The sequence below is a fragment of the Stegodyphus dumicola genome, chromosome X1 (genome assembly GCF_044657685.1).
Source record: "Stegodyphus dumicola isolate Sdum_Otavi_A_Nest chromosome X1, ASM4465768v1".
NCBI lineage: Eukaryota > Metazoa > Arthropoda > Arachnida > Araneae > Eresidae > Stegodyphus > Stegodyphus dumicola.
This window is the reverse complement of record NC_140780.1, coordinates 245,339,481-246,424,241: the sequence shown is the minus strand read 5'-3', so window position 1 is coordinate 246,424,241 and position 1,084,761 is coordinate 245,339,481. Positions and strand designations below refer to the sequence as shown.

The window sequence follows — 1,084,761 nt, the reverse complement described above, 5'->3', positions numbered from 1 at the left end:
TTAGTGTTGCCTCAAAACTTTTGATAAAGCAAGGCAAAAATAAATCGCTCACAAATTCTTGAGCGCGGTATTTCATGACTTCCGTTAATAAGTCTTAATCCTATGTTTAGTAAGAAATTAACTTTAACCTAACTCATCTGTCCCATTGATAAAACTGCTATTTTTACACTTGTAAAGCTAACAGTATTGTGTGTGTTATATATTTATTAAGCTAACACTATCGTGTTATAATATTACTACTATATGAAAACATATATATGTGTAATTTCTATAATATATATGTGTGTAATTTCTAAAACTCAGAAATTAAAAAATAAAGTTGCATATAATTTTTATTGACAATGTTTTTAATATAAATATTAATTAAATCTGTATTTTTAATAAACCCCCAGCATACGTATAATGAATTTCATTATATACTAAATTAAATATAAAGTTTCAAATGTATAATATTAATTAATTTATGTAAATGCACATACACAAACACGCATAGGCATTTTAAAAGTTTAAAATGCGTTGCTAGTAGTTCAAATAAGTGGGTAAGAAGCCCAGAAAATTTCAGAAACAGGGAATCAAGAGTTATTAGGAAGTGCAATAATGATCCAAATTGCATTTAAGTTTCCAATTATTAAGTCAAAAACGCGAAGACAGAATTCTTGCAAATAATTATGATCTTCTACACTGAAGTAAAAATGTCTTCTACACTTTAATGTCCATTACCGCTAAGCGTGACGATATCATGAAAAGAGAAATCCTAAATACATTATCATGAAAGTTTTAACTCTTTTGATGCGTGCATTAATCATCTGAGAAACAATTCTTCAAATCGAATATTTAATTTCACATTTTTTTATCAACTGTAATAATTGTAAAGTAATGTTATTTATCCACGTACATATTTTATTCATCGCATTATAATAATTATAAGCAATTAAGTCATCTAAGCTAAGATATCTCCCTAGAAAGCGAAATTTAAACTCTCTACTTGTAGTGCTTTCAGTTACTGATGTGGGCATGGTATGATTTAACTTTCAATAAATACATTAAATCAAATGCTTGTCATGTGGTATAATATATTTTCTGTTATCACCTAAGATTTTTCGCAGCTAATGGTTATCAGTTTTATTCTCGAGTGTGGTAGGAAAAAGATAACAAAACTAACTGAGTGTATAACTTGTACATTAGGATTTTTTCAGGTAGGAAACATGAAAAATGAGCAATGCCCTCGCCGGGACTCGAAACTGGACCTCTCGAATACGTGCCGAGTGTGCTACCGTTACATCACGAAGGCATGCAGAAATAAGGGAGAAAATACCTTATATACTCCTCCTTTTAAAGGGCAGCTGGGGATACAGACACCAAATACTGGTGGGGAAGAATCAGCATCCACCACCTTTTAGTTCAGGCGCCACTGTAGGGTCATCAGGATTTTTGAAGTAGGAAACACGAAAAATGAGCAATGTCCTCGCCGGGACTAGAACGTGGAATTCTCGAATACGTTAAACCATGAAGGCATGCAGAAAGAAGGTAGAAAATACCTTACAGACTATTGATATTTTCCTGAATTTAATATAAGAAAAGATATTGTTTTCCATAGAATGCAACGAAATGGCATGATAAACTGTACAAGTTAATAATCTATTTTTCGAAGTTATAAATAAATATAATTGCTTTTGTTTGTACTGTTTAGGAACGAAATAGTTCTAATGTAATTTTCATAAGTAATAATGACGGCTGATAAAAGCCTTAAGTTTATTATTTGGGATTTCAGGTTTTTAAGTAAAACAAGGATGTTTATTGATAATTCAGGTTACAATTTAGTACAAATGTTTCTAGTATAGGATTTTTATTTAGGAGTCATCAGTGGATAACAGATAATAATCATGATCTCTTTGTTAATTTTCATGACTTCATGATTTAAAATGAAGTGTTCTTAAATGATTTTAACTCCTGAATATCCGTCATTTCCAATGAAACTTTCCTATATCGCTTACATAGCGCACAGAACACACTATGATATATTAAAACACTATTCAAAGCGATTTTATTTTCGCTTCGGCATAACATATTCATTCAAAAAAATTTCCAACTCCTTAAATACAACCACTGAACAATTTTAAAAACTGAATTTATGTCATCAGAATTTATCAATTTTTTGTATTACAAGATACTGATGATTACTTGAAATAAAAGATTCAGAAAATATTACAAATTGCGTGTAAACCGGTTATCATTTATTGTATTCCTAATAATCCAAGACTGTGTTAAGCTATTGCTGTGAAATATAAAATTGTAAAATTGTAAGAAATTAATAATTTACTAACTTTATTACAGCTCACATAGGTATTGTGAAGAAGGCTGTATAAGTATTATAATATTTTAGCTTCAGTAATCTGTTACTAGAGGTTTCAAAAGTTAATTATGAATGCCAGACTTTACCAATATAGTAAAAGAGAAGAATGAAACGCGCAGCAAAGAAATTTCCCAAATGCAAACGAAACAATCCCATACGCTTCCGCCTGCTTCGGGCAAATCAACTCTGAAGGCTCTGAATAGAGGAGCATCATCAACGAACAGAAAACAACGCTCCAAGCCATAGAACTTCCGAACAGATTATCATGTAGTAAGGTAGGAAAACTAGTGAACCTTTGAGATGGGGAATTATTCCCCCCCCCTCACCTTTACGTTGCCAGGTAACATTCTTCTTCAGACCTATATCTGGGGACATTGATGACCGAGTGCCCGTATGAAGAGTTGAATCCACTTCTTGCCTATGGGCTCGGTATAAATGGCATTCCCCAAACTTTGACCGCTGTTATACACTTGACGCGAGCGAGCATCAGTTGTTGAGATTCGATTTTATCTGTTTGTTTTTGTGTTTCCACCTGTTGTTCAAGGATAGTATTGGATTTGGAAATACATTTAATCACAAGTAAGTATTTTCTTTTTCTCAATTAAAAAAACCTATATATATAATTAATTTAGCTCTAAGTGTAATAAAATATTTTCGGAGTTATATTTGTTCTAAACTGAAATAAATTCAAATAAGCTTTTTGAAAACTTTCTTCTTATCGACTGGGACATTTCATAAATATTCTTGATATCTCATGTCTTACGAAGAGGTTAAGCTGAAAATCTTTTCGATGGAGAAAGTAATTTAAAACGGAAATAAACAAAATTTCAGCATGTTTTCGCTTTGTTTTTAAACAGACATGCGTAATTATTGATGCTGATAATAAATCAAACTGTCTGTTTTGAAAGCCGGCTTAAGGTGTTTAAGAAACAAGCTGATTTCCTAATTTTTAAATAGATAAATATTGATATCTGAAAAAAAAATGTAAATGATAAATATCTCTGAAATTATTTTTTCAAGGGAAACAATTAATGTCTAAAGCAAAGATTTTTTAAAAGTAGAGTACGACAAACAGAGCGACCTCATTAGGCTCTAAAAGAGTTATTTTGGAAAATGTTAAACATAGCTGGTAATTAGAAAAAACAGCATTTTTTCCGAGAAAATTCAAGAGGTTTGTTTTACTTTATGATTTTTTGATTTCTTCTTTGTTCAGATTAATAAAGACAAAGCAAACAGAAAAATAATTTTCACCGTTCAGTACAATTTTAAATTATTGCAAGGATTCGGTTTTAAAAACATTTTTAAGTTACTTTCTCGAAGTTATTTTCTCTCTGGATCTGTAGTGTTCATAAGAAGTTTCTCTAGAAAAACCAAATACTCTTTTCGTCTTTATATTTTCTGTAAAGAAATCAGTTTGGTGAGACGAAACCTACAGGATACACCATTCTTTTATCTATACTTTTGCTTAAGTTAATGGAGTCAACGATGCAGAAATTAAAGGATGTAAATTTTTTCAGTGAAGCATTTTGTTGAGAGGAAAAGATGTTTTCAGTGATAAATCAGAAAGAACAGAACTACGTGCTGTCATAACAGCAATGAAAGAAAAAAAATGAAATATTAATATATTATCGTTATCTGTGTCGAAATGCTCTTATAATCTTTAACAAGGCAGTCACCAACTTTTTAAAGAACTGCTTAAGTAAACAATATGACAATATTTTATATAATAAGCTATCAAAAAATACGTAATACAAAAGCATTTAGTCATTTATTGGGAGATCATGACATATATGTGAGTGTTCGCGTTTTAAGCTCATTGGAGATCAGCTATTTCCAGAAAGAAAATCTATCAAACAGCTGAGCTGAATAACTCTTAATAAGGTCGAATTCAATTCGATCACTGCTATTAGTTAAATGGAGAAAAGTATTTGTAGCATTCTGTGCTCTGGAATTTATATAATCTTTTGTTTCCATTGTCTGGAGCACTTTGGTCCTTTTCTGCCTTAATCTCTTCTTAAGGCATAATCATATTAAAGCTTGTTGTTTAAATCGAAATGCGTTTATAAATTGTGCGGCAAAACAATGAAAGTATATGTATTAAGTTTCCATAAGTATTTTTGATAATCCAAGTTGGGAATAGTTCCAGATGAAGGATTAGTCTTAAGACGACTTATCTTTAAATTTTTTATGTACGTTTATATATAAGTAAACATTTTATTTCCGAGCAGAGTTTAATTAATATGAAGAATGTCTAAAATATCGTAAAAATAATGCACTTGCTCAAATTGTTTTATTTTATATACTTGCTGTTTTAATAGAGCTGTATTTGTGTGAATTGTGGCTCATAGCAAAAATTATATTTTAAGAAAAAGAGAAAGAAATAAGCTGATATGGAATTTACTGAGTTCCATACTATGGTTAATTTGATTTCTTTTCACAAAATTAATTAATTGATTTAAAATTTCAAATACTAAAAAAGCTTTTCATCAAAGAACATTATAGAAATCAGAATACTTAAGAGACAAAATTTAATTTTTCTTGAGGACCTATATCAAAATCTGTTGGATAAAATGACATAGATCTAAAGGTACTAATATTACACAAAAGCATAAAGTATGTATTTACGTAATAAAAAGTGGAGCTTCTATCTGTTTTAAAAAGTATACTTTTAAATTATTTATTTTAAAATGTATTGCAAATAAGTGCTAATTTTGAAATATTTAGCCCTGCTTAGTTGAAACCATATTTCCAGTGTTATAAATTATGGTTATCATCATTATTTGCAAGAAAAAGAAAATAGGTACTTAAATAATTCAGCTGCTCAATATACAAAATATATTAACATACGAAAGATAAATTACAGTTTCACTCAAAGAGCTGAATAGGATTATTACTATTATAGGATTATCAAAGCTCGCAAACGCATTCTGTCTAAGATGAGGGATGCCTTCTTAAAGGACTCAGTGAGCCCGTTCAAAGTCAGGGAATAAAACCTGAAACAAACTAATGTTGTTCTGAGGCTCTATTTACATAGTCACCAGCCAGGTGCCGGAAGAACTCTACTACTTTTATCATTTCATGACATAGATGACTGTAAACAGGCATTTTAAATCGACTACCATCAGATATTATTCACCTCTCTGATTATGTGATTGCAATTCCCAATATAATTTATTTAAAATTAAATTTTAAAGCAGTACATATGTTTCGGACAAAGACGGGTAAGAGAAGTTTATTATATTTTTGATACAGAAAACACTAAAATGTTCTTTATATATTTTACTTATGTCTTCCTCACTTTCGAAGACTTGCAGCGATAAGTAATTGTATCAAGAATCTGAGCGGTATTAATCTGAAAGACTTTCCAGTGCTCGAATATTCAGTTATTTTGGCCACTGCCTTAAAGAATTTACCTACTTAAACACTCAGCCTTATTTTAAGTAATTCTATACCAATAGTTACGGAAATTTACTGTATTTTTTCCAGCTTTCATATGTTCTTATTCAGGCAAGTGCTCTTTGCGCATCTAATGAATAAAGATAACTCGAGGATAAAGGTATTTCTATAAAAATATGTAAAAATTGAAACTTTCAGTTAAAGTTTTTACTTGAAATAAACTATCGCAAATGTTAATGATTTTCAGTAGGTGTAAGAGTTCAGACTCCCATTGTTTCATAAGAATTGTCCCATACTTCTTTATTTATTATTCTAATAGCATTTTCATTTGCGAGTTATTTTGAATGTATTGTTAGGTAGGCTATTAAATCTAATATGCTAGTTACCTAATACAGATTTCTCTACCACAACAGGATAAAAATCGAGATGAAACTGGTGCACTGTCACGTTTTACTGTTGCTTGTTTTGGCCATAATATGGTTGAGTCTGCCTCTCACATCAGCAAAATCTGAAACCATATCCAAAAATGATGACAAGAACAGTTTAGAAGGAAGGAGATTTCTGAACTTAGGATCATTTCGACCCTTTATGAGAGTCCTTGGAATGATGGGTATACCTCTACTACCTCTTTTACTTTTGCGACAACTGATTGGTGCAGGAGCTGGAGCTAATCAACAAGGTCTTGGTGGAGGTGCAGGCATGGGAAGTATGGGCGCATTAGGTATACTAGGACCTTTCGGAGCTGGCGCTGGCCTAGGAGGCTTAAGACCCGTCGGTGGAGCTGGAGGAGGACTAAGGCCCTTGGGCTTACGTCCTCTTGGAGGTGGAGGTTTGCGCCCACTTGGAGGACTTATTGGCAATGCTGCTAACGCTGGACAAGGAGGAGCTGCAGCCCTTTTCTTAAAAAAGCGATCTACAGAACAAGAGAAAACAAACCGCTTTTCAACTTTTCTTGGTGCTTTGGCAAAGCTGGAAAAAGTGGTTGACCAATATGACCTAAGTGTTCCCGACTGCCAGCGGCTTATAGTTTGTGAAGTTCATCGCAAGAGTATAAATCCGAGTTTTGGATCTTTCACGGAGAAGATGATACAGGCATTTGGGTAAAGTATGAAATCTAATAATTTCTTTGCTAAAGCATTTAGGAGCAAAAATCAGGAAACCTCAAAAACAGTTCAGCTACAGTTTCGAAATTCCTCCGTAATAAAAAGGAAAATTTTATGCAGGTATTCCATAAAAAATTTAAGACTAAATTTGCAAAAAAACTAAAAGCAAATGTTTTTATGACTAATCGCAGTTAAACTAATCGCATAACCATTTATTTCTCTAGATTTCTATACTATTGCACCAGACTGCAGAAAAGTACGATTTACTCCTATGCGACATTCATATTAATAAATTTTGTAATCAAAAATTGCTTTTAATTAGCTGGTGGTAATTAAAACATTTTATAACAGTGGTTTCAATTATTTTGACCAGATTCTAGTTTTTTTACATTTTTTAAATAAAAAAATATAAAAAAGGATCAAGCAATTGCTTTTACCAATTTATATTAAACCAATTTTAAAGCAGCAATAATAATAGAACGATGAGCCCTTTAAATTTTGTAATTTTTAAATTTCTAATACAAATCCAAACTATGATTATATTCTATGATAAATGTTTCTATTATTATTGGATAAATATTCTATGATTATTAAATTACTAAAATGAAAAGTTGTTTTTTAATATTCTTACTACTAATAACCATGGTATAAATTGCAAGCAAATGTCCTTTAAAGAATAAAATTTTAGCTAGTTATGCTTTTGCTTTTATGTGACCAAGGTTTCCATGATTAAATGTTTTTTTTATATTACTCTATGTTTATGTATTGTATATTATGTTATTACTTCTAACACGTGTTTCATACTTTAATTTTGTTGCTTGGCTTGTTAAAAATATTGAAATCTTTCATTACATTCTCTCCTTAGAAGATAGGTTAAGAATTTATAATAGTATATATCTGTAAATAATTTTATCAATGTTTTAGCTAAATTTAAAAACTAAACGAAATTTCTAGAATTAATAATATTTTATTATCCTTTTCAAAATACCATTGCAGTGTTAATAGAATTATTAAGGAAAATCGTGAAATTTAGCATATATTAAAACACAACAGCAGTCAAGTTTATTTTCTCTTTTACATTTTTATTAATCAGATTATTCATATTTAGTCTTTTAAAGCTTTTGAATAATTAAATGATGCTATGTGCAAATTACATCAGTGTGCATACAGAGTGCTGAAATGATGACTGTAAGCTTTATTTCTTTAAAAATTGACTCTAGGACTGTGTATCGAAACACAAACTATCTCAAAAAAAGGAGCATAGAATCTTAAGAAAAGATTTGCCACAATGGGATTGGAAAGATATGTAAATGTAAAATCTTATTTTTTACATTATCCCCGTATAGCAATAACTGAATTCAGTAAAATATTCAGTATGCTTAAGTAAGTTAAGTGCAAAAATTCCTTATCTTTATACATCTAAAGATGTGAAAAATCTTCATCCGGAAATATCTGAAAATGAATTTACTGGCTTCAATAATTTTCCACTTTCTATAACGATCTGCAGTTTTTCAGTAAGGTTAAGGGTAATTAAAAAAGGAGGTGCTTGATTTGTGCTAGAAAAGGGCATTTAAAAAAACGAAGTTGTTGGTCAGTGTGCCCGTACAAGGTAAATCTGTACTCCTTGTTAGTTTTATAGATGACTTCGTGAAAATAATAATTATGTACAACTATTCTAAACTTACAAGTATAGAACTTATCGTATCGTCGTAAGTAAAACTTAAGCGGAAAACTCTAGGACACTACTCACCATTCAGTTAAGGATTACAGAAAGCTACTTTTCGCCTTCAGCCGAAGACTTTATCTTCATGCAAAAAGGAGGCCATGGTTTTGTGACTTAAACCTGCACAATTGTAGCTGTTATTAGAACATTTATGACTATTTGATTAAATTAAGAATCCGTAGGGGTAATTAGTTGAATATATTTGCTCCTTGAAGAAGGGCAGACTTGTTTTAGTCTTTGTTAAAAGATGTAGAGTTTTTCTGTGAAAACCGTGGTTAAGCTAAGTTCGAAATTTGCTTAAATTACAAAAAGGTTTTTTTATACATTATAAGGTATTTCTCCCATTTCCCTAGCGTGCCTTCGTGATGTAACGGTAGCACGCTGGGCCGGTATTCCAGAGGTCCGTGGTTCGATTCCCGGCGAAGACGGTTGTATATTTTTTATCTTTTCTGCTTCCAATTAACCTAATGACTGTTTTCTTCTATTATGGTACTGCTGTTTTTTATTATGAGCTAGAAATGTATTTTATTAAGTATAATTGAATCTTTTTAATGTTTATTGTACTTAAGCAAGTTACATAATATTAAATAATCAGAACATTGTAACTTGCTTGAGTAAAAAGCAATTAGTTTGTATATCATTATTTTTTTTCATTTCTGCTTTCATTGTCACTTAAATAAACAAAACGTTCTACGGCTCTGCTTTCCTTGAATTATACTTGCACGATGATGGATAGCTAAAATACTCAATTTTTTTAAAGATGCATTACAATAAGTGACATGCATTTTAATGATGGGTAAATTTCGATCGACTTGACAGTTTTCTTTTTACTTCTTAATCTTGTCGACTGCTCTCATTAAAGCAGCTGTGACTTTCAAATTATTAAAGTCCTTCCCTGTTTAGGTGGATAGAAATATAGATTCGCTGAAATCAAAACTATTTTCATCTCTTTCTCATACGATTTTTAAAACTCAAATTGAGATAATGTTTACTGCATTTGAAATCAATTTGATTTAATTTTTATATTGATATTTAATTATTATGCTGATTTCAATGAAATGTTTCAGAGCCACATAGTATAGAACTACAGACATCCGTCTCAAGTATTTCTTCTTGCATAACAGTCAGCATACTAATCCGATAAGTCAAGAGTCCTGAATTCGACCACGAACAAGGACACAACTTTTCAAGGATTCCTAGCTGCCAACTCCTCTTCTCTTACAGCGTTAAATCAAATTTCTTTCAGTTCAGCGAAAACTGCCTAAATTTGGTTCTAAAAAAATCAGTGTAGATGCTGCCATACCTGTCGTTACAAAGTTGTACGAAGTCAATGTTCCTGAATTTGTCACAGTTGCATTCAGTTAAGTTATCAAAGTCGTATCTCTTATAATGTCAACAAGAGTAGGCTCTGAATATCAGAAAAATTTCATAAAATTATTAATTCGAATCACTGTAATAAACATACTTCTGTACTATCTTCTCACCATAGCACGTAAGCAGCTTAAAAACCGTTTAAGTTTTTTATTTTTATAAGGAAACTTTTCTTAGATTTCGGCAAGCTATAATGATACCAAAATAAAATCTAAAGCTCTATCCTTAGTAGAACCTTATTTTCTGTTTTGTTTACATTTATAATTTAGAGGCGTAAAACAGTCTTCGAAAGTTTCGATTTCTTCAAATCAAATGAAAAATTAAATATCGATTCTAATACATTTTTACATATACGTGAATTATTTATTAAGAAACTAGAAAAAATTCAGTAAATATTTCTGAAAAATGCTGAAACATGTATCAACTAATTAAACAACATTATATCAACTAATTATGAAACATATTGTATTAACTAATCGGCAAATTTAGCTATGCCGAAACGTTTTGAGAATTGTATTATACATTATGAGGCAATTTAAGTACATAATACAAGTACACTTCTTTTTTAAAAAATATTGCAAGCTTGACAGGGAGAGTCAAAATTGCTTCTTTTTTTAAAGAATTAAACCTCTCCATTAACATGATCTCTTTTCCATGCAATTTTTTTATTAAAAAAAACTAAACAGCTCATTATGAATTATTTTAGGTGCAACTTTTACTGTAAAATGTTTCAGATGAATGTAGCTGTGATGATAAACGCCCTCATCGAGAGAAGGAAAATTGCAAACTCAAAATATCAAGTGCTGAGGAAAGTAACTTTATTACTGATAGTAAACATAAAAGGCTATACTTACATAAAAGGCTATTTTGTATTATTTTACGTATATTAGCCGTTTACATACGCTATCTCTAGCATTTTATTCCTTGCATATTTTGTGAACATAAACGGCCGAGTGGGTAGAACATTTCGATTCTCACCTTCGCTAACAATTAGTGGGGGACCACACTATAAAGCTTCAGTAAGTAATTAGTAATAAAAATGAATTATCCAAGGAAGGAAACGTTTCGACATAATTTTAAATGATTTCTTTCATAAAATTGTTAAGTGCATAATATTTTTAAATTTTCATTCTTCCTTTTGCTTTGCTCACAGGGTAGAAGCCCGGCTGGAAAGATCAAAGTTTGCATCGAATACTAAATCTGTCCTGAAAGATTTCTTAAAAGCTGCTCGCAATGGTTTGCAACAAAGGGATTGCTCGGCAATATATTACAAGTGTCCTATAGCTGTAAAAGAAATCAAGGAAGAAATAGAAGAAAAAAAAGAAAAAAATGAGAAAAATGAGAAAAAGCAGAATTAAATTAACTGAAAAGAAAGAACTATCGACCGCTTATGCAATCAGCAATGAAATAAGTCCAGCTTTGTATATAAAGTACAAAAACGATATAATTGCACATTTTCTAGATTTAGCACTTTCCTGAACTATGTATTATAAGGCTTTATCTCAAAGGATTCAGCATTCGCCAAAGTATCCACAACAATGCTTTTACGCAGTATTTACTATTCAAACTGCCATAAAAGTATTTATGTAAAGCTTATTTATATTTTATATAAGGTATTATAGGTATAAGGGTTATCATTCACTATCATCGTGAGAACTGTTGAAAGCTATGTATATTCTGTTCATATGTTTGAAAAATCAGTGAAAGCTTATACACTGATTACTAGTGAATTGACGGTTATTTATGACATTTTGTACTATAGTTATTTATTTTTGAATATTTTATATTTTGTTTTGTTGCATTTCCTGCATCGTGAACAGAATTCGTTGCTTTCGCTGGTACGTTAGCTTGGCTGGTATTACATAAAATTTCTATTTTCATTCAAAATACAGATTCAGAGGACATTATCTAAGTTCCAGGCATATGATGAATTTTTCAACAGCTATATTAGAATTAAGTATGTAGCTAGCTGAAAATTATGCTGTAAATATTTCTATTGACTTCTGATTAACTATTTGTTGTGCAATCAAACTCTCGCTATTTTTAACATGTGCTAGTTTTATACAAGCCATTATTCTATATGGGACAGTGCAAATTACTTGTTTGTTCATTTTTTTTATATTTCAAGTGTTATGTACGGTTGTTATTTTTTGCTGCGTTAATTAATTCATGTTTAATTTATTTTTCTTTTTCATTAGGAACACTTTAAAAATATTTTTTTCTGTTTTCTTCTATTATGGTACTGCTGTTTTTTATTATGAGCTAGAAATGTATTTTATTAAGTATAATTGAATCTTTTTAATGTTTATTGTACTTAAGCAAGTTACATAATATTAAATAATCAGAACATTGTAACTTGCTTGAGTAAAAAGCGATTAGTTTGTATATCATTATTTTTTTTCATTTCTGCTTTCATTGTCACTTAAATAAACAAAACGTTCTACGGCTCTGCTTTCCTTGAATTATACTTGCACAATGATGGATAGCTAAAATACTCAATTTTTTTAAAGATGCATTACAATAAGTGACATGCATTTTAATGATGGGTAAATTTCGATCGACTTGACAGTTTTCTTTTTACTTCTTAATCTTGTCGACTGCTCTCATCAAAGCAGCTGTGACTTTCAAATTATTAAAGTCCTTCGCTGTTTAGGTGGATAGAAATATAGATTCGCTGAAATCAAAACTATTTTCATCTCTTTCTCATACAATTTTTAAAACTCAAATTGAGATAATGTTTACTACATTTGAAATCAATTTGATTTTATTTTTATATTGATATTTAATTATTATGCTGATTTCAACGAAATGTTTCAGAGCCACATAGCATAGAACTACAGACATCCGTCTCAAGTATTTCTTCTTGCATAACAGTCAGCATACTAATCCGATAAGTCAAAAGTCCTGAATTCGACCACGAACAAGGACACAGCTTTTCAAGGATTCCTAGCTGCCAACTCCTCTTCTCTTACAGCGTTAAATCAAATTTCTTTCAGTTCAGCGAAAACTGCCTAAATTTGGTTCTAAAAAAATTAGTGTAGATGCTGCCATACCTGTCGTTACAAAGTTGTACGAAGTCAATGTTCCTGAATTTGTCACAGTTGCATTCAGTTAAGTTATCAAAGTCGTATCTCTTATAATGTCAACAAGAGTAGGCTCTGAATATCAGAAAAATTTCATAAAATTATTAATTCGAATCACTGTAATAAACATACTTCTGTACTATCTTCTCACCATAGCACGTAAGCAGCTTAAAAACCGTTTAAGTTTTTATTTTTATAAGGAAACTTTTCTTAGATTTCGGCAAACTATAATGATACCAAAATAAAATCTAAAGCTCTATCCTTAGTAGAACCTTATTTTCTGTTTTGTTTACATTTATAATTTAGATGCGTAAAACAGTCTTCGAAAGTTTCTATTTCTTCAAATTAAATGAAAAATTAAATATCGATTCTAATACATTTTTATATATACGTGAATTATTTATTAAGAAACTAGAAAAAATTCAGTAAATATTTCTGGAAAATGCTGAAACATGTAAATCGGTCATTCAGATGCTCACAAGGTATTTCACATGCGTTGTTTAGCTAAGCAAAAACTAAACTTTTAACGCAAAAGTTGCGTGCTTAAAACTTTCTTTTTTCTTAGCACTATAATTGACATTAAGAAATCAGAAACCTGGAAAAGCTATAAGTACGAGAAGGTAAATGACAATTTTTACACTGATGTTATACTAAAGGCTGCATTCGAATTCACATCATTTCGGGGCAAATACGTATCTATAATATGATTTTTTCCAACCTGAAATATAAGATTTAATTTCTCAAAACTCATTATACTAATATATTCTGCTTGCATCAGTACTTCACCCAAATATGTGTTTATAACATATTCTTCGAAGTAGAATACGAGGTCCCATTACTCATGTTTCCTTCTTGAAAATGTTTTAGATTAAAAAACTACGTAGTGTAAGTTTCAGAAATTTACTTCGTCTAATTAAAAAGCAATACACTCTAAGACAGGTGTACCCAACCCTATGCCCGTGGGCACCATGGCGCCAGCCGCTGTGCGATCCCAATAAAAATGCTTTAGTTTTCAATAAAATTCGTGCGAAAGTTTTCTCATTTTTAATGAAACAGAAATTGCGTCCTGCACCATCTCAAAGATACCATCTCAAAGCGAAATGCGACCGAAGGCTTTTTTTAATGTGCATGTATTATTAACTCTATCCAACTGTAAATTCACCAGCAAAAAGTAAATGGTGCCCGCTGGTCCAACAGATATTCTAGAATGTGCCCGTAGGTACGAAATGTTTGGGAACCCCTGCTCTAAGGTAATAACAAATAAAATATAATTTAATTTTATATTACAGCCCGATATTTCTATTTAGATGTCGGAATACAAGATTAAGTCACTTTAGCACATATAAAAGATTAACGTAAACATAAAGTTTAGGGAATTGCAAAATTCAGTCAGTTCTTGACTTTAATTTCAATTTTCAAGGAAAGGGTTCAACACACCCTAAAATAATGCCCTCATCCTCTCTCTTTCTCTGACACGAAGATTAGTCCTCACATAGTTTCTTTTAGAAATAAGGGTAATTTTTATAAATGTATGGAGCATCCTATTAAAATTTGTTGTCAAAATTGTCTATTCTCTTCTATTTCTTACACTTTAACAAATGCATGGACGTATTTTGAAATAATGTGGATTTCCTTTTTATTACCTATTATGAAGTCTTTGATTACGATTGATAGCCTTTTAGACACAGGAGCAGAATCCCTTTCTTCTCACCAAAATGCATCACTGACTTAACTGCAATTAGGTTAATAAAGTGATCTTTTGTGTATAGTAAAACTCCAACATATCATTCGGCCTTCCATGCATAGCATTACCATACATACAAGCTTTCAAACTGAGTCTGTCATTTAAAAATCTAACTAAAGTAAGTAATAAAGAAAGATTGCAAACTCGTTACGACTTCATCTGAACTTAACATGCTCTATTTCCTGTGTCATTTCAAATATATAGTTCTTTGCAACAGTGCGATGAACCGATTGTGTTTTATATCTCGCGTCCAACCGATAAATCATGTACACTTTATTATTTTTGCAAAGGTCAAGGCAAAAAGAAGTCACTTGTACAGGAAGTGATAATATACGAAATGACAATGACATTTAAATGAAACAAAAACAAATTTATTTTTGAAAGTTCTGAGACATCTCTCAAAGACCTGATATTCAGAAATGTATGCCATTTATTTGAGCAGAAGAATTTATAAAAAAATATGGATGTATATGTTCTTAATGTGTGTTACTGTTACAATTAGTGTTGGTAGTTGGTACAAAATACAGTTACACTATCCCCCCCAAAAAATTAGTTATGTTATAAGCTGACAATTTCGAATGCGGGTGGCTCGAGATTATGAGAAATCTATAAGCACATACAGTTTGCTGATACTGAGACAAATTATATCCCTATGATCATATCTGGCAAGTATAGATGTAAATGAGGTATAATAGATAGAGGTAGATAATAGTTGCGTAACATAAAAAGGCTGTATCTTATAAAGAGGAAAATTTAGAATAATTTCATTCTGCTTGCTATCTACCCCGTGAAACAGCCCAGACGGAAAAGTGGTTAGTGACTTTGACTGCCGTACCGAAGGTCCCGGGTTCGAATCCCGAAGAAGGCGTGGATCTAAATTGTCTGTGTCTCTTCATAGGAGGTAACTGTGACCGTCTGTTAGGTGCCTTCATAATAAAATGATCACCGCTTCTGGCCTTAGTAGTGGCCTAAAAATGGCTAGTGCCAGCCATTAAAGAAAAAAATCTTTCAACCCATAGCCTAAAAGACGTTCGTATACTTTCAGCTTAATTCTATATTTTAAAAAATGTATGATATGCTCACGCAACATTCATTCTTATTCTAAAAAATTCTTTAACCAAACGTATTTTCCTTTTAGAATAAAAAATAATTTTACAATAATTACATTAATTTTATATTGATAAGCATATGTTTTCATGAAGATAACCTCAATGATTATTAAATCATTTAAAATGGAAAAACTTTAAGAAGTAAATTTAAAGAGTTTATATTTGATATATATTTGCATTTTTTGCATTACGTTGTGAGGTTTACCACTGTGTAAATGCAGTCAAAAGTGAGTAACCTTAGAACTAGTTAGAGAATAATCGCTTAAGTTTATGTGACAAGAAACAACAAGGTGGAAGGGTAACTAACCCTTTATTATTCCAATACAATTTAACAAAACTCCGTCTTGGAGTGTACAATAAAAGCCGACACTTGGGCTTTAACTTAAGAGACTAAGAAATAAACTAAAACTAAGATTAACTAAAGAGATATAGCCGAAGCTATCAAGATTCTAATCGAGTTGGCCCCTTAACTCTATTTGACTACGAAGCTTATCAAGGGCCTGAGTACGGCCGAGCGTAATAACAGCTTTGAGAAAGAGTAGCCAAAATGGGCAGACGTGCGCAAATCAAAACTCTAACTCAGCAAGTAGAACCGCTCCTCCTAATTAAGTATTCAGAGTGATTCCAAAACTACGTTCCGGCCGGAAGTAGTAAGTTGAAGTTAAGATTTTGACAGGAAAGGAACTTTAACTTAAAATTTGACTGTTAATAAAATTAACATAATCCTTACAAAGTTAATATAAGAATATTATAAATTATTGTTTTATCTTTTTCATATAATGAAGTATAATTATTGCATTCTGTTGAGCAGAAACATTTTCCTATTTTTCATATTTTATGAGCAACAGGGAAATGAACTAGTTTTAATGAAAGAATGATTATTTAAAATTCCACCAAAGGAAAAATAGTTAAAACGTCCAAATGGCGAAGGACCTTTCCAGGGTCAATAATAAGCATTTACATTACGATTTCATTCCACCATGTTATCACATCTTCACATCAAAGCTTTCAAGTCATTTCAGGAATCTCCTTCTTTTCCATTACACGGTAAGTAATAAACTTAAGCACCTAAATTTTGTAAATTTAGCTCAAAATTATAAACATTTTTATGAGTGATTATGAGTGGAAAAGAAGATGAAATTGGAAGCATATGTTACTCTGAAGTCTTTCATGGAGTCACCCACTAATGATGAAATTGCCTTTGTATCCCCTCGCCCGCAAATCAACGATCTGTGAACAAAACGTTGGCTACTAAAAGATTTAATTGCAATTATATGATGTAAATGAGCATCTTCCTAGAACGTAACCATTATTTAAAACTACAAAACAGCATTCTCTAGCAAAAAGTGTTTCAATCACAAGTAGGCGAAAGTAAGGTAATAAATTAAAATTAAGCAGATATATAAGAAACTATAACTTAAATTATACTCAATAAATATAACTAAAATGGAATACTACAGCTGAAATAAAATGGGAAAAGAAGAATTTTTACAATATTTGTTCATTTCTTTTCATCTAATGTAAAACAGTTTTAAGTAATTCACTCTAAATTCCTTCCCTTTTCACCAAAAATTGAATTGAATAATCTTATTGACATATTGTGACACAGTAATGAGGTCTGTTTGATTAATTGATGCTTCTTCCGAAATGTTGTTAGATTCGCCAAACCGGAACATTGAATAGAAGAGTAAAGATGAAAGTTGATGTCATTGGGTGGCCTAGCTACAAAGTCTATCTATAGAGTGAGGAATGTCAAGCATCAATTCACAGTGAGGACATATTAGCTAAAAAGAGAAAATTTTCATTTTAAAAAGAAATCGAAATAAAAGGCCAAAAGAAAAAATTACTTAGTAGGATAATATTAATGCCCTTGCCATAAACTGTTCTGAAATTTAATCCCGATTCCTGGAGAAATAAAGAAATCATCTTAAAGCCCGTCAAGGAAGATATCGATGTATATGATGAAATAAAAAAATAATATTGATCCAAAAAAAATTGGAATCGGTGTTGTAGGTTCTTTTTGCAGAAAAAATAAAGATATTGTAGTTGGACTGAAGAGCAGAGAAGCGGTTATTGATAACGAAAAACTTAATCAACTTGTCACGCCAAAAAGTAGAAAATTTATACGACCTAAGGTTATTATTTACAAAGTTTCTAATTTTCGTTCAGACGAAGTACTATAGAGGCATTAAAAATGGAATGTTCATGTGGTGCTAACTGTGTTCGCCCATTGTTTAAAATGAAAGGCCTCAGAACAGAAAATATGGCATAGAAATTTTCATGTTTCACGAGAGCGTCAAAATTTCATTTTGGAGGATCAGAGAATAACAATCGGTTGGAAATCTTATTCTGTAAAATTATATATTCGTCCTAAACGATGAACTAACTGCTTGGCCTTCGGGCACACTAGAAGATTTTGTGAAAACACAACCGTTTGTGGAGTGTGTGCGAAGGATCACCTGCGTTCTAAGTGTTCTTCTGATTTCGTTCCTTGTACTAATTTCAAAGAATACAATCGACGTTTCAGTAATAAATATAATGAGGAACATGATGCTCTTTCTAAGGAATGTCCTGTGTATTTGGAAGAAATTAGATTTATTAAGGATCATCTTGATATATAAAGTTTATTTATATTTCATTTACTTTGGTCGGCTGGAACATTTTAAATCATTGTCCTTATTTGTGATTTACATTTCTGCCTTCTGGTGAATTTTTGTAATGAAAAGAATTTTCCCTTACCTTTCATTTTGATCTTTTACGAACAGCGGCTATTCTAGATTTTGTCTATAATTGATCTAGAGACTGTAATTTGATGATTTTAATTATAAAAAGTTTTTAGCAGATTATACCAATTTTAGTATAAAATATTTGCAACAAAGTAGTGAACTCATATTTTATCTTTTTATATATTTATATTCTTTTTACCTCTGAACCCTTTTTTTCTATGAAAATTGTAAACTCTAATTTAAATCATTGTGCTGCCGCTGCTTGTTGGCTTTCTGCAATTGATACCATTATCAAGGAAACACCAGATGTTATTACTTTACAAGAGCCCTATTATATTCAAAATAAAATTGCGCACGCTCTGGGGACTTGGAGAGTTGTGCATGCAGAAATGGGTAGAACCGCTATCATTATTACTAAGAAACAACTTGAATTTGTAGTGGACCGTAGTACAAGATTGTATTGTGGCTGTCTCCACGTCTGATGGTCAAAATAACTTTGGTATTATTTCGGTTTATTTTTCACCGGCGGGGGATTTGAATGCAGATGTATATTCTTTAGAAAACGTTTTAAAATTGTACAATTTTAACTTTATAATATTAGGTAATTTTAATTCTAAAAATTTTAATTGGGGTGCTACGGCACTGGACCTAAGAGGTATTTTAGTATATTATTTTATTACGGTTTATGATTTGAAACTTTTCAACAAAGATGACTCACCTCCGACTTTCTCCTTCCCGGTGGGAATTGGTTGGACCGATTTGGTGTTAGGGTCATCAAGTATAGATTTTTGAATATTTTAGATGAACCTTCCCTGAGTGACCATAGATAAATTTATGTTGATTTAAATGCTATAAAAACTAATGATTTATACGAATTCTCTTATTCTTACGATTCGTTTAGAACGAAACAATTTGTCAACAAACTGAAAATAGATATTAGGAAACTTGAAAATGAACTCGTGATCTTTAGAGATAGAGACAGTTTGAATAATGTGGTCCTCAGGCTAGAACAAAAGATTAAAATAAACATGGATAAAATTTTAAGACGTAAAATAAAGAATGGGTGTCAGAAGACAACTTAGTGGACCCCTGAATTAGATATTTTAAGACGTAAGACAAAAGCTGCAAGAAAATGTTCTCAGATAAAGTGTCTGTACGTGGAGACAAGATTACAAAGGAAAATTAATTACAAAAGAGTTTTAGCGGTATTTAAAAAAGAGACTTTCGAAATTATTTGTTCAATAAAAACAAGATTTATTATGACAAGTTTTATAAATATGCCACAAATGAAGGAAAGGAAAACGTTATTTTATATACTAAGGATAATTGTAGTGTATCAACGTCTGGCATGGACTGTTATGATGAGTTGATTAAAGACATCCTGAGGCTGGATTATTTTTCCAATTATCCTGATTATCGAAATAATTTTATGTAAGACAACGAGGAGGTAGAGCGGGCGTTTACTTATGAAGAGATATTTGAGGTTATTTCTAGAGTCATAGATGGCACTGCCACTGTACTCGATGAAATCGGAACTACTTTAATTAGAATTCTTTCCGGGGACTTCACCTCTTTTTATATATTAATTTACAACAAATGTATGGTTTTAACGACTTTTCCTGATACTTGGAAACTTGGAAAATTGATTCTTGTTCCTAAATCTACAGGTAGACTTAGACCGATCTGCTTATTAAAGACCCGTGCGAAAATCATAGATAAACTCATCACAAAAAGACTTGAGCATTTTTTAACGAAAAATAATATTATCAGTTCAAATCAATATGGCTTTCGAAAAAATATGTCTACTGATCTAGCATTATGCAATGTGATCCAACAAGTCAGAGAAAAGCGACAAAGTAAACATGTGGTCCTGGTTTCCTTCAATGTCCGAGGGGCATTTGACTCTATTGTTTCTATATTAAAAGAAACTGGCATCTGAAGAGACCTATTTTATATAATTAAAAGTTACCTGGAGAATAGAGAATTAATTTTTGGGGGCAACTCTTATACAATTAATCTTCATTATAAAATCGGAAAAGGCTGTCCCAGGGCTCATGTAGTTCTCCCTGTTCTGGAGCCTCATAGCAAATAAATTACTGCACGAAAATGTCCCTGATACGAATATTACCTATTATGCCGATGATTATGGTAATTATTACAGGAGACTCTCTCGGAAAAATAGAGGCTACTTTTAACCTTCTTGAAAATAATTTTAAGAAATGAAGTACTGAGCAAAATATAGAATTTAATATTGAAAAATCAAATGGTATGTTTTCCCTCGGGGAGAGAGAAATGTTAGAACCCCCAGATTGAAACATGATCAAAAAAGAATAAAATTTGTGAATATGTTTAAATTCCTGGGTGTAGTGATCGATGATAAGTTGAATTTTAAATAGAAAGATAGAAAAAATTTTAAATTATTATAAAAATACTTTTACTCCGATCACTCTTTCTGAAAAAAGCTCTACCCTAAGAGATATTTACAAAAATGTTATGCCGAAAATTCTTTATGGTATTGGCGCATGGGGTGATCTAGCAGGATAGCTTGTCAAGACAAGGCAGAAATTAAACTCCTTGCAGAGGGCCTGGACACTTACAGTTACAAGATCATATAGTGTGTGTGTGTGTGTGTGTGTGATTATGGCAAAGTCTCGAGGGCTATCTGCCAAAGAGGAGGGATGCCTTCATGGAGGACTTTCTAAGGGAAACTGGCTCGTATACACGTTACACATGGGGAAAACCACGAAAACGCCCATGCAGCCAGCCCGTTCGCGGGATTCGAACCTCTGACCGAACTACCAGTGTTCAGCGACTTAACCGCTCGGCCGCTGGTGGTCCCCAAGATCATTTAGAACAGTCCCGACAGAAGTTGTGTGCTTACTTTCTGGTGCACCGTCTCTCTCACTACAATTTAAATTTACTTATCACAAATTTTGTCTGAAATATAATATAAAACAGAAAATAGTACATGAAGATAAAGCAATTACCAGCGAGGCTAATTTAGAACATGATCTGAGTTCAAGCCATCCTAGCGAATATTACGGTATATCCTACGATAAAGACTATATTTCAGCTGGAAAAATTGAAATTTTTACAGATGGATCAGGGTTTACGGAGATCGTCGGCTGTGCCTTCGTTGTATTTTTCCACGGTATTGAAATTGATTACAAAACGTTTACTTCAAAACCAAGAAATTCAGCTTATCGAGCAGAATTGTTGGCAGTTAAAATGGCTTTATCCTGGATCAAGAAATTATCCGTGGGTTATTACATCAGTTTATACTCAAATGCCTTATCTGCTCTTATGGCGCTCTCCCGCCCCTTTCAAAAGAATGTTAATAAAATTAAGCATATGTATTTAGAACTACGAAAGAAGCATATTTTGAATTTACATTGGATCAAACCTCACCCTGGTCATTATGGGAATGAGAGAGCGGATGCTCTAGCGAAAGATGCCGTCCTGGGGGGGGGGGTGAGACCGGAAAGGTTTCTATTCAAGATTCGAAAAAGAAGACATGTACTATAATATATGACAAGCTTACTGGAGACTGTAAAAATTTGTGGGATCTCTCTGAAAAAAACGAAAACTATCTAAGGTGTTTAAAAATTAGCAAAAAAAATGTTTTAGGAGATGTAGATGTCAATAAAATTCTCACTACACATGGAAGGTTCCCTGCTTACTTAAAAACGTTCCACCTCCAGGAAAATGATATATGTAAAGTTTGTAATAAATTCGGCGATTCAAAGCACTTTTGTCGAGGACTGTTGCCTGACTGGAAGTGTGAGAGGAAAATATAAATTTGCGAAGTTTGAGGATTTATTTGTAAGGATCTTAAGTTTTACTAACGTTTATTTTATTTTAAATCTTTACTATCACTTATTATTTTCTACTTCCGGCCAGAATTAAAAGATTTAACTTATTTATGCAAAATTTGTCTGGCGAACGCCAAGTACTTAAGTTGTGGCTTTTTGCCAAGCAAGAGAGAGGAAGGAGTGATTAGGAGCGGGCCGCTTGCCATTGCAGTTTTACTCGGTTGCTGGTTGCCTTCAAGGCCAGAGGTTTAATCCTCTTGATAATTTTAAACGTATCGTAGTGTTAACAGTTCTCTGTACTACATACGGCCTTTCTGTTAATATACGGCCAATCTTCAAGTAGACACTTGTTTATTAATCCAAAGTTAGTTTAGTTAGAATTTAGTTAATATTTTTATATTCTTACGTTCAGACCACAAGTGGTTGGTCTCTGTATTCCGAAGTCCGGAAATCATTGTAAAGAGAGAAAAATAAACGGTTTCGTATACCCTTCCTGTGTATCTTGTCTACTTCCCACATTTATTGAACATAGCTTTAGTAAGCTCCCTGTTCCGAGTCAGGTCATTTAATGTTCCCCAAGCAAGTAAGGAGGAACACTGAACCTGATATATTTAGTAACTATAAATTGTTTAGAAAATTTGCAAGAGATATTATGCAAACTGTGAATGAGAATAAGAAGAATATTGGTATCGAGATATAACAAAGCAGAAAATCATATTGAAAACAGAATTAATTGAAGTAACTTATAAATTTAAAATTAATTTTGATAATATAAAGAAGATTTGAGTAATAATAACTAATTGAAAGTAAAACTTATAAAGATCTTAAACTTAGGAAAAAACACAGAACTGGAAGCGACCCTGTTTGTTATTTTGATCCATAAATTGATAATCATTATCCGTTCCATCTTTCACCGACGCCAATATCCTTGCTGCAGCACGATTTTAATTTTCTTTCGAAAATGGATGGCTTTGCATTTGAAACCAACACTGTGTGTGTTTCCTTTCACGGAAGCCATTTTTACTATTAAAAGGAACACTAGATCAATTGTATTTCAACTAAAGCAAATGCGAGTTACTAAAGCCTTTGATTTTCATTTCAGAATTGTGGCTTCAAATGACTACAGAAAGAGAAACCATCTAACACCTGATTCTAAGAATACATTCAAGTTGGAAGTGCATTTTTACTCCAAATTATATCCCCCTTTTCTCGAAATCACGTAATAGCATTCTTTTCTACAAGCTGCATTGAATACAATCCGCCTTCTTTGCAAGAATATTTATTCCCTCAAGCATTTATTCCTCCCATATATTGTTCCCCTTATCGCTTGTCAGTTCGTTATACCATTGTTCGAAAGGCTAGGACAAAAGTTCCAATAAGTGACCTCAAAAGATAACAGCATAGTATATGTATCATTTAGATTTCTTCGTGAAGAACTGAGAGCGCGTTATACGGTGAATATACCTAAATATTTAAAAAAATGTAGCTTGAAATTATAGATGCGTGTTATATGCCGGAAAATACAGTAATTATTATTTATTTAGTCATTATAAAAGATGATAAATATTAATCCCATCAAACACTAAAATTTGCCATGTAAAATAAAAATTCTTCTTCCCTTTCTCTTTAATTTTCTTTCCCCCCCCCCCTTGCATATTTCCTTCTCAGTTTCTGTTACTTTTTATCAGTGCTTGTTTTTGAGAATGATTCTCATTCTTGTTTCGCTACACTGGGGAGAGCCATACACAGAAAAAAATGTTAAATACCTTTTTAATTAATGTTTATTTTTTATATGTAGGCTGGCTGAAATCTTTTAAAACTGATTTTCTTATTCAAGAAATAAGAAATAATTTACTAGACATTTGTTATCTTTCTAACGCTTTAATTTGAATATCTGATTTTAAAAGAATACGGTGTTGTAGTAGCAGTACGACTGATGCCAGGTAAATATGAAAGTGACTATTTGTCTAAAATTGGGGAAAAAGTATTTTTTGTAATCAGAAATGCTGTCACGTTAGGTCCGATCTATAATTTATCAAATTAACCCTTGTTTAGAGAAAAAATAGTGGTTGGGAAAGAAAAGAAATTCTTAATTGTTTCCTATTTAAATAAGAAAAATAATGAATAAGTCTTTTTTGTTTGTTTGTTTCTCTGTTGTAGTTGAGAGCTAGATCGCGAACCGAAAAGAACGTAATTAAAAAATGGTGAGCTGAAAAATGAAAAATGAAACTAATACTAGAGGGAAATTCCCCTCTAGAAAGAAATTTCCCAGTTTCCGGGGGGGGGGGAACGGTCAGTCTTTTATTTATCTCAAGTGTTTAGCTTTATTTTATGAATATAAAAAAAAAAACTAAATTTATTCAAGTTTTGGTTTTTATTAACATTTTCTATACTTTGCATGTTGAATTCATAAAACACATTAAAAAATATATTACTCAAAACAATTAGGGGATATTATGACTTTGGATGTAAACTGCAGGTAAGGAAATGGTATATGATGTATAGATTTTGTAAGATATGCGAAAAGGAAAGGAACCAACGAACAAGGAATAATTAAATTTTATTGGTATGGACAGTACTTTAAATAAAGGAATTATTTTCTATGTATATAAGGACGATTGCGAATATTATATATAAAATAATCCAGAGATCAGTCTTGGATTTGCGTTGGTAGAAAACTCTGTAAAACCACTTCCACAGCAGATGATTTTCTGATGTTTACCATGAATACGAGAAAAATTCTCTTAGAATGTCCTCCATGAAGACCATAGGTATTTTCTCCCTCCTTTCCACACGCCTTCATGGTGTAATTGTAAGCACACTTCCCGCATATTCGGGAGGTATGGAGTTCGAATCACAGCGAGGGCAATGCAGATTTTTCAGGTCTTCAGCATGAAAACCTCATAATGACTCTACAAGTAGCGCCCGAGCTAAACGGTGGTGCACGATAATTCGTAACCACAAGCATTTGGCGATTGGGTCCCCTGATTCCCAGTCGCCCTTTAAAAGGAGGAGTATATAAGGTTTTCCAACTCCCCTCCTTCCAGCATGCTTTCGTGGTTTAACGGTAGCACACTCGGCGCGTATTCAAGAGATCCAGCGTTCGAGTCCCGGAGAAGGCACTGCAGATTTTTCACGTCATTCTGCATAAAAAAAGCCTAATGTCTCTAAAACTGATTGTTGAGTGATTCAAATAATCTAATATCCAGTTCACTACATTAACATCTGTATTATAACAGGAAACAATATTTATTTGTAACTTCATGAGTAAGATGTTAGAGTTTTTTCCTCACAAATGTGCACTGCATATTTAAATAATATACAAAATATTGATAGCAGCCGAAAAACGAACTAAACCATAATATAAACATGAAAACTTGTAATAAAGGAAAATCATAAATAAAAGATGATAACAGAAACAAAATCTGAAAGCTTGCAGATTTTATATTACGCCCAAACGGCTTTTTTTCATTTACATATACATGCACGTTTCGAGAGCAATATGGACTAAAAATATTTAAAAACGGCACATCTTTAGAATTTCCTATAGACAATCTCGCGCGTTGGAGATAAAAATATTTTATTCCGCACAGTGTATTGCCAATGCTACTGCCAATGTTCGCTTTGAAATCGTTTAGTTTCTTAGTCAAAAATTCGTGAAAGTTTAAAAAATATGAAATAGATAATAAAACAAATTCTAAATTCAAGGTTCGGCTTTTAAGTGCCATGTTCGAGTGGAGGACTATGTTATTCAGAATTTGATTGCTCTAGGTATCGCTGTTTTAGCATACATACTTTCATGCAGATTCTTCATTATTTAATTTGTTGAAATATAATACAGGGCGATAATGTTTGGTGGCAACAATCTGAAAAGTGATACAACCGTTTATAGTGATTCGATGCAAAATGCCGTTTCGAGACTAATAGCTCTTCTGGGCTAACAATAGTCGAACTTCATCTTCTAAACGGGAAATACAAATAAACAGGACAGCATTAAAACTGAAGTTTTGTTACGTAAATCGTATCATTATCGCAAAAGTATGGCTATCCCTTATGGCGGATTACCGAGAAATATAAATCAGTATTTCAGTATGCAATATTCTACCGGAAAAGTATCCTTTTCCAGAATACATGAATAGTATAGTTGAGCCTGGAGCTTCTCATTTGTATCTACGCATTGATTGATATCGTCAGATGCTTGATTGCGATACTTGATAGAATTCTCACTATAATTCACTTATAATTCACTTATAATATGCTGTCTGAAATAAAGTTCTTAACTACTAGAACCGAGTAGAACTGAGTAGCAACTATTCGCTAAGTTCTTGATGCGTAATAACAACTCCGAGGAAAGGTTAAAATACCCTTTAATTCTAACTCAATTATATTTACGAATGGCCTCTTTTGGGCTTACAGGAAGCCAACACTTTTGGCTTGAACTTAAAGCAGAAAATGTAAAATTAAACTATAACTTAGTAGATTGAACAGCCTAAGCTGCATAGGGTTGTTACCGCGCAGTTAGCTCTTGTTTTAAAATCACTGGGATAAACTAACAGGCTCGTAAAAAGCACGGCCGTAAATTAGAAAGCTTTAACTCGTAGCAACAACGTGATCGAAAAGCAGAACGCGCTCTTTCTCTAGCTGTCTAGCTCTCTAACTAAAATACCTAGATTCTCAGCTTAAATAGTAGTTTTTCCCCTATTTTGTGTAAAGCGTGAAAACTAAAAACTCATTCTGGTAGGAAAATGAGGAATTAAAGATAAGCTCTTTTAAAAATAAAAATAACTGCTAGAAAAGTAAATTAAAATCCTACACACTTTAATTGCTTTCTAAATAATCTTACTCTTTAGCTGTTGTTTAGTAATCTTAGTATTTGATAAATTAACTATATAAATACTAAATTTACTTTTTTTTGTTGACATTATTAACAAGTTCTTTATACTAAATTTATTTTAAACAGTGGAAACGGGCAAACCGGCTAATTCCACTATTGCATATACGTATATACACACATAAATATAAATTGAATCATCTGCCGGCATGTCGTAAATATTTTTTTTTTTTTTTCTGAGCATGAGGTTAGTGTACGCTTGGATTGATCGTCTTGCTTCATAAAATGTCAAGGTCGCTAGGAGAGGGAGCGGTGCTCCAAACAGGCCAGTATTATGATAAATGTTCCTGATTTTAGAGTTCAGGTTGAAGATACCGTCATTACCATCTTCAGTAAGGAAAAAAAATGAACGATAGTGCCTCTTTCGCTTTTCTTCCCTCATAGTTATTAATATAATAACTTAGTTTATCCAGTTATAAATTTCGAAATTTATATAATATTTATCCTTTGATAAATTCTGAAGAACAATGATATAGAATCTTTTAATAATACTACAAATGATATTACAAATGGCATTTACCTTAATAACATTATATAAATGTTATATAATAGTTAAAAATATTAAATAAATCTGTTTATAATATATAAATAGCTTCAACTGGTTTTTTATACTAAAACATTTTTCTGATCTGTAAATATTATATCTTCTATTTATCCCCCAAAAAATTTTAAAGATTACCAAATTATTATAATTTGAAGCTGATTATTAATGTTACTTATTTAAAATTGATATTAGTTTCAGCGACTTTAAATTTTTCTTAATTAGCACTACGACAGCATGTTTATCAGTGGATTAGTGCATGAAATGAGTGACGCTATTAAGCTAGTCAGAGATTTAAGTAGTAGACAGGTATTAGTAACTATTTTTAAAAATTCGTTCCATGCTTAACACAGCTATTCTTGTTCATCAAATATATTGCTTCTTTAGAAGCAAAAATTACCTTAAATTTCACTCCGCTAAAATAACTGTGTTAGATTTGTGGTAGAAATGTTAAAACAAAGAGAAATCTGTAAGTTAAATAATGAGCCTTTAATTACTGAATTAACTGATATTGTATGAGATGATTTTATGTTTACTCAATTTCTTAGTTTCCGATCTGCATATATAAACAAAATTAATCACTTACTTTTTTAATTGGTTACATTAAAACAATAAAATCAGCATCTAAAATTTGAATAAAAATTCCTATTATAAAAGGAAAATTTTATAGAAAATTTAAAAAGCAACTTGAGAGGCTGACATTTAAGTTTAGGGATAGCTTGCCTAAGCGAAACAAATGAGCAAAACAAAATGAAGGTGAACTAAATTTTCCAAAACTTATAGAGACATTAGGTTTATTGCAAGCAGGCAAGATGAAAAATAAGCAAGCGCCTTCGCCAGGAATCGAACCGCGGACCTCTGAAATACGCCCCCAGTGTGCAGACCACCACACCACGAAGGCATGCCAATAAGACGGGAGAAATACTTTATAATCTCACGACACGAATGACGTAACAAATAAGCGTTAATAGTCAAAATTAACAATGGTAATACTTGATAAACAAAGAAACAAGCTTGCATGAAAGTGAAAAATACTTAATCCCACTTATCAGTCATAATTCCAATTTGAATTGATACTTTAAAGTGCCAAAGCAAAACTGAATCTCCAATCACACCAAATAAATTTATTTTTTAAATAAGGGAAGTAAAAAGGAATAGAAAGTAGAAAACGAAATTCCACATGAATAAGATGTTTGTAAAAACACAGGTTTAAAAAAGGCTTTTATGAATAGGAAGTTGTTACTTGTGCTAAGCTACCGCGACTAATAATACCAACGCTATGGTGATTGCCGAGATTTTGCTTTCGGCAAACAGCTGCATCCTATTTTCAGAACTTTTGTTTTGTTATCAAGATGGTTGCATACCTTTTATTAGTTCATTCACATTATTCTTTTCTTTTATTCGGTATGTTAGAAATATGTTCTTCGTGTGCTGAGTTTTGAAAGCGTTCCTAAATGTTTAGTAAAAATTTAACATGTTTAGTAAAAATTAAACATGTTTAGTAAATTTAACATGTTAGTTAGTTTTCATGTTTAGTAAAAACATGCATTTATCATACAAATGTACAAAACACACATTTAGTAGAAATACTCATTTAAGAAATCTTGAAACGAATGAGATCTGAGACAGAAATTTCTATCCTGGGATTTCAGTAAGAAAAACCATCTAAATACTAAGGCGTGAAAACTTTTAATAAATAACAGGTAAGAAATAAATACATACAAAATGAAACGCCTTAAAGAAGAATAAAATAAATTTGTGAAATATAGAAATGATAAAGATCAGTTAGGAATGAAAAAAGACGTTTTAAAATCTCTAGAAGCATTTCTTTTTCAAAATATTCGTGATAGTTTAAATGGAAAAAAAATGTATCCAAACTAATAATGGCTTTAAATCTCAAACAAGTGGATTAATTTAATAAAAATGAACACATGATGGAACTTTTTATTTGTTTACTTAAGTAAAGAACTGCAACCATAAATCGTTATTCCGAAATTGTACATTTTGATTATCTCTGATCACGTATGATCAGTTCTTTACTTTAGATGCACACCTCCAAATTTCTTAAATTTATGAACAGTACAAATAAACAGGAACATAAATATATATTAATTCGTACACATAACGTAAAATGTGAAATAAATTGATTTTCTGAAGTTCCGTTAAAAGGAAGCAGCAATGTATGCCTTTTTTTAACTGAAAACAAGTAACTCCAGTATAACACAGTTAGTTCCTAAAACCTGTTGTGGTATGCGAATTCATGTTGTACGAACTGTAAAACTAATTAAAAAAAATAACTGAATTCCAAAATTTTATTTATAAAATCATATTTTTCCTTTTGTATTTAAGATAAATGTATTTATAAGAAGCGTTTAGTACTAATACTACAGAAATCAGTGATCTCCAGTTCAAACTGTACGAAGGCAGAATGCACCATCTCAAAGCTGATGATAGGAAGATTTTTTTTAATCAAAATGAAAAGATTATTTTTAAACAAAGCAAATTTTCTTTAATTAAATTTTAAATTCTATTTGCTAAATATTTATCCTAACATATATAAACAATAATCATAATGACACAAAAGGGAAAAAAACTGAAAGTTTTCAGATTTTATATTACGCCCAAAGCAGCTTTTTAACGTTTTGTGTGTTACTGTTAACGTTTTCGCTTATTTATTAAATATCATGTTCTTCGCACTTAAACCATAAAATTCAATTCAACAGCAATATCATAAAATAATTTAAAAAGAGCATGTTAGAATTTTCGATACACTGTCTCACGCGCTGGAGATAAAAAAAAAAATTTTTGTGGGGGGAAGGGGTGGGGTCCGTGCAGTATTGCCATTACTCGCTTTGAAATCCTTGAGTTTTATAATCAAAAATTAGTTTAAAAAAGTTTTACACAATATGAAATAGGTAATAAAACAAATTGCAAATTTCGACTTTTAGATGCCCTTTTTTGACTGGAGAACTACATTATTCACAATTTGATGTACAGTTGTTTTTTCACCGTGCGAGAAATATGCGTTCATGCAGATTCTTCATTATTTAATTTCTTTAAATGTAATATAGAGCTCTAATATTTGGTGGCAACAGTTTCCAAAGCGAAACACCACTTATAGTGAAACGCCGCAAAATGCCAAAACGAAATTGATAGTCCTTCAGGGCTAACTCCTTTTGGGCTAAAAATCTCATTTTATATTTATTTTCTGTCTGAAATATAAAGATTGGTACCTGCAAGAAACTTCTGTTAGTTACACTTTGTAATTTAAACGTATTGATAGCTAAATATTAAAATGTTTAGAAAGATATTTATTTAAAATAATTCTAATATGTTAAATTAACCACTAAAAAAAATTATAAAATTGCGAAATTTTCTGAGTGAGACAAAACTGAAAAATAAATATTGACAAACAATGAATAATTATTAATCGCTCTTTTATTTATCAAATTTTTCTTTGATGCATTGAGTAAAAATGTAGTTAAATAATTATAAATAATTATTAATTATTTTATAAATTGCGTAACATGTAGACAAGCAAGCACATATGAGAAATTCTTAAATTTTGAGTTTTTTTTCAATAATAAGTTTATTTAGAAAGTATAACACAGGTCATTCGTCTAAGTGGTGTGACATTAACTTAAAGGGAGGGATGCCTTCGTGAAGGACTTTCTAAGGGAAACTGGCTCGTATACAAGTTACACATGGGAAACACCACGAAAACGCCCATGCAGCCAGCCCGTTCGCGGGATTCGAACCTCGGAGCGACGGAATTTAGGAGAGGCCAAAGTTTTTCGAGACATTCTTTTTATAGGACCAAAAATTTGAGAGTTACACAGATTGCACGAGGGGGCAAAAACCCTAATGCTGGCCCTGGTCAACTGTCTCTGTTTCTTTTTTTTTTTTTTTTCAATCTAAGTGAACATACATACATTGTGGCATTATATTTTAGTTTCACTAATAAAGTTTAGTCAGTTTACATTTTTCGTATTTCCGCAACTGTGTGCTGCCTGATCTTTTTAATTTGTCACATAATGTTAGTAGTCAGTAGTGAAATTTGTAGCTTTTATTAGAAGAAATTGACGATTATAATAACATTAACGATTATAATAACTGTACGCAAAATCTTTAATAATTCAATTTTAAAATCAATAAAATCAAGGCTACTGGTGCTCCATTTATGACCTCATAACTCTCTCATAACTTTCTCTCAAATGCGCATAACTGAAACATATTCCTCCAGGTGATTTCTTATTATTATTAGTCTGTTCCTCCAGTTAAGAATACTCCATTTTTAAATCTTAATTTCTGTAAATAATTGCTTATTGACATCTGCAAAATATAAGTGCCTATTAAATCTTTTCACCTATGTTTGTCTTAGTAATATTTGCAATAAATATTTAAAAACAAATAACATTTACATGTGCCATGACTGTACCCAATGTTTTTCTCGCACTTCAAGTAAAGCATTTTTACTGCATGAAAGTTGAACTGATGCAATATTTCGTCAGTACAAAATCAAGGAATTCCGAAATCATTACCTATGCATGCATGACACAGTATATGCATGCATGCGTATATATGTATACACATATGTAAGAATGATGATAGGGATGAGAATCAACGTGATTGCGTGTGTAAAATAAAATATGTTCTTTTTACGGAATTAACAACATGTGTTCACAAATTACAAAGTCTGCCAGAGGCTGAGTGGGTAAAATCACTGGAATCCGTAGTTTTCCCCCTGTACGAATCCATGCGAACGGGTTAATAGCTTGGATGTTTTTGGGTTTTTCCTATGTGCAATATGAATACAAGCTAGTCTACCATAGGAAGTGCTCCACAAAGACTTCCTTCTGCTTAGGCAGATAGCTCTGTGCTTTGTCATAATCAAACAATCCAGTCAAAAAAAAAAATTATGTTCAGGAGGAATTAGACTTTGTTTTCCACTTTTGTCTAATCTCAGTTTCGATGCTTCATATAAGAGATTTCATAAAATAGTAGTTGTATTGAATAGCACCAATATATTTCAGCATTTTCTTGTAAAGACTCTTTTTGATTTTACAGCTGCAATGGGAAAAGTAGTTTTTTTTTTTTTTTTTTTTTTTTTTTTTTTTTTTTTTTTTTTTAATAAGAACCTACAGCTTAAAGAAGAAATCCTCTAACATTTCATGTAAAAGTTAATTCTGTGCTTGTGAATCTATTTTAAAAAGTCGTAAGGTAAATTTTAATTTTATAACAGTTATTTTAATTTTAAAGTCACTTTCCTATCAATTCTTGTTTCCACTTACAACTCGCTGTCAGAATGAGTTTTCAGAATCGCGTTGAATGCAAATTAGAGAGAAGCAGTATTTAAGGAAGGTTCAACTTATTTCGTGAGAGAAAGCTAGGAATCCTGAGTAGCGCATGTTTGCTTTCGGGCTAAATCTCTCTTGAAGCTGTTACGCTCGGCCATATATTACATGCATTTTGATATTCACCGGCTCGTTTAAATTAAGGGCAAAATTAACGTTAGATATTTATGTTAGCTTCGACTAGGTCTTTTAGTTAGTTATAGTTTAGTCTTTCTTTCTTATTCTGAGTTTAAGCCCAAGTGGAGACTTTGTTGTAAGCCCGAGAAAGAAGCCAACTGTTTATCTTATTTTGAGTGAAATAAAAGGTAGTTAACCCTTCTTGAGTGCATGACTTTAGTTATTTGAACTCAGCGATAAGTTACTTAACAGTTCACTAGGTCCCTCGACATGTACTTTAGCCAAAAAGAGTGAGGAACTCTACAAAGTATTGCAAATCTAAACGTAATGAAAAACGCGTCATGTAAAGGATAATTTTATTAGAATTTACATGATATTTTACACAGTAATTGTCTTTCTACTTCCATTGTTGCGCCTATTGCATATTAGAGCTACTATATACTCTTAATCGTCGAGTTATGTCCCGAGATATTACGACTCTCTTTTTCGTATTATAGGCCACATATTATGAAACTTACACAGCAAAGTCCTTGCATCATAGCAGACGCTTAACTTCACTCATAACCTGCATTCCTTATACCCAAGAAAACAGGAAATTAAGGAACATTGCAGGGGACTGATATAAAAAACACGTATTACTTGCTGTGAGCCAATTATGTTCTCAACAACAGACATGTTTATTTCAGTTTTTTAGTAATGCTGAAATTTTAAATCTGTGAAATGTTTTGAACTCCTTTCGAAACTGTGTTTAAAATGATATGCCATTTATTATGCTTGGAGTTGGCTTCACCTCTTTTAACGTTTGCATTATGGCGTGTTTCAGGATTTTCGCACCACCATTTATATTGAAATTATGATATTAAAATGCATCTAAAAACAGTTTATTTTACGAATGGACAAAACATAAATATGTTATCTCTATGACTGAACAATTTTTTATTACGAATTCTTTCGTTACCACACGCGTAACAATCATTAACCAACTTTAAAAATTCAAAACAATAGTGTCTATCAAGCCATCCCCCTCGAGCAGTTATTATGTCTGTTGCCTCTTCAGTAAATATTAATGATGAGCCAATCATAAGAAAGTGCATTTTCAGTTAAACGTCTGTTGACACATAAGGTGTTTCCTTAACTCTCAACTGTTTGTTAACTTATAAATTCATGAACACAAGTCTCCAGAATTAGACTCGGTAACTTGCAAAATCGCACGAAATATAAGTGGAAAAAAAAATACGTTAAAAAAATGTATGAAACTTTCCACATTTAAAATTGTAAGTAAAATATGTGCCTTAAGGCAAGTTATAAGGAAACCGCGGTAAAGGTGGCAGGACTTATTTTTCGTCTTTTAACCAGAGATGTATTATCTAGCTGTTAAAAACGTTTCACTTGAAGCATTTATGAGCTTACATGGAAAATAAAAATTTGTATATAAGCATATATGCAGCACCCTATAATTTCTGACAGTTGCTCCTTTCAGTCTGTTTCACGCTTCAGACAACTAGCGAAGTAAACAGCAAGAGTTGATGATTCTGTATTCAAGCGCTTGTATGAAATGAACCATGGACTCAGTCAGTGATTGACCTAACACACTATGCGCATCACTTCTCACGGGCCACTACCACCATCACTTACTTCCTGACCGGAGGAAACGAATTCCACTTTAATTCCCAAGCCCGCACGTACTTCGTTAACGGTTAGGGAACTTGGTGACCTCACTTTATGCCCCCTTTAGAGGTTGACCCCCCTCTCCACCATCTCTGTCACCCGCCTATAAGAAGTAAGGTCAGCTCTGAAAACGTCTTCAGCTCTATCTCTCTTTAGTGCAAGGTTTCCAGATTTTTGTTCCTCTCTCATTGGATGTAATAGAACTCGAGAGGTCTCGTGTAACTCAGGTTAGTTTCATTTTCGTTTTAATCTAATTTCTCTTTTTTACGTCTCTCTGTTCCGATAAAAATTGGAGTAAACGCTCGATTAATTTTCTCTTTCCTTTTTACTCCCATTTTTACCAGTCTCATTAAAAAAAAAATAGTATTCGTCTGATCTTTATTTGGTTATTTTTTTCTCGAAGAGTTAGAAATTTTGAGATATTTGATATTAAGCTTGGAGAATATGTCTCTATAATGCATTTAATAAATCTTTTTTCATACATTCTATAACAGAAAAACTTCTTGAATTATTTCTTTTAAAACATATTACCCGAATAATTATATTCTTTTTTTTTTTTTTTTTTTGATTCACGCAAAATAAATTTCTGTCAATGAGTGTCTATGAGCATTTACCAACCTTCTCACAAAATAAAGGATCGCAAACCGTAAGCAAAAAATATCTAGAGCAGTGTAAATCCTATATTGGAAATGTAAATATATATTATCGCTAAAGCTTCATTTATTCTGTCATAAAAAATGAATTTAAATAGATAGATTATTACATATAAAAATATGCTTAAAAACCTAATTAAAAGCGCAATTATTTAGGCTGAGTTCAACGAGCCTGCTGATAAACTTGGGGTTATATTAAATGTAACTGAAGTTAATAATATCAACAAAGTGAAAACTAAAAAATATGTCGTACTGCCCTTTGCTTAGTCTTTCAACTACAGCAAATCTTTTACGAAATTTTGCTTAGTATCGATAATAATTAATTAGCTGGAGACAAATATGAACTTGGTAAAAGCTAATTTTATAGCAAAAAGCACTGACTAAATTTTTACAACGTAAATGAGCCTGTAAAATGTAAAGGACTTTACACGCTGAAAAGCAAATTCGATGAATACTTGAAGAAATATCCTAAGAACAACAGAACAGACTAAAAAACACAATAATAAAAGACTCAGGCTATTGCTCATCAGAACCGTGAGAAGTTGAAAGATTTATTGTTGTTGACACTTGTGAAAGAACGCATAATTAACTCTGACTTTTTTATGTTACTGGCCGAATTTTCTGTAAATGAAAGTTGATAGTGTTTCAATTCTCAATTCTGAATGTAACTTAAGGTTAGCTAGGGTGAACATGAGCCCAATGAATACGAAACTTTTACAGAGGAATTTTTGAAAGAAACTAACTCGTATTCACATTACACTTGAGCAATACAATGAAAATGCCAATGTAGGGAACTGTAGGATTCAAACCCTGATCGAACTACTAGGATTCAGCGGTTTTATCCGTTCAAGTTACTGCAGGTTCTTTTCTTAAGCAATTCTTAAACATGTTACAATCTATTTAACATAATATGCGTGTATTTAAAATTCCTGTGATTATAATTTATGCGAACGTATATTCGGCAGGCATTTCGATGTTTTAGGTGTCACATTCTGCATGTTTAATAAACCTGATAAAAGAATTACAGATGTTTAAATGTTAAAGCGTAATAGCTTTGTTTACCCAAAATTTGGTAGGCGTTTGTTTAAAGAAAACTATAATGTATAAATTTATAAGAAAAGCTGCGGTTTGAACTTTTGCTGCCTAGTTTATTTTACTGTTAGTAAGAATCTTATCACACACTTTCATCCTCCCTGCAATTAGCGTTCTTGTGCCTTGTGATCTGATAACTAATTCGTAATTGCATGTTTTCGCTAAATGTATATAACACATTAAGCTGTGGGAAGTTTATAAACTGTACAGTAAGGCAACTTGCTTGAATCTTAGATATTGGTTTTTTGTAAATTCTGTCGCTCATTTTTTCAAGCTTTGAAAGTCATTTAAGGGCATTACTAACTTTCAAACTGTGGTAAATTAGAAAATGGGGTAATGTGTAGGTTTAAAGGAAGTACATTGATTTTAAATTTAAAATTAGGTGAAAGCCAAGCTTTGACTGGTATTATTTTTTTTTTAAATGTTATGTGTATTTTGCGAAAATCCAAAATACATCTCACTGCTTTAAACAGCAATTTTTTTCCTTTCCTTTTATTTATTTTCATTGAGCTATATTCATCGGTACTTATCACTGGGTATTTTTTATTATTGAATAGTCAAAAATTTTTATGATGCACTTAGCACTGTTTAAATTCCAGAATACTAGTAAATATAAAATTTCTTCTACACTTCTGTAATTTCTGTAATTAACTATGTAAACATATTTTTGTGTAAAGAATTCTGCCTAACTTAGAACGCTATTAATAACGAAAAGACTTAAAGCGTATTTTTTATTTAACCTAAGTATTAATAGTGACTTAGTATTTTGAATTTGAATTTTATTTTCAATGTAAGGGACAGAAAATATTCAAATAATATTTCGCATAATGAGAAGTAATTCAAATGTTTGAAAAGAAATTTACTTTAATTTACACTTGGAAAATTTTCATATTTCTGATTATGAAATTTCTGTTGATATACATGTATTAAATTTTCATTAAAAAATTATTATATACTTTTTAAGGTTCAAAATCTGTACAAAAGTTCAAACTATTATTAAATTTAGTGAGTAAATACTGATGATATCTTTTAGCGTCATAGAAATAGGAATAAATCTGCATTAATTTAACCAGATTGTTTACCAGTTGCATTAACAAGAAAAAAAAATTATTTTGCAGCTCTTAGTGATTAATTTCTTTTTGATATTATTAGTTTTAAACAAATAACACTAGTTTTATAGGTTCTATTGCAGGATCATTATCAAATGCAATTACCAAATTAAGAATATCTTCCTCTCATTGAACACAAAAGAACCAAGAACTACTTCAGCGGAAATCAAACACTGTCTGCATTTCTTTATTCCGTGTGCAGCATCTGTCTAACTGCGAATTTCCTCTTCAATTAACACCTATTCCGATAATTCCAGTTTCCCGCGCAGTCCATAACGCCTCAGTAGATTACTGCTCGGCGTAATCATTTTAGTTCTAATTGATTAAACAACACCTGAAAGTGTCCACACAGACACGAGATGGTTACTTAATTCCAAATTGGTTCGTTAGATCTGCTCCTTTTGCTGCTCAGGAGCAACAAAAACAGTTAAGAGCCGTTTACTAAGAAATAAACTTTGCAGTGATTAGAATAGATTTACCTAGCTTTACCTATCGCGCTACTTAATTTAATTTAAGGTCTTCATTCTTGTTATTCCAATGCAGTTTCGTTTATTATCCACAACGCAATCTTCCTTTTAGTTTGGAGGGGGCTATGCTGCTGTTTTTTTTTTTTTTTTTTTTTCCTTAGAAAAAAGCAGAGGCAATTAAAAGCAAGAAAAATAGCAAGAACAAAGAAGTATTTCATTTAATCAATACCAAGAGCACAACATTAAAGCTAAAATCAACAATATAGCTATTGTCTGAAAAAAACATTAAAAATGCCTACTGATTCTTCATATAAAAACTAAGAAAATTTATTCTTTATCTTCTTTTTTATGGTTGCATTTATGTAATGAAAGAGTTTACTTTTATGTACTTTATATTCACTTATCTGTATGTGATGAATTAGGTTTTCTTTCAATGTTTGGAATCTGTTCTTAAGGGAACTAGAAATTTTGAAATTTCATTTTAATCTTCAGTGTATAATTTTCGAATAAGAATTTCATCTAGACTCGGAAACAAAGCGACTGTAGTTCATTGAACATTCAGAAGAAACATCATGAGCTTAATACAACTAAATAAGAATGAAACGAAAAAATATAAGGAAAAAAATCGCATTAAATTCTTGCACTAATGCTATGTTCTGTTAAAAAACTGGGAACTCATCATTAACAAGTGCTTATTTAAACGAAACAGAATTAGAACTCAAAATATAAATAAAATATGCATGAAATGTTAAAAAAGCAAACTAGTGAAATAACCTATAGTATAAGAGTTCTAAATAAAGTCTAATGGAAAACTTATGAAAAATATATCTTTTGGCTTATGTGACTACGGTAAAGCTTCAAGGGTTATCTGCCTAAGGGAAGAGATGCCTTCGAGGAGGATTTTTTAAGGAAAACTGGCTAGTATACACGTTACACATGGGGAATACCACGAAAACGCCCATGCAGCCAGCCCGTCCGCGGGATTCGAACCTCAGACCGAACTACCAGTTCTCAGCGACCGCTGGTAGGCTGAAAAATATGTTAACATTGGAGGACGCAGTGATACACATAATTGAAACGACAAGCTTAAAGACATTAAATATTATCAAGACGTGCAACAACCGAAAATAATCTTGAAAGGAAATTACTAGCTCTGGTGGTTTTAGTAAATAATGGTATTACAGAACTCTTATAGACACCCTATTTTTCGGTAAGAACTATTTATTCCATGTGACCCAGAAGTGCTATCTAAATAGATTGTTGTTCATAATTTATTTATGTTTATGAATATATTTTACCCTAAATGTATAAAACAGCTGAATTAATTTTTTTAAGTAAAAAACACAAATCCCTTATATTTCTGGTAATCATTCCTCATAATTTCAAAAATGCTAGAATTGTCTGAAATATTTTCATAAACTATCATTTCTTTTAAAGTGATGCTTCGTAGAAAAATGTTATAATTATTTTCTGATTACATCGTGCATGAAATTTTCTCATATGTGATTAATTACATAAATAGATCTGCATATGCTCAAAGTAAAATATTCATTTGAATTTACTTTAAATTGAATAATTCAGTAGTAATTTCTGCTTTGTTGGTTCATAGGTTCAACTAAATTCTATTCAATATATATCATACATAATTCTATATGTTATTATTAACAGTACCATAGAGCTCCGTATGTTTATTAAAGATAAAATTGAGGTTGTGACAGCTAGCGTTTTCGTATTGCGCATATAGATAGATGCCTGGTGAAATACGAATTTGTAAAACATCACTGGAACTGAAATTGGTTAAATTTTTAAATGATTTAAAATATGCTATGTTATTAATAAATTAAATTTCATATTAGATGCTAAAGTTTTAAAAATTAAAGGTGTATTTTGTATTATTGTTCATCATAGTTACTTAAGAAGAGCAAATTATGTAGCTTAATAAATGTAAAAAAGAGAATATTTAAGACAAAAATACTATACAGTTGATTTATAGTGTAGTTTAGAAAATAAATTTTGAATAAATTAGCAAATTCATAATCTTCGTAAATTGCATCAATACATTTTCTACTTTTATTACATGCTCTATTATTAAACTTTTTGGTTATTTTTTTAATGAACTGTACCCTTTTCCTAAACCTATAAAAGAGGCTCTTAAATTTTCTCAAGACATCATCATCTGTAAGCTGTATTTTTCGTTTCTACAGCTAAGCTATTTTAACTTTTCAACTAAATTTTAAATTTCAGATAGCAATGGAGCCGCTCAAAACGACAGTGGCATTTCTTCTATTCCTAGTGGTATTGCACTCTTCAGCCGCTCAAAGTGTAAAAGATCAGAAAGAAGTTCATCCACAGAACGTAGCTGAGCCTAAACCGGATCATCATGAAGAGCCTAAGGATGACAAAAAGACTGAAAAAATCCCTGTAGAAGCGGCTGAGCAATTACATGAAAATCAGCCTAAAAGCCAGCCAGAGAAGCAGCATGAAAGTCAGCCGGAACATAAACCTGAACCCCAACAAGAAATGCAACCAGAGCACAAACCTGAGTCAGCCCACGTTTCTGAAGAACAGTCGCAAGATCCTCAAGTGCTACAACATGGTTATGTTACTGGCCGGCAATTCCCTCAGATGTATCAGCCAATGTTTCCTCCCCCGTCTGGCTTTAATATGATCCGCCGTCAGCTAGGAGGTGGTATGGAAATACTTGGAGACATTGTCATGATGAGTATGATAGGTTTACCCATCCTCGGACTTCTAACTGTTGGCTCTTCTTCAATCGCCAACTTCTTGGGCTTCGGTTCTTCGAGTTCTTCAAAGTCTTCATCGAAACGAAACAGAAGGAGCTTAAAAGAAAAGGCAGCCGGAGCAGTTGAATATGCCAAAACTTTATGGGATGTTATGGAGCAACTCGAAAGAGCCTTCGAGAAATATGATCTATATCAGGCTGAATGTCGTCTTAGAGCAGTATGTGAAGCTCATCATAAAGTTCCAAGATTGGGCGCTTGGGCTCAGACTATCCTGGATTTAATGAGGTAATTTGTATTTAACTATAAAACTTTTTTTTCCTTTCGGAAATTGTTTTGCTGGCAAAACTATATCCATCTTCATAAATATCACATTTAGAAAACATTCTTTTGATATATAAGTCGTTTATACAAATAATTAATTCTTAATTTTGGATGTAATTACCATAATTAACATCATAAAATCCTTAAACGCCATAAGTTGGAAAGTATCTTTTGTCGACATCAATTCTGAGATGAAATAAAATGTCTAATAAGGTTTTTTTATGTTTTTCCCAAATTAATAAGTATCAGATAAGTTTCTTTAGAGACTATTTTTCGAAAATTACTAATCAGACAGATTTACGTGAATTGCAATTTTAAAAACTTGAACAAATCTGCTTTCATTAAATGACTTAAAATTGTTTCAAAGTGAAAATGAAATGCTTGAGTTAAAATACAAGATTATGAAACAATATATATGAGAATATGAAAACAATATTTAGTACCTTTTTATTCAAAATTTTAGCTATATTTAAGTTAAGGCAATACAATAGAAATCCAGACACTCATCTAAAAATTCCCGTAACTCCCTAGAACTGTGCCAAAATAATTCCTAGATCTATGGTTATAATCATCTCTGGGTCAGCGCCAGAAGAACTATACAAACGACGATCTTGGGCATTAGGCTCAGTCGGGCGCCAGATGTGTCAAAAAGTTAATTTAAGTGACCCGTTTATCTACCGTTAGTCCTGTATGAAATGCTAAGAGATACGCTTTCTGTCCGAAGCTACTTTTGTCCGGCACATCTAATTAATTGTATTGATCTTATAGTAGAATATCCTTAGTGTAAAACCAATGAAAAGTTGATTTTCATTCAATTACATTTAAGAAAATAAGTATGTTGTGGGCTTGATTATTTAATACAAAAATAGAAGTTTAACATAAACGTACAAAATTTAAGGAATTCGTTTGAAAAAAAATCTTTGAATGAACCACTGAACAGAAAACGCTTTTTTTAATAAACAAATCAATTGCTTTTGACGGAAAACTGTTTCACAGAAATTTAAAGAAAGTATGATTGCTAATGATACGTAAGCTAGACAATAAAAGCTGAGTATGAGTTCAAAGTTATGAGATGGGAATCAAAGCAATGTTTTCATACATTCAAAGGACTCAATAACCGTAGTGAGGCTATGATAAGCACATAGCGAGCACATCATGAGTGTAACAGTGTGAGGAAGAGTAACTGTTAGATACTTGCACAAAATGCTGGTATCCAGAAGAGATAGTTTTGTTTTTATTTAAGGATAAAGGCTGCTGTTTTTATTTAAGGATAAAGACCTAATATGAAGATGATTTGCGACAGGCTAAGCCTCTGCAGAGTGCTTAAGCGGGATCGCGACCATGGAGTTAAGAAACTGAGTAAACAAGTTTCTCTCTTACTTCCATGGTCGCGACACAGCAGTGAGTTGTGAAACAGTTTACACTGGGTCGTAAAATCTTTTAAAGTTTTCTGTTGTGACATGTAAATGAACTTACTTATTAAAATGAATAATCAAATTACAATTATTTTTAATTATTATACATGATTATTTATTATTGGTGCATTGTTGTATTATTTTGTTTTGTTTTAGCTTTTTTATTTCTCTTCTCTTCCTGTCTTTCTTTAAAGCATTTATGTGAATTATAGCTGACTTTAAGTCACAACTGTGACTATGCGATGTTAAAAAAAATTGGAATTAGCATTCTTTGGTAATGTAAAACAATCTATTAAAAAAGTTCCATTTTCCAGTACAAATTGCGATAAGCAAGAAGCATTTTCAACTGCTGTTAGAGAAATATTGGTTATACAACTACTGTTAGGGAAATACTGGAAAATAAAATACAACTGCTGTGACTGTTCTATCACCGAATTCTGAATTCTTACTAGTGAATTTTATTGACACTTGACTAATCAATCAAGAGCTTCAAATCAAATCTTCAAATCAATCAAGACTTCAAAATCTGGTTACTGGCATGGTGAAAACAGCCCGTTTTTCAGCTGTGGCAGTGCTCATATTTGAATTGCGCTGTCACAGTTGAACAACGTGTTGTATCACTCACAAGCATCGCAAAATGTCGAAGGTGAATGAGAATGTCGAAAGATGGGTGTTCCTTTAACAACAAAATGCTGAACACGTCTGGTGAGAGAGCACTTTCGCATTCTTCTTTCATTGGGCTTCCTTTATTCAATTGTAGGATTTTAAAAATTTTCTGATAAAAGTCCCTTAGGTGTCTGCTTTGAGGGAAAGTTGGAAATTTCTTGAAAGAATTTACAGCTTTCTTTCCAATAATCCCAACTATCTTATTTCCCAAATATCTGCGATTTCAGAATTCATTATGAATTCATCAGAATATCAGATCATTCGTCAGAATATCAGTCGCACTTATTTTCCAGATATCTGCGACTTCAAAATTACGCTTCATTATGAATTCATTAGAACTTTGCCTACCATAACGATATGGAATTCTATTTCAAGACATTACATTACAAGCGCGTATTCGCCGACTAAATGGCACGAAATTTAGTTCTGCAAAAGGAATTTTTTCCTTCTAAGGTGCTATGCACTCTAAACTTTCCTTGATGTTTTATGCCGTAAATTTTTGTCTTTTTATCTTTTAAGAGAATGGTCTCACAGTTTTCATAATAAATTTGATATTTAACCATTGTTCGTAATACTTAAATACATTTCGCTGTGTTTCAGCTTTCAGTTACTATTTTATTCTGATATATGGCGGATCCGTTTTATAGTTTTGATGGTTTTTTTAATAACATTTTGTTACAGCATATTACTTTGATTGTGTATCGGCATTAACATAAATAATCGGCATAATCATAAATCATAAATATGATATCATAAGTATCGGCATAATAATAAATAGTTAAAATTTTCAACCAAAAATCAGAAATAAGATTAGAACATTTTAAATAGACTCGATTTTTTTTCCAAAACTTTCAACTTTGAACTTTTTCAGGAAACAAAAAGAACTCCAAAGCAGGGAAATTCTTCCTGTTTCAAGATTCCTTTTCTCAAACTACGCAGATGCAGCTCAAGCAGGAACAAGAGGTGATGACTGCGCTCAACTATACACTGGCTGCCCTCATCACTTATCGTATTATTTCAGCGCCAAAGAAAATGAAGTCGAGAACGAAATTGAAGTTGAAATGTAGCACTTACCCACTTCAAACACCTTTAGTTGCATTGTTCCTTAATCATGATATTTATTATTCTCATTTCCCATTTTGTGTTCCTTCAAATGGCATTTTCTGAAACCAACATACTCTTATTTATACAGAAAATTTTTCTCTGTTTGTGATTCTTGTGCAGTTTCAATAAATTAATGTAGGCTGAATTATCGTATTTTTTGTTAAATTATAAACAAAATTTTCTTTTTTAGTCCAGTGTTTATGTTAAGCAATTACTTAAACAAAACATCAACATTTAAGAGACTTGTATCTACATTATCAGCAATCAAAGGTAAATGAAGAAAATGTGTAATTTTTTATAATGATTATTTAAATTCTCCAGAAGCTCGATAAGAATTAAGCTTCAGCTGAACGACTTCTTTAACTAATTATCTCGCCATATCCAATAAATAGGAAAAATGTTTTGAATTAAGTCTTCTTACAAGGAATAACATATTTTGTTGATGAGTTTTAATGCGCCGATAAATGCGATAAACAACACTAAAAGTGATTTTTTTCACTAAAGCTTTATTTCAACTTAAGCAAATAATTCTTATTTTCCCTTAGTTTTTAATTAATTCGATTTCAACTAATTGACTAATTAAAATAATGAATAAACTTTCGTAGCTCGGTGTACAGATTGTTGTAAGCTCGGTGTACAGATTGTTCTCCTGTGTACTTTCGTAGAATTTCTCAGTCTAACATTGTTATGAATTATAATGAATAGATAGCTGATAAAATTTACTATATCAGAGGCTCTTTTAGACAAAAATTAATTCAGAGTACCCTTAAATAAATAAGCACAAATCAGAAATAAAGATGTCGAAATTCCTTGCAACATTTTAATGTCTTAAATTAAAATTTTATTCTTATATTTTTAAGTATACGAATATGTACGGGAATTCAAATTCTGTACAATATATTATAGTCATGCTATCTATTATTAGATGGAAAAACAGCATGATAATTTACATTATATAAATGCTACGAAAAAGCATAGATATTATATTACTGAATTAAATCTAAGTACAACATTAATTATAACGTATTTATTATACCATTTCAGTTACAATTTGATTGAAATTTTAATTGAAATTCCATAGACTAAAGATTCAGATAAAGCTAGCTAATAAAAGAGCTTCAACACAGGGTTATAACTTTAGACCGTAGAATTTGTATTTTAGAAATATAATATGTTTTCTATGCGTTCAACGATTCTTTTTCCAGAAATCGAAATTAATATCATATGAAAATCCAAGTGATTTTATTTTTAAAATGAAATTAAATAGACTTATTAGATGAACACATATTTCTTTGAAGCTGTTACATTTACATGAGTTTTCACTTGATACAAATGGAAGTTCTTCCATGTATTTTTGTACATGTATTTTTTGATCGAGAAGTAAATAACACGATGTATTACACGTTTCTTAGGATTAATTTTAATTTTATTTAACTCATTTTCAATATTATGAGCACTTCAGATTTAGATTAAAATCAATATACTTATGCTTATATTGATAAAAGTATTGACGATTGGGCAAAAAGGAGAGAAGGTTTTATTTTAATGAAGATGGCATGCGTATGCATACTTTCGAGCATTTTCAGATGGCGTACGTTAGAGCAAAGAATTATAAACAACGAGTTAATTCATAATGTTTCCTTTGTGGTTTAATTTGTAGTTGATCTAAGAGGAAAAAAGTCATAATACGGAAAAAATAACTTACATTTATTACTCATGTGGTACATAATTAAAAAGCTTACGTAATTACATATTCTCAGGGGCATTTAAAATGGGAAATCACAGTTGAATTATAGTTATCATTTTGTAAATATCTTCGGCATTCGCGTTTGTTACGGGTTTGCAGGTTTAATTCGATTTATTGTTCTTCGTTCATCATCCTTTTTGGAAAATCTGAAATAAAGAAAGATATGTTAATTTAATTTAAATATTAATAAATTGAGTTGAAAGAAAGTATTTTTTTAATTCTTTAGTTTCAGACAATAGTATTATACAAGTAAATATAATTATGCTACAATTTCCATTTTGTGCCTATTTTTTCACTTTCGAATAAAACAAATATTGAACAATAAATCCAAAAATAACTTCCAGCTTAACATTATTTAATGAGGGAAAATATCAGATATAATGAAAACAATAAGAACATACAGTTATGAAAGCATCTGGATGTTGAAAATGCTTGGTAGCATAAAAAAGATACGAGACAGAGCATAAAAAGGACATCAGACCAGAAGCAGAATAATGAATCTTTCATTTTTTATTGTTAATAGCTCCACAGAAACAAGATAGTATAGGAAACATTCTGTTTTGTAAACTAACAATAATTCATTATGAAAGCAGAAAAATATCGCATGATTTTTAATATTCAATGCAAAAATTACAAAACACTGAAAAAAAACTACTTTCTAAATTTACCGCTGAAGAAAGAAATATGTAGTTAATATTTGGGCTAAAGTACTGCAATATTTTTAAGAAATCATAATTATACATACATATATTTTTTTAAACAGATTACAGAATTAAGCAGGAAAAAAATGTTATACATGTTATTGGATAACAGATGCTACAATAAGAATGAAATAATAGCGATGCTATCAACCATATTTTATAAACAATATTGTTCAACTCATTAATTGGCATCACTGATTTTATTTTTCAAACAAGAGCAGGACGGTCTTGTAACAGTAATGATCCCTACGGCAGAACTAACATAGTAAGATTTTCAGTGTAGCAATTTTGTGTTTATTTCTCCCTTTTAATTCTTTTAATTTATTATTTCTTTTTTCCTTTTAATTTAAAAACCGACAATTTTTATTTAGAATTCATTTATCAAATAAAAGAAATACTATAAAATTTTTTATCATCCAGGATTTTATTAGAGAAGAATTATGCAACTATGTAGTATGGAATTTTTCTTATAAAATTCACATTTCATTTAAAGTATTTTATATGGGCCATTAGAATTTGTTTTAGATATTAATTAAAATAGCATACATTAAATGTTAATTAAAACAACCTGTTTTCATTATGCACAAAGCAAAATTCAAATATCTCGGATTGGAAACATGTTTTTGAAGGAAAAACAAGCTCTTTAAAAGTTTAATTTTTTCTTCACATTTGCTCATAATGTCAAGAAGTATTTTAAAACAATGCTGCAGATTAAGAAATCCTGATTCTTCGAAAATGCTCTATAAATTAAAAATAAGACTATTTTATTGACATCTGATAACCCTTTACTAGCTCAGTAAACTTTCTGATTATGGCAAGAATAATGTGCATTTAAAACATAAAAATAAATAATTTGCATATGCTCCTCTTCCGTCAAAATTTCGAATTTTTTACTTTGCATTTTTAAATATCATATTTTTAAAGTGCAGTAGGTATTTTGAAATGTATCTTAAAAAGTGGCTTACAAAGAAGAAGCTCCTAAAGCAACAAAGGCGTTCTTTGAACTACGTAGTTTTCTAGAAAATGTAATAATTTGGAAAGTTATGATAAAGTTCAGATTCAGTAACTACACTACGTACTACAAAATTATTAATTATAAGCTAAATTATAGTCTTTTTTATTGAAATTGTGAGCTAGGAGGCAAGAAATAAACGTTATGAGCACAATATATTTCGACATATCTTTAGAATGAATGACTATTTCTCTAAAATTTATGTCACTACACACACACACACACATACACATACGCATGTATTATATATGCATATAAATATAGTAAAAATGTGTGTTTACAAATGCATTTTTCGTTACAGTGTTTGCCGTAAAACAAACATTATTGTAAAGCCAGATTCCTAAATGAGATCAGATATCTTAGATAAAATTAGAAAGAAGGACAACTAAAATAATCCTTTGTAATTAAAGATAAGATAAAGTGTCATCAGCCCTATCTATTGTTCATCAGATTATATCATAGATAGAATTTAAACATGAAGAGTAAACACTGTCAATCTTTATTCTATATTGTAATGCAAAACAGGCTAGAAAAATACAATATTTTCTTTCAAGGCGAATTTTTTTTAATTTACTCAGGTTTTCTTAAATTCAGCTCACATATAAATGAGTTAAAACTTTTAGAGACTTTATGTATAATTAAGATATGTATTACTATATTAGAAAATCTTACGTTAGGAATAAACAGCACTAAATATAATCATGAATATGTCAGAACACATATATTTTATAAATTATGTATATTCACCTATTTTTCATCTGATGAATTTAGTTGTGACAAACATAACAAACTTAATAACAAAAGCTAATTAAAATACTGAAGTATGACATTCAAAAAATGCATTGATCCGAACAAACCTCGTTCGTACTAAACACTAAACGAATTATATTATTTATAGTAACATGAAAATAAGTTATAGCAAAAAACAAAATTGAGCAGTCTATAATATGAAAAGAGAAAACTTTTATTAGAAAACTTTAGATTTGGGGTAAGATTAACGTTTCCTTTATGGAATATTTTTTTCAAAGTATTTTGCTTTGTTTAACAAAGCTTCAGCGTATTTTGCATGCAAATAAATGCCATATGATTTTAAGTAAATACAATTTGCAGTTTTAATATTCAGACCAATATTTCGTTTAAACAAATTTTGAAATTTCATCCATCACTTTGTAACTAAAACTATATGAATACTATATACTACATAGCATTCTGGGGTAATGAAAGATTTTCTGTACATTGTCCTTTTCGGCAAATAGTAAAATTTTAAAATACGTTTGTGAGTTTTATCTATTTATTTTTAACTAATAGTTAATTTGAAGTTTTAGTGCTTTTCTGTCACTCTCTTTTCACCCATGCTTTTCATGTCAGAAATATATAAATGAGATAGCGAGTGTTTATTCAGATTCTGGAAGAGAGAAGTGCTATTTAAACGAGGGTTATGCAAGTTATTTTTAGAGCTTGTTCTGCCTATTCCAGGCCACGTTGTACGGTGACTGTTGGTGATTTGATTATGTGGCGTGGAGTGCTTCTATCCATTTTCCTTGTCTCGCCGGTTTTCTACAAGCCAGGGCCTTTCCTGCGAGTTACTTTTATCCTGCGAGCCGTTGGGCTAACCTATTACATTTGATAGTAGTTCAACTTTACGTGCTTAAGTTAAGCCAGAAAAGTTTAGCTTGTGTAAACCCAAGTTGAATCATTATTATTTCCTTGTGTTCAACTAGAAGGGCTATTTACACCCTTCTTCTGACTTTGTCTGTCTACAGTTTAAGACAAGAGGATTATTCCTCTGTAGTCTTGCTAGAGCTCATTAGTTTATGCTACCAAAGAAAGTGAGACTACACGTTATTGTGTTTTAGATAATTTCATTTTTCAGACAGCGCATTTTAATGAAGTTTAATTTTTCCATTATTTCAATACGAAATAATCCTTGAGTCACTTGAACAATAATTTAAACGTTTCGTTATGAAACAGAAACGTAAAAGTTTTTCGAGACTGTAAGGGTTCTGTGATAAATTCAGTTCTCCTCTCCTCTAAGTTTGTTTCTTCTATTAATTTTTATAATTTGTAGATCTTTTTCTTGTAGCTTTGTCTTAAGCAATCACTTACAAAAACTAAAAATGAAGCTGCCACGCTACATAAGTAACTTGTAAGTACGTTGCACTATATCCGTCTCTTAATTATAAAAATATTTCATGCATTAATAATTCTTGTGTTTATCCCGAAAATGCGAATGTAAGTATATTAATTAGCTGTAAAGTATTGTAAAGAAAAATCATTAAAGATATACTAATAATGAAAATGAATGAATGGAAGGTGAGTTTGAAACACTTTCCGTTTTTTCGCTGGCAGAAATTTTCAACCATGAATTAAATGATTATAGCCATGAATTAAATGGGTATGAGTTTGCGTTTTATTGAACTTAGTTAAAAAAATCTGTTGAAAATTTAAAACAGTGAAATTTATTTTCACAGTATCTTAATGTAAGAATGGGAAGAGTAACTTCCAATTAGATTTAAAAGCTAATAAAATATTGGCATACTTGATACCGCTAGGTAAATACCATACAGCATGAGGAAAAGAGCTTCTCACCTTGAAGAATGATCAGCATCATGATTCTCCGATCTGTATAGGTGACGCATATTTCGCCACTTAGTCTGTAACGATTCTAGACTATCATCAGAGCTTCTCTTCTCACTAACAGCGACAGCGGTTACCACAAAAGGAACAAGGAGAGAAATGAAAGCTAAATTTAGTCCAACGAAGGCTAAACTTGCAGCAACTGGCCCACTTACACCAAAATTAGATGCAGTTTGGCGGTTTTGTATCCTTTCTATCGAGTTCTCATGGTTGGAAATCCATGCTTTGTCTGTAAAAGTGACATCAGTGACTACCTTCGTAGGCAAGGCGAAGCAGAGCGGCAGGATTACAGGCATGGATATGATGAGGAGAACTGGACGTGTAAACATATTTCTAGACAACGTTTATTTTTTCCTGTAATCTATATAAAAACAGGAAACAGAATAAAATGTGTAAATAAAAAATGTCTTCAAATATAAAATTTTAAATTACTAGCATAGTATTAATAGTAGTTTAATTAACTATAATATTTAAACTTTCAAGTAATTCGCTATATCACTCATCGATAGAAAAGATAACCAGAAATACTAAATAGAAATAAATGAATTTTTAAATATTTTTACAATGCAGATCATTCATCTCAGAATATTAATAAATGGAAAAACTATTACACTTTCGTTAATATAACAGTTACCCTGAAGTATTTCTTAAAATGATAATTAATAAGATAATTGCATAAGCTGGCAGTACAACATGTGTATTTGTAGCCATGGAAAAAGAGTTATACAGTTACAGTAAAAGTATCAGTAACGGTCCGCTTAAGAAAGTCATTTAATCAATTATTATCAACACTCTAGAGAATTCTAGAATAAATATATTTTTTATCACTTTCTAAGCCTTTCTTCTTCATAATTATCACATCAAATCGCAAAAAAGTATTCAAAATTATCAAAAATAATTTCAGTCATAATATTCTCTGTGGTTCAGTAATGGGTATAAATTTCTGGCGTACTTGCATCACTCTGCCCTCAAGTGATGTATGCAACTAGAATATATTACATTTGGAAAGTTAAAATTTTCATTTTTCCATATATATATGTTGCCAGTAATGTAATTACTAAAATATTTAAAATAGCTAAAAGACCAATTGGCTATATAAAAAAAGTAGTTATGAAAAATTTTCAGAATTGCGTGATTTTCTTATTTTATTGACAGTTCTTCATTTATAGGCAGTAAAAATTGTAAATTAGGCTTCCATCTTCTATATCTAGTGGCGGTTGCAATACAATCATAAAACCTTCTGGAATATTTATATAAAAAGCTTCATTTTTCAGGATAAGTAAAGTCCTTACATTTAGTTCTTTTCAGTCCTTAAACACGTTGTTACATTATCTTCTATTTCTTCCTCTTCTTTCAGTTTCTTCTTCTGACCAGGAAACATGGAAAAGCTCTATTTTATGGTAAGATGATAAATTTTCGAATATTTCAATGTTGACAGAATCTAAGTTCTCTAATATGATAATGCGTAAAAAACAAGTTCATGGGGTTTTGCCCGGTTATTTTTTCTTCTTTTAGCTTCTTTTTCAAAAGTTTTCTGGTAATTTATTACTTCTTTACTAAATGTACACTAATATCTTTCTAAACTTCCATTACTGTAAATTTGTGATTTTTTTTTTTTTTTTGAGTAATTAATTCCTTTCTTTCATCCAGTCTTCTAGAGTAAAATAAAACAAATATGGCAGACAGACTAAAGCTTAGAAGAGAAAATAAGTTAACAGTAGTGGGCAGTGTGGCTTACCTTGGATTTTGGTTGTTGAATCTGAACGAACTGCACAGAAAGATTTATTAGAACATAAATTAAATATTAAATCTTATAACTCAAACTAAGAATGTATTTTAGATTGTTCTATTTATGGGTCAGGTAGCAACACACACTGGAACAGGAACTGCACAGAAAGATTTATTAGAACATAAATTAAATATCAAATCTTATAACTCAAACTAAGAATGTATTTTAGATTGTTCTATTTGTGGGTTTCGAATTACAAGAGCAATTCGAAAATAATGATCTAGAAGTGTGCCTTTCATTAACATTAATGAATTATTCATTTTATGCGTTTTGAACGTAATGTACAAATATTCTGTACACATTTAAATAGAAATATGACATTTTAGTATAAAATTATACATGCGTATAAAGAAAAAATAATATTTATCTAACATTTTCCTCTTAAGAAATGCAGCAAGAATGAAAGACCGTTTGTTTGATCGCTTCTGGAAAACATGCTTCCACCTCGAAAACTCACAAGCTACTGATATTACGTTTCTATGAGACACTAGATAAAGATTTAATTTAATCAACTGTTACTTTATTATCTTCTAAGCATTACTTATTTTTCAAGTCTTAAAACTCGTGGGCCAATATTAGTACTTGTCTCATTTTATATACAATAAACCTTATCTTCTGTTACCTAAGGATTTACTGAACTTCGATAGTCTATCTAAATACGCCAATTATCTATTTCTTAGATTAGTACTTTATGGCGACATAAACTAGAGATATCTATCTGCCTAAGAGGAGAGATGTCTGTATGGGAAACTTTCCAAGAGAATTTGGTTCGAATTTACGCTACACGTGTTGAAAAACACCGTGTGGAAGAAACCAATATTTCTTGAATGGTATTGCTATTTACAGCACATTGTTTCATTTTATAGATTATATATTAACAGGACTTATTAGCTTATGATGTAAGTATTATGAAAGGTCCATTAGATATAATATTTATATCAATTATTATTTAATGTAACTTCGATGAAAGAAATGTAATATACACTCAGAAATATGTAACTTTCATTTATATTTGTTATTCAGCTATACATGTTTCCTAAACTTATGAGAACAGGATTAAATTTATAATTTCAGCTATTAGTAATGTGAATACAGCATACATATTACGGCATCAAACTACCTGAAATTGAAAGTCAGCACAAACTGATGTTTCACATCCTCAATATTTCTGTAAATTAATGAAATAAATTTTCTATTCAAAGATTAGCAATACCCTGTTACGTAACATTATTAATATTAGGTGAAGTGGAGGCGGGAGAAAACCTTATTCAGATATAGAATCTAATGCACTCTAGTTTCCAGCAATTATAAACACACTGCGAATAAATATAGAAAGTATTTCAGTCTTTTTTTTCACATAATTTATTGATGTACGTTGTTCCTTCTGTTAAAAAGTTACTCGTAAACATGGTGTCAGCCGAAAACATTGCGGAGGAAAACGTCGCGGAGAAAACAACGCAAGACGAAAACGTCATAGTATAAAATATCGTGGTCGAAAATAAAACGGTTCAAAAACTTCGCAGTTTAAAAACATCGTCGTCGAAAATATCGCGGTAAAAAATAAAGTAACTACAAATCATCGCATAAGGGTAACATCACACACATGCGTTTTACAGGTTTTGCAGATTGTTTGGTTTTGTAAAAGTTGTAAATTTTCCTTAATGATTTGGGAGCGCAAGAAGGAAAGAAGGATATTTTTACTTCTATATTTCATATTTTTGAATGAACTAATAAATTTTTGCAGAAAAATATAAGAAGGAAATTTAGACATTTAAAAACTGAAAATGAGTAAAAAATTAATGCAACTTATAACAAGTTTATAATTTCAGTTATTAGTAATGTAAATACAGCATACATATTACGCCATCAAACTACCTCAAATGCACTTAACAGAATTTAAAATTTACGTAGTTAATTCATAAAGGTCATTAATAAATTAATCTTTTTTTATAAAATTTTTACTCATAATTTTTTATGAAAAATACAGTCTAAAATTGTTTAGAAAAAGGAAGACAAAAAGAAGCTAAATGCCTCTATAGAAATTGCTTAGTTAATTATCAAGTTATTTTTTTTCACGTTTGTTAATCTGATATTGTTTTAGTGAAAATTATATTTTGTTTTGATTCCATTTATTCTTAAAGTGTCGTTAACATTTTCATATATAGCGTGCAATCAATTATTTGAATGTTCATTTATTAGTTATAACGAAAGTCAGGTACATAATATGTCAGTTTGGGATATGGATTTGTTGGATTATGCCAAAGCACACTAGGGCTATCTGCTTAAGAGGTCATTGATTTATCAAATGAACTTTGTTAATAAACTATGTAAATTTAAAATTCTATTAAGCGCTATATATTGCATTGATTTTCTACTCATTTATTCATTTATTATTTCTACTTCATTCAATTTTTAAATGCTTAAGCTTCCTTCTTACTTTTTCAGCAAAAAATTATTAGTTCATAAAAATATGAAATATCCCTCTTTGCTTATATAGTAAAAATATCCCTCTTTGTTTCTTGCGCTCCCAAATCATTACGCGAATATGCATTTACAGCTTTTAAAACCTGAAAAACGCATGTGTGCAATGTTATCGTCATGCGATTATTTGTAGGTACTTTATTTTTTACCACGATATTTTCAACGACGATGTTTTTAAACTGTGAAGTTTTTGAACCGCTTTATTTTCGACCACGATATTTTGTACCACGATGTTTTAGGAACTGAGATGTTTTCTCTTTGCTTTATTTCTCCCACGATGTTTTGTACCACGTCGTTTTCGCCTTGCGTTGTTTTCTCCATGACGTTTTCGTTTGCGATGTTTTCGGCTGCAACCCGTAAACATACAACCGAGCATTTCTCGAACAGCCAAAGTTCACTCTTACAAAGCGAACATGATTTCATTGAGATATTAAGCGAAAATTATTTTGTCACAGATATAATAAGTACAAAATTTATTGCTATAAATAATTTCGTAAATTTCGGAGCAAAATTCTGTAAATTTAAAAGTATTTGTATCACAGATTAAATATTGAACCAGCATTATAGCTCGAAGTCATAGATCACAGTATTTTTACTCAGTAACAGAATAAATTTGAGTTAATTATAATCTGCTGTCAGAAGAAGAAGAAGTTTTAGGCATTCCCCGTTCCGAGAAATTAATTCCACTGCGGGTCCCCTCCCCCTTAGGGCACCTCGTGGTGGTTCAACCTCCACTATTACCCCTCAGGAGAGCAGCGCACCACCTGGAGCAAGCCCCAGGCAGCACCGGTCGTCTAATGCTCCTACCAGTCGCTTGGGCGAGCCCGTCGCAGCGGGACATTACCCAGCGACCCCGGGGGAGACCCCCGGGTTACTAGTACCACGCCGCGCTAGGACGTGCCAGACTCCGGGACCGGCCAATAAGTGGCCAGAGCCTTCAGAACCACCAAGTTCATAAATTTTATACCCCCGTGGCCGAGACTGCCTAGGTACAGATCATAGCCAGTAGCTTCGCAGAGTTCTCTACGTCGACCCCTGGGGGGAATAATCTGCTGTCACCCTGCCTTTTGATATAATGACATTTCTATGCTTTTTTTTCCCAAAATGTATTTCTGCCTAATATCTCATATTTATGCTAGGTAACGTGAATATTAACCAGTAAAGTCTCTGTCGGAAAGAGAACTCATCTCTTTCTTTGGGCAGTTGGCCTTCTATACGTTACCGTATTCAATAAACCACAAAAATAATTTTCTGCTCTACTTTTTCATCTTTTTCTCCACCGTGTTATTTCCTTAAGCATGTATTCGCTGTAACCTGTAATTGGTTTTTTATAATTAAGCCTCTATTCAGTAGATCCTTAAAATCTATTGCCATTCTTGCAAAGAAATGACTTATACAGCCTATTATTAATCTATTGAACTTAGTAAATATTGTAGAAGAAGAAGTGTAAAGTGCATCCAAATTTTTATAATATATAAACTTACACGTTTGTGGTATACATCGGCAAATTTCATAATCGTAAAACTGTAAATTTATTTTGTATTACCCTCTCTTATTATCGCACTAGTTCGCAAAATCTAATATGCGTTTAGTTGAAGAACTTATTCTCCATTACGTTTCAGTATCCAAAATGTACTATGCCCAGATATTTCAGATATATTCAGATTTAATAATTAGAAATATGGGTACAGTAGAATCAACAATACTGATCTATTGTCATATGAATGATTAATATTTCATTAAGAGAAAATTATCAGTGATATCTATGAATAACTGATTGACGATTAACTGATACATATTTGAGGTGATCTGTGAATAGCTGTTACATATTCGAAAAGTAATCTGTGAGTAATTGATAGCATATTTGAGGTGATCTGTGAATAGCTGTTATATATTCGAAAAGTAATCTGTGAGTAATTGATAGCATATTAAAAAAGTGTTTGTAAATAAAACATTTTGTCTACAAGTCCATAGGCGTCAATGAAAGCTTCTCCAATTCATTTTAATTAAAAGTAAAGAAAATCATAATAAAGTTCATTGACACCTGACGCAGAAAGCCTTTCTGGTGTACATCATAAATTTTCAGCTCTTCCAATAAATTACGCTCACCAAGGAAGGAAATTTTCTTTTATCAACATATGTAAGCAAGTAGTCAGATTTCTAAGAAGCGAAATTCTTATGTGGAAACTGCAATTATTTATGTAATGATCGAACTACGTGAACGTCATGAATAGCATTTTTTCAAACGAAAGAAGAAACGTGATGGAATGTAAAAATGGGCTGCTCTATTGAAACAACTGACAACCATGGCCTTAGAGATTGATATCATCCGGCAGACTTTTCGTGAGGTTTTAAGATTTCGCCATAACGATTGCCTGAGGGATGTGTCAGAGATTTTTTTAATAAGGAACTTCTAAGAAAAGATTCTCTTCTTTCCCCTCCAGCCAACTAAAAGAAAAATACTACAAGATGGACCGGATCAGAAAGCAGGTCATACTGACCTTGACTTATTAGGTCTTCGCACTTACTCTACCTGAAAAGTTCAAGGACGCTCGCGCAACATCCCGTTTTTCGAACTCCTTACGTGAGCTGGCTGTTGTAGGGAATAAACTATGTTTATTACTGTTTTTGTCTCTTCTGAAAAGAGAAGCTGTCTCTGTAAATTTCTAAACATCCGTGTTTAAATTTCATAGCTCAAGGAATACAGTCTCTGTTAGATAACTCTCGAAGCTTGAATATTTTCAATGTGTAGAATTGAAATCCCCGTCATTCTGGCGGCTGAATTTGAGTTTTGAGACTTCTGTTCGGGTGTACATAAGAATATGAAAGAGGAGTAGCAAATATCTTCTTGTTTTTTGTTCAGTAACAGAATGTTGTCCTACGAATTCAATTAAAATCCAAATAAATCTAACAGCTTACTTTAACTTCAAGATGCATATATAGTTCACGTTATTAATTTAGAATACAACTTTATGTTAGGACGCTTAGTATGAAAACCTGTAGGTTGAACTAAAACTACTAAACGACTCCAGGGCATTTCGATCTGTAGACAATCGTACATGTATCGCGTCAATACAGTGAATTTCATTTCCCTTATCTGTACGTAATCAGTGTGAATCAGGTAATCTTAAAGACGTTTTTACTATGAAATACCATACAACCTTATAAAATTTTCCCAAACGAATTATGTGAATTCAGTGTTTGCTTCAGAAACGTTATCAGATTCATTTCACAAATTTAGCTAAAATGCATTATTTTCTCAACTTAAATATAGTGAGTGATATTACAGACTCAAAAGCATTTTTTGCAACTGTAACATTTCCATGACCTTAAATTATGAATCAGCTACACATAAAAATATAAGAGAGTATTGGAGGCTTATATAATTAACGTTTCTAGGCCCAGCATGAAAGTAGCCTGATTCTGACTAATTATAACAGTTGTATACGGTCGTAAGAGATGACAAAAACTTGAACAGAAAATATTTTTAGGTTAAAAATTTAGAGCCTTATAACAGTATTGCTAACAGTGCCATGATATGTTACAAGGTATTTCCTCCATCTTTACTGCGTGCCTTCGTGAGGAAATGGATAACACATCTGGCTATCAAGCGAAAGGTCCGTGTACGAATCCCGATGACAACATTACACGTTTGTTTCGTATTCTGCATCAATACGGGTGACTTTTGACCTTAAAGGTGGTGGACGATAATTCGTCCCTATCAGGATCTGGTGATTGGATCTCCTCCTCCCCAGTCGCCCTTTAAAAGGGGGAGTATAAAAAGAATTTTCTCCATCCTTACCGGGTCCCTTCGTGTTGTAAATGGCTGGTAGTTGGGAGGTTCAGTGCTCGAATTCCGGCCGAGGACACTGCATATTTTTTACGTCTCCTGCATCGATAAACCTAATGACTCTACAACGTTTTTACGTGATAGAAGCCACATACGGTGCGAAAAGGATTGTCACAAGTGAGTCGTATAGCTGAGTAGATGCAAATTTCAATACTCTGGTAACATTTTTGAGTCCCGCATGCTACAAAAATTTATTTCTGAAATTAATTTCAAAACGTTTGAAAGTTGTTGCTATTAAAAGTGATATTGTAGGGCAAAGCATTCAATTTTTGATTTCTTCGATGTCTTCCATATGGCAGAGAGGAGAGATTATTCAACACGAACCCTAATTCCTTGGAACGGGCTAACTGCATGGTGGTTTTCGTGTTTTTCCCTTGTATGATGTGACTACGAACAAGTTTGTCTGAACAGGTTTTCTTCCATGAACGTATCTCATCCCGTCGGCAGATAAACCTCGCTGCCTTTGTCATAATTTAGTGAATAAAACCAATCTTTTTTGTAATTTCCCTAACACTTTTCAAATTAAAAATATGTTTTTTTAATAGTATTTAAAACACGTGGGAGATAGAAACATTACAGAATGCTTCTTTAATCTCTTCTCGGGGCTAGAATAATTCAGTAAAGAAACTGAGATAGTATTTGCATCGTTTGAGTTGATTTCACTGGTAATGACATATGAAGGATATTATTAGGCTTAGAAGCAAATGTTAATCTCTCCCCCCCATTTTATCTTAGAGTGACTATTCAAATATTTTCTTGGCGTACAGACTTTCTCATCATCAGTAGCTTGTTGACTAGGAGTAGCATTCATTTGACTCTCACTCTCTCCACTCTATTTTTCCCCAAATTTCTTATTTCTAGGAATGAGTAGTTTTAAGAAATTTTTGTAGTGGATTTTGTGTCATACTTTCAAGACTTTATACGGTTCAGTCGCTATACAATCAATATTTCCGTAGCAATAGAAAACAAAGCTGCGAATAATTAAAAACTGAGTAATAGGGAGTTCAGAGGGAAAAACCACACTGATTTAGTTAACATTTGTAACAATTTTACTCAAAAAGATAAATTAAATAACTAGTACTGATTCATAATAGCTTTTTTCCCATAATTCGTTATGGTTTCTATTGAACAACAAGGGATGCAGAAGTGTAAATGGATACTGATTTAAACAGCCGTAAGAAGATGGTGTGATAAAAAGCTAATACATTTAACAAATTTCAAAAATTCGTGGAAAGTTTTCTCCAGCGTAAAATAAATATCTATAGTTAATAAGAAATAGAGGTTTAGAACAACCTACTGAATTTTCACCGTTAATAAAGTATATAGTTTTCAACTTAGAAATGTGTGACATATTGAAACAAAAGAAAGTTATTTTGATAAGCCATATGGATTCTGATACTATTGTTCAGTTAAGAAAAAAAACTCAAGAACGTAAATCTCAGAAAAGTGAATTTGTCATCATTTGAGCTGGAATTATTCGTCTTAACAAAATGAAACTGCTATTTAATAACGTCAGAATGAACATTGGTGCACAAAATGAATTTTCCTTTTCCATCATCCTAATTGAAGATAAAAGCAATATCTAGAAGTTAAAGCAAAAATGCACGGAACTACATGTTCAAAGCAATGCTCTCTGACTTCAGTTTGCAAATATTGCAGTGGTCAACGTTAAATCGTTTTGAGACCTTTTGCTGATTTTGCATGTATATAACATGATAATTAACCAGTTTCTTTTACAGTGCTCTCCTGAAGACATCTCTCCAGCAAAGAGCCCTCGTATGCTTTACCGTAATCAAATTCTCCATTCAATCCCTTGAAATCATTTGAAGTATCCTAGCAATGGAAATTAGATCGACAATTTTCGCCGTTTTAAAAAAGAAAGAATATGATTTTCTCGGTCTGAAATTTCATCCGAAAAACCTAATGAAATTTATAGACAGTACCTATCACAGACTATTAGCTATTATTAAAAACAAAGCCCGTAGATAAAATACTAAATAAAATGAAACAAAAATTTAATTTCATTTCATATGTTTTCTCTTTTTTACTGGCATTTACAGATATATTTCATTATAAAATACAACCAATGCAAGCAAAAAATGCGTTTTAACTTTTCTGTATATTTATATTACACAAGTCTGCACTAACTTTACACAAGTCTTATTTAAATGTTGATTTGATTTCTAATACGTTTCAAAATCAAATTGAGTTTGTAAGTTTTCGCAAAACTATATATAATACCCGTGTTAAATTTAAATACATTAGTTATTTTAAATTATTTGTTTCGTATAAACGTGCCGGTTTCTGTGTATACTACAAGCACTTAATTCACTTAAGCAGATGCTGTCGCAGAAATAATTGAATGCCTTTAAGTAGCATTTTGGTAATATTTCGATGGAGTTGCATACTCTGAAGCGTGAATGAATGAATGACAGGAAATGATGCATGTAATGAAGGTTGTTAAAATGTGTAATTGAGAGCTATACGATCACCATTTTATCTCTTTTACTGCAGGGTTAAATTAGAATCTTATAAATGTGCCGGTCTCTGTGTATAGTACAAGCGCTTAATTCACTTAAGCAGATGCTGTCGCAGAAATGATCGAATGCCTTTAAGTAGCATTTTGGTAATACTTCGATGAAGTCTCATACTCTGAAGCGTGAATGAGTGAATGATAGGAAATGATGTATGTAATTAAGGTTGTTAAAATGTGTAATTGAGAGCTATATGATCACCATTTTATATTTTCTATTGCAGGGTTAAGTTAGAATCTTGATTATAAACAGGTATTTTGCTACAGGAAAACCTATGAAGTAAATTTAGTTAATTTCCTTCAGATAAAGAATTTAAAGACATAATTCCCCAACTTGGTACTTCCGGGCAAAAAACATAATTTCATCATATTAAATTTTTATTTGTGTGAATTCCTGTGGAGACTCCAGGATAAAAACAAAACCCCATTTGGACGGTTTTAGTCACCGTTGTTGTCAGTGCTATTAAAATTAATGTAGTCTTATTTCTAAAGTAAATATTACCAATAAAAAAAACTTAAAGTGTCCCATTCTGTTTTAGTTCTTTTTTTATTGAAATAATTAATCTAACAGATATATTTATTATACTTAGAAAATATTTATCGCCTTATCAACCTGTAATGGAAAATGGATCCTTCTTAACAACAATCCTTCTCTGTTTAATACGTCATTATTGGCAGCAGAATACCACAAATTAAATATATTGGCCCGTTTACCATCGATATTTAACAGTGACAAAACAGACAGGAAAAAAAGGGTTTTATATTTCAAGCAGGTTTGTAAGGAGAATAATATTTCATGTTCCTTTTTTAAAATTCATTACTAACTGAAATTTATGGGATATTTTTTTCGTTCTCTTTCACGGTGAGTTTAATTATCGAGCTTTAAGAATACATTCCTAATCAAATAACGTTTCATGCATCTTTCTACAGCTAGGCAGCTCCAGCAGCAAATTAAAAATTACGTGCAGCTGTAAAGGAACCCAAAATGGGGATACCAAAGAATATTCTCAATAAAGATTATAAGCTAAAGTTAAATTAACATAAAATAACTTTTACTCTGATTGATAAGCTCTTTCATGGATTTGAATTAAAAAAGCAACACAGCTTCAGTAATTTCATAGGAAGGATCGAGTAACTGATACAGCCTTGCAAACAGAAAACGGCTTTTCAGACAAAAGACTCGAATTCAGACTCTTGATGATACACACGTGATCAATAGAAACTGCTAATAGTTAAACCTTAAAAATGGCTGGCAGTTTCCTTGACCAAGAAATTACAAGAGGGGTAGAAAATGAGGAGGAATGAGATCACTAAAAACCAGTTTCTTGGGAGCCCATATTATTTTCCACCAAAATATGCGGAAGTATTCCACAGAAGAATGTGTTTTTGATGTAATAAATGGAGGTCAGGCTCGTCTTTTTCATTGACCCCTCAACTAGCCACACCTGACGAAAACAAACTTGGGAGGGGGGAGATTGGTTTGGGGGGAGGGAGTTCAGCGACCTGATGCGACTTTGATTAAATGCGTAGATTCTGTCTTTTGCTTTAGATACCCAACTGTTTGAGTTTAAAAATACCGCAAATGATCATATAAGAACCTCATTTAAAGACCTCATGCGACCGGGTTCTGTCATGTTTCCTTAAACTTAAAAACAAATTTCAGTTTCATAAATTTTTTTTTAATATTTTCCTCCTAAAGTTAAGTATGCGTTAAAAATACATTTAAGTGTGTCTTTGAATATTAAACAAAATGAAAAATATAAATTGAAGAGATTTATTATTCAGTCTAAAGCTAGGCAACTTTAATTTACAATAGTTAGTCGGAATATGGCAATTAAAAAAAAGGGGATAATCGTGAAATCACGAAATCAAATTTACATTTTCATTTCATCTTGTACCCTATTTTTCTTTTTTATTTAATAAGAACATACCACGAGTTATGCTAAAAGGTTATTTCGCCCAGCTGATGAAAATAATATACAAAATTTAAACCTAAGCAACATTTAATTGATCATTGGTATAATATATTACCAATATATGCTTTATTGCTAACATTTTATCATTCTTTCCAATGTCAATAATAAAAATTAAAGCTTATTCTGAATTCATAGTCATGTAAAAATATCACAATAAAAGAAAGAAGCTAGCACTACTTAAATACGTTTAAATTGCATATTGTGGATAATGTTAATAGTAATTATAAAAATATTCCTAAAACGTAAATGATACGCAAATATTGAACAGAGCTTACCCGAAGAATCACATCCAATCGCATCAGGATATAAGAGACAAATGTTTTGATGTTGCTTCCAGAATATATGTCGTAAACCAAACAAAGAACTTCTCAAAACATATGTTATCTTGGATTGGGTTGATTGCATATTTTACGCTTTTTAACTGAGTTGTCACTTGAGTAATTGTTGCAACAACGTTTGATCAGCATTATAGCATGAAGCGGAAACTGGTATTTTTGTAGCCTTTTCAACTAGGTGTGACATAACGTAACAATTCGGGTGAATCTTTTCCTTACATGTGAATTCGACTTCTACTACAGGTGATCGATATGACCTTCTGACTATTAAAAGTCGTTATTTGCCACTGTAGTTAAATGGAGGTGTAACATGAAAAAGCCATATGATTTTTAAAATTCTATTTGATGTTCAAAATGTACCTGTTGAGGAACTGTATTGATGGTTAGTTAAAATGAAGACTACAGTTGGAACTTCGTATGTGATTAAATTTGTTTTCATCAGAAGATACACAATGAGAATTTTTATGCGTTCATGTGTTTTTAGGCCTACACTGTCCGAGCATTATCCATGCTTCCTTTTACTATTTTGTCATAACATCGATAATATGACGCCTCAGTTTTGTCGGCTTAACAGTAGAGAAAGGACAGTCGGAAAAAATTAAAGGATTTTTACCGCTTTCACTTTTTCTAATAAGACATTTGATTTTATGCCCCCCTAATTGTCAAACTATGAATGGGAAATTAGTAGGAATATTTATTGATGCTTCTTTCAGCTTTCATTGCCTACAATTAGTTTGCTGCAAGTCGTACTCTCTGTTCAATATACATACAGACCGTTTCTTCTTCAAGAAAACGCAAATTCCTTATGTAAGGATTAAGTTACTAAGCAAACTTTTCAATAGTTTATCGATAAACTCAGAAGGATAATAGCTCTGAATGACATATAGTATGAGGAATTCCTAACAGCATGATTTCATATTATTTTATAAAATTTTACTCCAATAAAATCAGTGCTCTGTTAATGCAATCAATTTAGCAAATAATGTGACTAGACAAGCAATAGGCTACATTATTTTATTTCAGAAAATTTTAATAATATCAAATATACAACTGACACAAGCAACAATAATTCAATGTTTCATAATGACACTTTTAGTAAGTCAAGACAAATGAGATAAGTCACAACAATATTATTACATTTCTAGTATTTCCTTATTCAGTTACTTTTTCTTGCGTTGACGTTCAGTGCATCTTTGGAAGATTGTTCTAAAAATTATAACATTTGTGTTGCCGATGCATTCCTAAACATTCTACTAATTCAAATCAACAGACTTTCTTGTCCGTTACTATACATTGTTCCGTTAATATACAATGTTTTCATTTTTCAGAAACTTTACATTGTATTTTTAATCTTTACATTTCGCTTTGTGTTTTTGATTATTTTTGTTTCTGAAATCCAGTGAAATGTTTTTGTTCTCAAATGACTACAGGAATCTTCACCATACTTTACTCAGACTCATGGAGCCTCAGCTTTACGAGTAAACTCGTAAAGATTTCAAATCTGGGAATAATGTTAAAAATATTTCTTCATTCTTAACATTTATTTATTATTAACACTCTGGCAACCCCTCAGTATAATACATCAAGTAATCTAAGTAAACAACATTAACTCATCGCAACTTTTGTAAATGATTAAAAGCTGATTTAAGCTTCTGACGTAACTTAAATTCTTTTGACATATAAAAGATACTTACGACTTATATCCGTTTGGCTAAATTTTCTAGTTTATTTTAGATCTAAATCAGTCTATTTGTAAGGATTTTATGTTAACTAACCAATTATTTTATGTTACGAACATTTACTATCAGTTATCCCTTTCCGCTTTCCTGCCAGACAATGCAGATTTTAGCTCGAGTGTATTTAAGCGAGGTTTTGAGGTTGTTTTAGTCAGAGAGTATTCCACCTGCTGAAGACTATGTTGCTAGTTGATATCCTATAATCTAACTGCGGCATTCTTTTATTCTTATAGATTGTGCTGTCCTTCTGTAATTAATTAATAATTAAGCGCCAAATTATGCGCTTAATTACTTCTTTGCAACTTTTGGCTAACGAAGATTTAGTTTAAATTTAAAATTATATTATTTTTATTCCACGCCATAAATACTGGCTGGTTTTGTAAGCACCAGGTATGCCTCCTGTTCAGTTTATTAGAGTTCTTAATAAAAGGTCTTTTACACCCTTAGTACGTTTCTGTTTGCTTACCTAGACATAGAGATAAGTGGCATAGATCTGCACAGAGTCTTGACTTAGTACGTGTTACCAAAACAAGTGATACTACATATTTGCGATGGGATTAAATTTTCGATGGAATATATTCCTACGAGAAATACACTGTTGTATTTGTGTTATCAATTCTTACTTCGAAAATTCAAATTTTAGAGTGTGTGGCTTAATGTTTTTCGGAGCAAAAGTCTTTAATCGTTATCAACTTTAAAGAGGAAAACATAATGGTCTTTCAATGTATCTCTGCATCCTAATGGAAAGGGATAAGATGATAAAGTTAACGGTGATACCTCTTTCATCTTATCCCTTTCAATTAACAGAAAAAAAAAAGTTCCAAACTTTTTACAGACCTTAAAAATCCTGTGTCCGTCCACCATAACGCGGGAAATGTATACCAGAAGAAATGTATACAGCCTTCACTCATAATGTCTTATCCAATGAGTGATAAGCCCTGGTAAGACGCTGTTTCGTTTTCATAAAATCTCGAAGCAGCTACATACATCAAAGAGAGTTTTGCACCACTGATGTTCCTACAAATCAGCGATCCAAAACGTGAAGGCACACATAACTAATGAAAATATAAATAAAACTATATAATTCTACAAAAGATTTATTGAATACTTTTTCAAGCAACTGGGAAAAAACTGAGAAATTAAAAATTAGAATTCATAAATAAGAGCTGCATCTTCGTGACCATGTTCTTTGCGTTCATTACCGTGTAAAATTTCCCCTAGTGAAGAAGTAAGCTTGAACTCTTCTGCGCATCATAAAGATGGGCTTATTTGGTTGGTATTGGTTCAGTAATTCGTATTTTGGGCCGCATTTCTTCGAACATTTTTCCAATGGGCCCGAAAACGTGCAAAGGGTATTAAACAACATTCATAAGCATATCACAGCTGCGTTCTATAGGGTTTATATCCGGAGAGCACGGCAGCCAGTCCACTCAAGCGATGGTCTCCTGCGAGTATTCATAAGGACTCACTCGATGAGCATGGTCATTATTATGCTTCATATCATACCTGTTACCAAAGTAATTTTTAATTGATCTAACAGTGTGTTATGTAATGTGGTTCTGCAACTCACATATTGTTACTAATTGCGGTCACAGGTGTCCTGCGACCGTGCTTGCTGCACACGGATCTGAATGTTCCTTATGTGATATAACGTTGCTAGACAATCTTCACGTTCAATGAAAATGGTTTATAGTTCGTAATTTAACGTATGTGGAACACTGAATATCAGAGTCATCTTAAGAAGAAGAAGGGCAAGACGTGCATCCTAAACAACTGTTTGTCTTGCTTCCGCCACTTTTTACAATCATATATATAATGTGCGCCATTTCAAAATTGATCAACATCACAATATATACATATATAAGATATAAGAAAATACGATAGCTGCTTTAAAAGTAATTGGCGACCTCAAAATTAAAGATTCTAGATTTGGTGCTCTGCCCCTAAATTCATCTGTTCTCCCAAATTCGAGATCCTTCTATGTTATGTAACAATCTAAGATTAACCAATCATGGCCTGTCTCTACAATTACATCAGACATAATATAAATACTCTTGGCACAAAAGACTACGTCATTCTTCTCCTAGCTTCCGCCACGCCAACATTAATGCTGCTTTGCTTCTCCGTTATAAATGCCTATATCATTTCTTTAAAAAAACCAATGTACATAGTAATTTATCTCTTTAATTATGATTGAATAAGTGTCTACCTAACTAGTTAGATATGCGTGAAAATAAAGATTGGTGTATCGAAATCCAATTCGTTACCTTCATCTGTATGACTTAACTATAAGCCATGACTACTACCGAAAGCTGTTAAGAGTTCCAGTGTCTTCTTCTGCACATTAAAAATATGGCATATATATATATATATATATATATATATATTATGATGCTTACCAATTATATATATATATATATATATATATATATATATATATCGTTTCATAAAAAAATAGTACAGTTTAATCAAATTTAAATAATTCTCTTGCGCCAATACTGCAAGGAATTTGCCATTGCTGCAAGCAAGGAATATTCATGGATTTTGATTCTTGCACTTAATTTACATATGCTGTTAGAATTTAAATGATATTGTAGATTAGTTCGCAGCAATAATTAATCATTTATTAGTTTGCAATTAAAATTTTATATTTAAAATTTAAATTTTAATTTACTTTAAATTTGCTTTTTACGAATAGAAAATGTTTGTTAAATTTATACACTGACTACCAATAAGTATTTGGACACCTATGCAACTGACGATATCTGCGGTCCTAAGGTACGTTACGGACTCTGCCGGTATATATCGTGTAGGAAACAGCATTGGCTTTAGTAGCATGCAAGATGCCTCGCAGTTCGGAGCTCTCTGATTTCGAGAAAGGTATAATTATCCGGTATCACAAATGTGGCCGATCCTTAAGGGACATATCTAGCGATGTGAAGTACCCAAAATCGACAGTGGCCTATGTGATTAAGAAGTGGAAGGTGAGCGGTGATTGTCGGAATGTGCCCCGAGTCGGCAGACAACGAAACTGGGAGATAGAGACCGACGAGTGCTGTCCAGAGAAATTCGGAAGAACCGCACCCAACCGATGGCCCTCATCCGCGAGGAGTTTCAACAGGCATCCGGGAGTATTATTTCAATGAATACCATCCGTAAGGAAGCACATCTGCTTGGTTTTCATGGTCGTGCTGCTGTCCATAAGCCTTTGATCACAAAGTCCAACCGCGCTGCTCGGTTAATGTGGGGGCAAAGCACATCGAAATTGGACCGTAGATCAGTGGAAACGGATTCTCTGGAGTGACGAATCAAGGTTCACCCTTTACCGCTCGGATGGCAGGGTCTGGGTCTGGCGTCTACCTGGAGAATGTCTCCTGCCAGAATGCATTGTGCCAACAGTCAAGTTCGGCGGAGGTGAAATTATGGTCTGGGGGTGTTTCTCCTGGTATAGGCTGGGACCCTTGGTCCCCATTCATGGTAAGCTCAACTCCGATGCCTACTGCACTATTTTGGATGACAATGTGCTTCCTACGTTGTGGCAGTATTACGGGTTGGACCCCTGTTACTTTTAAGACGACAATGCCAGTTGTCATGTTTCGACGTTAACCAAGGCTTGGTAAGGTACCAATGGAGTTCATTGAATGGACTGGCCTGCCCAGAGTCCAGACCTGAACCCTATCGAGAACCTCTGGGACGAATTGCATCGCAGAATTCAGGGGTGCACTACCCGTGCAAAATCGGTGAAGGAACTTCTATGTCTTCTCCAAGCCGAGTGGAAGAAAATACCACTAGCTGTCATACAAAGACTTGTGGAAAGTATGACCTGGAGGGTCCACGCTGTAATTACCTCTCGTGGAGGCTCTACCAACTATTGATTTTGAATAAAGTTAGTTTTTCTTTTCTATCACAGGTGTCCAAATACTTATTGGTAGTCAGTGTATATATATATATGTAATATTTTGGCAGTCGGTCACATGAATGAAGCTTGGCATGAAATGGTGACACAGAAGAAGTTATCTATTTTGATTCCACACTTATATTCAATTCAAATGGCAAATCATTATTCTTTTAGATTCTCCAAGATTACATACGCGATAGCAATTTAGACTAAATAGGATTAACTTTAAATTTACAGCTTCATACTATTCAAACTAAGAAAGACGAGAAGCCTGCAGCAAGGGTCTTATAACGGCAGAAGAAGAAAAGCAATCTGATGAAAAATGGCGTAAACTCTACATTTACAGCAGCGATTACATAACATGCCAGAATGTTCTTGAAAGTACTAGTCTAGAGGGAAGATCCTGAAATTGCGTAAAGTTAATTAGAGGTTGCCTGTTCGCGTAGAGCAAAGCCATTGTATTTTTTATATTTTACATATATATAAGATAAAATTAAGTAAAGCAAACTTCTAGGTTTAATAAGCAATAGTGTCTTTTATTCTTCCTTTTAATTTGGGTACTCCCAATTTCTTTCCTAAAAGTAATAATTTTGTATAACATATCAATCTAAACTACGTCATTTCGAAATTAATTCCCGTGTAAGATTAAAAAATATGAAAGCACGCTATTAATTATAATTTTGCCACAGTGCCATTATTCTTCATTTTAATTTGAGTACTTCCCCTTTCTGTCATAAAAATAGAAACTAATCAATCTAAACTGTGCCATTTCAAAATCAGTCAGCATCATAATATCTCACATAACGCAGCAATTCATATACCTTTTACCCAATCCCTAAATAAGATTTCAAATAAAACTTTTTAATCCCTTTCACACAGTTCCTCTGAATGAGTCATACACTTTTCTGCTTCCTTACTTAAAATCAACATGTCGCTGCTTGTTTCTTTGTATCTTTCATTTTCTGATGATGTGCTATTCTCAGAAAATTGTTGGGTGCATATTACGCCTATGATGATGTGTGAATCAGAATATGTATCTTAAGAATTAGTTGCACAATTTGTGTCGGAATTGCTTGAAATCTGAGAATTTTATTCCTGAATTTCTGCTTCTGAGCAAATCTCCAAATTTATTTAAAGCAAACAGTGAGAGGGTTTTATACCTAAAACTTATGATAGCCAATAATCAGAACAAATTTAATGTAGTATCAGTGTAGTCAGTCTAGTAAGCATTCCGCATCTCTTTTAATTGTAATGTGCCTTCTTGAGGCCTTTGTTATAGGGGGCGGGAGTATTAGTTATTTGCTAAAGGAAAAAAACATTTTTCACAGTATAAAAGAAGAGTTGAAATGGCACGATTTTTAATGCTCTCATCACGAACTCTTGTAGAAGGAAAGAAAAGTCCTGAAGTCGCATAACTTTTGATGACATCTCTAGAAAGCCTGAAGTAGGAAAAGCTGAAATGAGACATTACGTTTTCTAGAACACCGCACGGCAGCTGTCTTATTTTAATTATTCCCTGGACAAGTGGTCTCAAATTGGCAGTTCCCGAAGCTATTTAATGCATCATTCAAATGTCTAAAGATATAGATTTTATTAACTTTTAATCATACTCGTGAAAAATTAAATAAGCTCCGTTACGAATTTTTACACTAAAGATAATCGCTTTGTATAGCAATACATTTATATGTTAACAGCCTTCTTTCACAGTTAAAACTTTTCTAACCCAATGAACCGGACTGAGTAATTTATTTTCCACAAAAAATTGCTTCGCATTCTATGCATTTACTTCCTGATATGTATTGAAAATGGGTGATAGTTCGTTAAAAAAATTTCTTCAACGAAGACATGCTTTCTCTTGGGAAAGTAGCTATCCCTTTCTTTGACTGTTAATGAATTTGGTCTGGCGCAGAAAGGAGAATCTATAAGCATGCTGCTGAAATTAATGTGAGTGAAATATCTACGAAGACAAAGTAGGTAATTAGATAATTTATCACGGCAAAGCTTTCAATGCTGTCTACTTCAAGAAAGATGCTTTCATGGACGACTGGAGAAGAATAGGTTTGTATTTACCTTGCGCGCTTGGGATAAAATATAAATCTTTCTTCCAAGCAGTTAGTTCAAGCCTCTAGCATTGTGCTCAGAAGAAGTAATGGGCAGCGTTCGAATCTAATCTATTCATGCATTCATACTGTACACAGTTAAATGCCACCAGCCCAAGCAGGTTAACATATTACTTAAGCAACAGTTTAATGTATTTCCTGTTATAGCCATGAACCGTTGCGTGTATGCAATGTTTAATGGATAATCCAGCCAGCAGTGGAAATGCCCCACCTGCACAAGTCCGAATATAAGACAGAACAACTGATGACACTGCCAGCGGTGGCAGAGCTTGAGATGTCGGTTGCACCTAACAACAGTAGCATCTCGGCACAAGGAAGCCGATGTTAATCTGGATAGCTAATGTAAAAGATTTTTATCTACTTACTCAGGGTAAACTACAGGCCCCTGCACTTATACTTATCCTAACCTAACCTAATATACCCGGTCGCTGATAGACAAAAGTCGAAAGCTAAAAAAAAAAATTGTGAGAACAAAAGCTCATTAGTTTGGTTTCTAATACTTGTTTCTTCACTGTTATGCTTCATAAAATGTAAAATAATTTATCATACAAATACTTCTAATAATTGCTTTCTAGTTAAATTCGTTTTGTAATAGTATGCATTCCAGGTATACGAACATTTTTCTTAATATAGCAATTTTGTATCATCCATTTAATACTATATATTAACATTCTGAATCATTTTCACTATGACAGGTTAGCCGGAAAAAGCTTGCATAATATCCATACCAGCCGGATTCCCTCTTAACTTTCGCAGTTTTAAGTACAAAGTGTTACTCTAAAAGTTGATCATAAGTTCAAGATCTGGAGACCAACGAGCGTATTGCATTTTTAAATACACTGTGAGGTTTATCTATTTATTTTTAACTAATACTCGTAGTTCATTTTAAGTTAGCACTTTCCTATTACTCTCCTTTCAGCCAGGCTCTTCATGCCAGAATGTATATGAAACAGCGAGCGTTTATTCAGATTAAGGTAGAAAGAAGTGCTATTCAAGCAAGAGTTCCGGAAGTTAATTTTAGAGCGTGTCTGCCTATTTCAGGCCACGTTGTGCTGGGATTATTAGCTACCTGATTTAGAGGCGTTGAGTGCTTCTAGCCATTTGGCTTTGTATCGCCGGTTTTCTACAAACTAGAGCCCTTGCCTGCTCATTAAATTACCCCGTTAGCCATTAGGCTAATCTACCAGATTTTGAATTTGTTCATCGTTATGCATTTCTGTTAAGCCAGAAGTGTTTGGCTTGGGTAAACCCAAGTTGGTTAATTTAAGTTTGTGTTCGAATAAAAGGGTCTTATACACCCTTATTCTGACTTTTGTTTCACAAGGCTAGAAGATAACTCTTAAATAGTCTTTAAAGTCTATATTGTATGATCTCTAAAAGAACTAGACTTTATAACACAGAAAGCCTTTTTTGCCTTCGTTATTCACTTTAATATAATTAAAAAAAATTATTATTTTAAAGATAACATAAAATTTTCTGTCGCGTTTATAATGCAGTTTAGCTTCATGTATGGTGTGTACCATTTTACAAAACTTGGAATGAATGACAAATCCATTTCTTAAATAATTGGAAATTTAATGCCCTATCTAAGACAAAAATTTTCACATTAGTGAATAAAGCAAAATAACAATACAAATATGCAAGAGTATTTTAACTGTACAAAATTTTCAAAAGTCGTAATTTAATGACGAGTATTTTTTGATAATGCATTTTCGTGGCAACTACTATCTACTTCACATGCAGGCGCACTTTTAGCAAACCTCCTTCTTGTGTACTTTCTGTTATGAAGCTTAAGGGACCGTTGCAAGTCTTGGGTTATTTCTTCTTTTAATCTTTCTTTGAATTCTGTAGTTAGATCTGGAAGAGCCTGACTTTTGTATTGTAGACTGCTGCAGTGCAAATAACGACGAATTAACTGCACCATTAATTTCTGCAAATAGAATATTAGTCTCATTAATAATCTGTGAACAAAATCTTACTAAAAAATCAGTAAACTGAAATTTGAATGCATATAATATTAAACATATTTCACTTTTACGGTTTTGGTTTTTATCTTCTTTCTTTTCATAATGCTTATACTATAATGCTTTTATCTGTCTGTCTCTTTGTATTTTTACAACAATGAACAGCATTTATTTGCTATATCTTTCCATTTCCATCATGGGCATTTTTAAATTTATTTAGTGCATTGTGAGTAGATATTTAATGAATAGTTCTAACTTTGTCTTTCTTGATAAATATTCTAACTCTCATTACTCATTCTAACAATAAAAAATGTATCATTTTCGGATTTTAGGAGCCTCACTCTATTATTTTTTAAATTTATGAATTGTATAACTCGCTCCTGTAATGATTTTTCTTGAAAGTGTATCGTCCTATTCTAATACATAAACAGCCTTTTTTAATAGCTTTTTTTTTTCCACTGAAAATATTTTACTTTGAAAGTGTTTTCTCCTCTTTTGTAGGTTTTTACTTTATTAAATTTTTTTTGATAATTTATTTTGCTTCCTTTATGAGACTATTAAAGATTAACAGCTTTTAAATTAAAATATTCTACAAGGTACGCATAAATGTAGTACCAAATACCATGCTTTACTCTAGCTATTTATCTTTTCCCGAGTAAAAATTCCAAGAGTGAAAGTTCGTGGAATCTGATGACAAGCAAAGGGTATTGTGAGCATATACTTATTAAACGCCAGAAATAACAGTAGTGTCTCCACAATAGGTAATTTGTAGACATGTGATATCGCTGTAGATTAGGCGCCCAGTATTTCTTCCTTTGCCACTTTGTTAAGGATAACACTGCAAAACAAAAGTTCAATCTCCACCTAAACTCATTATTATAGCTTTCCCTTGTGTTACACCTTTCCTTTTCACCAATAATGGGGAAGACGATATACTGGAGCGTTCGAATATCAGTCGAAAAGCTCCACTGTTATAACTGTCTTTTATGCAATGCTTAAGATATACATGCCTGGAACAGTATCTTTGAGAAAAGTATCTTTGAGAATACATGTTCCAGTATATTTACAGTATCTTTGAGAATACATATTCCAAATATGAAAAGTGAATTAGGCAACTGAACCAAGTTGTGAAAAATTCCTAACAATTAATGGTTGAAATGGGCGGAATGGAATATACAGGACAGAAAAAGGAAAAAAAGCTACATAAAGTTTAGTTAGCGTGCACCTGGTGCAATACAATTAGATAAATACACAGTAGTAGAGTTGTGACACACTTGCACTAATTATAAGCAGAATGGTATATAGAGCGAACTACAGTTATAAAATACAGAGCCTCACTGAATAAGATAACGTACATTATAAGCCTGGCAGATAATACCCAATGAAGACATACACTTATATAAGATACAAAGAGATAAGAATTAAATGGCACCTTGTAGTATTATGATAAACACAAAATTAGTAAATTCAGAAATGTGCATATGTTACGGTGAAACACCGAAATCTGGAGAATGTCGACTTTCACCGTATCAGGTTCAATTGTTCCGTCTTACCTTCTTCGGAAACATGCAAGGACCTGACTCGGAACAGAGAGCTTACTAAAGCTATGTTCAAAACTGTGGGAAGTAGACAGGATACACAAGAAGGGTATACAAAACCCTTTATTTTTCTCTATTTACCATGTACTAATGGTGAATGTTGAACATATAAGAATATTATATTTCCTTCTCCGTAATTCATTCGCGAAAAAACGCACTTGAAACTCAGAATAAGAACTTAAGAATATAAGAACTTAAAACACACAGTACATTCAAAATGAGAAAGGAAAATAATAGAAGTTATAAATTTACCAAATTATGTCATTCAAATCTTATTTATTGCAACAACTTAAACTACTGTGACACTTTAAATTGCACAAGAGGCCCTTGCTTTTACAACTGCATTTATTTATGGAACACTTCCTTTTTCAATGACAGCGTGTACATATACTCCTCTCTTTTCGACCTACACCACAGCATATCTGTGATTGTAGACATACACCGGTGAGGGTCCAAATGTACAAGAATGTAAAGAAATATTCGACCTTTCACCGACGTATTTGGTAAATGTTGACATTCTCCGGTGAAAGTCGACATTCTCCAATTTCGGTGTTTCACGGTAACATATATACAGCATAATTAGAAAACATAGAAGGAAAAGATATCCTAAAAATGACAATGTAAAATTGCAGCCGTAAAAAATCTTACACATGTACAGAAAAGTGAGGATGCAAATGAGAGGGCGAACATATGATATTAAAAAAATTAATGGCAGAAAGAATCACATTAAATTATACAAAACAAAATTACATCAGTAGAACCTAACAGATATTACAATGTAAGTGAGTTAATACTAATTAACTGGCAAAAAAAAACTTTTGCGATAACAGATTTAAGAGAGAGAGAAAAAATATAAGGAGGTTACAGCCAACGATATTGTTTCCAGGAAGTCATTTTATCCAGAATGGTGAAAATAGAATTCCTATGTATATATATCCACACGTGAATTTGGGAACAAGAGCATTTCTAAATGTATTGTCTGCCTATGCTGTTAAATTTGCATTTTGCAGATATCGGTTGGTGGTCTGGGGGCAACTGAACTACAAGCACACTGGTCATTATCACCAAGGCCGAAAATATGAAGGTAGCTCATAAATAGGCCATCACCAATTAAATGCTGACTAAAGTGCGAAGAACCACTGATTAAGCTGTTTTCAAATTTTGAAGACCAATTGATGTACCCATCTTCCTATACTAGTTTCAGTTCTCCAAAGAGCTGCAGTGTTTGATAAGTTCTTCATTCAGCCTTTAGGTCCGAGCCTATAAGTGGCACAAATGGTATGTTTACATGAGGCTCAATGGCTTTTATTTTGGCAATCATATCAGCTTTTTCCTTCCGGGTGATACTATTATGAGCTGGAATTTACCACAATTTCGGATAAGGCTAAGTGGCATGTCAGTGAATTGTTTCTGCATCTTTCTTATGAGAACATTTTTTCTGCGAGAGATGATGGCTAGTAGACTATAAGTAGAAATTGTGTAAATGTTGTTAACAGGTGAAAATTTTAATTTAATTAAATTTAAGAGTTTAGCCTGAAAGATTGAATTGCTGCTGTTGAGTTTCCTTGCCCATGACATTACCACTGTGTCAATATTCATAACACAGTAGTCATTACCCATACCTAGCTCTCCTTTTAAATCAGTCGGTATAGACTGCTGTGGTCTCCAGTGTGGCTCGAGTGCTGTAGATGATTTTTATATCAAATTAGGAAGGATAATACAGAAACCACCCTCATAGTCCATGCAAGCAAATGAGATATTCCATGTTATGGCGTCTTCCATTATTCTTAATGCATGAACTATAGACTGCAGGTGCAGTAGTGGAATTCTCGCAAGTACGTTAACTGCCCTTGTCGGGAATGTTCGATATGCCGTACTAAACAAAGTAGTCAAGTTACAAATGAATAAAACTTTAATTTTTAATTAATGACCAAAGTCAATACTTTTTTAATCAAGTTTTATATTCTGCAAACAATTTTAAGGATAAACGTAATCTTTAACAAAAACAAAATCTATTCTAAAACATTTGTGCAAATATACGTACTGTAGATATGTTAAATACAGGGAAATTATAATATATGCAATCACTCTTTTCTCAGTATCACACGTTTCGTTGTTAATTTTTCTTTTACATATAAATCGAAATTTTATCTTTAACATGTTGCGTTTCTTCGACTGTTATGATGTTTCGTATGAAGTTATTATTTTTACATTCAATTCGTGATTGTTATTCATAAGTCTCAACACTTTTTATTTTAAAAACTAACCCCCTGTAGACACTGTAAGCACAGACTAATATTACGTCTAAAAGAAAATTTTCAAATACTTTATCTAAAACATTCAATTCCTTTTAAGATTTTATAAATTGCTGCACAATCTATACATTGCGCTGAGATACTATAACTGTTTTAACTTACTCAGTGTTTCGATGCAGGTAAGGGTGTTGTGTATCGTCAAAACAGTAAAATTGTGCTCCATTACATGGCGACAAATAAAGAATTAATATGTTAATCATTTTCAGTTACTAACTCTAAAAATCTCAGCAGAGCATCAAGAATCAGGTGAGAGTTCTCTATTGTATGAATTGAGTTGACTGAAATTTAGTTTTATGGTACCCAAATAACTGAGAGTTATTGCAGTTGAAAACGGCAGAACCTAATGAATTAGAGAAGTTAGTAAAAGAAAGTGTATTAGAACTTCTTTAACATTGTGGAAAAAATAACAGTTACATTAAAGTGAGGCAACACTGATGATGACAATTTGTAATAATTAAAAAAATCAGAAGGGAAAACTAATCAGAACTTCCAGCTAGATTCCAAAATAGAAAGAGTTATATATCATTTAGAAATGTTTGAGCTCAGAAATATGATTTAAATGTGAATAAAAATTAAATTTATTATACGCGTCATAAAGCAGTAATTCGTGAAGATAAATTAAACAAACAATCAGAATCGTTTTTGACGCATTCTTTTTCCTTAAATTAGTGTCGGAATACAGGTCCGAAATTAAAGCCAGATTGCATTGCTTTTGCAATTTAGATTGAAGGGAGTCGTCTTGACAACTGATATTGAAGGTAGCTTACTGCAGAGAGTATTATCTCAGTACGCTTTTTGATTTCTCTGGGTTAAAAATGATACGAATGGGGAACCAGAAATTCTACGAATGGAGTGGGTCAGTTATTTACTAAGACCGAGTTAAATCTTACTAAATGCAACAGTGAAACAATACAAAACAAAAAGTACGAAAAGCATAACTCCGCCATGTTCCACTTCATTGAATGATAAATTACACTTCTCTGATTTTATACACAGTTTGCAAGAATAAGAATATACCTTTAAAGCACCTTAGATGAAATTTATCTTAGAAGGAAGATTAAATATGATAAAGTGGTGAACAAACATAAAGCTACTTCAAAATATATTCAGTGAGAAAACTGTTTCTGATACTTCGTTCTGTAAGATCCTTGGACACTGCTGAGATTCTACTTCTAAATATTAGAATATTAATACTTCTAAATATTAGAAGTATTAATACGGAGAAAATAATGAATACGAAGATATGATATGAAGCCTATGAATTTAAATCTTTGAAGAGAGGCGTGATAAAAACTGTTCTGATAAGAAGCTCCTGAACTGAAAGATATTTGATCCAAATGGACTGATTTCGCCATTCAGGGTTAGAGCTAAAATAATATTTCAAGAAATCTGGAAAAGACTGAACAAGGATAATCCCGTATTACCAATTCCGTTTTTGGCGAAAATATATCGCGATTGCTGTGAAAAACTCCAATACCTGAGCGAAGATAAATTTCTGCGGTTTTTATTTGCATTAAAGGAAATAGACAAATTAACTAACTGTCAACTTCATTCTTTTGCAGAAAAGAGCCTACGTTTTTGTGATCTATTATGTTACAGTGATTCACATGTAAAACCCAATTCAATTTTAGTCGCCTCAAGATCAAGGGTTACACCAATGCTTGAGAATACAGTGCAAGATTAGAACTTCTTGCAGCTCTTGTAGCAGCCAGATTATTTCAGTACAATCAAAACAAATTGCAGCTTGCAAAAGAAAATAATTTTATACCTGGTTTGATTCCATAACCATTCTTTACTATTTGAAAAACTAAGAACTCTTTCTAATTCATATTGGTGTGATCACTGTTTTTGAAAATAAAACCCTATATATTTGCTGTCTAGAGCAGACAGCCTGGCTTCTCTGAAGGACAAGGAAATCTGATGGAATGAATCCCCTGGTTGAGGAAAGATTAATACTATTGGCAACAACCTAGTGATGAAATTTCTCATTTGGTTGAATATGAAATGAAGGAATTCTAATTTCTTCGTAGGAACTGAATTAGAAACTGTTTTTGACGTACAAAAATTCAGCAACATTAACAGAGTGCTACGAATGACAGCTTGGATCTAGACATGGTGAAGAATCCGCACAACAGGAAAATGGCTACTTAACTGCAAAGAAACTTCAGTTGGCTGAACCTGAATTAAAAGTACGCTAATGAAGTATGTTCCTCAAGAATATTTGTCTTTAACCAAAGGAAAACCAGTGCCAACAAATTCTGACATTAAATCATTTAATACTATTCCAAATTCAAAAGAACTTTACTTCTAGGATGTCTTCAGTTTGCTATGATTTCCTTTCAAGAAGCACATTCAGTTTTGTTGGCAAGTTGTCGTCATTTTTCTGATCTTATTCAAAATTTCCTTGAAGGATTAAAGCATGGAAGGGTAGCAGAAACACTGGTTAAAGGGAAGGCACAGATTAAAGTGGTTATGCGAAGACATTCCACAAGGCAAATCGACAGCTGAATCTGTTTATGAAAATCAATGAAGACAAAGTGCAAAATTTCTTTCGGAAGTTATTTATCAAACGGAAATTTATTGTCGAAAGGACTGCTTGTTGAGTGGCTATTGGGAACGCTTAGTGAGGTCGATTAAGATGTCTCCGAGAATTCTAGGAAGAACATTAGTTTCATTTCAGAAACTCAAAGCTGTATTAATAAAGACAGAGGCAATCAGTGATGCAAACGAATCCGAACCGATATCACCTGGCCATTTTTTGATCGGACGATGATTACAGACTCTTCATCAAACAAGTAAAGATATTAGTTCTTGTGGCAATGCCAACGTTTGAAAATAAGAAGGTACCAAGAAGATTTACTGAATAGAATATGAAAAAGATGCTGAACTTGCTCATCAATCACGATTAGTCAATCGGGCCATATAACTTGGAGAAAATACCTTTGGTTTTTGATAAATGCATCCTCGACTGATGGCTGTACCCATGCATACACTGTGTGACTCAAGCATGGAGCTATCATTAGGAGACCTCTGCAACTGCTATGAACTCTAGAACTCTCAACGAACTTTTGAGGAATTTTAAGTTTCCTGCTGAACATATTGCCCAGGGATAGATGGCTCAAAAACGCCAGAAGTGTTATTGCTTTTATGTTGCTGTAGCTAACGTGTGTTTTGTATCGTCAAGAGAGGTAAATTGTCCTCCATTATATTGTGATAAATAAAGAATTAATGTAAACCATGGGCACTTACTCTGAGTAGCTCACCAGATCATCATGAGCCAAGTAAAACCTTTCTAATCTATTGAATTAAGTGGTAGATTAATTTTACTTATGAACTTACAAATTATGAGTTTGCATCATGTCACAGCAATCATCTTCATTTGGTGTTTAGAACCAAACTAGTTCATCTTGCAAATGTTGAAAGTAGGACACTACTTCCAGCATTTGCAAGATTTTTTATGCTTTAAACTGCTATTTTGCCAACCGATAAAACTAATATTTCAAACATTTACTATTATTTCGCTGACATAAGGATTATTCAGAGGTTTTTAGAGTACTTTATCATAAAAACATGTTTCTACGTACATATGTTTTAATCCAGTTTTTGAAATGAATGATAGATAATACTTGAAAAATGATTCATTTTCCTTGATCCATTTTTCCTGAGACAAGCCACAAATATAAGACGTAATATACTTTCTAACCGGGTTATGACTGCATTAAAAATAACCAACTCCTAAAATTTCGTGCATTTTGCAAAATTAATGATGAGTTAAAAATGAGCCAAAAAATTATACAAAGGGAACAAGTACATTTTGTTTTGTAAAGATCAAGTCTATCTCTCCAATTAAGATTTTTAATGCAGCTGCAAATGGAAATAATTATTTTTTCAGTGGAAAAAATAAAACACTAAATAAAATAACCTGGAGATGTTTCTAAATGAAGAACAATGTAATTGCTATTCATCTTACCTCATATTTTTCTTCTTGTTCCTTCTGTGAAGGATGACCTGCTTCCGAATCCCAGTAACAGCAACGCTAAAACGATTATTTCAAATTACTAAAAATTTGTAACTAAACAGATCTTTTTACTTACACATAACTTATATTGGAATTTACTTTTTGTGTTACAGTTAGCATTTCTATATTACAGTTTCTCTTTGTATTGGAGTTTTACAAGGTTTCAAGCTTGGTAAAAGTTGTGCAAAAGCCACCCGTTATTTTAATAAAGTAATGATTTTATTATGTATAAAACCACAATATATATAAGCATATTAAATTTATTATGCCAGGGATATTTTTGTCTTAAAATTTAAACACAAAATTTTCAAAGTTGATAATACACTACCGTCTTTTATACGCAAATATTAAAGAATTTACACAGAAAATTATACTTCCGAACTTATTTTTTCCATATATTAATTTTACTACTTCAGGGCAAAAACCCGATTAATGCTAATTAAGCTGCACAGACTTAAAATACTGAACTTGCTCAAAAATAAGACTCTTTTTTTACATTTTAGGAAACATTTTAAGAACTAAGAATGTAGGTGAAAATTTGATGGGAGTATAGTTCTGATTAGAATTACTTGTTTCTCATTAGAATAAAAAGGAAGTTACCTAATTAAATGCAATATTTTACTATGGTATAGAAGAAATATTAGGAAAATTAACGATACATTTTTATTTATTTGTTTTCGGTACTAAAGTGTTATTGCAGCCACCTTAGTAGAAGTCGCCAAATTTTCCAGAATAAGCCAAACTCTAGCAACGATGAGGTAACATTCTTCAGACAACCATGTTGATAACAATCCTTCAAATCAAGCAATGTTGCCATTTCATTATGCGATATTTTTGTTGCATTCTATATTCCAACAGTTTTTAAAAACAGATCATGATATTTTTTGAATTAGATTAATTTTAAAATATTCGCTTGTAGAAATTTCTAACAATGAAAGAAACTACGGTAAAATTTCTGCAGGAAGGAAGATTTTGCCGCAAAATATCAAAAGCGAGAAACGAGAAGATGCGTTTAGTAAATAGCCGGTATTTCCGAGGTTTGCACGATATCCAAGTCTCTACATTTGTCTGTTTCTTAAGCGAAAACAGATCGCTTGTATACTTGTAGAGGACAACAACTTAAAAATGTTACAGGAATATTTGTTAAAGAATGTAAATGTTTTATTTTTCAATATATCACGTAATCCTTATTTAATAATTAAAATTCTTATTTCAAATTTCTATAGTTAGTTTTCTTTTCATATGGTTATAACGTCTGTCGACTTGGGATAAATATCGATAGCTTGGGAATCTTTCTAAAAATATTCGCGAAAAACCACAAACTTGCACCTTATAATTAACTTTTACCTCTTTGAATAGATCACAGTTAACTGTAAAATACTACCAAACTGCTCCAAGGTGGTTGCGTTAACAAGTATCTTATTTTCAGGTATACCAGTGACCGGTGTAACGGAAAATCGCTCAACTAGTCGCGGCTATTATAATAGCTATACTTATGTAGTTTGTGTATATGGTAATTATCTGTGGGGTTTATTCAAGTGTAATTATAGCATACGATACATTTTTGCACATTAAAATATCCATTTATAGATATCCTACAGATCCATCCAATTTTAGAGCAAAAATATAGCAAAAAAGAGGGCTAGGTTTCGAGTAAATATAGTAAATATTCAGAAAACAGTTTCTTCAAATTTGGAAATATGGCTTTTAAGTCCGAAATTTGCGTATTGCTTACTATTATTAATGATAATGAGAACACAAAGCCTAGGCCATAAATATGAAATTTTTTTTAGACTACGACTTCTTTATATATGTTATATAAATCACGCCCATTTTATCAATCACGAAAATAATAAATTAGTGGCAACTTTTTGCATCGAATGTTCATTAGTTGATAATGCATCCATAACAGTAATGGGAACTTGAAGTAGAAATGATATACGTTTGTAAGAGAGGCAAACTAGAAAAGCAATAACTCTTACCTTTGCTGACCATGACAATTTTCCAGGCGTATCATCATATGTTCCTCTCACTGTTGAGATCATCCAACGTAATAATAGAGTTATTCTATGCATAGATGGTATTAAATTGAACGGTGGAGGCACAACACTGTGATTATCAAAAATACTCAACCATAGTGTTGAACACGCAAATTTCCATTCCATATCAGCATTTTTCTACAGAAAATAAAGATATCTTATAAAACGTGCATTTGATAATAAAGAGAGGTCCGTAATTCATTTAGACGTTTATAATAAAATTTTAAAACCGCCACTACTAAACCTAAGTCTACACTGACCAAAACAAAAACTAGACAAGGCTAGCAAAATTCGCCTGAATTAAATCAGGTTTCCATCTCAACTATTTGCTACAGAATCAAACTTAAAAGATGTTTGCAAGCGAATACATTCCTAATATTAAACGTTTTAATTTTCTCAAAGATTCGTTTTACAATTATAAATATTATTCATATAAAAATGTGTCAATTATCTCATGTACATAAGACAGTACAAAACTGCTTTATGTGAAAAAATTAACAAAAATGCTAACAGAACTAGAAAGATTTTAACTAAATTTATCACGAAATTAAAGTTATTTAAAATAAAGGAATTGACGCATTGCTACAAAATACATTTTCTTGAACTATATTCCTTTGAATCAGTAATTTTTATTAAATCTTGCGAATGAATATCTGAGATATTTACTTAAAAAGAATTTTTTAAAAATATAATTCAGCGTAGCTCTGAAGTAAAATATTGTAACTGTGTTTGTAATACAGGATATGATATATCTAAGCAATACACATGTTAAACAAATATTTAAGCAATACACATTGGTCAGTAAATCTACGAAAATATAACTTTTATCCAATTTCAATTGACAGTACCTGTACTCTTTGATAACTCTCCGTCATCATCGCTATAAGCATATTCAGCAGAACCACAACTGTCACCATATGATATAATCCCCACAATGAATAGCCTACTCCTTCAGTGAAGAGATGTTCAGGATTGGACTCATTTTGCTCACTTTCATTGAAACTTACGTTTCGTCCAACAACAATTTGAGCAAAATCTGGTTCTCCCATTCCAAATATTGCCCAGAAAAGATTTTTGAAAGTATTTTTTAACCTAAAAGAAAGGTAAAAAATAAACGCACGGTTGAGAATATATTTTGTTTCGTATTTCTGTATGACTACATACTTAGAACTTTTGATAGCTATTTAACAGACATACAAAGTTCAAAAATCTGAGTAACTAACAACTATTAATAATCTAAAAATATGAAATATATTCAAAGCAGAGATGCATGAGTACAGTTACGATGCAAGACCACAAGATAGAACCTCTTAAAATACGTGATAAATGAGTTAACTGAAAATATTTTAATGCAAACTCTAAAGTGAATAATGGAATTTCGTATATAATTATGTTTTCGTTAAAAAAGCATTTTGTTTCCTCAGTAATAAAAGATAAAGTTAGGTGATGGAAATATGAAAAAAAAGGTTACATTTTTTCAAATAAAGAGTTTTTCTAGCCATATTTATAGAGACTCACAATGCCTCTGATTAACAACAATGCCTCAACACAATGCCTCTGATTACAATTTGTGCTGCATTTGGAATGGACCATTTACAGAATTTTTTGTTCTCAGTAGTGTTTCAGTTAAGGATAGAACTCATATTTCATGAAACGAACTGTATGCCATCAGAAATATGTTGAGGCCTTTAAAATTTTAGTACGGAATATTTTTATCACTAATTCAAAAATGCTTGTTCCTATAATCAGAAATAAACAGCAACAATAAAAAACGGTAAAACCATCGAAACTAGTCCTGTGAAAATTTTGAAAATATAACGCTGGTTTTTGTTGTTTGACTTCTGAATTAGTATTTATTCGGCGTGTTATTGTGTCTTAATTATAGAATACAAACAGGCTTATTTTTTGCTTTCGTTTTTCCACGTGGTTTACGTCGTGTTGCGTTTGTATGTGTTTCGGAGCCGAAAACGGCTTATTTTTTGCTTCCTTTTTTGCACGTGGTGTGGCCGCCATTTTGTGTTTGCATGGGTTTCGGTAAGTACGTTTTTGCAATTTTGAAGTTCTGTTCATGTTTCGTATATTTGGATATTGTGCTTTGCTTGTCTGATTTCATGTATTTTGGTTACAAACGTTTTGTTTTCTATTCGTTTCAATGAGGGATTTTTCTGCTGTTTTGTGTGCGTTTTATTATTGCTTAGTTAATTTAGTTTGATATTCTGCATTGTTTATCATGCCTTCATCCGTTAATCGTTTCACTAAATTACGCCTGAAATGGCAAAAATTCCTGAATAATATTGACTTTTTACTTAAATGTAAATGTAAAAAATTTATCCCCAATTTTATTCAAATCTAATCAAAAACCTTCTTGAAACCAAATCTAACTGCGTGAGAAAGAGCTACAATGCGCGAAATTCATTCTTACCCGGATATTATCATTTCAAAGGCCAACAAAGGTGGCCAGATAGTCGTCATGGATAAGAACACTTACATCGATGGTGTCACTAAACTCTTAAACGAAGAAACATATAGTCCGATCCCTAAAGATCCTTCACCTTCGGACTTGTCAAAAATAAAAACTGCGATCAAATCCTCACAAATCATTTCAAGCAACTTAAAACATTCACTTATCCCATCTGTTGCGAATTATGCCAGATTATATGCTCTTCCCAAAATTTATAAAAGTGGTATTCCTTTCCGCCCTATTGTATCAAATGTAGGTACTGCCTCGTCTCCATTGGCTAAATATTTAGTTTGTAGATTTTACACTCTATTAGACAATAACATTTACACCATAAAAATTCAATAGAGTTTGTAAAAAAGGTTAAAAACATTTCTCCTAGAAATTTACTCATGGTTTATTTTGATGTAAAATCATTATTCACCAATGTTTCAGTGGGGGGTGCATTAAGATGTCTAGAAACCAGACTTCGCGAATTTCATTTCTCTTGCATCGAAATTGATGAGCTAATTTCTCTTACTCAACTCTGTTTGAAACAAACACATTTTGTTTTCCAAAATAAATAATACAAACAAACTGAAGGATTAGCCATGGGAAGCCCCCTCAGTCCCGCCCTGGCTGATATCTACATGCATTATTATGAATCAAAATTGTTTGAAACTTTAAACTTCCCGGCATGGTTCCGCTATGTAGACGATACTTTTACCCTGTTTGAAGGTAATAAAGATGATTTAAATAAAGTTCTTTCAACAATGAATTCTATTGATCCTTCTATTCAGTTCACTTTTGAACTTGAGACTTGCAATTCTCTTCCGTTTCTCGACATTCTGGTCACACGTAACACATCCAACTTCAGTACTACAGTTTACCGTAAACCTTCATCGGTTTGCCTTCCACCACACTTTAAATCATGTCATCCGACTAAACAAAAGTTAGCTTCATTTTATTCCTATGTTTTCCGTGCTCTTCAAGTTTGCTCCTCCAAACTAGCCCTTGATGAAGAACTAAAGTATTTAAAAGCAACAGCTATTGACAGGGGCTTTCCACCCAACATTATTAATCAAGCAGTTAAAAAATTCTCATCTCAACACACTAAAAGGCACAATCTTGTTTTAGGAGATTATAAAAATTCTGTTGTCATTCCCTTCTTTCCATCAATTAGCTATAAAGTTGCACATATTTTGCAGAAATTTAACTTTCGGGTTGTTTACTCTCCCATCAATAAAATTCCGAGTTCCATACTCAAGGACCCCGTTCCGGATAAGAATTCCTGGGGTATTTATAGGATTCCTTGCCAGTGTGGTTTAATTTACATTGGCCAAACTAAGAGAGCCTTAAAATTTCGCGTCAAAGAACATGAGGCATATGTTAGAAAAAAGGAAACACAGAGGTCTTCTGTTGCTCAACATTGTTGGTCCGAAAATCACACTTTCAATTTTTCTGCTGCCAAAATTATTCAAAAAACATCTTCCATTGGAGAAGTGGATTTTCTAGAGGCATTTCACATTAAAAAAAATCTTTCTGTTCTAGTTAACGATTCTAATTCCAATCCATCTTTGCCTTCGGCCTTTAAAAAATTATGTTTTAGTTCTCGTTTCATCAACAGATGGCGCCACTTGCTTATTCTTGTCCAGGCTTTCTTATCTTATCTAATTATTATTTCCTATTTTGTTCATTTGCGGTTTTGCAGCTGAGGATGGTGGTTCGGTAAAACCATCGAAACTAGTCGTGTGAAAATTTTGAAAATATAACGCTGATTTTTGTTGTTTGACTTCTGAACTAGCAACAATAAGCTCAATATTTCAATTCTTTCTTTTCCGTAATGAAATCTCGTGGTCACTCAGTTGTGTACATCGTTTCCAGCTGACAGAAACACATAATTTCGCCGTCATTATCATGTTATCATTTAGTTCATTTTTACTTTAATATTCACATGCCTGCAGAAATCTCATTCAGTGAGATCTCAGAGAAGTTTATTATTTGACTCGTATCCTATTCACTTATACGCTATTAAGTTAAGCGCTTCATGTCTTTTGGACCTTCATATCTAAGTATTATTTACAATTTTGTGTTCCTGCTCTTCCCCTGAAATTATCAACAAATTTGCAGCAAAATTATATTTATCATTATAATATAAAAAAATTGCCTTATAGATCGTTAATTTAAAACATTAGAGCCTTCACGCAGTCAACTACAGCATGAAAAATCGAACAATAAATCAACAGAATAAAAGACTATTATATGCATTAGCCACAATTATATTAAACTGTAAAATAACACAACATAAATATTGCTTCAATAACAATATATAAAAAATCAAATCACAAAGGGTAATAGACAACTGACACAAAACGAGAGGGAAAAAACTGCCAGCTTGCACTAATGATTATGAATATGAAATATTCAAATTTAGCTGTTTTCAAGCTAAAAGAAGCACAGTATATAATATTTGTGAAATAATTGACAGCAGATGCAGCGTTAATTTTGAGTAAAATAATTGAAACCAAGTGTTAATCAGCTTCAACTTACATAATTTGCAAGCACTGAATAATTTTTGCCACGTAAGGGCAGACAAGCAATGATTAACTATTTAGATTTACCAACACCCCAAATTAAAAAAAAATTATAATATTAATTATTAATTTTCAGTTATTAGTTTTGCATTACTCATTGCATAGGTCTTAAACGGGGGTTACTTGTTTTGATTGATTGTGCTTACGTTACTACACAACTAATGAAGATAAATGTCGCTCAGTTTCCATTCTTGCTCTGAATTATTCCAATTTTGAATGAACACCTACATTTAGTTTTTCACAAAATATTAGGTGGCTAGGAGATTACTTCTTTCATCTCCATCAGTGAAATTAGTTTATATTTGATCAAAACTAGCCAACTTTTTTTTAATTTTTTTAGGGTTTTATCCCCCCCCCTTTTTTTTTTTTTTTTTTTTTTTTTTTTTGCTATATCAGCGAAAGTATTTTACTGTTTTTCATTTTGTTCTTGCTCTCCATAAGAGAAAGCAATTACATGATTTTTTTTTCTTTTTATTTTATCTTTATGCGCTGTTGTTACTTGTAGCAGCTATAAGTAGGCATTAAATAGGTACTGGTATTTCATAACTACCTAAATTTTCGGAAAGTTTCACTTACTGTTTATGGTTGTATTTAAGCAGCACTTTTTTGTAAAGTATTATTAAATACATGAATTTCTAATTTAAAATAATTTGCTTTAATTCTATACTTACGTGATAAATGCATCAGGCTGTCTAATGATGTCAGTGTCGTCGTACTGCTCTGAATCCTTGTAGTTCTTGTAAAGTGAATTTATGCCAGTTGCGAATGCCAGCATGATGATGAAAAACAGCATAAAGAATCGAGCAACATCAGCTGTATAAATAAATTAAGTATTAAAAAGGCAAAATGATATTTAACAAATTCTGTTCATGCGTTAAGAAACACAAGATTGCATGCATAATCAATCACTAAACAACACACTATAAGTAGGAAAACGGTAAAAATTACAAAAATATTCTTTGAAGTTTAGTAAACTAAAAAAACTACAGACAAAGTCATAAGTTCTTAAATTGTGTGAATTAAAAGTGTGTTTCTTTCCAACAGTTTTTAAATACCACAAGAGCAGTCTACATGCTATAGGCTATTTAAATGAAAAATGCGTATGGATGTGCGGATCAGAAATGCAACAGCACAAGATGACCGAGAAAGAACGTGAGACAAGAGGATGTTAGGATAGAAGGTGAATATGAGCCTCGATTAAGAAGAAAGATGCCGCCGTAAAAAAACGATGAAGACGCAAAGATGCTCTACCTCCATTGTTACATTTCATCTGTTAAAACTGCATCAATAAATATCATCAAAATACATCAGTATATACCACAAATAGTTTAATTAAATAATTTAGTAAAGTGCATTCGTCTTGTCTCTATTCTAATCCCCTAGAACTCGAGAAAGATAGCTGAATTATGAACGCTCAAGAAAGCGTACTTTAGCAGACCATCGATTGTGAATAAAAAATATCAACATTGCCAATCTATGGACTGATGATGGACTTTTATGTAATTGCCTTTAAAACTCATTTGATCAATCCATGAAGAAGAAAAGATCAGATTTGCTGAAGAAATGGTGATTTTTACTCCACTATGCCTAGCTACAAGTTGCAGCTGCCGCATTGGCTGAAATCAATTACCGCATTGGCTGAAATCAATTACCGCATTAGCTGAAATCAATTACCGCATTAGCTGAAATCAATAAAAAATAGAGTATCTTCTTGCAATACAAGCTTTTGCACCATGCGATTGCTAGGCATTCTTAATAGCAATTTATTTATGGACTTACTCTTTAGATAAGGAAATAAAAATATCACAGTCACAATGTTAACATGAGATGTCACAAAACAGTTTATTTCATGCTACTGGATTCTTCATAAAACTCTGTAAAAAGTAATTTAGTGGGAAGAACTCTACTCTGAAAAAGTAAAAGAGCCGACAAAATAATTTTGGTTCGTAAAAAAATAATCCGCCTCAAAGTTTCAAATCAATGAGTCAAAGGTTTTCAGTCAGTCTGCATATGTACTACTGTATCGTTTAATTCGCAAGTGCTATACACTTGAACCCACTTTACGTAGTACACTGCATTACTCAAATTTTTAAAGCATTTGCCATTACTGAAATGCAGTCTTTTTTTTAATTCTCGATTATGTAATTTTAATTTATTTTATTTAAGATTCAATGCATATTTAGAACTTAAGGGCATAATACTAAAGCTTTTCGTTTAATTTTTCAGAGAATAAGATTTAATAAGAAAATGTTACGCATGGAGAAGAAAGATGAAAATACATGAAATCTGATTTTATTCACTTTCATACAATGTAGTAAATAAAAAAATTTAAAATTTTAATTTTTGCTCAAGATAAATGTTGTGGAAAGTGTAATCCCCTTATATTAATTCTTCCTGAATAGAAAAGCATAAATTTTAAAACAGTTTGAGATACTAGAATAAACATTCAGAGGACAAGGCTTGCAATTTGGTTGTGCAAGATATATGTAAGTACATTTATTTAAACGTATTATTTTCGCCACAAAAATATCAGCATTTTGAACTCCTGGGGATCCTTAGAATTCAGTTCTAATTCAATTCTTCTTAGTCTCCATTTCTTAACTGTTTAAAACTCACAACAATGGTAATTTTTCTGGTGCATTATGTGTCCACAGGCCAAGAGGATGAATTCATGTTGCTTAAAGAATATATCTTTCACAAAATCGAAAGGATTTTCTTTAAAAACCATATCGAGGTTCCTAATCATTTAGCTACATAAAATAGAATGCTTTAGTTTAATTGTTGCTGAATAAATCAAGTGAAACGCATCAAATTAAAATTATTTTCATAAAATGTCCAATAAAAATGTAATGAAAGTAACTTACAAAAACTAAAATAAAAGTAACTTGTAATTTATACTAAAAGCACCTTGTAAATATAATGAAAGTAACTTGTAAATATAATGAAAGTGACGTCTATAATGAAAGTAACGTCTATAATGAAAGTAACTTATAAAAAATAAATAAAATTAAGTAACTTTTATGAAAAATACATAAAATAACTTATTAATATTGCTGAATACAAAGCAGATAAATCAAAAGACAATTTGTCTTGTATAGGTAAATGAAAATACATACCGTATTTACTCGCGTATTTTCCAACTCATTTTAGCATAAGATTTTGAAATTTATTCAATATTCACGTAATTTCCCCCTTAAGCGTTCAGGAAGCTAGCTTCTCTAAATTTTAAAATAGATTCGTGCACTGTATGGATTGTTTTCGTCTTTCTAATTAATTTGCTCGTGGATTTTGGGTGCATGGGGTCTGACTGATGAAGCAACAGTAGTGAAGATCTTCAACAAAAGGAGAGATATCTAATACTCTTTGTGGTTTTGAAGACCACAAAGAGTATTGGCATTAGACCACAAAGAGCATGTGGGAGATAGACTGAACGTTGACGGTTCCAGCAGCACTAAATAATTTTAGGCCTAAGATATAGCAGTGGACAATAATTAGCGGAGCGAGATTCAAAATCCAGAGAAGTAGAAATGATATCTTATTAGATATTGTAATGTTAATATTTCTATGTATTCTGTTTACAGTGTAGGTTTCTTTTAAATAAATATTACTGTGATAGTTACCGGCAGTTTTCAATGAATACTTTCTATTTGTTGTGCCTTACTGTAACCACATCATCCGAAAATTGAATTATTCGTAGAATTTTCCACTCTCAATTTTTATAAGACAGAATTAGCAACAAAACGAGGAATATATGCGAGTAAATACTGTAATTAAAAGAAATAATTTGATTGCAACTTTTTCTTAAATATCTAGATAATTTCAAGTAACAAACACCTTCAAAGTGTTAGCAAAAATAATTACTTAGCATATACTTTATTGATGTTCCCAGCGGTCCTAGTCGAGAGTTGATATGGAACCATAGCAACAGTCGGCTAAATGCCATTACAGATGCAGCTGCATATATACCTTCTCCTAATAAGATGGGATGATACCAGTCCCAACACATACGATTAGAGTTGTGGGTATCATTATCAGAGAACAAATTGTAAATGAAAACGCTGAACCACAAAATTTCAGTCACCAAAAACATTGAAAACATCACAAGATCGAATACGGCCCAATATGATCTGAAGTAATTCGAAAATCCTACAGATATTAAGTTTGTAAGTATGTCCCAAGAATGACCGAGCACAAAGCACCCAACAGCCATTTCCGTCCAAGTTGCAGGTGAATGTACATCATACCTAGGAAAAAAAAGATATTTACATAATTGTTAATTCATTAAAATATCCATACAAGTAAATCTGTAATTTAATTCAAATTCAGCACAATTAATTTCTCTCATATTATGCATACGCTGGTATCCAAAAGTTAAGTTCGGAAAGAAACTGACACATAATAAGCTTATCCGTGAAATTTATTGAGTAAAATCCATTGTCCATGATATAGATATCAAATGATGTGCTCGAAACTATAAGCACTTCATATGTAAATTAGGAGTGGGTGTAAATGCACTTAAAATTTTAGTCCTCAAGAAAGTTCCTGAAGATTTATTAGAGTTCATTTTCGAATGCACTAACTATTTGTATGACACAAAGTATACGTTTTACTAATTCTAAAAGAAATTTTGAGTACAGGACAGTCAATAAAGAAAATCATGAGTTTCTTATCTCTGGATCATTCCGTCACTTCCATGAAAATGGGACAATTATTAACTTTAGTATATCCATCATATTTGATTTAAAGTGTTGGCTTCTGTAAGCACGAGTTCAGACTCCTACCCAGTCTTTAGTACTAACTGCCTTATTCCTGAGTGCCTCGTTGTATGGTACTAGTGCTCTTGCGCGGCATATTGGTGTGCTATTTAGTGTGTGTATGGTGGAGCCACGTACATGAACACTTTAAAGTAACTAACTTATCCAAAGCTACTTCATATGTAAAATGCACCAGGGTAACTTATGTGTGTTTATTTATTTATGTATATATGTATATATCATTATATAATTGGCTTGTAACCAAGAGTAAAATGTTTAATTACTAGTGTGGAATGTTTATGTACGTGCAACAACGTACGCATGTGCAAAACAAACATTATTGTAACATCTTATTCCCAGTGTTTAAACCTAGATGAACATAAAATGCACCACGTTAATGTTTAATTATTAATGTGTAATATTTATGCAACAGCTGCAGTGTGTGCATCAGTATACAATTATTGTATTGTATAATGTTTAAATATCAGTTTAAAATGCCCAAATTTCAATATACATCACCAACAAATGTTTCTATTAACCCTTTGCGACACACCTAAAAATTTCCTTCTGTACGCACAGAAAAATTTAAAAAATGAAGAAGGATTTATAAGTTACTATAGATTACTCTGAACCTTCTTTATTTATAGTACATGGCAGCTCAACACAAAGCAGTCCATATATTTTAGCAAGACATTCAATTTTAGTTTAGTAAGACCCTCCTTTTTCAAAGAAATCTTCCAGATTTTTTAGGGTATAAAAGGAATTTTGAAAGTTGAAAGGAAATTTCTATGTTATTTTTTTTTGGCTGTATGCTAATCTCCTTATTCTATATTAGTTTTAAATTTCATCTAGGACAACTGAGAGTCTGTCTTTGTTTCTCCGCATCTCATAGGTCAGTTCATTGACAACAATGCTCGTTTCAGCACTCTTTTCGAAGCTCTATTCAATCAGTGTGCCACTTTGGGCACGCCCACAAAATTAAAACGATAAGTGCTATCTTCAGAAAATTTTACTTGTGTACTTCTCTAGGCTTAATTAGACTGCCTACCTTTTTTTTTTTTTAATCAAAACCCCGACTTTAAAAGGTAGCGTACCGTGTGTACCACGTTAAACGGTTAAGCTCCTGACGCCGGGTTTCTAGGGGGCCAAAGAATTATCGCGTTGTACAGTTGCGGATTCCGTACGATACCCGAATAGTCCTAGTAACCCGCCCGGGTGTCCGGATCCGCTCTCCCCTGTCACCTGTAAGCACGAGTTGGTGCCATCTGTTAAACTTTATTTGGATTAACACCCTTCTCCTCTGCGGTACTTACAAAACGTAGCAATGATTCGCCACTTGTCTTTCAAAGTTTTGGTTTAGTGTACGCTTCCTAATAAGACCAAATTCTATAAGATAGTTAATTAACCTAATATAAAAAGTACCTCAGGTGCTGTTGCTCTACATCAGGGTTTCTGGATGAAAAAGCCCAATGGGATGCTTTGCATGCTGATATTAGAAAGGTCAACAAATAAGTAAACTTCTAAAGCAAAATATCGTACACTTTTTTGTGTAACTAATCAGAAATGTCAGGTTTTGAACATAGTAAACTACATAAAATAAAAGATATATTCAGAAAAGTCTGTGAAAAAGTATTAGTTGTTTTGCTGAGAGAGTAAATGTGTTTTTTATTTAAAATTTTACATGTCATAACTTATGCAAGAGTAAATATAACAAACTACGTTTCTGTTCTCGTTGTCATGATATAATATCGTAGAAATATGGATCCAAAAGAACTAATACTGTAACCTGCAATATTTTCAACTTAAGAAAGGGCAGGGTTTTTTTTCGCATTTGTTCACATTTATGAATAAATTATATTGTGTCAAACATCTTTTCCAGACAAAATTAAGACTCTATAACTTTACAATACAGCTCTCATTTAAGAGCTATTTATTACCCGTTTAATATTTTCTATAATCTTCATTTTTATTATTTATCGGTCTCGCCTTTTATTTACCGAAGATGTGATAGTTAAAAAATACAAAAATGCAAAATCTGTCACGTTTAACTTAATCACGGCTATTTTTGAGTGAACTAGGCATTACGGAAAGAAACTGAAATTACGTCACATAAATAATTTTGCAATAATCTTAAAACCTCCTTCATTCATTTGCCTTATTTTTAACACAAACTTAACATATTTATATTTTAAAAACTATAGAAGAATTGTGTCAGTAATAATTGCATACAAACCTTCTATCATTAAGCAGCGTAACCATGAGTAAAGATAAGAAAAATATGTAAGATGTAGCGAAGTAGATGAATCTGTTCAAGGGTACTCTTAAAGGCCCAATGATCTCAGCCCTGGGAATAAATATGAAAGCAATGGAAACAACTGGTGTTAAAACAGCATGTTTCATCACATAGAACGCTCTCCACCGGAAAGGCCAACTGTACCAAGAGCCTACCGTTTCTACCCACAATGATCGCAAAACTTGTTGGCAGCTCGGATGTGTTACAAACTGAAAAAAAAACTTAAATAAATAATAAGCCATTAATATTCGAAAATCAGAATTTCTAGAAACTTACTGCATATGAAATAAGGCTTTAGTTTAGAATCAATTTTTAATAAGTAAGTTTATGCATTAAAGAACAAAACGTCAGTCATTTTTTAAAATTATGACAAGGTATTGAATTCAGTTGTTCAAATGATTGGAGATCACACCGAGTTCTAAAATGTGTCAGCAGAAGAGAAAACATCTTTCATTTAAGACGCTTCCACTAATCAACAAAAAATTTCCATTACATCTCATCCCTATTAATAAAAGTTTAAATAAATGCATTCATTGGTTATAAATTTATAATCCAATACAAAAATGACATTTTAAATAAAAATTCTGATTTAATAAAGTGTTATATACAAATCATCAAGTCATATTCATTTCAAAAGCTTTAAAAAGCTTACTCATGTAATGGCAATATGAATTTCAAAGCAAGGTAACAACTACGTCTATTTAAGTTTGTTTTCTTTAGATTTAATACGTTTCATAATGATTTAATTTGCATTGCTAGTCCATTGCAGCAAACAGTTGAAATTCTTTCCAGTGTTTATTTAGATGATGGTAAGAATTCCACCATTCTACCGTAAAATGGCTTCCACAGTATAAGAGAAGTTGGGGGACATAATGCAAAGCGTTTGGTATAGAAAACTGTGGTATGTGTGTATGAGGTGCGCCGGAAAATGAAGTTCTTCATACCAGTGGGCAAGGCAGTGGGGATAAGTCCCAAAATTTTGAGACTGTGGTTCAGTACTTTTACAGAAAGAATCATTATTTATGGAATAGCTATCTAGGGAAGTGATCTCAAAAACTGCATGATACAGCAACTCCTGACAATACAGAGGATGCAATTTCTACTAATCTGTAAGCGTTATAGAACCATTACTACTTCAGCTCTCCAGGTGCTTGCAGGGCTTCCTCCACTAAACCTGGTAGCGAAAAGGGAAGCAAAAATACCTCTGGCTCTCTAGGATGAGATAGATTCAGAGCTATAGGGACTTAGTCTCATTCACTTGGACTATGAATCCAGACACCAACAGTTAATAGGACACCCAGCACAAATAGACTTGACACATTATACCCGCACAACGTATCCATCCCCAATCGAGAACAATAAATCTATATACACAAAACAAGACGGTTCCAAAACCGAAAGAGGTAATGGCAGTGCCTTCCATAATATGGAAGAAGGCATATTACCTATCTCTGGTCGAGATGATTAACCTTCCGGCACGCGCGCTATGCACAAAGTTTACTTTTCGCATATCGCAGATGAGACATCTGAATGTCATTTTTATTCCTCTTTTCAACCCTTCCCCACATCATAAAATGTGCCAACAGGCTATATCATATGACTTTTTTTGTTTTTTTTACTGGGCTTTTGAGCTACGTGGCAGCTTCATCGTAACAGCTACGACACGCGCGTGGTCGCGGGTGAAAATTCGGAATATATTTTTTTGTCAAATATTTTCTAATTTTGTGTTAATAATTGACTGTATTATTTTAAGTTGTATAAATTCGACTCTATAATTTTTATATCGGTTTTTATGGCAAAATAGTATGTGCTACCAGCTGATTTTGCTCGCATTCTTCAAGAACTATCCGATGAAGAAAAAGAAGACAAAAAAAAAAACCCTTTGGATGTGATAATAATCGCAATCTGAGTGAAGAAAATATAGAGATAAATAATATCAGCACTGAATCTAAACAATAAATTTCGAATGATGATAGTAATAATGATACATAAAAAAGGAATAGTGATGATATATTCTATGTTAGTAAGGATAAATCTTCTAAGTGGCAAAAACAGAAGTATGCAAACTGCTCAAAGACGAATAAGATGAATATCGTGAGCGTTACCTGGCCTAAAACACCCTGCCAAGGATATAAAGGATGAAACGAGAACATTTTTGAAAAGAGTTGATATAAATATGCTTGATGAAATTTTGGAATGTACAAATAAATATATATAAGTTCACTAAAAGGCAAAATACTCAAGAGACTCTCTATAGACTCCACTGTTACCTGAGTGGAAATCATGGCCTACTTTGAATTGTTATATATGATAGGAATAAAAAAAGGACACCATGTAAATGCAAAAGACTTTTTCTCAAGTGATGGCATTGAAATTGAAATAACAAGAACTGTGATGAGCTGCAAAAAATTTTTATTTCTGACAAGTTGTCTTTGATTCGATGATAAATCAACAGGACAGAACAGATGAATATTAAAACTAGCTTATATTTTAAAATATAGTTATTAAATAATAAATTTTTAAATTTCTATAATAAAATACATCATTGGTTTTCCACCTGACTAATATAAGCGTTTAAAAATAATTTACTATCATTTGTATTTTGAAATAATAAGGTTAATATTTTATGTTTTAACAAATTTATTATCAACATTCACTCATTTCTGTCATTTTTCGTGCCAAAAACGGTAAAATAACAGATGTCGTATTTGCAACATTCCGTAAACAATAGTTCTCAGTCATATTGTCTGTAATTACCTCCATTCAGGGTTTCTGCAGTTCTGTTTTATACCATTCTAAAATAAACACTCGCTTTTTCCATGCCAAAAGCTATTGACAATCCACTGTTCTGTTAATAATTTTCCAGTATGTTTTTTTTTTCTTTTCGTACAACTATGTGTACGAAACTTAAGTTTTATAAGAACTTTTTTTTTACATTTTTTTGTATAGGATGCGATTCTTTTGAAGTAAATTCGGGTTCTTTGAGTTACTTTGTTTATAATTTTCACTTTTGGTATTTACTTTCGTTGTTTTGCTTCTTGAAGAAAACAAATTATCTAAAGAGTGCGACCAGCATTACCTCTAAGTATCAAAACTTCTTAAAACCCACAAGGGCTGTCCTGTCTAGGGAAGGAGGCCTTTGTGGAGAACTTGCACGAGATGAGATACGCGTTTTAGATATTTTAATGTATATTGGAGAGAAGATAATAGCTTATACTTGCGTGAAAACACTGACAAGAATCTTATCAAACATTATGCTTTGCTGATTTACAAGTTACCATTCAATTCAACGATTTGTTTTAAATGCTTGAAAATAGATCATCCAGCTATAGATTCAGTATGTTCTATGTGTTAAAATAAGGACTCGTGATATGAACAAATTTGGATAAAACATGTAACAGAAATGCTCTAGATCTTTTTTAAAGGATATTTCCGTCTCCTTATTCAACATCTGATAAATGCTTCCGAAGAGAATCAATAAATTCATTCGGATACACTAATCAGTCATCACAAATAACAATTTTGTGCGCATAAAGGAAGTTTACGTATTTTTAAAACGATATCGATAAAGAATTTTAAAAAAGCGAATATTTTGGAATTCAAAACTCTGAGCAATAGCTTATTATTTAAAATGAAATATATCGACTGTTACCTTTAAATTTATTCTTCTTTCAAAATGTCGCATGCAAACAAGCTGTAGCTTGAAGGATATGTTTCTGCACTTTCCAAAGGGAAATATTCCTATTCCATAATTCAAAAACGTTGTAAAATGCATGGTTTTAAAATCTCTAAGGAAAAAATAAGCAACATTATTAACTGGAAAAAACACCCGTCAAGCATTACTTCTACATTGGAATACGACTCAATAAGTACCCGAAAATCCGCCGAAACAGAAATCTTTAAATACATCTGTAGCAACAATAAATAAAATAATAAACCAAGATTCACAATTTAAAAACGCTAGAAAACAAAGTTGGCCAGCTTTGTGGCTCAAGGAAGAAAAATTTGTAGAACACTGTATGAAAACTATTCAGTAGGAGATAAAATACTACATTGTGCCCCTTGATGAAGCATGAATTTGCATAAATGACTGCAATAAATAAAGGTCTATTTACTATCGAAAACGAAGCGAAAAAACATACAAACCTGATTCCGTCAATGCAGAGAAAATTTTAGTAAGGGGTTTATGATTCTCCGAAGGATTCTCTTACAGTGGGAAATTAAAAATATCAAGACTGGAAAAAAATGCGCAAATCAACTAAACAGACTATCAAGAGAAAGTTTTACGTCAGATACTTACAGAAGTTGCATTTCCTTATTTCAATAGCTTTCAAACAGTGAAACTTCCTCAAGACAAAGCAACGAATCATACTTTGAAAAGTATCGCTGCATTCCTTAAAAAAATTAAGACTGATACAGGTGTTGCTTAATCACCTTTTCAGTGTATTCCTGTAATGTCACCTTACATTTCACCTATGGACTGATGTGCCTTTGGTCTCTTGAAAAGAGATCTTTCTAAGCACAAACCCACCACGATTGATGGACTCTGAAAAGTAGTGGAAGAAGAATAGAAATCAGTATCCCTATAAATTTTACGAAAAGCCCTTCTATCATGGAAATCACGATGCAGACTTATAGTCCAGAAAAAAAGACTATCAGATCGAACATTTTAAAATATTCTCTTTATGTTTTAAACATTAATTAAATGTTCTAAAATTTCGTTCGAAATTGTTCTAAAAATCTGTAAACTCGTTCTGTTTACGTGAGTTACGTTACGTGAGTTACTTCTCTCCACCCCTTATTTGAAACTACAATTTATTATTTGTTATGGAATAACAGCTATTTCTAACATTTAAGATATGCCAGATATCGTAATGAGATGTTTTAAATGCAAATAAGCAGCTTCGTATCACATAGTTCAAAGCGAGAAATTAATCAAATGTTTATAAATACTCGCTAGAGTGAAGCATTTAGCAGCAATAATTTATGGGAAAAAATTTTTAATTTTGTTTAATTTTATTTATTTATTTAATATTATAAGCTGCAGTTTTCTCCAAAAGCAGAACAATTTGTTTTAAGTAACTAGCCCGTTATTTTCTTCCTCACAATATTACATATATTTCACGTCATGAAAGAAATTAAACTAAAGTTTTTTGTTGCATTATGAATAGTGCTTAGTTTTAATAATTTTCTACTCGTTTAAGGCGAGAAGCATCCCATTTTCGTACATAATTTTTGTATTCGATAAATGCCTTCTTTTGCCATAAAACACTATACGTTTAATTAATATTGTTTTAAGACTCACTGCTTTGCTATATAAATAACACAATTAATTCTTCCCTTCAGATCCTGTACATGAATAAAGTTAACTTTATGAATGAAGAAAATTAACTATAACTATACATTAACTTTTGAAATAACATACGCGAGCTTAAAGAAATTTATTGTAAAATTTTTCAGTATTTTAGAAAGTAATTTTGTAATACTTTCTGAGCTCTCATTATTTTGCATTTAAAATTTTTATGCAAATCAATATTAATGCTTTATGTTCAGATTTGATCTTTATCAATTTTTATGCAAATCAACATAAATTTGATTTGCATAAAAATTTATCAAGATCAAATCTGAACATCAAGCATCAAACTGAATATAACTATGTGCTTTATGTATTATGATGCTTGTATAATAATATTAGTAAATGCGGATACATAAATCAATCGCAAACATTTATCAGTGTCAAATATTTTTTTCTAATTTAAATTGTGCATTCTGAACGTTTATTTCTGAAACCTGAAATCTGAAATACTTTAAAAACTGTTACTGCATAAAACTTAAATTTGTTATGATTTAAAAAGATTAATGAAGCACTATTATACTTTCCGTAAACAGCAACGTTACGACACTTATAAGATTTTAAACACAAAGACTTAATATTAATTAACTATTAAAATGAAGCCAAAATTAACATTAAAATGAGGCTAGCAGGTAAAATGTTTCATCTTTCACATATTATATATAAATCTCTAGAAGAGCATCGTAATGTAAATTATAAGATACTACCTCCTAAATCAGTTGACTAATTTTAAAATTTTCACTTACTTCTTTCTGTTCCCACTGCACTGCAAGATGAAGCCTGCTAAATCTATGAGGCCTGGGATCTTTAAGTCCTCTCTTCTGAACCAAAACTGTTTGTACCTCTTTGGTGTTTCTGCATTCGTTAAGTATATCTGCAGCGAATTTTGAGCATTGGCTTGAAAGTTCTTGGTATTCTTTCTGTAAACAAAAACGCCATTTCGGTTGGAAATTTTACACAGAAATATAAAAAAGTTAAAGGTTTATTAAAATTATGCAGTGCAGCTTAAAGTTATTTGCATTCCCTTACTGGCTTTCTGTTTACATACACACAGTGTATAACACACTCATTTAGTTTTACATATTTCACATGTTAAGATTTTTTTAATTTTATTTTCTTCTGTCTCAGTTACACAACTGAAAAAAAAAATTGACAATTTATACATTATTCCAGTTCTTATGAAATTTTATCTCATTAGTTTGAGCTGACACTTCCCATCCCTCTTCTTGGCAATACACAATTAAATACGCAACAATACTTAAGGAGCAGTGTGTCCCCGAAGATTTTCAAATGAAATAATAGATAGCAAATCATACCTGGAATAGACTGTACTACTCAAATTATGGTGAAGCACGCGAGAACTATTTGATGATGGGAAATGATGCCTTCATAAAGGATCTTCTACGGGGAATCCGACTCCTATTCACATGAAGAAATCACTAAGCCTCACATACAGCCAGTCCATTCGCCAATATTTTGAACCAAGGCCGAATAACCAGAGTTAGCAGATTTTATCGTCTGACCGCTGACTGGCCCAAATCGAAACCGAAATTTAGCAGTGTTGAGAAATTTGGTTAGGTGAACTTTCAAGTAGCTCTTGGATAGAAAAAGGTAAATAAAATAGAAGCAACTAAAGTTTTAGCAGCATTTCGCAGACTTTTCTTTTTTACTTTCTTAACTAACATCTATGCAAATCAACCATAAACCCTACACGTGTAACTATCATTAACGGGAAAAAATTAGTTGAAGTTTTACAAATATGTACCACTACAGTTTTTATTTTTTACATCTTTTGTTTTCCTTGCAAACACATATTTCTCCGAATTACTTCATTTGGCATTCTTTTTTAACTATTTATTTCGTACAACCTGATTTAAATGATTAATAGCTTATAATTTGTGTAGCGCAGTTTAAGTCTCAAATTTAATTCAATGAATGATTTGTGTCTTTAAATTTATGACTTTTCAATTAAACACAGACTTTCTTCCACAAACGTATGTGTAAACGCATCTTCATAAGTAGCTAATAATAAAAATTAATTAGGTATAATGATAATTTTGTGCTTAACTCGTATTTTCAGTTTTTACATGTCAATAAACATAGCTATATTTTCCATAAATAATCTTTTCCAATATATAATTAGTTATTCTTGTAATTTATTAACAGTTTTAAGATAATACGATGGTAATATCAAAATAAATCATTCAGATAAATCAGAAATGTGTAATATGTATTAGGGCACAAATGTGTAACGTGCAATCTGGGCCTTCGTTAGGGCAGTCAGAGCCACTAACCACTTTTCTGTCTCGGCGGCATTCTTAAATATATAGTATTAATTAATAAACACAAAATTTTTGAAAATGACCTTTTCGAGCATTTTCATAAATTTGGCAATTTACCTTGATTGTCTATTACCTGACAAACCATTGAAAGATATGCAATTCATCTATCAAGTTTATAGAATATCAAGAAAGAAAAATATTGATATAAACATATTTAAACTTTTAAAAGAATCAGATATATAAAATTGTTCAGGAAATCGACACAATACGCAATTAAATCGAAATCCAGTTAACCTTTACAGAATTACTGAATTTGTCTCACCTGGTTTTCCGGTAATTCTTTCGAGAGTTTTATCAGTTCTTGACTTAATTCAAAAGCTGCCAAGATAGGGTCTTCAGACGTCAAAATTAGGTAAGTAGGACTAGCCAGTGCCCTATAAGCATTCATGCGACTTATAGATTCTGTCAGAGTCTCTCCATCGTGGCATCTCTTTGAACAATATTCCCGGCATTGACCTAAAATCAAAACCGACTGAATATTAATAACAGCAGATTATAAGGCTTATGAAAATTGGGAATAATAATTTACACAAATTATTTCGGTCGTCTTGAAGGCAATTTCGTATTGACAAAAATTTTGGGATTTTTAAGCTACTACTCACAAATATCGATGAACACAACATTTTCATATTCCCCAAAGTGAGTTTATTATTTCAAGTTCCGTGGATAAATATTAAGGTCGTAAATAAATACCTCATTACATTAAACTTCATAAAAGGACAAGCCAGTCAAAAACAATTAGCCTTTGCTTATTGGTATTCAGACGAACTTTTGTAAACACATAATAGATACAATTGTTAATCATTTAAAAATATGCATTTAAATTATAGTAAAAAAAATCTGTTTCGTTGATTATAAAAACACCAGTCGTCCGAAGCAAATATGTAATATTCAAGATGTAAGTTTAATAAGTTTTCTTAATGTTTGCTCTTCATCCGATATGATTAATGACTTAAATAGCTGTTTAAATTCTGTACAACATTTCGACCAACAACGGCCAAGCGGTAAAACCGCTCAGCACTGGTAGTTTAACCTTGGTTTGAGTCCCAAGGAATGGACTGGCTCAATGGCAGTTTTCGTAGTTTTTACCCCGTATTTAGCGTTAGTACGAGCCAGTTTCTCTTGTGGCGTCGTCCACAAAGACATCCCTTCCCCATGACAGATAATCTTCATATGTTTGCGATAATAAAAAACAAAACAAACCTATACTAAAATTGTACTTAAGAAGCATTTTTAATAAACTCTTTTAATGCAGAAAGCTATTCTTTCGGAAGTTTTGTCTGGCTATAATAAAGTGACCCTGCTCTATCATGTAATACCGACTAGAGACCCTTAGAGGTAAATTTTAAAGGTTAGAGGACTTATCGCGATAACTAAAAAAGTAGCAAAATAACCTTCTTCGCACATCTGGTAGATCGCTACCAGTTTAGCCTGATATGGTGCTCTACATACTCCAACAGCTTGAACACAGATTCTGAAATGCAGATTCTCTCAGTATCCTATCACAAGTATAAATACATCTCTAATTACCTGTATTACATTATAAAGCGCAAATAATCTTACTAATAAAACTAATCGGTGTCAATATAGCGCAGATCATCATAATAAGCCAAGTATATAGCAGTAACTCATTATAAAGAAGATAAACACAAATTATAATCAGTACCGACAGTTAAGCATGCTTGTTGTGTCCCCCATCGACCGTAATATACATCTATAATCCAGTTATTAACTCCTTGATGGATGTTCCGCTGCGTTTCAGAGTTTCACAAGTTACTGCATGCTTGGATAATACGGATTCGCAGAAAGTTAACATACCGGGATAGCAAGTTGTTTACCTTATCGTACACGTACCTTGCAAAAAGTCGAATTAGGTTAGGCCAGGTGGCCTCGGTGTCCGCTTTACATTATTCCAATTACCGGTGATCGTGCACCCAAAATTATTCGACAAGAAGTTTCGCACTGATACTAGCTAATAATACGAGTATGGTGGAAGTCGTCATGACCACTGAAAACGCTAATAAATTAAAGGGCAATTTATATAAAAATCAGACACTTGGTTTCCAGTAATTTCAAGTACCTTCGTCCATTTAAGGCTCTGTCAAAGAATACGGGGGTAAGTGGTCGAAATCCAGGGACACGTACTGAGGAACCACTGAACCTGATAAACGTCTTCCATGATGGGTTTCCAAATAGGGCGATTTGCGTTGGTTTAAATTCCCACTACGATCAAATTTTGCCTCTTCCATCCATAAAATGTTAGCCTGAAAACCGACTGTATATCCACTATATGCATCACGAACTTGTACCAGCCGTATAATCCCTAGTAATCGTTTAGCGGTAAGCCTCGCGTTAATGCTGCACAGTACAGTGAGCTCGCAATTCGTAAAAATTCGCCGTACATGACAAAATATACAGCCAGATGCAGCACTTAATGTCTCAATTACTGCAGTTTTGGGGGCTAGCGCATAGGCCAGGACGTACACTGTCTATAAGAGCATATGTTAAAGAGTCTGCTTGCCTGAACAGATACAATTTTTAATCCTCTCTTTTCCCTCTAAATGCCATTTCTTTCAATGTGGCTGGTGTTAATAGCACAAAGGGAATGATAACGATTTCGGAAACATAATGCAGGCTTCCTCTCTTGCCCGACAACCGCATTTCCCGTACAAGAATATCTCGCTGTACTCTTTGGAATAAGTACCCATGTTTAGATAAAAAGATCCATTCCACCTTTTTGTCTGACAAAACCTTCCCGGCTTGCCATTTTATACTCCTCGACGTAGCGTTCGATTTGCAGACTATCAACCAGACTATCAACCATCGGTCTGCTTCGGACTGCTTCGGAGACAGATTTCATTTAAAGATTTTACATGCTGCGAAACCATTGATAACATATTTATGCCAGTCATCAGATTCCTAGGATCTGTATTTCAGGACTTCGTTTTTTTCTTTTTCTATTCTTTTATCTATTTTTATTGGTGTATATAAGGTGTCATTACATAGTAAATTTGTAATGCTGTACAAGTTTTCTAGTCACTTTATTCGCTCTCTTGAAAAAGTTTCTCGAAATGACTGGAAAATTACAGATTTAATAATTCATACATTCAGTTTTATCGGAGACTCCTAAGTGCATTATCGAACTTTCTGAAATGTGAAATTTAGATTATGTATTTGGAAAAAAATGTCCATTTATGCATAAACCGGAAGCCACTAATGATGGAAGAAAGGTGGAGAGTACAGCCTTCTAAAAAAATCTTGAGCGTCATGTTCGAATAGGAGGATAAGGACTTCACCATGAGACAACCATCTTATTTTTGCATGAAGGAACTGGGTAGAATGAAATTTCAACGTCTCCTCACGCAGCGCTTGGAAAATATCAGTTTATCGGCTGTGGTAATTTAACAGAATCTTCAGGTATATGAGACTTAATTCACTAGATATCTGCTTAGATGTTAGAATATGCTCGTGAACACAGCAGATTATGAACATTTCAGATTACATTGGAAGTTATATTCATAATCAAAGTAAAACCAAATTCAAAGTAAAACTCTGACACAGATTTCTCTTATTAGTGCATAATCAAAAAACAAGAATTGGAGGGATTATTTTTTTTTTCAAAATAATCAATAGCATTAAATATAACCTTACTTCGTGTACAAAGAACGACAAAGTGAACTATATTCTTCAGTTTTTTATTACCTCCAAAATACCTTGCAGAACCAGCAAAACTGAAAAATAGCTGCATTTGTATTTTAGTCTACATTCAAACAAAGAAATTAACCATTTTTAATCTCACCTGCTACACTCCCTAAAGATCGTCAATCATATCCAGAATTCTTCAAAGATATAGTTCTATTAGAAAGGGATAGTGTTTATTTTCTTCAATTTTCTCGCACACATACATCAGCAACTTTTATTTATAAAATTAAATTCTTAGTTACAGTAGTATTTGGGTGTATCAGTTTATGACAAAGTTCACTAACCTCAGGACCTAAGGTAAGAGACGCGTTTATAAGGAAACCTGTTTCGTTTTCACATTACATATGGGAATAACCACAGAAACATCTATGCAGCCAGCTCGTTCGCTGTAGATTTAAACACAGGTCGAGCTACCAATTTTCAGCGGTCTTATCCACTTAGTCGTTAGTGGACTTTTTAGTTCGGAAGTAGAACTATTTCCAGAACTAATTGGCGAAAATATAATTTTCCGAGGGGAATTTATAAAAACTAAACCATACTTTGAAACTAAAGTCTATACTGTTGCAATCTGGCTTTAAAAAAGTTAATCTAGCAGCACTGCTCAACATACATTTTAAGAGTGACCTGCCACTATTCACTGAAATAAGAAAGCCAGGAAACAGGACTTCTCTCAAAGTTAATACTAGAAATACTTATCACTAATGTAACTTTCTATCAAAGGAAAAAACATTCATTTCGACTAGGAAAGTACTGCTGCTGTTAAATAATAAATAAAAAAAACTCCAACTGGCTACATGGCATTCAAATGGTTTCAAGCTTTTGTCTTATTTGCCTTCTACGAGTTGATAACTTATTAATCTACGAAAACTGATGATCATTCTACAGATTTAATAGTTGATTACATCAAAGTATTTGTTTATATGACTCAATAGAGTTGTTTTCCTAGAGAAGAATCTGAGGAAAACTGTCTCACTTTCATCGGAAAAACAACCGAAGAATGCTATGGAACTGAAAACGTTAATTATCCTTACTCTGCCTTACCTCGATTACGAGATACTAAGATTAAGTAACCCTTCTACACCCGGATGGAGAGCCTTTTTGCCAAAGAAGAATACTTTCTTGAAAGATTAAATAACGTACACCCCGGATGGACAACGCTCGCACTGTCAGAAGAGAAAATGCTTTCGAATGGTTTGTAATATCCCGATTATCTCGGAGCGCAACAATGCAGATGTTGCGCTCCGAGATAATCGGGATATTACAAACCATTCGAAAAGAGGAATACTGCAAAATATATCCATTCTGAGTAGACTCTGTGACCCAATGTGCTACCCTTTGCTTTTTCCAAGTAGGGAATCAAGATGGAACCACAGATCTGAAAAACTCTGTTGGTTAAAAGCGGTTGGTAGCTGCTAATGTTTAAGAGGCATAACTTAAAAACTAAAAAAGTGTAAATTACATTTGTAAGGCATAATTGAAAGAAGTAAATACAAAGGCGCTCAAATGCTTATTATCAATACAAAATGCACAATCTATCTACAGAAAGTGACGCGGTATACTAGCGTTTACCTTCGAGACCCCCTTCAAGTGAGCTCCAAGACATTCTTACTCCCGGATGACGAGCATTCATTGGCTTCTCCATGAGTGCACCCCATCATCACCTCTTTCCTCTCAACCACTCTTCCCCTTCCCCCATCATTGCAACGCCCTGAACCGATAACACACTTCACCTACAGAGCTATATTATAGATTTCTTCAGTAACGATTTTCTACTCGCCCTTTCAAGAGCTTAGTTAAAAATTTAATTTTATTTCCCACACGCCAGAAGAAACAAAGTTCAGCTGTTGGAAGGGATTTCCATCAGCATTCAGGTATTATTTTTCTTAAAACTGCCCAAGGATATGCGCCACTTTTACCCTGAACCTCTCACATTTATGCATGGAAATAATAATTTTATATTTGGAAAGAAAACAAAAATCCACTTACACTTAGGGCTGTGTGGCTTTTGTATGCAATAGCCTTTTTCCAGAAGAATTCTAGTTGTTTCAACGTTTCCCTTTATTGAGGCAGCCATGGTTGGTGTCATATTAGTCGCTACAACTTCAGGAAGGCACTTTGTACATTCTGAACCACCAGTAATAAGCTCTTTCAAGTGGCTATGCAGTCTGTTATCCTCTTCAGCTCTAAATTTTGAAATGAAAAATATTAAATAGCTACAGAAACAAAATTTACAAGAAAGAATGTACTAAACATTGCGAACATAAATTTTAAGCCATCTACATCTGGTTTCCAAAAGTTAAACAACAAACTGAAAAAATGCAATAAATCAGTTAAAAGTAGTTCAAAATTCTTGAAATTTTCATACGTTACAAATAAAAGCAAGCTGCATCGCGCAGCATTATGCTAAAGAGTGGCGTTGCCATCGCCTTATGACATAGCTTGAACGTAATTATGCTTTACGTAAATATGACATAGCTTGAACCCAGCTGGAATCGCTGTTCAACGAAAGACAGCATGTTAAATAATACTGAGATAGCCAAAATGTAAAAATAAGTTCGAAGAATCATTTGACAGCAGAACTGCGTTGTAGAACCATAGGCCGATTAGAAGCAGGTCAACGATAGTTTAGCGTTGCAAGACGACTAAATATCGACCATTCCGTTGTAAACCGGTCATGGAACCAGGTTCTAACTACTGTTACAGCCTCTCGAAGGCCTGCCGAAGAAAGGCCGAAAGCTACCACTTCTGCAAATGACCGCTATTTGCGATTTAATGGACGCCGCAGCAGGCCTGTAACTCCATTATCAGCTTAGATCTTCGCTGATTTCTGCTACAGGTAGGACGGTATCAGCCACAACTGTACCAACACCTTCTTAAACTTAACATTGGGTCCTTTAAGAAGGTGTTGACTGTACGCAGAAGGTTGCATGAACCTGGTCTGTATGCTAGGCGATCGGCATTGTGTGTCTCTCTTACCTCCCGTTATCGGAGGAAGCGTTTAAATTGGGTCTTGTAAACTGTCATGAATTAGTGATATAAACTGGTATGAAAATCTGTAACGTCTGCTCTATTCTCTGGTGAGTCTTGCTTTGCTTTATAGAATGATCCCCGACGTGTTTCAATTTGGAAAAAAGTAAACACTCGATATCGTCCTTCTAAACATACGAGAAAGGGATACTTATGGATGCCTATGCAGGAGGTAGTGTCCTTGTATGGGGAGGATTATCTTTAGGTGACCTCTATGTGATATAAAATAAAGCTCTGAATACTCAGAGGTATATACTGTATTCTATTATTCTTTCATATGCTACCGCAAACGGCGATACTTCATTCTGCAAACGGATAATGTATGTCCTGTTCACACTGCTCAGCTCGAGCACCAATTTCTTTAAGAATCTATGGTCCAGATATAATGGCCAGCACGTTTTCCCGACCCTACATTGAGCATGTATAGAACGCTTTTGAAAGGTGTGTTGCTGGTTACCCATGCAGCTCATTGACATCATATAAACAGCATGAAACATCGCTGTCAGACTTGTATCGCTGTTTGGCTGTTTGCCATACTCGTTACTGAGAAGAATTGTTTTATTATATTTTCTTTAATTTGTTTCCTGAATTTGGGAGATTTTATATTCCTGTTGATATCACAAAATTTAAATAATCAGTATAACGTTTTCTTGTATTTTTGAGTTAGAAGTGGTATCTAATCTAATCTAAGAAAATAAGCCGTACCGCCAAAATTGGCACAACCGGCAATTTAAAAGAAACAAACTGAAAGATAACTGGATAAACACTACAACAGAATAAGGACTACTTATCCAAAAACTCATCCTCCGCTGGAGATGTGTCGGCGCCGCCAATGGGTCATCTCGACCTTCATTCAGAATAGAAACCACCTATTTCTTAACATAAAATGACTAAATTGAACTCAAGACAACTTCTAACCTAAACAACAATTATAAAATACAAATATTGCCTAGCTTAACGAATAATAAGCATTTACATTTTTCAGTAAATTATACATTGTATGTATACAAATTACATTATAATTTATGCAATTCAACTCAAAAATTTAAGCAATTAAACAAAAGGATCGAAATATACATAATTATTCAAATTGGTAATAATTTTTATAAGTCCTAATTTAGCTTTATTATTGCTATATAGATATTTTTCATTATTTATAGATATATTTCGAAAACATTCTCCTCTAATTTCCTTCGTTAAGGCACAGTCCCAAATGTAACGTCCATTAGATGCTCCAGATGCATCCTGACCACATCGGCAATGAATATCTTTCCCATGAAACCTAGAAGTGGTATAATAATATTATCAAAAAGTTCCGTAAACTTGCAGACTTTTTAAGTTATCATCAGTTTTCCGTTTGTTGCTTAATATTTGGAAACCAGTGTATTTCTTCGTACCGGGAACACTTACCTGTCTAAGAGCATTTCAAGAATGATAGCATCGTTTTCGAAAACAGCACGGAGGATGGCACAATAGTAATGTATCGTTGTGACAGCGAGATTATCCAAGAGGAATATCACTAATTCAACATCTCGATTACTCACAGCAATGTCCAACGCACGCTGCCCTCGGTAATCACAACAGTCAGTATTTATGGTATGGGACTGAAATTAAAATGAAACTCAAAGTAATAAAAAGTGCAAATGCAATGAAAATATAATAATAGTGCAAGAAATTCATGCAAAGGCTAAGATATTTGCTTTGATACAGCGAAGTGATCACATCAATTTAGCATTATGATTTTTGTTAATTTACGGAAAGGCAGTTTCATATTTTAATAAAAACAAAATTTAAATAACATTTGGTACCAGTGTCGGGTGCTAAGAATAGCATTAATTCTTGTTTAATCTGAAATTATAAAGGTATTTCAAGCGCATCTTACGAATGCCGAACATTACGTGCCGTCGTGGATTAATAAGAATTTAGCTACGGTTCGACGCCGGAACTTTGGGATTTTTCAAAAAGTTTCCTTCTTTATTCCGAGGGAGCGCAACATGTTCCTCCATGCATGATGTGAAAGTTCCGAGAAAGTGATGTTTCGAAAGGTGAAACGATTTAACCATGACGTGAGATTCAGGACGTCACGCAAGTTGATTGCTTTTTTTGTTGACCAAACTCTTGGCTAAAACTATGCATGCTTAAAGCCATTATTAATTTTTGAGTGCTAAAATGGCTATCTACGTAACAATAAAAGCTGTAACAGAAAATACACTTTTATTTACAAACTGAGTTTTGACTTTGATGACACACGTTTTTAAGTCATCAGGATCAAATTAAACAGTGCACTTTTAGAAAACAGTGGATACTTGCGGTAATGTTATCACCACATTTATTTCTGACAGTTTCAATCATGCTAATATATTATAAGGAATACATTCAATCCCATTTCTCACCTAATATGAAGGCATATGGTAAATAACGATGGTTTAGAGGAAGCTGATTAAGTGTAATGAAAGTAAAGAAAATTTCATTTTCTTTACTTTTCTAAATAAAAGACTACAAATCCTGCTTGTTTTTATTAGTACAGAAGACAGGGAAATTTTATTCGCAGTTACTAAATAATGTCTGAAAACGTCTTCCCAAATTCAGAAATCGAAACCGGCTGAGGTCGGTTGTAATAATTTCAAGTTGTTAAACAAATTTGTCTCCCTTCACGATGCAAACGAACAACGCTGATATGATGCAAGTTTTTCCACAGAAGGTTCCTCCACGAAGGCATCCCTACCTTTACAATCGTATTCTTTGCCATATTCAAACAACATAACTTGCTTTATCATCAACCAATAAGTAAACTTACAATTTAATGAAGGCTTCCCAAATAAATTCTAAACACATTATTTCCAGATTTTATTTCAAATAACCATCAAACCCTTTTCTTAATATTAAAATTTCTCTTCTAGAAAGCGAAAATAAAAAAAACTACTGGAACAGAAGCAACACTGGTCAACATTGGCCTTTCAGAGAAAACAACAGCGATTCTTAAATTTTTGTGCACTGATTTCGAATATGAAGTCACAATTAAACCATCAAAATTCTTATATTTTGTTAGATTCCTTCCGATGCTAATTTTCTACATCAGGATCTGCCCTTTTTATATCCGATATATAATTGTGTCCAGTTATTTAAGCTTGTATGATCAAGTGCGTAACCTCAGTTTGTCAAAATGTTAGTTAGCATAACAAAATTAAAATCGATGGAATCTACTCGAAAAGGAGCTGAAATGTGTAAGTTGCGCCAGAGGCAGCAAGAGCTTTTGCTTTTAATTTGCAAGTATATTATGTCGCATAAGAATCTTCTTCTTCATGACATCTTCTCCGTAGAAAAGTTCTCGGATATGTAAAATAAACAAATTGTAGTTCTGAATTATTTGATAAAATATTCGACATCTCAAAAATCTGCATCTCAATACTGACATGATAAAAGGAATTTAGAAAATTTTCGCTTTTCATTTCACTCTTTAGTTCATAGTTTCTGAGCAAAGCCAACCAAGTTATAAGGCAAATTGTCAGTTCGTATATTCTTTTTTGAAGAGCACTGCAATATCCATAAATCTGGTTAGGTTAGGTTATTTAATTATGGCAAAGCCTCGAGGGCTATCTGCCTAAAGGGAGGGATGCCTTCGTGGAGGAATTTCTAAGGGAAACTGGCTCATATACACGTTACACATGGAAAAAACCACGAAAACACCCATGCAGCCAGCCCGTTCGCGGGATTCGAACTTCGGACCGAACTACCAGTGTTCAGCAACGTTACCGCTCGGCCGCTGGTATGCGCCCATAAATCTGAAATTCATGATTATGTTGGTAATTGGCAGCAATAATAGTAGCTCCCTTTGGGCTCTAAAAATTGAAAAACAAAAGGTCCCCCCCCCGCCGTAAAAATTACAAAGATAAAAATTGAATGACTCATTTGGAAAAAAAATTATAATACTTATTTTAAAAACAAAAGGGCTATTATAAGTGAAATGCATTTAATTAACGGTGGCCAATAGCCAAAGCTAGCAAGCATATCTTTCTGTAAAAATTGTTTGCCGCATGTTGTCCTGTAACGGAAACCTGTAACGGTACTGTAACGGAAAATTATTTCTTTATACACATATCAAATCGGTCTAAAACTAATTTTATTAAAAACAGTTAATTATTAGAAAAGTTAATAATTTATTCAGATTCCTGCGAGATCTCCTTTAAATGACACTGAAAAAGATTACACCCATTTATTTCACAGGTGACTGCTTCCGTTTGAACTAAAATCCGCTGTTCGTACTTCAAGCAGAAAAGGAATTGTAAGATTCTCTGAAACTACGCAATAAGAAACATCGGAATAGTAAAAGCAATCGTAATTCCTATTTTACATAACGTATAGCGCAAGGCTTTCAAGAAATGATAATCTATTCAATGTAATGTTATAAATAATTAAAACACATCCCTCATTTAGTGTTTAAGATTTCAAGATTTTTCCATTTTTCGAGAAAAGAAATTTTATTATGCATTTCTAGTGAAATGTATCATAATACACAATTAAATTTGGTTTATTGTATTGCAAGTAAATATTTAAAGTCAGACATCAGAATGTCACTACTTATTGTCAAACAAAAGGAAAAAAACATAAAAATACCATAACCAATTGCGAAAGTACATTAAAATTCTGTGTTCGTTAAGGTAACCAACCACTCTTCCCATTACTGTATTCGTATTTAAATGTTTTTCGTAAGCTGTTATGGGTAACGTTTGCAGTAAAATAAAATGAATCAGAATTATTCTCTAGAAGTTTTTATTAGATTAAACCATACAATGGGAATTAAAATTCATACAAAAGCAAAGTAATTGATATGATTGGTCTGCTCTATTCGATTATAGCAAAACACTCGAGGTCTATCTGCCTAACAGAGGGGATACTTTCGTGGAGGACTTTCTAAGGGTTTGGTTTAGTAGATTATGGTAAAGCACACTACAGCTATCTGCTTAATGGAAGGGATGCGTTCTTGGAGGACTTTCTAAGAGAAGTTGGTTCGTATACACGTTACACATGCGGAAACTCATGCACCCAGCCCGTTCGCCAGGATTTGAACTCCGCACAGAACTACCAGTGTTCAGCAGCTTTACCACTCGGCCGTTGGTGGGCTCTAATTGATATGAAAATAATGATCATTTAAACACCATTTGTTTGTTTAGTTGAATGAACACCAGATAGCGATCTACAACAGAGAAGGTGTATGGTGTATTTAATTATGGAAAAGTACACTAGGGCTATCTGCCTAAGGGGAGGGATGCCTTTGTGAAGGACTTTCTAAGTGAAACTGGCTCGTATACACGTTACACATGGGGAAAAACTACGAAAACACCCATGCAGCCAGCCCGTTCGCGGGATTCGAACCTCGGACCGAACTAACAGTGTTCAGCGACTTTACAGCTCGGCCGCTGGTGGGCCCAACAGAGAAGGAATGCCTTCCTAGAGCACTTCCTAAAAGAAATCATTTCATATTTAACGTTACACATGTGGAATCACGAAAATACTAGTGCAACCAGAGCTTTCGCTGCGATTCAAGCACGGGTCTAACTGCAAATATACAGCGGTCTTGTCAAAGCGGTCATTGGTAAGCCAACATCTCATTTCAATTGAAGCGAAAACTGTGGAAATTCAGAATTGGATAATTAAATACGATGCGATGGGAAAAAAATTATATTATAGCATTCAAGAAAAATAAGCTTAAAATTTATGTTTTTAATTGAGATTTCGTCTATCTGCTATTAAAAACCAAAACAACAATCACCCCGGATGCCTAGCTAACTCAGAATTGTTTCCACGTGCCACAAGCTAATTTATAATACTTCTCAGAACAACAAATTTAGAGGTTTTAAAACAATATACCTAGTGTTTAATACTTTCACCTTTATTTTAATAACACATCTAATAGCCGATTTTTTTTAAAAAAATATGCTACTAATACAGTTAATAAAAGACATTTGTAATGCCATGCGTTTCATTTGATAGTTCAGCAACAGAATAATCATTTAGGTTGACGTCCAGTAACGAGTTTGCTGCACTTTCGTTTTACTGCTATCATTACATTCAACAGGAAAAAAAAATTAAAAGGAGAGATAATGAATTTTTCAATTTTTTATATGAGAAATAGGGGGGAAATCAGGTTTCTCGATTTTAGATTACTCTAAAAATTTACAAGCAATGAGAACATGAAATATTTGCTTTTTCTTAAGGAATTCTTGAGAAGAAACAATTTGGTTTTAAAATTTAATACGTGACAAATTAAGCGCGATTAAATATTTAACATACTGTACAGGAAAAAACAGCCGACTCCTGTATAACCATATACTATATAATTAGGGTATTATAGACGCATTTAATTGTTTTGGGATACATTGATACGACAGAAGACGTTCTAAAATAACAGTCCAGTTGAAGAAATCAATGCAGTACGTTATTAGAGTTTAAAAATAAATTTGAACCCATAAATCGTTATAACAACCATCATTAATGCTGTAATATATTTTGATAAAAAGTTTTAGGATGCTGAGTTTGAAAACTCATTCCATAATTACTCAGAGCTTTCTTCCTTGAGAAATTTACTATTTTGAAGCTTTTCTTCCTTGAGAATTGTCTATATTATCTGAAGATAATCAGTGTGCATGGTTATCCAAAACATGCACAATTCCTGAATACTTTTAACTTTTAGCAAATACATCTGTCTCTCAAAAGCCAGTATACATAAAGAAATATAAATTCAGTATATGTATTTAGTAATCATGTAATATGAAATCAAATCTTCCATCTTGGTTAAATACATAATCCAAATTTTTCTGCTAATTGATCTTATTGCTTTTCGGAGTAATTTAAATACTAATTTTCGCATAAAAAAAGACAGAGAGAGAGAAGAAAAGGTGTAGACTTCCAAAGCTCTTAACATTGTTACAGATTTTTGGCACGTTAAAGACTTTATTTCCCTATTTCGTCACCAGATGGCGATATACGTACATCTTTGAGCTACGAACCAAAAAGTGCAGTTTAGAACCTATTTAAAAATTTTAATTGATTACGCTATTTTATAAGTTTCCATTCTCTTTTATCTCGTCTACCTCAAACAAATTACATTTTCGTTTAACTTAAACCAGTCTGGATCATCTGATAGCAATATACAAGAAAAATTTCAATAATGAATAAAAATTTAGCAGGAAAAATATTAACATTTCTCTGTTTCAAACAAGGATAAAAGAGTACAGTTCAAACAGATTATAGAATACGTAACATTAAGTGAAATCATTAGGTATAACTTTCCGATACTCCTTAAGCGTCAGTTTTCATTTAAATAATCAATATAAAATAAATAGATATATTCCCAGGCTAAAGCATAAATAAAGATTTGAAGCTGCGTTTCAAATAACCTCAGAGCTTATTCCGGAGTCCGAAGAGTATTTAATATAATAACTCAAGAATCACTTAATCCTTTGCTTTCAGATAATAAATAGGCAAACCGAAAAAAATAAAAAGGCAGATATTAAATTATGCTTTCTAAATAGTCATTTTTTACTTCCTTGTACAAAGTAAAAAGGAACTATTGTAATCGCGAAAAATTTCGGATATCATATTTCAACGAAAATATCCATTTTGACCGCTATAGAATGCAAGTTAACGATGTTTTTGAATGACATCTGTACGTAAGGACAGAATAAAGGACTCTTTTCCCCAAAAAAATAAATGTAAAACTGATTTAAAATGAATTCTGAAGAGATTTTTTCGTAGTGTCTGTACGTACGTACGTATGTATGTATGTTATCTCGCATAACTCAAAAACGAGTAGCCTCAAAACGTTGAAATTTTGTACATAGGACTGCTATAACATGTAGAATGTGCACCTCCTATTTTGGTTACAATCGGTCACACCAAAAGTATATAAATTTGTGTATATATTTACCCTGTTAATCGGCTCGGAGAGCTCAGTTCCTTTATTCTTATATGTTTATATTCTTATATTCTTTATGGACTAAAATAATAGTGCAATGTTCACAAAAAATATTAATGAAGTGTATTATGTATTATAAATCTCCAGAATTAAATATATTACAAGCTGTATAAGTTGCAGATTATTAAGTAACAAAATAAAGGTATAAAATTTTAGGAAATAAAACATCGCTTTTCAAATAATCTCAGTTCAGCAATTGACAGATCACTGAAACAACGAATAAGACGTTGAATCAACAAACGAATATAAAAATCTTTTGCTAATCGTGTAAATGTTATAGACCTTATGAATCGTGAAATAGCAACACCTGGCACAGAGATGATATATGGTGTAAATATGCGACGTGGCGTAACGTTACAATCGTAACATGAAGCAAACAATATCCCACATGACTACGATTTATGTGCTTTGAATTTACACAGGATTCACAGGTAAAACGAGTTGCAATAATCCATAAATAATGTTTCCTGAAATTCGTTTAAGTAACATTAAATTATAATTTTATACAAAAGTTCTGTATGGTTATGAAAATATTTTAGACCAAAGGAATCTCTGTAACCTACGCTGTACGAAAAGCAAGTCAGTATGTAGTTAATAATGTTCCTGCTGATGACTATGTTTTAAGTATCTCATATTATTACAGAGTCATTTTCCTCTGAATGTCTCATTCATGAATCTCCCTCTCCGGACATGCATTGACGTAACCACCTTAGCAGATGTTGCGAAATTTTCAGAATGTGCCAAACTCTGGAAACCATGCGCATAACCATTATTCCGGCAACCATGCTCAAAACAATCCTACTACGTCAAACCAAGTGCGCATAAACAGCAATAACATGTGTATGTGTACACACAAGCATATATATCCATACACACACGGGAATACATACACACATTTCTGAATCCGGTCCCGATAACAGAAGAGTACCTTTAGATATATTAAGGAAACCTTAACCTAACCTTAATCATATCTAAAATCTTCAATCTAACCTTAATCATATCTAAAAATGAAATGTTTTCCAATTTTTAATGCAAAAAAAAAAGACAATAAAGTTCATTAAGTGAAACAAATGAGGTATACAAATTTAAACATTTTTAGTTTAGACTTCATTATGTTTAACATTTCGACTCAGAGACGGGACAAGGGTGAGGCGCTTGCCTCAGGTGAATCACTAGAAGGGGCGCCAAACTGGCTATACGAATTCGAAAATTACTTTAATTATGTTTTTAAATTTTGTCAGTTATTATTAGGGGAAATAAGCTTCGGAAAACTTAAATCAATAAAAAAATAGGCAGAATGGCTTGAAAATTATAAATTATTGGCTATAGTATTTTTCTGAATTTATAAAACTAAGATTAAAAATACTTTATGAATTATGGTATATTTAATACATTTACTTTTGTTTAATACAAGTATAGCTATTTTGTTATATATAGGGGCACGCATGATATCAGATGCAGCATCGGTTTTTATGTTTGAATTTTTTGTAGCGTAATACAGAAAAACTTGCTTTGCACATATCCGCTGTTGCGAAAGGAAGTAAATATTTTGTTTTGTCCGACAAATTTATCCAAAATTCGTTTAAACTCTGCATCCATTTCTTTTAGCAACACAAGCCATCTGGCATCGTGCTACATTACTAAATTTATTAAATTCAGTTAAACCAATTTGCTTTATATTTTTTCTCTAAATTTGTTTTAAGAGTTTGTTTTAAAAATTGAGCTACATACACAAAAATAGACGATGCTTCGCTGTTCTTTAACCTCAGCATCCTAATTATTTGCGGAACACTTAATGACTGTTTACGGAATATCAGTGTTCCGCAAACCACAGTTTGGTTAGAGCTGTACAAGAATATGCAACCAACTCATTACTTTAATGGATGTAATTTATACCGACATTCCTATCGTAAGCAGCAAAATAGTTTTTGTTATGTAAGTTATAGACGACCGTATTTGTGAGCACAGAATATACCATTCCACTATTCTTAAACTGAAATAACTTACAGAGATTGTACGTTCATATTCAAGAAAGGCTCAATAACTCCAAACTGCAAACAAGTAATATGGCGGTTTTCTCCTTGCTCTGAAAGTAATTGACTTAAACGTTATTCATGCTTTGAAATAAGAATCCCTTTGTTTTACTGAAGCTTTGCTGTCTCATTTGTGTGCCCAGAGGACATTGCACTTTATTCTCATCTGTGATTTAGGCATTGTTCTGGTCATGAGTCATAGCTTTATATTTTGATAAAATTGTTTTAAATTGCATTGCCATGCTCAGGATACTTATCCCGTATATTATTTAATGCACATGATAAGTATCTCAAAAGAGCTCCAGTTTCGTTTGTTTGTTTGGTCGATTTAGCAAAGCACAAGCTATCTTCTTGACAGAAGAATGAAATTTCTTCAAAAGATCTTCAAGTGCTATATGTATATTTACATACATTTAAGATGTTGGTTGATTGAATAATTAAAGTAAAGCATACGAGACTTACAGAAAAAAAAAAAAAAAAAAAAAAAGAAAGAAAAAAAAAAAGAAGCCTTCATGAAAGACTTTTGAAGTGAAAGTGGTTCGAATTCACCTTACACGTGAGTAAAATTCCAATGCAACCAGCCCGTCTGCTGGGAAACGCCCCTTCCCCCCCCGTATTTAATACAAAAAAGATTTAAAGGCGAAACCGACTTTTTAAAGATGATTGAAAAAGTCTTAAATACGCAAAAATTATTTCAAATTTAATTTCTTGCCTTAATGAACAGAGACAAATGATAATTAAAAAGTGTTATATAATGTAATAATAAATTCATAAAAAATAATTATTTAATTTATTGTGTCTTATAAATTATTACAGAAGATTGGATTACCCCGATTTAATGAAAAAGTGCACCAGAGCAAATTTCGCCACGATATATACTGCTAGGTTTGGTTACGGCAAAGCAATCGAGGTTTATCTCCGTAAGGGGAAGGGATGTCTCCGTGGTGGACTTTGTAAGGGAACCTGGCTGTTATATATGCTACACATGCGTACCCACGAATACACCCATGCAGTCAGCCCGTTCGCCGAGATTCGAACCCCGAACCGAAATACCAGTTTTCAGCGATTTTATGGCTTGTATGGTATGCCTAGTTGGTAGGACGGAAAAACCTCACAGTATGTATAAGAAAATGGTTTGGTGCATTTGATTAGGGCAAAGCACTCTAGGGCTGCAAGGAATGTAAAAGGCTATTCGTACAGTAATTGTTGTGATCTAAAAATACCTCGTTGCTAAAATTAGAATCTTAAATTCCGCAATAAGTAATTAAATATGTATAATGAAATATACTTTAATATTTATGTGTGAAATTACGTGAAAATAAATGCATGCACAAATAAGATATTTACAAAACAAAAACAATGTTGTGGTGTAAAAGTATTCGCATATTATAAATAATGTAGAAAATTTTTATTAATATATTTAAATTAATACCTTGCAGGATATTCTTTAGTGTAAATAATAAAATCCTCAAGTCCCCTTGGCATTGATTCAATCAAATCTGCTGTTACTGAGCTAGATATGAACTTCTATTCTCGTTAAGAGCAGTTATTAAGACATTTTTATTGAAAATGTGCCTGGATCAACCATTTTTATAAAGAGTCTACCTTATATTCTCAATGGGATGGAGTCGGGTGACTGAGGAGGAAAATTCATAAACTTTAGGGTGTTATATAAGCATCCAGAGCTGTGTATTTAGGGTTGCATACTTAAGATAATTATCATTTATGAAGACATATTCACTATCCTAGACCGTAAATTGTTTTGCAAAGTATCAGCGTATAGCAGATGGTTAACATGTTATTAATGATAACTAAATTACCTGTCCCGGAAGGACTCGTACAGTCCCAAACCAGCACGCTTCTACCTTCATGTTTCACTGTTGGTAGTAAATGCCTAGGATGCATATCTGTATTTCATTTCCTCCCCACCATTCGCTCCCCGTTCGATCCAAAAATATTAAATTTACTTTCATCTGCATAAATAATGTTCTTTCAAAACTCTGGGCTTTCATTCACTTCTTTTGTTTGGCAAAGGCTAATTGTAACTTCCGATTGCTCTCACTCAGAATTTTCTCTCTCGCCTCGCATCACGGATATGGAAACCTTGTTTCTGCATGATTCTAAATTGTGCTTACGGCTATTGCCCTTCCCATGTTTCTCAATTCTGCTGCATTGCTTAGAAGCACTTACTTTCAGATCTTTCTTCAACGAACGGGCCGGAAATCATCTGCCAACGGATGTAAGTAGATACGGTCTTCCTGAACGAGCACTTTTTTGCACTATTCTAGAGGTAATAAACTTTTGAATAATCGATTGCGCAGCTGAAGGTAGTCTACCTTTCATTCAGTTGAACGTAGTCGCCTCTATGAAGCTTTAAGTTTAATTCTGTTTCGAAAACACTCGTTTCTTCACCTTTACGACCCATATTAAAATTTCACTTTTCTTATATCACATTTAAAGTTATACCTGGTCATTTTATATAACCCGCAAGCTAAATGATGTCAGTTGACGAAAAACTGAAAAAACCAATTAGAAAAATGCTATCACAGTTTTGCATTTGTTTGAATGCATGAATACTTTTTACGCGCCAGTAAGTCCCCAATTTTTTACTTTCCCGTATATTTAAAACCTAATTCAATATATTTTCGATATTGGTTTTTGCACTCGCATTTGGTAAACGTTTTTATTAGTTATTGCCTTTTGAAGAAGTTTCGGTAGAATTAGCACGCCAAAACAATAGTTTCTTTTGAGAAACCTCTGTCGTACTAATAATTTTTATATTCACTTGTACCTAAGGGATGCCTAAGCGGAAGACTTTCTAAGCGAAACTGGCTCGTATCTATGTTATTTTTTTTTATTATTTATTTATTTTTTTTATTTATTTATTTTTATTTTATTTTATTTTTACTTATTACGTGCTCCTTCCTTAGGCAATACACGGAGAGGGAGGGATGCCCCGTGGAAGTCTTTTTAAGGGAAACTGGCTCCTATCCACGTTACACATGCGGAAAGCCACGAAAACGCCCATGCAGCCAGCCCGTTCGCCGGGATTCGAACCCCGAACCGAACTACCAGTGTTCAGCGGCTTTTACCTTTCGGCCGCTGGTGGGCCTTCGTATCTATGTTAGACATGGGGAAAAACACGAAAACGCTTATGAAACTTGCCCCTTCACCTAGAATAGAGTCCAGTGGTAGTTCGATCTGAGTTCGGTTGTAGCACAGTTTACTTTATACTGGGGGCCTTATTCAAGACAAATGGCATCTCCGAATAAGCTTGAAATGGACTGTTACATATTGCAGAAATATTTTACTGGACAGAACGCATCGTTTATCCGTAAGTATTTGAACAAATGAACGTAATTTTCTTGCTCTCGTTTCCGCATCTTCGCAATTACAGCTTTTTTAAGAAACTTACAGTATACGAAATTTAAAACGAAATTTGCCGATCGAAGTTTGCGAATCATTGCTTTTAGACATCACTCAAACTAACCGAATGGGAAATAATAATAACAATTATAATAACAGTAAATAAAGAGTAGTAATATTAAAAATAAAGAATAATAAAATGGGTAACGCTTACCTCAAGGAAAGACTTGATTCCTTCTAAATCTCCTATTTGCACTAACCACAAAAATTCTCTTTCTTCATCACTCATGTAATCCTCCACATGACTGGCCCTCTGTTTAACGAGACCAACAGGACAATCACAATTCTGCCGAGAAATGTCGTTAGTTACATGCATGGCAACAGAACATAATAGAACATGCTTACACTCAGTTTGAAACTAACTCTGTCACACAATCATTTGAAGCATAAACAAACAGAAGAAGAAATAGTGATGCATAAGGCAATATACGGGACTACATGGTAACCTGCTGCAAGCATGTCCTTGGTCAGACAATAGACAACCACTCTTGATTACTCATGCGGTTCTCAATGTACATTGCGATGAGAAATATCTACTTACGGGGTCAAAAAGCGCAGGAAAATTACCATGCACGATGTTAGTGAACCGCTTAATACTTTTATCTCCTCCCCCTCTCATGCGATGAATGAAGCTGCGAAGTCATTCACACTTAGGAGTAGAAATCGAATTCTTCTTTTCATGCATTGCTGAAATGCAGTTGCATTGGTAAGCCTTCTAGCAGGATATGATGTTTCACTAGATGAAATATAAAATGTTAAATCGCCAATTCCGTGAAATGTGGCACATGCCACTTAAATGGCTGTTAAGTTCAAAACTGATTGCTTATGAAATCAATGTTAGACTTCTGTTAATGATCTTTATTAAAATAAAGTAGTAAAGTAGAACATGTACAGCAGAATACTTTTTATTCAGGTTAAGGGAGGCGAGAGCTATTTTGGATAACGCATTTTTTGGGTAAGCCAAGGGTACTATTTTCAGCTATTACAGGTAGAAATAAAACGCGCCGCCCAACCGGTGGTTAGCGTCGCTGACTGCCGTGCCGAAGGGCATGGGTTCGGAGAAGACACTGATGTTTGTAAATGTACAGTGTACGTTTAGCATGAGGGCACTAAACATACGGCGAGCCGGAAGGCCTCTCGAGAGGTTAGTGGTAGGGCAGAGGGTGGGAGACCCTCAGACCCGTTCCCCCCCCGGGGTGCTGTCCACCAAAATTGGAGGCGGAATGAGCAAAATCGCACTGTTACCTGTAAGGTGCTCAAGGCTGTTGCCAACGACAGACGTAATCTTGCGCTCCTTGTCACGAGGAATTTCGTGGGCTTATGCTGACTATACGTCAGACAAGTCAGCATCAGTCAACAACAAGAAATAAAAAGTATAGCATTGTTAAGCAAAGGTATGTGTGACAATCCACGTAAATGTCAATGTCATTTAAAACAATATTAGTAGATTATGGCAAAGCACTCGAGGGTTATTGTGTAAGAGAGTGATACCTTCGTGGAGGACTTTTACGCGAAATTGGCTCGCATTGACGTTATACATGGGTGGCATCACAAAAACTCTTTGCAGCCGACCCGTTCGCTGGAATCAGAGCCCCGAAAGACAAGTGTTGTGTGGTTTCGCCATGCGACCGCTGGTGGACAGCATTATTATGAGTGTAATGCTATCATTTCCCTATGACTAATGATCGTTTTCTACAGCACTCGAGTGAACAGTTGGTGAATTTATAAAAAATTGAACATAGGACTTAAGTAAAGTTATATCTTCAATTGATGTGTAAGTAAAAGCTTGCTCCGAAATAGAATATAGTTATGTTCAGATTCTGTGAATACTGAAGAATTTACCGATACTCAATTAGTATTTATTCCTAGGACGATTAACACTTTCCTTTTAAGATACAATTTACAATTTCCTTTTAAGATTAAATATGCTCAGCATTTTCACTGAAAATGATCAAGATACCAAATAAAAGAAAATTCCGGAAATCCCTCAGCAACATACGTTTCAAATTTCCCGTGTGCACTGCGTTGCATTGAATTTTGCTATTTTGTTTCGCACAAAGTTCTTTTCCTCCGCACGCAATCGATTGCAAGACAGCAATATATAAACACTTGTAGGGTTTATATTTATTTTAACTAACATTTATTTTAAGTTTAAGCTATCTTTCCTGTCAAGCCTTTACTTTCCCCTGGAATTGCCAATGCCAGAGTATGTAAATTTCAGTAGAACGCGCAAAGTATTCAAATTTTCAGCGGAAGTAATTTTGAGTTAAATAGAAGGGAAACGAGTTTGTAGGTGTGCTTTCTTGATTCACGAGCGTGAAGGTTGCTAAGTAGAAATTTAAGAACCGCGCGTTTCGGCCTCTGTGCTTGCTTCGGCAGTTAGTTGAATCTTTCAACTTTTTATTCAGAAAGTTTGCTGAAATCTCAGCTGTATCTTAGAACGCGGTTAAGTTAGTTACGTTTAGAGAGCCTCGTAGGTAGTAACTTGTTATTATTCATTTTTAGTTGTACTTTCTTATTTTTATTTAATCGCCGGGTCGGCGTAGTTTGTGAGCGTCAAGTGAACGCATCTGTAACTTCTAAAGTGGAATAAAAAGGGAGTTAAACCCTTCTTAAGAGTTTGTATAATTCCAGTTCATAGCAGTCACTAGTATTGTTGCGGGGCAGGTTGGGGCCCCGCAACACCACACACTTATAAGTTGTTACTTCCTTATAACCCCTATAACACCCCTTATAATGTGCCGAACAGCTATATTTCTGCTTTGCTTACTTGCTTAAGCTACATTTGACGTATCAGTATGTCATGCATTTGTTTGAGCAAAGACGTACATGACGTTCTGATACGTCATTGAAACTGAGACAAGATTTAGCTAGTTCATTCTGGTATATTTCAAAGTAATGTGTATCTGCTGCAACAAAACAAATAATTTCAGTAGTTTGGTGAACCTTGTTGGGGATACACAACACCATAATGACAGAAATAAAGAATATATTTTACCAAAGTGATAACGACAGTTTTAATGAAAGTAGTGATCTTGGAACTGATGAAGAATTTTATAATGATCCTTATTTAAGCGATAAAGGGGAATTTCAAAATGAAAATGATGAAAAATATATCAAACTAGAAAGTAATAATGATAGTGAAATTATTCCAAGACGTTAAGACGCTCATCAAGCAGTGATAGTGAATCTTCTCGTGAAAAATTAGATGAATGTATTTGAAAAAGAAAGCCGCCCAGTCGCGATGCCCGAAGGGTCTGAATTCGAATCCCGGAGAAGGCATGGATGTAACTGTCCGTCCCTTCATAGGAAATGTTATGGGGGCCCACCTATTAGGGGTGCCTCCATAATAAAGAGACCACCACATCCGGCCTTGTATCGATTAATGGACTGGGTTACATATGTAATTGTTCACAATCTGCCATTGGAAAAAAAATGAGAAAGAAAAGAAAATGTACCTGATGTAAAACGGTTTTCTGAAGTATCTTGGAATCAATACTTTCATTAAAACTGTCGTTATCACTTTGATAAAATGTATTCTCTAGTTCTGTCATTATGGGGTTGTGTATCCCAAACAAGTTAGTTGTCACCAAACTACTGAAATTATTTGTTCTGTTGGAATAGATACACATTACTTATAGACCAGAAATATACCAGAATGAACTAGCTAAATCTTGTCTCAGGTTCAATGACGTATCAGAACGTCATGTGCGTCTTTGCCCAAACAAATGCATGACGTACTGATACATCAAACGTAGCCAAAGTGTTAAATATGCTCCAAGTGCAAAAAAAAATTTCACATAAATGTGTACCCAAAGGGTTAATTAAATATCGCAAAACATTTCCTTTCAGGAGGATTTCTAAAGGAGCTCGTTCATATTTATGTTACACGCAGAAAGCGAAGCTGAAACACACAAACACGTAGCCAGAATGTCTCTCGGACGAAGTCGAATCCGGTTCAAGCCACCAGGGTTCACGGATTTTACCCACACAGCCGTTAATGAATCGCTATATTTCTCTAATACGCAGTTCAAGGAAATGTGAAGTAAACAGTATTCTGCAGGTTAACAAAAACAAAAAAAAATCATTCAGTAAGCCAGAAGGCTCGGGTTTATGGGACTTGTATTACGAAGGACAGTATTAGAATTATGGCATTTATCGATTACCAGGTAGTTCATCCTCCAAATTTTATTTAAAATAAACAAAACAACAAAAAAAGGAACCTTTTCTCAGTTACTATTGTCTTAAAAAACCTCACTGAAAGAGATTTTTGTGGAATAAGTCTTAACAAATCTTAAAATTTAGAAAGCAAATACAGCTTTCATTGGGGGGGGGGGGGGCATGAAAATTACCTTTACTCTCACACGATTTTCTTTAATATTCCAAATCTGGTTCGGTTAATTAATTATAGCAAAGCATGGGAGGATTATCTGTCTAAGGAAAGGGATGCCTTCGTGGAGGAATTTAAAGGAAACTGGCTAGTACTCGCGTTACACAAGGGAAAACCCTTGAAAACTAATGCAGCCAGCCTTTCACCGGCATCTGAAAACCAGCTCGAATTCAGTGATCTTAGAGCTGCTGCTGGTGGGCCACACCCAAAACTGACCCATTGGCATTGAAAGTAGGGTAAATTGAAAATCAAGTTTAATAGATTTCCGAACGGAAGGAAAACTGATCCTGCTGAAAGAGGCACAGTTCTTTCGCATTTAAGTATTCTTCCCAACGCCTAAGCGTTATCTGCAATCTAGAATTTCTTTTAGTTTAATCACTCTAGTTTTAATCAAATTTCATACAAACAAATTCAAAAGAAACAAAATTCTTCTACATGTTTAATCCGATAGTTATAATATATCCATAGAGAATCTCCGTTCCCTTTCATCAAATATTATTTAGCGGAAGTTTAAAAACTTATTTTCAAATATGAGACAGTATAACTTGCTTTTGAAAATGTGCAACACAAAATATATCCCGAAGAAGGTCTTTATTTAATTGACTAGAGGAAAAACACAAAGGTATTTGGCTAAGGAAAGGAATGTCTTAGTGGAGGATTAACTAAGAGAATATCGTCCGTATTTACATCACACATCGAAAGCAGGTGCAGGTTGAAGCACTTCTGCATTCATGTAGACATATTAAATATTGAAAGGACTTTGAGTCGCCCCTTGCCGCCCAGACGCTTACAAACATCCATGCTTTCTCCGGGATTCGAACCCAGGCCTTCGGTACGGCAGTGAGCTCACTGATCACTATCCCATATAGTGTCATATGTTGGTTGGTTGGTTTGCTTGGTTTATTTAATTATAGCAAAGCACTCGAGGGCTATCTGCCTACATCGGCGGCATATATGGAGAACACCACGAAAGGTCATATGCAAACAGCCCTTTCAAGAAGTTTCGAAGACGGACCGAGCTGCCAATGTAAAACGTGTATCTATTCGGCCAGTGGTGGGCTCTAGTGGTAAGTGCATAGAATGTAATGATAAATTCATATAATGCAACACGCAGGAAAGCAAAAGAATATACAAAAGGTCTCAATTCTTCAGTTTAAAGAATGTTATGTTAAAAATCTACTGCAGTGTAATCCATAAATATAACCACACTTTTAAAACGCCATAAACCGGTTTTAGATGTAAATTTCTTAACCTTCCTACCAGTATGAGTTCGACAGACTCATGCAACATGTGTTTCCTAAAGATGTCTTTTTGTTCCCATGCCATGTACAGTTCGGTACCTTTATCGTCATCGGAAAACATTACAGAATTTATTTTAAAATAAATACGCTAATGTAACCAATATATTTCTTAGAAAGGTAGTTTGTATTTATACCGCATAAAGCAATAAGCAAGCTATCATAAACTAAATGAACGTGTATATGGTTTGTACTTAAAGCTCATGAAAACTTATCAGTAAAGCAATCGCGTAACCAAACGCTAGAAAACAGCCTCCATTTTCTGCAGCGCCTGTCTCGCGAAGGATTAAAAAAAAAAAAAAAAAAAAAAAAAAAAAAAAAATTACCACTGAAACCGTTAGTTCGAGTTCCGGCGGATTTTTACATGGACATAACTTTTCGCCTTTTTCTGGAGTAAATTGCTTTATGTTACTTTTTATTTATTTTTTTCATGTAATTCTTTTATGTAGTGTTTGTGTTTTAATTAAATTTATTTTCAAATTTAAATTTTATCAGTTATTCATAATTTTCAGCTAGCCGCTAAAAAAAGGCTACACTGATCATTTCTATGAGTAACAGGTATATATGCTGATATATCGTTCGCAGAATGTATAATTGTATTTATGGATCCATAAATTCCAATCATTCTAGTTATATATAAATTTTAACAAATTACGTAGATTTTTTAAGAGTTGAGCGCAAATTTTAAGCAATATATTTAACAGTTAAAATTTCGCCCAAATATTAAGCCAGAAATCAGCAAAAAAATGTATTTTTCCTGCATCTGCATAATACTGATTCCCTAGCGAGTATGGTCGGCTTGTCCCAGTTCTGTGCGTAAAAATATATAACAAGCATATTTTTCTAGAAATTCTCTCTGAAAATATTTGCCTCTTCTTAAGTATATATATGTATGTATTCATAATACACACACACATATATATATATATATATATATTGAGATACTAAATTTGTAATTGTTTTATAGTGTTATAAAAAAGCTAGCCTTTTGTACTGCAGCTTTCAGGAAGACTGTATATTTTAAAGCGATTTTAAAGAAAGTTCATCTTCTGCAAGCATTCATAATGAAATTGCAATTAATTAAACATTAATGAATAATGGAAATGTTTTTGTTTTCTCTTCTTCTACTATATTTTCGAGATTCCTATTAAAGAGCATTTTCAACTTATCTATCGCAATGAATAAATAATTTAGTAATGAAATATTTCATATTGGCAGTTCCACTAAGCGTCCAATTTTTCTAATTCTTGTCAATTTTCGTGTACCTCAGAGTAATAATGTTTTATTTTTTTAACAATTACAGAGACATAATACGTATTACGTAGCAGTTATTTTCCGAAGAATTCATACTGAGGAAGACTTAATTTTAGGTATATAAATAAACTTATATAATCAGAATAAAATGTTTATAAGCAAATATTAGCTAGAAATATATGCTCACAGGCATTTTCTTTCTATATGTTTTCTTAAAAGAGTGGTACAATTCAAGACTTTTGTGCAGAAAATTAGAATGTATTAATACCAGATAGGAACAGGAAATAAAATTTTTCCAATCACAAGTACATTAACTCGTGAAGACCTAAAATTTTACAAAAAGTTTTACAAAAAAAAATGCAATTTTTTTTAATTCTAAAATTTTTGCTAAAAATTTTAATAAAATGTTACTTTCATTTTAATTTACTTTAAAATTAATACTTTAATTTTAATAAAAATTTCACTAAACATTTTTACAAAAAACTGTGAGTACAGGTATAAAGTACGAGATCTGCTATTTATGCATCATGACTATAAATGATTATTTTAAAATACCCCATTACCAAATTACCTTTAATAACTCATACACTTAATTATAATACAACTTGTATAATTATATTAAAGGATATAAAAATTTCCGTATTTTAAAACTAAAGCTTGATTAATTGCAACGATTTACGCAAATATCAATTTTTTTTTTAGATTTCGATAAAAGATATTCTAATCTACCATTCATATCAAAAAGGCACTCAAATAACAGCCTTGCATGTACTTGCGTGGTTATAAATCTATTCCAATGCAAAATTCGTGAACTGTTACCGAAAAACAATTCTACACAACGAGAGTACATAAAAGTAAGTAAATCCATCTCTGTTTGCAAATGAGGCATGAATTCTTCGATTATTAACTAGCTAGCCACAATGTTTCACTTTAAATTACTCAACATAATGAAATGCGAGTTATGACAGCTTATGTTACGCTTCGCAACTTCGTACCTCGTGAGCAAAGCTGCTGAACCTCAATGCTTGGTTCGCATAGCATTTTGTGTTAAATATATATCTTCTACTTATATTAAATACCACTGCAGATAGAATTCTAAAATCACTCAACTAAGAAAAAAAAATATTTTCTTCGAAAAGTTTGTAGTTCCAAATAATCTCTTAATGTATGACGCTCTTTTAATGTCATGTAACTGGATGTCTTAGTACGAAGCAAAAATTATATAATTTTAAAGACAAATTTAGCAAATAATATTCTCGTCTTGAACTATCGTTGTTTCCTTAATTGAATACGGCACCGCTCATGGAGGATGTTTTAGAGAAACTGGTTCGCATTTAACCAAACATTGGTGAAATCACGCAAACACCGAAGCAGCCAATCCGTTCACGGTATTCATTTTGAAAAGTTACCTGAATCTTGAGCAACTGCATTGGATTACTTGTGTTTAGATTATTGACAAAGCACTTGAGGGCTATCTGCCCAAGCGAGTTAAAGGCCTTCGCGAGGACATTTTAAGGGTTTATTTGATTATGGCAAAGCACACAAGGGCTATCTGTCTAGGGTGAGGGTTGCCTTCGTCGAGGACTTTCTAAAGGAACTGGCTCGTATACACATTATACATGGGGAAACCACACAAACGCCCCTCCAGCCAGCCCGTTCGCCCTCCTGAAGCAAGCACATCTCCCACGTCTACAACAAAGTCATGAATATCACCGTCAAGCTTCTTCCTTTGCTAGGATGTAAGTCTGCCCGGGATATCCCAAAGGAAAGATTAAGGTTGCTTGCGGTTTTTCCCGTAATCATGTAAGCTGCCCCGACATGCTGTAGTGTTTTTGTGATGGATATAAAACGCTTCAGATTCTCCAGAGTAAACTCTTGCGTATCATTTATAACGTTCCATTATTTTCCGCAACATTATTATCCACATGAACTTCAGTATTAAAACTGTAAATTGAGCATTTACGCAAAATTGATTCAATAAAAATATCAATTTTTATGGGTGATGTTTATATTTTTCTCCGTGTATGCTCTTCATTTAAGCTATTCAAGACCTCTAAAAAGCAATCTAATTAACTGTGAATGTAAAGAAACTTGATACTCGTATTACTGCTAAGCTACTGAAACAGGACAATAAATTTTCTATGAGAAATAATTCTGTGACTTGCGTTTTCAAAAGATTTTTGAAACTAAAACAGTTGAAGATGAGGCATGAGTTGACCGCATTCGTTAAATGTATAAACACTGAACTTCTTATAAGCTGTCTTATTTACGGACGCTGAAATTTCTATTTATCTGTGATCCATCCATGCGAGGAATTATTGTAATAAATTAAGCATGAATCTTCTTTATCTAATACTGTCAGAAACTTTTCATCAGCTCTAGTTAGATGTATGATAACAGTGGGATGATTTCCTGCCGTCTGCCGTATCTTTTCTCAAAATTCATTCTTAATAAATCCATAAATCATTTTCTACTCTTCTGTGAAACTCTGTTAAAAGCATTCGTATTCTGTATGCCCTACTTGCTGACCAAGAAAAAAGCATCATTTTTTATATACAGACGAGTAAATGATTCGTCGCTGTTCTTGGTATTTCATCCTTTTCGGGACATCAGAGAATTATCGATACTATAACAAACTGGAATGAGCTAAATTTGTTACCATTGTGTAAAATTGTACGTAAAACTCGGTTTGGGTTTCCAACACATACCAGCATCTTATATGGTTATACCGAATTTCCAAAAGTAATAAGACTCGGAAAAACAGGTACCATTCTTGAAATCGATGTCCGATATAATCCAAGTATATGTTTAAAGTGTCACCAAATAGTGTGATTTATCACCAGAAAGGGGCAAGCGTGACGTGACAACTCACTCATACGATTGCTTCGATATCTGTAACTCCGATTAATCCTTGATAAGCCAGTTTAGTTTCTGTAAAAAAAGATATAAGTCAACTAATATCTCTATGTTTTTCTCTTGTTTTTAGAAGAAAGAAGATTGAACTCATATTTATTTAAGATTTTATATGCTATATCAGTAACTTGTACCTTTTGATTATCTAATTAAATAAGAGCGATGTGTTGTTCTTTTGAACTTCTTTCAAATTGTTCTTTTGAATTCTCCGGAATGACTGGTGCAAGTCGAGATCTTCGCCACCTTTCATGGTCAACGGAAAAGGTACAGAGGTACCAAATATTTTTCTCCTTGACTATTAAAGTGAAGGCAAAGATAGTGAAAATTACATTTTATGGTAGATTTGTAAGATCCGGACAATTCGGAATTTAGAGACGAGCTGAGCTCAGTTTTGATATTATCATCATTATTGTTCAAAAATAAAATACTTAGAGATAGCAAAGTTACAAGAGCTTTATTTTAAAGTTAAAAAATGTCTCAATGTGTAATAACTAACCGAAAACTTTCTTACAGATGAAAATTTTAAACTTTAAAGGGAAAAAAAATCATATAATCCTCAAGTAAATTATTTTTATCATATAAAAAAGCAAAGAAATACTATAACGACGTTTTTTATATTTAAAACAGGGAAACAGCTCGATTTATGTACTGTGGGCTTTTTAAATGACAGTTTGATTAGTTAGCATAGCTTCCTTCAAGTAGGAGAGTTTTTAAGAAAGAGAAAATATATCATGTTATTTAACACTGAAAACATGAAAATATCAATGCAGTTTGGTCATTCAACTCTTAGAAACGAACTCTGTATGAAACTATCAACTTGTTTTCTGAAAAGGCAAAGCACGTGATATCTGCTGAAGTTGGTGGCTTTTTAATTGCTCAAGGCAAATAATGCGAGAGCTACCTACCTAAAGAAGTGAGTTATTTGTGGAGGGTTCTTTTCTTTTACTGAATCTGATTCGTATTCACATTTAGCCATGGAAAACCATGAAAGTACCCACGTACTCAGCCACGTTTTTTGGAATCCGAACTTTCAGCGTTCAGTTTTATCTAGTCGTCTACTGATGGGCTACGAAACTATCAGGGGACAGAAATCTTGTATATGTTGTAGCTGCTGGGCTCAGATATTTGATAGAAAACATACTCCATAAGACGCGAGGAAAGACATAGTCAAAGGTGCATTGTCTTTCCTTTCACCAAGAACCAAATTTAGGACATAACTAGTAGGATTCAGTTAAATTAAATCTTCGGTCACGGTTGCAGTTTATTAGTTTCAGGAATGTGAAACTATAAGCACTGTAAAATCTTTTGTGCGTCTGGTCTGTTTATTAAAATATTTGATTTACAGAATTATAGGATTTTTGTTTGAAGCCCAATGTATTTAATTTTTTATTTGTGCTGTTTATTTTTTAAAGATAGGATATTTAATATGATAAGTATGGTTTTTCCTGGCATGTATCATTGTTCATATTCTAATTATAAGTGCCGCCCAGATGGGAAAACGATTAATGACTCTGACTGCAGTAAAGAAAAACCGGGTTAAATTCTCGGAGAAGACATGGATTTAATTTGTCCATCGCTTTATAGGAGCACTGTAAGGTACAGAGGTGACCCACCTATTAAGTTCCCGCTATAATAAAGTGACCACCGCTTCCGACCTTAGTAATGCCAATGTTTATAAAAGGCTGGAGCCTACAATTGGGAAAGAAATCATGTATATATATATAAATAATTTATTTACTAAAGAAATATTGATTATATATATAAATTCAATATAAATTCAAATGTATCAAAAATGAGGAAATGCGTGTGTGTGATTAAGGCAAAGCCTCGAGGGCTATCTGCCTAAGAGGAGGGATGCCTTCGTGGAGGACTTTCTAAGGGAAACTGGCTCGTATACACGTTACACATGGGGAAAACCACCATGCAGCCAGCCCGTTCGCGGGATTCGAACCTCGGACCGAACAACCAGTGTTCAGCGACTTTACCGCTCGGCCGCTGGTGGGCCCATCAAAATGAGGGAACCCATATTTGTTATTCATGATTTAAATTCAAGTCCCCTTGAAAAGTTTTTTTTTTTTTTTTTTTTTTTTTTTTTTTTTTTTTTATGATTTACATTCAAGTTCCTTTAAAAAACAATTTTCGGAATTAAACTTCCTACTTATAAGTTCCCTCATTTTGATACATTCCACTAAATTTATAATAGGAGCTAATATAATCAATATTTAGTAACTAAATTATTATTATCTTACTTTGCAGCTATTGCGCAAGTATTAGAAAAACTTGTTTTCGAATTCAATGAATTTTAGATCATTCAATATTTGTATATATATATATTATAAGGACATTAACTGTAACGTTCCGCACAGGACTCAGATTTGAATTTCAAGTGCTGCATTTACTAATTAGTCATTGACAAATAGTATAATGCTGATTGATGAATTACGGGGAAAAAAACTCCCAAGCAACGCATATTTATTGCCATGGGTAACTTTAAAACGTTCTACAAATGAAAAGCCCTCTCATAATCCTTAATGCTTATCATATTTTTAATTTCATTGGCAAAAGAACCTCAAGTTGGCTGATGCTATTTATTAACTGACTATAATGCTAGTGAATCCTGGCTAGCAAAGTAATAAAATTATAATTTGTAAAATAAAAGTAATAAAACTAAATTACTATTGTTAAGCAAGGATTCGGTTCCAAACAAGATCCTTTCATGAGAAATATGATCCTGATTTCTGAAGCTACATCATTTGCTTTGTCCAGCTATGTTAGTTCTGTGTTTTTTGTCAGTTACTGCTGTCAAGCAATAGTTTCCTTAGATTGCATTGTTCCAATAATTTATTGGGTTTTATAGCAACAAATCGGCCGCTAGAACTCCTCTATTTTCTTTTGTGTAGATACGCTCGCATGGCTCATTTTTGTACTAATAAAACGTTTTGCCATCTTTAAAATTTATTAACCCGAAAGTGGCCAAGTGGGTAAGACCGTTTAACACTGGTAGTTCTCTCCGGATTCGGATTCCACCAAATGGTGTCTTAAGATGAGATTTTCTAGGTTTACCCTATTTGAAAGCGAGGCATTTTCTCTTAAAAAATGCATCTCTGCTCTAAAAGAGATCGTTCTTGCATGCGTTCCAATAATTAGTAAAACAAACAAAAAGGTGCATTCTTGTTTTTAATTTAATTTTGTGTACTGCTTATAGAAACCTTTTTTATATTGAAAAACATACACACAACATGATTCGAATACTTAAATTTCGAGTAATCTTCTGCTATCGGGACCGGATTAAAGTTTGGTTTGGTTGGTTAATTATGGGAAAGCACTCGAAAGCTATTTGCCTAAGAAAATGATGCCTCCGTGGAGAGGCCCACCAGCGGCCGAGCGGTAAAGTCGCTGAACACTGGTAGTTCGGTCCGAGGTTCGAATCCCGCGAACGGGCTGGCTGCATGGGCGTTTTCGTGGTTTTCCCCATGTGTAACGTGTATGCGAGCCAGTTTCCCTTAGAAAGTCCTCCACGAAGGCATCCCTACCCTTAGGCAGATAGCCCTCGAGGCTTTGTCATAATTACACAAACCAAACCAAACCAGCCTCCGTGGAGGGCTTTCTAAGGAATACTGGCTCGTATGCTCATTACACATAAGGAAAACTACGAAAGCGCCCATGTAGCCAGCCCGTTCGCCAGGTTTCGAACCCTGGACCGAACAACTAGTGTTCATCGACTTTACCGCTCGGCCGTTGGTGGGCTCGGACAGGATTAAGAAATGTATGCATGCATGTGCGTATATGTATGTGTGTATGCATACATATACATACGTAAGTAGACATAGTGGCCAAGCCGAAGTCGGCTGAGAGCCCGCCACTGGTTAAAAAAAAAATTGAAACAAATCACAGCAACCTGAAAGGTTTCAGATTTTAAATTACGTCCGAAAGAGATTTTTTAACGTTTTGTGTTTTACCTTTATTTGTTAAAAATCATGTTCTACGTACTCAAACCATAAAATTTAGTTCAACAGCAATATATTGCAAAATAATTTTTAAATGAGCATATCTTTAGAATTTCAAGCGCTGGAGATAAAAATGTTTTTTTCTCCGTATAGTGTTGCCATTGCTCGCTTTGAAATCGTTTAGTTTGTTAATCAAAAATTCGTTGAAGTGTTACAAAATATGAAATCTATAATAAAACCAAATTCAAATTCAAATAAGGGCTTCCACGTGCCCATATTCTATGGAAGATTATGTTATTCAAATCTTGATGGCTCTAGGTACCAAATCTTGATGGCTCTAGGTTTTATTACAATGCGAGAAACATACCTACTTTCATGCACATTCTTAATTATTTAATTTATTTAAATATAATACAGTGCGATATTTGGTTGCAACAATTTGAAAAATGAAACAACGCTTATCGTGAATCGACGCAAAATGCCAAAACGAAATTTATAGTCCTTCAAGGCAAATTGCCCCTTTGGACTAATAGTGCATGCATTCAAACATACAGGCATGCATTTCTGAATCCGGTCCCGATAAGAGTACCAAATTTCGAAAATTTCATGATTTATTTTTTAGATAAAAAATCAACCTCGACAACAAACGTGTTGATCATCTCTGATATAGAACATTCGAATTAAAAATGATGCATATTTTTTCTTAAAGAAAGTCTTATTTTTTCTTGAACTAACACAGAAACGTAGTTGTAACAACATACAAGTTTACAGCAAAAACATATTGGCGTTAATTTTCAAGAGTAGATGCAAAGAAAAGCTTCATTGATTTCAATAACATTATGCCTGATCAGTGTCACTGAAAGCATTTATTCATTATTCTATTCAGTCCTATCGTGCACTTTTTTTCCTTATTCAAGACCAGCATTCAGATATCCACATTCTCTCGTTCAGGAACATTGCATTATTTTTTGATGAATACGAAATACTGTTCATTACTTTTAACTTCGTGTATCGCTAGAAACAGAAAAGGAGACCTGCTACAGTCATCTCGTAGACAGCCGATTGTATTTAACTAACAACATAAAACGTGAATATTTCAGTTTACATGTGTCATATAAGCATAATATATGCATCTCTTAGAGTAAAATAAAGGCATGCAAAAGGTATGCTTGTTTGTTTTTCTAGTAAGACAAAATGCCTAAATAAAAAGAAAAGCCAGATTTGGGTTGGTTGGTTAAATTATTATGGCAAATCAGTAAGGCCATCTGCATCATTAGGAATGTTTTAGGCTGAAACTTTTTTTCAGAAGGCGAGAATTAATTTATAAGTATTTTTGCTTAATATTCAGGTAAAACCAAAAGAAGGTACAGAATTGAGTAGATATGTTAGGCTTTAAATCAATATAAAATTTAACATTCAACTGCTAAATTGGATGCTGTCAAAACCACGAGTACTGTATTTACCTAAAGATGCTTTTGTTTACATGGACAGTATGTCTCATCATTCATTGAAAATACTAACCTTATTTTATCTTACTATGAAATTTTTAGTACTTTATGGGAATAACCAACTACTAATCTGAATAATAACGAAAAAAGTAATTTTATGAGCGCCCATAGATCCGACAGCACAATAACACACCTATATTTTTCTCTTACAGTTTCACATATTTTTCTCTGTACCAGTTAACGATCAGATATGCAAACTCACCTGAGAGTCCACTTTATCACACACCCGTTTTCGAAGAAAAATAGTTTCGCAGGCATCATCCATATTCAAAACATTATTTTCCCTTTCACTCGCCTGTCGATCACATTTCTATCTACACTTGGCACACTTCAGATACAAGACTGGCATCCAGTGAAAGTCTTCCGAACAGTCAACTGTTGTAATGCGATAGCTGAAAAGAATTCTGAGAGACGCTATCAACATAGTCCGAGAACTGCTTACAATAGAAACGCGCAAAAACACTTTTCGACCGTGCCCCTCGAAAGCAGCTGAGTGTCTATTATTCAACCGGAATTTCAGAACAAGTCGATGATCACATCTGTAAGGTGATGTAACTTCCGGCGCGATGCTTCGAAACAGCAATTGAGTATGGGATAAATGTAGAGTGGCTGGTGATTCTGGGAACCACCCGTAAAGCATCGCGAGGCGATTCTAGTTTTGAAGGCCGATAAAATAATGCGTTGGATGAGAAGTATGGAAATAAGATACTGCTTTCGTTTACTGCGTGTGTAACCTCTATTTCCCCTTTCTTTTCTGTTTCCGAATATAATAACATTTTCAGCATTTAAAGAAAAAGGATATCCTGAATGAACTTTTGCTGTGTTTAATCTGTATAGCTGGGTTAACCAACAATTGTGTTGTTTTATAATTAAGATCATTAGCAATGTAGAGCAATAAATTCTCCCACGCCGCCTAATTAACGTTATACACAACGAGAATTCTTTGCTCTATTCGTGAGGAAAAGAAACAGGTTGTAGATTTCAAACAGCTGCAGAATTAAGCGGCCGTGTGTTTAAGACCGCTGTATACTAGGAGTTTGACCTGAACTTACCAGCGAACAGGCTGACTGCGTGGTTGGTTTTCTTGTTTTTTCCATGTGGAACGTAAACACGAACCAATTTTCCTTGATAATTTGGTGAGTATAATGGCATTCAGCGGGGGGGGGGGGGAGGAGATCCTGCTGGCCTGACTCGTGTTGAAATCCGCAAATAGATTTCTCCAGATGAGACAAGTAATGAAGGGAGAAGAATACAAATGCTCTTTGCATCTGGGTTGATACCGTGGGTGTGCACTGAATATGCGCTATGAGCCCTTAAAATGTTCACAAAATTAAGGTCCATGTGTAGTATCTTAAAAGGAGTAACACCGATTGAATAAAACAGTTATGGAAAGTTTCCTCCAAATTGAGCGTTCGTATTTGGTGCAAGGCGCACTGATTGGTTGGCTAGTTAATACCAGTAGAGTAAGGGAAGTGGACAGCAAATGGGCACAAACTCTTGTCTTCTTCAAGTATTTTTCATCTTAGGGTGCTCGCAAAGTTGGCTGGAATGCACTAAAGTGCTCTGTTAAAGAATGTTTTGTTGAGGCGGGTAATAAAGTCTTTAATCGACTCCAGCCTGAAGTCCGCATGGAGGCTTCTGTTACGTATAAACCAAGGTTCTCCCGTTATAATCTGCAAAACTTCGAATTTTTTAGATCTTTATCAATGGCATTAGCCCAGGCAGGTGAGGCGTACGTCACAAACGGTCAGATGACCGATACGTAAAGTCTCCTCTTTAAATTCAAAGCAAGTTATTCACTTTTTAAGAAAGGGAAAAGTCTGATAAGTCCTCCAGAAAGGCCTCCCTATTCCTAGGCAGATAGCCTTTGTGTGCTTTACCATATTTAGATAACCTAACCTAAACAGTACTGAGTAAATTAAATATATACAGGATAATCGAAAACGCTCTGCAAGCAACGATAAAAGTTAAGACGTGCTATCTGCTGCGTTGAACTGCTAGTAATAAAAAAATACGCAGTAAATGGAAGGGTCACTGAATTGATAAATAATCTTTAAATATTGCACGAGATTCATTACTTTTTTATAATCATTTTATAGCCTAATTAAGAACTCTGCAATCAACCTACATGTATGAAAATTGGTTTTCAAATTTAAGATTGGTTCTATAATAATAAAAATAATTCGGTTTATAACGTGCTGTTAAATTATACAGATAATTGTTAACACTGAAACAATTTTAATAATACATTAAGTATTACTGTATGATTCTAAATTAAAATAATTAACAACCCATAATTTGCCCACAATTTAATAAGTTTTATTACAGTTTTGTACTTTAATAACATACTTTTCGAATAAAATATATACATGCAAAAATATATTACTAAGCTTGAAACATCACCAAATCATATAAGGAAGAAACCAAAAATACTTTAAAATGATCTAGGAATTTATGTACACCGGTTTCTTAGCTTAATGTTTGGACCTCGGCAATAACTTGCAAATTTTTATTCTTCATCAAAATAAATTGTTTATTGGAAAGATATAACAAACTTTGATTTTTCTTACTGGACATATAGGGAAACTTAACTTGTTATTTATATTTCTTAAATACATGAGAATAGCTAGGCAAAACTGAACTTATAGCTTTGAATGAAGCATTTTTCGTAACATCTTGAATTAAAATATTCAATGTCATTGTTAAAATAAAAAAGCTATTAGATCAAATTCTGGTATTGTTCTGTTATCAGGACCGGATTTAGAAATGTGTGTGTATATATGCATGTATGAATGGATGCGTTCATGTATGCATGTAGTATATATGTACGTACGTATGTGTGTATATATACACAATATACATACATACATCCATACGTACGTGCATACATACATGCCATTTTGAATCCGATCCCAAGCCAGTTTCCCTTAGAAAGTCCTCCACGAAAGGCATCCCTCCCTTTAGGCAGATAGCCCTCGTGTGCTTTGCCATAATTAAATACACCACCAAATACACCAACACCAATCCGATCCCGATAACAGAAGAGAACCCAAATTTCTTACAAAAATAATAGTAGTAAACGTACGTGGGAGCAAATACTTCACTAAATTTTTACTCAAATTTTGTCAACTAAACAGACGCATAAAGCTACTTACCTTGAAATATACGGTCTTCATTTGAAATGGTTGTATCAAGACAGCTTCAGACGTATACTATTCTGAATCACGATTACCACTAAAATAACATTTATCTCATAGGACTGGAATAGCATCTTTCCAGAAATGATCTACTTCCGGATGAACCAAATATTCATTTTTGAAGCCTAGTATGCAATAAGTGAATAAAATTAATAGCTACGCAGTGATAAGTGAAAATTGATGTTCTAAATATATCATTTTCAAAATGTATTCAATATCTTTCCACAGCAAAATAAAAAATAAAGAATGTGCATTCGCACTTCAAAATGATAACTTTGACAACTAACTTAAATGCCCACATTTCCTGTCACTAATCGGTATACAAGATGTGTTTTTATACAAATCTGCTGTCTATCAAGTCTGTTATGAAGAAAAATCGCAAAATTATTTTAATATAATAATTTCCTTAGTAAAGTTGGTTAGTGGACTTTCTAGGATTCAGAGCATGAAAGATTATGATGAGCCAAAAATGTGAGAACAGGTGAAGTAATCTGCAATATTTTATCAAAGAACGAGAATTATAAAGCATCAATTATTTTTTCAATAAATCTCTTCAACAGTATTCTTGCTCAGTATCTGGTTTTCATTTTAGCTTTTAAGGCCCACCAGCGGCCGAGCGGTAACGTCGCTGAACACTGGTAGTTCGGTCCGAGGTTCGAATCCCGCGAACGGGCTGGCTGCATGGGTGTTTTCGTGGTTTTCCCCATGTGTAACGTGCATACGAGCCAGTTTCCCTTAGAAAGTCCTCCACGAAGGCATCCCTCCTCTTAGGCAGATAGCCCTCGAGGCTTTGCCATAATCACACACACCACACACCACACCATTTTAGCTTTTAAATACTTCCCACTAAAAGGGAAATGAGATGACGCATACAAATAAAGTTTTCTGCAATTTCGAATTTGCAAATAGCTTAAATTTTAAGAACACAATCTGTTGCATTGGACATTTCCCATAGTTACGTCAGCGAAAGTACTTTTCTTGTACACAAAGCGCTAACTCTGCAACAGCCATTTTTCGTAGTTTTCAAAATTTCTGACCGTTTAAACTCGTTTCTTTTCAAAATTTCTGACCTCATTTCATTTAAATTTTAAATTAATAACAGATCCTTTGACGGACTATACTTTGGCTGTCTTAATATAAACTCTGAAAAATCAAGAGTTAACCAAAAGAAGCTGAGTAGGCAGTATATTACTACGGAACACTGAAGAGTTATAACTCTTTGGAAGGACACTTTCAACAAAAATTGACTCGTTAACGTTATCTATAATAAAAAATATGCGCATGCCGCACACAGCCCGTGCAGCTGTTTGGAAACGAGCTGAATGTAAACCTACCATTGTCAGAGATTTTTTTTCTTTTTTTCCGCGTGCACTAACCATTTTAGGCTTTCGCCACTACTAAGGCCGTAAGTGGTGGTCATTTTATTATGGAGTCACCTAAAAGGGTGCCTAATAGGCGGTAAATATTTTAAATACTAAAAATAATATTTAAATTTTATTTTCACTATTTAAAATTTTTACAGTTCAAAATACTATTTCTATTCATAATACTATTTCTTTTGTATTTTTTAAATAATTTTTATTACAACAGAAATCTAAATAACTTAGATTATTGAACAATAAAATTCTAAATACTGATTTAAAATGCTTCTTAAATTACTGACTAAAATTTATTCCAATAATTCATCGTTTTAATTAAATATCTGTTCCTTGGACATGATATACAAAAACCTTTTCTAATAATAAATAATTGACTTTAGCAGTTTTAGCTCGCATTCGGCTTTTTAAATTACTCATATATATATATATATATATATATATATGTGCAGATGAGAAATTGGGATATATATATATATATATGATGTAAGGCAAATAATTCACATTATTCGAATAAATTTTGCAATATAAAAGGTGTCAGTTATCATTATTATAAATCAATCTGAATACCTTTTAAAGTAGCTGTACTAAACGAACGCTTTGCACAGATAATGATTTATCCACGACGAATGAAATAAGAAGTTTTCTTGAAATATGCCGGAGAGTTGCTCTGCGCTTCCTTTATTTTAGCATCCAAAGTTTCTAAAGCAATACAGAAAAACCATGAATTAGGAAATGCTGTAAAAGGTTATTCTTTGGGAAATTATAGATAAGCAAAACAATTGGATCACAGAATGCTTTCATCCGGCCACTTTTATTCTTAATATCAACCGAGTGTTACCGTCGTTATTTTAATCCATGTGTAATGTATTCTTATCTTCCAAGCACTTAGCCCTGTCAATAAAAATCTGATACATTGCATCATTCACAAAACGAAGAAAAAAATCAACAGTCTACGGAAAATCATTCCTTTCCAATAAGTAGTATACATCAGATCTAATGAGCAGGCATAACTCGAGTAGATACCCTAAAATGCATCCCAGAGTGAGTTTCGTCGATGAAATTTTAGGCCATGCAGAAAAGAAATTTCTTAAACTGGTCGAAAATGAGAACGTGGAAGGTTTGAAACTAATACTAAAGGTAAGTCAATCGATAAATAGACTTTAAGGATTGAAATATGAAACCGACATGGGATTAAAAATAATTTCTGAAATTTTTTTCCGAATGCTTATCAATTTCAGCCTAATTAAGGTTAGTTTAGGTTTTCTTGCCGTATTTCTCTTTCCTTGATTTTAAAACTAGAATTATAATATTTCCTATAATTAGAATAAGGATTATTTAAATAAAAACCTACAGATTCCCGCTTAGTTATTTGTTTTGTCAAAAATTAAAGTTTATATTCAATTACCTTTTCTTTCAGAGCAAGAAACAGATCAACTTTGATTGTTGCGATTATAAAGGACAGCGTGCCTTAGATATAGCAATTAAGAAAAGGAATATTGTTCTAATAGAGTTTTTGCTTCAAGAACTTCAAATTAGTGTTCTTCACTACTATTGCGCTTTGCTGAGTGCTGTACTTGAAAATGATATTTATATTTTGGAAATGCTGCTTAACAGGTGATATTGATTTCGCATTGAATAAACTAAACCATATTAAATTCCATTTTTTTTAATTTGAATTTAAGACCTTTTATTTAAAAATCTAAGACTTCCTTCATAATCATTCTCTAATGGATAATTTCTGCAGTATTTTATGTCGTGATATCTTGTTATTTCTATAAGTTTGCTAAATTTAACCGTGAATTGCATGTTTTGCACTTATTTCTTAAAGGATTGCCAAAACGAATCTAGAAAGCAGACTGAAGGGTTTAGTTGGAGGTGGAGCTGAATGCATTCGATGCCTTCCAGAAGTTGCCGCTTCTAATCTAACGCCTCTAATGACAGCAGCTTTAGAAGGGAATATAGAAATTACAAAAATGTTCTTGGAAAGAGGTTATAAAATGAAGAAACCACACTCACCTAAGTGTAATTATTGCCTAAAATAATCTTATAAAAATTATTACAATCTTCTCAATTAACAATTATTATCATAAACTTAACATATTTTTACTCAGAGATTATGATGTTTAAAAACCTTTAAATTTATAAGGGCTTGTAACTTTCAGATATATTTTTATTTGTATATACGAATACTACTTATTTACTACTAGGACTACTCTACCTTCTACTACTTCTAGTACTCTCTTTTTTTATGCTTTTACTGAGCGCCGCCTGAGATAACCACTGACCTGACTTTGTTGTAAAAGTCTTACAGTGTTAATAGTCATCCTGGCAGACGGGAATATTTCCTCCGTGTAAAAATATAAATATAAATATTACATGGGCATACAAGAGCAGTTTATGCTTTTACTTATGCTTTTACTAGGAGTACTTCTTAATTCAGTTACAAAGAACTTAGAAATATAAAAGGAAAGGAAGAGAATGCTTTAATATATGCAAAAATTAGATGCCACGAATAAAATTTCTCCCATCGGTTGTCTTTCCATTTAAAACATTTGCCCATAACACCGCAGTTGCTGTATGTTTCTGGCATAATACTTGTCACTTGGCCTGTAAGCCAGCTCATCACAGATCAAACGAATCATCAGTTGCTAAAGTTTCTTATTCAACGATTCTGGTTATAGACATCTGTTTGTCTTTTTGAAACTTACGATATAAATCACTCACCAAATTATCACATGTATCACATGCATTTCGGTCTTCACCTTAAGGAAACTAAATAATTGAGTGAATCTTTCAGTTGGTGGGAATATCATTTTAGACATTTTTACACATACGCTACAAAAACAAGACTAGGTGAAGTGAAGAACTGCTACGACAAATGTTATGATTTTCGTATATATCAAAATTTTTTCTTCATTCTCATTTTTATTTCCAAGTTCTGTGGAACTTAATTAAAGAAATAGACGTTATGTTTAAATTAAATATAATGTCCTTGGCTCCTCACCTTCCAAAAATTAATTGAATACAACAATATCTATTTATGTGAAATCTTGAAATTTGAACACAATTTCAGTTAAGAAAATGTTTTGAACTTTACGGGAAAGAAATTCTAAACTCCCTTACTAATCTTCTGATTACTTAAAACTGCTAACTAACGTTTTTCTCCGAAAGGCAGGAAATAAAAAGAAATACAGTTAGACATTACAAAAAAAAAAAAAAGAAGGAAGACAGAAACTCCTCAACTGTTATAACTCTATTACTAGCTGTGGCACAAGCCGATAATTCTCTTAGTGATAATTCTATTACAATTGTTTATAGTGCTGACGCTTTTGTTCACAGCGCTATTCCCTTAAGAGTTCTTATTGTGTAACATTCTTAAGAGCAATGATACTTGACCCTCGGGTAGTTGCTCAAGAGGTTGGTTTCTCTATTGGCCGTCACATATATATATATATATATATATATAAAGGGAAAGACTTCCTGGTTTATTTCGCTTGCCCATAAAACTAATCAATAAAATGAAAACGTCTCAACTTCTATCCTGACTCAGCAAACCCCTCAGCGGATTCCTAATTCTAGGATTCCTCATTTTTTATAAGCAAATATTTTATATATGAGACATCTTACACTTTTCCTTTAATTCCTTTTAACGGAAGCTCCTTCAGCTTCTGTAATATATTTTTGGAGTAGCGTACATTACATTTGACCATCATTTCCTAATTTTAACGTCGTATTCTAAATTTTAAACAAAAGAAAAGAAATTATATCTGATTGTTTGAAGAGCAATAAAAAATTTCAAAGTGATAATTCAGTGAGTGAAATTAAGACCTGATACTATATCTCATAACCCAATATTAAATAACATCTAATATTATATCTCATAATCAGTATTTATTCACTTACTATTAAGTATAGGTTAGTCATATGTCTCTCGAAGCAAAATATATAAAACCAGGAATAAAAAAGTTGCAAAGCTTTATAAAACTAATATGCCGTTAAACTGGTTTTCGGTTCAGAGTAAAGAAAATTTTCTGGTAATTATAAAAACTGAATTTAAGTTAGCTAGATGAATAAGTGTATTTATAGTACATAAATAATAAGCGAAAGTTCCAACGGTTTTTATATAAAAGTAGTGATATTTTTTGCCTTAAACTTAATTTTAAAATATGAGATTGTGGAATCTGCAAGGAGTGGAAGAAACTGCGGTAAAGTTTCTGCACGAATACAGTATTTTGCCGCAAAAAGCGCTAAAGGGAATATTGACGAGATGCGCTTTTGTAGATAAGTTGTGCGGAATGCCGAGTCTGTGCAATTGTGTTATGTTTTTTAAGCAAAAATAGATCACTGTGTATATGGGAAGAAGAACAGCCAAAACTAATCATAGAAAAATTTCATAAAATGCCAATATAATCCTTACTTAATAAAATTATGCATTTTAAATTGCTAAATTGCATTTTCTTTTGATATATTGATAATGTTTGCCGACTTTCGGTTAATAGTGATAGTTCATGAAACCTCTTAAAAAAGTTACGAAAATCGCCAACTTGCATCTGATTAAGTAACTTTTACGTATTCTTCTGTAAAAAATCGTCAGATTGCTCCAAGATAATTGCGTTAATACGTACGTACCAAGAATAACTTTGATAAAGCACTTCACGAGCGCTCTGTCTAAAAGCGCATTTCAAATAAGTGTTCATACAGAAATATGTGATTATAGACCGTAGTTTACAATTTTTTAAACTTTTGCATAGGCTCAAAGACCTTCTACAGATATCTTATATTATAAGTTTATAGTGCTTAAAAGATTAATAACATTTAGATCAAAATATTATAAAAATTATAATAAAAAGTTGTCTATTAGAACACATTTCCATTACGAGATGGATATAAAACGTTATCAACAGTTCTGAAAATTTCAGCAAAAATTCGGATCATTTATAGTCACTCAATTTATACTGAAAATACAATTTGTTTTTCCCTTAAAGTAATATAGTATGTGCATGTAATAATTTGGAATGTTGTATGCAAATGTTGATGGCGCAAAGAAGAAATTTGCAGTCATGGCCGATTTAAACATTTTTTATTCCAGTTGACACAGATTTTTGTAAACCAAGGGAAGCAAAAACCACCTGTTCTAAGACGTTTACATTTTTTGAAAACGATGGAAAACTATGACTAACTATCAAGAAAAGCAGAAAGCGAATACAGTTGGTTTACGATGAAACCCCCTTTACAGTGATTTGGTTCCGATTTACTTTTGGCAGGATAATTAATAACCCTCTAAAATTATTATTAACTGAAGGCATTATGTAAGAATCATATAACACATATGAATTTTGAAATTATGCAATTTAGAGCGATTTATCATAAGAAGTTACTATTTTTAGAACAGAAAGAGGAAATATCCAATTAAGGTAGAGGGTTAAAGTAACTATTGCAATTTAAAATTGGTATTTTTATTTACATATTTTTTATCTTACATGTATAGATTGCTAGTCAAAGAGAGGTAATTACAAAACTATGTTATTATAGGCAGCTGCGAAATTTTCCCTTCTACATTGCAGGTTGTTGTGATGTTTGTTGTAAAAATCGAGCAAGCACTGGAGAAACTCTAACTGAATCAATGAGCCGTATGAATGCCTACCGTACGTTAGCAAGCCCTACGTACCTAATATTAACATCCCGAGATCCAGTATTAGCAGCTTTCCAATTAAGTTACGAACTGGAGCATTTATCTTGTGATCTTCCAGAAAACCAGGTACAGAAAATTTAGCAATAATTAAAAAGTCATTGCTTTGTTAAATAAAGCTATAATTTATATTATTTGTATCTCTATTAAAGTAAAAATATCATAGACCGCATTAAGAATTTATAAGACATTTTCTCCCTCCTTTCCGCATGCCTTCGTGGTGTAAGTGCAAGCATGCTGGACGCGTATCCTGGAAGTCTAGCGTTCGAATTCTGGCCAGGACATTATGGATTTCTTCAATTTCCAAAGTTCGAAAATTATAAAAATACTCTACAATTGGCGCCCGAACTGAAAGGTGGTGAACGATTATTTGTCACCACCAGGATTTGGCGACTAGATACCCTAACCCCAGTCGCTTTTTAAAAGGAGAAGTTTATAAGGTATTTTCCCCCTCCTTTCCGCATGCTTTCGTTATGTAACTGAAGCATACTCGACGCATATTCGGGAGGCCCGAAATTCGAATCCAGGTTAGAACATTGCATATTTCCACGCTCCTGCATCGAGATAACCTAATGTGTCTATAAATCCAATGTGTTACTGAATTAAAATATATTTTTCTCAAAGAGTTTTAAAAAAGTATGTTTCATATAAATTATATATGCACTTCACATTTTTTAACTGTAATTTTTTTAAGCATATGCATTTTAAAATTTTAAGTGTATTTTTTTTTTAAGATTCCATTACCGCAGATAAATTTTCAGCTTTTAGAGACTCAGTTATAAGATAGTCTTTGAACCTCTAATCATAAAACTTTAAAAGTAACAAAATATTCACAGGAAGAATATTAAAAAATAAATGTATTGAAACTTGAATTTGGAAATTATTGTTTTTAGTTATATAGAGAAAAATCATCACATAGAAAGAGAAATCTATATCACTCTCTTCCATTCCCAAAAGCAGGATTGAAGATGAATTAAAATAGACAGCTAGATAGATAAAATCTCTATCTAGGGGCAGAAGAAAAAAATAAATATTGCGGAAAAGGGTTACACTTTGTCAATAACTAACTAATTATAAATAATGAGCATTTATTATTTTCAACATGAGTACACTGCATTAAAAAATTCCATATATTTGTTGTGTTTTGCTTCTTGTCTGAATTTGTCTGAAATCAAATGCTACTGTTAACAGACTTAAAATGTTTCCAAAATCCGAAAGTTTCCACTCTTAAAAATACTTTAATTCTCCATATAAAGCTTGGTGATAAAAGTCTTGGTAAAGTCCCAATACCTTTTAAAAAAAGAAAAAATTATTTCTTTTGTAGCGAGTTGACACAAGCAAGGGGATAGCGTATTTAATTTATTTAACATTCTAAATCTAGGCTGTACGCAAATAATTTATAACATTATTAGGACTTCTTTCCTCATCAAAATGAAGAGGGAAGGTGATGCAGAAAGTCTTCTAAAGCTTCTGTTCGTTACTCGGACGTTAAAGTTCTCAAGGAGTTCTTTTCCTTTTGAAGCTGGGCAGTTTCCAGTTTTTCTCGGGAACGAAACAACGTTTCTTCTTCCGACCACCATGAAGGAATCACAGAGTTAAGAATGGTACGTGATTACAGGTCACGTTCAGCTTACGTTACACTTTCATCATTTCTTTGTAGACTGAAACCGAAAACTTAACCTGAACCTCTGAAAAAGTATTAAACGAATACATAAGGAATAAACTATTAAAAAATAACATAAATAAAATTATTATAATCTGCAATGAAATAACATTGGGAAATAACGCTAATAATGCTGATATCAAGCTGGGGCCACATGCAAAACATTATTGCTAGGCTTATATCCCAGAAAGAAGGTAATACAAATAATTCATACATACTTCCATTCAAAATTTTTTATCAAAGTATCCATACATGAAATGTTGCACAGGGAACGCAAATTATAAACGGTTGATCGAAGCTCCAATGGCACACGAACACGACTAACCTTCGGATCAAACTAATTGCGAGAAAAAAAGCATATATTAGTGTCCCATTTCTTTCTCGCTTTCTTCTCAAAGCCCCAACTCGTAAAAGAAATCAAAATAACTGATATTTAAAAGTTTATCAGTGAATGTGACTTCTTTTTTTTTCCAGAAAGAGTACAAGGATCTGAGTCGACAGTGTTCAAATTTTGCTTCAGATCTGCTTGACGAATGCCGAACCACAGATGAGGTCAAAACTTTGCTTAGTCGAAAATTTGGTTGCCTGGATTGCCGACCTCTGAGACTGAATCGGTTGTTAACAGCCGTCGACTTCAGACAAAAAGAAGTAAGATAGTGTTAGATCTTGCAATATGAAACTTCACTTACATAACATATAGAAAGTACTTTTCTCTAAAAAATGCACAAATGGTTCTAGTATCGTTTGTTCGGTTGTTTGACCTGGCTGTGACAAAGTACACGAGAATTACCTGCGTAAAAGAAAGGATGCCTTTGTAAAAGAACTTCCTAGGGAAGCTAGCTCATATTTACGTTAATCGAAGACTCGATTGAGTTTAATATATTACCTTACTGCCAGAGATGAAAGATTACAAGGAAGTTTCTATTCAAGTGTAAGAAAGCCTCCTGTGCATGTAACACTTGCTGTTTATTTGTTTTAAGAAATAATTTGGTGCATAGCAATTAACGTTTTAAATAAAAGACTTATTTCTTTAGTGTTTGACAAACTTGCCTTTTCACTCACCAACAGTCAAGTGGATAAGAACGCTGAACACTGCAAACGGGCTGTCTGCATGCAGTTTCCATGTTTTTCCACTTATATAACTCGAATACAAGCTAGTTTTCATTAGAAATTGCAAGCCCCAGCAGTGGCCAAGTGCTTAAGATCGTTGAATATTTATAGTTCGACCACGTTTGGGTTCGATCCCAGGCGAACGGGATGACTACATATTCGGTGCTCGTGGTTTTTACCATATGTAACATGAAACCACACGTTTCCTATATGTAACATAAGCTAGTTTTCCTCAGAAAGTCCTCCACGAAAGGCATCCCTCATCTGAGACAGATAGCCCTCGTGGTTTTACTAAATTCAAGTAATCTAACCATTAGAAAATTCTTTCTGTGCACTTTTCTTTTCCACCTTGCTTTAACAGGTGGCTCACTCGTGATTTGCCAGTTATTATCCAATTAACTAGTTAGCCGCATGCCTAGGCAAGACGCGACGACCATAACGATTTTTAGTTTTCTAAAACTTAAGTCTTTGTTATTATTTTGTTGTTGAAACGCATTTAAAGCCATTACGACTGTTTCTCAAGTCAGTAGATTTTATTTTGAGACCAGACTTTATATTTGAAACTATCATTAAAATACGTACCTTCTCCAAATTTTCCTTTCTTGCCTTTATCTCCATGTAAAAGTAATGATTGGTTTGTTTCTCTTAATCAGGGATAATAGTATTTATTTTGCCTTGAAAAATATTAATTTCATGAAAGTCTTGGGAATTTTTAATCAAAAAATAAGAATATTTCCCTCTGGTAAGAAAAAAATTATCAGTTTCAGTCCCAAACTTATTTACATGTGTTTTTCTTAAAGCAGGTGATTAACCGGCTTCCCTTAGCAGCTCCTCGTACAAAATTTTAATTACATTGGAGCCGTCTAACTAGTGACACTGACTGCCGTACCAAAGGGCCCGGGTTCGAGTCCCGGAGGAGGCATTGATGTTGGTAAATGTATGGTGCCTGTGCGGCATGTGGGCACTCTAACTATGCAGCGAGCTTAAAATCCTCTCGACAGGCTGATGGTAGGGAGAGTTTCGGGAGGACGGGTGGGGCACCCTCGGACCTCCCCCCCCCCTCGGTGTACTCAAGGCTCTTGCCAATAACAGACGCATTTGATTCCTTGCCACGATGAGTGTCGTGGTTGTATGCTGACCTTTGTCAGACAAGTGAGACTGGTAACAATAACTACATTAAAGGATATTGTACGTTCAAACTGAGTTGTTGCCAATAAATTCTTTTGGATTATTTTATTTTATTTTAAATTCCTCTCCCCCATCAAAATCGTCCTAAAATTGTGTAGAAGGCTGTCCGTTTAGGAATGAATCCTTTGCAGAAGATTTTCTAAGAGAAATTTGCTCCCATTGCTCGCGAACAAAACTATAAAGCTAATCCATTTGCCGGAAACTCAACCCGGAACATCTACCACTGCTCGGTGATCTTCTTTCACTTGACCGGTTTCCTCCACGAAAACATTCACCTCCATACACTCACAGCCCTACCATTCAATAGGAATTAGGCCAAGTTGTTTTCATAAAGCCCTCTATGAAAGCATTCCTCTTAATTTACGCAGCTTTCGCATTCTTTGCCGTAATCAACCAACTAACCGAAATCTGACGCCTTAGTAACTACCATCGCTAATCACCGTACCATGGCCTGCTGCTCACCCTTCTAACCATCAATTTTGAAGTTAAATACAGTTTTTATTAATTAGTTTCGATGAGTGGCAGTTAATGAGAAATATTGGTTTATTATTAGATTATGGCAAAGCATTCGAGGGCTATCTACATAAAGGGAAGGCTGTCTTCCTGGAGGACTTTCTAAGAGAAACTGGCTCGTGCTACATATGCTACATATGGGGGAAACCACGAAAACACCCATGCAGCCAGCCCGCTCGCGGGATTCGAGCCTCGGACCGAACTGTAAGTGCTCAACGACTTTACCGCTCGGCCGCTGATGGGCCCTTAATAAGAAATAGAAGTGAAACGCAAAAGAGGGGCCATTGCAGTGACTGTTACAATTTCTAAGCACCTCACCTTCCAAACCTGGGCCAATTTAAAATATTTAAGGCTTTGTTCCAATGCAACTCTTCCCAGTTTAATAAAACAATCTTCTTTTTTAGTCTCACTGACAGTAATTCCCCTTTTCGCCTTCCCTTACAGCATATGACAGGCTGAAAATTTAAAGAGGAAACACAGTAAAATCTTTGCTGGAACTTCATTTCCTCGGAAAGGTGGAAAAAATAATCCATGCGCATACTCTAGTCTCGATTTCTTAACAGGGAAACATTTTTTCCATGAAAGCCATCTCTTATCTCTACGTACTCCGGCCTTCTTCGCATGCCTTCGTGGTGTAGTGGTCAACACGCTCGACGCGAATTCAAGAGGTCCGTGGTTGGAGTCCCGGTGACGGCATTGCTCATTTTTCATCTCTTGTGCTTCAAAAATACCTAACATCTCTACAAAGCTTTAGCTTTTGCAATGGATAACAGATTAGTCTGTTTAGATGAACGAAATAAAAATACGAGCAAATAATTTTAATTTTGTCTTCAGAGTAATAAGGTATTTTTCCCTCCTTTCCGCATGCTTTCGTGGTGTAACGGTAGCACACTCGGCGCGTATTCGAGAGATCCAGGGTTCGAGTCCTAGCGAGGGCATTGCTTGTTTTTCACGTCTCCTGCATCAATCGTAATGACTCTGCCGATGTACTGCTGTGATTGTGCATAGACGCACTAATGATCCTTTCATCTTTGCCTCCGCTTACAACCCTCCTTTCAAGCAGAGATTTAGATATCCTCAGCAACAGAATCAACTACCACTTGTGGCGATGTAATTAAGTAACACTAGAATTCAAATTTAAAACGTGGACTAGTAGTCAGGGACTACACAAATAATTTTAACTATAAGTTAACTCAGAACTTGTCATTGGCGTAAAAATTTAAAGGAAGGCAGCTATAACCCAAAGCCAAGTAATTATAATCATCTCAGAGCCGGCAAAACTAAGTAACGTGGCCTCGAGAGGCAGTAACGTGCAGTCTTACAATCCAAAAACCTCAGTTTAAATACTCTCTAACCTCTTATCCATTTCTGGTGAGGAAACGGAAAGGAGAAGTTCTAGTAAAGGCTGAAATTATAAATAATTGGTTAATGCCAAATAATAGTAACTACATGGCTTAAAAAAAAATTGAAAACCAGATTTGCAGTAATTTACAATTTTTGCTCAAGTTTTATGTTCTTAATTCCTCTAACTATAAAAGTTTACCTGTCTTTGTAATCCATGAAATACTGTTAGTTTTACCTAGGTTCTATTCATGGAGGGTGAACGGGCTATTGCTTTGGAGATTCCATGATTTTCCTCCTGTGTAATACAAACAGGGGCTAATCCCTCGGAAAACTTTAAGAAAGCGTCCATTCCATATGCAGATAGTCTGCAACAATGTATTTTGACAAAATCTAATAACCCAACTCGATCCTCATCATGAGATGCGTAGGAATTCGTTTTGTATTTTAATCGCACGTTCTGCATCTAAACCTAGACCTACATTTCAGTTCAAGTTAGAGGTTTTTCGTATCCTATCGTAATCACATAAAGTACACAAATATTATCTATTGTTAATAATTTGTACAAAATAACACCTGGTTACAAAAATTGTGCCGTAACAAGAATTATAACTTCAGTAATAGAATGTAAAGCATCTCTTCGATATAACGCGTTTTATTCTTTATCCATTACCTTCTATGCTTATAACCTTTGCTTTTCCTTTAGTTAACTGCTTGTGCATTTTAGCTGACAAATCTTCTATTTTGAACTCGCATGTGTATTATTAGCCTAAAGAGCATTAGCCCAAAAAGGCCGCATTTTACGAATTTGAAAACCGCATTTTGCGTCGATTCGCTCTTCAAACTGTTGCCACCAAATATTATCGCCATGTATTATATTTAAAGAAACTAAATAATGTAGAATTTGAATGAATGTTTCTCGCATTGTGAAGGAACAGCGGTACCTAGAGCCATCAAATTTTGAATAACATAGCCCTCCAACCGAACATGGGAAGAACTTGGAAGCCCGAATTCTGCATTTCGAATATGTTTTATTATCTATTTAAAATTTGGTAAAACTTTAACGAATTTTGTTTAACAAACTCAACGATTTCAAAGCGAGAAATGGCAACATTGTACGGGAAAAAACGCTTATCTCCAGCGCGCGAGACTGTGTATCGGAAATTCGAAAGATATGCTGTTTTTAAATATTTTGTGATATTGCTGTTAAATTGGATTTTATGTGTTTTAAGTGCAAAGAACATGATATTTAATCAATAATGGTAACACACAAAATGTAAAAAAAAAAAAAAAAAAAAAAAAAACTTTTGGTCGTAATGTAAAATCTGAAAGCCTTCAGATTTTGTTTTTCAAGCTTTTACTCGAAACTTTCTAAGCTTTTCAATTAAGTGGGAACATGATCTATAAAATGATTATTTTTGTAATGTAAAATAGCATTTTCTTCCGCGTTTAGGATCTTAAAATGCTTTTAGTCATAATTTTATATCACTTTTCTATAATTTCAGTTTGTAACTCATCCAAATTGCCAGCAAGTGCTGAGATCCATTTGGGTGGAGGGTCTTCCATGGTACTGTTGGACAACTAGAGGTCGAATAGTTCATGTTGTAAAGCAATCACTTCTGATGCCTGTGATCTGTATAGCTTACGTATTTGCTCCAAACGTTAAAACGATCAAAGCACTGGATATTCCAATCAACAGATTTATATACTTCACAGTTTCCTATTGTTTATTTTTATTGTTTCTTTTAATGACCTTATTATGTGATAGGTAAGTTGCAATAATACTTGAAATTATATACATATTTTATATTTTTAACTAATACCCATTAATATTTTCATAGTACCCACAGATTTTTTATATTTTTTGTCTTTAATAGTACATTTACTATGTTTACACTTGACTACTGCGTTTTTAGATTTTAAAATTAATGTCTTTACGTACAACAAATGTCATCCGGATGTTATGCGTTCAAGTGTTTCTTAAATGTTTTGTAAAATAAATATGTAGGTTATATCTGGAAATTTTCAGTTAAATTCTAATCCAGATAATGTAAATTAATTTCACGTTTGAGAAAGTTTAGGATATACACACAGAAAGGATGCTTATGTAAGAATAATTTGTATACAACCTCTGCCATTTAATATAATCTTTTTCATTCTAATCCTGTTGGGGAATATTAACCAGCTGATTACAAAAAGCGGAAATCACATTCAAATTTTAATAGTAATATAAATTAAGTTTCAAATTACATATATTAAAAAATAGATATTTATTTCCTCAAAATTTAATAAACTAAAATAAAAGGCATTCATTCCAGTCAATGAGACTTAATAAACTCTCTCAATACGTAATTAACATTTTAAGAGCAGGAAAAATCATCTCTGCTGAACATCAGTATCCCACTCAAAGTATCAAAGTTAACATATTTTGTTAACAGTATTTCGACGAAATCTCCAATGATTAAAATTCTGAATAACTTTTGGCATTTTATCACTTCAATTCTACACTCTTTCAAAGAATAAGACATGTATTTTGTGATTCGGAGCCTAATGGCATGCCAACATCGTCTTCTTAAAAATCTGTACCATCTTGAACGTTATCAGGCATTCGTCAGGCATTTCTTTTTTCCTTTAATCATATCTATAATCTCTATAACAATTTTGTTCGTACATTTTAATCTATTTTCGTATAAGACCAAACATAAATTAACAACATAAATTTCGAGTGAAAGCCTTCGGAAAAAAATCTAATATAACTTGTGACTTGATCATTACAAACGGCGTTAGTGATTATTATAAAGCGGTACAATCTCAGTAATTTAGCAGTTATCTGATGCGTCTATTCTTGGGAAACTGATTGTAATGAACAGCTGATTATATTAACCAGTGATGTCTTATTAAGCTTTGAACTATCAAGATTAAACAATGATTATATAACAGAATTGAGTATATATATCACGTAAGTTAGAATATTAAAGTTAATCAGTTGTTTAGCTTGGATATTAAAAGTTGTATTTAGATTGTATTATTACTGTATCTGAAAAAACAGAAACGAAATTTTACAAAAGAAAAAATTCTGAATTCAACAGATATTTAACTGACTTTAGCAGCATATTATTTCGCGATTTTAAAAAGTAGAATGACTTTTACCAATGAAAATTAAGACAGTTTTCTTCGCTTTCTGCTCATGATGTTTACTATCAAAATCATGCATAAAAGGTGAGGTATAGGAAACTCAAAAGTTAATTTTTCTAACATTGTTAAAAATTCTAGTCATTTAATTTTGTTTTTGAAGGTATGAATATTTATTATCTTATAAAAGATAATATATACATAAAGTTAAAAATAATTAATATGGAACCTGGAAATACTTCAACTAAGTTATTCTTGTAGTTAGCCTTCACGTGAACTGCTATAACCCAGGGTTTCTTAAACTGTGGGTCGCGACTCCTAAGAGGTTCGCGGGATATGCAGCAGGGGGTCGCCAAAAAGTTTAGCAGTTTTGATATTTCTTTAACTTATTATAATAATTTTACTATTACCAAATATTTTTACACAATGTATCTTAAAATAGATAAAAATAAGACAATACAGACAAAGAAAAAAAAACGAAAAACGTTTAGACACATTCTTTTTATAATATAAACGTTCATTTTCCTAATGAGTTAGTATATTTAGTTTCTTAATGAGTTTTTCCTAATGAGTAATTAGTTTTCCTAATAAGTTAATGACCTAAAACTGTAATAGTATATTACAGTACAAGTAAACAAATTGACAGTTTCACTCACGCGTGTGTCGGATTTGCGCAATACTTAATGGGGTCCCACAAAATTTTTGCAAATATTATGGGATCTTGGGGATCGTGAAAAAATCTCAGTGATAAAAAGAGATCGCGACCGAAAAAATTTAAGAAACCCTGTTCCATAACCTAAATAATTCAGTCCAAGCTAAATTACACATTTAAATCCTAAACTAGTGATGCAAATTTATAGTATTATGACTAAAAGTGAATTAAAACTAAGTGCTTCGACACCACATTCTATTCAAGCGAACAGTTAAACATAATTGTTTTTCCTCCTTTAACCAAATTAATATTTTTTTTTTCTTTTCCAGGTTCAGCGGCTCACCTAGAGCTTTACTCTTAGAGGCTTTAGTCGGACTTTGGATTTGGGGATTTTTTATAGATTTGCTTCTGAAATATTGGCATGGATGGAAAAAAGGCACCGGTTCTTGGTACAAGAGTTACAGCTACGATTTGCTTATGTCTTTACTGTTCGTCATATCCGAAGTGATCTTCGTACTAAAGATAACTGGAATTCTAGGTGGCCCAACAAACCGTCAACAAATGTCGGGTTATGATCCAGTTCTTGTAGGCGATGCTATTTATGCAATCGCGTCAATTATGGCTTTCTGTCGATTGATAATATGGTGCAAATTAAGCTGCCACCTTGGACCATTAACTGTATCATTTAGACATATGCTTGGCGACGTACTTCGCTTCTTTGTACTCTTCAATATAGTCGTGATGGCATTCTCTTTTGGAATAAATTCTATGTATAAGTATTACCAAAATTCGAATCTTTGTTCCAGAGATGAATATGTTGTTCATCATGATAACCAGTTTCAAACGTAAGTAAGTTCTTAAAATAAACCCACTTTAATATACATTTAAGTACATAATTTTAATTTCCATACAAAGTGGAAAACAATAATTCATGCAGGCAATTTCACAATAAATTATAATTCCGACGCCAGTCTATATTTAAGGAAGCATTAATATGCTTTCGTTTCATTAATCGGTTATGGAAAAGCACACAAGTGACTCCACTAGTGGCCAAGTATTTAAGACCTCTGATCATTGATAATCTGCCCTGGGTCCGAGCCCTGGTGAACCCTGTGGCTGCACGGTTGGTATGCCCCATATGTAGCCTGAATAAGATCGAGTTTACTTTAGAAAGTCCTTCACTAAAGCATCCCTTTCCTTAGGTAGGTAGCCCTCATGTGCTTTATTATACTCAAACAATCCCACCGTTAGTTCTACTAAACGTTAAATTAAATGAACAAAATCTGCTAGATTTCAGAGTACTATAAGGCAATTCATTCACTTAAATACTGATGTGCATGTCTATTGTAAGCAATACATGTAGTACACGATTTAAATTCACTTTTAATTATAATTCATTTTTGTGTCTTATCATTTCAAAAATATGTCATTTTTATTTCAAATCTCACTCCTGCAAGCAGGAAACGTTTGTGCTAAGAGTATTCAAGTTTTATGTTTTAAAAATATATTTCCTAAAATTATCTGATATATTTAGAAAATTTTTTAAAAATTTCTTAAAAATGAGCTATATAGAGGCTGAAATTCCTGCAAAAAATATCTACCTTCTTAATGTTTATACCCACCAGCGACAGATCGGTTAAATCTTTGAACATTGGTAGTTCATTGCAAGTTCAAATTCCGGCGAATGAGCTGGTTGCAAGTGAGTATTCATGGATTTTTGCTTGGGTAATTTGGATACGAGGCATTTTCCCGTAGAAAATCCTCCGCAAAAGCATTCATCCCCTTAGCCACATAGGCCTCGTGCGCTTTGTCGTAACACAAAGGATCCGATTTAAATGTAACCTAATAACATGTTAATTAAAATGAACTTTATAAGCTGTGTTCTAAAGATGGATGTTGACTTTAAAAAAAATTTTCAAAGCATACTAAAGTTATTTAGTTTCCACTTGAATTTTACTTGGTTAAATAAAGTCCTTCCAATGAACAAAACATGTATTATCAATTGCAAGCAATTTATTCACTGTTACTAACTAAACAGAACACTAAGTCAGTCATAAGAAGGCATTCGTACAATAATAAGATTACAATCATAATTCCAAGAATCAAACTATTTGCTATTATGACTCTAGACGTACGAGTCCGTATTCAAAAAGTAATCCTAAGTGTTAAAAAATAAAAATATTGTTGTGGCTTTAGCCATATAATAAGTAAACTAATGTAAATTAAAACCTTAAAATAATACATTCCGGGGTAAAACCCATTACAGTTATTTAAATTTTTTAGATTTGAAGATACAACTGAAAGCAAGTTTACGCTTTATATATAACAAAAAAAAAAAAAAAAAAAAAAAAAAAAAACAGAAATTTAAAACAGGTTTAAAATCGCTTGCAGTAGGAAAGCTTCGTAAGTACTAGTACATGCGAGCCTGCTTCCTTTAGAAATGCTCTATGAAGGCAACCCTCTTTTTAAACAGTCCTCGCTTGTTCTGTTATTATATAATAAATACAAATTAAATAAGTTTTAATCAAAAGGAATGCATTAAGCGTTCTCATTTACGCCTGAACCACCATTCAGATTTCCTCTTCGCTCATCCTAACTGAAGACTCCGTTTTAAGATCTAAATTATAATGGGTTTTAACCTTCTAACTTTAGTTCTGTAGCAGGCAGTATCAGTCTTTTGTTCTGTGACCAATCTTACACTGAAAAGCAACTCCTCATTATAAAGCAAGTTAGATTTTATTTATAGAGAATAACATTTGCCGTTAACGAATATTAATCTTGAGTATGCCTAGAATAGGGCCCAGCAAATTCAGGATAAAAACGTTTAGACTACATGATAATAGAGCTAATTAAGTTACACTGCTATATAAATCTTACTCGAAGATTTGAATATAAGGGACTTTTTTATATAAGGGTATACAAACATTTGATTGGCGTGCATTCAATTTGAGTTTGAGACCACTGATTTACTTAGCTTTCGCGCCAACGTTTCTGTTTGGTGATGGGTAATGATGCCCTAACGGAAAAGTACACATTTATGAAATAAAAATGAATAATTTTCTAAACCACTGCTGATTTTGTGATAAAGGAAAAACAAGAAACTAATATTCGCTAATAACAGCTATTGCAAATAATTTTAGTGTAGGAAATCATATTTAAAAGTTCTTTTTTTTATTTTTGTTGCATTACTTTCTGTATTTATATTCTTAATAGTATAAGAAAGTTTTATTATCATCAAAGAGCTTCTAAATCCAGATTGTCAAAATATATTATTCTCAAAAGTTAATTTTATTTTTAATTTCAGTTACTTATTCCTAACTCTCTACAGGCTTTTCAAAACTTCTAACAATTTGTTTTGGGCAATATTTGGGAAAGGTGAACCTCATTTTGCGAGTATACACAACTGTCGTAACATGACTTCCGGTGGCTCTCTAGTTGATGAAGTCATGGTAGATGAGAACAAGCATTACTTCACTGAAGCTATAGGTTACGGAATGTGGGGAATGTACCACTTCATTGCCTGCTTAGTTCTGCTAAATATGCTAATAGGTATGATGGCTGAAAGTTATCAACGAGTACAGGTAAGTGTTAGCATTTCATACTTTACTATTCGGGCTAAAGTGAAAATATTTAAGAAATAGAGTATTTAATATTGTAACATGAAGTAAAAATAGCCTTTAAAATATTTAATGGTACTTATTTGTTAAAGTGGCCACAGCAAGCGTTTTGGCGACATCCAAAATTAATTTAACGTAAAATCGAAAACACTATGGCAACCATAAAAATTTTAAATCCGCATCATATAATGTTATATTATATAATATATATAGATAATGTTTAACATGCGCAATGCCAGAACTACGCGCAATGATGAATTTTTGTAATTCTCCGATTTTTTTCGGGCGAAATCATATCGCTATATACATGGGAAGAATGAAATACCATTTTTTGTCGTTCTACATCTTGCCGCCCCATAAATATTTATCCGCAGAGATTATCGACATATCAAAAGAAAACAGTTTAAAATACAAATCTGAATTGTTAAATAAAGATTATATCATACTGTTGCGTTCTACGGGTTTGTGGATTTGGAGTGGTTGATGGCAACACTTGATGAAGAATCAAATAACAACTTATTCGCCAGTATTATACAGTACAGTTCCAAAGACACGTTTACAGTCGTCGAAAAACAACGACAAACACGCTGAAACAATCAGCAACACAGCCTGTGGCTACAACGGTGAAGACACCTTCACGGCAAAGCACTAAAGTACAGCTCCCGACTCGGCTCGGTCGCTCTCAAGCTAATCTCTGAACTCACTACTGAACTCAACGTACTCTAGATTCTCTTCACGATAAACTGTTACTCCGCGTTTATATAGCTTTTGACTTGTCTTCGAGAACATTCTAGAGAAAACCGGTATGAATTCGTTATGGCATATCGCCAATTTTTTTCGCCAAATGGCGATTCGTGCCAAATCAGGCAACCCTGCCTTTGCCATTTTCTGGTAAACCTAAACCCGGTTTTCGGAGAAGCTATCTTACCGCAGCTGGGTATTTCGCAACAACATATTAAACATCATACATGCTGTATCATATAATACATTACTGTTGTTCTCCTCGTCACATAGCAATTTATTTTCTCTTAAAAAACATTGGAGAATTGCTCAAATTCGGCTTCGCGCAATGCTTCGTCATTGCGTGCGTTAAACATTATATATATTACATCATGTGATGCATTATTATCATTACGAGTTTGCTGTTACTGTTACTTCAAGTTTTCCAATTCTGGCGGCAAATTTTCCTCTTTTGGCGACTAAGCTAGGTGGCTGCTTTAAACAAGGAAGTACCGTTTAATATACAGATTTCTTTGCTTAATGAATTTAATAAAGATTATTTCCAGTTGCTATAAATTTCAAGATTGTGTATAAATGTCCTGTATATTTTCATACATATATTTATATTACTATTATCAAAAGTGTTCGCCATCATAAACTTTTAATGTGCATGGCTGTTTTTTACAACTTAGTATAATTAGTTTGGTCAGTCGGTCAACATATTCTTTGGATGACAATAATAGTATTCCGACGAATACTATCAACCAATTTTTAGTAAATCTTCACAAAAGGTGTTCCCCATTCATCCCGTAGATTTGCCTTATTTTTAACATCACAGCAAATGATTGGCAGAAATTTATTTGGTTTTCATAGCCAGTAGAAACTAATCACCGGTAGTCCTAATTTTAAAATTACGTTCCCAACTCTTAGCGCCTGACCTATGCATTAAAATGCGTCTAAAGCGACAAAATGATAAAAATAAAGCATAACCTTTATTCTTATTAAATATAGTGTCCTGCAGCGAACATACAGAAACTTTTTATATTTAAATAACCAAACGCAAATTAAGCTGATAGAAGTGAAACTAAAAATTCCGTAGCAGTGAAAAAAATGAACGTACAATATAAATTAAACATAATTTTAGTCGGAGAACTAAAGCGGTACTTACGTATTAACGCAACTAGCTATGTGCAGTTTTGCGGTATATATAAAAAAGGAATTATGTCTGATAATTACCAAAAATTATTTATCATATAAATTCATATTTTATGCGTTAATTAGGTATTTTTGTCTCGAAGATCATTCAGTAAACTGAGTAGTAGAAGTGAATTTCTTTTTTTTTTTTTTTCCCCAATGCAAATTTCAATGGATTCAAGAATAGAGAAATTGCTCTTTTAAGTGATTTTTGAGGCAAAATACTATATTCCTGCAGAATATTTCTTGAATTACAAGCTAATCCCTCAAGTGCATATTTTAAAATTGAGTTCAAGGGAAACAAAATGTCAGGATTTTTCTAGAAAGCCATTTCCAATGAAACAAGAAGAATGCATATGAAAATGGAGCGACAAAGTTGCTGATTACAAGTAGTTCGCCATCGGCATAGATTCTCGAAGAGAAAGGGCTGGCTGCATGAGCGTTATCATGGTTTCTCCCAAGTGTAATATGGATACGAAACAATTTCCCTTAGAAAATCCTCCACTAAAGTATCCGTTCCCTAGGCAGATAGCCCTTGCGTGCTTTTCCATAATCAACTAAACCAATTATATGAAAATGTCAGCATTGCTTGCTAAAACTGTAGAATTGTTAAGCGCATGGTTATCAGAATTTGGAACATTTTGACAATGTCGCGACTTCTAAGGTGGTTGCGTTAATACGTTAAGTATCTCAAAGGTTAACTAGATTCTTTCTCAAACTCTAATTAGCTAATGGAATGAAGAGACTGCTTTAAGTACAACTTTACTGGAATAATATATGGGGGGGGGAAGACCAATCTCTCTGTACCCACATAGGAAAGAAAGAAATGTAAAATATATACAGTGAGTCAAAAAAGTGTTGGAACGGAACAAGCTTTCAGACATTTTTTTGAAAGAATAACTAAACATTTAATTCAAACGAAATGCTTTTATTGCATGCCATATCTTACAGCTGAATCGAAAAACAAACCCTCAAAATTAATTAAAAATACCAGTTAAATAAATAGATATTTTATATTTTTGGTGTACAAGCGAGGAAGAAAAGAGTATTGGAGCACACAAAAGCATATTAAAGGAAACATTTACAAAATTTTCTCTAATAATGTATTCTGCCTCTTTTCATTTCTTTCAGAGCAACGTAATTTATTCAAATCTTCGAAGTTCATAGAATTTATTTAAAATTTTGTCTCAGGTTCAGAAATCAAGTATAATCTAAGATGAATCTTCAGCTGCATCAAAGAGATGATTAAATTGTTTTAGGGATTAACAGAAACATCATATTTTTCAAATGGCATAAAACTGAATTTTCCAGTTACTAAAACAAGATTAGTTTTAACCTGTAACTATTGTACTGCAGTCTCAGAGGCCACTGATATAAATTATGCAAAACGAATGAAACAGAATCTATTTCATAAATTTCTGTTACTTGCCCACGTTTCAAATGGCTGAAAAAAATAAAAGTTGGGATTATGTTTTGAAATAGTGTGCAATCAATTTCCTGATTAACTTGAAATTTCTAGCTAATAGGAAAACCCTTTGACCACTACCATGGTCAAAGGGTTAAATAAATATTAGGCTATTACAACCCTTTAATATATTAAGAATTATGAAATTTAGCACATTGTGAAAAATCTGTATTTCCAGGAAAATGCAGATATGGAATGGAAGTTTGCTTGCTCAACGCTTTGGCTGAGTGTTTTCGATGGATATTATTTAGTGCCTCCACCGTTCAACCTCCTACCTTCAATTCAATGGTTTATGACTCAGTACAAAAGACTGAAAGACTCTAAAAGAAACAGGAAACCTTCAGAAAGTTTGACATCTTCCTTTAAGGTAATTACCTAAAAATGAACAAGATACATTTTCGAGCAAATTAGAGTAAATAAAAACTTACAAGCAAACATCGGTACTTACTACGTGTTAGTACAAACACTTTGGCGTAATTTGGCGATTTTTTACAGATGAAAAATAAAGAGCGACTTATAAATGCGAAAAATTATTTATTACACACATACACTCATGTCCATAAATTAAGGATAATTCAGAGTCGCGCGGAAATCGAACTCTAAAATAAATATATCACCTGTAAAATCACCACACTCATCTTCAACAATCATATGCAAATTTCAGGAAGTAAGCAGATGACACCGATGGTACGTCACAATGACGAGAGTGTAAGAGAGTGATATATAAGGAATACAGGCAAAGAAGTAAAATTGTTCGCAGGCGCTTTATAAGCATTTCAGTGCAATAACCGAATAGTTATGACACAAAGGACGCATTTGGATGATTTTTTACGTGGTAGAATTATCGGCCGTCTGGAATGTGGGCGTACCCAACTGGAAGTATCAGACGAACTTGAAATTGCTCAGAGTGTCATCTCCAGGCTTTGGCAACGAATCCAAGATGATGGTAATGTGAGTAGACGTTACAGCACAAGTCGCCCCAGAGTTACAATGCCGAATGAGGACCGGTATTTGGCAGTTACTGCCAAAAGAAACAGGCGGAGCACAACCTCAGACCTGTCGTCAGCTCTTTTCAGCCACTGGTACGACAATTTCAAGGCAGACCATGTACAGACGCTTAGGGCAGATTGGTTTATATGCTCGTAGACCTGTCAGATGCGTTCCACTTACTGCAACTCACTGTCGCCTGCGGTTAGCCTGGAGTAGAGAGCATGCATTGTAGACACCGCAACAATGGGCTTGTGTGATGTTTTCCGACGAGTCCAGATTTAGCTTGCAGTCTGATTCTCGCCGGGCTTTCATATGGGGAGCTCCAGGTACCCGCTACCTCCAAGAAAACATCATTGAACGACACCGTTACGGTGGTGCAAGAGTGCTCGTTTGGGGTGGAATTATTCTGGGTTCCAGAACTGACCTGCATGTTCAAATTGAAATCATGACAAGCCAAATCTATCGGGACATCATTCTGGAACAACATGTACGTTTGTTTCGGGGCGCCATGGGCGCACAATTTGTGTTTATGGATGACAACGCCCGTCCTCACCGTGCAAACATCGTAAGCGAATGCCTTCAATCGGAGGATATCACCCGTATGGACTGGCCAGCATTCTCACCGGACTTGAATCCAGTAGAGCACGTGTGGGACATGCTTGGCCGACGAGTTGCAGCCCGTCATCCTCCTCCTACATGTCTACCGGAACTTCGGAGAGCATTGCTTTTTGAGTGGTGTAATATTCCCCGAGATCAGATCGATAATTTGATACTCAGCATGCCTAGGCGTTGTACGGACTGTATTGCATCGTCTGTGAGACATGCAATGTATTAACAATCATACCAACCATGTAATATTAGTTTTTTTGTAAATAGGGTTTTTTTTTTTTTTAAATTTGATCCAGGGAGAAAAAATCGCTAATTTTTTTAATAATATAAACATATAGCATCTTTTTTTGCTCTATACCTTTTGTTTAATAAATAAGCTTTACAAATAAGTCAAATTTGTTTTGCTTCTAACTCTTCCTTTGCCCGATTTTGCATTATCCTTAATTTATGGACATGAGTGTACTTTACATTTGAATTTATCCGAAAAATAAACCAATAAATTTACTTACATGTTTTTTTTTTTTTTTTTTTTTTTTTTTCCTTTCGGCCCGATGGAAATTAAGCCGCCATCGCTTTAAAAATAGATTCTCTTTAAGGGTTTTGTGGCAAAATATATATTATTGCAGTAATTTCAGCGCAGTTTCTTCTATTGCTGGCAAATCCTACAAGCACGTGTTTTAAAACTGAATTTAAGACATAAAAAATTATCGCGATTTTTCCATATAAAAACCTTTGGACTTGGAATGTAACAAAACGAAAGCATGAGAAAATGGTGATGTTGCTAGTTAAAATTGAACTGCTGTAAGCATGCTGAGTTTGGTGCATTCTGAAAGCTGGCAACTTCTTTTAAAGTGGTTGTGCTAATACGTAAGTACCATTTCTCAGTATCAGTGGACACAAATAATTGGCAGATTTCTTACGATTTCCACACCTATTTTTGGAGCGAAATATAGGTCTTTGAAATATTATTAGTATTATCTTATCATATTCGAATAATAACCTTTTATTTATTAGAAAAGAAGTATAACTTTTCACAGAAATCGTCTAATTTTTCCTAGTGTTTAAAATGCTAAGTAGGATTACCGAGAACTCCCTTTATTATGTTTACAATAATCATTCTACTACTGTATTCTACCATAGTTAGTCACATAATAGTTTAAATGGGTAGTAAAAGAGCCACTTTTAATAAAAAGCTAGGGTGAACGAAATACAAAACTAGTGAAGGTAAAGAAATATGGAGGAAAACGAAAACGAAATTATTAATGCACGTTGGCAAGGGAAAAAAACTACAGAAATTGTACGTAAATTTATTGCTGATCGTGATGTTTTCACTAAGGAAACTTCAAAATACAGGCTGATTGGTTGGTTTGATTTATGGCAAAGATTATTTGATTATGATCTTGGGCTGTATCCCTAAGTGGAGGGATATCTTCGTGGAGAACTTTCTAAGGAAAACTGACTAGTATATATGGAGCTTTCCATATTTGGAAAACTCACGAAAACGCTCATGCAGCCAGCCCATTCGCTCAGGTCAAACTATTAGTGTTCAGCGACTTTACCGCTCGACTGCTGGTGAGTAGGTAGCACAGAGAAAAAATTCTCTTCCTTTTAACCCTAGTATTGTAGAGAATATTGTAACAGATACCCTGGCTAAAAACTGCAAATTCAGTGAAAAGTTTTTTTTTAAGTTTAAAGTATTTCTTGACACGTATTTTTAAGGTATGTTGCATAAATGTTGTTGCCTATGCTCACTTGTCTGACGTATAGTCAGCCCAAGCTCACGAAATTCTTTGTGGCAAGGAGCGCAAGATTACGCCTATCGTTGGCAACAGCCTTGAGCACCTTACAGGTGACAGTGCGATTTACCTCAGTTCTGCCTCCCAATTTTGATGGACAGCACCACCCCGGACGGACGGGTACGAGGGTCTCCCACCCCTCTTTCCCTACAACCAACCTCTCGAGAAGACTTTCGGCTCGCCGTATATTTAGAGTGGCCCCCATGCAACACGAACACTATACAGTTATAAACCATGCCATTACACACCATTTACATCCATGCCGAACCCGGGCCCTTCTGCACGGCAATCAGTGACGTTAACAACTATAGCGGTTGGGTGGCACATGTTGCATAAATGTATACCCTATTGCAGATGTGAACGTAAATTTCTGTTTTAAGAATGGCAACAATTCGTAGTTCTTCATCTGCAGAAGAGTAATAAGACCAAAGACAGAATATAGGTTGAATACTGGATACAGGAATTTTGACTACATATATCATAAATTAGAATTAATTTGGAGAAAAAAAAACAGGCCGAACTGCTAAACAAGATTTATAGGTATTACTGAAATTTAAGGGAAGTTGTAAAAAGTATTAGAATTTTTTTTTTTAATTTTTTCCATAGCACATGACGTCCTACCAGTGATCGAGTAGTTAAGAGCGCTGAATATAGCGACTTCGACACGGGTTTGATCCTAACAAACGGGTTGGCTTCTTGGTTGGTTTTTCGTGTTTTTTCCCTTGTGTAATATGAATACGAGTCAGTTTCTCTTTAGTAAATTCTCCATGAAGGCATCTCTCTCCCTAGGCAGATATCCCTCGTGTGTTTAGCCATATTCAAATAATCTAACCTTAACACGTGACAAAACTTTTCCTTAGAAATATATATGTGCAACGTGATGCTTTTAACAAGAAAATATACGTTTGATTTCAGCTTCTTTCGACAATGGTAAAGTTTCCTAAGTATATAAGAAATACAGCTTTTAGATTATTTCAGTGAGCAAAGAACGAAACAGAATAACATACTTTAAAAACATTTTATTGAATGAAAATATTTCCTGTGAAAATAAAAACAGCGTTATGAGACATAAGAACAGTACATTAAACTTAATGACAGCCAATAGGCAACGTTGAACCATATATCTTTCTACAAAAAACTGTTTGACGCGTTATCCTGTAGCAGGAAAAATCCACTTTTTTGTAAAAATTAAATTTTTCAAAAGTAGTTGAAAGTACAACGTAATTTTGCAAAGACATCAATTTCAGATTTGAAAATCCGCTAAAATATCTTTCGAGAACTTTTTTTCCCCTAGAGTCTAAAAGTCTTTTTAGTGGATATTAAACATTCTTAATCTTTGTCAGAAGGACCCCTTACCCCGAAAAAAGACCTTTAAAATGAATGTTTTCATTCTACTCCCTTTTTAACGATTGAATGTTTCTTTCCGTAACTTTATTTCCTATTACTTAATATCTTTTTATAAAGAAATTAATTTACCTTATTTTTTCACAAAATTAATCACTTCCAAAGCATAATGCAATTTTTTTTATATTCTATGCTTAGTTTTATCGACTAATAAAATACACAAGAGTGGATGTGGATTACTATGTAGAATGCCTTTGTGGAGTATTTTCTAAAGGATATCGGCTCGTATTTGCGGTCGAGAAAAACAAGAGAAAGCTCATAGAAAACTCATGAGAAAAGCCACGAAAACGTTTATGTAGCCAGAGCATTCGCTGGGATTCCAATCGAAATCCAGGGTTTGACCATCATATCCTTTCACTCGATGGTAGGCCACAATGTAACAGACTAAAACTGTGTACTAAATAAATGATTTTTTACTACAATAACAATTGAATTTTATGTATCATTGTTTTAGTTCACCCGACGCAGTTTCCTCAGATATGTTTCATAGATTTTCTTTCCAGTGTTATATCTGCTGTAAGTAAAATTTCTTTGAAAGACATTAATTTACATTTCACCTGCTGCTCTGCAGTTTCTTTTTCGTTGAAAAAATTGTTTGGTGTAACATTAGTATACGCATCGTTTCTGAACGCAGTACTTTTCAAAACCACATTCCAATCAAAGGCATCCGAAAAAATTCAAAAGATGTTATTTCCTTTTAAAGTTTCTGTCATGTAAGTCCAATAAAATAAGTTATCATAGTCCGCTGTCTACTTACTTCAATTTTCCCTTCTGCGAGTAATCATAAGATTATTTTGGCTTACTATTGGCTGAGCGGATAAGACCGCTGAACCCCGATTGTTCAATTCGGATTCAGGTGCCAGGGAAAATAAATGGCTGCATGGAGATTTCGTGATTTTAACCAATTATAAGGTTTCAACCTAGAATTCACAGCTATGTGTGTGGAACCTTGAGAATTGGTAAGCTAATAATCGCTTTAGCTCAGGAAACAGAAACGTAAACTCAAGAAGGGTTAATTACCCTTTATTGCTTAAAATAAATATTATCAGATGGCCCTTTCTCAGGACGTACAGAAAAGCCTCCACTTGGGCTTGAACTCAAGAATACTAAGAAATAAAACTTAACTAATGCTTAGCTGAAAGGATATAGCCGAAACTATCAAAATTCTACAGGAGTTGGCCCTTAAATGTTAACTAAATGGCGAAGCTATCAAGGGCCTGAAATACGGCCGAACGTAGTAATAGTTTAAAGAGTGTGGTAGCCAAATGGCAAACGCGCGTTAGTTAGAATCTCCGACTCTCTAACGAAGTCAGTGAAACTTCGACTTAAGTACTGCTCTGTATTCATTTGCATTTAACCGCGAACACTCTCTGACCGGAAGTTTGTAAGCTGAAAGTAGAAGGGTTAGGAAAGTAACTTTGACTAAAGATGATGACTGTTAAAAACTTAGGATAAACCTTACAATGTAATGTGAATAACAAACCAATTTTCCTTAGAAAGTCTTCCACACAAAAGCATCCTTCGCTTATTCAGATAGCCCTAACGATATTTTACAGTTTTGCCATAATCAGATACTGGAATTCACTCCAGTCCTCAGACTATTTTTTTAATCTACAATAATACAAATCCGATTGCACTTACTTTCTATTGCTTTTATCCTGTATTTATTTAGTTAATTTATATCACTAAGCATAATGATGTTTGCTTTCACTCATGATACCTACAAAATCCCTTTTCAGCACATTTTTTTTTTTTTTTCAAAGCAATGTCAATTTAAGGATACTGTTCCTGAATTTATTTCACCAACTCTTACGCAACAGAAAATACTTAAGAGTGATGAAAGTAGTCGACTGACGCCTGCAAACGAAGAAAATCAAGTTCGGATAATTTTTATGTAGTGAAAGTGAAAATGGTAGTAAAGAGAATCGGATAATTACGAAAAGGTGAAAGTGAAAATGTCAAATCAGCTTTAAATATCGTAATTACAGCTTAATGGGCTAACCGAAAAAATCTATGATAAGTGTAACGATATAAAAGCATAAAATACGTATAAATGAAACTGCATTTTTCTTCTCAGAACATCTGCTTCCATAATTTCCAACAGTCACCTTTTTTTAGATCTTCAGTAAAAAGAAAACATTGTCGTGGAAAACAACCATAAGAAAGATGAAACTCCGCCATACGGCAAATTATTTTTATTAGTCGCTTGATGTTTTTAAAAAAGGAACATTTTGTATAACTGCATACTGCCGTAGCTTTTCTTAAATCTCCGCAGTTCTCGAAAGTTGCCTTCGTTTATATAAAAATTAATTTAATTCAAACTCATATTTGTGACGAAAAGCTCCGGAAATGTTTTAATTCTCGGAAATAAAAAATGAAAATGTACGAGAAAAAGAATCGCACCTTTAAAGCAGGAATCCATGGTGGTTTCCCCGAAAGCATTTTCCACGAAAGCATCCATTCCCTTAGGTGTGTGCGATTACGGCAGAGCCTCGAGGGCTATCTGTCTAAGGGGAGGGATGCCTTCGTGGAGGACGTTCTAAGGGAAACTGGCTCGTATACACGTTACACATGGGGAAAACATGAAAATGCCCATGCAGCCAGCCCGTTCGCGGGATTCGAACCTCGGACCGATCTACCAGTGTTCAGCGACTTTACCGCTCGGTCGCTGGTGGGCCCCATTTCCCTAGGAAAATACCCCTAAGGTGCTTTACTATAATCTAAATACTCTTAATTTCAAGAATATAAGTTTTAATATTTGTATTTGCTGTGAGTGAGTATTATATTCAGATGGTGTAAAACAAAGCAAAAGCCATCCATTAAGGCATACACAGCCCCCGCATGCTTTTAACAGCGCTAAAAGACTGTGTTAAAAAGAAACAAACTTCGAAAATTACTAAACAACACTACTTAGAAAATTCGTACATCAAATCAAATTGAAAGTGGAGCATGCCATAAATGTTAAAAAGAAACAAACTTCGAAAATTACTAAACAACACTACTTAGAAAATTCGTACATCAAATCAAATTGAAAGTGGAGCATGCCATAAAGCTTAACTTACAAAATATTCATATTTAAAAATAATTTCTTACTAGAATTTAAGTTCATGATTTAAATTCTCCTTTGTATTACTCCTATGATAAAATAGTTTGTAGACGAATTTGTTTCTAGGGTAGAAGAGCTATTTAATTTTTTTTCTGGAAGGAATATTAATCCTCAACTTTATATAGCGTAATGTCAGAAGCAGAACAACAAACTAGCATAAAAATAAATTCATATAAAGTACAGATAAATAATCTCGGATTTAATAGAAGGATTCATAATATTTTTATACACAAAAGCCTCGAACAGCCATTCCATTCAATCGTTGGGAATCAAACCCAGTTCAGTAGCCACTGGTCGTTAATCGGGTTTCTTAACTTCAATTATTCAGAGGTAAAATGTTTAAAATTGTCATCAAAATATGTTCAATTTCTTTTAATTCCTAACATTTAACATTCCTTTTAATTTCAAATTCTATTTAATATTCCTTCAATTTCAAATTATCTTCACAAAAGATGTATAAAAATTGGGGGTTTCAAGTTTTTACATTTTATTTTTCAGAAGAGTTCCCGGTTAAAAAGTGAAAGAGAAGCAGCAGAGCAGAAGATGGAAGACGAAAAATATGAGGTTCTTCATTCTTCTTTGATATATTTTTTAAATAGTATTTAGTAAAAAAGAATTAGACATTTAGTAAAACAATTGAGAAAGCAGACATAAATACTTGAAGTTATAAATTGTAAAATTTGCCAAAATATTCTGAGCCAGTTATTCATGAATTATATTCAGTTCAAATTAAGTATCCTCTAGCAAAATTAAAATATTCATTAATTTAAAAAATTTTTAAGTGTTTAAAATATGTATACCTCTTCATTTTCTTCTCATACGAGACTGCAATTCAATAACGCTTCAGTAAATATTGACATCATGATACATATTTAAATATTTTTCAACTTATAAATGTCCTTGCAGAGAAGCATGGAAATTTTTATTTCTATGCTGTCTTGAGGACGTGCGTGTAACATACCATTTGTATTACCTTTAGAACAACACTGTACAATTTTGTTCAGAAGCTTACACAGAAATTAAATTGTCATACAGTATAAGACGATTAGTTCTGAAATAAAAGAACAGAATCAAGAAGTTGCGTTTAAATATACAACAGAAAATGTAATAACTAAAGTAACTTGTAATAACATTCGTTATTTATGTGCGCACATTTACGTCATAATAAACCTTTTTTGCTAATGACTATTATAAAAAGCAGTGGCCGAACTGATAAGACTACTGAACACTTAGTAGTTCAACCAGTCTAGATCCTAGACTGACTATATTGGAGCTTTTGAGGTTTTTACGCGTGTCCCCGATATGATAGGCTTTCCAAGGCATTTGCTGTTACTAATGGCGTCTACGCCAATATGCTTAATTATGTGACAAAGCTGCGATCACTAAAGAAAGAAATTGTTCGGCGAAATATACGTTTCTTTAAACATGCGCTTTAATTCTACATGTAACGAAGGTTAGGCTAACTGATTTAAGTAAAGTATACAGTGGGTACAAAAAGTATTTGCACACATACATTTTTCTTCACAATTCATAAGAAAATGAATTAAGAAATACAAAAATTGGCATTTAAAACATAGAATAAGCTTATTCATTTAAATTAATTACAAAAAATATAATATTATTAATAAAAAAATATTTTTGCAACAATATTAAAATATCTTATGTCAAAAAAGTATTTGCACACTCAACTCAACTTTAGCAAATTTGAGTTTTTATGCTATTATTTGACAGTCATCCCGCAGTAAATAACATACGTAAGGCGACTATAAAAGGAGGTGTTATAGAAACGTTATCAGTTGATTGTCGATTTCAAATTGTAATGGCAACTAAGAAAACTGAATTGCCGATTTCGTTGGGAGAAAAAATTGTTTCTCTACGTGAAAATGGCCTAAGTTATCGAAAAATAGGTAAAAAAAGTACATGTTTGCTTCTCTACTGTTCGGTATGTTATAAAACGTCATAAAGAAAGAGGATCTACATCAAATAATTTGCGTTCTGGATACTCAAAGAAACTTTCACTGCGAATGAAGTGAAAACTCATAAGAGAAGCATCGAAAAATCCATTTATTAGTGCAATTACTTTAGCCAATGATGTCGCTTCAACATCTTGAGTTCAAATCTGTGTCCAAAGTTTTCGAAATGTCCTGCACGATGCACACATTTATGGGAGATCTCCAAGGAAAAAACCTCTCATAACTAAACGAAATAGATTGAAGAGACTTGAATTCTCTAAGGACTATATCAATAAGCCAATTGATTTCTGGAAAAATGTCATATTCACCGACGAGAGTAAGTTCAATATCTTTAAATCAGATGGCAGGAAATTAGTTTGGAGAAAACCTTGTACTGCTTTTCATAAAAAAATATGTTACCTACAGTTAAACATGGAGGAGGTTCTGTTATGATTTGGGAGTGTATGGCTAGCAAAGGAGTTGGTACTTTGTGTTTCATTAATGGGAATATGACAGCTCGAACCTATATTGATGTGTTGCGAGATAACTTGCCACAAAGTGCAATAAAATTGGGTATCAGTAATTCGTAATATTTTCAGCAAGACTATGATCCCAAGCACACTGCCGGTATAACACGTATGTGGTTGCTTTATAATGTACCCAGAAAACATGCCACTCCACCACAATCACCAGACTTAAATCCTTTGAAATATTTATGAAATTCTTTGGATTTAAAAATGAGAAAAAGGAAGATTTCAAGCAAATCTGCCCTTATTGAAGAGTGATAGAATACTGACCCTACTGTTACAGAAAATTTAATTAAATCAATGCCAGCAAGATTACAAGCAGTAATAGATGCTAAAGGAATGCATACTAAATATTATTTATTTGAAATTTGCTTATATATTTTATTTCTTTTGTATTCATGCAGGTGTGCAAATACTTTTTTGATACGAGATATTTTAATTTTTGCTACAAAAAAGCATTGTTATTTATATTATTGTAATATTGTTTTGGATGATTAAACTTATTCTGATTTGGCAATACCAATTTATTTATTTCTTAATGCTTCTTTTTATGAATTGCAAACAAAAATGTAGGTGTGCAAATACTTTTTCTACCCACTGTATGAGGGTTATATCCCTAAAGAGGTGGAACGTTTTCGTGGGAGACTTTTAAAGGAAACTTCCCAGTATTCACGTTATCCCACGCAGCCAGCCTGTTTGCTAGGATTTGGGTCGAATTACTAGTGTTCAGTGCTCTTACCCCTTAGCAAATGGTGAGCCTTGAAAGAAACTAAATGTGCCGTTTCGTAACAAAACATGACAAATCTTGCCAGACAATCGTAAGCAAAATGTTTTGGTTTTCCCACCTAAAACTTATTAATTCAAAGCTTTTTAATTTTCTGTTTACAGCCTAAAACCCACGAAATTATCTTTAAGATTCTCTGAAATCATCTAATTGAGTAAATATTACTCACATTTTTCATAAATGAAAGTGGGGAAAAAATCCCATATTTATCTGGTTTTTTTTTTTTTTTTTTTTTTTTTTTTTTTCCCCTTTCTTTGGCGCTGTTCTTGCATGAACTATAGCAATTGTCATTTCCGTATCCTAAAAGGAAAAAAACAAAAAGTGTATTGCAAAAACGACGATACCAGGTGCTAATTAAGCTTTGCTGAGGTAAAGCACTCAACTAATAGTAACAATTTACATATCAAAATTTCAAACGCGTTCATACTTGCTAAGACTAAAAAATGAGTTTGTATAAACAACTTTAAATAAAAGACAAAAATAAGAGTTAATTAGTCGTTTTATTTCGGCTCACTCGTTTTATTTCGGCTCACTTTTAACAGTTGTGTAACTTTCTCATGTGAGTAATTCTACTAAAACTGAATTTAACAAACTGTGTCTGCACCAAGCACCCCATTCCTAAAAGATAACTAGTGTTCCAGTTCCCCAATATACATATTATACCACGTTTACAATAACTATGTACATAAATTTTAAATAGCGAGTTTCAAATATTTTTTCAGCTAACAAGATTAAAATAATTTTGTTGCGATTAGTGACGTACGTCGCAATAATTTTTTAGCAATTAAAGTTTTTAATCAACAACAAAAGTATTAGACCACTAACTTCATAAAACGCAGGTATCAGGCCACTGCAATTAATATTTCATTGGACCAACTTTACTTTTCAAGACAGCAAGAACTTTTTTTTAAACCCAAGCTTTATTCGTGTGATTGTCACATTATATAAAAGAGCCAAAGCAAGAAAACTACACTAAATAGTTCTTCCGAAATGTTTTTAATCTATGATACGGCTTTTAGAAGTATGAATACAATTTTGGATGTGAGAAAATGACGAATGCTTCAAGACAGTCCTCCCCCACTTTGAATAATATTTAAAGACACTCGTGCTTTGAAGACGATTTAAAACTATTAGACTTTGAAGCTACAGTGGATTAAAAAAAAGTACTGGCAATTGGTCTATAATTGATCATATTAGCTAAAAAAGGAAATGCTTGAAAATTTTTGATGGACATAACGAACACAAAAGGTAATAAACACACAAATCTAATGAAACTTTCGTTTTAATATGTCTTTTACACAAAATATACAACAAAAACGTAAATTTGCATATCAAAATAGTATTGGCAAAATCATTCAGCAAAATATTGGAACAAAATTTAATACTTTGTGTTCATACATTTTGCATGTATAACAGCTTGTAATCTATTTCTCATACAGAAAAACAAATTTTTGGTTGTATTATTGGGAATTTTGCGCTATTATTGCAGGTGTATATGCTTAAGTTCATCTTTACAGGAAATTTTGTTTTTCCTGACTTCCAAGTCCAATTTGTACCATAAATTTTCAATTGGATTTATGTCAGGGGATTGAGGAGGTGCCTTTAACTGGGGAGGAATATTATAAAGTAACCACTCCCAGGTGAGGTTCGCTGTATGCTTAGGGTCATTGTCCTGTTACAACACGAATGATATTCCTAAGCCAAGTTTCTGGGCACTGAAATTCAAGTTATAGCGCAATATGTCAGTGTACTTACGTGCTGTCATAATACATCAATGAAGCGCAGGTTACCAACTCCATTTCTGTGTGTGTGGGGGGGGGGCTGCCAAACAACCACAAACTACGACATTCCCTCCACCATGTTTCACAGTCAGGGGTTAAACTTTTTTTTTTTTTTTTTTTTTTTTTTTTTTTTTTTTTTTTCTAGTTCGGTGTGTGCCTTTTCTCCATATATATTGATATTGTCGTCCATCACTCCCGAAAATGTTAAACTTCGATTCGTCGGAGTAAATAACTGTGCTCTAAAATTCATCTGATAAATTAGCATGAGATTTTGCAAAATCTAATCTCTTTCTCCAGTTTATTTCTGAAATGAAAGGTTTCTTTCTAGCTGCCCTTCCATAACTCCCTTCAGGTATAACATCCCGTAAAGTCTGTACACTGAAAGTTTTATGCGAAGCAATAGCAACACGTTTGGCTAACTGGGGTGCACATATTTTAGGGGTTTTCCTAATCTCTTTGATAATGCCCGTCTTCCCTTGCAGAAAATATTCGAGGCCGTCCACTTCTAATCTTATTTTCCGTCAATCCCGTCTCCTTGAAAATTTTTACAACACTTCCAGCAGTAAATAAACTTACGGTCAGTTGTATTCCTATAGCACGATAAGTTAAACACTCATTTTTGAGCTGAATAATCACGTTTTTTAACATTAACATCCAACTTCAAAGCCATTTTACCACAGTATTAGCAAAATAACGTTATAAAAGTTTTGGAAGTAGCACTGCAGACTTTATAATAGAAGGGTTTCTTATTAGTTCAAATACGTAACTTCAACACACACAAAAAATTTGCATAACAGAACTTTTTCAATACTTTTTGACATGCAAATGTACGTTTTTGTTGAATATTTTGTGTAAAAGGCATATTAAAATGAAAGTTTCATTAGATTTGTGTGTTTATTAACTCCTGTATTCGTTACGTCCACCAAAAATTGTCAAGCATTTCCCCTTTGCTAGCTAATATGATCAAGTATAGGGGCAAGTGCCAATACTTTTTTCATCCACTGTATTTAAAGCCTCCCATGCTTATATTCGACGAAGGATCAGTGTCTGTCAGGAGGCCAAAAGATATCAAAACCTAAGGAACCTTGAGTGAGAACGCTTTATAAAGATGAATATTGATCCGATTTTTTTTAACCGTCACGTCCACATCAAGCAAACTTGGTTGATGAATTTTTTAAAACGGAAAGCAATGTATCCCCTGATCAGGCAAATACCCTAAACTGAAATCCTGCAGAAAAAGTATGAAGCATCCTTGGATGAGCTGTTGCATGCCGAAGTTCACCTCCTAGATTTACAAAACACTGAAAACCATACTGGTGTACAGGAGAAACTTACTGTTCCAGACTCTAATCACCTCATTGAAAAAACGTATTAAAGAGTTAAGAAAGATAATATTCCTTATTAATGTCAAAAATCTGTATTTGTTTCCAGAATATTCACTGTTATATTTCATTTATTTTATAGCACAGTTTTATGTCATATGCATACATAATTGATTTTTTAGTTTGCATTTGTGTCACAAGGTTATATCTCATCGCAGAAAAGTATAAATTAATTCAGTTTTATTCAACAGTTTTTGAGGCATCATTTTTAATGCATAAAGATAATTTTGTGGTATTAGAGGCTTTAAAAATGTATTCCATGTATGCTAATTGTGTAAATACTTTTAAAATTACTTATACTCGCCAGAAACTCTACGCAATTTCTAAAAGTTAAATAAAATTTAGCTTAATTATTACTTACGTAAATGCTTTATTATTTTAGTATTTCATAGCACCCCGACACTCCATAAAATTAAAAATTGTTCGCATCAGAAAAATATGAATTATCTCGCTCTGAAGACCATATGTGTATAGGAAAACCATGTTAATTTTTTGTGTTCATTTATCGGTTAATTATGTCAAAGCACTTAAGATTTGAAGGAAAAGACGCCTTCGTGGATGACTTTCGAAGGGAAACTGGTTTGTATTTTATTTCCTTGCTTTGAAAATTTTGTCTCTTTTTATTTATATACAACATACGATATTGCTTGTATTTAGTAATTCATTCGCATTTAAATTAAATTTTATATTTGAATTAATAAAATGTTTCCAACCATGATCAAATATAATTCTCATTACTTTCAATTACAAATATAATTCTGATTTTTCAACAGAAGCTTATCGTTCAACTGATTAGAAGATATCTACATTCAAATGGTTTGAAGGATTCTGCTGTAGCATCTGCTTCAAGTCATCGCTGTTGCTGGAATAAAATGAGAGAGAAGAGAAATATAAAGCCTACATCAGATAATATTATTACATCTTAACAAGTGATAACTTTTCTATCATCGTATGAACTGAATGAAGTAAAAGTGATAGTTTACGATGCTATGAAATTTTAAAACACTTGGTTACGAATTCAAAGTATGATTTAAAAAGGAAAAACATCCAAAGCATTCTCATGTAATAATACCATACATATATTTTATTTCTTTTTACTGTATGAATGAAGTTTACAAAACAATCTGAATATATAGAACTCAAAACTGTTCGTAAATAGCATCAACAATGTAATATATCATAGCAGCTTTAACACGATTAAACTTTTCAAATAAAATAAAAATATCAAAAATAAATATTTCGCTTTACGTTTCATGTTCTATAAAATATTAAATACATGCTTTAATTATATTCAATCAGCACAAAAGTGTATAAAATCACAGGGTACTTCTTTGTTATATAGGGCTCCGAAACTGAAACAACAATCAACCGAGCTATCTCGCCAAAATCTGGCTGTGTGCTCTTGTATCTCGCCACGTGATCATATATTAGCACCGGCTGCGTGTTCTTATACCTCGACAACGTAATCGTTCTTTTGCACCATGTTGCATTGTTGCTCTTGACGCGTTTCTTACATGTATTAGTCATTTTTGAATCCGCATGGTTTATTAACAAATATACTCGTTGCTTTTTTTTTCGTGTGTGTGAATATGACATTAACAATACAAAGCAGACAGAAGTTGTCTGCTTTGTATTCTTGTTAGGATTTGTAATATGACAACTATTTATTATTGAAAATCCCCTCCTAAATTATTATGCCAAATACACAATAGACAACACTTTTTTAATGCAAGATTACAATGCAGAAGGAAAATTTCTTTAATGAGAGTTGAAGGAGAAAATGGCAGAAATTATCCCAGTTAAGAAATGATAATATCCTAAAACCAAGTACAAATATATATGCTTGTAATTTAAAATTATAATCAATACCTGAGCGAATGTGAACTAGTTTTTTTTCTTCTCAGCTCGTGATTATTTATTTATCTGTGTGCTTATTGCTACAACCGGTTGTGCAAAAGTTTAATAGCAAATATTATCTACTACTTAGTATCCACATCGCAGGCATTTAATAATGAAATGCAATAAATCGATGTGCGTACACTTTTCTGAGTTTGATTTAATAATTATTCAAAAATTTCTTCGAAAATGTTCGTTTGTTTGATTTTTCCATAAAATGCTTATCACCAAAACTCGCCCCCCCCAAAAAAAAAGGAACAATACAACTTCCTCTTTGCTTTTAAACTTCTCATTTCGTTGTTTTCTCCGCGCCTTTTCATTTTGAGGGTAAATCTTATTTGTCGATGGCTTGCTTAATAACACTAGATGTGAGATAAAAGATCTAGATTGAACTTCAGGTAACGTACTGATTATTAAAAAACAGCAAATCTTAGATGACATGCAACACAAATGAAAATTATTTTTACCCAATGTATGGAGAATTTTGCACCAATCTATAAATTTTATTCAGAAAAATCAAAATAAATTTATTAATTCTGTTAACATTAGTCATGAAATAATTTATTTTATGAAACTGTGTTTTCATTTGAGTTAAAACATTTTAAAGGCCATCTAAACAGTTACATTACAGCAGCCTAAAATTATACGATCATAATACAAAGTAACTCCAAGAACAGTTAAATTCTGTCTTATATATTTAACATATTATAAAACTGAATTAACAGATGGAAGCCCATTAAAGTGAAAATACATTCCAAATTTTCTATTTGAAATATAATGAAAAAACTAAGATTTCTTGAATCAAGAAAACAGACTACCATAAACATTAATTTGTAAATTTGTGTGCATCCGACAACTTATTTAAACACTAGTTTATTCAATTAAGCATCATAAAAAGGTTTCCTAAATGCTTCCACCTTTGAAAAGTTCAATATTATTCGTAATTATAGAAGACAGACTTTCAAAACAATGACTGGCCTCCTAAAATCAAGAATACTATTCGGGATACAAGTAAAGCATTGTATAATTTCTTAGTTATGGCACTCTTTATTCTCGATATCTCCGTTCTACAGCAAGGCACATAAAACTGATGATTAGAATGAAACTAAAATTATTTCTATTTGATGTTGCACTGCTGGCGAAAGGAATGCAAACAAATTTCTTAGAAATTTTCAAAAGATAATACGCTATTCAAAAATTTCAGTATCTGTAAAATTAAGCATAAGTCACAGTTAAGTATGTAGATGCTAACACTTCCGTCCTTTTTCGGTAATTTCAATAGGAATTGTCATTTGACTTCTCAGGATATTAATCCAAAGAGCATTCTTACCTAGATCATAAAACGGAACAAAAAAGAACAAAGAACTGAATAAAAAATTAAGAGGAAACCACGAAGGGAATGCGCCACTCGAAAAAGCTCTGACGTGTGCAGTACAGCCAGCAGATTCTTCATTCACAAAATCCAATTTGATAACAAACACGTATCGCATGCGTGAAAATACAAGAATCTCCAATTTACTTCTCTCTGTTTTCTCTTCAACGTAAGCAACGGTGAAAACGTTACCCCTGAGGCTTCTTGTACGAAGTTTGGATATAGCTTGAAGAACATCCTTCGAACAAACTACTGGATTTGCAGACACATTCCATCGCTCTTCGTACATGTGCAGTGATCTTATACAGGGTATCCAAACGCCTGGCCGAATTTTAGCTTGGATACTTCCTTGGCCAGCACATAGGCAAGGAGCTTCTGGAGCTTCAGGTACTTCTGACGTCATTTTTAAGCACAAATGACCTAAAAAAATTAGTGATGCATGAATTAAAATATAAGCAAAGAATTTTGTGAAACTTCAAATTAAACCAAACATTACCAAAAAGTTCAGATGTAATGGTTAAAAGAACACAGTTACGAAAGAGATTAATCAAAAATCTGGTACCTTAAAATACTTCTAAGGTTCTTCCTTAATTTATGAAATAATTGTCAGAAAAAATGCAGCGCAGATAATTAAAAAATTAGCAATTTACTTCTTCCCTTATGTGCTTCTCAAACCACTTCTGATTTTACTACAGTTTTATAACACTGTATTTTATGAAAACAAATGTTATAATATTACGTTACATAAAATGTTTTTAAAAATATAAATCTCGCGCTCCCTCTAAATGTCTATGAAACACATATTATAAAAAATGCATAACATGTTTTAACCAAGTCATTTATTTATAAATATTTTAACAGCATTAATATTTAAAAAACATCCCAGTATTTCAAAGGATTTATTTTTAATACATACTAATTGGTCTTTTATTATATTATTAAGGACCAATTAAATGAAAATTTTATCTAGTAAGTTTAATTATTTAAAAAGATTTAATTTTGGAAATCTAAATTACAAAATTTCCTTTTTTAAAAAATCATCGCATATGGTATTTGTTGATAAATGGCAGTCACGAAAAATGTGGCTAGAGACTTCATTTCTTTATATATTTACACTAGGATAGAGGCTTTACACTTCCAATAACAAATTTTTCAAAATAAAGTTTCATGAAAACAATTTTAACCTTTGTAGATACAGAAGTTCTATTAAAAATGCATTCACTATATGTTACCCATACAACAAATACTTCCAATTCGTAAAATATTCACCCTCATTCAGTAAATTAAAAACTTACAGACTCCTTCAATCTAAAGTGTTGAAACAGTTTTCATAAAATTCTCCACTATATTTTGAGAAATTTATTAATTAGAAGTACCTGTAAAGAATCAATATTTAATAAAAAAGAAGACTGCAGCAATTTCTTTCGAACACGCTCTACAAGCCTCAAAGAATCTGAATCATGCATCAAAAATACGATCATCTTTATTTCAATCTACAGTTAATATTTATACGATTATGCGGTTAATCTTTGGATTATGGTAACTTGGCGATTTTTGGCTACCAACCCTGCTACAGCAACCCGCTAGTTTTTGTTTGGACGCCATTTTGTTTTCACGAACTAAAAGCCTTTCCCCCCCCCCCAACATTTTTTTCCAACAATCTGGCTAGCCGAACTACGCTTATGCTAGAACTTTGTGGAACAAAAGTGCTTAATCATGACGAAGATTAGGTGCGAAATTGGGAGAAAATGCAGAATCGCAAACTGCTTGCCGCGTTTTTAAGAATTGCACATACACGGTATCCATGTACACGTCGACCTATTTTCACTTAAAAAAACATCCCAGAATTGCACAAAAATGGCATTTCGCACACTCTTGACTTTATCTGCTAAAGTTATCTGTACACTGCTAAAGTCCTAGCTAGTAACCTTTATCGCCTTACCAAAATGTCGCCAAACTACCTGTTACCATATTCCAAAGATTAGCCAATTATACATATGAAGCTGTTCTAATTTTGAGAAATTAACTAATCCGCACAGCTTCTTGATTACCAAGTAGTTATAGAAACGTGTATAAATGTATATGCGTGTATATGTAAACGTGTATAAATGTATAAACGTGTATGCTACTAAGACTCGAAATTTTCTAATCAGTTAGCGCAGTGTTTTAAAAGTTCGATTGGAGGAATGGACAAAGCTTGGAACTTTTCCATATAGAAGGGGCAAAATACATTTCTAAAATCGAACAACAACGATATTGCATGAAAGTGTTCAATTATTTTTAAAAAATTATTCTCTCTTCAGATATTTAATCTCTTGATATATTTTTCAAAATTATTCTCTCTTGAGATATTTAAACAACTAGAAGCTAACTAAAATAAATTTAAATAAGTGTGTGTACCAAGATACTATATACATAACAGCTAAAATGAAGGGATTAGATTGGGTTATTTAAATTATGACAAAGCCACAAAGGCTATCTACCTAAAGACAGGGATGCCTTCGAGGAGAACTTTATAAGGGACCTTTGCTTATATTCACTTTAAAAGTGAGAATAACCATGAAAACTTTCATGCGGCTGGTCCGTTCTCCACGATTTGAACCCGGGTCGAACTACCAGTGTTCAGCGGTTTTATCACTCAGCTGCTGCCGGAATCTAAAAAGAACGAAGGTAATGTTTTTTTTTTTTTTTTTCTGTACTTTTCCGCTTTTTGAAGAGAAACTGGAGTGAAAACAGGCGAAGAAAAAAATTACATTTTTCATACATAGGTTATTTAATTACAGTAAGGCATACATGTGCTCTTTAACGTTTGGATGAAATACCTTTTATCAGAATGGTTTCTACGGTAAATATGATCGTACATAGGGTTGGGCGTAGAGGTTTCCATAATATGTTATGAATTATACTGGATTACTTGATTATAAACCAATGTACACAAGGAAGATTAGGCTTTTCCCAATGCTAATGTCACTTACTTACAGAAGTGGAAGAAACGAAGACACAAAGGAAGTAGATGCTTTTGAGCATATTTAGGACAGTGGCATCACACAAGAGCAAACCTCTTAATGCAGAATGTTGGAGAACCTGGTACTATAGTCACCTTATTTATATTTTAGATAGCGACACTAAAATTGATTGTTGTTTTCCTATTTACCTGCCATTTTATCGCCCGTTTGAATTCAAAAATAGCGTTTTAGTGATACCATCTAATAAATAAATAAATAAAAGCAATAGATCGCGTACCACATGATTACCGAAAAATGCTTACTGCAATTTATTAAGATATATTCTCTTTTAAAAAATTATATTAGTAAGATTATATCCATCACAGTTAATGCAACCAACATTACTTGAAAATTTCGTATGATGTCGCAACAAAGCAATATCAATTTAGGAAATCTCAGACCAGAATTTTAAAGACTAACTGATGCCTTTAATTTCAAGAGGACCGCACTACACCATTACGCTATAACGGTCAACAGATTTTTTGTTTAACTGAATGAGCAAAGCAAAAAGCTTTCTACCAAAAGATTGGTGTATTTAATTACGGCAAAGCACACTAGGGCTATCTGCATAAGGGAAGGGATGCCTTCGTGGAGGACTTTCTAAGGGAAACTGGCTCGTATACACGTTACATATGGGGAAAACCACGAAAACACTCATGCAGCCAGCCCGTTCGCGGGATTCGAACCTCGGACCGAACTACCAGTGTTCAGCGACTGTACCGCTCGGCCACTGGTGAGCCCTTTCTACCCAAAAGGAAAGGATGGCTTTGTTGCGGACTTTCTAACTGAAATTAATTTTATATACATTACATCAAGAAAACACTCAAACAGATAAACCATTCGTCGAGATTGAAAACCGGTTCGAAATCAGTGCTCAGTACTCTTAGACACTCGGCAGTTCCGAGCCGAGGATCAGTAGGAATGTTCTCTGACCGTTGGTCGAATTGTTGTAAAACTGCAAGTTCACCTCAGTTTTGAGGGAGAACACGCAGTGGGGGAGGTCCAAGGGTCTCCCACCACTTTTCCCTACAATCAGTCTCTCGAAAGAACTTTCGGCTCGCGATGTTTTTGAGTGTCCCCTTCAGTGCTTACATTTCCCGGGATTCTAAAACGGGCCCACCAATGCGCCAGTTAGCGTCATTAATCACTATATCGGTTGAACGGCTTGAAGTTAGCTGCTGTTGCTGTATATAATTATGGCAAAGCACACGAGGGCTATCTGCCTAAGGGGAGGGATGCCTTCGTGGAGATCTTTCTAACTGAAACTGGCTCGTATGCACGTTACACATGGGGAAAACCACGAAAACGCCCATGCCCGTTCGCGGGATTCGAACCTCAGACCGAACTACCAGTGTTCAGCGACTTTACCGCCCGCCCGCTGGTGGGCCTGGCTTGAGGTTAGAGGCATTCCATCACGTACCCCATCATCGTCAGCATAGGTCCTGTACTCCATCATAAAGGTTTCACATGCCATACGCACACATAATTCCACGGCATGGTAATGGGTTGGGAGAATACAGGACTACGAGAAATCGACGCGTGCACCTTCGAGTAAGTAATGAACGACATTTGTTTCACAATATATTGAACACAATGAATGTTTGCAGTGGAATAGGTGTTTGAGAAGGAAATATTATGCTAGATTTAAAACTGGAACTCTACTTCTTTGACTCACTTCTTAAATATCATCAGTATATTGAGAGTCCTATGTTACGCACCTTCTGGTATTATACGCACGGTTGGAGAATTCATTCCACTTCATGTTCCGTAGTACCACTTGTCTCAAAAGCCGTAATAATTCGCCGCACTTCGTTCGGTGTTGTGTTGTATTTTCCAGCAATTCCTGCTAAGGATTATTCTTGCTCCGACAGACTACTCGCGTAAAAAGTACTTGTTAATGTAAATAGTAACCGTGTCATCTACTGACTACTTCTATGTCATCTCCATCACTAATGTTTGTATATAAGGAACAATATATGTCATTAAAGAATAAAATATGACATTAAAGATTGTTAAAATTAAATCATAGACATTAAAAACTATTTGGCTAAGTGCAGAATATGTTTATTACTCTAGAATGCTACTGTTAGTGGCCGACCGTTTCTGTGCTCTGAACCACATTACCCAAGCAACAGTCATTGCCGCATGAGACGCCTGCTACCTCTCAGGAATTAGTCTTATCTCACAACGACCTTGTAATTCATGATTGCCAGTCGATGGCTGCAAGTATTCAACTTAGTTCTAAGAGGTATATGAAAGTCTGTATTTCCTTTTGCATACATTTCACTTTGCCGCTAAAAAACTCTTATGTAAAACTAAAAGAATTTTCCAGTTATTTCAACTTTTATAAAAAGTATTGAACCGAACGTTCTAATTATGCAAATATTCAGAGTCAAATACACAAATGCTTATCTGCGGAGCTGCGACTGTGGACTGGATATAAGCGGAGGAAGAATTTTTGGGCGATTTCTGTGCTCGTAGTCCTCCACGACATTCGCCGTGTTTCTCGCAAGAGTTGAGTAAATTGCATAAAGTATTAGGTAAAATGAATAGCCACGAACGTATGGATGACGGAATGAGATGCAGAACTGTCGGCAGGTTGGAGGCAGGCCAGTCACAAAACAGGTGTCTGTGATAGAGAAACCATACCCAATATTAACTCATTATCAGTTCGTATCACAACGTGGGTTTTGTACATCCCTGCACAATGAGCTTTACTGACAATCATGATTACAAGAAATGACTTTTGAACGGTACATCTTTTTTTCTTGTTATAAATGTACATTCATACCAGATTTCATTAAAATCTATCCATTAGTTTTCCGGAAATTCGACAAAATGTACAAATCCTCTTTTTTGCACACAAGTGTACTTCTTAAAAAGGGGGCAAAGAAAAATGTCCTTTAAGAGGGGAAAAAGTGCAAGTCGAAACTTCACGTCAGTATGATGTTATATGGTATATTACAGCATCAAACATCTTGCCATTGCCAAAGAATCATTTCTTTCTAAACGTGAGCAGACATTTTCATCGTGTTTTTCTTTTTTAACGCGATGTAAACTCACGAACATTCAGTCTTTCATCAAGAAATTATTTTCACACGTTTTCGCCCTCGACTTCATTTAAAGCCGATTAGACATATTCAACAAAAGACTATCTTTTGGGAGAAGTTTAAAATTTCACCTTCTACAAAAATACTTTATTTTAATGTTGTTATTTTTTTATTTTTTGGAGTTTAGCTTCATGAACAATTCAGTGTATATTCGTCAAAACACTGATTTGGACAGGACTAAGTGTAAATATTTGTGGCAAAAGGACTGCGATGCATTAATATTTACAACAAGACCATGAAATACTAGTTGTCAAAGCTGATATATGCATCAGAGATGAATGATATAAATACTTCTGCACACGAGTGATACTCTGGTATTTTGTCTTTGTATAGCGGCGACACAAGCCAAAATAAAAGTCATGGAATTTCACAAACTCGGTATCCATGTACCGTCAATTTTCGCCAAGGTGCACCCGTAAGTATATTTTTACCGATTTTTCTCAGGTGTAACGGGGATATGAACTAGGTTCCCCACAGAAAATCTCCACGAAGACATCTCTCCTCTCCTCTTAAGCAGCTAGCAATCACGAGTTTAGCCATACTCCAAGAACCTAACCGTTTTGAGTGAAATATACAAAGAAAAAAAAAACAAGAACAAAGAAATAGAAAAAAAAACCTACATATAAACTTTTAATTGATAATACTGACTTCGAAAACAAGAACAATGTTTATTATATGAGATAAGAACAATACATTTAACTTAACGGTGGCCGATAAACAACACTGGCGCATGTATCTTTCTCCTGAAAACTCTTTGGCGCATGGAGTCCTATAAGAAAGATCCAACAAATTCTTACTTTAGTTAAGCAAACTTTGTTTCAAAATTTGTAGGACAGGACTTCTTATACTTATATTGTATTGTATTACTGGTTTTTCTATCTAACATTACAAACTCTCCTTTCAGTTCTTCTACTGTCAATGCGATGAGTACAAAACTTCCAATAAAACTCGTCTGATTCCTCATTAAACTGAATACTTGCATTTGAATTTTGATCAAAACCAAGCTTATAAACTTTGCGAAATCTTTTAATGATTTAAAAATAATTAGTTTCATAAAGTAATAAATAGTTCTGGTACAGGGTTAAATACTTTATTCCCCAGATCCAAAATTACCTTGCTTTGATTTTTAACAAAATATTATCTTATAATATGTTACTGAATTTTCTAATGAATACATACAGTGAGTCCCAAAATTGAGGGTACACTTAATGCTAACTTAATTTGTAGGCTATTAAGAATAGAAATTATTATGCAAGTTTTCCTAGTTTTGTCCCATTAAAAAATATACATTTTTCTTCTTAACTACACAAAAAATAAGTTATAATACTCCGTTAAAAAAATACTATATTACTTAAACGAAAATCTTCAACTTCTGAAAGTCACAAAATTGAGAGTACACTTCTTAAATGACTGTGTAAAACTACCAGTAAAATTTTAAAAATAATTTGTATCTAAGATTTATACAAAAATACAACCTTTTAGTATCCAAATATTTCAAATTTGAGCTTACTACCTTTCTGTGTGACAAATATGGAGAATAGGAAAGAAAAGACGATTGGGGAAAGAAAACTGGCCATTAATCTGTCTAATCAAGGAAAATCTTTCAGAAAAATAGGAGAAATACTTGGAAGAAGTGTAAATTGTATTAGAAAAATCATTCAAAAATTTAGAAAGGATGGTACGCTGGAAAACCAAGCAGGGAGAGGCAGGAAGAAAATTCTCAGTTCAGCAGCAGAGAGGAGAACTGTACACAAGGTAAGGATTGATCAATAAGTGCCCCCAAAATTGCCGCAAGTACTTCGGAAACTGTGGGTAAATCTGTTTCTGCAGAAACAGTGCGCAGAATCCTCAGAAGGGCTGGTTATAATGGCAGAAAAGGTCTCATGTCCCGGCGGCTGGAAGCTGTCATCAAAGCCAGTGGGTATGCTACAAAATATTAATGTGTTGTTTTTTTATAATTTATGTAATAAAATAATTACATGTACCCTCAATTTTGTGAGCTCAGATTTTTGACGATTTCTGTTGTACATTTTGTTTCTGTATTTCATTAGTAAAATAAATAGAGCTAACAGATTAAAATTTGCTAAAGAGCACATTCACAGCCTAAAGATTTCTGGAATGAAGTTATTTTCAGCGATGAGAGTAAATTTAATGTTTTTGGCAGTGACGGTCATCGTATGGTATGGCGCAAGAAAAATTCAGCTTTAGATCCAAGAAGCACAATTCCAACTGTGAAGCATGGAGGTGGGTCAGTAATGGTTTGGGGCAGTATGGCATCATCGGGAGTTGGAAAGCTAGTGTTTATTAATGGAATAATGGATAAAATGGGTTACCTTGATATACTGAAAAATAATTTGAAGGACAGTGCTACTCAATTGGGACTAGGATCAAAATTCACATTTCAACAAGATAATGATCCAAAGCATACAGCAAAATACTGTCAAAGAATGGTTGCTGTATCACTGCCGAAATCAGCTGAACACACCCCCTCAATCGCCTGATTTGAACGTGATCGAAAATTTGTGGTCCCACCTTGAAAAAGAGGTCCGAAAACATCAGATCACAAGTAAAGAACATTTGAAGCATGTACTAAAAGTGGAGTGGGAAACCTTTCACTCGAAATTACGAAAAATCTTGTCGATTCGATGTCCCGGCGGCTGGAAGCTGTCATCAAAGCCAGTGGGTATGCGACAAAATATTAATGTGTTGTTTTTTTATAATTTATGTAATAAAATAATTACATGTACCCTCAATTTTGTGAGCTCAGATTTTTGACGATTTCTGTTGTACATTTTGTTTCTGTATTTCATGCATTTTTTTATGTCTATTCATGAATAAATATTAAGATTAGATATCTTTCTATATCCTCGTCTAAAGGTTTTGGTGACTGTCTTTATCTGACAGTTTTTGTTTTCATTCTAAACATGAATTCTGTCGTAGAATGGAGTGTACCCTCAATTTTGGGACTCACTGTATATTCCGGAGGCAACGGGAAGAATCACTGTTTCATCTCTAATTCAGCCATGAACAGAAATAAAATCCCATTTCTGTCAAACTTTATACGAATAATAAAAGTGTGCAAAGGACATGGGTATGACTCGTTGAGTCTAAATCCAAGTATCGAGTCCGAATAAGTGATAAAATCCTCTCGGAGTTCAAGAGCTCGGTCCCCAAAACTCTAAAATAAATCTGTTCAGTATTCTGATAGACATATTTAAAATTTTCCCATTCGGCTTACTCCAATCGCAAACGTCCTTGCCCTGCACATGATTCGAACCGAGATACAACGGCATGTGTAGTTAGCCATTTCTAACCACCATACTATCCACAACATTTCAGAATTAAATTCATAATTTTTATATTAACTTATTTATTAAAAATGAACGCCTAATAATAATGCAATTTAACCCTAATAATAATGCACAATAAAAAAAACTTTTAGTATTGCTGGAATGTGAGTTCTAACTAAGTGCAGTTTTTTAGAGCGCAGTTCAAATAGGCTGTTCAGCATAAAATTTATGTACCGTCAATTTTCGCCAAGTAAAAAAAAATATTCTATGCACTTTAAAATTCCCAAACTCCAGTACACTTTAATAAATAGTTGAATACAAAATTTGCAAAACTACGAATTTCATTTCTGAGAATTTAATAAAAGTGCACTAATAACCTGTGAAATACTGTTCAAATCAGGTAAATAATATTATCTCTCTTTAAAGTTTAATAGATTTAAGATTATTGTGGCATTTTGAAAAGTATGCCCCCTATTGTTAGTTCGTCGTAGGTCAGATTCCATGCAACAGAATAGGTCAACAGTATGGGAATTTCTTCATGTCTAACATGAGTGAGTACAAGCAAAGAGAAAGTTTTTGCAATAACAGCTTACTGCCCGTCTCGTTAACAGTATCGTCACATAAAACAACCGAGCAAAGGAACAAGGAGGATAAGGCGAGTACGAAAATGCAGTAATGTGACTTCCCAAGTTCAAAAATTAGACAAGAATGTACTCTGCCTCGTCTGCTGGACACAGAAAAAAAGGTAGTGTACGAGAACAATTGTTGTTAAGATAGGGCCAGATCGATTAACGCGGCACAAATTAGTTAACTATTTTTTTTTTTTTTTTTTTTGAATATTCATGCATTCTCATTAACAGACTGAAGTGACATGCCTCGTGTAATCAAAAGCAATGAGGCATTACACGAAAATTTACAGAGAAGCAAAACTATAAACTAAAAAGCATGGATTTTCTAACAGGTTTGAAATTCACTTTAGAATGAAAAACTGAAAATAATAACCAAGGAGAGTAAACAAAACAGGCTTTTAAGCGTGTTCACTAAAATTTTTATTTTAGAAACGTGGAAATGATAGTAATCGTTTGTGAAAGCATTTTACTTTTCAGACATACAAATAATAGCGTCACATCTAACACAGAAAGTGAATACTTTTTATCACTTACCCTATCTTATGGCAAAAAGGAAGTTTTGAATTGAAATAATTCAATCAGGAGGGCGTATACAGACAAAACCATGGAAACGCTTACCTAGCGATAATTTCCAACTCCAGTCAAATACTAGTAACCTGTAATTATTTTACAGAATCTTAAGCATAAAATTACATTTTTAGTACGTTCAGCACAGATTTTTTTCAATTTTTTTCCAAGAAAGGAAACTTTAGTACCATTGAATAGATTTGAACACCTCTTCGTTGCAAAATCAGAGCTAATATAAAGCTCAAAATTCAGTTTCTTTACCAAGGACACTTCTTTATATTTTACAAAATAGAATTTATTGAAAAGGAAAAGTTTAAAAACTAATCTATTATTTACTTGATTTAATTACGATTTTACAGAATTAAATTTATCAAAATATCTTAAAATTAATCTCTTATTCATCTAACATAACTTCTCGTTTTCCTTTTGGTGCAAACAAAAACTTTATATTAAATTCCATACAAACCAATACTCTTTTTTTTTACAAAATATTTTAAATATTTCTTGATATATATATAGCTTATTCCAATACTAATCCTAAGACTAATATATAGCTATTAAGGTTTACATGTACGATAAAAATGTTATATAAATAAATACTTAAGCCAATAATGTAATATTTTACTTTCAACACTTTTCACAAAAACATGTTACGTTAATGCTTCCATCAGATAAATAAAAAAAATCGGCTAATGTGCAGAATAGCCCACTTATTTGTTTGGCGCTTCTTACAAGAGTAAGAAGAATTGGATTTTTGTCAATTTTCTTTGACTTTTTATGTGAAAATAGGTCGATGTGTACATGGATAAAGTCAAGGGAGTGCACAATGCCATTTTTGTGTAATTCTGGGATGTTTTAAGTGAAAATAGGTCGATGTGTACATGGATACCGAGTATGTGCAATTTTTAAAACCGCGTCAAGCAGTAGCCGATTCTGCACTTTCTCCAAAAAATCTACCGAATATTGAATAAATAATTACAAAAACAAATTTTAAAAGAAGTCTGCTAAAAATATGAAAAATTAATTTTTCTCGGAGGAAAACCTATTCCACAATTCATGTCAAATTACAGACATTTCGTCTTTGACACTTTTTGTTTATGTACTTAGTAACTTGACCATTGTTACTACTTCTAAGGTAACGTGATTAATAAAATTGCTCTTACTGATACAGCCTCCTATATCAGCAAGTATCTAATGCAAAACTGCAATATCAGAACTACAAAATACCATACCTAACTTCTTTATTAATCAGAATAAAACTGAAGTTCAAGATAGTGATAGTTGGGTATGACTTTTATTAATTTTATTAAGCAAAGGAGAAAAAAGTAGAGGAAAAAGAAACAGCACATTCGTAATTCTCTGGCGATTTAAAAAAAAAAAAAAATGTGATATTTTAGCAATTTGGTTTCCTTCTCTGAAGAATAACAGTTACACATTATATTTATAAACAACGCAATTACCAGTATAACTGGAAAACTTTGTCCAAATATGTTGTACGCAAATGCTATGTTTTGCATACGAAGTAATGACATACATATAGAAATACAGTTTTCGAATTACATTTGAAGGAATATAAGATGACATAATATATTTCTAGAAAGAGACGTTTCTTTATATCCACAATAATATTTAAACTATGAACATATTAAGATACAATAACACGCCGAACAAATACTAATTCAAAGGTCAAACAACAAAACAAAATTTGAAAATATAACGCTGATTTTTGTTGTTTGACTTCTGAATTAGTATGAACATATATATCGCGTACAAACTTACTTTTAAAGCCAACGCCTACAAGCTCTTTTCCTGGATTCGGACGACGATCAATAAAGTTTCAGTGACAGTAATTTTTTTATGATTTGAGGTGAAAATGTCTCTCTTTTCCATTCTTTACTATACAGCAAAGTGAAAAATTTTCACACAAATTCGCAATATCCTGCAATGATAAGAAATTACGGTACAAAACACATTCCGAACAGCTGTGAACGAACCGTGACATGGCGCCATCTACCGGGTCGAAAGTACAATCCACTCCGAATTAAATAATAGATGGATCAACCGGTTTGGGAATTCACTCGGCCTTTCTCTGAATAAAGTTTATGCGTATGTGTTTCCCTAACTAGCGATTCTCAACCGTTAATACGCAAGAGAAAAAATAGGAAGTACGCAAAGAAAGAAAGTATTTTTAACTATTTAATTCAAATATTAGATACCCCAACATCCTGTTTAAATTTTTTTCACTAACACTCGTAAATTTATGCGATCTGAGCTTTGTTCAAGGTCAATAGCCGCTCATAGACTTTAGCAAAATAATCTGTTTTTATTATCAAAAATATTCTTTTAGCCATAAACATAGCAAAATTTGTCATAAGGGATGTTTTTCAAAGGAGTAATAGAAATTTATGTTGTATTTAATAGGAAACAAAAATGAGTTCCTCTAAAAAGATAGTATCTCATTAGTTCTTTTAGAGTTGATAGAATTATTAGCATGTCTATACTTTATTCGCCACTATTTCCAAGCTCATATTGTTCGATTTTCAATTAGAATAATTTTTTTTACATCGATTTGTTGTCTCTAACAGCAGGTAATTTCTGTTCTTGCTGTTTTGTACTTACTTTTTTATGCGATTTGAGAATATCGTTGTTTGTTTTTGAAGAACTCGTAATATAATGCACATTTAAATATTTGTTAAAAATAATAAAACAAACCTAGATTTTCAAAATGGAAAAATGGCTAGGACTGACTAAGCGAAAAGTGATGATTCACAGGTTGTAGCGTCGCTTCAGTTTCGTCAAGTTTCTAATTAAGTATAGTTAAAGCGGAATGGCAACACTTTTTTCTTGTCTCCATAAAAAACATGCGATTTAATGTGCATGTAAAATGTAAACAAATATTATGAATAAGTATATATAATGTTGTAAGGAATAAAATATTGATTCCATTGGGGTCAGAGAAGTGTTATTTTCCTACATTCGCATACGAGACACTTCACTGGTGTATCCCGGTGTGATCGAATTCTACAATGGCTGACGGCGAGGAAACCGAAATTTGTTGCAACAACAACAAAGCAACAACTGCACCTGTCGCCAAGGTAAGGGTTAAAGTTCATCCTTTTTGGAAGCCAGATCCTAAAATATGGTTTATTCAACTAGAAACACAATTTAGAAATGCAAAAATAAATGCAGATCAAACAAAATGTGATTATGTTAGTTCCTTTGAACCCGATATTTTGTCACAAGTATCTGATATTTTGATAAGTCCGCCACAAGATAATAAATATCAGGCAATTAAAAATAGACTAATTTCATTATATGCAGATTCAGAGACTCAAAAAACCCAAAAATTACTGAGTGAATTAGAACTAGGGTGATAAAAAGCCATCTCAATTGCTGTGTGAGATGCGTAATTTGGCGGGCGATAAAGTAACAGATACTTTCTTAAAAGCATTTTGACTACAACTTTTATCGTTAATATGCATAGCATTACATCTGTTAATGGTGACGATTTGTCAAAAGTGGCTACAGTGGCCGATAAAATTTGGGAATTAAATACCTAGTACTCCCCAAATAGCTACTGCTTCATCCATAACTGTAAAAACGGAAATGATTGAAAGTTTACAAAAACAGGTTAGTGAACTTAGCTTACAAGTCTCTGCTTTATCTAGGCAACGTCACAGTCGTCCCGATAAGATTGGGAATTAAACCCTGTTACTCCACAAATAGCTGCTGCTTCATCCATAACGGTAAAAACGGAAGTGACCTGCTTACAAGTTTCTGCTTTATCCAAGCAACGTCACAGTCGTCCCTATTGTCGTAACCGATCGAAATCAAAAGATAGGATTTACAGTGGTAACAGATCTATTGATATTTGTTACTACCATAAAAAATGCGGTAATGAGTCATTTAAGTGTAAACAACCGTGCAACTTCTCATCAAAATCAGAGACAAAAATAGCCCGGAAAACCAGCTCCCCGTCTCTCATTGACGACGGAGGGACAAGGGGTGCAGCTGAGTCGTCTTTTCATCAGCGACAAAGAATCGGCTACCCAGTTTTTAATAGATACCGAGGCAGAAATTTCCGTCATTCCTCCCTTACCTTCAGAAAGAAAAAAAAAATCTCAAAATTAGAACTCTTTGCTGCAAATGGCACGAAAATCAAAACATATGGCCAAAAATTACTCAAGCTTGATCTTGGACTCAGACGATCGTTCACATGGCCTTTTGTGATTGTGGAAGTAAACAAACAGATAAATAGTCATGAATTTTTTGCAAATTTTAACCTTTTAGTAGATTCCAGAAATCGCAAGTTGATTGATGGTACTACATTGTTAACAATCAATGGAACTCCTTGTTTTCAAAATAATAATAATAATAATATTCCAATTTTAAATGCCGTAAATGATCCATATAAGCGTATCATTAACGATTTTCTGAATTTGTTAAAACTGAATGTAGCTAATAATAATATTAAAAATCATAACATCGAACATTACATTGGAACCAGAGGTCCAGCAATTTTCGCTAAAGCTAGGAGACTATCAGCTGAGAAACAAAGCGGCTAAAAAGGAGTTTGAATTTATGCAGGTGATCCAAAAGTAACTGGTCGAGCCCACTACATTTCGCTATGAAGAAATCAGGTGATTGGAGACCTTGTGGAGACTATCGAGTGTTAAACAACGCCACAATCCCATTTTTAACAGATTGCAGTTCCATTTTAGCTGGAAAAAGAGTTTTCTCATCCATAGACCTCATTAGAGCGTAGCAACAAATTCCGGTTCGCGAACAACAAATTCCGAAAACGGCCAATCTCACTCCCTTTGGCTTATTTAAGTTCCCATTCATGACGTTCGGCCTACGAAATGCGGCCCAGACGTTCCAACGTTTCATGAACAGTGTGTTGAATGGACTAGAATTCGTGTTTTGCTATTTGGATGACATTCTAATAGCCTCTCCTGATGAAGAATCTCATCGACGACATATATGAGCAGTCCTCGAGAGACTAAATCAATATGGCCTGTGTATTAATGCGGCAAAGTGTAAATTCGGTCAAACAAAACTTGCATTCCTGGGATACGAAGTGTCAGCTGAAGAACTTAAACCTCTTTCAACGAAAGTTGAAAATTTCCCAGAACCAAAGTCATTTACTAAAGACCAAAGTCATTTACTAAGACTTTAATTTAAGACGATTTTTAGGTATGGTGAATTTTTATCACAGAGTCATACCAAATTGTTCGAAACTGCAGCAACCTTTAACAACATTGCTCAGTGATATAAAAAAGAACTGCAGAAAAGAAATAACCTGGACGGCAGAAACAAGAAACGCCTTCCAGGTTTTAAAATGTGCACTTATTCATGTCACAAACTTAACTCACCCATCCGAAAAGGCTGAAATATCGCTAACAACTGATGCTTCCGATAATGTCATTGGAGCCGTTTTACATCACATTGTGAACAAAGAAAAATAACCCTTAAGTTACTTTTCCTAAAATTTGACACCAGCACAACAAAAATATAGTTCCTATGCAGAGAACTCTTAGCCATCTATACAGCAGTGAAACGTTTCCAATACATCTTCGAAGGACGACCATTTGCAGTATACACGGATCACAAACCACTAGCATTTGCCTTCCAACAAAATTTGGAAAAAGCTTCGCCACGGCAAGCTAGGCAACTGTCATATGTTGGCCAGTTCTCAACCGATATCCGATTCATACACGGGGATGAAAATACCGTCGCTGACGCTTTCTCTCGCATAGACACCATTTCTATACCATCTGCAATAGACTTACAAACTATAGTAGACTGTCAAGAAGATGAAGATTTGGAGACACTGAAAAGCAACCCAAACTTAAAACTCCTATACATCCCTATGCCAGACAGCGACAAGAAAATTTACTGTGATACTTCTACAAATTATAATCAACCATACACCCCTGCAAAGTTTCGGCAGAAAATATTTTCGTCAATCCATAATTTATCTCATCCTGCAATAAGATCCACGATAAAATTGATAACACAACGTTTCATATGGCCCAATATGAATAAAAACTGCCAACTATGGACTAGAGCATGTTTATCTTGCCAAAGATCTAACGTTCACAGACATACACAGTCACCTTTGGCAGAATTCAAAGTACCTCCACACAGATTCCAGCATTTAAACATACGAGTAGATCTGGTTGGTCCGCTACCTCCTTGTAAAGGATTCAAATATCTTCTAACCATCATCGATTGTTATACATGACAATCGATGATGGTTAGAAGATATGATGGATCGAAGCGGTATCGTTAGAAGATCAATCAGCAGAATCTATTGCTAATGCTTTGATTTATACTTGGTTTTCCCGCTTTGGAATTTCGAATCGCATAACATCCGACCAAGGTCGGCAATTTGATAGCCAACGTTTTCAAGCTTTAGGAAAATATCTTGGTTTTCATACAAACACTACTCGAATCAAAACCATGGCTGGAAGCATTGCCTTTCTTTTTTTTAGGCATACGATCTGCCGTCAAGGAAAACTTAGGTTGCTCATCCCCAGAACTTGTTTACGGAACCACGTTAGCATTACCAGGAGATTTCTTTTCAATATTACCTCATATGAAACAGTCTAAATTTTCTCAAAACCTTCAAAAAATAATAAGAGCTATGAAGCCAAGTCCTACCATAGAAACCCATGGAAATAGAACGGTCTTTGTTTCTAAACGTCTTTCCAACTGTTCCCACGTATTCCTATACAACAACATTAATAATTCTTCATTACAGCCTGTCCATCTTGGACCGTATCTTGTAAGAGCAAGAATGGATAAGTATTTCGATATTGAAATTCACGGAAAAGTTAAAAAGAGATTCAATAGACAGATTAAAGCTATGTTTTTTAGTGAAAGATTCTAATATTCCTTTCCAAGACTCCCTTTTTAAGAAAGCAGAACTTGGGGAAACACCTGCACTCAAGAACACTGGAGAAAATTCAGAAACTCAGCATGAAACCAAGACTACTAGAACCGGCATGTGAAGTTCCCCAGTCACTTTAAAGACTATCTTCCATAATCGCTGTTACTAGGAAGGGGGTGTGTAGCGTCGCTTCAGTCAAGTTTCTAATTAAGTTTAGTTAAAGCGGAATGGCAACACTTTTTCTTGTCTCCACGGAAAAAAAAAGTCGGTATTCTATCATGCGAATTAATGTGCATGCAAAATCTAAACAAATATTATGAATAAGTATATATAACGTTGTAAGGAATAAAATATTGATTCTATTGGGGGTCAGAGGAGTGTTAATTTTCTACATTCGCATACGAGACACTTCACAGGTAATGGATACAGGACAATCTACTAGCATTAAGAATACTGAAATGAAAAGAAGAATTGTTTATAGAAAATATAATGAAAGTTATTTATCATTTTGATTTACCTGGAACGGAGATGAAATGGACCCTCAATCTCAAAGTGTTGTTTGCGGTAAACTATTATCCAATCAAAATATGAAACCATCCTTTCTTAAAAGACATCTTGAATCTAAGCATATCAATTAAAGGGATAAATTTGAAGAACATTTGAGGAGGAAATTGTCGGAGTTCAAAAATAGTAATGAAAAGTTTTGTTACTTCAAATGAAAGAGATTTTGAAGCTAGTTACCTAGTAAGCCAAGACTGAGCAGAAAGAATTGCCAAGACTGAGCAGGCTCATACTATTGAAGAAAACCTTACATTACCAGCAGTTAAAGATATCGTTTTAACATTATTCAAAGAAAAAGCGACTTAATAACATTCCGTTATCAAATTATGCAGTAAGTCGACGAGTTCATGAAATGGCAAATTCAATAAAAGAGCAATTATTAAAAAAAAAGTGAGTATTTCGCATTACAGTTGGATGAAAGAACTGATACAACGAACTTTCGTGAATTATTACTTTACGTACGATTCGAAGAAGGTAAGCGAATTACCGAATGGTATTTATTTTATGAATCTCTTCATAATAGAGCAACTGCAAATGGAATTTTCAAAGGAATTGACAGTTTTATGACTTAGAATGATATTCATAGGAAAAAGTGCAGAGCCGCATGCAGGGAAAGAGCCTGGGCTTTAACAAGAAAACATTCCGGTGCTATTTTCAAATATAGAATGTTGCGTTTGAAACTAAATTTACTCACTGTTCCATTCATCGTGAAGCTTTATTAGCCAAAACAATAACCGAAAACCTGAAAATCGTTTTGAATCAAGCTGTGAAAACTATTAATTTTATTCGAACACGAATCTTATGTCCGAAAAAGGCGAAATTAACAAATCTTCAATAGCTAATCATTGTTGGAAATTTAATCATAATTTTGCAAAAATCATTCAAAAAGGCTTCTTTAATTGGTGAATTGGATTTTCTTGAAACTTTTTACATTCACAAGGATTTATCTTGTTTAATTAATGACTTTACGTCCAATCCAGTCCCCTAGTTCCTTTATTTCTAATTGATGTATGATCAGTTTTTTGTTAATAAATTGTATTTCACTCTGTGGCAGCATTTGTGTCATTCATTTCTGTACGACCTAAATACTTATTTTATGTTACCGACTTTCCAAAAATTGATTATTATAAAAATTCCATGTTGGCATGCTATGCAGACGATACTGCCTTGGTAGTAAAGCCTGTTAACATCAATTGAAACACTCCAGAAACATATTCCCTTCATTGAAGAATGTTGCAAGCGCTGGAAAGTGTGTATAAATGCCCAGAAATCCCAGATCTTATACTTATAAGAAGAAGAAAACGGAATGTATCATTTAAGACGGATTTATTACTCTTGAATGTACCTGTATCGGTTGTTAAGGAGGCCAAATACTTTAGCGTGATACTGAACCATAAACTAAGATAGACTCCTCACATTTTAAATGTCAGAAATAATGCCTTGAAGATTCTTAAATGCCTCTATCCCATCATAGGCAAATATTCAATGTTGGATTTAGCAAAAAAGAGACTGATTTACATAGCTATTATCTGACCTATTTTGACTTGATGTTTCTCTGGCGTGGGCAGCAGCCACTGATTCGGACCTGCATAAACTACAAACTGTATAAAATATATCTTTGCGTAGCCGCCCAGACGGTATAGTAGTTAGGGAAGCCTGACTGCGATGCCGAAGGGCCTGGGTTCGAATTCCGGAGAAGCAGGATTGTAACTGTCCGTTCCTTCATAGAGGGCGATGGTGGCCCACCTATTAGGTGCCTCCATAATAAAGAGACCACCATATCTGGCCTTGTATAGATTAATGAACTGGGTTACACTGTAACTGTCCACTATCTGCCATTACAAAAAAAAAAAAAAAATCCTTGCGTATTATCACCAGCTCTCATTTTTATGTACGGAATTTCTCTGCAAAATTAACAAAAATTCTTCAGTAACGTGTAGGATTGCGAGCACTTAAGTTACTTTAATACATTCAGTGGAGTAGCGAGCATAACTGGCGCTTGGGACAAAATACCTTTTTGGCACCCACCCCCCAAAAAACAGAGTATGTGTAGCATATATTGATAATAATGCAAATAATAATAAAATGATTAATCTGCCATAAAATACTCTAAAATATATTAAGAATAGTCACTACCTAACTACACTAGCATTGAATTTGAAAGTGTATCTGTGTAACACGCGTTTACTGCTTTGTAGCAGGGAATATGCGATGTCTCAGCAAGATGACTTGGTTGAATCGGTAGCCAGGAAGGCCATCAGTCGTTTACGGAAGAGACAAATGCAATCCATCATAGCGGAAGCGTTAGGAGTTTCCCAAAATGCCGATTTCCAGACTATGGAATCGATTTTGGGAAAATGGGTATACATGGATACTTGTGTGTTTTATACAGGCATTCTACTGCATAAGACAGTACTTTCCTGTTCTATCAGTTTTATTCACAGTGGGCCTTGTAATGAAAATTCCTTAGTAAAGCGCTCGAAACGCGAACGTGTATGCGAGAAATTTGAGACACTTTGTCTCAGTAAGAGTTCAATGCTCAAAGAAATCGTGAAATAAACCGCAGGTGGAGAAATTCGGGACAAAGTCGTGTTATCGTTTTAAAATAAAAAGCGGGAGCTATACGTACATGTCGTTTAAAAAAAAAATAAATTTCTATTTTAGAGAAATAAAGTGGTCTGAAAGAACGTTTTGTATGAGAAGATATTTGGTTGATGCACTGCAAACATTTTATTATACATTTATCAGACAAATCAAGAAAATAATTAATTATATTACAATAATTATTAATTTTAAATATATTTTCTAGAAATCGATCAAAATAAAAACTGAAAATTTCCGAAAAATCTTGTTTGGAGACCATTTGGCGCCCCTCTGCGAATGGTGCCCGGGACATCATACACCCATTGTACCCCCCCCCTCGATACGCCACTGAATACATTTCACTACGAAGTTTTAAGTGAAGATAAATAAATATCTCAGGCCGTATGCTACTTTTCTGTTAAGTACGAATCAGAATTTTTCCACTTAAATTTGACTGCATTATGTCAATTTCGCATTCTAAAATTTCTATTTACGACTCAAAATTAAGCAACAATTTGCTGAGCTCCGACCTGGGTGAGTGATCACCCTACGTGACTCTCTCGCCGCGTAAATTGCACCCTGTGGATAACTGCAGAATTGTGTGCGCTGTAAATATATATATATATATCTATTTTTCTACTATCATCAATCTGCTTTATTTCACATGAAAAGTTTTTTATTGTATCTCTGCATAGTTATATTTATGTAGGACTGCCTGAGTTACACTCATTAATAGCAGCATTGCGAGTGGATGAGCATTCACGTGACCCACGTGATCATTAATTTTGTAAATTGCGCAATTGTAGATTACTACTGGACTCTATGCTGTATATACGTATATTTTGAGCTTTTTATTTCATGTTTCCATGTTTTTTACTTCTACGAAATGCTGTGAATTTGTATTAAAACTCATTTAGAACTTTAAGTTCATTCTTACATTTTATTTTGCCTCACTAATGGGCGACCGCCCTCAAGTGTCATATGACTACTTCATCTCAACTACCGTGACTTGTTCTGCTATTTGCAGTGGACTTAGAATATTGAATTTTAATATTAATGCATGATTTATTTATGTACTACGTAAAATTACCATTTATGATATTTTTAATCTCCCAGATGCATAAAAATATTATTTACAGCATCAAAATTTGAAATGCCATCCAGCCAATGCGATGTCATAGCCATGTCCAGTGACAGACTGGTCACGCTCCTTCGCCATCTTCTATCCTGTCCTCCTGGACTAACTATGCTGCACACATTCTACTTGAAGCGCCTTTCTATGGCACACGAAGTTCTGACAGCCAGAACCCAATACGAACTTTTCATGCTAATCTCGGCATGCAGCGGAAGTTGGAGATCTCGTTGGATTGCTTTCCGGTCTTGCAAATTTCTTTGCTCCTGACGAAGAGGGACCTGTATCTGTTTGTCCTCAAAACCGATTGAGATCTGGACATAAATCTACGCCAAACTCAAAGTTGTTGTGTTACTAGTTTTAGCTGAATTAAACTGAAATCAAATGAGAGAATCGCAATGGCCTTTGCCAGTACAATAACATAACAAGCTTTTTATTTGAGTACTAATTTAAAAAATATATCAGTTATTTTTTCTTATTTTTAAAATGTATTCAGTTATTCTCTCCTTTTTTAAAATTCGTACGCAATCCTCTGAAAAGAATAAAATAAGTGAAATGGGACAGAGCGCTGTACGGAGAAATTGCCATTCGAGAAAGCTTTGTCTTAAAATTAAGCGAAACCTCAACCTTATTTTGGCATAATTTTAAATAAAAACTCTATCGATTTCGAAATCGACGACACACACAGGTCCCTCTTCCTCAGGAGAAAAGAAATTCTGGTTTTATCTAATTTTAAGTTTTACATTGGCTTTTAATTAGAGGTTTGTCTATTTTTTTTAATACGTCAGAGTACACGAAGTAATGCCTAAAGAGAGGGATGTCTTCAGAATGGACTTTTTAAAGCAAACTTACTCGTATATACCCTGCTCGAAAAAAAAAATTGTTTTAAAATAAGTTGTCAACTTCCTTAGGATTTTCCAGAAAAAGTAATAATTTAGTTCTTTTGATACACTTGACACGAGGACCAACATACGGAGGTCAAGGTCTAGCCCTTAATAATTGATTGAATTCTTTAGAAGTGAACTGGATTATCAGTAGCATTTTATTTCTTATAAAGATGGGATATCTGAATTCTCAGATTGATCGAATGTTATAAAAAAATTAATTCTCGAAATTCAAATTTTAAGGGATTTTTTTTTCTTATTTTTTAAACTTTCAAATCGTACTTTAAAAATCGCAGAAATTTATGACTAAAAACTCTCAGAAGATTGATGCGTAGTAGAAGTGTATATTTAAAAAAAAAATTAATTAAAAAATTTTTGAAACATTTTAACATACGTCCAAAAGGGCTCTTTTAAAGTTTAATACGATTTATCAGAAGAGATTATCAGTAGATATGATCTAGGTAGAATAGCAAACAATTTATAGGATGCTAGATAAATATACATCCAGAAAACCATGATCTAACGTTATATAACGTCATATAACGTAGTTCTGAAAAAATATAAACAGGAAGCGAACTGAAGCGCTTTCTGAGGAGAAATATGCCTGGCCCATAATTCGGAAACGCTGTTAAATGCATGGTATTAAAATATCTGAATCCAAAATAAGCAACATTATTAACCGGAAAGGTAAAAAGCGTCAGTGATTACTTCTGTATGGAAAGAAGACTTCAAACGAATATCCGTAAAAGGTACGTGCTGTTTCTAAAGTTAATCGTTGGTAACAACAGAAAATCCACCCTGTAGCAATAGCAACTAAAATAATAACGATCGGTGTTCAGCAACTTTACTACTCAGCCGCTGGTGCCCCCCCCCCAGATTTATGTAGTAAGTAGCAGAAGAAGAATGGAAATCAATACCTCTGGAAATGTTAAGAAAAAGCCTTTCTGTCATGGAAATCACGATACAGACTTATAGTCCAGAAAAAAAAGCCATCAGATTGAACGATAATAAAATTACTGTCTACATTTTATACATTAATTAAACGGCCCCAAAACAGTTTAAAAATGTGTAAACACCCTCTGTATATCATGAATTAAATGCATTTTTGTTTAACTGAATGATATTCAAAAGTAAAAAATAGTATTCTTAAGAACTGTATGTATTACTTTTAAATAACTTAGTTTGTTCATCGATAACAGGCGGCAGATTAAATTTGAAAGATATTAAAATTTTTCTGAATGACAAGAGACTTGAATAAAAAGTGGAACAATGCACTAAAGTGAAACAACACAAAATCGCATTTCGACACTAATAGCCTTTTAGGCTAATAAGAGGTTTCTATAAAATAAACCTTCATTTAGAAATCACGAAATAATTAATGTAGTACAAGAAAAAAATAGTTTATGATATAGTTTCATGACTAAGAGATTTAATCACTGTCTTTATAAATTTCATCTACAATTTTATTCTCAAAACCTCACAGGTTTGATAATCTATGGTTGGAAATACCGGGAGCCTGCGCCACTTCACATTTTAAAAGTACTATTCTAAAGGTTTTAGTTGTTTGCTAATGGGGCACTTTGCCTTGTTTTGTTCACATGTTTGATCTCACCCATAAAATTTTTGTGGAGATTATTATTGGCAAGTTCGATAACTTTATCGGCGATTGTTATCAGAAAGTCCGCGAGCAAGAAAGAAAAGGATATTAAAGTGATTGGTACATCCAGGTCCGGATCGAATAGGTGCGGGTCCCGATTGGAATTTTTTTTGGTGCCCTCTCTATATATTAAATATTTAAATAAAATTCAAATTCAGTATATATATATATATATATATATATATCAAATGTCATGGATCATCAGATAGGTAAACTTCTACATAAATTAAAAAATAAAATGTTCAAAATACAAAAACATTTATTGAATATAAATTTACATCACCGAATACCTGAATTTCCATATTTCTAAGTTTTTGTTCTGTAAATTCTTCTAAAATTGCTTGAAAATCTAATTTCCTTGCGTCTTCACTTTCAATCGACATAATTGCTAAACTATTTAATCTATCCTGATTCATTGTCGATCTCAGATAGTTTTTTATTAGTTTTAGCCTGGAAAATGATCTTTCTCCAGAAGCAACGCTTACTGGAATTGTTAAGAATATTCGGAGAGCAATAAACAAGTTTGGAAATGCCGTTGCTCTATCATTATTCGATAAAAATTTGAACATTTTAAACGGATTTTCAAAACATTTTGAAGGAAAAATAGATTTCAAAGCTTCCATTTCTTCAACTAACGTTTTTAATTTCTATATCAGCTTCTTTCACCTTTGGTACATCATTTTCTGTTAACTTAGAATCTGTTAGAGAAATTTCTAATTCAGCTGCATGTTTTTGAAGTACTTCTTTTTTATATTTTGAAATTTTCCCAGAAACCCAAATAATTCATTATGATTTTTTAATTGTTCAAAACGATCTTTTAGTGATTCTGTAGCTTTATCTAAAACAACATTAAAAAAAAAGATATCTTGTATGCATTTATCTGGTCTTTAATAGGTTCATCATCGCCTTCATAATTGAAATGTTTCTTTCTTTTCCGGAGCCTTTTATTTCAAAATTCTGTTGATATCTTTTGCAAGAGTTTCTGCCTGAACTAAAACTTGTTCGAATCCAGTATTTCTGTAGCTGCTTAACCATTTTTAAAGTTTTCCAAATGAAGAAAGTGCAATGGATACGTCTACAGATTCACTTTGAAGTTCCTTGCTAACATAATTGACTTGGAACAGTAAATCGTACCAAAAAACCAGTGATACTAAAAATTTATAGTCTTTCATTGCATTTCCCAGAGATTCTGCTTCGCTTTTAATTTGTGAATCTTCGGAAATTTCTGATATTTCGAAAAGAGCATCATAAAATTCACCTGTTTGGTATCTCACTGCTTTTATGCTTTGAATTCGACATTCCCACCTGGTATCGCAAAGCGGCTTCACAGTAAGTCCTTTTACATATTTGAGAAGTACTAACCATCTTTTTTGAAGATGCCGAAAACAAAACATATAGTCCTTGGAGAATACCAAAGAAGGTTAAAGCTTCTGGGAAAATTTTTGCCACATCTCCCAATACTAGGTTATAATTGTGACAAACGCAATGAGTAAAAAATGCCCATGGGTTTTCTTTTTAAGAGTCTAGCTTGGACCCGGAGACTTTCCCCTTTATGTTCGAACCATTATCATAGCCTTCCCCTCTTATGTTGTTGATGTCAAGTCCTAAACTTTGAATTTCCTTTTTTAACACAAAAAATAGATTTTCTCCTGTGCTGCTCTCTACATGAATAAATTTGATGAATTGTTCATATATAGCAATATTCGAGCCTGGTAATGTTCCATTCGAAACATATCTGATGCTAAGAGACATTTGTTCTTGATGATCGTTTAAACTTTGGGGGGGGGGGTGAGAGAAAGAATTTAAGTGCGGAAATCGAACTCTAAAATAAATATATCACCTGTAAAATAACTACACACATCTTCAAGAATCATATGCAAATTTCAGGAAGTAACCAGATGACACCGATGGTACGTTACAATGACGAGAGTGTAAGAGAGTGATATATAAGGAATACAGGCAAAGAAGTAAAATTGTTCGCAGGCGCTTTATAAGCATTTCAGTGCAATAACCGAACAGTTATGACACAAAGGACACATTTGGATGATTTTTTACGTGGTAGAATTATCGGCCGTCTGGAATGTGGGCTTACCCAACTGGAAGTATAAGACGAACTTGGAATTGCCCAGAGTGTCATCTCCAGGCTTTGGAAACGATTCCAAGATGATGGTAATGTGAATAGACATTACAGCACAGGTCGCCCCAGAGTTACAACGCCGAATGAGGACGGTATTTCGCAGTTACTGCCAAAAGAAGCAGGCGGAGCACAGCCTCAGACCTGTCTCGTCAGCTCTCTTCAGCCACTGGTACGACAATTTCAAGGAAGACCGTGTACAGACGCTTAGGGCAGATTGGTCTATATGCTCGTAGACCTGTCAGATGCGTTCCACTTACTGCAACTCACTGTCGCCTGCGGTTAGCCTGGAGTAGAGAGCATGCATTGTGGGCACAGTAGCAGTAGGCTTGTGTGATGTTTTCCGACGAGTCCAGGTTTAGCTAGTAGTCTGATTCTCGCCGGACTTTCATATGGAGAACTCCAGGTATCCGTTATCACGAAGAAAACATCATTGAACGACACCGTTACGGTGCTGTAGGAGTGCTCGTTTCGGGTGGAATTATTCTGGGTTCCAGAACTGACCTGCATGTTCAAATTGGAACCATGACAGGCCAAATCTGTCGGGACGTCATTCTGGAACAACATGTACGTTAGTTTTGGGGCGCCTTGGGCGCACAATTTGTGTCTATGGATGACAACGCCCGTCCTCACCGTGCAAGCATCGTAAGCGAATGCCTTCAATCGGAGGATATCACCCGTATGGACTGGCCAGCATTCTCACCGGACTTGAATCCAGTAGAGCACGTGTGGGTCATGCTTGGCCGACGAGTTGCAGCACGTCAACCTCCTCCTACATGTCTACCTGAACTTCGGAGAGCATTGCTTTTTGAGTGGTGTAATATCCCCCAAGATCAGATCGATAATTTGATACTCAGCATGCCTAGGTGTTGTACGGACTGTATTGCATCGTCTGGGAGACATACAATGTATTAACAATCATACCAACCATGTAATATTGTTTTTTTTGTAAATAGTTTTATTTTATTTTTTTTTTTTTTTGTAATTTGCTCCAGGGAGAAAAAAATGCTAATTTTTTTAATAATATCAAACATATAGCATCTTTTTTTGCTCTTTACCTTTTGTTTAATAAATAAGCTATACAAATAAGTCAAATTTGTTTTGCTTCTAACTCTTCCTTTGCCTGATTTTGCATTATCCTTAATTTATGGACATGAGTGTATTTCCATGCCCATGTCATGTTGACGTGAATAGTGTTCCTGAAAATCTGCAAATGAAGTTAATTGAGTTACAGCGCAACAATGAAATGAAACAAATTTTTGCGACCATGTCGAAAATTAATTTGTAGAGTACTTAAATTACATCCGAGAGATATTCCAGCTTAAGATTTGGCACATCGCGTTGTAAGTGCCTTTGGATCCACACATGTTTGTGAAGCATTTTTTTTTTTCGAAGATGAAATTTACAAAGAGTTCATCACATGCTTCGTTAACTGATGCCAATTTCGAATTTTTTCGCTTTAAAAAACGACTGAATCCAGCATAGGAAAGTTTGCTAAATTCCATTCGACGTCTCCAAAGTTTTAATTTTTCAATTAATAAAGCTAATTTTTTGCTAGCTGTTATTATGTTCTTACCAAATCCTTGCATTCAAATGTTTACTTCATTCATCTGGTTAAATATATCTGCTAGGTAGGCTAACTGAAGCAATGTATCTCTATTTCCAAAAGCTTCCATTAAATCACTAATAATAAAAAAAAAACTATATAATTTCTTCGTGCAATTCAAAAACCCTGGTCAGCAAATGGCCCTTGGAGGGCCACGGTATTTCTGCATGATAAGGAAGTACGGTATAAACAGCACCGATTTCTTTGCACGAAGCACGAAAAATGAGATGGTTTAAGCTCTCGGATGTACTTAAATACATTCATTGCTGTAAGGTTCTCTGACAATGCTTTCAATCTAAGTGCATGATGATGCAACATGCAGTGCGTTATAGTAACTTGCGGTATGTCTCGCTTCACGCAGTGGCGGAACTACTCTGATATGCGCCCTCAAGTCGCCAAATATTTTTGGCGAGAAACTTCACGCTGCCATATTACTATCTAAATTTTTTGTCTACATTTCGAACTTTAAGCCTAAAATGTCTCCCAAAAACACGATTTTCGCACATGCAAAAACTACGTTTTGAACACACGATTTAAGCTAAAAATCCGAAACAAAAACAAAAAATTTAGATAGCAAAAGCGTAAAGTTTCTAACCAAAAATATTTGACAAGAATCCATGTACACAGCGACATGCTTTAACTTAAAAAACATCTACGAATGACACACTGTAGGCAACGAACGAATCTACGAACTACGCACACCTCGCTTTAATAAATTAACATAACAACAATAAATTTCAAAGAATACCATGTACACAGCGTTCTGTTTCAACTTTAAGAAACATCTGCGAATTGCATAATCTGCACTAAAAATAAATCAAGAAAATAAACTAAAATAAATTTCAGACAATTCAAAAAAACAATAAAAACAGAAATTCATACAAAAAACAATGAATATAACATTCTACAAAATAAAAACAATAAAATAAGATGCACTTACCATAATGAAAGCTTCTTTTAAAAGCAGAAATATCTTTCCCCCCTATCTTCTCAGATACAGAGCATACAAAGTCCAAAATACATTCGTTAATAAAATTTCGCCAGTCACACAACTTCTGTGAAGAAAACTTCCACGATTTTGCTATATCACATGCCTTCCTACGATTCAAAATTTCGAAAGTAACAATAAAAACTTCCTCCAACGTTAACTTGCTACACGAAAACCAAGATCCAAACCTTAAACTCCGCCGACACTCACATACTTTATTAGCGACAATTTTACTGCAAACCCACACAAGTCTATCAGAAACTCTATTTTTCGTCCGAGTTGTCATATCAGCTCCGCATTTCGGACACGTCAAACTCCGTTTTAAAAGTCCCGACTCCCACAGAAATTTCAAAAATACACCACGATCCCCATAAATACATCCGTGAACAAAAGACTCGTTAACAACTCCAAAATCGTACATTTTCATACTAAATGTGGCGACTCTGTAAACATGTGTTGTACTCGCCAACCGCGCGCCGTTATCACTAACTGTAACCGAAGGTGATTTCGGCGACACACAGTCACGTGCGGTTGGTCGCTCGTTTTCCTCCAACGTGATTGTCTATCGACTGTAGTAATTAAGTTTTAATATTGTGATGTGATTAAATGTTTTTGTTATCAAAAATTGGCTCTTATGGCATGTTATGAATTCATCCTTAAAAGCACTGGCAAATTCCAATACGCATAGTTTGTTGTTGCACACAGCCGCAACCACGTGCAACAAATGGTGACTTCAGGAGGGTGAGGGTTAAGCCAAATGAATCGTCGAAATTTATAGTACAGCAGGAATTTTGTGCTTAAACAAGAGCTTGTGATAATGTGCGAAACGCAGCTGAACCAATATTTTTTACTTATGTGTATTGGATTACTTATCGTGTCTATTGGATCGTGCATCACTTTCATCATATTACAGCCACGTGGATTACCTTCATGTTCATATTTGTGATCATCTTTCAGACATGCGGATTATCTTCATCTTCCACTAGTGATAGTGTTCCAACATCAAGCGAGTGGATAATTTCTGTACATCAAGGTGATATTTTCTACCTTTTATTCCGCACATGGATTCGTATGTATTCGTCAAGCGGGTGAGTTTTTTTCCTATATTCATTTGAACCCAGGTCCTAACATTAATTATTTTGTGTTTCTTCACAGTATTCTTGCAACAGTATTCTTGAACTATATCGTTTTTTTTTTTTTTTTTTTTTTTTATCTGTATTTATTCATATTTATTATGGCTACTAGCGATCCTCTAGCCACTGATGACAAACAAATGGCTCGCGTTGCTGTGAAACCTGCCCCGTTTTGCCGTAGTGACCCCAACCTTTGGTTTTTTTCAATTAGATGCACAATTCAAGCTCGGGGGTATAACACGCGACGACGCGAAATTTTATACTGCAATTTCCGCCCTCGACACTGAGGTTCTTCAGTCAGTACGCGAGATTGTTCTGAACCCCCCCCCCCCCACGGATAATAAATACGAGGAATTGAAAAATAAATTAATTTCAGTTTATGAGGAGTCTGAAAACACCAAACTAAAGCAGTTATTACAAGATTTGCAACTTGGTGATATGCGCCCATCCCAGTTATTGTCAAAAATGCAGGAGCTTGCGGGTGACAATTTTAAGTCCAATGTTTTACAATCATTGTGGCTCAATCGTCTCCCGAACAATATCCAAGCTATTCTTGCCTCCAGTAACGAGAACCTACTCCAACTGGCCCAAATGGCAGACAAAATTCATGTTCTCCAACCACAAGCAATCAGTCAAGTTCAACATCCCAGTGTTGATATTTCATCTCTTCAACAACAAATCCAGGAATTATCATTGCAGGTCGCAGCCTTACAGACACAATCTCAGTATCGTCCGCGCGGTAGATCAAAGTCCCGGAACCGAAATAATAGGGAATACCAACGCGCTCATTCTGGTACTCAATCAGACATTTGTTTCTATCACAGCCGATTCGGTGATAAAGCGCGCAAGTGTACACCTCCATGTAAATTTCAGAAGACCTCTTTAAACTGAAGGGGCCGTCACTCGAAGCCATGAGTGACAACGGCCCGTGCATTAGTCAATTGTTCGTAACAGATAAACCATCAGGCAGACGTTTCCTTGTTGATACAGGTGCTGACATTGTACCTCCCTCTTTTGCCGAATCCAAACGGCCGCCTGGAAAATTTAACTTATTTGCAGCTAACGGGTCAAAAATTGCAACATATGGAGAAATATTAATGTCTTTGGATCTAGGATTGCGTCGCAAATTTCAATGGCCATTTGTCATCGCTGCGGTTTCGCACCCAATAATTGGTGCAGATTTTCTGCAAAAATTTTCTCTGTTGGTCGACATTAAAAATCGACGCTTACTCGACTCCATCACACAATTGTCCGCGGTAGGTAGCATTGGAAATGCCACTAATTTTGGAATTAAATTAATTTCCGGTAATTCTCCTTTCCACAAACTACTTGAGCAATCCGCTCAGTAACTGGCAAACCGACTGCTGACCACGGTATTGTACACGTCATAGAGACTACTGGACCACCAAACTTTGCCAAAGCACGGCGGTTGCCTCCAGAGAAATTAAATGCTGCAAAAGAAGAATTTAAATACATGCTTGAGCAAGGAATCTGTCAGCCATCTAAAAGTTCATGGGCCAGTCCACTCCATATGGTCCCTAAGAAAAACGGCGACTTGCGTCCTTGTGGGGATTATCGACGTCTTAATTCAGTTACTTTGCCTGATAGATATCCGGTTCCTCATATTCAGGACTGCATGCAAGTCTTGGAAGGTAAAAATATTTTTTCTACGTTAGATTTGACTCGTGCTTACCATCAGATACCTGTCAATCCACCTGATATACCAAAAACTGCTGTAATCACACCTTTTGGATTATTCGAATTTCCTGTCATGACTTTCGGGTTATGTAACGCTGCGCAAACGTTTCAGCGCTTCATTAATGAAGTCCTTCGAGATTTAGATTTTTGTGTCCCATATTTCGATGACATTCTGGTAGCCTCGACAACTGAAAACCAGCACCTTGAACACCTTTGCATAGTCCTTGGCCGATTTCAGTCTTATGGTGTAGTCATTAATCCATCAAAATGTGTTTTCGGGAAATCTAAAGTGTCATTTCTTGGTCACGAAGTTTCTTCGGAGGGCGTTCGCCCACTTAGTGACAGAGTCACTGCAATTCAAAATTTCCCAGAGCCAAAAACTGTTCAGGAACTGCGTCGTTTTCTGGCCATGTTAAATTTTTATCGTCGCTTTCTTCCTCATGTCGCTGAAAAGCAAGCACCTTTGCACACATATTTGGTTGGGAGTAAAAAGAAAGATACGCGGCCAATTATTTGGTCTGATGATGCCCGTACAGCCTTTGTACAATGTAAGAATGACTTAGCGTCGGCAACAGCTCTTAGCTATCCTTCTAAGCACCCTTTAGCATTAATGGTTGACGCGTCTAATACGGCCATGGGTGCAGTTTTCCAGCAACTGGTAGATGGAGCATGGAAGCCTCTGGCTTTCTTCTCGAAAAAATTTTCTGCAGCGCAATCAAAATACAGCGCGTACGACCGCGAACTTCTTAGTGCGTATGAGGCTGTTAAACATTTTCGTCATATGGTAGAAGGTCGTGTGTTTTCTATCTATACCGACCACAAGCCGCTAATTTTCGCTTTTCGACAAAAGACTGACAAGGCTTCTCCCAGGCAAATGCGTCATCTTGATTACATAGCGCAGTTTACAACCGATTTTAGGCATGTAGAAGGCCCTCAAAATACAGTTGCTGATGCTCTGTCCAGAATTGAAGAGGTTACATTTGCCATCAACAACAGATTTCTCCGCCATTGCTGAATGCCAGAAACAGGACCCAGAATTGCAACATCTTTTGTCTGACAAGTCTTCTCATGGACTTAATTTAGTACCTATGCAGTTAGAACCAGATCTTTCACTGTACTGCGATGTGCAAGGTAATGTGGTGCGGGCATACATTCCACTGAAATTCCGGCATGGTATTTTTAGCGGCCTCCATAATTTATCCCATCCTGGCATCCGTGCTTCTGGCACGTTAATTCAACAGCGTTTTGTATGGCCTGGTATACAGAAGGACATCGCTGCATGGGCGAGGTCATGTACAGACTGTCAAAATCAAAAATTCACAGGCACACTCGAACTCCATGTCAACGCTTTGAGTTACCATCTGCTCGCTTTAGCCACCTACATATCGATTTGGTTGGACCCTTACCCCCATCACTAGGTTATACATATTTTACGTGTGTCGACAGATACACACGTTGGCCAAAGGCTATCCCTATTGCAGATATGTCAGCCGACACTGTGGCAAAACCTTTTTTTCTGTATGGATTTCACGGTTTGGGGTACCCGAGTACGTTACCACGGACCAAGGACGACAGTTCGAATCTCAATTATTTACTGCATTAACAAAATTCTTGGGAACTAAAGAGATCCGTACATCACCGTACCACCCGAATTCCAATGGACTTGTCGAAAGGTTCCATCGCTCTCTTAAACAGGCCATTAGATGCCATACTACTATTCACTGGGTTGATGTCCTTCCTACTGTGTTGTTAGGACTCAAAACGGCTATCAAAGAGGACCTGGGTTCTTCAAGTGCTGAAATGGTTTATGGTACCAATTTACGTTTACCGGGAGATTTTATAAATCCCGCAAAAAACTCACCCAATGTCCAGCCCCATGCATTCCTCAAACAATTGCGTGAAACCATGGCTGCGTTATACCCTAAGTCCACAAGCATACATTCTTCAAGACCTGTCTTTGTGCCTAAAGAACTCGCTACATCCTCACATGTGTTCTTACGGGGTGATGCATCAAAAAAGTCCTTGGAGCCTACCTATACAGGCCCACACCTAGTTTTAAGTTGCACATCCAGAACTATCGGATACTAATCGGCGACAAAGAGACAGTGGTGAGCCTTGATCGTCTCAAACCAGCCTTTATCTTAGCACCACAAACTGTCGAGACTGGTACATCAGTCCCACCTCCTTCGAAGGCACCTTCATCTATTGGGTCTACACCAACATCTGCTACTACGTCAGTTCCTGTGCCTGGATCCCAGAAAACAAGTGCTCCTCAGTATACACGTTCCGGACGTAGAGTCCGATTTAACCCTCGGTACCTTTAATTCGTTGCCACTGGAGGGGGGGTACTGTGGCGACTCTGTAAGGGGGAGTACTGTGGCGACATGTATTGTACTCGCCAACCGCGCGCCGTTATCACTAACTGTAACCGAAGGTGATTTCGGCGACACACAGTCACGTGCGGTTGGTCGCTCGTTTTCCTCCAACGTGATTGTCTCTCGATTGTAGTAATTAAGTTTTAATATTGTGATGTGATTAAATGTTTTTGTTATCAAAAATTGGCTCTTATGGCATGTTATGAATTCATCCTTAAAAGCACTGGCAAATTCCAATACGCATAGTTTGTTGTTGCACACAGCCGCAACCACGTGCAACACTAAATTTACTCTGCACACAATCTAAAATATGCGGCTGAAACCTTCCCACCACGTCTTTCATCGCAACATAGGCCATTTCAAAAACACACGCGACACGAACCAACTAGCAATTAAACTACTCCACCAAAAGATTTTTCAACGTTGACATGGTTGCCATACAACACGCAATCGCGCCAAAAACCAGCGCAAAACACATATCGCCACATTTGGTGAAATTAGGGCGTTTATCAGAGTTGTACCTCAGTGGCTAATCGCACCGAATAGCTAAAAGGCTATTCACACCACCTACGTTCGCGCATGCGCATAATAAGCCCAGGTACCAGCATTTTACGCCGATTTCCGTAAGACAGGCGGTAGCAAGAGCGAAGGTTGTTAACCCTAACTCAGCATAGAAAGGGTTGTTAATAGTTCACCAGCAAGAGAATAATTTGCAAGTAATAATTATCAGTTACAAAGACGAGGTGAATCTATATACATGATAATGTTCAGCAAATTATTAGATAAAATAGAGATTTAATGATGGTTCTAATTGCAAGCGAGGACGTGTAATTAGTTAAAAAATCTTTAATGTATTGACAAAAAGGCTACAGAAATTACGGTACTTACGTATTATCGCAACCAGGTTGGCGCTATTTGTAAGTTTGAGTAAAAAAGTATGAATAGAAAGAAAATGTACATTTATTAATTACAGATAATTTTTAATACAGTTTTTTATATTATTTTGTTTTAAAATATAAAATAGCAATTAAACACTTCCGGTTTCGAATTTGAATAAGTTGCAGAATTATTTTTTCGGTGGAAATCTTTTGGCTATTGCTTTTAGCACTGATTGAAAACCGTATTCGCCATAACCATGTACACGTCGACTTATTTTTACTTAAAAAAAACATCCCAGAATTGCACAAAAATGGCATTGCGCACACTCTTGACTTTATCCATGTACACTGCTATTTTCTCATAAATTACAAAAATTTGCACGAAAATGCAGGAAAATTTTGTGAATCTCCACATGCTCTTTTTACGAAACTACGTATAACACGTAGGGTTGCCGTAAGTAGGGTCACCAAATTTGGCAATTTATGCGAATTTTGGCCTGGTTGCGATAATACGTAAGTACCGAAATTACTTAAATTCTTTTATTTAACAGAGAAATTTTTATGCAAACTTAGACTTTAGTCTCATAGCATAGGACTGTCAGAATTTATTATTCAATAAGAAAACGTACTGAAAATTATAATATTCTTATTATTTATCACTTTTTCAGTATCCGAGTGTCCACACATGTTTATAGGTTCAAATGCCATATTTCAAAATCAAAGTTATTTATGAAATGAAACCTTATAAAATCTGATAAATCATTTGTGTGTGTAAATTTTTAAATCTAAATCTCTTACATTAAATTATTTCTGTCTCTTAAATTACATCCCATTATTTATTTCAATTTAATTTATTAATGTGTTTGTACTAATATTTCAAAGTTCTTTGAAGTACTTTTTGTGTCCTGAAAATGGCAAGTATTTCCATAAAAAAAAAATAAACAGGCGTACAGAATTGTTAATAACCAGCATTATATGATTAATTATTCATTTAATAGTTGATATAATCGCTTTTAACTTATTTCATGTCTAAAGTTTCTACACAGAAATCCTCTGTCTAATTTTTATTAACTTTTCTCGGACGAAAATTTTCAAAGAGGAATGAATTAGTCTTGATTGAGCAAAACACATCTTTGAATTAATACTCATGGGTATTTGAATAATACTCATGGGTATTTGAAATGTATTCTAAGAAGTACAAAAAATAAAGCCATGAAACTTCACGGTATGATGTCAAGACGTATCGTCGCCGCTGCCATAGGTGTATTCTAAGAAGTACAAAAAAATATAAACAAGATTTTGTTCCCTCTCCCAGATGAGTCATTTAAACTATTCCATTCGATAAACATTGCGAACATAAAAATCTGCCCTTTTTTATATATACTTTAATAAAAGGAAATGTGTTCCTTCTTTTTATAAGAAAAGGAAGCCATTTTCCTTTCTAAACTTTTGAAAGTCGCCACCGCTTAAAAAAGGATAAACTAAGCTAAGATAGAAACCCGCCTTTAAAAAAAAAAAAAAAAAGATTCACTACAACACTTAGGCAGTTCGCGTTCGTAGAATCCGTTCTTTCTGATTGGGTTCAAATGACGAATCTGACAACTCAATGCGCATGCGTGATTAATGTTGGTGCGAATAGCTTAAGCGGTAGCATCGGCCCTCTCTTCATGTATGAAATAAATGCAGAATTTTTACTCAACATTGCAGGTGCACCATCTGTGCAAACTAAGCCTATAATACTCATGGGTATTTGTTATTTAAAAAAAAAAATAAAATGTGATTAAAATCATCAGTGCCTTTTCTCATCGAATCGAACGGTTCACTTCTTGTATTTCATTTTCTTTAATGTACCACGAAAATACTAATAACTCACCGCAATTATCAACATCAGTTGACTCACCCAGTTGAATGCTTATTTTTAGAGGGCTGGCTTTGATGTCAACGGCTATCTTGCAGCAAAATATCAGCGCTGAGGTCTTCAATGCCCGACCGAGTCACATCATTCGAAAGCAGAATTTGTAGAATTTTCTTTTGCGCTTCAGAATCGAACAAAATTTTTGCAATTTCAAGTGCGCATGGCTTTACTAGTTCTTCAGTTATTGTATTGCTCTATTTTTTTCCCCTTAGCAGACAGATACGCTACTAAATAAGAAGCTTCTAGCAAAGTCTTTTCAATTACAGCAACGTTAAATTTTGTAATGCTACCCCTGACAACAAATCGTGCTTTCTTAGATTTCAAGATGTTAAAAGTATATCCTGCAGATTCACCACCATGCTGATTATTGAAAACTAATAACTTTTAGAGTTTAAAAATGGAGCTGGCAAATATTCTGCAACATAAAATACATTGTGGTTGCTGCGTACCAACTTTTTCTGCTGTACAAGTAAATCCATAAGCGACATAATCGTCTTTCCATTGACACGTTTTCGACATATTGATGGTTACTATAATTTTAAAAAATAATTAATTGATATAAATTTTTATCCATGGGTAAATTTAATTTCAATATATATACTACACATCATTAATTAATTAAAGTAAATATTGTTACAAACATCGTTTACGTTCTTATTCAAGATATACGAACATGTCTCTAGTTTCTGTACTGCACGTGACAATGAAACTTCACGGTATGATGTCAAGACTTATCGTCGCCGCTGCCATAGGTTGTTTTGGTTTGCATTCTAATTAGTGCTGTTTGTAACATGAACAGTCGCCTCATTCTTTTTTTTTTTTTTTTTTTTTTTTTTTTTTTTTTAATTTCTGAAATGCTCTTTCGCACCCCCAGGTTAAGTCAAACATAATTAAGTTTCTTTGAGTATACGAGTTCGCGGATACATACACAAAATAAATGTCTTTTCACAAACAGATCTTAGTCACGAAATCTTCTCAAGCATAGAGAAAATATCCGGTTCGTTTTGCTAAAAATGATGGCGAACCAGCTAATATGGACTTGTGGTTCCTCTTCTCCTGACCATTTAAGGCCCGACAATTATTATCGTAAGGTATTATAACAGGTAGATGACCTGGAGTCTGCTGAACTGAAGACTTGCTAAGGACCTAATTCTATAGCAAGTTAACATCACTATGAGTAAGATTTGATCATGATTTCCGCCTAGACAGACCCATTGCCATTCAGCTCTGTGCTTGACATCCTATTGAACCACGTAAAATATTGCTTTGAGATATCTAGACAGACACAATGTTTCAATATCTACTATGATTCTTTCGAAATTCAAAGCGTTTACGCACATGGAAAATATCAGAATTTCACTGCTCTCAAATCAAACAAAGTTTAAAGAAATTGGTGATAACCTTCAGTTTTGTAAAGGGGCTTTCTTAATTTGGATTATAATCTTTACTGCGAATCACATTTCATGAGCATATCATTTACATATATAGAGAAAAAGCAGTTTTGCTGTTCAACTTTCGGATGACAGTAACGCTACCGCATTAGTAAGATCATTTTGTATTGTAGGTATACTTCTAAACTCAAAACCCGTTCTTGAATAATTAAATTAAGTAACTAAACCTTAAAACTCCTCTACGTACATGACTCTATTTGTTGAGGTTTTAGAGCCTCTATGATCTTTAATCCATATTTTTACTTTCCAAGAAACGGATTTACATCAATTAATCCCTTTAAAATAACTCTGATGTTTTCTTGAATGACCTATAAAAGCACATTTATGTTCCCCAAGAAATGTATTTACATCAAATTCAAATAATCTCTTGTAATAATCCTATTTTCTTTTATGACTTATAAATGCACATTCTTGTTTCTCAGTACACGAAACTGTATAATTTAATACTTTGAAAATAATCTTCTCCCACTTTTTAACCTTTCCTGAGTGCCGTTCGTCTAATTTCTGTATATTTAAAGAACGATAAATTCTTTCTATGTAAGTTTGAAAAGCAGCGACCACTTTTACGAATCGAAGAAGTTTTAGACGTTTGCCACAAGTAGTCAAATTACTAAATCCAAGATTTATTTTCCAATGTGTCTTTGTCTTTTCCAATGTCTCTTTCTGCAGGAAAATAGGAAACTCAACTCACTCAATCCAGTTATTCAATTTGAAATTCAACATGCTGTTCAATGAAACTGCAGCATTAACGAGGTGTAACAAGACAAATTTTTATGGGAGTAATAATACATGATATAAAGGACAAACAGATTGAAACGAAAAATCTATAGATAAAAAGCAACCTGCTAAATTCAATGCATGGTACGCCCACCTTTAACGATCATAACGGGTTGCACATAGCATGATATCAGAGCTAGATTAACCATGAAGCAAAATAAGCACAGGCTTAGGACATCAAGGAAAGAGGGCACCACAAATTTCTTTATGCCAGTTTTACCGTGGAATATATGGTGCAAGGTAAACCAGGACAAAGAGGGGAAGAATGATCAGAGTTAGGTTAATTGATTAAGCAAAGCAACTTAAAGGCTTTCTACTTATGGAGAGAGATGCCTTCGTGGAGGACCTTTTTAAGAGAAACTGACCCGTATTCATGTGACACATGGAGAAAAACCACGAAAAACAACCATGCATCGAGTCCGTTTGCTAGCATTCAATCTCAGGTCAAACTTTCAGCATTCAGCAACCTTAATGCTCCGCCACTTCTGGACAGGAGAAGGCAAGGGGAAAAAACAGGCACTGTAGTATAAATATATGTGGAGGCACCCTATATCTTTCAAGTACAAAAGGCTTCTGGATGATTTAATCTGGCTTTGCGAGATATCGACCGATAAAAATGGATGGCTGTTTGTGGAATATTCCATGCAAATTCAAAACGCAAACTTAACGAGTTACTGAATATTGACATATGGACTACCCACATTTCAATCTGTTTCATATTCACTATTCGAGCAGTCATATATCCCAAATATTCTAAATGACAACAAATCGAGTGCACAGGCCAACAAGAGTTGGTACGTGCTGGTGAGAGAAGAGACATCAGGCATTACAGGCAATATTTGCGGTAGCATTTGACCCACTAAAATGTATCTTCAGGAAGTTTCGGTAGGAGTTGTAGGATTTTCTAGAACCTTGCTAATTGCCCACTGACTGTTCACAGTGTTGCGACTCGTATACTATGACAGCATAAATGAAATCTCTAGATCCCTTTCACTCATAGGCCGAACTTTCTTTCGTTCCATTTTCTTCACTTAAGCATAATCATATTTCATTTTGCCAAGTATGGGTAGCTATCTTGCAATATGAGAAACCACTTTTTCTTAATCAAATAATTCTTCCTATTTTAATGTTCATCAATTATTCATATTTTGTTCGTTTTGCACTCACACATGTTTTCATATTCTTGCTAAACAAACCAATCGAATGCACTCTTACACTAGTTAGTATTCCCTTTCTATGGATTTCTTTTATACTCGCTGGGTTTTCTTTCATGCCCGCACTTTATTGAAGTGCAAGCTGCATTTTACTCATTTGCATTTCACACCATAAATAACCATCTACCGAGTCCTTGGTGGATCTGATAACTCTTTTATTATGTTGAGCAATTTAATAGACAACTAAATTTAAATACCTGCTATATGACATTTCCTCTCGATTTCAGTTTTAAACTTAAGAAATGATTAAAGCAGTTCTCTGTTATATGAAATTCGTCTTCATATGGGAAACACAAAAATGCGCATTTTTCTATCTGACGTTTTTACTACCACTCATCTTACAAAAATAAAGAAAGAAACAAACAAATAAATATCCAATTAGTGATACATATTCCTTTATACCATATTCATAATACTAAGATTTAATTTTATCCAACTTCAATGAATCCTTCAAGATTTACATTATCAGTTCTTGTGAATCTAGAACTGTGGGTTACAGGAGAAAGACATGTTCTAAGACCAGACTGGAGGCACTGCACTAGAAACTATACATTATAATTTTCTTCAAATTGAGCGGCTTTATGTCCACACAGATGAATCCTTTTTAGATAGGGTTAAGGGAGTGGACAGTGGTATTTCTTGTGAAATCTTTAGCCTTTACACTGCTGTTAGAAATCACACCACTTTTTTCTATGGCAAAATTGATGTAATCCCCAACAGCATTATGCCGTTTTCAAAAATAGCACCTGGAAAGGTGCTGGGAAGACATAGTTTTGGTCCCTCCTTCCCAGACATAGTGCCTGGGAAGGTGAGACCAAAGCTCTGCTCTCCAGGCATTATGTCAAAACACTTTCAGATCTCCACATTAAAAGTTCTCTAGACAAACCGATCTAGATAAATTTTAGGACATTTTTATGCAGAAGAGCTTTTAAGTAGATTTAGTTCCATTGCTGAATCTAAGTTAATGAAAAAGATTTTAGGTTATGTTATTATTGAATATGGCAAAGTAAGCAAGGGTTATATGTCTTAAGAGAGGTATGCTTTTGTGGAGGACATTTTAAGAAAAGCTGGCTCATATTAATCTTACACATGGGAAAATCACATATTTTAACCACATGTTTAGAATTTACTTTTTAGGAGACAAACTACCTCTTCTGAAAATTTTTCTTACAGACTTAGTAAGCCTGAAGACAGCAAAATCTGTAAAAATCAACCAGGCAGCCAACCCATTTGCCTGAGACTAAACTCTCAATATTCAACAATCGTAACCACTTGGCCACTGGTGTAGCCTTACATGTTAAGCAAGATGCAATAAAATTTCAATATTAATTTGATGCAGATATTAAAATTTTAAATTTGTAATGACAAACTTCATGAAATTAAAGAAAAAGAATGAAAAACTCTCACAGTTCTTAAAGAATTCATGAAGCAGTATCATTAATGAGCAGCAGTTTTAGATCAGTAAATAAAATTAATATGCAAATTAGAAGAAAAAACTGAAAGCAATTGTGAATCTCCCATGCTTTCAAAGCTTAATTTATTACATTAACCTGTGTCCTTCCCCTCTTCTGCAGAAAACTTTTAAAAATTTCATATTACAGATCATGCTACAGAGGAGATTCACAGACTCTACCACTAAATCTATACAGATATACTATACAGTTAATATTCCTAGCTGGCAGCTCATAAAACTAACTATTCACTGTTAAATGAAAACAAAATTACAAAGAAATTCAATTTTGAAAATTCTAGCCTTTGTTTCTGCAGGTTTTTTTTATTTAAGAATTCTGCAAATTAGAAAATATGAAATTACTCAAAAGTCTATTATCATTTGAAAATTAAAATCTTATTGAAGATAAGAAATAAGATTGAAAAACAAAGCATACACAAGGAGAAGATAGCAGTCTATGTTATTACAAAACTTCATTAATTATCATTATGCTTTACTTCAGATGCAGATGACAGGCTATACATGATCTACAGTTAAATATTTTGCTGTTCACATACTGTATACTGTTAGAAATATTTTCTTTATTACAGTTATTGTAAAAGATAACACTTGTTGCAAAATGTATTAAGAAATGCAGATAAACTTTTAAACATTCCATTTCATTATGTTGATAAGCAACACACATTTAAAATATGAAAGATTTCCATCCTCGTCAGTTAATAATAACTTTTGATTTTCATTTGTAGTTTAAAAAACCACTAAATGAAAATAATAATATTTCTCATTTTGGAAGGGGGGAAAGTGTAGCAAGGAGCATAAATAAACAAACTACTGTCTTTTGAGCTTTTTAATAATTCACAGTTATGATTATTTGATGTTAATAATGTGCAAAATATTAAAAATATAAGCATCTGGAGAATATAAAAACAACGGAAATAAACCTTAAAAGTTCAAGAAAATCCATTATACTGGTTTCTTAAGGAATAAATGTAGGGTACAGTAAAGCAAATATATGAACTATTTAAATTTCCAATGCTTATGTAACACTTTATGCCATCTACTAATATAAAAGGAAAGAAATTCCTTGAAACTATACAGAAGAGCTTATAGCCCAAAAAGTATCCAAAGACTTGTTACTGGTCCCCAATTCCGAGCTTGTTGTGTAAGTCAAAGAATAAACACAAGTTTTAAATTATAAGTTTTAAAATTATACAATACAACATTTAAAACATTTAAAATATTTATTTCACATATAAAACAAACTATACAAATAACTTAAAAATGAATTCAAACATTTAATACAAAGTAAAAAAGTGTAACCAGAGCTACAATAATATAAGACCAGAGCTACAATAATACTTAGAACTCTACAGAGAGTGACATTTACATTAAAATAAAGGCATGCATCTGAAATCAGTTTGAAATCAGTCCATGCAGAGATACAAGGTAATATAATTTTTAGCCCAAAGGGTATTAGTCCAGAAGGGGTATTAATTTTGTTTTGGTATTTTGCATTGAAAACTTTAAAGGTTGGTTCCCTTTTCAAATTGTTGCCACCAAATATTATCACCCTGTCTTATATTTAAAGAAATTTAATAATGAAGAATCTGCATTAATGAATGTATGTTTCTTGCACTGTGATAAAACAATGGTACCTAGAGCCATCAAATTTTGAATAACGTAATCTTCCTTCGAATATGGGCATCTGGAAGCCCTAATTTCGAATTTGAAATTTGTTTTACTATCGGTTTCATATTTTGTAACACTTCCAACAAATTTTTTATAAATAAATTCAACAATTTCAAAGCGAGCAGTGGCAAAACTTTATGGGGGGAAAAAAAAAAAAAAACATTTTTATCTCCAGCATGTGAGATCGTGTATCGGAAATTCTAAGGATATAGTCATTTTAAAATTATTTTGTGATATTGCTGTTGAATTGAATTCTAGGGTTTTAGTGCAAAGAACATTTAACAAAGGGACTTTTTAACCTTTTGTGTGTTAATAAAAGTAACACACAAAAGGTTAAAAAGTTCCTTTGGGTGTAATGTAAAATCTGAAAGCTTTCAGTTTTTTATTTGTTATTTTTTTTCCTTATTAAATAATTTAAGCATAATTATTTTCCCAAAGAAAACTTTTAATTGCTGGAAGAATTAAGGCTTCAATAATCTGCTAGCATTACCTAAATTATTTTAAGGAGTTATTAAACCCTTGTTATGGTTATGCTAAATTAGCTCAGATTTCAGAAATGAGTGAAAATTATCACACATTGTCATACAAATCTTTTGTATTTACATAGGGCTATAATTCAGCCAGAGGTTACCAAAGCTGGGCACCAGTACTTCTCAATTTCTGAGTGAAACCGTAATTCAGCCGGTGAGTAAATAAGCCTCAAATAAGAGCAGCTCAGGTTTTTATATAACTGAATTGCAGAATTAACAGAACATTCTGTTTATTACTACAACCTTTTATTAAGTCGTTAATAAAACCAGACACTGAATGTATCTCACTTTTCCAGGGAACAGCAAAATATGCGAGAAAAGTTGAATAGCTGAAGAAAGTTTTACAAAACCTGGTATTTAAACATAATTTGAGCCATAGAGCTGAAATAAAAACAATGAAAAAATGAAAAAAAATCAGTGTGTTTTTTCAGAGGTAAAAATATATAGAGTCAAAAGTCTTTAATCCGGACATATATAATCTGGAATGATCTATAATCCGGACCTCAAAGCTACAAACTTTCTGTGCATGCGATGCACATACCTTTACGCATGTATAGTATGTATCTTTATGCATGTATAGTACCTTTACACATGTATAGCATAGTATGTTTATGCATGTGCGTTTAATGTACAATGGACGGTATAAGCTAAATCTATTTCAGTTAATGTTGCAGATTGCCTTGTTCCTTAATCTTCTATTAAATTAGAAAATTAAAAATATGAAACCGTAATTTATGAAATAAAGAGCAACTATGATCTAAAGGCTATCAAAATTTACAAAAAAAAAGGGCTTAATATTTATTTGTTTACTTTATTAAACATTTCTTTCAACACGCGCATGCGTAAAGCATACATTATGCATAGTTGAAATTAGAAAATTGCAACCAGAAAACTATTTGATGTGTATTCGTGATATTTATAATGACGAGGAATTTATCCGGCTTATTATTTTTTGCAGACTGTTAGAGCAATTTTATAAAAGTAAGCTTGAACTTTCAATTATGTCAAAAAGAATTTCCAATTCTGGAGCTGCCAAAGGATTTACAAAGCGAAAGCACGTTTCGATGTCCATCAAACAAAAAGTGGAATTGCTACAAAAAATGGATAAAGGCATATCCTTTGTTTCTCTAACCATTCCAAAATCTGTTTATCAAGCCAATTTCACACTGCTATGTGGTCAGCTTATAATTTCTTACTAAATGTAGTATTTCATCTTGATGTACTCCATCTTTGATATGATTTAAATCAAATTCCTCGTCATTATAAATATCACGAATACACATCAAATAGTTTTCTGGTTGCAATTTTCTAATTTCGACTATGCATAATGTATGCTTTACGCATGCGCGCGTTGAAAGAAATGTTTAATAAAGTAAACAAATAAATATTAAGCCCTTTTTTTTTTGTAAATTTTGATACCCTTTAGATCATAATTGCTCTTTATTTCATAAATTACGGTTTCATATTTTTAATTTTATAATTTCTAAATGCCATCTTACCACATTTAAACTGATGATCTATAATCCGGAATCGCCGAAGTCCCAACGAGTCCAGATTAAAGACTTTTGACTGTATTTAAAAGTAATGTTCAGCATAAATCTAATACATATCGCAAACTGCTTTTTTTGGAACATGAAAGACTCAAGCTGAATTTTGTTAACTGGTCAGGTATAATCACAACTGTCCCTCCCCTTTTCTTTAATCCACTATACCTAAGTGTTTAATATTTTACTTCATTTCATGACTTACAAAATCACAAAAGAAAAAACAGCAAATAGATTTTTATGCTGCAATAAAAATAATGTAAATATATTTCAGATAATAATTACTATAATAAAAAAACATTTTGATTTTGCAAGACTAGGTGCATTCAGTTGCACATTAGCTCTATTAAAAATACTTGAGAAACAGAGCAATTTCAAAAGCTTTGAAAGCCTTTGGATATTATAAAAGCCAACAAAATGCATCATTTTACACCTTATTTGAAATAAAACATAATTCACAAGAAATATGCTAAGCATACTTTTCCTGTCTTTCTCATAGTGGAGAGGGAAAGAATGAATAAACAAAAAATAAAATATGAAACATATTACAGAGCATTAGAAGATTCCCTTCCTGACATTGTTTAATTCCTGAATTTTAGAATACTAGCACACAGTTATTAAGGTATATGCACTGATAAGAGTCACAGGAATTTATAACATCTTACTCGTCAATGTTTTTAACATTTTGCAAATTGTAATTTTGGACACAAAAAATTAACATCACAGCATTTTATACAGCATATATTCGCATTTATACGAGATTCTTCCGATTTTATGGCTTTTTCAATATCAGCAATATATCTAACTTAAAAAATTGTTTTTATATTTTGAACTACACTATGAAGAGCTAAATTTACAAAATCAAACAGAAAATTATATAAACTCAGATTTACAAATCTCAGTTTACAATCATAAGAGATTATAAAAATTCACTTTATGATCCGTTATTCCCGAATAGGTAAAAATACTTAAAATCATTCTCTACACAATAAATTAATGATTAATTTAATAAAAAATATTTTAAAGGCATTTGATTTAATCTTGTACACATTTGAAACATTTTATTTCTAAACATCCTTCATCAAAATCATCATAAATTATGTTACAATAAGCAGACTTTCACGATTAACACAGTGTATTAAATTTAAAGAAATATATTAAAATTTAATCCTCCATCACAGTTCATAAATATTTAATACCTTATGTACACAAACTCTAATTCAGACAAATAACAATTGCAGCTTATATTACCAGAGCAAACAAAAAAACTCAACGTTCAAAGACATGAACATAAATTAACTTTAACAAAGAGCAGTATCACATCTCTATACATCACGACAAGAACTAGTATCTTGCTTTGGAAATCTCTTTAAACAATGATAATATGGCACAATTACTTCTTTGAACAAGCAGCGTTATCATCTTTATCATCTTTCACAGCAGCAATCATTTTTTCCATAACTACAGCTAAAATTTTATCCAGTGGATCCATGCATCCCCTTTGCATCCATTTAGGAATGGTGACTCTAGCATGAGCAAAACCCAACTTTTGCAGAATATAATCTACGCCATAAGGTTCTATTCCTTTACCAGCCCAAGACAATAACCTAATAAAAATATTTTCTTTTAATATCAAAGGGGTACAAGAAAAATATTTAGCCATAATAGCTAGCACCTAGATTTTCAAGAGATTATAAAAAGCCAACTACAGTACAGAAATGTTCCATTACAGAAATGAAGTCAAATAATATGCAATTATGATGAAAGAAACTACCTGACTGTTGGTTCTAAATGCCAAGTATGACACTGATAGTTCCTCCAGTCTTTCTGCAAGGCCTCAGTAGGATCAGCCATTTTAAGTTTGCGGTCACTATCTGGTGAATGTGATTTTCCAAATGTACTTACAGCTGCAAATATTTAAAAGATAAGTGCTTTACAGAAATTAAAATAACAACAATATTACAAAATAACAGAATTAAAAATCAGAGTCTGTTAATAGCTGCCATATCTGACTTAATATGAATAAGACACCCAACCTTTATGGACCTTTCATGGAACTGAAATAACATTAATATTGCTCACTAGCATTAATAAAATAATCTTTTGTACATCAGAATTTTATACCAAACTTCTTCAGCTTAATTAGCCATCCCTCATTAAATGAAAGCAGATAACAATGCTACAGGAAGTTCAACGGTTTTTCACATGTAGCTAATGCATAGATATAAAAAATTTTTGCTTTCATTCAGAATACTTGGGGAACACTGCAGACTGTTTGCTCTTTATGAATTTGTATAGACTATCAACTTGGAAAAGTTTGTTCAGAAGAGCAGAAAATAGAAAACAAACTACATCATTTACAGGAACTAAGCCACAAATTTTCTAATAGCCAGATAATATGCTATGGCCATATATGAGAAGAATATCTTAAAAATGTACTAAAAAGTATGCAGAATGCTCTAAACATGGGTTGTTGAAATTATTTCTACTCCAATGAAGTAATTTTTTATTGTCTGTCGCTGACTAGGTCACGTGACGGGCGGCAGAAAAAGAATGTAATAACTCTTTTAGTTTAGCTTGAGAGTGACGCTTGAAATGAGTTTTTTTGGCTGCATGGTGGTAATCAGCAATTACAATATTGTTCTTGAAGTATTCAATCTTGGCCTTATGATGGGTAATTTTATACTACGTGTAAATTTCGTGTTTGAATAATGTACATATAGTAAATAGTTTCTTCATTAAATCCTACTGTATATCAATTGGAACTTGTCATTCTTGAGTTCTTCACGTGAAAATGGATATGTTGACTCTTGATAGGTGATTAAGTTGATGCTCTCCCAACTTATTATAAAAGTTAATCGTGAAACGTGATCATAATGTATAAGTTTTTACATGGATAACTTCTGAATGCATTTGGTGTAGTTATTTAATTTTCAACTTGATAAAAAATGTGAGCTACTTGTGTGTTAATAATGCATAATAACTTTAGAAACAGAACTTGGCAATATATAAATGCACAATTAAATTAGAAGTAGATATAACTTGTTTCAAATATTAAATTTAAAACTAGAGTTCTTAAAATCAAATATTAAATTTAAAACTATAGATTTCTTCACTTAATGCACATCAGATTCTTCTTCCCAAACCCTCATTTATTCAGAAAGCATGTTTCAGATATAAAAAAAATCACACTTTTTTTTTTTTGTTTAAAAAAAACAGCAATAATGACTATTGGAAACTAATTTAATACTGTAATCCATAAAATGTTAAAACGATTTCCAATTTAATTTGTTAAAAAATAGATATCTGGGGAAAATATCCTCATATTTATTTTTCCAAATATATTTTCAAGTGTTATGCATACCACTTGGGATGCTCAAGACAATTGTAGGATGCCTTCACAGAAGTAAAATTCTGAAACAACCTCTAATTTCTTCATTACATTTTTCTGGGTTTCTGAAATGTTGCCTTTCATAGAGAGATTTGACTTTAGTACAATGGAACAGTCCACAAGAGCCAAATATCACAAATCAGGGAGATAATTAAGAACATTTAATGCTTGCTCTCACAATAACTGATGATAATTACATTATGAGAACATATATTACATAAAAAATTATCTTTTTGATCCCAAATTTTTTGTACAGTTCTTAAATATAATGTAATTGGCATGATTGATTTTGGGATCATATAAGCAATTGTACTCTTTCATCATATTTAAAAATGTGATTTACTGAAAACTATAATTAATTTTTAAAATGCAATTCAAAACATAAAACTCAGCTGTTAAGCATTATTCCCTTTTATTCTTTATTTTAAAACATGAGTATATTTTAAGAAATTAAAAAGATAACATCTTTAAAACATTGTTTTTATAATGCTTGCCACTGAAAGAAAAAGTCATATAATAAAATACAAAGAAAACATTTAATTTTCATTATCACTTTCAAGTGGATACACAGTATCTAACTCTCCACCACAACCATATGATTCTTGTTACTATACACACAATTTTCTACTAAAATTTTACTGCATTAAAATAATTATCACATTATGTACAAAATAATTCCCATCTTCTTAGTTAAATACATCTGCATATATATACATAGAATTCTTAGTAGCACAGTATATCAGAAATTTCACTAATTCAAATTTTAGATTACTAAAAAATGCTTTCTTTTTCAGGTTCAGTTTATTGAAGTTTGATTGCTTGTGTTGCAAAGATACCAATGGCAGCAATGACTGCTACTTACATGGTCTTATGTAGGTATGGTAAATATAGCAGTTGAAATACAACAATACAATATCAAAGACCACCTGCAACATCAAATGATAGTGTCTAGCAAGATAGTTGTTCCATGACCCATGACCTAAATGTTTCAGTTGGTGACAAACTGCATACGTTTGTATACCATGTCTGCAACAGCTCAGATACTGTATCTCACATGTAGTCACATGCCTGAAATACTCTGATATTTAGGTTCCACCACATGCTTCAACTCTTCGCTAATGCATCACAGGCTGTTCAAAGTCCTAGAAGTGTGCATAAGTCACAGTCAGTGGGATTCAATGGATTATATACCACATGATGCATATCAGAATCTACTTTTCAGTGTGGAACTGCAAGACAAAAATTCACCTTAACCCTTTCAGGACGGGTGTCCCATATACGCATTCCCTAAGAACGTCTCTTACAGCCGGGCGTCCCATCCATGCATCGCTAGAGGTTGCATTCAGAGGACGGGTGATGCGTATATGCATTTTAAGCTGGAACGTTTTTCCAAAGGCCACCAGATGGCATCCTATGTCCATTACTTTTGAAATGAACACAGTTTTAAGTTCCTGACCTTGAGTTTGATATATTCTGCTTTGGTATTTTACTCATCAGCTCTTGCGAGGGTGGGGGGGAGGGAAAGTGTAAACGGAGGTGAGCTCTTTAAATTGCTGCGTGCTAACGAAAACATTTGCGTGTCTGATTTATATCCAATTCCTTTTTTATTATATTTTTTCCTTTACTATGTATGGGCTTCTAGGGTTAGTATGTGGAGTATTGTTACGTTTTTGCATTGCCCTTCAGATATATTTCCGGTTCTCTTTTTATTTCGGAAAGCTTCACCTCCAGTTTATTATGGCGAGAAGGCGCTACTTATCAGAGGGAGAATACCCTCGTATGGTCAATGAACCATTTATTAATGCAGATGAGAGTGATGATTCATTTTCTAAAGAGTTAGACAGTGATACTTTTTCTAAGAGTTAGAAAGTGATACTTCTCCGTGCTTCGAGATTTACCACAGTCTTTATTTTACATTTTGTTATTTCTTTCTGTTAATAGTCTTTATTGCGTTGTTTCATTAATTTAAAACTTTATTGATGGATTTTATCAATTAAAACTTTGGAATAATTTGAATAGCGCTTCCAAAAATTATTTTACAGGATAAGCAATTTTTTAAGTATATTTTCATGTAAAATAAAGAAAAAAAATCTTATTAAGTGCTAATTTTAACATATATAAGAGCTCAAGTAATAATCTAAAAAGATACAAAAAATTATGATGCTAGAAGCGAAACTAATTTTTTCTGATTTTTTTTTTTTTTATAAAATTAGGCTTAGCGATGCAAAACTTCCGTCCTGTATGGTGACTGCTTTCGATTCCCTTCCGTCCCGCACGAGCGTCTTAAACAAAGGTGCGCCGTCGCGAAAAGGTTAAAAGGACAATGGACACCAACTTCTTATCCAACAGCATCCAACTTAACATTTTTGATGCCAACAACTCAGTCAATAACATTTTTGGCACAAATATAATCACATGTGCTTGCACATCAGTCAGCCATGATCAAAGAAATGGTTAGCTAGAAATGATGATGCAAGGTTGCACGTAACATCTCACTATAATAGAGATACTAGCTATGTAAGAGACCTCAGCTGTCAAGATAAGGTTTTGATGGAGCTATATTATCACTTATAGACTAAAATAGCAGATATCTTCCTTATTGTTCATTTGCAAGGTAAGCCAATGCAATCCCTCATATTGGTGACCTCACCTTTCCTAAACTCACCAAAACGTTAATCTGTTTAAAGCTCACATAACTATAATAAGATTTCATACCACACAAAGTGTTTGCTAAGGAAGTATAATCACTCACAGCCGTGAGCACCATATATTTTTCTCACTTGTTCATATACTTGATGGGGTCATTGGAATCCCTCATGTTTGTGATCTCATATCATCTCAACTAACCAAAACTTTAAAATATTCTAAGCTCTTATCACTGATTTCATCTACAATAAGTAAAAATAGCTCAACAGAAAATTATAATTTGCCATATGGAAATCATTTTCAATCAAAGGTGAAAAACCTATTCACTGTCCTTTCACTAGGTAAAGCAGGATTCCTTCAGCAAAGTTTATGTGTGAATCCCATAACTATATCTAAATAAATCTTCGGATATCACATCATACATGCTACACTGTTAAATAGTTACTCTAGAACATGAAAACTACTTTAGTACTCTGCTATGGCCAACACATCTCACAAATTCAATAGAAGTGGATGTGTCCTTCTTTGTGTATCTTTTCAAAAGAAGGATAGGTATGCATTAAGAATGAAAATAGAACAACAAATGAATAAGAAATGTAAAAGAGAAACTTGACAGTAGCAAAGAAGTTAAAAATAACAATCCTGAATAAAATATATCAAATGAATGTGATTCTGAATATTATATCAAAATGAAATCAGGAACATAAAATTACATAACTTAAAATGCTCTGCACATTCCCCTTCCCCATGACTTTTTTAAAAGATATTAAACATGGCAAAGAATTTAACAAACTAAAATATGAAATATAAAAAAAATAAATGAAGAAAAATAGTGTAATTATTATCAAAATATACATACTTTCTTTTTCTTTTATGTATGATGTGATAAGATCATGCAAAAAGAAAAATGCTTCAGCATCTACTGCCACGAAAATATGGTCATCAAATTCTGTAACAAAGCTGCAATCAACAGTAGGTTTGGGACCTGAAAGAAATGTTTTAACAAAAGTTTTTAATAATATGAAATACAGCTAAAAATAAATGAGTGGTAATTTTATGCAAAATAAGCTGATTATTCAAAATGATAATTTAGTTTATGAACATGAACACATAATGAGCAGTAACCAAAAAAATGTTAAATTAACTTTCAAAAATTATTTTAACACCTATCTTCATAAAACATTTTATTTGTATTTTTAGCAGATGCATAAAAATTCAAATTTCAAAATTTTCATAAAAAATCAATTAAAAATCAAATTTTTAAAAACCATATTTCAAAAACAAAATTAAGAATTTTTTAAGCATGCACCTACCAATAAACCGATTTTAAAATAAACCTCCTAAATACTTAGCAGCATAATTTAAAGAATTTTTTATAATCTGAATGTTCTGAAAATAAGTGCATATACTTCAGTATCCTCATTTGCCATTAATTTGCAATTACATAATTTTTAAAACCCATTAGAAGTTATTGCAAGTATCTTTCAATATTCCTAATAATTTACTACTTGAAAATTAAATATGTTTACATGAGGAAAATTCAAAATTTAAGTTATATTAGATTATACATACTATGTTAAGAAACTTCACACTATTTTTCAACATAACCACTCAGTCGGTGTAAACACTTGTCTCTCTCTATATACAACTAAACATTTGCTTTCCTGATTACAGAATGATCCTCCTTGGTCATTAAGCCACTGCAGAACCATTTCTTGCGTTTATTCAATTAGAAAATCATTGCCCACGGAGATATTTGGCCAAGTACATGAAATAGCAGGGTGCAACACCTGGATTGTTAATTCCATACTACCAAGGAGATACTACTCTACTACAAAATACCAAATTTTCCTTTCAAAACTCTAAAGGAAAACTTGTGTTCACCTGATGTGAAATAGAACTACAATAAATGAAAATAATACCTCTGATTAGTTTTCTACACTTCTTATTTGTCGTTGGCTCTACACAAAGTCTTCAGTGAGAAACAGCACTATTGTGCGCACTCATTTCTAAAAACATCATGTACACAACTTCTTCGCAGTTGAAAAGTATTAGCCATGATTATTTCAGCTAATCATGCTACGACCTTTGATTTTTCCAAATAAGTGGCTGAAGAGTGCACTTATCCTAAAGACATTTCCTTTGCCTGTTTGTTTGGTGAAATAACACATTTCTGTCTCAGCATGCAATGTAATAAATACACCTTAAGAAATCACTGCTTATATATGCATGTACATGTGTATGTGGGTGTACATATAGTAAAAAGTCTGAAATACAGATGTCCAACAACAGGAATGATCTATTATTCAGATCTTCCAAAAGAATTTTCTCCTCCTATCAATACACAAGAAAAGGAGGTAATGTTTTCAGCCCCCAAATTTGATACCAACTTTTCAGTAAATAATCATGCATTAGGATTCCCATAACACCTTTTTGCTATTTTTACACTTATGTCTGTCTGTAAGGGATAATTTTCATCCCCAATAACTCCTATATCAAATTTACAAAAATTTCTATTTTCTATATTTAAGCTTTCTAAATTCCCATTCAGCTCTTGTTTATAAAGCAGTTAAATGTATCAGCCCTTTCTTTTTCAATTTTTGTGTTGAATCACTTTTCAAATAAAATGATGCTACCATCAATATTATCACTATGTATTATTTTTTAAAGAAATAACATAGGAAATTTAAACAATATAGTGAACATAAAAAATGTATGTCAACTATTAATATTTTATTCGGAATTCTACAGATATGATTATAATGATTTTGTAATTTTGTTGTTAAATTGTATGTGGTATAAGTGCATAGAAAGTGATGTTTAATAAATGAAGTTAAAATGATTGTAGAGATATTATGTACTTTTGGAAACAGGAGATATGAAAAATGAGCAATGCCTTCGCCGGGAATCGAACCACGGACCTCTGAAATACGTGCCCAGCGTGCAGACCACTACACCACGAAGGAATGCTAAGAAGGTGGGAAACACCTTATATACCCTTCTTTTTAAAGGGTGAGTGGGATTTTTAGGGGAACTAATCGACAAAGCCTGGGTGCGGAGAATCCTCATCCAACACCCTTTTAGTTTGGGCGCCACTGTAGAGACATTAGGATTTTTTTGGAGGTCGGAGAGATGAAAAATTAGCAACCGCCTTCGCCGGGAATCGAACCACGGACCTCTGGAATACTGGTCCGAAACACCTTAAATGATAAATAAAAAAAGATGGTCATCTTATTATGAAAACAAAACACTGATATCATAAACTAAGAAAAGACTGAAAAAATGTATGGCAACACCTAGCACTCTAATTGGAATTCTAAAGAAATGCTGGTTTTAAAAATTTTATGATTGATAAGTCATTGCTTTGTGAAACCAAAAGACTACATGAGCAGATGATAAAAGATATTTTCAAATCATATATTGATTATACGATATTTTCAAATCAAAGCATGAGAACAGATTTGTACATGAGCACATATAATTATCATTTTCCATTGAATTGGAGAAAAGAATAATAAAAAATGAATAGAGTTTATAATTAATATTGAGCCAGAAAGTTTACATAAGAATTAGAATTTATTTACAGGCAACCAACAATGAATGAAAGTTTACTTAAAGTCCAATTACATTTACTTGAAATGGAAAGTAATGTACTGATCATGCCAGATTTTCTTTTTTTAATATCTATTTTCTCCTACATTTTTGGAATGAAGAATATGATACTCAGAGATATTTCTTTTGTCTAAAATCATTATCCATGGCAGTAATGAATGATCCTGCATATTATTTTGCCTGCTGGCTAACAAGCCACATTATCATTTTCAGCTCTTAAGTGATTGTGTGTGGAGGAGGGATTCTCCATTTGTCTATCTTATTATTCCTAGATGCAGTAAGTGAAATCAAAAAAAAAAAAAAAAAAAAAAAAAAAAAAAAAAAAAACGATGTTAGGAGTAGTATGTCACATACTTTTTACACATACATTTCATTTGTTGCCACAAAAAAAAGGGAGAAAGAACTAGATCTCGATTAACCTAAGTTCAGCCACAATTCTGCCTTTCTCATTCAGCTATTTATATTGTTCAGTTTATTATTATTACTCTTATCTTATCAAAATTAAAGTTTTACTACAGGATAACATATCTCTTTTACTCTTTCCTCAAAAACTGTAAATCCCTTAGTCAACCAAAGGATATTAGCAAAAAATATAGCCATTTCACATTCCACTCATATTTAAATTTCATTCAGGTCATATTATTTGTGCAGCATAACTCTGGAAGGAATAGAATAGTGGCTTCTTTATATCTTTGCTAATTTCAAATTATGAAAATTTACTTCAGTTTTAAAGAAAAATGTGAAACTGTGCAAACTAATTACAATGAAGAAATGTTTAATGAAACAAACAAATATCAACATTTTATTTATTTATTTATTTATTGCTGTTGTTGTTTTGATGTAAATTTTGATTCCCTTATCGCTTCATTATTTTTTAAACAACATTTCACATTTTTTATTTTCAAATTTCTACACGTAATCTTATTAAATTTAAACTGATGATCTAAAATTCCAGAGTCGCCCAAATACCTATGAGAACGGATCTTGGACTTTGAACTGTATATATAATCATGTGCAAAATTAAGAAAATTTCCATCTTATGTCAAATTTTATGAAAAATTAATAGTAGATTTTAATGAAATATGGTATGAATAAAACATTCATAACAGAAAAAGAGATGCACCATTCAAAGGTCATTTTATGTAATCATGATTATCAGTAAAGCTCATCGTGATTATCAACAAAGCATGGGTGTCTAAAATCTTCATTGTGATATCAAACAGGAAATGAGTCTAATATGGGGTATGGTCCCCTCTCACAGCCATATAGGTCACACAGTGTGACCGCATACTTGACAGAAGGCAGTTGATCCCACTCCTGCAGCAAGAAAGTTTTGAGATGGTTCTCAGAGGGTGATGGCAAAATGAAATTATAATTCTAAAAGCATCCTAGACAAGCTGTGTAGGGTTAAAATCAGGAGATTTGGCTGGCCAATCCATGCAGTGAATATCCTCACTTTTCAGGTAATTGTTGACCACCTGAGCCCATGAGGATGAGCATTATTATCCTTTAACAGGAACCCAGAACCAACTGCGCCTCTGAAGCTTTGTCAAGCACATGCAGGGGGTGTGTGGCCATTTAACTTAATGCTTGCCCAAACCATTATACCTCCACTACCGTAATGACCTTTTCCCTGATGAGGGAGGGATAATGTTAAGATTGTGTTCCAGGCTCTCTCCAGAATAGGTATGCTGAGAATCAAGTATCCAGGTTTAATCTTGACTCATTCATAAAAAGGACGAAGTTTACTGAAGTCTAGTCCATGCTAAACATGCTCTATTGTGTGCTGTAGTGAGCAGGACACAAACAGTGGGTCTTCTTGCATACAATCCTATCTCATGAAGACTTCGAGCAACTGTAGACAATGAAACTCAGGTTCTAGCGGCAGCATACATCTCACATAAGAGCCATAAAGCTATAACAGTTGTGTGTCACCACACTGAAATGTACCAAATAATGATCCTCATTCATCGTTGTGAATCTTGGTTGACCTTACTCACATCGTTTTGATATGAATCCAGTGTCCTGAAACTGTTTCCACAAACTGTAGACAACACTGGGCTCTGCAATCAGTTGCACTTGTCACTGGTCCGCCTCCAATCAACATGCAATATTTCATTTCATTTCATCATCCAATATATTCGTGATTACTCATTTTACCTGATACTTTATCAAATTTACCCAGCTCTCTGAGAAGTGTTGCAAATGTCATCAAGGACTACGAGCACAGATATCACCAAAATCCCCTCCCCAATCACAGCTTCGCAGACATGCACATGTACACTTAAGTAATTGAGTCTGAATATTTGCATAATTCTTCAGCAACATAATTAGTATCTTTGGTTGAATACTTCTTATAATTTTCAAATTCTAATTTTTCCCACATGAGTGTGTGTGTGTATATATATATATGTATTAGGATTTTTAAGTACAAAATAACCAAGACTTTTTAAGTACAAAATTACCAAGTTTCATTATACACATATACATGGAGGGGTCAGTTGGAAATATGGTCAGTTTGAATGCCTAGCAGGCATCAGACCACAATACATGAAGGGTGTAAGATAAAAAAATACACAAATCAAAACAATTTTCAATAGCCCCTTAACTCTCCTTTTAATTTGGTTACTCCCCTTTCCCATCCAAAAAACAGCAACTGCTTAACAATGTATCTCACTCAACTGTGTCATTTCAAAATTAATGCTCCTCACATGATTCTTACAGAACATGTATGATGCAGATACTTGTTCAATGCTTCAGTTAATACTAATTTCAAATTTGTAAATCAAAGCTTAAAAGTAATGAACCAGAATAAAATTGGACTAAAACTGATTTTTTAACACAGCTTTCATCTTGGACATGCCGTATTCTGTCTCTCATGTCTCTGATATAAACATGCTCTTCACCTTCTGCTCTTTCCTCCACTGAAATTGTTATAAAGATCTAAAACAAGTACAAACATGATCAGGAATGGGCACACATATTGTGCACATTACACTCTGTAATTCATATTAAGGCTGTGTTTTTCAAGAATAAAATAATGTTAAATTGTCCGAGACAACTGCTAACCAACATGTTTAATGCTTAAAGTTGTCTCACTCTTTAATTCATATTCTGCACTGCATCACCAATTTCTAACTCACTGTATTATACAGTTTTCAGAGCTATTGTTCAGGAATGTGCATGGAGGTTCGGAATGGGATAACAGGCAATAATCAAATCATACAGGAACATAGGTCGCATGCTCAACCCCGAGATGCAAAAGGGTGTTGAACATCGGGAAGAAGTCTGGCCATGATGAAACAACAGAAAGTGTTATTTGTGTGTATGAGACTGCAACTGACAGCATGCAGAAGTAAGAAACGCTACTCAATGGTGAATGTGTACCTTGTTTACTTGGCAGTTAATTGCAGCAAAGCAGCCGCTTGGGAAATGTATCATTCCCAGTTTCCCAAAAGATGCTTCCCTAGTCAAAACATGATTGGATCAAATACATCATCATTGGAATGAGTGTATTGCATCTGAAGACCACAACTTTGAACACCTGCATAATCAGTTTCATTTCAAACATTACTGTTCTACTCTTCCTTGTCTAGCAGATGACAAGTATTTGTGACATGCCTTGTGTCTTTCTGTCTCTGTTGTTGTGTAGCTCATCAGGGATGTGCATATGACCTTACATTTTTACATGATTATTGCCTTTTATCATGTTCTAGACCTATATGCACAGTTCTGAAAACCTTGTATACACGTAATGTTGTAAAATTAGCTATAATGATGTATGAATGTTGACTGCACAGATACAAGGATGATATTCACAGGCAGATTTGGCCGAATTGAATGTAATATTATTGCTGGATAAAGCACTTCCAGAGGTACAACATTTATTCGTACCTTTTTATCATGTGTGTGATATGCACATAGCAATAGTATATATTTTACATATTTTGAAACTATGAAATAAAGTACAGTGAGAAGCATACATTGTCAGCAGCAAGCAATGTGGAGGAAAAGGGGGTTATGCAACAGCAAAGCCCTAGATTTATTATAAAATATACCTTCAGTATGATCTGTTGAGTACTGTCGCACTACAGCTTGATTACACAAGAGACAAGACACATTAATTTTCAGATGATGCACTTTAGATTCATATATGAGTGATTTTAAAACAGGAAGGGGATACACCCGAATTAAAGTTATAATTTCGAACTTCATATTTTTCTTTTTATCTTACATACATACAGGTTCTTTTCTTTTTAACTTAAAAATTTCCAAACGTTTATTTAAGATACATTCAAATATTTTGCAAAAAAGAAGGCTAAATATTAATATTTTTAAAACAAAGAATTAACATTTAACAAAAAAAAAAAAAAAAAAAATGCATCATAACTAATTCTAACAAAGGAAGAAAAGATGGACAGGGCAGCGCAGAGTCTTGTAGCAGTGATATTAGGAAGCAATCTGACTGAAAAATGGCACGTACACAGTATTTATAGTAGCGGTTACGTAATAGGCTAGTAAATTCTAAAAGGTACTGGACTAGGGGGAAAATCCCGAATTGCAGAAAGTTAATTATAGGTTGCGTGTTTGCATAGAGCAAAGCCATCGTATTTTTTTATATTTTACATCTCCCCCCCCCAAAAAAATAAGAGGCCGTATGAGCAAAGCATATAGAGAGCAACATCCTCTGTGATTCCGGAAGTCCCTGATTGAGGGGCCTCAACTATCGTAGCATCATTTAACTTCAAACTGGATGCAAATCTTAATTTGTTGCAGAAATATAAGTCAATGTTATTCAATTTATCATAAGTAATAGACACAAAAGTACATCTGGAAACTGATTTTCATTACTTCCTAATCTTTCTCTAAGCAGTCTCTTAAATAAAATGCTAAGGCTTCTCCTCTTAAGCATTCGGAAAATATAAGAGGTCTATCTTAATCTAGAATATTTTTAGCATTACACTTTTGTTCAAACAGAATGTATTTGTCAATAGGAAAGTTACTTTTTGATCCGTCAAAAATAGGAAATTGAAATTTTGCAGCATCTATAGTGGTTGTTGATTCTTGCATATTTGTTGCCTTCGTCTTGGATCTAGTATTCATAATTTTTGAAGCCCGAAATGAACAAGTTACACAAAATTTTGAAGCACCAATAATTTTTTCACCAATCACTTGAAAGACACTTCATTTTTGTAGCCAAGGAAAAGCAGCAAAGTACAAGCAGCAGATAATCGATGCACTGTCCTTGACCTAATGATGATGAAAGTTAACAGCGCATTAAATAATCCACAGGAATTTTTTCTCACACAGAATAACATCCTGGTGGCTAAATAAATACTCTTTAAACTACATATCCATAGTGGTTTTAACTACGTATGATTGAATTTAAACTTTATACATATATTACTGCAAACAGAAGCCTGGAGAATGTGGAAAAGAGCATTGCTAAGAATATTTCAAACATTCTAGCAGAAATTGGCCAACAGTGATTCATGAGTTAATTTCTGAAGTGTTTATTAAGACTATGGGTTTTTAGGAGCAAGAAATGCGAGAAAGTCAGTGATGCTCTCATCATGATTCAAAACATGGAATTTTCCATTTGCACATTCTACTAATTGCATGATGATAGTATACTCTGGGAAAGAAAAAAATTCTTTTATATTTTCCTCTATTTAAAAGGCCATTGAGATTAGAAGATGAATGAGATCTGGTCAGCCAAATCCAGATGGTGGCAAATTATTATCAACAAAATTTTATTTGAGAGCCATTGTAGAGACTTATTACATTTTTTCTGGAGCTTGGAAACATGTGATGTAACACATATCTTCTGATTGTTACCCAGTTATGCCACAAAAGTCTGCACAACAGAAAACAATAATTCTTTATGACATGCATACTAAAAAAGGAGTAAAATTTATTACCTATAATTTTATCTCAAGAATAGCACTGAAAAACCAGGACATATTGCACAAATTTAGGACACAAAGGCAACGTTTATCTAAAAATGGGATGAACAAAAATCTTAGTTTATATAACCATTGTTTGAAAGTACTAGAACAACTAATTCCCTTACTGATCCTTGGGATCAATCTGCAGTGTATTTTCCTTGCCTGAACATTTAGGTATGCTATCCAATTATTATAAAAGTAAAGCTAGTGTCAGAATATAGGAAACAAAAAGATAAGTAATTTATTTCATTCCTTCTAGAATATATCTGGCAATGCCACTTTCTGAATAGCAGATCATTCTGCTAGTAACATTTATTTTTATTATTTGTTTTGTCTAAAGATTAAAATAACTTTATATTTAATATTTTTTGTTAAGTTTCTGAAGCAAATTGTGAAGAGCTGATTTTTTTTTCAGTTTCAAAACAAATATTTTTTCTTCCCTAATTTTTCAATACAGCGATTTTTGAAATAACTGAAATGATCAAGACATTATATGTCTATTCAGGTCAGATGCAGAATAAGATTTTTAAAGATTCTGGTTGAAAAGAGTGAAAGTTGCAACAGACATGAAATTCTCAACAACTGCAATTAAATACATTTTTGTTCAGTTTTTAAACAAGATGAAAATGACAACCAAGAAAATCAAGTAATAACAATATCATATTTCTTAGAATAAATAGCCAGGAATGGGAAAACTGCAAATTAATATGAGACACTGACAGATCTAGTAAACAGAAAAATTTCCAAAATGACTGTTTGAAGAAGACTGTGTGAAAATGAATTATTTTGAAAATCTGGAAAACAACAATTACATACAATGAACTCAATAAAATGCTTAGAGTTTGTTAGAAAATTTAAGGATCAGATCTAGAGTAACACAAATGATTAAAATACTGTTAGCACATAAATCCAAATCTGAACTTTTCATTACCAGAAAGGATCACATTAAATGGAAGTAACATTCTTGGCTGTAGGTATTTTACTGGTAAAGAACTAAGAAATCTGAGCAAAATTCATGGAAAAATAGAACAAAAAATACATTTTCAACTCTTAATCATTGGTAGAAGCAAATGGACTTTGTCTTATTATCAAAACAATCTACCTATTATACGATTTCATTAACAAGATAATGTGACAAACTACACCTCTAAACACTGTAAAAACTGCTTAGCAAAAACAGAAACTGCTAAAATACTTCAAATCTTGCACTGCGTGTCTACCATAGAGCTCATACATTAATCACAGTGAACACCTACTGGATTTGCAGAACAAGAATTTGACAAATTTAAAGAATGAATTTTGGGAATTAGCATAGCAAGTCTATGATTATGCAGAATTTGAAAGGACCTGATTTCAATCATGGGTAATTTTAATTTAATTTTTGCTTTAATACTGCAAATAAGTAAAAAGATGCTTTTGAGACATTCTTTGTGGCACTATGTACAACTATCTCATATAAAAAGAGGCTGCAGTATTAGTTTAGCAGAAGCAATTTGGTTGTTGTTGACTAATGCTTACTTGTCAGGCTTACAGTCAGCCCAAACCCACGAAATTCCTCGTGGCAAGGAGTGGAAGATATGAATGGAAGAAAGAATATATAATGTAGTTGGCAACAGCCTTGAGCACCTTACAGGTGACAGAGCTTGGCCAAAATCTGACAATAATCTTAGATGCTAAAACTGAAATGTTCAACTCTGAAAGCAATACAACTTTGAAATGTCGCATATGGGGAATATAGAGAAGACTCCATTATCATATGATTCCTTTCTAATTGCATTGTGCGACAGAATGGTGTAAAGACAGTTTTTGTAAAAGAGATTAGATGTGAGGGGACAAATTCTTAGCAATTCTTTGTTGTATGGAGAATGGATCATGTTGATAACCTTTCATTTTTAAGGGTAAAATTTAGGTAAAGGTATTTTATGTGAAACCTTACTGGTTAGAGACAAAAGTTCTTAAATGGTCTATTAGTACATGCCTATGTCAAAAGATAGACGAATGGATTACGAACATCTTTGAATGGTTGGGTAAAGTATAGAAAAGATTTAGAGAGCCCTTTTTAATGCACTATTATTGTTCGAGTAAAATTCATTTCAAGCTTATTTACAGATGTGAATGAATGATAGAGAGAAATGAAGTCATTTGAGAATGCGATTCCTGGCAGCCTTAGACCTTTAGTGCAGCCAACCAGTGTTTTGCTTATTAAGACATTAAAAAGAACCTTCAGTGAAAATCGATAGAATTCATGATGTCTGCAGATAAAGCAGTCATTAAAGATGACAACCTAAAGGCTGTTGATGTTCTAACAATCATAGACAGGATGAAAACGTGGTTAGACATTTGGCCAGAAACGATCGTTAGATTGAAAAAAAATATTGCATTAGCAACGTTAGGGACAGAGCTGAAGATATTACCTTCAATGAGAATGATGGTAACATTAATGGTAAAACAGATGATGATAAGAATCTGTAGATTTGCCTCCATCAGAGAAACATTTCTCAGAACTGCTAGAAAATTCCTACCTTGATATTAAGAAATTGTGATTATTGTATATTAGGATAACATAAATTAAAAATAATATTTTTAAAATTTATTTAGCATTTAATATAATTTGTGTAGTTAAATAATCTGTAAATAATTTTGGGTTTATATATAAGCTAAGCCATAAACTTTAGTAATGAAACATTTGCTAAATATTCTCAGATTAGACACACACATAGTATAATGGTAGTTACCCAATTACAAAATCTCCAAAAGAATTTTTAGCAGAAAAACATAAACAACTTATTTAACTTTATGCTACACTAAATACTGACTCATATGGTTGCCAGAGGAGGATTTAAAATTCACTGAAAAATAATCCTTTTATTGCCAATGTTCTCCCTTACATTCTAATCATTTATGTAACTTCTTGGTACGTATATTCTCAATGATACATTCAGAGTTTCATGATTGTAACTCAGTGTTTAGATGTGCTAATACTTTGTTGCAAAAGCATATGTTTATATTATTCAGATAAAAGAAAAGATTTAAAAAATTAAAAAGAGATAAATACAATATTCTCTCACATATCAGCCACATACTGTTTTCATAAAAAAAAAAAAAAAGGATGATTCAAAGGTGCGGCTTGTACGTGTGAATGATTAAAAACAGGAATATGTGGCAACACACAAGTGCATGCAACATAGCAGCGTGTATCTCAGGACTAAGTATAAAATCAATTGTCAGATGAACGTTACATAGGATTGCACTAGTTGTGGTTGTATGTCTTGGTAGCATGCTATGGAATACTGGTACCAGTGATATTAGTACTGATAGTGCAGGCAACTACTCTAGTGATATCGACGGTAAATAAGAGGTGCTATAAACACAGAAAAATACTTCTTTTGACCAGTTATAAAAATTTTGTTTCAGTATGTGGTAAATACTGTTTTCAGTTTAGTTGCTTTTACACCTGAAAATGAAAAGATACTGTAGATGGCAGACAGGATATCTGTGGTTTTACCTGAAAATTTTATTATTATTATTATTATTATTAGCATTTTCATTTGAGGAAAAAACTAAGGATGTGACTTATACACGTGAGAATAAGATTAATTAAGCCTAGAATAAGGGATCCATTGTTTTACAATCAATAGCTTCAAGATTATATAACATAAGGATTTTCAAACAAATTTTAAAAGAAATTAAGTCTGCTTAGTTAGGAAGTCAATCATCAAAATACTAAAACCTCTATAACAAAATAAAAGATTTTATTGAATTGACACTTTATCACCAAAATCTGAGAAACAAAAAAAGCATTAATTCAAATGCACTTTGTATAAAATTTCATGTTCAGTTCAGAATTTATATAAACTCTTATTACCACCAGTAGAAACCAGTCTGGCTGGTTGCAGATGCTCTGTTTTCAAATGAAGCTGCATACTTGGAAGAGCAAAAATTACTTCCATGTTGTGATTAAATTCAGGACCTTTAGAAGGCATAGATACACGTCGATCACTCGAACCATCCCGATCATGATCTAGGACAGGAAATCTTCCAACATCTGCAGTAATAAGAGAAATACATCTAAGATTGATTTTTGTTTACCCATATATTAAACTAAAAGTAGGTAAACTATGAAAACCCTTTCGATAATGCTTCTTTTGCTTGATTTTTAATATTAAGTTAAAACAACAAGCTATATAAAAATTAAAATAACAGTTATAAGAGTGCATGTAAATTTTAAACTTTCCATACCATCTAATTCACTTGTAGCAAATGCATAGTGAAACCATTCATGCATACTCCTGAATTGAGGTGGAAACAATACATTTCTTGATATGCGACATACAGTAGCCATACTGGCATGCTGAGCAGTTTCAGTAGAACTATGTCCAAGGGCATAAGATAAATTTTGAACAATATGTGTGGCAATACTTCCTGAAATATTAAGAAAAATTCAGATGCAAGGAAAAACAAAATATTGCACAAAAGAGAAAAATACTGAGCAAAATGTGTGATCCTAGTGGGCAATAAGTGATCTTAATTTTTAGAGTTCTTGATCTAATTTATGCTACCAAAAAAGACGAAATTCTGTAAGGTACAGAATATGCACTATATATAATAATAAAATACACACTAAAGATGCTTTCTCCCTCCCTTAAATATTTGCTTATATTACACTTACTACCAGTAGCACCACGCGGAGTCTGCAAGTGTTTGTGTCCTAAAATGTTAGGAAATATAATGTTTCATAATAGATTTGAGTTTATTTAACAGTTATACAAGAAAAACAAAAAGTACTAACATACATTTTGGGCACTTTAAACACTCTCCATTTATTTAGGTTTTTTTCTAATAATATTTGTGAACTCATAATTTTTTGTTAGCTTTTGTAAACAGCTTTTAATGTCCAAAAATTGCCCAATATATTTACAGAAAAAAAATCTGAACATAAATGAAACAATTCACTTCAAACCTAAGTAAATCAAGGATCAACAGTACTTTGCCTATTTTTTCAACAATAACCACTGTTTCTTTATTTAATGGCTAGTTCATAAATTGTTTTGCAAACTTCTAAAGTTACTAAAATCAAAACTATTTGATTAAAAAAAGTGTTGATTAATACAGAAAATAACTTCCTTTCAGTTACAAGGTTTGAATGCAAGTAGCAGTGCTCAGTTGTTTTATGCTCTAAACCGCACAGAAAAATTTGTAAGATTCTCTGATACCTATTTCTTGTATGAGAGTTAAGCAGCCAGTTTGTTATGTGCAGAATAGAATGAGAGCCATAAATACCGTGCTAATACTCTCTAAAAACAAAATTACACTGTCCTGAAACATTAATATATCTAAAAAATAATACCTACAACAACTAAAAATCCAGCCATTAGAATTAGACATTTACACCAACCAAAGTAATTTTTATAAACACTCAGCTTACATGATGACACAGATCTTAATAAAATAAACGCAACTTCCCTGCATAGGAATTATCTAAATCAATACATGAAATGTTTGTAATCCTAAATATAAGAAAATTAATGATGTTTTAACTATTAAAAACAAGGACTGTATAAAACTGTAATTCCAATGTCTCTTCGTACTACGTTACTTGAAAAAGCACATATACAACTTGGTCATATTGGCATGTCCTCAATGCTAAATTCATTACCTCCCCAATATTACTAGCCAGGAATTATTCAAGATGTTAGAAATTATTGCAAGCATTGTGAAGTATGTCAATTTAATAAGAAAGGTAAGCAAAAGAAATTTGGTTTAATGTAAAACTTACCATCGGTCAGTGAACCTTTTGAAATATTGCCTATTGATACTGTTGGTGGTTTAAATTATTATAATTCTACTAAGAAGTATATTCACATAATTATTGATCATGCCACCAGATATATTTGGACTTTTGCTTCTAAAAGTGTAACTACTGATACTTATATTAATTAAGACAAATTTTTCAAATTCAGGTACCAAAAAAAATTCTAAATGATAGAAATGCTGCTTTTACATCTTCAAAATTGAAGCACTTTTTAAGGAATTATAATGTAAAACAATTATTAACTACTGCAAATAGACCCCAAACTAATGGTAAAATTGAACGTGTTAATTAAATGATTATAACTAGATTAAAATGTAAACTAAATTCCTATCAAGGTAATATTGCATGAACAAAATTATTACTCCAAGTAACTGAAGAATATAATAACACCCCTCATTCTATAACAAAATTTCCACCATCCTACTTAATGTATGGAAAATTACCTTATGATTCCTTAATTCAACATCAAGAATTATATCCACCAATAGAAGAAGCTAGAAAAATAGCTCAAAAAAGATCTCATGATTATCATAATGTAAATAAAGAAAGATATGATACTCATTATAAACCTAGTAATTTTAAAATGCATGATTTAGTAATGTATGAAGAATTTCAATATCCTAATACACGTAAACTTTCTCCTCCATTTTCAGGACCTTACGAAATTCTAAAACAATATTCTGAAGTTACTTATGAAATCGATAAACCTAATCCTCTAAATAAAAAGAAATCAGAAATTGTTCATTCAACTAGACTAAGACCTTTTAACCCAGAAAGTGAATTTAAATTAACTGTTAGAATTAGTAGAATTCCTATCTTGGTCCAAAATTAATTTAATTTTTCAAAATTATTAAAATTTTTCCTGATTATGACACTTTGAATAGCTAAACCCTAATTATGACAAATTATTTTGCCAATCTTGACCTTTTATATTTTTCACATTTTTAGAGAAACCAAAACATTTTCTTTCTTACATTATTTTGTATATTTTTTTTCCTTTCTTCTTGTTGTAGGGTAATATTCATTTGTAGTTTCCAAAATTCTAGCAAAGACTTTAACTCAATTATACAAGTTATTTGTCTTAAATTTTAATTTTGAAAGATTTTTTACATTTACAAAAAACACTTTGATACAATGTAAAATGCAAAAAACCAGTTACCTTTTAATAGGCAATGCAGGTTTTTTGCACCTAGCACACCCCCTCCCAACCATCAGCAAACTAGTCACGCTGAACTGTTGGACAGGATATGCCAAATTTTTTATTCAAGGTTTTATGAAATATTACATTATATTATTAGAAATTTATATTGAATTGTTTTTAAGGTATTATATCATAATGTTTTGTATTGAATTTTTAAATTACTTTAAAATATGTTAATGTATTGTTAATTACTTATGATGAGAAGAATAAATGCATGTAATACATTATGGATAAATTGTATATCTCCTAAGTTTTATATGAAAAAATGTTCCCCGCTAAAATTTTAAACATCTTCTATTCAAAACTTATTATGGAATCATAGTCATTGAAATAAGTGCATAATATTTATATATATACATATTTTTTATCTTGTGGACTTACTGGCATCAAGAGACTTCACCAGTACCTTCATTCAATGAAAAGGACTTTACAAACTTTTCAATGCACATTTTGAGAAAAATTGAGGACTTTTATGCTTGTAATTTATTTATTATTATTCTTCCATATATTATTGTCTTAAAGTTCTAAATTTAGTTATATGTTTATCTATAAATCATTGTAAAATTGTATAATTCAAAAACTTTATAATTATATGAGAAAACTCATGATTTATGATAGGACATAGTTAAAACCTGTAAGCTATGTCCTGGATGTTTCTTCATGTCTTTCCTCATACTTCTTGCTTCACTAATCTACTAATGCTTTGCTCACCGGTCTCTTGTTTTTGAGGGGGAAGATGTAAAATATAAAAATTACGATGACTTTGCTCTACGCGAACAAGCAACCTCCAATTAACTTTCTGCAATGTCACGATCTTCCCTCAAGACCAGTATTTTCGAGAGCATTCGAGCCTATTACATAACTGCTTCTATAAATAACGAAGTCACGCCATTTTGCATCAGATAGATTGCTTCTCTACTCCTCCGCTACAATACTTCGCTGCTTCTTAGCCCATCTTTCCTTTGTTAGAATAGTTATGATGCAGAAAGTCTAAATTTAATCTTACTTACTTCTTAGCCCATCTTTCCTTTGTTAGAATAGTTATGATGCAGAAAGTCTAAATTTAATCTTACTTAGTTTAAATCACTATTGAATACGCAATTTGGAGAATTTCATCTAAAGTAAAAATGATCTGTGGTGAAAATTAAAATAAAGATATGGAATAGTAAAATGTGAAATCCTTCTCTGTCATCATTGGATGCTCCCTTAACTCTCAGCCACAACAATGTCCATAACTCATGTGCCTGACTGCCAAAGCATCACATATATATATATATGACATCAATAAGTTATCATCATATATATATATATATATATATATATATATGATGATAACTTATTAGAGGAGGCAACAATTATTTTTTCAATCTTGGCTAGAGTGGGGAAGGATGCAGTCCTCATGTGAGGACCGAGGCACCGAGAATCTATTGCTTAGATTAAATGATGGAATTGCAGACAAACGTGCTAAGTTCAGCACTCAATTTACACCTGGACATGCTTTGTACACATAATTTCAATCACATATCCTTGATTGGTACAGTACATTAGGTGAAATATGTGCCCCGCAATTTTAAATATGCATATCACATTGTTCACATTCATTCGCTCTCCCCACACTGTAGCAAGTTCAGGCTGGAATTCTACTATTCCTCTTTTCTGCCTCTCAAGAGTGGAATGCAACCTTATGTTCTATGATGATAATTGCTCATCTGGATGAGTACTATTAACCCTCTTAATCTGTAAAAACAATTTAGAATCACCCTGTATATGAGCAAATACAAAGCAATAAACAACTGAAAAAACAATCTAGTTGGGCACTGATAGCAGGAATAAGCGGTGGAAATAATGCAAAATAAAAATAAAATAAAAAGTACATTTAAAATTCATCCCATATATTCCAGAGGTAGGGAATCTTTTTACTATGTGAGGCCACACTTAAATTAGGCAGTGATAAAGGAGGCCACATAAGTTGATATGCCTATAAATGCAACTTTTGTGAAATTATTACACTTTTTGTATAGTTTTATCACTTTTTTGCACCTTTATCACTTTTTGCACACCAATTATATAGAAATAACGCAAAAAACATTAAACCATTTATTAAAATAAAAATGTATAATATAAAATATTTTTGTATTCACATAAGGCTGATAACTTATTATAGCATTAATCCTTAATAATTTTTTAATAAACAACTACATATATTTAAATACTACTTCAAATAAAAGTAATAAAGTAGAAGTATTTTTCAATAAATTTATTACACTATAAAGAAAAACAACAGAAAAGTCATAATAGGAAGGAAAGGAAAAAAATTAAGATTGATCAGAAAAAAATTTTAATTGAGATACACCATTATTAACTGAAGGTGTACAATAATAGATATTTATAACTTGAATGTTTTAATGATATATCAGCTGTAAATAAATTTATAGAAAAGCAAAGTAAGTTAAAGGAAAATAATTAAAAAGCTTCCTGAGCAATTTTGTATTATACCATTTTTTGTGTTAAAACTTTAAAAATATTTTTCATAAATAAATAAATTTTAAATTGAAATAACTATGAAACAATTAATAATATAAATTAAAAACAGTACTGATACCAATTAAATTCAAACTGCAGGTTTCCCACCTAAAGAACTGCATGTTGCCAACCATACTGGTGCTTCAAGTAAGTGAAAGAATTTAAATAAGTAACACTCAGAAAACAGTGAACAACTTTTCTCACTTATTTTCAAATAGCACATGCTATGCATTTTCAAAAATATTAACTTCAATATTCTCTACAACATGGGAACCTCTACAGTGGGCAGAAAAAAATCAGTGAAAAAATTAAATCAATACATATGAAAAAGCAAAACTAACCATCATCTTTGACTACATCTTGCGCTTCTGTTGCAAATGAAATTGTTGGTTTTCTCATACTAAAGATGGCCCATGCTTTCGAACGAAAGTTAATGCCATGAAAGCATGCCAAAGAAATGTTGTAGCCATGAAGATCCATAGTTCCACCTAATATTGTACCCAAATCAGGTAAAGCACTAGTCATGGTACTCAACTGCAAACCAGATACCATTGAAAGAACCTTCTGCCAATGACGATGATGTTTAGCTTCTGTTTCTAGGAGACATTAAAAACGATCAAATGTGTCAGTAAAGGTTTATACACACTTTTTTAAAGTAAAACACACAGTAATTTTAAGTATTTCTTAAAAATGTATATACTGTAAACATACAATAATGTATCAAATCACAATTTGCTAAGAACTATTAACTTACATATCTGTTTTCCTTTTTATGTTATATTTCTTGCACTAAGCTACAATATATGCCGATATTTTGCACTTATACAAGATGCTTGCTTGTTTATGACACAATCATCAAAGGGGAAGAAGGCATGAAAATTTTAGAGCCAGATAAGGCATTATTCTATAGTAAAATTGTTGCATCAACAAATTAACAAGGCTATGAGTAATAACCGCAATGATGACATGTAAAAATCAGTGAAATGACAAATTTGCACGTAAAAAGAAATAAGGCACATTCAATACTTTATTTGCCCATTTTCAGTTATAATGGATCGCACCTGGCATGCCACTGCTGATAAACATCTTGAATGCCTGTATGGAGAATGCCATTCCATGCAGATTCAATCTGCATCTACAGTATATCAGTGGTAATCGTGGGAGTAGACATATGAGCCAACCTTCAAGCTACCCAACAGTTCAGTTGAGAAAAACTGTGGCTTCTGTACAGACCAAGGATGAATTGCTGGTCACAAAGGCTTCTATGAGTGAAATGGATGATAGCACTAGCATGATAAAAAGTAGCTTCAAGAAGGTTTCAGAGATCCCAGTCAGACTTCTATTTTCAAGATTCTCACTGGTGCCCCGCTGACTGCTATTCATAGAAAGCAACAGCCAGAATGAATAATGATATTACCTCAAACCATAATGCTCATGAGAGGACCACTCTGATGCTCTGCAGTGCAATGTTCCAAATGCATTTCCTTATTACAAGAGTAAACAAGGGTCTGGCAATTAGCAAAATAGATGATCTATGCCCTTTAAGCATATTAACATTTTACAGCACTGAAGTAGTAGAGTCATGAAAGATGAGCAATGCCCTCGGCGGGGCTCGAACCTGGATCTCTTGATTATGCACCTCTTGAATACATGCCAAGTATACTACTGTTACACCACAAAAGCATGCTGGAAGAAGGGAGGAAATACCTTATATACTCCCCCTTTTAAGGGCGACTGGGGATTAAGGGACCCAATCGCAATATCCTGGTGGTGACAAATTACAGTCCAACACTTTTTAATTTGGGCAATACTATAGATTCATTAGGGGTTTTTTAAGCAGGACACATAAAAAATGAGCGATGCCCTTGCCGGGACTCGAACCTGGACCTCTCAATTATGCACCAAGTGTGCTATCGTTATGCCATGAAGGCGAAATAAACTTCTCTAAATCCAATAATCCTTCCTGTTTCAAAGGTCTGCTAACTGTTTACAATTACCTCACTTTGCATTAAAGCATTTTCCCATATGCTTGCAAAACAATGATAATTGAATGCACTATTCAAAAATCTGTTTAATGGGTGTATTTTACATTCACTGCATTTGTTTTTAACCAACACTGGGATTCACCCTCTTTTTTTTTAAAAAAAAAAAAAAAAGAACAGCAGTTTAACTAGTAATAATTTTGCATTAATACGACAAATAACTCAATTGCAAATTTCTGATCAATCTGACAACTTTTTTTTTTAGTGTTGCAGTGTTCCTGAAGGAAAGTTTAAATAGAAGACTATTCCTGAATTGTAATGATATTTCCACAAAATCTCATGCTAATCATTATGAAGCAAAATAGATAAGTTTCATAAATCAGAAATCCTTAACCAGACTAAATTTCATAATTAATATAAAACTAGCTTCATCTGTAGTAAAACCAGCATATACTTGGATTTATCACAGAAAAACTTGTTAGCAGAATTTTTCCATTATTTAAATTGCGTTTTGGATTAGGGAAAAGTCAGAGATGAAGTAAAGATGGTTTTACAGAAAAAGTTTCATGAGATCATGGAACCAAACTGATTTGACTTTCACCTTCATTTTAAATTTCAAACAAAGTGATTTGTTTCAAATTTAAAACATTTCATTTTAAGTTCATTTTAAATTTGAAACCCACTGAATTAATATAAAGTATCTCATAGATTGTCCTCTATGAAAGCACTTATTTCTGGGCAAATAATTCTTGTGTTTAGTCACCGGCCTAATACAGCAATATTGCCATGTAATATACCATAACTAAATATATACACAAAACAGTTCTTGAAATACAGTAAAATTTGCAAGAGGTTTTTTTTTTTTCAAAAATTTGACTTAATTTCACTGTAAAATAACTTTCAAACACATTTCAGCCAACAATTAAATTGTTCAGCATTTGAGGTTTTTTTTTTTTTTTTTTTTTTTTTTTTAAATATGCTTTTTATAGTCAGTTTTAATACAGTCACAATTATCAGGCTTTGGAAGTTTTTATTTAAATTGCCACCCTGAGCTAAATATTACCTGAAATTTGCTGACCTGCACTGCAACTGAAAACTACTGAGACATGTTTAGTATTTAATTACATTACCCATGCAATGCACATGAAGGCTTCGCCCTGACTTCTATTCCAGTTTCGACTGATCACCTTCTGGGGAATGTAATCTGAGGTCTTACATAAATCTTCCCTACCACCAGTCTATCAGGAATAGCCTCAAGAAACAAGAGGTATTAAAAATAAGAATATGCAGTTCATGAATGCCCTTTTTCAGCACAGAAGAAAGTTTTACACATTCACAATCAAATGATTATCTTGAAACAAAAATAATGAATGAGACAAATGATAAATAACTCAAGAGAACCAGTCTGTTTTAATTTCTATTGGTTTGTCAATTAGACCATCTTGACCCAATTCTTCAAGTAAAAAGATGTACCATTTAACTTAACATGCACATTTACAGAATGCTAAAAGTTCAGCTTCCATTGTAGATAGAGCAACTATTCTTTGTTTGTTGCATTTACAATTTATGAAATTTTTACCTAATTTAATGAAATAACTTCAAATGATTTTCCATCTTCAGTGGTACACCAACTTGCATCTGATGTAGCATTTAATTTCCCATTGTCTGAAGTATACACTAAACAAGCATTTTGTGTTCCTTTAATATATCTAAATATCTTCTTTATAGCTTTCCAGTGTTTCTCTCTGGGATCTTGATTATATCTTGATAAATGACTTACTGAAAAAGCTAAGTCTGACCTTGTGCCTGTCACTAAGTACATCAATGAACCTAATGCTTCTTGATAGTTTGTCTTCGACACAGGTGGTGAAGATGCTATGTCATCAAGATTTTCACCCAATATTCCCAGAGTCTTGACAGGTTTACATTCATCCATTTCAAAGTTTTTTAAGATTTTAGTTATATAGTTTTCTTGACTGAGTATAAGTTTTCCATATTCTTGCCGGATGTCTATTCCTAAAAATTTTTGTGTTTTAGTGACTTCTCTTATTGTGAACAATTTAGATAGTTGAGAGATGATGTCATTTATCTCAGAATTTGAATTTCCAATCACCATTAAGTCATCCACATATACTAATGATAAGATAGTTGAGCTTATCTTTATAAATATAAACACATGGATCTGACTTTAGTTAAATTCTTTTCTTTAAGAACTTTACATAATTCATCATACCAGCATTTTCCTGATTGTGGTAATCCATATATACTGTAATTTCCAGAAGAAGCGCAGCAGCGTTTACGTGTTTAAAACTTAAATTTTCAGCGGGTGCGGCGTTTAGGTGCACTAAAAATAAAATATTCCCTATGATGGTCATTGTACATAGTTTGGATGGCCTTGTCATTGTGCATAGACTGGTGCTGTTCCCACACAAAAGACCACTCAGTTGCTTTTTGCGAACGTTATTTTGTTTACATTCTTTCCCTTGAACGGACCTACATGCCTTATTCACCCTAAACGAGATCTCAGAACAATAACTTTCTTCACCCTTTCAAATCAACATTCTCATCAGTTTGAATAGTCTCTCTTCTCTGCCATTCGATGAATCTTCCAGGACCCATCCTCTCCCCACTCCTGCCTTTTCTGCAATTTTTTTCAAAGGCGGACATGACTGCACCTGCCTCGCAATAATGAACTCTGACATATTTCCCCTTCAGCATGAATGGATTTTTCTTGGCATTCTGCCAGATACTGGTGAAACTGGTGCAAAAACTGTATCTGTGTTTATGATGGGGCATGAAAGAACGTCATTTACATATGTGTTAGCTTGTGCCGCAAACGGTGACAAGCTAAAGCCAATGATCATTTTTAAACGAAAGACTATTCCGAAGGGAGATTTTCCTAATGACGTAATTATCTGTGCAAACGAGAACGGCTATATGTGCAAAACAATCATGCATGAGTGGCTACAAAAAGTTTGGCAGTGTCGTATGGGATCTTTTTTCCAACCAAAGGGGTTATTGATAATGGATTCCATGCGTGCTCATTTCTTCGAGTCGGTGAAAACCAGATGTCAAAAATTGTCTACGACCGAAGCAATAATTTCTGGTGGTTTGACAAAAATCTTACAACCATTACATTTGTCAGGTAATAAATCCTTCAAAGCTGAAGTCCGAAAGCGGTGGGAGTGTTGGATGAGTGAAGGATTGCTTACGTAAACCAAAAGCGGTAAAATCTTTTGAAGAAATTGCAAAGTGGGCAGGAAGTGCGTGGAAATCAGTAGAAACATCATCAATAATAGCAGGGTTCAAAGAAGCTGAAATAAGATAGAGATAAAGAGACTGTAAACCAAGAGGATGAATGTGACGATGTGGAAGACTTAGATCAGGATTTACTAAATCTTTTTAATTCAGATAGTGAAGATAGGTTGAGTTTTTGCATCTATATGGCCCACGACGATGTCACGCGCAATTTAATCTATTGCGGCATTTCTGTGCAATTTTAATTTTTTTCCTGCTATTTCTCTCGAGTGCGGCGTTTACACTGACGCGGCCTTTCTTCTGGAAATTACGGTACTTTTATTTACAAGATATACTATTTTCGGATCTGATATAAATCCAGGTGGTTGTTTCATGTAAATTGGTTTAGCCAAGTATCCATTTAAATATGCAGTTTTTACATTGAAAAATCTTATTTTGTAGTTTTTGTAAACTGCAATCGATAGCAATGTTCTAAAGGTTGCAAGTCTTATTACTGGGCTAAATCCATCTTTATAATCAATTCCTTTTCTTTAATTAAATCCTGTTGCTACTAGTCTTGCTTTGTAAATTGTTTCTAAATTACCCTTTTCATCCCTTTTTGAGAATATCCAGTGGTCTTTAATAACTTTCTTATCGATGGGTCTTTCAACTAATTTCCAGACTTCATTAGCCTCTATTGAACTCAGTTCTTCTGTCATTGCATGTAGCCAGAATTCACTTTCAGCAGATTCTATAGCTTCATCATACGTCTTAGGTAATCCTTCATTTGTATTGTAGACTACATAATCTTTTAATTTTTCTGGGGACTCCGTAGTTCGCACTGGTCTTTTCTGTACATAATTTCCATGACTATCATGTCCAGGATCTTCATTTATTTGTGGATACTCGGTTGGCTTTTCCAATGAATTATCATTGTGTTCATCATCACTGTTGGATGGCAAAATTTTCTCAGCTTCTTCATCTGCTGTAGTATTATCTTCTCTATAGTATCTGTCAGTTATTTCTGAATTGTTTACATTTCCTGTAGTTTGTTCCTCTTTAGTTTGTTCCTTATAAAAAATAATAAGTTCTTCTAATATTTGATTTTTATCGAATTTTAAATAATTTTCTTTTAGTAAAGGTGATCCAAGTTTCTGTTCATCAAATTTTACATCTCTCACTTCTTGAATTTTATTTAGTTCAGGGATATAAATTTTGTATGCTTTTCTCTTCATACTATAGCCTATCATAATTTCTTTTTGAGCTTTTAGATCCATCTTTCTACGTTTTTCTCGTCTTATATGAACATATGCTTCACATCCAAATCTTTTTAATGTTAGGCTTGCGTCCCTTACACAGTTCATATGGTGTAAACCTTTTATCATTTTTGTGACTCCTGTTATTAACATATACAGCTACTTTAACGCTTTCAGACCAAAATTTTATCAGTAATTCTGCGTCAATTAACATACTTCTAGCAGATTCAATTATAGTACAATTAAAACGTTCAGCTTTTCCATTACTTTCTGGAGTATAAGGGGTTGTAAGTTCATGTTTAATTCCCATTTTTTCAGAAAACTCTTTTATACTTTTAACTAAAAACTCACTACCATTATCACTACGAATTCTTTTTAGTTTCTTTCCTGTTTGTCTTTCTTCTTGAATGATAAGTTTGATTAGAGCTTCTGAAGTTTCACTCTTCTTCTCAATTGTTATCACAAATATGGAATTTCTGTAATCATCTACCACTTCATATTGTTAAAAAATAACAGCTTCCATCTATTGATTTCTCAATTGGTCCAACTAAATCTATGTGCCATAATTCTAAAATATCTTCAGATTACTTAAATTTCACACTTTTATAAGATGTTCGTGTTATTTTTCCTAATGTACAAGGTTCACAATTGTTTTGAGAAATTTTTACATTTTCTAATCCAATGACCGATGAGAGTTTTTTCATTTCTATCAGCCTTTGATAATTTATATGACCTAGTCTCTGCTGCCATAGTACATCATTAACATAACTAATTTTAGCTTCTTCAACAATATTTCCTTCAACTTCAAATTTATTTCCATTTCTGTTAGCTATATATAGAATGTTTCCCTGTTTATTGATCACTTCTGCTTTATTTTTGGTAAAAATTACTTTTAAATCATGAGCTACAATTTTTGATACTGACAGCAGATTTTCACTTAAATTCAGTACTTGCAGAACATTTTCTCTCAAGATGTTCTTATTTCTATCAGTTTACATTTTAATGCTACCAATATCAACTGATTTGATCATGGCCCCTTTTTCAGCTGTCATTATTTGTCATTCTTCATCTTTAAAATTAGTAAATATTTCTTTACTAGTTGCCATGCGAGATGTGGCTCCTGAATCAATAATCCATTTAATTCCTCTATTCTCTTGTTCATTTATTTTATTCTTTCCATTATTTCTATCTTGATTAAGATATGAGCTTTCTATTTTCTTAGATACTTCAAATAAGCATGTAGCTGATTCATAATCTCTTTCCTTGCTTGACATTCTATAAGTTTTATTTCTTAAATTTCTCTGCTTTCAATGTTCTTGTTTAGTTTTCATTTTACATTCAGTTGATTTGTGGCCGAATTTTCCACATCAAAAGCATTTTATACTATTATTATTATTTTGATATTCTTTTATTAAATGTCCTAATTTTCCACAATTAAAGCATCTTCTTTCATATTTCGATTTTATCCAGTTTTTTTTTCCCCCTTAGAACTTACTTTTATTTCTTTTACTCCTTGTTTATTTTTTCCTTCTGTTTCTTTTAAAGCTTGTCTAATTGAAGCTAGATCTTTCTCTTTATTGCTTTTAATAATTTTAACATCAAATTCAACTTCCTTTCTAAGTCCTTCTAGTATGAAGTAAATGAATTCTTTATCTCTTATTTCATCTCCAACTTGAATACTTTTACTTTTCAAAATTACAGCTCTATTCATATAATCATCTACTGACTGATTTTGACTCATTTTCAGTTGAGCTAATTCTATTCTACATTTGATTTGAATATCTTCTGTTCTTGCCGCCATTTCATTTTTTATTTTGTCACATAACTTCTTTGCATTCTTTTCATTCGCATATTTTAACGCTTGTGGAGCTGTCATAGTTTGATTCATTATATTTCTTGCTATCGCGTTATTATCATTCCATATTTCCCAAGTTTTTATTTCATTTTTTGAAATTAACATCATCCTTTTTATATGGTTTTGGTGGTTCATCAGCTTCTATCACACTTCTCCATATTTTTAAACTTCTTAATTCACTTTCAATTCTATTGTCCCGAATAAGATAATTATCGTCACTTAATTTTTCTATATGACTCAAATTTATCATATTATATGCCATATTTTCTAATTTATATTCACTAATTATAATATAAGTCTAATTTATCTCTTAGAGAAATTGGTGATTTGGTTAAGCCTAAACAACATCAATGTTCTATCTGAAAGTTTATTAACAGAGGCGCTCTGCTACCAAATGTTGGTTTTTAAGATTGGCGTATAAATAACATTCTCAAAAGATTCATCCACTTCTAACAAAAACACATTATGGCAATATACAAAAAGAAAACTTTATTAAAGAAAATCAGTCATATGAAATCTTACCCCATTCTACCAAACCATAACATGAAACTCTCTCAATTCCAGATACAGTTTAACTCATTCTTTTTACAATTTAATATCAATGTTGCCAAAATATTAAAACTTAAAATTATGCTTTATAAACGAATACTATCAGATTTTACCTACCAATTTCTTCACAAAATTGTTATTAACGTGTGGTTCTCGAATGTTCCACTGGCAAGTGTGGCATATTGTCCTTGAAGAAGTAAACACCCAGAACTGTTATATGTGACATATCTTGCATCTTGATGCAATAATTATGTGACAATGTTGTGTATATTTGTCATTAGTTTTATCTAGGTCCATATCCCTTTGAGAAGCCAACACATGCATGTCCTGTAAGATGTTTCATTGCAAGGGCACACTATTGTCAGTTGCTTTCACAGTATGTGTTTCCTGCTTTGCCAGAATAAGGATGTTTGAGAACATTTTATGGAATAAGGATCTTCAGAGGCAACAAATAATGCTAGTTTTCATGAAAAATGGAGCTGCACCTCATGTTGGCTGAAAGTAAAAGAATTACCTCATGTCAACTTTTGTGATACTCATGCAATTTCAAGGATTTTTGCCTCCTGATTCTCCACAACCAGATACTCATGTAATTTCAAGAAGTTCTGCCTCCTCACTCTCTACAACCAACATCCAGACTAAAACTAGAAACCAGTGATTGGTGGCTGTGGAGATGTCTAAAAGATAGTTTATTAAACAAACATTCAGACTCTGATTGAGCTGAAAGCTATATAATGAAGCATGTCACTGGTACTTCTTGGGAATCTCTTCATATAATGACTGATCATATTGTCCTTCCAACATACATTAGATAGATTCATTAAAATCATTGTACAGTTTTTTTTTCTTTTGTATAATAATTATTTTATGTGGTAGGCCACGAAAGTGGCTAGTAACTTAAAATAGTTGAAGTATTGCATAAGTACATGAAACATGAACTACATACTTTTCAGCACTCACAAATGAAATATTATTGCGTTGATAGAATTAGAAATAATAAATATATAGAAAAATAAACATTAAAATTTAAAACTACAAATGTGTTACACTGCTGAATAAAATGTAAAAATAACTACTAAAATAGACATAAATTTAAGTTAATTACTGCAAGAAACTGATGAGACGTACCTTCTGTTGGTTTTGATTTCCTCGATCTGTTTTTTAATGAGTGGCGTTGAAGACGTGGTTGCAAAGAAGAAAATACCCGTTTACTACTATGAAATTGTTGTGAAAAAAATTCTTCCAGCTTTGAATACATTTTTATTAAATCTGGTGTAGTGGACTTCGAAATCAGTAACTGAAGTTGATCCCAAGATAATTCTCCATTAATGAATATCAACGCTGGTCTGAAAATAGCAAATTTACATATATAAAATTACCTATGGTGAAATTAACACTAACTTTTACAATTAACAAAAATGTAGATTTTAACACTATAATAATTAAACAATTTTACAGTAAAATATCATCCTTATATTTAAAAGTGTTACCTAAATTTTTTACCTTTTAGTAGGATGACTCGAAATATGATCATGATTAATTACTGTACTGACTCTCCATTCATCTTTTAGTGTTATATCTAATGAGCTGACTCTTCCCATTAGAACACTGGTCCCCATATAATCTAAACGTGATTCCAAAGCACCTAACTTCAGTGCTACTGTATGATCAGGTTCCTGACCCCATTCTTCTTTGAGATGCACTAATAGGAAGAAAAAATTTAAATTCCAACACTAAATGACTAAAACATTATTTTAATCTGTTCCAATATTTGCTAATAACTTCTACTAAAAGTTTTGATGTAAAAGTTTATTACAGTGTACTTTCGATCATCTGTGTGCAGATTATCCATGCATGGCAGTGCCCATGCATACACATTCATTGTTATGTGTGAGAAAATGTAAAAAACAAACATGTACAAGTCCAAGAATGCTCTAAAACCATTAAATTATAGCTTTTAGTTTCAAGGATAATCTTATACAATTTGTTTTGCATGCACATAGTCAAAGGCATTGTTTTGATTGATCCCCAGGATTTTACGCTCCTTTGTACATATTTTCTTGAACAGTTTCTTCTTATTCTTTTAAAAATATATTTAAAATTTTGGAATTAAACAATTTTTAGTACAACTACAAGTACAAAGTGCAATAAAGTTGTTTTAACATTAAAACCAAAAACTTATATTAATTGAAAGATCTGAACAAGATAAAATCACAATAAAGCTTGCCGACCAACATGGAATAGGAATTTATGATAGAGTCAAAAAGAAAAAAAAAAAAAAATCACAAAATATTGTGACAGTGTGGCATGTTCTCCTAAGTGAAACAATATGAAGACAAAAAATAAATAAATAAATAAATAAATTCGGGTATGCTGCCTTGTCAAGATGGCTTAGAAGATTTGAGTTAGATATGATATTGGAGAACCTCAACATACAAGCAGTATCTCTCAGCATAGTGTTGAAGCCACTGATAAAGTCCGCATTATTTTTTTCAAGAATACATAAGTATATGCATGAAAATTGATAGTTTGGATAATTCATGTTTTTTAATTATTTAATTATCTATGATATTTTTTAAAATTATCCATGACCTGCTTCCTGGCATTAGCCAAAATAATTGAGAGTACACTGTATACTGTTACACACCAATTTTAAAAACAAGGCAAGAAAAATCATAATCTTACTACAAGTGTCAATATGACTCAGTTCAATTGTTCCACCAACAATGCCGCCTTTGCTGTCTAGGGTTGAACCTTCTAGTTCAACAGAGAGGAAAAGATTTTTATGTCCACTGCTTCCAATAGAAAGCCTTCCTTGAGATTTAAAATCCCTCGTTAACCAACTGAAAAATAAGTAAACTAAAATTCAACTTTATAAAGTGACAGAAAATGAATATCCTACAACTAAACATTTATTCTTATGCATAATTTATTCTTATTCTACAACATGCATAATAAATTATACATAAAAGTGTGATCTTAGGTGTTTTGGTGCTTTTACATTAATAAGCAGAAGTTGTGGTTAAATATACATGTGGTAGTAAAGACAGCCTGAAATAGCTATGTGAACTTTAACAATACATTCGAGACACATTGAACACATTCAGTATTCAAGGTAATACATTCAAGACCCTAAAGTATTTTCTTCTCTTGGCATGACCATTGGCTGCAGCACAAATTCAGTGTTAGTTTAGCATTAAAATATAACTATGAACAATGTTTGCCTCTATGAACAATATTTTTCCCAAGATGGAATTTAATGGCAAACTCTTTATTATTTGATGATTGCGATATCAAAAAATCTATCTCCACTAGTTCATGAGCAAATGAGCAATGAATAAAAATATACAAAAACTGCATCTAAATAAAAAAATGATGAGCCAAAATGTTTAGCCTGGTTTAATTTTCCAATAATTTGGCAGCTAAATTATTAATCTCTTCTGCAAAACACTACATAAGTTTAATAATTAGGAATCCTCGGCTGTATGTATTGTCAGATCATACTATTTCAACCAATAAAGCACAAACGGTTAAAAATTATACCCTCTATATTAATAGAAAAAATACACAAAATGCATCAGTAATTGCCCTGCTTTAGAGCTGCATAATTTTTCTTTCCAGCATATGGCTTAAATTCAGCCAGAGTCCACTGCAGATCAGCTACACTACTTCTCTATCTTTGAGTAAAATAGTAATTCCAGCTGGAGCACTAAATAAGATGAATTCCGGAATTTCAATTCATTTTTTAAATATTTATCACTAATTTAATGCATTTTATTGTTTTATTCATTCCTTTACTTTTAATTTAATTTATTTAATTATGTTTGCATTTTTTAATGGCTTTCCATAGGGCCACATCTAAGCTTAAGAGTTAAACCCTTTCTAACGTACAATAAAGTGGCAAAAAATACATTTACACAGTTTGGGGAAGGTAAAAAAAAGTACAGCACCTCAAGAGAATGCAAACTATTATATATGGTGCAAGTGGTCAAACATGAACTGATTGATAACTTCCATGACTTAAAAACCCTGAGGTATTTTACTATCTTGGATGAAAAGTACGTATCAAAAAAGCAAGTGCTGCAGTGCCACAAGTGCCAAAAATGATGCCATTCCTCAGAAAACTCACTTTCATCCAAGATATGTAAAATGTGCTCTCCATCATAAAACTTCTGATTGCGCACATGGTCTTCTGGAAACACCCAAATGCAGCAACTTCCAAAGGCCTTAATCCAGCAAGTTGGCATGAGCCAAATTCCCTTAAAATAAACCATCAGCCATTAAAAAAAGATAACAGAGTAAAACCAGGCCTATCTTATGCACAAATGGTTAAAAATCAAGCTAACCTTTTCAATCCCCCCCAGTCATCTGAGGCTGCACATTCAGCTAATCAGAATAATGCTAAGAACACTAAGCAAACAACTTCTGCTAATAATGCTAAAAGCAGTAATAACAGTTTTATGAATAATTCTGGCATATATGATTCTGTAAATATTTTTAAATTCGTAAAAGAATTCAGTGATATGTTTGGAAAAAGTACTATTATTAATAAGCTAAACATTTTTAAAAAATACAAACAGCAACTGGAAGCTGCAGATAACATTACTGACAAAATGTATATTTTTTTCTTAACCCCCTCACTGCACATCCCGCAATTTCCACGGGAAATGTAGAAGCAGCAAACTTTGCACAACCCGCGATTTTTGTGGAGATGAATTTTTGCTGTCTATTTAACTGTGCAACCCGCTCTTTCCCTGGTCAAGGTTTCCTTTCAGATTTTCTGTGATGTTTAATTGTTTATTTAGATGTCGGCTAACAGATGGCATTAGTTGTCCACATTTCTGCCAAATATACAAGAATACGTAATGTAGCATTTTGAGCACGCTTTTCAGAGCTCAAAGATGTCTCGCAGGAAGCTTTTTGTGAGTGATATAAATTATATTCCTGATGATATTTCTGACACTGATAGTAGTTCTGAGTCTGATTTCAAGCATATTGAAGATAGTTATAGCGAAATTGATGAGAATTTCTCGGATTCCTCTGTAGATAGTGATGAATCTGAAAATTCAGTTTCTATTGAAAACGTTCGACAGTGGTGCAAAATTGATATATATGTTTTCATTGATTGAAAAAATTGATATAGATAATGTATAGTATATAAGTTTTGCCTTTGTATTTTATAAAATAAATCATAATTTAACCAATATTAATTTTCAAAATTTTTCTTTTATATCATTATTCTTCAATTTTAGTATTCTGACAACCTTTTCTATGATCTAATTCTATATTGAAAGAAAACTCTTTTACAAAAAATTTTTGTATATTTTATCTCTAAAATATATGTAGATTTGAAATATGTAATAAAAGAATTATACAATTTTTGAACCTATTTTGATTTTAAAAAAGTATGCAGTGAGAGGGTTAATCATGTCTGAAGCCACTGAATATGTAGCTGAGTAATTTTAACGAATGTATTACAATAGTTACATAGAACACAAACGGTCTTGGGTCTAAAACTCAAGAGCTAAAAGATTTCTTAAATGAGTACAGTGGAACCTCGTGATACCAGTTTAATTAGTTCCAGCATTGAGCTTGTGTAGCGAATTTCTCGTATGTAGAAACAAATTTCCCCATTGAAATTAATGGAAATCTAGTTAATCCGTTCCATACCCACAAAAATATCAACATAAAAATCAATTTTCCTAACAAATAATACTAGTAAACTAATATAACCGTAGTTTACATTTTATGCAGAGCCACCTTGTGGCCAGGCACAGATTTCTCCTTCTGCATGATGCAGGTCCTCTTAGGCATTTTCTTTCAAAAGAGACTTGTTTTATCACAATTAAACACCTGCTGAGGAAGAAACCCCTCACTAGTAATAAATTGTAGGAACTCTGGGCGAAATTTATCAGCAGCAGCTGTATCAGAGCTCGAAGCCTCCCCATGTCATGCAACAGTATAAATACCGTTTCTGTTTTTAAATTTTTCGAACCATCCATGGCTTGCCTTAAATACTATCTCATCTTCAGTCAATGTATCTGATGTTTTTCGGGGAAGGTCAGCCTCAGCGCAAATGATAGCTTCCGACACTGAATCACTTTTTAACTGCTTTTCTTTAATCCTCACTAACAACAGCTTCTCGATGTCTTCTAAGAGTTTTGGATGGTGCTTGGAAATAACGATAACTCCTTTGGCCACATCAAGTTTCTTAATTTCTTCCTTCTTCAGAATAGTGCAGATCGTTGATGTCGAATGGCAGTAACTTCGCCAATTCCGTCACTCTTACATGGTTGCACCATGCTGATAAAACTAAATAGGAACTGGCAAATATACTATTTTCTAATCAGTTAAAAGATTTATGTTACAACTGTCTATGATGTATGGTTTTGACAGAACACTTTATATCAGGAATGGCTAAGAAGTCAATCCCGAAGTGGTTTTTAGTCAGTTATACCTGAGAGATTTCAATATACAAATTAACTTATAATGAGTTAATACTTAACTCATGAAACAGCCATGGCTCTTCCAGTCTTCAATAATTATAAAACAATAAAACATTAAATACAAAAGAAATAATGGACATAGTATTCAAAACTGTTGATTCCATTTGAAGAAGTTCCCTCAAATATTGTCTCTTAAAACTGCAACTTGATGAAGGATAGCCAGAATTATTATTACACACCGATGTAAAGCAAATTTACATTGGTGTAAATACAAATAGAATAGAAATAGAAGCAAGTTACAAATAGAAGCAAATTTCTGCAATTATTTTCATTGGAGACAGAATGATGGAGACTTCCTATTAATACTAGCATAACAAAATAAAATTTCTTCTGTATTCTTTATGCGGCCAAATTTCAATTAATAAATATCATGTTGGATTAATACCCATTCTCTCAGTGTCGTTTATTAGTACATAAGACATAAGTTTGAATGTATAAAAATGTCAAGATTTTATTAGGTAGATCATACCACATTTTCAAGAAAAAAGTTGAGTGTTTTAATTTGGAACAGAATTTGATGCAACAATGTGATGGCTCATAATGCAACATTATGATATGCAGCATTATATATAATACGCTTATATAAATATGCAACATTATATATACAATGCAACATTATACATAAAGTTTAATGTGTGTTTTTGTTGAATTATATTTCATAATGCATTCAATTTTATTATGGTGTGTTCATGCAACAGTGTTTTATGATATACTTACATTTATCTTTTCCTTCTGAAGTTAGATAATTTTCTTTTCATTTCTTAAGTAATTACAATATACATTGGAAAATTTAAGAATTACTAAAGGAGAAAAGAGATACTTGAACCTAGGTGAAATTCAAAGGTAATCATTAAAAAAAAATCAGGAACAAATTCAGAAATAATACTAGAAAACTGTTAACAATGAAAATATCAATTGACCTAATAATATAACCAATTTTAAAGTCAGAAAAATGGATGCTCTCAGCTCAACAGAACATCCCTAGAATTTGGCTAAGGGAAAAGGAAGACAATAACAATTAATATGTAATTTACTTAAGAACTTACGTAGTGTTTCCCATTACATTTCCCATATTCATTTGCACATTTAGGCGTGAAAGATTAACTGCAAATAAAACCAGCGTTTCCCAAGCACTACTATGCCTTGAATGAAAAGGTGAAGACTGATCAGAAGATACACTGTCTTTACTATCATCATAACTAGAAGATCCACTCTTGGATGGACTACGGATATCTATGGAAATATTTTTGAAATATTGATACTTCAGTTTTTTAGAAAATAGCTTTGCCTCTTATCTAACCATAATAAAAAGCATAATTAATAAAATATTTATTAAAAACAGAATTGCTTGCACACCCAGTTTCTGTGCATTGAAAAAACACATTATTCCAGCCAAAAAAGTTAAAGTATTAATGGACAGAAATCACACATAACATACAGTAAACAGACAGGACAGAAATCATACATAAATATAAGAATTTTCAGAAACTTTAGCAATTATGATTAATATTATTAGTATTATATAAAATTTAAAAGAATCAGATTTTCAGAAGCCTTTTTCATGCAAAATATGTAATGAAGATGGAGATAAACATGTATCACCTGTAAATAAACAATCTAAGTCATCACCTCTATGACTAAAAAAATTACTTTGAAATCTAATTTTCTCTTTATGTTTATATAGTACAAGTCCGAAATCTGGATGTACAATATGCAAACTGGCAGATTATCCAAATTTTTTGCTTATTTTTACTTTATATAATTAATTAATTTTATGAAATTTAGGAGGAGAGACCAGAAAAAAGCACATTTGTTATAAAAGCGGTATTTCTCAAAACTACCTGAATTTCTGTATGCCACTTTCAAACATTTGCTGGCTTTGGAATCATATGGTGGCTAGTGACAATACACTGACTGACCCCACTTTTGATCTTTCAGCAGTAGTAGAATTTTGGGGGGTTAATATTTTTCTCTTTGACCTAATCAATAAGTGAACACCCAACATATATTTATTCAGAATGGAATGTTGCCAATACAGTAGAAGTCCAGAAATCCACAAAGCTTGGGACCAGAGGTAGTGCGGATTTTAGGATTTTGCGGATTTCAGGAGAGAAAAGATAAAGCATAATATTCAGACTAAAAGTGCAAATAAATAAGGAGTATTATATACATTTAATTAAATTATTACATACATTATTGTAATAATTTATTATATGCATTAAATTATTATTACATATATAAATTGATTATATTATTCATTGTATTATATGTACACAGCATCGAGGTTTGCCGATTTCGCCTCATGCAAAGATTTCCGGTTTCGGATTCTAATGTTAGAATCACTGTTGCTGTAAAATTTCAACAGCTTTTCTTTATTTTTCTGTATATCATACACAACTGTGTCGCAGCCTCCATCTTTTGCAGAATTTGCACTTTTTGCGTTACCGTCAATGCAATGTGTTTCGTTTTTCAATGTTGCAAGCAGTAAAATCATGAGTGCGTTCTTATCTGTCATTATATTAACAAGGGCTGAAATTAAAAATATTCTTAATTTATCCACACAATATCCAGATAAAAAAAGGCAGGACTAAACAATCTCATGAAATAACAAAGCTCAGAAAATACAACGTGAATCGTGAACTTGAACGAAGAGTTGAGTGAATCGTCTGCTTTTTTTACCTCGATGCAGATTAGAGAGAAAAAACTTTTATCTTATTTATTTTATTTTTTCATGTCAATAATTTTGTATTTCTGTTATGACTCATTATTATTCGGTAATTATAACGTCATTATTCGGTAAGTATTCTTTCTTTAATATTTCGTACTCAATGTTGTGGTTTCTGGAAACTGAATGTTTATATTTTGAGAGGCAATGTGGATTTCAGGAGTTGGTGGATTTTCGGTATTTGATTGTACTGGTTGTCGTTTGCAGCCATAACAGCAGGAAGAGAGAAAGAGTGAGATTTGGAAGAACCCAATTTTAATTAGCACAGCAAATTGTGCTCTTCCTTAACTAATTTGAACCAATTATAATTTTTTCAGGCTATATTATCACAGCTGTCTTATCAAAATTACAGTCTGAATTTTAGATTATGTCTTTCTAATTCTTTTTAAGATAATACATGTGGATGGATTTAAGAATTAGCAAAGGAGAAAAGAGATACCTGAACCTCGATTACATTCAAACATAATCATAAAAAAGGGGGTAACAAATTCACAAGCAATACTAGAAAACTGTAGCAATGAAACGATCAATAAACTTTAAAATGTAGTAAATTTTAAAACTCAGGAAAATAGGTGCCCCCAGCTAACAGAAGATCCACAAAATTCGTCTTAGAAAGATAATAACATGATAGGAATGAAACTTGATATACAATTCACTTAAATTACATAGTGTTCCCCCACATTCATTTGCACATTTAGACATGAAAGATTAACTGCAAATAAAACCAGCGTCTGGAGTGAAGAGGTGAAGACCTCTGATCAGCCTAATTCTTTTACAACTTTCTAATTCTGGAGCCAAAGCAGGATCTGCAAAGAGAATGAAGAGTGCACAGGTACAATTTGGGCTTAACAAAGTGCGATTTCAAAATTGAGAAAAACAGCAACTTTATTTTGTCGTACATTTTGAATATTATAGAAAGTGCACATATGGAAAATTCTACTTACTATTCTATTTGATGTAATTTGGCTAGATATTCATTAAAAACATACACGTCTAAAACCATACTCGAAAATTAAACAGATTCTTTCTGATGGCCACAGTTCAGGAACAGCTCCTAATAATGCCGTAAGTATGACGTATACTTCTTATTCCATTGAAGGAAGATTGAAAATAATTAGCATAATGAATATTTTACAGATAAAAACTACTATTTTGATTGAAAAAGCAGATCATTAACCATTTGTTTTTCACCAAGATTCCTGCAGAAGACAAGTAGGAAACAAACAAATATTCAGCTTTTTTTTATAAATTCTGATTCCCTTAACCTGCGAGTATTCACACTGGGTCCAAAGGACCCTCGCGATTAAACAAACCTTTCTCAAAGCAAGCTTATATCACACAAGTTGTTGAAGTCCAGTGTATTCATGTTTTAGGTCAACCTCCTTATGTTTCCAAAGTTTTTTCACTAGTGTTTTGATTCGGAGTGTTGATTTTGATCAGCGCGTCTGTTTGTGTGACTATTACATAATTGGTTTGTGATAGTACAGAACGTGGCAAACATACTGCATAATTTATCTTACAACGAAGGAGACTGAGAATGATATAAATTGTTTTATTGGGGGGATGTAAACAAAAGAAAGAAAGAAAAGGGAAAAAAATGTTTTCACAGCGAAAAAGCACACAAAAACAAAAGCGCACTTCACCCAATGTGAAAAATATTTGTATTTACAACACAAGAAAACACTTTCTTCAATGTGCTGCTAACATCTGTTCATTTGTTCTGTGTCTATAGCGCTAATCAAAAAAATAAGAATCGATACAGAGTAAAGATATACTATTTTTTTTTCTAGGCTAATATGTAATAGGATTTCCTATTCTTTTAAGGAATTTTATTTCATAAAAGCACTTGGAGAAATTAAAAATTTTAATGTGCATATTTTTTTTTATATTTGATCATAAAACTTGATATTGGCATAGATGTAACACCTTTTTCTGAAGATTTACAATATTTTCTTCAGAAAACACGAATCAGGTCTTTTGGACCCAGTGTGTGCACTTGCTTAACCCCTTAACTGCCGCGGGCGTATATATACGCCTTGCTCAGCCGATGCGTTAACTGCCCCAGATGCGCAGCCGATGCGTTAACTTTGCGAATAATTTTAGGTGTAGCAGCGCAAAGCAAATGATAGCAGTTTGGAAGGACGTATATATACGCCTGGGGCAGTTAAGGCATCGGCTGAGCAAGGCGTATATATACGCCCGCAGCAGTTAAAAGGTTAACCTCATATGAGCGTGTGTGCTCCCGGGTTAAAAGCATAAAAGCCTCCTTATTTCATAAACAACTACACCATAGTTTAAATTTTATAATATCTACATGTCATCTTTACTTGAGGTAAACTGATAATCTAAAATCAGGAAATTTCTGAAACACAGAATTTCACTGTTCCAACGTTTTTGATCTTGGACTTTGTACTGTCATATATGATATATAAAAATAAAGCTAAAGGTTGAAAAAAAAAAAGGAAGAAGGGTTTTTTTTTACTTGGATAGGATTTTTGTTTTTAAAAGCAGTGTACGTTTATAATATATACATATATGCAATATTGTGACAGTCTGGCACATGAGTGAAACTTGGCAATTTGGTCAGATCAGAATTCCAGACATAGTTGAGGCTGAGTGTAAGTAAGACATCCAACGACGACAAGAAGAATTTCACTTTTTAGCTCCATATTTTATTTAAGGCAAATGGCAGATCATTCAAGATTACATATGCGATAGTAATTTATACTGAATACGATTACTGCATCATATTATTCAAACAAAGAAAGTCAAAGCGGCAGCAGAAAGATGTTACAGCAGCAGGCAGAGAAAAGCAATTTGACAAAAAATGGCACAAAAAGTTCATTTATAGCAGTGGTTACGTAACATGCCAGAATGTTCTCGAAAATACTGGTCTAGGAGAGAGACTCTGAAATTTCGGAAAGTTAATTACAGGTTGCCTGTTCAGGTAGAGCAAAGCCATCATATTTTTTATATTTTACATCTCCCCTCCCCTCAAAACAAGAGGCCAGGAAAGAAAAGCATTAGTACATTAGTGAAGCAAGAAAAATTTAGAATATGAGGAAAGACATGAAGAAAAACATCCAGGACATAGCTTACGGGCTTTAACTATGCCCAATCATAAATCATGATCTTTCTCATATAATTAGAAAATGCTTAATTATATAATTTTTACAATGGAACCTATGATTTATAAATAAACATATATTTTATAACTACATATCTAATTTAGAACTATAAAACAATAATATATGGAAGAAGAATAATAAATAATAAATTACAATCATAAAAGCCTGAATTTTCCTCAAAATGTCCATTGAAATTAAAGTCCTTTCACAAAAACAGTTGAAGTTGAATGAAAAATTTTTTAAAGTCTCTTGATGCCAATAAGCTCACAAGATAAAAATGCAGTTTTTTCAATAGATATGGTTCCATAATAAGTTTTGAATAGAAGATGTTTAAAAATTTTGTGGGGGAATATCTTTCCATATAAAACTTATAAAATATACAATTTATGCATAATGTACTACTTGCACTCATTCTTCTCATCGTAGGTAATCAAGAATACATTGACATATTTTAAAGCAATATAAGAATTCAATACTGTGAGAACACAGAATTCTCACAGTGAACACTGTGGCAGCATTAATTCTTGTATCGTTATCCCGCGCGGCCACGTGCGTAGAAGTGTATAAAAACTGGAAGGACTAGTTTGTCTTTCTCTTTTCTCTTTCCCCTCTTGCTGCCTGATGTCGTGTTAATGAGTGTGTGTGCAGTCGCCATCATTCCTGGATATTTTGCACGTGGAATGTCGTCGTATTTTTACATAGAAAGAAGCTGAATGAAGAAATCCAATATCTGAAGTAAAGTGCTTGGTTTGAGACTCACTAAGTCCTGTTGCCGTGAATAGCATGAAAAAAACGCTCAAGCAGAATATCAATAGGTGTTCGGCTTCAAGATGTGCTTGGCCAGCGATGGGTCACCACATGATGACAAGTGTGTTAAAAAAATGTGAATGTAGAAAAAGAAGAGCTTGCACATGTTTAAGAAGACTGCGCGATAATACGAAAATGTATAGGAGAAAAATTAGACTGGATATAATTTTGATGAAACAGGATTGCAGTTTATCTACGAGTCGTCTCGTTTCGATATCCATCGAACATTCCATTTTTAGTTATCGCATTGTGTGTATCTAAGTTATGATATTTTAATGTTTTATATGTGTGTGATAAATGTGCCTTATTTAGTCCAGAAAATGTGTTTGATAAAATAAATGTGAGAGAGGAAAAAGAGAGATTCGGCTCATGCATGCATTATTGGGTAAGTCATGTTATTCTATTTAGTAAAGATCATCATGCAATGTACTAACCACTAAATTATAGTTTAATGTATTTACGTGGAATTAATTTGTATTTGATATTCATAGTATCATCACTTTTGGTGGTCATGCCAACAACACCACATTAATGGTGCAGTAACACAAATACGAAACATTATGATATAATACAGTCAAAAGTCTTTAATCCAGACGTCCATAATCCGGAATGATCTATAATCCGAACCTCAAAGCTACAAACTTTCTGCCCATTAACGCATGCTCATAATACCTTTACAAATGCGCATATGCGTCTATACATGCGCATAATACGTTTACGCATGCACGTTTAATGTATAACGAACGGTATAAGCTAAGCTAAAATTATTTAATTATCTATTTCAGTTAATGTTGCAAATTGTGTTGTTCCTTAATCTTCTAATTGGATCTGGCTTATTATTATTTGCAGAGTGTTAGAGCAATTTTATAAAAGTTAGCTTGAACTTTCGATTATGTCAAAAAGAATTTCCGATTCTGGAGCTACCAAAGGATCTACAAAGCGAAAGCATGTTTCGATGTCCATCAAACAAAAAGTGGAATTGCTGCAAAAAATGGATAAAGGCATATCCTTTGATTCTCTAATCATTCTGAAATCTGTTTATCAATTTCACGCTGCTCTGTGTGTGGGGGGGGGGACGACGCGACGCGCAATGAACTGGAGGTTGATCTGTCAGCACTATCCTTATCTTCAGGGCAGATGTTTTTATTTTATTCTGCTTATAATTCCTTACTAAATGTAGTATTTCATCTCGATGTAATCCGTCTTTGATATGATTTAAATCAAATTCCTCGTCATTATAAATATCGCGAATAGACATCAAAAAGTTTTCTGGTTGCAATTTTCTAATTTCGACTATGCACAATGTATGCTTTACGCATGCGCGCATAGAAAGAAATGTTTAATGAAGTAAACAAATAAATATTAAACTTTTTTTTGTAAATTTTGATACAATTTAGATCATAATTGCTCTTTATTTCATAAATTACTGTTTCACATTTTTAATTTTATAATTTCTGCATGCCATCTTACCAAATTTAAACTGATGATCTATAATCCGAAAAAAAAATGATAATCCGGAATCGACGAAGTTCCGACGAGTAAGGATTAAAGACTTTTGACTGTACCTTATGAAAACAATTCAATATAAATCTCTAACAATATGATGCAATATTTTATAAGACAATAAGACCTTGAAATAAATCTTTGGTATGTCCTCTCCAACAAATCAGTACGATTAATTTGCTGATGGCTGGGGGGGTGCTTAAGTACAAAATATCAAAAACCCTCCTTTGCCTAGTAAAAGGTAACTGGTTTTTGGCATTGTACATTGTTTCAAAGTGCTTTGTAAAAAATACAAAATCCTACAAAATAAAATTTAAGACAAATAACTTGTGTGATCAAGTTAGTCTTTTTTAGAATTTTGGAAACTAAAAATGAATATTACCCTACAACAAGAAGAAAGAAAAGAAAATTTTGTTACAGAATTATGCAGGAAAGAAAAATAAAGAAAATTTGTGTTATAAAATTACGTGAAATAAATGTGTTTGTGTATGTGGTAGCATTTCTGTGCTAAACTATGGTCAGAGGATAGTGGCTGGTATGGAAATCTCCAGAAATCTAAGTCAATTTCTTAACTATAGTTGACTCTCCTAACAATAAAATAAAAAGATAAAAATGTTGAGGGGGTGTTAGCAGTATTACCTAGGGGGGCATCGGACATGTGGTATCACTTCTTACTCCTCTCTAAAGAGAGGACGGAAGAAGTAACACACATAGTGTAATATCTAGTGTCCAAAAAAGAAAAGAATACATTCATTTTCATTGAGAATCTGGTAAGAGGGCGATATTTTCAGTGCAATGCAAAAATGGGTTACAGTTTTCCCTCCCCTCATCTCCTGGGCGAAGGGGGACAGAACAATTTTTGAATGGGAAAACTCTGGGAAGAAGGAAAGGCAGGAAAAGGTCAAGATGGGAAAAATAATTTGTCATAGTTAGGGTTTAGGTCTAAATCATGTATTAAAAGGTCATAATTGGGAATAAGTAATGAGCAGTTCTGTAATTCTGCCTCATAAGCAGTTGCTGTAGCTTTGTGTTGTGTTACTGTTCTGTTTTATTTACGTACTGTATTAAAATGGCTGACCAATTTACAGAAGAACAAATAGCAGAATTCAAAGAGGCCTTTTCATTGTTTGATAGAGATGGTGATGGCACAATCACAACTAAAGAATTAGGCACTGTTATATGATCTCTTGGTCAAAATCCTACAGAGGCCGAATTACAAGATATGATAGATGAAGTAGATGCTGATGGAAATGGCGTGAACTCTTCATTTATAGCAGCGGTTACGAAACATGCCAGAATTTTCTCGAAAGTACTGATCTAGGTGGAAGATCCTGAAATTGTGGAAAGTTAATTAGAGGCTGCCTGTTCCCATAGAGCAAAGCCATTGTATTTTTTATATTTTACATATAAATATATATATTAGGCTGCCTTGCCTAAAGATGTAGCAGATATTAATGGGAGAATTTCATGCTAATGAACAACAACCTGAAGTCTTCCCTAACTCGGGTCAATAGTTATTGACTGGATAACTCAACTGCCAACAATTATGTGCATTAATAGTTACCTTATTTGATACATGCACCACTTAATATGAAAAATATACAATAAAATTTGCTATTTATAACATAGAAAATACACTGGTATTTAAATTATTCTACCAATTTTTCTTACCTACACACTTGCGTGATTCTTGAACAGAGCGATCTAAATTCAGCCAAAGCCTATCCCTGTGACTATGGTTAGGCACTAGAGGTCTTATTAGCTTGGTAGGCTCTCTCTCCTTAGCATTGATCCCAGATGATCCATTACTTTTAATACTGTCACAGATTATGGTACTGGCCTTTGTTTGCAGAGATGATACTGGAAATCCCTCACATGCAGTAGTAGAGGTAGTAAAACCACTGGTTGATAATACATTTACTGGAGATGTTTTGAATGCAATGTAGTCCGATTTACTCATACTTGGAGACATTGTGCCACTACTGCTGCTTGTTTCAACTGAATCCTCTTCAAATATAAAAATATGTCAATGAATATCATACAATTATATGTTTTCAGCAGTACTATTCCAAATATGCAAATAAAATACAGAAAAAAAAATTCTTGAAAAATAATTAATCATTAAGAAATTTGCACACAAGTAATGGCAGTCAAATATTTTTTTAAAAAATTATATGTTAAAAGATAGAAAAAAATGCCAAAACCAGGAACAAAGAAACAGTTTATATTCAGTATATTCTAAACTATGCTCCATTCCTTTTAAAGTAATTTTAGCAATTACACTCAAATAAAAGTTGATAAAGTTATCACTATACTGAATATTGACATTCAAGGAAGATTTTTAAGCACACCTTTAACCACAACCTTTGAAAAGGTTCAATAACTCCTGAAAAAAAAGATAAAAATTATGAAACTAAAACTGAAATAGAGACTCAAGATAACTTTTTGGAATATATGTTTCTTAAACAAGAATGAAATCAATTATAAAATAAATTTTATTAAAGAATTGTTCTACATAAAATTAAATGGCCTTAAATGGCAGCTTATGGAGCATTTTGTTCAAACAATGCATATATATTCAGATTTTGCCTTTTGAAAATTATACTATCACAATAATCAACATTAAAAAGATGATGGTTATAGCCGATGGTATCCCATCAATCCTGGTAATTCCATTTGGTTGGCTATTTGGATATGGCAATGCACACAAGGGCTCTCTGGGTTTATTAGACAACTCACAAAGGTTATCGAGTTAAAATTATTGCTGTTATCTTTAACATTTTACTTTACAGCAATTTGTTTGGAAAATATTCCACTTGCTTCACCTGCTTGGCAACATTTCCACCCTCATGGTGATATGTGTGGGCATTACAGGTTCTCTTTTCATTCTGGCTTATATTAGGGTTTTGAATTTTGGGTAAATTTTTTAAGGGGAAAAAATTGCACTCTTGGCTTATATTAAAAAATATGATATATGCGTATTTGTTCATATATGTATAATAACAATGGAGATGTTTATTTTATAGACAGAAGAATGAAACTTGCAACCAAACTAGCCATCGATACAACATAATTTTATTATTGGATAAAATAATTTTTCAGATGCTTATTCGGACTCACATCATTATAGGCGCAATATGCACACCACATATTTGGAAGCTTAGCACATCATCGGACAGTGGATGATAGAGAAGAGAGCCCGTGCATGTTAGTTTTAAACAAGCAAGCGGAAAATCGTCAACACATTCAAAAGAAGCTGGAGAGAGTGTTAAAAGATTTTGGTTTCATTTGAAACGTTATTCAGTGATTGGCTAAAAGGTATCTGCACTGCAGGATTATGTACGATCGCATGATACAGATCGATTTTGAAATAACACTTTAGATTGCTACATTATAAATAGTGCCTATTTTTAGGACAGAAAGGGGAAATACCTAAATTAAGTTGAAGCATAAAAAGAGGGTTTTGCCAATTAAAATCAGAAATTTCCTTCACATACCCTCTTAGACAAAAAAGCGTCGCACCACGATGCACCGAGAAGATATAAAGCAAATTGGACACAGATTGATATGCATACAAGTTTTGACGGAAAATGCAAAATTTTACATTTTGGCTGCCAATGAATGAGCGGTTGTCGCTACAGTGCATCTGATCTGTGCAACTGGCAGGATATTTAAGAGGAGAAATTACGATTCCAGATCATAAATTCTTCATGAATTTCATTCCGTGTACTCTGGTAGACAAACTATACCTCGCATACAGGTGCACAAACAATATGCGCAGATGTCAAAATTTGAGAGAGGTTGTGTAGTTGGGCTCAAAGAAGCTGGTTGGTCTTATCGGCAAATAGCTCGACATTTGAGCAGAAGCAATGCCTCTATTAGACAATGTTGGCAGGAATGGGTGAACCATGGCTGCACACAGCATCAAGAAGGAAGCGGTAGGCCTAGAGAAATGACAGAACGTGAAGACCGAGCAATCGTCAGAGCGGCACTCACAGTCCCAGATGCATCATTATCATCAATTGTACGTGCAACCAGTGCTTCAGTGACCATTCATAGGCAGCTCTCAGAATGGGGGCTGTGGTCACAGTGCCCCTTGCGCCGACTACCATCGACCTCTCTACAACGTCAAGCCCGTTTGCAGTTGTATCGGGCTCATTCACACTGGAATGTCACTGACTAGAGTAGCATAGTCTTCAGTGATGAGTCCCACTTTGAACTGAGCCCCGATGACAAGCGAAGGCAAGTCTGAACACTCCCCGAACAATGGTGTGATACCAACTTGTCTTCCAGCAGACAGACCGACAACCAGGAGTGATGGTCTGGGGTGCCATTTCATTTCATAGTAGGACCCCTTTGGTTGTCATCCATCGCAACCTTACAGCACAGCGGTACATCAACGAAGTTTTAAGGCCCGTTGTGTTGTCCTTCATGTCACGCTACCCTGGGCTTACATTTCAGCAAGATAATGCCCACCCCCACACTGCACATGTTTATACTGTTTGTCTTAGTGGTTGCCGAACATTACCTTGGCCAGCAAGGTCGACGGATCTCTCTCCTATTGAGCAAGCACATTTGGAGCATTATGGGCAGGACCCTTCAACCAGCTGGGTATGTTGACGATCTAACGCACCAGTTGGACAGAATTTGGCACGATATATACCTCAGGAGAACATCCGCAATTGATGCCAAGCAGAATAACTGCTTGCATAAGGGCCAGAGGTGGACAAACGTGTTACTGACTTTTTCACTTTGTGAAGCTGTAACACTTCAATAAATCATCCAATTTTTCTCAAACTGTAATTACAGTCAAAAGTCGTTAATCCGGACTCGTCGGGACTTCGACGATTCCGGATTATAGATCATCAGTTTAAATCTGGTAAAATGCCATGCAGAAATTATAAAATTAAAAATATGAAACGTAATTTACGAAATAAAGAACAATTATGATCTAAAGGGTATCAAAATTTACAAAAAAAAAAAAGCTTAATATTTATTTGTTTACTTTATTAAACACTTCTTTCAATGTAAGTTGTTTAAGTTGCTTTGTTTTTTATGTGATAATACATTCTCTTTAATTCTATAAACAGGCATAATTTCTTGCTCAGTTACAAAGTTCCGCTGTTCAAGTCCTATAATTGCTGTGTCGAGAATACCGACTAATTTGTCAATTGAAATTTTTTTGTGTTAATAACCTCTGTTACTTTCTTCGCTATCAGAAGCGAATTATAATGACGAGGCATTTGATTTAAATCATATCAAAGACGGAGTACATCGAGATGAAATACTACATTTAGTAAGCAATTATAAGCCAAATAAAATAAAAACATCTACCCTGAAGATAAGGATAGTGCTGACAGATCAACTTCCAATTCATTGCATGCCATGGTGTTAAAGATAAACAAACGTTAAAGTTTAGATAAACAAAGGATATGCCTTTATCCATTTTTTGCAGCAATTCCACTTTTTGTTTAATAGACTCCGAAACATATTAGTAAATATATATCGGAAAATCTATCTGACATAATCGAAAGTTCAAGCTTACTTTTATAAAATTGCTCTAACAGTCTGCAAAAAATAATAAGCCGGATCCAATTCGAAGATTAGGGAACAACGCAATCTGCAACATTAACTGAAATAGATAATTATATAATTTTAGCTTAGCTTATACCGTCCGTTATACATTAAACGTGCATTCGTAAACGTATTTTGCGCACACGCACACGCAAATTCGCAGCCATAATTGACACATGTGCAGAAAGTTTGTAGCTTTGAGGTCCAGATTATAGATCATTCCGGTTTATGGGTGTCCGAATTAATGACTTTTGAGTGTATTTGTTTTTCTGTACATATATATCACTTCTACCAATTTTTGTCCCATTTGGATAACTCCTTCTTGGTACATTTTTTTCCCTAAGAGTGTATTTTATAATAACACACGTACACATACATACATGCAAGATAAAAAAAAACTGTAAATCAAAAGTTTAACTTTAATTTCCAAAAGTTCCCAAACACACTTTTTAATTGGCTACTTACCCTTTCTATATTAAAAATGATAACTGTTTATAATAAATCTTTCTGAACTGTATCACTTCAATACTATTCAATCCCATATAATTCTTGCACAACACTACAGTGCAGGTAACTGCATAACATTTCAACCAATCTAATTTGGGGACCAAAACATAAAATTAGCCAATGGGAGCAAATCTGAACTGAAACTAAACATTCTGAAAAAAAAAAAAAAAAAAAACTCTTATCTTGGACATGCCACATTCACCCTTTGTTTCTGTCTAAATAGATTCTGTCAATGTTTTCTTACTACAATGTATTAAAAAACGAAAAATTCATTCAAGACTGGGTCTGCTTAGCACCAATTTATCAGTTATGATCAAAGACATTCAGTCATGACAGCAACTAATTTTTAAGCATCTACATCCTATGCATCCAAATTATTTCAATCAACAATCACACATATATGATGATAGTAAATCAAAAGAAATAAAAGTCGGAGCATAAATTAAATAAAAAGTTTGTTCCAAAAATTATAAAGATCTACCTATTTCTCTCTCCAGACAAAGGTTACAAATACTGAGCAAACACGAATCAAGGTAACAATTAAAAACAGAATTGTTAAAGGAAATTAAAAAACCACATAACATGAGACATAACTACACAAATTACAAAAAAAATTGCTCTAAAGACTAATGTCTTCTGTGTAACGCTTCAAACAGAACTTATCAAGGGAAAAGTGTTTTGAAGCCTTAAACCAAGTTGATTAATGAGTTTCGAATGCATGTTTCGTTCCTCGGAACCATTTGTGACTTTAAAACTGCTATTCATTATTAAATCATAAATTTTAAAAGATACTTTGAATGACTCTCAAATGCTCAGACCTTTTCCCTACATCAGGCATGAAAGTGCAAGTTGGCAAAAAAAGCTGAACAATGCGCAGACACAAAATTACACAAAAACTAAATGCGCATGCGCCACCTAAAAAAAAAACACATTTTAATAAAATATCAACCTTTTAATATAAAAAGTATTAAACATATAAATATAATTAAACTAAAATAATACTTGTACTTACTAATTTGCTATCAATTTTATCTTCCACTTGTAAAAAAAAATCAGTGAATCACCAAGAGATTGTAATGAATTAACTTTCTTTAAGATGCTCTTTATGTAACTTAATTTTGTTGGCAGTGGTGATAAAGGCGAAGCATATTTTGCTTCCCTTAAATAAAGTGAAGACTAATCTAAATAAAATTCATGCTTTATTCCGTAAATAAAATAAAATAAGATAACACTTTACATTTAAAATCATTTGATTGAAAGCAAACTAGCATAATGCTAACTGATAATTACACAAGAGAACAAGACATTCGGCGATACCGTCGTACATATATATAATACTCGGCCAACCCGCCGATCTTGACGTCATCGGCCAATCAGCGGCAACCACGTTAGCTTACTGCCGATCGACCTCCGATCAAAATTTGCATGTGGAAAACTAAAGCCAACAAACGGCCCTCTTTTCTTCATGCAAAGACAAAAACAAAATTTACACAGAAGTTCATAGTTCAATTCTATTATACAAAAACACTTATTGTCTTTAAACACTGAAAACATCTGAACAAAACTTTATTAAATTAACAGCAGTCGCTGCTTTTGTAAATTAGTCATCAGTACTTAATTTACTGGTGATAAATTCAATGTCAAACACTCCATCATTTACTAGTTTTCTAACAAAGTGATATTTTACGTCTATGTGCTTAGTTCGACGATTTTCTATTGGCGATCTAGAAAAATCAATGGCAGACTTGTTATCACAAAATAGTTTACACTCTCTTAAATTAAAATTTAAAATTTCATCTTGTAAGACATTTTTCGTCCACATTAATTCCTTCGCTGCTTCAGATAAGGCGATATACTCCGCTTCCATGGTTACTTACACATTTTTGTTTAACAGTTTTCCAGATTACCGGTACTTCATCTAAATATAATATAAATCTTCCAATGGTCACGTGGGCATCTCTATTACTTGCATAATCAGCATCTGAATAACAATATAAATTTATATGTTTAATCTTCGATAAGTTTAACTTATATAATTTAGTACTATTGAGATAACCAAGCAATTTCAACAATGCTTCCCAATGCCTAATTCCAGGATTCTCCTGAAATTGTGATAAGATATTGACTGCATATGTAATATCAGGCCTTGTCCTGTTAGCTACAAAAACTAAACATCCTAACAGATTTCTAAAGGGTAATGTATGCATTTCCGCAATTTCTGCACTTGTAGATGGACAATCTAATTTTGTAAGAATAGTGCCTTTAGCTATTAGAAGTGAAGTTATTGGTATCTGGAAATGTTTAAATTTTTCAAAAATTTCTTCGATATATTTTTGCTGATGTATAAAAACCCCATTCTCATTCTCTAAGAATTCAATTCCAAGTAACGTTTTAGTTTTGCCTAATACTTTAAGATCAAAAAACTTACTCAGCTGTGAAATTACTTTATCTATACTATATTGATCTTTACTAAAAATCACAATATCTTCTACGTATAACAAGAGAATTACATTTGAACCCTTATAAACACAATTACACCATTGTATTTTCTTAAAATGTAGATTTTCTAAAGTACTTTCAAATTCACAAAACCATTCACGGCCGCCTTGATGTAGACCGTAAATGGCCTTGTATAATAAACACACTTTATTTTCCTCTTCGATAGATCCCTCTGGTTGGGTCATATATATTTTCTCATTTAGGTTTGTATATAAATATGCGTTCTTTACATCTAACTGACAATTAGTCCATCCATATAAACATACCAGGATAGTGAAAAATATTCTTATGATTGAAAAATTTACTACAGGACTGTAAACGTCATCAAAATCTTCACCTCTTTTCTGCCTGAATCCCTGTGCTACTAAACGTGCTTTGTATCTAACCACTTGATTCTTTTCATTTCTTTTTAGCGTATAGACCCATTTGTTTCCTATCATAGTTTTATTTTCTGGCTTTTCGACTAATTCCCAAACCTTTCTTTCCTTCATTGTGTCGATTTCTTCTTTCATTGCCTTATCCCATTCTTCGGCATTTACTGATTTTTGAGCTTCTTTAAAATTTTGTGGGATAATTATTTCTACCGAATTTGCCTCTTCAGACACGGAGCTAGTCTCCTGTTCTACAAAATTAACTTTCCCCGAGTATTCGTTTTTTCCACTAAAATCAAACTTATGTTTTTCAAATTTAATATTTCTTGCCTCACAATACTTTTCAATATCATTATATGATCTAAAACTGGTGTCTGTTCCCTCTACATAATAATATATGTCTGTACGTGTTCCATCTGGCCTTTTAACTGCTTTTCTTTGCCAGTTTAAGTCTGATACTTCTTTCAGGGTAGATTTATCATCTGACAACTTTATTTCTTCTTTAGAAATTTCCTGTTCTTCATCTGATTCTGCTAATAGCTCAGATTCCTCTAGTCTTTTAAATTTAGGTTTTGATTTCTGTTCCAGGATGCCATTTGCTGCATACAGTTTTTCACCGAACTTCACATTACAGGTTTCTATTAATCTGCGTTCTTCTGGCAGCCATATTCTATAACCCCTAGTTTCCTTCGCATATCCTACCATGATTCCTTCTTTGCACCTCATTTGTAATTTATTTCTAATCTCTTTTGGTATGCCAACATAGGCTTTACAACCAAATATTTTAAAATAAACAACACTGGGTTTTCTATTTAGGAACATTTCATAAGGGGTTCGGTTGCTTTTATGACATACTCTGTTCCACGTATGTACGAAACAGCCAAGAGCTTCTGCCCACCATACTTTTCCCATTTTACCATCATTAAGCATAGCTTTAACTGCATCTAATGCTGTTCGGTTAAAATGTTCACACACATCATTCTCTTCTGGCATGTGCGCATTTGTGCATTCAACACTAATTCCATTTTTGGCTAAGTACCCTTCGAATTGCCTGTTACAGAACTCCCCACCATTATCAGTGCGTATACTTATAAATTTTCTATTTGTCAGTCTTTCCATTTGCCTATGATAATTCTTAAAGTTGTAGAACGATTCAATTTTATTTTTCATACAATACACTGTTACTAATCTACTATAGTCATCTACAATAGCAAGAAAATATTTACTCCCACCCTTAGATGGAATTGGTAGTGGGGCACAAACGTCTAAATAAACCAACTGCAATGGTTTATCCGATCTCTTCGGAACAGTTTTAAAAGTTATTCTATTAGATTTAGCAATAATACATGATTCACACCTCTCTATTGGTTTTCCAATTTCTGGTAACCCTTTCACGCTTTGATTCTTACTAGTTTTCTTAATATAATCAAAATTTACGTGGCTAAATCTCTGATGCCATAGCATTGCATCGTCTACTTTATTTAACTTTCCAATTTCTGTACCGTAACCAGCTTCCCTTTTACCCGTTGCATATCTAAATGGTTTTACGTGATAAAGTCCATCATATCTATCCCAATTATTAAAGTATATCCACATCTTCCCTTTCGAAATCACAAAATGAGCACCTGCCTTTTCTAACCTTGCCTCCGATAATAAATTTCTTCTTAGATTTGGATTATATAACACATTATCTAACTCAATCCAATTTATTCGATTGCCTACTTTTACTGCAAATTTGACGGTACCCTTTCCTAGTACTTTACTTTCACAATTTCCTACAGCTAAAGACATATGTATATCATTTATTTCTTCGAAATTTGTCATTAAATTTCTATTATTACAGAAATGAGTTGTAGCTGCAGTATCTACGACCCAATTAAATTTATCTGCGTTACCTCCTTTACCTGTAGTTGTTACATAATTTTCTACTAACATTAATTCTTTATCTTTAAACTGTCCATTTTTATTGTCTATTTTAAACTTCTGATTTTTACTTACATTTTCTTTACATTGAGCGATTAAGTGCCCAAATTTATGACATCTGAAACAAGGTCCTATTCTCATATTCCCCATCTTTTTCTTAGATTTAGTTTTATTTTCAACTCTATCTTTCCCTGCATTTAAACTAATAGTATTAAACACGCTTACCTAGCTGTCTTCTAAATCGGCGTTTACCTGGCGAAGTCAGCTTTCTTCCCTTACCAATTCTTCAGCAATTCTTTCCAGCATAAAATCTTCGTCTTTCCACCTATAGATCAACTGTTCAATGATGGAGTATTCCTGGGGTAATCTCCTTATTGTCTGAAATCCTTTAAAAAGATCTGCCAAGTTGTGACCAGCTTCAGCCAACTTCTTTGCAGTCATTCTTATCCTGGCGATGAATAATCCTATTTCTTCATTTGGCGTATATCTAATACTAAAAAATTCCCCCAGTAACTGAATTATCCTTGCTCTTGTTTTGGGTTCGAATTGCTTCTGTAGAATTTCCCATGCTTCTTTACCACTTGAACATTCTTGTATCAGCGGCCTGAACTCAGTTTTAATTCCGTAATATAATGTAGTGAAGGCTCTGTTCTCTCTCAGTGTGAACTTCTGCTTTTCACGCCTTGTTGCACTTTTATCTAATTCTTCTTCTTTGTCCTCTATGAAGCTCCAACAATTTCTATCCAGTAACAGCATTTTCATGTCGACTTTCCATCAATCCCAGTTGTCATGGTTTAACAGATCAAAACCTTCAGGGAGTAATAACATCTTCAATTAAGTGTGAGCACAATGACTTGAACAAACTTCTAAGACAGGTCAGCTTCTTTTCGTGGTAAACGGCCCTCTTCACCTACATTCCTTCAATGCTGAGTTGAACTGGATGACCGATTAGCTGTTGGCACTGGGCCCATAACCCTGTTGGCAGTGGTGATAAAGACAAAGCATATTTTGCTTCCCTTAAATAAAGCTAAGACTAATCTAAATAAAATTCATGCTTTATTCCGTAAATAAAATAAAATAAGCTAACACTGTAGCCTTTACATTTAAAATCATTAAGTGAAAGAAAAACTAGCATAATGCCAACTGATAATCACACAAGAGAACGAGACATTCGCCGATACCGGCGTACATATATATAATACTCGGCCAACCCGCCGATCTTGACGTCATCGGCAACAACGTTTTAGCACGTTAGATCGGCAACCACGCCGATCGACCTCTGATCAAAATTTGCATGTGGAAAACTAAAGACAACAAATTTAACAGTTGATACATGAATACTGTACACAACATTACAACACACTAATATACATATTTATGTTATATATTACTGCCCATTTCCAAGCAATGACAAGTTTTAGAAATATATATATAGTGGAAGAAGAAATTGACGAAGCAGATTTGATAGAAATGCCAGCCAAAGCTATAAATCAAATTGATTCTGATGACACTAGCACTGATGAAGAAAGTGCAGTTAATAATTTAACATTAAAAAAATTAAAGGAAGGCCTAAGCTTAGCTGAAAATCTCGAATCATTTTTCTTGAGTACAGACCCTCCCACTGAAATAAGACAAAAATTCAAAAGGGAGCTGCAAAACTGTCTAGCTCCATATCAAGTAATTTACATTTACCTGAAGAATTAGTACGCAAATAAAATTACAGATACTTTAAAGAGGGAAGAAAATGCCAGAACTTTAAATGAAGAAAGAAATTCTGAAAGTGAAAGTGATCTCATTTGACCGAAAAAACATTCTCAGTTGATTATACTGAGCGGTGACAAGGAAGAAATTTATTAAACTAAAGTTGTGTTAAATTAAAATATGCAATATTTTTAGTTTTGTGTTGCACATACATATATATGATTAATAAAAATTAAGTTGTTTATATAGAAATAAAAAAATATTAGTTTTTAATAAGTTTCTGGAACGTAATCCTCCTTTTTATACTGGCTCTGGGTCTCATACAACACGGTTTTGCACAACATGGCATTTCTAGGAACCTATCTACCAAGTTATACGAGAGTTACCTATATTTATTCTTTGTAAACTTAACAACACAGTATTGTTGATAAAAATTCATTGTATTTACATATTCAAAAGTACTAAATCGAGATTACATTATCTACTCATAAAAATCTTTTTTTTTTTTAGCAGTAAGATGCTACATTAAGTTTTTTTTTAAATACAAGATATAGTTTACCTTGATCACTATATAGAGCACCTGTGCTCTGATCACCAAGAAACATTCTTCTAGCTATGCTACGGCGGTACCAAGCTTTTGGAAAAGCCAAGATTTCTGTTAACCTCCTCATGTCATATTTAAATGATGCAGAGCCTATGTCACAAATAGCTGAAAAAGGATTTTAAAAATATTACATGCATTAATCATTTGTACAGAGAAAAAAAGATGAGATTATAGATCAAAATTAATAAGAAGGAGAAAATTTAATTTAAAACATTCATACACATAATTAGTTTAATTTGCAGGATCTCATTCTTCTATCTTCATAAGGCCTTTTATTTAGGATAAAATTTAGCTTATAATTGCTAAATGCAATGAAAAACTTTCACGCAGTCACCTTGTTTCACTGTGCTTCAAAACATGGTTAAAAACTACTGCAGAAAAGGCTGAAATGTTATCCACTCAGCCATTACTTTCCTAGAATAACTATGAAGAGATGATTTCAGTATTAGTGATCTAGTTTAACAAAATTTCACAATATTTAATATTTGCTGATGTAACTTTACTACAATACATTCATAATTAAAAATCAATATATATATATATATATATACAGATGTAACCTTTCATTTCAGAGTTTTGTGTAATTATACATTGAAATGTTTTAAAAATATTTAACTGTTTCCATTTAACTAAGCTCATTTTCACATAATGATAACCTTAACTTTAATTAATATTAGTGATCCAATAGATATAACAGAAATGGGTTATTTTAATATGACTCCTTTTACCTATCATCAAAGATGTGATATATTCTCTGAAATAAGAATAGCAACATAGAAGCAATCTCACCTTTCTTAGACAGCACATCTTGCTTCAGTTAACATAAAACTTCAGTAAATAAAAATTTCAAAGTTAGTGAGTGCTCTGAATAATAAAATACGTATATAAATAGAGAATCAACTCCTCCTTTCTTACATATATTATCTGTGCTTGCCATGATCTTTCAGAAGACTTAATTTTGTCATATTTCAAAAAAAAAAAAAAAAAAAAAAAAAAAACTTTAAATACCAGTTTTCTGCAATTTTTTTAAACAAGGCCACCTTATTAAAACATTCGGAATACTTTTTTAAATGGTTATATTTATTTTCTTCAAAATCTAGTACCTAAATAATATATTTTTTCATTGCCATATTCACAAGGCTTTTGATTCCAGAAAACTTGGCTTTGCATGTGGCTGACTATTGGACTGCGCATCTTCTATAATCTGTATCTGGGACATGCAATTAAATATATAGCAAGTTGAATCTGTTGAATGACAACCATTAAAGGAAACATACTATACTGATGAGCCAAAACATCATGACCATCCCCACATTTTTTAATGAAGTCATTTGGATGATATGGAAAGCACATGATTAAGTGTGAATGGTAAATTGCTGCCGGAGACGGTAAGGAAGTATTCTTGCTGTAACTTTTATGAGCAATGGGAAAGGATGCTGATCTAAGCGAATTTTATAGAGAGCAGATTGTAATGGCCCAAAGAGTCAGAATGAGTATCTCTGAGACTACACAACTGGTAGGTTGTTCATGATCTGCCATTTTTAGTATTTGTGCAAAGTGGATAAATGATGGTAAAACCAGCAGTAGATGTCAAGGTGTTGGATGTCCACACATAATCAAAGAAAAAGTACGTTGAAGACTGTCCTGCTTGGTACAGCAAAATCGGCACCAGAGAGTGGCTCAACTGTGAGGTACAGCATTTTTGCATGCCAAAATTCACACAATGCGTTACTGAGTAGGTGGTCATAATGTTTTGGCTCTTCACTGTATTTACAGACATTATGTCATGTTTAAAAAATATTGACTGAAACCAGAAGACCATATTCTACACATGAAATGAGAAAGAGGATTCATACATGTTAGCATAAGACCTAATAAAAATAAAATAATCACACACAAAAGGTGTTGCCAGATGTAAAGATATAACAATTCTGCCATGTCTGAGTATAATAATCGGTTCATTAGAGCATCCTTTAAATAAGTGAAAAGACAATGGGGCCTTGGAAATCTTCATGACTGAGGATCAAATTTAGAAGCTACTATCGCACTTAAATTACCAGATGAAGCTCCATCTTAGGTACTGAAGATAAATGGGAGATCATGTTGCTGAGAATCAGCTCCCGAATCTAGAATTCTTACCCAATGATGTTGCATACCAGATTATTTGTGATTTGAGACTTGCATATTCCCATTACGATTTGTATCTTAAATAAAATAAATGGACCTGCTTAGAATTTCATTTTATAAAAATGCAGAGGTAGCTGATATGCACCTAGTATATGGTGTCATTTAGGCATTACATTTGGCAAATGGCAGATTGGGTATGATGGTCAAGTGCATTGGCTGCTTGATTGTTATGGCTTAATTGTTGGCTTAGTATGCTTTGATTGCTTCTGTTTTGGACATATGAACACACTGGCATATGATACCCTCATTGACAATGCTGAGAATCTGGTTGCATGCATTGCAGTAGCTGCTGGGAAGTCCAAGACATGCCCGGAATCTTCTGGAATATTTCAACAAGCCAATTTTTAGCAAAAATATTAAACTTTAATAAACAGGGTATACAAATGTACAAACTTACAGGAGGAGTATGACAATGGAGGGTGGGAAACACATTTCTGATACAGTAAACGGCATTGGTCCCTTGCAAGAAAGCTTTACTTCATAGACACAGAGGTAATATGATGAGGGGTTATATGAATGCAGAGTTAGCCGATATGTATCTTGTGTATGGGGCCACTTAAAAGTTATATTTGGCCAACACTGTGTGTGTGTGTGTGTGTGTGTGCATTGGGTTTGATGGTCTGGTGCACTGGCCTACTCAATTGTGAGACCTATCGTATCCTGATTACTTGTTCTTCAGACATATGAAAACATTGGTACTTGACACCCTACTGATAGCACTGAGGAACTAGTTGCATACATCACAGTAGCTGCCAAGGAAGTCTGAGATATGTCCAGAATCTTCTAGAATATTTGGAGTTCCATGAGCCAAAGATTTAAGGCCTGCATCACAGCATGTGGAGGAATTTTCAACCATCTTGTTTAACTCCATTAATTTTGCAAATGTCTATATATTATCAAACTACATAGCTGCTTACAAGTTATCCTTTCATTTCTGTGGACATTACCTTATGCATGTCATTTCCAACCCTAGGTTGCCATGTTATTCCAAACTGTCTGAATCATTGTAAGAAGTTGCAATAATGTAAATATGCATAACATTTTTTTAAAAAGGTTTCTATCAATGTCCAGGCTTAAATTCAGTCAAGCCCACTGGCCCCTGGCTCTTGTATTTCTCAATTAAAAAAAAAAAAAAAATCATAATTCCAGCTAGATTATGAAAAGTTTCAAGTAAACTGAGCTCCACAATTTTGTTAGGTAACCGAAGAGCAATAAAAGCAGAAAACTATCTTTCTTGAGCACTTCTTTTAACAGCAAGTGAAACAAACAGGTGATAGCTTCTGAATGTATGCACTTTCTCTTAGAACAGCAGAATTCACTAGAAAATTAGAATAATTGAGAACAAATCCTCCCTTTTAAAATTGGGCTCTTCAGGAAGAACAGTATTTATGGATTCTAAACATTTAGATCAGAAATGTTAAGAATAATCAGTCAAAATAATGAGGAAATTTTACCTTACTTTCTGTATAAAAACCATTCTCGCATTCTTCGTGCACTATACTTTTTTTGATTAACTTATTCACCTTTTGTTTCTAAATTTTATTTCATTGTTGGGATGTATTAGTTTAGCATAACTTATTATTTCTCTAATTATCATTAATTTTCACTAATTTAAAAATATTTTTATATTTTATGTAATAATTTGTTTTTATTTATTTAACTCTTTTCCCCATTCCTGACAGCCTTTTTTACGGCTCTGGCACTTCTAATTTTAGAAATTAGAAGACAGGCTTTATCAACATTCTTGCATATTCCTACTTACTACTTCAGATCATTTACTGTAACTGCATTTGCTCTTTCTTCAATATGGCATCCTTCCAATGCTAACATATTACAATATTAACATAATGCAATGCTCTATGACAGCAGTGCATAGCATTTTAACTTAATGTACTAAAATATTGTCATTCAAAAGCTGAGTTGTCTAGGGATGCTTCCTACACAATTGTAAACCACTTTAAAAATCTTCATCCATCGAATACATAAAGCTTAATCAATAATACATAATTAAATTTACTTAGAATTAGCTTTAATAATGATATTTAGTAATAATACACTATAACACTTAACAAGTGGATTTGCTAATCAACTCGGAGTGAATTAAGGCAGCAGTGAGATGAAATACAAAACAGGAATCATGTCAACACTTTGCAGTGTGAGACTATGATTGCAAGGTCCTTCATTTCTGATGGTTAGAAAAACATTTTGCTCACTTTTGAAGTTTTCTAAGCCATCTGAATGCCCCACAGTAAGTTATAAATTACAAAAGAAAAAAGCGTTCTTATTGGTAGTCATAAATGAGTTTGAAAGACTAAATTAAATTCTGAATTAAATATTACATTTTATTGCCTTAACAAGGAGTAGTTCTTCATTTCTTATTGCACCTCTGAAGCAAAGCAAACAGTTCAAAAATGATTGCACATAATGTAGAGCCGTGTTTCCCAACGTGGGGCCCACGCGACTGTTAAGGGGGGCAATTCGAAAATGGACTTGTTCAGAGTTTAAGGGGACAAAGGACGTTCTACATATGTTTCATGAAGTCAAAATTTTTCTAAATTTTATTTTTTATTCCCCAAAATAAAGAAAAATATAAGTGATGTATACGTAAAACAGTTTTTAAATTATGGTGCATTTTAAATATTTTATAAAGAATTCTCGCTGTAGACATGGGCATTTAAATGCTTTTAAAGACATTTAAATAACTGACACATTATGCTTTCCAGACGTTTCTCGCACATTTCAGCCAACGAATTTATTTTATTTTTTACTGTAGGAATGGCAACCGGTATATTATTCTTTCCTTGAATGGCAACAGCAGCTGCTTTCAGCTTTGTTTATATTGATCTTATATTTATTTCTTTCAGCCCTTAGTGAAATGAGGGGTGCAAGCAAGAAAAAACGTTCGTCAGTATTCGGAGGCATATTTAAAATTTGGTTTCATACCCGGTCCATAAACGGTCAACTTCTGTCCTTTTATGCCAATAACACCTGACCAACAAATCAATGAAACTAAGTCATCTTGAGGCACATTTGAAGGTGGAACATAATGCTGATATTAATTCAGATTCGAATTATTTTTACATTTTAAAGAAAATTTAAAATAGAGTATTATTAAAGTGTCTATTTACTGCTCATAATGCAACTGTTAATCGTGCTCTTGAGGCTATTTATCAAATTTCATTACTCATCGCTTAATCTGGGAAAAGCCGTACTATAGGGGAGAATTTAATCAAACCATCAATATCAGCATTTAAAACTGTTCTAGAAAAAGATGACAAAGACGTTAAAGCTATGCCACTAAATAACAATACTGTTTGCAGAAGAAAGATTAAATGAGTGAGGATATTGAAATACAACTTGCTGAAAAGCTGAAAACAAGAAAATTTTCAGTGCAAATGGATGAACCAACTGTGAGAGACAGTGAAGCCGTACTTGTAACTTATGTAAGATATATTCATAAAGGGGATTTTGCCGAAGAAATGTTCTGTAAATCATTAGAAAGCACCACTACCTCCAAAAATATTTATAGTAAGCTAAAAAATTACCTAGATATAAAAAATATACCAATAAAAATATAATACATCTTGTACTGCAGATGGTGCCCCTAATATGATGGTTGAAAATAGAATAAAGCAGAGAATAAGAAAAAGGGTTGCTTAAAATTGATAAAAGATGAGAATCCAGAAATGCTTCTTGTGCATTGTGTTATTCACAGAGAAAACCAGGTAGTTAAAAACAATTCGCCTGTTCTAAATGAAATACTAAATTCAGTTATAAAGTGTATCAATGCTATTAAAGCTAGGGCCAAATGTGAACGTCTTTCAAGTTAAGACACAATAACATGCCAAATAAATACAAATTCAGAATTAAGACACAATAACACGCCGAATAAATACTAATTCAGAAGTCAAACAACAAAAATCAGCGTTATACCTACAAAATTTTCACAGGACTAGTTTCGATGGTTTTACCAAACCATCATCTTCAGCTGCAAAACCGCAAATGAACAAGATAGGAAATAATGATTAGATAAGATAAGAAAGCCTGGACAAGAATAAGCAAGTGGCGCCATCTGATGGCGAAACCAGAACTAAAACATAATTTCTCTAAAAGCCGAAGGCAAATCTGGATTGGAATTAGGATCGTTAACTAGAACAGAAAGATTTTTATGAATGTGAAATGCCTCTAGAAAATCCAGTTCTCCAATGGAAGATGTTTTTTGAATAATTTTGGCAGCAGAAAAATTGAAAGTGTGATTTTCGGACCAACAATGTTGAGCAACAGAAGACCTCTGTGTTTCCTTTTTTCTAACATATGCCTCATGTTCTTTGACGCGAAATTTTAAGGCTCTCTTAGTTTGGCCAATGTAAATTAAACCACACTGGCAAGGAATCCTATAAATACCCCAGGAATTCATATCCGGAATGGGGTCCTTGAGTATAGAAGTTGGAATTTTATTGATGGGAGAAAAAACAACCCGAAAGTTAAATTTCTGCAAAATATGTGCAACTTTATAGCTAATTGATGGAAAGAAGGGAATGACACCAGAATTTTTATAATCTCCTAAAATAAGAGTGTGGCTTTTAGTGTGTTGAGATGAGAATTTTTTAACTGCTTGATTAATAATGTTGGGTGGAAAGCCCCTGTCAATAGCTATTGCTTTTAAATAATTTAGTTCTTCATCAAGGGCTAGTTTGGAGGAGCAAACTTGAAGAGCACGGAAAACATAGGAATAAAATGAAGCTAACTTTTGTTTAGTCGGATGACATGATTTAAAGTGTGGTGGAAGGCAAACCGATGAAGGTTTACGGTAAACTGTAGTACTGAAGTTGGATGTGTTACGTGTGACCAGAATGTCGAGAAACGGAAGAGAATTGCAAGTCTCAAGTTCAAAAGTGAACTGAATAGCAGGATCAATAGAATTCACTGTTGAAAGAACTTTATTTAAATCATCTTTATTACTTTCAAACAGGGTAAAAGTATCGTCTACGTAGCAGAACCATGCCGGGAAGTTTAAAGTGATAAGGGATACACGTCAACAATTGTCCAAAGTTGAACATGAACTCTATAAGCTTCATCTGGAACTCACTAAATCATATCCAAAATTCACTGGCCTTGAGCAAAAGTCTTGGTCTAGAACGGAGAATGCAGTTAACCGTCATAAAAACACCCTTGCAGTTAAATTCGAAAAACTTCTTTTACAGTCTTCCAGTTCAAGTAGTTCAAAAAATCTTCCCATTGTAAACATCAAGCCAATAGTTAATATTTCTAATGTTAGTCTTTCAGAAGAACAAGAGAGAATTCTAAAATATAATTTTAACTTCTCACAAACCTGTAAACCCTCGATTCCAAAGATTTTGGCTCCTATCAAAAAAGCTTTCAAGTTCAGTAAAGTTTCAGATTCACAGAAAGAAATGATTAGGCATCTTATCGCTCATAATGTGAAATTCAATAATAAACCTTTGAAACCAAATCTAACTGCGAGAGAAAGAGCTACAATGCGCGAAATTCATTCTAACCTGGATATTATCATTTCAAAGGGCGACAAAGGTGGCCAGATAGTCGTCATGGATAAGAACACTTACATCGATGGTGTCACTAAACTCTTAAACGAAGGACCATATAATCCGATCCCTAAAGATCCTTCACCTTCGGACTTATCCAAAATAAAAACTGCGATCAAATCTTCGCAAATCATTTCAAGCAACTTAAAACATTCGCTTATCTCATCTGTTGCGAATTGTGCCAGATTATATGCTCTTCCCAAAATTCATAAAAGTTGTATTCCTTTCCGCCCTATTGTATCAAATTTAGGTACTGCCTCGTATCCTTTAGCTAAATATTTAGTTTCTAGATTTTCCACTCTATTAGACAATAACATTTACACCATAAAAAATTCAATAGAGTTTGTAAAAAAGGTTAAAAACATTTCTCCTAGTAATTTACTCATGGTTTCTTTTGATGTAAAATCATTATTCACCAATGTCCCAGTGGAGGGTGCATTAAGATGTCTAGAAACCATACTTCGCGAATTTCATTTCTCTTGCATTGAAATTGATGAGCTAATTTCTCTCACTCAACTCTGTTTGAAACAAACACATTTTGTTTTCCAAAATAAATATTACAAGCAAACTGAGGGATTAGCCATGGGAAGTCCTCTCAGTCCCATCCTGGCTGATATCTACATGCATTATTATGAATCAAAATTGTTTGAAACTTTAAACTTCCCGGCATGGTTCCGCTACGTAGACGATACTTTTACCCTGTTTGAAGGTAATAAAGATGATTTAAATAAAGTTCTTTCAACAATGAATTCTATTGATCCTGCTATTCAGTTCACTTTTGAACTTGAGACTTGCAATTCTCTTCCGTTTCTCGACATTCTGGTCACACGTAACACATCCAACTTCAGTACTACAGTTTACCGTAAACCTTCATCGGTTTGCCTTCCACCACACTTTAAATCATGTCATCCGACTAAACAAAAGTTAGCTTCATTTTATTCCTATGTTTTCCGTGCTCTTCAAGTTTGCTCCTCCAAACTAGCCCTTGATGAAGAACTAAATTATTTAAAAGCAATAGCTATTGACAGGGGCTTTTCACCCAACATTATTAATCAAGCAGTTAAAAAATTCTCATCTCAACACACTAAAAGCCACATTCTTATTTTAGGAGATTATAAAAATTCTGTTGTCATTCCCTTCTTTCCATCAATTAGCTATAAAGTTGCACATATTTTGCAGAAATTTAACTTTCGGGTTGTTTTTTCTCCCATCAATAAAATTCCAACTTCTATACTCAAGGACCCCAGTCCGGATATGAATTCCTGGGGTATTTATAGGATTCCTTGCCAGTGTGGTTTAATTTACATTGGCCAAACTAAGAGAGCCTTAAAATTTCGCGTCAAAGAACATGAGGCATATGTTAGAAAAAAGGAAACACAGAGGTCTTCTGTTGCTCAACATTGTTGGTCCGAAAATCACACTTTCAATTTTTCTGCTGCCAAAATTATTCAAAAAACATCTTCCATTGGAGAACTGGATTTTCTAGAGGCATTTCACATTCATAAAAATCTTTCTGTTCTAGTTAACGATCCTAATTCCAATCCAAATTTGCCTTCGGCTTTTAGAGAAATTATGTTTTAGTTCTGGTTTCGCCAACAGATGGCGCCACTTACTTATTCTTGTCCAGGCTTTCTTATCTTATCTAATCATTATTTCCTATCTTGTTCATTTGCGGTTTTGCAGCTGAAGATGATGGTTCGGTAAAACCATCGAAACTAGTCCTGTGAAAATTTTGTAGGTATAAATTCAGAAGTCAAATAACAAAAATCAGCCGTTATATTTAAAAAATTTTGCAAAGGCAGCTGAAGATGGTGGTTCGGTAAAACCATCGAAACTAGTCCTGTGAAAATTTTTTAAATATAACGCTGATTTTTGTTGTTTGACTTCTGAATTAGTATTTATTCAGCGTGTTATTGTGTCTTAACTTGAAAGACGTTCACATTTGGCCCTAGCTTTAATAGCATTGATACACTTTATAACTGAATTTAGTATTTCATTTAGAACAGGCGAATTGTTTTTAACTACCTGGTTTTCTCTGTGAATAACACAATGCACAAGAAGCATTTCTGGATTCTCATTTCGGTTTTGCAGCTGAAGATGGTGGTTCGGTAAAACCATCGAAACTAGTCCTGTGAAAATTTTGTAAATATAACGCTGATTTTTGTTGTTTGACTTCTGAATTAGTCTTTCAAGTTATTTTATGAAGAACAAAATGAAGACTATATGAGACTTTTACTTCACACTGAAGTAAGAAGGCTGTCGAAAGGGAACTGCTTGGAAAGATTTATGGAACTATTTGATACTCTTAGTTATTTTTTAAGCGACAAACCTGAAATGAAAAATCCGTTAACGGATAACAAGGCAATTGTGAGTTCAAAATCGTAAAAACAACCTTGTATTTAGCGTAAGTATATTGAAACAATCGATTTCGAGGGCAGCTAAAAGTCCCTCCTCATCAGGAGAAAGAAATACCTAGAAAGAAGAAAAATAAAGGGGGAAGGAGTCTCAGAAACACGTGGTCCTTATCAGCACTGCAAGTGGTTATAACCGGATTTTTAATCAAGAGTTACACTGGCCGCCTACTTTTACTGAGCCAGGCTATCGGATAAACCATGTAACACAAAGGACAAGAAAATTAGCGAAGTTAAAAATATGGAGTGAGGGACAACTGCACCTTCACGCTCAAAATCTGAACTTTGAATAATGGAAAGTAACTACTGAACGGATTTTAAACCCTCTGGTAGTACCAAACGCGAGGAGGTAACGCCATCTATCAGCAAAAATAGTAACTGAATTAAGATAGTAGAATTTTAAAGGCATTAGGAAGGACGGGATTGGACTTAAAATCATTAACTAAACATGCTAAATCTTTGTGAATATGAAAAGCCTCAAGAAAATCCAATTCACCTATGGAAGAAGCCTTTTGGATAATTTTTGCAGACCCAAAGTCAAAGTTATGGTTAAATGTCCAACTATGATACGCTATTGAAGACTTGTTAATTTCGCCTTTTCTGACATAAGATTCATGTTCCTTGATACGAAACTTCAACGCTCTTTTTGTTTGGCCAATATATCTTAAACCACACTGACACGATATACTATAAATTGCCCAAGAATTTAAGACAGAAACACAATCTTTTAGAATCGAAGGGTGAATTTTATTAATAGGGGAGAAACTGACTTGAAAATTGAATTTCTGGAGAATTCGTGCAATTTTATAGCTAACAGAAGGATAAAATGGAAGCACAACAAGGCCATTAATATTATTTCTAACAGTGGAATGTCTTCTTTGATGGGAATCTGAAAATTTTTTAATGGCTTTATCAATAATCACGGGAGAAAATCCACGGTCAATCGCAACTGCTCTCAAATAATTAAGTTCATTGGTAAGCAAAGATTCAGAGGAACAAATTTTAAGCGCGCAGAATACATAATAGTAAAAAGAAGCCATTTTTTACTTAACAGGGTGGCATGACTTGGCATGGGGTGGTAAACAAACTGCAAAGGGTTTACGGTACACAGTAGTGCTAAAATCAGTTTCATTGTGGATTATAAGAATATCAAGGAAGGGGAGGGAATTGTTGGATTCAATTTCAAGAGTGAATTGGATGGCTGGATCAATTGAATTCATAACAGATAGAATCTCAGATAAATCTTCTTTATAACCGTCAAAAAGCGCCAAAGTGTCGTCTACATACCGAATCCAAAGACGAAAAGATAGTTTATCAAATAATTTCATCTCAAAATAGTGCATATAAATGTCAGCAAGTACCGGACTGAGAGGATTACCCATAGCTAATCTTTCAACTTGACGAAAATATGCATTTTGGAAAACAAAGTGAGTTAGACTCAGAGAGACTTTAGTAAGCGAAACCAACTCATTAATTTCAGTATGTGTGAAGTGAAATTCCCGAAGCCTAGTTTCAAGACAATTTAGTGCTCCTTCGACCGGAACATTAGTAAACAGTGATTTGACATCAAATGAAACCATAATGGAATGAAGTGAAGAAATATTTTAAAGTTTATCAATGACTTCAACAGAAATTTTTACAGTGTGAATATTGTTAGCAAGTAAAGGAGAAAATCTGGAAACTAAATATTTGGCCAAAGGATATGAAGCAGTATCTATGTTGGAAACAATTGGTCGAAAAGGAATACCGGTTTTGTGGACTTTTGGAAGAGCATAAAGCCTAGCGCAATTAGTAATAGGTGGAATAAGTGATTTCTTCAACTGCGTTGGCAGAATATGAGAAGATGTGCTAGCACTTTTAACTTTCGTGAGGTCTGAAGTTGAAGGATCTTTAGGGATTGAGCAGTATGGGCTTTCATTTATCAGTTTAGAGACTCCAGTAATATATGTGTGTTTGTCCATAACAACGATCTGTCCACCCTTATCAGCTTTAGAGATAATGATATTAGTATCAGAATGAATTTCACATAAGATCTCATTTTCCTTTTTGCTAAGATTCAAATCCAAGGATTTGTTGTTAAAATTAACGTTATGAGTAATTAGGTGGCGGATTGTATCCTTCTGCCTTTCTGAAATTTTGGAGAATTTAAAGGCTTTTTCTATGGGGGCGATGATTTGAGGAATTGAAGGTTCAGATGTCTTTGAAAAGTTGAAATTATATTTTAATACTTTTAACTGATCCTCCGAAAGATTCCTATTGGAGATATTAACGATGGGGTTAACATTTACAGTGGGAAGATTAGCTAGATAGGTGGGACTATCCGACTGGCGTGTGAGCTTAAGGAATTTAGAAATATGCACATTTGTATGCTGTTGACAAACGGTATCGGTTCTAGACCAGGATGTATGTTTGAATGAGGAAAAATTTTCAGTTGAATTAGCAATTTTTAAATGGAGGTAATATAATTCAAATTCAATTTTAGATAAACGTTTGTGCGTGTCCCTTATAATATGACGAAGAAGTGCCAATTTGAATTTATGCAAAATTTTTGAAACGTGAACGGAAGCTTTAAGACTACATTTCACATGTATAAATTTGGGAATGATATTTTGATGTTTGCATTTAAGTAGAAACTGTAGATGATTCAAGAATTTCGTACGCTTAAGGCGTAACTTACAAAATCAAATCCTGTCAATGGACATATTGTGAAAAGGGAACAAGCAAGAAACCAGTGAACAAAAGAAATATAATTCTGAAAGTCCAAAAAAGGAATTACTTATAACATGAAAAAACACCAATAAATAATGAAGACAATTTTCATCAACATATGACAAAAACATTCCAAAACGAGAGAAACATCCAATACTGAAAACCAATAGCCACATGGAAAGAAGCAATGAAAGTCAAAATCATGCACGTGGTAAACCGATATAAAGTAGAATTTCCTCGAAAATGCCGGTTGATAGCATAAACCAAATCCGAAAAACTAATAGCCACGTGGAAAGAAGTAAATAAAATGGTGCACGTGGTAAAACAATAAAGAGTAAAATATTCTCGAAAATGCTGGTTGATAGCACAAACTAGACTAGAAGAGAAACACGCTAATGTGACAATCAAAATCGTAAAAACAACCTTGTATTTAGCGTAAGTATATTGAAACACTCAATCGATTTCAAGGGCAGCCTCGAAAAAAAGTCTAATTGTGAGTTATTTAGCCGATATCTTTCAAAAATTAAATATATTAAATAAACAACTTCAAGGAGCAAATAAAACTTATGATGTAAAAGGAAGATATTTGGTTTCATTATCTTTGTTGAATTATTTCAGACACACTGTTTACCACAAAAATTATGAAAAGTTTCATTGGCTCCAAAAATGTGATGTGACTACCGCTATACTTGTTATTGATACCACTATACTTGTTACTAATACCACTATACTTGTTATTGATACCACTATACTTGTTATTGTTGATCCTCTGAACATTTTATTGGCTGATTTAAAAGATTTTGTAACTTAAAACAAATTGATTTTCCAACTTGAATGATGCAGCCAATGCTAGTGGATTTGGCTGATATTTCAAATATGCAGTAAAAAGAAGAACTCACAGAAATGCAAAATGATGAGTCAATTAAAACGTTATTTAATATAAAAGGAGCGATGACATAGCTTTGTGAGGAAACCAGAATCAGATATCCAAATGCAACAAAATATGCAAGAGAACTATTGTTACCATTTGCATCTTCATATTTTGCTGAATGTGGATTTAGTGCCATAAATGATTTGCTGCTTAAAAAAAAAAAAAAAAAAATCGGTTAGATATAATGAAACCAGGAGACTTGAGACTCAAGTTATCTAAATTGGAACATAAAATTTCTTTGCAGCAAGTATCAAGCGCAAGGAACTCGCTAAATTTAAATAATAAAAATTACTAATACTTAAAATAAAAAACTTTCACTTCTTGAATTTCAGTTCTCCATGTTTTGAAAGTTCACTTACTGTGTTTGCTCACAAAATTTCGTAATCATTTCTTCCTAAAAGCTATCATTCAAGTTTTGTTCGTGAATATTTCAATTTTTAAATATTAAAAATTATGTATATGGTAGGGGGAGCATAAATATTTTAGAGAGGATTGGGTGGGGCATAGCACAAAAAAGGTTGGGAAACACTGATGTGGAGTGAACCTTTTATTAAAAAAAAGTCACTGTCAATTAATGCATCCCTGCAACACATACTAATTTAATAAGCTACAGAATTTTAAAGTAACTGATATTTTCACAGCACAATATTACAATTTTTCATGCTAACAAGATAACTGTCTCTGAAAAAATCATCTTATAAGCCAGAAAAAACTACTAAATGTTTACAATGAAATTATATATTTCTAGTAAAAATTACATGCATAGGTGAGGGGGAAATAAAGAATAAACTGAAAAAAATATACCTGAAAAACGTATTAGAGCTCCTCCACAATCAAATGGCCTGCCTAATTTATGAGTGTTTGCTCCAACATCGATATAAGCAAGATTAATTTTACGACTTCGTGAAATATTAACTTTAACGAACTCGACTTGAAGGCTGAGAGAATCCTTCCTTTCACTCGTTGACAATGGTGATGTTTCGCCTTCTTTAGTGCCTCCTGGAAATATATATATATTTCCAGTTACTAACATACACAAGTAAAAAATGTGAAAAATCAGATCTCAATATTTTACAGGAAAGCATATTATTAGTTTATTACCAGCTTTTTTAGCACCTCCATATGGATGAAAAATATATAATGAAAAGTCAGCCAAACATCCAGTCATACTCAATCCTCCTACGGCTGTTTGGCAAACTGATGCAGATTCAAAAATTGAACGACTACCATTTTCTTTGACGAAACCTGAAGAAAAGGAGGAGAAATTAACATACATAGATTATAATATTAACCTAAAGATACATCATAAATAAAAACTTGTATATCACATACTTCGGAAATAATTTAACAGTAAATTATAAATAAACAGAACCTTTAGATTTAACCAATGTACCAGACTCTTGGTTTGTTGTTGCATATAAATCATCTTCTGCTCTTTTCGATGAAAACACTAAATCAACAGATGGTAACCTTAAAATGCATTCAACCCGAGATATAGGCAGACAACTGAAGCGTAATATAGAAGGCTGCATGCGAAAGTAAACAATTACATCCACAGGAAATGATGCATAAGCATATTGGCTAGGTGTTACTAGAGAAGCAGATTCATCCTCATTTTTTGAAGAATCTGCAACAGAAACTAAGAATTATTTAATTATATTACTATGTTTAAAAATGCAAAATTTTCAAAGCTTATTTACATTTATGGCAGCTAATGTTAAATAAGTTTCATCACTATAATAAACATATTCAAATTTGTAAAATCCTACAAATAGATGTATGTACATTATTTGATTAAGGAAGTTTTATTAATAAGAGATGAATGTTTCTCTCAGATCTGGATTTGATATATATTTTATTAATGGGCATAGCCAACCCTATGTGCAGGATGAACAGTTGTTGAACTGGAATTTCTTTGAAAGAAGCTAAATGTTCACCATTTTAATCATTTGAAGCTGCGTTAGGAGGGAATAATATACTTGATTCAAAATCATGCCTTTCTGAAGCTAGTTTTTTAAAAAGATTTCAATATATTTTAATAATTAAATTCTTTTGTTAGATAACTCTATTTCATCATTCTGATGACATCCTTCACCCTAACTAAAATCCAGTCTTTCACACAACTGATATGTGTACACATATTTAATGACTATATTAACACATAATACTCATCCATGCTAATTACATTATGAATACAAGGAAAATATATAAACTTATATAATAAACTTTTGCAAATATTTCAGTCCAATTAATTCTATTTTCTTTACTTCCTTGTATGAAGTAAAGAAAGTATTGTAATTGAGAAAAATTTCAAGTACCATATTTCAACAAAAATTCAATTCAATTCTGACTACTCTCAAATCCCTTCAGACGATTTTTTTTTTTTTTTGCTTGACCTCTGTATGTGCAGACAGAATAAAAAACTCTTTCTTTTCAAAACAGACAGTAAAATGACCTGCAAGGCCCACCAGCACCTCATATCACTGACATCTGTTGGTTCAGTCTAATGTTTGAATCCTACAAATGGATTGAATGCATGGGCTCATGGTTTTCCCCATGTATAATGTGTATATGAGCCAGTTTCCCTTCGAAAGTCCTCCACAAAGGCATCCTTTTCCTTAAGTAGATAGCCCTTGAGTGTTTTGCCATAATCAAATAAATGAAACCATGGCATCTGTATGTATGTATGTACGTATCTCATGTAACTAAAAACGATTAACCATAGAATGTTGAAAGTTTGTGTATGAGATTACAATAATATCTAGTTATACATCTCTCATTTTTAAAGCAATCAACGGTTGTAAACACATACATATATATATGTGTGTGTGTATGTAATGATTCCAAAATGCATAGAAGAAAACATTGGAACTTTACAGTTTACGATACTGCAGTAGATCGGCATTGGAAATGATGAAGCTTAGCAATCTGGTCACATCAGAGTACGGGTGTGGTCATTGTGAAGTGGGAAGGCATTCAAATTGAAGACACAGAAGAATTTAAATTTTTAAACTCCTTTATTCACTTAAAATGGCAGATCATTATTCCTTTTGATTCTCCAAGATTACATATGTGATAGTAATTTGAACTAAATGGTATTAATTTTAAATTTACTGAGGCATACTGTTCAAACAAAAGGAGGGAGATGGGAAGAGTGGCAGTATAGGTCTTAACAAGCAGTAGAGGGAGAAAGCGGTCTGACGAAAAATAGTGCGAACTCATCATTTATAGCAGCATTTACGTAACATGCCAGAATATTCTAGAAAGTACTGGTCTGGGGGGTAAAGATCCCAAAATTGCGGAATGTTAATTAAAGGTTGCCTGTTTGCATAGAGCAAAGCCATTGTATTTTTTTACATTTTGCATATATACATGTGTGTGTGTGTGTAGAGCAAAGCCATCATATTTTTTATATTTTACACACACATACACACATATATATATATGAAAAATGTAAAAAAGTACAATGGCTTTGCTCTACGCGAACATGCAACCCTTAATTAACTTTCTGCAATTCAGGATCTTCCCCCTACACCAGTACCTTCTAGAATTTGCTAGCCTATTATGTAACCGCTACTATAAATACTGAGTACGCACCATTTTTCAGTCAGATTTTTTCCTAATATCACTGCTACAAGACTCTGCGCTGCCCTGTCCATCTTTTCTTCCTTTGTTAGAATTAGTTATGATGTATAAAATTTAAATTCTATCATACTTAGTTAAAACCACTATGGTTATGTAATTTAAAGAGTGCTATCTAAAAGGAAAATGATCTGCTAATTGGAGTAAATAAAAATGGGCAATTAAAAGCTAAATCAATTTGTGTCATCTTTGGATATCCTCCTTACCACTCTGCGAACAGCCATGCCTGAACTTTGATTCCGAGCTTCACGACTGCCAAAATATCCATATATATACACACACACACACACACACACACACCGACCACCAACATATACATACATACACCCACCTTCTTACCCAGCTCGGTAAGTTCCGTTTTTCTATTCTTACATGTTGGTAAATTGCACATTTTTTTCTTTAAAAGTAATTGAATTATGTTATTCTTATGTTGACGTTAAGGCTTTTATGCTTTCAATTAATCTGCATGTAGTAGCTGCTGAATTATCAACAGTATTAAAGTCTAAGTACAGCTAAGCTTAACACTGTGCAAACATGGTTCGACACAATAACACGCCGAACAAATACTAATTCAAAGTCAAACAACAAAAATCAGTGTTATATTCTCAAATTTTCACAGGATTAGTTTCGATGGTTTTACCAAACCATCATCTTCAGCTGCAAAATTGCAAATCGGTTTGATTTTTGAATTAGTATGGTGCAAACTTGTTTACATTTCAAACTCTTAGTGTAATGAACATGGAGTATAAAGAATGAAAAAGGTGAAACTTGTATTACCCCTTTTCCCCAAAACAGTCCCCTTTCAGTAGCATTATTTATAGAGAACACTGCAGTCATCACCTGTTCACCTTACTGTAGTATTTTACATAGGCAATAATAGAGGAAATACTGATTTAATATCTATTGTCACTATGAATATGGCATCTGGAACCTGTTTTGTCTCTGGATGTAACAATGGCTATAAAAGTTTAGGGTGCAGGGAAAAAAATTTTGGGAATAAAGAATCCAAGCCCATTTACAACTCCAAAGGTGAGCGTCATTTATATTATGCCTGATCACAATTAGAGATTTTATATAACTTGTCAGAACATCTGGATTATTAGTAATTAAAACAGGATATTTACTGTATGCTTACAGAAAAGTACAAAAATGGAAATTAATTAAATATTACACATAACTTATGTGAATTTAATGTCCATCTGCATTTTGTGCATGAAAGCAAGCAATCTTAGATCCTTATATGTAAATTATCCTCATATGATTCATATCATACATAATATACAAAATCCTAACATGTATCATTTGATGGAAAATTCTTTCATAAAACTAGATAGTTCTTATATGCTTTCTTAGATAGCAGCAGCCATTCATAAATTCTATGCTGCACATGGTTGATTATTAATTTTTCGACATATACATCTTTAATGTAATTTAACTCTTGCTGATTGGAAGCTGATGAATGATTCAAAATGAATTATTTCATTAATGTTTCTTATTGAATCTTCTAATTGTAATGTTGATTAAAAACAATGAGCTGTGGAGTGCCAAATTAACTGAAAAATCTTTTAGCAGTTTGATTGCAACTTCCAGTTTTCTTCCCTAAATTACACTTCAGAACAAATTGCAATTTTTCAAAAATAATTTTCAGGAGATCCATGTGGGCTTCATTAGCATTTACTATTAACAAAAGGACCATACCATTACTTGCAAATACAATAAATCATATCCCAGAATGTAATACATGATACAAAAACTCCAGAAAGTTATGCAATATATTTTAGGTATATTTCATGAGCCTAATTAAAGATAGAATGGCTATTTAACTAGAACTGATATATAACTTTATACATTTACTCTTTAAAAATTAACTTGTTCCAAGCACTGATTACATATACTAGTATCAAGCCAATAGCTTTATCAATAATGAATTTACTCACCTAATACAGGTGGTGTTTTGGTCAATTGAATTGGTATTGGCTCTAGTGCTTGTTCAAGAAAATCCAATATATGCGGACTTACAACAGCTTCCTAAAATATACAGAAATAAATATGTATTTTGGAAGCTCAAAAGAAAATAAACAAAAGCGGTAAATCTCTCTTCATGCAAATTACAATAACGAAATAAGAACAGTTCTATTTTCCCTGACCAGGTACTGAAAAACAACTCTTTTACCATGTTTACTTTACAATAACAGTGGAAATAAAGTATTACAAGTGATCTACAAACAATTACTTACTGAAGAAATGAACAACATCTAAAAACTGCAGCATACTTTAATCATATTTACCTTACACACATATTTCTCTCCTTTATTTTATTTTTTTTTTAAATGACATCACTGAGCATAATTTCTGATCAAAGGGTTACCCTCTGAGTTATATTAGCTCATATAAGGTACACCAGCAAATCAGATTACAACATTCTTAAATATTATATCTTACATTCTACAGATAGCGACGATCTTACAGACTGAAGTTAGATTCCAGTTCTATGCTAAAATTCCAAATTCTTTTTTCTTTTTAACTAGGATTTTTCTTGCTAAATACTTACTTAAAGAGCCTGATACATTTTGGGAGGGGGGGAGTAATGAAAACCGAAAAGAAATCTGTTAAATATTTACCACTTCATTTTCAAGTTACTAATATAAAAATGTACACAATACAAAAAACAAATATTTCAATTAAATGAGTTAATTACTATTCAAAAACACATTGAAAAAATTCAGTTCTTTAAAAATACAGAAAAATAAATTCATATTTTTAATTGATCAAACAGTTGCCAAATTTCTAGAGCTGTTCAAGCTGGTTCCTCCTTTCTTATATTTGGATGTAGTACTCAGAGAAAATGGATCGCTGCAATGATTAAACCGTTCACTGTCTTTTTTCCAGTTCTTCATCCCTGCCCTGTTGTATTTGTTTCTGAAAGTGTATGTGTGACGCAGACATTAACAAGGCACTTCAGATTCTCAGCATACATATCTAGCTTTGTGAAATGAGCTAACATGTCATACCATTTTTCACTAACTGCTCCTTCAATTAAAAGATAAATACAAATTTGCTCTCATAATGCATTTTCATACACTGCACTTATCAAAGAATACATTAACTATTAGCGGTATTACGAAGTAATACTAAAACTGCAATACATACTCTAACTCCAATCCCCCCCATTCATTTGGGAAATAGGCGATTTATAACATAATCAGGGCACTGGGAAATTTTATCACAATATCCGATGCTTGGGAGTAATCTGTGGTTATAATTAAATCCTTTACATGTGAAACTCAAGTAGCTACAAGGTTTCTTCACAAAGCCTTCTGCAATGCTGTTAACAGTAGCAGATGAAGCAGTTTTATCTACCTTCTTTATTTCTCTTCGAATCCTCAGCCAAGTACTCAGGCTATCTTGAAGATCCCTAACCTTTATTATAGGCCATTAACACTGAATTCTTAATGCTCATTTAAGCTTCATATAAATAAATAGTAGTAAAATTCTTCTGGTTGGACTTCATCGAGACTGTTTAACGAGGGATGTTAATATAACTATTATGTTGTAATTAAGTACAGGCATATTTTATAATCAATTCTGAAATAATACAGCTTCCATAGAAACATAATTCACTATTTTCCTTCAAAACAGAAAATGTATTTTCTCAAAATCCAGAATAAAAAATGAATAGGTCTATCATATTGGCAATATAAGCCCTGTCCTTACACACAGGAAGTTCAATTAAAATTTTATAATGCACAGATATTTTATGTTTAATGACTGAGCAGAGCACTAAAACTTGTGCTCCAAATTAAAGATGCAGATAATATGATTACTAGATAATATGCATAACATTGCTTTGCAATCCATCCATAAATTCTCAAACTGTGTTTTAGGCCAACCATGTGGTAGAGACTAGGTTCAATTTTTTTTTTTTTTAAAGAACTGTACACCAGTTAAATTTGTATTCCAAAATCCATTTTTGGATATAGCAGCCAAAAATGCATCAGTCATAATAGCTGTGAAGTAGCATTCTTACAGAAACATGGTCCGAATGCAATGCAACTCTTGTAATGCACAGATATTTTATACATCTAATGATTCACCAAAGCATAAACAGTAGAACACTAGAGAGATGATACCAGATTCATGAATGGATTACACACATAACACAATACTACACTCTGTAAATTCTTAAACAGTATCTTAAAAAAGGTTGAAAAATGACCAATCATAACCATGTCATGATACAAATCAACTGGGTCCAAAGTTTCATTTTAAGACAACAAACAACAACAACAACAAAGGCATTCAACCAAAAATAAATAATGTACTGCTGATCCCCAGAAGGAGAGAGATCTCAGAATCATGCTGACCTAAGAAATACCTGAATTTCTTTTTAAGGGATTGTTTACTGACATTAGCTATAATGCAGTTATGATTATTATATGATGAAAAATAGCAACTGATACACCCCACTCCTTGGTGATAAAATAACAAGACAGAAAACATAGTTAAGGATTAGTTAAGAAAAATGTATTTTTGTTATTATTTTTCCTTGGTCAAACCAAACAGAGATTTATACTTTGCAAGATCTGGAACTCAATATGAAGAAATCCCAGGAAAAAATAACCTCCATGTACAATTGCAATGCCAATAAAAAAGTCTACACTAAAACACAATGCAATTTCTACACAGAAGAAATAGTTATCTTACTCAAATTCATAACACATATACATAATACATTCAAACTGGATAAAATACATTCATACCTCTGGAATACTCTGCAGCGTAACCCAAGCAAAGAGGCATGCCTTCTTAATTCCAACTTTTCTGAGATTACTACCACTCAGTTGCAGTGGGTCAACAGCTAACAATGATGAACGATAGGACAGGGAGTCAAGAGTATTTTGATCAATGTCAGAACAATACTTCACAGATCCATTAATACTTGTTATTGGACTATCATCAGACACTGTTTTGGAATTGTAATGAACCTAAAAATATTTTTGAAAGTAAAAGTTGTAAGGAATGGACAATTGTACATGTTGAAATATTTAAGCCATATTAAAAACTTCTTATTTCATATCAATAAGGTTACAAAAGTTCATAAAACAAGTTCATTAAACAGTTCTTTCTATAGAGCCAGCCAAAATGTTCTGTTGGATCGAAATCATTTCAAGCTTTTGCAAATGGTTTTCAACACTGTACTTTGGTACTTTTGATATAACAATTAAATGTTCAGTGACATATGTATTTTTTAAATAATGTGGAAACAATTAACAATTACATGTTAAGTGACATATGTATTTTTTAAATAATGTGGAAATCTGCCCATTATCAGTCCTGGAAGGCATAACAGAACATTTATCATTGGCTACAAAGATATCTGTAATTAATTTTTTAAAAATATTTTTGTAATTTATTCTTTAACAGTACTATTACCATGCACATTCCAGAGATTTTCATTTTCTGGACCAAGTTTTTCCTTTTACGAAGATAAAACTACATAATTTTTCAAAAATATAGTCACCTTCATTACTGGATCAAATCAAAATATTTAACATATCATAACATTAAAGAGCATACTGAATATCAATTATCAGAATATTAGCACATTTTATAAGTTAAGGAATCTACACTGTAATGGAAAACATGAGTATACTAGTAACTGCAGAAGTTCAACTCTACTTTTTGACCAAACCAATAGCTTATGCAAGGCTCCACATTTATAAAAAACTTAGAATTTCAGCATAAAAAAGTCCTTAAACATATACATATGCTTAAAAACGTGCCTCTTCATATTTAAAGCACGATTTCTTTCAATACAATAAACCACTGATACTCATTTCAGCATTTTTCTACTTTAAATGCACCGAAATTATTCAAAAGACTTCTTCAGTTATACCACATTCACTATAATGTACCAACTTCAGTTAATGATTGCATTGCCACTAGTTTGCCCCAAAGGTTTTTAGATACCTTCTTACCACATATTTTTCCGTTTGATAAATGCCAATACATTTACTGCTTCTTCTGTTTCCCCATTATTTATTGTGATAATTCAGTAGCATATTATCAGCCAACAATGCAGAATACTTTTGCTTCATGGAGAAAAGAAATAACCTGTCTGTCTTGAAATACACAGAGTTTTTCCATACAACCCATGTCAATTAAAGATTACTTAGGGGTTTCACGCGAAAGTTATCATCAACGAGCTAATTACATTTCCTCCCCTTCTACAGAAACACAGTTTTGTTTTCATTAGATCTTTTTCGTGACAGTTCAGCTTTATAAAATTAGCAATTATAAATTCATAGTTGTATCATCACCAAATTCACTACAGCATTTCAAAGAACAAGGTATTTGCAACCTAAATTCCAGAAAGATATCAAAAAATTTTTATTTCTTTCCCAATGTGCAATGTGTAAGATTTGAAAGGTAAAAGCACAAGAAAAAATTATTTTATTTTTAATAGCTCTTAATGTTTACTTGCAATTCCAAACATTTTGATTCTTGCGCAGCTTTACGACAAAGCTTGGTTTAATTTGGGTAGGTACAAAACTTTTTAAAATTCCATATGGGCTACAGGTATAGATACAAATGGGTTCTCACCCACTTGTCACTAGAATTTCACCACTGGTTATAAAGGGATAATCCCACCAAACTAACTATGCAACTCTGCCCCAATTTTGATGGAGAACAGTCCAGGGGACAGTCTGAAGGCCTTCTACCCCTTTGCCCCCACCACTAACCACTCAGGAGGACTTTTGACTCTGCAGTATTTCATGTGCCTCCATACTGCAAACATTATGCACTTACGAGCGCCCATGTTTTTCTAGGATTTCAACCCAAGCCCATCAATAAGAACACCAGGTCACTAATCACGATGTCAATCTGGACAACAAATCCAACTGGTCTTTGTGAATTACACCAATATCCATTACATCCTGTAAATCCAAAGTTTGTGTGCAGAACAAACAACTGGCAAATAATAATAACTCTAAACCAAAATAACTGGCATCATTTTATTCAGGTACATACTGATCACATGCATACATGATCATTTTTAGACAATTTTATTTCAAACAATTAAACAGCTACCTATTTAACAATGTGGTACTTTCAAGAATGCAGTAATGTGTCATGCATGCGGTGAGCATGAATGGAATTTTCTCCTTCTTTGGTGATTGATTGATCTGCAAAGAACTGTGACCACCACATTTTCTAGACATCTCCCGGTCTTCTATTTGAAATGTCTAGTGTAAAAAAAAGGGTCATACTAGTTACAATGACTAACAAAGCAATTTGGACTCTTCATGGGAAGCATACTGTGAAAGATCTTCGATAATCTGAAGCTTAAATTTTGAGAGAATATGAAATGTGCATAAAGTCATATCTAGCAGTTCTGAAGAACTGTGCTACATTTCTATGCATTATGGTATATCATAAACCATATATCATATTTGTATGTAATATATGCAGCAAATAATCAAACATTTTTTGAGGAGACAGCAATTTTTTAGATATTATGATCAGCAGAATACTTCAAACAAAACTACTTGTCAAAACGCACATAATAATCAAAAACAAAGTAACTCTATTCCAAATAAAAAACAGTCTTTTGCTTTCTTCCATGAATAAATTTGCACATTTATTATCTGCACCTGTCATATATCCAACAGTGTTATTAATAATTTGGCATAGTTTCACAGTACTCTGATACAGAACTATCATGTGAGTTATTCACACTGAGCATATTTTCAAATTAATGTAAATTATAAGTACTTTCTCCCTCCTTTCTGCATACCTTCGTGATGTAATTGAAAACATGCTCAACGTGTATTCAAGAGCCGCAGTGTTTGAGTCCCGTCGACGGCACTGCACATTTCTCACATCTCCAGCCTCAAAAACCCTAATGATTCTACAAACTTCACAAAATAAAAGCAATATAATCATACGGAGTTATACTCATGCTTTTGGAAAAAATTAAGAATAACACACTAAGATATTCCTAAACAACATAATTGGAAAAAAAAAAAAAACAGCAGAATGGAAAATAAATTTGAAGCAAACAATTATAATCAAAACTACTGTTATTGGCAGCCAATAGAAGAATGTGAAATCGCTTATATTTTTATTTCATATGATGGCTGAAGGACGTCAGTTACTGCCGTAATAACAATTATAAATTAAAGAACAATTATAAATTAAAGAACAATTATAAATTAAATGAAAATTACTGTAAATACTATAATTTCAATAAATATAATAAAGAAAACAAAGCATATGACATTTTAACATTTTTACAGTACAGATTTTTAACACAAATATAGTTACTTTAACATCTAGCCCGGGTATCAGAAATATCGTAAAGTCAGCTACTTGATTTGTAGGAGCACTTTGAACATAACGTAAACGGGATGCAGACATGTTATTTCTCATTCCACTACCATGGCGTTTCTTTGCATGACTGGGAGAAGACAAATCAAAACCTCCACCAGAAAAGCTACGCTCTTTCCTCATTGATCTGAAAATGTTATTTACGGTTTTTAGTCCAATTGCAACTTCCAGTAGTAAACAGGAATATCAAATGTTTTGAGTAAAAGCACATATAAAGAACATAATTATTTCATACGCTATAATTTTATGCCTTAATAATCAACAATAAAGTTTAACCATCAGAAAGTAGGCCCAATTTAATATAAGCTTTGTTGCACTTTAGTAAGTTTCAGCACAAGATCAAACATATAAACAAGATAAATATCTATGACTCATAATTTAGAGGGGCATGGCTTCAGTATGGAAGAGTGATAAACAATAGCAATAATGATGATAATTGTAATAAATTTAAGAAATGAAAACAACTTTAATAAAATATTTATTAATAAAGAATATTTATGTTGTTATTTTTAAATAACACAAATAAATGTCCTTATAATAATTGAGAAATACATAAAATTGAATTGCTACATACTGTAACAGTGTGAAGTTTGTGTGAACTATGCAAATGTAAAAACTCCAAATATACAAATATGTTTTCATGTATATTTTCACTGTTTACCCATTTGCAACTACAGTTACTATTCCTACAAGTACTATTTATTTTCCCTTTTATTTTACTTATTTAATCTCAATGCCAAATATAAGTTACGAACAGAAGTCAGAATTTCAAAGCAGAAAAAAAAACGACATTTAAAAAAAAAGTTGCATTGTACAAGCATTAAAAAAGAGAGAGAGAGAAAAGGGAAAGAGAGAAAGGGGAGAAGATGGAGACATAACCAACATCAATAAATGAAGAGGAAAAGGATGAGATCTGGATAGGCATATACCATAATTTCCGGAAGAAAGGCCTCATCAGCATACACGCCGCACTCGAGAAAAATGGCGGGGAAAAAATTAAAATTACACAGAAACGTCGCACTCGAGAAAAATGGCGGAGAAAAAATTAAAATTACACAGAAACGCAGCAACAGATTAAATTGCGCGTGACATCGTCGTGGGCCGTATAGATGCAAAAACTCAACCTAAGTCCTGATATATGACATACCATCTCCCTTCGGAATAGTCTTTCATTTAAAAATGATCATCGGCTTTAGCTTGTCACCGTTTGCGGCACAAGCTAATACACATGTAAATGACGTTCTTTCATGCCCCGTCATAAACATAGATACAGTTTTTGCACCAGTTTCATCAACAGTTCTGTTTGCAGGAGAGTCGAAAGCTAACGGCGTTTCATCCATATTTATTATCTGCGACCGAAGAATTTTTTTTTTTTTTTTTTTTTTTTTTTTTTTTTTTTTTTTTGTCAATAATAGCTGTCACATATTTTAGAAAAGATGACTTTTTATCCTGTCAGTCCATTGGTAATTGTTGCCCGACTGTTGTTCTAGTACGCACAGAAATATTTTTTCTTTTCATAAATCTGCTACACCTCCTTTGAAATCATTGATGTTCATTTGTTTTGCTATAAATTTTGCTTGTAAGCGAATTTTTACAGTCGAAATTGACATTCCCTTTCCTCATTGCTCCTTTATCCAGTTTGCAATGTTGTCCTCTAAATTTGGCCACCTTACAGTACCACTTCTTTTGGCTCGTTTCTGTTGTGGCATATTTTTAAGAAGTTCTTTTTCAGTTCTCCAACGTCAAATACATCTGTCGTCCACTTCAAACTCTCGAGCTGCTGCTGGATTTCTAATTTGTTCAGCACATGAAATTACATTAAGCTTAAAACCAGCAGTATAGCTTCAGTGCCGTTTAGGAACATTTTCAAAAATTTTCTGCTCCCTTCTTTCTTAAAAACTATCCAACAAGTACTTGTACCCAAACTGATGGGATCTGTATCTGGCAGAATACCAAGAAAAATCCATTCATGCTGAAGGGGAAATACGTCAGAGTTCGTTATTGCGAGGCAGGTGGAGTCGTGTCCGCCTTTGGTGCAGAAAAGGCAGGGGTGGGGAGAGGATGGGTCCAGGAAGATTCATCGAATGGCAGAGGAGAGAGACTATTCGAACTGATGAGAATGTTGATTTGAAAGGGGGAAGAATGTTATTGTTCTGAGATCTCGTTTAGGGTGAATAAGGCATGTAAGTCCGTTCAAGGGAAAGAATATAAACAAAATAACGTTCGCAAAAAGCAACTGAGTGGTCTTTTGTGAGGGAACAGCACCAGTCTATGCACAATGATAAGGCCATCCAAACTATGTACAATGACCATCATAGGAAATATTTTATTTTTAGTGCACGTAAACGCCGCATGGGAAAAACGCCGCACCCGCTGAAAATTTAAGTTTTAAAGATGTAAACGCCGCGGCGTTTCTTCCGGAAATTACGGTAAGTGAAAAGAAAACAGAAATGAAGGTGACAGAACAAAATGAACTGTTAATATATGTGAAAGAAATAGCAGTAAAATTTACACTTGTCATCAAGTAAAAGAAGATACAGAAAATCTAGACAAATGATAATCTAGACAAAAAGGATAGAAGAAAACATAATAAACTTCTGTTAAATATAGCATATACAATAAAAGTAACTGTTAAAGAAGCTGGGGAAAAATTTGCAAGGTCACTGAATAAAGAAAGACTTTCTTTAACATGCAAAAGCAAATGCTGAAAATATTGAGAATAGCACAGTAAAAACAGTAAATTAATCTGTTGTTATATACCTGAGCATTTTTCTTCCATTCACATACTGAATATATATGAACTCCATAAAAAACATACGTAGCAAGAAATTATATACATAGTTGTGTTGATACAAACACTGAAACTCATTATTTGAGGGGGAAAGCAATTTCTAGGAAAATGTTTGAGATTTATTGCAACAATAAAACTTGAAGCAAGCTTTCAAATGTATTGTATGGCATAATGAATATTTCAGTATTACCAATATCACTCAAATGTAGTTCGCTCAAAATGGAGTTTCTAGCTTCATGTATGGCATTTTTGGCATCTCATATACAAAAATCTGGCACAAACACAAAAGGCTATGTAAATTTATTCATCATTGGTAATATGTGCTGAATTAATTAAATTAGGAACATTTTAAAAAACTGAAATATACTACGCCATAATAGTTGACTCTCCAACTGATATAACACATGTTGATCTACTTGCTATCATATTGCGCTATTGTTATATAATAGTCAATGCTTGGCTTTCTGTAGTCTATATATTCACATATTGATGTACCACTCGAAACTGTAGTACTGGACTAGCTGAATTCATTAGATATAAATATTAAAGACTGCAGATCTCAAAATATGGTAACTCGGCAATCATGCTTACTCATAATAAATAACTGTGAGTTATTTATTTTGAACAAGCATGGTCGCTATTAAGTTTTCCTGTTACTGCACTAATGTTTTTGGATTAACTCATCAGAAGCTTATTAATGGTTCGAGGGCAATTCTAATAGATATATATAAGGTGTTTTTGAAAAATAGAATAAAAGAAATACAAAAGTAGAGCAACGCAAAGGACACAAAGGTCTTTGTACAGGAAAGGATAATCCCACCGATTTGATATGTAGGAGTTTATCTTTAAGGGAGCTCAAGATTAACCAACTCCAGTAGCATGGACTCTGTTGGTCGACAATGAATGATACAGCATGTTCATCCTTCTTAGAATCTACGGAGGAAACCAAAATAGATATCGATAAGTTAGTTTAAGATATCAGTTGTTGTAAACACAACAGTTGAAAATAGCCAAACTGAAAATGATTTGATCACAAGATACTCCTCATTCAGTAAATTAATTAGGATAACTGCTTTATGTTTAAGATTTTCAAGTAAAGTGAATCCAGAATAAGGACAGCCTTCATGTGTGCTTCTGAATTAAGACATGCTACTGAAGTTTTAGCAAAACTTGTGCAAGTAACGAAATTCTGAACAGATATAAAATGCTTAGAAACAGACAATCTATTCCAAAAATAGTAAAATATTATCCTTGAATGTACTTCTTAAGAAAAATGAACTATTGACAGTGGGAGGGAGAATGAAGTATTTTGCTATTTCTGAATTTCAAAAACATCGGACACTCTTGCCAAAAGCTCACCATTTCACTCATTTAATTATTGAACATTACCACAGAAAAACCTTGCACTCTGGTATATACACCACATTATCTTTAATAAGACATGGATACCATCAGGTAAAGACTGAGTTAGAAGAGTACTAAATAAGTGCATCACTCATCAGAGACAGAGTTGTGCCTTCCAGACCTTTTCATATGGTTGGATTAGATTTTGTGGGACCCATAATCACTAATCTTATTTGAAAAGATCAAAAGTTATTTTAAAATCTTATATTGCATTATTCTTTTGTTTTTGCACAAAGGCCACACACTTAGAAGTCATTCCTGATTTAATAGAAGTATTTCTAGCATGTTTACAATGATTTATTGCAAGAAGATCCAGACCTTCCATCATCTGGAGTGGCAACGCCATGAAATTTTGAAGGTGCGGGAAACATTCTCAAGGCATGAAATGAAATTTGTAAATCTAAACCAATTCAAGGATTTGGTGCAGAAGAAGGCATCCAATGGAACTTTATCCTGCCAGCTTCTCCACATTTTGGAGGACTGTGGGAAGAAAACATAAAATCAGTGAATCTGAAGAGTTAACCACATTAGTTAATCAAATAGAGGCCACTCTGAATTCCTGCACATTATCACTGCTTTCTTCCAAGGAGAGAACTGATCAGACTCCAAGCTAAATTTTGGAACTGATGGCATTCAGAATATCTGAACCAACTCCAAACTTATGTTAAATGGAATGTTTCACAACTCATTTTAAGTTGGTCAGTTGGTGCTGCTGAAGAACTGCTATTCCAATCCTTTGAACTGGCCACTGGGTCACATCCAAGAAGTGTATCCTGGGCATGACAGACTTGTGAGAGTTGTAGCGGTCCAGCTATTTACAGGTGTTCTTTGGGGAGCTACCACCAAAGTTACTCCACTGCAGTTTGCAAACTGTGACTAACATGAACTTGAATGACTTTTATTTTATTTTACATATTTTAATAAGTTTGATGATTATTATTTAGTTTATGATAATTTTATTGAATTTAAATTTATTACTTAAATATTTGAAAGCTGAAATGTAAACTCCATGGGAGATTAAATGAGCAGTATGGATAAATCCGCTCATTGCTTGAGGGCACTATTGTTGTGCAGACTAGTGTAAGAAAGGAATAACAAAGGACGGAAGTATCAGATCATCAAATTGTGATATGCTGATTATTAATTAAATTAATTTTATTATTATTACTTGTGAATTGAGTTGATAAATTTGACATAATGACCAATGAACCACTTAATAGTGCGGAAACTTTAGTCACTGGAAAGTTGGTTCATGAGATTTTTAAGCTTGTTAAACTGCTGAAGGTTTTTCAGTGTTAATAATATCAGCATAAAACTGGAAAAAATAGTGCAATAACTGCTAGACATCTCAAAGTGTTAAGTTTCAAAAACTCAAAGACAGCAACTGCTGTAAAGTATTGGTCAAATGGCTTACTTCTGTAAGCAAAAGTAACAGCTATTCCTGGTATATATCAAGATAATGCATGACTGTTTAGGCTAAGTGTACAAATTACCATGTGCCAAAAATCACATCATTGCTAGTTAGAATAGTGCAAAGAAAATCATTGCTAGTTAGAACAGCGCAAAGAAGATCATTGCTAGTTAGAAAAGCGCAAAGATGTTGCAATTGTACTACAAAGCAATGAAAATGTGCTGTGGAGAGCTAATTCTGCAACATATTTAGGCAGTCTCAAGGTCATACATGGATGTGAAGACTAATACCATATGCTTATCTGCCCTGTGTCGACTTTAAAATTAGGTAGTACTAGCACTACATTATGGGTTATTTCTCTTAGAAAAGGCTAACTGAATTAGCTTCTGCAGAGAAAAACTATAGTTCCTCATATTTACAAGGATTTCTTGACAACGATGTGCTGCCTACATTGCGGAAACAATTTAGCACAGCTCTATATGTTTATTAGCATGACAAACCTTTACTTGGATAACAAGGCTTGTAACCACATTATTTTTTTAGACAGGCCTGAAAATAATTAATGGGAATTACGAAGAAGCAAGATTAATCCAAGTGAGTACATGCAAGACGAGTGGGGTATTTTTTAGATTTTGTTAAAAGTTTTATTTCCAGCATACTCAATTCAATTCATTTCATGACATTAAATACAAAACATTCTTGATGACACAAATGATGTACAGTTGAAACAAGCTATAACAAACTTAAAGGGACCAAAGTTTGGTTTGCTATATGTGATCCAATAAGAAAAATGAATGTCCCAAAATGCGTAAAAATTGAAAAATGAATGAGAAAACTGATTAACATTGTCACATCTGCCAAAAGAAGTGAATAAGAAATCTGATTAAAAATTATACAAAGATTTAATTACAATTATTATCAGATGCAGTTATTAAATTTGTTGATATTTCTTTTTCAGTTCCACTATATGTTAATAATTTTACATGATACACTGCTTAGAATAAATATCCTGGTGTTGATCTTTCCTTCAAATTACACATTTATAATTATGAATAATTAGTTTATCCATAAAACTATAAAAGCAATAAAAATGAATAACAAAAAAAAAAAAAAAAAAAAAGACAAATTTACCTTTAACTTTTGCTTAAATTCTGAATATGGAAATTATCTGTAACTTTCTGCTAACAGGCTGCAAACAGCAGAAAAATTTCATCCATACTTTTGTCCAAACATTGATTCTACAACTTTTAGTTCAATAGTTTGTAAGAATAAAAAACTTACTAATGATGCTCATTGAATAGATAGCCGTGGCATTTACTGTGATAGGGAGTTTATTTCTGTATGTTACATACCTCAACATTTTTATCAGCTTCAAATAAAGAATTGGCAATTTTAGCATTTCGCCTTTTAATTTCTATTACAATATCTTTATGACTTGCTTGATATTTGCATGTAACAACGTTATCACTGCATGACTGTAAAAATTCCATATCACATTATAAAAATATTGAAAAACTACTTTTTTTAAGCCACTTAGCAATACACAAATCCTTTTTTTTCAGATGAATTATATGTAGAGCCTTAAGCTCATAAGACTCCCAACTTCTTCTTTCTCTGAATAGTGAAAATTTCATAGTTCCCATTGTAGCATCACCCTTGAATAGAGAGCTCTGTCTGACAGCTCAATCAAAGAATTTGAATGGAATCAGAGAACCCATTCCCCTTCTTTGGTTAATTGGTCAAGAACACCTTATGGTGTACTAGATTGTGTCAAGCTCCTATAATAAGGTTCACACTTATCTTGCACAGCCTTTGTTTAGAACAAAGAGAACAACAGAGGTGAAGATAAAAAAGTAATATAAAGATGTTTTCCTTTATGGATGAAATATGGGTCTTAACATCCTAAGAATGAACGATTTTGATGGTTAGTAATTTCTTCATTAACACTTTCCCTACTTCTTAAATAAATATGAAAAATACAAAATAATAACAACAATTCAACTAAAGATATCTATAGAACTTTGATACATTCAATTTTCATATTTTTAGAGATGGTTACTATAATATTATAAAATAACATTAAATGTGTAGGAAATTGGGCAGAATGAAAAAGTACACTCGTCATATTTGGAGTCATTGTTATAGAGGACTGCATTATATAACTACGTTTTTGCTCCTCTTCACTATAAAAAAATTAATTAGAACACTGGTTGTAATACTCCAGAAGTTTGTCAAACATCTTTCAGAATGCCAAGCTGTGACAGCAGCGAGGAGTAGATCAATATCTTATTTACTAAGAGTTTAGAAAATATGTCTATTGTATCAAGTGTTACAATACTTCTGTCAAGGTAATGTACATAAGTGACTTAGGCTGGAAAAAAATATCACATTATAACTGACACTAGCCATAAGAAGAAAAATTACCTTTTCATAAATTCTTCTTCTCTGTCTTTATTAAAATCTTTTGTATGTAAAACACATTTACCACTGTTAAAAAACACCTTAACATCTAGTTCAAAGTCAATATTTGGCTCTGACGGAGGTTGTTTAAAAGAACTCACACCACTGCTGGTGCCTCCTGGAGTTGTATGGCCGGCTTTCTGCACTTCACCAGTTTTTTTCCTAAAATGAATTAATAAAATTAACACTTTACAATAACTTCTATGTAAGGTATCCAGAATTTTCTCACAAAAACCAAAATTTTTAATTTGTGTTTATATCATATTGATTGCAGTTTTACTGTTAATTTCTTGTGAGCATTACAGTTTTATAATTTCATCAGCAGTTAAAAATAACATAAAATAGTAATAATAAATAGAAAAAAAAGATAATGTACTGACACAGTCCCAATAAAGTGTAATAAAAATATTAAAGAAAGCGAAAATAACATGGCTTGATGTATGTTCTCATAATGTAATTACTCTTCATATACAGCTTAAAAGTTTTTACAAGTAAACATTTAAAAAAGTGAAAAAATGTATGAAAATTTAATAATAAATAAATGAAACATTATTTTGAATTCAGAAAAACGGAAAAAATTTTCCCTCTCTTTCTCTTTTACATTATAGCTATAAGATAATGTGATTTATTGGTAAGATGGTGTTACTGATTAAGATCATGCACAAAGAAAAGTGAAAGAATCTGCGAAATAATGAGAAGCCTATCATACAGAATTCCCTCAAAAGGCCAGTTGATAATAATTATAAAGAAGGAAAAAAGTACTAGCAACATTCAACAGTCCCTTTTGGAGGAAAAAAATATTAAACCTGATTACAAGTATAGGTAGAAGTGGGTAGAATACCAGAATTTCACAATGGTCACACAGGTATAGTCCCACCACACTAATGGCACAGCTGTGCAAAATTTTAACGAACACTTTGGAGGATGGACATGAGGGTCTCCCACCTTTTATTCCTTACAAGCAAACCACTCAAGAGGACTTCCTGCTCATTAGTATTTTAAGTAACATCATGCCACAGAGACATTCTAACTATGCCCCTGGGATTCAAATCCAGGTCTCATGAACAAAAGCCTGCAGTACTAGCCACTACACTGATCAGAGTGGCAAACCTGATCACAGTCAACTCTTGATTAATTGGGAGCTCAGATCCAATAATACAGCAGCAAGCATTGCTAATCACTATACCGATCATGGTGCCAAATTTAATCACAAGCAACTGACAGTCCCAGTTATCCATATTAACTGAGAACAGATTAATAAGATCCTTGCATAAAAGAATTTTTCTTAAATTTTCAAATCATTGAAAAAAAAAAAAAAAAGACTGTCACAAACTATCAACATAAAATAAAACTATCAATTCAAAACACAGAAGGGAAAAGAACAGTATATTTGGAATATATAAATATTTTAAAATGATTCACTACTAAATCATAAAAATAAATCAAGCATATTGAATTTAATCTTCGATTTCACATTGATTCTTATCGTAATATAAAAGTGAGCCAAACAAATTCATTGTTCCTTTTATTTTGAAGCAGGTTTTGTTTGCTTTGATTGCTGATTTAATTTACATAACCAGATGAACTTAGCCTGAAGATTAAACTGCTTGAAAATACAGACTAATTGCTCACAGTATTTTTTGTTAATTAAAATATGGACTACTAATCTTTTCTGCATTTTTCACTAGTTCTTGCATGAATCATGGATGTCATCCTAGTTATTGCGCTCTTAAATTGGGAGTTGACTGTAGTTTCTGTATGATAATATATGAGTAACTCATACAATAACCTTTTAAAAACGTATTTAATGGTATTGGAAATATAATGAACTCCAATTTTGAACTTTTGAGAATTTGGCACAGAATGTTTGTTCATGCAAGGAACATTAAATTATTTAAACCAAACAGAAAAGTTGAAAATTCACCTGAAATCATTAGAATCAACTTTTAAATTTTCGACTGGAGCATCTACACTGCTGTTGGTAGGAGATCCTGACAATGTAGTGTGATCTGCAGGGCATGGAGAATGTTCTGTTTTGTATGTACTGCTACCTTCCATTGTATGAGAGGGTGTCGGTGTTTCACTATAACCTAAATCAGCAGCAGCACTTGAAGTGAATACACTGTCTAAAGATAATTCCCTGAGGAAAACAGAATACAAATGATTATATAAGAGATTAAGTTCAAGAAGAGCAATTATATATATCTGTATATATATGTTACGGTGAAACACCGAGATCTGGAGAATGTCAACATTCACATAGTCACTTGGTGTATGTCTGAAATATTTTCCAAATATTCTTATTTCTGACTTATACCGGTAAATGTCGACATTCACCATGTATTAGTGGTGAATGTTGAACATATAAGAATATTTTATTTTCTTCTCCATAATTCAGTCGTGAAAAAAATGCACTTGAGACTTAAAATATATGGTACAATCAAAATGAGAAAGAAAAATAATAGAAGTTAATATATGACTACTTATACTTAATGACCTCTCTTTTGACCTACACCAGAGCATATCTGTGATTGTCGACATATACCCGTGAGGGTCCGAATGCACAAGAATGTAATGCAACATTCAATCTTTCACCAATGTATTTGGTGAATGTTGACATTCTCCGGTGAAAGTCGACATTCTCCAATTTCGGTGTTTCATGGTAACATACATATGTAAAAGATTAAATTTGCAACATAAATTTCCCTTCTCAATTCTAAAAATAGTAACCTCTCTCTGCACTGCGTCATTTTGAGACTATTCTATGTCATATGATTCTTATGTAATTATGATGATGTAAATGGAAATAAAACTCAACCAGCCAATAGTAATTTTAGAGCAATATTAACTGTCCAATCAGAATGTATTGAGAACCAAAACTAACTCAGTCTGATTTAAGATTTCATCCTGAACATTATGCACATGCTTTGGCCTAGCTACACTGCTGTCTTGCTACAAAGTTATCAAAAATGTAAGCCTTTTGGAACAGTCATATTTAATGTGCCGACTTGTGTGTAGCCGTAACATGTTGCTGAAAATAAAACTGAAGATTTTTGATGGACTAGAAGGAATTTTGATGGCCTAGAAGTGTTCATCCATAATGATTAGGAAATTGAAGGCGAAGGCCTTCGCTTTCAATTTCATAATCATTATGGATGAACACTTCTAGGCCATTAAAATTCCTGCTCCTGAATACATTACATATACATATATGTATGCACACACACTATACTATGTGAAGTGTTACATATTTTCTATGTTAAGTATACATATATATAAAATACCGTATTTGACGGCACATAAGACGCACTGGCATATAAGACACGCCCTTATTTAGACGGCCACACACAAGGGAAAAAAGTTTCTATAGCGTGGTTTCTTTTAGTTCTCACATTTCGTAAAAGCCAAACAAACAATTATTGAATGCAATTACCTTCACATATAAGACTGTGTCCTTCACGTATAAGACGCAGGTAACTTTTTTTTAGACCAAATTTAGGAAAAAAAGTGCGTCTTATATGCCATCAAATACGGTATGTCTATGTTTAAGCTACTATACAGAAACTGATAAATCTGTAGGTTAAAAAAGTTAAGCACTCAGAGTATTATTTGCTCCTTGAAAGAAAATGGTCACAGAAATACACAGCAATAAAAATGCTCAATTATTTCATTGCTGAATGGCTTATAATGAAACTTTACACACTCATATATAAATATTACAAGATTTTTCATATACATGAACTTAAAAATCAAGTATGTGTGTTTTTCACCCTAATAGAGGAACAAGAACAAGAAAATCTTTAAGATGCAGTCTAACATTTTTACGCTTTTGTATTTTATGCTATGATATAATTTGTTCTGACATCAAATGCACACCAAGCTCTTTCTTAACAAAATGTTTCTTTACATCACTACTACAACCCAGTTTCTTGCACTGGCCCCTTTTAAAAAATGGTTTTCTTCATCAACCACTTTACATTTTTGTGTATGTTATATAGCATACAACATAATTATAATACAAATAATAGCAGATAAGTAACGTGATAACAATTACACTAAAAATATGAACAAAAACAATTTTGAAATAAAAACAGTTTATTAGACTTATGTTTTATTATTTTTGGTAATATTATGATTTTTATTTTTACAAATATAAACAAGTTTTCAGAAACAAAATAACAGATTCTTATTGCACAAAAGTTCAATTTTAAATCATGTTATGTCCCCTTGTTCAAAAATATTCAATGTTTCTTGTTATCTGTAACAAATTATTGACTTGACTAAAGCTTTGCATTGCATATTGCACTTCCTACATAAAAAATTTACATAGCTTTAAAAAATATATGAAATCATTTTTGGGTATTTTGTATTTTATATTTATTTTATGATTTCTTCCCTACTACTTGCCATAGCTTTATATCACTAAACAAATATTAATTTTCCCGAAAAAAAATTTGGTGATCAGTGGGATCTTGATTATGCCTATCAATTTCAGATGCATATTTGGCTATTGCCCAACAACTGCTTCCTCAATTGATTCCCTTTAAAAATTCATCCAACTTTACAGGGTAAATACCAACCTTGTTGGCAACCTCTGCTCTAAATTTGACACTATGCCAAAGAACCATACACATCTCTTAAATAGGCAGCAGTTTTCAGCTCTTGTACCAATTTCACTTCCAAACAGCATGTCTCTTCTAGAATACAATATTTATTCACATATTTCCCCCTCCCGTTTTGCCACAAGATTCTGAATTTTTTTTTAAGCATTCATATAATTTTCTCCTTCCTAATGTTCAAAAAGACAGATTCCCTAAATTTTAAAATGGATTCATTCCCATAGTGATTATTTTCATCTTACTAATTGGAATTTGGGTGCGTAGCTCACTTTAACAAAAGTGATAACAGTGAACAGCTTCTAGAAAACGGAGATCTCTAACATTCTTGGTGGTTTTGAAGATGGTATATGGGAAGACAGATTAATGGTGACGAAGACAATGACTTGCAAGGGGTAGCAGACAAATTAGGCAGCACTTCCAGCAGCTTAAATTAACAGTGGATTAACAATGAACAAAAAAGAGTCAGCGAGATTCAAACACAGGGAAGTAGAAATGAAGATATTTTATTAGATAGTGTAATGTTAATATTGCTGTGCATTCTTACTGGAAGGTATGCTTCGCTTAAATATGTAATATTGTGACCGGTAGTTTATTCATGATTACTTTTCACCTGTTTTGTTCTTACCGTAATTATGTCCTTTGGAACATTAAATTATTCACATAATTTTTCCTTTCTTGATTTTTGTATGACAAAATTAGTTAGAAAAAGGGGGATATACCAGTAAATATGGCAAATGTTTTCATTATTAATAACAGCAGAATTCCAAATACTCAGAATAGCTAGAATCATATGCTACCCAGATACTAATTGGAAAACCAGAGAAGAACATTGCTTTTTTCATACACACTAAATACGTAACCGACAGCAATGCAAGCAAAGGAACTGAAAGTTTAAGTACCATGTTTTACTGCAATAAGGATTATAACAGTTAAAAATAATAAAATGCTTTTCTTGCAAGACACATTTATTTTGACAAAACTAAACAATATAATTAATCATAATTTGTCTAAATATACAACTTATCTCTACTTCAATAAAGTGATGAAGCGGAATTTTCATCCATATAGGCACTGAAATGAAAACATAATCTTGTTTCTATTTTTATGCTAGTAAAATTAGACAAAGTAGTTACTCTTAGACTTTACAAAACAGGATGCATATCTTATTCTGTTTAATAAAAATTAAAGAAAGCTGAATGTTGGCCGTCTTTCTTCAGCAGTGAACAAAGAACAGTAGAACACACCCCATAAAAGCCCATCTATTAATAAGATACATTATGCCAAAAAGCATATCATTAATACCAATTTAAGCTACCATAATTTTGCGCGTATAGTCCACAGACTATCTGTGTTTAAAATGCGAATTTTTGAAGCTGCGGACTATCCACCAGTGCGGATAATACGCTGGTTGTTCACGATTAAAATCGTTGAAATTTAAAAAACACGCTGTCGTGAACTGCCGATGATCAAATATAAAAAAAGCACGAGATTCTAAGAAAACATTCGTATGTATCGTATCAATAGTAAACCATAGAGCATAGTGCAGAACGAATGAGTAGTAGCAAGCAGAGCTCTTAAAATCTAGGCTGGCGCATTAAGCGATGCCGGGATATGAGCCAAAGAAAGTCTTGTATGAGCACTCACTTAGCGCAACCAGAGTCTTGTATCCCAGTATCCTTCACACTGCTTTAGTGCAACTGCTGGGAGGGGAAAAAGTAATTGATGCGTCAGCTCGGTTTTTAGGAGCCATAGTAGCAAGTACCTGGAGTATGAAAAAAAAAGCGTGATTCGTTTACTTATAGCGTGGTTTGGCAACACCGAGTGAGTGGGGTCAAAGGTCACATTTCATTACCACTTATCACAAGTATAGCACGTTGCACAGTATTTTGTTTTTGTATTTTGTCTTTCATCTTCGATAACATTGATGAAACATCGCCGGAGTTTTACTGCTGAGTTAAACTCAAGGTAGTTGAGAAAGCTGAAAAAGATTGAAATAGAGAAGAGGGCCGTTATTGGTTTAATCCTAGTATTCAGTGCACACGGGATTTGGCTACTTTTGGCGACTTTATGATGAGCAGTGAAAACGGGACATATACGATGAGTAGTTAACGGGTCATTCAAAGAAAATATATAGTTAAACATAGTATATAGTATATATACTATGTGTGTATATACATATACTATGTGTGTATACTATATATATAGACGTTCTTTGGATCATTTTTGGTGTTGGCGATAATTTTCAAAGTCGCGCCAAGGCTGCACCGTATACTAGGATTTTAACCCGTTATTTGAAGTGGACGAGAAAGCGGTGAGAAATTGGCGCAAACAAAAGGATGTGTTTAAAAAGCATGGGAATATTGCCGTATTAAAAAAAACGTAATTTCGTGGTGCGGACTATCTGACGATTTTTGAAATTTTTTTTTTTATATAAAATCGTGTCTGCGGACTATACGATGGTGTGGACTATACGTGCGAAATTACGGTAATTCAATGTCTTCTCAAAAATATAGTATATATTACTGTTCTACCTTTTCCTGCAGATTAAATCAGTGACGATGATAAAATAATGGGACACGACACAATAACCAAAATGATTTTAAAGTGATAATTTTACATTTATGGCCACATGCGAAGGCACACCATCTTGCATCCAAATGACAGTCTGCAATGCATTATGATCACAAAAACCTGGGACAACATGCACTAATGTGCAAAACTTAAGCAACAAATTCATTTTTCAATACACAACTATGAAATTGCTGAAAAAGGCTTTTAGCGATTAGTACAATTGAAAAGCCTACTCAGTACAAAGGCGATGCATATGCGAATATCAGTACTGTAAAAGTATAGCATAGTTTTTATACATTCAACCAGTGTAATATTATTTTCATTTTAGTTTTGCTTTGAGTGGCAACAGTTGTATAAAAAGTTTTATTTTGGTAGAATAAACTTGTTTGGTTGTGTTTAAATTCTTACAGAGATTCTTTAAGTAGAAATGAGTTGATGAATGGACAAAATGGTGTACATTTACTGTCGTATCTAACATTTGGTGACCCTCAATACCTGTTAAAATATAAGAGGTAAGTGCTTTATCTAAGAAATACTTAATTGAATTTTTGGTTTTGGTTTGCAATGGTGCATCTTGTTAAGAAGCGATCTCCATTCCGAACATCATTTACTAAGACATATAAAAGTTTATTGTCTTTGATGATTAAAATACAGAAATAAGTAATGTTAAGATTAAATTAGCTACTTTAGGATGCATTAGTGCTGATTTAATGACTCTTGACAATGAAATTTTAAAACTTGCCTTAAGTGCAGACGATAATGGTAAATGATATTCTGAGGAATTTGAATCTGTAGAAGAATATAAAGTCAAATTTGATGAAGTTATAGTTTGCATCAGTTCTTTTCTAGAAAGTAAATCACAACCAAACAGGAATATATTAAGCAATGAGAAATCAAAAATAAAACTTCCCAAACTTGAACTAATAAAATTTAATGGTGAAGTTAAAGAATGCTTGTGTTTCTGGAGTCAGTTTAAATGAATTCACAATCGGAAAGAAATGGTGTTGGAAGACAAATTCCAATATTTAATACAGTGTATGTTGCCAGGTACAAGAGTGAAAGAGATTATTGATAGCTATCCACCTATGGCAGAAAATTATACAAAAGCAATTGAAAGCCTCAAAGCAAGATCTGGCCATGAGGAATCGTTAGTGGAATACTATGTTCGTGAGCTATTAACTTTAGTTGTTAAAAATGCTACCAAATCAAAGCTTAGTATCACTCAATTATATGATAAATTTGAACCCCACCTCAGATCATTAGAATCCATTGGGATGACCTCTGACAAATATTCTACAATGCTGTTCCCACTTGTGAAGTTGTGTATTCCAGAAGATTTCTTGAGAGTTTGGTTGAGAAACTCAGAAAATGAACAGCAATCATATACTGCAAGACTGACCCAGCTTTTAAATTTTCTAAGGGCTAAGGTCGAAGGGGAAGAAAGAATAACTCTAGCAAAGTCAAGTATGAAGCAAAGTGAGCCCTATAGAAAAATTCACAAGGATAGGGAAGATATTACTATACCTACTGCAAGCAACTTGTTTTCGGAAGCAAAATAAATAAATAAAAATAATGTAATAAACTGTATATTCTGTGAAAAATCTTACCAAAGCAAAGATTGCTACAAAGCACAAAATTTAAGTCATGATAAAAAACTGAAAATTATGAAAGAGAAAAAATGTTGCTTTACGTGTCTGAAAACAAACCATAGAGCTAAAAATTGTAAAAGCAAAGTTCTATGTATGTTTTGTGGTAGGAAGCATTACATTGTTTGTTATCCAGAATTTAAGCAGAAATCAAAAGTTCCTGCAGAATGCAATCAAGAAAATTGTGAAATTAGCACTCTTTCTTCAACATGTACTTCAGGAAGAGTTTTGCTTCAAACTTTAGTGATTGCCATTCAACATAACCCGTAACGCCATTAGAGGCTTAACAGGCTTGTGAAGAATATTTTAATTATTTTCATGTAATAATTAAAATATTCTTCACAAGAAGAAATTTATCTTCTCAGGACTGAGAGCTAACCTTTCAAGACATAATTTTAAATAATAGACACATTTTCATTTTTTCAAGACATAATTTTAAATAAAAACATTACATTACAAATTTTTCAATGTCCAAGATCTGCCAACCAGACAGAAGTAACAAATATTCTTAGAAGATTAAATCTAAAAAATTTTCCCAGTACCAACATTAAAATTCTAATAATAAAAAAGATACCAACAAAAGTAGTTTCCAAATTCTGTACTATTTTAAATTCTAGCACATATAATTTGTACTCTTCCTCTTCTTGGAAATGGGCTAGCATGTATCTGATTCACAGGCCTAAACTAAAACCATATAGCTTGCTTTCTAGTTTTAAGAAGGACCAATTTTAAAGGCCCCATAATAAGTCTCTGATAGGGGAAGGACACTTTAGAGGGGTCCTTTCATGCATAAATATTATCAAAAGCTGTTTGAACTTCACTGAAAAAGTATTTCTTTGCTTCCAAGTTTTAAAATCTTTCAAGCAATAAAATTCCAATCAATTATTAAAGTTTACTGACAATATGATTAAACACACATGCTCATGTTATAGTTCTGGCAACAATACAAAGTTGCTCATGTGTATTGTTGCCAGAACTATAACATGAGTAACATTACATAGTTGCTCATTTTCTAGTTTTGGTTCATACCCCTGTTTGAAGGTGATACTTGCTCTTCTATTTCCTCACTCTAAGATAATAATGAAGAAAGGCACAGCTTTAGAATGGCTCTAATTAAATAACATGAGTTATGGAGGGAAAACATTAAGTATGAATGGGAATGTTCAGAGAACAGATACAACATCAATTTTTGTGATGTGTGACAAAAATAAAAGTTCATTTACTTTTCAACACCAGCAAACACAAAAAAGAATGTGGATTTGACTCATAAGATTAAAAAATGTAAAAGATATTACAGGTGATGGTATTATAATTGTTTTAACAAAGGTAGTTCCAGTAGATATTTACAAGCAGAACTTTATATTTCTTATGGGCAAAGAAACAAGATACTGTTTTCAATGTTCACCATAGCTTTTGTCAGCTTCCAGAATAAAGGCATTGCTCATTTTTCATGTCTCTTGTTTCAAAATAATCTTATGACTCTACAACCCTCAAAAACTGACCTAATTTTTTTATGTGATACAGAGACAATTTACTTTATATTTTGCTCTGTGAAACCTGATGAAATAAAAACAGAAACTAAAAAAAGCAAATTTGTTGAGCCCAAATTTAAGAACTAACACCTGCTTTAAGTGAAATGAAAGAAATTTTAAAGGGACAACTTGTTTTTCATTAAGACCACCTGTTTAGTTATATCCAGCAGATCACATATGTTTTGGGGGTATCCCTGTGATCTGGGATAATATTCCTACTAAAGTCAGTAAAGCTAAAAAGTTCAATAGAAAGGCATGGAGCTAGATACTGTGATAAAACTTAGGAACGTGACACTAGATATCTTTGAAAAGTTCCAACGTCCTTTTAAAACAGCTGAGGTAAAAGCAGGTCAATTGACTACATTTTTAATGGGTGATAATAAGTTTCAAGATATCAGATATATAACACGTAGAGCTATGAAAAACTAGTTTTCTCATGAAATTAAATGTGAAAATATTTTGGAGGAAGAAAAGTCATCAATGAATATATTTCTTAACTACTGTAATAAACACTGCTATGTCTCTGAAAAGAAAATTTAGGCAATTAAATAATTACTCTGATGTATTCACAGTTATTTAGAATTTGTGAATAATTAATTTTTAATAAATCAGTGTTTTAATATTTATTTTCTGTTATTTCATATCACAGTTTCGATTAATAGTAGGAAACGTGAGTCAAACATCTACTTTTGTAAGCATTTAAAATAACTTGCATAATTCCACTGGCTTCTTGATAGTTTACACTTATTAATGAGACCGTGGGTACAACAGGAACATATTTAAGATGTTAAAATACAGTTTGTGCTTGAATAAGATCATAACTTTTATTTTCATGCAATAATTAAAATATTCTTCACAAGAAGAAATTTATCTTCTCAGGACTGAGAGCTAACCTTTCAAGACATAATTTTAAATAAAAGCATTACATTACAAATTTTTCAACACTATAATAAATTCCACTAAAGAATCTTCAGAGTTACAGATTTTTATAAAAATAGTCTGTTTAAGAACCTTAGATATGCTGATTGATTAAAAACAAAATTATTATAGGTAATTAAAAAATTTAATTCAAATTATATTTATTACAATGAAGAGATACATAATACAATTGAGATACCTATGAACTGACTTCTCGGGAAGAGTCATATTTGGTAAATCAGACATGTCCAAAGATCCTGTACGAGTATGTGTTGCATGACTTGGAGAGCTTTCTTTGCTACTAGGTGTCTGAATTGTATCATCAATCCTAAAATTAATAAAAGTGTCATTTTATATTAGTTGCACAAATTTATTAGTAAGAAATAAAATTATACAACAAAAAAAGATCACAAACTTACCCTACTTCATTATTTTCTTCTGCATCAGGGAAAAACAATGACATTGATTGCAGAGGTCCAGCAGTAGATCGAGTACCAAGTCCTAATTTATCCTTGAAAGATGTAGCCTAATATAAAAATTTTATGCATATAATAGTAAGACACCAAACCATGCAAATTCACTCAAGAAAATAATTAATCCTTGGACAAGATTTTTAAGACTACTTAACAACTCAGGGATATTTATTTGAATATTTAGGAAACAAACATCAGTACAGAATCATAGTTTTTAATAATACTCCTTTCTAAGATTAACACAGCAAATCAGTATTAATGGAAATGCAAATGCATTTGTTTACAATACACAGATTACCACTAAGTATATTTCTTATGTACTGTATTAATCTTTATTACAAAACAACACTACTGTTTTCCCCCTTACCTTTACACTTTGTCTTCTTAACTTTTTTATAACATCTCTTCTAAAATCATTAAACACTGCAGTTTCTAATTCGTGTAAACGACGAACTTCTTGCTCAATTGTACTCTGACTAGCACCTAACAACCTAATGAAAAGAATTCATAAATATTAGGTTTAAAGTATATCTTTCTTACTATAATGATTTGAACATCTATACATGGAAACAAAACAATACAAAAACAAAACAAAAAAAATCAAGAAGAAGAAGATTCTTCACACATGCATCCATTTTCAACTGAAAGCCCACTAATTACCTTTTAAGCTTCTAAATGATGTACTACATAGCATGTTTTAAGCCTTTAAATAGTATGAGCCATGGAATCTCTCTTTAGTACCCTGAATTCTAAAATAATTTGCTTTTATAATGAAAGAAATAATTTAGACTTTATTCTCATGGTCTGAAAACTACTAACTAACAAAATAAAATACTACATAAAACAAAATTTTAAGTTCGGAGTACAACATATCATTGACTGTCTAGAAAAGATTCTGATACTCAAAGAATTAAGGTTTTGTCAGGTGAAAGTAATAAAGTCCTAAATTTAACATGCCAGCTTTAAAACAAATACAATCAGAAAAGATAGAAATACTTACAGAAATAAGTTTTTTCAGATGACAGCAGTAATACAATAAAGTCCTAAATTTAACTTCTTAGTTTTAAAACAAATATAATCAATCATTACAATAACAAAATACAAAAGCTACTCAAATGAAAAGGTATAGAGCTGTAAAAATCCATTTTAGTAACAAGATATTCCAAAAATATTCCTCACTCTGACCTAAAATATTGCTACGAATTTTGTATATATGTAAATTTTAGTGAAATTATAGTACCTTTTATATAACGTAACATGAGATGCTTGAAAGAATGAAGCTCTACCAGAAAAATAAGTTACAAGATCAAGTTTATTTAAAACTGAGGTAAATGGCTATCTTGCTAAATTGGTGAGATATCACCAAGCTCATTATGGTTTTGGTTTTGGTGAGAAATGTTGTCTCCAAATTTGGCAAGAAATAATCAAAAGTTGCCAAACTTGGTGACCATTTGGCGACATTTTGGCCAGGTACCTGATAAGTGTAATTAATACTGTAACGGAATAACTGTCATTGATCCTATGTGTAATTTTAACTTTATATGCCTTCCAGTAATTTCAAGAAATGAAAAGTACTAGAGATTTCTCCGCAGCCGGGGCAAAATTCTATAAGCACTGAGAGAGCATCAGTTCTCAGTTGTTAGTTCAGAGCTGACTTTGGAGTATTGAGATTTTCGTGAAAGCTATGCCTTTTAGATGTGCATTGTGTTTAACATTCTTAGTAGGTTGAAGTGCAACTACTGATTGTGCTCTGTGATAGAAGAGCTGTATGAGTACTTTTATGGAAAGTTCAAGAATTGTGAAGTGTTTTGTTTTGTAAAATAAATTTTATTAAATTATCATCAGTTCAGTGTGCATTCAATCCATTACGAATTTGTATGTATGCAGTAGTTTTTGGTATCAGAAGTATGATTGAATGCCAGTGACAAAAGAAATGAAGAGCAATTAAGACACCTGGTGACAGGCTTAGCTATATTCCAGGAAGTGATAAAAGTGGTCTTTATTTCTTTTTATTTTCTTTGCTGCTAGGACAGCTGGTCCACTTAGGAAACATGCTTGTCGGCCTGTTGATAAACAAGACTGTTAAAGAAGAGATGATTGTAGGTCAAGAATTGATGGAAGGGACCATCAAATCAGTTCAAGAAAAAATGGAAACTGGCCAAGAAATTACTGAAGCAGGTCAAGAAGAAATGAAAATACAAATTACTGCCATTACATAAAACAAGTTCGAATCTAAGGAAGTTATACACATGTATTGCAGAATTATAACCCTGAATTTCCCCATCATTAATTTCAACAACTGCACAACTAAACTTTCATTTGAGTGACCATTATACCATTTATGAAAAAAAAATGTACAGATTTTGCCCTCTGCATCATATGACTACTATAAACTTTCCCAGATTTTGATATAAAAAAATAAAATATTAATGGTCAATATCAGATTTTTTAGCAAAATTTTTTCATAAGTTGAAAAGTAAGAGTACCTGCCCACAACTAATAAAAATCTGTGCACTAAGAAGTATCGGATGTGGATAAAAGCACATCAGACAGTTATGCAAATGATTGGAAATACAGTATACAGGAAATACACTATGTAATACACTATGTAATGCCACTAAACAGCACTGAGCTGCATCCTCCTTAGTGCATAAATAGAGTACACAGAGGCATTTCGCCTATACTTAATTTGTGACAGAGAGACACTGTTTTTTTATTAGGAATCCTGTTAAATCACATTGAAGATAATATGATCAGCTGCCAGAATTCAAATCATTATGATACTGTAAGCCAATGGTCAGCTTGGTGAGTAGCCTCAACTAAGGCCATTTTGACTTTACTGTTGTGAAAGGTGGATAAGAGAGAGGTCGCATACATAGAGGCCAGGATCAAGATGTTCTTGGCACACCAAAAGCTCAGAGAACCGTCACAACACCACACATGCACACACAATGCCAAATGCATCATCTTTTTGCCATCCAAACACAGGCAAAACTTGCAGTATGGGCCCACATGTCTGTTAGTATCATCATAAAGTACCTGGCTGAAAGACATTTGGCACTCATTATGTGCCCTGCCATACACACCATCACCTACGTTTGGAGTGATGTCCTGCTCAATGGGATTGCACTGCAATCAAGTAAAACTATCTCATTTTCAGTGATGAATCAGATTAAATTTGGGCAGCAATAACAACTATGCATGTGTGTGAGGGACCCATGGTGAATTTCACCATCTTACCTTCACTTTATAGCAGCATACTGCTCTCACAGGTATGATTGACTAGGTGCCACTGCATATGATACCTCACCACTTCTAATACTGATCCATGGCACAATGACAGCTCACACATGTGTGACATCCTTCAGCTACATGCACCAGTACCCATGGCAAGGTTTCCATGAAGCATTTTTCAAGAGGACAATTCTTCACCAAGCACAGAGCTGTAGCTAGGATTTTCTGCACCCTGGAACAACTGAAGATCTTGTGTCCCCCTCCTATTTGCCATGAGTAAAAAACATTTCATTCCAAAAATTCGTAACATCAGTTTGATGCCCATTGAAAGCTGCGCCAGGGAACAACTGTCCCGCCTTGCCCCCCTCTAGCTATGCCCCTGGCCATGCAAAGCAAGTGTGTCATATGAATGCCTCTGACACAATTCCACCCTTCCTTAGCCTGTCTAAAGCCCAAATTTAGCACAGATTAAATATGTCTGGAATGCTTTGATTTTGCAATCTCTTATTTATGTCAGTGTTGCACCCACATATATAAAATTCTGTTGGTTTATGAACTCTTTCTTTCTTTGTGCACAAATCATTAAGGCAAAGCATCTTCAAGGCATCACTTGCTTCTAGCATATGCATTTGCTACTTACAAGTGAAAGTTGAAATAGTCATATTCATTAGTACTCATACTCATATTCACCAATCACTGCATTGTTGTGCATCTGTTGCAGTTGGTACTCATTCACATGAACAATTCTTGTGAATATCAAATATTATTTCTTGAAAATATCCCTTCAGATTGATTTTTCATCCTTCATTTTTTCCATACCTTAAACTGTGTTTCTGCCTTCGCATTTTGGCATTTCATCACCATTTTATTACAAAAATTGTTACTTTCACTATATTTTATCACTTCCCTTTTTATTTATTCATTCGTATTTTATTAATTCACTATATTTAAGTTGTGACCAGCTTTCTTGTTGTACCCTATACACACATATATATGTATATATACACAAAAAGATAAGAATATAATTATACTAAAGTAGCAGAAAGCAAATGTTTTACCTCATGACGTGGAAAAAACATAAACAGGCAAAAAAATTAAAAAACAAAATAACTGAAATTTCAAAAAAGGGAAAATAAAAGAATGGTTTTCAAATGTATTTGGTCATTATCAGGGAGCACCCAAAGCATGATACTATTCATTAGTTTTTAACATACATCATATTTTTTTTCTCTTTTTTGCATAAGAAGAGTGAAATTTAATTTAGATGCAAAGGCCCCAAAACCTCTCCAACATTATTGAATGTTTTCCTGTAATTAGATAAATTCCCTTATATAAAATTAAGCTATATTCTTCGGGGAAAAAAAAGCAATTTAGAGCATATGCAGAATTTTTAACATCAGTTCTAAATTCTGTAAAATGAAGTATGCTGGAAGATTATTTTGTTCATAAAATATAGCAACAAATTAAATTTATTAGTTGTTGCAAAGCTCAGACGTAAAAAGGTTTCAGCTAAAAAAGATAGCATTATGTAATTTTTTTAAAAGTTATCCACCAAAGTTATCAAAGTATTTTCAAAACTTTCAACTCTGAAATTTTAAATAAATGAGCAAGGAAGAGTTATAAGCAGCAAACATTACAACATATCAGGAGTAATGAAACACAAAAACTGTACATAAAGTACACTATTGAAAATAATTAAACCATATTATACCTTAAATCATTTATGATCTTTGCTTGTTCATTCATTTCTTTTTCTATAAGTCTAGAGCGCTTTTTTGCATCTAAACTGGGATCCAGAAACAAAGGCGGCAAAGATTCAATAAAAGTACTACCTTTTCTAGTGATCACTGGTTCCTGTAAAATAGCACATTTTCCTATAACACACACACATACCAAAACTAAATAAATAAATAAAAAAGAAAAGAAAGAAAGAAAAGAAAAAGTTTAAATATACCTCAGTAACAGTTACAAATTTAATAACCTTCTCAAAAATATTCTTAAATTACAAATAGCCAGAAAAGATTAAGGACAGAGAAATTTGTAGCACACAGTAAATAATGTGTCCAGAAGGAAAAAAATGCTAATTTGCTATTAAAAAAAACACACAAAAGTCAACCTTGAACTGATATTACGCAGAAATATGCTATACATTTCCACAGAGGTAATATGAGAAAACCTAATATACCATTTTCCTGTTATTCAGAATTTTAAACTTTTATGTAGAATTTTAAAGTAAATACTAGCAATTATAGTTTGTCCATCAAAATAATAAATTTGGTATTATACATTAAGGTATGAACACTGAAGTCAAACCTTCATTAATGTGATTTGTATCTGAAACAGAAAATGAAGCTGTTCATAATTTGGTAATTCTCAGTAAACATACAATTTTTAAATATTTCACCTACAAATAAAAGCTGTACAGTAAGAAATAATTCCAGTATCGTTGAAATAAGAAAGATGTTGATCCTTTATTTATTTATCTATTTAGTTTTGAGAAATTAAGAGTCAAAACAAATTTTAAGGCTCAAAAGAGATTGAATAAAACACAATCTATTTTATTTTCTTACACAACTGTTTTAATTTCCACCTTTAGTTTGAGAAAATAGGAAAAGGAAATTAAGATATTTTTACTATTGATACTTTAAAAGTTCTAAACAATAATATCCATAAAGTGTGTCTGTAAAATTTTCATCATATATAGCTAAAAAGGCTCTTAATAACTAGTTGTTCTTATAACATCCTATGTAATACACATACACATGTTAATTAACAATTACACAAATTACTTTATTATTCTAATCATCCACTAACATGAAATTAATACATTAAAAACCAATTTAACTCACTAAGTTAAAATCAAAAGTATGATCCATAGGTAAATATATGAAAACTGTTTTATATGGCCGAACTTGTTTAAATTTGACAGCATTCAAATGTAATTAATAAAGACAAATATTGCAAAAAAATATGTATATCAGATATTAAAATATCTGTGTGCCAACAAAGAAAATAATTTTACATGAAAGCAACATGCAGAATGAAATTTGAAATAACGCATTTCACTTGTTGATGCATTTTTATTCAACATTAAATCTGAATTCTGAATCTTCTATGTTTGAAATTTACATTTCCTATTTGCTGCAGTGCTTGAAAATGATGATGTGAAGCTTTATGATATAAGCATAAACAGCCCATACGAAAAGTGCTTTTTCTTTGAGATACTCATGCCCCTGAGGCTAATTTGCCTTGCCACTTGATTCTGCATTGCTTTTGATCTTAAAGTTCAGCACTTCAATGCTCTAAGTTTCTGTAATGTATGTGCAATTAAGTTAGTTGGTCAAACAAAGTTATTAAATAATTCTGCTATTAAAGAAATCGCTGTTACCAGACCTTTTCTGAACATGAGGAAGCAGAATCATTAGCATCAACGTTAGCAGCATTGATACTTTACTTGTGCAGAAAACAAAGATTCTGACAGAGTTCAAGTACCAATGTCCATTTCATGTGCTGAATTCAGCAAATAACTTATTCTTATTTAAAACATGTGAAAGCACCATGAACTGCTTGTTGTGTTATGCATTATTTAAAGTTATAAACATTACTGTTTTTCTTCTTTAAAAATTTATATGTTAGATAACTGTAAATATTGCATTTTATTTGTAAATTAATTCCTTTCCTACAAAAATTTTAAATATTTCTTTTATATTTTAGCCATTTCTGAAATGTAAAATATTTTTAAAAATCAATAATCTTTCCCTAAATTACAATAATATTGTGAATGAAATGTAGAATCATTTAAACTCACCAGTGTTCATAAAGCTGATAAATTGCAGTTGACTATATTTTCCAGTTAGACAGATGGTTTATTGTCACGAAATGAAACATAATTTTGTTTCTTTTACTGAATTATGTTTTTAGATAGTAACAAATATTTAGTGTGTCCATTTTTAATCCAAGAATGCACATGCATAGAAGAGTGCTGTTCAGTCCATAAAAACTCAGCATATCAAGCAGCTGCAGCACAGTAGTTGTGATGTCGTTTTACAACTACTGGAGGTCCTATGGTAAGGCGAGATTTAGATCGTGTTACATAACCTGACATACAGAAGTCATATATAGTCAAGAATAATAAAATAGATGCAGCATATGAATACCTCATCATGTGGCAAAAGATGGTAAATACATGACGGCACAAATTCCTCAGTTAAATGTAATGGATTGCCACCTAAATGAAGGATGAAATTTGTCAGATATAGCACAAGTCCAAAAAAATGATGTTTTAGTAACTGTTCCCTCAATGAAGAAAAAGCAGATTTACATGTTTCTGTTGGAGATAGTGTAGAAGACATTGTCTTTTGATGAGACAAGAGCACGTTTGACTGTAGACTGAGAGTTTTCTAATTCCCACATGTGGACACTATGGTGATTTACATATTCTGAAAGGTGAAAGATTTTCTCTCTGCCTAACATTCACTTGGTGCTGAAAAACTCCTCTTATTCCATATTTGTTGTATTTTAGCACAGAATATTACATGTTTTATAACTGGTAAAAATTGTTTACCAAAGCTGAAGTTTTTCTATACCAGTAGCTACACACAAATTACTAGTGTGTAGAGCTCCAGTTTGCTCTAAACATTTAATTCATGGGACTGCAATGGAAACCTCCCCCCCCCATTGGTTAAACTATCTTTTGTGATATGACAGGCTCTTCAGAAAGCTTATCATCACACAAATGACCATTTTCTTTTAATTTCTTAAACCACAGTACTGTAAGTAGCTGCCAGCTAGATATTAGTAACATCAGAAATCATAATTTGCTTTATATTTAATTTTATAAACATTCAAGTACATATCTATGTCTCTCCATGAAAATAAAGTTACATATGTTGCTTCACAGTTTACATACATCATGGAGGTAGGAAGTGAGATGGAGTGGCCCCAACCGGTTTTCCCCATATACTGCTTTGAAGCACTGGCGATCCCTTCGTGGTGACCAAAACATTGGGTCTTTTACCATTAAGTTCAATGGGTTTTGACACGATCAGATGTAAAATGGTTTGCGTGTTACCTTTATTTATTAAATATCATGTTCTTCGCATTTTGTAATTGCATCGTAAATATACATATAAATGCCTAATTTTCTTTTTCTACAATATTTCAGAGTCCTAAGTGTATGAAAAGAATACGTTTTTAAACAACATTTCATTCTGAATGGAATTAAAGGCATACTTTTCACAGTACAGTTTGCTCAGAACAATTTAAATAAAATATTTTTACAAGTTTTTGTTAATTACATTACACAAAAATTTTAAGGTAATTCGATTTTATTTGGTTAAGGATTACAGAAATTAAGATCAAAGTTTATTGTATTATTAATATTAAAATTATGTTTCATTTCTTTTCTATTTATAGAGCTTTTTCCTAAAATACTTTCTCAAATATGACATGAACAGTAACTTTCACAGGTGTTTATGAATGAATAAATCCCTCATTTCAAATACGTTTATAAATAATTCAATAAATATTTATGTATTTTGTTAAAGGCAGATACATGTCTTTTGCAAGCATATGCATAAATACCCATACATATTTCATATTTTTCATTTCACTATATTTTTTCAGTAAAGTAATTTACAATAATTTAGCATATACCTGAAATTTTTAGATACGAAATATGTACACATCTGTTGATGGATAAATAAAGTATTCTTTACTTTTGTAACAAATAAGCGATTTGTAACAGATAGTAGATTGCTGCCCATATAATGCACTTGCACAAGAAGCACATTTAATTTTTGAAGAAATTCTGTGGGCCAGATATGTAATAAACTATTTGTTCTGCACATAAACTTCAAGCATTTGGATGAAACATGTAATCATGTTCTTCAGGATTAATAGCTATAGGTGATGAATTATCATTTCAAAAGTACGTCACAATAACATGTGGATGACAAAAAAAAATATTATTTAAAACATTTTGACGTTTGAAACATAAAACAAAAGTAGCGAATACTCTATCAAGGTTACCGAAAGATGTATACAATTTTAAAGGTTGCGTAACATATTTTCCATTCTTTAATCATAACATTTTTGCTAAAATTTATATTTTTGTAGTTCAACAGCTTAGAATTTTATAAAACAAATTCACAATCAAAATCGCTGTTGTTTGTTATAAAAAAATAATCAAGATGTGATTTTTGCGTAAACCTCACTAAACTATACAAATTGCTATTATCTGTCACACAATCAAATGCTTCTTTTATGCAAAAATGTCCTGTTTTCCGACTTGTATGGAACTGTCGTGTGTCAAAATACTATCGAAGCGCTGTCAAGGGAGCTTCTGAATGTAAACAAAAAACACCCCATCTAGAGACCGAAATTTTGGAGCAGTGTTTCACTCTTAGTGCCGAGCTGGCCACTCCTTTCTTTCTTACCTCCATGGTTTAGATAAACTAAAGTTATGTAGCTCATGCTCATCCACTGAAGGAGAAAAAAAATAGAAAGTGAAAGTTGGTATATGTAGTCTGCCTAATTTTGGTGCAGAGTTGAAAATTATTGCCAAACTTTAAATGAAAATAATCATACAACTGTTTGCATGATTTTTATATCAGTCTGTATTCATACATCGTTAAAAAAAAAGACATATAATTCCACAAAAGTCCCGATTTGGAGTCAAAAGTCACATATAAACATAATGTTTTATATAAATCTTAGTCATCCATCTAACATATGAAAGATCCAATTAAAATTTTGCAGAATTTAAAATAGAATCAGAGATAACTAGTCCATCTCACTCCCTCCTTATCTATAATTTGGAACAACTGCTTCCTCTATACCCCCCCAAAATAGAGGAAAAAGAAATGTTTACCTGAACTGATGGACCATGCCTAGTAGTCTTCTCAACTCCAACATCTGCATAATCAATGCCATCATTCTCATCTTCAACTCCTGTTAAAGCAGTAAGCGTTTTGAACAAGGCAGATAACTGCTTTCCTATATTAGTATCCAGATGTATGTCAACACCTTCCATTTGCCATTGAACATTTAAAATCCATTTAGCATTATCTATAAAGTATAAAAGTAGGGGGAAATAAGCAATACATCATATCAAATTAGAAATTTATGAATTATTAAAACAATGATGATACACTCAAAGTATACTGCTTGCAATCATCAGTGAATTCTGGAAAGCTTAATTTTACCTTTTCTGATTTTTACATTTCAAAGAACACAATCTCGCACAACTTTTTTATAACTACATCGTCTGATTAATAAATTTCTTCCTTCAAAGATACATAAAATGACACATCGGAATTCACACATTAAGAGGTGCTGCTGCATTAGTTTCAAATTCTGATTAACTATAAATTATGAGAATTACAGCTACATGGTTTCAGCATCTAAGTCCAGTGTTACTTCAGAATTCATGCTAGTTGCTAATGGCTTCCAGGGTCATCTGAACCAAAATATGAGAATGATAAGGAAGAACAAAAGTGATACTGCTGATTTCCCCAGAAAGATAACTGGAATGCTGCAACAACTTAATGTACCCATCAGTCTTCATTTCAAGGCTCATTTGGAGCTTTTGGTATAGTGCTATAGAGATATCACCAAACAAGCAACTAAGAAAACTGTTCTCGTGTCAAATCCGCAAGTGGATTATGGGTCTATGGAAAAAAATACCAGAAGGAATGATAACAAAAAGTTTCAAAATGAAGTCCATTGTCAATGTGATGGCCATATCAGAAGGCAATAGAGTGTTTCTTGGACCCTCTGATAATGAAGACGCAACTAAGGCTGACAGTGATAACAAAGCTTCAAGTGAAGAATAAATATAATAATGCTAAGTTTCAAATAAAGATACTAATTACAGATTTTATAGTCCTGAGGCATGTAAAGATGATGATAACAGCTTTAAAATTGTAAATTGGTTAAAAATTGTTTATTTTTTCAAGTACAGGCCATGACCTAATTTCAGCAAAAATCTTAGGGTAAGGAAGTGCAGCCCCTATTAAATGTACATGTAAGATATAAAATATAAAATAAAATTATTAACAAATTATTAACTTAATTGATAACAGACCTTTAATTCCTCATTTCAATTTACAAATACAACCCCCTCAAAGACTCTGTAATGTGCCATTTGCATCATTAGTCTTCTGCAGTAATCCACGATGCTGTAAGCTCTTGTTGCCAATCACTGTTTAGGATTCAAAAAAGCCATTCTGAGCTTATAAATATTTAAGCTTCTCAATGCACAAAACTTTTCTCCCCTGTTATCACTTTTCAAGCAGATACTTATTTACTTGTCAGTTTTCATCTATTGTCTAAAAATTAAATTTGTTTTATATTAATATTGTGGGGTGCTGTGCCAATCAAGAAGATATGTCTTAATAAAGTAGTTATCAAGAAATAATGATATATTGGGATTATCCAGCTGTTTTGTGGTTTTCCAAAGCTGAAGTAATCTATGCAACAGTAATCTGCTTCAAAATATCTTCTACATCCTACTCATGGCTACTACATCTCTCTATCATCGTCCCAAACATGACTGCCAAATAATTAGTTTCATCATCTAGGCAGTTTTCTCATCAACAAGCCAAATATATAATCTGGGTAAAACATTTTGGGACTGTGTTCATAAAAACAAATGAGTGAAATCCCTCCCAAAAAAACAATTATTCTACATATGAAGTTATACATTGGTTGGCACTATCCACAAGTCATTCCAAAGTGTGTTTGAATACCTCTTAGCTCCCTCATAACGTTTTGTTGCATCATCTTCATATCATTCAAATCAATGTCCCTTCAGCTTTAATTTCAGTTTTGGAAACAGAAAGTAATCTGTTGATGATAAGTCCTGCGAATAGAAGGGGTGTAACACACTACATATATTTTGCCCAAAAAATGCAGAAACAACAGCTGCACTGTGGAATGGCGCATTATCATGCAGCAAGAACCAATTTTTTGTTTGCATAGAAGTTTGAATGCACGAATATGATGTGTTTCAATATCTGATCCAATACATCCATGTAAAAAAGCACATTCACTGTTTTTCTTTCAGAAATGAATTCCTGGTGAATCAATGTTCTATGGCCAAAAATAAACCATTAACATTGTTTTCACCCTGGATTTTTGAAAAGGTACTTTCTTTGGCTTTGGCGAGTTTGGGCCAACACACTCGGCACTATATCTCTTCATTTCTTGATCGAAGGTGAAGCACCATGATTCGTCACCTGTGATAGTTTTCTTAAAAGAGCCTAGACTGCGAATTTGCTTGCTAAGAAGATCCTGAGAATCAGCCATTCAATCATCCTTTTTTTTTTTTTTTTTTTTTTTTTTTTTTGTGTTGATAATGAATGCAAAACACGTGAACACAATATTCTTTTTCCAAAATCCTCACCAACTATTTTACAGGCACTTTCTTCTTTATCAATGTTTAAATGTTCTGCAAGCATTCTAATCATTAATAGCTGATCTTGATTGAATGTGGCTCATATAGCTTAAAGCTTCAGGACAGTTCGGCTTGTGCAAGGATGTCCTGTCCTTCTGTCATCTTTTACATCTCCCCTACCATCTTGAAATCTACTAACTGAGAAATTTCACAAGCAGTTTTGCCACAAAACTTTATCACTCATATCTGTTCTAAATATGATTCGATTACAAACATAAATAACATTCAAAGACCAAATGATAATTTTCTCCTCAACATATCAGCTCATCATAATTAGCAGACTAGAGTCAAAACGTTTTTTACTACATAGTTTGGTTAATTGCAAACAGATAGCATTATTCAGATAATTAATATTCAATCAGTCTTAAATCTTTTCAGCCAGATTTTATACACATAGTAATTAATATACGTTAAATTATAACCAAATGGAAAAATTTTTCAAATTCATAAATTGTAATATAAGCAATAGATATTGTATAAAAATAGATGCAAATTTTGTGGATGAATGAAAAATATTCAATATACTTTGGCTGAGATTGGCATCCAAATGAGTATTACTTATTTTTTAATTTTAGATTAAAACAAATCAGACCAAAAATCATAAGATACATGAAAATTAAAGGAAAAATGATATGGTCATTTTATCTCTATCAGACTCAAACTTCATCAGGAGATAGGTAAACCTGACACCGATCCAATGATCACATCCAGCCTACTAGATATGTTTCTGTTCATCCCAAACAGCAAAGGCATTAAAAGTTATTATTTTAAAATTATTTGTACCTCTTAAAATTTTATAATATACATATATGCATACATACATACTATTATCAGCCTAAAAATAACTTAGGCTTTATTTTGAATGGGGCATAGGTCTTGCTAGAATCTGATTTTGAAGCGCTTCACATCTTGCATGATCTATTCAATACAAGAAAGCATTAGAAATTTTTATAGAAGGTGTTTCCCCTCAGTTACAAGTGTGGAAACATATAAAAAAGAGAAAAAAAGCATTGGGCATGGCAATGATAAGAAATAGTTTACAAGTGGCTTTACATGCAAATTTATACACTGCAAATATCAAGTAACATGTCACTTTTCAGCGATAAAAGCATTTGATTATCTCTTAATAATTTGTCAAAAGTTGTTTCAGAATTTTAAATCCCAATGTCTTCATTTAAACAAAAAAGCATCTAAAATGTTAATGATTTGTGAAAATATGGCATACAAAGTAAGACTTTACAGTTCACACAGTGGAAACATAAAGCTAATCAAAGCATGGACGTCCTAAGAAAAAATCTGGTATCCACGGGAAAACGAATTTCAGTTCAATAATATACAACATTAACTTAAATCATGCAAGGTATCATTATTGTTTTCATTTGCTGACCATTTGAGATGACTTACATCAGTAACTGTGGGGATGGATAGTGCAAAGTTAGTTAAATGGATTTAAAAAAAAATAACACAATTTCATTCCTTATTAATTATTCAAGTTAGAAATCACACAGAAGAACTTTGCTTTTCTCTTATTGATCAAAGAACTTATAGCAGTAACATCTTAAATAAATTTTTCAATTCCTTTTAAGTTTACATCATTTTTGGAAGTTGAGTTTAATACTACCTCTTAAAATAATCGAATATGTGATAATAACACAAAAATATTGTATCTTGCAGTGTTTTTGTCACCATCATCATTAAATAGTGCTAGTTTCCACCTGAAACAATACTCACTGCGAGCAAATTATTACACTAGAAAAGGAATAAAGGTTAGGGTAACTTGGCATACCAAAAATTTCCTGCACTTCTAAATTATAAAACAAATTACACCCCATAATATCTAATTATTCAAGAAGCCCAGTTTTAAGTATTAATTAAGGAACATTTTGATGAAATACGGTTTTTTTTTAATATATAATATTGCATCAGTTTTTTAATTAAATATATAGTCTTACTCATTCCTTGAGGAGCAACAGTCCTTGAACATATTTCATATGTTCCTTCGGATACAACACATAAATTCATTATATTTGAATCAGTAGGGTCAGGTTTCCAGTCATCCAAAGAAGTTTCAAAATCATCAGCAAATCGAATGCACAAACCTAAGCAGGAAAAAACTGTTGTTTTAAAAAAGTAACTAGCTAAATTAAAAGAAAAATAATTTATCACAATGAAACTAATTTGCAGCAGAAAAATAAGGTTAAAATAAAGACAACACATTAGGTTTTAGGAGTTTCATGATGTATAAAAATCATCACAATTTTTAATTTGGTTTAAAGAAGTATTTAATAAAAATAACTGATGCAAATTCTAAAAAATATTTTGCCATAATTCTAACAGAATTGTGATCATAAACCCCTAAAAGGATTAACACCTGTTTTTAGAACAGCAATTACCTCAGTTTTTAAAACAATACATATTCTTCTCATTTATTCCTTGCATCTTCAATCATTTTTGATGGTTAGTGAAAATGATACATGTTTAATAAATGTAGGTAAATGCATATAAAAGTAATAATAAGTACATAAATGTATCAAAATTACTGATTTACAGTAAAATTCCTTCCTCAGCAAGGCTGCAGATTTATATCAAGAGAAACCTTTGCTTGCGATTAATCAATGTTTTCTCTTATAGGAAAACATGGTGGTTAATTTTTTTTCTAAATGTATGAAGTATGCCTCTTAGGTTAGTTATTGCAATGTACTGTAAGGATTATGTTAATTTTATTAACAGTTAAATTTTAAGTTAAAGTTCCTTTCCTGTGAAATTCTTAACTTCAAATTATTACTTCTGGCCAGAACCTAGTTTTAGAATCACGTCTGAATATATAATGAGAAAGAGCGGTATTTAACCATGAAATTCTTTGGTCTTAGTGAGAGAGAAGCAGAGTTTCTGATTTACGTGCATCTGCCTTTTGGCCATTCTCTCTCTCTCTCTCTCTCTCAAAGCTGTTATTACGCTCGGTCGTACTCAGGCCCTTGATAGCTTTACAGTCATCTGGTGTTTAAGGGGTCAACTGCATTAGAAACTAGATATCTCTGGCTATATTTCTTTAGTTAATCTTAGTTTTAGTTTAATTCTTAGTCTCTTAAGTTAAGCCCAAGTATCACCTTTGTTTGTACACTCCAAGTTGGAGTTTTGTTAAATCTTATTGGAATAATAAAGGGTTAGTTACCCTTCCATCTTGTTGTTTCTTGCCACAAGAACTTTAGATTATTCGCTAACTAGTTCTTAAGATTCGTCACTTTCTACAGTAATTGATATTTACACAGTGAAAATCTTACAGGACAAAGAACTAAAATACATTCAAGGGTAAAATTAAGACAATTTTCAAATTCTGTCAATTTTTATAAAAAGTACTGAACCAAAGGTTATGCCACTGAATAATTATGAAAATATTCACAGTCAAATACATAAATGTTAATGTGCTTATCTGTGCAGCTGTGATTGTGAAGCAGATATTAAGTGCACAAGGGCTTTTCAGTGATTTTTGTGCTTATGCTTTGTCTTGTAAGAGATGGGTAAATTTTAGAAGGTATGTAAAATAAGTAGCCATAAAACATATGGATGATTGAATGAGATGGAGAATTGTCGGTAGCTTGGAGTCAGACCAATCACAAGTGCAGGTGGCTGCAGAGCTCAGTGCAATGCCCAGTGTTGTCTGAAATTTGTGGAAACAGCTTCAGGACACTAGATCCACATTGAGATGACCTGTACAAAGTCGACCAAGATCCACAACAATGAATGAAGATTGTTATTTTGCACTTTCATCGCAGCAACATATGATTACTTTGGCTACACAGCTCTTACGTGAGCTGTATACTGCCACTGGAACCTGATTTTCAGTCTGCAGTTGCCCAAAGACTTCACGAATGTCAGAAGACCAGAATGCCAGAAGGGCTGAATGCCAGAAGACCTGCTGTTTGCATCCCACTCAACGCAGCACACAAGAGAGCATGTTTAGGTTGGTACACACAACAAGTACCTTCAACCAGACTTCAGTGCAGCACTGTGTTTTTCATAGATGAGTCAAGATTCTCCTTGGACACTGATTCTTGGCATACCTGTATATGGAAAGAGCTTAAAATATGATACTATCCCTCTCTCACGAAGGAAAAGGATCCTGATGGTGGTGGAGGTGTAATTGTTTGAGCAGGCATTATGTTGGATGGCTGCACTCCCTGCAGTTTCACATAGGCTAAATTACTGCTATGAGGTACAGAGAGTTGTTTACTTATGTTTGACTTTTCAGTGATGCAGTTGATCCTGGGTTGCTCTTAATGGATAACAACACTCATCCACACAGAGCTCAGTCATTCAAAGATTACCTGAAAAAGGACGATATTCGCCTCATGGATTGGCCAGCAAGATCTCCTGGCCTTAACACTATAGACTATCTGAGATGCTCTTGGAAAAGCAATCTCACCTTGCCATTCCCCTCCAAGAATCATGCAGGTATTGAAAACTGCCTTGCTGTAGGAGTGGTATGCAGGAGGGATTCCTAAATTACCTCCTGCCCAGTATATTGTAGCACTGTACGACCTGTCTGGCTGTGAGAGGCGTCCATACACCATATTATATACATTTTGAGTTTATTATTACAGCATAGATTTTGGACATCCCTGCACTATGAGCTTTACTGATAATCATATGTGCAAAAAATGATTTGAATGGTACATCCCTTTCTCTATTACAACAAATGCACGTTCACACAAAATTTCATTAAAATCTGCCCATTAGTTTTCCAGAAATAAGACATAATGTACAATTCTCTTAATTTTGCACATGAGTGTATACTGACACACATTTATTGGCAATACTGTTATTGGCTTTTAGAGGTCTCCTTAAAACTATGCCTGATGAAGAGGTACTAACTGAAAATTCATAGAAAAAAATAACAGCTCATTTAGCATGACAAGCAGCTATAAATAGTCCAGGAAAAACACAACTCAGACGAATTCTCTTTAATACAAAAAGAATATTGCATATCACCAGAATCATCGACAGAGCAAAGGCAGTCAACAAGCAGGACCTCAGCTCTGAACTAATTAAATTAAACCATGGCTCCAACATAGCTGATATTTAAACTTTCCTTAGAAGGGAGGGTAAACATTCTAGAAGTGTCAAGAAAAAAAGCTCCTATGCTTTCACACCTGCTTTTTCTGGAAATTTCAAGAAGCCCACCGAGATTCATCTATCTGATGACTAAAATTGTTGCCAAGCCCCATTATAAGAGTTTCTACTCCTATCTCTAGTTCTTAATGAAATATTTATAATTCAAAAGTAAATTAAATTAGAATCAAAATATCAACAACACAATAAATAAACAGACACAATTATTAAACAAAAAATTATTACAAAATAATGTACTTCACAAATAAATAAAAACAATGCATAACTTAACAAAAATACATAAAGACCAATTTACAAATAAAGAAAAGTGCTTACATAATATTACAGCAATATGTATTTTGAAACAAACATTGTTATCAGAAATTTTACATTTAATAAATGTTGCTAACAAGCAAAAATATCTGGTATGGTTTATTCAAATGAGTTTTTGTCTTTATTCCACTATCCCCATATGAATATAAATCTAATAATATATCACTAGTGCTGAACTTTTTTAATGGAAAAATGAAATTAGTCTACATATCCTTCTATTCAAAATTGTTTGGTACACGTTCTATTAAGGAAAAGACCACATTTAACTTTACTACTCCTTTTATACTTGAGTTTTTCACCTTTCTTTCTTTCTTATTTTATTTTAATATACAGATCATCTCTCATGAGATACAGTTGACTGATAACTAAATGACTTGGAGAACCAATGGAAAAAAACAGTGTACTATATGTTTCTTGTATAGAATGTTGATTGAAATTTGACAAAAAAATTAATTACTCAATCTTTTAATAGAATAAAAAATTAAATCACAGATGAACTAAAATATTATTAAAATTTATATACCAGAAATTTAATTATCTGCAAAATAAAATAATTATTTTTTCCCCTTAACTTAAGAAATTTCTTAATATCACCTAAACTAATAAAACACAATGAATAAAACAATTATTTGTAAATTACATAATCAGAACAGAATCTCTGTTAAAATAATTCATGCTAAACTGTTTGGGTGGTGTTTTGAATGCTAGTTATGTTTTTCACAGTGTATAAACTATTTACTTGTATTTTCTCCGGAACAAAATTTCAGAACACTTTCAGTTGCCTTTGTTGCACCTTTTATAGACAAAGCTATTTTTTCTCTACACCTTCAGAGGAAAAATCAGCTGCATAAATTTGTTAAGAAAGCAAATTTGCAAATAAGCAATCATCAAATGAGTCCTCTGCAGATGAAATATCTTTATCCATTTTGATAAAACACAACTTGCAAATTTTGCTTTAAAATCAAAAATTTGTACATGCATTACTATTTTCAAATATGGTTGCATCCTCACTCACAAACAAAAATGATAAAAATGTAAAAATAAAATAAAACAAAACTGCAGTTTACCAGAAAGTAAGAACAATTTTTAAGAATACTTATGACAAAGACTGTATTTTCTGGGATTTAACGCTGTCAGAAAACAAATTTAGCTAAGAATGTTTTTTTAATGGGACAAGATATCTTTGCCAGTAAAGTTTATATTTAGTTATATTTTTTTAGCTCCAGAGCATTAATGATTAAAATATTAAATTTTAAGATATTAAGCAAAGAAATGCTACTATCATAAAAATTTCAAGGAATCAAAATATTTTCAGCATCAGCTAAGTCATTTAAACAGTGGCTGAAGTTTAACTGATTATTTACATGAAAGAGATTGATCTGATGTTAATTTACCTGTAAATTTAGCTTTGCTTACTAAAGAACCACAGGAACAAGCTGATATTCGAGTGCTTTCTAATGTAACAACTACAGCAGCTTTCAGTTCTGTATCATACATCTTACTGGAGATATTCTGCACAAAATTAGAGAATGGTCAGGCATGCTTCAGAAATTTTCAAAAGATCAATCTAATTATGGCAATGATATATTCATAATAAACTTACCCTTTTATATCCTTCCTTTTTCTATTAAAGAAAAAACAAAAAGTACATTTAAAAAAACAAAAGCAGCAAAATTACATTAACAGAACTCCAAATTTCAAATTTCAAATTTACAGTTCTCAGTGCAGTTAAATACAATATTAAAGAAATAGATTTAAGTCCATTTTTGACACTACAGCCAGAAAGTCATTAAGCATTTAATAATGCTATCAAGCCAAAATTTACGTTCTATCAAAATGGTAACAAAATTTCAACAAAATCTAACAAAACAGAATTTGTGGTGTAATCAATGATAGTTCCTAAGTGACACTCAAAAATAGTTAATTAGCAAAACAGAAAGTGTATGAGACTGATATAAATTTACATGACAATCAAATGATTTCTTCAAATAACAAATCATAGCATTTAGAAATCCTCATAAAATTCTCAACAAGGATACACCCCCAAGCAATGTTTCCCAACGTTTTCCATATAGTGGCACATATCAACAACATAAAGAATATCATGATACACTATGAAGCAACACTATTGTATGAACGTGATTAATTTTGTCTGTTCCCTTCTAGTGATTCAATTAATATTTTTGCATTATAATTCATAAACACTGCAGCTAGACATTTGCTTCAGATAAATCTTCTTATCCAATCATAAGCATGAAAAAAAAATAAATAAATAGAATAAAAATACTTCCTTAGTAACTGAAATTTGATACAGATTTTTATATCACATCTATGAACTAAACATTTAACTGAGTGAAACTTTGATTAAATTTTTAGAACATTTATTTTATAAAATTATGACATGAAAATACAAAAATAAAATTAATTATTTGGTAAAGAATTAATAAATATGCTAATAATAATTTATGACAAAATATATATCTTGGGTATTAATATAAATATATGCAGTATTCTTTGTCACGTTTAATACATACATCACTTATTTATACTCATCTTATTTGAGTGAAATAATCCTGACGTTTTTCAGCGCATACAGACTTTTTTATAACTGGACGTACGCTGGAAAGAACTAAATACAGTTCATGATCAATACTTTTAATGAAGATACCTTTAAATTCTTGATAATGAGCATAGTAAAGCAAGAGTAACTTTGTTTACATATGTATATTGCAGCAAATGATAAAACAAAGCTTACAGCTTTTTCACCAATGGCTAGAAACTACATTTTTGCAGTTGCCCAGAACTGTGCTTATGGAACAGCCTTAAACTCAACTTAAAGGTACCTTCATTCTTTAAATCTAAAAACTTCTGCTTTTCTTGCATATAAATTGAATGCCATGTGATCTAGTAAAGATGCCAATGGATTTTGAACGTAATGGAATTTGAATTAATTTAAAATAATGAAGAAGCTTTCTCTCAAACATAGATAGATTGGCTTGGTTTGGTTTACTTGATAATGACAAAGCATGCGAAGGTTTTCTGCCGAAGAGAAGGGATGCCTTCGTGGAGGACTTTCTAAAGGAAACTAACCTGTATCCAAGTAACATATGTGAGAAACCACAAATGCCCATGCAGCTAGCTTGTTTGCCTGGTTGCCAGGTTGAACAACCAGCGTTCAGCGACTTTACTGCACAGCCATTGGTGGACAGGTATTCATCTATAAGTTCTAGCAGTTCCTTTTAGGATACTAACTACAATACCGATTACTGACCAAAAAATGGAAAACAAATCATTTTTCACATCTTTCCATCTTTGTTTTTTAATTCATTGATTTGATCAGTGCTATTTCATGTGTTCTCAAGCGGCCCTTGCACTTTTAAGTTCTTTTAAGTATCCAAATATGTAAACTAAACACTCCACTTTTCTCTGCAGCTAGTAATTTGCATCTAATGTAGCTAAATACTGAGAGTTAACCTAAAAAAATTTAATTCTTTTCTCAAGTTATGAATTCAAGACAAAACTCCACCTCTCAACAGCCAACAAACTTCAATATGTAACAAAAACATTGATGCACAAGTCCCATTTGATGAAATAAATTGCAAAAAGCATAACAAGTGAGCTACTTTTGACTATATTAACCATTTTTATAATGTCATTAAATGTGGACTTTAATTCCAGAGGTAAACTATTTGATATTGGGGGCTTCTGAATGAGAAAAGTATTATATTATTTATGTATCAGGATTTTCAGATGTCAAGTGTCTGACCCTTTCTGCCACTGCAGCTTCACTATTACTATTGATATAATTTTTATACGAAATCTTTTGTATTAAAATATTCATTGATCACTTTCAGCCTAACCCTCTGGCACTGTCACTGCATAATCAGAACTTTTTGGAACTTTTCTCAGCACAGCAATTGGGAAGCATTTCTTAGAAAATAATGAAATGTTTAAACCTTTTAAGAAAATCATGGAATTCAGAAAACTGTATTACCATAATGGGATGATGATTCATTATATATTATGCAGTCCATTTTCATGTTTTATAAAATTTAAATGCAACATACAAAATCAGCAAACAAACTGCACTTGTAATCATCTACTTTACATTAAATTTAAAAAAAAATTAGTTTCACAAAATATTACTTCCAATGGGAGAGTCAATCTTCATACAGTTTGAATGCTTATATCAGATGTATATCTGAATAATGTACACTAATAAAGAAAGGATGTGTTTAAATCAATTTAATAAAGTTTACTCTAAAGTTAATTGATTGCACTTATATGCATGATCACGATTTCAAGCATCTTTTGCTCTTTTCAATATCTAGGAATTTTTGAATTATTAATCAACTTCTTAAAGAGTCAAAATTCCCTTTTAGAAATTTTCAAAATTCTTAAAAGTGAATAGTAAACTTAGTTGAAAAAGACCAGTTTTAATACAGAGAAGAATTAGTTATGAAAAAAATGCACATAATTAAAATTAAAAATATCAGGTTCTTTTACTTTTTTCAAAAATTTTAATCTTTTGATTTTACTTAAAAAAAATAGTATTTGTTCTGAATTTGCTGAAATTTTTGCGAATAACTTTCTATCACTTACAGAAACAGCCTGTTTATTTACATTTTAAATAGTTATTATGCACAAAAAATCATAGAAATGAAGTTCTGAGAATAAACAAAACACTGCATTTTCTAACATTTCCAAACTCCAGAGCCATATTGCATTTGTGGCAAAAATTTTTCTTTAATTCTATCCTTCAATCTTGCCTATGTCATATCCTGGTTAAATCCTATAGAACAAAGCTGTAACACTGGAAGTTACATACTGCAAAGCTGTAAACATACAGTATAATTAAATTGTATAATCTGAAAACAGATCTATAAAGTTTCATTTCCCCTTTCAACATTTTCTTCCTGACAGTTCTATGTGATAGTAAATAGGTCCTACTGTAGCTGATTCTCAATTATTTATAATTTCTAAATTCTTTGTGATGGGGTTCTAGAGCACAGTCTTGAGTTTCAGAAATAAGCATTTTATTTATTGAAATGTATATTTTATTTAAACAGCATGCAATTCACCACAAACAGATCAGAGCTATCTTATACATACTATTAAACATCTTAAAGAAATTTAAATTTGTAATAACAAAACCAAAAAAAAGTATGGGGGAATCATAAATGATAAACTTTTAAGATACAGGACTTAGAAATATCATTACCGTAACAAGCACATTTAGTCCTTCATTTCAGTTTTACATTTTATGGTTGGCTTAGCATATTTGTTACCCTAAGTAAGACCTTTTCCCCTTGCCCAAAACTGCTTCAGTTGGGCATTTAATAATGATACTCAATATTACAAGAATACTTACTAAGCCCTGTGTTCATCTCTGTGCAAAGCTGCCTAGTTCCAAACCCGTTAAGCCATTACTCTTCAAATGAATAAGGCAGTGAAATTTCTAGTCAAAGGTACTTATACTTTTATTTTTACTGATAATTTCACATCACCAACAAAGAGAGTAATATTCTTTTGCCCTGAAACCTCATTTACATCTCTCATTTGTCGAGAGGTGGGTTGCTTGTAACCCTTTTCCATTCCTTATTCAATTTGCAGGATAAAACATTTTATTTGAAGAGAAGCACATAAAATTTACTAGAAAATTTGAAATCAAAATTAAGTCACATTGCACAACAAAACTTTAAGAAATCGTCATTACTGTTCCAGGATGTGTTTTAAATACACAGAGATGGAATCGTCAGCATAGACCAAAGGGGCTCCATTTTAAAAATGCTGAAACAGTACTGCATGAGTAATTATAAGATATCTATGTTTCCTATACATCCAGGATATTATAAACAAAAGATAGATTCAAAAGCTTCTAGTAATGTTGAAGAATATAGAAGTGCAATCAGACAGGCACTGAAGTAACTAATACAAGACCACATACAGAAGCTGCATTATCCATCTTAGATATGTATTGATACCTACCAGACTCTTCATATATTTATTTGAAATCAACAAAAAATCTTAAATTGTATCTAGAAAATGATATTTGGATAGATATTGGCACCATGACCCTGTTGATAGGAAATTTAATAGTTATTTCTCTGCATATTAAGGCAGTGTGTTCAAATGGAATTGTAGAAAACAATCATACATGACTTTATCATCGAGTGAAGCAGAATTTATAGCTCTTTGTGAGAATAGTAATTTCTCACACCACGCAGTTTGCCAGCATCGCAATTTTAATCTTAATCACGGAACTGCACGTGTGTATATAAGCACCGGTCAGACTGGTTTCTTCCCTTCCCTTCTTTGCCCGTGTCCTACCTGCTGTCGCCTGGCAATCAGTGACATTGCACATTGTGCAGGGCTCTGCACCTGCAGATCACGCTGATGGAGTTTCATCGTTCCTGCATATTTTCACATGGAGTGTCATCGTATTTTTGCATAAAAAGCTGCAGAACTATAAGGTTGTGATATATTTAGATGAAAATGCTCAGCTTAAAAATCCATCTGCCATTGTAATGTTCTAAAACATCTCAAGCAGATTATCAATAGGTGTTCGACTCCAGAATGTGCATTACCAGCGGTGTGTCACCACATGATGATAAGTGTGTTAATGAAAAGTGAGTGTAAAAAAAAAGATCCTGCACATGTACTACAAAGATGAGGGCCTGCACAAAATTAATATGAGAAAATTTTGACTGCGTAAATATGTGATGCGAGAGAATTGCGATTGTTAGCTAACGGACATGTGTTCTGTATTCGTCTACTATTTCGTTTTTAGGTTCCCACGTTTTGTGTTCTAAGTTATGATATTTTGATATTTTATGTGCTGTGTGATACCATAATATATTTAATCCAGAAAATGTGTTTTCGATAAAATAAATGTGAGATTAGAAAAAGAAACGTGTCTCCGCAAGTCTCATGCATGTGGGTTATTGGGTAAGTGAAATATTTAATTATTCTTGATGCTAGGGGTTTAATTCGCAATGTATGATCACTAAGAATTCAGGCCAGTAAATATTGGGCACATGTAAATTAATTAAGGATTTCTAGATAGATATTTGGATAGATTGTCACATTACAATGCCTCCTAGTAGTGCACCCCCACTACACTCTTAACGAAGCAATAAAAGAGGCAGTCTGCAAAGAAACAATTTTCGCATTTTCTAAGAGGATATTCAAAAGTGCATCAAAAACGTTAAATAAAAACAGAGGTAGTGGAAGAACTAAATGTACAAACACTAAATATCATTTTGAGAAGGATTTTGTTAAAGACTGAAATTACAAATTCATGTTCTCATAGCAGAAATGAGTGTAGACAATTTAACTGAGCTGTTAGGGATAAACAAATTAGAAATTTGTAGGCAGAACCTAGGATTATCTTTAAAGTGCACCTTTCACTGTGTTTTTGCATCTCAAGAATAGTGATTTTCTTTTATTAAGGATTAATCATTTTTATATTTGGACTTCTCAGTTCCAGAGACATAATGATTAAAATTCTTTTTCACTTAGCTGTGTGTAGTACTGTTTTATACCTCTGTAAAAAGAACTGTTTTGGCTGTCTGCCAACGCTTGCTTTGAACTTCATGCTGTGATCGCTCTAGTGAATATGCTGTGCGTATCTCGTTAATAAATGCTGTACTTTAAACTACTTTACATGAATATATTTTTTAAGAAAAAGTATACAACTAAATATGGCTAGAGTATATGGAATATTTCTTAAATTAGAAATATATGGATGAGATGGAATACAGGTTTCTGAAATTCAGGAAAATTTATGATTTAACACAGCTCACAGCAGGTGACACTAATACTTTTTTACATCTTAAGATAATAAGTGATGATTTAACAGGTGTTTTGACTTACATCAAAACCACCTCTTTTGACTGGAAAATAAAATCACAAAAGCAGATTCAACTGGAGGAGAAAAACTAGTCTTTCTAAGTATCCCGTTCACATGGCAAAAAAGCATTATATGTTGAATTGAAGGAAGAATGTTCCTGCCTCTTGGGATCACGGCAAGTGGGGAAGACATGCATTTTCCCAGTTCCCCCTGAACTGATATTGCATTGCCATAGTGTATTGTCCAGTTTACTCAATTCTAGTAAATAACATGGCTGACATGCAGTTGCGTGCATGCTGGAGTGTCAGTGAACCTATAATACTGATAAATATCTAAGGATGCAACAATGTTAAAAAAAGGATTAAATGGTATTTTTTATATGTGTTACAGAAGTACATAAAAAATTTGTACAAATTTAGCTGCAGTTGGATATACAAAAAATACACTTTCAGTCAAAATGAAATTCAAATCTCAGAGACACAAATATTATATGAACGCAAAATATTAAAAATTCTGTTTTTCTGAGTATGCTAAATTTAGTGATATTTATAAAGGAACTTATAAATTCCTTCAACAAAGCCACCATCTTCAATGAAGTATCTATCTGTCCTCTAAACAGCACATACTTGAAGAAAGGTACAAAAATAATTCTAGGAAAAAAATTAAATAAGAAATATATACAGATCCATTGAATGACAAAAAGTATTTTGAATTTCCGAGACTTAAGTCTTAGCAGTTTTTGTCTTTTTTAATTCTTTGAATCCTACTCTAAAAAATCCCCAAATGGTACATCTGAACACTTTAGAAAGATTAGTTTTATTGATGCAAAGTAGAAGCACATATTAAAGGAAAAAAGAATTTTTTTTATACAATAAGCTTTTATTTAAAACTCATAAAATAGTTAATGATATAAAAGAAGAAAAGTAATTTATTATACTATTTAATGGGAACAAGAGATAAATAATCCTCTTTACAAAACATATCTACAGTTTTTATATTACAAATAATAAAAGCATGGGAAACACATGAAAATTTTATAAAGATATACTTTGATATACTTTTGACAATGCAATTCGATTATTAGATTTCATTATTTAGGTGTCCTTGATTTTATTATTCAAGATATAAAATTGTAGATGAATTTTCTAAAGAGTATTATGTAATCCTCTTTTCATATTAAAGTATATGATAAATCGTTTTTTCCCTTTTAGTTCATTAATTACTTATGAGTTTTACATAAAAACATTTCTTTATTTTTTACCTTTATGTGTTTAGTCTCAATGATACATTGTCAGTCAAATTACTTAATTCAACAATCGTTTCTCCACAATGTGTAATCACTTTCCCCCAACAGTTATTATTATTTTAGTTTGTTCCTTAAATGAAGGTGTGTGTGAAAAATCCTTTCAACTTTAAATTTAAAAAAAATGTAAGTCAAACATTTAAAATAAAGCTTCACCACATTATATTTTCAACTACATTGAGTGTATGCCAAATAATCTGAGCTCCAAAACTCAACAAGAAACAAATTAAAAATCAACAGCACTGTTTTGATCACAGAGATAAACATCATGAGCAAGTTGAGTAAAAGCTTATGAAACCCTCTGCCAGTTTCAAAATACATTGTAGAGAGTCACCTAATATCTTTTTTATTATTATTCTTGTTTCAAAAGCAAGTAAACAGTTCGTTTTATAACCTTTGAAAATTTCAAATCTTTATAATGGATACATATTTGGTTGTTAGAATTGTAAAGCCCATAAAAGAATAAAATGTTATGTACTACAACAAAATTTAGAAAATCAACTTTTAAAACAAAGTGCTGAGAAAATTGTAATATAAACTTATGGAAACAATTAAAAATGACAAAATAGATATCATTGCAAATAATTTTAAAGAGTAATCAATCGTTTTTGGCGGGGATTAATAAATTAAACTGTAAATGAAAAATCTATGCACAAAAAAAGGGGGAAGAAGTAGAATTTATAAAATGCCAGAAGATTTTTATAGTAAGCTTAATGTCTTTGCGTGTAATTCTTTGCAGCAAGGGGATTGAAATTAAATAGATAAGTAAATAAAAATAATTTTAGAGAAATCTACAAAGAAGTGTTAAAAATAGTGAGATATAATGAGCTTATAACCTTGATACTATATTTCCAAGTGATCATGAAGAACCGATTCCCTTCTGTTTATCGCATATTTTTGAAAGATGTAAAAAAATCCCCTAAGTAATGTCTTTTTATCATTCTTGATTTAAAACTGAGTGAAGAGTATATTTTCTAATTCATGGAAATTCCAAACCTTTTTCACTGATGCATTTTTAGATGCTAATATTTTAAAATAATGGATGTCAAAGAGTCTAAAAAACAAGTGATTTTTGAAAATTTCTTAAAAAATAAGAAATTACAATAAAACTTTCACTTGAAAAATTTTTCCCCCACTTTATCAATGGCACAGACAATAAATTGATGAGATTTTCAGTTTGTTTACTAAATAAAGAAATGTGTGAAAACTTATTTCAGCAATAAATTTTAAAAAATCTAATTCGAATTTTGAAAAGAAATCCCTGTATCACACTGCATCCTTAAACAGTATATGTACAGAATTTCAGTAAGTAGTTTAAAAATTGATAACAAACTTTACACTCTAATGACAAACACCATGAGAGAGGTAAATAAAAGTTCATAATAATACCTCTTTTGAGAACTATTATACATTCAATAGTATTTTCAGCAACTGCAAACAATGCTAAAAGAATATCAGCAACATCAGCCAAACCAATTCACATTTGTGAAATCACTGTTAGCAATGGCTTATGGGAAAAGGGAAGGAAGACAGTGGTGCCACTGAGTAGGTTGTACAGACAAAACTCTGTCATGTCCCCTTTCCCCATCTTGTTAATGGCAGCTGTGCAAAGAAGCAAAGGCTCTTTATATTCTGCCTGCACCGCTCTATATCCCTCGAATTTCTCATACACGCCATTCTCTTTTCTATAACAGTTTACGGGTCACAATCCAAACATGTTATTTTTAAGTTTTTTTTTTTTATTATTTTATTTTCAATAACAGTCATACATATGGAGAAAACATTACTTCTATCAAAACGTGCAGTCCGTATGCTGTTCATATACAACTGAGTTAAAACTGCACACATTTACTTGCTTTATCATAATTGCACACAGGAAAAAGGATAATTTCTAATAGTTTGCTTTCATTGTCAGTCTAATGACATTTATTTTATTTATACTAAGCAATACATATTTGTAGAACTGCAAACAACAGATTTTAAAGAGATTTAGTAACAGATTTTAAAACACATGTCAGTTATTTGATACATACCCCAGCATAAGGATTCAGTGGCAAACATATTCCCATATCATCTACAGTCAGCTGCAAAAACAAAGTCCCTAATGCTTGCGAACTTAACTGAGATATCTGAGGTACTCTCTCAAATACCTGCTGCGTAGCTGTTAAAACCTAATGGATTAAAAAAATTATTACCCAAAATAATTTTGCTAAAAAATATATAATTATATATATTTTTATAAATATATTAAAAAAATTATGCTCTAGATTTCACTTTTAATAAATTATTTCTTCTGAAACACAAGTAATCTAGTATAGGTAAGAAAACAAGAAACACTAACCTCTTTATTCAAACTTGCTCTCTGTTCATTCCAGTATTCATAAGCATTTTTATAGTTTAGCCAAACTAAAACAGCTAAAGGATTACATTAAATATCATTAAAAGAATGTTCAGTACATCATAAGATTACATGATTATCAAAAATAAACGACTCTTTACTAAAAAATTAAGCAGAAACTTATACCAGAAAATAAATTGAAAGACTGCAAAAAGCATTTTGGATGAAAAATAATGAATAAAATAAACCAGACTTAGTAATGAAAATTATTCAGGAAATATAAATACAGCTGTTTAAAAAAATGCTTCCAATAACAATAATTAAATTATCTAAGAAACTGTGTTTTCTTTTCTTAATTTTTGGTGAACCTATTTGCTCAACATTAAATTTGTAGGACTGCCATAAAATAAAATATTTTGAAGTAATTATCACAGTAAAATATTTTGAACTTAGAATAGAAGGATATGAAAATAAATGAGAATTAGTATTCAAAATTTACTAAGCCTGTCATCAGAAAAAGCACATAAAATAAATTGATTTCAATAACAGTTAATTCTCGAACATGTTAAAGCATGCTAAATTACTTACATTTTCCTTTATTTTTATTAATGCAATAGAGAATTAATGATTTTTTTCCCCGGAAGTACATTTTACGAATTTTGGTTAGAAATTACAAAACTCACTTTCTTTGACCAATAAATACTAAGCCATACTAGCAAGGTATACAATGAATGCCTCATAGGTATAAAGGAATTTTGTAAAAGAGCTTTGCTTTTACAAATGGATAATCTATTGCAAAAGCAGATTTTGAGCATGGGTTGTTTAGGCTTACCAGTGAAAAAACTCTACATTAATGTTATTAAGTTATTAATTAATTATCACTTTTACATTAAACCATTTGGCCCACCAACGGCCGAGTGGTAAATTCACTGAATGCTGGTAGTTCGGTCCGAGGTTTGAATCCAGCCAACGGGCTGACTGCATGGGCGTTTTCGTGGTTTTCCCCATGTGTAACGTGTATACGAGCCAGTTTCCCTTAGAAAGCCCTCCACGAAGGCACCCCTCCCCTTAGGCAGATAGCCCTCCAGGCTTTGCCGTATCTAAAACAACCAAACCATTAAACCACTTGCATAAAGCATTCTAGAAAGAGCTTAAGTTAACTACTGACATTTTGACAAAAAAAATAGAAGCAAAAGATTCCGTTCTTTCATCTGTCAAACATAAAAGCAAACTTTTTAATACAAAGTATGATTTATTTATTCTTTTTATTTATTTAAAGTTAGATATAGATGCCATCAAACAGATCACTGCAAATACGTTGGAAATTTGCATGCATTAATTTGATCAAGCAAAACCATAACATGATTTCATATTTTAATTTTAAAATTCTTGCATTCTTTAAGTACAGAACTCCCATATATCTGGGCTGTTTGGTACTAATGCAGATCTGGATATTAAAAAAATAAAGACTAATAGGTTATTTCTTCTGTAGTCCGAATACAAATGTACTGAAATGAATCACTTTTTTTCGTTTATCATATTATGTTTTAGCACAGTTTACACAATTGAAAGAAGTAAAATACTTTTATTTCACTGAAACACAATACATTATGCATTTTTCTATAACACATTATATTATGCACTTTTCTCTACAGATTTATAAAATGTAATTACTTTTTATTTTCTTAAACACACTGTAAATTTCCATTTTAAATAAAATAAATTCATTTTAACTTGATCAAACCCTTGAACTTTTTAATTTAAGGTCCATAATATCAATATTTAGAAGGTGAAAAACCCTACATCATAATTTAAGACCCACAAACTTTGTTATTTAGATAGTGAAAACTCTTTCTCTCTTCCACAAGCATAGTCCTCTAAAAGGTTTTCATCAAATACAATTTCATCACTAAATACATGATTTAATGAGACAAATATAAAGCACATTTCTGAGAACAATTTCAAATCTACAAATTTATTTCTTGCAGTTCTCTTTTTTGGATTAGAATATTTCAATATACTGGTTCTTTTTGTCCACATTCCTTACAGTGCCAAAACTTCTTCTGCATGATCTGATGTAGATCAAGTAAAATAATTAGCGTTTACAGATCGCGGGAGATGTAACATGAATACTTCTTATAAGCAAGTAGTTTCGTATAATTCTTAGAACAAATGCATGTGGCCCCGACAGACACATATTTCTGTTGTGAAGCAAGACTGTTTTTAAAGTTATTTTAGGGAATTTTATGAATAACCACTGTTTTTTATATTTTATTAATTTGTTTCATTGTGGATTTTACTGTGTTGATGCCTTAATACTTCTAGTAGCTCCAACATTATGAAAAGTGAAAGTTTATTTATTCATTCATTTGAAAATATGTGTTCAAACTAAAATTGCATCTGATGAAAACTGAACACTTTTGTTCCTTTTCCTGATAGGTTCCATACTTTAATCCTGATGCAAATATTTCAATCAACTTTTTGACTAATTAAGGTCCTAAAAGTAACCAGTTCTTTGTACAATGATATATCACTGCATGATCTTCTCTAGATTGTGTCACATGATGCAGAATATAAAAGAAACCTGAACTCAAAGGTGATAAACACTTATTTCATCTGTTGTCTATTCTTGGGGATATGCTACCTAGGTTATCTATATCAGATGATGTATATCTATAATTAAGAAAAGTGTAAACAGTAGTTTTCCATACAGCTCCTAGACTATAAATATCTAAATAAATAAAAAATTAATATGAGAGCTGCAGAGTTAAAAGTTACAAAATATTTACCTTTATCTAATGCTATGGGCTGTATGTACATCAAAGGCCTATTCAGAGTTATTAATACAGCTTCTTTGTCTTCAGAATGACTTGATATCATCTCATCCTTAATACAAGTTACATGTTAAAAATTAATGAAATAACAAAACAAAAAACAAAACAAAACAAAACCTTTAAAGGAGAAAGCTGCACATCCCAAGCACATCTGATCCAAATAAAATTCAGTACGAGACTGTGGTCACCAAATAATGATGATATACAAAAAATTAAACAATGTTGATACTACAGAAACAATTTTATTACAATAAATATTTACAATTATTTACTCTCTACAAATACTTTAACATATTTTAAATCCATCCATCAACTTACATTCTTATAAACAATGTTGTTCTTTTTTTTTTTAGGAAAATTGTCACCATAGCAATATTTGAAATTAAAATTATGATAATAATTTTAGTTAAATTTTAAAAATGATTTTTTAAATTATTGTAAAATTATTGTTTTTAATATTACTGTTAGATAAAATTAGTACTATTTAAATAGTTTTAGAATTTTTAATACATTTGTACTCCTACAAGGCAACTAGAAAAGCAATTACACAAATGTTTAAAAATAAAGGCCATATAATAAATAGCAGATAATAATGATGGTGATTTATCATTCCAGAAAATAAATGTCTTAGTACTGCAGATGATATGAGTGAAATTGATAAAGACTGCATTACTGGGTTGAAGTACTCAAGAACACTTCTTGCCAGTACATAGGTAGGTATAAAATGACAATCATGTTACGTCCATTGTGACGGAACCCAATAGCACATGCATTAAATGACACAGAGATAGCAAATTATCATGAGAAAACACTGTGACTCACTTGATTATAGCTTTTTCTATCATGTATGGCCATATGCTGCTATCTATAAATATGTCTCCATTAAAACAGTACAAGAGAAGACACAGATGAATGGTGCTCCGCAGGATCAGCGACAAATAGGCATTGCTAGTACCATTTTCAGAGGTATATGCCCAGATCAACATGACAGAATGTTAACTGGTCATGTGATCATCAGAGATGAATCACAGTTCACAATATATACTGATGGCCACTAAGTCAGAAAGACTGCTAGCCAAAGCATAGCATCATTCACTCTGATGGTTAACTGTCAGGAGAGTTGTTTCCGACAATAACCAGAAATCCTTGGCAACCTCACAGCAGTTATAGTGTCAGAGCCAGTTTTGTTACATTTCATATCATAATAGTTACACACCATGTTTGAATGAGATCCAGCTACATTCAAAACTCTCCTTCCTCCTTACTGTCAATATCCTACCATGATTCCCATCCTGTATGTTTGATAGAAATATGAGATGTATCTGAAACATCCCATAATTTCAAGTTTATGGATATTAGTCTATTTCACATCCCAGTAACTAATACTATATCTTAGTGACTTCAAATTTTTAGGTATTTTAATCAAAGGTCTAATCTACTTTTCAAGAATCACACAGCACATTGTATAGCCTCTGGTTAACTACATTTTTTTTTTTTTTTTTTTTTTTTTCAAATTCAAAATTGCACTTGCAATACTGAAAACATTTTCAAGAAAGTTATCAATAAGTAATTAAGATAAATAATCTTATCGTGAAAAGGCAAGAGTAAGTTAAGTATAGAAGCAACAAAATTTCCTTCTTCCTAAATTTCAAATATTTCCCGAGATTAACGATCATTATCATATTATTTCATTTCATTCAGTTCATGGCTGTTGCACAATAGATTACTGCTTTGATAATTTTTACTACACCTCATCTGTGCTATGTATTCAATTAGAAGCCAGCATACTTAATTATCACATTTCCCCTGGTAGAGAATGGTACTCTAACAGCCTTGATGGTGGAAGTATAAAATACACAAGCATGGATTCCTAGCACTCCATAGGCCCACCAGCGGCCAAGCGGTAAAGTTGCTGAACACTGGTAGTTCGGTCCGAGGTTCGAATCCCGCAAACGGGCTGGTTGCATGGGTGTTTTCGTGGTTTTCCCCATGTGTAACGTGTATACGAGCCAGTTTCCCTTAGAAAGTCCTCCACAAAGGCATCCCTCCCCTTAGGCAGATAGCCCTAAGTGTGCTTTACCATAATTAAATACACACACACACACACCTAGCACTCCATATAGTAATGGTGTAAGGACTACAGCCCTGGTAGACAAGAGGGTTTTATGGGGGTATGATGTTAAAGCCTCCTAGTGGGAGGAGCAATAAGTCTTTCATCAAAGCTCCATACTCTTCATGGTGTGTATGAGAGATAATTCTGATCCACAACCTGAGATTGGGGCCCCCCCGGGTGGTGACATAGCTGACATGTTTTATATATAATTCCTAGGGAAGCTCTGCGAACTCATGACTCCTCCCTGACATGGATGGGGAGCCATGTACTTATTAAATGTAGTGCACGTTCATAAATTTTGATTATTATTATCACATAATGTGTGTATTATTGCACTAAAATTACAATATGAGATATCTTTCTACAGTACAATACTTGAATAACAGAATTTCTTGCATTCTGACCTAAGTTTTCAAAGATTCAATTTCTATCAGTTTTCATCATTCTGTCATTTTAAGTTATGACAGACTGAGAGCTATAATATGTATCAATTGCTTTTTATCTCTTATAATTTTATATTTTCAATGAATGAATCAATGAGCTTTGTGACTTCCCAAATTTCGAAAATCTGGAAAGTCGTTTCTCGGTTTGTATTACCAAAGTTTGCTATTTTTACAATTTATAACTGCCAACTTACAAAATATTAGCAGCCAAATCATTCACTGTTGTATATTTAGAGATGATCTGATTTATATACATATATGTTTTTCAAGAAAATTCAGAGTTCTAGGTTGGAAGGCCTTACCTGTTCGTTTATAAATCAATGTATAAATATTTTAAAATGTCAGAAGTTTCCAGGAAATAAATTACTTGCTTTAGGAACAAATTTTACAAGTGATTTTACAGAAACTGATGAAAGTGTACTGAAAAGTAATGTCTGTTACAAAGAACATCAAATAACAGCATCGCAAATTTGTCATTCTCCAACATACAGAAAGGGATAAGTACGTAAAGCAGATAAATGTCTCTAACTGGAGACAAGCAAGGATTTTTGATGTTCTACAACTAAATACAACTTCTTTAAATGAATTTAATCAAGATTTAATATTTGTAATTTTGAAAGCTAGTATAATTTAAACAAGAACTAGTTTCAGGGAAAAGTATACAAAAAAATAGTACCTTCTAAAAGTACTTTGCAGAAGAACTATGTGAAACCAACATATAATTTAACTCTTGATAAAATCAGATAAACTATTGGACTGCACTCCGTACCTTCATTCCGATGAAATAACTGGTGATTGCCGAAGATATGTCCTGAGTATTCTAGTTCAGTGTCTAATTCGATACGGTTTGAAGATTATGATGTTTAAAATATATGAATTGGGAAAAATAAAAAAAATAATGCAACATTTCATGGGTACTTCTAGAAAATTATGATTTGAAGACAACAATTATATAAAGGCAACAACAGTATTAAAGATAAAGCATCATACATGCTTCATCAGCAGTTGTAGGTCACTTGAAAAAGTTTTCAAGTCTAACCATAAAAAATTTTATCTACACCTTCAAAACAGTATGTGGAACTACTACTGTGGTAAGTACAGTCAAAAGTCGTTAATTTGGACACCCATAATCCGGAATGATCTATAATCCGGACCTTAAAGCTACAAACTTTCTGCGCATATGTCGTAAGACCTTTACGGCTGCGAATATGCGTGTGCATGTGCTCAAAATACGTTTACGAATGCGCATTTAATGTATAACGGACGGTATAAGCTAAGCTAAAATTATCTAATTCAGTTAATGTTGCAGATTGTGTTGTTCCTTAATCTTTGAATTGGATTCGGCTTATTATTTTTTGCAGATTGTTAGAGCAATTTTATAAAAGTAAGCTTGAACTTTCGATTATGTCAAATAGAATTTCTGATATATATTTACTAATATGTAAAGGATCTACAAAGCGAAAGTATGTTTCGAAGTCCATTAAACAAAAAGTGGAATTGCTACAAAAAATAGATAAAGGCATATCCTTTGTTTATCTAAACTTTAACGTTTGTTTATCTAAACTTTGTTTATCTTTAATGCCGCGGCGCACAATGAATTGGAAGTTGATCTGTCAGCACTATCCTTATCTTCTTGGCTTATAAGTCCTTACTAAATGTAGTATTTCATCTCGATGTGCTCCGTCTTTGATATGATTTAAATCAAATTCCTCGTCATTATAATTCGCTTCCGATAGCGAAGAAAGTGACAGAGGTTATTGAAAACGAAAAATTTCCATTGACAAATTAGTCGGTATTCTCGACACAGCAATTACAGGACTTGAACAGCGGAAGTTTGTAACTGAACAAGAAATTATGTCTGTTTATAGAATTCAAGAGAATGTATTATCACATAAAAAACGAAGCAACTTGAACAACTTACATTGAAAGAAATGTTTAATAAAGTAAACAAATAAATATTAAGCTTTTTTTTTTTTGTAAATTTTGATACCCTTTAGATTATAAATGTTTTTTATTTCGTAAATTATGGTTTCATATTTTTAATTTTATAATTTCTGCATGCCATCTTATCAGATTTAAAATGATGATCTATAATCCGGAAAAATCGATAATCCGGAATCGCCGAAGTCCCGATAAGTCCGGATTAACGACTTTTGACTGTACTCTGTTGTGAATAACTTTACTGCTGAACACAGAAAAGTCTTCACAAAAGTACTTGGTCATGTTATTTTAAGTGCAAAGAAATTACACGATACTAAATTATCTACTCTAACATGATAGGGAACTTGAACTTAATACAGTAGTTTTATGGAAAGAAATTTTGCAAAGATTAAAACATTTATGCTTCTTCTTGATTCATTAGAAAACCCTTTTCTTATCATGAAGAAATATATCAAGAATATGATTTTCTTATCATGAACAACTATAAGGACATTCCAACAGACATATAAAAATACATAAAAACAAATGTCTTTAAAGAAGATCAGTAAAATATTATGCAGATATTGAAAGGAAGTTTAAATACATTTACTAAATGAAAGCTAGAAATCAGTCAATCAGAAAATTCTGATGCTGCAAAGTTTGTCAATTGTCCAAATGCTGGCTTTGGAATTAAAATATGTTCCACTCATATCTGTGCAAGTATGAAGGTCATTTCCCATTTATTAAACAATTTTGATAACAAATAGAGAACCTGTTAATTCAGAACAACAAAACGTTAAGGTAAATTCAATTTCTTTTATTATAGCATAATGAACTTTGAAATCCTGTTTTTTCATTAGAATGTGTCACTTGACTCCAGTGTAATCTCCTCCCCCCAATAACTGATCACATTTTCAGGTGTACAAAAATTCTTTACCTAATTATAATTACTTTACAGTTGCAAAACTACATCTAGTTTGTCATATTTATCCTAGATGTTTAGAAAATGCAGGCAGTATATTGTACAGTTCCAAATCCATCTGAAATTATTGCTTTTCAAAAAAAAAAAAAAAAAAAAAAATTAATATCTTGCAGTGAAGTGCATGCTGTAATTTTCACTAAAGGCACATAAATGTGAAAGAAAAATATTTTTAAAAAACAAATACAAAAATGTTAAATTATCACATGATATGCTTTTCCAAAACTGTCAAAATAGGTAGAGAGGCATTAATGGTGAAGTCATAAATACAGAATTTTTTTTTTCTCTTTGATTACTTGATAACACACTTATGGCAGTGATAGGAATATGTGAAAACTATTTGGTTTGTCTTTCCATACAGCTGATACAACCTTAGCTAATATGATTTGTATGGTAACTAGTTTTTTAATAGCTGGTACCATGATCTAAGGTAGATGCACAACCAAGCACGACTTCAACTTAAAACCTCCATATTGGGTATGTCACGTAGAAAAATAGCCTCCATCAAGAGCTTAGAAAGTTCACTGCCGCTCTGTCTCATACTTACGGACAGTAGATCAAAAAGATCTCTCATTACTCATGGCTGAACAGGTCGACTGGGATCACCACTCCCGATGAACTGAGACCACTCTGAGGTGCAGGATGTTTAGACTGGAGAATTTCACTAATCATCAAATACCAGTACTACACAGGCCACCCCAGACTGAAGGACTGACACAACATACGGTGGCGTCGCACCGCTGCTGCTACCATCAAATTATACAGAATACAGGTCAAGTGGCAAGCCCTGCCCACTACCAAGACCACCAGCTTGGGGTCTTGGTAATGGACCCCAAGGATCAACCATATAGGATGATCTTCTTTGGGGGTTCTGGGAACTGCCAGGCTCATAATATGTATTTGTTCCCCCAGAGTGCCACTGTCATTAAAAAATACCAAGCCAGTATAAACAACCCACGGGGAGATTTTTCTAAAAAAAAAAAAAAAAAAACCAAAATGTACTTAATACTTTAAATATTCTTGATACTTTTAAATTTCAAGCAATACTCTTAATACTTTTAATTGTGATAAAAATTAATGGAAAAGTGTTCTCATTAAAAATGTTAGAGAAATAACATAGTCTTACTAAGCCTACTAACGGCAAATGACTAACTGTTGATCAGCATCCTCACTAGTAAAGTAAACAGCAAATTAAGACATATTTTGAAAGCTTTTACTTATCATTCATACATCTTGTATATCTGCAAGATGGTAAACTAAGTTTTTATATTATAAAAGTTTATTCAATCATCAAAATAGATGCACTATGGCTGCTCTATATAGCAAATAGTAATATGAAATTTTTATTTTACGTAATTTTGTCATGGTGATGTTATGAAACAGAATGAAAAAAAATCCTTTGATGTATGTATTATGCTAGTATGTCAGATGTAACCCTGCTACACATGAAGTACCTTCATTTAGTGCTCCAACTGAAGACTAAATATAAAACATTATTTAGTTATTATTCTAAGGGGCAAAAAATGAACATGGTCATATCTGAGAAGGAAGGTGGAAAACAATCTCAAGACAAAGATACTAGGAAAACAATCTCAAGACAAAGATACTAGGAAAACAATCTCAAGACAAAGATACTAGGAAAACAATCTCAAGACAAAGATACTAATACAGATATTTAAAAAAATGAAACGAAATTTACTTTTTATATTTTTTATGAATTTCTGAAAGATTAAAACTAAGATCAGTTTGGTGCATAAAGTTAAGACTGAGTTCATTGACCATACATGAATTAAACACTTTATATCTAAAATAAACAAATGCATTTGCAAAATTACAATAGCACACAAATCATAAATAGTAAGCAACAAAATCACAATAAGATAAAATAAAATTACATTTAAACAGACTAAAAAAATATGCAAGAAATTCATTTGTGTAAATGGCATAACATAATAAGATACTACTTGACCAGTTTTTAAGCCAAAAACTGGTCTGAAATAGTTGCCACATAAGAATATAATCATACCTTATATTTAATTACCGTATTTGATGGCATATAAGACGCACTTTTTTTCCTAAATTTGGTCTCAAAAAAGTTACCTGCGTCTTATACGTGAAGGTAATTGCATTCGATAATTGTTTATCTGGCTTTTATGAAATGTGTGAACTAAAAGTAACCACGCTATTGAAACTTTTTTTTCCTTGTGTGTGGCCGTCTAAATAAGGGTGTGCCTTATATGCCAGTGTGTCTTATATGCCGTCAAATACAATAATTAAGAACAAAAACCACAGAATAATTTAGTGCTCTTAGAAATAATTTAAAATCCCACAACACACCTTGCTTATAAATTCCTTATACAAATAGTTGGAAAAAACATGTAAATAAAAATCTCACCTGAAGCGCATTTCGCATACATATTCTTGTTTTAAAGTAAGCAAATTGCTGGAATTCTGGTTCAGCTTCTTCAAATAATGCATTCTGAAGAAGAAAATATTTCAAGTGACAGACAATCAAGTAACATCCATTAATATTTTGGTACTACCATATTATAACAATAAGATGGAACACTAAATCTTGAAAATGACCAGAAGCATAAACTGGTATATTTAACACAAATAGCAGAGATATCTTTAGCATAAACTAAGGCATCTGAATAATGGATCATTCATTTGAATTAAAGCAATAATACATGCTGTAGAATGATAAATTGTGAGAAATAAAAATCTGTACCATTAATACCAGAAGTGAGCAATGTGCCCCTATTTCCAGATAAATTTTATACTGCATAGAATTTAACAATAACAGCCCATTGTTTAAAGAGTACTGCAGTAGAACTTAACTGCATTTATAAAAGTATATCAACGAATGCTTTTAGCAACAAAATTTTTAGCATAACTATAATTTCAAAAGCAGCTATATATAAACAATGTAAAAACCATAACACAGATTTTACTTTAACACTGCTATAAATGTTTGCAAACATAAAAAGAATAAAAAGAGAAGGAATAAGGTTTAAAAGCTAGGCACGGCTTAAATTTAGCTTCAGCTCACCAGCCTAGCCCTATTACTTTGCAACTTTTGAGTGAAATTGTACCTTCTGTTAATGTCAGACAAGTGAGATAAATCACAACCCAAACATTCATTTGGCTTTCCTTTCGGCTCACAATAGAATTGTATTTTCTAATCTGAGAACTCCAGAGTTTAATCACAATCACATTAATTGATAACCATATTTAGATTGAAGATGAATAATGAATGCTGATTCCATTATTTGGAAATCAATGAAAAATAAAACGCATATTTATTGCAAACACAGGTATGAGCAATTACATATCTAGGCTTAAATGTAAAACTATTATGTACAAAATTTTTATTTTACTTTACACAAACTTATGAAGACCATCAGAGAAATAATCATAGAGTTATAGACTTTGATATATTATGTGCTGTCATCAACCTAATGTAAAATTACTACCTCAAAAAAGAAAAAAAAAAAAAAAAAGATTTTGTAATTAGTTTTACAACACATAACATTTTATATATAAAGAAAGGAATAAATATTAAAAATAGGCAAGTAAAATTTCTTTAATACTCAGATAAATAATCGGTAGTATTCGATTTCGAGGGCCGTAAAAAATTGCAGCGAAAATGTACATGCAAAAGTGCCAAATCTAGCGTACATGCTGATTTCAGATTGCATAAATTTATATAGTTCTACATTTCTTAAGACGCCATTGAAATGCTAGTTTAATTTTCAAATCCTTTTTTCATTTTAAATCCTTTTTTTTTTATATCCTATGGATTTAACAATTTGGGAATTGCCCATAACAAAAACTCGGCAATAGAATTTTGGGTAAAATGCAGAATCACTCACTGCTTGATGCGTTTTTAAGAATTGCACATACTTGGTATCCATGTGCATATCAACTGATTTTCACTTAAAAAAAATTGTAGAATTGCACAAAAATGCACTGCGCACACCCTTTCCTTTATCTATGTACACATCGACCTATTTTCACTTAAAAAGTAAAAGAAAATTGACAAAAATCCAATTGTTTTTACCCTTGTAAAAAGCGGCAAACAAATACGTGAGCGATTCTGCACTTTACCGAGAATATTTTCAAAGAAAAGACATCATTCATTATAGAAAATTATGTTTGAACAACCAACGAGATGAAATTATGCTTTACCGATGAGTCAGTAACGAAATAGCGACGCAGGCATCCATTCAGTTACGTTTAGCAATTTTTATATAAATTATAATAATGATGTGAAATAGTTATTTACTCTTATGCTTCCATTCAGTCATGTTTAGTCTTTTTCATATAAATTATAATAATAGAAAACTATTATATGAAATTAACCTTTCATCTAAATTAAAACATCAATCTTATATAGTTATTTACTATTATACTTCCTTTCTTGCCGCAATTATTAGGGTTAATGCAATTATTTTTGGCAGCATTGGCATCAACAATAGCTTGGCGATTTTTTATGGCCCTCGAAACCGAATAGTACCAAATAATCAAATAAGTAAAATACATACCTTAATTAACTGTCCAAGAGCAAGATTGACATCAACCTGAGCTTTTCCGAAAAGTTTCATGTAACTACCTAGTTTTGAATTAAAATAGAGCCGTCTTAGTTTCACACAAATAAAAGGTATTTATTTAATAACATTATTACATGATACAGTTCTAAGAAAAACAGAAAGGGACACTAAATTTGTGGCAAACACTTCTAATTTTTGTAACTGTTCTCTATTACACTAACTCATATTTTCGTTCAAATTTTCTAGATATTAAATAAAAAGAAAAACACAAAATAACAGCAAAAAATTTGAAGATTATACTTTCAATTCACATACAATTAACTCAAATACAAAATTCAAATGATTATTACCCAAATTTAGCCAATACAGGGTAATGGGTAAGACATCATTTGTTTCACCAATTTCCTTCACACTCTCAAAAAATATGGATTGTTTTATGGTGAAATTTCTCAGTGAATAGACTTTTTCCCAAGAAAATTTTCTGGCAGGATTTGTGACTTGTATAAAAAATGGAGAATGGCACAAAAGATTTGCAGAATTTTCATAGCTACTTAAGAAACAGACTGCGTAGCAAAATTTTTATGAAAATAGAGGCCTCTCCTTGACTGGATCCTTCTTAAATTCATATTTACTGTGGCAATATTAACAGAGCAATGAGTGATTAATGAATCTTTCTAAAAAATATGAGCATTGCTAGACACTAGTCATATACTAGAAACCAATCATTTTGTTTTCTGTCTTTGGAGTTATTTGAATATTATGGTGTATCATGAAAAAGCTGACTGATTTGAAAGTAGAATCATCCAATATGTACGCTAAATCAAAACGTATCTGCATTAGGGGACATCAATTTACAACGCTAGGTTTTGGTCGAACACAATGGAAAACACACTGAACACTACCTCTGACCATCTTGAAAGTTATCTGGTGTACACATACATTGCAGTTGAAAATTGCACACATACATTATTGTTGAAATTTCTTCAGTGTTTTGTGAAATCAATGCGCACTAAACTTCAAGACATTTAGTCCTCTAATTCTACTTCAAGAAAGTGCTTAATAGAGATATCTGAAAACTGAAACACATTATGGATTAAAGAAAGAGAGACCTATAAATACAAAAGTGTACAAAAGTGAAACAATGGAAGCATACAAGAAAATCATATCAAGATGGGTGAATTATAGAAATAAAAATTATGGAGGACGTATGAAAATAAGGTGATGGTAAATATTTAGCGATTGTTTGAAAGCATTTAAATATTTATTATGTAACTTAGAACATTGTTGCGGTGATGAGCCACAAATTATGGCAAAAGTTAAATTTAACGTATTTTAATGTAATGGCAACAGTTTAATTTTATCATCACTGGAAGTAATTATATTCATTAAATGTGCCCAATATGCAATAGAATTCAAATTCAACTTAAACTTTTAAATGCATTGTGAAATTGGCCAATAATTTGGCAAAATTTAAATCCACAATAACACAATGGTGAAATTATCAGAATTATCTGTTTCAACATTCAATGGTGATAAATAATGCCACTTACGTGTATAGCACCTTCTTCCTCTGTATGAATACATATCTAACACTTTTTTCCTTTGACTAAATATTTATTTCCAGATTCTATCATTATTAATGCACACTTTCTAGATTAATAGGTAAATAAATTTTGATCAACACACACAAATTCATATTTACTGTGGACACAAGAAGGACAAAGGTATCAGTCCTGCGCGGTCTCTTACCGATTCAAAAATCTACACGTGCACACTCAAAATCTTAAATCATCCACAACAATTAAATATGTAGACAAAAAATCTGATGATCAAGGGAACAATCTTCTTCAAAAAGCCAATTCTATTTTTGTCATAATGAAGCAATTACTTGGCAAGAGCAATTTACGATATTTCCACATGGCACATGATAGATGCTGCTGTTCGAAGATGCAATTCAGCACATTTTCTTCTCCTACCAGTTCAGCTTTTCAGTTGCTCGCTCACCACTCGTAAAATTACTCATCTTATCCTTGCAGGAACACTTTTTTCTTCAAAATTATGAACTTTACATACATGCACAAAAACACCACCGAGTGCCGCATTCTAAAAGAAGAATAAAGAAGGGATGCAGGGGAAAATGGGTGGGGGGGACAAGGCACAAGGCCCCATTCCACCCTTGTAGTGCTTGCTGGGCAAATGCGTAACAAAAACCTGTTTGGCTAGTCTGTAACGCTTTCTCACTAAACAATTAAGATTCTTACATTAAAGTTGTAGTTTAAGTTTCACTGTAAAAGCTTGCTTTCACATTCCTCCCGGCCAGAGAAGAAAGAAAAACACAGCCCAAGTTGGGACCATGATGCAATGAAACCATCTGCAATGTTGACATTCTTTGCTTTCACCTGGAAATAGTCCTGCTTTGTGATGACACTTTTAACAATAATAAGTAAGTCCATATACTCGAATTGGAACAGCAACATTACACTACAGCATTAATTTTTATACTAATCTGACATATCCATTATATGGCACTACACAAAAGTACAACTACTACACACGTGATTCAGAATAAAAAAAACTTTTTTAGCCGATACATACAATTTATGTCATACAAATGATATGGTAATTAAATAGTTACTTGGAGCCATATAACATTTTTATGTGCAATAAGCAACGTAGAAATGGATAATACATTTTTCACTTTTATGCATTAAAAACACTCCATTTTTCATTAACACTTGTTTTTACCTTTGACCACAAATTTTACATTCAAATTTTCCTCATATTTTTATTAGGCCAAGTAGGGTTTACCTACCATCTAAGTTATTTGCCTTAAATTAGGCTCATTATATTTTCATAAGGAGATTTAAAACTTTTTTTGGTATTTCTGTATATAAATCTCTTACATACCACAATTAATTAGATTATATGTAGCAATACTCAATTCTTTTCATATATGGACCACCTAACTCTACCAAAACTGTGTAATTAGCACTTTATTACACTTAAACCAAGCACTTACCATCCATAATCCTTATTGAATTATCTAATTTGTAAGCATCATGAAAATATAATCAATTTTATTTATTTATTTTAAATCAAACCCAAATGAATTTCTTGAAAAAAAATTTTTTTTTTTTTTTTAGAGAGATTCTTCTAATCCTCATCCTCTGCAGAACCAATTCGTGATAATTTTTGTAGAAGCAACTTGCTTACGGTGTTTTGTTATCTAATTGTATTCAGTAATTAGCATTCCATAGCTTCTTTATAATCTAATATGATCCTTTGTATTTTGGTTTAACACCCTATTGTCATTAAACTTTTGCATAAAAATTTTATCCCCTAACTTTAATTCCAGAATTTTCTTCCTTTCAAATATTTCTTTCTATGATTAAAATACACGTCTTCATTCAATTTTACTTGTTCCTTATTGTTACTTGGTAATTTAGTCTTTTGAATAATGATAGAAATCTTCTGCTAGTTTAGGAGAATCGTTGTTATTTATAGGAGTATTTAATGTTCTACAAAAAAAAAAAAAAAAAAAGAGCTCTGCTGGCGAAAATTCAATTATGAAATGTTTTGCTTTATTATAATACAGTTTAAACATTATCACCCTTTTCAGCCACTCAAATACTTTTTTTTTTAAATTGCTGCAATAGATTCTTTCATCACTATATGTACTCTTTCAATCACACCATTTGCTTGTGGGTAATATATCAAACTCTTTCTGTGCTCTATATTTAGTAATTTTAAAAACTGATTAAATTCTTTAGAGCAAAAATATGAACTGCTCTCTGATAGCAAAATTTTGGGGGTGCCAAATCTCATGAAATAGTCATTAAGAGATTTTACAATGGAAAAAGAAGTGCAGTTATTTAATGGAATGGTGATCAATGATAGTGATCAATGATAGTGAGTACATAAAACTTATTATCTATGGATCTTGGCAGTTTACCAACTATACCTAGAACTATCATATCCCCAGGTGCATGATCTCTTTTATGAATCAAACACAGAATAGTATTTTGAGGTTTTGATTTATTTTGTAAGCACTCTAAGCAATTTTCAACAAAACTTTTTGTATCACTGTACATACCTCTCCAGTAATATTTTGTTTTCACAAACTCAAGTTTTTTTAACACCGAAGTGAGGCATAGGAACAGTTTAGAGTACATCTTTAATTAGCATCTTAGGTATTAAAACCTTATTTTGTACACTTTTTTGTTTTTATCATTAACAAATCTGTGTAACTATCGATAAAATACTGTTCTATCAAATCTTTCTGGTTATTCTGCAATTTTTTTTATAATTGTTTTTATATATGGATCCTCTTGCTGTTTTCTAATTATATTTTGCATAGAGAGATTGTCATTGGTACAAAAATATCCATGTTGTTTACCACTATTTCTGCAACTCTTGATAGTTAATCTGCCGGATTTTTTGAAACCAGCGCCCCATTGTATAATCGTATTCCTTCAGATATAATAAATAACCAGCGTGCTACAATATCAGGCTGCTTATGAAGATTGGTATGGAAAGTTAGAGGTTTGGCATCAGTTTATGTTACAAATTTTTTTCCATACAGATGCTCGTGAAATTGTTTCACAGATCTAAAAATTGAATAAAGTTCTCTCCTAATTGATGGGTATCCAGCTTCTGCAGGTGTTAAAATTTTCAAATAAAACTGCACTGGAAAAAACTTATCATTATCTTTCTGCATCAATATGCCACAAATGGCTGATCTTGATGCATCAGTGACTAAATCTAAAGTTTTATTATTTTTATATTTTTTATTGTGGGCTTTTCAAAGATTAATTCCTGTATCTTATCTAAAGCATTCTGGCATTGCTCGTGCACACTCAAAATTTTAAATCATCCGCAACCATTAAATAAAAAATCTGATGATCAAGGGAACATGATGGATGTCTTCAAAAAGCTGATCCTATTTTTGCCATAATGAAGAAATTACTTGGCAAAAGCAATTTGGGACGTTTCCACATGGTGCATGATAGATGCTGCTATTTGAAGATGCAGTTGAGCACATTTTCTTCTCCTACCAATTCAGCTTTTCAGTTGCTCACTCACTGCTCATAAAATTTCTCATCTTATAGTTGCAGAAACACTTTTTTCTTGAAAATTATGAACTTTACATACATGCACACCACTGAGTGTGACATTTGAAAAGAAGAACAAAGAACAGACGCATGAAAAAATGGGTGTGGGGACCCTTGTAGCTTGCTCGACAAATGCATCACAAAATCTGTTCAGCCAGTCCTTTATGCTTTCTTGCTAAATGATAAAGATTCTTACATCGAAGTTGTAGTGCAAGTTGCACTGTAAAAGCTTACTTTTACAAACATTCACATGAAAAAGTGGAAAATGACAGTTCTGAGCCATGGATGCTAGCAGACTAACAGCAGGTAACATACTTCTACAAACAGCAGGTAATATACTTCTACAAAGATCAGGGGGCAGAGTTTTGCACATCACAACACAGGTGATGACATCAAGCAGAAATGTCACTGTTGCAGGGCTACTTTCCCTTTGTTGCTGTTGTGGAATCCTTCCTGCTCCACATTCTGATCTATTCTTGTTATTGCAACATGCCTGCATTTGTTTAGTTCAACAAACAGCCTCTGAGTAAGTCTCTACTTGTTCAAATTCTCTAGAACTTTCTGTCCAGCTATATTCACTATAAGGCAGAATAACACTTTTTTCCTGAACTTTGAATCCAGACCGTAAAAAAGAAATACATGGCTATTTTTCGCCATTTCGTATTGGAACCAGTTTGTTAGTTAACACAAGTATTTACTTTTTTATTGCATACTTTCGGCATCATTTGTTATGTTTATGTATTTCACTTGTGTTTTATTTTTTATATGTCAATACCGCAACCATCATAAATTTTCAACACCATTTTCGCACCTTTAAGTTTGTGTTCATCATTTTCTTAGATCACTCTTTTATTTAACAACAGCAGTTTGAAAAAAAGGTATGTTTGCGCATGATCTAATAGCAGCAGCACCCCCAAGCGGAGAGCAGCAGAGAGATGAGATGAAGAGAATGGCGGAGAACCGCTGTGTGAGTGATATGTGAACTCAATTTGAAGTTATGAATAAACAGTTATTGTTGCAAATAACTTTTATTTGTGATTATATTTCCCATTTGTATTTTACAACATGTGTGGCAACACGTTTTTTATATTTTTCTCTTGGCAACTTTTTTTTTTAGTTGTCACTGTTTTTACTTTACCATGTAGAATTTAGTGTATTTGGGCCATTTTGTGTTTCAATATATGTTAATTTAGATGAATCTCTGCTTATTTATTTGTCTCCATTCCTAATGTTAGACTTCATCAGGTTATGGGTACCAGCATGATATAACTATGCGGGGAAATTTATGAGCGAAGTGGAGATAAACATTACCGGCAGTTCGTAAGCCTAACACGGCAGTTCTTAAGCCTTACGTGAGTCGGCAAATTAGTTTGCAAAAATGGAAGCTGCAAAGATATTGGTTCAGCCGTTATGCGGAAAAAGTGATTGGCCTATTTGGAAATATGGAATTAAGTTCATATTAAATTATCACGAAAACGCTTTAGAAGTCGTGGAAGGAAAACTGAAGAAGCCAGAGGAGCCTGATCATGCGGCCGCCGAAGAGATTCGAAAGAGATTTAGAGATGATATGAAGGTTTTTAACAAAGCAAATAATTGCGCTATGATGGTTCTTACGAACTCCATGACTGAAGACACTTTACAAAAGGTAATGAGATTTAACAGTGCAAGAGACATTTGGCTGGAACTTCACAAAGTATTCGAAGATTCGTCCGATAACCAGCTTTATAACATATGTTTACAGTTCTTCAAATTCAGTTGGTCAAATGATGATATGGCACCTCATTTGTCAAAATTGAAAAATCTATGGAATGAACTGAACAGTGGGCTTGAAAATAAGGAAGAAAACAGACTGCCAGACATGCTGTTGATTTGTAAAATATTGGATACTCTTTCTCCCAGTTATCGTACTTTCAAATCGAGTTGGTTACTTCTTAGTGATGAAAAGAGAACTTTAGATGAATTAACCACACAATTGTGCACCCATGAAAGAGAATTAAGGAAAGATCCAAATTTTTTAGAAACTTTAGATCAGGAAGCAATGATAGCAAATCCGGAATTTAAGCAGAAATAATCTATTAACAAGAAAAACAATGGCAAGTGTAATTATTGCCACCAGAGAGGACATTGGGTCAGAACATGCAAGAAATGGATAGCTGATGGAAAACCGCCGAAACCCAGTCCACTTATAGGGCCAAACAAGGGAAGTAAAAACAGTGTTGCTGCAAATATGACACTTCTAGCTGTAGATGATACAATATTTTCTGCAGAAACGAATTCTGATGATTGGTTTATTAAAAATGGGCCTCGAAGCATGTCGTAAATAACAGGCACTACTTTATAGACTTCAAAAGATTTAAGCTTCCTCATAGCATCACTGTGGCAAATGGAAAGTCATTACCAGCAATTGGAAAAGGCACCATCAAGATAATGACCATTGTAAATGGGATGAATCAAATTAAAAATCTTGAAGATGTCTGGTATGTTCCAGAAATAAGTAAAAATCTATTTTCTGTGTTAGCATCTCAAGATAGAAATCAAAACAGTGTGTTTGAATCAACATTTAAGGACTGCTATTTAAAAATAGATGGTGAAATAGTTCTGCATGGAACAAGAAATGCTGGTGGGGGTCTCTTCAAAGCCGTGATGAAGACCTTAGTTCCTGAAAATCACATTGACATCAACATGACTGAGAATAATGAATCAACTCTCCAACTTTATCATGAACGATGGGGTCACCAAGATAAAAAGCATGTAAAAGCCATTGTAGAGAAAGAGTTGAATATTAAGATTAAGTCTGATATGAAATTATGTGAAGCTTGTGTATACGGAAAATCCCACCGTTTAAAGTTTGGAACCAGAAAAGCGGTTACAAAAGCTGGAGAATTGTTCTCGACAGATATTTGTGGGCCACTTGATCAGTCATTTAGGAAATACCGTTACTTTGCAATCTTCAAAGATGCCTACACCAAATTTTGATACTGTTTTTTCTTAAAGCACAAATCAGAAGTAAAAGATGTGCTTGAAAATTTCATAGCTCACGCTAAGAACTTAGGGCATACGGTTAAAGAAATACTCAGTGACAATGGTGGAGAATTTGACAACCAAGCCGTTTGCAAGATCTTGAACAAGCATGGAATCTCCCAGAGGCTCACAGCTCCATATACACCAGAACAAAATGGCAGTACTGAACGAGAGATCAGAACAGTCCTAGAAATGGCCAGAACTCTCAAATACTCGAATGAGGAAGTGGACTTTCCAGCTTTCCTATGGGCAGAGTTCGTCAGTACTTCAATTTATATATTGAATAGGACAGGCAAGTCTTCAGTTCCTAATTCAAGCCCTTATGAATTATGGATGGGAAAGAAACACAGAATAAAACACATGCGCATCACTGGATCAACTTGCTATACTCATATCCCAGTTCAGAAGAGGAGAAAGATGGACAAAAGGGCAACTAAACGCTATCTCCTTGGGTATGATCGAGATGAAAAGTACCGCATTTACATCAAAGAAACCAGTACAGTAATCTGTTCCCAAGATGTCATATTTGAAGAGAAACCTTCCATGACTGAAAACATTATAACATTGCACCCACAAGTTTCTGGAAGAAATTCATATCAAGATGATGAAGTTGAAAATAAAGTAATAGACGAAGGCCCTCAACAGGAAAAGAAGGAGGTGGAGGATATACCAGAAAAGGAGACTCGACCCAGAAGACAAATTTCAGCGCCTAAGTGGACAAAGGATTATATCATGGAAAATTCAGAGATTTATTAAGAAAATCCTCCAGAAATAAATGGAAGTACAAGTGGAATGCAGTGCAGCTGACAATCCGAGAAACAGAAATATGAAGAAACACCCAAGAAAGCTTTCCAGAATGATCCTGAAACTTTAGAAGAGGCATTAACTAGTTCAGAAAACACACAGAGAAGTTTGCTTGCTAAAGAGAAGCCTTTATGGACTTCATCAGTCTGGGAGAGAATGGAATATGTGCCTCGATAAATTTCTGAAATCAACGAGCCTAACAAGATCCAGAGCAGATCCTTGTGTTTACTTCAATAAAGAAAAGGAGTTAATTGTAGGTGTGTATGTGGATGATCTTCTTGTAATGTCCAGCAAAGAATTCATCATTCAGGAATTTAAGGATAATATTGCAGCTACATTTAAAATCAAGGACTTGGGAGAATGCAGCTACATTTAAAATCAAGGACTTAGGAGAAATACATCACCTTCTTTAAATTAGGATAAGCAGAAGGGAAGATAGCTGTGTGACTCTTGACCAAAGTGTCTATGCTAGTGAACTCTTGGAAACAACCAATATGCAAGATGCTAAAGGAGCATCAACACCATTAGATCCAGGTATGAAATATACAACAGCCACTAAGGATAACATGTTGAATGCTGAAGGAGCATTAAAATATAGGCTGGCTGTTGGAGGGCTCTTGTACCTAGCAGGAGGAACAAGGCCAGATTTAGCTTTTGCTACTACTTACATGAGCCAATTCAATAATTGCCCAAGCAAGGAACATTGGGCTGGTGTACAACATATCCTTCGTTACCTAAAACAGACCAAGAAATTAAAGCTGACTTTCCAAAAGACAGGAAAGAATTTGGAAGTGTTTTGTGATTCTGATTGGGCTGGTGATCAGACATTTAGTGGCTATGTGTTGCTACTAGCAGGTGGAGCTGTCTCATGGAGCAGTAAGAAACAACAGACGACTGCATTGTCAACAGTTGAAGCTGAGTACCTCTCAATGTGCCACGCAGCCAAGGAAGTACTGTGGTTCCAAAATTTTTTTAAAGAAATTGTGGGAGAACATTTTTTAAACTTTCCACAAAGCATATTTGTTGATAATCAAGGCACCATTTCTTTAGCCAAAAACCATGTCACTTCAGAGCGTAACAAACATATTGAACTCAAGCATTTTTTCTTGAGAGAAAAGGTTGAAGAGAAGTTGTTAAACTTTACGTATGTGCCTTCTAGTTCAAATGCAGCAGACATGTTCACAAAGAGTGTGCAAAAGAAAGCCTTGTTCAATCAAAGGTTCTGTGTAGGACTGAGGGAAATTTAATCAAGGGGGAGTGTTGCAAATAACTTTTATTTGTGATTATATTTCCCATTTGTATTTTACAACATGTGTGGCAACATGTTTTTTATATTTTTCTCTTGGCAATGTTTTTCTTTAGTTGTTGTCACTGTTTTTACTTTACCATGTAGAATTTACTGTATTTGTGCCATTTTGTGTTTCAATATATGTTTAATTTAGATGAATCTCTGCTTATTTATTTGTCTCCATTCCTAACGTTAGACTTCATTAGCTGTGAAAGAACAAATGTGATTATTTTGTGTAAGAGTATACTTAACATGGTCCGTCATAAAGACGCCAGAGGCCTGTGGATGATGTGAAAAATTGTTGGATTACGAAGTGCGTATGAGTGATGGTGATTTTCTTCGAGTCCGTATAGCAAGTGAGTGATCCCAGTGATTTTGAGATAAGAGCAATTACCTTATTTAGCTTTACTTATAGTTAAAGGATGTCTTTGATTGCTCAATTAAGAAAAGACGAGTTAAAGCTGGTCGCAGCAGAGTTAGTTCTAACCGTTGTGGAAGACGCGAAAATTGTTGGTTTAAAAAATTTGATAGAGAATAGTAAGTTTTTCAAAATCGATCTTGAGTTAGTTAAAAGCTTAGTTGATTATGCGCTTGAGGAAGTGAAAAAACATAAAGCCGAAACCGAGTCAAAAATTGCGTTACAAAAACTTGAAAACGAAACAAAGCTAGAGTTAGAGAAAATCAAACTAGCGCAATTGGAGAAAGAACTTGAAATCGCGAATATGCAAAAGGAGTTGTCTCAGAACATGTCGTGCTTGACAGCAGAACCGTCAAAGGGCAGTTTAGAAAATTTAAATAAAAGTATTAAAATGCTGTGTATCCCAGTGCCTACGAGAGTAGAGTCATTTAATCTTTTTTTCCAGTCTCTTGAGAAAGCGTTTAAAACCAAAAGTGTGCTCGATGAGCTAAAATCGGAAATTCTTTTAAATATTCTGGGTGAGAGAGTGAATAATTTAATGGTTTATTTGACTGAGGAAGACTTGCGCAGTTATGATAAGCTTATGACAATAGTGTTGAAAGAATTTGAACCAATGCCACAAGAGTGTTTAAACAGTTTTCAAAGAGTGCAAAAATTACATTCAGAGAGTTATGTACAATTTGCTTCAAGATTAAGTGCTACATTTGAGTATTATTGTCAGCTGCATAAGTGAGTGACTTTAAATCATTATGTGAATTAATTGTATCAGATAAAATATTCGGTTTACTGGATCGCGAATTGATGACACATATTGCAATTAAACAAGGAGAATCATACTTTAACCCACAACAGCTAGGACGAGAGTACGACATTTATTTAACTTCAAAGGGTAAAGGTAAAAGTGAATATAATGTATTTACAAAATCTTCTAACGGAAACAAAATTAAACGGCATGAAGGTCACAAACAGCAAAAGTTTCAGAATTCGCGTTTTCAAAAAAAGGTCTCGAATGTGATTTTATCGAAAGAAAAAGGTGTTAAACGTAATTTGTGTAAAAATAATGAAGTCCACGCTTTAAACTTTTGTCCTCAATTTAAAAAACTTTCGGTTCCTGAAAGAGTAGAAGTTGTTAAAACGAATAAGGCATGTTTCAAATGTTTGTCCCCTGAATGCATTGCAAGAAATTGCTCAGCGAGATATTGCTTCTGTGGCAAACCACATAATAAATTAATTCATTTTTCAAGATAAAATAAAAACAAGCCAGATTGCAAGACATCATCGAATATCCATGAACTGCAGACGGGAAATCAAATTGGTGAAGGTGCAGTTTTTCCCCACACGCATGAGTCAAATGTGAATAAATCTGTCGTCGCCTCTAATTTTGCGAAAGCTAATACAAAGAATGTTCTACTGAGTACAGTTCAAGCATTAATTAAAAATAACTGTTCGCAGTGAGAAGAGGTGGACTCAGGCTCTCAGACATGTTTATTAAGTGAAAAATGTATGAAGCATTTAGGATTAAAAAGCGAAAAAATAAATACATTAATCTTGTGTTTAAATGATTTGTCAATGGTAGTGAAAGGTCACGTTATGACAACAATCGCAAATAAAAATAGGAGTTTTGAGAAAGAGATAAATTTGCTTGTAGTAAAAAAAAATTACAGATTGCTGTGGACTCGCTTGTCGAGAGATCCAAATTATCTCTCTCTATATCGTGAATTCATTCATGAGTATATTCAACTAGGACATTTGAAGGAAGTTAAAGAAGAGAAAGAGCCTGAAGTGGCATATTATGCAACACATCATGGAATATATAAACCAGAAAAAGCTAGTACTAAATTAAGAGTTGTGTTTAACTGTTCAAGTTTAACAACTAACTTTATTTCACTCAACTCTCTCCAGTAGAACGGTGGAGTTATACAAAAAGATTTATTTTCAATAATGATTGGATTTCGAATTCCCATATATGCCTTAATGGCCGATGTGAAAAAAAAGTATAGAATGATTTTGATAGATGAAAGTCAACACAGCCTTCAAAGAATCCTATGGAGTGATACTGCTAATGAGCCACCAAAGACGTATGAATTGCTAACCGTTACGTATGGTATGGTCAGTGCTCCCTTCTTAGCAATCAGGACACTAAAACAGCTTTCATTAGATGAGGGGAGTAATTTTCCATTGGCAGCACCTATGTTACGTGAAAATTTCTATATGGATGATGTGTTATGCAGAGCTCCGATGTTAAAAGAAGCTAAGGAGTTACAACAGCAGCTTATATCGATTTTGCAAAGAGCAGGCATGCAGTTGCATAAATGGTGCGCGAATCATTCAGAACTTTCTCTAAACCGGGAAGAATACAGTTTCTCTGATCCAACTGAAACGAAAACCTTAGGCGTATCATGGAATCCAATAAAGAATTGCTTTTCTTTTAGAGTTAAACAGTTGAGATCCATGGTTTTGCAGATGCTTCTGAACGTTGTTTCGGAGCAACAGAGTTGTACCAGATTAGCCTTTTAATTGTAGTGGAGTGGACTTCTGAGGTCCATTTTTTATAAGATATCGTAACCAAAGAAAAGGAATTTTACATAAAATTTATGTTTGCATATTTGTATGTTTTGTGTCAAAGGCAGTGCATATCGAAATGGTGACAGATCTAACTTCCGAAGCATTCATAGGTGCGTTAAAGAGATTTATATCTCGTAGGGGTAAATGCACAAAATTATATTTGGACAATGCCACAAATTTCACTGGTGCCAGCAAAGAAATAAAAAGACTTTATAACCTAATTAAAATCCCAAATGAAACTTTAGCTAATTATTTATCGGCCGAGAATATTGAATGGAAATTCATACCACCCAGGGCACCCAATTTCAGAGGCCTTTGGGAAGCTGCAATTAAGTCATTTAAGTACCATTTTAAAAGAGTTGTAGGCAGCACAAATTTAACATATGAGGAGTAACCTCATATGAATCCGTAATCGTACAGATTGAGTAACCGTAATCGTACAGATTGAGGGAATTTTAAATTCAAGACCTCTGTGTCCGTTAACAGCTAACGAAGATGATTTTGGAGTTTTAACTCCTGCGCATTTTTTGATAAATAAGTCAATAAATTCAGTTATTGAGCCTGATTTAACCAATTTAAATGAAAATCGACTTCAGAAATGGCAGAGAATAACAAGAATCATGCAGTTGATTTGGAAAAAAATGGCACCATAATTACTTGAATGAACTGCAACAACGAAATAAATGGAGATTTGAAAAAGATAATATTCACATAGGAGACTTAGTGTTATTGGTAGAGGATAATGTACCTACTCACAAATAGTTTGTAGGTCGAATAATTGATGTGTATTATGGTGATGATAAAAAAATTCGGGTTGTTAAAATTAAAACTAAAGTAGGTGTATTCAAAAGATGTACTATTTCCAAAATCTGTGTCTTACCTATGCTTGAATGAAAATTGTTATATCTTAAGTGTATAAGAGATATTGTTTTATATTGTGTATGTTTAAATTTTAATGAGAATTATTTCTTGTATTATGTATTGTATTATGGCTAAAGTACTATGTTACATACATACCTGCCAACCTCTAAAGATAAAAATTCAGAAGATTTCTCCCCCAAATTCAGAAGATTTCTCCAAAATTCAGAAGAACACGAAGAATTAATATCATGCTTTGATATTAAAAAAATAACAATTTATACAAATAGAAAAAAGAAAATTGTACTCACATTAGTAAATCTCAATTAAGTAGTAACTAAAAAATTTATTAGGAAACATAAAACAAGAACTTAATGTTACACAAAAAAATTATTGCAATGAATTTAGAGTGCATTTTTTTGGTTTAGCCAAAAATTCTTTGGAAAATTTCCTGTCATAACAATTAGTTTCCTCATAACATTTAGCGATTAAAATGTTTTCTAGAGTTTTTGGTGAAATTGAAGAATGAAACATAGTTTTGACCGGCGTGATCGGCAGCGCTTAGCGGCATGTTGTGTTCGATGAGGAATGCAGTAAACAAACACTCTGCCAAAATGACATCGGCATCCGAATTCGTAGCCGAATTTGAAAAAAAAATCATCCACTTTCTTTGACGTTCTCGAAGCCGAAGCATTAATTTCATGCTTTTTAGACTTAACATGCTTCACAATGTCGCTTCTTCCACCGTGACTTATTATGAAGTCACACACGCACACGTTGCAAAATGCAGTTATTTCCTTTGAAGTATTCTTTAATTGTTGGAAATTCGGCTTTGTAGGCAGGCCGAAAATATTGAGAATACGGTTTTTTTGAACTCATTTGAAATGAGTGACATTTCGTAACAATGACGTATTAAGAAAATCCGTAGCACGTGCAAACAAAACAAAAAAAAAAAAAAAAGAATGCTACAATCCATGTTCGCTGAGTAATTCCCTTCCTGCTGAAGCGAGCGCGAAAAAAATAATCTGGCGCCCACAAAGAAAAGAGTGGGAGAAACAAGTTCAGTGCATTGGATTGGCTGGTTAAGCGGCAAGTTGGGAGAGAAACCGCAGGTTATTGGATTCGAAATAGTCGGTAGTTGGCGGTAAAACACGATGCAATTGGCAAAACTCGCTGAATTGGCGAAAAATTCTAAAATTTCGACAAAAATCACTAAAAACACTTGAAAAAGGAAAAAAATCGTAAAAAATGGATTACGATCGTAAAATCGTAAAGACAACGCATTTTCGTAAAAATTACAAAAAATTCGTAAAAGTTGGCAGGTATGTACATAGTTATGTTACTGAAGTGTTAGTGTTATAATTTGTAAAGTACTGCGAAATGTCTCATATAGTTTAGTGATTGAAAATTTTATAAATATTTCAATGTCGGAGGCATGTTTGCATATGATCTAATAGCAGCAGCACCCCCGAGCGGAGAGAGGCAGAGATGGGATGAAGAGAATGGCGGAGAAACGCTGTGTGAGTGATATGTGAACTCAATGTGAAGTTATAGCTGTGAATAAACAGTTATAGCTGTGAAAGAGCAAATATGATTATTCTGTGTACACTTAACAAGGTGACTCCTCTCAATGACATGCTGAACATAATCGATTCTGGCTGTGATTCTAACCAATATGTTACCCAACCAAAGCAAATGTTTCAAGGAACTCAAATGGCAATAGAATAAGATTGTATGTCTAAGTAGAAAATATATGCCTGTGTTTCTGGAAAATATTATTGTTAATTTATCAAGATTAATTTTTATTATTTCTTAACTTAATGATTGGTAATTTTTCTTCCTCTGTCAATGTAAAGCATGGTTTATTGAAGACACTGCCCTAAGGGAACTGACATGCATTGGCAACAATGTCTTGTCAAATGCTTAGAAAAGAAATAAAATGTAAGTTGTCACACGTTCATCATGCAATTTATTATAATCAAGTTAAAAATCAATTCACATAAGAAAATTAAAACTTTATAAAGATATATTAAAAAACACCATAAACAACAATACACATAAAGGTTTCTGTCAGTAAGATGCATTTGTGTACAGGTAAATGTAAGAAAATTCAGAAAGTAGTAATGAATATTCATACTCCTATTAGAATGAGCCACTTCTATTAGTATTAGCCATGCATCGTGAGTCTACCTCCCATGTACCAACCCAAATCGAACTCCCTACGGGTTTTTGGTAGTCAGTGCTTTCTATCATGCTGCACATTTAAGGTGTCTCCATCTTTTCTGGTAACACTTCTTAAGAGAAAGACCTGCAAATCATCAACTATTTTGGGTGAAACAGTGTCGCTGTATATAAAAAGTAATGTGCAAGTTTAATTCAGATCATCTGTGCACAGACTATTCGAAGTACCCTGACAATCCATGGATCAAAGCAAATTACCCATGAATCACAAAATATTAATCAAGCTTCATTCTGCATCACCTTTTCTACCCTTTCTGTACAAATTTTATACTTTAGAGAAATTTTTTCTTTAAATGATGACTTGTCCAGATGACATTCTTCTGTTGTTTACTCCTGGATAATATAAGAAATTCAAATATTCTGTTACAACATTTTTGTTTCTTTGTTGTACCATGCACTCAGTGGCATAATGACCTGGATCTGAGAATATTTGCAGTTCTTTTTGAAAAAACATATCACCCTCAGTTAGTTCTTAAGTGAGATATTTTGGCCCTTAAATAAGCAGTTTTCTGGGAAGGATTTCGTGGAACACTTCTTTCTCGTCCCATGTAACTTTAAAGTCTAAATCAAAGTTCATTTTTAATTTGTTAACAGGCACTTACTTTCCATTTTAAATTTGGACAGGTATTTATATAATTGATTTCACACTTGTTTTTGGTTTTGGTTACTGATGTTTAATGGCTTAGTCTGAATAAAGCAGTACCAGATGTGAGTGTATAAGGTATTTCTCCCACCTTCTTTGCATGCCTTCATGGTGTGGTGGTCTGCATGCTGGGTGTGTATTCCAGAGGTTCGTGGTTCGATTCCCGCAGAAGGCATTGCTAATTTTTATCTTGCTTCCAAAAATACCTAATGTCTCTACAAGTGTAAATGTGAATTAACTAACCAATCACATATGGTAAAGATGCATTTTCATTTCACTAAAGTATTTCCAAATTTTGGGCTTAAAGCATTTGTTGATGCACTTCTGCTACCCTTAGCTGCGAAAAAGCACACCCTTTTTATTGAGATAAACAGGATAATATTACTCTTATAGAAGCTTTGCCATTGTGAGTTTTCAAGAGAAGTTTATTTTTCCCTCCCCTATTTAAAATTGCATTCCAGAGCTAACTTGATGCCTTGACCTGGTTTCTCTCTGAGTGAAATGGCTTAGGCTTGTTTGAAAAATAGATCAAAATATATTAGCAAATATTTACAACCATCAATGTGTTTGCCAAAAAACTGCAAATCTGTCAAATCAGATCAAAACTGACTTGACACTTATGACTAATACGCAGTTCCAGTGGAATATGTATTACAGAGGTTGGTATGAAGTATATGAATCTTTGCTGGCAAGTCATTTCTTGATCTTTGTGATTTTCTTTGTCTTTTAGCACATGATATAAAGTATCAACACCCCAAAAACCAGTTGAGAATTTCAGATTGCTATATATGTGAGTCAGACTTATGACATGCACAGTAGTTTTTATTAATGGAAACACAAAGTTCCATCATTATTTACAGTTTATCCTCTACATTTTCATATATCTACAATGTTTCTTATTACCAAAAATCTAACTGCTTGTGGTTATTTACCGGGTTTTATTTAAAATTTCCTATGCATTCTCAATTCTCAATACAGAAGGCACAATATTTTTTTTTTAACTTTCGTAGAATAAAATATCTTTAATTTTATTTTTTCAAAAGTCCTTAATGATACAGTTAGTGGGCTTTAAGAGAAAAATAAGATTTATTTAGATAAATTATTGTAAAATTGACTGGCTATGTCAATGGTGTTTAAGCTTCAAGTAAGGTTATTTACAATTTCCTTTTTATAAATACATAGTTTATAAGCTAGGAATATTTTAAATTAACATGCAGTTGATTTTAAGAAGTATTAAGAATGGCATGAAAACATAGTATTCCGGAAGTTCCATCAGATATATTTTTGTCAGCTTTGATACACGAGGTTGGGGATGATCTGACCGATGCAGGAATAATTTGCAAAACTGCCTAGCATTAACTCCTTGCACAGGACATTTTTTAGAGGTGATCAATGTAATTTTTTTAGAAATATGTCTTTTTCAATGACCTCGGACTTTCAATGAACTATGTAAACATAATCCCTTAACATTAAAACGATACGAAATAACATGAAAATGAAAGCATAACCAAATAACATAATAATAAACACATGTCAAAAATGTATCCTAATTGTATACAAGAACTATCAAATATATTTATGAATTTCATAATTTTAATATTAAAAAGTAAAATAAAACAACACATTATGTACAAATGCACACAACTTAAATGATGAATTCCTTTAAAAAGTAAATATAAGCATTTATTTTTCCGATTACACATTGTTTACATGATTAAGTCATAGATACAGCAAACTAAAATTAATACCTGTATATGGGCAACTAGAAGACATATTCTGAACTCGGTTAGAAAGCTGAAGTTCAACCACACCAGTTTCTAAACGCACAGCACTACTTGTTGGTGTAGTGGCTGTAATTTGTATACCCTACACATAATAAAACAAAAAATATTTATTTCAAAAATGTAGCATATAGAAAGAACAATTTACAATAGAAACACACATTTAAATTATTTATTAATTTTATGAAAATTATGCCAAGATTTAACACTTCCTTTTATACAAATATAATTATACTACATCTACCAAAATAATCTATAAATTTAAATACTAAGAGAAAACATTATACATGGACAGGTAATTATGAGAACTGTTAATGATAGATGGTGAACAACAAATTATATGAGGATTATCTTTGTGGGAGAAATTCTAGTAGGAAACTAGATCATATTTATATTACATGTAGAAGTCCCAGTAGTCATGCACTTACTATTTATCAGCTAACATCAAAACCTAAATGATGCTACAAATATTAAGTTATCTTTCCCACTTGGTACTGGTAGAATATCTAAAGTAGTATCCATAAAAATTATTATATGAAAGTAATATATTCAAGTTAATTATCTATCTACCTAAACTAACCAGTTGTAGGTTTTATGACTTTTTAAGTTTAAAATTTCATCAATTATGAGAAACATTCAAGTATAAGGAAACCATTTAAGACAACAGCAAGCCATACAAGTGTTATCTTAGTAGAAGATATTATATTAAGGAATTAATACACAGGTTATATCCACATGGTTAGGTTACTTTGACATTGCAAGGCAAACAAGGATTATCTAGCACACATCAGAGGGGGGAAAAAAAGGTAATAGTATGCATCAAATAAAATCCAAACTCAAAAGTTATAAATATCAGGTAGAAGTTCTACTTAACAAATGCAAGAATATGGCAGTAGCCAAATAACAATTAATGTATAGTAGAAATTAAACTAGTTACACTAAAAATTCTGAAATATAGGAGTATCTATATCATAAATTAAAAATTCAGCAATAAGCATTACAATACCTAAATATTCTACATTATATTATGGAAGTTAAATGAAAGAAAAATTTCCTTCAATAAAAAAATTACCTTCAGACGCAAAAGTAGAGAAAACAGCAATCTTCTGGGTCTCATGTGAGTCGATTTGTCCTGGTCACCCCACAAAGGCACTGGTTTATCAGCTCCTGACATTTTTTGAAGAACTTCATTGACTTCCTTAAAATGTTTATTAATTTCTCAGATGACAGATACTATAAACATAAATCTCAAATATTCATCAATTTCTTAAAAAAATCTTTGCTAAAATTTTTTTCTATTACCAAATAATGCACTCGTAGAACAGTAAATTATCAGAGCAATAATTACACAGTTTCACCCATATGGCAATGAATTAAGTTTTCTTGTGTACTAAAGGACATGTTGCCTAATTAATAGGTGACCCTTAATATGCCACAATTAAATACTCAACATCATAGATAAACTTGATGTAATTCTTGCTTATTATGCTTTTATTCAAAACTTACTTTTGAGCAAACCTTCCTAAAATGTCTCCATAGAAGAATTTTGCACCGTATGGAATAATATATCCCAACATATCATTAGCAATGTAAGATCAGCAGAAAATGCTCTAGGCCAAGACTGCATATCTTTTGAAAATTTCAAACACCATGATGTTCACTGTTCTACTTGCCTTCAGCACTTCATTATTCTGATGTTTCCTTACAGTAAATACTGTAAAATACTTTTCACTTATTGCTACTTCATAGTCACAAATATCACATCTGGTGACCCAACCATTTACTAGCATGACTTTTTCTCTGCGTACCACTGACTTATTTCTCCCGTTCTGGCCTTTAACTCAATTCATTTCTCAGTTTTCCTGTTTCTATTTGTTCTCAGTTTTCAAGAAGGAAATGATGTTGAGATAACTTAGTCAGGAGCTACATAAAAATGATGGCAATTACGAAAATAAGTACAAGACAAAGTACAACTAAAATGGCAATAACCATCACCTGACAGACTATTCTATAAAGATGGTGAATTCATGTCAAGTAAAGGAGATAAGATGTTTAACTAATTCTTCATTTTACAGCTTATAACATGAAATTAAAATTAATCCAATGCAAACATTACAATAAACTGCTTACAACACCGGAACTAAACCAGCTCAAGATAAGCACATTCATCTCTTAAGCTAATTTTCTATTTTTAAAAAAGATTTCCCATTCACGTTAAAAAGATTTGAGCTCACTCAGGCAGAATGATATCACTTAGATCTGCCAAGGTTACATATGTGAACAAAGACTGGATTCTTTTAACGAAACTCATCTTCTTGTTTGTATTCATAGAACTAAAAACAATTTAGCTCAAGCACTAAAGAAGAACTAACTGTAGTCATATAAACAAGATTTTAAGATCCAAGGGCAAATAAATAAGCGCATAATTCAGATTGGTCATAATGTGATGGTTTTGATACAATAGAAGGGAAACAGAATAATCTGAAATCATCTGGTCTGCTATATATAGCATGCGAAACAGCAAATATAAAAGGCGCTCAACACTGTTTCCCTGCAATTCCAGGGTCTAAAGGTCCACGAACTATAATATAAAATAAGAAAATAAATCTCTAATAAAAGTCTTAGCACTATAATATAAAATAAGAAAATAAAAATCTCTAATAAACTGTTAACTTAATTAGCAATACTTTTTCTAATTTCTTTTTTAGATTTTTATAAGCCAACCTCCCACCATCTGCAATGCATCAAAATTTCTCTCAACTGTGTCATTTCTAGACCAATTCATATACACGACTTAATAATGCTGATGACTTAAATAATGTGAAATCTAAACCTAAACTTTGATGTAACTAATTCAGAACTCAAACCTTTCTCTTGGTGAGCTGCCGTATTGGATAATTGTGCACTTCTGCTTCTACTCCTATTATCGCCAAGATGCTGCTTCTCTGCTTTCTTCCTATTTCAATAATATCACAGCCAAGTTTGCTGTTCCTTACAGATTCAACATTCTACATACTATGCTTTCTAGGTTATTATAACATCATTATTTCTAAATTTCTTTTCATTACATACATATGTAAATATACATATATTCACTAAAGCCTGCACAGTAGAATTCTGAAAATCGACAAAACCAAGTAATGTGCACATATTTTTGGATGTAAACACAATTAAAACCCAAGATGGAAACAATTTTATCAGCAATTTTTATTATATGAATATGCTAATAAGTTTTTTAAAGAAAATTCCACAACATTAATGACATATTTTGGTTGAAAATGCAATTTTTTTTATTAATGAAGTTATTTAGCTTTTCCTGCATGCACGTTTTTGTTGTTATTTTTATTACCCACACAGATCATACTGAGAAGCTCAGCAAATTCTTCCTTTTAGATAGATTCTCAAATTTGAATATTTATGTTGCTGTTTTTTAAAATAATTTTTTAATACGCATAGCAAAAATATATAATGAATTTGTCTCCTCTTTTTCAGATCCTGAGTTGAAATTATGAATGTATTGCTAAGCCTTGACGAAACTGGTTTGTTTATAATTTTTGCAAAACAAGTAGGAATAGCTATTAAAAAAAAAAAAAAAAAAAAAAAAAAAAAAAAAAAAAATTTGCTAAGATTTTCCTGATATGTAACATGGAAAAATAGCAATGAATAGGAGGTTAAGGATTCAGAAATTTTTCTAATAAATCCAAAATTTCAATTCTAGCACTTAAAATAGTTGCCAATTGTTATAAATTCCTGGAATTTAATGACAGAAATAGCATATGGACCCCCCCCCCCCGTTTCATGTTTCATGCCTGTTAAAACTGAAATATTTTATTCAAGAGAATATTTTAATAATTATGAATGTTCACTTTGCATAATATAGAATTATCTTTTTGTGGCAAAAGTTTTCATACTGGACTTCTTTTTAGAATCCGTATTTTTTTTTTTTTTTTTTTTTTTTTTTTTTAAGAGAAGATTTAGTTTTGCTACTAGAGATGAAAGATAAAGGGTTTGGTATTAATATAACAGTGATGTTTATAGTTTAGTAAAATACTGTTAAAGTAGTAAGTCCTTATCTGCCTTTTACTGAGTTGTTTCAACTAAGAATAAATTACTGTATTTCTTTAACATGCAAGTGTGTTATTTAGCACTAAACTGAATTTAAGACTCAAGACCATTCACATACTTTATTAAGGAGAAATACCTACTGCAGATGCTTGAAGCATTTAGCATATACTAAAACAAGATGTTGCTTTTGGAATCTAATTCTTTCTCCCTTTCTGCAACAAAAAAATTGCTTGTAGTCCGGAGTCCCAGATGTTAGATCATTCAGAGTACCAGATTTACAGATTTCAAACTTTGTACTGTATATTTGTGGCATTTACGTGCTCGACCAACAGCTTTCATGTTATATGCCATTGTATAAGTAATTAAATGGTACATGAAAGCTACATCTCAGCATTTTGATATGGCAATTATGATTTTATTCATTATTATAATTTTAATTACGATTTATTTATATTTTGATATGGCAATTATGATTTTATTATGATTTGATTTTGATATGGCTTCGTAGAAAACAACTGCATATCAGTTTAACACATCAGTTATTCATTCACTGCTAAACTCTATTGAATATCAGGATGCACCAGTTTTGAGCTTATTTCCTATGTCACTTGAAACAAATGGACAACACAATCTAGATAAAGTAAAAGCAACATTCGCTAAAGCTATATCAATATGGAAGTGTTTCTTTTTAATTTTCCCCAATTCAATTAAAAACTCATTATCTCTGCAAAACGTGCTCATCCTGAATTATGCATTTTGCTTTGAAAAAATCTCAGTTTGAAAGAAGTTTGAAAGAATTATAAAGTCACATTTTGTCACATTTAAATCCAAATATGACTTCCATGTACATGTAAACCCTTCATTTGGTTGTTTTATTGATAAAACTGAAATAAATGAAGGCTATTCTATGAATTTGCATTTTCCTGCCTTTAGTGCAAGGGGTGTCCAGCAGACTAGCAGACAAGGAGTAAGTAATGTGTTAATGCCACACTGTCGCAATAAATGCAAAATAATGAAATTTATTAAATTACTATGCTTTCAAAACATAAGATTAGATTCAAAACATACATATACTTAAAAATCCAATACCTTCATAAAAACTTTCTGCACAAGAACCAAATGATTTAGTAAATCAGTTGTTAAACTGTGTTCAAAAGAGCCAATTTCTGCTAAAGCACTTAAATAGCTTCCTTGGCAAAGTACAACACCATCAGTAAATGATTCCAATTTGTTGATGGCAGTATTAGTAGATGTTGGGTCTTGAATATATTCTGCTGATATATGGACCAATGGAAGATCAACACTGGCTGAAGAAGGCATATTTCCTTCTGATGGCTGAACCTGATCATTAAATATGCAAAAATTACTATATATCACAGCAAGCAAAAATAGAATATAATATAATCAGGATATTATAAGAAATCTTGGATTACAGATGATCAAATTATAGCACTCCATATCCACTAATAAATTTCCAAGGTTCTTCAAAAGGACAACTTATTATCCTATAACATAACCAGATGCCAAATTATTAATTTAAGCATGTTATTATATACCTCCTTATATGCACAATAATTTATTATAATCCTTGTAATAAGGATATATCTATATATGTGTATATATATATATATTTGAATTTAACAAATATTCTCTATTCGTATAAAGCTAATTTAAAGTTAATTTAAATTTTAAATTATGAAATTTTAATTACATATAAATAAAAGATTAACTATTGCTGCAAACTAATTTACAATATCATTTCAATTCTGAGAGCATATGTAAATTAAGTGAAAGTATCTAAAACCATGAAAAAAGATATAATAATCCAAAAAAATAATGTCCCAAAAATTTTTTTAAGAATTTTTAAGACTAAACTAATTTGTATCAGTGAATAATTGTTGAGCAGGAAGGAGACAGATCTTATGAAGGGAAAGTTGCCTCCAAACCTAACTCTTCAATTACTCAATTCGTGTTTTGTTATTCATATAGGCATGGGTATAGTAATATTCAAAACCAAAAGTAAAACCAAATGAAGTGAATTACTTAAAAAATTTTAAACTATAAGGAATTTTGAGAAATTTAGTAAGCAAATTGACAAGGAATCAAAATATTAATTAAATGTAAATTGCTAATGTATATATATATACACCTATAACAGGTAATTATAATCAAATTTGTGATTTCAAAACTCTAATTTTAAAACTACTGGTCAGAATGACTTAATATTTTACCAAAACTATCACGAGGAAATGGAATTTGGTTTGGCGAAGGGGGAAAAAATGTTTGAAATGTGCCGATAGATGGCACTGTGAGGGTTCCAATTACGACTGTGGAGGCCCGCAGATTACTGAAATGTGACATGCTTACCATAGACATAACTGTGATAAAAATGCAAAGCACTAGTGGGACACATAATGCTTTGTCACCCCCCCCCGACTTAAACCCATGAACTTTTTGGCTTTTGGGAAACCTGAAGAATGTTGTTTATAGTGGGACTGCAAATCTAGCCAACTTGAAGGAAAGCATCACGGACCACATTCATAGCATCAGCACAGATACCCTCCGATCTATTGTGCAATATGACATTTTGCACTTCCAACTAGTACCGGGGCAAGGCGGAAGGCATATCGAACAATATATGTGTAAAATCATCCATAAGGTGTTTGTTTCATGAAGGTCCTCTTTTTCTCTCATCACTATCACTATTTTTTCTGTATACACATTTCTTGTCTTTCCGCTAATAAATTTATCGTAAACCATTACAGTCTTTCGTTTCCTTTTAGCTAACAACATTCCTGTGATTTTAACGAATCCATTTAGACCTTTCCCCTGACATCACCATCTATCGGCACATTTTGGAACTAATTTTCTTCTTCACGAAACAAAATTCCTTTGCTTCATGATCTTTCTGGTAAAATATCACATCCTTCTGATCAGTGGTTTTAAAGTTGGAGAGTTTTGAAATTGCAACTTTCATTATAATCCCTCTAAGCAATTAGTAATTTAAGAACTGTCTTTAATACATACAAAAAAAAAAAAAAAAAAAAGAAATCATATGGCCAAAGCAATTCATTGGCCCAGTATTCTCCCACTACTCTGAATGCTTAAGCATAGTATTACTTTCATCTGAACTTTTATATAACCTTATCAGCATTTCTCAAAAGTGAATTAAATTTTGTTTCACCAGCAGCATCTCCATCATCATCTTCCTACATTTTTGCTTAAAAAGTGTCCCTTCCAGTAAGCAAGATATTCGCAATGTCAGGATAAATTTAATCACTCCCTTAAATTCCTACTATCTCCAATGTAGACTCCTTTACTGCAGGAATTTATATATATATATATATATATTATTTAAGGAACAAGGACAATAGTTTCTGCAGCTTTATACCTTATCTTATTCCAAAAAAGAATAAATATATTTTTCATGTATTGGATTGCTTACATTTTGGGGGTGGGGACTGTGTGCTCAAAATAATAGTATTTTTAAAATTTATGTTTTTGATGGTATAATTTTACAATAATTTTATGCTGTTTACTTCGGCTTGTAGGGGTTGGACAGATAAAGACAGAATTTACTTTGTTTTTCTCGGATTATTTTAACTTTGTGTCTTTGTTGGTTCAGAAATAGTCTGATTTTTTATTTTCTTGGTTGCACCAATCCCGATGATGCAGTGAAAGATGTAAATTCCATATTCATGTTCAATTTCAACATGATTTGCCCCCTTTTTCTAGCAATTTGTAGTAAGCTTCTGGTTTTTTCGTTTTTGCATATGTTTATTCCGAATTGAATATCGGATGAATTTTATATGTTTTATTTGTTTTAATTTATTTTGCTTTTAATGACTATATGTAAGACATTATTATTGAATTATTATAATTACCCCATTTAAGCCATTCTACAGCAGTCCCAGTTACACATAAATTCAGCTTAAAGACATTCTCTTATCCTTATGGGTAACATGGGGGTCTGCTTGCAATTTTAACTATGCAGACATAATGAATTGCAGATTCTAGCAGACATATTTGTTATTTGTTATTTTTGTTCACCACATGTGATCGTCTTTTGTACAGCTGCAGGACTTTTAAAATTTAAGCCCTGCCCAAATTCTGGATTTCTATAAACAATATATTGTCATTCACAGAAAAGCAACAAATACAGGGTTGATCAAAGGAAATTGAAACATCCGCATGTACAGAGAACTACTTTATCAATATGAGGGCTTTCTTTTACAGGCAGATATTCGAGTGACTTCTACAGGAAAGATAGATACAAATCTTCTTCAATTATTAAGATATTTTAATCATTTCTCTTGCAAAAAGTAGCTATACCACTTCATCATAAAGGATGAAAGAATTTTTGAACTCTGTCCCTTACCATACTCTAGACAGATTTGATAGTACTATGATAAGAAATTCTTCAGAGCATGGAAGAAACTCAGTTTCATATTTTGCAAACTACTTTGCTAACAGTTTTGCAGCGTGAACTAATAAACTGCCATCTGGTACACAGAACATTCTTTGTGCTACAAATTTTTAACAACTAAACAAGACTCCGTTTATTAATAATTCTTAACAGTGATAAGACTGACAAAAAAAATTAATATTCCCTCAAATTTTCATGATAATGCAGCCCAAACTGCCTCTAATTGATCTCCATGCTCCATTCTTAAAATGAGAGAGTAAGGATTATATACTTATAAATAGCTCTCCACATGTAAACTCCCCTAGAAGTGAAAATGACAGTAAAGATGGATTTATCACTGATTAATACATATTTTTGATACCACTGAAAACAGGGTTTAGTATGAATGCTGGTTACCAATGGCTTTGCAATAGCTGCCCAAACATGAATATTTATCCTATGAAGCTCTTAAAAGAAGTTTCACAGAAATGGCCGAGTTTAGAAAAACATCAATTTCTGACATAATTTGAGTAGGCATATTATGCTTTTGGCTGCTATTCTTTTTAACACTATGGAGTTCTTTTTAAATCATTAGCTACATCAGTTAATATTCGGGACTTTACCGGAACTTGAACCCCCCAGTTATTCCAGTGTTTAAATTCTAGCACAATCCAGTACAGCCAGGATATTAAATGAGATGAAATTCAGTATTTTAATTTAGTATTTTATTTATCCTCCAATATTTTATTTCATTTTAATTACTAACTATTTTATTTATTTATGTTTACTTTGCCTAAGAATTTTCCATAGGACGCCAACATTTTAAATTTTAGAAATTAAGCCTCTCTCTTTAAAATGAGTTGAGATAACGTTCTCTTATCTCAACAATTACTTCCATTGGGCTAAAGTCTTCCCTTTACAAATATACAGACATATGCCTACATACTGTGGCCTTTGGTATATAAAAATTATCTTCTGCTGTCTTGGCAACAGACATTCAGCCAAAGAAGAATCAACAAATCATCTTCTTTTAAACTCTGATACATCACACATTTATACCTTGCAGTTCTTGTTGCTAGAAGACAGCAGCACTAATAATGTTCACTATTCAAAATATTGATAAAATTAAAAGTCATTCAAGGTCCATATGTTGGCTTAAATTTGAAGTGTTATATTTGTTAAATGTTTGTTTCATTGTGCAACCCCTGCCTACTGCTTCAGATTTCAACTTCTTACATGAATGAGAAAGCTTCTTTAACAAATATGAAGAACAAACAAAAATTATTTACCTTCTGTTATAGAAATTCAAGCTCATTTCTTTAAAAGTTTAATGCCAAATTAAATATATGTGCACCAAAAGACAAGATATGGTTTCACACCAGTAAATTTTATTACCTAAATTGGGTTTAAAAGTAATGGAGTAGTAGATTAAAAATCTGCTTAATTCAGGATTTGAGTTTGGAAGGATTATAAAGCTTTAAGGATTTCACATCAAAACTAAAAGTCATTATATTTAGACTAACAAATTCTATAATATGTTCAAAGAAAATTAAAAGCACATAATTAATTAATTAATTAATTTTAGGCATTTTTATAGAGAAATATATATTAAGTTCACTGTAAGAATTATTTTAAACGACTTTTTTAGAGATGTATTATAATCTTACGTTTTAATATTTAAATAAATTTAAAATAAAAAGAATCTGAGAAAAAGTTACGTTGATTGGAATTAAACTGGACTCATCATTTAAGGTAGAATTTGGAAACAAATCCCTCATCTCATTCTGAATGACTTGAAAGAAGAATACCTTGAACTATTCAACAAGGCAATCACTATTCTGTTAATATTCACAGGCACCACATTAGTGGGGAGGGCTTTCTTGTTCTACACTTACTTAAAAATAAGTACAGGAAACAGATTTTTTTCAGCGCAAGTTTGGATGCGAAACTGAATTTTTCATCTTCCTATCAGGATTTTAAATTAACGAGTGCTGCTAAACAGCCTCAGGGTTCCTATTAAAAGTGCTTAAATGTGTATAATTGTCAATGTACTTCACTTTTGTCAATATATATCAAGTTCATTGTAAAAATTATTTTTAATTACCGTAAATTCCGGAAGAAACGACACGACGTTTACGTGTTTAAAACTTAAATATTCAGCGGGTGTGCAGTTTCTACCCATGCGGCGTTTAGGTGCACTAAAAATAAAATATTTCCTATGATGGTCATTGTACATAGTTTGGATGGCCTTGTCATTGTGCATAGACTGGTGCTGTTCCCACACAAAAGACCACTCAGTTGCTTTTTGCGAACATTATTTTGTTTATATTCTTTCCCTTGAATGGACCTACATGCTTTATTCACCCTAAACAACAACTCAGAACAATAACATTCTTCCCCCTTTCAAATCAACATTCTCATCAGTTTGAAGTCTCTCACCTCTGCCATTTGATGAATCTTCCAGGACCCATCCTCTCCCCACCCCTGCCTTTTCTGCAATTTTTTTCAAAGGCGGACACGATTCCACTTGCCTCGCAATAACAAACTGTGACGTATTTCCCCTTCAGCATGAACCGATTTTTCTTGGCATTCTGCCAGCTACAGATACCATCAGTTTGGGTACAAGTACTTGTTGGATAGTTTTTAAGTAAGAAGGGAGCGGAAAAATTTTGAAAATGTCACCTAAATGGCACAGAAGCTATACTGCTGGTTTTAAGCTTAATGTAATTTCATGTGCTGAACAAATTGGAAATCGAGTAGCAGTTCGAGAGTTTGAAATGGACGAGAGATGTATTCGACATTGGAGAACTGAAAAAAAAAAAAAAAAAAAAAAAAAAATTCTTAAAAATATGCCAAGACAGAAACGAGCCAAAAGAAGTGGTACTGTAAGGTGGCCAAATCTAGAGGACGACCTTGAAAACTTAATAAAGGAGGAACGAGGAAAGGGAATGGTAATTTCGACTGTATAAATTCGCTTACAAGCAAAATTTATAGCAAAACGAATGAACATAATTGATTTCAAAGGAGGTGTAGCAGTTTTATGAAAAAAAAAAAATATTTCTGTGTGTACTAGAACAACAGTCGGGCAACAATTACCAATGGACTGGCAGGATAAAAAGGCATCATTTCTAAAATATGTGACAGATATTATTGACAAAAAAAAAAAAAAAAACTTCTTCGGTCATAGATAATAAATATGGATGAAACGCCATTAGCTTTTGACTCTCCTGCAAACAGAATTGTTGATGAAACTGGTTCAAAAACTGTATCTGACGGGGCATGAAAGAACGTCATTTACATGTGTGTTAGCTTGTGCCGCAAACAGTGAGAAGCTAAAGCTGATGATCATTTTTAAACGAAAGACTATTCCAAAGGGAGATTTTCCTAATGATGTAAATACTTGTGGAAACGAGAACGGCTGGATGTGCGAAACAATCATGCATGAGTGGCTACAAAAAGTTTGACAGTGTCGTATGGGATCTTTTTTCCAACCAAAAGGGTTATTGATAATGGATTCCATGCGTGCTCATTTACTTGAGTCAGTGAAAACCAGATGTCAAAAATTGTCTACAACCGAAGCAATAATTCCTGTTGGTTTGACAAAAATCTTATAGCCGTTAGATTTGTCAGGTAACAAATCCTTCAAAGCTGAAAACCGAAAGCGGTGGGAGTGTTGGATGAGTGAAGGATTGCATATGTATACCAAAAGCGGTAAAATGTGTAGAGCATCTCATGAAGAAGTTGCAAAGTGGGTAGGAAGTGCGTGGAAATCGGTAAAAACATTGTCAATAATAGCAGGGTTCAAAGAAGCTGAAATTATATCCTTAGATAAAGAGACTGTAAACCCAGAGGATAAATGTGACGATCTGGAAGACTTGGACTTAGATCAGGATTTACTAAATCTTTTTAATTCAGATAGTGAAGAATCAGATTTTGATGGCTTCAAATGATGTATAGTTTGCTGTAATTCCTTTTGTAAGTAAAATCTAAAATTTCCTTTTGTCATCCAAATTTAATATTTCGTTGTTGCAACATTTTTTATAATATAGTCTGAGTATTACAAATATGGACATCGTTAGTGGGTAAATATTTAAGTATATATGTGAAGATAAATATATTTTTTACATTTCTTACCTTAAATTTATTTTTGAGTTATGGCTTCATTTCATGCATTTTTCTTAACTGGTATGCCATATATCAGAACTTAGGTTGAGATTTTGCATCTATACAGCCCACAACGATGTCACGTACAATTTAATCTATTGCGGCATTTACGCTGATGCGGCGTTTCTGCATAATTTTATTTTTTTCCCCGCCATTTTCCCCAAGTGCGGCGTTTACGCTGATGCTGCCTTTCTTACGGAAATTACGGTACTTTTATAGAGAAGTATTATAATTTTATGTTTAAAAAAAGGCATAAAAACATCTAAAAACCATATTTTGCTTGTCTAAGCATCTTCTTTAACCCTTTCGGGATGGGCGTCCCATATATGCATTCCCCAAGAACGTCTCTTACAGCCAGGCGTCCAATCCACGCATCATTAGAGATTGCATTCAGAGGACGAGTGATGCGTATACGCATTTTAAGCTGGATTGTTTTCTAAAGGCCACTAGATGGCATCCTATGCCCATTACTCTTGAAATAAACACAGTTTTAGGTTCCTGACATTGAGTTTGTTACATTCTATCTGACTTTGGTATCTTACTCAGCAACTGTTATTTCGGAAAGCCTAACCTCCAGTCTATTATGGCGGGAAGGCACTATTTATCAGGGAAAGAATACCCTTGTATGGTTAATGAACCATTTACTAATGCAGATGAGAGTGATGATTCATTTTCTAAAGAGTTAGAAAATGATACTTTTTCTAAGAGTTAGAAAGTGATACTTCCCTGTGCATCAAAATTTACCACACTTAGTCTTCATTGTAAACTTTGTTACTTCTTACTGTAAACAGTCTTTATTGTGTTGCTTTATTAAATTTAAACTTTATTGATGATTTTTATCAATTAAAACTTTGAAATAATTTGAATAGCCCTTCCAAAAATTATTTTACAAGATAAGCAATTTTTTAAGTATATTTTCATGTAAAATGAACAAAAAAACATTATTAAGCCCTTAGCTGCCATGGGCGTATATATATATGCCTTGATCAGCCGATGCGTTAACTGCCCCGGGCATATATATATATACACCCTTCCAAAATACTATCATTTGCTTTGCGTTGCTACCCGTAAAATTATTCGCAAAGCTTTTGGAATCCAACATCACAATGACCTTGACAAAATATGCGAAGGAGGATACTATTTCAGAGAAGTGTGGGGAGAAATTGGAGAGAGGGATGTGTCTAAAGTGGTGAAAGTAATGACTGCGTGGTATTGGCTGGCGTTTGAGTAAAACATATTTTTTTTTAATTCTGTGTCCTCCATTTTCATTTACTTTTTGTAGTAGGTTCCAGGAATAAAGAAAGGTATAATGGATGTTTCAAACCCATTTTTATCTTTTTTGAATTATTTTTTGATGAAATGCTCGTGCTTCATATTGTTACTGAAACCAACCGTTTTGTAGACAAGTATATGAACCAACTCCTTGCAAAAGAAAAATCATGAGCAAAATTGTGGCATTCAACCAGTTCAGAAGAAATATACATTTTTTTTAGGCATACTAATTTCACAAGATATAACACTGAAACCTGATATTACACTTTACTGGTCTAAAAATGAATTGATAGAAACTCCATTTTAGGGATCTTTTTTATTACAAAAACATCATTTTTATTATACTTGCATCTTTTTATTATACTTTTACTCAAATCATTAAATTTTGTGCATTAATTTTTTCTTTTATTCTTTATTTTCTGAAAGTAAACAGTTTTCAGAAAGTAAAACTTGCACTTATTTTCCCCCTAATACATCGCATAACTATGCGCGCCTGTGTGAAAAACCATGGTACTGGGAAATGAATCTTGCACGCTTTCTGCGGCAGTTCAGGGGTTAAGTGCTAATTTTAACATACATAAGAGCTCAAGTAATAATAATAAAAAATGATACCAAAAATTACGATGCTAGAAGTGGAATCCCCCCCTTTTTTTAAATTAGGCTTAGCGATGCAAAACGTCCGTTTTGTGCGGTGACTGCATTCAATTCTCTTCCGTCACAAGCGTCTTAAATAAAGGTGCACCATTGCAAAAGGGTTAAAGAATACTGTTTTAAAATTTAAGGATGTTCCAGTTTCTCACCCTTTTCCCAAAATTATACATAGACATTACTTCTTATTTAGTCACATGCTTTTGCAGTTCTAAATTCAGCCCCCTACCATGATTCACAGGAAAACTGCACATTAATTTCAAACTCGCCATTCTGACACGAGAAAAAAGTACTACTTTTGATCATACTAAATGTTAAAATTTCAAAGTACTGTAATCTTGCTTCATTAAAACAGCATAGGGGATATCTTTAAAACTGGTTTATGGTTAAATTGCAGCCATGAAGGGTCCTGAGTTTCAGGGCTCCTCTAAATTTAGGCTAAGAAACATTTAAAAAATAGAAAACATACTTCGAATTTGTAGCAACCCCCTCCCCAGAAATTTACATGCAGTAGGCTCCCATTTCATAGAGATATAATTTTCACAAATTTTGACAATATATATTTTGAGACAGTTAAAAAGCAACAATCAGTTGAATATGGCAATCTGCTTGAATAAAAACAAATATTCATCCAAATAATGTCCAAATATCACAGTAATCACCAAAAACCTACCAAGTACCCTAAAATAAAATGCAATCTTAATGAAGAATCACGTAGTACCAATGTTTTAATTCAACTTATTTAGATGAACAGAATTCTGCAGCCTAACCAACAAATAATGGAAAATACCTTTTATGGCCAACATTTTCCTTTGCCCTGCAACCATTTGTCATGCACTTCTAATTTTAATCTGAAACTTTATACAATTTATTAACTGAGAATTTTATTGCTGATGCATGATAGGCTGGACAGATTTGAGGTGTTGTGAGCAAATTTTTTGTTTTCTATTTTTCATTCATTTATTTTTTAATTATAGGTAAGACAAAAGGAATTTTTTTATAAATTTATTACTCAAATACCAAGGGTTAAAATGTGCTACAACTAATGCACTTGGTTCCTGCAGCTCTGACTGAAAGATTATATATAAGTTACAGGATACAGAAATGAGAACATTAGCACAGCACTAATCATAAAATGGCAAAGCTGTACAGTGGTCCATTTCCTACAGAAGTAAATACAGATGGATTTACAGATACATTAACAGATGGATTGTGATGTACATGGAGAATGTGATAGCTATGCAACATGTGAAAAAATTGTACCATGAATTTGCAAAGGGCCAAATTAACATGCAAAACATTGTGTGGAATCACCACCTACTAACTCCTGACTCATCCATTAATAATTCTAATGAAATGGTGAGGAACAATACATAATAAACTTAAAAACTTGGAAAGGCACTTTAATCTTTCACAAGAAAGTATGCAGAGCTTTGTTGATGAAGTTTTGTACTGCATGAAAATCCACTCCATGTGGGTCACAAAATGCTCATGATCTTGAAGGTGAAGCATTTTTGCCATGCATTATCACAAGTCATAAGAAATAAGTACACCACTTTGAATTGGAGTCTAAAATAGAAAGCATGGAGTTGAAACATCCAACATCACTAACATACAAAACATTTAAGACTATAAAAAGCATGGAAATGTGATGATAACAATCTTTTGGGGCATTTGTGGAGGGATCTTGTTTGCTTCAATGATGTGTGGGGTGAATGTCAATGCATCTCTTTATCAGGAGACATTAATGCATGCTAAGGAAGCTATTGAAGGTCAACAATCTGACCTTACACATGCAGTAGAGCTGTTACATGGTAATGCAAGGTTTTATGTTGCCTTCTTTTGCTACTCACTTGGTGCCAGCATGCTGTTCCCCCCCCCTCACAGTACAGCACAGACTTGGCTCTGTTTAGACTTTTGTATGTTTGGGAAACTGAAAAATATCTACGGAACAATATACATGATTTTTTAAAGAGACAATGAGGTGGTGAAATGGCTAAATTACCAGAAAAACACTTTTTACAGTCAAGGAATACAGAATCTCATCGCATATTATGATAAATGCCTGAATGACTTTTATAATTATACAAAAAATAAAAGTATATCACACCAAAAAGTGTTCTTTATAATGAAGTATCTTTCTAGGTGCAATTACAAAAAAATCAGAGAAATTTACTTTTTTACTTGCCCTCATACATTTGTTCATAATAGGCCTTACCTTGATATAACTTAAACCTTTTCAACATTCAATAAATCACTAAACTGCAATAGTAAATATTAACTGTTTGCATTATGCTTATACTATGTAGTATGTATGCTACTGGTTATATAAATTTACTTATGTATTTGTATTTAATTTTGATTTAATTGGATTAGTTTTGTATATGTGTCTAATTTTTTATTTAAATGTAAACCTTCATATGAGGATTTCAGAACAGGATGTCTAATTTCAACATTTTGTTTCTGTATTGCCAATAAATGCAGTTTATTTTCTCATTTAATCGAATTATGAGAAAGAACATATATTTTGCTTGTGAACTCTATAAAAGAAGAAAGAACATGTTAAAGATCATATTCACTAATTTTTATATAAGGGTTCCCAGAGACATGAGTATTACAGAAGTTCCATAAGCACAAAAGGGTTGAGAAACACTGCTTTAAATACAGATCTCAGACATATTTTCATTTACAACATTGCTTTAAGTTGAAGAATTCCTGAAAAACAGTTTCAGCAGTAGAGATGATTTACAATTACAAAGTTGAACTTCTTATATGGTTTTTTACAGTGGAAATTCCAATTAGTAAACTGGTTATTGTGCTTAACCAGTTATATACAAAACATGCCACACATTTATGTGCCAAACTTACAAATATATTTGAAATTAATAGCCCAAAAACAAAATTAATAATACTCTGTGTGAGTACTCTGTATGGAGCCTGTAACTTCTTGTTTAGTTTGTTCCACTTAATAACTTCTATACGTTCAAAGTAGACTCAACTAATGCATATGGCTCAAATAATTCAATTTTTTTTTTTAAACAGTTGTATTGACATTAAGCTAGCACAATAACACGTGCATCACAACAATGGAATAGCATAGTATGAACACCATTACATGTATAGTTCTTTTAAATACACATCACATCCCTTCCTCCAGTTTATAAACAATAATAAAAATGATAAATGACATCAATACAAGTACATTCACAATATGCCATATAATAAACAAAGTTACATTAAAAATGATATAGGAATTATGTAACATTATTTTATTCCATAACAAAGTCTCTATACCTTGAAGGTTGTCTAATCAACCATCCAATTCTTGTTACTGTATTATTGGACAAATTATTTTGTTGATTTCCTATATTAATAGGCACAGAAAGATTACCAGGGCTTCCATTTGAATTTTTCGCTTTATCTACTAATATATCATCATAATCATTATTAACTTTGTAAGGTGAATTTGAAAATTTTATATGAAGTCTGTTTCTTCGTAATACAGAGGCTGTTCACACATTTTTTAGACGATGTATATTGTATTCACAAAACTAAATTACATAAAATTCTTGTGTTTTAAATGTTCTATTTGACATTCCTTATTCTGAACTATCTTTCAACACTGCAATTTCCAGGATAATAATGCCTTTTGAAGTGGCAGAAGAGGTATTCTATCCCATTCCTCCCGAACAGCTTTCCAGAGTCCTGTTAGGGTTTTGGGACAACGTTTGAATTAATGCAGTTTTTAAAAGTCCGAAAGCACAAAAATCCCGAGGTGACACATCAGTAGACTTAGTAGGGATATCAGTGAAGGGTATGGCCTTGATACCAGTTTTTTGTCCTATTTCTTTTAGGAAATTTACAGTGGATTTTGATGTGTGACTGCTAGCTTTGTCCTGATGGAGTCTGACAGATTGATGGCACTGTGAGTAAAGCGATGGTATTTCATTCAGAAAAATTGGCGATAAAATATGTCCCTGATAGTATTTGGAGTTAATCTTGACATTATTTTTGCACTCTCTTTATTTTTAACTTGCCATTATAAGAAAAACCAGCAACAACCATGAACCCCTTAGAAAAACTTTCTTTCGATTCTTTGAACCATGTACTTAAATTTTTTTCTCTCCTTTTATGATAAGAAATGGTTCTTTTTTTGTTACAATCATTTAAATACACCCATGCTTCATCTATTGTGACAATTGTTTTCCATTTTTCTTTGGATAAGTGTTTCTCATATAGAATTCTGCAGCGTGTCCTGCATTGAGCGATATGCTTTGGAAGAAGACGATGCACATTGCGTTTTTTTGCTTTCTTAAGATTTATTTCAACGTTTATCATTTTGTTTACAGTGGACACTGAGAATTTTAATGATTTTGCAACTGTCCTTTGACTAGGCAGATTTTCTTTTAACATTAAACAACATACCTTTGCAATAGTCGAAGATGTCTGTTTTTTCCTTGTATACTTGTTTGGAATTTTTGCCCCACTTGAGGCTCCAATTTGACGTTTTTTTCCTTTCTTGTTGATGATATTACCTATTGACGCTTTAGATATCACAAAACCATGACTCTCATATCGTTTTTGGATAATGACGTATGCATATTTCTCTTAGGAAAGAGCGTAAATGTAGTCTTTGAACCACTGCTTTGTTAAATTCGCCATTTTGAATAAAAACAAAACTTTCAAGCCACAGACGATAATTTTGACTTTTAAAAACATAGTACATTTGCAATTACTTCTTTTGCAGCAAATTATTTTTTATTACCACTTACCAAAATCGTCTAGAAGATGTGTGAAGAGCCTCTGTATTTCCCCATTTGAATTTCTTACAATATAGGATGTAGGAGCTTTATGTTTTGAAATTATTTCACCTTTATTCCATTGTCCAATTCTAAAGTTGAACAAGGTTATACTATCTCCAGGTTTTAACTCAGGCAGTTTATAATAATATTTTTGCCTAGCTTGAAGTGCACAAAATTTATAATAAGGTTTGTTTACTATAGTATTTAACAATTTATTACTCACAGGTAATTTTGTCCTTAATCTTCTATTAAGTAAACGTTGTGCAGGAGACAAAATTATTCCACTAATTGGGGTATTTCAATATTCCATTAAACTTACACTTATATCTTGCAGTTTTCTCATGATATTTTTCACTATGCCTACAGCTTTCTCAGCCAGCCCATTACTTTCGAGGATATCTGGGGCTACTAAATATAAGTTCGAAATCCCAATCCTCAGCAAATTTCTTAAATAAGTAGCTATTACAGGGATTATTGTCACAAATGACTTCATTTGCAATACCATACCTGGCAAAGATGCATTTTAACTTTATCATAATTTCATTTGCTGTCTTATCTTTTATGTTAGAAACCTCAATCCATTTAGAATAATAATCGATAACTACTAATTTGATTACCAAATTGTAAGATGTCAAGGGCAATTTTTTCAAATAGTTTAGTTGGAATTTCATGTTGTATTAGATGTTCTTTTTGATTTCTATTTCTAAATTTTTCACATACTTCACAGTTGGAAACAAGCTGCTCAATGTCATTTGCCATACCTGGCTAGTAAAAATTTCATGGGCTCTATTTTACACTTCTCAATTCCAAAATGTGCTTCATGAATTAACAACTGCAACATATCTTTTCTCAAACCATAAGGTACAACTAATTTTTCTTTAATGAATAAGTCATCATTAATATAAAGACCATTTTTAAATTTAAAATATGTTTTTACACTACTATCTACTTTTTTGTAACATTTAGGCCAACCCTCTTTAATATATTTCATAACTATTTGCAAATCTGGATCTGATTCAATTTCTTTTCTAAATTGAACCACTCTTCTTTCACTCATAAACAAATATTTTTAAATAATGTGAACAACATTTAACATTTCAGGATCACCACTAATAGTTTCATTCACAGGATATGCATGTGACAAAGTGTCAGCAAAAAGCACTTGATTTCCTGGAACATGATTTATCTCAAAATCATACTTTAGTATGATTTTTAGTAATTTTAAGATCATCCTTTGCATTCTAGAAGAGATTTTATTCAATCGTTTCTTAACAATTGCCATTAAAGGCTTATGATCACTTTGTACTGCAATTTTTCGCCCATAAACGAAATTGTGGTACTTTTCAAAAGAAAATACTATGGCCAATAGCTCTTTTTCGATCTGTGCATAGTTTTTTTTCACTATTAGTCAGGCTGCAAGACACAAATGATACAGGCTTACCCTTTTGAATTAGACACGATCCTAGGCCATCCTTCAAACTATCACACTGTATAATTATATCCTCATTATAACTGTAAACTTTTAAAATTGGAGCTTTAGTTAGCAGTTGTTTGATGTTGTTAAATGACTCTTTCTGAGTCTCTATCCAATTAAATTCTGCCTTTTCTTGAATGATTTCTCTTAAAGGAGCATAGCTTTAGATACATTAGGTATGAATTTTGACAGAAAATTTAACATTCCTAACAATCTCCTTAAATACGTTTTTGATTTTGGTTTTGGCATATTAATAATTGCTTTAATATGACTAGGAAAGGCTTTTACACCTGACTCAGAAATAATTTGGCCTACATATTTGACTTCCGGTATCCTATATTGTAATTTATCAGAATTAAATTTTATATTTAGAGAACCAGCTCTTTCAAGAACCTTAGAGATAATTATATCATGAGTAACCTCATCAGATCCTGCATTTAGGATATCATCAAAATAAACTTGCACACCCTCAATATAACCAAATAATTTTTGGTTTCTTTTCTGAAATTATTCAGGGGTGGAGGATATTCCAAATTACATTTTATTAAATTTATATCTTCCATAAAGGGTATTAAATGTACATAGTTCAGAAGTAGCTTCATCTAGTGGTACATGCCAAAATCCATCTTTTAAATCTACAACTGAAAATACTTTTTTACCTTCTAACCTACTAATTATATCATCTGGAGAAGGAATTTGATAGTGTTCCCTTTTAATTACTTTATTTAGATCTCTAGGATCCAAGTATAATCTAAGATTCCCATTACATTTTTCAACTATAACCAAACTTTGAACCCAATTAGTTGGTTTATTTACTTTCAATACTATCCCTTCTCTTTTAAGTTTATCTAAAGTATCTTTTAATTTAGGCTGTAAAGCTTCAGGAACACATCTTGGGGGATTTATTACTGGTATTGCATCAGCTTTGAGAGTTATATGAGATGGTTCATCAGGAAATTGCCCTGTTACTTGTAAATACATCTATATACTGAGCAATTAAATCATTTTATTAATGATATTGCACTCAGAGGGATCAATCCTTTGAGTTAGCTTTAATGCAGAACAAGCTGTTAACCCTAATATAGGCTTAGATCTTACATCAAGGACATAAAACTGTAAAGGTAAAGCATTTCAGTTGAACAATGAATTATAAGAGTACCTTCTGGTTTTAACTTAAAGTCACCATATGCAGTTATGAACAAATCAGTGTCATTAAGTTTAGGCTTAAGCTTAACATTATTTAAAACATATAAAGGTAAAATATTTACTTCTGCACCAATATCTAACTTAAAATCAACTTTGAAAGACTTATTATTTACATACATTGTAATACTTTTCACTCATGTTTCACTTACCTTGTGAATATCCTTATTTACTTCATCAATATAATTTGTCAATTCTTTGATTGATTTTACACTTATTTTAAATTCACTATCTCCGTTTACTGGTGGATCTATCATTACAGAGTCAACAAATACATTATGTTCATTATATATACCAAGTTCATTATTTGGTATTCCAACTTCATAAACATTCTTGGGACACCTCGAGGCAAAATGGTTCTTTATTTTGCATTTTGCACATGTCTTTCCAAAAGCTGGACAGTCTCGATATTTGTGCCTTCTTCCGCACTTCTTGCAGTCATATTCTAGTGTTGATTGCTTCTGCTGCGAAGACAACTTTGGTGGCACTGACTGTTTTGATCGATGCTGCTGTTTTCTATATTTCTTCCCGCTGTTCACAGTCACTGGATCATTTTTCATGTTCTGAAGTTGCCCATTGCTTGTTTCAACAGCATAGATTATTTCTTTTTCTAATCCCAGGTTAGATTCTCGAAGCAAACGTTCGGTCAGACTCCTATCCCGAATGGCTAATACAAGACAGTTGCGAATCAATCTATTTTCTTGTTTAGCAAACTCACAAGCTAAAGTCTTTAACTAAGTGACATAACATTCAATTGTTTGTCCTTCTTGCTGGCTACATGAAAAGAATTTGTAATGTTCATATACGACATTCTGCCGTGGTGAACAATAATCTTCCAAAGACTTCAAGACCTCTTCGTACTTCTCTTTATTCTCAGGTGGCTAAAATCAAAACATTATATAAATTTTGAGTCCTTCAGTACCGAGTAAATCTAAAAGAATTGTAATTTTAATCTTCTCTGGCTTGGCATCTTTTTTTATTGCAAGTAAGTTGTTTTCTCACTCTTGCTTCCGTTTTTTCCATTTTTGTTTAACATTTCTGACGGAGAATGTCAGTGGAGCATGTGGTCTGAAATCCATTTTGATCCTGACACCATGTAACTTCTTGTTTAGTTTGTTCCACTTAATAACTTCTATACTTTCAAAGTAGACTCAACTAATGAGTATGGCTCAAATAATTCAAATTTTTATTTTTTTAAAACAGTTCACATGACATTAAGCTAGCACAACAACACGTGCATCACAGCAATGCAATAGCATAGCATGAACGCCGTTACAGTTATAGTTATTTTTAATATACATAACAGAGCCCAGAACTGCAAAAATAAGCAAATTTTATTATTTCTCCCTAAATCAAGGGAACTATTCAGATTTGCAACAACATGTAACTTTTACAATAACATATATACCACACTATTTAGATAAGTAATGATATGTCATGCTGGGCACTAAATTGCAATCTAATTCATTTCTCTAAGGCTATGTAGAAATTTAAGTTTATAATATAACATGCAGAAGTAAATATTTTGTAATATACTTTTGTGTAGCAATATTATGCATATTTAATTCAGCCTTTAATTTTCTACAATTGCTTCCACAGGTTTGAAAACAATGTGCAATCTGAAGTAACTCCACCTGCTTTAGTTTGAATCAAACATGGTTCTACAGTAAGGCAAAAATCTCCATCATACTACATAGCAGGATAATGTATAAATAATTTATTCTCAAACCTCCTGTTAGTGAACAATCATAGGACCAATTCTATTCCCCATCACTAAGGAGTGTCCACTAAATGGAAGTGTATTGGTCTTCTTTGAATGTCTAAGGATTCAAGAATGGTCTGTCAAAATTAACAGTCCACAATATTGAAGTATTCATTAACAAAAGTTCAACTGCATTCATAATGTAACAGCTAATTGATAAGTAACCAGGCATAAGTGTATTTGTCGAGACAAATCTAAAAATATTCATATAAAAATAAAATAAGGCTCATCAAGAACAAATATATCTATACACATGTACTCATACTTTAAAACATACTAGTGGGCTGCAGCCAAAGCAAAATTTGTTGAGTTCTATTCCATTAAAAAAAAAAAATTACACTATTTCTGTTCAAAAAAGATGGATGGCAATTTTAAAATTCTACCTGGTACCTGTTTTGATGCAGCAAGACAAACAGCAATGAAGTTCAGGAAAAACAAAAGCAACTTGGAAGGTGCGAAAATTAGCATTTTTACAGTTTTTAATTCATATCTTACCTGACTAAAGTCGTGCAAAAATAAGAATGGTTGAAATTGTTTCCTACAAATTTTTGGAATCCATGGGTACCTCTCTCAAAACTAAATCCCCCGTTGTTCCAGAGATGATGTTATAAGCATACAGATGCACACATATTTTAATAGTATTAACTACTACTACATAAGTTGAAAAATTTTCATGCCTACAAAGACTTAGATTTAAAATACAACTCAAAAAGCAAAATAATAAAATTTAGTTTTAATTTTATTTCAAACAACAAAAATATAATTTTAAAAATTTATTTTCATAGGGTTTATGAGTACCAATCAAAACAATGAATATATTAATTAAGAAAAAATGTGAAATAATAACCTTAGTATTGAAGCTTAATGTATGCTGTGGGAGATCAACAGTAAATTTTGCTTTACTTCCTGTAACACCCATGCTGGTAACTTTGCCCATCTATAAACATTTAAAAAATAATAAATTTCACATAAAATAAAAAACACTCTTATGATTATAATAAAATTTTATTTATTTACAACTATCAAGTAACACTGGAAATAAAAAGGAGCTTATCTCATTAACAGAATTTATAATTAGGTGTTTAAAAAAACAGAATCAAATTTCAGTTTCCAAAAATAATTCATTTTAATACATGCAGAAATCGGAAACTAAATTTCCTTTTCCAAACAAATTTTTACATAAATTGCAAAACTGAAAAAAATATGATTTAATATAATACTGAAGAGAAACTGCAAAATTTTCCATCAAAATGTATGCAGACTGTTTTGATTGCTATCACTACAGATTTAATGTTACTTTATCAAACTTAATCTGACGTTAAAAAAAAAGCGTTTTGTATAGCAGGTCTTTAAAGACATATAATAAAAATAAAAACTGTTTTTCATTAAACAGATTTCTCCCTACAATATTAAAGCCCTCGCAAGATAGTTTTTGATTTTTTTTTAAAGTAGTAAAACTGTTGGCCCTACACACACTTAAATAATAATAATTTAAACTTTTAACACAAATTTTAAACATTTATGAATATGGAACTAAGCAACTAATCACAAGAAAATGTAATATTCATACCAGCTAAAACATGGAAATAAACCTATTAACATTTTTATTTATTTGAACCTATACATATTCTTCATACCAATCATAAAATGCAGATATAACAGCTATTTATAGTAAGGTATATTTCCCTATTCCAGTAATTGAAATTCTCTTTATAGTTAGTTTTTATTTCAGTATTTATTTGATCTATTACTTTTTGGTTAAAAATAATTATTTTTAAATAGCTTAGGCCCCGTAAATAATAGAATACCTGATACTGTGCTCGAAGAGATGGTAACACAGCTGCTCCAATTGCTAAACTGTCTAATATGATACTGAACTGTATAATAATAGGTTTAATTAATTCATGTCCTGAATCAGGTAGCCGATTTTGAGCAGGGGTGTCCCATGGTGGTTGAGGTGAATGATTTGCTGCACTTGCACTGTACTCATCAATTTGGCGACTATTTAAGAAAAAGATAAAAAATACACTTAATTTGCATGCTATATTACACACAAGTACTCACATTATTATGTATTTACATCTAAATTATCAAGAAAATGTTTTGAAATCATTGAAGTGCATTTACTAGAGATTAATATTAATTATGAGGTTTTCCTTATAATATCTGAAAAAGTAAGAATTATTTAAAAAATCTCATGTTGTCAAAAATAAAGTCCTCTTGAACATAAGACACACACTGCTGACCTGTCTTGTAAATTGACAACTTCAGATTATGGTCTAACACATCAAAGGCTTTTAACATTAAATAAATAAAAGCATATAAAAAGTCCAAATTTCTGGCACTTTATAAAACAGGTTGTTCCAGATTATAATTGTGTTTGATTTCATCATCCCCCATTATCAATCAATATATGTTTTGCATGTCAATCATCTCCATCGGAATTGATATGATCAGATTTGCTGGTTTCTAAAAATAATATTACATTTATTTTTTCTCGCATTAATATCTTACATCTTCTGAACATTTTGCTACAGAACTACAGAACAGCAGCAGGACATTTTCACTACCTAAGGAAGGCGTAAAATGAGTGATCTAGATGCGAGTCACCTCCCCTGTGAGAGTTGACGCTAAACAAAGGACAGGAAACATGCATTCAAATAAGAGATCTATTTTAGTTCCATCAAAAGAATGACTGGCATATCATTTAACAAATCACGAAACCATTAAGCCATACACTGATGTGATGGGGGAAAGCACCAGGTAGCAAATGAACAAGGCGCTCAGGAGATATGCCAATGTCTGAATGTATGGGTGTCAAGGGTGACTTTGATGCAAAAGAGTTAAGTCCCAATCACATTATGTTTCGGGTACGGGGGACTTGATGTCAAAAGAGACAATTCTCAGAACCCGCACATTTCCAAGAAACCCATGTAGCTAGGTTACTATTTAGACTTACTACAATGACTTGAATGCCAAACAGTAATCAATTCTCACTCCGACTGGGATCACGTGATCGTTCAGAAGCAGAACTTTTGTCTGACTGGTTGATCTCTACACAGGACACAGCACCAGCCGAAAAATTTTCGGCAAAGTTTCAAAAAATCCCACATAGCCGGTACATCGTTTCTGAGCTCAATTTTAAAGAGAAACAGATGAATTTGTACTATAAAATCTTGAAAAAATTTTAACAATTTTTTTAAAAGATTAAAAATGAAACCACTGGCTGGGAAAAAAAAATAATGTCTAGAAGTGACAATTTACATTTAGAGCATGTATGGACAAACTACGGCCCATGGGGAAGTTCTATCTGGCCCTCGGATAGACTTTTAATTTGCCGGTCTATTATTTTTTTTTCTTCCTTTTCTCAAAGGCCTGATGATCTTTTCACTTTCTCTATTTTTGTTCTACAAAACATAAATCAATGGAAATGGCAAGCACAGACAGCTTTCCATCAGTAAAGTGTTAACACTAGAACGGTGGTAAGGGGTCATTGTGACCCTTCGATGAAAGTACTGAACAACAACGGTAAAACAATTTAAATGCCATACATTGGCACAAATATGTACTTTATATGTATTTCATAATTTATATTTAATATCACATGATAATTTATTGAGTTCTTTAAAATACTGTAAATGTATCAAGTACATGGCGATCAACTGGATCTTACTACAATTACTCAAATAACTCATTAATTTAATATAAGAATTGATTTCAAATGAATGGTTCCACAAATTAAAACTAATGTTAACTAAAATAAAACACAATTTATATAATAATTTTTTTTTATGTACTTACTCGTAGGATGATTCACTCTCTAAATCCAGAAATGAGAAATATTCTCTGATGTTTCAGTTATATCATTATATGTGTAGCTGAATGGAATATGTAAAGCATTTTGTTTCAATTCTATTTAATATTTAAAATATTAGAGATTACGCATATGTATTAAGAATTAATGCAGTTGATACAAAAATAATTTTTAACAATTTTTCCAGTGCATTTTCTGCATACAACTTTGGAACAAGATGCACAATATTCTTGAGATTTGTTTCCATTGCATCTCTATACTTGACACATTTTTTTCCTCTTTATATCCATTTTCTTTTCATGTGCTTTTTCTGCAGACTCAGAAAAGATCTTAGGGAGTTTTGAAGCCACATGTACCACTCTTAACTCCTCTCCTAATTTCAGTGGAAAATCTCTCCTGTTAATGGTGTTTCTTGTTACACTTTTATAAATTATCCAGGCGTTCAAAGATACGTGATCCAAAATATTGAAAAAGATATGTACAGGCCATTGTCTAGAAGCCGATTTAACTGAATGTTTTTGGCACATCTGATCACAAATATCCACACCATACTTTGTTGCGTTGTAAAATGCTATTAAATTGGGCAACTTCTTGAGAATGTCTTCAGTTTTTACAGTAGAATGTAATGAGCTCAATAGAAAAACGCTTTTGTTTCTTTTGCCTTGATAGATGGTAAGTGTGATATTATCATGTTCCGCTATTGTCGATGAATAAAGATTAATAAGCATATTTTTCAAAGACATAGGAATTTCTCTATCATTGTGCCAACCATAGTTGTATTTTTGATTTTAGCATTTCTGATAATTTAATGCTAGTATGCTAGTAAAATAGTTATCCGTGGTAATATTCATCCCTGTGTCTAGATGTGTCTCCGTTAATTTTATGACAACATTTTCAGACAAACGTAATTCAGGATTTGCTGTTTCATCTTTTCATAGATAAGCAAATACATTAAAGAGGTATTTAGTATCAACGTCAAGAGATAACCAGTTTTATTCCAAATTTGTCAGGTTTATTATGCATATATTGTGTAAATCTACACCTAGCTTTAGATGGGAAAAATAGTTCATCAACTGTAATACTTTGTCCTGGCCGGTAGCACGTTTTGCAGTTTTCAATAAATTTGTTCCACGTGTGTGATGAAAGAGCAAATTTATCAGTCTGTAATTGAGTAGATCTTGTTGTCTTTTCATCAAACCTTAAAAATTGTTTTATTTCTTTGAATCTACCTCTTGATTCTTTGGAAAATGGTATTCCCCATGCTTCAGACCACAAGGAATATAAATTTAAGTCCTTTTCTCCTATTACTCCTTGAACATACAATATAGCGACAAAAACACCTAATTCAGCCAAAGATAACTTCCAGTCTTTATTTCCAAGCTGCCGATGAGCTTCGGATTCTGTACATTTCTTTATATGCTGCAAGACATCATCATCAATAAAAAGCTTGAAAGTACTAGACACTTTGTCCTCAGAAACACGACTCTTTGCAAAAGATGTTGGTCCTGCTGTTTCTTTTAGAACAATATAAGCAGGAACACAGATGCAGACTGAATTTTTGGAATTTATTTCATTCCTTATAGTGTTATCAGGAGCTGTAAAAACAGTTTTGCAAAGACCCTGACAATGTAACTGAAGAAAAACAATGTTCCTGAAGAAAAAAGTCTGTCTACAGAATTAAAAGACAAAAACGAGGCAACTTAAACAACTTACATTGAAAGAAATGTTTAATAAGGTAAACAAATTAATATTAAGCTTTTTTTTTTGTAAATTTTGATACCCTTTAGATCATAAATACTTCTTTATTTCATAAATCTTGATTTCATATTTTTAATTTTATAATTTCTACATGCCATCTTACTAGATTTAAATTGATGATCTAATAATATCCGAAAAAATCCCAAATCCAGAATCACCGAAGTTCCGACGAGTCTGGATTTCGGACTTAAAGCTCTCAGTGATGGGGAGTTCGTTAAACAATGCATGCTCCAGGTTTGTGATGTTTTATGTCCATACAAGAAAAAACAATTTGAGACTGTAAGCTTATCTCGAAATACGGTGACTTCTAGAACCGAAGTCATCGATAAAAATTTGACATCACAATTAGAATCAAAGATTAGCCAGTTTAAAATATGCTCCATAGTGATGGATGAAAGCATGGATATAAATGATATTGCTGAAATAGTGTTATTTATAACAGGTGTTGAGGAGAACTTTGAAAGTACCGAGGAACTGGCATGGATACGATCTTTAAAGGGAACTACAATGGGATGTGATATTTTTCGTAAATTTCAGGAAGGGCTTTTAACTTTGAAAGTGCCTATAACAAATATATGTAATATTACAACGGATGGAGTACCAAATATGACAGGAAAAAAAATCTGGATTTATTGGACACTTTAATCAAAACTATCTGGGAACAATTTTCATCAAGATGCTCTGTGCAAATCCATCAAGATGCTCTGTGTAAATCTGCATTAAATATGAAACCCATGCTTGATGTAGTCGTGAAGTTTGTAAATACTATTTGATCTTGTGGGCTTACTCATGGGCAATTTCAAGATTTCCTTCAGTCCATGCAATCTGAATACTCTTATGTACTGTATTACGCAAAAGTAAGGTGGCTTAGTGCAGGATGTGTTTTCAAGCGAGTTTTAGCTTTTTAGTGGATTATGTCAAGCTTAAATAAGAAAAATATCTTTGTCTCAAAAGCCATACACCCCATGCAGAAGTGTCCCAAAACTTTCCATGCACACTTTAGGGTATCAATTACTTAGTTAAAAAGAAGATCAAATGATTTTATTAAAACAGATGCATTTTTTTACATATACCTGGGTCGTAATGGTTGCCTTGTGGCTCTTAATTCCTGTAGAGTGGTGGATAACTGACGACTGCTTCTTGTCATCATACCATGCAAGACCACTGGATGCTGAGGTATATCAATATTTATAGGCCCAACTGTCAACAAAGCAGAGTTGCGATCTTTTCCTTTTTTATTCTGACTTGAGTACAATGCCTGAGATTTGCACACAGTCATCTTCACAACAGTTCTAAAAGAATACGTATAAAACATGATTATTTCTATATATGCATAATTAAAAGGTTTTCCAAATAAGCCTTAAGTTTGAAGCATTGAAAATCAATAATAACACTTTATTAATATGATTTGATAATGGCATTTTTCATAACAGAACTCTAAACTAGTCTCAAAATTAATTGTTCAAGAAAGGAATACATAAATTATCATAATCACAACACAAGAAGTTCTTCAAACATTCCTTAAATTTCTGAGTACACATGTATGCATACTGGATATTTGGAGATGGGTGGCAAAAGGTTTCATTTATATTTCATTTTGTATGCCATAGATTTACATTACCAATTACAAGGTTTCTTAAGCTGCTCACTTTAAAGATTTATGGTTACACCTTTGGTAAGAAAACACTAGCTAATAAAATAAACAAAAAGTAGTTCAACATAAAAATTAGTTATAAAAAATAAGGAATGTCCTCCACACCACAAACTTCAATATAATGGCAGATATACTGACATTTTTTGTTATATGTATATGAAAATGAGTTTTTAAATAAACACGCAACATTAAAAACGTATTTTAGTTGAAAAAGCAAATTTCTTTCATTAATGATATCATTTAGCTTTTTCTGCATGCAGAGCAGCACTTTTTATTGTTATTGCATACAGATTAGACAGCGAATCTCTCCAACATTTTCGTTTGAGATGTCTACTTTTTCTATCTTTAAAAATTTTTAATTTACATCGTAAATATGCATAAATAATCCCTCCCCCTTTTCAGATCCTGAAATCACAGCTAAGCCCATCGTAGCTAGTTTGATTACAATTCACGCAAAGCCAACATAAATAAATTGTTATGAAAAGCATCTTTTGAGACTGTCCAGGCATGCAAAATGGAAGAATGGCAAAGAGGCAGCACAGAATGTACAAATGTGTACAGAATTTTTATCGACTTCAAAAATTCATTTCTAGCTCTTCCGATTACTGTAACTGGTGAATATGCATATAATGTAATGACAGAAATAGCCTAAGCAATCATTTTGTGAAAATGTTACTGATGAGACATTTGCAAATTGTGCATTTATTTATTTTTGCTTTGATTTAAGAGCATAAAAATTATTTTGCAAATCATTTAGATGGTGGATATGCAGTTTTGTTTATGTCAAATATTTTGATGTGTTTTTATAAAAGATTTCTTCCATTCTTCACAAAATTTTCCCATCAGTTATCCCTTTCTTTCTATTAAACTTTACCCCTGTTTTCACATTACTTTTGAGTTTCAGCAATATAATAGTCCATTCGTTTGCGAAATAAATGCCTGCTTTTTTTTTTTTTTTCCTTTATGTATCACACCAGTTCAAACTTAATTATTTTAGTCATGAACTCCCTTAAAAATAGCTTAAAAACAACTACTGACTCTGTGGGCATCAACATACTTTACTGAAACTGAAGGCAACAATGCAAAGTTTTTCAAGTTTCTAAGTTATTTCCTACAAAAGCAAAAGCAGTAGACTTAATCTTGTTTGCCAAAAATGGAACTTGAGATCTGCCTGAAGTTTTAAGAGGAAAAATATTTTAAACTGAATAATTTTCAATGATGAAGTTATATCATAACTGACTGATGATGAAATTATTTGGTCGTACTGGACATAACTGGTAAAAATTCAGATACTAAGACTGATAATGAAGAAGTAAAAATCTTTTTCATGAGGTATTATCACTATGTAAATAGTATCTAAACTTTATACAAAAACAAAATTTTGCACAAGAAATATGACAATTTATAAACTTTTAATAAACCTAAAGTATTCAAAGGAAGCAAAAATAGAAATGATGTTCCAAAAATTTAAAAATTATCATTTATAACATCAATGCATACATATGATTATACTTAAAAATATAATTGTTTTCTATTAAATAATTTTTAACGTAAGAGTTTAAATATTTATATGTAAAATTAACCAAATGTAAAAACCAGCAAAAGAAAAATGTAAACAAAACTCAGACACGACCAAAGAGATAAGAATAGAAAGAAGAGTTTCCAGTTTTTTTATATGACCTGAAAATGAATCCTCTTCAGCAAATCACAGCCATGTGTGAAACATGCCAAGGTAAAAACATGCCCAACAGCAACTGAAATATACTTGCTTCTATGGTGTTGTGCAAATAGCTTTTTAAGTAATAATATATGAAAATTTTCAATAAAACACAAGACCAGTGTTAAATTTTTGTTTTAATATAAACATTTGATTTAATATACTGCCAACAACATATAGTGATCTGTAAATAGGAAATTGGGAAATAAGGTAAAATTTCAGTGCAGGATGTGTAAATCAAAGATTTTTAAATGATATTTATACTATACTTTACAAAATCGGTCTCCATTTACTTTGCTTTTATAGCCAAATCCTTTACAGCACAGCTCTGCAGCTGTAACATACTAAAATAGAAGATGTTTTTTTCCATTTTCTTAAAATAGTTGAACTTCACAGTTGTAACAAACAGAAAGGATTTAATAATCAAATAAAATGCAAGCTATGCAAATTTAATAATTTGATTTTATTCTTACTGTTACAAATTTACCAAATTTGATTAAAGAAATTATTTAAAATAAAGTTTGATAAAAGAAATCAAGTATTTAAACAGTTTTGGATTTATCCACTGGAAATGCTCAACTTAGATAACTACTATATTTATTTTTATTGTTACAGTGCATACATAATTTTATACATATGTATAGAAAAATAAAATACATTGAAAAACAGTATATGTATGAAAAAATTACATTTCATAAAAAATATATAAAGGTTTATATTGAAAAATATATCATAAATTACAAAAACCATAATGCATAATAAATATTACATGATTACAAGTTAAGAAGAATTATGTTAATTATTCACATTTCTATAATTTTCAAGTACACCATCAGAATTCTGCAAAAAGTTCAAATGTGAGACGCACAATGATCTCTTGATATGAAATTGTGAATCTTATGATAGCTGTGATTTGGAAATAATTGATAGTATTTGCAGAAATTCAAGTACCTTCTTAATGAAAACAATGAAAATAATTTTGGTTTATTCTGAATTAATATCATATAACAATTTAGTTATTTTAATATTAACATTCTAAGTAAGTTGCATGGTCCTCCACCATCCCCCTCCAAATATCACACAAAGTTGTGCCCAATTCCAAAATGAGCCCATGGAGTCAGATAGTACATCCATGCTGTTTATATGCTTGGAATTATTATTTTTCTCAGGGTGAGAAATCTGTATGATATGTGCAGCTAACACTACTTTTCATTCTAAATTTTTTTTTTTTTTTTTTTTTTCTTCACAGTTGTTAGAAGAAAATTTCTTTACACCCTAAGTAGTGCAGTTTTTTTTGGATCAACTCATGAACTGCCATATTTAGACAGCATTTGTTAGCCAGATTTAAATAATAGTGTTATGGTTTTTGTATTGATACATTTAATTTGCTATTTTTAACAGAATTGTTATTAAATTGTTTAATTTCCCCGTGCAATGCTGCCTGCGACTTATTTGAAGAGAAAACTAAGCTGGAAAAATTAAAATACAGGAGCACACACATTTAACATTTTAATAATACATATCTCGTAATTGTACACTTTAATACTCAGACAGATCGAGAAAATACTAGAATATTCTCATGCTTTTAAAAAGCTTATAAAAGCAGGATGAAAACCTCTCAATTCAGTTTTGTTTAGAAAACCGTTGTTGTTTACTGTAGCGAATTCGTAGTGAAATTGGATTAGCTTTCTCTATTTTCAATTAGTTCTGTTGAACGTTTTGGTAGTTTAAAAGATAACTAGTGCAAGATATTGTATTGCATGAATATCTTAGGAAATTTAAGTATTTCGTTTTTATTTGTTGTGATAAATTTTATTCACTATTCATCGGACTTGTGCCTTCAATTTATTACGAACCCATACGCACGCAAACCTTTTTGGTGTCAGGAGTGGGGTTTGAATGCCAATCACTAAAGAGATGGAAGAACAATTTAGGGAACTCATCACTGGTTTTGCTGCATTCCAAGAAAAGATGGAAGCTGACCAAGCATCATTTAAAGAAACCACGAAAGATTCTGTTAAAGCAGAGATGAAATCAATCAGAGAAGAGATGAAATCACGTCATGGAAGAATCCATTAAAGAAAGAGATGAAACTGTTCAAGAAAAAGATTGAAGCAGGTCAAGAGGAAATGAAAAGAGAAATTACCTGTGTAATCGAAAATAAATTCAAGGCTATGGAAGACAGAATAGACGGTGTCAAAAATAAAGTCAGAAAAACTGAAGAAAAAGTTTCGTCTGTCAAAGATCAAATAGAAGGGAAAGTGTCGGCTGTAGAGCAACGAATCAAAGGAAGAGTTTCCGTTGTCCAACAGCAAATGGAACAACATATTGAAGAAAGAGTTTCTATCATCCAAGGACATATTGAACAACAAAGTGAAGGCAGAGTTTCTGTTGTCGTCGCAAAATAAGTTGACAAGCTAAAGAAATGCATAGCGAGAGTAGGAAACAATTCTGGCAGTTTTAAATTTTTATCAATGCCGGCTTGTCCTCCTCTGAAGCTATCCATACATGATAAAAAGACTTGCTGGCAAGTGTATACGACACAATTTTCTATAGTGGTGGATGCGAACGGATGGGATTCCCAAGCTAAGGCCTATCATCTCACCATTTCTTTGAGAGCAGACGCAGTGAATATCATTCAAACTTTCCCAGAAAACAAAAGGCTAGATTTCGAAGCTCTATCTGGCGCATCGGACAGAAATGTTTGAAAGACTACAGCAGGCTTCAATTAAAATCCCTTCAACAGAAGCCCAAGGAAACACTCCAGGAGCTCGCTACAGATGTTGAAAGGCTGTCCCATCTCGCCTTTCCAGACTGCCTGACAGAAATAAGGGAAATCCTGTCACTGCAACATTTTATCGATGGCATCTGAGATCCTGAAATACAGAAAGCACTGTGAATGGAAAATGTTGGGGACATAAAAAGTGCTCTAGTGTACGCCATGAAATTCGAGACAGCTCAGCAGGCAACTTGTAGAAATCGCCACCCAGTCAGAGCTGTGCGAGTCCATGAGACAGTGGATCAATTGATGGCTCAATTTATCCAGACAAGTCAATGCTTTGGATAAGGAGTAAGAGTAATTGATAAGAAGTAAGAGTGAGAACAAATTTAAAGTGTTGGAAATGTACTGAAGGTCACATACGATGGCATTGCAGATCACCCCAGAGCATGGAAAATAAGACAGACTATTTAAACAAGCAGTTAAATACCATGAGACGAAAAAGGAGTGACAAGAAACCAAAGTGCTGGAACTGCAGAGCTGAAGGCCACATACGACGGAACTACAGAACCCCAGGAAAAGAAAATAAGATCATTTCCCAGCAATGATGCAGGAAACAAATTAATGACCATATCGAAAAGTGGAGGTTGCCAGATAATGAAAAACATTGTTTAAAGTGCTCAAGATTTCTACAGTGAGTGGCATCAGTAATGAACTGTCCATCAATGGGCATACCGATGGAGTTGATTGCAATATGATCATTGACACAGGAGCTAATGTTACCATCATTTGGAAATATTTAGCTCAACAGTTGAAAGATAAACTCATTTGGACGGCATCCTGTGTGACTGCATCCGGTGATAAAAATCACCACAGATGGGAAGTTAAGCGTTAATATCACGTTTAGAAGTGCTGCCTTCTATCAAACGGCATAAGTAGCAGATATTACAGATCCCTGCATACTCGAATTGGACATTTTTAAGAAATACAATTTTTCCTTGGACTTAAAAAAAAAAAAAAAAAAAAAAACTGCTTTCAGCATCAGAGGACATAATTACCAAACTGCTTTCAGCATCAGAGGATATAATCACCAATCATCAGAAGGGATTCTCCCCTGGAAATGCCAATGCCTTATCTGAAAGACCCTGCTCAGAAAGCTGCCAAAATCATAACAGAGTGAAATCATCTCGGAAACACAAGACTAACAGCTATTCTTCACCTCAGATGCTCATCGGTCCTGACCTTCGTCTGCCTTGTGATCTGATTGGTCACCCTCCAAATACACCTTCATTGCCTGAGGAATACATACAAGATCTCCAGTCCCGGTTTCTGAAGTGATGCAAGAGCGAGTCAACTTGACAATGGAAAAGCTGAAGACCAGATACTACAACACAAGAGCTGCTGGACATCTCTTCAATGAAGGAAACAAGGTGTGGTTGTGGAACCCGATTTGATGGAAAGGACTTGGTCCTAAGTTACAGTCACTTTGGGATGGTCCATACACAGTCCTAAACAGGCTGAATGATGTCATGGTTTGGATCCTTAAGTCATCAAACTTTAAACCTAAAGTCATTCATTATGACAGGTTAGCTCATTACTATGACCACAGTATGTAGTGTAAATAATTGTAAATAGTGTAAGACCATGGTCCTTTTTGTTTCTAAATGTGTATTTGATTTGACTTGTATTTAGTATTTGAATTGTTTTAAGTTACTATTGCAATTATTGTTTATGTTGTTTGTTATCGTAATGTTTATTATTGCATTGATGCCTTAGTTGTAAGCTTGGCTTCCTGTCCAGGGATTGTACTGCCCAGGAGGTGCAGTTCTTGGGAAAAAGCAGTGTTACAGTTTTTGCATTGATTTATTTAGCTTGCTATTTTTAACAGAATTGTTATTAAATTGTTTCATTTCCCCATGAAATGATGCACGCAACTTATTTGAAGAGAAAGCTAAGCTGGAAAAATGAAAATACAGGGGCATGCACATTTAACATTTTAATAATAGATATCTCGTTAATATCGAACTAACGAACTCTTTAATATCCAGAGAAATCGAGAAAATACCAGAATATTCTCGTGCATTTTAAAAAGCTTATAAAAGCAGGATCAAAACCTCTCACAAACTACAATGGCAATCACAAACTACTGGTATAACTGTAATTGTTTTAGCAACATTTTAAAGTGCTAAGCAAGGGAGCAATGTAAACAGGAATCTATCTATTACATAAGCAGCTTTTTTATCAGACATGAATTAAAGCCAAGTTATGAGCAAACATAGCAACCACAAATTATTGGTACAACTGTAATAGTTTTAGCAACATTTTACAATGTTATGCAAGGGAGTAATGTAAACAGAAATCTATATATTACATACGTAGGTTTTTTTATCAGATAATGTTATGTAACAGAATGAAAATCTTTAGATAAATATATCAATTACAGAAGAATTTGAAATAACCTATTATTTTTTATATTAATCCTTAATTCAGATGGAGCTTACTGCTGGTTAGGAGGTACACCTTCCAAGACAACAACCATTGCTTGTCCCAGCTGACCAGCTAATGAGGATTCACTCCACTTGCGAGTTGTTCCACGAACTCTTTCTTTATGAGTCAAACTTAAATGAAATCCATTTAGTTCTCCTTCAAGTTTCAAACCACTCAACATGGCCAACAGACGTGTTTTGTGAACAGTTGCAACACCGAAAACAACTAAAGGAGTCCAGTCCCTCACAATCAAAGCTGAAAAATAATGAATGAAAATGCTATTCAATTTCAAGCCTTTCATGTTATTGAAAATGAGAAGTCATATTTAATTAAACAAATAATTACTTAGGTATGTTTTATCATATTTATATCTCAGATTTTGAGAGAGAGAGGAGCTCGGAGAACATAACAAAATTTTATATGAATGCATCCTATACACGTAAAACTGACATTATAAAGTGTTAAAATATTTCAATAATTAATGGCAGAGAAGATATAACTTTATTACACATTTTGGTGTGATGATAATTCCCCTCAAAACCTAAGATTACAGAATACCTTGCAGAAATACGTAGACATACAGGGTGCATACACAACCGGTGCGAAAAATTTACCAATTCAGAATTACACATCATTGTAATGTCTGAAATGCCTTCTACCTGAGCTATGGTTAAAAGAAGCAAAGAAAACGGATAGAAACAGCAACATGTTACAGAAGATATTCAAAATTATGTCTAGAAGCAGTCACACAGGCTTCATAGAAGTTCAACATGGAATTCCTAATGTTCTGGATAAACCCTGGTGTGTCTCTTATCTCCCTGACAGCTACACAGATGCAAGCAACGAGGTCTTCCAACTGAATCAATGGGGGTCCACACACCAATGCCTTTATCTGACCCCAGAAGAAGTCCCGGCATGGTAGGTTGGCTATCTAGCAGGTTAATGAACCAGAGCATCATGACCTATTCAATGCTGTCCAAAAGTAATGTTTAGGTGTTGGCAGATGTCACTATAGTAGCATGGAGGAACCCCATCATGCTGAATATACAATGAGTGATGCAGTTAGTAAGGAACATGTATTTCTTCAATAAGTTTAGGCAGAACTTTACATAGGAAGATCAAATATGCTGTACTGTTCAGACGAGGGAGCAGGAGGTACGGTCAAAGGAGAGGGTCCTCAAAAATGCCTGCCCAAACAGTGACAGAGATACTGCTTTGAGCTGCACATGTTTGTGTCCCATGTGAGTTATCCAAAGCCCAGAAATGGGCATTATGTTGATTGAAACCCCCCCTCTTGTGAAAAATGACTCATCTGTGAGCAATACAGATGCAGCAAATGTGCCGTCTGCCGCAATCTGCTGAAAATACAAAGAACTAAAATTTCTCCATTAGTGGATAATCTGCAGGCTTCAATGCTTGGATGCATTGCAGATGGTATGAACGCATTTGGTTTCTTGGCAGTATCCTCCATACAATGGATTGGGACAAACCCAATTGTTGGGATATTACTCAAGTACTCATACTAGGATTGCCTTCTGCCAAACATAGGACGTTCTCCTCATTGTCTGGTGTCCTTGCCATTCACTCTCGATTCATAGTAGGTCTTATATAACAGCCAGTCTCATGTAACCTTCTGTGCAAAGATCATATGATGAGGAGCACACCCATGCGGGAAACATTCCTGGTACAAGCACAAAGAGGGATGCCAATTGCCTCTGCAGCTCCATATGTGAGATGCATGTCAGCCAGTTCAACATTTGATTACTCATCCATCTTACTGCCTCGCAAACAGTTCACAAATGCTGACTTCCAATAAGATCGCTGTTAATGTGACCTCTTGTTCAATGTTCTCTACTGCATGACGAATGTATTTCCAACCCTGCAATGTGATGTGATTCCGAATCGTCTTTGTGCTCCCAAACATTTCCAATAAGTTTGTGGCACCAGTAGCGAATCACCCTTTAAAGCCCATCATTATAGGCAAAAATTCCACAATAAATCAGTTATAGCAACAAGATGGTACAAAACGTAATCATAAACTTTATGGTGCATATCTTGTAATTGTAGAACTATGTGTTTCTAAGCATTGATTCAATGAACGTACTTCCATAGCATATTAAAGAAATGATGCCTTCCTAGCAATTCAGGTCTCAGAATAGAGCTAAATCACAGGGGAGGCAAGTCCAATGTTACCTCAAGAAAATGGCTACGAAAAATTAGGTGAATCATTTTAAATTTTCATCCTTAATGCTTTATAAAGTGGACTAAATTCTTACATTATAGGAGTTGTTAATAATTAATCGCATAAGGACACGTTCCAGGAAATTTTAAAAAATCCAATTTTCCCTATAAGTACACAAAACATATAAAATTAAGCAATGTCTAAATTAATAATTTTTAATAATATTAAGATTTCCTAATCATTCCACACCTCAACTTTCAAGGAAACTTTTTTAATAAACATGATGAAGACAAATGATAAAAAATCACATTTTTTTAATAGAAAAACATAAAATTTGATGAGGACAAACTCTATAGTAAAAATCAATAAGCAAACACACAAGAATGAATTTATAAAAAATCAAACTTTCTAATAAAACATATAAAAATTATGAGTATGAACTACCATATTTGACGGCATATAAGACGCACCCTTATTTAGAAGGCCACACACATGTAGATGTAGAAAAAGTTATGTGTGTCTAGATCTTTATCCGGGCTAAAAATAGCATTGAGTATTGAAAGTTAACCTGTGTCCTTTACATATAAGACGCAGGTAACTTTTTTTAAGACCAATTTTAGGAAAAAAAGTCCATCTTATACGCCGTCAAATATGATATATATTAAAAAATCAAACTTTCTTATAAAAAACAAAAAATGACTAGCACAAATACTTCCACTAAAATATATAAAAAAGGATGAATGGTAAAAGTATATTAAAGGTTAAATTGAGGACCCCAGAAACAGGACACCATTAGCATTAAATGAAGAATTAAATGTCTGAACAAATTTTAGCTAAATACTTAAAAACCATTTTCTTGAAAACAACATTTACAACTTCTTCAGCCAAGTCAATAAATATAATGTCACAATATTTTATTTCATGAAAGATTTAAAGAAGGATATGCTCTCATTATAAATATTCAATTTTTAAATATGGTTGTATAGTTACTTCTTAATCTGTTTTCAGTCTCATACCCAAATGATCACCAGCTTTAGCTCTTTTTTTTTTTTTTTTTTTTTTTAAATTCCATATACATGCAAAATCAAGTATTACTCAATTCTATCATTAAAGGGATAATGCACCATCATTTACTAAAGAATAAAAATTTTACATTTTCCCAAAGAAGTACCAGAATTTTTTTTAGAAACAATATTAATTTTATAGCTTCTTCCCTGTCCTAAAATACAGTCTAAAAAAGAGCCATCTGGAGAGTTTCTTGGTTCATAGTAAAAAGTAATGTCTATACTATTTAAATTTCAATCGTCTTCATGATATGACAGACTGAAACAAAACAGAGGATACAGAATTCCAAATACTTTATAACTTGTCAGACATCATGTTTCCCTGTTGATGTTATTCAATTCTGACTCTAAATGAGCAGAATACAATTCACTATACTTTTTAATATTAAAATCCATTTTATATGGCTCATTTGGAACACTGATACTGTTGTTTACTGTTAATCAACAAGAAATCATATATAAATTATAACAGCATGATATTTGATATGTTATTTTCTATGTTATTAATCTATGTTATTTTCTCTTTTAACATAATGAGGAATAACATACACACTTTAAAACTTCATCTGAGAAGGATTTGACTTCGCACATAACATCTCCGTTTTTCAATAGGTTTTCAACTGCAAATTCATTCCAATATATTTCAAAATACTTATTGGAATTAATTGATTCTAAGTTTTATATATATGTAGGCTATAACAAAATATGATAGCTGTTTTTAAAAAAAATAACTGCTGACCTCAAAACTAACATTCTAGATTTGGTGCTCTCCCCCTAAATTCATCTGTTCTCCCAAAGTCATCCATGTTATGTAACACTTGATGCAGATACCTCCTGCCCAATCAAATAATTGTAAACCAAAACTTTTTCTAACTCGATGTGAAACTATCGACTTCCTCCCTTCTTCCTCCGAGTTGCAGTGTTCTCTTTTTGTTTTTCGAATTAAAATTACCTTAATTTATTTCTTAGAATCTCCATAATTATATTTTAGGGAAGGCATTTTAAAATATAAAAATTTTGTATACATCATTCATAAACACAAGAAATTTCCAACTTCTCACTGTTATTAAGACATTTAAAATTCTGCTTATTCTTTACAAAACCTGATGATTCCGCAACTTTCTCTAAATACTAACATTTCCATCAATTTGCATTTACTGAAGAAAAGGCCTCCGTTTCTTGCATAGAGGAAACTGGCCTTTTTTTAACTGCCCTATCATTCCATTATAAAAAATTAAAACACACTCTATTATATGAAAAAATAAAAATACTCAGATAAAAAATATATTTTTTGAAAAGGTGAGAACCTTCAAATTAAACCATTAAAGAAATTCATACAATTTAAAATTTTCAAACAATAATTACATTCTTAAAATACATCAAAAATTCAAAAATATAAATTCACAAGATATTTAATCAATAGTATAAAAATATTAATTGTATTCGGAACCTTCCCTAAGTAAAGCCTCCAAATTCTTTACCTACTTTTTATCAAATTCAGTATTTTTTTTTTTTAAATATACAAAACTACGTTTTAAAGAAATCATAACATTTTAAAATTAACTTTCATCTTAAAATTATTTAAGCAACATATTACCATCAATAAATCATAAAACAATGCAATTACTTATAAATGCAAAATTACTTTAAAACATAATTAACTCAGTTTAAAAACTTTGGCTTTGTATAGCACTTCAACATCACTTTTGATCATATTCCATTCTGTGAATGAAAGGAGAATTGAAATTTCTAAAGAATTTTCACACTAAAGCATTGAACACGCAAAAGAACACGAAACACTGTTCATTCGAATTTTCACATTTTACTGATAACAGTTGTTGAACTTCAGAGCACACCGGATGTTTAATTTTCTTTTATGCGATGATCAGAAATGCATAAACATTGTGAATATTCGAAGTGAGCAAGAATCATTAAGTATATTTCACTACATTGGGACATTGACCTTGATCCAAAACACTTTTTCTTCTCTTTTAGATTTTGAACTTACAGATACTTGATGAATTTCAAAGCACTTTTGAGAATGCCCGAAAGGCATTGGTTGATTCACTGCAAGTTTGAGGCAGCAGAGTTTGAAGAACATTGGGGAAACTTCCACCAGGTTTATCTTGTCTTGACTTTTTAAATTGTCATTATTTTAAAATGTGTAGAAGGAAAAATCCAGTACTTTTTAGCATGTTTCGATATTCATCATGGCTGAGAAGACCGTAGTGGCTGAAGGTATGGCTGGAAAAGCATGATGATGCATTTAGCACAACTGAGCTTGAAGAATCACTATCTTTATTTTTCACGCATATCAAATCATTCTTTTGCAGAGAAGATATTTCTTAATTATAGTTGAATTCAATAAGTTCCATTTTAAAATATGATGTCATCTTAAACAAATAAGCAGCAGCGTAGAAAAATAGCGTGTTACAAAAGAGAAAAGCCCAAGTAAAAGAGAACACTGCAACTCAGAGGAAGAAGGGAGGGAGTGGATAATTTCAGTTCGAGTTAGAAAAAGTTTTGTTTTACAATTTTTTGATTAGGCAGGAGGTATCTGCACCAAGCGTTACGTAACATGGTAGGATCTCAAATTTGGGAGAAGAGATGAATTTTGGAGGAGAGCACCAAATCTAGAATGTTAATTTTGAGGTCATCAATTATTTTTTTAAAACAACTATTGCATATTGTTATATCTTACATGCTTAAGGAGGATACAAGAAGCGATAGCTCACACCTGCTGTTCCGCTAGGAACACTCCTAAAAGCACCCTAAAATTTTTTCTTATTTTTATTTGTTAGGAGATTCAATTATGGTCATGAGACTGACTTGGGTTTTTCTATATTCTTTACCAGTCATGACCCTCTGACCATAGTTTGGCACAGAAGTGCTACAACACACACACATTAATTTTAAAACAAAATTTTTCTTCTTATTATTGCAGGGTAATATTTCATTATATTTTTTCAAAAATTTAAAGACTTTAACTTGATTATACAAGTTATTTGGCTCAAATTTCAGTTTTAATGTTATATTATTATTATCAAAGATTTTAGAAACAAGAAACTCTGACAATTGTACAATGCCAAAAACCAGTTATCTTGTCTACGGAATGGAGTTTTTTTTATCTATTGTACCTAAGATGATATGCTGATTTTGTAGGCCAGGACACGTCAAAGTAATCTAAAGTTTGGGCACAATTTATGATAGCAAAAAGAACTAAACTTTACAAAATAGCTTAAAAACAAAAAATTGAATTGAATTATTAACTACTTGATAATTACAGGAAAAAACTGCATATAAATAAGCAAATAGGTATCAACTCTAAAGGTACCTTTAGTAAAGCCTTTTAAATGATCTTTCGCCAGTAATGGCGACACTGGTTTACCAGATTTCAAAGCACCATTTATCTGACTATCAGGAACATCTGCATCAACTTGCTGCTCTTTAAGAGGTTCATATTTACCATTGCCTTTATACTCTTCAGATACATCAGGAGATTTTCTTTCTGGTGGTATTTGAGCTGCTGAGCACCTTAGGCAAAATAAAGCACAGAGAAATAAAAAAAACACTATACACCAGTTTACATAGCATAGATTTTCTTATAACTAAACTACAGAAATTCATCATACATGACAAATAATTATTATTAGAGTTGTGTAAAATTGCATACACAAAATTCAAACATGATATACCTATTGAAAAACAACTAATAAAGAAACAGAGTCTAAATAGTATAAGAATGTGTGATATTGTAATTTGAAGCATACCTTTCATTTATAGTCTTTGGTTCAGGCATAGTGTCATAAAGGTCCAATAAATAAAACATTGTTCTCCAACATCGAGGATGAAGTTCCTTCACTTCTCCTAATAAAGTATGCTCAGAGGCAGGGGCTGAGCATGTGTCAGGTATATCAATAGCTACTGACTCGCTCAAAGTAAAACTCAGTGGACTACATGAACGTTCTTCTTTTGAAGTCATCTCTTGTAAATTTGTGTATCCTTTAGTACTTGCTCTCAATCTCTGAGAAAGAGTGTGAGGTCTGCGAATACCTGCCGTTAAGCTGGAAACACCAACTGATGATGATTTTGTAGGTGTTGGAGTAGGTGTATTAAATTTTGGCGGTGCTGGTCGGGGGGAATTGATTCGATAACTTCCTGTTTGACTTTCTGAAGGCGAAAAACCCTTCTTTTCATTCTTGATACTTTCTTTAAATGAACTTGGCCTATTTGCTTTTAACTCAAGACGTGTTTCTTTAATATTTTCATACATTGTTGAGAATTGGTGCAAAAGGCGAAGTAAAGGCATGTTAACTTGCTGAGCAACAAAATTTATATCAATTGTAAAATTTATGACTGTAGAATGCTTGGAACCATTTGACATCAACATGAAAGGCTGTGAAGATATTAAAGTATCATTACTAACACTTTCTGGCTTTTGATGAAACGTCTCACGCAGTTCCATTTCTAAAGAAAATTTATCACAAATAAATGTAGGCGTGTCCATGCTAGTGTCAATAAAAAATTTTCCATGAATATTTGTTTGTTTTCGATTTGTTTTTTTCTTTTGACGTACATTGCTCTGATATTCGGACTCTACTATATCTATTTTTAACAGTTCAACAGCACCAGAAACTGATATTTTTGGACCAAATATGGCACTAAATGATGTACTATGTGCTTGATTTGGTACACCAATACTGTTGAGAAGTGGCTGAAATATCACATGTGCATCAGCTAATTGAATGCTCAAAGGCGCAAAATTAACTGCAGCAGCAACAGATTTTGGAACTTCAACTTCAAAACTATTTTCTGTTGCAAATGTACTCTTTTTGGAATCTAAGTGAGCATGTTCCAACCTTTTTTGATTGTTTGTATTTCGAATATAATCTTGCTGCCTTGCCATCCAATTATATAAATCTTCATCAACTTGATCCATATCTCCATTAGCAAAACCTTTTTGTGGTGTGCCAAAAACAGAGGACTGTAAATTTGGCTCAATACTAGACAAACTCCAAGTCGTAGATTTTAGACTATGTCTGCTGTCATTTCGTTTCAGTTTCGAAATAGCATTTAAACCATACTGATGTAAAACGAAACCGTTGGTTTTCCCATTCATACCATCAGCATAACGCCCAGGAGAATCAAGGGGGCCACCTAAGAGAGGAAATGCAACACTGGCTCTAGAAGTGCGAGGAGGATAACTCGGAAGTTTCCTTCTTGTTTTATTGGGTCCAGATCCACTACTCACAGCTTCTTCAGTTAGTTCCTGCTGACTGCTGCTAGAATGTGATCCAGTTTCAGGACTGGAATATGACTTTATAGGAGGAGTACCTTGGGTTGACATGACCTTTGGTCCCTGACCAACTGTTAAAGATCCACCTTCAGCAATTAATAAGTTAGTTGTTTCATCGGTAACTTCACATTCATCAAGAGACACTTTATCAACATCTTCATGGCTGGAAAGCATGGCATCAATTTTAGGAGCTGAAAATGATATGTTTAAAGGTCTCATATTTTTACGAAACCTAATATTTTGTTCAACAAGAAAAGGCATATAAAGAACATTTTTCCATTGCCGACTTAAAGCTATAAGGCCACGGTATAAAGTTTTTGTAGGAGGTATACATTCAGCCACTAAATTTTCTTCTACAGTTTCAATATCAACTTGCTTCAAATATCTTCTCAATACCATTAACAGTTGACAGGAAGGATCTTCTTGAAGGGTCTTAGCTAAAGGAGATAGCTTGTATGCCAGGTACTTACTCTGTAATTCAAGAGAAAGAAAAAAAATCAGATCACAATCATTAGAATAATTAAAAATGCAAATATTTCAAACTCATTAATGCTCAAACACAATCTTCTGCCTACACAGCTCATCTCTTCATCCTTTACAAGTTAATTAAAACCATATATCATATAATGAAAATATCTGAATAGTTTTATGCTTTCAGGGCATGAAATTTATCTTAAACTTGGAAACAATATTTTATGTTTATTAAGTTATGTTTTACCTACAACATACTGTAAAAGTTAGTATTTTTCGACATTATAATCTTCTACAAATTATTTAAAATTAATTCCAAAATTTGAAACGTTTTTGGAAGAGTTAGATGGAAACCAATTGCTCCCAAAATTTAACTAATATTATACATAAAACATGTCAGTGTTTCCATAAATGAGCTGAATATTAATAAAACTGGTTTTTCAGTATTAAAATAATCAGAAAAGTGAATTTTAAGACATTCACTTCTATGTATAGACATTCATCAAATTACATATGAAATACGACACATCCTGTAAAACTGATATCAGCGCATCAAATATTCAAAGCAGTACAAAAACAGATCTTAATTCGGGCGGGGCAATGGAGGTTTAGTGCCAAATTCCTATTAAGAATGAGGATCTTTCACATACTCTATTATGAAAAAAATATTTACCCTACATGCATTAAGCATATACTAAAGAGAGATGCCACTTTTGAAATTTAATTCTTTTCCCCTTTTTGGAAAAAAAAATAATGTGATTCAGATATTAGATCATTTTGGATACTGGAAGACCAGATTACAGATTTGTACAGTGTAAGAATCTGAGATATAGAAAACGTTACAATGATTCTTTTTTTTTTTTTTTTTTTTTTTTTTTTTTTTTAAGGGAGCACCTAAAAATCTAATGTACTTATAATTGATAAACACTAAAGGAATATAAAATAATAGACAGATGTTTTAAATATAAATATTTTTATATCAAATGTCAAAAACTGTATTACGGGTAAAAAGGGAATTTTATTGAATTCACCCAGTAACATCTTCTATTAATCTACACCACCATTAAAACCAGCTACTGTGTTGGCCCAAATACAAGATAATGTTTCCCCATAGATGCTATATTCACTTAGCTCTACTATGAGGCTTGATATCTGGTTCATTTAATTATCTTTAGAAGCAATCATTTAATTAAATCACACCATCTACCTTAATTATGCAGCTCAACATTTAAAAACACATTTTAAGATTATCAGGTTCAATGTTTCTTCTAACCTTCTTCGGAAACATACAAGGACCTGACTAGGAACAGAGAGCTTACTAAAGCTATGTTCACTAATTGTAGTAAGTAGACAGGATACAGACGAAGGGTATACAAAACCCTTTATTTTTCTTTATATACAATGACTTCCGTACTTCGGAATACAATGACCCTCCACTCGGGGTCTAACGTAAAAGATATCAAAATAAAACTAAACTCTAATTTAACTTTAGAATAAGATTGGCCTTATAATAACAGGAAGCGTATGTAGCACAGAGACTGTGAACACTACAATACGTTTAATTTATCAAGAGGATTAATACCTCTGGCCTGGAAGGCAAATAGCAACTGCGTAACTTCTAAGGTAAGCGGCCTGCTTCGAACTCACTGCTTCCTCTCTCTTTCGCTTGGCAAAAAGGCCACACTTAAATACTTGGCGTTCGCCAGACAAACTTTGCATAAAATCTTTCACGCTTATAATTCTGGCCGGAAGTAGAAAATAAGAAGTGATAGTAAAGATTTAAAATAAAATAAACGTTAGTAAAACTTAAGATCCTTACATACTTCCCGCCAGAGTTAATTAGTTTGAAACTGAGGTCTAAAACGACCTTGTTGAAAACTTTTAGCTCTAGAAACTAACGCGAGGCCAACCTTTTACAAAAAATGCTTCGCTAGAAACTAGAAAATTTAAAAGAAAGAAATTTGTTACAATAGCAGCTCCCAGGATCTACAACAATCTTTTTTTTTTTTTCATCTGTACTGCATCTAACCAGGAGCTTTATTCAATTCTGGTTCCTTCCAGAGATCTGGAAGGAAAACTAGTTTAATGAAATGTTACAGAATGACATTGCAAATAACATATAGAATATACTTCTCTTAACATTCTTATTTCATTCATGACTATTTTAATTATCTCTCCCCGTGCTCTCTGACATGTGTTGTAAAAGAACACCAAACACGAATGTGTTTCTGTCTACGTGTGCCACACTTCCTCCTACAATCAAAACACTAACGTGTTAAAATTCAACATAACGAGACCTCTTAACACACCCTACTTTCAACTCTAAACCCTGAGGTACTATTCTAAAAGTGGCTAACTCTAAAGTGTAGCGTCAGAGAGCCTAACTACATCATTCAACCTTTACCACATATTCGTCATGATTTTAATCTTTACAGTCACACGAATAACAAATTTTTAACATTACTTTCACTTTTACCATATCACGGTATTTCTTAACATTTAAAATAACAGTTCACATGTACATAAGAACATATCAACATGCCGTTAATTTTACACATTTGAAAACATACATTAGTAGTACATTGTTAACTTCTATTCTTTTCAAAGCAAGTGCCAATTCTTTCTACATTGAAATAATACTACATTTCAAAAAGTCTTTCAGACTAAAACTTCTTTCTTGCTAGAATGTTTTAAATAAAATTTATACAATAACTTTTTACAATATTTAAGTCTTTACACAACGCTATTATACATCAACTTTAGTTTTACGCACGAGTAATTGAAAAACATAATAAGAAAATCGGTCACAACTCATTTCTCGCCCTTTTGGCGATAATTGATGAGGTAAAACTCGCATGAGGTAAAACTTCTTGAAATCTGCCACTTGCAGTAAGAATGAAAGATTAACTTAAGTTTGCAAAGTAACATAAAATTTTACTTATCTTTGTAATATTCGGACATCCTTTTCTGGGCCCAGTCTTTAAAGGTATAGCAGATAGTAGCTTGGTTGATCCTCCTTCTTGTACGGGCTCGCCCTTCAGTGCTTTCCTCTGGAAGCTTCCATTTTTCACCAGTACGGCCACCCTTGAACACCTTCCTTTTGTCCTCTGCTTGTGGTCTTGGCCGTTTGAAGGCAGCTGGTCTTGGTGGAACCGGGAAACTTCTGTCGTGATCCTGCTTGGACCTCGTTGTTGGCCGTTCAAATTTTTCTTGTACTTTTTCCTCCGCCGCTGATGGCCCTTCCGCAGTTCGGCGACTTTTGCTGGTGAGAGTTCTGTCGGATGAGTCGATCCTCCGTTTTAAAGCCGGGTTATAGTTTCCGTCATTTCTCCTGGTCCTCTTCACATATGTCGTCCTTCTCCCTTCTTCATTCTGGGGGTGTTCGTGAACTCTGTTTTCTGGACGGTGGAACGGCTTCTTTTTCTTTTTACCTTCAATTTTTCCGCGGGGCAATTTTCTTTTCACTTGCTTCTGTCTCTCATTGGCTTGCCCTTGTACTTGTCGTTTTCCCACCTCTGGAACTTGTACCTGCGGTGTCTGCCGTGCCGGATCCTGCAAAAGATCTGAAAAGATTTGCATTTTATTACGATCGAAGTAGGGCTTAATTTGATCAATATTTGCGGAACAGATTTCACCATTTCTGGCCTTTAACACTACAACAGCGTGAGTTATTTTTTCTATAACATATGGTCCTTCAAATCGTGGAAAAAATTTGGCAGTTTTATCTTCTGGTGCTGAAGAAAGTGAATGCTTAATTTTTAGTACTTCATCCCCTACTTTATAAGTTACACCCCGTCGTTTCAGGTCATAATACAATTTTTGTTTTCTCTGTGCTACTTCAGTATTCTTCTTTGCCTCCTTAATTAGTTTTTCTATATCACCCATTTTAAATTCTGGGGCTCTTTGTTGCACATAAAATAATTTATCTAACGGTGTTATAATCTTTCTGCCTAGAAATAACTCAGCAGGAGTTTTGCCCGTTGTATCATGTTTTGCAGTCCTAAGGGCGAAAGCAAATTCATTGACATAGTTATCCCAGCTTTTATGAAAATTTTTAACATAACTACGGATAATTTTCACTATATTTCTGTTGACCCGTTCCGCTATATTTGATTGCGGCCGATACGGGACCATTTTTAAATGACGTATGCCCAGTTTTTTGCACGTCTTCAAATATATTACTTACAAATTGAGGACCATTATCCGATATAACTTTTAGGGGCGCCCCGTATTTTCAAATATATTTATTTAAAATAGAATCGGTAACTAATTTCGCGGAGGCTCGTTTTAAGGGAACAATTTCGGTCCATTTACTAAAATGATCAACCATAACAAGGAGATAGCGACTTTTGTTTAACTGACTTTTTGGGAAAGGGCCCAATAAATCGATGCGGATTATTTCATTTGGAAATTCGGATTTAATACTATTTAGAAACCCGGCCGGGCGGAAATTAATATAATTAACGGCTTGACATGTTGGGCAGGACTGGACATACGCCCTTGTTAACTTTTGCAGTTCAGGAAAATAGACTGCCTCGCGTACGCGTTGGATAGTTTTTCGAATACCAGCATGAGAAGCTAAAGGGCTGTCATGGAGCTCCTGCAGGATATTTAATCTAAGACTAGCTGGGATAACAGGTCGAAATTCGTTGTTGGGATTCGTAGTTTTTGTATAAAATAATAGACCATCTATTAGTTCGTAATGGGCCGCCCTATTTCTTATCGCCACAATATCTTGGTGGCTAAAATTTTCAGGATCCTTCAAATACTCATAAATACTTCCAAACTCAGGATCCTTACCCAGTTCGGTTATTACAGTTTCTCGGGAATTTATTGTACACGCTGTAAGCACTGCAACTTTTACGGTATTACCCTGTTCGTCTAATTTTATTCGTGATAGGGCATCTGCTACGATATTTTCCTTTCCGGGGGTATGCTTGATTACCAGATTATATTCTTGCAGCTTGAGTGCCCATCTTATTAACCTTGGGGATAAATTTTTCCCTGAGTACAATCTAGTTACCGCCGCATGATCAGAATATACTGTTATCGGCGCCTTTCGAAAATAGACTCGGAACTTTTGCACTGCTAACAGAACTGCAAGTGCCTCTCTCTCGGTCGCGGAATAGTTTCTTTGTGTTTGATTTAAAGTTCGGCTAAAAAATGCCACGGGCTGCTGATTTTGCGAAAGTACCGCTCCTACCGCATAATCCGAAGCATCCGCTGAAATTTCTAAATTTTCATCCTTTTCAGGAAATTTCAACACAGGGGCTTGCGTTAATGCTTGTTTTAATTTTTCGAAAGCACTATTGGCTTCGGCCGTCCACGAGAATCTTGCCTTTTTCCTTTTTAATTTTAACAATGGCTCAGCGATAGCCGCAAAATCTTTTATAAAGGACCTATAATATGAACAAAGTCCTAGAAAAGAAGAGAGCTTCTTTGCCGTGTTTGGAGTCGGATACTTTTGTACAGCGATTATTTTTGATTCATCTGTCTCGATCCCTTTTTGCGATATTTTGTAACCTAAATATTTTAATTCAGGGGCTGCAAATTTGCACTTTTCGACATTAACTTTTAGACCGGCCTCATTTAATAAAGAAAACACCTGTCTTAAATCCTGTATATGTTGGTCGAGATTATCACTAGTAATAATGATATCGTCTAAATAGATAAATGTGGACTTTCCAAGAACAGGTCTTAACACAATGTCCATGCATCGCTGAAATGTTGCTGGGGCCCCAGAAAGGCCAAACGGCATACGCAAAAATGCATAAGTGCCAGACTTGGTTATAAAAGCAGTCTTAGGCACGTCCTCAGGCCTGACCCCTATTTGAAAATAACCATTCGTTAAGTCTAAAGTCGTCATAAATTTGGTTGATTTTATGTTCCTTAAAATTTCTTCTATGATCGGTAACGGATATACCGGATATTTCGTTATGGAATTTAATTTACGGTAATCAATAGCGAATCTCCACCTTTTTGGATGCTCCAAAGGATAATCATTATTTTTCTTACATAAAACCACCGGGCTAGCATAACTAATTGAGATGGGCGTTATGATCTTTTTACGTAGCATATCGGTAATATGCCATTCTATAATTTTTTCCTTATTCTTATCATACCGGTATGGTTTTTGACGAACCGGCAATGCATCTCCGGTGTCAATACTATGGTTAGTAACCTGAGTAAATCCTGGAATATCACTAAATAAGGAAGCAAATTCACTTACCACTTGTCGGATTCTATCTTGCTCGTCATTAGGCAGGTGGTCAAGATTTAACCTTGGCGGTTCAACCTTTTCTACACGCACTGGTTTCATTGTCAGCCTAAGGGACGATTCATTAAAATCCAGTGTAGCTTGTGCGTCTGAAAGAAAGTCTATTCCTAGGATTAAATGTGCTTGCAAATTCTTTACTATAAAAAACATCACCTTTACTTGTTCGTCCTTGATACGGATATATAAAGGTACTTTACCTACGCACTTACATTCTTTTCCTTGCGCCGCTAATACTGTCGTATTATCCGCATTATATATGCGGTATTTGCGAAAATACTTTCTAAAAAAGACTTCTGCCACACAGGAACACTGCGCGCCGGTATCCAGGAGTGCGGTGGCCGGGACATTATTCACCAAGACTTCAATCTTCGGAAGAGTCAAATTTTTCACCATTACTGTATTTAACTTGTAGGAAGAGGGGTTTTCGTGGCCTTCGGATTTCCGCACCCTCTCGTCAGCAGAAATCCGTTTTAGTTTAAATTATTTTTCCTTTCCGTGCTTTCCTTCTTTCTCCACTGGCCTTGAGACTTTTTTCCTGGGTTGCTATTGAACTGTCGACGTTCGCCGGCTGTTTTTGAATGCTCGGGTTTCCTTGCCCACTGATTCGCTTTTTCTCCGTAGCCATGTGCTTGAGTTTGCTGTAGTCTTGGCGTACCAAATTGGTTTCGCTGTTGATATTGGCGTCTTCTTTCGACGTCCGCCGTTCTTCTACTTTCAAACTGGATTGCTAGCTCAAATAATTTTTCCAGTGTAGTCGGATTTCTCAATTCAATAAAGTCTTGCACTTGGGGTAGTAACCTCGGCAAAATCACTTCAATTATTTCAGGATCCGGACGGTTTCCATACAAGAGCTTGAAAACGTGAATTTTTCTTAAAATAAAGCTCGAGAGGTTTTCCATTCTTTGTTGATATATACTGAAAAGTTCTGTTTCTAATTTCGCACGATCCCTTACAACAGGGAAGGCTTTTAGTAGGGCAGTCTTGAAATTTTCGTAAGTATAGGTGGGACTTCCTGCTTGACCCAAGAGACTTCTGCCGATACATTTGAACCAGTTAAGCGCTTGGCCCCTCAAAGCGCTGGTAGCTAAGGTAACTTTTTGAAACTCGTGCACGGGGTAGAGCATGAAGTGGTCATCCAATTTTTCCAAAAAACTGGTTACCGGTGAGTTTCCATTAAATGTTGCTTCTGGTTTCATCGAAGCGCGCATGGTCTGGACGATGTACCCAAATCCTTCCAGGGCGGCAGCTGGCATTTCTGGATTATGAGCCTCTTCTGCAGGCAGCACAGGTTCTTCTTGAAACTCGGCCATGGTTATTCTTCTTCGTCGGGCGCCACTATCAGGTTCAATGTTTCTTCTAACCTTCTTCGGAAACATACAAGGACCTGACTAGGAACAGAGAGCTTACTAAAGCTATGTTCACTAATTGTAGTAAGTAGACAGGATACAGACGAAGGGTATACAAAACCCTTTATTTTTCTTTATATACAATGACTTCCGTACTTCGGAATACAATGACCCTCCACTCGGGGTCTAACGTAAAAGATATCAAAATAAAACTAAACTCTAATTTAACTTTAGAATAAGATTGGCCTTATAATAACAGGAAGCGTATGTAGCACAGAGACTGTGAACACTACAATACGTTTAATTTATCAAGATGATTAATACCTCTGGCCTGGAAGGCAAATAGCAACTGCGTAACTTCTAAGGTAAGCGGCCTGCTTCGAACTCACTGCTTCCTCTCTCTTTCGCTTGGCAAAAAGGCCACACTTAAATACTTGGCGTTCGCCAGACAAACTTTGCATAAAATCCTTCACGCTTATAATTCTGGCCGGAAGTAGAAAATAAGAAGTGATAGTAAAGATTTAAGATAAAATAAACGTTAGTAAAACTTAAGATCCTTACAAGATAATTTTATCTATCTTAACCCGCATATTTACTTTGTTTAAACTCATGGTATAGTCCCAGTTGCATTCATTTGCAGGATGGGCATGTACAAAAATACAAAATCAAAGATTTTTAATTAGCTATAAATCAAAGGGTAAACAATACTAAACTAAGGTTAAAGATTTTAGAATTTCACAGACCTTTATTGGCATATGTATACTCTGAACTTCTAAAGCTTCTGCCATAAGACAAGCCATTGCAGCAGCTGACCTCTGACCAGCTTCTTTAGCCATTTTGCGAACAGACACAACAAGGCGGTCACTTGGCTTCAGCCATGCATTTATAGACGGTGTAGCAGTACTCAACAAATGCCAGTCCAATCTTATTTAAAAAAATGAAATACTTATGCATAGATCATCATAAAAATTCTAAATAATATAAATTTTATAGAAACAGATTTTTATATTTCAGCAATTCATTAATTATTTTCATGTTTGCATTTTTTGCCTAGCTTAAGAAATTGTTTGTAGCCTCAAAACAGAAAAATATTTTAAATACGAAGTTTAATAAAAATTTACTACTAATCCACTTGGCCACTTGTGGGCCTATCCATTTTCTCACCATGACAAACATTTACTGCAGCTCATGTAAGACAATCATTTTCATAAAATGAGACAAATGGATCAAACGATGAACTGCATAGATAAATGACATTGGAAGATTTTTAGTGTGGTCAAATCTCGAAGAATTTTTTTTTTTTTTTTTCCATAATCATGCTTTTTAATTGTTACACTGGTGTAAAATATTTTTATCCTTCCGCAAGATATTTTTTGGAGGGACACTTTCGATGCTTTCCTTAAACATGTCCATGCATTCATGTAATATTCAGCATTTAGTTACTTGTGAATGGCTAAACTTTAGATGTATATAAAAATAGAACTATGGTGTTATTGCAGTTCTCTGGAATATTTAATATTCTATGCTTATAAACAAAATAGTTTAGGCAGTTAAAAATGCATCCTCTTTTTAGTTTATATGGTGTCAGGAGTGCTTTGCTTTCTAAATAGAACATTTAAAGCAACCAGATTCGAAAAAAATTTGACAGAAATCTTGTTTCAAACTGGCAAAGATGGCTGCAACGTTTCATAATTTATATACTAGCCAGTAGATTATATAACAAAGAACAGAAGGGGAGGGTTAACACTTTTCTTCATGTAATAGAAATCTGCGGTCTTGAAATACATAACACATATCCTGCAGAAGAAGGTAAAGAAATTAAATGAAATTAAGACAAATTTATTGAATATTGTATACCTAAGAAAAATGTTACACATGAAAGACATTTATTCTTTACTAGAAACCGAATTTCAATTGAAACCATTAGATGAGTATGTAACTTACCTTCAAAATAAAGCTAGAACATGTGATTTTGCACAATTAACACATAGTCTAATGAAGGATAAAATTGTTTGTAGTATTAAAGATGATGTAGTGACAGCAAGATTATTGCATGAAACAGAATTAACATTAGAAGGAGCTCTTGGTATATATATAGATCTGTATACACATGTGTATAACAAATGAAAATAATAAAAGATGAAGATACTGTTGTAAACATAGTGCAAAAGAAACTAAATAAACATAATAAGAATACATATAAAGAGGTAAATATTGAGAAACAAACGACCAAATTGGCTCTAAATGAGGAACATCTCATGAATATCAAAACTGTCCTGAATATGGGAAAATCTGTCGTAAGTGTAAAAAGATAAATCACTTTGTGAAGCAGTGTGAATGCTACAAAATAAAAAAAATGAAGCTATCATGGCACATAAAAAAAGAGAAAAAATAAAATTACTAAATTATGACTCAAGAAGAGTTAGAATTTTATGTAGGTACATTAAAACCTTAGTTCCAGTAACACAGAAATGGACTGTTGATGTTAACGTAAATAAAAATAAACTTCATTCATCGTTAGATGCCGGAGTAATGTGCAATATTATTTCTAAAAGCCAAGAGAAAATGTGGGATGTTAAAATACTGAAGTCTGAAATTAAAGATTGGTTACATTCTCTGGGCATAAAATAGATACTATAGGAAAAATAGTACTTAACTGCCAATATGGAAAGATAATTATGTTGTAGAATTCCAAGTTATTGACAAAGAAGTGCCTTCTATATTATGATTAAAATCATATCTGTAACTCAAAAAGTTTGATTCAAAAATTAATGTCTGTTTCTACTGAAGACTTGCTAGAGAAATTCAAAGATGTGTTTGAAGGCTTAGGCTGTTTAAATGGAGAAAACAAATACCAGTTAGAACATGAGGTAATACCAGCAATTCATCCTCCAAGAAAATTACCCCTGGCTAAGTAAAGAAAGAACTACAAAGAATGGAAAATGCAAATGTCATTCAGAAAGTAACAGAACTATCAGGGATTATATAATATCTATTCAATTTTAATATTCTTTACTTTTATTTAAATATCTAAATAATATCTCCAAGCATTGACAATTCAGTCTTTCAACAGGAACAGTGGCAAACATTTTTAAGACAAAAATCATTTTTTTTCTTATTACAAACATCTACTAAAAGAGTAAATAAACCATCATTTGTAACATAACAATTTAAGCATTATCCATCGAGTTGTAAATACGTATATCAATTTCTGACATAATCCCAACTTTTTTTTATGAGAAAAACTAATCAAAATAACAACATACTCAATGCAAAAATTACAATTAAACATACTAGATATAGAAAATTCAACATAGTAATTAAATATATAGTATTTTTACAATACACACAGGTTGTAACAGTTTTTTTTTCCTATAGTTGAGGAGAAACCTCTGCCTCCATTTCAGATATTTGCATCTTTGAATCAGAATCCCTGTTGGGAGTGGATATTTCCAGTGGATATTATTCTCTGGACAGGACAAACCAGTTCTTCATACATTGTTTATTGACACACAACTTGGACACATTAGTCTCTTCCACGATGCACTTGTATAATCTTGGCCATTTGAATATGCCGTTCTCAGACACCACTCCACCTGGCAGCTGTGGGAGGATTACACTTCCACTGAATTCTTTTGATTGAAGTGTCAACTTAACAGTTTTCCTGTCTACTGACTTAAAGAGATTATCTACTCCCATGAAGTTATTTCCATTGTCACTGTAAATAACTTTTGGATGAGATCTTGTCATGAATCTCTGCAGTCCCAATAAGAATGCTTTGGTAGATAAAGATGTTATGAGATTAAAGTGGACAGCCCTGTACACCGCGCAGGTAAAAAGGATAATCCAACCTTCATGTTTGTAGCCGCCCAGATGGTATAGTGGTTAGGGGAGCTGACTGCGATACTGAAGGGCCCGTGTTCGAATCCCGGAGAAAACATGGATGTAAATTGTCTGTCCCCTCATAGAAGGCTGCTTATTAGGTGTCTCGACTTCTGGCCTAAGAAGCGGCCAATGCCGTTATAGGCAAGTGCCCACCATTGGGAAAAAAAAACTTTTACAATGTCCTTCAGTATAGAAGGCTGCCTATTAGGAGCCTCGAATTCTGGCCTTAGAAGCGGCCAATGCCGTTTTATATGCAAGTGCCCACCATTGGAAAAAAAAACCTTTTCCAATGTCCTTCAGTATAACAGGACCTGCCAAATTTACAAATGTAAGTTCTAAAACACAGGTATCTCTCATCCTGTCCTCTGACAGTTGAACAGGAATCCTTTCTATTTGTTTGGACTCGTGTTTTTACATCTGGCACAGGTTAAAATGACCTTCCGCATACTCATTTTGGGACCCAAACGTTTTCCCATAGCTTGAATAATAATATGTGTATACCAGCATGAGCCATGCTTAAATAGAAATGATGAATGATAGCCGGAACAAGCTGGTGATCACTTGGCAGGAGCATGGGATAGATGAAACTGACATCATTTTACTTTACAATTAACTTTTGTTTTAACTCATAAGATGCCTTCATTATCTTCAAATACACACAGAGACTAAAAATTTCTTTTGAAGTAAATTTATCATTTTTAGGCATTTTTGAATTTATAACAAATATTAATACTCATGCTACAATTCTCAAGGTCTTCATGTAATCAGGAAAGTAACTCAAGAACCAAAAATTTTCAGAGCTGTTATAAGGTAATGAAGTAACAATAATTTCCTTCCTTTCAGTGTTTCCTTCTTCGTTTACAACTGAACTGGATCTTGGCCATTCTTCTTCAGGCACTCTCAACCAAGAAGGGTCCTCCTCCCACCATCTGGATTCCTTAAGTTTGGATGCTAAACATCCTCTGGAGGGAAGATCTGCCACATTACAATAACCAGAAATATATTTCCACTTCTCATTCTTCATTAACCCTTTGCAGTGCGTTATATTATTTTTATAATTTTTTTAACTAAAAACTCTAGAAATTGAATATTATGATCCTAGAGACAAATAATATACGAATTTAAAAAAATCTACTCTTGCCCATTGTTTTGTGGGTGGTGGTCACACTGTGAAACCACCGTGCGTCTAGGACTTTGAAACTTACCTAGGTAGTAGGAAAGAAAAACTTACCTTTTTCCGTGGTTTCCAATAAATGACGAAATTTAGGAATTAAAAAAAAAAAAAAAATGCATGTAAGAATTGCATAATATATATATTTTTTACATTATTTTACAAACTAAATCATCAGAAAAAATTTAAACATAAACATTTATGTAATTCTTCTATAGCAGTGAAAGTACCTACATAATAAGGGCATTTGGCTACATGGAGTAAAAAACAGGATTTAAAAAAAAAAGACTCAGTGTTTTTTTTTATTATTATTTTTATTTATTTCAAAGAACAAATATTTTTTGTGACACTGTTCAGAGCATTTTTTGTCTTTTTGGTGCATGCTTTTTGGCTCATGCTGGTATACACATTGCACATTTTGCACACGTACCTTCTTCTATGATGTTTCTTCCTTATGCTACAAAATGTACACTGATTGGATCTAAATTTCACTGGTATATGTCCAGCGTTATTTAGTTTCTTTTCATCTGACACATGAAATTTGTGGGGGGTTTTATGTTAATGGTGGGGGGCTTGGTCTTTTTGGCTTTGGTACGGATCATTCATTTCCCATTCATACTTATTTTATTCATATTCCGTCTCAAGCTATTCAGAACATATTTTTAATTTAAATAAAACTTTATGCAATTTCTATTTTTAATTACAGCAAAGTATATTTGCATTAAATTTAAACCACAGGAAATAATTTATAAAATAACAATACTAGCTTAGGGAGCAAGTGTGTTGAGGTCAGAGAAAAGTCTCTGGAAAAGAAAGACCTTTTTACTGGGCAGATGCATGTACTGTTTAGTAATAAAATAACTTTGTGATTTCAAGACCCCTTATCTATATCCAAGAAAAAATAAACATTCCTATTTGAGAAGCAAGCAAATGCCATTGTGAAGAGCAGTGGTTTCAAGGTGCGATCACCGAGCCCCTAGAGCTCTAGTGGTCGCACCCTGAAACCGCAAAGCAAATGCCATACATATAGAGGGGTTTTTTTATATATGCAGTTTAATTATTGCTATTTTGTATTGTTTATGATAGAAATCATGATGTGCGATGAATAACGTTTAAAATTTAAAGTTGTTTATATTAATAAAAGGCAGTTATTTTGTCTCATTGAAAACGAATTTTAAAAGGCATCCGATTTGGAGTACTAAGGCCTAAAACATGTACGATTCTGTAGCCATTTTGGATTATTTAGAGGTAAAAGATCAGTAATAAATTTATTTTCACCCAAAAATTTCGGGAGGGAAAAAAAACGAAAATTGGTGGTTTCAGGGCGCGATCACTGCGCGTCAAAGGGTTAAGCTGCAAATTTTTTTAACTATATTTTTCACAAAAACACCCCACTGGTCTCCTCCTTTAATCCAGCAGAAAACAGTGAAAAACTCTACTTCTGGAACTGTTGCCTTCTTCAATGAAGGAATTCTTGATTTGGCTTGAAGTAGTTGTGCCAAAACTCTATTTTCATCCTCATAACTTAAATAAACTTCAGTAGCATTATAAAAATTAGATATCGCAAAATATATGTAAACTATGAAAGGTGCAATTATTTAGCATAACATTGCTGGGAATTTTAAACAAAGATAATAATGGCAAGGCTTTCAATCATTTTCAGAATTTTTTTGGTATTTATGTAGGCACTTCAGAATCCCAGCTTAACTTTGCTTTTCAACTTTCTTGCAACAAAAGTTTTGGCACAAGGGTTACCAAACAACAGAATCCTATGTGGGTAAAAATATTGTCTGCATAATTGACAAGATGACTCTTCTTGTCACTGGGACATCTGAATAACCAATCTTACCTGCATTACAAAACAATGGGTCCCCTTGTTTGTCCCAAAGTAATCCCAATACTGACGCTGGTTTTGATTTAACATCGCTATTTTTTAATGTCTTATCTCGAGTTTGCTACCAATATCTTAACTCTAAATTCACTTCACTCATTAACTGTTCGGCTGATTTTATAAAGGAATGCGACTCTTCTTCCGAAACTAATGATATAACACAGTCGTGTACATAAAATTAAGACTTGGCTATATCTTCAAGAGGAGACTAGTATTGCTTTAGATGAAAATCAATTAATGCACCTAAAAGGAATGGACTACAATTTACTCCAACATGACAGTGAAGAAACACTCGCATCTCATTTCTCTTAAAATCGTGCCCCCAAAGAAATCTCAAGTAATCATGATCCTCCTATTTAAAGCTAACTTGTGGAAAAGCCCTTTTTACGTTCGAAATTACTTCTCTTTCCTTTTCCATAAACTTCAGAAAATTAGAAAGCAGTAGGTTCAATAAACTTGGTTCTTTTGCCAAACAGTCATTCAGTGAAGGGTATCCTTTCTGTTTACGAGAAGCATAGAAAACAGGAGTCACCAATGTTGTGGAAATTTCTTTAAAAACTCCTCTGTGAAGTGAATAGTGCCCTTTACCCTCTAATTCTTGTTCTTGAACTTCTTCAATTATGCCTTCATACACCCAAATCTTCAAACCTGAATCATATGCATAAAATTTATTTGCAGCCTTGAGTTAGGTCGTTGCAAGAGATAATCTTTTCATAGCTATATTTCTGTTGTCTGGAAGATCTTTTTGACATTATAACTAGGGCAAGGTAATTTCATATCTTCTGTCCGAGTTAAATTTAATAGTCCTTTCAAAATGATCCATCACTGCTTTTTCCATATCATCTTTTCATTGATTTTCACATGGATCAGTGATACCAATTACTTCTGGCTTTCACAAATCTACAAACTTACCAGAATGAGGAAGAAGAGTCCTCAATAAATTAGAGCTAGCATCATTATTTGATTGTTCTAACAACTTTCCAATTATCATCTATTCAAACAGACTTTGTTTAAACAGCAACTGATCCACAGCATAATTTACATATATTTCCAGTGAGTAGATTTCCAAGCAATATTTCTATTTGTGGTGGACCTCTCCCCACATTGGTCAATCAAACTCCTTTAAATTTCAATTCTTCTATCGAACGTCTCTACCTGAATATTTAAATTGAGCCACAAACTACAGGTTGATTCTAAACTTGAATTTTCATAAATAATACTCGGTTTAATGTTTGAGAACACTACAGCATTTATGATCTTCTCTTCTAGAAATAGTAGCTCTGAACAAAAGATGTACTAAAGTTTCAGAACCAGTGGGCTGACATCCCATTTCTTCAGCAGCTTTCAAAATGTAAGAGCGTTGCAAGCCTGAATCAAAAATACTCTAACTGTACGTTTCTTTTCCTTTTCTTCCATGTTTACTAGCACAGTTTGGAGGAACACTTCTCCAGAATAACATAAGTTAGATACGGATGTATATGGTTTTTCATCATCTTCACTTCACAGCATCCTTTCCTTAATGTACTTTCAGCTCTGGGCATATAACAGCTCCGTGTTTCTTAGAACAAATTAAGCATTTTATGTTGGATTTACAATTTCTCGCTTGATACCCGCTTTTCAGACAAATGAAACAATTCTCTTTCTTCTTTAAAATACCTTGTTTTTGACTGTAAGTCATCTGTGGTGGTGGTGGTGGTGGTGGCGGAAATCTTTGCTTTCATATGGTTTGTTGCAAAATATGAAACTTTTTAACTTTTCTTTTCTCACCAGAAAGTAAATCATTTACAGTCGGTATGAGTTCATTTTCGATTTTCTGAGGCGACTTTTTCTCCTTCGTTATCTTCATTTTTTAAAAATTCATATCCACTGACTGCCATAGATATTTGTAGTTCCCTTTCGACTTCCAGAAGCGTAGCTAAGGATTTCAGTGCCTGGAGACAACTAAAGATTTTGCGCCCCTTTCTGTGTTCCAAGAATGGAAAACATTTCATTCTAAAATTTGTAGCATCAATTTGGCACCCCCTGTATGCTGCACCTGGGGACAGATGCCCCCCTTCACCCACCCAAGCTACGCCACTGTTCATTCCTAATAAAAGTCCTCAGATCATCCACTCTCATTTGAAGTTTCTCCAATTTTTGACTGTCTCTACCATACTCTTAGCAATACCTCAAGAATGCATGACTCTACTAACGGAAACAGAATGGTGTCGTACATTTTTGTATGAACTCCCAATCAATCTAATGCTTTTAATTGTGATTCAAGTTGATCATGCAATGATGAAAGAAAACATAATGACCAAGTTCTGTAATATAAAAATCTACTAAAACATCATTTTTCCCAAAACAGGCTTTCAGACTGTCAATCATTTTTGGATAATTCTCAGCAATCACTGGATAACTTTGAACAAGCTCTCTAGCTCTAGAATATGGAACAGTACATTGAATAAGATGCTGGAACTTATTTTCTGCCTCTATATCCTTAACATCGTCAATTTTCTAGAACCTTGATCAAAAGGGAAACTATGCCCTTAAATTTCCATCATATTTTTCAAGATCAATTTTGAAGGCTTCAGTTTTGATTTTCAAGATCTAGACCAGAATAATGATCCTTTCTTTCTTTATAACGCTTAAAAATGTTTATCACAAATGTTCTTAACTTTAAAAAACTTAGTTATATTCATCAAATGTCATACTTTCATTTTGGAATTCTTTATCCTTAGTATCTTCATCTTCTACTAGTATAAGCTTCATAGATTCACGATTTAATTTTTGAAGTTCTTGGTATTTTAACTTCAAGGTTTTAAACACAGCTTGAATGTCTAAAACATTGTCAGCTTCTTCCGAACTGACATCTTCTATAATTTGATTGCACAATCAAGTGAAAGCACAATGAACAACTTTGCGTTGTTTATGCACTTTATCCATTTTAAATATTTTCAAATAAGAATAAAATGCACCTTTCTATCACATCCACAGGTCACCATATGTCAAGAGTTCAATAAAATCTACTCGATTTTAATATTCTTTGTTTATTTAAATATCTAAATAATATCTCCAAGCATTTACATTTCACCGTTTTGACAAGAACAGCAATAAACGCTTTTAAAACAAAAATCGTTTTCTTCTTATTACAAACAATGCTGCCACTAATAAACTAAATAAATCCTCACGTGAAACACAAAAATTTAAATATCATCATCCATGGAGTTGTAAATACGTGCGTGAATGTCTGACAAGAACCAACTGAGTGAGTAAATTCAATGGTCAACTGTTGTTAAACCTAACAAAATAAGAATATGTTCAGATGCTAAGGATTTAAATAAAGCGATAAAAATGAGAACATCATGCTATGTTAACTATAGATGAAGTTGTGACTAGAATGCCAAAAGCAGGAAAAAAAAAAAAAAAAATTCTGTTTTAAGAGCTAATAGTGCTTTTTGGAAAATCCTGCCTGACGAAGAAAGTGGCAATTTGTGTACATTCAATACACCTTTTGACAGATGCAAATTTAAAAGCCTGCTGAAGTATAAATAAAAGTTTAAGTTACATTCAAGAAAAAATGTTAAATGCGATCTAAATTTTCAAAAAAAAAAAAGTTAAATGCAATACAAATAACACTTAAAACAAAAATTATGTAGCTATTTTGAAGTAAAAAAATAACCTCACCAGAAATACTTTATAAATTTAAGTACCGTAATTTCCGGAAGAAACGCCGCGGCGTTTATGTGTTTAAAACTTAAATTTTCAGCGGGTGCGGCGTTTCTACCCATGCGGCGTTTAGGTGCACTAAAAATAAAATATTTCCTATGATGGTCATTGTACATAGTTTGGATGGCCTTGTCATTGTGCATAGACTGGTGCTGTTCCCACACAAAAGACCACTCAGTTGCTTTTTGCAAACATTATTTTGTTTATATTCTTTCCCTTGAATGGACCTACATGCCTTATTCACCCTAAACAAGAACTCAGAACAATAACATTCTTCCCCCTTTCAAATCAACATTCTCATCAGTTTGAATAGTCTCTCTCCTCTGCCAGTCGATGAATCTTTCAGGGTCCATCCTCTCCCCACCCCTGCCTTTTATGCAATTTTTTTCAAAGGCGGACACGACTCCACCTGCCTCGTATTAACGAACTCTGACGTATTTCCCCTTCAGCATGAATGGATTTTTCTTGGCATTCTGACAGATACAGATCCCATCAGTTTGTGTACAAGTACTTGTTGAATAGTTTTTAAGCAAGAAGAGAGCGGAAAATTTTTGAAAATGTCCCTAAACGGCACAGAAGCTATACTGCTACTTTTAAGCTTAATGTAATTTCACGTGCTAAACAAATTGGAAATTGAGCAGCAGCTTGAGAGTTTGAAAAGGACAACGGATGTATTCGACGTTGGAGAACTGAAAAAGAACTTCTTAAAAATATGCCACAACAGAAACGAGCCAAAAGAAGTGGTACTGTAAGGTGGCCAAATCTAGAGAACGACCTTGCAAACTGGATAAAGGAGCAACGAGGAAAGGAAATGGCAATTTCGACTGTAAAAATTCGCTTACATGCAAAATTTATATCAAAACGAATGAACATAAATGATTTCAAAGGAAGTATAGCAGATTTATGAAAAGAAAAAATATTTCTATGCGTACTAGAACAACAGTCGGGCAACAATTACCAATGGACTGGTAGGATAAAAAGTCATCTTTCTGAAATATGTGACAGCTATTATTGATAAAAAAAAAAATTCTTCCGTCATAGATAATAAATATGGATGAAACGCCGTTAGCTTTTGACTCTCCTGCAAACAAAACTGTTGATGAAACCGGTGCAAAAACTGTATCTGTGTTTATGACGGGGCATGAAAGAACGTCATTTACATGTGTGTTAGCTTGAGCTGCAAACGGTGACAAGCTAACGCCGATGATCATTTTTAAATGAAAGACTGTTCCGAAGGGAGATTTTCCTAATGACGTAATTATTTGTGCAAACGAGAACGGCTAGATGTGCGAAACAATCATGCATGAGTGGCTACAAAAAGTTTGGCAGTGTCGTATGGGATCTTTTTTCCAAACAAAGGGGTTATTGATAATGGATTCCATGCGTGCTCATTTCTTTGAGTCAGTGAAAACCAGGTGTCAAAAATTGTCTACGACCGAAGCAATAATTCCTGGTGGTTTGACAAAATCGTACAACCGTTAGATTTGTCAGGTAATAAATCCTTCAAAGCTGAAGTCCGAAAGCGATGGGAGTGTTGGATGAGTGAAGGATTGCATACGTAAACCAAAAGCGGTAAAATGCGTAGAGCATCTTATGAAAAATTGCAAAGTGGGCAGGAAGTGCATGGAAATCGGTAGAAACATCGTCAATAATAGCAGGGTTCAAAGAAGCTGAAATTATATCCTTAGATAAAGAGACTGTAAACCAAGAGGATAAATGTGACGATCTGGAAGACTTGGACTTAGATCAGGATTTACTAAATCTTTTTAATTCAGATAGTGAAGAATCAGATTTTGATGGCTTCAAATGATGTATAGTTTGCTGTAATTCCTTTTGTAAGTAAAATTTAAAATTTCCTTTTGTCATCCAAATTTAATATTTCGTTGTTGCAACATTTTTTATAATATAGTCTGAGTATTACAAATATGGACTTTAGTGGGTAAATATAAGTATATACGTGAAGGTAAATATATTTTCCACATTTCTTACCTTTAATTTATTTTTGAGTTATGGTTTCATTTCATGCATTTTTCTTAACTGGTATGTCATATGTCAGGACTTAGGTTGAGTTTTTGCATCTATACGGCCCACGACGATGTCACTCGCAATTTAATCTATTGTGGTGTTTCTGTGTAATTTTAATTTTTTTCCCGCCATTTTTCTCGAGTGCGGCGTTTACGCTGATGCGGCCTTTCTTCCGGAAATTACGGTAATACAATTCATGTCAAAATTCTGCCCATCTTAAAAATCCACAGCAGAATAAAATAAACCAGCAGCACTCATGAATAGATAACATACAATACATTTACTGGATAACTGACACAGACTTACATCAGATAGAAATATAACTCTAAAAAATATTATATGTATAATAACACAAGACTATTTTTCAAAGATGACTCTACAGATTAGATTGCAATGCCATAAATGGGAAAACATGAAACCTTCATATATCCACATAGAGTGAATTAGATCTAGAACTAAATTATAATTCAATTATTTTTAAGTGCATAACCACTGAGAAATAAAAAAAGAAATAAGAAGAATGAAATTTTATTGATAAATTCAGACAGAGTTATTGCAATAAGAACACCACCATAGAAGTAACTAGAAATGTAACAGCATCAGCTTTTTAAAAGTAGTACTTAACTTACTGTGAGTAAAAAAAGTATTTGCACACCCACATTTTTGTTTGCAATTCATAAAAAGAAGCATTAAGAAATAAAAAAATTGGTATCGCCAAATCAGAATAAGTTTAATAATCCAAAACATATAAATAACGATGCTTTTTTGTAACAAAATTAAAATATCTCGTATCAAAAAAGTATTTGCACACCTGCATGAATACAAAAGAAATAAAATATATAAGCAAATTTCAAATAACTAATATTTAGTATGCATTCCTTTAGCATCTATTACTGCTTGTAATCTTGCTGGCATTGATTTAATTAAATTTTCTGTAATAGTAGGGTCAGTATTCGACCACTCTTCAATAAGGGCTTGTTTAAGGGCAGATTTGCTTAAAATCTTCTTTTTTATTTTTAAATCCAAAGAAGTCCACAAATTTTCCAAAGGATTTAAGTCTGGTGATTGTGGTGGAGTGGCAAGTTTTCTGGGTACATTATAAAGCAACCACGTACATGTTATACCGGCAGTGTGCTTGGGATCATTGTCTTGCTGAAAAAAGTACGAATTACTGATACCCAATTTTATTGCACTTTGTAGCAAGTTATCTCGCAGCACATCAAAGGTTTGAGCTGTCATATTCCCATCAATGAAACACAAATTACCAACTCCTTTGCTTGCCATGCACCCCCAAATCGTAATAGAACCTCCTCCATGTTTAACTGTAGGTAACACATTTTTGGTATGAAAAGCAGTACAAGGTTTTCTCCAAGCAGTACAAGGCCATTTTAACGTAGAGAAACAATTTTTTTCTCACAACGAAATCGGCAGTTCAGATTTCTTAGGTGCCATTACAATTTGAAATCGACAAGTTTCTACAACACCTCCTTTTATAGTCGTCTTACATATGTTATTTACTGTGGGATGACTGTCAAATAATAATTGCATAAAAATGCAAATTTGCTAAAGTTGAGTGTGCAAATACTTTTTTGGCATAAGCTATTTTAATATTGTTGCAAAAAATGTTTTTTATTAATATTATTGTATTTTTTGTAATTAATTTAAATGAATAAGCTTATTCTATTTTTAAATGCCAATTTTTGTATTTCTTAATGCATTTTCTTATAAATTGTTAACAAAAATGTATGTGTGCAAATACTTTTTGTAGCCACTGTACATGATGGAAAATTTTACCTAAATACAAAACTTGATAAACAACTTGTAAGTTTCTTTCTCAAAACTGTTAAGTATTATTTTTAAATATAAATTAAATTTCTAAATGTTTCATAATCTGAGTTTTCATTCATCTTATGTTTAAAAAGAATAAAATGTCATCTAGTTAAGATTATTAGCTCACTTTATTAAATATTAATTAATATTATTAACACCTGAACTGCGGTGTAATCCGCTGGTTGACCCTGACAGGTTTGTTTTGGGGGCCTGTTGATCTATCGGTGGGTCACAGCAATGTTCATGTTTGTGGCTGCATGTACCACTGGTGAGTCACCTTTTCTGCAGTTTTATATAGGATTCTAAAGTTTTTCAGCCACCAAATCACTCTGCTTGTTGGCAGTCAATGTGTTAACTATAACTAAGTAACTCTTAACTAAGTAATATTAATATTCAAATTCTGCTTTGAACTCCAATATTTGAAATAGTGCAAAAACATTAGTATCATACAAAAATAACAATATATGTTTTTAATATTGTCTTAGTAAAGTATAGTTTTTGAAACACTAAAATAAAATGTTTCACATTAAATGCTCCATCCAGAAGATGTGCTACAAACATACATATTGCAAGGGACAATAAGCATTAAAAATAATATGTAAATGGTGTTAAATAGGAAATAATAACATCATACATTTATAAGTGAAAGAAACAACAGGGGTGACCATATGTTTTCAAAAACAAGTGTCTTGATAATGTTTCAGATTTGCTATGTATGCAAGGAAACCATTCTATGAAGACCAAGAATACACATATAAGTGATTTCAAATTGATTTTAAAGAAAGGATACATGCTATTTGTTTAGCTACTACATATGCAAACTCTTAGTTACATTCACAAAGATTAAAACAATTCAGTTTGAATTAATCTGTATACAATGTAACATTTCTATGTAACACTTTAAATATTTATACAATGCTTCCTGTATTTATGTGATATTCATAAACTTCACCCAACATAGTTTCAATAAGCTTTAATTTATTTGATACTATTTATTATATTATTACCGAATTTAATGCCCACACTCTGAATATGCTATCAACAGGTTTATTAACAGAGATTTTGTATACAGTACAAAGTCTTTAAATCCGGACGTCCATAATTCGGAATGATCTATAATCCGGAGCTCAAAGCTACAAGCTTTCTGCACATATGTGTTTATGCATGCGCATAATACCTTTACGCATGTGCATATGCATTTACACATGCGTGTTTAATGTATAACGGACGAAGCTAGGCTAAAATTATCTAATTATCTATTTCAGTTAATGTTGCAGATCGTGTTGTTCCTTAATCTTCTAATTGGATGCGGCTTATTATTTTTTACAGACTGTCAGAGCAATTTTATAAAAAATAAGCTTGAACTTTCGATTATGTCAAAAAGAGTTTCCGATTCTGGAGCTGCCAAAGGATCTACAAAGTGGAAGCATGTTTCGATGTCCATCAAACAAAAAGTGGAATTGCTGCAAAAAATGGATGAAGGCATGAAGAAAGTGACAGAGATGTTAGTGAAAACAAAAAAATTTCGATTGACAAGTTAGTTGGTATTCTCGGCATAGCAATTACAGGACTTGAACAGCCGATCTTTGTAACTGAACAAGAAATTATGTCTGTTTATAGAAATAAAGAGAAAGTAAACATAAAAAGTGCACATAAAACGAAGCAACTTCAACAACTTAAATTGAAAGAAATGTTTAATAAAGTAAACAAATAAATATTAAGCTTTTTTTTTTTTTTTTTTTTTTTTTTTTGTAAATTTTGATACCCTTTAGATCATATTTGCTCTTTACTTCATAAATTATGGTTTCATATTTTTAATTTTATAATTTCTGTATGCCATCTTGCCAGATTTAAATTGATGATCTATAATCCGAAAAAAAACCCTAATCCAGAATCACCGAAGTCCTGACGAGTCCGGATTAAAGACTTTGTACTGTATATGATTAGTGACATTATAGTTAGCCCAAAGGCTGTGGTTTCATTTAAGACAACTAGTATTTCTTATCAGGGATGCATAAGTTATGAAGTTGTCACTCTTTATTTGAATCAAGAGCACACTGATAGCTGAAAGATAAGTTATCAATGTTCTGCATCACTTTTCCTAACCATTCTTAAATGCTCTGCAGCACCCCTCTTTTAATGCACTAGTACTTCCACACAGTGTTTGCGATATGTTCGAGCACTGCCATAGATAGCAAGATTTATCTCCGACTGAAAACCTGTGGGGCTATGCTGTACACCTCTGCAATTAAATTGGTCAATACACCATCTTCATGAACTACAAAAGCAGGTCTATACTGTCCTGTGTTAAGTTCCTTAGGACTATATCCATGAACTGTATGACTCACTGCCCTCCTGTACTGTCATGAACTTAAGAGCAACAACTTATTGCTCCTTCACACCATGCTACATTATCTCATTTTTTAAACCGAAGTTGTTGAAAATAAAATCAAAATAAACATTAGCATATTCCTATTTATATGGGCCATTTCTCTCTTATATCTTCAATCCTTCAGGGTGAAGCAATTTCACTCTTGAATAGTATACAAGTTAAAAAATAACATATGTAGTAAACAATTACACATGCAAATGAACTAATTCTTTTGAACTATGCTGTAAAAAATACCAAAATTAAAAATGTTATATGTCATATAAAATATAAATACTCATACCTGGTAAAATCAATTTTTCTTGTATTGGGTGTCCTTGGAGGAGCTGCAAAATTGAACCAAACAGTTTTCAATTCAATGATAAAAGAAGAAGCATCTCCCTTTAAATTTTGCTGATTTACTATGGATTTGCTTCCATCAGAACTGCTAAAGCTTCCACACTCAGATACACATGATGGAAAAGACATTTTAGTATCCCAGTGTGTGTGTTCATCAACATTGGAAGATCTATGACTATGTCTGGAAGGAGATGGTAAGTCAGTTGTAACACATGGCTTTTTTGCAGATACCCTAACTTCATTTCCTGATTTAAGGTTATAATTATTGCCATCTAATTCCATACATTTTGGAGAATCATACCCCCATCGTTTCACAAATTTGATACCTATATCCTCAAGGCCACACTCAAACATTATAAATCCCATCTTTTCTTCATCCAAATATTGATTCCACTCTGAATCTAAAATAGAATCTTGTTTTTCACTTTGCTTAGACAGCTGTCTTCCTAAAAAGCAGTAATTTTCAAAAGTAAATTCAACTTTACTTCTATGATAAGGTATCACAGTAAGCATTGCTTCTTTCAAAATGCTACTATTATTCTTTAACCTGCGCAACTGGCAATGAACACAAGTAACTGAAGCAGACAAAATGGTTTCTTCCTGCTGAGTCTCACTGGTCTCTACAGTCAATAATTCGGTGGGAAGCGAATCAGTTTTCACTTTCTTTGCTGAACGCTCACTTATCTTAGAACGAGCAATGCTACCATTACAATAATCAGTAAATGTCTGAATAACTTTTTTAGCTTGACAACTGTGGGATAGCTGAATTAATGTATTATCAACACAAACAGAAAGAAGAGAAACACAAGTTAAATCCTTTAAGTTATCCAAGGCAGAAAAAGCAATTACTTCCTCTACTATTGATGCCTGCATAATACTGATATTTACCTAAAATAAAAGAAAGGTAACTGAATAAAAACACCTAAATTTATTAAAAGATTATCATCCTTATCAAATACTTTTATGTGCCAAATAATATAAATCAAATACTTTACATTTTTGTGTTTATTAAATTAAAATTTATTTCACAGAACATGCAGAAGTTATAACTTCTGACATGGCAAAACAATTTCATACAATTCTTTCTTATATATACATCTGGTATGAGTATGAAAAGCTAGATACTTACTTATATTTCCACTGATAATTTTGACAAACAAAAACTGTTGCCAAACAATGTTGTTTGGTGCAATAATTGTTAATGTTACATCATAATACTCAGAGACTCTTTGGTTTTATGTAAACCTGATTTAATTCTGAATAAACTAGCAGGGATGTATTCATCCTGCTCCATTTTGATCTACAATTGCTTCAGATTCTCAGAGAGGCTACAAAACTAACGAATTACAGGTTGCAGGTATGAACATTTTAAAGTTAATCGCCAATACATAATTTTACAGATCCTGAAACTGGTGTGCACACCCAAAACACAGAAAGACTGGGGTTTGGCAAAATGGCACAATAAAAAAAAAAAAAAAAAAAAAAAAAAAAAAAAAAAAAGAGAGAGAGAGATACCTATTTTGTTGCTATCTTAAATATCATTTGGCATATTTATTCGGCATTGATTGGTGCAAGCTTTCATGAACTTGTTTGCCAGATAATCTCAAAGATTGAGCACACATTATTTTATATACTATATCCATAATTTGTATCTGCTGATTATCTAACTAAATAAAGAGGGATCTGTGATTATCTAATTAAATAATGAGGTATCTATTCCTTCAAAATTCTGCCACAATGAACTCTGCAAGTTTGGTGGGATCTCTGCCAAATTTTACAGTCTATAACAGCCAACTTCCATTGTTCATGGTAAAAAATTACAAGTTCCAATATTATACTTTACACTGATCAAAAATTAAATGACCCCCACCACACACACACAGACACACAAAAAGATTTCATTGGCAGCAGCAAGCACAAAGTTTTTATTTTATTTTTTTTTAATGACATAAATTGTTTAGTTGTTCCAATGATTTGCAGTTGTCCTAGAATTGGTGAAGCTTTTGTTTTGCAAAGATTTCCAAAATACATTTCACAAACCTTAGTAAATATAAGATGTCTGATTCATATTAGTTATGTCATTCTAAATGTAAGTGCAGTTAATATTTCATTAATCAGTATATAATATAAAGTAATACAAAATTCAAAGAAAACTCGTAAACTGTGACATTTTATTAAAAATGGGCTTATACAGCATTCATGTAAAAGACCATCATAATATTAATAAATTTCTAACAAATGTAACATGAAATTTTACTATTTTAATACACTACATCCTTTTTCTCTTTAGTCTAAAAACTGAAATTTGTCATCAAAAAAGCACTTTAAACTATTTGAATTTTATACAGTAAAAACACTTTAAATTCAACATTTCATATTTATTTAAGTATGTTACTTCTCACATAAAAATGTAAAATGCCATTTATGGGTGAATGAAAAAGATAAACCGTACTACTAAAGATTTTATATAAAGATAGGATGAATGTTTTATTTTTTTATACCACAAATTGAGAAGAAATTATATTTCTGTCATATAACATTTTACAATTAAATCTTAAATGAAATGTTTAGTTAAATAAAGTGACTATTTAAAATGCTGTTATTTAATAGAAAAAAAGGTGCCAGGTGAAAAGTAAATAACAGGTAAAAATATTATTTTTCACTGACATCAATAAGAATTAAACAATTAACTATATTTAAAAGAGACTTCATAAATTAACTAAGGTAAAACACACAACAGTTATCTGCTTAAGGAAGGGATACCTACATCGAGAGCTTTCTAGGAAAATTGTAAGGCTTATATAGTTCTACACATGCCAGAAAATAATGAAATAGCCATGCAGTCAACAACAAATAGTCTTTTATATTTAACCATTTGACTGCTAACAGCTACATTCAAAAAGAAACTCAGAAATTACCATTAAATGCAAAACTTGAGCTTCAACATAAGCACTGCTTTTCTGTATGTCAAAAAGTGCTATGCTTTTAATTTTTCTCATTTATATGTTATTTCTTGAACACGCACAAGCACAAAATTTGAAATCCAGTAGTCCAATATATGAATCTTCAGACCAACAGCACTTATTTTTCTTTAAAAAAATTGTGAATGGAGAAAAGAAAAAGAAAAATGTGGGTATGATCTGTCATTTTTCCCCCCCTCCCAAATTCCAATTAAGTTTCCTGTACATCACTTTCAGACAGATGGATCAGATTTCCTATGGGCCATCAGAAGAAAATAGTCTATCAAAACCTAGTTACTACAGAAAGTGACTTAAATTGCTCGTCTTCATGCTGCATGTACTTTAGCGGACACCATGCAGCTGCAACATGTGCAGCCAGCCAATTCACAGCACATGCATGCATGCCGTAATATACATGGTGGCTATTTTGAACATCTTCCTATGGAAATACTAATACTCATGGTGTTGATAAAGTTTTTTTCCCCTCTTGCACCAGATAAGACATAATACTTTTCTTTTGAATTTATCTCAAAAACTACGGATACAGTTACAGATACAGTTATTTGGGCACTTTTTATGCTTATAAGAAAACAATTCACACACACACACACACACACACACACAAAAAAAAAAAAAAAAAAAAAAATTGAAAAAATTCTTTTGCAAGTTTAATAAATTTGGAAATATTAATTAAAACATAAATTAAAAAATTGACAAATATTTTAAAATCAACAAACTGGCATGTCAGAGGGCAGTTCGCACCCAAAACAAAGTATCACAACAGTAGATTCTTTTTGGGGGAAAAGGAGTCTAAGAACTCATCATAAGGATCTGCTACTCATGTGTTTCAGTTCTTATATTCTCCAACAGATGGTGCTGAACTGTTCACATTACAAAACGGTCTCCTTAAGACAATGTGCACAACTAAGAACATTAACCTCTTGGGTACACTTGATGATTGCATTTCATCATGCACTTGTTTTACCTACTAGTACCAGTTACAATATTTTAATAATCGGATGACAACTTCTAATTCATCATTCAAACTAGGGCAAAATTAAACATGTACGTTCTTGTTCATAGCAAGAATGATTAGTAACAGTTAAAAGTGGATATTTCTTCGAGTGCTTCAATGAACTTTGTAATAGACTGCAACAAAATGTCAAAAATAATACATTTTATGAAAGTGATAAGGTTTTAATGAAAAAGCAAGACTATGAGAAGTACAATGATGAAGACTATAGTGAATTACAAGATAAAAATAAGACACACCAGACACTTACCGAGCAGTTATAGTGAATGTTCTAGTGAAGAATTGTCAGGGAAAGTATTTGGAAGAAAAAAAGAAAATCTCGCTAATGTAAAATGATTTTGTGCATTATCTGGAATCAATTCTATGTGTCTGCATAGATTAGGCGAGAAGATGTTTTAAAAGAAGTCTTGGATGAAGACTTTTGTGATATTACAGAAGAACAGACACATAGACATGCCAGACAAGTAATTGAAAAAGAAGGTTTTGTAAAAAAAGAAACCAAAGTTGGGTCCAATGACCTCTAATGAACTAAAGGTATATATTGCATTACATTTGCTGAGGTCTCAAATGAAGAAACCAAAGCTACAAATGTATTAGTCAAAGAAACACATTATAAGTACCCCTGATTTTGCAAACACTACACCACGTGACAGATTTTTTGATATTTCAAGTTTCTTATACTTTACAGGTAATGAAACAAATCAAAATGATAAAATATGGAAGATTAGAAATATTGTGGATTATCTCAATAACAATTTCTGTTGTCTTCATACTCCACATAGAGAAGTATCTTTGATGAATCACTAACAAAATTTAAAGTTTGACTGAATTATGTTCAATTTATTGCAACCAAAAGAGCTCATTCTGGCATACAGTTTTATAAACTTTGTCAATCTTCATTAGGTTAATGTATTTGTTTCAAGATTAGTAATTTGTTGCGATTCATTGAATATATTTATTTTCATTTTGTTTCTTTCATGCATTTAAACTTGACTTACAATTCTAATTACTAAATACATTACATTGCTCAAATAAATGAATTCTCACTCAAAATCTACTGCCTTTACACACTATTCTGCACGTCAGCAAATTAATCTGTTTCAAATGCAAGAATATTTTTGAATAAATCTGTACACAAGGGGTTAACGAAGACTGCTTGCTGTTAAATGCTCACATAAACAAAAGAATAAATGCAATATAATCTTAATTTTTCTCATTCTTATAGTGTTTCTATGAGTGATTTTCCTAGTCAAAAAAAAGGCTCAGTAAAGTATGTATAATTTGAAGAAATCTAAGAATTGAATGTCCATCTTGTACATATGCAAGTGTGTGTGTATGCATATATGTACATGTGTGTGCCAATATATATATATATATATTAGTCAAAAAAAGGCTCAGTAAAGTATGTATAATTTGAAGAAATCTAAGAATTGAATGTCCATCTTGTACATATGCAAGTGTGTGTGTATGCATATATGTATATGTGTGTGCCAATATATACAGCCCAGATATACACACATATATATTCTATAGTATACACAGTATCCACAAACTATTTACTCTCCTTTTATATCCTTAACCATTAGTCACAAACATATAGAACCAGTTACAATATTTTAAAATGTTATGTTTAAAATAGTCATGTTTTGACATTTGAAAATTTTAAAATATTAAGTTCCACAAAAAATTATAAAATCTTAGCATTTATCAATTGGTTGGTTAATCTTAGAATAACTTGAGGTTGATTTTTTTTTCCTCTTTAAATGCCATTCACTGGTATTCTTTTGTGATTTACTACTGTCTAATTTTCTTGAATTTTTAATTTTGCTTCAACTGACATGCTAAAAGAATTTTCACACAATTAATTTAAAAATTTCAAAATGCTAAGAATATGTTACAAATATTCTCATGAGATTTAATAATAAGTCATAATCTACTAACAATACAAAAATTCATTTAAATAGAAATGTTTCTAATTTAGCAAATGATGTTATGAGCTGGTTAAGTGCTAGTATTGAAGCTTTCCAGTATTTTGTCAATCATGAAATCCATAAGATTCTACGAATAAGACCTTTTCAGAAGAAGTTACATTCACTGGTACTTTTCATGGCAATACGCATATAATTTCTTGCATTTAATCTATTTAAATCAGAAATCTTTTTTTAAACTGATATTTTATTTTTAGTTATGTACAAATGCAAATATTTTGTTCTTGAATTTGCATACAGCCCCAGAATATGATAATCTGATTTTGAAATGAAGTAACTTGGGCAGTTTTATTGCATGGGTGTCACACTTTTTGTATTTAGTTTTTTGCAGTGAGCATGAAGTTTTCTAAGCATATGCATAGAGACTGGGAAAATAATAAAAGTTGCATTTAATAATTTTTTTCAATTTCATTATTTTAAGCTTTAAAAATGGTAAAATATGAGTATGTGCATCCTTCAAAATATTTTTTAAACAGGAAATGCATGTCTACAACCAACAGTTGCAAAAATAAAAGGTGAGTAAGGAATTTTTTTAACACAATGTACAGAGTATTATATTACATATAAAAATGCGAGAGAAAAGAATGAGGAAAATTACACCATTTAATATTTTGTTTTGCATAAATTATGAGTATCATCAAGAATACACTTAAATAAAAACTCTAACCAGTGGTTTTTCTGTCCCAATACACAGCATAAAATTCATATTTCATTCTTATACTGGATTGTGATCCATTACTGTTTAAACTAAATACTGATTAAAGTATAAAATAAAATTTTTACCCTTAAAGAGTTCAGAAAGCATACCTTAGCAATTTTTATAAGTGTTCTTGTATGATTTATGCGCATCTCTTCATAGTTATTTCCAAGATTTTCTGAGCTACCATCAAGATTTTTTCCATTGCTGTTGATAGGCCTCTTTTTATACTTTTCCAAGATCTGTGCACGAAGTTGGCTTAAATGAAGAACTTTTTCCTTCTTAAGCTGATTATTTTGTTGAACATCACGAGAGCACAGCACATGCAGATGATTTACGATTGTAAGAGGATGAAGTTGAGCCAATGTTGGTGTAAGAATATCAATAAAACTGAAAGAATTTCAAAGTTTAAATATAAATACTGCTGTCCTTTAGCACTGTAATAAAAAGTAAATTGAAAAAAAAAAAAATTACCTTCTCAGACTTTCAACCAGTAATGGGGAAATCATGAAGTGCATATCTCCACTTAATTTTATTACTAAAACGATTTTTGATGCATTTTTTGTGCTATAATCACTGGTCCCATAATCATCTACATTAATAGAATAAAAGAAAAACATAAGAAAGCAACTTTTAACAACAATCAAAATTTCAAGCTCAATGCGTATGAAAAACAATTTTTTTTTCTTTTGGTTCATCTTGAATATGTTTACATATATCGCAGAGAATGGCTCGCAGAGATGAGTGGTACAGCTCCCAAACAAATAAAACATGGTAAATTAAAACCACTTAGTGTCCAAAAGAAAGTAATTTATTTCATTTATTTTTACAATGTCATTAGTAAACCTAGTTTGATTAATGTTTAAACATGATTATTTTATTTCATTTCTTGTTAGTTAAGAAACTTAATGACGTTATTCAAAAACAATAAATAAATAAAAATATTATACTGATTCTATAACACAATTCTGTAAAGAAAATCTTTAAAATTTAGATATGTTTGCAGATGCTTTATGAATGATATCAATCTTAGCAGTTAGCTGGCAAAAATTTAACTGATGACTTGTTACAGCAGTTCACACAAGCTAAATTAAATGCTGAAACAGACCAATAGTTAGGACATACTGATGCTTATTTTTAATAAATTTAAGCGTTGAATACAAAGGCTTACAACAATATGAAGTACCAAAAACTGAGATTAGTTTCAATGCACACTCCTTGATTTTAGGATGCTTTTGTTCTCACACTGTGTCAAAAACTCAGTAGTTGAATCACCATTTTGTTTATCTGTTTCAAGTCTTCATCTTCCTAAAGCTTCAGCTCTGCAGCCACAATATTCCCAACAATTGGTGGTGAGACGGGATAGCCATTCTTAAAAATGTCAACAAGAAAATGTTTTCTAAAAAGATAAATGATGGCTTCAGTACTCTTAAATCACTAAATTTATCAGTAATATGTTCTGCCAGTCTGTGCAGCTTGCATATATAATCTGAAGTTATAATTTTCTACCCAGGTAAAGTTTCCAACATTTGAGTAAGACACAGGAAATGAGTGAACATTTTAAAAACCATATCTTTTTCAAAAACTTTAATTTTGCTATGGAAGCTGAAAGCACTCTATGTTAAATCAGAAATAAGTTTACCATGTCCTTGCAGCAATAAATTTAATGATCGTAAGTGCTTCACTCATCTATGAAAAGCACCATATCTATTAACCAGTTGGCATCTCCAAGATTTATATGTTTCAGTGATAAATTCTTTGATTGGTTCTAGCAAATTAAAGAATTTTGTTAACACATTACTTAATGAGAGCTACCTTACTGCACAAAACCATGACACAGCCTCTGGAAGCTCATCATTTTCTATTTCTTATATGAAAGCTTTGAACTGTCAATGAGTTTTGGCACTTGAGTCTATGTAGTTCACAGTTTTTAAAAGTACTATTATAATATGTTCATATTTAAAATATTTAGTTACTAGATATTCTCTCTGAACAATGAAATAGACAGGGATAAAATTGAGATACAATGCATCGGTATTTAAAATTACCAAAAGCCCTTTACTAGAACCTCTCATAGCTGAAGTGCTGTCAGTTGCAATGCTGATTAACTTTTTAATCAGTACAGAATTCTTTTCAAGTACAGCATCAAGGGCTTTTTTATATCCATAACTTGAGTCACATCCTTTACTGTGATGAGGTCCAATAAGTCTTCTTTTGCTTCTAGATTATTTGTTACATAACAAATAAATGCAGCTAGTTGTCATTCATGTTCAGTGTCTGCAGATTTGTCTATGGCCAGAGTCAGTACTGAGCAGTTTGTAAATTCTTTTGCAAGTTACTTAAGAAATCATCAGAAATAATGGAGTACAGCATGTCTGCATGCAGGTATTTGTTCAATTAATTTCAGCAGTATTTTATTTTCTGGAATTATAGCAGAAGGACATTTTGCCTGAGCAACATTGAGGGCCATAATAAATACAGTCTGCTCTGTTACATCTGCCTCTTTAATAAACCAATGACATAATTTTGGTCTAGTTATTTACTTTTTCTTTTAAAGATTTTACAGTATTTTAGTTATCTTAATTCACAAAAAGCATAAAACTATTGGCTGAAAAAACAGTGATTTGATTCATAATGTCATTTAAGATTACCAGGCCTTGAACCTGACAGTGTTACTAGACATAAAAGACACATTGGTTTCCCGTTTTACTTCACAAAAACAAAAATCTCCTTTCTTCTCTGCTTTCCTCCTGTTCCCCTCTTCAGATCTGCATTTTCCAGATAGCATGATAACTTATTTTAGATTGGAATGTTTAAAAAACCTTTTATACAAGTTGACTCACGAAATTAAAAAAAAATACTATTAAATCACACAAATCTACACCATCTGCTGTGGACAAACTGGTGTGAACTGCAAAAATTCACAGTTCTGATTACTGTGACAAGAAATGTGAGGAGAAAGAAGTTTAAGACATAATGGCAGATGTTTTTTACGCCTGCAGAAAAAACGTAACTGCTGGCCAGGAACATCCCTGATAACAGATGTAAAAAGTTGTGAAAGGATGAAGGGCTGCATTCTGTTCATAAAAGCCAAGACATGAGAGGAAATGAATGCATCTCTCCACTGAAGAATTCCATGAAGCACATGAGCGAATCCATCATGTCCAGTCATGTAAGTCAAAAAATCAATGCTTAACATGAGAAGCTTAACATGAAACCAGGCATACCAGCCTGGTTTGTGATGCCAAAAACGTCCCACATCAGAGTTACAAGAAACTGATGGATGATAAACATACGTAAATTGTTACAATTCCTATTAATGGGGTCTACAGACAATTTGAGTGCTCTTAGAGAGAGTTTAAGGCAGTATTTAACAACAATGGTAAAGAATCCACTTCCAGAATATGCATATTATTCGACCTTGGATCACAGAAAAGTCACATCAAACGAAGCGTTTCTGAAAGAATGTATTTGCTAATTATCAGCAAGGATTTTGCGACAGTTTATCCATTATGTCAGGAGAAATCACAAAAAGAATAAAGCTTCAGTTGATGTTTTGATTCACCCATTAAATACAAGAATAAAAATACAATAGAAGCTTCAGAAACAGAAAATTTAATGTCACTTCATAACCAACACCCAATTAAAAAAAATTGCACATTTATGTAGGAAAAAGAGGTTACTATTAAGACATACTTTATTTTAGTTAATAGAGATGAAGAATTTTCATTACTTCTTGGGTCAGACATGTTTTGGAAAATTGTTACGGTAAGAACCTGCCAAATTTCTGAATTAGTAGTTGTGGAAAAAAAAGAACAGACAGAAGAGAAAATGCATGTAATGCATCAGAAACATTTAATATCATAGAGAATTTAATATAAGTTAAAAATAATTCAGAATTTGATTTGACATCCAAACTGATGAGAAATTTATGACAACTGGACGCTTTGGGAATTTTGAAATTGGTTAAATCTCTTTCTGTGATCTTTAGATTACACTTGCTATGATTAAACGCAATCCAAAGCACACAACAGATAGCGGATGTTCAGACCTTTTTTTTTTTTTTTTTTTTTTTTTTTTTTTTTTTTTTTTTAACACGAAAACAATACAACACAGTAAGCACTTTGATGTAACAACACAGTGACTAAATGCAAGTTACATTTTTAAACAATGAAAGAGGCATCTGAATAATTATCCTTTAAGATAATTACAAACTTGATTATTCAATTACAATCTTGGAAGCACTAACAGCATACTATGAATGAAATTTCTGAATGCCTATAGGTGTAAATAGCAACAGTAGTTTTAGTCAGTGAAGCACACAGCCTTCAGGTGCTGCCAGTAGGCATATTTAAATCATTTTACACAATCATTTTACAGAAAAATCTGTTTCTTATCCAGCTGTTGGTTTGAACTTTATTATTTTATACAAATCTGAAAAACATTTCAAAAATAAACATTTTAAAATTTTAACAAAACATATTATTAAAAGAGAAGAAATTACTTATTTCCACTATCATATTCTATTTCATTCAGATACATCAGTTCAAAAATATTGACTCTCTGTTAATGGACACTCACTTCACTCTAACTGAAACCCTAAATTAATGGATATTTCCTATATCTCTAGACTCTCAATGCAAGAGACCAATTTATTCCCATTTAACTGACATTCTTATTTTGGACAAAAGAAGGCTTGGTCTCATGAGTGTCCACTAACAATAGATTCAACTACACTTCATATACATCTTCACCAACCTTTTTTCATTTCCTGATGAAAAGAACCTGGCTGGAATTCTTCTTCAGAATGTGCTGACGTGGATTTCTGAGTATGTCCAAATTTCTGGTGATAACTAGAAACTTTGTTTTTATCCACCATGTGTATAGAAGTAAACCCTTCTGTCAGAGGTATGAATTTTGGCTTCCATGCTGAATGCACCCGATGAAAAATAAAATCTTTACTTGTTCCATTATGATTATCATCTGTCTGATGAACTAGGTGAGGCAAAGGTGGATGTTGAAACCAATGATGACATTGCAGTTGAGTCATATGAGCCATATAACATGACATTAACAGAGGGGACTCAATAATGGGCTTGTCCATCTGATTATGCAAATCAACTAGAGCAATATCTTCCTGAGAAGACATTGCAGAAAGAAAAGATGTACTTGATATGGAATTAGAATCAGAAGGGTCATGGTGATTTCCACATGAGGGAGTCCTTTGTAAAACAGTCACATGTAGATCACTGTCACTCGATTGCTGAGATGGAGTTTCTTGAATATCATGAAGAGATCTTTGAGCTGCTGAAACTTTCCTGTCAACAGAATTATTTCCATTTTTAATGACAATATGACGCTTTTCCTCATCTGCATGAGTGTCATCAGAAGTAGTAGTATCTGTTGTGTCCACAGAAGATATAGCATCTTCATCAGCTGAGAAAAAGCTTTCTGTAGAATGTGTAGATTCAGTTGATGCTGCTCTACGAACAGATCGAGGTGAGTAACTGCGAGCAGCAATGCTTGCAAGAGAATGCCGAGATCCACTATTTTCACCTCTACCATTGGGACATGTATTTAAAGAAAAACGAGAACTGTACCTATTTTGGGATAAGCCTGGACTCACACTTCCTTCTCTAACCAATGGTATATGATTAACACTGTTTTCAAAAGTGTTTCTCCACTCTTCATTCTTCACTGGTATTTTCCGTTCATGTTTTCCTGATACAGGAGCAGACTGGGCCATGGATATCTGATAAGAAGACACTATAGATGAACTAGATGGCATGGACATATGGGTTGGACTACTGAATTGTCTTTTGATGCCACGCATTTGACTATACCTGTGTTCTCTAGTAAGTGAGGCAAAATTTGAGTCACAACTTTGGGCATTTTCAGCAATATTTTCACTGATAATTTTATTTTGGTTGAAAAATACTTTATCATCTAGAAAGCTTTCAGAAAACGCACTCTGTCCTCTGGAAATAAATTGTGATTCTGTTTCTGAAGACTTTGATGTTGCCATATCATGACTTTTGCTTCCACTGTTAAAAGTAGAATTCTCAGTAGCGATGAAAGATTTTTCAGAATGACTAGGACTATAGATTGTACCATGAACATGTGGATTTTCAGGAATATCAAACACAAAATGTCCTCTGTGCAACATACTTTCTCCATATCCCAGATTGCTATCTGAACTAATATGATATTTTGCTGAGACAAGTCCAACATCATCGAGATGATTATTAACAGAAAAAAAATATGGACCATTTCGATTGCTTCCAAAAAATGCACAGCCACCAACACACCCACATTTCCCATAAACTATATGAGGAACAGATTCAACATCTGGCCATAGAAACCACAATTTTTTCCTCTTTGCATCATGCACTTTTAAAAAAATTTCTTGCTGAATACATTCATCCTTTTTTATTTGCGATGTAGCTGAATCTATATGTATTGGCCCAAGACTAAATCCCCCAACTTCTAACCAGATTTCAGATGCAGAACTCTGTTGGGATGCTTGCCCATGACTAACTATACTGTAAGCTGAAGAGCAAACTAAGTTTGAACTTATTCTTGCATACTGTTTAAACTGTACATGATGAAGAAGCATGCTCAAGCCAGAAACTGTATCCCCTCCATGCAGATTACATGTTGCAAGACGGACAGGATAAGCCTATAAAGAAAAAGATTAAGACAAGTTATTAGAAATGCATTACTTTTGGAAAAAAATCAATATTAAGCAATATCTAAAATAAATACCTCAATTTCAATAGCGGTTCCACTTTCAACAACACATATATCCAAAGCATCCACAGAAAGTCTAGTCATTCTGTACTTAATATCATCTGGACTAGGACATGGCAAACAAGAAGTTGTTTGCGAGCAGAGAGACTGGGGTATATCATGTTGGCATAACTTAAATGCATGAGGAGGCTGAAGGTCACAATCAGCTTGCTGAACTTGAAATACAAACAATTCAAAGCCTGTTACTGTATGATAAATCTGAAAAGAAAAAATAACAGTTAGTGCCTCTCAACAAATAAAGAATAATTTTTAAACAACAAATAAACACATGAAAAAAGTGTTAATATATTTTGGAAAACATAAATATTATTTACTAACCAATGTGGTAAAAGTTAATTGATCATGTTGAAAATAATAGTTTTCTTCTATCTAAACTTATTCCAATAATATATGAATATTTAAAACGAAATAATATTCCTATTAATTTAGCATCGTTAAATTTAATTTAGCATGTTTTAATTAATCGATTAATTTAGCATGTTTGAATGTTTAGTATATATAACTTTTGTTTAAAACTGACAAAACATACACTTTGAACATTATGAATAACTAAACTTCTCTAAAAAATTAACAGGAAGAAAAGTACTAGCTAAAAACAGGATGCTGACATAATTTCTTCTTTTTCAAGCTCTTATAATTCGCATTTGTGTTTTTATCATTAGCACTAAAAGATTCCTTAATGCTTTCCTCCCACTTGATTTATACACATATAATTGTAATGATGATTTATTTCTAAATTTCTTGGCCATTACATAATGGTACAATTTATCAAATTGTTTGCTGAGTGCTGCTTTTTTTTTACAACCAAGATTGCACTACACCACACAAAACACAAAAGTGACAGCTCACATTTTCATAAAATGTAAATAAAGAGTTAATTGTTGCCACCAAATATTATTTTTAAAGAATAATTGCTGCCACCTTGTATTATTTTTAAAGAAATTAAATAATGAAGAATCTGCATTAATGTTTTTGTTTTGTTTTTTTTTCAGTGTGAAAAAAATACAGTACCTAGAGCCATCAAATTTTGAATAATGTAGTCCTATACCCGAACATATGCCAGAATTCTGAATTCGTTTTATTATCCATTTCATACTTTGTAAAACTGAAGTGAATTTTTAATAAATTTGAAGATTTAAAAGCGAGCAGTGGCAATACTGTATGGAATAAAACATTTTTATCTGTAGCGCACAATGTCTATAAAAAATTCTAAAGCTATGCTGTTTTTAAATATCTGGTGATTTTGCTATTGAATTGAATTTAATGTGGCCTAAGTGCAAAAATTATTATATTTAATAAATAAAGTTAATGCCCAAAATGGTTATAATGTGGTGCCAACAATGAATGGCAGATGGCGTTGAGCTGAATTTGGTAGAATTCTCTCTGATGTTTTCATTTGGCAGTTAGCCTTAAGATGTGTTACGACGGCGATCGTATTACGCTAAAGAATTGAATTGAGTTTATTGTATCAGATAATTATACAAATGTGTACATGTTTTAACATAATTAAACGTGCTGTCTGATATAAAGAAGCTTTGTAGATTTACACTACCTTTAACATACTCCTACATTTTTCTTCAGAAGTGGGATTACAGACTAACATGGTGATTTGAATCACAAAAAGAATAACTTCAAAGCAAGAAGATGGAGATATATTTTCCTATTTGAAAATGCTTTTAAGTGAAAGTTAAAAATCTACGTTGCATAGAAGAATTGTAAAGCATATAAGATTAGAACTTTACACAGATTTATTTTTGATTCTGATGGTAATAGGTCAAATCGATAGAGAATTAGGAATTTTTCCATTTTGACTTTGTTTCAGATAACAGTAAATACAGGCAAAATCTCCATTTTTTACAAGCTTTTACATTAACACATTAATATATGACAATATATATATATATGAAATATGAATACTTTAACCTTTTCCAAAGTACAGCAGGAAATTACTTTTTATGACAGTACTTTCTACATACTTTTTCTATGTACTTGCTTTTATTTAATTTTATTTTCAAGAACCCAAAATCTACTTGTAAATGTGAGAAGGTAACAAAATATTTAGCATTTTGCACACTTCAACTGATGCAAGAGTTACTGATACATTCACTTTCTCTCCCTCCTTCCAGTATGCCTTTGTGGAGTAATGTTTAGCACACTGGGCACGTATTTGAGAGGTCCAGGTTGAAGTACCGGCAGGGGCACTGCTCATTTTTCATGTTCCATACATCAAAAATCCTAATGCTTCTACAGTGGTGCCTGAACTAAAAAGTGGTGGTCAATAATTCGTCACCACACTATACGATGAAAATTATTTGCTTTGGAAAGCTCTATTACCCAAATTAAAGAACTTTAACGATAGGTGGCCTAATCACCAGTCACCCTTTAAAAGGGGGAGTATATAAGGTAGTTTCTCCCTCCTTTCCAGCATGCCTTCAAGGTGTAATGGTTGGCACACTCAGCATGATTAGTTTAATGTTAAACAGATGCTGCATGATGAGCATATGCACAGGCTTAACAAAACTTATGGTCACAACTGTAAGGGGTGGCAGAGTTTCCCAAAGCAAAACACCTTTCACCCTACAGTGTGGGGTTGGAAACAAATGGCGAGCTGCAAAAGGGTGCCTGCTTGGTGAAAATGGCAAACACAATGAAGATGAGCAATTAAAAGAAAAATATATGAATGTATGAAATCAAAAATAATCTTTGTAATCAAAAATTTTACAACGAATGCTCAAATGAGCGACCACCAGCTGCAATACATGCATCACATCGGTGACAGAGAGAATTACACACACCATGGAAGATTTCTGGCATTTCATGAACATTTGAGCAACAAGACCCTCTGGTGACTAAAGGAGTGTCCTGTAAGTGATGCTTCTTAGCTCTCCTCAGAAGAAAAAATCCAGGCAGGACAGGTCGGGATATCTGGGAGGTGAAGTAATGGGCCTGATGCAGAAAATCCATCTGTTTGGAAAGGCAATATGCTGATTATTTTGCACAATTCTGAAGAAGTATGCTTTTGCTTCATCCCATTGGAACCACATAAATGATTGAACATATGCTGGTACATTCTATAGTACATCAGCAGCACCTGCTGAAGTATGAAGTAGTTCTGCCCACTTGCCAGTCTGGTAAAAGATACAAATCTATTAAGTGATCGTCGATAATCCTGCCCACATATTCATAAAGAACCTAAGCTGGCAGGAATGTGTAGCCCAAATGATTATTGTGCATATTACATAGGCCATAACATGTAAAAGTAACCTTGTCCAATAAACAGGACAGATGCAGCAAACTGTGGATGTAGTATGGTCTGTTGCAGGAACTAACATGCAAATTTTATATGTTGAAAATCAGTTTCATTCAAGGTCTGAACCTGCAGGAGATGGTAAAGGGGTGCTTCACAAAACACATGCCATACTATCATATGGTTGACACCTTGGTCACCAACTACTGCTTGCATGCTTTGTTCAGGTTAGTTGCTCACTGCCTCAAGGATTGTCTCTATTTGATTTATCTCTCTTGTGCTCTTTGGTCGACCTGTGGCATCTACTTGGCCATGGAACAGACTGTCTCTAAGAGTTACCTGTGGAAAAATTGAAATGTTCTATGATCAAGCAGTGCCCTGTTTGGAAATCACTCCTGGCAGTCTTAATGCTTCTGCAGCAATAATCTTTGCAGCCCTGTATATAAGGTGCATATCAGCCACCTCCACATTCAAATATTGCTACATCTCTGGCAAAGAACACCAGCTGAGTGATGAGTTCTGTGAAAGACAACATTTCATCCATTCGACATAAAGCACCCTCTCACTGCTCGCCATTTGTTTTCCGACACCACACTGTATGGTGAACATTGTTTGCTCTAGTAGTCCTTTCAGTTATGACCATTAGTTTTGTTACACCTTATATAAAGGATATAAGTTTCATTATAAGCATCAATCATAAAGCACAACAAACACCTCAAAATTTTGTATTACTTTGCCAATCACTTCTGGAGATTTTTGCTCATGTGAAATCATAAGATTTATAAATCTGCAAAAAACTTACATATACAGGAATATTGCAAAAGAAAATTTATCTTAATTTTTTACACATATTCCTTACAATTAAGGATTTTAGTGCACTGGTTTCATAATAATGCAATATTAAACTAAATATATGATATTTAATGTACAAAAACAGTATCAGAAATAAAACCAAATGTTAAGATTTATAACATAAAATAATACAAACCTGTGGAACGGTAAGCCTGCCCGTAATATCCCCAACTAATATTTCAACAAGCCAAGCATATTCAAGTGTTTCACTATCTAAAGGTCTGTCAACACTAGAAAACATAGCATGGCCTCTGACCTTCATACACAAGAACAGAAAAACAAGACGTCACAAATATGTGTTTAACTTCATCAACTTGTAATTTAAAATTTTTTATTCATCAAAAGTGGTAGTAATAATAACAATAAGAATAAGTAATAACTGATTTGCATTCTTAATAATAACAATATGTAATACAAGCTCTGCACTCTTAATAAATTTATTAAAATTGTATATTTACTTACCTTATTAATATTTAATAAATTAAAAAACACTCAAGCACTTAGTTTCTATTCTATTTATAGGTGAGTTTAAAAAAGCTACTACAAATTTAAGTGCAATTAATAAAAAGGAAACACATGCAGTAATTATGAAATTACAGAAAACTTCAAAAAACTGTACATGCATAATTTTTTTCTCTGCATAGGAATGAGCTGTAATTTTGTTAATGTTTAATTGTTGCAATAGAAGCTGAATTTCATTACTTCATTAATAATTTTGGGGTCAATCTTTTTTTATGAATTAGTAAAGATTTGAACGCATTTTTCTGCTCTTAAACGTACCACAGTGGATATATGTGAACTGAACAGACACAGCAACATAACCACAAAAAAAAATTTCATATAATGCATTTTAAAGTGTAATTCCTCAATTTAAAATCCAGTTTTAATGAAAGTACAAAATGGACTTTTATCCTAATTCAATTCATGAAATAATTGATTCATCCACCAGTTAATGACATTTTAGATAACTATTTAAACACTATTAATGATATAACTTTCCTTTTAACATCTTAAATAGTGAAATAATTTATTTGCAATCTTCTATCACAGAGCATTAACACAATGTGAAGATACCAGCAATATCATAGACCAAACTAAACAATTTATGATAATGTCTTTATCAACTTAGAAACATAGTTTTACCCTACAAATAAAGCATTCTAAATATTTTAAATGTGACAAAACTATTTAAAATTTTGATGCAAACAGTCTTGCTTTTTTCTCACACATTTTTCTGAGATCTTGAGAGTTTACCTTTTATTATCTCAATAGTCTGTGATGCACGGAAATTTAAAGATAATTGGGGGGCACTAAATGAAAAGGACATTTCAAGATAGTTTAATAACTTTCTAAACACATATGCAGCCTTCATTTTCGCTGCCTTTATTCATAAACATATACTTCCAATCACAAGAATGCTTTAAATAAGAAAATATTCAAGTTATGGTGAACAATTTAATACTAAGTTAACTCTAAATTTATGAAATTTAATATAGATGAAACTACAGTTTGACATGAATGAGCAATTGCTAAATTATCTATTATACAAAACAGATAAAGCAGGAATTATGTTTATTTAGTCAAATATTGTTTGTTGGTCAAACATTCAAGAGCTAACTGTAAAGCAGAGTAAACAGTACTGATAATTTAGACAAAAATAAAAAAAATTCACCATTGCTTATTTAAACAACGAGAAAAAATTCTAAGTGCTTCAAATTACACAAAAGTAAATCTTATATTGGTTGCATAAAGGAATCCCACCTTTCAAAGTACATTTCAAGAAGTACACTGCTCTTTTTAAAGTATAATTGATCTAAACTGCAATTTTGCTAATTTTAAATTGTAAACCGAAATGCTTATCTTTACAAACATATTTTATGTTGAGCTATATTTATATATTTAAAGGATAACAGCATTAGAACTGAATCAGAAAACTTAAAAACATACTTGGATAGAAGAGACAACAACATGACCATCTTTTAAATGACTATGACTTTCTGATCTCTCTACTGTGTCCACAGAACTTAAAATCAAGGGTGACAGCAGTAACTGAAGCACAGTTTCTTCATATGTCTTGTGTATTTCGAAAGCTAACCGCTCCAAATACAAACTAGGACATGGAGGATCACTTTCATTGCAACACTAAAGTTTCAAGAAAACAATTATAAATGTAAGATGAAAACAGTTGTATTATATATAATATGAAAGCATATTGGCATAATGTAAACACAGAAAAATATGCTAAAATTAAAAAAAAATCATATGTTAATGGCCAAACATGCAAGGAAACTTAATACAATATGTAGCATGACACACTGCATGATACACAAGTGCAACATACCATGGCACAGCAGTGATAAATTTTCCGACTGTGTCCTCAGTGACTGTAAACCATGAACTCATTTCGGTAACCTCAAAAACCATAAATTTAGCCCGGCAGGTCCACTTTCTTTTATCTCACTACCTGTCATGTCATCAACTTGAAACAATAATTATTGTAGCACACTTGTCTGAATATACTCTCTTTTAAAAATCTTTAAAAAAAAATTTTAGAATCTTAATTTTGTTTCCTTTTAAGAAACTTTCACACTGGGTTGATTAAAACACGGCATAGAATTAACTGATATAAATTCTCAATGGTACTCACTTAAGTTAACTCAACTACCATCTTTACTGTGGCCAACCAGCAGCCAACCAGTAAAGTCACTGAACACTGAAGCAGCACTCGCACTGAACCACAAGAGAAAGCTTTAAGGACCTGAGATCAGGTGGATTCGCACAAGTCAAATTTCATTAATTTAATAAATTTAATTTATTGGGAAAATTTGTTGGCAAAAATTTTCCTCAGTAAACAACAAAACAATTAAAAAACTGAAACGAGGAGATTCTGTGATCTACTGAGAGACTGGAAGATGTGAAAAAATATTATGACAGTTCACAGCTATGTGATACTTACTGCTCATAAACATCAGATTACTGTGGACTTCTGGATCAACAGATTTAGTGCGCCCCTATTTCAAAAAGGCGCTAAACCACAAACATGCGCACATTATCCAGGATATGATTCTAACCCCGTCAGTTAGATAACCAGCTTTTTTTAGCCACTATACTTATTGCAACTGTAATAAAATTGAATCGCCAAGAAGCCTAAAGAATACATACAAAAAAAAATTGTGAAGCATTCCCATGTGCCTCTAGAAGTTATAATTCATTTATTTTTTAACTACTAAAATATTATGATATTATACATCAGGTGCTTTGATTACATAAAATAACTTAAAAGTACGAAATATCAGTTAGTTTTATAATAACCAAAATAATTACAGTTAGCATTACTAAAAATTAGATAAAGCCTACTTTAACCTAGAAAATTATCTGTCATTTTGATGAAGTAATAGATCCAGAGCTATTATAAAAGAACTCATAACTAAAATGTTCACATAATAAAAAAAGTGAAGGCTTTATCACTTAACATGAAAATTTCATTTCAGAAATTTAACACCAGCTGTTAAATGCTTTTCTCTAAGAATGGTGTACTTATGGCTTATGTTTCTGGTTAAAAAACGTGTTTAAAACTAATTTTAGCATATTTAATTCAGTATTCAGAATTATATTTCAAATTTAGAATAAATTAGTTCACATGACAAACATAAAAAAAGTTTGGCACTAAATTGAAAATGGCAGGAATCCATTTTTTGTACCTACAGACATTGGGAGGGGGGGAGAATACATAACTGCTTCAATTACAACAATTTAAGAACTAATGTTGCCTCTATACCACTCAACAAAGAAATGGTACATGAACTGCAGTTAAGAGTAAGGGTAATTATTTAACTATGAAAAGCCTCAATATAATTGGTGATAATAACTAATTTTTTGATAATGTTTATGGAGTTACAAAATGAAACAAAAAGAGTGCATTATCTTTTCAGAGTATTAAGACAAATGCGATGACCCCTGCACAATCAGCTGATTTCTGCGAGACTGCAAAATGAATGCCTGTAAATACTGAAAACTTCATTCAGCCTTAGGTGAAAAAAAGCAACAAATGGAGAAGTATTCATGAATATATGGTCAGAGTTTACAGTTACATTGCACCTTCCCATGATACAGTAAAAAATTTGGAGAGTCTAAAAACATATACAAAGACTGCCCGTAATTATCAGCTAACTGCAAGGCTTTTTAGTCAGGAATATGTCTGAATATTGAAAACATTCAGCATCATTTGACTGTTAAGTTCTTGAAAAAAGAAAGCATAAAACAGGCAGTCACTTATAAATATGTGCTTATAATCCATACTGATAACTGTGATCTTCTGTGCTACAGTCACATGGAGAGTCATCATAGTTAGTTCATGCAAAAAAAAGCAAAGTGAATCAATCTACACAAAACTACAGTATGGATGTGACTATCAAAGAAATGTGTATGAATGCCAAAGAATATAAGATGGAAAATCACAAGGTGACAGTTTTCCTGCCATCAACTGTGAAGTGTTGCAGTGTCTGCAATGTGCCTGCAACTGCAAATGCGCACTGGTGTTGGTTGTTTGTTTAGTAGAAGAAAAACACATTTTGCACGTCATAATGATACTTTGATTTGCATCAGTCTTTTTCTTCCTAAGAATAAGATCTGTGTTTGGTTTCATTTAAGTTCGATCAAACGCACTGTTGAACACCTAAAATTTAAATAAAAGCTGGATAATGACATTTTTTTTTTTTCTAAATGTATTGCTGGGTATCAAACTGCAAAACATCAAGATGACGAGATGAAGCCTTATTGTTTGGTTTTATATTAATGTTTAGTAGTTTAGTTTTCTGCTAATGTTTAGTTTTACCTCAGATGAGAAATCTTTTAAGAAAATTTAATCCCAAATTTCATGTGAATACTTTTCTAAAAAGACATCACTCATTTTTAGAACCTCCTAGAAAACCAACTGACATGAAAGAAGAAAAATAATGTGTGGTAGCCTCTGACATAAATTGAGCTAAATACTTAAATTTACATATTACTTCATGAAATTTTTGTAACATCTATTTTTTTCTGATTTTTTATTTTCAAATAATTTTTTTTAAAAATATTTTGTTTCAGGTACAATTATTTATATTTGTTGTTTTTGTAAAAAGCAAAACATTAAATTAGAATCTTATATTTTATTTTTAAATAATAAAGTATGAACCTTCTGTTCAAATTTTCATAGTTCATCAATCTCACAGTTTTGCCCCACAGACACCATGAAGACCACCTGGTCGTGAAGTGGATAGCACATTGTGCAGCTGTACCACAGGTCTGGGGGTTTGGTCTCCGGATTAGGCAAGGTTGCCTTTCGTCCCTTGAGTGGGTTGATCAAATGAGTATCAAGTTTGCTTGGGGACTACACACTGGGGGGTCCTACAACTAGCTGACCACTTGCCCAAGGCATATGTTGATGCCATCTGGGGTCCAAGGTCAAGAAAGCAGATTTTGGGACACTGTAGGCCATGGCCCACTAGGGCTGTTGCACCACTAATTTTAAATGTTTAATAATAGTTGATGAGAAGTGGATTCACTCTTCATCTGGCAACAACACAAGAGAATATGGTGTGAACATATGTTTTTCACTAACCCCACAATTTCATTTTGTTTTAATAAATTCAAATTGACAAGAAGTCTGCTCGGTAGATTTTGGTCCCCATTTACAGGGATAAACAAAGGTCATTTTTCATTGATTATCTGCTATGTAATACGATAATATGTGTATTATGCCAACTTATAAACCCAACTATGAAGGTAAATAATGGGAAAATTTCAAAGCAAATTCAGCAGAAAAGTGTTTCTTTTGTTATGACAATGCATCTGCACATAAAGCTGCAATCTCCGATATTCCTATTCAGCAATTAGGATTTCAGCTCTTTTTCCCATCCAGTCCATTCCGCAAGCAGGCTCAATATGACCACCCCCACCCTCTTCATAAACTGAAGTAGCTTTTGAGGTTCACATTAACAAAGATGATGAAGATGTGAAAGCTACCATTCAGAAATTGAAGTAGCTTTTGAGGTTCACATTAACAGTGATGATGAAGATGTGAAAGCTACCATTGAAAAATAGATTCTGAGCTAAAATAAAAGATATTTGAGAAAACTATGCAAGTTGTTGCATTCAACCTCCTACTAGCATTGTTAAGACTTAAAAACTTATTGAACAACCTTTGATGAAGAATGAATGAGGATTATGCTTGATATGTATTTTAAAGAAAAATTTCACTAAAATTACACAATATATATTTAAATACTACTTAAAGGTATTAACTAAAATACATATCACAGTCATATCTTATAACCTATTGATTTACAGTGGGGGAAAAAATTCCTTTAAACGTGAAAGTTTAAAGTAGCTTAATCATTTTGTTGGTTAAAGATGTCAAATTTCTTCCATTGCGGTCTAACTATTCATTTACTAAAGCAATGTTTCCTAAACATTTTTAATTGTGGAACACTTTATAATTTCCAAAATTTCTAAGGAACACAAGAAGGAATTTGGGATTTCAGCTATAAAAAATAACAACACAGGTATATTAGATAAATAAAATGACTTTCACATCATGCCTTAAAGAAATGTTTTCCAATATTTAATTTTACCAATATTACACATAAAATTAATTAAATGAAAAAAGAATGTAAAAAATTTTAAAAATTCAGTTTTCACTGACTTCCATGAGTCTGAGTATTCAAAGATTTTTTTAATGTCAGGCATAATGTTAAAAATCTGAATTCTTATTTCAGATGCAACATCAAGTCGGTTTCTATATGTGAACTTTGTTGCAGCGCAATACGAAAAACAAATGCACCAATACACTGTCATAATAAGACTGGTTTAGTTTACTTGAGTACGGTACACCAACTCGAAGGCTATCTGCCTAAAGAAAGAGCTACCTTCGTGGAGGAATTCCTAAGGGAAACTGGCTTATATCCATGCTACAAATGGGGAAAATCCTGAAAGACGCCCATGCAGCCAGCTCATTCACATGGAATTGAAACTACATCAAACAACTGGCAGTCAGCAACTTTACAGCTTGGCTGCTGATGGGCCTGTCATGGATGGTTAGGTTAGGTTAGGTTATTTAATTACGGCAAAGCAACGAGGGCTATCTGCCTAAGGGGAGGGATGCCTTCGTGGAGGACTTTCTAAGGAAAACTGGCTCGTATACATGTTACGCATGGGGAAAACCATGAAAACACCCATGCAGCCAGCCCGTTTGTGGGATTCGAACCTCGGACCGAACTACCAGTGTTCAGCGACTTTACCACTCGGCTGCTGGTGGGCCCAGGGCCTGTCATGGAAGGAAGTAATTCATGAGTAACTTGTTTTAATAAGTTCAAATTGACTTCTAATAAACTTATCCAAAATATGTTTAGCAGTAATTCTTTAACATTTTGCCAGAATCAGTTCTTAAATCAATATTAACCTCAGTTTCAGAATTTTTCTCAGAACACTTAGTGACTGTTTACGGAACACCAATGTTCCACAGAGCACAGTTTGAAAAACATTATGCCAGAGTAACCATTTCGTAAATACACTGATGATATAATATTTATCACTTAAGTTATTCTAAACAAAGCTACAAAAAAACAGACAAATTATTCAGATTACCACACATACTTGACAAACTAAGACAATATTGAAACTGCTCTTGTTAAGTGGAATCACAAAACAAAGTTAAAACTTGGTTTGCTGGGAATATACCATAATAATATGCTGTACAATATAAAGGCAAGTCTCTCCCCAGTACACACTAACAAATATAAACAGGAATTTGCTTTTCTTGATTATTTTGTATTCTATTCTAAACCACTGGTAAAGAGAAATTTGAGATTACAAAATCAAACAGTCAAACTAGCCAAATGTGCTAAATCTAATCTCACAGTAAATTCCAGTTATGTAGTTAGCTATACATATTTACTATGCCTAATAGCTAGTTGCCTATATCAGTAATTTTGCTTAACTTTATGAAATGAGTGCTTGTGTATTTTGAGTGATGCTGATTATGGCCAAAAATGACTTGAATAGAAGGGATGCTGTTTATAAATTTCTAAGATAAATGAAAAAAACTGTCTCAAAATTCATACAGAACAAGAAAAAGACCATAACAACCACCTACTAAATGAACTCAGCTTGAACTATCCCTGCTGAGCAATTTTATTCTCTTCGTCAGTGGCAAGCTTCAAAAACAGAAAAGAAAGAATACTTCTTTTCTAATCTAATTAGCAGCTTTGAATTATAAACTTTGTTCTAGCTACTATTACAGCAATTATAGCAAAATAAATCACTACAGTGCTGTAATTCTAAATCTGCTAAAAGGAATTTTTTAAAAAATAATTTATGTCAATTATTAACGTAGATGAAATGGAAAGAATTATTTAATTCTTAAATTACACTGCAAAATTAGGATTACTTTAAAAACAGTGAAACTAATATCACACTATATCACCTATGCAAATTTAAACAAGATTTTTTTTTTTTTTTTACTACAAGATATGTTATATCTAGCACAGAATTCTGTACACTTTTTATACCATTCTTCATTAAATAATTTATAAAAACAGTTCTATTTTCAAACACAAAAACGTTAAATAAATAATAAATGAATAAAAATGGATAGGAATGAAATTCCAAAACAGAAAATATTAACCTTCATAATATGGCCTTGAATATCATGCATAGTTACAGACACAGTGACTTCAAAAGGACGATAAACTCGAGGATCAAATTCTTTGGTATCACTGTCTTTATTACACGGTAACTGTACTTGATTAGGTGTGATAATAGGAGAATCAAATTCAAAAAACTTTTGAGTCTCGCCAAAATAGTTTTCCTGCAATATTAGCAAAAATCATATTTAAAATAAGTAGCAGAAATATGGCAGAAGTGAGGCAAAATACAACTAATCTTCATACTTTCATGCTTATTTAATCACATATTGCAATTACAAAATAGCATCAAAAACTGTAAAATTAAGCATAATTTTCTCACAGAAATTATTAAAAATTACAATGTAAAAAAAAAGGAAAAGGAAAATAATACTAGCAAGATTATAAAACATATAATGACAATCAATGCTTCTGCATCATTACTTCTAAGTTTGCTTCCTTACAATGTTCTACAAGATATATATATATATATGTCATAATAAAAGCACAGGAAATACCGGAGCAGTGTCGATGCGTGCTTAGATCCATATTGAAGAAGAAGTAATCTGATTGCGTCGTAAGCTAATGTGTTGACTTCGTAAATAAAACTTGGCAGTAGAAGCGATTTTAATTCCATTTTTATTTCCAATTGATATTTGTGGCCACAATCACTTGGCACTCTAGTCGTGCCTTTCCACAGAAGATTTACATTTTTGATATTGTTGAGAAGGGAAGCAAGCCAGCGAAATTACATCTTAGCAGAGTAGAGGGCAAAAGCTGAAGTGCGTAGTTATGAAAGATGGAAGCACGTGAAGAGAAAAGTTTTGGTTTACAATTCGGTGATTGGTCGTCAAGAGGCATCTGGTATTAACGGTTACGTAAGATCGCATGATTAATTCGAATGACGCAATGCAGATAAGTTTTTACGATTTTAGAATAGAGAGGAAAAATTAATGTTTATAGTTATATTATAATTCTGATTCATACATTTTTATCTTACATATTCCCCCCTTCAAAAAGAAAAAGGCGTAGCGACAGAGAAGCCTTTTTAAAGAGAAAGAGTTAAAGCACTAGCAAATTTAAAAAAAAAAATATAAATAAATAATAAAATTTTGATCCTGTAAAGTATTATTTATAAATATCAATTTTTTTTAAATAGATTCTTAATTTTTAGAGTCCTATTGAATTTTTCAGCATTTCAGTCCAAAAGTCTTTTTGTTTGAGAGTTCACATAATCATAATTCTTCAGGGAAGGTTCTTGTTATCGCAGAATATCACAAAATAAACTTTTACATAATCATTACTTATAATTAAATGTAATGCACATAAATATTTATGATACTTATTTCCATACTGATAAATTGCAATTTAACTTCAGAATTTATGGTTTCACGTTATCATCTTTCATTTACAATTCCTTTATTTTACCATACTGGAAGGCCTCGCAATACTTCTAAACAAACATATCCATCAATAAGGCTGTTCTCTTGAGCTAACCAGTGTGTTCTAGGCACTGGTGGCCCAGGGTGCCTAAACAGTTACTTGAAAAGGCTTCCGTTCCTTACATTAAGGTAACTGGCCTTTGAGAACTGCACTAATACATTCCATAATAAAAAAATATAATAATATAAAAAATTTACATGCATTCATAAAATGAGACCCTCCAACATTATCTTCCATGAAGAGGGTAAAAGGAAAAACTGGTACAGAGGTAATTACAGGCCTCTGTTGAAGGAACCAGTACACCCTCATCATACTATGCTTAACACACAATAACCCACAAATTTTAACATGCATTTACCATAATTTCATATTACTTATCTGTACTAATTTCACTTATTTTTAACATCTTTATTTTTAGAATAATTATAAAATTCGTATTCAAAATTCTCAACAAAATTTCAAAAACATAAAAACTTATCTTAATATTCTTCCCTATGAATAATTTAAATAGCTTAAAATTCGTTACTTAATTTGCTCACACATAATTATGAAAAATTAGAAAAATTAATGAACAAAAATTTCAGATTTTCTCAAAACAAATTGCAGAAATTTTAAGAAATTTTAACCAAAGTTGAAATGAAAACTATAGAATTCGCAGCACATTAAATAATTTAGTTCCTGAGCTAGATTCACACGAATGGAATAATTTTTGAGCTGTTGAAGAACCGGAAGTGCAAATAATTTTCTGTCGCACATACTTGCAAACACTAACTCAGATCGACCTTGAACCCGCTGTAATGATGATTTCCTTTTCACTAGGCATTCGAACTTCTCAATTTATCGAGAGATTACTTTCAATCTGTAAACACTACACGAGATTATTTTTTTGAAGCACTTGCAAAACACCACAGCAGAAGAATGATCTGTTATTTTTTAAACACTGAAAAAACAAATTTGATGATTCACTTCTTTCACATTATCTTGGATTTATCACAAAACGATGATTTGAAGAGCTGAACTAAATTTTCCATTGAGGTTTCAGGCTGCAGGAAACTATCCTGTCGACTTAATTGTCATAATAAAAGCACAGGAAATACCGGAGCAACGTCGATGCGTGCTTAGATCCATATTGAAGAAGAAGTAATCTGATTGCGTCGTAAGCTAATGTGTTGACTTCGTAAATAAAATTTGGCAGTAGAAGCGATTTTAATTCCATTTTTATTTCCAATTGATATTTGTGGCCACAATCACTTGGCACTCTAGTCATGCCTTTCCACAGAAGATTTACATTTTTGATATTGTTGAGAAGGGAAGCAAGCCAGCGAAATTACATCTTAGCAGAGTAGAGGGCAAAAGCTGAAGTGCGTAGTTATGAAAGATGGAAGCACGTGAAGAGAAAAGTTTTGGTTTACAATTCGGTGATTGGTCGTCAAGAGGCATCTGGTATTAACGGTTACGTAAGATTGCATGATTAATTCGAATGACGCAATGCAGATAAGTTTTTACAATTTTAGAATAGAGAGGAAAAATTAATGTTTATAGTTATATTATAATTCTGATTCATACATTTTTATCTTACATATATATAATTGAAACGGAAATTGTAAAGCTAACAAGTAATGAGACATAATACATATTTGGTCTTAAAAATTTTTTGTGCATAATGCTGCAAAAAGATATGAAATAATAGTAGGTAGAAACATTGCAGCGATCTTGCTAAAAAGTTACCAGGAGCTTACATCTATTATCAATCGACCAGCTTGCAAACTAATATATATATATTCAATTCATCAATTGACCAGCTTGCAATATATGTGTGTGTGTGTGTGTGTGTGTGTGTATGTGAGTGTGTGTATAAACACACACACAGAAAGGGAAAGGGAGAAAGTATAAACATTGAGATATAAAAAAAAATATTTCCATTTTTGTACTGCCTGTATAATTAAACCTCTTACACAGATACATGTAAGTCTATTAAAGAAAGCAACATGGCATTTTAAATGCACAAATTGACTTGTTTTTGACCCAAACACTGATTAGCTTTGCTTCAGATGAAAAAATGAGATACATACCATTCTAGAATATTTATCTCTAATCAGGCATTATTTTAAGTTGGGCTTCAAATCTATGGAAGCTGCTGACAGAATTTGTGGCAAGAAACAGTATTAGACTACATATCTCAGAAATGGTTCAAATGCTTTAAAGATGTTGATGTGGCTGTTCAAATTAAGGTCAGAAAAGCCAGACCAGCAATTATTGATTAAAGTGCTTTGAAAGATGTAATTCAACTACTACTGCCAAAGATTTACAGACATCTGCATCTTAGGATATCATAGGCAATCCGGAATTTGATAAAATGAACAGATATTCTACACAGGTTTCCCATCATCTCACATAAAACAAGCAAACTAATAAATAGAAATCTGCAATCCTACAGATCTGCCGGCTTTCAGACATGTAGTGGTGTGATGAAAACTGAATTTATGTACAAATTCAGACAATAAATATCAAAGGAAAATTGCAAATATCAGTAGAACCCATTACAATACATGGATGAATTGAAGAAAATTTATAATCAATGCTTGGAGGATCTTCGAGGAAGTAATCCACTTCAGTGCCAGATATTTGACACAACTCTGACTTTTACTGTCAACAGGTGGGAAAATATATGCTTCCTTGCATGAAAAATATCTTGATTTGACCAACAAAAGAGTTATTTAGCAATAAGACAAAGCTTGTGCTCATTGCTCTAGAAAAACTATCCAAGAGTTTTGAAGGTCTTGAAGGATAAATTCTATCTCAAGAGACATACAGTCTGGATTTTGCTGCTTTTAACAATTGTATACTGCAGTCTATGGTATCATTTTTTAATGGGTAACACTTTATTTCTGTTGATAATCTGGACACAGGATGCTATGAATTTTTCGTATCAAAACCCAGATTAGGATCGTCAAACAATTGAGCAGCTGGAAAGAGGATGAAAGAAAATCACTAAACATTGTGACTTATGTTCTGACTTTTAAAATATTCCCTTTTTAGTATGCATAAATTTTTAGCATCATAAAGATGTGATCTTAAAACGGAAATGCATTTAAAAAACCAGAGTAATTTCTCCATGAAATACTCACATTGTAAGATAATTACATAATTTCTTTAATATGTTATTTTAATTAAGAACATTAAAAAATTCATAAGACTTTTTTTGGGCTCTATTTTTAAATTTAATGAAATATTGTTCAGTATGCTAGTCTTTTAATAAGAATTCTGATATTTAATGGTTTTATTTTATTACTTTGTAGACATTAGTCAAATCTGCAGAAGAAAAATTTTAATGTCATAATAACAAAGCATACTTTAACTATTGAACAGCCTTCTGACTACGTCCTGTATTTTTCTACACCGATTCTAAGTTACTATATACCAAATAGTATAAGGTCTCTTTCCTGCCTTCTTAGTGTGCCTTCGTGGTATAGTGGTCTGCATGCAGGGCACGTATTACAGAGGTCTGTGAATCGATTTCCGCGAGGCAGAGGCGTTGCTCATTTTTCATGTCTCCTGCTTCCAACAAATACCTAAAGTCTCTACAGTGGCGTCTGAACTAAAAAAATGGTGGATGATGATTCTCCACACCCAGGATTTAGCAGTTGGGTTCCCCCTGAAACCCCAGTCATCCTTTAAAAGGGGGATTATATAAGGTATTTCTCCCACCTTCTTAGCGAGCCTTCATCGCGTAGTGGTCTGCATGCTCGGCGTGTATTTTAGAGACACGTGGTTCAATTCCCGGCAAAGGCGTTGCTCATTTTTCACATCTCCTGCTTCTAACAAATACCTAATGTCACTACACCCGTTCCAATAAACTGCACAACTCTGAACAAAAGTTTGTGCAAACTGAATTTTGCAAATTCTAGGTCATGTCTTTCCCAGTTCTCTTTAAATTTCCCCCTTTTAACTTTCACATTAAATGTGGACTATTTGCACATAACTAAAACACACTCATAAGAATTATTTAATCGAGATTTTCTGAATATAAAACTACATTTTTTTAATGTAACTGCATACAAAGAAAATGTCAACAAATGTTGTGGACAGATATGAAATTTTTTTTAGGAAGCAAACAAGCATAGAGGAATTTCATTAATAAAACACTATATGACCATGAACGAAATTACTTTCAAAGTAGTTTCAATGCTCTAAAATGGGAGAAAGAGCAAATAAATATGATGCTTATGAAACTCCTGAAAGCAACGATTTCCATAAATTTAATTTCTAAGCAAAATCTGCCATCCTGTTTCCATACATACCCAACTGGATTAATAATGCTACAGTTGAAATTTTGGATTTATTAAAAGGAAATTTTTCTGTTCTTTAGCTTTCTTAGCTTCACCTCATTTGTAACATCACAAAAAATTTTATAAATGCTAATTTCAAGGATCTATCTTTTTTTGCCACAGAGGCTTGCATGGAATATAAAGAAACTAGCTATGAGGTGCACTGAAATTTAAACGCAGTGTCTGAAAAACTGTAGACAAATAAATTTGTAACAAGACAGATAATTTTATATTTAGCCATATTAATTCAAACTTAATATTAAGAAACTGCAGATTATGCACCAAAATGTAGAGTTGATTTAAAGCAAAAAAATCTGCTAATATTCATGATCTGTATTTATTATAAAAAGCAAGTGCTGATGTGGGCACAGAAATTGCTAAATAGCTTTAGTGATGAAAGATATTTAGAAACGTTTCTTCATTATTCACTTCTTCAATAAAACCCTGCAATAAATACAGTATATTTCTGTTAAAAAGTTAATTTTCATTTACATATAATAAAAACTGCTGAATTTTTACCATGCTGAATTTTCTGAAAATCTCAATTTACTTTGTTTACATTAAAAATTGAAAGCATATTACATGCATTTTTAAATTATTGGAACTACTCTATACTGATATTATTATTTTGTGTAGCATTAATTCCTTACGCTTGATGAGCATAAAAAATTTACAAAACCCTGAGACAATCATATACATCAGTGCTCTGCAACCTTTTCTCACCTGCGACGCACAAAAAATCTTTCTGGAATTTCGTGGCACACCAAAGAGTTCCGAGTTATCAAGGAAGTGCCGAAAAAATTCAAATGCTGACACACTTACAATCACACACACAACAGTGAAATATATAAAAACATTTAAAATAGACATTATTAAGGAAAAAAAATTGTCATTGTGTATTAAATACATGATAAAAAATTGTCATTGTGTATTAAATACATGTATTTGATTGCAGCACACCTATATCCTACTCATGGCACAATAGTGTGCGGAGCACTGATATACATGGATATGTTTTCAAAGCACAGTACAAAAATACATGCTAATAACAGATCTTTAAATAAGTCCCGGGACTAACTAAAAAAACAGCATCCATTTTAAAAAATTCACGTTTATTCATCAACATAATCACCATGAAGAGCTATGCAATCATCCCAACGCTTTTCTAATTTTTCGATAACATGCTTGTTAAACGTTTGTCGTTGTCCGCAAAATAAGCTTCAATGGCAGCGTTGACTTCCTTATTTAAGCCAAATCTTTTCGAGATCAGCAAACAGCCAGTAGTCACTGGGGACTGGATCTGGGGAGCATAGTGGGTGGGAAAGCAGAGTGAAGCCCAACTCGTTTAATGTAACCAGTGTTTGCATTGACTTGTGGCACGGGGCATTGTCGACTGAAGATGACTTTTTTCTTCATGTGCGGTCATTTTCTTGCAATTTCATCCTTCAGACGCATCAATAACTCACTGTAATAGGCACTATCGATAGATTTTTCCCTTTTCAAGGTAGTCAATGTAAATTATTCCTCACGCATCCCAAAACACAGATGCCATGACTTTGCCAGCTGACTGCTGCGTTTTTGGACGCTTCGGATGGCTTTCACCAGCTGCATGCAACTCAGCTGACTGCTGCTTTGACTCCAGAGTGAAATAGTGGATCCATGTTTCATCCATTGTCACATATCGGCACAAGAAATCCTGTTTATTGCGAGTAAACAGTGACAAACAGCTCTGTGAATCATCAACTTGTTGTTGCTTTTGTTCCATTGTGAGCACATGCGGCACTCATTTGGGAACGCTTTTTTCATGCTCAATTTTTCATGTTAAATCATACATGCACTTCCAGTTGATATGCTTACCATCTGAGCAATCTCACAAACTTTCATTTTGCAGTCATTCATCACGATTTTCAACACTTGTTTCACATTTTCCGGAGCTACCGCTTCATTTTGACCTACCCGTGAGTGCCGCATCATTTGTATCCATGTGACTGTGCTTGAAATCAGCATACCAAGGGCAAATGGTTGTTTTCGATGGAGCAGTGTCTGGATAACATTTTTCAAGCCATTGCTGAGCTTGCACAGTCTTTTTGCCCATTAAATAGCAATGTTTGATCAACACTTGAAATTCATTTTTCTCCATTTTGTCCACCAAATGAACAAGTAATGTCACTTTCACCACAGTAGCTTTGCTGTTTCCGGTCCAAATGCCATGAAAATTAGACACGTGTCATTTGAAGGTTAGTTCTTTCGAACAATGAAGTCAAGTATATATTACTAACACCATCTTTTGGTTAGTCCTGGGACTTATTGAACGATGTGTTAATACATATTTTAGTTATTTCAACAAAAGACAGGCATGGAGGAGCTACCATATTTTTTTAACTAAATAACAAAGGATATAGTTACATTTTTACAAATGTTAAATGCAAAATAAGAATTTTTTGTATGACATTAAGCAAGAAGTTTCTTTTATTATCACGTATAAAGTATACACAATAACTGAATAAAAAACAGGCATTTCTAACCTTTAAATGAATCAAATTTCGAAGAAGACAGCCGTATAGTTTTAAAACAGAAGGTCCAATTTCTAATTCCAGATGAACAGTATCAGCAGTTAGAGTTAAAGGGTCAAATTCTGGATTTCTACAATATAAATTTTTTTTTTGATTTTGAGAACCATTAGGCCTTATAGGTGACAAAAGAATTTCTTCTTTTTCTGGTGTAGTGATATCTAAATCTAAACCTGAAGGACCACATGGAGGAGCAGGATGATACACATAAGCAATACTCAAAGCAACAATAGGAACAGACCAGCAGTCTACCCATCCAGCACTGTAATAAACAAACAATATATGTGGATGTAAATGATTTTGTAACTCTGTCAACTAATAAAGTAAACATAGTCTAGTAAACAGAACATAGTCTGAAAAATTTCCGATACATTTTTTCTACACACACACAAAAAGGATATTAAGGTGCAAAATAGTGCAATGCTCCCATTATTTCTGCAGTTTATAAATGATTAAACAAACTTTAGAGTATTCAGCCTTGGATGATAGATTAATAATTTCTAAAACATGCATCATGAAAAATATCTTACCACAGGCAAGCATATAAATATTTATTTTTATGCAGTTCCAAATATTTATAGTAACTGCAATAATTACAAATTATAATAATTTATGAAGAATTTTCATAAACAACCACTCATACAAATATTATTTTATTCTAGTCGGTAAGAACAATGGAACAAGTTTTTCAAATTTTAATAAACCATAAAAAAGAAACAAATAATTTTAAAAAAGAATTATGCTGTATTTCTTTTCTAAATTTTATCCAGTCAGTGCAGTACCATTCCTGTTGTATTGATTATATGTTTTGTTCACTAAAGTGTATTGGTGCTGTATGTGCATTATATTTAATACACATCTTACAGAATGATGATAAATGTAAAAACCAGTTCATTGGAAAGTGTCCACTGTCGCATCACAGGCTGTGTTACACTTACACATGGCATGACAAAAACACTTGTTTTGGCATATTCTATCACCAACTAAAGTTATAAGACTACATAAATACTAGAAATTTCAAAATTTGGACTATAAATTATTAAAATACAAAATAGGCCCACCAGTGGCCAAGTGGTAAAAGCCGCTGAACACTGGTAGTTCGGTCCAGGGTTCGAGTGCTGGCAAACGGGCTGGCTGCATAGGCGTTTTCATGGTTTTCTTCATGTATAATGTGGATATGAGCCAGTTTCACTTAAAAAGACCTCCACGGGGCATCCCTCCCTTTCCGTATAATGCCCAAGTGAGCTCGTAATAAGCAAAAAAAAAAAAAAAATTATTAAACTAGTGCAGTATACTGTGAATTTAATTAACTAAACAAGATGTAATACAGGAAGAACATGCATCAAACTGGAACAAAAACAACTGAATAAAATGAGAAATAGTTGAAAATTCTTTGTTCTTTTGCAAGGAACAGCCAAAAAAATTTTAAACAGAGCTACGTTTCTGAAATACATCTGGATGATTATAAATTCATGAAATAAATCAAAAGTGGCAAATAAAAAATTTTTATAATACTAACAGCTGCTGGCCATTTGAATCATTACACAATGACAATCACACATCAAACCTGAAATTTGCATAAAAAGTAGAACATGCTGGGATATGCAAATGTTTAGTATTCCACAGCATGTGTACATTATATGAAAGAGTAAATAATACTACAAAGTAATTTAAAAAGGCAGACTAAAATGCCAGTTTTTCATCCATACATTATGTTTACTTGTTATTTTGAAGGTTGGGTGTCATGTAATGTCTCATAAGACAAGAAGGAATTCATACTGGCATGTCTCAGAATTCAGTTGAAAGGGGACTCAGTATTGTGCATCACTGTGTTTTGCAACTGCTAATCATTTTGATCCAATGATTTTTGCGAGACTTTGCAGTTAATAACTCCAGGAGAATCACAGAGATTGACCTGCAGAATCTCATTGGTCTTCTCTCACTATTGCCCAAAATGAGAGATATCTTGCCCACATGACTGTTAGAAATTTTTTATAGGAAACTGGGTATATCGCTTAACATCAAGTATGGCTCAATGGTATCTGAAGTACTGTAGATTGTTTCTAAAGTGAGCATTACTTCAGCTTTCTTTCACACTAATAAAAAATTTATTAATGTTTAAAATTTATTAAAAATTTTTGAAGTTTTTTTCAATTAATCATCAAGATATAATCTGCTCAATGTGACCCAAAACAAAAAATGCTGCATAAAAATTAAACAGCGTAAAATAATTTTTGAAATTTGAGGAGAATGGTAGGCCATAATTGTAAAATATGAAATATTACAATAGGCAAAAAGCTTAAAATAGGAAAAAGAATTTATTTAAAAATAAATTGCAATGAGAATTTGTTGGCGCATTTTATGCCAAAGAATCTCGCCTATCCTATGACTGAGGCAGGTAAAGTTCGAAAACAAATCTAACCGACTTGACGTGGGCAATAATTATAATGCGAAGCTCACAATTGAATTGTATTTTTCTTCACTGTAGGTAATGTATATGATGTTTTTCTTAATAATATAATTAAAAAATGAAGCAGTGCAGCAGGCCTGTCGATAAAAATAATCTTTAAGAGAATTCAATTTATTCACCTAGTTCCGTTGCGCCTGGAGCTTACTTCAGTGATATGGATATACTAATGAAAAACAAAGCATCCGTAATGGGGAAAAGAACTAAATTAGAAACTTTCGTGCAAACTGCCAAAAATGATGTGGATTTAATTGAATTTAAAGTGAAACTTAAAAACATTCAAGCTCTACAAAAGAAAGTTGATGAGCTACGAAGTGCATACTATGCACAAAGCGACATTAAGGATGATGATCTCGCAAAAACTGACGAGGACTTAAACCAGTCTGATGATCGTCTGGAAAAATTGGAGGTAAGAATTTAAATGAAGATTGCACTTTTAATGAACCAGATGAATTCTTAATTGTAAATAAGATAACAGGACTAACTCCGTGCACTACGTTAGATATTTCGAAAGTAGAAATTCCACAATTTTTTAATTTAGCTGATAAATCATTTTATGAAGCTTCAAAGGTACATGCTCTTATAAATGCTGATTTATTTTTTAAGGTTTTGAAAAATAATACGTACAAAATAAATGATGATTTATTGTTCAAAGAGTCTGAATTTGGATCGATTGCATGCGGGAAGCTTAACAAAATACAACCTTCTTATCAAGGACATTGTTTTCTTGTATAAAATGGTCCTCTTCAAGGACTTTAAAACTTTCCTTTAATTTAGAGGGACTTTGTATTCATGATAATCCAGTATTGCATGAAAAAAATCACGCCATGGAAATTTATTAATGACACTGTTAAATTTAAAAACAGACATTTTGTAGTACAACTACCTTTTAGGAAACATTACGATGAATTATCTGATAATTATTCCTTCGCACGGCAGTGTTTTCAGAATTTGTGGAGGAGATTTAGTCATATTTACTCATGATGCTGGGTTACATCAACAGTACCATGAAATTATTTGTTATTATTTAAAAGAAGGCATAATTAGCATCGTAAATCCTGATACACCAGAAAATGCTTTAAATAGACCACCTATACAGTACAATGTCCGAGATCCGGATGTCCAATATCCGGATTGATCTAAAATTCAGACCTCAAAGCCACCACCAACCATTTTTAAATGTTTTTTTTTTTTTTTTTTGTATGCCTTACGCATTTGATTCACCCAGTCATGCGGAGAGTCCGGATTCTTAACCTCACTTCGGCACTAAATAAAATACATCATTATTGAAGAAATAATTGTTTTAGCATAAATTTGTGAGATCAATAATTTGACTCCATATCTGCATATCTGCTTGGTATACATCTCAAACCAAAACATTTTACATAGAAACATTTTTGATTTTACATCAACTAATATTTTAACCCTTGACGTCAACCTGGCGAATCATTATCATGTATTTTTTTTTTTTTTTCATTATTGCATCTTTATCAACTCATTATACTTTGAGTAATGACTCATGCAGCAATGCCAAAAAAATTTTTTTTATCAGTAATTGAATAATGAAGAGTATGGTAATCTTTTATGCTGATATTACGCTTGGCGCCGATGACAAATATAAGTTAAATGCACGAAGAGTGTCGAGGAATGATTTAACAAAAAGTTCTTTTCATATGCTAAAAATAGATATTGTTTATGATACTCATAGGCCAAAAGATTACATTTAGTTAACTTATTTGTTATTACTCATTTGTTATTCACATAAAGCCAGGGCTCGCATGACCACAACAGGCAGCAGTTTTTAGGGAAGAAGAGTAGTTAACGTAAGTTTTTTACTGCGATGACAATGCCCTAATCATCAATTAAAAAAAGAAAGGCGAAATCTGTAGTATGGTTCTAGATCCATAAAATACCACTACCGATAGTGAAGAAAGAGACATGGAGGTTATTGAAAACGAAAAAAGTTCGATTATAAAGTTAGTTGGAATACTCGACCCAGCAATTACAGGACTTGAACAACAGAACTTGGTAACTGAACAAGAAATTATATCTCTCTATAGAAATAAACAGAAAGTATTAGCACAAAAAACATAGCTACTGAACCGTTTCACTGCTACGTGGCGCAGAAGCGCTGCGTTCATTTGTCTCGAAAACCGCGACACAGAGCTTAAGCGCTGCGAGTTTCAGTGTGTCTTGTGGTCCGTGGGTGTGAAGGTATGTAGTCTGACCTCACGTGTACTTTGTAACATCAGTGCATTCTAAAATAATTAACTGCATCGTGGTTTTCGAGACAAATGAACGCAGTGCTTTTGCGCCGCGTAGCAGTCAAACGGTTAAAAAACTTATATTAAAAGAAATGTTTAATAAAGTAAACGTATAAATATTAAGCTTTTTTTTTTCTGTAAATTTTGATACCTCTTAGATCATTAAACGCTTCATCATTTTGTATGTTTAATTTTATAATTTCTTCATGCCATCTTACTAGATTTAGACTGATGATCTAATAGCCGGAATTTCCGTAGTCAAGACGATTCCGGATCTCAGACATTGAACTGTATATTTTTTGGCCTCATCAGGCTGTGCAGAAAGAAAGTAGTTTAACGTCAAAAACTAGAATTGTCTTTGATGTGGGTAGTAATCAAAATAATGAACTTTCTTTAAATGACTGCTTGTGGCCAGGGGTTAACTTAAATCCAAATCTTTTTGACTTACTAATTAATTTCTGATTGAACAAAATTGCATTTTGCTCAGATGTTAAACAAGCTTCTCTGCAGATTTGCCTCTCCGATGAGCATATAGATACAGTTCATTTTCTTTGGAATAATGATGATCCATGTGTTGATAAAAGGACCAATTTACAGACTAACCGTTTCAATTGAGTAAATTTCAGAGTAGGTTCGAGCCCATTCCTGTTAGCAGCTACTATTAGACATCATATTGAAAAATCTAAGGAAGATTTTCCCGAAACTTAAAATTTTAGACATATGTTTTTATGTAGATGATCTCATTTCTGGAAGTGAAGGTTTTGAAGAGTCACTTGAAATATCCAGACATACCAAGAAAATTTTGGAAGATGCTGGCATGGTCCTCAAGAAGGGGATTAACAACAATGCTGAATTAATGGAGCAATGGAAAAATGAAGAATTTGATACCTACAATGTACATACTACTATTAGATTGGGTGCACACCAAACTAAAATTTGACTTTCTTGGAAGACACTAAAAATCTTTTGGAATTTCTTTCTATGGACAAAAATAGGAAACGCTTCTTTCTTCAAGCAAAAGGAAAGATATTTGATCCTTTACAAAGGAAATTGAAAAGGAATGGAGAAAGTGATGTGCTGAACTTCATCACTTAGAAAATTTGAAAATACCTGAATTGGTTAATGTTCACAGGAAGATACTGTTGAAATACACAATTTTTGGGATGCAAGTAAAAAGGCATATGGCGCTGCCATATATTTGAAGGTAAAGACTCTCAACAGAATATCGGTGAAACTCCTAACTTTCAAACGTCATGTGGCTCCATTAAATGGTGCAACCTTGCCAGGATTAGAACTGTTAGGTGTTCTAGTTGCAGCTCCATCTTAGTTCTAAGGTAAAAAGAATCTTGATTCTGAAAAAATCTTCTATTGAATAATTATTGGACAGATTCCAAGATAGCACTTTCGATAAAAATAATCTTTAAGAGAATTAAATTTATACAGAATTGTTCTGAGGAATTAATGGCTAAGTAAAAGTGTTACAAGAACTCAGATTCAATTCACACACCATCGGTCAAATTAAAAGCAGTCAGATAAATTAATATTTTTCAAAATATGTAGAACCTGAGAAATAGCAAAACTGCTAGGCAACTGCCACAAAAATATTTAATTAAATTTTTAGAGTAAAACCTTAAGAAATGAAACTAAATAAGTTTTGTTAAAAACAGAAGGCTATTAAATATTTTAAAAAGCAAAAACTCTAAAACTAATTATAAATTGAATTAATTAAGTAATAAATTAAAAGGAAAAGAAAAAAGAAAATTAAATTCCTCTATCTGATATAGATGTTCCTGGTTTCATTGAGCAAAATCCATGTGACTGAAATGAAAAAAAACTTATGTGGTGTGTTGAATCGAGCTGTGTAGTAGGATGGTAGATTAATAAAATGAAAAATATAAATTTGAGAACTGTGTTGTATAGAAGTCGCTTGTAAAAGTAAAAAATGAAAATGGTGGAAGGTGTAAATGCAGTGAAAAAAATTAGTGAATTTAATTACTGAAAAGAAATTATTTGTGAGAATTTAAAAATGAATAAAAATTAAAAATAAACATGAAACTAAATTAAATTTTTTACTTTTTCAAAAATTTTATTAAATGTATTTTAAGTGTGTGGAAAAACAGAATTTGTCTTGAATAACTTAAAACTAAATTAATTCATATATAATGGGGTGTAAAAAAGTTGAAAAAGAAAAAGCTGAGTAACAGTAAAGACTATTTGGCACGTAATAGGATTGGAATAGAAATGACCATTTGTCAGTAACAGAGACAGAGGAACTATTTATATACTATTTACATAGATATTTACAACTGTTCTGCATCAAGCAAATACTTCCAAATTAGGTTTAACTAACATCATAAGTACTATCATTAAGTAATTATGTACTATCATAAAAAATCAAAAATTTTAACAACCTAATGTGAAATTTATGGAGAATTAATAAATTAAGTGGGAATTTGATTATTAATAAGCATAAGTTTATTTATGATCATTAAACATAATTAATAAGTAAAACTAAAATAATAGGAAATGATTTAATTAATATAAATAATAATTTATAATTATTAAGTAATTATGATTATTAATAAATGTTATTTATTAATTCTCCATTAATTACACAATAGGTTATTTGAATTTTTCTTGTTACTTACGATAGAAAATACTTAAACTAAATTTGAAGATATCTGCTGGATGTGTAATGATTGCAAATATGTAATTAGATCCTTTATCTCTGTTGCTAACAAATGGTCATTTCTAGTCCAGTCCCATTTTATGCCAAAGAGCTAAAGACTTTTTACTGTCAATCACTGTTTTCCTTTTCACAACATTTCCTACTGCCCAATACTTACATACAAATACTACACAATTACCTTTAGTTTTTAGTTAAATTCAAGATTGATTCCATTTTTTCACACACTTAAAATACTTAATAAAATTTATTTTAACTAAAAGGTTTTAATTAAAAACTTTAATTTCATTTTTAATTTTTATTCTTTTAAAATGCTTCACATCTTTCACAAAGTTGAAACATTTCATTTCAATAATTAAAAGTTACTAATTTTATCACAGCATTTACACCCTCCACCATTTTCATTTTTCACTTTAGCAGGCAACTTGTATACAACTCAACGCAGTTCTCAGCTTTTATCTTCCATTTTATCAAACTATAATCCTACTACTTAATTCAAAACCTCAGTGTCAGTTTTCTTCCTTTCCATTCGTACAATAAAGACAGAAACGTCTTTATCGAAGATTTTTAATTTTCTTTTTATAATTCCTTTCAAGTTATTATTTAATTAATTCAATTTAATTAATTTTAAGCCTTTAAGAACACCTCCCATTTTAGTCTAATAGTCCTGCATTTTCAACAAAATTAACTTAATTTCATTTTCTTAGATTTGACTTTAAAATGTGAACTGCTTTTGTGTAATTAATTAAATTTTTTGTCTTATGGCAGTTGTTTAGTAGTTTTGCTCTTTTTTAGATTTCATAAGCTTTGAAAAATATAAATTTAGTTTTTGGTATTTTATTTGACCAATACCATGTGAATGGAATTTGAGTTCTTTTAACATTTTTCCAAGTCATTAATCTCTCTAAAGAATTCTTATTACAGTTTATAATTAAATAATTCTTTTTTGTAATTTTAACCTTTTGCCTGCTGCAATATTTCACATTTTATGCTAAAAGCCTACTATTCACAACAAAGATATTATTGTTTCATTTCCTTAAATCTTGACGTTCAATTTTTAACAGTTGTTTAGCAGTTTTGAAATATATTAAAATTTAACTAATTGCTTAAGATTTGGCCAATTGTTTATCTAGTTTCTAATTTTGAAAATTCCTATTTTATATTGTTTCATTTTTATATACTATTTTTTCCTAGACAATTTACTGAAAAAAGTAAATTTATTTTTTAAAAAAATTATTTTATTAAATTCTTTACTCTTTCGAAATATTTCACGAATCCATAATCATCCAGATATAATACAGGAATGTGTCACTGTTGAAAATTTTTTGGCTGCTCCTTACAACAGAGCAAAGAATTTTCAGTTGTTTGTTATAGTATTTTTATTATTATACTGAGCTATTTTGTTTTTGTTCCAATTTTAATGAATATTCTTTGTGTTCGACTGATAACCTTCAATTATGGTTTAATTATTACATCTCGATTATGTACATATGTGTGTATACATATTTATAAAATTTATTAATAAATAAAATAAAAATAAGAAATTCCTGCGCTTGAGCTGCAAAGGAATGAATTTAAGAAATACTAATATTTATAAAAAATTTTCTAAAAAAAGATTATCCTATCCTACAAAAAACTGTATAGGGAATTAAAAGTGCTATTAGATACCTGGGAGCAAAAACATATCCATACATGATTAGAAAACATTTGCCAAATTTAATTTTTAAAAAGGAAATAGTGAAAATAATTAAAGAGTCAAAAAATACAAAAGGATAAACAAAACAAAAAAAAACTATTATCGTATATACCCGCGTATAAGTCGAGATATTTTGGACAAAAAAAAAAGACTTCAAAGTGGGGGGTCGACTTATATGTGGGGCCATAAAAAATTAAAAGAATCGGAAGTTAAAAAATTTCTTTATATAATGCAGTTGTTTTCTTCCCGCACTCAAATTGGACGACTTATCAAATAAGTCACTTACTTGAAGTAATTTCATGACTTAAATTTTGTGGTGAACTAATCACAGAGTTTCATACTTTAACTAGAGTAAGTGTCGATTAAACCAAAGAATTTTCAGCCTCCGAACAATAAAAAGCCTGATATTACATTAATTGCTCAGTGGGTTAAAGATTCTTGGAACAAAATACCCTCTGAAATGATTATAAAATCATTTTTAAAATGTTGTATTAGCAACGAACTAGACGGCATGGAAGATGATGCTGTTTTTGAAAGTGAAAATGACGACGAAGGCTCTAGTAGTGATTGTAACAATACAGAGTTCGAGACTGAAAATATGTATGATGGCGAGCCAATGACGACAGAAGAGTTCTATGAAATGTTTGGCGAATCTGACCATGAATCGGACGTTGAAGGATTTTGACTTTGTTTATTTACCAGGGTATTTTTTATTGTATATTTACTTTTTTTTTTCTCAGATGATTTTGAATAAATGTAGTAGTTACAAAAAAATTTTCGAAGTTTCTCGACCGATTTCGGAAGTAGGGGGTCGACTTATATGTGGGTTTCTTATTTTCTATGAATTTTTTATGTCGAAGTGGGAGGGTCGACTTATACGTGATATCGACTTATATGCGGGTATATACGGTAATTATTCTTCACTTCAAATAGTACTTTTCAAGGAGTAACTATTTAAAAAACTAAACCTGGATAATTAATGTTCTTCCTCTTACCGCAAGGTCCCTACCACTGCTGACTAATTATTCAAAAATGTTAAATAATCTTCTTTTTATCTCAGAATGACATGAACTACCCCAATGTGTTTTGAGCACTTTGCTATTGAAATGTAAAATTACACTAATATGAAAAATGATCTTAATTGAAATGTAAATTTATATAAAAAACAAAAAATAAAAGGATAAAATATTATTCATATAAAAAATAAAAGGATAAAAACCTACAAAAACAGCACACAATATTCGAAAACATTATTTAAATGTATTAATTTAAGGAAAACGTATAAATTAGTCCTAAAAACAATACTTTTATTCAATTAAGCTGGATTATAAGGAACCTAAATTCTTAACTTGCTACTGATGTAAGAATTTTTTTAAAAAAGAGAATTTAATCTAAAGAAATATTAAGATTAAATTAAAATGTGTTATATTCTTTTTCATGCTGGAATACATTAAATTTCAAATAGGAGAAAAATGGACTCAGACTTGCTAACTTATGTGCAGTGGCAAAATGGCTAAAAATATTTTGAAGGTAAAAAGTGCGGGGGGAGCAAGATATTCAGTAACAATAATTTTAACTGCAGAAAAAATAGAAAGTAAGCATGTAAAGAGCAAACCTGTATGCAGTACAAAAGATGTTTCCTTACCTACAATTTCCTCACTAATTCATTTATTGTTTTATGATTACTTAAGTTCTTTCAATTCAAATTGCAAGAAAGGCTTTCTACTTAACTCCAGTCACTTGTCCAGACCACCACAATGTAAGAGCAAGTTTCAAGAAATTGACTACCCAACAATTTCTGACTCCACAATTTATTTGCAATCCACAATACAATAACTTGTGAAATATACAATGGTCATTTTTCATCAGCTTATGTAATAGCATACGCATTAAAAAATTCTAAATCTATTTTCCTCAAAACATTTCCCATGTATTTGCTAGTCCAAGCAAATTAACATCAAAATTTAATTATTGATACATAAAAATAAAAATACTGCATTGTTTACAAAACAACGCTAAAGAGAATTACACCACTGCCTTCAAGGTAACAAGCAGAGGAACACATTGCCCAACTACACTCCATGCTCAAGCACACTCGGAGTGTCTCAAACAGTATTCAGTTCCTGGATGTAAGGGTGCAGTATACTGATTCAATAACAAACTAACCAAAGAAACTATGTTTGCCCCTTAAGGCAACAAAAATCTTCAGAGAAAAGCCTTTTCGGTTATAACTGCTTATGAAATAAAAAATAAAACTGAATTTTAAAAAATTTGAAATTATTTTTACTTGTCATGAAATAACATGTGTGACTTATAGAGGTTATGTTTAATTTGAGCTAAATAAAGGCTAGACAGCAAAGTCTAACAATTGCAGTTCATATTTTCTTACTATCTAATTACATAGGAAAGCTAACAGGCATGAAATGCTTAGTGTGCTTTACTTTCTTGGCTTACCACAAAGCATTTTTTAAAAGATTAGTTTTTTAATGCAATGTTTTGTTTAAAAATTAATTATGGGGAATACCATCACCAGCTGATTTTATGGGATCACAAGAAATGCTACCTTTGCATTTAGCAGTACCTATAAACACACTTCTGAAAATATATATCAGGTTCAGCAGAATAACAACATAACTTGCCATTAATTCATAGAAATTTATGAAAAAATTAGGTACTTACATATTATTGCCAAGCATGATTTAGCTCCAGTTATGGATAACTATGATATAACAACATTACTCCTACCATCTATGCTTTTGTTTGTTGCAACCTTGATTGATTCTTGGCAAGCCATGTTTTGGTTTTATGAACAAGGACATAAATTAATTGCCATTGCCATACCTTTTTTTAATCAAAAATTTTTTTAATTCAAAATTTGGGACCTGCCTTTTACAGTGCATTATTTTCAAAGTTATGAGATGCTGACATTAAAAAAAAAGTGCTTATTAATGTACATGATACTGCTGAATATGACTAACAAAACAGTAACAGATACAAAAAACTACCTGTCGGAAGTTTCTGCTCACAGTATTCTAAATGGACCTTCCTGTAAAATCGGAGGGCTTAACAAAACAGCAAAAACTAATTAAAGTTTTTTTTTTTTTTTTGGCAACGTACAAAAATCAAGTGGGTAAAATACTGACTGTTTATTAAATAAAACAGATTTCAATTCCTTCAGAATTCTGCAGGAACAATAGGCACAATTTTGGCAGGATCTTCTCTTTCATGTTTAATGGTAGCCAATTTTCACAGTCAATAAGTTAATACATTAGTACCAAAAATAATTATTTAAAAAAAACCGTTTGAAAATTAAACCAATATAACTATGCACTTTTGATTTGCATCAATAACTTGAAAAACTGGCACACAATTCCAAGCAATGTGATCACAATTAGATGACTTATGTAATATATCTTTAAAAAAGCATTTTTAGTGTTTTTTTTTTCTTTTTTTTTTTTTTTAATGCATCCACTGGTAAAAAAATAGGTTACTGGACAAATCAACTAAACGAATACAATAATTCAGAACTCGATCAGAAATGAAAAATATATGGTTTATATCAACTAAAATTATTTTCTTTGTTACAGCCATCTTAAGATGTAGCAGGACTGGTGCCATATGCTCATAGAGAAAACAAGCGAAGTGTGTGGAAAAAATTCACCTCGGATCATGCTAGACATGCACCTTAAAATATATCCCAGTTTCCTCTACTTTTTCATATGAGTGCTTTGAACAAACATGATATGCATCACTATCGCATTCACCATGGCAGAGAAGGATGAGAAGAAAATTTGCATTAATTTTGTCCATAATTTGGTGATACCTTTAAGAACTTAATGCAAAACTGCAAAAAATAAATATATGGGGAAGCGTGTATAAGTTGCATGCAAGTTTACAAGTAGTTCAGATGTCTTAAATATTAAGCAAGTGTCAAAAATCCATAGATATCTATAACTAGCAACCCTGAATAAAGCATTAAATAGGAACACTCAGTTATGGAATATTACTGTTGAATTACCATCTGTGAGATACACGAAGATCTTAACATTGATTTCAATTCAGTTTCGTTCATTTCCACAGAAGTAACATGAGACACGTGTCTGCAGAAGTTTGTGCCAAAACTGCTTTCAAATTATCAAAAGGGAAGCTAAGATTCAGCCTTGAAAATATCAATAATGACTAAAAAAATTTTCTAAACAGTCATAAGTGAATAACTGCAGGTCCATGATTACTACATCCTTCCCCCTTTCCACCAAAAAAATTTGGCTTAGTTTTCACAATGAAAGAACCCAACTTCTCTGAGATTCCAAAAAAATAAATAAGGCAAATCAATATGAAGATGCTGTTTACTAAAGGGGCACTTTTTTATTATAAATGTATCCTACCTGGCCAGACAACCAAGAAATACTACCATAAAGTGTTGTGATATTTAAGAAATGTTAGTCATTGGAAAAAGCAAGAACTGCATTAATCAGGTAAGTGGTGACTTCACCGTGACAGTGCAATGGCCCATTCAGCTCAGTATATGCAGCAGGTTTTGGCCAAGCATTAAATTTCCCAAGTCTAGCAACCTTTGTATTCTCCAGATCCATCTTGTTTTTTTTTTCTTTCCCCCCCCCCAATCTTGAATGTCCTCTTGAAAGGAAGAACATTTCAAAACAATGAGAAAATCTAAATGAATACTATAGAGCACTTGCTTGCAATTTGATGAAAAGAGGGATAAAATATGTGATTTTGAAAGACCAACTTTGAAGATTAAATATCAAATCTGCAAGTAGTCCAGTTTTTTTTTTACATTCTTTAAATAATCCCATTCATGATAGTGTTTGATCATACCTCATAAATATCTCTAAATTTTCAGAGCAGAGAGGTAAGACGTTTTAAAAACTAACAACCTAACATGGCCCTTCAAGAATATCCATACATTTTCAAGGTAACAGTAACTGGAACACAGATCCTGTTTTATCATAATTTGTAATATACAGAAAATGGGCTGTTAAATTAGCATCAATATAAAAAATGGCATTTTGAACAGTTTTGAAGAAGAAAAAAAAAACCTGAAACATAATAAATATTTTCTTGGGAATAACATTTTTTCTCGGTTTTTATGTTTTTTTTATTGTGAGTTTCTTCAGAATCTTTAAACATATGACCTAAATATCTTATTTTTTTTAAACTAAAATATCTTCTATGCACTCAAGAATATTTGCGACAAATATATGCTAAATGACACAATCTGCTTTATTATAAAATATCAAAATTAATTTATATCTACATAAAATAACTCACCTTAATTTAGCCATATTTCGCCACTTTTTACTGCAATTATCAGAAACTGCAGGAGAACCATCTCTGGAGGTTAACTTTGAACACTTTTCAAGCATAAGTATAATATCTTTATTTGTATTCACATCAGGAAGATACATGCTCATATCACAACTTTCGCCCTAGAAATAAAAGATTTAAGGAAAAACATTTATATAAAAGTACAATTTGCAGCTAAAATACAATTCCTAAAATTCAATCATAACATTAAAATAATATTCAAATTAGGATTTAAAAATGTTTTCAATTTAAAACTGACCAATAAAATGAAAGGACACTGTTTATAGCAAAGTGAGAAACTACATCATTTTGAAGGATTGATAGTTCTAGTGGCAAATGTGATAAATATATTACATTATCAATTTTGTTACAGTAGTAGCTATGTTACTAATTCAAACAATATTAATTGAGTGAAAAGGAATAAAACACATGGAACCATTTAAAATAAAGCAACAAATTTGGGAATTAATAAATAAAATTCTATAGCTACGATGTTTTATGTCCGTAACACCTGAACCAATTTAAAACAAACCAATAAATTGGGGGGGGGGAAATAAATAAATTTCTATATCTACAAAGTTTGTCCTTCCATTCTGCCATTATTTTTTTAAACAAAAAAAGCTTCTGCATTAATACAGCTAGATATGAGAATTTTCACTATAATAGAATTGAATAAAATTTAAAGAACTATATCTTGAAAGTGAAACAAATAACAATAAGCAATATTTGCTTATATATGACAAATAGTGAAGTAATGATTGCTTAGGTATGCTCCTCCCCCAAAAAAACATCATGATTGCTGAAATGAGAGGCACTACATTCACTGACAAAGTTTATTAACTAATAGTTATATGTATTTTAATAAATCTAATAAGTAGCCCTTGAGATTCAAATATCCCACTTTTTTGCAAGTTACAGAATTATTGAAAATGATTTACCCAGTTTCAAATAGCTTTGCTACATCAAATTTGAAGGAATGAATGTATACAAATGTTTTATTATACCTCTTATCAGTTTATATGACAAATAATGAAGTAATGATTGCTTAGATATGCTTCTCCCCCCCAAAAAAAATCATAATGGCTGAAACGAAAGGCACTAAATTCACTGACAAAATTTATTAACTACATAGCTAAATGTATTTTAATAATTCTAATAACTAGCACTTGAGATTCGAATATCCCACTTTTTTTGCAGGTTACAGAATTATTAAAAATGATGTACCCAGTTTCAAATAGCTTTGCTGTTTACAAACATAAAGCAATTAGTGACACATCAAATTTGAAGGGAGGAATGTGTACAAATGTTTTATTATACCTCATATCTGTTTATACTATTTCTCACAATTAAATTATTGCTGTCATTAGTTATTTGAATTCATATAATTGCTCTGGAGCTACTTCTGACATTGACTCCAGCCAGCAATAATGAAATGGAATTTTTTAGGTCAATCAATGTTATGGAAATGTTATCACGCAAGGTTTAATGTACCAGAAAACTTTGATAAGCTCAAAAATTGAACCATTACTGCAATAGAATCATTATCCAAAGGCAAAATATCCTGAATATAGGGTTATTAAAAGGGCTGCCAAAACAATCCCAATAATTCTTCATAACCCAGTTTTTTCCTTTATATAAACTATAAAAGATATGCTCAATACTCCCCAAAAGACAACTGCACTTAGAGCATTAGGCTAACTATACAGTTACACAGTTCACTCATAGAATGAAATGCTATTCAAATGTTTTTTGATAGTTTCGCATACTTCCATCCCTGTGCATTTGTAAATTTTGAAAATATTATTTATATAAATTATTCTAAAATAAAATACTATATATATTCATTTAGGTCTACCGGACAGTTCTGTCCATTTTTGGAATAAAACAAAATACAAATGTTTCTTACTGTCAATAAACTTTATTAAATAATATACTTGCCATTATTATTAATGACTTCTTGCTAGCATGATGGCAATTTGCATATCCCATTTTTGAAAAATGTATCTTTTGATGAAAAAAACTGAACCAGTGCTTCATTATGTACTGGTTATCATTATTATTCATTTGTTTGATATCTTCTTCATTTTTGAATTTTTTGCCCTTCAAAAAATTTTCTAATGACAAAAACAAGTGATATTCGGAGGGTGCTAAGTCTGGGGAATATGGTGGATGTAAAGAATTTGCCAGCTTATTTGTGCAATTTTTTACGAGTCTCCAAAACAGCTTGTGGCCTGGCATTACCAAGATGCAGTGTGATGTACTTCATATTGAATATCACAGGCCTCTTTTCTTGGACTGATGTCTTTAAATTATCCAATTGCTGGCAGTACTTCTCTGAATTGACCTTTTTATTCAGTTTAAAAAGCTCATAATGCATTGGTCCTTGAATATCTCACCATATACACAACATTCCCTTATTTAGAGTCAACTTTGGTTTAGAGGTGGAAGGGCTAGGTTTTCTGGGTTCACAATATACACCTTTTCCTTACAATGATTTTTTGAGTAATCGTCTTTTCATTCCCAATTATTATCGGATTCAAGAAGGGCTTGATTTTATTCCGAGCAAGCAGAGATGTGCATATGACGACTCGATCAATCCAAATTCTCCTGACTTAATTCATGTGGCAACAATCTTTAATATTTCCACACCAATAATATCTACCGAATATGGTCTGAAATCGTTTGCTGAGCTGAATTAAGCCATTCTGAGATCTCTGATGTCTCAGAAAAAGATCTTACCCCAACATGGTCTCAATAACATCGTCATCGATCAAAGATAGTCGCCCAGAATGTGACTCATCAGAAAGGTCAAAATCAAATTTTTCGAACCATCTTCTGCATGTCTTATCAGAAACTGCACCTGCACCAAACACTTTAAATAAATTTGTACATGCTTCTGTAGCATTTCTTCCTTGTTGAAATTTGTATAAAATACAGTGGCGTAAATGAACTTATCAGTAGCCATGAGTACACTATTGCTTCACATTTAAGACTAACGTGAATCAACTGTTTTAATTAATTTGCGAGATCAGTATGTATACATAAAGCGATAAAAATAGAGCCGAACGTACGGCAAATAAACATGTGCTTACATGTCGAAAATTGCTTTCATAGAAATAAACAGAACTTTCCGGTAGACCAAATATGTATGCTACCTTGAAAGACCGAAATCTGGAGAATATCGGCATTCTCCTTATGAATGTCAACACTCATACAGTTGCTTTGTGAATGTCCGAAATATTTGCTAAATATCCTTATTTCTCACATACAAATGCAAACATCTGAATGTTGAATAAAAATATTTTTTGTATGCTTTAAAATCATATATTATTAAAACATAATATGTTATATGTCAAAATAGAAGAAAGCTTAAGTAATAGCACATGTCAATAAACCATTAAACTTAAAACGAACAAACAATCTTATTTATTGCAACACCTTATGGTACCTTAACTGAAAAACATTTCCTTGTTTTATCAACTGCATTTGGTTGTGAAACACTTCTTTTTGCAATGAGAGCATGCATAGCCTTGCCCTCCACTTCTCAAATTTGCTGCAGTTGCTTACGAATATAAAACTGCTTGAGGGCACCATTTTTGTTTGCTAATTTATAAAAATGGGAGTATTCTATGCCAATAACAACCACTAACACATTTTGTGCCTCTGTATCACCACAGTTGACACCAGGGACTTTTGTTTTTATAGGTTATCAACAATTTGGCAGCAGGAAATTTTCTTTCTGAGGTTTTTTACATTTTTCACTGCTGCTGTAGAAGATGCTCTTTTCATAGAAATAAAGTTGTGTTGTTTAATCAAGGCTTGATATGAAGACATGGTAGGTTGCAGCTCCTCTTCAGTATTTCCTTTTGGAATACAGTGTTTGCTATGGCCAATGCTCAAATTTTTTTCAAAAGTATTAATAATTTCTTCCAGCTGTTTTTCAGCTTCAACACTTGCGATTTGTTCACCGGGCAAAGATGACGATGCTACGCCTCTTTTTGGTTTAATGCCAAACAAGGCTTCTTAAGGACTTTAGCATATTCCTTTGTGTTATGTAATGCTTTGGCAAACTGTACAAAGAGCAAACCATATCATCATTCATTTGCATTATTACCGTTCACCCGTGTATTTAACACATTCTTTACACTGATTGGCCCTTTTTGTAATATTTAATAATTTGTAAATGGCTACATATATTTAACATTTAGTAATCAGCAATTGGCAACACCTGCGATACATATATGAAAATAGAACGATGTTGGTATTGCAGTAGTCTGTATTATAATATATTCTATGATTACAAATAAATAGTTTTTAAAAAGCTAAAAGTGCACCCTCATTATTTTATATGGTGTCAGGAGTATTTTCCTTTCAAAATGGAAAGTTTAAAACCACCAGAGCCTATGAAATTTGATGGAAATCTTGCTTTGAATTGGCAAAGATGGCTACAAACCTTCAAAATATATGAAGTACCTACTGGATTACATAATAAAGAAGTGAATGTAAGAGTTAATACTTTTCTTCATACAATAGGAATTTGTGGTCTTGAAATATATATTTCCTGTAGAAGAAGGTAAAGAAATTAAATTAAGGCAAAATATACAGAATATTGTATTCCTAAGAATAATATTACTTATGAAAGACATTTATTCTTTACTAGAAATCAAACTGCGTCAGAAACCATAGATGAATATACAACAGACCTTCGAAATAAAGCCAGAACATGCGAGTTTGCACAGTTAATGGATAGTTTAATAAAGAATAAAATTGCTTGCGGTATTAAAGATGATGTAGTGTTACATGAAACAGAATTAAGATTAGAAAAAGCTCTTGATATAGGCAAATCTGCCGAAATAAGTGCACATCAAATGAAAATTATAAAAGATGAGGAAACTGTTGTAAACTTAGTGAAAAAGAAACTAAGTAAACATAATAAGAATACCTACAAAGAGGTAAATACCGAGAAACAAAAGACAAAAGTTTGTTCTAAATGTGGAACATCTAATGAGTATTGAAAGTGTCCAGCATATGGAAAAATCTGTCATTAGTGTAAAAGGGAAATCACTTTGCAGATTACTTTGCAAATCAGTGTAACAGCTATAAAATAAAAAAATGACACAGTCAAGGTAAGGAAAAATGATAAACAAATTAAATTAATAAATCATGACTCTGATGAAGAGTTAGAATTTCATGTAGGTACATTAAACCTTAATTCATATAACAAAGAAGAGAAATGAGCTGTTGACATTAAAGCAAGCAAAAGTAAACTAAATTTGCAGTTAGATACTGGAGCAATGTGCAATGTTACTTTTAAAAGCAAAGTGAAATTGCTAAATGTTCCGATACAGAAGTCTGAAATTAAAAGATTTCTTACATTCTCTGGGAATAAAATGAATACTATAGGAAAAGTAGTAATTAATTACCAATATGGAAAAAATAATTATGTTGTAGAATTACAAGGTATTGTGACAGAGAAGTACCTTCTATATTAGAATTAAAATCGTCTCTGCAACTTGGTTTGATTAAAAACGTAATGTCTGTTTACACTGAAGACTTACTGGAGGAATAGAAAGATGTATTTGAAGGCTTGGGTTGTTTGAATGGAGAATATAAAATCCAGTTAAAACAAGATGCAACACCAGTAATTCATCCTCCAAGAAAAATACCCACAGTTATACGAGATAAAGTGAAAAAAAATTACAAACAATGGAAAATTTAAATGTTATTGAGTAAGTAAGAAACCAAACTGAATGGGTAAATTCAATGGTCACAGTGGTCAAACCTAACAAAATAAGAATATATTTAGATCCTAGAGATTTAAATAACGCTATAAAATGAGATCATTATCCTATGTTAACCATTCACGAAGTTGTCACTGGAATGCCAATCGTGCAAATACTTTCTGTTTTAGATGCTAATAGTGCTTTTTGGCAAATCTAGCTTGACGAAGAAAGTAGTAGTTTGTGTACATTCAATACACTTTTTGGCAGGTACAAATTAAAAAGATTACCTTCTAGCATATGTTCAGCTCCATAAATTTGCCAAAGAAAATTAAGCCAAATACTAGAAGGTCTAGAAGGTGTTGAATGCTTAATAGATGATATCTTAATATGGGGATCTAGTGAAAAGGAACATGAGCTACAACTTAAAAAAGTACTTCAGAGAGCACAAAAAAATAATCTGAAGTTCAATAAGGCTAAATGTAAAAGTGGAAGCAATTGTTAAAATGCCTCTACAAAGATTTTTAGGAATGATCAATTATTTAACCAAATTTATACTTAACTACAGTTAGTGGACCATTAAGATAGTTACTTGAGAAAAATGTTCTCTGGCACTGGACTGAAAAACATCAAAAAGCTTTCGAAACACTTAAAGAATTGGTTGTAAAAGCACCTGTATTAAAATTCGATGATGTTAATAAGGAAGTAACTGTTTCAGTAGATGCTAGTTCTGAAGGATTAGGTGCTGTTTTACAGCAAGAAAATCAAGCAATTGATTATGCTTCCAGAGTTCTTAACGAAAAGTCAGAAAAATTATGCTCAGATAGAACATGAGCTTTTAGCTATTACTTTTGGATGTTCTAAATTTCATCAATATATATATATGGCAAACGTATTACAGTTGAAACTGATCATCGACCATTAGAAAGCATAACTAAAAAACCTTTTTCTTAAAACACAACAGCAATTGCAAAGAATGCTGCTAAATTTACAAAAATATGATCCAGATGTATGATACAAAACGGGGAAAGACTTATTAATAGCAGACACTTTGAGTAGAGCATATTTGAATACAACACAAGAAGATAATGATGAAGATACACAAATTTGTACGCTGATTCCAGCATCTGATGACAAAATTTATTAGCTGAAGAGAGAAAGTGGATGTGATGCTATACTACAGTGCTTAAAGAAATATATTCTGAGAAGTTGGCCAGAAAAGAAACATGGAACCTCAAATCAAAGTGTTTTGGGAATATACAGATGAGTTGACAATGGAAAATGACTTATTTTTCAAAGAAGGGTAATTATTCCTTTATCTATGCAAAAAGATATGTTAAATTTAATTCATGAGGATCATTTTGGGATCAAAAAATGTAAGAAATGAGCTAGATGTGTCTTGTTTTGAACAAGCAGTTAGAAGATAAAATTTCAAATTGTCCTATATGTAATGACTAGCAGAATATGTCATTACATATAGGAGAATACTCCTATATGTAATGACATAAGAGTACCTGATACCACATGAAGTTCCCAATTTACCTTGGCATAAAGTTGCAACATATTTATTTGATATTAACAAAAATTACTAATTCAGACATCAAACAAAAAAAATCAGCGTTATATTTTCAAATTTTCACAGGACTAGTTTTGATGGTTTTACCGAACCACCATCCTCAGCTGCAAAAATGCAATTTTTGTTTTTTGACTTCTGAACTCGTACTTCTGTTCCACATGTTATTGTGTCTCCATTTGCGTTTTTGCAGCTGATGATGGTGGTTCGGTAAAACCATCGAAACTAGTCCTGTGAAAATTTGAAAATATAACAATATATATAAATAAAATTGATTTTTGTTGTTTGATTTCTGAATTAGTATTTGTTCGGCATGTTCTTATGTCTTAATTAACAAAGATGCAAACTTATTAATTGTAGATTATTATTCCAACTTTTTTGAAATCTCCAAATTACTGGAAACTTAAAGTAAGACAGTGATCAGTTACATGAAATCTCATTTTGCAAGATATCTAATAACAGACGTCAGTTTGCAAGTAAAGAATTTGCAAAGAAATACTGATTTAAACACATAATGAACAATCTATACCAAGGGTGGCCAAGCTCCTTGATAGGCCGAGCCATTTTTCAAAATTTGAAAATTTTCGCAAGCCGCAATTAAATACGTATTTAAAAGGTATGCAAAATAGGTATTAAAAAATTTTTTACAGAAATTATATTTATTGAAAATATATAAACAAAAGTACAAGATATGTGTGCTGAATTTAAATATTAACAAATAAACACATTTATTTTACTTCTCTTGATAATTCTTTAAAATTTGGTGAATAATTGGTGACAGCACTTTTCAGTAATTCTTTGAGATGCTGTTAGTTAATACTGATCAGTGTTTGGATTTCACGAATTTTAATGTGGAATAAAATGATTCACATAAGTACGTTGTTTCGAGTATTGAAATAATTCGACAAGCAGCTTTTTTAATTCAGGATACTTCAATTCAGGTACAAATTTCCAAAATTCAGTAATTGGTGTCGATTTATATTTTAAATGTAGTGCTTGACCTTCTTGCATCTCTATTAATTCTAATTCTCCAGATGCTTTTTGGGTCATAATTATATTGGAAATGGAAAACTCACCTTGAATTATATTAATTTCAAATGGATTGAGAAAAAAATCGAGGCGATGGACGGAAATGAAATTTGTTACAACGCTGCACTTAGTCTTTCATATTTGTTGTCTGTTATTTAAAGACATTTTGAAACACATATGGAACAATAATAATTTTTTATAATAACACAGAAATGAAAAGGAAACTGTGGTACATTTATCGACAGCCACAAATAATCCTTCAAAGAGCCGCATGTGGCTCGCAAGCCGCAGGTTGGCCACCCCTGGTCTATATTATCCACAATCGAAAGGATTAGCAAAGTGTTCCATATAAATAGTGAAGAAATTGTTAAAGAAAGCTCAAGCAAATCCTGCTTATCCTTATTTAGTATTGTTAGCTCATAGGAACATTCCAACTAATGAGATGTTAACTCAGCTCAACGACTTATGATTAGAAGAACAAGAATAATTTTTCCTACATCCGAATTACTAAAACCCCAAGTTGTGAAAAACGTAAAAGAAAAAATCAAACAAGAAAGAACTAGGCAGAAGTCATATTATGATCGTCATACAAAAACATTACCATCCATAAGCATAGGTGATTATGTTAGGGTATATCAATATAATCGCTGGAAACTAGTAGTTGCGGAAGACGTATATAAGATGCCTAGATCATATATACTTAGCTCAGGTGGATCAGTATTTAGAAGAAATAGAAAAGACATTAGAGACACTAAAGATAACAGTTCAGCTGTTGAAGAGAATATCAGAGGAACATAAAAAGGGAGTTATTGCACGGAAAACAGATGCAAAAAGATATGATTCCAGATATTCTCAAGGGCAAAGTTTAGAACATCAACTACCAAACTCTTCTAACTCAGAAACACGGAGCGGTGAGCAAAGAACTAGAAGTGGGAGAGTGATTAGAATGCCGGCCAGGTATTTGGATAGATTTTAGACTGTTTAAAAAAAGAGGGAGATAAATTTTAAAACTCTTTAAAAAATAAGGAAGATGTAATATTTAATAATTTGTAAATGGCAATATATAACATTTAATATTTAGTAACTTGCAATTGGCAACACCTGGGACAAATATATGAAAATAGAACTATCCTGGTATTGATGTTCTCTGTAATATAATACATTCTATGATCATAAATAAATAGTTTCTAAAAACAGAAAGTGCACCCTCATTATTTTATACTTTCAACTAAAATCTAACCTCACTGTACTTTCCCGCTTAGCATACAGCATAAAAATTAAAGCCCTTGGTTATTTTTAAAAGAAAGTGTCAAAGCATAATTTCCCAAAAGGTGTTTTCATTGAGGTTCAAGAGAAAGAAGGGATGGACAAAAGCAGTGTGAAATTGCAGATAAGAAATGTTTGGCAAAAGCATCTTGTTGTTGCCTTAAGGAATCCAGAAAGTCTTTTAGTTTGGGACATATTCAAATCCCAACTAATGAACAACACACACAATTTGTTGAAAGATACAGATATGGCTATTATTTCAGGCAGATTAACGCCATTAGTTCAGCATTTAGATGTGTGTAACAATAAAACATTCACAGAAAATTTAAAACAACAGTGAAATATGTGGATGTTAGAAGGTGAAAAAAGCCTTTACAAAAGGCAGTAAATAGGTCATGCCAGTCTAGAGATAGTGTGTGAGTAGATAATAAAAGCATGGAATGAAATTAAATCTCATGTAATTCAAAAGTCATTTAAAAATGTAGTATTTCTAATAATCTAGACGGAATGGAAAACAACTACTTATTTATAGATCAGAGTAACAGTAATGAAGTTGAAACAGAATTTGATGATGGGCCTGAAGATATATATATAGGAACACGGAGCATATTATATGTAGGAACAGGGAGCATATATGACAACCTTTTCATTTTAACCGATAACGGAACTTTTTAAAGTTCATAGCTATGTCATTTCTTTTAAATAAGCAGCACTTAGGTGCACGTAGAAATATAATTTTTTTTATGCTCATTTCTTCCTTATTTTTAAATCTAACATTTTTATATCCGGCAATGTGCACCTGCAAATTTTGATCTTTTTTTCCTATTAAAAGTGCGTGTTACATTACGGAATATATGATAAATATGCATATTTAATTATAATTATAGATATGAACTAATTGTTAATAACAATTACATATATTTATTCAATTTACTATTACATACCATTCATTTAGAATTCTTACCCTCCTTCCCACCTCTTCACAGCAATTACACAGGGTATGGCAGCGTTTATAGCAGCATATTAAAAACACACCATTAGGCAGTAACTGTAATTTATTTATTACCTCTTATGTCAATTAATAGTTAATGGTGTGCCATTTACTAATGTGCAAGTCATTGTCCATTGCATAGATTACTTTTTGAATATGATGCCCCCTGTGCACAACACATTCATTCATAGGCAGCGTTAGAAGCTTGCCATAACTTGGCATAACGTATTCCCTGGGACACTGCTGACGGCAGTTCTGATGCAATCCTTCAACTCAGGAGTGGTGGCACGTGTTCGGAAAAGTTCTTGCTTCAGGTGGCCCAAAGGGAACATGAAAGATCAGGTGAGCGGGCGGCCAGGAAATGTCATCAAAACAGGAAATTACTCTACCTGGAAATGTCTGTCACAAGAAATCCATGCAAATTCTGGCTGTATGCGAGGTCGCTCCGTCTTGTGGAGACCATAATTTTCCACGGCTTCTGGCGTCCCCACACTTTTTTCACTTCTTCCTGGTTTGACACTGCAAACAGAATCTGTTGTTCAAAATGCACTTACCCACCTCACCATGGTCCATCCACCTGGAACTTTCCCATGACATCCCAAGTTGAAATGTTGCTGAAATAGACGCTGTGTAGCAATAACAGAGTAGTTAATCTTGAAATAACTTTCAACAGCAAAGGCAAGATGCTGTGCACTCCATCAACACATATCACTGTCACACACGAAATGGCAGCTCATTAGTACATGAATGCGGCATGAGCTGGCACTCATTCATGCACTACATCATTGTACTACGCAAGTCAAATTATGCTATGAATGCTGCTACACCCTGTATGTTTGTGGACCATGATAACTAATAGGTGATAATGTTAAAATGTTTGAGAAATGCTATCATGTATAAGAAACTGGGGATTAAAATTGTTCCTGAGTATAAAATCTACTTTTTATAACATCGCTGAAGGTCAAATAAACCACCTTTCTCCTGCTTCTGAATTTTTCACATTTAAAATATGTCAGACAGTCCCTTTAAAAAAGAACTCATTTTAAGTTTTGATTCACTTCTCAGAAAATATACTTAAAAAATTGTTCTGAATGGGAAAATATAAACATATAAATTTTAACCATTGAGAAAATACATAAAATATTCATTTTAAATCTTGAATATGTAAAAGTCCTTCAGAAATTATCTTTTTTCACAGAAAAATTTCATAGTTAAAATATTAGCACTCGTACCTGAATCCAAAATTTCAGAGCAACAGTAGGAGGAAGATACTCATTAAATGGCAAATCAAAGGACAATTCAAATTGTTCACCACATACAGCGATATAAGCTAGGGGAGAGAAAAAATATTAATATGATTTCAGGAAGATATATTCTTTAAGCATGTTATCACATAATTTTTCTAAATACAAACAAGGGAATTATTAGACTCACAGAAAATAAAAAGGATAGGTTATAAATCCTACTGATACAATAATAATGGCATAATGAACTCTAATTTAAATTTAATTCAAATTTAATAAAAAATGATCAAACATTAGCACAATCTGTATTAATATATACATTTACATGGATGGACTCATCTGATTTATAAATAGAACCATAATTACATAATACAAAAATTATTTTTTACAAAATTGGACTCTGGATTAAAGTAGAAATCATTTCATTAGTTGAACCATTCAGCAAGTCAAGTTCAGGAAAGGTAAAATTCAAATAGTAATTTTCAATAAGATATGAAGTCAAGTAACATGATAGCTTTATACATATTTTGATGGCAAACTAATAAATATAAGCATAGCTCTACTATGAAAAGTTGGTATGGTACTGTCAGGAACTTGAAAATATGAGGCTGACAGAAAAATTTTTTCCATTTAGAAGTCTTACGAAAACCTCTTCACAAGAGTCTTGAAATTTTGGCTATAGAAGTACCTAAAAAGCAGGTATGAGACAACACACATAGGTACCTCAGGCTATATGCATCTTTTAAACATACGACTAAGTTGTGATATCCTTCTGAATAGAAGAATAGGCCTTTCATGCTTGGCTGTCTGCTGTACAGTCCCAAGCCTCGTCTCATCGCTAGATTGATTGAAATTCAATGCATAATTTTTTTGTTACAGAATTCTGCTATTTAAAAATCCACTGTAATTAATGTTTATTTCAGCATGCAATATATAATTTTCATATATTACTAGAAATAAAAAACAGTATACAATGTAATTTCCTAAGTTAAAGAATTATAAAATATAAGCATAAATTAGAAAATTATGTTCAAATACATTTTAAACCAAATTAACTGCTTTAAGCTGCAGTAATTCAATTGTAATAATTAATATTAAGAAATTGAAAGCAAATTCAATTATCATATTCTGTTCGGTTGGTTAGAAATGAATTAGGAAACGAATTCCTCTGCACAGTTCGAAAGCTACAGCATCAATTAACACAAGTGGGAAACAAAATAATTAAAAACAAATTTTGTTTGCTAAATTAAATTTTAACAAAAATTAGTGAATTTTAAAATTATCCAACAAACCAAACAGCGGAAAAACTAAATTAAAAGCAAACAGGTTTTACATTTCTTAGGACATCTTTTTCAGGAGGTTGGTGTCTCAAAAAATGCAAAAGAAAATTAGCCTGCTTCTGAGCTAATAAATGCACAACCAAGAGCTTCAGTACACAGACAAGTTAAGAAAAAATTTTAATTGAGAAAACTGTGCATTAATCATCCCAAGCAAAACAGCCTAAATTTAAGAAAATGAAAATAAAGTTATAAGTATAAAAAGAATGCATTTTAAAAAATAATTTTAATGTATGAAAAGTTTGCAATATAAAACTTATAAAATAGAGGAATGCAGAAAAGTTTGACAACAGAGCAATCAGTAACTAATAAAAATTTCTTATTTATTAGAAAAATAAATTAATACTAAAAAAATTTTAATCAGACAATTTTTTGAAATCAGTCAGTTTAAGTTATTTTACGAATCTAATAATCATTCAACAGCATCCAATACAGAAAAAAACAACTTACGCCTAATTGTTTATAATATAATTTAATATATAATTATATAATAAGCAAATAGGATTTAACAACAATTAATCAAATAAATTTAATATTTGTGTACATAAAGTAACCTACTAAAATTAATAAAATTATAACAACTGTTGTAAGAAAAGGGGGATGAAAAAATTTTTACTTATGAACTTCTTACATCCATAACTGGTAACACTACTTTTCTAATAAAACCAGTTAGAATACTCAGTTCTAGTAAATGAAGTAATTGCAGTCTTTTTAACAGAAAATGTATGATACCATGAAAGGAAATAATAGGGGATAACAATAAAAGAAATAATACTATAAAAATTAAAAATATAAATAATAAGTACATTAAACAATAATACTAAGAAAGATAAAAACAAATCAAAAAGAATAAAAAATAAAATACAAAATAAGTTAATTTAAAATTTTAACTTAAATAAATTTTAAATAAAACTAAAATGACTTATTTAAACTTAAAAAATGAAAAATAAAACACAATTTTAAAATACAGGATACAGAAAATTAAGAAAAAATAAAAATACATAAATAAATAATTTTAAAAATAAATAACAAGTGCATATATTTCTCACATACAAATACTCATTTATCAAAAATAAATTTACTCACATACTCATTTATCAAAAATAAATTAATAACATATATAGATATAATAAAAAACTAGAAGTTCAAAAGTTATTATTAAACACATTTTTTTCAAATTTATTATGAAATTGTAAGACTTTTTTTTAACAAAGTACTTAATTCATCTGCAATTTTTATCATCCAGTCTATACTTCCTAATATTTTTAAGAATAGCCTACCATGCCAATCAACAATTTAACCATGCAAGCCTAGATCGACAAGTGTAATTTAGTACTTGCTTTTTTATAAAATTATGTGGATTTTATTACATTTAAGTCTTACAGTTTGAGTTTCTTTAAAAGTTCTTCAACATGGACTTTTTTTAATTCTGGCAGTTTGATTTATTATAATGTTGGCAATATTTTTTTTTGAAAATGTCTATTAATAAGTTTTGTGGTATTTAAATTGAAAAGTCTTGACAACATTTTTATTAAGTTTACCGATTTGGATTTCTAAATAATCTGCTTCTGTTTCCTTAGAATAATTATATTTTAGTTAAACACATTTAGGATAAATGTTACTTTTTAAGCAATTTTTATTATCCTGAGCTTTTTCATTTTAAAACCCTTAAGATCAGACAAAATGAGGCTTCTAATTTTAGAAGGGTTAACAACAAAAACATTTTTTCTCCCTTGGTTTTTCTTCAAAGGAAAAAAATGCAATATTTATGTTTTTGCCTTTCGATCTCAACTATAATTCAGATTCCAGGATTATCTGTTGGTACAGTAAACAAGCTTCAGCACTGAAAAACACCCACTTATTAAGCATAATCCTTATTCCAAATAATAGTGAGTCATCTGTGAAAGGAGGCCCACCAGCGGCCGAGCGGTAAAGTCGCTGAACACTGGTAGTTCGGTCCAAGGTTCGAATCCTGCGAACGGGCTGGCTGCATGGTTGTTTTCGTGGTTTTCCCCATGTGTAACATGTATACGAGCCAGTTTCCCTTAGAAAGTCCTCCACAAAGGCATCCCTCCCCTTAGGCAGATAGCCCTAGTGTGCATTGCCATAATTAAATACACCAACACCATCTGTGAAAGAAAAATGAAACATAACTTACTATTTTCTTGGTGCTGAGATGAGCAATCAATCCAGTTATATTCATTTGCAACAGTTATTAATTCAAACTCCTTTAAAATCAAACTAAAATGCCATGTATAAGGCACAAAATGAAGAATATCAGGACGTGATTTAGAAGCCCAGTCTTCCATAAGAGCTGCAAAATAGTTTAGACCATATATTTAAAAGATGTAAGGCTGATTAAAATACAAAAAGTACTCTATAAATGAAAATAAACATGTTATTGGGTGCTGAATACAATAGAAATATTGTAATTAAAAAATAGAGATTAAAGGTAAAACATCAATGAAAGAGTGAAAAGTCTTAATTACCGTGAAAAAAGTACTTATGAGCATAAATTAGATGCACAGTAGCTTTACATCCTGTCAGACTACAGTTCCATGTTTGATGGTCATTCCATACTTGAGGATATTTAACCCTCACATCAAACTGTAAAGAAAGAATAATTTTAACTAAATAAAAAACTTCTTTTTCACAATAAAAACTTTCTACTACTTTAAGAGAAGTATATTAATTGGAGCTTGTTTCCTTAATGATGACAAAGCACTCAAAGGCTATCTTGTCTAAAGGAAAGGATGCTTTTCTTAAAGACTTTCTAAGGGAAATTCATATTCAGATTACATATGAAAATGCTAAAGCACTCAGTCTATTTACTGAAATTCAAACCAAGGCTGGACTACCAAAGTTCATTTGTTCATTTAGCCACTAGTAGATTCCATGTATATTACTGAAAGAGATGTTATTTTATAACATTTTCCAAAAAAATATATTAATACACACAGAGCACTTAAAATTCAAGCGAATAAATATTAAAAAAAGGGAGTGCATGAAATATATGCAGTCTTCTTTAAATATAAATCTTCATCTCCAATTTTTAGCAATACTTATAAAAAAATTCTGTTAATTTTATGCTTCAAGTAATACAGTTACTTAATGTTATATACATAATCAGCAGCATAAATTTTATTTAAAAATATTTAACAAGAATAGCTGAAATTTCCACAAGAATTAGATATTTAAATGTTTGAAACAGGATTTAAAGAAATTTTAACTTATAAATACATAACATTAAACTTAAAAAAGACAAAATTTTTTGTGATAATTATATATATATAAAAGCACAGACAAAAACTCAAAAGACTATTATCAAAAATAAATTTATGAAAACAACTGTAAATGTTTTGCAGTTATGTAAACGATTGCTATTTTGTGCTGTGAAGTAAAACTTCTTGCAGACATTTTCTGAATCTGCTGAAATGTTTTTAATAGACACAAAGAAAACTAAATAAAATTTTTTAAAAAATTTAAGGATGGCTTCATGATTTTTTTAGATCAGAGAAAAAGTTAAGGAACATGATATTCATCTTCAGGAGTGAACCAAAAATTATGTGAATGACGTCGAAGATACAAGTGTTTCCCAACAAATGACATTCTGATCATATCAACCAATGAAAGAACGTTTTCTCCGTTTCAAAGAGAAACTGAAAAAAGAAATGTATTCAGAAATTTATTAAGAGAAAAGGGAGATTCAAATATACCGAAATGATTACCCAAGCTAATGTAAGAATATACCTGCTTAACCACAGAAACATAGTTAACTGAAAATCGGCGCTGTAAAAATTTAAAGTGGATACTGTAAAAAGAAACACTTCAGAAGTGTTTTAAATAAACAGTATAAATCAGTAAACAGTGTAATCTTTCAATAGAGTTTAATACAGTACCAAATTTATATAAATACTTAGTTACTCTTCTGGAAAAGTATTGTGTTTTGAAAACTGTTCTGAGAATTTTTCATGCATTATCACAAACATTGCAAAATTATGATGTTGCTAAATTTGAATACCGTTTGTTTACCTGCACATTTAACATTCATACACATAGTTATATCACATCATGATCATTTTTGTGATATGACTTTCATATTCAGATCTTCATTCATTGCATAAAAAAAGACATGGTGTGATAAAAATCCTAGTCTTCAGTGCTTTTGTGTTTATGCATTCCTACCTCTGTAGTTCTATCACTAATACTTTCAGACCCTTGAATACAAAAATAACTCCACAAGACTCGATGCTTTTACTTCTTCATAGGCAAATACCTTCCAAGTTATTGAAATCGAGAGGTCAGAATTTTTTCCCGGCCATTAACTAATCTTAATCTTTTTCATTAACGTTAATCAGCAGTCTGAACTGTGGAATACTTTCATAAAGATGGTCTTTCTTCAAAACAGAGCAGAGAGAATTCCAGTTTATTTGGGAAAAGTGTTGCCTTAATTCAAAATATGAATGGCTTTTTATCTTAAAAGAAATGAACCTGAATTTAATTCAAATAATGCCTCAAAACAAAGCACAGTTTTATTCCATGTGTCAGTTCTTGTATAAGGAAGATGATCAAAAACAAATACTGAGACAGACTCGGAGATGAACATCTTTATAACTGCATTCTAGTGGGACTGAGAAAGTACACACTGCAAGTGAACTTTTTTCTTCAATCGCAAAGAAAATTGAATGTCATATTTCAATTTAATATCTCAAATTGTTTTTTGTTATAATTTATTAGATATGTTATTTAAACTATTAACCCTGCAAGCGTTACAAGTTTAGCACTGAAATTTCAAAGTTCCTCAAAATGTCATGAATAAGTTTATGTTTTCTTGATTTTAATTAAAAAATGACTATCTTATTTTGTACCTTGATTCCTTTTCTTCCAATATACATCCAAACCGAAATCAGGTACATTTAAAAGCTAGCAAAAATTTTCATGTATAATGAATATAGAATATAGCCTTCTGTACGGAATTTTCCAGCCGTAACGCTGAGAGGGTTTTAATAAATAATTTATTTATAAGCACATATTTTATGTTTCACAATAAAATTTAAAGTTCTAACTTATAATAATACATCTATATATGTTTATAATCCTAAATAATAATAATATGAAATAGAAATTTAAATTAACTGGTAGTAAGATAGTTTTAAGCAAGTACTCAAAACAGATGTTAAATTTCCAAAGCATCTCACATACTACATAGCTAAATTAAAGATTATAATATTAAAGCAAGATTCAACTCAAAATATAAGGTCTACCAGAAAATTCTAACTGTTTGAAAAGTGAAAGAAAATACACATTTTCATGCCTTAACAACATTTATTGTGCAATGTAATTTCCATTATTACTTATGACATCTTGCTAGTATGGTGGTAAATTTGTAAATGCAATGTTTAAAAAATGTCTTCTCCTTAGAGACAAAGAACTTAAGCAGTGCTTGGCTGACATCTCCTTCAATTTTGAATTTTTTTCTCTTCAAAAAGTTTTGCAAAGGGAGAAAAAAGTAATAATCAGAGGGTGCTAAGTCTGGAGAGTGTAGTGGATGTGGTGAATTTTTCAGCTTAGACATAAAATTTTCTAATGAGTCACCAAAGCAACATGCAGTCTGGCATGATGATGCAGTTATGATGTGCTTCCAATTGAACATCAGCAGCCTCTTTTCTTTGACTTAAATCATCTATTTGCTGACAGTATCTCTTGAAATTCAGCTTTTCATCACATTTCAGAAGCTTGTAATGAATTTGTCCTTGGGCATCCCCTATACAGACAGCATTCTCTTATTCGGACTCAAGATCAGTTTAGAGTTAGATAGAGCAGGTTGTCTGCACTCATAGCATGCTCCTCTAAAAACCGTGTTTTTGTAGATAATCCACTTTTTGTCATGAGTTATCAGCCAGTCTAAGAAGCGTTCATTTTTGTTCTGAGCAGGCAGAGATGTGCATATGATGACTCGCTCATGGAAATTTTTCTAACTTAGTACATGAGGTATCCTTTTGGAATATTTACTGACCAATCCTAGTTTCTGAATATAGTCCAAAACGTTTTATTGAGTTAAGCCTTTGTACAATCTCCAATGTTTTTTAAAAAGGATCTTCCTCTAGCATTTTGATAATATGATCATTGATCACATCTATTCATAGCTGCATCTCCAGCAAAAACTTTCACTATATTTCGATATGCCTCTGTTGCATTTCCTTCTTGTTAGAATTTCTACAAAGTAGTATGTCCTAAATGAACTTGTAGCCATGTTTACACAACTGCATCTCACTTAATAATGACAGAAGACAATTTTCTTTCAATTAATTTAGAAGAGCATATGTGTATACATGCAGTGATGAAAAGAAAAAGCCACACATCTTAAATGAACACATGCATGCTGAAACTTGAAACAACGTTATTGGAAAGAGACTTATTTACACCTTATATGTAAAAGTGCTATAATACAAATTGTGCACATATAAATGATGCAAATATACAAGAGAAGGAAATATTTTAGGATCAGTTGTGAAAATGTTTAATGCAGTGCCCAAACATAACATGAAGATTTTAATGGGACATATAAATGTTAAAATAAATTGTCGGCTAAAGATGAAAATGCAAACTGAAGCACATGGAAATCAATATTAGAATGGTGAATTATTTTAGTTACTAGCAATAAGGTTCATTGTCAGGAAAAATACAACACTTGCTAAACCAAATTAATTTTCTCATTCTGATTTTTATCATCCTGTATATGCACATACATACCCAATTTGTTTCACCCTTTCAATTCATTTATACCTGAGACTGCTGCTGGAATGACATATTTATAACTTTTCAGAGAATTGCTTAATTTTAAGTGCAGTGTTTGTTGTGTAAAAAAAACAAGCTCTCTCCAAGTTTTGCAGTTCCTCGTCTGTAATATGCATATTTGGATGAATCAGTGATCAACATTGAAAGATTCATTTGTTAACAATCTTCTTTATAAAATTATAGTGCGAAATGAGAAACAATTTGTGTTGTTATGGCCAAATGATAATTTGGACATTATCAAAATATCACACTTTTGACAACACATTTCATGTGCTAACAACAGTTCACCAACTATGTTGTTCAAATTGTTAACTATAGTCTGAGAGATACATTGGCCATTTTTCTCAGAATAAAAAAGAATACAGCATAAATTTCATGCGTGTTTAAACTAATAAAAATGAAAATGTCAGGTTGTTATTGCTGAGGTGATAACTGAAGTGACAGTACTAGTTAAGTAATAAGTTGTATAGAATTTTACAGACTACATTAAAAGAATACTTTACTTTCTTATACACACACTTATGGGCATTCTTGGAAGGGAGGCAAATCTTATAGACATTTGCAATATTTTCACAAAATCACTGACATGAGAAGGTAAGCAAACATAGCTTTGGATCATTATTTTATGCTGGCAGAATTGAAACTGCCAACATGTATTATGAAATTAAAGAGCAGAAGCATTGCATATGATATCAGGAAATCTAAAGGGGAAAAGTACAGAACATTAACTGAAGCTAAAAAACCAAATCTGGTACCCTGAAAATCAAAGATGGTGATTAAAAAAAAAAACTGGTTTCCCAAATATATTTATAGCAAAATTGTAAATCTTCTAAGTTGCAAAATCAAATAATAAAAATATCACAAGTTTAATACATGCAAATTATTCGAAGAACAAAAGAAAATTTTAAAGGTAACAAAATAAGTAACAGAAATATATGGATGAGAATTATTCCAAATTTAAAATTAGACTTAATGCTGGTTTTGTATAAAAATTCAGAATTTAAAGTTGACAAATGCAAGAGTTCTTTTACTTAAAGGAACAAAAATATTCTTCAATGTATGCCGAAAATATGTCACTTAAATATGCAAAATAAAACACATAACTAATCAAAAAAGAATGCAATCTTCTATCAACGAAATCTGTGATTAAAGGCGGGATTAAGAAATAAAATTTTTAAACCCTTTAAATATTATGAACTCATATTTGCATTCGTTCACAGTGATTCAAAATGCCTATGAGCTCATATATATGCAAATTTCAGGTACATGCAGTTCAAATGCAGGCATATGCAAACCATAGTTCCTACACATAGAATTTAATACCCTGCTTCATTGTCAAAATAAAATTAGACAAATTATTGTTAACCTTGTCATCTTGCCAAAAAAAAAAAATTCTGAAGAATAGCATTTAAATTTGTTGTAACTGCATGATGCTGGTATGGCAGCCTGATTATTGATATACTTTAATGTGATAGCACAAATTAAATATAAAAGATATAATGCATGATTTTTTTAATGTTGATAATGATACAAATTTTATTGAAATGGATTTTGTTAAATGTTTTGCAGTCTTAAATTTTTTTAAGCATTTCTTGCTCAACCTTTCACACACAACATTGTTATAAATAAGCAGCTGCCGGCTCACCTACTTAGCCTATCTAAGATGACTAAACTAGCAGTTTGAGTTAAAAATTTTAAATCCTTTTAGCTGAGAACTTCCAAGTTATGTGTGTGCTCCAAAGCACTCATTTATTATAACAACATGCACGAGAGGCTGCACAAATTTAAGTTGCTTCCAAGGTTAAAGAATGAGAAACTGTGGGTAAAATGGATTCAAATATTAGTGACTACTGAATTAGTCAATAACATTAAAAAATAATACCACCATATATATATATAGAGAGAGAGAGAGAGAGAGTATTCTGAATAGCAAGTCAGTCCATGATGTTACGTATATACTAGATAGAAGAGAGAGAATAACCTGAATACAGAAGCTGTTACTCCTCATCTTTACTTTCTCAATTTCTAAATATAACATTACATCAAATATTTATTTATTCAAATTCTAAGTTCTAAATAATTCTTAAAAGGTAAACTTTTTAATACTTAAATCGTTCCTTTTCATTTAATTTCATGTTTTTGCATCAGAAAATTTTTTGTGCTGATTAAATATTTGTATTTCCACATCAATTTTTAAACCAAAATATTCATAATTCTTATTCATGAATTAGAATAGAAAAAGATACCTCAAGTGTTTCACTTTCTACTAATGATCGATATTGCAAACTTGTTGAAGCTTCAAGATGTAACAGTTGGCCGTTTATTCTAGTAGAATAACCTTCTTCAGTTATACGCCATGGCACCGTAATTTCTAGATAAGATCCTTGCCCAACATTCATATGAACAGCATTTGTTTCCTAAAAAGAACCAGATGAAATATGATCCTGAGGCCTTTTATCTATAAACTTCATTACTTACTTTTAAATCATTACTTTCATATTTTATTAATATTATTAAAAATTATTAGATTATATAATTTAATATTCTTTTTTTATAATTTGCAAGCTATTATTTTTCATTTACAAATTTCATAGCTTTCTATTTAATTTCATTATCATACTGGTAATAACTCTTTTATGAAGGAAAGTCTACTTACATGCAACCCTTGTCCAAAAAAGAAAAAAAAAAGTATCTGCTAAACCATCTGAAAATGTGCAGAAATAAAACAGTTTGTTGCATTACTATACAGACTTTCTAAAACCATTCCTCAAACATATGAATCCTTCCTTTCTGCCCGGTGAGGTTGACTATGTAATTTGGAATTTTAAAGTTTGTTAAAGCTCATGGCCCGGATTCTATTCCCAGTGAAACTATAAGATATTTTCATCATTTTCAGATTATTCAATGCATGTTTGAGACTTGGTGCTTTTCTGCGAACTTGGAAGAACACCCTTGGCATTCCGATACCCAAGGGGGAGCATTTTAGTGTTCCACATGTGAATAACCTAAGGTGTATCTGTTTTCTTTCTTCCCTGGTTAAATGTTTAGAAAAATTAATTACAAACAGAATTACATGATGCACATAAAGAAAATCTCCTTAGTGCTGACCAATATGGTTTCACTGCTTAAAGATGTACTGAAGATGCACTTCTGCATCTAAACTACATCGTATAGAGGGACAAGATGAGAGGTTTATATATTATTCAAATTTCTCTTGATATTGCAGGAGCTTTTGATAATGTATGGTGGCCTGCCATTTTTAATTTATTGAAGGAAATGAAAGTACCTCATAATGTGCTTAATGTTGTTGCTGATTTGATTAGGATAGGACTGTCCAGCTTTTTCTAAATGCCACCTCAAGAATTATCTGACCTCAAAAGGGATGTCCAAAAGGATCTGTTTCTGGTCTCAAGTTTTGGATTATTATTATCACTGATCTTCTGCAGAAATTTGCTGAGTTTATCAATTGTGAAGTTATTGCATTTGCAGATGATTTCTGTTCAAGGAAAGGATATGCGCACTGTTTTTTATCCAGCTCAAAATATTTTAACTTTCATTTGTCAGTGGTCAATAAATTTTAAGCTAAAATTTAACCATGCAAAATCTCAGATGATGTTTATTGGTAGAAGTAATATTACTTATGATAGATATCAATTGATTTTAAATTATAATTCCCTTGAGAAGATGAATGAAATTAAACATTTAGGTGTTCTGTTTGATAGAAAATTTAGTTGGAGAAGGCACATTACCTACATTTCTAATAAATGTGAGAGACTTCAGGGTGGACTAAATCGAATTGCATGCAATAGTTTTCATGTTAAATCCAATGCTAGCGCAACTATTTATGAACAAGGTATTGTTCCATTTATTTTATATGGCTGTAGAGCTTGGGGACTGTCTCTAAAAAGGAAGATTAATTCTAAACATCTGCTTCAAGTCCAAAGGTGAATTCTGTTACATGTTTTAAGGGTTACTGAACTATTAGTTATAATTTGTTTTCACTACTGCTGGATTTTCCTTGTTGGATATGTTGACCTAGCATTATATAGGTTACAACTATAGCCTTTCTAATTTCTTTAGTTTTCACTTTGATTATCTAATGTCCTTCCTTGTCTGCTCTTCTTCACCCATCTGTACAACAACCAGCACAAATTTTGGATAGTACGGATATTGATGAGTAGGAGTACAAACGGATTAAGAACCCTAAAGATATTTAAATATTAATTATTTTATCTAACAGTAATATTAAAAACAACAAATTAAAATTTAAGTAAACTCGCTGAAAATATCATTATTGTAATTTTAATTTCAAACTGTTGCTATGGTTACAATTTTCCTTAAAAAAAAGTGTTTATAAAAATGAAAGTTGATGGACAGATTTAACATCTGTTCAAGTCCTCAGAAGGAGTAAATAATTGTAAATATTTATTGTAATAAAATTTTCCATTAGTAACAACATTGTTTTATTTCTTGTGTGTCATCTTTATTTGGTGACCACAAAATTGGTGACCCAGTGAACAAACACAAAAGATGCCGAAAACAGATGAAACTGAAGGTTTAACAAATGTATCACCTGAACTAAAACAAGGTAAGCATTAAAATTCCTCCTTTCTGGATCGATAAACCTGCACCCTGGTTTTTTTCAAACTTAAGCATAATTTAAAATTTTGGGTATAAAAGCTGATGTTCGAATGCAGAAATTAATTACTGGCATTTAGCTCGGAAACTTGAAACCAAGCCAACTTTTGCAAAAATTAACATCCCTTGCTACAATCACATATCAGAAAATCTGATTAAAATGTCGTGGCTTGAAAAATTACCAGGAACAATATGAAGAAAAATTATAGGAAGTTTAACTAAAAATGCAAAGATAAAAATTATTGGAAGGTTAATTTTAAAATTTAAAGTAAGCAAAAAAAATGAAAAACATACTGTTAGTAAGCAAAGAAGATATTTCAAAACTTACTATAATGGCAGATAAAATAAACAATACGAATTATACAGAAATATTTGATGTGCATAATAAGCCCACAAAGGAAACTGTCCAAATCAGCAAAGCAACACATGAACTGTTGAACAGAATTCAATTTTTGGAATAACAAATGGCAAAATTAAGTGTTGAAAAAAATGTCAGATCAAGAGCAAAATATAATAACCCTCGCTCAAGTAGTCGATCTAGAACCCCCTACAATGCTAATGGAAAATACTGTCATTTTCATTTTTAATTTGGAAATAAATGCAAACCATAAAAATGTCAAGCACCATGTCAATGGAAAAAATAAATAAATAAACAAAAATCAGGAAAACTAGATGTTGCAGTAGATTTGGCAACAAGCTCTACTGCAAACATAAAGGATTGTTGCAAATTTTGTTTATTTATAAAAGGAAAAAAAAATCAAATTTGCCATTCCTCGTTGATAATGGGGCCAATGTCACTATAATTCCGGCTTCACCTACAGATAAAACTTTTGACTTTAAATTATATGCCACAAATGGTTCAGAAATTGAAACATATAGAATTGAAATTCTGAATCTTGACTTAGAATTACAAAAAGATTTCCTGTTTCCCTTTATAAAAGCAAAAGTAAGCAAAGGAATATTCAGAGCAGATTTTTTGAAGAAATTCAATTTACTTACTGATCTGAAAGAACAACAATTAATTGATAGAGAAACAAAGTTTTGCATTAAATAGGAGACATTTCTTCAATATCTTTAAGTAATAGTATACGCACATTAAACAAGTCAAATAAAAATATTCAAATCTGTTTTCTAAATATCCTGACATAATTAAGACAAATTTACTAGTTTCAAATACAAAGCATGACGTCAAACACTGTATAGTAACTGAAGGTCAACCTGTGCATTTAAAAGCTCGCCAACTTGACCCAAAACACCTAGAAATAACTAAGAAAGAATTTAAATTCATGTTGGATAATGAAATAATTCATCCTTCTAACTCACAATGGTCATATGGTGATGAAAAATGTCGGCCCATATTGTCCACACAGAGATTATAAGGAAATTAAAAATCCCAGACAGTGCCTGATATATACCAGATATCAAGAATTGAAGATTTTCACCGCATTAAAAAGATGCCAAATTGTTTTCTAAAATTATCTCTTTAAAGCTTATTATCAAATACCAGTAGCAGAAGAGGATAAAGGTAAGACTGCAATAATAACCGCATTTGGCTTGTATGAATTTAATGTTATGAGTTTTGGTTTGAAAAATGCACCTTCAACATTTCAAAGATTCATCCATGACATTTTTAGAGATTTAAATTTCATCCTTGCTTATTTAGATGACGTACTGATAGCATCACCTAATGATGAACAGCATAAGAAACATCTCAATCTAGTTTCTGAATGACTAAACAAATATGGCTTAAGAATAAACTTGTCAAAATAAACTTTTGAGGAACAAAATGTAGAATTTTTAGGGTATTTGATTATACCCGAAGCTTTTCATCCATTACCTCAAAAAGTAGAAGCTACAATGAATTACTAAACAACCAAAGCCAACCATAAACTATGAACATTTCTTGCCATGATAAACTTTTCTCGTAATTACTTAAAAGATGCTGCAAAAACCAAGCTATTTTACATGACTATCTGAAAGGTTCAAAGAAAAAAAGACAAAAGAAAAATTCAATAGACATAAGAGGAATTAAAGGAATTTGCATAATGTAAGCAAGATCTTGCGATTCCTGCATTGCTATTCGACCCGAATTCTGAATTACCTCTAGCACTGTTTACAGATGATTCAGATTCAGCTATTGGATCAGTTTTACAAAATTACGACAAAAATGGATGCAAGCCAATAGCATTCTTTTCTAAAAAAACTCAATACTGCACAACAAAATTATAACACGTATTATCGTGAATTACTTGGAATTTACATGTCTATAAAACATTTTAAACATCTTTTAGAAGGAAGAAATTTTACCAATCACACCTTTCAACAAAATCCAGACAAAGCTTTACTCAGACAATGCAAACAATTACAATATATTTCACAGTCACAGTTTATTTAGTTAATATTAAAGGTGAAAATAATATAACTAACACATTATCAAGAATAGAAGAAATAACATAAATTAATTATGATGAAATAGCAGAAAGCCAAACTAATAGTTAAAAATTCAAATATTTACAAAATTCAACTTCATTAAAATTTCAACAATATTCAGGAAAAAATTTATGGTGAGACACTTCAGCCACAATCATTAGGCCGTACATACCAAAGAAATATCGAAAGAAAATACTTATTCACCTTCACGGATTTTCACATCCATAATCATCAGTAAAGCTTACAACTTCAAAATTCAATTCGGACGAACATAAAAAAAGACATATAACAATGGCTCGAGCATGTATTTCCTGTCAGAAAAACAAAGTTTCTCACCACACAAAATGAATTTTCAGAAAATATCAAGAACCTACTAAAGGATTTAAAAAAATTCATATCGACATAATAAAATGGAAATGTTGAAATAATTCCATTAAGTAATATAACCATCACCAAAGCTTTCTACAACAGTTGGATTACAAGATTTGGAACACACTATAAAATAGTAACAGACCCTGGAGCACAATTTTCGTCCAGAAGATTTAAGAACTCATCACGAATCTGTGGTATCAAGCATAATCATATAACAGCCTACCATCTACAGTGCAATGGCAAAATACAATGACAGGTCACTCAAAGCAGCATTAAAAGCCATAAAAGCCACAAAAGCCTAGCCTGGAGTGAACCAACTGTCCTCTTAAGATTACAATCTGCAATACAAGAAGATACTAATCATACAATAGCAGAAATGGTTTATGGACAACCTATAAAACTCCCTGGTTAATTTTTAACAGAAACTTCTATTCATACAACACCAGAAGCATTCGTAAATAATCTTAAAATGGAATTCATCAGACCACGACCATCACATCACAAAACCTCACGAAATGTTTTCGTTCATGAGGACTTAAAAACATGCTCTTGCGTGTTTCTGAGAGAACACAGAGTAAGTCACTCACTCGGCCCAAGGCGATATTTTCCGGAGTACCTTTGCAAATTAATGCAATTACCTCCACAACTTCGTTAAGAAAACTGAAGTAATTAAGAAGAAGCGATGGCTGAAGAGAATCGAAAAAAACCGTTAAGGGTTTAACAAAAGAGAAGTGAATAAGGAGTCACTCACTCGGTGTTTCTGAGAGAACACAAAGTAAGTCACTCACTCGAACCTCCTTATGAAGGACCATTTATTGTGACTGAATGGACAGCAAAATATTCCACTATTAAAATAAAAGGAAAAGGGAAAAAAAGTCAATATAACAATTCATAGATAAAAACCAGCCTTTATCCTAAAAAAAAAAAAAAAAGAAGACTTTCTCCATATTAAAGAGGATATGCTGAAAGCAAAGGAAGAAAATGCACCAACTATTTGAACATTAATAATTTTATCTAAAAGTAATATTAAAAACAATGAATTAAAATATCATTATCGTAATTTTAATTTCAAATGGTTTTTATGGTGACAATATTCAAGAAAAAAAAACATTGTTTATAAAAACGTAAGTTGATGGATGGATTTAACATATGTTAAAGCCCTCGGAAGGAGTAAATAATTATAAATATTTATTGTAATAAAATTGTTCCATTAGTATCAATACTGTTTTATTTTTTGTGTGTCATCATTATTTGATGACCACAGATGAAAACGCTTTCTTAATTGTTTGCTACATGGATGGTAGTAGAATTGATGGCAGAGTTGGTCTGGCTTAGGTCATCTTTGAGAATAGTGTTGAAATTGAGTACCACCAATTTTGCATTAGAAATGAATGTATTGTTTATATTTTTGAGCTTCTCCATATTAACCTTGCAGAGACAAGGCTGATACAGAGGTATTTTCTTTAAGCAGTAGAGATGAAAAATGAGCAATGCCCTCGCCGGGACTCGAACCTCGGAGCTCTCAAATACATGCCGAGTGTGCTGGCCATTACACCACGAAGGCATGCTATGAAGGTGGGAGAAATATCTTATATACTCTCCCTTTTAAAGGGTGACTAGGGATTAGGGTACCCAAGTGCCAAATTCTGGTGGTGAAGAATCTTCTTTCACCACCTTTTAGTTCAGGCGCCACTGTAAAGACATTCGGTCATTTTGAAGCAGGAGACATGAAAAATGAGCAATACCCTTGAACCACAGACCGCTCAAATATGCGTCGAGTGTGCTGACCATTACACCTCAAAGGCATGCTAAGAAGGCGGAAGAAATACCTTATAACCTTACAATTAAGTAGATACTAAATCAGGATGGACATGTTTTCAGCTATTTAATCTGCACAGATTCTCTCACCTCCCTCGAGTCCCTAAAAATATCTCATCATGCAATGATATTATTGTTAATATATAGCAGTCCCTTGGGGATCTACTGAAGAAGGGTGTTTCAGTGTTTTTTACATTTGTTAATGATCATACCAGGATTTATGGAAACCAGAGAGCCGATTGCCTTGTTACGAATGCAATTAAAATTATATTAATGTTGAAGCAAATATTCCAAAACTGTATTTTAAAAAACTGTTTAAAGCAAAATGATTGAGCAATGGAATTATGACTATATCACTTCTGATAGGGAGATATTACAAGAAAGTTCTTTCCAACTATCTTTGAAGGATTGAAAAAATAAGTATTTATTACTCAATTTTAATATTACGCAATTTCTGTCTCGGCATGACAGGTTTAATGTTTATCTTGAACAGTTTAACCCCTTTACTGCTGCAGAAAATGTACAAGATTTACTTTCCAGTGCCACCATTTTTTACACAGACGCGTGTAGTTATGCGATATATTAGGGGGAAAATAAGTGCATGTTTTGCTGTGTAAAAACTGTTTACTTTCACAAAATAAAGAATAAAAGAAAAAATTAAAATACAAAATTTAATGTTTAGAGCAAAAGCATAATAAAAAAAGATGCAAGTATACGTAACCCTCGTATAACACAGTAGATAGGTTCCTAGAAAATGCTGTGTTGTGCGAAACTGTGTTGTTTGAGACCCAGAGCTAGTATAAAAAGGGGGATTACGTTCCGAAAACTTATTAAAAAAACAAATATTTTTTTAATTATACATAAACAACTTAATTTTTATTAAAAATATATATGTAATATAAAAAAACTCAGAAGTAACTGAAGAGCACAGTTGTAATACGAGTATATTCAGGAGCAGGAATTTTGATTGCAGAGAAATGTTGATCCACCATGACTAAGAAATTGGAGGCAAAGGCAGATTAAATCTTCAGACTTATTTTCAGCTCAGCAACATGTTGCAGTTACACACAAGTCGGCACATTAAATGTGCCTGTGCCAAAAGGCTTACGTTTTTGATAATTTTGTAGCAAGAAAGCAGAGCAGACACACAACAGTGTAGCTAGGCTAAAGCATGGAAAGCAAGTGCGTAATGTTCAGGATGAAATCTCAAGTCAGTTAGTTTTGGTTAGTTTAGTTAGTCAGTTAGTTTTAGTCACTGAGTTAGTTTTGGTTCTTGAAGCATTCTGATTAGGAATTTAATATTGCTCTAAAATTACTATTGGATGGTTAAATCCCATTTACATCATCATAATTACGTAAGAATCATACGACATAGAACAGTCTCGAAATGACGCAGTGCAGAGAGGGGTTACTATTTTTAGAATAGAGAAGGGAAATTTAGGTTTCTAATTTAATCTTTAACATAATCTTTTTATTTTCTTATATATATATATGTATGTACAACATAAAACCAAAAATATTACATATTATAATTTCACGCGACTTTAGTTTAATAAATTTCTTCATTGTCATTGCTCAGTATAATCAACAACAGAGGACGTTTTTACGGTGGACTGAGATTGCTTTCACTTTCAGAATTTCTTTCTTCATTTAAAATTCTGGCATTTAAGTCCCTCTTTAAAAAATTTGTAATTTTACTTTGCTTACTAGTTCTTACCGGGTCATTTTAAATTTCTCGATATAGAGCTAGACAGTTTTACAGCTCCATTTTGAATTTTCCGCGTATTTCAGCGGAAAGGTCTGCATTCAAGAAAAATAATTTATAATCCATTTACTAATTTACTGCCACCAGCTGATTAACAGGCTATTTTTTAAATATTTAATTTCTATGAACGTTTTATGATAGTCATGAATTCTGAAAGTAATTTTTCAAACTAGTAAGCATATTGTGCACAATATGAAGCCTACGATTGAATAGAAGCTTATTAAAATAAGTTCAAAAACTGTTCTCTGTTCCTACAATTTCTCAGTTTCTAGATTTTCTCTAAACCTGTCACAAGAGACTTATGAACAACTTCCTTGAATGTTTTAATGAATCTCCTACTGCTTATTCCTCATCCACTGACACTACTTTAGGTGTGAAGGATATGGCTCAGTGAGTATTCTTCAAAGATATGACTCCACATCGCAAAAGCAAAACTTTATTAACACAACTATTCATTAAAACAGAAAAACTTCTACACGAATACTCAACCATTCCTTGCACTCGAGATAAGGGCAAATGTAAGTAAGTTCGCTGGTCCTGCCTGCAATTATTACGAAAACAACATTACATCAGCTGGTGATGTGCACAGCAGAATATGCCACAGAGTATCCCCCAGTGACACAGTCACGACATAAAAGGGGTTGATTGCAAAATTCCAATTTAAGATATACACATTCAAATAAAAGTTATACTTTAAAATGTACATAGAAAACACAAGAAATACAAAAATACGAACAGTGATATACAAGTAATAATATACTTAAATTCTAAATGAAATATATAACAGTACAATGCATTTCATAATTTAAAAAAAATAATGGAGAGTTAATGAAATAAGAGTTTTAAGCAACTCTCAAATGCATGCAAAAGAAATTAATCAAAGTATTTATATACTGTAACTTTTGCAGCAAACCACAAGAGAAAAAGTATTCAATTATATTACAGTGATAAGTTTTTTGGGAAAATGAACATGACGTCCACTACAAGTAATTACTTGTTTTGAAGCAATGTTTGAGTCTCCACAGACTTTCTGATGTGGAATCTGAGGAATTAAAGGTGTATCTATATGTTCTGAAAATATATATGCTGGTTTTAAGTGATCAACTGAAACTGTAATCTTTTTATCATTTATCTCAATAATAAAATTTTTGTCCATTCGTTTAACAATGGCATGAGGCCAGTGAGTAATTTCCAGATTTCCTTGGTGCTGCTTTCCCCACATCATTCACTAAGGGCAGTTTTCAGGTCTTTGCAAGAAGAATTTGTGCATTCCTGAAGTATGATATCTCGAACCAAAGACGCAATCTCCAGCAGCAAATTAGTGATACAACAGTCAAATTTCTTTTTGTGATCAGTAACAGGCTTGGGTGCGGCTAAGTAAAAGTTGATTCCCACATAGCAAACCACAATGCTAGGTCAATAGGATTGTAAATTGATATCTTCATGGTTACTGTTTCTTCCATGGCAGTGCTACAGCGAAGGAAACTAAAGTCTTGAAACAACCAAGCTTTGAACGAACAACCAATATGAAGTTTCATACGTGTAGATGGGTCGCCATTCTAAGTGTGAAGGATATAGATCGGTGAATATTCTTCGAAGACATGACTCCACATCGCTAATAACACAACTATTCATTAAAACAGAAAAACTTCTACACGAATACTCGAACATTCTTTGCACTTGAGATAAAGGCAATATGAGTAAGTCTGCTGGGAACGCCTGCGGTTATTATGAAAACAAAATGACGTCATCTGGCTGCATGCGTAGCCGAACAAGTCACACTACCAAGTATAATTAACTGCATCCCACTTAGCTGAAGTGAGCCAAAGCAGCGTGATGGGGGTAATACCACTACTCAACTAATAATGACATGGATCTTTACGCATGATCAGGGTTCATAGACACATTTTAGTTAAAAAAATAAGCACCTATAAGCCCTTTTCAAGCACATTTTAAGAAAAAAAAATAAGTACCTGTCTAATTACATCATACACAACTGCATAACCTTAAAAATTAGACTTGTAATTTAAAATATGAGAAATGAAGTACTTATTAAGAGAGAATAAGCATTACCTTAACCATGGAAAACAATTACTTTTTTTTTAAATTTTAAATAATAGTTCAATTTACAGAACTAGTTTATAATGAGAGGAAAAAAAACCATGAAGAACTAAACTATATTACAAGATTTAATGATGAAATTTCAGTTCAAAATAGAGAAGATAAATAATAATAAGTCATATTTATTGTATTCGCTTGGAACCTAATAATAAATACAATTTATTTTTTCACTAATATTGATATTTAAATAATTTAAATCTAAATTCTGAACATTTTCTAAATTTTCACTGTATATCAGTTTTTTCTTAACAGATATTGCAAGCAAAGTAATTTAAGTAAAAAAGAGAAACATTTCTGAAATCAGAAGACAGAAATTTGCTCCATGCAGTCATCTTTAACAGTAAAAGCTTAACTAACCCGCATACTTGGAAATTGACGAATATTCGGACAGTTGAGCGTTACTTGAAGGAGCGGATGGGGGAGTAGACTGTAGCCGCTCTTTAGATTTTTCCGCTAAATAAATGCTTTTGACATTTCAATAAGTGGATCATATAAAAAAAACCAACGGAACTAAAAAATATTCTGCTTAGCAAGCACAGTAAAACTCTTTTAAGTGTTCATAAACAAATCTCGAACTGAACATCAAATTAATTATCTGTGCAAAACATCGCAAATGTTATTGTGCAATACGTGCACTGTAATTCTTCCCTACATGATATTACGCAATCGGAATCAACAACTGCCGGTATTCGGAGAATAAAGAACTAAATAACTGGTGTTTTTCATTCTAATTTACAACAGACGGTGTTAAATTTCCGAAGCAGAATCATTCCTCGCTTGGGTTGGTAGACCGCAGAACTTTTAGTCCTATTCAATTCAGATTGGAAAGTGACCAAAAAAAAAAGGGTCTGCTGCTTGTTTTGCAGCGAACTGTAACAGTTTCAATATTCAAGATTTTGCGGAGAAAGGGGAGACCTCTCAACCTTCGTACTGTATAATGTATTGGCCAAAAAAATGAAATTATTTTGACTATTCGATTACTTTCCCTTTATTTAAGCCATTCCGAATATTATTCCTTAGAAAGCTAATCTGTGTTAAAACACAACCATTTTTGGAAGTTTACTATACTTCAGCAGTTACTGCAACTATGTTATTATAAACATTCATACATATGCTCATAATATAAGCATAACGATCATAATAAACATGAATATGAACTTACCAAGCAGAACGAGAATGCAAATTTTTAAGATCTTGATAGAAATTCAAATGTATGTAGTATTTCGGTGGGAGGAAAAGAATGCCGAATGTAGCGGAATTTTCTACTGCTTTCGCAATTATAAATATTCATACATATGCTCATAATATAAGCATAACGATCATAATAAACATGAATATGAACTGACCAAGCAGAATGAGAATGCAAATTTTTAAGATCTTGATAGAAATTCAAATGTATGTAGTATTTCGGTGGGAGGAAAAGAATGCCGAATGTAGCGGAATTTTCTACTGCTTTCGCAATTCTTTGACGAATAGAGCGATAGGCACCTGTCTGTACTCTTCGTGCACACCAAAGGTTGTGTTAATGCAGAGAAAGAGGGAAAAGCTATTTCCGGGAGTATGACTCGCCATCTGACATTCCATATTAGGAAGAAAAATTGTTTATTTAGTTTCGGCTTTTATACGGGGAAAAAAGCGTGTTCATTAAAATAATAATAATAATAATAATAATAATAATAATAAAATAAGGGCTTTAAAGAAAAAGTAAGCACCTATAAGAGCCTTTATATTTTATTTTCAAATATAAGTACTTATAAGCACTTATAAGGACCGCTACGAACCCTGATGATAAATATGTAGGCAGTTTTTCACCATTTGAAGCTGCAGTAACATCTCACAATGAGCCCCAGCCTCTAAAGGGAAGCCATGTGGCAGGAAAAGCTGAAAGCAGATGAAAAGAACAGAAGATGAGAAGAAAGATCAGTACTCCATGTTGAACTAGGTGGTCACACATACTGACCACGGTGATATCCAGAGGGGTATGGTATCTTGGTATGTCACACCTATATTCACAAAGAGTGAGCCCATGAGCACCGTTCTACTCCAAGTGAGACACAATCATTCAAATACATACTATGAATCTTTGTCAAAAAAATAACTAAACAATTTCTTCCAAGACTACTATCACATGAAGCATATAATCATGGTAGAAAAAAAAAAAAAAAAGAAAAAAAGATGAAGCTACTGAGAATTAGGTTTGGAATAAACTACACGTACTAAGGAGTAACCAAAACAGGATTCAAAGACTGCACTTCTCTCTTACATTTTAAAACTACATAAGAATAAATCAAGCACATATTCAGTTCTTTCTTAAGCATTGCTGGTTTTCTTAAGCATGTAAATATTGAATGAATAGCAAATGCTTACTTATTCACATTTTTTAGAGTGAAAGTAAGAGTTTTTTAGAGTAAGGATTTTTCAGAAAATAAAAAAACAACATAAATATATACAATTACTGACATATTTCTTCACTCTTTTGAAAACTACAGAAAAAGTATCAGATGAGAGCAATTTGTTGATTAAACAATCAATCTCAAAACCAAACAAAAGAACAAGAAATTGAATGTCTCTTGAAATATTTTTTTGTAAATGTAAGATAAACTAATGATAAAGGATTCATGCCTCTCCATTTCGTGAGCTTAATATTTTAAATAAGAAAGGCATACTTAACTACACTGTAATTATTTCAATGCTTAGCGCTGCATTAACAGAAAGACTATTACACAAGCAAGCTACCTATACTTCTTTCACCAAATTTGATATGAAACAAAAATTAATTTAACTTGCATACTTTATTATAAAGTTCTATTCACTTTTTCCCCAGTTTTATCTACGCACTAATTAAAGTAAACAACTTAGTAATTATTTCTTTGCTATTTCTTTTAAAAGGCACAGCTGACACCGTTTCACACTCCAAAATATGTAGCTTTAGCAATATAAGAATTCCTCCACATGACAGGCAACCTTCAGCATCATTCTGACTCATCACAAACAACATCCTGGGGCTGACATACTAAGCAAAAATGTTATAACACCCACATTATGCATATCCAACTAATTATTAATATTAGAACTATTGATAATTAACCCAGGCAGCATGCATTCGTAAATTGCACGAGAAAAATACGTGCAATTTACGAATGGCCTTTCGTATAAAAAACGTTCAAGTTGAACGTAAAAATATCATAAAAAGTGTCCAGTGGCAATTACTAAATATTTACGTATATTTTTACGTTAGACTATACCTAACTTTTACATAAAATTTAGGTATATTTACATGAGAGACTGCTGTTCATTCGCAACTTTTACGTATAATATACGTAAATTTCAGGGATTTACTAATGTAAAAATTTCAAGGATTTACTAACATACTGTAACGTAAAAATATACGTAAATATTTAGTAATTGCCAATGGACACTTTTTTATGATATTTTTACGTTCAACTTGAACGTTTTTTATATGAAAGGCCATTCGTAAATTGCACGTATTTTTCTCGTGCAATTTATGTATATTTATCGCATATACATAAATCTCAATTTTTTGCTTCACGTATGTGTATATATTTAGTAAAAATTTACGTAAATTTCCCCGACTTTTTACTGTATATAAATGTATATATTAGGTAACAATTAAGGTAGATATTCCCTGTATTTTACGGTACAAAAACGTATATATTTGATAGAAATTAACGTATATATTTGATAGAAATTAACGTATATATTTCCCGTATTTTATGGTACAAAAACATATACATTTGATAGTAATTGACCTAAATCTTCCCTATGTTTTCTTTGCATATGCGAATGACTGGTAAAAATTTAATTCGATGTCTTCTCCACTTTACTGTGTATAAATGCACATTTTTTGGTAAAAAATTTGCATAAATCTCCAGTTACCTTTTCACTGCATTTTTCGTAAAATGTACTTATTTTAATCTCATATTTTTTATATAAATCTATGCAAAAACTTTCTGCATGCTATGATTAAAAGGTAAAATAATTTTTATATGAAATTCTTACATATCTGCCTTTTAGTTATGTGCACCAATATGGAATATATATAACTGGAAAATTTAAATGCACTTGTAAATGCAAAAAAAATAAATTTCTATTAAAAAGTTACATAACACTTAAAGGCTGAAAATCACTTTTAATATTTCATTTCAAAGTAACTACAAAATATGCAATAAATTTCGTAAACATCAATTCTATGTTTTAAATCAATTAATACTATTGTTCATTTGCATTTTTGTTTACTAAATTCATTTCATAAATTTAAATTTAGTAAACAACTGTAGCAAACAATTGTTTACTAAATTCCTTATTACTAAATAAATTATTTGCTTTTCCGAAGGACATTTTCTTATGCCATGTAAATGAATGATAGCATTAATTGATTTAAAACATAGAACTCAGGTTTACAAAATTTATTGCATATTTTGTAGTCACTTTGAAATGAAATGTTAAAAGTGATTTTCAGCCTTTAAGTGTTTCGTAATTTTTGAATAGAAATTAATTTTTTTGCATTTAAATTTTCCAGTTATATATATTCCATATTGCTGTACATACCTAAAAGGTGGATATGTAAAAATTTGATATCATATTAACATTTTATCTTTTAATATGCAGAACATTTTTGCATAGATTTATATAAAAAATACGAGATTAAAATAAGCATATTTTACAAAAAATGCAGTAAATAGGTAATTGGAGATTTATGCAAATTTTTTACCAAAAATGTGCATTTACACACAGTAAAGACATCAGACTAAATTTTTACCAAAGTCATTCGTATATGCAAAGAAAACATAGGAAAGATTTAGGTCAATTATTATCAAATATATAAGTTTTTGTACCGTAAAATACAGGGAATATCTACGTTAATTTCTATCTAAAGTACAATATAGTTAATTACCAAATTCAGTAAACGACTGCAGCGCAAAAAAAAACATCATACATTTAGATTATTTGAATGAGTCTGCTAAATTTTAAAATTGTTAAATATAGACCAGGAAATTGTAGAAAACTTACCTTTTCCAATAGTTACGAAGTTGACTTAACGTTATTTTCCTTGAAGATGAATGTTTAATGTCACAAATATTGCATTCATATCTTCAGATAATACACAAATATATACATAATTATTTATTAAAATTTAGTTTATCCCAAACATGTTAAAGAAAATATTAATTTGCATGTAAGTTAATCGAGTAACTTCTGTTTTAATTGCACACATAATTATGATATGTAAACATTTATCAGCCAATCTTGCAATGTATTGTAATCTATTATTGTTGTCTTAAAGTTACTCAGTTTAAAATCTTATTAATATATTAGATCAGTACTGAAAGTTCACCTCTACAAAAGAAATGCTTTATCAAGGCATTTTTAAAAAGTTCCCTTTTACGATGTAACTGTTAATTTCATAAATAAGTTCATAAAATTATGCAAATTCAAAATTACCTAAATATGTTCTTTATTTTATCTTACATACCAGATAAAAATTTAAAAAGTTAATTTGCTTAGGAATATTGAAGTTTTTAAATATTTATCTCATGTGACTTTTTCTATGACATCATTATAAATGTACATGCTGATGTGGACGTACCAATTATTATTTTTTTTTATCAAATAGCTTTATGGTATTAAATGATTTAAAAGGAGGCAACTGGACAAAAGAAAGCAATTAGAAGTTGGCTAATTTTTTATTAATTTGTTGTCAAATGCTGTGCATTTTAGATTATGCTCATATGATGACAATGAGTTATTTAAATTATAAAATTATTATGAACATATCCCACATAAATTAACAAGTATCAAATTTCAAGTTGTTTGAAGTATTATGAACTGTAATACTTGCAAAAGAAATACACATGAAATTAATTTAAGAATTAGGTTTATTTTACAGGTATTCGAAAACTGCAATTACTGTTAAACAATAAAAACTAACATTAAATCTGAAGAGCATAATTTTTTTTCAATAATAAAATTCAACATAGATTTCATTCAGCTTCGCCATATTTGTTCTATAGTTCGCTGTTTTTAATATCCTGCTCGATTTTTGTAAAAGTGAATTCTTTGCCACCCAATGTTTTCAGAACAGCTCCTAAACAAGAAAAAGAAAAATTTGTAATAATTTCACACTTCAGATGTTTTCAGTTTTTAAATATAGTTGAAATATTAAAAGATGCAGATAAAATGCACTAAGTATTTCATATTTAAAAATTTAAATTTCAGTAATTAAAAATTTAAGTTCATACTATCTCACAGTAAACTTCAATTATATACCTTACACAATGCCTATAATTTCAAGTAAAAAATACCTAAAGATTTGTTTAGAACTGCAAGGTTAAGAAAGTGTTTAATGGCTATGTTTGTATTTAAGTACACAAGAAAAAATTTAATTTTTTATTAATTATATTGCATTAGCCTTTTGAACTTTACTCCTACATATAGTAAAGAATATTCGCTTTCTTACAGATAACGTTTTCATAAATAAAGAGTAAGCAGAAAACTAATCACAACACTATAGAAATATAAACAGAATACTTCATAAACATATACATGTCATTAACATATGTATATGCATTAACAGGCTATTTTACACATTTCAATAAACCAGAAACCAATACATAATCAAAAGTATTATCAGTAAATTCCTCCAAAATCAGAACACAAATCTTTAATTATGATAACAATGGCATGTCAGTTTGCAATATAAAATATTTCAAGTCTACATTCATGTGCATTCTAAGCAAACAGAAAGCTGAATAACAATAAAATTATAAATACCATAAAAAAGTTAAAAGCCACGTAGAATGATAGCAAGACTAAATGAAGTCTTCCTTCAAAAATCAATTTAAATTCAAAAATTTGCCTTCCTGTTTAACATACTAAATAGGGTTACTGCTTTCACTAAATTTCCTGTCTTGGCAAAATAAAAATTGTCACTTCTGTTGCAGGAAATATTTGCTGCAAACTTTGTATGCAAATAATCCAGTGAAAAAAATTTAATTGTGGCTTAAATACTTTCTTTATTAAATAAATGAAAAATTCCGACATAATATTAATTTATGATCCACATGAAGCTTTTTACCTCTACCATATCATGCAGCTATTTTAAAATATATACTCTCATATAAAAGCCACAGAATTTTTTTACCAATATTAATATAGTATAAATCATTAATAAATCTTCTAAAAACAGCCCAAAAATTTCTGAATTTGATACCCAAAACATAATTCTATGTAACTGTTAATGTATGCATTTGCTTGCACATACTTAAAATGAATTATACACATAAAAACTGAACATATTAACTTTAATAAATTCTTAATTAGCAGGATGACTCAATTAAGGCAAAATATGAAAGCAATCTACCTGATGGAATAGTTGTAAGAGATATATTTAAAAAAAGCTAATACTGTTTACCTTACACATGGCAGAAATTGAGTAAACTGTATGCAGTTGGATTATTTATTAGGAATAGAAGTTAGATCAAAATACCAGTTCTGGAAAGCTTTAACCATTTGGGTGCAAAGAAGCATCTCAATTTAAAACAGCTAATAGAATTTTATAACTTTTACAATCTAGTACAAATATTAGACACATAAACACTAAATGCCATTATTTACTTGCATATTTTCCTTCTTTGTGTACTTTACTCCTTAATTTTTCAGGATATGATTTAGAAACAGAGTTGTAAAAATGTATACTGGTAAAAAAAAATATTGCTGAAACTGATAAATCCTTTGAATTATATACTATAGTGCAAAGAGGGATGGAATATGTGACTAAATACGATAAATCAGATTACAATAACATTAAACAAATAACATGAAAAACTGAAAAAAGAAATTTTATTTGAAATTATTTTTTAACTCATGGAAAGACAGACAGTATTTCCAACTTATTAAATTCAATTATATCTTACCTTTGTCAAACCAATATTGGTACTTTTCCATTTTGCCGGTGCAAATGATAAAGTCGCCCAAAATGGTACAACCGATGCCAAACAGAATATCCTCGCTGGTAACCTTTTACGTTTCATTTTCAAAACACGTCGCAGCTATTTCTATCAGACTGAATATTTCTTTCAATACTGGGATACAATTACATAGAATTTTTACCAGATAGTTCAATTTTATGTCCTAAGGCCATTTGCGGTAATTAAATCAATTAGGATGCAATCACACGCTCACCCGAAAATACAGAAAAGGCAAAATCAAGGGTTAAATTCATCAATTCTAATGAGAATGCACTAGCGAAGTAAAGCACTGCGGTTTTACATAATTTCTGAGTAAGCTATTCATACGAAATGAAATAATTCTTCTATTTAAACTTGTATTCCAAATTAAGATTTAACTTGAAATTAATGTAGATAATTACTGGGAGAATTAGCGTAGTTTAACATGAGATGAGATCACTTGGGGTCACGTGATATGAAACGGCAAATCAGAATGTTGCACCATGAAAGCATAGTAAATTCTTAAATTAATCTCTTTTTATAAATACAAATTAATGTCTTTCTACAAATTTATTGTCTTTATTTATTATCATTTTACAAAATTTTAAACGATATTAAAATGTTTATGCCTTTAAAATAAAAATTTCTTAGAACTAACATTTATTAACATTTTTTATGTGTATACTGTGTGTTGTCGCCAATAAAGTCTGCTTGGCAAGATTTGCGCCGGCGAAACGGAAAAGTAGAACCGATATTTTGATTTTTTTTTATAATTTTCATAAATTTACTATTTTAGGAAGGCTCGGTAGCACAGTGGCTAGTGCGTCACGCAGCAGCTTCAGAGGTGCGGTGTTTGATTTCCAGGCTGGGCAAGGTTGAAGCAGCCTTTCATCCCTTGAGTGGGTCGATAAAATTAGTACCAAGTTCCATTGGGGACTTAATACCAGGGGGCCTGCAACAAGCTGACCACTTATGCACAAACAACACATAGCTCACCAATCTAGAAAGTAGATATCAAGGCATTGCCAGCCATGGCTCTCTAAAGGCTGTTTGTGCCATCCAGTTTAGTTTTAAGTTTTACCATTTTAGTAAAATAAAAATACATCTGTAACAGGTTTGGTTTAGGTTTATTTGATTAGTGCAAAGCACAATAGGGCTATCTGCCTAAGGTGAGGAATGCCTTCGTGAAGGTCTTTCTAAGGGAAACTGGCTCGTATACACGTTACACATGGGAAAAACCACAGAAACAGCCATGCAGCCAGACCGTTCACGGGATTCGAACGCCAAACCGAACTACCAGTGTTCAGCGACTTTACCGCTGGACCCTTGGCGAGCCTTCTATTACACAAGACCTGCGTGTGCAGGATTACCTTCGAAATTAAGAGAGTTGTATTTAAAATCGGTGCTAAACTAAAACTGCTTTCTTGCCTAATTTTATACTATTGAAAATACCGGTAATTGTCAAAATTATTCTTATTCAATATGTGTAAGATTATTAATGAGCTGCCAAACCATAGTTAACCATCTAATATACTACATTCAACGTTATTATTTTTCTTTTTGAATGTCAGGTTTTCATTATTTCTGCCAATATATCTGTAACAGGACATAAAGATTGAGTTAATGTAGAATAGAAAATTACCTTGCAACATATCCAATACGACTTAGTGGCAGTACTTCATTCTCTAGAAAAAACATTTTAAATTATTATACTTAAACAAAAAATTCATATTTGTTACAGCAAAACATCATTAACACAATAAACCAGAGTTGTATGCAAATCTAGTTTAACTCCATTCTTGAAAACTAGTTTATTACTTTCAATTTAATTTTAAAATAATAAAAAATAAGGTACGTATTATGATGACTACCTAGATATCTCACCTAAACTGGCAATCCTTGTAGGTTATACAGGTTAACCCTAACATAGGTTATAGAGGGCAGTAGAGATAGAGAGTATTAATCCCACACTAGGGACTCTAACATTTGGTAGGAACAGTTTGAAAAGTGAAACAGATATTTATAGTGAACCAACGCAAAACAAAAACAATAGTCCTTTAGGGACAAAGCCCATTTGGACTAATAAATAAATTAACAGCTTTTAGCTATTTTTTCTTCTTGTAAAAAATAGACATACAGAATATTTTTAGAAAATAACAGTACTTTAAGCATGCATTTTCCACATATTTAACACAATAATTCATTCTAGCTCTGTTGCAATACTGCAAAGGTACTCCTCTGTTATTAGGACGGGATTCAGAAATGTACAATGAAACCTCGAGATACGAGGAAAGTATGAGCAAAATACGAGCATTGACTCGAGTAACGAGCAATGAGCCAGACTGTTGGTATGGGTGGCGCCATTTCGACACCACCGAGACTTAGAAGGCCGTATCACTCCCCTCGCTACGTCATCTTACGTCACGATGAGGAGACCTCTTGCGACTCGTAGCCTTGACCTTTGACTGATATGTTCACGAGCTCTCAGTAGTCTTGGTGTGACCGTTCGCCATTGCTGTATTTTTGTATCTCCTATAGAAAACGTTTTTCTCTTCCTTTTGTTTTACGCTTACGTTTTGGATTAAACACACATCATGCCAGCTAGATGTTGCGTCCCTGGATGTAAAGGAAACTACAAAGGACAGCCTAAAGTGTCAATTTTTCGTTTCCCGAGGGATCCAGATCTTCGAAAGAAATGGATAATGGCGATCCATCGAAAAAACTTCCAGCCTACGAAAGCTTCTAGGGTAAGAAACATATGTTTTCTTGATTACTGATTACTGTCTATCATACTAAATATCAATCTGCTCATTATATATTTTAATGTAGTCTATATCATTCACTATATATTTTATCGTTCACTGTATTTATGCAACTGAATTTTTTGGTCTAGGTAAGAAATATTTTCAAAAGAATTAAGAGGAAAAAAAAATTAGCTATATATTTTTGTATGCAAAATGTCAGATGATTTGAAAATTTCAGTTGTCACCTTTCACAAATGAATAATAAAATACTTTTTGGTTAACATAAATTTGTAATGAAAAAATTCATAATTATCCTAGTTATAATTCTAATCTTTTTACGAATCGTTAATTTTAGAAAATGTTAATTAAATGGTTAAATAATTTAAGTATTGTAACTAACAAATATTTAGAACATGCCATAGCAATCTAGAGTGATATTGACATAAGAGAACTCCAATATTAATTATAATATGTATTAAAAATGTAGCATTTTAGGCCCAAAATATTTTAATTCTTAGTTCACATAAAAACTGAACAATTGACGTCCGTTCTCAAATTCAGTAATAGTTAAAAGAGACCAATTGTAAAACATTACGAAGTACATTAGTCAAAACTGTATTTATAATTTAAAAAAGGTAAACAAAAGAAGAAAATTTCCATTAAATATATTCTTGAAGTATAATGATAAATATTTTAAAAGTATATGTTCCCTAAAATTTAGCTTCGAATTTAAGCTAATAAAGAATCTGGCAAAACCATCAAATTTTAAAATAACCATATTTTGTTTTCTTGTTATAAGAAGTAATTTTTTGAACTTACTGATTAATGAAAATTCTTGATTTTCAATTAAGCTAATATTTTTTACTTAAATATACCTATTACAACATTTCAGAAAGTTTTAAAAAAAGAATTTTTTTCCTTATAGAATTTTTATGAGGATTCTAATTGTCTCTTTTATTTCATTAGGTCTGTGAGCTTCATTTTGCTGCATGTGACATCGAAAGAGTTTCAGAAATCTACGATGAAAGAACTGGCAGAAAAGTGACAGCAGTTTTACATCCTCGTCTAGCATGCAATGCTGTTCCTGGAAAAATTGAAATCAGAAGTTTTGATACAGATAATATTGACCTCATTAATACTGACAAGAATTTTATTAGTGCCTTCTGTATGTTACAAGTAACTCAAAATGAACTGGATTCTATTAATGTAATGCCACTCATAACATATCTCACTGGATATTGCGTATATAGATTTCTGAAGAGTGTGAAATGTGAGTATTGTCGGGAAACCTAACTTTAGACAAAACTTTGGAATTGGATGAAGAATATCGTTTCATACTGAATATGGACCGAGGCGGATTGCTATGTCCACAACCAGATGTAATAACTGTCGTATCATATACCTATATTGTAGTAAAAAAATTAGTATCTGAAGAACATGAAGACAATTTTTTAAAGGAATGCAATCAGCGATCTCTTGCATGGGCATTAACGTATCAAATTTTAATAGACGGTGAATGCATAACCTATGACCAATGTAATAACCTTAGAAAATATTCTAAATTTTGTTATAAAAGCATCATGCAATACTTTTCTTAAAAATTACTGTAATCAAAAGAATGATGTGCTGAGAAGTACTTTAAGGAAACGAAAGCTTCAAACTCTAGTAAAATAGATAATTTGTGTTCAGTTTAAATAAAGCCTTAAGTTTATGTAACTGTAAGTTTTATTTATGCTTGTATAAAATGTTTTAAATATTAATGAAACATATACATATATTTTTATGGCAATTTGAATGAATTATTTATTTTGTTCTATTATACGCAAACTTCATGATTTAATGGAAATCTAATCTTTAATTAAACATTTAGATGACTTAAATATATTTTAATTGTATTTAACGATTTCTGGTTACAATTGAAAAGAGAAAGTAGTGTTATTAGTTTTGATTAGTGTGATTAAGAATGATAGATAAAGATGTACGAGGTAGTACTTGTGTACCCATAATATTTGCAATATTAATATGCAAATGTATACATTTATTTCATTTTTATACTAATAAAGTTTTAGGCGTTTTTCTAGAAAAATAAGCATAAACAATTTGCAAAGAAATATTTATAGAGTTAGTTTAATTTCAGTTCTACTAATATAAATAATATGCTATTTGCATTATGTATGATGATCAACAATACTTATGATACCATGCGAATTTATTATAGATGTGTGAAAATGAATTCTATAGAAAGGTCAAAGTAGCAGTTTATTCTTTTTATACGACATTAAGCTTTTGATTTAGCAAAACTCCTTTATATATTTTATAAAGCACGAAATGCACTACTTTTATTTCAATGCTTTTTCTTATGTGTATATTTTTCTAAATGTAGAAACCTTAATGTTTTGCTGCATCTAATGTGCTAATATGTAATGTAATTGTTATTTCATTTATTGCAAAATCGGATTTATTTAGATGATTTTTTTAAACTCCAGGCATAAATAATGTGCAAATATACATATAAAGCTAATTTTATTGTTATTATAATTTTTGCTGCTAGCATTTAAATTTATATGGAAAGGAATTCACTTGCTACAGTGGTGCAGTAATTTGTTTGAATAATGCATAGTGTTTTTAAAATTTGAGTTTTGTTTTAGCTTTTTACCTGTAATTTACTTTATATACTCAACTGAAAAGGCATTTTCATGCTTTTTTAAAGCTCTATAATGTTTTGAGCTTTGAGAAATGGGATAATGCTATTAATTGCTCATTTATTCTTGGAATTAAAAACTGCAGTAATACTAAATAAATAATTGCATTAAAATAAGAGTATTAAAGAAAAGCATGTTTATGTCACTTATCTGCTACATGGAGTCTGTTTTTTTCCTTGTGAATTTTTAATATTTTATAATCTTTGAAATGCTAATAAAAATTTGTTTTTTGACGCAAAACGTTTTGCATTCTTTTTTTTTACATGGAACTAGGTTTTTTTGGATTAACGAAACTAATGGTAATTTTTGCAAATATATTTTTAGCCAGTAGTATGCTACTGAATATTACTTTGTTAACTTTGCTTTCTAGTTAGATGCTAGAAGATAATTATTATATAAAGTTTTAAAATACTGAATAGAAATTTTTTGGAAAATTTAAAAAAATCTAGAAAATTAATATATTAATTTTGGGTTGACGTAAACATGACTAAACAAGATATGATATTATCCATCTGAATATAAAAATTAATAATAGTTTCCTTTTATCTATGGTTTTCTGCAATTCTCTAGGAAAAAAATAACATTCATTATTAAAAGCACAAAATATATAAACACTAGCCAAAACGCCGCTTTCAGATCTGACGCAAAGGAAGTTGTATCTTTGTACTCAACAGCAATGATCATTTTTCCTCCCGGCGCTCGAAGGTACGGGGCCTCCTTGCCGTGACGTCACTTTTCAGTGATACGGCCTTCTTAAGTCTCGGTGGTGTCGGCCATTTCCCTATCCGGCTCAACTCAGGGAATCCCCTCGTCAGATCACTCAGTGTTCTTTTATATACATGTTTGTGCACTTGTAAGTTAATTGTTTTGACATTTAACGTGAAAATAATTATTTTAAGATGCCTCGCAAGAAGATTGTTGCCTCAGATAGTGCTGCAAAGAATAATAAGGAGGCTATGGCCGTCGATATCAAGAAAGAAATCATAGATAAACATACGCATGGTGACGGAATTGGCGAAGACTTGCGGCCTTTCAACATCGAAAATCTATACTATTCTGAAGAAGTAGGAAGAAATTAAGAAACATGATGTAGCCAAAGGAATTATCGTTGCTTCCAAGCACCATAAAAGTACTCCTAGATGTTGAGAAGCTGTTGTTGGTGTGGATTAATGAGAAGGAATTAAAATGTTGGTAACAAAGTTAAACTATGGTTATATTATTTACCAGTGTTATTTATTAGGAAAAATTGACTTGATATTAAAATGTTAATATATTTTGGGGTGTGGAACGGGTTAACTGAATTCCCATTATTTTCAATGGGGAAGCTTGTTTCTAGATACGAGAAATTTGCTATACCAATTGAATGCTGGAACGAATTATGTCGTCTTCCACTGTAGATTTGCAAGCATGTGTATATGCATGTATGCACATTATGTGTATAAGTATACACATACATACATAAAGAATATACACATGCACACACAAGCACATACATTTAAAAATGCATGCATATAAACACGCATTTCTGAATCTGGTCCTGATAACAGAAGAATACCTACATGAATCATAGGATTTACATTAATCAGTTTTATTAGAATGCTTAAATGCAGAGGAGTTACATTAATCAGTTTTATTAGAATTCTTAAATGAAATCTTCACTATACGAAAATTCAGTTTCATTTCCAGCTGAAACTATATCAGGACAATCTCATTTATATTATTTCCCTCTACCAACTGAACATTTTTAAAACCTTTTCTATTCCATGGAAAACTAATGCTACATTAAACATATATTTTCTAAATCTGAAAATTTTAAGTTAGCTTAGAAACTGTAATTATTCTTAAAGAAGTTTGATTTATGCATTTGTTAGATCAATAAAATTACTTTCCTGTGAGAAAGTAATATGGCATTGAACAACATGATTTTACACATCAAGATATACTGAGTGAAAATTCCTAAAATGTTTTATTTCTTGGTATCTCTGCAAGAATTGTATAAATAAGACTACCTCCCTTTAAAAAAAATTTTTTTTATTAAATACTATGAAGAAAATTGGTTACATTATTTACAGTTCATAATTAATAGAAAATAAATCATTTCTTAGCTTATCAGAATTTATTTTTATCACATTCATAAACAGTACTAATTTAAACAAACATACCATTATGATTTCAATAACTATGAAATAGAAAATCCAAATGTCTTTGATGGTCTAGTAGATTGGACGTCTCGTTTACTACTATTCAGAAAGGTGCTGACTCCCCAGACTGTAATATATATATATATTTAATTTACAAGGGAAAAAGCAAGAAAAATATAAACAATTGCTTGGTTTTATATAAGCATTTCTGCACATTTACAATTTTCATTTTTTTAACTATCTAGTTATATCAAAATACATGATTTAGTAAAATATAATTCAAATAATTTAAGGTATTTTAGATCAAATACTAACTTTTCAATAATTTTTTTCGTGTAAGTCTAGTAATCAACATAACTATCAAGTTTTGACTTATGTTTAGAGAAACCTGAAGCTGCAGTAAATAGTAATAAATTTATTCAAAACTGAAAGTTAAGCATTCTTACTTTATTTTCTTTCTTTAACTATGGCAGATCTTTTAAAACAACAAAATCAAACAAACAAGAAAGAAATGCATTCATGAAAGGACTTACTTATTATTCACGAAAGGTTATATTTCAGTAATTACAAGTGCATGAAAATTCAGTATATATATATAAAAAAATGAACACAGATTTGGAACAAAGTACCTGTGTTTCTATCGCATAAAATTTCCTTTTTTAATAGCCCAATATCTTTGAGTTAAAGATTATATATTAAAGCAAATTTATAAAACTAAATTAAAAAATAAGAAATTAAATTATTTTTAGGGAAAACACTAAGCAAATAAAAAATTTTGAATTTCATAGATAAATGAAAGTTACATACTTTATTTTTTGGCATAAGGTAGATAATATTTCCAGAACAAATTTCTGAACAATTAGTCATGTTAATATTGCCTTTCTTTTTCCATTAAAAGCTATTTCCTGCTTAATTACAGTATGCTTTAAGATAAATATTAAAAAGTTTGAGTAAAAATAATATAACTATAAAAAGGTGAGACACATACAAATAGGAGTGACACAAACAGTAAGAAACAGACTAGTGCAAAATTTTTTCAATTTATTGATTTGGTATTCTATGTCATTAACAGTACCAAATCCTGAAAATGAATCATTAGGCACGTACACAAAAGAACAACACATGGAAAATCACATTTCCTACACAGATGCTATTTATAAAATTTTATATAGATGAAGAAAGTACGAGTATTAAACACTGAAAATATAAAACATTTACTTACTTTCTTCAAATAATTAGTAACATCGATGGATTCAGTCATGAACGCCAATCCACGAACAAACAGTATTCTTTGCGACTTTACCATTCTTTTCGACCGCCATTGCTGACTTCACAAATATCCCGCCACAACCGGAAGTAGAAAGTGTCTGCTTTGCCATTGGTCAGTGAACAAGAATTGCAACGCTTTTTTTTTTTCTTTATAATTAAACATATTAAGAAAGCCTCTAAATTAGCATATGAAATAAACTTACTTTCGCATTATATAAATTTATATTCACAGCATCTCTGTATTAAGGTAATAATTAAATTTTTCTACGAAAAATAGAAATGTCTGCGTATGCGTACGCTCAGTGTATAATCGTAAATCCGGTTAATTTTTATAAGTTAGCGTAAAATTAACTATGCAAATTTTGAGTTCATTTAACTGGACCCTTGTACTTATTCTGTAGATCTCCATATTAAGAATGTCTTTAACTGTTTCAGGAAAAATATAAAATATAATTTATAATTTTTTATTTACATTGTTTATTTCTTTTTCCTCATATAAAAGTTATTAAAATCGCTATATCATTCTTCCCGTACATTAAACAAAATTAAAAAATGTTAGCCTCATGGGATTTTTATAACAAAGATTAAAGAAACTGAAATCTATGCAAAATATCAGGATTCATTCAGCTTGCAATTTTGTAGAGCTATTATTATTATTATTAAATAAAAATATTAGTATATCTTTGATTATAATTAATGATCCTTTGGTCTACATTAAACTATTGTTCAAGAAGTTAAACATTTTCAAGCATCTTCTGCTCTATTTATTATTCTATTCCTCGACATGAAAGATTTGCTAGTCTTATTCCAATTTAAATGCCCACATTTGCTAAACAAAATAAGGCGAGTATTGTACCAAACTCAGTAAGTACACAAATTTAATATACAGCTTATTCCAGTTAAATGGGTAATAGGATTTTCATAAAAGAAATTAAATGGTGTAAATTAATGTAAGTGTTGATATGAATAAAAATAACAAATTTGATATAAGAAAATAAATACGTTATTTTGAAGATCTTTATATTAAGAAAATATAATTTTTTGCAAAAATGCACGTAAAAATTTACTGCACTAAATATTTTGAATTAATAAACTTCATTTTCAATCTTTTTAGACTTATTATAATATCTGCAAAAGTGATGAATGAAATATACCATAAAGGCAGTAGTTTCTTTCAGAACATTCGGATTCGTATAATATGCGTAAAAGTGACGAATAAAATATAGGCGATAGTTTTTTTCAGCACATTCGGATTCGTATAATTTTCGTAAAAATAACATGTGGAAAATAACGATAAAGAGTCAACAGTAACTTCAGCCTTTTTCATTCGTATAAATTTTGTAAAAGTAACATGCAAAAAATATCATACGCTTATTTCAACAAAATTATACGTATATTTTTGGAGACGTGCTGCCTGGGAAGTATACCTACATATAAGGAAACTCAAGTGTTTTGATTTTTAATAGTTCTAGTATTATATGACTAAATTAAATCACACGTCACATTTCACTCACATTAAAGTACATGAATTAATATTAAAGACTACTAACCTTTTCTTTTGAAAATAAAATATCAATTGTTGCTTCTGACAAAGTACTTAGTCGAATGTCAAAGCTTTCACACAGCCTCTTTTCCCCAACATTACTTTGCTTTGTTACTCCAAGAGTTTGATAATCCTATATAAGTTATAATAGAAATATACTAAAAATTAAAACAGCAAGAAAATTTTTCATTGTGTAATGAGATTAAACACAATAACATACATAAAATTTCTACAAAATAAGGGAAAAACAACCTAAACTACAACTACTCATAAAGTACATAAAGAGCAGACATAAAATGTTCCATAAGTACTGCATAAATTTGCATGCAATATTCTTTAATATGAATAGACAGAAAGTCTCCAAAGAGATGCACCTCTATGGCCAACAGCTTTCAGAAATGTACGCCCGAAAAATTATGATGCTGCATCCACTGCAGAGAAAAGGAACACCATTTTCAACATCACAGCTATTTTAAGAAACTGTTAACAAACCAGTACTCATATATTTATGATAGTATTAAAACTGAGTATCATATGCACAGTTTTGCAATGCATGAATTTATGCGATGTTAATTATCATTTGGATACTTTGAAGAGAAGTCATCTCGAAATTGTCATTATTATCTTACATGTAGCTTAAAGGTAGTTTGCCTGAGCATTCATATATGTAATTATACAAAAAAAAAGGGGGGGAAGTAAGAAATTGATAGCGACAACAGAAGCGGCATCATAAATTTTCATCTGCGCTTTTCTAAAGAAAAATGCAGACAGGCATGCACAGATATAGACTTTTGAACACCTTTTCACCACTCACAGCAAGGATCATTGATATGCAGATTTATGTAACATTTATGGAAAACCATGTACATTATACAAAATGCATTGCTAATAGACTCAATGATATAAAATAGGCACATGCAACTTTATCTACTAATATATCTTGAGGATAGAGTAAATCTGTAATCAACCAGCAAAAAGTCTGAGCAATGCTTACTAATTGTTTCTTTGAAAACAGTTTTCAGTAAATCATCGAAATGTTTCAAAAACTGAAGAACAGCTTGAGCAAGAGGATTTTTTTAAATTATTACATTACACTTGGGTAAATATATTCATATCATTTTTCTGTGGATTTCAGCAATTTTTACTTTTTCGAGCTTTCTTTTCTGTTTCATGAAGACCTTAATTATTAAATAAATACTATTTCCTCATAAAAATTTTAAAAGACAACCAATAAGCAATATATTGCATTTTATTACAAATAATGTAAAAAAAAAAAAGCTTAAAAACATATATAAGTGCAGAACCCTCCTACAATGCAAGTCTAAAATACAGGGGTTGGACAAAAATATGGAAACACATTTTAAAAAAATGTTTCTTATGTTAAAAATGTTAAAAAAACATGCTTAATATGGTGTAGGAAACCCGTTGGCATCCAAAACAGCTTGCAGTCTTCTCGAAATGGATAAATACAGTTCCTGTATGTTTTCCAAGGGAATATTATACCATTCTTCCTGCAAAACGGTGGCAAGTTCAGATAACGATGTTGGCGGTGGATAACGAGAACGCACTTTCCGTTCCAATGTAGACCACAAAGGTTCGATAATATTCAGGTGTGGTGACTTTAGTGGCTAGGGGAGATGGGACAACTCATCCTCGTGCTCAGAAAACCAGTACTGGACAATGTGAGCTGTGTGAACAGGGGTTTTGTCGTCTTGGAAGACACCATCAGCATCGGGGAACAAAGTTTGTACCATGGGATGAACTTGATCGGCCAAAATGTTCACATAAGTCTTGGCAGTCATGTGCCCTGACACAGTTATCATGGGGCTAGCAGAGAACCACGATATGGCTCCCCAAACCATAACAGAACCCCGCCATGTTTCACTCTTGGCAACAAGCAGTCTGTATTATAGGCTTGAGATGGCGTTCTCCAGATGTAAACTCGGCCAGAAGTGGGAAACAATGTGAAAGAAGACTCATCAGACCATATTACTCGCTTCCACTGCTCTATAGTCCAGGCTTTATGACTTAAACACCACTTTTTCCTGTTACGGGCATTAGCATCACTGATGAGTGGCTTCTCAATTGCAGCACGGCCAGCAATTCCCTGTTTATGAAGCTCCCTTCTAATGGTTTTGGTACTCACAGGGTTCGGTAACACAACATTCATTGCAGCAGTAACTTGCTGTGTGCAGCTGTGGTCTTCTTATTTTTCGTCACAATTGCCCTTAATGATCGTCTGTCACGATCACTCAGGACACACTTTCGTTCGTGCTGTGATTTAGCAGATGATGTTTTCCGCTTTTCAATTATGCGGAATAAATCTTCGATACAGTACCTCTTGAAACACTAAACACCTCGGCTACCTTGCTTACGGAAGCACCTACCATACATGCTCCAACAATTTGCCCACGTTCGATATCTGTTAACTCTGGCATAATGCAATGACAACCTCACATAACAGTACTCCGACAATAACTGAACTGTTTAGCACATTTACGAAGTTGTATAGGTGGCGTCAGTAGTCAAAAACACCAGCGCCATCTACATATTTCATTAAAATCAATCTTTCTTTTCAAGCATGCATTTCACAAGGTATTTCCATATTTTTGTCCATCCACTGTACGTGATATGGTAATGTATGTCCCGTTGTGTGACACTGCTTATAAACAGCACCCACAACTAGGATTTCTATTCGCAAGTGATAGTCACAAATGCTTTACATGAATAGCACAGGAAATTAAAAAATATCATTACTTCTTCCTACAATGCATTTACTGTCAATAGACTAAAAATAAAAACAATATATTTTCTTAATGTTTTAATTAAATGATAGATTGTTTAATAAATTCTACCTAATTTTCAACCTTAAAATTAGGTAGAATTTAAGGTTGAAAATTTTAGATCTTCCGACCTTAATACAAATTTTGTTATGCAAATGTGATATGTTAGGTAAGGTTATTGGGGTATGACAAAGCATATAAGGGCCATCTCCTAAGGTGAGAGATGCCTATGTGGAGGACTTTCAGAGTGAAATTGACTCATATTCATGTTTCATATGGAGAAAACTATGAAAAACACCTAAGCAGCCAGCCCATTCACCTGGGACTGAATCCAGCTCAAATTCCCAGTATTTAGAAGCTTTAACTACTTGGTCATTAGTGGGACTTCTGAACAAATGTGAAAATAGTTTCTTCACGAGAAGCATTTTAAACAAATGTATACTTGCAATGAAATTCATAAACTTATGTTGACTTTCTATCCCTCCACCCATTTTTTAATCTTTTTGCCAGTAAGTATTAGATTCTTATCATAAATCACACATTACCATAACACAGAAATATTAGCACCATTTCTGGCATTCTGGTAAGATTGCTTAGATAAATAAAATTTGCATTTTATCTGCACTGTGCGATTTAAAAGACTAAAAACATTATTAATACTTTTGCAAACATATTACCTGAGGAAAAAAGAATTTATACAAGTGTTCTCTCTGTCTGTCAGCCCAAGGTCCATAACTGAAATCAGTACCTTTGCCACATTTAATATCTAATCCCCATAATGGAGCAGTTGAACGCTGCACAACATCACCATCAGCCAGCTCAACCATTTCTGGTTCAGCAGTAACAATACCTAGAACAAAAGATATTTCATTTACTAAAATATAAAGAGGAAATCATACAACTTTATATAAAGTTCCCAGACAGTATTTTTGTTACTTATATTAATCAGCTTGTATGAATATCTGGCATTACAGTCCATATGGTGCTCAGAAATAACAATGAAGTATTATCACTCAATTTTCATTCATCTTGTACACAAAAAAGAAGATGGCATTTAGATATCTTGTTCTATTGACTGACGGTTTTCAAAATTTAAAATGCATTTTCCATGTCTCAAAGAGATAAGTTAGCACATTTATTAAATCTATGCAGCGCATTGCAAACATATATTTTATAACACAAATTGTACTTTACTGGAATGACAAGACACCTTTTCTCATTTTCAAAAGTTAAATTATGCAAAAATATCACATTTTCTAAAAATAACATCAACAGTTTTGCAGTTATTCAAGATTAAAATTCAATGTTAATTTTTAAAAGCAGCAAAAATTTCTCTATAAACTTTTAATTAATGTGAAATCTGGTTTTTTTTATGTTCTTCAATAAATAAACTTGTGTTAAAATGTACTGAAATTTTCGAAACCATAGTATTTTAAATTTCTGCAAGAACGTGCCGAGAACGTCTAGTAAACACACAGAGATGTGCAGATATTTTAAGTGATCTTACTTGAAATAGGATATGTTCCTCCCTATAAGTGCTCTTGTAAAAAAACACTGCTTTATTGTGTTTCTTTCTTCTATTCTCCAGATCATAAGATGATTATGCAAGAAACAAAAATAGTATTTGCATTCAATTGTGAACATTATTAGCTTTCATTGTGTGCTCCATTTGACATGTTTCCATGCTGCTCATATTTGAGCAACAGATATGTGCAAACATATCTGTTGAACACACAAATGACCTTCCAGCAAATGGCCCATATACACAAAGACTTCGTGACACATTTGAAGCATAATACATCTTCTGGCAACAACAAAATGATCATCAGCAAGCTAAAATACTATTACAGTTTTTTTCCTCCCTTCGAAATAAAAAGCAATTATCGCAAGTAGTTGCAAACAGACAGATTATGGAAGCACATTTCTTAACACTGCACACTCATTAAACATACAATTCTATAATCTCTTGATTTCAGTACTACTAATATTTGACAATCTTACTCTTTCATCCTTTCACCCAGCTTTCAGCCAACAGCTCGTCATTATGGCAATTACGTGATTTCCGCAAGACATCATACGCCCCACAGTTTCTCTGATAGCTCATCTTTTCAAAACCAGAACATTTATGGTCATTAACATTATCAAAATTCCCTCATTATAATATTAAGCACCTAGTTTAAAGAAAAATATTAATGATTAATACATAGATACATTTCTCAGTTTGGACTTATCTACACTTGCCATACCTGCTCACTGATTTTTCACTAAAATTACAGCAGAATTTGCATGATTCACATCACTATGCTGATCATCTGAAGGATATTGTTCAAAAATGACTTGAAGGCTGTGATATATATATATATTTTTCTACTGGAATACAGTGCTGAACTTAGTGTTGTGCTTTAAGTTCATTGGAGTCAAGAATAACATCACAGAAAAATGAAAAAACAGTTTTAGACCTTTATCTTGCTCATTTATGAGAAACTTAAAGAAAAAACCCCATTCCGTAATTTGTGTATAATGAATGCATGTCACCTTTTACTTACCCAACAAAAGTTGAAATACGTTCCTTCCTTTCTGTACTATCAAAGTCATTGTTAGTTTGCCAAGTTATTATACGATCACTCTGTATTATATCCACTAAGTAATATTTTAGAAGCTAAAAGATTAAGTGTTAAATTACTTTTCAGAATCTCATTTGAATCTTAAGTATTTTTGTCCAATTTTGGAAGTATCTACATTACCCAATTATTCAGAAAATGTACTATCATCCCAGTCAGTATAGTGCTACCAAACTAATGAGCTCACATTCAAATTCTAGGTAAAATGTAGATATTTACGATTGCAATATCTTTTTGGAAGGGAGCACAAAAAATCTGATGATCCAAAAATATTTGAGAAAATCTGCTCCAAAATTTTGCTAACAGACAGTTTAGCAGTTAAGCTACACTTAGAAAGAATATTTGCTTTATGTGCCTTAATTTTAAAATAGCACTTTATTTTGTGATAATCTACTTAAATCTCACAGACTCTATGCAATGTAATCATATGTGTGCAACTTTCAATCTAAAAACTCATACCATTTATACCAAAATAACAACCTATCAGAAAATCCCAAATGATCTTCTATTATTTTAATGAAATTTTTCTCTCAATCAAATTTACTCATCAATTAAAACTGAGTTAACCTTAAATAGAGGAATAAAGCCAAATGTGAGTGTCTCCCTAAGAACTAATTAATCGCCTCTTTGGGAAAGGAAACAAATTTAATTGTAACTATGCCACTCTTTTCTACTGCATTTTCTAACTCTAACTTAAATGGTTTTTGCATCATACCAGAACTTAAATTTTTTGGAAGTTAACAAACAGCAAAACAAACACAACTAACTTGTGACCCTTTTCCAGTTGAATTAATAATCTTATACTCCATACATGATTTAACTGTATGGCTTATTGTACATTCCCCAACCAAGATATAATAAAATTTCTGTATTTTGTAACTATGTTAAAAGTTGTGCTTAGTGTGAACAGTGACGATGTCGTCAAGTCTTCAAATTCAAATTTTTCTGCAAAATTGTCTAATAGCTTGCCCTGCAATAGGGTGTAAAGCTGGAAACCATACAGAACTGTCAGCAATTAATGACAATCGCAACTAGGTAGCTTCATTCCAAAAGGCATGTTCAACCATCATTGTTTACTTCTCACCATCTGCTGTTGTGTGGATTGTCAAGCAATTTCTAAATGTTTGTAGAAAATAATCCATGTGATTTAAAGAACGAATGCTATGCCATACTTTTACTTGGTCTACATTGTGTCGATATAATTCATTATGAAGAGCAAACAGGATTTATGGTGTGGACATGCTTTGATCGGTAATGATGCAGTACTAGAATCATTAAGAACGAACAAAGTATTAATGGTAGCTTGCGTGTAATTGTGGGGATCATATACGTTGTGGATGGTTCATAATGAGGCAAGACATATTTATAAAAGTAAAAACTTTATTAAACATTACATAATGACACTTCGACCAGAAAACTGAACTGCTGCATCATTTTCCCACTCTGCTGCATTTTGTCAGTTCTAATAATTATTTTTAGAACGGAAAATATGTGTGTTGTTTCCATAGCAACATAGCATATCATCTTATTGGTTATATCATTTCCATAGCAACACCACACAGTATCCCTCCCCCAGTGAGGGAGACCGAACATTACAAAAAATACATAATTGAAATTATAAGAGTTATATGTAGTATATGCTAGACAAATTTTGAGGGAATTTGAAATGTCACCCCGATTTTGTGATAGTTTCAGGAATAGTTCACATGGAATTCTTCAATGTGTCCCTCTTACTGGAAGGTTTAATCTTATGGACAAAATTTTTATCACTAATAAAAAATGCAGGTATGATTCGATCAATTGAAGCAGTTTGATTCTTACCGTTCACAGAGATGATGAAAGTTTTGTCATGTTGCTCAATGACAGCATGAGGACCTAAGTATGATTGATGAAGCAGATGCTTGACTGAGACAATTCTCAAATAAACATGAGAACACAATTTTAAGGATGGATGAATGTGGACAGGTTCTGAAGAGTGTTTTGATGATGCAATAGAGATTGCATTACCGATCATAAACGATTGACATATGTTGGTGTTGGAGATGATGCAGAAAGCTGATCTGAGCACAAGATATCCAAAGTAGCCTTAAAGTAGTATCGTAGACTAACTCAGAACAAGTTGCCTGGATCTCGTCTTTGACGGAAGATCAAACACCCAAAAGTATAAGTAACGATTCTGTCCAGTGAGGGTTTTCTTATACTTTTATACTGTTTTTCAGCTGCTAATGGAACGGTTCAATGATAAAATTTGCTTGAGGTCTATATGCAGTGGTGCGAATATGAGTGCCCAGCAGGTTGATGAACATCCTGAAAAGATGCGATTCAATTTCGACCCTGGTCAGAAGTGATAGTGGAAGGGCATCCAAAATGAGCTATTTGTCTGCTAATTAGAGCTTTACAAGTTGTTTCAGCCAACACAGCAGATGTGGGAACTACTTCAGACCATTACGTGAAGTGATGGATTATGGTCAAGTAATAATGATAACCTTCAGAAATTGGTAATGGGCCTATAAAATAGATGTGAATATAAGAAAATCTGACATCAGGAAGTAAAAATGTCAAAAATCGAGGATTTCGTATGCCTATGTATTTTTGAGCATTAACATTTCTCATGAATCTTCATGGAGTTTTTCATAAAAGTATCCATGTTAGGCCAAATGTAACGTTTGCAGATCAGTTTTGAAGTGGCAGATATACCTGGATGCGAAAGGTTGTGAATACTTTGGAAGATAATAAGTCTAAATGAACAGGGAATGAAAGAACAAGGAATATCAATTGTGGAGTCAAAGTGGAGGTAAATATCTTCAAGAGGGAAATACTGTTTATAGAGCTTCAAGGAAGATCTAGAACTTAGCAATTGTTGTAGTTAATTGTCTGTGAGTTGTGCTAAGACTAACTGTTCGAAATCTAGAATAGGTGAGTGAGAAACAGAATCTACTTCTATTCAGGAAAGTGTATCAGCAATAACATTTTCTCTACCTTTATTACACTGTATATCAGTGGAAAATGGACAGATATAATCTAGGTGTCTCAGATGTTGAGGAGAGGATTTTTCAGCTTTTTCCCTGGCAGTGAATGTTAGTGGGTTTTGGTTGGTATATATTACAAAATTGTAACCTTCTGTTAGAAGGCTGAATGCTGAAATTTCCTGATAGATTTGTAAATTACCAAAAGTTCGCATTCATACGTAGACCATTTTTGTTGACTGTTATTCAGTTTTAAAGAAGATGCTATTGGCTCCCTTTGACCACTTTCGGGTAGCATGAGAGAGCTGCCAATAGCAATGCTAGATGCATTGTATGTCTTAAGAGGGTAGGCTCTTGCAAGACGTTCTTTAGGTCTGTCTTTAAAAAGATATCAGTCAAACTACCTGTAGTTCAGGCCACTGAAAACCCAATAAACAAATTGTTTGTTGTACTTGACATCTTTGAGGAAATGTTTGGTTCTTGCACAAATGTAAACAATGTGTAATTAAAATACCTGTGTCAAAATCTGCCCGATTATGCTAATCAAGTCATTATGTTCTATTTTTGTGCTTCAGTATTATTATTGTGCTTATGTTAAAGTCATTATATTTTAGTTTGTATTGCAACCCTATGCTTTTGCTTGAATTTATTATTGTTTTTGCTACTCATGCTTATTCTTGCCTATATAACTGTCACATAACCCTTGTGATCTCCTTACCCTTGCTATTACAGATTCGAGCTGCCATTACTCACACTTAATTCTTTATACATGTCACTAACCTGCTTATTTCAGATAGTCACCAGCTCGACGCCTTTGTGCCTTTAAAATCCATAATGAATTTTAATTGAATCACAAGTCTAAATTTTAAATTAAAAAAAAACACTTTCTATACCAATTATCAGATTATTTACTGTTATTGTCCATAACTAAAACTATTGATCTACACAAGGTAAGGCTTCTAGCCTAGGTATCCAGGTGTCTCAACGCACCGTCCCACTGGAGAGCTTCTTTAGCTGCTAAAAATGCCCTTTCGGCTTCCTCAGGCCACTGAAGATGATATTTAGTCTTTTTAGTTGGATGGAATGATTTCTTTTTGTTAGAATAACCTTTGAAAAACTTAATTAAAGGGGACAAAATGTGTGCAACATGTGGCACAAATCTGTGATAAAAATTGAATAGGCCAAGAAATCTGTGAAGTTGTGTTAGGCTTGTTGGTCTAGGAAATTTAGAAATTGCCTCTATCTGGATTTGGAGAAATACCTTCTTTAGAGACTTTAAATCATAATAATTCTAAGATAAGAACTTCAGATATACACTCTGAAGGTTTGATTGCTAAACCATAACAATCTCATCCTTTAAGAAGAGCACATAGATGTTTAATATGTTCTTCATTGCTTTTTGAGGCAATCAAAATATCATCAATATGCATATACACCATTTAAACCTCATCGATAATACTTTAAAAAGTGTTTGGTGCATTGCACAAACCAAAGTGCATACAAGTGCTCTCGAAAATACCAAATGGTGTACCAGTTTTATGGACACCCTTGGAAGCAGTTGGAATTTGATGAAATTCTTTGCAGGAGAATCTACACGGGAGACAATGTATATGCTAAATCTACATGGGAGAATATGTTGCACACATAGAGTTTGCTAGTGAAATCAATAATAGTAGGGACTGGATGCTTGTCACTTTTGGTTTTAGTCTGAGCATTAAGGGCTCCAAAATCACCAAAAGAATACCAATCATTCATTTTAGGGACCATTTGCAGTGGCAAAGCATAATTGCTGTTGGATGGGTGAATGTGGACGGCCAACAGATGGCACTTCATATGATAACAAAAGTAATAATTAGCATAACAATTGATTTTTAGTAAAGACTTTTTTATTATAAATGTTCAAGCATGTCGGCCGTGATTCATCAATAATACCTGTAGTCGAGGGATAATGTTGAACAGCATTGTACAGCATATCTGTGAGTATGGTGAGAAATTCCCATCGGATGTTGTTTTTTAGCATCCTTAATGAGGACAGACAATCGTGGTAGACTTGCGATTTCAGGTTACCCCATGTCCAGTAATCACATGGCTTGAGATCTGGGGACCTGAGAGGCAAAGCATGACAGAAATAATGGCTCAGTATGCGATCCTTGCCAAACGATGCAAGTGAGAAATCTCTCACACGTGTAGCAATATGGGGTGGGGCGCCATTCTGCATGAAAGTTATAGCTTCCAACAGGAGTTTATCAGCCAGACTAGGGATGATGCGATTCTGCAGCATATCGGCTTACCTTGCATCCATCACACTGACAGTTTGAATAGCAGAATCACACATTTCCTCAAAAAAAAAGGGTGCAATCAGGATTCATGTGATAAATCCACATCACACTGTGACCAATTGTGAAATTGTGTAAAGATATAACATTTAGTGTAAAGATATAACATGAATTGTGTAAAGATATAACATTTAGTGAGTTAACAAAATTATTGAATACCAAATTTGCAAAATCTCAATCCTTTGACACTATTCACCTCAATCAGACAAACACAGAATCAGTCTGTCAAGCAATTAACTGACAAGGTGAATACATATGCTGCTAATACTTTGGGTATTCTCCCAGTTCAAGTGAGAAGGTACACAAACTTAATCAAAAAGCTATGCTGCCTAAATTTATTGAAGCTCTCCGACCATATTTAAGACTGAAGGTAAAAAAACTTGGTTCTTCTGATTTCACCATTGCTGTTAGATAAGTAAAAAATATTGAAAAAGTATTGAAGGATTTTGGTAGTAGTTCACAAACACATGATTACTCCCCCAAGAATAATTATTTTACTAATGCAACAAATGCAGAATAATAATACTATTGAGGATCTATGAAAAAACGTTAGTGAATTTCCATCTAATGGTAATATAATTTAACTAGAAAGTAATAATATAACTCAGAGTAGTGATAACAGAGTCTTGTCATATTTGCCAACAAAATCACTGTAGTGCTTAGCATCCTTATTTTCCCTCAAACAATACTTATCGATCATATAGAAAGGCTAGAGGAAACACTGGGAAAAATTTCTATAAGGGAAATTTTATCAGTAGAAGAAACAGGTTCAGTACTCAGTACGCTTATACTCGAGAAAATAGATTTCAAAATAATAATAAATACATCCTAAACAATAGAAAATATATTGCTTGTAGAAGCAATTTAAACTCATAAGAGATACTTAAATTCTCCTAGATACACTGAGTATTATAATACCCATAGAGGAAACAGGCAGAAAATAAATAAAAATAAGAGAATAAGAGACACTAATAAACTAGAAATTAAAAAATTCAGGAATAATATTGAGGAAAATAGTGAACAAAAATTAGCAGTTTCATGCTAGACTAACATCATTACCCAGTTACCAATAATAAATATTAAATCTGGTGACCTTCTGGCAGCATCATTGTTTGATACAGGTGCAAATTTGAGCTTAATACAGCCAGACACCTTCCAATCAATAAAAAATTATACAAAAGTTCAGTACATAAGCAGATCTGTAAAAGTACAAATACTTGCCAACCAGTTTTTTGTTACACAGCATGATGGGAATGCAAAGTATCAAATAATTTCAGGATATTATTTTATACAGAAAAATAAAATACTAATAGATACAAACAAAAATCAATTAATTATTGATAAACACACTTCGATTTCATATACAAAAGAAAAAATATCACTAACAATAAAGTAGAAGTGAACAATAATATCAAATGAGATGATTCAGATATTACAAGAGTAGCATTAAATACTAGAATTCTGCCCAACACTGTAGAGATAGTGAAATTAAACATTCCAGCTAGTAGGCAGCAAAACCAGCATATGTTATTTTCTGCAGATTAAAAAGTAGAAAAAATTGGGTCTGATTGAATCAATACATAAGTGATAGACAATATATTTTTACCATAATCGAAAAAATTCTAATTACAAAATTATTCTAAGGAAAGACGAAAAGATTGATAAGATATGTGAAATAGAGGAAAATCAATTTGAGAAACCTATATAACAAAGTTTAGAAATTAAACATATAACATTAGGCAAAATTAGAAAATTAAGGAAGGAGGAGCTAGTCCCTGACGACTTTGATTTAAACCACTTAGAGGCTGAACAAAAGATCAAAATGACTGAAATCCTCATGGAAAACTAAGCAGTGTTTTCAAAATCATGTAGCGCTCTTGGAAAAATTGACACTGTAGTGCTGCAATTAAATTTACTTCATAACTTCCCAATTCAGACCAAACCATATACTAGTCCTCGTATTGCTAAGATATATGAGAAAGAAGAAATAGCGAAATTCTTGGAAGCGGGCCAAATCTTGTCTCAGTTTTACATTCTTAGGGATGTAATCCACAGTTCTACTGGAAATGAATTAAGGATAAAATTTTAAATGGATCGAAAATTACATAGTATCCTGGCACACATGAAATATTATGAGACATCAGTTTGCTCAATGATACAGATAAGAAGGATTTTTTTTTTTTTTTTTTTTTTTTTTTTTTCTTAAAGATGGTAAAATGCATAAATATTTTGAAATATTTCATCTTTGGGGATTATGTTGTAATTTATGAAAACAATCAGTCTCTAAATGATTTAGTTGAAGATGACTTAACTGCAAATTTAACAAATCAACACAATTCTTCACATGAGGATACGATAGAACAGAAATGAGTATCATTAAAAGATGAAAAAAAAAAGTAATTGGAATATTGTGAAATTTCTTTCAAGCCGATGAAATGCAAGTTAATATTTTTAATTAATTAATACTTTAGAAAACAAAGAAAAATCAGAATTTCAAAACGATATCATAAAATATAATAAATGACTTTATCAAAAAAGATTGATTTCTGCTTTTGGAAGCTATGTTTTATTCATTCTGACTTAAGAGATCAAAGGAAATTACCGTATTTGCTGGCATATAAGACGCATCCCCATTTTTATACACATTTTTTGAAGGATAAAATTTTATTACTGAACATTAAAATTCCGCCTAGTTCTTATCATTTTCTCAGTTGGGGGTGGCCCGAAATGCCTCTCTGCAGCCCTGTTTCCATGCTCTTTAGCATATGCAATCACATGTAGCTTGTATGCTTATGTTATAGCAACACTGACGTTGCTTTTGAGCCATAACTTGCCAAAAAATTTAAGAAAATTGAACAGTAGAAATTTCACAAACTTAAAAGCCGTTCACAAAAATTGGAAAGTTTAAATGAACCCAACTGTGATCATCGATGACAGCGCATGTGAATTCACTGAGCTCTATGTAAAGAAAAAAAAAAAAATCGCTTAACTTCGAATAGAGGAAATTTCCTAGAAATGAACATGATCAAAAACTGAGTATCGATGTATAAGACGCACCCCATTTTTCAGACCAATTTTTAACAAAAAAGTGCATCTTATACGCCGGCAAACACGATAATTAGAAACTTCTTAATTTATAGGTCCCTACTGGGACATTAGAATGTGGTTGATTATTCCATGCTTTCCTTTGTTTATTTACCATGAATTAATTTTATACAGCAAAAGAAATCTCATTCTGGAGATTTTATCAGAGATATATACATACTGTAATGTACCACCAGTGAGCAATGCAGAAAATAATTGTTATTTCTAGTTAACAGCATAACAAGTAGCTTTGAAAAAAAAAACTAGTCTATGAAGTTAAATTTGTGATTCCTTAATGTTAATAGAAATAAGTTCATTGCATGCTATTACTCAGGACATATTTTGAGAACTTACCAAAAGAATGTTTGGTGTACTGCAGCTAATAACCTACATTTTCTAGTAAAACAAACTACACCAGTTCAGGTAATTACAGCATGCCTGCTTTATAAGTTCATAGTGAACACATTAACAGTGAATGCTACACATTGCATATGTGAGATATTTGGACATAACACAATGAATGACCAGGCAGCCATGACCAGTCATTGGTTAGTAAAATTTCAAATTGGCACCATGCGATTGGATGTTAAGCAACAGTGAGTGGGTGTTAAGCACAGTGGCAAATCAGCAAACATCGATAATGACAGTCTGACAGCAGAATTTAAAAGAAGAAAGCAGTCAAATTTGTCACGAATCTCAAGAACCTGAACAAACTTTTATCAGATTCTTCAAAAGCAGTAAACACTGGTGGATAGCAATAGTGTGTTACTTCTCAAGGATAATGTGTGCCCACATATGGTAGCAGCAACCAAGGACACCATTATACATTTCATCTGAAAAGCAACAATCCCACCTGTTACACTCTCCAGATCTCTCACCTGCAAATTATCACTTGTTAAGGGCTCTGGATAATCATCAATGAAATATGATTTTTGTTAATGAGAAACTTAAACTGTTTCTTAACCCAAATGGCTTGAAACTCCTAGCTCAAGGACATTTATGATCACATATCATAATAGAAGATGATTAACATGGATGACAATTACTTCTCTGATTAAATTTGTCTTTCATATATTCAATGGTCTTTTATTTAATGATGTCCAAAACAGCAGATTTTTATGGTTACCTTGTATGTCAGAAATTCAACAATGAAGCAAAGAAGCATATATCTTTTGTCATTAAATGCTACAAAGAAATACTAAGAACCAAAAAATATAGGCCTACCTGGTTCATCTTGGTAGTAGTATAAATCAACAAAATTTGATTGAAAAACTACGAATCCTTCACCCATATACCGTGGAGGCTCATCGCTCAGACCAGTATATTTAGGACTAGGAGCTAAAATTACTTTGAAATTTTCAGCTTTACATTTTGCAATATGGGTAAACTGATCTAACCGAGAAGGAGCTGGCTTGGTAGTATAAATGATATGAGCTTCTTCAAAATTTACTGAAAGTGTTGTAGGTAACAAACGATTTCCAAATACTATTCGACCCTAGAATAAAGAATTACACACAGTCAAATAAGTAGGAAAAGTATTATCAGCCTATTTAGTAACTTATGTGGTCAAAAAGGGAGATACATAAAATGAGTTTTATAATCAACATGTAAATAAAAATACTGACATATATCAATATTATAACTGAGATTTACAATTAATTCATTCAAAATATTAACTTAAACAACCAAACAGAAAAAACTTTTAAGTCAGTCCTTATTCTGTGTCACATTTTAGCAATCCTCACTACTGATAAAAAACAGTTGACAAAATGATGAAAAACTAGCAAGTTACCTTATGAAAAACTCACATTATTTAAGATATGATCTAATCGATGCAACAAAATTACAAATACAGGAAACATTTATTTCGAGTATACTGTTTGCTGTAATTTGATTGTACTAAGCATATGCTTGAAGAGCATTTACCTTATTTCAGGTTCATCTATATTTTACTGGAAGAGTACGTCCAAAATTATATTAAATCATTATTTTAATTCAAATATTTCATCTAATATAATTTATTTTATAAAGATTAATTAACTACACTTCCTTATATAACAAGTCATATACTTTCCCACAATCCAAATACAGCTGATATATAAATATTCTGAAGATTTCACGAAATATATATGCATGTAGTATTTCAAAAATAAACAAAAAATGGAATATTTTAAATACCTTATTTTTTTGCTTTATTAAATTTTAATTTATGTTAACATTTTGTGTTTCAAAAAAGTTAAATTCAATAACTGCGGCAGGTGCTATAAACAATGAAAGTTTCTAGTTATTAATATATGAATAACTAGTTGTATTATCATTAGTTATATTATTAATTAGTTATATCATTAATTCATTATGTATGTTATAATACTAGTCATCTAATATATTAATAATTAGTTCTGGTTAATATATTATCAAGTGAACTGTCATCCTCTCTGACTAGGAGTCGTTAGACATAGCTTGGCAGTGCCAACTACTTCGACGAGATTAAGTTTAGTGTAGGTCTTATGATTCAGTATTGAGCCAGCAGCACTGCCAGCAGGTAGTTGTGCATGTTGTGACATCATTCATGAATACTGTGTATAACATATGCATTAAGGTTTTCTCCCCCTTTTTCTGGTTGGTGAAGTAGACATATTTTTGGATATAAAGTATACAGTCAACTAGTGCTGGCTCTCTGGTATCAAGAAAACAAAAATTTCTGTGCATTTAAGAAATGAAGCTGAAAGTATAAGTTGTTTGCAAATAGATTAAAAGTTGAATGAAGTGCAGTGAACAGGAAGAGAGATCTTAGCAACGATGATGACAATAGCCCTGAAGATGAAACTGATGGCTTAGATAATGAAAAGCTTGGTGGTTCGAAAGTGAAGATATGGCTACTGACTCCAGAAATGCAGTATGGAATGATGCAGGACATTTAAGATTAATAACATTCATCAAGCAGCAGTAACTTTATTATTAATTCCAAGGAATGACAGTTTCCTCAATTTTTTTTTCTTTAAATTGTGGATGGCAATTTTCTACAAGCTGCAATAGAACAGACCAACAATTAAGCAGTGGAAGTTCTGTATCATCCGAAGACAACTATAAAATCTTAAGCTACATAATGCAAGCTTTTTCCAACAGAACAGCTAAAAAGTGTTCAAAATAAGGGCTCTTTCAATGTCAATAACAGAAGAAACTATCCCAAAAGAATTCCTTTCACATTTACTTCTGGAAATGTTATGAAAGAATGATGAACTAAAGTTTACTGAAATTTCTCTAAAACAATATCTATTGAAGTGAGACTACAAGGTGACTGGAAAGGTAACCTGAAAGAAATAATGAATGCAAAACTAAAAACCTAAGTTCTTCAAAGAAGCTAATGTTGGCAAATGGAAAAACAAGCAATGCATCAACAGAGAATTTGATAATGAAATTGACATATTTATAAATAAAAAAGTCAAGAAACTGAAATTGCATCATTGAATACAATGAGCATACATGTGACACTGACAGACAAAATTAGTTGATGGAATAGTCAGAAAACTATCTTAAGGCATACAAAAATTATTTTTTACTGTTGAGCAGATGAGCTTGATAAATATCCATTACTTATACATAACATATTCTAAGCAAAATATGAGATTATACAATATCCATCTACCTATAAGTAGAAAACTTTCGAACTTGTGCATTCCACCAACCACCTACGCCATTTTAAGACAGATACTTATATGATCAGTAAGACAGAAAAGAAATAAACGAATGAAAAAAACATCCAGAATTAGCAGAATGTAATGTAAGGTATGTAGATTTGATTTATTTGATCTGGACAAAGCTCACAAGGGCTATCTGTGTTAGTGGAAGGATGCTTTTATGAAGGACTTTTTATCATAAATTGGCATTCCACATTAAACATGAATGGATTCCACATTGATCATGGGGAAAAGTATGAAAATGCTGAAGCAGCCAGCCTATTCACCAGGAAGAAAATAGAAACAGGGTCGAACTACCAGTGTTCAGCAACTTTACTGCTTGGCCACTGATGGGCCCGCATAGTATGTAGATAAAAGACAAAGAGGATGGAAACTATTTCTGAATGTAAAGCATGTCCTTGAAAAACAGAATACTGTCTAGCATTCTGAAAAATACCATTGCAAATGAATATTTCCTTCACATTCATATTTATTATTTTGTTTACAGTTGTTTATATTTAAAAATGAAATAATAAATTTTATTAATTCTGAAAATATTAAATGCTATATTATTTTAATGCTTTCATTATTACCAATAAACCTTGAATACACACACACAATAAATTGATTGATTTGATAAATAAATTGATTAATTGAAACACAATAAATCTTGAATTATCAGTTTCCTGGGAAATGCACAAGGGCCAATAATCAATTTTCACATATTCAAGCCAAATAATCTACTTCTGAATGTGATTGATTCTCTCCTCCACTTTTAGAAAACTTTGCAGTGGGCATACAATTTTAATTTTATGTCTGTTTTTATGAAAAGTACTAATTACACTACCAAAGATTTATGCAATTATTCAGAGTTGAATATATAAGCATACACATGCAGAGCTGTGATTATGGAGGGGATAAAAGCACATGAGTGATTTTTGGTGATTAGTGTCCTTGTACTCCTTAAAGACACTCATCGTGTTTCTCGCAAAAGTTGGGTAAATTTTATAAGGTATCAGGTAAAATAAATAGCCATGAACATATGGGTGACAAATTGAGACATAAAACTACTGGCAGACTGGAACAGGTGGCCCGAAAGCTTAACACCCATTGTCATCTGCAATTTGTGGAAACACTTTCAGGTCACTGAATCCATGTTCAGAAAACATGGACAAGGTCAGCCAAGATCCACAAAGATGAATAAAAATCTTTATTTGGCACATCCAGCGCTGCGATACAGGACTGCTACATCTTCGGAGTTCTGAAGTGAGCTGTATGCTGCCACTGAAATCCCAGTTTCCGAGTCTACAGTTGTCCAAAGGGTTGTACTCCACTCACTGCAGCACACAAGACAGCAGGTTTAGCATGGTGCAGACAACATATGACAACAACTAAAGCACAGTGCTTTCTACAGATGAGTCAACATTCAGCCTGAACACTGATTCTCAATCTATCTGTATCTGGAGAGAACCTGGGATGCGATACCATCTTTCTCTCATCAAGGAAAATTATCATTACGTCAGTGCAATGGTTTGAGCAGGCAATTATGTTGGACAGCCACACACTCCTGCCTGTATTTGACAAAGGCTCCCTGACTGCTATGAGATATAAAGAGATCTTACAGCCATATGTTCAACTTTACAGGAGAGCAGTTAGTCTTGAGTTCGTGTTCATGGATGACAATTCTTGTCTACATAGGACTCAGCTGGTTGATGATTACCTGGAAAATGAGGATATTTTCCACACAGATCGGTCAGCCCTATACAGCACGCCTGGGAAACATGGAAGGGTAATTTCATCTTGCCATCTCCCTCCAAGTACCGTACCAGTGTTGAAAACTGTCTTGCTGCAGGAGTGGGATCAACTGCCACAGGGACTCTCAACTGCCTCTTGTGGGGTATGTCCTCATAGTCTGCAACCTGTCTGAATGTGACAAGTGGCCATACTCCGTATCAGGCTCATTTTCAGTTCGATACCACAAAATGGATTTTGGACATCCCTGCACTATGAACTTTACTGATAATCCTACACACACACACATATATATATATATATATGTAAGATAAAAAACAGACAAATCAAAATTATAATTTAAACTAACGGTAACCCTTTAATTCTCTCTCTCTGTTCTAAAACTCATAATAACTTCTCTGGATTGCATCATTTCTAGATCATTCCATTTTGCATGAACTGTGCAAAACTAATGACATAACTCTTGGGAACTGAAACTTTTCTAAGCTAAACCAAAACCTTCCCCTTGGCGACCTTTCATATTGGATAACTATGCACTTCAGCTTCTCTCTGTGCACTGCTTGGACGTAATTTCGCTTTGCTCGTTTGCTATCGCAACAATATCAAAAATGTAGAACGAGTAGAGTGCCAAGTGATTGTGGCCACAAACGTCAACTGGAAAATAAAAATTGAATTAAAACTGCCTCGACTGCCAAGTTTCTTAGATAACAAACTCAACATTATTAGCATACTAGGTAATCAGATTTCTTCCTATTCAATATGGATCTATGATCTATTCTATCTAAATATTATGCATCAACACTGCTTTGTCTTTTTCTTGTTTTCATTACATATATAAATTTGAATTGGGCCAAGTATTTAAGTAACCCTCTGAAAGGGATGACCGGCTCTATCCGGTCATGAGATTCTTGGTCACCTGGTATATATTAGTTCACAATTTAAGATAGTTTGCTTTCTTACTTCCTTTAGTAATGTAAAGCGTAAGTTTATGAAAATAGACTAAAATAAGTAATTATACAAATTTAGTTAATAATTTCTCTTTCAATACTGGTTTTCTTGACAAATCCATAAGCCCATGCCGCTCAGATGGTTAAGATATAAAGCAACATATATAATATATACATATGTAATGATTTTAAAATGTGTAGACGAAGACACCGGAACTTTAACAGCTTTCGATATTGCTTAGATGGCTGAGAAAACAGTAGTGGCTTTAAGGTAGCTGAGTAGAAAAGCAGGATGACACATTTAGCATAATGGATCTTGAAGAATCACAATCTTTATTATTTTACGTATAACAAACCATCCTTTTGCAGACATGTTTTTGTTTCATAATTATATCAATATTTTGTTTCTTAATTAATTCAAGACAAGACTTTGTTTCCTAATTATATTTGAAGTTTCATTTTGAAGTGCGACGTCATCTTAAGCAAGTATAGATATAAAGCGTCTTGCCAGCAGAACAGCTTATGCGAAAAAAGGAAGATTGTCGCAGTACTTCATAGGAAGAAGGTTGGGAGTCAGAAAACTTTCAGTTGAGAGTTTTGGTTTACAATTAATTTGATTGGACAAGAGGTATCTGCATTAAAATGTTACGTTACATAAAAATCTGGAACCTGGGAGAAGAGATGAATTTAGGAGCAGATCACCAAATTTAGAATGCTACTTTTGAGGTTACCAATTACTTTTTTGAAACAACTATCATATTTTGTTATATCTTACATATTCCCCACCCCCTTTAAAAGAAAGGTTGGGTGAGCAGGGTGGAAGAACAAGCATTAGAGCAACAAAATGTGAAAGATAAAATTTTGAAAATACAAAACATATTAACAAACCACAAAACATATTAACAAACCTATTAACTTTCAAACAAAAAATTATTGTCACAAAATTTTGACCGATATTTTGACTCAATTTTGAAATTTCACTGAAAGCCATTAAATTTTGAATTCGGTAATAATTTTAGACACTGTATTATTTTAAAACAATTGCACATTTTAAGAGTTCTGAGATAAGAATATCCAATGAAATTTTGTAGTAAAGTTCTTGATGAAAATAGCTCCACAAAGTAAAAGTTCAAATTTTTTGTTGATGAATGTATTTCCACTATAACACAGATAGAGATGACAACTTTCATGTTATTTGTTAGAATCTCTATAGGTATAGTTTTAGGGAAGGCATTTTAAAATATAAAATTTTTTTACACGTCATTCATAAACACAACAAATTTCAAACTTTTCAATATTATGATGACATTTAAAATTTACTTATTCTTTACAAGACCAGAAGACTTCACAACTTTCTCTAAATACCAGCACATCCGTCATATTGGTTTATCAGTTGAGCAAACTGGTGTTTATTCTTCACCAGTGGCAAAAAGATTTGCCAAATTAGCAGTTACTGTAGAAAAGGCATCCGTTCCTTCGATAGAGGCAACTGGCCTTTTTCCAACTGCTGTCATTCCATTATAAAAATTAAACACTCTACTTTTATGAAAAAATAAAAATACTTATATTTAAAAAAATTAATTTTTTCATAAGGTGAGGGCCTTCAACGTTTATCTTGAAAACATTAAAGAAATTCCTGCAATTCAAAAATTTTCAAACAATAATTTCATTTTTAAAACAGTAAAAATTCAAAAATATAAATTCAAAGAGATTTAAACAATAATACAAAAATATTATTTGTATTAGGAACCTTCCCTAAGTAAAACCTTCAACTTCCTTACCTAATTTTTATCAAATTCACTAACTTTTTTCCCAATTCAAAAATACAAAACAACATATTAAATAAATCAAAAAATTTTTAAATTATTAACTTTGATATTAAAATGATTTAAACAAAATATTACCATCAATAAATCATAATACAATGCAATTACTTATAAATGCAAAGTTACTTATAATACAAAGTTATTTTAAAACGTAATTTACTCAATTTGGAACTTATTACCACTTCACTACCACATTTGATGACTTTTGATAATACTGCATTCTTTGAATATGAAAAATTGCCAATTAAAGCAATAAACATGCAAAAGAGCACAAAATACTATTTGGTATTTCACATTTCACTGATGAGGTTTCTGACCTTCAAAGCACTTTGGATGTTTAATTTTCTTTTTATGCGATGATAGGAAATGCATAAACATTGTTAATATTCGAAGCAAGCGAGAACCATTAACCATATTTCACTACATTGCGATCACTGACCTTGATTCGAAACAGTTTCGATTTTGAACTTAACAGATACTTGATGATTTTCAAAGCACTTTCGAATATGCCATTAAATCACACACCGGAAACAAATTTAATGATTCACTGCAAGTTTGAAGCAGCAGAGTTCGAAGGATATTGTGGAAACTTGCAGCAGGTTAATCCTGTCTTGAATTTTTATAAACATGTAATAATTTTAAAATGCGTAGATGAAGATACTGGAACTTTAACAGTTTTTGATATTGCTTAGATGGCTGAAAAAACAGTAGTGGCTTGAAGGTGGCTGAGTGGAAAAGCATGATAACACATTTAGCACAACAGATCTTGAAGAATCACAATCTTTATTATTTTATGTATAACAAACCATCCTTTTGCACACAAGATGTTTCCTAATTATATTTGAATACAAGTTTCATTTTGAAGTACGAAGTCATCTTACGCAAGTAAGCGGCAGCAGCATGAATGTAAAGCGCCTTGCCAGCAGGACAGCTTATGCGAAAAAGGAAAATTGTCACGGTACTTCATAGGAAGAATGTTGAGGAGACGGAAGTGTTTCAGTTCAGAGTTTTGGATAACAATTAATTTGATTGGATAAGAGGTATCTGCATTAAAACATTATGTTACAGAAAAATGTGTAACTTGGGGAAAGAGATGAATTTAGGGGCAGATCACCAAATTTAGAATGCTAATTTTTAGGTCGCCAATTATTTTTTGAAACAGCTACCAAATTTTGTTATATCTTACATATATATATGGGCCATGTATTTAATTAATATTTAAAGCAAAATACATTTCTGTACAAAGCCTTTTATCATATTCAAACCAAAATCCATAACATAATGGATAAAAAGATACTAGTAATACCTACCGTAGAAATTTCAGCTTTTATAACAGGTATTAAATCTCTCCATTCATATTTTGCAACTTGCACACTTTCATGCCTTTCTGTAGGTGCTTGCGTATCACCCTCACCACCAGAATCTTGCCAGTATGGCTCTGATCCAGGTGGTATTATGGAGGGCTCTAATCCAAACAAGTGCTCCAAACGAGAATATAATTGTGATCGGTTATAGACATGAAGTTCAAAACCATTTAAAAGTAATGACAGTCTAGTATCAGAATGGGACAAATCTGTAATTAAAACGTATAGAGAGAATAGCAAATATATCAAACATATACAGCTGAATTTATATCTAGCAAAACTATCATAACAGCTATAAAATTCATTATATCAAGACTAATCATTAAATACAAAGGCACAAAAATGGGGACATAAACATACAATAAAATACTAAACTACACTCTTATGATAATGTATTATTATTAGTCCTTATTAAAATGAATGGCTGAAAGCTATTATATAAGCTATGAAGATAAGTTTTATAAATTATTTTTTGCAATATATTTTTTAGAAAAGAAATGTGATATTAAAATTTACATTGGTGTGAAAGGTTTTACTCTTAAAATTTTCAGTTTGTGAAAAATGTTAAATACTCTATATACTTCACTATGAAAATTTAGCAGTTTTTTGATTTCAAACAGCATCAGCAAATGCAATTTTATTTTAACGTTTTATTTCCCACTTTGAAATACTTGCTTGGCAAATTTCAACACATGTTCCACAGTTTTAGCAAACTTTACATGCAGTGTTCTATGCTACTGTCTTGTCCATGTATTTCACGGAAGAATGGCTGCCAGAGCCTCAAGGAGGCTGGACTTCTACTTCCAGCCCAATTTTGAAGAACAGAACCTCAGGGGGTGGTCTGAGTGTCTCTCACCCCTCTACCTTGCCACCAAACCACACTAGGCCTTTTGGCTAGCCATTTATTTAGAGTGCCCCCATGCTGCAAAGACACTATACATTTACAAATATCCACGTCTTCTCCGGGATTCAAACCCGGTTCCTTTGGTACCGCGGTAGGCTCCTCTAACCACTACACCATCTGGGCAGCTGCAACGTTTTATGATAAATACAAATGAAGCAGTACTAAAACATACAAAACTTTAAAGAATCAGAAGGGAAATAAAATACCTTCTGCAAACCAACAGGTAGAAGTCTAACCTTTTCGGAGTTCAAGCAACCTTTTCTTCCATAGTAAGTATCATCCCAAAAGCCTGCATAGTGGATTTCAGTGCATATCGTGCATATCAACATTTCTGGCAATGAGCAAGTCAACCACCTTGCCAAAAAAGCCCAAAATGGCATTCAGTGTTCCTACAGCTTAACCCCTTAACTGCCGCAGAAAATATGCAAGATTCATTTCCCAGTGCCACAGTATTTCACACAGGGGTGCGTCGTTATGTCATGTATTAGGGGAAAATAAGTGGAAGTTTTACTTTCTAAAAACTGTTTAGTTTCACAAAATAAAGAATAAAAGAAAAAAATGAATGCACAAAATTTAATGTTTTGAGTAAAAGTATAATAAAAAGATGTTAAGTATAATAAAAGTGATGTTTTTATAATAAAAAAGATCTCTAAAATGGAGTTTCGATCAATTCATTTTTAGACCAGTAAAGCATAATATCAGGTTTCACTGTTATACCTTGTGAAATCAGTATGCCTAAAAAAACATATATTTCTTCTGAACTGGTTGAATGCCATGATTTTGTTCTTGATTTTTTGTTACAAAACGAAAGTTTCAGTAACAATATGAACTCAGTTTCAGTAACAATATGAAGCATTGTAGAGTCACTAGGTTAACTGGAAGCAGAAAAGATGAAAAATAGCAAACGCCTTCGCCGGGAATCGAACCACGGACCTCTGGAATACTGGCCCAGCGTGCAGAACCACTACACCACAAAGGACGCTAGGAAAGTGGGAGAAATACCTTATAGCATGAGCAGTTCATCAAAAAATAATTCACAAAAGATAAATGGGTTTGAAACGTCCACTATATCTTTCTTTAGTTCTGGAACTTACTACAAAAAGTAAACGAAAATGGAGGACACAGAATAAAAAAAAATATGTTTTACTCAAACAACACCAGTTGATACCATGCAATCATTACTTTCACAGCTTTAGACACACCCCTCTCTCCAATTTCTCCCCATACTTCTCTGAAATCGTATCCTTCTTTGCATACTTTGTCAAGGTCATTGTTGTGTTGCATTCCAAAACTTTGCAAATAATTTTACAGGTAGCAGCGCAAAGAAAATGATAGTATTTTGGAAGGCCGTATATATAAGCCTGGGCAGTTAACGCATCGGCTAAGCAAGGCATATATATACGCCCGCGGCAGTTAAGGGGTTAATCCTTGCTGATGCAGATGCACTAGCCAGCTGAAGACTCATTTCCCAACAAGTTAAGATAAATTCTATTCCTGAGCTAAACTATAACTGAATTATTTCATCTACCATAGCCAGACTGGGAACAAAGCACTTTAAAGGAATGAAAATATCCCCTGATGGAAAGCCTCTAATGATAAGGCCTGCTGCTAATATCTTGGATTGCTACTACCAAAATATAAGTAAACTCATTCTTACAAGACAAGATAAAATGCTGAAGAATAGGGCCAGATACATTGTTCATGTTTGCCGAAGTAAAATACATAAAGAGGGCATTTTTAGCAAAGAGTTCATGCTGGAAGAAGTGTAGAATGCCTTAAGAACATTTTCCTGGTTCTGATAATATTCATGGTAAAATGATATATAATCTTAGCCATAGAGGTAAAGAGACTTTCTTGATAATTTTTAATAAATCCTGGAAGCTAAGTAGACTTCCTCAAGATTGGAAATGTACTCTTGTTGTAACAATTAGAAAGCCTAATAAATCAGCCAGATTGCCCAACAGTTTTAGACCTATTGCATTGACTTGTTTCCCTTATAAGATAACGGAAAAAATTATTTTACATAGACTGACATTTTACTTGAATTCTAGCGATTTATTGCTGAGAGAACCATGGAGGTAGGAAGTTAGATGGAGTGGCCCTAAACCGGTTTTCCCATACTCTGCTTTGAAGCACTGGCAATCCGTTCTTTGGTGACCAAAACATTGGGTAATTTAACATTGAGTTCAATGGGTTTTGAAAAGAGGATGTTAATATTTTATAATTATGTTGTAAATATGCATATAAATGTATATATTTTCTTTTTCTACAATACTTCAGAGTCCTAAGTATATGAAAAGAATACATTTTTAAACAACATTTCATTCTGAACGGAATTAAGTGCTATACTTTTCACAGAACAGTTTGCTCAGAATGGTTTAATTTGAAATATTTTCACAAGTTTTCGTTAACTACACAAGAAAAAAAAATTAAGGACATTCGATTTGATTCGGTTAAGGATTACAAAAATTAAGAACAAAGTTTATTGTATTATTAAAATTATGCATTAATTCTTTTCTATTTATAGAGCTCTTTCCTAAAATACTTTCTCAAATATGACAGGATTTTTTAGCTTCTGAGGCATCTTTTAAATCGAAAAACATTAAGTCAATTTATAATTAACACTCTATTAGGTCCATTTCAAATTAGAGCACCTTTTATTTTAATAGCAAAATACTTTAAATAAACTTTCTCTGAGTATTTCTGAAACAGAATAAAATAAGGATTATTTTTTAAATATGATTTAAAATTTGTAACTGAGTTATTATAAAATGTAAGGGGAATAATTCTTTTAATTATACTTATCAGATTTTTTTACCCTTAATTTCCGCAATACATATTCCAAAACTCTTCTTTATTACTTTCTTACGCATCTCATACAAATTGCATTACAATACCTTTTAACAGATTGCTTTCCAGTACAAACAATTCTTGCTTAAATAGTTTTATAACGTATTTGTCAACAGGATGTCAATTTATGTTTACAATTCAATGTTAAGGTCACTATATACGTAGCGTATTCGGAAACTAAGTACCGTTTCATTCTAGCGCCATCGCAGTGCTGTGGTAGGCTTCCCGCGCATGCGCACTAGTCTTTCTTGTTCACTGACTTTCAATTGTCGCCATTTTGGTTGCTCTATGTTGTGTTTTCAGTTTGCTGTGCACATTCAAAATGTTTAAAACAATTAGCTCTCCCGCTGACTGCGAGATTCGTGCAGTGATTAAATTTTTGAACGCGAGGAATGTTAAACCGGCCAAAATTTATCATCAAGTGACAGAAGTTTACGGTGAATACGCGATAAATGATGGAATGGTGAGAAAGTGGGTAAGAATGTTTAATGCAGGTCGAACAAATGTCCACGCCGAGGCTTGGAGTGGTCGGCCTTCTGTTGTCACCGATGATTTGGTAAGGAAAGCTGATGAAGCAATTCATGAGAACAGACACTTCACAATGATAACTCTTTCAGAAGCATTTCCACAAATTTCACGTACTGTTTTGTTCGAAATTGTGTCTGACAGCTTGAATTATCGCAAACTGTGTTCCCGATGGGTTACAAAAATGCTCACTTATGTTCACAAAACAAAGCGACTTGGTAGTGCCCTGACATTTCTCACGCGGAACAGTGATGAGGGAGAAAACTTTTTAAACCAAATTGTGACAGGTGATGAATCTTGGGTGTGTCATTTCACACCAGAATCGAAACAACAATCGATGGAGTGGAGACACATTCATTCTCCGAAAAAATGCTGTGGACTTGTGGTTATCAAAACTGGCGGGAAGTTTCTTTGTCGATGGTACACAAAAACTGGTCACCCGCTTTGACGAGTGTTTGATCATTGGAGGAAACTATGTTGAAAAATAATTTAAGACATGTACTTTCATATAAAAATAAAATTGGATTCGAAAAAATTGTTTTACTATTTTTTTTTTTTTCAAAACGGTACTTAGTTTCCGAATACGCCTCATATTTAGATAATATTTATAATCATTATAAATTTAGATACATTTAATAATTATTTTTTTCACAGTTGTTTATGAATGAATAAATCCATCATTTCAAATACATTTATAAATAATTTAATAAATATTTACATATTTTGTTAAATGCAGAAACATGCTTTTTGCAAGTACATGCATAAATACCATTTTTCATTTCCAGCATGTGGAAATCATTAATTTCTGTGCATTCACTATATTTTTCGAGCAAAGTAATTTATGCTAATTTTTAAAAAGTACATGTTACAATAATATGTGGATGTGAAAAAAATTTATTTTATTTAAAACATTTTGGCATTTGGAAGATAAAATAACAGTAGCGGCGTTTGGAAGATAAAAATAGTGAATACTGTATCAAAGGTATCAAAAGATGTATACAATTTTAAAGGTTCGGTGAGGTATTTTTCATTCTTTAAGCATAACATTTTTGCTAAAATCTATATTTTTGTAGCTCAACAGCTTAGAATTTTATAAAACAAATTCATAATCAAAATCGCCATTGTTAAAATAACCAAGATATACAACCTAAATATACAAATTGCTATTATCTATCACACTAGGAATTTTTCTTTTATGCAGAAGTATCCCGTTTTTCGATTTGTATGGAATTGCCGTGTGTCGAAATACTATCAGAGCACTGTCAAGCAAGCTTCTGAATGTAAACAAAAAACACCCCATCTGGTAACCAAAGCTTTGGAGCGGTGCTTCACTTCTAATGCCGGTTTCGCCACTCCTTCCTTTCTTATCTCCATGGAGAGAACAATACGATTTTAGGAAGGGACACTCTGCTATCAATCAAATCCTATATTTTGGACAGACTACAGACTAAGCCAGAGTCTGCCTCAAGGCTCTGTGATGAGTCTCCTGTTATTCTCAGTATATTCGGTAGGGATTGAGGCAAAGAGATGTGAAACTGGACTATTTGTTGATGATCTAATTTTATGGAACTCTGATCCAGATATTGAAGTGATTGAAAATAATATCAGTAATAAATAACATCACCCTTTCTAAAATGAAAGTTTTCGCCACCCACAATAAAATACAATTTAACATCTCTAAATCTTTTGTGAGCTTTTTTACCACTAATCAAAAATTACATAATTACCATCCATATTATATAATTATTATTATGCTGGATGAATCTTTACCACACATTGAACATCCTAAATATTTGGAGTTTTTGAGTAAAAATACATTGAAAACCTAGTTTTGAAGGGCAGGAAAAGATTTAACATGCTTATGTAGTATTTATTTAACTGGTACCAAGTGGGGGGGGCAGATTCATCTACTCTCAAATCTACATACAGTGGTGGCCAAAATTGCAGACACTTTTGGAAATTTTTATGTTTTTTACCTTTGTAGGCTTATAGAAAATGTTACGTTTCGCAAAATGCAAACTTGTTTATATCATTTTAAAGAGAATTTATTACTGAATTCAATACAAAATACAAAATTCAATTATTTGCAATACAAAAAGTTATATGTACTTTAATATAAATTAAAAACACAGTTATGAAGTGGTTTGTAATGTCTAGCTTTTCTGGCCAATCACTGTTCTTGTTCTGAGAACCAATCAAATGTTAGTAACTGTCAGTAGAAGCTGACATCATGTTTACACTTCAAACAATTCATTATTTTATGCTTTGTTCTGTAGAAGGAGGACCTGTTTCTTATACACTGCAATTACAAGTAGGAATTTTTGTAAAAATTTTTAATATTTAGTCAAGAAGCACTGATAGCAAATAAAAGAGTAGATTGGTTACCTAGAAAGAGATGTAATATTAGTGTGTTACGAGAAAGTGGTCTTTCCTATGCTGAAATTGCAAGACAGGTGGGTGGTTCAGTGACTACATCTGGAGTCTGAAAGTTTTGTTTACGATATCAGGAGACAAATTCAATAAAAAACAAAGAAGGAAAAGGCCGAAAAAGGCGCACCACATCTATTGATGACAGAAAAATAAAAAGACTATGTCTCCAAGATAGAAAAATGTCATCAGCGGCCATCAGAAGTGATCTGAATGATGCTGGGGTTTCTGTCAGTTCAAGAAGAAGATTCAGATGTTGGATTGAGAGGTAGAATTCCACGAAAAAAGCCTTATCTTAATTTTCAGAAACGAAAAAAAAGACTACACTGGGCAAAGGAACACATTAATTGGACAGATGATCAGAGGTCACAAGTTATATGGAGTGACGAAACTAAGATATCGTTATTCGGTAGTGATGGGCGAAAATATGTAAGATGTAGAATAGAAGAGCTACATCCTGACTGCATTCAAGCAACTGTGAAGAACCCAGTTAGTGTTATGATTTGGTCATGCATGTCAGCAGATGGTATTGGTCATTTTCATGTCATCAATGGGAGACTGAATGCCAGAAAATACATTGACACTATTTTAGAAACCAAAACTTCTACTTTCCATCAGAGATCTCTTTCCCAACAATGCTTCGTTTATTTTTCAGCAGAAATCTGCTCCTTGCCACACGACCAAAATATCGAAAGAGTGGTTTTGTACAAAGAGCATTAAATTGTTGTCATGGCCAGGAAACAGTCCTGACCTCAATCCTATAAAAAATTTGTGGCACCGTTTGAAAACTCTTGTCCGAATGAGGCGCCCATCAAATAAAAGGGAAATAATTGAGGCTATAGTTGTTTCCTGGCATCATGTAATAACGAAAGAAGAGCTTAAAACTCTTGTCAGCTCAATGAAACGTCGATGTGAAGCTGTAATAAAAAATAAAGGGTACCCTACTAAGTACTGATAACTCACTGCAATCATCACTATCTAATGTATATCGATAACTATTATCGTTTAACTTTTTATGTATTGCAAATAATTGAATTTTGCATTTTGTACTGAATTCAGTAATAAATTCTCTTTAAAATGATATATACAAGTTTGCATTTTGTGAAACGTAAAGTTTTCCATAAGCATACAAAGTTCAAAAACATAAAAATTTCCAACACTGTATGTGTCACTGATAAGATCCATTTTGGATTATGGCTAGGAGATTTACTTCTGTGCTTCTCCTACCAATCTGGCTGAACTTGAGCATGTTCAGTTGAGTACAGCCCATCTACTTTCTGGCTTACACAACAGTCACACAGCTGAAATAGCATTCTTTGAATGTGATATACAACCGTCGAATTTGAGATGCAGAGCTAATCTGTCAAAATGTTTTAATAAATTATACAGTTATGGAACTCATAGCCATACCTCTATACTTCCCGACTGGGTTTATTAATCAAAGATTGAAAAGAAACAGCCCTCTTTCTTTGGCTTATCTCATGGGTTTAACAGATACAACTGCTGAGAGATACTCACTAATACTATCAAAACACTGCATGGACTTCTGGGCATCTTTTTTCACACAGACCTAACCTCTTATACCAACAAAAAGACAGATTTAACAGATTATCTTCCGCAGATTGCACTGGAAACTTTACATGGCATTTCCGCCAATGCCCTTCAGATTTTCACTGATGGCAGTAAAAATGAACACGGGAACTGCAGTAGTGGAGCCTTCATTAGAGCACTAATTAATAGCTTTAAGACTACAAATTATAAACTCTGCAATGTTTTTCACACTGAGCTTACAGCAATTAAGGAATGCCTTAAGGTTGCATACACTTGCACTGCCTACAAAGATACACTACCCAACATTGAAATGCAACACCAAGATGGAGTGCCCAAAAATTATGCAAATTTCAGGGTAGACACCATCACAGAGTTATGCAAATGATGTCAAATGCCCAGCTTTTCAGCGCATGTTGAAGAAGATATAAGGAAAAGAACCTGCAGAATATTCAGTTTTTGTGCTGTTATTTCTGCTAGGGAAATCATCTTAGAAAATTTGTTCTTGTCTCACAGGACACATATAACAGCAGAGAATGCCAGGCCATTACCAAGAGACAGTTCTAGCAGGCAGAGGATTTTATGAAAGGCATGGTCATTGGACTGAAAAGGGCAGGTCGGTACATGTGGCAAATCTCAGCTGACACACATCTAGATGCATCCACAGTGCCGGCTGTGGTGACGATAGTTACAACAAGGATATATGGCAAGTTCGAGGGATGACAGTGCACTAGAGGGACGTCAGCACGCAAGGATCGATGCATCCGCCAACAAGCGATGGTGCAACCACAAGCCAATTCTACCTCCATACTGCAGCATGTTCAAGACACCCTGGATGTTCCCATATCAACTAGAGCCATTTGCCGTCAACTGGTGGCTAGTAGCCTGCGTTTCTGATGTCCATTAAGAAGACTGCCATTGACTCCACGACATAGATGCCATTGTCTGCAATGGTGCCGGGGTCGAACGATGTGGATAACAGAATGGCACAGGGTTAGCTCCTCAATGTTAATTGAATTTGATACATATCTATTGATATTTCTTTTTTAATTAAGCTTATTTGATTCTTTCTTTAACATTTCGAAATTTAGGTTCATTCCAAATAAAATTCGCCAATTTTTATGATTTATTTTTCAAACTTGTATTTTAAAATAATTTTTATAAATTTTTTAAAAAAGATTTTGAAATTTCAAAAAATTTTTGCATACCTGCAAAAAAATTAGAGTTTTTTTTATTCAAAATTTCCTAAGATATACAGTTTGGTATATACATTTACTTCAGATATACATTTACATTTTTGGTGCGTTCTGAAATTTGGCGTATTTTATTAAAAGCGATAATAACGAAAATGTGGTTTACGCACTTTGTTAAAAGTATTTGAAAGTACGAATGATGACTTTTTTCCCCGCTCGTGGACAAAAAAAGGAAAGGAAAAAAGTTTGCTATAAATTAAGAAGCTCGCCAAGTGAATTATTCTTGGAAAAAACTGAAAAAAAAATGCGCCAATATAAATTTTAAATTTCTCAGCAAAAATGAAAAAATTTAATATCTAGGCATAATTTGAGTCGTAGAATCGAAATATGGAAAAAAATTGTTCGTTATTTCAGAAAAAGTCCGATTTTGTGTCAAAATACATATGTTAGAACAATGCCATATAGAAATCTAATATATGTCTCAAGTCGTGATTTCGAGACAAGGAAAACGCAATTTAAATTTCATCAATCGGCCTAGTAGAATGGGAGCTACAGAACTCCCCCCCCCTTTTTTGCGCAGTGTACATCTCCAATGGATCCCTTCACATATTAGTCTCAGTGGTAAAGAATTGACTAATGTCCTGGCTAAGGAAGGTATTTCAATGACTCTGACCACTGGCACCCTGACATTTTTGGAGATCTGCTTGATAGTTAAATCTACTGTTGCCTCTTCCTGGCATTCTCGTCTGGCTCATGATTAGTATTTGGCAGGCAGCTGGGAGGTGCTTTTACCTTTGGGGGTAATCATGCTCAGTAGGCTACTCTAACGAGGCTCCTAAGCGGGCATCTGAAATGCCTTAAATTTGACCGGGGAAATAAGATCTACTGGAGGAAATGTAATACAGTCAAAAGTCGTTAATTCGGACACCCATAATCCGGAATGATCTATAATCCGAACCTCAAAGCTACAAACTTTCTGTGCATGCGTCGCACGGCTGCGAATTTGCGTGTGCGTGTACGCAAAATACATTTACGAATGCGAGGTTTAATGTATAACGGACGGTATAAGCTAAGCTAAAATTATCTAATTATCTATTTCAGTTAATGTTGCAGATTGCGTTGTTCCTTAATCTTCGAATTGGATCCGGCTTATTATTTTTTGCAGACTGTTAGAGCAATTTTATAAAAGTAAGCTTTAACTTTCGATTATGTCAAATAGAATTTGCAATATATATTTACTAATATGTAAAGGATCTACAAAGCGAAAGTATGTTTCGGAGTCCATTAAACAAAAAGTGGAATTGCTGCAAAAAATGGATAAAGGCATATCCTTTGTTTATCTAAACTTTAACGTTTGTTTATCTAAACTTTGTTTATGTTTAACGCCGCAGCGTGCAATGAATTGGAAGTTGATCTGTCAGCACTATCCTTATCTCCAGGGCAGATGTTTTTATTTTATTTGGCTTATAATTGCTTACTAAATGTAGTATTTCATCTCGGTGTACTCCGTCTTAGATATGATTTAAATCAAATGCCTCGTCATTATAATTCGCTTCCGATAGCGAAGAAAGTGACAGAGGTTATTGAAAACGAAAAAATTTCAATTGACAAATTAGCCGGTATTCTCGACACAGCAATTATAGGACTTGAAAAGCGGAACTTTGTAACTGAGCAAGAAATTATGTCTGTTTATAGAATTCAAGAGAATGTATTATCACATAAAAAACGAAGCAACTTAAACAACTTACATTGAAAGAAATGTTTAATAAAGTAAACAAATAAATATTAAGCTTTTTTTTTTTTTTGTAAATTTTGATACCCTTTAGATCATAATTGTTCTTTATTTCGTAAATTACAGTTTCATATTATTATTTTATAATTTCTGCATGCCATTTTACCAGATTTAAACTGATGATCTATAATCCGGAAAAATCGATAATCCAGAATCGGCGAAGTCCCAACGAGTCCGGATTAACGACTTTTGACTGTACTGATCATTTCACTCCTGGATATTTCACCAGTTTGGGACTTATAGAAGAGGACCTACTGAAAAGACCTACCTTCATATTGCAAATATTGATGGCTCTTGGACTCGTGTATCTGGTCTAACCTAATTGCTAAACAGTTAGGATCAGCAACAATAAAAAAAGATAAATGGGCATGAAATTACACTGTAAAGTAAATTAATCTATTTCTATCACAAGTGGGGGGAATTGATAATAAGTTTATACACCAGGAGAAAACAGGCATAATGTTTACATATTTGTCTAATAAGAAAGTGAAAATGCTCTTCCTCTTAGCTCTTAAATACAAACTAAAAAAAAAAACACTGTACATATGCATAGTAATATACTGCACTAGTATACTTTAGAAGTATTTCAGTCACTATCCACCATGTAAAAAGCATCAACAAAGGAAAACAATCTAAAAATTTATCTCTGAAACTTACATTTGTTTAATGTTATATTTCTTCTCAGTAACTTGTAATCTGACATCAGAGATCAATGAATTGGCTTTTATTTTCACGTACTCATTTGGTGAATATTTATTTGAAGCCTTCTACTGAAAAACTAACACTATGTACAACTAACTGTGAATTTTGACCTTTATTATCCAACGCAAAAATGATACTTTCTCATTATCCACACCCTCTTCTGAAGAGCTGGCAACTTGTTGCTCACTAATTTTTCACTAATTTCACTAAGCAAAAAGCAACAGCCATTTTGAAAATGGAGGTGCATTAATAATTCCATAAAAGAGCAATAAAACAATTACTTTTTTCAAGAAGCCCTTATATCTGATGATTTGCACATAAAAGCTGAAGCCAAATGACGTTTCATACCTGAAGAAGTTTGCAAACGTGATACAACAAATTTGTGTGTTTACTGCATTATATAGAAGACTGATGCATATAAAAATAGAAGCTTGCAGTCATGTTAACCCCTAATATTCATTTTATTTTATTTAAATTGCACATTTGTTGTTATTTCATATATATTAACACATAATTTAATTTTTTTTTCTTTAATGATGTAAACAACATTTTAATGAATAGTTAGGTTTGTTCAGGTTATCTGAACATGGCAAATCCCACAAGACCTACGTGTCTAAGGCAAGCGATGCCTTCTTGGAAGATCTTTCTAAAAGAAACTGGTCAGTATTCATATTACCACACGTGGAAAAACAACCAAGCAGCCACAGCCCCATTTACCTGGGTTCAAACCAAGGCCAAACTCACAGTATTCAGAAGTCTTAAATACTTGTTCACTAATGAAGCTCTTAATAAATGGAAGTTTATGACAACAGAGACTAAAATAATCAACTGTACTATAAGTACACCTGTTATGAATCCTCAGTTGATACAACGTAAAAAGATGCAGACAAAATTTTACTATTTCAAGGATGTTTCACTGAACTACGAAAAAATAAAAATATTACCATATCAACACCAAATATAATTTTTCGTGAACTCAGTGGTCAAAAAGTCATCTGTTATTTTTAACAAATTGCATTCGAAAAATTAAAAATGATAATACAATAATATGAAAATTTAACATTTATAATTATTAAAAATATTTGCAAGTTACATTCAAACTAATTATTTACATTTTATGCTGTTATATTCACTCCCCTTTCAGTAATGAACATTACATTAGGAAAACTGTAAGAAGTAATGGTGCTTATCATCAATATAATAACAACATTAATGTATAAATAAAATATCAGTTTTAAATCGCAACAATGTCTTAAAAGTTCTACCAGTTCGGGACTATCTTTAAGTTGATTTGATTTTAGGTTGAGCCAGTTATTTTAGCTCGAATTTCAATGGATGTAGGCATATTGTTTACACTATTTGGAGTTGTAGATTTCTCTTCTTCAGGGATTTGTTGTGGTAGAATATATGCTGGCTTCAGTCTGTCTGTCCATACATTTACTTCTTTATTCTTTATCCTGAGAGTAAAATATTTTGGTGAACGATTGATAACCAAATACGGACCTTCATTAACAATGTCTTAAAAGTTCTACCAGTTCGGGACTATCTTTAAGTTGATTTGATTTTAGGTTGAGCCAGTTATTTTAGCTCGAATTTCAATGGATGTAGGCATATTGTTTACACTATTTGGAGTTGTAGATTTCTCTTCTTCAGGGATTTGTTGTGATAGAATATATGCTGGCTTCAGTCTGTCTGTCCATACATTTACTTCTTTATTCTTTATCCTGAGAGTAAAATATTTTGGTGAACGATTGATAACCAAATACGGACCTTCATTTGAGTTACTTCTGAACTCTGTCAATGCGAAGAAAAATGTGAGAAGCCGATTCTAAATATTTATGTACAAATAATTTAGGAATACCTTTCTGTTGTATTTCCTTGGGTTTAAATAATTCCATATACAGTCAAAAGTCGTTAATTCGGACACCCATAATCCGGAATGATCTATAATCCGAACCTCAAAGCTTCAAACTTTCTGCGCATGCGCTGCTTTGACGCATGCACGTAAGGCCTTTATGCCTGAGAATATGCTTGTGCGCATGCGCAAATTACGTTTACGAGTGCGCGTTTAACGTATAACGGACGGTAAAAGCTAAGCTAAATTTATTTAATTACCTATTTCAGACTGTTAGAGCAATTTTATAAAAGTAAGCTTGAACTTTTGATTATGTCAAATACAATTTCTGATATATATTTATTAATATGTAAATGATCTACAAAGCGAAAGTATGTTTTGAAGTTCATTAAACAAAAAATGGAATTGCTACAAAACATGGATAAAGGCATATCCTTTGTTTATCTAAACTTTGTTTATCTTTAACGCCGCGGCGCCGCGCAATGAATTGGAAGTTGATCTGTCAGCACTATCCTTATCTTCAGGGCAGATGCTTTTATTTTATTTGGCTTATAATTCCTTATTAAATGTAGTATTTCATCTCGATGTACCCCATCTTTGATATGATTTAAATCAAATTCTTCGTCTTTATACTTCGCTTCCGATAGCGAAGAAAGTAACAGAGGTTATTGAAAACGAAAAAATTTCAATTGACAAATTAGTCGGTATTCTCGACACAGCAATTATAGGACTTGAACAGCGGAACTTTGTAACTGAACAAGAAATTATGTCTGTTTAAAGAATTAAAGAGAATGTATTATCACATAAAAAACGAAGCAACTTAAACAACTTACATTGAAAGAAATGTTTAATAAATAAATATTAATATTTACAAATAAATATTAAGTTTTTTTTTTGTAAATTTTGATACCCTTTAGATCATAATTGTTCTTTATTTCATAAATTACGGTTTCATATTTTTAATTTTATAATTTCTGCATGCCATCTTACCAGATTTAAACTGATGATCTATAATCCAGAAAAATCGATAATCCGGAATCGTCGAAGTCCCGACGAGTCCGGATTAACGACTTTTGACTGTAGTAATTTATGCATAAAAGTTCCAGGTTGTATATGACTTATTTTCTCTTCAAAGAATTCTCCAGGATGTTTAATATTTTCTCCATATACCATTTCTGCTATAATATATTTAGTATCAAAAAAATGAAAATACAAAATTTAATGTTTAGAGCAAAAGCATAATAAAAAAAAAGATGCAAGTACAAGTAACCCTCGTATAACACGGTAGATAGGTTCCTAGAAAATGCCGTTCTGTGCAAAACCGTGTTGTATGAGACTCAAAGCCAGTATAAAAAGGAGGCTTACGTTCCGAAAACTTTTTAAAAACAAATCTTTTTTTTAATTATACATAAACAACTTAATTTTTATTAAATATATATATATGTATGTACAACATAAAACAAAAAATATTACATATTTTAATTTAGTGCAACTTCAGTTTAATAAATTTCTTCATTGTCATTGCTCAGCATAATCAACAGAGAACATTTTTTCGGTAAGATGAGATCGCTTTTACTTTCAGAATTTTTTTCTTTATTTAAAGTTTTGGCATTTTCTTCCCTCTTTAAAAAATCTGTAATTTTACTTTGCTTGCTAGTTCTTACCGGATCATTTTAAATTTCTTGATATAGAGCTAGACAGTTTTGCAGCTCCATTTTGAATTTTCCTCTTATTTCAGCAGAAAAGTCTGCACTGAAGAAAAATAATTCGAGATTTTCAGCTAAGCGTAAGGCTTTTTTTAATTGTTTTAATGTTAAATTATTAACTTCGCAATCTTCATCGGTGGTAGTGTCTTCAGAATCGATTTGATTTACAGCTTCGGATGCCATTTCTATCAAATCTTCGTCAATTACTTCTTCCGCTAATAAATCTTGAACATCCTCAATAGCCATGTTCACAAAATCTTCACCTCCGATTGATTTAGCAAGTTCCACTATGCCACCAATTTTATTTTCTGGCGATTCACACATGTTTTCTATTTCAAATGAAGAGAGCAATATCTTCTAACATACATTTAACATTGATGCTTTCAATTCTTTCAGCGACAAAGATACGATACCGATTCAGTTCTTGATTGAAAATGTCTTGCAAGCTTCCATTGCATTAATTGATTTTGAATCAGTTACGTCTAAAATTTACTGTAATGCCCTTCTTATGTATTATGTTTTAAAGGTATAAATAATACCTTGATCCAATGGCTGGAGTAACGAAATAGTATTAGGTGGTAGAACACTATTTTGACATTGGGATGATTCAAATCTTGTGGATGATATGGAGTATTATCTAATAGTAATAAGTGCCTTGAAGTTCAACTTTTTCTGCCTTTGATAAAGTTCAGCATCTGGGACTAAACAATTTAAAAGCCAATCTTTAAATATATTCCCAGCTACCCAAGCTCTTGGAATTACTTTCCAATGTACTGGTAAGGTATTTTTATTTAGGCATTTAAGTACACTATGATTAAAAGATCTATAAACTAATAATGGTTATGTCAAAAAGTCCAAATTCATACTGCGCAAAAGTAGCGCGACAGCTATCATCAATCCAAATGCTGAGTTCCTTTTCCATCTTCTCAATTGTTGGCGAGCCGCACATTTTGCAGATGTCGAAGATCCTTCAGCAACTGCACCAGCGGCCGAGCGGTAAAGTCGCTGAACACTGGTAGTACGGTCCGAGGTTCGAATCTCGCGAACGGGCTGGCTGTATGGGTGTTTTTGTGGTTTTCCCCATGTGTAACATGTATACGAGCCAGTTTCCCTTAGAAAGTCCTCCATTAAGGCATCCCTCCCCTTAGGCAGATAGCCCTCGAGGCTTTGCCGTAATTAAATAACCTAACCTAACCTTAACAGTCCGGACTGTTTCTTCCTTCCAATTAAAACTTTTTCCAATGCGAGATGCCTTTTCTCCTTTTAAAAGACGATCCAAGATTTGTATCAGTATTTCTAAAGAAATGAATTTCCTCTTAAATGTTGTTTTTTAATCTTTATCGGACATGTTTTGGGACTGAAACTTAATTACCTAATATCTGTTGTAATTAAGACGAAAAAGTTATTCTTTAACACCCGTGGCTCGATGAATACTGCTGACAAGAAGCGTGAGACACATTTGTTTTCAGGCCATGCAGACAAGGATTCGAATTTTGGAAGCCTAACATGCAAGTTGTGCGTTTTAGAGCACTTATTATGGAGTTCTCACGTTCACAAGCTCTCATGTTGTTCACCTTCTGCGATAGTGAAGTTTCTTCATTGTTATCTGACGACATTTGTTCATACGGGTCATCTGAGGGCATTTGTTCTTATGGGTACCGGATCTTGGAAGATAAATAGCAGAACTTACAAAACAAGGATTCTTATGTGTTAAATAATTATATGGGTGCTTTGCACAGTATGAAAAAACTTTGTGCAGAGTTCATTAAATTTCTTCGGATTGCTTGCGCAATCATGTTAGAGCGAAACCTTGTTGTAGGAGGGTTCTCGCAATTTATGATTTGTGTTACAGGATGCCGTGTTATAGGAGGGCTACCTGCACAAGATTTCGATTAATGCTGACATCTTTTTTGATATTTGACCAAATAAATTTTGAAAAGATTAATTTTATTGTTGATATGATTCCAGGATGGGATAATCCACGAAACTGATGAAATATTTCCATACGATAGCTCTTGGGTATATAGGGTCTAATACGATGTGTTAAAATATCTCACACCATAATGTTTTTCCAGATGCAAGGGAAAACTGTTTAAAAGACACATTTGTAGATTTCTGCAATGTCTTTAATTCATCATATCGCTCTTCTTCTTTGGCTATTTCGTCATAATTAACTAAGGTGATTTCTTCGATTCTGGATAATGTATATCTGCTACAACATTGTTTTCTCCTGTAATGTACGTACTAATATCTGTTGTAAGTTCTGAAACCTAATTTACCTAATTTGTTGCAGAGACGCTCTAATGGTTTTTGGGAAAATGCATAGATTAAGGGCTTGTGGTCAGTATACGGTATGAATTTTCATCCTTCTAAAAAATGTTTGAAATATTTAATGGGAAGATAAATTTCGAGAAGTTTACATCATATGTACTATAATTTTGCTGTGTAACATTAAGTTTCTTGGAGAAATTTCGATTGGTTTCCAACTACCATTTTCAAATTGTTGTAAAACTGAACCGACTGCCGATACCGAAGCATCTGTGCACCACAAAAAAGGTAAGTCTGTGTTGGGGTGTGAGAGAAGAGCAACATTTGCTATAGCTTGTTTACCTTTTTCAAATTTCTCAATGACCTTATCCATCTGTTATTTACCTATTCGATCTTTTCTTTGTGCCTTTTAGGTAGTTGTGTAAAACAGCTTGAAAACTAGTGACATTTTTCAAAAAATGAAGGTAGAAATTAGCCATTCGGAGAAAGGTTTGTAGTTGATGAACAGTGTCAGGCAATTTAATATTAAGAATAGCTTTAACCTTGTCAGGAAGAGATTTTGATCCCTCAGGTGTAATTAGAAAGCCTAAAAATTCCAATTCATTAATTCCAAACACAGATTTAGAAATTAAGTCTCAATCCGTATTTTTGCAATCTATCAAAAACAAATTTTAAATGCTTTTTGTGTTCCTCTTCATTATTTGAAGCAATCAAAACATCATTCAAATATGGGAAAACAAATTTTAGCCCTCTAAATACCTCATTAATAAATCTCTGAAAGGTAGGAGTGTTACACAACCCGAAACTCATGACGTTAAATTCATATAGCCTGAAAGGGGTTGTAATGGCAGTTTTTGTCTTATCATTTTCATAACAGGAATCTGATAATATGCTTTATGCAAATCAGTTTCAGAAAATATTTGAGTATTTTTTTAAATGTGGTTGAAATCTTCTAATCGGGGTACGGGATAATGATCTGGCATCGATTGTGCATTCAAACGTCGATAATCTCCGCATGGTCGGAAGGAACCATCTTTCTTCGGAACCATATGAAGAGGACTGGCCCATTATGATTTAAAAGGATGAATAATATCATTTTCTAACATATACTGAAATTCCTGTTTTGCTATTTGTAATTGCTTGGGATCAATTGTCTAGCTCTGGCATTAACATGTTGTCCTCTAATTGTAATATAATGCTCAACACCATGCTTAAATGTTGATACTGATAAACTCAGTTTTGCTAAATCTGGATATAGTTGTAATAAATTAGCATATTTAGAGTTTTTATCTTGAGTACTAATAGCATGATAAAAAACACTGTTGTTACATTAGTAATTCCATCAATTAATTGCCTATTACGAATATCAACTAAAAGTTTAAATTTATTTAGTAAATAAGCTACAATAATAGCTTTATCAACTTTTAGCTAATATAAACAGAAATTGGAATTCTCTTCTTAGTCCTAAATTTAAAGTTAAAATTTCAATTTCATAAGAAAGAATTTCCGTTCCATTTGCTGCGTATAATTTCAAATCATCTACTTTTATATTATGACTAGTCACAGGAATGAGACTAATATCAGCACCTAAATCTACTAAAATACTCAGTCCTGTGTTTTTATCCTTTACAAATAAATGAAATTTGTCACTGTCCTTGACACCAGCTCAGTAGGAGCTGCTAATGCGGTTGCGCTATGGAGTTTTCCGACTTCTCTCCCCAAGCACATGGTGAATAACATTTCTCAGGTCGACAATGATCACCAAATTTGAAATGAAAAAAACAATATTCACCTTTCTATTAAATCTTCTTTTCGAACGGCTATAACCCCAAGCTGTATTCTGGGGATAATAACTAAATCTTGGTCTAGAACAATCATTTATTTGCACTGAATCAATTTTTTGTTCTAAGCCAGCAGATATTCCTGCAAATGAAGCATCAGTAACGTTTGGCGAAACAGGATAAATTTCTTTTCCAGATTTCATCTCGTGAGTTTTGTCAGCCATCGTGGACAATTTCTTTAAATTTTCTTCACTGACGAGAAGAATACTCGGTTAGAGTTGACTTTAGGGTACCCCTTGTATTATCGCCATGTTGTTGTTTCATTTATCGCCAAGTTTTTGTACCATTTATGGTAACCTGAGTAGTTGAATCTTAAGGAAACCCTACTATGACATAATCATTTGCATTATTCCAGGAAATTTTGAATCGTGGGATGTTTTGCAAGGGCTTTTGTGGTGTGTGTTGCTTAGGAAGTATATTACTTGCTTCATTGTTTATATGGTACAATGGCTGAATGTAGTAAGATTAATTTGTAGTTTCTGTACGAAAGGGGAAAAATGCATTAATTGACTGATGTGTAAATGAAAGTTTACTTACTAGCCATTTTTCGGACAGTCCGAAACTACATAGTATATTTTTTACTCTTATTTTTGTGAATTTATGTGGCGACGCTGATATACGGATTCTAGTTCAGATAATTTTAGGAAGTTTTTAGATGCTGTTAAGGAATTTTGTGTGCCACAGACTGAAGACGAACAAATTTCTAAATAAGGTAAGTGTATATTTGCTTTGTGTAGTGCTTAAATGCATAAAAGGTTTTTCATTTTTTATGTTATTTTATTGTTTGGTTTATAATTTAGTTTATTGAGATTATGTATTTTTAGTTTGTCTCTACTGTAGAATTGGGTTCTCCTTTGACTTTTTAAGTGAAAATATATCGATGTGTACATGGACATAGTTTGTGCAATTCTCTGATGTTTTTTAAAGTAAAAATAGGTTGATGTGTACATGGATACCGACCGATTTTATGCAATTCTTTGTCTTGTTATTTTGGCTTTGTGTAGCAGCGATTTCTGTGCCAAAAATCACCGCTACACAAGCCAAAATAACAAGTCAAAGAATTGCACAAACTCGGTATCCATGTACCGCCAAAAATTGCCAAGGAGTACCCTAAAATATATGTTTACCGAATATTATTTATAAAATCGGGTATCTTATCCAACTATAAAGATTTTACCACTTTTTTCATAAAATCGTCTGTGGCTAGACTTTTCAATTGCTGCAAAAGTTGACTTGAAGCTGCGAGGTCTAATCCAGTAACCAGATGCTGAATTCACTTATTCTCACTTTCTTTTGCATTGAATATTTTTTAAGGTTAGTGTCTTTAATAAGGCCCCATATATTTTCAACATACTTCGGTACAAGCAGGAATATCAAATAATTGAATCTAGTCTCTTCAGTCGAGATTTTATTTATTTAAAATCAGGCTTTCACTTGGGAAAACCAAATGTCGGTTTTTTTTTTCATGCCAAAATGATGGGATGTTAATGCTTGCTTTATGCTCTTCCGCATCTATTAACATAGTTGCTTATGTTACGTTTTCCCTAGTCATGTTAAATAGACAAGTCGAACGCTGCTGGGTCACCAAATATAAGTACACCTGTGACGAATCCTCAGTTGATACAATGTAATAAGATACCGACAAAATTTTACTATTCCAAGGATGTTTGACTAAACTACAAAATAAATAAATAAATAAAATAAAAAGATTACCATATCAACACTAAATATAATTTTATTCACCAACTCAGTGGTCAAAAATTCATCTCCTGTTATTTTTAATAAATTGCATTCCAAAGGTTAAAAACTGTTGCCAAAAACGATAATACAATAATATGCAAATTAAACATTTATAATTATTAAAAATATTTGTGAGTTACTTTCAAACTAATTATTTACATTTTATGATGTCACAATATAAATTTAGTTGCTATAAGTTATTTTTTTAAGTAGATTAATAAGTCATGCTACTCAGAGATTAATGAGCATAAACTATTCATTAATATAAGTTAAGGGACAAAGGAACATATAAAAACTTTAGGTTATTTTTAAAATTTATTTTCTTTAACTTAACAATTCCAAAACAAACATTTGCGTCATTTAAACAATACCTGTTATTAGGAGTGTATGTCTATGGACAATGGTTGCAAAAATAAAGAACACATAAAGATTTTATGGACAGAGCGTGTAGCAAAATAATCTATACACATAATTGGGTCTGTGACATGTAGCCGACATGAACACTTAGCCAACAGGAAAATAAGCTGACATGGACATTTAGCCAACAGAGCATTCAGCTGACAAGGACATTTAGCCGATACAACATCAGTCAACAGCATATTTAACCGACACCAACTTTAGCTGACAACTCGCACATATTAATAAAAAAAAGCAACAGTGTTTTAGTAAAATTTGCCCATATTTATCAAATAATAACAATCAATAATCTATAATAATCTTTTTGTCATAACATTTCATCCCTCTATCAGTTATAGAATTGCTCAGATTCTTCATAAATTTGATTTTCAGGTTATTTTTGCAAACATCACTGAAATTTATTGCTCAATTCTTAAAGATCTCTGGTTTTAATCCTTTGGGAATTTTTGCTTATGTCAGTGCTGTTTCCCATATATCAGCCAAACAGAAAGAGCAACCAAATTTCTTATCAGGGAACACAAAATACATTTTTGAAAATGAAAAAAAAAAAAAAAATTGATAGCTAATCACAAATGGAAATTTAATCACGGTTTTGGATCAACAAAAAATATTAATAAAGCTTCTTCAGTTAGCAAATTAAAGACGTCTTTGAGCTCTTTACATTAACAAACTTTTTTTTATTTATATACATGACATTAATTTTTCGACATTTTCAAATCTCTTAATTTTTCATGTTTTATTTCTGTTTTCCTTGATGGATCATATTACATTTATTTTTGCTCTGATCCGCTCATTTTTCCCTCCACATAAAATCACTAAACTTCTCCAAATGTTGAAAATTTCTTTCTCCCTTCTGAAGTAGTCCAATTATTCTTGAAATGTGTTTCAAAATCTATGCTAAAAAAGATTGCTTTTCTGTCTAATTTTAAAATTTCTCATCTCTTTTCAGAAATAAATAAAGTGAAAAACCAGTACTTATCCACAGATCTTCTCATCATGTACTCTAGAAACAGTCTTTTGTTGGATAAATAGGAATAAATTTTACTAAACATTGTTATATTTTTATTGTCTATATATATGCATTGCCAGCTATATGTGTTGTTGGCTAAATATTCTGTTGACTAAATGTCTTGTCAACTAAATGTCCTGTTAATGGACTAAATTTCTTGCTGACTAAATGTCCAAGTTGGCTAATGTCCATGTTGGCTAAATGTCCGTGTACGTTAAATGCCCATGTCAACTAAATGTCTGTATGGTTAAATGTCCTGTTAGCTAAATGTACATGTTGCCTAAATGTGCTGCTGGTTAACTGCTGTCAGCTAAGTGTCTGTGACTGCACATAATTATATCAAATTTATAAAAAATAATTTGCACTTTTTCTCTTTAACATTGATTATTACGAGATGCAAAGTTTTTAAAACAAAGGTAGCATATTTCATATATGGCAAAATAAAAGGATTAAGCATCTTTCAATGAAGCAAATATGGGATTAAAATTACCTTCACTGATTTCTTTGCGAACATAAGGATACCACCACCGAAATATTATCCAGCCATCTTGAGCTCTCCAAGTACAGTCTTCATTTATGTATGCGACATCTCGAAACATTACCTTCCCAGACAATATAGAAATAGACAATGAACCTAAATGAGAAAAGCATTTATTTACAGATGCTCACTCTAAAATACAGTAAAAACCAATTTAATCAAATTTCCCAAAAACGAAACCTCACTTAGAACCCCGATATTGTGAAGGAACAAAACATTGAATCACGGAATTTGAAAACTAGTCATTATCACGTCTTTTAAAACTATTTCTTCATACAGAAATGTATGATGTAACATAATGCCAATTCTGGTGATAACTTCATGTATCTGAGTTCTAAGGTTGTCTGCATCAATTAAAATTCTCATTCTACTAGAATAAGTAACTGAAAGTTACTTAATGATCAAGTTACTTAATGATCAAAGACTACAAAAAAATCATTAAAAAAAACTTGCATTCCCAACTGAATTTTTGCCTTTCTAACGGTTAGCCCAATTTTTAATTCTGTTCTTTAAAATTCTAGTTACAAGACTACACCTATCTGATTCAACTATTCCTTTATTTTATTGCGATTTAAAATGGTACACTTTTTAAATGATTTAATTATTTTTTCAATTTTTATAAGATACAAAACTAAAACAGTGCATGTTATCAAGGTTGGATGTAATTCTGATCACTTAATAAAACAGTGCATATAATTCTGATGACTTGGTAAAATAGTGCATGTTATTAAGGTTGGATGTAATTCTGATCACTTGGCTTCTTCGAATTCTTATCCAATGTTTTTGAAGCCTAGACGACCACCTCCCAGAAAGGACACAGTGCCATGCAAAAATTGAGATTCTGTTGCTAATGACAGAAAGAGGTCCCACAAGCTTGTTTTGACTGTGCATATACCCATCAAAAAAGTTATGAAGGAATCAATGAACAGCTTTCTGATTCTTCTCACAGAAACTTTGACATTTTGGAGCTTACTAACAAGTACATAAGAACTAAATCACCCACAGAAAGACTGAAAAACACACTTTCCATTGCAGAATTACTCAAAAAGACATAAATTAACAAATTTTAGCAATCTGTTCAGCATAAAAAAATAATTACCTAGTAAAGATCTCAAGATTGATTTTCCCTGCTCACTGGAGACTGATTTTCCTTTAACAAGACCAACTCAGCCTCCAGATGTTCTCCCAATTACTTTTCCATTAGAAGACCATACATTGTAGCCAACACAGCTTCTAATTATCAGCTAAATTCATGCTCAAACAATACACTAAGAATTCAAAGGTCAAAGGACCTCATTGTTTCTTCTATTTGATTCTCCTATTCAATTCAGAAACTTTTAAATTTAGGCACAAATAAGCAGTCAACTGAGATAATTAAAAAGAGCTGCTCAAAAGAAACAGCTAAATGGCAGTAAAAATCTGAGTGAAAGTTTCCTGCCACTGCGTTGTATGTCACCACACACTGTAAGGTCATGAGCTGGGCCTCTGAAGTATTCCTTTAGTGAAGATCTGAAAGCAATGTTAGTAACACACTGGCAGTATTCTTAGCATATTAAAAACAGCGGAAGCATAAAATATTGACAGCAGAAGAAGCTTATTTCAGAGCTTATTTTCAGAGCTTTAAATGGAAGAACATAATAGTCAGAATCAAAAGTGATCTGACTATTATGTTCTTCCATTTAAAGCAGTGTGATACTATGAGCTTGATAGAATACTGGAGGCAAGATTCAACTTAAAGCTGAAAGATCAGAATTATGGAAAAGCCTTTCAATGATTCATGTTCATATTGTTTAATTTCTTGTGTTTTAGTTAAATGACCTTCAATTTTACTGTAATCACCAAAGCATGATCTAATGTCAATTTTCCAACATGACAGTCCATCTGTGTACAGGTTAAATACTGCATCTAATTTCCTTAATATGTTCATTGGTGTTTTTGTAACCATTATGATAGTAAGTATTGAACGATGCTACCATTTCAGCACACATGTGCCATGATATAATAAATGACAAAGCAAGAACCTTGTGTTTAGCACAAATTTTAATTAACACTCTATCAATTTTGAAGACGAATAAGTACAGGTCCCTCTTCATCAGGAGCAAAGAAATCTGCAATGAAGGAAGAAGCCACAGCCGTATTTATATCAAAAGCAAACAAGTAAAGTGATCAAGAAGGTAGCACTGTATGTTTTCAGAAATAATGAAAAATATTAAGTTCATTCATAAGTTACGAATTTCAAATGCATTAGGAAGGATTGGATTAAAGACATTAACTAAGCATATTTCACATTCACAAAGATTGTAAAAAGCTTCAAGGCAATCCAATTCTTCAAGGCAAGTGGTTAAGTGTCCTGTTTGTAGAAAGGAAATGTGTATGGTTGGACAATATGGCGCTACGGAGGATATTTTTTACTCTTATTTTGTGAATTTACATGGCGACGCCAGTATACAGATAATTTTAGGAAGTTTTTGGATGCTGTTAAGGAATTTTGTTTCACTGAAGACGTGTTAATTTGTAAATCAGTAAGTTGACATTTCCTTTGTGTATTGCAAAGATGAGTTTCCTTTTTTATGTTATTTCATTGTTTGATATATATATATATATATATATATATATATATTTTTTTTTTTTTTTTTTTTTTTTTTTTTTTTTTTTTTTTGTTGGCTGCTCCTTTGACTTTTTGAGTGAATACAGTTCTATGTGCACATAGACAAAGTCAACAGACTGCGCAATGCCTAGTTTGTGCAATTATTTGATGTTTTTTCAAGTGAAAAATGGTTGATGTGTACATGGATAAAGTCAAGAAAGTGCGCAGAGTCAAATTTGTGCAATTCTGGGATGGTTTTTTTAAAAGAAAATAGGTCGATGTGTACATGGATATTGAGTTTGTGCAATTCTTTGACTTGTTATTTTGCCGCTGCCAAAAATCGCTGTTACACAAGCCAAACTAACAAAGATTGTAAAGAATTTAAATATAAGGATATGTCTAGAAAACTTTCTAGAAACCTCTACAAACTATGACACTTTCCATTTTTTTGCAGCCATAATTATTCAAAAAACATCTTCTATTGGTGAATTAAATTTTCTACAGGCATTTCACATTAAAAAAAAATCTTTTTGTTCTAGTTAACGACCCTAATTCTAATCCATCTTTCCCTTCAGTCTTTAAAGAAATTATGTTTCTGTTTTCTCGTTTTATTAATGGATGTTGCCAGTAGCTTAACTCCTGTCCAGCCATTCTTACCTTATCTTATCACCATATCTTATCTCATTCATTTGCACTTTGGCAGCTGAGGAAGCTGATTCGGTAGTCAAATCATCGAAACTAGTCCTGGAAAATTTGCAAATACTGATTTTTGTTGTTTAACTTCTAAAATAATCGTTTTTCGCCGTGTAATTTTAACCTAAATTATAGGAGCCTCAAACAGACTTTTTTTTTTTTTTTTTGCTTTTTTTTTTCCATGTGGTGTGTTCACTATTTTGTCGATTGCATGAATTTCAGTGTTTTCCAATATTTTAAGTTTGATTTATGGTTTGCACATTTTAATTTTATTTATTTGAATTTGTGCTCTGCTTATCTGATTTCATGCTTGCTAGTTGCAAGTATTTTGTATTCATTTTCAGTGTTTAAATTTTCCCAATGTTTTGAGCTTTATTACTGGTTAGTTAAGTTAGTTTGATTTTCTTCATTGCTTATCATGCTTTCCTACATTAATCATTTCATAAAATTACACCTGAAGCGACAAAAATTTCTGAATCACCTTGACTTTTCACTAAACTGTAAACATAAAAATTTGATCCCCAGTTTCATTCAGATTAAATCTAGTGAAAAAATTTCCAATCGTGTTTTAAGAATTCTATGAAACAGCAAACTAGCCTTGCTTTGGTCCATCATAAGGGATACACGTCAACAGTTATCCAAAATTGAATTTGAGCTGTATAAGCTTCATATAAAACTTGCTAATTCATGTCCAAAATTCACTGCCATTGAACAAAAGTCTTCGTTCAAAACTGACAATGTAGTTAACCATCATAAAAACATCCTTGCATTTAAATTCAAAAACCTTCTTTAACAGTCTTCCAATTTAAGTAGTTCAAAAAAATCTTCCCATTGTAAAGACTAAGTCAATAGTTAATATTTCTAGTGTTAGTTTATCAGAACAAGAGAGAATTCTGAAACATAATTTTAAACATCTCAAAACCTTCGATTCCAAAGATTCTGGCTCCTATCGAAAAAGCTTTCGAATTCAGTAAAGTTTCATATACACAGCAATGGTTACAATAAGCCTTTGAAACCAAAGCTAAACGCGAGAGAAAGAGCTACAACGCGTGAAATTCATTCTAACCCAGACATTATCATTTCAAAGGCCGACAAAGTTGGCCACATACTCGTCATGGACAAGAATACTTACATCAATGGGGTCACTAAACTTTTTAATGAGGGACCATATAATCTGATCCCTGAAGACCTTTCCCCTTTGGATCTCTCAATAATAAAAACTGTGATCAAATCTTCCCAAATACTTTCGACCAACTTAAAACAATAACTTATCTTATCTGTTGTGAATTGTGCCAGATTATATGCTCTTCCCAAAATTCCTAAAAGTGGTATTCATTTCTGCCCTATTGTATCAAATTTAGGCACTGCCTTGAACTCATTAGCTAAATACTTAGTTTACATATTTTCAACTCTATCAACTCTTTACATTTACCCCATAAAAAATTCAATAGAGTTTATAAAAAAGTTTAAAGCAGTTCTCCTAGAAATTTACTCATGATTTCTTTTGATGTAAAATCATTATTCACCAATTGTTCCCGTGGACCGTGCATCAAGATCTCTAGAAACCAGACTTCGTGAAATTCATTTCTCCTGCGTCGAAATTATGAGCTAATTTCCATTACTCAATTCTGTTTGAAGCAAACGCATTTTGTTTTCCAAAATAAGTACAGTCAAATACCGAAAATCCGCCGACCTGAAATCCGCGTTGCATCTCAAAGTATAAACATTCAGTTTAAAGGTTCGGGAAACCGCAACATGGAGTACGAAATATCGAAGAAAAAATACTTACTGAATAATAACGTCATAATTACTGAATAATAATGAGTCATAACAGAAATACCAAATTATTGATATCATAATAAAAGTTTTTTCCCCTCTAATCCGCATCGAGGTAAAAAAGCAGACGATTCACTCTTCTTTCAAGTTCATGATTCATATTGCTGTATTTTCTGAGCTTTGTTATTTCACGAGATTATTTAGTGCTGCCTTTTTTTTATTCGTATATTTTGTGGATAAATTAAGAATATTTTAAATTTCAGCCCTTTTTAATACAATGACAGATAAGAAATACACTCATGATTTTACTGCTTGCAACGTTGAAAAACATAAATATGTTGCATTGACGGGAATGCAAAAAGTGCAAATTCTGCAAAAGATGGAGGCAGGTGCTACTCCTTGATTTATAGCAGAATGGTATGGAACTGCGATATGATTGTGTATGATATACGGAAAAATAAAGAAAAGCTGTTGAAATTTTACAGCAACAGTGAATCTAACACCGGAAATCTTTGCATGAGGCGAAATCGGCAAACCTCGATGCTGTGTATGTATAATATAATGAATAATATAATCAATTTATATATGTAATAATATTTTAATGCATATAATAAGTTATTGCAATAATGTATATAATAATTCAATTAAATGTACCTAATACACCTTTTTTATTTTGCACTTTTAGTCTGAATATTATGATTTATCTTTTCTGTCCTGAAATCCACAAAATCCTAAAATCCACACAACCTCTGGTCCCAAGCTTTGCAGATTTCTGGACTTCTACTGTATTACAAGCAAACTGAGGATTAGCCATGGGAAGCCCTCTTAGTCCCATTCTGGCTGATATTTACATGCATTATTATGAATCAAAATTATCTGAAACTTTAAATTTCGCTGTGTAGTTCTGATATGCAGACAATACAATACTTTTACCCTGTTTGACAGTAATATAGATGATTTAAATAAAGTTCTTTCAATAATTAATTCCATTGATCCTGCTATTCAGTTTATTCCTGAACTTGAGACATCCAATTCTCTTCCATTCCTTGATATTTTGGTCACACGTAACACAACCAACTTCAGTACTACTGTTTATCATAAACCTTCATTGGTTTGCCTTCGCTACACTTCAAATAATGTCATCCAACTAAACAGAAGTTAACTTCATTTTATTCCAAAGTTTTCCGTGCACTTCAAGTTTGCTCCTCCAAACTGGCTCTTGACCAAGAGCTATATCAAGAGCTTGATGCTTTTAAGAACTAAATTACTTAAAAGCAGTTGCTATTGACAGGGGCTTTTCACCCTATATTAACCAAGCAGTAAAAAAATTCTCATCTCAACACACCAAAAGGCACACTCTTACTTAGGAGATTATAAGAATTCTATAGTCATAACTTTCTTTCCATCAATTAGCTGTAAAATTGCACATATTTTACAGAATCTCCTAGCAATAAAATTCCCAGTTCCATACGCAAGGACCCCATTCCGGATATGAGTTCCTGAGTTATTTACAGGATTCCTTGACAGTGTGATTTGATTTACATTGGTCAAACAAAGATAGCCTTAAAATTTCGCATTAAATAATATGAGGCATACGTTAGGAAAAAGGAAACACAGAAGTCTTCTGTTGCCCAGCACTGTTGGTACGAAAACCCCCCTTTCCATTTTTCTGCAATCAAAATTATTTTTAAAAAAAGTCTTCTATTGCGAAATTAGATTGTCTAGAGGCGTTTCACATTCAGAAAAATCGTCTTGTTCTAGTTACAGGCCCTAATTCCAAGCCATCTTTACCTTCAGCCTTTAAGGAAATTATTTTTAGTTTTCTTTTTCATCAATAGATGGCGCCATAGCTTAACTCCTGGCCGACCATTCTTAGCTTATCTTGTTCATTTGCACTTTGGGAGCTGAGGAAGCTGGTCAGGTAGTTAAACCACAGAAACTAGTCTTGGAAAATTTGCAAATATAACACTGATTTTTTTTTTTTTTTTTTTTGTTGGACTTCTGAAATAATTATTTAATCTCTTGGCACATAAGAGACTATCTTAAAAATCATTAAATGAAGCGATAAAATGCATTAATTACTAGTAAAGAAAATAGCCCATATTTTATTAGAACTCTCTGCCCATAAAATTTGTGACAATGACAATGAAAAAATTTATTTTATTTAAGAAGTATACATATTTTCACAAACATAAAATAAATAGAGTGGGGGAGATGGAAATAAGAAAAAAGAAGAAAATGAATCCGCCCCCAAAATAAAACCCAGAATTCAATTTGCAAACAAATGGAAATGAAAGAATCCATTTACTTTAAATCTAAGTAATCATCTCCAAATATTCAATCATGGATACTTATTACAATGTCAATGAGAGAGCAGAAATTTCCCACAGACATTTTCTTCTATCTGTGAAATATTCTTTTTATCAGTAGTGTTATATATATATACATATCAATAAATATTTAAACCATTTAACACATTGTGCTGTTGCAACATTGTGCACTATGCTATTTACTTAATTATTTATTTGTTTTGTATTTGTGGTCAGATTGTTTTTATAAATGTTTGTCTCTTACATGGAATCACTGACCTTTCTTTGTTCTGAGTATGGCAACATTCAGATTGTAAAAATAGTTTGAAATGTGAGATGGGCACTTCATGGGCTTTGGCAACCGATCTCTCCCGAAACTTCTAGAAGTTTGTGCTACCCCCAACATGTGTCCATGTTAACACTAGCTCACAGAGCTGCTGCTATTGAACTGTGAAATTTAGGATTAGCTAAACTGTGAGCTTACTCTTAAAGTGATTTTGACAATTTATGACATTTCTCGTGCTCTAAGGGGTAACTGTTTAATATCTGCATTCTACTTGTGCTATTTGCTGTTAATATTATGCTGTGTATAGCTAAAGTTTACAGTAAATTGCCAATTTTTTTTTCCTGTTTATCTGGAGATCTCATTCAGAGAGGTATAAACAGAAAAATAAGCAGCAATAATAGTGTACTGCCACTGAAATACATGACTCTAAATTCGTCATCACTGTCTGCCTCTTCAAAAATCTCAAAAAACAGAAAAATGCATTAGAAATACAACCTTTCTGAAAAAAATGACAAAGGTGTTAAAATGTCATTCAGCAATAAACCTAAGCACACATGTATCTATCAATCTCTCTTTTTCTCTCTGTGTCTAAGGTACAAAATATGTAAATCAAAATCCTAACTTTAATTTGCAATTACCCCTTAACTCTCCATTTTAATTTGGCTATTTCTCCTTTCTATCCTAAAAATAGCAATTAGTTATAATAATAAGCCTCTCTAAACTGCATCATTTCAAAATTAATCACTATCTCATGATTCTTACATAAAGCTAATGCTGCAAACACTAGCATAATGCTTCAGACAATTAATAATTTCAGATTTTGGAATCAAAACTTTAAATAACTAATGGGAAAATTATGAACCAAAACTCAATCACTCTGAACTAAAATTTTATCTTGAACACATTACATTCATTCTCTGCTTCTCTGTCCAACCAGACCACAGTTGCAGCTTTTCTTACAGCAACATCTAAAAAATGTAAAAGTTCTTCGATAATAGGCGCATTCACTGAGCCACTTTATCTGTGATGCAACAAAAACATTTGCAAATGACAATAAAAAATAGAAGATCAGCACGACTGCTAACATCTCTGCTGCAACAACACCTTTCCGCATCAACCTGACTTCAAGATCAGGTTACATGAGAAAGCATCATGAATGAAAATGTTGTGGAGAAAACAGTGCAAAATGAAAACCTCGTGGGAGAAAAGAAAGCAAATGGACAACACTGGTACAAAATATCGTCGTCGAAAATTTTTTTAAATTGTAAACGCATATTCGCATAATGATCTGCGAATACAAGGAGTAAGGAATATTTTAACTTTTATACTTCATATTTTGAACTAACTAACAAATTTTGGTACTTTTTCATTTCTCCGACGCAACCAATAAAGTCGCCAACAATGGTACAACTGATGCCAAATGGAATATCCTCGCTAGTAAACGTTTACGCCTCATTTTTCAAAACAAGTTGCAGCCATTGCTTATCAGATTGATTGTTCCTTTCAATACTGGTATGTGATTACATATAATTTTTATCAGACAGAACAATTTTATGCCCTAAGGCCATTTGTGGTAATTAAGTCAATTAGAATGAAATTACACCGCTCACCCGAAGGCGAAAATATAGAAAAGGCAAAGTCAAAGGGTTAAATTATTCAATTCTAATTGAGAATGCACTAGCGAAGTAAAGCATTGCAGTTTTACATAATTTCTGAATAAGTTATTCGTATGAATTGAAGTAATTCTTGCATTTAAACTTGTATTCCAAATTAAGAGTTAACTTGAAATTAATGTAGATAATTAGAGAGAATTATATTTTTGTAGCGTAGTTTGCGTGAGATGAGATCACTTGGGGTCACGTGATATGAACCGGCAAATCAGGATGTTGAACCATGAAAGCATAGTAAATTCTTAAATTAATGTCTTTTTACAAATTTATTGTCTTCATTTATTGGCTTTTCAGAAAATTTTAAACGATATTAAAATGTTTATGTCTTCAAAATAAAAAAAATTCTTAGAACTAACATTTGCTAAAATTTATTATGTGTATGTTGTCATTAATAAAGTCTGCTTGGCGAGATTTGCGTCGGCGAAACGGAAAAGTATCCAAATTTTTACTGAAAAAGTAAGCAGAACACTTCAGCTTCAGCATTCAAAAACTGAAAATGAGTAGAAGGTTAAGGCAACTTATAGCAGCTAACAGAATTTTAAATTTACATGGTTAACTAATAAAAGCCATTAATTAATTAATCTCTTTTACAAAGTTTTATTGACAATTTTTAATGAAAAATATAGTCAAAAAAGATTAGAAAAATGAACATGTGTATCAGCATGAAGTCTCGTCTCTTAACATTGTTTATTTAATTATCAAAATATTTTCTTTCACTTTTGTTGACCCGAAATTCTTTTGGTGGAAATTAAATCTTGTTTCAGTTTATTCGTTTTCTTAAAAGTGTCATTAAGAGCTAAAGAACATTCATAACATCAATATTTACCCAAGTTTCAGTTTTTGAATGCTTAAATTTCCTGCTTACTTCATCAGGAAAAATTTATTAGTTCAAAAACATGAAATATAAAAGTAAATATATTCATTATTTCCTTCTGAAGCTCACAAATCATTATGTGAATATGCATTTACAACTTTTACAGCCTGAAAAATGCATTGCCTGCAAAGTTATCATCATATAATGATTTGCTAGATGCTTTATTTTTAGCACGATATTTTTAACATTTTTAAACTGCAATATTTTTTAGCCACATTATTTTTGATGACAATATTTTGTACCCTGATGTTTTCTCAATGCTTTCTTTTCCCCCATGATATTTTGGACAACAATGTTTTCGTCTTGCGTTGCTTTCTCCATGAAGTATTCGTTCTCAATGTTTTTGCTGGAAACCTCAACATCTAAATTCTTTCATATATACCAAATATACTCTCATATCTCTCCTTCGTATATTTTCCCACTTAAATTTTCAGCATGATTTAGAAGCATTTGATTTATAGTAGCAATGCAAAATGTATGCACAATTAGGAAATCATTTTGTGCAAGTAAAAGGGTATTACAGAAACTGATAACTCCTCTGAAATATATAATACAGTATAAAGTCCAAGATCTGGAATTGTCATTACTTCCATGATACGGGGTTTTGGAAATTTCTAGATTTTAGGTTATCAGTTTAAATGCAATATGATGACATGTAGACATGGTAACATTGAGACTTCTATTATTATTCATGTCAGAACCACTCAAGTGTCGAAAAGTGTGTCCTGGCATTATCAATGTAATGTTAGTCACTGGTCATACTGCAACTCTCTAGCCAGCAGCTGTTTGAAAGTGACATGCAGATATGTTAGTTGGTCAGAAGAAAAATAATATTTGCCACACACCTTTCTTTTTCTGAGTATTATACTATTCCCAGACGCTGTAAGGGAGATTCTTTTATCTATTTATATACTAATTCATTTTTGGGTGGTGGCTCAGGGGATCGAATACTAAAGCATTCCTGATACTAAACATCCAGATATTGGACTTAGTATTAGATAATATTATTAATATGTCTTTATGTGTGCTTTTTTAAGTGTTGTATTTATCATTTATGCTATATCTCTTTAGAAATAATATATACTGTCTATTTTTCCCTCGCAGTTTTCAAGTGATTATATTAATATGAAAAGGGGGAAGTATGTGACTAAATCGGGTATATGCACTTTATACTTATATTTAACATATGTAACACTGCATAACAGATTATATAAATAAAATATCTGGTACTTGCATACGAACATAACTACTTTGGCACAATTTGAGGATTTTTTACAGATGAAAAGGCAAAAGTTACTTATCGTGTGCAAGTTGTTTTTTTTTTTTTTTTTTTTTTTTTTTTAAGAAAGCTTCCTAAACTACTGCTTTTCACCGTACGTTGGTACACATAATCAACATATGAAAAGAAAACATACTTTAGCAACTTAAAATACAAATTTGAATTATTAAATAATGATTACAAGATACAATAAAAAATAAAACACTTCCTTTCTTCTTCAATTTTTTTTTCATTATTCTTCTCATGAAGTATACAGTGCATCTGTCTTTGCTTTACAAAAAAAAAAAAAAAAAAAAATCAGAGAATTGCAGAGACCTGCTTTCTGCAATGTTTGGCAACAGCAGCTATCTCGGAAATGCATTTCCTCATTCTTTCTTTTAGCAAATTTACAGTAAATTCTGTATTCCTGCAGAAATTTTACTGCAGTTTCTTCCACTGTGCTCATATTTTAAAAATAAGGTTAAGGGGAAAATATCACTTTGTTTATAAAATCCATTAGAATTTGGAATACAAGAAAAAAAGAATACATACGAAAACAGCAGCGTTGTTTGACTGAAGGACTGTTATGAACATAGTTGCCAGAAGAATAGCAATGCACATGGTAGCACAGTTTGGCCTGTAAGGATTATGTTAATTTATTTAACAATTAAATTTTGATTTAAAGTTCCTTTCCTTGTCTTCCTGAATTTCAACTTACAACTTCCGGCCAGAACGTATTTTTAGAATCACGTTGAATGCAAATGAGGAGAAGTATTTAACCGCGAAGTTCTACTGACTTCATGAAAGAGAACCAGTGATTCTGGCTAGCATGCATCCGCCTTTTTAGGCTACTCTCTCTTAAGCTATTACTACGCTCGGCCGTACTTTAGACCCTTGATAGCGTCGCTGTTATTCAGCTTTAAGGGACCAACTCAGTTAGAATTCTGATACCACCGGATATGTCCTTTAATTAAGATTAGTTAAGTTCAACTTCTTAGCTTCTGAGTTCAAGCCTGAGTAGAGGCTTTATTGTAAAACTCCAAGAAGGAGTTCTGTGAATTTAATTTGGAATAATAGTCTTTAACACTTTTCAAGCTTTATTTACCATCTCACAAACTCAACTGATTAGTCGCTTACCAGTTCTTAAGATTCTTCAACTTTAACTGTAAATTAAAAGTATACAAAATCTTACATTGGTGCCTGAAAACTTTTGAACGGACCATGTTGTTAGAGAGTGGAAAATTTACGTTGACATCTACGACCTTTCAGGTCCCTCAGACGGCAACAAATCCAATGGAAGGATTTGGATTTATTGTAGAAACGATTCGTGTGGCGATGAAGCCAGCCGCAAAGGCTCAGTGATGACCTTCCTGGAGCAACTGGGTGTGCATTTTACCTTACATCTAGCTGCAAAAATTTACAATCGCTACTAGAAACTTAAAAGGTCTTGCAAATTCTTGTTGGGGGATCCAGGTTCAGAGATGTATAACTGGGAAAACTTCAAGTCTACGTAGCTGAAAGCATTTCCAGTTGTGAAAAACGTGCGAAGCTAGTGTCAGAATTGTTTACCAAATATCAAACGAGTTTTGATAATTCAACAGAGTTTATTTTTAAGAAAATTCAAGTTTTTAATCTATTCTATGGGAAGAGGGCGGATTATGAATTTATCGAGGTGATTTTACCACATCTACTGCCGTCACTTCAAGATTTTCTTGAAGTCCGCAACCTGCAAACATTGGAAAACCTCTTCCAGCTTGCGGTGAAGTTCCAAAGCAGAAGAAATGAGGAGAACACACGTGCAAAACAGTTTCAGTAACATTCAAGGTTTACTCCACAGGAGTAACTGCAAGTTCAGCAGACTGCATATCGGCAGACAGAAAAAGAGGAAAAGTCTGATAGCAAAAGCATTGGTAAATCTAAAGCAGATACAAAAGCAGCAAAAAGAGGGGGCGGAAAAGCAGAATTTAAACTAACAGTGGTGATCGAGAAGGGGCCATGGTCACCGAGTTGGGAGAAAAGTCCCTCAAAAATCCACTTAAACTCAGTGGTGGTGCAAAATCTAGCCTTGCCGGAGATACATATTATATTAAATAATGTGCCAACAACTGCCCTCCTGGACACCGGAGCTCAGTGTTCATTTCTATCACAGGATTTCTTTAAGAAAAATTTTCACGTTATAGGCTGTTTAAAACCATGGGACTACAAGTAATTGCAGCCCAAGGCAAGCAGTGTGTATGTTTGGGGAAAACTGCACTGCATGTACAAATTAAAAACGAGGTGTTAAAAGTAAATTTTCTAGTGGTAAAAAATTTACTTACATCAGTAATATTAGGGGCCGATTTCTTATGCACAGCTAGTGTGAATCTTAATTTCCAGAATTTTACATTGCAGGTACACATGGACCCTGTGGAAGAAGAGTAAGGGGCTTTGCCGAGAAGAAACCCAAACAGAAAGACAAAACGGAAAATTTGGTAAGAAAATTTATTTCTTTATTTAACAAAAAACTGGGTTTCTGTCAGGTCGTGACTCACGCTATTGATACAGGCAGTGCCCCTCCAGACTGATCTAAACCCTATCAGTATGATAGGGTCAAATAACAAATTCTGGAACATCACATACAAAAGATGTTACAAAATAAAAGCATTGTGCAGAGCACTAGTCTGTATGCAAGTCCGGTGGTCCTTTGCAGAAAGAAAAAAGGGCTACTGCCTGAGCCCCCTGATGTGTTGATTATCGCAAACTCAATAGTATAACAAAATATCCCACGTATCACCTGCCAATAATTGATGAAATCATCCAGAAAATTCACTCTACTAAGCTTATGACAACTTTAGACCTAACATCTGGTTATTTTCAAATCACAGTAAAACCTGAAGATGTCTAAACGCAAATGAAAAGACCCAAAAGGGCGAATGGCCCCACCAAAACTCAAGAAGACACGTCAGTTTCAAAACCCGCAGCCTCCTGTAAAAACCCGATGTTCATCGACAAAGGACAGAAGAGGAAAAAGAATGATGGAAATGGCACAAATCATCGAAGCCGGAGAAGAAAGCTGGAAGTTCTGAGATACCCAACATTTGAGCAGTTCTGTTTTATCAGGATGGAGGAATACAGAAAGAGAAAAGCTAAGTTCAATTTATGTCATTTTGTTATAAGTTGCTAAATTATTTTGAAACAAGAAAGTTTTAATTCGCAAATAGCGAGAACTTAGTTGTAAATGGCTTGTAAGCAAAAATATTTTTGTGTTCGTGATTTGGCGAAAAAGTAGCAGTAAATATTTTTGTTAAGAACTCGGAAGTTGCAAGAATTCAATTGTTAATATCTTTTAGTCGGAAAGACTCTTTGAATAGTGAAATCTGTTAACTGAAAGTCAAGATTTCACAAAATGATTGTAAATTGTAACTAAGCAACTATGACTTTTGATGTAAAATGAATTTAAATGTGATGTGTAAATATCTAAAAATGTTTATGTTCAAAGTAGAAATGTTAAATGTCTGTGTTAAAATGTCGTAAATTTAAAACCTGTACAAAAGATAAATTTTGGCCCAACACGCAAGTGAATTTGTGAAAGAATTGAAATATTTTAGAATATATATATGTGTGTTTAATGTTAGGCTTTCCAGCTAAGACTTTAAAGTTAAATTTAAGCTCTCGCTTAGTACATTAGGAAAGTGTTTGTGTATAGGGAGTCTTTTGAGGTCTAGTATGTCAAATTTAACAATGTTAGACGATGATTAGAGGTAGTTTTTGTTCACAGTAACATGAGTACCTCTAAGTACATTGAGAACACTTACTGGAAAGCATTGGGAGAAGAGAAGTTTAAGTATGAATGAAAGTTGTGTGAGGGCCAAATGATGTTAGTAAAGGAGAAAACTGTAAGGAATATGAAAATTTTTGTAAAAGACAACACTAATACTAATTTGAGTTAAAGTTTCCTTCCAGATAAGTTGGAAGGACAAAAAATAAATAACAGAATTAAATGCAAGAAGAAGCAGATAACTGTACCACATGTGACTGCAAATTTGTAAAATTTTGTCAAATTTCTAGTTTTAGTCTAGCTTTAGATTTGCTGTGAAGTTGGCCCTAAATACAAAAGTTTAAAGTGAAATCAAGTTAATGCAAAGAGTTAGAAGTGTTACATTTAACGTTAGGAAGTTTTTAGATTTTAAAATCTTAAACAAGGTCATTTAGAGACCTTATTTGTTGATTATTTATAGTCAGGACCACTGTACGGATTATGTTAATTTATTTCACAGTTAAATTTTCAGTTAAAGTTTCTTTCCAGTCTTCCTGAATTTCAACTTACAACTTCCGGCCAGAACGTATTTTTAGAATCACGTTTGAATGCAAATGAGGAGAAGTATTTAACCGTGAAGTTCTACTGATTTTGTGAAAGAGAAACAGTGATTCTGGCTAGCACGCGTCTGCCTTTTTTAGGCTACTCTCTCTTAAGCTATTATTACGCTCGGCCGTACATTAGGCCCTTGATAGCTTCACTAATATTCAGCTTTAAGGGACCAACTTGGTTAGAATTTTTGATACTTTCAGCTGTATCTTTTTAGTTAAGATTAGTTAAGTTTAATTTCTTATTTTCTGAGTTCAAGCCCGAAAAGAGGCTTTCCAAGAAACTTTCCAAACTCCAAGAAGGAGTTCTGTGAATTTAATTTGGAATAATAAAGGGTCTTTAACCCTTCTCAAGCTTTATTTACTGTCTCACGAACTCAAGCGATTAGTTGCTTACCAGTTCTTAAGATTCTTCAACTTTAACTGAAAAGTACACAGCCCAGAATCTTACAGACACATTCTGAAAATTTGGTGATGTCTACTAAGGTGATTGCTTTAATACGCAAGTACCAAATACTTCTGCATATCTTGTTTCTTTTGCTTCTGTTTGTTCCTTTTGTTGTTGTTGCATTCAAGACCAGTTTATGGGCCCCACAACACCTGCAGTTGCGCCCCCCCCCCCCCGAGTTTGAGAGAGCTCCTTATTACGCATAAATATTAACAAATAAAGACTGAACTTCTTCTTGACACGGCACTTTTTTACATTAAATTTTTGAAATCTTCCATGCACTGTAATTACAGTTCAGCAATCAATCAATTGCAATATGACAATATCTTGAAACAGAATCAAAAATCACTGTATTTCAGGTTTAACTCAATATTACTGCAAAAACTGCAGCTGTCTTTTTTTGGGGGGGGCTACAATTTTCCCATCACATAGTTGCTGTGCCATTTTCTTTAGACCTAACATTCATGCTCCTTGCTTAAGGTACAACAGCTTGACAGAGATGCTAAAATAAATTAATTTCAATGCCACTACCAAATGACAGATCTCTAAAAATCTGTTGATGGTGAACATAAGAATAAAAAAAATCTTTGGGTTTTCATAGTCTGGTAATACATATGAGGACTAAAAAACGAATCAGTTACCACATGTGCTAGACAGTCATAACTGTCTGATTTCTTCAGTTTGTTATGAATGTGGAGTTTTCACATTTCCCAAATTTTTTATCAAAATACTTTTCTTCTTCCCTATTAATTAAGCAATTTAAATAAAAATACTACTAATTAATTTGCATAAACAAAAGAAAGATGAATATAAACAAATGCAGTTTTTTAAAATGATTTTAATTGAGTTTTAATCTGATTTAAAAGCACAGATTTATTGTTCTCAATTGGTAGTAACAAGTACCGATTTTACTTTAAAAAAACAAGATAAATATTTATTCAATTATTATAAAATGTCTGCCACATTTTAACATAAAATGACATAAAGATAAAAGCAACAAAAATTTTTTTAAAAAATTAAGATTTTGTGCTAAGCAATGAAATATTTCTGCAATATTTTATATTTTATACTCTTAGAATTTTAAAATTCTAAGACACCCTTTAAAGCAACATGTAACAGTACTAAGCTGTAATTTGAAATTTTCATATTACAAGTTAATTATTTTTTGAATTCTTACAAGCACTGTAATTCCAGTTTAATAATCTGAATTGAAATCTGACAATATCTTAAAACAGAATCACACATCACTGTACTTGTGGTTTAACTGTCAATAATATTTCAAAAACTGCAGATGGCTTTTTTTGGGGGGAGGGGTAAAATTTTACCATCACATTGCTGCTGTGGCATTATCCTTAGACTAATGCCCTATCATTGCTTAAGATACAACAGCATGACACGGATAATTGAAATAAATGACTTTCAATGCACAGCAGCAAATGACCAAAATGACAGATCTCTAAAAATCTGTTGATGGTCAACATAAGAATTAAAAAACTCTGGGTTATTCTACTTGGATAACATAAATGAAGACTCAAAAACGAATCAGTTACCATGCGTGATAAGGCAATCATAATTGTCTGATTTCTTCAGTTTGGTATGAATATGGAGTTTTCACATTTCCCAATTTTTTTATCTAAATATTTTCTTCTCCAATACTAATCAATTTATGTAAAGGTACAACTAATTAATTTTCATAAAGAAGAGAAAGATGGGTATAAACACTGCAGTTTTTTAAAATGATTTTAATTGAGTTTTATTTTGAAAGCTCAGATTTATTGTTTTCAGTTGGTAGCAACAGGTACTGATGTTATTCCCCCCCCCAAAAAAAAATGTCTGCCACTTTTTAACATAAAATGATATAAAAAATGAAAGCACTTTTTTTTTTTTTTTTTTTTTAAATTAAGATCTTGCACCAAGCACAGAAATATTTCTATATATTTTATACTTTTAGAATTTTAAAATGCTAAGCTACCTTTTAAAGTAACATGTAACAGAACACACCTGTAATTTCAGATTTTTATATTACAAGTTAATTATTATTTTCTTTTCTGATTTCACAATTTCCTGTGTGTTTATTGTCTTTGAAACTTAATTCTTGTATAAAAGTTACTTGCTTTCTATATTAATAAATGCAGATATCATGTATAGGTACAGACAAATCGTAACAGGTTAATTATTATTAGAATTTTTCCTTTTTTTGTTTACTTTGAATTATAAAAGAAATTAAACTAGCCACATTTGTAAAAATTTATAGTTCATTTGTAGCATATTGTATACTAATTCAATTGTCAAAAATTTCCTAAAACAAAATGCTTTTTATATGTAATTACAACTTTTTTTTAAAATTTAGAACATAAAGAAGAAATCCAAATTTTTCATTATGTATAAAAAAGCAATACTGAGATGCATGCCATTTAGCAAAGAAGTAGAAATATATTTTTCATGTATATTACAAATTAGAATGAGATAAAAAAATGAAGGATGGCAAATATTGAAAAAATATTGAAAACTTCATAGAGGATTGGAATGCAAATAAAACGTATTATTATTAATCATATTAGAAGTATTTAAAAGAAAATTATGCATTCATAAATGTTCTCCCACTTTTAAAAATAATTCCATACATATATGAAATCAGAAATTTTGAAAAAAATATTTCTAAATATTTTATCTCTGGGACAATTTTATATACAGTTAAAAGTCTTTAATCTGGACTCGTCGGGACTTCGGCGATTCCGGATTATCGGTTTTTCCGGATTATAGATCATCAGTTTAAATCTGGTAAGATGGCATGCAGAAATTATAAAATTAAAAATATGAAACTGTAATTTATGAAATAAAGAGCAATTATGATCTAAAGGGTATCAAAATTTACAAAAAAAAGCTTAATATTTATTTGTTTACTTTATTAAACATTTCTTTCAACGTGCGCATGCGTAAAGCATACATTATAGTCGATATTAGAAAATTGCAACCAGAAAACTATTTGATGTCCATTCGTGATATTTATAATGACGAGGAATTTGATTTAAATCATACATCGAGATGAAATACTACATTTAGTAAGGAATTATAAGCCGAATAAAATAAAAACATCTGCCCTGAAGATAAGGATAGTGCTGACAGATTAACGTCCAGTTCATCGCGCGCCGCGATTATTAGAAAATTGCAACCAGAAAACTATTTTATGTCCATTCGTGATATTTATAATGACAAGGAATTTGATTTAAATCATATCAAAGACGGAGTACATCGAGATGAAATACTACATTTAGTAAGGAATTATAAGCCGAATAAAATAAAAACATCTGCTCTGAAGATAAGGATAGTGCTGACAGATTAACTTCCAGTTCATCGCGCGCCGCGACGTCCCCCCCCCCGCAGAGCAGCATGAAATTGATAAACAGATTTCGGAATGGTTAGAGAAACAAAGGATATGCCTTTATCAATTTTTTGCAGCAAATCCACTTTTTCTTTGATGGACATCGAAACATGCTTTCACTTTGTAGATCCGTTGGCAGTATCCAGCATCGGAAATTCTATTTGACATAATCGAAAGTTCAAGCTCACTGTTATAAAATTGCTCTAACAGTCTGCAAAAAATAATAAGCCGAATCCAATTCGATTGGATTGGATTGGATTATTGTAATTTGGCACAAAACCTGTCAAGGTTATCTGCGCCAGACAAATGGTAACAATGCAATTAGTCATTTGTAAAAACTTCCAGCTTAGGTAAGAGACAGATTACAGTCTATGATAAGAGCTCATATCTTTAAAAAAAAATACAGGTTAAAATCTATTATAAAAGCCAATATCTTTTAAAAATAGAAACAAATTATGATGATGTGCTTTTCCAATTAAATTTTTTAAGTCCAGTTCTGAACTATTAAAATGTTTTTGGCGAAAATAATTAAAACTCTGGCATTCCACCAAGATATGATGAACTGTCAGATCTGCGTTGCAGTTTGGGCAGCTGGGATTCTCTTCTCCCTTCAGAAGATACTCATGGGTCAGGCGACAATGGCCAATTCTCAGTTGAGTCAAGAGGACATCTTCCTTTCTATTAACCATACATGGCCAGTATCCAATGGTGGGTTTTACATTTCTCAGCTTGTTACATACTCTGTCATCCCATTGCTTCTGCCATTTGCTGAGGATTTTGCTTTTGACAAACCCTTTGATGTCTGCTAGTGGAATCTGAAGATTGTACATTGTGGTTGCAGTTTTAGCTGCAATATCTGCCAATTCCTTCCCCTTAATGGCAACGTGTCCAAGGATCCACGAATATAGAATCTGGTATCCCCGAATTTTTAAAGAATGATTCAACTTTAGGATTCTGATTGCAACTGGATGAGTACATTGAGCGTGATTTTTCAATGACATTAAGGCACTCATGGAATCTGTGTAGATAATAAATTTTGTGTACTTTTGTTTTGAAAGGTAAGTCAAAGCCAGATGGATTGCAGTAAGCTCAGAAGTAAGCACAGAGCAAACTGTATGTAATCGAACCCCTACTATTGTTTTTTCTGTGACGAAAGCAGCGCCAACATGATCCTGGGATTTTGATCCGTCTGTATATAGAGGGATATATTTCCTATATTTGTTTCTATGTTGAAAAAAAATCTGCTTGTAGATGATTTCATTAGTTTGTGATTTATTCCAGTGTCGAAAAGTATCCAGAGAATGGATTCTCCTATCCTCCCAGGGAGGAATTCCAAAAAGATCCTCCATCTGTATATCTATATTAGATAAATTATACTCCTCCACCAGAGCACTCATCCGCAAGCCGAAAGATGGGACACATGATGGTCGTACCTGATATAAACGGGAGTATTGGTCATTAAGCAATATTGACCGTGTAGAATTTTCGGTTTGTGATAAGACTTTGAAATAATGCTTAAGACAAAGATTTTCACGTCTTAACCGCAGGGAGGTCTCGTTACTTTCCACATATAAGCTTTCCACTGGAGAAGTTCTAAAGGCACCAGTGCATATCCGAAGTGCATGGTGATGTATCGGATCAAGTTTGGCTAATACTGAAGGCCTTGCCGACCCATAAATGATTGATCCATAATCTAGTTTCGAACGAATGAGAGCTCTATATATAAGAAGCATTGAGCTTCGATCAGCACTCCAAGAAGTATTTGACAGTACTTTCAGAATATTCATAGTTTTTAAACATTTCTTTTTTAGATATGTAATATGGGGGAGGAACGTAAGCTTATGGTCAAATATCATTCCTAGGAATTTTATTTCCTTTTCTACAGGAATCAGCACATCTTGCAGATAAAGTTCGGGGTCAGGGTGAAGAATTTTTTTTCGACAGAAATGTACACACACAGTCTTTTGAGTAGAGAATCTAAAACCATTTTCCTGTGACCATTTAACAATTCTATTGAGAGATGTCTGCAATTTACATTCGATGTCTTTCAGGTCTTCTCTCTGGCAACTGACTTGCAGGTCATCGACATAGAGCATACCCTGGACTGCTAGAGGCAGTTGTTTTAAAACAGAATTAATTTTTATACTAAATAATGTAACACTTAATACACTTCCTTGCGGAACGCCCTCTTCTTGATGGAACATGTCAGAAAGTGTATCGCCTATCTTCACATGAAACTTCCGATCCTGTAGGAAATGTTTGATGAATATCGGCATGTTTTCTCGTAAACCATTGTTATATAGGTCACGAAGGATACCGTATCTCCAGGTGGTATCATAGGCTTTCTCTATATCAAAGAAAATGGAAACATAATGATTTCTTCTAACGAATGCTCTACGGATACCTGTTTCTAAAAGTAGGATATTATTGATAGTTGCTCTTCCTTTTCTAAAACCGTTCTGATAAGGGGAGATACAGTTATTTGTCTCTAAATAATAAACCAGACGAGTGTTGACCATCTTTTCAAAGAGTTTGCAGAGGCAGCTAGTAAGGGCGATGGGACGGTAATTCGACGGATTAGTAGGGTCTTTTCCTGGTTTAACAATGGGGATGACAAAAGCTATTTTCCAGTCATTTGGAAACACTTGTTCCTTCCATACTCTATTAAAGAGAAAGAGGATGGTTGCCAATGACTTGGAAGGAAGATGTTTCAGCATAGGATAGGCAATATCTCTCTGGACCAGGACATGAATTTTTTGTCTGCAGCAGAGCTCTTTTCAGTTCAAGCACAGTAAAATCCTGATTATATGGTTCAGTATTGGGAGAGTTGAGATTAATTAGTTGTTTTTCAATGCATTTTTTTTTTCGGAAAGAAATTCAAGAGGGTAGTTACTACTGTGTGAAACGGCTGAGAAACTCTGTCCAATAGCGTTGGCAATTTCTTCCCTACTAGTAACTGTTTCACCACTTATCTTTAAAATGGAAAGTGTGTGCTCTTTGTAGATACCGGACGCTTTCCGGACTCTCTCCCACACCTTCTTACCCGAAGTTGAAGAGCTAATCGAAGACACATACGAGATCCAAGAGTTCTTCTGACTTTTCCTTCGCACCTGCCGAGCTTTTGCTTTAGCCCTTTTGAATATTACGAGATTTGATTCTGAAGGATATCGCCGAAAAATGCTCCAAGCTTTTCTTTGTTTTCTGATGGCATCCTGGCATTCAGGATTCCACCAGGGCTTTGGGTATTTTGGCTGTTTACCCAACGTTTTTGGTATACATATATCAGCTGCTTGAATAATTTTATCTGTAATGATCTTCACAGCCTGATCAATGTGCACATTCTTTATTATTTCTTCAGTAAAAAGAGCATAATGTAAGAAAGAGTCCCAGTCGGCTTTGTCCAACAAAAAGCGTGGTGTTCTAGGTATAAACACACTCCTATTTCCTGTAATGCTTATGATAATAGGAAAATGATCGCTATTATATAGATAATTCTCGACATTAAAAAAACAAAAAGGCAAAAGCTGTGGAGAAACAATAGCAAGGTCAATGGAATGGAAGGTCCTTGTTGGCTGATGAAAATAAGTGCTTTCTGTGTTGTTAAGGATACAGAGACAGTGGTCGTGGGGTAGCTGTTCAATTTGCTTTCCTCGTGGGTTGATGTCTTTACTACCCCACAAGGGATTGTGTCCATTGAAATCACCGACTAGAATAAATGGAGCTGGTAATTGGGCAATTAGATCCTCTAAATCTCTTAAGTTAATGTTCTCATTAGGCGGGATGTAAATACTGCAGACAGTAGTCAGTGTTCGAATGCTCAACTGTACTGCAACTGCTTGGAGAGGAGTATCCAAAGGGAGAGCACTCGAAGGGCAATTAATTGAGGTGAGTAGACAGACACCACCACTTGCGCGTTCACTGAATGTCTTATCCTTTCTTGTCATCGAGTACCTACGTAGCTTTGCAAAATTACCAGGTTTGAGGAATGTCTCTTGTATCGCAATACAAATAGGTCGATATTTATTAATAAGTTGCTTAATGCCATCAATACCCTGATAGAAGCCCCGGCAGTTCCACGAAATGAGAGTAGCCATTAGGAATGTTTATTGCTTCGATGCTGTTTCTTTGTTTTGTGAGGTAGAACATTTTTCGAGAGATCTCCGCCTCCATCTGTTTCCATCTCAGATTCGATAAAGTCTGAAAAGGTCCCTTCAATAGAGCTTCGGCTTGAGCTTCTCTTTTCTGAGCTTTTGATTTTCTTTTTTGAACTCTCTGTTTCTTGTGTTTTTATTTCTCGACTTTCTATTGTCTGTTTGGGAGGAGGTAGAAGAAAGACATTTTCTTTGTCATTTGTTTTTGATTCAGGTATCTTCTTCTGTGTGCTATGCGATGTTTGTGTACTTATTGACCGATATGATTTAGTGGCTTGTGCATAGGAGACATTTGCTTTTGACCGACACGTGCTAAAAAAGTTTCTTAGCTTCAGGATAGGAGATTTTTCTTGTAGTCTTAATATGCTGTATTTCTTTCTCTTCTTTCCACTTAGGGCAGTTTCGTGAGTATGCTGGATGATTGCCATGACAGTTTGCACATTTTGGATCAGCTACACAATCCTGACTTTCGTGACCTCCTGCAGAACAGCGAGCACATGCCAGGTTTCCCTGGCATGCGGCCTTCGCATGGTCAAACCGTTGACACTTGAAGCAGCACAGTGGGTTCGGCACGTAAGGTCTGATGGGGCAAATTAGATAACCTGCCTTAATGGCTTTCGGTAGCTCTGGAGAGGAGAAAGACAGAATAAGATGTTTTGTGTTGACGAGTTGCCCGTCTCTACGGACTTTTATTCGGCGGACGCCACATACATTTTGCTCGGCGAGTTCTTTTGAAAGTTCATCCTCAGAGACTGATATCAAGTCTATTTCCGAAATGACACCTCTTGACGTGTTCAAAGACTTATGTGGGGATACAGTAATAGAATGTTCCCCCATTTTGGTCATTTTTTGGAGAGAGGAAGATTGTGCATCAGATGTAGTCTCGATGAGCAGAGATCCTGAACGGAGCTTTTTTATGTGTTTTGGCTCGCCTACTGAGGCCGCAATATGCTTATGGATGAAGAATGGTGATAGATTTTCTAGCTAACCAGTGATAACTAAGAACTTTGGATATTTGTTTGTGCTAATTAAGGTCGAAGTACAAATTCTTTTAGCAGCTCCAGAATTTTTCGTATCCATATGGTTAGGAGAAGTAGTTAAAGTATTCATATTGAAAAGAGAGAAGGTTTCGGGCCCGACCGCCCCACCCACCATGGAGCCCAACAAGGGAACACAGATCCCTGTGTTAGGGCTAGCCGGGCCTATACGCAAACTGAAGCCCCCACAGTCGGCTTTCCCAAAAGCGGAGACTTCCGAGAGCTTATCCCCTAGCCACTGACCAATAGGACTAGTGGCCAGCCGATTGACACTAGCGGGGACAGCTAAGTGCCTCCCGTTTTAAGTAGAAGCAGAGGCCAAAGCAGTGTGTTGGGGACAGTACCTCGCCCCTCAACTGCCAGGATCCTCCTTTTCCACCCTACGGGTCACAATGCACGGCAAACGCATAGGCGGTATTCTCACCATGCTGAGACAGAAACCAAGAGTAGTAGCTGCATCTCACAGTGAGCCCCAACCTCCAGTAGAGGAAACCACAAGGAAGAAAAATAGGAGAGAGAGCTAGACAAGAGGAGAGGAAAGAGAGGAGGAAAGGTCACTGGGGCCCCGGGAGTGTGATACCCGATCACCAAGACGGCAATCCCCTGAGGGTTCTTCACCTGCTATGCTTTAGCTGGGCATGTTGGAACGGCCTTCACGCCTAGGGTGGCCCTACCAGGAGCTATGCTCCCGACGTACTTCGCCCGTTCCGCCCAGTGACAACCCCCCGCCACGTTGAGGCAGCATAGCAGGACTTTGGGGGTGAATCCAATTCGAAGATTAAGGAACAACACAATCTGCAACATTAACTGAAACAGATAATTAGATAATTTTAGCTTAGCTTATACCGTCCGTTATACATTAAATGCGCATGCGATGCGTTTACGCTAGCGCAGAAGGTTTGCAGCTTTGAGGTCCGGATTATAGATCATTCCGGATTAAAGACTTTTGACTGTATATACCTGATTTTTATTACTTCAATAATTAATTAACAATGCTAAGTTAGTCTGAAGTAATTTATAAAATAGTTCATTCGCATCTGGTGGGTGGGTTCAGTCTATTTAGTAATAGTAGCTTCTCTTTCATTCTATTCAAAAACTATTTTATTACTATTATACACACAAGTTGTTCTTTTTGAGTGCGGAAAACTGGATTCTTTTGAGTACTCATAATTTTTTTGCTCTTCAAATAAAATTATCAGTGAAAATGAATTTCATAAAGGGCCCACATCAGAAGACCTCCATTTTCCAACTTGCGGGAAACCGAAAATTCTTTAAATTGGCCTTGGTTGTACTTTAGTATGAGTAATGTTAAAAATAAGCTACAATTCATATGGAAAAAACAAAATTTAAAAGTCAATGTTAGAAAGTCACTCTACAGAATATAGTAGAGGAATCATATATTAAAACACTAGTTTTAAATAATAAAATGACATTACCAACTTTAATGTATCCATGCTTTGAAAAACGATTCAAAACCTTTGTTAAAATATAACCAATTACGCGTGAGTTGTAATATGTTATATATATAACCCAGCTCATGGCCAAAGATAGAGCACAAAGTAACCATGCTAGATTTGAATCGATTGGAATATTCTTCAGAGGTGCAGTGGTGTTCCATGTTGGTGCTGGTATTCGACTTATTGTTGGAGTTCCAGTGCTGCTGTGAGAGACTTCAAATCTAGAAATAAAAAGTTTATAAAAATAACTTCCATAAAAAATGACACTAAAATATGTTATAACTTTTATTCAACAAGATAAAAGAAACTGCATATTTCAAAATAAAAACAAGCACACATTACAGAAACATAGTAACCAAACCTTATAAAATAAATCCTTTCTTTATTGATTAAGTAGTCTTAAAAATCAGAAACACAATCCACATTTTCAGAAGAAGCACCATGTGCACATAACAATGCTAAAGAAAATATTCTGCTTTTATTAATATGTAGATAAAGATATCTAATTTTATTTTTTGTTATTAAAAATGTCAATGTCTTTTTATGCATTAATTTTAACCTCTTAAGATTTGCTCAAGTTTTGTGAAAAATGTTCATAAAAGTATAAATTTTTTTTGGTGAAATTTAATGGTAACTGAATTTCTAATATGTGATTAAAAACCACACACAATTCTACATAAAATATTAATCATATTTTGCACATTTTAACTTAAAATAAAATACCTGTGAATAAGTAACTTCATATTTAAAATTTTTTTGTAAAAGGTAATACCAATAGTGGCTAAGTGGCTAAATTTGCTGCCCACTGGTTGTTCAAGCTGCACTCAAAGCATGATGAATGGATTGGCTGCAAAAGTGTTTTCATAAATTTCCCTATGTTTAAAGTGAATACAAGCCAGTTTCCCTTACAGGTCCTCAACAATGCCATTTAAGTTTTAGTGCAGAAAACTATCACTTGCTTTACCATTACTGCCTAACGAATATGTAAGAGGTGCAATTTTATAGATGGATCTTTAGTATGCTCGATTACCACCTCTGCAAAAATATTCAACCTATAAAAGGTAAATTTTCAAATGGAATTTCAAACAACTTTTATTTGATGTTGGAAAATTAAGAAATGAAATAAATATTAAAATTTGAGAAATCTGGAGAAAGAAAGAAAATAATTAAATTATTTCACTTAAAACAAATTTAAAGTTTAAAAAAAAGCTGAAGCTGTTTAAAAGATGCAGTTGTGAGAAGCATATCCTTTCATGCTGCAAATCATTAGTGATTTTTCTCACACTTTAAAACTGACTTTCTATTACTTTTAATTTTTTAGGACATTATCTTCAGTTATATAACATCAAAATTCATCTCGGTGAAAACAATGCAAAATAATTTTTTAAAAAAAGGAACTTGCTCATTTTAACAAGAAGTATTTAGTACATGAAGGAAATAAGTGGACAGTACACTATAAATTTAAATAAGCAATTCTTGCAAATTTAAAGAGTTAACATCATTCCTTTAATCATTCTTTCAATTCCTTAATTATTCCTTGAAAAATTTTAATATAGTTCTAATTTTAAAAAACTGTTTTGCTTATCATTAGTTTTAAATTAAAATGTTAAATAAATTAGACAGTTAAAAGTCAGCTTTCAAATTTCATTGATAAGAGACGTAGAATAGTAAAACTAAATAATACAAGTTTGGGGTTTCTTAGATTTGATATTATTATTGCTTTTCATTTTTTAATCTCTTGTTAAGTATTTTCAGTGCTTGTGCACAGGGTCTCTGTACAAAGGTACAAACTTACAGGAGGCGTAAGATGCACCCAGAAGACTTGGAATCAGATAGCAACGCAGGGTCTTTCCTGGCGCAGTAGATAGTGCTGGACTGAGCATTCTCACAGGGCAGCATCATTTCACACATGAATGAAGATGTAGTAGGTTGTCTGATTATATAAATGCCAGTACACATTGAGTGTATGGGTCCACTCAAACCTTACATTTGGCAAACAGTGGATCTTTCTTTTTTTTTTTTTTTTTTTTTTTTAATTACTCCATTTCCTATCATAAATGTTACAAAATTATCATTATAAAAACAAAAATTTTATATTGTCATCACAGTGTAAAACGTCCAACTTATAAACTATTTATTATGAGCTAAGAAGTTAAACAGAAAAAATTCCATACCTTTATGCTTAAGATTCAATGCTACAGATCAAGTGATATAAATAATTCTCTACTGGTGCTGTTTTACATATTGTATATTTGCTCTTTGTAATTGTTTTCCTGAGGTGAAAAGATAATGGAATATTTATTCATAATTGAAAATATACACAGAAAATTGATTAACATCAACATATTTGTTTTATAATATATTCCTGAATTTTTCGCATAAAGATGTAGAATGTTTTGCATTCAGTTTATTTAAAGCATAATTAAAGTTTATTGACCGGGCATTTCACTCTTAAGAAATCATATGAATGGTTTTTACTTTCAAAACCATTCAACCCAGTAGTTGAAATTTCTCATAAAAATGTGTACTTTATTTTGAGAAATTGTTTAACTGGTTATGTATGTCTGGAATAATTATACACTCCAAACTTCCTCTAATAAATTTTAAGGGACTGGAAGTTTGATTCACTGCATCCAATCCGATAAGAAAATTGAAATATCTTACAAAAAACTTTAAAAATAAACTAATAACTAAAAAAATAGTTTCCATTATCACATCTACCAAAATAAGGTGAAATTATTAAAGTTGTTTTTCATTTTATCATACATTAATAATTTATAATTTTACACAGTAAATTGCTTAGAATAAGTCACAGTTTAGATGCTTCTCATAAAATACAATCTCTCTCTAACCATGCAGGATGCAGGAAACCATGCAGGAAAGTAGAATGCTTAAACGTAAAACCTTCAAAAAAATGAAGATGGAACTTGAAGAGGATTTTAAACCCTCGAACAATACCAACCAAATAAACATAAAATTTCCTAAAAGATGACCTGTACACTATCACACTGATAAGAACCTGTTCACTTCCCTGAAGAGCGGAAAAATCAAAATTTCCATCATAATACCAGCCTTGAATACAGATTTCTCTTGCACCTCAATCAAAAATCTTGAATTAGAGATCGCACTTAAGCATTTGGCCACTGCATAACATAATACAGTTTTCTCAGACATGCTTATTGCGAGTACTTGTTTTCCAAAAACAGCTGCCTTGCATAATCTTTATTAGAAAACAGAAAGAAGTGATGGTGAAGGCAGAAAAAAGAAAAGTAACATTAAGCTTTTTTTTTTTTTCCCCTGCCTATTAAGCATAAGCATTTATGAGTTCAAGTTTTTTTAAGAAAGCTTGTTGTAATTTATAGCGAACTACTAGATATCATAAGGAAAAACAAGAATTTCCGATTAATGGAATATCAGAAGAAATGCTAAATGAAAATTATATAATTGATGTCTTACATTGTAATGACACTACCTCAATGATCAATCAATTAACAGAACAGCAAATAGTGGTAGTATTATTTTAAATTCAGAAAATATTGCCATTTCAGCTTTTGAGTCACAATTTAATTTCATGTGATAATGATATCAGAAAATTATCTCCTTCATGAAAAATACCTATTTCTTAAAGAAATATAAATAAAGAATATTCATTTCATAATTTCTACATGTCACCTTAATAGATTTAAACTGATGATTTAATATTTAAAAGTTTCCAAAGTCTGGAATCACCAAAATCCTGACGATTCCAAATCTCGGACATTCTACTGTACTTCAAACAGAGTGATGTTCTTAAATCCAAGAATTAAACACAAAACTTTTCCAAATAATATAAATTTTATGTAATAATCAAATGGTTACAATAATCAAACAGCAAAGTTTGTAATAAAATTATTACTTGATACATAAAATGAAAATAATAAGTCAAAGAATTGCACGAACTCGGTATCCATGTACACATCGACCTATTTTCACTTAAAAAAAATCAGAGAATTGCACAAACTTGGCATTGTGCATTATCTTGACTTTGTCCATGTACACATTGTGCCGGCTCTGCTAGGATCAAACCAAAATGACAAGAGCTTACAGATAGTGATATCATACTTTAAATTAACTAAAATATTTTAAGTTAATTGTTATTAAAGTAAGAGTATGCAAGGATGAAGGCACAAGATCAAAAATATATTAATAAAACAAACTACAAAAATAACAATAAATTCTCAGTCACTTAAACTTACTTTTGTAAATTATTTATCATAAAATATATACATCCTATGCTTACAAAATATTCAAATCTTTTAGAATTTCGTAGTATGCAATTTCTCTATATAATATTTTGGATCACTTGCTTAGCACTATATCACGTGTGCACTATTATATGCATTATAACAAAACCGAGTTTCTGCAATATCTTCTAGTCCTATTAACTACATATACAATATTTAAAATAAAATGTAAGTTAAAAATTACACATCCTCCTTTACTATAAAGGACATCAACGGGATTTTATTTAGCATTTCCTACAGTTTTATAAGAAATATCGAAATTTCCGCTGCAATTGGTTAAGATTACTTTAATTTTTTAAAGACTAAACAAATAAAAGCGCTTTAAACTTACACTGAAGAATCCATTTAAAATTATGAAGCTAATAAATTGATTATAATTACATATTTACAAGGAAGTAAATACAACTTCACAAGCAGAAACTGCTAACACACGTTTCATTAAAGATCTCCGTACCGAAGTTTATTTTTCTGTTTTTCAAAACATTAGATAAAATACATTCAGGAACGACTCTTTCTAAACGAGTCGCGACATACTGATTTCATGACTCTAAAAACGTCATTAACGCTCCTCTAAACCAGGCTGAATCACCAACTTTTCTCTCTTGGCGAGGGAGTGAACGCGCTGCCAATTTTGGCGCGTTTATCGCACACGCTGGCTGAATGTCTGCTGTTTTTTTAAAGTTTTATTTTATAGACGCGCGGCATTCAGCGCATATAAACTTTTCGGATAATTTATTAATTCTCGAATAGTATATAGACGTTTTCACTTAAATAAAAATTTCGCGTATATTTTGTAAACATATTCAAAATAACTTATTCTTTAGATGTTTCAGTTTCGTTAGCAGACTAAAATAAATAAGATATGAATAAAAACTTTCAATAGTGTCAAATGGGGAAATAGTTAAAGCGTAGAGTGTGCAAATAAATTTATCTTAATGACATTTTAACAAAAACTTCCATAAAAACACTGTAAATTCATACTAAAAAAATATGTTGTCATTTAAGTCTGAGGTATATGGAAATAATTGTGCAAGATTCTGAAGAAACACTTTCTTTTAAATGTGTGAAATATTTCATAACATATATGGAAGAAGAAAGTACAGCATTCTCTGTTTTGGATGCTTTTCATCAAATGTAATATAAATACGAACTAGAAACCGTAATAAAAAGTCCTTCCTCTTCAATCAGATCACCTTTGTGTTGCATTGTATTTGTAATACTTCTAAAAATCCAATTTTTACCTAAATTAAAAAACAGTTATTCCATAAAAGATAATAACTTTGAACGTATATAGAATGAATTTTGTAATTTGAGTTATGTTACAAAATAATTCATAGTTTATATATTTTATACTAATAATTTAGATAAAACCTGTCCAATTTAAGAATGTGTGTTAACCACATTCTTAAATTGTAAAAGGACGACTTAATCAAATGTAATTCATTTCAAAGCATAAAAGAAAGCTTATTTTTTATTTTACACAGCAACAGCATTTTCATGCAGTCAAGTTTTTTTAACTGCTAGTTATTATACATAATACTTAATTTTAAACCCATTCTTATTAGAAAGCATAACTAAGAAACTTCTTTTTAAAGCACCACAGTGATTGCAAAGAATTTCGTTAAATTTACAAAAGTATTGAAGATATATTGAACAGCATTATAACAAGAAAGTACTGTACAAAATATGTAAATTTAGCATAACTTCTTTTTTAGTATTTGCATAGTTTCCTCCAAATGAACCTTAATGGGAAGTTATCTTGCGAAAATTTAAAAGTATTAAAATGGCCTCTATTTAAGATGTAACTGCATTTATAATTATTTTGTAATTGCGAATAGATTATATTATTGGAATTAGATTATGCACTTACAACATAATTGCATAAAGTAATGAAATTAAGAGTTCACAGACACAATGTAATATAATTACAATGCAATTATCTAAATTGTAATTATAGTCACTTATTTAATACAATATTATTACAATCACAATGTAATTTAAATTGGGTACTATATTTGCATACCCTCCACTCAAAAGGAGGTACTGATAAGCCTGGAAGTTATTATCAACAAAAAGCCTGTTCAGGACAGTTTGATGACAATTTCCACCGGGCGAAAAGTACATTCTTAAGCCCAGGCAAATCATGACAATAAAAATCATTTAGTCTTATGATTCACTATATTTTAAACCCTAAATTTGAATTCTGCACCAAATTATTTACCTATATTTTAACATATTTTATGAATTATTAGAAGCGATATGGCAAATATCTTCTAAAAATAACTGTAAAATATTTGTATTCATTAATTGATTCAGATACACACTTTTATTATTTAAGTATATCAAAATAACAGTTTCATGTTCCTGAAATACAAAAATTATGGAAAAAGTTAAAGTAATATTCTTAGAAGTATATGATATTAGTCACCAGATGCAAAGCCTAAACGGCCTTAACGATAAAAACGATATAGGAGCCTTAAACGTCATGAGAGCACAGCCATTCATCTCTCACCAGTTAAGCACATGCCTTTACCTCTTTTGTTGTATTAGCGATTGTAGAGAAATTCGGCCCTCTAGTAGCAAAGTCATAGATACGCAAATAGCGCTGAGACTTAGGTGGGATGAACCAGCAGATTTGTTTGCTGAAAACGGTCAGTTGAAGCAAATATTCTTGTCGCTTAGTGTAGAAGTAAATTTTATGGAAATAGTGTATATAAACAAAACAGGTAATACAAGCTGTTGCAGAGTGCTTCGTTAAGTTCCAAAAACCCAGAACTATGTTTCCATAAATTTCTGAATGTTAAGAATAGTCTTTGGATCTAACGTTCTTGCTGGAGTGGGAATAATAAGAGTGCGACGCTTTGAATTACAAATATGTGTGTATATTCCAAGCACTTCATTCGCAGTAATTGTAACTTACTACGTAAGTATATTTCTTATTTTCTGTTTATTATTTTTAATATCACAATTTGGGATTTAGGGGTTTATAAATGTTTTCATTCGAAAGGAACGTGGTATTCTGTTAACAATAGAAATCGGATAATTTTGTGAGTGTTAGTTATTTATTTTAAAGTGTTTCTTTCCCTCACTAGATAGAGCGAGCGGTTCCACTAGTGAGAGAAAACTTAAACTTTGCTTGTTTTCTTCTTCTTCTTTTTTTTTTTTTTTTTTTTTTTTTGTTATGGTGTGTTGGTGTATTTAATTATGGCAAAGCACACTAGGGCTATCTGCCTAAGAGGAGGGATGCCTTTCGTGGAGGACTTTCTAAGGGAAACTGGCTCGTATACACGTTACACATGAGGAAAACCACGAAAACACCCATGCAGCCAGCCCGTTCGCGGGATTCGAACCTCGGACCGAACTACCAGTGTTCAGCGACTTTACCGCTCGGCCGCTAGTGGGCAATTTAAGTATTAAAATATGATATTTAGAAAACATAGCAGACTACCAGCCTGCCTTCGTGGTGTAGTGCTCAGCACACTGAGCCGGTATTTCAGAGATCCGTGGTTCGATTCCCGGCAAAGACGTTGCGTTTTGTTATAATAGACAGTGAGTTTTCAGTTTCAGACGTGTGCCAATATGGATGAGTAGCTGATTTTACAGCCATGAATGAGAAAAAAATGGCTGTTTAAGTAATAGCATTTCAATATTTGTTTTTCCTTTTCAATGCTAAATATGAATTAAAATTTGGTGTCACGAAATAAATTGTTTTTTCGATTAAGAAGATGCTTTTTTCCAACTGAGACATCAGGTTCACAATTTCAGCTCTCCAGTAGAGGTAAATGAAGGTTTTTCTTATTTTTAAACCAGAGTAATAAGTAGAACCTACACGCATCAGGGAATGCTGACAACTTCAATCAACAGCAGCTTATCAATTGCTTCATATAAATCCTCTAGCGTCCGCCACTAGGACGTGTTATCATAAAAAATGACACATGAATGAAAGTTATTTAAGCTTTTCAAAACGGAAGCACTTGAGTAGTGTTTACCATCTAAAGTTGAATTGTGTTGAATGAAAGTATTTTAATATTTAAGCTGAAAAGTAATAGATATTTAATATTTTCAGCATAAAGATATATTAGAAGTTTTATATTCTTGAATAAAGTGTGTGTTTTAATTTTATGAAAGAATGTTATTGAATTTAGAGTGTTCTTAAAGTACCGAAAAACATTTGTTAATGAATAGTGTTCAGTCATAGTTAGTCACAGTGAGTAATTATAGAACAGGGATAAAATACATTCAAAACATTAAAAAAGAAACGTGCTCCTTTACGTGCATCGTTTATTAACACATGTAATATTCTGAAATCGAAGTTAGAAAAAGATTCTTCCTATAAAGGTGAAATTTCTGATTTATATGCTAAAATCGGGAGGATCATGAGTGAATTAAAGGTTTTAGATAACAGTATAATAGATTTATTAGTAGATGATAAAGCAGATGAGTTGCGAAAGAGACGGATGAAAGTCCATCGTTGCGAAAGAAATGTTTTGATCAATTCACACAAATCGTATTTTATTCTCAATTGTCAAGATGTAGAAACATCTTTTTACTCGACTTCTGATAAGGATCGGGTGGGAGGAGAAAGAGTAGGGTTGAAGGAAGTGTGGGAAACGGAAAAAAAGAGAATGAGGTCGGCACTAGCGGCGGCGAAAAAAGGGGGGGTGGCAAGTTCAGTGTCGTTATAAGATGTAGCCATGGGTGGTAAACCGCAGAGTCAGTTTAGCGTGAATGAGTCAATTAAGGTTGTAATTCTTATGTGGGTAGGATGTCCCATGGGTACCGATGTTTTTCTCTCGGGTGCGGGGAGTGTCTGAGAGTGCTAATAACCTTGGGTTTGTACTAAATAAAAGAGGTTGACCGCTAATCGTTTAATATACTCTTGAATAAGTTCGATTCGAAAGTCTCTGTGAATATAGATGTTTGGAATACACAAAGGAGCATTGATAATTTCTCGTAGAATTTGATCAATTCATCACCATTAAAAAAAATTTAGTGGATTACTAAATGTAAACAAAATTCCGAATGACACAGTTCTTAGTAATTCTGATGTCAGTAGAAACGCTAAAGCTAAACAGCATAAATTACCTGAATTAAATATAAAAACTTTTGATTCTCATTTACTAAATTATTTGTCCTTTCGATAACAGTTTAAGAAGATAAAGAATTAGATGATGTTGACAAGTTAAAATATTTGCTGCAAGCTGAAGAAACTGGAACTCGAGCTAGGCATTTATTAGTAAATTACCGAATAACTTCAGATAATTACTCGTGAGCTTTTAAAGAGCGTTATGGGGATAAAGATATTCTTATCGAAGTGTATGTCAGGGAATTTTTTTAATTAATGACAGCAAATGTTCTAACTACGGCTAAAGACATATTATCATTGTGTGACTTGTTTGAGCACATTTAAGGTCTCTAGAATCCACGGGGCTTGATGCAGAAAATAATTCCGACTGGCTGTATCCCGTGACAGAATCCTGCTTACTTGATAACATTTTAAGAGCATGGCAGAGATACAAAGTGGAAAGGAAGATTCTGATATTGAAGCGATGTCGAGATTAACGTCCTTAATGAATTTTTTTTAAGAGAGAGGTAGCGCGCGAAGAAATATTACAGTTAACTTGGTCAGGCTTTGAAAGTATTATCTCAAAAGATAAAGTAAAAGAGAAAATGCTGAAAAAGGATAACAAGTACCGTACTGCAACTGGTTTATTCGCTGCTAAAGAAATATCGTGTTTGTTCTGTGGTAAATTGCATGAAAGGAAGGACTGCGTAGTCGCCAGATTGTGCTCTCTGGAAAAAAAAAATAAAGGAAGTTAGGGAAACGTTCTGTTGTCTGAAATGTCTACGGTTCAACCACCGTGCTAAAATGTGTAAAGTTTTTGCGCTTTGTCATGTCTGGTCAAAGGAAGTTGCACTCATGACACTAGAAATATTAATTAAGAGTAATAAGAAAATTAAGAAATTCTTTACTGGACAGTGGGTTCCAAAGGGGTTGCATTTTGAACAGCACCGCGAAAGAACTTAATCTTCTCGCTATAGCAACTATTACTCAAACGGTATTTGAAGGTGCATATACAGAAGCTAAACCTCATAGTAGATATAAAATGGAATTCAGTGCACCGGCTAATGGCCGCAAATCAGTTCCCACAACCGAATTCTTGACCAAGATAAGATATGTGGGAAAATTCCGCGCATTCCTAAGGTGTGTGTTCTAGAAGAGCTTAAGAAAAGTAGACTGTGGATATCAGATATTGGGACTGGGTGTCCAGAAGTAGAAATTTTAATTGGTAGCGAAACTTATGTGAACTCATAAGGGGTCGAATGAAGAAGCTAACGGGAATTCAGACAAAATTTGGATGGACAATTTGCAGTTAGTTAGAGAATCCATCCGAAGGTTACGTGAGTAGTGGCACAACTGCGTTGATGACTAATTTTTCTCTCAGAGAACTGAATATTCCAGATGTGTGAGAGCTAGAAAGAATAGGAATTAATGATTCCACTCAAACGTTGTCTAAGAAGGGAGAAGAAGAGCTAGCCCATGACATGTTCCTCAAAGAACTTATTAGAAGTGAAGAGGGGCGTTACCGTGTTGGTCTTCCACGGACTTGTGTTAAACCAAACATTCCCTCAGATAGAAATGAAGCAGAAAGAAAATTGTTTAGCACTACCAGAAGACTGAAGAAGTTATATAAATTTTATGATTATGACCTAGCCTTTAAAGAATGGCAGAAAGTGAATGTCACACAGGAAGTCAAAAAAAAAAAAAAAAAAAAGAGGAGGACATTTAAGAGGCCATTACTTGTATCACCGCCCAGTTATTAGAGTGCCATTACATCTATCAGACCAGTTTTTGACGCCTCGTAAATAGTTGAAAGAGCAACAACCCCAAATGACTGTATCTTCAAAGGGCCTAACTTAATAGAAGAAATTCTGGCCATATTATTGAGATTCGAGAAACGGCTATTGCTGTTATGTCAGACATTAGAAGAGCCTTCCTCCAAACTGAAGTTAAAGAAGAAGATCGTTGATTTTTGAGATTTTTATGGGGGGTGAAAGCAGATAAAATTAAAGTCCACCAGGATAACAGTGGTGTTTGCAGCTACTTGTTGTCCATTTTTACTCAGCGTGTTTATAAGGTACCATTTGAACAAGGATCCAGAAGAACTCAGAGCAGTTCATGATCAGACGGAATACCCCTATTTTACAAGAATTGGAAAATATGTAGTGCAGTAATATTTAAATGCTGAAATAGAAAATTTCAAGTTAAGGCCATTTATTTTGTATCTAATTATTAGCTTTCTATGAAAGCTAATATCAAATCTTTGCGCATGCGCAAGAATTCTTCGTCGAAACTAGTAGATTTTTCCTTGATGACAAAAAATTCATAAAACGGGCTAGGGTTTGGAAATACGCTTCTTAACTTTGTGCAAACTACCATCATCGTCTCGGTGTTGAAACTACTCAGGTTTCAGGTTTATTCGATGTTGCAGACGAATTTGAAATGCCACTTATAAGTCATAAGAGTTGCCAATTTATGCATCATGGGCCAGTCCGGTATACTTGCATCCTTCTTCCGGCGATCCTTCACAGTTTTATTTTTTGAAGCCAATGCCTAAGGCCTTGAACGTTGCCTCATGACAATGGGTCAAAACTTATGCCCCCAGAAGCCCCATGTCCATGCCCATGAACGTTTTACGTTCGACAATGTGGCAACCTCTCATCGCGGTTCTCGAAAAGTGATGCAATCGTTGTTATATTTACTTTGAGTGAATGGATTATCAGTATTAGCTTAAGAATAACATATTAAATTTTTGTGGTTATGCGTTGTTTTATGGTTACTCAGGCGAAAAGAAATCCGCCAAACCATTTTTTTACTCACATTAAATATGAGCATCTCTTAGCGGGAATTAGTGGCGGCGTTACCTCGACTTTAGTTCTTCATCCATTGGATTTATTGAAAATAAGATTTGCTGGTAATTTTTGCATTCGAATTACTACCCGGTGTCTTGTTGACACAAAATAATGTAAATATTTATTTTATTATTAATACTACAATTAGTTCTAATGATAACTTTTTTTAAATTGAATAGCAAAATTTTTATTTTATATGGCCAGGGCCGGATTTAGACTTGATAAGGCCCTAAGTTATTTGAGATACGGGGCCCTTTATAAATTCAGATATTATATCTCAATGCCAAATATTATTTTCAGATACCTAGAGGGGTTTTTTCGAGCGAGCACGAGGAAACTTGTGTAGCTTATACGTAAATCCTGCACTGCATGTCACCTGTGCACCACCTGCACTGCACTGGTGCGTCATGGCTGAAGCTATAAAACACTGGTAGTTCATTCTGGTGGCTGAACATAGTTACCTAATTACGTGACAATTCCATTAGAATCGTGTATGATGCTATTTCTCCTCTTTGGCAGCTAGCCCTTCAATGATTTGCTATAATTTAGTTGTACATTCTAGATATATATTCATTTGCATATAATGTATTTAAGAGTTAATTTAGTTTTTGCTTTTTCTCATTACATTCTTAAGAAGTAAACTGTATGCTGAGAATTTATGTGTAAAATGTAATAAATAGTTATGGTTTTTGCGATTGTTCGAACTTGGTTCATGCTGTTCTCAGTTTGGATCTGTTTTAGGGAGACTGCAGTCTCTTTCTTCTATTTCTTGTTAAAATGGTATTTGTATATAATGCAATTCATGTGCTTAAATGATGTTTTAAAGCAGTTTAACTCTGCTGCTGCTTTTATACCACCTCTACTTTTCATGAATAATGGTAATTGTAGATGCAAAATTTTTTAAACCACTGCATTATTTCAGTAGTAAAAACTGAAAAATTGCTTGATTCATTTTAAATAATAAATTTTATGTTCTCTGTATTGTAATTTAACTAAAATTAGGAATTCACAGCTGTAAATCAGTAGAGTTTGGTTTCTGGCCACTTTAGAGCTAGTTTTAGATGTATATTAGCTTAATGTGCTGCAAAACATATTACATTTAGCAAACCTATAAATATTTTTAGGTATAATATTGGCTAGTAATTTCAATATTTCAGTAATACTTATTTCAAATTATCTTTTTATACAATTTTGTTGGTAGAATGATGCTGATACCATGCAAGATTAAGTATGAAAAAAATTCGGAATGCTATATTTTTAGTTGAAAAATTTTGTCTTTAAATTATAAGAGTTATTAATGTTTTTTAAATTAATAAGAAAAACAGCCGTCGTGCTGAGTACTAGTTCATGAAAATTAGTTTCCAGTTATATTGCTGATATTTTCACTACGTCTGTAATAGAATTAAAAATATGAAAATGCACATGAATTAGGAAATCATTATAAATAAAAATGAATTTTTAGTATAGTAGCAGGTTGCAAAAAAGGACCTTGGAGGTCATATGTAGCTTCCAAATATGCAAGCTTGATTATTCATTAACTTCCACGATTAAATTAGCTAATAGAAAAATAAAAGTTGTATATGTATATTTTTGTAGATTTTTATGCTATTCATACTGTTTATAACTTTTAGTTTCCCATTATTGAATAACGATTGTGTTAAAAAATGATAATTTTGAATTAGTTAAGGCATTTAAAATATTCGTTTATTTATAGTTAATGATGGTCAGCTCTTAACTAGACCCAACTATCATGGACTGGGAAATGCTGTTTCTACAATAATCAAAGAAGAAGGCATTCGAGGATTGTACAGAGGTGTTACACCAAATTGCTGGGGTGCTGGTGCATCATGGGGCTTCTATTTCCTTTTGTAAGTAGCATGGACTTTTATTCTAGTCTTGCGAGTTATAACTTTTTGTTTTTTGTAGTTCCATGATATTTTAGGAAAATAATAAAAAAAAAAAATCTTTAAAAAAATTAATAAACCCTATGAAAGCAGTTTCACTCTAGTTAGTTTCATGGATACGTGCATATTAATGCAATCATGGGCAAAGGGTTAGAGTAGATTGAAGGGTGCGCTTTGGATTATCGCTAAGTTGTTGTTTCATTTATCGCCAAGTTGTTGTTTCATTTATGGGTAGTTGAATGCTATGGAAACCCTATTATGACATAATTGGTTATGTGATTGCAGTGAATTTGAATGATGGGATGATAAGAAGTATGTTGTTACTGTGTGGTTTTACATGGAAAAATGGCTGAATGTTATAGGATTAATTTGAAGTTTTTGTACGATTTGGAACAAATCGTACTTTTGTTCCAAATCGTACAAAAACTTCAAATTAATACAAAAAGGTAAGAACGAAAGGGGGGGAAGCATTAATTTACTGGTGTGTAACTCAAAATTGCTCAAATTGCCACTTTGCTTACTCAAAATTTTAGTTACTCAGCATTTAACACATTATGCACCAATTCTGTTTTGTCTTCCTTTCGGTTTAGCCCAATAAATAGGTCCAATTTCACCAATATGCTGGTGGTTAGAAATCTATGTAGAATTTGCTAGAATAATATAATTCTTCAAATTGTCTGTCAACGGTGAGTAACATGGCTGAAAAAAGTACATTGTCGGTCACTGTTGATTGACACGGTCTAATGGAAAGTATGCTATCAATATGTGGTGACTGATTTGGCTCCTTAACATGTTAAACATTTGATATTTCCCCATATTTGAAAATTTTATTTTCGTTTTACATGAACAGTTTTACTTTAACTTCCAATCAGTTTTACAAAAATAAATAAAAAATAAAAAAATAAAAATAAATAAATAAAATAAAATTGTCTCATTAATGCAGTACCTGCATATTTTGCCCACAAATTCTATGGAAGTGAAAATTATAACTCTGCTGAAATTTGTTAAATGATGTAAAAAGTATTTTTCTCAAATACTTGCCCTCTTCATGAAATCTCCAAAATATTTGTGTAAATGAAAGCAAATGTTTATCAACATGATTTATAACATTATTTTTCTATCACAAAATAAAGCAAGATGTTACATATTGCTAAATGGGCGAGATATGACTTGTGTTATAAGCCTATTAGGGCAAATATGATCCACAAAATAAAACTGACAAACCTGTGTTTGAAAACACAGGTTACATTTGGAATTGCTAATATTAATGTAAAATAATGCATTTTTAAATAAATGCAGTTACATTATATAGAATAATTGATAATGCTGTTGTATTGTTCCCTTATTTTGCATAACAAATTATGCTAAGTTTGTCATTCTTCCTGAACCTCGCATTTCCTCGCAAGGATTCAGACTCGAAGATAAGTGAAGTGAGTATTTTTTTTTTTTTTTAAACGAGTGAGTCTTGCAGTTTATTGTTGCTAATATGCCGTTTTTGGCCATTTAATAAGTATAACACTGGGTAGGTTATTGAGTCAAACTTGTTAGCCTTAACTTATATTGTTAGTATTGCAGTACTCTTTATCTCTTGAATTTATTGTATAACGATTCTTAAGTTCCACCACATGTTACAGTTATAATTGTTATTGTAAGCATGAAGTACGTGCCTTTTCTATGCAGAGTTTGATGAATAATAAAGGGCTATTTTTACCCTTCTTTTCTGTGCTGGTATTCTTTATGCCTGTGCGAGAAGTCACCAGGTGTTGAAACTAAATAACGTTTGCATAATCCGAGTTCAGAAAACAAAACATTTATTTTACATATTTTAAAGAAATAACGTTCTGAAACAACTTACCAGCGCGGCAGCTGTTGCTAAATCTGAATTACCTGAAATAACATTTTTATTAAGACGCTTAACAGAATGAGTAAATCCTGATTGTGCTAATCTGATCATTTCTTCCGATTCTACTTCATGCCTTAAAAAACACATTAGTTTTTCAAGCGTTCTTTCAGAACTCTTTTCCTGTCCCTGTTCAGAAGTTCGACTCCGCTCCCAGGCACGTAGAATATTCTCAGGTAGGCACGACTCCACTAAAGGTCCCAAGAAATCAGCAAACTTTTCCTTGGTGCGTCCTAAGCTTTCCAGCGCTTGTAATTTACTTTCTATACTATCATAAAGTACTCCTAAGTCCGACGCCGTTCTGCCTGTTGTAGCATTCTTTGTAACAAGCCCAAGCAAATCTCTTACATAGATCTGCACCAGAAGGTCTTCTCTACCAAATCTTTCTTTCAGCTGCTCGATAGCTTTAGGATAATTCGCGGCGGTAACAGGAAAACTGTTCAAAAGTTGAGCTGCCTTTGAGCCAGGTACTGCACTTTGCACTAAGTACAAAAATTTATCTTCCGGCACAATATCCGCATCTTCATGAATTTTGGAGAATTGGCTCCAAAAGCCTAAAAATTCTCTTGCATCTCCAGAAAATTTTTTCAGTTCAAGTTTAGGAAGTTTGAACTTCCTGTTTTTATTTTCTTTAGGATCCGAAATCGAAAGTGAAGCAATATCTGTAGTAACATTCATCGAATTCAATTGTCCAATTTTATTCTGAAGTTTCACCTTTAAAGCTATAAAGGAATCTCTGTATCCTTCAGCCGTATTAAATTCATTCTCGAAATCCGCTTCCTTGGTTTGTTCTAAAACACTGCTTTGAGTACTGTCCAAGCGTTCAAATTTGTCAATTAGTTGCCCCAACAACACTTGCAATCTCTCAGGATCCGTACAAGTAGGCAATTCTTCTTCCACAATCTTCGTAGTTAACGTAAACGAAGTACGTTCACTTTTACGTTTTGCCTTTAACAACTCCATTTTAACAAAACGCCTAAATCAAAACTACTCGAAATCACACAAACATCCTGTCGTGGACGCCAAACTTTTATGTTGAAACTAAATAACGTTTGCATAATCCGAGTTCAGAAAACAAAACATTTATTTTACATATTTTAAAGAAATAACGTTCTGAAACAACATGTTTCATCTACACAATCAATCGACGCTCTCACCAGAGCATTACGCCATCAAACTTGGCACACATCCAAAAGTTCAAATTGAAGAATTACAGAAGCGTTGTTGCCACACAAGAAAAGACATATAGTTACAACTTCACACAATAATAAAACAAAAACACACTTTTGAAAAATAGACAATAATAATAAAAAATAGTAATAATAAAATTCTTAACAATATTTTCTCGATTATGCAACATCCTCCCCCCTTTTTGAGTCAGTGGCAAACGACTCAAAAACATATGTTATCCTATTAAAAAGGTCTAGTACATTAGGCTTCTTAACAAGCCGTCCTGACGACGTAAATTTCTGTTTTATATGCTGTACGTCAGTCTGATCGTTTTTCTTATCGTCGTTAACGTTAGGCTCTTCAACTAAATAATTTTCACCTAGTTGTATCTCTAGTGGATAAATACGCTGAACGGGCCTTATGAAAATCCCATTCTGAGTTTTTAGTTTAACTGTTCGAACTTTGCCATCCCGACCAGGAATTTTCTCTATAATTTTACCCAAAGGCCAATACAAGCGTTTTTTGAAATCATCGCCTATTAAGACTATCTCCCCAATTTTAGGCAACCGGGTTACTTTATTTTGTGGTTGTTTCATTATTAATTGCCCCAAATATTCTTTTCGGAAGCGGTTCCTTAAATCTTTAAGAAGTTTTGTGTGGTATTTAATTCTTCTCAAAAAATGCTGAGAGTCAATTTTATCTATATCTGCTACATTCGAAGTACAATTTTCAATTAAAAACATTGACGGAGTTAAAGGGATAGCATCTTCAGAGTTCTCCGAAATATATGTTAAAGGTCGAGAATTAATTACCGACTCACAATCGCAAATTAAGGTTTCCAGTTCTTCATAAGATAAAACCGATTTTCCCAAAGAACGTCTTAAAAGTTCTTTAACCATGCGAACTAGCCTTTCCCACCAACCTCCCCACCAGGAGGCTGTTGGTGGATTGAATTTCCATACTATTCTCTTTATTTTTGCCTCATTCTCTATTATGTCCCAGTTAAGTTTATACATTTCGTTATACGTTCCTTGGAAGTTAGTCCCATTGTCAGAATAAATGGTTCGTGGTCTGCCACGTCTGGCTATAAAACGTCTTAAAGCCAAAAGAAAAGATTCTGTTGATAACGAAGTCACCAGTTCTAGATGGATTGCCCTGTACACAGCGCATGTGAAGAGTGCCATCCAAACCTTCTTACTGTCTTTCAAAAACAATGGGCCAGCTAAATCTACTCCCAAAATTTCAAAAGCCCTATAATCTCCTACGCGATCTTCAGGAAGAGGAGTCACTTCGCAAGACATCGGTTTCGCTTTATATCGTTGACATATTACACACCCTTTTAACACATTACGCACAGTTTTACGTTGTTTTAGTATCCAGAATCTTTCTCTTAAAATAGATTGAAGCATTTGAGTTCCAGCATGACAATGTTTCTTATGAACTGACTCAATTAACAATGTAGTAAAGATACATTTACTCGGTAACAAAATTAGTGTTAAAAATTCAGAATTGTCTTTACGTTCCAATATTCTAGTTTTAACTCTTATAATATTTTCATTATCAATGAATACATCAAGTGGATTAAGAGCTCTAATGTCAGGGAAATTTGAGCTTTGAACCAACCGAATCAAAACTTTTTCGGAATTTATGATTTCAGCAACAGTTAGTTTAGATTCTTTACACAAATTTGACTTCTTCCTACAGTTAGAAATAAAACGTAACACCCAACCGGTTACACGAATCATTTTTTCATAATCAGAAACTCTTTTTGCATACCAAGGAGTGGTATCCTCTGAAAAGTTAACATTAATAAGTTTTACCTTCCTCTTTTCCAAGTCAGCTTCGCTCGGCTGACAAACAATATTGGTAGGCCAAAATTCAGGGCTATCTCTTAGCCAGAGAGGTCCCTTAAACCACTCCGAGTTAATCATTTGTTTAGCAGAGCAACCTCGAGATAACGCATCTGCTGGGTTCATATTACCAGGCACATGCCTCCATGATTCAGGTTTTGTCAACTTAGTAATTTCTTTAACACGATTGCTTACAAAGTTTGACCAATTACCAGGATTTCTGATCCACCATAATGCGACTGTGGAATCACACCATAAAATTACATTTATATCAAAATCATTAAGAGCTTTACAAACAGAATATAATAATCGGGATCCAATGCAACAGGACATTAATTCCAATCTAGGAATCGTCAAATTCTTAATAGGAGCTACTCTAGATTTTGCTCTTAAGAGAGTAATTTTTACACTGCATGAATCAACACTTCTCGCGAAAATACATCCTGCATAAGCATATTTGCAGGCATCGACAAATACATGCAATTCAACTGTTGCAAAGGTTCCAATGAATCGGGGTATTGCCACATTTTCCAACAAAAGTATATCAGATAACCACACAAAAAATTTACTTACAAAATCATGAGGCAATACCTCGTCCCAAGAAAATTTCAACTTCCATGTTTCTTGTAACAAAAGTTTTGGAAGCAAAGTTATTGGTGCAAGTATTCCAATTGGATCAAAAATTGATTGTACAATAGACAGAATCAGTCTCTTAGTTACCTTAGTATCACAAGTTATCATATTTACATTTATATTACACCTTAAAGTATCATTGTCTAAATTCCACAATATTCCTAAAAGAGGTGTGTCCCCAGAATGTTTTGTAATATATTTGGAAGCAACATTGCTCTCCCATCCCCTTAAATTAAATCTGCCTCTCGACATAAGACTTTTGGCCTTTTGAATTAAATCCTCTTGTTTCTCAATATTGTAAACACCCGTAATACAATTATCTACATAGAACGAATTTTTTAATTTGTCAGCCACATCTAAAAAGTCAGATGGACAATTATTCAAGAGATATTTAATAGACGCACCTAGTAGATAAGGGCTGCAGGAAACCCCAAAAACTACTCTGCAGTGCCTATACACTATTTCTCCCTCATCACTTAGATAGAAAAATCGCAAGTAATCTCTATCCTTCGGAGAAATTCCTAACTGCAAGAATGCTTTCTCTATGTCTGCACTCAGACCAATAGGAAAAAATCTCATTCTGTCTAAAATATCAGGGACTAATTCTATTAAATTAGGTCCTTTCAATAAACACTGATTCAAAGATGGTTTTCCCTTTCACAAGATGAAGCATCAAAAACGGGTCTTACCTTAGTGCTTTCACTATTCATCTTAATAACCGGTCTGTGTGGTAAAAAGTGGCATTTATTGTTTAATTCCTTTTCCGGAACCTTTTCTATAATATTTAAATTTTCCCACTCTCTAAACACTTCTTGATATTCCTTCAAAGAATTATTTTCTTTTGCCCTCTTTATCATTTTTTGATGACGTGTCAAAGCAATGCTTTTATTATCTGATAAATTGGTAGATTCCATTTCCAGGGTAATTCTAATTCATATCTACCATCGGGCCGAATAGATAATTTATTCTGAAAATCAATCTCGTAGTCGCAATGAAGATTTTTCGTTTTACTATTTTCCGTCGGGTCAGAAATACCCAAAACTTCAAGCTCCCATAAAGATTTCAAAGAAGCATTATTTACATGCAAGGAAAGACTTATTAGGGCATTATCCCTGACAGTATCATTTTCTTTACCCATAACCGTCCAACCCAGTTTTGTTTTGACTGCAGTTAAACCAGAGGGTAATTCTAGGTATTCGTCAGTTAACAGTTTACCAATGACATCTGCACCTATCAATAAATCAATTTCACTTTCCTCGCAAAATGTGTCACTGACCTCAATTTTCCTGCTTTTCAATTCCTCTATAATCTGAGCATTCTTGATTGTTGGAACAAATCCACATATCTTTTTTTCAGAAAAAGCTTCAAAACAACACCTAAAAGTGTTATCTAAACTGCTTATGTCAATAGCAAAAACAGAATGGGTTACAGGCGCAGTTTCCCTCCCCCCAAACAAACCATGAATTACTTTCTCCTGTCGAATAGGATCAGCCTTCATTCGCTTCATAATTTTCTCCCCAACGTATGATCGTTGGGATCCCGAATCCAAGAGAATTCTAATTTTTCTCTCTCGATCTTTAACTTTAATTAGAACACATAAAGTTTGCAAATAAACTTTCTCGCTCTTACTGTTATTAGAAAGGGAAACATCCAACTTAGAGTCATTTTGTTTTACAGAACTAACATTCTGAGGACACATAAATTTTATATGATCACGACTGCAAATGGGGCATTTAATATTGGCTTTACATTGGTTTTTTAAATGGCCAATTCTTAAACATGAAAAACAAACACCTTTCTTTTGTACAAGTTGCCTCTTTTCATTTAAGCTCATATTTTCAGCTTTAAAACACTTAGCACTCATATGAGGCTTACCACAAAATATACAAACATTTTGCTTACCTTTACTGGTTTCATTTGTACTTACCAGCGCGGCAGCTGTTGCTAAATCTGAATTACCTGAAATAACATTTTTATTAAGACGCTTAACAGAATGAGTAAATCCTGATTGTGCTAATCTAATCATTTCTTCCGATTCTACTTCATGCCTTAAAAAACACATTAGTTTTTCAAGCGTTCTTTCAGAACTCTTTTCCTGTCCCTGTTCAGAAGTTCGACTCCGCTCCCAGGCACGTAGAATATTCTCAGGTAGGCACGACTCCACTAAAGGTCCCAAGAAATCAGCAAACTTTTCCTTGGTGCGTCCTAAGCTTTCCAGCGCTCGTAATTTACTTTCTATACTATCATAAAGTACTCCTAAGTCCGACGCCGTTCTGCCTGTTGTAGCATTCTTTGTAACAAGCCCAAGCAAATCTCTTACATAGATCTGCACCAGAAGGTCTTCTCTACCAAATCTTTCTTTCAGCTGCTCGATAGCTTTAGGATAATTCGCAGCGGTAACAGGAAAACTGTTCAAAAGTTGAGCTGCCTTTGAGCCAGGTACTGCACTTTGCACTAAGTACAAAAATTTATCTTCCGGCACAATATCCGCATCTTCATGAATTTTGGAGAATTGGCTCCAAAAGCCTAAAAATTCTCTTGCATCTCCAGAAAATTTTTTCAGTTCAAGTTTAGGAAGTTTGAACTTCCTGTTTTTATTTTCTTTAGGATCCGAAATCGAAAGTGAAGCAATATCTGTAGTAACATTCATCGAATTCAATTGTCCAATTTTATTCTGAAGTTTCACCTTTAAAGCTATAAAGGAATCTCTGTATCCTTCAGCCGTATTAAATTCATTCTCGAAATCCGCTTCCTTGGTTTGTTCTAAAACACTGCTTTGAGTACTGTCCAAGCGTTCAAATTTGTCAATTAGTTGCCCCAACAACACTTGCAATCTCTCAGGATCCGTACAAGTAGGCAATTCTTCTTCCACAATCTTCGTAGTTAACGTAAACGAAGTACGTTCACTTTTACGTTTTGCCTTTAACAACTCCATTTTAACAAAACGCCTAAATCAAAACTACTCGAAATCACACAAACATCCTGTCGCGGACGCCAAACTTTTACGTTGAAACTAAATAACGTTTGCATAATCCGAGTTCAGAAAACAAAACATTTATTTTACATATTTTAAAGAAATAACGTTCTGAAACAACATGTTTCATCTACACAATCAATCGACGCTCTCACCAGAGCATTACGCCATCAAACTTGGCACACATCCAAAAGTTCAAATTGAAGAATTACAGAAGCGTTGTTGCCACACAAGAAAAGACATATAGTTACAACTTCACACAATAATAAAACAAAAACACACTTTTGAAAAATAGACAATAATAATAAAAAATAGTAATAATAAAATTCTTAACAATATTTTCTCGATTATGCAACACCAGGTTCCTTAGTAGGATCTAACAGAGTTTGTTACCAAAAAGAGTACGATTTTACACTGTTAGTTACATGGTTACATGCACATTCTGGTAACAATAATTTCACTTTTTCATTTATCTGGGAAATAAATGTGCCTAAATGATAGATTTTTTATCATAATTTCCAGAAGAAACACTGCGTCATTTACGTGTTTAAAACTTACATTTTCAGCGGGTATGGCGTTTCTGCCCATGCGCCACTTATGTGCGCTTAGCTATTCCCACAAAAAAGACCACTCAGTTGCTTTCTGCAAACTTTATTTTGTTTATATTCTTTCCTTTGAACAGACCTACATGCCTTATTCACCCTAAATGGGATCTCGGAACAATAACATTCTTCCCTCTTTCAAATTAGCATTCTCATCAGTTTAAATAGTCCTTCTTCTCTGCCATTGGATGAATCTTCCGGGACCTATCTTGTTTTTTTGTATTGTAAATCTACTGTGATTTTTTTTCAGAGGCAGACACGACTCCACCTGCATTACAGTAACGAACTCTGACGTGTTTTCACTTCAGCACGAATCAATTTTTCATGGATAGTTTTTAAATAAGAAGGGAGCGGAAAAATTTTGAAATTGGCATCTAAATGGCACAGAAGCTACACTGCTGGTTTTAAGCTTAATGTAATTTCATGTGCTGAACAAATTAAAAACAGAGCAGCAGTTCAAGAGTTTGAAGTGGACAAGAGATGCATTCGACAGAAGAACTTAAAAATATGCCGCAACAGAAACGAGCCAAAAGAAGTGGTACTGTAAAGGTGGCCAAATATAGAGGACAACCTTGTAAACCAGATAAAGAAGCAACAAGGAAAGAGGATGGGAATTTCAACTGTACAAATTTGCTTACAAGCAAAATTTATGATGAAAAAAATGAACATAATGATTTCAAAGGAGGACCTTGCTGGTGTAACAGATTTACGAAAAGAAAAAATATTTCTATACGAACTGGAACAACAGTTGGACAACAATAACCAATGGACTGGCTGGATAAAAAAGCTTCTTTTCTAAAATATGTGACAAATATTATTGATGAACAAAAACTTCTTCCATCACAGATAATAAATATGGATGAAACGCTGTTAGCTTTTGACTCTCATGCAAACAGAACTGTTGATGAAACTGGTGCAAAAACTATATTCGTGTTAGCTTGTGCTGCAAACTGTGCGAGCTAAAGCCTATGATCATTTTTAAAAGGAAAACTATTCCGAAGGGAGATTTTCCTAATGACGTAATTATTTGTGCAAATGAGAATGAATGGATGTGCGAAGTAATGATGCATGAGTGACTACAAAAAGTTTGGCAGTGTCGTAAAGGATCTTTTTTCCAACCGAAAGGGTTGTTGATAATGGATTCCATGCGTTCTCATGTACTTGAGTCAGTGAAAACCAGATGTTTAAAAACTGTCTACGACCTTAGTAATAATTCCTGGTGGTTTGACAAAAATCTTACAACGGTTAGATTTAGCAGTTAATAAATTCTTCAAAGCTGAAGTCCAAAAGCAGTGGGAGTGTTGGGTGAGGGAAGGCTAGCATACATATACCAAAAGTGGCAAAATGCATAGAGCATCTTATGAAGAAGTTGCAAAGTGGGTAGAAAGGGAAATCGGTGAAAACATCATCAATAACAACAGTGTTCAAAGAAGCTGAAATTTAGATCAGAATTTGTTAAATTTTTTTAATTCAGATAGTGAAGAATCAGATTTATATGGCTTCATATGATGGGCAATTTGCTTTGTATGTAAAATTTAAAATTTCCATTTGTCATTTAATATCTCGTTGTTGTGATATTTTTTATAATATGAGTAATACAAATATTAGTGGTAGTAATGCAAATATTAGTGAGTAATACAAATATTCTTTAGTGCATAAATTTAAGTTTATTCATGAACATAAGTGTGTATTTTCAAAATTTCTTGCCCATAATTTATTTTTGAGTTATGGTTTCATTTCATGCATTTTTCTTAACTGATATGTCATATATCAGGAATAGGTCAAAATTTTGCATCAATAAGGTCTACAGCAATGTCATGTGCAACTGAATTTATTTTGGCGTTTCTGTGTAATTTTAGTTCCCCCTCCACCATTTTTCTCGAGTGTGGCATTTACACTTATGCAGCCTTTCTTCCGGAAATTACGTTAATTAGAAGAGACATTTTTTTGTGCAAATGATAAAGAGTTTAAAAAAAAATCTGTGTTGAATGTATTATTGGTGTGTTGCTTTATGTATTTGTTTGGTTTTTACAGTTACAATGCAATCAAAACTTGGATGTTAGATGGCAATACTAAGAAGACTTTAAGTGCTGGAAGTCATATGTTAGCAGCTGCTGAAGCAGGTTTGCTCATTTTGTAGCATTTGTGTTTCTAGAACTGCTGAAATATTATATTGTGTAAATTTATTTACTTTACAGTTAATATATCTGTTCTATTCATTATGAGTAATTTGAATTATTTGTATTGCTAATAAACCATTTTTTATACATTTAGAAATGATAATTTTTTAGGTTAGTGCAGAAAAATGTATGGCTAATCTTTGGAATATGGTAACAGGTAGTTTGGCGACATTTTGGTAAAGCAATAAAGGTTACTAGCTAGGACTTTAGCAGTGTATATGGATAAATAGTCAAGAGTGTGCGCAATGCCATTTTTGTGCAATTCTAGGATGTTTTTTAAGTGAAAATATGTCGACGTGTACATGGATGATACCGTGTATGTGCAACTCAGTGCACATACACAATGTATGTGAATGCAATTTAACACGGCAAGCAGTGGTCGATTCTGCACTTTGTCCCAATTTCGCACCTAATCTTCGTCATGATTAAGCACTTTTATTCCATAAAAGTTCTAGCATAAGCGTAATTCGGCTAGCAGATTGTTGGAAAAAAATGTTGGAAATGTTGAGTTTAAAAAAAAAAAAAAAAAAAAATGCCTTTACTTCGAGAAAACAAAATGGCGTCCAAACAAAAACTAGCAGGTTGCTGTACCATATTTTCGCCAAAAAATCACCAAGTTACCATAATCCAAAGATTAACCAAATGTATTATTATTTTCCTACATTTCATACAGTGCCACATAATAGTTTAAAAAATCACATTAAATTAGCAGACTGGCATTTCAGAGCACAGTTTGTACCTAATCACTTATTGTACTAGCAGATTTTTTTGGCAAAGGTATATTTTAATTCTGATTTTTACTAATAGTTTCATTAATTAATTTGCTGTACTGTTATATGAGTATTGCTATATGAATATGTGAAGTATTGCATATATTTTGGGCTAATCTTTGGAATATGGTAACAGGTAGTTTGGCAACATTTTGGTAAGGCGATAAAGGTTACTAGCTAAGACTTTAGCAGTGTACATGGATAAAGTCAAGAGTGTGCACAATGCCATTTTTGTGCAATTCTGGGATGTTTCTACTTCCTTGTACGAAGTAAAAAGGAAGTATTGTAATCGCGAAAAGTTTCAGGTAGCATATTTCAACGAAAATATCCATTTTGACCGCTATCGAATGCAATTTAAAGATGTTTTTGCGTGATATCTGTACGTAAGGACCGAATAAAATACTCTTTTTCCTTCAAAAAAACTATAAAACTGCTTTAAAATTAATTCTAAAGAGAATTTTTCGTGGAGTCTGTACGAACGTATGTAGGTACGTATGTACGTATCTCGCATAACTCAAAAACGAGTAGCCTCAGAACGTTGAAATTTTGTATATAGGACTGCTATAACATGTAGATGTGCACCTCGTATTTTGGCTGCAATTGGCCTCACCAAACGTATATAAATATATTTATATATATATCCACTCTGTTACCCGGCTCAGTAATCTAAGTTTCTTTACTCTTATATGTTTGTAAATTGTACATTTTTTGCTTTAAAAATGATTGAATTATGTTGTTTTTATCTTCCGGTTAAGGATTTTATGCCTTTAGTAAATCTGTGTGCAATATTTTTAGAATTATCAGCAATTTTAAAGTTGTTTAATTGCCGCTAAGCCTGTTTTTAATGGTGGCCATTGATGTTTACATTTGAAACAGGAGACTAGTGGATTTGTTGCCAATCTAGAGAAACTTAGCTTCGCAACAACAAAGATAACGCATTCATTTATTATTGCCAATTAAATCATGCTTAATTCTTTCTGGAATTTTTTCGAGGAAATAAGTGTTTGAGATTTACTTCGTAATTTTTAATATAGATATTTTGAGTTTTTATGTATTTTTGCCTTCTCGCGAAGGGAGAACTGAATTAATTAAATAAGAAATACTCAATCATCTGTGAAAAACTGTTTTTTTTTTTTGTTTGTTTGCTAAATTTCTTTTATACATCATTCTAGCTTTATTATAGTATTTGAATAGAACATGTGGCAACGATTAGATAATTCTTTTCTTTAAATGATATAAATTTTGTGCATTATGAGTTATAATATGAACGAAATACATAAGTTAACTGTTATATAATTATTGGATTATATAACAGTTAACTTAGTTTCAGTTACATAATTATTATATAAGTTAACTGTTATATAATTATTAATACTGTTAAGTGAATCTAGTGCCAGAGTGTCGCTATGGTAAACAAATACTAGAGTGAATTTTAAAGAATGCATTTATTTTATTGTGGTTTATGCGCTGTTGGCGAAGTAGATTTAATTCAATCCAATAAGTTTAAATGAAATGCAAGAAAAAATGCGTATAATTTAATATTCCAATACAAGGAAGTCATGTGGTGTACACATCAGATTTTTTAAAATTATTTTGTGATATTGCTCTTAAACTGAATTTTATGGTTTAAGTGCGAAGAACATGATATTTAATAAATAAAGGTAACCCACAAAACGTTAAAAAAAAAACCGCTCCTTTGGGCGTAAATGTAAAATCTGAAAGCTTTCAGATTTTATTTATTTCTTTATATGCCAACAAGACTTCCTTTTTTATAGCTCCACAATGTGCCTGAAACGTTTTAGGTCTAAATTCGTACCAAATGGAAACCTAAGGAAAATAGTCTCCAAATCACCAGTAAAATGCTTATTTCCAGTCACTATTTGTTTAAAAAAGTCTGCGTTTATTCTCGCTTCACAGCAAAGCTTTATTTTTATTCTTTGCTCAGCTTTTGGAGACATGACAGTAGATATTTTCTGGATTAAAGCAAACGATTAACTGATATGAAATTCTATTTCTAAGCAGACGATATTTTAGAAAAAGTAAGTTCAAATGTCATAGTAATAAATGCCGACAATTACGATTGAGCAGGTTTGCTGGAATTTGTTAAAAAATGAGTTTCTTATCTTTGTATTAACGCAAAACTATGTCCTCCCCCTTTTTTTTTGAATCGCTGAAAGTGTAAAAATCGGGTTTTATGTTGCCAATTTTCTGAATAAAGCTACGTTTTCCAGAACTCGATACAATCTAGTTTTTGCATCATTCTGAAAGAATTGTTTTCTAAGGAAAAAAAAAGTAATTTACCTTATCAGTCTTCAAAGTTCATGTACCAAATTCTCTTTTCACACAATTGTTGTGTACTAGTAGTTCATCCTGGCATTTGACAAACCTGCATTGTTGTTTGTTTTCATGAAGAAATGATGTGCTACATAACAACCTTCTTTCTCTCTTTTTTTTTTTTAAATCATAAAATTCTCGAAAAGTATTTAAGTTATTGCATCGTCTCTGTGAAAGAAAGAACGGCCTTGAAAGAATCTCTCAGCATGACCTAGAACAAAAGAAGATATTACTTGGGAATGCTTTCGCTCTCTCTGCGATTTCTCTCACCTCCTCCATTAACAGATCTATACAGCAGATCATTCAAACAGTGATTCCGTTTCCGTGTGTATCGTAAGCAATCTCAGAACCTAATTTTTGTGCGAGTTCCAGTTGACTTCAATTTACGGGTACAGTCAAATTTCAGTTAATTGGTTTGTGTTTGGTTTGGTTTATTTGATGACAGCAAGTCACGCAAGAATCTGTCGGTTGATCTTTACAATATGGTAACTGGTAGTTTGGCGACATTTTGGAGGCGATAAAGGTTACTACCTGGCACTTTGGTAATAATGTGAGCAGTACTCAGTTCCGATTACGCATTATTTTGTGTGAGGGAAATGAGAGAATGAGAGATCATGGGATATGTCATGTGATATTAATGGACGAATTACGGTTTTTTAATCGGAAAAGGGGGGAAATCGGGAAAAAATCTGGAAATTTTGTATTTGGCTTTATTCTGTGTTGTGTGAAACAGTGTTCGTGAATTTTTGGATCCCATGGCCGTAACTAAAGTGAATTCGAAATGGGTATTTATGTATGTATTAATTTAATGTATGTGCTCATTTATATTTTAAGTAGTGTTTTTGAATTTAATTATATTTTAATTAAATGATAGTTATTTTGTGAATTTTATGTTTGTAGGAATTTGGTATACGTTTTAGTTGAAGTAAACGTGCATGGAAATAATTTAAATATCTGACACTAAGTATTTGTAAATGGTTGCGGTATGAATTCGTTGGTGACGTGTATAATGTAATAGATGATTTAGAGGTAAAAGTTTTTGGATATTTTATTTATTTTATATGTGGAAATGTTCATTACTTTTTCGCGATCAGGTAATTTCATATATGTTCTTTTTACCGGGTTTAAAGATAGAGAAAATTGTCATGTATTTTCGTGAAATTTTTCTAATTTATGAGAAAAAAGCAGTGTACATGGATATAGTGAAGAGTGTGCGCAATGCCATTTTTGTGCAATTCTGGGATGTTTTTTAAGTAAAAATAAGTCGACGTGTACATGGTTTAGTGATATTTTAATTAAATGATAGTTATTTTGTGAATTTTATGTTTGTAGGAATTTGGTATACGTTTAAGTTGAAGTAAACGTGCATGGAAATAATTTAAATATTTGATACTAAGTATTTGTAATGCTTGTGGTATGAATTCGTTGGTGACGTGTATAATGTAATAGATGATTTAGAGGTAAAAGTTTTTGGATATTTTATTTATTTTATATGTGGAAATGTTCATATTTGGAAAGGGTAAATACTTTTTTGCGATCAGGTAATTTCATATATGTTCTTTTTACTGGGTTTAAAGATTGAGAAAATTGTCATGTATTTTCGTGAAATTTTTCTAATTTATGAGAAAAAAGCAGTGTACATGGATATAGTGAAGAGTGTGCGCAATGCCATTTTTGTGCAATTCTGGGATGTTTTTTTAAGTAAAAATAAGTCGACGTGTACATGGTTTAGTGATATTTTAATTAAATGATAGTTATTTTGTGAATTTTATGTTTGTAGGAATTTGGTACACGTTTAAGTTGAAGTAAACATGCATGGAAATAATTTAAAATATTTGATACTAAGTATTTGTAATGCTTGCGGTATGAATTCGTTGGTGACGTGTATAATGTAATAGATGATTTAGAGGTAAAAGTTTTTGGATATTTTATTTATTTTATATGTGGAAATGTTCATATTTGGAAAGGGTAAATACTTTTTCGCGATCAGGTAATTTCATATATGTTCTTTTTACCGGGTTTAAAGATTGAGAAAATTGTCATGTATTTTCGTGAAATTTTTCTAATTTATGAGAAAAAAGCAGTGTACATGGATATAGTGAAGAGTGTGCGCAATGCCATTTTTGTGCAATTCTGGGATTTTTTTTTAAGTAAAAATAAGTCGACGTGTACATGGTTTAGTGATATTTTAATTAAATGATAGTTATTTTGTGAATTTTATGTTTGTAGGAATTTGGTACACGTTTAAGTTGAAGTAAACGTGCATGGAAATAATTTAAATATTTGATACTAAGTATTTGTAATGCTTGCGGTATGAATTCGTTGGTGACGTGTATAATGTAATAGATGATTTAGAGGTAAAAGTTTTTGGATATTTTATTTATTTTATATGTGGAAATGTTCATATTTGGAAAGGGTAAATACTTTTTCGCGATCAGGTAATTTCATATATGTTCTTTTTACCGGGTTTAAAGATTGAGAAAATTGTCATGTATTTTCGTGAAATTTTTCTAATTTATGAGAAAAAAGCAGTGTACATGGATATAGTGAAGAGTGTGCGCAATGCCATTTTTGTGCAATTCTGGGATGTTTTTTTAAGTAAAAATAAGTCGGCGTGTACATGGTTTATGTGTATGTGTTATTTTGAAAAACGCGTAAGGAGTATGGTATTGTGCACTTTTTCCCAATTTTGCAGTGAATATTTATCATGATTAAGCAGTTTTGTTAGATAAAATTTCTAGCATAAGTGTAATTCGGCTAGTAGATTGTTGGAAGAAGTGTTCAGTAGATAAAAAGAAAAGAAACATGTCTTTACTTCGTGAAGACAAAATGGCGGCGGGAAAAAAAAAAATAGAGGGTTGCTGTAGGAGAGTTGGTCGCCAAATTTTCGCCAAAAAAACGCCAAGTTACCATAATGTAAAGATCAACCGAGAATAAAGCATTGTAAATTTTGCAGCTTGAAACAGATTTATTCACATAAATTCTTTACTGAAAGCTTAGTACACACACACACACACCAAAAAAAAAAAAAAAAAAAAAAAAGCTATAAAAGACATTATTTTTAATGATATTTGGAATAGATAATAACAAATTAAAATACTTATCTGAATCTGTGTTTATTAATCCTAAAATACTAAAGTTGGGGGTAAAAATATTCCCAAACTGTTGTAAATTTTATGACAGAGCATGTGTATTTCCGGAATTGCTTGTTAAAAACTTTGTGTATTAAAATATTCCTAGTAGAAACATTCATTGTTGTGTAATAATAACTGAAAGAGATAGTAACATGCATATTAAAAATATATATATATATGTCATTTAGGTACAAGAAGGGGTGGAATCAAGTGTATGCATAAATTTTACTTGGCTGCTGAGGTTTAGGGTTAATACAAATGGACAAATTTTTATTTATGCATATCAAAACCCTAAGATTTTGCTTACATCAGATTTTGTCTCAAAATATTTTGCTTGAATCTTATAAAATTTTAATTGCTTGTGTGATATCAAGTTACATAAATTATTTATCTCGGAAACATAAAAATGACTATTTTGCCGATTTCATCTCGGATGCTTGAATTCTTTAAAACATCTTTCTTTTAATAAGGCGAACAAACAATTTGAAGTATGTTTAGAAATGACAGTTTCTTGATGTAATTTTCTTTTACTCACCATATCTTCCTCCATGTTTTATTTTATAGGAATCATTATTATTGCTACTTAGATGAGGTATCAAGGTTAAATATTACACCATGCATTTCGGTCTTAGTATCTGAACTAACTGCAATATATTTTGGTCTTTTGTACATCTCAAAACTCTTGTCAGAAAAAGTTTATAATTCAAACTTGTGTAGTACTCAGAAGGAGTTAGAAGCCGTCTGCAACACTAAGGAACTGGTAATAGTTAACGTTCTCAAGTTAAATGTACACTTAACGAGTCGTGGATATGAAATCTTGTACTGCTGGGTCCCCGGGCATCTGCATAAAGGGTAATGAACAGGCAGGTATCACAGTGAAATCTGCTTTTAAACTATCCAGTCACCTCATCTCTTTTAGAGATATCTGTACTGTCGTCAGAGAGAGAATTGTAAGAAAATGGCAGCGACTTTGGTACATTCAGATTCATAACAAGTTGAGAAGTTTAAAGCCTAGACTTGAGCTTTGGGGTTCTACTAGAAATCGTAAGGAGGAAGTTCTTGTGACTCACCTTAGAATTGGTCACACTAGAGTGACACATAACTACCTTTTGAAAGCTGAGAATGAGCCTGTTTGTTTAAATTGTAATGTTTGTTTATCAGTCCATCATATTTTAATTGAGTGTTCATGTTTTAATAGTCTTCGTCAGAAATATTTTAATAGCTGTGACTTACCTTTCAACCGTTTAATTGGAAGAGGGATCATCTGTAATTAATTTTATTATTTAAAAGAGACTGGCTTTTACTATCTAATCTAATTTAGAAAATTGTATTTTAATGTTTACCACTTGTGTGCTTTTACCTTGTTTTCATGTGACTTCATCCTCTGGATTTGGTACATTTGTCCACCTTCCTATTTTATTTAGTAATAATTTACTTTGAAGTCATCAAATTATATCATACTCTCAGTTGGCCCATTATAATCATCTTTGATTTTGTGTAAATAATCTCACTCACTCAAGGTGTTAAAAAGTTGTCATATTACTTTCATAACAGGAATTTAATTAGAAAAAATGAGAAAAAACTATAAAATTTTGCAACATTTAGTTCTTCTTTTGACAAAAAATTAAGTATTGATTTCAGCTCTATGTATTTGTGATAAATTCTTCTTTATTTAAAATGTTTTTGCCAGCATAAGTGATAAAAGCCATTAAATCAGCTTATAATTAATCACATTTAGTGTTTGCTTTGTCTGAGATTTTCTATATATTTCTGTATGTATTTGAGGAAGCATTGTAAAAACAGTTTTTGTGTAAAGTCTAATATAATATTGGCTACCAGTTTAAAAGCGTAACGTGCTAAATCTTACTTCAGTTCCTGACAGACAGGAGGTATATCAAATATATTTAACACTGTTATACTTAAATATTTGTTTTGCAGTATAGTATTGTGTGTAAAAATAACCATATGTATCATTTATTATAATGCATTGATGCTTGATGGTAAAATTAAATAGTTGTTTTTCTAATATGAAATCTTATTTTTTTTTAGGTGTAATTACACTTTTTATTACTAATCCAATATGGGTGGTCAAAACAAGAATGTGTTTACAGTATTCTACAACTGTAGGCTTGCCACCATCCAAACATTATACTGGGATGCTAGATGCTCTAGTGAAAGTATATAGACATGAGGGTATTCCCGGCATGTATAAGGTAAATTTTGTTTTTGATTGCCTTCTTCTTACCCCCCCCCAAATGTAATTTATTTTTGAAAATATTCCGACATATTTTTAAAATTTTAAATATCTTATTGTATCTTAATTTCAATTCTGTTTTACAGCCTGTAGGGTTTTAATTTATATTGGTCTTCATAAAAGCAACAAATGGAAATAGTATGTTCAGCTATAAAAACAGCATTATAGCCATTGTTAGTTTCATAGCTGAATATGCGTATATATGTAAGATGTGCATGTGTGCCTAATAGCCTGCAGGAAACATTTTGCAAGCCATTTTATAACTAAGAAACATGTTACTATAAAAACAACTTTTTTGTGTGTGTGTGTGTGTGTGTGCGCGCGTAAAGTCTGTGTCTTTGCACTACAGATTTTAGGAAGAAAGTCAGAATGGGTTGAATTTTGTGAAATAACATCGTGTAAGTAATGGTAAATGTTTGGGGAGAAAAATGATGTCTTGAAAGGGGCTGGTTTGGGGGAAAAGGATGTCTTGAAAGGGGCGGGGTGTAGTCAGAGCCCTAAAAGTAAATTTTTCTATCGTGTTACCTATGGGTGTGGTATTGGAGTGAAGCAACTATATCAGTAATTGGATGGCCAGTGGTCATTTTTGTTGAGAATGATCACATTCTGTATATGCCGTCACAATACTAGATTTCTGTCACTGCTCATCCAGCTTGTTTTCTGCTCATCAGCTTGCTTTCAACTCTGTAGTGTTAAGAAGAGCTGTATCTGAAAACTGTTTACATGCGTGCATACAAGTCAATTGTACACAAGATGACCAGTCGTTTATGTTTAAATATTTTTATGAATAATGCTACACAAGTTTTCTGGGGCTATCATTGTTGCCTGTTAGAATCGGGAATACTGCTTTTTATAGAATGGCCATCAGGATTACTGATATTGTACCCCATTGAACATGTATGGAATACAATTAATTTCTGTCCATGACTGCCTCCTGAGAGGAGTCATGGACAGAAAGTGTGAGCTAAGAATGCTTCTGCATAAATGAGCAGAAATATCCTGAATTGCCATAAATTCTTGGCATAAATTGATGCTGTTGGGCACGTGTTTCCTGCAGAAGATATCATGTTCTATATATAGACAGACCTCTTTACCACTGTCGTTTAATGGTCATTTTCTTTATATTTCCTATTGCTAAAACTAAAAACTAAACTCAACAGCAACAGCCCTAGTGGGCCACGGCCTGCAGTGTCCCAAAATCTGCTTTCTTGACCTTGGGCCTTGGAGTGATTAGCATATGCCCTGGGCAAGTGGTCAGCTTGTCGCAGGAACCCCGATGTTTAGTCCCTAAGTGAACTTGGTACTCATTTTATCAACCCATTCAAGAGATGAAAGGCTTAGTCAACCTTGCCCAGCCCGGGAATTGAATCCCGGACCTGTGGTATAGCTGCACGATGTACCAGCCACATATTTCCCATTGCTAGTTTTTTTTATTACATCCATCATATGTGAAAGTTTCAAAGAGTTAGAATAAATACTTTTCTTTTTATCCTTTTTTTTCCACTTTATTGCTTAACTTTTGGACATGACTATAAATTAACAGTTAAGTTTTGTAAGTTGCTTGGGTAGATATTTTAACAGTGAAAGTAAGTGGCAGTCTGGTGCTGTCCGATGAAGACCAGTGTGAGCCTGATTAGGCATATAGTCAAGCACTGGTTCAGAACTGTCACCTGATTCACCGAACTGCTCTCTCAGGATGGTGCGGTAGCTGGATGCATTGCCTTGTGGGGACAGACAATTCATGTTATATTGCTGCCTAAGTTTGAAAAAAAAAAAAAATGGACATAAATTTATTGCACAATTGCTCCAATTTTTGATACATTATGAGAGGCGTGCTCATGTAGTAGTTATCAGAATTAATTTTTAAACTTTATATTTTCCTTAAACATTTTATAAAATAATCAGTTTTAGCGAATATAAATGTTGACTTACCTCAAATAATATATGTCAGAAATATCCTGTCACAGATTTTATTTAATACAACATATGAATAAATATAAATGTTTTCTCGATTTCAAATTGTCCTACAAATTCTGTCCATTGGTTAACTGATGATTGGACATTGTTATTGCAATCAATGTTATATGATCATTTATTACTTCTCCATGTTTCTTCATAAATTTCATTAATTGGAAAATTTCACTTTTTGTTTGTAGTACCTGAAAACCTTCAAATTGGTGATTGTCATAATAAAAGTTAATTAGTGTCTGCTATGCTCTTCTGGCAATATATCATGAGATTGGTAACTGAAGACATGTTGTTCCAATAAATTGTGTCGTTTCTTTCGCATGCTGACTAAATTAAGCTTGAATTATAATAGTTTATTTATTATACTTATGTCTATTTTCTGCACTTGTTTAAGGCTCATTTGTATCCCAAATAAATAAATTACCACATGTACTTAAAGCATACCCAGTGTTACTGCTAGTCATTTTGTGGTTGGACTGGTGACATTTTTGCCTGGCTCTGTGGGACCTTTCTGCTGCCAAGCCCCTCCCTAAATTCTAAAATCTTTGCCATCTTTTGTGTTACAGTGCCTTCTGTAAATTGTAAAGATTTTGCCATCCCTTAATTCTGTTGATTAATGTTTCTTGATATCCTAAGGATTTTGCCTACCCGAAATTATGCCGCTTGGTGCACAGTTCTGGGCTTGTCTGAATAACAAATCAATTGTTCTTAATTTAGACAGCACTAAATGTTTTCATTCAGCTGAGAGTATCATTAATAAAATCTGTTTTTTTGCATGTGAAAAGAAATTTAGGTTAAATTTATCTTCACCAATGTACTCAACACTTCGCAGTGCATTTAGTGAAAGTCTGTAATCATAGCCAAGCATAAAGTCAACGTAAAAGGTTACTGTGCTGTTTGGTATTCCGTTACTAATCTTTTACTAAAAAAAGGGGGGGAGGGGGACTTAAACATTGCTGTCCTTTCTCAAGCTGCTGTATGTTGATAGTATGTGGTGTTGAAAGCAGATTATTCAATAGGTGTAAAATCAACAATATTCAATGTAGAATGCTTCAGTTTGAGATATATGCCAAACAGAAAGGTGGCAATGGAGGAGTTAAGTTATTGGTGATATTGATTTATGCTAATCAATAATTGTTTCTTTCATATGGAGGAGATTTATAAGTGCCAAAGTGAAATTAAGAATTGAGACTGTCTGCATGTTTTGTTATGAAAAAATGTAAAACATGCATAAAGCATTCAGGAGGAAAATGCTTGGAAGTCTGGATTTAAATCATTCCAAATATTGGATGTCTAGATTTCAGACTTTTCAGTGTAGTTCTCAATCATTTGCCCCCCCCCTCAAAAAAAAAAAAAAAAAAAAAAAAAAAACACTTTCAGTGATCTAAATGAAATTTCCATTATATGCATGCATTTTTAGCAGTTTTTGTTGTATTCCAACTTTTTGAAAACTGAAGGTGTTTGAAAATTTGGACACTTAAAAATATAATATGCTGGAGAAAGATAACTATGCAATAATAGTAAAAAAAGGTCAGCTTTAAAATTAGAAAATTAAGGCTTACTAATAAGCCCCCGACTCTAATGAATTGAATAAGCGAACATGTGAAACTTTCTATGGTGTGAAATACATGGGAATGACAATGGGAGAATAAAAAGTAGAGAATAAATTCAACTTTAAAGTTGTGCATCCATTTTGGAACTTGGTGATGTTAGAGGTTTTGTAGCGAGGCAGAAGACAAAGCAGCTCCATTTTGCATCTCTACGGATGGAAACAATAATACCGATTCAAAATTGTATCCAATTGTTGTTTTTTATTTTAATCCAGTTTCTTCAGAAATTGAGTGTAGTTTACTTTCTGTTCCCAACTTAGAAGGACATTTAACAGGTTTTAATATAGTACAGCTAATTAATAAAATTTTAAACGAAAATGCAATTTATCTGGATAATTGCTTAGCAGTTGCAGAAAAAGGAGCAGCTTCTTTACCAATAAATGTCGACGAACATTGTTGGTATTTATTATTATCTTGAGAGGAGTTCTAAAATCTGTCACTGTTAATAGTATTTGCATGAAAACTGATTAAAATATTATTTTTTGTTAAAAGATGCAAATAATAAAAATGTTTTCTACAGGTAAGTATTTTTCTACTGTTTGCGTTTAAGAATTAATAACTGAACTTTCAGATATTTGTTTAAAGTTAATTCGTTATTAAAAAATATACTTTTATCATTTGAAAAGTCGTTTAGTCATTGAGAAAAATCTCCTGATTTCTATTAAAAAAATCGGTACTATTCAGTTTTGAGGGCCATAAAAATTCGCCAAACTATTCTTGATGCCAGTGCTGCCAAAAATAATTGTGGCAACCCTAACGCAAGAAAGGAAGTATAATAGTAAATAACTATCTAAGATGGATGTTTTAATTTAGATGAAATGTTAATTTTGTATAATACTTTTTTATTATTATAATTTATACAAGAAAAGCTAAACATGATTGAATGGAAGCATAAGAATAAATAACTATTTCAGATCATTTTTATGATTTATATAAAAATTGCTAAACATAACTGAATGGATGCCTGCATTGCTATTTTGCTACCGAGTTATCAAGCATAATTTCACCTTGTTGGTTGTTCAAACATAATTTTCTATAATGAATGATACCTTTTCTATGAAAAAGTTCTCGGTAAAGTGCAGAATCGCCCACTTATTTGTTTGCCGCTTTTTACAAGGGCAAAAACAATTGGATTTTTGTCAATTTTCTTTTACTTTTTATGTGAAAATAGGTCGATGTGTACATAGATAAAGTCAAGGGTGTGCACAGTGCCATTTTTGTGCAATTCTGGGATTTTTTTTAAAATGAAAATAGGTCGATGTGTACATGGATACCGAGTATGTGCAATTCTTAAAAAAGCGTCAAGCAGTGGGTGATTCTGCACTTTACTCGAAATTCTATTGCAGACTTTTCGTCACGGGCAATTCCCAAATTGTTGAATCCAAAGGATATCAAAAAAGGATTTAAAAATTAAACTAGTATTTCAATGACGTCATAAGGAATATAGAACTATATACACTTATATAAACTTACGCAACCTGAAATCATCGCGTACGCTAGATTTGGCGCGCTGTTAAATGGGCGCGTTTGTTAGATTTGGCGCTTTTGTGTATACATTTTCGCTGCAATATTTTACGGTCCTCAAAACAGAATAGTACCAAAAAATCTCCTGATTTTTGAGTGTCTTAGGTTGGCAAGTCTGCTAATGACTTCATCTATGTTAGTTTCTGGAATTACCTGGGAATTTATAAAATCACTCATAATTTGTGGGTATAATTGTTTCCTGAAGCTTTTTATTTGTTGATGTTTTTATTTTGGTTCTCAAGTCTTCAGTATTGTTTATTGCATTGCATATATTATAGTCTTCCAAAAATCTCTAAAATGTGGGCCAAATTCCTTACTAGTTGCCTTGATGGCCTGATTCATTATTGTACTAATATAATAGAGTTTAAAAGTAGCTATCAGTGTTTGATCCATGGGTTCTATGAGGCAGATAGTATTGGGAAAGAAAACACAACATTGATGTCCAGGTATAAATTCTACAGAGATTTTTGGGTGTCCTGAAACATTGTCTAAGATTAAAAATGCCTTAAATTGTAAATTTTTATCTTTACTGTATTGCTTAATTACTGGTATAAAATGAAAAGTAAATCATCAAATATTAACGCAATAACCAATTCAACAAGTTGTTTTTCTGCTCTGTATGCATAAAGAAAATTCTTGTAGCATTACGTTTTAAATTTTGTACGCTATGCATCATTAATAAGTTCAGTAACATTTATTCCTTCGCACATACCATGTCAGTGGAGTTTGGGCTCCAAACCTCACTTTTATCAGTGTTATTAGGAGTGACTGCTTGGAAGTGAAAGACAAATGCAATATCGACAAAAATCTTTAAAAAATTGAATTTTTAAAAATATGTAATAGCAAATATTAATAAAATGGTTTCTTATATTTAGGGTCTTGTCCCTGGAATGTTTGGGGTTTCTCATGGAGCTCTACAGTTTATGGCTTATGAAGAAATGAAAAAGAAGTATATAAGCTATTATCAACTACCAGTTGATGATAAATTAGTAAATATTCCATATCCTCCTTTTTAATCTTTTTCCATATTCACCTAAATGTTGTGTAGCCTCATAAATAATTTTATGTATTATTTTATGTTTTATTTTGAATTACAAATTTATTCCATGTATATATTTATGAATTAATTATAATGCTCAAAGAATTCATGCCAGTTTGGGAGTGAAGTCTAAAATATGCTTTAAGTAATTGAAAGAACATCATTGAAATTTTTATGATTAGAAATGCTTAAATTTTTTAAAACTGCAATTCTTATTTTTCTTGAAACCAAATAATACTTTTTAATAAATTTATTTGGGGGATACAGGTTGTTAATTGAATGTAATGATGGCCGAAGGTATTCTTCTAAAGGACAGCTAAAACTTCAGTTATTTTATGAAGGATATTTTTGGAAGAAAATGTATTGTGTTCTATTCCATTTATTTTATTAAAGTGCAAATATTTATCCTGTGGAGTAAGTATAATTTCTAATCTGTTATATATGCTGTAAAAATTCTTTTATGAGTTTCATATTTTCCATGTATGCATTCTAAAACACGATTGACATACCAAGGAGTTTTCGAGTTGTGACAAAATTTGGTACACATATATGTGCACTTAATGGCAGAATAATAGAAAAGATTAGTTCCAGAAAAAGTGGATCCTTTATTTAAGAAGAACTATACAAAATGAGTAATTCAATAAGGCATTAGTAAGTGCATCTCTTGACACATCTATTCATAGCAGCAGATGGTGTTCCATGAAATTTCTTGCTAGCTATCAGGTTATAATTTGCTAACATTCTGGATTAATTAGAGTGTTTTCCCATGAACCCCAAAATATGCTGCATGGAGATAGGTCTAATGATCTAGCCAAGAAAATATTTGGCGAGCACAAAACAATTAATAGAAATGCATGCTTTGTGTGGCCAGACATCTTTTTTAAAAGTATGCCTAGCAGAGCAGGAAAGGAATAGCAACAAAACAGGTTGTAAAATTTTTTCAACAAACCTCTGTGTTATAAGGGGGCCCTAAGTCAGTGGTCTCAAACTGAAATTGCACATGGGCCAAACTCACAATCTAAAAGTAGCTAATGGCCTGCAATTGAAAAAAAATAAATAAATAAAAAAATAAAATAAAATAAAATAAAACAAAATAATTTTTTCTAATAACTAGATTGAGCAAAAATTAGTAAATGTTTGTCGAAACATGCATATACTTTTTTATATTACCAGAAACTAGTATAGACTGTAAATGCTCGTCAATCAGTCTGATTCTTTTGTTAGATTTATTAAGTTTCAAATGCGGAAAATACTGTTCAAATATAAAAGTATTCCCAAACAAAGTGCTTATTTTTATAACAAAAAATCACAACTGAGGGTATTTGTCTTTTGATAAGTGCAAAAAAAGATTTATCAAATGTAACCTTAAATTTTTGAATAAGATATTGTGTAAATTAATTAGCTTCATCTGTAAATTTTTAGGGGCATTACTTAACATTCATTTATAATGGCAATGAAAATAATGTAAAATTGGAACAAAAAATTATTAAAAAACTTAAACCTTACCCAAATTCTTGCCATAATAATTAATGTCATAATGATGGCAATTAATTTACTGGAAATGTATTCTCAAGCTGCATAAAATTGCTTTGGGGGCTTCATGGGGCCTGCAGGCTGCCAATTTGAGACGACTTTTGTAAGTGACTAGGAGGAATGAGGTTATCATAAGAGAGTGGATTCCAGATTTTAATTTCCCATTGTCCACCTGTATGGCATGCAGCAGTAAAGGTATATCTGAGCACTGACTTGGGTGTTTCCAGACACATCTACACTGGCCATCAGAACTCAATTCAAAACAGAAACTCATCACTGAAGAAATTCGTCTCCAGTTAGTGCAGTTCCATGTTGCTTGAGCTCAGCACTGCTGCAGTCGCATCAAGGTTGTGCATTGGTGAGGGGTAAAAGCATAGTGGGCAGTATAAGTATATAGACTATTGAGTTAGTTGTTAGTGCTGCTAGCATTCATTTATATGGAGGGTTGCACATCAGATCTTGATAAAGACAAAATGAGTGCTTCAGGAGCCATTCTGAAAATCATTTTGCCATCAAGTTCTTTTGTTACCCTAGACCGACTGCTGCCTGCCATTATTTACCCACTCCTGTCAACTTCATCTAATCACTACATCTCTCTACCTAGATATTGAGTTATTTCTTATATCTCCATCCTGCCTTCTTTTGGTCTCATGCTTAGATTCTGTCATATTATGACATGTGCTCATAATGAGTTCACTTCAGAGAGGCAGTGTTCCATTTGAGGTGGGTAGCTGCACCTAAAATCTAATGGAAATTTACCTTTGAAAATCAAGTTTTGCTTATTAATACGCCATCAATGTGCTCTTATTTGATGTGTTGGAGCTTTGGCTGTTCATTCATTGGATGTAAATTTTAATCATTTGCATATAAACTTGAATGGTAACTTGCATGTTAACTTGAATAATCTGACTGTAATAAAATGCAGTATGCATTTTATTACAATCAGATTATTTTATAGGTGCATCAATTTTTAGTTTTAGATCATATATGTAGGCTAAAAATCTGTTACTGATTCTGTAATGTCTTGATATGTATAGTGTTAGTTATGTTTTCACATTACTTTATTCATAGGGTACAAATCAGTACTTATCATTTGCTGCATTGTCTAAACTGTTTGCTGCTAGTGTTACTTATCCATATCAAGTCATAAGAGCAAGGCTGCAAGATCAGTATAAGGAATATTCAGGAGTACTTGAAGTTATCAAAAAGACCTGGAGGTAAGCTGTTTTTTAACATGATTTTTGTTGTATGTATATTTTTCTACCAGTAATACTATTTAAAACTAGGCTATGTATGGGCCAATTTTGTAAAATTTCTGTATGACAGGTGTCAATGGTAGTGCTTATAAGTAAACAATGTTTAACATAGTTTGCAAACGGTTGAAAATGAAATACAGTAGAACCTTGATTATCCAAGGCAATTGAGACTGTGATCAACCTCAAGTAATTAAAAACTGGGCTAGTAGAGACTGAATTTTAAATCATGCCTGTTTTTCTTTCCACAAGGTTTTTTGAAATTTTGAAATTTAAAAAACAAGTGCACAAATATTAAAAATCATACCTGAACAAAATATTTTGTTAACTAACAATTATTTCTCTTAATTAAACATTTAAATTCCATGTAAGATTTTATTTCCTGGCAAAAAGGTTTGTGAAACAATTGAAATAAAAAATCCCCATGAAAATTTGTGAGGCTTGTGAAATCTTATCAAGTTTCTTTCATACATATTTACACAAGAATTTTTGAAAAAAATTATTGCCCTATTTTATAATCCTATAATTCTGTCAGCAGCTATCTTTCTGTCAATAAAAGATATATAGGACAAGCATCAGGGCATTGCTCTAAAAATAAAAGAACTTGTCATCAACATGGCTGTTTTTTCACCTTATTATATTCACACATTGCTGCTTCATAATCATCTTCAGGATCTCTCTCATCACTGCAATTTTTATTGTCCTCAGGATTTATGGCACAAATGATACCTTCATCTTTCAAAACTTGGTTTGCTGTTTTCTACAGTTATCTATTTCAAAATCCTGTCTTCAGAGCTCACATTTTTTAAACTTGCTTCAAAATTCATTGTCATTTGGTGTCTGTGTATTAGTGTAGCTCCTGTCTTTAACTCATTAAAACCATATATTTTACCCTGATGCACCATAGGAAGCTCACTAAATAACCTATCACTGTTAAGAAAGGTCAAATGATGAATTGCTGATAACAGAAATTGTGATATTATTGATTTTTGTTCTATTCATTATATCTGAAATGATATTACTGTGTTTTCCCAGTTATTTCTTGAAGCTGGTTGCAGACCCAGTTAAGAGACCTTGGATGATAAATAAATCTCTCGCCGTGTCTTGTTTTTAGATATAGATGTAATCACAAAGATGCAAATATATATACATTCATACGGGAGAGGGTTGTTCTGTTTTTTCCAAAGAGAATTTAATTTTAGCAAGTGTACCATCAATGCTAATGGCCACATTTCCTTTCAGCTGGGCCTTAAGTTGCTATTGATAAATATTAATACTGCTTTTGAGCCTAGCATCAGTTTCGTTAGATGCTTTGAAAACAATTATGAAATTGTTCAGTAAACCTAAGCTCAGTTTATTTACTTCTGAAAAAATAAGATAGTTATGCAAGTCATTGAAGCTATTCATTTATCACTGTGCATTTTCAAGCTCATTTGAAAAGGAGGTTTCCCAAAACTTGCTTAGCACATATGCCATATCGAAAGTGTTCGGCGGGGCTAGCTGCATTTTCTTTAACATTTTTTTATTACATTCTTTTTAACTCTTTCTGGCATGCTATCCTTACAAGTTGGAATTTCAGCAGCAACAACAAATTTTGTAAAGATAACTTACCATTTTAATTTTGTGAATGTGCCCGAGACAGACTGGCTGAATGAACAGAGCTTCAAAAAGATTGCTGAAGCAGGCATTGCTGGGAAGTATGTAATAAAAAAATGTAATGGAGTTAAAGATTTTTCCTATAATTAAAAAACACTAGATTCTGTTTACAGTAGCAAATTTAGCATTATCCAGGTTGCACCACAGGGATGCCTGCTACTTTATATTCCCCCCCAAAGCACTTACATGATGATTACATGCATATAAAAAAAAACCCCTCTGTGATCCATTTGAAAATTGATTAAAAATCAGAAAAAGTAAACTAAGTATATCTACAGTTAAGAAAATATAAACTGTCAAACGTAAAGCTAACAAAACTTTTTTTCAGTGAAAGTGAGAGAAAATGGGAGAACTGCTCTAATGAAAATCAAAGAGCTAACTGATAAAATTACCCCTAACCTTCATAAAAAAATTCCAACAATTTCTTAGTTGATAACTAAATCTCTCCCCCAAAAAACCAAAATGGAAACAAGAAAAAATAAAAAAGAAAACAGGAAATGAAATGCAGCTATGCACCCACCTTTCTGTTTTGAATGGACTCGCGGAAGAAAATTCTGCATTGAAACAGCGATACAGTTGTTGGTCTGGTGTTTTAGCGATCCCTTTCTGGGCACAGCAGATGTTGGTCCTTCAATTTTAGGCAAGATTTCAATGTAAAAATTTAAAACTAATATAGAATGAAGAGATCAGTATACAGCCAAGAAAATAACGTAGAAGTTTCTTTTCAAACAATTCCTTTTATATCCTAAAAAGAATCTGGAAGATTTTTTTGTAAAAATGGGGTCTTTAAAAACTAAACATGGCTGAAATGTGTGGACTGTTTTGTATTGTGCTGCCATGTAGCATTAATAAAAAAGGTTAAAAGTAACCTATAAAACCCTATCAATGTTTCTGTGTGTACAGAGGGAATTTTTTTGGTTGTGCCCAGATTGGGCACACTGTGCTGGAAAGGGTTAAATGCACTTCGGATAGTAACCTTCATATCAGAATTAATCAATCTGATTCTTTTTCTAATCTTTGTCAAATGTAAATTTTCTCAACACTGAATTTTATCAGCATTTATTGTAACACTTTATTTTCTCCCATTGCTGGTAATTTTTTCATATACTCCTAACTCCACCATCATGTACCCCCAGAGGTGTATGCATACCAACAGTTGAGAATGTCTCATTTAGAAGGATCACCAGGGAAGCCTGTTTTGTTGACTGCTTTAAATGGAGATGTGTTTTAGGATGTCATATCAAAAAATTCATTGGGACCATCTGTCCTAGTAGAATCCAGAGACATCTGGAAATCCAGCTAGACCAGCTGCTTTCAGCAACTAGATACAAAGCTTCCAGCTCTCCCACATTTACTGGAAGACTTCCAGTTTTTCATCACATCTCCTGGTTTTTAATTTTTAGCCTTTATCAAGGATATTATTTTTCAGCAATAAGTGGGACTTAAATTAAGCAGGTGCCGTGTATTCCACCCCTAATGATTTTCTTCATAATTTTTCATACTTTTATTTGATTCGAATCGTCTTTATATGCTGCAAACATTTGTAGAACTTTTTATGTAGAATCGGCCAATTGTTTAGTCAATTAATATTTGTTATATTATTTTATTTTACTTCAGCATATGGAAAATTGCTGTGTTATCCATACAATAAGTATATTAATTATTAATTTTATTTTCATCATATTTAAAAATACTCTAGTAAACTAGAGCTTCATTTCCAAGCACAGTGTTTTCTGAGTATAAAAGTGTAAGAAAATTACAAAACTAGCCAAAGAACACAAAATTTAGAACATATATTTAAATGTTAATATATTTTACAGTAAAATAGATTATAAATAGTTGTGCAACCTGAATTATCCATTCTAAAGTGAATTTAGTTATCAGAGTTCTTTTGAAATGCTACTGGTTTGGAGTGTGAGAGCTTCTGGTTATGTCATTTTTCAAGGTTGACAAGTATGTAGATACTGTTTCCTGATCAGAGTGCAATCTTCTGCCCTCTGTTGGTAAATTAAATGTGATCTGTTGGTTTTCAAATTTTCTCAATCCTCTAATTCAGCGGTTCTCAACATTTTTGCCTCATGCACGCACACTTTTCAAGCATTGCTGTATGATAATTCCTCCTTTTCCTTTCCGAAACTTTAAAAAAAAAAGGAGCATTTATTTAAATTAAGATAATTTTTTATGTGTTTTATAATTAATTGCTTGTAACATTCACAATTAACAGAAGCTCAAAGCCTTTCTGAAATATTAGAAACGTTTTTTAAACAAAAAAGTTCTTTTTATAATACAAAGATAAAGCAATGTTATTTTAATCAGGAGATCTGTTTTCTCCGAAATAATATTGATGTAAAGTAGGTAGCATTGTGATGATGCTAATAATAAATGCATAATTTTGTAAAAAATAAACTTATGGTTTTGAATTTATCCAATCCTTAAATTGATTACATCTTATCTTTAATACTACTAATACATGTAATGATCTAAAAATTTTTTCAGTTGATGACACACTTAACGCTTAGGGTTTTGTAACAGAGTGATTGAGATTTTAGTTATTATTATATAGGACCTTTTTAAAAAAAGTTGCTGCAAATTTAATAACAGTTTTGTGCATATCAGTTCTCCACTTACTTTATTTTCACATAATGCTTTGATTCCTATATATTTCCATGTTGTGTTTCATGAAAAAGCACATTTTTTCTCATACGTTTACATTGACTGTTTCTAGAATGGGGCCTCTTTTAAATTAAATATTCTGTATTAATACTGACTGTTTTTTTAACTATGTGCTTGTTTTCCATGAAATTTGCCAAGAACATTGTCATATTATTGGCAAAGCAAGGTATTAGAGTTTGCAAAGCCCAAAATTAAATGTAAGTTTTAGCTCAAAGCCTTTAAATGTCCAGTTGTTTCAGTATATCCAATATTTAATTCATTAACTTATTTGGAAAGAAAGTGAAGCTTTGAATATCAGTAATTATTATTTAGAAAGTGAACCTTTGAATATCAGTAATTATTATCAGCAATATTTTATTTTACTTCAGCGCATGGAAAATTGCTGAGTTTATCCACAGAATAAGTATAGTAATTTTATTTTCATCATATTTAAAAATACTTTAGTAAACTAAAGCTTTATTTCCATGCACAGTGTTTTCTGAGTATAAAAGTGAAAGAAAATTACAAAATGAAACTAGTCAAAGAACACAAAATTTAGAACATATATTCAAATGTTAATATATTTTACGGAAAAATAGTATTGTAAATAGTTGTGCAACCTGAATTATCCATTCTAAAGTGAATTTAATTATCAGAGTTCTTTTAAAATACTACTGGTTTGAAGTGCAATAACTTCCGGCTATGTCATATTTCAAGGTTGACAAGTATTTAGATACCAGGCATTCCAGTCCTCCATAACCTACCTACCTAGATTTTAATTAATATAAAAATTAAATTAATATTGTATGTTTTTAAAAAGTGTGTATTGAGTAGTAACAACTAGCAGTAAACAAACACTTTTATTGAAGAAAATTTTATAATCTCACTTTCCAAAGAAAATTTGTAATAGTCACTTAAATCTAAGTAGAATAAATTTTCTTTTTTATTGAAAAACTGGTATTTAAAATCAAAGTTATTTAGTGATCTATCAGATAAAATAGAACTGACACTGTCTATAAAGTTTGAAGCACCAAGGATTTGTTCAACAGTTGTTGATGTAAGTTGAATTTTTCACGAAGCAGCATTATTTGTCTACTAAATTCATGCTTTAATTTAATAAACTTAGAAGTAGCTTATGTAATTATTTAAAAATCTGTAGCATTTACTAGTTCTGTTATATTAAGTTTTCTTATAGGTATCAGTTTAGTTCTTATGAAAGTGGTAGTTGATTGCTTAACAGATGGGTAAATTTCTGTTTGATATGAAAAATTGTATTTAAGGACTTTTGTTTAGTTTCATTTGTGAATGTTTTCCTTACATTCCATGAAGGAAAAGTGACTTTTGTAATCTTTAGATTTGCCTGGAGAATTAAAATTTGAAAAAAGAATTCTATTTGTCTGAGGAAACATTTCAGTGTCGACAGATTCACAAGAGATGAGGTCATTAGTATAAATATTAGTTGGTTTTATGGTCAGAGTTTCTAAAAATTTGCTCTACATTTTAAATCTCACATCAAGAGCTTCAGTTTCTTTTATGTGGTTTGCTCCTCAAATATCTATAATTTGTTTTAGTGTTTTATATAACCTGCTCATGAGACAGGTGCTGTGTCTTTATATTTAGGTATGAAGGTCTTCGTGGTTTTTACAAGGGTTTGCCTGCGTACTTCCTCCATGTAACTCCCAACATTTGTATCGTCTTCCTTATTTATGAAAAACTCACCTATACATCTGAACCAGAGAGAATCTTTCCTGAAGAAGACGTTCTATGACCATTACTTTTTTGTAAACTCTTTAAAAGCTTTTTGTGGACTATGTAAAATATTGTGTATGCTTGGCATCAGTGAGATGGATACCATGTGATAGGAGTAACTATGTTTTTTATAGTTAAATCCATGATTTTATGAAACAGAACTTTGTATTTCTTGTGAATAAAACGGTGATTTTATAAAGGGCTACAAACTACCCTGTGGATGCATGCATTTAGTTACATTTTTCATTATTTAATCATTGTTGAATTATTTTTTAATTCAAATACAATCATACTGTATAATGTGTTTTATGTATCTAAAATTTTGCATAACAAGGTATTTAAACACTTTAATGTTGTAATAATTTAATGTGTGTACTTTTTTCTTTGTGCCTAGTGTTTACTTTGTAAGAACAGTTAATTTATTTAATCCAAAAATATAAAATGAAAATTGATAAATTGGAAATAAGGTAAAAATTTCTATATAGATTTTTCTGTAACTTGAAAAATAGTTTCGTAACAAATTCAGAATTATTCTCCGTTGAAAAATCAGTATAATTTGTATAGCTTATTGAAATAATTTTCATAGTTTGAGAAATTCACTTTAAACAGTTTTGTGGAAAACATTGTACAGCATATCAAGGGAAATATTTAGGTGAAACTTTAACCCGTTCGCAACGGGCATCTCTGTTACCGAAGCATTCTCTTGGGATGACGCGTTAACCGGATGCATTGTCCTGTGGGGACGAGCAATTTACGCTGCTAAGCGTAACTTTGGAAAAAAATTCGTATAAATGAAATTTGTCATCAAATTTTTCCAATTTTGGGTACATTATGAGAAGAACATACAGGTAGTCATCAGAATTAATTTTAAGCCTTTAATATATTTTCCTTAAAAATTTTATAAAATACTCGTCGTAGAATAGTCTAATTTTTCCCTTATCCCACAAATAAATATATATGGAAAAATATCCAAACAATCGCAGATTTTATTTAATACAACAACACACTATTAAAATTAAAAAATATTAAAACTGTCTTTCATAAAAATTCAACGATTAAACAATGAAAAGTAAGCAATGTTTCAAAATGAGACAGTGTATATTCTTTGAAACATTTGTGTACACAAAGTCCAACGTTGCATTAGTCACAGGAATATAATATCTGCTGCTATTTTACTCAGCAAATTTGGCTCATTTAGCGTTTGTATATGTTCTATGGTCAGATAGTGCTTTTGTTTTGCCATTTAAAAAAAAACTTTTCGCTAAGCGATACAAAATATTTGTCTCAATGCCGGAAAACTCACAGAGTAATAAAAAAAGTCTCTAATGATAGATCATCTACTCCACTGTAACCGATAAAAAATTAAATAAAAATAAGAAAAATTGGTACTTTTCCGTTTTGCCGGCACAAGCGATAAAGTCGCCAATAATGGTACAACTGACGCTAAACGGAATATCCTCGCTGGTAACCTTTCACGCCTCATTTTCAAAAAAAGTCGCAGCCATTTTTTTATCAGATTGATTGTTTCTTTCAATATTGGCATACTATTACATAGAATTTTTACAAACTAGTTAAATTTTATCCCCTAAGAGAATTCGCGGTAATTAAGTCAATTAGAATGCAATCACACCGCTCATCCGAACGCGAAAATATAGAAAAGGCAAAATTAAGGGTTAAATTCATCCATTCTAATGAGAATGCACTAGCGAAGTAAAGCACTGCGGTTTTACATAATTTCTGAGTAAGCTATTCGTACGAATTGAAATAATTCTTGCATTTAAACTTGTATTCCAAATTCAGATTTAACTTGAAATTAATGTAGATAATTACTAAGAGAATTAGATTTTTGTAGCGTAGTTTACATGAGATCACTTAAGGTCACGTGATACAAACCGGTGAATCAGGATTTTGAACCATGAAAGCATAGTAAATTCTTAAATTAATGTCTTTTTACAAATTTATTGTCTTTATTTATTGGCTGTTTACAAATTTTTAAACCATATTAAAATGTTTATGCCTTCAAAATAAAAATTCTTAAAATTAACATTTGTTACCATTTTTTATGTGTATACTGTATGTTGTCGCCAACAAAGTCTGCTTGGCGAGATTTGCGCCGGCGAAACGGAAAAGTACCGAAAAATTAATAAATTAAATTAAAAGTATTCCAGAGCATCGAGACCATGTTCATTTGTTTATATTAAATGACGCAGTAAGAGCTATTACATTACTCAGCACTAATGAATTAGTGATTGTGTATATTCTACATTAGATACTGCTTTCGTTTGCCATTAAAAAAAGATACGTTTCGCTGACGATTAAAAATATTCATCTCAAAGCACGAGAAATCTAAGAGTAATTTAAAAAAGGAAAACTATAAGAGTAATAAAAAAAAATCTCTAATGATAGAACGTCTGTCCCACTATATCGCGAAAATAAAAATAAAAAGTACCTCAATGCAGTGAGAGCACGTGCATTTGTTTATATCAAATGATGCAGTTAAAGAGAGACATTGCTCAACACCCACCCATGAATCTCACTCTCACTCCGAAACAAAATACCAAAAATAAAAATCATTGCATAAGAATGAAGGTAAACATACTTAACTTTCAATATATTTTCCCATAACAGGCATACAGCTACATCTAGCGGCAACAAAAAATATTAATTAAACGTTCTATCTAAAAAGTCAGATGTGGTACTCCCGGTCAGTAGACTGAATTAAATGGCGATTCAAATATGACACACCTGGCCGTGAGATAATGTTCGCTGCTGATGCACATGACGTGCCCGTACTGAACGGGTTAAGGAATGTTCATTATAAATCTGAACACAGCTATGATCTATGCTACTGTTAAAGAAGATACTTAGTTTGATTTATTATTGTGTTTTCTAAATTATTTAGAGGTTACAACTGATATATCTTTTAAGTCTTTTATAATGCAGTCTTTTGTTATGTACTAATATTATAGCATTTAAGTAATGTTCAAGAAGATTTAGTTCACACATATTTGTAACAACTCTCTAATCTTCTAAATATACTTGTAACACTTTGTTTCCATTATTTATTGTGACAGGTGAAGGAGAAACATTCCTTTTGTAATTCCAAAAAATCGTATTTTTTTGTAAAGTTTTGAGGAACAGTATTAGCATTTCTGTACGTCATATTTTTGTATCTTGAATTTTTGTACTGCACTATTTTAGTTCAAAGAAAAAAATTTTGTCTCCGAAACTAAATAGAAATGCTACTTTTATGTTTTATAAGGCGAATTTTTTTAATTACCAAGTAAGTAAAGGAGCTGTAACATAATTTGCAAAGGTGTAAAATTAGGTCATATTTATCTCTTTGATTGGGAATTTTTTGTGATAACTTTTAAATGTCATTATATCCCACCCATCCAAGCATTAAAAATATAAACATTTTTATTTTATGCCTATTGATCTTATGAAATCTGAAAACTTTATTTCTGGTTTTCCCTCACTATTTTGTAAACTCAATTTGATAATCAGCTACAATTTATATGATAAAATTGTTTAAAATCACCGGTTTAATTATATTGCTATAATATAATTAAATAGCTGAATGTACATTAACACATTATCCATACATATTTAGCAATAATTTTTATTTCAAGATAAAAGTAACTGAACTTGAAAATTTGTGTAGTCTTAAGCAAAATTTAATGATTGTCAATCATTGTTTATTTCATTACAACACAGGAACATAAGTTTCAGAAAAATTGTATTATGGTACAAAATGTTTGCTCTTATGATGAGAAAATAATGATCTTGTTTCAGATTTACATCATTGTAGTTATAATTTAATAATTCTCCATGTCGAACTTCCTGTATATTGTGTTTCTTTTGTTTTGATTGAAGTGCTTTTCTCAGTAAGGAAGAAGTGGAAAAAATATAACCACTTCGCATAATTTTAGAAGAATAATGTATAAAAAGCTATTGCTTAGTTTGAAATTGCTATTAGAAATTAAATAAAAGGTTTTAAAAATGTATCTATATTAAATATTATTCCTAGACATGTACTTTCAATTATAAATTTCTTAAAACAAGTTGGCCAGTTTTATGAAAACTGTTTGTATATGAAATGAGAGTATTACGTAAATGAGAAATCTTTTCATACAGCACAGTAAAAGTTTAAATTAGTCCAATGTTCAGTATGCTTTAGTACGTTAAATGCCAAAGTTCCATATTTTTATGTGTGAAATTGCTATGCATAATTAAGGTTTACATGGGATTACCTGCAAATTATTCCAAGTATTTCCTTATCATAAATGGAATCTTTTGATTTAATTTTTGGTGATATTGAGATTATCTGTATAGTATGAAACTTAGTTACCTACCAAAGGAGCTTATTTGCTGTAAGTGAAAGATAAATTTTAATGAGTGCTTTCCTTGAGCTCAACAAAACAGATGAACAGGATATGTCTGTCTATGACATATGAGGAACAATATATGATGAATAACAGTGATTGGCTGGTATGTTGGCAGATATTTGGTTGCAATTTGTTTGTACAAATGCTGTCCGGGATACTGCTAGATTCGTTTTCTAGTCTTTGGCAGCCATATTCCATGTCAAGATTCCGTGTATCAATGCTGCACGATAACATGGACTACACACACCAGATAAGCACATTTGGTGGACAAACAGTCTTCACAGATTCCATGGCTTCTAACATGGTATTATACAAATCTAACATTGAACTTTTTGCCTCTCCAGCACTGTACAGCCACAAGGAAGAATGCCCATTTCTCAACAGAATCATTCCTTGCCATAAACAAGAATGTTTTGCTTTACCATTTCCTTTTAAAACTGACAAAATACTGAAACCTGTATGGAAATATAGATTTTATCAGTAATTTTATTTTATGGTACCTTTTGAATTTTGAGCATAATGTACAGCATCTGCATTTATGAATGAATTTTCTAATCACATTTGTAATTATACTTGGATCATATGAAAGGTAGAATTTTTTAAATTTATTTTCAGGATTTCATGATCATGAGTGTTAAACTGTTTTCATAAAATTATAAACTTTGTCATTGAAATTATAGGTCTAGGATCAATATTTAAAGAAGTAAGAGTGTTTGCTCAGTTGTTGATATCCTGCATATGTAGGTAGTAACTGAGAAGTTAATAAGCTTTCATTCTTAACTGGAAATTTAAATAGTAAAATGTTAAAGAAATTTAAAACAAATATTCTCTTCAGATGCTTATCTTCTTACTTAGAAAAATGCTATGTAAGTTATGTAGATTAGAAATATTGTAGATGCAGTGTTTTTCTTTTGTGCTTAATTTCTCGTTCACCATGGGAACTTGATTACCTGAAGAGTTTTGATTTTTTTTCTTTCAGATAATAAATATAATTACTCCAGAAAGTTTTGTTTAATGGTAAAATCTTTGTAGAATATTCTCATCAGTTATTAGAATACAGATGTATAATGTATTACTTTTAAAGCTCATTTTGAGCATTGCTGAGTGTGTATAGTTTTGTAAAACATAAGTGGCTATTCATAGGCTATTGATGTCTTTCCTGAAGTTTTCTTACTGTTTGTTTCATGTTCTGAGGCAGTTAAATAGTGAAACTTCTAAAAGAGAAAGTTGGAAATATTTTTACTATATCTATATGCTTATAAATTCAATTCTCCCCCCACAATGCTTTCATTATATCTTCATGTTCTACATGTTTTTGTCTTCATTATATCTACTGTAGATTGGGAGAAAATATATAAAACTGTATCATCTGATGCCAGTTTGTCCAAGTAATGTAAGCTGAAGAATTTTCATTGAAGCATTTTGAAAATTTTATAAATTCAGAGTATTGCATTATACTTCATAAAATATTTTTTTTGGTTATTCGTTTTTAAAATTTTATAAGAATCTTAGAAATGAAAATCTGAAAAGTAAAACTTAGGTTATTACATTATATAACGTTTGAAATCAAATGCCTTTATTTGGTAAAGCAATTTTAAGTCTTGTATGTAATGAAAAAATAAAGAAAAAGATGAACCAAGCAAGGAAAGAAATTTTAAAACTTTCATAAAAACCGTCTACAGGTAGGTTATTTGTAAGGGTTAGTAGATGTACAAATATCAGGAACGTTCTTAAATTTTTATGAATATATGTATTGCAAAAAGTAGTTGCTAGCCTCTTGCTAGTAAAATTGCATGAAACTATTTTTAAGTTTTCTTTGCAGAACTTTAATCCATATTCTGTTACAAGTGATAGATGCTGTAATTATGTACTTAATGTTTTCATAACTATATGGTTTTAAGCACATGCTGTTAATTTCATTTGTGTGTTTTGGAAGAAGAACTTACTTGTTTAGACATGTGACATTACATGTTTAGATTTGTCATATATCAGAAGAATGATTGAAAATGCCGTCTTAATAAATTTTAGAGCTTGCACATTCAGGAGGCTGTATGTAGGGAAAGATTATCTTTTCTCAGCTGTTAAAGAGATTGCTTTATGAAAACTGTAGAACTTTAAAATTATGAAAAAAATCATAATTTTTTTAAAAAATAGTACAAAAAGTAATAATTTTCTATGGAGTGTTTGAAAAAGGTGGATGCAGGATTTATTTTCATAAATTTTGATGTGCTTCCAGTTATTAGTTTCCAAAAGTAAAATAGAAAATTGTGTATAAAAACTGTTTCAGAATTTGGTATTGAATAATTTTGCAAATGCAAAATATGACTTTATGTAATCCTCATAAAGGAAAAAGTTAAATTAATAAAACATTTATTTTAAGAAATTAAATGTGAAGTTTGTGGCAGTTCCAGGTTTAAACTCTTTTGCATCTTGATATTTTACTGTTTGCTCATGTTGGCATGTATTAGCACAGATGGGAACTACAATGTTACAAGGTCCTTTTCTGCATTGTGAACTGTGGCATGTCTGACTTTCATCATTTGCCCATAGATGGACTGAGGTGCATGGGTTCATCACATTCAAAGTCATGAATATGGCATCTCAGCTGTTAGCTTGTGTTCTTGGTATTTTGATATTTAATCATGTGTCTATCTATTAGCACAAATGGAAAGTGCAGCATAACGAAGGCCCTGTGGTCTTGAGGGTATGATGGATCTGTTCTGTAGCAATCAAACTCACGGCCATTGCAAAAGTGACATTTGGGGGAGGGGGAGACTGCTGTATGGTGTGAGCATCTGATTTGCTTTCGAGAGTGCTGCAGGTTCTATATTTTTATGTGCAAAATTTGTGAAGATATTTCAAAATGTATGTACTGTTTTGTATCAGTTTTCAGTGCATATTTTCAGTTATATCAATTTTCAATCAAAATTAAGTATTTTCAAAAGTTTTCAGTAAATGTTTAGAAGTAGCTTGCTTTCATTAATCCAACCATGTTAGGTAAAATACTGCTACTTATTAATATTGGCCCCAGGAAATTATTGTCTCGCAATTCACTAAATTTTGTATATAAAGGTATGGAATCTTTTGCATTTAACTTATTAGTGCTTAATGAACATTTTATTAATTTTGCAGCATACAGACCACATAAAAAATTAAATTTTGTATTTTTAAAACTGTTCCACCTCCAATGCAGAAACTAGTATGATGAACTACTTTCTTATGCTTTATAATTCAGTATTTAAGGAAAAGAAATCTCTAGTTAACTTTCTCAAATACCATATACATCATTATGTATACAAATATGGAACTTTATAAAGATGTGTGTGATTCATAACTGAAGTATGCTTTACAATTTGCAATTTAATGCCTCTTTGATTGAAAAAGTTCTATTAGTGGCGAATAAAGTCGGTTGTAAAGTTAAGAGAATACCATTTTTGGCGACAGATTTATTTCATATCTCAGTTTCAAAATAAGAAACACTGATTTTGAAAGGTGAAAAATGAGTTTGTTTTATGGGATGCCAAAAAGTAGGCCATGAAATATTACTGTTCCACATGAGAGCATTTGAAATTAAAGTTAATTTTTGGTGTGTGTGTGTGCAGTATTTCTTGCTGTTTTTGTATAGTTGTGTGACTGATCTTTTTTTGACTTCTGTATAATGTGAACTAACTTGAAAAAAAAGAGTTAAAAAAATTTAGCATTGTTGAGTTTATTAGTACAGAAATAACATGGAATGATGATTCATCTTGTGTATTATAAAAGAAGCATCTGAAATAAGTTAACGATTGCACAACTGAAAATGAGGTATTTTTTGTATGTATTTAAAAAGTTTTGGTAATCTATGTAAGATAAATAATATGAAAGTAAACTTCTTAATTTAATTCGCTATAACCTCTTATATTTTTTATTTCATTTGGGAACTTCATCTATCTGTCCTAAAAATAGCACTTAAGTCTAAACTGTGTCATTCAAATTAATCATGCGATCTTACGTAACCCTTAATGCAGATGCCTCTTTACCAATTACCAAATTGCAAAACAAAACTTTTCTCTTTACGTGCTTTCATCTTGCATGGTATCCGGACATAATCCCGACAAGCCAAAATCCCGATAGGGTCAAAATACCGACACGGGCGAAATCCCAATAAAGCCTAATGACCCCTTAACATACTTCCACAGCTGCTTACGGAAGGACATCGTAATGACAAAGGGTCGGCTGACCTCACGCGAAGGTCATTTCTTATCTTTTAGGCCTTTTATAATCTATGTGAATAGGAGAAAGAGGGAACTATTTCACAATGACGGAATGATACAGCTCTAGGCTTTCTACATGCTATAGGGTTACATTCGTCTCGAGACAGACATTGCTCACTTGCCGGTTTATTTTTTGCTCATTAAATTGTTCCAAAATATGGCTGAAATTTGTGAAATTTTTCCGTTTCAAAAAGGAAGCAATAAAATTAATGCACGTGGTTATTTAATGGTGAAAGATAAGAATCGCGATGATTTATATTATTGGTGTTGTGAAAAAAGAAAATACGATATGTGCAAAGGTCCAGTAACAACAATATTTCTGAATGGACAACATCATCTCCATAAATTTACTCAGCATAACCATGCTCCACAAGCGAGTGCAGCTGCTATTGCAAAATGTATTAGCCAATTGAAAGAAGATGCTCGGCATAGCGGAAGTGAACCATGTCAGATAATTCAAAGCAACATCGTAAAAACCTCTCAGAACATTCGCCCATACCTTCTATCAAAAGAAGCTGTTTGGAAAAAAATTAACGGGTCAGGCAAAACGAAAGGCCACCAGAACCAAAAACATTGAATGAAATTGATATTCCAGCTACTTTAAGAAATACTTTAACTGGTGAATTATTTTTAGTGAGAGATTCTGCAGTTGGAGATGAGAGAATTCTAATCTTTACAACAGTTGCAAATGTTAAACATTTATTACAGGACGGATTATTGGATTATGGACGGCACATTTAAAACGGTGCCCACAATATTTTACCAGCTATATACAATTCACGCACCTGTTGGATCTCAAAATTTTAGAATTCTTCCACTAGTATATGCTTTGATGACTAGCAAATCTGAAGAAAATTACAAAAGATTATTACAAGATTTAATTGATTTCGCTGAAGAAAATAATATTGAACTGAGGCCATCTAGAATCATTAGTGATCTAGAAAAGGCAGCTATAAATGCTTCAAAATCAGAGTTCCCTGACATTATTAATAAGGCTTGTTTTTTCCATCTGTGTCAGTGTGGTTGGAGAAAAATCCAATCAAGTGGATTGGCTTCTCGCTACGGCACATATGAAAGATTTAGTTTAATGCTTTGTCATTTATTTGCGTTAGCGTTTATACCAGCTGACAAAATTTCAGCAGCATTCGACACTTTACTTCCTCACTTGACACCTGATGCTCAAGAAGTCATTCAGTGGTTTGAAGACAACTACGTTCGTGGAAGAATGCGGCGCCGCTTGCGTAATGGCATTGCCGTTCGCGTTCCTCTGATGTTCCCACCAGCACTCTGGAGCGTGTTTGATTCCCTACAACTGGGAGCTCCGTGCACTCAAAATGCTGTCGAGGCTTGGCACAGAAGATGGGAGACTTTAATTGGACGGGCCATGTTGGCGTTTATAACATCATAGAAGGATTTCAAAAAGAACAGGAGAATGTGAAATACCAAGTTGAATGCTTTCTTCAAGGAGAACAACAACCAAAATGTAGGAAGGTAGATGATGACAGAGAAAGGAGAATTATGACTGTTGTGGACGATTGTGATAATCGACCTGTGATGGAATATCTTCGTGGTATCGCTCACAATGTGTCACTGTAAATATGTCGTTTGTATGTGTAAGTGATGTTTTCTTTTTCTTAATAAAATGAATTTTATAAATCTTCATTTCAAATTTTAACGGTCATTTCAATTTGTTAAAAATTATTTTAAGTAATGACATAATTTTTATGATTTTTTGATTTAAACTTTTAATTAGTAATATGTAATAGTTAGTTAAAATTGTATTTTATTAAGCTAAATTGAGTGTTTGTATTTAGATATTAACTTGTTGGGGTTTTGGACAGTCGGGATTCTGGCTTGTCAGGATTTCGGCTGTCGGGATTATGACCCAGACCCATGTTGCATAACCACACACTTCAGCTTTGCCCTCTACTCTGCTAAGATCTAATTTCGCTGGCTTGCTTTCTATCTCAACAATATCAAAAATGTAAATCTTCTGTGGAAAGGCACGATTAGAAGGCCAAGTGATTGTGGCCACAAATATCAATTGGAAATAAAAATGGAATTAAAACTGCATTGACTACCAAGTTCTTTGGATATTGCCAAGTTAACATTATTGGCACACTGCACAATCAAAGTTCTTCAATATGGATCTAAGCACGCATCGACACTGCTCTGGCTTTTCCTTGTGCTTTTATTATTGCATCTATATCTGCATTTATATTTGAAGCAATTTCTACATTTATTTATTTAATATGTACAATTATTTGTATTGAAGTAGAAAATGTAATTTTAGTATATTTTGTTCTTAAAGTACAGCTCAAATACTTTGTACAGTATTTGTGAATAATAAAAATATTCTATGCAGTATTATAAATATTTTTTTAAAGAAAAAAAAAATTGATTCCAAATGTGAAGTTGAAAGGAATAAAATAGCAACTGCAAAAAATGAAGATATTTTTATTCAAGTATTAATTTATAAAACAGTTTTAAGTGAAAATAAACTAATCGACACTTGATTTCAACATATCATTATATTGGAGGATGAATCTTTATTCAGAAACACTTCTTATGGTTTTTTTTTTTTTTTTAAATAAGAGTGTAAAAAGTGTCTGGTTAATGGTGTTAATTAATTATACATGCTGATTTTCAAATTTAATATAGAAATTAATGTTGATTGTAATAATTAAAATTTCTCTAAAAGCTATATTAAATTTTTTTTGTAATTTTATTAAACATCTTTTTTGCAGCAAAAAATTTATGTATATAAAAGTTTTCAGCAGAATATGCCTATTAAAAGATTATTTGATTTGTACATTTATTATGAAATATGCTTGAAAAATTCTTGAAAATATTTGTATTTATATTGAGTAATACCCATTTTTGTTTTCAAGCGTATTAAAAATTAAGCTCATAGATAATTGTTTAATTAGCTACAATATTTGCTGTTTTGTGTTGCATTGAATTTACAGACAATAGACAAAAAGATTAAAATAGCCTTTTATATTAATTACATTACAGTAACTGTTTGATTATTTTAAAATATATATATTTTTGGATAAACACAGTTTTTACAAAGTGTTCCAATTTTTTGGAATGTTTGTTTAGGTATGAAAGTCTTAAAGGTTACTACAAAGGACTTGTGCCAAACTTGCTGAAAGTAACTCCTGCAACAGCTGTAACATTTGTTGTTTATGAGAATGTTGCTAAAGTCTTGTTAAAAGGAAAAGATTCATTAAAGACATAAACTGATTTATGTAATAAGATTCATAGAAGCACAATTACTAATATCTAATTAGTTTGCAAATAAAAAAAAAAAATTAGTTTCAGATTTTTGTCATGCTTTCAGATATCTATTACATAATTATCCATTGTTATGCAAAATAATACAGAATATAGTTCATTATTTAATTCTTTTTACAAGTTTTATTTATTTTAAACCTTAAGTTTATTTTAAATATTTGTTATCTGATTCCAAGTATTTTTAGATTATTGAAAATGTTTTGTAGATTGTACAATATGTCCCAAATAAAATGCAGTTTAATTTTACCATGTATTTATTGCAGTACATTATTAGACTAGCTGTTATGCTTGCAATTTGGATGCTATTCTGTTTTCCGCAGTTCTTGTAAAATATTCAACATGATACTTCTTGCACTTATCATTGAGCATTATTTCACTTTTCAATCTCATAAAACTGTTTGTGAAAGCTAGTTGTTAAGTATTTGGTGAATACATTGTGATGTGAATGTATCAAGAAATTTTTTCACCCAAAATCTGATTGTTTTATTAAAATGTGTGGTGGGTAGCGTTCATACCCGAGGACAAATATCTAGAATCGACCGCTTGCAGGAGACTTGATATCTGATCTAAGGAGTGAGCGTCGGAACCTGGCCCATAGGATGAATATCTGGAACTGACCATTTGCTAGAGGGAAAGGCAGGAGACCCGATGTTCGACCGAAGAGCAGGGATTGAGGAAATGAAGACAGACACATCAGCCGAAGGACCTCCGACCCAGGTCCATATTCTAGAGGACCCATACAGAGTTTGGAATATTCCCATCGTCTGTGGGACCTCGTCCTCGCAGGCGCAACCCCCGCAGTCCCCGCCCAACATTTACAAAGCATTGGGCAGAACTAAATCGTTGCAAAATCAAAAATTCTGTCACCTTGCCTCTGGGCACCACTCCATCGGCAAAAATTCCATTGCTTGTGGGTGCTTTGTCCACTCTGTCAGTCCCCGCCATGAGAACTGAATGGGGTCAAATAGCCGAGGACTCAGTCGATGATCTCCGATATAGCTCCATCACAGCCGAAGGAACAAACACGACAGTACCAGTATGGTCCCTGCCAAGACAACCCAACTCAACCTGAGTACAACACTCAGGTTCTAGTTCTGTGAAGTCAAATTATATACCCCGTGGTTGAGACTGCCTAAGTACAGATCCTAACCAGTACTTCCCAGGTGTTTGCCTGATTCAACCCCCAAGGGGGGAGGAAATGGAGACAGGGAAACCTGCTCTCATCTCCCTCAGTTCAGCATCGGCCTCCTCGTGCCACCCACTGGTAACTGTCAGCTGGGGTTTCGGCCTTCGCTGGGATAGCCTAACAATGCTGGACAACCCATCCCTTGGGATCAACTGGTAGGAATTTCCAGAACCAACCATTTTTGGGAGGAGACCCAGGGTTCTTCCAGACCACTGGGTGGACTTTTGTTGTGATAGCTTCAGTTCCTTGGGTATATAATCAGTCTTCATAGTGACTAGAACCATTGTTTATATGGTGGTAGGTGCAGGCTTGGCAGGGATCGTACTGGTACTGTATTGTCTGTAACCTTGGATGTGGGGACGCTGCAAGTAGATATTAAGGGCTGTTCGGGGAAGACATTGGCCCCTGGTCAGGGCTCGGCGATGGATGATGGCAACATGTAAAGTCCCCGTGAGCTGATCGGAGGGTGTGGTTCCCCTCCGGACAGTCTCCGAAGGCAGGATTTTTATAACTATGTAAGGCAGCTCAAACGAAGCAGCCAGGTAATGGATATCCACTTTTGGTGAACTGTATTAAAATGTGTATGTAATAATAATAAAATTTCATTGCTCTATTTTCTGTGTAAATTTTTTGTTTTACTCTTGCATTTTACTTGGGATGTGCTGTATGGTCAGACCAATACGCTACAATAATATTTTAATAGAATACACATTAAATTTTACACATCTAGCAAGTATTGTTACATCAAATTACTTATTGTTTCTGATGATAAATTTCCAGCAGAAGATTCAGAGCCATGACTCTTGATAGCTAGAAAAAATATATTTCAATATCAGCAATTATCCTAAGTATAGTGATATCCAAAATTAAATTCCAAAAGACATTTTAAATTAGTTTGTTGGTTATCAATAAGCATCTTGTGGTTTCTGATGCTTTTGTGAAAAGCATTTCATGAGAAAGTTGTTTCATATTTTCGTTAGACTTGGGGGTGGGAGAACCTTATGTAGATAGCCAAATTGCAGATGAATTACTATTTTTTCATGACTTGGACAATGGTGATCCAAATATTTTTAATGAAAAGCAGTATTGCAGAAATTTTGGTATATAAACAAAATTTAATAAACACTTGCAAAAACCAAAAGTATATAGCCATTTTGATTATGTCACATTCTAAACTTTTGAACTGATTACACTAAAACGACACAGAATGTGATCACATCTTAATTACTGCATTAAATGCATACACAACAGAAAAATGACGTCAGCACGAATAATGGAATTATCTTTTGTAATAAAGGTGTTTTCTAACTGTGCAAAGATAGCTAAATATATGCATTTCAACTGACTAGGGGTACAAAAGTGTGTTTAACAGTGGTCTTGAAATCTGTTTAAACAATTCTGACAAAAGGGATCACATGACCTAGGGAACTATTGATTTTGCCAAAATTTTGCGTAATTATAGGATATATTAGATTAGATGTAGCATATACGAATATTTCTAAAATATAAGTAAGAAAATCTTCACAAAAGTATTAGTAATTATTACAAATGACTATTTGTAAAATTTAGATAATCTCGTCTGATGAAATTTGAATTGAATATAAATGTCTTCCTCCCCATGTACTTGTGTGCTGTTTGTCTGTTACCAGCTTTCTTGTCTCAGTTCCATTTGCTCGCCTCTGTACCTCATGAGTAATGCAAACCTTTTAACACAATGTTCTGATATTTTAATTGGGTGTAACAGCAAATGAGATTATGGGCTTATGCTTGGAAAATTTTTCTTTTCTGGACTGTGGTCTGGGTCTTCCCCCTGCAAAGTGCTAATATTTTAGTTATTTGCGAGAAGGAGTACTCTGGCACAACAGAAGAGTGCCACCTTTTGGATTTGCCATAAATATGAGAATTTGGTGGCTGTCTTTCTTGTTATAGACTATTGGCTGGTTTTTTTTTTAATTTAAGAAAACAAAACTCTTTGTGTTCCACAAATTATACTATAGTGCTTACAGAAGTAAGTAAATAAACAATAATACATAGTATCTAACTCTGGAGAGAATAAGGAATGTATACAATAATATAAATACTGCTATAATAAGAATATTAAAATAATAAATAATTACGAATAATAAAACTATGATACTACTACTAAAAAGAAAAAAAAATAATAATAGATGGTAATACTAACAAAGAGATATGATACAAAATGAATGTGGTTTCTTTTCAGGCATATTATATATTTCCTAAAAATCGGACTAGTATCTAGCGATTTTTATCTCTAGCGGAGTAGTTTGTCCATATAGAAACACCATGTTGCAACACTGAAAGATGCTTCAAACATTTATTTTTATGAAGTAATTCAAAAAGAACACGGAAAGGGGAAATTTTTATTTTTAAATTAATTTTCATTTCACTACAGCAAGACTCGCTCAGATCTATGTGCAGTATGTGTGTTTTTGCTAATGGTGTTGGAAATCGGCCTCACTCTCATAGGATTTGAAGTAAAGCGACATATGAAGTCCAGCAGTGTAAAGAATTTAACTGAAGAGACATGTTTTCTCTTTTGGATTTTTGCGGCTATGTTCGCGAGTGTGCGACGCAGCAATGTTAAGTTTGATCCCTTCAACTGTATAATTCCTTATGCTATTAATTAAATGTAATTTAATCGTTAAATGGATTTCTTAGTGATTTATTTAAATGATTCGACGGCTGTTAAGCATCAGTTAGATGCGCATAAGCCCCTTTAGAATAGTTCGATCCTACAGATGCAAACTTTAAAAGTTTGCACCAAAAGATGGGTTTTGCGCAATTTATTATCCAACTCGCAGCATGGAAGAATAGGCCATTGCTTAATTTCTGATTGATGCTCTTTATTTAACAGAAATTTCGTAACGAAAAACAGCTGCTGAATTGTATATAGAACGACTTTTAAAGACATCCATCTCACATATGGAACTCTCAAGCAAAATTCTGGAGGGACAAATAACATGATACTGTGTATGTTATGACAACAATTCTGGAATATGATGAACAGTTGTCGACATGTACAATTCAGCTTATGGCACTTGAGGTGGGAAGGGTCTTTTAGCAAGAATATGACGTATCTAACAATAACCAACATGCTTTAGGACCTTTTGAGAAGTTATATTAATAACATGAGATGAATCACTTACAGCTGATGGTCGATATTTCAAATGATTTTGTAATATCAAGGTGATAATCTCTTCTTTCGACCAAGCACCAGACTTCCTTTTGCATTCACGTCATAACAACAACACTTTGATAATGCTGGACTAAGCTTCAATGAAACTGCAGACAGCGATAATAAAGTTTTTGCGTATTTGCGCTAATTATTAAGTAGAACTTCTTGTTTTTGCTATTTAAATGCATAAAGTTATTTCCTTTAAGTTGTTTTACTCTCAAGGTATTGTTAGTTATTAATCAATAATAAAAATATTGTAACGAAACAAAAACAAAAGAAATACTGGCATTATTGGCGATAATCAAGGTGATTATTTTCCAGTTAAATTCCTGGCTTTCCAAACACGGTTTAAATTAACAACGATAAATTAGAGAAAACTCAGCATTTAATTTGTGTCACTAATGTGATTTAAATTGCGTTTACATATTTTAATATAAAGCGCCTAAAGACGCATCACAAAATTTTCCCACTTTACGTCATGAATCTGCATTTCGGAAAAAATGTACTCAGTTTTTGTATCACAACACCGCTACCTATTAGTCCTGAAATAGTGGCGCCTAAATTAAGTCTGTAAAACTCATTAAGGACACCGATAATTTTGAATGCTTTTCGCTTGAACCAAGGAACTTGAGTTCAGTTAAATAGCAAATTGCGCTCTTCCTTAACTTTCTGATTTGAAGGAGCGTATTGTTTTATTCTGTCTATTATAATTAATCACACTTTACAGTTTTAGTAAATGATAACATCTCCGTTTTACACTTTCTCCGAAACAGTGCATATCGGGATTTTGCACGCACAGAAGTGCAAATAAAGTAATTTATAGCCAGATACGAAATTTCATGATAATGATGGGCCCACCACCGGTTGAGCGGTAAAGTTGTTCGGTCCAGGGCTCGAATCCCGGCAAATAGGCTGACTGCATGGGCGTTTTCGTTACTTATATGAAACGTTTATACGAGCTAGTTTCCCATAGAAAGTCATTCACGAAGGCATCGATCCTCTTAGGCAGATAGCCATCGCTTGCTTCGCCATGATAAATCAAATCAAACTGAGATAACCGCGAATCTGAAATTTTTTGAATATCACAAGAAAATGCGAAATTTTTCTATTAATGGAATATGAGAAGAAATGCTAAATGAAACTAATGCAACTGAAGTCTTAGACTGCAGTGACAATGACTCAACTATCAATCAATTAACGGTACAGAGAATATCGCCATTTTGATTTCAAGTCACATTTTAATTTCACGTTGCGCTGATTCAGGGAAAAAACACAAAAAACTTTCTTAATGCAAAATACCTCTTGCTTAAAGAACTAACGCTAAAAAAATTCCTTTTTGATTATTTCTACATCTAATCTTAATGCATTTAAGAACTGATGACCCAAAATCCGGAATCACTAAAGTCCCAACGGTTCCCGACCCAGAATTTATACTACACTATCTACCATAAGTATTTGGATGCAAATGCTGATGTCTGTGATCCTGATATACGTTACGCGTTCTACCATTAAATGTCATGTAAGAAACAACATTTGCATTAGTCGCATGCAAGATGTCACGAAGTGCACAGTTACCTAATTTCGAGAAAGGTGTAATTGTCAGGTATTGCAAAAATGGCAGATCTTTAAGGGGTATAGCTAGTGAGCTGAATTACCCAAAATCGGCAGTGACATATGCAATACCGAAGTGGAAGTTCAGCGGGGATTGTCAGAATGTGCTACGAGTCGGTAGAGCCATGAAACTAGAAGATATAGACCGATGGGTGCTGTCAAGAGAAATTCGGAAGAACCGCACCTAGTCGAGGAGGAGGTTCAATAGGCATCCCGGAGTGTTGTTTCGATGAACACTATCATTATAGAAGCAAGTCTGCTTGGTTTCCACGGTCGTGCTGCCGCTCATAAGCCTTTGATCACAAAGTCTAACCGCGCTGCTCGGTTAATGTAGCATCGCCAGTGGACCGTACATCAGTGGAAACGGTTCTCTGGAGCGATGAATCAAGGTTCACCTTCTATGGTTCGGATTGAAGGGTCTGGCGTCTGCCTGGAGAACGCCTCTCAGAATACATTTTGCCCACAGTAATGGTGGGCGGAGGTGGAATTACGGTCTCGGGATGTTTATTCTGGTATTGATTAAGATCCTTGGTCAAAATTCATAGTAAGCTTAACGCCGACGCTTACTGCACCGTTTTGTATGACAGTGTGTTTCCTACGCTGTGGCAGTTTTACGGGTTGTAGCCATGTTACTTTCAGGACGGCAACGCCAGCTGTCATGTTGCGAGGTCCACCATGGATTGGTATGGTGACAATAGGTTAACCGATTGGACTGAGGAATAGAGTGACCTGCCCAAAGACCAGACCTGAATGTCATCGAAAACCTCTGGAACGAGTTGGATCGCCGAATTAAAGGATGCAACAATGGTCTTCAAACCGTCAAACTGAGAAACATTTTTTCTCCAAGCCGAATGGAAGAAAATCCGCCATACAGGGACTTCTAGAAAGCAAACTCCGGAGGGTTGAGGCTGTAATTGCCGCTCGAAGAAGATGTTGAATAACTATTGAATATTAATTAATTTTGTTTTTCTTTTCCATTACAGGTGTCCGAATACTTACTAGTAGATAGTGTATATATCCTTTTGAAAAGCCAACGCATATCTACCAAAGAACAATTTTCCCAGAACCTAATAAGTTGTCACGAATTACATAAAATAACGCCAACAATAATTTACAGTCGTATTTTTGATGGAATTCGAAATGTTATCAGTTGCTCTTTGTCGTGAATTTATCCTAAACTTAAAGAAGATTTTATATACACTCATGTCCATAATTTAAGGATAATTCAGAATCACACGGAAATCGAACTCTAAAGTAAAAATTTCACCTGTAGAAATATCCCACATATCTTCAAGAATAATATACAGATTACAGGAAGCTATCATATGACCCCGATATTACGCCACAGTGACGAGAGTGTAAGAGAAGTGTATATAAAGAATGGTAGTACAGAAGTAAAGTTGTTCACAAGGCGTTCCATAAGCCGCTCGGTGCAACAAGAGAATAGTTATGACACAGAGGACGCATGTGGATTATTTTTTACGTTGTAGAATTATCGGCCGCCTGGAATGTGGGCGTACTCAGATGGAAGTAACCGAGAAACATGGAATAGCCCAAAGTGTCATATCTAGACTTTGGTAACGATTCCAGAATGATTTACCAAATGAAGGAAACTGAGCACAGCATCAGATCTGTCTCGTCAGCTATCTTCAGCCATACGGCAGTTTCAAGGGAAACCGTGTAACGACGTTTGGGGCAGATTGGTCTATATCAGAGATCGCCAAACCGTCGATCGCGAGCTACTAGTAGTTCACGGGACATTTTCAGTAGATCGCGTTAATGCTCCAGTTGGCTAACCTTGATTCCTCCACTAAGTTGACGCTGATGACAAAAACTGCTTATTTCTCCCGCGCAAGTGCCATTGTAAACCTCATCTTATAGTTGATTGTATAAGCAATAGGCTGTGCACGTTATGTTTTCTGGGTGTATATTAGACATTTGCTTACTTGGATAGTCTGATTCACGCATTGGTACTAAGCTACGTATTTTCTAGTGATGGCGTATTCTAGCAAAATGCAGAAAACTTATCACTTTTATTCGGAATGGGAAATCGATTACTTCTTTACCCAGGTAAAGGGCAAAAGTGTGTGTTCATTGTACTATGCAAATGTATCAGTTGAGAAAAAAAGTAATGTTGAACGTCACTTCAAAACCATTCACGCAGGGACTGAAAAGGTTTTCCCACTGAATTCTGCTCTAAGGAAAGAAAAAGTAAGGCAGCTAAGCCCTAAACGTAATGACCAACAATCAACTTTTTAAAAATCGTTTAACGAGATTAAAACAGCAACTGAGGCGTCATTCCAAGTTCAAATATTATTACACAGAATATAAAACCATACGAAGATTGTGAAATAAACAAATTTGCACTTTTAGAAGCTGCAGATGCATTACTTGAGAGTTTCAAAAATAACTGAGATAATACATGCTATTAAATCAGCACAGCTTTCTGCAAATACAGTAATGAGAAGGGTTGAGGATATGAGTTCTGACGTTACCTCACAACTTAAAACTGACATTGATCGCTCCAGCTATTTCTCCTTGCAACTTGACGAATCGACTGATATAGTCGATGCAGCTCAGTTGGCCGTTTTTGCAAGAATGGTTTTTGATAATTTCGAAATAGGAGACGAGCTAGTAAAGATTATATTGTGAACAGGACGCACTAAAGGCCAGGGCATATTTTTAGCAGTTAAAGATCTTATAAACTCTGAAAATATTCATATAAATAAGTTGTAGGCTTAGCAACTGAATGGAGCTCCTGCGGTGATAGGCAGAGAAAAGGGATTCATAAACTTGTGTTGTAAAAACAACATCAAACAACATCTTCCCGAAATTTGTGTCTTACCATTGTGTAATACACCAGGAGTCATTTTGTGGAAAGTTTTCAAGTATGAGCAATGTAATGAAAACAGTCATAAATTGTGAACAAAGTTAAAGCACATGCAATTCAGAGACGTTTGTTCAGAGCACTGACTGATGAACTAGATTGCCAGTATCCTGATCTACTGCTTCATACGGAAGTTCGTTTGTTGAGTAGAGATATATGTTTTACAATATTTTCAAGAGTTGTTTCCTGTCTTAGGAGAATTTTTGAAAGTACGAGAGGAATCCTTTGGTGAATTAAAAGATCCGGTTTGGCTGCAGGCTTTGCTTTTCTGACAGACATCACCGAAAAGTTAAATATCTTTAATTTGCAGCTTCAAGGTAAGGATAAATATATTGTTGGAACAATTTTAGTTGTTGCTTTATTCTGGGGGGAAAAAAACTGGAACTGTGGGGGAAAATATCATCCAAGGTGAATACAAACACTTTGCCCGTTTGACAAGCAAGGGTCATTAATGCCTCCTTACGCCAGCGAATAATACGTTGAAATTATTTCAGATTCGAAAGTGAATTCAACAAATGCTTCAAAGATTTCAAAAGGATTTTCATTGTTGCACAAAATGGTGGCGTGGTGTATTTAATTATGGCAAAGCACACTAGGGCTATCTGCCTAAAGGGAGGGATGCCTTCGTGGAGGACTTTCTAAGGGAAACTGGCTCGTATACACGTTACACATGGGGGAAAACCACGAAAACACCCATGCAGCCAGCCCGTTCGCGGGATTCGAACCTTGGACCGAACTACCAGTGTTCAGCGACTTTACCGCTCGGCCGCTGGTGGGCTGTTGCACAGAATGTCAAATCGCTTTTTATAGAGATTGATGCTGAAGAGTTCTCTACTTGTGTCATGGAACATTTTGATTTTCAAGAAGACAATACTGCAGTGGAGCTGGAACTGATTGATTTTTAAAATAATTTATCTATAAAATAGCTTTCTTCAAGCTCTGAAAACATTTGGCCTCTTGTTCCTAAAACAAAATACCCAATTTCGGTCCAGGTTTGTCTCAAAGTGAAGGCAATGTGTGGGATTTCTCTTTCCATAGTGAAATTTATTAAAATGTCTTCTGTACTTATGTACAGAAAATGAAGACTCACTGATGAACACTTGGACAACTGCATTCGAATGGCAACCACTACCTACTCTCCCAATATTAAAAAACTTATTGAGGACAATCTGACTACATTTCAATTTCTTTATTAGGTACAATTCAATTTAAGTTTTTTGTTATATAAATTAAATTGATTTTACATTTACTAGAAATAGAACTTTACAGGCAAATAAACAAATGTAAGATTTTTTAAAAAATGTTAGTAGTCTTTTGGTTGGTAGCTCACAGTAGAATTTTAAAATGGTACAGTAGCTCAGAAACGTCATAAATTTGGTGACCACTGGTCTATATGCTCTCAGGCCTGTCAGATGTGTTCCGGTCACGGCAGCTCACTGTTGCCAGCAGTTAGCCTGGAGGAGAGAACATGCAATGTGGACATAGTCACAGTGGGCTTGTGTGATGTTTTCCGATGAGTCCACGTTTAGATTGCAGTCTGATTCACGTCGGACGTTCATATGCAGAACTCCAGGTAACCGCTACCACAAAGACAAAAATATTGAACGACACCGTTACTTTGGTCCAGGATTGCTCGTTTGAGGTGGAATTATACTGAACTCCATAACAGATCTGCGTGTTCAGATCGAAACCATGACAGGCCCAATTTATCGGGACTCCATTCTGGAACAACATGTATGTTTGTTTAGGAGTGCCATGGGCGCAGAGTTTGTGTTTATGGATGACAACGCTCGTCCTTACCGTAGAAACATTGTAAAGAAATTCCTTCAATCTGAGGATATCACCAGTATGGAATGGCCAGCATTCTAACCTGACTTGAATTCAATAAAGCATGCGAGAGAAATGCTTGGCTGATGAACCGCAGTTCGTCAAGCATTTCCTACATGTGTACAGGAACTTCCAGAGCATTGCTTGTGAGTGGAGTAATCTTCCTCAAAATGAGCTCAATAATTTTATACTCAGCATGCCTAGCCGTGTTACAGACTGTATTTCATCGTCTGCGTGACATACAATGTATTAACCATCATATTTGTAGAGACATTAGGTTAATTAGAAAAGCCGGAGAGATGAAAAATTAGCAATTGCCTTCGCAAGGAATCGAACCACGGACCACTGGAATACCGGCCCATCGTGGAGAACCACTACATCACGAAAGCACGCTAGGAAGGCGGGAAAAATACCTTATATACCAACCGTGTAATATTAAGTTTTATATTGGAGATATCTTTTGTAATTGTTCCCGGGAGCAAAAATTGTAGTTTTTATGAATGATATCAAACACACACCATCTTTTTTATGTTCTTTATCTTTTGTTTAATAAGAAGGCACGTTTGTTTTGTTTCTGAACCTTTATTTGTCGGAGCTGGCATTATGCTTAATTTATGGGCATGAGTGTATTATGCAAAGCTATCTAAGGGCTTCATCGGAAGACATACGACAAAGCACACCAGGACTATCTGTCACGGTACAGACGATTTCAGGAATGAATTTCATCACAAAATTAGGAATTCATGAAGTTGTTTATTCTATTTGCCGTTTTGGGAAATCAAGAGCAATAGCCATGCCGTCAATTCATTTCGTCGCTCAGAGGGAAATCTAGAAAAATTATTTGTGTTTTATGCTCTAATATCATAAAGAATTTTTTTAAAATAATACAATTAAAATTTATCCGCAACTTTTACTTTGGCAAAGCATTCGAGGGCTATCTCACTAAGGGATGCCTTCGCGCAGGACTTCAAAGCAAAACTGGCTCATATACACGTTACACATGGGGAAAGCCACGAAAATGCGCATGCAGACAGCCTGTTCGCCGAGATTTGAACCCCAAATCGAACTACCAGTGTTCAGCAACTTTACTACTCGGCCAGTGGTGGACTCACTACATCGGAGTTTTCGTGTTTTTTTTACAATGTGTAATGAAAAAACGAACCAGTTTGCAAAATACACTAAAGCTAACTACCTAAGGGTTGGCATGCCTTCATTGAGAATGTTCTAATGGAATTCACTCATATTCATGTAATACATGGAGAAAACCATGAAAAACAATCATGCAGCAAGACTGTTTCCCCTGGGTTTGATTCCAGAATGAATACCAGTATTTAGCAGTCTTTAACAGCTCTTTAATTGAAGAAACAGTATGGTTAGTTAGTTTTAAGTGACCTCTGACATTTATTTATACTTTGAGAATTACTATTCACTTGCAGAAGTAGTAGCCATGAGAAGGTTGACTGTGACTGAGTTGTCTCGACCTATTTCTTCCTCAACAGTTAGTTCCATTTATTACGATGCAAACGTTGTTTACAACTGCTATCATCGCATTAGTAGGAATAAAATATTCAGAGACAAATGACTAGTCTCAGATAAATAAAAGTCTTCATCCTGATCTCAGGCAGATAGTCCTCGTGTGCTTCGCCATAATCTAAATAAATTAAACCAATTATAAAAAAAAAATTAAAAAAAAATAAGAGCGAGTTTTAAGTGATTATCATCGTCTCCGTTATTCTTCATCTTACACTATCCTCAAAAACAGAAGCCACCATACATGATTTGTTGAACTGCTAATCATTTGAATATTCTCCCAAACATTGCATCATTTCATCATGCAGATTTCTGTGCAGTCGGATGCTTCATTTCATGGTGCACTTTCAATGACAGCAGTGTACTCAGTGCTGCATTTATCGCTGATCTTTAGCCGAGACAGCGTGAGTATAACGATCTGTTCATTACATAATAGAGATTAAATCTGTTTAACTTTTGTTACGAAATGAAGTACATGTAATTTTAGCATATGTTTATTTTTGTATGTTTTGCAATTTTTTATATTTGTCAAAATACAGTTTTATGGTGGGGGGAGTAGTATTTTGAAATTTTAAGTGCGTTACAAAAGTAACTGGCGCTTAGTGTAAAATTGCACTGGGGCGCCAATAACTCTCGAGTCGACACTGAACACGTGAGTGAATAATTTTGTCCTCTTACTCTAGCTTTAAATAACAGAAAGAATAAGGAAAATCCAAAGCATTGCATGTTACACTTCATAAAAGTGAGCCATCATATACAAGCATTTATTATTTTAGTAAAAAATGTAAATATCTAAAAAAGTTTCTCTTGATTGGTTAAATTCTTCACGGAAAAGAAAGTATCTGTTTTAAGTGAGTACAGAAATGATATAAATGGCATGTTGCCTACATGCAGCTTGGTATTCTTTGAACAAACGAAAAAATAATCTACATAAAATGCTAATAATTACAATCAGTAAAATAATTTTTTTAAATTTATTTCTTATGGCATATTACAAGACAACTAAACATCAAATAAAATACAAAACAAAGAGGAGAAAAATGACATAAGTTTATCTATAAACTCAGAGTGCTCCTCGCTACTCAGTAAGCACTTTCAAATCGAAATACGAAGACGGGCAGGGCATTTGCGGAGATGTGACAAGTTTATGTCTTCCTTAAGATTGCATAAGGGGTACAGAGAGTCAGGAGCAACACTGATGTGTTTTAAGTGCTTAGGAAGGCAATCATGGCCTTCTTTCTAGGCCATTCGGATACTTCACGAATCTATCTAACCATGATTTATTTCTATTTCTAGCTACGAGTTCTTAGAAAAAGGAGTTCTTGACACCTTTCCTAACAAATGACTGAATGGAGTCTTAGGAAACACTTGGTTGTTTTATTTGAAGAACAGAATCTCCCTTCTTAGCCAAAAAATCGGCGGCTTCATTACCCTGAACTCATGGAGGTAAGAAAGGAAGGGAGTGGCCAACCGGCACTAGAAGTGAAGCACTGCTTCGAAGCTTCGGTCACCAGATGGGGTGTTCTTTGTTTACATTCAGAAGCTCGCTTGACAGTGTTCTGATAGTATTTCGACACACGACAGTCGAAAAAGAGACACTTTCGCATGAAAGAAACATTCATAGTGGGATGGATAATAGCAATTTGTATAGTTTAGTGACATTTACGCAAAAATCACAGCTTGGTTATTTTTCGATAACTAACAACAGCGATTTTGATTATGAATTTGTTTTATAAAATTCTAAGCTGCTGAGCTACAAAAATATAAATTTTAACAAAAATGTTATGCTTAAAGAATGAAAAATACCTTACGGTAGATTTAAAATTGTATACGTCTTTCGATATCCTTGATAGAGTATTCGTTACTTTTATTTTATGTTTCAAATGCCAAAATGTTTTAAATAAAATAAATTTTTTCACATCCATATGTTATTGTCACATGTACCTTTAAAAATTTTTTAGAGGAGAGGCTTTACTGCTGCTCATTTTAAACTCATCAATTTAATTTTATATATCTAAAAAATAATCCCTTTGGGCACGTTTTACTTATTTGGGTTAATAAAAAATAAAAATATAGTGAATGCACAGAAATTAAAGATTTGCACATGCCGGAAATGAAAAATATGAAATATGTATGGGTATTTATGCATGTGCTTGCAAAATGCACGTAGCTGCCTTTACAAACTACATAAATATTCATTAAATTATTTATAAATGTATTTGAAATGAAGAATTTATTCATTTATAAACAACTGTGAAGAAATCTAATTATTAAATGTATCTAATTTATAATGATTATAAATGTTATCTAAATATATAATAACCTTAATATTGAATTGTAAACATAAATTGAAATTCTGTTAAAAGGCATTGTAAAGCAAACGCTATGAGATGCGGACTTAAGAAAGTAATAAAGAGTTTTGGAATATGTATTGTTGAAATTAATGGTAAAAAAAAAATCTGATAAGTATAATTAAAAGAATTACCCCCCTTACATTTTATAATAACTCAGTTACAAGTTTTAAATAATACTTAAAAAAATCCTTATTTTATTCCCTTTCAGAAATGTTCAGAGAAAGTTAAGTACTATTTAAAGTATTTCGTTAATTTCTAATAATTCTCTAATTTAAAATGAACCAAATAGAGCATTAATTATAAATTGACTTATATTTTTCGATTTAAAAGATGCCTCAGGAAGCTAAAAAATCCTGTCATATTTGAGAAAGTATTTTAGGAAAGAGCTGTATAAATAGAAAAGAAATAATGCATAATTTTAATAATACAATAAACTTTGTTCTTAATTTTTGTAATCCTTAACCGAATCAAATTGAATGACCTTAATTTTTTTTTCTAATGTAGTTAACGAAAATTTGTGAAAATATTTCAAATTAAACCATTCTGAGCAAACTGTTCTGTGAAAAGTATAGCACTTAATTCCGTTCAGAATGAAATGTTGTTTAAAAATGTATTCTTTTCATATACTTAGGACTCTGAAGTGTTGTAGAAAAAGAAAATATATACATTTATATGCATATTTACGACGTAATTACAAAATATTTACATCCGATCACGTCAAAACCCATTGAACTTAATGGTAAATGACCCAATGTTTTGGTCACTAGTGCTTCAGAGCAGGGTATGGGAAAAACCGGTTTAGGGCCACTCCATCTTACTTCCTACCTCCATGCCCTGAACTCCATGGGCAGGAATCCATTGTAATACAACCTCTTTGTCATTACTTATGAGCCAATTAGGAAGATCCAAACAGTAAACAAGAATACGAGTGAAAAATCATTCTGTCAGTAGCTTGAAGGGGTGCTCTAGAATCTAATAAGAAGACCATCCTTGAAAAAATGGATTTAAAATAGATTCTTATAAGTTTAAAATGACTTTATTACTGCTATTTTGATAAGCTACTCTTACCGTGGGATTCTTTATCATCAGAATCAGTGTTTGTTTCTTCAAGTATATCTCCATCTACGCTTTGGGTTGCAAACTCTGGATGATTGGAATCTGATAAAGCATCTAGTTTCTCTTCGATTTCTTCATCTTCACTTTCAGGAATATTTAGAGATTTGTGACTAGCATCATTTTCAGCACTTGAGAAACTATCTGCAGGTACCTTCTAAATAAAAATGATGATTTTGAAAATTGTCATTTTTGAAAATTGTGAATTGTATTTCATTTGCAATTTTCAGATATCAAAGGAATTTTAAATTTACAATCTATAAAAATACATTCTAACCAACCAATAGGTGCTGTGCATCTGGATGCAGTGCTGCTACCTATACATGGATTCCAGCTAAATATCGAATGCTGTTCTGTATTTCATTGAATGATTTTATTCACTTGGCTGTTATTTTCAACAGGTGTAGATCAAATCAAATATATGCATAGGATTTAATTTATTAGGGATTGGATGAAATTAGTTTTATTTCAAACAGAGCGTACATTTTAAAAGAAAAAGACAGGGGAACGCTGATTTAAAATACAGAAAATGTGAAATAATAATAATAAATACAAAAAATATAGAAGTAAAATTTTAAAGAAAGGAAAAGAAAAATATTAATAATAAAAATGTGATACAAAGCGTGAAGGAAACATTTCACTATTACTTTAATTATGGAATTTTAATGCACAGTTTTCATTCCAATATTTGATGAGAGAATTTCTCGGAACATACATAAAAGATTACACTCAGTATTAGTTTTAGTACATGGGAGTTATTAAAAATAAAATTGTTCACTGCAGAAGTTGATAAGAAATTAATCTACCTTTCAGTTAGAGCAGAACTCTATTTATCTGAACTAATTTGAGCAGATGTATTTTGGACACACGTTTAGGGTAACCTACGATTAGGGCTATTTTCAAAAGAACCAGATACAGCATATTTTTATACACATGATTTTCCCTAACAATGTTATTTTTGAAAATATACTGTGTTTAAAACTTATAAATTTTCATTTTAAATACATTCTTTTCTTACTCGAATTCTATTAAAGAAATAATATGCTTCCATAATTACAAAAATACTAAATTTTTACGACAGAACTCTGATAAGCAGCACTTCGTGACATTTCTGCTATTATCTTGCATGGCAAAAATTCATTTGGGATGCACAGCGTGATTAGAAGATTTTTTAAATGCCTCATTGAAACTTTTGATGCTTCTGATTGCATTCACTGTCAAAAATAACTTTCGGAAACACCACAAATTTTAATTGATGCGAATCATCAATGATCATAAATAGCTGAAAGTCGTCTTCGGTTATATTTCACAATCTACTGTTTTTGCATGCAAATTGAATACTCTCACTGGTGTGATTTCCAAGGCTTATTTCAGGCATATGTTAGAGGTAGAAATCCAAAATAAAGGAAAGAAATAATCAAAAATACATTCATAAAGTTTTACATTATTATTTCACAGCATCTCATTACTGCTATAAATGTTTATAGAAATACAAGTTCACAATCAAGATAACTAAAAAAAAATTGCAGCCATTTCTAGCAAAATATATTCTCTTCTAAATCAAAACCAAATGGCTTGCACTACCACACATGGGCAATTCATAATAACAGCGTCGATGAGTGCTGTGGTTTGGTCAGCTTGTAGCAATCCCTTGTTTACATTATAAATCATCTATCCATTTCTTAATAACAAGAAAACAAACAAATATAAAACAAGAAAAATTCATAAAAGAACTCAAACTAGCGGGTTCAACGTGACTATTCTTGGTTTTATCAATTCAGTCTCTGTATATTTCACCATTTCTGTTATCAGTATTTAGAGTATTACCTCTCAAAATTTTATTGATGTGCGTAAAGAGTTTTAGGAATAAATATTTTTTAAACCAGTTTCAGCGAAGCTTCAGAATGATAATTACTGGTAATGATTATTTATAAATCTTAACTTTCCTTTTGGCTTTGTTTATGAAAGAAGTTTCTACGGAATTTTTCGCTTGATTTTTTTTTACAATCAATATTGATTATTATGGACTAAAAGGCTGATTCAGAGAGAAACAGCAGCATTGTTTTGTCACTATGAAACTGCTCCCTGGCAAGAGCTACGATTTCTGTAAGAAATAAAGAAGTATCAGATTTGCATTCTATTTGAAATTAATTACAAATTTCCAAGGAACTCTAAGAAACACAGACATCCTTTTTTTAAGTTTTCAAGAAATAAATTGTCAATCCATTGATGTTGGGAGGGGAGCTCTCTAAAATTCAAAATATATGATCATCAGGTTTCGCTAATATTTCAATACGATTCTGTTCATTTATTTTTCCCTTCTAAAAATGAATTCTTTACCATGAAAAGCATGAGGGTCCTCCTCCCCTTCACCACTATTTTGGTCACCAATAAACATCACGTTTCTTTGCAAATGCATAAATGCAACAGCGTTCATAATTCATAACAATTTGAAAGCTCACAACACCACCTCACTTTCAGGAGGAAGCATTTTCAGAAATATGAAATTAATAATAATTTTAAAAAAATCTAAAACCTTTCAGATTTTACATTACGCCTAAACGGGCGTTTTTTAACGTTTTTTTTTTGTTACCTTTATTTATTAAATATCATGTTCTTTGCACTTAATCCATAAAAATCAATTCAACAGCAATAACGCGAAATAATTTTAAAGTGAGCATATCTTTAGAATTTCTGATACACAGTCTCGCACGCTGGCAATTAATGTTTTTTTTTTTTTTTTTTTTTTTTTTTTAACAGTATTGCCATTGCTCGCTTTGAAACCTTTGAGTTTGCTAATCAGAAGTTCGTTAAAGTGTTACAAAATATGAAATCGATAATAAAACAAATTCCAAATTTGGGCTTCAAGATGCCCATATTCGGTGGAGGATTACGTTATTCAAAATTTGATGGCAAAATTCAAAATTTGATGCGAGAAACATACATATTTATGCATATTCTTCATTATTTAATTTAAGTATATAACACACGGCGATAATATTTGGTGGCAAATATTTGAAAAGTGAAACACACATTTAAAGTTTTTGATGCAAAATGTCAAAATGAAATTATTCGCCCTTTGGTCTAACAATACAAAAATAAGGAATATGGAGTATTGGATTTCAGTACTGGTGTTAAATTATGAGCAAGTTTGCCCTAGAAAGATAGCATATTCTGCACAGTATTTTGTGTGTTAATTTGAATTAAAGCATGATGTAATGCATTTATCTTAGACAAATTCCAAAATAAAGGCATTACATTTTGGGTATAGCGTATTGAAAAGTAACAGAAATCTACTTATATTAGGGCAAAGTACAGCTCTACAGAATTTTTATCTCTCCTATATTCACATTTTTATTCATCTTTCTGTTTAGCAATTCTCTATAAAATACTTCTGCACAAAAGTTGAAGAGAAAGACATGATCATTATTATTGTAGTATTAGTAATAATAACAATAATTATGAATATTACTGCTATTATTGTAATGATAATAATTACATTTTACTGTTTAATTAATGTAATGGTTGAGCAACTTGGAAAGTTAATAGTTTATCAGCAGTAGGATTAAAATTTATTAGGAGAAATAAAGTTTAAACCACAATGTTTAACAATTCTGTAGGTTATTTTCTTTCACTTCTTTTGTTTTATTGCTCTTTAGTTTTCTGAACTGATTCATTAAAACCTGGTTCCATTAAATATGATGTTGTGATTTATTTTAATACTTTATTTTGTATTTATTAAGATGAAGTACAGAGTTTGGTGCTTTTCTGTTCATAATATGTTGAACCTGTTGGATAAACTGCATCTAATTTTATATCATTATAAAATTATTACAAATACTTTGCTTTCTTTATATTCTCTTTTTGTGTAAAAGCTCTTTCTTTGTCTGTTTTAAGTTTAATGCAATGGCAATTCCATGGCAATTTAAATGTGTCTAAGGCTGGTATACTACGTAACTTTGGGAAACACTGGTCTAGATGTATGTTTGTTGAATTCTTAATCCATGTTTAATGTAATTTATCTTTCCTTATCACATTTTATATTCAATTTTTGCTTAATAACTTACAATTTAGACTGTAGTTTAATCATTTACTTTCAGTGCAATGCTGTTAGACTTTTACTGCAATGCCAGGATTAAATCTATTTAAGATTGTAAGTTAGTGTTAAAATATATAACCCTTTCCACTCAAGATTTATGAAGAGATGGAAATGAGTATGGCATAAACTACAGCAGCAAAAACTTAATCCATTATTATTTGGAAACACAAACTTGTAATCTACATTAAGAAAATGGTAAAGGAAATTACAAATTTTTCTCTGAATATTTAAGATGAGTCAGTTTGAATAATTACTAAAGCACACCGACGCCTCATCAAAGTGGACATTTTTGTGTATTACACTAATTGAGAAAAAAAGGAAGTTAAATGAGTTTTCTTTTTGACAATATTTGTAAGGTTTTATTTGAAATTATTTTATCTTAGTTCTTTTACCCACATTCTCAATTAGCAAGCCCTGTGAATTTTTTCAGTAAAACATGCAAAGCTTTGCATTATTTGAGCAGAATGGCAGATTAGGAATTCAGTTTTGGCAGAGCCAAAGCATGAAGAAGAAAGAATGCAGTTAGCAAAGTATTTTCAGAATTAGGAACAATTCTTAGGACGGCAGCTGCTCAAAGACAGTATGCGAGTAGCATTCATTTCATTTGGTATGAGGAAATCAGTTAGGTTGTTACGATTCAGAGTCCTTTCCATTGCAATAAACTAAGTTATACATAAGAGAAATGTATGCAAGAATTAGCTACTTGTTCTTTATTGTAGATATAATTAAGAGCATTATTAGTCTATTAAACCTTTCTGGATGGTATCCCAATCTCCAGCCCTGTCACTTTGACATGGTATGCTGAGCTTTCATGATGTTTCCACAGGATGGTGGGTACTCGCTCGCTAACACTAATTTTGCTAAAAAATATTTTTATTTCAATTAACTCAGTTTTTTTTTTCAGATATTACAGAAAATGTGTCTACTTTTATGTTTGGTGAATTGTAGAATTAAATACATATAATGTTTGAAGCTGTAATCATATACACTGACTACCAATAAGTATTTGGACACCTGTGATAGAAAAGGAAAACTAATTTTATTCAACATCAATAGTTGGTAGAACCTCCACGAGAGGTAATTACAGCGTGGACCCTCCGAGGCATACTTTCCACAAGTCTTTGTATGACAGCTAGTGGTATTTTCTTCCACTCTGCTTGGAGAAGACATAGAAGTTCCTTCACCGATTTTGCACGGGTAGGGCACCCCTGAATTCGGTGCTGCAACTCGTTCCAGAGGTTCTCGATAGGGTTCAGGTCTGGACTCTGGGCAGGCCAGTGCATTCGATGAACTCCATTGGCACCATTCCAAGCCATGGTTAACGTCGAAACATGACAACTGGCATTGTCGTCCTGAAATTAACAGGGGTCCAACCCGTAAAACTGCCACAACGTAGGAAGCACATTGTCATCCAAAAGAGTGCAGTAGGCATCGGAGTTGAGCTTACCATGAATGGGGACCAAGGGTCCCAGCCCATACCAGGAGAAACACCCCCAGACCATAATTCCACCTCCACCGAACTTGACTGTTGGCACAGTGCATTCTGGCAGGAGACGTTCTCCAGATAGACGCCAAACCCAGAACCTGCCATCCGAATGGTAAAGGGTGAACCTTGATTCGTCACTCCAAAGAACCCGTTTCCACTGATCTACGGTCCAATTTCGATGTGCTTTGCACCACATTAACCGAGCAGTGCAGTTGGACTTTGTGATCAAAGGCTTATGGACAGCAGCACGACCATGAAAACCAAGCAGATGTGTTTCCTTACGTATGATATTCATTGAAACAATACTCCCGGATGCCTGTTGAAACTCCTCGCAGATGAGGGCCATCGGTTGGGTGCTGTTCTTCTGAATTTCTCTGGACAGCACTCTTCGATCTCTATCTCCCAGTTTGGTTGGTCTGCCGACTCGGGGCACATTCCGACAATCACCGCTCACCTTAAACTTCTTAATCACATAGGCCACTGTCGATTTTGGGTACTTCAGATCGCTAGATATGTCCCTTAAGGATTGGCCACATTTGTGATATCCTATAATTATACCTTTCTCGAAATCAGAGAGCTCCGAACTGCGAGGCATCTTGCATGCGATTAAAGCCGATGCTGTTTCCTACACGATATACACCGGCGGAGTCCGTGAAATACCTTAGGACCGCAGATATCGTCATTTTCATAGATGTCCAAATACTTATTGGTAGTCAGTGTACAAGGTGGTTAAAATTAAAACACCCTTACTATGAGCTCTCTATACATCGAACTACTGAGTGTAAAGACCCCAAAAATTGTTTCACATACTATTCAAGACATGAGGAAATGGATTATGTGGGAAAAAATTAGTTTCAGAAACACCGATAGCTGGCAGCGTACAACAGAACATATGCTGAAAAGACATTTGTATATACATAAAAACTCTGCATGTATACACAAATATCCCCCCATTTTATAAAAGTTCCTTTTATAAAATTTCACTCTTATGAAAGATCTATACAGTCAAAAATCTTTAATCCGGACGTCCATAATCCGGAATGATCTATAATCCGGACCTCAAAGCTACAAACTTTCTGCGCATGTGCATAATACGTTTATGCATGCACGTTTAATGTATAACGGACGGTATAAGCTAAGCTAAAATTATCTAATTATCTATTTCAATTAATGTTGCAGATTGCGTTGTTCCTTAATCTTCTAATTGGATCCGGCTTATTATTTTTTGCAGACTGTTAGAGCAATTTTATAAAAGTAAGCTTGAACTTTCAATTATGTCAAACAGAATTTCCGATTCTGGAGCTATCAAAGGATCTACAAAGCGAAAGCATGTTTCGATGTCCATCAAACAAAAAGTGGAATTGCTGCAAAAAATGGATAAAGGCATATCCTTTGATTCTCTGATCATTCCGAAATACGTTTATCAATTTCACGCTGCTCTGCGGGGCGGAGGGGGGAACGATGCGGCGCGAAATGAACTGGAAGTTGATCTGTCAGCACTATCTTTATCTTCAGGGCAGATGTTTTTATTTTATTCGGCTTATAATTCCTTAATAAATGTAGTAATGTTAGTAGTAGTAATGTAGTAGTAATGTTAAATCATATTAAAGACAGAGCACATCTCGATGTGCTCTGTCTTTGATATGATTTAAATAAAATTCCTCGTCATTATAAATATCACGAATACACATCAAATAGTTTTCTGGTTGCAATTTTCTAATTTCGACTATGCGTAATGTATGCTTTTCGCATGTGCGCGTTGAAAGAAATGTTTAATAAAATAAACAAATCTATATGAAGCTTTTTTTTTTTCGTAAAATTTGATACCTTTTAAATCATAATTGCTGTTTATTTCATAAATTACAGTTTCATATTTGTAATTTTATAATTTCTGCATGCCATCTTACCAGATTTAAACTGATGATCTATAATCCGGAATCGCCGAAGTCCCGACGAGTCCGGATTAAAGACTTTTTACTGTATTATTACCTTCAATTTACAACATATATTCAAAGAGGAATTTTGCTATCATGAAAAAGGCTAAAAGTCTGAGTTGGTTTTAAGCAATGATGAAAAAATATAATAGGTCAATTTATGGTTGCTCTGTCTACAAAGAAATGTAAAATACAAACGGTGTGTCAGTCTAAACAGATGAAATAAGAAACTTCAACAGCAAAAAAAAAAAAAAAAAAAAAAAAAAAAAAAACACTGTATACATAATCCTCTCCCTGCCTAATCTCTGTACCTTCCTTATTTTGAAAAGTGAAACTGCACTACATACAAAGTCTGTAATCCGGACTAGTCGGGACTTTGGCGATTCCGAATTAGGGGTTTTTCCGGAATATAGATCATCAATTTAAATTTGATAAGGTGGCATGCAGGAATTATAAAATTAAAAATATGAAACCGTAATTTATGATATAAAATATATGAAACCGTAATTTATGAAATAAAGAGCAATTATGAACTAAAGGGTATCAAAATTTACAAGAAAAAAAAAAGCTTAATATTTATTTGTTTACTTTATTAAACATTCATCACTTTGTCATGATCGTCACTTTTAGCATAACAAACCCTTTTTCTGTTAGTCATTGCAAGTGGGGTGTCGGAATCCACAAAATACTCAAAAAGTTCCTTTTTCTTTTTGCTTATGTCATATACAGTTGACTTTCCAATGTCATACTCCTCGTATAATTTTGAGACAGATATGAATATAATTTTGAGATCTTATCCATTTTTTGTAGTGATTCCACTTTTTGTTTGATGGACATCAAAACATGCTTTCGCTTTGTAGATCCTTCGGCAGCTCCAGAATTTGAAAAACAACATAATCGAAAGTTCAAGCTTACTTTTTATAAAATTGCTCTAACAGTCTACAAATAATAATAAGCCGGATCCAATTAGAAGATTAAGGAACAGCGCAATCTGCAACATTAACTGAAATGCCTTAGATAATTTTAGCCTAGCTTATACCATCCGTTATACATTAAACGTGCAACGCATTATACATTTACGTATGCGCATAAAGTTTGTAGCTTTGAGGTCCAGATTATAGATCATTCTGCATTATGGACATCCAAGTTAGAGACTTTGTACTGTATATTATTTGTATTTAATGTGGGGTCGTATTTGAAATATAAGTGTTATTTTAGATTATATGAACTATTTGGTATTGTTCTATGGGATTCTGGGTAGAATGCTAAAAAAACTCTCATATAAATTAATGGCATAGCTCCTTCCATTTATGTCATTTAGCTAATGGAAGGTTTCAAAGGGGGGAGAGGTACGTACATTAGCAAGCAAAATACCTTATTATAAGAAATACAGCTTTTATCATTGTTTTTTAGCAACTTGAAAATACACTAGCATCTTAATTTTGTATTAGAATAAGTGCCATAAGATAAATTAACTGCCATATTATTATTATTAAAGTGGAAAGAAAATACACATTCATATGTGAAAACTCTAAATACTCAATTATACATATGTGTGTATTTTTTAAGATGCAAAGCAGAATGCCAACAGTGATGGTAGGTGATAACATGACAACATTATAACCAATATAAATAATATTAATTAAATGGATAAGAAACTAATGTTGCAATTTTTTTACTTTACTACTTTATTATGTCATATTCAAATATTATATTAAATGTCAATATTAGTCAATATTAAATATGTTGATTAAATATATTTGATATAAGTTATATTGTTTAATATAATAAGTTATATTAAATGACATATTGTTATCACTTTCCAATTTAAACACAAAGCATATAGAAATATCACAGTGCAATAAAATTATCTTTTACTGAAAACTGCTGACTTAATTTCAAACACCATGAAATAATTTACAATGAGGTTAACTAACAATGGCTGATAATAAGGAGAGAATTATCAGAATAATTCCACACCTACTGATAGTAACATAATTTGATGCATATCAAATTAAAAAGGAAATCTCTGAGTTTTAGAATCCTTAATGGCATGCTCTTTGAATCCATACATGTGGGAAACAAATTGTAGTTCATCTGATGGTGATGTTTTAGTTAGCCTACTAGATCATTAGGTGTTACAGCACATACCTTTGTCTATGCGGATATGTTAAAAAATATTTATATTTGTGAGACCTTTTTCGCACAAGCCATTACCTCAATAATCTTCACTTTTATTGATATGAAGAGGGTAACGAACGATATGTTCAAGCAAATACATTAAGATCTTTTTTTTATCATTTTGATGTTATCTTTGTAACTAAAGCCACAGAAATATCTATAAAACTTCAAAAATTGTTTCTTAAAGTACTGCTAGCTGGTCTGTGTAAAAACAAAAAATATAGCCATTTGATGTTGGGTGAAGCAATGAGAATAACCTTTTATAAGCAAAAAGCTTTGATCATTCAATGAATTAAAAGTGTAATGAAAAAAGATATTTAAGTAATTATTGTTTTTACAATTTTACAAACATAATAAAATATTTGAAGAAAAATTTAAAATAATGTAGCAAAGATTAATAAATTATAAATTATAATTTTTCCACTATGTATAAATATATTTCTCTGCTCATAGAAAGTAATAGATAAAGCAAATTGTCTTACCTCAGTGCTTGCACCCCTGTTTTCATTTGCAGCATTTTTTGCCTCAGCTAAAAAAAAAAATTTAAAAAAAAAAAAAAAAAAAATACTGAAAGTAAATTTAAAAGTTTTAAAAGTTTAATAGCCTGAAAATGTACGATAAAATGTGCCAGATATTATTTTTCTAATAAAAAAAACTAGATGAAGCTGTAATGCTCATGTATTCAACATTATAAAACAATCTTAATAGTTTTAGCAATATATTTACCGTAATCAGGTTAATATAATTCATTATTACATGAAAGGAAATTGACGAGTGTGGGAGTTTGGTTTACTTGATTATGGCAAAGCACATAAGGGCTATCTGCCTAAGGAGAGGATGCCTTCGTGGAGGATTTCCTAAGGGGAACTGGCTTGTATCCACATAAAACCACAAAAATGTCCATGCAACCAGCCCTTTCACCTAGAATGAAACCCTGGTGAAACCTGTATACAGTGACTTTACTGTTCCGCTGCTGGTGCCAAAAATACAAAGAAAATAAAATTCCTCACAAACCTAATTCGATTCCAGAAGAATAAAGCTTTAGATGAAATTAAGCAACATCCAGTAATTTTGTCCCCACAAACCACAGAAAAATCTCAAATGAAAATTCAAACTTAACAGGTATCTGTTAATAATACCTTCACCCATTTTGCAAGCTCAGCAAACAATGCCCTCAAAGACGAAATTTTTTACTTAAGAATGAGTATTTTCTCATGAATGTATCTCCTATGATTTTCAGATTACACTATGGATTACATATACACATGAATACATATACAGTCAAAAGTCTTTAATCCGGACTCCTCGGGACTTCGGCGATTCCGAATTATAGATCATCAGTTTAAATCTGGTAAAATGGCATGCAGAAATTATAAAATTAAAAATATGAAACCGTAAGTTATGAAATAAAGAATGATTATGATCTAAAGGGTATCAAAATTTACAAAAAAGAAAAAAAGCTTAATATTATTTGTTTACTTTATTAAACATTTCTTTAAACGCGCGCATGCTTAAAGCATACATTACGCATAGCCGAAATTAGAAAATTGCAACCAGAAAACTATTTGATGTGTATTCGTGATATTTATAATGAATTTGATTTAAATCATATCAAAGACAGAGTATATCAAGATGAAATACTACATTTAGTAATGCACTATAAGTCGAATAAAATACAAACATCTGCCTTGAAGATAAGGATAGTGCTGACAGATCAACTTCCAGTTCATTGCGCGCCGCGTCGTTCCCCTCCCCCGCAGAGCAGCGTGAAATTGATAAACAGATTTCGAAATGGTTAGAGAAACAAAGGATATACCTTTATCCATTTTTTGCAGCAATTCCACTTTTTGTTTGATGGACATCAAAACATGCTTTTGCTTTGTAGATCCTTTGGCAGTATCCAGCATCGGAAATTCTATTTGACATAATCGAAAGTTCAAGCTCACTGTTATAAAATTGCTCTAACAGTCTGCAAAAAATAATAAGCCGAATCCAATTCGAAGATTAAGGAACAACGCAATCTGCAACATTAACTGAAACAGATAATTAGATAATTTTAGCTTAGCTTATATCGCCCGTTATGCATTAAATGCGCATGCGTAAACGCTCATCCGCATGCGTCAACGCATAATGCGTTGACGCATGTGCAGAAAGTTTGTAGCTTTCAGGTCCGGATTATAGATCATTCCGGATTATGGGCGTCCGGATTAAAGACTTTTGGCTATATATGAATTAAAGCGAAACTTACATATATCAGTGGTTTCTCCCTTACCTGGCTCACTGGAAGAAGGTCTATCATTTACATGAATGACATCTCTAGATAATGCATTTTCTTCAGAATCCTCTTTCGTTTTTGTAATGGTATTACATAACTCAAATTCATGATATTGACACCTGTATAATGAATAATTTTTTTATTTCCAAGTATTTATTATATGAAAATACACATGCCAAAATGAAACTAAAGAACAAACATTAATTGTAAGCAATACATATACATTTATAAATTTCTCTTTTTACAACGCATCATATAGTGGATAGTGGTGGCTGACTGCTAGCCCAAAACAAAGGTGTTGGCTTTCATCTGCATAAGGCTTAGTTGTATGTGTGTCACTTCTACTTTCATGGAGGTGAAATAGTAAGCTTCCCCTCAGGGCATAATTTTTAAAATTAGAAGTGCTGGACTCTTATGCTAGGGCTTCAGGAATAGTGAATAAAAAATTAATATAAATAAAATAATAAATAAGGAGAAATTATAGTTAAATTAAATATAAAAAAAGATATACTATTAATTTAAATGAAATAAATTGTAAGTGGATAAATGTACTTTAAAAATTAATGATGAATGCTAACATAATTTTGTTTTATAAAACAATGTGTATTTTTGGTAGTTAGATAATTTATGGCACTTTATCTTGGGAGTAAATCCTTAAGGAATAAAGCATGCTTATTTTATAAGCTATCTTATAAAAGTTCGAGGCTAATTATTTCATATTTACATTCTTGAGGAAGAAACAATAAAAGCCATCTGTCTCATAAATTTGTTCCCATAGAAATGAAATCTAGGATACAACTACCAGTGATCAAAACTATAAAGACTACATGAACACTGATAGACCATAGGCCACATGAGTTTCTGATATGCTTGTTTCTTTCTTAAACTTAAGAAATTTTTTTAAAAAAATTTCAAATAATCATTATATACTCATGACTAAAGTTACCTTTATATGACCCCAAATAATGACATTCCACGAAATATCCAATTGATGTAGTCCATTCAGCATTTGATTTCAGTGCGTAAGGGGCTCAAAAGAGTTTTTTATGGCTCTGAAATATCATTCGGAAGAATCTATGAGGTGATTAATCATTGACTGCTTAGAAGTAGGACAGACAACTGTGGAGTGTAGTGAAATGTTTGAATATTTCTCTACTCTATGGAAACAATTTCAAAACGCTGGACCAGTTGTAAGGAGGTTTGGACAAGTTCATAAATGAATTGCTTCTCAAGTTCGATATCTGGTAATACCTGACTGTTGTAACAGGAAGTCTACTGGTCGGCATTTAAGTTCGCAGCTTGCAGTCACCACAGGAACTGCCGTATCACGGCAAACTGTATACAGAAAACGTAATGCAAAAGGCCTTTATGCCAGAAAGCTAAGGATATATGTTTCACTGTTTTCACAACAGAAGAGGGACTGCTTTAGCTGGTGCAAAAAACACGACACCTAGAGTGAACATGAATGGTCCTATGTTCCGCTTACCGGTAAATCGAGGTTTAGTTTATCATCTGATTCTAAACGTATCTATCACCTAATTTACAGATGAATGGAGTCAGGAACACAAAACATTGCTTTGAACATCACAGAACGTAACCATTTCGGTAATGCGGGTGTGATGGTATGGGAAAGAATAATGATCGGTGGACATATGTCCCTACACATTTTCAGCAGCAGAATTCTTTTGTGACCGGTCAGAGATATCGGGATGAGGTCTTAAAACCTTATTAAGACTTTTCAAAGGTGCATGTGGATGGTAACGCTCGCCCACAGTAAGCAAACCTCGTTGACGAATTCCTTGAAAGTGATGAAATTGAGCGAATATCGGGGTCAGCAAAATCTTCTGATCTTAACCCAAAAGCGAACTTCTGGGGCGACATAGGAAAAGTAGTTGCATGGAGATATGTTCCTCTAGAGACGTAAATGCCCTGTGTACACATATGTCACAGTAAGTCAAGGACGCTCATATTCCGAATTAAATTCGTAAATCTTAATTTTTTTGAGTTATTCTTTTCTTTTCTGAACTCTTTTTGTAACACATTATTAGCATTTTTGTTTTTTGTGCTCCAGTTTTACACTACATGCAGTGCTTTTAAATTTTTTCCCTTTGTATTTATGTGTTATGATGCTATGTATCATATCACACAAATTCATAAAATTACAACAGTTTCTTAGAAATCCCCCATTATTCGCATATATTATGTTTCAAGGCTTGCTGTGAATATACGAAATCATGGAAAACACAGATCACTCTAGCTTTGAAGCTGAACTTATTTAGATCTCTGGTGCACTTGTAAGGATGTTAAGTTTTACAAACGTTTATTTTATTTTAAAACTGTACTATCATTTCTTATTTTCCACTTCCGGCCAGAATTAAATGTGATAACTTGTTTATGCAAATTGTACTTGCTAACGCTCAAGTATTTAAGTTGTGGCTTTTTGCCAAGAGTTAGAGAGAGAGAGGGAAAGTCAGCCGCCTTGCCACTGCATTCTGTACGAGTTTTCAATCAGTTGCTGCTTGCCTGCCAGAGGTTTAATCCTCTTGATATTTAAAACGTATTGTAATTTTGGTAGTTTGTGTACTACATACGTAACCTTTTAAAAAGGCCAGTCTTAGTGTTAGGCATTTGTAAACTAATTCAAAGTTAGCTCTTTATTAAAAATTTAGTTAGTAGTTTTATATTCTTACGTTCAAGTGGTTAATCTCTGTATCCCGAAGTGCGGGAACACCTGTAAACTTATAGAGAATGAAGGGTAAAGTAAACCTTTCCTGCTTGTGTCGTCCATTCCGCACATACTTGAACATAACTTTAGTAAGTTCCCTGTTCCTATTCAGGACACAGCATATTTCCAAAGCAAGTCAAAAGACATACAAGTCCTGACACACTCAGGCCCAAATTACAATTTATCTCAAAAACTGAGACGTTTGGAGCTGTGTTACAGTGGACTTCAGCACAATTTAAGCACTAGGGCACCCTGTACAATATTCTGGGTGACGAATCCGCATATTCCAGAGGAATACTTTTGAATAATTGAATAAGTGTCCATCCACTGGCGAGGGAGGGGCAGGGAATTTCCTTCCTTTTTTACTTTCCGATTTAATTATTAATACTGTAATATATATATATATATATATATATATATATATATATATTATGGCTTAAAATGCATTTGATTCTATCATGCTATCTATACATATTGATGCAAATAATACAACACACAGGAATAGTACAGAATTTTAAATTAAAATAACCTTTTTATGCTAAAAGGTACATGGAAATGAGAAAAGTTAAACAACACAGGCAGAATACACAGAAAATAGTACAGGGTATTGCTAATTTTATTTAAACTATATAATAATATTAATGACAATGAGCTGAGTAAATTATAACAGGAGAGTTAAGAACTTGGAATTCTGATTAAATTAAACATTACAGCAGTAAATATTTATCATAACTAATTATTATAGATGTTTATTTGTTTAAAAATATATCCAGTAGATGCCACATATTATCACATAGATAAAGATATTTGTAGAATGCTAAATATGTAACTCTTCACCCATTAGCCGCTGGTGTTGCGTTGACGCAACGGTCAAAATAAATGCGTATATAAATATAACTACCTAAGATATTTTATACCAACAGATGATTTTGGGTGGGGATTATTATGAAGATTATTTTTGTAAAAATATTTGCCTTCAACAATCATTTTGTTTATAATAATTAATCTCATACTTTAAGCAAAAATTTGGACCGGGTATATCTGCCGAAAATATTTAACAAAAAAAAATCGCCGTCTTTATACGTGATCTACTTTTAGTCAAGGTCACCATGTATCAGAACATAACATCAATCAGATGTTTATATTTGCGTTGGAAAGGAAGGGAAAACAGGTGTTGCGCTGAACGCGGGAAACGGGTATCTCCCTTTGTAGTCATCCCTTTCGATGTTCTGGTTCACGTTCTGGCTGCATTTAAAAATGCCTACAACGAGGTACCTTACATTAGAAGAAGCCCTTCAAAGATCTTTTGATGAAGAAACAGATACTGATAATGTTAATAGTGACCAGAATGAAACAGATATTGTTGTTGTACCTCCAGAAATAGCAGAAGCTAGTGATGAAGAAGAAGGGAATAACCAATGTTTTAAATAATGATAACGACATTTTACCGAATGATACTGCTGGGGAAGTTGAAATTCACGTAAGAAGTAAGTTTCACCTTCTATAAGCAGTGGTAGTCATACGAAAAAGTTTAAAAAGCAGACAACTGAAAACTTGAAATGGATAAAAGACATTTACTCTCTTTTGGTTGAATAGACAAATATATACGCTCAGAAAAAAAAAATCGCCCAGAATTTATTGCACCTAAAGCCTCAGAAGATTTATTGAAATATTATTGCTTACGGGATATCATTCTTTACCTCAAAAAATGTATTGGTCTCTTGATAAGGACATTTCTGTTCCTATTGTATGAGAATCGACGTCACGTTTGCAGTACAGGAATATGAAGCAGAATTTGCATTTAGCTGACAATAGTCAAATTGACAATACTGATAAATTATATACAGTGAGACCGTATCTAAACTTACTAAATAAGAAATTCCAACAATTTGGTATATTTTCCCACGATCTAAGTATTTACGAGCAAATGATTCTTTATCGAGGCTAACCGAAGTTGATTTATGTAATAATTTAGTAGCCAATTACAGAATATGAGTTCGTGGCAAAAATTGGTGGTGGCGAATATTTACTAATTACATTGATGTAGCCTTGATAAATGCATGGAAAATATCACAACTTTCTACTACTGGAAACAAAAAATCTCTTTTAGATTTCAGACGCGAGATTGCATTATTCCTTTTGCAAATTCCTATTGATAGTGTAGAATCAGCCAGAAATAGATCAGCAACAAGAAGACATAGTAAATTCAGCATTTAGAAACCATTGCATGGAGCTGGTAGACATTTCATCGTTAAGTCCGATGATAACAAAAGACTTCGTTATAAAGAGTGCCATAGCCAGACTGTTTATAGATGCAAAGTATGTAATGTAGTTTTACATCATGATTGTAGTGAAGCTTTTCATGCTTGAATCTTTCAATTGAAATAATATGTATTTGTAAAAGAAATAAAATGTATATTTTAATATTAAGTTAATTACAAGTGTGTATTTAATTATTTAATTATGGCAAAGCTCACTAGGGCTATCTGCCTAAGGGGAAGAATGCCTTCATGGAGGACTTTCTAAGGGAAACTGGCTCGTATACACGTTACACATGGGGAAAACCACGAAAACACTACAAGTAAAGTGATTTGTAGATTTATAAAACGTTATACAACTAAATAGTAATCCAGTGCTCCACTCAAAGGAAACATCGCACGAGTACAGTCCTACTCACTAAACATCCGTAATCTTATTCCGCTGACGTTGCGCGAACACAACACTCGCTTTTTCCATAGGTAAGAAAATTTTTTTTAAATTTTCAATGTAAATTTATGTTATAAATGCTTAATTTAATATTTGTTAATATTTTCATGAGAAAAGAATCATTCCTTGTAGTTTTGGCAGTTAATGCTGAATAAGTTCAACTAAATTTTACTGTAAATATTTTATCTCTAGCTGAAAGTATCTATTATCGCTTGGGTCGATAAAATGAGTACCAAGTTCGCTTGGGGACTAAACACTGGTGGTTCTGCGACAAGCTGACCACTTGTTCAGGGCATATGCTTATGCACCCCGGGGCCCACGGTAAAGAAAGCAGATTTCGGGCACTGCAAGCCTTGGCCCATTAGGGCTGTTACGCCACTGAGTTTAGTTTGGTTTAGAAAGTATTATTAAAATCTTTTTTCAAGCAGATATATTATCTTAACCTTTTTGTTTCCAAGACGATCAGTTTATATTATTTATAATGCATTTCATTAGAATACTTGAATTTATCTTCCCTATGATTATAAAAGCAGTTTTTAAGATTCTGAATATAACTATTCCTAATTATTAGCATTAAAGTGAATAATAAAAAAAATATCATGACAAACACAAAATATTAGTAATATATGTAATTAATTTTGTTAATATTACTATTATATATTATTTCTTGTTCAAGTCATTTCAACTTAAACAAACTGATAATTTCTGGGTCACTTAAAATGATGATTTTTAAAGACTATGATTTTATCTTATGCCACTGAAAAAATCTGAGAGCTCTTAAAAAATACTAATTATTTTTATTTCCTTAAAATTTCTCAGTTCAGGTAACAGCACTGTACAACTTTGAGAATGTTCTGAGCAAAAATCTGATATTGGCTTAATGAACTAGACTTATAAGTGAAGTTAAAGAAACAAACCAGTTATATTATACAACTTGATGTAAAAATTCTGCAACACTTCATGAAAGCATGTCCTTTTATGAACCTAAATACTTTTTAAATATTAATTTAAATAATAAATTTAAAAAATAACATACCAATTTAAACATAATTTTAAAGAGAATACAAAAGATTTTTAAAGATATAACATAACAGCATTATTATAAATAGTCTAAACGAGAAAACGAAAAAGAACTGTAAAGCTAATATAAACATTTTTGTACAGTTTGTGTACAATGCAGATAATTTTTAATTTTAAAATCAGAAGTTAAAATTATAAAATATCAAACATTTTACGTTAGTCAAAGAGTTTTAAACATGTTTTAAGGCATATATATTATTATGAATACTTTATTGGAAAATCTTTATTTTTAATTACTAATGCACATGACTTGGACGTAATACTCACAAGTCTGGTCGAGGTCATTCATTGCGATTAGATGATACCAGTATGAAATTACAGCTTTAAATAACTCTGTTTCATTGCTTGGATTCTTTAAACTGATTTTCTGTTTTTATATCACACAAATACCTGTTTTCAATTGGACTGAACTCTGGTGACTGGGCAGGTCACTGCAATTATTGAATGCATTTTGAAGAAAACCAGCTGTCTACTGTTCTCACTGGCATGGAGTATTATCACCTTGAAGATATAAATACTGTTTTAAACAAGCTAATAGATGAAGGAAGAATTTTCATTTTAAGCAATATACAAAGACACATTCATTTTTCCTTCTAAAATGTGAACTCCGTCCATGTCCTAAGACTGAACTCCACACCATAACTACACAATATGCTTTACTCTTGCAACAGTATAATGTGGTTTAAATATTTCATTATGACATCATTGTATGAATGGGCTACTTTATTAGGTGTCAAAGAAAGTGCAATTTTAAAAGTCCAGATAATTTTTATCCTATTAACACATGTTTCCTTTTGCATGATTGCGCGCCTGTTTTTCAATAATGAAAGGATTTGTAGCAGGCTTATTGGATTTTAAGCTATGTTCAGTCACCAATTTGCAGCCCTGTTGGAAACATTAACTGCACAGCTAGTCTGCTACTTATATAAAAGACATTTCGCAGCTACCAAATTCGTCTTTCAGAGACAACTAATAAGACTTCAATCATTGTGCACTGTAAATTTCCTTGGCCTTCCCTTCCTGGGTGAATCTTAAAAATTTCTAGTTAAACTGAAGTTATTAAGGCATCTACTAAACATCAAATGATGACAACCAGATTTTGTAGCTTGTTGACAACAAAATTTCACATTATGCAGTGCAATAATTTTAGCATTTGTTAGCAAGTGATATTCATCAAACTAACCTAAAAGAAACTAAATATTGAAACAAAGAATTCTTAAAGTCAAAAACTTCAAAACAAGCAGTAACCGTTCTTTTATTAGAGGAAATCTGATGTCAGAGAGAGAGAGAGCTATGGTGGATTGAAAATGCAGCTAGTTTTTTATTGCTTAGTTATGGTTCTTATTAGCCATTATTTCTTTCATAACTTTTGAAATAGATATGTCATTTTAAAATTGTAAAAGGTTTCGAAAACTATATAGAATTATAGCTAAAATGATAGATGCAATTGACTAAATTTAGAAAATTAGTTAATTTTGAAAATATCATTACTATATGTTTAGAGTACATGTCTTCAAGAGGTGTTTCAGAACTTTTACACCAAGCTGTATTAGTTAAAATTATTCCACCATATGAACTTTTTATAAAATAACACATGGTGTGCAATATTGGTTCATAACTTTACTACAGTAACTTAGTTCACAAGTATCCCTTTATTTCAGAATATAATTAATTAAGATTAAACCCTTACAGTTTCTGAAAATATCACTGAAAATTTTGGGCGTTTTTTATGGTTCCATATTATGTTATATATAAAAAATATTACATTATTTCATAGAAATAATACAATTATTACCACAGTTTTATAAGCAATTTTTATGTTGTTCATGTTCAAACTAATATTTATTTGGTACCAAATGCAGGTCTAGTATTAAGATACAATAACACGACGAACAAGTATTAATTTATTTCAGCGTTATATTTTCAAAGGACTAGTTTCGATGATTTTACTGAACCATCATCGTCAGCTGCAAATGCGCAAATGAACTAGATAAGATAAGATAACATAGACAGGACTTAAGCTACTGGCGTCATCTGTTGATGAAACCAGAACTAAAACATAATATCTTTCAGGGCTGAAAGCAAAGATGGATTGGAATTAGGGTCGTTAATGCCTCTAGAAAATCCAGTTCCCTACTGGAAGATGTTTTTTGAAACCTTTTTGCAGGAGAAAAATTGAAAGTGTGATTTTCGGACGAACAATGCTGGGTAACAGAAGACTTCTGTTTCCTTTTTTTCTAACATATGCCTCATGTTCCTTAACGCAAAATTTTAAGGCTCTCTTAGTTTGACCAATGTAAATTAAACTACACTAGCAAGGAATCTTGTAAATACCCCAGGAATTCATATCCGGAATGGGGTCCTTGAGTATGGAACTCAGAATTTTATTGATGGGAGAATAAACGACCCGAAAGCTAAATTTCTGTAAAATACCTGCAACTTTATAGTTAATTGATGGAAAGAAGGGAATGGCAACATAATTTTTATAATCTCCTAAAACAAGAGTGTGCCTTTTGGTGTGCTGAGATGAGAATTTTTTAACTGCTTGAGTAATAATGTTGGATGAAAAGCCCTTGTCAATAGCTACTGCTTTTAAATAATTTAGTTCTTCATCAAGGGATAGTTTGGAGGAGCAAACTTGAAGAGCACGGAAAACTTAGGAATAAAATGAAGCTAATTTTGTTTAATCGGATGACATTATTTGAAGTGTGGTGGAAGGCAGATCGATGAAGGTTTACGGTAAACCGTAGTAATGAAGTTGAATGTGTTACGTGTGACCAGAATGTCGAGAAACGGAAGAGAATTGCAAGTCTCAAGTTCAGAAGGGAACTGAATAGCAGAATCAATGGAATTCATTGTTGAAAGAACTTGATTTAAATCATCTTTATTACCTTCAAACAGGGTAAAAGTATCGTCTACGTAGCGGAACAATACAGGGAAATTTAAAGTTTTAAACAATTTTGATTCATAATAATGCATGTAGATATCAGCCAGGATGGGACTGAGAGGGCTTTCCGTGGTTAATCCCTCAGTTTGCTTGTAATATTTATTTTGTAAAACAAAATGCGTTTGTTTGAAACAGAGTTGAATGAGGGAAATTAGCTCATCAATTTCGATGCAACATAAATGAAATTCGGGAAGTCTGGTTGCTAGATATCTTAATGCACCCTCCAGTGGAACATTGGTGAATAATGATTTTACATCAAAAGAAACCATGAGTAAATTTCTAGGAGAAATGCTTTTAACCTTTTTTACAAACTCTATTGAATTTTTTATGGTGTAAATGTTATTATCCAATAGACTTGAAAATCTAAAAACTAAGTATTTAGCTAACGGATAAGAGGCCGTGCCTAAATTTGATACAATAGGGCGGAAAAGAATATCACTTTTATGAATTTTGGGAAGAGCATATAATCTGGCACAATTCGCAACAGATGGGATAAGCGACTGTTTTAAGTTGCTTGAAAGGATTTGTCAAGTTTCATTGTGATCGCAGTTTTTATTTTTGACAGTTCCGAAGGTGAGGGATCTTTAGGGATCGGATTATATGGTCGGAGTTTAGTGACACAATCGATGTAAGTGGTCTTATCGATGACGACTATCTGGCCACCTTTGTCAGCCTTCGAAATGATAATAGCCGGGTTAGAAAGAATTTCGCGCATCATAGCTCTTTCTTTCGCGGTTAGATTTGGTTTCAAAGGTTTATTATTGAATTTCACATTATGAGCGATAAGATGCCTAATAATTTCTGTCTGAGAATCTGAAACTTTACTGAACTTAAAAGCTTTTTCGATAACCTTCCACTCGCGTTTCAAGAATTCTGTTAAACTGCAAGCTAGCTTACTTCGGTCCATCATAAAGGATACACGTCAACAGTTATTCAAAATTGAGCATGAGCTCTATAAGCGTCATCTAGAACTCGCTAATTCATATTCAAAATTCACTGCCATTGAACAAACGTCTTGGTCTAGAACGGAGAATGCAGTTAACCGTCATAAAAACACCCTTGCAGTTAAATTCGAAATACTTCTTTTACAGTCTTCCAGTTCAAGTAGTTCAAAAAATCTTCGCATTGTAAACATTAAGCCAATACTTAATATTTCTAGTGTTTATCAGAAAAACAAGGAAAAATTCTAAAATATGATTTTAACTTCTCACAAACCTCTAAACCCTCGATTCCAAAGATTTTGGCTTCTATCGAAAAAAGCTTTCAAGTTCACCACTAAAGTTTCAGATTCGCAGAAAGACAGGATTAGGCATCTTATCGCTCATAATGTGAAATTCAATAATAAATCTTTGAAACCAAATCTAAACGCGAAAGAAAGAGCTATAATGCGCGAAATTCATTCTAACCCGGATATTATCATTTCGAAGGCCGACAAAGGTGAACTTCATCGACATCTTCCATTGGTGAACTGGATTTTCTAGAGGCATTTCACATTCAAAAAAATCTTTCTGTTCTAGTTAAAGACCTTAATTCCAATCCATCTTTGCCTTCAGCCTTCAAAGAAATTATGTTTTAGTTCTGGTTTCATCAACAGATGGCGCCAGTAGCTTGACTCCTGTCTATATTATCTAAATCACTATATCTTATCTCGTTCATTTGCGCTTTTGCAGCTGAGGATGATGTTTCAGTAAAACCACCGAAACTAGTCCTGTGAAAATTTGAAAATATAACATTGATTTTTGTTGTTTGACTTCTAAATTAATGCTTAGTATGTTTGCCTGACAGGTAAAAATAGCAAGTAGTAACCTTCCCCTCTACTTTATTAAGGACTTGGAATCTTCCAGAATTTTAGTTCATTCTAGATAGCATTGAAAATTCCTTTTTTTTATGTGTGTGTGTGTGTGTATGAGAGGGCTACATAATTTTTAGTTTAATTAATTACATAATTTTAACTGAAGGTTACATAATTTTTAATGGTTTATGATGCAATATTGTGTACTATATCCAACAAGAACACTATACTTGTTTTGTTTGTTCTATTATTAGAGACAGTGGTACTGAATTTTTCTTGCGAGTTGAAGAAAGAGCTCTCCTGAAAACGATATCCTCTGGCTTGCATTGAACTTGTAACAGCTCTTTCCTAATCTCATCACTTATTATGTAAACATCGGTATGGTATTTTCCAACATATATGTCAAAACAGATGTTTTGCAAAACACCATGCTCTGATGCGATTTTGTTTTCCCGGAATACCAAGACTTCCTCAATCAAATATGGATCAGAAATCTGGAGGAAATAAAGGACTTCGAGTAATCCTTCCATTTTTTCCATATTCTACCTTACTTTACCATGTACAAAATTATCCTTGAACCACTGCACTTGCTTTATCGGTTATGAGATGCTTTGATGATGTGCACTTGATGAGACATGTACTCATCAAATGCATATGGAATATCACCAGAAGGCAGAAAAGCAACAGCTGGAATGAGACAAAGTTCTAAGAAACTTTCATCTTCGCCATACGTTTTCAGCAAGCCCTGATGCCTGAATATAGTGCCAAATACTTTGTCCTAAATGAAAAAAAGCACCCTTTAGAGGTGGAATTCGTGAATTCTTTATAAGAATTAATTGCGGCTTTTTCGAAATAACTGATAATGAAATTAGGATTCAATTCAAGGTTATGTTCAGCAGGAAAGTCATTCAAATAAATGAACATAACACTACTTTGATTTGCTGGTTATTAAAGCATGAACAAGAGGAAGCACTTTTGCATTTTCACCAATTCTAGCAGGGACATGGATGGTATATAGTTTAAAGAAAAGTTTTGGTACAGTTTTAAATGTTCCATTCATGTTCCAATAAAAGGCTTTTGTCAACAGTGCAGCTTTTTTTTTTTTTTTTTTGGTCGTGAACAAGAGTATGCATTAATTGTTAAAGGATGCATCATTTACTAGTAGAAGTTTTTCATCATCAGTAGTTCAAACAGAATATCAATATTTTCCAAAGTAGTTTGCTGTGGTGGCAAAACTTCCTTATGAACTCTTTTTATAACTTCACGTAGAATTGGTTAGTTAAAAATTGTTGTAACCATGTTTTCTCCATCAGTAATATTAAAGGGATTTATAAAATATTTTAAAACGGGCTCTAAATTCGCGAAGTCAACAGAACTAGAATTAAATTCAGTTTGCAAAAACAGACTTTTTGCCATTCTTTTTGGTATTGGGGAAATGCATTAATTATTTTCTTAAGAGATTAGAACTACACAATTCTAACACTGACTTTTAGCTATTAATAGCACTGATTAGATAAGCAACGTGATTATTCCTGCTCTGTAATTTCAAATTTAGCTCATTAAGTTTTAATGTTAAATCGGTCAAAAAAGTCAAATTTGTTGACTAGTTTTTGTCTTCCCAGCTGCTCGTAGTCTTTTCCTTGGGATGTTAGAAACTCTTCTTGTCACATTCTTGCCACTAGGTGGCGGGCATCTCTTCCTTTACTTTTGCTGTAATTAAGTTCTGAGAAGCAGTCGAGATTGGAACCGCTTTGAGGAGCGTAAAGACTCAGAGTTAAAAATGTACTGTCTTAAAATAATTATCACTTACCTTGTAAATAGTGTATATTAGCGTTTTCTTTGAATAAATAATTAAAAGACAAGATGGCCTGCTAATTGTAATAGAAACTCTTACTGGAAAACGTGATTATTAGAAGCCTGGCGTCGAGAACACTGAAGATGCAGCAGGTAAGGAATTTTACATTAATTTTATTGTAAATAGAAGAACCTGATGCAACATTTTTATGGCGCCCGAACAGAAAATGTTTAGATGTGTAATCCTTCTTTGTAAGTATTAATTTTAGAGCATTAGTTACTTTTCATATTTGTGAAAGTTGTATTTGAATTTTTGTTTGATTATTGATAAATTCTGTTTTGATTTTCCCATCTTATCGAGGTAAAATCAAAAGGTGGGAGGATGTCACATTCTTGCCACTAGGTGGCGGGCATCTCTTCCTTTACTTTTGCTGTAATTAAGTTCTGAGAAGCAGTCGAGATTGGAACCGCTTTGAGGAGCGTAAAGACTCAGAGTTAAAAATGTACTGTCTTAAAATAATTATCACTTACCTTGTAAATAGTGTATATTAGCGTTTTCTTTGAATAAATAATTAAAAGACAAGATGGCCTGCTAATTGTAATAGAAACTCTTACTGGAAAACGTGATTATTAGAAGCCTGGCGTCGAGAACACTGAAGATGCAGCAGGTAAGGAATTTTACATTAATTTTATTGTAAATAGAAGAACCTGATGCAACACTTCTATTTGTGGTAACAAATTGATAAATCGTTCAAGCATGTTTCCCTTGCTCAGCCAATGAACTTCAGTGTGCAAAAGAAGATAAATTGTATATCTTCATCATTTTCCAAAAGCAGTTAAGATAGTCTATGTTACACTTGTCTTCATTACTGAAAAAAGATCACGTTGGCGTAAAGCAATGAATTCAATATTCTTCCCTGTCATAGCTTGGGCACCGTGAATTGTTATTGAAGATAATTTCTCAATCGGTATTTTAGCCTCAATCAAAAACGGTAGCGGTAGGATTTTTAGAAACTCTTCTTTTATGGTAAAATCGTCAAAAGCCATCTTGACACTTATTGTTAAATATTTTGCATAGTCGCCTGTAGTAACGGCAACCGCCGTCAATAAAAGGAGGTGCTTTCCTTGGTAGCGGCGCAGTTCATTTTCAGTTCGAGCCAGAGTAGACCAGCCCGGGGGAGAAGCTAGGGGATGATAATTTCCAGTCCCCGACCTGTTCCGGTTCCAGTCTTGTTCCGGTTCCCGTCTTGTTGCGGTTCCAGTCCTGATCCGGTCCTGTTCGAGTTCCAGTCCGGCCGTTTAAGTCCAAAACACGTAGCAACTGAAGTCTGAATCCAGCGAAACTAAAATGGAGATATATGCCGACAGGGCCAGATGGATTTTGTCCTTTTAAAGAAAGTGTTCTTCACCGGGCCGGAATAGCTGACAGTTTAAAGCATTGCCTGGAAATGTTGAATGTTTCCACCTAAGATGTTAAGTTTTCGTTTATGATGTTAAGTTTTCATCATTTTTGAAGTTCTAGTTGAATTAAACGTTTAAGTTTTAGACAAGGTTTTGTGTTCTTCAGAAATTTTAGGTTCGAAGTCAGATATATCACATAGAATTTAACGAGAAAAATCAACATTTGGCGCCTAGCGACAGGACATTGTCTGCAAGGTAAGCGACTTTTTTATTTTGAATCATGGAAGCCTTAAAGTTAGCACGAACTCAATATAGAAGATTATTTAGTAAAGCGTGTAATGAATTTGACAATGAAGAAACTAAATTTAATCAGGAAGAAAAATTAATTAAAATAAAAGTTATTGCCGAGAAAGCTAAAGTTTTGCTTGATACTGAAATGAAAATACGAGAATTAATGTTTAAAGAAATTACAGATGAGACTTTACTTATTAAGGAAATAGATGAATCTGAATTATATTTTGATAGGTGGAGACTTATGGAAAGTAAACTAAAAGATCTCACTTTTGGTACCCCGAATGTAACTTTAATTGATCCGTCTTTTGTTCAAAATAAAATGTTACATTATCCGAAGATTAAATTGCCTATTTTTGATGGTAACGTGAAGAAATGGCTAGGATTTTGGGGGCAATTCCAAAAGATTGATAAAGATCCTACATTAGATAATAATGATAAATTTGCTTATTTGGCACAGGCTATAGAGAAGAATTCTCCCGCAAAGGAAATAGTTAAAAGCTTTCCGCCAACTGGCGTTAGTTACAAGAGCGCAATTGAATCTAATCTAAGAGCCTTGGAGATATTGGGAATAAAACAGAGGCAAATATTGCGCGATATTGTACCCATTGGTAGAATCAGCATCGCCGAATGAAGTCTTAAAAACGTGAGAGAGAGACTTAGGTTTTCGCGTAAAGGATCAGAAAGTTTAATCGGCGAAATCGCCGAGTTAAGAGAAAGGGAATCTGACCTTGAGCGCCTTTTATGTTTCTTGCGCGGTGAAGTTGAAAGTGAGGAAAGAATTTCTTTAGCAGCTAAATCTTTCAATGTTTTCGATCGATTGGCTCACGGTAATAAGAAAGGAAATTCAGGTTTAAAGATAAGAGAACCTCACTTATAACCTACGGCAGCTGAACTGTTTACTTCTTCTCATGAAGCTAGAAAAGGCTGCATATTTTGTTCCAGTATAAATCATGGTTGTGCGCAATGTTTTCAAGCGCGTAACTTATCTTTGTCGGAAAGAGAAGTTTGGGTCCAAAGGATACGCTCTTGTTACCTGTGTCTGAAATCTGGACATTCTGTCAGGAGGTGTAGATTAAAAACAGTTTGTTTTACATATGGTAAAAGGCATCATATTTTTCTATGTAAAGGCCGTTCACAAATGAGTTAGACAAGGGCAACGAAGCAGCTTCCAAATCAGGCTGAAACACTCGCCAACATTTCTTCAAGGTCTCCTAAAGTTTTGCTGCAAACAATAAGAGTAATAATTAAAGGAGATAAAAAATCTCGTTCGGCTCGAGCTATAATTGATACTGGTTCTCAAAGGTCGTATTAACGACCAGTTTGTGTGAACATAAAGTTTACAAAATTCATTTATCTAATACGTCTGGCTCGTACAGCTGTAATTTTGATACGTTAAGTCAGCCTGTTATTTGTAATAATATACCTTCTATTGGACAAGGAATATGGCTTAAAGAGCTTGCTGACTGTGGAATAAGTTTAACAGATCGTTTAGAAGGACCTATAGAAATTTTAATAGGAGCCGATGTTGCAAGACGGGAAATCGTAAACAAATTTCAAACGGTCTTGTAGCTATTGAGACAAAGTTAGGATGGCCGGTTATGGGAAAAACCGGGGAGTTGAATAGTGAAGGTTCAACATTCTTAGTTACTTCAATGTTGAATAAAGAGGCTTGTATTTCTGATTTATGGGCCCTCGACTCGCTTGGTATTACGGACCCATCCGAACAAAAGAGTAAATTGGAATTGTACGAGGCTACGAGGCAACATTTTCTTGATACTGTAAAAAAAGAAGATAACAGCTTTGTAGTGTCTTTGCCTTGGTTGGAAGGGCACCCTTCCCTGTCGGATAATTTTGAGTTATCGCTTAAAAGGTTGCGCGGTACGATTAGGAAACTTGAACTGGATAATCTTCGCCAAGAGTATGAAAATATATTCCAAGAATGGCTCAAAGAGGGCATAATAGAGGAAGTACCCGTAAATGAATTAGATTTACCCCATCATTATTTGCCACATAGATATGATGTTAAGGAACATAGTACTACGAAGTTACGGCTAGTATTTGACGCTTCGTCTTAAGCAAAGGGTTCTCCGAGTCTCAACGCTTGTCTTGAAAAAGGATTAAACCTTATTGCATTTATTCCTACAATCTTAAATAGATTTCGCCAAGAAAAAAATAGGGGTGATTTCTGATATTCGTAAGGCCTTTCTACAAATTGGCCTGAATTCTAGTGACAGAAACTTCCTCCGATTTCTTTGGATAAAGGGTGAAGATGGCTTGAAGCATTTTCGTCATTGTCGAGTCGTATTTGGTGTAACCAGTAGTCCATTTTTACTTAGAGCTCTTATTCAATATCATTTAAATTCAATTTTAGAGAAAAATGATGCAGATGTAAAATATCCTTCCGACATTATTGTTAAATTAATGAATAGTTTCTATGTTGATAACTGTGTAACAAGTGTCCGAAGTGAAGATGAATTACAGCGCTTCATGAAAGTATCTTCAGATGTTATGGCAGAACGAAAATTTGAATTACGGGGTTGGGAATATACCGACTGTAGTTTAGAAACAGAAACTGTTGCGAATATATTAGGTTTGTTATGGGAAAGACAAGGCGATACTCTTCAAATAAGTGTTGCTAATTTGCAAAATCTTTGTTTCGAGAAAATCACGAAAAGAAGTATTTGGGCAATAGCCCATAAAGTATTTGATCCCATCGGTATAACACGTCCAGTCCTTATATTACCTAAGATGTTATTACAGCGTACATGGGAAACAAAAGTAAAATGGGACAAAGAAGTTAACACTGAAATTAAAAGTAAATTTTTGAAATGGACATTTTTCTTTTGAAAAACATTAAAATTCCAAGGTGGATACGATATCAGCCAAAACAGTGTTCAATACATGTTTTCTGTGACGCCAGTCAAGCAGCGTATGCGGCAGTAGTTTTCATTCGTGTAGAAGAAACTGAATCAGTTAAAGTCCAGTTAATTCAGGCTAGGTCTAGAGTTTCCCCTTGTGGTAAAAAGGAAACGACTATTGTAAGATTAGAATTGTTAGCAGCAACTATTGCATCTCGTCTTGCTGCAGACGTTCTAAAAGACTTTTTCTAAAAGTTCTAAAAGAGGCCAGAAGTACATTTTTCTGGACAGATTCAACTACTGTCCTTGCATGGATAAAAAGGGAAGAACCATGGGGGACATTTGTACAAAATAGAGTACAGGAAATAAGGCTTTTGGACACGTGTGGAGGATTAGAGGCATATACCTGGTCACCTTAACCCTGCAGATCTTCAAAGTAGAGGGTGTTCAGTTCGCCAACTCTCCCGGTCAAAAAGGTGGGAGGGTCCGAGCTGGCTTTTAAAATCCCAAGAAAATTGGCCGAGTGCCGAATTCATAACTGATGAAGCGTAAATAGCCAGCGAGAAAAAAAAAGGCAGTGGTTTCATCTCTAGTGTCTACTGAAAGGTTTAGTTTGAGTGAGCGATTTTCTAGCTATCGAAAAACAGTTAGAGTTGTTGGTTGGATTCAACGATTTTTCTTTAATTGCAGAAATAAGAAAAAAAGGAAAGTTGAACTCACTGTTGATGAAATTGATTTTGCCGAAAAGGTTGTTATTCGCTTGATTCAATCGGAATCGTTTCAGGATATAGAAGACGCACGCTTACGAACTCTTAGTCCATTTTATGATGCAGGAATTCTAAGAATTAAAACTGGTGCGTTTCGAAGAGATGACACGTTAGAGTTTAGAACACCTATAATATTACCAGGAGAACATCCGTTAGTTAGAAATTTAATTATGGAAGAACATAAAAAGAAAGGACATGCAGGTGTACAATATATACTGAATACCTTAAGGGAAAGGTTTTGGTTGTTATCTGGCAGAAGAACTGTGCGTTCTGTTTTGAGTATATGCATTACTTGCAAGAGATATTCTGCTGTACCTGTTGACCACATATCAGCCCCACCGCCAATACAGCGAGTAAATGATTTATCAGTATTACAAGTCACGGGCCTTTGTGGTCCTTTATTGTTGAGAAACAAAGAAAAGGCATGGATTTGTGTTTTTACATGCGCCGTTTACATGCGTTTTTACATGCGCCGCGGTCCATTTGGAGTTGCTGACTTCTCTATCTACAGAAGTGTTTCTTCAGGCTTTTCATCGGTTCGGGTCGCGAAGAGGTAAACCCACAACTGTGTACAGTGATAATGGAACTAATTTTGTAGGAGCTTCAAATTAATAGATTTTGAACAAATTAATCGGCAGCAGCCAATGAGCGAATAACATGGAAGTTTATTCCCCCTGGTGCTCCATGGTGGGGTGGTTGGTGGGAACGTCTTATCGGAATGATGAAGCAAATCCTTCAAAAAGTTCTTAAACATGCTTGTTTAAATTATGAAGAAATGTACACGATTCACAGGAGATTGACTGTGAAGTGATTCTTAATGACCGACCGTTGACAGTAATTCCTTCCGATCCTGAATTTAAAGCTTTAACTCCTGCCGACTTTTTAAAAGAAATTAGAACTAGTAGTTTGCGGGATATAAAATACGGTATTCAATCAAGTAATTTACAAAAAAGATTTCAGTATATTCAAACTGTACGAGAAGCATTTAAAAATAGGTTTCGTACAGAATATTTGGGAATTCTCAAGGTTTCGCATAAAAGAGCTGAAAGGAAAGTTACTATTAAATTGGATGATATTGTTTTGATCGGTAGTAGTGACAAAAAACTTTTTTGGCAACTTGGTCGTGTCATAGAACTACTTCCAGGACCTGATGGAATAAATCGGCTTGTACGAGTAAAGACCCGAAATGGAATTTTGCTTAGAGCAGTTCGAACTTTGTATCCTTTAGAGGTAACGCAAAATGATGTACCCGTGAAGCTGCAGAATGAAAAACAAGATTCGTTGTCTGAACTTAAACTCAGCGTAGATGATAAATTTGTCAGTCCTGTAACACGATCTAGTAGAACTGTAACTTCGCCAGACAGATTGGCATATTAAGGCTCTTTAGCATTGTTTTACTTTGTTGTGAAAGTTCGCTTTTTTTTCCCCCTTAGGTGGAAAGATGTTAAATATTTTGCATAATCGCCTGTAGTAACGGCAACCGCCGTCAATAAAAGGAGGTGCTTTCCTTGGTAGCGGCGCAGTTCATTTTCAGTTCGAGCCAGAGTAGACCTGCCCGGGGGAGAAGCCAGGGGATGATAGTTTCCAGTCCCCGACCTGTTCCGGTTCCAGTCTTGTTCCGGTTCCCGTCTTGTTGCGGTTCCAGTCCTGATCCAATCCTGATCCGGTCCTGTTTCAGTTCCAGTCCGGCCGTTTAAGTCCAAAACACGTAGCAGCTGAAGTCTGAATCCAGCGAAACTAAAATGGAGATATATGCCGAAAGGGCCAGATGGATTTTGTCCTTTTAAAGAAAGTGTTCTTCACCGTGCCGGAATAGCTGACAGTTTAAAGCATTGCCTGGAAATGTTGAATGTTTCCACCTAAGATGTTAAGTTTTCGTTTATGATGTTAAGTTTTCGTTTATGATGTTAAGTTTTCGTTTATGATGTTAAGTTTTCGTTTATGATGTTAAGTTTCAGACAAGATTTTGTGTTCTTCAGAAATTTTAGGTTCGAAGTTAGATATATCACATACAATTTAACGGGGAAAATCAACACTTATTGCCAGTTGTGCTGTAAGTGCAGTCGTAAGGAAATAATCCACATTTGTTTAATCTTTTATCAATTGGGTTTCTAAGTGGCCTGCAATTGTTTCAGTTCTCCTTGTAACAGTTCAAGCTGATAACTGCATGGGATTTATAGCTGAAACAATTCTTTTTTGTTTTTAAAATCCTCAAAAAGTATGTCTGCAGATTCCAACACTGCTTTTTTTTATTATAGATCCATCCATATGTGGCCTTTTTTTCTTAGCAAGTATATGAAAAACTTTAATCGATGCGAATGTTACCTTTGATGTTTCCAGCAGTTTGTAAAAGTAGATTGTTGCTTTGAAATCCATGAATTTAATAATAAAATATTATTTGTTCGAAGTTCAAAAGTTCAGGATACTTTAAGTCAAATTTCGGATGCGACGTTTCAAAATGCCTGTCAAGGTTACTTTTGTTTGAAATTGCTACCCTTTTGTTGCATAATAAGCATACATCTGGTTGTAACGAAAGTTTTCCTCCAAAAAATTTTCTCAAAAAAGTTCGTAAAAAAACATGAAAGCAGTACCTTTAATGCAGGTAGTAATCATCACCCAAATCAATGATTTTCTACCAACGTTTTTGGAGTTTTCAAAGCCTTCGGCTCAGAAACTTGGTGGCCGAGAATCTAAAAACACATCAACCTCATTTTGGACGTTCCATGCAGAATAGAAGATAGCACTAGCAAGATGTAGCTGCAGGTGTGAAAAAAGGTAGACTTCCGAAGGAGTGATGTAGGGGCTATATAAGGGGTGTGGCAAAAAATCCCATTCGAGTCCATACAGAATCCAGCCGGTGACTGAAGACACATGTGGTCTTGCATTATCTTGATGGAACATTACCTTTTTGCGCCGGAACATACTTCGTTTTTCGCTGATGGCAGCGTCAACACCGATAAGCATCTCTCTGTACACCTTGTAGTGTTGTGATGGGCCCAACTTGTCAGCAACTATGGTAGTGACTGCTATGAACTGTAAAGTTACACAAACACGTAGGAAGGGTTTTAAAGCCCTTTTTATTCCACTTTAGAAATAGCAGCTGCGTTCCCTTGACGCTCACAAACTACGCCGACCCGGCGGTTTAACAAAAACTGAAATGTGAAACTAAAAATTAATGACAGGATGAATAAATAACGAGATCACTACCTACGAGGCTCTGAAATCGTAACTAACTTAACCGCGTTCTAAGATACAGCTGAGATTCAGCGAGCTTACTGATTAAGCAGTTGAAAAATTCAGCGAACTGCCGAGATAGGCACACAGGCCGAAACGCGCGGTTCTTAAATTTCTACCTAGCAACCTTCACGTTCGCGATTCAAGAAGCACACATACAATCTCGTTTCCCTTCTATTTAAACTCAACTTACTTCTGCTAAAATTTGAATATACTGCGCGTTCAACTACAATTTACATACTCTGGCATTGGCAATTCTAGGGGAAAGTAAAGGCTTGACAGGAAAGATAGCTTAAACTTAAATTAATGGTGTATTTAATTATGGCAAAGCACACTAGGGCTATCTGCATAAGAGGAGGGATGACTTCGTGGAGGACTTTCTAAGGGAAACTGGCTCGTATACACGTTACACATGGGGAAAACCACGGAAACACCCATGCAGCCAGCCCGTTCGCGGGATTCGAACCTCGGACCGAACTACCAGTGTTCAGCGACTTTACCGCTCGGCCGCTGGTGGGCAGCTTAAAATAAATGTTATTTAAAATAAATATAAACCCTACAACCTTATTGTCGAGGGTTTTAGTTTTTTCCTGACACTCTTTGTAGATAATACCAAGGATATCCCACCAGATACAAACAATATTTTTGTTAGTCAAATTGCTCTTTGCGACGCTGCCGACGAGCTCACCGGGCGCAGACCAACCCCCTTTTCGTCCTGTAATGTTGAAGTAAATCCACTTTTCACCCCAAGTGACGATGTGGTTCAGAATTTTGTCCTTGCGTTGATATTCAAGCAGATTACTGCAGGCCCGAAAACGTCTGTCCTTATCTGCTTGAGTCAGCTCATGCGACACCCAGAGATTGAGCTTGTAAGTCAAGTTTATGGGATGCACAGCGCGATTAATGGGTATGGCACTAAAGTCTAACTCCTTAGCAATCTCTCGAGTGATTGCATACTGATCTTCTTCCACAAGTTCTTACTGGCGAGCCTCATCAACATCAGTAAGACGGCCAGAGCGCTCTGCTTCTTGAATGTCATAGTCCTTGTTTTTGAACTTTCGGTACCAAACCTTCACAGTGCCATATGATACAGCATTAGTACCTAAAGCTGTACACATGATTTGATGACATTCTGTAGCTGACTTACAACAGAACTGGAAGCAAATGATGGTTCTAATCTGGTAGCGTGATAGTTCCATTTCAAACACCTTGTACTTAATGATAACGATATTTATTTTACAAATTTCGCCACACAGTGTTCTAAAGCAAGTCTCTTTCTTTCAAATGCCAAAAATTGTCTGACAAAATATGATTAAACACGTCAACGCGAACTGCTTGCGCAGATGATATTTGCGATGGTTGGAAACTTTCATTAAAACCCGACATATTTGTCATATGTCAAATAGAATTTCCGACACTGGAGCTCCCAAAGGATCGTACAAAGCCAAAGTATGTTTCGATGTCCAACAAACAAAAAGTGGAATTGCTGCAAAAAACGGATAAAGACATGAAGAATGTGACAGAGAGGTTAGTGAAAACGAAAAAATTTCGATTGACAAGTTAGTCGGTATTCTCGGCGCAGCAATTAACGGGACTTGAACAGCGGAACTTTGTAACTGAACAAGAAATTATGTCTGTTTATAGAATTAAAGAGAAAGTATTATCACATAAAACGAAGCAACTTAAACAACTTACATGGAAAGAAATGATTAATAAAGTAAACAAATAAGTATTAAGCTTTTTTTTTTTTTTTGTAAATTTTGATACCCTTTAGATCATAATTGTTCTTTATTTCATAAATTACGGTTTCATATTTTTAATTTTAGAATTTTTGCATGCCATCTTACGAGATTTAAACTGATGATCTATAATCCGGAAAAATCGATAATCCGGAATCGCCGAAGTCCCGACGAGTCCGAATTAACGACTTTTGACTGTACTAAATTTGTACAGGTTTTAGCAGTTTTTTTATTGTTTCTTCAATACTGTGAGAGTATTGGGAAATGTTTTTTCTAAAGTGAGGATCTCGTTTTCCTAGCTGAATTTTGTTCTTAAAAAGTACCTTAAATTAAGAATTTCTTACTAATTTTTATTTTCGTTTTTGTTTATGTTGAGTCTTGGTTTAAGCAGACTAATATCTTTCAATTTTTAAGTTTTGTTCGTAGATGATTTAACTCTAGCAAAATTACTAATTTGATCCTTACTTGGAAAAATAATGAAACACTCTCACTTAGTTTGGTTATTGTTGCAATTTATGATCTTTTTTCTTATTTGTATTATCTTATTCTTATTTTTTACATTCAACAACACTTGATAAATGATTTTTTGCTTACCTTTCTTGATGAATATCCACAGGAACGCTTGGAATTCTTTTCCATTTTTGGTTTTCACACAGAAACTTCATTTAATGTTATTTACAAAAATTGTATGCTTACAGAACGTTCATCGTGTTTCTCTGGTTGCCACTACATCTATATCAAAATCCGCAATACGGTAAGAAAAATATAACAACCTAAAAATAAAAAAGCTGCACCCTATCGTGGCCAGCTACATAAACTGTAACAGTTATCGTTAATTGATAGTGGATTGGTTTGTTCCCCTTGACAAGTGAATTAACCTATGGTCAATGACAATAGCTACCATTTCAGTACTTTATATTTTACTTTTTAGAATTTTTATGGTTCAAACTATTATTTCTTTATAGTTTTTAAAAATTTTTACTATAGTGTAAATCTAAATAACTTATACTTAAAATACTGACTAAAATTTATTCTAATAATTCATTGCTTTAATTAAATTTCTGTTCATTGGAGATGATATATAAGAAACCTTTTCTAATAATATATATGTGTATATATATATATATATTCACATGCATATTTAAGAATATCTAGACAATAGTTATTTATAAATTATTAGAAAAGAATTTATTCTCCACTAATTGGAGAAGGAAAGACAAAGTTTGATGTTTTGTTTTCCCCCCCTTTTCTGCAGTTTGTAAAATACTGAATTCATGAAATATTCTGCAGTTTGTCAGCAAGTTAAAAATCAATTTAACATGTGCATTTAGATAAAAGGAGAAATATTAAAAAGCAGAGTTATACTAACTTCATACAAGGTTTTCCTCCCTCAACATTCTGAATAGAAAAGCTGCCACTTGAACCACCTAAACGTCTGTTTGGAAGATAACGAAAAACACAGCAAGAGCTCAGTTTTAAATCTCGTATTCCATCAAGAAATATTGTTATACTGAATGGAAAACCTTCATGGAGCACTGAAGTAAAAGTCAGACTTTCTATAAAAAGATGATTAAAGAATATTAAAAAAGACTTATTATATCATCAAAAATAAATTACTAAAATACCAATTAATACCTTCCTTTAAAACACAAAAGACTTAATCATACTTCACATATGCAGCACAAAAGCACTATAATGTTATCATATAACACTCATGTCCATAAATTAAGGATAAAATAAATATATCACCTGTAAAATCACCACACTCATCTTCAAGAATCATATGCAAATTTCAGGAAGTAACCAGATGACACCGATGGTACGTCACAATGACAAGAGTGTAAGAGAGTGATATATAAGGAATACAGGAAAAGAAGTAAAACTGTTCGCAGGCGCTTTATAAGCATTTCAGTGCAATAACCGAATAGTTATGACACAAAGGAGGCATTTGGATGATTTTTTACGTGATAGAATTATCGGCCGTCTGGAATGTGGGCATACCCAACTGGAAGTATCAGACGAACACTGAATTGCCCAGAATGTCATCTCCAGGCTTTGGCAACGATTCCAAGATGATGGTAATTTGAGTAGACGTTACAGCACAGGTCGCCCCAGAGTTACAACGCCAAATGAGGACCGGTATTTGGCAGTTACTGCCAAAAGAAACAGGCGGAGCACAGCCTCAGACCTGTCTCGTCAGCTCTCTTTAGCCAATGGTACGACAATTTCAAGGCAGACCGTGTACAGACGCTTAGGGCAGATTGGTCTATATGCTCGTAGATGCGTTCCACTTACTGCAACTCACTGTCGCCTGCGGTTAGCCTAGAGTAGAGAGCATGCATTGTGGACACTGCAACAGTGGGCTTGTGTGATGTTTTCTGACAAGTCTAGGTTTAGCTTGCAGTCTGATTCTCGCAGGACTTTCATATGTCACTGGACTTGAATCTAGCATTGTCACCGGACTTGAATCCAGTAGAGCATGTCTGGGACATGCTTGGCCGACGAGTTGCAGCCCGTCAACCTCCTCCTACATGTCTATCGGAACTTTGGAGAGCCTTGCTTTTTTGAGTGGTGTAATATCCCCCAAGATCAGATCGATAATTTGATACTCAGCATGCCTAGGCGTTGTATGGACTGTATTGCATCGTCTGGGAGACATACAATGTATTAACAATCATACCAATAAATGTAATATTGGTTTTTTATAAATAGTGTTTTTTTGTAATTTGCTCCAGGGAGAAAAAATCGCTAATTTTTTTAATAATATCAAACATATAGCATCTTTTTTTGCTCTTTACCTTTTGTTTAATAAATAAGCTTTACAAATAAGTCAAATTTGTTTTGCTTCTAACTCTTCCTTTGCCTGATTTTGCATTATCCTTAATTTATGGACATGAGTGTATATGAAAACAGCTTCATCTACTGGTTATTTATCATATGAAGAATCTAGGAATAAAAAAAGTAAAATTTGATTGGGGAAAACATCACCTATATTACATATGTGACGTTGTAGAATTTAGATTAATTTGATTAGTTACTTTAAATGAGCAAACTGAATTCAAAATTTTTATAGACATTAAAACGTTCTATATGTTGTTTTTCAAATTTGGATGTTTCTAGAAGTCGTCAACCCCCCGAAAAAAACCCACCCTACCACCCAACAACAACGGGAGGAGGGGAAACCCCGAATAATACATATCACGAATTTTCTCCAAAAGAACACAAATAATTTATAACACTTAATAACAGAAAAAAAAAACAATAACGTTTCTAATTTCATATAATATGTATTAATTTATAAGAATAAGAAAAAAGTTAAAAATATGGTCGCTCATGAAATATAATTTATTTTACTTCTTAAAGCTGGAGATGTTATTTAATTTTAGAATTTATTTAAGATGTCTGCTGAAGTTACTTAAATTTTTATACAATGATAAATCATTAAAATAATTTTTGAATAACCATATTTGTGATTCTTTTCTTTAAACTATAACAACATTTAAAATCTTAGTGATTTTCAGATGTTCGATCTCAGAGTTTGGGTGTGTAATAACTATTATAAACCCTTTTTTTAATACATCTTCATTTTTTACTTCCTTATACGAAGAAAAAAAGAAGCATTGTAATCGAAAAAAGTTTCAGGCAGCATATTTCAACGAAAAATATCCATTTTGACCGCTATCGAATGCAATTTAACGAAAATTTTGCGCGACCTCTGTACGTAAGGACAGAATAAAAGACTCTTTTGCTCCAAAAAAATTATAAAACTGCTTTAAAATGAATTCTGAAGAGAATTTTTCGTGGCGTCTGTACGTATCTTGCATAATTCAAAAACGAGTAGCCTCAGAACTTTGAAATTTTGTATATAGGACCGCTATAACATGTAGATGTGCACCTCATATTTTGGTTGCAATCGGCCGCACGAAACGTATATAAATATATTTATATATATATCCACTCTGTTACCCGGCTCAGTGATCTCAGTTTCTTTGCTCTTATATGTAAATCTCAGTTTCTTTGCTCTTATTGTAAATTGTGCAATTTTTCCTTTAAAAGTGATTGAATTATGTTGTTCTTATCTTCCGATTTAGGTTTTTATGCCTTTAGTAAATTTGCAAACAATATATGTACAATTATCAACAATTTAAAAGCTGTTTAAGTGCAGTTAAGCCTAATTTTTAAATAACATGACGGACATATTTGTTTACATTTAAAACAGCAGAATAGTAGATTTGTTGCCAAGCTAGAGAGACTAAGCTTCGCAACAAGAAAGATAACGCCTTCATTTATTATCACAAATTAAATCATGCTTAATCTTTCTGGAATTTTTTCGAGAAAATAAGTGTTTAAGATTTACTTCGTAATTTTTAATATAGATATTTTGAGTTTTTATGTATTTTTACCTTGTCGTGAAATGAGAACTGAATGAGAAATACTGAATCGTCTGTGAAAAACTGTTTCTTTTTTGTTTTGTTTGCTTAATTTCTTTTATACATCATTCTAGATTTATTATAGTATTTGAATAGAACATGTGGCAACGATTAGATAATTCTTCAAATGGTATAAATTTTGTGCCTTTTGAGTTATAATGTGAACGAAATATAACGCTGTTCAGTGAACCTAGCGCCAGAGTGTCGCTGTGGTAAACGAATATAGTGGATTTTAAAGAGTACATTTATTCTATTGTAGTTTATGCACTATCGACGGAGTAGATTTAATTAAATCCAATAAGTTTAAATGAAATGCAAGAAAAAATGCGTATACTTTAATATTCCACACAAGGTAGTCATGTGGTGTACATATCAGATTTTTTTAACTTAAATATTTGCCATAGTGAGTGCAAAGAAATGGCTCTCGGTTTTATATTCCAAAATTAGTTTCCTCTGCGACTACCTTGGAAAAAAAAATCAAATTTTATTTAACAAAACCATCATGTTTTGCAGAAATCAGACCGTTTCCATAATTTGCATGTACTTTTAAGAAAATTTCAAATCAGAAGTAGGCAACGGTGATATTTATTCCGTATGACTGTGCTGATTTTTAAAACATTCCAATTTCTAACATTTCGATTCTTAAATTATATGACCATTTTCCCCGTTATTAATATTCTAATATTAAATTCGAATCACCCATAATATTTAATTTAAATCTTCCTTTATCATGAAACTATAGCATGCAGATTTTAATAAAATTTCACCTCTTTTATAATAGAAAGTCTTCAAAAATTCAGATATTTGTTTTGTTTTAATTTAGAGGACCTAGCTGATGGAATTAGACCAAGTAATGGAAATGTTTATATTTTTTCTTGGTGAAAGGGAAAAAAATACTCTTCTTTCAAATTGTTCTTAATAGCATTATTTCACTGCCACTTTGCTCCCTACCTTTGTAAAATGCATTTTTAAGGCTAGCATGAAAATATTATATGAATTTAATATAAAGCTCATTAAAGCAAAAGTATAAAAATGAAAATATTAACAGAAGCAGTGAATTTAAAAGGAACACAGCTCATCATATTCAGACATCAAAAAAGATTTGTGATGGGTCAAATGCGAAAATAATTATAAATGTAGATTTGAAGGCAGTTTAAAAAGAATCTTACCATTAGGAGAAACAGTTCCTTTATACACTACCACAGGATTTCCTCCACAGTGTTGCTGCTGAATCAATACATTTTGTTCCAGATGCTTTAGACTGTTTAGAGGTGCAGGTCCATGATAATACAAAGTAATTTTACTTCGATTTCTATTTAGCAGCTGGTCAGTTGCAGAGTGCTACAGCATATAAAAACAGCATATTTATATTTCAGATGCGGCATACGCACGCATTTATATATAAAAGTATTCACATAGGTTAAAACCAGCAGGCTGAATCTCATGCCAGTATCATTATCTTAAATTTAATGTTGTATCATAAAGTTTACTCTTCTGGTTAATCAGAAACTTACTATAAATATTTAACAAGAAGCTGCATGTTTGACACAAGAGGATATCTGATTTATTTAAGTATTAATCCAGAACAAGTGATTCAATTGCATAGCTTTTCAAAATATGGAACATATCTTTTTATCAAAATAGTTTCAACCTTATGAATCACCATGAGTGGCATAAGTAGATCTCATGAGCCCATATGGAAAAGGAGCTAAGTTCAGCCTATGATTAGCGCGATGAGTGACCTGTCTACGTAGGAATGCAGTATCCAGTATTTTTATTATCTTTCAGTGCCTTTCAGTATTTTTGTAATGTTTGCAAAATTTTCACCTCTTAAATCTGTTACTTTTGTGAATCCGAGGAAACCTTTGTTGATGACACCCGTCTCTTGGTAAAAATACCAAATACAAAATGATAGCTGCTCGCAATAGCAATGTCTACCCCGCCAGCACACTGTAGTAGTGTGAAGCTTTTACTTTTTCTAAAATTCCGTTTTGATTAATTTCACCAGAGGACTGAATCAGTTTGTTTTGCGTTGTTTTAGTAATAAAAGTAGAATTATGATTGGCTGTCCGCAAAAGCTCTTCAACAATCTTATCTCTTGCATCCGCCCGAAACTTCAACAAAGCCTTAAACTTTCCTTAATTAATTATGGTTTCATCACCATCACTGTCATTTTAAAAAGATAGATATATCATTCCAATGATCTCTTAAAGGAATATTTTGCACACCCCAAAATATTATAGTTTTGATTATTGGTGTTAATTTTTGTCTGTTACTTTCAATTCTTCTTTGTTTAGCACTATCTAGTGCCACATCAATATTTACTTTTTTTTACCCTTAACGATAATCTGAAACTTAATTACATTGTTTTTATGACAGCCGTTTTTTTCATGTGCTCTAAAATCTTTTTCAGCAGCTTTATATATAGATAATAGTGTAGTTACCAATTTTCTAAATTTACACAGATTTAGACCTCAATCAGTCGACCTCAAACAACACACACGGTTTATAAAAACCACCACCTAATTTATGAATGTAGGATACCCATGGAAATTATTTAATCCAATGTAATTTAAAAGAACGATTTTTCTTTCCATTCGCAATGCACGGAAATATGCAATTTTCCTTTGGTAGCCCTGGATCACATAATATATACAGTGAAATATGCTTAACGTGAAAACGCTTAAGACGAAATATCAGTTAACATAAAATAATACATCAGTTCCGATGAACTACTATATATTTTCATGCATTTTGTTTCTCTTAAAACGAAACAAAAATCACTTAACACAAAAAGATATCCTCTCTGGGAATGAACAAAATATGGAAAACACCGGCCTCGCAGGTGACATTTAAGAGGGATGTGTGAAATCAAAGAGAAATGGTTCACATGTTTTGTAGAAAGGAGGCTAACTTGGCTTTGAAATATCCTCGGAATAGCCTGCGACACGAGCCAGTTTTATTTATCTAAGCTACTTTCACCTTCCTTCCCTACAAACATCTCATCTTTCATCAGTTAGCTTTGGAATTTGATGAGTACATCGCAGTTCAAGTAAAAATCTGTGAGTTTGGTTCATATGTTGCACTCTGCATGGAATTCAGTGACTACAAGAATGAATGAAAATTGTTTTTGCCATGCACAATTCTCAAAAGTTTCAGATTCTTTGGCGCCAAAAGATATGGAGAAGGAGGATATTGAAACTGAGCCAGCACTTAATGAAATGTTTGAGAAAGATTCTGTACTATTGTACTGTCCTACTGTATTATCAGAAGAATTCATTGCAGCAGTTGATGATAATGTGTGTACAGCTCCAATTATGGCAGACAAAGACATTTTGGAGTTCGTTCAAAGCTAAAAAAATATCATTGATGCAAATTTCGACGACGAAAATGAAATGAATAATGCAGCTTCTGTTCCCACGTCATCCGAAATGAGGAACATCATGACAAGTATGCACAGTTATTTAGACACACTTTCCAACAGTGAAATGAATAGCAAAATGGACGAAATTGAACAATTTGATGCTAAAAAAGACAATGCAAAGAAAAATTATTTTCCCAAAACTCGACAAATCTTTTGTTTTTCAAAAAACTTGGAAAATTTTGTATTAATTTTCATTAAGCTTTTGTGGATGTTTTTGTTTCAATGATTTTTATTAAATACATGCTTATATGCATATCTATGTAAACATACTCTAATAAAGTAAATTTTGTTGAATATATCTATACAAATGACGATTATCGTCGTTCGTCAGATTTTACATCCAAAACTTGAATAACATAAGAAGTTAAACTAGTTCAAGCTACACATTTTGAAAAATTTTTAGGTGCAGGCACGAATGTGTGGTGTCCTACATGAATACAAATTTTATCAGTTACTTACTATGCTGGAACTAACATCAGCGGAAGCAGAATAGTCAACATTTTTTTTCTTTAAAAAAGTTCGTAAGACTGCATTTGTTTATTTCATTTATTAATAAGGCTTAATCTAAAAATAAACTAAATATTAACTCAGCAATCATATTCATATTAAGAACTAAAAATGTACAGTACGATAGATGGTTGTCATTGGACACAACAAACAACTTTGAAGTAAAACAACAAAATAAATACTTTAAACTTTCAAGTCATCAAGTTTAAATTTTCAAGAATTCGAAGGACACGAGGACAGTCGCGTGCTGATCGAACATGACATGATGACAAAACACATCTATTTTAGTTATGGTGTGTTTTATTTTTTTGTAAGTTGTCTCAGGCCATCATTTAGCTGATTATCAAATTATCTCAAAGACACAGATTTTAATACCCTATTCCTAAATAATGTAACATTTTGACATTGTTATTAGTTTGGGAGGATATTGAGAACTACTGCATGCATGGATAATAGGTGAAACACTTTGAAACGATAACTGATGAGTCATTTTGGGTCTACTTTGTCATGGCTTCAATTCCATGCATTGCACTATAATGAGTGCTGTCTGGAACACTTTGCTGGATACTCCCATTATTGGGTTCGATAGCTATATTTCATGTCAGGATTTCACGCATCGCATCGCCACATAACAATAGAAAGAGACATGGCTACTGGGACAGGCCATAAGGATTCCAGGGCGACACATACAGCCTTGGCTTTTACAGAGGTATAGTGTTACACTTACTTACTTAACAACTTATTAGTTTAATAATTTTTATTAATTTTCCATATTTTATTTAATTATTAATTATTTCCTAAGTTATTTTATTTATTTATTTTTGTTAATTTTTCCTGACGGCCTTTCATAAAGCTCCAGTACATCTAATTCTAGAAATTAAGCTCTAGCAGACACCAAAATAAAATAGAAAGAAGGACAAAAAAAGCTTTCCACATTCATCCATAAATTGAACTACACGTTTTAGTTTAAAAAAAAGAAAATAAACACAATATTTTTTCCTAAAAATAATTAAGTCTTATGATGAACACAAGTTTGCAACAAAGGGAACGTTAGATTTCAAGTATAGACACACTTTCATATCTGAGCTTTGACATAGGCAGGAACTCTTACGGGCTTACCATCTAAAGGTAAGTGACCAACATAATAAATGAACTAATAATTTGAAAAAACTCATGATTATAAATTGGAAGACGGCTCAAAGAATTATATTTTAGAGTAATTGTAATGTTAATATTACATAGAGTTCCCGTCTGACGAAATCGTGCTGGAACAGCGAGGTTCTCACTAAACTGTTGCAAACTGAAAGATCTATATATTCCACTAAATTTAGAAAAGGAAGTGGAATTGAGATAAATTACCTGATTATGGAAGAGCACAAAGATTTTTCTTGGGATTAAAATTGTAGACTTTCCTACTATGGAGAATACAGATAACTATGAAAATTGGAAAGGAGATTCAAAAGCTAAGCATACACCCAGATTAAAGTCAGAGAGTTAAATTGTGTAAAGATCCTTTTGAATCCAAAAGTTAACAGAATGATATAGTAATGAAGGTAAAACTGGAAGGAAGCTTAGGTGCAAGCTTCATTACTCTATGAAATCGTCAAGTTTTCCATAAAGAGAACTTCAGACTAAACGAATCAAAGGCAAACAGAAACAACCACAAACAGATTAAACGAAATCAAAAGCAAACAGAAACAACCACAAACAGAAATTCAAGTATTTTCAAGCAGAAACAACCACATTTCACAATGCATTTATATGAATTAACAGAGTAAATTTTCTCCACAGGAAACACTGAGCAGAGAGTTACTTCAGAGGCAACTAGCATTACATTGGATGCAAGAATTCACTAGTGCAAACTGAAATGCTAACAGTATGGATAAAATGTTTACAGGAAATGAACATGATGCATATGTTAGTTGAAAGGAAACACAAAAATAATCTGTTGCCCAGCAATGTTGGCCCGAAAATTAAACTTTCCAATTTTCAGAAATTAAAATTATTAAAAAAAGCTTCCATTGGTGAAATAGAGTTTCTAGAGGCATTTCACATTAAAAAAAAATCTTTTTCTTCCAGTTAATTACCCTAATTTCAATCCATCTTTACCTTCAGCCTTTAAGGAAATTATGTTTTAGTTTTCTTGCTTCAGCAATAGATGGGGCCAGTAGCTTAACTTCTGTCTACCATTGTTATCTTATCTTATCACCATATTTTATGTCCTTCATTTGCACTTAGGCAGCCGAGAAAGTTGTTTCTGTAGTTAAATTTGTATTAATTTTCATTAAGCTTTTGTGGATGTTTTTGTTTCAATGATTTTTATTAAATACATGCTTATATGCATATCTATGTAAACATACTCTAATAAAGTAAATTTTGTTGAATATATCTATACAAATGACGATTATCGTCGTTCGTCAGATTTTACATCCAAAACTTGAATAACATAAGAAGTTAAACTAGTTCAAGCTACACATTTTGAAAAATTTTTAGGTGCAGGCACGAATGTGTGGTGTCCTACATGAATACAAATTTTATCAGTTACTTACTATGCTGGAACTAACATCAGCGGAAGCAGAATAGTCAACATTTTTTTTCTTTAAAAAAGTTCGTAAGACTGCATTTGTTTATTTCATTTATTAATAAGGCTTAATCTAAAAATAAACTAAATATTAACTCAGCAATCATATTCATATTAAGAACTAAAAATGTACAGTACGATAGATGGTTGTCATTGGACACAACAAACAACTTTGAAGTAAAACAACAAAATAAATACTTTAAACTTTCAAGTCATCAAGTTTAAATTTTCAAGAATTCGAAGGACACGAGGACAGTCGCGTGCTGATCGAACATGACATGATGACAAAACACATCTATTTTAGTTATGGTGTGTTTTATTTTTTTGTAAGTTGTCTCAGGCCATCATTTAGCTGATTATCAAATTATCTCAAAGACACAGATTTTAATACCCTATTCCTAAATAATGTAACATTTTGACATTGTTATTAGTTTGGGAGGATATTGAGAACTACTGCATGCATGGATAATAGGTGAAACACTTTGAAACGATAACTGATGAGTCATTTTGGGTCTACTTTGTCATGGCTTCAATTCCATGCATTGCACTATAATGAGTGCTGTCTGGAACACTTTGCTGGATACTCCCATTATTGGGTTCGATAGCTATATTTCATGTCAGGATTTCACGCATCGCATCGCCACATAACAATAGAAAGAGACATGGCTACTGGGACAGGCCATAAGGATTCCAGGGCGACACATACAGCCTTGGCTTTTACAGAGGTATAGTGTTACACTTACTTACTTAACAACTTATTAGTTTAATAATTTTTATTAATTTTCCATATTTTATTTAATTATTAATTATTTCCTAAGTTATTTTATTTATTTATTTTTGTTAATTTTTCCTGACGGCCTTTCATAAAGCTCCAGTACATCTAATTCTAGAAATTAAGCTCTAGCAGACACCAAAATAAAATAGAAAGAAGGACAAAAAAAGCTTTCCACATTCATCCATAAATTGAACTACACGTTTTAGTTTAAAAAAAAGAAAATAAACACAATATTTTTTCCTAAAAATAATTAAGTCTTATGATGAACACAAGTTTGCAACAAAGGGAACGTTAGATTTCAAGTATAGACACACTTTCATATCTGAGCTTTGACATAGGCAGGAACTCTTACGGGCTTACCATCTAAAGGTAAGTGACCAACATAATAAATGAACTAATAATTTGAAAAAACTCATGATTATAAATTGGAAGACGGCTCAAAGAATTATATTTTAGAGTAATTGTAATGTTAATATTACATAGAGTTCCCGTCTGACGAAATCGTGCTGGAACAGCGAGGTTCTCACTAAACTGTTGCAAACTGAAAGATCTATATATTCCACTAAATTTAGAAAAGGAAGTGGAATTGAGATAAATTACCTGATTATGGAAGAGCACAAAGATTTTTCTTGGGATTAAAATTGTAGACTTTCCTACTATGGAGAATACAGATAACTATGAAAATTGGAAAGGAGATTCAAAAGCTAAGCATACACCCAGATTAAAGTCAGAGAGTTAAATTGTGTAAAGATCCTTTTGAATCCAAAAGTTAACAGAATGATATAGTAATGAAGGTAAAACTGGAAGGAAGCTTAGGTGCAAGCTTCATTACTCTATGAAATCGTCAAGTTTTCCATAAAGAGAACTTCAGACTAAACGAATCAAAGGCAAACAGAAACAACCACAAACAGATTAAACGAAATCAAAAGCAAACAGAAACAACCACAAACAGAAATTCAAGTATTTTCAAGCAGAAACAACCACATTTCACAATGCATTTATATGAATTAACAGAGTAAATTTTCTCCACAGGAAACACTGAGCAGAGAGTTACTTCAGAGGCAACTAGCATTACATTGGATGCAAGAATTCACTAGTGCAAACTGAAATGCTAACAGTATGGATAAAATGTTTACAGGAAATGAACATGATGCATATGTTAGTTGAAAGGAAACACAAAAATAATCTGTTGCCCAGCAATGTTGGCCCGAAAATTAAACTTTCCAATTTTCAGAAATTAAAATTATTAAAAAAAGCTTCCATTGGTGAAATAGAGTTTCTAGAGGCATTTCACATTAAAAAAAAATCTTTTTCTTCCAGTTAATTACCCTAATTTCAATCCATCTTTACCTTCAGCCTTTAAGGAAATTATGTTTTAGTTTTCTTGCTTCACCAATAGATGGGGCCAGTAGCTTAACTTCTGTCTACCATTGTTATCTTATCTTATCACCATATTTTATGTCCTTCATTTGCACTTAGGCAGCCGAGAAAGTTGTTTCTGTAGTTAAAGCATCAAAACTAGCTGTGCAAAATTTACAAATATTATGCTGATTCTTGTTGTTGGACTTCTCCAATAAGCATACTCAGTGTATTATTTTAACCTGATTGTAAGTTATATATACTTATTAAACATACATATGATGGCAACTATAATTAATTTATAGCAGTTCCACTGACTAATGCACTCTGATGCAATGTAAAATATATTTTAATGTGTTTTAAAGTTATGAGCAAAAAAATGTGGTATATGTATAATAACAGTGGGAAATAAATATGTTAGAGCAAATTTTTCTAAAAAGAAACCAACAATTTGATGATCAAATAACAAAGGCTAGTGTTTACAATAAATAATAAATGCAATAAAGTTTCTGAAAGTTGTTTTCAGGTTTTTAAGGATCTCAGTTACACAAGTGACAACAGATAAGTTTTAAGTAACACCCAATGAAGATAATTTTCAGAAGTTCTTTATAGTCAGAATTATTGACAAAAGAATCATAATCTTCACAACAAATTCATTGCATTGTACTTGCTAGCAGTTCTTGTAAGCGTTTTAATATAATTACACCACAAATATTTCTCTTAAGGAAGAAAGACTTCTCTATCTCTTAAAGATATCTATAATCAGCTCAATAATCTAAGGCCTACACAAGCCCTAGATTATTGAGCATATACGGTAACAAATGACAACAAGTATACATAGTAACAAATGACATAATAACACTGGCATTCTATTGGTCAAAGGCCTAAGCAAAACAAAAGGGAACACAATACACTCCAATGATTTCTTTTAAATGTTAATAAAAAGAAATAATTTTGAAATGCATTACAATATGAATAAAAAAAACACCTCATTTTAACAATTATTTCTTTATGCAAGAAAATTATTTTTTACAGTTTAATAATTAAATCTGAATCAAATGAGAAACTCATTTATTGAAAAACAAAAATTAAAAATATGGTTTTAATAGAGTAAATAATAGAAATTTAAATAGATAAAACATGGTTTAAATAGATGGAATATAATTTAATATTACAATATTTAAATAAAATAGTTTGCAAATACATATATTTGCTTTAGAAATAAAAAGCAAATATATGTAGTCCAATTTATTATAACTTAAAATAACCAAATTTATTTAATTCATTATAACAAATGAAAATTTAATTCAGAATGACATACTTTTATTGCCTTGCTATCAACTGTGTTGTTAAAAATTTTCTTTCTTTTGCATTTCTTTTTTCTTTTGCCTGAATGTACAAACTGATGTAGTGTATGCCATGTTTGGTGTTTCGATGATCCATTACGTAACGGAACAACATATGGTGAAAATGTTTTTGCAGATGAACTTCTCTGAAATAAATGTTTGTTGATTATAAATCGCTGGAAAGATGTAAATAATTAAAAGACAAAATAACAATATTTCTTTTGCTATTGAAATTCCTCATACACTAAAAATAAAAAAAAAGCTAGAAAATTTGTTTTTATAAAAATAACAGATTTCCTGTTTAAAATTTGATTTTGCAGTAGTTCTAGCAAAAAGGTAACTATTACACTAGCTATTGAAAGAATGAAGTAAAGAAGTTTATCATTATTCAGAAAAGATACCAGGAATATCTGTAGTTTCCAATCACGTTTTAAGTAGCAGCATATTTCCCAGGCTAAAGACATAAAACAGTTACGGATATGTAATCTCTCTTATTTGAAACTACTCACCAAGATCAAAACTCAGTTTCAAAAGATATGAGGAAAAATTACACCATACATGCCTAAAAGCATTTCTACAAATAAGGAATGTAGTATCATTTTATGAACTGTTTTGAGTTTGGGCCTATTAAAATCATCGTATTTGTTCTCATTATACAGCTCCTAAGCATTTCTTTCATCTTTCCAAAATCAGCTCATGTCAAAAGAAACATTTTGATATAGCAATATTTCAATAATCAGTTTTTGTTTTACTAATGTTTTTGAACTGCAGAAAGCAGAAAGAGCTTTACAGAAACATCAATAATCCTATGAAAACAAGGAATATGAAGCTACTTCCGTCAGATTAATACAACTGAAAATGCAGTTTAAAAGGATTAACTGATTTACAAAGACGCTGAATAAAACATTGCTAAAAAACATGAACAGTACAGCGAAAATAACAAGGAATTAGAAACGGGATATGAAGCTGTTTTTCATTACCTTTGTAAATGATACATACACCGTGTCCACAAATACTTTAACCGGCTCTTATTTTCACAACTGTCGTTACAGAAATGTTTTAAATAACACAAATATTCATATTTCGGCATTTTTTACTTCCTTGTACGAAGTAAAAAGGAAGTATTGTAATCGCGAAAAGTTTCAGGCAGCATATTTAAACGAAAATATCCATTTTGACCGCTATCGAATGCAATTTAACGATGATTTTGCGTGATATTTGTACGTAAGGACAGAATAAAATACTCTTTTCCTTCAAAAAATTATAAAACTGCTTTAAAATTAATTCTGAAGAGAATTTTTCGTGGCGTCTGTACGAACGTACGTACGTACGTATCTCGCATAACTCAAAAACGAGTAGCCTCAGAACGTTGAAATTTTGTATATAGGACTGCTATAACATGTAGATGTGCACCTCGTATTTTGGTTGCAATCGGCTGCACCAAACGTATATAAATATATTTATATATATATCCACTCTGTTACCCGGGTCAGTAATCTCAGTTTCTTTACTCTTATATGTTTGTAAATTGTACATTTTTTGCTTTAAAAATGATTGAATTATGTTGTTTTTATCTTCCGGTTAAGGATTTTATGCCTTTAGTAAATCTGTGTGCAATATTTTTAGAATTATCAGCAATTTGAAAGTTGTTTAATTGCCGCTAAGCCTGTTTTTAATGGCGGCCATTGATGTTTACATTTGAAACAGGAGACTAGTGGATTTTCTTGCCAATCTAGAGAAACTTAGCTTCGCAACAACAAAGATAACGCATTCATTTATTATTGCCAATTAAATCATGCTTAATTCTTTCTGGAATTTTTTCAAGGAAATAAGTGTTTGAGATTTACTTCGTAATTTTTAATATAGATATTTTGAGTTTTTATGAATTTTTGCCTTCTCGCGAAGGGAGAACTGAATTAATTAAATGAGAAATACTCAATCATCTGTGAAAAACTGTTTCTCTCTCTCTCTTTTTTTTTTTCTTAATTTCTTTTATACATCATTCTAGCTTTATTATAGTATTTGAATAGAACATGTGGCAACGATTAGATAATTATGTTCTTTAAATGATATAAATTTTGTGCATTATGAGTTATAATGTGAACGAAATATAATACTGAAGGGGAGTCATCAGTTTTGCGCAACACAAAAAGTGAGAATTTCAGCTGATTTTCGAGTTTTAATAAGTCAAATTGTTTTTGACATACATATATGAAATTTTCAGTGTGTCATCTTTATACATAGATGATTATCTTTCTTGATTTATTTTACTTAATAGTGTATAAGAATTTGTTTTATAAAGAAAAAACTAACTGTATTTTCCGAAACTTTAAAATTTGTACTGAAGCACTGCGCGCAAACTAACAGTAATACAAATTTAGTTACAGTAATAATTTTTAAGTGAATCTAGCGCCAGAACGTCGCTATGGTAAACAAATACTAGAGTGAATTTTAAAGAATGCATTTATTCTATTGTGGTTTGTGCGCTGTCGGCGAAGTAGACTTAATTCAATCCAATAAGTTTAAATGAAATGCAAGAAAAATGCGTATAATTTTATATTCCGTACAAGGAAGTCATGTGGTGTACACATCAGATTTTTTAATTTAAAGAAAACAGTTTTGCAATAATTAGGAGAGCTAAATTTTTATACGTGCTACCGGTCCCTACATTTAAATTCAGAAAAATTAACTCATTATAAAAATTAAAACACAAAATGTTTGGCTTTTATACGACAAAAATTGATCGAAATACTTAATTTCAAAATATGTTTCTCAGGAAGTTTTCATACTTTGAAACCAAACTCTAGTAACATCACCATAAATTCATTGAACTACAAATATTTTTCATTTTTAATTAATGAAACAAATATTACGAGTTGGCTATGTGCCAATACTGAAGTCTGTTACATGCAAGGTTATGACAACCGTGTTTTGGGACAGACATGGAATCGGGTTAGTTGAGTTTATGCAGCAAGGGACAACAATAAATGCAGCGGCTTTCTGCGCTACCCCGACTAAAATTAGACGTGCAATACAGAATACGCGATGTAGCCTTTTGACGTCTAGACTTTTGTTGCTACATGAGAATGCCAGACCCAAAATCCAGAATCTAATCAGATCTTTGGATAGGAGCAGATTGACAACCCACTGTACAGTCCAGACTTGCCACCGAGTGATTTTCACTTGTTACGCTACCTATAGTCGTTTCTCAGCGGCAAGCGCTTCGCCACAGATGACGAGGTAAAAGCAGTTCAAGACTGGTTATCCTCACAGGTGCAGACGTCTATAACTTACGCATACAAAAGCTTGTAGAACGTTATGACAAATGCTTAAACAAATATGGAAACTATGTAGAAACTATCAGAAACGTAAAAAATTAAATAAAAAAAAAATCTGTGATGGTTTGTTTTGTAAGACTCGGACCTTACCTTCCGAATAACCTACGTAGCTCTTGCTGAACTCTTGGCCCAACCATCAAAAGGACATTTAATGAAAGTCCCGATGATGTTTTAGCTGAAGCATTGAAAATGACTCGCAACTTATTAGTAGTACAAAATACAAAAAACAAACATATAAATTAAATATACAAAACAATAAATAAACAAAAATAAAAAAACAAACATACAAATTAACAACAATTAATATTAAATGAACAAAGTACTTCGACTACGGATAATTAGAAACTTACTACATTATCTAATATTTTACAAATATTTCATGAAAGATAAAGATGAAAATCCAACATTTCCAATGAAAAGAATCTATCCCTCCCCCAAGAAAAAGACGCATAACTTACATTAAACAGACAAATGAGTTTAGTGACGATAAATGTAAAACATGTCGATTTGAAAATAAGGAGATAAAACTGTAAATAAGAAAACAGCACCTCTTTGCCAATACAAGCAAAAATGCACTTCCTTCACAGCAATGTTTGAATCTCTACGAGTACCGCTCAAGAGCACTTCTTTACTAAAGAATGCTAATACAGTCGAATCCGGTTACTTGAACCAGCCGCTTTTTCGGACCAAATCCTAAAAAACCGAAACAAATCCTATGTACATAAGCCTAATATTATTCGCTTATTTGGACCAAAATTCCGTTTAATCGGACCAAAAAACGTGAGAGCGAATAAGAAACAGAAGCCACAAGTCGGCCGCGTGCGTACAGCGGATATACACGTGGTATGCGACATATGGGAGGATCTGTAATTGCGGCTCCCCAGGAAATTGCTTTATCAAAGGTCAGGAATTCCTTAAAGTGTATGACAAAAGCAAAACCGGTGGGAGGTGAACACGCGCATCATTTTTTTTAACCTTTCTTTGACCTGCGTCTCCGAGTTTCGAGGACATGAACAATAGAGTGTCCGCCTGCAGCTGAAAGGAATTCCCGCCTGTCGATCATGATTAAAATTTACACGAGAAAGCTACCATTTCTTCACCTTTTTGGAATGATTTTAGTGCCAAAGCTTTGAATGGCGAGCATTTTATCTCCCTCTTGACCTCAACATCTTGAACCCGAAACACCAAGGTTTCTTCACACCACTTTAGTCAGTGAACTGTGCACGTGTCTTGTCTCCCTTGTCAAAAAAAGACTTCACGTCACGACGGGACTAGACTACTAGACTTCAAACGTCACGACGGGACTTGACGTTAGCTGAAAATTGGTTTCCTGGATAAGAGCAAGCAACAACCACGAAACACTAGTCAGCATCGGTTGGTGGAAATAACCGGATTGGCAAAAACTACAATATCGCGCTTGATAAAACAAGAGAAATGAGCTGCGAGAACAATGGGCACAATGTGAAGGACGAGGAGGAACTTCCAAAAAACGGAAGCGTGAAGGCAAGGACTCAGATGTCGATGAGGCCCTTAATGAATGGTTTGCCATTGTTACTGGATGATCTGTGCGAGTAAGCGGCCCAATGTTAAAATGCAAAGCAGAAGAACTCGCTAAAAAGCTGGGCCACGATGACACTAAAGCTACGGAAGGTTGGTTGTCTCGATGGAAATCTAGACATGACATAAAATTCAAGAAAGCACATGGCGAGAAAGAAAGTGCTGATAGTTCAAATGCTGAAGAATGGAAATCAACAAAACTGTCCGAGCTTCTTGAAAATTTTTCAGCAAATGATATCTACAATGCTGATGAGACTGGGCTGTATTATCGTGCTACACTGAAGGCTCGTTAAGTTACAAAAATGTTGCACTATTTGCGGTGCCAGAAGACATTCTCAATTCCGACGTAATGAGTATGACTAGTGTATTTTCTTTCAGGATCAGAGACTACACATGTCTCCTAGCTAAATCGCAGAATGGTATCCCTTCGTCCTGGCCACTTGTTGTCTTGCATCATCGTAGACGGATGTCCCACTTTTGCAATTAACCAACGCTGGCACCTGCTGCTGCAGTACATGTTCCACCCCTTGCAAATGCTGCAACTACAGGTCCGTGGTGAAGACATGGCCTGACGGTAGTAGCTCGTAATACACCACTTGACGACTAGTCAACACCAGCACGATTTTGCGTGGGTCTACGGGTGCATACGATTATGTGGTAACAACTAGTGTCCGGTATGTCTGGGAGTGTCATATTGGACCAAATTTTCGTCACGACGACAAATATTTTGTCACTCTTTGTTCCTTATTGGCTAATGACAGTGTGTGGGGTATCCACTTGCTCAAGTTGTACAACTTTCCTATGCAGTCCAGGTGAAGTTTGACTATTTCCTCGAAATCTGGAAGTGTTTGCCGAGTTCGTCACAAGTTTGAGTGCTGTCACCCTTAATGAAAGTTTTTGAAACCAATGGCGTTGTATTCGTTCACGGCATTCTCCGCAAATGACTGACATATTAGACGACTTGATGCGGCGGCTGACAGGCCCAGATTAAAGTAACTCAGCAAACAAGCTGCTTTCATAAATCCATTTCTCTTCAACGCTGAACGAATTGTGATTACTCTGCGTGCACAACGAGCGTATAATGGTGTAGGTCAATGATCACACTGTCTTCCATCGCTTTTCCAGCGCGTGAGTCACTTCGTTTTCTCTTTGAGAGTATCCGGCAAATGGAACGTCAAAATACGGCAAAAAAAATTTTCGTTACCTTCTACATGCCATCCGGACACAGAAGATGAGCACTAGAAGTAGATTTTTCAAAATTCGATTTAGATATTTCTTATTTAATACTGAAACGAATTTTTGTGAATTTTCCGCCCATATTTTTATTTTTCGAACGAACTGATAACCTCAGAATTTCGCTGTTTCCATTTTGGATGGAACAGGAAGAAGAATATTTTAAGCGAAGCAATTTTTCAAAACTCGTTTGCCTTTTTTTTTTAACTATTCCATGTTCATTTAAAAATTTCAATATCCAGGAATGCACATTTCATAGATTCAAACCCGGCCATCAGCGACGCTAATCACTATACCGGTTGAGCGGCTTTTGATAAATTTACATACATGCTTCTCAGCATTTCTTTTAAAAGCCAATTTTCTTACGTTCTTGAGTAAAAGTCGATTATACATTTGCATTAAAATCCATTGACTACGAAATCTGCCATTTCAGCGCAAATGTTTCTCCAAAATGCGATGAAAGCGGAGCTGAAAAAATTACAACAGAAACAGCGATTAGGTTTTAAAATAATATAAAAAAATTAATTTAATTTTATTCTGATATTCATGTGAAAAATAGAATTTATCACCTGAGTTTCAAGTTTAACTTTTTATTCACAAGGATGTAAGCAAACAACACACAACAATGCAATGTATTTCAGAAATAACATGCTTGTGTACGGCTTAACAAAACATTCTTCGTTGCTATGCAGAGTTTATTTTTTTCTTTAATCGAATTCATTTAGTGTGATTTCACTGTTTATTACCTCAAATCTTCAAATTAATTTTTTTACCCGTTTTCAAAGCCAGTTTTCTTGAATTAAACATACGTTTTTATGTTAATGCTGAATTTTTCTCTCATATACTTTCGTAACGACCAAACAGAAAATTTCGATATTTTCACCGAATTTATAAAATAATTTTCTAAATGACGTTTTCTTCGGAATCTCTAAATTAATGTATTAAATTTAGGCAATTTTGCAGAAATTATTAATTTTTTTTAGTCATATTGTTGCTAACAATGATGATTTTAGAATAAAATATTTAATCATTAATTGCTAACATTCCCACAATTTTATGTGATAATGATATCGGATTTCTAAATCAAACAGAAATTTTAGACCATCGGATATATCATAAGACACTGAAAGAAGAAATAATATTGCATGAACGTCACTGCTATACTGATTAGGAGTGACGTTCATGCAATATTATTTCTATGATTAGATACGATGATTTTCTTTCTTTATTACTTTGCCCCATTAAAGAAAGTAAAAAAAGGATAAAATAAATTATATAAAACATAATTTTAAATTACAAGATTTTGTTAAATGCATAAAACTTGCAAATATTTTTTTCCTGTCATAATATTCTTGTTCATATGTAACTAAATATAAAATTCGTGGGACCATCATGTAAGAACTGTATTGGGACATTAACATAATTCAAGGAAGAACAGTAGGAATAAAGATGAGGCAATTCAGGTATTAGCTTTAAGTGAACGAATAGAAAGGGCATCAAATTAGCTACCAAAATTTAGATATTCATTTAAAAAAAGAAATTATAATTATTAACTTTCAATTTTAAAATACAACAAGTATAAAAAATTGTGTTATGGCTAATTCAACTAAATTAAGCGAATCACATTAATTTTTCTCAAAAGTGTTAAGGTTTCACAGTATTGTATATACTATTTTCTCACATTACAGTTAAATGTTCAAGCCAATGTGTTTAATTTACACTTAATGACCTGCATAGACTAAACCTGCTTAGGAAGCACCATGCTGCGTACATCAATATTCTATATTATGCCCATTTAATTTGAATCAAAGGTCTTCGTCCTAACAAGATTTCCGAAGCCCACTAACTCAATACAGACGGCGACACAACTGCCTATAGCTTATTGCAAGCAGACTTAACGCATAAAGGCCTTATTACCACTATTATTATAATACCCTATTAGCAGTCTTCTGCATCACCTTTTGTGTAAATGTGCAGCTGAACAAGACGCACGGTTCAAGGTTTTGTTCTTGTATCCACGCTAAATTTGCGTCGGAACTTGGAACATGATAAATTTCCCTATAGAACATGAATAATAAATATGGCCAATAATAATAATATCCAAATGCTGTCAGAAATTTCTAAAGCCATTATAAGGTATTTCTCCCGCTTTCCTGGCGTGCCTTCGTGGTGTAACGGTAGCAGGGCCGGTATTCCAGAGGTCCGTGGTTCGATTCCCGGCGAAGGCGGTTGCATATTTTTCATTCTTTTCTGCTTCCAATTAACCTAATGACTCTACAATTTTCAGAATTTTAGAAGATGGTTGCCATGAAAGGGTTCTTTCAAGTACTGAATCTCAGCTGTACCCTTTTTGATATACTTGCACATATAAAATTGTATTTATTCAAAAAAATTTTCTCCGTGTTCATTCTTTTCGCAGCTAAATATTTTTATATGTCTTACATTTATACCTTCAATTACATAGTTACCTGCATCTACAATTTGCATTATTTAAAAAAATATTCCTATGTTCATTGTTTTTGCCATTAAACATTTTTACATGTTTAATATATATATATACCTTCCATTAGACTTTTCCTCCTGTCATAGAAACTCTTTTCCAGACTCGTTCAGCTTTCGTTCAGTTTAGATTGCTTTCACAAGGCTGAGATATAGGGACCTATTTTTTTGGAAGGGGAAAGCACCTCAATTTATTATACAATATTGTAATTCTGTATTTTTCCTTAACAAAATACACAAAAGTGAGCATTAACGGCTCTGAAAGAAATGTGCGCATTGGGCCCCAGCTGGTCACCAAACAGGCTGTGCATGTGTGTATAGCTCATTATTAATACACGTGGACTGAGAATTAGGTTATTAGAGTACAAGTGATTGAGAAAGAAATTTTTTATGAAACTTCTCAAGCAAATTTGATATTGTAAAGTAAGGATTTTCATCTAGCATGTATTTATTTATCTATTATTTCATAATTAATTTTTATCAGAGATACTTAAATGTTTATAAAGGAAACAAAAATAATGATAAAATAATTATATACAGTAATAATCTACAACATGAAAATTCAGTTCTAGGTAACCCAGAAAGTTAGAAGACAATGTAAGAATGCTATAATAAAGTTTCATGCAGAAGTGTTTTATATACATGTGATAAGTACTTAATATATAATTTTAAAATGATATAACTTTTAAATGTTTTGAATCTGAAAAATGAGTTAAATATCTCAAGGTGATCAATATCCCTACTTTTGACATAAATACACCAACAGTATATTTTAAAATAATCTTAAGAAGATGGGATATACCCTTTATATAAAACACTTCAGGTTATTCAGTTTTTGAGCAGCTGCACATACAAAAGTAGCCTCAAAAGTTCCCACACTCATTAAACTGCAAAATGACTGATATGAATTTTTGACATATATTGCACAATCATTCTAACAGAAATACAATGCTACAGTATTCATCACTGCCATTATTCTTAACCTGTGGTGTTAAAATCTTGGATATTCTACTTTGTGGCTTATCTGTTAATGATCCTGTTTTACAAAATTTCTTAATTAGTTGATAAGTAGTGGCCTCCACAGATAATGTGTTATTCCCCCCCAAAAAAAAATATTTGAACAACAACAATAGAATTTACATTGCAACTACATCTTCAGCAAGTTGACTCTGTCTGTGCTCAGGTGCCATCTCAAATTGACTGACTTACTTCCCAGAAGGCAGTGTGTGACAAGGTTGTCCCCATAACTTCAACATGATATGAAAAAGTATGTAAATGATAAAGCATTCGTTTAGCAGAAAGTATGTCTATAGTCTCAAAATGCAGTATGGAAACCGTAAACAAGTTATAATAACTCCCTAATATGTGTCTCATGTGAACAAAGATGCTTGACTTTCAGTTTAAAATTCACTCCGGTACAGAAAAAGTAAGAACATAAGAACTAACCTTTCACATAATTAAGAACATAGGAAAACATGCAAACATACCTTTAACTCTGAGACTTTATGTCCACTCCTTGAATTGCAACTACACATAGCTGGTGCTGATCTTAGATGAGGAACTTTATTTCTAAGTTCTTGACTATTTAACAATCCAAAGATATCATACTTTGGTAGTACATCCCAAGATGCTTTTGCAGTGCTACAATGTTTTTTACTATTTTTCTTCCTGGAAGCTATCTAAAATACATAACATCTTAATTCGACATTAATTTCAATTAGTTCATTAACGCTGATTTATTTCTATGCATGAGGACAATCTATAGAAGCAAATTAAAACCTAAATTAAAATAGTCAAGAAGAATATGCACTTTTAGTGCACAAGAAAGCTAACAGTTTTCCTTCACACAATGATCCCCCTCCAAATTATGAGATGTGCCATAAATTATAGACTAAAACTTCATTCATGTATAGAAGGCATATAATTAGCATTGTGATAGCACAGTCTGAAAGCCATCATATCTGAATACATTTTAGAGAAGAATATATCAAATTCTCTATATACTCCGAAATACCCGATATTTATGCACAGCAAATGACTTAAAATTAATTTTTTGCGCTTACCTTTGAAACCACATTATGTGCAAACTGAATGGTAAACTGTACAAAATATATGTTTAATAATGAAAAACTGAGATAAATTATATGATTGCTACTTAGAACTTGACCACCATATTAACTTAATAAATTACTAAAATTGATTTCCAATGTTTTTGTAGTTTTCTTTTATTTCTTTTGCAATATATGTATGATAAAATTTAAGCTAAAATTCACATAAGGAATAACGTAAACAATGAACATAACTAAAGTTAAATAAGATTTCAATCAAAATAGACTTGAAAACATTCATGTATGCTCTTACATGAATTCCATGCAACACAAAAAGTAAATCAAGCAAGCAATGAAAGCAGATAAAAAGGTACACATAGAAAAGATTTTTCTTTTTTTATATTAATACATTTGGTAAAATGTTTTGACAAATTTTAATATATTTATTTTATTGTAATAATTTTAATTATCACATTTATGTTCTTAAATTGGAATTATCAAATCAGCATCACTACTGTGAAACTAAGTAAAAGAATTACAGCATTTTTATCTCATTAACGCAGCAACTTTGTCACAGGTAAAAAATACAACCCTTTGTCAACTTGCAGTTTGGCTAAAGCTAACTATTTAATTGCTTGAGAAGTATCTCTCATCACATTTAATATAATGAAATATTTAATTAAGAAACATGAACATGACATAGTTTCAGAAACTAACAATTTTAGCTGACCCTAAAATTGTTTTAAATCAGCATTATATTCTGTTTCCTTCCTTAATATTAACATTTTTACAATTTCATATAACATTTCTAGCCCAGAATAAAAATGGAAAATCCTCTGGTTATCTTATTCACATATTAAAAGTTAACGACTATGATGAAACAAGGACTTTTATAGATACTATTCCGTTTTGAGGACCGTAAAAAAATTGCAGCGAAAATGTATGCGCAAAAGCGCCAAATCTAGCAAACGCGCCCATTTACCAGCCCTCCAAATCTAGCGTACGCGCTGATTTCAAATTACGTGAGTTTATATAGTTCTATATTTCTTAAGACGCCATTGAAATACTAGTCTAATTTTTAAATTATTTTTTGATATCCTATGGATTTAACAATTTGGGAATTGCCCGTGACGAAAAGTCTGCAATAGAATTTTAAGTAAAGTGCAGAATCACCCACTGCTTGACGCGTTTTTAAGAATTGCACACACTCGGTATCCATGTACACATCGACCTATTTTCACTTAAAAAAAAAATCCCAGAATTGCCAAAAATGGCACTGCGCACACCCTTGACTTTATCTATGTACACATCGACCTATTTTCACTTAAAAGGTAAAAGAAAATTGACAAAAATCCAATTGTTTTTAAAAAAGCGGCAAACAAATAAGTGGGCGATTCGGCACTTTACCGAGAATTTTTTCATAGAAAAGGCATCATTCATTGTAGAAAATTATGTTTGAACAATCAATGAGATGAAATTATGCTTTAGCGATAACTCGGTAGCGAAATAGCGAAGCAGACATCCATTATGTTTAGCATTTTTATATAAATTATAAAAATGATCTGAAATAGTTATTTACTCTTATGCTTCCATTCAGTTATCTTTAGCCTTTTCTTATATAAATTATAATAATGAAAAAGTATTATACGAAATTAACATTTCATCTAAATTAAAACATCAATCTTAGATAGTTATTTACTATTATACTTCCTTTCTTGCGTTACGGTTGCCGCAATTATTTTTGGCAGCACTGGAATCAACAATAGTTTGGCGTTTTTTTACGGCCCTCAAAACCGAATAGTACCCTATTATGCATTGCAAGGCTAAATTAAGAGAATAAGTCTTAAATCATTTTAAAACATGAAAAACACAAAATTTACATAAAAGCGAGCAGTAATGCACATGAATGATTCCTATTCAAATATTATAAAAAATAAACCAAATATTTCCAAATATACAAACCTTGACTTTCTCAACTATCTCCATGTTTGAGATATCTTCCAAATAATTATACATATTCTTCTTCCAAGCAATATCTTTCTGAACAGCATTTTGTACAACAGCATTTGCAAGCACATTATATTTCTTCTTCTTTTTCTCATACTGAAGAGACTGTACTTTGACTTTGTGCTCAGGAATAATGGCACCATCACAAGTGATCTATAAAGTAATAATGTATTTAAATATGAGTTATCTATTTTAAGATCTGAAAATAATAGTTCTAGATTAGTTATCTTGTGAAGGAAAGCTTAGACAAAATAATTTGACTTTTTGATAAAAATAATTTGACTGAGACATTCTGCTGCAAATGAAATTCTCAAAGCATTTTGACATAACAAAAATCATATTCTTAATTAAAACTTAGTCATTGTTGAAAGGAAAAGTACCTACATTACTGTAAAATATAAAAGGTCTATAATATTATGGAAATAGATATATGTGAATAAAATGCAGAATTAAATATGCTGCATTAAAATCTATCTGAGGTAGATATAAGCATGCAACAAAAATCCAGTACGCTAGAGTCAATACGCAATTACATATCATCACATAAAAATGAAATGTGTAAACAATTAGAAAATTTTATTTCGTAATTTAAAGCCTATGTTATGTGGTAATGTGGAAGATAGGATCTACATTCATATTTCATATAAAAAAATCTTATAGCATGATATACGTTTGTTAATCAGAATCTCTTTCATATATAGAACATAGTTTATCAATGCATCTTTTGAATTAGTTCTGTTTAATATATGCATTCACTGGACCTTTATCTATAGAAGAAATTATATATTTTTGAGTCTTTGCATCTTCTTAATCCATTTTCTGTTTTAGATACATCTTGCATATCACTTAAATTTCCATTTTCTGTTGCTATGTTAAAGCAATCAGATGGCTAAAATAACATTAATAAATTTCAATGAAGTAACATTTCTTAACCTCTCATTATCACAAACTTCATTTTCATTCATAGCCATTTTACTCCTTTCATATTTTAGAACATATCCATCCACAGTAATTCCTCATAAATATTTTTTTTTATAAACTTTCATTCCCTCCAACTCATCTTCCATTTAAATACTAAATTAAATTAAATCTTCTGAACCATGGGACTCTGCTATCACATAGAGAATTCTGCATATAAGGAAAAACATAGTTTGACTATATACATTTTATTTTACAAAATAACATCACTTTACAGACCATAGAACCAAAAAATACTTATGTAACAGAGAAAATACTAGAATATTAACCACTGTTGTCACTGACTTAGAAATACAATTTCTGCCATTCACTTTTAAATACTAAATAAACAAAAATTATCCTTTAACAAATTTCAGATTAAGTCGGGATGCTGTTATGTTATAAGGCATTTCTTCCGCCTTCTTAGCGAGCCTTCATGCTGTAGTCGTCTGCACGCTCAGCGCGTAATTGAGAGGTCCACGGTTCGATTTCCGGCGAAGGCGTTGCATATTTTTCATCTTGCCTGCTTCCGAAAAAAAATCTTAATGTCACTACAGTGGCGCCCGAACTAAAAAGGATATTGGATGATGATTTTCCTCACCCAGGATTTGACGATTGGGTCCCCTAAAAAAACCCAGTGGCCCTTTAAAAGGGGAAGTATATAAGGTATTTCTCCCGCCTTCTTAGCGAGGATTCGTGGTGTAGTGGTCTGCACGCTCAGCGCGTAATTGAGAGGTCCGCAGTTCGATTCCCGGCGAAGGCGTTGCATATTTTTCATCTTGCCTGCTTCCAAAAAATACCTAATGTCTCTTCAATGTAATAAATTGAAATAACTATCTTTAAATAAGTTTTTTTTTAATATGTAAATACATACATATATAGTCACAATTATATATAGATATTCATAATTATGTAAAATATGTTAATACAAACTCAGGATAATTATCAAAAACAAGTTACAGGTCATTAATTTTTCAATGGGTCATAGCTCCCTAGGAAAAGCCTAACACAGTTCAGCACAACTGAAACAGTTACAGTAGAAATTCCGAGATCCGGACTCGTCGCAACTTCGGCGATTCCGGATCTGGGATTTTTCCGGATATTAGATCATTAGTTTAAATCTAATAAGATGGGATTTGAAATTATAAAATTAAGAATATGGAATTGTGATTTATGAAATAATGAAGCATTTATGATCTAAAGGATGCCGAAATTTACACAAAAGTAAGCTTAATATTTATTTTTTTACTTTCCTTAAACATTTCTTTCAATGCAAGTTGTTTAAGTTGCCTCGTTTTTGTGCTAATAGTTTCTTTTAATTCTGGAGACAGACTTTTTTCTTCAGTTACATTGTTAAAGTCCTGTAATTGCAGTGTCGAGAATTCCGACTAACTTGTCAATCAAAATTTTTTCGTTTTCAGTAACCTCTCGGTATTTTCGGAATTTAGAGCCATACTACAATTTACCATACTACAAATTACCAATATTTAATTGATTGATGATTGAGGAGCATTGTCATCACAATGAAAAACTTCTTTTATATCATCTTTATTCATTACCGCTTCTCCACATTTCTTTACAAAATCTGTTAATTCGAAAATTTCACCTCTGGTTTACGATATCCGAAAACGCTTAAAATTCGCGGCTATCATCATAAAATTTAGCTATCGTTCACAATACACATTACGTTGTACATCATGATATTGGCGACTAAAGACAAGTTGTTCCGCTAAATTTTATCTTGCTTCTATCGCGCACTGAGACAATTAAGCCTGAATTATATTAGTTTAGTTATTTATTATATTTATGTCTATTTCTTGCACATGCTTAAGGCTTATCTGAGTCCTGAATAAATAGATTCCCACATACACTTAAGGCTTGTTGAGGACGGGCGCTAGATATCTTACCGTCTGGTGCAGTCTCTGTGAGTCCTAAATTCTACTACAAAGCGCCTCCCTTTGCCTTCCCTAAATTCTGCCTCCCGGTGGCGTAATGGCAGACCGCACATTGAGTTGAACAGTGTTAAAGGAATGTCGCATACTGCGCATGCCCAGAAAACAATTTGGCGTAATTACTATGTTGGCGCGATTTGAAAAGAAGATAAATACGGTATTGGTAGATGTACCGCCATCTGATTGTAAACAAATCTGGCGTTTAAACCTTCGTAGAGTATAATGTAAATGTAAATTAATTACTCTGTTAAAATACTATTTTTTACTGTACTGCTCAAACAACTAGAAAAGCTGAAATTATTGCGAAGTAATGTCAAGCAGTGTTTGCATTCAAAATGTTAAATATAATACTTATGAAATTCTGCACATTCCTTTGGAACTGTACAAATTTTCGTTCAGAAAAAGACTGAAATTTATGATATATTAGTTGAAAATTTATTCATTATACTTTTAAGCAATAAAAACAATTCAGAATTTACCATACGTTCCATTCGTACATAAGAAACACTGAGGAATATAACAAGTGCTTGCAAATAACACTGAAGAAATTTTACAATTCCTTAATGCTAGTTAATAAATTCTTTGAAATGAGAAAATGAAAGCGCGAATATACGCTAACAAACTAAGCGAGATACTCCAGTTTAAAATTACTGAATTATAACATGTAAACAAATTACATTTAAATAACGAATTATTACGAACATATGTTAACAAATATTAAATGCACTGTTATTGACAAATTAAAATGAAATATATATTATAAAAATAAGCAAGTGCAATCGGTATGGACGTTAAAATAACTAATAAGCAAAGTTCCACAACATTGCAATTGTAAACATCGCTCGAACACACTCGACAGCCATGGAGATCACGAATAAGCTAGCGTAGGGTTGCTTAGTAGCCAATATTTCTCCCCGTGCCAAAGGTGCATGCGCAGTAAGCGAAATTTGCTTAACATTGTTCAACTCAATGTGCGGTCTGCTATTACGCCTCCCGGTGCGGCCCTGGCACTAGTTCTGGGTTTATATGAATAATAAATCAGTTATTCTTGATATTAAAAGCACTAAAAGTAATCTTTTGGCCTATGAGTATCATTAACAAAATCTATATTTAGCATATGGAAAGAAATTTTTATTAAATTTTTCCTCGTCAGCATTTCTTAGCGCGCATTTAACCTAAATCTGTAATCATCGCCAAGCGTAATGTCAACATTAAAGGTTACCATACTCTTTATTATTCAAGTACTAGCATAAAAAATTTTTTCAGGCATCTCTACATGAGTCATTACGCAAATTGTCGTGTTGATAAACATGAGGTGATGAAAGCAAAACGATCAAAGATGAATCTATGTAGAAGGTTTAGGTTCGAGAAGTATGCCAAACAGATATGCATGTACGGAACCAAATTATTGATCATACAAACTATAAGGTATTTCTCCCACTTTCCTAGCGTGCCTTCGTGGTGTAGTGGTTCTGCACGCTGGGCCGGTATTCCAGAGGTCCGTGGTTCGATTCCCGGCGAAGGCGGTTGCTAATTGTTCATCTCTCCCGCTTTAAAAAAAAAAAAAAAAAAAAAAAAAAAAAAAAAAAAAAAAAACTAATGTCTCTACAGAATTAGTGTTGCCTTTAGGCCTTAAGGGTTGGTAGAGGCATAGTGCCCACGTCCCCCGTTCCTTATCCTTATCCTTAATGTCTCTACAGTGGCGCCCGAACTAAAAGGGTGTTGGATGAGGTTTCTCCACACCCAGGATTTGGCGATTGGGTGCCCTGAAAACCCCAGTCGCCCTTTAAAAAGGGGAGTATATAAGGTATTTCTCCCACTTTCCTAGCGCACTGCTTCTCAGCACTGAAATAGAGAAAATAAAAAGCGAACTTGAAGAATTAAAATATAAAGTACTGGAGATTAAACAGATGTCAAGAAGGAAAGAAGGCGAAATTATTAAACTTCCCTTATACTTAGTGACGTTAGCAAAGAATGAGGCCTCAAAGGCAATTTATTATGAAAAATATCTTTGCGACCTCAGAATAAATGTCGTACAGTATAAAGGCAGACAGGGACCTATCCAATGTTTCCGCTGTCAGGGTTTTAATCATACCCAGGCAGGCTTTCGCTATAAACCAAGATGTGTAAGATGCGGAGAAGAGCACTTTATTAAAGATTGTCCTCATAGGAGAAACAAGGAGAAACCACCAGTGTGCGCGAACTGTGGGCAATCTCACCAAGTTATAAGGGGTGTGGGAAATTTCCAAAGAAAAAAGCTGAGAGGCAGCAAACTTATTCCAGTACAATTGTAGAAGGTAAATCTTTCTCACAAGCAATTGCCACAGGTATTTATTGGGACACTATTAATGATGCCCGCAAAATTTCCAGTGACCTAGCTGAGTTAGTTTCAGTGATAAAAGGAGCAGGCTTTTTACAATTTACACAACAAATCAAAGAGTTGAAACAAACTAGTCAGGAGAACAACGCAAACAATAATTCAAATAATGGGCCAACACAACCTTAAAAGAGCTCCAATTCAGCTCATGATTTGGAATGCGCACTGCGTATTAAATAAAATTCACGAACTTCAAAACTTTCTTCTTAGCTATGATATTGGCATCGCTCTGATTACAGAGACTTATGCCTGCCCTAGTAATAATTTAAAGATTCCCAATTATAATTGTTTCAGGTGCGATCGACTAAGTCACAGAGGTGAGGGAGGGGTCGCAATTTTTGTTAAAAGGTCCCTTCAAGCTTGTCTCATAAATGAAATTAGACGTGGGGGGCTGCGAAATTGTTACTGTTTCTGTACTCCTCCCACTGTATGGGATAGTTTATTTCAGCGCTATGTATAACCCGCCTAACAACCTGCTTGATGAGAACTTACTCCAGGAGATTCTTTCCTCTGGCAAGCAGACTATTGTAGGTGGCGATTTAAATGCTAAGAACGTGGAATGGGGTTGTCGTAGATCGAATAAAAATGGTTTACAACTTTATGACGTCATTAACAACTATCCTATTTATTTTTTCGCCCTAAATGAATATACGTATTTACCAGACAATTCCAGAAGAGGAGATATTTTGGATGTCATTCTTGCTACTGCGTCGATACCTTTGTATCTGGAAGTCAAGATAGAGCTCACCTCTGACCACGTCCCAATTATTGCCACATTAGGCACTAATCTATTTAATGATACTAAGTACAGAAAATCTACGGATTGGACTCTTTTTAATGAGTACCTTAGCAAAAAATCATCCTGATTTTGGCAATCTTAGAAATAGCAGTGACATTGACCTTGCAATAGAGATTCTCACGAATAGTATTCTGGCTGCTTACAATAATAATACGAAATCATTCCCGACTGATAAGAACGCAGGAAGGCTCCCAAGGTATATTCGTGATCAGATCAAAGAGAGAAATAAGCTCAGAAAGAGATGGTACATTGCCTGGGACCCAAATATCAAAAGAGAACTCAATAAGCTTAACAGAACTATTAAAGATAACATTTATAAGTTTAGGGATGAAAAATGGAATGACAAAGTTGCCAGCTTTAACGAGCCAAACAATGCTTTTTGGTCGTTTGCCAGAAATCTGAAAACGAGGCGTACAGTGAATAAGCCCGTTTACGGATAAAATAAAATAGCTGTACTAATTCAGAAGTCAAACAACAAAAATCAGCGTTATATTTACAAAATTTTGTAAATATAACGCTGATTTTTGTTGTTTGACTTCTGAATTAGTATTTATTCGGCGTGTTATTGTGTCTTAATTAAAATAGCTGTGACAAATAAGGACAAAGTCAATATAATGACAGAGCATCTTGAAAAACAGCTCATGCCAAACATGGACCCCTGCGACATCACATTTTTTTATGATATAAGATACTTCATACACGACTGGATTAATAGTCACAGCCCAAGAAGTAAACCTGATTTCACTACTCCTGGCGAAGTGAAGGATATTATAAAGAAATTAAAAAATAGAAAACACCTGGTTATGATGCTATTACGAATATCGCGATCAAAAATCTACCTTTGTGTATTGTTACGAAATACACCAGTATCCTAAATGCGTGCATTATGAACTACTACTTTCCCAGAAAATGGAAAGTTGCTAAAGTCATATTACTACCTAAACCAGGTAAAGACATCACCAAACCCGAGGACTTTAGACCAATTAGCCTCTTGCCAGGTTTAGAAAAAATCTATGAGAGAATTATATTAAGAAGAATGAATCCCTACTTGGCCAAACTGCCGCCCGAACAGTTCGGGTTTAGAAAATCACTATCTACTACCAAGCAACTTGTCCGTCTGAATGAATTCATTGGATCGGCTCCTCATAATCACCAAAAGGTCGCCTTACTCATGCTAGACGTGGCGAAAGCCTTCGACCGCGTCTGGCGGTCTGAGGGGCTTATTTTTAAATTAATCTGCTTGGATTTCAACAAGGACTTAATCTTAGTTATCTACTCGTTTATCAAGAATCGGAAACATAAATGATAAATCCCCGCAGAAGAGACTCAATGCAGGTGTAGCACAGGGGTCTATTTTAGGCCCAATTTTGTATATATTTTAGGTGGCGTACTTTCCGCGTGTTTTCACGGACTTAAATGGATTCGTAGGAAGCTACGCCGATGATACGGCGCTGGCAGTTAAGTCACTTAGCGTCGATAATGCAATCAATAAACTACGGATCATTACACCCCAGATAGAACACTGGTGCACAGTGTGGAGAATTTCTATCAACGCACAGAAATCACAGCTACTCGTCATACAGAAAAAAGGACAAAAGAACTCCTGTCTCTGCAAGACTCAAGCTCTTTAATGTCGAAGTTCCCATAGTTCAGAAGGCCAACTACTTAGGCGTCACTCTTAATAGCAAGTTCACTTGGAGTGATTACATAAATAAAGTACGAGGCAAAGCCTTCTCCACTATGAAAAATCTATTTCCGCTTATAAGGAAAATTTTCTAAACTAGATCTTCTAAGGAAAAGGCATGTTTACACAGCCATTATAAAGCCTATTATTACCTATGACTCGCCTGCGGTCACTAATAAAGATCTAAATAAACTTCAGATCATACAAAATAAGTACTTACGGCTTATTACTCAAGCCCACTTCTATGTATCCAACGACACTCTGCATAATGATTTAAAAGTTGAGCGTATAGAGGAGTTCATCCATCGTATGAACAAAAAGTTCTTTACAAAGGTCAAACTCTGCTCCCATTTAAGTGGTTTTAATACATTCGACTATATAATTTTACCTGAGGATGCAAATATTAGACCTTACGCGGCCCACCTCACCCGTGACTCAAATTTTCCAACTTAATTGCACTTTTGTATATATGTGTAAATAGTTTGTATTTTTCACATTTATCCTTGACTTCTAATTTTACTGTATTGATTTATTCTTAGTAAACAAAAAGTTTGTATACCTATATTTTATTCTTATGTACGTTTTTGATAACATCAGTCAGATTACCTTACTCTTGCCAAGCCTATACTGGTTTTCGGTCTCATGTTTTGTTTTCTATAACCTTTTGGTGCATTTTCACCCCCCTCTTCACCTTAGACCTCCTCTTACCCGTCTGACTGTTACGTCATGTGCCCATACGACAGAATTATCAATGAGACGGCAACATCGCACATATTAACGATAGCCCGGCAATACATGTATTGATTGATTGATTGATTTCGTAGCGTGCCTTCGTGGTGTAGTAGTTCTGCACGCTGGGCCAGAGGTCCGTGGTTCGATTCCCGGCGAAGGCAGTTGGTAATTTTTCATCTCTCCAGCTTCCAAAAAATATCCTAATGTCTCTACAAAACGTAAGCTAAAATGATTGTTTCTTCAATAACGAGGTATTTTATTTAGTGCCTAACTGAAATTATGTATTGGACTCTCCACATGTTTTATTATGCGGGGGATGGGGGGATCAAATGCGCATGCGTAAAATATACAAAATAAATATATAAATAAAAAAGTAGTTGGTGCCTTTGAGGTCAGGATTTTAGATCATTCCGGATATTGGACGTCCGGATCTCGGACTTTTTACTGTATTGTTATTAAAATGCTGATTGGCTAAATGCAATTTAGAAGATGAGAAAATCCATAGTCTTCCCAGAAGTATATAGAGTGCAGATAGAGAAGCAGCTGCACCAATTTGAGATAGCTCCCCATTGAAAATAAGCATGTTTAATAAGGAATCTAAAATTCAAACTTGAAGACCTGGGCATAAGGACTTTCAACAAAACTTTCTTTATTGTAATTTTCACAAACTTAACATGTAACTGAAAATTACTTCAGTACTTTTCACTTTATTTTCACTCATATTAAGGCATAAAAACATTCTAAGTACCAAACAGAATTCCTCCACAAAATTAATTCTGTCATATTAAAATAAATATTTAGTAATTTATCACTTCAAATGTCAAATGTTTTAATTTACTATTTTTTGCAGAATAAAATATAGATCAATGAGTGTCTTAGAAGCAACAAATGGTGGATATTATTATTTAGAATGAAAAACAAATTTATAAGTCCAAAACGTTTAGATTTTTTTTTAAGGCATAGTATTTTTGTGTGAATGCAGAATGGATCTTACATGTCACTCTAAAAACAAGTTTTGCCAGTTTAAAACTTCAAAATTATTAACTGCATATATGTGATGTATCAAGATGATATGGAATGGAAAGTTTTTTTTTTTAATTGGTTCATTGATTGGTAACAAAAGTACTTACAAATATATCAATTCAAGGCAGGTAGGTAGATTGTATGTAATATATTAGAGAAAAACACCCAGATGCTGCTTTAAAAGGAATGTCTTCAAAGAGCACTTTCTAACAGAAAGTGGCTTATGTTGACGTTTGCTTGTTCAACCACTGAAATTGAACTTGGAATGAACTATGAGTGTTGAATGCTTTTATCCACTTGGCTACTGGTGGGCCATTTAAAAAGAAGTAGTAGTAGAAGTAGGTTAGGCAGCTTACTCTTTTTTTCCGGGAGAAAAATTAACTTTTTCTTATAAATGCTAAAATATAAAAATAAAAATTACTACTAATACTGAAAAGATCTTGGCCTCAAATGTTCAAAAATCTACTTTTGCTTTCTTTAAATTCACACTTTAAATACATCTTTAAAGCTATTTTGTATAATATTTTTAGAATTAAATGCATTTCAGATAAAAACAAAATTTTGACACTATCATTAAATTCAGAAAATCACAAAATTTTATTTTAGGTTTCAGGTTTCATTGCAGTAGTTCTTGGTTCACTTTTCAATAAATTTAATTATATGTATTAGTTCTGTCAATTTGTAGCTCTAACGTTTACACTTAATGATACTTCACTGTAAGTTATTTCCTGAATGAAGGGGAATTATTGCTAACTAATACAAGTACAGATTAAAGTTCAACAAATTTTCATTTGATCATTCTTGGTGGCTTACAACTAAAGAGAGAATGCAAAAACTAAAGGATTAGGTAACAATCAGGCAACCTTCCTTGAAATGCATAAAAAATTAAATCTCTTTAAACAAGAAATTTGGCTTTTTATCCTTAGCTAAATCACTACAGAAGAGATTCACTTACCAACCTAGGATGGCAGTGACAAAAAGATTTAATTCATTCAAGTATTCTATATCATTAATATGAAATAATGTATACTTCTATAAATGAAGCAAATAGACAAGAAAGTCCTCTTTTTTAATAGTTCTCCTAAATGGGGCAGGCAGTAATCTGATTTATCTAAAAACAATGAAGTGCATTATTTTTTCAATCATGCTGTTGAGCTATGCAAATTGTGATTATTGGTTATACTTAAGAGTTTAAATGATGAAAGCTATTTATTATATTACATGAAAAAGTGCTGAAAGTTCCTGGTTTTTCCTCAGATGTCTTAAGGAATTGGCTGGGCGTCTGTATTAAATGACTTTTTTAAAATATAAATAATATATTAGTTTCTCTCATGTAAGGAAAGAATACCTGTTTATAGTAAATAACCCTGTATTTCTTCAAAGTTACCTTCCATCTTTCCTTCAAAATTACTTTCCAATTTTACCTTCCATCTGACTTTCTTTTATCATAAAAAACATACTTTGGCAACTTAAACTGTTAATTAAAAAGTCAGTCCCCCCCCCCCCCAAAAAAAAAGGAAGAAAGAGAAAGGGTGTTAAAAGTGCATCATGGCAAACAGTGGGCAAAAAATAGAGGCAAGAGACATACCAGTTTTGCAGACTTTAATTGTGATTTCCTAATTGGCCTAGAAAAGTAATGTGCCAAATGGACATCTGTTAAACCATCATATGAACCTAAAGGTCTAAAAGAAAGAAAAAATGAGAACTAATGGGAAAATATCAAAGGTTTAGATTTTTAAATTGCATGTGACTCTTCACTGATGGAAGGAAAATTACACTATGGTTAATATTAATATTTTTAATAACAAATTCATGATAAACATTTGGTAAGTGAACTGTTGAAGACAAAGAAGTGGAAATGTATACTGTATTCCTTCAAACTTAAGAAGCATCTTTTTTCCCCCATATAAACCTTATTAAAAATGCTAAGTTTTTTGCTGCTGGTGCAAGCATAATGGCTTCTAACTTTTATCAACTATTGTAACCACCCCAGCTCTGACTCTGGCCCGAGTTCACCAAAGAACTGATGTGTCTTGGAATTGCAGATATGCCCAAGTTACTAATTATTCTAAAATAATAATTTATTCTAAATTACTGATTTATATATGAATACTATGCCTGTTAATAAATCCAAGTAAATTTTTAAAATATTTATTAGATATAGTTTAGCATTTGATTTTATTAAATTTACTTCTATAAATCAAAATCTTTTTCTTTGTTGGTGGGGTTAAGACTAACGGTTAAGTTTTAGAATCAAAGAAATTCTGTATGCCAGTGGAAATTTTGACTTTTAACAAATTCAGATTTAAAATGATGGGGCTTTATGTTTTACTCACATATATTAGTTATTATGCTGGAAGAGTTCAAACATATCATTAAGCACTGATGACATGGTTTTCAATACAAAAAGCATATAAGGATGTCATTTTGCCACTTAATTTGAATGCAATTTTGAAATTTTTGAACTTAGATGTATAGCAGATCAGTATAGAACATTAACTGTACCTCAGTAGCTTCACAGGATAAAAATTAAAATGATTAAAAACTTTTGAATATTTATTACTAATGACAAAAGATTAGCAAACATGTAACAATTACTTTAAAATGTGACTCAACTGAAAAATAACTAGTACTTTGGTATCACCACAACCACCATGGTAGAAATCACCAAATTGAGGCAACCATGCGCATGACATTCTTTAGGTAATCATAATGATAACTGTGAGTTTGAATAAGCAATGCTGCCATTTTCATACATCCTCTTTTGGTTGCAGTAGAAGCTATAAAGGCAAACTGCAGTATTTTTGGCCTTCAGCAAAATTTTGAAATATGTGCTTGAGGGATTTGCCTGCAAGCAAAAACAGTTCTGTGAATTTTTGCAGGAACATATTATTTTGCCACAAAGGTGGAAAATTTCATTATTTAAAAGTAACTGGTATAAAGAAATGAAATTTCTTTTGTAAATGCTGGTTGTAAAACTTTCTCTTGATGATACGTTGAGTTGATTTTAACATTTTTTTCTTACTTTTATTTTCAATTTCCCATGGTAAGAGAATCCTTTAATAATCATAAACCTTTTACGTAAACTTTATTTGTATTGTTGGAACAAGGTTTATACATTTTTCTTCCCTTCATTTGCAATAATGAATAGAAAATTTTTTATTGCTGTCATACATAAAGCCATGCTTCATCCAGGTCACAATGTATTCCCATTTATCTCCTGCTGACGAGTTTTCATGCAAGGTTCTACAAATTGTATTGTGTTGAGCCAAGTGCCTCAGTAAAAGACAGCAAACATCATGTTTTCTAGCTTTTTTAAGTTGTAAATCTTGGTTTATTACTATATTTATTGTTGCTAAAGATATATATAAGATCTTGCAAATGATTTCTGCATTGGTGGATTTTCTCTTGTTAACTTTAGAAACAGTACATATTTTGGGGGGGGGGGTTATTTGGAGTCTTCTTTCAATGTAGAAGTAACGACTGATTTTTTTCCACTTTCCAGTCAATAATGCTGCTCATTTTGCACTTCAAAATTTCAATAGCCTGCATTTCACAATGTTTTTGAATTATAAAACAGGAATATTTCTCTTTAAAAAGTGTAAAAACATATCAATGAATTCACAACTCATTTGCATGCAATATTTTGAAAGAAGAATATATTTAAAAGTAGCAGACAATATTTCTCATTTCAAATAATATGCTGTTGGCAGAAATTTTTATTCCAATATATTTGCTTATTTTAATTCTTTATCAAAATTATTCTAAAAATGTATAAACACCCTGTGTACTTTAAAGTAATGTTTCTGCAGTTTCACAGCTATGCATCTCTTAGACTTTCCAAGTCTGAAAACAAGTTATCCATTTCTCCTAAGGTTATGTCCAGAGTTTAACTCAGCTGGAGCCTGGCTCTACTACTACTCATGTTGAGTGAAATTGTAATTCCAACCTGAGTCCCAAATGAATTGAATCTGAGTATTTAATTTATTATTTAACTATTTGCTATTTAACTAACACAATTTCATTATATTATGCTACATTGCTAGAAAATAAGAATTGCTAATTTAAATGCTAGAAAATAAGAATTGTTAAATATGCTAATTTTCAAACAATGAAAAAAATCATTCATGAAAACATGATGGAAGCATATTCAGAAATTCAAATTAGTTATAATAATATTGAAAGGGATCTGGTTTGAAAGAAGCAGATGACAGTTATGACTATTATATTATTTAATTACATCTGATATCGCTATTGTTATATGTTACTGAAATAGCAAGAGAGATAGTTATTGATAAATGAGTGCCAATATTTGATAAACATAAATTAATCTGTCAATGTTGAATTTTAATTTTTGTTGTTGTTGAAAAGTGAATTTAACTTTGCTTATATGTTCAAAAATATATTTACAGATTTTAGTGCTTTCATTCTTTTTAATTTCATACTAACATTTAAAAAAATATAAATTGAAAATTTGACAACTAACTAGAAGAATTACACTATTTCATGCATATTTTAATATTCAAAAAACATTATTTGAATTAATAATGCAGTTACAAAAATTATTAAACTTCATAAATAAGGGATTATCTCAATACTACTGTGGACTTCAGGAAAACATTCACTTTAACTACAATTACAGGCACTCGATTCTGTGGTAAAAAATATATTTACGAGTGCCACTTGGCGAAAACTGGTGATTTTTGGTGGTACATGGATAGCGAGTTTGTGCAGTTCTTAAATTTGTTACTTGGCTTTATGTAGCGCCCTACACGAAGACAAAATAACAAGTAAAAGAATTGCACGAACTCGATATCTACGTACACATCAACCTATTTTCACTTAAAAAAAATCAGAGAATTGTACAAAGTTGGCATTGCACACTCCCTTGACTTTAGCCATGTACACATTGAACTATTTTCACTTAAAAACATCAGAAAATTGCACAAACTTGGCATTGCGCACTCCCATGTACACATCGATCTATTTTCACTTAAGTCAAAGGGGCACCCAATTCTACAGTAGAGCCAAACAAAAAATACATAATCTCAATAAACTACATTTTAAATGAAATAATAAAATAACATAAAAAAGGAAATTCATCTTATGCATCTAAGCACTACACAAAGGAAATATTCCCTTACCTTATTTAGAAATTTGAGTCCCTCAAACTGTGGAACATAAAATTCCTTAACAGCATCCAAAAACTTCCTAAAACGATCTGAACTAGAATCCTTATATCGGCGTTGCCACATAAATTTACAAAAATAAGAGTAAAAAATATCCTCCGTAGGGTGATATTCTTCGACGTTCAACCACACGCATTTCCTTCCTACAAACAGTACACTTATAATGGCTACTAAGTAAACCTTTCATTTACACACCAGTCAATTAATGTACTTTTCCCCTTTTGTTCCAAATTGTACAGAAATTCAAATTAATCTTACAACATTCAGCCATTCTACCGTCTAAACCACGAAACAAGCAATGTACCTTCCTAACAAACACACACCACAAGCTCTTACAAATCTCTTTCCCCGTCATTCAAAAATTACAGCAACACGCAATCGATTATGCCATAATAGGGTTTCCATAACATTCAACTACTCAGGTTACCATAAATGAAACAACAACTTGGCGATAAATGAAACAACAACTTGGCGATAAATGAAACAACTTCACGATAATACAAGGGGCAGCCTTCAATCTACTCTAACCGATTCTGTTTTTTTATTGAAGGTCTGAGCATGATTGATTCTGAAGGAATATGAGTAGTGGTTAACTTTCTTTGAGGAATTAAAAAGATTTCTACCATTATTAAAAATATTTATTAAAATTAGATAAGTTCCATGTTTTTATTCTCATTTTTTTTTCTATTTTGAGATACAACAATTGTTTATCTTACAATGCTTAATGAGATAGTCATTATATATTTTTTTAAAGGACAGTATACCTTTTTGTACGTGATATTTATTAGTTGCTACATTTTCTTTGAAAATCTTCAGTACTCCCCCCCCCCAATGGCTAGACACTTTCTCATCAAGAATAGCTGAACCCATTGGTCTTTAAGCCTACTCATCACCTAGAATGTTGTCTAGATCTGTGAATTCCAAATGTTTTTATCAGGTACCCATAAGATGAAAATAATTAAGGGTTAGAGTAGAGAGAAGGGTACCCCAGTAATTACGTATTAATGCCACCGCAGCTGCAGATCTGACGGTTTTTAACTACCGCCAATCTACACCTAAACTTTTTGCGACAAATCCTAAATTAAAACACTTTATATAAAGTCAAAACACTTTATTTAAAATTACAGTAGTCAATTGGATTTCGGTGGAAAATGGGCCCATATACAGTTTAACATAGATTCAAAAACTGTGTCTATTTTCTTTGACCTGATGCTGTCGCCATATGAACTCTGCTAAATAAGATTCTAAATTATGTCTCGCTGTCCTCTTATGTCTCTTGTTCTTCCATTTAGCACTGCCCCACATTCTCTCAACTGTTTGTGTATGAACTCCTGTATCAGGATCAATAAAATTGTATTTATGATTAACTTTAGCATGTAGGAATCCTTCTTTTTCTATTCTATTTGTTTAGTAACCTTTCCAACAGTCAGAATAAATTGTGCCACCATCTGCAATGATTTCAATAATTTAATTAAGAAAGGTAGAATGAGGTTCTATTAGGAACAGTGACAACAAACGAATCTTTTGTTTCTCAAAATATACCACCAAACATCCACTGTTCGGGTAATACACAACCACAATTATTTTTACATTTAGTAAACAAACTTTCATCAATTTCCACAATGAAATCTGGTCACCTACCTTCTTCTTTGGTTTATTCTCCATATCCAAGACACATAATTCGAGCATGCAATGGTTCCAATCTGTAACAGTTTTATCCGATAAATCAAGTTGCTTTTCACAAAACTTAATCGATGTCAACTCCTCGCACCAGCAGTATATGAATCTCAAAGCTGAACAAAATGGAATTCTGCTACCTTCAAACCAGATGTCTTTTCTAAGTCTCCTTGCTGATCACACTGTCTTAAATTACATTTTCTAAACGTACGTTTACCAAAATAAAGTTTCATATCATGTGAATTGGTACATTTTCGTTTTTTTTTGGTAAAATATTTCGCTCCTAAAAAAATAAAATTGCATCTTCTTCTGTGTTTGGCAAATCCCAAAGATGTATTTTTGTAGCACTAAAAAATGACATCAAAAATCAGCAAACAACAAGGCAAAAAGGAATCCAAAAGATAACTGCATGCGAACAACAGGATTGCTCTTTATTAGTGCATCAGCACAACTTCTGATGCGGTAGCTTTAATATGTAAGTGCAGTGGCGTTAATACGTAAGTACCGGTACCCCTTGTATTACCTCGAAGTTGTTTCATTTATCACCAATGTTGTTTTCTTTATGGTATTCTGAATAGTTGAATGTTATGAAAATCGTATTATGATGTAACAAGGTTGCATGACTGTGGTAAATTCATAAGGACTTGTGGTTAGGAAGTACATTGCTTGTTTTGTTGTTTAGATGGTAAAATGGCTGAATGTGGTAAAATTAATTTGAAGTTTCTGTACGATTTGAAAAGAAAAGGGGAAAGAGCATTACTTGACTGGTGTGTAAATGAAGGTTTACTTGGTAGCCATTATTAGGTGTCCTGTTTATAAGAAGGAAATGCTTATGGTTGAACGTCGGAAATGCATACAGTCGAATGTCGCTACGGAGGTTATTTTTGACTCATTTTGTGAATTTATGTGGCGATGCCAGTATACAGATAATTTTAGGAAGTTTTTGGATGCTGTTAAGAAATTTTGTTTGACTAAAGACGTGTTAATTCATAAATAAGGTAAGTGAATAGTTCCTTTGTGTAGTGCTAAGACGAATTTCCTTTTTTTTATGTTATTTCATTGTTTGATTTAAAATGCAGTTTATTGAAATTATATTTTTTTGTTGGCTGCTCCTTTGACTTTTAAGTGAATATAGTTAGATGTGTACATGGACAAAGTCAAAGTAGTGACAAAAGCCTAGTTCATGTAATTCTCCGATTTTTTCTTTTAAGTGCAAATAGGTCGATGTATGCATGGATAAATTCAAGGGAGTGCGCATTGTCATTTTTGTGCATTTCTGAGATTTTTTTATACTTTTACTATAATTAAGTTGCATCCCATAAAATCCCAGAAATGCACTTTTAAAAAATGTAATGTAGTATAACATAAATACAATATATGTGTGTGGACACAGTGACTAATGAGAAAACCTCGCACTCACATGATACAGGATCACACACTCGCATGTGACTGTGAACCTACTTCTTTGGTATACCCCTAAGTACCACTCTGCATAATCCCTGGGGTACATGTACCTCACTTTGGAGACCCCTAGCTGAGATGACCCCATGGGAAGTGGACCAATATTACCCTTGAGAGAAGAGGGGAAAAACACATAAAAACAACCAAACCTTATATGGAAGTCAAACTCTTCTCCTTGATTATAAATCAATGTCAACCTCTACTAATCATCATACCACTCAGGAAAATAATATTCAGCACTACAGTCATTTAAAAGTTCATATAACACTTTTTTTACAGATGTCGCAGATAGTCAATGCTTAAAATACACAATATGTAAGACTTTTACTTAAGTTTTACAAAACATGGCATTAAAAGCATAACTTACCCATTAAACTTCTTATTTGCAGCAGCAATGGTCCACATTCTTTAGAACTTCATTCCATCAACTAATCCATATGACACTGTGCTAAAAAATTAATCCTTTAAGAAGATATATTTCATCCCTTTTCTTTTTTTTTAAATTTTCTCAAGACTCAAGTATATTTTCTTCTAATACCTTCACTGAAATACTTATTTTTAACTATATAAATGAAAGTAAGTGTACTCAAATCTATTTTGATGAAAATGAAAATAATTATAAGCTGTTACTTCTCCAGAGTATAGTATTACCTTCAGCAGTAAGCACTATTAAAAGTTTTTATTTCAACATCAGTGATCATTGTAAGTCAATAAAACTTCATAATAGTTCAATATCTTAAAATATCAAAGATTAATATATTGCGACCATGTGTCTGTAAAATAACTGTCTAAGCAAAAGTACAGTAAATTTATTTGCTTATAACTAACTCAGTTTAAGTATGAAAACTTTGTACCATTCAGGACGCGTGTATCGTTAAGAGACTGCAATTTTAGCCTCAATGAATTAAGATCATGCTTCAAATAGACATGCCGCACACATAAATATTGCTACTCAACGTTGTCTTACTGTTGGCATGGTAACGGCTAGTTCGTGACGCTTCCATGCGCTAAAGCAAAGAATAAAAATCTGAATACTTCACTTCAGTTGCAAGGAAATTTGAGAATTTTTTTTTTTTTTTTTTTTTTTTAACAACCTCAGCCTAAAACCCCGGCACTAACAGAAGAAAATTTCCCCAGTTCTAAAACGACTATTGATCCAGTGCAGAAAAATATCTCTCAAGCTACGTACAGGGAAAAAAATCAAAGGAAAAATTACTCCACCTCCGAAAGACTTAAACGATGCAATAACCTGCTGGCTAAAAAGATGAAAATATCAACGTATTCCTTACATCTACTATCCCCATTCATCGGGAAAATTAAAACTGCGAAACATTTGTCTGAAAAGTTACAAACAGGTTTCCAAACAGCCATGCTACTCATCCAATTCGCCAAAAGCAGAGAACTAGGAAAGTTAAGCAGCGATTCACAATAGAGCCAATAAGTCAGCGGATAGAGCGAAGCAGCAAACTTTTTGGGACTCCCAGATCGTGAGTTCAGACCTCGGCCCGGCTCACTTCTACAGATTAATTACATCTTTTTTTTTTTTTTTCTTACAGGGCAGCAGCAGTCTGACTGCTTTTACACCTTGGCATTCTTATCCGGAGTAGCTTCGTTAATATATGCGAAGACCTTCTACGCGTCATAGAGAACTTTTAATTCTCACTCAACATCCCATTACGTTATGTTAGGAAAGTTATGCTGTTTCTCTACGCGTTTACACACAGGATGTGGCTTCCAGTCCAGGCGCCTTTTTCAAAGTGTGCCTAGCACCTGAGTCTTCAGTTGCAAGATCTTAAAATTTCCCACCAAGCATTTAAAAATAAATTAAAACTACGTGTAAAATAAATAATTTTCATAAAAAAAGAATTGTTTGTTTTAATAGCATCATAAGAAAATAGCATAAAACAACGATCAATTTTTAAGAGATGCTGAATTAAACAAAATATGATAAGATCTAAACTAGACAGTTATGTGTATCAATTAAACATCCAAGACGTGTCTAGACATCCTTGATCTAAATGAACATCAAATGGATTGCCATAAGACTGCCATTTCATAAAATCCTAATCGTTAACATTCCAGACGTTGTTCCTCCCAAAGATTTCCCAAACTTCTCTCTCATCCCAAAGACCATCCAATTCAAAGAGGTTAGAAGAGAAGGAGGGAAGGTTCAACTCAAACAGTGAATCCTCGGCGGCCATGTTCCTGCAACTGCTGTGACTCGTGCAAGGAAGTCTGTCATTACAATATTTTTTTTAAGTTCTGAAGCATGAGATCTTGTGTTGCATATGGATGCACGAATAGACTTTCTAAAAAAATTCCTGGAATTACTTTTTACGCATAAGTATTGATTCTCTTTTTATGTCATTTGATAAATATGTTGAAAAATATCATGTTATTTTCTTCCCAGATGCAGAAAGAAAGGACTTTTCAAAATATGTCAAATACGTTTTAATGTTTCTGTTTATAAGTGGTATCTTTGTTCCTTGACATGCGATGATATATACTAGGATTTAAACAATATAATTCGAAAGTTTTAGGTATTTCGTTTTATAATTTTCTTGAAAAGTAAGAAATCAATTGTTAATAGTTTTATGAATTGTAAAGGTGTTAATTAAAGAAATATTTATCTTTATTTATTAATTGTTATTCATTTTTAAGTTTTGTGAACTGTTATGAATATAATTTGTGCATTTGATCAAGATAAACTTTTCTGTCGTTTAAAATTGTTTCCATAAACTTACGAATTTCTAGGAAGTATAGCGGTAAAAGTAAGTAAAATATTTACATAATTGAACATGTGGAAAGACGTATCTAAAAATTTATATAGGTATACTTCTGTAATCCATCTTAACTCAAGGCAATTTCTTTGAGATTCATATATATGAAACAAGCATAAACTGAAATCATTAAATTCACATAAATCTGTTTTGCTGTATTAATATTTATTTTCTTGTTGTTACAAGGTTGCTGGTTCCGAAAGGGATCTATTTAAAACTTTCATTAAAAAAAAATTCAACCTGTGACTATTTTTTGATTCTTTAATAAATTCTTTAATTAAATTATTTTATTCCTTAATAAATTATTATAATATTTATAATAAATCAGAAACATAACATTTTAAAGGAAAAATTGGAAAGTACACCCAACAGGTAGCTAATAATCCTTATTATTAGCTACCTGTTGGGTGTACAACCTGTTGCTACCTGTTGGGTCTACATCCATAAACATCATTTTTAAAGGCTTTAATGTTATATACATGCACTTAGATTTCGAACTATTTGTTAAAAATTTTCTGTACTTAGTAAATTATAGATATCATCTTTGTTACTTTAAAACAAAAAGGTTAACAATAGAAAGACATTTCATCATAAATTTAACATATTTTTACTAGAAAATACAAGCACGGAACAGCTTAGAAACACGTATATTTCACTGCCGTAATGCAATGTTTTGATTTTATAAACATGACCGCCGCTTGTTAGGTAGGGTTTTGTAAGGTTTATCCTAATTTCTCTAACAGTTAATTTTTAGTTAAAAGTTACTTTCCTGTCCTCTGTGAATTTCAGCTTACAGCTTCCCGCCAGAACGTGTTTTCAGAATCGCGGTCAAATGCAAATACGGAGAAGTATTTAACTATGAAGTTCTACTGACTTCGTGAGAGAGCCAGAGATTCTATGCAGCGCGCGTTAAGCCTTTTGGCTATACTCTCTCTAAAGCTATTATTACGCTCGTCCGTACTTTAGGTCCTTGATAGCTTTGCCGTTAGTTAGCGTTAAGGGGCCAACTTTGTTAGAATTTGTATAGCTTCGGCTATATCTTTGTAGCTAAGTTTAGTTAAGCTTTATTCTTTAGTTTCCTAAGTTCAAGCCCGAGTGGAGGCTTTATTGTAAACTACAAGAAGGAGTCAACTGTCAACTTTATTTTGAATAATAAAGGGTATTTAACCCTTCTCGAGTATCTGTTCTCTGTCTACTGAACTACAGCGATTATTTGCAAATCAGTTCTTAAGGATCTTCAACTTTAGCTGTAACATAAGAGATAGAAATCTTACAGTTTCATTCTCAGATAGTGCAAGAAACTGCAAACTCTCCCTCCTTTTATTCTAACCTCTTTGATCCAATTACATAGACACGAGAAACAGTATAAAGGAAATGTTTCGCGATGTCATTTTTTCAACCGATACTTACTTTCTTTTCATGGAAATCGTGTCCATAGCGCAAAAACACATATACAGCACGAATCGATACGTTTACAAAACACATTAAATAGAAGGCACGCATAAAAGAAAATAATTTTTATACTTTTCTTTCTAGTCTGTTCTGTTACTGTGTTATTAAAAATTACAATCTTAATGAAAAAAAACTTGAATTATTCGACAGCAACTAGATCGGAATAACAATATTACCTTATGGCTCCTTAATTCAACTACTAAAATGACGCTCATGAATGTTCTCAGATGTATGTTTCTCTACCTAATATACTAATTAGACAGTAGGCAAATGGAGCTCGTGGGCTTTTTTTTTTCGTATTCAAATAACCTAACCTAATTAGACAAGTGCTATAGCAGGATATCAGTGAAGTTCATAACCGGACGATATGCACTCTCCTGCTCTCTCTATAGCCGAGAATAAGCGCCACTGTATTGTCCGTCACTGTAATCCAGCTTTCAGGCTTAAACTCAATCATAAGACTTATTGTTACATATGCTTCCCCCTCCTGGGCCAACGCCAGCGATAAGAAAATTAAAAAACTTCAGGCTCTCCAAAACAAAGCTTCAAGGATCATCACAAACGCTTCCTATTTCATTCGCAATAGAAGCCTGCATTCAGATCTGACTTTGGAATCCATTAAAAATTCATCACCTGGATAAATGGAAATTTCTTCGATAGATCAATAAGGAACAACCCCACAAACTTTGCTGACATCCCGACCTATGAGATTCTGGAGGAGGATGTACTTATTAGACGTTATGCTACTCATTTGTTTCACTCAAATCCATGTGACCACGATAACCAATGACAACACAATACTTCTATGCGCTGACATTTTTCTGTAGATAATTGCGTTTCTTCAAATTTACGACTCTGAAAGACTCTTTCTCGTTTCCATCATATGGAACGCAATTTTCTGTGCATTTTGAGTGGTTGTTGTACATAGTTTACAAATAAAACCACATCTCAGGATTCGTCGAAGGAACTCACCTGACTAGTTCCCAAGCCTCAGGTCTACTTTCAAGAGACAAAGTGCTCAAAACTTCTTCCACAACAAATGTACCGCTAGGGGATATATTTAACTGCGGATTTCACAAAGATCAGACACTAAATGGGAATCTCTAAGGTACTGGTAAGACCAGGGGAAAATATCTACTGCTGTAAGCCAGTATACCGACGAAAGTATCAAAGTATCACTGTGATAAATTAAAAGATTGCACAGCAGGTTTCTCATTCGGAAATCGTATTTGAAAGTTGTTTGGTTGTGTGAAGGTCGTGTTATGCCTCGCGTAAAAAAGAAAAACTTTTACTATGAAGTTTCGGTAGTCGACCGTGGCAGGATCGGGGGAGGGGCAACCGCAGCTCCGGTTTACTATTCCGAGACACTGCCGCTCGTGTTGGTTAGGATACCATGCCTATCAGGCGAATATGGAATCAATGGGTCCAGGAAGGCCATTCTGAACGTCATGCAGGATCTCAGCGGCCATAGACCTCTAACATTCGAGAAGATAAACATGTCCTTTCCGGGATATTACAACCACGTCACTTACCCTGAGCTAGGAACTTGGCTCATGCGTAGGACAAATGTTCTCATGAGCAGTTCGACGACGACTGCAGCACCGCGGATTCTCAGCACGATGACCATCGTTGCGGCTTCCCTTGACGTGTTTTCGCTCTATTGATTTATTCTAGCTATCTAAGTGTAAAAGTTACCTCCCGGAACGCAATAGGCGCCATTCTTACTACTAAGGCCTTCTTTACATTTTGCATCTATGACTCAGAAACGCATTTTTCACATACAACTTTGTTTCAGTTCCAACTTATCTATTGCTAGTACCAGCTGAATGTTTCAAGACCATATTATTTTTTGTAAGAGCTACTTTCAAATGAATGTTTCAGTGTTGGTAAGTTGTCTGTCTAAAACTTTTCAGTTGAAAAGTTTTATGGCGTCTTTTTCAAAATTTCTATTTTAACAAACGTGATAGTTTGGCGGACATAAGTCGAGCTGTTATTATTTGCCGACAAAGACTTTTTTTCTGCTACCGTTGATCTGTAACATTCATTTTATCTGAATATATATAACGATCATACAAGAAAAAAAAAGTATTTTGGCATAATAAAATAAGTGCTGGTGAGTCGTTTTTTTAACGTTAACTACTTTTTTATAATGTGTTTTCTTAGGAATCAAAACATATTGGAAAATGGACGCTGACAACAAAATGACCCATTGATTCCATATTCGCCTGACAGGCATGGTATCCTAACCAACACGAGCGGCAGTGTCTCGGAATAGTAAACCGGAGCTGCGGTTGCCCCTCCCCCGATCCTGCCGCGGTCGACTACCGAAACTTCATAGTAAAAGTTTTTCTTTCTTACGCGAGGCATAACACGACCTTCACACAACCAAACAACTTTCAAATACGATTTCCGAATGAGAAACCTGCTGTGCAATCTTTTAATTTATCACAGTGATACTTTGATACTTTCGTCGGTATACTGGCTTACAGCAGTAGATATTTTCCCCTGGTCTTACCAGTACCTTAGAGATTCCCATTTAGTGTCTGATCTTTGTGAAATCCGCAGTTAAATATATCCCCTAGCGGTACATTTGTTGTGGAAGAAGTTTTGAGCACTTTGTCTCTTGAAAGTAGACCTGAGGCTTGGGAACTAGTCAGGTGAGTTCCTTCGACGAATGTGTAAGTTGTATAGCTTAGTAAACTTAGACATTCTGTATTTTCCTAATACATATTTGAATGTTCCGGTATTTCGAAAGCTCTTGTTACAATACCTATTTTGAGATTCTCTACTATAATGTAGTACTTGCAGTTTTATGTGATTTATAATTTTCTAGTCAACGACTTGTTTATACCGGGTGATCAAAAAGTCAGTATAAATTTCAAAACTTAATAAATCACGGAATAATGTAGGTAGAGAGGTAAAAATTGACACACATACTTAGAATGGGGACATGGGGTTTTATTAGAACAAAAAAAAAAAAAAAAAAAAAAAAAAAAAATTCAAAAGTATGGGTTGGATTTACCACATCTACTGTTATCGGGCCTTTTTTCTTCGAGGAAGTGCGTGATTCTGGTTTTGTAACTGCTACCGTGACGGGTGAGAAGTACGCCGATATGTTACAGAATCGCATCGTCCCCAGCCTTTCTGATAAACACCTGCTGGAACATAAGATTTTTATGCAGGATGGCGCTCCACCCCATATTGCTAGACGCGTGAAAGATCTCTTGCGCGCGTCGTTTGGTGATGATCGTGTGCTCAGCCGCCACTTTCGTCATGCTTGGCCTCCCAGGTCCCCAGACCTCAGTCCGTGCGATTATTGGCTTTGGGGTTACCTGAAGTCGCAAGTGTATCGTGATCGACCGACATCTCTAGGGATGCTGAAAGACAACATCCGACGCCAATGCCTCACCATAACTCCGAATATGCTTTACAGTGCTGTTCACAACATTATTCCTCGACTACAGCTATTGCTGAGGAATGATGGTGAACATATTGAGCATTTCCTGTAAAGAACATCATCTTTGCTTTGTCTTAATTTGTTATGCTAATTATTGCTTTTCTGATCAGATTATTACTTTTCTAATTATTGCTTTTCTAATAAAACCCCATGTCATTCTAAGTATGTGTGTCAATTTTTACCTCTCTATCTACATTATTCCGTGATTTACTAAGTTTTCAAATTTATACTGACTTTTTGATCACCCGGTACTTTTTCAATCTGAATATATTTCAGTATTATCAAATTTACTTTTCAGCTACCCATAATAATGGACAAATATTAAGAAAAAAAAAAAATCAGAAAATCCATCACATTTCTAAGGTTGATCTAGTGAATCAAAGAAAAAATTAAGAGGTGACCCTCCTCTCACATAGCCATTGACTATATAAAGGGAATTGGCTGAAATCTGGTTTCGTGCGCTCCGATAACTCTTCTTTACCTCAACCATCTCATACACCCGGAAAAGTCATCAAATAATATGATGATAAAGTCAACTTCATCAACACTTTTCTTCCGAGCATCTTTCGTACATAGACAAGGACTTAAATTAGTTTAAACATCTACAAATTCAAATTCATATGAAAAGTTCTTTCATAAAATTAACCGCAACGCTATCTAATCGGAATGTAGAAGCAAGTTACAATGTTTCAAGATTAATCGGCCCACCAGTGGCCGAGCGTTAAAATCTCTGAACACGAGTAATTCTGACTTGAGTTCAATTCCAGGCGAACGGGATCGCTGCATGACCGTTATCGTGATTTTCCCTATATGTAACATGTATACGAACCAGTTTTCCTTAGAAAGCCACGAATTCATCCCTCCTCTTAGGCAGATAGCCCTAGTGTGCTTTGCCATAGTTAACTAAAACCAAACAAAATGCTTAAATGCACGATTAATACCTGAAACCAAAAAGGCCTAGCGCAACTGCCGAATCACTCGTTTTACTAGTTTGAGCGGAAATTATCAAAGCTATGTTTGGAATCGAGGAATTGAAAGAAACTGAAAGTTACCGCTTTCAAATAATGCGGCCAGCAAGCTGTATTATGAATACATGTCAGCTAGCATAGAAAGGAAATCTGGAAAATTCGTGAAGCTAAGAAATTTTTCTCACAGGTTGTTTTCAGTAATTGTAGTCAGCTAATTGTACTTGTTAAAATTACAAATGAGAAATGACTGAAAAGCATTCTTAATTTACTGGCAATTTCGAAACGAACAAATGGGACAAAAGTCATCAAAGTGGTAAGTAAATATTTTGATAAAAAAACATTTCCAATTAAAATGTCGTAAGTTAACGTACTGATGGTGAGGATGCAATGATAGGAACGGTCAGACACTTGGTATTTGAAGTCGGTCTGTAAACCCTGTTTGTCAAATAACAAATTACTTTACTCATGCAGAAGTTCTCATGTCCGAAAGTTTGAGTCTAAAATTAAAACCCATACTCAGTCATATTATACGTAAAAATGGTGAATGTGAGGAAAGGTCGCATCTTTTCAAATTTTTTTGTGATGAAACGGGATCACAGCATCAGTTTTTGTTGTGTCATGTTTAAGTTAATTGGCTGTCGAGAGAGAGAATTCTGTCCAGAGCTCATACACTGAAAGAAGAATTTAAACATGTATAGAGTGATTACGTTACATCGATACAGGAAACTTGAAAAATGTGAAATATCCTTGCCGGAATTCGAACTCTGAACTTTCTCATTCGCGTCGGCAGGCTTTCAGTTACACCACGAATGCAGACGCACTGTAAAAAAAACCCTCGAAGTTTACAGATAAAAGTCTTGTATAGTTACAGAAATGCGAGCAATTGCGAAGGAAGCATCTGTAACGAACACAGAACCGAAGCAAACTGTAAACTCTACAGCGATTTTTGAAGAAGTTTTGCTTTGATTTTGTCCGTAGCTTGTGATCACGTGGCTTAAAACAGCTGAGAGAGAAGAACCAATCAGGAAGAAGGTGAAAAAAGTGTTTTAGCGGGAGAGTTGAATGACGCCATAGCAAAAAAAAAAAAAAAATGGCTGACGATTGTCTCCAGATAAGTTCGAAATCAGTGTTTGACGTGTATTTTATTCATTTTATGTAATGTATTTGTTGTATTATTTACACTATCTATAATTAAATTCTTTCAATGTTTAGCTTATAATTATAGTACGCCTAAATAAACTTGTGCTGAATGATTGTTAGATAGAGTTCAAATCACAGAGCTTGTGTTCCATTTAGTAAAATAACAGCAACTTTTATTCGTTACATCTGCAGGTGTATGCAGTTAAACTGCTCATATTTCGAAACAGAAACAAATTTTAATTCAGAAGTCAAACAACAAAAATCAGCGTAATATTTTCAAAATTTTTACAGGACTAGTTTCGATGGTTCTACTATCCTCAGCTGCAAAACCACAAATTATAGTACGCCAAATTAAGAATTATAGAATTTAATTATAGATAGTGTAAATAATATAACAAATACATTACATAAAATGAATAAAATACACGTCAAACACTGATTTCGAACTTATCTGGAGACAACCGTCAGCCATTTTTTTTTTTTTTTGCTATGGCGTCATTCAACTCTCCCGCTAAAACACTTTTGCGGTTTTGCAGCTGAGGATGGTGGTTCGGTAAAACCATCGAAACTAGTCCTGTAAAAATTTTGAAAATATTACGCTGATTTTTGTTGTTTGACCTCTGAATTAGTATTTATTCGGCGTGTTATTGTGTCTTAAGAAACAAATTTGTTAATATGTTAGTTTCAAAACAAATAAGTGTTCTATCTATAGTCTAATAATTTCTCATGTTAAATATTTATGCATGCTTTAAAACATATCGCGTTAGAATATTCATTATTTTTATTTTATGGACAGATGTAACATTATTATTCCATAGATGTTATCATTAATCCAGCGGGAACTGCGTTAGAATATTTTTCAGAGCATTATTACACTATATATGTTATTATTAATCTCAACGAAAAAGAAAAAATGAATGTAATATTTAAAAAAATTCGTGAAAATAACTCATAATTAAAATGAGATATTATTTCATTAATACATGTGATAAGTTTCGACTTAAAAGATTATATAGTCGGAGAGGAATTATATATTTGTAAAAGTAATTCAATGTATATTATTTTTTGTGTTAAGATAGTTTTACATAGTTTTAATCCAGGATAGTCTATACCAACTCATAAAGCATCTATTAACCAGCATTTACCAAACGCAATAATCGAAATGCGATGTCTTGGACATATTTTTAACTATGATGTAACATACTACGAACATCAGGGAAAAAAAATTCTTATTTTTTTCTTTATACTTGTTGAAAAGTAAAATATTAATAAAAGGGTGCAACATTCATTCTAGTACTTATAATGTAAATTTACATATAAATTTACTGTAAATTTTGTATTGTAAATTTGGTGCAAAGTTCATTATAAAATGCATTTGCTAATATTTAATAGTTATAGCATTCAATATCAAATCAAATTTAAGTAATGATACGTCAGTTGCATATACTATTAATTCAATATTCAGCTCAATGCCAAATTTCTTCTATATCTGAGATCACATGCATTTTTCGAGAATAATTCTTTTGTGTTATCTTTTCATTTAAAAATCTCTTTGTGATATATTTTAATGTGAATTATTTTCAAAATTATCCTCATTAGAATGAATGTTGTTCTCTTTATTATGTTTGAAACTGCCATTACGTTAAAAAATGTGTTCAGAAAACTATATATTGCTGAATGTTTAAAATAAGTTCTACTGCTCCTTTCTGACAAAGCGTATCAATTTGAATTGCAGTTGGTTTTAATTAATCGTTGGTTGCATTTTTAAGAACTACTTGATAAAATTCAACAGATTAGTTTAATATATGAGTTCATCTGAAAAACCTAAAATTTTTATTCCAATTCTGTCATGTGTATATATTTCAAGAATGAAAAAGAATTACAAATTCACTATCCAGCATTACTGAGTAATATAAGTTGTTGATATAGCCAAACTTAAAAGGACCCATTTTAAAACCAGATTAAATAAATCATAGCGTACTTTCGGGTATCGAATTTCTTTGGCGTTAAAAGTGTCATAGATTTAATAAATCTAAGGGCCAAAGTGAACTCAGAGATTGTTTTTCATAGTTCATATTTGAATTGTTTTTCATAGTGCATATCTGCTAACTTATAAATTTTGCTGATGCAAAAGTTATGTAACTTATGCAAACATATGCTTAGAGTATTTGAACTAGTGTTGAAAAATAATCGGAATTTTAAATGTAATTGACAGTATGCTTTAAAGCCTGTTTTGGTAAAAGTATATTTATAGGTGCCCCTTGGCAAAAATTGGCGATTTTTGGCGGTACATGGATACCGTGTTTGTGCAATTCTTTGACCTTGTTATTTTGGCTTCTGTAGCAATGATTTTTGTGTCAAAAATCGCCGCTACACAAAGACAAGAGATTGCACATAGATAGAGATGCATGTACTCATCGACCTATTTCCACTTTAAAAAAATCAGAGAATTGCACAAACTTGGCATTACGCCCTCCCTTGACTTTATCCATGTACAAATCGACCTATTTTCACTTAAAAAAAAAAAAAAAATCAGAGAATTGCACAAACTTGCGCTCCCTTCAATATACTGCTGTTTTTCATAAATTAAGTCTTTTTAGGCATTTAAGATATCTTCCTGTAAGTTACAACTAAATGAATGACTTTAAGCATAAAAATATCACATTTTTATTTAGAGGAGTTAGTAATTTTTAAATAACAGTGTCAGAAAAATATAATTTTAAAAATATGTAAACCATTGTTTGAAGTACAGAAAAGCCTTCTTCAGCATACCTCTGTAAGTGACTATGTCAAGTATTCTGGTGATACAAACATTGATATTAATTATCACTGATAATCATGCTTTGTGAAGTAACCTCCTCCATTAAATATCAAAATTGTACAAAATTATGGAAGGTTATAGAGAGGTTTTACTGAATATTTATACTTAAAGTATATCATATCACTGTTAGATGTCGGTGATGAAAAAGATAGTATCTAATCATAAATATTTCAAGCATTAAATAGCTTAGTAAGTCAATAAGTTTTTAGATTCTGACTTTGTACCCTGTCTTTCACTATGTAATATTTTTCTAGCACCTGTGTTAAGTACGAGTAAGTACGTTTCTGTCATATGTATCACTTAATGTAATCAAGTATCATCTGTTCTGGCTGTAAAACTTAATCGCAATTAGTAAACAGATGAATATCTGTATAACTAAAGATGACACTCTATGTAAAAAATACAAGTATTAAAACGTCTATGACAGGAACATTTAAAAATATTAAATCCGCAATCAATTTTTGCGACATCTAAGATAGGAAATACTCAAACTGACTAGTTAATTCAGAGGATGAATGCATGTAACATTATTGTTCATGTGTTTGTTAATTGTGTAAGTTTTGAAATTTATGCATTAATTGATGTTCATTGATAACTATATTGGCTTTATACATGCATTTCAAAATTTTGTATATTTTACAAGTGAGCTAAGTATTAAATGCTGTTACGTATAAATTCATATTATGTGGAAAAGTAGTTTTTGATCTGATTTAACACTTTCTGAGAATTTTTTAATGTTAATCATCAAGCTTGAAGAATACGGCTGAAATTACCAGTATTAAGCATAATTTAATTAATTTTCCTGTTTCGGCGTTTCTCAAACTTTTTTCGAATAGAGATTATGGACATTATCATAATTTGTGAACCACCTTGCTGCTGTTCCCTTCAAAAGCAATTTTTTAGCATATATTACTACTTATATTTTTTAAACACTTATATTTTTTAAATGTAATAAAAATCCGTTATATTTTATAATTAAGTCCATTGAAGAAGAGTTATATTTCTAATATTTCAAGTTTATTCATGAGAAGGATGAGTTGTAATTCTTGCATGGCTATTCTATATTTGGATATATGTTGGTAAGAAGTACCACAGTTATAGTTCTTTAAATCCATCTTTTATTGCTAAGACTGAGTGGGAAGTCTGTAAGTAGGGGTAACTAATAATAAATTTCATAAAATGCCTACTTTACGAGAAAAGGTGATAAATGATTGTCATATGTAATTTTTAAACTCTGAGATTTTTCAGCTAAATTTTTTTTGTCTCCTTTGGAAACTTCGGAGGACCACGAGGGCAAGCTGTAGGATCCACAGATTGAGAAATGCTGTCTTAATACATTTCTAGAGAAATTAATATTTAAAAAATCTGATCATTATTAGAACTACTTCACAGATTTATTTTATATTACAAATATATTATTATAGTAAATATCTAATAAACCTCAAATTATTTTCTGCGAAATGAATTATTTAAATTGTACTGCTTTTGTTTCAAAAGTGGATGATACATGCAATCTATGATTTCAATGAAAGGACCAATATGAATCTTGTTTGCAATTTAATTTTAAAAAAGATTAAAATCATTTGGAATATGTGCAAGTACATTTGCAAGTATAATTATTATGAAGAGATTCTGAATTAAAATGTCACATAACAAACTTAGAATATGTTATCATGTACTTCTAAAGAATGTGATTTTTTCTTTATTTAGGAGCCATGCTTTGAATCCTAAGAAGAGAACTGCTACTTCACAACTATGATTAATTAAAAATAAAGACAAGAATAATCTATAAATTTTATTTATTTTTTATTTTATTTATTTTCCTTTTGGATAGTTTTCAAATAAAAATAAACCTATTTTTGTTTCTATATTCTGGGTATTGGAATAAATAATTTTTTCCCCGTGTTCACTGATATGTATGCAAAAGAATTGTGTGCAAAATTAAACCAATTTTTGTTTGTCACATTCATTTTTCACAGTGTGTACAATTTTCAAGATCTGCAATAAAAGATTCATCAATTACCCAGCATTTGGATAAGTCTTCTCTTTTTTTTTTGGTTAAAATGTGTGTTGAGGAGTAAGGAATTATGTAATGTGATATTAAAACTTCAAAATGGTATGATTCTAAAGAATAATCATGTCATTTTAAAGAATAATCGTGAAACAATGGATAATTTGAAAACATTTTGCTTTTCAAACAAATTGTTTTGTATGGCATGCAATATAAAAACTGACTTTTATTAATTTCTTTTCTTTAACATAAAAGAACTAGAACTGTTTATTTTAAATACAAGATCTGTTTTTAAGTTTTAGTTAATGAACATAAATTACTTTTATTCCAGTTTTTGTATTCCAGTTATCAACATTTTCTATACTTTTTTGCTTATTTAATTTATAAAAACGTTAAAATATAATAAAATCAAAATAAGTGTATATCTATTTTTCAAGTTGGGTAAGGAGGAGAGGCATGATCTAGCAAAGGTAAAAAGGTTCTGAACCACTAATATATGGTATTAAAAGTATTTTCATTTCTGCATTAAACTGCTGGAACGAAATAGATCTTTTATATTATCTTTAATAGTTTTTTGTTAACTAAATCTAATCTAGCAATATGTAGTTATGTATAACGAAATTCATTTTTGAGAATTACATATATTGAGTGTTAATTACAGATCTTTACGCTAGCTGTATATGTTAGGAGTGAAATACATTGCAATATCCAATATTTTCATCTATTTTCAGAATATGATATTTTTTGAAATAAAATGTATGATTCTGGAATATTACACTAAAGTGAAATGCTTCCTTATGTAACCTTATGTTACACTGAAAGGCTTCATCGAATACTTGTGAAGTCATGAGCAAATACTAAGTTAATATCTTGTATGAACGAATATTTTTTACAGAATTTGTTATTCCATAAAAATCTATCTAAAAATGTAATTTTGTTGAATGAAGATTTAAACATTTTTCCCGAAGATTTAAAAAGTGGTTTGAAATGATGATAAAAAAAACATTAGTCTGAAGCTTTTAATAAATGAACAGAAAATTTTGAGAAAAATTAAATCATCCAGAGGAATTTTGAAATAATCATCGTATTTTTGACATCAGTTAAAGGAAGAAAATCCGAGTCATTTTGATTATAGTGCTAAATTAGTTCCATTATTTTTGTAAATTAATAGTAGGGTAGAAAATTAAATTTTAAGGAACCATTATGCATTTGCAATTTTTCATTAAAAAATTGTTAGTTTATTTACTGCTGTCATGTCAATAAATTATGCATGAATTCTTTATCTTCAGTTTTTACATTCTTAAGCCTACTTTTCTTAATTTTCTAGGCATAGCAAAGAAAAATGTAATTATAGGGTCAAGGCATTTGCAAATAAGTTATATTTTCTTCCTTAAATTTTTAAGATCATTCTATATTCATCATGTATTATAGAACACAGTATCAAGGGATTCTGTTCAATTTTCCCAATAGAATTTGGGACGAAGTTGTGAAGTCATATCTACATTAAATGCTTGAATTGATTATTTGGAATATGACAAAGCAAGAGAGGGCCATAGGTCTAAGGAAAACTGGTTTATATTCATTTTGCACAAACATGTACACAGGCAGCCCATTCTCTAGGATTTGAATCTAGAGCCAAATGCTAGTGTTCAGCTTACTGTCTGGCTGCCTGTGGGCAATAAATGTTTTAGTAGAAGGTGTGTGTGTGTGATTATGGTAAAGCCTCGAGGGCTATCTGCATAAGGGGAGGGATGCTTCGTGGAGGACTTTCTAAGGGAAACTGGCTCGTATACACTTTACAGATGGGAAAAATCACGAAAACGCACCTGCAGCCAGCCCGTTCGCGGGATTCGAACCTCGGACTGAACTACCAGTGTTCAGCGACTTTACCGCTTGGCCGCTGGTGGGCAGCTTTAGTAGAAGGAATACTTGAAAAATTAAATTTAGGAATAATTCTGAAATTTTGCATTCAATGAGAAGGATGTAATTTATTAATAATTAAGTTTTAAATCAGGCAAAATGAATGTACAACTGTCATCTATTACTTCGATTAATTAATCTATTATTTCAATTAATGGTCAGTAGCAGAAGAGATTAAAAAGCATTTATGCCTAAAAGAATTATATGTTGTAATTTAAATGAATAACACAATTAAGCATGAAAATTTTTAATTATTTTTAATTAATATTGGATAGCTTGTGATAACTGAATTTAAGTTCATTGTTAAGTTATATCTGTAATTTTTTTTTTAGAATTTGAGGAACTATTTATTTAGAATTGTTTATTAAAACAATTTCATTAAAATATTTTAATTGTAATCATATCCAGTTACAGTCTCTTTAGATTACACTGTTGGAGAAAAGGAGATTGGTTTGGTTTAGTTTATTTAAGTATGGCAAAGCACACTAGGGCTATCTGCCTAAGGGAAGGGATGCCTTTGCGGAGGACTTTCTAAGAGAAACTGGCTCGTATACACGTTACACATAGGGAAAACCACGAAAACGCCCATGCAGCCAGCCCATTCGCTGGATACGAACCTCGGACCGAACTACCAGTGTTCAGCGAGCGGGTGGAAAAGGAGGAATTCTAGAATATTACTAATTTATTGCCGAAAAACCCTTAAATATAATACACCAGTTTTTTTTCCAGCTATTTCATGATGCATATGTAACTTTCAGATGTCTTAAAATTCAATAAAAGAAAATAAAGCAGATGTAAGAAAAGCATAAAAGCATAAAATTTGAGCTTCTTTTTAACATTGGGAATTTTTTGAAAAAAAATGCTGTATATCTTTTAGAAAATCTATATTTTTCCTTAAAACAACTTAATAATAATTAAAGTTACATAACTTCCCTTTCCCCACAAATAAATAAATGCAGCATGTTTCGTGGAGCTATTATTAGGTTATTTCGAAGCAGGAGATGGGAAAAATGAACAATGCCCTCGCCGAGACTCGAACCACGGACCTCTCGAAAACGCATCGAGCGTGCTGACCACTACACTACGAAGGTATGCTAAGAAGGCGGAAGAAATGCCTTATAACCTAAATAAATTTAATAAAAAATGCAAGGACTGCTTTAGAATGTATTAGTTTGCACTGATAAAATTAACGGATTCAAAGCAAAATTCAGCTTTGTAAATTTGTGATGAAAAAAGTACCCTTGAAATGTTTAGCTGATGTTAAGAACTGATAGATCTTGTAGATCGCTTGAGAGAAAACTTCCTCACTGTTTTGAAGTAATAAAGACAAGGAAATTCGATTGTGGTCGAAATCCAATTGCATCTTCACTGGGCCTTCGATTTGTCAATGAAAGTAAAAGAGTTATTTGACTTAAAAGTGATCGCATCATTGAAGATGAGTTTAAGGATGTTCTATTATTTTGTAGTGTTCCTCCCTTTTATTTTACTAAACTAGGTGTTGAGGAACCTAGTGAGCTACTAAGCGAATAATCGCTTAAGTCCATGAACAGAAACCTAAACTCAAGAAGGGTTTATTACCGTTTATTTGCTGAAAATAAAGATTTTACAGTTGGTCCCTCTCTCAGGGCATACAGAAAAGCCTCCACTTGGGCTTGAACACAAAAAATGAGAGTTAACTAATGACTAACTAAAGAGATTTAGCCGAAGCTAACACAATTCTAAACTAGTTGCCCCTTGATATTAACTCAGCCAGCGAAGGCACGTAGTAACGGCCGAGCGTAGTAACAGTTAAGGGAGGCGTAGCCAAAATTCAACGCCCGCTATTCACGAATCCTAACTCTCGCTCCTGAAGTCAGTGGAGCTTAAATACTTTCTACTTCTCAATTGAATTTAACGCGATTCTAAAAACTCATTCTGGTAAGGAATTGTAAGCAGAAGCTAGAAGAGATAGGAAAGTGTCATAAACTTAAAATAACTGTTATAAAATTACCTTACAACTTCAATGCTGGATAAATGCAAAAGAAAAAAAAAAAAAGTTTCCATCCATCGGCGAAAAAGATATAAACATCTTTTACTGTTTGCTGTAGCATACATTTGTGAACAAAGTTTCTCTTCTACGCTTATTATCAAGAATTTAAGTGCATCATCACTGAAAAGGATCTTGAGCTAAGTATAGCTCCTTCGATCATATATTCATATATAAAAATTCTGTTTTGATAGGGACAAGACCAGTACCTGATTGAAATAAGGAGGTAATATATTAATACAAATAACTGTGGCAAATGGAAATACTCATAGATATATTTATTAATATTTGATTTGTTTATCATTTTATTAAATTATTATTATTAACATATTTGTACATAGTCAGAAATTTTGTATACAGTTAATTTTTTTTTTCGTATTTTCACATCACAATTTCATAAATGAATGTTTTAAAAATACAATTCCAGTCTTGCTTAATCAAATCTGATAATTTAGTTTCTGATAATTTAGGTTATAGTAAATCTGATAATTTAGTTTATAGTTGCGATATAAAAACTGTGGCAAAAATCAGTCACTGAGAATGTGCGAATTAAGTATTTCCCTTTTATTTATTTCATTTAAATTGTAGAAATGAGATTATATATGCTTTTGAGATGTACAGTGGCATGAAAAAGGTTGGAAAACACTAATCGAGTTCGCTCACATTTCTTATGCATTACTAAGATTATACACCAAGCAAGGTACTTATATTATTCCTTATTTGGTTCATTTATATTTTATTGGCAAATGAAAAATTTACTGTCTTATAAAGCTAATAAATGCTTTGTTTCTTGCATAATTAAAGCACTTATAGGGTATGTTTCTATCGCCCAGAAAGAAAAGATTTTCATAGATAGATTAAAGCAGAATATTTTCGTACTAGACGCCATTATTATAGACTTAAATTACTTCTGATTAGTATATCTTGATGTAATCATATATTTTCTGTAAAAATTAGAATTAAATCTTTGTACAGTATATTCGAAATATAAGAAAATAATATACGTTTTTTGTTTTTTAATTTAAAGACGGAGCATATTGTGAGTATTTTAAATTTCTGAGACATTTTAAAAATTATAACATTTAATTGTAAATGATTTTAAACGGAAATGAAAGCTATGAAACAGCGATATTGATAACGCAGCAGCAGAATTTTGGTTTATAGTCTGAGAAGTCGTATGTTTGCTTCCGGAGCAGATCTTCTTTCAGATTTGCTTGAAATATTTCACTTATGATGAGATTATAGGATCTTTCGTTAATAGAATATGAACCATTTAAGATGTCCACGAAATTCTATCAGTCTTCTGAAATAATCTTTCCCATTCCGAAACATCACGGGTCGAAAACATCACGGGCGTGAGATTTATACAAAATACACTGTTTTTCATTTTTCTTTTTAGCAGGTAATCTGCTGTTTAATATTCTACTATTTCCTGCTCGATACGTAATCGAAGAAATCTTCGAGTAATCATCTGTTTATACCTGCTATTCAAACTCTCGACTACAATTTATAGAAATTCAAATGCTACAGAATATCAGCTACACAAAGATTGTTAAGTGCATTCAATAAAGAGAGCTACAATTTGCACGCGATTCAGACATTAGATGTCCAACCAGACTTAAATCCTCAGAATAATTCTGAGTACAAATATTCATACTGTGAGGAATAAATGCTAAATATATCCAAGATGGTAATTATACATTCTTAGCCTGAAGTTACAGAAATTTCTAACTGTCCTCGAAATTAAATGTCTAAATAAATAAACCCTAGTTTGAGACAACTTCTCCGGAAATCTGGTATACCAAGTCATTCCAAGCCTTTAAATCGTTTCCGCAGCTGAAGTTACTTTTTGTAAATTACAACAATAGCAACGTCAATTAGAAGAGGAGGAAAGCAATTCGGAGAAGTGCTTCTTTCCAGTGTGAAATGCAATTCAATTTATAACTGGCGCTTTTCTTCTACGCGCTTTTATAGAATACCTCATTAACATATATCACTCCCATCTGGGGAAAAAATAAGAACTTTTAGAGCAGTAAAACAAACCTTACTTCCTTTGGAAGCATGACTGTAATTTTATTATAATCAATAATAATAAAAGCAAAAAACGTAAATGCTAAATGCCTGAACAATAAAATGTCTAGAGCTTTCTCCGATGCTATTTGAGGGGGAAAAAATTCTCCTTATTTAATTTTAATAGCACATTTGCTCATGCTCGTTTATTTCATCTTCAAAAAACGAATTTAATTTTTTGTCGTATGTTAATTCATTAAATAGATAAGAAGGTTTATCGTTTATTTACTTTCAAACTGCGTGTTTTCAAAACTTCAAAGAAAACAAAACTCAGATAATTTCTTTTTTCATTCTTTGAGATGGCAGAAAAATATTAAATAAATAATGAGACAATATTTAATCGAATTTATATAAGGACTGTTAAAGTAGCATCTTAATGATTTATCGTAAAAAATATAAACAAGAGTTTCAGAACCTGCGTTGGCTCATTTTATAGTTGAGTAACATCGATATCGAAATGAGGTAGCGATCATGTGGATGACACCACAAAAAGCGGTGATATGCGGCGACTGTGGAAAGTGCGAAATTTGTTGGAGTGTTTGGCATTTAAAAGCCTATTTGTTTGCCGGGCCAACCTCGTCACAACCCACTCCAACAAACCATCTGTAAAGATGGGAAAAAAATAAAAAAGAAGAGAGGAGCGCGCTTGCGCACTGCCGGCGAGGGAGAGGCTGCCGAGGATCGGAAACCGGAGAGCAGCATATTGCTGTCCGCGCTAATCGATATCTGAACCCAAACACTAGCAGTCGAAGCGAGCGCTGACCTGGAAACGAAGCGGCAAAAAACGACGGGGGTTCGCTTGGGGCATCCCCTCGAACGCGATGCCAGCAGCAGCAGACGATGCAGCGAGCATCAGACGATGCAGTCACTGAAAGTGTAGCGCTGCTGCTACGACATACCATCATAGACAGAGACCACGACTGTGAATTTTATCATCAGCTCGCCGGCAATATGGCGGGACTGTACATCGGGGGGACACCTGTGTCCCTTATCACCATCGCATGTGGGACCTTTTTGTAGCAGTGCCTTTCTTGGAGCAGACGGAAAGAAGTATCCAAAGAGTTGCACTTTCAACATCGTGATCATCATTGCCGCTGAGTATACTTTTCTTTGCCAAAGGTCACTCCGGAAACAACTTCTCGCATAAAATGTGTTGAAAAAGTTCGAGTTATTGAACTAATATTTCTAAATTTCAAATGGACATTTTTCACCAGCTGTACAGACTCAAGCGAGAAGTGATTGCTCGACTGGTAGGGTCGTTATTATGCCTGCTTTTTTAAAGAAGACTCATTTTCAAGGTATTTGCATTCGAGAAACAATTCTTTTTTTATAATTTGTTTTGTAAATATTTGACTGTGATTAATTTAACGTGATAGCTTAAAGCAACTGCATTTTATTTCTCTTAAGAGATGTAAATTGAAGAAATGCTGCCTGAAATTAAGATTTACTTTTTAATTGAGAGGGAGCATTGATTAATACTGTTCATAATATTGATGAAAATGAAAGTTAAACGAAAAATTTTTCAAAAGGATCCTCATTTATGATTTTATTCTAGGTTTAATGATTTGACACCTTTAAGATAGCGTCTGTTAATACAATATATTGAAAACTAGGTTAAGCTGTTGCACAAGTGGAAGTTAGTTATTATGATCAAATTGGAAAATAAGTTAAATATCTTCGATATGTTATGGGATTAATATATGAACTTTTTTTGCGAATACAGCAAAAGATTTTCGAACTCACATTTATAAGCTCAAACCAATCCCAAATCTTTCACCCAATTTCTGCTTATGGATTCCTAAATTGGTGGACAAACGGGTATCAACACATTGTTCAGGACCATATTTTTTACTCATAAGACTGAATGCTGAACTGTAAGAAAATTTGAGTTAGAAATCTTGATGTCTTCTTTCTGTTGTATGGTCGCCCTTTCTCAGGCGAGAATAAAAAATAAAGATAGCTCATGCTCGAAAGGGGGTACTCTCGGCTTTAACCACCCTTTCAACCCGACCCCCTGGTCAATGCGACGACTACGTCGGAAGGAATGAAGAAACAAAACGTGCGGACATTGTCACTGATCGTGTGCACGTTTACATATCTGCTGGTGGGAGCCGCAATTTTCGACGCACTCGAATCGGACAACGAGGACCGACAAAAAGAAGCTCTTCAGTACGTTGAAAATCTCCTCATGGAGAAATACAATATTTCGCAAGAAGATTATAGGATCTGGACTACTATAGTTATCAAAAGCGTGCCCCACAAGTCTGGCATCCAATGGAAGTTTGCGGGAGCCTTTTATTTCGCTACCACAGTTCTCACCACAATAGGTATTTGTTTTACTTTCATATTTCATAATTTACCTTTCTGTTTCATTCTTTAGTCTAAAGTTTAGGCAGATAGCCCTAGCGTGATTTGCCATAATTAAATAAACCAAACCAAACCAAATTTAGTCTAGTACATTTTATATGTCAACGCATCTAATTTAATATACCTTCTGTAAGCGCACAGGTCTTTTTTACAATATACATTTACAACAATTCTTATCATACATTTATGAACTATGTTTCTATTCAATTCACTTACTGTATTTCTTGGATAGCATGTATAATGATTATCTCAATACTTATTTACCACTAAAATGCATTTTCGTTCATGAGTAATAGAGCATTTAATACACCACCCACCCTTTTTTTTTAAAATCTGAAATGCATCTGCTGAACTCTGTGCGTTTATGACTTTAAATTGTAAGTACATGAATGAGTCCCATATTTTTGTCTATGTACATAAATGTTGCAAAATTGAAGATCAGTTAAAAATCCAAAATGCAGAAAGAAAACGCCAAATGCTGAATTTAATTTTTCATGCAATTTAATCTACTGAGGGAAAAGTAATATACTACTACTATGTGAAATGTAATTACATGAAAAAACGTGTTAGTATTAAATATATATATATATATATATATATATATATATCTTAGTTGTACAACTATAGAAGTTATTTAGTAAGTTGGTTAGTTGTTTAGATTATTAATGCTAGGACGCTCAGTTTTTAATTTCTTAAAAAAGTACACATGAGATGTTGTATTGCGAAGGTGTTAAATATTTTTTCTGCTTTCTTATTTTATATTTATTTTAATAAATAATAAATATAACAGTGTAGCATAAGAATAAGTAAAAGTGTAAAGTCTCTAAAAAGAAGTGGGTTAAAAACTCTGTGAGTTTTTGATTATTTACCTAATTGAAACCTTATTAAAATAATACTATTAAAAATTCCGTTTATGTGTTTTGTTCTGCGTTCAAAGTTTCTGTGAAACATCTATATAAATAGAAAAAAAATCAAAGTATAATTATATAATCTATCATCTCTACGAATTTAGAATATTTCAGATAAATATTAAGCATGAAAATATTTCATGAAAATGTCTCAAGTGAAGCCGGTTGTAAGATCTGCCTTCTCTCTGAAATGAAGCAAAATTTACACTTTGATCAGCATTAATTGTAGGAAAAAGGTGTATGTATCTGGAGAAAATCTAATCTCTCTGTTTCATGCGATAAAAATATTCTTTGCTTTAACAGAATAATTTTGCTTCTTGGAAAAGAAGTACCTACATGAGATTATTCGGAAAACCATGCAGCGTTTTTCTAAGCTCATTATCAATCTAAGTTTGAATTTCTCCAAAATTTAAAATTCAAGTTGGCGAACTTCTCTTACACTTCTACTTTCCTCTTTCGTAGTCTGCTTAATGAATTTTAATTTTTCTGAAATTTTGTTCCAATATATCTCTATTTCAATTTAAATTTATACAGCGAGCAACTAAATCTTTTAGAAAAATTTCACCAAAAATTAAGAAAATCTGAAACACCCTTGTCTTATACGATATATATGGAACATGCATTCTTTTAATGACCATTGTTCGTTTACTTGTAAATAAAATTAGGCAGGATTTGATCTAAACTGATAATATTAATGCATTAAATTTGTCATTAGCGGCTGAACGTGGCACAGTTTTTATATTTTGATTTTGTATCTACTGCTATGTTGATAAACTACCATTCCTGATTTTTAAGCTATGAAATGCAATTAGGGGAAAAAAAAAACTTATGTTAGCTGTCCAAGTACTTAGATGAGTTTCTTAAAGCATTTGACCTGAATTTTTAAAATTTTAATTTGTATCTGAAGATTGATTTGATTACACTGAGTTGTATTTGGAGATTGATTTCATTTCTATTTGATGATTGATTTAATTTGAATTTGAAGATCTTTGTTACATGAACAACTAAAATTTCTATGCTTTGTTTAAGAAAGGAACTCAGCGTTTAAAAATCTCAAATTTAAACCAGAGGAAATGCTTTTAATGCTGTACTTTAATAATGCATAAGAGCCCCTCACCAGTTGCTATATGCATAAAACCGCTGAAAACACTGGTTATTCGCCTTAATTTCGTTTCCTTGCGAATGGTTTGGCTGCTTGAGATTTTCGTAGTTTTTCCTAAGTTTAACTCGAATACATGCCAGTTTGCCTTAGCGAGTTCTTTATAAAAGCGAAAACATTTGAAGAAAATTTTCTTAGGCAAACTAGCAACGTGAAGCTTTCCTTTAGGCAGACAGTCCTTTGCGATAATCGATTAAACAAAAGCGAAAGCAATGCTCATTACGAAATGGTAAAAGTCTGTAGTCGGAAAAGGAGATTAAAAAAATAAAAGAAGTAATATAGTTACTGCTCAGTTATGTAATGTACTGATGAATGCACGTAAACTGAGGAATATTTCTGATTTGCTGGAGCTTCATGCTTGAAAATGCCATATTCAAAATATTTTGTAGAAACTGACGAATGTTAGAGATAATGAGACTGTGACCCAGCGAATTAGAGAGAAGAGAAAGCAAAACGTATCTGTAAAGAAAATTTGATAGGCAAATAATAGTACTATAAAGGTATCTGCGAATATGTTTTTATGCATAAAATACGTAATTTTTAATAAGTGCCTGCTTTGCAAAAGATTAATTTCTTTGTTTAGTATTTAAAAGCCTGTACTGAAAATTAGTATTATATTGAAAAGAAATAAATGATGAAAATAAAGTTTTATTTATGAAGTGCTGCAAGCAAAGTCAAAAACGTCCATGTTAGGTTATATTTGTATTTATGCACGCTTTTTACATAGATAATGCTTCATATTATTGTTCATCAATGACAATCCTATTATTGTTCGCCTTATAGGCAGTTTTAAGGCAGAAAATATTTTCAGAAATAAGTATTTGGGCAGGAACTGTTAAATGAGGTAAAACTGAAATAATTTTGATTGATTGGCTGAAATTAACGATTACATAAAATATTTATTAATTTATATGAAATCATGCAGTTAAAACGGCCTCTTATAATCTTTATCAGGAGAGCTAAAATGCGGATTCTTGAAACTCATACCAATGTCAATAATGTAATGTCATGTCATTTCTTGAAACAAAAGGAGGAGGAATTCATATTAATGCTAATGCAATGTCATACCATTTCTTGAAACAAAAAGAAAAGGAGGGATAGTCTTCTGAAACCATCTACTGGAATATCTTACCGCTGAAGTTACCGCAGAGTATTCCATTTCAGTAAGAAATAAATTTCAGTTGGAGTAATATTACATTTATGTGGCCTGTTGAGCAAAAGACATTTTTAACATCGTAAATTAATTTGTAACAAACTAAGAAAAGTCATTTATAACAAACTAAGAAAGTTTCGCCACCATAGTCCTCATTCATGATAGAGGTTAATTATGTTGGCGAATATGAGTAAATTATAATCAGGTCGCCACTTCTGCAAATTGAAGCTGTTATCTAGGTTTATCCGAGGTAATTATAATACATTGCGGCTGCATAGTATATGAATATGTCACAAGATAAAACACCTCGTGATTAGTTATCTATTTCTTAGATGTTTCTCATTGGTGTAATCCAACACGAGCAGATAGGCATTCAGATTTTCATTCACATATCCTAAGGAAAGTATTTCAATTGTGGAGATATACCGACACGTATGTTTCAATCTGTTGCCAAGTATGCCTTTTCTCTTTTTTTGATTCAGCTGCAGTCTTACAAGCATCACTTTAAACACGCGTGTAAAATGTTATTGTAAATAAACAATTTATCTCGAAATTTAATTACTATTTCTCAATGCACTGCGCAGTGATTTTAATTATATTATTTGAAGTTAAAATTGCAAGGAAAAGGAAAAACGAATCTGTACTTTTTTCATAGCTTCTGGGTTAGAGGAGAGAGTTATTTGTAGTTCATATAATGATGTTCCATTCTACGCATTGCATAAATAACTCATCCTATTCTTCGAAGAATACTATTTTAAGTGTCGCGAGGAATAGCTGCTCTAGGAGATGTGTGTGCCGTGTTTGTACGGAAATCTCTAGTATTTCCAAGATTCCGTGACAGGCTTTTGCTTTCCAAAATTAGTTTCAAAAACAAAAGCATCCTATAGGTATTTTTGTTTTACAATTTTTTAAATAGGTTTTAAAAACAACACTCCCGTCAAGATTTATACCTTAAGAATGACACTTGTATGTAAAAACCTGTCTCATAAAAAACAGAAAAGGAAATAAATGAGGACTATTAAAGTCTGCAGCGTTATTATTTAGAAATATATGAAATCTTGGGAAATTCTTTGAAAGGAAATATAGTCGAATGTAAATTAACACTTTCTAGATCAACGTAATCTGGGGCTTATTTATATAAACTGATTTTAAACAACTGCTCTTTTATTGTTAAATATTTCGTTTAAAATATTTTGTACCTCTGGATTGCTAGATGATATGAAAATGCTTGTTAAAAGTAATGAAAAACATCAGTAATAAATCAGAAATAAAGTTTTGAGGAATATAGTAAAGAAATATAAATGTACGACAAATCAGAGAGTCTGATTTTCAATAGTTTTTCGTTACAGTTAAAATTAATTAAGTTGTAAGAATATTTACGTAGCTATGATTTATTTAAATATTTGGAAAAGCAAACTTAGTGTGCAAGTTATTGTAAACATGTAATCAGTGTTCAGTAATTTGTTCATTTTAATGCCGTATACTATCAGTTGCTGCATTGTGGGTTGAGTTAACTGCAGATGGTTGTCGACTAACGTACGGCTATTTTTGTAACAGCACATTCTACCAACAGTTCTCATTAAAAAAAATCAACTGTAGAAGCAAGAGATTTGAATTTGACACCTTTATTAGATTTGGAAACACCGCGCATTACTCGCAGTTTCTGTGTCACCTAGCTATTCAGTCAATATACGTGCATCAGTTCTTGTGGCAAACCTTTTCTTTCATATTATACAGTTATGGAATTAATTAATATATAAAAAGGCTAAGAAAAGAAAATCGACATCGCCTTGCAATCAACTAGCTAAAAAAGAAAAGACAATTAATTTTTATGTGAAAATGAAAGGGATTAAGCAATACGAAGGAGGGGAAAAAGTTAATGTAATTGCCTCTGATTTGAAACTAGCTCATTCCACAGTATTTATGATTTTAAAGGGAAAGAGTTCTCCATGATGTAACAAAGCATCTGCTTCTGTACGATCAATGGTTATTACTAAACATTGAACTAGACCTATTTATGAAAGGGAAAAATTATTGAATACATGACTGACCAACTGCAAAAAAGAGTGCCATTATCACTGATTTCTATTCAAACAAAAGCCTGTGATTTATTTAAAACTTTAAAATATCATGCTGGTGAGAATTACAGCCAAACTTTTATAGCTAGCACAGGTTGGTTCGGTTCAAGCAAAGATTTCAGGTGTATAATATTTGTGTGACAGGAGAAACAGCTAGTGCAGATACAGATTGATCTAAATCTAAATAAGTGTGTATCTGTAGTTTTTCGAGTTTTTAAAAGGTGCATGTGTGAAAACATGTGTCAAAAACAACTGCATTAGAGCACTATATAATCACTTCAGCAAATCAGAAATATTGAATGCTGAGTTTATGAAGTAGATAAGCATTCGAGGTAAGTTCCAAAATATAAATTAGTTAATATGGTAAGTTAATATACAAAATTTATTTTGTACTGTACTTTAAATCTTTAAATACATTTGTAGGATTTGTTGTAATGATTTGTTAAAGATTGATCTAAATCTAAATAAGTGTGTATCTGTAGTTTTTCGAGTTTTTAAAAGGTGCATGTGTGAAAACATGTGTCAAAAACAACTGCATTAGAGCACTATATAATCATTTCAGCAAATCAGAAATAGTGAATGCTGAGTTTATGAAGTAGATAAGCATTCGAGGTAAGTTCCAAAATATAAATTAGTTAATATGCTAAGTTAATATACAAAATTTATTTTGTACTGTACTTTAAATCTTTAAATACATTTGTAGGATTTGTTATAATGATTTGTTAAAGATTGATCTAAATCTAAATAAGTGTGTATCTGTAGTGTTTCGAGTTTTTAAAAGGTGCATGTGTGAAAACATGTGTCAAAAACAACTGCATTAGAGCACTATATAATCACTTCAGCAAATCAGAAATATTGAATGCTGAGTTTATGAAGTAGATAAGCATTCGAGGTAAGTTCCAAAATATAAATTAGTTAATATGCTAAGTTAATATACAAAATTTATTTTGTACTGTACTTTAAATCTTTAAATACATTTGTAGGATTTGTTATAATGATTTTTTAAAAATGTTTCTTTTTTATATTTCATAAAATAAATTTCTAAAACATTATAAAGTCCAATAATGCGGCATACTTGATAATCCAGAATTTAAAAAATCCCTAACATGCCGGATTATCAGGCTTTCACTACACTTGCAGGTTCCGTGAGAGATGAATGTCTTGAAACGTATTTTAACCTAATGTAATTCAGTGGCTCTCAATATTGCAAGTACTTAGCTATAAAAGATTCTTACATCAGTATACATAGTTATAATTCGTGAGACTGGTGTCAATGCTGAGTTCATGCGTTTTAGTAAATTCTTTGTCAAAAGGATCAAAAGAAGAGGTAATCAGGTTATAGACTAGAAAATTGGGCTTTTGTATTAGTATCAAATTAGCTTTTGTATTAGTATCAAATTCTGTACTACTTATTATCAGCTTTTATACTAACAGATTATTTACTATATTATATTAATCTAGCTTTTATACAATATTATATTATTTCAGCTTTTGTACTGGTAACTCAGTTTCCAAGCAGCAATGAAATGCTTTCAAAAATATTGTATAATATATTTTACAACAAAAGCTTACTTATAATTGATAAGTAGGTTTATAGTGCTCAGAAGCAATATTAGTTAAACTGCCATAACGTAATCACACAAACACTAATATTTCCAATTTGCATTAAATTTGATGTTCACAATGATGCTGCCGTCTTCTATTTTAACACATGATTCAGATTTTTACCCTATCAGGATACTGAAGCTAAAGCCCTGATGTATTAAATAAAAATTCAATTTACTTATAATTTCTGTCAGCGATCTCTTAAATTGACGGGTTGTGTTAGATTATTAGGGTTAGGATTAAGAGATACAAAGAGAATGATTCATAAATTGTTGGACATAGCTACGATGTGTTTTACTTCAATAATGACTTAGTTATAGTGTTAACTTTAAAAGCTACTTAAATTTGTGATAAAAATAAACTATGAAAAGAATGGATTATTGGCCATTTACCCTTTCTTTCCAAAGATTCTGATATTATAATGTGAAATTCAGTCATTTTGTCAAAATTCGTTAGTCTTGCCTAAAAATGATAGAAAAGTAAAAGTTTATGTTGAATGCATAATAAATATAAAATTTGAGACTTTAGACCAAAAGCTTTCTATAAATTAGTTTTCACATGAAAACTGACATATGTTACTGTGATACAAGTTCATTTTATTATTTATTAAAAAGTGCTTGGCTTGGGGCACTTACTCTATTTTAGCCGTTTTGTCTCCCAGTACCTCCGGGCTGCAGAATTAAAATTATTAAGTGCAGAGCACGTGTTTAAATGTTCTCTATCCTTGGGTTGTTCTGAGTCACTTAAAAGAACGTGTTGGAGAATTATAGAGTTTTATGTAAAATAGAACAGCATTAAGGAAATCGTGTCAAGTAAAACGTTGGAATGATGCGACTGTGCTACAAGTTAAATAAAGGCATTAATCGATTAAATATTTTCGAATAAACATGTCAACTATGCCCCACTTAGAAAAAGTAGACCTTTCAAATATTAATTTAAGCATGATTTGGAGTAGAATTTGGTCAAGTAATTTCTTATTTAAAAAGTGATCCATGATCCTTTAGTTCTGGCTGATTCAAATCACATGCATTCGTATTCAATTCTTCATTTTGCATTGCTCTGTTAAAAATGTTGTTGTGCCTAACAGCAATATAGAATAGAGCTTTGAACAATTAAAAAGGTTATTACAATCCGATTTTTATTTTTCTCTGTCTTTTTTGTTTTTTTTTTTGTTTTGGTTTTTAAGTTCTCAAAAAGTAACATCTGAGCAGACTTTTATTTTTGTATCAAGTAATACACTAGAAGTAAAGTTAGAAAAACAAATAAACTTTACATAAGAACAGTGTTGTTTGTATAATAAATGATACAAGAATAAATAAAAGTGCTTGTTCTACCTTATTTGAGGACGTGTATGTTAATTGATGACATACGCCAGATACTTTTACTTGTTCATACTCAAATGTGATACTTTTATTATATTTTAGTATAAGCAAGTAAAAGTAGCCAGAATTAGTAATTTTTCTTCTTTTACTGGATTTCATTTGTATTCCCTTAATAAAAAACTTATGTACTGTTAAAAGGTGTACAGTGGTACCTCGACTTAAGAACCTACCTAGAAAATATTCAATACTGACGTGTTAAAGTAAAGTCAGACCATAATACAATGATTGGTTCCAGAAATACAAGCAATAAAAGCCAGGCAAATAACTTATACTGAATTCAAGTTTCGATATTTTCTGAGTTAAAAGTTAGTTAACAAAGAACTTTAGTTAAAAGTAATTGTTATATAGATCTTTAAATATTATCAAGAATCAGTGGCTTTTATCACGTCAGTTGTTACATACATGTATATATTTTTAAGAAATAAATTAGATATTTTTTATGAAGCTTATAGAAAATATTTTGTAAAACTATAATATTAAAATATTGTAAAGGTTCATGCAATATATGATGGAGAATAATTTCGAACCTAACGGCCCAAATGGGATAAGTAAAATGTTTCTACCTTGAGAATACGTTAGCATCCAGAAACCAACATAGAGTGTAAAAAAGAATTCGTATCTCGAAAAGTTCTTATCTGAAGCGGTTTGTAAGTCGGGGAAACAATGCATTGTAAAATTTGAATTTCATTTAACACGAGGAGAAGACCAAATAACATTTCGGATTATGAAACGTGTAAAACTCATACGTATCCTAGTGGAATTCGAGTCACAAAACTTACATTTAACCAGATGGATGTGCTGACCATTTACGACAGCACGCACTTAGAGGAATACCATAATTACCACCGCATATGAAAAATTTTGCGTTATTTAAAAAATTTAGTATTAAGTACAAGTACTTTACTTATTCTTATAACTGCTATATGAATGGTTCGAAGGATTCGAGAATCTTTAGATTCGTATTTGAGAAAATTTTGGATTCGTTCTTTCTTTAATTATTTCTTAAAATTCAAACACTACGAATTATATATGATGTAGAAGGCAGATATGCAGTTGCCGCCATTGCATATTTCTCAAGAAAGAGATATGCATTTCACAGAATTGGAAATTAAATTAATAATTGAGTAAAAAAAAACCAAACAGATGAATAGCAAAATAATAGTCCAACGATCCTCAGCTGTATTACTCATAGAAATTAACCAAACAGCTCTTCCTTCTTAGAAAATTTTTATGCATTCCTTAGAGCCTGTTTAAAATAAACCTCAGAATGATAATAGCAACTTTGTAAAATGAACAGTAAGTGTATTAATAGCAAATGTTGCTATGAAGGGAAGACTTGTATATGTTAAAAAGGCAGCAAACTGGTATCGTCAACAAATGAAGAGCACTCGCCCCTCATTATCAAAATCTAGTTTCCAAAGTGCAGTATCTTGTTTCTAGATTTACTTTCGAAATTGTATAAACATAATGAATAATAAGAATGCGATAATAAGTACAGCAATAGAAATGTAACCCATCAATTAGTGTTTTATCTTAGAGAAATAGCATGGAGAAACTCTAACTTGTTTACTGTTTGTGCACTAAGCGTCTTCCATATTTCTATCTGCTATCTTTCTACTGAGGATACACATACAGCAGTAGAAAAGTAGGAAGTAATGAGAAAATAAGCAAAAATTGTTGATTAATGGCAAAAACGGCTAAATCGGAAAATCATTTGATAAAAGCAATTGATAAGAAAAAAATATTTGTATATAAAATATAGGAGAAATGACGCTATTAAATTTAGCGATAATTTAGATTTCTTCTATGCAACAATTTTGTAACTGTTTTCAGCTAATTTTTCTAATATTATGAACAAACTAATATTATTAATAAAACTTCTCAGATTGGAGTAGATTTTATACATAAAACTTTTTTGTTTAAAAAGGCGGCTACTTAAGAAAAGAGATCTATTCGAAAATAGATTGAATTTTACATAAAAATTATTCCATTATAATATTAGTGGTTTTCTATCGTTAATTTTATAAATTTACCTTTTCTTTTACTTTATTTCGTATGATATTAAAAAAATGAGAAATAAAATCTCGATCTAAGCATGAGTAGATGAACCTGCCATCACAAACCCATTATTAAACTAAAGTGGACATAAAGTGTTCTTAAAGCTGTTTTGGAAAAGATTGAATATTTTTGTCTTTTTTAATTTAATGGTTTTATCATCTATCTTCCATAATTAAATTTTAAAAAATTCATAATCAATTCATTTCATTCTGATAAATCTCTAACTTTTAAATGTGCTTATTACTCAACTTATGCTGGAATTCTCTCAGAAATATTGGCGCTTACAAATTTTGTCTCACTCCCAGTGATTTCGTGAGTCATAGCATGTTTCAGAGTTTGGTGTATTTACATGTTGTTTAGGAGTAAGCATATAAATTATATTCTCTAAGAATTAGCTACTTCTAATAAAGAAACATATTATAGTAATATATAAAAAGAAAACTTTATCAAATAAGATTAATTATAACAAGCCTTACTGCATTTTACAAAACCAAACAACCTCTCTCTAGATGTCTAGATGGAAGAAACATTTTTTAACTCATTCTTTTACAATTTAAGAAAATATCACCGTTGCCAAAATATTAAAACTTTAAGTTATACTTTATAAACAAATACTATCAACTCCTCCTTTATTTGTGTTTAAAGATATAATTTTAATCAGTCAGTCACGTCCATACTTTAATAGTTCATTTCACCCTAGGTAGATTATTTTGTTAAAATATCCGCTTCTTGATTTTGTGAACACACAAACTGAGGAATGATTTGATACTTTTCATATTCACCTTTTACAAAGAAATAGTTTCGATTAATGTGCCTTTAACTACTACTTTTTTTCATATCCAATCTATTAAAGCTTGACAGTCTGTTCAAATTTATATTGGTTGGTCAATCAGATCATCTTGACCCAAATCTTCAAGTAAAAAGATGTACCATTTAACTTCCCATGCACATTCACAGAATTAAAAGTTCAGCTTTCATTGCAGATAGAGCAATCATTCTTTGTTTGTTTCAATTCCAATTTATGAAATTTTTACCTAATTTAATGACATAACCTCCAAATGATTTTAGATCTTCAGTGGTACACCAACTTGCATCTGATATAGCATTTAATTTCCCATTGTCGGAAGTATATACTAAACAAGCATTTTGTGTTCCTTTAATAGATCTAAATATCTTCTTCATAGCTTTCCAGTGTTCCTCTCTGGGATTTTTATTATATCTTGACAAATTACTTATGACAGTGAAATTTTCTTAAACTGTCAAAGAATGAGTTAAAAAATGCTTCTTCCATCTAGAGCAGAGTTTCCCAGCCTTTTTTGTGCTATTGCCCCACCTAATCCTCTATAAAATTCCTTTGTTCTCCTTATCAAATACATAATTTTTAATATACAAAAATTGAAATGTTCACAAAAGAAACTTGAATGATAAGTTTTAGGAAGAAATTTCTAAGGATTTCAATCTCTACAGCGAAAATTCTTTATACAATATTTAAAATGCACATCAGTTTAAAAACATTTTACGTATATGTCACTTACATTGTTCTTTACTTTTGGGAATAAAAATGAAATTTAAAAAAATTTCGACATCTTGAAGAAAATTTGGAAATTTGAACATCCCTTGTCACCTTAAACTCTGGAAGAGTCCATTTCGAATTGCCCCCTTTAACAATCTAATTGAACCCCTGTGGGGCGTGGGCCCCACGTTGGGAAACACTCATCTAGAGAGAGGTTGTTATGGTTTTGTAGAATGCGGTAAGGCTTATTATGATTAATCCTTACCTTTTCATCCCTTTTTGAGAATACCCAGCGGTTTTCGATGGGTCTTTCAACTAATACCCAGACTTCATTAGCTTCTATTGAATCCAGTTCTTCTATCATTGCATGTAGCCAGAATTCACTTTCAGCAGATTCTACAGCTTCATCATACGTCTTAAATAATTCTTCATTTGTATTGTATACTAAATAATCTTTTAATTTTTCTGAAGGCTTCGTCGCTCTCGCTGGTCTTCTCTGTACAGAAATAATGTAATGCGGTATAATATTCTGGCGGTAAATAGATTCAGTTGGGGTGGATGAAGTTGCTTAATCAGTACCTCAAATCACTAACTTTAAAACACTTCTCCAGCTGTTGGTGACGGGTTCTGTACTAGTAACGCTATCCCAATGACAACCCAAGAAGACTATCTTTTAAAAAAAAGGATTATATTCTAAATCCATGTCGCCGATCGCTGAAGGACCAATAAGAAACTGCCGCAAGAAAATCTAATGATGAACTATAGATTTTATATAGGATTATACTAATATCAGCTAATTCGCTATTTGAGTAGATATGTGGATGTTATTTTGAAAAGAATATAAATGTGTTTCCCTCATAGCGTGGTTTTGATAATATATTTTACTTCGATTGAAAAATGTTACGCTATTCGCTTTCCCGTTTACTTGTAAAGCTGAAGAAGGCCTGAAATGACTCATTCTTTACATTGAAAAAAGTCTTTTTTTTTTTTTTTTTTTTTTTCTTTTTAAACTGTAATTTCCTTCCAATTTTCTTCTTTGTTTTTGTTGCAAAGGAGGCTTTCCTTTTTTCCAATTTCGAGAAAGAAGTGCGTTGAACTGGCTATAATCGATGTTCGCATCCCTAAAATCAGTTAAATTATACCAGTGGCCTTCTCTATTATAATCCTTTTTTTGCATTATTTTCTGTGAATGATTCTTTTTAAAAGTTTCCTGCATTTATAGAATTTCTTTTACATTTGAATAACTTTATTATTTTAATTTAATTTTTTTGCCTGCTGCATAAGAGCAAGAAACAAATTTGGAATCACTGAACTTCATGTATTAAGTATATGTATATATTCTGCACACATTCAAGGACTGAAATGTAAATAAATGTTCCTTATAACGTACGCAGAATATCTAATCTGGGAAATTTATTTTCAAAAATATAATAATGTTAGTGAGTTTTTTGGATTTGGCAGTAAAAAACTTTACCTTTTAAAACTGCAATTCAAATTGTCATTATGGAATGCTTATTTCATATAAATGTAATTCCAAATTAAAAATTCCTTATGTCAGGCATATGTTCTACATTAAGACTTTTTACGCGAAAGACGTTGTTGTAAAAGACTGCGTGTACAACAGTAAGGTATAAAATACTCTCTAAACTCTACAATTATATTTGCTTTTGGCATTTCTACTTCCTCTTTTATGGCTTTGCTGTGTTCTATGAGGAGTGTTTTTATTGCAAGATCATTTTAAATTCTTTCCTAGAGACATTTATTATCCGATACACAGTATGTAGTTTTGTTAACAAGGCTTAAAAACGTCAAAGAAGGCAACAACAATGAAAGTACAGAGTTGGAAAGGGATACTGAATGTGTGTTTTACTGCATTTACAACGAGGTGAGCTATTCAAAATCTGCGAGCCATCAAATGTTTGTTCTGTCAAAAATCTGCATATAATTTGTTAGATCTCTTGAAACTTAAGTAATAATGTCCTATTTTTACTGGAAGCCTTTCCGAATCCATGTATTTAAAGCATTTATTTATTTTTAAGTATTTATGTACCATGCATTTATGTTAGGTATTTATTAAACATTGCGTTCTTAGAATCAAATTACGTAAAGGAAGAAATGATAAGAAAATTGTAGAGGCATTAGAATTTTGATGCTGGAGATATAAAAAATGAGCAGTGCCCTCGCCGGGACTCGAACCACGGAACTCTCGAATACGCGCCGAGTTTTCTGACCATTACACCACGAAGACATGCCAAGAAGGCGAGAGAAATACCTTATATACTCCCTCTTTTAAAGGGCGACTGGGGATTAGGGGCCCCAATTGCCAAATCCTGGTGGTGGAGAATCATCATCCACCGCCTTCTTTTAGTTCAGGCGCCACTGTAGAGAAATTAGGTATTTTTTGAAAGTAGGAGAGATGTGAAAAATGAGCAGGGCTCTCGCAGAGACTTGATCCACAGACGTTTCGAATACTTTCCGAGTGTGCTGACTACTACAGCATGAAGGCATGCTAAGAAGACGGAAGAAATGCCTTATAAAATCACAAGGAAGAGGAAATGCATTTACACTAATTCTAGTTTGAAACTTTCGTTCTACACATTCAATGATCGAAATCTCTTGAAGAAGAAAATGTACATATTGATTAAAATACATACTCAAAAATATACAGTAAGAAAGGAAGAGAATGAAAAAAGTCAAATTCTATAGATAAAATGGTGAACTATCTTAAAATACCAAATATCTAAACAACCATCTGAACAAAAATTGAAAAACTTTAATACCACAACTACACTCAGGAATTAATGAGTCTAATTTTAGTATCCACGAACCACCATTATTTATAACTTAAGGTCTGTTAGCTATAAAAATTAAGGTCTGTTAGATTGTCAAAGAGACCAATAATGAAAAATATATTCAACACTTTAAATTTTTACCGATCCTTATGAATACGGGAGAATCAATGCATTTAAATCGAAAAACATGTTTATCAATTCTGGCATGACCCGAAAAGATATGTTTATTTTTATGAATTATAGTATTATTTTTCCTTTTGTCTTGCTCTGACGGGAGAAATATTTTCGTACGTTCTACGGTTAAGAACTACTATTTTTGTCATATATGGTTCTATGGGAGATAAAATTAAATTGTCTCTTTTGCAGTTTTATCTGCTTTATTATTTGCAATATTTTCAGACTGCCTTCTAGCCAATTTAATATTTGTTTTGTAATTGCCATACATAATTTCCATAGAATATTGTGTATCTTTATTGCATTATAGTATTACTTTCTACTTTGAATTTTATTTATTGTTATTTGGATATCGAAATAAATTACCGTGTTTGAGATTAGGCGATTCATTTTGATGAAATTGTAAGTTCTGAAAATAGCTAATGTTTCGGGATGTTTATTGAGGCAATTTGGGTACAGTTTAAATCTGCTCTATGCTCCTACTAATTCTTATGAGGCACAACAAAAGCTCAACCCGTATTATCATCTACATTGCTTCTCCATATAAAACAATTCGGGTTTGAACCCGTTTCCAATTCAGAGTCAATCTAACCTAGTAACCAGGGTTTGCTGCAAGAACCTTGGAGGAAGTTCTATAGGATGAGCTTATACATACAGAATGAATGATACAGAATGCTCATTATAATTTAGCTTACTTTTTAAGGTTTTTGTGTTTTTAAGTAGCGAAGTGCAATTCTGCGGTGCATTTATCAACACCTATGTGTCGACATCATCTGATTTGCAGGATGTCAGACCCACAACAGTATTCTTGTATATATGTCAGACCCACAACAGTATTCTTGTATGTGATACAAAACGCTGTAGAACTTATATGCAAAACAAATATTTTACGAATTTACGAACATATTCAACTTTAAGCATTTCGATGTTGCTCGGCTACGAGGTTCTTCAGGGATTTAATATCGTTCCAAACATCAAAAAATATTTTCGATATACTCACAGAAGAAACAAAATTTGTGTAAATGTGTCCAGCCCCACAATACATTGTTCACATCAGTTGTCCTTGTATAATTTCCAATTCGTGAGGCATTCGTGCGAAATCTGTGAGTCAGTGAATAAGGCGAAAGCCAGTTCTACATTAAAAGAAGATAAATATCAGCAAACTCCTTAAGCTTATTAATGGATGGTACAAATTTCCTGTGACAAACAGGTGGCGTACCTAGCTCTCTCCATATAGAATAATATCGAAATACATAAATTATTACCATTTCAGCGCAGAAAATTCCTTCACAAAACCTGTGCTGAATAGAATAGAGCAGCGGTTCTTAACATTTTGAATAACGCATACGGTGTAAGAATTATGTTAATTTTATTAACAGTTAAATTTTGAGTTAAACTTCTTTCCTGTCAAATTCTTAACTTCAACTTACTACTTCCGGCCAGAACGTAGTTTTAGAATCACGTCTGAATACATAATGAGGAGGGTATTTAACCGCGAAGTTCTACTTGCTGAGTTAGAGAGAATCAGAGTTTCTGATTAGCGCGCGTCTACCTTTTCGGGTACTCTCTTTCAAAGCTGTTATTAAGCTCGGCCCTACTTAGGCCCTTGATAGCTTCGCAATCAATTAGCGTTAAGGGACCAACTCGGTTAGAATCTCGATAGCTTCGGCTATATCTCTTTAGTTTATATTAGTTTTAGTTTACTTCTTAGCCTCCTAAGTTCAAGCCCAAGATCGGCTTTTATTGTACACTCCAAGAGGGAGTTCTGTTAAATCTTATTTGAATAAAAAAGCGTTATTTACCCTTCCATCTTATTGTTTCTTATCACACGAACTCAAGCGATTATTCACTTATCAGTTTTTAAGATTCTTCACGTTCAACAGTAACTTATCATTTATAAAGAGAGGAACTCTACAACCGTCTAAACAAAAATTGAAAATCTTTAATACCACAACTACATTTTACAACGACTATCTTTTAACTTCCCAACAGAAATATAAAAAATTGTATTTTGGCATTATTGACTATTTCTATTAAATATGCGTTTATTATAATATTAGATTAAAAATTGGTTACCATTTTAACTATCGAAATTTAAGTTATAATACTTTAATTCTAAAATTTAGTGTGAAATTTGGGCCTGTTTAAGAGAGATCAATTTCTTTATTGCCTGGTCTTATTTCACTTAGTTTTAACCGTAAATTAGGGTCCACTTTAAAATTTGTTCTGTATTTATTTTTTAAATATAACAAGGAAAAAAGTCCTTGTTTACATAAATAGGTTGTACAAAAAAGGAATAAAAACTTGATAACTTTATTTTAAACGCGTTTAATTTTTTTTTCGGTTCAGCCAAAAGTTAATAAGTATGTATTTTTGAAATCTTCAATTAGAGTTCGATCACACAAAATTCAATTCTATCAATTGTTCTTTTTCTTCACAAGAATTTTGAATCTAATTTCTGAAAATACTTTATTTCTTTACGTACGACCTATTTTTCTCTTGCGTACCACCGGTTGAGAATAGCCGGAATAGAGGATTCTAAGTGACTGCTTCAAAAAAGAATTGTAATTGAATTGATGTAGTCATCTTGCTTCATTCTGTGGTTAGTTTAAAAAAATGGATCTTTTGCAGGAACATAAGTGCATAACCTTCTTCAACTTAGTCTCCGTCATGAGAAATCTATCTTTAGAAATTGATTTTAAGATGTACGTATAATAGAAGGGCTGAATGTTCCAAGTTCGATCTCGACGCCTGACGTTACTTAGGTCGTGCCGGTAGAGTGATCTCCAATGCAAGTATTTTTAAGTGATTTCTAAGCATTGCAACGATTTTAAAGTACTCATCCTAAATATTCTTGTGGTGCAGTTACCCTAACATGTAACTGGCAGTTGGAATGTCTCAAGTTAGATTTCCGGAGACAGAATGTTTTATTTGTCTTTTCCTACTAAAAAGCTAATGAAATTGCGATGTCTTTCCTACGAAATATCTGTTTGGTTTTCTCTAGTCACATAAAAAATGCTAAAAATAGCTCATTACAAAAGTGTCCGGAATTAATGCTATCAATAACTAAAATACTTTGATGTTACTTTTCTGGCTACGGATCAAAGCTGTAGAAATCAATTTAGGTGAAGAAGTGTTATTTTTTTTCTGTTTTTTCTTTATTTTATAGAAAATAGGTATAATATTCTTGAAAAATTTACAATTCAGTATTTTAGTGAGAAATTTGATAAAGAGTTATAAGTGTTTCAGTTATCACAAAATCAGATTTGATGACTTTAAAGGTAACAGACGTTGGGTTATTTATTTATGGGTGCATAATCTGCAACAATGTAATAACTGAAAATATAACCGTAATGCAATAACTGAGGTATCGGGAATATCATTTTATAAGCATTTTTTCAACCGAATTCTCGGGGGATTAATTCTCGGTTGATTACAAGTCTGACTTTTTTTTCATCTTTTAAGAACGGACTTCCCTTTGAGAACTCTGTACAAAATTATTTTCTAAGACAAGTTAGCTAAGGAAACATTTTCAACACGGCAATTTATGGTCGCGTTAAACATTGATAGCCTGGAACTATCAGTGTTCAAACTCGAACAAAACAACTCGAATGAGAACATAACTCGGAACACTGATGGTATGTTCCGAGTTTTGTTCTCGGTAATTGAAGCCGGCTGGATGCTTTGGGACTGTTGGATTTTCCTCATTTGTAGCACGGATGTGAGTTACTTTCTCTTATAATGTCTTCCATGAAGATGCCGCTCTTAAAATGCAGTAAGCCTATGAGCGTTTCGCCTTGAGAAATAACATAATGTAATTAATGAAGAGAAGCAAGTTTTCTTCGTGCCTCCTTTTGATATTTCAATTATGAAATTAATTCTAAAAATGGATATATAGAAATGTTCCATAGCTGTTACTGCTTAATTTAACTCGAATTAAAGTAGCAATGTTATAGAATATTGATATTTACCCTAGGACCTTTTATTAGAATTAATAGTTACGTTCAAACCATGCCAAACTGTTAAACACAACAATATTTAGATAAGAGTTCTGTACGAAGATTTTGGCTAGCTTGTTAAGCGTACATAAGAAAATATCAAATGTTTAACAAATACCATTTATGGATGATGTTTTATCGTTTGCCAAAATTAAAAGATTTGAATAATAATTTAGGCTTACTAAAATTATCATGGCTATGTGGAAGCGTTTAAATTCTTCTTTGGTTCCATGCTTTGAAAAATGTACGAAGTATAAAGAAAGAGTTTAAAATGTTGAATTAAAAATACCAATTTACGGATTTCTAGAAAGATACAGTTTGAAAAGTTTAGTCAGTGCTTTAACCTTTTTGACATCGATAGAAAACTGTACGGAAGAATACAGATTTAGTAGTAAGAAACATTATTTTGAGATACAAAATTTACATTAAAAACATGATGCATATTATTCTCAGATTCCGTCAATCTATAAATGAATTAATATTTAAGAATCCTTAACAGTGCATTAAAGGTACAATTCTCCTTGCAATATTTGTGTGCTTTATGCAATGTATGGTTATGTTATTCGTATACTTGTTACGAAATAAACACTTTTGGATTCATCTCATATAAAGCTCTTTTAGAAAGAATTGATATTTAAATTACTTCAAAGCATAGTAAATTTTATTTCATAAATAATTTGCTGCGAAAAGTACAAAAATATCTTTTTTGTTTGGAAATTAGTATATGAGATTATAAGTTTGGCTGCTACCTGAAAATTATGTGGTTTTGATTAATGATATAACGGATATGAAGTAAGCTCTGAAAAGTAACTGATCTTTTTAATTAAATCTTATGTTCCTAATAAATAACTAAGGAAATGAATTTAGTAGTAATAATAAAGTTACTTTCTATGTAAAAAGTGACAAGAGACTCTGGAAAATTTCAACTGCGAAATTCGTATCCTCGGAAATCAGAGGGAAAATATTTCATTGGCTGGAAGCATTCCTACCTCGTTCATAACATTTTGTTTCAAACCAGCAGTTAATTTCAGCTGCGGCGTTCCACATTCCAGCTTCAGCATTTCTTCGCTTCTGAACGTAATCGTAATTGTTGCTTGGGCGCCCCAAAGCCGTTGTTCAAATCAAACCAGACTCGTCCTTTAAATATAAGTTATCCAAAACTACATTCCGGTTCCGGATAGCTCTACTGGCAGGAACCAATTTTCCATGGGTTAGAACGTGCTTTGTCGGAGTCTCAGTCACAATCTAGGCCGTGATACAAAAAATATGAGTCGGTTGCGGTATTTTATACTGCTTTTATTCATTTAAATGTTCTTCTAATACTATTAATTTCTCGCTACATTTACAAAACTTCTTTTAACCTGTCATCGCTCATGAATATTTGAAATAATAAGAATTATTTATATTAGTATATTGCTTATCATTCTTGGAAAGTAACGTGATCAGTAATGCTTTAAAATGCAGTCTAGTGAATATGCGATTGGCAACAGACAGGAAAACATTATCTTCTTGACTGCTGTTATTCCAACTGCTAAATTCATTAGAGATTCATTGGAGGTTGAATTTAATGGAATGGATTTCTTCATCATAAATGGTTCTTAAACAGTTGATTATTCTACACGCATATCCGAAACTTAAGGTTGAGCATAATTACGCGATGTTATCGCCATAAAATTAGATGAATTAGCTTTCTGTGAATCACAGAAAGCTAATTCATCTAATTTTACTTACTACTAAGCCTTACTACTGAGCATAATTTAACTAATTATGCTCATGGAGAGTGAATGTGCAATTTTTCTGTTTCTGCATATAGGGATCAATTAGAAGCTCGAAAACATGCGAAAAGGAAATTAAAATTGCTGACGAATTGCATTTGTCAGGAATTTGGAATATGCAAAAATAAATCTGTAGTCCATAGACCAAATTGTAGACCTCCACTTGGAAGCACGGGAGAAAAGCTCTATTCCCGTTTTGGTGGAGAAGGGAATGCTTCTAAGATTTACCCTTGAAGTAAATACTGAATTCTTTCTCTATTATTTTCTAGGAACATTCTGATTTCGTTTGTTCGCTTTTTGGTTGTCTGCATGCCGTCTAGAATTTAAAAGCAAGATAAAAAATGAAAGACTACAGCAAATTTTTGCCAAACATGAAATAAGTCGACAGATCTCGGTGAAGCTCAGTACCCATTTTTGGCAATGTATTGAGTTCTTACTGTCCATGCGCAGAAGCATCGAGGGGTTAAGCTAAATTGGATAGACAGTATAAACGTGAAATTTTCGATATGTCTCAAAGATATCATCTCAGTGATTTTATACATGGAAATGCTGGCTGGTTAGCTGGAACATCATTTCACAGTTGCAACGGAGCTTGGAATCGCATAAAGTAATGTCCTTCAGGCTTTGAACCGTGTTTCAAACGGTCGAAATGTACTCCAGAATCACTGTAGGAGATCACATTCCTTCTTCGGCTCCACAATAAGACAGATAGTCAGCGGTAACATTTAAACACAATCGGCGCTACACGGCTAAACAAATTGCAGGTTGCCTTTGTTGTAGTGCAGGAAAGAGGGTATCTCATCAAATCGTGGTTTAACGTTTGTGATCGAAATTTGTCTCTGCGGTGCCTTGACCGGACAGAACCGCAGAAGGTGTCCGTATTGACGATGCAAAAATGAGCCAGTGTCTTGTTCTCCAACGAATATGTCTTCAACTGGATATCAGACATCATTTTATTTGGTGTCAAGGAGGTAAACGTACTAGCAGGAAAGTATACAGGAAAGGCATTATTATGGTTGCGATTTAAAGTGATGGTGTAAGATTGCATTGTGATTGATGGATGTACTAAGTTTCAGATGTTGGACAGCGGCATCACTAAAGGAACCATTGTTGTGAAGGGGTTACTGAAAGCCATATTCAGTTAGTTGTTCAGTGTTGGCACTGAGAATACGTTTCTTTCTATGGATGATAAATGACAAGTCTTATTGAATCAGATCAGGTAGAAACTAGTATTTAAGGGGAAATCTGGGTCAGTTCAGTAGAAGAGCTTAGAACTTCTTAGGACAGCGCGTTCTGCCTTCTGGCCGCGTAGTTGTTTTAAGTCTAATCCTATGAGTTTTCGGACTTATGGTTACGTGCCTTGCAGTATTCGCCGGTGATCTTTAATAAGGGCCACTCTGCTAGTTATTGCTTTGCAACTTCGGCTAGTTACAGTTAAGTTAGCATTAAATTAGTTTCTTATTTTCTATCTTAAGTTAAAACCCAAGCGGAGGCTTACTATAATCCCGTGAGAAACCATCTATTAAATATCTTGAGTTAAATAAAAGGGTAATTTAACCCTTCTTTGAACATTTTATTGAGGCATTGGAAATAAGCGATTATTTGCATTAAGTATTCGAAATTTAGATAGAACATTATAGTGTGATTGTTGTTAACTGATTTGTAGATTTCAACAATTATACTTTTTATACTTAAACAGACATCTTAGAGCATTAAGAGAAATAACTGTTATGCAGAATACAACATAGAAAATGTGAGATAAATAACGTTCTTAACTGTAGAGGATTTCGATGATGATCAGAATTTAAGTATTAATGTTCCTAATTCTATTACTGACAACGCGTGACGAATTCTGAGCATTTCCTTAAGATTTCATGTGAGATAACAAGTATAACTAAGCATCTGATACAAAATTTTTAAAAAAAGTCTTTTTAGTATTAAATTAATATTTATATTTTAGTGATATGGGGCTTTATCTTACAGGTCATTTGTCACTACATATTTTTAGCATCCTAGGTACTTGTAAAAGATTTCAGTAAAACGCCCATTAATTTGCTATTTACTCTGCTTTACGCAATGGATGTGAAAATAAATTTTCTTTTGGGAAATTAGATAGAATTGCGTTATAACTATGGCATCGAATTAAACTAATCGTGGGAAAATAAGTTTTGATCCTATATTAATGCCTTTAACACTATATTAGATATATAGTGATGTAATCAGCTTCCTGATTGGTTACGGAATATTTGTGCATTTACGAGCTGTAAACAGCTCCCTGATTGGTTACTGAATAGTTGTACATTACCGCGCCCTTTTAAAATTTTATTATTCATCTCTTCGAATTCCTTAGATTACATTTTTCAAATTTTTTACAAATTTTTTCAAATTTTTTCTTCTTAGATTACATTTTTTAAATTATATTACATTTTTCAAATTTTGTTATTGATATTTAAATTATGATTTCGATGTTTTGTGGTACTTATCAATATACGACAGGTTAAATATAAGTACATACATATAAAAATAATGTAAGTACATATTTTTCTTTTACTTTATAATTGTAAACTTCAATTTTTATTAAAAAATCAATACATCGTTTTCAAAAATTCCCGAGATATTTATTGCCACATATGTTTTAATGTTAAATAATTATATCCTATAAAACTTATTTTAAAGGATTTGAATTTAAGTAATATTTTAATTCTTTTAAACGTTGGTATGATGTTTTTAATTTGATATTCAATTTAAGTAATATTTTAATCCAATTAAACGTTGGCGCAATGTTTTTATAGCGGTGTTTTTATTCTATTTCTTTGCTATATGAAAGTAATAATTTAACCTTACTTTAGTATTTTATACTCATAGTAAATGCATTTATTTACATTTGCCTGACATCTTAAAAATCGGCATTTTCAACAAAAAATTAATCCATTATTTTTAACGATATGTTTTTTTTAAGTTTCGAATACTTTACTATGCGTAAAATACGTAAAAGCAGCGTTTTTCAAGATGGCTGACGATTGTAAAAACCGCGCCAACAATTGCGACAACCAACGTAAATCGCCAAAAATCCGTGCAACCGTCTACCAAAGTAGCACCAATTTTTTTTAGTTTGTGACGCAGAGCTTATGCATTATTTGCTGGTAATTACTATAGGCATTCATTGCCAATATGGAACAACTTTTACCCTTTAAATTGAAAATTCGTCTTGTAATAATGGGAAAATGAAATATGAACGAAACATGTTATAGTGTTGCATTGATAACTAAAGTGTAAACTAATGTTTTATTGTTGGCATAGTTATGTCAAAACATAGAAAGAAGCCTTTTAACAAGAAGAAATAATGCAGCATTTCCAAGAAAATAAAATCTCAGAAGAAATTCATTACTTTCGAAACAGTTTAGTTTAGTTTACGAGTGTGCTGCAACCCTCCTGGCCGATAATAATAATAATAGGCCTCATGATTAATGCAGCACACCCGACGCAGACAAACAAAAATACAGTTAAAAGATAAAAATAAAAGATTAAAACACAGATGAAACAGATTAACACAGATTGTGTATCTTTAAAAATATACTCACACAATACAAAATAAGAAATCATAAGCATAATCGGTTAGAAAACAAAACAGCAAAAGTTTCGAAACAAAAAATGTTCTTTGCATGCAGATGCCGGGCAGTTCAGTTTTTAAGGAAGGACGATTATAATTGGAGTTGTAAATAAAACTGCCATGAACTAAAACTTAAAAGAAAAAATAAAGCGAAGAATTTAAAAAAGAATTTTCTATTTCCTTTCAGTTTCTCGCTTTTTCAAAGAAAAGGTAAAAAATGACTGTGGAAATTTAACCGAAGTTTTCAGTTTTTCAACAATTTAAATTCACATATTTGCAAAACAAGAGAAAAGTTAAGGAAACTGCTTTTTTGAATGTTTTAAAATTTGCAGTAAAAATGCTTAAGTCTTTAATTAAACAATTTTTACCACTCATAATTCTGTCCTCAGATATTTATTGGAAATAAAATATTTTTGTAAAACTGAAATCCAAGGTTCGTTGCATAAAGTAAGAATGCCTGCGCCGATTAACCGTAATAGTGGTTAATGACTCTGACTGCCGCAACGAAGGACCCGATTCGAAACCCTGAGAGAGCATAGATGTTTGTACATAAAACAGCGTCTGTGCGGCATAGAGGCACTCTAAATATCCGGCGAGTTGAAACTCCTCTCGAGAAGTTGAGGTTAGGGAAAGAGGGATGGGAGACCCTCGGACCCGTGTTCCCAGGGCACTCTCCTTCAAAATTAATAACAAATAGATTTGTGTTTTTTTTACATGCATCTAAAAAAGAAAAATCATAGAACACGTTTATTCTATGAAAATTCTCACGGCAGGTTTCAAAAATCAGTTAATTGATTAAGATAAAACAGGTGAGGGCTATCTGCCTAAGAGGATGAAAGCTTTAGCAGAGGGCTTTCTGAGAAAAAAAATAGATGGAATTGGGATAGTTTGAAAATATTTGTATTCGCTGGGAAAAGCAACATTTACGCCTAAATATTCCTCATTCTGTAATTATTAAAATGCTGAAATTGGGTTAATTAAAAGAGTTTTTCAATGTTATAATGAACTGCCAGAATTCTTAGAAAAGCATGTCCACAAGAACATGAAAAAACTTTCTAAGCATAATAATCGCAGAATCACAGATATTTAATTTTAATTTTATATTAATATTCTGAGTGCAAAAATTTTAAATTGAAATGTTGGGAATAAAATATTCAGTCACAATAATCACAGAACTGCAAAAAAATATAGTGCGTTAAAAAATGCTGTGTTTGAAGTGCCTTGAATATTTGATGAAGCATTTTAGATATTTTACAGAACGTTCTGACGAATTTTAGTATTATAGTAATAGACACATGCAGTGTTTCGTGCATACAACTTGAAATTGATTCGAAGCTATTCAATTCATTAATGCTATCGAGGGTACAGATACGGGTAGAAATCGCGAGGCATCAAAACTTACAGGTTTAGTTCCACTATTTAGCTCCGTCCCCTATTTTTATGGAGAACACCCTGGTGCATGGATCGAATGGTCTTCCACCCCTCTTATATTACTATGCACTTGCAGATATTATGCACTTACAAGCATCCATTGCTTCTCCAAGATTCGAGCCTGGGTCCATCGATACGGCAGTCAGAACCGCTAACAAATACTATATTGATCAGGTTGGCTATAATTAACAGTAAATTCAACGGTTTTAGCTGCTGGTAGACATTGAATCTATATAGAACTGTCGTATATTTCTCTAAATGGGCATTTGGTGTGCAACTGGTTATCGCAGCCACCGAGCAACTGGAAGATTCGTGGTTGGAAAACGAGGGAGCGCGCAGTTTTCTTCTCGTTTTCGAAAAGCAATCGATCTCTACGAATACTTTCGTTGTATTTGCGAAAGATTAACAGATGTAGTAACAAAATGCTCAGAAGCTCTTAATTAGTCCCGGGGAAATTTCAGTTTGATTTAAAGCTTAAACAATGAAGTAAATTAATTAGTGATGAGCTAGTGGAATGTTCTCGATCTGTCAAGATTGCGGTTTTGTGTTACATTTTATGCATTTAGTTTATTTTAAAGCCGTTCGTATTGTTTTATTAATGAACTTCGAAATAAAAGAGTGGATTAAAATGAATTAAATTGCTGTTTTTTATGAACTTGTGTTATAATTAAATTATATGTGTGAACAAACCGTTGAAGATATTTGATTTGGAGATACAAAAAATATCTCCAATCGCAGTTTTCAGGCTGCAGGGAAAGATTATTTTATCGCGTGCGGCAAATGAAAAAGTTTGTAAATTAAATGAATATTCGTCTGAATGGAAAATGAATTTGCTGATGTGACGTTTCTTGAGAAGAAATTCCTGAACTTAATAGGTTTTCAGGGGAAAAAAAAAGATCACGTAGTGTTCCTCTGCACCAATAATATCTATCATTAGATTAGGTTATTTAAATATGATGAGGCACACGAAAGATAACTGCCTTACGGGAGATGGGCCTGAGTTGAGGATTTTCTAAGGAGAACCTAGTATTCTAGCTACACGTGGAGAAGAATCCTGGAATCGAACGTAGGTCGAGCTCTTCAGTTTCTCACTCGGCCACTCTTGCGGCGTAACTTGCATCGTAAATGCAAGGTAAACAAGTAATATAAAAACAGAAATAAATTCTCACTTACGTCAACAAAGAAAATTTTTATAAATTAAAAATTAAAAAAAATTTAATATATGAAAAACTGTATTAACATCAAATGTCATCCACTACAATTTTAAAAAATATATTTGAACTTGAGTGGATGAATAAAAAGTATTTTTACTAGCGATTGAAAATTAATTAATTAATAATTAATTAAATAATTTTTAAGTCAATTCCTTTTTCAGGTTAACAAAGAAAAATTTTAAAAATAAAAAATTAAAAATAGAAAAAAAAATTTTAATTTAAAATTAAAAAAAATTTAATATGTGAAAAAACTGTATTAACATCAAGTGTCATCCACTACAAGTTAAAAAATGTATTTGAACTTGAGTGGATGAATAAAATGCATTTTATTAACGATTGAAAATTTGAACAAGATATAGAGAGAGTGTGAGCTAATAGTAGGAATTTAAAAATAAGTTCAGTTGTATAAATTTCGGAAAAAAATTTAAATGTGACGTAGTCATTATTACTCTGATTGTATTTTCCTGACTCGGTCATATCTTTTATTTTTAACCTAATGTTTATTTATTAATTCTGCGATGGTATTAAGATAAATTTTCCATAATGAAAAAGTCACCAGTGCCGAAGTTAGAAGATGGTGACCTGTAACACATTAGGCTCAAAAAGGTCAGGCTTAATATTTCCAAATGGAAGTGAAAAATTCTTTGGAAGTGCACTGCACGAAGAGGAGTATCTCAGATTAATGAAAAATTTAGTGAAGAATAGCGTTATTATGGAGAAAATGTCATCAGTGTTCCTTCCAATCTGAATATATAGTATATTTTTTCAGTATTATACGTTGGTTACATCATTTGAACATATTTATTCTTCGAAATAATAATATATTTTGTAACTGCAAAAAAAATTTCAATAATAAAGGCATGTCGTCAAACTGTAAAGAATTTGGTTTGTTTCATTATAACAAAGCACACTGTTGTGTTTCTGACGTATCTCACTTGTCTGACAGTATCATCAGAACAAACCCTGGAAATTCATCGTGGCAAGGAGTGCAAGATTGTGCTTGTCGTTGGCAAGAGCTTTGGGCACCATACATGTAACAGTACGACTTTGATCTGCTTCGTCCCCAATTTTGAAATAGAGCATCCTGGGAGGACGGGTCCGAGGTTCTCCCATCCCTCTTTCCCTACGACCAACTTCTCGAGAGGACTTTCGGCTCGCTGTATATTTAGAGTGTCCCTATGCCGCACGGACACTGTAAATTTACAAACATCCATGCCTTCTTCGAGATTTGAACACAGGCCCATCGGTACCGCAGTAGGCTTCCCTAACCACTATACCGTGTGGGCGGCTGCAAAGCACTCTAAGAGATGCCTTCGCGGAGGACTTTCTAAAGGAAATTGGTTCGTATCCATGTTACACACAGGAAAAATTAAGAAAGGGCCATGCAGCCTGTTCATTTACCTAGAATCAAATTCAGGTCAAACTACCAGTGTTCTGCGACCTAACGCTAGGCCGCTAAACTAAGGAAAGTGGGAGTAAAACTATTCCGCCACTATTCTGTCTTATTATGTAAGATCCGTAATTGCAGTGAAAAGATAGAACTTCGAAATATTAATTTTGTTAAATAGAAATCCATTTTAGACCGAAATAATATACTATAATATACTTCCGTTAAAAATAATGGTAGATTTTACATCATAGTATGTTAAAAGTAAATGCTTTTAATTTAAATTAAATTAAAGAAACGTATAACTTTCAGCGGGATTAGTTTGATTTTCAGTAAATATATACGAAATTCGATTTAGCTTCTTGGTGCCATAAAAATGCTTCTCGAAGGTATCCCATCCTTGGCTGATAGCTCTCGCGTGTTTTGCCTTGATTAAATCAACCAAACATTTCTAGTGGTAAATGACGACAACGATATTTCTAGCAATAAGTATTTTTGACTGCATAAATTTTGTCCGTACATTTCTTTCAGGCGTAAGAAAAATTTTACAGCCTGAGAAGGAGACTATTTACCTGGCCTGCTACTAAATATCTTACTAGAGATTATTTTTATGCACTATTCCTATTTGAAAATGTCGTCTGAATGCTCAGTTCTGTTTCCGTTCACAGAAATCTAATTTTAAAAACAACTGATTAGAAGAGATGACCATTCTTAGTGTGACATTACGAATACTTCAGAGTGGACAGAGGAATGTTATTATATTTTCTGTTTAAAGAAAGCTCACAGATTTAAAATAAGTATTTTACGCAGAAAACATTTTTAACGGATAGTTTTGTATGTATTATTTCTAGCAGCTATGGGTTCATGCGCTCAAAACAATTTTGTTTGGAATTGGATATCAGCTCTGAATTTTTGGAAAAAAATATCACGTTTGTTGCTGGGATAAAATGACGATTTCAGTTCTCTAAATGAATCTAGTATTTTTGCTTTTAGAATATGAATTCTTTAACATTACCTTCTGAAAATTCTAAAAGGCAGTTTTCTTTTAACAGACAAGTCAAAAATCAATTGACTTCTCAAAATGTACCACTGTATGTTATAGCAGAAACTACAACAACTAAACAAGTAATGTGAATAGTGAAGTGATCGATAGTAGTTTTGCGGAGATTTGAAGCGAATGACATTTACGATCAGAGGTTTCGAACAGAAGGAAAACACCTGCGCTTTCATTAAACAATCACTTGCCTCTCGACATGTGCTTACCACGCTGGATCGGAGAGATAAATGAAAAATAAAGAAAATAAATTTAGTACGATAAAAAGTTACGCATCGTGGGATGCTGAAAGATTGATATGGCTATTTTAAAATTCATTAGCTGATTACTTAAGCCAAATCAGAAGTTTATTCAGAAAGCTCTCCAAGAAAAGGTTGTTTGATGATTAAACATAGATAAAAACTACCTTTCATATTTCATATTTATTATCCCATAGAAAATGACAGTTATATTCACGAAAAGGATATTTTGAAAAGAAAATATACATTCTTTTATAGAGTGTAATCTTAAAATGCATACCAGAAATAAATTCTAAAATATGCAATAACTGTAATTCCTAATGACGGATTTGTTTAATTTAAAATATGGGTATCAAACTATTGATTCTGAAATAATTAGGTGTATGAATGAAAGAAGAATAAAAAAAGCGTACGTAACAAGAAATTTTAAAAAATTGCTCAAATTTTCCAATTGATTTAGCATGCAGTTATCATGATGTTACAGCAAAATATTTTTTATGCTATGTTTAACTCAAAAGTCAGAAAAATTAGCCTACAATTTTACTATTTATTCATGATTTATTCTGCTCTCTAAATTCATGATTTATTCTGCTATGCTAAAAACTATCTTTTTATGGATATTTGATTTGCAAATCAAATATCCATAAAAAGATAGTTTTTAGCAGGAATCATTACCCATAATGTAACATAAAATATGTAAATTTAAATTATAATTTATATACACTTATGTATGCATATTATTTTATTATGATATCTGTACTCTCGATTAACCGTAATTAACCACAAATCACAGTTAATTCGACATCAGTCAAAAACAAAGGGAGGGAACGGAAAGAAGAGTAACTTCTATTATAATTAACAGAAAAAATAGTATAACCAATTTTTTTTAAAAAAATTATTAAGAAAATCAGTTTGAAAAATAAGTTCATATGGCTATAAAATTTAAATCAGCATTCAAAATAAGAATACACTTAACAATAGAAAACACAATGCGTTTGTTTAAATTACTTTTGTATTTCGGTAATAACCACTGGGAACAAAAGATTAATGACAATACACTTACTTTATTTTTACGATCTGGTGATTCATTTTAATGGGTGATTTAACGGTGTTTATATATTCCAGATTATGCACAATTAAATTATGTACTGTTGTGGATAAAATTAGTTCCTAAATACAGTAATATCACCTGTTATCACTGCTGCTATACTATGCATTTCATTTATTCTTTTTTCTGTGGTTATTTTATTTTATTATGATGATTCGTGATGCTAAATTTTCCACTATTCTGAATTAAAAAAACTAATTTTTTAGACAATGTTAATGCAGAAGTTTATACAAATATAAATCTCTTGTAGAGGAAAAGCCGAATTTTGAAAATGTACATAATTTGCTTAGGGATGAATCTCCTGAAACGATGCTCCAAGCAGTGACAGTTTTGTTTTCTTAAAGCACCTGCCATCGATTTTATTTAAAATGAATAAAATTATAGTGACTGTTAATAAATATCAATAAAATATTTACAATTATATATAAGGTTTATCATAATTTACTCTTTAATTTTATGATAATTCTTTAACATAACTTCTATTCCTTCCTCAACCTTCATCAGAATGGAAATTTGCATAGTAAGAAATTTATATAGTATAATGTATAAATTTGCATAGTTTGAGTTTGTATAGTAAGCGAATGTGTAACTGAGAGATAGAAAGCTCTAGCATCAGAAAAGCGGGTTAGTTCGTGAGCCATCTACCTGTGTGCCAATGCGGTTTTAGTGGACGAATTTCTGAATCAGCAAAGATTATGGCTAGAGGTCACGGATAGCTGGAGTCGGAATGATTAGATACGAAATTAATTGTCATGTTATACATATTTAAGCATTAATATTGTAAGATCCTCTAAGTATTGGTAGAGAGGTTTTATTTGTTTATGTTAAATTTTTGTTTTATGTACAAGACGTAGTTTTAATAAACTTTTAGTTAACTTTTTATTTGTAATCTGAAAATTTTAGCTTTCTAATTAAATGTGAAAGATGAGAATTCATCTGAATCACAGGAAGATTAAACAAGGTGCAGTTTAATAATTAATTACATTTAACCTTATGCGTAATTTGTAAGCAATTAATCTCTCAACATAGCATTATATGTACATACATATGTATAAGTATGAGATTAATAATATTAAAAAGAACTAAAAAATATTTGCTTTATATGTAACTGTTTTAAAATATTTAAACCGGAAAAGACTCCCACCTCTCTTTTCTTCCATCAAAATCTTGAAAGGAATTTCGACTCAATAATATGTGAAGTACCCCCATGCCGTAAACACGATAAAAAGTATCCATGCCTTCTGTAAGATTGAAGCCAGGCCTCAAGGCTAAGGCAGCTAGTTGCCTCTCCTGCAAGCAAGTTGTACGAATTAAACGAAATATGCAAAAGAAAGCATCTAATATAAAACAGAATTGCTTGTGTTATTGCGATTTGCTAGAAAAAATGTCAGTGAATTTTAACATTTTCCAGTTTCTATGAGATCAGTTATCTGGCAGATTAAATATTCTACCATTATATTTAATTATTCAGCATTAAATAAAAAATTGTTGCTGTTTTAAATATGTCCGGAGATTAAAAATTAAATTGCATTAGGAATAAACTTATTTTCAGGGCACTTATGCCTAGGAATTTTTTCCCTATCCTTGTATTTTTTTTAAAAATACCTTTTTGAGAAAAATATACCATTAATAATAGTTTAATTCGTTTTATTATGATTCATTTTTGAATGGAATAACTTCAAAGTGTCAAAAATTTTTTTATTAAATATTGTTGAAAATATATTCTATTTCTCAAACATGATTTTCCTTTATTAAACGGAAAAATATTTATTACAAATTATTGTGTTCTTGGCATTAATCTCGCGAAATAATGTAATATAAAGTTTTCTTCAGATTTAATTAAATTTCGCTAGATTTAATAAATTTCCGTGAAATAAGAAAAATATAGCTGGAAGAAAAATAAGCACATGATTTGTTATTATTGTTATTTGCTTAAGATAAACACCCCTTGTATGTGAATGCATGAAAAGCGTCCTCAATTGTATATACCATTTTTTTCATCTTTTTTGTTTTGCATTTTTGGCCATGTCTCGATGGACATTAACGCCTACGTCTTAACATCTATATTGTCTTACGAATCAATTATGGTCTTTCCTTTTTATATCCCACTGTCTGAGAATAGTGGAACCTGACAAAAAATCTGCAAGTTTCCGAATGAAATTTATTTCCTGTTTATCAGCTGGCAATTGTAACTTTTATGTGCATTTATATTAGAAGCTGGTTTTATATCAGAATAGGAAAATAGTAATACACATTCGTTGTACATTTATAAAAATACATTTATGCATTATTTATATATTTATCTTTTCTTACTTGGAAACATAAAAACCGTTTAACGATAATTTATAAATATTTGTTTTTTGTTTTAGGAAAAATTTATTGTAGATTTCTTTTCTAGAAATATAGTAGAACTCCAGTTATCTGGACTCCAAAGTTTGTCTTAACTAACACCCTACAACCATTTATTTTGAATTCATGTCAACCAGATTGCTTTGTTGTTCTGCTGAAAGTTTTGTTGGTTTAGTTGACTTAAAATGTGTTAAAAATAACATAGCAGAGGATATATATTTTAAGAAACTGATAAATTAATTTAGACGATTAATAAAATGCCAGCTGATATCGATAACATAGCGCAACATATTATTTGGTCCTAGAGTCAAGTATCCTAAAAGTATCCTAGAGTCACTAGGATACTTTTAAAGTATCCTAGAGTCATTAGGATACTTTTAAAGTATCCTAGAGTCATTAGGATACTTTTATAGAAGGAGTAATGAAAAAATGAGCAAACGCCTTCGCCGGGAATCGAACCATGGACCTCTGGAATACCGGCCCAGCGTGCGGAACCACTACACCACGAAGGCACGCTAGGATGGTGGGAGAAATACCTTATAAAGCAATTGTGCAATGTATTATTTATTTACTCAGAAAATCACTGCTTAGCTATAAACAATTATCTTTACCTAAAAGTGGATGAAGCATTGTGGTGATATGTCTATTCTTTATCCTCATAAGAAGCTTTTTTCTTACATTATGTAGTGTAACTTCAGTCAGTTACTTTCTATTACCGTTTGGGCTTGCGCTGTGGTTACCTTTTCTAGTGTTTTTTTTATTTTTTAGGGAAATGTTATTTTTTCTTAATTATAAACTGATTACCTTTACGCATCTTTTTTTTTTTTTTTTTTTTTTTTTTTTTTCGAAATAAGCAAAATTTTCATTTTACCTAATTGAAATAAAAGTGTTTTAGTCTTTTAATTAAATATTCTTTGCTGAAATGGAACAAAAAGTAAGCGAAAAAGTAAAACTCTCTTACTTGAATTGTAATAAATACTTTTTTGCCTTACGAAAAAATATAACGCAATTAAACGCGTTTACTCTCTAAATAGACGGTAGTCCCAAGTGAGCATGAGATATGAAGAGCTAAAGTACAGTGTTACGTATTTTATTACATCTACATATTTATAACTATTTATTATTTTGCTTATTTAGCTACCAGTTTTCTTATTTTCTTTAACCGTATTGTACAGTATATAATTCCTATTACAGTGTTACAGTACAGATGAATTATCATTCCAAAATTGTAATCAATGTTGATGAAACAAAAGTTTAGCTGAAAATTTTTATTGAATTTATAGTGTGTATCATTTTTTTTCATCTTAAAGGCTGGAGCGGCGTGAAGTTTGGACCAGTTTAAATTTGTGTCTGTTGTCTTGAAAATATAAATGCAAATTAGCCAGATGAGGAAATTTAAAGTTTTTGAAAATACTAAAATTATAACTATCGTACATAAACAGATAAACTGAAACATGACGTCTGAAAATGAAATTAGATTTTACTTCTACTACGTGAAGGCATTTTATATTTTACATAAGTACATTTTTTGTTACCAAAACTGCATTTTTATTTTGCATAAAAATAATATGTATTGTTAAATTTAACGTCTGTAATGAAACTGATGAAACAATAGAAGCTCTTATGTTAATTTATTCAAAATATTATCTTTCTTTGTATATACAATGATTTTCAACTCCTTGAGATTAATTGTATATAGTAAAGCTTAATATATGAGTTGTTATCCTCAATCTTTCGTTATCTGAAAGACGTATCCTGGTGTGAACTCTCTTCAGTTTCTTTTAACTTTTGCTGATGGTTTAGCTAGAAAAACTGTATTCAGGACTGGACTGTGCTGAGTTATAAAATTGCTTCTGAATTATATACCTTCTGCCCTGTTACTCTGCTGAATTACTGTATTCAGGACTGGACTGTACTGAGTTATAAAATTGCTTCTGAATTATATACCTTCTGCCCTGTTACTCTGCTAAATTACTGTATTCAGGACTGGACTGTACTGAGTTATAAAATTGCTTCTGAATTATATACCTTCTGCCCTGTTACTCTGCTGAATTACTGTATTCAGGACTGGACTGTACTGAGTTATAAAATTGCTTCTGAACTATATACCTTCTGCCCTGTTACTCTGCTGAATTATAAATGAATGCGAGAATGAAAACCATGTATTAATGAAGAAAATGAGGCTGAAGTTTAATATTTGACAAGCCACTGAGATCCACGAAACTACTTAAAATTACCGGAAGCGAAACCGAATTAATCACGAGAAAGTTAGGAAAGAACTTTGCCGTTTCTACCATTTCATAAAACATGGGTGAGAGTTTACTGAATTTCGGAAACGCAGATAAATTCAAAAAGACTTTGATAGACTGTTGGAAAGAGTTCCAAAACTCTGCTCGATTTTCATAAGATATTTTTGAAGCTGGAAAAGTTAAAAGCTTGTAGGAAGAAAAATATTTTACGATTTTAAATTCCACTAAGAGTGGAAATGATAGATTTTAGAGTGGAAAATCTTAGGGAATGTAAAATTCCTTTAGACTGAAACTCCTCGCGTGCAGTGGGCCATGCCTGAATCTGGCATTTCTCAGCTTCTTAGCTGCAAAGTGGAAGTGAGAAGCAGCGAGTGTCCATATTTATGCCCATGGATGTTTACCCAAACTTGCTAAATTTATGAGCCTAAGAACGCTGATGTAATCTTTTGACCGAACTTATATCTGAATCACTTTGAAAAAGGGAAGACCGGATGGGTCAAAACATGCTATTACTGTTTCTAAAAACAAGATAAATCATAAAATATAAAATATACTCCAGGCTTACCATTCAAAGATTTTGATTTTATTAAGATATTGAAAATAAGGTGATCCATAAAATATTCTCGAGGCTTGGCCGATGGAAACGCTTTGGGCTTTATTACGCTGTACTGTATGCAATATTTTCGGTCCTTCGAAAAGACATAGATAAAGCAGAAAACTAATTAGAAATGGAGTTGAATCCCTTTCGTACAATGCTGGAGTATCTCAAAAAGAACTTGTGGATAGTCGAGGATAATGGGCGGATAAAAATAACTTGTAAATAAAATCAATAAAAATAAATGTACGAATAAATAAAAGTAATCAATTTTGAACAAATTAATGTGTGAGAATTTGCTTTTTTTTCATCTTTTTTCGTTTCAGACATTAAAGTAAAAGATTTTTTCTTAATTTGCAACGATTTATTTTTTTAATCTTTGAATTTCTTATCTTGTTCTGAATATATTTTAACGTCTTGCTATGAATTCTTTAACGATTAATATCTTGCTATGACCATATAAAATATTTTCCCCTCCTTTCCGCATGCCTTCGAGGTGTAACTGGAAGCACACTTAACGCGTATTCGAAAGGTCCGGCTTTTGAATCTCCGCGAGAGATTCATCCGTGGGGATAATAAAATGAATTTGTTTTATGAAACTGATGTCAGAAAAAAATATGATATTGCAATGTTAAGTGAATTCTGACTATTAATTATGATAGTCGTTACTCTTTACGAACTGTTAAAAGAACAATATTCTGTTTAAGAAATCCAAACTGATAATCATAAGAGAAATATAGTTTCTTCTAATTTGATTTAGGAAAGGAACAAAAACAAATCTAAATTTTGTAAGTAAATTAAATTTTATGTTCAGAATTTTATAGTGGGCTGCATTATTTTTTTTAACAATGCAGCGTTCATTATGTATATTTATTTTAAAATTTTACAGAAATATAGTCAAATAATTAAACAAAATATTTCTGCATTTGATGCGGCAGTCAATAAAACATAAAGAAGAATTATCCAAAACACTTTATTTATCTACTGTAAGATCCAACTTGAAATTACATATATTAGTCAGAGCTTTACTTCCAAAACGCAAAATATCTATTCGAACACAGCAAAAATCTCTATTTTTCACTAAAGTTTTATTCATAAATGCAGCATCAGCGTAATTACTTGTACTGCATGCATTCTGTACTCCTGATAAATAATAAATAAAACTATATAAGCGGCAACAATAAAATATAAGCAACAAAGGCAACACATGGAATAAAACAAAAACTATTTAATGGATATGCGTGAAACTGATCCAACATTTTGTTGTGGCATGACAAGAACATATAGCAAACAATAAAGCAAAGCCATACAAAAAACACATTATAACCGTCCCATCGCGAAAAGCCAAATGGATCAGAAGAATGTGCAATGGAAACACCACACTAATAACGGGTATGATATTCCCTAGCTAAAATACACGCCTGGCTACGGCAAGCTGGGCATAGTGTCGCTGATCGCTTGTTGTGGCAGTAGCGTTCATTCCTGTAGTAATGCCCGTCTGAGCTCGTAGAGGGTGCTTGGCGGCGCACTGCGACCTGCTATCCGTCGTCCTAACATGTCTAACACATACTGTATAGGATTCAGGTCCAGTGATTTGGCAGACTTCGGCAGATGTGGAATGGTTTCCGCTCTCCAGATAACTCCGCAGACCGCGAGCTCTATGCGATCGAGAGTTATCGTTCATAAATATCGCGTCTGTATCCATTGGAGCGATAAAAGAACGCGCAACAGGGTGTAGATTTCATCGCAATATTGGACGGCTGTGATGGAACCACCAGGAATCACGTAAAGATCGGTGCTGCCTTTCGTTTCTATCTCAGCCCATACAAGTAAGCCACATCATCTCTAATGGTCTGTTTAGACGATGTTTGGCTTCCAATAGCGTGTTCCTGGCTCGTACCATATAATTGCCCATCGGGAATTAGATGTTAAATCGAGACTCATCCGTAAAGAGTGCGTGGCCTCACTGCTGTGGTGTCCAACTGTGGTGTTCACGGGCCCAAATCAACCTAGCTTTGACATACGATGGGGACAAAGAAGGCTTACAGTACCCCTTTAACGCAGTCGATGAGCAACAGGAAGCGATCGTCAGCCGTTGCGGTAATTCTGCATCATCCAGAACCACGTCATCTGCAGGGGTTTGGATTCCTTTGGTAAGGATTCCACAGCCTATTGATGACACAGTAGTGCACATTCAGCTTTCTCGCAACAGCGGATTGTCCTGCACCAGCTTGCAAAAATCCGACAGCCCCCCCCAACGCATTTCATAGAGCAAATGCGTGCGAACTGACGCATAGGTCCGGCATGCCCATTTTTAAGGAGTTGTGGGATTGCGTTGTATGCTACTTTTGGTTGCTATTTACCTTCGGCTATTCAATCTTTACTTCATATGTAAATTGTATGTTTTAATTCTCTTTCTAATATTTGTACCTTACCTTTTAGCATTTGTTGCATATTTTTTAAGCACGAATATCTTCCTAAGCAGTATTCAGAATTTTCCACAGATTTTGCTGAAATTAATTGGACTGTTTTCTGAAGTAATTAATCAATTTTAAGCTACTAAGTATCATTTAATATATAATCATCAGTACGAAAAGAAATCTATAAAAATCTAAACTGATTGCCTAGAGCTCTGCTTTTCACTCAAGACTACTCTAACATCACTGTAGTGAATATTTTACCATAATTTGTTGCAATGAGAACTTATGCAGCAAATACGATCGAAGTGGTTTTTTTTTTTTTTTTTTTTTTTTTTTTTGTCAGTGAAGAGAAAATATACATGAAAATGTTTAGTTAGAAAATAATAGGAAGTTTCATTATATAAGTTAAAAAGTAACAATTTTGGAACCTTGTAATAAGAAAAAGTCCGTCATCGAGGTATAAAATTAAAGGGAATCATAATTAGAAAGCAGATGTTCAAAGCAGTGCAGCGAACTAAATACTGAACAAAAGCAAATTTGGTCGCTCTGCTGCCTTGTATATTCAATTTATAGAAAACTTAGTTTTAAGATTAAGCCTAAAGGGAGTGTAACGATGAAAAGTGCTTTTTTAAGCTCAGTTAAAGAATAGAGGTTAAGAAAGACACTATAAGTTAATTTTTGCTTTGTAACAGTACATTTTTTATTTTGTTATTAATTTCGAACAATTTCGATTTAGGTAAAACTTAGTTAAATGATTTAAAAGCTGCCTTGAGTGCCATTTTCTACAATAGATCTAAACCTATTTATTCATGTGCAGCGTTATTTTGTCTTCCAAAGTTGCTAAATTAGGAATATGTCCTTGATATTTATGATTTTATATATTTCTGGAAAGTAAGAATTACAAGGATTGATATAGGTTCGAAGGAAGGCACCAATTATTAATTAGTCAGTTTGTAAGGATTATGCTAATTTTATTAACAGTTAAATTTTGAGTTAAACTTCCTTTCCTATCGCTTCTTAATTTCAACTTACCACTTCCGGCCAGAACGAAGTTTTAGAATCCCGTCTGAATGTAAATTGAGGAAGAGTGGTATTTAACCGCGAAGTTCTACTGTCTTAGTGAGAGAGAACGAGAAATTCTGGTTAGCACGCATCCAACTTTTTAGGCTACTTTCTCTTAGGCTATTATTACGCTCGTCCGTACTTTAGGCCCTTGATAGCTTCGCAGTCAATTAGCGTTAAGGGGCCAACTCCGTTAGAAGTTTGATAATTTCGGCTAAGAAACATATTCAGCAAGTTATTACACAAATATGAGGATAGTCGGAGTCGCATCCACAGTAGCAGAAAGGAAAAAAACTACGTAAGATTTTTACTTCACACTTAGATGGTATATAAGCTACTTAATCGGAGAATAGGTTTATGCTAAGGAAAATGACACATGCTTAACGAAATGGCCCCGTATAGGTTTCCTGATCTCAGTTTTACTGATTTTCCTTTGTGGAGTTACTGCAAAGATCGATGTCTGCCGAAAACATCGCGGCAAAAACATCGCGGACGAAAACATCGCGGATAAAACAACGCAAGGCAAAAACGTCGTGGAACAAGACATCGTCAGAGAAAATAAAGCAAAGAGAAAATATCGCAGTTCTAAAACATCGTGGTGCAAAATATTGTCTACGAAAATAAAGCGGTTAAAAAACTTCGCAATTTAAAAACACCATCGTCGAAAATATCGTGGTAAAAAACAAAGTACCTACAAATCATCGCATGCCGACAACATCGCAGACATGCGTTTTTCAGGCTTTAATAATTGTAAAAGATACTCGCATAATGATTTGTGAGCGCAAGATGGAAAGAAGGATAATTTTTACTTTCATATTTTTATTGACTAATAAATATTTAAGACACAATAAATATTTGTTTAAAATGTGAAATGGAAATTTGAGCATTGAAAATTATTACAACGTATAGCACTTAATAGAATTTTAAACAAATATAGTTACCTAACAAAGGTCATTAATAAATTATTTTTTTTGAAAGTTTTATTGGTAATTTTTCATGAAGAGTATAATCTAAAAAAGAATAGAAAACGGTAGCTAAGTAACTTTATCTATAAAAAATTACTAAGATAATTATGAGATTATTTTCTTCACTTTTGTTAATCTGATACTCTTATAATGAAAATTATTTCTTGTCTTGTTTAAATTTCTTAAAAATTTGCTACTGGTTACAGATTTAAAGCTCTGTAAGCTGACTACAGATTTTAATCTCTGTTATCATTTCTGTTATTAAATTTTATGCTATGTACTAGAGAAGATATAGAATTCGCAGGAGGAAAGCGCAATAAAAGCATCGACTAGATCCGAAAAATCAACATTCTAAAATAAAATGCCAATTTTTAACACATGGTTGTAGCGTTGTGTTCTCTTTGCTATCATGAAATGATCTCGACGTTGAAGACAGTTTGGTGAGTGAGTGAGTGAGTGCACCGCTATGATGGCTTCCGACCACGGACATGAACCAAACGGAATTATATACCATCACGGCGGGGAAGACTCCAGAGTAACAAGGTTGAATATTATATATTATCACCAAGTCTTTTACAATAATACTAAGTCAGGAGAAGGGTGTAAAAGACCCTTTATTAACTCAATAATAAAGTTTACAGTTAAATAAATTTACAGTTAAATAAAGTTAATAATTACAGTTAAATAAAGTTAAATAAAGTTTACAGTCGGCACCAACTGAAAAGCCAACATTTTTAACTCAAAGGGTAACAGCTTCACAGGTTTAAAAAAAAAAAAAAAAAAAAAAAAGAATGTGGACTGAAGGATACAATTGTGATGAGCTAAATATTTCTGCAGAGTTATTTAACTAATTAAATTTAGAAAAATTACATAATATGTGTCCAATAATTTTTATTGCTTAAATAGCTAATTTTAATAATTATTATAAATATACTTGTATTTTTGATTCATGTAACGTATGTTAAAATTTAACAACTAATTTTATAACCATTTGAAATAATTAAAGTCTATTTGGTTATCATTAATTAATTTGGATGTATGTATTATCTATTACACCCCATAAGTGAAACATCGCTATTTGTAATATTTTATGGAAGATTGTTGTTTGTTTCTGCTATCTAGAAGTTATAATCAGACATTTACAATCGAATTTAGTTTTGAAATCTTGATGGCCAATCCGTGATAATTCTTTCTTTCCCAAACAATTGCTCACCCGAATCAAATACTTGTCATAAGCAATTATCATGTTAAAACTCCAGTAGGTAATAGTGTGCCAAATGGAATAATTAGTCATAGAGCATAGACATATAATAATTGATGCTATACTTGCACTGGTTATAAAAATATTAGCTTTTGCCCTCATATCTAAAACATGGCGATACTATACATGGCGACTTCTCTTATTCCCTCTTATCTGAGCGATTATCGTGTTAAAAATCCAGAAATTACTACTTAATAATATTTTAAATGGAACTAATTAATCATAGAGCACAGACATATAACAATTGATATTGTACTTGCATTGGTTATGAAAATATTGGCTAATGAAGACACAATAACACGCCGAATAAATACTAATTCAGAAGTCAAACAACAAAAATCAGCGTTATACCTACAAAATTTTCACAGGACTAGTTTCGATGGTTTTACCGAACCATCATCTTCAGCTGCAAAACCGCAATTGTGAAAATTTTGTAGGTATAACGCTGATTTTTGTTGTTTGACTTCTGAATTAGAAAATATTGGCTTTTTCCACCGTATCTAAAAATGCCGATGTTACGACTTCTCTTCTTTCCTTTTATCTGCCAAAACGTTTCTTACGTATTTGACGCAGTCATACCTAATGGTAGTAGTTATAGTCAGGATTATATGTTTTCCTCAATTTTAATATATGTTTACTGAGCATACGAGGGTTAAGTTAATAAAGACGAAGACCTACAGAAGAAATATACCCGTTTATAGAAAGCAAATATAAGCGATTCCGATGTACGATGCAATATATGTTCTTTAAATTTTTCAATAAGCCACGATGGATGAATTATTATTAAACTTTACATAAATAGTAATAAATATAAAATGTCAAACTCTGCTGTTGCATCTAGTTCGTTATTAAAGAATTTCTTCGAACAGGAGAAAATGGGTGATAGGGAAGAAGATTTAGCTGCAGAATAAGGTACTTTTGCATACCATGCTAATTTGCCACAACCACAGCTTTAGGTCTATGGATTATACATTCAAGCTGCTTCAAGTGGCATTTGAGCCTAAATTTACATGCGCGCGAACCAAGGCCGAAGCAATAATACTAAATGTTTCCCTGCCTTACTTTTTAAGAGTTTTGCACAATGATTGGGAAAAGAGTTTATTTGTTTCAGTCTTAACTCATGCGTCTCAGACGGAAATAAAACGTTTACAATATAATTGTTAGATTTATGGTGGAGTTGTGGAGTTAGAGTAAACATTTTAGAACTTAAATCCTTACCTGGTGCAAGATCCGATATTTTCAGCAACTATTTAACCACATATCTTTAAAAAAATAATTTGAAAGAAAACGTTATTAATTTTTGTGGCGATAATACGAGTTCTAACTTTGGAGAAGCTAACAGACGTGGAGAAAATAATGCTTTTGTTAAACTGAAATGAAACCTTAATCGTGATTTAATTCTAGTCGGATATGCAGCGCATATTATCCAATAACACTGTCAGAACATCAGCTGATGTTTTGCTAGTTGATACAGAAATGATTATTTCTGAGACATTTTTATACTTTAAATCTTATACTGTTAGAGAAGAAACATTGAAAACTTTCTATAACTTCGTAGAAACTTATTTTTCAATGATACTAGGGTATTCACAAACAAGACGGTTAACATTACCTCCCGTCATTGAAAGGTTACTCCAAATGATTTTACTACCAAAGGCTTATTTGCAGTTTCAAGAGAAGTGTCCCATGCTTATTTTTAAATTGTTTGAAAATCCAGTGGCAGAAGAGTGGCTACGTTTTATTAACACCCAGGCCTCAATATTTCATAAAGTTATTACAACAACAGGAAACCAAATTGCGTCTGTATTTGATGCAATCTTCAACGGATGCTCTGAAGTCTTCAGTGTTGAGTAAGATAGAGAATAACTTTATTTCAACAAATGTTAAAAAAAAAAAAAAAAACCTCTAGAAAATCTCCAAGAAAATGGAGACGAGTCACAATGCGAAGTTATTGAATTTCGTGATGCTATTGTTTCATTTTATTAGACTGCTCTTACTTATTTGGAGAAATGAAAAAAAATATTTCGGGAGATGGAAACTTACAGCTATATCATATTAAATAAAATCCCTTCTTACAGTCAAACTGGAAAAGCCATTTTGCTAATTAACAAAATGATACTAAATCGTAAATTATTGGTACTTGATATATACAAGGAGCATGTTTACCTTAAACAATATATCACCTAAGGAAAAAAATGTTGGAATAGTTAAAAGTAAGATGTGCCCAGTTCAGAGGCGGATGGAAAATAATTGCATATTTTAATAAGAAACAGATTCCTTTTTCAAATATTTTAAAACTGCCAGAATTTTACTTTTGTCTTCCTGGCACTAATGCCGAAATTCAGCGAGTATTTAGCGTCATGAACAGTTTTCGGACTAGTGATAAGCCACAGCTTAAAATGGACACTTTGAAGGGTATGTTAATTACCGAAATAAATTTTGATGAAAATTACACGGACTTTTATAAGAAGATGCAAAACGAAAAAGATGTTCTAAGAAATATTCATGCTTTAGAGAAATATAAGGCTACTTTTTCAAAATAATTTAGAAGGGTTACAAATTTATTATTTTGTTTAAAAATGAACACTGCGTTTTGATTTATTCTTTATTAATTAAAAATATTATATATCACTATTAAAAATAAAGCAAAAAATATTTATTTTCTCTCTCTCTCTCTCTCTCTCTCTATATATATATATATATGTAGACAAAAAGTAACAAATTAAGAACCAATTCCACTAAGACCCAACATAAGCCAAACTCAAACAGTATATTTCAAAATTCTTTATTAACATATAAAATTAACCAAACGTCAGAAGAAAAATATCTCCACCACAATAACAATAATAAAATAATTTATTTTTAAAAAGGTGTTTAAATATATATATGTATAGATATATATATATATATATATATAGCTTCCCGAGTCCTGGAATCCTGGAATCCTGGAATTACGGAAGTTTTCAGGTTCGTTTTCTGCAATTTTTTATTAATTTTATTGTGGGAACATTTATATATAACTTCAGTGAAATTGCACTGAATGCGACTGCAAGTACTAAATTCTACATACTACTTTGTGTTTAAACTGAAATACCTAGATTATGTCATTATAAGGAAGGTGATAATGAGTGTTTTTATCTAAAACATGTAAGGAAATTTATCATAACTAAGTAACATTTATTGAAACGCATTAATTCCTCTTTATTAGCAAATTATAGCAATGGAGAGAACCATTTGCTTTCTTGGTTTCATTTTCTTAAATTATTAGCAACATGATTTTCTAGCGGGAAATATTTCATTTCAAAGTTTACATTAAAGCCGTGCAAGATACATAACTTCATTAAAACAAGATTACAAAATACCCTTAATTTGTTTGGCCCTGTATTTCAAAACTCGTGTTTTGTGATTTTTAGATTACGTTTTAAATTTTAATATTTGTAAAAATTATTTATGCAAAGTCGTAAATTTTTTATTATATAAAATAAATTTTATAGTGTATTATTTATATAAAGTAGAAGTGTGAAGTAATAATAATAAGTTTTCATTTTTTAATTTCAGGTTATGGCCACTCTACTCCAGCTACATGGGGTGGGAAAACATTCTGCATGTTCTACGCCTTAGCTGGAATACCTTTGGGTTTGGTGATGTTCCAAAGTATTGGTGAAAGACTAAACACGTTTGTAGCTTATTTGCTGAAATTCGGTAAAAGATGCTTGAAAATGAGAAACACTGAAGTTTCAGAAACCAATCTAATCTGTCTGGTTTCCATCCTGTCAACAGTTGTGATGACTACTGGAGCAGCCGCCTTCTCGAAGTACGAGCGCTGGGATTATTTTGATGCTTTCTATTACTGTTTCATAACTCTTACTACTATAGGATTTGGTGATTATGTTGCGCTTCAAAAGGAGAGTGCTCTTCAGAGTAAACCTGAGTATGTTGCTTTTAGTCTTGTATTCATTTTATTCGGTTTATCAGTAGTGTCTGCAGCAATGAATCTTCTTGTCTTGAGATTCATGACAATGAATACAGAAGATGAACGCAGAGATGAAGCAGAGGCTCAGTCAGCTGCCCAAGAAGGTGTAAGATTGGAAGGTGACGTCATAACGGCAAATGGCTCTATCATTTCCGGACATGATCCAAATCTATCTTCGGAAGTGGACGAGATCACTTCAGTGTGCTCGTGTACTTGCTATGGGCACAGACGGACGGCAAGAAATGGATATTCCTTCCGTAGATCATCAAGCAAAAACAAAGTTCACCTACTGCCCATGAATGTATTAACTAGGGACAACAGAATAATCGGAGAGCAGCCGCATGAAGGAAATCTTGTACATGCCAATACTGCACTTTATTTTCCTTACGATGATATAAAAAATAAACGTGCCTCAATATGATAGTAAGTTGTCCTTACGGGCGCGTATTCAAATGAACCAAATATCAAAGGAGAACACGCAGTAGTCGTGCTCAAAGGCACTAGTTAATGGCATTTTTACCGTCAATTCTAGTACATCTTTTACTATGTATGCAGGAGCTGGTACATTACAAGTTTCATTACAAGACCAAAGTTTTAAATATTTTGTGACTAAGTAAATGTGTATAATGTAGGGTCCAGTGTTCGGAACAACATATTTTTCTATTACATCTGGGAAGGCAACTTTATTCATAGAAGGACAAACATCTTAGTGACTTGAGAATACTGTCCACATCTATATGGTAGTTTAAAATAAGTTCTATATCTAAAGCCGTTGAAAGGCTTTGGATAATAAGTGCTTCCCAACCGTATATTACGGCACTCAGTATTGCCTCGACGCATTGTTGCGCGGAGCCGGGTTTTCTCTTTCATATTTTTAAAAGATGTCTTATCTATTCCCAGTTTCTCATTGTCCTAACTGGACGCCTATAGGCGCTTGAAGTGCATATGTTTTTACGTAATTCTTTATAAAAATATAAGAGACTTATCCATTTGCTTCGATATAAGAGTATGAGCTCTAGAGCCATTTGGACACGCATGAAGTATTGCGGAAAAATGTTTGCCCATTATTTAATCTTCTTAGTATTTTCTCCATTTAAATGTGAGATATGTTAGAATTAGGCAAATTTTGTGATATATAAAACATTTTTGACACTTCATTAAAATTCTAGCTATTATTATACACTTCAAAAGTTACCTAACCAATTAAAAATGAAATAATTCTTCTATCGCATTAATATTAATTTTTGTTGGGGGTAACTTTTAAAACATATATTATCCATGTATATGAAAAATATTTTTAAAATATGTATGTGGTCGTCTGAAATATTTTTGGTGAATCTTTCTATATTAATCAAAATGCTTTCTCTATTTATACACACACACGCATTATATATATATATATATATATATATATATATATATATATATATAAATATATATATATATATATGTATAAATATATATATGTATATGTATATACATGTATATATATATATATATATAACTGGAACTTTTAGAGTTTCGATATTTATTGTAGAGCAACATAAAAAGAATCTTTTCAGTCTTCTTGAAGTAGTTATGATAAACTTCCTTAAGCGATAAAAACAATTAAGCAACAAATTGAAAATTTTATTTGTTCTGAAACATGCGTCAATAGCTAAATTGAATGTTATACATAAACCTTATAAACAGGAAAAATATAAGGCATTAACATATTAATGATTGTTTTAGTACAAGTATTTTTAGAACTTTTAGAATATTTCTAACACTGAGAAATTTAATTGCAGATTTGCTCATATATTTATGTAGTTGTAAGTATAATGAAGTTAATTATTTTCTCTTTGCGAAAGAACGCTTAAACAGTGTAGGGTTTTAGAGCACTGAGCATCGATTAAAATATACATGCTCAATTCTGCAAACCCTTCTTCTAATGATGTTTGTAATAGCTTTCATATATCGTGAACAGAAGCATTTTCATTTTACAAGAATGTTTAAATTTGTTCCTTTAAAGCATATCTTACAATTATCAAAATCACTGAACATTTTCAATCAAATCAGCAAAATACAGTTAAAATTAAAACTATATGTAGCGCGTAATGATGCCAAAAATATTATTTAAAATAGCTTTAACTACTCAAAGCGATTTATATACATGTATTATCATTTGATAGTTTTTGCTTCAACTTTTATTTAAATTAAATAGCAATTAATTAATAATTCCTTATTTAGGGTAATATTTAAAGCAGCAATATTAAGTACTCTAATTGTTATGTGAGAGCACAGTGTAATTTATCAAATAGTCTATCAAAGAAAAAAAATTAAAGTAATAAAATTATAGAATGCAGAAAAGAATGATGTGGGATTTCTAACATTGTGAAGGATGCAGATAATATGGTCTGCTTGAAAATTCCCTCGATCATTGCGCAGATTAAAACATCTTATTTTATTTAATTTATGATCTACAAAATGTACTATAATACTTCAAATTTTGAAGTTACCTTTATGATAAAATTTCTTGAATAGCTATGCAAATGCTTACCATCCAAAACAAATTTTTATTAACTTCTACCGAAGATAAATTTTGATTAGATAGAAATTTCAATTATTGATCCTTAAAATTCTATTAAAGAGCCAAAATTCATCACAAAATATCTTAAAACTTTGAGCTACATGTGATATTAAACATGTTTCATTATGCTTAATCTGATATATTTTAAACTATTTAAATTAGAACGTAAATAAGTTGTAAGTAAATAATAAGTACAAAAATAATAAGTGCAAAGAATAATAAGTGCAATAAATAATAAGTGCAAAGAATTGTCTCTTTCTTAGTGCCTAAACTAACTGTAAATTCATACTTCGAGAAGAGTCAAATTCAAACATCTATTGTATAGGAATCAAAAAAATGTTATACTTAAATTTTGAAAAATGATGAAAACTGTTTGTAGAAATGTTACCTATAAGCGTTAATTGTATGTTAGAAATGAGTTATATTTAAATATTTTTGTCCAAATGAAAACGTTGCATCATTTAGATGCGAATTATTGTGATTTTATAGCTTCTATTAAGCGCTAATGGATTCAATCAAAAAATATTATTGGCAAAAGCTAGTTAATTTTCATGGTATTAAATAACATTTAATCGGAAACAATTCATATTTTCTCTGAAATTCTTAATGACGTGTAAGTACATATTTATTTTATTTGTGTTTATAAGAAAATAATAAATTGACCATAAAGGCAATATAAACAATTAGATGTTTATACTAACTTAATAAATTAAAAATTAAGGAGTTTTTATAAATAATTTTGATGACAATTAAAAAAAATGTTTTTCTAGAAAAGCAAAGTTGCAAATTATCGTCAACAAAATTTACTGAAAACTGTTAGACTTCAGAGGCAAATTACATACAGATGTTTTCATCATAGGGTAAGTGCTACTTAAAAATCGATTGCATGTAATGGGTGGAGAATATCATAAAGCAATTTTAGGGCAAATTAAGAAATAAAGTTAACATTTTAGTAGCGGTATTAGTAGCGGTATGACTGCTTTTTAATTTAATGCGACCACATTTAATTAAGTCACATAAAATTCAATTTCAATTTAGTTTAACCAGCTTAAATAAAAAGGCTGATTGTGAACATTTTAAATATACAAATGAAAATAATATAAATGAAAAATAATGAACTCAAAAGAAATTCAAGCTAATTTTGTTGAACGACCGACGTTGTGTTTTCCGTTAATACTTCACATTAGGTTGTCAATTAATACGAATGATAATTTTACGCGAAGCACTTGGTATTCACTTACGGCTTTTGTGATAATTAAGTATTCATAAAACAATGAACTTTATGCACAAAGAAAATTTATGCAATATTATTGAGCTATGCATTTTGGATAGGAATGGAAGTGAAATAATATTCTGAAAATGAGAAACAGGATTTTTTTAATGCAACAGTATTTTTTTAATTATATAAGTGAACATGTGTGCGATTCTCCGTAATGCAATAAAGAGAGACTTGTCTCTTTCTCGCTACTATACCGTGCATTCATAGCTTCTATTAAATGTAACTTTATCAGTTTTAAATTATTTCCCATCTAATTATGCCTAAATAAAATTGCAGAATCTTTGAAAATAAGAAAAGTCGAAAGTCTTTGCTTTTTTTTTTTTTTTTAAACTTAACCATTTGTAATCTGAATTATAATAAAACACTCTTTTAGGAAAATAAGTTGGCATCAAAATGCATGTTAAATACAGGGGTAAAATACTGTTTTGAAGCTAGAATATTAATCAAATAATATGAACCCTCAATAATGAAAAATAATTAAGCTTTTTAAATCATTTTTTCTATGGAAGTTTTACTTTTTTATTGTGTGGCAGTAGAGAGCGATATTCCCTATTCTTAATTAATCATAAGATTTTTAACTTCTTTAGTTTGTGCGAGCGAATGAATTGTATTACAATATTATATTTAGTTGCATAACTCAGAAGTAAATTTCTGTTTTGAAAAGCAGTTAAGTATTTTCTTTCCAAGGTGATCTGTGAAGCAATGCAGTTTTTTTCCCATTATGAGCTTATTCTAACTGATGCTTGTAAGGTTTTCAAGTTTCTCTTTCTAACTAGAGTTTCAGAAAATGTAATAAGTGCGACCATTCTATGTTGTGAGATATACAACGCTAATTTAAAAAATAGAGTCTCATTATTTAATTAAATATGGAGGCTTACGTAAAATAAAATACTTTTCTTTATTTAATGGATGAGCTACGTAAAAAGTAGTACTTTGGAAAATCTAAGCTTTCTGTGAATGAGAAAAAGGATTAGGAATTTGGAAATAATTACCAACTGCCACATTTTCTATTTTCTCTTCTTTGTAGAATTACTTATTTTATGTATTTTTAGTAAATGATATAATATGATAAAAATTAGTTGAGATAATTATAGTTCATATTTTACAATTTGAAAAACGTATTTAGAGATTTATAACTTAACAACTACAATTAAGCTTCCTATTATAATTCTGTTTGTGTTAATTTTCGGATTTTACCTACAGAAGAGGTATAGTTCCTTAGTTTTATTAGAAAGAATGTCTCTCAGTCAGAAATAAAAAATGCAAATAATCGCACAAAAATTCTCACACGTTTTGCCTTTAACGAATATCCTGCCCCAACAAATGTTCTGTCCATGCCTTGTTCGGCAGTGAATATCTGTGAAAGAGATATATAACAATGCAATGTACACCTTAAAATAATGAATTTTTTTATGAATTTTTTACATAAAAGTTTAACAGAAAGAAATTTCTTCCATATTCTGCTCTAATATTTTATTTACTGTATTCAGTTTTTGTGCATTATTTTAAATTTGTAATTTCCACGTTTGTACTTCCTGTTTCGTCCATGTCAGCAATTTATTTATCTTACATGAACTGTACAAATAATGCATTGAACACACGTATGCAGAAACATAAACTACGTAATTTATAAAAATATGAAACGAACGATAATTCAACACAAATAAACATATAGATCAAAGAATGAACTGACCAGTACAAAAAAGTTTAAAATGAAAAGTAGTTTAAATCAGTTCATCAAAATTCTACGATTTCGTAAAATAATTAATATATATATATTCAGTTCATTGGATCAGAATGTGATCGTTGCTTAAAAAAATCAGTCGCGCCCGCTATAGGACAACTTATTTAACTTACGATGCCGTTTTGCGCTTATGCAACTTTTTTGGAAGGTAAAAAGTGTACTTTACGACAGAAATTACTCTTGTATTGCACAAAAATGCCTCTTTTTTGTAATTTCCCATTTCATTGTCTCAAATTTCATGCTGTGCAACCTATCTCTATGCATTACTGTTTGTTGAAATTATAAAGCCCATTAAGTCAATTTACTGTGGATATGGAAGTGAGAGCTACTTTAAACAATTATGATATTTGACTTGTGCCTCGCACTTACGAACTTAGAAAATTTTTGTTATGCATTACAGTGTATGAGTACATACTGTTTTTAAGATAACTTTAGAAACATGTCTTGATTATCTACTGTAAAAAAACCTAACCATGTCTTTGAAACAAATGTGCTTAATAACCTTTCTATTTATAAAATTTTCAATTCTGTTATTTGTAACATATCAAATATATACTTCAAAAATATGACTGAGTATTTATTTTCTTTGAAATATTTCACATAAAGGTTACAATACAATAGAATTCAAATTGCATGGAATGGAGTTTAGACCTATATTTTGAAAAAAAAAAAAAAAAAATATATGTTCGTATTTAGTTGGTAAACTTACAGAGTTTAACAAACTTGTCAACATAATTAATGCTTATTTGTATTGTAATTTATTAAACTAGTTTCACTCAGAAGTAAAATAACAACAACAAAGAATAAATAAAGTATTTTACAATAACTTGAAACAAAACCTGGTTTTCAGCAGCATAACGGCTTCATAAAAAAGAAATCAACTTCTTTTCTTTGGAGAGGAAGGTATACTTTTTAACAGTCGTTTAGTAAATTCCTAAGATTTTCTTTCAGGACTTAACCATTTATAAATGTCTGCCTTATGTTGTTATGATGAAACGCTCATTTCTGGAGACTAAGACTGAAATGGAGTATTATGTTTTACTTTCCTGAGGTTTATTTATTTTTATGCAGAAAACTATATTTCAAGTAAACATTATTTAATTCATTAAATTCTTTTATACGCGGAAAGTGATATATTTGCATCATATTTGATAACATCTTACATAATAATATCTTACATGAGTAATGTGTTACATGAGCATAAATAAATAGTCATTTCGCTGCATTATTTGCGTATATTTAACACGTAAGACAGTAAAAAGGTTAGACACAAACACTTAAACGGAGTAAACATTTACTGCGGATATAAAGCAGAGTCAATAAGAAAATTAATAAGAATTATAGTTATGAAAAGAGAAAAATGAGAACACATACTACATTCTCTAAGCGAAGATGGAACAGAAAAAAGGTGAAGATGCAAAATGAGAAAAGACAGAGAAAACAAGGTAAGTACTAAAAACATGACCTCTGTTAGAGAAGAATATAGCAGATTAATTAGAATGAGTAACAAATTTAATCATATTCCACGTCACTTATACGTTGACTGTGAGACAGATGTAAATTTTAATTTATGTAAAAAGCATAAAACGTATATGTTTGAAAATATTGTTGTTACTTTGCTTGTCTTGAAATGGTAAATTTTAATTTTAGCATTCTCTCACGCATTGATTTCTCTACAGAAAAGCTTCTCCTTCAACAATTTGTAACTATTTTTAAGTTAGAATATATTATCTGAATTTCATTGCCAGTTAACATATAGTATCATTCAAAAGAGACGTTTACAGCGGTACCTGGGGAATTTTACGGCAGAAAAAAGTAAAATTAAATTCCCTATTTTGTAATTTACTGTAAATATTTACTACGCTATAGAGATTTTTTATATCATATGCGCTAGTTCTGTTACAGTACAAATATATATTTGCTTTCGAAACAGAAGAAAACTTATTTTAATTTTGTTATTTTATACTTTTAATTCCATGCATTATACGAATATATAGCCAAGAAAGCATTTTTAATAAATTAATAGGAAATTTACTGATTTAATGAATTTAAGGTTATCATGTTTTACGTCTTTTCCAAGTTAGGGGATATTGCCCTAGATTTACGTATCGTCTCACAAACGTTTGGTTTTAAAAACATAAGAACAAACGTCTCACAAACCTTTGGTTTTAAAAACATAAAGCATAAACATTTGGTTTTAAAAACATATATTTGATAGATGTTTTAGACATCTATCAAACAGTATGCATTATGTAATTTCTTTCATCAAAATATGCTTATGTATTATTTTATGCATTATGTAATTTCTTTATCAAATTATACTTATGTATTATTTTATGCATTATGTAATTTCTTTCATCTAAAATAAAGCTTCTATGCTTTATTTTAGAATTTAATTAAATCAATAATGCATAGTTTGAATTTTTTGAGAAATAATTTCCTCGAAAGTTTAAACTCAGTTTACACTGAAGTGACAAAAGTCATGGGATAGCAATATGCAAATATACAGATGGCAGTAGTATCGCGTAGAAAATGTATAAATGCGAAGTGCTTTGGCAGGGCTTTCATTTGTGTTCAAGTTATTCATGTGAAGAGGATTGACGTGACGAGAATTAACAGACTTTGAACGCGGAATGGTAGTTGGAGCTAGACGCATGAGTCATTCCATTTCGGATATCGTTAGGGAATTCAATATTCCGAGATTCACAGTGTCAAGAGTGTGCCGAGAGTATCTAATTTCAGGCATAACATCCCACCATGGACAGCGCAGTGGCCGACCACCTGCACTACGACCGAGACCAGCGACGTCTGCGTAGAGTTGTCAATGTTCACAGACAAGCAAATAACCGCAGAAATCAATGTGGGACGTACGAGGGACGTGTCCGATAGGACAGTGCGGCGAAATTTGTCTTCCTTGGCCATTTATTTATGCCAGCAGAAGACCGACTCGAGTGCCTTTACTGACAGCATGACATCGACTGCAGCGACTCTCGTGGGCTCGTGAGCATATCGGTTGGTCCCTAAACGAATGAAAAACCGTGGCTTGGTCAGATGAATCACGATTTCAGTTGGTAAGAGCTGATGGTAGGGTTCGAGTGTGGCGCAGACCCCACGAAGCCATGGACCCAAGTTGTCAACAAGGCACTGTTCAAGCTGGTTGTGGTTCCATAATGGTTTGGGCTGTTTTTACATGGCATGGACTCGGTCCTCTGGTGCAACTGAACCGATCATTGACTGGAAATGGATATGGAGATCACTTACAGCCATTCATGGGCTTCACGTACTCAAACAACGATGGGATTTTTATGGATGACAATGGGCCATGTCACCGGGCCACAATTGTTCGCGATTGGTTAGAAGAACATTCTGTACAATTCCAGCGAATGATCTGGCCACCTAGATCGCCCGACATGAATCCCATCGAACATTTATGGGACATCATCGAGAGGTCAGTTCGTGCCCAAAACCCTGCATCATGCCACGTCGAGTTGCTGCACTTCGCCGGGCAAAAGGAGAACTGACAAAATATTAGGAGGTATCCCATGACTTTTGTCACTTCAGTGTATGCTGATGTTATCTCATTTAAAGAAGCAATTTAAAGAAGCAAAGGCTGAAAGTTATCTGAAATTGAGCAATTTGTTATCTTTCGCTTCTAGAACAGCAAATTACAAACTTTTCCAAACCATAACTTTGAAAAAACAAACAAGGAAATGCCTCACAAATGTTGCAGTTCTATATGCGTATGAATAAAAGTACCATTTATTTTTAATGTTTGAATAATTTATTTATTCAGATACATTGCTATACAAAATTACAAGTTCGAAACATATATATAATACTTTAAAACATCACACTCTAATCTGACAAAATTGCACCGCAATAACATAAAGTCGTTTCTATAGATTAATGAATAAAAACTGCACATAAATTACACACAAAAAAAAAGAGGACTTGCATAATTCCTAGACACGAAACAAGAAATAGATTCAGTTATTTGTTTCTTTGGCACTCGAGCATCTGAAACCAGAAATACATATGAACTCATGATATTCATTTTATTAATCCTCGACCACTTCTACAGAAATATTTGTCAAAGTTCAGTTCATGTATTCGTGTTTAATTTTAAATAAGGTGAGCAAAATTTTACATAGATTATTAAATTTATCAAAAGCACAACAATGGCCCTTTCATACTGACACCTGCCACAGATGGCATCACAAAACATAAACAGGTATGTTTTAGAAATATGTATATAGTTAACTTTGAAAAATGCCTCATACAGCATCAGCCTCCTACAGCACTCATTGCTGCCGGGTAAGAGAAATTTACTGTACATAATCCACAGAAGGAAGTTAATTTATAAGGAAAAGTTGTATTATTCAGGTAAGCTCGCAAACTGAAACTCGTTTGTATTTTTCCTTAGTAATTATGTTCAACAACATATAGATCCAGATTTTTATTCGAAGTGCAATTTCAACATTATACATTACTTCGACTAAATTTTATAAGCATCACCGTAAATTTAATTAAAGCGAAAGGTCGGCTTATCGTCCAACATGACATTTTAGACTTCTTTATAAACACAAATAAATTGCAATATCTTTATACTGTGCTCGCATAGTTAATATTTAAAAGAGCAAAAGAGTTAAACGATTTTACCTGATTAATGAGCGTAACTAGCCACGCATCTACATTATGTGTGTACAGTTGATATGTTAGGAAATTAAAAAAAGTCAAAAACGAACATCTAAATAAGAGCAGAAAGGTATTGCGAAATAGGAGAAGAATCGGGAGCAAAATCAATAAAAGTTGATCTTTATTAATAAAAGCTATAACTATTTTAGGTAAAGAAAGATGGCACGCGAACCCGTTTATTAGGGTACAAGAAAAGACAAGCAAAATCATGGTGTTTGACAAACGGATATAGCGAGAAAATGTTAAGTTCAAAACGTAAGTTAAATGTATGATAAATTAAAAGCATGAACGGTATAATTTTGAAAATGTCTCTTTTTGCCTTATCTGAAACGGTACGGTACCTTTAAATTATAGCACTCTGGGTTTAATTTTAGAATAATTTATCTTGAAATGTTGCTTTTCAACTTTCAGTAGTCTTTTTCTTAATTATAGAATAATAGATTGAAATGATGCCTCTTAATTATTGTAATTAAACTTTTAGCTGATTAATATTTCTCTGATAGATATAGCTCGACTTTTCATAAAAATATGTGTTTAAAATCACATATTTTAAAACATAATAAGCCACTGAATTTTAATTACGGCCGCGAGCTGATCAAATAGTGATCAAGCATTTTTTATTCCGCAATTTAAGCTACCAAATGCTGAATAACTCAAGTGAATATAAAGAAGTAGGTATTATTGGATTACTCATTAAATATATAAAGTCACAGTTAAAATGGTTTCTGTTCACAAAGTGAGACATCGAATTAATAGGCCACATAAAGGAAGAAAATAATTTAAAATTATCTTAGGATAAGTATTTATGTTGACTGAAAATTAGTAGTAACTATTACACAGTATGAGAGAAAATCGTAATGTAAATTGAAATACAAGAATTTATGAGAAAAATCATTTATCAATATAATTAAAGTGACATTTTAAAACATTCATAAATATTTTTTTTGCATTTTAAGCAGCATTAAATGGAAAAAAACAAAAAAAGTAAGGGAAACAAAATTATCATGCGCTATATAAATATGAATTTAAGCATACATTGGGAACTAAAGTTAATAAATCATTTTAGCTTTGAAAAGTTTAAAACGAGATCTTTCATCATTTCAAGAACATCTTTCAAATTTTCTCGAGAAATATCCTTTTGTGCTTGAATTATCGTAGCTTTCAGCTTTCCGGTTGTCGAAAATTGTTACCCATAACAGCAAGTAATGTTGGATAAGTTGCTTCATATATACTCCCTAGAGTCCTAGTCAGGAAATCTACACGTCAAAGACGTAAGGCCAATTATTTTTTCCTGAAGCCATTATTTTACTTAAATTTATTCATAAGCATTTTCGCAATAAGGTTTATTTTTTTCATACACACAACTAAGCATCTATGTGAGTCAAGTTGCTTTAAAAACCCACAGTTGCATCTAAATCCATTCTTATGCTAACAAAACTGATAACAGAGCAGAAAATTAACCTAAATCACACTGATTCACAACCAGTGTTTTAGACGGCTTACTGGATATGCTTGGATGAATCTCAGATCATGTTACAACGCATTTAATTCATTTTTATCGTTTAAATGAAATGCTTTATTAGAAAAAAATGAAACATTACAGAAAGACAGAGATGGTTACATGTTTAGAGCTCTTAGACAATGATCACATGCCTCCACCAAAAAAAAGCGAAATTGTTCATCAATTAATTTCAGTGTAGAGTTTGCCTTCAGTTTAACGAATTGGATGTGCAACGTAACAGTAATTTAAACGAAGCCTATCAACCGTCGTTTTCAACATGTTAGTCTCAAATTGTCTTTTAACAGTTGACTGCTTATTGTATGTATTAAGTGTCAACAATCTACGAGCTTTACCCTTGACATAGACAGGGTAGAAAACATCCTTTTGAGTGATCTTTATATTCTAAGCTTTATAAAAATTTAAAGCTGTTCACTGAGAATGTCCAATAATTACCTAAATGACACCTTCACTGCCCTTGAAGTCTATACATTTCATAGATTTACATGTTTAAAAATCTACTGGGTACCATATGTTTCTACTTCTCAGTTAGGATTTGCCACTTTGCTTGGTTAATCCGTTTATAATATTATGAAGTTTTTATATTAATTTTTTAAGTCTAACTAAAGTTCTGAATGAAAAATTATTTAAGAGTACCTTTCCAACAAAAGGTCAAAATTATCTAGAACCTTGAATGGTCTTCTTAGGATGGTTTCATTGCAATAGTAGACGAAATAATTTGTATTTTTCTGACCTTTTTTTCTTGTATTGCATAAATAATTTCTTTAGTTTCCTAAAGAATTTTTAAGAACGATTCTTAAGCTTTAACCCTTTGACAGGCAGTGGGACGCCAAGCATCCCACCTCTCTTATTTCCCAGATGAAAGCTGCATTGTTTACCTAAGTCGACAAAGAGAAAAAACATATACGTACTTCGTTTGATATGCTGAACTCATTTCAAAATTTGCCATACTGAAAACGATGTTTCTGCGCACTGCAGTCTTCCTCTTCCGAAGAAAAAAGACATATGGATCAAAAAGATTTAACAGAACGAAATACAAAAGTTAAAAGTAGTCAATATACAAACTGATAGCATGATACTTGCTGAATGTCTAATGACATCATTTATTTTGGAGGAAAATTTATTCCCGTACATTTTTGGTGTCTTATAATATGTACTTACTGCACTGCAGTTAGTTTAAATTATGCACTGAATTTAAGATTTGAAGATTAATTTCTTCAAGCATCAATGTGACTTAAAAACAATAGTTCAGAAAATATGCCGTTGATAGAATTAAAAAAAAACTAGATTTAATTGATAATTTTATATTATTGATGCAAGTAAAAAGCAAAAATATTCGAGTGTGATTAAGAACATGTAATCTACAGATGGCGCCAGAAAATTTATAAAAAATATGAGTGTTTAACAAATCAGGCGAAAAACTTTATCGAAATTACATTATATAATAGAAACTATATACGAATAATATATCAGTAACTCACAGCCTTTGATTATGCATTTAAATTTCGAAAATTACTATTTCTAAATTTACTAAATACTAAAGCTTTGCTTTTATCTCCAGCTTTGCTTTTAATTGTCAAACTATTTTGAGGACTGTGTTTGTGATATCACAAAATGTTATAAATTTTAAATTATGCGAAATTCAGAAGGAAACTGTTTTGGTGTAAAGTTTCATGATCTATTTATAAAATTCTCATTTAGGTTTCCTTTATAACAGATTTCGTGAGAAGATTTACCTAAAGCTAGTAAAACATCCTCTGCATACAATTCAATATGTCTTTTGGTGTGCAAATGTTTTTACCTGAAGCTAGTAAAGCAACTTTTCTATGATCTATCGAATGTCTCATCTACTATATGAATACTTAGCACGAAAATGAGAAAGATAGGAAAATTAAATTAAAGAGGAATTACTATGCAAAAAGATAGGAAACTAAAATTAAAAGATGAATTGCTATGTAACTAAGATGTTGAAAAACTGTCCTTTTTTTGCATTTAGAGAAACCAAAAATGCGGATTTCTTTAATAACGCTTATTATAATGAAACGTTGAAGCTTCTGGGCACTGCCTCTTTCTATTGTTATATTTTAGGAACGTTTTAAGGGAAGCATTTCGTATTGTTTTGCAAGAGCAATCAGCCAAAAATGGAAAATTTCGGAAGGGGTCTAAGAACTGAAAATCGCATTCTTAAATATTGCAAAGCTTTTCACTGAGGATGATTTCCTGGTCCATTCCTTATTGCTTGTTTACCAAAAGTCATTTTTAACATAAACACTCGCTTCGTTATATATGAAAATAAAGATAAAGTACAGACACTTTATGTCAGTATTTGAATGTGCATTGTACCTTCTGAGAGATACACTTAAACCATTCAAGCTTCTAAAAACCAGACATGTTTAAATTATCAATTTACTACCTTTATATTTACACGTCTCTCTAATTTTAAGAACGAAGCACTGAAAATCCCATTCTACTTGAGAGGGAAGTATCTGTATTAATTCAAGAACAATGTGTATTAACTTAAAAAAAATAAGATTTCGTTTGTAAAAAGATAACTTGTGTCAACTTGCAAATATGTTACGTAGAAATGTTTAGCATGGCACACTTACTTAGTTTCACTGTATATCCTTTGAGAATCATTTTTCTAGATGGCTAAATAATCAGTCTTGTCAAGTGGAATAATGTAGCTATATCACAGAAAATTTAAATTATCATCAAGATATATGAAACAGTTATTTTTTCTGTGAATAAATAAACAAAATTCTTCACATAGGATACTAACACAGAGATAAAAATTCAGTAAAGTGATGTTTACAAATTTAAGATTAAATTGCTCTGTAAACATTTTATGGTTTATTGTTTTTCATTAAAAACTAAAAGATATACCGAAATGGGAGTCTGGCATGAGATGACAAAAGAAAATTTTATACAAGTGAGAGTTATCTGAAGTTAGAATTTTAATCTTCTTACCCTTCTTCATTGACTTAAATACAGTAGTACCTCAATATGCGTCATTAATCCGTTCCAGATCCTTCTAATAATCCGTTCCAGATACTAAATTTTTTTTCAATGTTAAATAAAGGGCAAATAATTAATCCTTTGTTATAAAACATCCTGTTGTTATTATTATGACACTGTTTAATACTAACACACAAATGCAGTGGCTGAAATATATGATGTGCATGAATAAAGCACATACATGTTTTTTTGCTTTTCAGATCAAATCTGGATATGCATGCCATACTTTTTAACAATGTCTTTTTTCACCTCCATGGTGATCCTAACAATTGTCTTCGTTGCTTGAATCTTCTCCTTAACTTTTCTAAAGCTCATCGTAAAATAATTTACAAAACAATTTACGAGAAAAAGCACAAAAATCACTTGAAAGTTCAAAGTTGTAATGCGGGTTGTTTACTGAATAGTAGCAAGAAGCATACTGACGCTCATGGGCAGTCACAGCATTGTCTCAGAAGAAGTGAACAAGTGTAATGCGCCCTGTTGTGACTCATCACACTCAAGTCTTGTTACAAATAAATATCGTATGCTAAACAAAAATTTTCGCGTTCAAACAGAACGTATATCAAGTTGGACGTATTTCAAAGCAGACGTATATCGAGGTACCATTATAAAACACGAAATAATACATATCTCTCAAGTTTTCCCAATACCAGTGGCAGCTGTTTTCACTTTGCTTGAGAAAGTAGGCTTGAATTCATACTTCATTAGAGGACGTCAAAAGACTACTTTTATACCCATTTCTTGCTTTCTTCTTTAAGTAAATCTGTAACTCCGCGGCCGCTTTTTCAATCCATTATTCACTCCTCAGCACCCTTTTTTGTATAATCATCAGGTTGAAGGTGATCATTCTATAAGCTATGCCAAAATTTTTGATATAAAATCCCCTTGTTTTTATGTTATAGATTATTCAGAAGAGCAAACTTCTATTGTTCGGTCTGATGTGCTTGAATTAAGCTTATAAAAATAAAATCAGGAACATGTCACGAAGATATTTAATCGTATAAACGTTCTCAAAAATTTTGACTTTAGCATTTCTAGAAGTAAATTTGCAAAGAATTAAAAACATTACAAACATTGTTCTCCAGTAGTACAACGGGTAGCAGGTCTATCCAATAATTCAGAGGCCCCAAATTCGATTTGAAGCAACGGTACTTTTGATTCGAATTCCTCCTAACGCCAAATATTTAAATGTTTTTTGACATGCACTTCACCTCTATCAGGGTAATTGAGAGTTACGCTCAATTTTGTATGTACAAGTTATATATTCAAAGAAATGTTTACTTTTTACTGGAGATAAAAAGAATATGAGAAAGTTCTTCGATTATTTCTATTCATTTGTGAACTATAAAGCTATTTCGTAAAAGGTAATTATATTTTATTTTCTACACCACTTAAAGCTTTAAAAAAATCAAACGTTTACAAGTGATGGAATTATATGACTTACGTTGGAATTGATTTGGAATAAAATCTAAAACGAAAAACAAATTACATGGTCTAAAGCAGTCTACATAAATACTGGATTTTAAAACAATTTGCTTTATTAAAAAAAGATTAAATTGTATTAGGTGATTAAATTGTGTATTCTTTCATTCAGTATCTAAATGATATTCTCTTTACACAATATATTCTGCCGTTTATATCAGTATAATTATAAAAGCCTTTTCTGATTCTGTAGACTGTAATGACGTTAAAATGCAGTTTTCAATTTATCATTCGTAAAAGTGTAAAGGCCATCAAAATAATACGAAGTTTTTGAAATCTAAACAAGAAATAGAACAGTTGTTAAAATAACTAGTGTCCTGTAGTTCCTTTTAAATGTAACTATACCTTATCGCTTTTCTATTGTTGACTGTGTTTCTGTTGTTGTTTTTCTATCGTTGACCTGAAACTTATTCAACTGTATTTGCTTTCAGACCTGTTTTACTCTCTGGTATCTGTAATGGAAGCCTCTCTTTTTAGCTAAATTATCTTTGCTGCTGAAGAAGATGGATCTGTATCAGTCGCCCTCGTAATGAATTGAGGTTTGTTTAATACCGAGAGCATTTTACTGTTTCGTTTTGACTCTCTTCTTTATTTTACAAACATTTTTCCATACGAATGTTTTAATTAGCTTCAGTAACTTTTTGTCTCAAAAGTCGGATAATTGCTGATTAAGCATTCGTTGAGAATTATGGTCGAACTTATCAATTATTTAGCCGTGTCATAGCCGACGAGCTTATCCAGGTTGCAATTCATTTTCGACCGACATTGAACTCCAAGGAAGAGGAAGGACAACACATATAGCATACATGTCTTCTCCAGGATTCAACTGTGAATCCGAAGATATATAGCAGCTAATTTCACAAATCACCATAATGACCAGGGAGGCTAGTTATTTGTAATACAAAATAATACATTTTGGTAACTCTTAGTAAGTCTCACTGTACTTATTGGTTGTTGACTATTCGAATTTTTTTTTTTTTTATTTTATTCTAAAGTTTTACATGTGTTTCAGGATATTAATTAAATTACGCAATCTATATGCATTTTGTGTTTTTCAAAATAGTTCTTAGAAGTTGATATGTCTCCGTTTGAAATTAAAAGGAAAAAAATGTAACTGCGGAAAACTGTTCATTACATGTGACGTTACATGGAACGCATTTTTCTGCATCTCGAAGTCGACATTACAGAAGGTGTTTGTTCACACATTTTTAAGACAATTTTGGGCCATTTAATTAAAGTTTAAAACGTAAAGTATCTTTTGAATGTTCGATCTGATAGCCTTTTTTCTGGATTCTAATTATGCATTGTGATTTCTATACAGTATTGCCAGATCGTGCGTTTTTTCGTAAATTTGCTGCTTTTGAAAAACCTTTATGCGACTAAAATTTATGTATATGCGATTTTGCGAAAGTTTTGCCACTCAATCCTATTCTTGTGCTACTTTCTGGGACTTAGAGAAATTTAATAGATCGTGAAACGTTTATACGTAAAAGTAAGTTTATAATAAATAAAGAAAAAAAGCTATTAAGGCTTAAATAGAAATTTGCATCAGACAATTCTGAGATCATAGAGCTAGTGCTGTAGAGTCATTAGGTTAATTGGAAGCAGAAAAGATAAAAAATATGCAACTGCCTTCGCCGGGAATCGAGCCACGGACATCTGGAATATCGGCCCAGCGTACAGAACCACTACATCACAAAGGCACCCTAGGGAAGTGGGAGAAATACCTTATATACTCCCCTTTTTAAAGGGCGACTAGGGTTTTAGGGGGCCTAGTCGCCAAATCCTGGGTGCGGAGAATCATCATCCACAACCCTTTTTATTTCGGGCGCCAATTGTAGATTCATTAGGTTAATTGGAAGCAGAAAAGATGAAAAATATGCAACCGCCTTCGCCGGGAATCGGACCACGGACCTCTGGAATACCGGCCCAGCGTGCAGAACCACTACACCACGAAGGCACCCTAGGGAAGTGGGAGAAATACCTTATAATGCAAACTGTTTTCAGTCCCAGTGGTTGGTATTTTCACGTGCTTAATTGATTAATTTGTTGTTTGCCAATAAGCAATGGAGCTGTACAAAGGGTATTTTCAGCCAAAATCAAACGTCGAAATCATTCGTGTTTGGAAATCCTGGATTCTATACTTCAAATGAAGATGTCAATGGAACACTGGGTTTTTTCTTAATAATTTTTTAAAATTTTTATTTATTCATTTATTTTTTTATTGCGGGCACTAGCCATTTTTAGGCTTTCGCCTCTACTAAAGAAGAAGCGGTGGTCATTTTATTATGGGGGTTACTGTTAATCCTATGAGGGGACAGACATTTACATCCATGCCTTCTCCGGAATTCAAACCCTGGCCCTTCGGCATCGCAGTCGGCTCCCCTAACCACTATACCGCCCGGGCGGCCATATTTTTATTTAAGAAAATTCTGTTAAGAAAGTGCGTATTAAGTAAAAAATCCAACTTTTATTTTCCAGTAAAAAAATCAATATTAAGTACAAAAGCCAACTTTTAGTTATTTATTTACTATATACGTCAGTAATTTTTCTCTTTTTTTCAAGCCAAAAACTTCTGCGTAGGAAGGGGAGATTATATGTACATACATATAATAGATGTTAAAAACCAGTGAGTGCTTGAATTCTTTGCCTTTCGTGTAAAGGGCAATTTAAAAATTTTTCTTTGAACTTATATTGCAAATAATGTAGTGTATTATTGATAGATAAAGAAATTCCTTAAAAATATTTCTAATGAAAGGGAAAATATTGCAAAAATGTGTAAAACAGAGTTATGCGCCTTAATTCTAATATTAAAGATTTTATTACTTTACAAATATTGTTTCTAAGCCGGTTTTCTCCCCATTTCTGAGGTTGGGTGGCCGAGGCCGATATATATTGGTTACTCAAACAGAGAAAGAAATGAAATTCATTCTCCTGGTTATAATAGCTCAGAACTAAACAATCGAAGTGACTTAGGAACCAAAGCAAAATCAATTTGCTAAAAAAAAAAAAAAAAAAAAAAAAAGAAATTTAACAATGAAAGAACGGGGATTTGGTTAGTAATCAGAATCTGATAGAGTTAAATGAGTCAATCAAGCAGAAAAGAAAATTCATTGAAAAGCATTAAAAGTAAAAAAAACTTTATTAGGAAAATGAACTACTAACTCAAATAAATTAGTACAAAATCGCTAACAGTTCAAACGTTAGGAAGCATTAAACAATGAATATGAACAAATTAATTTAAAAACACTTAATAATTAAATGAAAAAATGAATGTTTAAACAATGGATGATTAGTAATACAGTTTTAAAACTTTCGTCAAAACTAACATACTTAAATAAATGACAAAGAATTCGAATTACCCCAATCCGTCCAGTGGGTCCAGTGGAACCAGTGGAGACTGGATTTGTGATGACGTTAGAGGTCAAATGAACATATGTAACTATGACGTCACAAAAATCAAGTTATCTCTGACGTCATGTGCTAATTTTTGTGACCTTTTCCATCCTTCTTATGCTACTTTTGTTGAAAAATTTCTGGCAACACTTTCCATGATTAGAAAGACATATAAAATTTGATATACATTCTTCAATTTTCCGGAGTTCATCAATCGTGGTGTGTTTGCGCTTTGAAACAGCTCTTTTCAAGAGACAAGGAGAACGATAGTCCGTAAGTGTGTAACGTTGCGCGCCTCCAACTTGCACGCAACCAAGAGGTGACTGTGAAAACTGGATAAAATACAGAGTCTTGTGAAGGGTTTAAGTCCCTTTTTATTCAACGTAAAAAATACAATTGCGTGCTCTTGACGCTCACAGACTGCGCCAACTCGGCGGTCAAATAAAAATAATAACCTGAAAAGAAACTAAAGACAAGACTCTAACTACGAGGCTCTCTAAAATAACTAACTCACCGCGTTTTACAATACCGCTGCTAATTCAGCAGACTTGAAGCTCACTTGAACGATTAACACTACTTCCCGCCAAGCACATAGGCCGAAACGCGGGGTTCTTCAATTTCTCGCTAACTACCTCCGCGCTCGTGAAGTAAGAATATCACACACCGAACTTGTTTCCTTTCTATTTAAATCATAATACTTCCGCTGATAATTTGAATCCTTGCGCGTTCTACTAAAATTTACATATTCTGGCATTGGCAGTTCCAGGGGAAAGTAAGGCTTGACAGGAAAGATAGTTTAAACTTAAAATAAATGTTAGTTAAAATAAATATGAACCCTACAAGAGAAACGTCAGGAGATTTTGCAGAAATATGTTGAACAGGTGTATATCTGTTTAAAAAGGTATATCAGTTTGTGAAATTTCACTCGCTGGAATTCCTTCTCTAAAATATTGGACGTTAAACTTTCTTTTTCCAGTACTTTTGATTTCACATTTTGATTGATTTTACTGCTTTTATTTCATCAATTTTAACAATTTTCCAAATCTTTTTAATTTAAATTTCCTATTCCAATACAATAATGTAAACAATCATAACCCCCTTTCTGAAACATTCCTTTACTTGACGGTGCAGAGACATTAGGATTTCTTTTTAAAGCATGAGTGATGAAAAATATGCAACGCCTTCGCCGGGAATCGAGCCACGGACCTCTGGAATACCGGCTCAGCGGGCCGAACCACTACACCACGAAGGCACGCTAAGAAGGTGGGAGAAATACCTTATATACTCCTCCTTTTAAAGGGCGACTGGGGTTTTTAGGGGATCCAATCGCCACACCCTGGGTATGGATAATCCTCATTCAACACCCTTTTAGTTCGGGCGCCACTGTAGAGATATTAGGTAAATTTTAGAAGCAGACAAGATGAAAAATTAGCAATCGCCTTCGCCGGGAATGGAACCACTGAGCTCTGGAATACCGGCCCAACGTGCAGAACCACTACACCACGAAGGCACGCCAGGGAAGCGGGAGAAATATCTTATATATTCTAATTTTTAAAGGGTGACTGGGGATTTTAGGGCACCCAATCGCCAAATCCTGGGTGTGGACAGTCATCATCTACAACCCTTTTAGTTCGGACGCCACTGTAGAGACATTAGGATTTTTTTTTTGGAAGCAAGAGAGATTGAAAAATTAGCAACGCTTTCACCGGGTATCGAACCACGGACCTATAAAATAACGGCTCAGTGTGCTGACCACTACACCACGAATGTATACCAAGAAGCTGGGAGAAATACCTTATAACGGAACCAGTTTGTAAGCAATTTATTTCCTCTTCGTTTTGGATAATAAATAATTTTATTGCAGTCATTTATTTAACCCCATGCTTCTACAACAGCCATAATGTATTTTCACTTATCTCCTGCTTAACAGTTTTCATACAGGGTTCTATAAATAGTTCTGCAGTGAGTCACATGCTTCGGCTAAAAGCTGTTAAACATTATGATTTCTATCTTTTCTTTGTTGTCAATCTTGGTTTATTATATTTACTGTTGCTGCAGATGTATTTAAAGACTTTGCAACTGATTTTTGCTTCGGTGGATTTTCTCATGTTACCAATGATTTAGCTTTAGAAACATTAGAAACAGCACCTACCTTTATTCGCTTGGAGACTTCTTTTCATGTAGAAGTATTAACTGACGGTTTTTACCTCTCTTGTTAATAATGATGCTTATTTTAAACTTAAAACATTTAATACCATGCATTTCACAGCGTTTTGGAATTATAGAGTAGGAATATTTCCGATCGAAAAGCGCAAAAACATAGCCTTCAATCCATAGTTTGCTTATATGCGACATTTTGAAAGAAAAATAAATTTAAAAGTAACAGATGATAGTTCTCATTTCAAATAATAAGCTTTGATAGAAATATATTTTCCAAAACATTTCCTTCCTTTAAAATGGTTTAATGAAATCGTTCTAAATACGTATAAACACCCTCTGTGAGACCCCTTATTCTGCAATAAAGTGTTTCATCCATTAAGCTTTGGAAAATCTTTTTATCTTGATCTAATGTTCCCTTCTAATTGAAGCTATCAAGCGGCGCACAAACTGAGACAAAATATCTCAGTAATGCTTTTAATGAAGAAAGTATTTTGTGCAGTCCTTAAGAAAAGTTAGCAATTTAGATTCAATTTTATCGTTTCCTAGTGATCACAGTTGTATTTACCGAATGATAGTGACAAATGCAACTCCAGTGGCGAAAATATTATCATTCCTTAGAAAGACTTTACTCAAGTTTCAGATTTCTAAAGCTTATGTATTTAAAATATTATTCTATCCAGACCTGATATTACCATTTGGTGAAGCTAGACAATCGCATAGTTTTTAATTATCGAAGAATATAGTTTAATATAATATTAAATATAAATAATATATTTAACTCGCCATAAATTTAGAAAAACTACCAAGTACCACTGACAGTTGTTCATTGTTATTTTATCAGCTTTTGAAACTGTTCGTAATGATATTATATTTCAGATGTGCATATGTATAAAGTGCATGCATATACTTAATATATATACAATAAAACCATTTTAAAATAACCATCCACACATCCAGCTAATTTTGGTCTTCAGAGAAGGTGATCAACTAAAATACAGGGGTTGGACAAAAATATGGAAACACCTTTAAAAAAACATGTTTCTTTGCTTAATATGGTGTAGGAAACCCGTTGGCATCCAAAACAGCTTGCAGTCTTCTCGGAATGGATAAATACAGTTCCTGTATGTTTGCCAAGGGAATATTATACCATTCTTCCTGCAAAACGGTGGCAAGTTCAGATAACGATGTTGGCAGTGGATAACGAGAACGCACTTTCCGTTCCAATGTAGACCACAAAGGTTCGATAATATTCAGGTCTGGTGACTGTGGTGGCCAGGGGAGATGGGACAACTCATCCTCGTGCTCAGAAAACCAGTCCTGGACAATGTGAGCTGTGTGAACAGGGGCTTTGTCGTCTTGGAAGACACCATCACCATCGGGGAACAAAGTTTGTACCATGGGATGAACTTGATCGGCCAAAATGTTCAGATAAGTCTTGGCAGTCATGTGCCCTGACACAGTTATCATGGGGCTAGCAGAGAACCACGATATGGCTGCCCAAACCATAACAGAACTCCCGCCATGTTTCACTCTTGGCAACAAGCAGTCTGTATTATAGGCTTGAGATGGCGTTCTCCAGACGTAAACTCGGCCAGAATTGGGAAACAATGTGAAAGAAGACTCGTCAGACCATATTATTCGCTTCCACTGCTCTATAGTCCAGGCTTTATGACTTAAACACCATCTTTTCCTGTTACGGGCATTAGCATCACTGATGAGTGGCTTCTCAATTGCAGCACGGCCAGCAATTCCCTGTTTATGAAGCTCCCTTCTAATTGTTTTGGTACTCACAGGGTTCGGTAACACAACATTCATTTCAGCAGTAACTTTTGCAGCTGTGGTCTTCTTATTTTTCGTCACAATTGCCCTTAATGATCGTCTGTCACGATCACTCAGGACACACTTTCGTCAGCGCTGTGATTTAGCAGATGATATTTTTCCGCTTTTCAAATATGCGGAATAAATCTTCGATACAGCACCTCTTGAAACACTAACCACCTCGGTTACCTTGCTTACGGAAGCACCTACCATACGTGCTCCAACAATTTGCCCACGTTCGAAGTCTGTTAACTCTGACATAATGCAATGATAACCTCACATAACAGTACTCCGATCCACAACTGAACTGTTTAGCACATTTACGAAGTTGTATAGGTGGCGTCAGTAGTCAAAAATGCCAGTGCCACCTAAATATTTCATTAAAATCAATCTTTCTTTTCAAACATGCATTTCACAAGGTGTTTCCATATTTTTGTCCATCCACTGTATGTTCAATATTCATGTTTACTTTTGCCCTAAGAAATACTAATCACATTTAAAGGTGTTTATTTACGAGAAGGGGTCACCATGAGAGATGTATATCGAAATAATGCGTAGAGGATCCTAAATTTCCTTACCTAGGAGCGTCAGATAATCTTGCACTGGCCTCTGTCTTATATGGTTAAAATATTATTTTGATTAACTAAATCACCTCAAAATAACCGCAATGATCAGATAGTCGAATTTTCATTTTGTCTGATTTCTAATTAAAAACATCACAATTCGATTAGAAGTTTAAAATAAAAAGCTATTTAGTAACACGGCGACTTGACAATCAGGCAAATTCAGAACGTTAACAGAAACAAAACTCTGCTAACTTACAGGTAACCAAAAGCCGTTCAAATTAAATTGAGTGTGAAGTACAAAAGGAACATGCCTAACTAAACATTGACGTTATCTTAAGTGTTTGCAAAACAATAAATAAGCAGAATAAACGGTCAACCTATGTTTCCATCAAGAACTCAAGATTTAGTTGTAGTTTAACTAATTTGCATTCTGGTGGTAGAAGCTGATGAAAGTGTATGTGAAAGTATAGCATAAATAATAAGATAACTATGTTAATTAGCATGAAAGTGCAGATTATAGCGCGAAAAGCTAAGCAAGAAACATAAAATAACATGATTTTATTTAAGAGATTTACGATTTCTATTGCGCAAACTTCGTTCTCACTCGGAGAGCTGATATTTTATGACAGAAAATATGTACATTTTATCTCTTGAAAGTATTTTCATTGGCCACGTAGGACAATGTAAATGCGGCTTTATCTGTAAAGACTGAACTGAATAGTATTAAATATTCAAGGATGGTTTTGAATATTTGTTTTGCAATTAATGAGATTATATTCTGGCTTTCTTAGGTAGTGTAAAATTATTCCAAAACTCTAAAAGACAAGTAGCAAATTTTCACTATGTCTTGTAAGTATCACAGATATAGGGAAAGAGTGTGAAGGATCCTTTATTGATCCACATAAATTTTAACAGACGGCACTAACTCGTGCCTGCAGAAGCCAATAGCTTTGGCTTTAGATCAAAGATAATGGATGAACTAATGACATTTAAGTCTAGCCTAACGGCTTCACAGTATAACTAGTGTGAAAACTGTCTCGGACCGAAGTCGGCATAAATAAGCTTAATGGCAACAATAACTAAACGCCGCAGAATACTGGTCGCTAGAGAATCAGTGTTAGCAACGTGGGCTTCAAGCAGGCAGCATACACTCTGATTTCACGCTGCGAAACCTTCCTTTAAATATTTTCTTCTTTCTACCTAATTTGAATATCACGCGAGCTAGAAAATTACATTCTAGCAGAGAGCCTCCCAGACGGTAAAGTGGTTAGGGGAGCCGACTGCGATACGAAAATACCCGGGTTAAAGTCCCGGAGAAGGAATGGGTGTATTCGTCCGTCCCCTCATAGGAGGCATTGGTGGCCCACCTATTAGGTGCCTCCATAATAAAGTAAGCAGCCTTTCTGGCCTTAGTATCGGCCAACGTCTGTGGACTGTTTGGCCCGCCATTAGGGAGGGGGAATCTGGCAGAAAATGGAAACAAGGCTGATAGAAGAGGAAATTAACATAAAATAACGGATTAGAAATTTAAATTATTCTTTTAATATGACAGAAAAATATGAGTCTACCGAGGACTTTGGTTTAATTTAATGTTTGAATGCACTATTCTAAATTTAATGTTGCACAAGTAATACCTCTGTTCATTGAAGTTTCATAATCCTAATAAGAAAAAAAAAATATTTTATAGCTAAGTTTGAATAAAATGCAAATTTATAAAGCCCTGTTACTAATGAATTTCAAAATTAAGCTAAGCGAAAGTAGTTTAAAAGGCAAGAAAGCAAAGAATATTTTTCTGCTGATTTTTACCTGCTTTCGGGCGTTAATACATAAGCTGTTTGGAACCTGCAAGTCATTAGTACTTAGACACCATAGTCCTTTGACGTCATGGTTTTGAAGGGTTGCTAGAAAAAGGATGCATCAAAACATCCATCAGATAGCATAAGAGGGATACCAGAAACCGAATTTCATCGCCATATGCAGTGAAATCACTTATAATGAAATAACTGGAGTTCATAAAAATAAAAAAAAAATTAAAAATGCTGTATTTCTTAGAGAACTGGATACATTTCGAAATGGAGCAAGAAATATCGAGAAAGAAAAGTGATAATGATATCATCTTGAGTTTCAAATAGCAAGTTATTTTAGACGAAACTATGAAAAGGAAGAAACATGCTAAGACTTTTGCATATTTATAAACAGCGGGTTCATAAGCGAAAAAAAATTACGTTGCTATGGTGACATGACGTCAACGAATACAGTTTACGCAAATACCTAAGAATCTTTCATAAGCATCAATCTTATCTCAGAGGGAGCTAAACGATTTCCTACAAATGTATACACGTTCACTTTCAAGGACACAAAATTTATTTTATTATAAAATGAAACATAGATTTTGAGAAATTGGAATCCATTTACAACGTCAGTGAAATGAAAATTATATCCAAGTCTTTGACAATGCACATTCATTTATTTATTTCACTCTCATTGTTTTATTTTGATATCTTTTTTTACTTCTAGTCATATTATTACTGATATTTATTTCACTATTTTTACTCTAATAAAAATGATTATGTGGAATATAAGAATAGAACTTTCTGCTTATCTCCAATAATTATTTCACTTTTGAATGAAGTTCTGTTTATTATCGGAAGAATAATTTAAAATCTTGTACTTAAATACTTCGAAGTTTTGTGATGTTTTGTTCTAATAATTTTAGTTCGTGTATTGAGAGTGAGAGACTTTAGTTCTATTCGTGTATTGAGAGACTTAAGTTCTATTCCATGAAATGAACTAAAGGGTATGAATAAGTTTAATTGGCTTAAAATGCGATTAGCAGTTTTTAATATCGGTTAACATATAAAGATTAGTACAATTTATATAAAGAAAATAAAGCAATTAAAATTCTAAGTAACTTCAAACTGGGGCTGCTTAAAAAATACCAGTTCGTAAAAGTTTGAGCAAATCTTGCATTATAAATTTTGTTGGAAAATGTTTGGGTATCCAGAAAATAATTACCAACCTGTTAATAATAATTAAAATTAATAATAATTAAAAATAAGCAACTTTAAAAAGAAAGTTAAAAGAAAAAAGTTTTTCACTTACCTTTTACAGGAAAATGGAATGTTTTTTTTTTTTTTTTTTTTTCTTTTTTTAAATATATGTCGGGGGAAAATCTCTCTGAACCCCGTCTTTAAGAAAATTTACTCCGTTTTATCAGCCGTTTTCGGCGGATAAATCTTTATGATTGCAGTTAAAAAGGCACAATAATGTTCTTCACTTAGTGAGTTGGTTGTGCCATTTTCGCCACATATATTCCGCTAAATATGAATCAAATTAGCCATCAACGTGGTTTGTATTGCGACGTAAATGACGTTTGATTCCAGACCAAGTACCCTCTATGGAATTAGTGTGCGCACCCGTCTCGGGATCACGGAAGTACAGACTGTGGTTGACAGTCCAGATGGCCCTAACCTAAATTTTTTAGTCCACCATATACCTTACAGCAGTCTCAAATCACAGTTGATCCCGGCCTAACCCATTCAACACTCTCTCCAAACTTACCTTTGATCTATTCGCAACCTCTCTAAAAAACATGTCAATCAACATGAATTCGTTAAACGTTTTACAAAATATGTAACAGATAATAAAACAAATTCTGAATTCGGGCTTCCAGATGCCCATATTTGGGTCGAAACGTACGTTATTTAAAATTTGATGACTCTAGGTAGCGTTGTTTTATCACAAGGCGAGAAACATACATACATTTATGCAGATTCTTCATTATTTAATTTCTTTAAATATAATACAGGGCCCTAATATTTTGTGGCAACAATTTAAAAGTGAATCAATGTTTATAGGGAATCATAATATCGAACTAGCCATGTTGGCGCGTTTATTTCCTATTCAAAAAACGTCGCCGAGCAGTGGGCTAAACCGCATTTCAGCCAGTTTGTCGAAGCAAGAAATGTGAAAATATGAAATGCCCTCAAGGGGATTCCAGCTCCAGAGCTCCCGCTTGCCAGCCGGACATGCTTTTAATTACACCGCCAAAGCAGACGGCAAGGAACAAGAAAATATCTCATTCTCTACCACTTAAAAGGCGAATGGGGAAGCGGAGACACAGTCACCAGATCCTGGTTGCGAGGAAACCACCAGCAGTGGGGCGTCGTTTGTAAAGGCCTATTATAATTTTTAAAAGCTAGGAAACTAGAGAAATCAATTACGCACTTGTCAGAATTCAAGCTACGAATCTTCCAATCACTGTCTGGACGTGCTTCTAATTATACCGTGAAAGCACGCGTAAGAAGGGAGAAAATAACTTACACTTGTTCATTTTGAATTTGGAAAATAAGTATTATCTCCAGAAATTCTAAGCTTTCAATCCGCTGCTGAAAGCACTTACTGAAATAGACTTTTTCTTTCTGAGCTTCAGATGATAAAAAAAAAGTAGGCTGTATGCAGTATTAGTTGCTTTGAAATACATCTGCATAATTTTTTTGAATTATTCGTTTGGTTTCATGTTTGCATTGTAGAATCATAAGTAAAGCAATTTTCGCCCGTCTAGTAGCTTCGGTATGTTTAAATTCTAACTACTATTTTTCATGAGATATTCTAATAGTTTTGTAGAGACATTTGGTTAATTGGAAAAGCCTGAGAGATGAAAAATGAGCAAACACCTTCGCCGGGAATCGAACCACGGACCTCTAAAATACCGGCTCAGTGTGCTGACCACTGCACCACGAAGGTAAGCTAGGAAGGCGGGAGAAATACCTTATATACTGCCCCTTTTAAAGGGCGACTGGGGATTTTAGGGGACCGAATCGCCAAATCTCGGGTGAGGAAAATCATCATCCAACATCCTTTTAGTTCGGGCGCCACTGTAGAGACATTGGATATTTTTTGAAAGCAGGCAAGATTGAAAAATGAGCAATCGCCTTCGCCGGGAATTGAACCACGGACCTCTGAAATACCGGCTCAGTGTGCTGACTACTACTCCACGAAGGCACGTTAGGAAGGCGGGAGAAATACCTTATAGTTTGGAACACACTTTTTCCCTTTATGTTTTGAAAAAGTATATTTCTGGCTAAAACGTATAAAGAATGTTTATCCCTGAGAATAAAATTTCTCAAATAAAATATGAAAATATTAAAATACTGCATTTTTGTTTGTATATCACATTGTTGTTTGTCGCAATAATAATAATGTTGCATTAAGATTTCGGTTAGAACTGCTATTAAATGTATAATTATAAGAATTTTTTTCTTGCTGCAGTTTAAGATAATATAAGATTTTAGTAATATATGCAACCGTAACTTGAATATGAAAAGTTACAAGATACATTATAATGCAGATGCTGCAAGCCTGAAACAGCAATAAATCTGTCAATGAAGCCGAAGCTAGCTATGAATTTACAACTAGCTTGTAACTGGACTCCGGCTGATATTCATAGACTGGGGAATTTCTCGTGCTTTTAGCTTTCACCCCCGCATTCTGTGTAGAATCATCAAATAGCTTGGGTATTTTACATTTCATTGTTAACTTCAGAAAAGTGATTCCGACAAGAAATTTGCTTCTATAAGCGCTTTTAACTTAGCAATTAAACCAGCAATGGACTAGGCAAATTCGCCTTTTTATTCTATTTAGTTGAAGGGACTGAGAAATGACAGAATTAAAGTAGCTAACTCCTCTTATTTCTTTCCAAGTTCTTCTCCTGGTGACGTCATGGGCTTTCATGGTTTTATCTTTCAGAAAATGTAAATGTAAGTTAGTTTACCTCTGAAAATCCTCTCTTACTTTCTTCCTCTTAAACAGATATTCTTCGCAAATTTGCCTTAATTTTTTAATCTAATTCAAGCCTATTTGAAGCGAGACGGACCTTGGCCGAATGAAGTATTGGTTCCCTACACTTTCCATTGATTCTTTTCTTAGGCCTCACTATAAAGTCATGGAAAGTCCGGCTACATGTATAGCTTAAAATTCCATTTGTGGAGATTGTAAAATATATGTTGAAATTAAACCCGTTTTCCTATGATTTGTAGCTTACTGTCACTTCTTATTTTCATTTGCTTTCAACAGGATGTAAACGAAATACGAGGATTAAGACAGAATTATTGAAAGTTTAGAATGAGAGCTACGTGGAAGAGTAGAGCTCCGAAATTCGACTCCCAGTTATTCGACATTTCGTATAACTCGATGATCACTTTCGTTTGATCGCTAAATGATTTCTACTGGTCAATCAGAACAGTACCTTTGAAATAACGTGGTTGTTTATTAATAGCCAAAGTGTAATCATTTCTAACATCGCCTATATGGTGCGAACAGTATAAGTACATTTTAATTACTGTATTATTGTAATTATAGTACATATTTACGCATATGAATGTCTGCAAGTTCTCCTGTTTTGTTTAAAGATGTATTATGGTATTCTAATTTTGCAATGGTTTTTTCTTTTTCTCTATTTCTCAGGAACTCTATAATGAATTTGAGAGACAAGTTTCATTCCCCCGTGGAAATTTCCGTATATTTTCCGAAATTTCCGGATTCTTCCTGTCAGTAACAAAGGGAGTAGCCTCTGTCAGTTATCTCCACCAGTGGTCTAGTGTTTAAAAACGTTTTGGCCGCATGGATGATTTACGCGATTTTACGTTAATGCGAGCCATTTTTACCCAGAAAGGTTTCCATGTAGGCATCCCTAACCTTAGGCAGATCTTGGAAACTTTACAAAGAAGTTTGGAGGCAAGTTTTGTTTTCATTTCTCTTTTTTCTCCATGGAAATTAGTATCTACTTCATTTTTCTTATCCTTAACGAAGGGACTGCAGAAAGTTAGGTAGCCTTTAACAATTACCTTTGGGTTTCACCAGTGGTCGAATGTTTAAAAATGTTTTGGCCGCATGGTTGATTTACGCGGTTTGCCCCGTGTGTTAAGTTAATGCGAGCCAATTTACTCAGAAAATTTTTCATGAAGGCATCCCTAACCTTAGGCAGATAGCCTCGTGAGATTTCCCCTATTCAAAAAACCCACAACCCGACTACCACTCATATTCCTTTCTTTTGCTACCCGTTTGCCTGAAGGCTTATCACTGTACTGTATTGTAAACTAAACTTTCAGTTCATTCTGGATGTAGTTTCACAGTTTATATCCAGATTTATACGTGTTATGTTGCGTTATCTAGTAAGTAAAAATATCGAGCAAGATGAAAAGAAAACAAGTTAACACGACAAAGGAAATGAATTTGGATACTTTAAGAGACAAAGCAAAGGGAAAAGTATTAATAAAATTGCCATGAATCAAGGTAGTGGACGAAATATTATGAGCTGGGAATAAACCATCCCTTCTTCATTATAACTGTAGATTTTCGGTAACTCGTCATCCTGTGAGTCCATTGTATTCTCGAGCATACAGTTATTGTTGCAATTTAAGTTTACACTTCTGTTAACTAATATCCAGCAAAAGTGTGAAGAGTTTAACTGTTAATTACTAGCCATGCATTTGTTAAGGTTTTAAATAAAAAAGGTTCCTGAAACATTCTGGGCACTTAGTTGTTTTTATTTACACAGATGGGGCGATAACTAGTCTTAGTAAGGATTAAGAAATTAAGTTAATTATGGATTGAATGTCTGCAAAGTTGCTCTTACAAACAATAAATTTCCGACATATATTCTAAATGTTACCAAACCATCCGAAATTTAAGCACTAATTAAAATAAAGCTTAACGTCTGCGCAAGTATATTTATTTTATCAAGGATGCTGAAATGAATATATCCGACTGGTATATATGGTAGTGTTGCTTTCATATTAATTACGGAAGGAAGATTAAGAGTTAGAAGTATATGAAATAAATGCGAATTAATCCTGGATATTTTGATAATATTTTAGGACACTGATATCAATGCACGAAGTCATAAATGATGTATTTATTGATATGTACATTTAATAAATAAATGTATGTTTTCGTTCTGATGCAACAGAATGCTACAGTAGCCTAGTTAGAGTGTTAGACAGTTCAGAGAGGACATCAAACGAAATATTCTTAGTCGCTGTGTTCAAACGAATTCCTTTCAAAAGCGCTGTTACGCAAATGTGCTTTATCTTCAACTTGCATTCGATCATTTTCTTTTATCTGCTCGAACCAGCATCTTTTGAAATCATGCTCTTGTGTAACAATGCTACTTACTGAAAAGATGTGTCGTCATCTTCTTAAAGCTATGTTCGCAAACATGCTTTTGTGAAATACGTGAGGCAATACAAAACATGTTCAATATAAAGCACCATTATTAAGATCATCCATATAGTACAATAAAAAAGTGACAATTAATTAAATTAGAAAACTTTGAAGCAAATTACATAGCACAAGTCAAAAAAAATTATTATCTCTTCCTCTTTAATATTATAGAGACATTAGGTATTTTTTGGAAGCAGGGAACTTGAAAAATGAGCATCGCCTTCTCCGGGAATCGAACCCCAGATCTCTGGAATACGAGCCCAGCGTGCAGACCACCACACCACGAAGGCACGCTAAGAAGGCGAAAGAAATGCCTGATAATATTAGTATGCTTTCTATGCAAAGAAATAAGAAAACTCACCTCAAGTCTACTCTTCTGCTATTATATTTGAAAATTACTTAGGGAAGGGCAAAAACTTATCCAGAATCTTTAGAGGAAACAGTAAAATTGTTTTGAAGTGATAGATAAACTCTAGAAAGTTATAGTTTATCTTAAGGTTAAGTAGAAATTGTACGGGAGCATTTTAGTGCTTCAGGCAGTTCAGTTGACAGAGCACCTGTCCGTGGTGTGAAGGTTCGCGTTCTGTACTCAGCTAGTTTCTCCTGGTTCTATGCCCGATTCCTAATTCATTGTTTCACAAGAGTACTTTTATTTGCATTACTTTTTTTTGTGGTCGGCAAGCTAAATCTCTATTAATAGGAATGACTCCATTCGCAAAATTGTACTTAATATCCTGCTGCACGGAATAATTAAACTTGTTTAAGTGAGTCAAAATGTCCATTTATTACTTTGTATGCAAACTAGTGTTGTAGTAGATCAATTATTCTCTACAAATGTTAAATTTTATTAATTATTCAAGTAAGATGCATTTGGTTTTGAGATTCCCAGGAAACTTAGAGATTTTTCATTACTGAAATGTTTTTATTTTATTTCGGAAATGTTTAATTGAATAGTTTACTTATGTTCTTTTTTTTCGGCTATCATTTTATTTGCTGTTCTTTTTATTAAATATACAATTTGAGTTTAGCAATGCACGGAAAATACTAACCACAAAGTACTTTAAACATTCCTTGAATTCATCTTAATAATTCAGAAAAAGTGAAATTTGCGTTTTTAACTGGAATCATTTAAACTTGCAGTCGATTATTCCAATATTCTCAAATCTTAAATTTAAATAGTAAGTTACTGCTATCGATTAATAAACATTTTTGAATTTTTTATACCAGAAAATTTTTTTGCTTGGTTTAGGTTACATAATTAAGATATATATTCATTACAGACTATGCAAGTATCAATAATATCAAAATAGCTAAATATTATATAATCTTACCTCTGTAAATCCCATAGCTAACGAAACCCATCGCTAACTCTTATACTAATAACTTTCTATGTGTAGTTAACTACTAAAATGAAAATTTATCCTTTCATGGACTAATTAAGCCTCATATCCGAAATATCATATTTCAATGCAGAAAGAAATCAGATTTTAAAATAAGTTAAAAGCTAGGTTTAGAATAATAATTGCAGACCTAGGACTAACGTAAAATTCATAGCTTTACTCCCTCTCTGTAAAGTAGTATTAAGAAGTATCCTCTGTCTATATCCTCCGTCAAGTAGAATACTGTCAAATAGAATTCTTGCTGTCAAGTAGAATTGCTTTTGGAGAAAAACACACTTCGAAAGTTAGAGACATCAAGAGGGTTTGAATCCAAATTTTTAGATTTTATGAATAAAATAAATCTTAAACATATAATGCATAATTACCATGCATTATATGTAGTAATAGTATACTAGGTAATTAATGTAGTTTATTGTAACATGGTTGGAAAGCAATTAAAAAATCAATCAATACATGTATTGCCGGGCTATCGCTAATATGTGCGATGTTGCCGGCTCAGTGACAAGTCTGCCCAAGAGGCGCATGACGTAACAGTCGGACAGAGTAAGAGGAGGTCTGAGGTGAAGAGAAGGGGGGCGACCATACGCCCCAAGGTTTTAGAAAACCAAACAAGAACGAAGATCAGGAGAGGCTTGACAAGAGTGTTGGTGTCTGACTGATGATTAAAAAATAATTCGGAGAAATTATCTTATTTGAGCTTTTCGACAAGAATGTAAATTAAAGAAAATAAGTTGAAATGAATGAAGAAATACTCTTTGAAGAGCTGGAGAACGACTGAAATTAAAAAATGCTGTTTTCCTAAATTATGCCTTTCAAGTAACTTATTCCAGGCTGAAAAATAATTTCAAATTGAAGTTTAATCAAACTTTTATCATAGTTAAATATTCGTTGTACGGATAAATAGTTAAACATCTATAGCTTCATTTAGGTCTCACGAAGACCTGTCTTAGGCTGTCAGCCCTCCAAAGCCTATCTTCCTGTTACTTACATACTTACAAAAAAATCTAGAATTTAATCTAGAATCCAGAATTTACTGTCCGTTTAGCTGCTCCACACCATCGCACTAGAAACTGATACCCAAATGCTCATAACAAGTTTTAATGATTTTAGTTTGGTTCCTTGAAACTCGAATTTAACTTGATGTAATCAGGTGCACACTTAATATACTTATAGTCATATATTTCCCGCATTTGATTAAAAATGCTGAGCTGAACAGGGCAATATTAAACTGCTCGTTAAAATTAAAGGATAATTATATAAAATGCTCTCAGTGATTAAAATTTTCAATCTCGTACCAGTGGGGTAAATATTTGGACTAATTATTTGCAACTAAATAACTGGACTTCTACGATTAGCTCAGCGCATGAAATATGAAAATTAGGCCATTGATAACGTGTTGAATAGTGGATGCATGTTGCAGTTCGGGTGTGTTGTGTTGTTTAAAGCTAATATAGTTTCTGAGAATGATTAATATTCATTAGTTATGACTCAAAGGTATCATTAACTGAAGTGAAAAAGAGGCAGTTAATTGGTAGAATTGATGTGAGGGAAACAAATACAAATGGAAGTCGCGCAACATCTGAATATCCCTCAAAGTGTCAATATCAAGAACTTAAAACTGCGTTCTAATCTGCGAATCAGTCAGAATACAGTTTGGTCAAGGGCGGCCAAGAACAACATAAGCATCTGAAGACTGTTTTCTTTTCATCGCCGGCTCAAAACACCCATGAAGCGATTGATAAAGGCGATTTTGGATCTTCAGGCTAGCACAAGAATTTGAATCCGGAGTCCTACTGCCTCACGAAAGCTTCATGATATTAGGCGAGAAAAACCATGGTTTGTGTCCTGTCCACTTCAGCTTCCAAAGGGGCCCATTAAGTTAGCGTCGTCGTTACATTCAATGGAGCCAAGAAGCATGGGACTATGTAGTGGTTACTTACGAGTCCAGACATGACCTGAAATTTGATTCTATTTGTGATTTAACCTGGATTGTACAAGGAACATGTAGCATTTCTTCCTTTGTTCACGAAAGATCCCATTTTTACGGAAGCAATTTCATGGTTTGAAATAGAATCATCAAAAATTGCTAAATCGAGCTGGTTATCTTTAAACCGTGTAACCGGTCATACATATTTAAACGAAGTCTTGGAATTTCATGTAAGTCTGTTTAGTTCTCCCGTTAGTTCAGAAATTTTACTAATGCATGACAATGCTTGTCCGCATGAGCATTTCTTCTGTCAGAACGCTTAGAAGGAAAGGATATCACTCAAATAGATTGATTGACCAGTTTACTCACTAGAAGTAACATATTTATAAATAAACACTAGAACATAAACACGGCTGAGCATCTCTAAGATGCTTTAGATCGCCAAGTGGCTTCCTGGACTTTTCAGGACCTGAAGAATGCATTATAGGACGTGATCAAAAATTGGCAATTGCTAAAAAGTCAAGATATGAATTTTGCATTTCCTTAATAGATGGTACACCATACTAAAAAGAGATTTGCTGTAGAGCAGGGGAAATAATTTTTTCATTATTAATTATCCATAAATCGGATTCTAAAATCTATATTTTGAGATTAATAAACTTTCAACTATAGAATTGCATGTTAAATAATACTTTTGTACACTGTTTTCAATTACTTTTCATATTTTAATTAAAATTTTATTTTTATCAATATTCTTTCATTTTGATGAGCAACGTAAATGGACCTACGTGTCTTTGAAATTTTCTCAAGTAACTTCAATTTCAAGCTAGACTTCTAACGAAATCGTTCTCACTCATTTATCGGGAAAAGAACGCAGTCTAAAATATGTGCATAATAAACTGGTATTTAACTCTTAGAACTAATAAACGGTAATGAACCTTAAATATTTACCACCAGTTCCTCAATTTTCTTCATTACTTTACGTTCTTTGTTTAAACACTTTAGTGCCAGGAATAGAATACAATCGTTCCCATTTTTTGGATTACACCACTCTGCTTTTAGGTGTACAGTTTCCCTTTATTTATTTGGCAGAGAAACTTAAGTCGTTTTCGCAAGTAAGTTTTCAAGGAGTTTTTAAAACTTTCTTGATAATTAATCTTTTGATATTGAAGTAATAAATTATGCCATTTTGCTGATGCAGAGATTAATAAAAGAAGTTGTGGTCCACTATAAAGGTGGAGAAATTAGTGCATAAGCTATTTACTTACAAGAAAGCAATACTTCTAAAGAAGTAAAATTTCTTTAACTAATAGATATTTATATACTTAATTTGGAATTCAAGGAATCTTGTGTTAGAAGTGATTACGATGTTAAAGAACAATTTAATTCATAGTAAAAGAAAATGTCACGAAAAAGCTCGATAACTAGAAATTTTAGTTTAAGGAAATATCACTGCACTTTTTTCACACGAAAGATAACATATGAAAGGATAGCCAATGCAAACAAAGAAGTATTGCATATGAAGATTTAATTAACGTGATATAGGGTGTCTCATAAAAAGCGCACGTTTTGAACTGTGCATCATTTTTTCCTTGGAGATTATCAGCATGTTATTATGAGTTTCGTTCCGTACTGTCACTTAGAATAATTGAATATTTTTTGCTTTTACATTTAGGCTTCATGGAGCAATTTGCTGATGAGCAACGCGTTGTAATCTCAAAAAACTCATTCCCGAAACAGGAGGATCGGTTCTTAAATTCCGCGCGATCTTTGGGCCTGCTTTCGACGAAATGGAATACCACGAATAGTTTTGGTTTTAGCAGTGGTATACCCTCATATCCCACGAATCAACTAAACATCGTTTCATGAAAGTTTCTTGGATGCGTGATCTAACTGCGTGCTGATGACCAGAAATGTTTGCGAGGTCTTCTGACTTCACGTTTTTCTATGGGATTATGTCATGTAGAATGCTTAAGTAAACAAATCACAAATAATTCTAGAACTAAAGATATACTTTCAGGTGACTATTGGCAAATAAATGAAGAGGTTTGTGGAAGAGCCAAAGAAGCAAGATTTGTTAAAGATTAAGTTTGTAACAAAGCTGTGTAACATTATTTTTAATTTGCGCTTTCCTTCGTAGTTAGTTTCTCATGCTTAATTGCAATACGGAGCACTCTCAACAAATTATATGTTTGCTCAGAATTCGCGCATAAAGTCATAAACATTTACTTCTTGGTTGTAATTCCAACAAATAGGTAAACGGCGAATATTTCATGCTGCATTCTCAATGAATGCATTTTATCAGAAAATTATTTTTTCGAATATATTATGCTGTTTAAATTACGTATATTTTGCATTATTTTTGAGCTATTGAAATCCATATTCTGAGCTGTAATTTTGCACAGTATTAAAAAAGATAGTAAAAGCCTTTACATATTTGCAAAAAACAAACTTGTAATGAGATAAATGTTGAATTTTAGTCTGAGAAACCACAGAATATTAAACACATGCCCATTAAAAAACAGACAATGAAGTGTAAAAAAAAAAAAAAAAAAAAAAAAAAAAAAAAAAAAAAAAAAAAAAAACCACTTTTTTTGCTGTATCAAATTTTCGCATTTTTTTATGAAATTTTATTTTCGTGTTGAAATTTACCGCAGTTGATTAAAATGTACTTAAATTGAACAGCTTATTTCAAGAACTTCATATTGAAATTTCTTTACCTAAGCCAATTTTGAAAAAAAATATTTATATAACTTTTGAATAGATGCAAAAATAGCGCCGTAATTCAAAAGTGGTGCAAAATATGCAGGAGTATCTCAACTTTCCTCGTTAAATACTAGTGAAATTTATGAACTTTGCCGTCCACATGACGACACATTTATTTTGGTTACACCTTCACTATTTTGAAAACACAGTAGCAGAAACATACACGGATCATCAATTTGCTACTTAGCTTCAACTACTGTGAGTGTTTACTAGTCGATTTAGTTTATTGCCCTAATGCTAATCACGGTCATCAGTAACTTTGTTCCCAGATATGATCTAACCCAATTGAGAACAAAGGGTAATTTTTATCATCTCCTTAGTATGTCTCCCTGAAACATAGTTAAGAGTACTTGTATACCTAACAAAATATCAATGGGTTGTATTTTATATAACATAGAATCAACTAAGACTAGATCATAAAAATGATCCTCAGTGTTAGAAGAAAGCGACACATTGGGTATATCTGAAGTTATCTTTAGAATCATGAATGCGTAAGTACGAAATTTAGAGTTCGACTTGAAATGCGGCTTGAAGTTCAGTTCCACTTGCCCACTCGGTTAGAGTGTTAAATGAACCAAGGTTAAATGACTGCAGCTTTCCTGTTAAGTCAACCTAGCTTTAGTTTTTTGGCACACTCTTCACTTACGAAGCTGGCTTCACTGCCACGATCTAATAAATGTCTACAAGGAATGGCTTTACCGGTGGAGTCACTAACTTTAATGACACTAACTTTAATGACAGCAGTGCACAGCAAAACGCGCTTTGCTTCAACTTTAAGATAGCTAAAGTGTCTTGTAAATGTTGGGCATTAGTAATTACTTCACTCCTCTGTAAAAACACTTCAGCACTCAAGGGGAGAGGGACAGTTTGTTTAGAGCTCTCATTTTCACTAATTTGCGGATTTCGATCAAAATGAAGAAGAGTATGGTGGGACAATTTACACTTCATACATTTATGTAAAATACAACATTTTCACTAAACGGGGCTCAGAAGATATACAATTGAAATCAATTTTGTGTTTCTTCAAATATTCGATTCTTTTTTGGACACTTAAGTTTAAAAACCTATTGCATTTGTGAAGAGAATAATCTTCCTTGCATAATATGCAACTTAGTTTTACTCAAAACTAAGAAAATCACCTTGGAAGTAGGAAATTTCATAAAATCCTTAGATTAATTTCTGCTATTCTGAAGGATTCTGCTTGGTCTTTTAGAAACTCGAGTAAATTATCTAAAGTACTTAATTCATCTTTTTCAAAGTTCGTTACAACCAAAATTTTATCTTTCTATCTAGTTTCACAGTTATCAGATAAACAAAGAGAACTTCATAAAGATCAGAAACTTCAAGCTTAAGAGTTCTCAAGAAATATACACATTCATTCACTACATCAACACAATGTAAAATAACTTGAGCTGAGTCAGAAACATAGGGCAAATTAAACATTTTACGGATTAATGCATTAGCTAATTCTTTTTTATTTGAATAACGTTCATGTATATGTTGCACAGCGATATCATAATTAGTGTCAGAAATTGGAATAGAAAAGATAATAGACGGAACGTTTTTTATAAGAAGCTTTTAAATATTGGAACTTGTGACATTTAGAAATATTTGAGTTGTTATCTACATTTGCCTTAAAAAGATCATAAAAACTATTCCACACTACTATATTTCCCCTGCATAGGAAGAAAGTTCTAATTTTGGCAATCGAACGTCAAACGAATTTACTTTTACTGCACTACTTGTTTCGTTAATAGAATCACTGGAAGGTTGCTGTAGCATTTTATTTATGGATATCTATAAATCATATATTGTATTGTTTTTTGTTCCGTAATAAATGTATCGCGATCTATATCAGGACACAACAAAAAATTCATCAAAAATAAAGCGAAGTTCACTGTTAAAAGCATTTAGTTTCGTCTCGAACAGTTTTACCTCTAAAATTTTCCCATGTTCTAAATTTTAATTTACCTTGCCTTTAAAATTATGTTGCATTTTAAAACCTTCTTTTAGTTCAAAGGGGTTTTAAATCAGCCAGTATGAATCACAATAAATACTTACAACTTTCAGCAAAATAAGGGGGAAAATGGAACGTACTGACCCCAGTGCCGAGGTTTCTACACTACGCCATTTTTTTACCGAAACTGATTTCACTACGGGAATTTATTTCACTCACCAGTTGTACGGACCAGAATAATTACGAAATAAGAAGTAAAATAGTTGAGAGATTATGCACTTTAATAACAATAACACTTTAATATTGAAAGAAAAGCTGTTCATATAACGACACAGTATTTATTTTGGTTACACCTTTAAATTGAAAACACAGTAGCAAAAAGATAGAACAGAGTACACTATTATATAAAAAGCAGGCTTATTACCATGACAACCATAATGAAATCAAGAAGAGAAAATGTCATCTATTTGGATATCAACACACACTACAAATTCGCTTGGTAACAAGAACAAGAACAACAAGAACAACAACAACAAAAAAGAACTAAACTAAACCAAGGATTGTTAAAGTTTTTATATTGTCTCGTCGAGCTCGCAATTTACCAATGTGCACTAGCACTCACTCCTGCTAACAAAACACAAAACACTTTTTGTCTTTTTAAATTTATTAAACATGACTTTCTTTGCCCTTATACATAAAATTAAACAGCAAAATCGCAAAACATTTTAAAACACCATATCTTTAGAATTCCTGATACAGTGTTAAGTGTCGCCATACATTTTTTCATATTTGCTATATTATCTCCTAAATAATATATACTGAAAACAATTGGTGTCAGCATCCTTTTAATTGAAAATTAAAGATCTAGACTAATAGCACCTCTAGTGCTTGTAAACAGGTATCTCATATAAATTCTCATTTCCTGAAACAAGTTAAAACTGTGTCTATTAGATAAAAGGAAAAGGAAACAATAGTAGGAATAACTAAAGACTATATTTATTTTAATGTTCATTCTTTCAGTCTATTTTAACACTAGGAGTCAGAAAATCTCATTGAACTTTGAGGACAAAAAGCAAGAAACGTTATCATATGAATGGGAATAATGTCATGTCTAGGAGAGAGGATGTTAATTGTATCTGTTTCAATTCGTATTTGAGTAACATATTGCTCGAACAGTTTCATTAGAAGAGTACCTAAGAGAACGAATCCGATATGAGAGTTTAATAATCCGTAACAGATTATTAAAGTGCTTTAATTATCCTGTGCATTTAATTTTTGCACCTAAGAACTAAATTAAATCTTCATATGAAGGAATAAAGATAGCATGAAATAGTTTTGCATCGATGATTATTAATTCTGAAATGTTTGAGGCTAAATTTTACCCAAGGATTTCTACCAGTAAGTCGTATTTGAAAACTAAGTAAAACAAAATTTCAATCAGAAAATGAATGACTAAGGAAACATTTTAAACATATTTAAGTAGGATCTCATTTAGCATATTACGTTTAAATGCTTCACTGCTGTAAAAATCAAGAAGATAACATTACTTTTATTAGTGTTCCAGAGGAAAAATATCAGTATGAAATACATGAAAAATATTAAAATATTTTAAATTTTAAATAAAAGAGAAAACAGCTTATAAAAAACTGTTTCAATAGAAACTAAAAGTAATAATGATTTTAATTTGTTGAGATTTAATTGAGTTTAATTCCGTAAAATAAATTTCGCAAGGAATTTAGTATTGCACCATTTCAATTCTGCGAACCTCATTTTAGCATTTAGTAGTTTCATATGCTTACAAACAGAAATATTTACTATAGAAGATTTAGTCTATAATACGAAGTAGAATTCTGGTTTTATAAGTTAGAGTTGAAGCAGAAACAGTTTACCCAGCCTTTCTTAAAGTATATAATTTAAGCAGTAGATTTCAACGCGAATATGACTGAAAGACAAAAAAACTTTCAGTATGAATTTAGGCTTTGAAGGTAAATTTTTGTCACTTAAATGTTGTACTTGAGAGAAGACGCAAAGGGCGATACTGATATTCAGTAAAACATTTTATTTTGATAACAACCAATGGAGTCATTCTGATTGGACTGCATTGAACTGAAGAATGCGCAAACACTATGACAATTTTATATGTAGATAATGTGCCCTTTTGCTGTCTTTTAAATACCTGAGCATTCGCTAAATTGTATTTGCTTGCGTAAACTGCTCTTAACTTCATTTCTTTATTGAATAACGAAATCTAGAGGAAAATATTTGACATTTCTGACTATGAGGGCAAAATTATTCATTTGAATTATACAAAAGCACCCAGAACTACTTTCAGAACATGACTATCCCTTGCAGAGAAATTTACGAGGCAAAAAACCGAAAAGGGTAGGGTATCATTGGGCTTTTTAATTTCCCTTTCAAATGGCGGCTTAGTTTTATTTTGAGTTGTGAAGATATAACATATCTGTAACATTGCTATACATATAAGAAAAGAAAATTTTAAAATTAAGGAAAATTCAATTCATATTACAATAGTTTTAACTTTTATTACAATTTGCATTTAATTCTTAAAATGATCTAATGACAGCCTTCCATTTTTAAGAAACAGTGTTGTACTCTTTGTTCTTTTATTACTACAGTTACTGATCTTATGAATTCATTTCTAAAGTTCTGGGGTATCTGATTACACAAATGAAGCATGATGGATATTGTTACTAATTGTGTACATATATAAATAATTTTAATAATTATTGAGATAGCCATTTACCTCTATTTAACATAGAGGTAAATGGCTATCTCAATAAATTGGCGATGGTTTTGGCGACTCATTTTGTTGACAAATTTGCGAGAAATCACCAAAAGCCGCCAATCTTGGCAGCATTTTGGACCGTTCCCTTTATAACTGCAATTGGTTCTGTAATTCATTCCTATATGTAACTGTAACAGCACTCGGACTTCATATGTAACTTTAACTATATGTGCCGTTGAAAATAATTATATAAAAGTACAATAAATAACTGTATAAAGTAATTTCGAGTAATGGAAGTTACTAGAGATTTCTCGGATGCCGGAGGAAAGCTATATAAGACCGGAGAGAGCATCAGCTCTCACTTTTATTTCAGAGTTGACTTAGGAGTACTCAGAGATCTCCGTGTGAGCTTCGTTGTTTAGATGCGCTTTGCATCGAGTTGAATTTTAACGTTCTTAGTAGTCTGAAGTGTAACAACTGATTGTGCTATATGGTACCGTGAAAAGCTGTACGAGTACTTTTGCGGAAAGTTCCAGAAATATAAAGAGCTTCTTTGGGGAAAATAAATTTTGTTAAGCTATCATCGATTCTGTGTGAATGGCCATTCATTATGAATCCGTACGCATGCAACAATTTTTGGTGTCAGAAGTGGGATTGAATGTCGACGACAAGAGTGATGGTAGAGCAACTAAAATAGTGGTGACAACCTTTACTGCATTCCAAGAAAAGATGGAAGGGGTCATCAACTCCATAAAGAAGATATGAAAACAGTTCAAGAAAATATGGAAAAATCCGTCAAATCATTTCAGTAAACGACGGAAGCGGGCTAAGTAAAGGTGGAAGAGGCCGTCAAGTCAGTTCAAGAAAAGACTGAAGCATCTCAAGAGGAAATTAAAAGAGACATTGTAAGGATCTTAAGTTTTACTAACGTTTATTTTATTTTAAATCTTTACTATCACTTCTTTTTTTCTACTTCCGGCCAGAATTATAAGCGTTAACTTATTTATGCAAAATTTGTCTGGCGAACGCCAAGTACTTAAGTTGTGGCTTTTTGCCAAGCGAGAGAGAGGAAGGAGTTAGACGAAGCAGGTCGCTTGCCTTAGAAGTTTTACTCAGTTGCTGGTTGCCTTCCAGGCCAGAGGTTTAATCCTCTTGATAATTTTAAACGTATTGTAGTGTTAACAGTTCTCTGTACTACATACGGCTTCCTGTTAATATAAGGCCAATCTTCCACGTTTATTATTTCAAAGTCAAGTTAGAGTTTAGTTATATTTTTATATTCTTACGTTTAGACCACAAGTAGTGGGTCTTTGTATTCCGAAGTACGGAAATTATTGTAAAGAGAGAAAAATAAAGGGTTTTGTATACCCTTCTTGTGTATCCTGTCTACTTCCCGCAGTTACTGAACATAGCTTTAGTAAGCTCTCGGTTCCGAGTCAGGTCCTTGCATGTTCCCGAAGAAAGTAAGACGGAACATTGAACCTGATAGTGGCGCCCAACGAAGAAGAATAACCATGGCCGAGTTTCAAGAAGAACCTGTGCTGCCTGCAGAAGAGGCTCAGAATCCAGAAATGCCAGCTGCCGCCCTGGAAGGATTTGGTTACATCGTCCAGACCATGCGCGCTTCGATGAAACCAGAAGCAACATTTAATGGAAACTCACCGGTAACCAGTTTTTTGGAAAAATTGGATGACCACTTCATGCTCTACCCCGTGTACGAATTTCAAAAAGTTACCTTAGCTACCAGCGCTTTGAGGGGCCAAGCGCTTAATTGGTTCAAATGCATAGGCAGAAGTCTCTTGGGTCAAGCAGGAAGTCCCACCTATACTTACGAAAATTTCAAGACTGCCCTACTAAAAGCCTTCCTTGTTGTAAGGGATCGTGCGAAATTAGAAACGGAACTTTTCAGTATATATCAGCAAAGAATCGAAAATCTCTCAAGCTTTATTTTAAGAAAAATTCACGTCTTCAAACTCTTGTATGGAAACCGTCCGGATCCTGAGATAATTCAAGTGATTTTGCCGAGGTTACTGCCCCAAGTGCAAGACTTTATTGAATTAAGAAATCCGACTACACTGGAAAAGTTATTTGAGCTAGCAATTCAGTTTGAAAGTAGAACGGCGGACATTGAAAGAAGACGCCAATATCAACAGCGAAACCAATTTGGTGCGCCAAGACTACAGCAAACTCAAGCACACGGCTACGGAAGCAAAGCGAATCAGTGGGCAAGGAAACCCGAGCGTTCAAAAACAGCCGGCGAACGTCGACAGTTCAATAGCAATCCAGGAAAAAAGTCTCAAGGCCAGTGGAAAAAGAAGGAAAGCACGGAATCGAAAAATAATTTAAACTAAAACGGATTTCTGCTGACGGGAGGGTGCGGAAATCCGAAGGCCACGAAAACCCCTCTTCCTTCAAGTTAAATACAGTAATGGTGAAAAATTTGACTCTTCCGAAGATTGAAGTGTTGGTGAATAATATCCCAGCCACCGCACTCCTAGATACAGGCGCGCAGTGTTTCTGTGTGGCAGAAGATTTTTTTAGGAAGTATTTTCGTAAATATCGTATATATAATTCGGATAATACGACAGTGTTAGCTGCGCAAGGAGAAAGATGTAAGTATATAGGTAAATTACCGCTGTATGTCCGTATCAAGGACGAACAAGTAAAGGTTATGTTTTTCATAGTAAAGAATCTGCAAGCACATATTATTTTAGGAATAGATTTTCTTTCAGAGGCAGAAGCAACGCTAGATTTTAATGAAGCGTCCCTTAAGCTGACAATGAAATCAGTTCGTGAAGAAAAGGCTGAACCGCCGATGTTAAACCTTGACCACCTGCCTAATGATGAGCAACGAAGAATCCGACAAGTGGTAAGTGAATTTGCTTCGTTATTTAGTGATATTCCAGGGTTTACTCAGGTTACTAACCATAGTATTGACACCGGAGATTCAATGCAGTTCGCCACAAAGCATACCGGTATGATAAGAATAAGGAAAAAATTATAGAATGACATATCACCGATATGCTACGTAAAAAGATCATAACGCCCATCTCAAGTAGTTATGCTAGCCCGGTGGTTTTATGTAAGAAAAATAATGACTATCCTTTGAAACATCCAAAAAGGTGGAGATTCGCAATTGACTACCGTAAATTAAACTCCATAACTAAATATCCGGTATATCCGTTACCTATTATTGAAGAAATTCTAAGGAACATAACATCCACCAAATATATGACGACTTTAGACTTAACGACTGGTTATTTTCAAATAGGGGTTAAGCCTGAGGACGTGCCTAAGACTGCTTTTATAACCAAGTCTGTCACTTATGCATTTTTGCGTATGCCGTTTGGCCTTTCAGGGGCACCGGCAACATTTCAGCGATGTATGGACATTGTGTTAAGGCCTGTTCTTGGAAAGTCCACATTTATCTATTTAGACGATATCATTATTACTAGTGATAATCTCGACCAACATGTACAGGATTTAAGACAGGGGTTTTCTTTATTAAATGAGGCCGGTCGAAGAGTTAATGTCGAAAAGTGCAAATTTGCAGCCCCTGAATTAAAATATTTAGGTTACAAAATATCTCAAAAAGGAATCGAGACAGACGAATCAAAAATAATTGCTGTACAAAAGTATCCGACTCCAAACACGGCGAAGAAGCTCTCTTCTTTTCTAGGACTTTGTTCATATTATAGGTCCTTTATAAAAGATTTTGCAGCTATTGCTGAACCATTGTTAAAATTAAAAAGGAAAAAGGCAAGATTCTCGTGGACGGCCGAAGCCAATAGTGCTTTCGAAAAATTAAAACAAGCGTTAACGCAAGCCCCTGTGTTGAAATTTCTTGAAAAGGATGAGAATTTAGAAATTTCAGCGGATGCTTCGGATTATGCGGTAGGAGCGGTACTTTCGCAAAATCAGCAGCCCGTGGCATTTTTTAGCCGAACTTTAAATCAAACACAAAGAAACTATTCCGCGACCGAGAGAGAGGCACTTGCCGTTCTGTTAGCAGTGCAAAAGTTCCGAGTCTATTTTGGAAAGGCGCCAATAACAGTGTACTCTGATCATGCGGCGGTAACTACATTGTACTCAGGGAAAAACTTATCCCCAAGGTTAATAAGATGGGCACTCAAGCTACAAGAATATAATCTGGTAATCAAGCATACCCCCGGAAAGGAAAATATCGTAGCAGATGCCCTATCCAGAATTAAAATAGATGAAGAAGGTAATACTGTAAAGGTGGCAATGCTCACAGCATGTACAATAAATTCCCGAGAAACTGTAATAACCGAACTGGGTAAGGATCCTGAGTTTGGAAGCATTTATGAGTATTTAAAGGATCCTGAAAATTTTAGCCACCAAGATATTGTGGCGATAAGAAATAGGGCGGCCCATTACGAACTAATAGATGGTCTATTATTCTATACAAAAACTAAGAATTCCAACAACGAATTTCGACCTGTTATCCCAGCTAGTCTTAGATTAAATATCCTGCAGGAGCTCCATGACAGCCCTTTAGCTTCTCATGCTGGTATTCGAAAAACTATCCAACGCGTACGCGAGGCAGTCTATTTTCCTGAACTGCAAAAGTTAACAAGGCCGTATGTCCAGTCCTGCCCAACATGTCAAGCAGTTAATTATATTAATTTCCGCCCGGCCAGGTTTCTAAATAGTATTAAATCCGAATTTCCAAACGAAATAATTGGCATCGATTTATTGGGCCCTTTCCCAAAAAGTCAGTTAAATAAAAGTCGCTATCTCCTTGTTATGGTTGATCATTTTAGTAAGTGGACCGAAATTGTTCCCTTAAAACGAGCCTCCGCGAAATTAGTTACTGATTCTATTTTAAATAAGTATATTTTAAAATACGGGGCGCCCCTAAAAGTTATATCGGATAATGGTCCTCAATTTGTAAGTAATGTATTTGAAGACATGTGCCAAAAACTGGGCATACGTCATTTAAAAATGGTCCCGTATCGGCCGCAATCAAATATAGCGGAACGGCTGAATAGAAATATAGTGAAAATTATCCGTAGTTATGTTAACAATTTTCATAAAAGCTGGGATAACTATGTCAATGAATTTGCTTTCGCCCTTAGGACCGCAAAACATGATACAACGGGCAAAACTCCTGCTGAGTTATTTTTAGGCAGAAAGATTATAACGCCGTTAGATAAATTATTTTATGTGCAACAAAGAGCCCCAGAATTTAAAATGGGTGATATAGAAAAACTAATTAAAGAAGCAAAAAAGAATACTGAAGTAGCACAGAGAAAACAGAAGCTGTATTATGACTTGAAACGACGGGGAGTAACTTATAAAGTAGGGGATGAAGTATTAAAAATTAAGCATTCACTTTCTTCAGCACCAGAAGATAAAACTGCCAAATGTTTTCCACGATTTAAAGGACCATATGTCATAGAAAAAATAACTCACGCTGTAGTAGTGTTAAAAGCCAAGAATGGTGAAACCTGCTCCGCAAGTATTGATCAAATCAAACCCTACTATGATCGTAATAAAATGCAAATATTTACAGGTCTTTTGCAGGATCCGGCACGGCAGACACTGCAGGCACAAGCTCCAGAGTTGGAACAACGACAAGTACAAGGGCAAGCCATTAAGAGGCAGGAGCATGTGAAAAGAAAGTTTCCCCGCGGGAAAATTGAAGGTAACAAGAAAAAGAAGCCGTTCCACCGTCCAGAAAAGAGAGCTCATGAACACCCCCAGAATGAAGAAGGGAGAAGGACGACGTATGCAAAGAGAGCCAGGAGAAATGACGGCAACTATAACCCGGCTCTAAAACGGAAGATCTACTCATCCGACAGGACTCTCCGCAGCAAATGTCGCCGAACTGCGGAAGGGCCACCAGCGGCGGAGGAAAAGTTACAAGGAAAATTTGAACGGCCAGCAACGAGGTCCAAGCAGGAACGCGAAAGAAGTCTCCCGGTTCCTCCAAGACCAGCTGCCAGCAAACGGCCAAGACCACAGGCAGAGACGAAAAAGAAGGTATTCAAGGATGACCGAACTGGAAAGAAAAGAAAGCTTCTAGAGGAAGGCACTGAAGGGCGAGCCCGCACAAGAAGGAGGATAAATCAAACGAGAATCTGTGCTACCTTCCAGGACTGGGCTCAGAAAAGAATGTCCGAATATCACAAAGGTAAGTAAAATTTTATGTTACTTTGCAAACTTAAGTTAATCTTTCATTCTTACTGCAAGTGGCAGATTTCAAGAAGTTTTACCTCATGCGAGGTCTACCTTTATCGCCAAAAGGGCGAGAAATGAGTTGTTACCGATTTTGGTATTATGTTTTTCAATTACTCGCGCGTAAAACTAAAGTTGATGTATAATAGCGATGTGTAAATACTTAAATATTGTAAAAGTTATTGTATAAATTTTATGTTTTTCAATTACTCGCGCGTAAAAATAAAGTTGATGTATAATAGCGATGTGTAAATACTTAAATATTGTAAAAGTTATTGTATAAATTTTATTTAAAACATTCTGGCAAGAAAGAAGTTTTAGTCTGACTTTTTGAAATGTAGTATTTCAATGTAGAAAGAATTGGCACTTGCTTTGAAAAGAATAGAAGTTAACAATGTACTACTAATGTATGTTTTCAAATGCGAAAAATTAACGGCATGTTAATATGTTCTTATATACAATGTGAACTGTTATTTTAAATGTTAAGAAATACCGTGATATGGTAAAAGTGAAAGTAATGTTAAAAATTTTTTTTTATTCGTGTGACTGTAAAAAGACTAAATTGTGGTGAATATGTGTTAAAGGTTGAATGAATGTAGTTAGGCTCTCTGACGCTACACTTTAGAGTTAGCCACTTTTAGAATAGTACCTCAGGGTTTAGAGTTGAAAGTAGGGTGTGTTAAGAGGTCTCGTTATGTTGAATTTTAACACGTTAGTGTTTTGATTGTAGGAGGAAGTGTGGCACACGTAGACAGAAACACATTCGTGTTTGGTGTTCTTTTACAACACATGTCAGAGAGCACGGGGAGAGATAATTAAAATAGTCATGAATGAAATAAGAATGTTAAGAGAAGTATATTCTATATGTTATTTGCAATGTCATTCTGTAACATTTCATTAAACTAGTTTTCCTTCCAGATCTCTGGAAGGAACCAGAATTGAATAAAGCTCCTGGTTAGATGCAGTACAGATGAAAAAAAAAAAGATTGTTGTAGATCCTGGGAGCTGCTATTGTAACAAATTTCTTTCTTTTAAATTTTCTAGTTTCTAGCGAAGCATTTTTTGTAAAAGGTTGGCCTCGCGTTAGTTTCTAGAGCTAAAAGTTTTCAACAAGGTCGTTTTAGACCTCAGTTTCAAACTAATTAACTCTGGCGGGAAGTATGTAAGGATCTTAAGTTTTACTAACGTTTATTTTATTTTAAATCTTTACTATCACTTCTTATTTTCTACTTCCGGCCAGAATTATAAGCGTTAACTTATTTATGCAAAATTTGTCTGGTGAACGCCAAGTACTTAAGTTGTGGCTTTTTGCCAAGCGAGAGAGAGGAAGGAGTTAGACGAAGCAGGCCGCTTGCCTTAGAAGTTTTACTCAGTTGCTGGTTGCCTTCCAGGCCAGAGGTTTAATCCTCTTGATAATTTTAAACGTATTGTAGTGTTAACAGTTCTCTGTACTACATACGGCTTCCTGTTAATATAAGACCAATCTTCCACGTTTATTATTTCAAAGTCAAGTTAGAGTTTAGTTATATTTTTATATTCTTACGTTTAGACCACAAGTAGTGGGTCTTTGTATTCCGAAGTACGGAAATTATTGTAAAGAGAGAAAAATAAAGGGTTTTGTATACCCTTCTTGTGTATCCTGTCTACTTCCCGCAGTTATTGAACATAGCTTTAGTAAGCTCTCTGTTCCGAGTCAGGTCCTTGCATGTTCCCGAAGAAAGTAAGACGGAACATTGAACCTGATAACATTCCATAATCGAAAACAATTCGAGGCTATGAAAGGCAGAATAGACACTGTTGAAGATAATGTTGGAGAAATTCAAGAAAGGGTTTCTGCTACCAAACAACAAATCTCTGAAAGAGTTTACACTATCGAACAACAAACTGATGTCAGAGATTTCGCTGCTGTCATCAAGAAAGTTGGCAGCTTAAATGCATTGTGGCAGCTGGACACAAATCTGATATATAAATTCCTAACCATAACTTGACGTCCTTCTCTTAAGCTATTAACATAGACATACCAGCAATAGTACAAGGCTCAGTTTTCTGTGGTGGAGGAAGCAAATGGATGGGATTCCGAAACTAAGGTGAACCACCTTGTCGCTTTTCTGGGAGCAGACGCAGCGGATATTCTTCATACTGCCTGAAAAACCAGAGACCATCCGGCGCGTTAGAAGTGTTTAAGAGACTAAAGAGGCTTAAAAGCCCACGGAAGAATACTTAGTGTTGATAGGTTGTTTCGTCTTGCGTTTTCGGAATGCGCATCAGAAACAAGAGAAATCCCTCCAGTACTTCGTTAATGCATTTTGGACCCTGTCTAGAAGACCCTATCCAGGAAGCTACCGATATTGTTCCAGGGTTGAAGCGAAATACGAGCTGGTTAATTCGGCCGCACGCAAGTTACAACTTCAAGATCGACTGATCGAGACCCATGGAATGATAAAGAAGTCAGAAAAGATCAGTTGGAAGACAGCGACATTAAATCGACAGCTGATTTGATGGAGTCTTTAAATAGGAAACATACATGGTAGGACGTTTCGATCTACAATTTCTACAATTTTCAATTTTCGTTCTACAATTTTTTTTTCCTGTCTGTGACTCACTGAATGTTCGAGTCGGACGAATCGAATGTAAAATGTTTCTCCTTGTTAAAATAAATTCTATCAAGCTATCATCGGTTTTACGTGCATTCAATCCATTACGAACCCGTATGCACGCAACAATATTATGCTTATGCACGTTTTGCTTACTTTTTAAGCTTATATTAAACTTTATATTACAGGATTTCTAATTGAGTTTGAAAGTTACTGATATCAAATTTGATTCACCAATAATAAAATTTACTCTTATAGAAAAACAATACAGTTAGACAGAAAAGACATTTTCTGTGGCTTTGTGAAGTTCTTTAATCTCACTCTGCGTTTTGAAACCAGCTTCTATTTCAGTATGAAATGCATTCTACTTCTCAAATGAAAAATGATGAATGAGAAAAACTTTCAAGTCACGTTTTTTCAGAACAAAACGTAGTAAATATGACAACAAACCCATCTGAATTCAAGAAGAATGCTTCTAGATTAAAACATTAAAAATGAGTTGTCTGGTTGTAATACATTCTTACTTAAAATATAATGTCATATTTTGGTTCCTTTAAGAATTACGGTTTCATTACGAAGTTACAAATAAAAGCTCTAACTTTATTTGTAACTAAAATACGACTCTAAAATGATAAAAGTAATTTAAAAACTGATACATCGTTTAAAAAGTGAAGTATATTTTTCCAGAAAAATTGCATTTTAAAATTGATTTTATTTTTCATGCCGCCCAGTTCCACGTATAGTTATGCAGATTCTGAAGTCAATTCAGGTAAGAATAAAAATAAAATTATAATGTATTAGATTTCATTACTTGCATTAAGTCTTCCTTTTTTAAATAGAAAGTCATTATATTAAATATGTATGTTGGGAAATATCATTTTAATATTGTTTTCTTCATTAAACATTTTCTTTATTTTTATACAAGATGAGATAACAGCCAATGAATAAGCTTAAAATCATTTAAAGTAAAATGGTTTCTTTTCATAACGTTTTATACTTTGTATGGAGAGCAAAATGTCAAGAAATTTACTCTAAACGAATAAAGCAATTTCTTGGGAAAATTTAAAAAAAGATTTGAGACGAAACACAATTATGGAAAGGTTCTTTAAGAATATGTATTCTGAAGAAAAATGCTATTCTGGAAGAAATTTGATAAAAGGAATTACTTTCTACAGGAAGAGACCTTAAATGAAGAACTTCCTTTTTGGGAATACACAGAAGATGAAGACTCTTCTTTAGTTGACAAAAACTGAAAATTCTTGGGCTTTGAAAACTAAATTTAAATTCTGTAATAATCATGAACCTGCATAAGATAATGACAAGATACGCCTTCCGTACTGCCAAAGCGAGCGTCATGCACTGACAGATATTTTGAGTTAATTTACCGAAACGTAAAGCCGTGCATTTGGGCATCCGTAATGATTATATTTTTGGATGCTGCCTCTTGCGGTTTCTAGTTACTGGCCCTAAAATAAATCGTTACAAGCGTCCACACGTTCACACCGCTGCAAGTCAGAGCAGTATATCAATCATGTTAACACGCTTGTCATTGATAATAAGGAAGACGAAACACCTTTCAAAACAAAAGCTATTCAGGATTTTCGCCAAGACAGAGCTGAGATTTTCTTATCAAATTACAGTAGAATGACAAGCTGCTTTCTTTGCGATTGTCAAAACTATAAGCTCTAGGAAAGAAAAAAAGAAATTGCGTGGTTTCACTGTTAAGAAATATGGAGGATTGCTTTCAGCCTGACGTGCATATCATATGGCAAAGAGATAATTCCTCATTTTTTTAAGGCACGATATCTTAATTTTTTTTTCAGAACAGGTTATTTAGAACGTACGAAAATTAGACTTCCTTTCAGTGAAATGACTTTTAATATTTAAGTGCACGAAATGATGTGCGAGTATTAAAGGGTTGTAATTCTATGAAACAGGCATCTAACGAGTAAGATCATTCAATGGAAAGGGTGTTTACGTGGTATTGTGGTATAATATGACAATATATCGTGGATATGATGTTGGGCATTTGTTGATTCATTTTTCACAAAGAACTTCAGAATTCGAAGATATCTGAGTTAAATTTCAATTTTTCACACATTATTGAACCTTAACTAAATGTTTATTTAGCTTATTTGAAAATTTGTCTTCTGAATCTAGTTTGTAAGCACGAATTGCATGCTATGCTGGATGAAAGTTGTTTTTATCATTGCTTACATTTATAATTTGAAGCTGTTAAAACAATATTCGCATCGGCCATTTTAAATATCCGTATACCAACTCAGGAAATTTATATTGCTCCCAATAGCTTTCGTAGGCTCATCAGAGGTGTTTAAGGTAAAAAAAAATCAGCTAAATTCTAGAGAATTGGTTTAAACTGCAGAGGTTAAGAACATAACGGAAGAAGACATTTTCCTTATAAATCCTTTGTTGAGAAAAAAGTTCCAGTTTAATGTTTTACATATATGTGATAGAACCTTAGAAAGAAATTTTACGAAGAAAACATAAACATTTTCCCGTTTATTAGTGATTAAACACAAAATTAGTTAGACCTTAAAATTACCGCCTGATGACGACAGGAAATTTATCCAAGACTTAAATTCGATCGATAACTGGAATCAATGAAAAAACTGTAAATTCATATTTAAAATTATATATGTGTGTGTGTGTGATTATGGCAAAGCCTCGAGGGCTGTCTGCCTAAGGGAAGGGATGCCTTCGTGGAGGACTTTATAAGGGAAACTGGCTCGTATACACGTTACACATGGGGAAAACCCCGAAAACGCCCATGCAGCCAGCCCGTTCGCGGGATTCGAACCTCGGATCGAACTACCAGTGTTCAGCGACTTTACCGCACGGCCGCTGGTGGGCTTATTTAAAATTATATGCTATGTAAAAGTCAATTGTTGGATATAATTTAAGAGCTTCGTTATTATCACCCAGTCTGCTATGATCTGCAGACACTCTAGCACTAATGACGCACTAAAAGAACGTTTGCAAGAAGAATATTAATCCATTAAAAAGCTATATAGTAGTTTCGACAGGAATGTGTCTTTCCGTGACTGTATTTTGAAGTTAATTCAAATTTAGTGAATAAGTTAATTTTCAAGTCAGAGTTGTTAGCATAATCTTGAATGCTTTGCATTTGAGTGTTACAATGTAATGCACCAATGTAAAACATTATAATAAATGTTATATTGCACCAATGTAAATAATGTTATTGCACCAATGTAAATAATGTTATTGCACCAATGTAAATAGTGTAATAAATGTTATATTATACCAATGTAAAACTTTTAATGCATGTAAGTAAATTTAAAATTCTAAAATTTCCAATTTTGCAAAAATTGATAAAATTTTTAATCAACTCAGATCAAGCTGTTTTACTTTATAGAAACATTAGGTTATTTTCAAGCAGAAGACATGAAAAATGAGCAATGAACTCGCCGGGACTCGAACCTGGACCTTTCGAATACACGCCGAGTGAGCTAACCGTTACACCACGAAGGCATGCAGAAAGAAGGGATATATTACCTCATAATTTCTTCGGTTTAAAGTGTTTAACTTGAGCTTTAGGTTTTATTAAATAACATGTATCTGGTCATCAGCACTGAAACAGGAAAAAGAAGTTAACGAAGTATCCACAAAAGTTAACTTCTTTTATTTCTTTTATTCGGCCTTTATTTTTGTAATCTTTGGTTGTAGATACACATCTGTCCCGTTACAAAAATATTTCAAATGATCCAAGGATTCATGCTTCAGTATTTTTCCGTTTAAAGAAATCAATTTATAAAAACTACGACATCTGAGTTTTCCTACGTTCTTCTGATCCATATACTTATATTTAGAAAAATTTTACATTCATTATAAAAAAAGAAAGCACAAAAAAATTTTACTCCCGTGCGAAAAAAAATGACCGAGATTAAAGAATTGGTATTAAAGTCTCGAATCATATTTAGAGGGCATACACAAACTGAAGAGCAAAATATTTGCATCTGTACGCAACTGAAAATAAAATATCAGTTTAGAAAAATGTTTCTTAATATGACAAGCATATCATCACAAACTGTTGTGAAGAATATTTATAAAGTATTATTTATAAAGTATTTTCTCCTTCCTGCCAGCATGCCATTATAGTGCAACGGTTGCACACTCGGCGCGTATTCCAGACGGCCAGCTTCGAGTCCCGGTGAGGACACTGCACATTTCACATGTTCCACTTAAAAAAAAAAAAAAAAAAAAAAAAAAAAAAAAAAAAAAAAAACCTTGATGACTCTACATTAGCATCCGAACTAAAAGGTGGTGAAAAATAATTCATCACCGCCAGGACTTGGCAATTGGGTACCCTAACCTCCATTTGCCCTTTAAAAGGGGGAGATATTTTCTCCCTCCTTTCAGCATGCTTTTGTGGTGTAACGGTAGCATACTCGACGCGTAATCGAGAGATCCAGGTTCGAGCCTCGGCGAGAGAACTGCATATTTTTCACGTTTCAGCTTTTAATAATGACTCTACATATTAATCAATATAAGCTGTTTTCAAAATGTATTTTATTCACAGAATCTTACAGAATTCGAGCTGCAGCAATAAAATATCACGACAATATTAACAGCATATTTTCAGACTTGAATAACTTGTAAATTATTTGTGCAAAAATTCTTTCGGTACATCAAATGTATCAAAATTATAAGACTCTAGTAAGTCACAAAGAAATATAATTGAATGGCATTTAAAGGGAAAAAATCAACCTCGAATAACTCAAATAACAATAAATTGATTTTCTATCCAACCCTTCAAGGCACATCGAAAATGAAGTCAGAAATGGCAAAATTTTTAATTAATTATCTCAGTCAATTCTGGTTGAAGGGAAATCAAACATTTTGTGTTTTGTTTCTCATAAGGAAATTATACATTTTATTAAACATTTTCTTCAACTTTTCAAATAGGACGGAGGAATGTGTAAAATGTTACATTTCCTAATTTTCACAAAAGTGACTTCTTTAAATGCAAAAATGCCAAAACGTGAATCTACGTCAATTAAAATCTTTCTGTAATTGGAAGTATGTGTATACGACCGACGGTGGCGAAAATAAAGGTCGGGTAAGGACTCTAGTTGACACGGTGTATATAACGGCCATCTGCACTTGGGCTACCATCACAGAAGACTCGAAACAGGAACTGAGCCCAGTGCGAATTACATCAGAAGGCAGAAACATCTTAATCTATCCAGTGAGCATCCGAAGGAGAGCTATACTTGTCTCGAAGGCTGAATCATGCATCGATAACGTGTCTGCTGCTCATCGAAAAGGGGCTGAGGTGGACATACGGAGTTATAGTAGAATAAACCATAAAATAACCTTATTATATAAAATTCCATATGATGTCAAGATTTTGCGACAAATTTTTGCTGCTTTATTTTCTTACCTGCAACCTTCATTAAGAGGAAGTCATCCAAAGTGTGAGACATTTGTGAAAATTCGAAAAATTCCTGCTGAAAATTTTAAAAAGGCAAATAAATGCCGACGACAGATTAATTACGTCATCTCTTCATATTTGTAAGGAACCTAATTACACAAATGTTAAATTTTGATTCAGTAAATTCAGCCAGGTGACACGTCGTTCCGTCCTGAATCTTTCAGAAAAGTAACACCAACCCCGGAGTAGGTTTATACTAACCTTTTTATTAGATTTGTGGATTAACAGACTTACGCAGATCGAGTAATAACAGAAGACATCTCCTGCTTGAGAGATCAGCAGATTATACAAATTAAACTTAATGTGAATATTCATAAGACAAACTGCACCTATAAGTTTCGACTTAGCCCCTCGACTCGTGCGAATAAACACGGTCAGCAAAGCGTAAATCTAGACGCCGGGCGAGAATAATAATACGGTCCGCGTTCACTGCTAAAAGCTCTCTCAAAACTTCAAGATTTTCTGTTCTTATGGGCATTACTAATATGCATCCTGGTGGAAGGCGACGAAGTAGAAATAATAGTATGGGCGAAAGAATAGTATAAACGAAACGAATAAGGTAATTGATTCATCAATATATAATCCTACAGTTTTACAGTTTCAAAACTAAGATTGAGCCTACATTTCTAAAATGTTTTTAAAACTTGTAGACTTGCGCTTGATGTTTAACTTTTGCAATGTTTTTAGAACTTGTAGACTTGCGCTTGATGTTTAACTTTTGCAATGTTTTTAGAACTTGTAGACTTGTGCTTGATGTATATTATCTAAACTATATTTACGTTAAAAATTTATATTTACAGCTTAGAAGGCCTAAGACCCACTTTTCTTTCTTGCAGATTCCTGGAAGGAAAATAATTTAATACAAAATGTAAATAATTTTAATCACATAGATGCATAGAATTTGACCATGTAGAAAAATTTACCTTAATAATTTAATTTAACACACTAAAGGCTTTCCTCCTTCCAAGCTTCTGATAAGCAAACAAACGTGTGTTTTACGTTTTGTGAAAGCCTTAACTTCTGAGCACAAACTGTACATAGTCAGTACGCTTGACTCAGTAGTCCTCAAATCAATCTTACTTCAAAATCTAAGCTAATGTCTAAGTTTTCATTTAATTTAAGATCAAAATAAAGTGTTTCTGGAGAATTTTCTATTATCTTTCTTTCCTCCGACAGCGAGGCAGCCGATTCGCTGGGACAATTAGCATATCGGTCAGGTGGCCCCGCTGAGGGAATGAACTTTAGTACAACAGTCCAAGCCTATATTTGGCGGAAGGGCAAGTAAAATATTGTGTTTCAACCTTTTTCAAAAGTTTACAAGACACTTTGATGCATTTCTTGGAAGAAGAATGTTTTGACGAGTGCTGAGAGGTGCAAAAAGGAGTGCTAGACGAATCAGTGGTTCGGGGGGATGGAGAAAGGGTGCAATGTGGGTAAGAAAAACAAATTTTCAGTGTCCGCGCTTACAAAAGGATAGACAAAACTTAAATACTGTTAATGGGCTTCCACAACAGGAACAGTTAATGAGCTATGTAGATAATTACAATGCAAGTAAAGTTATGACTCTGTTACATGGATGTACTGGGTACAATCTGCTACTGTGACTACGAACATTTAATAGAGTTACTCGCACAAAAATATAAAATAATATATTAACGATAATATACACAATTATTTAAGGTTAAATTAGAGTATATGACATTAATTAAAAGGTAATTAATCTCTCTCTATATATACAATGTTACGGTTTTTGAATTCATTTAGCTATTTTAAATATAATTAATTAATATTGTTTTATATTACCGTGCAATGCAGCATGAGACTTATTTGAAGAGAAAGCTACGCCGGAAAAATTAAAAATACAGTAGCACGAGTATTTAATAAACAGATATCTCGTAATTGTAACAATATAAATTCAGTTTAATATCAAAACAAAGTAACAATGTAAATAACCATAGCAATATAAATATTCACCGTAACAATATAAATATTCGCACACATATTAATTAAAAAAAAGTTGAAAACGCACGAGAAAGAAAACGACAAAAGCAAATAAAAAATAGTAGGGAACAGAAGATGTTATTTTATATAAGAGGAATTAAACGTAAGTACAGAACATATAGGAGCTGTGAGACGATGAAAACGGTATCTGAAAGTTACTCCAGCCTGTCTGAGATATTATGTGCGATACTGACACAATAGCATATGAGTTTCAAAGTATAGAGATATTTTGAAGTATCTTCAACCCATGCGAGGATATACTCCTCTGCTGGCTATCTAAGGTGATGTTCTGCAGTTTCTCTGCAAACAAACACATAGTGATCCGGACCTCCTGCCACCCCTCATATGAGAAGTGGTCATTTTCACGTCATCTAAAGCAATGCAGATAAGTCATGAAGGGCCCATATCCTGTTAGAAACTGAATAAAGTAAGGCGAGCAATTTCTTAGAAGCTGACCTACTTTTGGAAAAAAGTTTGTAGACTCTTTTTTCAGTACTTTGTGTTTCCCACAGATGTTGCCATCGCTTCAATAATTCTCTTTCAGCTCGGCTTTTAAGAAAGAGCCAGGAAGAGGCACATTAAGTGTGCGTAAGTGTACATACGTCCTATAGTCGCTGCTCTCTTGGCTGTTGCATCTGCAATTTCGTTACCCAGAATTCCTTTGTGTGGGCAGTTACCAACTGGAGTTTGGGCCTACGTTTATCTGGTATACTTATTAGACCATTTTGTAGGGCCTTGGAGAGTGGACTTTTACAGTATGTGCCTTGGATTTTCTGAAGACTAAAGGCAGAGTCTGTATAAATATTGGAATAGTTATTACCCAATGCAACAGGCAAGTGCAGCTTTTAATGCTTTCTACCGGTCGCCGCTCGAGTTGGCCTCCGACTGGGATGTTAGCCATACGGAGTTTAGATGCCAGCTTGCAGCTTGTCGGAAGATACTAAGGCTATGTCACTCAGATGGGTCATGATGAACTTATAAGGACTTGTATTCATCCTAATCTGCTTGGCGAACATAATGTGTCTTGATTAGACAGTGAGTCTGACTGCAAATTATGTCTTATGAAGTGTATATGAGACGACAAGATGGGAAGGATTTAATTACCCTTTATACTCCACGATATTACAACACTCCCGCACTTTGGGATACAAAGACCAACCACTTGAGGTCTGAACGTAAAAATATAAAAACTACTAACTAACTAAATTTAAATAAGAGCTATACTTGATACAGATGACCTTTTAGTTGATTACGTATGTAGAGCGCAAACTGCGGAAAACTACAATACACTTTAAATATCGAAAGGACTAAACCTCTGGCTTTAAAGGCGGACAACAACTGCTTGATAGCTCGCGTGAAATGCAGTAGCAAGGCGTCTCACTTTCTTTCCATCTAACTCTGCTCTTGTCAAAAAGCCACAACTTAAATACTTAAGCGTTAGCAAGTACAATTTGCATAAAACATATTCACGCTTTTATTCTGGCCGAAAGTAGAAAATAAGAGAGAATAGTAAAGTTTTAAAATAAAATAAACGTTAGTAAAACTTAAGATCCTGACAAACCGACCAAATATTACTTGGAACTTTCTTGGAAATGTTGCTTGGTATTAAAAGATGACAGTACACTTTGTTTCGCAGAAGACTTAGTCATTTTGAGCAATCAGGGAGCGGTGAAACTGTAGCGGCGTTGTTTGTACAAAGTTAAATTGCAGCTGGACATAAGCTAATGCAGGAGGACCTATCATTCAAAACTAATAAGCCAAATTAGAAATATAGATAATTAATAACGAATTATATACAGAGTTAAATATAGTGAACAGCGTCGAGTAATGCTTTCAACTAAATTCCTAATACATATTCAATTACATTAACACTAAATTTCTAATTTCATTTACACATACTAACCGTCTAATTTACTTCCATTTCACCAAGAGTTTTATTACATTCAAGTTTTTAATTTCACATATACAACATATGAACATGTCTGCACTTTCATTTACTTTTACTTCTCCCCATTTTGCATTATTCAACATAAAAATTCTTGTAGTCTGAAGTTTGAAATTCATTATTAGCATCTTTTTGCTTCATTTTGATATATTTTAAAGTTTTCATGAGCGTGTTTGAACACAGTCCAATCCTGTAGAGCGAAATTGGTTTATAACGTCTATTGGGTATAACGAACGATTTAAAATCATTCCTGAATTTGTATAATGAAGAGCACGGAATATAGAAACCTTTACGTTGCTATTCTTTTATCTTCAACACCACTTTTTTTTGTGTTCTAAATAAAGGCTATGCGAAGCAGATATAACATTCAGGTTTTGGGAAACCAATGCATACAATAAGCATAAATAAGAAGATCATATTATATCACTTAGTGACTACTGAATGGAAGAATTTGAGTGATTTTATTCAAGTTCTTTGACTAGCTATAAGCCAGAGTTCTGTTGAACATGCTATGATGGAAATCTTGAATTTTTTTCCTTCAAATGAAAGAAGAAACAGAGAATAAATCCCTTTGATCATAGGGCTGTGCAGGTGATTTATCTTTAAAGGAATGGATTTTTTTTATCCTAATAGTTGGTTTTATTTTGATACTAGCAGCTTCGCTGCCAGCCTTCGTCTGGCTTTTAAATGTACCGGAAAAATGGCTGAAGGGAACACCAAACGTTAAATTTAAAAACTCCTTAGAATTTTACTCTGCAGAACAACTTCATAAAAAAAGTTATTACGTATAACAAAATTACAATGAAATAAGTAATATCTCTTAATACAAATATTAATTATCCTAATAAATAAATTAACCAACTTGCCTTTGCAAAATCTTAAGAACTCAAATGGTATAAAAAAAGGTTAAGAACTTTGTTTCCTAAAAAAATCACTCGAAACTTTTCAATATCTTGAAAACAGTGAAATGTGCAATAAATAACATAAAAGAATACAAAAAACAAAAAATTCTGAAAAGCAAAGTATAATTAATGATATTTTATCGTATATTTTCAAGAGAAAAAAATTACAATGAAATAAGCTATATCCCTTAATACAAATATTAATTATCCTAATTAAAAAATTAACCAACTTTCTGTTGAAGAAAAAAAGTCATGCAAAACTTTTCAATATTTTACAAATAGTGAAATAAGCAAAAAATAACATGAAAGAAATTCAAAAACCAAAAACTTCCACGCAGAATTTTACTCTGCAGAACAACTTTATTAAAAAAATGAATAAAAATGTATTATATATATATAAAAATGACAATGAAATATGCCAATCTCTTAAAAACAGTGACATAAGAAATACGATAAAAAATTGTTGCCAAACCCATATTTCTAAAAGAATGAAACTATTCAAAATGATGCGATTTCATCAAAAATCTATCAACAACAATAAGAAAGGAAAATTGTTGCCAAAATCACATTTTTAAAGATGTGAGATATGAGAAGTGTACTCGAAAGCTTCATTTAAATTTAAAAAAAAAAACACAAAATATTATCATTTTTCCAAAATTCTTTTTGTAAAAGCAGTCGCAAGGATGAAAGTTTCACGTGTCCAAAAATTAAAGAAAAATAAACTGTACATTTTTAAAAATAAACTTTTTTAGAAAAAATCCCGTTGAAAAGGTGTTAAGTTCACTTTGTTAAATAAATTCGTATTTAATCGATTTATTGAAACACGAAATTTATTTTAAGTTCGTAAAATAGCTAAGTGCTTACGTTTCATGACGATGTGAATATGGAGTGTGTCTCGCTTTCCTATAGCCCATTATGTCTCAAAATGACGCGATTTCGTCACAAAACATAAAATAAAAAATTCGAATTCGAATTTCGAAAAAATCGCTTCGAGGTGCACTGGCTCTTTTCTAGATGCACCTATGTAACAAATTTCGTAGCTGTGGGTTTATTAGCTTACGCGCAGCGCGAACGAAAGACACACACACTGACACACAGATAGACTCTTTCTTTTATTATATGTAGAGATTTAAAATACTCTCGATGATCTGTCTTTTGAATGTGAGATATGCGTTTAAGCATTATGCTTTAAGTTTGATGGAGGGAGGGAGGTTTCAAGAGAAGGATCTGAACCATGAATTTTTGTGTTAAATAATTTATCGAGTAAGATATTAACGCATGGTAAAACTGAGAAAGAAGGAAAAAACAAATTTAATATTTGCGCATAATAATAATAATAATTTTATTTAGCGTTTGATACGAGCTAAAAGAATTATTATGCATTTAATTTTACAGTTGTGACAATGCTGATCCGGATATGACAGCACACACCATATTCAGCTTTCGCTGTAACAGATAAACGAGTCAGTAGTTTGTAATAAAGTAACTACCTAAGGTTGCGGTAGATGGATTATTTATTATTCTGTATATTCAATGAAAAATGTTTGGGAAAAATTAAGTTATTGTAAAATACAAGATACAGCAAAAATTTAATTTTATAGTATTACTCTACTACATTTTTATGTAATAATAACCTTTGGATTTTTTATTTCATAACGGATAGTCAAATTTTTTTAAAAGTTGAAAATAGTTCAAAATTTGGTTCAAATGCAATTTGCTTCTGTTAGAAGGTCCACCTAAATACTTAACTTAATTGTCGTAATACTTCATTTAAAACATTTTTCGTAATTACTTTACATAGTACTTATATAGTTATGTATGTAATAAAATCGTAATTCAGCGATTATCAAAGAACTGCCCTAAATTTATCGTTAAATTGAGAAAACACTTTAACTGAAATTTTAACATAATATAGTACATTATAAAATGCAAGTTCTGCTAATTATCCAATTCCTTTATGAATTAAGGGCCCACATAGCAAACATATTACTTTTTAGAAAATATTGTAAGTAAAGGATAACGTTTTACTGGTTTTCATTACATTTCGGACCGAATATTAAAAAAAAAATGTAAAACTGAGTATACTTAACCTTTTGAAGACGGGCTGGCCATTATAGTGGCCATAGAGTCCCAGGGATAAATAGAAGGGCTAGGTCATTCCTTTGTTCTACTCCTCGCCGACGCGAGTCTCATAGAGGGGGGGGGAACCGGGAGTAATCTGACGTATCTCTGTTGCACCTGCTCTGATTTCGCGCCTTTAAAACTGTAGTTTCATTCAGTTGCGAGACGATTTTTTGGAGATCGCATATCCCAAATTCATTTTAATCATACATATTTGTTTTCTAATAATGCAAATATTTAAAATAATTTGTGTATATATAGTTTTAGTCAGTTTTCCTTTTAAATTCTATATTTAAAGTATCCTTTATGTAATATGGCTTCTTGTGCTGTAGCAACGTGCCGTAACACTTATAGAAATACGAAAGGAAGAGATATTGTATTTCATGCTTTCCCCAAGGACAATTTGCTTTTGACGAAAGAATGGATACATAAATGTCGAAGACAGGATTCTATTAATGTGAAAAAAGCAAGAATTTGCAGCGAACATTTTCTGTGCAGTGATTATGAAGATGACATGAGAAATCGCTTGCTTGGATTGCCGCAAAAGAAATTGTTGAAATGCAATGCTGTGCCGAAAGTAAATTTATCGTGTGCAGTAAACAAAATAACACCAAGAAATCGGAGAGATTTGAAAAAACTAATGCAGAGTGCTTTTGAAAGACTACAGGAATTAAGCCCAAAGAAAATTTATTTTGAGGCCGAGAACGAAATTGAAGCTGACAATAATAAATCAAATATGAATGATTTTGAAATAAAACTCACAAGTGACAATGCCCTATGTGACAATATCCCTGAGTGCCCTAAGTGTAAAGATAAACAAGAATGTATTGATAATTTGAAGAACAAAATAATATCCTTAGAAAATTGTAATAAAATATTGACAAATAGAGAAAAGAAAGATTTTAGAATGTTTGCTCAGCGACAAAGAAGGTGGACGACATTTAGAAAGAAATTTGTATCGGAAATTCAGAAATTAAAATCCCAAACAGCGAAATTTAGGAAAAAACAGAACAGATCGGAGAATTTGGAAAAACGTCTAAAGCATATTTTTATAAAGACGCAGATTAACGCATTGCTAGAAAAGAAGGAAAAAATCCGGTGGACTAGTGAAGATATTTCACGTTGCATTGTCATAAGAGCTCTGTCATCTAAAAGCTACGATTTTTGGAAAGAAAAAATGGGAATTCCTTTACCTAGCACTAGCACATTTATATGCGGATATTTAGGACTGCACTAAATTTTCATGTAGTCCAGGAATTCAGAGTGATGTTCTTGCTGTAATGAAGGAAAGATGCCAATATTTGAATTCTGTAGAAAAAATATGCGTTCTCAGTTTCGACGAAATGCACATAGATTCTAAACTCTGCTATGACTCTAAACTGGACCAAAATCGGTCCTTTTCAAAAAGTGCAGTTTGTTTTAATAAGAGGTCTCATTTCGCAGTGGAAACAACCAATATTTTTTTATTTTAACACTCCAATGAAGAAAAAACTTCTTTTTTCACTCATAAGACATATTCAATCATCTAGAGTAGAAGTGAAAGCAATAGTGTCTGATTTAGGAGGATCTACTACTTTGTGGAAAGAGTTACAGATTTCGATTAATAGTTCTCATTTTCCAAATCCAGTATTCCAAACGAAAAAAATATGGGTTTTTTCAGATTTAGCGCACTGCCTCAAATTACTGAATGTTGGTGTATTTAATTATGACAAAGCACACTAAGGCTATCTGCCTAAGGGGAGGGATGCCTTCGTGGAGGACTTTCTAAGGGAAACTGGCTCGTATACACGTTACACATGGGGAAAACCACGAAAACGCCCATGCAGCCAGCCCGTTCGCGGGATTCGAAACTCGGACCGAACTACCAGTGTTCAGCGACTTTACCGCTCGGCCTCTGGTGGGCTCAAATTACTGAGAAACCACTTTTTAGATAAAGGATTTGTTTTAGAAGATGGAACTGTTTTAAATGTTGATATTATTAAAGAGAATTAAATTGTGTCAGAAACTAAAACCAAATTATTTAATGGTCAAGGGAAACGAGAGACAAAAAGTAAGTATATATAATATGTTTTGATTTGAAATATTTCTAGATTGCATTTTAGAAGTTAATAGCGTAAAGCATATTTCAAATGAGAACTAATTCTGTTAAGATATTGTTACAGTTATTTTTATTGTATCCTCTGTTATTATTGATTCAATTTTGTGCTAGCTTAGCATTCTAGATAAAATATATATAAAGTATAATATTAAAGTAATTGGCATAAGAAGACCTGCCCCCTTAACCCCCACTTTTGAAAAATTAAATAATTATTTTAGGTACTGTGAATAAAGTTGTTTTCTCTAAATTAAGATAACAATCTTACATGTATTTATTTAAATGAAATATTGATGTAAGCCTAAGTTACAAAATTATTTTTTAAAAAATATATGTTATTATAATGAATCGGGAGAAAAATATGCTAATGTAAAATTTACAATTAGGCTGAAACTCAAACTTAGATTAGCAGAAATTTTGCCATATATAACCATACACGTTTAAAACTATGCCAATTTAAGGTTATTATTTTGATTAATTTTAAATAGCTGTTATTATAGTTATCTTAGCAGTAGTACAGTTCTCTTAGTTAACATGCAGATAAAGAAATGATTAGAAACAAACAGGCATTTAAAGAAAAAAAAAATCCCTGCAAATAAAAAAAAGGAACTTTATGCAAAGAGTAGCGCATTTTATCTATTATTTTAAAATTGAGTAAGTACTATTAAATTTTGTAATGTTCAGTGTAAAATGCATACTGCAGTAACATTGTCTCTTCCAAATTATAGCTACCTTTCACACATAGCTCATTTTAAACGCTGATTCTTCAAATTTAAAACGCTAATTTCTATGTTGTCAATTGCATCTCCGCGCTCAGTGCCATCATTGCTACGTCATCACTCCTCACTGCCTGTTTCAGGGGGGAACGCTCTATGAGCTAGCCCTTCTCTTTAGTCCTGATAGAGTCCTCTCTTTGAAAAGACGGGGTTGTCCACTTTAGTGGTCATATCTTTTTCCCCAATTTTCCAGGCTGAAAAGTGGGGTGAAATGTAAAATTTGACGTCCCTGGGATTTTAACCACTTATCTCTTTCAAAGGTCTTCCTTTTGCGACATAGATGCACCCCTCTGAGAATCCATTAAACTACACACAAGAATCTTTGTTGCAAATAGGAGGTGATTTCTTAAAAGGGGAAAAGCATTCGGTTCAGATTCCCCGTCCTTTGGTAGCTTTTACTGCTACCAAAGCCCCGGCCTCAAAAGGTTAAGTCTAATTTGAAATGTATATAAATTCTTGCAGAAGTTAGCAAACGCTGAGAGAGAATTTCAGATTACAGTTTACTAAGAAAATTTTATAGCATTCTTGTTTGCTGAAGAAAGAATTGTAAAAGTAACTGAAATGAAATTAGATTTGAAATTTCAAGCAAACCTGTAATGATAAGCATCAGACAAATTTATCTCAGCATCTGATTAAAACATATAACGTTGCAAAATCGTTTAGTCTAATTTTGCGTTCTTTACACTTCCCTATGGAATAAGTATCATCTTGTGAAAGATTTCGTCAATTTCCAAATTGCTTCTGTCTTCTTTCCCTTGAGTCTCTATGGAGCCCTAAAATTGTGATGATTCAGATAAGCAAGTTACAATGCTCTTAAGCCACAGTTTAAGCATAAACCTCTTTTATGTTACATTTTACGAGAAAAGAATCATGATAATAGTTTAGGCAATACAATAATATTATAATTTTTCCTTGAGTTTTATGTGATGCTTGGGAATACGGTTTTGGAACTTATGAAACTGATTCAAAATTTTCCACTGTTGTTCCACAATATGCATAATATAAACGTGGAGACTATATCAGATACATTTAACTATGTGTGAAGTATATAAAAAAGAGAATTGCTTCTGTATACTACTGTTCTGCATATCTTATGAAGAAATACCAGTAAATTAAAAATGATTTATTTTGTATAACTAATTGAAAACTTCAATTAAGCAATTAATCTTTGATTACATAGGATAACTGTTTGAGAAACAAGAAAGTGTATAAGATCTTATGTTAATTTATCCAATTATCTTATTATTTTGGCTTACTTTTACTTTCATCAACTCCAATCAGAATACAACTCCAATTTTGACATTACTTTTACTTTCATCAACTCCAATCAGAATGTAAATTATTTAAAGTGCAAAAAAAGAGAGCATTCTTGATTTCGAGGGTGTGAGAGCGCTTGACAGCATAAACTGACCATCCTCCTCCTTAGCCTCCTTACTGATTGAATTTAACTTATTGGCTTAAGCTTCGATTAACCATTCTTGCTTTGCGAACACATGGGATCGAGCCAAGGTTTATTTCGGCGTGCTGATTTTGTACTCCACACTCAGTTTAATTGCAGCGAGTATACTGAACTACCCGCAAATAGCGTACCACCGTGTCTGCTAACTTTCTAGCTTGTGCTATGAAAATTAAGTGGGTCACTTCTTAGTTAACTACTTGTACCTAACTGCTAACTGTTGGAAGTTACCTCTCTTCATGTTGGTTAGTTTCCTTTCCTCAATGATTACTATGAACACAAAATACAACTTAAAAGTTAAAAGTTAACTTACTGATCAGAATTTGTGTGTCTTGAACTTAAAATAATACAAAGCAAGGATTTACAGTTTCTTACTGATAGCTCTTTGTTGGACCTTTATAGTGTATATAGCTGGGTTGCAACTCCAGGATGCTGTACTCGAAGGACACCACTAACTGGGCCTGTCCGAAAACACAATTAACTTTCAAGACTTACCACCGTGACAACTTCTACTCAGTCGTGTGATTCTCGTAGCACCCAACTATAGCAGCTACCAAAATTCTACTCAGGATCATAAGGGTCATGATTTCCTTCTAATTTTTGTCTACGCCTCTTGCCATAAAATTTGCATAGGGCTCTTTACTGAGCGAGTATATGACAAATAAAAAACATAAAAAGAACCAGCAATATAAAGCTTCGATTGTACTATCGAGATAAATTATTTCCAGTTACTATTACTTATTACGTTTCAGTTTAACTTTGCTATCCGGTGATTAAATTATTTATACCCTATATACACTGGTGTGCAAAAATTAAGGACGAGACGGTTTTTTCAACGTAACTTTGTACAAAAGCTTTCCAAATCAACACATTTAATACCGTAAGATCCCCAATACGTAAGGACATGAGTAATGTAAGCAACACTTACTAAAAGAGAAATCAGAGGGATAAAAAGAAGCTTTATTGAAAAAGTACCATGGAGCGCAAGGCGACTGAAGGCCGAAACATTCCTGTGATGGGTGTCCAGCAAGAAACATCCGGTCTTTAATAGGGGATATGATCTCCCCTGACTGCTAGGCAGTTTTCACAGCGTCTGCCCATGCTGAGAATGAGGGTGTCAATGAGTTGTTGAGGCATTGCTGCCCATTCGTCTTGCAGCGCCAATCGAAGCTTCGGAATCGTTACTGGTGGTAAGGTACGAGCTGCCAAGCGTCTGCCTAGAAAATCCCATACATGCTCGATGGGATTGAGATCCGGAGATCGTGCCGGCCAATCCATACGTTCAATATCCTCACTCTCTAAGAGTTGTTCGGTAGCTACTGTGCGATGACATGGTGCATTGTCGTCCATGAAAAGGAACTGCGCACCCATAGCGCCTTTAATAAGACGCACATATGGAAGAAGAATCTCGTTACAATAACGGGTCCCGTTGACTGAACCTGCGTCGAAGATGTGAAGGTCTGTACGACTACCAAGCATGATGTCTCCCCAAACGAGAACACCGCCACCTCCATACCTGTCCCTTTCAATGATGTTCGAGGGTTTGATTGCGGCTTCCCCTCTCTCTCCAGATGAGTATGCGATGATAATCGCTACTCCGACTGAATCTGCTCTCATCTGTAAAGAGTACTCGTCCCCATTCATTGTCTCTCCAATTCCGGTGTTCCCGGCACCACAGAAAACGCCTTCTCCGATGGGCAGGCGTTAGAGGTACACACCGTACAGGGTGTCGTGCAAACAAACCACCACCGTGCAGTGTTCTGGCCACGGTAAAACGCGATATCGGTCGTCCAGTCGCCTGTGTCGTGTGTCTAGCGATTTCTCCCGCTGTCTGCCGCCTGTTTCTTCTGGCCTGTAAGGCAATATATACCGGTCATCTGCGGGTGTGGTTCCTCGTGGACGACCACTACTAAACCCCCGGATAGCTGTTCCTGTAGTTTGAAATTGTCTCCAAAGTCGTGAAACGATGCTGTGAGCAATTCCGAACTCTGCAGCCACACTTGTCACACTGCGGCCTTCTTCCAACTTCCCAATGATTCGACCTCGGGTAAAAGCATCCAGATGTCGTCTAACAGATTGATTATTCACCATTTCTCGCTGAGGCAGCAACTCGGTGTGATTTTAACTGCTATACAGCGTGCAATCTCTTTGCCAGAAATACTGATCTTACACCGACAATATGCTTTATACTACTCAGACACTCCCCCATTACGTCTACCTGCATATCTGCGCATGTGCGTACTTAATCTCCTGATTGGTCTTTCTGTCCGCTCTGCCTCTTCGTTCAGCTGATATGCTAATTTTTCGACTTCGTACTTAATTTTTGCACACCAGTGTATTATAGCATATTTGGAGGAGACCTGCAACGGGCACAGTCAATAGATAAGCTGCTGAACAAGGCAGTTTAACCTACGTTTGGATCTCAATGAATTAACTATCCGTGTGTTCCTCAGGTATAGTTTGAAAATAAGCCATTTGTACGCGAGGTTAGCTGCTTGTGTTTTGCAGTATTCGACTAAACAGATAAATCTCAAGCCGTGACATTCTAAGAAATGAAAATATGAGGATCAGTCTTCCCAATAATAATAATAAAATGGCTTTATTTAAAAGCCTTCTCAATATCTATTACGATTGCATTTGTGCTGCCATAACCCAGCTTCAAAATAAACATTTAAATCTCCTATCAGACTAGTATTTCTTGGGGCTGTGATAAACATCTATCCATACTGTGGAGCACTAAACTGAACAACTTTCGTGTTACCTTCAGTCTGGACCATAACTTACGAAGCATTTTAAATTTCATTCTGTAATAAAATTTCGCCTTCCTACTGCATGTTCTTGTGATATAACTGGAAATACATACATAGCTGGTAATCGGAATGTCCAAATTTCGAATTTCGGCAAGGGGTAATCGGAATGTCCAAATTTCGAATTTCGGCAAGGGCATAGCTCTTTTCTCACGTCTCCGGCTCCGGGAAGCATAGTAGACTTTATTTATAAAATTGATTGCTAATTCCAGACAATATGCCACTAGTTTATTGATTACACTTAGACCTAAGGTAAAGACTGACATGAAAAGCTGTAAAATTTCAGTGACTCATTAAAAGGTTTCGGTTTTATACTGGTAAAAACATTGATAGAATAACATATTTCTAACTCAAAATTATTTGTTCAGTGCATTTGAACCTTAACAAGCATTGCACTTCAGTATTTACAGATTCACAACTTTTAATTCTGAAACTGTTGAAATGAATTTAGGTTTACGTTACGTAAAGAGGAATGTTTTTCTTGTTCATAGAGACTGTTTGGCTTAAAGGAGTTAAAGTAAAATCTGAATTTTATCTAACTCCTTTCTAGTCCTTTGAAAAATTAAATCATTGCTAAAAATGTACTTTGATCTATAATTCTAAAATCAATCGATAAACTTACTGAAATATACGAATTTTGTATTTTGATATTCATTTTTGCTATTCTCTCGGTCTCAGTGGCATACGAAAGTGAACATTGATAATTCTATCGAGATTCGTATTGCGGCGAATTATCTGATTGTATGAGTGCTTCTTCAGGTTTTCCAGTATGCGACGTAAATATGAGACAGTTTCCTTTGAAAAGTACTCCACGAATGAATCCTTTCCTTTACGAAGATAGCCCTCACATCCAATTCAATTAAAGAAATAAATTACCCACTATTAATGAAGAAAGTGATAATTACAGTGAGTGTCAAACTATACAAATAGCTTTTACTTTCATTATATAAGTCCTAAGCACACATATACCATGGTAAGATAAAGAAGAGAACATTTAAATGACAGAAAAAAGAGGAACTATATATTATACCCAAGAAATATCAAAGACAATCATTGCAGGAACATTAATCATTGCATCATTAAGTCGCATTTTCAAAATTATTATTTTTTGGGGGGTTATAAAAAAAGTAGCACTTGAACACGAAATACTATCAGAGAAAGAAGTTTAAACTTGTCTTGCGAAAGGAAATAAAATATTGAAGCAGCAAAAGGGAATAAACGTTCTTATAATGGAATCTTTAGAAAGTGAGTTTTGGGTTCCAATATTAAATATAAAAACATTCATATAATTTAATAGCTTATACGCAGTCTGATTTAATAATTTATAGGAAACCTGATCTCTAGAATATTTCCCAAATACTACAATAGCTTTCGTAAGCACACAACACATACTCGCTATCTTAGAAGGCTTCTTATAGATCTATTTCCTGGCTGTCTTCCTTCTGTTTCTTCCTATTGCTTGTTTACAGAAAACCATTTTCATTACATTCCTTTCTTCTTTTGCTACTGAGTGGTTGTCCTGTGGCAAAGATATTTCTGTTTTGAGAAGACAATGCTGATTGGGTATTAATCTGATTTTGGGAATGGTGTGATTTGTTTTATTATTTCCTAGAGAAATCCTTTATTAAAACAAATGAGAATTTAAGCAGATGATAGACTAATTTTGATTTATTAAAATAAAATATTCATTACATGAGTTTCGTTTGGTAATTAAGAGTAAAAACATTAGCGTTAGACAGCAGAAATTTAAAGGAAGTTACATTGTAATGATTGAATGATTTTAAACGGTTTTAAAATGCTCGTTATATACGAAAATTCCATTAGATTACGTATTAGTAAAGAATTAAACTCTGAATAAGAAATAGAAATTTAAGAAATGTAGATAAAAATATTTAGTTAAGCATAATGAATACGATAATTCGAAAATACTCTATAAGCCATTCAATTTAATAAATTCTTAAATTTTTTTCAGATACGACTTTTTGACATCAATTTTGAAATATTTATAATGTTATTATTTAAAATTAACCAGTTTTTACTATTTTGGTCTTTACTTTTTCTTTTCGTATTCCTCATCAGAAAGCAAATGGGGTAGCCAATGTGTAAACTGAGGTTTTTGGATTTAAAAAGACAGAGCGAGTTTCTGGCTTCGAGTGCACGCTACGCGTTAGTTCCTACTAGCTGTGATAGTTGTAGTTATTCGGCTATGAGTTGGTCGCTACCGATTCTTCGATTTTGATGTTCCGGCAGAGTTACTGAACCATTACAGAGCTAGCAATATTTAATGGTGCAGACTATGACTACTGTTTTACGTTTAACTGAAATTTGACTGTTCTATTTTAGTTGCCTCATCACGAGCTGCGGTTGATACTGTTGCAAAAGGGAGTGCGTTTATTTTCTAAATTCGGTTTAAGTAAAGATGTTATTTAATCATTTCCTTTTTTATTTCAATTGCATCACCACGAGTTGTTACTGATATTGTCACACAAGAGATTGCGTTTATATTCAAAATTTTGTTTAAGCAAAAAGTTATTTAAACCTTTCCACGGCACATAGTTATTTCAGGCATAGTGATAATTTGCTTTACGACTGTTAAGGGTTTTGGACTAATTAATATTACCAAAGTAAGTACAACCCTACATATGTCTTTATATTTATATTTTTATGAGAAAGAGATTGCTTCTCTATTGACAACCCTATTTCTACATTATTGTGCTCTTAATGTATTAGTTAAAGCGTTACTCTTAAAATTAAATTTTAAAATAGAAACCAGAAACACAATACTGACCGTACTGAATAAAATTAACGCTCTTTTAGCTGTAGAGTCATTAGGTTATTTTGAAGCAGGAGCTGTGAAAAATGCGCAGTGCCCTCGCCTGGACTCAAACCTGGACTTCTAGAGTACGCGCCGAGTGTGCTATCGTTACACCACGAAGGCGTGCTGGAAGCAGAGAGAAAATACCTTATATACTCCCCCTTTAAAGTTGCTTATGGGAATTAGGAGACCCATATCACCAGATATTAGTGGTAACGAATTATCGTCCACTATCTGGCGGCCCTTTTTAGAGTCATTTCGAATTCTTTCGATATCAGGGAACTGAAGAAATCCGCATTGCTCTCGCCAGGATTTGAACTCCGGACCTCTCGAATAAGCGTCGAGTGTGCTTCCAATTAGACCATGAAGGCATACAGAAAGGAGGGAGAAAATACCTTATATTCTGTAGAGTCATTAGGATATTTCGAAGTAGGAAACGTGAAAAATGTGCATTGCCCTCGCCAGGACTCGAACCTGGATTTCTCGAATACGTGTCAAGTGTGCTAGCGTTACACCACGAAGGCATGCTGGAAGGAGCAAAAAAATATCTAACATGGCAATCGTTTGTTATTTAAACTACTTTTAATTTATAAAACATAAATTTACTTGAATTATTAAATGGTTCTGTGCGATCATATGCCAACATTATGATTTCACTACTTAATTTCGCAATCCCGAGATAGAAGAACTTCTCATTGCTAAATAGGATCCTCTGAATTTCATACCTAATGCACATTAAGAACTAGAACATCTTATCTGAATTTTCTTTACTTACTTTCTTCATGAACGCAGTGCAGACGGAATATTGGTTAGGGAAGAATACGGAAGTACCGAAGGGCCCAGGTTCGAATCCCGGAAAAGGCATGGCTATAACTGTCCATCCCTCCATAAGAGGCAACGGTGGCCGTCTATTAGATGCCTCCACAATAAAATGGCCACTATTTCTGGCCGTAGGTCTGTTCAAAACTGAGTGCCTCCCTTGCAAGTGCCTCCCTTGGATTAGGGGGAAATTGTTTTTCCGTGAACTGAATTTTATATGGATACTTGTTTTCCTTTTCTTTTTTTGTTTTTGCATAACAGCAGTACAATCGAACTTAGGCTAGCACTCATTTTCAAGGAGCTTTTCCTGCATATTGCGTAGAGGACATTTTGATGTCAGCAAAACTTCACGTTATTTGCAGTTTCCGGACATCCACTGCTGCATTTGTCGTTTGCTGATCCCGTTTTTACTGATGTTTTAACAGTTTGGCTGCAGCATTGGAAGTAGTAGCTGTGTGTATTGTTAAACGCATCAAGAATATCACAGGATTTTTCTACTATCCATAATACGCCAATATTTCCTGGAGCGTCAGTTTATATTGGACGATTGGAAAGAAGAAATTACGATTATTCAATGATTAGCCAATTTATTTAAGCTTCATATGCTATTATCTCTTCAACAAACAAAGGTTTAAATAGATGACAGACTACTGCGTTTTTGAGTACATAGTTTATTATTAAAAAACGAATTTTATTAACAATAACATTCTTAGGAGATTCAAGCTAATGCGATAGTACAGCTGCCAACTTGAAATCTGACAAACCGGAAGATTTTCGAGCAAATCGGGAGATACCGAAAATTCTTCACACTGCTCGGCGTCTCCATACTAGGAAAACGCCATTCGCTTTACAATACCTCATACAGATTATTAAGCTATTTAAAATATGATTCTGTTGTAAAATGTCTTACTATTTAATTAAACATACTAAATTTTATTTACTTATTTTGACTAATTATATATCATTTTGTAACTTTCAGATTCTTTATACTGATAACATCCTGAGTAGATAAGTACATTTAAACAAGATAAAAATAAAATTAATATCTACTGCCAAATAATAATATTAATCAGTCAACAACTATTTAAAGCACTGTGACACTTGCGGTTGAATGCGGCAAAAAACAAAATAATTTCTTCACTTCCTATCAGTTAGGTTTCCATTTCGATTTGAGCATGTACGCGGGCGGATCCGATATAACAAATCTATTTTTGCTCTGTTCTTCACCCATGCCGCGCGTGGTCAGAATTGTTCTATACTCACGCTATTCAGTTTCATTCCGTTGTTTTGACCTTTGAAAAACGAAACCACGTCGTTAGTGTCGAAGTAAGTGGGAAAATAGACCCCAAGAGATGTGATGAAAAACAAGGACTGGCAGCTATGCGACATATACTTCACACAAAAGTTCGATTCTTGCTATTGCAAACAGAAACGCTCACAAATCAAAAGAAAGTTTCTCTCTAAAAGTTAATAAAACGAGATATTTAAATCTCAAAAAGCTTGACACTGAAAATTTCTGATATTTATATCCGGGGACTACGATTAAAAGCATTGCAAACATACGGTAAGAATTAAAAACAAGCTTCCGATTACAAGTACTGACATTTTCAAAGCCTAGGTAGAATCTCTTTAGAATGGTATCGTATCTGCAGGGATAGCGTGAAAACCAAGTTACCTTCTCTCTTCATGATTTTAATACATCTGATTGCGAAGAAAAGCTTTAGATGCATTTTATGCTAACTGTACATCGTCAGTTATGCAGGGCCTAACTCGTGAACTCTAAAATATGATGCAAATTATAATATTAAATTATGTAGAATGAAATAAGCCATATAGAGATAAATGGCTTCACACCACTGTGAGAACCTAAGTTCGAAAAACTCATTTATTCATTCCTATTGTTTTTTTCCTCCTGAAGAAGAAATATTTTTATTTTTTGAATGTTACTACAGCAGTCCTACGTGAATTATTTTATTCTATATTCCATCGAAGCCACGCGCAAAAATTTGTATTTGTTTTTCAGTAGTTCGTTTTTGTAGCATTGAAATTTCCAGCACTTTATGTTATAGCTTCTTTGTTTGAGATTTGGGGATTATCTCACACAAATCAAATTATGTATCATTTACATTTTTTTCTGATTTTTGTACTTTCAGTCCTTCAGTTTTTAGTAGGTGTAAGGAACTTACTTTGCAGGAGTTTTGCTAAGTGAATTTTTCAATAATATGTTCGTGAATTTACAACTGCTTTCATTTACATATTTATTTTTTTATACAGTAAGGAATGAGAAATGATGACAGTAATTAAAGGCAAAGCATTTAACTCTCTTTTCTGACTATTAGCAGTATTTTCGAGTGTCAGGTATTCATTCATTAGTTTTTTAAGAAAAAAAAAGAGTTATAAGAGGTAGTTGCTATTTAATATGTATAAATGCGGCTAGTTTCTCCAATTTTATTTAGTACCGAAATTATTTACTTTGAAAGAAACGAAATGATACGTTGCAAGATTTTATACTCATAAACCCAGGAAAAATGCAAGAATGCATTTTAAGAAGTTCTCACGTATGTTAAAAGCAACGTTTTGTGCCTTGCTTTTATTTTAATTTCATTACCTTTCTTCACTGAAAGAAGGAAAATAATTATCTTGATCAGCAATTAGTATGTGACTCAGAATTTAAATATCTATGTCATTAAAATAATTCCCATTCCTTTCTTTGAACATGTGAAAATAAATTTCAGAGGCTAATTTGATATTTCTTAGACAAATATTAAGGATTAAATGCTTAGGTAATTACTTTAATTGATATTATGGGAAACCGATCGAATTTTTCAAGCTTAATCCAATCAGCTAACACGCAAAAATGCTCTATATCAGTTTTTTAATGGCAGTATATATTATGAAGTCTGCTTTTTTTTTCGTTACTAAAAACGCAAATATAGAAGCTTTTCTTAAACCGCAAAAGGATTTTAGAATGTTTTCAACTGTGTTGAAGATATAATAGATATATATGCTACGTATTGTAATATTTTTCTTTCTCTAAGATCAAATTCACCTATTTTTACTATGTTTAGTATTCCACTAGAGCATTGCTAATTTTAAGATAATAATATGTATTTCAAAGGTTCTAAATCCTTTCTTTCTTGCTGAAAGCAAAAGTTACCAAAATTCATGACTACACAAGTGAAAATGCAATTTCAAACATGTCATGCAAATAAAGTGGTGAGATAGCGACTTAGGGCACCAGTAACTGGCGGATTAGTAGGACACCTCTGTAATTATTGTTAAGAAAACTAAATGAAAATATATATTATGAGCAGATAAAAGGTGCTGTAAATTGTTTGAAAAATATAGTAGTATAAGAGGGATGATAGTACCCATCAAGACGAACAGTATTTGCTATGGAACCCAAAGCCGCATTCCCGTCCAAGTGTCAGAAAAGAGTAACCTCAAAACACCGCCAACAAACGCTTCTAAGGCCATTTCTAATCTGGCTGAGGAATGAACGCCTCCCGAAATCACCGTAATTCATTTGCGGTAGGCAAATTTCCTGTGAAATGAAGCCACATCAATTAGTGAAACTGATTGGCTCGTCAAGAATGAATAGAAACTTAGCCAACGCAAGCATTATTCTTTACTTTCAATCTAAATATTTAACGTATTTTGGCGTATTCTGTGTATTTGGTATTTTACGCTTTGCTTTCGTTTTGTTGCTTAGAATGCTGCATAAAATTTCTCGTTATGCTGCCCTATCAAGTTCTACTGCATTTAAACGTTCCATTGCTTGTTATTATTTACCACTCTCGTCAGATCGATGTTCTCCTACCTATTTCGATAGCATTTTATTTTTTGAGCGGGAGAATAACTTGCCCAGCAGATGTAACTAAATTTCTTCATTTTCTGAACTTTGCCTGCAACATTTTTCTTATTATTAGACCAAATTCGAGATGATATATTCGAAATAATTAAATTCTTTGATGGAGGTAGGTCCTCGAGACCAGCCAATGTGGTATTGCACCACTCCTTAAGACATTTACTCTAGTTTATTGCAATACTAACATCATACGAAAGACTTCGTGAAGGTCATGGAGAACTGTGCATATGAAGAATTGGCAGACATGCGTCTAATGTACGGTCAAGCAAATGGGAATGGACATGAAACACAATGATTTTACCACGAGTAATTTCCGATGCGTCGTATTCCATTAGAATTTAAAAGTTTAAAAGCATCTTGCCAGAGACCATTATGGAACAATGTAGCTAGCAATCAAGAAGCTATAACTAGGATTTACTGTCGAGTTGCTAAAATCTACTTCTTCATTTACATAACTATGCTTCTTTCTCGAGAAAAACATGCATGGAGAACTGACAAATAAGGAAATGGTTTGAACTAACACTAAACAAATGTCCTAAACGAAAATAAACCTTATATCTGATCTGGGAAATGATTTACGGCAAATCAGGCTTTCATTAAACAAACTTATCTGAAACGTTTACTTGCAACGTAAAAAATTAAAGCAGACTTTATTTATTTATTCCCAATAAATACTTAAATGTTAAACATCTTTGATAATTATTTTTAAGACTGTTTACTTGCTGTTAAATGTTTTAAGTGGCTCAATTAATTTCTTCTAATCATTCCTTTTGCTCAAAACTGTATTCATATTAAACATGAAACCAGAAACTTTCTTTCAATGGAATAAATGTCTTTATTGATTATATTTAGCTCAAAATTTTGATTTTTTATGTGATATCAATTTATGATAAATCCACTAAAGAAAATTGTTCCATTTGGACAAATTTCCAGGCTATACAGTAGGACACTAAGACTATCCCTCGATTAGTTCCAAAGGAATGATTAAACATTTCTGAGTCGAAATAATTTATTTTTGTGAAATCAGTTGAAGAGAATATTTAGTTGGAACTATTGATATAAACTTCGCTTATATAGGGTGGAAATAGAAATTTGCGTAACGTTCTTCTAATTCTTTGTAATGTTTTATTTCCTACGTTTAAGCCTCTGTAATTAAAGTTATGCAAATAGAATGAATGAAATTCAACTCTGAAAGCAAATTTACATAAATTTAAAATAATAACATAAATTTAAAATTTACATCGCTTAATTCTGCACATTATCAGAATATAGAGCAAAATTTATCCCAGCAGTGCCTGTCTGCGTCGTTAAATGCAAAGAATTTAGGAAATAAATCAGAAAAAGTTGCATATAATAAGGAGTTTCCTCCAAAGAAATTCTAATGCAGCTATTTCGGACGGCATCCGTTGCCATTGATTCTATTTTTGGTCAGTTCATTTTACGCTATAATGCATCACTATGTTTAGAGAGCGGACACCATTATATTACTTTCAGCTTTGATGGCGACAAGGTGGGAATTAAGCATATGTTACGTGTATCTAATCAACCTCCCTCGAACTATGTACATGGAAGAGAGAGCCAAGTGAGCGTATAAATTGAATGTGTCTTTAACATCATTACGTGCGGGGCACTCCTTTAACGACCAGTACCCATGTTGGTCAATAACGAATATATCACCTTTAACGTTTGTACTAAGGTTAAGGTCCAGTAAGACATATTTTCAGGTTATAAATTCGAATATTTAAAAACATTTCATTTCATATATAGATTAATTTCTGTATAGTTTGCAACAGAAAGGGGATTATTTTAGCTATAATCGTGAGGTAATGTACTTGTAAGTATAAGAGAAGTGGTAATCAAATTTAAAGCATTTCTGCTTTCCTTTCTTCCTCTTTCTTTCAAATTTATTAAATAACCGAAGGTATATGTACTGTGCTAAAATTGATGAATATGTGTTTTAGAAAAGAATAGAAATAAAGAATTTAAAGATAGATTTAAATGCATCTTTAAACTATTCTCATTACATTACAAATTTAATTTGGAGGAAAAACATTTTAACTTACTTATTTATGTATTTTTAACATAAAACATTTTTACTTATTTATGTATTTTTATTTTATTCTAAAATAAAAATAATTCTAATAAAACTAATTTATTTTATTCTAAAATAAAAATAGCACATAAATAGATGTTTACTTGACTCTAATTACATGAATGACTTTTAAAAAGTGTCCGGAAACTGAAACGTTCTTAATTTTTATTTAAATCGTTGAAATGGTGATTCTTCCAATTCGCTGAAACTCAGTGGGATGTTTCTCTTTCTATTTTATTTGAAACATATTTAAGGTGTTATTTTAAGCAACAAGAGCATTACAACAAAGGGTTTCTTGAAATCTTAGCATAAACAACTTTTGTTGATTAAGCATTTTCTTAAGCTGCTTTTCCTATAATGGCTCTGTTATTATTTTTATTTTATACATAATTTTTTATGCTATAAGAGGGAAAAATAAAACTTTAGTTTACCGTAGATTTTGAATAACACTTGCACAATTTCGAGGGCGATCAGACATTGATCCCTCTTTCAGAGACAGTATTTATTGGGTTTAAATTGTGTAATGGATATCACTCCAAGAAATAATTTCTTTCTTTTTAGGGCATGCTCATTCTTTTTCAAATTCATTCTTCTTAACCTTTTCCATTTTTTTCTGAAGGTTAGCGGCTAGCTTTCTTTTCTTCATTCCATCTTAAGTAAGAGGGAAAGAATAATTAAAAACAAGAAAGTTATTTGTTTCCATGTTGTTATGTTTCTCTTAGACATAATTTTTTATTCTGTAAGAGGCAAAAAAGCAAATTTAGTTGAAATAGTCCGAAGTTCTTCTCAAGTCAATTTATAATTGGCGATTGTACTTTGAAGACGGTATTTAAATGACTTTATGGCCTACTCCCTGTAAACCACCAAAATTTGGGCCCGCGGTAGGAATGCATTTCCAATTTACACCTTCAAACGGTAAGACATTTTCAATATCATAATTAGATTTAAGAACTAAGCTATGTATTTTTTTAAAGTTCTGATTTTGAACCAACTATATTAGTACTGTTATCCGGCATTATAGTTTGGTTTGTTGAATTATGTCACAGCACTCAAAGGCTATCTGCTTAAGGGGAGGGATGCCTTTGTAGAGGACTTTCTGAGGGAAGCTAACTGGTATACGCGTTACACATGGGGAAACCACGAAAACGCCCATGCAACCTGTCCGTTCGCGGGATTCGAACCTTAAACAGAACTACCAGTGTTCAACGACTTTACCGCTTGGATATTGATGGGCCGTTTGGTCTGGAGGGAAGCGTGAAGAAACATTCGATGCACAGCCAATACAATATTTAACTGTGCAAAATCACGTAGTTGTCCGTAGGATTTTTTTCGTAAACTATTTTTCTAGTGCGTTATAAATATGAGTGACATCAATTTCGAGCAGTATTTTGCTATCAAATTTTGTTTCAGATATGGGTGGTTCAGGGTTTCAAATGGTTTACGGCATTTTCAGAAGGAATGGAATTGAACGGACCTCACAGGGGAAGATATGCAGTAGCAAGAACTGACGAAAATGTCGCCAGAATGCGGGATCTTGTGCATTCTGACCATCGCTTGACAGTCGATATGATCCGATAAATATTGAATTAATCACGCCATCATTCATCAAATTTTAACAAATGAATTGGAGATGTAAAAATATCTGCAAAACTTGTTCCGAGAAACCTTTTTTTTTTCTCTTCCAATGGTGAGCTCTAGCCATTTATAAACGTAACGTTGGCCATTACTAAAGCCGGAAGCTACGGTCTCTTTATTATAGAGACACCTGCCAGGTGGGATACCATTGCCTTCTATGGAAGGGGTTAACAAATTACGTCCATGCCTTATCCAGGATTCTAACCTGGATCTTTCGTTACGGCAGTCAGAGTTACTAACCACTTTTTAGTCAGGACGAAAAACCTTTGGCAGGAAAAAAAAGCGGACAAATGATTTCACTTTTTTGGAGCAGACTGAGAATGATACTCATTATCTTGAATGTGTCATTACTGGTAACGAGTCTAGGGTGTCCGAATGTGACCCAGAAATGAAGCGCCAGAACCAGGAATGGCATACTTCAAACTCAACAAGACAAAAAAAAAAAAAAAAAAAAAAAAACCTACTACATCTTGAGACCTACATATATCTAGACCTTGAGACCTACATAAATGCAGGTCTTTTCCGATTTCCAGAGAGTCGTCAACAAAGACTTTGTAGTATCCCTAGAGCAAAATATGAACCAACACTTTTACCAAGAAGTTCTTGAAAAACAGGATCATGCTTGTGAGGTTAAGAATGAAGATCAACTGGACGCTGTATCACGACAATGTCTGGATGCTGTATCACGACGTCTTTCTACACTGCATTTTGAATCAGTGAGTTTTTTGACAAGTAAACCATCCCTGATGGCTCCTCAGAATCTCTTACTCTTCCGACTTCCATGTTACAATTTTTCTGTTTTCAAGATTGAAAACCCACATTAACCGACCAGGTAAAGGCAATTGTAGTACCCGAGTTCCAGTACTGCTATGAAAAGTGAAAAAATCGTCTCCAACGTTGTGTGGCTTCTCTAAATTATTACTTGAAGGGGACAATGTGAGATTTTATTCTCAACTGAAAGCAAAATGATAGAAAAACTGTCTCGTTACTTTTTGCACACCTTATATACATACACATATGTACATACATGACATTTTAATATGTCACTAATTGCTCATTTATCATCTTTTAAAAAAGTGCTGATTATGCGATACTTCTTAATATAATTTGACAAGCACAAACGCAAATGATATATCAGTTGATATGTTGGTGACTTTCTATTTATTTGCATAGCCAGAGGAAAAATTTAGCAGAGTTTTGCAATTAAATTTTGATTGGCTAATGTTTTTATCTGGAAAATAATGTGGCGTAATTTTTCTCCCATTGTTAATTTCATAACCATCATAAAAAAAACATAGCTGGTTTCCTTTTGCCACCTGCATGATTAATCATAAAAATGAGGTTTTAAGTAGATATGTTTATTTAATAATAAAAAATTGAAATTAACAATATATGTTATGTAAAAATATATGTAATTAAAAATATAGGACATAACATGCATAGCGGTTGGCAATATGTACACACACTTATATACTATGTAAGTGTCATTTTTCAGACTAGAAAACAGGACAATTCAACCGTTCCCTAGCCGGGAACCGAACTACATACCTTCCAATTGACAATTGCACATGTTAACCACTTACACCAAGAGCATGCATGGAGGAATTTTGTAATTCCTTCTATTATGCCCATTGAATGGGTACCTGGGGAAAGCCATTAGATCTAGTAGCTCATATTTATCTAACGTTTTAGTTCGGGCTATCGTTAAGCTATACTTTTTGTCACATGCATAACGCAAGAAATCGATAAACTTATGTGCAATTCAAACCACGGACCTTTCAGCTGCCAGCTGGATATCTGGGGCGCCAAAGAGTTATCTTTGGTACAGTTGCGGATTCCGGACGATACCCGAATAGTCCTAGTAAGCCGCCCGGGTGTCCGGATCTGCTTTCACCTGTCACCTGCCAGCTGGATATGATAATTACTTAGGGGATGCAATAATTCCTTGGCATTGTTAATACATAAGTTCACATGAACAATATGTGGTACAAAATATATTCTTATGTAACTTATGCATAGTAAGCAAATAACATATATTATCGACTCAAATTTATTGGATTTCTTATATCCTTTCCATGTATAAATGCATCATAAAATGACAGATTTATATATCTTAATATCATGATACTCTTAAAATTAATATGCACTTAAAAACTTTTACTTATCTCACAAAGTTATGCAGTGTACCTCACAAGAAACGCAAGGAAAATTGGCGGAGGCAGAAGACAAAACTTAGGATTAGACTCAGAAAAACTCAGGACAAAACTCAAAAACTCAGGAGATTCAAAAAAAAAAAAAAAAAAAAAAAAAAAAAAAAAAAAAAAAAAAAAAAGAAAGAAAAGGAGTCAGTATTACTCACAGTAAAGTTGGTGAGATCCAGTGATCCTATCATAAGCGTCCGGACTTGAACTCGACTGAGCATGCGCAAAGATACCTTAGGCTGCTGAGCATGTGTAAAGATACCTTATGCTTTCATCGGATTTTTTGGGATCTAAAAACTGAAAAAGTGAGCTTTCAAAAGAAAGACAGGCAATTGCGTGCAAGACTTGATCAACAGTTTGTTAAATTCCAGCTGTGAGGTTGTACGGAACCTAACTGCTTTATTGCTGATGTGTCGATCCGTGAAGACAGAGAAGCGATTTATAGTCCCATTTTAATCTTTCAGTAAAGTGACTTCAGTACATAAAAAGGTTTAAAATAATTCTTTTTAATAGTATGTTAGCCTAATAATTACACAGCCTGTGTAATATCAAAAACAGTTTCCGAAGCTTGTGGGAATAATAAAAATAAAGTTAAAGTAAAATTGAAGTATTAAAATATGAGATTTCCAACAAAAAGCGCGCCTACAAGGCTTGTCTCAGACCCTCAACTTCCGCGAGAAATTTCGGTTAGTAAAGCTCATGCTTATTCTAGTAACTCAGACGCTGGGAAAAATAACAGCCAGACGGTTAGCGATAGCTGCCATAAGCTCTCTCCTGAACTCAAGAAATCTATACTCATATACATTAACTAATTTGCATCCTGGTGGAAGCCGACTAAAGCTGAAGTGACAGTAAAGATAAAATAATAAGTAACAATATTAACACAGTTAAAGGTAAAAATAATAAGATAATACATTAATAAATATAAAATCCTTCAAAGTTTTTATTTTCTATCCGAGGTGAACATTAAACCATATTAAAAAAAACTTTGTTGAAATACAGGGTAGTTCATTTATTAATCATGTTTAAATTTTCATAAATTTAAGTTTAAATTAAATATTTTGAGATTAATAAACTAGCGAACACGGTAATTTATGTTAAATAATATTTTGCATCAATATTTGCAAGGAAGAAATTAACGCAAAGAGCGTTCCGCAAAAGTAAGTACTGGGGCAGAAAGTTATTCATTTTATTGGCTTATTTTCTATATTAAATATAGCTCAGTTATAAGCGTCTGAATTTTTAGAAAAGGCTGATTAGCAGCTTCTCTAGAAAAATAAATCCTGCTGAAAAAGGGATATTTAGATTGATTTCGATAGTGGATGAGGATATGACCTACATCTTAAGGGACTGTTTGTTGGTTATATTAAAAGATGCTTTCTAGGAGGATTTATTCATATTCTATTTCTTTTTCATAAAGAAAAACGTATTCATATTTATATTAGACATGGAGAGAACAGCAAAAACAACAGTAACGGGAATCCGTTCATTCAGCTAACATTATGTGATGTTTTAAGAGAGAATTTAAGTAACAGTAATATTAATTGTTTAGAAAATTTTATATTTCGAGCTGCCCCCTTAAGTATACGCTTATTCACTGAAATATTCACTGCAAGACAGAGATAAGAAATAAATTACTGCAACCAACAAAATTATATCAGGCGGAAAAAATATTAATTTGTCATGCAGAAGCTTTTGTTAAATGATCAGAGAAAAAAGCATTCGGATGTTAAGATTATATAAAAATGAAATGTATCATGTACTTACCATGAGCTTGAAGTAAGTAAAAGTAAAGTATTTATAAAACATCAGTCTTTGTTTATGGATAAGGGAAAAATATCAAAATTATTTATAAGCGCACGGAATTAAATGTTATAGTCATTTTGTAAAAAAAATCAGTTTACAATAAGCTGAAGAAAACATCAAGTATTTTCTATTCTAGAGAGTGACTTCCTTTGGGTAAATAAAAAAAATCAAAAAGGCTTACTGAACGTGTTGAATCTGCTATACTCTTGAAAATTTAAAGAAATTTTAAATTTTAATTTTTATTGCTGATATATAAATAACATTATTTGCAGTCTCATGGTACTGATTTATATTTTTTCGATAAACTGCTCATTGATAAACCGTAACTCTAGAAAATTATGTGCTTCTAAACAAACCTTAGTAAAGTATTTGGGAATTACTCTTATTTTTGTAGTTTCTATTAAGCAATAATTTCTTTTACTGTATTACAGGCTAGAGCACTACTTAAGAAACACGTAGCGCAAGACTTGATAAATAGTAATAATTTTCTTATTAACATTTTTCTGGAAATATTTAAAATAAGCTTAAAAAGTCTATATCTCTTCGGGAACATAAACTTTTAAAATGACTGTTGAAGAATTATCTTCTAGCCCTGTGAAACAAAACAGAAATCACAAGAAGGGTGTATATAAGACCATTTTATTCAAGTATCAAATTAACAAATGACCCAACTTTTGTTACAAAAAGCTAGCACTTCTGCCTTAACAGAATAAATATTAAATAATTTCAAGGTATGGTAGATTAGCCTAAGGGCTCAAAGAATACTTTAAAGCGCAGGAAGGGCTCTGGTTTGTAGTAAACTGGCGAGACAAACCGAATGGCTAGAACATTCAATGCCGCTAACGCAAGTCGCTAATAATCACAACACAACGTGGCCTAGAATAGGCAGACACGATCTGAAACTAATTTCCGAAACACTTGCTTAAACAGCACTTCATTCTACCTTAATCTGAATAAAATCTCTCTATCTCATTTACATTCTGGTATGAAAAACGTGGGTGAAAAGAGAGTAACAGGAAAGTCTTTTCAACTTAAAAATGAACTATTAGTTAAAATAAATAGATAAACCTCACAAGCTTCGTACTTAAATCAAACTTAATATTCATTCTATTAACTTTAGAAAATTCTATTCTAGAAAAGAAGCTATGAATTTATTTTACTTCCCCTCGCTTCAACCGAACGCAGTAAATTTTAAAATTTTTTGTTTGAAAAAAGTGTGCCAAATGTTAAAAGACTTGATCACCGATTAGAGAAAAGTCTGTTCGGTTAAGATCTTTGCCACACGACTAAAGTTTTATAGAACTAAATTAAAACTGATAAGGGATTGAAGGTAGATTCTATGTACATCTCTGCGCAGCAAGAACTATTTTACTGCTTTGACATTTTTGAATGAACAAGAATGAAAAGGAAATCTAAAAATAATTAAAACAAATAAAATATGACAGGTTCATTTCTAAGACACGTCTTTTTTTAACCTCCTTCAAAGAAAATATGTTTATTCACGATCTGACAACTTCAATTTAGAAAGTGTAATTCGGAGACAGCTAATCAGAAGTACTATTTCTGCCTAGGTTTACATAAGATTTTTGGTGTCAAAGAGAAGACGGAAGAAGTAAAAAATGCGTAAAGTGTATAAATGATATCAAATGCGATTTATAAAACTAACGGAGTCAAATAATATGCCATGTCATTTCAAAATTTGGATTTAGAACTAAAGTGCAAAATTTTTATGAATTTATTCTGAATAATATTGGACTTGATTTTGAGAAATATTCGGCGTATTTTACTACAGTGGTCTGAAACTCAAATTGCATGCTGACCGAATGCACGATCTGAAAGTAGCTGACGTACCAAACTCCTCCCCATATTTTTATTGGGGTTATTGACAGATAAATATGACATTTCGGACTGACACTTACTTCAAATAATTCCAATGTGTTGAATAAGCAGTTAAATAACTTAAATTTTCCTTAAACTAAAGATAAACAAATTACGAAAGCTTCCAAATTGGGACGAAACTTGAGAATAAATAATGAAAACCTATTCTGTTTCTTTTCATTATTAAATCTTTCTTCGAGGCATATAGAAAAGTACATAGATTTATATATAAATAATTATAAATTTCTTTACTTTGTACTACAGGTTTTAGTTACAACACCTCCTGGCGTTTTGTTTTGCTAAAGTTTGTAAAGTTAGAGAAAAATTGCTTGAAACTATATTTATCACGAATTATGGATGGTCGTAGATCAATCTGCTTCAAGACAGTTCACATATCACATATCACTACTTCCAAACAAAGCGAGTGTTCTCACTGCCGATTTTTGTAACTGAGAGTATTTATCTTTTGACAAGTGCAAAAAACAATTAATCAAATCTGTGTTAAATATGTGTCTGTTAATATTTCAACAAGATTTATATCACCGTGACGTACTTGAAATCATCTACATATTTGTTAATGAACAGAATTTTAATGAAAATTAATTGGCACGTGGATTATTATTTAAGGAATTTTCAAGGTTAATAGGGGAAGAAATGTGTTTAAGAATAGGAGGTGTCTTTTCTGCCCTAAGAAGGAAGTAGATATAAAAGCTGAAAGCGAAAATTTAATTTAATGATAACGTAATATATCAAAATAAAATGATAAAGACAAACATTTAAATGCATGAAAAATGGATTTAAGTTCTCTGACTACATTAGGTAATGCATTTTAACAACATTTCCAGTGTCCATGCAATGATATAATATGATTTCTGATTTCATGGCTGAAACCACATCTTCCAGAAAAGAAAGCGTATCATCCCATTTGTTTTCGTCCTATTTCCTATGATCTATTGAACAGACTAGCCTAAAACTTAACATGATACTAAAAGGGGAAAAATTCTTACAAACCTTGATCAAATGTTTCTTAATTTTGTAATATACATATACGATAGTTCTGATTACTTATTACTTGACAGCAGTATGACTATCCCCATGTGATAAAGTCCAAGATAGATGCGATTAAATACCGAAATAAGTAAAAAAACGTCGAATCCAAATTAATGATGGATTTAAATTTTCGTATAGTTTCGCAAACGACCAAGAATTTATTAAAGAAACGGAGTTTATGTGAAGTTTTATCGACGTCAATTATTACTTTTAATTTCTTCTTTTGTCTAGAACTTTGCAGTCTTACTTTCATTATATATACTTTTTTGAAGAAATACTGAAGTTTGGGCTTGTTAGGAGCATTGTCAGAATTTTTTTTCATATTAATAAGGGAATAATAGCTGTTTCATCACAGCACAAGAAATATGTTAGTGATTAGTAGTTTAATTTTTTATAGTGATTCGTGATTTCGAAATGAGGCCAAAGTAGTTTTTAAATAAATTTACAGAAAATATTAATATTTTGTTACTTTTCCTGTACAGAACTTAATCATCATTACATCAGCATCACATTGGAACTAAAGAGCTTATTTTTTACTACCTTTCAAATCTTACTTTTTAAACTAAAAATGGAAAACAAAATTAAGAACTGAAGTTTTGGTCTTTGTAAATATTGTATAATACATTCCTTTGCCAGATTTACTTTCTTTTTCTATGGACACGTTTTGTTTGAAATAAATTGTTGGCTGGGATAAAAACTTCTCGTCTTTCCTGGCTTCTTAGTCAAAATGGTATTTTTATCCTTATTTTTAAATTTAATCTAAATCATTTTTTTGAATTTAATCTGATACTAGTTTAAAAGTGAGCCACTAATATTAATAACTGAGAATTTATTTTTTATATAAAGCTCAAAATCTTAGATATTAAGGAGAATTTGTAGAGACATTAGGTTATTTCGAAGCAGGAGAGATGAAACATGTGCAGTACCCTCGCTGGGACTCCAATCACGGACCTCTCGAATACGCGCCGAGTGTACTGACCACTACACCACGAAGGCATGCTAAGAAGCTGGAGAAATACCTTGGAAATTTCGTATCAGAATTGATGCAATTTAATGATATGTTCTTTTACATTCAAAACTTTGAGTCAACTGGTTATTGAAATCACAACTTATTGGTTTCCATACCTACACACATGCCACTTTAAGATAATTGACCACAGTTTTCGCCAAGGTCTTTCTTCGTTCCTTCTTCCGATAATCAATAATTTACAGTTTATTGCGCGAAAGAGAAAATTCAGGAACCGTTTGGTTCTTAGTTCAACGAAGGTTTTTTCCTCATCAGTAAAATAGTCTTCATCTGTTATTTCCAACTGATTATTGCTAGTTTCAACTACCAAAATATAGGAAAAGGGAAAAGATGCATGGTCATTCAACACTCCGGTTCAGACCTCAGTTTAGAAGATATTCGGCTCTTTTGCATCACTTAACAAGAATTGAGAAGAAAATAATTTTTTTATAGTTTAGTGCGAAAGAAATCAGAAATTGTGCATCAGTACTTTCAGCCAAGAATAGTAATAATTTTTCTAGTTCCCGTTTTTTGAATTATTAGAAGAGGTTATAAAGAGATCCTTCTCGCTGCCCAACCGGGACAAAGGTTAGTGACGCTGACTGCCGTACCAAAGGGCCCGGATTTGAATCCCGGAGATTGGCATAGAGGCATAGATGTTTGCAAATGTACAGTGTATATGTGGTATGGGGGTACTCTAAGTATACGGCGAGCCGAAAGTCCTCTCGAGTGGTTGATGGTACGAGAAGACAGGTAGAAGACATTCGGACCCGTTTCCCCGGGGTGCTCTGCATCAAAACGGGGGCGGCACTGAGCAGTACGACTTTTCTCAGTTTCCGTCCCCAATTGCCAACGACAGGCGCAATCTTGTATTCCTTGCCACGATGAGTTTCGTGAGCTTGTTCTGAAGCTACTGTCAGACGAGTGAGATAAGTTTCAACTACAGGAGACTCTTCCTAAAATTAAACTTTTGAATTTCCTTCCAAATTCAAAATTTATGCTTGGAAATACGTGTCTGAGATTAATCTTAAAGAAATAAAAGAATGTATCTACCCTTTATAAACATATAAGACATATATATATATATATATATATATATATATATATTTATAATAAATAAAAGTAAATAACTCTTACTTATGGAAAGCAAGTAAAGAAAAGAAAAACTGTCATTATTTTACATAAAGATCAGGCAGATAAGAATGAAATACAGATTGCAAAGAGGAAAATTAATGTAATCGATCCTTAAAGGAAAACTGCTGGATTAGATTAAAGTAATCCACATACCATTGAAAAAATAAAGACCAAGGATGGAAACTGACAGGCTTCTGTTACCGCCTTGTCAGGATAAAGCTGTAGAAGCTAATTAAAAAGATCAAGCGTATATCTGATCATTACATTGTAAACGCAAAAAGACAGTGTAATGAATATTTAAAAAGCATAGTTTTAGTCAAACTCTATATTTCAAAGCTGGACTTTCCTTTATGTAATATAAAAAAATATACAAAATACCAAATAACGCATATGATCACCAATATAGAAATGGTACCCAAAAACTATAAAATCTTAATAATCCAAATTTCGGTAAATGCATAAAAGTTAAAACTTGTAAAAACTTCCACAGCAACTTAAGACATTTGTACAGAAAAAAATAAATAAAGAGATTAAAAAATGAGGTCTCACTATTATAATAGCTTTTTACAGCAAAAAAGTGAATGAGATAGGATAATTAAGAATACTTTAACTTTCAAGGGAGGGTTAGAACAATTTGCTTTGGATTAATTGCAAGACAATACAGAAGCATTAGTTTAACTAGTAAATAGCTATGAGATCTCGAAAGACAGGAGAAAAAGAAGCATATAAAGTGAACATTTCTACCCTTTTCGGACTATACAGAAACTTTCGGAAATAGTAGTTTCATTTGTAAATAAGAGAGATAATGGACAAGGATTACATTTACGTATTTAAATGTATGTTACTCATACATGCCATAGGCAACAAAAATATTCTTTTGCTGATGGCCGAATGTGCAGTTTGAAATATTGTTACCTAATAAAGCATGTAGGAATTTTATTACTTTTGAGCGTTTCTATGAGTAAAGTCAATTCGATTTGGCAATCATCCATGTCTGAGCAAATACTTTGAATCCTACTTATTTCGTTAATAATTATATTGGCAATGATGTTTTTTGAAATGTTAGAATTCAATTGATAGTTTGTAATTGAAATAATTTTCTTTTATCAAATAATCTGACGGTATAATAATTATAAATATTGATGGGCAAATACAATAGTTTACTTTTGTTTCTTTCAATGGTTAAGTGTAAGGCATTAAGGTAAATAATACTGGATTCCATTAAAACGTCGTTATGGATGATAATTGTCATCTATATAGTTGCGGGTAAATTGAAACTATTAAATATTTTTTTTGAAATTTTGTGTAAATGTATGCTGTCTTTCTCAAATAAAACGAACTGCACATGATAGTTAAATAATTTGAAACGGTAAGATAATAAGTGGGAGCAGGGTATTATGAACTAATTTTTGGGGAGGCAAAAATTAAAAGCAGTTTAAAGTGAGCAATATGTTGGCGACTTTAATACGGATGTAATTAAAGGGTCAGCTGTAAAACATAAATGATGAGCACATTATGTACTTTGCTTGAAACAGCTTGAAATCCCTACTTTTTTAAATTTCTCTTTCCTCAAATGGTGAGATATGTCACCATTTGAGGAAAGAGACTAAACAGATTTTAGGTGAGATAGTATCTGGAGAAAGACATTGTATAGTATGGTAGATAAACGAGGGGGTAAATGCTAGCGAAATGTTTTAATGACGAGCTTTGGACAATAAAGATTTTAACTCCTTATAAGGTGTTTCTCCCGCCTTCTTAGCATGCCTGCGTGGTGTGGTGATCTGGACGGTGATCGCGTATTCCAGAGGTCCGTTGTTCGATTCCCGGCGAAGGCGTTGCTCATTTTTCATCTTTTCTGGTTCCAAAAAATAACCGAATGTCTCTACAGTGGCGCCCGAACTAAAAGGGTGTTGAATGATGATTTGCCACACCAAGGATTTGGCGATTGGGTCCTCTAAAATCCCCAGTCGCCCTTTAAAAGGGGGAGTATATAAGGCATTTCTCCAACCTTCCTAGCGTCCCTTCGTGGTGTAGTGGTCTGCACGCTGGGTGCGTACTCCAGAGGTCTGTTTTTCGATTCCCGGCGAAAGCGGGACTCATTTTTCATCTTTCTTGCTTCCAAAAAATACTTAATATCTCTACATCCTTAAGTATAAAAGAATATACAAGTAAAGCGTAAAAAACATCATAGTATTTAAAACAATATAAGAACTTCAGTATGCACTTACATATGATTGATTAAAACGTATCTGAAGTTCTATTTTGTTACTTTCGAAGTCCTCAAGCTTTGCTTCGCTTACTTTCCTTGCACTAAATTTTCGAATTCAGGACCAGTTTCGTGAATGTGTGGATGAATGTGCATATTAATAAGGAGTTTAATTTCAAACTAGGAGAGAGGATTTTCTAATTACCGCATAAAGGAGTTTAATTTATATTCATAAAGCGAGAACAAATGTAATTTTAAATTTTCAAAGATGAAGAGAATTTGGCATTTTCCATTAACATTTTCCTCACTATCGAATTAATGCAACTCGAGATAAAATGTAAATTCACGGTTCGGTCACAGAAGAGATGGTTCAATTTATCGCTTAAGATGCCATATCGAAGTTATCATTTCTCATCAACGCTTGGAGCATTTTAGATTCCGTTTCGATATGCAATTAAAAAGATGGATTAAAATAACTTTCTCAACGAATCGGAATTAAGTAAATATATTCTGTAAGTTTATGGAGTTCTTTAGAAAAATTAAAAAGAGTGTAGTGCAGAAAAAAGACCGTAGTTGTTAAAGAAATAATTTTAACCCAGTTTAGTTTGACCCAGTTTAGTTTAACCCAGTTTTAGTTTGTTTGAAGAACGTTTGTTTCGGAATCCGTAAATTATATGCTCTGCTTTGAATTGGCACTATAATACTAAAGGGAAGTTTTGGAAAGCGAAGTATTTCAAAATAACTCTTTTTTACTGAAACAAATGCGTCCTAATATTTATTTAATTGCTGCTAAAAATGAATTTTTTTAAATGGGAGTGCTATATTAATTTAGCAGAAAAAGGGTTTCTCAGTTTCAAAGATTGGCAGATGAATTCAAACTAAAAACACAAGTGAAATTCTAAAATAGTTTTTAAATACACGCGTGATGTTTAGCTCAAATCAAATTTTAACTTAAACTTTAAGAAAGCAGAAATCGCTAAGCATTTTTCATTTTAATATAGTAACGAAATACTTAATTATTTATTTACACTTTCAACTATTTTCAGAACACTGACTTGAAATCTGAGTTAAAATGCTTTGAATATCTGGAAAATGAAATGAAATTCTTCTCGACTTCTTACTTATTTCTCTGAAATCCAGATCTTAAATCTTTCCTCCGAATCACTGGAATGCAAAGCTTAAAGCATCATGAATTTTGAAACATATACAGAGTTCTCTAGAAAGGAGGTTACAGGCATTTTTCCTTATATATTGACCTCAGCCACAGTCTTTTAATTACGAAATTCTCTTATAACGTACAGAAGTTTATGAAAAAAGTATCAGCATTACGTTCAGAAGGATACTCTAAATACAGAATCGAAGTTTTTATATGGTGCACTTCTAGTTAATATTCTAAGTTTATTATGCGTCAATGAGTAAGAGGCAAAATATTTCATCCAAAATTGACAGATGTAGCATGATTATTAATTTATGTCACCAGCTACAAAGTTTAAACGTAGTGTTGGTTCACACCGTACTGTTAATCTATTAAGTAAGCAACTTCCGCTGTGTAATTTCACCTAGAACTTTGCAACATCTGTTAGAAATTACTGAACAGAAGGCGTTGAAATAATCCACGTCAAAGAATTTATTCTCGTAATCTAAGCCAATCGATTCTTCGAGAATTTTGCACTTTGAGGGTAAGGCACATTTATTTAAATTTGTTACAGCATGATGAACGCTTCCCTAACTGAAAACTTTGCTCAAGATGAATTATAAACATAATCAGATTTTATTTCTATTAGTATCCCTCCCTCCTAATGCTGTAGCAATTTTCAAATGTCTCAACTTTCGTAACTGGAAGTATATGATTAAGATTAATATTCGAACTAATTACATGACTAAGATTACATGATTAAGTACATGACTAAGATTAAAAGTCGTTTGTATCCCTTTTTTGAACGCCGATACAAGATATTTATTTGTATTTAACTGGAGAATCGAAATTGTATAATAAATTTATGTACTAATATATATATGTATGTATCTTGTAGAGCCATTAGGGTTTTTCAAGAAAAGCAGGAATTTCGAAAAATGAGCAATGCACTCGCCGGGGTTAGAGACCTCTCGAATACGCGCCGAGTGTGGTACCATTACAACACGAAGGTATGCTGGAATGAAAGAAAAAATACCTTATATACTACTCCTTTTAAAGGATGATTGGGGATTAGGGGCCCAGCTCCCAAATCCTGGTGATGACTAATTATTGTCCACCACATTTTAGTTCGGCTGTCACTTGTAGAGGCATTAGGTCTTTTTGAAGCAGGAGACGTGAAAAATGTGCAGTGTCTTCTCCGGGACTCGAACTCTGGACCTCTCGAATAAGCGTCGAACATGTTTTCAATTACATTACGAAAGCAAAAAGAAAGGAAGGAGAAAATAACTTCTACCATAGCATGTCAAGTCATCTGCTGGTAGCTCAGTTCACGATTTTGTGTACTTGACACTCAATAATGCTGATAGTGCTTGTGTTTCTTAAAATTTTTTTTTGCGATTTTCTACTGAACAAACCTTAAATTTTTCAGAAAAAGAGAAAATGAAAAAATACATCTTGGGCGTTTTCTGATATTCAGGGAAGAAAGATTTCCATCACTTAAATTAATACTTATGTAACATAAAGCAAAAGAAGCATCGAGAGCATTGGATTTTATCTGATGAAAATTATTGAATTAGTGAAAAGACATGCTGGCTCATATTTGGAAATTAAGGCCAGAAGAAATATTTTTGATGACTCTGAATAATTTTAGGTATTTAGTTTAGAAATAGATAAAATTTTTTTGAAACGCTTGTTTATGTTTAATAGTAATACGCACGTATAACTAAACAATTATAAGCAAGAGCAGATCTATTGAAAGTAACTGAAAAGAATCCAAACGTAACAGCGTCCTATACATAAGTATCAACCAATTTCTTTATAGGTACAAATTCAGAAAAATTACGCTGCATCAATTTGCGAGTTCATTACGTGTACTGAGGAGTAAGGCAGAAGGAGGGCAATAAAAGCGTAGAAAATATTTAATAGATAACAACATCTATTAAAAATGAGCAGCATTTTTTCTGCACAAGAAGTCGAAGTGCTGTCTCAATTGTGAAAAAGCGTCACAGTGCACATCCCCCCTTCTAAACCTTTCACATGACCTGACTGATGTTACGTTTACCTGTAACAAAGTTAAACTCTAATTTGGATTGTGTTGTGATTGGATTATTTGAATGCTGGAAAAAAAAACACTAGAGTTATCTGATTGTTAGCAAGTAAGCATTCCTAGAAAACTTTCTAAAAGAATTGTCTTGTACATTTGCTTCGCACGAGGAAGTCAGCCCGCTTAACAGCTGACAAAGAGGGCGAAGCAAATTAATACTATTCGCATGCCTCTGAACCATAGGTTAGCTAACTCACATTTAGAATTCAGTTTCTAACTCCAAACAATTAATAATAACGAAATATTTTTTAAACAAATAAAAGTGTAATGTTTTCTTAAATTGAATTATTAACACTTTTCTAAATGTTCCTTTGTTTTCCAATTTTATTTGAATGATACATAATGTGTACCATTCTGAGCTTTAACCGCCTGATTGAATTCCTAGGAATTTCCAGAAATCCCTGCAGAAATAGAGGCTAAAGAAGGATTGAGATATTAAGATCCCCAGCATAAGATAGAATGCTTTTCTTTTCCCTATCGAATAATACTTGACCACGTGAGGTGTCAAAGTGGAATCATACTGTAGATCCAATCATGATGGCCAGATTATTTTTATTCCTGAAACACGTACACTCTCTCCCACTTCCTCAAAAACACCCTCAACTTAATTAGAGATATCCTGCTTTTTTTCTTTTGTATTCTGACAGTCTATTCCTCTTTTTCTTTTCTTTTTTCTTTCTATTTTTATTATGAACCCTAGAATAATAATATTGTTTGGATTTTGTCATTTTATTCTCATGAATTCTAGTGTGGAAAACAGAATAATACGCTGCTTTGAGATTTAATAACCCCTAGATTTCCTTTTTTTATTCTACTGTTTGTTTAACCAGAGTGCTGAAGTACTTTCTCCAGAAAAAGTTTTTTTTCATTTAATTTTAGCTTCATAGGATGAGTCATTGATAATTTCTTAAAGTAATTTTTATACGTGGTGAAAATTGAAGGCATCCATTCTCCTTTGCTTTTATGCCGTTCAGAAACTTGGGCGGATTATAATTAATGTAATTGACTAATTGGGAAGTAGAGCATGACTTGATAAATTTAATGACAAAATTTTGCAATTAAAGGAAAGAAACTGCTTCCATTTATCTTTGCAGTATGTATTCTTAAAGCTGGATGGCGTAATAACTGAGTATCATTACTTATTTAAGATAAAAACTGTCTATCGCATTTTTCATTTAAAACTGAATGACCAAAAAAAAAGGCGTGGTATATTCATAAAAAGGAGTAACTTTAATAATATATAGGGCATTAATGCTTCTTAAATTTCCCTTCATTTACCATTCTTTAGGGATAATAAAAACCAGGAGGAGATTAAAAATGCAATATTTCATTAACATAATGAAGCGAATGCTTTTCCCTGTCACAAAAAATTAATGAAATGAATGAACTGTGAGTTTTTCATTAAAAACGCAGTAAAAATCGAAACTATTTTGAAATGTAAAAAAAGTTAATAAAATCTCAGTTTAATAACATAACGATAATAGCAAAAATGGAAAACACTTCAAGTTTAGTACTTATTGGATTTTCAGTTTTTAATATGAAATTAATTACACTGAAAAGGTGCTCCACCTCTGAAGGTACGAAATTTTCCAGGAAAAAAAAGCAGTTAATTTTTGCACCCGGAGAATCATACACACCATGTCAAGTTAGGCAGTGCTTTAACGTAAGTATTGATTATGCTGTCCGTTTATTTGCTTTGTTTATCAGGACAATGCAAGAAAGTTTAGCTCTATTGATTATTGTTCGGACAAACGATGGGAAAATAATTAGGTACACAGCTTAAATTTAATTATCGCTTTTTATGTGTTCTAAGAGTAAATTTACAAACGACCGCCTGAGGTGTTGTTCATTATACATGCAACAAAAGAAGAAAACATCCTGGGTTCGACAGGAGTCTGATGATTATATAAAATCTGATATCATGAAAATTGTGTATTAAAAACTATTGTGTGTCATTTGTCATAAGGCCTTTCAATTGAATTCGTGAGATATTCAAAGTGGAAAGGATACTTCGGTTAAAACATCCGAACTATAATTATACGGCGATAGGAAATTTTATACATAAGAAGAAAGAATTAATAGTTAGCAAACTATGTCAAACTAACAATGTCTTCGAATTTTTATTAGGTGGTTTTGTCTAAAAATCAAATTATGGCTTCTTATGAAATATCCCAATTAACTGCTGAAACTGGATATCTTCGTACAGTTGGAAAAGTTAATAGTGCCTGCAATGGAAATGTTGCCCTCTCGTGTAAAAAACGTCATAAAAACAGCAAAATCTATAAATATGTTGTGCCTCTCCAATAGCATAATGAAGCGTATAATCCTGGAAATAGCAGATGATAGCTAAGAAGCTGTTGTAGTTTGCTTAAAACGATACGATGTTTTTCCTCTTCAATTTGATGCAAGTACAGACGTATTGGACAATTTTATTTTGCTTATTTGCCAGTTTAATTTGCTTCGTAGGACATGATTTTGAGAATACATCTAATAAAACATTTTTGCAAACCATTGAATACAAGAATAACAATAGAAGAAATTTTAGCTTGATTGATACTTACAGTCGAAATGACACTGACTAGAAAAAATGCATGGAGCTGAGTAGCGATAGTGTCAGCACAATGGCAGGTGTCTGTGCAAGGCTTTTTACTGCCATGTCACCAGAATGTGTATGGCTGCATTGCAGCACACACAAAGATTCCTTGGTCATTGCTTTAACGAAATGCTATGCAGGGTATATGAAATTTATAAATTTTATAAAACATCGTCCCTTCCAGGTTATTCAGAGCAGTATGTAAAGAGACGGGAGGAAACATGAACATATTTTCCTCTGGGAAACACGACGGTTATCCAGAGAGAATATTTTGAAGAATCTTTTATAAATGACAAATAAATTTTAATGGTTTTAAATCAACATCCCCATAACGACTAATATCGTAATTTTTAGATACAACATTTGGATTTAACGATAGTTTTAGTGATGTTACTTAGTTGATGAAGTTATCTTGGCCTTGTGATATTTTTGATTTTTTAAATAAAATAACTTTTATGTTACAAGACAACAATGCAACTGTATTTAAACTGCAAAAAAAGATGGAATCTGCAACAAAATATCTCAGCTTGCGGACCTGTCGTGAAGAAGCAGGAAACCATAATGTTTTTATGAAGCTAAGTAAAGTGCAAAAACAACGCAATATCAGTTCCATGCCCGAGGAAATTTCAATTGCTATCAAGAAACATATGATAGAATTTTAGGCAAATCTGAAAGGATATTTTCTTCCATTTCATAGCCACAAAGCGTAGATAAGAACCCCTTTCACAGTTAATATAGTAGCAGAGACAGAACTATTGAATTCAGATACTGAATCAATAATTCAATTGTCTTGTGATACAGCGTTTAAAGAAAGCTTCGACAAAATATCATTGATAGATTTTTGGCTATCCTTTCATTAAAAGTATCCATTTTTGGCACAAAACGCAGTTAAGTTTCTAACGACTTGTTACAACCTACAAATATGAGACAGTCTTCTCGACACTTAGTTTCTGAAACGTAAATACAGAAACCGATTAGCTGTCTAACCATATTTATCTTTTAATGCAGACCTGAACGTTCTAGTTGACGGGAAACAACATCATATTGCATTTTAAAACGTTTGTATTATTTTACACTTTAGTGAGTATTTTTGTTACTTTCATAATGAAAGAAAAATATTTAAATATTGAATTTTTTTTTAATATATGTCAATAAGCCATAAACATTTTTCCTGGCTCGCGAAGGAAAGATATTAAAACAACCTGTTAAAAAAAGAAAAAAAAAAAAACTTTGGAAGGCCCTGGTTCAGATCATATTGTCAGCGCCCTTAGGTATTCCTTCACTTCGTATTGTAGCATAATGCTAGTAATATTTTCAGGCATTCAACCAATATCGTAAGATCTTTAAAGCACTAAGCATTTATTGCATTATATTAATATTTATTATTATTTACGAGTGAAATCGTGAGTGAAAAAGATTCCACCGATAGCAACTGAATTTCTATCATCTACCAAGCGTACTTTGTGTTAAGACCTGCCCAGCCAGAGGCTTAATAATATTTTTTAACAAAGAAGAAAATAATAATTCGCAAAACGTTTGATTGATTTACTTCTACTTAAGCGTAAGATTTATTGAAAATTTAGATATTCGGCTTACATCCCAATACTTTTTCCCTTCTTGTATAACACCTTTTTAATAAATTAAAATATAGAATTAAATTTTAAAAGAGAAAAGATTTGCTTTTCCTTTTGTTAGGAAGAGATTTTTGATAAATTGAAAAACAAAACTAAATTTTAACAAAAAAATTTCCTCCCTTGACGATAATAATAATAATAAAGGAGACATATCATTAAATTTTGAAGTATGCACTTCCATAACTCATAATTACTAATTTTGCATACATAATTACAGGCTTTGATTTAGAAGTAGTACATTGTTTATACATTTCATTTGATTTATATAGCTCATTTAATATGCTGAAGAAAGCATTCATTATTCTGGAACTTTTAGAGTAATCTTGAATTTACTTTTGAAATTTGTGTCTGAAAATAGCTAAAAAAAGAAAATGTTCCCGGAGAAAGGAATTAGGAATTGAAAGACAAGTACATAAATAGAGCCTCTTGCTATTTTTAGAGAGAAGAAACGAAGGGACATTTGAAAGATTGCTCTTGGGTCTATTTTGTTACTATAGCAACCAAAATAGAGCTACACTTGCACTTAAGTCGATCAACCATCACAAAAGTCGTTTTATTTCTTTTTAGAAAGTCAGGGAAAGTATTTTTCTCCAAGATTTATGTACTAGAAAATATTTAGGAAAGGTAGAGCTACATCTATATCTATATCTATATATTTTTAGAACGCGAAAAGTAAACCTTAAATCATAGTAAGAATGAATTTCTTCATTTCAGTTTTTGCAATTCAATAAATAAAGGAATGCAAAAATTAGGTAATGTGATAATTACGTACTATCTATTGATATAGCAGCGGCATTTAATTTTTAAATTTTATACTGACGACAAAAATTGTCGTTCATTTCATCAATTAATATTAATGATTTTAAAACACACGACAGTACTATATTCGATCAATATGAAAGGTACTGAACATTTCCGTTGTTATGGACTGCACTTGTAAGAGTACTTTGCAATGCATTAGAAAGCTACTGTAAGGAAATCATATTCGGTATAAAAATGCACTATGCATGCGTGTAAGCGAATATAAACCATAATAATAACATTTCGATTTAAAATTTTTGAAATTCATATAAGTATTTTTATGTATTTCCTTTCTTGCTTTATATAGAATTCGTTTTTTCTCGCAAAAATGGGAGCTCTTAATCTAGTAAAGATTTTAATAAAATTTCCTGCATATTCTTTTTATATATCTTTCTCTTAAGAATATTTCTCTTACTACCTTTATAATCAATTGCATACAAAAATTACAGTTATTTGGATAGTATTTATTTGTAATCTGCGAATTTTTTCTCTTCTGAAGAAGAGGGACATGTACCTGTTCTCCCTTGGAATCGATAGAGTTTCGATTAAAATCTGCTTCAAACACGAGATTGCTGTTTTGCCTAATTTGAGTTTTACTTTCGCGTCTCTCTCTTTTCTTATGATTATTAGAGTTTCACTTTCGAATCGCATATATCTTGTAGTCGCATTTGTTATTTACCGAATGAGCGAAGCCTTGATATGGGGAGGGTGTATTCACTCTTTTTGCTAGAAATGTGGCATTTAGATTCATTAATTGCATTGCCTTCTACTGTCAACTATCATTGTGTAATTATTTTGGAATACATTATATATTAAGCATTCGCATAGCATATAGTATATTACAGCTGCATTTATTATCTGCAAATAAAACTCAATGGCTGTTGCACATGCCTCATTCGTAAATACTGCATCTAAAAAATATATACTTTTTTTTAAAATTTTATTAACCGACTTCCTGTTGCTTACATATAATCAAACATCAATAATGAGCATAATCTACAAACCGTGAGTATGTTACGGTGAAACACCGAAATCTGGAGAATGTCGACTTTCACCGGTGAATGCCAACATTCACATAGTCACTTGGTGCATGCCCGAAATATTTTTCAAATGCTCTTATTTCTGACTTACACCGGTAAATGTCGACATTCACCGTGTACTAATGGTGAATGTTGACCATATAAGAATGTTATATTTTCTTCTCCGTAATTCAGTCGCGAAAAAACGCACTTGAGCCTTAAAATAAGAACTTAAGAGCATTAGAACTTAAAACACACAGTACATTCAAAATGAGAAAGGAAAATAATAGAAGTTAAAAACTTACTAAATTATGTGAGTCAAATCTTATTTATTGAAACAACTTAAACTATTATGACACTTTGAATTGCACAAGAGGCCCTTGCTTTTACAACTGCATTTATTTATGGAACACTTCCTTTTGCAATGACAGCGTGTACATATACTCCTCTCTTTTCGACCTACACCACAGCATATCTGTGATTGTAGACATACACCGGTGAGGGTCCAAATGTACAAGAATGTAATGCAATATTCGATCTTTCACCGACGTATTTGGTGAATGTTGACATTCTCCGGTGAAAGTCGACATTCTCCAATTTCGGTCTTTCACGCTAACAAGTATATATCTATGGCCTGAATTTTTGCAAATTTTCTTAAATTGCATCTAGACATATGTTATTTTCTACTTATTAATATTATTCTAAACTTCTAATATAATTGTAAATGCATATTTGTTTTTGCTTAATTTATGTGGATTCTTAGAATTTACTTTAATGGCACAAAATAAACATATCAGTAAATTTGTCATTTAGCAAATTTCTTCCGCAAAATTGTTTAGTTCTCAAATTTAGAAAAATTTTACCTTCTATTTGCTTCTATTCGCAGTAATTCTGCTAATGATGCCTGAACTATTTGAATCATTCGAATAAAACGGCATTGCATATAACTGCATTTATGCTCCCACACGAATACCCATTGCCAGTGATGCCACATGTTAACTTAAATTACCGCCTGACAAGGTGCAATATCCTGAAATACTGTCAGATGGTACTTGAAGAAGGGTTGCTTGCCCTACCTCTTTTATTCAGAGATCAAGGCAGATGACTCGCTCAGACAATACTGAGGCAATAACTTCAGAACGATGCGTCATTCTCCCCCTAGGGAGAGATATCGTACTGAGTCACGATCGTAGATAATCGCCAGAATAAATTCACAGAACTGGTAATGACAGGAGAGTGCTCTTTGGTTGGTAAAGAATTAAATACGTATCTTTAAAGCCATTCTAGCACATCCGAAAGGAAAGTTCTCTTATTGCCAGTAATTTGAGCGCAGTTACTGCTATTAAAGGCATTATTGTTTCAACATAGCCTGGGTGCATAAAAACACTCATATTAATTTGGTTTTTTGTTTAAGGAAACCGATATTATTAGTTATGTCTTACTCGCGTTAAAGTCTGTTATCTCTTTATTACAGAGTGTCTTCAGTTTCAAAATAGGTTTTGTTATTAAGAGTTCATATGTAATATTAGAAAAATGCACTAAACTCATATTTCGGAAGTAGCATAGTAAAGTGACATTAAGAGTAAATTGGTAGGTAATAACAATTACTAGTAAATTAATAGTAAATTCATATTAATTGAAAAGATAGCTGCTAAAAAGTTAATATTAGAATTAATGATTCCTTTAATCTCCAAAAATATTTCTTATATGTTTCGGATTGTTTGTCCGGATTGTTTCGGATTGTTTGTTTCATCAATGATATTTAGATTTCAGCAATTAAGTATTGTCAGAGAAAGTCATTTACATAGCGAATTTGATACATTTTATAGAGAAGAGTTAATATTATGCTAAAAGTGTGATTTTTCGTTGTAAGTTAAATATAAACTATTCGCATTAGAAATTAAAACTATTGAAAATAATAAGGCAAATAACTATCGTTCATTGTTTTTATGCTTATATTATAATAAATTATATGCTTTGGCAGAAAGTTATTAAAATTCAATTTGAAAGGTAATTCTAAGACTTCAGATGCGGTTTAAAACTCAAACTAGCACCCGTGGTGCTGAGATTCCGTCGTCCCAGAATATTACTATTTAAAAGCGGCAAACTTTGCTGGGTTTATCTTTTAGTGACCGGAGAGCATTTTTCAAGAGATGTGCTTACGGAAAGTGATTAAGTTCATGGGAAAAGATATTGTCCTCGCAAACAAGAAGTCCCGTTCAAGCAGTCCATTTTTCTATCCTGATTAAATGGATCCTAAATGTTTGCTTGAATGAAAACGATCGAGTTTATTGACCAGTGAAAATGACAGACATGGCAGTGTGTAAATGCAGATGGTTGCGTTATAAAAGCTAAAATATTTTACCTGCTCCTGATTTTGCTATTTTCTTTCCCGGATTAAAGATAATAGGCAATCTATTACTATTTGAAAGGTAATTCATTTATACCACATTAATCTGGGTTCAGATGACATATTCTTGCAAAATTAGTCAGATATTGCAAAATATCAGATCCATATAAATAATCCATATATTGCGAAATTAATCAGAGCAATCCATCATTATCAATGCAGAGTAATTAGTGTTTTTTATGGATATCCTACTCATAAAGCATCCAATGAACAGATGCATGCTTTCTGTTATTTAGAGAACCTTAATGCTCTGTAAAATCTTCAGAGCAGTTGCAAGCACATAAAATAAGCTTGAAGGAATACGTTTCTGGGAGTATTTGAAAAATAGTTTTGAATTTATTTTCAAAATGATCAGATATTTGATCAGATATTTTTGCGACTGTATTCTGGAATCCGAAAAAAAAATACAAGACAGAAGTCAATTAATTTGCTTCAGAAAATGGAACATAAATGCAACTGTATTCCTGTTAAAATGTACCAAGTCTTTCCATTTGAAATAAATGCTGAATGTTTAAAATTCGCTGTGACACTGTTTATTTTGACAGGATTCGGCACCACTGGCTTGTTCTTCCTTATTGTTTATATTCATTACAATCATAAAATTAGAAATACATATCTTAATATTAGATCTGGTTATTGAAATACTTCGCATCTAGATAAATATTTAAAAAGTGTCGGAAAAGAATTATTTTTATAAACTACACATAAAATTAATTGCAATTTTTCCTCCATAAAATGAATATATTCCTTATCACAGAATAAATGAATTAAATAAACCAGATATATCTTTATATATATATTTACTTTTGGAGCAAGTGAAACTGTTGACTGTCATTCTTCCACAAATACAAAAGAAAAAAGTCAATATTTTGGGGGAAGAACAGACTCTTCGAATGAGAAATACATTTCAAAATACCGGAGAAATTAATTGCTAGAGAGACTTTTCTGATGTCAAGAAGGTGAAGTATTTTCGCCATGTGCATTTAACAGCTGTTCTGAAATTACTTCTTGTGGTTGAAGCAGAAACCTGAGTACTTTGCTGTGGATATTTTGCAGCAATTATTTTTAGTTAAATCGACCGAATAAAGACGCAGATGTGGTGCAGGAATTCTGTTTCCTGTTTCTATCCGCACTGCAACTAGAATGAAAGAATTTAATTTATAATTTACAGGTTTTGTGTAAATACTATCTGAAATCTATTTTTGTAATACAGTAAAACATATTTCCAGTTTCCTTTCGATGTTCTATAGCTCTTAAAATTATATGAAACGAAATACTCAGTTCTATTTTTGCCATTTCAAGACCTAAAATTTTTTTCAGAGGGATGTACGAAAAGATTCGAAACTATAATTATATGCTTATAGCATGATAAACAAGTCTTTATTTGCAAAATCATTACCATCAAAGGCAGTGAATGACATTAATAATTATACGTATAATTTAACAGATGAGAATTTTGTCCCTATGGAGCAGTTAAATACCAGTTACATACATTTTATACGCTTCTGTTTGTGTATCATTATAAATTAGAACCGGGATACAGCTCAATAGTTTAACAATCGAACTTCATATTACTGCCAATTTAATTGTGGAACAGTTAAAAATATATCAGTAATTGTCAGAGTTATAATTGTCACCAACTTACTTTCATCCTGTCAAAGTATAAAAAGAAATGTTCTCCATTAAATTGGAAATTTTGAAAGTGACGACCATAAAGTATATTCTGTAAGCTTAATTAAGTATTAGATAAAATTCTTCTGATTAGAGAGAAAGGGACATTTAAGATATATTAGCGTAAAAAAAGTTTTAAGCTAAATAAGTTTCTGCTATATTTGCTTTGTTTCAGTAACATCCGCTAAAAAGTATTTCTAAAATTACCCCTCAAGATAACAAATGTTTCCCTTAGAAAGTTTTCCACGAAAGCATCCCTCCCTTTAAGCAGATAAACATCGAGGCTTTGCCATAATCACATATAGCAACCAATACTAACACCAAGATAACAAATGAATTATTAAAATGTCAGCATGATAAATAATTATATAAACTGGGGATTTATTTTAGCAAAAACATATAAAGATCTTTATATAAAAAGGTCACATTTTTATTTAATTATCGTTCATGCTTATAGTAGAATAAATCACTGAATAAATATTATTTCGAAAACAGAAGTAAACCATAACTTAATTTTTTAAGCATTACAGTATTTAAAACGACGTATCATATTTTGATTTGGAAGCTAATAAGAAGCCAAAATATTTAAATCTCTTGCTTTAAAGCTTAGATAATAAATCTGTTAGGATAGTGTTTAATTTTTCTGATTTTATTATACGAATTTTAATTCAGGTATGGCAAACAGTTCAGTCACGTTTGCCAAATTACTATTTAATATCTCGTGGCATCAATTTAATTTATAATAATTTAAGGAAACACTAAGAAATAATTTAATAATAATAATATTAAAATTTCTTATGTAAAAAAAATAATTTCTTATGCAATAATAATAATTTCTTATGTAAAAAATCAGTCTCAAGAACAACAATGTGTTATTTCTGTTATAATTAAGAGTCAAAATGTTACTCTTAATAATGAAGCGAAACTTATTTGGGTTTTTTTATTAACGTAAAGAAAGATTTTTTATCAGCGAAAGCAATTAATAGTTAAAAGATGACACAGTTCAATAGCAAATAAATATCAATATAGAAGGCTTTGTTTTTCCGTTCTACAGATTATTTTTACAGAAAGTTACATCAGGCTGTTGGCCCTGAAACAGGTTTAAATAAAGGGCAAAAGCAAGATAGAAAAGCGAGAAACACTAGAGAACTTCTCCCAAAAGAAAACAATTATAATCTGCAGTTTGAAATGAAGAACAGAGGCAATTGCATATCCGAATATATGCTTCTGTCTTTAAAAAAATAGGTCTTCTTTTCTTGCATTTGTTAACATGCATAATGGGAAGAAGGAATTACAGCTTTCGGGATATGTTTAGCTCATTTCTCTAACACGGGAATAACAAAACACAAAAACGAAAAAAAAATCGTAAGAAATTTATAGACCAGCAGAATTTATTCCATAAAATGAGCGGTTAGAGTAAATACGCAATTTTAGTGATTGTTCTTTGACAAGAAGGGAATATCTTCTGCTTATTACAATAACTAACCATAATCGACGCTATGAATATACACTATAATACTAAATTTTTTAACAAATATAACTGGGAAACTGTTTTTCGACTTAAATGTAGAAGCAGATTCCAAATTCTTTTTATACATTTGGAACTTATTATATATTAGTGTATATATGTGTCAATATCACGAAATGATAATCATGGATGTTTTATTTATACGAGTGCTACTTCTGCCCATTTTCCTAATTAGGAGTTAGATAAGGGCATAATTTAATTTATTCGTACTTTGTTAATTGAAAAAATTTTCAAATTGTAATTTTCCCAATGTTGTTCAAAATGTCATGTTTAAGCTTCCTCATCTGGATTTTCTAGAGAACATAAAATTAACGTTTTGAACATTTCAAATGCTGGATACATTTTTTGGTATTTTATTTACGATACAAGTAGGGGGAGCTAATGAGCACAAATCATAATCGGGGGGGGTGTTCAAATCATAATCCGTAGAGTAATAATATTCCTTTGTTCAATTCGTTAAACCCACTTGGTCTGAGAGCTAAGACCTTAAGGATGAAAGTAGCTGGGTAAGGAAGGTTATAGTTATTAAAAGAACATTAACTGCTATGACTTTGAAAACCTTTATACTTCTTTACCATTAGAAGAAATTTTTACTAGTTTAATGCAACTCCCACAACTTTTTCCTGACATACTTGACATCCTTTGTATTGAAAGATGGAATACTTATCTGAATTGTGCATTATTTAATAACTACATTAAATACAATAATAAGATCTTTCAGCAAGTTAGAGGAATTCCTATGGAAGCAAACAGTTCTACACAAATTTGTAACCTATTTCTTTTTACATTTGAATATAAATTCCAACTCAGTTTAAATAAAAATGAATTAAAGCTATTTGCTCATACTTTTAGATACATAGATGATATTATAACTTTCAATAATAATTCTACTTTTGAGAAATTCAAAATTTACCCAAATAGTTTAACACTTAATAAAACGAATACGAATCAAGATACTATTGAATTCCTAGACCTGCAAATTATTAAACACAACAAAATTAAATTATTTGATAAAAGAAGGAATTTCTATTTTCCTACTATTAAACTAATTAATTGGAACTCTAATATCTCTAGAAAAGTAATAGAAAACACGTTTCTTAGCCAAATTATCAGAATAAAAAATATATGTACTGAAAATGACGATTTAAAGGAAGAAATCATAAAACTAATTAATGTACAAGTTGATAACCAAGTACCACCAAAATTTATTAATTTATATATTAAAAAGGCAGGCCTTGACTTGACTTTATAATTTTTTGGCTCTTTTGGATATGATAACATTACCTTAAACCTTAACTGGAGGGTAATGAAGGATATAAAAGAGCAGAGAAATTATTGTAAATTTTTATTGTAAATATTTTGTAAATATGTATATTTAATCAATACTGGATTCTTTCCTTTTACTAATAAAGGGCCAATTCTTTTCAAAAGTCTCAATTATAGCCCGAATTGAGTGAAGATTTTAATCTTCTTCTTCTAATTTTCCATACTTTAGCCAGTATTTAGTTAAGTTTTGATATACCAATTAAATCAAGTTCATTAAACTTTCAATATTTTCTTTCATCAAATTTAAGTTTTATTTAACTTCCTGAAGGAATTTTTGAGAAATTTTTGGGAATTTTAGTGGTTTTTTAAGGACTTCATTTCAAAAAAAAATTGGGGGAAATTTTACTTTAAAACTTTAATATTAAAACATTTCAGTTTTTCTTAATTACTTTAATTTTTTGCAATTTTCACACAAAATATCTTTCACTTAATTTTTTTAACAATTTTCACAATTTTTCAACAGAACACACATTTCAAATAACAAACAGTTTACATTTTTTTCACATACCACTTCACTTTAATTTCCTTCAAGCAAACATACATCTCTTGATTGGCTCAGTTACTTAACTCCCTAAATAATTGATATTACTACCTTTAGGATTTTTAATTTAATTTAATTTAATTTAATTAATATTAATATTTACAAAAAATTTTTTACTATAACAAAAATAGCAGCTTGACACTCAACTTTACCTACATAAGCGCCATCTATATAATTTGAAGAACACACTTACTTCTCTTTCACAACACTTTTGCAAACCCCAACACTCATATAGTAGGTAAGTTAGAATTAAAACTTATTATTTACTTGCTTTAAGTATTTTTTTAAAAAATTTTTTATGTAGTATCTAAGTATTTTCTAAATATGAAATTATATTTTTAAATATATATTTATTTTAAAAATTGTGAATTAGTTCTTTTTGTTTCTTTTTGTTTTTTATTTCTTATTGGTTTATATGGATTATGTATAGTTCTTTTATAGTTTGTTTTTATTGATATGCATATTCGTGTAGGGGAAGTTTCTGTAGACAAGAATTTCTAAAATACATTGGTTTCTAGATTTTTTTATTATTTTATAAAAAATTACTATAAAAAATTTAGTTTTTTAAGAAAAAGTTTAATTCTTGACTTTACTTGCTTGTTTCTCAAAAGACTTAATTAGTATTTTCCTTTTTGAACTTTAATTCTTAAATGTTAATACTTAAATGTTAATTTCTAAGGGTACCACTTTATTGGAATTACTTTTGGTTTTGACTTTTACCCTTGCCTGCATGAATGACGAAACACGAATTGAATGATTGGAGAGTTAGGTTTGGAGGCAACTTCCCCTTGATAAGTCTGTCTCCTGCTTACTCTACGATCATTCACATATGCATTTTTTAAAAAAATTGTTTCATTTTATTTTAATTTATTAAATTAGTAGATTTATTTTCATGGATAGATTTTGCACTTGATTTGCTTATGCTTCTGAATTTAAATGATATTGTAGATTAGTTCGAGAATTAAATCTTTTACATGTTTGCATATTTTAAAATTATTTTAAATTATTTTGGCTTTTTTCCTTTTTTTAGAATTTAAATTTGCTTTTTTACTTTTTTACTTTTACGTATTTGTTAAGATTTTAAATTTGTTTAAATTTAAATTTCATTCCTTGCAGCAATGGCGCAAAAATATTTAATTAAATATGTATTTAAATTTAATTTTTTTAATTAAACTCAATTTATTCTTATATATGTATATATTTTAAAGAGTGTTAAAGGAGTTTTTTTTGTCACAGAGCTGTATAGCTAAAAGAATGTAGTGGAAACCTTGCAAAGATAAATATCGCTGTTAAATATTTAACAAATGCTCTTCTTCTTGTAATTGAAGATATAAAGTGATTATCTAAAAAAGAGTAACCTGGTGGAGTATTTGAGAAATGAGAATTTTTGTTTAAAACATTAACCTCTTTGGAAGAATGCATTTTATTTCTACACAAAGCTCGCTTTACAGAGACGCACAATAATCATGTTATTCTAGGTCCCATGTAGAATAATAATAAAATGCTGAATGTGCACATTTTGCAAGAAAATAGTTAAGCCAACTAAGGCATATTTATGGAAGAAAAATTATTCAATAATATGTAACTAATAACCTATTCAGAAATATGCTGTCGAATTTAAAACTAACCAATAATGAGCAACAATTATTTTATGCGAACTGAGACACACAGCTGGAAGAAGAATTAATGTCCTTCAGATTTTAGTATACTTAAAATAATTTTTGAATAAGTATTTGTGGTAACTTTTGGGCATTCTACAATTTTCCAAATTTACGATCAAAATGATTGATTAGAATAAATTCCGAATCATATCCGAAACTACGTATTTAAATTAAATCGAATGCAAAGTACAAATTAAAACGACTAACTCACACTCACCCCTAACGAAGCCCGTGGCATAAATACATTAGTTGGTTTCTCTGTAACTGGTTGGTTAAGAGATTATTTGTAAATGTGCAAAATGGAAAAATACGGTATTCTTTTGTTAAAAAAATATAGCATGTTTTGTTAAAAAATATAGTATTCTTTTGTTTTGGTTAAAAATAAAATTTAAAATAACACCAAAAGTAAGAAATAGAGTAATTTTCTTACTTTTTTGAAAGGAAAGATAATTTAATACATCCGGGAGGAAGCATATGCTATTCGAATCAATTCAATTCTTAAAGGACAGAAACAGATTTTTAATAATGATGGATGAATATTCTGAAATCCTTCTAGAAGAAACACTGAATGATTTCGCAGTAAAACAAGTATGAAGCTGAGACGCAGAGCTTCAAACAAAACAGATCTTTCTCCGAAGATGAACGATTGCGTTTGATGCTAAAGGAGTTCGGCATTCTGTGGAAGACAAATCGCTTAGACAGGCTACCCGTCTTCTCCGTGTAAATGCTGGGATATAAATAATATCTACCGCAATGGGATTGTTTTATGTGCGTCAGATCTTCGTTCGTTACTGTAAGTGATCGACACGCTGCTTTATTCCTTGAATTGCGATAATATACATGGGTTTGCTTTTTATCTTTCTCTGTTCTCACGCAGGAGTAAAAGAAAATGCATTGGTCATAAAAAGTGCCGAATTCGTTATTTTGAAGGAAATGTATGCGATGGTGATATCTTTATTTGATTACATTTTCAGTGATGGAGGGATGTATCTGCATATCTATGCAAGCAAAATAAGCATCAGTAATTATATAACACTGCGCAAGTATAATATTAAATTGTTACACAAAATTTTATGCATGCAATCCCTTCAAAACTAAATAGTAATTCAACTTCAGCTCTAAAATACCTTCACCAGAGGACATAATTTCTTGTATTCCTTACTAGACTAGCCATTAATGAAACTGCCATGATGATAGTGAAAAGAGAATCTTTCTTAGTGTTTTACACTCATTTTTATGTATTTAAATTACAAATAAGCGGCAGATCACATAGAAATACTACAAAATTATCCTTTTTTAGCAAAATAATCATATAAAAGCTAAGTTCTAATAAAAAATTAATTAAAGAGTGAAATTCATCTGATTTTAATATTAGACAATCTAACATTTATACTGAATAAAAATTTATGTGTCATTAAATATTATCAGATTCAAGTTTTCATATTGCAAAACTGATTTTTTCCCCTACGAAACGTTTCATAGATTACAAATAAACTTACTATAATTTTCTTTACACATAACTTGTATAAAATGTTTAGTTTCGTGTATCTATGCTAAAAGACATTATGTGATTACCACATTCTAAAGGATTACCGTATTTTATTCATTTATTTAAATCAGGATCATATGTCTACAACTAGTTTGCTGTTCAAGAGATATTTAGTTGTGAAATCATTTTGAAGCACTTTTGCAAAAACATTATGACGAATGTTGTATTACTCATTTATTTAACAGAATTGAAATAAAATAGGCTTGGGAAAAATTTATTTTCCATGTCTCCAAATTGCTTAGGAAGATGAATTCTTATTTGGTTTTCTCCTCTTTCTTAGCTTTGGATTCATTTTTGAATTTAAAAGTAATCATCAAGCCTCATTTAAAGTTTTACATCCAAATTCCGGTAAACAATTTAATGCTACTTTATGAATGCTACTTGATACAAGCTTTCAGTATGCCCATAACACTTGAATGCTACTTGATGTAAGCATGCAGTATGCATATAAGAAAAAGCTTTAATTTTTATTTTAAAATTACAAGGAACTTTATTACTCTTCTTTTATTTTTCCCACATAACGCGTTTAGTTGATATCTAATAGCATGCTACTTCCACCTAAAACTTTTCTTAAGTCATAAATTTAAATATGAAGTTTTAAACAGTTAAATGATTACTTTATAAGGTATTTTCTCCTTCCTTCCCGTATGCCTTAATGGGGTAATTGGAAGCATGCTCTACGTGTACTCCAGAGGTACAGGGCTCGAGTCCATGTGAGGACATGCGACATTTTTCAAGTTTCATTCTTTAAAAAACTTCAATGAACTGGAAATTGGTTTCGTTTGTTACTAACCTTAGAGACAGCTATTTTATAGAAAGAAGCTACGAGCTCGTATAAAAGCTTCAGAAATCGACAGAAAACAGCTACATAAATTTATTTGTTCAGAAGCAATTTAACTTTGTAGCTTGCATAGGAGAAATGTTTCGCTCGAATACATTCTTAGGAGAATAAATCAAACTATTTTGATTAAGCAATGAATAAAATTAGCAGTTTCAGAAACAGCGCTCAGTAAGTTTCATATCCTTATTCTTTTTTTCCTTTAAGATAATTTGATTTTATGTAGCCAACGTGTTTAAAAATAACCGTAAATGAAGCATACTAAATAGCATCTGAACATATAATTTAAGTTTCACTAAACACTATTCTAAAAATATACAGATAACTGGAACTATATTTTCAAAATTATCTCACAAGAAGTAAGCATCCATCAATGCTGAAATGAAAATTTCACATTCTGCTTCCTACAGCAGTGCTTTGGGTTACACTAAGGGGACATGCAAATCCTCGGTCTGATTTGGAAATTTTACTTAATATTCATAGTTCGTCTGTAGAAGTTTGAAACTGAATATTATTAACCTGTGCTGGCCAAGCTTCCGAATGAAACTAATATATCTCAGCTTTATTTATTTATATCATCTACTTATATAGCAAAAGTTTTAAACAGAAATTTTATTTGATTTTGTAATGTTCACATCTGCTGTTATAGATTCGGAGATTGGACAATGAGATGCAGAAAACGTTTTATTGAAATCATAGATATAATCTCCATTTTCAAATTTTAATTACTTAAGGCATACAAACAAACGGCTAATCATTGGCTTGGAGAGCACAGAATTAGCTTCATTTTCAGAAATGACTAATTAGTAGGTAACCGTTCAGATGAAAGAATTGTTTCCTGAACGGTGGCCAATAAATTCTATGCTCTACCAGTTTCTGAAAACAGTTCATGGAGTTAGGCTCAAAAACATTTTATTGAAAGAACTGTTGCTATTTCTGGAGGCTAATGGAACTGCAAAAGTGCTTTTTGTCACACAATAATGATTGTTGGTGCAAAGAAACTATCCTTATGTGGTTTATGACAAAGACAAAATATAACGGCACTTAATCATTTCCCTTATTCTTCAGATTTGTCACTTGCTGTATGTTGTCTGCTTCTTCAACTTAGACCTCACTTCAAAAAGGCCCTGTTTTAGGAAAGTTTCAGAAATTCTAAGAATGTAACCAGAGAATGCAAGAGTACTCCAACCAAGGAGTTTTTCGAAGGCAACTCAGAGGCACTGTGAAGTTGCTAATAGATGTGCAACATTAGAAAGAACATTTAGAATGCTAAATAAAGATAAGGTTTTTTTCCTTTAAATCTTGATTTTTTTTTGCGAATTCAGTACTAAAGCCCTGTATATACATATACAATGTATTTAAGAAAGGGTCTTAATTTTTGGAAGACGTACCTTTCATTGAATAAATGGAAGCTTGGATAGTTTTTTTCACATTTACTTTAGGCGTTACAAACACTATCGAACTGTCTACCATCTCATTCACCAGCAAATGCTAGGAAAGAAATTTAATTTTTCCGGAGAAAGAGCTTTGAAATTTTATTTACAGTAAATAATCAAATGCGTTTGTTACATCTTATCTGAAATTCTTTAAAATTCAATTTCATTTTATGTTATATCTGTTATAGTCAACTTTGGAATTAATTATTTAAATTTTCTAGTTTTAAACCTGATATTTTCGAGTCTTCCTTAATATTATTCAATATTATTCTGCAATGAAAAAATTAACAGAGCTTGAATGTACAAGTATAATTATCCAAGGCAGTGAACTTCTTAATTACATGTTAGATGAAATTTATGCATTAATACGTTTGGCGAGACTCGCTTCGTCTCACGCAGTGACTAAATAATTTAGCTAGATTAATTATAACAATTAGTAACAAGGTTTTCGGTAACTTAAGGTAAGAGAGTTCATTTCAGTGTTAATATTTTCAGGCTTGCTTCATGTTTTCAGGCTTGCATCTTAGAGAATATATTAGAAATAATTTAGAGCATAGTTTGCATTAGCAACGCTAAAAATGTTTCAATTTAAAGATGGATGAAAGTAGTTAAACTAATTAAGTTATTTATTTTGTTTTAACCTCAAGCTCTTCTAATACATTTAATTAACCCCAAAACATCAGAACATTCTTTAATGTCTTCTAGTTTCGTCATAATAACGGACTTTTATATTTCGTCAGAAATGGACTTATATATTCGTGAAATATAAATGCCAAACATGAGCTGTTGTTTCGTAAACCAACTTCATTTCACAATAGTGCTTAAATGATTTATTAGTAGTTTGACAATTTTCAATACCAGGCTAGTTATTTTTCACTAACGGTTTATTTTACTTTCCGAACAGAAATCCGGTAGAATTAATTCCAGTTTATTCAATATATTTTTATTTGGTTCTTTGAAAGAATTATAAACATATGTGATTTTTCTTCAGTCTCTATATTCTGTATTAAGTTTGTTGATTCTATTTCATGAAATCATGTTATGCTTTGAAAGTAAACAAAATTTCCAAGCTAACTTTCAACCAGTGGGAAATGATAATAGAAATTCCCTTTCCATTTCATGATTTTCCAATTGTTTAAAACGTCATAAATATCATAGTCATTCATTTTTAAAATGGTATATAAAATGTTTAAAAACAGACAACAAAGTATTTCAAGTAATCAGATTTTGCAATGAATTTTAGAAAATGTATTCAGAAATAGAAAGCAAGTAATATGATGTACTGAATGTAATTACGAGTAATATGAATTATGCAAATGATCTAATAGTTTGATGTAATTTCCAGAAATATATGTTAAATCAGTGCCCAGTGTTATACTATTTCAGAAAATGTCAACATCATTCAGTAACTAGAAAAGAGCTGGATGAAACGAAGCTATTCCATTTAGGAGATTGGTGGCATTTGACAATGTAAAAAATCTACTTTCGAGGATTATCAAAGTGCTGTTAACCTCTCGAGATCTCCATTAAGAGCCAAACATGAAACAAACTGTTGGTTTTCTAGAATAAATCACCTTACGTTTCTAGAATAAAGCATGCGCATTAACTTCAAATTCATCAGCGGCATCCATTCTCACAATATATGTCTAAGAAGCTGCGGCCGTGGCTTGTAGTAAGTATCACTTAGAGTGATGATGAAAATGACGACTAAAGGCTTGAAATTGTTAGATTACAATGCTCATATCGTTTTATATTTTAACATATTCTAATTCCTTTTGATCGACAAGAGGCCTAGCAATAACACAGTTGAGCAATGGTAGTTCGACCCGAGTTAAAATCCTGGCGATTTGGCTAGCTGTATGAATGTTTTCGCGGTTTTGTTCCCTATGTGTAACATGAATATAAACCAGATCCCCTGTTACAGTACACATCAGAAACTTCTCTTCCTTTAAGCAGATAGCTATCGCGTCCTTTTCATAACCCAAATAATCCAATCCAATTACTTCGTTTTATCTCTAAGTTTTTTGGTTTATAACTTGTACACCAATGAATCAAGATAATTTAGTTCTTGTTTCGTAAGATAACTTGAAACATTTTAAACAATAACAGGACTTTCATAAGATGACGCCTGTTGGTAATCCGGCCCACACTAAGCTTGGATATAGTGAGTAAGTTCTAAATTTTATCGTGATTTGAGCAGTTATTCAGGAGACAGGTGAAAGAAACCTGTACACGTGAAGCTTTATAATGATTCCAAATACCTTTTCAGTAATTTACGACAAGTGTCCTCAACCATTTCACCCCTAAAGCAAATTCATGATTATCACTAGAACAGTGGGCGCTATTTTGTTCTGTTAGGTGAAGTCATAGTTTAATAATTAAAGCTGCGTGAGTTAATATGCGTACATAAAGTTTTAGGTCTGACTTCATTGTAAATGAAGATTTGAAGAAATTAATTATCAGTCTTCAGCCTTCTACATAACACTTCTAATGCCATATTCCCTTATTAAGTTCTTAGAACTTCCGAATGCCTTCGCAAAAGTAAACTTTTGGAGCACTGTTCTCCTCGTTATGCCTTTTGAATTTCTGATAGGATGTCTCAAAAGGTGCCCTTAAAACGAAGATTTTGCTCTAACGAAAGCTGAGTAGCTTCTAGATGTCTAGTTTTGCGAGTAAAGTGATGGTTAAGATCAGTTATATTTTTCTTTGCAGCGACCTGATAGAAAATTGTTGAATTCAGAGGAAAATATTGCTTTTAAAGCTTTCAATCTACAATAATGTATATCAGCGTTTTTCAATCTGATCTGTTCCTTTAGTTGCATGAGCCTTTCTCTTATTTCTTTAGTTCGCGGACCCCAAGTAGTATTCTAAGGTTGCGCTTGTGGTCCTCCTAGAGTTTTCAAAAAAGATTTATTGAACTTTTAAAAATAACAAAAAAATGCCTTCCTCTGTTTTGCAACATATTTTTCATTAATAAAGTTACGTCTGACAGAAATGCAAACATCACATCTGAATTTCATAGAATTTATCAAGCTGTTGATCAGGTCTTGCGGAATTACCATAATTCTTCTGAAATTACATTTTTCAGATAGTGAGGGTCCTGGCAAATATTTAGCGCTCTGCAGTTCGACAACATAAAGCAACTCACATCTGCTCGATCGGGTGCTGCCTGGTAAGTGAGCTGACAATTTCATTTGAGGTTATAGGACTTCTATCAAAATATGAAGCTTGAAGTAGCCATTTTGAATGATTCCACCAGAAAGCATGACACAGCACCACCTTAAATAGACCTCTTTGGAAGATGAAGTGAGTAGGGCACAAATTATTGGTTTTTCCGCATAAAGTCTAACATCGTAAAGCCTTCGTGCAGCAGTAAATTGAATTATTTGAGTTCCATTGGCATCCTGAAGGTCTAAAACCAACTGTCTTTCAGTCCCTTCACGTTTTCTCAGCTGATAGCGACAGAAAACGATTAATTAGGTAGTTAATCATGGCCATTTTGAATCAAGTTACCTTCTAACGGATTCACTGCTTAAAAAGTAGTTCCAAGTTCTTAATATGACACTTTGAGTGATATTCAAATCCCAACACATTTTGTATTTGCCATCCAACTTGTAGGTTCATATTTGTTTATAATTGATATAATACAGTGCGAAATGTTCACTTTATTTTATTTTGGTGGCTTTATTGTGTAGTGGTTTACCTGGATATGTGTAATTAGCAATTCATACTACTAAATGACATGAGATTTCATACTTCTTCTGAAGGGAAGCAATGAATGTGCGGGTTATGTAAAAACAAGCCTTAAACCGATATTAAATCCACTAGCTTTCCTCAACAGCGCATTGAAAGAAATTTCTCCTGGGATTTTCGCTTTCAGGATCCTTGACTGTTTGACCACCGCGAAAATCAGTTCCAGTTCCTTAAAAAAATAACCTATGAGGAAAAGGCTTCAATGGAGAACATTTTCGCTTGAATTATGAAATGCCCCACTTATATAACAAGGACATCGTTTTCAGCGAGACTATTTCGGCTAATAACCATAAAATGTTAGGAGAACCTCATTTCTCGGAAAAGTTTCTTTTAGCATTACGCGTCGTTAGATGTGATAACCCCATTAGGAATGAATGAGGTAAATGCATTGCTGGACATCAAGTAGAATATTTTATACAAAAGCGCAAACCTAGTTCGTAATTGCCCTGTTCCCTTAGCTGAGATCTGTAAAAAAAGTATTATTGCTAAAAATAGTTCGTTTTTTCCTCAAACTCAACTCAACCATGCTTTTATGTTGTAAAAAGAACCTACGTTAAGACAAAATAACTTATCAGTCAATATGTTAACCACAAGTGGAAGAATTCTTTTTAAATTAGGTCATCATCGCTCTCAGAGAGGTTTCAGTCGTAGTTCAATCTTCACATATATCTTTGGGGAAAATGAACTAAGTATTTGAAAGAGCGTAGTCCTAAAACAAACCTCAATAAATCAATTATATAGTGTTTAAAGAGAAAAATATTTTTCCAAAGAAAATGAAGCGAATTTGAAACATGTGATATTAATATTTTAATTACAACTGGAGACCAAGATTTTAGATGCGAAGTAAATGTTTCAATATTTAAGATAAAAATATGTATGAAATTTAAACAAAGACATGAGGTTTTATATGAACTAAGCCAGTCATGTTATTATTTTGGTTGTACTTTCCTTTCTACTTTCATCAACTTCCACAAAAATGATAATTAATTAAAATACTGTAGCGCACGTATGGGTTCGTAATAGTTTGAATGCATACAGGTCCGATGATAGGTTACTAAAATTTATTTTTATCAAATGAAACACTTCAAAGTTCTGGAATTTTTCACAGAAACATTCGTACAGGTGTTCACAGTACCACAAAGTACAATTAGTAGTTACACTTCAAACTAATAAGAACATTAAACACAGCGCAATGTAAAGTGCATCTAAAGCGAAATCTAACACGGAAATATTTCGTTGAACTAACTACTCTCAACCACAATAACTGAGAGCATTAGAATTAGACTCGATATTATACCGAACTATTGCGAAATGCAACTTTGCTGGTTCTTGAAATAAAGCCCTAGGGCACATTATATAATAAATTCCGGACGTAGAAGCAATCTCAGAAGAGAAAACGGAGAAAGGGGAGAAGGAGAGAAGTACCAAAAGGAGCACGACAATCTTATGTCTCAAATCTCTTATCTCAAAATGTGACGAGCGAGCAGAGTTTTCCAGAAGGATTTAAGACAATGTAGGTTCAATGACAACAATAAGAAAAAAATGATATACAATACTGGCTTCAATGACAAACTCAAAATTTTCAATACTATCTCAATCAATGCAACTAAATACAACACAAATTTAATACAACAATACTTCGACAACCTGGACTACAAAGTTAAAACACAACAATTTCAACACAACTAATAATACAACACAACATCAGCTACCTCAATTTTCAAGGAACTATTTTCAAACAGCAGAAAAACAACAAGCAAAATCAAATGCGTTCGAAGTATAAACAGCTACCAAGTGAGGAGCTAAGTGATAAAGTCGCCATCTCTGCCCATGAAGATGTGCGCTGCCAGTGACCGGATGCTTCGATCTTCAAAGAGAATTTCATAATTAAAAACTTCAGAATAATTTACGAAGTCACATTGCACGGCTTTGGTAAAGAATTTTTCATTGGATCTTCTTATATATTCTGGAATTGTCTCTAGCTTTAAATCTCTGTGCAAAAGTTCATTACGAATAAGATAGTGGGAGTCAGTAATAATACGCAAAAAAATTGTTCTGTACAACTGTAAGGATTTTAAGTTTTACTAACGTTTATTTTATTTTAAATCTTTACTATCACTTCTTATTTTCTACTTCCGGCCAGAATTATAAGCGTTAAAGTATTTATGCAAAGTTTGCCTGGCGAGCGCCAAGTATTTAAGTTGTGGCTTTTTGCCAAGCGAGAGAGAGGAAGCAGTGAGTCGAAGCAGGCCGCTTACCTTAGAAGTTTTACGCAGTTGCGGGTTGCCTTCCAGGCCAGAGGTTTTAATCCTCTTGATAAATTTTAAACGTATTGTAGTGTTCACAGTTCTCTGTACTACATTCGGCTTCCTGTTAATATAAGGTCAATCTTCCACGTTTATTATTTTAAAGTTAAATTAGAGTTTAGTTTTATTTTTATATTTTTACGTTAGACCCCAAGTAGCGGGTCTGCGTATTTCCGAAGTACGGAAGTTATTGCAAATAGAGAAAAATAAAGGGTTTTGTATACCCTTCTTGTGTATCCTGTCTACTTCCCACAATTGTTGAACATAGCTTTAGTAAGCTCTCTGTTCTGAGTCAGGTCCTTGCATGTTCCCGAAGAAGGTAAGACGGAACAATTGAACCTGATACAACTTGCAACTGAGAGCAGATGCTCTCTCGGCCTTATATAGCTTTTAACTGGCCGCCGAGATATTTCTAGTACTTTCTGCTTCTCGAAACTACTAGAAAGCAATATGAGGATCGAATTACGGTTGTAGCTAATATAGCGATAAATTACATTTATTTAATTACGATATATACAGAAACTAAAATCAAAAGTTGCCTAACGGTCGCCAAGTTTGGCGACTTTTGGCGATTTCTCTAAAAATTTGGCGACAGAACGAGATGCTAAAACCGTTGTCAGCTTTGTGATATCTCGCCAAATTAGCGGGATACCCATTTACTCAATGTTAAATGGACTTGCTCCTGTATTCTTACTTTTCTGGTATAGCTTATCTCTCTAGATTGTTTTCGTGTTACATTAGGCAGCAAAATATAAAAATTTCACATATGATTGCACTGAAATCATCTATTTATGTACAAAATCCGTAACGATATAAATAAGGCTCCTATTTCTTCAGGTTAGAGAAATGAAGCTTTTGTAAGCACAGGCTTACCGTTACTCTGTTTCGCTTTTCTGTTTGTCGAATTCAGTTTATCGGTTTAAGCATAAAGCATGCGCTTTTGCTTCGCCAATGCTTAGGATTAAGGTAAGGTTTAATAGCACGTGCTGTATTTCATTTAATTAGGTACTTGAATGTACTGTATTACCCAAAAGCAGCGGAATTTGGTTTCTGTTATATTTAAGTTCCTGTAACCATCAGGTTGACATGTTAATTAAAAGTTCTTATTTGTAAACCTTTACTCCGAGTTTTGAAACCTGTAGGCAGAAGTTAGATGGGGCAGTGTGTCCTCCCGATAGTCTTTACGGTAGTCCTCCCGATAGTTTACATAGAGTCGCTTTGAAGAACCGTATACTAGTTACTCAATACCTACACTGGAATCATACTTAAAGATAATAAATTCGGTTGCTGATATACTTTCCTAAAGTAATGCTTTAAGTAACTTTTGTTGCAGAAAAACAGATTATCTTGTTGAAAACTAATCAATGAAGTTATCATACTAATTTTGCAAGGTATTTTCTCTCTTCTTACCATGTGCCTTCATGGACGCACGTCCGGCTAACATTCGGAAGGCACAAAGATCGAATCCGTGTGAGGGCATATCTAGCTAATCATATTTCCCAGCTTCAAAAGAATATCAATGACTCTAAAATTGTATTCTTAAATGGATTACAATATTATCTATATGTTTAAAATGTCAGAACTATATGAAGGTAACTTATTAAATGAATTAAAGCACATTGACAGAGTAGAATTTAAACTACATACAGATGAATTTCAATTTAGGTAGAATAAATATGACAGATTTGGTTACTTTTCATTATCAAGCGAACCTAAAGAAGTAGAAGAAATGAGTCTTTAAGATACATAGAAGTTAAAACAATTTTCGGAACTTTTGTCCTCCTCATTGTTTCGGATACATGATTCATAATATGTGACACCAACTCTACGAAATTATCAGAATGGACATTATCAAATTTAACTATTATTGTATTATGTTTAATAATTTCTCATTTTATACTTTCCTAGCTTGATATAATTTACCCTATAACTTGAACTGGGCCGTTATAATGTAGCTTTTTACACGATGCGTCATATTCTTAAACTGTTCATGTTAAATCTTACATTTTCGTTGGATAGCTGGGGACGTTCAAATGTGTATAATGTTCAAGTGGCGCCAAGCAGCTGAATCTTTTCCTCTTTATTACAATCCATCGTTTTTATTTCGAAGTTGACAGTTCAATATACAGCAGTGTGTAATAATCAGTAATATTAGGTTAAAGATACCTGCAAAAATATTAGATTTCGAAACACAATTTAACAGTTTTAGATGCTGGTGGAGCTCTGGGTCAAAGACACATAGGTGTTTGATAATAATTAGGTACCTGATTTGCTTGTGAAGTTAAACTTATTTAAAAAAGGAAGTGGTTAACTAAAACAGAGAATCAAGTAGACAATCTTCATTAGATGAGTATTTTAATAAACAGTTAGTGTCTGTGGAAAAATTATTTTGACACTTTTGTAATGCTCTAACGCTTCGTGCATTTTAGAGTCATTAGGAATTTTTGGAAGCAGGAGATTGGAAAAATAAGCAATGCCCTCACCGGGAATCGAACCACGGGCTTCTCGAATACGCGTCGAGCGTGCAGACCCCTACACCACGAAGGCAAGATAAGAAGGCGGGAGGCCTTATAACGTACGATCTAGTTTCTGTATTTAAAAAGTTTTCATATATTAATTACTTACAGTATTTACTTACAGAATAATAATATTTTTCTAAGATTATTTATTAACTTTCACTTACATTATTAGCTATTTAATTTATAATTTATTCGCAGTTTTATTAATATAATAGCTGTAATAAACCAAAATATTATACTTTTCTTCAATATTTTTCTTTGATATGCTCCAAACTCCTGGTATAAAGTTTGTTATGCAAATCGATAATACATGAATCCGTTATACAAATTGATGATCGCCATTAGCAATAGTGATCTTTTCTAAAGAGACCACTTTCATGGAAGACCAAAGTATCTTGAACTCTTAGAGAGGGATCACTATATTTTGTTCAAACTACTGAAAAGGAAAAAAAGCTGTACCTTTTCCCCGAATCGATTGTATGATTCATCACCTTTTTACTTCTTCAATGATAAGTAAATTTGACATTCTCCCCGAGTTCTGAAAACTCATTACGCAAAAAGAAGTTGCCTCATCTTTTTCCCGTATTTAAAAGGAAATTTTTCATTGCGCAGTATTGTTATAACAAAGAACATAATGTAAGAAACCTGATTAAAGGAAGTTCCGTCCGGAAGGGAAGCACTCATGTGTTCATTAGGATACTTGCATTGAGTCCTCAATTATTAACGTATTCCACTTAACAAATGTGTATGATAACGATGCTAATCATCTGATTGAGACACAAGCATACTCAGCAAAATTACAACCGACCAGGTAAAGGTTAAAGTTGAAAACAAAATGAACATCTTGCCATTTTTCTCAAATCACCCCTGTATTTAAATCATTAGAATAATTTTTTTTCAGACATTTTTTTCCTATATGAATTTAGAAGGTATAGTCTTGACTTCACATATCTTTGTTTATAATTTATTAATTTTAAAAACTAAGTTAAGTTAAATAGTGTAAATCCTAATTCTATTTGCATTTCTAAAAGATGTTTTACTGCAATGAATTATGACTGCTATATCAGTGCTTCTAGTCAATATTATTTATATAGTCTTTTGTTTGTAATTGAACGTAATGTAGCTAGCAAGATGCACAAATGTATCTTTCTAATCAATATTATTGAAGTGTTGCTACTGAATACTTATTGGCATACCTCTTTTATTTATTGGCTATTAATTTTATACTGACATTTATGTATAGAATTCCAGTATTAACTCTATACTGAAATTGTGAAATGAATATGATTAAAATGTTCTAAATGTATAGCCCCATTGCCTTAACTCAGTAATATCGTAATATCGACTATCTATTCAACTATTGGGGAAATCGATTCAACTGATGCTAAAGCATCTGAAATTTTCAGATAATATTATTTAATAAATATTGTAGGAGTGTCTGTAACAGCGTAGTTCGAGACATCTTTTTGCACTGACTTGATTTACTCGAGAAATTCTTTTCAGTCCAAAAGTATAATATGATGTTTCTTCGTTTATCTTTTTCACAAAATATAACTTACAAATAGTTTCTTTCGTATACTACTTTTTCTTATAAAATGAAAAATAGAACTGAAGTTATCCTCAGTAAGCGATGCATGATATTTATGGTGAGTAACTGCTGCGAGACGAAGCTTTTGGGCCCAGATATCATTTAGAATTACACTTTGGAAAGACTAAAAATCAAAACTGCAATTTTTTGACGATTAATAATTTTATCTTGAATAAAACATCAGTCATGATTAAATTTGCAACCGGCCTCTTTATTTTGATGAAAATGTTTATTAGGTATATCTGCGCAACTTTTCCACATAATGTATAGAAATATAAAATGTCTTAAAATAATTTGAATATGAAATGTCTTAAAATAATTTGAATATGAAATGTCTTAAAATAATTTGAATATGAAATGTCTTAAAATATTTTGAAATATGACATATCTTAAAACAATCAATGTAGAATTAACAGTTTACTTACTAGAATTTTTATTCATCGTAAAAAGTTGTAGGGTTTTCTTTATTTTTCCTAACAAATTTATTTTCAGTTTTCCTGTTCTCAACTTCTCAACTTCCCCTCCCATTCTCTCGCCAGGATGTAAATTTAAACTTAAGTGAAGTGCTATTTAAACGGGTGATTATCTCAGTTTATTCAGAGCGTGTTTCGCTAGCCAAGCGCACGTTTCGTTGTTATTTCGTGGTCACGCTAGTAAGCCTCTTGGCCTTATCAGTTTAGTATCACGCCGGTTAGATTTCTCTGAGTACACCCCTTAGGCGTAATTTTGAAGTACTCCTGGGCCCATTTCCAAAAAGTGAAAGTAATATAAATAGATATTTACTAGCTATGGTTGACCATTTCTAAAAATGGTTAGAAACTGTCCCCATTAAAAGAGCCTCAGCGAAAATTGTAGCCGATTATTTTCTAAATAAATACATTTTAAAATATGTTGCACCACTTACGGTAATATCAGATAACAGCCCTCAATTCGTTAGTCAAATTTTCGAGGAGCTATGTGCAGAGCTTGGCATCCGCAACCTTAAGATGGTCTCGTACAGACCACAGTCAAATATTGCCGAGCGCATAAACAGAAACTTAGTTAAAATCATTCGGAGCTATGTAAAAACGTATCACCGACGCTGGGATGACTGTGTAAATGAATTGGCGTATGCCCTCAGAACGGCCAAGCATGATACCACGGGAAAGGCTCCTTGTGAACTCTTTCTGGGGAGGAAGATAATTACCCCTTTAGATAAATTATATTTTGTCCAGAAAACGGAGGCAGAATTTAAAGAAAAAGACATCCAAAAATTAATTAATGATGCAATCAAAAATTCAGATATAGCTAGAGAAAAAGAGTGCTCTACTATAATAAGAAAAGAAGATATCTTAATTTTAAACCTGGGGATAAAGTACTGAAAAGAAAACATGCATTGTCTTGCGCCCCACTCGAAAAAGTGTCAAAATTTTCCCCGAGATTTGAAGGCTCCTTTGTGATTCAACGTATTTGTGGATCAGTTTTATATTTAAAAGGAAGCAAAGAAGGCAATATCACTGCCAATGTGGATCGAGTGCAAAAATACTATGATCATAAGAGATGTCTATTTTTAAAGATATTTTTCAGGAAACTTCAAGCATAAGAGAAGGGCCTTCAGCAGCACAAATCGTTCTTCCAGGAACCAAAAGGAAAGAAGACAGAGTCTTGGAGCCGGATGGAAAGAAGCGTCGACTTCAAGAGCCTAAATGTATGAAAAAACGCAAAATAGAAAAGCCCCATAAGAAAAATAAGGTCCTGAGAAAAAAGGGGAAACTAGACTCCGCACGAGATCGTCAAGAAGGCAAATGGAGAAAGAAAAGCAAATGAGACATCAGAACTCACGACGAACAACTAAGGAAGGAAAGATTAACACCTCAAGTTCCACATAGGAAACGTCCATTAGGCGAGAAGCCGTTAAACAGAAGGAAATACCTAAAAACGGAGGAGATCCCACGGAGGTCCAGCGAAAAACTCTCCAGCCAGTCCAATGAGGTTCTTCGGCCACAAACGGAAAGCGTCCAGCATACAGAAGTAGAACATAGCCGAAAGAAACCAGCGTGGTACCGAGGCATCAAAAGAAAACGGCCGGTAATGGAAACGGTCAGAGTCGCCAAAGGATCCGCGTAAGACGCCTGAATCAAGTTCTATCGTGGGAAGACTTCATCAAAAAGAGAATGACAGAGTACGCCAAGCAAAAGATAAGTCAAAATTATTCTATTTAAATTTATTTTAAAATCTAGTATGAAGTTGGTTGAAAATATTTATGTCAGTTTTGCCTCGGAAAGAGGACAAGATTTGTTTAATTTAGCAAAAAGCTTGCAATTTTGTATTTAGTCACAGTTTACAATTTTGCATTTAGCAAAAAGCTTTGAAAAAAAAAAGCTAAAAAGAATTGCTTTTGCATTATGCAAGTAATTAAAATTTGTTCTTTTAAGCAAGTAGCTTTAAATGTTTATAAGAAGTAAGAAAGTTTAGCAAGTACTCTTTGCCATGAAATGAAATCTTAACTTTGGTTGTAGAGACTGTAATAGGAAAATATTTGTATGGTATCAAGGAAACGAACTTCGTTACTCAAAGTGCTAGAAATTCGTGCATGTAGTTAATCTATGCTTATTTTTCAGCGGATCAAAGTAAGAAATTGATTATATAAATGTAATAAATGTAAGAAATTGATTATGTTTGAATTCTGAATTACTTAAAGTATTTTATATGCTTGAAATTGTGTTTCGAATGAAAGAGTAGTCTATGTTACTGATAATAAGTACTAAAAAGAAGTTAAGATAAGTTGAGAATGAATGTAAATTAAAAGGTTAGGCTCTCCAGACAAGACTAAGTTAATTTTCACTAGCGTTAGCACCTCAGGCAGAGATTTGATTGTAAGGTCTAGTTGGTTTAATTCTAGCAAGTAAATGTGGAGTAGTCGGTAAGTGTTGTACTCGTTTTACATAAAGCACGCTTGCATTTTACGGTACACAATGCTGAAGAGCAAGGGGGAGTTTTAATGTTATTTAGAAAGATTGAATTGAGTAAATGTAGAAAAGGTTGAGCTGTTAATATATATATATATATATTGAAAGTTTGGCAAGTGTAAGATATATGTAAGCACGTACTAAACGTTTTTACGTACGTTAATACTTACGTATTAACGCAACCAGGCCAAAATTCGCATAAATCGCCAAATTTGGCGACCCTACTTACGGCAACCCTACGTGTTATACGTAGTTTTTCGTAATGAAATTATTTTTGTTACTGGTTAGATTGAATGCCCTGAAATACTTTAATTACTTTTTTGCAGAATTACTTTTTTGGTTACTGTACCTAACAGAAGCGCCGTTACCCTCATGCAAAAAATTTGCAAAAATATCAAGGAAGGAAGCATCATTTATTCGGGTTGCTGGAAAGGATACAATACAAGTGAGTTCGAAAATGCTGGATTTCTGCATGGAAGGTAAAGGTAAAGGTAAAAGTATGGGGGACACCAGCGATGTATCATAGGTCAACTGGTAATGCCTTCCCATACTAACTCTTTGAGAGAAAAAAAAAAGGGGGGATAATTCCAAGTTTTATAAGAATTTGCATAGACTGAAGCTTTTCAAAAGGTCTAAAGTTTGCCTATTATGGTACATCGTGCAATTCCACAGTACGCCCCGCATCCAGTATTTATTAAAAATAATGGTGTAGGGCATAAGTAGATTACAAAATAGTAGGAATGCAATTTGAGATTCACAAGATAAATTGAACATCTGATTTGGTGCAACAAAAATAGGAGATAAACATAATTAATAAATAAATAAACATAATGAGATAATTATAATTAGTACTGCAACACAATGTTAAATGAATTGCTAAAGAGGTAGGTATCCATGGGTTATTTCAGATATATTGGTTTAATGAAGTTTATAAAGTTCACGAGCGGATCCATTTTGTCCATAATCACAGCATGTAAAAGTTCACTAAGTTTAAACTGTATGTGGACTTACACTTGACAGAGATCTAGGCCGTAGGAAGAGAGCCGTTTATGCTAAATTCATGCTCAAATTGAGATTTTTTATAATGGCTATTTCAATCGCTGCTTTTATAGCTGACAATTCCGCTTGGAAAACACTATTATTATTATGGAGATGGCCTTTCCATTTGATGGTATTTGAGGGGGTAATTTGAAAAAAGACTGCAGAACCAACTTTTCCTTCAATTTTTGATCCATCAGTATAAGCAATTGGAGATCAACTTGAATTTTCTTCAGACGTGGGGAATATTATTTTGCTGAAGCGAAGCGCTGGGTGGATAAAATTGGGGTTAGTTTTCTATTCATAGTTGGATGGCCAAAAGGTTTGGTAGTTGAATTCTGCGGCTTGGTTAAGTTGAAGAACTTTCATATAGGTGCATTCTATTTCTGCACTGATTGATAACGGAAGAGTACCAGCTAGAGTATCAAGTGCTATATTTGAAGTTGTGCGATACGTCCGAGTAATGCAAAGAGTAAAAGGCCTTTGAATTGAATTTAAAAATTTCATCTTTCTTAATGTCATTGGTTGTGCCCAAATTCCGGCTCCGTAATTTACCATTTTTGAGATGACTGAAGAATTCTTAGTCATCTCAAAAGTTCTTAGAAGTTCTTAGAAGAATACGTGTTATATGGGGATTTAAGCCCCAGTTATATCCATGCATACGTCGTAGGCAGTTAGTTATTGATGTTGTACGAAGTTTAATATTTTGTAGATGAGGAATCCAGGAGAATTTTTTGTCGATTGTTAAACCGAGGTACTTAATTGTGTTCACAGATTTGATCTTTTGATTGTCAATTTTTAGAGCTAAAGCTTTAGTTATATTTAGTCCTGGTTTGTGGATCACTAAGACTTGGGACTTACTATGTGAAATTTGTAGTTTTTGGATTTTGCAAAGTTGGTTAAATAACTCGAGTGTTTCGTTGCAATTATTCTGTAAAATGTCTCTGGTACGGCCACTTGTAATAAAAGCTACATCATCTGCAAAAGCTACAATTTTTGAGTGATCTGGCCATGGATAGGCAATGATGTTGTTGAAGCTGATATTCCAGAGATCTGCACTCATGCAAGACCCCTAAGGCCATCCTCGGACTTGATTACGCACAATTTCAGTGTTGTTGTAAAGAATCATACTTTTCCTGTTTCTGAAGTAATCTTGAATAATTAGAAATAAATTTTGAGGGCACTTAAAGGAACGCAGCGCTTGTAAAACTGCTGGCCACCATAAAGAATCAAAAGCTGATTTTAAGTCGAGACATATTGTTGCAGAGTGAAGTTGGTTAATTTTATTGTTTCTGACTTTTTCAAGAGCTGAATTAATTGCATGACTTGTTGACAGTAGGCTTCGAAATCCAAACTGGTTATTGCTTATTAAGTTTTTGCTGTAAACATGAAATTTTAGACGACCAATAAAACATCTTTCCAAAACTTTTCCCTGGGCTGGGAGAAGATTTATCGGACGATAAGATTTAGGTTCATCAGAGCTTTTATTCTTCTTATTGAAGAGTATTATATTACCAATTTTCAGGCAATCAGGAAAGGTAGAGAGTTCTATACATCGATTGCAAAAACTACAGATTATGTCAGGATGGGCTTGATTGATTAATTTTATAATGTGGTTATCGATGCCATCTGGGCCTGGTGCCTTTTTTAAAGCTAGGTTTTTAATTATTTGCTTTATTTCTTGTTTTGAGAACGGAATATCGTTGTCTGTTTGTGGAATGTCATCGCAGTTACGGATTCTGGTTTGAGTAGGCGAATCTTCAGCTGGATCATCGTTTAGAAAGACAGAGTCAAGAATCTCATTTAGGGTTGAGAGAGTGGCATCCTGAATTTCAGCAGAACTTGAAAGCAAATTTGAGGGAAGTTGGATTTGTGACGGTTTAAATATTTTACTACTGGCGATCTTGTATAAGGTGCCATAAATTTCTTTATTGTTTGAACAATACTTGTGCCAACTCTTTAATTTAGATTCGAGAATCATCTTTTTCTAGTTTGCATTTTCTTTTTTGAATCTGAGCCAGGCTTGGTGTCTTAATTCATCGTCAGTAATCGATTTCATCTTCCGTTTCAATGCTCTCGCCTTATGCTTTTGAGAGCGTAACTCTTTAGTCCACCAATTTATATGAAAGTAAGGTTTTGCAGATCGTATTGGAAAGGTATTTTCACATATTTCTTGGATTTTTTTTATAACATCTTCTGTAGCTTTATTTAGATCATCTTTTGTTGCACTTAGTTGGAAGGAAGAAGTCATTGGAAATGCGGATTGTTGAATTTGCTTAACAAAGTTCCTTTCTTTCTTTTTAGTAATTTTAAAACGTTTCATTAAAACTCATTCTGAGTTCTCTTTGATTTCAAAAGTAATATATTTATGATCTGAGTGGGAGTTGTCTTCTTCAATTTTGCGATTTGAAATCGAATTAATTAGGTGATGGGAAGTAACTACGAGATCTGGCCACCCTCTCCCATACATTGTTTCGAAAGAAGGTAAATCCGAGGCTTGGTTATGAATGACAAGATTATGTGAATTGAATAATTCCTCAAGGGACCTTCCTCTTGTACTTGTGGAATTGTAGCCCCAAAGCTGGTTGTGTGAATTGAAGTCTCCACAAATTATGTGTGGACCTCGGAAGGAAAACAAGATGGATTCTAAATCTTGAAGCAAAGGAGAAATATCCTCGGAGGGAGATGCATAAATACTTGAAATAAATTTTTGAGAGTTGGAACTATTAAGACTGATTGTAACTAGATCTCTTTTGGCTGTAATTAGAATTGGGTGCCAGCTATGATTAAAACTGATGATAGCTGCTCTGGGATGTTGATTGGGGGACTGAGGAGAATATTGAAAGACATTCCAAGACGTTGGAATGCTACTTACTTTCCCTTCGATACAATAGGGTTCTTGGATTAAAACGAAGTCTTTTTGGTTATGAGTTAAGAATTCTACTAGATGATCAGAAGCCTTTTTGCTCTTTGTAAGTTGATTTGGAGAAAACGAATTGAAGAAAATGGTATCGAGTTTTTTAGCAAGGTTGGGGGTAGATTATTTTGTACATCACTGTTTCTGCATGGAACTGTTAATCACAAATATAACTTTGTGGATCCCAACACGGGCGTTCACACACAACATGTAGAGCGCATGTGGGGCTCAGCCAAATGGCGCAACAAAAAACAGAGAGGAACAGCCCGTTATCATTTTGACTCATACCTTATCGAATTTATATGGCGCCAAGCTCAAGCTGTTAATGGCGAAGACTGTTTTCAATCAGTGCTAAAAGCAATAACAAAAAGATTTCCGCCGAAAACATAATTCTGCAACTTATTCAAATTCGAAACCGGAAGAGTTTAATTGCTATTTTATATTTTAAAACAAAATAATATAAAAAACTGTATTAAAAATTATCTGTAATTAATAAATGTACATTTTCTTTCTATTCATACTTTTTTACTCAAACTTACAAATCGCGCCAACCTGGTTGCGATAATACGTAAGTACCGAGATTAGATATTGTAATTAGTGCCACATTTCTCCATCTGTAAAAACCTTTAAATTTAGTTAAGATATAGATTAAGATTGTAAAAGTGAACTCATATGCATATACTCATATGCATAAATTCTGGCGAGGGAAATTGTAGGGTTTTCCTTATTTTGCATAACAAATTTATTTTAAGTTTTCCTGTTCTCAACTTCCCCTCTTATTCTTTCGCCAGGATGTAAATTTTAAGTTAAGTGAAGTGCTATTTAAACGTGTGATTATCTTAGTTTATTCAGAGCGTGTTTCGCTAGCCAAGCGCACGTTTCGTTGTTATTTCGCCATTAAGCCTGTAAGGATCTTAAGTTTTACTAACGTTTATTTTATTTTAAATCTTTACTATCACTTCTTATTTTCTACTTCCGGCCAGAATTATAAGCGTTAAGGTTTTTATGCAAAGTTGTCTGGCGAACGCCAAGTATTTAAGTTGTGGCCTTTTGCCAAGCGAGAGAGAGGAAGCAGTTGAGTCAAAGCAGGCCGCTTACCTTAGAAGTTACGCAGTTGCTGTTTGCCTTCCAGGCCAGAGGTTTTAATCCTCTTGATAAACTTAAACGTAGTGTTCACAGTCTCTGTACTACATACGCTTCCTGTTATTATAAGGCCAATCTTCCACGTTTATTATTCTAAAGTTAAATTAGAGTTTAGTTTTTATTTTTATACTTTTACGTTAGACCCCAAGCAGCGGGTCAGTGTATTCCGAAGTACGGAAGTTATTGTATTTAGAGAAAAATAAAGGGTTTTGTATACCCTTCGTCTGTATCCTGTCTACTTACCACAATTAGTGAACATAGCTTTAGTAAGCTCTCTGTTCCGAGTCAGGTCCTTGTATGTTCCCGAAGAAGGTTAGAAGGAACATTGACCCTGATAAGCCTTTTGGCCTTATCAGTTTAGTATCACGCCGGTTAGATTTCTGCGAGTCCATCCCTTAGGCGTAATTTGAAGTACGTTCTTGCACTCGTTTATTTTTCAGATTTGATTTGTATTATAGTCTACGTTTAGTTTCTACCGCAAGTGAACGGTGTTTTGTAACGAACGAAGTCCGTGCTTTCTGTTAATTTAGTTTGAGTTAATAAAGGGTTATTTTGCACCCTTCTTCTGTGCTGGTATTTAATTCACGCCTGTTCAAGAATTCGCCAGGCTCATTGTAGGATCTAAGTTAGAGTATGTGGAAAAGTAGAGCTAGGTCTTACAAAGTTAGCTTTCTATTTCCCAGAGCCTTTCCCAACCGCAACACTGAGATTTTTTTCACAAAATTCTCCAGGTTATGTTAAGGAGCTTTGAAGGTGGATGTCTATAAATGCGATAAATATTTAAGGAAATAAAGTCCATAGACATGTTTTGAACAACCCTGTATACATCTGTTAACATATTTGTAGTTTAAATATTTACAATTCAGCTTATGAAGATGCGGTAATAGTTTGATGTGATGTCGCCTTTTTTACTTATTTGGCTTTTTCTTTTTGTCCTTTCGCTGATATGAAAACTGCTTCAAGACGTCTTCTTAAATGAAGTAAAATAAAACTTCTTTATACGATCATTCGAAAATGTCTCACCTACGCAAGATAATTAATTAATCCATTTTAACAAAAAAAAAAAAAAAAATAAGAAGAGACAAGAATAAGAAGGTAATAAAGAAATTTAAGTTTTTAAATCAAAAGTTTTTATTTCATGAGAAGCAGGAAAAAACATGTGCTCTGGCCCCTTTGCAAGGAAAGCCATAACATTGCCATAGTCTACTTCGCTCGAATTTCGTACAGCTAATAGAGTACTGAGGACATTTGAAAAGCCTAGAGTGCGCTTTTCAGAAATAAGTGAGCAAAATCGAGTGCAGATTCCTAAATAAGGTACATACTTTTTTAGCTCATGCGGCTGTCCACATTTTCTATAATTCTGTGAAGTATAAGACAAATTTTCCATGTTTCGAAACTAGAAGTCTTGTGGATCCTTTTTTTTAGGTTAAGCTTCTAATTTTCGAATATATTTTGCGCAAAAATGTATTCATAAAAATATTGATTTCAGAACATTATTTCATCTTCATTAGGGAAAAGTAAAGTAATATTTGCTTAACGATACAAGTATCGTGCTCATATGTTAACACTAAAAATGTGTCCCATTATTTCATATTAGAATTTATGCCCTCAATTCTTATGGCAAAAATACAATTTCGTTTGACTCCCTTCCCTTTTTAGCATAATTTTAATGCATTTAGAAAAACCAAGGAAGGGGCGAAAATCTCATAGTAAAAATCAGAAACTAAACAAGTTTGGTAGTAATAAAATTTTTTTGAATTTTCAAAAATCGTAAGCAACTAGGAAGTTTGCAAGGTACAATGCACTCGAAAAAGTAGAAATTACAGGAATATTAAGGAAACACCGAGAAAATCATTTACAAGCTTTACGTTCTGGAAAAGTATTTGTTTTCTTCTCCTCCCTCTAACTATGCTTTAATATATATAAAGTTGCGAAATGTATGCATTTAAAATAGCACACTGGCTAACAGCCTTAGCGGCTACTTTGATGGCCATGGCAGATTATAAAGCATAAAGAGAAGATGTTCAACTGAACGATGGAATGCGTTGAAAATGTTCAACATCAAAATGAGTTCTTTGAAAGTTACCCAAAAAAAGAAAGTTATTTGAAAGTTTGCTACAGTTACCCATGTTAACAATATTCTTTCAGATCATCTTACTTTCTTTCCCGCACTGACATTATGGTTTCACCAAAAAAAAAAAAAAAAAAATTACATTTCAAGGGGAAAGCAGTCAGAAATAAAGAAATACCTATTCTTCCTTATGTATCACGTAACATAGAACATATATTCCTTAATAAAAATTGAAAGGATATATTCCTCGGATACAGAAGCTGATTTTCAATCCCAGTTGTAATCCATTTTCAAGAATTTATCGCACAGCACAAGTTCTTCCTTTGAAAACAAAGATTTGAAGTAAACGATAACTGTTTAATAAAAACAAATATTTATACGTATTTTTATAAAAAGGATTGTTTACTAACGTTGAAATTTAACCAGATGGGATATATTTGATACAACTGCATTTTCATGAAAAATTTTATTTCCACCTTAAACTGAGGAACACATTAATTAATATTAAACAATATTTTTGATCAGTTTTTTTATGAAATTTGATGAGAAGCTAGTCGTGATTACTTGAAATTCATTGCGCTCTGCTCAGCTATAATTTGTAATAAATTTCATCAAAACTTGTTAAATCGATTTAAATGAGCATTTATACGTTTGCTGAAATTCGAGAAATTATTATTAAATACTTAATTGTGTAAATTGATATTTGCACCAAAATTTCAGTAAGCTTATGGAAGTACGATACTTTTACTTGTTATGTTGATTATGTGCCAAGTGTTTTAAATATTTCTTCCCAGAGAGCACTTCGTATTTTGGAGGGGGGAGTGGTTGCACTACTTAAGAGCTTCATTTACATTTCTTATGATGTGGCAACCATTATAGAAGGGGTTGCAGTTTGATATCTATTTAAAACTATAAGCTATGTAATCTATAATTGTTCATTTCGGAAATTCGCTACTATCCTAAAAGACGGCTATTGAACACTAGACAGTAGATATCTTAGGGATTAAAACCCATGAGAAATAGAGGATTTGCAAGGAAAGCTTTCGCAATGATCATATAAGGGAAACTACACATATTAACATTACACGTCAAAAGTCTAAAGAAACATCCATTCAGACAGCCAATTTTAGTAGCTTAATTATAAACCAAATATTAAAATGCTCACAATGAAGTAGAGTTGCATTTGCAGATAGTGTTCCTTTATGTGGATATTTGACTAACGAGAATTTTAAGCTGTTAAATTCCAAGAAGGGTTATACCTCCATCTTGATAAGGTATTTTAATTTAAAGAACATATTAAAAATTTCAGGTAACTGATAGATAATAAAGCAATGTGTAAAGGGTGTTCAAATGAAAAGGTACGAAACGTCGTAAAAACCAAACCGGTTGAAATTTGAATATGCCGCTTTGGCATAACGTAGTGGGACATCTAAGGACGCGAATGTACTCTCCGACGTGGTTGTGCGCATGCGCAAGCTCCCGTGCATGACACCGGAGTGAAGCAGGCAGCTGTGTGTTCCGTTCAACTGATGCGGTAGTGCGTGTGATGACATCTTGGTGTTCACTTTGCAAAATTCGACGATTGAGGAGCAGCGAGATGTTATCAGATTTCTGACCGATGTTCATGGCTGGATGGTGTCTTTATATGGAGGAAACTGTATGTCCGACAAGTTAGTGATAATGTGGAGTGCCAGTTTTCGTGTAGGCTTGGTTTGTTTGAGTGATGACCTGAGACCAGGCCAAGTAGAAACGGTAATCACGGCTAAACTTATCGACAAGGTGAACAACTTGGTGAAAAGTGATATCTCAAAGGGAAGCGCTTCACCTCGGACAACGAGCTAGTGGACACTGTGCAGTACTGACTACTGTAACAGCTACAGGAACTCTGGGAAGAGGGAATCCTTCGGCTCGCAAAACAGTCGGATAGTTGTGCTCAGGCCTTTGGTGATTACATTTGAATAAAGACTTTAGTATATCTATAGTGTCATTTTGTACGTTTTCATTTGAACAACCCTAATATATATATTGTTTTTTGAAAATGTGACTATTTTGCTGTCCATGCAAGGGTATTGTTTTACATACTTTTCACTTATTTCAATATTTTATTTCATAATTCTATGAAATTTATATAACTGCTATGAAACTAAATCCTAAGAATACCTGTTGAAGAATGGAATAAATTTTAAGAAGGAAATTTGTTAATCTTGAAATGAGTGCATCAGCTGCTTGTATACTGCTAGCTAAGAAGCTGTATATTATGATTTGGGTTATTTACAATGCAGTAAAATAACTGGTAACTTATTGCCTTTCATCTGGGATATTTTAAAAGTAATTATGTTTATGTTATATAACGAGAGAAACAAATATTCTGCTTTACACAGAAATATAGCTTGAGCCAAAAATAAGAGAATTCATTGATTTTATTCGATCTTGTATTGGTGGTCCAGACCGTTATAAAGAAGAAAGACATATTTAAAACATTTTTGAAACCATGTCACATGTATGCTGTCAAAAGATTTTGGCTGCGTTCTTCCACATGGGTTCCATACACGTTGCCTTGTGAGGTTTCCTCTAAAATTGGTTTTCCTGTACACATCGCAAAGCCGCCGAGAAAACATTCAGTTTTCCGTAGGATAAGACTCCGATTCCGTAACACTAGTTTGAAATGGGGTCCTGATTTTTTCAGATCATTTCAATTACTCAGCCTAGTAGTCATCATTTCAAAGCATCAAAACGAGTGTTTTATAAGGCATTTCTTCCACCTTCTTAGCATGCCTTCATGGTGTAGTCATCAGCACACTCGGCGCGTATCATTGCTCATTGCTGAGAAATAACCTAATGGCTCTACAGTTTCACATTAATGATTTTTGCGATGCTTCTAGTATTTTTACCAAATTTAAGATGTTCTGCTAATATATTTCTAATAGGTTATATTGTTACATTTTAGTTTCTTGCCATGTTCACTTCAAATCTGAAATTACAACAATATTTTCCTGAGAAATTAATAAATTCAAATTTTGATCAAATTTTTGTGGTGCACCTTTAACTAAAAAAATTTAACAAAATCCATCAATGGTTAAAAATTTCCGCATAAACGTTCAACTATCTGAATTATTATGTGATTTCATTTTTAGTACTTTTTTAAATATTGTTTTATTTTAAAAACTGTTTCTAACATATTTTGTATTTTTTTCACTTAACTATATATTAAACTCAATAAAAAAAAGACCAGAAATACGAGAAAACATCGATGCCAATTGACGGCACGCCTTTATTTATCAGATCTTTTATTTTAAAAGTGCATTGCTCATTTACCCAAGAAACTGAAAAACTTAAGTTATCGTTCTTCTTAATGGCGTCTTCAACACGAATTACCATTAGCATGGTGGAAAAAATGCTTTTGGAACATCCTTATACAATTATTTCTAATATAATAAGTAAAAACATATATATATCAAAATCGATGTCTTTGTATGCTCACTATCTCTTACATTCAAAATAAAATCTAAGCATAATATTAGAATTTTTACATAGGGTATAAACGGAATCTCTCTCTATATATACAACTTCCTTTAGTTTTAAGCTTCAGTAATACATGTTTCTAATAATTTGACATTCTTCTATTTATGCCATTTTTAGTGAAACAAAGAACTGTAAAAAATCTGAAGCTTTTGGAATTGAATTTCATTTTAAGTTGAGTTTTAATTTTATTCAACAACTGTAAAGATTTATATTTTATGAATTGATAACATTCGATATTAATTTTTAAGAAGCTAACAAAAATATTTGCTCCATTTTTTTATACATTTATTACTTTAAATTTTTAACCATTTTAATGATAAACCCTTCTTTGAGGTATTAGATTATAATCTGAGGTTTTCAGATTGCAAGATTTTTTTAACTTTTAATTTTTTAATTTTATCCGAAACTTCCATAAGTTTTTTTTTCTTAGACAGATGATCTCCATGAGATATGTTATACATGCGTTATTTCTAATAAAGCATGAGTAAAAGCTGTGTTGATAATTACATTGATATAGCAAAAGTCAAGTGCTATTTAGAAAGACTTAAAAATTTAGTGACAGGTGGCCTTCAATGCAATATGTGAAAGTCTTGAATAAAACATTCAAATTTTTATAATGTGATAATAGGTGTCCGATGATAATTAGCTTATTTTGAACGATGAATGGTAGCTAGAGCTCGACGCATGGAGTATCAAGTATTAAGAGTAATTCCAGAGTATCTTACGTAAGGCATAAACTGCGACAAAGTACAAGCACAACGACCAGCCACGTCTGTTTAATGATCAAGACTGCCAATGTCTGAGAGTTCTTGTTAACAGAAGAACGACGTTGCTTGAATTGAATTCTACAGTCAGTGAAAGAAGAACTGGAGATAAATCTGAGTACCTCAAAAGAAATTTTTGCTTTTTTAAATGGAATATGATAGCAGAAGATTGAAACGATTGTCTTTATTTACATCAAAGCATCAGCTTCGTCGCCGCAAATGGGCTTGCAAGCATATGCCCTGGATCTTAGATTACTAAAAGTAGATAGTTTGGTGTGGCATGTGATGTTTCGAATTGGTACGAGCTAATGGTCGGATGGAAATGTGACGCAAATCCCCTGAAGCTCTAGATCCTACTTGTTAATATGGTACAGTGCAAGCTGGTGGTTCCATAATGGTGCAGGGCGTGTTAACCTGGCATAGATTGGTTTTTCTGGTCAAAGCGCACTAGTCCTTGAGACAAAATCGTTAGGTTCAGATCTTTGGTGATCATTTGCAGCTCTTTTTAAACTTAACGTGCCCTAATAATAATCAAAAGGTCCCAGAATGCGTTCTATCACCTGGCCTAGATTTTTTGCGATAGGCTGAGGAGCATTCTAAACAACTACAGGGCATATTTGGTCCTATGCATCGCCAAATAGGAGCCCTATGGAGCACATCTGGCTAAGATTCACAGAGCCATTTCTGCACAAAATTCGGCACCAAATACGACCACCGAATTATGAATGGCTGTGCAGGTAGCATGATTTAACTTCTTTCCTGGTGATTTCAGGTGACTAGTTGAGTACATGTTGCTTTAAGATGCAGCAATCTGCGGAGCTAAAGAAGGCTTCACTATATTTTAGAGATCTATCCTACGAAATATGGTATGTCAGTGTGTTATCTCAGAAAATGTTACGTTCTTTTGAAATCTCAAGGAAAGTTTAAAGAAAATTATTCGACAGATTCCTTTAGATATTTTCCCTTGTTTAAAATTTAATTTAATATAATATCTCTTGGGTTCATCTATTCAGGGCATGCTTACGCGGTTCGAAATGTTTACTTAACTCGAATAATATATGTTTTAATCGACTCGCAAACCTTTAAGTATGATTAAATATTATTTGATGAAATGTCAGAGAGGCATGAATGATGACATAAAAATTAATATCTATTAAATTCTTAAAAACTGTATAGAATTGCAAAATGTATAATATTTATCGTCTTTTTAATGGTGATAATTTTTAGAAATTCAAATGCGATACGGAAAACAAGCAAAATATATGGCGAGGCTATTAATTACATTTTAATGTAAAGCATGGGTAAACAAAATTTTACCCATGCTTTACCAAAATTTCAGCATATTTTCTATAATGCAATTTTTAAAACAATCAACAGTAGTTCTTTTTCAGATTTCTAATAGTACAATCCAAAATTTTGATGAGTTAATATTCTTAAAAAGATGAAAGAAATAAAAAATAGAAAGAAAAAAATCAAAATTTGATAATATAAATGTAACATTTATGAAGTTATTTTTAACAATTTCTAAAATACTAATAATAATACTAATAGAATACTAAAAAAATTGGCATTTCGAAGGTTAATTAATAATACAAAAGTTATATGTTTCTGCACGAAAACTTATGTAATATTTTGCATGTATAAAGGATTCGGAACTTGTGAATGGAGAGTTAAGAGAGGTTTATAAAGGTAGCAAATACTGCAATTATTAAGACAACAAACACAGCATGTCGTTAATAATAAAAAACAATCCAAAGCAGCTTTTATTCACTCTCATTCGATTACTATAATTAATAATTCAATTGCTATAATTTAATTAATAATTCGATTACTATAATTTACTATAATTTATAATTCGATTTCTATAATTTTTAAGTAAATGAAGATAAGTATAGTGTTATGATGCTGACGCTTTTTCGGTAATATTAGGCACAATAAAAATTATTTCAAAGTTTCCTTTTAAAATTTTTATTCTGCTTATTAAGAAATTACCCTTTTTAAAAAATGCAATTGAATTAATGGAAAATGTTTTCAGTTATTTATTTATTCATTTTTTGCTTGTTACACAACGTTTTTACTAAAATAACTACAATTCAACAAATAGAATTTTTTATATGTGCAAACTCTGATTTTTTCTAAGCAAATAAAAGTAATTTTTAAGTAATAATTTATTTTGCTTATTCTTAAAAATAAGCGCATTTTACAACTGCTTGAATACGCGACAAGGGGTTTAGTGGCGCCATCAGGGGGACGGTTTACTCATTAGATAATTTCAAAGCATTCAAATATCTACGATGATTAAAAATAGCATTTTATAACTTATAATGAAATTTTAAAATATTGTAAGGTAAAAGTATTGAACGTTCAGTTTACGCTAATTTAACGTGTGAAATTTTAATATACAGTATTCATACTCATTATAATTGTCTCACAAGACTTTTGTCTCAACAAGACAAAGTTTTACAAACTGCTAACAAGATAAGTTATTAATTAGAACATTACTGAAATTTATTTTTCAGATTATTTTGAGCTTACGTAATTGCAAAACAATTATAGACTAATTAATCTGGAATGAAGCATTGCTGTTACTTGATTCAATCATAACCCGAAAAGTGTACGGAAGAGTTTACTGAAATTATAAAACTTGTCCATTTTGCTTAACAACCCTATTTTTAAATAGTTTAGCACTTAAAATTCGTACGTTTTCTTAAATTATGCGAATAATTTAAAAAAAAATGGCAAAGAAAAAATCTGAAAGGTTTCAGATTTTAAATTACGTTTAAAGGGGCGTTTTTTTTTTTTTTTTTTTTTTTTTTTTTTTTTTTTTTTTTTAACGTTTTGTGTGTTACGTTTATTTTTTTAATATCGTGTTCTTTGCGCTGAAAACATAAAATTCAGTTCAATAGCAATGTCGCAAAATAATTTTAAAATGAGCATATCTTTAGAATTTCCGATACACAGTTTCCGCGCGCTGGAGATAGAAAAGTCCCCCCCCCCGTAGAGTGTTACCATTGCTCACTTTTAAATCGTTGAGTTTGTTACTCAAAAATTCTTTAAAGTTTTACAAAATATTAAATCGATTATAAAACAATTTCCAAATTTGGCCTTCCACATGCCCATATTTGTAGGAGGACTACATCATTCAAAATTCGATGGCTCTATGTACCATTGTTTTATCATAATGCGAGAAATATACATACATTTATGCAGATTTTTCGTTATTTAATTTCTTTAAGTATAACACAGGGCGATAATACTTTGTGGCAACAGTTTGAAAAGTGATTCGCCGTTTGTAGTGAATCGACGTAAAATCGTAAAACAATAGTCCTTCAGGGACAAAGCTCCTTTGAACTAAAAATCTGAAAGGTTTATTTTAAATTACGTCCAAAGGGGCATTTTTTTAACGTTTTGTGTGTTACCGTTATTTATTAAATATCATGTTCTTTGCACTTAAACCATAAAATTCAGTTCAACAGCAGTGTCGCAAAATAATTTTAAAATGAGCATATCTTTAGAATTTCCGATACACAGTTCCGCGCGTTGGAGATACAAAGGAATTTTTTTTTCCTTTCCCTTTTTATTTTTTTTCCTTCCCCGTAGAGTGTTGCCATTGCTCGCTTTTAAATCGTTTGTAAACAAAAGTTCGTTAATCAAAAATTCGTCAAAGTTTTACAAAATATGAAATCGATAATAAAACAAATTCCAAATTTGAAATCTGGGCTTTCAGATGCCCATATTCGCAGAAAGATTACGTCATTCAAAAGTGAATGGCTCTAGGTACCGTTGTTTTATCACAATGCGAGAAACATACATACATTTATGCAGATTCTTCATTATTTAATTTCTTCAAATATAATACAGGGCGATAGTATTTGGTGGCAACGATTTGAAAAGTGATACAGCCTTTTAAAGTTTTCAACGCAAAATCGCAAAACGAAAACAATAGTCCTTCAGGAACAAAGCCCCCTTTGGACTAAAAAAAGAAGTTGGTTGAATGACTCCTGCATTTGGATGACGCGAAACACTCGAGGACTCAGTGCTTAAATTGCGTCGGAGCCCGGCTCCGGTACTTCTCAATTTTTAAGATAAATTACAATTCTAGGCGGAGCGCACCGAAGCCCTAAATAAGATTAGCTCCGGTACTTCTTTTTATAAAACTGAACCACAATTTCAAGGGGGGAAAAATTAGAATTAGTAACGTTTTAGTTTAACAATAAGCAGATCTTGCAATATTCTATTTCCCTAGAAATACGAACTCATGAGAACATGAGACGTTCAAGTAAAGTCCCCTCACTCACATTTGGAAACCTTACCCTTTACGAAGGGCAATAAATTTGGGGGCATTTGTTTAGGAACGCGTAACTTTCTCGCCATGCCATCGTATTTAGAGGATTGTTATCGATGGTTACAGTTAGTTATCCTCGCAGGAAGTAAAATTTATGTTCTTAAATGTGCGTTAAGTGACAGCGAGTGCAATAAGAGTGAAATACTGAGATAAACTGCTCAAGCACGTCCTATGCATCGTCTTCCCATAGTATCCACTAATGTAAACAAATACGCGGGGGTGGGCGAAAAGCGTAACAGCAACTTTAGATTCATCCTTATAGGAGTCAGATTCAGGACTTATTTTACCCCTGAAACACATCCGCTTGAAGACTATAATTATATCAGCAGAGAGCCGCGGTCAAAAAGAACGTTCTCTCTCACCAAGAATTCCTCTCATTTTTTGTATCCACCTACTCATACCTTTACGCCTTCATTCTGTTTCCCCCTGTTTTTAGATTATCTGAATTTTCATCAGCTATACTTTAAGTATATTTAATTTTTGTGATGATAAAAGAACTCCCCCCCCCTACGATCAGAGCTTAAATTAGGCCGGAGCCCGGTGCTTTTTAGTTTTGGTAATAAATCATAGTTCTCGTCGGAGCGCACCAGAGCGCTAAATAAGGAGGCTGCGGCACTTCGTTTATGTAACTGAATTACAATTTCAGTAGAAATTTTATCTCAAATATTTTATTTTTAGCAATAAAATTATATTAAAAATCGGTTATAAAATTTTAATTTATCTCATTACATTTAAATTAATTTTAATTATTTAATTACCTTAATCTTTAATCATTTAATTATTTCAATAAATAATAATTAATTAATTATCTAATGATTAACAATAAAATTATAATTAATTATTATTGATTAAATAACAATGAGTAAACATTAATTAAATAGCTATTAATTAATTTGATAATAATTAACTATTTAATTTTAGAATTATTAATAAGCTTAATAGTCATTTTGTTTATTTATTTACTCTTGTTCCTCTTTGCTGACGGTCTTCCATAGGGCTCCGGCTCTTCTAATTTTAGAAATTAAGCCCTGCGAGGACTATCTGCTTATGAGGAAGGTTGCCTCTTGTAGAGGCTTTCTAAAGAAAACTCTCTTGCCTTCTCGTTATAAGGAGTAAAACTTTGTAAAACAGCCATGCAGCCAACCTGTTTATCTGGATTTGAACCTTGTAAAAGAGCCATGTAGCCAACCTGTTCATCTGGATTTCAACCTGTGTCGAACTATCAGTATTTCAACACTGTTAACTACTCCACCACTGGTGGGGCAAGAGCGCAACGACGGCTGGCTTGTATTCATCTCAGCAATGGCATGTCTGACGAATATATCATAGAGCAGGATTCGACGGGAATCTAAGCGAGTACGAAAACCCAATGTTTAGTGGGCTTATCCACTCCTGACCATTGATGAACACAGGAAACGACGAATTTCGAATCGTATAGGTTTTAAATGAAAACCAAAATATACCCATATAAATTCCTCACTTAAGACCTTTTATCATATCCTAGTCTGTTTCACTAACACGAAAAAATGAACATGTTTAACATGTTTGATACAGCTTGTTACATTGGTAAAACATAAAGTAAGTTTAATTTGTTACCCTTTTTATGAATGCTTAGTCAAACTTCATACAAGCTGCATTTTTAAATTCTAAATTTTTAGAGGTGTATCTCAAAGCCATGTAATGAAAATTCAAAAATCTTTCTAAATGATATAAGTAGTTCTTGTAAGAAAATTTATATAAAACTTTTTTTTCTGTTCCAAGAAACAGATAAATGTAAGGATTAAGATAAAATAACATACTGAACAAGTATTAATTTAGAAGTCAACAACAAAACGTCAGCGTCTTTAGCAGCTGAGGATGAAGGTTCGGTAAAACCATCAAAGCTAGTCCTGTGAGAATTTGCAAATATAACGCTGATTTTTGTTGTTGACTTCTAAATAAATATGACGATTATGGACTGTAAAATTAAGCATAGGATAGAAATGACAATTATTAGCTCCTGATATGTATACCATAAATTAGCTTTGAAAATTGAGCAGGTAATGTTTGAAATATTCTTTAAGTATTTCCTACTGAGAAAAAAAATTGGTCAGATAAATTATTCGAACTGTTTCCCTATGCAAACAATTTAACTCTTATACTATAATTACCATAACTCCTGAATTTCTTTTCAACCCAGGTGAAGGTACCATTTCAAACTGTTTCTAGGGAACAATTCCTGACCTATAAAAAATTAATCAAAATTTACATATCATCGGTAATATGCCATGAAATCTTAATATCATTCATAACTTACTACTATTCCAATTCCCGTGCCTAAAACCTTTACAATTTCTGGAGTATGGACGTTGTTCTTTATGATAATTTTGAAAGCCATTATTTCAATCCACTTTTTCTATAATTGGAACTATCAAATAAATTTTCATAGTTAGGCTAAGCGATAAAATTTAATTTCGCTAAAATAGCTAAATACCTTACTAAGATTAAGACGCTAAAAGAAATTAAGAACGAGTTTAGTAGAATTTAAACTGAAAATTAACACTGAGATGCAAATGTGATTAAATGTTTCATGAAAATTTCCATAATCGTAATCCATATTAACTTAAGACTTGAAAATAAAGTTCTCAAGATTTTTTACGAGCTTGTCAATTATAATTATTCTCTACAATAGATGGCAGCACTTAAAAAGATAACGCTCCAAAGTAAATTTGAATTTTGCGCAGTTACTGTATTTCTAAAACTGTTTGCAGATTAAGTATTTTGCTAATATAAACATGATCATAATTTAGCTTTCGCTATCCTGAATTGAAATTCCCAAGAAATGCTTAATTTATGTACGCTTACATTCGGGTTTCATTATTTTCCACCCCCCATTCGATTAAAAAAATGGCGGCACATTCAATTATTTTTATCATTATAATTGTCTTTTATAGTAATTCGTGATGGTGTTTTCAATTCTTGTTAGAACAGATTTCAGGGCCTTCTCGAAAATCGTTATTAGAAGTCGTCAGAAAATTTAAGACAGCAATGAAACTGCATTCGTTTTTTAATACGCAAAAAAACATAATTTTTAAAAGAGTTTGTAAATAAAAAAGCCAATGACTTTCAGCAAATACATTATTTGTTCATGCGATTTACGTTGATATGCGTAATGGTACGCAATGTTCTGTGACTATACTTTAAAATAAGCATCAAAATGACTAAAATAGTAATGCTTGTATTCACATACGTGCAGGTTAATTACGATTTTTGGTTATTTTCACTCTTATAACTGATTTTGTACTTTATAAGCAGATGTTACAATCTTTGAAATTTACAAGTACTCAAGTCGGCAACATATAGTTTTCGAAAATGTTTCGGAGTAACTTATGTCACATAATTAACACTCAGAGCGTTCTGAAAACATCATTTTTCCATTGGTGAAATCTCATTAAGAAAGTCTGATAGCAAGTCCATGTCTTCAGCCTGAACGAAATTATTACCAAATTAGATTACCAACAGTGATTTTGAGCACTTTGACTTTTAGAATGTTTTTGTTATATGTGTATGATATTGTGGCTGTAGGCAAAACCATGGGCTGGGAAGTTAATAGTGAAAATGTGGAAAAGTTACTACAGGACCTTGAAGAAGAGCTTAACAAGAAAGAACTATAATAACTTCAGAAGCAGCAACAAAAGGTGCCCGTGGAAGTAATGTTTTCAGATGAAAAGGTTCAAGAAAAATAACCCTAGTCCTCGAAATTCATGAAAAATGGGGTAAGATGCAACGTTTTCACTAAATGATATACCGTCTTGATAAAACTGGGGCATGCTACAATATAAGCATTTCAATAGCAACGTCGTGTATCACTTTAAAAGTATTTTGAAACTTCGACAATAGCAAATCAGATGGGACAACGTTTGAGCGAAACAGAACCCAGAGATTCTCAAGCAGTGTCACTTGGAAACAATGAAAAAATAAAAGAAGATGCACCCCCCCTAATAACAGTTAGTTAACTGAAGTTTTAATAGAAGACAATTTCGCCTTCCAACAGTAATATATTCCTATAAAAATATATAACCCTATAGTATATATAATCATTTAAAACCATTTGTGTCATCTCCTTTGTTCAAGCATAGTAAAATTAAATTAAATTTCCTTTTATTTTATCTGTTTACTACTGTGTTTAAATGTTTTAAAGATTTCCAGAGGTCCTGAGTTATGAACTTATGTACAATGTCCTATTGTAAAATTTAAATAAGAAATAATCTGTGGTTCAAGAACGAATTGATCCATTTTTAATTAATTGCTATGAGAAAATTGTTAGCGAACATTTCAGTTGACGAACAAACTTCAGGAATGAATTAAATTCATATATTTCTAATTTTTCTTATAAACCGCTTCAACTGTCAATGCCTCCACTTTTGTGCGTCCTTTTATTCTAGTAAGTGAGCGCTCGTAAATTACTATACAAGTAAAACAAAGTAGGTGTTAGGGAAAAGGGGCGAATTTTTTAGTGTACATTTTAACTATTTGATGTCTATTGCTAAGATTGCCTTCACTCACTTGCTGCTGGCAGGATCACGAGTTATTGATTCTGAACCAGAGTGACATAAGAATGATTTAGTTAAATTCGAAGACCTGGAAACATTAAATTTTCCGCGATAAGTCAGTCTAATGTGAATTTATTTTATCCAGTTTAAATACAGGGAAAGTATCGTTTCCCAGGAGCTAATTACTTTAGGGTTGATTTTTCTAGATTTATTTCGGAACTGTTCGCTTGGTTTCTCAAAGCAGTTTCTCTGTTTTCCTTGGTAACTCAAGACAGAGTGACAGTAAATTTTGTTTGCACTGTTTTTGTGTCTAAATTTACAATTTGAAGCGATAGCCAACTGAAGTAGCATTAGTATTGACTGTTAACTGGTACCAATATGTAAAAAAATTGTACAATGTTAAAATTACTTAAAAGTTTTGTCCGCTAATAAAAAAATTGCTTACCATTCCGTTCATTTAGTGCTCTTGTTTATTTATAGAAATGAGATGCGAAGTATATATAAAACGCTATACTTTATGCAAATAATCCGTACGTAGTTTTCTCACTCTTGGGTTCTAATCTCTGGGTTCTGTTTCGCTCAAACGTTGTCCCATCTGATTTGCTATTGTCAAAGTTTCAAAATACTTTTAAAGTGATACACGACGTTGCTATTGAAATGCTTATATTGTAGAATGCCCCAGTTTTATCAAGACGGTATATCATTTAGTGAAAACGTTGCATCTTACCCCATTTCTTAGTACGTAGTTGTTTTATAGAAAGAAAAATATATCAGAATCATTCCTTAAAAATGTAACCATTTTCTATGGCATTAGAAGCTTTTGATAACCTGTGACTGCTACATATTTTGCTAAACCTCAACAGAATGACAAAACTCCCTGACATTATTAAAATAATTTCAAGTTAACGTCATTCCCGCAGGTGTAAGACAATACGGGATTTCACACAGTAGAATCCCCTTTTGTCGCTGGTGGGTTTTGTCGCTCCTGTGAATTGTCGAAGTTCGTATCTTCGACCATTACGTCCAGACGGGATAGTGGTTAGAGATGCTGGCTACCATATGGAAGGGCCCAGGTTCGAATACCGGAGAAGGTGTTGATATTTTTGCGGCAAAAAGACACTCAAAATACAGGACGAACCGAAATCCTCTCTAGACGTTTTGGTAGGGAAAGTAGGCTGGAACACCCTTTGACCGCAACCCGCGGTGTTTCATCTGAGGCGGAAACTTACCAGTTAGCAAGGCCCCTTGTTAACTAATATGCCTAATTAGATGCACAGGTGTCGGTCTTTCTTTAATATGTACTTGTATTCAACCATTTCTTTGTAGCAAACTCACCTTCCCATCAACATATTTTTTAATTCGGATGTCAAAAAGTAAAAGGAAGTGAATACCCTTTTCTCTTCTGTTTGGTGACACCTTCAGAGCAAAGCTGGAAAAGAAAGTAGAAAACACATAAAAAATGTCAGCTCATTGGCACAGCTACCACAAGCTGCTGTTCTAGATGCACAAGCAATTGAAAAAGATGTAGGCAATTCAAAGGGGGATTTCCTCCACCCTTCTTCATAGCTGGTACAACTCGGTGACATTCCATTTGTCTGTCATGCAACTTCGGGATGGACACCATCACTCAATGATAATATTACTAAAACCTCTCATTACACTCTCTCTACTCATTCGCTTCTAAGCCTAAAAAGCATGTCATCTCTTCATTTAGAAGCATATTGGTGCACAACACAACTGCCACGCGTTGAGATGCAACTGGTGGTCGAATCTTCGAAAATCTTCTATACATCTCCTAATATCGCAGTTGTTCCATTTTAATAAATAAAATAATGTTTTTCACCCATATGTGTTGCTCTTTCCTTTCTCTCGTTTTCTGCACACTTACACATGGCATACAGTCCTCCTCCTTTCAGATCTCTGGCTAGTGCTTTTCAGGTCATCCGCTTGTAGCATTAAGAAACGCATTCGCCACTTGCTGAGCTGTGGTGCGTCAGTTGCTTTTTGCCGATACAATAATATACCTGTGTCTTGCAGGAGTAGTACGTCTTAATATGATCTCTGCAGTTTCATTTGTTTTCAATACTTTCCACAGCTGTAAAAAGTGTGGGCGATGTTTAACTCTTTGGCAGCACTTAATATTTTTCGTCCTACTACGATCTTTCCAACGATGCAGGTACGCGCAAAATCATCTAAGTGACAACGCCACGATATAACTAAACTTTCAAGGTCTTCAATTAAACCTTTCCCGTTAAACCTTCGCTGGCCACCCTCATTAAATCTTTTAAATATTTCATCAGCGATATCACGGGATGAACAAGGGAAGAAATGAAAATTTGCATACGCACACTTCTTACTGTATCCTGCACTTTTTGTAATTATTCAAATTTTGCTTCCTTTTATTTTGTGGTTGTTATGGTTTATAACGTTGTCTGCCCTTAGCAACTGTGTGGCAGTGTACTGCTGTAATTATCTGCATGCAGTTTTAAAGTGTATATTGAAATTTAAAAATTGAATATTTCATTTAGTTATGGAAATTAATGCTATAAAGATGATTCCTTTAAATTTACTAAATAATTTTATTTAATTTTATTTACTTCAATTAAAAATCAATTTTATTTCCGCCTTTAAAGTAGATAATAGAATGAGATACTGTAGACAACTACAGTAAAAATAGCACATATGTTTGTGCACAACACGTGACATAGTTAAATGCACAATAAATTTATGCGGTAAAAATGTGAACTATTGTTAAAAGGTGATATTAAAAGAAGAAAATACTATTACCACAGCTCTCTCTAATTTTTTTGTCTATTCCTCAATAGCATATCTGTCAGCTTCTAAATTATTTTCCTTTATTTATAATCGTCATTTCAATATTAATATTGTTAAGAATAACTATTAACAAAATAACATGATAGTTAAATTCATAAAACTGCAAAAACGAGATACTTTCTTTCTGTAAAATAACACTATTCCAAAGCTAAAAAATAAACTCCTGTAAGAATTAGGAAAGCCTCTTGGCATCTAAAAACGAATTATACATTTCTCTTCCAATCAAGATTGGAAATTCCTACGGTGGCTGGAAAACCGATTGTACGTAGGCAGAACAAAGAAACATTTCTTTCTATATAACTTTATATGTTCAGAACACGAATTTTTTTACTGATGAAGGCTTTCTAGTTATATATGTTTCATACTCGTCGTAAATCTAATACAGCAGAAATATACGAGAAGTGAATCAAAGTGAAAGCATCAGCATATTCAAGAATAAATGAGAAATCTAATTTTTATCTTCTGTTTTCGAATATGTTTGTCTACAAATATTTCTAATCTTGTAATAAGGCAACATGGAAGAATAGGTACAATAAATAAACTTGGAAGCAAATGCTATCCACCTTCTCTAGTTTAGAAGGTGAATGAGTGATAAGAAAAAACCAATGCTGTAATAATTATGCAGTTTAGATAAGCTTATTTTTAAAAGAAAAGAAATGTTATTTTTAATCAGTTCCTCTGCTACTTCTTGAAGGGTTATATCAAAACTAATCAAATTTTATCTTTTAAGTCGCTTATTATTTTTATACATTTAAAAAAAGTATTTTACTCATTTAGTGAGTCTAGGAGGAGAGGAAAAACAATAATATTTAATTGGTGACCATATGAACATGAATAAAATCCTGAGACAAGTATAAATTCGAATTTAAATATTATTTCAATCTTTTCAATAAATTCTTTTGGATTATTCTTTGGATTATTTTAGATTCTGTGTATTTATTTTGATTAATATTCTTTGGATTATTTACCATGGTGTTCAATAAAAATGATTCCAGCTGATGTCAACAATATTAGTGATTTTACAGCAATATGTGGGAGATAATGAGCCATGAAATTCCTGGAAAATAATATAGAAGTAAAACAATTTTAATGCTATCAAACAGTACTATAAAAATAAAATAAGACTCAGTCTTTTACGCCTTTATTAATTACTCGTATTTGAAAACGATAAGCTGAGTACAAATGGAATTTTCGACAAGAAATTCACACTACTCAATACAATCGAGGAAGCAGAAGATTTAGCAGGAACAGACAACTTAACTTCTGGAAAATATAGAACACAACTTGAAAAGTATATTTTAAAATGAAAAGTAAATAAAGAATAGAACAGGTTGTAATATTTACTTGTTTACTTTTGGCGTGACAGCTGATGTACTTGTAGGAACCATACAGAAAAAGAGTAAAAATCACCCTTTATTAGAAATATTTAAAACTCATAATGCATCGGCGTGACACTAATAAACTGCGCCTGGCTCTGGCGGTAACTCAAATAACAAAAACTAAACTAAAAACTCAAAGATATTAACAAACAATAGAACTACGCGACAGAAATAAGAGTAGGTTTTAGGTAACAGAATAATCCTGTTAACCTAAAACCGCGCCGAAGTATCGTGGCAGCCAAGTAATAGCTGTCACGCCATGTTAACCAGCAACAAATGCAGAACCAGAAGCTCACACTACCAATGTACAGAGCTTGCCCACATTCTCTAACTTTCTCTTCTAGAACTCGGTATTTAAACCTTTTCTCCTAATAATAAAGGTAGAATTTGCATTCCTTCTGGCGCGTTACCAAATTTAAATATGCTGACATTGACAATTAGGGGAATGAAGGCTAATAGAAAAGCGTAAACCTTAATTTAACTGGTTATTCAAAATAAATATGAATCCCTACAAGGTAAACAATGTTTTAATGTAAGCATTTTACAGGAACATCCCATGGGTCATAAAATATCATTATTGCCAATATGTTTTGGGAAAGAATAAATAAGCATTGACGAACTTTGGCTAGTGTCTTAAAAAACGCATGACCAGCTCTAATGCGCAGGAAGGCTTTACACATGAGAGGCGTTGATTTAATGGGGAGGAGGTTTGATGAGGTTTTAGCGGATGCCTTTCTTACCACCCCTTCAACAAGAGTATTTTACAACTAAAAGTAGTGGACGGAGGTTCTAGTCCTGCAGCAACGTGTCTGCCTGTGTTCTATGTGTTTCAATCATGATATATCTAATTCAAATCTAGAAGGCATATTGGCCACTGTCTGTTGCTTCTTTATTGAGCATCTTGTTCACAAAACTTACCGATTCAGGTCGGACGTTGTCATGCATGAAAAAGCTGACTCGTCTTTGGTAACAATATAAGGCATGACCAAGGGTCTACGAATTTTGTCTTTGTATCCTTAAGCATTCAGATACTAATTCCGAAAGATGCATAAATCAGTACGCCCCCGAAGCTTATCCCTGCTCATACAGGAACTCTGTCCCCATAAAAATGCAATCTTTCTGCATAGGCCTTTCTACAACCACGCATAACTTTTTTCTGTAACTAAGGAAACAGAAACACGCGCATCAAAGCTCAGAATTAGCATTTTGTGACTAATTTTAAAAAGTAGCGTATATGTTCATCTGTTGAAATCGTTTAAGTTTTCGGTCAGCAACAGAAAATTAATCGCTAGTTATTGAAGAGACAAGTAACATAGACATAGTAATTCGAGGCTAAACTGTGCTTTCAAATCAATACAAATTCAAATTCTTTTGAAATGAGCTAAAATCATTCGCAAAATTACTGCAAAGAAATGTGCAGCAATTTTCATCTAGAATTTTAAATTTTAATTAAAAATTGAATTCAGAAATCATTAGCGATTAAGGAGTAATCTGAAGCCATTCGGATAACTTCATGCTAAAATAATATTCTTTCATAAATGGACAGATATTGTAAATTACCGAGAAAAATGAACTTCAATACTGTGCTGACTGCTAGCTAAAGATATGTGATTCTGTTATTCACTGATGTAAAACGCAGTCTCCATTTAAACTTATATTTGTTAGAGAATGTTAATAATAAAACAGAGGCAAGTTCTTTCAGTATTATACAAATTTTAACTAAATAAGTTTCCTTTGAATATAACTAACCTATTTCTTTACATAATTTTAGATACATTTTAATCCAAGAAATACTAAAATTTCCTGTTACCATAAGTTGTGCACATATAAACTTCCAAGCCCTAGGTTATGTTTTGAAATCAATTTCCATTCTTAAAGAAATTAGATAATCAAATTAGTATTGGTGTCCCTTTAGGCAAGAAAAAGTGCTATGAAATTACTGTCACCTTTCAACATTCCTGAGAAACCCAAAATGTCAATATTGAATTTCATACGTTACTTTTGAAGGCTATAGGACTAAAAGAAATTACTCCATAATCCTTGCTTTAGGCATTTTGAAATTAGAATAACGCTTTTAAAGGGGTTTCTAAAACATGCATTTTTGAATTCAATAAAGACATAGTTTTAAAGAATGTGATAAAAATTATAATATGAGGAAAAACTAGTTTTATCAAACACCTGTTTTTTCATGAGATGTATTTCGGGTACGAAGGTACGAGAAACAGTTCTCACAGACTCGTATCTAAATAGTTCTGCTGGTGCTTAGTAACTTTTTTATTTATTCTTTCACTGCGATCACTAAATAAGACCAGAATTTTTTCTGCTGGTGATAAACACATGTCTGCTGATGCGTCTAAATCTGGGAACATTTGGTATCCTCGTACCTTGTAGTGTTAACATATAAAAAACTGCATACATTTATATATGTGTCCGTGTAAATTATAGAACAAGAGTAAATTATTATTTAAAATATAAAAAGCTAACATCCACAGTTTTTATGAAATAGCAATAAAATTACATATATTACTGTAAAATATTTGTTAATATATGTTTAATAACTAAATAGCTAATATTTAAATAATTTTATTAAATAATAGTAGGCAGATTAAATATTAATTTTTATGTCAACTGATATCAGAGGCCACGAATAACTTCGCACTCGAATTGTGGCTATTTCAAAACATTTACATTGTTCATAGCTTTGTGGTAAGAATTGAAGCAGTCTAGCCACACCGAGTTGCAGAAAGCAAGTTCGTAGTTACTTAGTACGGAAGTTTGATTTAGGAGAATGGTTTCAGTTCTAGAAATTTTAAGTTCCGAGTTAGCTACGTCATCATCGTTATGTAAAAATCTTATGATATGGATTAATCTAAAAATGAGGCAGCTCAACAGAAGTTTTGCAACTGCTATTTTTAGACCAGAGAGGAAAAATACACAATTATCATGAAAAATTAAGGAGCTATTGCTAATTTAAGTTACAATTTTGATTTACATGCTTTTTATGTTACACACACACATATATATATATAGTTGTATGTACATGGTTAATTACTCTTAGTAGTTATGTTGAATTACTTTGCAGTTATTTCAGATTCTTGCACCTTGTAAATCTTAAACACTCTGAAAGCTTCCATAATATGCAGCCCTAGCGCAGTACTGACGTACTGATTGCTTTAAACATATTTGTCATTTATTTTACATAAAAATACAAATTCATGATACCTAATGCTGCATTGCGATACAATGGATCATTTTTAAGCAAATATAATATGCAAATGAAGTATGAAATGGTTTTTGAAACAAATAAATGTCATATGATGGTTTGGTACACCTGTAGCTCTTATTTTGGGTAGATGAAAATAATTTAGTAGTTTGTTATGTTGTATTAATTACATTGCGATAAGAGCAGAGAGATTTCTTTTGGTTATTTACAAATAAATTACTCAGCTAATTAGAGCGAGAATGATTTCTTCTGCAATTTCATCTAACCGTTTTCCTGTCACTTCATTACTTTATATTTAGTTTCCTAACTTTTAGCAATTTTCCCAGTTGAATTAGGTGAGTAATTCTTTACATTAACGAGTCTAGAATTAAATACTTTCAGAGCAGATTTAAAATTAGAAACGGTGAAATTTAGTGGTAAACCACTAGTTATTACTTAGAGGAAACATGTAATATACATCAAGAGAAATTCTTATTAAATTATATGATGGTTAATATTCATATACCGTTCTATAACAACTTAACTTTATGATTTTCTCAATTAGTAAAGACTTCCGCTAATAGTAGGAATTACTTTTGCGCTCTGAAACTGAGCTGAAGTCTCAGCTGTCTTTAAAGCAGTAACAGGCATACTCAATTTCAGGGCTTTTAAACTAATTACTTTACTGAATGACAATTTTGTGTTTCAAAGGAACTGCTCTAAAGTTTATACTTTAGAGCAGTTCCTTTCAAAGTTTCCTAGTAATTTCTTTCAAAAATCTGACAACATTCAAAGATTTTCAGAATTCTTTCAATTCACTTTTTTTTGCGAGGTATCACAATATAAGTTTCCCTTTATTAAATTCGGTCCTTCAAGTACACTGCAAATGTTTACTTAAAACGCAATTCTTAGATGCTTGTGTGTTTTTAATTACTTAAAACAACTCTGTTAAGGAGACTAAACGGAGAAACATGAGAGTTCCAACTGTTTCCTTTCCGGCATACGATAGCTGGATCATCCGCATATTAATTAGACATGCTAACCACTTACACCACAGGAGCACACACGACAGAAATGCGATAATTCTTTGCACCTTCTCCCACTTAAAAGGCAACGGGAAGAGACTCGAAACCCAGCTAACCAAATCCAGATGTTGACCATATTATTTTGCTTCTCACATTGTGACGAGAATTTTGCCTGACCGCGGCGGCAGTAACCACATGAGCTTCGGGATTTGGGTCCAAGGATTTTACACACGATATACCAAAATTTCTCATGGGTTTAAAGTTAACATTTAACATTGCGCTGTGTAACTGAGTTCTGGTTTGGGGATAAGTTTCGAAATGAAATCCACTGCGCAAATTGGGGAGTTTTTCAGTTTGCTGCATTCAGAAAGTGAGATCCTCTATTTTTAAAATTGCGATGATAGAGTTCTAAAAGATTTTGGGTTAAAGTAAAGCGTGCCAGGCTTAATTCTAGACTGGCGAATAGATAACGTTTTCATGATATTGTGTGTGTGAATAATTTGTACATAACTCTACAAATAAAATTGTTTAAAAAATGTTTTATAAATAGAATTGTTCAAATGTATAACGTTTAAACCTTAATAACAGTTTTTTTATTTTTTCGTATCTTAATAAACATCCTATATCGGAGCCTGTTGCATTCAGGCGAGCAAAGAAAAAAGAATAATATATAGTAATGAAAACATTATGAGTTTTGCTCACAATACACAAAATGTCGAGTCAGCCAGAATTCTATTTGTGCATAACTAAAACGTTTCGTATTAGTTGTGCTGTATTATTGTAGATGTAAAATATTAGTTTAAGTTGAGTTTTAAGTCGTTTAATCGTCTGCGAGGAGGAATTGTGTATTTATGTTTGAAATCATTTTTATTTACTATATATGAATATTAAGACTTATTTTAATTAATTTTTATTGCATTGAGTTATATTTTTGGGATTGCTGAGTAAAGATGTTTTAAGGATTTGTCAGCAATTCTGACAAAATTACAGATTTTAAGTGGGTCTGAATTTAAACGTAAAATGAATTTCGCTATGCTAAAAAAATGTGCAGTGCTATGCAGTGCTTTCACCAGAACAGCTAAGATTTTTAGGGAACACATTTAGTAAAGTTGATCAGGCGGATAAAGCTGTATTAAAGAATAAAACTGCTAAGTTACAAACCGTAAATGCTGAGTGGAAATCTCATGATTCATAAACACTAGATTTATTGATTAAGAGAAAGCAGCTGAAGATGATCTAGAAACCTAAATTATAAGCTGCGAGGAATATTCAGATGAATTTATCACGTTTAGTATTTTAGTATTCAGGTGAAATAAGGAAGCAGATAATGCGGATGACCGCAGTGTTAATGCAAGTTCTAATACATATAGTGGTTTGCTTCTAATGAAAAATAGTGCAAACTGCCAAAAATTCAAATTTAAAGCTTTGGTAGGCGATTATTAAGTTACTTTGCATTTTTGAGTCTATTTAAGATCCATGAAGAAAAAGAAATTGATGACGTTGACAAGTTCCATTATTTAGCTCAATCAATGATATCCGAGACTCGGGCTACTGAGTTGTTAGATAGTTACCCGTTAACGGCGAAAAGTTATTCTAAAGCTATTCTCGTGTGTGAGGAGCATATTGGTAAGGAAATTTTAACTGAGATATATGTTAGGAAATTTTTAAAATTAATTATCCAAAATGTACGCTTACATGTGAAGGATAGGTAGCCCTTAGTGCCACTGTTTGGCAAGGTCGAATCGCTCACCTTTTACCCACGCTTTTCATGCCAGAATGTAAATGAGCTAGCAAGAGTTTATTCAGATTAAGGTAGAATGAAGTGCTATTTAAGGAAGATTTTCGGAAGTTAGTTTTAGCTATTCGAAAGAACGACCAGTAGCTTCAAAGCACCGTTCACTTCTTTTACTGCATGCTTAACATTACGATATCCAAACCTCGCCGAAACTTCACAACAGATGAACGCTACTAACGCAGCGCTTCAAGATTTGTCAGTATATTGCTTATAACTGCTACACTGCCACAAAATTAGATCCAACGCAACATTGGAGATGTAACACGGGTGTGTACAGGTATTCCAAATTTCTGGATTTCTATTTTTTTCATTTAGGATTCCAAAAGGAGAAAATAGAGTGGTAAAAACCTCCGGGTCGTACACCACTTATACGAATATGACCTAAAAACCTAAGTTAGTTTTAGAGCGTGTCTGCCTATTCCAAGGCACGTTGTGCTGTGATTATTAGCAACTTACATTAGCGGCGTTGATATGTCCTCGCCTTTAGACTTGCCTCAACTGTTACTACAGACCAGAGCTCTTCTTGCGCGTTAAAGTATTATGTGAGTCGTTAGGCTAACATATCACACCTTGACATTATTATTTGTTAAGTATTTCTGTTAAGCCAGAAGTGTGGGCTTCCTGTAACCTAATTTGGGTCATCTGTTAATTTGACGCTTAACTAAAAGGGTTTCACACAACCTTCTTCTGATCTCTGTTTAGTTTCACGAAGGCTAGAAGATAATTCTTCAAGAGTAATAGTAAGGAAACATAAACTTTTAAAAGTTTATGTTTCCTAAGGGACGCAGACTTTATATCTTAACCCACGGCACTAATGCTGCCTTACTGTCAATTCCTATTTGCACGCTAAGGTATTTCTAGTATAACAGAGAAGCATTCTAATCAGTAACAAGGAATCATATCTCTCAAATCTCTTTGAAATTTGGCGTAAAGAGGTCGAAGGGAAGCAAAGAGTAAAATTTGTCAGGACTGGATTCGAATTTTCCCCACCTAGTGCAATTAGAATTCTAAAGGTGTAAAATTTAAGTTTAAAAAAAAATCTGTCATGAGTGAAACAAGTTTAGTTGCGACCAAAAAACGTAAAACGTATTTTTTCGTTTCGGAAAAGTACGCGAAAGTAAAGAAAGTTTTACAGCTCTGTAATAAAGGAAAGAATAGACAAATTAAAGAAATTAAAGTGATACCTACACTGTCTTATGTCAGAAGTTCTGCAAGTCAGTGTCAACAGTGTTTTAGTGCCATCTGTGCAAGCGATTGCACCCTGTAATTTTATGTTCCAAGGGACCAGAGAATAACTTTAGGAATAAAATGAAAATCAGTGTCAGTAACGGTACAAAGTACCATGTCCACTCCCATATGTATGACCGAAGTCATGCTTATGAAGTTAATGGTTGAGGTGGCCATAGACAATGTAAAGAAGTGCAGGTGCCTCTTGAAATGTGGATCACAAAGAAAACACACATTCTTTAATATTCCACAGTTGAAACTTTAAATTTGAAAAACATTTACTCTGAAAAATTAACTCATACCCTGCTTGCTGGAACAAGAACTGAGTCAAAATATCACAACGGACATTCTGTGACACTAAGTACGGTTAGGAGAAGCATTGAATAGCAGTTCTGATTTCTGGATCAAAATGCCATTTGAGGAAGGATATGCTACCCATTACTAAAGCTCTGTTACTGAAAAAAGTGAGAAGACACAGAATTTGGATTTCAGATACTGATGAGAATCACCCGAAAATAGAAATCCTCAGAGGAAGTGATTGTTAAAATAAGCATGGCTTTGTTTCCCGCTTGAGAAAAGGAATCGTTATCCATTAGGAAATCAGTTATCTTGTCATTTAAAATTTTCAATCTTTAGCACAGATTTGAAATTTTTGAGTCTAAAAAATAAAAATCACATGTTCAACTGTAAAACGGCAGCCACTTTGAAAGCTCCTGCTTAAAAAATATATTAGAAATTTTCCAGTGAACAAGAATATTTAAATTACACTTCGTCCTTCAATGTAAGTTACCAGTTAAGCTTTTTACTTTGTAAACTTGGAGATTTAGTTTTATTTTTATTTTTATGACTTTCTTAATCTTTTTTTTAGCCGACTCTGTTTTGAATCTTAAAACTGAACTAAATTCTTAATAAACTGTCAGTCTTGAAAAATTGTCAAAGTCAGATTTTGAAGGAAATTCCTTAGGATTATTCTCGTCACTAACTACTATGTAACCGAAGTTTTTAAGTTTAGCAAACGGTTCTAAATTTTGTTTTTAATAGAATTATTTTTAAACTTTGATATAAAGGTAGCTTGCTAAATGGAAACGTCAGTTACTTTTTACTCACCCATAAATAAATTTCATTAAATTAAAAAATAATTACATAGTAATAAGTTGAATTATAATTCTTTCATGATTTTAATTTAATTTCTAGTTTCAAATGTTTTTAGCAAATCTTTACATCTATAACATTTAGCACTGAGAAGGCTTTAAAATATAAGCTATGTTACATTAAAATATTAAAACTTTTAACTGAAGATGTGACTTACATGGTAACATATTTATTTTATTCCTTATTAAAATGCTCAGCAAATTAGTACTAATACATGACATATTATTCTTACCAACATTATTGATCGAAATAACAAGTGTATTTCGTTGAAATTGTGTTTATTTTTCCCACGTCCTTAAAAATGCTTTCTATGGTGTACTTAACATAACGCAGTCATTATAACAATTGTCAATTTAGATACTCATTTCGTTTCATTTTAAAAGATGCATTATCATTATTTTAATTATATTTGCTGTTACTTAATGGGCTTCAGCATTGTTAAAATGCAACGGATTATGATAAAAATATTCTGTCAAGGAAAAGTAAAATAACATAATATAAAGGGTAGTTTGGCACATCAATTTTACTAACAAATAATGTGTGCTCTTAAACACTCAAACTCTTCTGTAGTTTCCTTTGATAAGAAATGAAAAACTCCTGCGTCTCCTGTAGGAGTGAAAAACTCGCAGCAACAGGCACCGCCTTCTTCGCAGCGCCGGCCGCTAACGATTGGTGGACGAAATGTCTGAGAAACTCAAGAGAAAAGCATTCTACAGGACAGAAGCAAGTCACCCATTTTCTTCTCATCGACTTATATCACAGGCACTTGATCCGAATAGGTCAGTAACCCTCTTAATAAAAGCTATTTCTTATCAATTTGTATATAAAAATAATGTTGTACATGACTTTATTTTCTTTACCATAAATTAGAAGTTTATAATATTGAGCTTTATATTTCTAATTTATTCTTAACAGGCGTTATTTCAAAATACCTTTAAAATCAAAAACCATAAATTTGTTTGCGAATCAAAATTTTAAAGAAACTGATTTTGCTTGTTTTCTATATGTACTAAATTAAGAAATGAACTTCCGTAGAAGCTTACTGAGTTTCATTAAATATACCAAATTATAAACTTTTCGAAACCCTATTTTTAGGGTAACAAAATTATAAAATAACTATTCGGTTGCAATGTGTTTTCAAAATCTAAATCAAATCAATAAAAATTCAAAATCTTCTTTATGATAAGCATCCTTTGTTTTTTTCTGTAAACATCCTCAGCACAAGTGTACGGGCTTGCAATATCAATGTGGCTAATAGCGACTGAATAAAATAATGATTTGATACTCCTTTATTTTGAATCCTGCCGCTTAAATTGTTTTAATAAAAAAGAAATTTCGTAATCAAACAGATTGAATAACATGAAATAAGTAATGCTAAGGAATTAAAATAAATAATTCTTAACCACTTAAGTTTAATAAAGTAAAATAAATCATTTCTAGGAATAAAATTAGCAATTAAAGTTTGCTTAGTCCATTTTTATAAGGAAAGTGAAATTTTTTCCACCTTTTATGCTGTATAAGCAATAGTGTATCATGTACAATTATGCAACTAAAAGGAAAGTAATAAAATAGACACTGTAATTGAACATTACGTACATTATTCAACCACAAAAGGCATTGCTCAGCATTGCAAAATAAACAAATTGCAGGCGTAGTTTTAATTATTTCGTAACATCAAATATCTCTCTCACTGAAATAAAGTTCCAGAAATTGATTCAATTATAAAAGCTTAATGCTGTATTTCGAAACATAAATGCTGCTGTAGTTTCTGTTTTAAACTGTAACTACAAAATAATTGTAAAATTTAAATTCTCTTTTAGTATGACTGTATAACTTCCTTACGCTTTAGGCCAGTAATATGAATAAATTAATTTAAAATACTGAGCAATGAGCAATGGCCTGTTGATTTATTATATTTAAATTTGAAATGGAGCTTTACGATTATTCATGTTTACACATTGTCATTCGGATTAAATGCTATATACATTAACTACGTTTAATTATACAGGATTCTACTGAAGGATAGATCTAGTTAAAATCCTTACAAAGACAACAAATAAAAAATAGTTAAAGAATTATTAAAAATTCAAAGCTATGAAAAATATTTCTTACGCTCATTTACAATAAAATTTAAGCTGCAAATTTAAAAGAAGGTTGAGCATAATATTGATAAAGGTAAAACTACAAGAAAATGGCCTTTAACAACTCTCTCTACACCTATCATGAAATAAATCTCACTAGTTAATAACAGTATATAAATATGATTTACATAGCGTAATTACGTTAAATATTATATATTTAATTTTTGAATTCCCTCCTTTAACTGAAAACACTTGCTCCTGTAGGTGCAGCTTTACTGTAAAAATATTCCTATTGCAAGAACATTACTTTTACAGAGATTTTATTAGCTTTGCTGCAGATTTGGGTAACCTGACAATTTGTAACATAAATTTAATATTGTGGTAAAAATTTAATTTCGTGCATACTTTTTACGTTTTGCAGTTTACGCTGGCTTTCTTAACAAGATTATAAAGATCTTCTTAGAAGAATATTCAATGTTGCTATTTAGGAGATTAAGGAATTCAATAAGAAGCTTTTAAAATTAATAACTCTTCACATAATTTTTTCCCGTATTTGCGCAATAGTATCAAGGACTTTTCAAACAGACTTCGATAGTTTTCATTTATTTACTTGTTTATAATTATCAACTCTTTTATTCAGAAGATCGTATACAAATTAGTTAATTTACCATTGTTGTGATCGCTCATTCCTAAAAATATAAGCGCAGCACCCAAAACTATATTATGTTAAGCAATGAATTCTAAGCATGTATTTCACTTTCTTTCTGTGTGCATATATATATACATATACACGTAAAGAGAGAAAGAGAGAGAGTAGGAGTAAATGTGTTCTTGCATATAAGAATAGCTCAACTTGTATGCTTTTCACTGCAGAAATCGTATTTTTTTATTATGAGTTTTGCTCCTTTGAAATCTTCCTTGCATTTGGTTTTGATCATGATGTGTTTTAACAATATTTTTAATCTCTAGTTTGCTTTATAATAGTATATACTATATAAAAGGACGTTTGCAGTAAAAGCAGAAAATGAAACTATTTAATTTAATTAATTTCTCTGCTTCAAAGCAAATGGGACAAAAATTAAATTGTGAAAACACAGGTAAAAATAAGCAACATAAAAGTAGCGAGATCTCGTTTATATGCATGCTTCATTTGACTATCTAAGTCTGCTTGAGAAGTCCTTGATACTATTGCGCAAGTATGGAATAAATTATGTGAAGAGTTATTAATTTTAAAACCTTCTTATTGAATCCCTAAATCTGCTAAATAGCAACAATGAATATTCTTCTAAGCAGATCTTTAGAATCTTGTTAAGAAACATTTGATTCATAGGTTGCTTAACTGTCTATATGTATATTGTATACATAATATACGTGTGCGTGAATCCGTATGCATTTGTGTAGGTATGGATGTATACCTATAATGAAACGTGTCTAAGATGGTTCCAGACGTTTCGGCATTTTAGAGAATTTGTGCATCGTGATGGTCAGTAACATTATACAGTTATGTTTTCAGAAACTTTGTAAAACTGAATATAATATTTTATATTCATATTATATAAGCGTGTATAAGTTTAAGATTTTTTATATTTAATAATTATGTACTATTTATGCATTTATTAATGTAGTATAAAATATTATCATACTCGAAAATGAGGAAGAGTTTTTATCTCTTTCGCTGCGTTTGTATGATGTATACAATTAACATTTTCTGCCTTCCTTGGTCATGTGATTTTCAACAGTGCCGTAACAAGTTTCAGCTGTGAGCCTTTTGTTACATTTTGAGTCTACTGGTTTGACGTTTAACCATTTCCTTCTAGATTCTGTGAAATCCATCTTCATGAATGAAACTCTTCAAAATACCCAACACAGCCTGAACAGAATTATTCGAGGAAATAAGTTTAATTGAAGCGCAGCCAAAAATGTGTATAATTTAATAGGCCGTGCAAGGAAGTCATGCAGTGTCCATATAATTTTTAATGATTAATCAAGATCTGATAAAAATCATCACCAAATTTTTGGCTCCTGAAAACATCGATTTTGATGGGGGTAGTACTACCGTGGCCTTCGAGAAACCTTTGTTCTCGAAGGCCACGGTACTAAGGGGCACAAGAAATATTTTTGCCCAAGAGTTCTAGTTACGCCACTGCATAGAACCTTAGGTTGGAGGTCCATGCGACGGCGTTTCAGTCACTAACCACTATACCGGCTGAGCGACTCAATAATTAATGCTACTAAAAACGGCGTAGACATATTTAATAAATTTACTATAGATCACTATAAAAATCTCCAAATTGGCTCTTTTGATTTTCTTGATATTTTTAGATTGTTCATTAAAACTTCCAACGCGTTTAATGGCTTTTCATTTTACTAAGCCTGTCCGCTTTAAAAGCACCTAACACCCTGGTCGTTTTAATCCTTCTTAACAGATTTATTCTATACTCTTCATAGCTTAAAAGTTTAATATTCATACATATTCAGAAAAGGTTATTAATCGTAACCTATTGGTGTTCCGTCAGGGAAGCTTATTTTCGAAGTTATATGTACATAAGTATGTATATATTTAGAATCAGAAAATGTTTTTTAAACAAATTATCCCAATATTATTTCTTTGCAATATGCTGCTGAAAATGAATCATATGTAGATAAAATTGTAAGAAATTTAGAACCATAACCACAAAGCCATAAACGAAATGAAATCTAAATCAGTACAATCCCTAAATTTTCCTATAGAAAATGTAAAATAACGCCTCTACTCAGTGTTTTAAAACCAGAAGAAAACTCGAAAACAACAGAAATGCGTAAAAGTACACGCAAAAGGGAAAAAATAAAATTTAAATCTGATTCAATGTTATCAAGAGGAGGTAGATCCGATTCATTTGAATCCCTCCTTCTAGCAAAACCGCTGTGTTTCTGTTCATGCAAAATTAGCTGATGAAACATTTTAAATTATTTAATTATAGCAGTAATCCGAAAAATTCTGAATGCCTCCTCCACATAGTCGCTCTACTTTCATATGAAATACAAATACATGAAAGCAATTATAAATGAAATAAATTTAATATATAATAAAGCAAAAGTAAAATATATACTATTCGAATGAAAACGTAATAAATTACAAAATGTATTGAAAATTACCTGAGAACAAATTTTTTACCAAATTAATAAAAGACTGAACTTACTGTGCGAAGAATAAAGGAATAAAGCAATTCAGAATGGAAAAATGACGTTAATGGTAACCTGTTTGACGTTACTGGCGATATAAATTGGTGAATTAAACGTAAAAAAATCTCCCAAAAGGTGAATTTATGGTAAGGTATTTTTTAATTTTAAATTTGGAGAGCGTTAAAGTAATGCAAGTAAGGAGAGGAAAAAAGAAACAAAAGTTGGAGAAGAATAAAATTTTCACGCCATGGGCTTATAATGACGACTAACAATAGAGTAGACAGTCAGTTAATAAAAGTGCAATCAAGAAAAATTTTGCAGCAATTGCATAATTACAAATTACTCTATAAATCTTTCTAAAATATATTTCTTTATCCTTCTCTGTGCTTTCAGATAAAAATTCATTACCTTGAAATATGTATAAGTTGCAGACCACTCCAGCTTTTTTAAATAGTCTGTTAATGAACTTAATTGGGAGTTCATTTTCTTGTAAAAATTTAGTAAGAAGAAGAATCTGTTGATGTTGTTTCTCAATTTCCGTGCATACATTTTTAATTCTGGCAATTTGATTAAAACTTGTATTTACAATAACTTTTTCAGAGATGTTAGTATTCCAGTTTAAAAATTTAACTGTTGAAAATTGAATTATTAGTATTTCAGTTTAGAAATTTAACTGTTGAAAAATTGAATTATCTTTTTTATCAAAAAGTCTTACTTTTTTAAGGTTACAAATGCTAAGATCCAGGTAATCTGTAATTAATTCATTCTTATTGGTCTTGCTTAGTTTTAAACAGTTTAGGTAGATGCTGCTTATTTCAATAAGATTATTATTCTTGAATGTATTGTTATCATCTATGTATCTTAATGTAGTGTGGTCCAAACTTTAGTTACCCGAGGGCCAATCAAACATTAGTATAGGAGAGTAAGAGCCAAAGACATTAAAGAAAGAAAATGAATTGCATATAAATCACTGATTTAATATATCACTTTATTTTACAGTCTATAAATCAATGTGATGATTGGCACTGCTTTTCTGATACACGTTTATCAATGTCCAATGTAATTTCAGTAAGTCTCAGGCCCGATTTCGGTGAAGCACTTTCAATGCCATTTCTCGTTTTTGATTTAATTTGTTCGAGAGCAGGAAAAGTACTTTCACACACATATCTACTACTAAACAGCGATAACATTTGCAAAGAGAATTTATGCAGTTTGGGAAAACGTTCTTTAGAAATCAGTTTCCGGAAGTGTTCAGTGACATCATACTTTTTAGTCTGGTAGAATGGATCTGCCTGAAGATCACAAATTTCCATTTGAAGGTCGCAAGGTACCTAACGTACTTCAACCTCCATGGGGTTGTTTAACAATGAAATTTTGTTTTTAGGGAATCAAAATCCTGGAACTCATTCTTGATATCAATAATTATTTCATGAAACATACTAAAATTTGTGTCATTTTCTTCTTTCGGCTGCTGAAAAAAATGAGAAATGTGCCGTATTATTTGTCTTCAGTGCAATTTGCATTACATTAAACTTTTCGCGAAAGCCTTCAATATGTCCATAAAGCTGGGATATACTTTGTTTTCGGCCTTGTAGTTTCAAGTTCAAAGCATTTAGATGGGTTGTTAAATCTGTCAGAAAAGCAAGATTATTTAAAAACTGGATTTCTTCCAATTTTTCTTGATACTTATGCCCAATGTTTTGTTTTTTGAGGAAAGTAAGAATTTTATTCCTCAACCCAAAAACCTGTCGCAGACCATTTCCAGCACTTAGCCAGCGAACTTGACAGTAAAATGAAATGTCACCATACTCATCCAAATTGTTCACAAATGCAATAAATGCTCTGTGCCTCTGGGATTTGCCTCCTCTTATTAAATTTACAATATTTACAACAGTTTTCATTATCTGAGCCTTATAATTTTTATTATTTAATTATTATATTAATATCATTATTTATATTTATTAATTAGTATTTAAAGCAGTAAGAAGGGTCTTTTGTTTTTCATTTTTTCATGTTTAACATTTTTTTTACGCTGTCTTAATGCAAGAGCAAATTTATTGAAATCACCTTATGAAAAGTTTTTAAGATATTTTTACTCTTTAGAAAATAAATATAGTTTACATAAATCGTATAAGAACTTCTCTTTGGAATACCATTTGTTTGCAGGTAAAGATCGTCTGCATGCTTAGTAATGCCATTAAAAAGCAATAGAGATAAGCTTTTTATTTTTGTAAATCTAGTATAGTAAGCATTTCAAGAAAACATTTTGGAAGTTCCAGAAGATTTCTTTAAGTGGAAGAGATGGGTAGAGATTTTCAAAGTCATACCAGCAGATATTGAAAACCTAAAGATTTTAATTTTCTTTCAGTTATTGGCAAGTTGTTGTTAATAATAAAACAGTAGTGCTTATCAAAATTAACTTTATCAAGAACTAAATTTCATATTGATTTAAGTAGATTTGTAAATATATCATAAAACTTTTTCTTGTAATTTCTAGTACTATCTGTTATAAATCTAAATTTGACAGAATTATGGCGAAATTTTGGAATTGCATATAAATTCGCAAATTTACTTTTTACACTATAAAGAGAAATTTTCCATTTTTTGTGAAAAGCATAAATTTGTCTTATTATTGACCTTTCTTTACTTTTTGAAAATACTATCGATTTTTGAATTATGCAGCTCCTTTTCAATAAGAGAATTGTATCATAAAATACTAAAATTGTTGCTTGCTTTCTCAATTTTGGTAATTGTAAACTGTATTTTCCTATTGCAAAATCTTCTGCAATAAATCTTTCCAATTTTTAATTTCTTTAAATCCGTGAACTTTATTAATATTCTTCTTGTACTTATCTAATATTTCCTTTTTCTATTCTTTAAAAAGATGAGTTGATAAACTTAGAACTTGCTTTCAATATGAAATTATCAATATCTGCTGAAATATTTTCGAAACAATTGAATTTAGGAATGTATTTTATTGGTCTAGATTTTGTACCTTTTTTTCACAAGCTGCTTTAATTCTTGATCCTGTATAATGTATAGATTTCTTGTAATTGTATATTTATGTTGTTCATCCACATATGGTAGATATCTGTCTTCACTACAGTATCAATGCAGTACCAGAAAATCTTCTTCATGGTGGTTGGTAATATAACTACTCAGCATTTTGTTGTACTTACTTAAGGCAGATAAATGTGTTAGATTTTATTGCTGTAAATTTTTGTTGAGCTTGTTTAAATATCTTATGCATGTTGAGATCATCAAATGTTTTATGAAAAAATTTAATAGCACAGAAAATTCTTTAGTACTGAGACAAATTTCAGTTAAATTAAAATTTGATAAATTACTAAATCTTTGATTATATTATTTCCTGTAAACATGTAGAGTCATTAGAATTTTTGAAGTAGAAAACATGAAAAATGTAAAATGCCTTCACCGAGACTCGAACCTAGACCTCTCGAATACGCACCGAGTGTGTTAACCGTTACGCCCGAATTCACGCAGGAAGTACAAAGAAAATTATCTTATAAATTATGTTTGAAGACATTTTGAATGATAAGCAGATATTTGTGAGGAAATATATATATATATATGTATTCAAGTTTAAACTTAAAATTCTGAACATAATTTAGTAAAAAAATTTTTAATTAAGCGTAAACGCAGCATTAATAATTTATATTTCAACTGGAAATAAATTAATAATCTACTTTCTATAACGAGGCTACTACTAAGTAATTAATATAATTAACTAATAAATTAACATAAGACAGCAGAACTGGTATCTCGCAAAGTATATAGAGGTAAAGGGGTTTCTGGACTATAGCTAAATTTAAACAAAGATATTGATAAATGATTGGTTTAGGTTTGGTTTATTTAAATATGGAAAAGCACACTATGGCTATCTGCCTAAGGGGAGGGATGCCTCCGTGGAGGACTTTCTAAGGGAAACTGACTCGTATACACGTTATACATGGGGAAAACCACGAAAACGCCCATGCAGCCAGCTCGTTTGCGGGATTCGAACCTCGGACCGAACTACCAGTGTTCAGCGACTTTACCGCTCAGCCGCTGATAAATGATATACAAACTAATTTCTTTGACACTCAGGAGATTGGTCTAAATCAGTAACAATCTATCTTTGTCCATTCCACTTATCGAAATCTAAAAGCGTTTCGTTAATGTGTGAGTGGGTCCAAAACAAATTTTAGATGAATTTAAAACATAAATTTTCCCTGAAAATGCTCACAAAGTGATCTAATACGTGGATGGATTTCCACGTTGGTGAGAATATAATTTATATAAAGAAGGTTAATCCACATGCTATATACATCAGCTTAAATCTGGTAAAATCAGAAGATAAAAACAAGCATAATACAAAAGAAAATAAAAAAATGGTATAATTGGTAATGGTTTAACGAAACCTGATCTAAAATTAATCAAAATTAAGCCAATTAACGTCCAACTAATATGGGTAGGGAGCGTGACTTATATTACTGTAGAATTCAGTTGGCTAAAGAAGTTATCAGTCGGGAAGAATTTCTGTTGGCGACAATGTGAAATAAAACTAGTGGTCGACGTGAAAGTTGAACCTAATCTGGAATTTCAAGATCCAAAACGAATTGCAGGAAAAATACTTTTTTTTATTTAAGGAATTACGTGGGAAATTAAAATAATTTTAATTGCATTTTAAAAATACTCTGGTAGCAGTAAGCATAGTAGAACAGAGAAAAGAAGTAAAACAGCAAATATCTTCACAGATTTGGATAAAATGCGACTTTAAGAAAAAATGTTAGTACCAGAAATTTTCTCCAGAGAAAAATATTTACATTTATACATTTTTACATAAGTTACTCATCCGCATATAACACTTAAGTTAAAACTGCATTCGTAACTCAAAGTTTAGTGTGTGCAATTAATGTTAATTTTTTTAAATATTTTTCACTGAAAAGAAATAGAATTTGATTTTCTAATAGTTTTTTGGTAAGAACATGCAATTCAATTTTAAAATCAGAAATTCTGTGAAAATACTTCTATTTCTGTGACTTTGGTAAATAATGATGCTTAAAACTTTTTTAGAAATGTTAGAATGCCAGTGTAAAAGTTTAGTGGTAAGGGAATCAAAATATCTCCTTTTATCAAAAAAATGTAAATTGTCTGCAATTAATGATGTTCATTTATAGGAATAATATAAATAAATAGGCGTTTGTCCTATATTTGTTTGATTAAGTCAAGGTCAGGTGTCTAGACGAAGATATTTTGTAATAATCCCTCATAATTTATGGTTATAAAACCTTTTGTGTATCTAAAAGTAAATTTAAATTTATCTTTAGGTCCACTAATATATTTGATTCGTGATTTTCTATTTTATTAAAAAAAAATAAAGGTTACAGATGCGAAAAGAAAAACTGGTACCCATGGATATTCCGTTAATTTGGTGTTCCATATAATTTTCAAATTTAATGAAGTTGTGAAAAAAGATGCATTGAAGACATTCAATCCAATTGACTGTTTATAATTTTATAAATTTCTGGAAAAAATCTTGGCTATTTCCCTAAGTTACTGTAAATTACTCCTAAGAAAAGAGCAAAATAAAGATTTTAAAATCTTAACATAATCATGTCTTTCGTTCCATTTTTAATGCTTCCAGAACTGGTTTATTATTTTTAATAATCCAGACAAATCTTCATTTGTTGTTTAATCTTTGTTTAAATTTAGCCACAAGCCAAAAATATTTTCACCTCTGCTTAGTTTACAAGATTCTTGTTCTACTGTGTTCCCTTAATTGCTTATTTATAGCCTGGTTCTAAGAAGCAGATCATTTATTTATTTCTATTTTAAATATATATATCTATATATATATATATACTTTCAAAGTACCTCCTCCTGACGACGTTATATTGGAGTTGATTGAATGCCTCTTCTTTGGTTTATTTTAATTTATTTTTACATCTACATAATTATAATTCTGCATTTATAGGATCTACAGAAATTTATTTACTTAAATTTCAATTTTTGTTCTTTGTGAAAAAATAGTTCTAAATTTCTTTCTTTATGTTATTGCTGATCACTTTCCTGTGGCATAATGCTCAACATTTCTTTGAATAATTACATTTTTTATTTATAAAAATGTTTTCGTATATATATAAATACAAAAACAAATCAATACTGTGATATTTTTATGATATATATATATATAATGCCATAAAGGCCCATAAGGCCCACCAGCTGCCGAGCGGTATAGTCGCTGAACACTGGTAGTTCGGTCCGAGGTTCGAATCCAGCGAACAGGCTGGCTGCGTGGGCGTTTTCGTGGTTTTCCCCATGTGTAACGTGTATACGAAGTTTCCCTTAGAAAGTGCTCCACGAAGGCGTCCCTCCCCTTAGGCAGATAGCCCTAGTGTGCTTTGCCGTATTCTCAATACACATACACATAAAGGCTCATAAATGAAATACATTAGTATATTCAAGAAAGTTGGTAACTGATATCTCTTTGTAAAATGACAAAAAAATCCAAATTCTTGCAAATTTAGTAAGGAAACAAAACTTTCTAAACTAAGCTCTCACTTTCATTTTGTGTGTTAACGCAATTAGTTTGAAAAATTAAATAAATTACATTAATACTCAAACTCATGTAACTCTAAATGAAAAAGTATTATACTTTATGCATTTATTTTTCGTTTATTATCTTGCCAGTTTTAAACACATTTCCTCTCCCAAAAGACACGACGTGTTTTTAATATTTCTTGGAACATTAAAAGAACATATTCCTCATGCAGACGTATAAAAATAACATTATTATGCTGACTAATTTGTCGGAGATCAAGTTTTGCAAAAGGCTAAAAAAGGATTTTCCTGATAATTCTCAGAAAGGAATATAAATAACTCGGCAAGGGAATACTTATAATGTTGTGAAGCACATCAATTTCGTTACAGTTGATCATGTTACACACTTTTCATTAAGTGTTTTCAAATTTTTATGTGAATATTTTTACAATTATTTTTCCATTGTATTAATATTTTGCTCTTAACATTTACTGCTTCATTTTTGAAATTTTGTTTTTCATTTTAAATTGTTTTCAGACTTCGTTCTTATATAATTTTATTTTGAAAATTTTCATTTCTCGATGTGAAAGTCGTTTTTAAATTTAAATTTAATAATCACAGCTCCTATTTGTGGTTAGATTCAATGACAACGTAATTAATAAGAATACTAGTTACGTAATACATATCATGTAATCTTATCATTTTAGATTTAATTATAAGGTAATCTAGTATTTCACCTGATAGTTTAATAATATTTAAAATGAAGTTTGAAAGCATTTTTATTACTTGATCCCTCAAAAAACTCAGAAATAACTGTTCATTGTCCAAAAACATAGAAAGAAACATACTCGTAAAATCTCTCTAATGTATTTCAAAGTCATCTACTATTTAATAAGGTTAAAATAAACCAAATCCTTTGAAATATTTTAAGTGGGCTGTAGACTCTCTTATGTTAGTTAACCACATATTATAATTTAAATCTTTACTATAATTTCTCCTTTCCGTATTACTCAGAAGAAGGCAAATTAGCTTTGTGTGTATTTAAGTTGAGGATTTTAATTCTTTAGTTCAGAGAGCCTCTGTCAGGAGCGTCTTGCTGCACGTATTTTAAACAGCTCTACTTAAAAGGATATTCCGGCTTTCGCATTCTCACCAGCCGATGTTTTAAGTACACGCCGGTAAAATATCTGAGCCGGATTAGTCTGTCTTATGTGTAAGCTTGTACAATGTTATCAAAGTTTGAGTTTAATTATCTGTTGTATTAAGCTGAACATCTACATATAAGTGGTCGAAATTTCGTCCGTTGCACAAGTTGTGCCTTTATGTTCAAACTGAGACTAAAATAAAAAAGATTTTTTAAACATTCTTATACACTCTGTAAATTTTTTAAAACGTAGTGATAACTCTTTATTTGTCTAATAGGGTCTGCATGAATTTAACTCTAACATCCAATTACAACAGCAGTCCTGACGTGCGAAAAGCATCCCTGTAGATCACATTCGACTTTCAAATGGAAAAGTCATCAGATTGCACTTTAGTAGAATTATTAGAAGCTCTTTATCAGCCTCGATAATACAAAGGTAACTCATCCACCCAAGTGCGATGAGTTTTAGGGAAAATGCACTTGGGTATTTTTGTTAACATTTCTCTGCCATTTTATTTTCTGTTACAATTTTTCACTTATTAAACGAAAATTTGTGATCCAATAATATTTAATCAGAGAAACTTAAAAGCGTTCTAATTAAAAGTTACACGTAATTTTTGTTTCTCTTTTTAACATGCTGGAAATTTTTTAACAATTAAATTCAAATATTAAATGCACCCAACTCTTGTCTAAGTAAGTTTTGTGTTCAAGCCTCAATATTTCACGAAGCAGTTACAGCTAGGGAAGCTAAAGCCGATTATGTAATTTAGTTGCAGGAAAAAGCAATAAATGGGCCAGTAAGCACTGGCTGTCTTTTTGAAATTAAGAACTCAGAGCTTAAAAACACTACCTAATTTGCATCTTGGTGAGAGCCGACGAAAGTAAAAGGGAATATACAGACAAAATAATAGCGTAAGTGGTATATTAACATAAAACCTTGCATTTTTACTTAAAACATTCTCTTTGCTTATTTACCTTAAACGGAACTTAATGAGAATCTTGTTATTTTTTTCTGATTTCTCCCAATCACTTTTAACTTCATATATCATAATGCCTTACGTATGTCAACAAATATCAAGAAGCCATTAAAAATTAAAGTCTTTGTTTGTCTGATTTTACCAATGATTCATTCCATTTCAAGCCAGCTTAAATTAGTGTTCAAATCTACGTATCGAACTCCAGTGCATTTGTTTTAATTCACAAGAGCACACTCACACTGCAGGAAAATCAAAAGAAGAAAGGAAAAACGTAATCCAAGAGAAATGATTGGTGATTCTTCCTGTGAAGCATTTACAGCTGTTCATGAACTTTGTTTACAACTAAGGAAACTCCAAGAAAGCAATTTATAGGTAAATCATAATTGAAAAAGAACATATTAAGTTAGGAATTAATAGTACCTATATCAGGAAAAGAATACGTCTAAGAGTTAAATATCGGAAAGATCTCGCTTTTACTTCCTATAATAGTAATCTTATAAGTGTACAGCCATGTACTCAGTTTATCGAAACAACGGCAGAGTACTTTATCAAAATGAGGTAGAAACCGGTTTCAGTACTAGGGCTAAGAAGACTACATAAAAACAAATTTTAACTTGTTTATATGATTTCTGTAATGCAAAACGTTAATAAGTTAATAATAATGCAAACGTTAATAAGTTAATAATAATGCAAACGTTAATAAGTTATATATTAAACGTTTCATATAGTTAAGTTCAAAAATAGAGGTATTCTAATATATAATTTCATACGGCTGTTTCCAATGCTAATATCAAGTGCATTTGTACTCAAATACTGGAACTTTTATTTGTAGTTTCTCCCTAAATATTTTCAAAATCTTGCTGAAATAGAAACTAAAAAGTGAAAAGATAGGTCAGAAAAGTCAAAAGAATCTACATATATTGAAGCATAATCGACAATTTATTGAATAAGATTTTCAGATTAATAATACGATCAACAGGTATTGTAGAAAAAGCAAGATTTTATATTTACAGAACACTTCGATTTCAATTGCTGAAATTTTATTCATAAAGTTCTTTACATTATAGTGGGAAATTTATTATTGGAAATACATGTATAGGGCAATATTTAAGGAATAAAGCATTTAATTCCTTGTGTTGAATACTCTGTGTATCATGTGTCTGTTCACATCGTTGCCAACTTTACAAATAAATAGAGCACTAACATCCTAATGTTGCATACCACAAATTACAATCCACCCACTAATTCAGAAGAGTGCCAGGAATTTTCTATTTACAATTTAGAGAAGAAAAGAATATTCCCGTGTAAATACTATTATTCTTTTCTGTTATTTACTGGAAAGGTTCGGACCAGGTTTTCGTGCTTTTTGGTTGCCAACGTGTCATGTGGTATATAAAAGCGAGAGATCTTACCGGAACTTTAAATAAATCGATGGAATGGGTGAAAGTACTTTTTTTTTTTTAGAAAGGACTGAAATTTTGCTCATGCGCACAAATGTTGCGGAAATTAGCTTAACGTGAGTAAGCAATACGGAGGTTCTTTAGGCAGTTTACCACCACATTTGGAAATTCACTCTATTTCTTATTTTGCAGTGTTTTCAGAACCATTTAGCATACGAATGCAAATCTGTACCCGAAGTTGGAAAATATTTAATATAGTTCACCAAAATTATTGCAAATGTAAATGAATCCAGCTCATACATATATATATATATATATATATATATATATATAACTGCACATATGCGTGTATTTCCTGTGTACTTGTACACTTTTTGAAAAGATTAATTCTTTCCACAAAAATATATTGTGCACTTTATTATAAAAGTCCTATATTTTATACAAAGGTGTTATATAGTGTCATTCGGTTATTGTTCATATATTGTGCACTTTATTATAAAAGTCCTATATTTTATACAAAGGTGTTATATAGTGTCATTCGGTTTTATAAGTATTTTACTCGATAAAATATATTTTCTCGTTATGGAATTTAGTACTTTTACCTTTAGGGCAAAAGTAGAATGACTTGATGTATTTCATTATGAGTGTCAAAAGTCGTAATTTGTTATTAATGTCATTCATCAAATGACTGAGCGCACGAATCGCTCAGACTTTTCTCCCAGTGCACGTGCGAGGACTTAGAAACAGAATCTAAATTAAAACAAGTAACACGTGGGAGGACATATATTAGAAGTGACATATTTCATCTAAGAGGAAGATGAAACGAAACTTCAAAGAAAGAATTCATAAGTTTCTCAGATGCCGTTAATGCCGATTCTTATCAAAGTTTGAGAAGACAACAAACAAAAATTGGAAATATCTGAGATATTTTCAGACAGAAATATTATTACTTCATTCTTTAATTCTAATAGAAGTCTCAAAATTCATTCATCTAAAAGCAATCACTCTTCTGTATGTAGTAATACTTTGAAATTAATTTTGTTTTGTTACAGTCATTATGTTGGCAAAGACCTCATTATTAAGTACAACTACTTTTAATGAAGTTTATAGCTTTAATTGAATTTTGCAGTATGACATTCGGAAGTCAAAGACTTTTATGACTGTTGATAAATCAAATATGTTAAAGCGTTTATGTCATGCTTTAACAAGGAATCCCTCTAGAATCCCATTCAATCCGTATATATATATATCAGTTTCATAAATAATAAAACTGATTTGAAACTAAAAACCACATAAAATGAGCATTGCTATCTTTGTACTAATGCGCATTCGTTCAGTGATTATTGCTAATAACAAATACAGAAAAATTTTGAATAAATTTGTAATTTGTCAAAACGCGAGTAAGTCTTGGGGCATTTATTAAAGAAATGAAGAAATCGGATAACTTTCGTAAATACATTAAAAACACTTACAATGTATTCAAACACATTTAAAATTTTATACTTTATTATGAACATACTGCAAACACATTTCTTAATAACATCAGGTTCATGAAAAATTATTAAACGAGTTCTATAAATGTGCATTACATTATTTGTTTAAATATAAAAGCTCTTAGATACTTTCTTTTATGTCGCTATTTAGCTACACATACATATATTGCAGCTAGCTCCAATTTTTCCAAATATGGAGGATTAGGAATAATGCCAATCGTAGGGTTTTAATAATTTTCAGGTAATGGTTTTTATAATACCTATATATTTATAAAACATGTTGATAACAAGTCAGTAAAATTCCTTGCTTTTTTGGATACTTCTCCAAAAACTCTCTTTGTATTTCTCTAGCCTAAAATAAATTAGAATCGAATCTATTTAAATCTAAGGAGGGCATGAAGTCTTACCCTGTCCTTAAATATTCAGTGTGTAAAACCTATTGTAATTACATATGTAAATTTAATCATTAATTTTCTCTCTATATATATTTGGAAATGGTAGCTGCAGTAATTGAGTTTTTATGAAAAGTAATACGTTTGTTAAGTTTCAAAGTTTGTTTTATTTGTAGTTTGGAAAATGTTAAATTCGTAACCCACTTCTCGCTATTTATTCTTTAACATTTGCTTTGCAGCACTTGATGCGTAATCTGTTAATCAGGCTTTTAAACTATACCGAGCAAGTGTGACTTGGTGTTTCATATGTTCGCCATGCCATTCATGAACGCAGTGCACAGTCTCATCACTCACAATAGGCCAGCTACTGATTGGAAGATCACCAATGTTACCACAGCGAAGTCGCCCGAAACGTCCGTGCATTCAGACAGCAGCAGGTTGCCCGAACATCTGCGTTCATTTCTACATTGTGATTTTCCCTGATCCCGTTAGTACATGGTTCATTAGTTTTGGGAGTTTTGAAGAGACTAAGTAGATTCTCTTGTTTAAATACATCTTTCCTCTCCTTTCTTTAGCATCAACGTTTAACTGATGCTCGCAATTGCAATTCTGTCTTAGATTGCAATTGCAATTCTGCACAAAGATCCCCAAGTGAGAAGTATTCGCTTCACTTAGCTGGATCACTGTTAACGTTATAGCATTGTACTTAGTATGGGGGAAGGAAATCCATTTCAACAAATATTCGTATACACGGGCATTTCAGATGTTTGAGAGGAGCAGAGTTTGGCTTCTATCGATGCGAAAGAGTTTGAACGTTTCAGAGTTCCTGATGTAGGACTCAGCTCATAAAAACTTCAAAACTTAAATATTGAGCGATTCTATTTCATGGCATCACAAAACACACTTTGCTTTAATCAATTCCATTTCACTGCTAATTCCTTCATGTTTACAACTATTGTGGCTCAGTCTACTGGTGGTTAAAAGCAGTAGAACAGTGTAATGATGTACAATGTGATAGAACAATGTAATGATGTACAATGTAATAGAACAATGTAATGATGTAAAATGTAATAGAACAATGTAATGATGTACAATGTAATAGAACAATGTAATGATAAAAATTTCACTTTTCAGTCTTCTGCGGTAGATTCGTGTACAATTTTTGAATTTAAGAAAAGTCTTTATGCTCAGACTCAGTGCCACATACACTTAAGAATTTCTGCTTTAATAGATTTTCAATTTAGTAAAGCATTAATTAATTATAGCATTTTGGTACTAATATCCTTTTGAGGTGTTTGCATTCATTTCTTAAAAAAGAAGCTATTCTCTCTATATGTTAAAGTTATACGTATAAAAGATCTGTATTGTTCTTTTTATCCTCAGTTTTATGCGCCGCTTTTAAGGACTCTACCGAATACGTTTTGGCTTATTTAGAAGTATCTAATAAATTATTGTATCAGAGAACTAGGGCATAGATCTATATCCCAATTTATGTAGAACTTTAATTTGCTAAATACTCTTGATTGTCTTTCAATTTATCTGATTAAGATCACATGATTCCATCAATGACCATAAATCTATGCTTTAGATTTCTGTGCTTAAGAATCTATACTTAACATGTATTAGACTTAAAAAATTCCATGTATTCTTTTTTTTTAGCTCTGGAGGGTTTTATGTTTCTAATTTTTAATTAATATATTGCCAGTTATTGATATTTTGCCATATTTTGTCAGTTCCGTGGATTTAAGATATTGCTTTACATTCCACAGCTTCTCATTACTCATTTCGCTATACTCCAAGAACTTTGACAAATAATTGTTGCAGAAATACATTGCAGAGCATCTAAAACGTGTGTCACATAAAACTAATTATTGCTTTCATGTGCACAGATTTATGAAAGTTGCATACTTAAAATGTTTATATAATTTTCGTGTCAAGGGGCATAAAACATCGCCCCCCTGAGTGTCTGTGTATGTTCTGTAAAATTGTCTATCTTTTTCCTCTTCCATCTGGACTTTTTTTATTGTTATGTATTTCATCTGTTTCTTCTTTTTTAAGTCCCCTGTAGACTCATAAATTGCAATTTTATTTTATTACAACTCTGAAATAAATTATTCAGCTGTTAATTGTTTTATTGAAATGTATTAAATGCCAGGACTATAAGATAACCGTGTGGAACAATTTAAAGATGGGAGAAATTCTTGGAATTGTTCTCGCCAAGTGAGTTTTTTAGTCCTTTCTGTCCCGGCAATCAAATTCGCTTTAGAGTTGAGTACTTTAAGTACTCAGAGCTGAGTACCTCGCTCTAATCGCCTTAGAGCTGAGTACATCGCTCGATTCTCTTTAGAGCTGACTACCTCGCTCGATTCGTCTATGCAGAAATATCTTTAAAATCCCCAAATAATTATTGTTCTGTCTAATAAACTGTTTCTTTAGTTATTACTTCAGAAATAGTAACGTATTTTATTTTATTTTCCTCAGCTGTTTTACATTGTTAAGTGAAATTAATTGCAAGTTCACTATTTTCTTTAATATACTGTGCTATTAAAAGCTTTTAAACAAAATTTAAAAAAATAGCTTATATTTATTATCTTTTTGCCTTAATCCTTCTTTGGCCTTATCTAAGCTAGAAAACTAAACGTGCATTCAAATGAATTTGTGATTACATCATAAATACATTCATTGAGCATAAAATCTCGCTATGAAAGCTATTACATTAGGGCTAAATTTAGCATAAAAGCCAGGGAATCGTATAAGCTATGTGTTTTCACGAAGTAATTTAACATAACTTATCAAAAAAAAGCTTTAGTCACTAAAATTCGTTTAAAACTCGTTTTAAAACAATTAATTATTAGAAACAGTATAAACCTGACCACTAAATTTCCTAGCTGTTCAGTTTGTACAGAATTTCTTTATAAAATAGTAGTTACATGTTGAAACAGAAAGAGTTTAGCAACTTTCATTATCATTATATTTCGTTGAGGAAGTCCTACATTAAAAAAAGGAGGGATTTTTCCCAAGCATGAATTCAAGCCCAGTCAAAACTCTGTTCTCTTAATAATATTTTAAGTACAATTACATTTTATTTATTTTCGAAACTGAAGCGAGATGTAACAACTATGAAGTAAAATGGTTTATGGTTTTCATATAATTGTCTTCGAGCCTCGTAAATCTTCATCCTCATCAAAGATCGCTATTTGGACTGCTTTTCTGAAATTTGCGAGACATTACCTAGGGCAATAAGAAAACAAGATAGTCAATCAAAGCAATAAACGGTGGGGAGACGAAAGTAGTAATAAATATCCAAAGAGACTGAAGCATCATTTTGTAAAATATTGCTCAGAGAAAAGAAATTCATGAAAGCTAGAAGTAAAACAGTTGTTCCAGCTTCTCTAACATTCATCGATTAACTCTGGCACAAATACAGGATCAGTGTTACGACGTTTGAGAGATAACATATGGCACCATTTCGGCTGGAAATTAGTTTACAGGTTTCGATCTAAGCATTATTACAGAAATATTAAATCAGAAAATTTTCTGATATTGTTTTCGCTCCACAAAAACCTTCTGCGAAACTGCATCGTCTCAAAGAATTTTTTAATGGCCCGATACTTATCCATTAAGCAGTGGCAAAAAATGGCCGACCCCTTTGATCATTTACCCCGCTGTTCACCGAGAACATCGCCCATGAATCGTTATAGGCTGTAGGCCGACTTTAGTCCACTAGAAAAGTGGATAGGCAGCTAAAAGATTCATCTTTTGTCTGAGTTTTGAAATCGGGAGGCAGCCAGCATCCCTTATCGTCATGCTGAATAGGACGACACTTTAAAGATTTTTAAGCATGTATTTTTACCGAAAAAAATTGTTTAAAATTTTTGATCAATTGTAAAGGAAAACATGAAGAAATTTTCAGGTAAAGTAAAATGAAGGAAACAGTTACGCGCTCGAAATTTGCAAACATGAATTTTTCATACCCGATCCTTGCAAGCTACCACAAACGCCATATGAGGCTTCGAAAACACTACCATCTCAAATAATGGAAAGATTAAAGTAAAGTTTTAAAAAAAGTAAAGACTTAAAGTAAAGACTCGATTTCAAGTGCATTTATGAGATGTGAGCGCTAGATTATTGCATATGTTCGTAAAAGCATCTGCTATTAAGCAGCTAAATTTCCATCAGAAACACAATAGTGCCTTGGTTGTCACAGAGTTATTCCTATTTTAAAAGGGTAAAATGGTTTTGAAAATTAAGAAAACAAATGGAATATATATTACAAGGTTTAAGCCAAACAAAAATGGGCTACAATATGGAAAAATACAGAAACTCGAACGCCAATAATCTCTGCTTTTAGCTTAAGAATGGGTTAATTTGGACTAATGCTTAATTGTTAATGTATCGTTTCGATAGGAAAGACATGATTTTCATTTTTCTGCTATTACTTGAAATTGTGTTTGTTATTACCCAGTACAGTATGTTTTCATTTCATTAGGTCTTGACTGTAATGAATCTGTTATAATCAAAGCTATAAAGAGTGTATTTCATTGATCAGTTTCTTGATAACTTGTAATGAGAGAATTATTTACTTTCATACTCGTATTTAAGAGAAGATTGGACTGGATTGGATTATTAAACTAGGATAATAATCCAATCCAGTTTATGCAAAAAACTAACTCTAGTTCACTTTTTAAACTGGGGATAAGCGAACTAGAGTTAGTTACTTGCCTAAACTCCATCCTAGATCGCATCATCCTAGAGCATCGCAACTATTTGAATCTGGAAAATATTTTTCTGCCTCAGCCCCTCGAGACGATTTCGGCTGCAGACTTTAAATATGTCCAGCCACAAAAACATTTTAGTTACAAAAATACATCTATCTTCCGGGATGATTCGAAACTTAACACAGCGGAGTCCGCCTCCATTATGCTTAATGCTCAGAAGGAACCATACCTCTCAAAAACAGATATAAAATCAGCTATACACACTGTAATCTTTAATATATTTTGTGGTTATTTTATATAATGCTAGTAATATTTTACTGTGCATATTTTATCAGTTAAACGTTACCTTATTTATGCAAATTACATGAATATCGCGTTACATATAGTTTAACGCTCACTATTTTTTTTGGTTTAATGCTCCCACAGTAAATCAAGAAATGGATACGGAGACATTGCTATATTTTATTGTTCATCAAAAATATTGAACAAATTATATTTCACCTATACCATAATTCTACCATTTTTGTACTCATGTCTTTCTCTAACTTTTCAGGCTTATTGCGTGTGTCTTGCTCCAGCCAGATTGTAACACGTCTGGAATTACTCTGTAAACAGAACTGAGACTTACGAATAAAGAAAACGCGGCTGCAGTCCGTGGTACTTCAATCAGAATGATCTGTATACGACTGCAACCGGGCGCATTTCGCAAATAAAATTAATGGGAGTTACTAGAGTTGTAGGTTTCCTATAACTCCACAACCAAATACAAACACTATACAACCCTCTTTATGGAGCCTGTTACTCTCGATGTATCTGGGTAGTCAAGTTTCTATAGCTGCAGCTAACTCTCTTGAAATCTTGTTTAACGTCAGTTGACTACTTCGTTTAGCAACCGTTGTCAAATAGCGGGCCTAAGAGTCTGTGGCAAGTTCTCGATCTTGAATATCGTGTTTGCATATATCACAAGTGTCATTAAATCACGACCAGATTCCTGACATGAGGCGTTTGGGTGCTACTTAGGTTTTTTCTGCAGGCCTATGTCAATTTCTGCAGGCCTATGTCAATGTCTTTTCTGTTTTCATTCTCCCAATTACACACCATTTCTTACAATCCATCATATTCCTTCTAAATGACATGTTACACTTTACACATGAGAAACTTTCCTCCAACTATTAGTACTATCCTTGAAATTATAATTTGAATCATCTCTTTCTTTTCTTTTCCCCGCATGCCGAACGAATGGCGCAAAAATGTGCATATATTCCAGGTAGGAAGGGAGAATCCCTTTGGATTCGTGATTACTTTGTAGAGTTCCTCACTTTGCAAATGCTAAGTTAGTGTTGAAAGTGAAGACTCTTAAGAACTGTTAAGCGAATAGTCGCTTGAGTTCATGTGACAAAAAACAACAAGGTGGAAAGGTGAATAACCCTTTATTATTCAAATAAGATTTAACAGAACTCTGTCTTGGAGTGTACAATAAAAACCGACACTTGGGCTTGAACTTAAGAGGCTAAGAAGTAAACTAAAACTAATCTAAACTAGGAGATATAGTCGAAGCTATCAAGATTCTAACCGAGTTGGCCCCTTAACGCTAATTGACTGCGAAGCTATCAAGGGTCTAAGTACGGCCGAGCGTAATAACAGCTTTGAGAGAGAGTGGCCCAAGAGGCGAACGCGCGCTAATCAGAAACTCTGATTCTCTCTAACTCAGCAAGTAGAACTTCGCGGTTAAATGCCGCTCTTCCTCATTATGTATTCAGACGTGATTCCAAAACTACGTTCTGGCCGGAAGTAGTGAGTTGAAGTTAAGAATTTGACAGGAAAGTAACTTAAAATTTAACTGTTAATAAAATTAACGTAATCCTTACAACTTACTTTGAGCTATCATGAGCTACCGCAACGGGGTCCTGCACAAATCTGCATCTCAACCGCAAAACTTCACGATAACCGATAGTTCAAGGGCAACTTCTTCACAGAAATGAAAGTTGAATGACATCAGTAGAGGATCATTATGTAACAACCATGTGTGCATATTAATAAAAAAAATCAAACTTCCCGCTGAGCCTGTACTTATATCTGTATTTAAATTTTTAATCAAAATTATCAGTCACTGGGCTGTTGGCAGTTCCCTGCTGGGTACTCAATGATGCTGGGTACCCTTCTTCCGAAACAGCGCCCTCAAAATCGGTGGAGTTCTATTCAAAATCTATTCCAAACTAAGGGTGTTATTCTTTTCTTTTCTTTTTTTCCTTGCCTAATTTTAAATTTTACATTGACTTTTTTCTTACAATTAGAAATTTAGAAGTTAAATTCTCTCTTTAAACGTCTTTTCTTTTCAGTTGTTTTTTTCTTGTCAATATTCATATTTCATCTCTAAAATACCACCACTGGAAACAGTAGAATTATATTCTTTGGGAGAGGCTACGCTTTTTTAATACATCAAGAGTTATCAGATTAGTCTGCCAAAAATTGAGGATTTAGCAATCTTTTTTACAGTCAGATTTTATGACGTATTAATGTGGCTGGCGCCTTTACCAAGATATATTCTTTATCTGGAATATGGATGCAATATATTAAATGGGTTCTGGATAGTACAAACTCTAACATTAATGTGAATATATAAATATATTTATCAATCACGGATTTTTTTTCAAAGTAGTTTCGGGCTCTGCTGTAGATTTGTTGAATTTAGACTGTGCCCGTTAAAGCGTAAAGAGAAAATTCTGTTAAGGATTTGTTAAAGAAAATTTCAGGACCGGAAAGCGAAGTCAGTAAATGTTTAAAGAAAAGATAAGGTGACATTACTAATATAAGTAAACAATATGGTAAGGGAAATAAAGCAAACGAGTCTAGTCATAAAAATCTCGTAAACTAAATTTACCAAATGTCTTCAATTTCCAAGAAACATTATCGGAAAGAAAATACTGCTTTTCTTTTCTTTTGGGGAATCAAAGATAGCTTACTTTATTTTGCGCACCTATAAAATTCAGAGAAGCTCAGACTCGTCATGTTCAATTGACGCTGAAACCACTCTTTGAAATTAGGTAGGAAATTGGAACTGAAAGTATTAAACTACGAACTTAAGTACGTAATGCATATTGTGTAAATGTTCAAAGGAAATTTTAAATAATAAAAGGGGACCCCATTTGTTTGGGTAAGATATCAAGTTTTATAAATGAAATTGCAGCATTTAAATTTTCTTTACGTCTTGTAACCTGATGCAATATTCTTATTCATGTCAATAAAGTTAAAGAAGTTATTTAAAAGGAAGGCAGGTAATTAGACACTATGAATGAAACATTATGTACTACTGGCCAATCCAAGTAAATGGATTTGAAAAATATCGCAAAAAAAGCAAATGAATTGGTTACTTTTTAGGGAGTGTTTTTTAATTCACTGACACCAAATGTAGAATTTTATGCAGCAGTTTTCATTTGAAGCTGGAAAGAGAGCAATTTAGGGGAAGAGTTTTATTACGCTTGTATTCTATTTGGCAAAGTAAAATTACGTAGTTGATTTCTTTAATACAGTGTTATGCTGAGATACGAGTTTAATTCACTCTATGACCGAGATCATAAGCTAAACTTCTCGTATGTGAAATCAGTTTTCCCCTTTGAAATTGATTGGAATGTGATTAATTCGTACAAGCCCCCCAAAAAACACCAATCCAGTGTTTTTGTTAAATGTTTTCGACATAAGAAAAATATGTTTAAAATGGGCAGCTATTGCATATAACCAAAATAAACAATTTGATTTTTTAATAGAATTTAATAAAAGATAATTTAAGAAAATAAACAGATACATGCATATTATAAGGATTATATAATACATACATATTAAATTTTTCTTTCTCGTTTTTGTTTATCTTTTTTTTTCTTAGCTCTTTCCTTTTTTGCCACGCTTTCGTCACTTTCATCCGAAGAATGTTTCCATAGAAACCTGACCAAAGAGCTTTGTTTCTTTCTTCCTTTTAGAAAGTTTCTGAAATGAGTTAGGTAAGTACCATTAAATAGAGTAGCCGCACGACCATTAGTAACCTTCTCAGGATGTTTCTTTTCAACAAAGTCCCAAACTTTTTGCCACATTGCCAGCACATCCTTTATCTCACTTGAAGAGATAGCCTCCTCCACTTATGGCTCATCTGTAGTCTTCTGCAGAAATTCCATTTGTTGCTGCGTCTGTAGTTCCATCAACTCTTCCATTGTCAGTTCTTCGTATTGTTCGGTGGCAAGCTCTTTGATTTCTTCCTCATCCCCGTTCAGGACCATGGACTTTCCAAGATACACAACATCCACCATCACTTCCTATTCAGTTCTAAATTCTTCAAAGTTCCTATCAGTCCCAACGTCAAGTCACAGCTTTGTCCATGCATAGGTCAAGGCCATTTTGTAACACTCTTCCAGGTCATATCAATAATTTTGAGGCATATGGAAATGTTATAGTGGTCCTTCCAGAACTCTCGGAGAGTGAGTTTTGTATTCTCCGTTATCTCAAAATAGTGTTGAAACATATGTTTCAGAGTCGCGAAGCTTTGAAATACTTTTAACGCTCTTATCTGGAATTATAGCCTTTATTGAGTTCTGCTTCGGAATAACATATTTCATAGACGTTTTACGATTGTACTGAATGTCAAGTCTTTCACTCTTATGCCTTGCTCATTTTTGACTATAATCTCAGGCTTTAATTCGATAGATATCACATTTTTTCACCCCTGTTCTTTACACTCATCTTCTTGGACTTATGGTTATATGACAAGTAAATTAGCTAAATAACTGTCTGTGCCAATAAAAGACACAAAATTGAAGCAACATGATAGAAATACTTTTGCGGCGAGGTAAATTTAAATGGCGGGTGAGTCTGAGCGGTGGGGACGTGAAAGCCACTTTACGCGCGCAACACTGTGCGAGTTTTGTGTGCTACCAGTGCTGTGATGCTACCGACGCTAAGTCGTGTCTCAGCTTTTGACTCGTAACTCAGGCCAAAACCTGGACCTACTGACTGCTCGTATCTCAAAAAATTCCTTTGGTGGGCACCCGTATCTCAAGGTACCATTGTACTATAATTGACAAAATCTCTACCAACAATTTGTGGGGAAGTGGGGGAACTGTAAAACCTCGACCCATTTAAAAAAAAAAATGAAAAACGTTCATTTTTTCCCATAAGCTCGTAATTCTGGCAGGAAAAGTTTAATGGATAATCAGTAGCTTAAAGTTTTATTGTGGGGCTTTGAAATCTTCGAGTAACATCCTTCCTTATCGCATGCCTTCGTGGTCTGATGGGAAAGTACGTCCGACTAGCAGTCGGAAGATCCGGAGTTCGAATCCGAGCAAGATTTGTAGAGTCATTAGGTAATTTTTAAAGCAGGAGTGATGAAAAATGAGCAAAGCCCTCGCAAGGAATCGAATCACGAACCTCTGGAATACACCTCCAGCATGTCTACGAATGCATGTTAAGAAGGCGGGAGAAATACCTTATGGGTTCAAATACCTACGCACTTTTTCACGTCTTCTACTGTGATAAAATTCTTAGTAACTCTAGAAGTGACTCCCGAACTATAGTTCGTCACTACTATAAATCGCCCAGTAAAAGAGGAAGTAAGTTACTTTTTCTTCCCGGTGTAATTGCAAAGCATGTCCGTATAGCAATCAGAAGGTCTGCAGCTCGAATCCTTGCGAGGGGATTGCACATTACTAATATTTTCTGCTTCAAAAAAAACTAAAAACATGTTTACAACACAACAAGCGATGTTTTTCTATTTCTATTTAATTTTAAGCTCAGTACACATATGTGTAAAAGTTTTTCTGATGTAAGATTATATTAAAATTTGAAAGATATACAGTAATTAAGGATGAAAATGGTAAAGTATTCCGAGTAAAGTATTCCATTTAAGTATTTTGAGTTCTACTACTATCACTTGTACTACTAAACCAAATATTCATCCATAGTCGGTGATGGGCCCACCAGCGGCCGAGCGGTAATGTCGCTGAACACTGGTAGTTCGGTCCGAGGTTCGAATCCCGCGAACGGGCTGGCTGCATGGGTGTTTTCGTGGTTTTCCCCATGTGTAACGTGTATACGAGCCAGTTTCCCTTAGAAAGTCCTCCACGAAAGGCATCCCTCCCCTTAGGCAGATAGCCCTAGTGTGCTTTGCCATAATTAATTAAATACACCATCCATTGTCGGTGAAATTGGAAGCACATTGTGGTCTTTAAATTATTGCTTTCATTTTAATATCATTTCCAGTTGCTGTATAGCATTTAAATACTGCAGTTACTATTAAGATTTTTGTATTTCCTAGTATGATTTTATATTATTAAATGTCTGTTAAAAATAAATTCATTTATCTAGATATTCTACTCATACTGCTAGTCTCATTTAAACGATAAAAAATTGAACTATTCCTTAAAATATTTGCCAAAATAAATAAGTCTCTATAACTGCGCAGCGGAATATTCATTTGAAGTAACAATACGCGTATGAAAGGATATTATAAATTCAGAGACGTCTAATGCTTTGCAACCTCCAATATGCCTTCCTACAAAAGAATCGATTAGCCTATAATCTCGTCACTATGATATAATAAAAACAAGTTTTAAGCTCTTTCGTAATTGCCTTAATTTGTGAATCTCCTATCTAAAATATTCAAATGAGCATTTTGGCTTGTACATGATAAAAATCTGTTTTAAATGATTTTAGAAACCACTACCAGGTTTGTATTGTAATATCACATACTTACTTTATTATGTAGCATAAACAAATTATCGGTAAGATGAATGCAGTATTATTCCAATCAAAACCTAATACTAAATTTCAAATTATTAATTCTTAACAACTGTTACAGCTGTAAGGGTTACTGGCCTTTACTCTAAAACAGTGACTGCTTACTGGTTGGTTGGTTCATTGACTGCTACCAGACATAAGAGGGCTATCTAATAACCAGTGAAAATTCTTATTGGTATTTGCATTTACATTTTAGTAAGATACAAATTCAAACATAAATTACTATTCAGTATTCATCACTATTCCCAAATTCAAACTAAACGGAAATTTAAATAATAACGTAAGTGCGTTTTCAGAGGGTAACCAAAATAAGTTAAGGACTTCCTGTCTTCAGTTTAACTTACTGATTCAGTTTAACTTACTGATTCTAAGTTAAACTTCTGACCAGTAGATGACTTGGATTTCACATATCCCAAGATTTTATTTAATTCAAGCAATCGCATTACCTGGATTTCAGTTTACCGGTGTAACCAACTCAGTAAGTAATGCGGATACTATTAATTATTCTTTCTAACTATTCTGCGAATCTGTTTCTTAAATGCTCTATACTAATTTTTATATTGTGATCGAAGTTTAAATCAAGAAGAAAAATAAAAGAGAAGTGATAAAACTTGTAACACATGTTGTGAGCTCCAATTAACTTTTGTTTTCCTGCTAATGCAGTATCACTAATGTGTTACGTGTGTTTTGAAAGTTGAATTATCCCCGCCAGAATATATACTCATCAAACCTACAGAATTAAAACACTTTAAGTTTATTATACTGAAAACATTAAGACTGGCAAGTCCATTACAGAATTTCAAACGCGCACACACCAAAACAAGCTGTAACCTTGTAGAGACATCAGGTTATTTGGAAGCAGGAGAGATTAAAAAGGAGCAATGCCCTCGCGGGGACTCGAACTACGGACCTCTCGAATACACGTCGAGCGTGCTGACCATTACACCACGAAAGCATGCTAAGAAGGCGGGAGAAATACCTTATACACTTCCCCTTTTAAAGGGCGACTGGGAATTAGGGGACCCAATCGCCAAATCCTGGTGGTGGAGAATCATCATCCGCCACCTTTTTTAGTTCGGGCACTACTGTAGAGACATTAGGATTTTTTGGAAGCAGGAGATTTGGAAAATGAGCAATGCTCTCGCTGTGACTCAAACCTCTCGAATTTGCATCGAGCGGGCTGACCACTACACCACGAAGACATGCTAAGAAGGCGGGAGAAATACCTTATAACCTCGGTACAAAATATTCCTTGTAAGTCTATCATTAGGGTCCCCAACAATCGCATTCGATCAATCGGCAGAGCAGAGGAACACAGTTGAAACTCGCACATACTTTTAGAATAATTTCCGATGTCAGGAGACTGAAGAAATCTGTAATGCTTTCCTCGGAATTTGAACTCTCAAATACGCTTCGAACACACTTCCAGTTACACCCCGAAGGCATGCGGAAAGGAGAAATAAAATACCTTATAATATTTATAACTGAAGCATCTTTTTATATATTTGTATTTTTGTTATTAAAGCATTATAGAAATGTTTCCTTTTTACTATATTTCACTATAAATTTCAAATTATTTCTTCGAGCAACAGAAATTTCTGAAGATAGTTATTCCTGTAATAAACGTATTCAAAAGTTAATAAAAGTTGCAAACAACATTTTTACTTCATCGTGTCAAGTATTCTAATGAAAAATGAATGAAATTTAACATGAACCAAATGATAACATATAACAAAATAAAAGTTGATTTCCCATAATAGAAAATTTTTGTTAGAAATAAAAAGTGATTCATTAACATTAAATAGTATGTGAAAAGCAAGGCTATTAAACTAATTGCGTAGAAACTCTGCACATATGATGAATATCAAGTAGTATATCATATGTAGTTAAAAGAATGCTTAATTAATATATAAAGAATTAAAAATGTTCTTCGCGTATGTCCTTGCGATATAATGGCCAACGCATACAGCTGGTAAATTGAAAAACCTGAGATTCGATTCCTGGGGAAGATATTGTTCTCTTTTCAGGATTCGAAGTCATAAAATAACAATACACTGCAGTAGCACCCGAAATAAAATATAGTATATGAAAGCCTGACACCTCCTCTGATTTGTATAACAGAGTTGCGCTTCATTATTCCACTTGTCACAATTCAAGGGAACGTTATCAATTAAAGGTATTACTTTCATATTCTTTAGGATATATTAATTAGCATATCAGCCTATCTAATTCGATGCCTAGCTAATTTCTTGTCTTTTCTAATTCGATAGTTTCGGGTTTTGACTCCCGACAATAACCCGTTTGAATTTTCACTCTGCCATGCGTCCATACACTCGCTCAAAATGGACTAAATACTCTACAAACAGACGTAATCGTTTTTGACGCTATAAATAATAATGTCTACTCATCTAAAATATTCCGATGTTGAATGAAAATCTACAGAAATATAATGACTCTATAAATTCGCCACGGTATTCACTGATTATCCTCTTACACAGCAGAAGTTGCTTTATTTTTGGGGGGAATGGACACTTTTGTGTTAGAAAAGTGCTAACACGCGTTAAGACACCTCTTATGTGAAGAAAAATATTTTGTCAACGAATTATCGTGAGGTGTGAGAATCATCTCGCGGCAGTTAGCAGGTGCATTAAAGGACCATGAATTAGTAACAAAGGATCATATGGAGAGATTAGTCAGCAATCTGTTTGACATCAGTCTACTATTTGATAGCGATACTCATAAGACGCCCACAACAGTGAGAGATTTAAATACCCTGCTGTCTAAGACTAAAGCACCTTCGTATCGTTAAAATCTGAGATCATACCTTAGTTCATGAAGTGGAAACACTACATATCTTTGAAACATAAATAAATTCTGGGGGATATATCCACGCGCTAAAGCGGAAAGCACTTCCTTCGTCTGTTGACACGTTCGGAAATAGCGATTTTATCTTTCCACCGGCAATGTGCCGAGCCATTGGGCACAAATAGTAAGCAGATAATTTGATTCTAAACCGGTGTAAGGAATTCAACAAATAATGTAGAGTTACTTGAGAAGACAATTCCTATTTAACCTTAATTAACACCTACATATTTAACACTAATCTGGATCTACTTAAAGCTTGAAGCTTATATGTAGGTGCCCGTGATTAAGAAAGACACGTGCACATCTTTGAAGATATCAATTATATGTCGTTAGTCTGGTATGAGTTATAGTTTCATTTTTACTGCTCACATTATAAGGTATTTCCTCCCTCTTTTCTGCATGCCTTCGTGGTGTAAGTGTAGCACACTCAGCACATATTCGAGAGATTTAGGTTCGAGTCCCGGTGAGGACATTACTCATTTTTCATGTCTCCTGCTTCAAAAATCTAATGACTCTACAACTTGTGCAGTTTGTTTTAAGGAACACCTTTACAATAATAATAATAATGACAATTAAAATTTTTTAGCAATCAGTCAATAGCTCTTAAGTGTTCTACGACTAATGCTGCATTTATTATGTAAGTCTTGAAAACAGATTGTTTGATTTTGAGATAAGTTAAAATGTCCTAACTCAAGAAATTCTCCTTTTATCAGAATGTTACAGAATTTTTATAAATTCACACATTTGAGATACAGACACGGTGATTTTCACAATGTTTCGAGCAATTTTACTAACGCTTTATTGAATTTAAAACTACACTGGTAGACAATAAGGACGGATCACAAACGGCTATATAGCGCGTGTAAAAGTGTGATTGGATGCTAAGTGAATAAAATAATGTCAGAATACCGGGACATAACAGAAAAGATAACCACCACATCCGGCGTTGTATAGATTAATGGACTGGGTTGCATTTGTAATTCTTCACAATCTACCATTGAAGGAAAAAAATAATACGGCCTCACGTAAAATCATCTATGTGCTGTCAGGAAGACATACTGAACATTGTAAGTTCATCAATTGACTCTTTTCTGTTAAATTTTACATCTGAACACTTCAAATCCTTTATTATCTTTTATCAGCTCTATATCAAATGACGAACAACTTACGCAATTCAAAATTTGCATACGCACAACACGTCTTATGCTACTTACTATGAACTTATGCTAGGCTCCACTTAGGCTAATTTCACATTTTCTTGCCTTCCATTTTGTGGTTGCTATGACTTCTACTGTCATCCGCTCTCAGCAACTGCCCATCAGTGTATTAATAATAATTAATTGCTTCAAGTGAAAGGTATGGGCTTACAGCGCGCTTTTAAATCAAAAGCTAGAACTGATTAATCTTCGGAAAAAGATCTATACATAAAGAAAGCATCAAGCTGTTAACCAATCTAAGAAACTGAAGGAAAAGTCTTGAAGGAATTTAAAAGTGTGATTCCGGTGAACATGCTGCCCACCAGCGTACGAGCGGTAAAGTCGCTGAACACTGGTAGTTCGGTCCGAGGTTCGAATCCCGCGAACGGGCTGGCTGCATGGGTGTTTTCGTGGTTTTCCCCATGTGTAACGTATATACGAGCTAGTTTCCCTTAGAAAGTCCTCCACGAAGGCATCCCTCCCCTTAGGCAGATAGCCCTCGTGTGCTTTGCCATAATTAAATACTCCTACACCGGTGAACATGCTAATGACATGAAACACTAAATAGGTTTAGTATTACTTTATTTATAGTTTACAAAGGGATAAGTGTAGCGTAATATTCATTCTGCATAGCTATTATACACACTGATTAATCCCAAAATATACATGACTCGTGTTAATTCAGTTTACGTTTGCGTGAATAGAACCGATAGTATCTTAAGACATATCTGTAACTATACTTTCATTCGAATTTTGAACAAACGCCTCTGTTCGTTTAGAAAATTATGGAAAAATTGCAAGGTAAATGTTTGATGAACCTAAAACTACCAGAAGAAGATAAACCTTAACGTAATTTTAAACCTCTACAACAAGTTTGAACAGCATGGATATTTCATTTGAGACATAACACAGAAATTAATTAATGAAAACAATGTTTTCGAAATGCATTACGATTATAATATCGGAAACAACGAATTACCTTAAGAACAAATAAAACTGAGTGAAACACTTATTTCTGCTCAGACAGGTCTGTCTGCGCATCCATCTGCCTTTGGATTCTCATCTTCGTAATTTTTGTAATGCGTCAGTACTTATACATATATTGTTTTCACTCCCCAATAAGCACAAATGTTTTGATGAAAGAAACGAAAAACATTTATGAGGGCAAAACTATTTTAATGGAAATTATGCTGGATGTACCACTGATTTTCATTTAACTCATTAATTGTTATGAGACACTTCTCGTAACTACTGCATATTTCTTGTTTCATTTCTGATGTTACAATCTGCTCCACGCCCATTTTATAGCTATTAATCAACTAACCACCCCTACGTTAGGAGATCGCCATGTTTATTCCTCTTTCTATCAGTTCACTGTGCCGTCAAATGCGAAATTAAAATTAGAATGGAAAAACTATGGAAGGAAAGGAACTTGTTTCAAAGAGCTAAAATAATCTGATTAATGTATTATTTCGGAACAACATTCATCTGATTTTCCGTTTCCTCTCTTCCCTGGAGAAAGTAACTAATCTATAAAAAGCTTGTTACATGGCTAATAGAAGTTCTATCAGATGTCAGATATGATTATTGAGCAAAGGTATCGCTATCTGGAGCTGAAGCTGCAGTCACTATTCTAGGAATTACAGGTACTTAATATTTAATAGGTTTCATTATCTCTGGGTGGGGCAATGATTGACGCTATTTATTTTACGGTATTTAAACCAATGTTAATGCATTTGGTTTTCCGCAAAGAAAACTCATCTTAATATTTCTCGTTTAAGCAAAATATGAAGTTTTGAGAATCAAAATAAAATGTACCTATCAGATATTAAAAAGTTTGAACTTTTCATATTCGTAATTCTAAGCTATTTCGTAAAGAAGAGCTTTCATTTCTACTCTGCCGTTTTTCAAATACAACATTTAGTCTCTATGCTTCAGTATTGTTTCCAATACAGTTGAAACTTAAAATTATAAACAAATGGAAGTGTAGATACTATTTTGTATTGAAAGCATTGTTATATGATATCTCGCTTTTTAAGCGAGTAAATTGAGCAACGCCAGATTTTTGTTAAATCTTGATATCTTTTCCAAAATCTGTAAGACTTTCTAGGATTATTTTTGTAAACGTGATTTTAATAGAGAAGTAATTTCAGTTTTTTTTTTGTGTTACTAAAATATTAATTTATATTTATATGTAATGAAAAATTTGATATAAAATCTAGTGTAATATATGCATGCTGGAGTATGCAAAGACGTAGTAATAAATTAAAGCTAAAATAATAAAAATATTTTTATTCAGTTCAGAGCTTATTATTTACCAAGTTAATGTCTAACTATTCACTATACGTTGAATGCATTTAATTGCAACGGCGCATTTCCTATTTCTATGAATTCAGTAATGTTACAGAGTGTCTTCCCGACCATAGATATAAAATGTACTTCTGACATCCTTAACCCGAAATTAGTGCTAATGTGGGTGGTAAAGTGATACCATATATTATTTTGTAAATGTAAACCCCATTGGTTAACAAAGATTTTTCAACAGAATGAATAAAATATTTTCATGCCTGTGCATTCTTGTTAGTTGATCTTAAAATATTCACTTGGATTTTTACTATCACTGTAGTGTTTGAGGGGCGTCACTCACTTGACAACTTGCAAATGCTTCTTATAAATGTGCGATTACTTTCGAGTGAAAATTGACATAAATGTTCTTATGTACATTTCAAATTTATTTCTGAGTTTTAAAACCGCTGTTGGTTTCCAATTAACGATAATTCTAAATCAAGTTACAGTTCTTACTAATATAAGAAAATTTCCAAATACACCATTTGCTCATGCTGCCAGTGGGAATTCTACGGAGGAAAGAGTATCAAATACATAGCTTGAATATATGTTGTTATTTAAAAATTATTATTATTATTATTATTATTATTCTCATCCGATTTAAACTGAGCTACATGTAATACTTCTTTTCTCTTGCCAAACTAAGGAAATCATTATACCCCCAAAACAATGTTATTTTGAAGCATTAAACTTCTCTCCTAGCTAGGATTCATGAAGGGTAAGACTTACCTAGCTAGAATGGATTGAGAGGAGTTTCAAATATGTCAGAAATAAATTTCCTAACTCAAAATGAAGGTGAAAGCAGGTAAGGTATTTTCATGGGGGTATAACTTAGAAAACTCTTTCTGTATCAGAAAACTTTCAGGTAAAAATGCTGCATATTAGTCTCATAAGAATATTTGCAAATATTTTGTGCTGAAGTGACAGTAGAGAACTACCGAAAGAAAATGGAAAATATTTTGAAGTCATGCATAGCCATATGATGCGATGAGTTTACAAAACCTTCATTTCTTTTCCTTCAAATTAACTGATATTTCTACCACAATGTGTTTTCCTTCTGCAGTTTCCAAGACGCGAGTGATTGCAAGGTAAGAGCTTTTACCACAAAATTTCTTATATCGAAATAGTGTAAAAAATTCAAGTCTCAACAAGTTTACTGACCCTCTGCTGAGCTTCAATGCAAGATATTCCTCAGGTCAAGTACAGCAAAAACCATATACTTCCATCTTTTAAATGATTTGCCCTTTTGATCCACATATATTCAAATAAGCTTAAACTCTATGTCACTAAAAACAATCTATGAATGTTAAGAAAATTTCGATTACATATTTGAATTTATCAAAAGAAATCCTATTAAATTTACAAATGTTGATTTTTTGGTCATGAAAGGAAAACCTTTCTTATTTTGTATTATTGAGATATTTCATTTCAGATAGCAAGTTTCTTAAAGTAGTAGACAATCAAAAATATATTCCTAAATGACTTCCTTAACAACTGGTTTGATGTTCTCCTTGTTCTTCGTAACAATTGTAACATCCTTGAACAAGTCATCAGCTAATATATGGGAACAAGATGGTTGCTTTAAAGTAGGTAAGTAAATGAATTTTAATTTAAATTGAGTAAATTAGATTTTTTTATGAAACAGATATCCATTTTATTTATTTACAGTGCTCGCAGAGGAATTCTTTCAGTAAACCAATAAACTTCCAACTACCCAGACTGTAATTATGAGGAACTCCAATTAGCTGGATCATTTATTGTACATTTAAGGCTTGTAGAGTCATTAGATTATATCGTTGTTAGAACGTGCAAATGTGCAATGCCTTTGACGGGGTTCAAACTCGGGACCTTCCTAATACGCGTCAAGTGTGCTTCCAGTTACATCCCAAAGGCACGCGGAAAGGAAGGAGCAAATACCTTATATACTCCGCCTTTTTAAATGGGGCCTGAGAATGAGGGTATTCAAATGACAAATCCTGTTATTGACAAATTATCGTCCACCACCTTTTCGTTCGGGCGCCACTGTAGAGTCATAAGATTATATCATTATATCATTATCATATATATATATATATATATATATATATTATATAATCATAATATATATATATATATTGGAACGTGAAAAATGTGCAATGCCCTCGCCGGGATTCGAATTCAGGATCTCCCGAATACGCGTCGAGCGTGATTCCATTTACACCACGAAATCATGCAGAGAGGAAGGAGAAAATACCTTACAGGCTAAGCAAAATTAAGCTTATTAATTCACATATGAGTTTTAAGTATGTTTCGTCGAGTTAATGATATCAGAAGATAATAACAGCGCAGGACATATTTTTGAAAAGTCATTAAATTAATTTATATGAATTTGTACGATATCTAGACTGCTTTAAAATGTTCGATAATTATATACTCTCTATACATAATAACTGAAAATCAATAACATTTGCTGAAAAGTTTACTGTTTATTCTTTCCTTTTAAATTCAATTTAAATAAAAATTAATTTCGTTGTTTTATTTTTTAAAATAAAAGCTGCCTTCTTGTTTAGTCAAATAAAAATAATTTCGTTGTTTTATTTTTTAAAATAAAAGCTGCCTTCTTGTTTAGTCAAATAAAAATAATTTCGTCGTTTAATTTTGTCGAAAGAAAGTGTGTAATATTTCGTTCGAAAATACGTTTATATTTCATTTAAGTAAATAAAAATATTTTATTGTTACCTAGTTTTTACTGAAATTTCGTCAAGTAAAAAAAAATTCCTTCAACTGCATTATATTAAATACATATTTGACCTACACAAAAAAGAAATATACAGTTACCTGATTTATCTGCTGGGACTGTGGTCCCACGTAGTCCGGATATTTGGAGTTCTGCTCTATATGAATCAATATTTGAAAGCTCATTTTATAACTTCTCAGGCAATGTATTGCGAATTACAGTTTTTTAATTTTAATTTTTACATAATTAAATCTCATTTCTATTTCCATTTTTATTTTGATTGTTTATTTACTTAAATGTATCGGCGTGAAAACAATGAAACTTTTTATTTTTTACATACCAGTTTTATGGATTTCTGTGAATGAAGGCGTTTATACCTTATATAAAACAAATAAAATAAATTTTGTTATAGAAAGAAGGCAAAATCTTATTATATTCCGTATGTTGGGGTTTTACATAAACGCTTAGAATTTAACAGGACGACAGTACATGAGATTTGAAGCCTTGTCTATGAAAAGTTTCTGATAATCAAAATCCGAAAGTTTCTGATAATCCATTAACCGAAACCTCATAACAAAATTCATTAGCTGTCATATAATTAAGCTTTTGCTTCAGTTAAAAGTTAAAACTTCAGCAGTTGTAATAACTTCATTTCTGTATAATCTCAGTCCTTGGTAGGAGCTTTGAACTAAAAGCATTTAGGAAAGATTTCGCAAAGATCTTAGAATGGGTCTAACCTTTAAACCGTTAAAGTCTAACCGTTAAACTTTAACGTATAAATCATACTATTAAAATAAATTTCACAAATTTATAAAACTGGAATTTAGTAAAATATAATTACGTTTTCATAATATTATTTGGTACAATAAACGTATGCATGTATTGTGTATGTATTATGCCAGAGCGACTACCTAAGAACTGTCAGTATCGATTCTGAATTTCATGCTGCTGCAATTTGTAACATTAAAAAAAATATCATTATAATCAACTAATGTCAGTTGAATTAGGTTTACAATTTTCAATAATGGGATATCGTCTACTGTTTTTTAATGAATTTATTTTCTTCTCAAAAGCTATGAATTTGTGTTATTTTAAAGCAATGCCTTTTACAGATTAGACGTTCAAGCAGAGTACCTCTTTAAGCAATGTCGTATATAATTTAAGAATTTCTCACCTTTTTAAGCAATGTCTTAAACTGCATAAAAATAGCAATGCCGTAAGTTGTAGGTGAAACCATGCGTTTAGCTAAGATTTCATGCATTTCTTCCTTCATCTTTCCTAGTTCCCGTTCCTACTCTATTTTCGAAAGAATGTGTCATAATGATTTTGAGCATAAATTCTTTTCTCTGTTAAAAAAAGAAATATTTCTACCATAAATTTACTTATATTAGAAACATCACTGCATTAAATGTGATGTACATAGACATTTTAGCATTACTGTAGCTTCTGTGACTTGATACAATGCTAATACATAAAAATTCTAAACAACCAGCTTGTAATTCTGATTCTGCATCCTAAAATTAAGTTGCGACATGATTCTTTTCCTCCCTAGGTCACACGAGGACCATTAGAATTCCTGGATGTGTAGAATTCGATATAACGACAAACGCTTGTAGAGGTTTCTGCGTCTCTTATTCGGTGCCTTCTACCGAAGATTCCCTGCGCATCAATCCAAAACAAACGATTACATCCTATGGCCAGTGTTGTAACATAATGGAGACTGAAGATGTAAGTAAACTGTATTCTAAGAACAATTGGTTATGAAAAGCACTAATACTTGCCTATAGTGTAAAAATGTGATAATTTTTTAATTAACACAATCATATTATTTGTGTTATTAATAATAATCCTGATGATACCCTTAGTCAGATCAGGTCTATAGATTTATAGTGACCAAGATCAGTGAGTAGCGCTTCTTGTTGGCCAAGGCCTTCATAGGCGGAAAATGTGAGTTTCACCAGCTTTCGCTTTCATTCTGATGGCCGACACTTGGAAGGACAGATCCAAATCCAGCCCTTGTTTGGCCGTGTATTTGTTGTTTTGATATTCAATAAATATGGCTCTAGATGGGGGTGGGCACGGTGCTAAACCGATTAACCTAATGGTAAAGGGACAGTGCCCGTGCCCCCCGTCACCTATCACCTACCTACCTATCCCTTTTTTCTTCATGAGAACCTTCTCAAGGAAGCAGTCAGTTGAACGACATTTTGTGTGCTGTAATGCTGCAAAGACGTTGCACAATTTAAAAACAGAAATGCAGTCTTTGAGACTCGGATCCGCCCAACCGCCATGGCTAACCAATATAACGATCAGGGTAGCTCTGTGTATATCTGCGGTTATAAAGACTACAGTTGGAGACACTTCATGAATACTTTTAGCTTTCTTTGTTGAGTCCTTTTGGATTTTAAGCCCAGTCCCATTTCTTATGACAGAAATAAGAAACTTTTCAAGTATGAAAAGTTTCTTATGACAGAAATTCAAACTAGAAGTAAATATTTTAACAGCAAATTAAATGTAAGGGTAACCATTTTAATGTAAGAAATAGAACTGGACAGAAACAAAATCGTAGATTGGTATAAATTTTACACAAAACTCTATCGATTTTGAAAACCATTGACATACGTTCATCTCCTTCAAGCCACTAAAAGGGACAGAAGTTTGCACGCTAATGAAGTAGTGAAACTCGGGCTCTTACCACTCGATTCCAGAGGATCATTCAAATTCTAAATTCTCCAAAATCAAAAAGACTGATAAATCATTGCATATACTTCCAGTTTAGTTTAAAATGACATTAATTCCCCTTATTGCTAATTTTTAACATAGAATTTAGGCTTTTTCCCAAAATTCGCTAAAGAACGGCATTTATAAGATTTTTAATTTAATGAATTCATCATACACTTTATCCAAATGCTTGAGTATTAGATCTTTCTTCATTATTTTCTAGTAATATCTACGCTAAAAAGGTAAGTGAATTTGTTAATCTGTTCACCTTCTTCCCAGGCCAAATCTCGTCATTTTGTTTTCTTTATTCTTACACTATCGTGCTCAGTTATTTTAAACTTGTTGTTAATAAAGCTTTTATGTTAAGAGTCGCTGATAATACTTTTAAAGATATCTCTCCTTATCATCCTAAAGAATTATGTATCATCAGCAGCCACAAAAATTTTTTATCTTATTATCCCCTTCAGTTAATTATGAAATTGCTCTTATTTTCTTCAATTTCTCTTTCCTCCTCAACTATAAAATTCGTTGTGCGATCTTAAAACTGCCGATTTCACATCTTAAAACTCCCAAATTCAACTCCCAGTTTTAATTCCTGTGGAACAGATGTCATTCTGTTTAAAATTTAAAATACATCGGGCAAACAAGTGAGTAATGTAACGTAGTATACGAGTGTGCGGCATCCCTCCCGATCGATAAAAATCGGCCTCATGTTTAACGCAGCACATCCAACACAGATAAAAAGGTACTGTAAAAAAACATCAAATCAAAATTCTCAATATGCCTCTATTGCCATTTATAAATTTTACCAAATCTTTTGAAACTCTAAACTCTTTCCTGCAGCAACAAAATTATTTTATGTTGCTATCTTTTTCCCTAACATGTCGCAATAATACGCAGTCTTCGACGAAATGTCGTGCATTGCCTTCAGCACTACAATAATTACAAAGACTATTATTTTGCAAATTGAATTTTTTTCTGGTAAGCCCGAAAGCGCCCGTGCCCAATGAGTACGCTTCCAATTAGACCACGAAGGCATGCGGAAGGAAGCGAGAAAATACCTTATATACTCACCTTTTAAAGGACGATTGACGATTAAGGGATCTAGTCGCCAAATCCTGGGGGTGACGAATTATCATCCACTATCTTTTAGTTCAAGCGTCACTTGTAGAGTCGTTAGGTTTTAAGCTGGAGACGTGAAAAATGCGCAGACGTTCTTGCTGGGATTCGAGCCCTGGACCTCTCGAATACACGCCAAGTATGCTTCCAATTATAACACGAAGGCATGTGGAAAGGAAGGAGAAAAATATCTTACACAGTAACTATTTATAATACAGTCTTTTTTTACGATATTCCTGATAGGCAATTAAATTAGTATTTCAAAAGTATTCGAAAATTATATCTACGAATGTTCTAATACATTATAAGCTAACAAACAAGTCTTAGATATTGGTTCATAAAATGCAGATTTTTATATTATGTAATTGTAAATGATATTAAGATCTCATGTAAGTGAAGGATGATGAGTAAAAATGGGGATGAAATGATAAGACTGTTAAATGAAACCAAAATGCAAAACTTCGAATTATAGCTAAAATACAGAAAGCTTGCAAAGTATTATGATATACTCACATTCACATTCGAATTATTAGAGCAATACCCAAACATCTACAAACAAAAATATTTATAAATGGGTACACAAAAGTCATCTTCTAAAATCAACAACATATTTCTAAAAAAATTATTAATGAGACAAAACTTTCATAAAACTGAAAATATGAAATCTTTCGACATATATTTCTTTTTCCGATTCTATAGAAATCTGGTACATGGTTTTCATGAAATTAAAAAGAAAATAATACTAGTTTGTATTCTACGCAGAGAATTATTATTTCACAATGCTTAAAAATGGATAAAACTTAATGAATTGAAAACAAAAATAAAAACATATATGTAAATCAAAAAACATTTTTCATATTTCGTATTACGCTTTAGTTCTCAGAACTTTCTTTACAGTAACACGTTTCTTTTTCTAGCGGCAAAATATTACACATTGTAGTAAGCAAAGAGAAGAGAAATTGAATCCTAGTTCATTCCTATGTTTCTGCTTTTCTTATAATACTTCATTGGATTAAAAAGTAAAAAGCTCTTTGTCTATCACATTAAACTTTATCTACGATTCATCTACGATTCAGTGGATATGACCGCCAAAATTTAGCGGCTTGTGTCAGGTTCTAGTGCTGGCAAATAAGGGGGCTGGGTGTGTTTGCTCGGGCCTGTTCCCATGTGCAACGCGAGTGTAATCCAGTTTCTCTTAAAAAGGACTCTACGAAGACATACCTTCCTTTAATCAAATAATCCTAGTGTACTTTGCCATAATCAAAACTCTAATCCGTTCTAACATTACGAAGGTAAGAATGAACTAGGAACTCAAAATTAATTTTCAAGTTGATTAAAAATATAGGATCAGTATCGTAAAAAAAAGAACATAAATCAAGAATTTCGAAAACAGGTGATAAAAATTAAAGACCTTATAAACTCAACAAAAATAAATTCTGTAACCTATTAAAGGCCTTAAGAAGCAAAAACAAACTTTTTTCAAGCGTGTTTACCTCTCATCCGAAATACAAAAATGTCTAAGGAATGCAGGTTGAGATCAAGAGAAATTCTACATTCAGTTTTTTTTCAGCAAAATCTATAGGTATTTGCAAGAGTTATCACTGATAATGATGCATACTTGAATATAATGTTGCTCCAGAGCATTTAGAGTAGCTTTTCATTCCTCAATTCACGCCTCTCATTTAAAACCGCAAATAAATTGTTTGATAACACCAAAAAATGTTCCTTGAAAATAAGACGTTGTGAGGTATATTTTAATTTTATAACAGTTACTTTAAATTAATCGTAAGTATTTTCCTATCGATTCTTGTTTCAACTTACAACTCCCTATCATAATGAGTTTTAAGAATCGCGTTGAATGCAAATGAGCAAAAAGTTGTATTTAAGGAAGGTTCAACTTACTTCGAGAGAGAGAGAGAGGGCTAAGACTCCTGAGTAGCGCGTGTTTGCCTTCGGGCTAAATCTCTTTAGAAACTGTTACGCTCGGCTTATTTTGATTTCAAGCCGGAGTGGAGGCTTTGTTGTAAGCCCAAGTAAGGAGCCAACTGCTCATCTTATTTTCAGTGAAATAAAGGGTAGTTAACCCTTTTGAGTTTACGACCTCTGTTATTAGAACTCAGCGATATGTCGCTTAACAGTTCACTAGGTTAATCGACATTTACTTCAATAGAGTAAGAGCGAGGGACTCTATAACGTCATTTAAATATTTAAAAGCTGCTTATAAGGCACTAATGTATATAATGAGTAGGTACACTGTAATATAAAGCAAAAGACAACTTTAGGTTAGTGTAGATTTTATTACGCTGATCTAGATATTTTCTCTAAATTTTGCATTTAACATTGGTGTATATCTTTTATGTTTAAAGTTTTTTAAAATTATTTATGCTTATTTTGATATAAATCATGCTTTGTTTCATTTTCAGGTGAAGGTGAAAGTAATGTGCTTGGATGGACCCAAAGCTTTAACGTTTAAATCTGCTGTAAATTGCGCTTGTTATCACTGCAAGAAAGGCTGAAATTCGGATATGTTGCATCAGATATTTGAGTGTATGAAAATATTTCTTGATGATTTTTTTCTCATTACCTGACATAAATTCTCTCTAAAATTCTATACAAAATAAAAATGTACTTCTGATTTTAGTGTCTGTGTCTTTAAGTCAAATTATTTCTAAAATAAAACACTTTTAAATCTAAATAAGTTAACTCGTTAAATATTAACTGAACATTTCGGCTTGCTTTGATAAAATAAATCAAATTCTGAAACTTGTTTCTTCTTAATGTAATAAATCTGCGTTATCCGATTTAAAATCAAGTAAGAGATCTATTGACTTCCGAAAATTATTGATTCCGCATTTTACATAGTTACCAAGAGCGAACACTTCGCTTAAATAATTACCTAACTCTATTAAATGCCTCTAACTAGTATTAGTTCTTCTAGGTAACTGTACCCGAAGTCATATTAATCTAAACTAAGTAGAAATTCGTAGCTAACTACAATTAATTGTGGTGGCTTTCAAAATATATCATTGAAAATACTTAATATACTGATATTAATTATATTTAAGCTTATCACTTTGAAGGTCACTTACTCCAAATGCTTCTAAAATATATTTAATTATTACAATAAAATAAAACAAAACCGAGCAACTCCGCGGGTTTTAATTTTATTACAGTTATAATAAATTGCATTAAGTCCACAACAAAATTCGAGCCGTACCTTTCTACCTCAGTATGTATTACAAACAGTGTTAAACATAAAAGTGAATGGGAAAAATAATTTTTATAATAAAATATACTTTCACATGAAAATATATTTTTGCAGCTTCAAACATTATGTGTAGCTGCCAGATTTCGAAATCAGGTAAAAGCATTTCAAGCATACTAATGTCGTTAAAATTTGAAATTTTTACTCTAGTACGACTTTCGTTAAATTCTAAGCAAGGTTGTCGAAAATATCTCAAAGAAAGTCCATCTTTAAAGCACGTATTTCATTTTAGGTATACAACATGCACATCTATTGCATTTTAATTTCAAAATTATGAAATGAATAATTCAGTAATATATTCTTAAATGGTGTTATAGAAATATTTAAATACTAATGGTGCAGCAAACAAGAAGAAAGTAGATTGAATGAATATTGAAATTAAAGGTGAAAAAATACACGGTTTTGATTATAAATCGTTGTATTCATGAGCTTAATTCATGAGCTCATGATGATTTCAGATATTTGATTATAAATCCTTGAGCTCAATTGATAAGCTTTGATTATAGATTGATGAGCGCTGATAAGCTTTGATTATAAATCGTTGCATTCGTGAGCTCAATGGAACATAACAAGAGTAACAACAAGAATTTGATTTAATCTCTTTCACTTCATCGAACTATATAAGGACAATCCAACTTGTTGAATGAAGAGAGAAAAGCGACTGGGATGAGGTCAGACGAGGCAAGAAAGATATCAAGTAACCGGACACAGGGATCTAGTCAGTAAACATTTTCGGAGCAACATGCTGATATCATCAAGAAAGCACTGATAACAAAAAGCAAAGTTTTAAACTTAAATTAAAAATTTTAGTTAGGAAGTAGAATGTAATAAAAGTTGCTGACATGCGATGAACAAATTGTGTAATAAAATCACTTCTAATCTTACTGCATTATCAATATTATTTTTAAGCTCAGTAATTAATGTTACAATTTCTTGTGGTCCAAGGCGTTTAGTCAGGGTGTATCGCTATACGAGGTTAAGCAAAATTTAAGACAGGATGTCATTTATTTTACGTAAGTCTATTAATTTTATTAGACTATGATACAGAATATGTACTTGAAGAACAAGAGTATTTAAAGCCATTTTGAATGACGTCATTTAACTACGCAAAATTCATACAAAATCTGCAGATATTTAGCACTGATTTAGAAGTTTTAAGGAGCTCGTGGTTTTTTTTCCCCTGTGTGTGTCTCCATGTGTTATGAAATTCGCTCTGTATCAGGATTTTTAGTTTTTAGATACAGATTTTTTTAGATTCTCCATGAAGAAGCAGTGAAAATATTGTGCTTAGAGTAATATATATTGCTACACCTGCTGAAATCACTGTCTCTAAGAGTGAAAATGTGTAATTAAAATTAGAACTACATGAACCTCGGACGTAAGTGAACACGTGATACGCGTAAGAATAATATCATGCATCACACTAATAAAAGAGTTCTTTAATTCAATGTCCGCAGAATTCCAGTTCTCCTGCCATTTGGTAAGAGGGAATTAAGTTACTTTTTCTAAGATGTGAGTGCTCGCTACCTCATTGCCCTTAATGTCAATATAGTTAAGTAAAGTGATAACTAAGGACTGTTGTTAAAAAATTGATAAAAATATTGACTATGCCTTACTTAAGGGCTTTTGTAGCTTTTTACTTAAGGGCTTTTGCGTTGTATGATAATCATGTTGATGGTAGAAGCAGAGTATAACATATTTTATCGTACTTTCTTTATCGTACTTAACAGAGTATTTTATCGTACTTTCTTGCAGCTATCAAAGCCACGAGTTCCGCCGAAACGACAGAGTTCAGTTCTAAAAGCTTAGCTTGCGCGACCTGTAGTAAGACATCTTCCTATTATAAAAGACACAAACTTAGCCATTGACATATACGGAAATTTATGTCAAGTAATTTTAAGTTGAAAAGATTGTTTGATTCAACTTGAAAGCTTTACAATGACATTAGGAAGGCTGGGGATGAAATCCGCGACTCCGGCATCCCTTTTCCTTAATTACGAGCCTCTCGAGAAAACCTTGGCATAAATAGATTTTAAATGTCTACATTATGCAAAGGCAAACATGTGTAGTCATAAACCTCAGTTTTATCTAGGATTCGGGCCTAAGACGAGCACTGTGGGTTTATTCTCCGTTAATCACCATGCCTTTCGGTTGGGTCAAGAGCTAGAGAAAAAGTGAAGAATACATGTTAAGAGAAACGAAAAACATGCATGAAGCCGACATCATTTTTAGTTTAACAGGTGGCAATATTTAGTATGAGAAGGAAGATAAACGAGAAAACGTTTCGTTAAAGAGAGTTTTTTGAATGGAAATAAAAGAAGCAAGTTCGAAGCGTGAGTGATATCGCTAAATAAATGCAATTCATAATTAATTAGATACATTTAAAACTATCTTTCCTTTGCGCAAAAAAATCCACGTGTTCTGCGCACTTTCATATTATGCACCGTAAGATTATTACCTCAACCATTCTCCATGAAGCGAGATAGTGTCGTCTATATACCTAACCCTCCTCACCACTAAAAAAGTCTTTTTTGTTTTCAATAATTTGGTCTCATTTTAGTCCACGTAAATATCAACAAGTAACGGATTAAATGGGTTTTTGCTCTTTAAGTTTTTAATTTTACGTCAGCAGTTGTTTTAGAAAACTAAGTAAGTCTGATTTAGAAAATTTTTATCAAACACAATTGCTGGCTCAGTGATAACTGAGGCACAGCTTGACAGTGCCAATATGTGATTTCTATTGGATATATCATCATTTTTAATACGTTCCTGATAAATTATTAGCAGCATAGTATCAAGATAAAATAATTTTAGTTCTGGAATGGTTTCTTCCCTTTACTGCTTTCAGGCAGTTACCGCACCAGGAAGACGCATTTAAATGGGCAGCCAAATGTATACCGCAAAATAAAAACGTTTTGGAAACAAAAATCTGCAATACATTTCTCAAATAATTGTTTGAAAGAAAAGCTTACTCTTCACCGCTCATGAGAGACATTTTTATTTCTTATAATACATCAAACAATACTGAATTTTATAAAGAGAGGAAGAATAAATCTTCTATTTAGGATTTCTAAAAATTCATATTTCATATAATATAATACTTATTCCAAATTTAATTAATTTAAGTTGATATTAAAATCTAAAGTATCTAATTTAATTAATTAATAGTATAAAGGTGAAGTACTAAGTACATTAATCAAACTTTCTAAATAATAAATGTAATTTTATTTTAAACTTTGAACCCAAGTTTTGTGAATTTGTTGTTTTCCAAAGTTTCTTCAGAATGCTACTCATATTTTGAGGGTATATTTTAACGTAATATTCGTGTATGAAAGTAAGAGTTATCAATGTTTCTGTTCAAAATTTCTAAATAGGTTTGAAAACTTTATAATACAAGGGGAATTTTGCTTTTTGATCAATTACAAAGGACAACATAATTTGCATTTTACATTTTTATACTAAACTTTCTTGGATTTTTGAAGGTACTAGTTTTGTCCGTTACTACCCTTGTTTCGAGAAAAGGGCTTGCTTTCTTTTGTATGTTTGCTTGTTTTGAAGGGGTTTAAATTTTTCATCCATGAAAATTCTTTTTATGAGTAGAATTTACAGTCCGTCCGTTTCAGTGTTTTGAGACCAGTTCAGAGTAGTTTGGGCGCCATTCCTTCTTGAAACCGGGAGCATTTCCTTTACGGGTCTCTTTTGACCAGTTTATCAGGACTTCTTGATCTTCTAATTTGTTTAGGGAATATCTAATATCCTCAATGGGAGCTTACACAAGCTATGCTCGTGTATGTGTGGAATGGACAGCACAAGCAAGAAGGCTTAACTTTACCCTTTATTCTCCACGATATTACAGGTGGTCCCGCACTTCTGGATACAAAGACCAACGACTTGTGGTCTAAACGTAAAAATATAAGAACTACTAAAAAACTAAATTTAAATAAGAGCTAACTTCAAGTACTTTACACAGATGACTAACACTATGGTTGGCCTTTTAGATTAAATACGTATGTAGAACTAAATGTATGTAGAAAACTACAATACGTCTTAGATATCAAAAGGACTAAACCTCTGGCCTTAAAGGCGGACAGCAGCTGATTGAAAAGCTCGCGTGAAATGCAGTGGCAAGAAGGCTCACTCTCTTCCCATCTAACTCTGTTCTTGGCGAAAAGCCGCAACTTAAATACTTAAGCGTTAGCAAGTGCAATTTGCATAAGCAGATTAAAGCTTATATTCTGGCCGGAAGTTGAAAATAAGAGAGGACAGTAACGTTTTAAAACAATGTAAACGTTAGTCAAATTTAAGATCCTTTCTGTATATGAAAGAAATAGATTATCGCACCTATATACTTCAGAAAACAAGGCCTTTTATGCCGTTTTACTCTTAGTTTAGGTTATTTGGATGCGTCAAAGCACACAATGGCTATCTGTCTAACGGGAAGGATGCCATCGGAAAGAAAGTTCTAAAGGAATCTAGCTGATATTGAAGTTACGCATTTCTTTAATTGCAGGAGAATCAAAATTCCTTCCTCGATCAGAATGCGACTGAAGAGAAACTCCGAACATGGAAATCCAATGCTGCATCATTACCTCTGCTACCTTGATAGCTTCCTGATCACGTAAATTACTTTCAGGCCACCTGGTGAAGCTACCAATGATAAAGAGGATGTGTTTGTGTTCATCAACAGTTCGTGGCAGAGGTCCCAGGATATCAAAGGTGATACGTTTAAAAGGCGCTCCTACATTGTAACGTGGTAGTCTCCCTCGACTATGTTTCTTCGGTACTTTCCCAGCCGCATAGACATCCACTTTTGCACGTCAACCGTTGTATTATTCCAGTATAAGCGCTGTTGAACTTAAAGCAAAGTTGTAGAGACATTAGGTTATTTCAGAAGCAGGAGAGATGAAAAATGAGCAATGCCCTCGCCGGGACTCTAACCTCGGACCTCCCGAATACGCGTCGAGTGTGCTGACCATTACACCACGAAGGCACGCTAAGAAGGTGGGAGCAATACCTTATAAAATCTTCATTACTCCGAAGTGGCCTCCTGTCAGGCTGTTATGCAGTTCTTCAACAACATCCGGAATCTTGGAAGTATCAACTGCCATCGGAATGCTTTTCCATCATCGGATTTAAACTTACAGTATAAGATGCCGTGCAGTGGATCGCAGAGAGCAACATATTGTTTCGTTTTAGCACTATATATGTCCTGCCAGGTAGGTTTCTTGTTTAAAGACTTCATTAAGTTAATTATGGTTTTAATATCGCTGTCTTCCAACTGCTCCTTCCTAACTTCTTGATCCCTCCATGGGCCTGGGTCAGATGACATTGAGATTGTAAATTAATGGACGACCGGATTAAGCCGCGCGTTTTTCGTTGGAGCAATATCGGCAGCTTTCTGGGCAGGGTCTTCTAGACAGGGCTTCAGCGTTTCCATGTGGCGATCCTTTTCGATGACGGATACTGATATCATATTCCTGGAGTCTTTGTATTCATCTGCTTTTTGGCCTACGAAATTATTGAAATTTAGTACCTAGTTTAACGATACATGATCTGTACTGAATGCGTATTTCCTGCCGAAGAGGTAATGGTGGAAATGTTCTACGGCTTGAACTATAGCGAACAACCCTTTCCTGGTGACTTAATAATTCCTCTCCTCTTTAGATAGACACTCAAGTTTACTTTGATTATCTCAGTAAAGGTATTATAAATATGAATTCAGATAATGTTTAAATGTACACATAGCTGTCATGATTTTATGTAATTTGTACAAGACAATGTTTGTAATCAACATATCTATGCTTATACACAGGCCTTGTATGCCCATGTAATATTTATATTTATATTTTTACACGGAGGAAATATTCCCTTCTGCCAGGATGACTATTAACACTGTAAGACTTTTACAACAAAGTCAGATCGGTGGTTATCTCAGGCGGTGCTCAGTATACTAGGAAACGATCTTGACTGTTTATTTCTTGAGACAAAACAGCACCAACACTCTCATTGCACGCATCTGTGGCAAGAATAAATGGTTTGTCGAGCTGAGGATACGTCAGGATTGTCGGAGATGTTAAAGCCTTCATTAGTTTGTTAAATGCATCCTCACATTTTTCTATCCTCAATAATTTTTGCCTGCTGTCTGTCTGGGGGTCTTGCAATGGAAAAAAAAATTAAAAGCTTCAGAAAACTTCTCAGGTGATGACCATTTTCGGGGCATCTGCAGTCTTCAGCTTCTGATACTTCTTCTGGATACATAGACATACCTTTTTCAGAGATGACACGCTCAAATGAAGTCATTTCCTGCCTGAACAAATTACATTTAGTGGAAGTTAATTTTAGACTAACATCCTTCAATTTCTGAAGTACCTTACTAATATTTTCTAAATGTTCTTCCAAACTCTTACCAATGATGATAATGTTATCCAGGTATATCAGACAGGCTTCGAATGAAAGACCACCTCTCAACACGGTCTCCATGAGTCGTTTGAACGTTGCCGGCATAAACCAAACGGCATCACCTTGAACTGCCACATTCTTGTCCGGTAGTAAATGCCATCTTTTCTTGATGATCAGAGTGTTTCTCTACCTACCAATAACCACTCTTTAAATCAAATGACGAAAACCAATTGGTTCCAGAAAGAGTGTCCAGAATGTCATCGGTTGTAGGAAGTCGACGAGTGCCGAGGCTACTAGTACTCCTCACGGGATGTTGCAGTTCTTAGGATATTCCATTATATCGTACTGAAAATTTCTGCTTTCGGCTATGGATCCAGGAAGTAAAAATTCTGATCTTGCTGGTACTGAAATATCATCTTCAGCTATAATTTGGTGGACAGATTTAACTCCTTAATCATTAATTCCGAATAGTTGTATGTCCTCAGAAGCAGATCGTTATTTTTAAATTTCAAAGAAAAATTGTATTTCTGTAGAACGTCCAATCCAAGTACGCAAGGATCGGTATTATGTGCTTCATACGCCGTGTTACGTTAGATGGCACTTGCCAAATGTGCCTACATTAATGGAAAGTTAACTTGTAACTTTCCATTAATTTCAATTTTATTACCGAACACACTCTGCAAGGTAATGCAGGATGGCATCTGAATGAGTTTACCTTCCTATCGTTGAGCTAAATCTTTTCGGATGATGGTAACATTGGCTTCTGTATCGATGGTCATACTGCAAGAAATTCCACTAATATTTCTCATGATGAAGAGTTCATTACAGCCACCACTCATTGCAGAAATTAGAAGCGCTTTAATATAGAGCTTCTCTTTATCTTGCAATCTCCTCTCCGCGACATAGCCACTAATTAGTTTCTCTCCTTTTTGCTAGGAACGGTGTTATCTTTCGTGCTCTGCAGTTTCTTCGTACGTGGCCTTCTGCACCGCACTTCCAGCACTTTATGGTAGGTTTGTTGGCATTCCTATTCCGTGTTAAAGCATTGACTAGTCTGGTTAAATCATGTAGGCGAGCACTCACTCGATCCTATGGCTCTTGGACTTAAGCAGCTCTGATTGGGTGGCGATCTCTACGAGTTGTTTCCTGGGCTGCCTCGAATTTCCTGACATCCACTAGAGCGCTTTTTAAATCTTTAATATCCTTCATTTTCAGAACTTTCTGTATTTCAGGATCCCGGATGCCATTGATGAAGTACTGTTAAGTAGAAAAGAAAGGTTACGACACCAAATTGTTACGTACAAAGATTAAATACAACAGATCACTGCAATTAAATTTGTTAAGTGTCATAATCCTGGCATCTTTACGTAGTGGTTCCTTTTTTGTGACGGAATAGAATGGTACCATCCTCTGCTAGAATTAGCAAAAACAAGAATGACAAAGACAAGTCGTTAAGTGATTAATACATATAAAATTTTGCTCTGTATTTGACCGGGTTCTCGCCGGTTGAAAGGCTAGACACACATTTTGAATAAAAATAAAATAACTAAATACTGCGGCAAGCATAGTAAATAAATTCTTCCTAAAAGTAAAAATAATAAACTCAAACTTGACCGACTCTGATTAAACATTTTACTTTCTGGGTTAACATATTTCTCTGGAATGGTATCTTAATATTTCTCTGGGTTAATCGAAATATAACAGTCATTCCTGAGATATTAAACAAATCACAGTTAAAGTGAATACAGTGTTTTAGACTGCAGAGATAAACTATGATTTTAGGTATACAATTTTTCCCACACATTTCATACAATATTAAACCTGCACATGAAAATTTCAACTTCTGGTACTGCCCTACCCCTTTCCCCAGAAATAACCGAAATTAAAGAGTTACAAAATAAATGAATATTAAATTGACCTAAGACAAATACATCTTTTAATCATTTCATTAAAACACTAAAATTCACTAAGTCTCCCGGGAGTGGAAAACAAAATGGAAAATTACCGCCAAAATCCTCAGCCAAAACAAGCGAAGGAGGATATTTAGTTAACATTACTCCTTACATTAACACATTAAACGAATGACAAAAGTTTAATCTAATACACAATCAGCGCACATTAATAGTAAAATAAGAATTTAATCTAATACACAATATGCACACATAAATAGTATAACAACATTATATCATGCTTAAGAAATTAAAACAGGCCTGCTTAAAACAAATTTTTTCGTTAATTTGGATATAAATTTTTTTCTACGTTTTAGGAAGTGGATCAAACCAAGTATTAATTCTTGTATGATCCTTTCACTTAGAAATAAAAATGTCCGTGAATGTGAGTCCTACCAAGGAAGGTAAAGAACAGAAAAAAGAACTTATGTTTACGCCGAAAACCACGAACACCTCCGGCTGAAGGATTGGATTGGATTATTCAGTTATGGCAAAGCACACGAGGGCTATCTGCCTAAAGGGAGGGATGCCTTTCGTGTAGGACTTTCTAAGGGAAACTGGCTCGTATACACGTTACACATGGGGAAAACCACGAAAACGCCCATGCAGCCAGCCCGTTCGCGGGATTCGAACCTCAGACCGAACTACCAGTGTTCAGCGTCTTTACCGGTCGGCCGCTGGTGGGTGGATGAATCCTTCAGCCGGAGCTGGCCGCTCCGGCTGAAGGAGAACCTCGATACTTCCTGCCTGAAGTTGCATCATTTTCAAGAAGACTTCGGAAGGGCGCGAAGGAAACAGCCTCTTTGAATAAACACCCGCTCCAAATTTCCGGAAAAAACCTCATTCTGCTTCATGAGGAACACGTCACTGAGCATTCCAAACGTCTAATACGACAAGGCATAATATGCTCGTGTACAAGAGTAGGTAAAAAATGTATACAATGTGAGACATAGTTTTCAAAGAAGAGTAACGTCCCGCAAGGTACGCTCTATAAACTCTTGAAAGAAAGGTCCGAACTTTTTCCTAAGAGTTCGAT

General features: G+C 32.6%; 10 protein-coding genes and 1 long non-coding RNA gene across 19 annotated transcripts; 6 read left to right on the top strand and 5 right to left on the bottom strand.

Moving 5' to 3' along the window:
* The first annotated feature begins 2,755 nt into the window (after positions 1 to 2,755).
* Positions 2,756 to 12,393, top strand: LOC118182742 (uncharacterized). Its single transcript, XM_035352128.2, has 3 exons — positions 2,756 to 2,932; positions 6,163 to 6,849; positions 11,100 to 12,393. The coding sequence occupies exons 2-3, from the start codon at positions 6,176 to 6,178 to the stop codon at positions 11,302 to 11,304; spliced, it is 879 nt and encodes a 292-aa protein (XP_035208019.1). The 5' UTR covers positions 2,756 to 2,932; positions 6,163 to 6,175; the 3' UTR covers positions 11,305 to 12,393.
* Positions 12,394 to 35,059: 22,666 nt separating this feature from the next.
* LOC118182743 (uncharacterized) lies at positions 35,060 to 44,707 on the top strand. Its single transcript, XM_035352129.2, has 3 exons — positions 35,060 to 35,218; positions 40,557 to 41,341; positions 44,330 to 44,707. Exons 2-3 carry the CDS (start codon positions 40,563 to 40,565, stop codon positions 44,523 to 44,525), a joined length of 975 nt encoding a protein of 324 aa, XP_035208020.1. The 5' UTR covers positions 35,060 to 35,218; positions 40,557 to 40,562; the 3' UTR covers positions 44,526 to 44,707.
* Positions 44,708 to 46,299: 1,592 nt separating this feature from the next.
* On the bottom strand, positions 46,300 to 52,912 carry LOC118182744 (uncharacterized). The gene is made up of 3 exons (XM_035352130.2): positions 52,821 to 52,912; positions 50,612 to 51,020; positions 46,300 to 46,455 (listed from the first exon to the last, which is right to left on the bottom strand). The coding sequence occupies exons 2-3, from the start codon at positions 50,986 to 50,988 to the stop codon at positions 46,395 to 46,397; spliced, it is 438 nt and encodes a 145-aa protein (XP_035208021.1). The 5' UTR covers positions 50,989 to 51,020; positions 52,821 to 52,912; the 3' UTR covers positions 46,300 to 46,394.
* Positions 52,913 to 72,931: 20,019 nt separating this feature from the next.
* Positions 72,932 to 139,058, bottom strand: LOC118203776 (short transient receptor potential channel 5-like). 3 transcript variants are annotated; one of them, XM_085807396.1, is made up of 13 exons: positions 138,760 to 139,058; positions 123,402 to 123,533; positions 111,224 to 111,417; positions 108,773 to 108,969; positions 103,347 to 103,540; positions 101,489 to 101,662; positions 95,330 to 95,598; positions 92,204 to 92,586; positions 89,014 to 89,155; positions 84,160 to 84,403; positions 83,255 to 83,449; positions 81,225 to 81,290; positions 72,932 to 73,307 (listed from the first exon to the last, which is right to left on the bottom strand). In XM_085807396.1, the coding sequence occupies exons 1-13, from the start codon at positions 138,820 to 138,822 to the stop codon at positions 73,059 to 73,061; spliced, it is 2,502 nt and encodes an 833-aa protein (XP_085663522.1). In that variant the 5' UTR covers positions 138,823 to 139,058; the 3' UTR covers positions 72,932 to 73,058. The 3 variants fall into 3 exon arrangements, with proteins under 3 accessions (XP_085663522.1, XP_085663523.1, XP_085663524.1); XM_085807397.1 differs by having other exon boundaries at positions 123,402 to 123,500; positions 138,760 to 139,057; XM_085807398.1 differs by lacking the exon at positions 123,402 to 123,533 and having other exon boundaries at positions 138,760 to 139,057.
* A 5,104-nt stretch (positions 139,059 to 144,162) lies between these two features.
* Positions 144,163 to 180,674, top strand: LOC118203779 (short transient receptor potential channel 4-like). The gene is made up of 11 exons (XM_085808261.1): positions 144,163 to 144,270; positions 144,551 to 144,747; positions 144,962 to 145,155; positions 148,698 to 148,891; positions 150,960 to 151,133; positions 156,143 to 156,405; positions 158,751 to 159,266; positions 161,750 to 162,002; positions 165,596 to 165,784; positions 173,821 to 173,886; positions 180,522 to 180,674. Exons 1-11 carry the CDS (start codon positions 144,163 to 144,165, stop codon positions 180,672 to 180,674), a joined length of 2,307 nt encoding a protein of 768 aa, XP_085664387.1.
* A 129-nt stretch (positions 180,675 to 180,803) lies between these two features.
* On the bottom strand, positions 180,804 to 195,618 carry LOC118203775 (uncharacterized). Its single transcript, XR_004760651.2, has 2 exons — positions 195,397 to 195,618; positions 180,804 to 183,436 (listed from the first exon to the last, which is right to left on the bottom strand). It is a non-coding gene; the product is annotated as an uncharacterized LOC118203775 (long non-coding RNA).
* A 30,552-nt stretch (positions 195,619 to 226,170) lies between these two features.
* Positions 226,171 to 647,547, bottom strand: tweek (transmembrane protein KIAA1109 homolog tweek). 5 transcript variants are annotated; one of them, XM_085807392.1, is made up of 65 exons: positions 647,302 to 647,541; positions 644,862 to 644,960; positions 642,667 to 642,908; positions 616,368 to 616,511; positions 593,047 to 593,309; positions 584,759 to 585,029; positions 573,205 to 573,377; positions 569,752 to 569,877; positions 540,481 to 540,651; positions 533,926 to 534,043; positions 533,595 to 533,750; positions 530,088 to 530,185; positions 518,241 to 518,398; positions 503,794 to 504,100; positions 495,500 to 495,682; positions 488,782 to 488,976; positions 486,971 to 487,090; positions 482,691 to 482,933; positions 480,684 to 482,604; positions 476,400 to 476,517; positions 476,036 to 476,315; positions 469,192 to 470,135; positions 452,753 to 452,933; positions 442,390 to 444,386; positions 441,954 to 442,153; positions 435,388 to 435,628; positions 427,870 to 428,088; positions 423,033 to 423,225; positions 422,072 to 422,161; positions 402,584 to 402,835; positions 398,502 to 398,627; positions 397,397 to 397,514; positions 378,694 to 378,761; positions 376,542 to 376,625; positions 368,647 to 368,743; positions 365,861 to 365,934; positions 365,553 to 365,690; positions 355,968 to 355,988; positions 355,759 to 355,876; positions 350,875 to 351,021; positions 346,337 to 346,533; positions 341,177 to 341,319; positions 336,599 to 336,722; positions 336,178 to 336,284; positions 335,958 to 336,086; positions 326,397 to 326,612; positions 324,437 to 324,634; positions 316,344 to 316,533; positions 312,776 to 313,000; positions 309,953 to 310,043; positions 305,746 to 306,000; positions 305,475 to 305,618; positions 305,178 to 305,372; positions 290,527 to 290,676; positions 279,064 to 279,399; positions 270,276 to 270,462; positions 265,409 to 265,566; positions 264,227 to 264,425; positions 263,852 to 264,069; positions 254,186 to 254,440; positions 248,548 to 248,730; positions 248,174 to 248,353; positions 235,608 to 235,733; positions 230,486 to 230,618; positions 226,171 to 230,318 (listed from the first exon to the last, which is right to left on the bottom strand). In XM_085807392.1, exons 3-65 carry the CDS (start codon positions 642,767 to 642,769, stop codon positions 230,105 to 230,107), a joined length of 15,009 nt encoding a protein of 5,002 aa, XP_085663518.1. In that variant the 5' UTR covers positions 642,770 to 642,908; positions 644,862 to 644,960; positions 647,302 to 647,541; the 3' UTR covers positions 226,171 to 230,104. The 5 variants fall into 5 exon arrangements, with proteins under 5 accessions (XP_085663518.1, XP_085663516.1, XP_085663515.1 ...); XM_085807390.1 differs by lacking the exon at positions 644,862 to 644,960 and having other exon boundaries at positions 248,177 to 248,353; positions 647,302 to 647,542; XM_085807389.1 differs by lacking the exon at positions 644,862 to 644,960.
* Positions 647,548 to 654,665: 7,118 nt separating this feature from the next.
* On the top strand, positions 654,666 to 705,316 carry LOC118203385 (solute carrier family 25 member 32-like). Of its 2 annotated transcripts, none has more exons than XM_035375668.2 (7): positions 654,666 to 654,946; positions 656,599 to 656,752; positions 667,952 to 668,040; positions 676,385 to 676,548; positions 682,567 to 682,680; positions 685,335 to 685,480; positions 703,320 to 705,316. In XM_035375668.2, exons 1-7 carry the CDS (start codon positions 654,793 to 654,795, stop codon positions 703,456 to 703,458), a joined length of 960 nt encoding a protein of 319 aa, XP_035231559.1. In that variant the 5' UTR covers positions 654,666 to 654,792; the 3' UTR covers positions 703,459 to 705,316. The 2 variants fall into 2 exon arrangements, with proteins under 2 accessions (XP_035231559.1, XP_085663510.1); XM_085807384.1 differs by lacking the exon at positions 703,320 to 705,316 and adding an exon at positions 691,445 to 691,785 and having other exon boundaries at positions 654,676 to 654,946.
* LOC118195288 (glutamate rich 3-like) lies at positions 702,656 to 800,633 on the bottom strand. Of its 2 annotated transcripts, none has more exons than XM_085807382.1 (11): positions 799,853 to 800,633; positions 792,747 to 792,840; positions 781,590 to 781,787; positions 779,067 to 779,258; positions 768,928 to 769,098; positions 760,130 to 760,301; positions 755,900 to 756,086; positions 731,167 to 731,312; positions 729,401 to 729,447; positions 719,174 to 719,375; positions 702,656 to 705,510 (listed from the first exon to the last, which is right to left on the bottom strand). In XM_085807382.1, exons 1-11 carry the CDS (start codon positions 799,888 to 799,890, stop codon positions 705,440 to 705,442), a joined length of 1,518 nt encoding a protein of 505 aa, XP_085663508.1. In that variant the 5' UTR covers positions 799,891 to 800,633; the 3' UTR covers positions 702,656 to 705,439. The 2 variants fall into 2 exon arrangements, with proteins under 2 accessions (XP_085663508.1, XP_085663509.1); XM_085807383.1 differs by having other exon boundaries at positions 731,191 to 731,312; positions 799,853 to 800,628.
* A 20,165-nt stretch (positions 800,634 to 820,798) lies between these two features.
* Positions 820,799 to 874,167, top strand: LOC118195287 (two pore potassium channel protein sup-9-like). The gene is made up of 2 exons (XM_035366572.2): positions 820,799 to 822,457; positions 867,595 to 874,167. Exons 1-2 carry the CDS (start codon positions 822,175 to 822,177, stop codon positions 868,428 to 868,430), a joined length of 1,119 nt encoding a protein of 372 aa, XP_035222463.1. The 5' UTR covers positions 820,799 to 822,174; the 3' UTR covers positions 868,431 to 874,167.
* Positions 874,168 to 1,031,058: 156,891 nt separating this feature from the next.
* LOC118195289 (thyrostimulin alpha-2 subunit-like) lies at positions 1,031,059 to 1,074,741 on the top strand. Its single transcript, XM_035366576.2, has 4 exons — positions 1,031,059 to 1,031,238; positions 1,066,989 to 1,067,146; positions 1,069,825 to 1,070,000; positions 1,074,536 to 1,074,741. Exons 2-4 carry the CDS (start codon positions 1,067,035 to 1,067,037, stop codon positions 1,074,626 to 1,074,628), a joined length of 381 nt encoding a protein of 126 aa, XP_035222467.1. The 5' UTR covers positions 1,031,059 to 1,031,238; positions 1,066,989 to 1,067,034; the 3' UTR covers positions 1,074,629 to 1,074,741.
* The last annotated feature ends 10,020 nt before the right edge of the window (positions 1,074,742 to 1,084,761 follow it).

Coding starts and splice junctions, on each gene's coding strand:
- LOC118182742 (XM_035352128.2), top strand. CDS start 6,176: ATGAAACTGGTGCACTGTCACGTTTTACTGTTGCTTGTTTTGGCCATA. Junction 6,850..11,099: donor AAGATGATACAGGCATTTGG/GTAAAGTATGAA, acceptor CTTTGCTCACAG/GGTAGAAGCCCGGCTGGAAA.
- LOC118182743 (XM_035352129.2), top strand. CDS start 40,563: ATGGAGCCGCTCAAAACGACAGTGGCATTTCTTCTATTCCTAGTGGTA. Junction 41,342..44,329: donor ACTATCCTGGATTTAATGAG/GTAATTTGTATT, acceptor GAACTTTTTCAG/GAAACAAAAAGAACTCCAAA.
- LOC118182744 (XM_035352130.2), bottom strand. CDS start 50,988: ATGTTTACACGTCCAGTTCTCCTCATCATATCCATGCCTGTAATCCTG. Junction 46,456..50,611: donor GATGCTGATCATTCTTCAAG/GTGAGAAGCTCT, acceptor TCTTTATTTCAG/ATTTTCCAAAAAGGATGATG.
- LOC118203776 (XM_085807396.1), bottom strand. CDS start 138,822: ATGGATGATGCCTGCGAAACTATTTTTCTTCGAAAACGGGTGTGTGAT. Junction 95,599..101,488: donor TGCAGTGGGAACAGAAAGAA/GTAAGTGAAAAT, acceptor TTTTTTTTTCAG/TTTGTAACACATCCGAGCTG. Junction 73,308..81,224: donor AACAAGAAGAAAAATATGAG/GTAAGATGAATA, acceptor TTCTATTTGCAG/AAATTAATGGTGCAGTTAAT.
- LOC118203779 (XM_085808261.1), top strand. CDS start 144,163: ATGCATCCCAGAGTGAGTTTCGTCGATGAAATTTTAGGCCATGCAGAA. Junction 162,003..165,595: donor AAAGTTATCAACGAGTACAG/GTAAGTGTTAGC, acceptor CTGTATTTCCAG/GAAAATGCAGATATGGAATG. Junction 165,785..173,820: donor GTTTGACATCTTCCTTTAAG/GTAATTACCTAA, acceptor TTTATTTTTCAG/AAGAGTTCCCGGTTAAAAAG.
- tweek (XM_085807389.1), bottom strand. Junction 482,934..486,970: donor GCAGGCTTACCGTTCCACAG/GTTTGTATTATT, acceptor TTTTCTTTTCAG/ATTTATCATACAGTAACAGG. Junction 341,320..346,336: donor GGCATGGTCCATCAGTTCAG/GTAAACATTTCT, acceptor GCTATTTTACAG/GAACCAGTGATCACTAGAAA.
- LOC118203385 (XM_085807384.1), top strand. CDS start 654,793: ATGCGTTGTTTTATGGTTACTCAGGCGAAAAGAAATCCGCCAAACCAT. Junction 668,041..676,384: donor GTTAGCAGCTGCTGAAGCAG/GTTTGCTCATTT, acceptor ATTTTTTTTTAG/GTGTAATTACACTTTTTATT. Junction 676,549..682,566: donor GTATTCCCGGCATGTATAAG/GTAAATTTTGTT, acceptor TCTTATATTTAG/GGTCTTGTCCCTGGAATGTT.
- LOC118195288 (XM_085807382.1), bottom strand. CDS start 799,890: ATGTGGACCATTGCTGCTGCAAATAAGAAGTTTAATGG. Junction 792,841..799,852: donor GCAAATAAGAAGTTTAATGG/GTAAGTTATGCT, acceptor TCTTTCTTTTAG/ACCTTTAGGTTCATATGATG. Junction 769,099..779,066: donor ATAAAGTCTCAGAGTTAAAG/GTATGTTTGCAT, acceptor CATTTATTTCAG/AGAAGTTCATCTGCAAAAAC.
- LOC118195287 (XM_035366572.2), top strand. CDS start 822,175: ATGAAGAAACAAAACGTGCGGACATTGTCACTGATCGTGTGCACGTTT. Junction 822,458..867,594: donor CACAGTTCTCACCACAATAG/GTATTTGTTTTA, acceptor TTTTAATTTCAG/GTTATGGCCACTCTACTCCA.
- LOC118195289 (XM_035366576.2), top strand. CDS start 1,067,035: ATGACTTCCTTAACAACTGGTTTGATGTTCTCCTTGTTCTTCGTAACA. Junction 1,067,147..1,069,824: donor AGATGGTTGCTTTAAAGTAG/GTAAGTAAATGA, acceptor TTTCCTCCCTAG/GTCACACGAGGACCATTAGA. Junction 1,070,001..1,074,535: donor ACATAATGGAGACTGAAGAT/GTAAGTAAACTG, acceptor TTTCATTTTCAG/GTGAAGGTGAAAGTAATGTG.